A 995,824-nucleotide genomic window follows, 5' to 3' on the forward strand; every position below is an offset into this window, starting at 1 on the left:
TTGATTTTCGAGGATGGCGTAGGGGTCTACCAAATGCTGACTCTTTACGTTAAAATTGAAGAACATTTTCTAGTTCTTTAAAATTGTCAATTGGCCTGAGTCCCCTACTAGAAGCTCTGGCAATTTTCAGATGATTAGAATTTATTAAAATTTAGAAGAAATCAATTTTAATGTCTTTTTATATACCAAATTTTGATTGTCTGATAGGTTCGGGTGGAGTTGCTACTACTTAAAAATTGAAATAAAATTTTTCTACTTCTCAGGAATGTCAAGGGCTAAGTCCCTACTAGAACTCTGGAAATTTTCAGATGATTAGAATTATAAATTTAAAGAAATAAATTTTAATGTTTTTTACCAAATTTTGATTGTCTGATAGGCGTTCGGGTGGGGGTGCTACTACTTAAAAAATTGAAAGAAAATTTTCTATTCTTCAAAATTGTCAATGGCTGAGTCCCTACTAGAACTTGGAAATTTTCAGATGATTAGAATTATTAAATTTAGAAAAAAAAAATTTTTAAGGTCTTTTTTACCAAATTTTGATTGTCTGATAGCGTTCGGGTGGGGGTGCTACTAATTAAAAATTGAAATAAAATTTTCTATTCTTCAGGAATGTCAAGGGCTAAGTCCCTACTAGAACTCTGGAAATTTTCAGATGATTAGAATTATTAAATTTAGAAGAAATAAATTTTTAATGTCTTTTTTACCAAATTTTGATTGTCTGATGGCGTACGGGTGGACCTGCTACTACTTAAAAATTGAAATAAAATTTTCTATTCTTCAGGAATGTCAAGGGCTGAGTCCCTACTAGAAGTCTGGAAATTTTCAGATGATTAGAATTATTAAATTTAGAAGAAATAAATTTTTATTTTCGTTTTTACCAAATTTTGATTGTCTGATGGCGTACGGGTGGACCTGCTACTACTTAAAAATTAAAAGAAAATTTTCTATTCTTCAAAATTGTCAATGGCTAAGTCCCTACTAGAACTCTGGAAATTTTCAGATGATTAGAATTAATAACTTTAGAAGAAATAAACTTTTAATATCTTTTTTACTAAATTTTGATTGTCTGATAGCGTTCGGGTGGGGGTGCTACTACTTAAAAATTGAAATAAAATTTTCTATTCTCTAGGAATGTCAATGGCTAAGTCCCTACTAGAACTCTGGAAATTTTCAGATGATTAGAATTATTAAATTTAAAAGAAATAAACTTTTAATATCTTTTTTACCAAATTTTGATTGTCTGATAGCGTTCAGGTGGGGGTGCTACTACTTAAAAATTGAAATAAAATTTTCTATTCTTCAGGAATGTCAATGGCTAAGTCCCTACTAGAACTCTGGAAATTTTCAGATGATTAGAATTATTAACTTTAGAAGAAATAAATTTTTAATGTCTTTTTTACCAAATTTTGATTGTCTGATAACGTTCGGGTGGGGGTGCTACTACTTAAAAATTGAAATAAAATTTTCTATTCTTCAGGAATGTCAAGGGCTAAGTCCCTACTAGAACTCTGGAAATTTTAAGATGATTAGAATTACTAAATTTAGAAGAAATAAATTTTTATTTTTGTTTTTACGAAATTTTGATTGTCTGATGGCGTAGGGGTGGACCTGCTACTACTTAAAAATTGAAAGAAAATTTTCTATTCTTTAAAATTGTCAATGGCTGAGTCCCTACTAGAAGTCTGGAAATTTTCAGATGATTAGAATTATTAAATTTAGAAGAAATAAATTTTTAATGTCTTTTTTACCAAATTTTGATTGTCTGATAGCGTTCGGGTGGGGGTGCTACTACTTAAAAATTGAAATAAAATTTTCTATTCTTCAGGAATGTCAAGGGCTAAGTCCCTACTAGAAGTCTGGAAATTTTCAGATGATTAGAATTATTAAATTTAGAAGAAATAAATTTTTATTTTCGTTTTTACCAAATTTTGATTGTCTGATGGCGTACGGGTGGGGGTGCTACTACTTAAAAATTGAAATAAAATTTTCTATTCTTCAGGAATGTCAAGGGCTAAGTCCCTACTAGAAGTCTGCAAATTTTCAAATGATAAGAATTATTAAATTTAAAAGAAATAAGTTTTTATTTTTGTTTTTACCAAATTTTGATTGTCTGATAGCGTACGGGTGGACCTGCTACTACTTAAAAATTGAAAGAAAATTTTCTATTCTTCAGGAATGTCAAGGGCTTAGTCCCTACTAGAACTCTGGAAATTTTCAGATGATTAGAATTATTAAATTTAAAAGAAATAATCTTTTAATATCTTTTTTACCAAATTTTGATTGTCTGATAGCGTTCGGGTGGGGGTGCTACTACTTAAAAATTGAAATAAAATTTTCTATGCTCCAGGAATGTCAAGGGCTAAGTCCCTACTAGAAGTCTGGAAATTTTCAGATGATTAGAATTATTAAATTTAGAAGAAATAAATTTTTATTTTCGTTTTTAGCAAATTTTGATTGTTGATGGCGTACGGGTGGGGGTGCTACTACTTAAAAATTGAAATAAAATTTTCTATTCTTCAGGAATGTCAAGGGCTAAGTCCCTACTAGAAGTCTGGAAATTTTCAGATGATTAGAATTATTAAATTTAAAAGAAATAAACTTTTAATATCTTTTTTACCAAATTTTGATTGTCTGACAGCGTTCGGGTGGGGGTGCTACTACTTAAAAATTGAAATAAAATTTTCTATTCTTCAGGAATGTCAAGGGCTAAGTCCCTACTAGAAGTCTGGAAATTTTCAGATGATTAGAATTATTAAATTTAGAAGAAATAAATTTTTATTTTCGTTTTTACCAAATTTTGATTGTCTGATGGCGTACGGGTGGACCTGCTACTACTTAAAAATTGAAAGAAAATTTTCTATTCTTCAAAATTGTCAATGGCTGAGTCCCTACTAGAACTCTGGAAATTTTCAGATGATTAGAATTATTAAATTTAGAAGAAATAAATTTTTAATGTCTTTTTTACCAAATTTTGATTGTCTGATAGCGTTCGGGTGGGGGTGCTACTACTTAAAAATTGAAATAAAATTTTCTATTCTCTAGGAATGTCAATGGCTAAGTCCCTACTAGAAGTCTGGAAATTTTCAGATGATTAGAATTATTAAATTTAGAAGAAATAAATTTTTATTTTCGTTTTTACCAAATTTTGATTGTCTGATGGCGTACGGGTGGACCTGCTACTACTTAAAAATTGAAAGAAAATTTTCTATTCTTCAGGAATGTCAAGGGCTAAGTCCCTACTAGAACTCTGGAAATTCTCAGATGATTAGAATTATTAAATTTAGAAGAAATAAATTTTTAATGTCTTTTTTACTAAATTTTGATTGTCTGATAGCGTTCGGGTGGGGGTGCTACTACTTAAAAATTGAAATAAAATTTTCTATTCTCTAGGAATGTCAATGGCTAAGTCCCTACTAGAACTCTGGAAATTTTCAGATGATTAGAATTATTAAATTTAGAAGAAATAAATTTTTATTTTTGTTTTTACGAAATTTTGATTGTCTGATGGCGTACGGGTGGACCTGCTACTACTTAAAAATTGAAAGAAAATTTTCTATGCTTCAGGAATGTCAAGGGCTAAGTCCCTACTAGAAGTCTGGAAATTTTCAGATGATTAGAATTATTAAATTTAGAAGAAATAAATTTTTATTTTTGTTTTTACGAAATTTTGATTGTCTGATGGTGTACGGGTGGACCTGCTACTACTTAAAAATTGAAAGAAAATTTTCTATTCTTTAAAATTGTCAATGGCTGAGTCCCTACTAGAACTCTGGAAATTTTCAGATGATTAGAATTATTAAATTTAAAAGAAATAAACTTTTAATATCTTTTTTACCAAATTTTGATTGTCTGATAGCGTTCGGGTGAAGGTGCTACTACTTAAAAATTGAAATAAAATTTTCTTTGCTTCAGGAATGTCAAGGGCTAAGTCCCTACTAGAACTCTGGAAATTTTCAGATGATTAGAATTATTAAATTTAAAAGAAATAAACTTTTAATATCTTTTTTACCAAATTTTGATTGTCTGATAGCGTTCGGGTGGGGGTGCTACTACTTAAAAATTGAAATAAAATTTTCTATTCTCTAGGAATGTCAATGGCTAAGTCCCTACTAGAACTCTGGAAATTTGCAGATGATTAGAATTATTAAATTTAGAAGAAATAAGTTTTTATTTTTGTTTTTACCAAATTTTGATTGTCTGATGGCGTACGGGTGGACCTGCTACTACTTAAAAATTGGAAGAAAATTTTCTATTCTTCAGGAATGTCAAGGGCTAAGTCCCTACTAGAACTCTGGAAATTTTCAGATGATTAGAATTATTAAATTTAGAAGAAATAAACTTTTAATATCTTTTCTACCAAATTTTGATTGTCTGATGGCGTTCGGGTGGGGGTGCTACTACTTAAAAATTGAAATAAAATTTTCTATGCTTCAGGAATGTCAAGGGCTAAGTCCCTACTAGAAGTCTGGAAATTTTCAGATGATTAGAATTATTAAATTTAGAAGAAATAAATTTTTATTTTCGTTTTTACCAAATTTTGATTGTCTGATGGCGTACGGGTGGACCTGCTACTACTTAAAAATTGAAAGAAAATTTTCTATTCTTCAAAATTGTCAAGGGCTAAGTCCCTACTAAAAGTCTGGAAATTTTCAGATGATTAGAATTATTAAATTTAGAAGAAATAAATTTTTAATGTCTTTTTTACCAAATTTTGATTGTCTGATGGCGTACGGGTGGGGGTGCTACTACTTAAAAATTGAAATAAAATTTTCTATTCTTCAGGAATGTCAAGGGCTAAGTCCCTACTAGAACTCTGGAAATTTTCAGATGATTAGAATTATTAAATTTAGAAGAAATAAATTTTTAATGTCTTTTTTACCAAATTTTGATTGTCTGATAGCGTTCTGGTGGGGGTGCTACTACTTAAAAATTGAAAGAAAATTTTCTATTCTCTAGGAATGTCAATGGCTAAGTCCCTACTAGAACTCTGGAAATTTTCAGATGATTAGAATTATTAAATTTAGAAGAAATAAGTTTTTATTTTTGTTTTTACCAAATTTTGATTGTCTGATGGCGTACGGGTGGACCTGCTACTACTTAAAAATTGAAAGAAAATTTTCTCTCTTTCAAAATTGTCAATGGCTAAGTCCCTACTAGAACTCTGGAAATTTTCAGATGATTAGAATTAATAAATTTAGAAGAAATAAATTTTTAATGTCTTTTTTACCAAATTTTGATTGTCTGATAGCGTTCGGGTGGGGGTGCTACTACTTAAAAATTGAAATAAAATTTTCTATTCTTCAGGAATGTCAAGGGCTAAGTCCCTACTAGAAGTCTGGAAATTTTCAGATGATTAGAATTATTAAATTTAGAAGAAATAAATTTTTAAGGTCTTTTTTACCAAATTTTGATTGTCTGATAGCGTTCGGGTGGGGGTGCTACTACTTAAAAATTGAAATAAAATTTTCTATTCTCTAGGAATGTCAATGGCTAAGTCCCTACTAGAACTCTAGAAATTTTCAGATGATTAGAATTATTAAATTTAGAAGAAATAAACTTTTAATGTCTTTTTTAACAAATTTTGATTGTCTGATAGCGTTCGGGTGGGGGTGCTACTACTTAAAAATTGAAATAAAATTTTCTATTCTTCAAAATTGTCAATGGCTGAATCCCTACTAGAAGTCTGGAAATTTTCAGATGATTAAAATTATTAAATTTAGAAGAAATAAATTTTTATTTTCGTTTTTACCAAATTTTGATTGTCTGATGGCGTACGGGTGGGGGTGCTACTACTTAAAAATTGAAATAAAATTTTCTATTCTTCAGGAATGTCAATGGCTGAGTCCCTACTAGAACTCTGGAAATTTTCAGATGATTAGAATTATTAAATTTAGAAGAAATAAATTTTTAAGGTCTTTTTTACCAAATTTTGATTGTCTGATAGCGTTCGGGTGGGGGTGCTACTATTTAAAAATTGAAATAAAATTCTCTATTCTTCAGGATTGTGTAGGGCTCTGTCCCTACTGGAAGTCAGGTGATTTTTATATGATTAAAATTATTAAATTTGGAAAAATTACATTATATTTCTACTGAAAAAATTTCTCATTTCATGATCATTTAGCTTGCTCATTATAATATATACGAATTGTGTAATTTTTTATTATAAAAGATTTATTTTAAAGTGTTAAGATAAAGTTTCAAAAAATACAAAATTTCAATTTTTTTTTAAAAATAAAAATATCGATTAAGTTTATAAATAGTGATAAAATATATACTTTATATTAGGACATGAATCGATTCGTTTTCACGTCAGGAATTCATTTTTGACAATAATAATTAATGATAATTTTAATGAAGAAAAAAGTTTTTTCAAAAAATACAAAAATAAATTTTTTTTTTAAATTAAAAAAAAATCGACATCACTATAAGACTTTCTTTGAGAGGAAGCAATAATAATAGAAATTTTAGAATACAATCATATTAATTTAAAAATTCTACAATGATTGTAGAAAATATTAACTAGGCGCTGTCCGGGGCAAGAATAGAAAAACAAAAAAAATTTTATTCGTGAAATAAAAGTTAAACTTAATGTTTCGATGAACTGTGTAATGGGAGACGGGGGGGATAGGAGAGGACTGCAAGAGAAAGATGGGGAGGGGTTGTGTACAGTGGTGAATGTGGAGGTCGTGAGTTCAGTCGTATAATTTTGTGGAATACTTTACCAGTTTAAAAAGCGTGTAAAGCCCTGGCAAAATGATTAGACGTCTTCGAAACTCTTGGCTTCTTTTACCTTTTTATTGTGCCCGTGAGCGCCCATCCCTCTATACACATTCAACGGTGATTTGAATTTGAACGACCCTCCATTACTGAACTTGCCTATCATCGAGTCACCGTTTCCTACTTGTTCGTTTAGAACTATTTACTACGTGCCTTATGTCACTTTAGTTTGATTATTTCTCAACCTTTTCCATTCGTTGCACCCTCGAACAAATTTATATATGTACATATGTACAAGTGAATATGTTTCAATAACTCAATTTTTAATTTTAAGTATTTCTTTTCTTTTTTCTTTTTAATTTTGGAGAACAAAAGAGACGAATTGAAAACAGTTTTTTGATCTATTAATATTAATAATATAGAAAAAAAAATTAAAACAAATGCGACCAAAATTTAAAAAAAAAAGAAAAATCTATAATTTAGATTTTACAAAAATTTCTATCTAATATAACATTTTTTTTTTCTTATCTAACTCTTCTTTCTTTATTTGCAAAAAGGAAAATTAAGAAAGTACTTTCCTAATATAAAAGTAAAAAAAAAAAATAGAGACAAACTCAACAAATGCTATTACCCACATTTTAAACATTTTGAAATGAGTGGAGTAATAACCCTCTGTGAATAGTTTTACGAGCTTCACAGTCTAGTAATTCTTGGAAAGCTTCATGAATTACAGTCATACCTACAAAAGTGATTTACAAAGTAAAATGAAAAAGGTAAAAAAAAATGAGAAAGAAAGAGAGAGAAGGGAGCAACAAAAAAAATAAAGAAATGAGTGAAAAGAAGAAGGGATAGTTACATTTTATCGGGATAAATATAACTTCACTCTTGAAGTTATCCGTCGAATCTCGATCGTTATCCACGTGGCAAGCCTGAATTCTTGGGATGCATGAAATTACACAGCGCTGCCGTATATCAGGGGTGTAAAGTGAACGACGACATGCAATTGAGCGAGTGAACAAAACCAGGAATTGGTTCTCTTTACATTCCACAATTCAGTGAACAAAAAAGCTAAACTAACGCCAATGTTATTATTATAAATTAATAATCGAAATAATGGGGGTCAGGGAGGGGGGGATTTTTTCCAGATTCTTCAAAATTGCATTTTACTATTGCAATTTTTAATAAAAACTAATTTTTTAATGTAAAATTAATATTTTCACTATTTCTATTTTTAAGGAAGAAACTATTTCTATGGAAAAACATTTTTTAATTTTAATTTTTAAAGCATTTTTAAAGAATTAAAATTTTTAACCAATATTCTAAAATTTCTAAAAATTTAATATTCAAAATTATTATCAAAAATTTTAACAGAAATCTATTTTTAAATCAATTTTTTTAGAAAATTCTACTAAAATTCAATTATTTAAATATAAAAAAACAATTTATTGAATAATTGCATGTTTCTTAAACTTGAACTCTCATTAAAGAATTTTAATAAAATTTTTAAGAATAATTACATTTTTTAAGGAATTTGATTAAAATTGTATTGAAAATGATTGAAATTCTGAAATGAGTTTTATTAATTTATGAAAATAATTGAATTCCTAAAAAGAATTTTATTATTCACGCAAATAATTGAAACCCAGTAATTTTATTATTTATGAAAATAATTGAATGATTACAAAAAAATTTATAAAAAATTGTTATAAATAATTGAATACCAGTGAAATTTTTATTTCTCATGAAAATAATTAAATGTTTGAGTAAAATCTTAACAAAATTTTTCTTAAATAATTGAATTCTTTTGAAAAAATTTATTAAAATAGTAGATATTAACAATCACTTAATTGAGGAAAATATTTTAAAATAATTGAAATTTTGCAAAGAATTTTATTAAAATTTTTGAAAATAATTGAATTTTGGAGAAGAATTTGATTATTTATACAAATAATTGAAATTTTGACGAAATTTAAAAAAAAAAATTGTAATATAATTGAATTTTTGCGAAGAATTTTATTACTTTTTAAAATAATTAAAATTCTCCAAATATTTGTAACTTCTTCAAAATTCAATTTTTTTTTCCTTTTAACTAAAATCCTTCCATAAATCCATTAGTTTAAAAATTTTTGAAAAAGATTTTTGAGAATTTTCAAATCTATTTGTTTGCAATTCAATTTTACGAAATTTCGATTTTTGGAAAATTCTTCAATTAAATGAAAATAAAAAAAATAAATCAATTTTAAAAAAATCAATTAAACTTTATCAAAAAAATTAATTCTACAAAATTAATTATTAAAAGTGTGAAAAATCCAGATTTACAAAGATTTTAATTTGAAATTTTTTTAAAATTCAATTATTTCTAAAAATTCAGGCTATAATGCTTTTAATATTCAATTATTTATTATCTAACACATTTGGTAAAACTCATTTTTAAATCAATTTTTATTAGAAAATTCTACTAGAATTAAATTATTTAAATAAAAAAAAAGAATTTATTGAACAATTACATGTTTCTTAAAATTGAATTCTCATAAAGAATTTTATCAATAAATTTTAAAATAATTGAATTTATAAAGAATTGTATAAATAAATTTTTAAATAATTGAATTTTTTTGACGAATTTTAATACAATTTTTAAGAATAATAACATTTTTTTCGAGGAATTCGATTAAAATTGTATTAAAAATAATTGAAATTCTGCAATGAGTTTTATTATTTATGAAAATAATTGAATTCCTAAAAAGAATTTTATTATTTACGCAAATAATTGGATCCCTGTAAAAATTTTATTATTTATAAAATTTTTTTAAATTATTGAATTCTTTTGGAAAATTTTACAAATAGATATTACAAATCATTGAATTGCGGAAAATTTTTTAAAATAATTAAAATTTTGCTAAGAATTTTATTAAAAATTTTTTAAATAATTGAATTCCTAAAAAGAATTTTATTATTTACGCAAATAATTGAATTCATGTGAAATTTTTATTATTTTATGAAAATAATTAAAGATTTGCGTAGAATTTTATAAAAAATTTTTTAAATAATTGAATTCTTTTCAAAAATTTTATAAAAATAATAGATATTAAAAATCATTGAATTGAGAAAAAATTTTCAAAATATTTGAAATGTTGCTTAGAATTTTATTAAAATTTGTGAAAAGAATTAAAGGGGAAGTATTTAATTACTTCTAAAAATAATTGAAATGTTAACCAGAATTTAAAAAATTTCTTGAAAATAATTGAATTTTTGCAATCATTTATAATTTCTCTAAAATTCTTTAAATTATATCCAACAATTTACGAACTTTTCGTCTTTTCTCAAATAAATTACGGTCTTTACGGACCTTTTTTTAAAAAAACTGACTTTCACGGACTGCAAGCAAATTTACGGACCTAGTTCGAGCCCTGCTATGTAGTACAAAATCTGTTAAAACATTTGAGTTTAATTAATAATCTAATAATTAAATAGTTAATTAATTAATCAGTTAATGAACTATTTAGTTAGTTAAGTAACTAGTTAGTTAACCAATTTTTTCGGTCTCTATTATTTTATTAAGAAAATACTTTCTTAATCCTCCTTCCTAAACAAAAGAAAAATCAATCCAAATTCGACATATTAAAAATCTGATTAAGTATATCTTTTTTTATTCCTACTCATTAATTTTTCTCCTCATTTTATTTTTTGTATTTCTACTTTTAGCCCTAACCGAAAAAAATACAAAGACGAGAAAAAGAATATTGTTTGAAAAAATACAGCACGCATATGAAGAATACCAGGCAAAGCGTATTCTGCCGTTTTATTTCAACAATTGAAACACACGTCTTACAAATTAGTGAAATTATAAACTCAAAACATATCAAGGAAATCGACTTGTTACATTTAATAACGTAGAACTGTGCCTTCTCATTTCTAAAGTCTCATTAACGACACGCAATATTTCTTTTTTTCTATGAAAAAAAGCAAAAACCAAGAAGAAGGGGGAGAAGAAGAAAAAAAACAAGAAATAGAATAAGAAGTAGAAGAAGGAGCGAAGGAGAAGAAGTAGGAGGAAAAGAAAAGGCAGAGTTAGAATAAAGAAGACAAAAAAATGATTCGTAAACGGTACATTACGTTTCTCAGGGTGCGTTATTGCGAGAGTGAAACTTCCCCCGAGCAGAAAACACATAGTCTGCATTTATTACGTCAGAATAGGAATAGAAATCAAAGCTTTGAGGGTTCGTCAAACATCAATTCGGTATGTAACGGTAAAACGATGCAAAATGCCGATAGCGATTGGATAAAGCCACTAAAGACTGAAATCTTCCTCGTGTATGCAACATCCTCCTAACTACCATTGCCAGCAGCATATATCTAAACAAGTTTATATCTATATGTATACATATATGTACGAAACTCTCACATATCGTCAGATAATAATTACACATATTCGTTACACTGTAATTAATCTTTTAATATGTAAAAAGAAACCTCGGTTCTTTTAATTTATTAATTTAAATATGCCTTCAACTACTGTAAAAATCAAGGAAATTTTACAATTTTTCTTTAATGAACCTGTTCGACAAATATGCACCCGCAGAAAAAAGATATAATTGAATAAAATTTTTCAAAAATCTTTCTTTAAAATTTCTGATTTAATTGATTTAAAATTGAAATTTTATACAATCTCATATTAAAATCTTTTAAAGTTCATTTATTTATGAAAATTGTAAACGCAACTCTTTTTAAATTCAATTAATTTTGAAATATTTAAGTAAAATTATTCTTTAATAATTTTACATTATATAATTAGTAATAATTTTATGGTGGTTCTTCAAGAATTAAGTTATTTAAAAAGAAATTGTTTTCAGAAATAGAAAAAATTGAAGGTTTTGTATTAGAATTCGTGGTAATTTCATAATTTACGTGGCACAAAAATTTAGAATTTTCTTATGAATTCTAAAAATTTAATTTTTTCCAGTCCTTTTAATAAAAATTCCTAACTTTCCTGATCTATGGCATTCCTGAAGTTTTTATGTTTGTAAAAGTTACTTTATTCGTTGACATTAAAATTGTCTTTTATTTTTACTCCGACTTTCACTTTCAATGTTAAAGAAAAATCAAAGTCAAAGTAAAAATAAAAGCAGGGCTCGAAGTCGGTCCGTAAATCCCGTAAAAGTCCGTAACTTTGCTTTAAGTCCGTAAAAGTCCGTTTTTTTAAAAAAAAAGTTCCGTAATTTCATTTAAAAAGGATGAAAAGTTCGTAAATTGTACGATATAATTTTGAGAATTTTAGAGAAATTACAAATGATTGCAGAAATTCAAATATTTTTAAAAGTAATAAAATTCTTCGCAAAAATTCAATTATGTTCAAAATTTTTTTTAAATTCTCGTCAAATTTCAATTATTATCTTTAGAAATATTAAAATTCTTCTCAGAAATTCAATTATTTTCAAAAAATCTAAAAAACATTGTCAACTATGACAATGTTTTTTGACAAAACTAATTTCAATTATCTTTATAAATAAATAGCAAAATTCTTCGCAAAAATTCAATTATTTTCAAAAATTTGTAATAATTCTCTTTAAAATTTCAATTATCTTTAGAAATATTAAAATTCTTCTCAGAAATTCAATTATTTTCAAAAATTTTAATAAAATCCATTGCAAAATTTCAATTATTTTCAAAAGTAATAATATTCTTCGCAAAAATTAAATATTGTTTAATATCTACTATTTTTTAAATATTTTCGAAAAATAATAAAAATTTCAGAAGAATTTCATTAATAACAAATTTTTTTATAAATTTCTTCGCAATCATTCAACTATTTTCATAAATAATAAAATTTTTACGGGGATTCAATTATTCAATAAATTATTTATTTTTGTATTTAAATAATTGAATTCTGGTAAAATTTTCTCATAAACATTGATTTAAAAATAGATTTCAGTTAAAATCTTAGATTATGATAATTGAATTCTTTCAAAGAATTTCATTAAAATTTTAAAAATAATTGAATTATATCGAGACATTTTTTTAAAATTGGCTTAAAAATAATTGAATTTCTATCAAAAAAATGTTTATCAAAACTTTTTAAAATGTTTGAATTTCTTCTAAAATTTTGATATTTTTGAAAATAATTGAATTCTTGCGAAGAATTTTATTAAGACTTTTGAAAATAATTGAATCTCTGCAAAGATTTTTATTATTTTACGAAAATATTTAAATTCTTGAGAAAAATTTTATTAAAATTTCTGAATGTAATTGAAGATCTGCTAAGAATTTTATTATTTTTAATTTATGCCAAGAATTTTATTAAAATTTTTAAAAATAATTGAATTCCTGTTAATTTTTGACAAGAATTTAATTATTTTTGAAAATTTTAATAAAATTCTTGGCAAGAATTTAATTATTTTCATAAATAATCAAATTCAATGCAGAATTTCAATTATTTGATTTATTTTTAATACAATTTTATTAAGACTTTTGAAAATAATTTAATCTCTGCAAAGATTTTTATTATTTTACGAAAATATTTAAATTCTTGAGAAAAATTTTATTAAAATTTCTGAATGTAATTGAAGATCTGCTAAGAATTTTATTATTTTTAATTTATGCCAAGAATTTTATTAAAATTTTTAAAAATAATTGAATTCCTGTTAATTTTTGACAAGAATTTAATTATTTTTGAAAATTTTAATAAAATTCTTGGCAAGAATTCAATTATTTTCATAAATAAGCAAATTCAATGCAGAATTTCAATTATTTTATTTATTTTTAATACAATTTTAATCGAATTTTTCGAAAAATGTAATTATTCTTAAAAATTTCATTAAAATTCGTTGATAGAATTCAATTATTTAAAAATTTGTTGATAACGATTTTTTAGGAGAATTGAATTTTAAGAAACGTTCAATTCTTCAATAAATTATTTATTTCCATTTTATTTGTATTTAAATAATTGAATTTTGTAATTAATTGTTTTGAAAAAGTTTAATTAATTTTTTTAAATATTACTTTTAATTTCTATTTTCTAATATTTATTTAATTAAAGAATTTACGAATAATTGAAATTTCGTAAAATTGAATATTGTAAAGAAATGAATTTGAAAATTGTCATGAACTTTTTCGAAAATTATTAAAAATAATCAATATAAAGAAGAATTTTAAATATAAAAATTCTTAAAATTAATAATTAATTGATAATGACTTTAATTATTATAAATTATTTTTATTAATAATTATTATTAACCATTATAAAACATGAAGAAATTGATGAATTCGAGTCGAAGACCCGAAGTTATCGATTTCTTCATGTTTTATAGTTATGAAAAATTTAATTTCTAGTTTTAAGTAAAATATTCTCTTATTTGATTCATCCTGATTTTACAGTCAGGTCCCCATACTGTTAGATTCCAAACTGTTATGTCCTCAGTAGTGTTATGTTTTTGCAGAACCTCCAAATTCAGAAGTGTTAGGTGACGTCACGTTACGTCACCAATTTTCAGGGCCGTATTCTTAAGCCCAAAGAAAAGGGGGCATATACTTCTAGGCCAAACTTGAGGTGTATATATTTACGTTCCTGAAAGTTGTGCAGTAGGCATACTTTGAGCACATAACAGAGCTGAGTCTGGAGGAGTGGGAAATTTCTGGAAATGTAACAGTATGGGGACCCGACTGTATTTTTATCAGTTGGTCCGTAAAGTCCGTATTTTTAAATGCTTTCACTGCTTCGAGCCCTGTGAAAGTCAATGTCAAAGTCAGAGAGAAAATAAAAGTCGATGTTCAAATTCTTGTGGTAACACTACTTATTCTAATCTTTGAAAACAGCTTTAATTTATCATAGTAAAAACCATGTTTAATTCAAAATTTAAAAAAATTGAAAATAGATCAATTTGACATTAATAAATATTACAAGAACAAGTAATGAATAATCTTGCGAACAAGTGTATATATACAAGAAAGATAAATATTTTCCACACGATAGAAATCGCTAGAGGGGTTTTATTCTTTTCGGTGTGTAGAAATCGGTATAATGTTTAGTCAGCATTTTCCAAAGATATTCCCTGCTAAATATATATGTATACAAAATCGATGGATTGGGAGGCATGCTAATTTGAGGTATATAAAGCGAAGCAGCCAACAGTTAGGAACGACGTGGCATTAATATAACAAGATCTGGCTTGCATGCTGATGGGGGGGCTCTCTCTCTCTCTCTCTCTCTTCGTCCGCATTATGACAGTCTCTCCTATAGTCATCTGATACCAATAATCCGAATGCAAGTTTGCCGCGCGACATGCAATGTATATAGTGTCTCGTTATGCAATTTGCATCATCTCCCACTGGCGAATAGAGGGAAGTGCCTTGCCTTTTCTTCTTCATCGTTCACCGCGTGTCTATTAGAGGAGGAAAAAGTTGCTTCAAGCGACGACTATGAAGAGGAAAAAAATAGAAATGAAGGATCCTTACTTGTTTTTATCCTCTATACATGTCTTTAACGCCAACTCGTAAATTTATCCAAATACTATGGTGTGTGCGCGCTTTGAGTATTTTCTTCCCTATTTTCTCTCTCTCGCTCTTTGTATTTTTCTCCTTTTTCTTCTCTATTACTTTTTATCTCTTTCTTTCTCTCTCTTTTTCTTCTTACTTTTTTTCTCTCTTTCTCTCTCTCTTTTTCTTCTTACTTTTTTTCTCTCTTTCTCTCTCTATTTCTCCCTTTTTCTTTTCTTATTCTCCCTCTTTTGTCCATTTTTCTCTCTCTTTTTTTTAATCTTTCTGTCTCACTCTTTTTCTCCCTTTTTCTTCTCTCTTTCTCTCTATTTTTCTCCATATCCCTTTTTGCTCCATCTTTCTCGCTCTTTTTCTCAATTTTCCAGATTTCGCACTCGATAATTAATTTTAAAAAACTAACAAAAATTAGCTGTCGACAAATTAAACTTGATGACAATAAAACTCGTTTTCACAAAACTGACAAAAATTCCATTCCATATTTTTTATTTTGCTGAGAAATTTTTATTATTCATGAAAAAAATTGAATTCTTACGAAGATTTTTACAAAAATTGTTTTAAATAATTCAATTCTGATTGGAAATTTTATGAAAATAGTACATAATGAAAATCATTGAATTGCGAAAAGTTTTTAAAAATAATAATTATTAAAATAAAAAATATTTTTTTCTTTTCTTTTGCTCTCTATATTCCTCTTTTTTCTCTCTATTGCGCCTACCGTGGATCGTTTCGTACGATCGATCACCAAGAAGTAGAAGAAGAGGAAGAAGAGAACGGTTCAAAAAGTGTTCTCTCGCTCGAAGCAAATCTCCAACGGACTTTAGGCCAGAGAGAGAAAGAGAGAGAGAGGGAGAGGACTCGCTATAATCAATGCAAAGATGTGCATCATGGACTGTCTGCAATCCTTAACTCCAGCCGAGTCAGCCATTTTGATGAGTTAAACTTTCTTTACTGCAATACATCAGAGGCGCGCTCGAGTCAGAGAAACTGATTTGCGTCGAGGTTAACTGTCCACAGGACCCTCCTTGTATGATTAGCAGGAAAATTGAAACCCAATTCTCCTTCTCCATTTCAATTCTCGTATTTTTATTTATTTATTTATAATTAATTTTATCTTCTCAATTTTTATTAATTTATTATTGCTATTTTAGAAAATTTTACGCGTCTAGTTAGCGAAACATGACATTTAAATTTTTATTATTATTGTCATTGTTATTATTAGGCAAATTACAACATTTTATATATTTAAATATAAACTTCAATTTTTTGAATAATTTCAGACTGAAAATTTTAAAAATTCATTCATCAAGTACATAATTATTGTTGTTTTTTATTATCAAAAATTTGATGATTTAACTTTACGGACCAAAAATTAAAAATTATGGACCAATTACAGACCAACTGACAAAAATAGTATCTGGACGAATCAAATAAGAGAATATTTACTTAAAACTAGAAATTCAATTTTTCATAACTATAAAACATGAAGAAATCAATAACTCCGAGTCTTCGACTCGAAGTCATCAATTTATTCATGTTTTATAATAGTTAATAATAATTATTAATAAAAATAATTTATAATAATTAAAATCATTATCAATTCAATTATTATTTTTAAGAATTTTTATATCTAAAATTCTTCTTTATATTGATTATTTTTAATAATTTTCGAAAAAGTTCTTTGACAATTTTCAAATTCATTTCTATGCAATATTCAATTTTACGAAATTCCAATTATTCGTAAATTCTTTAATTAAATAAATATTAGAAAATAGAAACTAAAAATAATATTTAAAAAAATTAATTAAACTTTTTCAAAAAAATTAATTACAAAATTCAATTATTTAAATACAAATAAAATGCAAATAAATAATTTATTGAAGAATTGAACGTTTCTTAAAATTCAATTCCCATAAAAAATCGTTATCAACAAATTTTCAAATAATTGAATTCTATCAACGAATTTTAATGAAATTTTTAAGAATAATTACATTTTTCGAAAAATTCAATTAAAATTGTATTAAAAATAATTGAAATTCTGCATTGAATTTGATTATTTATGAAAATAATTGAATTCTTGTCAAGAATTTTATTAAAATTTTCAAAAATAATTAAATTCTTGTCAAAACTTAACAGGAATTCAATTATTTTAAAAAATTTTAATAAAATTCTTGGCATAAATTAAAAATAACAAAATTCTTAGCAGATTTTCAATTACATTCAGAAATTTTAATAAAATTTTTCTCAAAAATTTAAATATTTTTCTAAAATAATAAAAATCTTTGCAAAGATTCAATTATTTTCAAAAGTCTTAATAAAATTCTTCGCAAGAATTCAATTATTTTCAAAAATATCAGAGTTTTAGCAGAAATTCAAACATTTTAAAAAGTTTTGATAAAAATTTTTTTGATAGAAATTCAATTATTTTTAAGACAATTTAATAATAAATTGTCGATAAAATTCAATTATTTTTAAAATTTTAATGAAATTCTTCGAAAGAATTCAATTATTATAATCTAAGATTTTAACTGAAATCTATTTTTAAATCAATGTTTATGAGAAAATTTTACCAGAATTCAATTATTTAAATACAAAAATAAATAATTTATTGAATAATTGAATGCCCGTAAAAATTTTATTAAATAATGAAAATAGTTGAATGATTGCGAAGAAATTTTTTAAAAAATTTGTTATTAATGAAATTCTTGTAAAATTTTTATTATTTTTTGAAAATAATTTAAAGGTTTTTGTAGAATTTTATTAATTTTTTTTTTTTAAATAATTGAGGGGCTGGATGCTATAATGTGTTACGCGCCATTCACTTAACATGGCGCGTAATACATTATAGCATCCAGCCCCTTTATTAAATTCTTTTGGTAAATTTTATGAAAATAGTAGATATTGAACAATATTTAATTTTTGCAAAGAATATTATTACTTTTGAAAATAATTGAAATTTTGCAATGGATTTTATTAAAATTTTTGAAAATAATTGAATTTATGAGAAGAATTTTAATATTTCTAAAGATAATTGAAATTTTGACGAGAAGTATTACAAATTTTTGAACATAATTGAATTTCTGCGAAGAATTTTATTACTTTTGAAAATAATTGAATTCGTGTGATAAATATTGTTAATTATGAAAATAATTGAATTTTGTCGAAGAATTTTGCTATTTATTTATAGAGATAATTGAAATGTTGACAATGTTTTTTAGATTTTTGGAAAATAATTGAATTTCTGAGAAGAATTTTAATATTTCTAAAGATAATAATTGAAATTTTGACGAGAATTTAAAAAAATTTTGAACATAATTAAATTTTTGTGAAGAATTTTATTACTTTAAAAAATATTTGAATTTCTGCAATCATTTGTAATTTCTCTAAAATTCTCAAAATTATATCGTACAATTTACGAACTTTTCATCCTTTTTGAATGAAATTACGGACTTTACGGACCTTTTTTCAAAAAAACGGACTTTTACGGGATTTACGAACCTACTTCGAGCCCTACTGTTGTTATTAGAATTTTTTTCCCCAAGAAAATGCTTCACAATTTTTTTTGTCGATTAAAAAAAGGACTTACGTGTAAATATGCGATAATAAACGGTAATATTAACCCCTCTCTCAATAGGATGTTCAAAAATATTAGGAGAGAAAAAATTTTATACATCTTCATTTGAACAATGAGATTGTGGAGTATAATTCGATAGAGCTGGTATATATCAGTATTGAATTGGTGTATTCAGGGAACAAAATCCTTTTTTTTTCTAAATACGAAGGGCAAAGGGTTTTGAGCGTACGTAACGTCAAAACAAAACAAAAAAAAAGTAGGTGACACTATGCTTGTTTAGTTTGCTGGGGGGTAAATAGCCGATCAGAGAGAGGCTCGTGGATCGACAGTTGGCGGTAATCGGGTCGCTGTCAGGGGTTCTGGTGTGTGTCGATAAAGCACCCGCGTATAATTAGCGTAATAAGTAGTTTTTTTCTCTCTTCTTTCTTTTTTTCTTTTTTTTTTTTAAAGGCGTAGCCTCTCCGAGAGTAGTTGAAAACAAAGCGATGGCTGAAGGCAGCTAATTTCGTTTCGGCCGGTGGACAAAAGGGGCTGCCAACAGAGTCTGAAAGAACTTTTGCGCGCACATCCTCCCTCGACCATTCACTCTTTTTCGTGTATATAGAGAGAGATGTGTGTATATAAAACAAGTCCGCTCTTGGGTTTTTTCAAATCAAAAGGCGGGGGCACCCTTTGGGCCCGTGGATAAATTTTTTTTCTACCTCTAACCTCTGTTTCAGCCGCCCCTTTTATATTTTGAGAACCGACAAAGAGAGGTCTTGGAGCAGCAGCAGCAGCACCCTGATATGGGCCCCCGTGCACCCAGCGAGAAAACGATTTAATTACGATCTTTAGTGGTAATTAGTGAAGAGGGGGCGGTTCTTGCGGATCGTTCGCTTAAGCCTTTCCTGTGTTGTCGACAGAAGGAGTTTCTTTTATTTTTATCTCTCGCTCACTATACTGCGAGGAATAAGGAAGCGGATGTTTTTTTTTTGCCTTCTTGTCTTTTATTAAACATTATTAATGAAAGATGTAATTAGGGGCAATCAGTTTGTTCCATCTTGGTTAAAAGACGAGGTAATGAATACTGTCACGAATAGCATTTAGTCAGTTTACTTTGTTTCCATTTCTTTCGTTGGTCTTTATTTATTTTTTAGTTTTCTCATCAGGAATTGGTAGAACGCTCCTTATAATTAACGGACAGTTAATCTTCAATCAATAAAACGGAGACAATTTCTCGTGCGGTAAATATTTGTAAATTGCTATCAGAGATTAATTATTGTGGACGAGCGGATATTTAGAATTAAGGAAAAGATTCTATAATAATTAATTATAATTATAATTATAATTTAATTATAATTGTAATAATTACGTCCGTTTTTAAATAAATTTACTAAATTCTTTGCTAATTGATGGTAATTACTCTTAATAATAATTAATTAAATAATTAATTACTCTTAATATAGGCTCTTAATATCTATAAAAAATAATTGTGTAAATTTCTACCTAATATTTACTACCTTTCTTGTTGAAATTCAATTATTATTATAATTATCAATTTCAATTCTAAAAAGTCAATTAAACTTTTTCAAACAAAATTAATTTTACCAAATTGTTATAGTGAAAAGTATGAAAAGTTCAAATTTTTAAAGATATTAAATATTTCAAACCTTTTCGAAATTCAATTATTTCCAAAAAATTCTGCGGCTATAATGCTCTTAATATTTAATTATAATCTTGAAGTTTAAGTGAAATTCATTTTTTAATCAATTTTTTTTCATTCGAAAAGTCTATACGAATTCAATTATTTGAATAAAAAAATAATTAAATCATTGAATAATTTAATACTTCTTAAAATTGAATTCTTATAAAGAATTTTATCGACAAATTTTCAGTGCAATTTCTATTAAATTTTATTTACACAATCCAATTTTACAAAAATATTAATTTAATTTTTCTCAGTTTAATTTCTATTAAATTAGTCGAAAGTGTTTAATTATTTTATAAAATTTCCATAAAATGATTCAAAAAAATTCAATTATTTTTAGTACAATTTTAATTAAATTCGTCGAAAGAATTTGCAAGAATTCAATTATTTTTATACATAGCATAAAATTCTTTACAGAAATTCAATTATTTTTAAAAAAAAATTCTTTTAAATTTCTCTAAAGAATTCAATAATTATTAAAACTTTTTTAAAAATTTTTTTACTTGAATTCAATTATTCTCATTGCAATTTAAATTAACTTTTTCGAAAGTATTTTATTATTTTTACATAATTTCCATAGGATACTCCAAAAACATTTCAATACAATTTTAATAAAATTTCTCGATAGAATTAAATAATTTCTAATAAATTTAAATAAAATTTAAATAAAATATTTAAATAACTGGATAATTACATTTATCCAGAAATTCAATTAAAATTGTAATAAAAATAATTGAAATTCTGCGATGAGTTTTATTATTTTTAAAAATAATCAAATCCCTAAGAAGAATTTGATTATTTTTTAACAATATTTAATTCTTGCGAAGAATATTATTAAATTCTGAAGTGAGTTTTATTATTTATGAAAATAATTGAATTCCTAAAAAGAATTTTATTATTTACACAAATAATTAAAACCCAGTAAAAATTTTATTATTTATGAAAATAATTGAATGATTACAAAGAAATTTTTAAAAAAATTTTGTAAATAATTGAATTCTAGTGAAATTTTTATTACTCATGAAAATAATTAAACGTTTGAGTAAAATCTTAACAAAATTTTTCTTAAATAATTGAATTCTTTTGGAAAATTTTATTAAAATAGTATCTAGATATTAAAAATAACTCAATTTGAGGAAAATATTTAAAAATCATTGGAATTTTGCAAAGAATTTTATTTAAATTTTTTAAGATAATTGAATTTTGCAGAAGAATTTTATTATTTAAAGGTACAAATAATTGAATTTTTGACGAAATTTTAAAAAAAATTTTGAATACATTTTAAAGTTATATTTGAATAAAAATTATAATTTTTTGTCAATAATAAATGATTTAATTTAGGTATTTTTGATAGAGTAGATTTTGTTTCGTTATTAAACATTTATTAAATGTCTCTTATTGACAGAAAATTGTAACTTTTATTCAAATGCAAATTTTAATCGTTTTAAATATTCAAAATTAAATTCTTCTCCTTTCCATCAAGACGAATTTAAAATTTAATTTGTGTTTTTCTTTTAAATTACGAAATTATGACATTGGACTAACTTTTGATTTAACTGTCCGTCAAATTCTTCCTTAAGTAAAATTCTTCATTAAATAATTTACAAGTAATAATGTAATGTTAGTTCTTAAAAAAAAGAATTAAGAGAAAATTACGAAAATTAAGTATTCTTTAAAAAGAAATTATTGTTAGAAATAGAAAAAATTGAAGTTTTGTGTTAGAATTCGTGGTGATTTCATAGTTTAAGGCAAACATAAAAAAAGAAAAATTCAGAAGTTTGTTATAAATTTAAAAAATTTTTTAAAATACTTTTAATTAAAATCCCCCTACTTTTCCCTGAATTTTCTGACTTCCCCGACCTATGGCAATTGTAGAGTCATTTTATAGAATAATTCTAGTGAAATTCTACAGAAATTTTTCATGTTTTTCTTGTTAAAAAAAAAGTTTATTCAAAGAAAATCAAACTCTTTTGAAATTATAAATCCATTACGTAATTCTGACAATAGTTTGCGCAGTAAACTATATAAGACTGTGTGAAAAAAGAATAACAAACAGAAAAAGGCTTAAAAAGTGAAAAAAAAGAAAAGAAAAAAAAGAACCCTGAGCTCCTCGACCTCTTTATGTACAACTAGAAAAACATAATCTCATTATCTTCTGTGGGCAAGTAATAATCAGAGGTACATATAATTTGATTCAGGTAGTACGTGCAGCACGGCTCATTTTCTTCAATGTTCAACTTTTGTTTGTGTGAGACTCGCTTATCGAGCAGAATGTAACTATAACACACCATGAGAGAGCCTCTCTTTTAAAGCGAAAAACGCTCTTTCTCTCTCTCTCTCTCTCTTTTGTAATTACGACTTTCGCAGTAATCGCCATAATAACCGAGGTCCGAGAGGGTGAGTTCAAAAACGTTCTTATACACCCCCAAATGGGTCCGAGCAAGCATTAATTACTGTGTTTATAGATAATTACCGCAAAAGCGTTATACACACTCACACCATCATTCTATTCGGAGCATTGTTTTCCCTACCACACTCTCTATATAGAGGAGAGAAAGAGAAAGAACTCACATGCACTTTTAATAATTATACTCCTTTTTTTTATTACAGGGTTTGCCTCAAGATGATAAGTCTCTGAGATTTTGTACAATCTTAAAAATTCTAGTAAAATAATTACCACCAGTATAATACTATACGGTATTATTATATTAACAGTGTGTCCTTTCATGTAAATTATAATTAAATATAATATGCACGATTCAAAGATAAATAAAGAAAGAAAATATATATTTACAAAAGAAGAAAAAAATTAAACTTCGAATTGGAAAACACAGAGGAAAAAATTTATTTCAAACAACCTTTGCCTAAAAAGGCAAAGGTTGTTTGAAATAAATTTTTTCCTCTTTGTTTTCCAATTCGAAGTTTAATTTTTATTTCCTAACTGATTTTTATCAGAATATATTCATTTGGTTTACTGTTGAACCGACTTTTGATTAAATATTTACTTTCGGGTAAATGAACGAATTTTAGTTTTACACTAAGTGAAAAAATTAAGTTACTTACATTATTCGATGCACACAACCGACACGACACTACTGAGGGCAATCACTATTACGAAGTTACGTATACCTGAAATCATAAAAGCAAAATTTATTATCGAGAACTTTAGACAAATGAATATTTATTATGAAGATAATTTAAATATGCAAAATTTTGACTTTTTTTTCAAATATTGTAACAAAATACCACAGTTTTTGTATAAAATGCAAGTTATTACAATTTTTATAATGTAAAAAATAACTACAGACAAATCTTTCAAGAATTATTTTTTAATTATTTTTCTACCTGAATTTTCGAAATATACAAATAAAAAGATTTTTAATAATTGAAATTTTGTAAAATTCAATAGAAAATAATTCATTTTTTCAAGCATTTTATTTTAATACCTACAATTTTTGATAATAAATTTTTGTGGAACTCTAATTACAAAAATTTGGAAAATAATTGAATTCTCAAAAATTTTAATGGAAAGTCTCCAACAAGTAAATTAAAAATAAAAATTAATGACAAATAGCTTCTAAAAATTATATTAAAATATTTCGTAAAAGTAATTCTTTTGAATTTTTTCATTCTAATTTTATTAAAATTCAATTATTTTCATTATTTTCAATTACATATTTCCGAAAATTCAAGTAGATAGAAAAAATAATAACATTAAAATACTTTTAGAATTATTTTTACCATTTTAGAGACAACAATCAAGTTCAAAATTTGTAATTAAAATTCATAAAAAGAATTTAATTACATTTTCAAAAATAACAAAAATTTTTACCGAAATTCAATTCTTTTTGAACTTTTTAATAACATTTTTCGCAATAATTAAATTATTTTCATAAATAATAAAATTATTTTAAGAAATTCCATTATTTTTGACAATTTTAATCAATTACTTTAAGCAACTATTCAATTATTTTCATAAATAATAAAAGTCATGGCAGGATTTCAATTATTTTTAATACAATTTTACCGAAATTGCTCGAAAAATGTGATTATTTTAAAAAATTTAATTTCAAATCCTTAGAAAAATCAATTATTTAAAAAAATGTTTTTTTGAAGTTCTTTGGAAGAATTAAGTTATTTACAAAAATATTAGAATTTTTTACAGTAATTTAATTATTTTCAAATCTTTTAATAAAATTGTTCGAAAGAAATCAATTGTTTTAAATAAAATTTTAATTAAATTTTTTTTGAAATAATTCAATTATTCTTTTAGATTTTAATTAAATTTTTCCCAAAAATTTAATTATTTACATAAATAATTCTTCGAAGGAATTGAGTTATGTCGATAAATAACAAAATTAATCCCGAAAATTCAATTATTTTGAGGCATTTTAATAAAATTCTTTGCAAAATTCAATTATCTTCATAAATAAAAATATTCATCATAAGAATTCAATTATTTTTAAAAGTAATAAATTTCCTCTTGGAAATGTAATTATTTTAAAAAACTTTTCGCAATTCAATGATTTTCAATATCTACTATTTTCATAAAATTTTCAAATATAATTCAATTATTTAAAAATTTTTATAAAAAATTAAATTTTTGTATTCAAATAATTGAATTCTCAAAGAATTCGGAAAATTATTAAAAATACGACGATTATTATAGTTAATAATTGATTTAGAGATAAAAAAAAGTGGTTTTAAATTGGTCTTTTTTTAAAACTTTATTTAACGTGGAAAAACAAATAAGAAGAGTTTAAATATTTATTTAACAACATAATTTTTTTTAATAAGGAAATTATGTTTAAGAGTTTTCCAATTTGAAAAATTATTTAAAACTATTTTTAAAAAATTAATTTTAAGAATTTCTTTATTATTATTTTCAAAAAATATTCAAAAAATTGAATTTATTAGCATTTCTTTTTTAATTCGAATAAGTAATAATGTTTACTAATTTGAATTAGAGACTCACTTTTCGCTTTTGCTTTGAATTAGTAAATTTTACTAATAAATAGCAATTTCTTCTAATTTATTAGTAAAATTTACTAATTTAATAGCAAAAAGTCACTAATTCAAATTAGTAAACATTTTTACTAATTCAAATGAAGAGAGTTGCACTATTGAACTAAAATCTTTTTTTCTCAGTGTAATTTTAATTTAATTTTTAAATTTCGCGACAGATTTTTAGTTTCAAAAACATTAGGGCCTCTAGAATTTTTTATCAAAACTAATTAAAGTTTATCACTTTCTTTCAGTGAAATACTATTTTCCTGAGTGAAACAAGAATTCAGATGCAAAATTTCACAAGATAAACTCCAAAAAAAAAAGTTTCTTGACCCTTTTTTTTAGAAAATTACGAAATATTTAAAAATTTCTAACTAATGAAAATACGGGCGTGGAATATACCTACATATAAAGAAGATTTGAGTTCGAAGGCACATACATATATATATAAATATATATCTCCCACTCGCACAAAAGACATGAATTAATTCTTTCATGGTCAAACTTGAAGCGATCGATCGATCTCCTTGTATACGTATGTACGTTTGATCGTCAAAGAGTGTTCGAATCTTGTTTGCATTAATTCAGGCTTTTAATTTAATATCCATTAATCACATATGTCAAAGCTGCATGACGTAAGAATGTATTCTACATTTAGCACGCGTTCAAAAGCAATGAAATCTTTTTCGATAATTAAGAAGATCGATGTAAGATGCAGCGAGAGAAAAATGATTTCTGACAGTGACTGTTTCGTTTAGTCATTCCACAATACATATATACAATCGTCAAAAGTGAAACCTGATTCTCATACTCTTTAACTAATCAAGAAAAAAAAAGAATTTTTTTTTAAATTCTTTTTTTTCGGAGAGAAATTTTGTTGATTAGAATATTTTAAAATATATGTTGATATTGTCATTGTCATATTTATTTGAAGGGGGGAAATTATCGACAGTCATGTTTTGATTGAAAATTAGGAGTTCTTTTTTTATTATTACAGGCTTCGCACTCGTCTACTAAAACCTACTATTTACTATACTTTTTCACGTTATGCTACTATTTGGGTATTTTTTTTAGATTTCAGCCACTAAAAGCTACTATTTCATTTTTTTGAGAATTTCCCCTACTTTAAATTCGATAATACTAGAAATAAAAAAACTATTCTCAAAAATTAAAATCAAATTTTTTAAAACCATTCAATTATTTTCGAAAAATATTCGAAATTCAATTATTTTCAATATCTAGTATTATCATAAAATTTCGCGATAGAATTCAATTATTTAAAAGAAAAATTAGTAAAATTTATCCAAAATTCAATTATTTTCATAAATAATAAAATTTCCACCAGAATTCAATTAATTTAGAATAGCATTTTGAAAAAAATTTCGAAAAAATTAATTATTCAACAAAATTTTTATACAATTTTTCACAATAATTTAATTACTTTCACTAATAATAATATTTTTCATGGAAATTCAATTATTTGAAAAAATATTTGATAAAATTCTAAGCAAGAATTCAATTATTTTCATAAATAATAAAATTATTCTCAGAAATTCCATTATTTTTGAAAACTTTAATACATTTCTTAGCAACTATTCAATTATTTTCATGAATAATTAAATTCATCGCAGGATTTCAATAATTTTTAATACATTTTTACAGGAATTGCTCGGAAAATGTAATTATTGTTAAAAATTTAATTTTAAATCCTCAAAAAAATCAATTATTTAAAAAATGTTTTTTTTTTAAATTCTGTTGAAGAATTCAATTATTTACAAAAATATTAGAATTTTTCACAGGTATTCCATTATTTTCAAATACAATTTTAATAACATTTTTTGAAATAATTCAATTATTCTTTTAGATTTGAATTAAATTTTTCCCAAGAATTCAATTATTTACAAAAATAATTCTTCGAAAGAATTCAATTATGTCGATAAATAACAAAATTATTTCTGAAAATTCAATTACTTTGAAGGATTTTAATAAAATTCTTTGCAAAATTCAATTATCTTCATAAATAACAATATTCAAAACAAGAATTCAATTATTTTTAAAAGTAATAATTTTCTTCTTGGATATTCAATTATTTTAAACAATTCTAATGAAATCGTTCACAAGAATTCAATTATTTTCATAAATAATACAATTTTTCTCGGAAATTCAATACTTTTTAAACATTTTAATAAAATATTTTGCAATAATTCAATTAATTTCATAAATAATAAAATTCTTCTCAGGAATTCATGTACTTTTAAAAATATCAAGAAAATTCTTATCAACTTTTAAATTATTTTCAAAAATAATAAAATTCATCTCATGATTTCATTTTTTTTAATAGGTACAATTTTACAGGAATTGCTCGAAAAATGTAATTATTTACAAATTTGGTCAAAACTCAAAAAATTAACATCGAACTGAATAAATGTAATTATATTCTTAAAAACTGAATTTCAATTCCTCGAAAAAGTCAATTATTTAAAAAAAAAATTTTTTTTTAAATTCTTTATAAGAATTTTACAGACATATTGGAATTTTTCACAGTAATTCAATAATTTTCAAATATTTTAATAAAATTTGTTCAAAAGAAATCAATTGTTTTAAATACAATTATAATTAAATTTTTTTTAAATAATTCAATTAATTTTTTAGATTTGAATTAAATTTTTCCCAAGAATTCAATTATTTACATAAATAATTCTTCGAAAGAATTCAATATTATGTCTATAAATAACAAAATTATTTTCTAAAATTCAATTATTTTGACATTTTGAGGCATTTTAATAAAATTCTTTGCAAAATTCAATTATCTTTATAAATAACAATATTCATCACAAGAATTCAATTATTTTTTAAAGTAAGAAATTTTTTCTTGGAAATTTAATTATTTTTAGTTTTAATAGAATTCATTGTAAAATTAAATTATTTTTAAAAACTTTTCGCAATTCAATTATTTTCAATTTCTACTATTTTAATAAAATTTCCAAATAGAATTCAATTGTTTAAAACAATTTTTGTAAAAATCTTCTTGAGAATTCAATTCTTTTTATGAATAATACAAATTTCTCAGGAATTCAATTATTTAAATTGGAATTTGCAAAAAAATTAATCGAAAGAAATCAATTATTTAAAAATTTTCATAAAATTCTTCGCAAGAATTAAATTATTTTTATAAATATTTAAATTCTTTCATGAATTATAAAATTCATTGCAGGAATTAAATTTATTAGCAGGATAAGAAAGAAGTTAATATTTTAATGAAGATCGAGTGCGAAAATTAATTATTTGTTATTATTAATGTTAATTAAATAATTATTCTTGATGAACTATTTAATGTTAACCAAGTATTTACATAACTAAATGGGTAATTGCCTATTAAATGTTAATTAATTTTTTACGTTGATACTTTAAAAGCCAAAAAAGTCCTTTTTTCGCGAAAATTTCACCTTCGACAAACATGCAAATGAGTGAAAAATTTCTTGGCACCTTTTCTCAACTCAGACAACCGGATCAACGTCCCGAAAGATACGAAGAAGAGCGCGCGTTGCCTGAGGGCCCTCGAGATGGCTGGTAATTTATACGTTTATCTCATTCCGTCAATATTTAAAGAAGGCCCAGCGCCATTGAGAAGACCCTCGAGGCCTCACGAATTTACGAAGAAGAAGAAAAAAAAAGAACTCAAACTCTTCGATTCATTTTCCATACAGTCATATAGTGAATAATTGTCCCCAAGAAGAATAGTTTTGCAAATTTTTAAATTTTCACCCTACAATGAGAAAACAAAGGACCCTTCCTCGTCGAAACAATACAATTTTTTCCCTTCATTTTAAAAAATCATTAATCTCACCTCGAATGTTGACAAAGAATCATTGTTATAAATTCTCTTTCTCTTATTTCTTTCATTAAATCGATAAAAATTCTAATAAAACTGTCTTTCTCTCTCCCTATCACGATTCGATCGTAAAAATTAATTTGCAAGCTTTACAAATGTCCTGCCTAAAGTCGGATTAACATAAACCCCAGTTTTTGATCGGAGATTAACTTCTGACCAAAAGTTAGAGTAAAACCGATATAGAGAGGTGCAGGTATACATATAGAATATATGGATGTGTGTATCTGTTTCACAAAGGCCAAAACAGGGGTGACATGGGGGGATAGTTTGGTGTCCAGTACTGTTTCAAAGTAAACGAAACTGCAGATGTAAGTCTTTGTAATGTTAATGTATAGTTTGCTAACAGTGTACATATATTGCGAGGGAGAGAGGGGAGTTAAATTCCAGAGAGAGAGAGAGAGAGGACAATATCCAGATGCACAATATGGATGTATAGCCGGTGTGGTCCACTATTATGTACACGTTGAGAGTGTATACAGTGATTCAAAATTACATGTATGTGTCTATTTGACATAAATTTCTAAATGTCACACTCAGGGAAAAGTTTACTTGAAATAACCAAATTTTAGTTTGAATCCACTAAATGCATTGCAGTTTTTAAGAAAAAAATTAAGTTTGAATCAAATACTCTATTTTGTTGTATGAACCTTATTTTACATTCTTCCTTAAAAATTCATAAGAGGAAAAAAAGAATTCAAGAAGAATTGATAATTGATAATTATTATAGAAATAAAATCAGGATTGACACAAAAATCTAAATTTATTTTTCCCTATAACTTTTCCATGAATTCCACACAAAATTTTGATTTTTCCCCTGATACATAAAAGTATAAGATCACGAATTAAGAATTCTTAAGAATTAAGAATACGATTCACTCTAAAAATTATTAGATACTCAAAAAAAATTTCTATTGCATTTGTTTACAAATTTTTTTAATTGTAAAATTATTTCAAAACAATAACTTGTTTTTTTAAATAAATATTTAATCATAGTTATTTTCCCATAGAAATCTAGAACTAGAAGAACCTTTTTGAAGAACTAGAACCTTTTTGAAATTCAACAACTTATAAGAATTTTTTTTAAAAAACATGAAGGAATCTTTCATTTTTTTTAAATTTTATTTATTTATTTTTTTGTCATTTCTTCATGTTTTATAATAATTGAAGATTACAGAGTGAGAAAATCATTAATATATATTCTAAGAATATTGTTTTCATAACTTCTTCAAAATTATTTTCATATCATTTCAATTCAATTCAATTATTTTCTAGAATTTTCTAACCAAAATTCTTCTTTAAATCAATTATTTTTCATAATTTTTTAAAAAGTTATTTGAGAATTTTCAAATCCATTTGCTTACAATTCAATTTTACGAAACTTCGATTATTTGGGAATTCTTCAATTAAATATATATTAGAAAATATAAAATTCAAATCATTTAAAAAAAATTCAATTAAACTTTTTAAAAAAAAATTAATTCTACAAAAATGGTAGTTAAAAGTATGAAAAATTAGGATTTTCAAAGAAATTAATTTGAAACTTTTGACAAATTTTAATGAAATTTTTAAGAATAATTACATCTCTCGAGGAATTCGATTAAAATTGTATTTAAAATAATTGAATTCCTAAAAAGAATTTTATTATTTATGAACATAATTAAAATTTCTGAAAAGAAATTTTATTATTAATTAAAATAACTGAAATTCCTAAAAACAATTTTATTCTTTATGAAAATAAATGAAATTTCTAAAAATAATTTTATTATTTATGAAAATAATTGAATTCTTGTAGAAAATCTTATTTTTTATAAAAATAATTAAATGCTTGCATAGAATTTTATTAAATTTTTTTAAAATAATTTAATTCTTTTGGAAAACTTTATTAAAATATGTATAGTAGATATTGAAAATCATTGAATTCATGAAAATTTTTGAAAATAATTGAAATTTTGCCAAGAACTTTATTCAAATTTTTGAAAATAATTGAATTTCTGAAAATAATTTTACTGTTTATAAAGATAATTGAAATTTTGACAAAAATTTAAAAAAAGACTTGAATTTCTGTAAAGAATTTTCTTACCTTTGAAAATAATTTAATTTCTGCAATCATTTGTAACTTCTTCAAAATTCAATTTTTTTAGTGTTTATAAATAATTGCAATTTTTTCAAGAATTCTATTAAAATTTTTGCAAATAATTGAATTTCAGAGAAGAATTCTGCTATTTATAAAAATAATTGAAATGTTGATTAAAATTTGAAAAAAAATTTTTTTAATAATTGAATTTTAAAAATTACATTTTTTGAGGAATTCGATTATAATTGTATTAAAAATAATGAAATTACAATTCTGCGATGAGTTTTATTTTTTATGAAAATATTTGAATTATTTCGAAAAAATTTATAAGAAAGTGATAAATAAATGATTTCCTGTAAAATTTTTCATTATTTATAAAAATAATTAAATGTTTGAGTAGAATTTTATTAAAATTTTTGAAAATAATTGAATTTTTCCAAAGAATTTTATTACTTTTGCAAATAATTGAATTTCCGTAATCATTTGTAATATTAATAAATAAAAAATTTCCAAAGAGTTTAAATTATTAAAAGTTTTCTAAAATTTTTATTTTAATCAAAATAAAAAATAAAAAATTTCAGCAAAGTTTAAATTTTTAAAAGTTTTCTAATTAAATTTATTGAAAATTGAAATTTTACAAAATTTCAAATTAGAACCTTTTGAAGTTCATCCATTAATGGAAATTGTAAACCCAACTCTTTTTAAATTCAATTAATCTTGAAATATTTAAGTAAAATTATTCATTAAATAATTTATAAGTAATACTTTTGTGGTAATTCTCAAAGAATGAAGTCATATAAATAAATTATTGTCAGAAATAGAAAAAATTGAAGGTTTTGTATTAAAATTCGTGGTTAATTTCATAGTTTACGAGGCAAACAAAACAAAAACATCAAAATTCAGAGTTTTCTCATGAATTTTAAAAATTTAATTTTTTCCAGTACTTTTAATAAAAATCCCTTATTTCTCTGACCTTCCTAATCAAATTTTAGACTTTCTCACGAAATATCACATTAATTTATTCAATATATTATTAAGAGAAAAAGAGTCGAAAAATTAACATTAAAATCCTGAGTCACATGCAGTTATTAAGTGATTAATTAAAGATTAAATTTGATTAAACAGTTTGATTAACAAATAATTGAAAATAAACTTTTTCCCCGAGTGTATAACAAGATTGAAGATTAAATTTCCGCAATAAAAATAATAAAAAAAAAAAAACCGAAAAAGTGCAGTAATTACAATTTTTTGTTCGAAACGATAAAAAAAAAGATCGAAGCAGATAAAAAAAGGGTAATTTTATATACTTCTGTATATGGAGATAAAGTGAAGTAGATAAGACAGCACGTAAAATACTCGAAAGGGTTAATTGCAATGTTAGAGGTATGTTTTCTCTGAAGAGAGAAAGAGATAGAGAATTCGCGACAGCGCATTATGCATACGAGTTTCTGACTGTGCGCGCTTATGAAGGGATCTGATTGAGTTCTGAGTATATGGCGTCTGGTTCTCGAGCTGCTAATTAAACACCCGCGAAGAAACAGAACACACCGAGTGTTTCTATCTTGCTTTTCCCCTCCCCTCCCCACTCCCTCTCTCTCTCCAATTCTCTCTTTCACATTCACTGATTGATATTTAAGTCCACAAGTTTCAAACCACCCATTCCCCACCCACAGTTACTTCCATCTTGTTTCACAGAGTCGTTAGCGAGTTGCTGCTGCTTCTGATGTTACTGATGCTGGTCCTTATGTTGCTGATGATTTTTGCACACCTGGCATTGTCTGGACACTACGTGGCACGAGTAAATGGCATATATATATATGCTTCGATTAAATCCAACTTGCGACCAAACTAGTTCTGACAATTTTCTTTCTTCATTCCCTTTACAAAATTTTGACTTCGAAATTTGTATTAAGAAACATAATTTCCAAAATTACAAACAAAAAAATTATCTCTAAATCTGAAGTTGTGAAAAATAATTAGTTATTAATAAAATCGTGGCTGGCTGGTTGCTTCAGAAATTAGAAAACAATAAAAAAATTGTCAATAGATAATTACTACACTGAGAAAAAAAAACTATTGGTTCAATTGCACCAATACTACACGGAGAGAAAATTATATTAAATGTTGTAAAAGTATTTCAAAATTTGCTCTCTAAATTTGGATTAGTTAAAAATATCAAATTTGATATCAAAAAAGTCAGTCACTGATTCAAATAGTAATATTTTACTAATGAAATAGTTAATAATGACTAATTATTAATTAAATTAAATTTTAGGTTACGTAAAAAATTAAAAATTTCAATTCCATTTTTTTGAAGTAATAATTTCTGTATTAATTTTTTTTCTCACAAGCTGTGTTAATTTCATTTTTGTAAATAAGGAAGTAGGCCTCGGATCGACTTTAAGACACAAAAAAATCGCTTTCGTCGATTAAAAATACAAAAAAAAAACGAAAAAGTCCTTTATTTATTGAGTATTGTCATAAAAATGTAATTTTGTATTTTTCTAATCTTTCACTGATTTCTAAATATAATTATTCAAAACTTTAATAATTTTGTTAAACAAATATTTAAAAACTTCTTATTTGTTTTACCAAGGGGAATAAAATTTAAAAAAAAATTTTAAATCTTCTGAAATTTAATTCAATTATTTTCTACAATTTTTAACTAAACTTCATCTCTAAATCAATTATTTTTAATAATTTTACGAAAGTTCATCGAGAATTCAATTATTTACATACAAAAATTCAAATTTTTATACTAATTGTAGCGGTCCATGTTTTTTTTAAATTATTAAAGGTATAATATTTTCAAAAAATTATCATAATTTCTTAAAAATAATATTCTAAAAATATTTTTAAATAATTTTTAAATAATTTTTAAAAGATAATAGTTTTTCAATTATTTACAATATTGATAAATTCCCCAACAATTGCAGGTAAAATATTTTTAAAAAAATTAATATTTTAATGAATTTTGATAATAAATTAGGAAATTGATTTCTCTTAAATTTTAATAAGTCTAAAAAAGGAAATTTTTTAAAAAATTTTATTCACTTTGTTTTGTAGATAATTGAATCTTACAAAATTATGACAAAACAATTCTAACAATTAGTTGTTTTTTAACAATGTAATGCAATTTTTTGAAAATAATTGAATTTTTTAAAAGAATTTTAGTATGATTTAAAAAAAGGTAATTAATTGTTTGAAGAACTTTGATTACAAATTTTGAACAATTTTTATTATAAATAAGAAAATGATTGCTCTCAAATTTTAATAAGTCTAAGAAGTGAATTAAAAAAAATTTTTTAATACTTTGTTCGAAGATAATTGAATCTTAAAAAATTATGACAAAACAATTCTAAGAAAATGTTTTATTAAAATTTTCGAGAATTCAATATATTGTTTTCTAAAATTTGTAATTAGATTTCTTGAGAGGTTGATTTTCGAAAAATTGTAATAAAATACTTGAAAAAAATCAATTGTTTTTAATTAAATTTTATAAAATTTAAATGATTTAAAATCTTTTTAATTGTGTATTTTGAAAATTTAATTAGTAAAATTATTCAAAAATAATTTAGTTTGAAAGATTTATCTACAGTTAATTTTCACATTATAAAAATCGAAATAAGTTGCATTTTATACTAAAAAAAGTGGTATTTTGTTGCAATATTTGGAAGAAAAGGCAAAAAAATCGCAATTTTAGAAAATAAGTGAAAATAAGTCGAATTGTTCGAAAATAATCGAAAAAAGTCTTAATATCCAAGGTCTAGATAATTTTATTCCCTATTTGCTAAAATTTTGCTAAATTGCATTATTTGCAAAAAGTAATTTTTATTCTTTGTAAAAAGTAACTAAATTTTTCCCTCGCTTTAAAACATAGAGTTAAATTGACTGTATCAATTTATTACCTTCTTGTTAAATGTGTACCGGTAAAATAAATTCTAATAGGCCTTTACAGAAAAAAAAAATCGTATAGATGTAAATGAGTAAGTTTTTCTAGGAACATTCTTCTCAGTTGAGGATTGACAATCAAGTATTCTGTTTGAACCTATTGGATTGCTCATTACAATGCTTTCTTTATGACGAAGCAAATTTGATGTTTATTCATTCTAATCTCTCATTCAACTACCGTAACAAAACCGAAATATTTAAATATTTAACCATTTTTTTCTCCTCTAATATCCTGACAGAATGATTTTTTCGTTTGAATTCAAAAAAATAGTTGCGTCAGTTTCATTTCAATATTTTTTATTTGATAATAATTCGTACTTATAATATGCGGAATATCGGCAATAATGTGTTGTATTAAATATAATGTATTATATTAAATACCTATTATGTTAAATATGCTATTAAACATAACGTATTTTATTAAATACCTATTATGTTAAATATTCTATTAAACATAATGTATTTTATTAAATATAATATATTGTATTAAACAAAATATAATATTTATTTATTTATTTGAACATAAACATTTATTTGAATTATATGTTTGACCCCTTTGCCCTATTTAAAATAGTGTCCTAGTTAGGAACTGGCCAGATCCCTACTAAATACCTATTTCAGCCTAATTACATACAATCAAGTCCTAATAGGGCCCTACTTTTTGCCCCATTTAAAATAGTGTCCTGGTCAGGAACTGGTCATGTCCCTAATAAAGCCCTATTCCAACCCGATTACAATTAAATTCTAATCAGATTACAATTAATTTCTAATTTCTACTGGGGCCAGGTCGAACCTAGTGCTTCATTCATTGGGGCCAGTGTGGAAATTTGCCCCCTTTGCCCCGTTTAAAATAGTGTTGTAATAAAATCTAATAAAACTAGTCAGGTCCCTACTAAAACCCTATTTCAGTCTCATTTCAGTAAAATCCTAATCAGAACCTGATAGAATCATATCTCATATGACAATCGTTCATAAGTATAACAAGAACGATTAGCAAAGAGTGAAGGCAAAAAAAAATTACGCCTTCAGCTGACAATCGTGTGCGCGAAAAAAGTTAATAACAAGTGCGCGGTTATCGACAAGGTATTAAACACGGTGACCATTCGAAATCGTTTTATCAGACATCGAGTCGTTTCGGTTTGCAATTACCATTTCAAATGCTCACCTGAGTTCGCCTTTTCACTATGCACACACACTATACTTCTTATTCCTTGTGTTACACCGGGTGGTCCTTGTCGCGGTTGGGTTGGGGGTTATTATTTAGTTTGGTCCTTTCTATCTCTCATCTCTTCGAGCATACACTCTCTTTTCTCTTTTCCATCTTCTTCTTCTTCCACTTCTCTCCTTCTTCCATCCCATATATATATGCATCCACACCCACGTCTATTCTCATTCTAATCAGCTCTGCCGCCTTTTCTCCTCGACCTAAGCATTGCACTCTGAATTTTTCAACCATACAAGTGGTCTTACAAATCATTTATTATTTTTACAAGTTCCTTTATTTCTCCAACTCTTTCTCTCTCTTTCTCTTTGCCACTTCAACACGAAACGGAATTTTTTTTCGAAAAAAATGTATTTTTATTATAAAATAGGGAAGAATTAAGCAGACCCGGGGTGGAGCCCTGTTTCAGCCCTGGTAGGGTCAGATTTCTTCGTCTCCTCAAAACGGAATTTTCTTTTTTGAAAAAATACGTATTTTTATTATTGGATAGGGAAAAATTAAACAGACCCGGGGTGAAGCCCTGTTTCAGCCTTGATAGGGCCAGGTTTCTTTCACTGCAAATAGAAAGGGGATTTTTTTTATTTCCTAAAAATAGTTTAACTTATTTTGACAAGAAATTTTAACTAAAATTGTCTTTAAATCGATGATTTTTAATATTTTTTTAAACAATTCTTTGACAATTTTCAAATCTATTTGTTTACAATATTCAATTTTACGAAATTTCAATTATTCGTAAATTCTTCGATTAAATATAAAATAGAACTTAAAAACTTAAAATAATATAAAAGAAATTTAAGTAAACTTTTTTAAAAAAATTAATTTTAAAATTCAACTATTTCTAAAATTTCTAAAAATTTAATATTCAATTATTTCAAAAATTTCTAAAAATTTAATATTCAATTATTATCTAAAATTTTAATAGAAATCCATTTTTAAATCAATTTTTTAAAAAAATTCAACTACAATTCAATTATTTAAATACAAAAAAAAACAAATTAATTGAATGATTGCATGTTTCTTAAAATTGAATTCTCATAAAGAATTGTATTAACAAATTTTTAAATAATTGAATTCTTTTGACGAATTTTAATAACAATTTTAAGAATAATTACATTTTTCAAGGAATTCGATTAAAATTGTCTTGAAAATAATTTAAATTCTACAATGAGTTTTACTATTTAATTATTTACGAAAATAATTGAATTCCTAAAAAGAATTATATTATTTACGCAAATAATTGAATCCCTGTAAAAATTTTATTATTTTTATTTATGAAAATAATTGAATGATTACAAAAGAATTTTTAAAAAATTTGTAAATAATTGAATTAGTGTGAGATTTTTATTATTTGTGAAAATAATTAAATGTTTGCGCAGAATTGTATTACAATTTTTTTTTTTTTAATAATTGAATTCTTTTAGAAAATTTTATTAAAATAGTAGATATTAAAAATCATTGAATTGAGGCAAATTATTAAAAATTATTGAAATTTTGCCATGAATATTATCAAAATTTTTGAAAATAATTGAATTTCAGCGAACAATTAAATTTTTTCTAAAGATATTTGAAATTATAACGAGATTTTTTTTTTAATTTCTGAACATAATTGAAATTTTGCGAAGAATTTTATTATTTATGAAAATAATTGAATTGCTAAAAATAATTTTATTATTTACGAAAATAATTGAATCTCTGTAAAAATTTTATTATTTACGAAAATAATTCAATCTCTTTAAAAAATTTATTATTATTTATAAAAATAATTGAATTATATTGCAAACGAAATTTATAAAATATTTGTAAATAATTCAATTCCTGTGAAGTTTTTATTATTTTTTGAAAATAATTAAAGGTTTGCGTAGAATTTTATTAAATTTTTTAAAAATAATTGAATTCTTTTGGAAAATTAATTTAAAATAGTAGATATTAAAAATCATTGAATTCAGGTAATTGAAAATAATTGAAATTTTGCCATGAATGTTATTAAATTTTTTTTAAATAATTGAATTTCGAAGAAAAATTAAATTTTTTCTAAAGATAATTGAAATTTTGACGAGAATTTTATTACTTTTGAAAAAATTGAATTTCTGCAATCATTTGTAATTTCTCAAAAATTCTCCAAATTATATCGTACAATTTACGAACTTTTCGACTATTTAAAAAAAATGATTTTTAAGGACATTTACGAGATTTACGGACCTAGTTAAAGCCCTGTAAATATAATAATTATTTATAATAAAAATAAATTTTCCATCCGTAGCAGGGGATTTTTTCCTTTCGCCAGGACAAATCCCCATTTCAGCCCGGTTAGGCCCAAAAAGGGCTAGGAATATTTCCACATACATTTTTCTCACTTGTGATTTATTATAATTTGTCACTTTTTTTTCTTTTTCTCTCGTTCACGACACTTGAGTGACAAGTGTATTTGTTTATAGGGAGAATTCTAATTAGCATGCAGGTAGTCTTGATCAGATGACTATAAAGAAATGAAGGCGAAGGGAAACGTGTACGCAAAATCGTCAAATGCGTATCAAATGAAAATATATCCATAAAAGAACGTGTCTCGGATTAATGCCTGTGTTTTTTTTTATATCGACAACGAAGAAATTGAATGAATCTATTTTTTGCCAACTTCCCTGAGCTAAACATAATTCTAAGAAGTTAATTAACATTTTTCATTGGTAGCATGTAAAGCAACTTGAATGAACACCTAATTTTAATTAAGGGGCCTCTGCGAATACATTTTTTGAATAGCAAGTGATTATTATTATTATTTATTATTTTTCCATAGGAATTAAGATTTTCAAAAATTTTCTATTATAAGAATATTTTTACTGTAACTTCTTAAAAATTATTTTCATATTCAATTATTATCTAAAATTTGAACTAAAATCAATTTTCAAATCATTTTTTATTAGAAAATTCTACTAGAATTTAATTATTTAAATACAAAAGTTAATTATTTATTGAATAATTGAATGTTTCTTAAAATTTAATCCTTCTAAAGAATTTTATTAACAAATTTTTAAGCAATTGAATTCTTTTGATCAATTTTAATAAAATTTTTTTTGAATAGTTACATTTTTCAAGCAACTTGATTAAAATTGTATTAAAAATAATTAAAAGTCTGCGATGAGTTTTATTATCTCTAAAAATAATTGAATTATTGAGAAGAAACTTATAAAAAATTTGTAAATATTTGAATTTCTGGGAAATTTTTATTATTTATGAAAATAATTAAATTCCTGTGTAATTTTTAATATTTATAAAAATAATTAAATGTTTGCATACAATTTTATTGTATAAAAAAGAATACTTAAAAATTCCAAAAATAATTTAATTAATTTACTAGAGTTGCGTCTACAATTTTTAAAAATAATTTAATTTCAAAGAGTTTTAAATTAAAGATTTACAAAATTTGAATTACAATTTTATAATTTTAATAACTTTCTCAAAAATTATATAATAAAATTGATTTAAAGCAGAATTTAGGTTAAAAATTCTAGAAAATAATTTAATCGAAATCTTGAAAATAATTTTGAAGAATTTACAGTAGAAATTTTTTTTTAAATTATCAACTTCCATAGTGTTTAAACTTTAAAGTTTAATTGAAAATTTTAATTTCTATAGAAAAATAATAATAATGATCAAATATATATTTAAAAACAATTTTTCATGTTTTGAGGAATTTTGCTATTGAAGATATTCAGAAAATAAATGTATTGCAAATCATGTCAATTTTGTTCAGAACAAAAAAAAAAGTAATCGAAATAGACAAATGTCAAAGATTTAATTATAATGACTCAAGGTTATTCTCTCATTTTAAATTAAAACTCAGAAAGCTTATAGGCAATTTTAAATTCCGTGACTGGAATATTCATAAATCGTGGGACATTTCCGTAAATTGAAGATCAACATCTTGTGAATATCAGTCTTAGAGAGGAAGGAAAGGGGGTGGGGGGAGAGAGGGGGGATTAATTAAAAGCAAGAGTGATTGATCGTCACTTTATCCGTATTCCAAGCACTGTCACCCTAATCAATCCCGTGAGAAATAATACTTAACTCTAAAAAAAATTCCTTTTTCTTAATTTTCGCAGAAAAATACTCAAATAAATAAAAATCTTCACAATTCTGGAAACTATAATTCAAGTAAATGACAGTTTAGTAAAAAAAAAAATTTTTTTCAAAAACGAGTTTGTTTTTCGCGAAATATTTTCAAGACTACTGAAATGCAAATTGGACAAAATTGACCCGCATTCATCTGGCAATGTAATAAAGGGGTTGCGAGCATGAATTTCAATGATGGAACACGCGACAATCTCCCACCGCACATTTAGTTGAGAGAGTGAGAGAGCGAATGTTACAATTTCAGATTTCCCAATAATAATCCAGCAGATATCGAAGGAGTTGGTTTTGAAGTTACTCGCAGTTTCGTGGAATAACCTCGTCGCGTTATAATGATCGCTAAGCTGGCAATTACCCAGCGCTCGAATTCAGTCAATTGTCATTCAGCTCGTGCAGGACAATGCCCGTTGTTCACCCGCGCATCTGACTTGAATATCATATGATCCTCATATAACAAAAATTGCTACAGAGAGAGAAGGAGACCAGAAATGTTTTTTTATTCACACTTATATACAAGATACATTAGGAATTATTGGTGGGAAGGAGAATTTTCTTGTCCTATTCAAGAATTTTGATCGGACCCTGATTTGGGGTAAATTTATTGTAGATTGCCCAAAACTGTCAATAATATTTTATTAAACTGTTATTTATCCGAAATGCAAATTTTCAGAAGTGTTATTTGGCCTAATTTTATTGTTCAACTGAACTGTCATTTGTAATCGACAAAAAATAATTAATAAACGTTTTTTCCCTTTATTTTCAAAGAACTTTGAATTTTATTCAAACAATAAAATTGTAATTAAAAAATAGAAATGATTAATATAGTTTATTACAAACTCAGAGTCAAAATCAAAGTAAGAATGAAAATGGAAGTCAAACTGTCAAAATCGAATTGAAAATCAAATTCAGATTTTGGGTCAAAGCTCAATCGAAAATTAAAGTAAAATTACAAAGTAACTCCCCAGGTTCGGTTATTTCGACACTAAATTATTAATATTAAGAATTTTTTCTCCTTGGGAAACAAGTTTACAGTAAAAGTATAAGGAAAGCAAATTGAACGTTTATTATTCGACTCCGCAAATATTTTCCTTGGCCAATTAAAGCAGTGTTTATCAATGTTTGAAGTTGGATTGATTAATCATCCTATTAAAAGAGGCTACACCTCGGTATCTTCTCGCTCTCACACAGACACACACACACTCACTCACACTGCGAAGGTAATAAACATCCACTATTTCATTATTTAAGGAGTGAGCCTGTATAGTGGTGTGTGCGTGAAAATAAATGGGTAAATAGATCAGTACGACAGATTCATACTGATATATGGCCGCAGTTGTATTTTGCGTGGTCTGCAAGAGAGAAGAAAAAAGAAAGAGTAAGCGCACACCGTTTGTGTGCCCAGTTAATTACTCGCGTAGTAAATTATCGCGATAATGAGGTGCCGGTTTCATGCCTTGGGCCTTTTAGATCGAAAGGTGCGCCACCCCCAAACGAGAAAGAGAGAACTAATAAATCCACCAGCGCCTTAAGAAGGGATATATTGTTAGTTGTGAGGTAAATCATCTCCGTGGCTTGAAAATGCCTCTGCTTTTCTCTCTTTTTCTTTGCCAAGAGTTTGCACCAAGAGAGAGAAAAAGAGAGAGAGAGAGAGTTGCTTTGGTACCTTGTTCTTTAACTCGTGCTAGTGGTCCAGTTAGCGTCAATTGTTAGACATATGCCTTCGTCATTAGCGTCATCGGTTCAAGATGACGATTAGCGTCATTGGAAACGATAAAGAGATGAGAGGAAAGGACAACTAGGGTGGCACACAGGCACAGTCCACGATTTTCTTATTTTCTTTCTCAAAATCTAATATCTTTGGGAATTTTTTGTAATTCTTCTCTATTTTAGATTTATTAGGCTTTATAAGGGCTCGAAGCAGTGAAAGCATTTAAAAATACAGACTTTACGGACCAACTGACAAAAATAGAATCAGGACGAATCAAATAAGAGAATATTTTACTTAAAACTAGAAATTCAATTTTTCATAACTATAAAACATGAAGAAATCGATAACTCCAAATCTTCGACTCGAAGTCATCATTTTCTTCATGTTTTATAATGGTTAATAATAATTATTAATAAAAATAATTTATAATAATTAAAATCATTATCAATTCAATTATTAATTTTAAGAATTTTTATATTTAAAATTATTCTTTATATCGATTATCTATATTAATTTTTAATAATTTTCGAAAAAGTTCTTTGACAATTTTCAAATTCATTTCTTTTCAATATTCAATTATACGAAATTTCAATTATTCGTAAATTCTTTAATTAAATAAATATTAGAAAATAGAAACTAAAAATAATATTTAAAAAAATTAATTAAACTTTTTCAAAAAAATTAATTACAAAATTCAATTATTTAAATACAAATAAAATGCAATTAAATAATTTATTGAAGAATTGAACGTTTCTTAAAATTCAATTCCCAAAAAAAAACGTTATCAACAAATTTTCAAATAATTGAATTCTATCAACGAATTTTAATGAAATTTTTAAGAATAATTACATTTTTCGAAAAATTCGATTAAAATTGTATTAAAAATAAATAAAATAATTGAAATTCTGCATTGAATTTGATTATTTATGAAAATAATTGAATTCTTGCCAAGAATTTTATTAAAATTTTCAAAAATAATTAAATTCTTGTAAAAAATTAACAGGAATTCAATTATTCTTAAAAATTTTAATAAAATTCTTGGCATAAATTAAAAATAATAAAATTCTTAGCAGATCTTGAATTACATTCAGAAATTTTAATAAAATTTTTCTCAAGAATTTAAATATTTTCGTAAAATAATAAAAATCTTTGCAGAGATTCAATTATTTTTAAAAGTCTTAATAAAATTCTTCGCAACAATTCAATTATTTTCAAAAATAACAGAATTTTAGCAGAAATTGAAACATTTTAAAAAGTTTTGATAAACATTTTTTTGATAGAAATTCAATTATTTTTAAGACAATTTTAAAAAAATGTCTCGATAAAATTCAATTATTTTAAAAATTTTCATGAAATTCTACGAAAGAATTCAATTATTATAATCTAAAATTTTCACTGAAATCTATTTTTAAATCAATGTTTATGAGAAAATTCTACCAGAATTCAATTATTTAAATACAAAAATAAATAATTTATTAAATAATTGAATGCCCGTAAAAATTTTATTATTTATGAAAATAGTTAAATGATTGCGGATAAATTTATAAAAAAAATTTGTTATTAATGAAATTCTTGTGAAATTTTTATTATTTTTTGAAAATAATTAAAAGTCTTTGTAGAATTTTATTAAATTTTTTTTTAAATAATTGAGAGGCTGGATGCTATAATGTGTTACGCGCCATTCACTTAACATGGCGCGTAACACATTATAGCATCCAGCCACTCAATTAAATTCTTTTGGTAAATTTTATGAAAATAGTAGATATTGAACAATATTTAATTTTTGCGAAGAATATTATTAGTTTTGAAAATAATTGAAATTTTGCAATGGATTTTATTAAAATTTTTGAAAATAATTTAATTTCTGAAAAGAATTTTAATATTTCTAAAGATAATTGAGATTTTGACGAGAATTATTCAATTATTACAAATTTTTGAACATAATTGAATTTCTGCGAAGAATTTTATTACTTTTGAAAATAATTGAATTCGTGTGATAAATATTGTTAATTATGAAAATAATTGAATTTTGTCGAAGAATTTTGCTATTTATTTAGAAAGATAATTGAAATGTTGACAATGTTTTTTAGATTTTTTGAAAATAATTGAATTTCTGAGAAGAATTTTAATATTTCTAAAGATAATAATTGAAATTTTGACGAGAATTTAAAAAAAATTTTGAACATAATTGAATTTTTGCGAAGAATTTTATTACTTTTGAAAATAATTGAATTTCTGCAATCATTTGTAATTTCTCTAAAATTCTCAAAATTATATCGTACAATTTACGAACTTTTCATCCTTTTTGAATGAAATTACGGACTTTACGGACCTCTTTTCAAAAAAACGGACTTTTACAGACTTCAAGCAAAGTTACGGACCTACTTCGAGCCCTGCTTTATTTTGATCTAAGAATAATAAATTTTAGTTTATTTCTTGAAATTTCTTCAAGAGATTTTGACAAAGAAAATCGTACATATTGTGCTGTGGTGTTTAAAAATTTTCTCGCAAGATAAAGAGAGAGAGAGAGAGAAAGAGGGTTTTTTCTTTTACGGAAAGAATCTCGAGATGTACGCATCAGCATCCCTAGAAAGAAGTCACTTCTCTCATATACTCTTGAGGTGTATCCGTTATTAATGATTCTCTGAGAAGTCGAGGAGTGACGGAGTATCTACCGTTCTGCTGCTGATGTTACTCTGAACCGAGAGTGCATCCATGGTCATTAGCGATACGATGGTCCTGGCTTCTGTATAATGAGCGCGTTTTCTCTCTTCAGATATATATATATACACTCCTCTCCCTAGATCATCATGTGTGTTTACTGCATTTCCACCTAACAGTATCATTATTAAGGCAATATTCTATCGAGATTTCTGTGTCCTATTCACTGACATTCACAAACTTTACACTGAGAAAACATTATACTTCATTCAAATAAAAAAATAATGTTTGATGATTTTCTTTAATTGAAATAAGTTTGTAAGCTTAATCCCAATATTTATAGAAAATATCTACTGCTTTGATTCAAAAGTATTATTTGTTTGAATAATTAAATTTAATTCAAACATAAGTATTTTCTCTTTTGGTTCATAAAAAATATTTACTTTCTTCTTACACTGTTAAAAATCTGACTCCAACTTTACACCAAAATGATTGAAATAATGTTATTTCAATCTCGCAAAGTGTGAATTCTTGCATTTCATTGGTTTCAAGTTTTTATTGAGTTCAATCAAATGAAAGTATTAACGTTTAACTATTTTTGAGATTGAAAGTATATTTTTTAATTTAATTTTTTCTTTTTTGAACATTTTCAAGCATGTATTTTTTAAGTGTTGGAATTTTGTTTTTGTTATACATTTTTGTAAATAGAGTAAAATTTCGAGTAAGTGAATAGAATTTGACAGGAATTGCATTGTTTTTGGGACTTTGGGTGGAAAATGTTTTTCTATATATCAATTCTCGCTTCTGTGTTTGCCTAAGCGAAAAGATTGTCTCAAGAGTTTGAAGAGAGAAAACGTAAAGAGGTATCAAGGGCCTTTCAACCGTATAGATAGGATTTCACTTTTTCCACAACCGCAGCCAATAAACGCAGTGTGCACACCACCCTTTAGTTGAAATAGGTAAATGTGGAAGGAATTTTCATGTCCTCGGTGTTACCTTGATAGGATTGCCCCTGGTGCACTTGTGAACGGCCCCCTGTCTTTTTTATGATGCGACGACGATACATATAGGAAGCTCTCTCGACAATCATAATTCCCATGGAACGAGAGGTAAGCTTCTGCAAGCTCTTCAGGAGTAGTTCTATTTATTTTATTTTTTTTTTTGGTCGCTACCTCTTTTGCTATTTTTCTTCTGTATAGATACAAGTTTTCTTGAAAATGAGGCATTTCGACTGAACGTTTCTCTTTGGTTTGTATAGTGTGAATACCAGAGAGACAGGTAGTGCTGAATACCAGAGAGAAACGTTCAGGGGGAATTCCCATGGATTCCAAAGAGGAATATCTTTTATAACGTGATCTTTGGTGCGTAGGTAAAGTAGAATAATTTCATTGCGTTGAGATTCACTTCCCGTCATTCCTGACTAGGTATGATTTTTTTTAATGGATTTCGAAAAATGTAATTTAATGGGTTTATGTTAGCCCAGAAGCAGAAAAAATAGGTGTTCAGGCTTCGCACTCATCTACTAAAGCCTACTATTTACTACTTTTTTTACTTTATGCTACTATTTGGGTACATTTTTTAGATTTCAGCCACTAAAAGCTACTATTTCTGTTTTTTTTCGAATTTCCAGTACTTTAAATTCGCTAATGCTAGAAATCAAAAAAATATTCTCAAAAATTATAATGAAATTCTTTAAAACAATTCAATTATTTTCAAAAAATATTCGAAACTCAATTACTTTCTATATTTAGTATTTTCATAAAATTTCGCAAAAGAATTCAATTATTTAAAAAAAAAATTTATAAAATTCATCTAACCTTCAATTATTTTCATAAATAATTCAATTTCCACACAAATTCAAATAATTTAGAATAGCATTTTCGAAAATATAAATTATTTAATAAAATTTTTATACATTTCTTCGCAATAATTTAATTACTTTCACAAATAATAAAAATTTTCATGTAAATTCAATTTTTTAAAAAATTTTTTGATAAAATTCTAAGCAAGAATTCAATTATTTTCATAAATAATAAAACTCATTGAAGAATTTCAATTATTTCTAATACTATTTTAAATTAATTAATAAAAAAATTTATTTAAAATAAAATTTTCATAATATTTATTATATTTTGAAAAAATTAATTATTTAAAACAATGTTTAAAAAATTCTTATTAAGAATTCAATTACTTTCAAAAATAATAAAATTTTTCACATAAACTCAATTCTTTTTAAACATTTTAATAATATATTTTGCAATAATTTAATTATTTTCATAAATAATAAAATTCTTCTCAGGAATTCAATTATTTTTGAAAATTTTAATAAAATTCTTTGCAACAATTCATATATTTTCACAAATGATAACATTCATCGCAGGATTTCAATTATTTTTAATACAATTTTACAGTAATTTCTCAAAAAATGTTATTATTCTTAAAAATTTCATTTCATTTCCTCGAAAAAATCAATTATTAAAAAAAATATTATTTTCAAATTCTGTGAAAGAATTGAATTATTTACAAAAAAAAATTAATTTTTCATTAATAAATTTCTCCCCAAGAAATCTATTATTTACATAAATAATTCTTTAAAAGAATTCAATTATGTCGATAAATAACAAAATTATTCCTAAAAATTCAATTATTTTGAAACATTTTAATAAAATTTTTTGCAAAATTCAATTATTTTCATAAATAACAATATTCATCACAAGAATTTAATTATTTTTAAACGTAATAAATTTCTTCTTGGAAATTTAATTACTTTTAAAAATTCTAATAAAATTGTTCGCAAAAATTCAATTTTATTATATTCATAAAAGATAAAATGCTTTATAATATTCCATTATTTTCAAAAAATTTAACAATATGCTACATAGACATTCAATTATATTCAAAAATTTTAATAGAATTTTTTGTAAAATTTAATTATTTTTAAACACTTTTTGCAATTCAATGATTTTCAATATATACTATTTTCATAAAATTTCCAAACAGAATTCAATAATTTAAAAATTTTTTTATAAAAATCTTCGTAAGAATTCATTTCTTTTCATGAATAAACAAATATTCTCAGGAATTCAATTATTTAAATTAGAATTTGCATAAAATCAGTCGAAAAAAAAATTATTTAAACATTTTTATAAAATTCTTCGCAAGAATTAAATTATTTGAATAAATATTTAAATTCTTTCATGAATAATAAAATTAAATTTATTATCAGGATAAGAAGGAAGTAAATTTTTTTTATGAAAATTGGGAAAAAGTCAGGAAAATAAAATTTAGAATGGAATTTTTGTCAGTTTTGTGAAGTGTCTAAAACGAGTTTTTTTAGTTGTCAAGTTTAATTTTTCGATAACTTCTTTTTTACTACTTTTTTTAGTTTGAAAGCAACTTTTTGCTACTTTTTAAAAATTAATTACCGAGTGCGAAGTCAGAGGATGTTCTCTCTAAAAAGTCCGCCATATTGCATCCGCCATTTTGGATTTTTGTAATCCGACTGTAGTTTCAGTCGAATCAGACCCTAAAAACCCCTGAGTGAAATAAGTAAATTTAATTGAGACAAAAAACGTATCAAAATGTTGCGAAGAAACGTTTTGATTCGTTTTTTGTCTGAATTTGATATCCTTAGAAAATTTGCAAATAAAAAACACACTTAAGAAAAAGAAAAAAATCTATTAAATAAATTCAAATAATTTCCACAAATATAAATAAAATCCCATGATACTGCTGACCGACAATTTGTACAATCTAAAAATAAAAACAAAAATTAAACAAAAATCATCAATATAATAGAAGATATATATTTTCTTCATTTTCAAGATCAAATTTTATTGTTTCCACGATCGTGAATAAGTGGAAACCAACTCTCGACACTTATTCTTCGAAAGACAAAATTTTATGCCCCTTCAGTAAATCACCATGTAACTAAGCTTTGTTTCGGGATCAATTGCAATGACCATTTACTTACAATGGGAGAAAAAAAAATATGAAGAGAAATGAAAGAGTGAGAGAGAAAGAGAAAAAAAACAGCCATTTTTCAAAGTTAAGAATTATTTTACCTCTCTGACCAATCAACAAATTATGTGCAAAGTGTCGATGCAACGCCTGGGGAATCGTTAAAGTACGAAGGCTAACGTCGTAATACTCGTCGTTTACTCGCACCTTCAAATGCGGTGTTTCGTGTGGCTTGGGCGTGTATAGAAAGGATGAAGAAAGAATATAAAAAAAAACAAAGGCAAAAAAAAGAAAAAAAATGAAAATATATATATCCAGTCAAACGAATACCGCCCTGAAATCTACATTTATCCTCTGAATTTTATAGGCGAAAAGGGTTGCCGCGCGATCCCTTTTGCCATTTTTTGATGGCTATTCCCGTAACAGCTAATGTTCAACCTAACGCGAACAGATCACTTGCGAACTGCTTTTTGCGCATCGATTACGATAGTTTTACGATAGTTAGTCGAGTGTTCTTACGCTCGTAAAGCAACCGATCGTCATCTCCTAACATTTTCCCTTCAACCAATCGAATAACATGATTACAGGCCAAATATCCCTCAGAGATTTTCACCTCAAGCGACCAATTCCTCTATTTTCTTTCTGCAAATTCAATCAATCTATTTTAATTCCAACACTAATTATTAGTCATTTTAAATTTAGGAAAATTGTTTTTTTTTCATTAGTCAAATGGCAAACTTTATATTTGATCTTTGAAAATTAAAACATAGAATAAAATAAAAAAAACCAAAAAATGCGAAACAAAAAAAGACGATATAAAAAAGAGAAAAAAATACAGAAAAAAAAAAAATTAAAAAAATTAAAAGGTAAAACTAATTTAAAATTGAAAAACTTAGCATCTGCTAAAGTCACGAGGTGGAAAGAAAACTCAAAATTTAGGTCAAACGGCATATTAAAAGGTCAATTATTACGACTATAAATTTAAACATCCTTGTAAATACAATTTTTTAATTAGAAAAATTTAGGACAATAATTAATAAACAGGCGAAGAAAAGTTCAAAATTTAGGTCAAATTTCATAAATGTAACTGTCAATAATATGTAAAAAATAATAATTTTTAAATTTGTAACAGTCAGAGGTAAAGAGGCGGAAAATATAATTTAGGTCAATAAGAGGTAAACAAACGAAAAAGACTTTAAAATTTAGGTCAAATTTCATAAATGTAACTGTCAATACTCTGTAAACAATAATAATTTTTACATTTGTAACAGTCACAGGTAAAAAGGCGGAAAATATAATTTAGGTCAATAAGAGGTAAACAAACGAACAAAACTTGAAAATTTAGGTCAATTATGAATAATTGTCAGAAAACATAATAAAAATATAAGTCAGATATCCTGACTGAAACTGATAATAAACTATGAACAAAGATAATTTTTTAAAGAGAAGTCAAGAAGTAAAGAGGCGAATAAACGTAATTTAGGTCAATATTGAATAAACAAGAGAACAAAACTTTGAAATTTAGGTCTGAAATTAGTCTTCCCGACTGAAACAATAAATATCCTGTTAACAAATGCAATTTTAAAATTTGTGACAGCAATATATAAATGGCCAAATAAAAAGAAAAAAATAAATAAAATAATTTAGGTCAATGATAACCAAGTGAATAAAAATATTAAATTTAGGTCAAGTATCCTGACTCAAAGAATGTTGCGTATAACAAATAAGAAATTAAAAAGAAGAATAAGAACTTCAAGTTCTAGACCAAGAGGGGAGATCAACTTCAAAAAATCAAATTCCAGAGTAAAAAAAAAATTGCAAGTAAAAAAGTTCACCTGCACTAAAAAATTAGGTCAAAAGTCAAAAATCAAAAATTTGATTATAAACTAAAATTTTAGATTAATATTCAGAAGTTAAGAAGAGTTCCAGTTTAAACGCGTATAAATCAGAAGAAAATTCAATTTCAAATTTTAGGTATAAATTATAGGTCAAGAAGTGAAAATTATTTCAAAATTTTAGTCAAACATATATGACTAACAAATGACTAGAAAATTGCCTCAGAATGAAGATTAACCTTAAAGTTAATTCACAAATTAATTTTAAAAAAATCATTAATAAGTAAATTTTTTAATAAAGTTAATTCACTTTAAGGCGGAAAAATAAATTCAAATTTTAGGTCAAAATTCATGAAGAAGGTAGGCTTACTCTTAAAATTAGGTCAAAAATCACGAATTAATACCAGGAACATAAAAATATGAAAAATAAAAACTAAATGTAGAAAAATCAGATTAAGTTTCAAAAAATGTAACTGACTTTAGACTTTAGGACAAATTTGTAGGTACAGAGATGGACCTAATACAAAAATTAGGTCAAAAGGGTGACTTATTGGGTGACATAAAGAAGGTAACAGAAAAATTTTATTATGTTTTTTAGCTCAAAACGAGAACATAATCTTAAAATGTTCAGGGTTCGTAGAACAATTCATAGACTAGAAACGAACGTATTCTTGAATTTTCTTATCAAGCTCTTAGGTCAAAAGATGTTCAGAAGAAAAAAATAGGTCAAAAGTCACACTTCAAAGACTAAATTCAAATTGAAAAAATTCATTTGTTATAGGTCAAAAGAACACAACCTTAGAATATAAAAAAGTTATTTCAAAATTTAGGTCTATAGCAAGAAAAGATAACAAAACTTTCAAAATTTAGGTCAAAATATTAAAAAATTCACAAAAAACGGTATTTGAACTTTATTTCTTTTTTTATGAAAATTGTAACACAGGTAATACAATTTTCTCCTTTCAAGCAGAAATTAAAAAGAAATTTCAAAGTAAAAAATTTGCCAAACCTATAGACAAAAATTCCAAAAATCAAAATTTTGACTTTCAAAATTAGAATTTTTTTTTTGTAAACTCTAACATTATGGTACTCCTTTCCTACTAAATCAAGGTTGAGGATTTCAAATATAACATCAAAATAAGCGAAGAAGGTCAAAAAATTGTATTTTATATTCATTTAAAAAAAAAATTTTTTAAAATTAAGTGACATTGATCAGACAATTGTAGGCCCATTATTAATATTTAATATCCCCTAAACCTTGACCATTTCTACACTGAGAAACAATTTGAAAATCCATTTTCCCCAGCGCGCATCACTTACTGAAGGCAAAATTATCGAAAATATTCAATGCACTCATCTTGTGCATAAATAAAAGGCAAATAAAAATATCAATTTCCCAGGAGGAAGAATTCGACTAAAAATTCTTTTTTTTTCAAGCAACTGTTGCTCTGCCTTTTCTCAAGACAATATAAATCCTACACGTCGAAAGTCCAATTTCGAGCAATAAAATGGGAATGTTCTTGGTGAGACACTTGGGCAAACGAAGTTCATTCCATAATATTCTCACAGGAGTTTAACTTGAGTTAAAAAGAGAGAAAGAGAAAGAGAGAGAGAGAGACTTATCATCCATTCCTGCTTGGTCAAGCATGCTTGAATAAATAAATAACTCGTGTGAATAATACCCTGTAGAACATTGTCTGTTACGAAGGAGCGTCATCTGCAAAGATATATCGTTGAACATCGATATTCACAAGAACCAGTGAGAGCTCCATATCGAGTGCTGTTAAAAAATCTGCCCAGCTTCTTCTCTCTTTCTCTCTTTCACCTGTTTTCTCTCTTACTCTCTTTCTATTTCACTACTTTTCTCTCTTTCTCTCCCTTTCTGGTTCACTATTTTCCTCTCTTACTCTCTGTTTCACTATTTTTCTCTCTTCCTCTCTCTTTAACTATTTTTCTCTCTTACTCTCTGTTTAACTATATTTGTCTCTCTTACTGTCCCCCCCCCCCGGTTTCACTCTCCATCTCTTTCCCTCCGAAAAAAATAAAACTAGCAAGAAAACAAGTTAAAAAAAAAGCAAAATGCGCATATAGAAAAATTTACAGAAGCTCGGCATTTGCCACGGTCAGAATTGAGAACCCGGTAATTTTGACGAGGGATAGACATGCCATTGCCACTGGGAGAAACACACAACTACCACCACCTCCTTTTGTTTGTTTGGAGTTTAAAGAAGTGAAACGCTATTGAGAATGGAAGCTCATGATTATGTTGACCAAGACGAAAGTGCTGGTTTTCAGGACTTAGTGAGAGAAGGAGAACGAGAGGAACGCCTGCCAAGTGATTTAAAGGAGCCAGGGGTAAAAAATAAGAAACAGAAAAATCAACGCAAAAGTAATAACAAGAACGAGGCACATTATAAAATTGGCATTCTTTGTGTAAGCTAAGAGGGAAAGAGAAGGCCTCTCTTGGTAATTTAACTCAACTGACGATTAACACTCAAATAATAATGAACCTTTTCTACAATTTATACATCAGCGCACGCTTCTGCACTGATGCTCTCTCACGCTCTCTCTCTCTCTCTTGGACTTTTCTTTGTTGTTGTTGTTGTACCCTTTTCTGAATTTTGCTACACAATGGTTAGTGCGCGGTTATTTCGCGTCAATTTTTCCCTCAAGCAGATAGAGAGTCCAGAGCGCGTATCTTTCTCCCTCTCTCTCTTTCTCTTGAGGAAGAATAATTCTCAGTAAGTGGATAATACCTTGATGGAGCTTCTAGCCTACGCATCCAGGAATCTTTCTCATCCCAAAGAATTTCTTAACCTTCTTTTCCTTCTCTTTCTTTATGTCTTTTCTCTTTTTCACTCTCTTCCTTCCTTACTATTTTCCTCTCTTTCTTTCTTACTGTGTTTTTTCCCCTCTTACTCTATATTTCTTATACTATTTTTTCACTGCAAAAACATACTTAATTCAAATATAAAAATAATTTTTAGTGATTCAGTTTAATTTAAACAAAACTATCTCTCTTTCTTTCTATGTAGAATTTATAGTTTCATTCACTAAAAAAATTTTGGAAATCATCCTTTTTTTAAAAAAAAAACTGACCTTATTTAATCCAAAAATCGGTTTTGACAAAAATGGGAATTCTATTTTAAAAACAGTTCTAATTTTCAAAGGAGTGTTTTACGAGAAAATTGTTTCATAATTGTTGCTGAAATATACTATATTTTTACTGATCAAAAAATAGTGTATCGTCCCGTTTTTTTACACCGTGTAAAAAATATTTATGAGCGAATTTTCATGCCATCTAGGAGGCAATTTAACATGGTTGCCACAAAATGATAAATATAAAATTCCAGGCTTTTTCCAGGTCTATACTTATGAAATTCCAGTCAAAAATTTTAAAAAATTTCTACTTATTAACAATTGTTAGTAAAAAAATTTTTTACTGGTCCCAAACTATTGCCAGAATAATTCCAATTAATATCTAGGTCATCAAAATTAATTTAATTCACAATTCATAAAAAGTAATCAGAGCCGATAATCATCAGAACATGAAAAATAATATTTTGAGCAAACTTCATCTTCTGCTTATTAACAATTGCAGGCTTCACAGTGCCCCTAAAAAGTATTTTAGGGGAAATAGGGGACTGAAAATTAAAAAATAGGGGACTTTTAGGGGACCATAAAAATTGCTTAAATAAAGATAAAAATATAATTTATTTATAGATAGATACTTAAAAAAAAATGTTTTATAAAATTTATTTACAAATTCTTCTTCAAAAGTAAAATTATTCGAAACAATCAATAGTTTTATTTAAAATAAAAATTTAATCTTTTTTTTTCATTCGAATTAAGATTTTCAAAAATTTCAAATTCAAACATTTTTAATTTAATATATATTGAACAACTCATAAGAATATTATAATAAAACATAATTATGTTTTACAATAATTAAAGATGACCGACTGTCAAAATCATTAGTTTATTATTATAAGAATATTGTTACTGTATATAATTTCTTCAAAATTATTTCTATCATTTCAATTCAATTAAAATTTTCTAGAATTTTTAACTAAAATTCTACTTTAAATCAATAACATCAATTATTATTCAATTAAACTTTTTCAAAAAAAAAAAAAATTAATTCTACAGAATTGTTAGTTAAAAGTACGAAAAACAATAATTTAATTCTACGAGAAATCAATTATTTAAATACAAAAATAAATAATATTGAATGTTTCTTAAAATTTAATTTTTACGAAGAATCGTATTAACAACTTTTGAAAATATTTAATTTCTTTTAAGGAATTTAATTAAAATTTTCTTTTTTAAAGAATTTTATTTAACAATTTTTGAAAATAATTGAAAACTTTTTGAGGAATTTTATTAAATTTTTTAAAAATAATTGAATTCCTGAGGAGAATTTAAATAATAATTTTTAAAAACAATTGAATTCATGAGAAGAATTTTATTAAAATTTTCGAAAATAATTGACTTCTTGAGAAGAATTTTTACAAAAAATTCTGACAATAATTCTTGAGAAGAATTTCCCTATTTATTTATAAAGATAATTTAATTCTTGACGAAAATTTTTTAAACAATTTTAAAAATTAATTTAATTTCTGCAAAGTATTTTATTACTTTTCAAAAGAATTGAATTATTGTGATGAATATTGATATTTATCAAAATAATTGAATTTTGGAAAAAAATTTTTTATTAAAATTCCTTAGAATAATTGATTTTATGGGAAGAATTTATGCGATTTTGTTGTTTATCAAGCTATTTGAATGCTTTTGCAAAATTACTTAAAAATTTTTTGAAAATAATTGATTTTCTGCGACGAATTAAACGTTATTTATGAAAATATTTGAATTATTGCAACGAATTTTATTGATTTATTGAATAATGAAATGTTTCTTAAAATTAAATTCTTTTCTCAAGTTTTAATAAAATTTTTAATATTAATTGCATTTTTTAAGGAATTTATTTAAAATTGTATTAAAAATATTTGAAATTCTACAATGAAAATAATTGAATTCGTAAATTAAATTTTATTATTTATGAAAATAATTAAATCTTTTCGTAGAATATTGTATCAACAACTTTTTTTACAATTAAATGTGTTGATAAATTTTATGAAAATAGTAAATATTTAAAAACATTCAATTGCGAAAAAATTTTGAAAATAATTGAAATTTTGCAAAGAATTTTATTTAAATTTTTAAAATTAATTGAATGTTTGGCGAAAAATTTTGCTATGTATAAAAATTATTGAATTCTTGACGAGATCTTCATTAAAATTTCTAAAAATAATTGAATTCGTGCAAAGTATTTTATTAAATTTTATTTAAATAATTGATATTTTGTCAAGAATTTAATTAAAATTTTTGAAAATAATAATTCTTGAGAAGAATTTTGATATTTATCAAAATAATTGAATTTTGGGAAAAGAATTTCATTAAAAATCCTTAAAATAATTGATTTTATGGAGAAAATTTTGTTGGTATAGATAATTGAATTCTTTTGCAGAATTACTTAAAAATTTTTAAAAATAATTTATTTCCTACGACGAAAAAAAGGGGGAAATTTTCAAAATAGGGTACGTTTAGGGGACAAAATTTAAAAAAAGGGGACTTTTAGGGAAATAGGGGACAGACTGTGAAGCCTGCAATTGTTAGTCAAAAAATTTTTTACTAGTCTTAAACTATTGTTAGAACAATTCCAATTAATATCTGGGTCATAAAAATTAATTTAATTCACAATTCATAAAAAATAACCACAGCCGATAATCAGCAGAAGAAATTTCACTGATTTAGATTTAGAGAGCATAGGAATCACGAAGATCGGACACGGATCCGATCACTTGCAACAGGAGAAGAATCATATTCCTCCGGACGTAAAATTTCAAACATTGTGGAATTTGCCTTTTTCTTTTCGAATTTTATCCCTTTCCGCGGCTCCACCTCCAATTATCTCCCTCATGCAGAGCATAACGTTTGCAAGGTTATTATTACATTATACTTTGGACCAGACTCCGCACACCCGAGGCCTATTTTTTCCTTTTTTTTTGCATTTTTCCCCCTCTTTCTCTCTCTCTCTCTCTTTCACTCTTTCTCCATCCTTTTCAAAGAATCGGTCGTTAACGCAAAATGGGGGTTGACTAGTGATGATCGGTAAGATCGGTTATGCCACCAACAAGGATAAATTTGACGTAATGTATAATAACGAGGAGCGAAAAGCGTCTTGATAATAAAAAAACGAATGGAAAAAAATGAAAAAAAAATAGTATTGAAGGTGTTATTCTTCGAGGTGCATCATTTGTGTACTCCGCGAGACTGAGAGAGAAAAAGAGAGAGAGAGAGGGGAGGAGCTCGAAAATGTATCATTCTTAGTTATTTTCAGCAAAAAATGGATATTGGAAATATTTACGTCTAGCTTTGCTGCATTCATTCAATGAAGTTCCTTTCATCTATACCGTGTACATTAATTTGACGTATCAAAATATATTCTCCCTCCCTTCTCTCGCTCGCAATTCTGATACACCACCATTTCGCGTATCCATTCAAAAAATAGTTTATTCATATCCCAGGAAATCATTATACCCAAAAAGAATTTCTCATATTCATCATACAAATTGGAAAGTTAAATTCAATCTATTTTTTTTTTTTTTTTTTTTTTTGAAAGGGAAATATCAAATTTTAATGAATGCTCTAGGTAGACAAAATAATTTTTATATTCTCATCACATGAGAAAGTATTGTAATTTTTTTTTTTTTGGAGTTTTGTAAATTAATTTTATCTTCTACACTGAAAAAAAAAATTTATTTGATTCAAATAACCGATTACTTGACTACTATCAATTAAATATTTACATGAATCAAATAATTTTTATTTGAGTCAATTAAATTATATTTGCTTCAAATACTGAAATTATTGGTTCAAATACAATTTTAATTGACTCTATTAAAAATTATTTTATTCAAATATTTAATTCACTTAAATTAGTAAATTTTACCTGACAAACAGTTAAAGTTACTTTATACTTATTTTTTCTACTGAAACAATGACGTTTTTTTCTCTTTCTCTTTTCTATTTTCAGTTTCGTATATACCCTAATGGCGTGGGAGTTAAAATTTAAATTCGAATAAATAACGCAAAGTATGTTTAGACCGCAACAAGACAACAAGAAAGATATAAAGGTCCAAAAGTCCCCCTCTTTGCTCTCTGTCTCTCGTCACCAACGCGAGATAAGTTAAGCGATTCACGTACCGCTTGGTAATTATGGATGCGTTTAAGTCGCGGCAGTTTCGGAAACTAAATAAAATAATATACGTGAGCCGGGGTTTTTATTGCTGTATTAAGTGCGCTTCTTCTTCGTGCCAAGCCTATCTTCTTCGTTTAATCTTTACTTGAAAAAAATAACTCAGACCAACAGTCATCGCCCTCCTCAACGACATGATTCTGACAAGGGTGATATTCCCCTGTCATCGTCAAATGCAGAACGAAAAAGCAAATAATTCACGAATCTCAATTAAATTTTCTGTAATTTTGGAAATTAAAAAAAATCCTTCATCGATGAGGAAGCAATTACAAAAAAAAATGCAAGTACCACCTTTCTGTGTATAATTATAAATAACAAATAAAAACAGAAATTTAATTTCATTGAAAATCACGATTCATCTCTTTTACAGGGTTGCCACAAAAGTTTAATTTTATTTTTCCCTGATTTTCAGACAAACTTTTCCCTTTGTTCCTGACCCTGAAGAACATCAATAACTTCTTTTTTAAAAAAATATTTAATCATTATTATTTTTGTATAAGAATTAATATTCTCAAATTCAATAACTTATGACAATATTATTATTACAAAACATGAAGAAATCGACCACTCCGAGTCTTCGACTCGGAGTGTTCGATTTCCTCATGTTTTATAATAAATTTAAGATGACAAAGTGATAAAATTATTATTTTATTTCATAAGAATATTGTAACAATAAATTCAAATTTTCAAAAATTTTAATTTAAACCTTTTTCAAAATTCAATTATTTCTCAAAAATTCACACAAACTCTTCTAATATTCAATAATTATCTAAGATTTTACCTAAAATTCATTTTTTAATAAATTTCTATTAGAAAATTTCTCGAGAATTCAATTATTTACATAAAAAAATAAATAATTTATTCAATAATTGAATATTACTGAAAATTGAATTTTTATGAAGAATTTTATCAAAATTTTTTAAAATAATTGAATTTTTCAGAATTTTTTAAAACTTTTTGAAAATAATTAAATTCTATCGAGAAATTTCATTCAAAAATTAAAAGAAATTAAATTTTGGCAAAGCATTAAAAAAAATTCTTTTTTAAATAATTGAATTCCTGTGGAAATGTTTATTTTTGAAAAAAATTGAATTCTTGCAACGAATTTTATAAAAAATTTATTTAAAGAATTGAATTCTTGCGAAGAATTTTATTTGTGTAAATAATTAAATTCCGGAGAAAAATATTATTATTCATGAAAATAATAAATTTCTTGTGAAGAATTTTATTCAAATTTTTTTAAATAATTGAATTTTTCAGAATTTTTTAATACTTTTTAAAAATAATTCAATTTTATCGAGAAATTTCATTAAAAAATTGAAAATAATAAAAATCTAAGAAAGAATTTAAAAAAATTCTTTTTTAAATAATTGAATTCCTGTGAAAATGTTTATTTTTGAAAATAATTGAATTCTTGCAACGAATTTTGTGAAAATTTCTTAAATAATTGAATTGCTTTGAAAAATTTTATTTTTTACGAAAATAATTGTATTCCTAGGAAGAATGTTATATTTTACAAAAATAATTGTATTCCACGACCAATTTTATTATGATTTTTTTAATTTATATAGCATTTTATCACATTTTTTTTAAATAATTGAATTCTCAAGTAAAATTTTATTATTTATATGAAAATAATTGATTTCAAGCGAAGAGTTTTATTAAAATTTTTTTTAAATAATTGAATTCCCATAAATAAATGTATTATTTGTGAAAATAATTGAATTCTTAAGAAGAATTGTATTGAAAATAATTGAATTGTATAGGAAAATTTTATTAAAATTGCAAGTTTATTAATCTTGTAAAGAATTTTGTCAAAACTTTTTTAAATAATATAATTTTTAAAACAATTTTATTTAATTTCTTCGAAATAATTAATTTTTTCAGAACTATTTTTTTTCAATTCCCTGAATATATTTGAATTCTTTGGAGAAACTTTATTAAGAAATGAAATATTATTGGAATTGGTGCGAAGAAATAGATACAAAATTGGTATATATTTGAATTCTTGTTAAATTTTTATTGAAATTTTGTTTAAATAATAGAATTCTTTCGTAAAATTTTATTAAAATAGTAGATAATAAAAAGTAATTAAAATGATAAAAATTTTTCAGAATAATTGAAATTTTGCCAAGTTTATTTAATTTTTTACGCAAATAATTGAATTTCAGAGAAGAATTTTATTATTTATAAAAAGAATTGCAATTTTGCCGAGAGTTTAAAAAATTTGTTGAACCAAATTGAATTTATGCAAAGAAGTTCATCACTTTTGAAAATAATAATTGAATTTCATTAATCAGTTGTTCTTAAAATTTCTATTTTAATTCGTTAAAAATTGACATTTTCTGAAATTTTAAATTAAACCGTTGAAGTTCATCTATTTATGAAGATTATGAACGCAACTCTTTTGAAATCCAATTAATTTTTAAATTTTTAAGTAAAATTATTCATTAAATATGTTATAAGTACCTAATAATTTTATGATAGTTCTTCAAGAATTAAGTTATTTAAAAAGATGATTATGAAATAGAATTATGAAATAGAAAAAATTGGAGGGTTTGTATTAAGAATTCTTGTCAATTGCATAGTTTATGAGCCAAACAGAAAAAAAAACATCAAAATTCACAATTTTCTCATAAAGTCTAAAAATTTATTTTTTTTCCAGTACTTGTAATAAAAATTCCTGACTTTTCCCTGAATTCCCAGACTATTGTGGCAACCCTGTTTTATTTACGATTCTGTTTTTTCGAACCTTGTAAAAGAATCTTGTTGTTGTTATTTCGATTTTGTAAAAACAAGCGCACAATTAATTTAGCAGAATTGTTTTTATCGAATCGATTTTTCTCTGCTCGTTTCACAAATGATTAAATAAGGTGTGAGAACTTGAAGACTTTAGGCGTCTGCGAAACAATGAGGGGAGAGAGTGAGAGAGAGAGAGAGAAAAAAAAAGGAAAAATATATTAAAAATCCCCCTTGGAGCAAAAGGGATAAATCTGAGAATTTTTTTCTCGTTATAAGTTGTCGATTGTGGACGACCTCGCGTCGCCATTCAAGTGAGAGAGCCTTGCACTTGCTTTATTGGCATCAGAAAACGAAGACGAGGTGTCGGCGACCACAGCAGTGGTTATTATAAAACAAAAGTCGACTGTTGATGTCGATAATAAAGAAAAGAGGTACACTCGCCGTTGGCTTTTCTCTCTCTCTCTTTCTCTCTCTTTTTCTCTCTCTTACACTCTTTCTCTCTCTCTCTCTCTCTTTTTCTTTCTTTCTCTCTTGAAAACCAACGGCGAGTTGAAAGGAGAGAAAAGAAGAGAAAGAGAGAAAAAGGCAGAAAGAAAGAAAAGGAGGAAAAGAGAAAAAGACAGAAAGAGAGAAAAGGAGAGAGAGAGAGAAAGAGAAAAAGACAGAAAAGGAGGAAAAGAATAAGAGAGAGAGCGACAAAAGAAAAGCCATATCTGGAGTTATACCGGGGCGAGAGAAGGATGTGGTTCCACGCACAGCGATCGACTTAATTCGCGCGCTCCTGGACTCTTTTTCTTTTCCTTCTTTCGACGGATTGCGTCCCGATCTCTGCCACCTTCTTTCTATACTTTTCTTATTTATCTCCTTATTGCCGCTTCCTCTCACCCCTTCCTCACCCCCTCTTCTCCTTTTTCCTCTTCTTCATCCTCCTCCTCCTCTTTTATCATTTTCTATCCCCCCCCCTTTTACCTCCACCCGCTTACCACCAATCATCATTTTCAATTCTTCTTCTTCTTCTTCTTGGTGGAAACGACCTCGCCCCGATATACTTCTCGTCTTGGTTTATAAAAAAAAAAAAAAAAAACTTGAGAATATTATTTCTGAGATCGATTGTGATATGAAATGGTGTGGGAAGTGATGAGGAGACAGTGGAGATAATTGAGGGAAGCGAGAGGTTGATGAGTGTCACAAAGAATGAATATAAGAAAAGAAATTGGGGAAAAAAGAAGCTGGATTGAGGGAATCGTTAGAGACCATCTGATGCGTTATGGTTTGACGTTGAATTTTCATGATTTTGCACTTCGATACTGTGATTTTACACTCTTTTGGAATTCTTTTGATTTACACCTATATAGAGAGAAATGTATTGGGGGGGGGGAGTTGGAGAGAAGATAATCACATCTGTCGTGGCGTGAAGATTTTTATGTGTGTGTGTGTGTACTTTCTTTCGTTTTCACATTTTCTTTTATTCTTATTTCGATTGTATTTCTTTTTAAATCCTTGATAACGTGAAGACAAGCAAGTATTGAGTATTTTTCATTTTTTACTCTCTAAATCTGAATCAGTGAAATTTGACTGATTTTCAGTGACTTTATTTTCGCGATTTCAATTAAGATCTCACTGAATATCAGTTAAAAATGATTTAAATATCAGTTGTCTTTACAACAACCGATTGTTAAAAAATCAAAATTTAAAAAAATCAATTGTCCAATCAAAAAATAACTAGTTTTGTGTATGCCTGACTGAAATTTCCAGTAATATTTTAATTGGTAATTTAATTAATAATTTAATTTTAATTGATAATGATTTAAAATTATTAATATTAATATTACTAAAATTTAGAAATTGCAATTCTAGAGTGTCCTTGATTTTTTTTGTTAAAGGTTTAAATTGTTTAAATAATTTAGTAAACAATTAATTAGTCAGAATACTAAACAGGTCATTTTTACAAGTCTGTGAATTTTTAGTGTTAAAAATTTGTCGTGGAATGTTAATTGTATTTCTACACTGTCCTTAACTTTATTGTTAAGATTTTAAACTGTTTAAACAATTTAATTCAAAATTATACCGTTTAGAATACAAAAAAGAAATTTTTGCAAGTTATTTTCATTTAACTGTGGACGTGAAGTGTAAATAATTTGTCAAGAAGTGAAATTTGCATCTTTAAGAGTCCATCAATTTGACTTGAAACATTCAAATTGTTTAAACAATTTAGTAAAAAAAAAAAAAAAAAAAACGGGACAAAATTTATAAAAAGATCGTTTTTGCGAGTTATTTAAATTTCACAAGGAACTTTAAGAGTTAAATAATTTATCGTACTTGGCGACCAAAAAAATTCATTTTAAACACTTCACAAACCTTACAAAAATTCCATTCTATATATATATTATTTTCCTGACTTTTTCCCAATTTTCATCAAAAAATATTTACTTCTTTCATATCCTGCTAATAAATTTAATTTCTTCAACGAATATAACTATTCATGAAAGAATTTAAATATTTATAAAAATAATTGAATTCTTGCGAAGAATTTTATAAAAATTTTTAAACAATTGATTTCTTTCGACTAATTTTATGCAAATTCTAATTTAAATGATTGAATTCCTAAGAAATTTTTATTATTAATGTAAAGAATTAAATTCTTACGAATGTTTTACAAAAATTTTTTTAAATAATTGAATTCTGTTTGAAAATTTTATGAAAATAGTAGATATTAAAAATCATTGAATTGCGAAAAGTTTTTAAAAATAATTAAATTTTACAAAGAATTCTATTTAAATTTTTGAGAATACTTAAATGTCTGCATGGCATTTTATGCAATTTTTTTTTTGAAAATAATTGAATTCCTAAAAAGAAAAAATTTATTACATTTAAAAATAATTGAATTCTTGTGATAAATATTGTTATTTATGAAAATAATTGAATTTTGCAAAGCAATTTATAAAAAAATCACTCAAAATAATTGAATTTTCGGGAATAATTTTGTTATTTTTGAAAATAATTGAATTCTTAATAAAAATTTTATAAACATTGTTTTAAATAATTAGTTTTTTCGAAATATAATAAACATTATGAAAATTTTATTTTAAATAATTGAATTCTTCTGAAAAACTTTATTTGTGGAAATAATTGAATTTTTCGATTAATTAATTTAAAATAAAATTAAAAATAATTGAAACTCTTCGATGAGTTTTATTATTTATGAAAATATTTAAATTCTTTTTTTAGAATTAGAATTTAATAAAAAAAATTTTTTTTTTTTAAATTGAATTTCCATGAAAAATGTTACTATTAGTGAAAGTAATTGAATTATAGTGAAGAATTGTATAACATTTTTTGTTTGATAATTGATTTTTTCGAAAATTTCCTGTGGAAAATTGTATTATTTATGAAAATAATTGAATTTTGGATGAATTTTATCAATTTTTTTTTTAATTATTGAATTCTTTAGCGAAATTTTATTGAAAATACTAGATATTGAAAATAATTGAATTTCGAATATTTTTTGAAAATAATTTAATCGTTTCCTTGATTTTGTTCTAAAGGTTTTAAAATGTTTAAACAAATTATTAAAAAAGTAAATGAGTTAGTTTAAAAAAACAGGAGTTTTGCAAGTTATTTACACCTAACACTGAATAATTTATCGTGGATTGGAAATTGCATCATTAGGGTACTTCATTTTATCGTGAAAGTTTAAATTTGTTTAAACAATTTAGTACTTAATTAATGGATCCAAATCCAAATAAATGGAAATTATTTGCATTTAACTGTGAATGTTAAGCTTAAATGCTTTATTGTGAAGTGGAAATTTCATCTAGTGTCTTGATTTTGTTGTGTAAGTTTTAAATTGTTTAAACAATTTCAAAAATTAAGTTGGTCTCACTGCAAAAAGAAGTATCTTAAAACTTAAAAGTGACTACAAAGTTACTTGAAAGATTTTATATTAAGATGTTTCTGACCTAAACATCTTAATATAAGATGCTTTAAGTAACTTTGTTAGTCTTTTAACTATCTTCAAGTATCTTTAAGACACTTCTTTTTGCATTGCTGAATACAAATAAGTTGTTTTTGTAATAAAAGGAAGAATAATTTGTCCTGGTTCTGAAATTGTGTCTCTGGACAGTGCTTGGTTTTATCATGATAGTCAAAAATTAGAGAAATAATCTAATCAAATTTGGTAAAAAAAATAAACATGTCAGAATGCAAAAGATGCAAGTTTTGCTATAGAGGATGCAAGCAATTGTGGATATATCACAACATTAAATTATACTATAATATTATAACACAATTATAATATTTTAGTAAGTTTTTAATGGATTCTTTTTTTTCAAGAATAGTGGATCCAAGAGAGTTAAATAAAAGTAAAGAGGCAGAGAAGAAATAAATCAACATCTAAAAATAAATATACGTATGTGGAGCCGATAAATCGTGGTATTGGTGACGTTATTAATACTGAAATGGTTCTAATAAGATTGTATTAGTGAACGCCCCCTTTCACACAAGTAACATTATAAAATATACACATGAGTCCAAGTTGTATATACATATATAATATTGTGTGTATCAGTGATCACCATGCACATCGTTCTCTGAACATAATGTCACACATGCTGATTTCTTTGTACGATTGCTATATAGTTGGACCCCGTTCACATTTACACTGGACCATCGTGTTCACGTGAACACGCTCACGATTGCCAAGTGTCCTGTATGTGCATATATATATATAAAGTTGGTACCAATGCTCGTGGGGTATCCCCCGACTCTCTGTTAGAGAGAATATAAGGTGCCTTTGGTCCTCTCTCGCTAGCTTGTCGATGGTTGGATGGTTGTTGGTTGGTTGGTTTAGTTGAACGACCTAGCCCGGATCTTACTCGTACCGATTACCGCTTTCTGTCTCCTTCTTCGGAACATGCTTGTGTTTATAAATACTTTGACCATGCATATTTACTCCAACTTTTGCTGCATACCGCACAACAGACCAAGAGAGAGAGAGAGAGAAAAAGAGAAGGAGAGTATAAAAACTATTCATTACATCTACTTATTATTCTCATCCGTTCCAATCGAGAGTTCTTATATTCTTTTTCAGTTTCCTATGCTTTACGATTTCATAAAACAATTACAGTTATGTTTCACATTTACTTTAATTCAATATCGATTATTACGTAACATTTCGTTGGGGCGCATTTTCAAATAGTCGAGATTTCTTTCTAAGATTAAAATTTATTGTAATTACTATTCAAAACTTCTACTTAAAAAGTGAAATTATTTTTTAATTTTATCATAAGGACAATAGTTTTTCTAAGGATATCAAATTAAGGCAAAAAGCATATCACAATTATTGCGATGCAACGTTTTGATACTATAATGGTATCAACTTGAGAATCTCAAAGGAAATGAGAAAAATTGAGCATATATTTGAAAAATATATATAATTTTTTTTTTTTTTAAATTTTTCCATCATCTTCCAAAAATCGAAAAAAATTTCTTTATAAAAATTGGGCATATAGTTAAATCATTAGATAGTACAAAACGATATGAGGGAAAATTCGAAATTAAAGACCGAATGTATCAAAATTTAGAGAAATGAAAATTAATATATACATTAAAATAATTCAGGGTTTCTACAAGTCATGAAAAACCTGGAAATCGTGAAATTTCTAATCGGATCATGGAATTTTTTTAGTTTTTGTTGTAAACCCGAGTGAATGAAATTCGCGCTCCATTTTTTTACTAGGAAAATATTAATGTTTACGAAAAATAAGTAAAATTTATGAATTTTAATAATTTATAAAAATTATAATTATAACCTTTCCTGAATTTAACTATTTCTACAATTTTTAACTAAACTTCATCTCTGAATCAATTAATTTAAATAATTTTCCAAAAGTTGTTCTAGAATTCAATTATTTAAATACATAAACCGATTTTTTGATTTTTTGATTTTTTATGATAATTCTGACTCTCCATAGTTTTTTCCTAAGTTATTAAAGTATAATATTTTTAAAAAATTATAATAATTTCTTACAATTAATTCTTTTTAAATATTTTAAAATAATTTTTGATCGAAAATAGTTTTTCAATTTTTAAAAATTTCCAAACAATTAAAATTTGGTAAAATCTTTTTAAAATAAATGGATTTTTGAAAAGTATAAATAAAAATGATCAAATTTTTCAAGAATTTTAATTATAAACAAGACCATGATTTCTCAAAAATTTTAATAAGTTCAAAAAGTAAATTTTGAATCTTAAAAAATTATCACAAAAAAATTCTAATAATTAGTTTTTAAAAATATTTTATTAATGTAATTTTTCGAAAATAATTGTATTTCTTAAAAGAATTTTTGAATAATTTTTAAAAAATAATGAATTTTTTGATGAATTTTAATAAAAAATTTTAAACATTATTGTTTTCTCCAAAATGTTAAAAATAATTCTAAAATGGTATTATTTTTGGAAATATGTAATTGAAAATATTAAAAACATTGAATTTTAAAAACTTAAAAGCTTATTTTCATTTTTAAATTTGCCTTTAAAGATTTTCCATTAAAATTTTGGATAATTCAATTATTTTCAAAATTTGCAATTTTAAATTCTTCAAAAGTTAATTTTCAAAAATTGTAACAAAACAATTTTTGCAATATTTGTTTATAGTTACTTTTTACATTATAAAAATCAAAATAAGTTGCACTTCTTTTTACTAAAAATTGGGGTATTTTGTTTCAATGTTTGAAAGAAAAGTCGAAAAAGTCCCTGAGAAAAATATTCTAACAAAACTAAATAAAAAATTTAAACAAATAAAATCTTGGAAAAATAAAATTTCTGTCACATAAAAATTCAAATGAACGGAAGTTTATAAAAATTAAGGTCAAAAAATTTTAAACTACAATTATTTAGATAATTAAACATTCCTAAAAGAAAAATCCTTAAAAGAATTTAATTTCGGGCAAATTACAGACCAAATGCATCAAAATTTAAAGAAACAAAGAAAATTTGACAAATTAAGATCTAATTGAATGAAAATTTCCATTCATAATTTTCGGACAATTCAACATTTAAAAATAAAATTCTTAAGAGAATGAAAATTAGGACATTTAAATACCGAATGCATTAAAATTTAGAAAAACGAAGAATCGAATAAATTAAAATTCAAAAGATAAAAAAAATTAGAAAAATTAAAATTTAACTGTATCAAAATTTGAAAAAACAAAAATTCGAACCAAAAATATTCTAATTAAACTAAATGAAAATTTAAACAAATAAAATCCCGAAAAAATGAAATTTCGGACACTTAAAAATTCTAATTAACTGAAGTTTGGAAAATTAAGTTAAACAAATTTTGAATTACAATTATTTGAACAATTACACATTCCTAAAAGAAAAAATCTTAAAAGAATGAAATTTCGGACAAATTAAAGACCGAATGCTTCAAAAATTAGAGAAATGAAGCTTCGGTTAAATTAACATTCAAAAAATGTATATATTTTTTTTTTTTGAAAAACAGAACTTTGAACAAATAAAATTATGGTCGCATGGAAATTTGGAAACTTGAAAATTCGAGTAAAAGAAAAATTGGAAAAATTAAAATTCCAATGTATCAAATTTCGAAAAAATGAAAATACGAATATATTGCAGTGCAAAAAAATTGTAATCAGAATAAATATAAATTTTGACAAATAAAATTTCGAAAAAATGAAAATTTTGTCAGGAAAAAATTCTAATGAACGGAAAATTAGACAAATTAAATAAGCAAGTGAAAATTTGTAATAAAAATTATTCTGACAATTGAACATTTCTACAAATAAAGTTTTTAAGAGAACGAAAATTTGGGTCCAAAATTAGGCGGACAATTATGAATTTTGTACAAATAAATTTCTATAATCAAACAGAAGTTCGGAATGAACATTTTCGGAGTTCGGACAACAATTCGAACAATAAAAAATTCGTACAAATAAAGTTCATAAGCGAATGAAAATTATTCAAAAAAATTAAACATTAGTTAATCAAAAAATTGCAACAATAACAAAAATTTTCTTCTTAAAAATAATTTTCTTTTTTCAAGCTTAAAAACAAAAAAAAAGTCGATCAAAACCAATTAAAGAAAAAATAGAAATAGATTCGATTTAATTGATTTGTGTAAACAAATCAATTAAAACGAATCTATTTCTACTTTTTTCTTTTAATTTTGTTTTCCAATCAATTACCCCGTCAAGTGTTGTTTGTTTATTGGGGAAAAAACACGTAAATTCCTTTCACTAAAAGTTCAAGAGTCAAAATTAGTTGTATTGAGCGGGAAAATTGCAGTATCGATTGTACAATCGCCGTGGCGCGCAGAGTCACCCTTATTCTCTTTTACGGTTCTTTGTTTCTTGAAAGGTGCTTCAGAATACTGTACTCGAATGAAGTAGGTACTCGGTATTCAGTGACGCAGGTCGCACGCGACCCAAGCAACCAAGTCAAAACATTATGTTTTTTGTCCACGTCTTGACTCGATACAGTGAACGCAGTTACACTGCTAATTACACGCAAAAGAAAAAGGGGGGCACACGGTTATTATTATTTAACCATATACACACAACGGAGAACACTGGGCTTTTTTAAATATAAATCAAAGTATAATTTTACACATTAAAGATAATAAAAAAAGAAAGAAAGAAAGAAAGAAGAAAAAAACTCACCGGTATAGACGGACAAATGTTGTGGTTTCTTTTCGGCTCTCCACCTGAAATCAGACAATGGGATTTCTTTTAATTATTTCTTTTTCAAGAAATATTTTTGCTTTATATAATAAATTTATATAATATTTAACTCAAATTTAGTTGAATTAAAATTAAATTATTACTCTAAATTTTAATTAGTATTAATAGAATACTTAAATGATATTAAAGTGATAACAGTGATAGATATCAAAAATAGCGGATTAAATGTAGAAAAATTAAAAAAAAATTAAAAGTCGGTTCGAAAAATAAATGGTATTTTTAAATTTTCGAAAAGAAAGTTGAGTTTTAAATAAATTTCAGTAAAAGCTCGGTGTTGAAGTTAAAGCTGTTTATGGATTAAAAGCTGGTGGCGCCTGAGACGAGACATGTGGGATGCATGAAGCCTGTCAATTATTCTACAATGTCACTTTTTAAAATAGGATTACGTGATAAGAAAATGAAGTGCGCTACGTAGTTTTCTAATAGAGCTACCCGTTTACCTATTGATTTTCCTCGCCGATAAGAGAAAACGAAATTATCAACATTCATTTATCAATGATCCACTTTAGAGCGATAAAGAAGTGCTCTAAAAAAATTGACTAACGGAAAAATAATTATGATAATTATATATTGTATTTATTTTATTCTGTTAATTGAATTTTATTAATTGCATTAATATATATGTTAATTATGTTTATTAATTAATTAATTATGTTAAATTAATTATGTTAATTACCTTGTTTTAATTATATTAAAATATTATCATGAAATATACTAATTGATACTTAATTAATCATTAAGATACTTGATAATAATCAAGTTGGTACCCCAAGTTTCAAAAATACTAATAAATATCAAATTGATACCCAAGGAAATATTTTATTAGAATTATACAAAATTGGTACAAATGGTAATCAAAGATACTAAAAAATAAAAAAAAAATTGGTACCAAAAGTCATCAAAAACACTAAACACCAAACAAATTCGAACCAAAATGCTTAATAGAATATTATCAGCAACGTATTGGTACCAAAAATTATGAAATTCGTACCAAAAGACATCAAATATACCAATTAGCATCAAATTGGTACCAGAAGACTTCAAAAATATCAATAAATAGCAAATTGATACCCAAAAAAATAAAAAATTCTAGAATTTTACAAAATTAGTGACAAAGATACGAGAAAGTTTCAGAATGGTACAAAAATTATCAAAAGGCATGAAAAATAAAACTCAAAGGCACGAAAAATACCAAAAAAATATTTAATTGCTACCAAAAAGCATCAAAGATTCAAAAATTATTATCAAACTGGTACTGAAAGGCATCAAAGATACTAAAAAGTTAAAAAGTATTAAAAAGCAACAAATTGGTTCCAAAAATTATAAAATTGATACGAAAAGGCATCAGAGATACTAAAAAGTTAAAAAGTATTAAAAAGCAACAAATTATTACCGAAAATTATGTAATTGGTACTAAAAATCATCAAAGTTACTAAAAAGTAACAAATTGGTACTAAAAGTCATCAAAGATACCAAAGATTATTATATTGGTACCAAAAGGTATCAAAGATACCAGAAAGTATCAGATTGGTACCAAAATGATCAAAAAGCTTGAAAAATAAAACACAATGTCATGAAAAATACCAAAAAATATCTAATTGGTACCAAAAGGCATCAAAAATTCAAAAATTATTATCAAACTAGTGCTATAAGGCATCAAGGATACCAGACAAAAAAAAAGTACAAAAAGTATTAACCGAAAATTATAAAATTGGTACCAAAAGGCATCAAAGATACTAGAAAGTAATAAATTGGTACCAAAAGGCATCAAAGATACTAAAAAATAACAAATTGCTGCCAAACAATATCAAACTGATACCTAACAACCTGTTAGTACCAGAAAGCATAAAAGATAACACAAAATATCAAATTGGTACTAAAGGAATTAAAGATACCAGAAAGTCTCATATTGGTACCAATAGGAATTACTGACACTAGAAATTATTATATTGCTACCAAAAAGCATGAAGGGTATCAGAGAGTATCAAATTGATGACGTTAAAGATATTATATAAATTATTAAATTAGGACCAAAGTTCATCAAAATTACTAAAAAAAAATAACAGATTGGTACCAAAAGTTATCAAAAATACTAAAAGCTAAACAAGTTGGTACCATAACATAAAAGAAATATATTTGTTTCATAAAAGAATATAAAGAAAAAATTGGTACCGAAAATTAGAAAATTATTACCCAAATGGTACAAATGGTACCTGAAGCTATACCAGAAAGTAACAAATATACTGAAAAGGAACGAATTACTACCGAAAATCATCAAATTAGTATTAAAATGTATGAAAACAGAAATGTTTGAAAAAAATGATGAAATTCTTAACAGAACGCAATCAAAGATACCAATAAATGAAAAAATTCCAAATGATCCCTATCAATTTCCTCGGGTGTGATTCAACAATGTCGAGAGTGTCAAAAGTGATTACAAATTGTCCTCTACAATCGCTCATTTGTTTCTAGATCACGACTTCAACTCAGAACGAATAGAGCAGCTGCGTCAATCGCATTTGTCGAGAAGTTCCACATAATAGTCTTTAACAATCAAGATCGGTTTGCCCCGCTTCTCTCCTTACAAGCGCGACTTATCACTCCTTTTTTCTTCTCATTTTCCTAAACATCCCTTCTTCCACTAACTTGTTCTTTTTTTCCTCTACTTTTTTTAATTCTTTTTCCTTCTGGCGCGCGTGTCCGATTTCTCCTTCGTCGACGGCATTTCCGTCTTTGTTATTCTCGTCCTCATCATAATCATCGTCATCATTATCATCATCATCATCATCATCATCTCTCTCGTCCGGTTGATTGTATAATTGGGTGGCAGCAACGAGCTCCGTGCGTCACTGCGATGATTTACCCCCTCTCCATCCCCTACCCACCGGTCAACACGGGCTTCGGTCAATCACGTCGTAATTACTTTTAATGCTGGACGATTCGACTGACACAATATCTAACCCGTTCAACGTTTCTCTCTCTCACTCACTCTCTCGTCTTGTCTCGCTAACTGCCCGCGCGCTCTCTGCATACTTCGCACGATCGAATTAATTGGTAATAGACCGCGACGCTCAACCGAATAAATGGCAAATTATTTTCATAATTCATTTATTATCAGGCCGTCAATTTTTTGGCAAAATCAATGCATCTTTTTATTTAATGTTTAGAATTAATACGAACATATCAAATTGGTACCAAAAGGTAATGAAGTGATACCAAAAAGTATCAAATCGAGGAAAAGAATTGCGAACTTGATACCAAAAAGCAACGAATTGATAACAAAAAGTATCAAATCGAGAATAAGAAATATGAACTTGGTACCAAAAAGAATCAAATTGGTACCAAAAAGTAACAAATTGATAAAAAAAAGTATCAAATCCAGAATAAGAATTATGAACTTCGTACCAAAAAGTATCAGATTGGTACCAATAATTATTAAACTGGTACCAAAAGACATCAAAGTTACCAAAAAATAACAAATTACTACAAAAAGGTAAAGAAGACACCAAAAGGAATCAAATCGACAACAAATAGTATGAAGTTTGTACCAAAAAATTTTAAAGTTTTATCAAAAATGATTAAATTGGTGCCGAATGGTATCAAAGATAATTAAAAATAACTAATTAGTGCCAAAAGGTAACAAAAATACCTAAATGAATCAAAGTGACATCAAAATGTATCAAAGATACCATACAGCATCTATTTAATATTAAAAATAAAAAATTGGTACCAAATAATATGAAACCAATACCAAAAAACTTAAATTTGAAAATCAAAAGGCATGAACCATACTAAAAAGTAATGAATTGGTACCGAAAAAATACCAATATGACAAAACTATCAAGTTTTTTGACGAAAGATATCAAAGATAATGAAAGGTAACAAATTGGTACCGAAAGAAATACCAATATGACAAGCATCAAGTTTTTTACCAAAAGGTATTAAACATAATAAATAATAAAAATCTCCATAAATTCTAAAAACTAACAAATTACTCCTGAAACATATCAAATTATTACCAAAATTAAATAATTGGGTACCAACAAAAAAAATGAAGATACTAAAAAATAATAACTTAACACCGAAAAATTATCAAAACAATGTCAAATAATTTGTTATCAACAGGCATAAAAAATACTAACTAGAGGAAAAAGCTATTACCAAAAGCGTCAAAGACACCTAACAGTAACAAATTGGTATCAAAAATTAAGAACTTCATACCAAAAGGCATCAAATGTACCAAAAATTATAAAGTTGGTACCAGAAGGCATCAAAGATACAAATAAGTATCAAATTGTTACCTGAAGGCATAAAAAATATCAATAAATATAAAATTGATAACCAAAGAAAAAAATCTAGAATCTTATCAACAGTAAACAAAAATCTACTAAAAAATAAAAAATTGATACCAAAAGTCATCTAAAATACTAAGCACTAAACAAATTCTTACTAAAATGCAAAAAAGAATATAAGAAACAAATTTGTATACAGTGGCGTAGGAACCGGGGGGGCAAGGGGGGCAGTTGCCCCCTCCCCAGTTATATACATATTACATTGTTAAATATATCTATATATGTAGTTTGCTCCCCCGGAAAATAATTCGTTCCTACGCAGCTGTTTGTATAAAAATTACAAAATTGGTATCCCAAGACATTAGAGATACAAAAAATTGGTTCCAAAGACATAAAAGATGCCAGAAAGTATCAAAAATATTTAAAAACAACTTTTTACCAAAAGGTGTCCAACATACAAAAACTTATCAAATTGTTACCAGAAGGTATCAAAGATTCCAAAAATCATCAAATTGGTACCAAACGGTATCAAAGATAAGAAAAATTATCAAATTTGGTACCAGAAAGAATCAAAGATTCCAAAAATCATCAAATTGGTACCAAACGGTATCAAAGATATGAAAAATTATCAAATTTGGTACCAGAAAGAATCAAAGATTCCAAAAATCATCAAATTGGTACCAAACGGTATCAAAGATATTAGAAAGTATCAAAAATATTTTAATGCAACAAATTGTTACCGAAAATCATGAAATTGTTACCAAAAGTCATGAAAAGTTGCAAAAGATATTAAGTTGGTACCAAAAGGCATCGAAAATACCAAAAAGTAATAATTTGAGGCCAAGCAGTATCACATTCTTATCCAAAGGTTTGAATAATTCTAAAACTAAACAAATGAGTTCCAAAAGTCAGAAGAATACAAACAAATATCAAATTATTACTAAAAGCCACTAAATAATATAATGATCAAAAGTCATAAAAATTCTAAAGAAAATAACAAAAAGTATCAAATTCAGAATAAGAATTATGAACTTGGTACCAAAGAGAATCAAATTGGTACCAAAAAGTAACGAATTGATAACAAAAAGTATCAAATCCAGAAGAAAAATTATACACTTGGTACCAAAAAGTATCAAATTGGTAGTAATAATTATTAAACTGGTACCAAAAGACATCAAATGCCACTAAATAATATAAAGGTCAAAAGTCATAAAAATTCTAAAGAAAGTAACAAATTTTTACCAAAAATTATTAAGTACCAGAAAACATCAAAGATACCAATAAGAACCAAATAGATACCAAAAGAAATAAAAAATTCTAATTGTAAAATGAGAAAGGAAAGGCTTTAAGGAAACTGAAAAGTAACAAATTGGTACCGTAAAATATGGAAATTGGTACCAATTGAAAATTAGCATCAAGTAAACTAAAAATCATCTAATTGGTACCAAATATTATCAAACTGATACCAAAAATGCTAAATTGATGAAAAAAAAACCCCCCGTATCTACTCAATCATTTCGATATCAATTTGATCCTTTTAAATGATTCCTTTAAAAAGAATGATGAACGCATTTTTTTCCTACACGTTATTTTCAATATAGACACACGGGAAACAGAAGTCTGTAATCCTGCGCGTATATACCAACCATCAATTAGGAACAACTTTCGATTGGCTATAGGTGCCAGGAATTAACCTTAATTTTGTTCTTCCATTTTTTTCTCCTCCTCCTCCACCTCCTTCTTCTTATTTTAATGATTATATGCAAAGAATCATTAACATAGGAATTTATGCTAATAAAATATCCTGACGAATAGCTTTACGATGCGGGGAGAGAAGAAAAATATATGATTGGTATGCAGAATATACGCTTTGACACTGAGGCTATAATTGATGAATTCAACATGTTTGATTGAGCACCACTGCGATGTTCTTAAGTGAAATTGATACGTTCTTTCATTTTTTGTTTGAAGGAACTTGTCTCTAGTCAGTACATTGTCGTTTGTCAGTTGACTAATTAATATTGCCAATTGTCTGCAATGATAATTTTTGCCTGTCATTTATTCGATTAAATTTTTTTTCCTCTCTTTTTTGATTTTGTTTCGATATTTGACTAATAAATTTATTCTTAGAATCTATAAATTCAGATTTCTTTTTGATTTTTTACTAGAAGAAGTTTATAAATCAATTCACAGTGTGGTTAAAAAAATCATAACTTTCTAGATTTCAATTAGTTGGGAATTAATTTAGTGGCAAAAAATTAGCCACTGATTTCAGGCTAGAAATATTTTTACTTTAGTATAGTAGCAGTAGTTTTATATTATTTTTTTATTTTACTATTATTGTATTTTTTTTCTTTTATTTTTACATTAGTCAAAATAGTAAAAAAAAAGAAGAAAAGTCAAAATAACTGAAATTTGTGATAATTTAGTTAAAGATTATCTTTTTTTAGAAATTTACTGAAAAATAAACTACTAATTAGTCATTTTATACCAATAATTAGTTATTTACCACTAATTGCTTTTTTACTAATTACTAAAACGGAAATTCAATCAAAAATTTTCTGTCAATTAGTTTAAACTAATTCTCACGAAAAAAAAATAGTTCTGTGAGTGAAAATGCATTTTTTTTCTCTTCTAACGGAATAATAGAAAATTATTCTTTCATAATTAACGGTAATGACAATTACATTTAATAAAGAAAAGATCTACTTTGACATCCTGTTAACCAGTAATTTTGTCAGGAACCCTCATTTCCGGTATTAAAAGTCCACTAATAAAAGTCACATCATTTGAATGGAGCAAATCATAATTCCCAGAGTAATTCATTTAACAATATTTTGTAAACTTAAAACTTTTTCTTTAGAAAAGCAAAAGTGTCAAAAAGAGGCAAAGTTGATTAAAATTTACAGTAAAAAAAATTTAGTTATTAGTGATTAAAAAATAAAATAATAAATTACATAACTAAAAAAGAATTTAAAAAAATTAGTTCTTCAGTAAAAAATAAAATGATAGAAGTGCTTAATTAAAATTACCCCCCTCCGCTGGTCTTTTTTCAAACGATAAATTTTTCCAGTGTTGAAATTAATCATTCACTCGTCTATTTCGATTGATTTTTCAAGCAGATCATGCTGTGATTTGATTAGAAAATAAAATAGAGTGGTGATGATTCAGGTTAAGGACAATTTGTTTCAATACATCAAAGAGTCGACTTTGAACTAATGTCGATCGGTTTGTAACTGACCCCAAAGATGTAAACTAAAGAATTAATAATAAAGCTTTCATAATTAGAAAAGACAACATATTTTTTTTTCATTGGCCAAACAAATTGACTTTGAATTCATAAAAAAACGAGCAATAAAAATAAATGTTTTCCTTTCGTCAATTACTGTTTGTTTCTATTCTTAACTCATAAAATTTTACTTGAAACTATTTTTTTTTAATTTTCACTTTAGAAAATTAGAAACTACAAACTTTGCAAAAAAATCTTTGCATTTATTATAAAACTCTCATCGAAATTCATAGAACTTTATTTGAAACTCATAGTTCTTTTAATTTTGAAAATTGACAAGAATTTTTCATTTGAAAAAAAATATTCATAGAAAGATTTATGTAAAACTCTAACGAAATTTCAGATCTCTTACTATAACTCATGGAGTCTATGAATATAAAACTTGAAACTCATAAGTCTCTAAAAGAAGTGCAGCATCACATTTGAAGTTTTTTTAATGGAAACTATTTGTAGAAGGAATTAGTAGTGAAGACATTTCTAAAATTCTGATTCAATTTCTAAACTCTTACTACAACTCATAATAATTTTAAACCTCATAGAACTCTAAGAATGAAAAAAAAATTAAAGTTCAGTCTTTTCTCTTTGTTAAAATTTCAGAACTCTCACCATAATTTATGGGCTTTGCAAAAACTCATAAAATTTTATTACTCATAGAATTCTAATTATTGAAAATTTCAAACTGCATAATCGTTTTTCAAATTAGTGGAAACTATTTGTAGAAAGAATTAGAAGTAAAAAATTTATAGAACTCTGCGATAATTTCAGATCTATTACTAAAACTCATAGAGCTCCTAAAAACTCATAAGACTCAAAACTCACAAAGTTTGTAAACTCATAGGTCTCTATACATGCAAAATCTTCAAGTGCTGTCTCTTTATCGAATTCTAAAAATAAAAAATATTGAAATTGTTTGTAGAACAATTCGGTTTAAAAATTATGAAACTCATACCAAAACTCATAGAACATTAAAACTGTTAACGAATCAAAAAGTCCTTAGATATTCAAGAAAGCAAAAATTCTTTTTCATCCAACTTTTCTACACTTTCCTGTACAGTTCTTAGGAAACAATAAAAATTGTTCTCCCTTAACGAATTCTGAGAAAAAGAGTCGCATGTTCTGAATCTGAGAACTTTGTGGATAATCAGGATTTAATAAAGGCCTCATCGTCTTTTGAAGTTAGATATATACATGATCCTTATGTGCAGGTTTGTCGAAGTCGTCATCGTCATCATCATCGTCGTAGTCGTCGTCGTCGTAGTCGCAGTTGTCGTTCGCCACATTTATTGGAATTATAAAGCGTATAGAGGAAGGAGGGCAGGAAAGAGAGATTTGTTTGAATTATTCAAATTAGATACGAAATTGAATGCGTGCTCTGCTCGTGTGCAGGTAATGACGGGCACTTGCATATAAATGGTAATTATTGTCATTATTCTGACCGGTCGTTGTGTATACGCGCATCGTCGTCGTGCCTCCTGTAATGCCGTGTGTTCCCATACACTAATTGAGATAATTATCAAAATTGTTTTATTGTTGCTATAATTACGGGGGACATGCCATGTCCACCTCATTTTCCCCTCTGTTTTTCCTCATTCATCTCGCCCATGATTTTTCAATTCCAAAAAAAAAAAAAAAATTATTTCAAATTAACAAAACAAAACAACCTTTTTTTCTCATTCAGCTCGCTCATCAGTTTTCAATTTAAAAAAAAAATTATTCCAAATTTAGAAAAAAATAACTTTTTACATATTCATCTCTCTCTTTAATTTTCAATTCCAAATATAAACCGTTCGAAATAAAAAAACGAACAAAAAAGACACTAAAATTCAAAAAGGCATGAAAAATATCAGAAAAACAAAGGAATAACAAACTGGTACCAATAATTTTCAAATTGGTACCAAAAGACATCGAAAATTTAAGATAACAAAAATTATTAATTTGAGGCTAAACAGTGTGAAATTGATAGCCAAAGGCATGAAAAATACTAAAAATATCTATTTGGTATCAAAAGGCATCAAAGATACCAGAAAGTATCAGATTGGTACCAAAATTTTCAAAAGTCATGAAAAATAAAACTCATAGGCATAAAAAAACCAAAAAATATCTAATTTGTACCAAAAGGCATCATAGATTATAAAGAGTTAACAAATTGGTGGCAAAATTTAATCAAAAATTCAAAAAAATGACGTATTGCTACCAAAAGTAATCAAATACTAGAAATAAACAAATTGGTACCAAAATATATCAAATGTACGAAAAAGAATCAATTTCATACCCAATGGCATTAAAAATACTAACAAATTGGTACCAAATTTCATCAACATTTCTAGAGAAATAACACATTGGTGACAAATGTTATGAAAAATAATTAATTTTCGGTACTAATTTATAGGTTTATTAACCAATAAATTAGTACCGAAAATCATCAAATTGGTACCAAAAAACACTAAAACGCATTAAAGATGCCAAAAATTACCAAATGCTACATATTATAATCAAATTTATCCAAATTTTTTTCCTTTATTATTTTAATTTTTAATTCGACATAAAAAATATTCATGATTAACAAAATAAAAAAACCGAAAAGGACCAAAAAATAAGCATCCAAGATACCAAAAAGTATCAAATTTTTGCCAAAGTGTATAAAATAATATAAAGAATTAAAAAATGGTACCAAAAATTAACAAATTGATACGGAAAGGCATCAAAGACACCTGAAAGTATCATAATGGCACCGCAAATACTAAAAACTAAACAATTCGGTACCAAAACGTACAAAAGAATATAAAGAAATAATTGGAACCAAAAATTATGAAATCAGTATCTAAAGGCATCAAAGATTCCAAAAATCATCAAATTGTTACCAAACGGTATCAAAGATATGAAAAATTATCAAATTTGGTACCAGAAAGAATCAAAGATTCCAAAAATCATCAAATTGGTACCAAACGGTATCAAAGATATGGAAAATTATCAAATTTGGTACCAGAAGGCATCAAAGATACCAAAAATCATCAAATTGGTACCAGAAGGCATCAAAAATTTCAAAAATCATCAAATTGGTACCAAACGGTATCAAAGATATGAAAAATTATCAAATTTGGTACCAGAAAGAATCAAAGATTCCAAAAATCATCAAATTGGTACCAAACGGTATCAAAGATATGAAAAATTATCAAATTTGGTACCAGAAAGAATCAAAGATATGAAAAATTATCAAATTTGGTACCAGAAAGAATCAAAGATTCCAAAAATCATCAAATTGGTACCAAACGGTATCAAAGATATGAAAAATTATCAAATTTGGTACCAGAAGGCATCAAAGTTTCCAAAAATCATCAAATTGGTACCAAACGGTATCAAAGATACCAGAAAGTTTTAAATTGATACCTGAAGGCATTAAATATACTTAAAAATAACAAATTGTTACTAAAGCTCATTAGAATTACTCAAAAAGAACAAATCTCAAATTTTACTCAAAGAACCGAAAATCGTTAAATTGCTACTGAAAGGCATTTAAAATACAAAAAAAACATTTTAAATTCGTTCTAAACAATATCAAATTTATCCCTTTAGTTTTTCCTTATTCGTCATCTGACCCATGATTTTTCAATGTTCGAAAAGATACTATTTCAATAAAAAAGGTACAATAAAATAAATCAATACATAAATATAGTAAAAAAGGAACAAAACGAAATAAAGAACAAAAAAAATGAACAAAAAAATCTGAAAACAACAAATAATAACCATATTTGTTGATTTCATGTTTAAAATAATCATCTTTTTAAAAAGAATAAGAATACACTTTTAACGAAACCAACTCATCTTTTCAGTTTGCGAGAGTGTTTTTATCACCCTCTTTGAAATTGTCGGTAATTGTTCAGCGTCACGAGTGTAACACCAGCGAGTAAATTCGTGACTGTCAATGGTCGTTGTGGTGCTCTCGAAATTAATAATAAAACCTCGAAGCGGCAGTGGCATTGAGTCCGAAGCCCTCTTGTCATAGATTTAATAAGAGCAAGAGAGGTGGCGCGGTGTAAAGGGGGAGAGAGAGGCCAAAGGAAGAAAGAGAAAGAAACGTGAAAAGGAACATTCTCCCCCCTAAAAAAAAGAAAAGAAAAGAAAAAATAAAAAAAAGAGAAAAGAGATGGATAACACAAAGCAGCAGAGAGACTCACTTACTCTCTTAAGTCCAAAGCTGCTAGAGCAAGGGCCACTCTTGGCTCGGAGGACAAAATCATAATAAAGCCAATAATTAAGCCACAATATAGCGACCGGCAAAAAAATGATGGGTTAAGATGAAGAGGGGTAGGAAGGGGGGGGGGGGAGGGGAGAGCGAAATGAGGAGAAGGAAAGCCCGAGTGGCTCTCATTGTCCGGTCGGTTTGAAAAGAAGTTCAAAGATATACTATACGAAAGACCACGCGACGAAGAGACCCTTTTTTTCCAAGGAAACAATAACAGCGACAAGGATCATACAATACAGGAATTATTAGCTTTCCGTCGAAAATAAAACTAGTAATGACCATTGACTCTTATCATATCAACCATCTCTTTTTTTTTCTTTCTCTCTCTCACTCTCTCCCCACTCAACCAGCCCTTCATCTCTACGGCTTATAATTTATCTTTCATTCTCTCTGATTTTCCACCCTCTTTAGTTCAAAAGAAAATTATTTCATCCGCGATGACCATATATATTCATTTATAAAAAAGCCAATCGCATGGCTTTCACAATAAAACAGATATTCAATAGGCAATTAATTATAATAGTAGTAATTAAGTAATAAAATTTATTAATTATCATAATTAATAATAATTGAATAATTAATACATTTAATAATTCATTCATTACAATAATTAATACTAAGTAATTATTAATAAAATAATAATATTATTATAATTAATATTAATCAACTATTAATAGGTAAAAATATTATTATTATTATTATTATTATTATTATTATTATTATTATTATTAATAATAATAGTTTTATTTATGCAATTTATAATAAAACAATTATTTCAAAAAATTATTAGGGAATAATTGTGACCAGATAAAAGAGTAGTTTTATATTTACTTTGCGAAGAAAAATGTTTTCAAATTTTAAAGTGAGGGTTAGTTTTCGAAAATTCAAAATGTCGGATCCAATATGGTGGAGAAAAATTTAAAAAGACAAATAATTACTATTATATTTAATGAAGGAAACGATAAAAATTTTAATAATTGAGATTATTTTGGCTCATTAGAACCGAAGAATCATTTTCAAAAATTCCAAAAAGAAATAGTTCCAAATAAAAATAGGAATAAAGAAACAAGAAAGGAACAAAAAAACAAAAAGAAATAAAAAATACCAAGAAGTATCAAATTGTTGCCAATCAATAAAGAATTGATATCAAACGGCATGAAAAACAGTAAAAATTAATTAATTGGTACCAAAAGTTGTCAAAAATTCGAAAAAATATCAAACTGGTACAAACAATTTTCATATTGGTATTCTTTCCCTCTGTTTCTTCATATTTAATTTATTTTTCAATTTTAAATAAAAATTATCTCAATTAACAAATAAAATAATCAAAAATAGAACAAAAAAGCAAATAAGGCATTAAAGATACCAAAAAGTAACAAATTGGTATCTAAAGGCATCAAAGACACCTGAAAGTATCAAATTGGCACCAAAAGGCTTCAAAAATACTAAAAACTAAACAATTCGGTACCAAAACGTATAAAAGAATATAAAGAAATAATTGGAACCGAAAAATATGAAATTAGTATCCAAAGGCATTAAATATACCAAAAATTGTTTCCAAAAAGCATCAAAGATACCAGAAAGTATAAAAAATATTTAAAAACAACAAATTGGTACCAAAAGGCATCAACGATACAAAAAGGCTTAAAATTGATGCCTGAAGACATGAAAGATACTAAAAATAGAGAAATTGGATCCGAAAGGCATCAGAGACACCAAAAAGTATCATATTGCTACCAAAAGGCAACAAAGATACAAGAAAGTATAATATTGGTACCAAAAGGCTTTAAAGTTACCAGAAAGCCTTAAATTGATACCTTAAGTAAAAATTGAGAAAAATAACATATTGCTACCAAAAATAATCAAATACTAAGAATGAACTAATTGGTACCGAAAATCATCAAATTGTCAGGGAAAGTCATTGAGGGTAGAAAAAATTAATAAATTAGTACCAAAATCATCAGAGAGTAGATAGGGTTATAAATGGGTACCTAAAATTATCAAATTGGTACCACAAAGATATCTAAGATACTAAGAAGTATCATATTGGTTAAAAAAGTTATTAAAGGTACTAAAAAAGTATCCAATTGATACCAATAGGCATCAAATATACCCGAAAATGATTGGGGTACAAAAGTTCAAAAGAGAAATATCAGATTGGTACCAAAAAGGCATCTAAGATACCAGAAAGTATCAGATTGGTACCAGAAAGAATCAGATTGGTACAAAAATTATCAAATTGGTATCACAATTCATCAAAGATACCAAAAAGTACCATATTGATACCAAAAGGCGCCAAAGACCAACAAAAATTACCAAATTGGTTCCAAATCGTATATCAAAAAGTGTCATATACCAAAAAGAATTAAAGATACCAGAAATTAGCAAATTGGTACCAAAAGAAATCAAAGGTACCAGAAAGTACCAAATTAATATCTGATGGCACTAAAGAAACTAAAAATTAACAAATTGGTACCAAAAAATTCATCAAAATTACGAAAAAAAATTAATGAGAAAAGCTACTAATTTTATATTTATTTAAAAAAAAGATGAGTTAAACTTTGCAAAATAATAATACTTAGAATTATTTTGGTTCATGTGGAATGAAGAATCATTTGTGAATCAAATGTGAAACAATTATTAAAAAAAATAAATTTATTTACCCACAAAAATACTAAAAAATTTACTTTTCCACATTGACAAAATCCTTCCAAACATCAAAAAATAACCAAATCATTCATCACACACACGAGCAAAAAACAATATTGACTCTGATTCTTAATTTTCAGGCGTTGATTGATTTCATTCAAAGTGGTCTTATCAGAGAAACAATGTCTGGAAATCTTATCCAATGGCAAGGAGGAAAAGAGAGAAAAAAAGAGAGAGAAAGTAAGCAAATAAGTGATTGATTTCCCGACAGGCAGTGTGTTTAAAAGAACAAAAACCAGCGTGTGATCGTGTCGACGATCGAGGGACGTGCGGTTTTTAAGTAATCAAAGTCAAGAATCATATATATACGAGTATTCAGAGTAGATGTGCTTTTATTTTTTACTCTCATTTCTTTTGTTTTCCTTTTTTGTTTTTTAAATGCTCATGTATATAAGAGTGAAAGATCGTCATTGAATTATTTGTATTTTGAAAGACAAGGGGGTCAAGGAGAGAGAAGAGAGAGGGTGGAGGGGGTTGATGGCGTTGGCGATGGTGGTGATGGTGGTTAGAAAAGATGCGAAAGAAAAGGAGTATAACGACGTTATCAGACACGACCAACGATTCATCAAGCCGATAAATCTTTTCGGTCATTCAATTTTCTACCTCACGATCAAGGAAGGATAAAAGAAATCTAGACCATCATGTACATTCCGTTTGCGAGCAGAAAGAGAGAGAATAAAAATAAGAAGAGAGGAAGATGTAGAAAAAAAAGAATACTGCAAGAGACTTTTTCGAAATCGTCGACGCGTTACGACAGTTCCTTCTTCTCTGCTCCATATTACTTCAATTCCATAATCTGAGTCTTGTTCTCACGCTGGTCTTCTGATACCGCATCCCATCTCGGTTATTATTGTTTGCCCTCTTTTTTTTATAGAAATATATAATATTTATTTTATGAAACAATGCAAAATATAATGTACAATGTAATAGAATATAATTATAATATTTATAATAAAACATATATTCGACTCGAATAACCGTTTACTTGTCTATTATCTAAGAAATATTTACTTGAAATTAATAATTTTAATTTAATTAGGAGAAAATATGTTTGAATCAATAATTTCAGTATTTGAAACAAATCAAATAAAAATTAATTGATAAAAATTAACTATAATAATTTGAATGTTCTTTCATTCATTCATTTTTTCTGTCCCTCACACTCTGAAGTTGAAATTTTTATCAAATTTTATAGTTGAATATTATAAGAATTTTATTTTTTTTCTAATCAAATAAATTTTATCCATAATATTGTTTATCATTACTTAAATATAATATTTGCATAATTAATTATAATTGCAGTATAATATACGTAATATATAAATTTAGTTAAAAATTAATAATTAAAAAAATGTGTATTATTTTTTAAAGCTGTACAAGATAGAAAGAGTAGTTCCACATTTTCCATATGGGTTCATTGTTCGCGTAATTAAATGCAATCATATCATACAACAATTTATCACTAATTGATAATTATTTCTCATCTATACGATTACAATGATTACAACCGAATAATAAAGCTAATCATCAAAAGTTCTTTTCAATTTATCAATTTGACAAATGGAAGTTAGAATCAAAGAAAAAAATCTTCTTTATCATTTTTTCTAGGCTACATCCTAATTATAAATATTAATTAACAATTTTTATCAATTTACCAAACATTGTTTAAATGGAAAAATTATTATGTTCAATTATTCTTCATTTAATTCAAGTAAAAATTTATTTGCTTCAAATAAAATATTGTTTGGCTCAAGTAAAAAATTATTTGACTCAAGTAAAAATTATTTGTCTCAAAATTATTTGCTTGAAGTAGAAAATATTTACTACAGGTAAAAAAATATTTGCTTCAAGTAGAAAATATTTGCTACAGGTAAAGCTTTATTTCCTATAAATAAAAATTTATTTGCTTAAAGTAGAAAATATTTGCAACAGGTAGAAAATTATTTGCTTGAAGTAGAAAATAATTGCTACAGGTAAAAAATTATTTGCTTCATGGAGAAAATATTTGCTAAAAGTAAAATATTATTTGCTTTAAGAAAAATATTATTTGTTTAAAGTAAAATTTGCCTCAAGTAAAAATTATTTGCTAAACATAAAAAAATTTTTTTTTTTAAGTACAAAATTTGTTTCTAGTAAAAAATATTTGCTAAAGGTAAAAATTTATTTGCTTGAAGTAAAATGTTGTTTACTTCAAGAAAAAAATTACTCGCTTCTAGTAAAATGGCTTTAGAAAAAAAATTACCTGATACAGATAAAAAATTTTTTTGCTGAAAGCAAAAAAACTATTTTCTAAAGGCAACAATTTATTTCTTTAAAATAGAAAATTATTTACTTGAAGTAAAATATTGTTTGCTTTAAGTAGAAATGATTTTTTTCAAGTAAAAAATTATTTACTTCAAGTAGAAAAGATTTTCTACATGTAAAAAATTATTTGAATTCAAATAGAAAATATTTTCTACATGTAAAAAATTATTTGCTTCAAGTAGAAAATATTTTAAAATATTTTTACAAATTTTGAACATAGTTGAATTTTATAAGAAGAATTTTATTTTTTTTTTTTGAAAATAATCAAATTTCTGCAATTGTTCGTAATTTCTCCAAAATTGAAATTTTTTAGTTTGACATTTTTTATCATCTTTTTAATTCAAATAATTTTTTTTAGTATTTTCAAAAAAAATTTAAATTAGTAGTAGGAAGTTAGAATTTTTGCTAGTAAATAGAAATAAAATATAAAAATTAGTAATAAAAAACAAACAAATTCACTACTAGAATAATTTATCATTTCCATAGCAATTATTTCCCTTTCTTTTCATCAATTAAAGAGCAAAGATAAAAAATGTATATTCCATATTTCTCAAAAGGCACGAAAAAAAGAGGGAAAAAAATTGAAAGGCACACTGTGTTTTTTTACTCTTGTTAAAATTGCTGTTTATAGAAAGTTTTTCTCTCGGCATTATTATTCATCGTCTAAATCGTGCTTTCCCTTTTAGGAGCTTTTTCACGCAATGCTGAACTTCGGTCGACCATTTCCCGCCTCTTCCATCTCTCATTTCTTCTCCTTGCAAGAAAACGGTTAAAAATTGTCTAAAGACGTCTACCGCTGCTTCTTTTAAAGAGAGGAGAGAGTGAGAGAGAGTGAGAGAGAGTGAGAGAGAGTCGAAGGGTGGGCTTAAGCCCCGAAACCATTTCCCTAAATACGCTCGCGACGCCAAGCATAAATGGAGACACTGAACGCAGTAAGGAGCAATAGAAGGAAGGGTGGAAGTGGTGATAAAAGTGGAAAAAGGGTGCGAGTGTTGCGAGAAAGAAAGAGAGAGGCATACTGTGTGGAACTGCAAAAACCGATCTCGTTTCAGTAGAACGGAGATGAAATGACAAGCCGTTCGCTGCTATCGTCTAGAAAAGAGGAAAGCAGACGGGTGAATTTCGGCGAGAGAACATTGGTAAAAATGAACGAGAGAAAAAGAGAGAGAGAGAGAGAGAGAGAGAGAGAAAGAGAATTATATACACACACACATTTTTGTGGTTTAACTGTGTACGAGGATGCGATGCGCCGAGTATAGTGTGACAAAGTATTGAAGAGAGAAAGAGGAGTGTGAGCGAAAAGGAGAAAAAAAAACCCTTGACAAAAAGTAGGAAATAAAAGGCGATCGCGTATGAGCGACAATTAGCTCCTCTAATGGTGCGCGAAACAAAACAAAAGATCCACTCAACCGCAAGTACAAAATAAAACACACATTCAACCTTTCTCTTTTAGGTTCCCGAGTGACAAAGAATAAAAGAACAATAACTTCAATCGATCATCAATTTTTTTATCACTTCTCCACTTTTTTTTTGTTTAAAAAAACTATTTTTTGGAAAATGAAAACAAAATCATGGCATCTTTGGATAAAATCAATCACGACCCAATCTCTTAATTTTGTCCCCTGTTCAAAAAAAATCACGACCCAATATTTTAATTTTGCCCCCCCCCCCCCCCCCCGTCCAAAAAATTACGACCCAAAATCTTAATTTTGTCTCCACTCCAAAAAATCCCTTTCAAATTTAAATTTAGTTAAAACTTAGCAACTAATTCACATTACTAAAAAAGTAAAAAATTTACTAATGTAAATGACTTTTGGCAGGGCTCGGACCAGTGAAAATATTTAAAAACACGAACTTTACAGACCAAAAATGAAAATTTTCAAAGATTTTAATCTGAAACCTCTTCGAAATTCAATTATTTCTAAAAATTTACGCTCTAATGCCTTTAATATTCAATTATTATCTAAAATTTTATCTGAAATCCACTTTTAAATCAATTTTTATGAGAAAATTCTACTAAAATTCAATTATTTAAATATTTAAAAAAATGATTAAATATTTGTATGTTTCTTAAAATTGAAGTCTCATAAAGAATTTTCTCAACAAATTTTTAAATAATTGAATTCTTTTGACGAATTTTAATAAAAAATTTTAAGAATAATTACATTGTTCGAAGAATTTGATTAAAATTGTATAAAAAATAATTTAAAATCTGCAATGAGTTTTATTAATTCCGAAAATAATTGAATTCCTAAAAAGAATTTTATTATTTCCGAAAATAATTGAATGATTGCGAAGAAATTTATAAAAAAAATTTGGAAATAATGAAATTCCTGTGAAATTTTTATTTTATGAAAATAATTAAAGGTTTGCGTAGAATTTTATTAACTTTTATTAAAAATAATTGAATTCTTTTGGCCAATTTTTATAAAATAGTAAATATTGAAAATCATTAATTGTGGAAAATTTTTTGAAAATAATTGAAATTTTGTCAAGTATTTTATCAAAATTTTTGAAAATAATTGAATTGTGGAGAACAATTTAATTATTTATAAATATAATTGAAATTTTGAGGAGAATTTAAAAAAACTTTTAAACATAATTGAATTTCAACGAAGAATTTTATTAATTTTGTGAATAATTAAATTGTTTTTTAGAATTTTATGGAAATTTATGAAAATAATTGAATTCTTTTGAAGAATTTTTTTTTAAAAGTAATATTCAAAAGAATTTAGTAAATCTGAAGAATTTTGCTGTTTATGGAAATAATTGAATTCTTGAGAAGAATTTTTTTTTACAGTTTTTCTAGAAATAATTGAATTCTTTCGACGAATTTTTTCGAGGAATATGATTAAAATTGTATTAAAAATAATTGAAATTCTGCAATGAGTTTTACTGTTTATGGAAATAATTGAATATAATACGAAGAAATTTTTAAAAATAAAATTATAATTACGGTGACTAACTTATTATTTTCGAAAAATTTAAATAAAATTCTTTGAAAGAATTTAATTATTTTTAATAGTAGGTACGTAAAGAAAATTCGATTATTTCAAAAATGTTCAATTTTTTGTTTATAAAAATTCAATCATCTTGAAACAATAGAAACGAAAAATTTGAAAAATGTTTTCAGAATTTTTAAAAATACTTTGCGAAAATTTAATTTTATTAAAAAAATGTAAGCGCACTTACATTTTTTTATTCAAGTCCAATTTTCAAAGTATTTTAATTTAATAATTAATAAATTATCAATTATTATTATTATTTATCAATTATTAAATTAAAATACTTTGAAAATTCGATTTGAATTAAAAAGTAATCCCCGAAAAATTGTTCATCACTCGAAAAGCAGATATAAATAAAAACATTTCGAAAACGAAATAAATCAACGAAAATTATATGATGAATATTTTCCCTTGGAATTTAAAATTGATTCTTTGTCCTTGAAGAATAATCTGTGTTCAATCAAGCGAATGGGATTTATTTGAAATAGTTTTGTGTAACGTAATTTGATTTCACTTTGGTGCGGGTTGGAATTGGAAAGGTTGAAGGGAGAAGTGTGATTTGTGGCTTTGTGGAAAAGCAAGTGGAAAAGATGTGTTGAGCTTGACCGTGTATGACGTCTGTGTTTCTTTTTCGTTCATGTATTACACACATGTGTGTATGAATATATATACATATATTTATATAAGTTTACACACACATATATATTTTTGCAATTGTAATAGTGCACTCAGGAAATGTGTTAGTGCGACCAACTTCCGCGTCGCGACGCTCAAGAAGATTTCACAGTTTTGTAAATGTGTATATAGCTTACGAGCACGCGCAACTATACAAATCAATATTTTCTACATATTTCACTAGTATTCCTTAATTTACCCACCGGCTGGCTCTCCCCTTTTCTTTTATGATCTCTCGAAACTGCAAAAATCTTGGGCGAAAATCGCAAAAAAAGACCTCTAAAAGGTACAAATAAAAAAATATATCCCTCTCGCAGAGATTTTGAAGCAGGTGTTCAACTACGAAATAAAAATGTAAATCTTGATAATACATTCTTAAGAATGTTTACTCTTTTACCTTCGAAATATACACCCCACATATTTTCTCTGATTTTGTTCCAATTTTTTTTTTTTTTTTTTAAATAATAATGATAATAATAAAACAAATTTTTACACTTTCTTTAATTTCTCAACATCTTTTCTTGGAGAAACAATCTTTCTCAATGAAACATAAAGTTAAGAACTTATTGGAAGTGTAAAAATCTTGCGTGCAATTTTGTAATTTAACTTTGTCTTTGGATTTCATATTCACTTTCACTTTGCTAGATTTTTATTTTAAATTTCGTTTTAGCTTCGACAGATTTTTATTTTCATTTTTGCTTTGAAAGCTTTTTATATTCACAGGGCTTGAACCAGTAAAAGTATTTAAAAATACGGACTTTATAGACCAAAAATGAAAAATTACTGACCATTTACGGACATTTACTTCGAGTCTTTGACTCGGAGTGATCGATTTCTTCATGTTTTATTATAATTAAAGATGACTGAGTAATAAAATCATTTACAATTCAATTATTAAAAATTTTTAACTAAAATTCTTCTTTAAATTGATGAAAGTGAAAACAAACATCTATCAAAGCAAAAGAAAAATGAAAGTCAAAGTAAAAATGAAATTACATAAACGACCCAGTAAATTTAAAAGTTAATTGCCCTAAAATATCATCCAATCCAAAACAGTTGAGTACTCAGTCCCAAACTACAACCAAAAATAGTTCCTAAAATCGAAATTTCCTAAAAAAAATGTAACGAAATCTGTCGTGTAAAATTAATTCATTCGGGCAAAAAATTTCTCTCAAGGTAACTCTCTCTTCTTTCTAAAGGGTAATTCAGTACTGTAGAATGTATTTTAGAAAAACAAGTTTTTAAACGAAGTGTATCTTTTAAGATAATTTTACTGTGAGTGCGCGCTTATATTCGTAAGGACTTGATTTTAATGCTTCTTCTTCTTCTTCTCCTCCTCCTCTTTTTTTTCTTCTCTTTCAATTACGAGTGATCCAATTGCTTTTGGTAATAGACGAAACGAAACTTTATGCCTCTAGAAACGAGCTTATCTTGTACTAAGTTTCTCACGAAGCGTGTATCTCGGATTTCGCGACTTTGACACGAATAATTGCGAAGCATGAAAAAAATTGGCGACTGCTTGCGAATTCGTAATAAGTTTCCCTTTGAGCATTACAAAAATTTTCCCTCCCTCCCTTCCTCTCTCTTTTTCACTTTTTTTTTTTAATTTTCTATTTCGTCCTGACAGTTTTCCTCATGCTTTTAAAGGCTTGATTACGATTTTCTTTTTTTATCAAAAGAGTGTTTAACTTGCAGAGACTTGAGAAATGCTATTTAATTGGATGATCAAAGTTTCTCATCCTTTTGGAAAATAAATTATTCTGTTTTTTTTTTTTTTTCCTCATAGGAGGGAAATAATATTTTTTAGTCAAAACAGAATGTTTTTGCTTTAATTTTGTTTTTCTTTAGAAAAATAAATTACTGAAGAAAGAGTGGGAATTTGAAGGATATTTGAGAAAAGTCATTAGTGTGGTTTTATTTGATAATATAAACTTGCATTACGAAATAAATCTCGTTATTGCTCAAGCAGGGAAGAAAAGCAGGCGGTCAGTTTTAATTAAAGAACTCGAGGCGTCAGCTGCTCTTAGCCAACAACAGCAGCTTTTGCTTTTTTATTTTTGCTTACTCCTTACATTGCCACCGCTATCGTTTACGTGTATCGCGCGAACCCTCTAAAAGTGGTACAAAAGAACATTTATAATACTTATATATACTGTATTAAGGCGCAATGTAGTCTGAATAAATGTTTTCAATATATATACACATACACAATAGTAATTGTAAAATTATCAAAGTTTAAATATTCTTTAATGGGAAACTATTTAACTATCATCATAATCATCATCATCTTCTCTTCTGTTCCTTCAGGAAACTATGTACACGAAACTTCAAAAGATTTCTTAAGCAATCTAATTAAAACATTCCAGAAAGGATTCAGAACTGCAATTTAGCTTTTCATAGCCTTAGGAACTATCCCTAAGGAAATTAATATTAAATTCCCGACAAGAAATTTGACCAATCTTGCTTATTAAGTTTATTAAAGATTTACCACATTTGTAATGCGCTATAGACAAGCTTTGCGGGATAATAGTTGTTAAGGGAAAATTGGAATTTCTGTTTTAATATTTTCCGATTTATTTTAATTTCGTTTTTGCATTTCTCAGGTTTCGTACTCGATAATTAATTTTTAAAAAGTAGCAAAAAGTTACTTTAAGACTGAAAAAGCTGGTAAAAAAGTAGCTATGGAAAAATTAAATTTAACTACTCATGAAAATGATTTATGAAATTAAACTATTTCTAAAAATTACAACTCCAATTCGTCCAAAATTCAATAATTTTTTTAAATGAAACTTTTAAATATATAATTCTATAAAACTAATCATTTTATTAAAAAATAAAAATTTTAATATTATTACAATTTTACAACAATTACAATTAAAAAATAAAAATTTTAAAATAAAAACAAAATTTAATTTAAAAATAGCTTGAAAAATTATTTCTAAAAAATTCGCACAATAACGCTTCTAATATTCAATTATTATCTAAAATTTTAACTGAAATTCAATTTTTGAATCAATTCTTATTAGAAATTTCAACGAGAATCCAATTATTTAAATATAAAAATAAAAAATTGATTGAATAATTGAATATTTCTTAAAATTGAATCCTTATAAAAATGTATTAAATTTTTATTAAATAATTGAATTCTTTCGAAGAAGTCATTTAAAATTGTATTAAAATAATTAAAATTCTGCAATGAGTTTTAATAATAATAAAAATAATTGAATTTCTAAGAAGAATTTTATTATTTAAAAAAATAATTGAATTCTTACGAAGAATTTGATGAAAATTCTGTTATAAATAAATAAATGTTTGCAAACAATTTTATAGAAATTTTTTTAAACAATTGAATTCTTTAACTATATTTCTAAAAATTTACACTATAAAGCTTCTATTATTCAATTATTATCAAAAAATTTTAATAAAATTCAATTTAAGTTTCGTATGAGGAATTTAATTAAAATTGTACTTAAGATAATTAAATTCTTCTAAAGAATTTATCACAATTTTTTTAAATAAGTTAATTATATCAACAAAGTTAAACTTCTTAAAATAATTGAATTCCATTAAAAAATTGTATTGAAAATAATTGAATTTTTCCGAAGAATTTTATAACTTTTGAAAATAATTGAATTCTTGCAAAGAATTTAATTAAAATTTTTAAAAATAATTAAATTTTTTCAAGAAACTTAATAAAAAATGTATTAAAAATAATTATTAAATTCTAATAAACAAATGATATCAACATTTTTTTAAATAATTAATTATTTAAAATATTTCTTTTAAAGATATTTATTTATTTTAAAAAATTTTAATAAATATTTCAGATAATTACATTTTTTGAGGAATTCATTCAAAATTGAATTAAAAATAATTGAAATCATGCAATGAATTTTATTAATGTTATTGAAATAATTGAATTTTTGCAAAGAATTTTATTAAAAATTTTTTAAATAATAAATTATTTTAAATTAATAAATTGAATTAGTGGCTGAATTTTTATTTTTGAATTAGTAAATTTACTAATAAATATAGTAATTTCTACTAATTTATTAGTGAATTTTACTTATTCAAAAGCAAAAAGTCAGTCAATAAATTTTCATCTGGGTGTAATTAAATGTTTATTTGAATCAAATAAACACTTTTTTCACTGCGTCTTTAAAATTATTATGTAAAGAAATATTAATTCATATAAAATGTAAAACAAGTGTCGTTTGCTCTAAACGATCAATTTAGAATTAGCCTAATTGAAGAAAAATATTGACCCAAGTTGAGAGATTTGAATAATAAATTAATATCATCTGAGTGATAGTGGTTGGTATGTAAATAAAACTAGTTGAAAATTCTAGATAAAATGTAACTGGTAACCCGGTTGTACAACATTATAGTGATTCAATAAGCGTATCCCGATAATTATTTTAATGGGAACCACTTCATTTCAAACAACATTTATCTCACTCGAGTGAACCTTTCGCCATGCGTTACAGTGAGTTACGTACAAGTTAAAGCTTTACAATATTCGTGACCCTAGATCATTGGAAGTGTTTACTTTTTTCATCACAATTTTCCTATAAATTTCCTATTTCCAATCTCTGAAAAAAATTTATTTGATTCAAATAACCGATTGCTTGTCTATTATTAAAAAAATATTTACTTGAACCAAATAAATATTCACTTCAATTAAATAAATAATTACTTGAACCAAATAAATATTTACTTGAATTAAATAAATATTTACTTTAATTAAATAAATAATTACTTGAACCAAATAAATATTTACTTGAATTAAATAAATATTTACTCAAACCAAATAAATATTTACTTGAGTCAAATAAGTTTTATTTGAACCAATAAATTCAGTATTTCCAGCAAATATAATTTGATTTGTTTAAATAAAAATTATTTGATTCAGGTAAATATTTATTTGGTTCGAGTAAATATTTATTCAATTGAAGTGAATATTTATTTGATTCAAGTAAATATTTATTTAATAATAGCCAAGCAATCGGTTATTTGAATCAAATAAATTGTTTTCAGTGTGTATAATTTTTGTTAATATTTGTTAATACTTGTTAATATTTTTTATATTTGTTAAAATTTTTTATATGTAAGTTAAAATTTCCCAAAAAAAAACCTCTTGTGAAAATTAATTATCTCATTTTCAATAGAGATACTGTCAAAGAAGATTCACTTTCAAGATTCGTCAAGACGCATTTTAGCTATTCTTAGTAGTTACGGACGGATAAAGCAAGACATACATACAGAACGAGTCTCCTCATACTCATCTTTTACTACTTAGTACATAAATGCCCACTTCTTCCTCAATCAAGAAATTATTTTCTCAACATTTAAACATTTTTTTCTCAATTAAAATAACAATCGGTCGCGTTCTAAATTATTTTGTAAAATAAATCTAATTTTAAAATAAAGCTGAGTCATTTTGAAGACAAGAAATCGAAATCATTTTATAAATAAATCAAAATCATTTTGTAAATACATCAAAATCAGTTTGTAAATAAATTTAAATTACTTTCTCAATAAATGTAAATTATTTTTAATAACCTATCTTCAAACATAATTTATCAATAATAATAATATTAGTAATATTTATCATTAATTAATTAAATAATTATTAATATTATTATTAGATTTTTTATTATTATTAGATTATTATTGTTATTATTATTTCAATTTTAATTATTATTAATAAAGAAAATTGTTGGTTTGAAATAAAAAATTAGGAAAATAATAAAAGAAGGCACTAATTCCCTGATAAGGAAAATAAATATATATTAATTCCACTCTTTCACGACTAACTCTATTAGATCCATGAATCCCATTGATTTTATTTCTTCTATTGAAATACCAGAAAATTGGCATCCGGGACAATCAATCTAAAGCTAGATCACATCACTCAGGAGAAATCAAGCATCCCTTCTCTTCATGGACCCCCCTACCCCCTCCTATATAAGACAGTTTATTCGGCATTTATCGAAAAACAGGGAAATCCCACTAAATCAATCGACTTTTATTTCCAACATTTTTTTTTTTTTTTGGCAATATTACCGCGATTGCCTGCAGGAAGCATAGCTCGTATAAGGAATCACATCGACTTAAACGTCTGGTGAAATTGCCGAATCTCAATTTCCCTCTAAAGGATCGTGAAATCGAGCGATCGTCGCTTTCAAACCACATTTAAGGTGTATTTTCACATCCGATGCCAATATACACGTATATTTGTATGAATTTTCCTTTTTTTGGGTGAATTGAAAAAAAAAGTTTCTATCACGTATCGTGAAATTTTTGACTCAGCAACGGATCAATTTTTGGGGGCGAAAAGTGGCTTTATTTGTGTATCCAGGTCTGGTCTATTTCGGGCATATTTTGTCCAAATCAGAAATTGATTGTGTTGGAGTGAAAATGAACTTTCCTTTCTGTGTCAAACGAAGGAAATATAGATAATAGGGGAAAAAATGGCCTATTTTTGCACTCGTTAGTAAAAAAAAGAAGCAATGTAAACTCTTTAAATTTTAGTTTAACTCATTACTGAAATATTTATCAAGAAATTATTAATATCTAATAATAGAAATTTTATGAAAATGGTAGATATTTAAAATCATTGAATTGCGAAAAGTTTTTAAAAATAATTAAATTTTACAAAGAATTCTATTAAACTTTTTGAGAATAATTGAATGTCTGTGTGGAATTTTATTAAAGTTTTTTAAAAATAATTGAATTCCTAAAAAAGCATTTTATTATTTATATGAAAATAATTGAATTCTTGACAAATATTTTATTAGAATTTTTTGAAATAATTGAATTTCCAAGAAAAAATTGATTACTTTTAAAAATAATTGAATTCTTCTGATGAATATTGTTATTTATGAAAATAATTTAATTTTGCAAAGAATTTTATTAAAATGCATTAAAATAATTGAATTTTTGGTAATAATTTTGTTATTTATCGACATAATTGAATTCTTTCGAAAAATTATTTATGTAAATAATTGAATCCTTTAGAAGAATTTAATTATTTATGTAAATAAATTGAATTCTTTGGAAGAATTTTATTAAAATCTAAGAGATTGAATTATTTAAAAAAAAAAAATGTAATTAAATTTCTATTTAAAATTATTGATTTCTTTAGAACAATTTTATTAAAATATTTGAAAATAACTGAATTCTTAAAAAAAATGTAAACAACATTTTTTTAAATAATTGATTTTTCAAGGAATTAAAATTAAATTTTTTAAAAAATTACATTTTTTGAGTAATTTCTGTAAAATTCTATTAAAAATAATTAAAATCCTGCGATCAATTTTATTCTTTATAAAAATAATTGAATAGTTGCAAAGAATTTTATTAAAATTTTCAAAAATAATTGAATTCTTCATAAGAATTTTATTAAAATTTTCAAAAATAATTGAATTCTTCATAAGAATTTTATAAACAATAAATAATTAATTTTTTCGAAATATAATAAATATTATGAACATTTTATTTTAAACTAATTGAACTCTTGTGGAAAAATTTATATGTGTGAAAATAATTAAATTTTTCAATTAATCAATTTAAAATAGTATTAAAAATAATTAAAATTCTTTGATGAGTTTTGTTATTTATGAAAATATTTGAATTCTTACTTAGAATTTTATCAAAAAATTTTTTTAAAAAATTGAATTTCCATAAAAAATGTTATTATTAATGAAAATAATTGAATTATTGTAGAGAATTGTAAAAAAAATGTTGTTAAATAATTGATTTTTTCGAAATTTTTTTTTAAAATGCTATTCTAAATTAAATGAATTCCTGTGGGAATTTTATTATTAATGAAAACAATTGAATTTTGGATGAATTTTATCAATTTTATTTTTAAATAATTAAATTCTTTTGCGATATTTTATGAAAATACTAAATATTAAAAATAATTGAATTTCGAATATTTTTTGAAAATAATTGAATCACTTTAAAGAATTTGATTATAATTTTTGAGAATAGTTTTTTAATTTCTAGTAAGTATTAGCGAATTTAAAGTAGTATAAATTCTCAAAAAAAAAAAAAACAGAAATAATAGATTTTATTGGCTGAAATTTAAGAAAGTACCCAAATAGTAGCATAACGTAAAAAAAGTAGTAAAAAAAGGTTTTAGTAGATGAGTGCGAAGCCTGGAATTAGTAAAAATATTTACTAATTTGAATTAGTGACAATATTTTGCTTTTGAAAAATTAGTAAACTTTACTAATAAGTAGTAATTTCTTCTAATTTATTAGTAAAATTTACAAATTCAAAAGCGAAAAGTCAATCACTAATTCAAATTAGTAAACATTTTTACTAATTCAAATTTAGAGAGCCAAAAAAATATTCAAATCTCATTAAATCCTAAGAAAGTAATAAGTAGTATAGGTTTTAATAAAGATAGATAAGTGCGAAGCCTATATTAATTATTAATTAGGGCTCCATCAAGGACCTAACTAGTTTTTTGTTATATTTCTATACAAAAGTAGTAAAAACCCTGAAATAATATCCCATTTTAACAACAAAGAACTATGCCAATTTGTACAATTTTTCGCAAATCGCAATAATTGATAACAATTTACAATTTTTTACTTCCAGTGTATGGTAAATATTTACAGACATTTACCATAGGAACCGTACACGGAGAAAAATATATAGTAACTTTTACTATTTACAAAGAAAACCCAAAATTGTCTAGAACATTCAACTTTTACGTGAATTTTGCTTCGTTCGAACTAATTTTTACAAAAGCATACTTCGATCCTATCAACTTTTACTCGAAAAATAGTAAAAATTGCGCAGAACATTCCGTCAGTGTAAGTTTTACTTTGCAAACAGTAAAAGTCAGTTTATTCCTCCTCCACTTGTGAAAACAAATTTTATAGCAAAAACCCAGAAAAGAAAAGTGCGTGCACTCTCAGCTGTTTATGCGCGTAAACACGTGCGCGCGAAAGGGGTTCGCTTTTTTTTCCCCGAATGTGAATACATGTTCCTCTCTCGCAATCGGTGAGTGAATGTATGTGCGCATGTGTAACCACCGCGTGTGGGTGGTGTGTGCAAGTGTATTGAAGCGTCTCTGTAAAATTAGTGGTATGTGTGCGGACCTAAACGAGGGAGGCAAGCCAGTAGCTCAGACGCGCCGGAGCGGCTAGCAGCCATTTTTACCCGATTGCCGTGTGAAAAAAAATAATCAAAAAAAGAAAAGAATTAATCCTTTTTTCAAAAAAAAATTGGAATACAGCCGGAAAAAAAATTACTATCAAAAAAAAAAAATAGAAATCGTGTTCAATTGACAAAAAAAGGGCTTTAAAAAGTAAGGCTACAAAGAGTGGGTAAAGCACCTGACATACGTGTTTGTACCGTGACACGTGAGAGAGCAGCGGTGGCGGTGACGTTGTGTCAAGTGTGTAAATGTGCACGCACTTGGATGCCATTGAAGTGTGAGAGGGAGTGATACCGTTTGTGTATGTGAAAAAGAGAGAGAGAGAGAGGGGGAGATAGTGAAATTCTATTCAAGGGAGAGATAGAAGAGGAAGGAGGTGGGGGAGAGAGAGAGAGAGAGGGACATTCAAACGACGACCACGAGGTGAGGCTATTCTCTGCGCAGGACCGTTTAAATTCGCCGCCTGTTTTGCATACCGTTTTACCACCCCCAAACCAACCCCACGGAAAGTCCTTCGTGAGACCACCCCGCAAACGCCTCTCATTCGACGAATTCACCGTGCTTGGACGCAAGTCCGCCGCTATATAATCTTGTCTGACGATACTCAAACTGTTCTACTCATTTTCATTTTTCTCAAGACGCCTTCCGATACCTTTTATAAAATTAATGAATTTCCCGGTGAATAAGAGGAGAATTTTTTCTTTCTTTTTTTTTTTTAATGACGAGCATGAAAAACCTTTCAGAGGCATTTTCAAATATCAGAAACTTCTTATGCATTTTCATAAGGAAAAAGGAAGAAAAAAGTACCAAGAGAGAAATAGAGTATTAACACTTTTATTCTGGAGACTTAAAGAAAACAATCGAGCGAAAAAAAAAATCTCCTACACTGAGTGTCAAACGATGAAAGAACGCAGAAGAAAATTATTTTTACGAAATTAATTAATAATTACTATTTCAAATAAGTAATTTATGAAAGTTATTTACTATTTCAAAAGTAATTAATAAAAATAAATTACGTTTACAAAAGTAATTAATAAAAATGAATTACTTTTACAAAAGTAATAAAAATGAATTACTTTTACAAAAGTAATAAAATAAATTACTTTTACAAAAGTAATTAATAAAAATAAATTACTTTTACAAAAGTAATTAATAAAATTGAATTACTTTTCCAAAAGTAATTAATAAAAATAAATTACGTTTACAAAAGTAATTTTAAAAAATTAACTACGTTTACAAAAGTAATTAATAAAAATAAATTACTTTTACAAAAGTAATTAATAAAAATAAATTACTTTTACAAAAGTAATTAATAAAAATAAATTACTTTTACAAAAGTAATTAATAAAATTAAATTACTATTACAAAAGTAATTAATAAAATTGAATTACTATTACAAAAGTAATTAATAAAAATGAATTACGTTTACAAAAGTAATTAATAAAATTGAATTACTTTTCCAAAAGTAATTAATAAAATTGAATTACTATTACAAAAGTAATTAATAAAAATGAATTACGTTTACAAAAGTAATTAATAAAATTGAATTACTTTTCCAAAAGTAATTAATAAAATTGAATTACTATTACAAAAGTAATTAATAAAAGTTAATTGCATTTATAAAATTAATTAATAAAAGTTAATTGCAATTATAAAATTAATTAATAAAAATTGACTGAATTTACAAAATCAATCAATGAAAATTAATGACTTCTACGAAAGTATTTAGTAAAAATTAATTAAACAGAAATTTAGCCTTGAAATTTATTTTCATTAAAAGATATTGACTATTTTTAGGTCTCCCTGCAATTTGCTTTAGATTACTAATCAATTTTTTCAATTAGAATAAAATTACTTATCCATTAGTTTCAAAAAAAATAAAATAGTTTGATTTTTATAAACAAAAAATTAATATTACCTAATTAAAAAATAAGACTAAATTAGCCTCAAGAATTTAAAAATTATTTCAAAGCTTCAAAATATTTTTATTTAGTCACAAAAATAAAAAAGTTCTTTTTTAAATTATACTTTCTCGTCACAATTTAACAAAAATTTTAAAACAAATATCTTATTTTTAAATTAATGGTTGGAAATTTTTATTGAATTTTAAAATGATATCAATTAGAAAATAGAAATAAGTAAAAACTCTTTTATGTTGAAAATAAAAATGATAGGGGAAATCTAGATTTAAATTGTCATTAAATTAGAACTAGCAACAATTCAACAAAATTTAAAAATTTTCTAATTTAAATTTTTGTTGAAAAAACTAAAAAAATTCAACTTTTGAGAAATTACAAATAATTGCAGAAATTCAATTATTTTCAAAAAAAAAAATAAATAAATAAAGTTATTCTTATAAAATTCAACTATGTTCAAAATTTCAAAAATCTTCTCGTAAAAATCGCAATAATCTTTATAAATAACAAAATTCTTCTTCAAAGTTCAATTATTTTCATAAATGTGAAAAAAATTCTTGTCCTAATTTCAATTATTTTTAAAAAATTTTCTAATTTCAATGATTTTCAATATCTACTATTTTAATAAAATTTCACAAAAAGAATACAATTAATTAAAAAAATATTTTATGAAATTGTATGCAAACATTTAATTATTTTCATAAATAATAAAAATTGCACAGGAATTCGATTATTTTCATAAATAATTGAATAATTTAAAAAAGGTTTGAATTTGAAATTTTTGAATTTCTTAATTCCTGTGGTAAATTCTGTTCCAAAAATAAGATTAAAAATAGGAATTTTGCAAATATTTTTCTTCATTTTCTAAAACAAAATAATAATTTTGTGAGGGACAGAAAAAGTGAATGAATGAAAGAACATTTAAATTATTATAGTTAATTATAGTTAATTAGTAAAACTCTTTACTATTTTAAATTAGTGACTTATTTTTGCTATTGAATTAGTAAATTTTACTAATAAATAGTATTTTCCATTAATATATTTATATTTAAATTACAAATTGAATACAATTATAATAGTAATTTATACTAATTTATTAGTAAAATTTACTAATTCAAAACCAAAAAATCCGTCACTAATTCAAATTAGTATTAATACTCTTTAAATCAGAATTAGTAAAAATGTTTACTAATATAAATTAATGACTTACTTTTTACTTTTAAATTAGTAAATTTTACTAATAAATTAGTAAAAATTACTATTTATTAGTAAAATTTATTAATTTAATATAGCAAAAAGTCAGGCACTAATTCAAATTAATAAACTTTTCTACTAATTCAAACTTAGAGAGTAAGTAAATAATTACAAAAATACTCAAATTCTCTAATTAAATTAGTTACTAAAAGTTTCAGTTATTTTGACTTAAACTAAAAGTAAATAATAATTAGTTATTAAATATCATAGTTAAGAACTACTAACTACTAACTAAATTAATTATTACTAAAAATTTTAGATATTTTTTACTAATTGCCGAAGCTAAAAGTCAGATCAGATTTTACTAAAAATTATTTACAGTCAACTAATTATTAGTAAATAAATAAGAAAACAGTCAAATTTGACTAATTGAATTAGTTATTAAATTTGTTGGCAAATTATTTATTAACTACGAACAAAAATACTATAAATATTTCTCTAACACAAATTAATCATTTTTGGATAAAAATTACTATTTTATTAGTAAAATTTACTAATTTCTTATTAAAATTTTTTAATTGAAAAGCAAAAAGTTACAAAATCAAATTTGGGAACACTTTTACTCATTCAAATTCAAAGATTATTTCCTTTAGTAACATATAAAAATTGCTCAAAATTTAAATTTAAACTAAAACTTAATTAGTCAATCTAGATTTTATATTTTTAATTTCAAAATAAAGTCACAATTCCCAGTAATTTTGAGTTTGCACTGAATTTCTTTTTTCTCCGCTTTCATTTTACGTTGACAGTTATATTTATAAATATACACGTATATATCTATGAAACAGTCTTTCAGGAATATTTTTTTCGAACTTCTTTACATTTTTTATCAATACACTTCATTAGTGACTTTCCTAGTGGCAAATTTCAAGGAGCTCACAATCTTTTCCGAGTAATCGCATAAGCGAACAGGAGATCGCGTCGTGAAGAACGAGTCCCTGGGCTCATTACTGATAACTAGATTTTTTTATGCTATTTAGATGAAAGTTTAATTCCTTTGAAGTTTATTACTAACTAAAGTACGACTGATAAATAACGTTATTACTTTCGAGCATGCTAAAAAAGACTTTGATTAAAGTCCATTCCATCCCTGCGCTGCTTTAAAAATCATTCTATAAAAAAAAATAGTAATCATTTCCCAGCGAATAAATTTTTATCAAAGTTGTAAAAAAATTATATCAAGGTTCTGTTTTTTTTAAACATCTTTTTCATTTTTTAATTAATCAAAGACTTGTTCAAATTAATTGAAATTTAATTATCATGAAAATTTTAATAAAATTTTATTTACATTCTTAATTTTTATTTCCTTAATTTTTATTTTTATCAACAAAAATAATTTCCTAATTTATTTCTTTATTTATTTAGTTTTAAATTTCCAAACTTTTCTATTTTAGAAAAAATTTCCAAATTCCTCTAAAAAAAAAATACACACAATATGAAAAAAAATGAAAAATTTCCATTCCGTGTTAAAACAATTTCAACATTTTGATTGAATAAATAAAATATTCCTTACGAATGCAACAACACTGATTTATTTGTTCCGTTCATTAATTTAAATTATTTTTAAACGTCAGTGAACAGAAACACATGTTATGAGCGTGTTTGTGTATTATAAAGCATCGTCATTTTAATACTCGACTTTGAATTATGAATTAGTCCACGAGCAATCGTCACATTTTCACACAATCAAAACTCAAGGAATATAATTAGAATACAAGTCTGGCATAATAACATATAACTTTCAAAATTTCTCATCACAAAGAACTTATTCATGCTAAATAATAATTCTAGCATTCATTAATTTCAATAATTTTCATTTCTATAATCAACTCCAAACAATTATCTTAAATATAGAAAATTATTTTTTGAAAAAAATTAATAATTTGATTGTTATAATTATTTAATAAAAAAAACTAGAATACGAATCTAATAAATTACTATTTAATTATTATTTGCTAATTATCAAATTATTTACTAATTGTCAACTAAATATTTACTGAATAATTATTTACTAATTAACAAATTATTTTCTCAATAATTATTTACTAATTAACAAATTATTTACTCAATAATTATTTACTGAATAATTATTTACTAATTTACAAATTATTTACTAAACACTTATTCAAGATCTAAATGTTTACTACTAATAATGTACTAATTAACAAATTATTTACATTCTAATTATTTACTACCTAATTTATAATAATTACTAACTAATTATTCACTATCTAATTATTTACTAAGTATCTAATTATTGACTTACTAATTATTTTCTAACTAATTATTTACTGTCCAATTATTTACTAATCAACAAACTGTTTATTAGCTAATTATTAATTTACAAATTATTTACTAACCAAATATTCACTATCTAATTGTTTACTAAATAATTATTTAATATACTGTAAAAAATTTAGGGAGTTAACGGACTCGGGAGTTAAATTTTTCGAGTTAAAAATCAACTCCAAAAGAGAGTTAATTTCTAACTCCCTTCGTTCAACACCCGCGCGAGTTATTTTTTCCATGGGGAGTTAGCATTTGGGTGTTAAATTTTAACTCTCTTTATTTAACTCCCCTGGCATTAACTCTCCAATAGGTGCGACTTTTTATAGAATCCCCTGGGGAGTTAAAATTTAACTCCCTTTTTTACAGTGTATCTAATTATTCACTAACTAACTGATTACTAATTAACAATTATTTACTAACAAAATGTTCACTATCTAATTATTTACTATCGAATTATTAACTATCAAATATTTACTAACTATTTATTTAGTTACTAAGTAATTACCAGCTGATAATTTACTAACTAATTATTTACTAATTAACTAATTATTTAATTACTCAAATAATTTATGTAGTTAATGAACCTAAAAATTAATTGACTATTAATTAATTAATAATTTAATTAATTAGTATATTTAAATTAATAATTTAATTAATTAGTAGTTTAATTAATAAGTTAATAAATAATTATCTGTATTTAATAATAATAATAGTAATAATAGACAAATATTTTTCAAATAAAACGAAAAGTGTTTGAATTATTTAAACCAAGAATGACATTCGGAAAATTCAACTAAATGAGGTGCAAATTTCCCTGTCCAAAAATATAGATCAGATATCATTGTTCATCGCGGTTTACAAACAATTTTACAAAAACGTTCCTCAGCAAGTTCTCTTAATGCTGTCTCACGTAATGAGTGACTTGGCTCCAACGAGCACATATTTTCTTTTACGATGCCTAAATATAATCTTAACGATGTCCTTATGGCCTAGAGTGTAAGTAATTCCACACGGAGAGACCGAGATTACTAATTTTTGTATAAAATCACACTAGAATTTACTATTTTCACATTGCAACCACCGGAAATAAGGGGACTTTTTGTATTTTTTACTATTTTCTACACTAAGTCACTAATCCCGACAAATGTTCACCAAATTAGCAAAGTTTCTTACTATTTCGTCCAATAGTTCCAAATAACTGTAGTAAACTCAGAAGCATTGTGTACGTAAAATTACTACAGTCGTTTGTAAATGCAGAAAGAAAGAGTGAAAGAAAAAATACGGATTTTTGTCGCCGGTTTCCCGTCAATTCTTGACTAATGGAGACAAACTGGAAGGATTTTTACATACACAGACACACACACACTTATATATTTGAAGACACACACATGTTTATTTCACTTATATATATAGACGCGGTTAATTAATACACTAATACACAACTGCACGCACGACAACGAATTTCACTGAAAGTATACATCTTTGTTTCCTTATATATTGAATGATGAAAATTTACAGCACTTACGAGAAAGCAATTTACTTTTAACAACTTACTATAAGACATAGTTCTTGGGACAGGAATAAATGCAAAGTTTATTAATTTATAATGGTCAATTTCTGAGATACCGAACGACCTACGTTTCACTTTATATTTAATTATTGTAGATAATATCCAAATTTATTTTACATACGCGAAACATAGTCACTGTCAATGATCGGATGGCGTCGGCTCATTTACGGAGATTGACGAAGTTAGCAACCAATAGAAATGCAGGCGCCATATGACTGCACTCGCTAGCCACACTTGCTCACCAAAAATTACTACAGTGGATCGTAGGTTTTAGTGGAAAATGTTTTCATTTGTCAGATTTTGTCTAATTAAATTAGAGAAAACTATAATCAATTTTTGCTACATTTACAACTCTTACACAAAATATTAAAACTTGCTATTTCAATGTAGCAAATTTATCTATTTCTTTTGTAAATTTATCTAATTCTGTAGCACATTATGCTAAAAGTCCCCTTATTTCCGGTCATTGCAACCATTTTTAGTAATTTTTACGAATGTGGGTCTCTCCGTGCAGTATATGAGAAATTCAAATTTGCAAAAGCTTTATTTCTCATCATCATACGCAATTTCATTGAAATTTTTTCATTTAAAAGAAAAAAATTTTCAATTTGACAAATTTTTCTTTTCTATTTCCTGATTTTTAATTTCTACTTTTTTCCGCAAAAAAATTATTTCTACATTCCAATTGTTTTTTTTTTTTTTGTTTCTTTTTCACATCAATTGAGATCAGAGATCAAAGTCACGTACACAAAACTTGGCTATCAAGATGTGTGAGTATATATTTGAGTCTATAAAATGATCGTCGTCTCGCGAGTGTCAGTGTTGACTGGTCGATTTTCTAGAAAACTCGTGTAACAACTTTCGATTGATGGCTATACGGCTATTATATGCAATCTTCATATCTTTCACGCAAGTCTTATGTCAACCATTTAATTAATTTCATAAAACATCGTACACACAAGTGGAGAAAAATTAAAAGAAAAAATTAATTAAAACGAAAAAAAGAGTAGTGATCCAAATTATTTGACATTATATTAAAAATCAATTGAATAAACTAAAAATTATTTTTATACTAAAATATTTTATTTTATTTAACTAAAAATTATTTATTAGACTACTTGATTCTTCTTTAAATTGATTATTTTTAATAATTTGGAAATTAATGTTCAATTATTATCTAAAATTTGAACTGAAATTGATTTTTAAAACAATTTTTATTATAAAATTCTACTAGAATTCAATTATTTAAAATACAAAAATAAATAATTTGTTGAATAATTAAATGTTTCTTAAAATTCAATTCTGGTAAAAAATTCAATTCAATTCAATTTCAATTTCAATTCAACTTTATCAACAAATTTTTAAATAATTGAATTCTATCAACGAATTTTAATACATTTTTTAAGAATAATTACATATTTCGAGAAATTTAATTAAAATTGTATTAAAAATAATTGAAAATTCTGTTATGAGTTTCATTATTTTTGATAACAATTAAATCCCTAAGAAGAATTTTATTATTTTTGAACAATATTTAATTTTTGCGAAAAATATTATTACTCTTGAAAATAATTGAATTTCTGCAATAATTTGCAACTTTTCCAAAATTAAATTTTTTTTCAAATATTTTAATTTGAAACTTTTTCAAAATTCAATTATTTCTAAAAATTCACCTTCTAATGCTTTTAATATTCAATTATAATCTAAAATGTTAACTAACATTCATTTTTAAATCAATTTTTATTATAAAATTCTACTAGAATTCAATTATTTAAATACAAAAATCATAGAGATAATATAAATAGAGTGGGGATGGTTTGCATGTATGCGTCCGCTTGATAGAAAGAGAAAGAAGATTTAGCACCAGTAGGTGTCTCTCTTGCGCTGGAGCTCATTGAAGGACAGATACTGGTGTTAAATCTTCTTTCTCCCTCCAACTCATTCTGTATATGGCAGGACACTTCCCCCACACGCTACCGCCTATACCTTCCCCACTCTATTTATAATATCTCTATGACAAAAATACAATATATTGAATAATTGCATGTTTCTTACAATTCAATTCCCATAAAGAATTTTATCAACAAATATTGAAATAATTGAATTCATTTGACGAATTTTAATACGTTTCGAAGAATTTGATTAAAATTGTATTAAAAATAATTGAATTCTTTTGGAAAATTTTATTACAATAGTAGATACTTATTAAAAATCATTGAATTGAGGAAAATTTTTGAAAATAATTGAAATTTTGCCAAGAATTTTATTAAAATTTTTGAAATACTTGAATATCGGAGAAGAATTAAAATATTTCTAAAGATAAATGAATTTTTGCAAAGAATTTGAATTATTTTGAAAATAATTAAATTCCTACAATCATTTGAAATTTCTGTAAAATTATCCAAATTATATCCTACAATTTATGGACTTTACGGACTTTTTTTTCAAAAAAACGGACTTTTATGGACTTAAATCAAATTAAACACGAAACAGTTAAATTAATCAACGATAAGAAAGGCAACGAAAGAATAAATAATAAAATAAACACAAGAAAATAACCAACAAAAACCGTTACAACTAAAAAAAACTAATTTTCCTTCCAAAAGGGGAAAAAAGAAATAATTACATACACAACACGTGTAAAAAGTATAAATAAAAAATGCTAATTAATTCCAAAAGAACTTTTTAAATAGAAAATAAATTTCACTTACACGTAAAATTATCAAAAGATAAAATCATTCAAATTAACACCGCATAATTTCTCTTTTCCTACATTATTCAAAAAAATGTCTTTTTAACACACAATAATTATATTAATAATACACACATACACACATTTATCTATCTATCAGTGTATATGTATACACATTTGAATAACAAAACTTTTTCTACACTTATCATCAGATAAAAGAGACCTATTTTCTAATAGCATTTTTGCCTTTAGAAATTATGATTTCTCTCCTTCTCTCTCTCATACAATCTATTTCTGATTCTTTATGGAGATTTGCGAATGACGTTTGTTGGTGGCAACGTTACTAGTTATAGAGAGTAAAAAAAACACCGCTTATTGCATCACGCCAAAGGACAATTAAGCTTACAAACGAAGCAACCAAACTAATCGTCATCCCCCCGAGCTATCGTGACACCCCCTTGTCCCTGCAATCGGCGACGGAGTGCTGGAGAGGGCGGGGGTGGGTGGGGGGACTGTAAACCTGTCATTATCCTGATTATTATTCCCGGCTGCTTAATCACAAGCTGTCGTTCGTGTCATTGTTTCCTGAAATTATTATTTCTTTCACTTTTCGTTTCTCTCACCCTACCCCCCCCCCTCGACCCCTCCCACAACCCTCTGTTTAATTCGAGGCGCTAGGGCCATTATATAATCGAAGGGAAGAAATTAAACTTTAGGACATATTAAGTGGATGGAGTCAAACTGAAATATTTATTTCAATTGAACTTTATATATATCCGTTTGTAAACAGAAAATCAGGCTGAATTGGGTTTATTTTCAAATGAACGCGAAATATTTTATTATTTCTCCGCAATTAGTTTAATTAATTTAATTTGATTTTATTCAAAAACTCTTTACCGCACTAAACAAAGAAAAATATTTTTAATTATTTAAATACAACTTTTCTCAAGAATTCTATTCTCTTAAAAATTTGAAAATTCCTTGCTGAAATTAAATTATTGTTAATAAAATTTTAATTGAATTTCTCGACAGAATTTAATTATTTTCAAACATTTTGATAAAATTTACACTGGAAAATAAATTATTTTTTTTATTTAAAAATTCTTTGCAAAAATTCAATTATTTTCAAAGATAATAAAAATATACGGAAAAATTTAATTATTTTCAAAACTTTGAATAAAATTTTACTTTTTTTTAATTAATTTGAATAAAATTGTTGTTCACAAGTGCTCTTCAAAAATACTTTACTTATTTAATAGTCTCCAACCTTTGGTAAAAAATTAAAAATTATTAAAAATTACCAAAAATTCAAAAAACCGAATTTTTTTAAAAGCAACATTTTTTCTTCTTTTCTATGGCATTTAGCTTTATTATTTTTGTGCTCTTCAAAAATACTTTACTTATTTAATAGTCTCCAACCTTTGGTAAAAAATTAAAAATTATTAAAAATTACCAAAAATTCAAAAAACCGAATTTTTTTAAAAGCAACATTTTTTCTTCTTTTCTATGGCATTTAGCTTCATTATTTTTGTGCTCTTCAAAAACAGTTTACTTATTTAATTGTCTCCACCCTTTGGTACAAAATCAAAAATTATTAAAAATTATCAAAATTAAAAAAACCGAATTTCTTAATATTTAACATTTTTTCTTCTGTTTTATGGCATTTACCTTTATTTTTTTTGTGCTCTTCAAAAACACTTTACTTATTTAAGCAGTGTGTTTAACAAGGATTGAGAAAACAATTCGCTGACTTTTTACTAATTTTATTTCCGCTTTCTTGGAACAAAACAATGGTAACTGACATATTTAACAATAAATTAATATCTAATGATAGAAACAAACGATAATAAAAATCTTTTAAGTTTTGTTAGTTGAAAATAATTTTTGAATCACAAAAATTTTAATTTTTGTATAAATTTTTAGAAATTTCCCTGACTTTCAATGAAATTCTCTAAAATTCCCTGACTTTTCCATGACTTTCCCCTGATTTCCCTAACTTCCCTGACCGTTAGACACCCTGGAAACCTAATTTTTTTTAGAATTTTAAATAAATTATTATTTACAGAAATAAGGAAAAGTTAATGTATCGTTTTACTACTCCTTATAATTCAAATATTTTCAAAGCGAATAAAAATTCAAGGAGAATCGAAGATTTTTAAGTATTTCAGAAATAGCTTTAAACACTAACAACCTGAATTTTTATTGTAATTCTAGAAATTTAATAATTTTTTAATACTTTTGATAAAATTCCCTGACATTTCCCTGACCAATTTTATTGTCCCTGAATTTCCTGATATTCCTGAATTCAAAAAACCCTGATAATAATAATATTAGAGGGTTGCTACAAAAATTTAAGTTTTTTTCTCCAAGACTTTTCTCTTATTTAAAAAAAAATTGTTATTTTAAAATACTTTTTTTTTAATGAAATTTCCTAACTTTTCCCTGATTTCCATAACGAATGTATAATTTTAGTTGAATTTTTTCTTGTAAATTTCATTTATATTTTATCAATTGAACCGTTGGCAAATAAAATTATTATTATAAATCTTATAAATAAAATATTAATAAACCTTTAATAATACTAAAAAAATTTGGCCAACTGATCTCTTCTTAATTAATCTTTTCAAGATAGAACAAAGCCAAACGAAAATTTATATTCATCATCCACAAGGAATCGACTACACTAAAAACTTCTCATCTTGCCAAAATAATTTGGTTAAACACCAAAATTTCCTCCTACTGACAAAACGATTAAACTTTCTCAATTACAAACTAACAAATTTGTACCATTCTTTTCTCCACAAAAATTTTTTCCTACAAACAAACATTTACCACCATAAAAATAAAAGTTCACCACCCAAATTAAACATTAATTCTCAAATACTCAAAGTAAAGGGAAAATTTCCAACAAAAACCCAAATTAAATTGCTCAACTATAAACTTTATTAGTCGCAGGGAAAAGAAAGGAATGAAATTTCAAAGATAAGTGACATTAGGATCAAAGGTGTCAGAATAGAAGGTTTTTGATGATGAGAAGGAACCAGACGACTTGACGAATCCAAACGGGGGTGTAGGAGGAAGAAAAGAGAGAGAGAGGGGGGGTGGGGGCGATCTACCGCAGAATATATAAAATAGCGTGGCGTGCCGGTTAGACTATATGCTCTAATTTTAGGCGATTGCCTCGCTCCCTCACCAAGGATTATAATTAGATACAGAAATACCCGACAGCCACCCACTCTACACTCACCATCAAAAAAGAGAGCCACGCAAAACACACGGCACTAACACTGCAATATTCGTTAGAGCGCAAGAGAAAGAAAGCGAGTGAGACTATAAGTGAGAGTAATAGAGAGAAAGAGAGAGATTGTTCGCATTACCCGGCGCGCAGAATTCTAATACACCCGCGATATTCTCCGGGGCCGAGAGGCTAATTTTAAAAAGGGGAATATATACACGATTATCTTAGAAATCTTGCGGCCATTCTCAAATGTCATCGACAACGATTATTGGCCTTCGATTCAAAGGATATATCTCTCTCTCTCTCCTCTGTAACAAATCTTTGCAACATTTTCTCAAAAACACTTTTATACAATATTCTCTATTCATTCGAAAATGAGATTCATCTGATCTCTCATTTCTACAGCAATATGGTTTATAAACAAAATTTATAAAATTACTACCAATCCTAACACAATTTAAAATTTTTTCATTAAAGAACAAAAAATATATTATTCGAATAAACAAATAATAAAAACAAAATAATATTTTTTTAAAGTACTTAATTCTCACTTTATTAATTTATAACGAACTCCCACCTGCCCCTTCCAAATTACAAAAATAACACCAACAAAACATTTTTCTCTCTAGTTAATTCATCATCATTAAAATAAATTAATAAAACAAAAAAAAAAAAAATTAAAAAATTAACAATATATATAAGAGCTGAAAAGAAAAATTAAACAAATGAATTCTTTTGACGCACGAGATGACGTAATTCGAGAGCAGATAAAAAGAATCAACTGGCAAAAACTAATTTTCTCAAGACGTCAAGAGAGTTTACAAATTTTTGTAAAAAAAAAAGGAGAAAAAAAACTATAATAGTTATTTGAGACCGCAGTAAACATCTAGAAAATTAACTCAAGTGTAAACAAAGAGAACAAGAAATTACTTGTTCAATTTTTCCAATTAAGATGGGAAAAATTCAATTTGCTTGAAAAGAAAATCTAATAGAATTTACTTGCTATTACTTTCGTCTTTCCATTCAATCCATGGTGACATACAAAGCCACCGACTATCGACTCAATGCCACGTTAATTTCTCGTCCAGAGGGGAACAAGTGGCCCACATATTCCAAACCGTTTGCAAAATAGGGGAGTTTAGGTCAAAGTTAAAATTAAGCCTAAGAATCTTTTATATATCGAATTTTTTTAATTAATCCAAAGACTACATAAATCCCTCAAGTCAAATTAGAATCTTAAACATACCATCGTAAATATTTATCATCGAAATTAAAATTTCTATTTTCGAAAAAATATTCAGCGAATGCTGAAATCAAAGTTAAAATGTAATCAACAATTAAATCAATCAATATTATCAATGTATAATTATTTATCTTTTATTAAATTATTAATTAAAATTTTTTCTAATTTCAATGATTTTCAATATCTACTATTTTAATAAAATTTCCCAAAAAGAATTCAAATATTTAAAAAAAAATTTAATAAAATTGTATGCAAACATTTCATTATTTTCATAAATAATAAAAATTTCACAAGGATTCAATTATTTTTATAAATAATAAAATTTTCTTAAGGAATTCAATTATTTTCATAAAAAATAATTTAAAATTCTAGAAAATAATATTGAAAATCATCAAATTTTTGCAAAGAATTTTATCACAAAATTTGATGATAATAGAATTCCTTCAAAGAATTTTATTATTTAGGAAAATAACTGAATTCTCGCAAAGAATTTTATTAACATTTTTTAAAATTCTAATTAAATGCTTTTGAAGAATTTCTTTAAATTTTTTTTTAAACTAATGGAATTTCTTTAATAATTTTCATTGAAAATTTTGAAATCATTTGAATTTTATGAAGAAGAATTTTATTAAAAATGAATTAAAAATAATTAAATTCTTGCGGAGAATTTTACTATTTATAAAAATTGTTTCGAAGAATTTATTAAAACTTTTGGACATAATTGAAATTTATGGAAATATTTAAAAATATTTGAATTCATGCGAGGAATTCAATTAAAATTGTTTTAAAAATCATTGGATTTTTGTAAAGATTTTTTTTTTTTTCTATTGAAAAAAATAATTGAATATTGTTTAGAAGGATTTTACTATTTATAAAAATAATTAAAATGTTTCGCGAGAATTTTAAAAAATTTTTGAGAAATAATTAAATTGTTATGAATAATTTTATAGAAATATTTTTAAAAAAATGAAATTTTTTCGAGAAATTCAATTAAAGTTGTTTCGAAAATAATGGAATTTCTGTAAAGAATTTGATTAAAGTTATGTATATTAAAAATAATTGAATTCATCACAAGAATTTAATTATTTTTTGAAAATAATTGAAAAATAATTAAATTATTTCATGTGTAATTTTATTAAAATTTGATTAAAAATAATTTAATTCTTGTGAAAAATTTTACTATTTGTAAAAATAATTGGAATTTTAGAAAATATAAACAGTAATAATTAATTTTGTACTTAATAAGTGAATTTTTTAAATTTTGATTATGAAATTATTTTAAAAATTTATATTTGAAGATTAAAAATATTTGTAATTTGCATAACAATAATAAATTGAATATCATGTTCCGCGCGTAAAATTTTCTAGTAATAATATAATATACAATCTATCTAAAGATAACAAAAAACAAAAGTATAAATAAAAGACAACTTCAGAGTGTGAGGGACAGAAAAAGTGAATGAAAGATTGAAAGAACATTCAAATTAATTTAGTTAATTAATTAATTACTGTAGTAATTAAAATTACAATAATTATAATTCATATTAAAATTACTACAATAATGAACATTACGATTCTTATAATAACCAACATCATAGTGTTTACAAAAATTAACATTATAATTAGTATAATAATTTATACAGTAGTTATTATAATAATTAACATTAAATTAACATAATTATTATCATTATAATTATTATGATAATTAACATTAGAATTATAATAAATAACACTAAAATTATTATATTATTCAAAAAGATTTTATTTTCTCTCCCACAAATAAAATTTTCGTCAAAAATATCATCAGAAATTAGCGCAAAAATTAAAAATACTCTCCAACCGAAAAAATCAACAAAAATAAAAGAAGAGTCCACAAGAACCAAGGAAAAGTAATTCCCGAAATTTTTTTTTTAAATTCGTCTGAATAATTAATTGGCCGGCGAACGAAATCATGGTTTGTGCGAACGAGCGATGAGGCAGCTGTTAGTACCCTCTATATTCCCCTGTCAGACGATATTCTAGTCTAATATAGAGGGATAGAAGAAGACAGAGAGAGAGCGATCGAGCACCCAATGTGGCGGGAGTAGGGGGGGAGGGGGTCGTCAAAATTTCGGGGGTAGCAACCCCCTAATGCCGTAGAGGTAATTATTATACGAACCCAATCGATACTTCGATGAGAGAGACTCAATGAAAAAGAAGAAAAATAAAAAAAGAAAACGAACCACTCGGAACTTTGGACGAGTCGACTTGTTTTAACCGTTCTCGCGCCTTTCTGTTCATTTCTCGACGCGACGCATCCGTCTTTGGGGTTGCACGCACTCGTAAATTCGTTAGTCAAAAAGAACCCCCCTCCCCCCCCTTTTTTTTCTCTGTCCCTCTATGTACTTGTGTATATAGAAAGCACTGCTGTTTCACTTTGAGGGAAGAAATCAAATATTTCTGTGAAGACGATTATCACTAGAGTGAAAATCCCTAAAGTCCTTGTATACAATCAAGGATTTACTTTATGGATCAAGCGTATTATACTTTGTTCATCATAGAAAATATTTCAAATTAAAAACGACTTCGTACGTTTAGAGTAAACTTTAACTATATATTTCAGTCAGTTCGATTAAAAAAATACTTCTCTCTAAATTTGAATTAGTAAAAATATTTACTAATTAAAATAACGACTGACTTTTTACTTTTCAATTAGTAAATTTTACTAATAAATAGTAACTGCTACTAATTATTTAGTAAATTTTACTAATAAATAGTAACTGCTACTAATTTATTAGTAAAATTTACTAATTCAAGAGTAAAAAGTCAGTCGGTAATTCAAATTAGTAAAAATTTTTACTAATTTAAATTTAGAAAATATAGTATTTATTATTCGAAAAAAAAAATTAATAAAGTAATTTTTACTATATAGTATAGTAATAGTCTTCATTGTAATATCCGAAATGTTCGGAAATTCGAAGCATTTTTTTTTTAATTTTAATTATTTTAGCAGTAAATTTTTCTACTTTGCTAAATAATTGCTAATTAATTTTTCAACAATATTATCTTATTTCTTATTCTAAACATAATTTTCGCAGCTTGGAAAAATACAGAATTTCATCAATAAGCAGAATAGCCAAAAGAGTAAAAAATTTTTTTGCAACTTAAAAATAATATTTATCTTTTGTACAACATATTTTTTTTATTTAGAAAAACTTTAAGAATAGTAAAAAAAGTTGTCTTTCCTTAAATTAAAAAATTAATTTCATATAAACTCGAATTGCAGGCAAATTTTGAAATTTTAGTTTTCAAGTAGGTGAATTTTTGTAAACTACTTTTCGAATTACTTTTCAAAATAATTGATTTTAAAGTAATAAAATAATTTAATTTAAAGAAATTAAATAATTAAATTGAATAAAATAAAATAATTTAATTTAAATATATTTAAAATAAACAAATAATTGAGTAAATAAAATGATTTTAAAATTATTTTTAAGTTTTTAAATAAAAATTTTGTAATTTGTTTTTTTCTAAATTCCAAAAAAATGTGTTGACAAGAAGACGTATTTTTTCTTTCAAGGGCATAATAAAGTTATTGTTTTTAAAAACTCACTCGTTGCTGGTGTAAATGTGACCCTCAACTGAGAATTGATATAATCGAAGTTGACAATTTGTTGACTATCTTCTGTAAATATAAAAATTTTTATTAATATACCGAACTTAACACAATTTTAATTTAAAATTTCTTCAGGTTTAATTTACTACTATTACGTCTCTTAATTATTAGTTTTAATTAGTATCTGAATTTTATTCTCTAATTTTCAACTCATAATTTTCTATTGTTAAAAAAAGATTTTTTTAATTTTTTACAATTTTTTAAAAATGTTAATCTCTTCATTTTTAATTAATTTATTCTTCATTTATAATTAATTTATTTATTCTTTATTATTAAACAATTTTTTCTTCAACTTTTTATTCAATTAATCCACTCTCCATCTACTCCCAATTAATCCAATATTAATCGATCCAATATTTATTATTCCACTCACGTAATTAATTTAATTATTAATTAACCCCCTTCTAATTGATTTATTATAAAAATTACTCTACACTCTTAATTGACACAGTAATAATTAATCAAACCCTTAATTAATCCAATGTCAATTAATCAACTCTCAATTACACTTTCCTCATTTAATCCACTCTTATAATTGATCTAATTTCTAATTTAATCTAATGAAATTGCAAATAAATAATTTATTTTCTGTTTGAAATTAATTAAGAGGCAACTTTCATGGAACAATTTAAAATTTTTCGGAATCAATATAAGACGTGGAATTTCAAGCTCACGCAACCTATACCAAGAATCACCCCTCAAGGAATTCCATTTATCGACATTGACAAAACTCAGAAAAAAAGGGAAGGAAAAAGTTTCTTTCCTCATAGTATAAGTAAAAAGAAACCGCTGCAAAGTTAAAGCTGAAATTTACGTATTCATTTCACTCATTATCCGCCATATTGGATTCGCTTTTTGGATTTTTTAAAATCTAATGTTAGATTTTTGTTAAAAAAAACACTAAAAAAAAACTCTGTGATACAAGTTTGAATTAAAAATTAATTTTAAAAAACATTAAAATATTTATTAAATTAATAAAGATTTGCAGAACTTGTTCGCCATATTGGATCCTCCATTTTGAATATTAAAAGTCTGATGTCAAATTTGCGATGAGCGACCCTAGAAACCCCAGAGTTCTCCACTTGAGAACGCCAAGATCGTCACTAGATGGCGTTGGATCTGGTTTTGTCAACCACACTGCCATCTAGCGATGACCTTGGCGTTCTCAGGTGGAGACTAGCATCTCCATATTGGATTTCAAAATATTCGTAATTCCATGTAATTAATTTTAATCAGTCATTGAATCTAGAGAGTTTAATTATTAATGCAAATAGCTTTCAATTTTTAATTTACTTGTAATTTGCAATATTTTTTATGCCAAAGATCCTAAAACTCAAACTAAACAGCCAACTATCAGAGAAGAACAAATTTTGCCGTTAACTTGAAACTTTACTAAATATGATATACATCTCAGCATATTTATCAAGAAAAATAAGAAACTTATCATAGAAAATAAAAAACTAACTATTAACAAAAGTAAAAATCTTACTAATGAATAGAATATCCAAAGAAAATAAAAATTACATTAAAAAAAACTAAAGATCTTACTAAAGAAAATAAAAAATTATATTAAAGAAAATAAAAATCATATTAATGAAAATAAAAAAACGTTTAGCATTAACCTCGAAGATACATAATATCCTTGAAAGAGGTTTGCGATATATTCTTTGCGAACGGTCCCACAGCCCAAATGATTGCTGGTTGAAAAAATCAGCCGAGTGTGACAGGAGCCGTTTCACTGTGGTCGCAATCGCACACTGTTGAAGAAGAAGGAGGAGGACACAAGTAGGAGTAGGAATCATGGTCTCTAATTTTTACGGTGCACCATATCATGGTCCGGCTATATTTACAAGTGTAGCCGGTCATTAAATCCGATAATTAATCACAATCGTCTCTATTAACGGGTGGGTTAATTGCTGTTATCCGCGCTTTCGAGTCCGCTGTGACCACCAGGATGTCACAGAAGAATGAGACGGTTCCATCCCTCCTCCTCCCACCCCTCAACCCCCTTACATGTGTATTATCACCACTTCCTTCGTGCAAAAATTTTCTCCAAATAATAACCACAAATTAACTTATATACAGTTAGGAATAAATAATTATTAAAATTGAAAATTGTCGCATTAATTGCTAATTTTGAGAAAGGAATTAAATAAAATTCTCAAATTGAGACAAAAAACAAATCAAAAGTGTTGCGATGCAACACTTGGTGACAGTATTATCAGGGCTTGAACCAGAGAAACTATTTAAAAATATGGACTTTACGAACCAAAAATTAAAAATTACGGATCGATTATTATTTTGTACCATTTTTAACTAAAATTCTTCTCTAAATCAATTAATTTTAATAATTTTCAAAAAAAATTCTTTTTGAGAATTTTCAAATCCATTTCTTTAAAAAACAATTTAACGTGAAATTTCGATTATTCGGCAATATTTCAATTAAATATATACCGTAGAAAATAAAAAATTCAAATAATTTTTAAAAAACATTCAATTATTGCTAAAAATTCAAGCTATAATTGTATTACAATTTTTAAAAATAATTGTATTCTTGACAAGAATTTTGTAAAAAAAATTTTAAATAATTGAATACCTACTAAGAATTTTGTTCTTTATGAAAATATAATTGAATTCTTACGAAGAATTTTGTTATTTATAAAGATAATTGAATTTTTGTCAAGAACTTTATTAAAAAGATTTGAAAATAATAAAATTTTTGCAAAGAATTTGATGGTAATTTTTAAAAATTATTGAATTCCGGATAAAAATTTTGTTATTTTTAAAAATAATTGAATTCTTGTTAAGAACTTTGTTCTTTATGATATAATAATAATTGAATTTTTCTAAAAAAAATTTTGATAATTATCAAGATTTTTATTCATTAGTTATGAAACTAAGCGAGTTATTACGAAGGTATTAGCAAAAAATTTATAAATAATTGAATTCCTGGGAAATTTGTATTGTTTATGAAAATAGTTAAATATTTGCATAGAATTTTATTATTTTTTTTTTTTTTTTTTTTTGAATAATTGAATTCTTTTGGAAAACTCGAACTCGATAATAAAAGTAGACTAAGTGATAAAATCATTATTAATTCAATTATTATTTTCACGAATTTTTAATTAAAATTCTTCTTATTAAAATCAATTATCAATTATTCTTAATAATTTTCGAAAAAGTTCTTTGACAATTTTCAAATCCATTTCTTCACAATATTGAATTTTACGAAATTTTAATTATTTGTAAATTCTTCAATTAAATATAAATTATAAAATAAAAACTTCAAATAATATAAAAGAAATTCTCTAATAAACTTTTTAAAAAAAATTAATTCCACAGAATTATTAATTAACAATATGAAAAATTCAGATTTTCAAAGATTTTAATTTGAATCCTTTTCAAAAATCAATTATTTCTCAAAATTGACGCTCTAATGCTTTTAATATTCAATTATAATCTTAAATTTAAACTGAAATCCATTTTTAAATTAATTTTTATGAAAAAATTCTACTAGCATTCAATTATTTACATGAAAAAAAAACAATTTATTGAATAATTGCATGTTTCTTAAAATTGAATTCTCATAAAGAATTGTATCAATAAATTTTTAAATAATTGAGTTCTTTTGACGAATTTTAATAAAATTTGTAAGAACAATTATATTTTTTCGAGGAATTCGATTAAAATTGTATTAAAAATAATTGAAATTCTGCAATGGGTTTTATTATTCATAAAAATAATTGAATTCCTAATAAAAATTTTATTATTTACCAAAATAATTGAATCCCTGTAAAAATTTTATATTATTTATGAAAATAATCGAGTTATTACGAAGCTATTAAAAAAAATTTATAAATAATTGAATTCCTGTGAAATTTTTATTATTTTTTGAAAATAATGAAAGGTTTGTGTAGAATTTTATTAAATTTTTTTTAAAATAATTGAATTCTTTTGGAAAATTTTATTAGAATAGTAAATATTTCTATTAAAAATCATTGAATTGAGGAAATTTTATGAAAATAATTGAAATTTTGACAAGAATTTTATTAAAATTTTTGAAATAATTGAATTTCGGAGAAGAATTTAAATATTTCTAAAGATAATTTAAATTTTGACGAGAATTTTTTTTTAATTTTTGAAATAATTAAATTTTTGGGAAGAATTTAAATATTTCTAACAATAATCGAAATTTTTATGAAAATTAAAAAAAAAATTTTGAACATAATTGAATTTTTTGCGAAGAATTTTATTAATTTTCAAAATAATTGAATTCCTACCATCATTTAAAATTTCTCTAAAATTATCCAAATTATATCGTACAATTTACGGACTTTACGGACCTTTTTCAATTAAATTACGGACTTTACTGGCCTTTTTTCAAAAAATCGGACTTTTACGGACTTTAAGCAAAGTTACGGACTTTTACAGGATTTACGGACCTAGTTCGAGCCCTGAATAGAATTTCTTCGAAAAGAATTCCCTTGAAATTCTCTTCACGACAATTGAAAAATTTTTTCCAAAAACAAAATTCTCGATAAGTATTAAGAAACAAATGGAGAAAAAAGAAGTAGATGAAGAAGAAGTTGTAAGTAATACACACGCAACTGAAAACGAACACATTGACAATTTCATTGTGGGATACTTAAACCCTCTCGCACCGAGACAAACAGACACATAAAAATCTAGCACTTTTCTTCCAATATGTGTGTGTGAGTGTGTAAATATATATATAAGGAGAAAGAGGAAGCTTATATGTGCGAGAGTGGTACACAGCCATCTACTTACTTTAGTGGTCAGCGCGGAAGAAAAGAATTAGCTAGACGGGGCGCGTCTCATCTAGGTCACCCACACGCGTTTCCGGTTATCCACTATGTATAAAGCTCCTTGGGCAACTAACACATGGAAAGACCCTCATTACGCCGAGTGGTGGCGAGGGGGTTGAAGTACAAGAGGCGAGCGTTAATTAAGAACAGACTCGCCACCCCCTAAGTAAGGAGCACTGACCAACCAACCCCCTCCCCCCCTTCCCCTCTCTCTCTCTTTCTTCCATCTTTGGTCGCCCTCAGTCGCCGCCGCAAACACCACTATGACCTCGCACCCTCCCGACGCTCAACCTCGAGTATAGAAAGAAAAAAAAAGCTCCAAAGAGTGAGAGTAAGAAAGCAAGAGAGAGAAAAATAGAGAGAGAGAGAGAGAGAGAGCAATAGAGAGAAATAGAGAGAAAGATAGAGATAAAAAGGAGAGAGCTTTCGAAAAAGAGCGAGTGAGCTGGATGAATATACAGTCTTCTAAAAATCGAGAGAAAGAAGGGAAAAAGAAAATTAGCTAAGACCCGGTAATATGCTGTATTGGACGACGACAGTCGCCAACTGAAATGAAAGCCTCTGCTTAAGTTTTTCTATATTGGTCGATCGCAAGGAGATCTTCGATAATGAAACGAATCGGTTCGACCTTTTGAATTTTTACGATGGACTCGCATTTATCGAGGGCATATCAATTTTATTTTTATATTTCCTTTCGAATTCTCCTTTATTTTTTACTTTCCCGAGTTATAAAGTTTTTATATTTCAAAGTTCCTTCTCTTCTATTTTTTTTGTCATGAGCAAATGAAAAGCTTTTTAGATAGCGATTCAGGCATTTAATTTTTTTCTCCTAATAAGAAAAATATTCCTTAATTTCTTCATTAAATTTTCTCCTCATTAATCTATTATTAAATTTTTCCAATGCTGAGATCAATTTTTAGGGTTTTCACAGGTCAGGGTAATCAGGAAAATCAGGAAAAGAATATTTGGGAAGGGAAATCAGAAAATAGTCAAGAATTTTTATTAAAGTACTGGAAAAAATTGAATTTCGGAGAAGGTACAAATAATAAACTCTTCTACGAAATTCAATTATTTTCAAAAATTTTAATAAAAACTCTTGTCAAACTTACAAATATTTACAAAAATTTTTCCTCTATTCAATGATTTTTAATATCTACGATTTTAATAAAATTTTCCAAAAGAATTCAATTATTTAAAAAACATATTGATAAACTTCTAAGCAAATATTAAATTTTTTTCACGAATAATAAAAATTACAAAGGAATTCAAATATTTACATTTTTTTTATAAATTTCTTCGCAATAATTCAATTATTTTCATAAATAATAAAATTCTTTACAAAGATTCAATTATTTTCATGAATAATAAAACTCATCGTAGAATTTCAATTATTTTCAATAATTTTAATAAAATTCTTAGCAAGATTTCAATTATTTTAAAAAAATTTCCTCAATTCAATGATTTTTAATATCTACTATTTTAATAAATTTTTCTAAAAGAATTCAATTATTTAAAAAAAATTTAATAAAATTCTAAGCAAAACTTTAATTTTTTTCATAAAATAAAGAAAATTTCACAGGAATTCAATTATTTACAAATTTTTTTATAAATTTCTTTGCAATCATTCAATTATTTTCATAAATAATAAAATTTTTACAGGGATTCAATTATTTTGGAAAGTAATAAAATAATTTTTAGAAATTGAATTATTTTCATAAATAATAAATCTCATTGCAGAATTTCAATTATTTTTAATAGAATTTTAATCAAATTTCTCGAAAAATGTAATTGTTCTTAAAAAATTTATTAAAATTCGCCAAAAGAATTCAATTATTTAAAATTTTATTGATAAAATTCTTTATGAGAATTTTATTTTAAGAAACATAATATAGTGTTTTTTTGTATTTAAATAATTGAATTCTAGTAGAATTGTCTAATAAAAATTGATTTAATAATGGATTTCAGTTAAAATTTTTGATTATAATTGAATTAAATTTTTTATTTTAATTTTAATTTTTTAAAAAATTTTTGATTATAATTGAATTAAATTTTTAATTTTAATTTTAATTTTTTTTTAATTTTTAATTTTTTTAATTAAATTTTTAATTATAATTGAATTTATTAAAAATTATTGATAATTGAATTCTTTCGAAAAAATGTAATAAAATTTTTGAAAATATTTACATTTTTCGAAGAATTTACTTAAAATTGTTCCAAAAATAATTGAAATCCTGTGAAGAATTTTATTATTTTTTTAATTGAAATCCAGTAAAGAAATGTATTAGGTATTTATGAGAATAATTGAATTCTTGCAACGAATTTTATTGCATTTTTTAAAAATAATTGAATTCTTCCAACGAATTTTATTACATTTTCTAAAAATAATTGAATTCTTTTGAGACATTTTGTTAAAATAGTAGATTTTTAAAATAATTGAATTTCAGCAAAGAATTTTATTATTTGTTAAATATAATTGAATTCTTGCAAAAAATTTTTGAAAATAATTACATTTCTCGAGGAATTCAATTAAAAATTTTTCTATTAAAAAAAAAAATTGGATTCTTACAACGAATTTTATTACATTTTTTTTTAAATAATTGAATTCATGTGAAAAAATGTTATTACTTGTAAAAATAATTGAATTCTTGCCGTGGATTTTATTAAAATGTTTGTAAATAATTAAATTAGTTGAAAAATTTTAAGAAAATTTAAATTATTATAAGTTGTTAAATTTCATAAAGGTTTAAATTTGTAATTTTTTGAAAATCTTCATTCCTATGAAGTAAACAATGATTAAATATTTATTTAAAAAAGAATTTATTGATGTTTTCGAATAATTTTACAATTAAAAAAATTCGTAAATAAATGTAATAGAACATTTTTTTTGAGTATATAAACATTTTTAGAGTGAATCAGAATATTCTTGAAGGTCAGGGAAAAAGTTAAAATTTTGTCTGGCAAATCAGGAAAAAACAAAATTAATTTTTTATGGCAACCCTGATTTTGTAATTTGACTTTGACTTTCAATTCGATTTTGACATTGAGTTTTATTTTCACTCAGACTTGCACTTTGACTTTGAAAATCAAAGTGATAATGAAAGTCAATGTCAAAATCGAATCGAAAGTCAAAGTCAAATTACAAAATTTAAAAAGTCAATGTCAAAACTGAATCGAAAGTCTAAGTAAAATTACAAAATTTGAAAACTAAAAGTTGTAGACAACTTCAAAGTCAAAACCAAATCGAAAGTTAAAGTCAAGTTACAAAATCGCACCCCTCGCTATCTCAACAGTATAAATATAAATTCGATAAAAAAAATATCAACGAAATAGGAAAACAAAAACAAAAATTTCCCACCTAAATTAAAAAATCACATTTTCTCCTCAAATTTCCACTCATTCAAGTTAATTACACTGAAAAGCAAAAGATCTCCAAAGTACTCGAGCTTCATAAAAAGACACAACACGATTAGCCCTTTATTGCGTGACTTAATCAAAGTAATCACATACCGACGCGCTCGGTCGATAGAAGCATGCAACTTTTCATGTGTTCCCCTCCTCTCTCTCTCAACATATATACTTGAAACTATAGTAATTCAATGGCTGAAAAGTGCGTGCGATTAAATGCAAGTGCACATGTACAGTGCACCCTATATACTATATATATATATACATAAACTGTCGCGAGTGCCTCACAATATACTCGAAAAATGAACTCTCAAGAGTAACTCTCACTCACTCTTTCCCCCTATTTCCTCTCTGCAAGTTCATACATGCGAGGGTGAAGCCAAAAATAACTACATATCGTATTGCATAAAAGCAAAGGAGGGAAACCCATCATACTCTTACACACTTTTGTTTTTGATTCATATTCCCCTAAAGACCTCTCATTCACAAAATAATCTTTCACATTCTCAAGCATCTATTACCTTTATTTTTGAATAACTTTTAATTTTCTTCTCAAAAGGAAAAACAAAAATGACAAAATTTAAATTAGTAAAAATGTGTACTAATTTTTTTTATTTCTCTTTACTAAAACTAGGGCTGATTATGTTATGTCAGTTCTACTTCGACTTTCATTTTGACTTTGAGATTTTTATTTTCACTTTCATTTTTGCTTTCACTTTAATACTTTTATTTTCACTCTCCTTTCGCCTTCACTTTCATAAATTTTTATTTTCAATTTCATTTTATTTTCATTCACATTTTTATAGATTTTTATTTCCAATTTCATTTTATTTTCATTTACATTTTGATAGATTTTTATTCTCACTTTCATTTCCACTTTGACAGATTGTTATTTCCACTTTTATTTAAACTTCCGCTTTAATAGAGTTTTAAATTAATTTAATATAATTTGGATAATAAATTTTAAAGAAATTACAAATCATTACAGAAATTTAATTATTTTCAAAAGTAATAAAATTCTAATCGCACAAATTTAATTATGTTTAACAATTTTTAAAAATTCTCGTCAAAATTTCAATTATTTTTAGAAATAATTAAATACTTCTCCGAAATCCAATTATTTTCAAAAATTATAATAAAATTCTTGGCAAAATTTCAATTATTTTCAAAAATTTTCCTCAATTCAATGATTTCTAATAGGTATCTACTATTCTAATAAAATTTTCCAAAAGAATTCAATTATTAAAAAAAATTTAATAAATTTCTACACAAACCTTTAATTATTTTCAAAATATAATAAAAATTTCACAAGAATTTTATTTTTTACAAATTTTTTTTTATAAATTTCTTCCCAATAATTCAATTATTTTCATAAATAATAAAATTTTTACAGGGATTCAATTATTTTCGTAAATAATACAATTCTTTTAAGAAATGCAATTATTTTTATAAATAATAAAATTCTTTATAAGAATTCAATTATTATCAATAAAATTTTAAACAAATTCCTCGAACAATGTAATTATTCTTAAAAGTTTTATTTATCTAAAGAATTCAATTATTTAAAAATTTATTGATAAAATTCTTCATGAGAATTCAATTTTAAGAAACATGCAATTATTCATTAAATTGTTTTTTTTATTTAAATAATTGAATTCTAGTAGAATTTTTTCATAAAAATTTATTTAAAAATAATAAAAATTTCACAGGAATTTTATTATTTACAAATTTTTTTTAATAAATTTCTTCGCAATCATTTAATTATTGTCATAAATAATAAAATTTTTACAGGGATTCAATTATTTTCATAAAAAATAAAATTTTTGCAGGGATTTAATTATTGTGGTAAATAATAAAACTCATTGCTAAATTTCAATTAGGTATAATTTTAATCAAATTTTAGGAAAAATGTAATTATTCTTAAAAATTGTATTAAAATTCGTCAAATGAATTTAATTATTTAAAAATTTATTGATACAATTTTTTATGAGAATTCAATTTTCAGAAACATGCAATTATTCAATAAATTGTTTTTTTGCATATAAATAATTGAATTCTAGTAGAATTTTTTCATAAAAATTGATTCAATAATGAATTTTAGATAAAATTTTACATTATAATTGAATATTAAAAGCATTAGAGCTTAAATTTTTAGAAATAATTGAATTTTGAAAAGGTTTCAGATTAAAATCTTTGAAAATTTGAATTTTTTATATTTTTAACTAACAATTCTGTAAAGTTAATTTTCTTTGAGAAAGTTTAATTGCGGATTTTTTTTTTTTAAATTATTTGATGTTTCTTTCTAATTTATATTTAATTGAATTTACGAATATTTAAATTTTTTTTAAATTGAAGTGCAAACAAATAAATTTAAAAATTCTCAATGAACTTTTTCAAAAATTATTAAAAATAATAGATTCATAGAAGAATTTTAGTTAAAAATACAAAAAAAAAATTGAAATTTTGATAAGTTACAAATTATTGCAGAAATTCAATTAATGAAACTGAAAAAGAAAATCTATCAAAGCGAGGGCAAAAATATTAACGAAAATAAAAATATAACAAAGTGAAAGCACAAAAAAGTGAAAGTAAAAATGAAAGTGAAAATAAAAATCCATCACAGTGAAAGTAAAAATGAAAGTCGAAATAGAAATGAAATTAAGTAATCCAACCTTGGGGTAAAAATATAAAACTAAATAAAATTAATAGTATTAATCATTAATTTTATTTCAAAAATTAATAAAACAAATTGGCTATTCCAAATATTTACTAATTTAATTTCAACAAATTTAAATTTCAACAAATCATATTCAGAGAAATTGGCCTTTAAACAGACGAACCAAACACTTTCCTTAAACGATGATAAACAACTCGAAAAATACAAATCATCTTTAAGATTGAGAGTAATAATTCAAATATACAAAAAAAAGTATATTATTACCCAGACTCTATTATTTGATTACTTTATTATAGAAATACGGTTCTTTAAGATGATAATGCATCATCTTGAATTTTTCCATCCCAAAGAAATTACACGATAGCAGTAAATTTAAACCCCATTAGGGATAAGAAGAAGAAAAAAAAGGAAAGAAAATTGCTATAGCATGAAAATAAAAACCTAATTATGCAAATATTTATTTACATTATGCAAGAGTTTTCTGCAAGGAAAAAATGTAAATTTTTTTTACAGTTAATTTTCATTCCCTATTTGAATAATCAGTGAGATATAAATATCACAAATATAGTTTTTCCTCTTCTACTTTCAAAAAAAAAAAAAAAAAAAATTTTCATTTCGCGAAACACATATTGATGATCACATGGTGGCAAAAGTACACACATGTTACGATTGATGCACAATGGACATATATATAAAAGTAAGAAAAAAAAATGCCATCCAACTGTTCATCCCCCCAAGCGTTAGAATGAAGCTGGTCCTATAGCCAAAGGGGCGAGTAGTCAATTGTTTCCAACAGGTTTGTAAGCTTTTGTTTCAGTCAGTTCTCATGCACAACAGGACTGGTCACTATATTGCGCCCGCTTTGGCCCTAAAATTGTTTGAACAATGACCTTTCGAGCCGTTACATTTCACTCGAAAGCTAACGACTCATTATCCATTATATGAAGTAAAAGGGATAATCAATAAAGTGTTATTTTTAAAGCATATATGTATCTAAAGGACGTGTGAATGGCAGCTGTTAAAATATATTTTAGCCTTTGATGAGAATGACTGATGCTATAAAAACCCTCTTTAGACAAATATTTTTATTGTTTCCAATTTTTAAACATCATGGCCAAATTTTTTGTTTCTCTCTTTTTGCCCTTCACATATGTTTGCAAAAAAAAAAATTTGTACCTTAAAAGTAGAATCAAAATTTTCTATATTTCTTACTATTTTTCCTGATTTTTCGCTGATTTCTAGACAAAATTTTAAATTCTTTCCTGGTTCTAAAAAAGATACTGATCCACTCTAAAAATTATCATATACACCAGGACTCGAACCAGTGAAAGTATTTAAAAATACGGATTTTACGGACCAATTACTGACAAAAATATAACCCGTCCGATTCAAATTAGACAACATTTTACTTAAAACTATAAATTAAATTTTTTATAATAATTTAAGTTTTCATAAAATTTTTCAACAAATTTAATTATTTACAAAAATTTTAATAAAATCCTCGGCAACAATTCAATTATTTTTACAAGTAATAACATTTTTCACATGAATTCAATTATTTAAAAAAATGTAATAAAATTTGTTCTAAGAATTCAATTCTTCAATTATTCAATTTTACGAAATTTCAATTATTCGTAAATTATTTAATTAAATAAATATTAAAAAATAAAAACTTCAAATAATATAAAAAAATTCAATAAAACTTTTTCAAAAAAAAAATAATTTCAAATAGTTTAATTGAATTTTTTTATATTATTTGAAGTTTTTATTTTAAATTAAATATTCAATTATTATCTAAAATTTTAACTGAAATTAATTATTAAATCAATTTTTTTAGAATATTCTATTAGAATTAAATTATTTAAATAGGTACAAAAATAAATAATTTATTGAATAATTAAATATTTTTTAAAATTCAATTCCCATAATGAATTTTATCAACAAATTTTCAAATAATTCAATTCTTTCGACAATTATTTTTGAAAAATATTTAATTTTTGCGAAGAATATTATTACTCTTGAAAATAATTAAATTTCTCCAATAATTTGTAAATTTCCAAAATTAAATTTTTTTTTCGTATTTTTAACTAAAATTCTTCTATGAATCTATTATTTTTTAATAATTTTTGAAAAAGTTCATTCAGAATTTTCAAATTCATTTGTTTACAATTTAATTTTACAAAATTTCAATTATTTGTAAATTCTTCAATATTTAAATATATATTAGAAAATAAAAACTTCAAATAATCTCAAGTAAAAAAATTCTCAATTAAACTTTCTCAAAAAAATTAATTCCACAGAATTGAACGCCTTGATGCAAGAACCAGACGCCTGGTTCTTGCATCAAGGGGTTCAATTGTTAGTTAAAAATATGAAAAATTTAGATTTTCAAATATTTTAATTTGAAACCTTTTCAAAATTCAATTATTTCTAAAAATTCACGCTCTAATGCTTTTAATATTCAATTATAATCTCAAATTTTCACTTAAATCCATTTTTACATCAATTTTTATTAGACAATTTTACAAGAATTCAATTATTTAAATACAAAAAACCAATATATTGAATAATTGCATTTTTATTAAAATTCAATTCTCATAAACAATTTTGTTAATAAATTTTTAAATAATTGAATTATTTTGACGAATTTTAATAAAATTTTTAAGAATAATTACATTTTTCCTAAAATTTGAGTAAAATTATACCTATAAAGAATAATTGAAATTCAGCAATGAGTTTTATTATTTACAACAATAATTAAATCCCTGTAAAAATTTTATTATTTATAAAAATAATTTACTGATTGCTAAGAAATTTATACAAAATTTGTAAAGAATTGAATTCCTGTGAAATTTTCATTATTTTATGAAAAAAACTAAAGTTTTGCTTAAAATTTTATTAATTTTTTTTAATATAATTTTATTAATAAATTTTTAAATAATTCAATTAATTTGACGAATTTTAATAAAATTTTTAAGAATAAATACATTTATCGAGGAATTCAATTAAAATTTTATTAAAAATAATTGAAATTCTACGATGAGTTTTACTATTTATGAAAATTATTGAATTCCTAAAAAGAATTTTATTATTTAGAAAGACAATTGAATCCCTGTAATAATTTTACTATTTATTAAAATAATTGAACTATATTGCGAAAAAATTTATAAAAAATTTGTAAATAATTGAATTCTTGTGAAATTTTCATTATTTTATGAAAAAAATTAAAGTTTCGCGTAGAATTTAATTAAATTTTTTTTAAATAATTGAATTTTTTTGGAAAATTTTTGAAAATAATTGAAATTTTGACAAAAATCTAAAAAAAAATTTTAAAAATAATTGAATTTCGGAGAAGAATTTAATTATTTCTAAAGATAATTGAAATTTTGACGAGAATTTAAAAAATTTTTTAAACATAATTGAATTTCTTCGAAGAATTTTATTACCCACTTTTGAAAATAATTGCATTTCTGCAATTATTTGTAATTTCTAATACATTTATTTGCGAATTTCTGTAATTGTAAAATTATTCGAAAACATCAATAGTTTTATTTAAAATAAATATTTAATCATTATTATTTTTCCATAGGAGTTAAGATTTCCAAAAATTTCAAACTCAATCCTTTTGAAATTCAATAACTTACGCTTATTTAACTCAGAGACAACTAGGCTTTTTATTTGATTCAAGTAAATTTTTTTTTGTTCGAATAAAAGTTCTATATTTATCAAATACAATTTTTACTCAAATCAAACAAATAACCCAGTTGGCTCCGAGACAAATGAACATTTATTTAACTCAAATAAATTATATATTTGGTCCAATCAAAATTTTTCTCTGGGTTCATATAAATTAGAGAAAAACAAAAAATTCCCACCAAAATTACAAAAATTTCAAAATCGATTTTTCTTTCACGAAAAAATTGCTACTTTTTCTGTATACTCGCGGAGATTAATTTCGTTAATATCAAGGGGAACATAAAGTATGGATGAGAATCACTGAGACTGAACTTGCGACACAACGGACAAATCCGCAAATTAAACAAACACCTTATTGACGCGCTGATCCTCAAACGGCCTTCGCGCAATAGCCCCTACGAGTGAAAGAATGGGATGAGAAAGCGATCTTCACCCTGGCAAATTTTCTACCAAGGGGTGAAAAGAGCGAAAGTATATATGTCCGGTAGGCATTTCTCTTTTACAACAAAAGAAAGATAGAGAGAGAGAGAGAGTGAGAAAGAGAGAGAAATAGGGAAGCTTGAAGACAAGGGCGATCCCAATGAACGAATGGTGCCGCATGCCGGGTCTTAGCAAGACTTAACGAATATTGCCGTCAATATCCAGAGACTCTTTATCTTCTTTTTCTAATTTCTCTTTGTCTTTCGCTCTCAAAATCTCTTTCTATACTCATATCATCTCAATGACACCTCTTCTTTCTCACTGTGTTCGAAATTCTTTATTAACTCTGCCACTAATGAATCGAGAGGAAATTTTAAAAATAGACGTAGACGTACTGTGCACTTAAACTGCTTAAAAGTAGTTTTATAATAGTTAAACTATTTTAAAAATCGTTTTACAGTAGCTAAACTTTTTCAGTTACTATTAATATTTTTCTGATAGTTGAATTATTTAAGAATACTATATAAATATTCTTCTGATAGTCGAATTATTTAAGAAAACTAGTAATATTTTTCTGATAGTTGAGCTATTTAAGAAAACTATTAATATTTTTCTTTACAGTTGAACTATTTAAAAACCTTTTTAACAGCTGAACTAATCAGAAATTACAATAGTTAAACTATTTGAGAATACTATTAATATTTTTTTAATAGCTGAACTATCTAAAAATACTATTAATATTTTTCCGATATTTAAAATATTTAAAAACTTTAACAATAGATAAACAATTTAAAAAATTTTACAGCAGATAACAATATTGAAAATAGTTTTAAAATAGTAAAACTATTTAACAACTTGAAAAGCAGTTGGAATGTTTAAAAAGTTTTACAACTTTTATACAGTAATTGAAATATTTAAAAAGTTTTAGAAAAGTTGCAGTAGTTGAACTATTTTAAAAATAGTTTTACAATAGTTGAACTGTATTAAAACTTTTGACTATAATTAAACTATTTATAAAGTTTTACAACAGTTGAACTATTATGAAAATAGTTTTACAATAGTTTAATTATTGAAAACTGTTACTATAGTTGAACTATTTAAAAAGTTTTTGAAAACAGTTAACCTATTCAAAAATAGTTTTACAATAGTTAAATTATTTTCAAATAGTTTTACGATTTTGCCAAATTATCGGTTCACGAAAGTTGCATTGAGGTTAATAAATTTAGGTACGATTTTGTAATTTGACTTTGACTTTCGATTCGATTTTGACTTTGAATTTTATTTCGATTGTGACTTTTACTTTCATTTTCACTTTGACATTGACTTTGACGTTAAATTTCATTTCCAAATTGAATTTCACTTTAACCTTCACTCTGTTTTTTAGAGTCAGAGTCAAATTCAGAATGAAAGTCAAAGTCAAAATCAAATTACAAAATCACCAGAAATTAATTTTACCGACCGTAATTTAAATTTTACCAAGTATCATTTGAGACCTAAATTTGAGCCCAAAATTTTTTTTTTTTTTTTTGTAAAATGTAAAATGTAACCGTTTTGCCATTTAAAACATTAAACATTCTACAGAATTCCATTTCTGTAAAACGGTAATTGGATCAAACATCAGTTGTGTAATTTCACTAAAGACAAATTCGATTAAATAATTCGGTCCAATTCGATCAAAGGAAAATACGAATAAATAAAATTCCATGTCAAATTAAGTAAAATTCGTAAAGTAAAGTCCGCAATAACATTAATTGACAAAAGTAAGCAAACCAATTAAAGGGAAATACTAAGAGAGGAAAAAAGAGAGAGAAAGGGAGAAACACTTAAGGAGATGAAAGATGACATTTAATTAATTAGATCGAAAGCCATCAGAAACCACAGATTTTTTCCCTAATTTGATATGGTTTTAAATTCATTTATACAAAAATTCTCTTATTGGACATTTCGAGTGTACATTTTGTACAATTCCCTTTATATAGACACAATTTCGTTTCGCTAAAGGTCAGAAGGAGTCATTTTGACGACAGGTCGGGATAAATTAGTGACGCTAATGAAGATTGAGCTCGCCTTGTCTGGTTAAACAAACACAGAGAGAAACACAAAATAAGAATGAAAGCGAGAATGAATGAAAGAAAAGAATAATGAAGGAAAGAAAGAAATACAAACAGAAAGAATGAAGGAAAGAATAAAATAAAGAAGAAAAGAAATAAAGAAAGAAACTATGGAAGAAAGAATGAAAGAAAGAATGGAACAAAGAAAGAAAGAGAGAGAGAGAGAAAGAAAGAGAAAGAAAGAAAGAAAGAAAGAAAGAAAAATGAAGGAAAGAAAGACTATAGGAAAAAAAAAGAGGGAAACCAGGATATTAAAGAAAAGAAAGAATGAAGAAAAAATAAAGGAAAGAGTTAAAGAAGGAAAGAAAGAAAAAAGAAGGGTAAGAGGAAAAACGAAGCAAAGAAAGAAGGAAAAATGGAAATGAAAGAAAAGAAGGAATGAAGAAACGAAAGGAAAAAAGCAATGAAAGAATGGAGAAAAGAAGGAAGGAGAAAAAGAAAATGAAGGAAAGAATGAAGGAAAAAGAGAAATTAAAGAAATGAAAAAATGAAGGAAAGAAAGAATGAAGAAAAAAAAGAATTACAAAGAAAGTGAAGATTAACGTATAGAAAAAACTGAGTAAAATTAAAACAAGGACAAAAATGCGTCCAAGAGAATATGTGAACAACATGTCATTCGTTACATGGCGAAGAGTATAGAAAATTAAAGGAGAGAGTTGATGAAGAGCATAGAATGGAAACAAGAGTGGAGGGCGTCTTATAATTCTTCTTTGGAACACACAACACTTCTCTTTCTCTCTCTTATTCCACTTCTAATTAAACGTAGGAGAGGCTTAGTAACACATCCGAAAATATTGCTCCCTTTCTTTTTACCGTCTCTCCTCTCTCCTATACAATTTCCTTTATTATATCGCTAGCGAATTTCTCCCTCAATTTTCCGCCTCTCTATTTTTTTAATTTTTAAAAAACATCTATCCCACTTTCCAATTAACTCAATGCTTTTCTTGGTTTTCTCATTACTTTCAAAAAAAAAAAAAAAAAAACACTTTCTTATTTTTACACAAACAAAAAAATTATTCTCAAAAGTATCAAACACCGAACAAAAAATTTATTTTATTCAAAAAATTATCTATTACATAGAGAAAAAATTTTACCAGCTAATTAAATTTCAAACAGCTAATTTAGTTTAGTTAATTTAGTTAAAAATTAAAAATTAAAAAAATTAAATTAATTAAAAAATTATTAAGTTAATTCAATTCAGACATTCGCTGTTTCAGAGAAACTTATCTCTGTTCCAGGTAAAGCTTCTTTTCCGTGTATCAAATAAATATTTATTTAAATCAAGTAATTAAAGGGGTGTCCTGGTAGATTGGATTTTTACATTTTTAACTCCAATAGAAAATTTGCATCAACTTTGACTCCCGCCCCCTTAAATCAAATAAATTGTATTTGAACCAATAATTTCAGTATGTTTGGCCCAAAATTTTTAGCCCTTGAAACAAAAAACCATTTAATTGACTTAAATTAAGATTATTTGATTCAAATAAATATTTATTTGATAAGGAACTATTTAAAAAATACGTAAAGCTTTCAAGGGGGTAGGGGGGAGTCAAGTTTACATGGAGGGGAGGGGGTTAAAATTTTTTAAAAAACCATTACGTATTTTTTGAACGACTCCTAAATAAATAAATTTGTTTACATTTTTGTTTTTTTTTTCATTTTGTTTATTTGAATTAAATAAATTTTTTCTCAGTAAAATTAATAAAAGAAATACTCTAAAAAAAATACTCTACATAAAAAAATTGCTCAATAAACACCGGACCATGCGAAAGCTAATTTAAAAATATCACTTTATTTATAATCACTTTTTTCTCAAGTGGTATATATCCAAGGAGTGTATTATAAAAACAAAAAAAAATTTGTTGGCAGATGCTTCTCAATTTTTCTTTTCTTTTATATTTTCGCTATTGGAAAGCTGTGCGCGGTGTGCTTAGATGAAAAATAAAAAAAAAATAAATAAAAAAAAACAAGACGTCAGCAATAATAATTGTTTTTGAGCCGGCAGGGACAGGTGGGGAAAATATGCATGAGTCGTGAAACTAAACCGTAGAATTAACAGCATTCGTTGTAGACGCAAGGACGTTCAAGTTTGAACGAAAATAAAAATCCCAGCACATAACTTAATTATAGCTAACACTGGCGCAAACTAGTTCACCGAATTACGAGTATATATAATACACATAATACAATCCCTCCTTTCTCTCTCAAATTAAAAACAATAATCTCAGCAATTTATTAATTTTTTCCAAAAATCAACATAGTTAATAATTTTTAAATTTACAAGTTTCAAAATGAAATAATGCAAAAAATTATTTTAAAACAAATGTAAACAATGAAGAATATTTCTTCTATGAATAAATTTTCCTTTTCGCAATTAATAAATATTAAAAATAAAGTATAAACATTTTTTTTCCACAATTCTTACATCAACACTATTCGCGCGCGCCGTGGGAACTCGCAATTATGTTGGGGTCGTTAGACAAATAGAACTAATAATAAGAAGTGAAATAACTAGTTCAGCATGAGATAATTATTTCTCAATTTGTAACAGGGTCCAGAGGCAAAAAATTAAATAAGCAACAAAAAAAATATAATAAGCAAAATAAATTTTTCGTTTAAATCGCAAAATTCCCGGTAATTATCTGTAATTATCGCGTGTGGAGCGAAAAATAATTGCATTTTTTTATGTACTTTTAAATACATATATAATATATATATATGTAGTTGGCATATATATCCATAAACTATAAATAATAATTTGACTAAAATTTCATGTTTTTAAACACTTAACAAGTAAATTATTATTCATTTTTATGTCATAGTTAACATTTGCTTTGTTACTTTCTTTTATGAGAAATATACATTCTTCTCAAGTTGGTATTTTAATTATATAATATAATTTTTTTTCATTATTATAACTTTATTGTATTTATATAGAATTTTATAACTGTAATTATTTATATACATGGAAAAAAAGGAATGAAGTAACTTTTACTATACTTTTATAGTAAAATAAAAAATTTCTGAAATTCCTGCGTATTTCTGTCAAAATTTTTACAAAATCTTTAAAGTAAATTTTAGGTGAAAACTAGTAAAATTTACTCCCAACTTATTAGTAAACTTTACTCATTCGGAAAAAATCTACTTCGAAGATTATAAAAATGTTTTATAATATTTACAATCAATTTATTTTACAATATTTATTTATATTTATAATTAAATTAAATTATACAAATAATTAATAAATAATCACTTATATAATTAAATTTAATTAAAACTCTAAATAATATAAAACTAATATACAATAATTGCAGAAAAAAAGACATAGGAAATATTTCTCTACGTCATTTTTGGACCGCAGTTTCCTTTATACCGTTAATCTTTTTTCATATAATAAAAACAGTTGGGTATATATATTTTCTGTACATCGAGGTATAAAATAAAACATGGCGAAAGTAAAAGAAAGGAAATTAATATAGTTTTTGCGGTCCCTCGAGTTAATTAGATCTTGGATCGAAGTAGTATATACCTCCTTGTGACTGTGTACGTGTATATATATATATGTGTGTGTTATGTCTGTACAACGTTAAAATATATTTCTCTTCTACAACTTAATTAAATCTTGGTACTATTTATGGAAATGAGTTTCCCGGGCAACAAGAAAATGTATATATACACCAACATTACAAATATATATCACGAAAATTTTCATTACATTTATTCCAAATTGAAATTACCGGGGGGAAAAAAAGGACTTTTATTATATAGAGAAAAAATTAATTAGCTTGAAATAATTATTTCACTTGTATAACCAGGTCTTGAAATTATACCAATTGTTTTATTGCTGAAATAGGGATTTGTCAAGGTCCTGACTAGTTTTCCAATTTTCTGACTCAAACTATTTTAAATACTCCTACTAATCAATTAATAATAACTAATTAGTTAAATTTATTTTTTTAGTCCACTGTTGACTTAAAAAGTACAAAATTTCAACGAATTGATACCAAAAAGATGGTTCAAATTAAACATTGATCCAAATTTTTGTATCAATTTGATTCACTTGGGTATTATTATTATTATCCCTAAATTAAAAAAAATTTTATCTACGAACTCCAAAAAATTACAAAAAATAATATCCTAAAACCAAATTTCTATTCTGTTTCAGACGAAAAAAATGAAGGACAACAAACTTCTCCTCAACCAGTAAGTAGCCTAATAATTAACAACCCAAAATTCGATAAATGTTTCTCCTCCAGTCTTACAAGTCGCGCATAATCCTACAAGCTAATAAATTCAATAATTAAATGACACTAACAAAATTTCCCCTTTAAATAAATTAATAAAAAATTGGGAAGCGAGAAGGGAAATTAATTGAAATTCCCAACGAGTTGGTAAATAACCAAAGTTTAATTAGATAAATAAATTGAAGTATTAATTGTGAAAGTGCGAGGATAAGAGAAAGAGAGAGAAAATCCTCGTCCTTGCACTGGAGAAGAAGCATCAACATCGCGCAGGGAGAATCCTGTTGAACGCCAAGGGCGACGCGGAATCACTCAAGAGCAGAGAACTCAGGCCGTTACTTTATTTTTGCCAGCACGTTTACAACGTCCTGTCCACTCGCGTGGCATCTTTCCTGGCATTTCGATGCATAATAAATGACCGGTTAGCCACACTAAAGGCTCACACCTCCAGCGAGACTCTGGGCCACTCGTGCGCGCTTCATCTTCCAAACTCGAGTTCCACCTTTGCCCCTTTTACTCTCGTCCCTTTTTTCCCCACCTCACACACATATACCTATATATATTTCTCTTTACTGTCCACGTCAAATTCACGGAGAGTCTATTCCAACACTTCTCAACAATTTTTGTTAATAAAACAACTATTCCCTCTCTCTGCCATACTTTGTTTAACAAAGGGACTATTTACTACACGAGTAGAAATTGGAAATTGATTCTAAATTGAAACATTACCTATTTTGCCCCATTATTAACTAAGTGCATTCTTGCCAGCATAGTTGGTTTCTACTATGTTTTGTCCTTCAATTATTAATTATTGCTTAATAATAAATTATTATTAACCTGGCCATCTGGTAGCTGTTTTTTGAGTCTTCACCCCCAGTTTTCTCAAAATCCTGACTTGATAGGCAATTTTGAGACCCGGGATCATGTTCAGCGAACGAAAATACGTTGGAAACGAGTCCCATATGTGAAATAAAAAAAAAATACTTTTTTTGACTCTTTACCCCCACTTTTCTCAAAATTTTCTATTTTTTGGTCTTTTTTCAAAATGCTTAAGTTTTAGACAATTTTGAGACCCGGGGATCATGTTTATCGAACAAAAATACATTGAAAATGAGTTCTATGTGTAAAATATATGTTTTTTTTACTCTTTACCCCCACTATTTTCAAAATTCTCTATTTATTTAGTCTTGCGCTTCTAAATCTAAAAGTTTTTATTTCAAGCTTTATTTGAAGACTTGATTAAAGTCTGCACGTCAAATTAAAGAGAAAAAGTAAATTGGAAACACTCAAAAATACGTATTTTTGGATCTTTACCCCCACTTTTTTCAAAATCCTGACGTGCTTTTGCAATTTAGGACCCGGGATCGTGTTCAGTCGACAAGAATACATTGAAAACCAGTACAATATCAAAAATAACAAGCAAGTAATTTTTATTGTCTTTACCCCCACTTTTCATAAAATCCTTTTTTGGGGTCGCTGATTACGAATCCAATACTAGTTTTTCAAAATTCAAAATAGCGGATCCAGTATGTCAGGAAAGTTTTTAAAAAATTGCTTGGATTGTTCCAAAATGTATTACTCATAGGTTTTTTTGGGTCGCTGATTACGAATCCAATACAAGTTTTTCAAAATTCAAAATGTCGGACAAGTTTTTAAAAAATTGCTCGGTTTGGTTTGAAACTTGATACTCGTAGGTTTTTGGGGTCGCTGATTACGAAATCAGTATCAGTTTTTCAAAAATCAAAATGGCGTCTCCAATATGACCGACAAGTTTTTTAAAAAATTGCTTAGATTGGTTTGAAACGTGTTAAGTTTAGGTTTTTAAGGTTCAATATACTCTACGAATGTTTGAAAAATCTTCTGCTATATTAGGACCCAACGTTCTTTGCACTTTAGCCTGATACTCAAGAGTCATAGTGAAAGTTTAGATAATAAAAATATTTTATTACCAAATATGGTAATAAAATTAAATTTACCCGCAAAAATGAAACCATAAAATTATTATTTAAATCAACAAAACTATATTTTCACCTATCAAATAAAGTAGATTAATTCAACAGTTTCAACCCCCCAACAAAATTTATTTCCAATAATGACAATTTTCCCAAAAATTCCCACACATCAAATCAACCCAGGTACATATATATGCCTGTATTATTTCTTCTTTTTTCCTCCGATATATTTTTTTACAGCAATAAATATACGAATCAACGTCCCGTGAATTTTGTCAGTTCATTTTCGAAAATGCTCGAGGGTTAATATTCGATTCGATGATGGAATAAAATTCGATATTTCGAAACGATTTGGACGATATACATATACATATATATGTATCTATCTATAAATGCGCGCGGGGAATAGGTTATATGCAGATATTGCACAGTGATAATAATCGTCGAAAAATGGATAGAAGCGCAACGGAGCGATTATTTGGGCAGCGCGACGATAATGGATACAGAAGGCGATTTTGAATTCGGACGAATGGATGTATGAATGGTTGGGCGTTTAGCGTAATTATTGATGCATTGTCTACGGCACAATGCCATCCAAAATTGGCATGCAAAAATCGGATGCGATTCCTATTGTCGACTATTGTTCGAACAGATCGTGTCACGGTCTGGTTTATGGAATTTTCGAGTTTTCGGAATGTTTCCCTCTATACCCCCTTAGCCCCCCACCCTCTCCCCAGCCCTCTAACTAGTTCACACACAAGGCCAACACAGGAAACTACGATTCGTTAGCTAAACCAGACACATTATTATTCAAAAATAATAAAAATAAACGATATACTTAACACGAAAAAAGCAACATGTTCCGCATCATGCTGGGCAAAAATTATATAATAATCTTTCTGTGGGCAAAAATTTAAAAGCTTTTATGAAACAGATGTATATTTTCTCTTTTTTTAAGCCTTTTCTAATTTTACTCTCCAAATCAAAAGTATTAAATTAAATTCCTTAAAAGAAATTAATTATTTTGAAAATTTGTTAATAAAATTCTTCATGAAAATTTAATTTTAATTCAACTATTCAATAAACTATTTAGTTTTGTATTTAAATAACAAAAAGAAAAAAACATTTTTCTCGGTACCAAATAATTTTTAGAGTAAATCAGAATATTCTTTAGTGTCAGGGAAAAAGGCAAAATTCTGTCTGGAAATCAGGGAGAATTTACTGGAACAAAAAGTTAAATTTTTGTGGCAACCCTGACTAGAACTTTTTGGAAAAACTAAAATTTGCCTGATGCTATTTTTCGTTTCACATTCTTTATTAACCTTTTATTCAAAAATAATTGTATTAAGTTTTATCCTCGATGGTTATATGGATTAGAAAGATGCGGATAGAGATTGGCATAAAGATTGGTATCTTGATTATTTTGCGGTTGCGGGTTTCATTGGAGACAGCAAAAACAGGAGGGTGGTAACGATTTTGTGAGAAAGAAAACTAGATTGAAGTCGCAAGAGCTTAACCCGTGAATTTGGTTGGTTATTAGAGAGTGGCCGGCGCGGTTCCAACTCCTTAAAGAGAAAATACATCTACACACACACACACACTCTCTAGAGATTTTATATTTCTCCCGTGTGCCTCGATTGGTGCGGCCATTATACACACAAAATTGGTCCTTAATTGTACCAACCATAATGAGTTGGGTTGCTCTAATGTGCATTTGCACCGCCAAAAATCCGAAATACATAGTCTTCTCATTCTATATATACAATGATCCTCCCCTCATCTAACGGGTGTCTGTTCCTCATCCAACGAATGGAAAAAAGCAAAAAAAAAAAAACTTCCTTAACGAAGTTTTCCAACTTCACCATCCTCCTTAACAAGATTAGTACATTACTCGGTTTCATGACCAAAACTTTCCAAGGATAAAATCCGCGCGCCAAAAAAATACTCCTAACCACTTTTTAAATTTGACTCTAAAAATTTTCAAATAATAATAATTATTAGTAAAAACCAATCATTATGATTATTATAAATATCAAATTTCATGAGCGAAACGCGGTGTTAAATTAAATAAAATTTCTCAAACGAGTTCAATTATTCTTAAAAATTGTAATAACATTTTTTTAAGAAATTCAATAATTCTCAAAAGTTTTGATAAAATTTTGTGTAAACTTCAATTATTTTAAAAAAATTTGAAATTAAAATAATAATAAATAATGTATATTTTCAAGAAATTTAAAGAAATTCTTCTATAAAATTGAATCATTTGCAAAAACTTTAATAAAATTGTTTAAAAGATTTTAATATAACCTCATAAATAATAAAATTCTTTGAAAGGATTCAATTACTTTTATAAAGATAGTAAAATTCGTCGCAAGAATTCAATTATTTTCAAAACAATTTTTAATAAAATCTCACGAAAGGATTCAATTATTTAAAAAAAATTTTCCGAAAGAATTGAATTATTTCCTAAATTTTTTATAACATTCTTCGAAACAATTAAATTATTTTTCTAAAATTTTCGTAACATTCTTCAAAATAATTCAATTATTTAAAAAAGTTTTTAAATTCTTCGTAAGAATTAAAATATTTTTATAAATAATAAAATTCTTCTCAGGAATTCCATTATTTTCAATACAATTTTAATAAAATTTCTCGAACAGGTTCAATTATTCTTAAAAATTGTAATAACATTTTTGAAAAAAATTTAATAATTTCCAAAAGTACAGATCACAGTATTTCACTATACTTCTTTCTGGAAGCAGTAAATTTACATCATAAATAGTAAAAATTTGCCAGAAAAACTATTGTAAATTTTACTATCTAAATTTACAAAAAAATTTACTACAAATTGTAAGTAAATGAAGAAAATTATTTGCGGGAAATATGAAAATTTACTTTGAAAATAGGAAAATTTGCATGAAATGTAATTATAAATTTTACTAAATTTACCAGAAATGTACTAAAAAAAATGGAATTCGTTTGAGGGAAATATTAAAGTTTACTATTCGGAATAATAAACTTTTTAGCGTAAACAGTAAATTTACATCGTAAATAGTAAAATTTGCCAAAATACCAATTATAAATTTTACTAAATTTACTAATTTTAAATAAATAGTGGAATTTCTCTGTGGAAAATATGAAAATTTACTTCAAAAATAAGAAGATTTGGAAAGAAATTTAATTTAAAAATTTACTAAATTTACAAGAAATTTTTTAAAAATACAATGAAAATGGTTTGCGGGAAATATTAATGTTTACTTTGGAAATAATAAATTTTATTCGGGAAGCAGTAAATTTACATCGTAAATAGTAAAATTTGCCAAGAAAAACTATTATAAATTTTACTAAATTTACAAGAAATTTACTACCTACAAAAATAATGGAAATAGTTTGTGTGATAAATTATATTAATGTTTACTTTGGAAATAATAAATTTTATTTGGAAAGCAGTAAATTTACATCGTAAATAGTAAAATTTGCCAAGAAAAACTATTATAAATTTTACTAAATTTACAAGAAATTTACTAAAAATTGTAAGTAAATAGAGGAAATTATTTGCGAAAAATATAAAAATTTACTTTGAAAATAGAAAAATTTGCAAGAAATGTAATTATAAATTTTACTAAATTTACAAGAAATTTGCTAAAAAAAATAGAATTTGTTTGAGGAAAATATTAAATTTTACTTCAGGAATAATAAACTTTTTTGCGGAAGCAGTAAATTTACATCGTAAATAGTAAAATTTGCCAAAATACCATAGTTATAAATTTTACTAAATTTACAATAAATTTACTAATATTGTAAATAGAAGAATTTATTTCTGGAAAATATTAAAATTAACTTCGGAAACAGTAAGATTTAACAGTTTTCTTGAAAGTGTCAAATTGATACTAAATTGGATCAAATTGGTTGCAAAAATTTAGATCAATTTAGATTTTTTATTTGATCCATATTTTTGGTATCAGTTCGTTGCATTTTAATACTTTTATGTAATTTTTGAAGCTTTCACAGCACATTTGAAACTTGCAGAAAGATTACTGAAAAATTAAGAGCTTTTTAGCACAGTTTTCTTAAAAGTATCAAATAGCTACTAAAATGTGGATCAAATAAAAAATTGAATTCAATTTTTGTATCAAATTAACACACTTTAGTATAAATTTGATACTTTTAACTTTTTAATAAAACTGGGGCATTCCTAATTTTAATTATTATTTAATTATTAAATTGTCGGCAAGAAGAAAATATCCCGAAATACAAGCCATAAAAAAATACCAAAGTTTTTTTATTTTTATCTTTCGAGGGTAAAAAAAATACGTTCACCCTGTATATAATAGTGAATACGTGCGGCGTCCTGTGGGATATTATTTAATTGCTATTCGGTTGTTTTTTCGTCGCCAGATATAATTTGTGTACCTGGCGAAAAAGAGAGAGAGATTTCATCTCATTTACTCTTTAGGATGAGATCAACTGTTTATCCTTATTCATCTTGTGCGTCATCGCCTCAATTTGTAAAAGTTTACTCACTGAGAGCCAAAGAGTCCCGGTCTATACTCCTAATTGCGCGTAATTATCTATGGAGGCCAATTAGCTTGGATTGGTCGAACGATCCGCGACTAGCCCCAGGACCACTTGACTACAGACCACCTTCCCCGGTTTTGCCTCGCAGGTAAAACTCATGCGAAACTACTCGAGATTCTCGCTTATATTCTTTCCCCCATTTCCCCCCTCAGCGGACTTTCATCTTCGTCTCATATCATCAATGTCGTTCTCTTCACTCTTCTCTCTCTTTTTTTCTCTATCTCTCTCTTTGTCTCTTTTCCACTTTTCTTTATTCAGTCGGAAATCATCTTTTCCAGCATCCGGTCTCTTGTCTTCGATAATAAGAATATTTCCTTCGAAAATAACTTTATAGCAATATTTTGAATAATTGATGGTCGACAAAACCTTGGGATAATTATCCGTTTCTTTTGCTTTTCCTGCATATTTTCATATTTCTGAGAAGATTAGATTTTTATTCATTACATTTTTTTATTTTCTTCTTTATTCTATTTTTCATTCCTTTTTCATTCTTAAGTCTATTTTTCTTAATTCTTTTTTCTTTTATTTTTCTTGTTTCTATTTTCTTGATGAAACATTTTTCATTAACGAGCCAATTTTTTCCTCAAGCATTAAATTTACACTTTTTGTAAACTTCTTCTTTTTGAATTTATTACCGTTTAATATCATATTCTCAATCACGCAACAATTAAAAAGTCCTTAGGATAATATCCTCAATTACTTCTCCGGCAAATGTGTAATTAAATTATTAAATAAAAATAGAGATAAAAATTAATTCTTCACATGAAAAATATTCTACATTCCTAAACATTCCGAAAATAATGTGTGTACGTTTAAATAAAATTTCTAGACTTCACTTTAATTTAAACTTACATCAAATTAATTAACAGTATAATTAATTTTTATTAACTAAATTACTTAATTCCCATTTGTTAATTAATTTTATAAAAATTAATATAGGTACGTAAACGTAATAAAAAAATTCCTTAACATTTCCTTACTTTCGAAAACTGAAATAAACAAACAAAAAAACGATTCCTTCGAATCAAGTACAAAAAAGAATTTCTAAAACACGTCAAAATTTATGTATCACAGACCAATAAACCAGAATAATAATAATCCAACATATATCTCTCATCGTTTAAGGAAAAACTATTGTACGAAAATTTTTAATACCCAAAATTGACATTTATAGTACATATCACAAATCTGTGCACAACCGAAAGAAATCTCTTTTATTTGAATGAATTCATTAAATCTCCACGGTATGATACACTTCAATTTTTATTTCTTCTATTTAAAAAAAAAACCCTCTTTCTCTCACCCACGTCAAACAATTTTCGACATATAAATATATATACAATAGTTTCATAACAATTAGACAAAAAAAAATCAGCTGTTTCCTTTTATAGAAATGAAAATTTCCAGTGATCGATAAAAGAGAAAGGAAATTGGAAGATGAAAAAATATATATACGTAAAGCAGAACTAAGAAACTAGTGATGGCTCATAAAGAAAAGGGAAAAAAGCATGGAGTTTACCTAAGGACCATGGGACAATCCGTCATTAGTAAACAAATAGTTTAGCGACCGACTGGGTCCGGCCTACATAAACTAAACAACAATAAGCTCCAGGAAAAAAAAGAAGACGAAGAAGAAGAGAGAAAAAAGAAATACCGGCTATGCATGCCACCCTCAAGAGATCGGCACACCTGGCCCTATACTCTTCGATGTAGGTGTATACCTGTACAATTTTTAGGGATGAATTGACTCATTTAGGGGAATTCACTTTTCAAAATAACTAGCAATAATAATCGACGTTTCAAATTATTTGTCAAACTCTACTTTTTTTTCAATATTTCTACTATTACTCACATTGTTATTATTATTACAACTATTTTTATTATTTTTATTATTACAATTATTATTTTTATAATTAATTATAATAATTTTTGTATTTCATTCTTTCATTCTGTATGTCCAAACTTTGAAGTTATAGTTTTTGTGTAAGCTTTTGTTTTTTGTTCTTTAGAAAGTATTGTTTGACAAATATTATCAAAAATATTGTTCACAAACTCATTCTTTTATTTTAGGGAAAAAAATATTACATTTTCCCGTTTCTTATTATTTTTGTATAGAAAATTCTCACTTTTCATAAGGAAATAATTTACATAATTTCTATTTCTTAATTACAATTATTTTAATAAAATTCAAAGTTTTTTAAAAATAAAGGAAAAAATTTTACTCAAAAAAATGTTCTGTTATATTTATTTAAGAATTTCTTTAATTGCAAAATTATTCAAAAACATCAATAGCTTCTTTTTTAAATAAATAATTAATTATTATTTTTTTCCATAGGAATTAAGGTTTTCAAAAATTATAAATTCAAACCTTTTTGAAATTAAATAACTTATAAAATAAAAGTATTATAATAAACATGAAGACATCGATTGCTCCGAGTTGAAGACTCGGAGTGATCGATTTCTTCATGTTTAATAAAAATTTTATAATAATTAAAAATTTATAAAAATAATTGAATTATTGCCAAGAAATTTATAAAAAAAATTCTAAATTATTGATTTCCTTTCGAATTTTTATTAAAAATAGTTAAAATGTTTGTGTAAAATTTTATTAAAGGTTTTTTTTAGATAATTGAATTCTTTTCGAAACATTTTATTAAAATAGTAGGTATTGAAAATAATTGAAATTAAGACAAGAATTATATTGACATTTTAGAAAATAATTGAACTTTGAGGATAAATTTTGTTATGTACAAAGATAATTGGGATTTTGGCGAGAATTTTTTTTTTTAATTTTGAACATAATTGAATTTTATGAAAAGAATTTTATTACTTTTGAAAATAAATTGATTTTCTGCAATTATTTGTAATTTCCCCAAAATTGAATTTTTTTATTGCTTACCGTTGTTAGATAATTATTATTAATTTTTTAATTTTTGTTACATCAATTATTATTATTGTTTACTTTATTTTTGGTTATAATTATTGTTAACTTTCTGTTTATAATTATCATTAACTTTATTTTTGTCATTAATTATTGTTAACCTTACTTTTGTTAATTAATATTAGATATTGTTAACATTGTTGTCGTTAATTGCTATTGTTATTATTGTTTTTACTATGTTTGTTACCATTATTATTTAATAATTTAGTGTAATTTGAATTAAATTAAATTTTGAATTTAATTTAAAAATTTTGTAAATAATAAAAAAATTAAATTTATAAAAATTAAATTAACTATTATTATTGTCATTAATTCAATATTTTTGGAAGCCAAAATCTTTTATTTACATTAATATAATTAAATATTACCATTTAATTGATTTAAATAAAAATTATTTGATCCAAGTAAATATTTGTTTGATAACAGGCAAGTAATCGGTTATTTCAATCAAATAAATTTTTTTTCAGTGAAATAATATAATTAAAAAAAAATAAATTTTTAATAATACAATTAAAATAACTGTATTTATTTCTTTTTCAATTAAATTATTTTTAAATTTCTTTTTTTATTTTATTATTTCACTGAACAAAAATTTATTTGATTCAAATAACCGATCATTTGCCTGTTATTAAACAAATATTTACTTGAATCAAATAATTTTTATTTAAATCAACTACTTAAATGGTAATATTTGCCTGAAATCTGAAATTATTGGTTAAAATACAATTTAATTAACTCAAACAAAAATTATTTGATTCAAGTAAATATTTATTTGAAAAAGACAAATATAATCGTTTACTTCAATCAAATCAATTTTCTCATTGTTTATTTTATTTTTAATTGTATTATTTTATTTCCTCTTTAATTAGTATATTTTTTTTATCTAATTATATTATTTTATTCTATTATTAATTATATTATTCTATTTCTTTGTTAATTATAATACTATTACTACTTAAATATTACTGTTTTTCTTTTTCAATAATATTATTTTATTTATATTTCAATCATATTATTTTATTCATTTCTTAATTACATTATTTTATTCATTTCTTAATTGCATTATTTTATTTCTTTTTTAATTAAATTATTATTTTTCAATTTCTTAATTATATTTTACTTCCTTTTTTTCAATTATCATAAGAAATTTAATTCACCGGCTTCATCTTACAAGAGATTAATATACCTCTGGCATTATTGAGAAAAAACATTTTGAAATAAACTCTAATTACTTTGTATATATAGAAATTAGAACCTCTATTATAGAAAATATTTTTAATTACAAAATTCATCAACGTTCATAAAAACAATTATTTTTATATAGTATATTACAAAGCATTAATATTGAAACTCGATTTCTTCATTGTTGAATTAAAAATTAATTGTGAACGAAGAAAAAAAAAGTAAATTTAACTTAATTGGAAATTTCCGAATGAAATTAATACGAAAGTTTATTATATTTTTTAGCCAGATGTCTATATATGTATGTATATAGTAGTTTTCATTATAAAAGTAATATTAATACATACACAGTTTCTTGTGTTTATAGAGAACCATTATAAAAATTTAATTGTCTCATTCACGACCCACATTTCAGTCTTCCAACTAATTTCCTAAACCGACAAGGAACCAAGGCCGATGTCATTCTCACCTGAGCGAGACTAATCGGTTTAAAATTCTAAAATTAGTTCGAATACTATTGGAAGTAATCGTTAAGAAAGAACCTAAAACACAACCTTTTTCTTCCTCAATGAAAAAACTCCCTAATTCATATACTTTACAAAAAAAAACTTTTGTCACCAAAAATCGTGACCTAGAAATAAAATCGATTTTCCAAAAATATATTCAATTTAAATTCTTCTAATTGACCAAAAAACCCTGGTCAATATTTTTAAAATATAAAAAAACTTTTTCGAAGAAAAATATTTTCCATTCCGAAAAAAATCGAAAATGACAGGACTAATAATAAAGGAACAAAAAAAATATTCTCTAATAAAAAAAAAAGAATCGAAATGTTTTCAATATAAGTAAAAGTAAAAACCGTCTTTTGCTTTTCATATACACATATAACAGTTATAATTGTATTTTTTCCGTTTATTATTTTTTTCTTTTCTCATCCAGATGTCATTTTTTTTTATTGTATAGATAGATCTCAGCTGCTTATATGTCATAATCTCTCGTTGCCAGGTGAGAATTTCGACTTTAAGAGGGAATTTTCTTCCTTAAATAAAGATTCGATCTTTGAGACACGTCGCTGCTTTTGTTTGCTTCCGCTGCTCGAGATCTCGCGGAGAAAGGAAAGTATTTGTTCAAAAGATTGTTATCGCCTTGTGTAACTAAACTTCTTGGTACGAAGGGTGAATTACCGAGGTGGGCGCTCTCCCTCTTCCACCCTCCCTCCCTCCCTCTCTCTCTCTCTCTTGCTCCGTCTAATCGTCTTGATTCTTTTTGCTTGTATCTTTCGATGCTTTTATCTTTTCAAAAGGAATGCTCCATTTTACTCCTTTCAAACAATTCTCTCAACAGGTATAGTTTTCATTAAAGTGTTTATATAAACCTCTCCTCTATAAAAAAATACCCAGAAAAAAGATTCTTCCAAAAAAGAAAAAGTTTCAAATTTTTTTTTTTAAACTTTGTTAATTTATTTTTGCATTTTTTGCAATTTATTTAAAAAAATCAAAACTGGAGAAAAAGTACTGATTACTAAATACTAAGACGGATTTTTGTAGTTTGGAACTGATTACTAAACTGTTTTAGATTATATGCTATTAAAGCATGAAACAGAATAGGGGCCGTCCATAAACCACGTAGCCCCATTTTTTGAGAATTTTGACCCCCCCCCTCCCCCATGTAGTACGCTATTACATGTATTAGCGCCATTTTTTCCTCTTGTCGTAGTCAATTGCTTGACCCCCCCCCCCTCCCCCTCAAGAGGCTACGTGGTTTATGGATGGCCCCATATATAAAAGAAAAAAATTTTTTTGATTTTGAAAAAAGTATCGATAAGGGCTCAAACAAAATTTTATTTTTTATATCGGACTGATTGTCAATGTATTTCTATCTGTTGAATACGATCCTAGGTCCGAAAATTGCAAAAGTAGGTCAAAATTTTGAGACCCCCAAAAAAACTGATTTATTTTTTAGAGTTTTCAATATATTTTTTCTCTCCATAACCAAACGTGTAGACTTCTCTAAAATTTTAAAATAAAGCTTGAAATGTACACTTCAAGACCCATTTGCGCATGACACAAAAAATAGAGAATTTTGAGAAAAGTGTCAGTAAAGAGTCAAAAAATATTTTTTTTTCGTTATTTTACATATGGGACTCGTTTTCAATGTATTTTTGTTCGCTAAACATGATCCCGAGTACCAAAAATTTTTAGAACTTAAGCATTTTGAGAAAAGACCAAAAAATAAAGGATTTTGAAAAAAGTGGGGGTAAAAAGTCGAAAAATATTTTTTTTTCGTTTATTTTACATATGGGACTCGTTTTCAATGTATTTTTGTTCGCTAAACATGATCCCGAGTCCAAAAAATTTTTAGAACTTAAGCATTTTGAGAAAAGACCAAAAAATAAAGGATTTTGAAAAAAGTGGGGGTAAAAAGTCGAAAAATATTTTTTTTTCGTTTATTTTACATATGGGACCGAGTGTTCAATGTATTTTTGTTCGCTAAACGTGATCCCCGGATCTTAAAATTGGCTAAAACTTAAGCATTTTGAGAAAAGTGGAGGTTAAAGATCCAAAAATTTATTTTTGAAGGTTTTTTTTTCTTTTTTACTCCAACGTGCACACTTTAATGAAGTCTTAAAATAAAGCTTGGAACGTGTACTTAGAGATCCATATACGCAAGACCAAAAAAATTCAAGATTTTGAAAAAAGTGGGGGTTAAGACCAAAAAAACTGTTTTTGAGATTTTTCAATTTTTACTTTTTCTTTTTAACTTTGATATGTAGACTTGAATAAAGTCTTAAAATAAAGCTTCAAATGTGCACTCTAAGATCTATAGGCACAAGACCAAAAAATAGAGATTTTTTAGAATAGTGGGGGTAAAGTCCCTAAAAAAAATTTTTTGTTATTTACGATATTGGAGTGGTTTTCAATGTATTTTTGTCCGCTGAATACGATTTCGGATCCAAAAATGGCATAGAACGTCTGAATTTTGAGAAAACTGAGAGGTACAGACTCAAAAGTGGAAGTAGAGACCTCGGAAATCACGATTTCCGAGATCTCTACTTCCATTTTTCTCAAAATCTTTAATTTTTCCCTGTATTTACAGAAGAATTCTTTAAGCACTAAAATTATTGATACATATTTATTTGATTAACTATTAACATAAAAATTATTTGATTCAAGTAAATATTTATTTGATAAACAAAATTAAACAATCCGTTATTATTTAAACCAAATAATCTATTTTTTAGTTCACCATTATTTTGTTAATTCTCAAATTTCATTTTTAATTAGTTTTTTAATTAAATATTTAATTAAGATTTAGTTAATATTGTCGTTAAAAGAATTCTTTTTTTGAGAAATGAGTTGGGGTAAGAATAAATCGATTTCTGGCTTTATTTTTCTTTCACGTGTCACTGTTTCGGGTTCTCGCGCGTTATAAAATATATATATTCCAAAAGAATAAAAATCTCTTTTCATCGAGCAAACAACCGTGAGCTTAGATTCAAGGAAGACCGGTCGTCCTTTTGTCCCAGGACAGGGGTCCTCCTTGGTTTCTTGGCTGCTGCGAATTGCCCTAGCAAGAGTAGACATTTCGAGGTCTCGCAAAAGGAAGATTAGCATGACAATGTGCTCACCGGCCACTCATTATGGTTGGTCAGATATCCCGCTTGGAATCCCGCTAAAACAAATTCCAAGCAACGAAAAATCTTTATGACCATCAGGACAATGGGGGTTGACACCTCTCTCGATTTAACTGTCGCTTGTTTCTAACTCACTGTGTTCTCTCTCTCTCGCTCTCACTTTTTTGCTCCTTCTTTTTTTAATCTCTCTCTCTCTCTCTCTCTCCCTCTCTGTTTCACTCTATTTCACTCTCTTTTTCTTACTATTTTCTTCCATCTCTCTCTCACACCCTATTTCACTAACTATTAACTTCTTCTCTCTCTACAGCATCCCCCCTTGCATCCCTCATTTTTGTTGCTGTCCTTTATCTTTTCGTCTTTTAACTACCACTCTCCTCTCTTCTACCAAGCACCCTTCTCTCTCTTTCTCTCTCTGTCTGTCTCTCTTTCTCTCTCGGGACTTATTCTTTTCGTGAATGAATACCAAAGATGGATCGCTTCCCGCTTTATACATGGTATGGTTTCTTTGTTGCCAAAAATTGTACGATTTCTACGAATTTACGCGTTTTACGAGGTTCCATTTAACAATAACTCGTGAACCTCATAACTCGCGATAAAGGAATTTTTATATATGTGTATTATAATGACTACCCTTGTATCTTTAGATGTCACTCCTAAAGGAGAGATCGATCTTTTATAATTTTTTTTATTTTATTTTTTCTACTTCTTTATTATAAAAAAAATGTATGTCAAAAAACCAAATGTGATATTTGACAATGATACCTTTAAAAGCATCTTTTGTTGATCAATTTTAACCGATGTCTTATTCTTAAGCGGAAAATCAAAAGAAAATTTTTCCCTGAATTATTATTAACTTTGTAACAGAAAAGAGATCATAAACTGGTAATAAAATTTTTATTGTACAAAATATTGAAATTATCTTTACTTTTAAAGTTGACATTCAGTAAACTAAATGCTTCCTGTATTTCAACTTTAACAGTAAAGTAAAATTTCACTATTGCCAGAGTAAATTTTACTATAAGTTTATAAATTTAGTACGATTTATAAATACCTACTATTCAGACAAATTTTACTATTTTCGTAATAATGTTAAATATTCCCAAAGTAAATTTTTATATTTAAAAAAAATAGACTTTATTATTTTCTAAGTAAATTTCCTAAAAATGTTACTATGTATTTTAATAGTAAATTTTACTATTTTCAAAGTAAAATTATACTATTTCCTTGAGTAAATTTTATAATTTTCTGCAAGTAAATTTAACTACTGTCGAAGTAATATTTTTAATTTAATTGAAATTTTACTCAGATAGTGGTAGAAATTTACCACCAGAAAATAATAAAATTTACTCTCGAAAATAATAACTTTATAATAATAATAACTTTTACTTTTAAAATAGTAAAATTTACTATTCAAATAGTAATATTTATACTATTAAAATGCATAGTAAAATTTACAAGAAATTTACTAAAAAAGTAATAAAAGTTATTTGCCTAAAATATAAAAATTTACTTTAAGGAGATTTAACATTATTCCGAAAATAGTAAAGTTTTCTTCATAAATAGTAAAATTTGTCTGAAACGTAATTATGAATTGTACCAAATTTACAAGAAATTTATACTAAAAAAAGAATAGAAATTATTTGAGAGAAATATTAAAGTTTACTTCGGAATTACTAAACTTTATATGTTAGAAATAGTAAAATTTATTTTGCAAACAGTAAAATCTGACAGAAATTTAATTACAAATTTTACTAAATTTAAACAAAAAATTTACTCAAAATGTAATAGAACTGGTTTGCGTGAAATATTAATGTTTACTTTAAAAATAATAAATTTTACTCAGGAAAAAGTAAATTTAAATTGTAAATAGTAAAATTTGCCAAGAAAAGCAATTATTAATTTTACTGAATTTACAAGAAATTTACTAATTGCAAATAAATAGTGGAATTTTTTTGTAGGAAATATGAAAATTTACTTCAAAAATAGGAAAATTTGTAAAAAAAATTTACTAAATTTACAAGAAATTTTTTTAAAATATAATAGAAATGGTTTGCGGGAAATATTAATGTTTACTTTGGAAATAATAAATTTTATTAGAGAAACAGTAAATTTACGTCCTAAATAGTAAAATTTGCCAAGAAAAACTATAATAAATTTTACAAAATTTACAAGAAAATTAATTACAAATTCTACTAATTTACAAGAAATTTAGTAAAAATATAATGGAAATGGTTTGCGTGAAATATTAACGTTTACTTTGAAAATAATAAATTTTATTCGGGAAATAGTAAATTTACATTGTAAATAGTAAAACTTGCCAAGAAAAACAATTATAAATTTTACTGAACTTACAAGAAATTTACTATTCGTAAATAAATAGTGGATTTTTTTGGTGGGAAATATGCAAATTTACTTCAAAAATAGGAAAATTTGCAAAAAATTTTACTAAATTTACAAGAAATTTTTAAAAAAATATAATGGAAATGTTTTGCGTGAAATATTAATGTTTACTTTGGAAATAATAAATTTTATTGGGAAAACAGTAAATTTACGTCGTAAATAGTAAAATTTGCCAAGAAAAACTGTTATAAATTTTACTAAATTGACAAGAAATTTACTAAAAATATAATGTAAATGGTGTGTTTAAAATATTAATGTTTACTTTCGAAATAAAAAAATTTAATCGGGAAACAGTAAATTTACATTGTAAATAGTAAAATTTGCCAAGAAAAACTGTTATAAGTTTTACTAAATTTACAAGAAATTTACTAATTGTAAGTAAATAAACGAATTTGTTTGTGGGAAAGAGTAAATTTACATTTATTTTAAATAGTAAAATTTGGCAAGAAATGTAATTACAAATTTAACGAAATTTACAAGAAATTTGCTAAGAAAAAAATGGAATTCATGTGAGGGAAATATTACAGTTTACGCATTGGAAATAATAAACCTTATTCCGGAAGCAGTAAATTTTCATTATAAATAGTAAAATTTGCCAAGAAAAACGATTATAAATTTTACTAAATTTACAAGAAATTTACTGATTGTAGGGAAATATTAAAAGTTACTTCATAAATAGTAAAATTTGCAAGAAATGTAATTATAAATTTTACTGAATTTACAAGTAATTCACGAATAGAAAAATAGAATGGAACTCAAATTTTACTAAAATTATAAAAAATCTACTCTGAAAATAATAAAATTTACTTGTAAAAAATACTAAAATTTACTTGCATGATGTAAAATTTACCACAAAAACAATAAAACACAGAAAATAGTAAAATTTACTCCAGCTTATATTTAAGAAAAGTATATATCGGATAATGTAAACGTCAATAGAAATTCCAGCCAGTTTGTTTTACAATAAACAAAAGTATATTTTTTTTATTTCTATTTACTGCGAAAAATTAACAATATTCAGCAAATTGAAAGTTACTCCAATATTAAAAGTTTTTTATATATTTTTAAAACCAACAACAAAATTTCCTAAAAGTAACTTTGTTTACTTCTTCTAAAAAATAAACAGTAAAATTCTAATTTTTTTCTAAAATTTTATTCTAACCAAAGGAGTCAAAAACGGAGCAACTGTTACAAGGTTTTTCGCGCAATGCCAGTATTATATATGCCTGAGTTGTTAGCAGGTGCTCTCGAATCACGAGAGACGTAATCATGAGACAGCCTCCAGAATTAGTATCCGCCACGAACAAAATTAACCACCCGCACTAATGCTATTTCTTTTTCAAAAACCAAGCAAAAAAGAATAACAAATAAATAACAAAATAACAGACTATATAAAAAAAGATTTTCAAAAACTAAAATTTAAATTTTAACCCTTTCTCTCTAATAATAAAGAAAGGATTACGATGCAAATTTCATTGAATTGAAAAAAATTCTTTCTTCATTTTACAAATAAGGAAAAAGTTAATGACAGAAATGCAGGTGTGCTCACATATAGCAAAAGATTCATATAATCCAAACCATATAATGGATGTATTCTTAAAATTATAATGCATCACGAATTTTTCAGGAAAAATGTCCTCGGCTAATCGACTGAAATTTTGACAATGCTAAAACTTGAATGGACGACGGTCCCTTTTTTTTGGCAAACCGTGAGAAACACACTATTTTCGTTGAAGAGAAAAACACGTCGATGCCAATATAGACGTGCGGAGGAGTAAAAAGGTTTGTGTGAGAGAGAGTGAGAGAGAGAGAGAGGAAAAGGGACAAGAGAAAGAATCTATCTATGTTGGGCTCCAGGGAATTAAGTAGCTCGACGGGAGTGACGACGATAAAGCCCGGGTCTTGAAAAAAAGACCGTTTTTCTTTTTTGTCTCGCTCTCTTTTGCACACATCGCTGCCATTGATTCATTATTGGTAAACGATGTATAGTAGTATATATCGATGGGAGGATGAGTCTCTCTCTCTTACTCTTACTCTCTTGGTTCGATCATTAAGAACATTGTTCGCAAACTATATTCCAAACCATCCAGCAATATCTATATAGAATTTTGTCTTGATAATAATTTCAAAAAAAAAAAAAATAACAAGAAAAAAATTCTTTACGAAATTTATTCAGTTATTGAAATAAATTGATGAATCTTGGAAAAAATTTTCAAATATCCGTAATTGGTTCCAGTCTGTAAAGTTTCATAGAAGTTAAATTATTCCAAGTTGTTGAGAATTGATTTGTTTTCTTAATACTTTACATACGTTGCGGAATTATTAAAATTATATTGTAAATAGTATATTTTTGTCGTTTATTAATATTCATATTACCCAACAAAAATCATGATTTTTTTATAATTTTTAATTTCATTTTTATTTTTTTATATTACAATTATTACACTTAATTACACTGGAAGAAAAAATGTATTTGATTCAAATTACCAATTACTTGTGTATTATCAAATGAACATTTTCTTGATTCAAATAATTTTTAATTCAAATAAATCATATTTGAACCAATAATTGCAGTATTTGAAGTAAATACACAATTTAATTAACTAAATATCTAATTAATTAATAATTAATTAATTAGATTTAAGTAAATATTTATACGCTAATAGACAACTATTCGTTTACTTGAATAAAATAAATATTTTCTCAGTGTAATAATAATTATTGTATTATAGTGATTAAATAACATATAATTAATAATAAATTTATCAACATATACACTGAAAGAAAAAATTTATTAATTCAAATAACAGATTTCTTGTCTATTATAAATATTTATATTTATATTTCAAATATTTCTTTGAATTAAATAATTTTTTTTAAATCAATTAAATCATAATTTAACTAATATATTTTTAATATTTTAAACAAATAAAATTAAACTGATTTGAATAAAAATTATTTAATTCAAGTAAATATTTATTTGATAATAGACAAATAATCTGTTATTTAAATAAAATGAATTTTTTTATTTATGATTAGGTAAACATATTACTTATTATATTATATTATAAAAATTTGAATCATCTGTATAAAAATTATGATAATAAATTATTATTATTATCTATTATCAAATTTTTAACAACATTTTTTAAAATACTTTTTTTCAAATTAACTCAGATTTTTTATAAATAGATAAATTTTTTCCAATATTCATAACTACTTAACTAATTTGTTTTTTAAAATCAGAAATTTCATAATAATTAAAAATATTAAATTTAACCATAAACAATTTTTTAGGACAATTCTAATATCTTTCCCTCATTGTATTTCAATGCACCAATTTTAAAAATTCTATAAAAATATTTTTTAATTTAAGGAAAATGTTTTAAATAGCAACAAAATTTCATAATTTTCTTAAAAAGTAAAAAAATATTTCAATAATTATTAAATTGTTCTAAATTTTATTGAAATTCGCTTTTAGTTTCAAAAAAATAATTCAATGAAAAATATTTTAACTATATAGTTTTAAATAAAACTTTATACTGAATTCCTTAAAAGTTTCTACAAATTAGAATTTATGTTTAATTTACCTAATTAATTTAATTTATAATTATAATTACTAATTTATAATTTATTTGATTAATTTAATTGATAATTTTAATAAGTAATTTACTACTCAATTTATAATTTTAATGCTTAATTTGTAATTAATTCACTTAATTAATTTGTAATTTTAATTATGTATTAAATTAATTTACTTTATTTAATTTAAAATTTTAATTATCGATTTAATTTAAGTTTAGTTAACTTTAATTTCCAAATAAAAAATTAAATAAAAATTTTGTTAATTAAACGAAAAAATTAATAAATTAACTCTCTAAATTTGAATTATCAAAAATTTTTTTTTTTTAATTAATAACTAACAATTTTCTTTTGAATTAGTAAATTTAACTACTAAATTAGTAGAAATGACTAAGTATTAGTCAAATTTACTAATTCTAAAGCAAAAAGTTAGTCATTAATTTAAATTAGTAAAAATGTTTACTAATTCAAATATACATTATAATAATCGTAAGTTTCCTTTCCGTTAGCAAATTATCTGCATTCATTTGTTTGTTTTTAAAAATTAAATTTTGTGGGTTAAGTATTGGCATTTTTTATATATTTTTTTAATGTGGAAAATACTTTACTTATTAAATTGTCTCGACTCTTTGGTAAAAAATCTAAAATTATCAAAAATTCGAAAAAATTCAAAAATCCGATTCTCTTAAAATTCAACATTTTTTCCTCTCTTTTATGGGATTTAGCTTCATTATTTTTGTGCTTTTGGAAAATACTTTACTTATTTAATAGTCTCGACTCTTTGGTAAAAAATCTAAAATTATCAAAAATTCGAAAAATTTCAAAAATCCGTTTTTCTTAAAATTCAACATTTTTTCCTCTCTTTTATGGGATTTAGCTTCATTATTTTTGTGCTTTTGGAAAATACTTTACTTATTAAATTGTCTCGACTCTTTGCTAAAAAATCTAAAATTATCAAAAATTCGAAAAATTTCAAAAAACCGTTTTTCTTAAAATTGAACATTTTTTCCTCTCTTTTATGGGATTTAGCTTCATTATTTTTGTGCTTTTGGAAAATACTTTACTTATTTAATAGTCTCGACTCTTTGGTAAAAAATCTAAAATTATCAAAAATTCGAAAAAATTCAAAAATCCGTTTTTTTTAAAATTCAACATTTTTTCTTCTCTTTTATGGGATTTAGCTTCATTATTTTTGTGCTTTTGGAAAATACTTTACTTATTAAATTGTCTCGACTCTTTGTTTTAGTTAGTTAAATCTCTTTGTTAGGTTATAATAATTATTTCTTTAAAATTTTTTAAATTGTTTAAAATAAGCAGCCCCATACAACATTCCCGCGCGCTTGCGCGCGGATAGTTTGGCTAGTTTAGAGAATAATTTAATAATTTTTTTGTTTATTTAACAAAACTTATTTATTTGTAAAATTTACAAATTCAAAAAAAGGCAGCCAATAATTTGCAAATTTTAAGAGAAAGTATAAATTAAATCAAGTAAATTAATTATAAATTAATAAAGAAAAGCATAAATTAATTTAAGTTACATAATTATAAATTAACTTAAATAAATTAATTATAGATTAATCATTAAAATCATAAATGATGTAAATTTACTATAAATTAATAATTTAAATTGTATTAAATTAAATTAAATGATCTAATTACTAAAATTATAAATTTAATTAAGACAGTTAATTATAAATTGAATGAAGTAAATTTAATTACACACCTAGAAAAAAGATACATTTCACTCAGGAACCAATTAGACTTTTTATTTGTTTCAAATAAATTTTATTTGTGTTGAATAAAATTGTTATTAAAAAAAAAATAATTTAGTTAGCTCTGCGACAAATATAATTTTATTCAACTCAAATAAATTATATTTGGCTTAAATAAAAATTTTCCCTAAGTAAAAATTAATCATTAAAATAATAAATTAATTAAGTAAAAAAATAAATTATATAAATAAATTAATTAACTGATAAATAAATATTGATTTTTAAAATCCTAAATTCAAAAAGCCGTTTACGTTTTATTATATAACAATGCCAATGACTCTCCGAATTAAATAATGATTCAATTCATCGCAACCCTGGACACAAGGCAAAGTACAGTATTAATTAACGAATCTCGCTATTCATTTTCGAAAAATCCCCTAATGTGCAGCTGCGATTTTCATTTTGGTCATGATGCGCGCAACGAGAGAGGACCTTTTTTTGGGGATAAGAGGGTGGCTGTTTAGGATGCGTTTGAGATTAATTTATTCAGCAAACGTTCATATGTTTCTTGAGCCAGGTGATATGACCGGTCCGTGTCCTAAGGGGTGACCACCCCTATTTAACTCTCGCGAGAAAGAGAAGGAGAGAGAGAGAGAGAGAGAGAGAGTGCCAGGGCGTGTGAAAATGTTCCCAGTCTCTATTGTCTTCCTATTTTACAGGAGCTATACATATAAGCTGCTCTAAAAACTGTCCTTTGGCCAATATATACCATTAACGTCCGATTTCCCCCTCGTGTGATTCTTATATTTGGTTAGCTACCTGTACCATTGAGGGCCGTTGCTTTTTCGCGTTTGGACAATTCAAATAATAAGAATAAAAAAAAAGAAGAAAAAAAAGAGGAGAATAAGAAGAGATGAGAAAGAGAGTGGACTAAGGGAGGAAAAGCGAAACAAACAGGAAGAGTATCGTTGGACAGGTACCTACTTTTCTATTGTTATTATTATTTGGAGGTTGCCCTTCAATTGTATATAAAATTCCCTGGGCCATTCATTCCACTGGACCGTGAAACTTTTAGCATTTCATGTACGAATTTAGCTCGAGGGATTGAAAATTCCAATAGGGAATAAACCTTTGAACTACTTATATTCTATATATATATACTCGCCGCATCAAATTCGGTTTCGGTTTTCAAACTAAAATCAATGTCTCGAGAGTGTCTTAAATAATTCAGCATTAGGTATAGAAAAAAAGAGAATCGATCGCCAATTTCGATTTTTTTCTAAAGAAATTAATTTCTTATTCATTTTTTGAAAACGGGAGAAACTTTAAATAATTCATCAAAAGAAGAAAACAATATAATTACTTAAAATACCCTTTTAATATTTTGTTCATTTTTTTTTCTTTTTTTCTCAGTAACTTAAAATGTGAGAAAGGTTACTTTTTTTTTTTTTTGAAAAAAAGCAGAAGCAAGAACGAAAAGAATAGAAAAGTAGTGTAAAAGCGCTGTTTGCAAAGGTTCCATGTGCAATAAAACTTTTTATACTTTTTCTCGCACACAAAACTCCCTAATACTCAAAAATTCTACGATGGAAAACAGTATATAACATTTTGACAAATTTATTCGCAGATGTGAATTACACAACTTTTTGAGAGTCGCACCCTTTAACAAATTTTTTGCCATTTCATTTTTTATTGTTCCAAGTTGACGAACCGATTTTTCTTTATATATAAAGAAAAACGTAAAAAAAACAGCAAAAAATAATAAGCGACAATTTTTTTCTTTCAATAAAAAATTTTTCAACAATAATGCCGAAATGAAATTTCAATAAAATATCAAATAATTTGAATTATTCAAAAAATTATTGTCTTTTCTTAATTGTTATTTTTTTGTTTCCATTATTTCTATTTACGATTTTTTCCATATTTTCAATAATTGACGGTGATTAGTTCAATAAAAATTGGATTAATTAATTAATTATTAAATAATATAATTATTAATGGAATAATTATTCATATGTTATTATTAATAATTCATTAAGTTCGATAATAAATTTAATATTTTTAAAAAAATTTAATTAATTTAATAAATAATAAAATTAATTTAATTATCATTTTAAAAAATTTTTAATTTAGTGATTTTAATGACAAAAGAAATTAAAAAACGAAAAATTTAAATATTCGAGTCTATAAAAATAGTAATTGAAATTGAAAATGTGTAAAATAATTAGAAATCATAATCAAATAATAAACGAATTAAATAAAAATTTTAATCTAATAATTATTAATAAATATAATTTTAATATTATTAGTAGAAATACTATCAATATTAATTTAATATCGATATTTTTTAACGTTTTTAACACATTTTTGTTATTAATAAATTTTATTGTACATATCAAATTTTTCAAATTATTTAATTAAATTTCTATCTATTTTTTGTCTTTTTTTCATTTTTTTCAAAATAATGATTTCCGAATATTTACATAAATTAATTAATCCAAATTAATTGAATTAAGTAATTCAAATTAAAGATATTTAAAATAATTAGAAATCATAATCAAATGATAAACTGAATAGTAGTTCATGGCTTGTGTAAAAACTGATGAAAATTTCAATTGATATCCGATTCCAGTTTTATAAACACATTTTTAACATGAACAGTAATTATAAATTACTGATTTAAAAATGCAATTTGACAAAATTATTTCGATTGTATTAAATTGACCTTTGTTATTAGGACAAGGGAAAATATTTCCAGGGCGAAAGGGATTTTTCTCGTTTTGTCAAAATTCAATAAATGGGGTTTTTCCAAAAATTTGACAATTAAATCAAATAAAATTGATGTAAAAAGTACTCACTCTTACGATGTTTGCAGCAACAATAAATACGAAAGAATTATTTACCTTAAATCTGTGACTCCAAACGTATTTTGACGATACTTTAGCAAATTGAAAATAATTCGGTTCCAAATTTTACGATATTTCTCTTTCCATGTGCGTAGTAATTATTATCATGATCTGAAAAATAATATTTTTTGTTAAAAATAAATCAAATCGTATCTAATGAAAGTAATTTTTCAAATGTAATTATTCAATTCACAAAGTCGAACTCGCAATACACACTTAATATTTGTAGGTTATGTTATGTACATAGTGACATATTTTGCTTATTGAGGTTAATTTTTCTTGAAAATATGCAAAAATATTGCTTATGCCTTGAATAAAACACTTTTTAATGAAAATAAATAAAGGATTTACTCACATTATGCTGATTATGCGTCAACAATGTAAACAAGATTTTCGAGAAAGAAAAATGTGTAACTATTTCTTTAAAATGTACAAAAATGGAAAAATACACAAAAACTGTTCAAGAGTTATAAAATTTTTGAATTGTAATAATAAAAATGTAGATTTAATTCACAGATGCTTCAATAAATAAGCGATAATCAAAAGGAATGACTGACGTCACAGGCTTCCATATTGGAAATGAGGAAAATGGCGGCTATGCAATAGGATTGGTACAACTGCCGCTAGATGGCGACAACTTTCTCTGTCGGTAACCGAAAATGCGCGCGAAATTTTGAATTTTATTAAAACAAAATGTTTATATTTTTAACGAATAATTAAACAATTTAAAAATTATCTATAAATTAATATTACTTTAATATTATTTGTTCAAATAAAATATTATTACTTAATATTTTTGGACATATTTATTTTTATAAAATGTAATTCTACTTATTTTTTTAAATAGAAATTATTCAAAATTATTATTGTCACTAATTATAAAATCCAAATTAATGAAACGAATATATTTCACGGTTGTTTAAATCAATAATTTTAATTTTTTCCGATTCTAATTTAATCGGAAAAATACAATAAAATATTCTCATAAATTTGGCAATTAAATCAAATAAAATTGATATAAAAATTACTCACTCTTATGATGTTTACGACAGCGACAGATACACCAGCATTATCAACTTTAAATCTGCGACACAATGACTCCAGACATATTTTGACGACGCTTTATCAAATTGAAAAAAATACGTCTCAAAACTTAATGAGGATTCTCTTTCCGTGTTTGTATTTACTATTGGCAGTATTATCTGAAAAATAATTTTTTTTCGTTAAAAATAAAGAGAAGCATATTTAAATGAGTAATTTTTTAAAAAATATTAATTAATAGAGTAATTTTTTCAAAAGGTATCAAATTTCAAAAGATTTTTAAATAGAATTTATATTGTTAATGTCGAATTTACGACACTTAATATTTGAAGGTTATGTTACGTACATAGGGTACATAATTACATATTTTGATTAATTTTTCTTGAAAATATGCAAAAATATTGCTTGTGCCATGAATAAAATACTTTTTTATGAAAATAAATACTCGATTTACGCATTTTATGATAATTATTTTGACGATGTAGGCAAACTTTTAAAACAGTAAAAAAATGTGTGACTGTTTCATTAAATCGTGTACAAACTGAAAACCACATGTAATCAATTAAAGAATTATAAAACTTACGGATTATTATATTATAAATGCAGATTTAATTCGTAACTGCTCCAAAAAAGGCAAAAAATAACAAAAAGAATGATCCACGTGCGACAGCCATATTGGAAATACGACAGTGACGCGAGCAATGCGAAAAGGTTGGTACGACTGCCGCCAGGTGGCGCCAAAATGCGCGCGTATTTTCAAAATTGTTTAAAACAAAATATTTAAAAATAAATATTTAATTCATAGAAATATAATATATAAGAAAAATATTTCATTATTATAAGTATAATATATAAAAATAATATGTAAATGTAATGTAAATATTTAATATTTCTGTTTAAAACAAATATAATTATTCAAAAATAGAAATTCTTTTTAATTACACTGTGAATATTTTTCTTGCCTTAATTTTTTTTCTGTATTGAATTAATTGTTTTTTCTCTTTATTTATTTGTAGAAAATATATTTTAACTACATTTGTATAGAAACTATTTTTTAAAATCTATTTCACTATTTCAAAATTATCTTTTTTATAAAAAAAAATTTGGAATTATTTTCATTTGCAAAAATATTAAAAACTATTTTTACCAGCAAAACATTTAACTATTATTTTTATATTAAAATATATTACTTTAGGGAATATTTTTCCTTTAGGAAATTTATTTGTAAATTCTTTAATTAAATAAATATTAGAAAATAAAAACTTAAAATAATATTAAAAAAATTCAATTAAATTTTTTCAAAAAAATTAATATCAAAATTCAATTATTTTTAAAAATTCACGCTATATTGCTTTTAATGTTCAATTATATTATCTAAAATTTTAATTGAAATTAATTTTTAAATCAATTTTCACTAGAAAATTCTACTAGAATTCAATTATTTAAATACAATAAATAAATAATAAATATTTAATTTTTGTTAAGAATATTATTACTCTTGAAAATAATTGAATTTTTGCAATTATTTGTAACTTTTGCAAAATTGAATTTTTTTTCGTGTTTTTAACTAAACATTTTCTATAAATCCATTATTTTTAATATATTTTAAAAAAGGTCTTTAACAATTTTTAAATTCATTTGTTTACAATTCAATTTTAGAAAATTTCAATTTTTCGTAAATTCTTCAATTAAATATATATATTAGAAAATAAAATCTTTAAATAATTCCAAAAAAAATCTGCAATTAAAGTTTCTCAAAAAAAAAATTAATTCCACAGAATCGTTAGTTAAAAATATGAAAAATTCAAATTTTTAAAGATTTTAATCTGAAACCTTTTCAAAATTCAATTACTTCTAAAAATTTACTCTCTAATTATTTAAGTACAAAAATAACAATTTAATGATTAAAATTTCTTAAAATTGAATTCTCGCACACAGAATTTTATCTATAAATTTTTAAATACATAACTGAATTCTTTCGACGAATTTTAATAAAATTTTTAAGAGGAATTCGATTAAAATTGTATTAAAAATAATTAAAATTCTGCAATGAGTTTTATTATTAATGAAAATAATTGAATTCCTAAAAAGAATTTTATTATTTACGAAAATAATTGAATCCTCGAAAAATTTTTATTATTTAGAAAAATAATTGAATAATTGCGAAAAAATTTATTAAAAAAATTTGTAAATAATGAAATTTCTGTGGAGTTTTTATTATTTTATGAAAATAAAAATTAAAAGTTTGCGTAAAATTATATTAAATTTTTTTTAAATAATTGAATTTTGGAGAAGAATTTAATTATTTCTAAAGATAATTGAAATTTTGATGAGAATTTAAAAAAAATTTTGAACATAATTGAATTTCTGCGAAGAATTCTATTATTTTTTAAAATATGTAATTGAATTTCTGCGAAGAATTTTATTATTTTTGAAAATAATTGAATTTCTGCAATCATCTGTAATTTCTCTAAAATTCTCCAAATTATATATCGTAAAATTTACGAACTTTTCGTTTTTTTTTTCAATCAAATTACGGACTTTACGGATCTTCTTCTATTTCTATTTATTTTTCTATAATCATTTTAAAAGCGCACTAAACTTGAATTTTAAAATTTTCAACTGACCAAAAACGATTTATAAATTTTTAACTACAAGAATTTTCCTTTTAAAACTATGTCTAAAGAATCATATTCCCCTGTCCAGTAGTGAATGGATTTTTCATCGGATTCTCATGTGCCTTCATTTATATTTGAAAGACTACCACGTGATTCAAAAAGAAGAAGAAAAAAAAGAAGCGGGAGCATGAAATCGGCAGCGAGTTGAGTCGAGACACGTGGTCTCATTCATGGTTGTCGTCAGTATACTACGCGAGTGAGCGCGTGGCTGAGAGGTCGGTGTAGATCTGAACAGGGGAAACGAAGAGAGAGAGAGAGTGAGAGAGAGTAGTGCTGTAACCTTGTAGGTGAGGGTGAACTCCAAAGGCGAGGGGTTGCAATGACTAGGAACGATATATATAGTGTGTAGTCGGCCACAAAACGTTGTGCTTGGGGGTGAAGGGGGTGTGGGTGGATCTGTCCGTGAAGCATCAGATTCCTTCACTGTATTGGTGGAGGGCTATAACCCTGGCTGTAAAACTTACCAGGATATATCCAGTTCAGTCGATCTAGCCCACCATGCGGTACCATCACCCATCGGTCGGCCTCTCACTGGGTCACGACCTCACCACGCATTCCTTGCTCTTTGACCTCCAAATAATCCCATGAGAGGTCAACATACTGATTTTTTCGATTTCCTTTCAAAGCTGCTTCACTCTCTTTCGTTCATTTATTATTTACACACCAGAGACACAAGTCTTATAGCTTCTCCATAGGAAACTTTTTGATTATATGCAGCGCAGCAAACTTTACCTGCAATCATAATAAATACAGTGGATCATTAAAAAAAAAATTGCCAACAAAACTTTTTTTCTATATTACATCTATACCTTAATTACTCTCATATAAATATATTACTTTTTAAAAAATGGTAAATTTTTACAAATAAAAAAAATCTTATTTCAATTTTGCAGTCACGTGTGTTTGTAATAATATTCATCGCTAACATTGTATGCAACTTTTTCTCCCATACTCGCGCTTTACTTTCCATTATGGCAACTTTCTTGATAATTTTATGAATACGAGTGATGGAATGGAACTTTTTTGCGAATCCTCATTTCATATATGCGCGCGCTATATATGGCTTCCTTTATTCTTTTTCATTCAAAGAATTTTTAAAGTTTTACAATTTCGCCAAGGTTTTTAATATCATGAACTTTTAATATAACTCTCGAAAAGTTTGTTTATCTATTTGTCTCTTTCAGAGAAACTTCTTTTCGAGTCACTTATATTTTTGTTAACAATAAAAAATTATTATCTCTGTAACAAGATAATTTCTATTCTTCTCTCTTAATACATTTTAATACAAAAAATATGTTTGCGATTGAAATTAAAATACACGAGGTTTAGATATTGAAAAAAAGTACATTGAGCAGAGAAATATATATATACACTAATGATTTGTAAGTTTGATTTTGTTTCGATATTCCCGCAGGTTAAGGTTCATCGATACTATTGCTATCATTTCGCATTACAGCAAGCATACAACAAATCATCGTACATGTTTCGCCCTTTAGAATTTCTTTTCCCATTTTTTTTTCTCCTCTTCATCCCAGATATATTCTCTTCCTTTTGACTCTTGGACTCTCTTGGAAGGAATTCTTGCATGTACATATAGTCGCAGAAACGCAAGTCCCCTCCGCGGCTTTCTCGTTTTCTGCTCTCCCGAACAACAGGATTTTGAACGATAAATGCGCGTTGGATATAACTCAATATCGGCCATGAAAAAGAGGCAGCGTAAAAATGTTCAGAATCGACCTCGAGGGCAGAGTCGACATTAAAAGGAAGAGGACATTAAGAACCGACACAGAAAGAATCGAACCATAGAGAGAGGAAAGGAAAATAAAGAAGAAATAAGTATAGAAAAAAAAGGGAGAGAAGAAAAAAAAATCGCGAAGAAAAGAGAGAGAGAGAGAGATTGGGATGCTCACGTATGAGGCAGGACCTCATAACTCCTTATAATGTCCTCTTTTGCGGATGCCTAGCATACACCCTCGTTTTCAGTGCGCCTTCTGCGGGACACAGTCAACTCACTGTTGGATCTTCAATATAAGAAAAGTGTGGGTGATGTTTCGCCATTATGTGTATTGGTTACGTTACCCTCTCTTTCTACCTTAGCAGGGAATAAGAGAGTTAATCTTGATATAATGGCCGCGACTGTCGCGAACCACAAGACAATAGTCGCAAGATATATCGTTAGCTTCGCCCTTTCGCGTCTCGACGCCATTATATACGCCGGCCTCGCTTTTTATTCTTCATGGGGTGTCGAGAGAGGCATATGGGATTTCGAACTGTGCGTCGATTGTGTCCTATACCGCACACACACACACGGATATAAAAAATATAAATCCAATCGACCTCCACTATTCTCCTTTGCATCTCATCAATTATCGCCTCGCTATACCAAATCGAGATTAAGAATCACCTTTAACTTTAGTCAAGACCGCAAAAATAAATTTTTCACTGTCAAGAAATTTTTGCCAACCTCTCGAAATATTTCCATGGCTGGATTACCTCTCTTCCCATTGTTAAAAAAGAAGCGTTCCCTAATGCTATATATGTATGCAAAAAAAAGTGGTTTAATAATTAAGAAAATTTCCATATTTCAAAAATTTACCACAAGACGTATTAAAAAAAACTAAACTAACCACACCGAATATTTTTTACCCAAATATTAATTAGAATTGAGTAATTAAAATTTAAACACTCACTCTTAAAGTATTGGACATTCGTTTCCTCAGTTCATCAAATAGATCCAAAATTGATCAATCTCTGGTTTCAGGAAATTGTAGGCACAATCTAAAAAAAACAAAAAATTAATATTTCAAGTTTTTCCGGAAATATTTCACTCTATTTCGAAAAATTAAAAATAGGGTTGCGACAAAAATGTGATTTCGTTTTTCTCTAACTTTCCCTAATTTTCAGACAGAATAATGACCTTTCATAAAGAACATTTTAATTCATTCTAAAAATGATTAGAAACACAAAAAAATGTTTCTAATATATTTATTTGTATTCCTCAATTAATTCGACTTTAAACATCAAATTTAAATAAAAAATTATTAAAAGCATTTTAATTAAAATTATTTTCATCATAAATAATTTTCTTATTAAATAAATATTTTAATCATTATTTTTCACAATTGAAATTTGTGAAAATTTTGTTTTCTAAAAATATTGCGAGCGCAATATTTCTACGATTCAATCACTTTTTTTTGGGCTCTTCAAAAACACTTTACTTACTTAATAGTCACCACCCTTTGGTAAAAAATTTAAAATTATTAAAAATTATCCAAAATTCAAAAAACCGAATTTCTTCAAATTCAACATTTTTTCTTCTCTTTTATGGGATTTAGCTTCATTATTTTTGTGCTCTTGAAAAATACTTTACTTATTTAATAGTTTCAACTCTTTGGTAAAAAATCTAAAATTATCGAAAATTACCAAAAATTCAAAAATTCGAATTTCTTAAAATTCAACATTTTTTCTTCTTTTCTATGGCATTTAGCTTTATTATTTTTGTGCTCTTGAAAAATACTTTACTTATTTACTTGTCTCGACTCTTTGGTAAAAAATCTAAAATTACCGAAAATTGTAAAAAATTTAAAAAACCGAATTTCTTAAAATTCATCACATCTTCCTTTCTTTTATGGGATTTAGCTTAATTATTTTTGTGCTATTGGAAAATACTTAAATTATTTAATAGTCTCGACTCTTTGGTAAAAAATCTAAAATTACCGAAAATTATCACAAATTCAAAAAACATAATTTATTAAAATTCAACATTGTTTCCTCCCCATTATGGCATTTAGCTTCATTATTTTTGTGCTCTTCAAAAACACTTTACTTATTTAATAGTCTCCACCTTTTGGTAAAAAATCTAAAATTATGGAAAATTAGCAAAAATTCAAAAAACTAAATTTTTTAAAATTCAACATTTTTCCTTCTTTTTTATGGCATTCAGCTTCATTATTTTTGTGCTCTTCAAAAACAGTTTACTTATTTAATAGTCTCTACCCTTTGGTAAAAAATGAAAAATTATTAAAAATTACCAAAAATTCTAAAAACCGAATTTCCTAAAATTCAACATTTTTTCTTTTCTTTTATGTCATTTGGCTTCATTATTTTTGTGCTCTTTAAAAACACTTTACTTATTTAATTGTCTCCACCTTTTGGTAAAAAATCTAAAATTATGGAAAATTAGCAAAAATTCAAAAAACTAAATTTTTTAAAATTCAACATTTTTCCTTCTTTTTTATGGCATTCAGCTTCATTATTTTTGTGCTCTTCAAAAACAGTTTACTTATTTAATAGTCTCTACCCTTTGGTAAAAAATTTAAAATTATTAAAAATTACCAAAAATTCGAAAAACCGAATTTCTTAAAATTCAACATTTTTTCTTCTTTTCTATGGCATTTAGCTTTATTATTTTTGTGCTCTTCAAAAATACTTTAGGTACTTATTTAATAGTCTCCAACCTTTGGTAAAAAATAAAAAATTATTAAAAATTACCAAAAATTCAAAAAACCGAATTTCCTAAAATTCAACATTTTTTCTTTTCTTTTATGTCATTTGGCTTCATTATTTTTGAGCTCTTCAAAAACACTTTACTTATTTAATAGTCTCCACCCTTTGGTAAAAAATAAAAAATTATCAAAAATTCGAAAAACCAAATTTTTTAAAATGCAACATTTTTTCTTCTTTTTTATGTCATTTAGCTTCATTATTTTTGTGCTCTTCAAAAATACTTTACTTATATAATAGTCTCCACCCTTTGGTAAAAAATCTAAAATTGTCAAAATTGCGATCCCTGAAATATTTAATCATCATTATTATTATCATTTCCCCACTACAATTAAGAGTTTCAAGAAATTTAAATTTAAAAACTTTTAAAATTCAATTATTTATAAAAATTGCGTACGCAACTATTTTAAAGTTCAACTACTTTTTGAATTTTTAAGTATAATGATTCATGAAATAATTTATAAATTATTATTTTGTGGAAATTTTTGGAGAATACAATTATTTAAAATAAATTTAATTTCATATTCTATAAAGTTCTATCATAATTTAATTTTTTAATAAATTTAGATAAAATTTTAATTTATAAATTATTTTGTGAATAATTTTATTATAAACTAAAAAAATAATTTAATTTTGAAAGATTAGCGACCGAAATATCAAAAAAAGAATTCAAGAAGAATGAAATGTTTTTAAAATTTTCAAAAGTTACTGATCACCAAAAGCTACATTTTTTTTATCAATTTTAGAAATTTAATACTTTTTCCAGTACTTTTGACAAAATTCCCTGATTGTCAGACCAATTTTACTCTTTTTGACTTTTCCCTGATTTTCCTGATCTGTGGCAACCCTGAATAAATTCTGTATTAAAAGCAGAAATTATATTCATACAAGGAAATTAAAATTCAAATACTCACTCATACAGCATTGCAGAATTAAAATATTTTGTCGTCAATTCATCAATTACATAGTTCCAAAATTAATTACTACCGTTTGGTGTTGAAAATTTCTCATTTAGAAAATAGAGGCCACATCTAAAAAAACAGATAAATAATTAATAATCTTTACTAAGAGATATAATAAACACAAAGAAATTAAAATTTAAAACAAGCTGCCTTACAGTATTTGCACATTTTCTCCTCCGTTCATCAAATATTTCCAAAATTGATAATTTCTGAGGCAGCGAATAGCGAGGACAATCTAAAAAAAGCAAAAAATTAACAATCTGTATTAGAAGAAATAATAAATACAAAAAATATATACAAAGAAAATATACAAAAAAAACTCTACAAAAAGCAAAAAAAAATTCTGGAAAAAAATTTTTATTATCGAAAAAAATCGCATTTTGTTTCAAGACATTTCCCGCAACAAACTTGTACTCCCGCGACTGGAAATATATTACGACACTTAAAAAAGTTGTCTTTTCAATGGTTTTAATATCCTCTCTTGAGAGCACATTTCCAACACTTCTTCTTTTTTTTCCTCTCCTTCTTTTTTTATATAATCCACCTTTAAAACGATGTGATCTCACACCATTCGATACAAGAGGATGAGTTTTAAAAAAAAGGAAGAAAAAATTTTTTTTGTTTTCCTTTTTTTCGTACTTGATCCTTTAAAATCGCCAAGTTATCGCGGTCGTTTAATGACGAAGATCGTCCAATCCTGTGGCAGCATAATACTTATACAAACATAGAATATTCTTTTTCTCGTATATATATATAGAGAAAGAGAGGCCGGTATGTATTATTTCCACCACCGCGCTCGCGTACTCCCCCGCAAAATCATAATCTGATCTTGTATTAAGGATCCTCTTCCCCCTTTCACTGTCCTCCTTCCCTCCCCCTTTCCTCCTCTTTCCGATTCCCCTATTTTTATGCAGATCAGAAGCGAAGTGCCCTGAGGTGGGAAGCTGTGCTATAAACGCTTTATAATCTCCGTCCGCTTGTAGAGCAGCTGGTTTCAAAACTGACTCGTATATCACGAACTGCTAAAACTTCGATTTAGATTTAATTGACGAGCTCTTCGTGGAATAACATCCAGAGCTCTTAGATACATTATTTTACACTTTGTCGAGAGGCAATCATAAAAAAATACACTACTTTTCGATTAACCAGAGCAGAAGAAATTTTTATACAGTCTGAAGAATTTTTTGGCATTTTGCTATATTTTATACTAGTTTTCAAAATATTGTTGAATGTTGAATATTGTTTAATTAATGTTAAAGAAAATAATATTAAACTAGTAAACCAGAGTTGTTTGAACTTTAATTTAGATAATTTCTTGTGATGTTCTTCAAAAATAAAGATTGCATTCAGGGTGGCCACAAGAATTTGATTTCGTTTTTCCCTGATTTTTTCCTAATTTCCAGATAGAATTTTCAATTTTTACCTCACAATAAAGTATTTCAAAATTATTTTTAAGATTTCAATTCAATTATTTTCTAGAATTTTTAACTACATACAATTTTTTTACTAAATCCATTATGTTTAACAGCATGTGATTGTTACAGAATTCAATGTTAATTTTTTCGACCACTTTTCTCTTAAAATATTAAATAAATTAAGCTAATTTTTTGTGAATAACTCTAAAATATCATAAAGAAGGGCAGTGATGTGAAAAAGTTTTAATATTTTTAAAATTATTTATTAAAAAATAACTTTAAAATTATCAGTTCTCAAAATCACTTTTAATCAATTTCTCGTCTTTTCCGATTTCAAAGTATTTTTTTATAATTTATTTTAGAATTATTAAAACTTTTGCACATTACTGCTCTTCTTTATTATATTTTAGAATTATTCACAAAAAACTAGCTTAATTTATTTAATATTTTAAGAGAAAAGTGGTCGAAAAAATTAACATTGATTTCTGTAACAGTCACATGCTGTTAATTGAAAATATTCTATGAGAATTCAATTATTCAAAGATAAAAAAATGTTCACCTAAAATATTTTAGAAATCCACTTACTTACAATTAAATTTTACAAAATTTCAATTATTTAAAAATTTGTCAATTAAAAATGAATATTCAAAAATTTCAATTAATTTCGAAAAAATATGATTTACATAAAATTTTGCAAAAATAAAATTTTCAAATTTTTCAATCTTTTTGGATTTTTTCTAAAATCCTTTACTATAATTCTTCTAAAATTCAATTATTTTTTTCGAATTTTTAACTAAAATTCTTCTCTAAATCAATTATTTTTAATAATTTTTAAGAAAGTTCTTTGAGAATTCAATTAATAAAAAGAAAAAAAAAGTTCACCCAAAATATTTTTGAAATACACTTATTTAGAATTTAATTTCTAGAAATTTCTCCTATTCTTCTAATATTCTATTATTTTCTCAAATTTTTAATTGAAATTCTTTTCTAAATTTGTTATTTTTAATAATTTTCAAAAAGTTTTTTGTGAATTTTACTAAAGGGCATTTTTTTGTAAGCCCGTATACATTTACTAAATAAATAAATAAATAAATTCAATTGTTGAGAGATAAAAAAAAATTTTCAACTAAAATATTTCTGAAATCAATTTACAATTCAATTTTGCAAAATTTCAACTACTTGAAAATTTTTCAATTAAATTCGAATATTCAAAAATTAAATTACAAAGAATTTGATATAAAATTTGTCAAAAAAATTAAATTTTTATAATTTTTTATTAAAACTATTTAAAATTGAAATTTTCTAATCTTTCAATTCGAAATCTCTTTGAATAATTTCTAGAAATTTTTCCTACTAGTCTTCTAAAATTCAATTATTATCTCGAATTTTTAATTGAAATTCTTTTCTAAATCAATTATTTTTAATAATTTTCTGAGATTTTTACGAAAATTCGAAAATTTTTCAATTAAATGTATGAAATTTGACTAATTTAGTAAAAATTGAATACAAATTTTTCAAAAAACTAATTTCTTCAGAATTTTTAATTCAATTAAATATTGAATTTTAAATTCAATGTTCAAAACTTTAAATTCAATGTTTTTAAATTTCAATTTGAAACTTTTGGAAATTCAATTATTTATTTCCTGATTTTCCTGATCTGTGTCAATTCTGACGTTTTTTAATTTAGCGTTAAATATTAAAAATTAGGAAAAATACCTTCAGTGAAATATTTCACTCCGTTTCCCAAGAATTCTGGTTAATTCTTCAACATTTCAACGAAGTTTTAACATTTCTTTTTCCGAAAATTCAGATAATGGAGGCAAGGACACAATCTTTCATCTGATTTGCAGCATTTTTTTCACTAGTAGCACCAGAACCGCAAAGATCTAGAAAAACCAAAAATAGAGAGTAAATAAGAGCAAATTCAACACAATTCTCATTAGAACTCAACTGAAATATAAAATATTTAAAACTTTACTTGTAAAATATTCTATGCCAAAAATTCAATTTCATTTTCTAAACGGGAAATTCTAACAATAAATATCAAAAGTAATCAACTCCATTCCGATTACATTTTTATGGCAGCATAATTTTATTTTTCAAATAGCTCGAAGAAACAAAGCCTTGAAACTGTCACAAGCGATAATTGGTACGGATCATTTCAGAGTATAGTTTATGAAAATACTGTGTGAGAACCAATTACCTCTTTGAAGAAGAGGAAGAAGAAGAAAAAGAAGAAAGAAAATTGCGAGGCAGAGATCAGAAAAAAAAAGAAAATTAGGCATTTAAAAACCCGCGAAAACAATGTGGAGACGCCCTCACCAGTAAATTTTCCTGGGTGCACTTTGCGAATAATGAAATGAGTTCACGACCGTTAAGGATAGAAGGCTCGCGATAAATAAACGCGGACATCACTTAACGATAAATTCAACGACCCTGGGTCTGACGCGGAGGGACGATGGTTAACCGACATGCAAGGATTCACTTCTTTGGACAATGCATTACAGAACCGAAAGTAATACTCTTTCTCTCATTTCCCCCTTCATTTTGAGGGTGAAGAATTATTCATGGATAATTGCTTTAATATTTTAAAATAGCCTAAACATTGCCATAGTGCACTAATTCGTCTTTATATGTATAAGCACATTAAAAAAAACCTAACTCACAATTGCACAGGTGTAAGTTAAATAAAAGTTTGCAAACAACCCTTCTTTTCACAATCAAGTCCCTGGAACTACGAGTTTACAAACCAAGCACCGTCTGACGGTAATTTACATATTAAGCACGTAGTATAAGTGATGTTAGACAGTTTGGAGCCTAAGTGAAAAATACTTGTACAGCTTTTTTAATACTTCATTCTTTAAACAACTTTAATGGAGTGGAGTTAAATCATCAATTATTTCGTACAATTTGAAAATTTGCCAATTTTCGTTAAAAATTCTCCGCAATATAGATTTTGTTTTCTTATTTAAATTAAGTTTCTTCGAAATTCTTTCTTCATTAAAATTTAATTCGAATTCAATGAAATTTTCTTCATTAATTTAATTCGAATTCTTCGAAATTCACTTCATTAATTTAATTCGAATTCTACAAAATTCTCTTCATTAATTTTATTTGATTGTTAAATAAAATAGAAATGTGTTACATAAAAATATTTAAATACCCATTATTTATTTTTTAACAGGAATTTAAATTTTTTAAATTTAAATTTCAAAGATTCTGAAAAATTCAATTATTTCCAAAAATTAAACCGAAAATATTGAAAGTAATTAAATTTAAAATAAATTATAATAAAAAAATTCTTAAAAATTAGTTTTTAAAAGAAAATAGATTTTTTAATTACTAATTACTAATTAATAATTTTTAAATATATAATTGAAAAATTGTCAAATAATTAAAAAATTGGCAAATAATTTAAACTTAGTAAAATTTTTCTCAATAATTGAATTTTTTAAAATAATTTTTGGAAAATATTAAAAAATATTTAAGTTTCATTTAAATTTTTGTAAATAATTCTTTTTTTCAAAATTATAAAAATAATTATAACATTTTTAGATAAGTAAATTGGATTTTAGATTATAGATAAATAAAAATATTGAAAAGAATTGAATTTCAGAAAAATATTCTAAAAATTGCTTTTTTAGAATTAAATCTTAATTAGACTTTGTTTGAAGCTAATTTTTATTTTGATTTTTCATTAAAATTTTTAAGAATTTAATTATTTTAAAAATTTGCAATTAAAATTCAACAAAATTTGATTTTTTAAAATTATAATGAACTACTTAAAAGAAATTAATTATTTTTCAAGAAAATTTTAAAGAATTTCAATTATTATTTTTTTTATTTCAATTTAAAAAAAAATCTTAATGCAATTATTGTTTATTTGAATTTTCGGAAATAGATAATTGAAAATATTGAAAATAATTAAAATATAAAAAATATTAGTAGAAATATTCTAAAACTTGGTTTTTTTTAGAATAATTTCTGAATTATACTTTTTTTGAAGCTAATTTCTATTTTGGTTTTTCTTAAAAATTTTAGAGAATAGAATTATTTAAATTAAGTCAATTAAGAATTATTTAAAAAATGTGTAATTAAAATTCTGCAAAATTTAATTTTTGAAAATTGTAATGAAATACTTAAAAAAAATCAATTATTTTAAAGAAAATTTTACAGAATTTCAATTATTATTTTTTATTTCAATTTAAAAAAAATCTTAATGCAATTATTCCCTTTAGATATTTGAATTTTCGGTAATAGATAATTGAAAAAAATTTAATTATAAAAATAATTAGTAAAAACATTCTAAAAATTGGTATTTTTGAATAATTTCTTAAAAATACTTTTTTTGAAACTAATTTTTATTTTTCATTAAAATTTTTGAGAATTGAATTATTTTAAAAATTTGCAATTAAAATTTTTTCTAATTTGATTTTCAAAAATTTTAATAAAATACTTAAAAAATACTCGAAAAAGTCGCATTGTTTGAAAATAAATCGAAAAAATCGCCTTTTTTGAAAATAGTAAAAAGAAATCTAAAAAGTCGAACTATCCGAGGCCTGGAAATATAGAAGAAAATAAAACAAATATAATAAAAGGAAGTAGAAATACAAAAAATAAAAAAGGAATAAAATTCCCTTTCCATTAAAAAATCTTAAAATTCGAATAGATAATAATAGAAAAAAATTAGACTAATTTAAAAAACTAATAAACCTTAAATTATTTCAAGGAATTTAATTTCCACCTTATGGAAAAGTTGAAAAGAGCAATCGCTTCTAATAAAATCACTTTAGTCGCATCCAAAGGTGCTCAAATTCAATTTTGACTCGAGATTTTTTTTCATTAAAATCCTGGTGAGACGTTAGATTACATATATATATATATATATATATATCTATAGGACTTTCGATTCTATATGGAAAAACTCTTCTATTGTTTTTTTTCTTGCCAGGGGAATGATTCCGAGTGGAAAATCGTCCGATAGATTTCGGGGATACTTTTCGGGAGAGTGGTAAAACGGTAATGCTCAATGGTTAGAATTCCAAAGTCTTTCTTCCTCTCTCAAACAAACACACGCATCAAATGAGAAAAAAATTTTTTTTTTCCCTGTGTTGAAAAATACATGTTTGCAATCTTTGTAATGTGTGTTTGCAATTTTTTTCTCTGTGTGTTAAGACAAGGCTATAAGGGTGATTACATACATAAAGAAACTACTTTCACGTATACGTAACTGGAACGCGCCCTTCTTATACTTTCTCTCTCTCTCTCTCTCCTCGAGGGTAGTTGGCGTAGCCATTAATTCATCTACTCGTTGATTGCCTAACCCCGAACCCCCGACAACACCGTCAAGGTCTTTGCGAGCTTCTCCGCACTTTTCTAATTAATTTCTAACTGAAGGTCTTTCAGATATCCCGTTGTGCCTGATACCCGCCCTTAATACCACATTTTTAATTCTTTTATAACATTTTAACACAATAAGAGCAATTTTCCTCTTATTTTTCTCAAAATAAAATTTACTTTCTCGTGTCTCGAGTTTTTAATCCTAAAAATTTTTCTCCTATTTCTCTTCAAATAGGATTAGAAAATCTAAAATAATTTTACTTCCTTTATTTTTGGGATTAAAAACTGAAAGTACATAAAATTACTAAAACAGGGTTGCGACAAAAATTTAATTCTGTTTTTCCCTCATTTCCAGAGCGAGAATTTTGACATTTAGAATATTCCGATTATTATTTTTCCTTGGGAACTAAGATTTTCAAAAATATCAAATTTAAACCTTTTTGAAATTCAATAACTAATAAGAATATTATTATAAAACATGAAGAAGTCAATCACTCCGAGTCTAATAAATTATTATTTTACATAAAAACGTTGTTACTCTAACTTCTTCGAAATTATTTTCATCATTTAAATTCAATTAACGTTTTCTAAAATTTTTAACTACAATTTTTCTTTAAATTAATTATTATAGTTAAAAGTACGAAAAATTTATAATTCCAAAAATTTAAATTTGAAACCTTTTCAAAAATTAATTATTTCTAAAAATTAATGCTTTTAATATTAAAATTATTATTCAAAATTTTAATCGAAATTCATTTTGAAATAAATTTTTATTCGAAAATTCTACGAGAATTCAATTATTCAAATACAAAACTAAATAATTTATTGAATAGTTGAATGTTTCTTAAAATTAAATTTTCATGAAGAATTTTATTAACAACTTTTCAAAATAATTAATTTCTTTTAAAGAATTTAATTTAATTTTACAGAAATTTATTGAATTATATAATTTTATCACAATTTTCGAAAATAATTGAAAACTTTTGAAGAATTTTATTAAACTTTTTAAAAATAATTGTCTTCTTGAGAAGAATTTTAGAACCTATTTATAAAAATAACTTAATTCTTGACGAGAATTTTTCAAAAATTTTGATAATTTAATTTCTGCAAAATATTTTATTACTTTTCAAAAGAATTGAATTCTCGCAATCAATTTTGTTATTTATCAAACTAATTGAATTTTCAAAAAGAATTTTATTAAAATTCCTTAAAATAATTGATTTTTTGGGAAGAATTTTGTTGTTTATCAAGAAAATTGAATTCTTTTGCAGAATTGAGGCTCCGGATCTTAAAAGGGCACTTTCCGCATAGACTTTACAAGGTAAAAGTGCCCTTTTAAGATCCGGAGCCTCAATTACTCAAAAAAATGTTGAAAATAATTGATTTTCTGCGAAGAATTAAAAGTTTTTTTATGGAAATATTTGAATTATTGCAAAGAATTTTATTATTTTATTGAATAATTTAATGTTTCTTAAAATTGAATTCTTTTATCAATATCTAATAAAATTTTTAAGAATAATTGCGATATTAATTAATCTGCGTTAAAATTAATTGAATTCCTAAATGAAATTTTATTTTATTTATAAAAATAATTGAATGTTTTCGTAGAATTGTATCAAAAAATTTTGTCAATAATTAAATTTTTTAATAAATTTTATGAAAATAGTAAATATTGAAAATTATTTAATTGCGAAAAATAATTGAAACTAATTGAATTTTTGCAAAAAAATTATTTAAAATTTTTAGAAATAATTGAATTTTTGGCGAAAGATTATTCTATTTTTAAAAATAATTGAATTCTTGACGAGATATTCGTTAAAATTTTAAAAAATAATTGAATATCCCCGAAGAATTTTATTACTTTTGAAAATAATTGAATTATTCTGATGAATATTATTATTTGTGAAAATAATTGAATTTTCCAAAGATTTTTATTTAAATTCCTAAAAATAATTGGATTTATGTGAAGAATTTTGTTACTTACCAAGATAACTGCGTTAAAACTTTTGAAATAATTGAACAATATTCAAAAATCCATTGTGGTCGTAGAAATAGAAAAAGAAATTTTTTCCAGTACTTTTTATAAAAATTCCTGATTTTTCCCTGGCTAATTCTACTTTCCTTGACCTTTTCCTGAATTCCCTGATTTTCCTGACCTGTGGCAACCCTGTGAAAATAAACAAACAAAATTAATATAAACAATTTAGACAAATATAAAAAATGTAAAAATCGATTTTCGAAAAGCTTTCCCTCTTGGAATCATAATGCATATAAGAGAATATTTATTATCAAGCTGGATCGAAATTATAAAGACTATATTTTTTGTACTGTGTGTGTAAGGTAGTTATTTATAAATGTCTAAAAACTATAACAGAGGGAGAGGCGCGCATGATTTTTTTTTTTTATAATTTCCGGTAGATCATTATCGACATTATCGCACACAGGACAAGTGGGTATATCGATATAAACCGAATAATATCAGTCATAAAGTCGTCGAGGGAACGTCATCCGTGACTGATCTTGATTTAGTCACCGGTAAAGCCGTCTATATGCATATATATGTATACACGTGTTTATGGTGGTGCATACAACGCCTCAGGCTCTAAGGATACTTGATTTTGCATATCTCGTCCGCGAGAACGATAATAATGCTAGAAAGCCGATAGCAACAATCTTTTTCTTTCTATATAGAAGAAACTTAACAGACATGAATAATAATTAGTATACTCTCTCTCTTACTTATTACATAATTGCACATACGTCCAAACGCACCTATTGGAGAAAAATTCCTGATTACATGTAATATATATTCGTATATATATACGTATAACTTGTACGAGCAATATTATAACGCTTCGAGCTAAATTAATTATGTTGCATTAAACGATTTACAAATCAATCAGAAATGCTAAATTATAAACCAAAAGTATATCAAGATTATATTGTAGGTAAAAACAACATTCATTTTTTGATAACACAAAAAATTAAATTTGTTTTTTCTTATGTCTTTTTCCTGATCTTCAGACAGAATTTTGACTTCATCCCTAACCCTGAAGAATATTCTGATTCACTCTAAAAATTATTAGATACTCAAAAAAAAATTCTATTACATTTATTTAAGAATTTCTTTAATTGTAAAATTATTCAAAAACATCAATAACTTCTTTTTTAAATAAATATTTAGATAATCATTATTATTTTTCGATAGAAACTAAGATTTTCAAAAAATTCAAATTCAAACCTTTTTGAAATTCAAAAACTGATGAATATTATTAGAAAACATGAAGACATCGATCACTCCGAGTCTTTGACGATTTCTTCAAAAAATTTAAATTTTAATTTAAAGATAAAAAATTTAAATTTACATAAAATTTTTCAAAAAAAAAAAAAAATATTTACAAAAATTTTCATAAATAATAAAATACTTCACAAGATTTCAATTATTTTTAAAAAATATAATAAAATTCGTTGCAAGAATTCAATTATTTTCATAAATAATAAAACTCTTCACAAGATTTCAATTATTTTTAAAAAATGTAATAAAATTCGTTGCAAGAATTCAATTATTTGCTTAAATAATAAAATTCTTTACATGATTTTAATTTTTTTTTTATACAATTTTTAATGAATTTCTCGAAAAATGTAATTATTTTAAAGAAGTATTGAAAAATTTCTGCAAGAATTCAATTAATTTTTACAAATAATTAAATTCTTCGCTGAAATTCATATATTTTTAAATTCTACCTACTATTTTAATAAAATTTCTTAAAAGAATTCAATTATTTTTAAAGAATGTAATAAAATTCGTTGCAAAAATTCAATTATTTTTATAAATCCTGATAAAATACTTTACTGGATTTCAATTCAAAAAATCATAAAATTTTTCACAGGATTTCAATTATTTTTAGTATAATTTTAAGTAAATTCTTCGAAAAATGTAACTCCTATTTTCAAAAATTTTATTAAAATTCTTCGAAAGAATTCAATTATTAATTATTTTTAATAAGTTTTGAAAAAATTCTTTGAGAATTTTCAAATCCATTTGTTTACAATTCAGTTTTATGAAATTTCGATTATTCAGAAATTTTTCAATTAAATATATATTAAAAAATAAAAATTTTAAATAATTTCAAAAGAATTTCAATTAAACTTTTACAAGAAAAATTATAGATCTACAACAATGTTAATTAAAAGTAGGAAAAATTCAATTTTGCAAAGATTTTAATTTGAAACCTTTTCAAAATTCAATTATTTCTAAAAATTCAAGCTATAATGCATTTAATATTCAATTATTATTTAAAATTTTCACTGAAATTCATTATTAAAATCAATTTTAAATAAAAGTACTACGAGAATTCAAATATTTAAATACAAATATAAATAATTTAAAATTGAATTTTTAAATAATTGAATTTATTGGACGATTTTTAATAAAATTTCTAAGAATAATGATATTTTTTTAGAAATTCGATTAAAATTGTATTTAAAATAATTGAAATTTTGCGATAAGTTTTATAATTTATGAAAATAATTGAATTCCTGCAAAGAATTTTATTATTTATGAAAATAATTGAATTCTTAAAAAGAATTTAAATATTTATGAAAATAATTAAATCATTGTAAAGAATTTTTTTAATATTAATTTAAAAAATATATTTTTATCAAAAAAACGTTTTCCAATTTTTTTTAAGTAATTGAATTCTTATGAAATTTTTAATATTTATGAAAATTTAAATGTTTACGTAGAATTTTATAAATTTTTTTTTATTTGAATTCTTTTAGGAAATTTTATTTAAATAATAGATATTGGAAATTATTGAATTGAGGAAAATTTTTGAAAATAATTGAAATATTGACAAGAACATTATTAAAATTTTTTTAAATAATTTAATTGTTTTGACGAATTTTTATTAACATTTTAGAAAATAATTAAATTCTTTCGAGAAATTGAAAAACCATTGGATTTAGAGCAAGAATTTTATTATTTTTATGAAAATTTAATTGAATTGTTTAAAAGAATATTATTGATATTTTTAAAAATAATTGAAATATTTTTAGGAATTTAATTATAAATATATTGAAAATAATTAAACTTTTATAAAACATTTTGTCAAAATTTTTGAAAATAATTTAATTCTTTCGAGTAATTTTACTAAAATTGTATTGAAAATTATTTATTTTTACGAAGAATTTTATTATTATTATGAAAATAATTATTGTACTAAACACAATTGAATTCTTTCAAAAAAAATTATTAATCTTTGTGAAAATAATTGAATTCTTGTGAAGAATTTTATTTTTTTCAAAAAACAATTTAATTGTTCGGAAGGATTTAAATAATTAAAATTTGTATTAAAAATAATTGAATTCATTCGAGAAAATTTATTGAAATTATTTTGATAAATATTGAATTCCTAGGAAGATTTTTAATATTTTTTTGAAAATAATTGACATCTTGCGAAGAATTTTATTAAAATAGTAGCCATAGAAAATCATTGAATATTGACAAGATTTTTTGAAAATAATTAAATTTCGGCGAAGAATTTTGTTATTTATAAAAATAATTGAATTCTTAACGATAATTTTTCGAAAATTTTGAAAAATAATTAAATTTCCGCAAAGAATTTTAATATTTAAGAAGATAATTGAATTCTTTTGCAGAATTGCGTTAAAATTTTTGAATTAATATTAAATATATATTAAAAAGTTCTCAACCAATTTCAACAAAATTGAAATTAAATTTCCCAAAACAGTTAGTTCTCCAAAATTACTAATTAAAATTATGAAAAATACAGATTTTCCAAATATTTGAATTTCAAACCTTTTCAAAATTCAAAGTTTTTAATTAAAATTCTTCTATAAATTTATTATTTTTAATAATTAATTAAATATTTATTTAAAAATTTCACTAGTTTCAGAAGAATTTGAATTATTAACATTTTTCAAAAAACTAATTTTTTTTTAAATTTCTATAATTAAATTCATTCAGAATTGAAATTTTCTGAAATTTTAAATTGAAACCGTTTGAAATTCATTTATTTATGAAAATCTTAAGGGAAACTCTTAAAATTCAATAATTTATGAAATATTTAAGTAAAATAATTCATCAAATAATTTATGAGTAATAATTTTATGTAATAATTGTATGACTTTGAGAATTAAGTTATTTAAAATAGAACATTGTTAGAAATTGAAAAAATTTAAGATTTTGTATTAGAATTCGTGGTAATTTTACAGTTTATGAGTCAAACAAAAAAGATACCAAAATTCAGAATTTTTCTCATGAATTCTAAAAATTTAATTTCTTTCCAGTACTTTTAATGAAATTCCCTGACTTTTCCCTGAATTTCCTATGACCTGTGGCAACTCTGGTATTCTAATTTTAAATCCAACATTTAATAATGAAAAAAAGAGGAACTTACGTCATTATTTTCATTCCTTCTTGAATCTCTCGAATCTTTATCCGTTCGTTGAAACAATTTGGAGTGTACATATTGTAGTAAAGGGTTTTTTTCCATTCCATTGTTGAAAGCGTCGAAACTCCGCAGTGATATCTATCGAACATATATAGAATTCAGTGGTTCTTGAAGATCCTTACGGATAGAACAATGTAAAGGGTGCCTCTGGTAGTATATAAGCGATGATCCGAGTTAGCGGCTTTGGGTTTCAAATGCGAACGGGTTTCTCTTTTTTCTTTCTGAAGAGTATAAACCCGGGTAAACAAAAGGTATCCAACCGGGACGTATCTAAAAGCTGCAACAAATTTTTACATTTTTTTTTTATACCAGGTTAAGTGCCATTATGCTGGTATGGGCATAGACTATAAGCTGTACGGTGGTGGTCGTAATAAAGCGAAATGCTTAGCGATGGTGGGCAGACATTGGGTTATTGTAATGCAAATGTATCTAATCGGTCGAGCCAACCGACCATATGTCCGTTGTCGTGTACATATTATACATACTAGTCGTATAGTCGATTTCGATTGGTACAACCAACCCCGTATATATATGGTGAAAACTCTTGCCGCCGCACATCATCAGAATAACACGTCCGTGTTACGTTATGTTGAATCGAAGAGCACGCTAACCTAACCATTAAACCATTATTGCGTACTAATGACGATCGCGGACACGCTTAGTTAAGCATTATGTTATTTCGAACTCTCTCGTTCCCCTATTAGACTTGTGTGCTGTTCCAAATCTGGGAGCGGTGCGGTGGGACGAACCATCATGAATCGGAGACAAAAAAAAAATGAATATACTCCGATTACCCTTCTGTTCTGCAAATGAAAACGTGTAATTAACATCTGATTTTCAATTTTATTTTTACAAGGTTGCCACAAAAATTTAATTTTGTTTTTTCCTGATTTCCAAACAAAATTTTGACTTTTTCCCTGACCCTTAAAAATATTGTGATTCACTCTAAAAATTATTAGGTATAATTCATTCAGAGTAAACTAATTTTTTAAAAACTATTTGTCCGAATGTTTTCGTTTTATTCTCCTTCACAAAAATTACCATTTCTCGGACGTAAAAGATTGAATAATAATGTACTATTATATTTATTTACGAATTACTTTAATATTGTAAAATTATTAAAAAACATCAAAATAACTTCTTTTTTAAATAAATATTTAATCATTATTATTTTTTCATAACAATTAAGATTTTCAAAAATTTCAAATTCATACCTTTTTGAAACTCAAAAACTAATGAATATTATTATAAAACACGAAGAAATCTATCACTCCGAGTCAAAGACTCGGAGTGATAGATTTCTTCGTGTTTTATAATAATTTAAAATTTCACAAATTAAAAAAAATCAAATTACTTACAAAAATTCTAATAAAATCCTTCGCAAGAATTCAATTATTCTTGCAAAAAATAAATTTTTTCCCATGAATTCAATAATTTAAAAATAAATTTAATAAAGTTCATTGCAAGAATTCAATTATTTTCATAAATAATAAAATTATTCATAGAATTTCAATTATTTTTTATACAATTTTTAATTAATTTATGGAAGAATGTAATTATTTTCAAAAAAAGTATTGGAAAATTTTTGCAAGAATTCAATTACTTTTTACAAATAATTAAATTCTTCGCTGAAATTCAAATATTTTCAAAATCTACTATTTACATAAAATTTTTCATATGAATTAAATAATTTAAAAAAATTTAATGAACTTCCTGGTAAGAATTCAATTATTTTCATAAATAATAAAATTTTTCACAGGATTTCAATTATTTTTTATACAATTTTAAAAGAATTTCTCGAAAAATGTAATTATTTTGAAAAAGTATTGGAAAATTTTTGCAAGAATTCAATTACTTTTCAAAAATGATTAAATTCTTCGCTGAAATTCAAATATTTTTAAAATCAACTATTTAAATAAAATTTCTGAAATGAATTTAATTATTTTTAAAAAATTAATGAACTTCCTGGTAAGAATTCAATTATTTTTATGAATAATAAAATTTTTCACTGGATTTCAATTATTTTTTATACAATTTTAAATGAATTTCTCGAAAAAATGTAATTATTTTCAAGAAGTATTGGAAAATTTTTTGCAAGAATTCAATTATTTTTATAAAAAATAAAATTTTTCACATGAATTCAATTATTTAAAAAAATTTAATGAACTTCGTTGCAAGAATTCAATTATTTTCATCAATAATAAAATTCATCACAGGATTTCAATTATTTAAAAAAAGGAATAATATTCGTTGTAAGAATTCAATTATTTTCATTAGTTTATACATTTTTTCACAGGATTTCAAGTATTTTTAATACAATTTTAAATGAATTCCTCGAAAAATGTTATTAATTTCAAAAAGTTTTGAAAAATTTTTTCCAAGAATTCAATTATATTTTACAAATAATGAAGTTGTTCGCTGAAATTCAAATATTTTCAAAATCTACTATTAAAATAAAATTTCTCGAAAGAATTCAATTATTTAAAAAAATCTAATAAAGTTCGGTGCAAGAATTCAATTATTTTCATAAAGAATGAATCGATTATTCGTAAATTCATCAATTAAATATATTATAAGAGAATGAAAACTTCCAATAATTTAAAAAAAAACTCAAATTCTGCAATAATTCAATTATTTAAACACAAATATAAATAATTTATTAAATACCTAATTTAATGTTTCTTAAAATTGAATTCTTATAAAGAATTTTATTAACAAATTTTTAAATAATTGAATTCTTTCGAAGAATTTAATCATCCTGCAATGAGTTTTATTATTTATAAAAATATTTAAGTTCTTGAGAATAGTCTTATTATTTATAAAAATAATTGAATTCCTGCGAAATATTTATTATTTATGAAAATATTTAAATGTTTGCGTAGAATTTTATAAAAATTCTTTTTTATTTGAACTCTTTTAGTAAATTTTATTAAAATAGTAGATATTTTAAAATAATTGAATTAATAAGGGAAATTTTTGAAAATAATTAAAATTTTGCAAAGTATTTTATTAAAATTTTTTAAAAAAATTAAATTTTGGAGAAGAATTTTATTATTTTTTAAGATAATTGAATTTTGCCAAGAATTTTATTACTTTTGAAATTAATTGAATTTCTGCACTCATTTGTAACTTCTCCAAAATTCAATTTTATTTAGTGTTTTAAACTAAAATTCTTCTATAAATCCATAATTTTTAATAATTAATTTAATATACATTAAAAAATTTAACTAAATTGAGAAGAATTTGAATTATTAAAATTTTCCAAAAATTAAAGTTCTTGAAAAATTAAGTTATTTTAAAAAAAATTATTGTCAGAAACAGAAAAAATTGAAAGTTTTATATTAGAATTCGTAGTAATTTCATAGTTTATGAAGCAAACAAAAAAGATACCAAAATTCAGTTCTCTTATGAATTTTAAAATTAAATTTTTTTCCAGTAATACTTTTACTAAAAATCCCTGACTTTTCCCTGACCTCTGTGGCAACCCTGTTTTAATAATTTAAAAATTTCCTATCACAATATACTTTTTTGAAATTAAATTCAAAACTTATTTAAATACCGATTTTTCGGAATTAGACCTAAATAAAAATTCACCATAACTAGTAAAATTAATTTTAGCAAAATTTTACCAATCTAAATTAGTTTTCTGTATATATAGAATTAGAGAGTATCTGTATTGAAAATTAATAAACAAGATTAATGATGCTTGCTCTTAAGAACATATGGACATTAAAATTATGAGTTTGAAAGATGACTAGGAAACAGAAGTATTTTTACATCACGCTCACAAGATGAGAGAAGATAAAGACATTAACCACTTAAAAATTCAAAGACTATGAAGTAAGAGGACAAGAAAGTATTGCGGATTGCGAGTCATTGAAATGTATATATATACATATTCCTCCAGAGGAGAAAGACGAAGTGACGACGTACCGTGGAATTCCAGAGGAATGAAAGATTTATGAAAAAAAAGAGAGAAAGAGAAAATATGAAGAGACTGTGAAAAAGACAAGAAACTATCGTCGAAGTGAGCGCGTTAACGGTTCGCGAACAGCAGTTGGTGCGCGAGAGCGGACATTACCGTCGCCGACGTATATTTAGGACTGATTATTTATGATTACGATTATTCCAGGAGGCTTTCGAGCGCTTTATTGAATGTTTAGCATGTGCTTGGCTACGCTAATTTTGAACGCTTATTAGTATATACAGACTATTTCCCACGGAACTCTTTCTTTCGATTCATAAAGCACAATTGTCGCTAATTTGACAAAAAAAACAAAAATATCATTTGTTTTTAAATTATTAATCGCAATCGAATTAGTCATATATTAATTAATCCAATTGCTATCCAATGTATAATATTTTTTTTTATTTTAATTAATATGCCGCGAATAATTTTTCTTTTAAAATTTAATTTCCATTAAAATAAAAAACTAATTTAAAAGTAAATTGAAAAATTTAATTTTCATTAAAGTAAAAAATTTAATTTTCATTAAATTAAAAAATTTACTTCCCATTGAAGTGAATAAATTAATTTTAATTAAAGATAAGAATTTAATTTTTATTAGTAAAAAATAAAATTTGGATTAATGTGAACAATTTAATTCCAATTGATGTGGAAAATTTAATTTCTATTAAAGAGGAGAATTTAATTTCAATTAAAAAAAAATTTAATTTTAATTAATGTGAAAAATTAATTAATTTTCATTAAAGTAGATAATTTACTTTCCATTGAAGTGAAAAATTTAATTTCCATTAAAGTGAGTAATTTTATTGAAAAGTGAATTGAAAAATTTAATTTTGATTAAAGTGAAAAATTTAATTTTCATTAAAGAAAAAATTCCATTTAAAATTATATTGAAAAATTTAATTTTGATAGATTTAAAAAATTAAATTCCCGCATTGAGGTAAAAAATTTAACTTCCATTAAAGCTAATAATTTAATTTCCACTAAAGTGACAAATTTAATTGAAAAGTGAATTGAAAATTTTAATTTTGATTAATGTGAAAAATTTAATTTCAATTATATAATAAAAATTGTGGTTAAAATATAAAAATTTGATAAATAACTCGTTTTTTATTCTGATAAATTATAAATAATATAGATTAAAAAAAATTATTCATCGGCAATAAATAAAAAAATAAATTACACTTCTGGATAATTCGATTCGAATTGAATTGAAGAAACTTTAATTCAAATAAATATTGGTCTTACCCTCTAGACAACTGGGAAATTGCGAAATGACCCCTCCTCATGCATCCCGAAACACTGAACGTCCTTGAAAGACCTTCTCAAATTACAATACACTTTCTTCTAAATAATTCCAGACTGAAACAAATGTTGGCGATTTAATTAAGATTTGGAAGGCAATAATACAAACTTCAAGGTCAATATAAAATCAAGAACAAAAATTTCTATGAAATCAAATATTTTTCTTACCCATTTCTCTTTGTTTGATTTCACAATAATTATAATTCTCAAAAATGAGATAATTTTATCGATTTCAAGATAATTTTGCAGGATTATTCTCTTTTTCCAAGAGCTCCGTTTCTATCTCTTGGTAAATACCCCAAAAAAAGTATGTTTGTAGATCAATAACTAGCGTAGCGTCTTGAGAATGTTCACCTGAAATAAGAGGAATTCAATTAATATATATAATAAAAAAAAAATAAAGGAAAACAATAAAATAACGAGAAAAATGAACATTTTTCTCTTCTTTTTGAAAACACTGTCGCTAATCGAGAAGAAGAAATTGTTCAATTTCTAAAATTAAAAAAATGACTCATTTTCAATTTGTGAAGTGATGAAACTAAATCGAAGAAAATTCTTTAGCTTGAGTATATCACATAAACCGTTAATCTGTTGACCTCGATTATTTTGGGTAGCTGATGTTTTATGTTTCATTCCTTTCTCTCGATTTTTGCAACGATCAAAATGTTTCTATGAAAAAAAAGAGTCTCACTAATCTCGAATAAATCACCGCTTTTACAAGCGGTCACACTAACAAATTATCAAAAAAAAAATATTCTAAATATATAATTACTTCCAGAAGTCCCAGGGAGGGAGAAAATCAATTTAATTCTCTAATTTTAGATAAAAAAGGGAAATTAAGAAAATATTAATTAAATTATAAATTTTGTTTTTTCAAAAACTGATAAAATAAAAATTTCTCAAATTAAACAAGAAAAATTAATACAAATACTAAAAAAATTAGAATCTTTTTTTTTCTATAACATTGTATGTTACTGAATTATGAAAGTCGGTAGAGTTCTAACCGAACCAATTAGAAAGACCTTTACCGATAATTGAGATGGTTGTTCCTGTCCTATCACGTAAAAGGTGTTTCTACACCGAAGGCATTCTTTTAACCCGCAAGAGTAATTCACGACAAGTGATGTTGAGCAAAAAAAAAAAGAAAAAAAATGCACTTCGTATGGCTTGAACAATTTTTTATATATACCTTGTTCAGTTTTCATCCGAAAAGAACTTAAAAGGTCAACAATAAAGTAGTTGCGGAGAGTTTTTTTTAACGTTTAGCAGAATTTCCGCGTCAAGTAAAAACAATTTCAGACAAAATATACTTTAGTGCAATTTTTTTCTCCTTCATGATTTCCACAATATTTTTAAGTAATTTAACACGGGAGACTAAATAAATGTCTTCTATTTTTACCAACAATTTATCCTATTTGTCGGAATTTTGATTAGTGCCGAATAAAAAAATTTTGATTTCGACAAAAAAATTGAGGTTATGACACTTTCAACAAAATTTTATTTTCTGAAAATAATTTTAATTTTATATTGGTTAATTTACATCGTTATTAATCAGAAATCGGGATTTTTTCTGCACTTTAGCACTTATAGTGCGGAATAATAAATGATTTTGTAAAGTAGGAAATTGACAATAGACTAATATGTCTATTGTCAATATCGTCAATATTTTTGGCATTTTGGGATTTAAATCAATTTTCGCTAATTAGAGACAAATATTTGCAAGAATGGGAGTAAAATGCAAGTTTTCTTACCAACAATATAGATTTATAATCTCCGGTCAAGGTCACCCAACAATAAATCAGGTATTATTTCCGAAAGGGTCAACCTAACCTCAAAATTTGTATGGCAAAAATTTTGCAATACCAAAGAAATCCCGTTATCGTCGGGATGAATTTGCGTAATGTCTTGATAAAATCGACAAAATATTGTATTATTTATAATAATACGAACGATATTTGAGAAAAAATATCAATAATGTACGGGGTGCAAATAACCACACACGGTGAGACAAAATCGACAAAATTGCACATTTTGGATTAATTTACTTGTTGTTTATTTATTAATCCATTAATCACTAAACGTAGGGCATAGATTATGAAAAAAGCGAAATAAAACTGTATTAAATGTAAAATTCGTACCATTTTTACCGATCCTGCAGGTGCAACGTACAAGCCTAGACACGATCACAAGGTCAATGAACGTCGAAACCAGTGCTACCAACATGACTTTTTGGCGCGGTCAATTTTCTACATTTTTCCCTCCCGCCCCGCAAAAAAATCCTAATTGCCGTAAGTAATTTGATAAAATCGACAAAATATAATACAAATCTAGAAATAATATCATTTATTTACAAAAAAAATTGCGAGATTGCGTCTCGTCTGCATTGCAGTGTCTTGTTGACAAAATCGACAAAATCAACAAATTGAGCAGCATATATAGAAATTTCTACGCATATTATAAATAAACTATAAAAAAAACTATGTCCAGTAAATGAAATATGATCGAAAAAAAGACAAACTAAAATTTCTCACCTCTCCTGACAAGAAACGTTCCAAAATGATCGAGGAAGTAATGAATATGCATGATATGCATCAAATTCCAACAATGGCGCCACTTTTGCCTATGTTCACATTGCTCATCAATATCGTGAATTGGCAATCCCCTAAAAAAAAGAATTTGTCCATGTATACCTGGAAATCTTTTGCATTGGTTTCGAATGGTGTAATAAATTTAATCACATCAAGACTTGACGTCATCGAGGCGTTTGTTTAACGAGTGCGGCTATACCAGAGTCTCTCTCGTTGAGTTTTGTACTCGGATTACGCGCAAGGGGGCAAAAAGGAGTGAGAAGTATATACATAGTGTGCTTGCTGGCAACGGGAAGGAGAGAAACATTACACACAGTACACAGGGGCGGACGCCCTGAAAGACAGAGACAGATGACACACCCGCGCGCGCGAAACGGTGAGAAGCGCGCGGTGCAGATTAGAGGGAGAAAAACAGAAGTGTCGCGCACAGGAGCGAGATTGCATGACCTGCAAATATAAGAGAGAGTGAGAGAGTGACATGAATCGCAGAGGGGGCGTAGGGTGGGAGCAAGTGTGCGAGGGAGAGAAAGAGAGATAGAGAGAAAGAGTGAGCGAGACGAAGAGTTAAAGTAGTATCGTGTCGGACGCTGGACGAAGCGCACGCTCCATGCGAATCGTCACGGGATTTCGCGCGGATCTCACAATAAAGAGTAAATCCTTTACCGTCGACGAGGAAATAATCATTTTTCAACGTGAGAATCGTATCATCAAGTGACAACGAATTATTTCATTATAAAAATTGACCAAAAAAAGGAAATATTTTGCAAATTTTTAAATAACCCGCGCAAATTATTTTTTCTAAGTTGCCGGAAGTGATCAGTATCGATAATTGTTGGTACCACTGACCACCACTTAATTTGACGGTTATAACTACAGTGTATTTTTTTAACTGGTATTTAATTTCTCTTAATTTAAACATATCGCGTCGAATATTAATTTTTTTTATTACAAACAATTCTCTAACTTTGAAAATCAACAACGAATAATTAATATTTGAAAAAATTGGTGCGTTTCCAAACAACTTGATATGTTTTTGTCACTGACCTAACCTAACCTTGACTCGTGTGTTGGAAGCAACGTCTATTTGTGAAACAGTACAGTGTTGTCATCTTATTTATAATTGTTTTTTTTTTCTTTTTTAAATTTTTGATTAACATTGTCTTTTAATTAAGAAGAAAAATTGGATATCTGTGTTTATTTTGAAAGACGTGAAAATGCAATTGTTTAGGTGCGTGTCTCTTGTTTGAAGAGAGAAAAAAATTAGTTATCTACTTTTTCAATCAACTCCGGGAATTAATTGAGATTTAAAGGCAAAGTGGATTTGTTTTCATTTGAAAAAAAACAACAAAACTTTCAAGCCACGTTTATCAGCGTATGTAATTAATTTAACCGGAATTGGGAAGTGATAAAAGTGTTCTTCGAAGGACAATTTATATATGTTTCTCATATAATCCCACGTTTTAGTGTAATTCTAAAATTGAGGGAAAAATTTAAAAAAAAAAGTGTTTTTAAATCGACAATTTAAGTGATTATTTTTCTTTTTTAGAAAAAGGAAGTGTCGGTGACAGTCCCCCTTTGCCGGCTTAAATTGAAAAGAGTGGCTAACGAACACGTGTTGAATCATTCGTAAACCGGTTTTCGTTAGAAAACGTGAAGATGAGAAGTGAATTTCGATCAATTTGACGACAGTGTTTTATGAATTGACTGGTCTCTTTTTTTTTGGAGAAAAGGAAAACTTATATCATTACTGGGAAAAAAAAAGATTAATTGATTGTTCAACTTTAAATCTACATAAATGCTTCAATTGGTGAGAAAATATCTTTTTTTTATACGCTTTAATTATTTTACTTCATTTTACCTTATTTTTAATAAAATTTAATTTTTTAAAAGGTTCTTTTTCAAGAGGATAACTTATTGCATAAATCATTCTATGGAAAATTAAATTGATCTACTTATAATCTACATGAATTCGACAATTGGTGAGAAAATTGAATTTTCCTTTTTTTCATTTAATCTACATTTCTCTATTATATGGAAATTTTCCATTTATTTATATATGGAAATTTATATTTTACTCTTATTGAAATTTATCGACAATTTTTTGTTACATGTCTTACATGTGCAAATTGAAACAATAGAACCCAGTTATCGATTCGTTAGGAATTTTTACCCTTTCTTTTATTATTTCTAATTATTTTTACGCGAAGAATTGAATTTTTACTGCGACAGAACATAATGTCGATGATTTTATTAACAAATTTTTTTAAAATTAAAATAAAATTATTTCGCACGCTTAGATATTTCTGTTAACACATTACATAATGTTAACATAATTACAAAAAATAATTTATTAAAAAAAGCTAAAATTTACATGTTGAAAATCTGTACAGAAGATTTTCTATTACAAATGTTAATTACATTTTGATTTATGAGTATAGATGCAAAAGTAATTAATCTTCGTATTTTTTTTTTAATTTTCAATTCTTTGAATGATATTTGAATAAAAAAAGTATTGAAATGATATTTAATAATTAAAACTAAAATGATTGATTAAAAAATATTTTCAAATGTACAACATTAAGTTTATAATTACTAAATTTTCTAAAATTGATGTGAAATTATATACATTCAGGGATAATTATACGTAATTATGAAAATTTTGCAGAATATTATAAATTGAAAATAATGGACTTGTATATTGAATTTTTCCATAGAAAATGTCTCATTCGGTTTATTCCTATCTTAAAATGTTAATATGTAACGTATTGATTTCACTTTCTCGGACTTAGAGTAAAATTGCGCTTATGAAGGATTAATTATTTACGCTTCGGAAAGTGACAGTTTATTCGAACAATAAATCGAACCTTTCTAGAGTTAAATGTCTTTTATCACGCACTATAATAAACTTTTTCTCAACTTATTGTTAGATTTCAAGAATATAATAATAAACAATGAGAATATAATTTATAGTAATTTAGAAATTTCAGTTAATAACAATGAGTCATTAATTATTAACAAAAATAAATAATTCGTCATTAATTATAAATAAATAAATAAATAAGCATTATAACTAATTAACTAGTTATCAATAAACAAACAATAATTAGCTAATCATTATCAACAATAATTAACTAATATTGTTGTCAATAAATGTAATTGTTAGCAATAATTGGTACAGAAATTATTGTTACAGAAATAAATAAATAAGTTCTAATCTAGATAATTAATTGAAAAAAAATATTTTAAAGAAATAAAAAATTCTTTAAGTATTGTTTTTTAGCTATTTATATTTGGAGTGAGTGTAAAAATAAAATTAGTGCAATAATTTAAAAAAAAAATCAGTGGTTTTGAAGAGATTTAAAAATATGTTGTTATCTTTTGAAAGAACACTGGTACAACTGTAATAGGGTGTTTAAAGTTAAAACAAAGTTCGTGAGGCACAAGTGCATGAAAACGTTTTATGTTGAGCGTTGACGCACTGTCCGGATGCAACGTTTAATTATAAAATACGTATAAAACCGGAAGTAACATTTTCACAGAAGTCCACACGAACAATTACGAGTATCATTATTTTGTACATTTGAAAATATTTTTTTACTAAAAAAAATTTTTTTATATTAGAACAAAAGAAATTTCTATATAATAATTATAATAGTAATAATAATCTTAAAAATTCAAAATTCATTTTTTCTATTCAATTTATTTACAAATTTTTAAATAAATTTAAAAACTAAAAATTAAAAATAGAATAATAAAAAAAATTTGATGAAAGGATTTTTTCAGAAATCTTAATTTTGTACTTGAATTTTCTAATCATGTTTATTTTAGCTATATAAATACTTTTTCTTAATTAACCTTCAATAGCTTTTTCATTTAAAAGCAAAAAAAGTTTCCTAAACAATTATAATTTATTTTCGTGCTAATTAATTTTATCGAGAACAAAATAAATCAATTGAACTCTCGAAATATTTTTACAAAAACTGAAATGTAAACTAATTAATTTATTATACTTCTTAGTGAAAAAGAAATCGGTGAGAGGGAAATAGAATCTGTATATAATATATATAATTATCCATTTGTAATTATACAACAAATCACGAACTTTCGGCAAAACTGGAAGTCAATCAATAAAAAAAAAAACTCTTTAGAAAAAAAAGACAAATCTCTCTATAAATAATATTTCGCGTTAAAGAGAAAGTAATAGACGGATTATTGTTTGGAAGTAAATGTTTTTATCTTTTCTGTCATTAGTTTTGGAATTAATGATCCGCAATTGTTACATTAAATCGCGTGATAACTATTAAAGCATTTATAAATGATTTAGTAAGAAACTTATGGGTTTGAAAAGGGGACAATATTTTCAATTTCTTTATTATTATAATAATTAAAAAAATTAAGTATAAAGAATGTGTAATAATTTTATTGATTATTTAGCTTATTATTATTATTATTATTTTTTTTATTTATTTAGGTTTATTATTTATTTTTTATTTTATTGATTATTTAGTATATTATTTACTTTTTTATTTTATTGATTCTTTAGTTTATTATTTATTTTATTTATTATCGTTTTTGCGCATTAAATTTTTTTCCAATATTCGAAGATTATATTTGCTCATTTTATTTATTACGAAACAATACTTATAATCACACCGAGAGGGTAAAAAAAAGTCATCTTTCTTGTGCGCGAAAGTTGGAAATAATATTAATTATACTTTACTTTTATATTTGTAATTTTGTACTAAAAATAGCAACAAAAAGAAAGAAAAGGAGGATAAAGTATCGTATACTTTAAAAATTGCTTTGAAGAATATTTTTAGGCTTTTTTCGCGCAGTTAATTTTTTAATGACTAAAAAGCAGTCATAGTTTAAATATAAGAAGATAATGAATCACATATTTCTCCTTGAGGTTAATGAAAATTCTATATATTCTTTATTCTCTCATACGCGAGATTTTAACTTCTCTCTTAGAAGATAATAAATCAATTTCATAAGGAGGTAAAGATTATTTTACATAAGTTTTTTGTAAAAATTTTTTCGATTTTCTATTTAGAAAATGCAAAAGAAAAAATAAAAGAATAGAAAGAAAAAACTTTGCCGATTTTGAACTTGAGTCTCTCTCGTTTATATTGTCCATGATTTTTGAGTCGTCATAATAAACGAAATGACGTAAATGTGACTAACGAACCACCTTCTTCATAATGCTGTAATTGCTTCTTGGTCAATTAACACCGAGTCGTCTTGTGTTTTATTACGCTGCTGCTAAATTATGCACAATATGCGCAATCTAATAACAAATGCACACAATGTCCTCTTCTCAATTAACCATTTTAACCCAGAATTTCTGTGTTTAAAACTCGACACTTATTTACTGTTTGATATTTGATAATTTTTACACCTAATTTTCGATAATTTGCGACAATTGCTATTAATGGAAAAAAGAAACGAATGAGTAAAAATAATCCGAGCTGGTCATTTAATTGTTTGGAAATTTATTTACACTATTAATTAATTAATTACACTATTAATTAATTAATTTGGAAATTAATTAATTATACACTGAGAAAAAAATATTTTTGAATCAAACATAATTATCTTTGTTATACAGTCAACCAATAATTATTTTTGAATTAAACATAATAATTTTGATTCAACATATAATAAGTTTGATTCAATAAAAATTACCTTTAATTCAATTATAAAATATGTTTAATTCCAACATATTTTTTTGGTTGGCTAATTATTTTTGAACTATCAACAATTCGCGAGGCTAACTTTGTAGGATAAAATTAGCAATTTTAAAAATAGTAGAATTTAAAAATTTGTAATTCAAATTTTTTGTGAAAACACTAAAAAAAATCCAATTTTGGAAAAATTAGAAATAATTGCAAAAATTCAATTATTTTCAAGAGCGATAAAATTCTTCTTATAAAATTCAATTATCTTTCAAATTTAAAAAAAAATTCTCATCAAAATCCCAATTATCTTTATAAATAACAAAATTCTTTTCCAAAGTTCAATTATTTTCAAATCAATTTCAAATTCCCAAAAATAGTACCCAAACAATTTAATTATTTTCCTAAATAATAAAAATTTCTCACGAATTCAATTATTTACAAATTTTTTATAAATTCCTTTGCAATAATTCAATTATTTTTTATAAATAATAAAATTTTTTTAAGGAATTTAATTATTTTCAATAAAAAATAATTAAAAATTGTAGAAAATAATAATTGATTTGAAATGATGAAAATAATTTTGAAAAAGTTACTGTAATAATATTCTTATATAAATTTTGACAAATTTTTGGGGAAAAATTCAATTATTTTCAAGATATTTAATAAAATTCTTTTGCAAAAAATTTATTACTTTCAAAAATAATTAAATTTTTCAAAGGAATTCAATTATATCAATATCAATTATTTCCAAAAATTTTGACAAAAAATCAATTATTTTTAAAACTAGTAAAATTCTTCTGAGAAATTCAATTGTTTTCATAAATAGAAACTATTCTTCTCAGAAATTCAATTTTCAAAAATTTTTTAAATTTATACTTTGCAAAGAATATTTATTATTTTCAAAAATAATGAAATTTTTCACAGAAATTCAATTTTAATAAAATTCTTCACAAAAATTCAATTATTTTATATATAATTTTAATAAAATTTTCCCTAATAATTTTTTTTCAAAATTAGAATAAATTTTTTCGAAAAAAAATTCTTTTCACAATTCCAATTATCTTTAAAAATAACAAAATTCTTTTCCAAAGTTCAATTATTTTCAAATCAATTTCAAATTCCTAAAAATAGTACCCAAACAATTTAATTGTTTTCATAAATAATAAAAATTTCTCAAGAATTCAATTATTTACAAATTTTTTATAAATTCCTTCGCAATAATTCAATTATTTTTTATAAATAATAAATTTTTTTTAAGGAATTTAATTATTTTCAATAAAAAATAATTAAAAATTGTAGAAAATAATAATTGATTTGAAATGATGAAAATAATTTTGAAAAAGTTACTGTAATAATATTTTTATAATATAAAACAATAATTTTATCAGTCGGTCATCTTTAATTATTATAAAACATGAAGAAATCAATCACTCCGAGTCTTCGACTCGGAGCAATCGCTATCTTCATGCTTTATAAAAATTTTCTTATTAATTTATTGAATTTAAAAAGATTTGAATTTGAAATTTTTGAAATTCTTAATTCCTATGGAAAAATAATATTGATTAAATATTTATTTAAAAAAAAAGTTATTGATGTTTTCGAATAATTTTACAATTAAAGAAATTCGTAAATAAATGTAACAGAACATTTTTTTGAGTAAAATTTTTTCCTCTATTTTCTAAAAATTTAAAAAGTTTAAATTTCATTTGCAATTAAAATTTGTAATTCAGAAATAGAATAGAATATGTAATGTTTTTTTCCAAAAGAAAAGAATGAGTTTCTGAAAAATATTGTTATTGAGAAATATAAATTTGCATAAAATATTTCCTATTTCTTAATTATAATTTTTTAACTTTTAACAATTTTCTCATAGTTTTTGTAAATAAAAAGGAGAAAAATAATTTTTTAGATCAGTTAAACGAAATTTGTTAGAGAAAAAAGCATATAATGAACCAAATTTATTTGTTAATCATAATTTCTTTTTATTTTCTAATTTCAAATATTGTTTTATTACAAATCATGAAAAAATACCTGCATTTTTTCGATCTGTCAAACAATATTTTTTAAAGAGAAAAAAAAACAAAAGCATACATAAAAACTAATTTAAAAGTGTGGACAGACAGAATGAAAGAATGAAAATACGAAGATTATTATAGATAATTACAAAAAATTTCTTCTCAGTGTAGGAAATTAAATTAGTAAAAAAATTAATTAATTATAGAGACTTAATTAATTCGGATAACATAACTAAAAATGTTGATTAATAATCAATAGAATTAATATTATCAGAAATAATTATTAACATTAGAATAATTTGAACCAAAAAATACAGTCGCAGAGATTTTGCTGAAAATTAATTAAAATTTTTACTCATCAATCAATGAAGATAAATTTTACAAATATATTTCCCCAAAAAACAAAAATCAAACTCTAAAATGACTAACGGGACATTTGATACTATTGCCGATAAAGAAAGGAAAAAAAATTCACTTGTCAGTCAGCATCACTGTTTTCTATCTAAACTACTGGCAGAGTTTCAGTAATTTCACAATAATTGGCTATCGCACTCTGCTTTTGCTTTAATAATTACTTTAGTACACTCGATGCCATGTACATATACTTATTTCATGTACTTACATGGCGGATATTGACGCCTTAGTGTTCTTTCACGTGTAAAATTAACCACCTGTCTCCGCAAGTTGCGTAAGATTGATTAAAAACTTAATACTGCTCTAATTTGATATATTTTTTTTCAAAAACATTATATACATATTAAATATATATATATGTATGTAAAACTATTTACATTTAACGCATTAAACCACCCATGGTAATGTTTGCATTTAGAAAATAATTTTCGCAATCTGCTTTCATTTAATAATCATGATAATAATTATTATATCATTATTTAATATGCTTTTAATTTAATTTCGAACTGTGCTGCAAATTTTGTTTGTTCTTTTTTTTGTTTTAATTTACCTCTATTTTCAATTGAAGTTCGTGTGCGGGTAATGCGAATTTAATTTAGATTACATTAGGTGAAATTTAAGTTATATTTATTTATTATTAAGCAATATTTGCTATTATTATTATTATTATTATTATTATTATTATTATTATTATTTTCCTATTTACTTCATAATATATTTATTTTTTTTATTAATATTATTTTTATTAATATTTTCTTTTAAACATTATCTTTATATTGCTGCTATCACGAAGGGATATTTATAGTTACGAAGTCGATCGTAACAATTAGTATCATTATTAGTATTATTATTTAATTTTTGTCAGTTTCTTGTTACTATTCTCTCTAAATTTGAATTTGTAAAAATTTTTACTAAATTAAACTAGTTATCTTTATAAATAGCAAAAATTCTTCGCCAAAATTCAATTATATTCAGGAATTTTTATAAAATTCATTGTAAAATTCAATTATTTTCATAAACAACAATATTCATCACAAAGATTCAATTATTTTCAAAATTAATAAAATTCTTCACAAAAATTCAATTCTTTTCAAAAAATAAAAAAAATTGTCAACATTTCAATTATCTTTACAAATGAATAGCAAAATTCTTCGCCGAAATTCAAAAATTTTCAAGAATTTTAATAAAAATCATTGCGAAATTCAATTATTTTCATAAATAATAGAACTTATGACAGGAATTCAATTATTTTCAAAAATTTCTCTTAATTTATCAATGATTTTTAATATTCTACTATTTTCATAAAATTTCCTAAAAGAATTCAATTATTAAACAAAATTTTTTATAATATTCTATACACGAACATTAAATTATTTTCAAAAAAAAAAAAAAAAAATTTCACAAGAATTCAATTATTTAAAATAAAATTTGCATAAATTTTTTCGAAAATATTAAATGTTTGAAACTTTTTTATAAAATTTTTAGCAGTAATTCAATTATTTTCATAAATAATAAAACTCATTGCCGAATTTCAATTATTTTTTATACAATTTTAATTTAATTTCTCGAAAATGTAATTATTCTTAAAAATTGTGTTAAAATTCGTCGAAAGAATTCAATTATTTAAAAATTTGTTTATAAAATTTTGAATTCTTGTAGAATTTTCTAAAAAAAATTGATTTGAAAATTAATTTCAGTTAAAGTTTTAGATAATAATTAAATTTTTTAGAAGTTACTAATAATATTGCAATTTGTATAAATAATTGAATTTTGTAAAGGTTTCAAATTAAAATCTTTGAAAATTTTTCAATTCAATTATTTTCAAAAAAAAAAAAAATAAATATTCCACAGGAATTCAATTATTTAAAATAAAATTTGCATAAATTTTTTCGAAAAAATCAAATGTTTGAAATTTTTAATTTTTCATACTTTCATTTGAAAATTCTATGGAACTAATTTTTTTCAAAAATCTTAATTGAAATTTTCTAGAATTATTTCAAGTTAATCGAAATTTTGTAAAACTGAATTGTAAACAAATGTATTTGAAAATTCTCAACAGAACTTTATCAAAAATTAATGTAAGAATTTTTCGCTGATTAAAGAATTTTTAATTACAAGTGAAGAAAATTATTAAACATAATTGATTTAAAAAAGAATTTTATTTTAAAATTGTAGAAAATAATAATTGAATTGAAATGATGAAAATAATTTTGAAAAAGTTAGAGTAACAATATTCTTATATTATAATTTAAAAAGAAAAAAATTTTTTTTAAATTCAAATTTTTCATATTCCTAAATAAATTATTGAATTATAATACAATAATTTTCTGTTTTATTATCTTTGATTAATATAATAAGTGAATATAGATATTTTTACTGGCCCCTGATCAGAAACTAATATTAATGTGGAACCTGTTTAGGATCTAATTTTAAAAATTTTAGACAAGAATATTATTAATAAAAATAATAATAATAAATTTCTTTCCTTTAATTTACAAATATTAATTTCTAATTTTGATAATTATACGATAATTTTAACAATAATAAAAATAAAGCAATAAAAATATTAATAATAAAAATAAAAACAATTTAATTTTAATTACTAGATACTGTTCTATATTCAATAATTGAATTAAAATTAATAAAAGAACGTTACAATTTTGACTCTTAATTGACCGTGACGCGTTAAACGTTTGACACGAAACTTAATGAAAATTGGTGTTTTATTCTTTGGAAAGTAAATCGAGTTTCTTTGAGGAGGAAATGAACATTGTATATATAGAAGTCGTGTGGTGTAGAAAGTTGGGAAGGAAAGTAAAATGGTTCACCTATTATAGATGTGGCAATAGTATTTTTTGTGTGTATGTGTGTTTCTTTCTTTTTATTTTATTCTTTTTTTTCCCCCAAAAAAAAAAATAAATATTACATAAGTGTGTAGGAGAATATTTTATTACCACTTTTTAAACAATGATACGAGCCGAGTTTTTTTTCTTTTTGTTTCAATTTTTTTTTTATTTTACGTGCACATTCCAATCCCAGCGCGACGAATGGGCGGCGGTTAATTATCGGCTCGACTCGAAGCAGACACACAACGGACAATTACTAACACTGAAGTGTTTACAATCTAGAGTTTATAGACGACGGCAAGTGGCAATCAAGTGGACTAATTAATGAGTGACCGCTCTCAGAGCGTTTGCGAGTTCAATTCCTTAATTTCTCTCTCTCTCTCTCTCTCTCTCTCTCTCTCTCTCTCTCTCTCTCTCTCTCTCTCTCTCTCTCTCTCTCTCTCTCTCTCTCTCTCTCTATGTATATAAATGACAATTATAAACATAGTTCAAAATCGTGTAATTATTTATATAAACATTTTGATCCGTTAGAGGAAAAAACCGAGTTAATGATAAATCAAACATTTCACATGCTGAAAATTTATATTTGAAATTCTTCAAGTTTTTAACAATAACTTAAATTTTGCTTCCTCATCGAGGAAGTATTTTTTCTTTTTTACAGTAAAATATTGGAACATATGTACTTTTTTTGATAATTTAAAAATTGGTTCGTTTCTTTTTCAAGAAAAAGAAGTAATCAAAGAAAAAAAGTTAAAAAGAACTAATTTATTTTTATTCCCCATATAAAAATACGAATGAGCCTTGAAATAATTTCTTGTGGTAATTAATATTTACTGGGTCACACATTATGTATACTTTTGAATTGGAGAAAAAGAAATAATAAAAGAGAAAATAATTATTTCTCTAAAGGAAATTATTATTATAAATTAATTTTTTGCCGATTGTGTAAAAACATAACCGTTTGTTCTTAATTTTTTTTTAGTTTTTTTAAATCAAGACCATGATATTGTGAATTAATCTACAATCTCAGGTGACCGATTAATTTTAACGCGGGAAATGATTAGACTTTTTCGTCGCTATAAGCGCAATTAACCTGTTCGTTCTTTTGATACTATCATTAGGTCTTGTGACACTCTTGACGTTTAAATTATTTCCTGTACAAGAGAGAAAGAAAGAAAGAGAGAGAGAGAGAGAGACAGAGAGAAGGAGATTTTATATTTTCATGTTGATTTCTAATTAGATTTACAGAAGAAAAAAAATGTTGCTTAATTTTAATATGTATGAACGAATTCTGTTAATTATTTTCTATTTACTTCTCCTGGAAATTGGAGCGCACTTTGGATAATTTTTTTTTAATTCACATGCGTGAAGTTTGTTCTACCTGATGATAATTTGGTTTTGCAATATTTGACCCGACAGGAACTGGCAGAAATTTTTTTATTCTATAAAGAATTTTATTGAAATTTCGATTAATTGAATTCTTGCAAAGAAATTTATTACAATTTTAAAAATAACTTTAGCTTTAAAAAGAATTTTATCAAAATTCTTCAAAATAATTGACTGCTTGCCTTGAATTTTATTATTTATGAAGCAAGAATTAAATTCTAGCGAAGAATTTTATTGAAACTTTTAAAAATAATTGAATTCCTGCGAAGAGTTTTAATGAATTTTTTAAAATAATAAAATTCTTTCGAGGAATTCTATAAAAAATTGTGTTGAAAATAATTGATTTCTTATAAAGAATTTTATCTCAATTTTCGAAAATAATTGAATTCTTGCGAAGAATTTTATTGAAACTTTCAAAAAAAATTGAATTCCTGCGAAGAATTTTAATAAAATATATAGAATTAATAAAATATATGAACCCTTTTAAAGAATTTTATCTAAATTTTTGAAAATAATTGAATTCCTTTGGAAAATTTTATTGAAATTTAAAAAAATAATTGAATTCCTTTGCAGAATTTTATTAAAATTTAAAAATTAATTGAATTCATGCGACAAATTTTATTATTTATGAAAAGAATTGAATTTTTGCGAAGAATTTTAATAAATTTTTAGAAATAATTAAATTTTCTCGAGGAATTTTCGAAAATAATTGAATTTCTTTGGAGATTTTTATTGAAATTAAAAAAATAATTGAATTCTTATAAAGAATTTTTTTAAATATTCTAAAATAATTGAATTCCTTTGGAGAATTTTATTAAAATTTAATAAAGGAATTGAATTCTTGCGAAGAATTTAAATAAATTTTTAAAAATAATTCAATTCTCTTGAGGAATTTAATTAAAATTGTACTAAAAATATATGAATCCTTTTAAAGAATTTTATCTAAGTTTTCAAAAATAATTGAATTCCTTTGGAGAATTTTACGGAATTTTATTAAAATTAAAAAAAATAATTGAATTCTTATAAAGAATTTTATCCTAATATTCGAAAATAATTAAATTCCTTTGGAGAATTTTATTAAAATTTGATAAAGGAATTGAATTCTCACGACAAATTTTATTATTTATGAAAAGAATTGAATTCTTGCGAAGAATTTTAATAAATTTAATTAAAATTGTATTGAAAATACTGTAATCCTTGTATAGAATTTTAATAAAATGCTTTGCAGTATTTCAATTATTTTTAAAATTCGATAAAATTCTTCAAAAAAATTAAATTATTTTCGAAAATTTAGATAATATTTTTTCAAATAATTGAATCCTTTTAAGGAATTCTATTAAAATTGTATTGAAAATAATTGAATTTTTTTGAAGAATTTTATTGAAATTTAAAAAATAATTTTTCCTGTCAAGAAATTTTATTAAAATTGTATTGAATACAATTGAATTCCTGCAACGAATTTTATAATTTTAAAAAATAATTGAATTCTCGCAAAGAATGTTATTAAAATTTTTTAAAATAATTGAATTCTTACGAAGAATTTTATTATAATTTAAAAAAATAATTGAATTATTTGAAAGAATTTTATCTAAATTTTTGAAAATAATTTAATTCTTTTGAAGAATTTTATTGAAATTTAAAAAATAATTGAATTTCTGTGATGAATTTTAGTAAAATTTTTGAATGTAATTGAATTCTTTTGAAGAATATTATTGAAATTCAAAAAATAATTTTTTTTATCAAGAAATTATATTAAAATTGCATTGAATACAATAATTGAATTCCTGCGACGAATTTTGTTATTTATAAAAATAATTGAATTCTCGCAAAGAATGTTATTAAAATTTAAAAAAATAATTTAATTCCTATACGACAAAATTTTTTAAAATTGTAATAATTATACTTAATAACAGATTTTTTAAAAATTTTAAATCTATTGTTATGCAAAAATTAAATTTTATAAAAAATGAAGTTTATATTTTAAAATAAAATATTCCGTAATTTGCATAACAATATTAAACTAAGAACACAGCGTTTTGCGCATCAGCGCGCTTAACATTTGCTAGCAGTTTATCTAATATAATTCTAATAATTTCAATAATAATAATAAAATTAATAGTAAAATAATAACAATTATATTTCGTTTCGTGAAAAGCTAAGGAATTTAAACAATTATATTTTTAATAATAAAAATAGTGAATAAAATAAATAGCAGATTGTAAATTAAAAATATTAAAATAGTTTTTTTTCTCAAGGGCAATTTATTACTTCGTGTAAAAAAATCAAAAATTTAAATTTCTTTTTGACAAAGTAATGAAGAATAAACTGTCGCCAATGGACAAATTATTATTGTTATTGTTTTTTTTAAACAGAGGGGGGCGGGGGGTAGGATTAATAAATTAATAGCTCGAGGGGCTCACTTGTAATTAATTGGCCCCTCGCAATGGGTTTTCTACTTGCTAATTACAGTTTATAATTAAGCAGCTCAACTACTACACGGAGAGACCGAGATTACTAATTTTTGTATAAAATCACACTAGAATTTACTATATTCACATTGCAACCACCGGAAATAAGGGGACTTTTTGTATTTTTTACTATTTTCTACACTAAGTCACTAATCCCGACAAATGTTCACCAAATTAGCAAAGTTTCTTACTATTTCGTCCAATAGTTCCAAACAACTGTAGTAAAACTCAGAAACATTGTGTACGTAAAATTACTATAGTCGTTGTAAATGCAGAAAGAAAGAGTGAAAAGAAAAAATACGGATTTTTGTCGCCGGTTTCCCGTCAATTCTTGACTAGTGGAGGTAAACTGGAAGGATTTTTACATACACAGACACACACACTCACACACTTATATATTTGTTGTTGGATAAATATTTGAAGACACACACATGTTTATTTCACTTATATGTATAGACGCGGTTAATTAATACACTAATACACAACTGCACGCACGACAACGAATTTCACTGAAAGTATACATCTTTGTTTCCTTATATATTGAATGATGAAAATTTACAGCACTTACGAGAAAGCAGTTTACTTTTAACAACTTATTATAAGACATACTTCTTGGGACAGGAATAAATGCAAAATTTATTAATTTATAATGGTCAATTTCTGAGATACCGAACGACCTACGTTTCACTTTATATTTAATTATTGTAGATAATATCCAAATTTATTTTACATACGCGAAACATAGTCACTGTCAATGATCGGAAGGCATCGGCTCATTTACGGAGATTGACGAGGTTAGCAACCAATAGAAATACAGGCGCCATATGACTGCACTCGCTAGCCACACTTGCTCACCAAAAATTACTACAGTGGATAGAAGATTTTAGTGGAAAATGTTTTCATTTGTCAGATTTTGTCTAATTAAATTAGAGAAAACTATAATCAATTTTCGCTACATTTACAACTCTTACACAAAATATTAAAACTTGCTATTTCAATGTAGCAAATTTATCTATTTCTTTTGTAAATTTATCTAATTCTGTAGTACATTATGCTAAAAGTCCCCTTATTTCCGGTCATTGCAACCGTTTTTAGTAATTTTTACGAATGTGGGTCTCTCCGTGTACCACCACCACTAGTTAAACGCGAGTGCTATTGCTATGGGCCCGCTAAGAGCAATTAATATGATTAATCGTTCCGCGAATTATCGGCTTGGTCAAACTCGCGAACCAGCCGTTTCGACAGAGTGCAACCTTTTGATTTACGCCCCTTTGATCGAGAACGCGATGCTTCTCATTCCACTATTTATTTCTCTGATGTTCAATGGGAATATTCATTTTCTCATACACTCTTCTCGGGGATTTTTTTTATTTATTTTTTTTTATTGATATATATTGTATATATATAAAAAAGTACGCTTGGCCTTTTTACGAAATTAACATTTTATCGCTTACAAAAAAATTTGCTTCATTATTATAATGAGAGTTTGAATTTTTAATAACTAGAGAGATGTGTGAAAAATTGTTTTTTTAATTATGCATAATTACAATAATTAATTAATGTTGAGAGAAATATATTAGGATTAATTACAAGTGTAGTTTCATGATTTTTAGTACTGTTTTTCTGCAGATATCAAATTGAAACAAAAAAGGAATCAAAAGTGTTGCTAAGCAAAAATTTTGATTCGTTTTTTGTCACAATTTGATATCTGCAGAAAAACTGAGAGATAATAATATTTTTATGTTAAAAAAATCTTTTCCTTTTTTATAATTTATAATTGTAATTTTCTATTTTAATTTTCAATTGTAATTTATAGTTGTAATTGATAATTATAATTTTAAATTATATAGGATTAAAATTAAAATTAAATTATACAATAAGTTATTATTTTAATTGTAATTTATGATTACAATTTTCAATTATGATTTCTATTTGTAATTTCTAATTATAATTATCTATTACAATTAGAAATTATAATTCTCTAAATTAGAAATTATAATTTCTAATTATAATTCTCAATTATAATTTCTAAATTGTAATTTCTAATTATAATTTTCAATTATAATTTCTAATTGTAATTTACAATTATAATTTCCAATTAGTAATTATAATTTTTTTAGTAATTAAAATTTATAATTTTTATAATTTATAATTTATATTTACAATTGTAAGTTACAAATATGAAAGTAAAAATAAAAAAATATTATTGGTTGGCAATGCTAATAGTCGCGATGAAATATATTATCAGGAAATGATTGCCGTTGTATAGGACGCGACGCGCGATCCTATTGACTTGTTAGAAAGCTAAAAAACGAATCGACTTCCGGAAACGTTTCGAGTGCGATTACGCGATTGACAGAGTGGGCCGCTTCTCTTTCTCTCGTTTTAATAATTTATCGCGCCATATCGTCCGGAAGAGGGTATATCGGTGCGCGGCGTGACCGATGTGCTTCAGTAGCAAAAAAAATAGTCCCATATATAGACGATAATTAGGGTATTATTATGTTTGAAAAAGAATAAAAACAGAATCGCGACAATTCGAATAGAATTATTTTGTTTTTTAATTCAGTGGTAAAAAGAGTAATATTTTAATTAGCTTCTCGACGTTAAGAAACACAATCCAAAAACTAGAGAAAATAAAATTGTCAAGAAAAATTTTCAGAATCATAGAAATTCATAAAATCGATTGCCAGCTCCTCGTCTGTATATATATAGTTTTATATATAATGCGGACGGATTCGCTATATCGAAATCAAATAATCGCGAGAGCAGATCTTGAAACATTAGTGTGTAAATGAGGAGTGATAAAGTGGGCGAGGGCCTCAAGGGAAAAAAGAAAATAGAAGCTATATTATATAGTTGGGGGCGAAGAAACGAAGGAAACAACGCGCATTTGATATTAATAAGAAATCTTACGATTCCGCGTTTAATCAAGAGCACACATACACATAAAACTATATGTATTCTTTTCTCTATATATACTATATATATATTTTTTCTTGTAAGAAAATTATTTGTTTTTCGTGATATGAAAAAGGTAACTTATTTTCTCTGCTTTAAAGCAAAATTTTTCATTTGGGGAAAATTTATTTTTAATAAATGATTATTTATTGATTTTATTTCTAGTTTTGCGAAAACAAAATATTGACTATTGTTTAATTTTATTTTGACTCAGGGTCTCTACTAACCGGGATATAACCGGGAATTTAATTTGACCGGGAAAAACTGGAAATAAGCCAGGAATTTTATGCCAAACCGGGAATTTTTTTATTAAATGAAAAAAAGTTTTGTTATTTTAATTTGTTTTTAAAAAATTGCTTTTTCTTTCAATTTTTACAGATATTTATACTGTTTTCTAAATTTTAATTAGTTAAAAACAGTAATTAATTTGATAGTAAAAAATCAGTCACTGATTCAAATATAGTATGTAAATATACAAAAAAAAAAAATTATTGAATTAATAGAAATTTTATGAAATTTAACTGAAAATAATAAAATTTATTAAAGAATTTCATTAAAAACTATTTAACAAATCGAATTATCAAAGTATTTTAATTTAATAATTGATAAATAATTGAATTTTATAAAGAGTCACATTCTAATGTATTCATGTTTCTTTGTGGGAAGATTAAAAATTAAAATTTTTATTAGTTAATTTAAAAAAAAAGATACACACTTAATTTTTTTTTAATAAAATTGAATTTTTGCAAAGATTTTTTAAAAATTCTGAAAAATAAGATTTTTAAAATTTTTTAATTCTGTTGTTTCAAGATAATTAAATTTTTATAAATAAATAATTGAAATTTTTTTGAAACAATTGAAATTTCTTTACATTCTATTAAAAATAATTAACTTGTTTTAAATAATTTTATTTAAATTTTCCGAAAATAATCAAGGGAAGTTAGTCACCGTAATTATAATTTTATTTCTAAAAATTTCTTCGCAATATATTCAATTATTTTCATAAATAGTAAAACTCAAAAGAATTCAATTACTTCTAGAAACTGAAAAAAAATTTCTCAAGAATTCAATTATTTTTCAAATTTTTGATTAAAATGATTAAAAAAATTTTTTTTTTTTAATTTAAAGAAACTTGTCAAGAGAATTTAATTATATTCATAAAAACTCTAATAAAAAATTTGAAAGACATTTGTAGATTTATTTATGCTCGAAATCAAATAAATTTAAATTTAAAGAGAAAGAAAAACCGGAAAAAATTAGGACAAAGCCGGGAAAAAACCGTGAAATAACCGAGAATTTTGTTGAACGAAAATAATAGACACCATTGTGATTTTTTTACCTTTTCGGTTTCATAATTATCTCTCTCTCTCTCTCTTTTTCGCAGTCTGGTGAAAAAAATAGTTTTTTGGGCCAAAAACAGTCAATAAGAAAGAAAAAGAGGGGTTTTTGGATCATTGAATCCAAATTTAACGTCAGATTTAAAAATTAATAAATGTTGGACCCAATATGGCGAGTAAAAGTTTTTTTAAATTAACGTATTTGTCTAAAAATGTTTATTATACGTTAATTTTAAAAATTTTAGGTCCCCATATTGAATTTACTATTTTTAATTTTTAAAATCTGAAATTAAATTCGTATTTTAGAAACCGCCAAGTAACGCATTTTTTATCAAAAAGCATCAATTTTAAAATTTAACAACTGTAAAACCCCTGGAGACTAACAAATTTTAAGCGAATCTAAATAATTTAAAAAATTTTTTATTGTCATTTTGAATCCGTCATTTTGAGTTTTCTAAATTTGACAACAGATTCGAAAATAACGACTCCAAAAATACCCAGAGTAACACAATTCGATTAAAATACATTAATTTTTTTTTAATTCTCCGCCATATTGAATCCGCCATGTTGAATTTTTAAATTTGCATCAAATTAAAACAATTTAGCTTATTAAGGTGATATTACAGGACATTGTAGGGTATTTAGGGATTTTACGATATTTAACGAATTTAGGGTATTTATGGTTTTTCACTGATGTAGTAACAGATTATTCCACATTTTTTGACTTTAGTACACGATATTACACAATATTACACGATTACTACGAAGAGAGGGTCAAAAAAGATTCGGTGCTTGCTCTCTGGGGTTGTATAGTGATGGCTAGTCGGAGGTATTGATTATATCGTTTCCAATTAGTCTGCGAAGTGCAGCCGGTCATGTCCATCAAGTTAGGAATGTGTTTGTAAGAAACCTCTTGTACAGCTTAGTATCACTTGTAAGGTTTCATCGTTAGATATGTAACGTACAACATAACTGCATTTCTCAGGTTTCCTGCTACTCTTATTCTAATTATTATTATTTTAATTTTGCATTAAATTTTCTATTCTCTGCTCTGTGTTTAGAAATAATTTTTGACCCAAACATTTCCAATTCGAATCCAATTTGGATCATTCGTTTCATATTATACCATTTGGAACCGCAGTTGTTCTAAGGATTTCAAATTGAGACGAAGAACGAATCATTTTGATTCGAATTGATTCGTTTTTTTTGTCTCGATGTCCTTAGAAAAACTGTGGTTAAAAATAGAAAAAGTAAAAACCTAGTAACAGCTTTTTCCGTAAGGTCCGTAATTTGTTTACAAGTGAAATTCGACCTTTCGGAAGATGTGGTCACTGGGTTTTTACTTTGGACATGGCAGAGAACTTTACGAAAGATTGAAAATTATGGCTTCAATCTCGAAAAGTGTCAATACTTTCGTTTCATTCGATTGCTTAAAAAGTTTAATCCAATGCAATTGCATCTTTTTGCTCTAAAGTTGGAGTCTGATTTTTAAGTGTTTAGTAATGTTTCTAATATTAATTAAATGGATTAAATTAATAAACGTTATGGTATAGTATTAAAATATTTCTCTTCGAATTGGTATGAATCGAATAGTAGAGATAGATAATAGATGCAGATTGTAGGTTTTTTCTTTAAAATTCAAGTTCTAAATTGGTGACAGTTTCCTTTTCTTCTTTCGCATAGTTTACAATGTTATAACGGTTCGTTATAGACACGATTAGAGGGTACACTAAACACACAACTGGTCAAGGTATTTCACCTCTCTATGGTTTCGTAAGTGCGAGGATAGAAGTTGATATGTAATTCATGAATGGAATATACAATGGAACCGTTCAGCAATGCCAATGGATATGTCCGACGTGCACCACATTGCAATTTACGTCGATCTAATCGTGATTAAAGTTCAGGGACGTATCCCTGTGTGTGTAGTTGCATATATCTCGCACTCCTCAATCACGTAGTATCGAGGAAAATGAATAAAGAAAATGACTCGAAGAATATCAGAAACTGTCTTTAAAAATGTTCGTACAAACCAGAGATAGAAAGAAGAAGAAAGAAAGAAGGAGAAAGAGAGAGAGAGTACAATGATTCCAGTCATGAATTTTATACAATAAGATTCATGCCAGAATTTATTATATATTTCTCGGTACTACAAACAGGAAACAATATATGTTTAACATGCATTTCTCTCCCTCCTGTATTCACACTGTATATGCCAGTATATATAAATCAATTTTGCGTTCGTAAAACCCAGATATATATTCCACACGTGTGATATAATACATAATATCATCATATAATATAAAAACATTACGTAATAAGTTTATTCAACGTCCTCTAATATAAAGTATATAGATATAAAGGTGAAAAAAATAGATCGCTGAGGTAATAAAGTCACTGCAGCTGAATTATTAACAGATAATGAAATTTTCTCCTCGTGGATTATTAGCTCTAGCATTGAAAATGTTTTTTTTTTCCACACTCTGATGATGACCCTTTAGAGGTTCACATTATGAGATAACATATATGGGTTATAATCTTGCTTTTCTTCTCGCGATGCAACTCTCTTGCCTTCTCTCGCAAGTGGAAAATGCGGTATATAGAAAAATGGTGTGTGAGTTAATTAGAAATTGAATAAGTTTTGCTGGATCTTCTTTAGAGAGTGGGTGGGGGGGGGGGTGAGAAGAGGTGGAACGAAAAGGGTGTCGCGGTAATATCTTGTACGTGCTACAAGTCTGCCGCTTATTAAAAACATTGGCCAACCTTTCTCTCTCTCTCGAACACAATCATATATAGTTAGAGAGAAGAGACGTCGTTCTATAAACTCTTTGTGTGTTGCTGCTTTTGCGGTTTTTCGTGCGTGTGAATATACACACTCAGGTGGCGAAGTAATCGTTTGGCTTATTACGTTTCTGAGAAGGATTTGTGCGCTATTACGTTTCACGGTTTTGTGAGTCTGCGGACCGGGTAAAGTGAAATTATCCCGAGGAGATACGATTCGATATTGACAATATAAATACCGGGGTTCGTGGTGAAAGAGATGCCGTTTGGGATAATTTTCTGTTTTTCTGGTACTGCTGTTTGTTGGGTACTCATAGTTTTTCTGAGGATATCAAATTGAGACAAAAGACGAATCAAAAATGTTGCGAAGCAATGTTTTTGATTCGTCTTTTGTCTCAATTTGATATCCTCAGAAAAACTCTGACTGCTACTGCAGAATCATTAATTTCTGGACCATAAATAATTTGTAGGCGTATGTTGTTAATTCCAAACTCTTGGTTTTTTTTTATATCATAGAGTCATCAATTCTTGGACCATATAATTCTTCCGTAGGTGCGTTTCTGATTCGAAGATCACAATTTGTTGCTGTACAATTATATATCATATTTGCTGCAACTAACAAAAAATAACCTAATTTCCGTTCAGCCATATTCAATTTGATACATACATCATCAAAATGCGGTCGTATGTCCCTAATTATTCCGGAATAATGTATAGTAGTGGCCTTCGTCAGTAGGGGGTTGCCGATTAACCAGACTGCGGGGTAATTGCGTCAAAGGCGGATAATGGTGTAATCGCATGAAAAAGAGCGCGTGTATAGGAAATAGAAAAGTATACATATATATATGGTCTCTATAGTGAAGCAGAACATGTATAGGGTAGAGAAGAACCAAAGATAGTAGTAGTGGATGTGATGTGGATGAAACAGAATTACGGAAAAGAAATAATGTGATACCAGAAACTAGTATCTCTCAGGGGTCGTCTGTCGTGTGACTACGATACACGTGTTGATGACCAAGAGACTCGTTCCTAATTGCTTCTGATGACACTGTGTGTCTTTCCCTTCCTTCCTTCCATAGGCCACCGCACGAAATTCAACGCACCCTCCTAGGCTGACCAGAACTCAGAAGACTATAGGGAAACTCCACTCGCTTTGATATGTGTTGAGCTCAAGCGTCCGGAAAAGGAGGAATTAGTCGAATCCGAAAAGAAGATGATAATAACTGTTGAGGAAATTTTTGTCTTTTAGCGAATTCATAACGCTATAGTGAAATGTTGTGAAATGTTGCTGAAGAATTGGTGATGAATATTGTTAATGGATTTAAATATGGAGAGGATTGCTACTGAACTTTTTGCTGAAATTCGAAAGGTAATTAATTATGACTATCATTTGCAACAAGATTAGAATCTTAGCGGTAGATGATATCAATCGAAAAACCCCAGGTGGTGGGTAAGGATTTTGATTTAGGGGAAGAAGTGAAGCGCAGCCGAACCGGAGTGGGGATAATGAGAGTGAGTGAGAAGTTTCGGTTCTTCTCTCTCGCTCTCGTTACCCCCACTCCGCGCTTGCGCCTTACTTCTCAGAAACTTGATGTCGTCCTACCCGGCATTCCTATTAAACAGAAATCTACCGCTTTTAGGTTTTTGTTACGTCAAGTCCATTAGGAAAAGAAGAACTATTTGCATTTGTTATTTCGATCCAATTGGACTGATGCCAATTAGATCGACTTGAACCAAACAAAAGACCAAAATCTTGATTTCTATTAATTCGAAAAGGTTAAAAACTCGATTCACAAAAAGGTGGATTTTCGCTTGTCGGTTTCAGAGCCTCTATTTTTCAAAGTTCCCCCTCATGAACGCAGCCACCTGTTCATCTCATCAGACGAATCCTGCGGTGTAACTACATACCATTTAATCACATTTTTGTCTCGGAATAGAAATTCCATTTGAAAAATAAATGTCAACGATTTATTAGCAAGCGAAATAATTGTATTTTGAAAAACGTATAAATCGTCTAGGGACTTTTTTTTAAATGTCCCTTAATAGAATTCGATTTCCATTCCATGGTTGAGGAAACACTTGGAAAAGCGTCGTTGTACCCTGCGGGCGTAACTCGCCGGAAAAGCATAGCAGTGGCTTGGTACCGGGCAATTACTTTACGGTCAGCACGCGAAAAAGGGTGGTGCAGAATCGAGAATGGGTTTTCCATGTGGGACAAGAGGAAATGCGAGAGCGGGAGGATTGCCCAGGGTGGAAAGAGGAGGATGTGGTGGTGGGATAGCTTGGATACGTTATGAATACATTATATATATATCTATCTCTCTCTCTCTTGGTTCCAAGGGATGCTGTGTGTTGGCACATGCGCTGAAAGGGTGACTCCACCCTGGTTTTACGGGTCTATCCTATATACATAAACCCACACTATGACTCGCGCTAATTATACATGCGCTAACCAACCACCTCCCACCCTCTAAACTCAGGAATAAATCCCAGACCTGTCCTCTCTTTCACCGAGAGGGTTGGGATTTGTCCTCTCAGGTTCATGGAGGAGGAGCGTAATTTTCCCTCACACACACACACACACACTCTAGTGCTTCATCTCGTTGTTTCATCCAACCCAACTTCTCGGGCGTCTGCCTAATTAACAGGCACTCGCTCCGCTTGATAATATACTTTGAACTTCCTCCTATAGTGGTAATCCTCCCCGTCTCTCCTTCTGTCGTCGTCGAGTTTTCCCAGCGTATCAGGAAATTCGGAAAGAACGGTGAAGGAATAATAAGTTTGGATCTTTAAAGGATTGCAAATTTTAGCTTTGTAGGTGCGGGTTGTTGTATATAAGGTTTATGGATGTAGTTGAGTTTTTATTGGGTAATATTATCCTGACGCTGTGAAATTCTTATGCATAACAAAATAACAGTTGTGTGCGTGATTCTCGGTTGCATTTGCTATGAATGAATGAATGTCATTTTTGTATAATGTATTCTGTAAAGGAGATAGCGTTTTTGCTACTTATATACTTGTTCCATGGAAACAAATTGAAAGATTGGTGTTTTGTTTTCAAAAAGTTATCAAAAGAATAAACTATTAAATCTTTTGATCTAATATAAGTGTTTTTTTCTTAAACTTATTATATAGGCTGAAATCTTTTTTCTGGAAAGAATGAGATTTTTTTTTTTTTTAAGATTCTTTCTTGTTAGGAAAATAGAATTTTTTCTCCCCCATGAAAGGTGGTAAAGAAGCGAACCAATTAGATGTTTATTAAAGGAAACTCGAGTAGTTGTAATCCTTGCACCTGCTACGTTAAAGCCCCTTGAGAGTTGGAAAGAGCCAACCTCCTGTCAGAGAAGGTCGTGCCTTTGCTATTCCTTTCTAAACGAGATGCTAGGAGGAGGCTGGGGAGGAGCGCGATTCTCTCTTTACTCTGTTCAAGTCTTCTCTTGGTGTTCCCCTTCCTTCTTTTTCATGTCCTCGCTTTACTTTGCTTAATTACGCGGAGGCGTTAACCAGCTTTCACCAACCTCGTAGTCGTGCTCCTTCTCGTGCACCAACAACCCTTTGACTTGCCGGAAAGGGAAACGGAAAACTGATTGGCCAACAGGCATACAAGAGATGAATATATATATATGTATACTTTCTGTCGTTTCTATCTCATTCCTCTTTGTCCCCCCCCCCCACCTCCTACCATCTTTTTGAAAATGAACTCTTCTTGCAAATGAGAAAGGGGAAGCCCTTTTTTGAGAGTTCGATTGGAAAATCGTTTGATCGACGTAACGAATAACGAGGACGATTGCGAATAATTCTATGACTTTGTTTGACTAGTTATATTCCTCTTTTGCGTTTATTCTCTCTGGTCCTGCCACTTACTGAGTAAAGTAGGTGAAGGCAAGATCTATTTATTCCTTCATTGTAAGTTTCGAAAAAAAAGGAGAAGAAATTTTTTTTCTCCTTTTGATGAGATGAAAAGTGGATTTTATTTCAGGATTATTCACATCTTTCTACTTAGTGTGTCTGACCATAAAATTCTTCTACCACTGATGATATATTCAACTGCCGGTGTAGATACATTCAAACCCTGGTCAGTATTAGAACTATTTAGGACTATTTGGTCCCCTATTTAGCCCTTTTAGGTACCAAAATGTAGATCAAATTAAAAGTTGATCCAAATTTTTGGTTTTTTTAAATTTTATCCAATTTGATACTCTCAAGAAAACTGCGTGATAATAAGGCCAAAATCGAGTCCTAGGCCCAAGTAGGAATATTTTTGAGAAAACGATATTATACTATTATTCACATATAGTTGTTTTTAAGGAATAAAATTGTCAGGGAAAAATTATTTTGATACGATAAAATGTATATACAAGTGAAATAGAAAAAGTTGAATCATATCTTATTTCTTGAGTTCACGGAATTATCAGTAGTGTACCTTTTATCAGAATGAAAGTAAAATGAGGGAAAGTGAAGGAAAAAAAGCGACGAGGAGAAGGAAGAAATTCCTCGTTTCTCATCTTGAAAACGTGACTTGAAGAATTAATGAAATATACATCAAGTAAACTTCGAAATTTAACACTGTTGAAAATTTGATGAAATTTATTTAATGAATGTTATTGGATTTTTCATGTAAAAAAAGGAACGGCAAAAAAAATGAAGAAAAAGAAATAAACGATATGGTTAAAGATTCCAGACAGTATTTAACGTTAATGTTTAGGTACATTGTTATTGAATAAAAAAATGTTGTTACTAGAACCTAGTTATCAGCCACTCAATTTTAAAAAATTTGATGTTAAATTTAAAAAAATATATATTTAACTTTAAAATTTAATTTCCAAAATTAAGTGAGTGCCAGTATCAGCTTCATAAAAGCAGACAATATTAGGTTATGTTTGTAATTTTTGGAATAAAAATACACAAAGGTGATCAACTCTCAATATAAATCACTGATGTTCAATTATTCATAACGCATCTAAAATAGTAAAAAAAAACTAATTTTGGTTTTACGGAATTAAACAGAAATTTATAGAAGGTAAAAAAACACAAGCATAACCTAAAAATGATTTGCTTCTTAGGAACCTTAAAATAGATTTTTACATTTAAATCTATATTTAAAATACCTAGATTTTTGTATTTTAATGAATTAGGCGAAAAATACTCCCTCACTTTGCCCTGTTTAAAAACTAGGACTCTAATGAGGGCCTTTTCAGAAAAAATATTATTAATGTTATTATCATTATTATTAATTAATTAACCTTAATTATTCTTTGTACATTCGCTCAATATTTTCAATTTCTTTGACTTTCGTTTCTACATGTACATAGAAAAAACACACAACGACAACACATGAAAACAAGAGACCCTTATCTTCGTATATATTTCTTTTTTTCCATCCTTTTTTTCTACGAAAGTAAATAGAGATAATTTAACCATCCCCCCACTCTGATTGCAATTTATTTTACAAACCCAAAGCGGTCAACCTCATTTTATTTTCAATCGTCGATGGCATTCAATTAACTTCCGTGGTTCGATTCCTGCGAATGACCGAGGTCACGGAATGCCAATGCGACGAGAGATAAACAAGGACGGCTTAAGGATTTGTGGGGAAAGAGGAACTCTAGTTGGAAAGGGTTGACAGGAGAGAGAGAGAGAGAGAGAGAAACTGGACGAGGAGGTCCAAGGAGGAGTAAGCATTAAGAGGGTGAAAAAGGGGGTGGGTGGATGGGGAGAGAATCGAATTTCTTCGAAAGAGAGAGAGAGTGAGTGAGTCGCGAAACGCGGATTCGACAAATCGAAGTGCCCCTTGCAGACGAAAGGGGGGTGGTGGTGGGGTAACGGTGTGCCGCCTGCCGCCGACGATGCGCAGGCCCTATGCAAAATAGCCGAGCTCACCATTCCCCGGGGGTGGGGTAAGACGGCGTTGACGACGTTGCCTGAGGTAGAAGGACGAGGTGAACGCGGGGGGAGGGAGGTGAACGAGGACCCTAGAGCCGCCCGATGGGGCAAACAACCCCTTAGTTCTGCGGTAGCGGCCGCAGACGCCCCCACCAACGTCGTGACGCCTTCCGTCGTCGTCGACGTGAAACACCAACCCTCTCTCTCTCTCGCTCTCTCTTCCTTTCTCTCTTCTTTTACCCCGCACGAGAAAACTCTTTCGCGACTACCGGCCTGACGTGTACTTTTTGGTGAACGTCACAGATACAATATATAGAGATAAAAGTCACAAAGTGCGTGTAAATAGAAAATATTTTTTATCAATTTTTTTTTTGTGGGGAAAAATTATTGCTTCGAGTGTATTTTTTCAAACTTTATTTCTTCACTGTTCTTTGGTTTCTACGTTTCTTCACTTTTCTTTAGTTTCTACGTTTCTTCACTTTTCTTTGGTTTCTACATTTCTTCACTTTTCTTTGGTTTCTACATTTCTTCACTATTCTTTTGTTTCTTCACTTTTCTTTGATTTCTAAGTTTCTTCTGTTTTCTTTTTTTCTACGTTTCTTCACTCTTCTTTGGTTTCTATACGTTTCTTCACTATTCTTTTGTTTCTTCACTTTTCTTTTGTTTTTACGTTTCTTCTTTTTTTTGTTTCTACATTTCTTTGGTTTCTACGTTTCTTCACTTTTCTTTAATTTCTACGTTTCTTCAGTTTTCTTTGGTTTTTACGTTTCTTCACATTTTGAAGAAATGTACAAACATTTCTTCACTTTTCTTTGATTTCTACGTTTCTTCAGTTTCCTTTTTTTCTACATTTCTTCAGTTTTCTTTTTTGGTTTTTACAAATGCTGTATGAAAATTTTCCATTTCTACATATATAGCAATATATCTAGATGTAAAATTATGTAGTATGTGTATTATAAAAATATATTTTTTATATGATTGCACTGAAGAAAAGATTTATTTGATTCAAGTAAATCAAATTAAAAAGTAAATCTGAAGAAAAGATTACTTGTCTTCAGCAAATAAATATTTGTGTCACGCTCCGAAGAAAGGTATACCTAAGAAGCGAACCATTTTTAGGTTATGTTTTAATTTTTAGAATAAAAATACTCTTGAGTTGATCAACTGCGAATATAAATCACTGATGTCCAAGTCTTTATTGCATTTAAAATAATTAATAAAAAACTGATTTTAGTTTTAAATTAAACACAGAAACTGTTAAATAGGGTAAAAATAACACTATAACATAACCTTAAAATGATTCGCTTCTTAAAAACCTTTCTAAGGAGCGCGTCACATATAAAAATATATAATAAATATAAATATTTCATAATGTATGATAAATATTATTTTTATATCAAAAATATATTGTAACATATAATCATATAATTATAATATTAATATTTTATATTATAACATATTTAAAGTATTCATGATAAGTATATAGCTTATGCCTTTCGGCTTCGAACGTAAAATATATTATAAATATAATAAAAATACAAGACAATATAAAATAATAAAAATAATAAATATAATAAATACAAAATATTATAAATAAATTATAATGTATAATAATTCGCAGTTTTTCTGCAGATATCAAATTGAGACAAAAAAGGAATCAAAAGGGTTTGCAAAGAAACGTTTTGATTCGATTTTTGTCTCAATTTGATGTATCTGCAGAAAAACTGTGAATGTCTGTAATGCACAATTATGTTATAATTTATATTTATATAATTATAATATTAATTTTCTATATTCTATAATACATACTTATAATATTTATTCTACATTGTTCATGCCTCTTGGCTCTAAAAGCAATATATATTTATAATATCATATAAAAATATTATAAAAAGTATAATACACGCGTACTATATAATTTTTGTTTATATATACATATAAACATAAATGGAATGTAATTATACAGCAGAAAAGTGGAGGTGAGTGCATTTTAATTTGAAAGTGTACATTTTGCCAGGGAGATTGTCAAGTGCCAGGAGACACAATGTTGCGGAAAACATAAGCGTATATAACTGCGATCTGGATTTAAAGCGATTACTCATGTTGCGCCATAGTGAACCAATTCTATATAAAGGGGGTCCTAACGAATGTGCGAGGTAATTAATTTTAATGAGATGCATCTGAAGGTGTTGGTGAACGCATGTGTTTTGTAATGTCTATGCGCGCGCGAGATATAACATTGTTGCACGCTATACACCAAGAAAAGCGTCGTCATAGTCGTCCACGCAGCTCTTTTTCTCTCTCTCTCACCCCCTTTTTATTTAAAGTAATTCTTTGACGTTTACTTCCATATACATATGAAAATAATTACCTCAAGTTTATAATATGTGTAAACATACATACATACCTCACGCAATTTTTTTTTTCTTTTCTTTAAAAGCAATACTTTGGTTTATAACACCTGTTACATTTCTTTACACACATATTTTTCTTTTTACTTTGTTTTATTGCGTCGTAATTATGTTATAAAGAATAAGTTACTTCTTTTTCTTTGCTTTTTTTAAAAATTTTGTTTTAGCAAAGTTTTATTATTTTCGCATATGTATTTAGACATTTTTTCTGAGGATATCAAATTGAGATAAAAAAAACGTATCAAAATGTTATGCTTCGCAACTATTTTGATACCTTTTTTTGTCTTATTTTGATATCCTTAGAAAAAATGTGTAAATATTTTATTTCTTTGCAATTTTTTTTTATTTCTATGGAAAATAATTTTTTAAATTTTTTAATAATTATTTTCTATTGAAAATAATTTTTATATTATTAATACTATTATTATTTTTAAAATTTTGCCCCCCCCCCTTGCCCCCTCGTAAGATATTTTACATACATTAGCGTCATTTTTTTTATTTAATTATTTTCTCTTTAAATTTAAAATTGGTAGAAATGTTTACTAATTTAAATTAGTGATTAACTTTTTGCTTTTGAATTAGTAAAAATGTTAACTAATTTAAATTAGTGACTGACTCTTTGCTTTTGAATTAGTAAATTTTATTAATTTAAAATAATTATCTTCTAATAATAATTTCTTTTTTACTAATTTGCTGAAGCAAGAAGTCATTCACGATTTTACTAATAATTAATTATTTTTAAATAATTCAGATTTGGAGAGTAATAATACTAATATATAATTAAATAATAATATTATTAAATATTTTGAAAATTATTATATAACCCGTGGAGAAATTTTTTAACGTTGTTTGTAGTTGAAATGGGATTTGATTGAGGACCTGGCCAGTTTTCCTAGTTTCGAAAACAGTTATTTTTGCAGCTGTATTTTTTATTACAAAGACAAAAAAGTGAGGCTATTCATTTTCTATTAATTATTCTGACATAAAGATTTTTTTCGAAACATTTTTTTGGTTTTGACCAGTGAAAATGGGGATTCAGCAAGATTTCCGAGTTTCTAGAAAGGTTTTTTTTTAAATTTTGTTTTGTATAATAGCAAAATAAATTAATATTAATATTTTTATTAATGTTAATTTCATTTTATTAATTATTTTATTACCTTCAATTTATTAGTCAAAATAAGGATTTGGAAGGGGTCTGAACAGTTTTCCTAATTTCTAACAAGGCGCCTGTTAGCTTCTTCTTTTATATTGAACCGATTCTGGTAAATTTCTTCAGGAATTAGGCAAAATAAATTTTCTCTTCTCTTTTTTGGTTTCAAATAGGGATTTATAGAGGGGCTAGATAGTTTATCTAAGTTTCTAGTAAACTTTTTCTTAATCCCCTGCTATTAATAGGAAAATCAGGAACAATTTTTGTAGAGTTTATACCAAAAGTATACTATGAATAAAAAATAATAGTTATATTGTTCATTTTAAAATAGGGCCATGACGAGGCGCTAGCCAGTTTTTGATTTTACTTCTTTATTCGTTCATTAATTTTTTTTTTTGCTTATAAAACATCTTTTGTAAAAAAATTACTTAACTTAAATTTAAATTACGAAACCTAATTTAAATTAGTGCGGATCTTTCACTAATTCAGATTTATAGAGATAATATACAACACTCTTTAATACGAGTTAAAAAAAAAAATTCGCGACAATCGTAAATTCGCGTGTTCGTTAATATTTCTCTCTCTCATTTTTCGTATTACAAACAATATGATTATCAATGGCCGGGAGACTAATTAACTCAAAAAAAAAAGAAAAAATTTGCTGACTAGTTCTCGATTTTACGGTAATTAGTCGCGTATAATTAAAAACAGTTGGCGTGAGTTTAAAATTTTATAAAACTTTTATTGTTATATGAAGAAATGATCTTTGGCATGAAAAATATACTTGCCTCGAGACATAGACGTTTTTCTTTTTCTATTTTTTTTTCTTCCTCTTCTTCTTCTTTTTTTTTCTTCAAGGATTTTTGCAGTATGAGTGTAATTAAGCACTGTTCTCATCCACAATTAAGCAGTTCGATCACCGGGTTTATATTCTCGTGACGACAGTGTATATGCGCTTTGCCATTGGAAAGAAGATATAGGAAAAATAAAACTATACGGTTAATTGTCGATTAATTAACAGTGTGTCGAGTAGGCTGAAATTGTGGTCACGTTGCGTCACGTGTTTAAGCGTGCGCGCTTTTAACCTCTCTCTCTCTCTCTCTCTCTCTCTCTCTCTCTCTCTCTCTCTCTTTATCTCTCATTAATTAGTTATTAACGGCGTAATTACAAATATGCAAATTGGCCCCTCGTAATTTCTATGTCCGTCATTATTATTTCCCGGGAGGATTTCACAATTCCACCTCCGCGATGAATTTTTATACTCCTCCATCACTTTGCGTCTCGTTGACTTTGAGAGAAACGAGAGAGAGAGAGAGAGAGAGGGAGAGAATATATCTGCAGAGAAGGTCGAATCTTTGCTTTAAAAAAAATTTTCCCCTTTCTTCGTTTTTTAATTTAATTTAATTTTTTTTTTCGAAACAAGGTTAATTTCGTTCGATTTCATGTTGTGCCACATTGTCAAGAATTTAACGAGTTGATTTTTATGCGTTACAACGCTTGTGTAAAAGTAATGACCCTCGTTTACACAACGGCTGTAAAAGGAAGCAAACCACTGTTAAGTGAAGAAGTCAACAATGAGAAGTTTTAATGAATCATTCGGTTTGTCGCGTCAACAGAAATTATCCACTTTTTTTTCTCTAACGATTTATCCATTTCCGGTTCTTTTCTATTTTCGATTTTTACTTATTGTGAGAAATTAATAATTTATATTTGATTTTTAGCTTTTTAAAAATTAAATTTAAGAATTTTATGATGCATGTTATTTTTTTTGGGGGGGAAGAAAAAAACGAGTGTAATCTCGGTCTCTTCTTATTTTTTGTCCTTTACGCGCATATAGTGTATGTATATATATATACAGGGACTGCGCGCGAATCAATGAAATGCAGGGATGAGTTGAGCATCGCCTGAGGTTGAAATGAATAAATAAAAGAGATGCGGCTGTACAAATTTGTTTTGAAAATTCCTTTAAAGTAAAATACTTTCATGTTTTGAAAGAAAAAAAAATTCCTTTTCAAGGTTTCATTTTAATTCTTTTGTTTTTTGGTGAATTGAGATAATTTACTGTCGAATTAGTGTAGAAACCAATTTGGAAATTAAAATAATTGTAAATATTAAAGACTATTTTTAATATTTATTGTAATAGTTATTTTAATAGTTATTTTAATATTTATTTTAGTAATTGTGACGCGCTCCGAAGAAACGTATCTAAGAAGGAAATCATTTTAAGGTTATGTTTGTATTATTTTCCCCTAAATTACAAGTTTCTGTGTTTAATTTAAAACTAGGGCCGATTTCACCAACACCGATTAAAAGTTAATCAATGATTAAATCCTCAATTAACCAATCAGAAGCCTTTAAATTGTCTTTAATCATTGATTAACTTTTAATCGGAAGTTGAGAGAGCGTTACATTTATTCCTAATTTAATTAAATTACATTAAAATTTAAAAATTCAATTTTTAATTTAAATAAAATTTTATGAAACTTTATTCTATTCATAAATCTTTAACTGATTCTAGCAATAATTTCTGTAAAATTCGATTGAGACATTTTTTTTGTCACGCCATTGACACACTGGGTCAATTTGACACAAACTTTATTATCATATCAATTAATAACAATTTTAGTCAATTTTTTGAAATAAAATTAATAATTATTCTCTAAACTATTCTTAGTATGATAGTTTTATTTAGGTTTAAAAATCTTTAACTAAATTGTTTTAAACATTAGTTTATAAAATGGGGTACAGAATTTTGTATATAGAATAAACTATATCCATGCTGGCAAATTAAAAAACATTTAATTTTGAGTAGAAAGAGGAGAAAATTTCTTTATAATTGAAAATTAGTTGAATTAAATTAATTAAACCAAAAAATTAAACACTATAGTAAAAATTTAATTTAAAAATTTAATTTAAAATTTGTATGCATTCAATTTTAATCAATTGAATTAATTCTTAAACCGGATTAAAATAATTCAGTAATTTTTATTTAATTTAAAAATGTCTTTAGCAAAATAAAAAATTTTGATCGGATCATAACTTTACGAGAATTTTATTTCTACTATTATTTTTTATTTTTTCATTGGCTAACGGATAAAAATTGCTATTACTCCTACTAACACAGTAGTGATAACTATTTAATACAGAATTCAAATTAAATATTATTTATCGCTAATTAATTTTTAATTTAAAAATTCTTTTATTAAATTAATTTTTACTTCAATTAAAACTTTTTAAAAAAAAATTTTTTTTTTAAAATTAAAAATAGATTCTTACAAATAATTTTCGTTTTAACTTTAGAAAAATATTGAGAATAAAATAAATGATTGTCATTAGCGTAAAAATTGAATTTGAAGGTGGATTTTTCAAAAAGGAAACATTTAGAACCCAGATAGTTATATATAAAGAGTCGCAGAATTTTGGTTCCGTTCCAGATACTCATTACTCATGTCTGATGAATATGAAGTGTTTGTCACTTTTCATTAGACAACGGTTTGCAGTTGTACAAATATTTGTATTATAAATGTTTCCCTATATTTAACCAATTGTTACACTATTTCTTTAGAAAAAAAAAAAAAATTTCCCCTTGTCACTAATTTTAATATTTAATTACCGAAATTTTATTTGTCAGTCAACTTATATTTTTTAAACACATATATAAAGTTGGAAGACAAAAATAATTTTTTGGCTAATTGTTTACTTTTTATTGAATGTACACACAAAATGTGTTTTTGAATACTTAGTGGAAATATTATTTAACGAAATTATTTTCCGCTCTTAGAAATTTAAATTTTATTGGAGAATTATAATTTAGAGAAGTTAAAATGATTTTTAATTGAATTTTTAGTATTTATTTAATTATATTTAAATATATTAAATTAATAAACATTTTCCAAAAATTATTTATTTGTAAAAAATTTAATTAAAAATTTAATTAAAAAAATGTAATTAATTTAAATTTAACAATTTAAAATTTAACTTTATTTTAATAATAAATTACATTCAATTTTTCAAATATTTTCTTGTAAAATTGAAAATAACTTTATTTATTCATAACAAGTAAAGTTAGTTAATAAATTTATTTCACTATACGTTATCAATTGATTTTAAAAAAAAAAAAATTTAGTAATTTACATATTTTTATATATTCCCTTTTTTCTGCTGTTGACTTTTTTTTATATACGTGTTAAATGTATATAATATTTAGCATAAAATTTAATGCAGATTCATTTTATCGTTTACAAATGACTCTCATCGCGAAATATGTAAAATCTATTGAGTGTAGATTCGTTGAAATCAGACTGACTGGTTACGAATTGCCTACTCGTTTGATGAAACCAGTGAGTATTATAAGAAATGAGAGAGAAAGAGAGAAGTTTCGAATGCACATCAAGGTATGTTAGTTGGTTTTCAGTAAAAGAGAGAGGAGTTGGGGGGACGCGACCCAGGAAAGAGGGAGGCTGTATAAGAGGGAAAGATATAGGCAGTCATTTGTTGCTGTTTATTAATTCGAGGCGAAGCGAGAGACATCCATTTTGCACGTTCGGTAACTCGTTTCACATTCGCCCACTCTTTCATACTCGCACACTAGTGCACAAATACATATCAAATGCAATGCACTTTACCCACTTTATATATATATGTATATATATACTATAAGAATACGAGCCATTGAAACAAAAATAAATGTCCACCTTCAACAAGGAGGTATAAAGACACCTCTCTGATCACACACATTGGGGTATAATCTAATGCTCATAAATGCATTTAACTGTCTTTTTTTCTGTTTTTTGCTTATTTCCCTACAAAGTTAGAGCGCAACTTTTTCTCCGATTTTTTTTTATATTTAAAAGAAATATAAGTATTTTATTTTTTCTTATAAGTAGTGTTTGTAGTAATAATTATAGTAATTCAGAAACCTGGAAAACCTGGAAATGTCAGGGAATTTTATAAACCTTGAAAAAACCTGGAAAAGTCAGGGAATTTTGTTCGAAATCCTGAAAAATTGTTGTTTTCTAAAGTTATTGTGTTTATTTTTGAAATCTAATTTTATGTAAAATGAATTTTAGTTAAAAACACTAAAACAAATTAAATTTTAAAGCAATTACGAATGATTGTAGAAATTCAATTATTTTTCAAAAGTAGTAAAATTCTTTTTCAAAAATTCAATTATTTTCAAAAATTTTAATAAAATTCTAATTATTTTCAAAAACTTTCCTCAATTCAATGATTTTTAATATCTACTACTTTAATAAAAACTCCTAAAAGAATTCAATTAGTTCACCAAACTTTTTAAAATAAATTGAAATTAAATTAATAATTTAAATTTTTGTTAAAAACACTAAAAATTTCAATTTTGGAGAAATAATTGCTGAAATTCAAAAAAATAAAATAAAATAAAATTCTTGTTATAAAATTCAACTATGTTCAAAATTTGAAAAAAATTCCAATTTTCTTTATAAATAACAAAATTCTTCTTCAAAGTTCATTTACTTTCATAAATGTCAAAAAAAAATTCTTGTCCTAATTTCAATTATTTTCAAAAATTGTTCTAATTTTAATGATTTTCAATATTTACTATTTTATTAAAATTTCCCAAAAAGACAATATTTTAGTCTTTTAATGAAAAGAAGTGAAAAAAATTCTGATGATTTCTATTTGTCATTATAATTTTGAATTAATTATAAAATAAAAATAATTATAATATAATAATAAAATATAAAATCTATCTAAAGTTAACAAAAAACAAATGTATAAACAAAAGACAACTTCAGAGTGTGAGGGACAGAAAATAAGTGAATGAATGGAAGAACATTCAAAATATTATAGTTAATTATTTTCATATATTATTCAATTATTTTCATGAATAATAACATTTTTTACAGGGATTCAATTATTTTCATAAATAATAAAACTCAATGCTGAATTTCAATTATTTTTATTGCAATTTGAATGGAATTCCTCGAAAAAAGTTATTATTCTTAAAAATTTTATTAAAATTTATCAAAGAAATTTAATTATTTTAATAACCTTTGCTACAATTTATTTATTAAAATTTAAGTATTATTTTCAATAAAGTTTTGTAATTATATTTCTTTAAAGAATAAAATTATTTTCAAAGATTTTAATGGAATTCTTTGTGTAATAATTCAGTTTTTTTCAAATTATAATTTTAATAAAATTCTTCGCAGAAATCCAATTATATGTATAAAAATTTACAAAAATTCTCTTCAAAATTTCAAATTTTTAATATAAATAATGAAAACCTTCTCTTAAATTAAATTATTTTTAAAAATTTCTAATAAAATTCTTGTCAAAATTTCAATTAATTTCAAAAATTTCCCTCAATTTAATGATTTTCAATATCTAATATTTTAAAAACATTTTCCTAAAGAATTCAATTATTAAAAAAAAAAATTTAATAAAATTCTACACAAACATTTAATTATTTTCATCAATATTAAAATTTTCACAAGAATTCAATTATCTAAGACACAATATTCGTAAGGATTTTTCGAAAGAAAATCAATTATTTTAAAAGATTTTTATCAAATTCAATTATTTTTATAAATGATAAAATTCTTCTTATGAATTCAATTATTTTTAAAACTGTTAATAAAATTCATTGAGAAAATTCAATTATTTTCACAACTAATAAAACTTATTTCAGAATTTTAATTATTTTTAATACAATTTTAATTGAGTTTCTCGAAAAATGTAATTATTCTTAAAAATTTCATTAAAATTTGCCAAGAGAATTCAATTATTTAAAAATTTGTTGATAAAATTCTTTATGAAAATTCAATTTTAAGAAACATTTAATTGTTTAATAAAATATTTTTTTTGTAGTTAAATAATTAAATTCTCTTAGAATTTTATCATAAATATTTATTTAAAAATGAATTTCAAATTAAAATATTTGAAAATTTGAACTTTTTATACTTTTAATTAATAATTCGGCAGAATTAATATTTCTCAATATGTTTAATGGAATTTTTTTCAATTATTTGAAATTTTTAATTTCTAATATATTTAATTGAAGAATGCCAGAATATTCGCAATTTCGTAAAATTAAATTGTAAACAAAGTAATTTGAAAAAATTGACAAAGAACTATTTCAAAAATTATTAAAAAAATTGACTTGAGGAATTTTAAATTTCAAATTTTTGAATATTTTAATTTCTATAAAAATAAAATAATGATTAAATATATTTATTTAAAAATGAAGTTATTGATGTTTTCGAATAATTTTCGTTTTAAAAACCAGGCCCAGGTTTGACCACTTTTTGGTCCCAATTGTCTAATTTGTGTCACATTACCCCACAACTTGGATCATAATTTCTCCCCTGATTTTCCCCTTATATATAAAGTCGACCAACAACAAAACCAAAAAAAAAAAAAAACAGTAGAGTTTTATGGTTTGAACATTTGTAAGACTATCAAGACATTTGTTCTTTTTCTCTATTTATTTTACGAGCAATCTCTCGCGCAGTCGTGTTTGTAAAAAGAAGAAAAAAAATAAAATTTCATTCATATAAAAAGTGGTGGACTTGAATATACTTAAGAACTTTCTGAAATCAGTTGTTAAATGCAGAACTGGATATATAAGACCTTTTTTTCGTGTCCTATCATATAAAGATTAAAATAAAGTATTGCATCGAGATAACGACCCGCATATATATACTAATTATACAAACGAGTAAAATAATTTGTCCCCATCCTCATCCCTTTAAGTGTGTAAATGGAATTATTTCATTTCTCTATTTATTGTAGGTGACATTAAAAATCAAAGATACTAAGTCCTTGGGTTTTTTTTTAAATAGGGTTGTGACAAGTTTTTTGGATGAAACTAGGGTCACTGGTCAGGCTCTAGCTAGAACCTTGATAGAACCTAAAAACCTAGCCAATTTTAGTAGAAAAAGACCAAAGGAATGTTTTTCTAATAAGAAAAAGTCTCTAGAATTTTTAAAATAGGGATATGACAAGTTTTTTTTTAACTGAAACTAAGGTTACTGGTCAGGCTCTAGCTAGAACCTGGCTGAAACCTAAGAACCTAGTTAATTTAAGTAGAAAAAAACCAAAGGAATGTTTTTTTTAATAAGAAAAAGTCTCTAGAATTTTTAAAATAGGGATATGACAAGTTTTTTTTTACTGAAACTAGGGTTACTGGTCAGGCCCCAGCTAGAACCTAGCTGAAACCTAAGTTACCTAACTAATTTTAGTAGAAAAAAGTAAAAGACTTATTCTGTAAAAAAAATTCTTTGGTTGTTTAAAATAGGGTTGCAACAAGTTTTTTGGCTGAAACTAGGGTCACTGGGCAGGCCCTAGATAGAACCTAGTTAAAACATAAGAACCTAGCTAATTAAAGTAGAAGAAAGTAGAAAAAAGCAAAAGAATGTCTTCTTCGAGAAGAAAAAGTCACTAAGATTTTTAAAATAGGGATGTGATAAGTTTTTGGCTGAAACTAGAATTACTGGTCAGGCCCTAGCTGGAAACTACCTGAATCCTAAAAATCCAGCTAATTTAAGTAGAAAAATGTATAGAAAAAAATTTAAATAATATTTTTTTCAATATGAAAAAAGTTCTTTTAGAAAAAAAGTATATTTTTACTTATTTTTTAGAGAAGTTGAAATGAAATTGAAAATTATATAATTATAATCATATCATTATAGGCAAATATTTAAAATTACATTATTATAATTACATAATTATAATTTTTCTTTATTTATCAGCTAAATGTTCTTTTTTCCGTTCAGATGTCAATTTTACACATTGTATTTTTGAAAAGTGGTTAACAAGATCGAACTTGAAATTCCTTTTTTTCCTCTTCTTTTTTTTTTCTTCACACCAAGAAACGGCTCAAGTAAAAGGAAATAAGAGTGAATATGAGTGAGAGGGAGAGAGAAAGAAGAGAAGTTAGGTATATCGATGGTTATTATGAGCAACACCATGGGGACTCGTAATATGCTCAAGCGTTGCTGTAGGTCCAATCTCGCCACACATACATTTCAGGGTCATTTCTTAACGCTCGTAAAAAATGATTCTCGCGGCCAAAGACATGTAAATTTATGAAGGCCCGGGACCCATCGTGCTCATCCTCACACAAACGATCATCCTTACCCATTGTTATGCTAACAGCTAATTAATGTCATCTAATTGCGTCCAACCTCTCTCCTTCAATTCGTATTCACTTCCAATCGATGTAAAATATCTTTTATTTTTTTTTTAATATTCTGAAAATAAAGTGTTTGTCCATTTCTCTAAATTGGGGATTTATTTTAAATTTTGATTTTTTAGAGACAGGTTAAAGTTATTAGGCCCTGATGGGGCCAAGTTTGGTCCTAGACGGTTCTTGTGTTTTCTTGTTTTTGAAAATGGAATTTGTGATTGAAATACTAGTTTAAATAGATACATTATTGTTTTACATTATTTCCATTTGGAACCAGTTTTTAATATTTCTACTTTGGCTGTAAATAGACCTTTAAGGATTAAGCCTAGTTTCAGCCCTGGCAGTGCCAGTTTCAGTCCCCAACGATCCAAAACAAGGGCTGGAAATAAAAAAAAAAATTTAACACTCCAATATCGAGTGATCCTATAATATCAAGTGGACTAAACTCTACATTTACGTAAAAACAAAATGAAATTATAATAAACAGAGATGTTAATGAAATTTTAAAGATAAAGATAGTGCGTTTATAAGATGCTACGGGAATTATTAATTGGTTATAGGAGAGTTGATTAATAGTTGAGATATGAGGAGTCGCATAACGATGCCTTGCTTCTCCATTTACTTTATAAAGTAAGAGAATTACTCTTAGAACAAACCAGTCTTCATTTTCTTGTGTGTAACTAACCAGCTTTTGCTTGTGTTTTTACAGGACGTAAGGGAGTTGAAGGAGCGTAGATGAGTTCTGCTGTCTCCGTTCTCGGTGAGTGTTGAACACAAGATACATTTATATATATATATATATATATATACGAATACTTAGAAAATAAGCCGTAATCATTGCTTTTGTGTAAATACAAAACCAAACACACTGAGACATATCAGAATATATTTACCATTCGTCTGGGCCAACAAAAAATATTCCCTTTCTTTTTTTTTTGGGAAAAAATGTCGCATTTATCCTTATCATTAGACTAAATAAACTTGAGCAAAAAAACTGGGCTAATAATGGGTCTGCAATGGTCCTACCTTGGCGGTGCCAGAATTAACAAAATTTTATTAATACTATCACAGTTTTTCTAAGGATACAGGGATCGAAGTAGGTCCGTAAATCCCGTAAAAGTCCGTAACTTTGCTTGAAGTCTTTAAAAGTCCGTTTTTTTGAAGAAAGATCCGTAAAGTCCGTAATTTCATTCAAAAAGGATGAAAAGTTCGTAAATTGTACGAAACATTTTTGAGAATTTTAGAGAAATATTACAAATGATTGCAGAAATTCAAATATTTTTAAAAGTAATATAATTCTTCGCAAAAATTCAATTATGTTCAAAATTTTTTTTAACCCTCACGGGCTCGAGCCGGGTCCCTCGGACCCGGAGGAAAGTTTTTTTGATCAACTTCCGGTTAAAAAAATATTATTGGAAAATCAACTTCACATTAGGCTTGGGGACGTAAAAACACACATTTTTCATCAATATAAACAATTCTTTATTTATAAAATATTCTGGAAAAATTACCTTTTAAGTCGAACATACTTAAGAGCTCAAGCCGGGTCCGAGGGACCCGGGCTATGAAAAAAATTTAAAAATTTGCAATTTTTATGCAATATTGGATTTATTTATGGTATTTTTATCAATAACTGGCATAATAAGTGATAACATATGCTTAATACATCGGTAAATTTAATAGAACAAAAAATACAAATTAGAAAAATCTTGCTTGATAAGTATGTAGTTCGATTTATTCAAAATGACTCATTAAATTTATTAAACAAATTTTTGTTATAACTTGATTACTTTTTAATATTTAAAATTTTTTATGCAATTATATCATTAAAATTGTATTAAATATGGAAAATATAAAGCACTTTGCTATTAAATTTTATTTTTTATTGCATTGAAACATCCGGGTCCCTCGGACCCACCTTGTGCGCGCATTTCAAAAATCGAACTCGAGCCTGTGAGGGTTAAATTCTCGTCAAAATTTCAATTATTATCTATAGAAATATTAAAATTCTTCTCAGAAATTCAATTATTTTCAAAAATCTAAAAAACATTGTCAACATTTCAATTATCTTTATAAATAAATAGCAAAATTCTTCGACAAAATTCAATTATTTTTATAATTAACAATATTTATCACACGAACTCAATTATTTTCAAAAGTAATAAAATTCTTCGCAGAAATTCAATTGTGTTCAAAAATTTGTAATAATTCTCGTCAAAATTTCAATTGTCTTTAGAAATATTAAAATTCTTTTGAGAAATTCAATTATTATCAAAAATTTTAATAAAATCCATTGCAAAATTATTCAATTATTTTCAAAAGTAATAATATTCTTCGCAAAAATTAAATATTGTTCAATATCTAGGTACTATTTTCATAATATTTTCCCAAAAGAATTTAATATTATTTAAAAAAAAAAATTTAATAAAATTGTACAAAAACTTTTAATTATTTTCAAAAAATAATAAAAATTTCACAAGAATTTCATTAATAACAAATTTTTTTTATAAATTTCTTCGCAATCATTCAACTATTTTCATAAATAATAAAATTTTTACAATTATTCAATAAATTATTTATTTTTGTATTTAAATAATTAAATTCTAATGGAATTTTCTCATAAACATTGCTTTAAAAATAGATTTCAGTGAAAATCTTAGATTATAATAATTCAATTCTTTCGAAAAATTTTATTAAAATTTTAAAAATAATTGAATTTTATCGAGACATTTTTTTTTAAATTCTCTTAAAAATAATTCAATTTCTTACCAAAAAAATTTTTATCAAAACTTTTTAAAATGTTTGAATTTCTGCTAAAATTCTGATATTTTTGAAAGTAATTGAATTCTTGCGAAGAATTTTATTAAGACTTTTGAAAATAATTGAATCTCTGCAAAGATTTTTATTATTTTACGAAAATATTTAAATTCTTGAGAAAAATTTTATTAAAATTTCTGAATGTAATTGAAGATCTGCTAAGAATTTTATTATTTTTAATTTATGCCAAGAATTTTATTAAAATTTTTAAAAATAATTGAATTCCTGTTAATTTTTTACAAGAATTTAATTATTTTTGAAAATTTTTATAAAATTCTTGGCAAGAATTCAATTATTTTCATAAATAATCAAATTCAATGCAGAATTTCAATTATTTTATTTATTTTTAATGCAATTTTAATCGAATTTTTCGAAAAATGTAATTATTCTTAAAAATTTCATTAAAATTCGTTGATAGAATTCAATTATTTGAAAATTTGTTGATAACGATTTTTTATGGGAATTGAATTTTAAGAAACGTTCAATTCTTCAATAAATTATTTATTTGCATTTTATTTGTATTTAAATAATTGAATTTTGTAATTAATTTTTTTTTAAAAGTTTAATTAATTTTTTTAAATATTATTTTTAGTTTCTATTTTCTAATATTTATTTAATTAAAGAATTTACGAATAATTGAAATTTCGTAAAATTGAATATCGTTTAGAAATGAATTTGAAAATTGTCAAAGAACTTTTTCGAAAATTATTAAAAATAATCAATATAAAGAAGAATTTTAGATATAAAAATTCTTAAAAATAATAATTGAATTGATAATGATTTTAATTATATTATAAATAATTTTTATTAATTTAATTATTATTAATTATTATGAAACATGAAGAAATCGATTACTTTGAGTCGAAGACTCAGAGTTATCGATTTCTTCATGTTTTATAGTTATGAAAAATTTAATTTCTAGTTTTAAGTAAAATATTTGCTTTTTGTCTTAATTTGATATCCTTAGAAAAACTGTGATATAGAGAAAATAAGTAATAAATATTATAATTATGTTTATAGCTTATGAATTATATTATTTTATTTATTAATAATTAATTAATAATAATAATTAATTGTAAAGTTAAAAAAGGAGCAAAAATTGTATGCACATTTCTTGAATTTCACGCCCCTGAATTAAGGGAAAAACTCGTGTGACATATATTGCTCTTTGGAATTTTTGTTGTCTCAACAATATCAACGATAAATACATTCTGATCTGTCCATCCAATTGGTAGTTTACATTGGATATGTTGAAGGCGAATGAGTGAGAAAAAGCAAAAAACAAAAAAAAAAAGAAAAAAAGCAGTTGGTCGGCCACTTCTTCCCCATAAATACGGATTTAGACGCGCACTTTACGACCGAAAACGTGTCGAGCGTCGCGAGCGTAGACGCGCCTAAATTATTAAAGTCGTAAACGATCGAAATCGTCGTTAAATGCCGTAAAGATTCTCGCCTCAGATTCCCTCTTCTCCCCCGCGCCACATATACACACACCCTCTATCATCTTTTTCAAAAGACTCTTCATTGTCAGTTTCTTCTTTTTTTTTAAATCAAATAAACAGTTCAATATGTTTATATTTAAATATTCTTCGCTTAATTACTTTTTTTTTGGACATTCTCATCAAGAAATGGGAAGGTATTTTATTAGCCAATTAATCTTGTTTGGGAATTTTTTTTTAACACGATTTTTATTCAGAGGAATTTCTAATTGGCAAATATCAATTTGTCCGAATTCCGAAATTTCATTTTATGCAAATTTTTATTTAACACTGTATAATTGACAGTGGTAATTTCTATTTGGTTTGAGAAATATTTTTTTTTATTTTTAATAAATGAGAATTCTATTTTTTAACAATTAACAATCAACGACTTATTTGATTGAAATAAATTTTATTTAAATGAAACTTAAAATATCTTTGTTAAAAGTGAAAACAAATTTAAGTTCTTCACTTGTTGCTAGATAATAAATGTGACCTAGGACATTAATTTCGAATTAAAATGATTCTCCCTGAAAACACGTGACATATTACACTTAGGGGTGTGCGTGAAATGTGCATAATTTTGACCGCTATTTTTAAACGATTTTTTCTCTCTTTTTTTCTCCCTTTTCTCTCTCCCATCTCTCGTATATAAGCGCGGTTTTTGATGCAATGTCGTCACGTATATCGGAGATAGGTAACAATATATATATACCTATATACGTGCACTATAGTAGGTGGGTGACTACAAAGGAGCAAAATCGATTTGCAATTTAAATCCATCCGTACGTGCCTGCAGGTCATTCGGCACGATAGTCATGCCGATGATTTTACTGAACTTGGAGGTTCGATAACCACAGACATCAAGGAAAGAAGATCCGCGGTATAAGATTCAAAGTCTCTTTCTCTCTCTCTCTCTCTCTCTCTTTTCTCTTCCTTGAGCTTACTTGCGCGCATTTCCTTGCGGCCATGACGTTTAAGCGTTTCAACCTGCCATCCTGATTGTTTCACCACTTATATACAAATCCAACTATCCGATACTATATACGCTTCAAGCTTTATTTTTTCCCCCTTAACTACTTCCCTTCCAATCAATTTAAACTCCATCACTTCTAATTCACACGGTTCAAGATTTGGACCATGGTTTGTTCTTTTCATACTTTTAAGGTGTTGGTATTTTTTTGCTGCTATTTTTTACTTCACCTGTGAAAATTTTACTTATTCTTCCTAATTTAATAGAATTAGTAGAATTTATTTTCCTCGGTAAAATTTGCTTTGGAACTTTATAGAATCTTAGAATCTTTTGAAATTCCGGTTAATTAATAATGGACTCGATTCAAAGACAAATGGACCATGAAAATTGAACTCTTTTCTCAAGGAAAATTTCCTTTTATCATCCAACACCTCTTTCTTCTTTTGAAGCTAGAGGACGAAATTTCCTTTTTTTTTTTTCTTTTGCCTAATTGACAGAGGCTTTGCTGCGTCGCTTTCTTCCGTCTTCCATCCCCTTGTCCTTTGGATGAAAAACCAAACCCTTGAACGCAAAGATGACAAGTGGAATATATATTTTTTTTCTCCTCTCTCTCTATATATAGGAAAGTATATTTCTTCCTGGAAAACGTTGCTTTTCTTTTCGAATGTCGTGCAGAAAAGGGATCCTGAATTTGCTTAAAAGTATCAACGTATACATGAAGTCGAGAGTGAGAGAGAGAGGAGAGAAACGATGCCAAAGCACTTCAGCGTTGAATAATCTATACTTTGGCTGACTGTGAATTCTAAATCCATTCTATCCGAAAATAAAATACATTTCGTTCGCACGAATCCGTATAAAGTGTTCCTCAATATCTAGATATAAACTAAGATAGAAACAGAGTGAGAGAAAGAGTGTAGGAAAAGCGCAACTCTCCTTCATAGTGTCCTAGACTAACAGGCGGGTTATAAACTTTTCTCAAGGAAAGTTTTTCAAAATTTGTCGACGAAGATAGAAGAACTTTTATGATTAACTAGTATTTGAAGCATATAAATACTTGTGCAATTTTGATTGTTGTTGTTCAGGCAAAATTTACCCTTGTTTTGCGCAAGACAAAAAAAAAAAGTATTCGCAGTGATGAAAATTTTATTTTTTACTTCTCTTTTTTTCTTTAACTTATTTATCATTCCCAGAAGTAGATTTCTTTCGATTTGTTTTACTCGTATACTTTTTCTTTATACCACGAATTCTAATACGAATCCTTCAAGTTTTTCTATTTCTGAGAATAATTTTTTTTTTAATATATATTATTAATTTTTTTTCTCAATTCTTGAAGAACTATCATGAAATTATTATACTTATAAATATATAAATTATTTAATGAATTATTTTACTTAAATATTTCGAAATTAATTGAATTTTAAAAGAGTTGTGTTCACAATTTTCCTAAATCGATTAACTTGAAAAGGTTTTAATTTGAAATTTTATAAAATTTCAATTTTGGACGAATTTAATTAGAAATTTTAAAAAATTTAGTTTTTTGAAAAATATTAATAATTTAAATTCTTCTAAAATTAGTTAAATTTTTTAATATATATTTAATTGATTGTTAAAAATAATTGATTTATAGAAGAATTTTAGTTAAAAAAAGCAATAAAAATTAAATTTTCGAAAAGTTACAAATTATTGATGAAATTCAATTATTTTCAAAAGTAATATAATTATTTTTAAATAAAATTTCAAATTTTCAATATAAATAATAAAAAGCTTCTCCTAAATTTAATCATTTCGAAAATTTTCCAGTAAAATTCTTAGAAAAATGTCAATGATTTCCTCAATTCAATGATTTTTAATATTTACTATTTTAACAAAATTTTCCAAAATAATTCAATTATTTAAAAAAAAATTAATTAAATTCTTCACAAACCTGTAATTATTTTCATAATTATTTAAATTTTCATAAGAATTCAATTATTCAAAACATAATTTTCGTAAAGATTTTTATAAAATTCAATTATTTTTATAAATAATAAAATTCTTCTCAGGAATTCAATTATTTTTATAAATAATTGTTGATAAAATTCTTTATCAGAATTCAATTTTGAGAAACATTCAATTATTTAAAAAATTATTTATTTTTGCTCTCAAATAATTGAATTCTCGTTGAAATTTCAAATATAAATAATAAAAAACTTTTACTAAATTCAATTATTTTAAAAAATTTTAATAAAATCTTGTCAAAATTTCAATTATTTTCAAAAATTTGTTCAACAATTTTCCTTAATTTAATGATTTTCAATATTTACTATTTTAATAAAATTTTCCAAAAAAATTCTACAATTTGAAAAAAAATTAATAAAATTCTATGCAAACATTTAATGATTTTGAAAAATAATGAAACTTTTGCAGAATGTCAATAATTTTTAATACATTTTTAATCGAATTCATCGAAAAATGTAATAAAAATATTTTATCAAAACTCGTCAATAGAATTTAATTTAATTATTTAAAAAATCGATAGCTTCATGTTTTGTAATAATATTTTTATAAGTTATTAAATTTTAAAAGGCTTGAATTTGAAATTTTCTAAAATTCTAAATCCTCGGGAAAAATAATAATGATTAAAGATTTATTTAAAAAAGAAGTTATTCATGTTTTCGAATAATTTTATACAATTAAAGAAATTTGTAAATAGAACATTCTTTTTGAGTATCTAATAATTTTTAGAGTGAATCAGAATATTTTTTAGGGTTATGAAAAAAGTCAAATTTTTCTCTGGAAATTAGGGGAAAACAAAATTAAATTTTCGTGCGACAACAGATATAAAATCAATTTCTGCGAAGTGGGGCAGACGTTAGGAAGTAAAAAAAAATATTAATTGATGTTTATTAAAGTATCTGTTTTGGAAACAATACGAATTTTTTGTTTTTGTTCAAAAAAAAGATAATTTCTTATTCGCTAAGAAAATTTCAAGACGAACAAAGAAGTACCCTCGAGTGGTACCCAACTTTATCCGTTCCTGTTCTCCTAATGCCACCCCTTATGCATCCGCACCCTCCTCTTTTATCGTCGCAGTCATCTTCTTCTCTAATTCACCCCAATGCCGATATTTCCCTAACGATTGATCCGAAAACCCTGGCTGAAGTTCTTCGATTTCTCTATAAGTTTCTTTCTCTCTCTTTTTCTCTTTTCTTCTACTTTCTTTATCTTCAATCCAGCACCCTATTTTTGTTTTCCTACTTTTTTTTTTAAATTCATTCTCTTTTAAATTTTCTATCTTTCGCTCGTTGAATTCTGTTCTCCGCATTTTATTTCGATTTTCTTGTTCTTTTCATCGTCATCATCATCTTGCTTTATATTACAGCATTAAGGATCCTTTTTTGCCTAGATATACATCCCTCTCTCGTCAGTTTTATTATTTCATATAAGTGTGTTCTCTCTCTCTCTTTTTCTTTCTTTCTTTTTCTCTCCTCACTTTGACACGCAGGTACCGTACCTGCGCATAAAAAAAAAAAAAAATAATCCACATATATAGGGCGCGTTCTCCTTTTATGATTCTGTGAATCAGAAAAGTACAGCTGAATTGTAAAAGATGTGCGTGACAATTTTCTTGACACGACAAAAATCGTATTTACCTTCTTTTTTCTTTCCTTGTTTTTCTTGACCAGGGTCTGACCTGGCCCTATTGGGACAGAATTTACACTCTTGTCCCAAAATAAAAACTCTTGTCCCAACTTACTAACCAAACGCTATTTCAGCCTGATTAGAAACTGATCGGAGTCTTTTAGGACTCCTTTAGTCCTAATATCGAATAATATCGGAACCAAGTAAGCAAAAGTCGAAACTTTAGCCAAAAGTGATTTTACTTTTGGCTAAAGTTTCGACTTTTGCCTCCTCAAGTTTTGAATAATATACAGCAAGGAGAAAAATGATAATTTCTTTTTGGAAAAAGGTATAAATAGAGTGAGAAGAATAATCAGTTATACTGAGAAGTGGTTTGCTCCCTCCCTCCCTCCCTCCCACTCCTACTCCTTTCTTCTTGCCTCTCTTGAGATGAAGAAGAAATTGGCTCCGACTGTTGAGAGTTGAAGCCCTTGTCGAGCGAAATACTCAGGGACGATACGATTACTGAAACATCGTGCCGAGCTGTTCTTGTAATACGATATATAATGCGAAGGCGAAAAAAAAACTGAAAACTGATTTGCCTCGCTAACAATTACGGGCACCATTAGGGATCATTGACATTGCAGACAATTGGATCGGATTAAGATCGTCGTCACTGCGCGAAAGCTCTCCTCTCTTTCTTTCTCTCATCTCACCCGAAGGCCCTTGCATCTGTCCAATATTCTTTCCATTTTGCCAACACCAACACGTCTCTGCCAATCGTTTCGCGCAATTCTCCTCGTATACTCAAATTGTATCATGTACTCATACACACTTTTGCACATATAGATTTACTCATTACTCACATATACATATACACATATACAAATTCACATATACAAATATAAATATTCACATATAAATATTCACATGTACAAATATAAATATTCACATATACAAATACACAGATACAAGTTCACATGTACATGTGCACATATCAATATTCACATGTGCATTTATATATTTACATATACAAATATATTCACATGTACATATCAATCTTCACATGTACATATTCACATATACATTTTACAACTTTTAAATATTCACATGTACGAATACAAATAAATAAATGCACATATACAAGTGCACATTGACATATATACACATAAACGCACATATGGACTCACACAAAGACAAAAAATTATAAACACGTGTGAGAATCGAATGTATATTTGTGCGTGATCGCGTAACCGTAGGATAATAACAGGCGGCGCCGGTTCGTTACAAATTAATGATCGGCCCGCGAGAGGGGCCCACCAATGGGAAACACGTGATTTCGTAACTGATTTCACGGCAGAGTTGAGTTGCTTTACTCCTGTTGAATAAGAGAGAGAGAGAGAGAGAGGGAGAAAGAAAAAAGATAGACAATTATATCGCACCAATACATATCGACAAGTATATGCATGCGCGTAAGGATTTTTCATTTTGCATTATATGTATTAACCATTGTCTGTGACGTGAGAACATTGTATTGCTGTTGAGGAGAAAAAAAAGGGCGCCCCCCGAAGGCCAATCGAACCGATCGAATCAAAAAAAAAAAAAAGGGCCCGCTGACATTCGATATTTTTACCAATCGCCGCGGGACACGTCAGGTAACAATTTTTCGCCCCAAAGAAAAACTTTATGTATACTTTTGTAAATATGTATATATATACTAACGGACTTTCTTATAGTCTTTGAAAAATTAATTCACACTTTGACGCACTGCGGAATTTGGATTCTGAGTTCTTTGTTCTTTATTCAAAAAAAAAAAAAAAATTTGAGGAAAAAAAGTATTTTAGTGTAGTTTTCTCTACACTAAACAAATACTTTTTTTCCTCAAAATTTTTGGCTCGAAATCAGCCTTTCGTTTCTCTTCAAACCAGTGTAGTTTAAAATTCGGAAAAACAATTTTCTTTTCCGGTTCAATTCGGTATCAGGTCTATTCAAACTTTGTGCTCCAAAGAGAAAACCAAATTTTTGATTCGGGGTCGAAAGCAGCAAATGTTGGCAGCGATAGGATTGTAATTCGTTTCTGTATAGTTCAATCATTTGAACATGATCACAAAAAGTAAAGATGTAAGACCTAAAAGTCGCAAAAAGTGAATCTTCTCTTTAGGTTCTTAATCAACAGGTCAATCCACAATGTTTTCTTAAAAGGAAACCCAAATTTTCTATATTTAGGTTGAGAATCAACAAATAGTGACATGCTGACAACGTTTAGATTTTCTTTCTGCTTCTTTTTAATGATTTAAACATGACAATAAAGAGTAAATTTTTGCTTTAGGTGTATGTTCCAAATCAGTAAACCAGTGACATCTTTGAGATCATAATTCTGTATCATAATTCTCTAATATTCTCCAAACCTCTGAAGATAACAAAAAGTAGTTTAAAATTTGGAAAAACAATTTTCATTTCGAGATTAGAATCATTAGGTCCATCTAAACGGTTTTCGCTGAAGATAAAACCAAATTTTTGCTCCAGGTCAATCCATAACGTTTTCTTCAAAACAAACACAAATTTTTCCTTTAGGTTCAGAAGAAGCAAATGGTGACACTGTTGAGATTTTAATTCTGTTTCTTTATGTAATGCTCTAAAAATGACAACAAAGGTTTTTTTGTTTGGTTTTTGATTTCAGTTACAAATCTGTAAATAGTGACATCGTTGGGATCATAATAAATTGAGGTTCTGTATTCTTCAAAACTCTGAAGATGACAGCAGAAAGGATAACTTGGAAATTCCGAAAACAGAATCTTCCCTTTAAAATCATCTTATCAGTTCCAAACGTTTCCTCAAAATTAAAAATCTAATTTTCCATTTAGGTTCAAAATGGACAAATAGGAACAATATTAAGATTGTAATTCCATTTCCCTACTATCCAAATCTCCAAACTAAAAATCCTCCAAATGCTAAAAAAATCGTCAAATTCAAGAACCTGAAGTTTCTTTTAACTCGGCGATGTCGAAAGTTAATTTAAAAAAAAGAATGGAATTTTCAATTCAGCATTACTTTGCACCAAGTGACAATATTACTTCCCCACTGCTCGGCGGTACATTAAAGCAAATTATTATTCTCAATATACTCTCGAATCAAGAAAGGTCTTTCTTCATCATCTTGAGAAGAAGATGAAGAAAAAAAATCCAGAAGTAAATCCAAATGAGCTAAGATAAATATCTGAAATCGAACTCTAGAATTGAAACAGGATTCTTTCAACCCAAGTGGATTTCTTTTTTTCGACACAATAAGTATATATACCACCTATATATTTTCTTGAGGAAGTCTTGTACTTAAGACACCATCCTGTCTGAAGCTGATGCCACTAAAGAATCCAGAACTTAATCATCTCGAAGGTGTAGTGACAGAATTGTGCTGCTATTCATAACAAAAGATCCTTTCAAACTCAGTTTTTAGTTTCTTCTCCATCTTCCTGTCTCCCTCTCCTCTCCTCTTTCTCTCTCCCCTCCACCCCTCTTTTGCCAATGCTCTTTGTTGTATCGAAGCTACACTTTCGTCAAAAGTTTTGAAAATAAAACTAGGATTATCGCTTGGTGGCAGCTTGATTCTTTTGCAGGCTGACTATCGATTGTTCCTTCTTCGAAGAGCTATATATATATATATATACATAATCCATCGTCGCTAGTCCCTGAAAAATAGAGTTATTTCTAAGGTTCAATCTGATTGGTTTGTTTGTATGCATATACAGACTAATACATACGAATTGAAGAATCGTGTGAATTGGAAATATTGCCTTAACGCGCATATTAACGAATATCCTGGACGCATGGTTTTCACGAAATTACCAACGATTGCCTACTATATGTGATGGTTTCGCTAAGTAGATACTTTAACTGTGTGAACATGCCCTCTCGCAACTTCTTCCTAGAAAGAATTATTGTTTGGTCAGAGACCTGCTTTGGCATCGATAATTTTCTCCCTCATTTTTTTTTTAGCAGGAAAAAAAAATGAAAGACCAAATAATAATTATCCAAAGTCAATATTTATTATTGATGAAAGCCACTGCATTACATGATAAGAAGAGAAAGAATTAGGGGTGTGGGTGGGGGGAGAGGGAGAGAGAGAGGGAAATAAAGTGAACATGCAAGCATCATTATTACCAGTCTCAAGGGTGCACCGATTTCGAATTATTATTTTTTCATGCTGTTTTTTCTAGCTATCGATTATTATTAGCCTCTTTGTCAGATTTACATAATCGTTAAAAATTTTAAATATATACGAAAATATAGTTCCAAATGCGAGTAAATTTTATTTTTTTTTACATTAGTACAAATTGAAAAAAGTTTTAACTTCTTAATTACTCTGAATTACTGACTAGGGCCCAATAATTATAATCGTGCCCTAATTGGTCCAGGTGGGGCTCAACTGCCCCTAGTAGCTCCAAGTCAAAAATTCTACAAAAGTTTCTTTTTTTTATTATTGAAATAAATTTAAGAGAAAAAAAAATGTGGATTTAAAATTGAATTGAAAAGTTTCAATATATATATATATGATTCTGAGAAAGGAAATCTTGAAGTAAGCCCCTTGAGATGGAATGCAGTTTCGAAGGCAACCCGGGAGCAGGGTTCGCTTGTTCTCAATTCGAAGTGTCCATTGAACGGGAAAGGGAAGCAAAGACATAAAACTCTAGGGATAAAATCGTCCGGACTCCTTGGTAACATAGAATTTTCATTCGCACGGATTCATTTCAATTAACGCTTCTTCTTCTTCCCCCTCCCCACGCTCTCTTCTTTTTTTTACCCCCTTGGGGCACGTATCGTCATGATGTCTTCGAATTGCCGATAATTGCGTCGCGCGAGAATATAATAAGGGTTGGATTTTGCGCCGAAAAAAAACTGGTTTTACATTATGTGCGATTTTGTGCCCCGGGGCAAAATACGTCTCCACGTCTCGCACACCATGCAACTTTGGCGAAATTCTTTTGCAAATTCCTTGGCTCGTTAGTATTCTGTATCTACCCGAGTAAAAAAGTAGCGTGGGCTATGTATAGCCTATATACAATTTAGATAGGTTTAAAGTCGTCCTCCTATGTAGACCATTTAATATACATACGAGGTACATACTACGTAGGCCTTTCCTACATAAGCGTTTTAGATGTAGGCTGTATGTAGATCTCAAATAGGCCAGCCTATGTAGGTCTGCTTATATAATACCTATATACCATCTACATAAACTATCCTATATACAAAGGACATAGGTCATCCAATGTAGAATCTACATAGAATTTTAATAGACCAGCCCATGTAGGCCTGCTTATGGAAAATCTATGTAGAATCTACATTGACATTCTTATATTAAAGTGATATAGGCCGTCTAACGTAGACTGTACATGGACTTTTAATAGCCTATTCTATGTAGGCCTGCTTATGGAAATTCTATGTAGAATCTACATTGACATTCTTACATCAAAATGACATAAGTCATTCTATATAGACGTTATATAGATTTTTAATAGGCCAGCCTATGTAGGTCTGCTTATACAAAATCTATGTAGAATCTACATTGACATTCTTACATCAAAATGACATAGATCATTCTATATAGACGCTATATAGATTTTTAATAGGCCAGCCTATGTAGGTCTGCTTTTACAAAATCTATGTAGAATCTACATTGACATTCTTACATCAAAATGACATAGATCATTCTATATAGACGCTATATAGATTTTTAATAGGCCAGCCTATGTAGGTCTGCTTTTACAAAATCTATGTAGAATCTACATTGACATTCTTACATCAAAATGACATAGATCATTCTATATAGACGCTATATAGATTTTTAATAGGCCAGCCTATGTAGGTCTGCTTTTACAAAATCTATGTAGAATCTACATTGACTTACTTATATCAAATTGATGTAGGTAATAAAATGTAGCATCTACATAGATTTTTAGCCTTCTTGGGTCCATTTTCTCTGGCAATTTAGTCAGTCTTGATTTTTCTTTCACGCGAGTGACACGTTATAAGTGGTTCCTCTCGTCCGTAAAAGTGAAATAATTAAAATTCGTTACTATTTATATCGAATTGTGTTTTAAGACATTAATTTAGAATTTAGTTCACTAATTTTAAACTTTTATTAGTTTAATATGTTTTTAAAATTATTATTAGGATACTAAGTGTTAATAAGTTACATTAGTTTGTTGGACAATTTAGTACGAACATCTATTGTTTGAATTTGGTAAGTAACATTTTTGAAATCAATTCTATATCTAGGTATTTAATATTTAAATTTATTAAAATAAAAAATTATAATTTTGCAGGCGTAGAGAGTAAACATCATAAAGGAGACAGGTGTGTTACTTTAATTTAAATTAAAAGTAATTAATAATAATAGTAGTAGTAGTAGTAGTAGGAGTAATAACAAATATATAATAATAATTAAAACTAAAATCTAGAAATATAACATAAACTTGATATTTTACTTCATTTTTATTTTCTTTATGTATGTACAAGCGAAGTGGTGCTATATCACATTGTATCGCTTCTCTCACTAAATGACTCACACAAGTCCGAGGAAACCACTTGAACGGATCTTATTTCTACACAAAAATGCCTGATTCCTAAAATAATTCTCAAAGAAAAAGTTTTTTTTCCTTTACATGTGCTTTGTTACTAAGTCAATCATGATGTTACTTCGAACCATATTTATCTTATGCCTCACAAACTATTCTTTTGCAATACAAATGCGTATAAGATTATCGAAGGTAATTTTTCCCTATAAATATACACTGTAAAAAAATTTTCAGCATTTTTTTGAACAAATACGGACAGCACGGAACTTCAAACGGTGGAAATTTTTCTGAATAAATAAAAGGAATTATCTTCCATGAATTTCGGAAATATTTCCTACTATTTATTCGGAAATTGTACTTAAATCATTTGAATATTTATGTAAAAAATCAAAACTGTACATATTATATTTCTACCACGATTTGAACTCTCAGCCTTATAGTGCTGTTTGTGCGTAGGGGTTTTTTTTAATGAAACCTTCAACCATTGGGAGTGCGCGCCTAGACGCGCTCGTTCAAGGGAGGCTATGAGAATATGCTGCAAAAGTATCAGTTTTAAGAAACATGTGGAGTAAAATATGTTCTTTCTAACTTCTATGGAATTTCGAAAGATTCAATCTCTTTAAAACTGTTGACCAACCGATTCATTGTATTGTTAACATTTTTTTCACATTTCCGTTAAATTTAGGATATATATTTAGCTTTTTGAGGAATATTTGAGAACTATTTACTTCATACACGGAAAAAATTAATTTAGTACATTTTACGAAACTAATTTTGGAATAGCGGATACGGAGAGGAGTTTAGTATAAGATAAAACAGAATCAATAGTAATATATGATGACTGCGTTTCTCGAAAACTCAAAAAAAATTCTATGGAATTCACAAATGATCGGTTGGACGTTCTAATTCAAGAGTTTTGTAAAATGTTTAGCCTGAAGCGCATGCGCCACGGAAAAAAATATTCACGGAGAAAAAAACGAATAAAGCAGAAAAAAGAATTTCTTAATGTACCAATGAGCTCTCAAGACCATTTTTTCTCGTCTTCTATAGGAGATAGATGATTGGTTCGACACATGTGACTGCACTCTACAACGAAATGGTTCGCTTGGATTGGCTTATTTTATTCTGACACTAACTTAACGGAAATACGCATACATATAAACGAATTCTGACGCAACGCACATACAATATAACTCGCACTTGTAGATGAAAGAATTGAGTTTCTTTATATACTAACTAAGGAGATTAAAACTGCGCTTGTGAGAAATGTCAATATACTGAATATTAATTTTTAAAAAAATCATTTTTTTAAAAGTTATACAAAATATTTTATGGTTTTTAAAATAACATTTTTTGATTATAATTAGTTATAAAATCTCTATAAAATTTTTCAATTTTTAGAAAATAATTGTATTCTTAATTTTAAATTATTAATAAATTGACAAAAAATTTTCAAAATTAAATTCAAACTCAAAAAATGTTTATATTAAATTGTCTAAAATTTGAAGTAATAACAGTTAAAACTTGAGAAATTAATATATATATTGTCATCGGTAAATATTATGATAAACTATAAAATTTATTGGAATGTAAATTAAAAGAAATTAATAATAATTAAAAGTTTGGATTACAAAAGCACATAAAAAATGTTACGAATTTGGAACAATGAAATGTGAAAACGTAAAAGAAAACAATTATCCAAATGTTACCGGCAGTTAAAGCAGTTCTCTTTTTCCTTCCACATATTATCTCTATATACAGCAGACAAGTTAATACCGACGCGACGAGACAAGCTTCAACATATCTATGTATAACGCGACTTTTGGTACACCCCGTATAGAATTTTACGAAACTTTGTGTTCGAGAATTCACGATAGACAGCGAAGTGGAAACTCAAACCACGCGTTTTTAGATTGCACGAAACATTTTTACCATTTTCTGATAAAATGTTCACCAGAAAATACGAAACATTTCTACATTCAAGCTTGTTTTATAAATTACAACACTGGTTGCAGTTTCTCGACAATTGTTCTGCTTAAAGTAGTGAAAGTTTCTGGGTTTTTGAAAAACTTCGTCAAGGAATCTTAAATATCCGCTAGTGCGAAATTAGTTTCGTAAAATCTGCTGAACTTATTTTTTCCGTGTACACAGACAAATTGTATAGAAAAATTATTTTTCTAATTGAACAGTTTTTAAATTTAAATCAGTAAAAATAAAATAATTATTACTCTTAAAATTTAAGTAAGTGAAAATTCGCTTATCGGATAAAATTTAGACATTTTTTACAGTGTATAATTTATTAAAGTATTTGAATTAAAATATCAATTTCAACGTAAAAATATTCCTTGTTATCAACATTGTTTTAAATATTATTAAAATGTATATAATAATTTCATTCATTTCCAGGTACCCTTCCTTTTAAATCTGCAGTGAAGGAAGAAAAATATTTCAAGCTAGAGATCCAATCACAAATCGGGCACATTTTGAACCGATTATACGATTGAGGCTGCGACAAAAGTCAAAGAAGGAAAGATAATCAAAATGCTGCAGCCAAAAAATAAAATTTTTTTAAATTAAATTAGTGACATTTTAAAATTTGAATTTTTTAATATCTTGTATAATGCGTATGATTAAAAAAAATAAAACATTTTTTAAATGAATTATAATATATGTTTTTATTGATAAAAAATAGAAATAAAAATCCTTTATAGATCCTACGTTATTCTGCCTATATAAAGGTTATTTACGAAACTTACTTGCAGTCAAAAAAGTTCTATAGCGAATTCGATGGGGAATTCTATAGAATATTCTATAGAATATTTTGTAGAATTTATCTAAAAAAATTTTTTAATTTCTGCACGAATTGTAAAGAATTTGACTAGAAATATTTAAAATAATTCGTGAAAAAAAATTAAAAAATTATTTTCAGATAAATTCTACAAAGGATTGTATAGAATATTCTATAGAATTCCCAATCGAATTCTATATAGACTACTCTATAGAATCATTCTATAGAACTTTGTTGACTGGGTACATAGTTCCTATTACAATTGGTCTACATAGAGTGGACTTAAAATTCCTATATAGAAACTATAATATCAAGTCTACATAGGAATTATGTATAACCGTAATGTAGATCATACATCATTTAACCCATGTAAATATAACGTACGAATTCTATGTAGATTCTACATAGACTGAACGACGTAGTGAGTATGTACACCTTCTACGTAGGACCAACATCTTTTACCATACATAGAACAGATGTAGATGAGCGTTACATTCTTATGTAGGTAATACATCGTTTGGCCTATGTATAATCTACAGTATGAATCCTATGTAGATTCTACAAAATCGAGCCTATGTAGAATAGATGTCGAACAGCGTTACATTCTTACGTAGCCAGAATGTAGGATTTGAGTCGCAGGCCTATGTCGCCAGGTAGGCTGGCTGACATAGGCCCTATATAGAAACGACATTAAATTTTATTCGGGTAGTTTTCAGTCGGACTCCAATTGTGGTTTTGAATTTGTAAAATTATTTTAGATTTTTTTTTCATGTAACAATTAGTTTAGAGTTGGACTTAAATTTTTTTTACGGAAGTCAGGAGATTTAGGGAAAAGTCAGGGAAACTAGAATTGGTCAGGGAAAATGAAAATAAATAAAAAAAATTATTTTTTCTAAGAATATCAAATTTAGACAAAAAACGAATCAAAAGTGTTGCGAAGCAACATTTTGATTTGTTTTTTGTCTCAATTTGATGTCCTTAGAAAAATTGTGATTTTTTATTAAAATTTAAAAGTACTGGGAAAAATTAAATTTTTAGAATTCATAAGAAAATTATGAATTTTCGTGTCTTTAAATAGTTAAAAATAATTAATTTGATACTAAAAAATCAGTTACTGATTGAAATGTAGTATGTAAATAAATTTTTAAAAAATTATCGAATTAATAGAAATTTTGTGAAATTAAAATGAAAATAATTAAATTGGTTAAAGAATTTCACTAAAAACTTTTTAACAAATCGAATTTTCAAAGTATTTTAATTTAATAATTGATAAAAAATTTAATTTTATAAAGAGTCACATTCTAATGTATTCATGTTTCTTTTTGTGAAGATTAATAATTAAAATTTTTATTAGTTAAATTAAAAAAAGATACACACTTAAATTTTTTTTTAATAAAATTGAATTTTCGCAAAGTTTTTTTCGAAATTCTGAAAAATAAGATTTTTGAAATTTTTCAATTCTGTTGTTTCAAGATAATTGAATTTTTATAAACAAATAATTGAAATTTCTTTACATTCTATTAAAAATAATTAACTTCTTTTAAGGAATTTTATTTAAATTTTTCGAAAATATTCAAGAGAAGTTAGTCACCGTAATTATAATTTTATTTTTAAAAATTTCTTCACAATATATTCAATTATTATCATAAATAATAAAACTCATTGCGGATTTTTAAAAATTTTTAGTATAATTTTAATCAAATTCCTCCAAGAATGTAATTATTCTTAAAATTTTTATTAAAATTCGTCAAAAGAATTCAATTATTTCCATAAATAGCAAAATTCTTCAGATTTACTAAATTCTTTCGAATATTATTTTAAAAAAAAGTCTTCACGAGAATTCAATTATTTTGATAAATTTCCATGAAATTCTAAAAAACAATTCAATTATTTTCAAAAGTAATAAAATTCTTAGCAAAAATTCAATTATGTTTAAAAACTTTTTTAAATTCTCCTGAAAATTTCAATTATCTTTATAAATAATTAAATTGTTTTCCAGAATTCAAATATTTTCAAAAATTTTAATAAAATTCTACGCAAACATTTAATTATTTTCATAAATAATAACATTCTTTTGAAGGATTCAAATACTTTTATATTGTAAAATTCTTTGCAGAAATTCCATTAGTATCGATATATTTTAATAAAATTTAATAATTAATCAAATTTTCAATTATAATTATGAACAGACAAGATTATTTTTAAAAAAATGAAAAAATTCTTTGCTTAATTCAATTGTTTACCAAATTTTTAATTAAAATTATTAATAAATTATTATAAAAAATCGTTATTAAAGAATTATTTTTTTTATTTTTAATGCTTTATAATTTTTTTTCTTATTTATTTAGTATTAACGAACTTAAAAAATAAAAAACGCTCTTATTTTTTTTATTTACTTAGTATTTACAAACTTGGAAAATAAAAAACTCCCTTTCGTACTTTATGCTTTTATTTCTTTTTTCTTTTTTATGCAGTTATTGAAAAATAAAATTTCCAATCAATATTACATTCTATTACCAGTGAAACTATACAATATTTGTAATAGAAAAGGAAATTTGTTGATTCAATTAGAAAACTATGTCAAGATGCCTCGGCTTTTAGCTATTCCGTTCATTTTGTAAGTGAAGCGTACCTAATTTAATTTGCTTAAGAGACGGCAAACTGGTTTGCCAACGCAGAGATTATCGTAAAGCTGAGACAATTGTCAAATTATATATGATTCACTCCTCACTTTTACCAATTTTCACCACTAATAATTTTTTTTTCCACAATTTTTTTTTTCTTTTCCATATTCTTAGTAATTTATCACTGCAAATGCATAAATAAAGGGGAAAAAAATGTATTTGCCCTTATTTTTCATTTTTTATTATTATTGAAACAAATATGAATTTTAAATAAATAATAATAGTGGTAATAATATTTATTATTATTATTTTTATTACTAGCCTAGTTTATATTTTTTCATATTTTAATTTTTGTATTATTCTATATTTCAATTTTTATTTATTTATTTTTTTATTTAGTTCTTTATTATTTACTTATTTATTTAATTCGAATGGACGTACAAAATAAATTTCCTTTCGACCCTTTATATTAATTATTCTTATCGATTTGCTATAGAAATATGTTTATTAATAGTTTCTTAATATTTATATTTTTGTTTATATTTTAATATTTTTTTTTTATTTAGTATCAACGGGCTCACGAAATAAAAAAATACCCTTTCGCCCCTTTAAATTATTTCCATTTATTTACTATATAAATAAATACGTCTATATTTATTAATATACTGAAAAAAAATTTATTTGATTCAAATGATAATAATAAAAATTTATAAGAATAAATAATAATAAAAGAATTTTGCAGAGATTTTTAATGAAAAAAAAATAGTATATATAAAGTTAAAGAAGAATTTTTTAAAATCAAATAATCTCTTATTGCGATAAAGGAAATGGATTCCGAAAAATGATTAAGTATATATACCCTGCGACTTTACGAGAGAAGGCTAACTCAAAGAAATATCCAAGTAAGTGCAAAAAGAAATTAGGTTTATTACCCCCTTCAATGTCAGTGTGCTAATATTATTATTATGGAAAGGTGTAATTTCTTTGTGAAATTATCGATGAAATTTTACTTTTAACAAAATAACCATTTTTTTCCCCCGCAAGACTCTGAAGCACATAAAAGAAGGGGGAAAGGGACATTATGTCACCGTTCTTGTACTTTTACGCATATATACAATATATAATTTATATGTGTATATAATGTACATAATATATATATGTATATATAATATAGGTTTTTTATGTATATATACACAGATATTCGAATATATATATCGCAATTTTCTGTAATCATCATAAAAATTAATTTTTCGACCCTGATTAAAAAGTGTGATATAGACGAAGAGAATGTGTGTGTATAAAAAAAAGGAAGAAGAAAAATGTAAAGTGTATCTGTGAGATAAAAGTTAAACATGCGTATACACAAAATAATTATCGTACATGAGTGAGATGATTTTAGCATCGAATTTAATAAAGCAGTCTCATATCAATTTACCAGTCTATAAAAATTTATTTATTACACAACTGAAAAGGGGGAAGAGACGAGAGAAAGATATTCGAATTATATACTTGACTATACCAATCAGGTGCGAGTGCTTTACGATCATTTATGCGGAGGATGGAAAAAAATTATTTTCTAAATTCTAATAAAAATAAGAAAAATTTTACACCTGTAGTTTTGATTTGAAATAAGGTGATTTTAATCTAATTAAAGATTTTAATCTAATTAAACGCAATTCGATTCAATAGATATTACTCAAAAAATTATCTATTAAATTTATTTACGAAATTCTTAAGATTTCTTAATTGTAAAATTATTCGAAAACATCAATAACTTCTTTTTTCAATAAATACCAGCTAACTTCTTACTACCTTTTTTTAAAAATAAAACTACACGGAAAGAAAAAGTCCGTCAATCATTAATAGACTAGTATATTACTTTGAGACGGGACACAAGATCATTGAATGGATAACATACTTTGAGTCACAATCAGTGACGAGTTGCTTGCTAAAATTTAGAAAACTTTCATCAATATATAAAACTCGTTCACTAAAATTTAGAAAACTGTCTATTAAATTTTCTATGACTATCAAAAGCATTCAAAAAATTCAACTTCTTTCAGAATTATCCCTAATTTTAGACACTATTTGGTACAGAATGAACACATTTTTTTCGTTGCACAGTTCCAATATTTTATTTACACTCTTAGACGCTTTAGACCAACACATTTTCGCACTTATAATAACTACACGTAGAAACGCACACTTATAACACTTTAAGTTTAGAAGCGAACTGTTCTTATATACCAAATAACAAAATTTTTCACAACTTGTGAGAAATGATTTTGCACTAATAACTACTTTTTAATTGGCGAGAAATATAAAAGAAAATATATTTTCATCGAGGTCAATTTCTAGACGCAATGCAACTGCAAATTATTAGTTAAGTTAAATATTCACATTACACATAATAGTATATAGGGATATGTATAGCAGACAGCAAAAACACATGGACTATAGAGAAACCGGAAGAAGTGCGCATCGGTACACTGCGCAACAATGCGCTAGTGAAGAGCGCCGATTTAGAATACGAGTCAACTAACGTTTCACAAACTTTCACTAATGATTCGTAAACATTCAAACAGCCATTGATAACAATTCAGCATTAAATCTAAAACAATTGGTCACATACTGGCATTCTAATCAATCCATGACTCGTTTTCAATCGTTAAGTAAAGTTAAGTAACCATCAACGGAAAAAGAGTCCCGTCTCAAAGTAATATACTAATCCATTAATGGTTGACGGACTTTTTCTTTCCGTGTAGCAATTTTAAAAATAATGGAATTTAAAAATTTTCTAATTTAAATTTTTGCTGAAAACAAAAATTTAATTTTGGAGATTCAATTCAATTTTGGAGAAATTACAAATAATTGCAGAAATTCAATTATTTTCAAAAAAAAATAAAATTCTTCTTATAAAATTTAATTATGTTCAAAATTTGAAAAAAATTCTTGTAAAAATCCCAATTATCTTTATAAATAACAAAATTCTTCTCCAAAGTTCAATTATTTTCATAAATGTCAAAAAAATTATTGTCCTAATTTCAAATATTTTCAAACATTTTTCTAATTTCAATGATTTTCAATATCTACTATTTTAATAAAATCTCCCAAAAAGAATTCAAGTATTTAAAAAAAATTTTAATAAAATTATAAGCAGACATTTTATTATTTTCATAAATAATAAATTTTTTTTAAAGAATTCAATTATTATTTTTATAAAAAATAATTAAAAATTTTAGAAAATAATAATTGAATTAGAGATTCAATTATTTTCATAAATAATAATACTCAATACTGAATTTCAATTATTTTTAATGAAATTCCTCAAAAAAAGTTATTATTCTTAAAAATTTTATTAAACTTTATCAAAGAAATTTAATTATTTTAATAATCTGTGTTACAATTTATTTATTAGAATTTCAATATTATTTTCAATAAATTTTTAATTATATTTCTTTAAAGAATAAAATTATTTTCCAAGATTTTAATGCAATTCTTTGCGTAATAATTCTGTTTTTTTCTAGTTAATTTCAATAAAATTCTTCACAGAAATCAAATTATATGTTGAAAAATTTACAAAAATTCTCTTCAAAATTTCAAATTTTCAATATAAATAATAAAAACATTCTCTTAAATTCAATTATTTTCAAAAATTTCAATTAATTTCAAAAATTTTCCTCAATTTAATGATTTTTAATATCTACTATTTTAATTCAATTTATTTATTTTTTATTTTAATTTAATTATTTAAAAAAAATTCAATAAAATTCTACACAAACATTTAATGATTTTCATAAATATTAAAATTTTCACAAGAATTTAATTATCTAAAACACAATTTATTCGTAAAGATTTTTCGAAAAAAAATCAATTATTTAAAAAGATTTTTATCAAATTCAATTATTTTTATAAATAATAAAATTCTTCTCAGGAATTCAATTATTTTTAAAACTGTTAATAAAATTCATTGAGAAAATTCAATTATTTTCAAAACTATAATAAAACTCATTTCAGAATTTCAATTATTTTTTAATACAATATTTTAATTGAATTTCTCGAAAAATGCAATCATTCTTAAAAGTTCCATTAAAATTTGTCAAGAGAGCCCTACAAGTATAATTTTTTTTTTAAATATTTGTGCTTTCAAAAATTTACGCGCTGAATGCAAAAATCATAGTTATATTTGTCAAATGACTCATTTTCAAGGTAAATATTATAAAAGATTTACTGAAATAAAAATAAAAATAAGATTATTTTAGGTGTCTGTTAAAATTTTAATCTAGTAAATGAGTTATTCTACATGATTTTTGCACTCAGTGGATAAATTTTTAAAAGCACAGCTATTATAAAAAAAATTATACTTGTAGGGCTCTGTTACAATTTTCAATATTTTTTAACGAAATTTTTTTTCTAAGCTTATTTAATGGTTTTAAACAACCTATCGCATGGATTTGCAAAAATATGCATCGAGTTAAAAGATAAAAATTCGAATACAAAAATTTAATTTTCAACCACCCTCCTAAAATTTAAAGGAGTCAAAATGGGGGATGGTGCCTTGCCTTAATTCATAATAGGATAGAATGTTAAAATAAAAGGAAAAAACCTGTAAAAAGTAACGAATTAGCAAATATAATTATATTAATGAACCGAAAATTAGTTTTCTTTTTAACTTTTGTACATGGTTAAATGATAAGTTAGGGGATATATTTTTCGCGAAAGTAAATCTAATCGATTTTTTTTCCACCCAAATGGTATTTGAAAAATAAAAAAAAAAAAAGTTTGTAAACAACCAACACCCAATTATACGTACTTATTTTTTAATGTAATTATTTCAACTCATGCAATACATGGAAATTGGATATAAGGTCAAAAAGTAAGTGAGTGAGTGAGTGGCTCCTCGCGCACGGGTTCAATTAAAAATTTCCTTCTGGAGTAGTAAGGCAAAAGTGCCTAACCATTCGCCTTATAATATACTTTTCTTCCCTTATTCCCTCTCTCTCACTCTCTCCCTGTTCATTATTTTCTCTCTATTTTTTTTCCTTCTTCTCTTTTTTTTCTGCTTCTTTACTGCGGTATAGCTCGCGAGTAAAGAACACGACGTTGGTTCGCGAGTCGCGCGCGCGGGGGTGGTCGGTGCTGTAATTATGCCGCGCAGTGATTGGCATGGTTCCTGGAACCAGAAAGAGAGAGAGAGTGAGAGAGGGAGAAGGGTGGTAGTAGTGGATATAGTATAGCACTGTATAGCGGTAGTGGCTAAGCGTAAGGGATGTGAAGGTAGGTGAAGAGGGGTAAGAAGGGTTTTTAGCTCGAATTCATTAGAAGTAAAAATCGATAGGCGACGCTCACTGCTTCTGCCGGCACCGTTGCTGGTTCCCTCGGTAAAAAGAATGTGAGAGAGCACCCACCTACTCTCACCCACTTTCACCCCCCCCCCACCTACCACCCTCTTTTCAACCTCATCCTCCTTATACCCCATCAAACCCCCGATTCCCTCCGCTGGTCCCCCCTTTACCCTTATCCGTCCTATCAAAGTGCTACCCCTCTATTTTCTATACATCAATGCTTTGGTGATCAATAAAAAAAATAAAAAAAAAGGAAAAAAATCGAGAAACAAGAATATACTCATCATCAGTGAAAACTTAAAATTACGAAATGAATTTTTCTACTATATTCATTCTAATCGAAATTAAACGAAAAATGTCCCTTACTTACATATTTCCAACTACTAATAAATTTTTTCTTTTAATTATTCTAATTAATAAATTACCCCCCACCCCTTTGTCACATTTTGTTACACAGAAATTGTTAATTTTCACTGTCCGTTACAAAACTATGACCCCCTTTCTCGTAATATGTGAATGATCCCTAATTATAATATAAAGAAAATATATTTTTTAATTACGTTCTTTAATTTGTAGTTCAAATTATTTATTATTATAAATATCAACACTTTTCAATCTGTCTGGATAGTGAATCTAAATTTGTTGATTTTGAATTTCGCGCCAAATTTTCAGGAATTTCCCAAAAGATGGCGTTTAGATTAGTTTCTCGCAAATGACACATGGAGAAAAATATAAAGTAACTTTTACTGCTTTTATAGTAAAACATGTCTGGTTAAGCATTTCTGGTAACTTTTACTATACTTTCGGAGTAAATTCTGCTACGTTCGAAGTAAAGTTTACAAATTTATCACAAACCTTTGAACGTAGTATTTACTTCGAATGTAGCAGAATTTACTCCGAAAGTATATATAGTAAAAGTTACCAGAAATGCTTAACCAGAAATGTTTTACTGTAAAATTAGTAAAAGTTACTTTATATTTTTCTAAGTGCAGGGAAATTAACAAAAAAAAAAAACATTTTTGTCAAAAAAATAATTTGTAGGTTATGTTTATAATTTTTGTAATGAAAATACTCAAAGAGAATCAATTATTATTACAAACTATTGATGCTCAATTATTAATCATATCCAAAATATTCAATAAAAAAGCTGGTTTCAAATTTATATAATTTAAAAAAATCTTTAAATCAAGATAAATCTAAGACAAACATAACCTATAATAATCTAATGATTTCTTTCGTCTATTATAATTTTTGTATGGAAAAAATTATATAGAATTGAAATTTACACAGTCCGACGACTTCGAAAATTGATTTTATGACTACATATAGATATAAAGGTTAAGAAAAATAAAGAATCGAAAAGAATTCGATGCCGCATGTCAAAACCGCAGATCGACCGGATATGGATCGATTCTCACGAAGTGCGCGCTTCTAAAAAGACTATTGTCTCAGAGATGTTTTTCTGGGTCACCCAATAAATACGTCGCGAAATAAGAGAGGGAGGGGGGGATGGAAAAAATTAGTAACAAATGGAAGTCGATTTGAAGAGGAATCGAAAATTAACGGTATATTTAAGAGTGCTAATTTTCATAACTCTATGTATATTTTTATTTAAAAAGATATTTATTCATAATATTTTTGCTTATCCCGTTTCTGAAAGTTCAAGGTTCGAAGAATATAGATAATGAAAAAAAAATTCATCCCTTATATTTCTTTTTGTTTTATGTATATATATAAAGTTTTCTCTCAAAAAAAGTTTCTCAAGAATAGGAAATTGATGAGAAATTTTCTTTTTGATAAAATTTACATTTTATTTCCTTGAAGAAAATATTTTTCTCGATTGTTTTATTTTTTGACCAGTTTTCCCAATTACAAGCAAATTGCTCCTTAAAAAGAAAAATCCCCCCCCCCAAAAAAAAGGGACAAAAATACATCGATTTTACAATCGATGCACGTTTCTCCCTTTTTTTTAAGGGAAAATTTTTGGGACACAAAATGTCCCTTTATTCTAATAATTGACATGAGGCTTTGGTATGGGTCTAACTAGTTTTTCCACAATCTTTCCAAATCGCTGGTTAATGACAATATTTTCAAAAAGAAAAAGTGGGACAAATCTTCACTATAAGAGAAGAAATCGTCCCATTTTTCTTCTAATTGAATGAAGGCTTTAGCAGGAATCATAGTTTTTTTTTAACTACTATGCCAATTTCTAGATTCTCCTCTATTTTAATTAGAACGACTCGTAAATTTTGTGATTAATTTAAATAAAAAAATAAACAAATTTTCGAATGACGACGAGAAAGAAAAGTGAAGTGATTTTACAATCGGTGAACGTTTGTTCTTTTTTTGGGAAAATTTCTGCGACAAAAAGTGTCCCTTTATCATAATTGTCCCGGGCTGTGGCATGGGTCTAACTAGTTTTCCAAATTTCTTTCTAAATTGCTGGTCAATGGCAATATTTTCAAAAAGAAAAAGTGGGACAAATCTTCACTATATAAGAGAAGAAATTGTCCCATTTTTCTTCTAATTAAAATGGGGCTTTAGCAGGGGCCTAAATAGTTTTTTTTTAATTACTATGCCTATTTCTAGTTTCTTCTATTTTAATTCAGAACGACTCGTAGAAATCTTGTGGTGAATTAAAATAAAAAAATAAACACATATTAGAATGACGACGAGAAAGAAAGTGAACCGGAGAAATAATTAATTCCAGTCATAATAAAAAATGAATTAGGGGTAAATCCTTTAGCTATGTATAAAACACACAATGCTGACGGTTTCATCGCCATAGCGATGACTCATACCTTATAGTGACCTTCGTCTTTTAATTATCGTTCTGCGCTATTAATGCCGAGAACGATCGAAAGACGAAACCTAAGGTCTTCTGGTACTTGTATATTAGTGTATATACGTGAATATACGTGTATTTACGTATATATACGAGAATATACGTACATATACGTTTATATACGTGTATATACATTTATACATTTATACATTTACACATATATATATACAAATACACAAATGTCTATGTATAGAAAAACGAGTCAGTTTGCAGCGATCGAGTATCGCCTTGTGGACGAGCTTTTACTCCCAAGTGCACTGCAGGAGCAAAAAATGAAAAAAAGAAAGAGAGTGGAGGGAGAGAAGAAGATTCGAGAGAGTGGGGGGATAATTAGAGTAAGAGGGGAAAAAAAAGGAAAAGCATGAAATAAAGACAAGGAGAGAAAATTCTGGGTAGAGCGGCGCCAGATAAGACTTAATATTTGATCGTAGGTCCACCCTCGGTTTACCACGATTCAACCCTCTTTGCTACCCCCTCTCTGCCCCCCGTCTACTCATAACACTCCGACCTCTTGATCGATCAACCACCACCATCTCAACCACCCCCCTTGGCTCTATCTTTCCTAACCTCACGCAACCACTCCAAAGCAGCTTCTTTTTCACCCACCAGGGATAAATCTGTTGATACTTCCTACCATAAACAGCTCTTCATTCGCAATCTCGTAGTTTGTCATTTTTTCAGGTTGGATTATTCACCAGTCACATCGGCATAGTTGACTCGATTTTCAATATTTGATATCATTTTCTTATTTTTAGAAAATAAATTAAAATTTTTATTTTCTTTTTGGTAAATTTATATATTTTTTTATTTTTACAAAATTTTTCGAATTAATTTTTTTTTTTTTACTAATTTAATTTTCCTTTGTATTTATTTTGCTTTTCATTATAAAAACTTAGAGTTCTTTTACTAAACTTTTTTTGATTAATAAATTTGTATTCTTTTTATTAAATTTATATTTTTTTTTTACAAAAATTTTATTTTATGCAATCAATTTTTTGTTGAAATTTTGAAATAAAATTATTCTAAACTTTAATCATTTTATTTCAAAATAAAACTTTAAATCTTATTACACTTTTACAACAGTCAACATTTCTATAAGGATTTTAATTTATAAAACTTTTGAAATTTAATTATTTCTAAAAATTCACACTATAATAACGCTTCTATTAATATTTAATTATTATCTAAAATTGTAACTGAAATTCAATTTTAAATTAAATCTTATTAGAAAGTTTTACGAAAATTAACTTCTTATTTATGTAGAGAATTAAATAATTTATTGAATAATTGAATATTTCTAAAAATTGTATTCTTATAAAGAGCTTTATCAAATATTTTAAAAATAATTGAATTGTAACAAAGAATTTCATTAACATTTTTGAAAATAATTAAACTCCATCGAGAAATTTAATTAGGAATGTATTGAAAATAATTATTAAATTCTAGTAAACAAATTATATTAACAAATTTTTAAATAATTGAATTCTTTCGAAGAATTTTAATAGTATTTTTAAAAATAATTGCATTTTTCTGGGAATTTAAAAAAAAAATTAAAAATAATTGAAATCCAGTGATGAGTTTTATTAGTTATAAAAATAATTGAATTTTTGAAACGATCGTTATTAAAAAATTTTCTAAATAATTGAATTCATCAAAAGAATTTTATTATTTATCAAAATAATTGAATTCTTGGGAAGAACTTTATTAAACTTTTTTAAATAATTGAATTCTTGCGACGAATTTTGTAAAAATCTTTTTAAATAATTGAATTTGTCCGAAAATTTTTTGTGAAAGTTGTGTTTTAAATAATTGAATTCATGTAAAAATTTTATTATTTTTAAAAATTGAATTCTAGCGAAGAACTTAATAATTTTTTTTAAATAACTGAATGCTTGCGACGAATTTTATAAAAATCTTTTTAAATAATTAATTTTTTCCGAAAAATTTTTATGAAAATTGTATTTTAAATAATTGAATTTCTGTGGAAATTTTATTATTTATAAAAGTAGTAGTTGAACTTTTGAAATAAATTGTTTTTAGTTCAAAAATTTCATTAAAATTTTTAAGAATATTTATTTTTATTTTTTACTATTAGCGAATTTAAAGTAGTGAAAATTATCAAACATATATGTTACTACTAGCAAATCGTAAAAAAGTATATAGTATATAGTAAATAGTAGGTTATATATAGTAGATGCGATTACGAAGCCGGCTCTCTAAACCTGAATTAGTAGTTTTCTACTAATGAAATAGTGCAGATTCGTTTACTAATTGAATTAGTAACTTAATTTTTAGTATTTTTCTACTAATTATTAGTAGAAAACTACTAATTCATTAGTAGGTCGTTTTTTTATTTATTTATTTAAGTATCAAAGTATTTATTTATTATTCGTTTACCAATTGCATTACTAACCTAATTTTTAGTAGTTCTTTACTAATTGCTAGTAGGAAACTACTAATTCATTAGTAGGTCGTTTTTTTATTTATTTATTTAAGTATCAAAGTATTTATTTATTATTCGTTTACCAATTGCATTACTAACCTAATTTTTAGTAGTTCTTTACTAATTGCTAGTAGGAAACTACTAATTCATTAGTAGGTCGTATTTTTATTTATTTATTTATTTAAGTATTAAAGTATTTATATTTATTATTCGTTTACCAATTAAATTGCTAACCTAATTTTTAGTAGTTTTCTACTAATTGCTAGTAGAAAACTACTAATTCATTAGTAAGTCCTACTTTTTTCTGTTTCAAATTAGTAAGCCGATTTACTACATGAATTAGTAGTTGTCCACTAGCGATTAATAGTTTACTGCTAAAAATTGGTCAAAACTGTTTCTAATTCAATTGGTAATAACTAATCAGCACTATTTCATTAGTAGGAAACTGCTAATTCAGATTTGGAGAGTAGTGATATGGAGAGAGAGAGAGAGGGGCGGGGAGAATGGAATTAAAAACAAGTGAATCTTATAGGTGTTGGGATTAAGAGAGACAAAAGCACCCTTAGGGCCGCCAAAAGAATTTCCATGTCGAAGCGGCGAATCGATTAGACGCCGGTCAACTCCGACCCGTCGAACCTCAGACTTGATTCTCGAGTCTCTCTCTTTCTCTCTCACTCACTCTATGGTCTCGGGTCGAGCGTATAATTATCAGAGGCACGCGAACTCACGGACCCTCTAAGAAGGAGAAAAGAAAGAGAGAGAGAGAGAGAGAAAGAAAGCTTCACTCTCCCACTCTTTTCTCTCCTTTTCCCTCTTCACCCTTTTTCTCCATGTCCCTTATATATATACACACACTTTCTTGAACCTCTCTCGTTTCTGACTGCCCCCAACCCCTCGATTTCATTCTTCCACCCCCTGCACCTTTCCTTGACTAATACTTGGGAAGAAACCTCTAGGTTAGGTTCGAACCACAGTCGAGGAGAGCATAGAACCCCATTACCATACAATTTTCATGTTAGCGCCTCCGGGCCCCCAAAGCTGCACGATCGCGCATTATACTTACCGCGCGCACTATGCTATATATATATATAATTATATTTTACCTATTTATTCGCCAAGGTGTGGGTGAGAGAGAGACTCGGGGTTTTTCGCTAATCCCAGTGCATTCAAGTGATTCGGAAAAAGGAAAAAAAAAGAAAAATAATGTAAAAGAGTTAGTGAGTGTGTGTGGGTGTATGCAAGGGAAACCGATGGGGGGGGGATGGGAGTCCAACAATCGTATGGGTATGTACACTGGTAGCTTTATTTACCTAATTACCGGATTTACCTGACCCCCCAAGGGGGGTGGGGGGAGGATAACGCCAAGGGAATGATATCCCGTGATAGTTGAGGTCTTTGCCCGTGAGCTGATATCGCGTGTGTGCCAGAATGCGAAGGCAGACAGCAGACACTCACAAACCCACGGAGCTGAACGCGCTCTCTTCTTATAATCACGGACTTGCGCTATTATCGTCCCGAATTCATTTAATTGAATAATTGATCATTACCATCCTTGGTCTACGCCGCATTATTTCCATATTCAGAAGAGAAAGAGAGAGAGAGAGGGGGTCATTTCTAACTACCCCAAAAGAAAAAAGATATACTGCGCTCGCTTAGATATATATAGTTTTTTATATTAACGTGCGGTGAACGATGCGATGTATTAACGAAAAATGGGTTTTTGTGCTTTGTTCAGAAATTAGAAAAAATCCACTAAGAGTAAACAAAATACTAAAAAGCAAAGTGCTTTTTGGTATTTTGTTTACTCTTAGTGGATTTTTTAGCCCATCTTAGGAATTAATTATACTCGAAGATCCGGACAATGAACGAAAAAGACAGCATAGAAAATAAAATTAAAAAAAGGTCAAAGTAAATGTCACTGATTACGAATTCGAGGTAAATTTTTCAGAATTAAAAATGGTGGATCCAATATGGCGAACAAATTTTTCGAAATTCACAGCAGCGTGGCCGCAAGTCAGGAAAAAGTCAGGGAATTTTGATCGAAAGAAACCACAAATTAAAAAACTTTGATAAGTATAAATTTAATTAGGTACAATTTTTCAAACGACTAATTCTTTTTCATAATTTACGCAAATTTCAATTCTTGTAGAATCTCTACTCTTAAACAGATAAATTAAATATTTTTTTTCCAGAGAAATTAATATTTTAAATAATTTCAATGTGAAAGCTTCTTGAAATTTAATTATTTCTAAAAATTACAACTGAAATTCTTGCAAAATTTAATAATTTTTTTTTAATTTTTAAATAAAATTATTTAAAACTTTAATCACTTTTTAGGAAAATAATAAATTATGAGAATTTTTTAAACTAAATATATTTAAATATTATTACAGTTTTACAACAATTAATAACTTTCAAAGACAGACAATTTAAAATCTATTGAAATTTTATTATTTCTAAAAATTTATACATACTTATTGTTAGAAAGTACTAGGAGAGTTCAATTGTTATTTAAAATTTTATCTGAAATTTATATTTAAATCAATTTTTGTTTAAAAGTTCTACGAGAATTCAATTATTTAAATAGAAAAATATAAATAATTGATTTTTTAAAATTAAATTCTTGTATTAAGTATTTTATCAAAATATTTAAAAACTATTAATTTTTTTCAAAGAATTTTAATAAAATTTTTAAGAAATAATTACATTTTTCGAGGAATTTCTTTAAAATTATATTCAAATTAAAGATAATTGAAATCCGGCAAGAAGAATTTTATTAATTGAAATTAATTGAAAATAAGTGAATTCTTGTAACGAATTTTATTGACATTTTTTTAAATACCTAATTGAATTTTTTTAAAGAATTCTTTATTAAAAGTTTTAAAAGTAATTAAATTCTTTCGAGGAATATAATGAAAATTGTATTGAAAACAATTAAATTCTTGTAAAATTTTTTTTCAAAATTATTTAAAATAATTGATTTTTTCGGAGAATTTAAAAGAAATTTTTTAAAAATATTTATTCATTTCATGCAAAACATTTTTTGAAAATTGTACATTTCAAATGGTTTGGAGTCAAAAGTGCCAAAATAAAAGTGCCAATACCAAATTTCCAAAATTATTATTTTTCCAATGGACATTTTTTCCAAAAATTCTTTTTTCCAATAAACATTTTTTCCAAAAGTTCTTTTTTCAAAAAAACATTTTTTCCAAAAGTTCTTTTTTCAAAAAAATTTGATAGTCAACTTTAAGGATGCAACTTCACGCTGTGGGCAGCTTCATTTGTTGTTATTAAATTGTCAGTATTGCATGAAATACCAATTCTGTTAACAGTTTTTTGAATTTTCGGCTCATTAAATTAAATTGTCAGTATATAAATATTTTGTAAAAAATGGCAGAATTATTACACGTTGGAAAAAAAACTTTTTTACATGCTGATGGCTTTCTATATTACAAACACTCCAATGGAAAACCCTCCGTCAAATATTGGAGATGTCAGAATACATCCGAATGTGACGCTCGTGCTGTAACAGTTACTATTGGGGAAGCTGTAACGATACGGAAAGGGTGTAAACCTGAGGATCACACTCATGCTCCGAATCGCGAAAAAGTTAATGCTTTAAAGGTTATTGCCGATGTCAAAAATGATGCCAGTGAACATCCGGAAATACCACCGGCTCAAATTTTGCGTTCTTGTTTACATGAGGTGCCTTCAGCAGTTTTGGCAGAACTGCCAGATCGCCAAAATATAAGAAAATGCATACAGCGTGAACGGTTAAGAGACATGCCGTCCAACCCTCAAGATATGGAAGATTTGCGCGAAATTCCGGATAAATATAGAAAAACGGTTGCCGGAGACACTTTTTTACAATATGATTCTTATGAAGATGAGGATTACAATTTAAGCTGTGGCCGAATTCTAATATTTTGTACTCAGGAAAATTTGAAAACTTTAGCAAAATCTCAAATTTGGTATGTAGACGGTACTTTTAAAACATCTCCGGTAATCTTTTTTCAATTATTTGCCATTATGGGATCAGTGATTCAAGTAAACAAAGGTATTCAAGAAACTGTTGCTCTTCCCTTTGTATATGCGCTTCTTGAAAGCAAAGAGCAGGCAGCTTACTCAAAAGTTTTCCAAGTTACGCAAGAATTAATTCAAAAATTTAAAATTCATTTCATTCTGCCGCAAATTATAATGTCAGATTTCGAAATTGCCATTGTTAATGCTGCTGAAGACATTTTCGGAAAAATTGTTCGTTGTTGTTTCTTTCACTTGTGCCAAAGCATCTTCCGAAGAGTACAGAATGAAGGATTACAACAAAAATACAATGATGAAAATGATCGAAGTATCAAGCAAGCAATGCAGATGATGTGTGCTTTGGCATTCGTTCCGCCAAATAGAGTTCCTGAATTCTTTGATAATCTCATAGATGATGTCCCAGAAGATTTTGTCCATGTAGCTGATTATTTTGAGGTAAAAAGTATTAAAAAATAAACAAAAATATTAAAAATAGAATTTTAATTATTTAAGACTTTGTCATAATTGCATTTTAAAGGTTACATATGTTCGCGGCAGAGCAGCTCGAGGGAGAAGAAAGGCAGTAAGTGTACGCTACCCTCCAAAACTTTGGAATCAATATGATGCCGTTCTGCAAAATATGTCACGAACGAATAATGCCTCAGAAGGTTGGCATAATCGATTTCGAATAGTAACAGGGCGTGATCATCCAAGTTTGTACGCATTTTGTTCTGAACTGCAGAAGGAACAAGGAGACACCGACTCAATGTTAAGACAGCTTTCGATTGGACAAAAAATTAAAAAATCCCGGGATAAAAAAAGACAGATGATGGAAGACCGAATTTTCAATATTGTCAACTCTTATGAAACTCATCTTCAAGATAATAACATTTTAGGATACTTGAAAGCCATCGGCTACCATATACATTTTTAATCACAATCTTTTATGTTCTATTTAGTTATATTTTACCACTTTTTTAAAAACTTTAGTATTTTGGAAATTTTTTTAATTTTTGGAAATTCTTTCCTTTGGAAGTTTATTTTTGGAAAAAATATACTTTGGGAATTTTGTATTTTGGAAAAAATATACTTTGGAAATTTTGTATTTTGGAAAAAATATACTTTGGAACTTTCAAATTTTGGATATTTTTCTTGGCCATTTTGGATTGGCAATTTTTTTTTGGCATTTTTGTACCCCAATCATTTCAAATAATTGAATTTCTCTGAAAATTTTATTATTTTTGAAAATAATTGAATTTTTGCGAAGAATTTTATTGAAATTTGTTTTTAAGTAATTAAATTTTTTCGTAAAATTTTATTAAAATAGTAGATATTAAAGATAATTTAAATCTTGTGTAAAAATTTCTTACAATTTTTGAAAATAATTGAATTTTTCCGAAGAATTTTATTAAAATTTGTTTTTAAGTAATTACATTTTTTTGTGAAATTTTATTAAAATAGTAGGAATTAAAGATAATTTAAGTCTTGGGTAAAAATTTCATACAATTTTTAAAAATAATTGAATTGCTTTAAATAATTTTACTAAAATTTTTTGAATTATTTCTAAGAATTTTATTGAATTTTTTTGAATTGTTTCCAAGAATTTTATCAATATTTTTCAAAATAATTATTTTATTTCAATTATTAGCGGATGTTAGTCACAAATGTAGAAAAATTCTGGGGACGTTTAAGGGTTAAAAAAAAATCTTGCTAGGAATTTCTGCTCTAATTTACCTTGAATTTAGAAACATTTTGTTTAAAAATTACACTTGGAATTTATATTTTCAATGAGGACTTATATTTTGTAATGAAAAATTCTACAAGTGTAGATATATACTTTGGTATAAAATTGTTTTTCACTTATGCTATTAATATATAATAATGAATATAAAAACATAATTATGAATCAACAATACAGGCTAAAATTAGGTGAGGAGTATTCACAACCTTGTTATTAGTTTATCATTAGGTTAGGTCATAGGTGTGGTGTATGCAATACCGTCAAGCTTATTAACTTCACTTATAAATTAAAATGCCAATAAAGTTATGAAAATTCTTAATCATCTGTAACATAAATAATCAATCTATCTTTCTCTCTCTCCCTTGTTTCTAGGATATAAAGTTGGCTCACTAATAAGTTTATAAATTTTCCACAATAATAATATGTATGGCAGGAATGAAAAGGTGAATATTACCATATAATATGCATTCATCATTTCTTAATATACTGTTTTATATTTATTTATACAAAAAAAAAAATTAAAATTACAATTGAAAATTTTTATTTTGGTTATAAATTTAACCAAAATGGCAACAATATTCCTGCAATATTAATTATGTCCTTCTTGACGCAATTTTGAATCAATATTGCCTGGCAATATTGTCTGGCAATATTTTGAACATTTATAGTATTGCTAGGGTAAATTGTATGGCAATATTTTGATATTGTTGGGCAACAATGTCTGGCTATATTTTGATAATAGTATTGCTGGGCAATATTGTCTGTCAATATTTTGATAGTATTGCTGGTCGACTGGTCATTATTCTCTGGCAATATTGTTTGTCAATATTTTGATAGTATTGCTGGGCAACATTGTTTGGCAATATTTTGGTAATTTATAGTATTGCTGGGCAATATTGCTTGTCAGTATTTTGATAGTATTGCTGGGCAACATTGTTTGGCAATATTTTGGTAATTTATAGTATTGCTGGGCAACATTGTCTGGCAATATTTTGGTAATTTATAGTATTGCTGGGCAATATTGCTTGTCAGTATTTTAATAGTATTGCTGGGCACTATGCTATGGCAATATCTTGATAGTATTGCTGGGCAATGTTGTCTGGGAATATCTTGATAGTATTGCTAGGCAACATTGTCTGGCAATATTTTGGTAATTTGTAGTATTGCTAAGCAATATTGTCTGGCAATGTGTTGATAGTATTTCTGGGCAATATTCTATGGCAATATTTTAATAGTATTGCTGGACAATATTATCTGTCAATATCTTGATAGTATTGCCAGGCAACATTGTCTGGAAAAATTTTTTGATAATAGTATTGCTGGGCACTATGCTATGGCAATATTTTGATAGTATTGCTGGGCACTATGATATGGCAATATTTTGATAGTATTGCTGGGCAATATTGTTTGGCAATATCTTGATAGTATTGCTAGGCAACATTGTCTGACAATATGTTGGTAATTTGTAGTATTGCTAAACAATATTGTCTGGCAATGTTTTGATAGTATTTCTGGGCAATATTGTCTGGCAATATTTTAATAATTTCTGGCAATATTTTGATAGTATTGCTGGACAATATAGTCCAGGCAACAATATTACCTGAATATTGCCGAGCAATATTGACAATATTACCATGAAATATAACCACATTATTGTTGCCATATATTGCACCATTTGGGCACATAAATTCAAATCGAATAGCAGAATATTTTTCACCTTTTAACAATAAATGTCCTGCGAATTGAAAATTCAAGATAGAAAATTGCATTAAAATTGAAAATTTACTGGGAACTTTAAAGAAATTTGCATTTTGGTATAGGATAGAATATCTTGTATATCAGAGAGAGAGAGAGAGAGAGAGAGAGAGAGAGAGAGAGAGGAGAAAAAAAGGGAAGAAAACACGCTGTTGCAGATGAGAGTAACATACTTAGTTAGCCTGAGCTTCTTGTCGTTCGTAAAACTTCCAGCAAACAAGAAAACACGAGGTCAACACTTTTATGGTTGGCAGCAGCCCTCTCTCATAGCGTTTTCATGCGAGCTTTGTATATATATATATATCTCAACAAGTTTGATATTGGAATCCAGTGTGTGTGTGTGTGTGTGTGCGCGCGCGTTCTCCTTCCTTCCACAGGTATATTCCAGGTTGTGAAGTCCGGTTGGTGTATTATACGTTGTGTGGTGTAAATAAATTTTTATTTTATATACATATATATGTACATATAACCACACCAAAAGGCGCAACTTGGACTCTAAACTCCTCTGACGATTTTACCAAGAAATTGCTCCAGGGTTTTTCGCTAACGTCGATACACCAATAAAATTGAGTGTGTCACCTACGCAATGTTGTTTTCTTGTATAGCATATATGTGTGTTTATGTGTGTATTGCGGCAAACCACACCGGCCACCAGAGAATTAGGCGCGCAAGACATTGAAAATGCGTCTCGTCTCGACGTCGTAAAATCTCCTTCCTTCCCCCTTTTTTACCCCCCCCCCTCCCCTCCCCCTCTTCTCTTCCTTCACCCATTCAGCACTTTACTTGAGCGCAGAAGCGATTTTTTTTCGCCTCAGGGGGTCAAGGGACTGTGTGGGTGGTTGTCATTTTAAATTCGACGGAATGAAATCATTTCCTATATGTCTATTATTATTCAATACTATTAGATATATTTATAGGTCTTTTTCTTCTTTTTGAAGTAGTCGAAAAAAAGGTTATATTTTCGTCTTTTAGTCAATTTTTGCAACCAAGGTATTTTTTATGATCCTTTCCTTCAATGTTTTCCTAGAGCAATGACTGTAATTAAATCTTCCAGATTCAGGTAGGGCTGAAATTAGGCTTTTTTCCTCCTTTCTATATACTTTTTCTTTTTTATCTTCTTTCTTCACTGAGAAAACGATTTATTTGATTCAAACAAATTTTGTTTAAATCAAACTTAAAATATCTTTGCTATACAGTTAGCAATTTGTTTGCAATTCAATTTTACCAAAAATTCCGATTATTAGGAAATTTTTCAATTAAATATTTATTAGAAAATAAAAACTTCAAATAATTTTAAAAAATAATTCAATATTAAACTTTCTCAAAAAAAATTAATTCTACAGAATTGTTAGTTAAGAGTATGAAAAATAGAAATTTTCAAAGATTTTAATTTGAAACTTCTTCAAAATTCAATTCTTTGAATATTCAATTATTATATTAAATTTTAACTGAAATTTATTTTTAAATCAATTTTTATTACAAAATTTTACAAAAATTCCAATTATTTTAATACAAAAATAAAAAATTTGTTGAATAATAATTTATAACAAATTTTAAAATAATTGAATTTATTCGACGAATGTTAATTGAATATTTAAGAATAATTACATTTTTCGAGGAATTCGATTAAATTTTTGTATTATAAAAAATTAAAATTTTGCAATGAGTTTTTTTATTTATAAAAATATATGAATTTCTTAATAGAATTTTATTATTGATTAAACTAATTGAACCTCTGGAAAACAATGTTATTATTTTATTTATTGAATGTTTCTTAAAATTAAATTCTCATAAAGAATTTTATTAAAAAATTTTTAAATATTTGAATTCTCTTGACTAATTTTAATAAACTTTTTAAGAACATTTAAATTTTTCGAGAAATTCGATTGAAATTGTATTAAAGATAATTAAAATTTTGCAATGAGTTTTTTTTATTTATAAAAATAATTTAATTTCTTAATATAATTTTATTATTTACGAAAATAATTGAACCTCTGTAGAAAATTTTATTATTTTATTTATTGAATGTTTCTTAAAATTGTATTCTCATAAAGAATTTTATCAAAATTTTTTTTAAATATTTCAATTCTTATGACTAATTTTAATACAATTTTTAAGAATATTTACATATTTTTATTTTTATTTTATTATTTATGAAAATATTTAAATGCTTGGGTAGAATTTTATTAAAATTTTTTCCAAATAATTAAATTTTTTTGAAAAACTTTATTAAAAATAGTATAGATATTTAAAATCATTGAACTGAGAAAAATTTTTGAAAATAATTGAAATTTTGTCAAGAATTTTATTAGTGTTTATTACTAAAATTCTTTTATAATTCCATTATTTTTAATAATTAATTAAACACCTACACATTAACAAATTTCACTAATTTAAAAAAATTTTGAATTATTACAATTTTTCAAAAATCAAAGCTCTTTAAAAATTTCTAATAAAATTCATTCAAAATCAAAGCTCTTTAAAATTTCTAATGAAATTTATTCAAAATTGAAATTTTGTAAAATTTCAAATTAACACCTTTCGAAGTTTATCTATTTATGAGATTCGTAAACGCAAGTCTTTTAAAATTAAATTAATTTTGAAATATTTAAGTGAAATTATTCATTAAATAATTTCTAAGTAATAATTTTTTGTTAGTTCTTCATGAATTATGTTATTTCGAAAAGAAATTATTTTCCGAAATAGAAGAAAATTTTTCTCAAAATTTGAAGAAAATTAAACAAAAATCGGTTTCATCAAAAGTAGCAGCCAGAGAACCTTCAAAAAAATTGAATATCACTATTAACTTTAAAGTATATCAAACTGCAACGAATTGATACCAAAAATGTGGATCAAATCATAAATTGATTCAAGATTTTATTATATCAATTTGATCCAGTTTGGTATGAATTTGATACTTTCAAGAAAACTGTGATTTGATTCAAATATATTTTCTCTCTGATTGCAGAACTAAATTTTTTTGTTCTTTAAAGAAAGTTATTTCAAAAGGGGAGAAAAGGTTTTTTTTTAAAAAAAGAATCTTATGCTGTTGACGCAATTTTTTCTTTCAAAGCAGTTACAAAGCTTATTATAATAGAGTCTTGATCCAGTCAGCATAACAAAAAAAGTTCAGATAAAATCTCATTTTATAAATTAGTGATAAATGTATTTAACCCTTGTGCGGTGAAATTATTTTAATATGCGAAACAAAAAAAAAATAGAAAAAGGGAGTCAACAATGAATTTCTATTTAACATATATTTGTGAAGTGTACAAATTATTTGATTCAAGTTCGATCCCCTATTCTTTGAATGGATTTTCTTGAATACCCGCACATGCAAAAATATACATTTACACACACACATAAATAAATATATATATATGGATACATATATTGATGAGTAAAATAATAAACACATACATTGCGAAACAAGTCGATTATACAAGAAACTCTTGTTTCTTTGTAAAATTGAGAATCGTTTTCTATATCATTGATGATGAGGACAGACTGTTAGGAGAGGAGGTTTTTTTTGGGGGGGAGGGGGGTTGAACAACCCTTTTCGCTTACTTAATATTCATTTAAAACCTGTTAGAATGTTAATTCCATCTTTAACACCGATTGTTTGGCCTCTCAATTCAATTTCAGCTGCATCGACACAAATAATAATCGAGCACGCGCACAACCCTCGCATTTCATATGATGAGTAAAATAATGCAAATCCGGCAATGGTTTACCCGAATGAAATTCGAATGAGATTCAAATTTTTATTTCTCTCTCTCTCTCTCTCTTCTTTTTGGTCGCGTGTGCATCATTGCGTCGGCGCGCGTGCGCATTTTTATATGCGTATAGTTTAAAAAATAAATGCAAGGGCAAAAATATTTAAATTATTCTTAAATATGTGCGCGGGGTTTTAAAAAAAGGAAGAAGGAGAGATAAAAAAAATTAGAATTAGAATCAAAAGTTGAACGCGTGCGCGCATATTTGAAATTGACGACGGAATATATTTATTATAAAGGAGAAAAAATATTCTAATTTATAAAAGTGTGTGACACGAGCCGGAAGTGAAGTTTGCAAGAAGGGTTCTTGAGTGGCCTATATGTATGTATGATGATTTATTTATATTTTCACGCAAAGTATGTTATATAGGTTGTATTAAGGGTTTTTGGACAGAATCCTAATTGAGATTCTGAATCCTAATCGTTGACGGATTTTCGACTTTAAAAAAATTAGACTTTCGAGAGATATTTTTAAAATTACAACAAATAATGCAACAAAAAATATTAATGCTTTAGAAATTTTTTCTGTTGCACTAAATACTTTCAGTCTTTAATGACTTTTCGACTTTAACCTTGGACTTTCACTTTAATTTTCATTTTTTATAAAAAGGATTGAATTCCATTAAAAAATTTTATTATTAATGAAAAATTAATTTGGTAAAGAATTTCATTACATTTTTTAAAATTCAATTTTTCAAAGAATTTTAATTTAATAATAATTAGATAATTCTATTTTAATATTTTAAAATTCATTTTAAAATTTTCTAAAATTCAATTAAAAATTTACGAAATAATTGAAATTTTCTGAAATTCAATTAAAATTTTATGAAATTATTGAATTTTTCCGGAATTCAATTAAAAATTTTTGAGGTAACAGAAATCTTCTAAAATTCTATTAAAATTTTTTTAAAACAATGTCTAAAATTTAATTAAACATTTTTGTATTAATTGAAGTTTTCTAAAATTTTATACAATTTTTTTTTAATAATACTAATTTTCTAAAGTTTAATTAAAAGTTTTTGAAGTAACTGAAGTTCTTTAAAATTCAATTAAAAATTTTTTATAGAATTAAAATTTTCTAAAATTCTATTAAAACTTTTTGAAGTAACTGAAATTTTCTAAAATTCAATTAAAATTTATCGAAATAATTTAAATTTTCCAAAATTCAATTAAAACTTTTTGAGGTAACAGAAATCTTCTAAACTTCTATTAAAATTCTTTTAAAACAATTAAATTTTCGTATTAATTGAAGTTTTCTAAAATTCTATACAATTTTTTGTTTAAATAATTAAAATTTTCTAAAGTTTAATTAAAAGTTTTTGAAGTAACTGAAGTTTTTTAAAATTCAATTAAAAATTTTTGTAATAATTACAATTTTATAAAATTCAATTACAATTTTATTGAAGTAATTGAAATTTTCTAAAATTCTATTTAAATCTTTTGAAGTAACTAAAATTTTTTAAAATTCAATGAAATATTTTTAAAATAATTAAAATTTTCTAAAATTCTATTAAAATATTTTGAAGTAACTGATATTTTCTAATATTCAATTATAAATTTTTGAAATAATGGAAATTTTCTAAAATCCAATTGAAAATTTTTGAAGTACCTAATTTTCTAACATTTCATTAAAATTTTTTGAAATAATTGAAGTATTCTAAAGTTCAATTAAAAATTTTTGAATTAACAGAAATCTTCTAAAATTCTATTAAAATTTTTTGAAGTATAACTAAAATTTTTTAAAATTCAATGAAATATTTTTGAAATAATTGAAATTTTCTAAAATTCTATACAATTTTTTTGAATTAATTAAAATTTTCTAAAATTCAATAAAAATAATTCAATTTAATAAAATAACTTAATTGAAATTCTTGAAAGTAATTCAGGAAAGTTCTTGGAGTGATCGATTTCTTCATGTTTTCTAATAATTAAAAATGAAATTTTACATTATAAGAATTATTGTTACTGTAATTTCTTTAAAACTATTTTTATAATTTCAATAATATTTTCTAGAATTTTTAATTATTTTTTATGAAAATAATTGATTCCATAAAAAAATTTTATTATTAATGAAAATACTTTTTTTTTTATCCTTTAAAGAAGATCTGAAACCGGCTTGGTCAAAATTTTATTCAACAACTTGTATTCTTTTCTTTTTTTTCGCATTGAAAATGAATTAAAAATAAATAAAAATTAGAAATAAATTAATTTAAAGTGAAAAGAAATTATTTTCACTCGCAAATGAAATTAGTGTAATAATTCTCTCTACACCTCATGGAGAAAAAAATAGATATTTTTTTTTTTGAATTTTGTACATTTACTCGAACGTGATTTACTGTAGTATATAAGCGTTATCGTTTACACGATTTAAAACACACATTTCTGCAACGGAGCCGTATCGTGCTTAAAATATAAGGACACAAATGACTCGAGAGAGAGAGAGACACTTTGAGACTTTATTACTCTTAATTAACTAGATTTAACAGGGCGTCGGATAAAGTGATTACAAATATATAATAACGGTTGATTAGCGTCGATTACACAAACGTAGCGCTAAAATTCCAAAAACCGGTTTCAATATATACAATTTTTTCCGTGCATATAATTTAATCCAAAAATTTGCAATAATATTTGTAATAATTTTTTTTACTGCACTTGATAAACTTTACTCCCAACTTACGATGACATTTAGTCAAATTTAACGAACGAGTTTTTGAAGTCGCAATGTCAAATTCAAAATCGGCTCGAAAGTCAAAGTCAAATTGCAAGAATTTACCCCAGAAGATTGAAGAGAAGTTTTTCGAGTTAAAAATCTACTCCAAAAAAAGAAACTCAAAAAAAAAGATTTTATATTTAAAAATCTATTTCAAAAAAGAGTTAGACTGGAGTGAAACAAAAAAATATTATCTTTTTTTATTTTATTAAATTATATAAACAAAAATGCAAGAAAAAAAATTCTGGTTTCTGACGGTCAAAAAAAATTTTGAAATTGAATTCTCTTCGAATTTTATTTCACTTTTAAAAATTTGGAATGACAATGAATTTTAAAATAATTCCTTTATTTTTTTCCTTTCTTTTAATAATTCAATTTATTTTCAAAAATTAAATTCTAAATTTTAATTTGTTACAGAATTTCATAAAATTTTTTAAAATTCAAATTTTCAAAGAATTTTAATCCAATTATAATTAGTTAATTTTAGAAAGATTTAAATTTAAAAATTTGTTTAAAATTTAATGTTCCAAAAAGTTTAATTTGACATTTTAATAAATTAGGTTTCTGAAGTTCAATTAAAAATATTTGAAATACTTGGAATTTTTTCAAATTCGATTTTAATTTTTTGAAATAATTGAAATTTTTTAAAATTCGATTAACAATTTTTAAAGTAATTGAAATTTTTTAAAATTCAATTCAAATTTTTGAAGTAATTGAAATTATCTAAAATTCTATTATAATTTTTTTGAAACAATGAAATTTTCTAAAATTCTATTAAATTTTTTTTGAAACAATGAAATTTTCTAAAATTTAATTAAAAATTGTTGAATTAATTAAAGTTCTGTAAAATTTAATTAAATATTTTTGAATTAATTGAAGTTTTCTAAAATTTAATTAAAGACTTTTGAATTAATTGAAGACTTTTAAAATTCTATACAATTTTTTTGAAATAATTAAAATTTTCTAAAATTTAATTAAAAGTTTTTGAAGTAACTGAAATTTTTTAAAATTCAATTAAAAATTTTTGAAATTATTCAAATTTTTTAAAATTCAATTACAATTTTATTGGAATAGATAATTAAAATTTTCTAAAATTCTAATAAAATTTTTTGAAGTAATTAAAATTTTCTAAAATTTAATTAAAAATTTTTGAATTAATTGATGTGTTCTAAAACTCTATACAATTTTTTTGAAGATAATTAAAATTTTCTAAAGTTTAATTTAAAGTTTTTGAAGTAACTAAAATTTTTTAAAATTCTATACAATTTTTTGAAACATTTAAATTTTTCTGATATTCAATAAAAATAATTAAATTTTATAAAAACTTCATTGAAATTTTTGAAGATAATTTAGAAATGTTATAATCACAATAATTATAATTTTATTTTTTTAAAAAGGTATAGACAACCTTAAAGTTTTAAATCAAATGTTTGCTTCTAAAAAATTTTTTTTTTTCTAATTGAACTCGCTTCAATTTTTTTTTCATGAAATCAGTGAAAAACCTAATTAAATTTTTGTGTCAAATCTGCTCGAAAAACTTTACTCTCAACTCATCCTCTGATGAAATTTTTTACAAAATAATTAGCGAATAATGGGGAAAAGTACAGAAAAAATTTATTTTAACCTTTAAGTGTCCAAATAAAAATTGGGCCTACTTGGTAAAATAATTTATAGGAAAAATTGCTAATAAAAAAATTTAATATTCTCTTAAACGAAAAATTCGGTAAAATCAAAAAGGGCACAAAACGTAAGCAACAGAAAAAACGGAAATTAATGTTTCTAGTCTTAAATGGAATTATAATTTTTTGAATAGTAAAATTTATAATATGCAAAATGATTGAGAAAAAATAACCGTCACGCGTATAAGAGACCTTTTTCTCCTCTCTTGCTACCTACTCATCGATATTCAAATTTCGAAACATCTATCGGTTGAGAGCAAAAAAAAAAAAAAAAAAAGGAAGAATTCTACAATGCAGTGTATGTATTTTTTTTTCGTCGAACTCTACTTTCCTCGCGCGCCTCGCATGCCAGATGCTGAATCCCGCACGCGACCAACGACCACGATTCAGATTCAAATTCTCGCTCGATAAATTAGAATATATCCATCGCAGCGCAGGCGTAAAAGAGTTCTAGCTCGCGCGCGCCCCTATTTTGCATCCCTAATTTTTTTTTCCACCATTTTTACCTTTCTCACTCTCTCTCTCGTTTATGTGGTTCATCATATAAAAAAAAAAAAAAGGGACACTTTGCACTTGTTGCAAACACACAGGGTACATCCCCACCTGCCCTGGCGGAACTGATAGATGTAAATTTCCATTAAAATCCTTTTCCAAAGGGGATTGGAATGCATCAGCCAATTATTGACTCTCTAGTCTCGGGGAAAATAATCTAAAAAATTGGACCGTTAAGATAGTGGTACAGGGAGGGGGGGTATCTTCCTTCATGGGAATCGCTTTTCCAAAGTATTAAAAGACTCCATCATGCGCTTCAAAGAGCGAAACGTAGTTTATGTCCTATATATATTGCGCACGGGATTCCCACACCTTGACACTGCCCTTAATTCCAGAGACATTGTCCCTGAACTAGAAAGAGAGAGAGAGAGAGACACCTTTTTTTCTCGCACGTTTCACTGAACCCGAGAGTGTGTCACTTGAACGAAGAGATAGATAGGGATAGACGATAGAAAATAGAGATTGTCTCTCTGTGTGTCTCGGTGAAGATTTGCCCTAAGGTCGCGGTCGCCTTCAATAGAGAAAGAAAAGCAAAAAAAAAAAAGAAGGGAACGAGATCAACCCCCGAGAGACAATAATAGAAACAGTACTTCCCCATATTTCTAAGACCCAAATACATGATACACGACGACCCCTTCTCTCAATACAATTAAAGTTCGTTGTGGTGGTTAGGCCCAGATTTTTTTTTTAATCTCTTCTCTTCTTTAACCCTTTTACTCTCTTTTTTTTTTTGCTTTTTCTTTTTTTGTTTATCTCTCTTCGATTTATGCGTACATTATGATGATCGATTTATGCACGATTGGGGGGAGGGAACCCTTTTCAACGATAGATATGTCTACCTGTCGAAGGTGCGAGGAGAGAATTTGATTTGTGCCAAACAATTATTGCGCGCACGAATCGGTTATGTATAGGACGCGCTTTATTTTTCTTCGTTAAACGGGTTTCAAAACGCAAACTGCGCCCTTCTTTTAACTATTTTCGTTGATTGTGTTTGTATCTTTATGTCTGTGTATATTTTTACGAATATATTTGTAATTTGTTTGTATGTTTGTGATCCGTATATGTTAGTGATTCGTATGTTTGTGATCCGTATATGTTAGTGATTTGTAAATGTTAGTGATTCGTATGTTAGTGATTCGTAAATGTTAGTAATTCGTATATGTTAGTGATTCGTATGTTAGTGATTCGTATGTTAGTGATTCGTAAATGTTAGTAATTCGTATATGTTAGTGATTCGTATGTTAGTGATTCGTATGTTAGTGATTCTTATGTTAGTGATCCGTATGTTAGTGATTCGTATGTTAGTGATTCTTATGTTAGTGATCCGTATATATAATCCGAATATGTTTGTATCTATATATATTAATGTATGTACGTTGATGAGTGTGTATTCTGCAATATAAAAAAGGGGGGTTTTGATGCTCTTTGATTTCACCAATTGAGACGTTACTGTAGGCACTGCCCCCAGCTCTGGGCGGTTCAACAGATTTCGCCTTCAATATCTTTCGCGAACCATGCATCTTGATTAAGCCACATCACTTTGACCATTAAAACACCTTTTGCTCAAATTATCTTGTCAGTAACTAGCCGGGACTTTAACGTGATTCCATTTAACGATCCAATTTTATTGATTTCATTGTTCCCCTATTCTTCCTGCTTTTTCTTTTTTAGTCTTCAATATACAGTGACACAAATTGGTACTTTATGCCCTTGCTATTTTTTTTTTAATTTCCTACACGGAGAGAGAATATAATTATTAAATTTTGTAAAAGTATTTTACAAATTGAGGAAAAAGTGCCACAAACCGAAATTTTTGATATAAAAAATACTTAAATTTAAAACAACTTTTATGTAAAATTTAGTATAATTGTATCAAATATCAAAAATATTAATTTAATTCTAATATAACTTTACTAAATTTCACATAAATTTTCATGAAGTTTAGTATTTTTTATATCAAAATTTCGCTTTGTCGCACTTTTTCCTCAGTTTGTAAAATATTTCTACAAAATTTAATATACATTTTCTCTGTGTGTACACGGAGAAAAATATAAAGTAACTTTTACTATTTTTATAGTAAAAAATTTCCGGTAAAGGATTTCTGATAATTTTTACTACTTTTGGAGTAAATTTTGCAATTTCTTTCAAATATTCTAATTAGTTTTAAATAATTCAAATAATTGCGTTAAAAATTGTTAAAAATAATTTGTTGGTAAAAAAACAGACACTGATTCAAATATACTATGTAAATATATTTAAAAAAATTATTAAATTAATAGAAATTTTGCCAAATTCAACTGAAAATAATAAAATTTATTAGAGAATTTTAATTAAAAACTTTTTAACAAATCGAATTTTCAAAGTATTTTAATTTAGTAATTATTAAATAATCGAATTTTGTAAAGAGTGACATTCTGTCTTCAATTTTCTTTGAGCAAAGATTAATATAATTAAAAATTGTAATTAGTTAATTTAAAAAAAGATACACACTTAAATTTTTTTAATAAAATTGAATTTTCGCAAAGTATTTTTGAAAACTATGAAAAATGAGATTTTTGAAATTTTTCAATTCTGTCGTTTCAAGATAATTGAATTTTTATAAACAAATAATTAAAAATTTTTGAAATAATTGAAATTTCTTTATATTCTGTTAAAAATAATTAAATTCTTTTAAAGAATTTTATTTAAATTTTTCGAATATAATCAAGGGAAGTTAGTCACGGTTAATTATAATTTTATTTTTAAAAATTTCTTCGCAATATAATTAAAATATTTTCGTAAATAGTAAAACTCATTGCAGAATTCCAATTATTTTTAATACAATTTTAATCAAATTCTTCGAAAAATGTAATTATTCTTAAAAAATTTATTAAAATTCGTCGAAAGAATTCAATTATTTCTAGAAACTGAAAAAGAAATCTTCTCAAGAATTCAATTATTTCCATAAATAGAAAAATTCTCCAGATTTACCAAATTATTTTGAATATTATTTTCAAAAAATATTCTTCACGAGGAATTCAATTATTTTTATAAATTTCCATAAAATTCTAACAAACAATTCAATTATTTTCAAAAGTAATAAAATTCTTCGAAGAAATTCAATTATATTTAAAAATTTTTTTAAATTCTCAAAATTTCAATTATCTTTATAAATAATTAAATTGTTCTCCACAATTCAATTATTTTCAAAAATTTTAATTAAATTCTACGCAAGCATTTAATTATTTTCATAATTATGTAATAACATTCTTTGGAAGGATTCAATTACTTTTATAAATTGTAAAATTCTTTGAGTTAATTAAATTTTCAATTATAATTATATGAACAGACAAGATTATTTTAAAAAATTGAAAAAATTCTTTGTTTAGTTCAATTATTTTCCAAGTTTTTAATTAAAATTATTGAAATACCATTTAATTGAATCCAATAAATATTATTTGATTCAATTAAATATTTAATTGATAATAGCCAAGTAATCAATTATTTGAATCAAATAAATTTGTTTTTCAGTGTGTAAAATGGTTGAAATGTATATAGTGTTGATACAATTTTATTAAAAAAATATTAATTAGTTTGAAATAAGTGTTGCTATTATTTTTTCTCAGTTTACTGAAATTCGGAAGCAAAAATAACTGAAAAAATGACTGATTTTCAGTAAAAATAATTGAAAAGTTAGCTAAAGTTGATTAATTGAAACCATTAAAAAAATTCTACTGAAACATGACTTAATTTTGAAGTGACAATAATAAAATAATAAAGAAACGAATAATAATGTAATAAAACTGAATTTTAATTAATAAAAATTTCTATGATTAATGAAATTGAAGAAATAAAATAAATAATTGCTCTAATAAGAATAAAGGTTTCGCTAAATATATAGATTAAAAGAAGTAAATCAAGTACAATTAGTATTAATTAATGACGAGAGAGAACAATGTGGTTTTAGTTTCTATAATTAGTTGTTCAAGGAATTCTCGAGACCAAAAGAGATATCGTAATTAGAATTGAAGATGTGGATCAAAGTTAATGGGAGAATGATGTAAATCAAATTAAATCCACTCCTCTTCAGTAGAATTAATGACACTCAATGACTTCAGAGCTTTAGCTGAGGATTTCGAATCTTTTGTACTGTAATTGAAATTAAACTGTTAGTTTTTCAAATAGCCGCATGATCCGCATTACTCGTCTACTCTCGAGTACTAGTTTGTATTTTATTATTCTTATTATTAAATATTTTTCCGGCCAAGTGCGCATAAAAGAGAGATTTGGATCATTTTCATATTGTTTGATAATTTATTTTATTTATTTTTTTAATTAATTTTTTTTAATACCAAATTTTCGTTCAATGAAAGAGTTTGGGAATTTTTATTAAAGAAATTTTTTTATTTTTCTATTTACGAATTTCTTTTAAATTATTCAAAAACATCTATAACTTCTTTTTTAAAATAAACATTTAATTATTGATATTTTTCCATAGGAATTAAGATTTAAAAAAATTTCAAATTCAAACAATTTTGAAATTAAACGACCCCAATGGGAAGTAAACGATTGGTTCAATAATGGGCCATGCTTGGCGAACTCCGTTCCATTATTGGAACATTAATGGCAACCATCATTGGACCACCAATGGTTTAAACTTGGGATGATCACGCTACTGCCAATGATCGGTAGCCAAGCATCGGGCCAATATTAGTTGCCAAGGAATTGCCAAGGAAACAAAATCGATTTTTAAAAGCTTGATTTTTTATTGGCAGCCAACAAAAAACCAAGGTTTTGAAAATTGATTTTTTTAAATTATTAATTAAAATATATTTTTCAAAAATTTATTTAAAAAAAAAAATATTTTTCAAAAATATATATTTTTTTTTAAATTGATAGAACATATTAATTTAATTTGTCACCTCTGGTAAAACAAAGATGAAAGACTGATAAATTCCCTCACTTTATATCTTACAGTGGAGGGATGACTGTGAATGTCTTTGCGAGAGAGGAGCAGGTACTTATATAGAGTCAGTGAAACAGGTCACAAGCGAGAAGAAATCACTAGCATGCACTCTGGCGGCGCTTGTCGGAAGTGGCGCAACGTTGGTTGCCAAGCGCTGTGTCGATAACGTCAGGATATGCATGCGCGCCAGAAAACAGTTCCGACAAGCGCCGCCAGAGTGCATGCTAGTGATTTTTTCTCGCTTGTGACCTGTTTCACTGGCTCTATATAAGTACCTGCTCCTCTCTCGCAAAGACATTCACAGTTATCCCTCCACTGTAAGATATAAAGTGAGGGAATTTATCAGTCTTTCATCTTTGTTTTACCAGAGGTGACAAATTAAATTAATATGTTCTATCAATTTAAAAAAAAATATATATTTTTGAAAAATATTTTTTTTTTTAAATAAATTTTTGAAAAATATATTTTAATTAATAATTTAAAAAAATCAATTTTCAAAACCTTGGTTTTTTGTTGGCTGCCAATAAAAAATCAAGCTTTTGAAAATCGATTTTGTTTCCTTGGCAATTCCTTGGCAACTAATATTGGCCCGATGCTTGGCTACCGATCATTGGCAGTAGCGTGATCATCCCAAGTTTAAACCATTGGTGGTCCAATGATGGTTGCCAATTGTTTTGCCAAGAAAAAACCATTGGGTACCAAGCATGGCCCATTATTGAACCAATCGTTAACATTGGCAACTTCCCGTTGGGACATATCAAAAATTTATTATATAAAACATGAAGATATCGATCACTCCGAGTCTTCGACTCGGAGCAATCGATATCTTCATGTTTTATAATATATAATTTATGCGATTACAGCGAATTTTTTTTTTGGGGTCTTAAAGTCGATTCGAGCCCTGTTAATAAATTAATCCTACTTAATTTTAATATAAGAAAAATATAATTAATTATACATAAATGAATGATACAAGTGTTTCATTTACTACTCTTCCGATAATCGATTAAAAAAACTTTAACAAACTACATAAATGAATTTAAAATAAAAAGAAATTAATTAAATCATACTTTTAGAATGCAAAGAAATAAGTTAAATCAGTATAAAATAAAAATTGTAAATATTTCCCATTAATTTATTGAGCTCAGGAAAATGTATAAAAGATACATAATAATATAATAAATATTCACTCAGCAAACGATCAAAATGAATCATATAAATATAGACAACTCTTAAATCGAAATAATGGCGCTCAAAGTCAAATCGCACTTAAGTGTATACCGCACTTGCATCTCTAATTATCATTATAAAGCGGAAATTGATGCTGACTTTTCATTAGAGTCTCTTGTGATTGACGTTACTCGAGTAAAGTCGGACAGTCTCGCGCTAACTACGTTGCGCAACCTGAGGAAACGCGCGCAACTAACGATTATGCCTGATTTCTTGACGATAAACAAGAAAATTGCAAACTCGCAACTTCCAATAGGTATTCACTGTAAATTCTCTCTCTCTCTTTCTCTCTCTTTATTTATATGTATATATAAAGTTGAGAAACGGTTATACCCCGCGGGTTATAAACTAAACGAAAAACGGTTTCGTGTCAATTCGTTTGGTATCAATTACCAGCGCACATTGTTGTGATTCCTCTCACACGGTACGATTTTCTGAAAGTGTAAAACAACTTTAAAATGTCCAACGATTTGGTATTCCTCTCTCTCTCTCTCTCTCTCTCTCTCTCTCTCTCTCTCTCTCTCTCTGTCTCTCTTACTCTTTTTCTCTTTCTGGAACTTTTCCTCTCTCTCTCTCTCTCGAACTCTTTCTCTTCCGAGTTCCGACACTAATTCAACTTTTACTGATATATTCGTCTTGAACGAAAGAAACGAAACGAACCAACGAATTCCGGAAGGAATCGTGGGAACGCGTGAGTTTTCTCGTGCAATATACATTCTTACATAATTCATCTCGCAAAACGGATCCTCTGCCAGCATCAGGAGGACCTCGGCCTTCGACTTCTTTTTTTTCTCTCTCGAAAAACCGATCTTCTTCCATCTCGAGACTATTTTGCTCCTGATTCCTTTATAGATTTATTCCCAATCGTCGTTTCTCGGGAGTTTAGAATCCGCGGCGCTTATACATTCGAATTCCTTCGAGTTCACGGACTAGACTATATGTATTGCATTCGGTATGCATATCCAGAGGGGCATCGCACGACGAGTTGAGCGATGGTCTTGAGATACGCACTGATGGTTTTCCCATGCTAACCGACAACGAGTCTCTCTTTCTCTCTCTCTCTCTCTCTCTCTCTCTCTCTCTCTCTCTCTCTCTCTCTCTCTCTCTCTCTCTCTCTCTCTCTTTTAGAGCCATGGCAACAGTATATATTGTCAATTCAAATTTTAACCCACGCAGAAGCCAATGGGGTCTTCTTTTGCCTAATGACTTTATTCTCCTTCTCTCTCTTATTCACTCTTTTTTCTTTTTCTCTCTCACTCTTTTTCTCTCTCTCACTCTCACTCTCTCTCTCTCTCTTGTCCACTCTCTTTATCTCTCTTGCTCTTCTGATTGAGTGAAAAAGAGTGAAAGAGAAAAAGATAAAAAATGAGAGAGAAAGAGAAAAAAAGAAAAAGAGAGAAAACGAAAGAGAGAGAGAGAGAGAGAGAAAAAAGAGAGAGTGAGAGAGTCTCTTCCAAGTCTCGTCAGATTTTATCCCCAGATCTCGATTTGGACTTTGACAAAAAAGAAAAGAAAAATTAATGGATCCTCCTGCGAAGAGTGTTGTGCTCATCAAATGAAATCTATTCTAAAAGGGAAGACCTGTGCTTGTAACAATTGACAAATAACGAGTGTGTGTGTGTGTTTTTGTCGATAAATGGTCGTAGACGCAGAAACCTATTTGACATTAACAGAGAGAGGTGTCCCTCAAAAAAAAAAGAAGAAGAAGATTAACTCCAAATCAATTTGGACTCAATATTTCAAGTAGACAGAAAATTTTTCTAAAATATTCCCGGAAAGGAATTGGGTATTTTTCTTGTCGTTTTATTTACATTTTTTTTTTTTTTTTTTTTTGTGAAAAAAATAAAGACTTTGACGTTTTATCATTGGAAGTGGGACGTATAGAAAAAAAAAATTTAAGGTTATCTTGATCCAATCAGACTAATGGTTGAGGGCAATTTTAAACTCTCGTGTTTTATAAATTCTTCTGTAGCGGATAGTAATTTTTTTTCTTCCGGAATATAATATCTTTACACTCTAAAAATATTTGAATCAGTTAAAAATATATAACTGATTTTGAAGCGAAAATAAGTGAGGTATTGATACAAATAGTAATATTTCAATTGATATTTTGTTTGAAAATAAGTGATTAACACTTGGAAATTAGATAACTGATGTTTTAGTAGAATTTCTTTAACTGTTTCAATTAATGAACTTTAACTAATTTTTCAATTATTTTTTAAAAAATTTCCATGAAATTCTTTGTAATAATTCTAATTTTTTCAAAATAATTTTCATAAAATTCATCGTGGAAATTTAATTTCAAAAATTTGTCAAAATTCAATTATTTTCAATGTATACTATATTTCAATAAAATTTCACAAAAGAATTCAATTATTTAAAAGGAAATTTTAATAAAATTCGTTTCAAGGATTAAATTATTTTCAAATTATGTTAAAAAATTTACAAAAATTCTCTTAAAAATTTAAATTATCGTTATAGTAGTGTTGCATTCGATCGAGAAATCGCTCGAAAAAAACGAGACATCTCGTGAAGAAGACAATGAAAAACAATTGAATCTGATTTATCATTCAATTTTTTTCATTGCCTTCTTCACGAGATTTCTCGTTTTTTTCGAGCGATTTCTCGATCGAATGCAACACTACGTTATAGATAGAAAAATTTTTCTGCAAATTTCAATTATTTCCAAAAATTTTAATAAAAAATTCTTTTGGCAGAATTTTAATTTTTTTTTATACAATTTTTATCAAATTTCTCGAAAAATGAAATTATTCTTAAAAATTTTATTGAAATTTGTCAAGAAAATTCAATTATTTAATAAAATATTTATTTGAACTTTTCATACTTTTAATTAAGAATTCTGTAGAATTAATTTTTTTCAAACAGTTTAATGGAATTTTCTAAAAATATTTGAAGTTTTTAATTTCTAATTCTATGTATATACTTAATAGAAGAATGTCAGAATAATCGAAATTTTGTAAAGTTAAATTGTAAACAAAACAACAAAAGGATTTAAATATTATCTTAAAGAACTTTTTCAAAAATTATTTTTAAAAAATTGACTTAAAGAAGAATTTTTATTGAAAAGATGAAAATAATTTTTGAAGAAGTTACAGTAACAAAGTAGCAAATTTTAATTATTATATGAAGAAAATGATCTTCTTTTTGTAAATTCAATTATTTTTAAAAATTCTAGAAAAATCGTTCGCAAGAATTCAATTCTTTTAAAAAATAATAAAATACTTTGCAGAAATTAAATTATTATCAAAAGTATTTTAAAATTTTGATCAAAAATTAAATTATCTTTATAAATAGGTAGCAAAATTCTTCTCAAGAATTAAATTATTGTCAAAAATGTTAATAAACTTCTTGTCAAAATTTCAATTATTTAAACAAAATTTAATAAAATTTTTCGCATGAACTCAATTATTTTCCTAAATTATTATTTAAAATCTTCTCAGGAATTCATGTTCTTTTAAAAATTTTAATAAAATTCTTCAAAAAGTTTTCAGTTATTTTCAAAAATTGTTATTAAATTCTTTAATATAATAAATAATAAATTTATTAAATAATTATTTTTAAAAATTGCTATAAAATTCTTTAATATAATATATTTCGGTAAAATTTTAATTAAATTCCTTAAAGGAAATGAATTATTTTCAAAAGTTGTTGATAAAATTCTTCGTAAAAATTAAATTTTAAGAAACATTCAATTATTGAATAAATTATTAATTTTTCTATTTAAATAATTGAATTCTCGTAGAATTTTCTAATAAAAATTTTTTTAAAAATCAATTTAGTTTCAAATTTTAGATAATAATTTAATATTAAAAGCATTCTAGCATAGATTTTTAGAAATAATTGAATTTGAAAAGGTTTCAAATTCAAATGTTTGGAAATCTTTTAGTTAAAAATTCTAGAAAATAATAATTGAATGATAAAAATAATTTCGAAGAAGTTAAAGTAACAATATTCTTATAAAAAAAAAATTATTTTATCTCTGGATTATCGTTAATTATTATTATAAACATGAAGAAGTCGATTACTCCAAGTCGAAGACTCGGAGTGATTGATTTCTTCATGTTTATAATAATATTCTTATAATTCATTAAATTTTAAAAGATTTGAATTTGAAATTTTAAAAAATCTTAATTTCAATGGAAAAATAATAATGATAAATAAAACAATTATTTCGAAGAATTTTACAATTAAAAAAACTCGCAAATAATTGTAATAGAACATTTTTTTGTATATCTAATCATTTTGCGAGTGAATCAGAATATTCTTTAGAATCAGGGAAAAGGTCAAAGTTACGATTTGCAACATTTTTATTTGAAGCAAATAAAATTTATTTCTATGATTTTTATTAAGACCTAATGAGATTTATTTGTAACAAGTAAATTTTATATTTGATTGTAAGAGACAAATTACCGTTTTTTCTAGTTGCAAACCCAGTAAATTTTTTTTCTCAATTTAATGAAGTTTGTATTTTCTTGAGAATCAAAAAAGTTTAATTTCAACATTTTGGTTAAGTGAAATATAAATTTTTTTCCTGAGTGTATATAAGTATGTGTGTAATATGCTTATGCGTTACAAGCTACTTGTACATTTAATACACTCTTCTCGCGACTGATTAGAATTGCACTTTTAAGATGAAAGCCGAATGGGATGTGAAGACGTCTTATATAAGATAGGTGCTCAGGTGTCGCATATTTTTATGAAGACAGTAACCTTTACGTTTTTACATGGTTATTATGATAGTCATCTTTTTCACCTCTCTCTCTTTTTTTTTCTCTTTTCCTTTTCTATTTTCTCTCCTTTTCCTTCTTTCTCTTTTATTTTTTCCTTCTTTTTCTCTCTTTCTCTTTTTTTCTTCACTTCTCTTCTAAGGAAAGTACTATTTTGTTTAATTGTACTCTTTTTTTTACAATAAATTGCAGCTTTTTATTCACAAATACTTTGTTGTTTCTATACTCAAAAAAGTGAATCTTTCTAGGATTTTATAGTCAAAAGTGGTCGGAAAGTCGACTTTTTTGAATAAATTAAACGAACGTTAGCCAGCGAGGTGTTGCTTGTAAAGAAATTAAAAGAAAAGGTAACAAGAGGAGGAATAAAGTAAAAATAAAAAAGGAAGTAAATTTTATAATCAGGCTGAAAAATAGGTGGTTTAGTCCCGATCGTGTGTCACTCTTTGACCCGGCCACTATACCAGAACTCTGCTTGAAATTTCTACACGTGATGGTAAAGTTCGTCGCTTAAATATCGTTAATACAGCAAGATTGATTAGGATTGAGTATCCAAGATGAGATCTACGTTTCATATCTTGAATCTAAAGTACCCATTTAACACTTACATGGCTCTGCATTGTAAAAGTTAATAGGGAGAAATGAACACAGACGAGTGCTCATTTAGATAAGATTTTTTTCAAATGATATACTGAATATTAATTTCAATAAATAGAGGAACATTTATCATTCGAGAAATTGTTGGAAATATTTCCTAAGTTTATATTTATATTTGTATTCGTATTTATATTTATATTGATATTAATTTTTAATTTATATTTATATTTATATTAATTTTTTGTATATTTATTTTCATATTCATATTTATATTTGTGACGCGCTCCAAAGAAAGGTATGAAGCAAATATCATTTTAAGGTTATTTTTGTGTAAAGTTTACCTTAATTACCATTTTTTGTATTTAATTTAAAACTGACATCAGTTTTTATTAATTGTTTTGGATGTATAACAAATACGTGAAGATCTGTCATTTATGTTGAAAATGTATTGCCTTTTTGTATTTTCGTTTAAAAAATTATAAACATAACCTAAAATCTGTAGCTTTTTAGGTACCTGTCTTCGGAGCGAGTCACATTTATAAATTAATATCAAACAATTAATTTTGATTATAGAAATATTTAAAAAAAAATGTATTCCTATTTTAGAAAACATGTATTCGTGATTCCTAACGCACGAGACAAATGGTTAAAATCTGAATTTGAAATTTTTGATTTTTGAAAGAAGGTCACACATACGAGCATTAAGTCTCAGTGAAATTTGTATTATATTGACTTTTTCTGTTTTTAAAGAACTGATCGATATCGTTATTTTTTTTCAAAATTCACTTGAATATTTCTGTATGGCGCGACTATATACTATATTTTTCGACGCATACCAACGACGATTTTTCTAGGCGTAGCTTCCTGCCTGACGTCACAATTAGGCTAATTACAATTACGACAGACACAGAGATGAGATAGGGAGAAAAAGAGAGATATTGTGGTATGCTCGCGTGAATGATAGAGATGAAGGTATATAGACATTAGCGGTGTGTTGAACGACGGACGGGCTGACAAGCGAGATAATTAGGCGGGACGAGACAGGACGTGCGCATTAATTAATTAGCCCAATCTAAGTCCACTTCGCTTATTGTACTCGCGTTTTATACACACACACATATGTGTCTATATATACGGACACGAGAAAAGAACGACCTCAAAAAAAAAAAAATATATACTTTTATGTATAGTCACTCGAAAACTTTTTGACAAAAGAAATAATCAAGACTCTGGACATATCAAAGAAATTATTAATGATTCGTGCGAGAGTCGAAAAATTTTTAGCTCCACAATCCCACCGCGCGCGGGGTCTTGTTTGAATAAAAATTAATTTAATTCGAATTCTTCGAATTCCTTCTGATTTTTTTTTTTTTTTTTTTTGCTGTATGTGGAAATTGAAAATTGCGCTCGATTGATTGAATAGATATTTTGGCTAATTAGAATTATTAATTTCGATTAAAAATGAGAAAAACTTGACTAAGAATTATATTATAATTAAGTACAATATTGACTTTTTCCCTGTCACTAAAGAATATTCTGATTCATTCGCAAAATAATTAGATACACAAAAAAATGTTCTATTACATATTATAGCGAGTTTTTTTTATTTGTAAAATTCTTCGAATAAATTGTGTTATTTATCATTGTTATTTTTTCAATGAAATTAAGATTTTCAAAAATTTTAAATTCAAATCTTTTAAAATTTAATGAGTTATAAGAATATTATTATAAACATGCTTTTAATATTAAATTATTATTTAAAATTTTAACAGAAATTGATTTTTAAATACATTTTTATTAGAAAATTCTACGAGAATTAAATTATTTAAATACGAAAATAAATAATTTATTCAATAATTGAATGTTTATTAAAATTTAATTTTTACGAAGAATTTTATTCACAACTTTTGAAAATAATTAATTTCTTTTAAGGAATTTAATTAAAATTTTACTGAAATTTATTATATTAAAGAATTCTATAACAATTTTTGAAAATAATTATTTATTAAATTTATTATTTATTATATTAAAGAATTTTATAACAATTTTTGAAAATAATTGAAAACTTTTTGAAGAATTTTATTAAAATTTTTAAAAATAATTGAATTCCTGAGAAGATTTTAAATAATAATTTATGACAATAATTGAATTTATGCGAAGAATTTTATTAAATTTTGTTTAAATAATTGAAATTTTGACAAGAAGTTTATTAACCTTTTTTGACAATGATTTTATATTCTTGAGAAGAATTTCGCTACCTATTTATAAATATAATTTAATTCTTGTTCAAAATTGAAAAAAAAATTTAATAATAATTTAATTTCTACAAATTATTTTATTACTTTTAAAAAGAATTGAATTCTTGCGAACGATTTTATTAGAATTATTAAAAATAATTGAATTTCAAGAAGAAATTTATTACTTTTAAAAATAATTAAATTCTTGTGATGAATATTGTTATTTATTTATCATTGAATTATGAGAAACTTTTGAAAATAATTGAAATTTTGTAAACAATTTTATTTAAATTTTTGAAAATAATGAAATTTTTGGCGAAAAATTTTGCTATTTATAAATATAATTGAATTCTTGACGAGACATTCGTTAAAATTTGTAAAAATAATTGAATCTCTTCGAAGAATTTTATTACTTTTGAAAATAGTTGAATTTTGCAAAAATTTTTTTTTTGAAATTCCTAAAAATAATTGAATCTTTGTAAAGAATTTTGTTAGTTTTGAAAATAATTCCATTAAAATTTTTGAAATAATTAAATAATATTTTCAGTACTTTTAATAAAAATCGCTGATTTTTTCCTGATTTCTCTGACCAATTCTACTTTCACTGACTTTTCCCTGAATTCCCCGATTTCCCTGACCTGTGGCAACCCTGGTAATGCTAATTAGCGTTCGAGTCCCGGTGGATACATTTTTTTATATTTTTCAATTTAATCGTAAATCTTAATTTTAAGACATGTACATACTGTATATTAAAATTCAGCACTTCTAAGATAGAGGCGAATTAAAAACCAGAACAAATCGCAAAAAAGAATAAAGATAACCAATCTCGAGAAAAGGGAAAAAAATCCCTAGAGAGTAAAAAAAAAAACGGTCAATGAGGAAACAATTCTTAGCTATCAATAAAAAAAAGGTAGATATATACATTCTTTGCGCGTTTAATCGCAAGTTGATCGCATTTGGTGTGCGAGGGTGGTGCGAGTGTATAGAAATAAAGTTACGCTGTTGTGCCTCGCAGCCAGCAGATATAATTACTGCAGAGGCAATTCATTTATTACGGTATTAACGACGAAAAGATTCATCTCTCGGACCAGTAGAATTCCCGCCCCCGGGCGGCGACCAGTTTTCGAACAGTTCGGCGGAAACCAGTCGAGCGAGATGAGAGGAAAAAGAAGTGTATATATATAGAGAGACAGAGAGAGAGAGAGAAAGAGGAGAAAGGGAACGCACACCGGAGGGACTTACGGACACTTGGTCGCTCAATGGCGCGAATTTAAGAGCGCAGCCGTTACGCTTCTCATTCGTTAGCATAAATTAATTATTTTTCAGCTCGAGCAACACGATGCCAGCTGATGTCAGCAGCATCCCAACGTCGTTAAACACCATGCTTCGTTGTATTGCAATACCTATAATCCGACAGATCTTCAAGGTCTTGTCGCGTCATTCTTTGCTTTTTTCTTCTTTTTCTTTTTTTTTTCTCATTCAAATACAAAATATTTGTCCAAAAATGACAAATTTCGATTGGATCATCATTTAAAAAAAAAATTAAATCCAAAAAAGATTCCACTCTTTGGGATTTTTATTGGGGTTGTGTTCTATTTAAGACAGTTTATATGTGGGCCCAGATACAGCCCGTTTTGTGCCCAGTCGGTCTGGTAATTTGAAATTAGGACCAGATTATTTATTTATTTCTAATTAGTCATTTTCTACTGATTTTCAGTTAGTACACAGGAAAAAAAAAGTCTGACTCCGTTTACACCTTAAATTCAGCCCATGTATTTCACATAAGTCTGTCCTTGTTTAACGGGGCTGACTCCGTTTACATCTTAAATTCAGCCTCAAAAATAGGCTAAAAGTAAAACTTTTTTTTTAGTGTGTAAATGTTGTAGAAATAGTTATTTTTTACTTACTCTTTAAATTTGAATTAGTCAAAATTCATTTAATCGTAAAATTATTATAAAATTATTACTTATAAATTACTTAGTGAATAATTTTATTTAAATATTTCAAAATTAATTGAATGTTACAGTTTTCATAAATAGATGAACAATAGAAGGTTTTAATTTGAAATTTTGTAAACTTTCAAGTTTTAATGAATTTAATAAGAAATTTTAAAGAACTTAGATTTTTGAAAAATTTTAATAATTCAAATTTATCTGAAACTAGTTCAATTTTTTAATATATCCTATATATTTAATTAATAATTAAAAATAATAGTTTTGTAGAAGAATTTTATATTTAAAAACACCCCCTAATAAATTGAATATTGGAAAATTTATAAATAATTGCAGAAATTCAATTATTTTCAAAAATAATAAAATTCTTGGCAGAAATTCAATTATGTTTAAAAATTTACAAAAATCCTCGTTAAAATTTCAATTATTTTCAAAAATAATAAAATTCTTGGCTGAAATTCAATTATGTTAAAAAATTTACAAAAATTCTCGTTAAAATTTCAATTATCTTTATAAATAATAAAATTCTTCTTCGAAATTCAATTATTTTCAAAAATTTTTAATAAATTTCTTGGCAAAATTTCAATTACTTTCGAAAATTTTTTTCAATTTAATGATTTTCAATATCTAGTATTTTAATAAAATATTTAAAAAGAATTAATTATTTTAAAAAAATTTTAATAGAATTCTACGCAAACAATTAAGTATTTTTATAAATAATACAAATGTCAAATATGAATTCAATTACTTACAAATTTTTTATTTTCTTCGTAATAATTCAATTATTTAAAAAAGAAAAAAATTTTTTTTACAGAGATTTAATTATTTTTATAAATTAGTAAAATTCTTTTTAGGAATTCAATTATCATTTTCATGAATAATAAAACTCAGCAAAATTTCAATTATTTTTAGTACAATTTCAATTGAATTTCTCGAAAAATGTAAAATTGTTCTTAAAAATTTTATTAAAATTCGTCTAAACAATTCAATTTTTTTATAATTTGTTGATAAATTTCTTTGAAAATTCAGTTATAAAAAGCATTTAATTATTATTCAATACATTATTTGTTTTCAGTTAAAATTTTAGATAATTGAATATTAAAAGCATTACAGAGTGAATTTTCAGAAATAATTGAATTTTAAAATAGTTTCAAATTATTAAAAACTTTGAAAATCAGAATTTTTCATACTTTTAACTAAAAATTTTGTACAATTAATTTTTCGAAAAAGTTTAATTTAATTTATTTTAATAATTAGTTATTTCACGTACTAATTCAGATTCGGTTTGGAAACTTTTTTTAATTCAATTCGTTTACATAAAAAGTAAAAGACTTGAAAAAAATTCCACTATTCGATTATTCATAATTTTTATTAAAATTTACTTTTCTGTAAACAGAAATTTGCAAAAGAGTAAAATTCACGTGATTCGTAATTTTTTCTAATGGAAGTAATAAGACAAAAAAATACATTGTTAAATTTAATATTCAACAATTTTTCCATTAAGAATTTATTCTGAAACGATTGCTTTCCTATTTATCCGGCTAATGACAATAAAAATAGTTGCATAATACATCTTACGTTTGTTATTTTCAGTAACAATCAAGAAAATTGTAACGTAATTTTCAATAATTTATTCTTAGTCAATAATAGTAAATATATTTTTATATTGATTATAATTAATTTTTAAAAATATTATTGTGAGAAATTTGGCCTCATTTTGGCCTTTGATTGGCTAAAAGTAAAAAATTATTATTATCATCCCTCGGAAAAAAAATTTTCACCTGGAACAGTGAAAAGTTTCTTTAAATTAACGAAAGTATTCATTAAATCAACTGAAAGTTTCTCTAATGTAGTAAAATTTGAAATTATTGTTCTAGGTGCAAACTATATATTAAATATTGAAAATCTAATAATGAATAATAATAACTATTTAAATCTTTATTACTATTAAAATTAATTTGTTAATAAATTAATTATTAAATTTTTTTTTTAAATTAATTTTTATTTTATAAAATTAAAAAAACTACCAACGAAGGAAAAAGGACCACTTAGAAAATCTAAAATTTTTTTGGAAGATGGAGAGCGTTTTTTTCTCCAATTTAAAATTGAAAATTCTTCTTCATATTTTAAACTCGTTAAGAAAACGATAATCCTCTAATGTTTTAATCTCTCGGCAAAATAGTATAATGTTTTCATTAAAAGTAAATTACTTAACGGTACTGACATTTTCTGCAACACTCATTACTTGAAATAAAAGTCATCAAGTTGATTCATTTAACATTATCCATAAAACATTCGCTGAATTAAAATTTAGAATTTTATTGCTCGTAAGAGCAATTAATAGACATTTAAAGATGTAAAGTAGTTTTTTTTTATTCCGAACCTTTTGTCATAATTTTTCTTTTCTTATTTTGTAATTCTTATCTTTAAGTAAATTTCTTGTAGACATGTTTCTAAATTTTCACTCTTATATCTTAGATATTTATTTTTAAATTTTATTTTCAAGTTGTAAAAATTTATTTATTAATTTTTTTGTTTCAAGTCGCATACATTTATTTCTAAACGTTTTTTTTTTTTTTTTTTTTTTTGTTCCAAGTCGCATACATTTAAAAGAAACTATTTTCTTTGTCTTGGAAATTTACTCTGGAATTATAAGTTTTTGAAATGAGCTGTACAAGAGATCTTCAAAAAAAAGTACAATGCACAATGATGCGGGTCCTTGCACTAGAAATACAACTATATACTATTACTGTATTGTAACAGAGTTTCGAATATTTTAAGAGGTTTCCAGCAGGATGCGTGCAGGGCATTTGCGAGAGAGTAAAGCGCGCAGCAGCCATTTTCGCTTAATCTCTTTTCTCAGGAAAATTAAGTCGAATTCAGGGGCAGCCACTCGTACACAAAACCCGACTAACAATGCTTTGGAACACTGTCAGCCGCAAAATTCATTGTTCCGTTTTCCTTCTTTTCGAACAAAAATCTAATCTCCCGCCTCCACTCACTCTCTCTCACTCTCACTCTATGTGTGTGTTATACCTGTTGATTTTTCTTCTTTAGAAAATTCGATTAAATTCTCCTATTTAATGAGCGAGAGAGACAGAGAAAAAGGTACAAAACTATACGCAATCTTTTTTTCGGTTTCCACTTTCGTTTCGATTGAATGTATTTTGGAATTTTTATTTTTTGACTGAATATAAAGGAAAATATTTTTTTTATTGTAGATTTTTAAAATTTTTGTGATTCGTTTTAGTTGGAAAAGATGATGATTTAAATTTTTGTGACTTTTTGTTATCAGTAGTAAAGATCAGTTATAGTCAGACGTGGGAAATTTACAATTTCTGTAAATTTTGTCAATTCAGTAGTAAACAACATGTTTAGTCAGACATTAAATTCTTTTCATTTTAAGAGTTGTGTATAAGATTATTGAATTTAGGGATGTCAAAAAAATTCGATTTTGTTTTTTCCTAATTCTGGAAAACAGGGAAAACCTTGATTTTCAAATAGAATTTCAACTTTTTCCCTGATCTCTGTAAAAAAAATTTAAGGGAAATAATTTTTTAATAAATATGGTTTTTAGGAGCACAGATATAACTTTAAAACATTAGTATCTATTTTGAAAGTGAAAATTGGTTAATGTGGCGAACTTACCTCGTTTATCTTCAAGAATGTCAGCAAAATCCTGTAAAAAAAAATGAAAAATTCAATTATTTTTAATAGAATTTTAGGTAATTTTAATTATTTAAACAAATTTCAATTACTTATTTATAAAGATTCAATTATTTTTAATAGAATTTTAGGAAATTTTAATTATTTAAACAAGTTTCAATTACTGAAAAAATTCAATTATCTTTAAAAATTAGAACTAAAACATTAGGTAATAAAATTTTCTGAAAAAAAATTATATTTGTTCTAAAAAATAGAACAGAAGCAATTACAAATTCAATTATTTTTAAATTTTGAATAGAATTTTAGAAAATTTTAATTATTTAAAAATATTTCAATTATTGTTTATAAAAAATTGAATTATCTTTAAAAATTAGAACTAAAGCATCTAAATAATTAATAAGGAAAATTTGCCTTGATTATTTTCAGAAATTTCAATAAAATTCTCTAAAAAAAATTCAATTATTTAAAAACAAAAGAATGGAAAGGTATTTTAAATTATTTTTTAATAAAAATTCAATTACCTTTAAAAAATAGAAGTGAAATATTTAAAAAAAAATCATTTGTCAGAATTTTAAATAAAAATTTTTCAATACTTTCATTTTTTGAACAGAATTTTAAATTTTATTAGAAAAATAAAGTATTTTTTTTTAAATAAAGTAAATAACAAAAATTGAAGTTTTTTTTAAATTTGGAAATTCAAAAAACTACAATTTTTGTTATTTATTGTATTTTAAGAAAAATATTTTATTTTTCTTACAAAATTTTATTTTTGTTTATTGGAATAAAATTCTTTAAGAAATAGAATTATTTGGAATTGAATTTCACAAAATTTCAATGATAATTTAACAATTTTTTAGTAAATTTTTTCAACCATTCAAGTATATTTAAATTAATGAAATTAAAGAATTTCTCAAAAGCATAATTTTTTTAAAAGTTAAATAATTTTGAAATAAATATTTAATTATTATTAATTTATTAATAAAATTTGAAAAGTTTATAAAAAATTTTTGTTTAAAACTTGCTCAAAATTGAATTATTTCTCAAAATTGCAATTGGTTTTTGAACTAAAACCTTTTTTCAGTTAATTAATAGAATTAATTACATTAAAATTTTTTTTTTTTAGAATTATTGAAAATAAATTTATTTAATAACAGAAACAAGATAAAAATCAAGGAATTGTTTTAAAATGTATTGTATAACTATATGAAAAGTTTATGAGGTGGATAAAAATCCAACGCGAGTTTAAAATTTTAAAATTTTTCAAAAATATTTTCGAACCCCAAAAATCAAAATTTTTGTAGTAATTCTAGAAATTTGGTATTTTTCAGGACTTTTGAAAAAAAAATTTCTACCCAATTATTACACCCAGAAAAAAGATATATTTTATACTCAGAGCCAACTAGATTTACTGTTCGTTTCAAGTAAATTTTATTTGGTTTAAATAAATTTTAATTGGTTCAAATAAAAATTTTATTAATATCGAATACAGTTATTATTTAAAACAACTAAAAAAATTTAATTGCAAGGAATATAACAAATATCACAGAAAATAATTAATTATTGATTGGAATAAATAAAATTTATTTTTATTCAAATAAAATTTATTTTGCCCGTGTGGAAAAATTTTAGGGCGCTGACCAAGCGCTTAATAGACTGTCTAACGTCTTTCTAGACCCAGGGCAGACGGTCTTGTCGAGCGGCTGTTCAGAATTGAAACGAAACTTCCACGCTATCGTCTAGAATAGACCAGCGTTTCTGGTCTGATCAGCAGTGCTAGTAAATTCTAATCTACGTCTATTCAAAATTTCTCATTATATGTTATGACAACTATTCTTAGAATAATAAAACTTAATTATATTTGAAATAATTTTAATGACTTTTTTTTATATAAAAAGTATTAAAAAATATTTTAACTTTCTGTATTTTTCACTTCAACTTTCTTTAAGCGTAAGGCTTTGTGTCCCTCCCAATCTTTGGCATTGGAGATAGTAGTCTTTTTGTAAAATAAAATTTACTGCAAATCAAAACAGCCGGATGAAACTATCAGTCGTACTCAGCACCAATCTTTAGGCGTCAACCACTAATTAATGAAATTAATAAATAAAAACTTACTAAATTTGCTATTTAGTGGATATTGATTTTCAAATAACAATACTCGATGGTTTTTTAAATCATTAAGTATTACAGAATTTGAAGGAGAGGCATATTGGTAGATGACGCCTAAACATTGATGCTGAGTACGACTGCTAGCTTCAGCCGACTAATCAAAACACATAGAAACACATCAAAATCTATTTTTTCAGTGCACATTTAAAATTAAATTATACAGAAAACAACAACAACATAGCACATTATTATTCACGTAAAACAGAAACCACAACAAATACTATAATTCACAAACAAAATGCATCACACACTGACTGATCTAACGACGCCAAACGACGCGACGCCATTAGGCGCCATGTTACTTAACAGCTGGGCATTCATCGACGCATGCGCATATAACATCCTAGACCAAATCTAGACGGTCTTAATAACACCGTACTAGGCGGACATATTTGACTTAGATTTTTTCTAATAAGCCAATCTGTTAAGTCACTGATTCGGGACTTGATGGACCGTCTAGAATTAGACGGACTTGATGATTGCTAATCGGGAAATCATTGGACTCTAGACTGCCACAATATTTTTCCACACGGGTGATTAAAATAAAATTCATTTCATTTAAATAAAAATTTATTTTTATTCAAATAGAATTTACTTGATTCAAATAAAATTTATTTTGTTTGAATAAAAATTTATTTTGATTCAAATAAAATTTACTTGATTCAAATAAAATTCATTTGATTTAAATAAAAATTTATTTTTATTCAAATAAAATTTACTTGATTCAAATAAAATTTATTTGGCTTGAATAAAAATTTATTTGGATTCAAATAAAATTTACTTGATTCAAATAAAATTCATTTGATTTAAATAAAAATTTATTTGATTCAAGTAAATATTTAATTTGATAATAGACAAATAATGTTATTGGAATCAAAAAAATTTTTTTGTTGATTCACTTGATTCAGATAAAATTCATTTGGTTTAAAAAAAAATTTATTTGACTCAAGTAAATATTTAATTTGATTTAATAATAAAAAAAAATTTTTTTTCGACTAAAATAATGAGTATCGCAAAGTTTTATTAAAAATTCGAAGAAAACAGAAGTCTGCACACCTCGCCTTAATCATGCAGGTCCGGAACAAGGTTTCAGTGTAGTTCCAAGGGGTTATAGAGATCGGTGGTACACATAGTCGATGGGAATTTTATAACGAATAAAATTTTAAGCGCCTTATAAAACGCGGCAAGTATGTAGTAGCAGTCTGTAATATGGGTCGTATATCCGTTACCATACCTTTGCTACGTGCATAAAGTCTCTTTCTCTCTCTCTCTCTCTCTTTTCAACCCTCTCTTCTCTATTTTCCTAAAACCTCCCCCTCGTCATCCTCTCTCTCACCCATCAAATCTTGTCGTCTTACGTTTTCCATATCGCGTCTCAACCCAACGCACATATTCACTTATATATATATGTATGACTGGATATTTACTGTGCTATTTATTATTCCTCGCTGGTTGCTGAATATGTCGTGCAGCACTTCGATGAGATGGCATTTATACCATCTCCTCCTACCACCATTTTAGTCGACTTGAAAATTATTTCTATAGAAACGATATAACTTCCCCGAGAGATGATGGAAAATGTATTTGAGCAAGATCTTCTTCTTTCGACGATCGAGGTAGTTACTTTTTTCTCTGTATTTCCGTTAATGAAAAACTGGGTCATGGTTATATTGAAACTTCTTTTTTTTCTCTATATATTTATTATCGATGTCGTTATTCCCTAGCGAGACTATATAATATTGCAGGGGGTGCTTTTTATTAAAATTTTCTATTTTCAATTTTTGGAAAATATTTTCAAGTTTAAAATTATTTTCTATTAGAAAATTTTCCATTTTAAAATGATTTTCTATATTTGAAAAGTTTCCATTTTAAAATGAGAATTTTTAAGTTAATAATGATTTTCTATTTGGAAAGTTTCCATTTGAAAATGATTTTCTATTTGAAAAGTTTCAATTTTAATATCATTTTCTATATAGGGTAAGTGCGTCAATTGCTGCGGGTGCTTCAGTTTCTGCGGCATTTTAATAATTTAAGTGAATATATTTGTTCAGGGCACAAATAATTTTGAAATTTTTTTTAAAAATTACTCAACGATGTAAGTTTTAAAATAGATATAGGAAGTATATACCAAAACATAATATTTATGTATTTTATTTTAATTAAAAGTTGACGTGTTCAAGGTTTTATTTATTTTCATTGCTAACTTTGCTGGCGGTGCAAAAATACCTATACATAAAAAAGGCTTTATTATTGTTTTTAGACTTAAAGTGGTTATTATTATGATGATTTTAGATAAAGAAAACCTTGTTTTAAAAGAAAAATTAAACTTTACTTTATTTTTGTCTGTTATTATATTTTATTTTTAAGAGTAGTAATTAACACAGAATTTGGGCTTGATTTAATTTCTGCGCCCTCAGAAAATCAACTAAGACTGGTTACAATAGACTATCTATTTTGAAAAAGAGCAAGAAAAAATTATGAAAATGAAAGAAAAAATGAAGATTATGGAGGAAAAACTAAAGAAAATTTAATAAATACATAAATTAATTAAGGAAGAATTCTGTTATTAAGTTTTAACTAAATGTTTCAAAAATGTGATAATTCAGAAATTATTTGTTACTTTTGTTAATATATGATATATATTTATTTTTAATAAATTTATATTCTATTCAATTAAACATTGATTAAAATCATTGTCCCATTTTGATTTCATAGTAAACACGAAATTATGCGCAGAAACTGACCCACAGGAATTGAATTCGCGCAGCAACTGATGCGCAGCAACTGACTCAAACGCGCAGAATTAAACGCATTGAATATTATTTTTAATTCATTAAATTTATTAAAATAAATTATATTTTAGAGATGTTATTTATTGTAAACATATCTTAATAACACAAACTACAAATTTAATAAGACATAAGTTCAATTTGATCAATATAAAAATTATATTTTATAGTTAAAAGACGTCTTGACCAAAATACCGCAGGAATTAGTACACTTACCCTATTTAAAAAGTTTCCATTTTAAAATGAGATTTTTTAAGTTTAAATGATTTTCTATTTGAAAAGATTCCATTTTAAAATGGGTATTTTTTAGGGATAAATGTTTAAGTTTAAAATGATTTTCTATTTGGAAAGTTTACACTTGAAAATTATTTTCTATTAGAAAAGTTTCCATTTTAAAAGGGAAATTTTTTTGGGAAAAATTTTTAAGTTTGAAATGATTTTCTATTTGGAAAATTTTCATTTAAAAATAAGCATTTTTAAGTTTAAAATTATTCTCTATTAGAAAAGTTTCCATTTTAAAATGATTTTTTCTATATTTAAAAAGTTTACATTTTAAAATGGGAATTTTTTTGGGAAAAATTTTTAATTTAAAAATGATTTTCTATTTGGAATTTTTAAGTTTAAAATGATTTTCAATTTGAAAAGTTTTTATTTTAAAACGATTTTCTATATTTGAAAAGTTTTCACTTTAAAATGAGAATTTTTTGGGGAAAATTGTTCAAATTTAAAATGATTTTCGATTTGGAAAATTTACACTTGAAAATGATTTTCTATTAGAAAATTTTTTATTTTAAAATGATTTTTTCTATATTTGAAAAGTTTTCATTTTAAAATGGGAATTTTTTTGGGAAACATTTTTAAGTTTAAAATTATTTTCTATTTGGAAAGTTTTCATTTAAAAATGATTTTCTATTTGAAAAGTTTTTATTTTGAAATGATTTTCTATTAGAAAAGTTTCCATTTTAAAATGATTTTTCCTATGTTTGAAAAGTTTCCATTTTAAAATGAGAATTTTCTTATAAAAAATTTTTAAGCTTCGAATGATTTTCTATTTGGAAGGTTTCCATTTGAAAATGATTTTCTTTTTAAAAAGTTTCCATTTTAAAATGGGATTTCTTTGGGAAAAATTTTTAAGTTTAAAATGATTTTCTATTTGAAAAGTTTCCATTTTTAAATGATTTTCTACATTTGATAAGTTTCCATTTTAAAATGAGAATTTTTAAGTTAATAATGATTTTCTATTTGAAAAGTTCCCACTTTAAAATGAGAATTTTTTTTGGAAAATTGTTTAAATTTAAAATTATTTTCTATTTGGAAAGTTGTCATTTAAAAATGATTTTCTATTTGAAAAGTTTTTATTTTAAAATGATTTTCTATTAGAAAAGTTTCCATTTTAAAATGCTTTTCTATATTTGAAAAGTTTCCATTTTAAAATGGGGATTTTTTTGGGAAAATTGTTCAAATTTAAAATGATTTTCGATTTGGAAGGTTTCCATTCGAAAATGATTTTCTATTTGAAAAGTTTTCATTTTAAAATTTTCATTCTTTTGGAAAAAATTTTTAAGTTTAAAATGATTTTCTATTTGGAAAGTTTCCATTTGAAATTAATTTTCTATATTTGAAAAGTTTCCATTTTAAGAATTAAAAACATTTAAAATTGAAAATTTGTTCTTAAAATAAAAAATTCACTTTTGGAATTTAATTTTAAAGAATATTTAAATTTTAAAATAAAGATTCTCCAATCCGTTATAATTTTTGAGATGACAAATTCTATTCTGCACGAGTTTCTTTTATCAGATGTCAATTGTCGATTGACTCCTGTCACCATAAATCTCCACGAATGCAATAAATGACATCTTTAAAGTGTATTACGCGGATAAATATATGAACAATGGTCGTTATATAATTGTTTCTACACGTATCATTTTTCGTCGAAACTTTTACTTGAATTAAGAAAAAAAAATTCTTTTTCTAGTTTCATTCATACCTCAAATTGATTTTAAATTCGCAAAAAAGGTTGCAAAAGTCTTTGACTTCTTTAAATTGGTCACAAAATCAAATTTCTAAGATTTTATTAAACAAAAGTTGAATTTGAATAAAAATTATAATTTTTCAAAACTTAAATTAAAAGACAAAATCGAATCGAAAATCAAGTAGAAAAAAATAAAAATTGAAGATAAAGAATAAAAACAACAATTTTGTTGACTCAATTAATTAGATGAGTTAAACGGTGCGCGTAATGAACCTAAATATAAAAATGACAAACATTCACACTGACGAGCACAAATAAGGTGGAAATCGGTAGTGAATTGTGCATTGTCGTCAATTAACTCGATGGATAATAATCATTGATGCTTTTATGCAAAAAAGAAGTTAATAACCACGCTTAAAAAGATCATGATCTTGCCGACACAAGCGATATTATACTATATATGCATATGTGTGTGTATATTGAAAACCTTCAGCGCAAAGTCTCTGAATCATTCGTTTGCTGCAATGCAACTGGACCAAGTTTCAGTTGCACTGCATAACTTATATATACTAAGAAGTCTATCATGTTTAATTACACCGCGAGATTAACGATAATTTCCAACATCAACTCCATTAAGCCACAAATGGAATTCTCCTTCTATCTTCGTTAATATTTTTATTCACTCTCTGACCTTGTCGAATAAACAATGTTAATGATTCTCAGTTATTGTTTATATCATTCTTAAAAACAGAGTTGATAATTTATTTCCTCGTCAATTATTATATATTGTATTATATATTTATTTATATTGTATTTATTTCCATTAATTTTTTTTAAATAAAAATTTCTTGTCTAATTCAAAATATATTTTTTAAAATATTTATTATTCTATTTAAATCATATTTAGGGGGAATAATTTTTTCACAATACCAAGATGAATTTTCAAATTTCTATTCTTTGAAAAAATAAGTATAATAAATTTCTTCGGAAGAATTCAATTATTTTTTATAAATTGTAAAATTTCTTGCAAAAATTCAATTATTCTCAACAAAATTATAATAAAATTTCAAAAAAGAATTCAATTATTTTGTAAAATTGTTATTAATTCTTCAAAACAATTTAATTATTTTTATAGATAGTAAAATTCTTTGTTTAATTCAATTATTTGCTAAATTTTAAATTTTCACTATTTTCACTATTTAAAAAAAAAACTTATAGAAATTCTTCAAAATAATTTAATTATTTATAATAATTCAACTATTTTTAGAAATAAGAAAATTCTTTCTCGAAATTCAATTATTTTAAAAAATTTGAATAAATTTCTTCGTAGAAATTCAATTCTTTAAAATTTTTTTTTAATTCTTGGCAAAAATTCAATTATCTTTATAAATAACAAAATTCTTATCCAAAATTCAATTATTTTCGAAAATTTGAATAAAATTACTTTGTAAAATTCAATTATTTTCAAAAAATTTTTAAAAATTCTTGTCAAAAATTCAATCATTTTTATAAATAACAAAATTCTTGTCTGAAATTCAATTATTTTAAAAAATTTGAATAAAATTCTTCGTAGAAATTCAATTCTTTAAAATTTTTTTTTTAATTCTTGTCAAAAATTCAATTATCTTTATAAATAACAAAATTCTTATCCGAAATTCTATTATTTTCGAAAATTTGAATAAAATTACTTCGAAAAAATTCAATTATTTTCAAAAAATTTTTAAAAATTCCATCTTTTTTTATAAATAACAAAATTCTTGTCTTAAATTCAATTATTTTAAAAAATTTGAATAAAATTCTTCGTAGAAATTCAATTATTTTCAAAAAATTTTTAAAAATTCTTTCCAAAAATTCAATTTTTTTTATAAATAACATAATTCTTATCCGAAATTCAATTATTTTCAAAAATTTGAATAAAATTACTTCTCAAAAATTCAATTATTTTCAAAATTTTTTTTTAAATTCTTGTCAAAAATTCAATTATTTTTATAAATAACAAAATTCTTGCCTAAAATTCAATTAATTTTCAAAAATTTAAATAAAATTCTTCGTACAAATTCAATTATGTTAAAAAATTCAATTATCTTTATAAATAAGTATCAAAATTTTGGTATAAAATTCTATTATTTTCCAAAATTTGAATAAAATTTTTCGTATAGATATTAAATTATATTCCAAATTTGTTTTAAATACTCTTTAAAAATGTAATTATTTTTATAAATAACAAAATTATTTTCCAAAATTTAAATGAACTTCTTCGTAGAAATTCAATTATATTCAAAAAAATGAATCAAATTCTTGTCATAAATTCAATTATTTTCAAAAATAATAAAAATAATAAAATAATAAATAATAAAATTAAAAACTTTAAAAAAAATTTTTTTTACATACTTTAAACTAACAATTCTGTAGAATTAATTTTTTTGAGAAAGTTTAATTGATTTATTTTTTAAAATTATTTAAAGTTTTTATTTTCTAATAAATATTTAATTAAAGAATTTCCTGATGTTCGAAATTTTTGTTAAAATTGAATTCCAATCAAATAGAATTGAAAATCCTCAAAGAAATTTTTAAAAAATTATTAAAAATAATTGATTGAAAGAAGAATTTTAGTTCAAAATTCTAGAAAATAATAGTTGAATTGATAATGATGTAAAAATTATATTCGTATATAATATAAAATAATGATTTTATCACTCGGTCATCATTAATTATTATAAAACATGAAGATAGCGATCACTCCGAGTCTTCGACTCGGAGCAATCGATATCTTCATTTTTTATAAAAATATTCTTATAAGTTGTTGAAGTTGAAGAAAATTTGAAAATCTTAATTCCTATTGAAAAATAATAATCATTAAATATTTATTTAAAAAAGGAAGTTTTTGATGCTTTTGAATAATCTTACAGTTAAAGAAATTCATAAATAAATGTAATAGAACATTTTTTTTGAGTATCTAATTGTTTTTGGAGTGAATCAGAATATTCTTAAGGGTAAGGGAGAAAGTTAAAATTTTGTCTGGAAATCAGGGAAAAGTTACTACTTTGACATTGAAGGTGACTTTTATTTTCACTTTGACTTTCTCTTTTAACTCTGAAAGTGAATGTCAAAGTCAAAGTCAAAGTCAAAGTCAAAGTCAAAGTCAAAGTCAAAGTCAAAGTCAAAGTCAAAGTCAAAGTCAAAGTCAAAGTCAAAGTCAAAGTCAAAGTCAAAGTCAAAGTCAAAGTTAAAGTGAAAGTGAAAGTCCAAGTCATCAATTTACTATAAAAGGAAATTCAAATCAACATCATTTAAAAGTATTATATGATTCTATGCACACTTGTACGTTTATGAATTTTTTTCTCTTCATTTTTCGTCAGTAGAAAGAGAGGGAGACGAGCAAAAAAAAATAAAGAGCGAGAGAGAAGATAAATATTTCCTGACACGTTGTTGATTTATACAAAAAAGAGAGAGGGAAAAAAAGAGTCTAAAGAAACGAGTTATTAGCCTTTAAACATACAGCGATTTTCTCTTGGCGCGCTGAAAATGTATATAGAATTCGCACGTGCGCGCACGCTGCATAATGATATTTCGTATAGACTTTTTACTCGCGAGTGAGCATGTCTGACATGTGTAAACGCGAGTGCTGCCAACACGAAGCTCGGTCAATCGATATCCCAAGTCCAGCGAGAGAGTCAGAGAAGAAGAGACTATCCCCAAGATAAAGATCGACGAGAGCTGGCTTCGACTCGAGGTGTAATTAATTACAGACAGAGAGAGAGAGAGAGAGATGTGGGATGAAGCGGATACCCCCTGCGGAACCAATGCAGCATATATTCGTCATAATTCCAAGAAACATCTCCTCCTTATCGTTTACTCTCGTCTCTCTTGACATTCAAATGTTCATTTCGTCTCGCTTACAATCCTTATATATATTCTCAACTAACAAAAATTCAGTCACCATATAGTATTGAATCTATTGTTCTTCCCAGCATCTCTTTGTTGTTGAAAGACATTTTTTTTTATTCTCTGCTTTTTGAATGTGAAATTTAATTAAATGCTGATGAATTTATTAATTACTTATTTAAGTTAATTCTTATTTTCATAATTGAATTTTTAATACAGTATGATTTGTATTATTTTATTTATTTCTGAGGTATTTTTGATTATTTTAATTATTCAGGGTTATTATTTTTATTTATTAGGTATTATTATTTTTACTATTTTTTTAATTAACAAAAAATTATTTTGTGATTCAAATTTGAATTAAGTATTACAAAAATTGTCCTTTATTTAAAAGTTTGAAACTTTAGGATCCTTATTTTTGTATAGTTTCTACTATTATTAATTTTTTCTTATGCTATTAGTTTACTTTTTTTTTTAATTTTGTAAAAAATACTTTTTCGACAATGAAATTACCATTCTAAGATGTGGGTACTTAAAAAGTTCCTCCGCTTCTTTATTCTCTCAGTGGCTGTTTTGGACTTTTAATTCGAATAATGTCATATAGTTCTCGGAAAATCCAAGTTGTTGAGATTGTGTTTTATTTACGATCGTTATTGTATGGAAATGCATTCCCTCCTTGGCGAACCAGTGTCAAAGGGGTCACACGTTTCTAGCTTTGGAAATTTGTTTTTTCTTCTTTCTCGCATCTCGTTTCCCTTTCGACCACTATTGTATATACATATCTATATATACCTACACATATACCCTATGCTCCCATTTATGACACGATCATTGTGATCGCATCTTTCTTCAATGTCACCTAAAAAAAATTCTTTTTCCTTAAAATTATAAAAAAAAAAAAATTGTTTCTTAACTGAAAAAATAAAATTTTGAATTCATAAGAAAATTCTGAATATTCAAAATTTTTTTCTATTTCCGACCAGAATGTATTTTTTAATATTATTTAATTATTTCAAAAATTGTAATGCAATTATTTTCAAAAATAATAAAATTCTTCGCAAAGATTCAATTATTTTTAGGAATTTCAAAAAAAATTCTTTGCAAAATTCAATGATTTTCAGAAGTAATAAAATTCTTCGAAGAAATTCAATTATTTTTCAAAATTTTCACGAATATCTCGTCAAGAATTCAATTATCTTTATAAATAGCAAAATTTTTCGCCAAAAATTCAATTATTTTCAAAAATGTAAATAAAATTCTTTGGAAAATTTTAATTATTTTTGAAAAGTTTTTCGTAATTTAATGATTTTCAATATTTACTATTTTCATAAAATTTATCAAAAAATTTAATTATTGGAAAAAATTTTTAATACAATTCTACGAAAACATTCAATTATTTTCATAAATAATAAAATTTCATTTAGGAATTCAATTATTTTTACGGCAGAATTTTAAATAAATTTTTAATACAATTTTAAATAAATTCCTCGAAAAATACAAAATTATTCTTAAAAATTTTATTAAAACTTGACGAAAGAATTGAATTTTAAGAAACATTTAATTATTCAATAAAATAATAGAATTCGTTGCAATGATTCAATTATTATCATAAATAACAATATTCAGCACAAAAATTCAATTATTTTTAAAAGTAATCAATTTCTTCTTTGAAATTCAATTATTTTAAAAAATTCTAATAAAATCGTTGACAAGAATTCAATATTCTTTTGAAAAGTAATAAAATTCTTGAAAGAAATTCAATTATTTTTACAAAATTTAACGAACATCTCGTCAAGAATTCAATTATCTTTATAAATATCAAAATTTTTTGCCAAAAATTCAATTATTTTAAAAAATGTAAATAAAATTCTTTGCAAAATTTTAATTATTTTTGAAAAGTTTTTCGTAATTTAATGATTTTCAATATTTACTATTTTCATAAAATTTATCAAAAAATTTAATTATTGGAAAAAAATTTTCGATTCAATTCTACGAAAACATTCAATTCTTCTTGGAAATTCAAATATTTTAGAAAATTCTAATAAAATCGTTCGCAAGAACGATTTTCAAAAATTTTCAAAAATTGTTATAAAATTCTTTAATATAATAAATAATAAATTTAATAAATAATTATTTTCAAAAATGGTTATAAAATTCTTTAATATAATAAATTTCAGTAAAATTATTAAATTCCTTAAAAGAAATTAACTATTTTCAAAAGTTGTTAATAAAATTCTTCGTAAAAATTAAATTTTAATAAACATTCAATTATTGAATAAATTATTTATTTTAGTATTTAAATAATTCAAGTCTTGTAGAATTTGATAATAAAAATTTATTTAAAAATCAATTTCGTTTAAAATTTTAGATAGTAATTTAATATTAAAAGAATTATAGCATGGATTTTTAGAAATAATTGAATTTTGAAAAGGTTTCAAATTCAAATGTTTGGAAATCTTTTAGTTAAAAATTCTAGAAAATAATAATTGAATGATGAAAATAATTTCGAAGAAGTTAGAGTAACAATATTCTTATATAAAATAATAATTTTATCCCTGGATTATCGTTAATTATCATAAAAAACATGAAGAAATCGATTACTCCGAGTCGAAGACTCGGAGTGATTGACTTCTTCATGTTTTTAATAATATTCTTACAAGTTATTAAATTTTAAAAGATTTGAATTTGAAATTTTTGAAAATTTTAATTTCAATGAAAAAATTATAATGATTAAATAATTATCATAAATAAAACAATTATTGCGAAGAATTTTATAATTTAAAAAACTCACAAATAAATGTATTAGAATATTTTTCTCGGTATTTAATAATTTTTAGAGTGACTCAGAATATTCTTCAGTGTCAGGAAAATAGTCAAAATTCTATCTGGAAATCAGAAAAAAGTCAGGGAAAAACAAAGTTAAATTTTTGTATGGCAACCCTGAAAATTAATTGAATTTCAAAAGAGTTGCGTTCACAATTTTCATAAATAGAAATAGTTTATAAATTTTAAAAAAATGTAGGCAATTGAGTTATATTATTAAAAAGATCTACAAAAGAGGATCACTTTCTGAACAGCGTAAACTGAGTCGTCTGACATTAAAAAAAGTTATAAACATTTGAAAAAGTAAAAATATAGTCAAGGTTGTACCTTATTGTCAAGGTTGGACCATGTCTGAAAAACGAAGCGTATTATCAACAAACAGAAACGTTTTTGAAGAATTCTTTCTATAATTTAAAAGCAAACAAAATAGTATTATTGGACCATTTCAATAAATATTTCCCTATAATCCATAGAGTAATCATCGAAAATGTTTTAAATTCTTTACGATCATAAAAATATGTTTTCCTCTAGTCCTTGTTTTTACAAGATTATCAAAGTTCAAGATAAGAGAATAAGGAACCTCTGTGATAAGATTTCAAAAGGTAGAGATGATGAATTTTAAAAACTGAAATTTAGAATACTCCTTTGTTCAAAAGATGTACATATACGCAAAATAAAAATCGTCTCACCTCCAGTGAACAATCAAATATCTGTGTTCAAAAATAAAGTCACACACCATTATTTATTCAGATATATCTAAAACCATTGAAAAATTTAATATTTTCGAATAGAGTGCTATACCTATATCAAAGGTAAATTATATCGTTGAGTGCGTGAGATAATCGTTATCAGCAATTCGAAAAGGACTTATATATTGTAAATAGTTGATAAAACTTGGACTCAATAATCGAATAAGTTATAACAGGATATGTTGGCGTCTAAAAGTAAATACAGTCGCACACCTCTTGTAATTTTTATCTATGTATATACTATTTAAGAAAAAATCGCCGAAAGAAAAAAATCTTGTTGCACTGAAGCGATAATCATGGGTCTCATATATATATATATATATATATATATATATATATATATATATATATATATTAAATATGATAGAGAGGTCCAAAGAATAACCTATCTAATTCTTTTTTTTATATGATTCCCGGAAAGGTATATACTGTATATATATTCGCACGTATGTTTACCCAAGCTGTTATGTCGGCTCTTTGTTCCGGCCGATGGAATCTTCCTGGAATTAAGAATGTGAACTTTTCAATAAGTTTTGTGCTCCGGTCCCGCTTTCGTAATTACTTGGAAACACTTTTAGAACTAATTAAGGCTCTCTATTATTTTATACGCACGAATTTCAGTTCTTTTTTTTTTGGGCCAAGGTTCCTGCGGTCCAATTATCATTAAAAGGTGTTAGTTACAGTTATACACTTTGTTTCATTTTTAGATCAAAAATATAAAAATTATTACTTCGTGTGGAAATTTTAGCAAAATATAAAAAATATTTTTAGCTAAAATAGCTAAAATATTTTTTATTTTTTGCTAAAATTTCCACACGAAGTAATAATTCTTATTGATAGTATCAAATTGATACTTTATCTGAAGCAAATTGACGCTAAAAATTTAAATCAATTTATGATTTAATATCCACATTTTTGGTATCAATTCGTTGCTATTTGATGATTTCAAGTTAACAGTATTTAGCTATAAAGCTAAACTTATTAAAAGTTTCTAAAATTATTTTTGTATATTTCAGACTTCGCACAGGATAATTAATTTTAAAAAGTTGCAAAAAGAAGCTTTCAAACTAAAAAAGTAGTAAAAAACACTGTAAACAGAAAGGTACTAATTTAGTACCAATTTTGGGTACTAAATCGTCATTTGGTTCTATTTTGATACCGAAAATCATCTCTAATTTTGAACCTTTTATTTACAGTGAAATAGCTATCGAAAAATTAAACTTGACGACCAAAAAAACTCGTTTTAGACACTTTACAAAACTGACAAAAATTTCATTCTGTATTTATTTTTCTGACTTTTTCCTAATTTTCATCGAAAATATTTACTTTTTTCTTATCCTGTTAATAAATTAATTTCCTGCAACGAATCTTGTTATTCATAAAATAATTCATATATTTATAAAAATAATTTAATTCTTGCGAAGAATTTTATAAAAACTTTTAAATAATTAATTTCTTTCGACTACTTTTATGTGAATTCTAATTTAAATAATTGAATTCCTGAGAAATTTTTATTATTCATGAAAAGAATTGAATTCTTACGAAGAGTTTTACAAAAAAATTTCTAAATAATTGAATTCTGTTTGGGAATTTGATAAAAACAGTAGAATCTTGAAAATCATTGAATTGCGAAGTTTTTAAAAATAATAAAATTTTATAAAGAATTCTACTAAATTTTTTAAAAATAATTGAATCTCTGTGTTGCATTATATTAAATTTTTTAAAATAATTGAATTTCCAAGAAAAAATTTATTACTTTTAAAAATAATTGAATTCTTGTGATTAATATTGTTATTTATGAAAATAATTTAATTTTGCAAAGAATTTTATTAAAATACTTCAAAATAATTGAATTTTCGGGAATAATTTTCTTATTTATCATCAATATAATTGAATTCTTTAGAAGAATTATTTATGTAAATAATATGAATTCATAGGAAGCATTTTATTAAAATCTAAAAGAATAATTTAATTATTTCAAAAAAATTTAATTAAAATCGTACTAAAAATAATTAATTTCTTTGGATCAATTTTATTAAGATATTTCAAAATACTTCAATTCTTGTGAAAATTTATAATATTTTTGTAAATAATTGAATTCTTTCAAAGAATTTAATAAAACATTTTTTTAAATAATTGATTTTTGCGAGGAATTGAAATTAAACTTTTAAGAATAATTACATTTTTGAGCAATTCCTGTAAAATTGTATTAAAAACAATTAAATTCATGCGATGAATTTTATTATTTATGAAAATAATTGAATAGTTGCAAAGAATTTTATTACAAATTTTCGAAAATAATTGAAATCCTGAGAAAAATTTTATTATTTATGAAAATAATTGAATAGTTGCAAAGAATTTTATTAAAATTTTTAAATTAATTAAAATCCTGAGAAGAAATTTATTATTTATGAAAATAATTGAATTGTTGCAAAAATTTTTATTAAAATGTTTCAAAAGAATTGAATTTCTGTGAAAAATTGTTATTTTTATGAAAATAATTGAATTCTTCATAAGAATTTTATAAACATTGATTTAAATAATTAATTTTTTCGAAATATAATAAATATAAAAATTTTATTTTAAATATCGAATTGAATTCTTGTAAAAAATTTTATTTGTGGAAATAATTGAATTTTTCGATTAATTAATTTAAAATAGTATTGAAAATAATTGAAATTCTTCGAAGAATTTTATTATTTATGAAAATAATTGAATTCTTGCTTAGAATTTTATCAAAAAAATTTTTTAAAAATTGAATTTCTGTGAAAAATATTATTATTAGTGAAAATAATTAAATTATTCTGAAGAATTGTCTTAAAATTTTGTTAAATAATTGATTTTTTCGAAATTTTTTTGAAAATAATATTTTAAATTAATTAAATTCCGATGGAAATTTTATTATTTATGGAAATAATTGAATTATTGCGAAGAAATTAATAAAAAATTTGTCAATATTTGAATTGTTGGGAAATTTTTATTATTTATGAAAATAATTAAGTGTCTGCATATAATTTTGCTAAAATTTTAGTTAAACAATGGAATTCTTATGGGTTTATGAAAATACTAAATATTGAAAATAATAATTGAATTTCGAATATTTTTTGAAAATAATTGATTCGTTTTAAAAAATTTGATTATAATTTTTGAGATTAGTTTTTTGATAACGTAAAAAAAGGAGTAAATAATATTAAGTTTTAGTAGATGAGTGCGAGGCCTTGTTCCCAGTGTGAAAGATATGTCAAAGGCGCAAATCTTTGAAAAGTACTTTCAATCACATAAAAATAAGAAAAAAATTTGTTAAAAATATGTGAAAATGCGGTGTTTTGAGATTTATTATAGAGGGGAATCTTTATGAATAAGTACACTCGTATGGAGCGTGGAGTAAAATAATTGCCACTACGTTGAAAATGTGAAGATAATTATAGACAATGCACAAATGTTCTCTTAAACGATCTCTCGCGAGATGAAAAACCTTCCTTTTCTCTCTCTCACACTTGTATATAACATATATAAACTCTGTTGATCCTAACTATTGGTTAAAATGGCTTATAGGAGTCAACAACGTTTGCGACCGTTTATAGAAAACACTTTTGCAAAAGAAAATGGGATAGATCATTCGGGACATTATATAATCTTTAATTTCACGATGTTAGAACGTCGCCGCGCGTCTTAATCCCTCCATTATATCTAATTGGTCGACATTAGCTAATATCCTCGCGTGTGTTGTAAAAGCGCACTTCAAAAAAGAAAAAAATTTTTTTTTTCCTTTATCACGTTATAGAGAAAATATTCTATCCCTCTCTCTCTCTCTGCTTTTTTTTCATTTCTCCTTTATTTTGTCTTATTTCTCTTATTACTCCTTTTCTCGTTTTACTCTCGCAACGAAATTATAAATTAAATCAAATAAGATATTCATCTATTCGGCAATTTCATTTATTAATTTTTTTTCCCCACTTCTTTCTTGGAAATGTATACAGACAATTTCCTGAATTATGGAAAAGAGATGAAAATTAATAAATATCGTTGATTTTGTGTTTTTTCATCGCCCTCTTAATTTGATTTGCCCCTTGGTTTTTAAAAGAGAGAAAGAGAGAAACGGATGAGGAAGATTTCTTGTTTGGCGCGGGTACTGTTACAAATCTGCGTCGAGTAAAAGGGCGGAGATGTCGGCTGTCTTGTCGGGTGCTACCAACTCGGCTGTAAAGAACCCATCTTCACCTTCTCGTGGTTTTATATATTATGTGTATATATTTTTTTCTTGTATATATATATATAATATCTCTCTATATATATATGTATATTCTTGACTAAAATGTTTGGTCCCGCGATAGTCTTCGATCATCTCGCGCAGCGCCTCATCGCCAGGTATATATCTGAGGAGAGTAAAAAGAGAGGGAAATGCACACTCAATACAAGAGCACACCTGAGAATATATAGATATATGAAAAATATATATGAGGTCTGGTCCTATAAACCAGAATCCAGGTGTGTAAACAAGATGCGTCATTTTCATCAGCGACGCACCAACGAGACGAAGGTTAATCCCCGGTTACGGTATCCGGCTAAACTCTCATCCCTAACTTAGCCTTGTCAAAAACGTCTCGAATTATAATACCGATATCGGTTATCAACCGAGCCGTATTTTTTTTTTTTAAATCAAAAAATTCCAGAGGCTAATTTTTCCCTTTTTAAAAATTAAACAAGAAATCATTTTTCTTAATACATCAATACACAATTATTGTACTTTTAGAAAAATAAACAAACTTTTAAAAACAAACAAAATTCAAAGCACAGCTTTTCTAAGGATATCAAAAAATTCAGATGAAAAACGAAGAATACAAAAAATAATAAATACAAGAAGTGAAAAGTACAAAATTATTAACTATATTAATTTGAATGTTCTTTCATTCTTTCATTCATTCACTTTTTCTGTCCCTCACACTCTGAAGTTGTCTTCTATTTATATTTTTGTTTTTGTTTATATCTTTAGATAAATTGTATATTATATTATTACTAGAAAATTTTACGTGCGGAACGTGATATTCAATTTATTATTGTTATGCAAATTACAAATATTTTTAATCTTCAAATATAAATTTTCAAAATAATTTCATAATCAAAATTTAAAAAATTCGCTTATTAAGTACAAAATTAATTATTACTGTTCATATTTTCTAAAATTTGAATAAATCCTTCGAGAAAATTCAATTATTTTTATAAATAGTAAAATTCTTCACAAGAATTAAATTATTTCTAATCAAATTTAAATAAAATTACATGAAATAATTTAATTATTATCAAAAATTTCCATAAAATGCAATTTCAACAAGAATTTAAAATTCTCTAAAAATCATTCAATTATTCTCAAAATATTTAAAAAAAAATTCTATATAAAAATTAAATTACTTTCAATGCAATTTTTAAATACATTCGTCAAAAAAATTGAAAGAATCCAATTATTTTCAAAAAAGTAATAAAATTCTTGTGATGAATTCAATGATTTTGAATACCAATAATTTTAATAAAATTCTTTAAAGAAATTCCATTATTTTCGAAACAACTTTAATTGAATTTCTCGAAAAAATTTCATTATTATTTTCAAATATGTCTATAAAATTCTTCATAACAATTTAATTATTTCTTAAAATTTTTTAAAATTCTCGCGAAACATTTTAATTATTTTTATAAATAGTAAAATCCTTTTAAACAATATTCAATTATTTTTTTCAATAGTAAAATCTTTACAAAAATCCAATGATTTTCAAAACAATTTTAATTCGAATTCCTCGGATGAATTCAAATATTTTTTAATATTTCCATAAATTTCAATTATGTCCAAAAATTTTAATAAATTCTTCGAAACAATTTTTATAAATATAGTAAAATTCTCGGCAAGAATTCAATTATTTTCAATTCACTTTTAATAAAATTCTTCTTTATAATATTCAAATGCTTTCAAAATTTTCAATTAAAATTATTAAAGAAATTCCATTAGTTTAAAAAAAATTTAAAGAAATTCTTCCAAAGAATTTGATTAGGATTTTTAAGAATAAAAATAAAATTCTTTGCGAGAATTCAGTTATTATCCTAAATAATAAAATTCTTTGAAGGAATTCTATTATCATCAAAATTTTTTGATATAATTCTTTGCAAAAATTTGATGATTTTCAATATATTAATTTGAAAATTTGAAAATATTTGAAAAGAAAAATTATAAAAAAAGTTAATAATAATGCAATTTATTTTGCATTATTTTTGTTTATGAATCACAATTTTTTTTAACAAAATTATTATTTTTTTTAGAAAAAAAAGAAAAATATTTGCGAAATTCCTATTTTTTTTAATCTTATTTTTGGAACAGGATTTTCCACAGGAATTAAGACATTCAAAAATTTCGAATTCAAACCTTTTTTAAATTATACAACTTATAAAAGTATTTGTTATAAAATATGACCAAGTAATAAAATCATTATTTTACATTATTATAAGAATATTTTAATACTTTAACTTAATCAAAATTATTTTCATTTTAATTTAATTATTATTTTCTAGAATTTTAAATTATTTTTTATGAAAATAATTGAATTCCTTAAAAAAAATTTATTATTTATAAAAATAATAATTGGATTCCTGTGAAATTTTTATTATTTTTGAAAATAATTGATATTAGGACAAGAATTTTTTTGACATTTAGGAAAATAATTAAACTTTGGAGAAGAATTTTGTTACTTATAAAGATAATTAGGATTTTTACAAAATTTTTTTTCAAATTTTGTACATAGTTGAATTTTATAAGGAGAATTTTATTTATTTTTTTTTTTTTAAATAGTTGAATTTCTGCAATTATTTGTAATTTTTCCATAATTGAATTTTTTTTTAGTGTTTTCAACAAAAATTTGAATTAGAAAGTTTTCAAATTCTATTATTTTTAAAATTGCTAATTTTATTTAAAAAAGGCAGTAAGAAGTTAGCCGCGCGCTTTAGCGCGCGAATCGTTGCTATATTGAAGAATATAGAAGAATGTAGAATACAAGATACAAAGAATACAAGAAATGAAGAATACAAGAAACAAATAATAAAAGAAACAATCAATACAATAAATTATGAATACAAGAAATGAAGAATACAAAAAGTGATAAATACAAGAAGTGAAAAATACAAAATGAAGAATATAAAAGAATGTAGAATACAAGAAATAATGAATACAAGAAATGAAGAAAGTACAAGAAACGAAGAATACAAGAAATAATTAAAAAAAACAAGAAACGAAGAATAGAAGAAATAATAAAAAAAACAAGAAATGAAGAATGTGTTATTTCTTCTAGAGAACTAAAAATAGCGAGTGTGGGACAGAAAATATATATATAGAAGCCCTTTGACAAAACCTAGCCCAACCATATTGACTGACTATGAATCCTGCGGTAGTTGGACAAGCGTTTCCCAAACATAGAGGGACAAGGCCAACCCCCGGGGGTGGTAGGCAACAAGTGACTACCGGTAGACATACCACCTCTTGTGGTCGTCGACCAGCCGGTTGCAGTAGTCGTCGTGGTCGTGGTCGTCGTCGACAATCAATATATCGATCGTACCGGGAGAAACTCTCTGTAAACATTAGGAGGGTGTATAAACAGAAGGTATGGTCGAGACGAGAGCCTAACTTGCATTGTCCTAGGACATGGACAATTCGGACACACATCCCTTTTTTTTATGTCCCTTCAAATCCTTTTCGAAACACTTCATTGATAAGGTGCGATTTTTTTTATTCCTTTTTTTATTCTCTCCAAAGAAAATTAAAGCAATCTGCGATATTTGAAGAATTTAAAACCCGAAATATTGTAAAAACTTGAAGATTTTTTGAAAATTTTGCAAAGGCTGTGTATTTTGAAATTGAATTATTTCTAAAAATTGTAATTCTTCCAAATTCAATTATTTTTTATAGAATTTTTGAATTAAATTATTCAAAACTTTCAAGAATTCTTAAAAAAAAATAATGTAGTTAATAATTTTTTAAAATAAAACTTTAAACATTTTTGTACTTTTGCTTCCCTTTTAAATTTTCAAGAAATTTAATTCAAAAAGCTTTTAAAATTTGATTAATTCCGAAAATTTCTGCTATATCGTTTGGTAATTGTTTTTCAGACACTAATTAGTGAAACTTTTAATTAAAAGTAAAATTTCTAATTTCAAAAGCAAGAAGAATAAAAATTATTTATAGTTAAAAATGAAATTTAAAATTAATTCTGATTTAGAGAAGAGAGAAATTTTTAAAGTTGTACTTTAAATAAATAATCTCCCCTTCTCAAACATCCTATAATTTTAAGCATGAACTTTTCATCCAAGTTTCCAACAACTGAGAATTATAATTTCATCATCGATTAAATAATAAAATAAATCGCTCATTTCCCGGAAAATTAAAACCATTGTCTACGCGTCTATAGCCAAAGAAGGGAGAAATTGAGAAAAAAAAGTTACAACTGTCATACATTTTTTTTCTTAAATACAGAATAAAACTAATAAAAAATCAAATTTTTTTTATATTGTCATTCTTTTATTTATTTTTTACATTCTCATAAAAAATGAGGTCTTGGATTTTTTTGAGACGATTTTATACCAAGTGTTTCCTAAACTGGGGAGTTTTAATTCAGAGGCAAATTATCCAAGGATTTTTTTTCCTTCAAGAAAGATATATGCGAATGGAAGAGCCTCGGTGAAAGAAAGGAGGCGAGATTTCTTCGAATGTGTGTTTTTTGTATCCTATAGAGATGTGTGGGTACCACAGTAAAAGTGCACTATCGAGGGCTCGGGGGCGATTATGAGCGAGTAAGTGCCACCGTCCAGTTTTTACCCCCTTCCCTCATTTCCGCGACTGCCCTCGACTTTTGCCCTATACACCCTCTTACCTCGACTACTAAACCTCAACGGATCAATACGCTAAAACATTGCCACGTCGAGAGACGCCACTCTTCTTCTCTCTCAATGTGAAATAGAATTCTTTTTTTTTATTATATTTTGTTTTGAAATTTTACACGAGAAAAGCCTCAATACAGCCCTAATAGATCCCTAAAATTGCCTTCATAGAAATTAAATAGTTCTAATGAAGCTCGACAAAGACGAGGCAATGCCCCAATAAAGCCCTGATAGATCCCTGATAAAGCATTAATGGTAACCTTATAAAGGCTTAATTAAGCTCTAATTTATAATTTTAATTGAATTAAAATAATTATTTCTTAGGTCATAACTATAGTTATCGACTAAGAGATCATTATTTTAATTCAATTACTATTTTTTAAAATGATGACTAAAATTTTTCTTTAAATCAATTATTTTTAATAATTTTCGAAAAAGTTCTTTGAAGAATTTTCAAATCGGAATTTAGGATTTGGAAATTCTTCAATTGAATAGTATAATATTTAATAACAATAATTTATTAAATAATTGAATGTTTCCTAAAATTGAATTCTCATAAAAAATTGTATCAACAATTTTTTAAATAATTGAATTTTTTGACGAATTTTAATAAAATTTAAAAGAATAATTACATTTTTCGAGGAATTTGATTAAAACAGTATTAAAAATAATTGCAATTCTCCGACGTTTTACTATTAATAAAAATAATTGAATCTTTGTTAAAACATTTATTTTTTATAAAAATAATTGAATTTTTCTAAAAAAATTTATTATTTTTAAAAATTATTAAATTATTGCGAATAAATTTATAAAAAAAATTGTAAATAATAATTGAATTCCTGTGAATTTTTTATTACTTATTATAATAATAAAATGTTTGTAGAGGATTTTATTAAAATTTTTTTTAAATAATTGAAATTCTGCGATGTGTTTTATTATTTATATAAATAATTGAATCTTTGTTAAAAATTTTATTATTTATAAAAATAATTGAATTTTTATAAAAAATTTTATTATTTATGAAAATAATGAAATTATTGCTAATAAATTTACAAATAATTTGTAAATAATAATTGAATTCCTGTGAATTTTTTATTATTTTTGAAAATAATAAAATATTTATAGAGGATTTTATTAAAATTTTATAAAAATAATTGAATTCATTTAGAAAGTTTTATTAAAATAGTAGATATTGAAAATCATTGAATTGAGGAAAATTTTGGAAAATAATTAAATTGATACGAAGAATTTTATTAAAATTTTTAAGAATAATTGATTTTTTTCCAAAAATTTTATGAAAATTGTGTTTTAAAATAATTAAATTCCTCTGAAAATGTTATTATTTATGAAAATGATTGAATTTCGGAAAAGAGTTTTATTATTTATAAAGATAATGAAAATTAGCTTTTAAAAATTAAATAAAAATATTTTTGAAAAAAGTAATTCTTAGAGTTTTTTCATTGTAATTTTTTTTAAATTCAATTATTTTTAACACTTTAAAGAAAACAATCATGGTAAAAGTTTTTAATTAAAATTCATTAAAAAATTAATTAGTTCTTTTTAAATTATACAAAAATTCTTTTAAGAAATTCAATTATTTTCGAAAAATTATACATTACAATATTTTTAAAAAACCAATTATTAGAAGTGATTTTTAATAATTTCTTACGATTCAATTATCTTCGAAAAAGTAAATTAAAATTTTTTTAAATTTACTTGTTTATAGTTCTTAAAATTTAGGAGAAATCATGTTCATAAATAATTGAATTTCAGTTTAAAAATTAAGTTAAAATTACAGTAAATTTAAAATTCTTCAAAAATTTAATTATTTTTAGAAGATTTTACCAAATTTTAATTAAATTTAGAAGATTTTATCAAATTTCAATTATTTGGAAAATTTAAAAAAAATTTTTTAAATATTTAAAAAAGTTATTTTTAAGAATTTCTTTATTATAGATTTTTGTAAATATTATATATTTTAATAACTTTTGAAAGACATGGACAGTTACAAATATTATTATAAGAAATTGAATTTTTGTATTTAAATAATTGAATTCTCGTAGAACTTCCTGAAAATTATTTTTAAAAATTTTAAAAACAATAAAACATTAATGTTTAAGAATTATTAAAAAATAAATTATTAAAATTATTGACATATTAAAAAAAAATGTTTTTTTCACATGTGTGTAATGTTTGAAATTACCCTCGTGCTCCAATTAAGACTCACAGGGACACCTGCCTTTATCTCTGGGGGCGATAATTACAGAAATGTTTTTTTTCTCTCGCACTCAACTTTTTTTTTTTTTTCTCTTATTTAGAGAAAAAGAGCAAAGGTCGACAGGTGAGACTTGATTATATCCGTCTTTGCGCTTTATGACCGCGCTTCCTTTTGGTTGGAAAGTTAAGCTACTTAGAATTACCGAAGGATCATTTTTCTTGGTGGATAATTAGTCCTTTTGCTGATGCGCGAGCGATGAGTGTCTCAAAAGTGTTTGGAGGAGATTTTAATCCTCTGTTGAGAGAGAAACGAATTCAGTGGATTATCACATTGTACGACAATGGGAGAGAGAAATTTTAATTAATAAAGAGGATTTTCGAAAAGGGTCTTTAAAATTATACTCGAAAGTTTACTAATCCCTGATGTACAATCGGATGAAAAGGCTGCTGGGTGCTGAAACACTTGCTTTTTAAATTGGTCCTAATATTTTGTTAAAATGAAGAGTTGCATTTTTTTTTAAGTAACAGTTGTACTTTTGTGAAAGAAGTCGAAAAATGTCACATTTTTTCGAAAATAGTCGCGCTTTTTAAAAATGGCCGAAAAAAATCGCATTTTTTCGAAAGTGGTCGAAAAAAATCGAAAAAGTCCTCAAAGTCTGTAAACCAAAAAAAAAATACTTTTTTACTATACCATTTAGTAATTTTCGACCAATTTAACTAAATTAGCGATAAGACTACTTAAAATCACTACAGAACGCTTATTAATTAATTCAATAAAAAAAATTGTCGCTTTGTGGCAAAAGTTGCAAAAAAAGTGTCACTAATTTAAATTTTTCCCCACTTAATTTGAATGTATAACAGAAACAGCGACGATCGCTATCGGTAATTTGCTTTGCAATTATTTAAAATTTTTCGAAACAAAAATAATTTTTAAAGCTTTTACATAAATATATTCGTGAATCAATATAACAGTGCTCGAGCAGTCGAAATAAGTATATAGAGGAACCGGACTTCTTTTTTTTTATGTGGACTTGTCGCCACACTATTTGTACATGCACACCCTTAAATAATTGCTATGCTTATTTGCTCAAAATTATACCCAAGTTTCCGTATTCGGCAAAGCGAAATATAATAACACTTTTGGTACCCGTTCGTTTGGTAATTTTGTATGCATGAGTCAACTTATATGCATTAGTTGTAATAATATTCAAATTTGATAATTTTAAATTAGTATCTAATGTATAGTGGTGGATTCCAAATAATATGTAGATTTTCATTTTATTGATAGAATTTCGAATGTTCCGGAAGTCGATTATGTAATTTCATTTTGTCTTTCATTTTCATATTAATTTCGGTTTTTTCTTTTAAAGATTTTTATTTCGTCTTTCACTTTCATTTCTATTAATTCTTTCGAAGATATTCATTTTATCTTTCACTTTCACTTTCATTTTTGTTTATTCATTCGAAGATTTTCATTCTGTCATTTCCTTTCATTTTCATTTTGTCTTTCACTTTCATTTTTATTTTGTCTTTTCAAGATATTCATTTTGTCTTTGACTTTCATGTTTATATTTTATTCTTTTGAAGATTTTAATTTTTTCTTTTACTTTCATTTTCATTTTGTCTTTTCAAGATCATTTTGTCTTTCACTTTCACTAGCATTTTTATTTATTTTTTCGAAGATTTTCATTTTCTTTTTTACTTTCATTTTCATTTTGTCTTTCACTTTCATTTTGTCTTTCACTTTCACTTTTATTTTCATTTTTATTTTGTCCTTTCAAGATTTTCATTTTGTCTTTTTCTTTCATTTTGTCTTTTATCAAGATATACGTTTTGTCTTTTTAAAATTTTCATTTTGTCATTCACTTTTACTTTCATTTTTATTTATTCTCTCGAAGATTTTCATTTTGTCTTTCACTTTCGTTTTCATTGTTATTTTGTCTTTTCAAGATTTTCATTTTGTCTTTTTTTTAAAAACATTTTCACTTTGATTTTTACTTTACTGAAAAAAAATTTATTTGATTCAGATAACAGATTATTTGTTTATTGTCAAATAAATATTTTTATACGAGATTTTCATTTTCATTCTCACTTTCACTTTAATTTTGACGAATACTTTGTTTTCACTTTCATTTTCACTTTGGAAGTGAATATGAAAGTGAAGATGAAAATCTTTTAAATTGAAATTTTGTTTATTAATGTCTCAAGAAATTAGTATATAAATAAGATTGGAAAAAATAAAATAAATAAAAATATTTTCTTTATGTTACAGTAGGAAGAGCCTCATCCACTTCTATGCTGGCGAACCTAATCGGTGAGTTTCTAATGCAATTTATTTCCATGACACTCTTATTTCCTTTTGAGAAAAAAGTGTTTATTTTATTTACTTATATTCATTAATTATTTATTTATCTATAAAAGAAATTTTTTTAATAATTTCCTTTTTTTTTGAAAACAGAAAATTTTGGTTCAGAATATTTTTCATAAAAAATTTTTTAAAGAAATAGTTTTTTTTACCAAACAAAATGTTGCGTTAGTGGGGAAATAAATTGAAAAAGGGGATGCTGCGAACGATTAGGTGGAATCACATAGGATAATATAAAGAATCTTTGTGACCGTTTTTATTGCTCGTTAGAGAACACTTAAATTTCCTATTTATGTTAACGCTTTTGCGTCGATTGAAATCGAAACCATATGCGTATGGATATATGTAATTTTGTATGCAGGATATTAGAAAAAAAGTAAGAGGAGGGAAGGCGCGAAAAATAGGGGGGGTGGAGGTGGTGACCGCGTATAGAGAGGAGAAACGAGATGGTATCCTATGGTGACTATTACGAAGCGAGGCAATATCTCTCGCTTTGTAGAGGGCGATTACTTTACTTAACTGACAGTGTCTCGATCCTGGCTTGGGATTACGCGACACTGTGTCGAGAAGTGTACTCGCTGGAAATTCACTCGCTCCCTCGGTGGTCAGGAGGAACTCTCTCGCGCGATTACTTACTCTCCTCTAGCGAATTAACGACGAATAACCCGAGGAAACCGGTTGGCCACGAACGGCACGCAGCTTTAACGACTCCTCTCCTTTTTCTCTCTCTCTCACTCTCTCTCTCGTTCTCTTGTGACTTCAACAAGCATTCCATGGCACGAGTTACTCGCGACGCGAATTAATGGAAACACGCGGGATTGACTGTACGCGCTGATAAAAGAAAATCATCACGAATTCTCTTTATCTATTTGCAATAATGATAATAATTGAATGAATCGAAAATTGAGATGTTGGGGAATTTTTTTCAGGCGCAGGTCCTGATTGGAGTATTTTCATGTTTAAACAGCGTGGCGAAAGTGGAACTTTTCTTAACAGCTCTGAACAGAGTAGCGAAAGTAGTACTTTTCTCAACTCCTCTGAACAGAGTGGCGAAAGGAAATTTTTAGCGTGGCGAAAGTAGTACTTTTCTCATCTCCTCTGAACAGAGTGGCGAAAATAAATTTGTAACGTAACGAAAATACAACTTTTCTTAATTTCTCTGAACAGAGTGGCGAAAGTAAATTTTTAGCGTGGAGAAAGTATAGAACTTTTCTCAAATTTTGTAAAAAAGTTGAGAAAGTATATTTAGCGTGGCGAAAGTATAGGGTTGCCACCCATCAAGGAATTTAGAGAAAAATCAGGAAAAGTAGAATTGGTCAGGCAAAAATCAGGAATTTATATTAAAAGTACTGAAAAAAATTAATTTTTTGAATTCCTATGAAAATTCTGAATTTTTGTGTCTCTTTCGTTTGCCTCATAAACTATGAAATTACCACAAATTCTAATAAAAAACCTTCAATTTTTAAAATTTTTGGCAATAATTTCTTTTTAAATAACCTAATAGGAACTTGAAGAACTGTCATAAAATTATTATAAATTATTTAATAAATAAATAAATTTACTTAAATATTTCAAAATTAATTGAATATTTAAACAGTTGCGTTTAAAATAGCCATAGATCAACTTCAAGATTTTTTAATTTGAAATTTTATATAAATTCAATTTTTACTGAGTTTAATGAGAAATTTTTTTATAAATTCATTTTTTAATGAATTTATTTAGAAATTTTAAAAAAATTAGGTTTTTGAAAATTTTTAATAATTCAAATTCTTCTGAAATTATTTAAATTTTTTAATGTATATTTAATTAATTATTAAAAATAATGGAATTATTAAAGAATTTTGGTTAAAATGCACTAAAAAGAAAATGAATTTTGGAGAAGTTATAAATGAGTGCAGAAATTCAATTATTTTTAAAATTAATAAAATTCTTCACTAAAATTCATAATTATGTTGAATAATTTAAGAAAATTATGGTAAAAATTTCAATTATCTTAAAAAATAATAAAATTCTTCTCCGAAATTTAATTATTTTCAAAAATTTTAATAAAATTCTTGGTATAATTTCGACTATTATCCAAAATTTTAATAAAATTTTTGGTATAATTTCGATTATTTTCAAAATCTTTAAAAAAATTCTTGGTAAATTTTCAATTATTTTCAAAAATTTTAATAAAATTCTTAGTAAAATTTCAATTATTTTCAAAAAATTCTCCTCATTTCAACTGATTTTAAATATCTAATATTTTAATAAAATTTTCCTAATGAGCTCAATTATTCAAAAAAATATTTGATAAAATTCCATGCAAACATTCAATTATTTTCAAAAATAATAAAAATTTCACAGGAATTCAATTATTTACCAATTATTTACCAATTTTTTCACACTAATTCAATTATTTTTATTAAAATAAAATTCTTTTTAGGAATTTCAATTATTTTCATAAATAATTAAATAATTTTTAGGAATTTCAATTATTTTCATACTATAATAAAATTCTTTTTAGGAATTTCAATTCTTTTTATAAATAATAAAATTCTATTTAAGAATTTCAGTTATTTTAAAAAAAATAAAATTCTTTTTTAGAATTTTAATTGATTTTATAGATAATAAAACTTTTTTCGAATATGTATCAATTATTTACATAAATATTAAATTTTTTTTTGAAATTTTAATTATTTTTATAAATAATAAAACTCAATGCAGAATTTTAATTATTTTTAATACAATTTATTTCAATTTCTCGAAAAATGTAATTATTCTTAAAAATTTTATTAAAATTCATCGAAAGAAGTCAATTATTTTAAAGTTTGTTGATAAAATTCTTAATGAGAATTCACTTTTGAGAAACAGTCAATTATTCAATTATTTATTTATTTTTGTATTTAAATAATTGAATTTTCTTGAAAATTTCCAATAAAAATTGATTTTAAAATGAATTTCAGTTAAAATTTAAAATAATATTTGAATTGTAACAGCTTTATAGCATGAATTTTAAGAAATAATTGAATTTTGAAAAGGTTTGAAATTAAATTCTTTGAAATTATGAATTTTTAATACTTTTCACTAATAATTGTGTAGAATTAATTTTTTTTTTTAAAAAGTTTAATTGAAAATGTTTTGAAATTATTTGAAGTTTTCATTTTCTAATATATATTTAATTGAAGTGTTTCCAAATAATTGAAATTTCGTTATATTTCGTAAAATTGAATTTTAAAGAAATATATTTAAAAATTCTGAAAGAACTTTTTTATAAATTATAAACAATAATTTATTTAAAGAAGAATTTTAGTTTAAAATTCCAGAAAATAATTATTTATTTAAAATGATGAAACTAATTTTGAAGAATTTAGAGTAACAATATTTTTTTAATATAAAATAATGATTTTATCATTCAGTCATCTTTAATTATGAAACATGAAGAAAGCGATTACTCCGAGTCGAAGACTCGGAGTGATGGATATATTTATGTTTTATAATAAAGTTTTTGAATTCCAAAAAGATTTAAATTTTAATGTTTTGAAGAATCAAGGTTCCTATGGAAAAATAACAATGACTAAAATTGAAAAAAGAAGTTATTGCTGTTTTCAAATAATTTTACAATTAAAGAAATTCACAAATAAATGTAATAGAACATTTTTTTTAATATCTAATAATTTTTAGAGTGAATGCGAATATTCTTTAGTTTCAGGGAAAAAGTTCAAATTTTTTCTGGAAATCAGGAAAAAGTTAGGCAAAGAAAATCATATTTTTGTCGCAACCCTGACTTTTTAATAATTTCAGTTAATTCAAAATTTAGAAAATTTTACTTTTCTTTTCAGAAAGAAAAGACAGTTAATAATAAATACATAATAAAATAAAAATAATAAAAAATATAATTGAAATAAAATTTTTGTTTATCAAAATTTCAAAAAAAGAGAAAAAGTTTATGTGTATAATATATTTTAGAATTAATCTTGATAGGGGTTCTTCGTTTTCAATAGCGAAAGCCATTGACCTTATCTCTATAATATTAAAAATTTGAATTACCTTTTCTAAATTGATTCTCGTCGCAGGTGGTGGCGCGGATGAAATGACATTGCGCGTGTCTAACATTCTTCAGGCACGATGGCTATAAAGATAAACCAGACTGTCGTAGCTTCTCTAATCCCACGATTGAATCTGAAAACAGAAAAAAAAATCATTTTTTTCCCTCTTTTTGTTTAAACATTTTAACCCATCTCAATTATCTGCTTATCGGGTCTTAAAAAATTTTCTCCAAGTCCTATTTTTCTCCATTGATAAATATTAATATATCTTTTTTTTCCCAACTCCTGATTCATAATTTTTTCAATTTTCTAAATAAATTTTTTTCTACCTTTGAATCACTGAATACTAATTTTATAGTTAGTCGTTATATTCAAAAATATGTGATTAAAATTTTTTATTTAAAAATTGTAATTTAATGTTTAAAAATTTTAATTTAAAATTAAAAACTATTAATTTTAAATTTAAAAATTTTAACCTCAAATTAAAAAATTTTAATTTTTAATTTAATAAAATTACAAGTCGAGCGTGTTTGTATATGAAAACTCGGGATTTATCCGGACGTGTGGGTTTATAAAGTAAGAAAAAAAGTGTGTATTCCCAGGGTTGCGGAATGGACGAAAGAAAGAAAAAAAAAGAGAGAGAGAGAGAGAGAGAAAATAAAAAGAATGGGAATAAAGAGAAGTAAAGAAGGGTGATCTATGCGTTTAATTAACCATAGAGACGCTCCTACTTACTCTTAGCTGCTCTTAGTTCGGTCTCGTCGAGGGGGTGAATGTGAGGCAGAATTGTACGGGTCATACGTGTTGGAAAGAGGAAATGAGAAGACTGAACTATTGCTATCGCGAGCGAAATTAACCGCCGGAAAAACTTATAATGTGCCACATTTAAGGAGAACTTGGAAAGAGAGAAAAAGAGGGGGGAGTTTCATATATACACATCCTTAACCTTTTGAACTTTTTGGATAAATTTAGTCCCTGGATAATTAATTTTCCCCATATACCGAAAAAAATAATTAATTATATAAAAAAAAGGAGAGAGAGAGAGAGAAAGAAAAAAAATACACGTCTGAGTGCTCTTCTAGTTTTAGTAAATAGCGTCTCATGAGAACAATGACTTTTCTTCTTTGTTCTTCTTTTTCTTCATCTTCTTTTATAAGGAATCCTGGCGTCATATAGTCACGTGGTCCACTGGCGCCACATCGTATCTAGATTAATTTTTGCGTAATAGATCCATATTGAGATAATTGTAATAACAGAACAAATCACTGGTTCTCTCATTTAGAGTGACATTCAAAGAAAATTATTTCAATTCTAATTTTTTAAATTATACTGTAGTTAATTATTTTTTCTATTTTTATTTTCTATTTTTTTTTTGTTCAGTTGATTATTGTGACAAAATTAAATAATTACAGAGAGTTAGTATATAAAAGGAGTCAATTGCTTGTAACTGTATTTAGTCTGTTTTGAAGTATTGTTTAACTGTATTATATTTAAAAAGTTCTTTTTTTACTTCATCGTAAAAATTTGTGATATATGTATTTTTTTAATTAAGGTGTAATTATTTTTGCTTTGTCATTATGTACACTTTTTTTCGTAATGAATAGAATTTTCAGTTTAACCTTGACAATATTTAGTATGAGTGAAATCCAATTATTGTTGACAATTGTATACATATGTATAATGACCACGTGTATTATATGCGATAATTATTATACTAATTATTCAAAAATAATAATTTAAAAAGAAATTTAAGTGCAGAAATGAACAATGGTTCGAATAATAATTCGAAAATTCTTCTATTTATATAAGAAAATTAAAAAAAGTTGATTATTTTTACTGAATTCGATTTTTATTGCATTATTGCTCATTTTGCATATTAGCTTTGAAATCCTCAACCCTATTTTAGTAGAAAACGAGTATAATCTCGTTAGGGTTTAGCAAAAAATTCAAATACAAATTTTTCAAAATTTACTTTTTTAAAATTCGATTTTTGAGACAGTTTAAAAAAACGTAAGGTTTTTTATCTTTACCCCCCTCCTTCCTCTCTGTAACGCATTGGTGCATACATTAGCACTACTTTTTTTTGCTGATCGTAACAAATTCATTCAACCCCCTCCCCCTCTCCTCCCTCTGTATTTTTGGAACAGGGCTGCGATTTTATAATTTTACTTTGACTTTCGATTCGATTTTAACTTCGCCATTGCGATTTTGACGTTAATTTTAACTTTTATTTTCACTCTCAGTCTGACTTCGACTTTAAAATTGAAAGTGAAAATGAAAGTCAAAATCGAATCGAAAATCAAAGTCAAATTACAAAATCAGATTTAAAATGAAAGTCAAAATCGAATCGAAAATTAAAGTCAAGCTACAAAATCAGAGTGAAAAAGAAAGTCAATGTCAAAATCAGAATCGAAATCGAAAGTCAAAGTCAAATTACAAAATGACAGCCCAGCGTCTTATATTGTTGTTATTTGCTCATTCTGATATTAAATTTGAAATCCTCATCCCAATTTTAGTAGAAAAGGAGTACCATGTCGTGAAAGTTTACAAAAAAAACCCAAATTCAATTTTTCAAAATCAAAAATTTGCTTTTTTAATTATAATTTTTGAATTTTTAAATTTTCCGATTGGCATTGAGAGTTGAATTGAACGTAGAAACTTGTACTTCTAGTTTAGTTAATTTTCTTTTTTGTAAATTTATTTTTTTGTAAGGTTAAATTTGTTAAAAGAAAATAGAAGTAAATAAATAAAGTAAGAATGAACTTAGTTTAAAAGGGGGAATCGGAAAGATAATTAAAAAAATCCGAAAATACTTTTTTTTTCTAAATTGCTCAATCACTGAATGCAGTCTCATCTTAAAAAGAAAAAGAAACCATAACAAAGTCACGAAAATCGTTCTCCTTTTAGCAAAAGTTGGTCCGCATACATGAGAATGTCGATCTGGGTGTGACCATAGCAGAGTAATTATGATAATTACCGGAATTCGAGGGACGCAATTAGGGTCAGCGAAGCGGTAGAAATGTAGACACACTCACAGACTGTTCTTTTTCTTTTTCTCTTTGTCACTCCCATTTATATATATACATGTGCTTTTCTTTCAAATATGGCGTAATAATTTTTTATTTCTATATATATACAATAGGTTTTGTTTTCTTTTACTTTCTAGAAATTAACGTAGTCCCCTTAATTACTCATCATCGTCTTTCGAATGTCAGATTGCGTGTATACGCATCACAGGTATATCTCTCGCAGGTAAAAAAAAACTAATGCTCACAGATAGTAGAAGTTTATATGTATATACTAAAAACTCGTCTGTGGGGCTACGACAGGACAGGAAGTGTCTCGTAATAAAAGAGTGACTTCCGTCGGTGAAACAATACGTCGGGATTACTGAGCCCTCTTCCATTTGCCGCGCGAGTCCGTTATTACCTATCCGTTGTTAATTTGCGTCAGAAATAATTTAGCGCTTGGTTCCTGTTTGACTTGTGTCGTTTTTTTCTCTGTATTTTGTGATGCCTGTCGCTTCTCTTTGGTTATCGTTTGGTTTTTGATTTCTGTTCTTTCTTGATTTATGAACTTCGTTTTGCGATATTAATTATTTTTACGTCGCTCTTTATAGTCGTAATTATTTCCTCAGATCTAGTGATTGTAAGCGCTAAATGGCGGATTGTGTATGATTCGTGTAAGTTCGTGTCGATTCGTAGCGACTCGAGAAGACACGAAGTCCCACGAACTATGGTTCGTGCGATTTCGGGTCTTCTCGTATCGCTCCGAATAGATATACGATCCTCCCCGATCTATAGTTCGTGGGACTTCGTGTCTTTTCGAAGCGTTACGGATCGACACGAACTTTCCCGAACTTACACGAACTAATACGAATTGCAAACGAAAGTCCCGTTTTGGATTACAAATGGCGGACGTTTTGGAAAAACTGTTTTATTTTGTTTTCAAATATCGGGGCATTTTTAATCTGAATAAACAGGGTATTAAAGAAATTCGGCAAATGTTTCTAATTGGAAGAATCCATAGGATGGGAAATAAGCTTTTAATTGAGAAGACAAATATGAATATTTGACAAAGGCTATTTAGTAAATTAAATAGTGAAGAAATAGTAAAAAAAATAGTAGAGATACAGTAGGAGAATAGAGAAATAGTAGAGGAATAGTATAGAGAATAGAGAAATAGTAGAGGAACAGTACAGAAATAGAAGAATGGAACCTAAGGTCGGTGGAGCATAACGAAGACTACGCGTTCTTTAGTTCGTAGATATGCATATTTTGTCCGAGTGTCGTTGCGAAATGTGCGGAATGTCCGGCTGTCGTGTTCGCGGACGCGTTGCCCTTGTCTTGCGCTTACATATTATAATGGCATTTGCATGGTTGTCCCATGTGTTGTATGAAGTACATGCATGTATATAAGGAGGGTAGACTGCTATCAGTGTAGGGGTGGTATCGTATGAGTTATTAAGATTACGACGCGCATGCTCGCGATTCTTTCATCGATTCATAAGAATATCCTCTTCTTCTCTGCTAGCATCTCTCCTCCCAGTGCCGTATCTTTAAATCTTCACCAAAAAAAAAACAGTAACAGTTTGCTCCCTTTCTGTTAAATTTTACAACATCAGACCTCCGAATTTTCGATAGTTTACATGATCTACACAGAGCCGAACAGCAACTATTAAAGTTTGTCAAGGCTCTGTGTGGATCAATAGTATATAATGGACTTCACGCGTAAAAGGGACCTAAGGGGAAAATTAGACTCAATCTTCCGTACGCAGTGCCTAATTGTCGCGTTAGGTCTGTTATTGCCGATACTTTACGTTCTTCCTTCTAGTTAGTGTTTCCACTTATCGAGGTTCGACTGCATAAAATTTTCCGCCCCTGGAACTAAAAGCAAGCCTTAAGTATATAACCTTAGGAATAAAAAATAAATGTTCTGTAAGCAGACGTATTTTGTCAGTTACAGGCCAATTTAGCGTGAATAAAATTTCTTTTCGTTCCGTACACAAGTCCGGATATCCATGAAGGTTAAAGTACGCGGCGTAATCATCGTTTGTCACTTTCTTATCGCAGTTTTCGAGATTCCATTGGTAAGATCGATGAAGGTAGCGAGAGGAACGTTACTCATCGTGGACACGACATAACGAAAGATGCAACGAATCAAGTAAAAGGGGGAACCCCCTTTGCATCTTTTTCTCTTTTGAAAAGAAAGAGAGGGAGAGGGACAGTGCGAAGATATATAATGAGTGTGGACGGTAGCTTAAATTCTTTCAAGGAGGTCACGCCTTCTCATATCGAAAAACCGGTATAAATGTTTATATATACGCGAACCTCCCCCATCCTCTTTCTTCTTCTTCTTCGGAATTATTAAATCTTGTAGGCGTGAAAAGGAAGCTTAGTTTGCGCGATCTCTTTCTTGAAATAATATACAGTCTATAGAAATGTCATTAGATTCAGAAATACGTTCATACGTATCCCGCAAAGCCAACATGTGCGCGCGTATTTTCATTCCGTAAATACTGCCACGACAGACACAGCGGGATAATTCCCAAGCACCTTCTTCTGCTTCTTCTTCTTCATCATCCTGTGTGCAACAAAATAAATGGTCCCTCTCACTCTCAGTTTCAAAGCATAGAAAAGCGCCAATAATTTGGTGTTAAGGAGTTTTAAGGACATTCCTCAATTCCCATACATACAACAGGACACTAATCCGATAGTAAATTTTAATTTTACGTTTGCTCTCATATAAAACGGAAATAAATAATTCCCCTTGCTTGTTAAACAAATACCTCGCAACATGAAAGAAGGAAAAAAAAAATTGAAGCAATGACGTTTTCTTCTGCTTCTCGCTCGTTTTCTTTTGTTGAATACGGGAAAAAAGTGGCAAGAAGATTGAGAAAAGTAATTATCGCTTGTATCGGTAAGATGTGTGACGATCGAAGGTAAACAAAAATCCGGCATTCCTCACGGCGAGACACGTTGTTCCTTTATAAGGAAAGGCAAAAAAATAAAAGAACAGGGATAGGGGGGGGAGAGAAAAAAAGGAGCGAAGTAAATTACCCGAGGCGCAAGAAAGTCTCTATCCACTCCTGACTGTGAGTCGATGAACATCGGTCATTCTCTCTCCCTTAATCGTCTCCCCCTCCCCCTCGTGTGTGTATATATACAACGTTTCTATCTCTTTTTTTCTCTCACTCACTCTCTTGGTTTCTCTCTTTTTCTCTCATACACTCTCTCTTTCTTTCTTTTTTTTATTCTCTCTCGCTCTCGGTTTCCACGGAACGAATCCGAAGCCGCGCGCAAAACGTTCGAAGGACGAGGTCCGAAGAAAAATAAAGATAAAGCCTGAGGAATTAATTAGGACCAGGTAATCAACGAGATACCACGAGACCGTGGAACGCGATGACGACAAAAAGGTGCGAAGAAGAGTCGCGTATAAATATCCAGCAGTGTGTTCAACAGCATTCGAACGATTCTCCTTATCCCGCGCACTCTTCTGCGTATATATTGCGGTCAGGATATAGAGGAGTTTGAAATTCGAAATTCTTCCTTTTCCTTCTTCTTTATTTAGTTTCGCATTTTTTTGCAATTTAATTCGAAATTAAAAAAAGTTTCACCTTCTAAACTATTTTTTTTTAAACTATATTTTACATTTAGACAGAATTTATAGGCAAAAATTGTTTATATCATTTAAATGTATATATAATTCATTGAACTCAGTAACAGGGCTCGAACCAGTGAAAGTATTTAAAAATACGGACCAAAAAAAAAAAGAAAATATTTTATTTAAAAGAATAAATTAAATTTTATCATAACTATAAAACATGAAGATATCGATTGCTCCGAGTCGAATAAATTAAATTTTATCATAACTATAAAACATGAAGATATCGATTGCTCCGAGTCGAATAAATTAAATTTTATCATAACTATAAAACATGAAGATATCGATTGCTCCGAGTCGAAGACTCGGAGTGATCGATTTCTTCATGTTTTTTAATAAATAAAGATGGCAAATTGATAAAATCACTATTTTATATTATAATAGAATATTTTACTTCTTCAAAATTATTTTCATCATTTCTATTCAATTATTATTTTTAAGAATTTTTCACTAAAAATTTTCTTTAAATTAATTAATGTTTGAAAAAGTTCTTCGACAATTTTCAAAATTCATTTATTTACAATATTCAATTTTACAAATTTCAATTATTCGTAAATTCTTCAATTAAATATATATTTAAAAATAAAAACTTCAAATATAAATAAATTCAATTAGTCTTTAAAAAAAATTAATTTCAAAATTCAATTATTTATAAAAAAATACAAGCAATATTGCTTTTAATATTCAATTGTTATCTAAAATTTTAACTAAAATTTAATTTTAAATCAATTTTTATAAGAAAATTCTTCGAGAATTCAAAAATACGGAAATAAATTATTTATTGAAGAATTGAATGTTTCTTAAAATTCAAAATTCTCATAAAGAATTTTACCAAAAAATTTTTAAATAATTAAATTCTTTCGACGATTTTTAAGAATAATTACATTATCCGAGAAATTTGATTAAAATTTTATTGTATTAAAAATAATTGAAATTCTGTATTAAGTTTTATTATTTCTGAAAATAATTAAATTTCTAAGAAGAATTTTACTATTTTTGAAAATAATTAAATTTCTGCGAAGGATTTTATTACTCTTAAAAGCAATTGAGTTTCTGCAATAATTTTTAATTTTTCCAAAATTAAATTTTTTTTAGTGTCAACTAAAATTTTTATATAAATTTATTATTTTTCATAATTTTTGAAAAAGCTTTTCGAGAATTTTAAAATTTATTTCCTATTTGTTTTTAACTGAAATTAATTTTTAAATCAATTTTTATTAGAAAATTATATTGCGAAGAAATTTATAAAAGATTTGTAAATAATCGAATTTTCGTAAAATTTTTATTTTTTTATAAAAATAATTAAATGTTTGCGTAGAGTAGTATTAAAATTTTTTTTAAATAATTCAATTCTTTTGGAAAATTTTATTAAAAGAATAAATATATTCAAAATTATTAAATTGAGGAAAATTTTTGAAAATAATTGAAATTTGGCAAAGAATTTTATATTAATTTTTTAAAATAATTAAATTTCGAAGAAAAATTTTATTATTTTTTAAGATAATTGAAATTTTTACGAGAATTTTCTTAAATTTTGGAAAAAGTTTTTCAAGAATTTTTTAATTTATTTGTTTTTAACTGAAATTTATTTTTAAATCAATTTTTATTAGAAAATTCTACTAGAATTCAGTTATTTAAGTTCAAAAAAATAATTTTTTGATTAAATATTTATTAAAAATCATTGAAATTCGGCGATGAATTTTATTATTTATGAAAATAATTGAATTCCTAAAAAGAATTTTATTATTTAGAAAAATAGTTGAATCCATGTAATAATTTTATTTTTTATTAAAATAATTGAATTACATTGCGAAAAAAATTTACTAAATATTTGTAAATAATTGAATTTTTGTGGAATTTTTATTATTTTATAAAAAAAATTAAATGTTTACGTAGAATTGTATTAAATTTGTTTTAAATAATTGGATTCTTTTGGAAAATTTTATTAAAATAATAAATATATTGTAAATCATTAAATTGAGGAAAATTTTTAAAAATAATTAAAATTTTGCAAAGAATTTTAATAAAATTTTTTAACAGAATTGAATTTTTTAAAAAAATTTGATTATTAAGAAAGATAATTGAAATTTTAACGAATTTTTTTTTTAATTTTTGAACATAATTTAATTTCTGACAAGAAATTAATTAATTAATTAATTTTTAAAAGTAATAAATTACTTTTAAAAATAATTGAATTTCTGCTATCATTTAAAATTTCTCTAAGAGTCTTAAAATTATATATCGTACAATTTACGAACTTTTCGTCCTCTTTTAATCAAATTACGGACTTTATGGACCTTTTTTAAAAAAAACGAACTTTTACGGATTTGAATTTATATTCTTTCTAATTAAAAATTAATAAAATTTAGTAGAATTAATGTAGAAATTCTAGGAGTGATGGCTTCTTTTTTAATTTCTACTTTGCCTCTGCGTTATTAATATTGTCCCTAGTTTTTAATATTTTCTCCAATTTTTCTGACAAAAATTCCATCTTTGGTATTCTGCCAAATAGGGAAATATTTTTTTTCCCCCAATGGGAATAATATTCACCTTTACTCTGAACCGATCCGCATCTTTTGTATAAGCATTAAAGTAACGACCATTCGGAGAAGTTTGTTTCCAGATAGAGAAACTAATTTGTTCACGCGGTTCGCGGCTTTGTAGATCAAACTTCTCCAAATGATAATACCACTAAACTCGCAGATTTTGCTCTTTTAAATTTTTTTTCAGTTATATATACGCATCTATATATATATATATATATATGCTCACTTCCAATATATATAACCGACGATCGTAAATATCAGGAGAACACTAAAAGTGTCTATCCATTTAATGCGTATCATTGACGTTTTATCTTCTCCTGTTCGTGTTTTATGAGCTGATAAATATTCGCGGTTTGAAAGGTGTCGGGAAGAGACTTTCCCATATTTGTAACCAACAGCACTGTTAAGGTGAACTTGAAACATTTCAACGTCTACAGATATTAAAAGTTGGTTTCGAAAAAGAAAAAAAATTCTACACGCAAAATAAAAATCCAATTTTTTTAAAAATTCTTGGAAATCAAAAACATTTTCTTTAAATCAATTTACATCGACGAGAAAATGTGGAATTGTGGATTTCCTAACCAGGGCCACATTTGGCAAGGTGTTTTATTTTTTAATAAGGACGCCTGCTTTGCAATTCTCATTAAAACTTCTATTATCTTTGTAAATAATAAAATTCTTCTCAGAAATTCAATTATTTTCAAAAATTGTAATAAATTTCTTGTCAAAATTTCAATTATTTTCAAAACTTTTCGCAATTCAATGATTTTCAATATTTACTATAGTAAATATTATTTTAATTAAATTTTCCAAAGGATTTTAATTATTTACAAATTATTTTATAAATTTGTTTGTAACAATTCAATTATTTTCATAAATAATAAAATTTTTAACAGGGATTCAATTATTTAAACAAATAATTTCACTTATATATTACAAAATTAATTGAATTTTAAAAGTGTTGCGTTAACAATTTTCATAAATAGATGAACTTCATAAGGTTTAAGCTTGAAATTTTACAAAATTTCAATTTTGAATGAATTCATTTAGAAAATTGAAAGAATTTTGATTTTTGAAAAATTTTAATGATTCAAATTCTTCTGAAATTAGTTAAATTTATTAATGTATAGTTAATTAATTATTAAAAATACTGAATTTACAGAATAATTTTAGTTAAAAACGCTAAAAATAATTGAATTTTGGAGAAATTACAAATTATGACAGAAATTCAATTATTTTCGAAAGTAATAAAATTCTTCAAAGAAATTCAATTCTGTTCAAAAATTTTTAAAAATTCTCGTTAAAATTTCAATTATCTTTCTAAGTAATAAAATTCTTTTTCCAAATTCAATTATTTTCAAAAATTCTAAAAAGATTCTTGGCAAAATTTCAATTATTAATAAAAATTTTTAATTAAATTCTACGTAAACGTTTAATTACATTCATAAATGAAAAATTTCCACAGGAATTCATAAATAATAAAATTCTTTTTAGGAATTTCAATTATTTTCCTAAATAATAGGATTCTTTTTAGGAATTTCAATTATTTTCATAAATAATAGGATCCCTTTTAGGAATTTCAATGCTTTTCATAAATAAAAAAATAATTTTTAGGAATTTCAATTATTTTCATAAATAATAAAATAATGTTTAAGAATTTTAATTATTTTCATAAATAATCATATTTTTTTAGGAATTTCAATTATTTTCATAAATAATAATATATTTTTAAGAATTTCAATTATTTTCCTAAATAATAGGATTCTTTTTAGAAATTTCAATTATTTTCATAAATAATAGGATTCTTTTTAGGAATTTCAATTCTTTTCATAAATAATAAAATAATTTATAGGAATTTCAATTATTTTCATAAATAATCATATTTTTTTAGGAATTTCAATTATTTTCATAAATAATAATATATTTTTAAGAATTTCAATTATTTTCCTAAATAATAGGATTCTTTTTAGAAATTTCAATTATTTTCATAAATAATAGGATTCTTTTTAGGAATTTCAATTCTTTTCATAAATAATAAAATAATTTATAGGAATTTCAATTATTTTCATAAATAATAAAATAATGTTTAAGAATTTTAATTATTTTCATATATAATCATATTTTTTTAGGAATTTCAATTATTTTCATAAATAATAATATATTTTTAAGAATTTCAATTATTTTGATAAATAATTAAATAATTTTTAGGAATTTCAATTATTTTCATAAATAATAGGATTCTTTTTAGGAATTTCAATTCTTTTCATAAATAATAAAATAATTTTTAGGAATTTCAATTATTTTCATAAATAATAAAATAATGTTTAAGAATTTTAATTATTTTCATATATAATCATATTTTTTTAGGAATTTCAATTATTTTCATAAATAATAATATATTTTTAAGAATTTCAATTATTTTGATAAATAATAGGATTCTTTTTAGGAATTTCAATTATTTTCATAAATAATAGGATTCTTTTTAGGAATTTCAATTCTTTTCATAAATAATAAAATAATTTATAGGAATTTCAATTATTTTCATAAATAATAAAATAATGTTTAAGAATTTTAATTATTTTCATATATAATCATATTTTTTTAGGAATTTCAATTATTTTCATAAATAATAATATATTTTTAAGAATTTCAATTATTTTGATAAATAATTAAATAATTTTTAGGAATTTCAATTATTTTCATAAATAATAGGATTCTTTTTAGGAATTTCAATTCTTTTCATAAATAATAAAATAATTTTTAGGAATTTCAATTATTTTCATAAATAATAAAATAATGTTTAAGAATTTTAATTATTTTCATAAATAATCATATTTTTTTAGGAATTTCAATTATTTTCATAAATAATAATATATTTTTAAGAATTTCAATTATTTTCCTAAATAATAGGATTCTTTTTAGGAATTTCAATTATTTTCATAAATAATAGGATTCTTTTTAGGAATTTCAATTCTTTTCATAAATAATAAAATAATTTTTAGGAATTTCAATTATTTTCATAAATAATAAAATAATGTTTAAGAATTTTAATTATTTTCATAAATAATCATATTTTTTTAGGAATTTCAATTATTTTCATAAATAATAATATATTTTTAAGAATTTCAATTATTTTGATAAATAATTAAATAATTTTTAGGAATTTCAATTATTTTCATAAATAATAGGATTCTTTTTAGAAATTTCAATTCTTTTCATAAATAATAAAATAATTTTTAGGAATTTCAATTATTTTCATAAATAATAAGATTCTTCTTAGGAATTTCAATTATTTTGTTAAATAATAAAACTCAACGTATAATTTTAATTATTTTTAGTACAATTTCAATTGATTCGTTAAAAGAATTTTTTTTACCTACTATTCCAATTTTAATTGAATTCCTCGAAATATTTAAATTTATTCTTTAAAATTTTTTTAAAATTTTTTTGAAAGAATTCTATTATTTAAAAATTTGTAGACAAAATTCTTTATGAGAATTAAATTTCAAGAGACATTCAATGCATTATTTTTTTTGTTAAAATAATTGAACTCTCGTAGAATTTCCTAATAAAAAATTATTTAAAAATGAATTTCAGTAAAAATTTTAGATAATAATGAAATATTAAAATCGATCACTCCGATCAGTATTTTTATGTTTTGTAATAATATTCTTATATAAGTTGTTGAATTTCAAAAAGGTTTGAATTTAAAATTTTTGAAAATCTTAATTCCTACAGAAAAACAATAATTTATTTAAAAAATAAATTTATTTATTCAACAATAATTTATTTTAAAAGAAGTTATTAATGTTTTCGAATAATTTTACAATTACAGAAATTCGTAAATAAATGAAATAGTATTTTTTTTGAGTATCTAATCATTTTTAGAGTTAATCAAATTATTGTTTAGTGTCAGGGCAAAGTCAAAATTTAGTCAATTTCGTCAAAAAAGTAAAAATCAGCGAGAAGTGAGGAAAAAACAAAATTAAATTTTTGTAGCAACCCTTTAAGAGTAAATATTAATATTTGAAGAGTAAATGAATATTTATAATTAAATAAATTGATAAGTAGCATTTAGAAAATGAAATAGAAAATCAGTTCTTGAAGCAGAGAAGCGTGGCGAGGGTAATTAAGACCTGTTGAGTATCGCTCGAGTGACTGCCGCAAAAAGGAGGATAGTGTGGGTGTCAAGCAAAAAGGAAGGGTTGTAAAGTGATGAATATTCCAGGCTGAATCTGCCCCGTTCGAAGGGGTTCACGCGGCTAATGAAATGTACATTATAACCGTTAGCAATGTCAGTGGAAACAAGGTGGCTTAGGGGTAGGGGGTGGGGGTGGGGGGGAGAAAGCGTTGACGAAGAAGAAAGAGTAGGAGGAGGGGAGTGAGTTAAATGCGATAATTTGCGTGGGTGGGTGACCGATCCGGGAGATGTTAACCCTCTGCCATTTAATTACGCTTAAAAACATGCCTAAAATATTACCATCAGGGGTGAGAGAGAGAGAGAGAGAGAGAAAGAGAGAGAATTTAGCGATGAGAGACACGACTCTGTACGCTATAACCATAAGAAGGAAGGGTTGAACCCTTGAGCTCGTTAAGTGAGAAGAGATTTTACTTCACGCCTCTTCTTCATTCTGCCTCTTAAAACTTGTCCGATATTATATAGACCGACAAAAGTAAATCAAACGCTCAACCATTTTTTTAAGGGTGTTGTGCTTAAATGTGCGAGTTTCTTTTTTTGACATTTATTTCTTCTTGTTTTTTTTTTCTTCTTTTTTCTTTCGTAACATTCAGAGATTGGATATAATTTCTCTACACTGAAAAAAAAACTATTGGACCAATAGCGCCAATGCTATTGAATTCAATTTTTTTTAAGGCAATAATTTTTGTATTGAATTAAGAAAATATATACAGTCAAACCTGTATAAGTGAGAATCCAAGGGACCAAGAATTTTGTCTCATTTACAGAGTTTTTTTTTTTTTTTAAATTGAATTGCCATGAAAAATGTTATTATTAGTCAAAATAATTGAATTATTGTAAAGAATTGTTCAAAAATTTTGTTAAATAATTGATTTTTTCCAAAATTTTTTTGAAAATGCTTTTCTAAATTAATCTGAATTCCGGTAGAAATTTTATTATTTATGAAAATAATTGAATTCTTTCAAAGAATTTTAAAAAAATATTTTTTTAAAATAATTTATTTTTTCGAGGAATAGAAATTAAATTTTTAATTCAAATTTTTGTTGAAAATAGTTTAAAAAAATTGAATTTTGCAGAAATTAAATTATTTTCAAGAGTAATAAAATTTAATTGTGTTCAAAATTTTTAAAAAATTCTCGTAAAAATCCCGATTATCTTTATAAATATAACTGACAAAATTCTTCACAAAAGTTCAATTATTTTTAAAAATGTCAATAAAATTCTAGTCCTAATTTGAATTATTTTCAAAAATATTTCTCATTTCAATGATTTTTAATATCGAGGTACTATTTTAATAAAATTTCCCAAAAAGAATTAAATTGTTTAAAAAAATTTTTAATACAATTGTACGCAAACATTTAATTATTTTCATAAATAATAAAAATTTCACAGGAATTGAATTATTTACAAATTTTTTATGAATTTTTCCGCAAAAACTTAATTATTTTCATAAATAATTGAATTCTTTTTAGGAAATTGAATTATTTTCATAAAAAATAATTAAAAATTGTAGAAAATAATAATTGAATTGAAATGATGAAAATAATTTTGAAGAAGTTACAGTCAACAATATTCTTATAATATAAAATAATGATTTTAATTTCTGTAGAAAAATAATAATAATTAAATATTTATTTTAAAAAAAGAAGTTTTTGATGTTTTCGAATAATTTTACAATGAAAGAAATTCGTAAATAAATGTAACTGAACATTTTTTCCAATAAAAGTTTTTTCTTTATTTTCTAAAAAAACAAAAATTTTCAATTTTATTTTCAAAGAAAATTCGTAATTGACAAATGGAATTTATGAACAGTATTTTCTTTTATTTTTAAAAAAAACTTTAAAATACGGAGATTATTATAGTTAATTCTAAGAAGAATTTTATTATTTACGATAATTTTTGAATTATTGCGAAAATTTTTATTAAAATATTTAAAAAGAATTGGATTTCTGTGAAAAATTGTTATTTTTAAAAATAATTGAATTCTTCATAAGAATTTGATAAACATTGTTTTAAATAATTAATTTTTTTTAAATATAATAAATTTTATAAAAATTTTTTATTTTAAATAATTGAATTCTTGTGGAATATTTTATTTGTGAAAACAATTGAATTTTTTCAAGAAATTACTTTAAAATAGTATTAAAAATAATTGAAATTCTTCGAAGAGTTTTATTATATTTCTGAAAATAATTGAATTCTTGCTTAGAATTTTATTAACAATTTTTTTAAAAAATTACATTTCCATGAAAAATGTTAATATTGGTGAAAAATTTATGAAAATAATGGAATTCTTGATCAATTTTATCAATTTTTTTTAATAATTGAATTATTTGCGTAATTTTATGAAAATACTAAATATTGAAAATAATTGAATTTCTGAAAAAAATTTTATTATTTATAAAAATAATTGAATTATTTCGAAGGAATTTATAAAAAAAAATGGTAAATAATTGAATTCCTGAGAAATTTTTATTATTTATGAAAATAATTAAATTGTTTGCGTTTTTTTTTGGGAATTTAACATTAATTCGAAAATTATTTATTGCACTTTAGGGAAGAATTTTGTTACTTATAAAGATAATTGGGACTGTGACGAGAATTTTTGTTATATATTTGGAAGATAATTGAATTTTATGAGAAGAATTTTATCACTCTTGAAAATAATTGAATTTCTGCAATTATTTTTAATTTTTCCAAAATTGAATTTTTTTTTATTGTTTTGAACAAAAATTTGAATTACAAATTTTTAAATTCTATTATTTTTAAAATTGCTAATTGTATTCTAAAAAGTTAGCGGCGCTCTTTAGGGAACGAATTGTTGCTAGTTTGATTATAATTTTTGAGAATAGTTTTTTAATTTCTAGTATTTCTAGTATTTTCAAGACAAAAAAAAAGAGCAGAAGTATAGTAGCTTTTAGTGGCTGCGAAGACTAAAAAAAAGTGCCTAAATAGTATAGCATAACTTAAAAATACTAAAATATTAGTAAATAGTATAGTAATAGTATAGGTAAATAGTATCTTTTTAGTAAAAGAGTGCGAAGAGAAGATGATTATGAGGAAACAATAAATTTGATACAAAAATTTAATTTTTGATTTAAAAAAGAAAAGAAGAAGAAGAAGAAGTAAAAAGAGATGAAAATTAACACCAAAAGAATGCTGATAATGAAAATAATCACACATATTAAATCGAGAGAGAGAATTCGATCCAAAAGTTTCATGATGATTAGCAACGAAAGTATGATCCTTTATAGTGCATTAGTCACGCTCTTTATGATGCGTATTATTTTTCGAAATTCCATTTAGTTATAATATTGAGAACACACCTGCAAACATTTTCAAAGTTCGAATGAATTGTCTCAAGAATTCATCGTTAAACTTTGTATATACATGCGTATACACATACAATAATATATCCTGAAAAGATCGAGTTTTTCACCTTTTTTCTCTCTCTTATTTTTTTTTATTATATACAAAGAGTATAGGGCTCGATCACCCCGCGCAGCATTTAAAGAAATAAGGTGCTTAAAGTGAAAAGAAACAGGTTTTTTTGAATCGCAAACACAAAGTACACATATACATGCATACAAACATACAAGTTTTGAAATGAAGAGGAACCTTTTAATTGGAATCCACCGCATTAAAGAAACGAATTTACCTGATTGGCACGGCCGGTTTTTTGGGGCCGACTGTTAATTTTAATCGAGAAACGCTTTCTTGGAAATTAGAAGAGGGACGATACGATTGTCCACTCGTAAAAGCCCGCCGAATTTGTCGTAGTCGTCGTTTCGGAACCCCAAGCACGATCTAATGAATCAACACAGACAATTAATAGCTTCAAGAGCCTTCTCGAAAGCTCTGTATATAACCCCCCCCCACACACACACAACCCCCTTCTTTTGCGCCTCCCAATTCCTGGAGAGAGAATGTGTGCGAACAACAAATCTATTCTGTCTTCGTGTGTTGGGTACTGGTAGTTTCATTTCCTACCACCTTTCCTTGTCGTCAACTCGCGCACTAAATAAGTATCTCTTGCTGTTCAAATTGTATTTACTGCACACCTACACCTGCACAAGTTACTTTATACTGCAATCACTTCTTTAAACACTCCAATTATTCTCGAATGTCCTTTTCAATTGGAAGTTGAGAGGAAAACTTTTTTTTTTTTTGTTTTAAACAAGATTCGGGTGGGAGGTTGATTACGTAATTTCATTTCGACTTCCACTTTCATTATCACTTTCATTTACACTTTTTATTTAGACTTTTGTTTTCGTATTTTTACTCTAACAGATTTTTAATATTGCCACTGGTCAGGAAATTCAGGGAAAAGTCAGGGAAAGTAGAATTGGTCAGGAAATACAGGAATTTTTATTAAAAGTACTGGAGAAAATTAAATTTTTAGAATTCATAAGAAAATTCAGAATTTTTGGTGTCTTTTTTTGTTTGCCTCATAAACTATGAAACTACCACTAATTCTAATAGAAAACCTTCAAAAAAAATTTCTATTTCTGACAAGAATGAATTTTTTAATATTATTTAAGGGCATTTGAACCATGATGACGTCACAGCCTTAAAACACATGCTTTGCAGAACCTATGACGTCATAATGGTTCAAATGCCCTTAATTATTACAAAAGTTTTAACGCAATTACATATCTTGATAAATAACATAATTCTTCAAAGAAATTCAAAAATTTTTAGTAATTAAAAAAAAATTCTTTACTAAATTCAATTATTCTGATAAGTAATAATGTTCATCACAAAAATTCAATTATTTTCCGCAAAGCAATAAAATTCTTCGGAGAAATTCAATTATTTTTGAAAATTTTCACAAATATCTCGTCAAGAATTCAATTATCTTTACAAATAGCAAAATTTATCATCAAAAATTCAATTATTTTCAAAAATTTAAATAAAAATCTTTGCAAAAGTTCAATTACTTTCAAAAGTTTTTTTTTCCAAAAAAGATTAATTTAACAAAGTTATATGCACATTTGAACTTTGAGTGGTGAAAAAATTCTTTATTCACTTTAAAAATAATAAAAATCTTCGTAAAAAATTAAATTATTATTATATAAATAATAAAATTCTTATAAGGACTTTACTAATTTTCAATAACACTTTAATTGACTTTTTCGACATTTCAATTATTTTTAGAAATTTTGTGATATTTCTCCGAGAAAATTCAATTATTTTAAAAAAGAATAGAATTTTTCACAGGATTTCAATTATTCAGAAAACTTTTAATAAAATCCAATTCAAGAATTTAAATTTAAAAAGAAGTAATGAAATTTTCGCAGGAATTTAAGTATTTTAAATACAATTTTAATTTAATCTTCTCAAAAATTCACTTATTTTTTTAAATTTTGCAAAAATTCAATTATTTGTAGAAATAAAAAATTTTTTTGCAGGGATTCAATTATTTAAAAAAGAATTAATAAAATTTTATTTAGGAATTCAATTATTTTCAGAAATAATTAAATTGTCAATTTACTAAAAATCATTTAATTATTGTAAAGTATTTAATAAAAAAAATTGAAAATAATTAAACTCATTTCCAGAATTTTATCAAATTTTTTTCAAAAATTGAATTTTTGCTTGAAAATGTAATTAAAATTGTATTAAAAATAATTTAATTCTTGACAAAATTTTCATTAAAATTTTTTAAAATAATTGAATTTGTTTGAAGAATTTATTTCAATCTTCTATGAAAGTAATGAAGTTTTTCTTAGTAACATTTACTGAAAATTTTAAAAATATATCTTAATTTTAAGAAGAATTTCTTTTAAGTTTTTAAAATAATCGTGTTTATTATTAATTATAATTAACGATTTTCCTATTAAATTATATGAAAATTCATTTGCTAGTAAATAAATAAATAAATTATAACATTATTGACGTGAACTTCCGAGAATAAATGAAATGTTATAACAATTATTTTTTTTTTTTAAAAATGCACGTCAACAATTTAAAAATTTGTGAAAATAAATATTTAAAAAAAAAAAATTCTCCTTAATGCCAAAATGGTTTAGCCTGCTTGAAATTTATTGGAATGGTTTATTATTATTTTAAGAATTTGTGGTAAAAATTTGATAGTAAAAAAGGTGGTGTTTTTGAGAAAATTAATTGATCTTATTTATTTTCAGAAAATCATCCCCTATTTTGATAATTTTTAATATTTTTACAAAATTTCAAACGTAATTTGGAAAAGGACAAGATCATTTACAAGAGCAAAGAAAGATAATTAAATTATACTCGAAAGAAAAAAAATGACAAGCAAAACAATTTTTGTTCACTGTTCACTCGAGTTTTACCCCACTTAAAATTCAAATGTGCATAACTTCGTTAAATTAAGCTTTTTTGAAAAATAAAAAAATACGTGTCTTTTTATTTTTCATGTAGAATAATATATTTTAGCGACAGGAAAATCTATAACTTGAAGTTAGTTGACTTGCCTGAATTGAAATGAATTCAGTCATATAAGTAAAATAAAACGTTTCCCTGAGTTGTACCAGAGCTTTAAATAAATTCCAGCCTCGCAACAAACTATGAAAGCAATAATATCAGTCAGATGAGCGCAACTACTACTGTTAATTCAATTTAATAATTTTAATTCCGAATTTATCGAATAAGCTGTATGGCTCGCATATTTGTATATATGAATATAGGACTTACTGCAAGGGTTTGTATGCAAGCGCATATAAAAATACAGTGTGTGGGTGGGATGATTTGTGCGTATAGTGATATAAGGTACTACTTGCGTCTATATACAGTAGAAGCACGTGTGCGTTCCGATCTATGTGGGCACCCCCCCTCCCCTTTATTCTCGTGTATCATTTCACCCTCCCTTTTTCTCTTTCTCTCGCATAGAGCACACTGCAATGACGTCATAAAGAGCTGAGGTAGGTCACGGTCAGGCCTTCAACTTCGGCTCCCGTTCAGTCTTGCAATGGCGCACACAAACACAAGTCTCTCTCTCTCTCTATATATATAGACACTCTCATATGTACACACCTGAAAAACACACGTGAATTCCCCGCGGGAAAGGAGATCCGAGATTACGAAACTGTGCGCTTCGACCATGATCAACTCTCTCTGTTTTTTTTTTTTTTTTTTTCCTATAAGCCAACGAACTTGCAAAGTTCGATTCCGAAGTCATATAAACAATGATGAAAACAAATGAAAATGATAGAACTCATATGACGATAATGACGAGTGTGGCCATCGGCTTAATGATCGTGGTAACATGAGACGATTTCTTATTCTACTGGTTGGTGCTCTAAATACCGGAAGACAAGTATTAGTCGTTGGCTGTGTACTCATAACAATTTGTCCTGATTTACAAACATTCGTTTATATTATAACGAGGGTATGCACATATATACATACTAGACGGACTCACACGAAACTATTCTTCTCATTTCCCTATAACGAATTTAATTGAAAAATTGTTTCTTATTTGCCTTATATACATAATAGTTTGCTTTTATTTTTATTATTTTTATTATTTATAATGAGTATAATACTCATTTGTTATTGTTATTTACCTATTCTGGTAAAAATGGACTTTTTTAAACAAGCTGCTTGAGCTAAATTAGTAAAATTGGCTATTATTTATTATATTCGGTTCCATATTATAATTAAATGACGCTATCAAGTCCGCAACGTTTTAAAAAACGTTTAAAAAAAGTTACATATTTCGATTTTATTATTATACAATTAATATAAAATACGGAAATATCTTGGACACATTTTTGTTGATTCACAAAATGATGAGTCTATGCGTTAAATGACATAATTTTTATACGCATTTTGTTTGGTTGGTTATTTGTTGACTTACTTTAACCAGTGCACTGTAAAAAGAAGGCAACTTATTTTAAGATTGTAGTCACTTCTTAAGTTGTTTTGAAAAAGTTATCAAAAACATCTTAAACTTCATTGGTTTCTAAGATGGAAGATGCGGAAAAATAAGATGTTTTAAATATCCGAAAAGTACAATGTAATTAATTAAGTACAATGTTTAATTTAAGTTGTTTCTTTTTGCAGTGTATTGGTCTAAAAAATGCGGTAACAAAAAAAAAAAAAAAAAAAGAGATTTGTAAACAATGTGGGAAAAAAAACAATCTAGTTCGATAATTTTCTGCATCTACAGTATATAATATATATGGACTCATTAAACTAGATTGGTTTAATTTAGGCACATGTTTAGTAACCAGTCATGCATGAACATATATATCGAGAAAGAGATAAAGAGAGAGAGAGAGAGAGAGAGGGGGAACAAAGCTAATATTGCCCTATGCAAAAGTGGTCTAAGTCTCTCGCAAATCAAGCGAAGCAGGTGGCGATGAACTTCCGGTTGTTAATCATCATCGTTGACGACTTGGCAATCCGCAGACAGAACAGCGAGACATAAAGTCTAAACCGTACAGTATAAAATCGAAGTATCATGCTCGAGAGTTGAACAAGCATGCAATTGAATATCTGTATTGTATATATATATATACATGTTACGTACACCTATATATTATACATCTTTCTGCAGAATACTTCACAGTTTTCAACATATAACATTTCTCTCTTGTGCAGTGGAATATAAAAAAAAATCCCAGCATCCTCACTCATAAACTGACCGAGTATTTTTTATACACTTCGCTACATTTCAAAATCGGCTGTAACAAGGGGGACGTTTTTCAAAAATATATCTTGTAATTTTTGATTTTTAAAAATATAACTAAATTTTTTTAAAAAAATATAGAATATTAAAAATCTATTTTAAAAATATAATAATTTAACCCTTTGCCCACTTAAGTGACATATTATTTCCTTCTGTTTAGTATTTTCTATTTTAAAAATTCGGTTTGTTGCACTTTTTCTCCAAAAATTATAAAATACTTTTACAAAATTTACACTAAAAAGAAAGTTTTATTTTAAGGCAGAGGAAGGCAGTCTCAAATAAAGGCGCAACATTTTTAAGGCATAGTCAATGCTGAATTTAAGCAATGGACTTTGTATGATTTAACATTAAGGGCAGACAGTGAGGAATTTAAGACTGATCTTAAATTAAGATTTAGTTTTTACTGCGTGTAATATATTATATTATATTAAGAATTATATTTTCCCTCTGTGTGATGAAGATGAAAAGCTCAGCTGCTTTGAATATGGATCGAATAAGAAAAAAGATGTAAATTTTCAAGTTTAGTATAATACAACTTAATAAGAAAACATTTGAAACGAAAAATTGAATTCAAAAGACAAACAACTGAATTAATAAATATGAGACACGTTGAACACATCTTTATACTCTTCTAAAGATATAGTATAAAGATGTGATGTTGAATAATCTCACACTGATGAATTCTTTGGTGGGAAAGAATTTCATTTTTATACTTTTTGACGTGGATATATTGTAACTGTTATAATACACGTTTATAAGATGGGATGAGGGTGTAATAAGAGAGAAGGGGTAGGGGGGCTGCAAGAGGAGGGCTTTTGAATGAGATATGAATGTTGGTGAGGCTCGCACCCTCCTTTGCCGCATTGTCAAGCTTTAAAGCCAAGAATATAACCCTTGCTTTGCATCTCACCTGTTGCTCTTTACCTCGACACCCTCTCTCTATCTTTTCCTCTCTCTCTCTCTCTTAACTTCGAGGACTAATTAAAGAGTCAGGCCTGGTATCGCTCGCGTTCTTAATACCCCTCTTAATTCTCAACCATCATCATGATTTTCCAAACCTCTCTCATCGCTTTTCTCTTAGTTTTTATCAACGCTTGGAATTAATTAGCGGCAGTAAAATGTACCGGGGGGTTGCTGCGGCGACTCATTTAAGGGGATGTTTATTTTAATTTTAGTCCTTCGATCCGGACATGGAAAGAGCGGCCCGCAGCTTCTCTTCGCTCGAAAGCCTCGAGGCTGGTGACTTTTTATTACTCAATTAACTTTTTCAGGACTCCTTTTTTTTGCAAGCTTTTTTTTAGTGTTACAACCCCTTAATGTTATGTTAACCTGGTGGGTTTATTTTGTTTCTTTTTAATACTTTTTAATTACTTTTTTTAAATTCCTTTCAAAACTCATTGCTTCTAATTTTACTTTTATAATTTTTGTACTTCTATAAATTGTTTTTGATTACTTTTAATTATTTTAGCAAGGTTGCCACAGGTTAAGGATTAAATTACTTGAATTAGTTTTAAGTATTTTAATTACTTTTTTGATTTTTTCTATTACTTTTTAAAAATTCTTTTTATTACCACCTTTTTTTTGATATAAGGGAAAACGACGTAAGTCATTCGGGGGATTTAGCGCAATTATTTCCTCGTTATTTTAACTCGCGATGTCTAATTATCACCGCGGAAATAATCACCTCTCTCTCTCTTGTTATTAACTCTCAACCTGAGCTATACGGTGTATGTAGTATATAAGGGGCAATCGTTTCTCGTAAAATTGCTCGCCAAAGGTTCTGCATTTCTGCACGTGAACATTTCTCACCAAAATCATGGTGCCGAGGGTTAGCGGTTATGTGTCATGACCTCTGCTCTCTCTTGTGGGCAAAAATCGACTTTTTGTCAGAGTTGAAAAATTAATTTTTTAATTTGCTGATTTATTAGGTTTTCTTTAGGTTAAGTCAAAATTTTAAGTGCCATCAGTAAAAATAATTGTCATTTCAAGGTGAATATTTAATTATTAAGAAATGGAGTTTCGTGAATAAAAATAAGATGATAAAAAAGAGAAGAAGTTCTATATATGGGAGAAACGGTTTCTTCGATAACAATCGTGGCTACAAGAGCGTACAGGGCGCGATCTTTTGTTATGTATAAAATATTATTTTGCCGGGCAGGCATTCATTCAGTAGGAGCTTTCCTTGAAAGGCGAGCGCTAAGATTAAGGACGACCTGACGGTAGGATAATTATTAAGAAAGGAAAAATTCTGAAGGCGAGTCTCACGAGACAAAGGATCGGTGCGGCTTTTTTTTTCTTCTCTCATTTTTATTTGCGTTATATTCTTCTCCCTCAGCAGAGAAGACCGAGAGAGTGAGAGAGAGTAGAAGAGCGAAAAGAAATTCTGGATCTTTCTTTCATACCTTAATTTATAAATGCCATTAATTGCTGGTAAACATTAGGAGAGTCGATGGTTTGAGAAGTTTTCTCTCTCTCTCTCTTTCTTTCTTCTGTCTTTTTTAATCCCTTCATTCCCCACCACCCCTTTTCTTCATTCTCCAGTGTCTTATAAAACTCAAGTTTTGCCAGTAAGTATACGAACCTCCAGTTATTTCCATCAATCCCTTCACAGTGTTTTCTCATCATTCAAATAAATGAAGACAAAACAAAAAGAAAAAAAAAATGAGAAAAAACAAAACAAAAAGGGGGAAAAAAAAGTTGTCGGGTAATGGGAATTCTTTTTTTCGACACCCGCGCGTCGACTCACCCTTTCTTTCAACCGCTGTGACTCCTCTTTTGTAAATAAGGGAGATAATTAAGCAACCACTAATTACGGACTACAACTCAGAAATCTTGCCTCGAGACTGTATATTTTCACGATTCCTCCACTGTGGTTTTCATCATAAAGATTTCAAAGTTATTATCGAAGTCGTTAACTCCTTTATATAAGAAAGCATAAGGAATTTTCGTATTTTTCCTTCTTTTTTCCGCCTCTTTAAGAAAATATTGTCGCAACAAATTTTTATTTTTTGTTTCTTTTTTCCATTTATATTTATGGTTTCTAATAAGAATAATAATATTTTATACACGTATTACAAGTTTCTCTCAATTTAAATCCATAGCTTTTGCTGACTTTTTGACTTTTGGAAGAAAAATTTTATTGTTTCAAGTAAAGGATTACTTGAGTATTATCAAATAAATATTTATTTCTGTTAAAAAATTTTTATTTCAGTCTAATTGAATTTAAAGTAATTAACTTTTATTAAAAGATATTCGATGCAAATACTGTCAAATGCACAGTTTTTCTTCTCAATTTGATATCCTTAGAAAAAGCTTGTGGGGCAATTAGTAACAGTAGGGTAATAGATAACAGGACTTTAGATTTTAACACAGGACGTTTCTTATCTAAGTTTTTAATAGTATTTTTGAATCAATAGTATTTTTGCATCAATATTATTTTTGAATCAATAATATTTTTGAATCAATAGCATTTTTTCAATCAATAGTATTTTTAAATCAATGGCAATTTTTGACTCAACAGTATTTTTTGAATCAATTGCAATTGTTTGATTTAATAGTATTTTTGAATCAAAATTATTATCAATATTATTTTTAAATAAATAGTATTTTTGATCATTTTATTTGAATAAATAGTATTTTTTAATTAATAGTATTTTTGAATAAATAGTATTTTTTAAATAAATAATATTTTGTAATTAATAATATTTTTGAATCAATAGTACTTTTAAATCAATAGTATTTTTGAATCAATAGTATTTGTTTGACTCAACATCATTTTTGAATCAATAGCAATTGTTTGATTTAATTTTAATTTTTTGAGTTAATAATAAATGTTTTAATAAATAGCGATTGTTTTAATGAAAAAGTTTTTCTTTGAACATCAACTTGAATCAATGTGAAATAAATGTAACATTTGTTTGAATCCATAATAATTGATTAAATCAGTAGCAATTGATATATTTGAAAATTATTTTTTAGGACAACTCTGCTTACTATAGAGTCCGTATATAAAACGAATTAATAATATTCATTTAAATCAATAGCAACTGTTCGAAACAATCATAATTGTTTAAAATAATATTAATTTTTGAATCAATGATAATTATTCAAGTCAATAGTAATCATTCGAATTAATAGTAATTGTTTGCTTCAATATTAATTATTTGAGTCAATAGTGATTGTTATAATAAAAAATTATTTTTAGAACAACTATACTTGAGTCAGTATAAAATGAATTAATATCATTGATCTGAGTCAATAGCAGTTTAAATTTTAAAACAAATAATAATTGTTAGAATCAATGTCATTTTTTGTCAATAACATTTGTTCCAAATAAAAAAATTATTAGAGTCAATAGTAAATGTTTGAGACAATCTTAATTATTTGAGTCAATAGTTTTATTTTGAGTCAATGGTAATTGTTCGAGTCAATATTAATTGTTTCAGTCAATAGCAATTTTTGAGGCAATATTAATTGCTTTAGTAAATAACAATTTTTGAGTTAATATTAATTGTTTTAGTCAATAGCGCGGTATTTTGAGTCAATATTAATTGTATCTCTCAATAGCATTTTTTCGAGTCAATATTAATTGTTTCAATCAATAGCAATTTTTTGAACTATTAGCAATTGTTTGACTTTAAATCAATATAATTTGTTTTAATCAGTAAAAAGTTCAAGTCAATAAAAATTGTTATCTCGTTCTAGAAAATTTCTCTCTGAAGAAACAATTTTTTCTGTTAATGTAAATATGATGAATTTTTTAGGGTAAAATTTTATAGAATAGAATTTTCCACGCCTTATTTAATTTTTTAAGTAAATATTCATTTGTTAATAGATAGGTAATCGGTTATTTGAATCAAATAAATTTTTTTTCATTGTTAGCAATTCATTCGTTTATAGTTGATTCAATCAAAATTTGGTCGTTTCAAACAAAGTTTTCTTTGAATGAAGTAAACTTTTTTTCTCTTAGAAAAAAATTATTTGGTTTGAATCAAATATTTTATTTTATCGTATAAATCTTGTTTTTAGGTTATTATTTTTAGATATAAATAATAAAAAATATTTATTATAATAATAAATATTTATTTGATTTAAACAAAAATTTGGTTCAGTTTAATCAATTTTGCGTTTGAAGAAAGAATTTTGTCATCCGATGAAAATTTTCAGTTGAACCAAGCAAATGTTCAATAGGTATTTATTAATTTGGTTGATTCAACAAAACTTTGGTTATTTCAAGCTTGTTTTTCTGAGTGCTAATTGCTAAGTAATAAGAAATAAGTTAATTTTTTATTATTATTTATTTTCCAAAATATTTGTATGAACTATTTTGTTTTCGAAATATCCAAAAATTTGTAAACAATTTTTTTCCATATGTACAAATATAAAATTGTTTATTTATTAAACATACAATCCACCCAGATGTTTAAATGATAAATCATTCAAAATACACGTCACTGTCTCTCTCTCTCTCTCGCACACATGTATATGTTTAAAGATGACTTTGGTTTCTTCGTTAAAGCGTCATTAATCCGAGTGACTTTTCAGAACGAAGATAAGGCGTGCCGTTGAAAATTAATCGACGACACCTGTATATATGCAATCGGCAATGGAAGGGACGGAAAATTGAAGAAAAAAATTAGGGAAGGGAAGAGAAAATAGTTCGTTAAAAAACCTTTCGCCGTCGATTGCATCGAAGATTTTTGTGTGTGGGGTCACTTGGTGTCACGCGATAATGCAACGCGCCGCACCGCCATGCAGTTGGTTTAAGCGCAATTAATCTTCGTTAAGTAAGCAAGCAAACGAGAGAGAGAGAGAGAGAGAGAGAGAGAGAGAGAAAAGAGAAAAGAAGATAAAAAGAGGGAATGAGAGAGAAAGAGTAAAAGAGGGAAAAAGAGAGGAAATACAAGGAGGGGGGGTGTGTACTGCTCGGACCATGGGTTCATGTATGGGGCACCATAAACTCCAAGCTCGAGGCATCTCGTTCGATCCCTCTCCCGTGGTGTCGTTTAGTTATGCTCGCGTACTTCGTTACATGCATGTACATATACATATATATATATATGTATATATACGAGCACCGGAGTCCTGATTAAATCTGAGTAATTAAGGGAGTTAACCTCGACTTAACTTGACTTAACGCAGTCACGCCCGCTTGCTCACCCCTTCCATTTACACCATTTACACACGCTTTACATTGTTTGAGGAAACTCCCCACGTTGTCCATGCGGGATAATTATTACCTCCCTATATCTATACTCTCTCTCACTCTCTCTCTCTCTCTCTCTCTTTCTCTTCCTGATTACAGATTTTAATCACTTTACTCATTTCTTATAAAGGTGCGAGAGCCAAAAACATGTTTAAATCATTCCCCTTCTTCTCTCTCTCTCTCTCTCTCTCTCTCTCTATCTCCTCATTTCGAAATTAAATTTATAAATATAAAACTAATTTTATTTCTCAATTTTAATAAAAGTTGAAATTTAATTAAGCAAAATCTGTATTTGTTGTTTTTCTATATTTGACAGATAAAGCTTCGAATTTGATAAAGTGAAAAGATAATTGTATCACGCTTCGCAAAGAAAATTGGACCTAAAAAGAAAATTTTAAAATAATTTTTAGTTTTTAGTTATTAGTTATTAGTTATTTTATAACACAGTTTTCTTGAGAATATCAAATTGATACTAAAGTGGATCAAATTGATGCCGAAAAATTTAGAATAATTTTTTATTTGATCCGCATTTTTGATATCAATTCGTTGCAATTTGATATTTTTAAGTTAACAGTGAAGTTATCAGTTATTTTAATTCTTGTTGTTAGTTATTTTTATCGGAATAAATTTAGACGCAGGCTTCAATCTTATCTACTAAACCCTACTATTTACTACCTTTTTTTACGATTTGTTACTATTTGGATACTTTTTTCTCAGATCTGTGACACTAAAAACTATTCTTTTCTCTATGTTTGAAAATTTGCACTACTTTAAATTCGTTAATAGTTTTCCAAAAGAATTCAATTAGTTAGAAGAATCTTAGAAAAATTCTTTGCAAACATTAAATTATTTTCATAAATAATAACATTTTCACAGGATTTTAATTATTTAAAAATTAAAATACAATTTTCATAAAATTTTTTCGAATAAAATCAATTATTTATAACAAGATTTTTATTAAATTCTTCGCAAGAATTCAATTATTTTTATAAATAATAAAATTCATCTCAGGAATTCAATTATTTTTAGAATTTTTCAATAAAATTCATTGCAAGAATTTAATTATTATTATAATTGATAAAACTCATACCGCAGGATTTCAATTCTTTTTATTATAGAATTTTAAATGAATTCCTCGAAAAATGCAATTATTCTTAAAAATTTTATTAAAATTCTTCGAATTAATTCAATTATTTGAAAAAAAGGTTGATACAATTTGTTTATTAGAATTTAATAATTAGTTTTCACACATATTTAATTAAATTTCTTTAAAAAGATTGAAAAAAAAATAATAAAATTCAACTCGAAAATTCAATGAATATCTTTAATTAATTTAATTAATATCTTTAAATTCCTCGCAAAAATTCAATTAATTGTAATACAATTTTAATTAAATTATTCAAAACAATTAAAATATTCTTTTAAATTTTCTTAAAATATGCTTTATATAAAAATGTAATTATTAAAAAAAATTAAATAAAATTCTTCGTAAGGATTCAGTTATTTTTATAAATAATAAAATTTTTTTCAGGAAATTAATATTATTCTTAAAAAATTTAATTAAAATTCTTCATATGAATTCAATTTTAAAAAATTTTGATATTATTGTTTCATTAGAATTTAATAATTATTCTCAATACATATTTAATTAAATTTCTTTGAAAGAAATTGAAAAAAAATTAGTAAAATGCAACACAAAATTAAATTATTATCATAAATAATAAAATTTTTATAGAAATTCAATTATTTTAAATTCCAAATTTTCAAAACATTTTTCGAACGAAATAGATATTTTATGAATATTCTTTGAAAGAAATTAATTATTTTCTAAAATGTTAATGATATTTGTTTTTAAAAATTACATTCTTTTCATAAATAATAAAATTCATAGCAAGACGTCAGTTAATTTTAATACAATTTTAATTTAAATTATTCGAAATAATTTAATTATTTTGTTAAATTTTCATGAAATGCTTCAAAAACAATTCAAATTATATGTAAGAAAAATGTAATTAATTTTTATGCAAAAATTTAATTATTTTTATAAATAATAAAATTCTTCACAGGATTCCAATTATTTTTAATAAAATTTTTAATGAATTCCTCGAAAAATGAAATTATTTTTAAAAGATTTATTAAAATTCTTCAAAGGAAATCAATTTTTTTCAAAAATTTTGATGAAATTCTTTATGAGAATTTATAGTTTTAAGAAATATTCAGTTCTTCAATAAACTATTTATTTTTGTACACTTAAATAAGTGAATTCTCGTAGAATTTTCTAATAAGAATTGATTTAAAATTAAATTTCAGTTAAAATTTTAGATAATAATTGAATATTAGAAGGGTTATAGTGTAAATTTTCAGAAACAAATAAAATTTTTAAAGATTTTTTAATTAAAATCCTTGATAATTTTAATTCTTGTAAGACTGTAATAATATTTAAATTTTAAAGTTTTATTTTGAAATAAAATGATTAAAATTCTGAATAATTTTATTAAAAAATTGCAACAAAATTAATTATCGAGTACGAAGTCTGAGTTGGAGTAGTAAAATAAAATAATTACTTTTTTTTTATAAAAAAAAGGAGTAAATATTATTGTAAATAATATTTTATTAGTTACGGACAACAATAGAAATTAGAATTATAATTTTCTTGATGAATTATGACAATAGTTCATGACTAATATGAATTTTATTATCTATATACATATATATATATAAACACCTAGACGTATATATAATGTCTTATATGTGCGCGCGAATATTTCTTATCGTTCATTTATTTTGCACTCAAGTGTGATTGTGAGACACTTTAGCTTTTGTTTTACGAGCTCAAAGAGGACCAAACACACATTTACGATGGCATCACCTGAAATTATAAATTGCACAAAGGCAATTCGTTTTGACAGTTAAATGGAGTTCGAAAAGGCGCGTAGGATTATTTTGCATTCAAATGTTAAGGAAAGCCGTAGCATCCAGTCTGCTTTTCTGCCCACGCAGAGAAAGGAGTTCATATATATATATATATATATATATCTATATATTTACTGTTGTTTTGTGTCGATAAGAAAAGAAGTTACGAGCGAGTGTGACCCAGTGAGACTCATGGGAAATGCTCTATTGCCTGTAAATACTCTACCTATCTACCACTCTTGGACACTAATTAAAGTACTTTATCCTATTTTCAACTTCCCCCACCTTAAAAAAAGAGAAAAACGAAGCACAATTCTCTTCTCTCTTTTTTTATTCTTAATAAAAAAAAATTGATTAAATAATAAAAAAAAAGTTACTAAATAATGAGAAAATTACTAGGGAAAGAAAGAAATAAGGAAAAGAAAGAAAAAAAGAAGAAGAAAATAAAGAATATAAAAAGTTTGTGATACAATAGTAATATTGTCCTATAACAAAACTGAGGTAAATATTATTAAATTAATACTGCTATTAAATTCATCACGAAATGCTATTTTTTTTATTTCCTTTCTTTTTTTTTTAATAAAAGCGTAACAAATTCTTTCTGTCGATACTGATCTTGGGCAAAAGCTTCATTTGCATACAAGTATCGCCTCGAGAATTATTGCTGAGATAATCAAACGAATGAATAACATGAACTCGAACACTCAGTCAATTAGTAAAAGATAAACTTCGATAAAGAACACATTTAAGGCAAGAAAATGCAAGCAGTTCAGGAACTTGCTTTACATATATTGACATTCTCCATTCGTTTAGCACCTTTTTCTTGTTAATTCTAATGACTTTTAGCTTATTTATGACGCAAGTGAAACGTCATGTTAATTTATCGTGTTATTGTTGTGTCATATATTTTTCAGCGCCAGCGGCGCGTTATCACCCCAAAAAAACAAGACACTTCGCATTTTTGCTGCAAATGCAACAGAGGAAGAAAGGAGAGAGAGAGAGAGAGAGAGAGAAAGAGAGAAAAGTTATTAGTAATAATAACCAAACTCATCTTATACAAAAAACTTTTTTTTTTCATCCTTGTTTTTGTTCAAGTTTTGATATTTTCAATGATTGATTTATCGAAATCGATATTTTTAATTACTATTATTTAATTTTCTGGATTTTAATTTACTGGTATTTTTAATCACCAGCTCACAGTTTTTCCAATAAACGCTTTTATTGGTTACATTTTTAATTACTAGTAGTTTCAATTACTAAAATTTTAATTACATGTAGTTTTAATTACTAGTAGGTTTAATAACTAGTATTTTTAATTAATAGTAGTTTCAATTACTAGTATTTTTAATTACTAGTAGTTTTAATTACTAGTAGTTTTAATTACTAGTAGTTTTAATTACTATGAGTTTTAATTACTGATGGTCAAAGATATACGAACGCTTTTATTTACATCCATTTTTAATTACCAATAGTGTTAATTACTTAAAAATACGAACGATTTTATTTACTTACATTTTTAATTACTAGTCTCTTTAATTTCAAGTAGTAGTATCAATTGATAGTAAGTTTATTCACTAGTATTTTTTAATACTGATATTTTTAATTACTGGTGTTTAAAAATATTGTCAGTTTTAATAACTAGTACTTTTAATTATTGCTAGTTTTAATAACTGTTAGTATAAAATACTCAAATTTACAATTACTAGTAGTTTTGATTACTAGGGATTAGAAATAATGTTTTTTACTACCAGAGATGTTAATTGTTGTTAGTTTTAAGTACTAGTGATTTAAAAAAACTGTCAAGTTTAATTACACCAGTTGTTTTAATTACTAAATAATAGTAAAAAATAGTAGTAGTAAAAAATACTGACTGTTTATATTACTAGTAGTTTTAACCACTAGGGGTTAAAAATAATTTCACTTTTAATTATTAGCCTTCTAATAAATTTAAATTATTGGTGGTAAAAAAAACTTGTAGTTAAAAATCCTGAATTTTTATTACTATTTGTCTGAACTACTGAGGGAATAAATTTCTACTGTTTTAATTAACTGTGTTTTGAATTATTATTCGTTTTACTTCGCAGGTGATTTAAAATAGCGTCAATTTAAATGACCCAAGTCTTTTTAATTGCTGGCAGTAAACAGTGATACTCGTTTTAATTATTATTGGCTGAAAATATTGGTAGTAAAAAATATTGTTAGTAAATAATTCTGATAGTAAAAAATACTGGTAATAAAAATACTGGCATTAAAAATACTGGCAGTAAAAAATGACAGTATTAATTACATAATACTAGTTTTAATTATTGGTGGTCAAAAATATTGCTGGTAAATAATACTGCTAGTAAAAAATTCCTTGTAGTATAAAATACTGGTAGAAATTAATACTGATAGAATAAAATATTAATAGTAAAAAATACTGTTAGTAAAAAAGCTGGTAGTCAATAATACTGAATAGTAAAAAATGCTAATAATAGAAAATACTGGCAGTAAATAATATTGATAGTAAAAAAGTTGGTAGTAGAAATTACTGGTGGTAAAAAATACTCGTAGTAAATAATACTGATACTTAAAAATATTGATAGTTAAAAATATTGCTGGTAAAAAATGCTTATAATAATTAATACTCATAGTAAAAAATTACTGATAGTAAAAATACTAGCAGTAAATAATACTGATAGTAAGAAAATTTTAGTAAAAAATACTGGTAGTAAAAAATACTGATAGTAAAAAATACTGATAGTAAAAAATACTAGTAGTATAAAATAGTAAAAGTACTAGTAGTAGATAATGACAGATTTAATTACTAATCTGTTTTGTTTATTGGTGGTTAACAATACTGGTTGTAAAAAATATACTTTTAGTAAATAATACTGATAGTAAAATATAATAGTAGTAAATAATACTAGTGGTAAAAAATACTTGTAGTAAATAATACTGATAGTAAATAATACTGGTGGTAAAAAATACTGGTATAGTAAAAATAGTGTCAGTAAATAATACTAATAGTAAAAAAATCTGGTATTAAAAAATGATATTAAAAAATACCAGTAGTAAAAATACTGGCAGTAAATAATACTAATAGGATAAAAGCTGGTAGTAAAAAATACTTATAGTAAAAAAAATTGGTAGTAAAAATACTGGTAGTAAAAAATACTTATAGTAAAAAAAACTGGTAGTAAAAATACTGGTAGTAAAAAATAATGGTAGTTATAATTATTGACTCTCTCTACTGTTACTAGCAATTTTAATTACCTGGACTAATAATACCGATGGTTTTATTTTTTTACTATTGCTACATTTTTTCTATTTTCTGATAGTAAAAATACTTTCAGATTTGTTAGTAGGTAAAAACCCCTACTAAACCCTATTAAACGTTTAACCCCTAGTAAGGGGTTAAAGGTTTACTACTAGCTATAGTACTATTAACAATAGAGTTGTTTACTAGCATTAAATTTACAAAATTAAATTTACCGCAGCATTAAAATAGCCTAATAGTAATTAAACTAATATTTTGCGACCACACCATTAATTATTAAAGTAAATCATAGCACACAGGGATTTTTGAATAAGATTCGCGTGTGCCCCCTTGCGTTGATGAAGAAAGAAAAGAGAGAGGGCATAAGGGGGGGAATTAGAAGGGAGAGAAAGAGAGAGAAAGAGAGAGAGAGGTAAGGGTGGTGGTCTATGTGGATATGGTCAGTGTTGCACAAATTACGAGACGCATGGGTTCAGCTTGCATTCGAGCATGCGAGGATAGGTGCCTCGCCTAATTAGCCCGGCGGGTATTTCCGTCGCGTGACGTTACGTGAGCTCGTTTGCCTGGCTTCAGACCAAGTTTTCCGCCGAACTATAAACCATATTCACACCCACGCAACACAATTAGCCGTGCACCCAGGGAATTATAATATCCCGGTGGCGCGCGGTGTTGCCACAGATTCATCGGTCTGTAATCTCATCTACTTCGCCGCTCCCTCTCCAATACTTACGTTATACCACCACCACCCCCTTATAATATACACAGACACACACATATACAGTACTTTTTTTTCATCGCCAACTTCTTTGATTAATTTAGCACTTAGAATAAATCATGAGGGGAAAAATACTTGATTAAGGTATATATATATATATATATATAAAAAATATACCAAGAGGAAAAACCTAGATTTTATTGTCGATGGTCCTGTTACTAGGGCAACAAAATTAATTCATAAAATTATCATTGCAAATTTTTGCGGGAAAAAAAATTGAATTACCACCGCGAATTCTGGATATATATTGTTTTAGAGATAAAAATCTTGGGTATTAATGGTGTTTGATGGTTGTACAATATTATTTTTTTTTGTTGGAAATTGTAATATTTTGTAGGAATATTTCGAGGGGTTGTTTATTTTACTGATTCACAATGACTTTCAATTGTAACTGTTGATGAATAATTATAAAGTAGAACCTATAGCCAAAGTGATCCGTATGGATTACCGAGAGTCACTTGAGGAGTCATCTTTAGTTACTCAAAATTCAAAATTAATCATTTAGGAGTCACTGCGAAGTACTTTTTTTTAAATAAATATTTACAAAATTTCATAGCAATGTTTACTGTATAGCAATATTTACTATACTGTTTAACTGTATTTTTAGTACTATTTAGCAATATTTACTATACCCTTAGGGAGCGTTCACAAATGATGTCACGCAATTTTTCGGGATTTTAGACCCCCCCCTCCCCCTGTCACGCAATTTCATGCAATTTCCCAAGTAAAAATACATTGTGTCACGTTTAGTAGAGACCCCCCCTATCCTCAAAAACGTGACATCATTTGTGAACGCTCCCTTAGCAATATTGATTTTAAGTAATATTTACCATACCGCGGTTGGAAATATCTATTAGACTCTTTCGGAATATTTTAAATACCGTTTACAGGGTGCCCTGAATTTTCCCTGATTTCCAGACAAAATTTTGACCTCTTCTCTAAGCCAAAAAGAATATTTTGAATCACTCTCAAAATGATTAGATACTCAAAAAAAATTTAATTCTTATTGTCTAGAATTTTTAACAATAATTCTTCATTAAATCAATTATTTTTAATAATTTTTTTTAAAAGTTCATTGAGAATTTTTAAATTTATTTGTTTACAATTCAATTTTATGAAATTTTGATTATTCGAAAATTCTTCAATTAAATATTTAGAAAATAGAACCTTTAAATAATTTCAAAAAAAATTCAATTAAACTTTTTCAAAAAAAAAAAATAAATTCTACAAAATTGTTAGTTAAAAGTATGAGAAATATTTTTTTTTTAACAAAACACTACTACAATTCGATTATTTGAATACAAAAATAAATATGTTATTCAATAATTGAATGTTTCATGAAATTGAATTTTCATAAAGAATAAATATCAAAAAAAATTTCCAGTAATTAAATTCTTTTGACTTTTAGTAAAATTTTTATGAATAATTACATTTTTTGAGGAATTGTATTTAAAAAAAATTAAAATTCTGCGATGAGTTTTATTATTTATGAAAATAATTGAATCCTTGTAGGAAATTTTATTATTTTTGAAAATAATTGAATTATTGCGAAGAAATTAAAAAAAAAATTTGTAAATAATTGAATTTTTGTGAAATTTTATTATTTACAAAAATAATTAAATGTTTGCGTAGAATTGTAATAACATTTTTTTTTAAATAATTGAATTATCTTTTTGAAAATTTTATTAAATTAGTAAATATTGAGAAAATCATTGAATTGAGGAAAATTTTTGAAACTAATTGAAATTTTGCCAAGAATTTTATTAAAATTTTTGAAAATAATTGAATTTTCATAAAGAATAAATATCAACAAATTTTTAAGTAATTGAATTCTTTTGGCTTTTAGTAAAAATTTTAATAATCATTACATTTTTCGAGGAATTTGAATAAAATTGTATTAAAAAAAATTGAAATTCTGCGATGATGATTGAATTATTGCGAAGAAATTTATAAAAAATTTGTAAATAATTGAATTCTTGTGAAATTTTAATATTTCTGAAAATAATTAAAGTTTTGCGTAGGATTTTATTAACATTTTTTTTTAATAACTGAATTATCTTTTTGAAAATTTTATTAAATTATAGTAAAAATAGAAAATCTTTAAATTGAGAAAAATTTATAAAAATAATTGAATTTTGGAGAAGAATTTTATTATCTATAAAGATAATTGAAATTTTAACGAGAATTTAAAAAATTTTTTGAACATAATTGAATTTTTTCGAAGAATTTTATTTCTTTTGAAAATAATTGAATTTCTGCAATTATTTGTAACTTCTAAAATTCAAATTTTTTTAGTGTTTTTAGGTAACTAAAATTCTTCTATAAATTTATTATTTTTAATAATTAATTTTAAATGTTTAAAAAAATTTAACTGCGATTTCAAAAGAATTTGTATTATTAAAATATTTCAAAAATCCAAGTTCTTTAAAACTCTCAATTAAATTCATAAAAATGAAAACTTTCTAAAATTTTAAATTAAAACCTTCATCTATTTATAAAAATTTGAAAATCAACTCTTTTAATAAAATTCAATGATTTTACAGTTTTCTTGAAAGTATCAAATTGATACTAAATACCTATGAATTAAATAGATGCCAAAAATTTGGATCAATTTTTTTGTTTGATGCATATTTTTGAAATCAATTCGTTGTGATATGATACTTTTAAGTTAACAGTGTGTTGAAATATTTAAGTAAAATTATTCACTAAATAATTTATAAGTAATAATTTTATGATTGTTTTTTAAAAATTAAGTTATTTAAAAAAAAAATTATTGTCAGAAGTAGAAAAAAATTTCAGGTTTTGTAATAGAATTTTGGTAATTTTATAATTTATGAAGCAATCAAAAAGACACCAAAATTTAGAATTTTCTTATATAAAAATTTTATTTTTTCCAGTACTTTTGATAAAAACCCTGACTTTTTCTGATTTTCCTGATCGATTTTACTTTCCCTGTCTTTTTCCTGAATTTTCTGACTTGTGTCAACTCTGCTTTTAACAATATTTACAATACCGGTTGGCAATATTTTCAATACAGTTCTGCCATATGGTACACAATAATACTGTTTAGCAATATTTGCCATACGGTTCAGTAATTTTTATTACAGTATTGTGAACAGAACTTATTTGTATTTTATTCATTGTTTTTGTTTTTTTATTTATATTATTTGTATTTTATTTTTTTTTATTTGTTATTATTTTACGAATTGTATATTTTATTTAGAACCCCAATTAAGTCAGAATTTAAAATATTTTAGTGTCGAATGATTGAAAGCTTTTTAATTTATTAAAAAAAGGATTAACTAGCGCGCCTACTAACTATGGATTATGAATTCGTAGGTATATATATTTATTAGAATGAGAAGAATCGTCAATATATTTTAATCAATTCGACGATATCATAAACGAAAATCCTCAGCTTTGTTGAACGACACGATATATATAAGGAGACCGTTTTCCAATCTATCATCGACTTAAAGAAAAGGAATGGTTAAAGAGCGGGGTTAAGCGGTCGTAAAGAAATTCTCATTTTCTAAGACTTAAGATGCCTTTGGAGGCTGGAATTAAATCTGGCTTCGGCGAGAGAACCAGAATCCACGGAGAGAGAGAGAGAGAGAGCACGGGTCTGTATACTTTTTACTTAAAAGATAAGCCTCGTGTTTTAAGAGCGCGCGGCGGCGGTAGAACTCGCTCGTAAAAACCCCAAGGAGTTGTGGGGTTGAGAGGAGAGCGGGGGCAGAAAAGAAACACACATACAGAAGAGAGAAAGAGAGAAAAAGAGTCGGCAATGGAAGTTGACCGACCCCTCGAATCACTTCTCGAACCGTAGGAATCAAGAAGGCCGTGATACTGTACTAGAAAAGCCTCGGCATTAAAAGCAGACACGCTCGATGCGTCCATCTTGTTTCCTAGGACCGATTAAGAAAAAAAAAAAATGAAAAAAAGAGAGAGATGGAGAAACAGCGGAAAAAATAAGAAGTAAATAGTTGATAAAGAACCTGCCTTGAATTGTCAAGTGCATTCTCTTTGATTGTCTACTAAAGATGATGATTAAGTGTTCTCTTACTTTACTTATTTCTCATTCTATTCACTAAATGGAAGCCAGCCAAGACCTACAGCTATGTTCACATTTCAAGTATCTTTATTTCAACTTTACGATTATTTATGATATTTTTTTTTAGATTATACAGCTTATAGTTATTGTATCTTGGTGGGAGGTATTTGTATATTCTCGTTGACGATTTTTCTATATCTGGGTCAAGTTAGTGTTAATTTTTAATTGCAGGCATCACAGTTGGTCCCCCTTTCCCCTTTTGTCCCCTTATTTCAATTTTATCACTTTTTTCTCCTTTTTTGGTGATTTGTCCACTTTTTCACCTTTTTTTAATCCACAGGAAAAAAGAAGTGTTATTATAACACTAAAAGTAGTGTTAAAACTGCACGCAACATTTTAACCGACAGTGTGTGATTTTAACACTTCATTGGTGTTAAAATAACACTGGAATGTGTTAAATTAACACTACAGGGTGTTCAATTAATATACATTTTAATTGGCGTTAAAATAACACCGAAATTGTGTTAAAACAACATCACCTGAAAACTACACGCAACAAATTTAACACTTATTTTTTTGTGCCAAAAATAAGGAAAAATAATTAATTAACATTCAAATAATTAAAATATTATTAAAAGTTTTTTCTAAAAAAACAAAAATTCTAATAAAAAACCTCCAATTTTTTTTCATTTCTGACAATAATTTCTTTTTAAATAACTTAATTCTTGAAGAACTATATCATAAAATTATTACTTAGAAATTATTTAATGAATAATTTTACTTAAATATTACAAAATTCATTAAATTTTAAAAGAGAATTTTTTTTGCGTTTACAATTATATTCATAAATAGATGAATTTCGAAAGATTTTAATTTCAAACTTTATAAAATTTCAATTTTGAATGAATTTCATTAGAAACTCTAAAAAACTTTAATTTTTCCAAAAATTGTTTTAAATTTAAATTATTAAAAATAATGAATTTATCGAGGAATTTAAGTCAAAAACACTAAAAAAAATTTGAATTTTGGAGAAGTTTCAAATGATTGCAAAAATTCAATTATCTTCAAAAGTAATAAAATTCTTCGCAGAAATTCAATTTATTATATTCAAAAATTTTAAAGAAATTCTCGTCAAAATGTCAATTCAATAATACCAATTTTTATTCAAAATTGAATTATTTTCAAAAATTTTAATAAAATTCTAGGCACAATTTACAAATTTTTTTTATAAATTTCTTGTCCATAATTTAATTATTAGCATAAATATAAAAAAATTAATCGCAGAATTTCAATTTTAATCAAATATCTCGAAAAATGTAATTATTTTAAAAAATATTATTAAAATTCGTCGAAAGAATTTAATTATGTAAAAATTTGTTGATAAAATTCTTTATAAGAATTCAATATTAAGGAACATTCAATTATTCAATATGAATTATTTATTTTCAATTTTATTTTTATTTTAAATAATTGAATTCTCGTATAATTTTTCAATAAAAATTGATTTAAAAATGAATTTCAGTTAAAATTTTACATAATTGAATATTAAAAGCATTATAGCATGCATTTTCAAAAATAATTGAATTTTAAAAATGTTTCAAATTAAAATTGTGGAAAATGTGAATTTTTCATATTTTTAACTAACAATTCTGCAGAATTAATTTTTTTCAAAAAGTTTAATTGAAATTATTTCAAGTTTTTATTTTCTATTTATATATTTAATTGAAGAATTTCCAAATAGTCAAAATTTTGGGATTTTTGAAAATTGTCAGAATTTAAAAAAAATTATTATAAATAATCGATGTAAAGAAGAATTTTAGTTAAAAATTCTAGAAAATAATAATTGTATTGAAATGATGGAAATAATTTTTAAAAAATTTATAGTAAAAATATTTCTTATAGTACAAAATAATAATCTTATATCACTCGGTTATCTTTAATTATTATAAAAAATAAAATTCTTCATGTTTTGAAAAACTTAAAATTAAATTAAAATTACAAAAAAAATTGTCCGTATTCATTTATTTGAATTAAATCAATTTTTTCCAGTGTAATAGTAAATGAAATGTTTCTAATTAATGATTGCAATTAATTATTTACATGGATTAATAAATTTGTTTAATTACTTTAGAATGAATAAATTGAAATGAATTCAATTTTTTTTGACATCATTCTTTGATATTCTACAATGATGAATCGAAATTTAATCATCTGAATTTTTTTTCCCACCTGACAAATGTCTAAAAATCAAAACATTGTAGATTTTGTACTCGGTGCATGTTTCTTGAGACACTAATGCACTTTAAGTCCATCACAGTTCGACTATATAAGTAGAATTCGAAAGTGTATTATACTATATATAAACTGATGCATTCATATAATTCTGAAATAAATTTTATAACCAGTAATTTTCCGAAGAATAACTCAATTCAATCGTACATATGGAATCTCTACAAATATGCATTTATATAATATATCCCTTATGCCTTCATCTAAAATAGAGATATTTTCCTATGAATTGTAATTCATTATTAATAGTTGCAATTGTAAATCCAATTTTACAAATATTCATATTCAATGTACCATAAAATTTCTCTTATAAATATTTTAAATGTTATTATTATTATTATTATTATTTATTTAAAATAAAAAAATCTTTACTCTATTATTATTTATGACTATTATTTTATTTTCTTAATTTTCTTTTTCTATTTTTATCTTATTTTTTACGATATTGTTCTAAAGTAATTTATTTTTTAAAATCTTAACGTTTAAGCTTGCAGCAAAGCATTGCTATGTAGCAGTTTTATTTACTAGTAGTTTTAATTACTAGTAATTTTATTTATTGATAATTTTAATTGTTGGTAATTTTAATTATTGGTTATTTAAATAACTGTTAGTAAAAAATACTGAAAGGTACTACTACTAGTATTTTTACCTACTAGGGGTTAAAAACAATGATTTTTTTTACTAGCGATTTTTTTTATTGGTATAGTTTTAATTGCTGGTAATTTAAAAAACTGTAAATTTTAATTATACCAATCGTTTTAATTATTTTTAGTAATTATTAGTATAAAATATTGGTAGTGAAAAATACTGCCTGTTTTTTATTACTAGTAGTTTCAACCACAAGGACTTAAAAATACTGAAGTTTTAATAATTAACCTTCTAAATTATTATGTAGGAAAAAATTTGTATTTCAAAATCTACTTAGGGATAAAATTCTGATGGTTTTAATTAACTAAATTTTGAATTATTCTTCGTTTTAATTACATATGATTGAAAATATCGTCAATTTAAATTATCCAACGTCGTTTTAATTGCTGGTAGTAAAAAATGATACGCGTTATAATTATTAGTGGCTAAAATTATTGGTTTAGTAAATAATACTGATATTAAAACACATTACCAGTAAACATACTGGTAGTAAAAATACTGGCAGTAAATAATAATGATAGTAAACATCAATTGCAGTAAAGAATACTGATAATAAAAAACCTATTATAGTAAAAAATACTGATAGTAAAAAATAACAAAGTTAATTACTACTTGTTTTAATTATTTTTCGCTAAAAATACTAGTAGTAAAAAATACTGGTAATAAAAATATTGGTAGTAAAAGTACTGGTAATAAATAATACTGATAGTAAAAAATACTAGTAGTAAAAAATATTGGTAGAAAATAATACTGGTAGGAAAAAATAAAATACTGATAGAAAATAATACTAATGGTAAAAAATACTAGTAGCAAAAAATACTTGTAGTTAAAAAGCTGGTAGTAAAACATACTGATAGTAAAAAATACTGGTAGTAAAAAAGCTGGAAGTAAATAATACTCCTAGTGGAAAATACTGGCAGTAAATAAAATTGATAGTAAAAAGGTGGTAGTAAAAAATACTGGTAGTAAAAATACTGGTAGTAAAAATACTGGTAATAAATAATACTGATAGTAGAAAATACTAGTAATAAAAAATACTGGTAGTAAATACTCATAGTAAAAAATACTGGTAGTAAAAATACTGGTAATAAATAATACTGATAGTAAAAAATACTAGTAGTAAAAAATACTGCTTTAGTAAAAAAAGCTGGTAATAAATAATACTCCTAGTAAAAAATACTGGTCGTAAAAAATACTAGCAATAAATAAAATTGCAGGTAAAAATCTGTCAGTAAAAAATACTGATAGTAAAAATACTGGTAGTAAAAAATACTATCAGTAAATAAAATTGACAGTAAAAATATGTCAGTAAAAAATACTGATAGTAAAAATACTGGTAGTAAAAATACTGGTAGTAAAAAATACCAGCAGTAAATAAAATTTACAGTATAAAAAATGTGGTAGTACAAAATACTGATAGTAAAAATACTGACTGTTTCTATTACTAGTACTTTTAACCCTTAGGAGTTAAATATTCTGAAGGTTTTAATTGCCAGAGTTTTTAATTATTGGTGGTTAAAAATACTGGCTATTTTAATTAGTACCATCAGTCAAAACTACTGGTACAGTAGTTTTTTTTGCTTGACGCAAAATTGCGTATTTTTTTTCTATCCACTTGCTTAGTCAATGTAAAATTTTCCTTAAAATTTAATCCAGAGTTTTGCAAAAAAAAAAAAAAATTACAGGGATTTTTTCTTCTTCAGGGTAAATTCATACATTACTATATATATCTACCATGGCAAAGCACGTCTATACGAATTTAAAAGTCGAAACCGTCGGTCGGAGAGATCAGTAACACGCATCGCGAATTCGTCGATCAAACGTCGCGACGATTTGAATCTCAGAGAATAGAGTTGAGTGAAGTATAGGAGTAGGTGTTGGGGTTGGGGGTTTTTCGGAGAATGGGACGCGAGTATGGAACCAGAAAGAAAAAAAAACTATATAGAAAAAAGAAAAAGGAGTATATATACATATATAGAAGAAAAAAGTAGAAAAAGAAGAAGGAGAAAAGAAGAGACTTTAGAGTCCCTCTTGTGAAAAGAAGGAGCCGCAGGGTGGCTGGGGGCAGAAGTGAGTATTGATTCAGATTCAGCTAGTTAGCTATGCTTGGAGCTACCAACGTCTCTCCTCCTTCTCTGACACTCTCCAACACCCTCTTTTACTCCTTGGCGCGCTCCTTTTTTACTTTAAAGAAAAGAAATGCAAAAGAAAGAGTGTGAGAGAGAGAGAGAGAAGTGACTATATAACATTTGGCGGAGGGGATGGTACTGTAGAAGCTTCCAAGTCTCTCTAAACGCGTGTGCAAACTCGTGAAGGTGCAGAAGGTGACACAACCTTCTCCTCCGATCTTTCCTTACGTCGTGTCATTCTCCTCTACTTTTCTGTGCTATATTTATTCTTTTTCTTTTTCTTCCTCTTCTTTTTTTTGTACCCTTCTTAGACTCACATGTGATTCACTGTGTGCATTCTATTGTCTATGTGCCAGTGAGAATACATTCGATAAGATGAGGGTGCACAGTCTGCAGTTGAAAGCATTCACATTATATAAAATTTATTCCTAAATGTCAATGTGCTCTATTATATTAAATATATCCATATACATTAATATTTTATGTCCCAATGTTTCGAATATCGAAACGAAATTCATTAATCAAAGAAATAGAATCGTATATCTTTTTTTTATTTTTCTAATTTTTAACCCTTTCTTTATCATTTTTCTTTTATAATCTTATCTTACTTTTTAACTCATTTCTGTTCCACTTTTTTTTTACTATTTAGTCATTATAATTTTTAGTAGTATCAGGACTCGAACTAGGTCCGTAAATTCCGTAAAAGTCCGTAACTTTGCTTAAAGTCCGTTTTTTTTAAAAAAAGGTCCGTAATGTCCGTAATTTAATTTGAAAAAGGATGAAAAGTTCGTAAATTGTACGAAATAATTTGGAAAATTTTAGAGAGATTACAAATGATTGCAGAAATTCAATTATTTTTAAGAGAAATAAAATTCTTCGAAAAAATCCAATTACATATGTTCAAAAATGTTTTTAAATTCTCGTTAAAATTTCAATTATCTTTCTAAATAATAAAATTCTTCTCCAAAATTCAATTATTTTCATAAATTTTCCTCAATTCAATTATTTCAATATTTACTATAATTTAATAAAATTTTCAAAAAGATAATTCAATTTTCAATTAAAATTATTTTAAAAAAACTTTAATAAAATCATACGCAAACTTGAATTATTTTCATAAATAATAAAAAATTTCATAAGAATTCAATTATTTACAACTTTTCAACAAAATTTCTTCGCAATAATTCAATTATTTTCATAAATAATAAAAATTTTTACAGGGATTCAGTTATTTTCATAAATAATAAAAAATCATTGCAGAATTTCAATTTTTTGAAATAAAATTTTATTCAAATTTCTCGAAAAATGTAATTATATTCTTAAAAATTTTACTACAATTATTTTCAAAAGTAATAAAATTCTTAGCAGAAATTCAATTACATTTTAAAATTAAAAAAAATTCTCATCCAAATTTCAATTATCTTTATAAATGAGAAAATTCTTCTCCGAAATCCAATTATTTTCAAAAATTTTTAATAAAATTCATGGCAAAATTTTATTGATTTTCAAAAATTTTCCTCAATTCAATGATTTTTAATAGGTATCTATACTATTCTAATAAAATTTTCCAAAGGAATTCAATTATTTAAAAAAAAAATTTAATAAATTTCTACACAACCCTTTAGTTATTTTCAAAAAAAAAAAAAAATTTCCAATGAATTTCATTATTTACAAATTTCTTATAAATTTCTTCGCAATCATTCAATTATTTTCATAAATAATAAAATTTATACAGGGATTCGATTATTTTCGTAAATAATAAAATTCTTTTTAGGAATTCAATTATTTTCATAAATAATAAATCTCATTGCAGAATTTTAATTATTTTTAATACAATTTTAATAGAATTCCTCGAACAATGTAATAATTATTAAAAATTGTATTAAAATTCGTCAAAAGAATTCAATTATTTAAAAATTTATTGAGTAAATTCTTAATGAGAAGTCAAATTTAAGAAACATGCAATTATTCAATAAATTGTTTTTTTTGTATTTAAACAATTGAATTTTAGTAGAATTTCCTCATAAAAATTGATTTAAAAATGGATTTTAGTTAAAATTTTAGATTATAATTGAATATTAAAAGCATTAGAGCTTGAATTTTTAAAAATAATTTAATTTTATTTTGAAATTATTTAAAGTTTTTATTTTCTAATATATATTTAATTGAAGAATTTACGAATAATTAAAGTTTCGTAGAATTGAATTGTATTTGTAAACAAATGAATTTGAAAATTTTCAATGAACTTTCGCAAAAATTATTAAAAATTATGGATTTCTAAAACAATTTTAATTAAAAAAACGAAAAAAAAAATTTTATTTTGGAAAAGTTACAAATTATTGTAGAAACTTAATTATTTTCAAGAGTTATAATATTCTTCGCAAAAATTGAATATTGTTAAAAAATAATAAAATTCTTCTTAGGAATTCAATTATTTTCACAAATAATAAAACTCATCACAGAATTTCAATTATTTTTAATACAATTTTAATCAAATTTCTCGAAAAATGTAATTATTCTTAAAAAATTTTATTAAAATTCGTCGATAAAATTCAATTATTTAAAAATTTGTTGATAAAATTTTTCACCAGAATTGAATTTTAAGAAACAGTCAATTATTCAATAAATAATTTACTTTTGTTTTTAAATAATTGAATTCTCGTAGAATTTTCTAATAAAATTGATTTAAAAATTAAATTTAAGTTAAAATTTTAGATAATAATTGAATATAAAAAGCAATATAGCGTGAATTTTTAAAAATAATTGAATTTTGAAATTAATTTTTTTGAAAAAGTTTTCGTAATATTGATTACTGTAAACAAATGGATTTGAAAATTGTCAAGGAACTTTTTCGAAAATTATTAAAAATAATTGATTTAAAAAAGAATTTTAGTTAAAAATTCTTGTAAATAATAATTGAATTGTAAATTATTTTATCACTTGATCATCTTTAATTATAATAAAAAAATGAAGATATCGATCACTCCGAGTCGAAGACTCAGAGTTATCGAAATCTTCATGTTTTATATAGTTATGAAAAATTTAATTTATAGTTTTATGGAAAATATTCTCTTACTTATATTATTTTATTAATATAAAAAATTATGTATATTTATATTTTTTTCAGTAATTGGTCCGTAATTGTTCATTTTTGGTCCGTAATGTCCGTATTTTTAAATAATTTCACTGGTTCGAGCCCATAAAAAATACTGACAATTTTTTTTACCATTTCTAGTCTTAACTATTAGGGGTTAAAAATGCAAACAGTTTTTATTACTAGGGGTTAAAGTACACACTTTTCACTATCTTCTTTTTATGAACTGTTTTTCTTCAGTTTTGCATTTTTTCAAATAAATTATGTTTTTTACAATAAATTTTCTTAATTTTTCTGAAAGTTGAAAAAAAAATTCCGTTTCGTGAAAAAATATTTATAAAATCACCCCATTTTAGAAACTTTACCATTCAGGTAAATAATTTATTTTAATGTACCGCACACGTGCGATATTCTAATTTCGCGATTCTTTATAAGCTCAGTTTCTCCGTCTCTCCTTTTTTTTTTGATTTTCTTTCTTCTGACTTGAAAATCGCTTAAAGTGAAATAACTAAAAGTAAGAGACCTATTAAAAAGTTTCTTATATATTCAAGTTTTCTTGACAGTTTATAAGAATTTTTAACTGCATACGTGATAGATTTTACTTCCAACTATATCTTTTTCTTCTTAAATAAGCGTAGTTCACATTTTAAAATTTTAAAAAACTTATGATCCCCAAGGAAAGGAGGAAAAAGGAAATCCTTTTGCACAATCATTTATTCCGTGCATGTCAAGCAATACACATATATATGTATAATATAAAATTTGCAATCATATGTGTGGTCTGTATTCATATACACCTACAGAGGCGTGAATGTTAGCGTGCATAGATTTCTGCAAGCGTCGCGACGCCGTCAGTTCCGCGAAAGCTCCTCTGAACTTCATGCGCGTTTGTATTTTGCTCGCGTCTCCATCTTACGGATTTTTCTTTAACCAAGGCGTCGCGACGCCTTAGCGGCTAATAAGTAACGCTTCCTTGGACTCGTGCAGACAGAAAGTTTCATCCCGCGTTCATTTCTTCCTCAACATTGGCATGTTCAGTCGGCAAAAATGTCGTTTACACTTTTTCTTTTCTCTCCTTTTTTTTCTTGCACTCTTTTAACTTGTTTTTCTTCGTATTTTTTTCAGGAATGATAAGTTGAGATAATATTTCTCATATTTTGAAGGGGTTAATTTTAAATAGCACCAATGACTATATGACTACTAATAATTATAATTAGTAATTATAATTGGTATTGATTATAATTTATTTATTTATTTATTTATTTAGATTATTTATTTATTTATTTAGTAATTATACGAATGAATGGAAACACCAATGACTATGACTGCCAATTAATATCATAAAGAATAACATTTTTCACATAGAAACTCAATTATTTAAAATCAAATATTCAAGAAAATTTTTTTAAAGAATTTTCGTAAAATTTATTTATACGAATTCAATTATTTTCATTAATATTAAAATTCATCACAAGAATTAAATTATTTTTAATATAATTGAGGGACTGGATGCTATAATGTGTTACGCGCCGTTCACTTAACATGGCGCGTAACTCTTTATAGCATCCAGCCCCTCAATTATTTTAATTAAATTGTTCGAATTAATTCAATTATTCATTTAAATTTCCAATAAAATGATTCAAAAAAATTCAATTATTTCGAATAACTTTATTAACATTCGATGTAAGAATTCAATTATTTTCATAAATAATAAAATTAAATTATTTTTTTAATACAAAATTTTTATTTAATTATTCGAAATAATTGAATTATTCATTTAAATTTTCATAAAATGATTCACAAAAATTAAATTATTTCGAATAATTTAATTAAAATTCCATGCAAGAATTCAAATGATTTATAGAATACAATTTTAAATAAATAATTCGAAATAATTGAATTATTCTTTTAACTTTTCATAAAATGATTCCAAAAAATACAATTCTTTCGAATAATTTAATTAAAATTTGATGCAAGAATTGAATTATTTCCATAAATAATAAAATTCATCACTTGAATTCAATTATTTTAATAATACAATTTTTATTAAATTATTCGAAATAATTGAATTATTCAATGAAATTCTCATGAAATGTTTCCAAAAAATTCAATTCTTTCAAATAATTTAATTAAAATTTGATACAAGAATTCAATTATTTTCATAAAATGATTCCAAAAAATGCAATTCTTTCGAATAAATTAATTAAAATTTGATTCAAGAATTTCAATTATTTATAGAATACAATTTTAAATAAATTATTTGAAATAATTGAATTATTCTTTTAACTTTTCATAAAATGAATCCAAAAAATTCAGTTTTTTTAAAATAATTCAATTAAAATTCAATGCAAGAATTCAATTATTTTTATAAATAATAAAATTCTTCAAAGGAATTCAATTATTTTTAATACAATTTTAATAAAATTCTTTAAAGGAATTCAATTATTTTTAATACAATTTTAATTAAATTATTCAAAATAATTTAATTATTCATTTAAATTTTCATAAAATGATTCAAAAAAATTTAATTATTTTTGAATAATTTCATTAAAATTCACTATAAGAATTAAATTATTTTCATAGATAATAAAATTCATCTCAAAAATTTAATTATTTTCAATATAATTTTAATTAAATTATTCGTAATAATTGAATTATTTTTTAAGCTTTTTGTAAAATAATTCAAAAAAATTAAATTATTTACAAAAGTTTAATAAAATTCGATGCATGAATTTAATTATTTTCATAAATAATAAAATTCTTCGCAGGAATGCAATTTTTTAATGCAATTTTAATTATATTATTCGAAATAAGTAAATTATTATTTTAAATTTTCATAAAATTATTCAAAAATGTTCAATTTTTTAAAAAACTTTAATAAAATTCTTCGCAGGAATTCATTTATTTTTAATACAATTTTAATTAAATTATTCGAAATAAGTAAATTATTCTTTTAAATTTTATGTAAAATGATTCAAAAAAATTAAATTTTTTAAAAAACTTCAATAAAATTCTTTTTAAGAATTTAATTATTTTTATAAAGAATAAAATCCATCGCAAGAGTTCAATTATTTTCATAAATATTAAAATTCATAGCAAGAATTCAATTCTTTTTATAATACACTTTTAATTACATTATTCGAAATAATTGAATTATTCTTTTAGCTTTTCGTAAAGTGATTTAAAAAAATTCAATTATTTACAAAAGTTTAATAAAATTCTTTGCAGGATTTCAATTATTTCTAATACAATATGAAATTAATTCCACGAAAAATGTAATTATTTTCAAATAATAGAAATTATAGAAATTATAGAAATACTGATAATTGTCTCTAAATATATATTCAATTATATATTTCTAAATTCGTGTAATATTCAAAAATCTGTTTGCAATGATAAAAAAGTTCTTCTCCGTATACACTCAAAGCAATATATTTTGTTGATTACCTACGCCAAAAATCTGTTTGCAAGAATGACATATTCTGCTATACTCATATATTGAAACATTTTGTGGTAGTCTGGATAAAATTTTTTTTTATATTTCTGTTGTTACGTCCGCCCGAGTCCTCAGACACGTTTTGCCATCAGAAATCAGAATATTTATTCATAAAAAGACAACAGAGACATAAATCGTGAGCTATTGGAAAGAGCACCAGACCGTCTGTCACTTTTCTACATTTTATTGTTTCGATCGCTATACTCTTATTCGACTCTCTAAGCTGTATGTATATTTCTCAAGAAGACAAAACAAAATTACACTAAATGAAATTATCATTTCTTTTTCCGAAACACAAATTAAATCAAATTTCTATTTTTTCGAAACAATTAAATATTTACAACCATAAATATATGACTATTAGACTATACGACTACTTTTATAATAAGATTTCTTTTCTATAATTGATAATTGAAGTTTGTCATTAAGGAAAACGTAAATACATAGTCGAATTAGAGTTATAATTTAATAAAGCTGAGAAACTGTCCCTTATTGTTGAAAGTATATAATAGAAAGAAGGTTTGGTTTATACACAACGAATGAGAGAAACTATAATTTTTTCGAAGTCATTAAGTCTCTGGAACGACGATTAGTAATCCATTAAAGTTCCGCCGTTGCCCTCTACACTTAGGGAGTCAGAAACACTTTATAATTTTTTTGAAGGCTTTCCGGTTTTCCGGCTGGTTTCTCTTTGTTTCTCGCCGAGATCCTTTTTTCTGGTCCCTATACATATATATATATATACTTTGAAACGATTCCCATAAGAACGCCCTTCCTTAAAGATGAACCACAGCGCGAACGTTGCGAGAAGCTGTTATTAAAAATTAGGACCACATACAAATCAGGTCGAGTTATGCAAGTCATCGAATCTGAGTGACTTAGAGAAACTGGAAGCCAAAAAAGAAAGCTTGATGTTGTAATTAAAAATATTACTCCCTCGTTACACCAGTTTTATATATATATATATATATATATATATATATATATATATATATATATATATATATATATATATAATATTCGATGGGAGAAAAAAAAACCTCAATGAAATTTTCAGTTCATTCATTCATTTATATATATAAATATATGGCGCCACTAAATAGAGCCGGGCGCCATAGGATCATTTTTTTACCTTACTCGTCTATTATAAAGTTTCAAGGCCGCGAGACCGGAAGTTCACTCTCGCTTTTTTTCCTCTGTCGAAATTTTACACTCAAGTTACACCTTTCACACGGACTAAATTTATTGTTTTTGTAATTTTTAATGAATTTATGTCGTTACTTGAATTTTTAATTATTATCATTGCTATTGTTGTTTTTAATTTTTTTCGTATTTTAATTTCACAGTTTTCTTGAATTTATCAAATTGATAATAAAGTGTATCAATTTGATACCAAAAATTTAGATAAAAAAAAATTGATCTAAAAAAAAGTTTTTTAATTTTTATTAAATTAGTTTTGTGAGAGTAATAGAATTTTTGATTTGATATACATTTGAGTTGATTAAATAAGAAAGAAAAATGTTATTTTAACACCAAATATGGTGTAAACATTACATTAATTAAGCAGAGAATTAAGTAACATTACATTAATTTTAAAATTAATGTATTGAAAATCATATTGAATTCTTACAAAGAATTTTATATCAAAAAATTTGAGAATAATTAAATTTCTTAGAAGAATTTTCTTATTTATGAAAATAATTGAAATATTGCGAAGAATTTTAATAAAATTTTTGAAAATCCTAATTAAAGTCTTTTGGAAAAATTATTTAAATTTTTTTTTCAAATTATATTAAAGAAACTTCATTATTTTATTTAAGTTTCTTTAATAATTTTTATCATATATTTTAAAAGTATCTAATTGAATTAAACAAATAATTTTTTCAATATTTAAAAGTAGTCGTGTCTGTTAAAAATTCTAATTTAAATATTTGATTATTGAAGTTTATTAAAATTGTATAGAAAATAATTTCTGAGAAAGAAATTTTTGAATTTCTGAGAAGAATTTTATTATTTATAATAACATAATTGAATTGTTTCGAAGAATTTATTAAAATTTAAGAAAACAATTGAATTCTTTCGTGAAATTTGATTAAAAATAATTCATGTTTTGCAAAGATTTTACAATTTAAAAAATTAATTGAACTTTTTCGAAGAATTTATTCTAATTTTAGAAAATAATAATTGAATTCATTCTTGAAATTTTATTAAAAATAATTGAATTTCTGCAAAGATTTTACTATTTAAAAAAATCATTAAATTGTTTTGAAGGATTTATTACAATTTTAGAAAGTAATTTAATTCTTTTCACAAATTTTATCACGAATTAAGAAAAAAATTAAATTCTTTTGTAAAATTTTATTAAGAATAATTAAATTTTTTCAAAAATTTAGTATTAAAAAAATTTATTAAATTAATTTTTTTATTTATTAAAACAATTTATTAAAATTTTTGGAAAATAATTGAATTTTTTCGTGAAATTTTATTAAAATTTTATTGAAAATAATTCAATTCTTGCAAATAATTTTACTATTTCTAAAAATAATTGAATTGTTTCAAAGAATTTATTAAAATTTTAGAAAATAATTGAATTCTTTCGTGAAATTTGATTAAAAATAATTGATTTTTTGCACATATTTTATTATTTAAACAATTAATTGGTTTTTGTTCGAAGGATTTATTTTAATTTTAGAAAATAATTGAATTTTTTCTTGAAATTTTATTAAAAATAATTAAATTTTTGTAAAGATTTTATTATTAAAAAAAATAATTGAATTTTTTAAGACTTTACTGCTTATAAAAAAATAAGTGAATTATTTCAAGGAATTTTTTAAAATTTTAGAAAATAATTGAATTCTTTCGTGAAATTTTATTAAAAATAATTGAATTTTTACAAAGATTTAATATTAAAAAAAAATGAATTGTTTTGAGGGATTTATTAAAATTTTAGAAAATAATTAAATTTATGCATAGATTTTACTATTTAAAGAAAAAATAATTAAATTGTTTCGAAGAATTTTATTACTTATAAAAATAATTGAATTTTTTCGTGCAATTTGATGAAAAGTAATTGAATTTTTGCAAAGATTTTACTATTTAAAAAAATAATTAAAGTGTTTTGAAAGATTTATTAAAATTTTGAAAAATAATTGTATTTATGCATAGATTTTACTATATTTAAAAAAATAATTTAATTGTTTCGAAGAATTTTTAAAAATTTTAGAAAATAATTAAATTTATGCATAGATTTTACTATATATTTAAAAAAAATTGAATTGTTTCGAAGAATTTATTGAAATTGTAGAAAATAATTAAATTCTTCGCAAGAATGTTATTATTTATGAAAATAATTTTATACTCTCAATAAAAATGTGATGGGAATTTTTAAATATTTTTTAATATTAGTTTTTCGTATATTTATATTAAAAATATTTTATTCGCTATTCATATAATTTTTTTATTCATAACTTTTTTTCCTATTGAATAACATATCTATTGTTTAGAAGTGAATTATTGAGATTTAATATTAATATCAAATAATAATAATGAATATAACAATAAATTACGTATCGTTGTAAAAGCTGCGCGTTTTCCCTTGCACACAGTCACGAAAGCTAGTAGTTCACGTAAACAGTGGGGTAATATAATCACACTTAATAGGTCTAGATACAGACATGTAACTTTGGCATTGCACGAGATATGGGGTCGATAAGCAATGAATTTGATTTACTTTTAACCTCATGCGAAAACGTCGCGCACAATATTTATTAATGATTTCGAGAATACTTCTTTGATACCAATTATACACATATAATATATAATTGACGTGCAAATTATGCAGTCAGCGCGTGTCACTTTATTTTCTCTCTCGACGATATTACATGCATACAATTTTCTTTTTTTAAAAGAAATATTTTTTAATAATACTTGACGGTAAAAAAAAATTTACAGTAAAAATTAAATGCGACTAAAAGCAGCATTGTTTTTTTGAAAGTAGAATTTTTACTAAAAGGCAAATCAAAATGATGCTAAAATTTGTAAATTTTTTGTTGTATCCACATTTTTAGTATCATTCATTGCAATTTGATACTTTTAAATTAACAGTGCGGTTTATGAATTAGAGACGCATTTTTGACTGAATTTTACGATTTTAAGCCTTGAAATTGACTTAATTCTTAAGGATATCAAATTGAGACAAAAAACGAATCAAAATTGTTGCGAAGCAACGTTTTGATTCGTTTTTTGTCTCAATTTGATATCCTTAAGAGAACTGTGGCAAAAAAAAGGAAGAAGAAGAAGAAGTATACTTAAAAATATTTCTACATAGTATGAAACAATATTAAATATTTGCAATATTTAAAAATACACAAATGTACGTGTAAAAGAACAAATACGTCCCGCTTCAGTATATTAGCATTTAGTAATTACCTTATCGACCCGATCGCTCTGTAGTTGAACGTATCGAGCTTGTATCTCAGTTACGTCCTTCTCGCCTTCGTCGCACGCGAGCGATTATCCAACCAACACCGCGGCGTGCCTTTGCGCGCATAGTTCAACACATATCAGAAATAAATGCGCAAACCCTGACTTCATGTTATGAAAAAAGAAAAGAAAAATATGCAAGAGAGAGTGAGAGAGAAAGAGAGAGAGAGAAAGAGGGAAAAAAATGAAAAACATTTGTCCCTCCAGGGACAGATTTTAAACAGCTTTATTACTTCCCTTCTCTCCCGCGCTTCTTATCTAAAGTGGACTTCACGCTTACCGCTTCGGAAAAAAGCAAACTTGCAAATGCCCTCTGTTGTTAACTTAATTATGTCATCAACACCCCCTGCTCTCGTTTTTCCCACTTTTTTCTTTTTTTTTCTTTTTTTTTGCTTTTGTAAATTTCTATGCAAAAATTCGATCACCGGTTTTTACTTTCATTTAATTTGTATTTATTTGAATATATTTGAATAAATAGAAGTTGATTTAATGCTGGATTAAATTTTAGTTATTTTTATTTTATACTTTATTTGCACACAGTTTTTCTAAGGATGTCAAATTGAGACGAAAAACGAATCAAAACGTTTATGCTTCGCAACATTTTTGATTCTTTTTTTGTCTCAATTTGATTATCCTTCGAAATGCTGTGTGACGATTTGGTACAGTATAGTTGGTACCAAGGGTGATTACTATCAATGGTGGTTACTACTATTGGTAATTACTATCAATGGTAATTAAAATCAATGATAATTACTATCAATGGTAATTACTATCAGTGGTGGTTACTACTATTGGTAATTACTATCAATGGTAATTAAAATCAATGGTAATTACCCAGGCGCGAAAGACCAATGCTGACGATAGATTAAAGGTTGATTGAGTCTTGAACGCTCAGTGTGGGTAACTCACAGTAGAAGCAGTCTTTACATCACTGTCAATCAATATTAGTTCAATATTGGTTCAACATTGGACCCAATGCTCGTCCCATGCTCGATTCAAGACTCGGTCAGTCTTTATGAGTGAAGCTCGAACATCTAATCTTGATTCAAGCTTGAATCAATCTTTACTCAATATTCAGTTTATCTTTATTTATTACCGTGTTCACTTAATTAAATAATATTATAATAATTATAATTATAATAATTGTTTCAAATAATAATAATAATAATTAACATTAAGTTATCAATTGATAAATAAATATATTATTAATTGTAACATTCATATTTAAAGAAAGTTAAATGGAAAATTTTTTTTTATAAATGTTTTCAAAATTATTATAGATAATTAATAAATAATAATTAAAATGTGCAATAAATATTCCTGACACTGCATCATATTTAATCATTTTATTAATTATGTTAACTTTTAATATTAATTTAATTAATTATTATTTATTTATTTATTAATTATTATAATTTTAATAATTATTATTTAATTAATAAACATTATTATAATTAATAATAATTATAATATTTAACATTATAATTCATTATTATTCCAAATTATATTTATTTACATAATATATTATTAATATATCTAATAATAAATGTTAATAATTTTGTTACTGAATAATAAAAAATATCAATTATTTATCGATGTTTATTAAATTATCCATTAAATATTTTTAATTGTAAAATGTTTTAAAAGTTGAATTTTGTAATGATTACAATTTTATTATGAATTATTTATTATTCATTTTTAATAATTAAAATAATTCAGGATTAGTATGTGTAAAATTTTTAGTCATAGTTTTCACTTTGCCCTTATAAGTAACAAAGTATACGGCACTGGCATTAATATATTACATTAGCCCGAGGTCTCATCGAGACTCAGTGGCCGTGCGGATTAAGTGGTTGCGTCTAGGACTTCCGGAATGCGTTTGGGGCGGGGGGACGTGAGTTCGATCCCACATGCGAGCGGATTTTTTCATTATAAGCGGTTACATAAAATAATAAAATTACTATTTAATCTGTATAATTAATAAGTGTTGTGAATAAAAACTTGTGAACTTGTTTGTAAATAATATTAAAAGTCTGTCAAAAATGAAGTTAAAAAATGTACAAATTATCACAAATTGTGTTTTTTTTTTGCTAAAATTATTTTTCAATATTATTATGTTAAATGACATTTATTGTTAGTCATATAATATTTATATGAAAATAATATAATTATTATAATAATAACTTATTGTCATTAAATATGTAAATACATATATATTAATAACAATACTGTTTATTATTAATAATAATAATTAATATATTCACGTTATATTGAATGAACGCGTGAGAAGCGTGTAAATTTGGGAACAGTGGAAGCAGTCTTGTTCAGTCCTGCTTTCGGTTTCCGCAGCATTGATTGAAGATTGAACGCCAGTCTTCAACAAAGACTGAGCGTCAGGTTTACATCGATGTTACTATTCCGGACTCAAGTAGCCTTGCTTTCGCTGTCCCACCAATCTTCAACCAATACTGACCAAGTCTCAATCAAGCTTCGTAAAGCCTGAACTCACTGTCAGCTCGCGCCTGGGTTACTATCAGTGCGGTGGTTACTACTATTGGTAATTACTATCAATGGTAATTACTGTCAATAGTAATTAAAATCAATGGTAATTACTGTCAATGGTATTTACTGTCAATAGTAATTACTATCAATAATAATTACTGTCAATATTAAATACTATTAATGGTAATTACTGTAAATACTAATTACTATCAACAGTATAATTACTTTTAGTAGTAAACGCTATGAATCTTAATTTTATCAATGCTAATTACTGTCAATTGTAATTACTATCATTAGTAATTACTGCAAAATCCAAATTCCTATTAATGGTAATTAATATAAATAATAACTATAAACGGTACTTACTATCAATTGTAATTATTATAAAAAATAGTAATTTCTATCGATGGTAATTACTATAAACAGTAATAACTATCAATTATTATAACTGTAATTAGTATAATTACTATTAATGGTAATTATTATAAATATAGTAATTTTTATCAATGCTAATTTCAATGAACAGTAATTACTATCAATAGTTACTACTGTAAATAGTAATTACTGTAAATAGTAATTAATGTTACTGATAATTACTATTATAGCTAATTAATATAAATAGTCATTACTATCATTGCTAATAATTGAATTCTTTCGTGAAATTTTTTTTAAAATAATTGAATTTTCGAAAAATTTACTGTTTAAAAAAAAAATTGAATTATGTCAAAGAATTTATTACAATTTTAGAAAATAATTGAATTCTTTCGTGAAATTTGATTAAAAATAATTGAATTTTTGCAAAGATTTTACTACTAAAAAAATAATTCAATTATTTCGAAAAATTTAATATATTTTTAGAAAATAATTTAATTCTTCCTTAAAATTTGATTAAAAATAATTGAATTTTCAAAAAATTTACTATTTAAAAAAAAAAAAATTTTCGAAAAATTTACTGTTTAAAAAAATAATTGAATTATTTCAAAGAATTTATTACAATTTTAGAAAACAATTGAATTCTTTCAATTTGAAATTTGATTAAAAATAATTGAATTTTTGCAAAGATTTTACTACTAACAAAACAATTGAATTATTTCGAAAAATTTAATAGGGGAGAGTCTCCAGTTGTGAGACACCTCCAGTTGTGAGACAGTCAATTTTTTTTAACATGCAATATTAAAAAGCCGATTGGTTTATATAAAAACATTTCTTTTTATATGAGCCAACTTTTTCGTGTACGCCGAAGCGGATATATAAACTGTTTTTGTTAAATACCAACACTGTGTGTGATAATCGACTGAAAAGCGTTTTTTCAATAAATGCAAAGTACTTTTTTTCCAAGTTAATTAATTGGAAAAGGTAAATGTAATGCATTTTCTTTTAGTGTTTTCCTTATATTTTGTGATGCAATTTTGCATTGTTCCAATCTACGGTTGAAAATAATTTAATTTTCCTTTTTCAAAATAGCGCCAATTTCTGGGTGTGAGACACAGCATATCACCAGTTGTGAGACGGTGTCAACACCCATCTGGGCAGCATAAAAAATACGACTTTGCAGGCATACTATTTAAATGTTGTTTTATTTTGTTTTCTAGTATTTTTGGGCATGTCAAGTGGAAAAAAGTCAATTGATTCAGAAGAAATCAATTTTAATGCTCTTGTTGAAGCTATTAAATTGTGTTTATTTGATAGTCATATTTTGGCGAATAAATATTATTATTTAGTATATAATAATATATATTATTAATATATTTAATTATTTCTACTAAACATAACTTTTTATGTCAAACTTATTAAATTTTAGCAATTTTTAATGAGTGTCTCACAACTGGAGACATTTTTTTTTTTTGAAAAAAGCGATGTGCTCGGAAAATGTATCGTAAAATTTTTTGAGTTCATCGAAACACTATACTTTCTTTTAATAAAAGTTGCGTATTTCTGTTACCTTTCGAACGGTGTATTTTAATAACAATTTCGTTTACCCGTTTACAATTTACGGGTCAAAAATGAAACCCGTCTCACAACTGGAGACTCTCCCCTACATTTTTAGAAAATAATTGAATTCTTTCTTAAAATTTCACTAAAAATAATTGATTTCTTGCAAAGACTTCACAATTTAAAAAATTAATTGAATTTTTAAAGACTTTTTACCTAAAAAAAATTTTTGAATTATTTCAAAGAATTTATTAAACTTTTAGAAAATAATTGAATTCTTTCGTGAAATTTTATTAAAAAAAATTATTTAAATTTTTATTAAAGTGTTTGAATTTTTATAAAAATATTCGAATTTTTGAAAAGATTTCAATATTTAAAAGAATAATTGAATTATTTCGAAAAATTTAATAAATTTTTAGAAAATAATTCAATTCTTTCATAAAATTTTATTAAAAATAATTGAATTTTCGAAAAATTTAATAAATTTTCGGAAAATAATTCAATTCTTTCATAAAATTTTATTAAAAATAATTGAATTTTCGAAAAATTTACTATATTTAAAAAAATAATTGAATTTTTGAAGATTTTTTACATAAAAAAAATAATTGAATTATTTCAAAGAATTTATTAAAATTTTAGAAAATAATTGTATTCTGTCGTGAAATTTTATCAAAAATAATTGAATTTTTATTTAAAATATTTGATTTTTCGCAAATTATTTACTATTTAAAAGAATAATTCATTTTTTTGTGAATTTTTTTTTTTTAAATTGAATTTTTGATAAATTTACTATTTATAATAATAATTGAATTTTGCAAAAAATTTTACTATTTATAAAAATAATTAAATTCATTCCAAGAATTTATTAAAATTTTAGAAAATAATTAAATGTTTTGGGAAATTTTATTACAGTTTTATTGAAAGTAATTGAATTTTTACAAAAAAAATTACAATTCATAAAAATAATTAACTTTTTTGTGGAATTTTATTACAATTATATTGAAAGTAATTGAATTTTTGCAAAAAAATTTACTATTCATAAAAATAATTAAATTCTTCGGAAGAATGTTTTTCTTTATGAAAATAATTGAACTGTAAACAGTAATTACCATCAACAGTAATTATATAAATAGTAACTTCTATCAATGGTAATTACTATAAACAGTAATTACTATGAAAGGTAATTACTGTCAATTGTTATTACTGTAAATAGTAATTACTATCAATGGTAATTAGTGTAAATAGTAATTACTATAAATGTTAATTACTATAAATGGTAATTACTGTAAATAGTAATTACTATCAATGGTAATTACTGTAAGTAATAATTACTATCAATGGTAATTACTGTAAATAGTAATTACTATCAATGGTAATTGCTATCATTGCTAATTACTGTCAATGGTAATTATTATAAATAGTAATTTCTAACAATGGTAATTACTATTATTGCTACTTTACTACCAACAGTAATTACTATCAGTGGTAAACGATGTCAATGGTAAGCACTAGCAATGCTAATTACTATCATAAATATTGGTAAATATTAACAATAAATATTTATCGTCTCTTTTTTTGATTATTTTCAATGTATCGCAGCGAATAGTGAACAAATCACGACGTAGAACCGGTGACGTCAAACATCCTTTCGTTTTATTATGTGGATTCAACTTGGGCTAGGTCAGGGTTACTCTCACTTGGCCCAAGAGCGATTTCTTTTATAAACGAACACGAGTTTTTCGAACCATTACTCACAACTATTTTACTATTCACTAAACTATTTATAACTATTTATATAATTTGTTTAAAAAAATTTAAAAAGTGAGAAAATTAATTGTTTATGAATTTATTATTTATTGAAAAAAAGGATAAATAAATTTATTGTTCATTTATTATTTATTATTTATTATTATTTATTTATTTATTTATTTATTTATTGAAAAAAATAATAAATACGTTTATAGTAGTTTATTCAAGTAAATAAAGAAACAAAATAAATTAGAAATAATAAATAAATGAACAAAATAATTTAAAAGTAATTGATAAATAAATTTTTATTTAAAAAAAGAAGTGTATTTCTAATGAACAATTTTTTCTTCTGTTACAGGTGAGTTACTCTTGTAAAATTTCCGAATCTAAGTGATACAAACCGCTGAGTGAGTATATACATATTATTTTTATATTCAGTATCAGGGTGTTTAATTTACGAAAATCTAATTTTTTTTTCTTTTTTGAAAAACAACATGGTATTTTAATAATAATTTAATAAATTATTTGAATTCGATTATTAAAAAATAAAAATTCAACCAATTAGAGTTTAAATTCAGTAGTATTGCCGCATTGCAGAAGTACCCAAATAAAAATTAAATTTACCTGTTTATTTCTAAGGTCGAAAATTCTACTTTAAAATCCTACAAATACAATAAATATTCACATATTTAGTTTATGGACACAAAAATAGTTTAACGAGGAACAATATATAATTTAGTCCCTCTATGTCTTTGGGAGGAAAAATAGAGGCAAAATGTGTTGTTGCAATAAAATAATCGTCACTTCATGTTTCAAAAATTTAAATCACATCCTTCTTAATGTTTTGAAAGTGAGAAATTTTACGATTGAATATATTTATTGCCAGAGGTCATGTCAGCATTTACTCGTTAATAATAAGACATTCTGGATAGTTATTATGGCAATTTAAAACCGAAGGGTCTCTCTCACTCTCTCTCTCTCTCTTTTTCTATTGGGGGAAGGGCCCATTTTCAAGCACCAGCCTGTTGTTTAATAACTGTTGTAAAATTTATTAACTATCTCTTGAAAAATTAAAATAGCCTATATATTGTACCCGCTCAGAGGAAGAAAAAAAACTTGTCTTTTTTTCCTTTTTTATTATCCCACTATTTTTGTCTTAATAACTTTAAAAAAAAATTTTCCCCAAAAATTTTTTATTGTACGGTGATAAAAATATGCGAATATTTTCTTTTGTGTTTGAGAGAAATGATTTTTCCTCTACTTAGTAATTTATTGTTTTATGGCACAGGCTACACTAATTATTGTGAAATACAGTAAAATTTTGTTGGCAATAGTAAAAATAGTAAAAGTAAAAATAATAATAATAATATTAATTTATTCTTTTACTTTATTTTTTGTATATTTTATATTATTTTTTATTTATTTTTTTATTCTTATTTCTTATTTATTTTGTTATTTTGTTAATTCTTCATTTTATTTTCTTATTAATTCTATTTTGTTCGAATTTATTTTTTTATTTTACTCCTTTTTTCAATTTTTAATTTCAGTTTTTTATTTATTTTGATAATTTATTTATTTATTATAATTAATATTAATAGCTATATTAATAATCGTTGTACTCCAGTGATCTGTAGTTTGAAGTTAGTGGTTGATTGCTTTTATGTTTTTCAACTTTTTTAATAAATTTTTTCTTTAAATGTTTTTAATTTTTAAATTAATGTCTCGAAACTCATTGAATTTTTGATAATTCTAATTAAATTATTTTCAAGAATTTCTTTGAATTTTATTCAAAATAATGGAAATTCTTTAATAATTTTAATTAAAAATTTGCAAAGTAATTGAATTTTGCAAAGAATTTCTTTCAAATTTTTAAAATAATTTTCAAAAAATTTACTATTTAAAAAAATAATTGAATTATTTCGAAAAATTTAATAAAAGTTTAGAAAATAATTGCATTCTTTCGTGAAATTTCTTTTAAAATAATTTGTTTTTGATAAATTTATTGCCATTTATAAAAATAATTGAATTTTTGCAACGATTCTACTATTTGAAAAAATAATCGGGTCAGTTAATAATTTATTTTTATTAAAATATTGATTATTGTATTTTATAAAAATTTTATTGTAAATAATTAAATTCCTGAGAAACATTTTATTATTTGTAAAAATAATTTATTGTTTTGAACAATTTATTAAAATTTTTTGAAAATAATTGAATTCTTTCGTGAAATTTTATTAAAATTTTATTGAAAATAATTCAATTCTTGCAAAGAATTTTACTATTTATATGAAAATAATTGAATTCTTGCAAAGAATTTTACAATTTATAAAAATAATTGAATTCTTGAAAATAATTTTACTATTTATAAAAATAATTGAATTCTTGAAAATAATTTTACTATTTATAAAAATAATTGAATTCTTGTAAATAATTTTACTATTTATATGAAAATAATTGAATTTTTGCAAATAATTTTACTATTTATATGAAAATAATTGAATTTTTGTAAATAATTTTACTATTTAACAAAATAATTGAATTCTTGCAAAGAATTTTAGTATTTAAATGAAAATAATTGAATTCTGGCAAATAACTTTACAATTTATAAAAATAATTGAATTTTTGTAAATAATTTTACTATTTAAAAAAATAATTGAATTCTTGCAAAGAATTTTATTATTTAAATGAAAATAATTGAATTCTGGCAAATAATTTTACAATTTATAAAAATAATTGAATTTTTGTAAATAATTTTACTATTTAAAAAAATAATTGAATTCTTGCAAAGAATTTTATTATTTAAATGAAAATAATTGACTTCTGGCAAATAATTTTACAATTTATAAAAATAATTGAATTTTTGCAAAGAATTTTACTATTTATATGAAAATAATTGAATTCTGGGAAATAATTTTACAATTTATAAAAAAAATTGAATTTTTGCAAAGAATGCCATTATTTATGAGAATAATAATTAAAAAACTGTTTTAAAAGAAGCAAATATTAAGAGTGACCGGCTTCGAAGAAAGTTACCTAAAAAGCAAATTATTTTAAGGTTATTTTGGTGTTAATTTTGTCTAAATTTGAAGTATCTTTTTAATTATTTGAAACTAAAATCAGTTTTAATTAATTATTGCAGATGTAATGAAGACTTAAACCTCAGTTTTTTATATCCAGAGTTTATCCTTTTTGTGCATTCTCATTCCAAAAATGACAAACATAACCTAAAATTGCTTGCTTATTAAGTACCCTTCTTCGGACGGCGGCACAAACAGTAATAATATTAAAATAATAATAAAATATTAATAAAAAAAAGAAAAAGGAGAGGAAGAAAGAGTAGAAGAAGAAGAAGAAGAAGAAAAAAGAGAAGAAGAAGTTGATGAATAGGAACAATAATAATAGTTAGGATTATTATTGTAGAGAGGGTCAAAAAGAAAAAAAAAAATGTTGGTATAATTTTTGAAAAATAAAAACAAAATACAACTTTTTTGTTCTTTCAAGGTTATATAGAAGACTTTGAGGGCACACACACCTTCTCTTTGTATGCATTGAATAAAATAGGTAGTTTTATATACTATATATACTTTAAGAGGGTGTCATTTGTTTCTATTTCGGTATTATAGATTTACCTGGACCGAAGGGGACGCTAATAATAATTTTAAATCGTTGAACGTAGCATCAGTCACGTACTGCAAACAAAAACCAGCTTCAGGATTTCTTAATTTTTCTTTTGAATAAAGAAAGACAGAGAGAGAGATTCATAAAATCTTTGCCCCCAAACTAAGGACTAATCTTGAACGCGCGTTAATTGTTTCGATGGGTTTAGTACTGTAAACAAAGGCAGTAAATAACTGGAAGATTTCTTTCGAAAACGTTCATTTTACCCAAAAGTACCTGCTCCCCAGGGAGAATTGGGATTACACGGCTGCGAATAATAATATGCCTTTTATAAAAATTGCCGGTGTATTCGTGGACCAATAGTGTTTCTCTCTTTCTCTCTCTCTCTCTCTTTTTTTTTCTCTCTGTCGTGTAACTTGTGGACAATGGTCACTCGTTGGCGGGTGGTGCATTGTCCTGCCCAGTTTTCACTTTCCACTGACGGGGACCGGACACCAGTAAAACCGGCGAGGTGTGCAGGTGCTTTGTTCCAATGAGAGATATCCCCCCAAGGGATCCAAAGGACCTGAATATTTGAGGGGCGCTTCACAACTCCAAACTTTTGGCTATAATTCTCAAATTTTACGACCACCTGTGACACTTGTTACGCCACAGTGTACCAGAAAAATGTTATTTTCAAAATTTATCGTTTCGAAAAATTTTCCCTTCAAAATATAAATAAATTTATACATAGAATTAGTGTCAATATTTCCGGTTTTTTCATTTTTATCTCATACTATCGCATGTGTGAATTAAACTCCCAGGGAAAAATTCATTCAAGAAAATCCAATTCAAAAATTTACAATGTTAGATATTTTTTTTCCACACTTGGAAATTTTCAAGAAACAAATTTGTTTCGGTTTTTTTTTATCATTGAAAAGAACCACAAAGAATTTTTTTTAATTCTTCTTCAGTTTTCAAAACTTTTAAAAGAAAAATACTTTGAACTTTTTTTTCAAAAACAGGAAAAAGGTTGTTTTTATTTCTTAAAATTTAAAGGGTTCTTTAATTTAAAGAAAAATTTAAAAAAAAAAATGTTCAAGAATGGTACAGACGAGAAGTATTCGCTTTTCTGCGCGTTAAAGATAATCGGGATAATCATATTGGGATAATTCTGTTTTTGAGGATTTTTCAAGAATATTATTCTTCAATGCCTTTTGCACCTAATGCGATTTAAAAAAAATTTACTTGAATGATCAATGCGGCTTTTAAAATTTAATCTTAATTTTCAGTGAAAACTTATTGTACTTGAAAATATAATTTTCTGTAGTATATATTGTGTGAGGAAGTAAAGTTCCATTTAAAATGGGACTCTAAATTAAAATGGGCCTCGTTGGAAAGTAGGTAAACCGAAGTGGGTCCTTGTTAAAGGCTATTCGCAATAACATTGAATATTCCAATTACATTCCTAGAATATTTCTTTTAATCATTGGAAATATTCATTGGAATTTAAAAAAAGGAATTTATTATTATTATTATTATTATTATTATTATTATTATTATTTTTATTAAATTATTATTTTATTAAATGTTTAATATTTTTATTATTATTTTTACTATTATTATTAATATTATTATTGTTGGATTTTCAAGAAATTATTCGCAAAAATTTTTTCATAGTTTTAATTAATTTTTCAATATTATTGTTATTATTATTCCCAAATACGGAATATTCCTTTGGAACATTGCGAATATTTCGAAAAAATATTCTCTTCACATTTTAAGAATATAAAAAGTTTAATTTTTTGAATGTTTCTTGGAAACATTATAAATGTCCAATTTTAATTAAATACTATAATTGCAATTAAGTAAATATTTAGTAAATATTCCAGTGGAATGTTACTTTTAAAATTTACAACATTTTTAGTTCAAAATAAATTGATAATTTATTTAAATGGTAAGAAAATTGATCATAAATAATACTAATAATAATAATGAATATTTTTACGAAATTCTAATGAAATATTCCCACAAAATTCCAAAGGAATATTCCATTCACATTTTAGAAATATTAAAGTGTTAAATCTTTGGAATGTTCCTGTGAAAAAAATGTTTGTTAATAATGCATTCAAATTCCATAGAAATTATTATTTTATTTGGAATTTGGTAAGAATATTGAAATAGAATATTACTTTTAAAATTTACAATTTTTTTAGTTGCAATATGAATATTGATAATTTATTGAAATGGAGCGAAAATTATAATAAATACATTTTTAATAATACAATTACAAATAAGAATGTATTTTTACAAAATTCTAATTGATGAATATTACCCAAAAAATTCCAATGGAATATTCCTCGCAGTATTCAGAAGAAATATTCCATTTACGTGAATTCAATTATTTTAAAAATTTTTAATAAAATTCTTAACAACTATTAAATTTTTTTTTTAATTTTTAACAAAATTTTTGGCAAAACTTCGATTATTATCAAAAATTTTCCTTAATTTCATATGAATTCTATTATTAACAAATTTTTTATAAATTTCTTTGCAATAATTTAATTATTTTCAATAAATAATAAAATTTTGTACAGGGATTGAATTATTTTCATAAATAATAAAATTCTTTTTAGGAAGTTTTTTAGAAGCAGAATTTTTATTATTTTTAATACAGTTTTTAATCGAATTATTCCTCGAAAAATGTAATTGTTCTCAACAATTTTATTAAAAATCGTCAAAAGAAATCAATTATTTAAAAATGTTTTGACAAATTCTTTATGAGAATTCAATTTTAAGAGATATTTAATTTTTCAATAAATTATTTATTTTTGCATTTAAATAATTGAATTCTCGTAGAATTTTCTAATAAAAATTGATTTAAAAATGAATTTCAGTTAAAATTTTAGATTTGAATATTTATTATTCAAATATTTCGAATATTCCAATAATATTTGAATATTAAAATCTATAGTGTGAATTTTAAAAAATAATTGAATTTTGAAAAGGTTTCAGATTAAATTCTTTGAAAATCTTAATTTTTGCATTACTTATAACCGCAACAATTCTGTAGAATTAATTATTTTGAAAAAGTTTAATTGAATTTTTTGCTAAAATTATTTTAAGTGTTTATTTTTTAAAACGTATTCAATTGAATAATTTCTGAATAATTGAAATTTCACGTAAAATTAAATTGTAGACAAATGAATTTAAAAATTCTCAAGAAGAACTTTTTCAAAAATTATTAAAAATAATTGATTTAAAGAAGAATTTTATTTAGAAATTCTAGAAAATAATAATATTGAACTAAAATGATGAAAATAATTATGAAAATATTACAGTAAAAATATTCTTATTATATAAAATAATGATTTTATCACTGGGCCATCTTTAATATTATTATGAAAAATGAAGAAATATTCTTATAAGTTGATAAATTTCAAAAAAGGTTTGAATTTGAAATTTTTGATAATAATCTTCACTTCTATGGAAAAATAATATCGATTAAATATTTATTTAGAAAAGAAGTTATTGATCTTTTCAAATAATTTTACAATCGTTTTTAACAAATAGAAATTTTGTAAATATTTTTTCCAAAATAAACAAAAAATTTCTTAAACAAAATTTGATTTATAACATTTTTTTTTTTTACTTAAAACTTCTACTTTGTTTATGACTTTGTAATTGAGAAGCAGAAAATGTGCAAAATATTTTCGACTTTCTAATTTTAATTTTCCAACAATTTTTTATTTTTTTGATAAAAGGAAAAAATGATTTTTTTTAATTTTATAAAAATTTGTGTTTTAAAGAATTGAATTCCTGCATGAAAATTTTATTATTTATGAAAATAATTAAATTCTTTTGCGGGAACTTTTTCATTAAAACAATTGATTTTGAAAATAATTGAGTTTCGAGAAGTTTTTGAAATTTTACATATTTCTACAAAAATTTTTATTATAATTTTTTGAATTGTTTGTAAAAATTAGTAAAATTTACTTCGTACGTAGCAAAATTTACTACAAAAGTAGTAAAAATTAACAGAAATTCTCTACCGGAAATTTTTTACTATAAAAGTAGTAAAAGTTACTTTATATTTTTCTTCGTGTATATACACGCAATGAAGTTATTTTTTTTTGTATTTTTTTTAGTGTGTAGATTTTTTCTACTGATTAGATGTGTGTATCTATTATAATATATTTTTTTTACCTATTAAAGGTGCGGTCTCCGTCCTTATTTAACTCGCGGTGTCTTTTTAAAAAAATGTTTCCTCTCTCACTTTAATTCACGGGACACATCTGCCTCGGCATAGTCTCTCGAACACTCTAATTACGACTAATTTTGTTAATTACCAGGGACCTCGCTAGTGAGAGAGAGAGACCCACTCATTCTCGTACCTGTCTAATTCGAGGGTCCAACATTGTGTCTAGACTTTAAACAACATTCGCGCATCCAACCGACGGCACCACTCATAATTAGCCACTTCCACCTTCTTCTTCGGACAATTTTTGCATTTTCTCATACACTGTGTGTACTGTACAATTATAGTTCTTAGCAGCAAAAAAAAAACGAATCTCAGGATAAATCAATTTTTACGATTCTCCCAAGGTTTTTTTCTCTGCTTTCTTTTTTTTAGAAATTAAAAGTAAAACCAAATTTATAAGATTAGTTTTTAATTTGTAAACATAAAAATGAACTAAACACCAGTTAGACAGGTAGATTTTGAACAAAGTTTTTCAAGGGTATGGAACGGAAGCGTTAAAAATATTCTCTCGTTTTCCCTATATAGACAATAAACTTTTGACGATGGTGAGAGAATAGAAATTTTCATCTTTTGAATGAAAGAACAATATTTTACTTTTGAATAAAAGTTTTTGGTATATAGCACCTGCAGCTAACCCTTTTTCAGGTGTCAAGTATATAATATAACTACCTGTAAAATTTTCCACTAGACAGAGAAAATGAAAAGTGAAAAATTTTTCATGTTTGAAGAGCGAAAAATCTCATTCACCAAAAAGATAAATTGATCGCATTTGAGAAAAATCATTAGAGAAAAACGTGCCTAACGAAGCGACTAACAATTCGTAACACTTGGCTGTAAATTTTCTCCTGCCATTATTCCCAAGACAAATTGTCACCTGCTATTGGAAATTTTCTTCTATTTTTGTCACTGAAAATTAATTTACAATGGCAGATGAAGAAAAAAAAAAGAGAGAGAGAGAGAGGGGGATGTTTCACAACCCTTGTATTCTTTTCTAGTCTAATAGAACAAAAAATGAGAATGTAAAACTGAGAATGTAATAATAAGATGACCGTTTTTTAATTTATTTCATAACGGTCGTGATGAGAACGTGTTGAATTCATTTAAGAGTAACTGCCGACGAAATTTTTATTATAAACGGACAACAATGAGATTATATCCCTATGGGTGTTTAGCTGTAAAGAAATGCATGTATGTTGTGTATGTATACTTGAAGGAATGAGGGGTTAGATGGACCCTGGGCGCCCGACTGTCTGGTCGGTCCGGTTTCCCTTGACCAAAAACGGTGAACATCCCGTTTCCCATAACTTCATCCCCCTTCATTCCATTGAATCCCTCTCCACTTCTCTCTCATCGTTTTTACTCTCCCCGAATGGACGGGAAACAACTACCTGACTCTGATCGCCCATGAAGTGAAAAAAAAGAGAGAGAGAGAGAGAGAGAGGGAGAGAAAGATACCATTCACAAAATTCTTTTCCGAAAATAAGTTGCGTGTGCATCATCAATTTTGTCTTTTATGAAACACACTGCACTATCAAGTTAAAGGAGATTGCTACTTTTGCTTTTGCATAAATATAAAACTTGACTGCCTACGCTCGATGCGCGAGCAGAAAAGCCTCTTTATTTTTCTTCTTCTTTTTCTTCTTTTTCTTCTTTTTTTGTATACACACGCAATACTCGTTCGTAATTTGCGTACATACAATCGCCAGAGGGATAGGTCATGAACTAAAGTTCCACTTTCGCCAAGGAATATAGGGATATCCATTGTTTCGGGATTCGTTCTTAGAAATTAACTTCCCAATTATGCGAATAAACGTTTCTTCTTTTTATCTTCTTTTCCGTTTTCTGTCTACTTTGACGTTCTCTGAGACTGAAATTCCATTGAAGATTCACCGATAGGAATAATATTCGATTTTCACTTTGATATTGACTTTCATTTTCACTTTGTGCTTTAAAAAATTGAAAGTGAAAATTAAAATCAATGTCAAAATTGCTGTCAAAGTGACGGTCGAAGTGAATATTTTAAATATTTAATAAAATTATTTTTATAGTAATTTCTTGAAAGGAATTCAATGGTCAGAAAGTATTTTCACCCTTTTTGAATTTCTATTTTTTCTAATTTATAGATTTTGAAATCCATTCGCAATTTTCTAGAAAATATGTTTTTGTATCCATAAAAAAATTAATGAACGAAAAAATTAATATTTACAAAAGTTTTAGCATTTTTAAAAAAGTTTTCAGGTTAAGAATTTAAAAAAATATGATTATTATTAAATTTTATTACACGAAAACTCATTTGATTTTTTTCTAACTAATTTCAGAAGAAACTTATTCAAAAAAAAAAATGTTTTATCGAATAATTAATAATTTTTTTTTTAAACTGAAATCAGTTGAAAAAAAGGGTTTTCGTATGATAAAATTTAATAATAATCTTTTTTTTTTTAAATTCTTAACCTGAAAACTATTTCTTTTCAAATGCTAAAACTTTTCTAAATATTAATTTTTTCCTTCAGTAATTTTTTTATGGATACAAAAACATATTTTGTACAAAATTACGAATTGGTTTAAAAAAATTATGAATTTTTAGAAAAAATAAAAATTCAAAAAGGGTCAAAATATTTTCTGACCATTGAATTCCTCTGAAAAAATTACTATAAAAATAATTTTATTAAATATTTAAAATATTTTCTTCATATAGTTAAAAATATAGATTTTAACGTCCCCTTAAAGACTAAATGTCAAAGTGAAAATCAAGGTCAAAGTGAAATTTTAAATATAAATTCTTTGTAGAAATTTAATTAATTTCAAAATATTGTCGCAATTCAATTATTTTCAATATCTATACTGTTTCAATAAAATTTCCGAAAAGAAGTGAGTTTTTACAAAAATTTTAATGAAATTCGTTGCAAGAATTCAGTTATTTTCAAAAAGTAAGAAAAATCTTAGGAAGAATTAATTTTTTTTTTTTAGATACAATTTGCGACTAAAATGATGGAATTGAATTAATTTTTAAAAAGTTTAACAAAACTTGTTGATAGAATTCAACTTATTTTTAGAAATTGTGATAAACACTTTAGAAGAATTCAACTATTTTCAATACCATTTTAATTAAATTCCTCGTACGAATACTTACATTTTCTTCGAAACAATATATTAAATTTAGACGTATTTTTACAAATTTTATTTTAATATTATTTTTATTTACCATTTTCATAAATAATAGAATTTTTACAAGAATTCATTTTTAAGAAATATTAAAATTAAAATAAATTATTTAATATTGTATTTACATAACTATATGGATTCTCGTAGAATTTTCTGCATCACGAAAAGAGAATAAGTATTAAATTTTGTCAAAGTATTTTACAATTTGGGGAAAAAATATGCGAAATTTTGATATAAAAAATACTAAACTTTAAAATAACTTATGGTGAAATTTAGTATAATTATATCAAATATCAAGAATATTAATTATTAATTAAATTTTAATATAAATTTACTAAATTCCAAATATAAGTTTTTTTAAAGTTTAGCATTTTTTATGTCAAAATTTTGCTGTGTCGCATATTTTCCCCAAATTGTAAAATACTTTTACAAAATTTAATAAAATAATCTCTTTCCACGTAAATGGAATATTTCTTCTGAATATTGCGAGAAATATTCCATTGGAATTTTTCGGTAATATTCCATTAGAATTTTGTAAAAATACATTCTTATTTGTAATAGTATTATTAAAAATGTATTTATTATAATTTTCGCTCCATTTAAATAAATTATCAATATTTATATTGAAACAAAAAAAAATTGTAAATTTTAAAAGTAATATTCCATTTCAATATTCTTACCGAATTTCAAATAATCAAATAAAATAATTATTTCTATGGAATTTAAAATGCATTATTAACAAACATTTTTTTCACTGGAACATTCTAAAGATTTAACACTTTAATATTTCTAAAATGCGAATGGAATATTCCTTTGGAGTTTTGTGGGAATATTCCATTAGAATTTCGTAAAAATATTTCAATATTATTAATTAGTATTAATGATGATAAATTTTCGCACCATTTAAATAAATTATCAATTTTTTTTTAACTAAAAAAAGTTGTAAATTTTAAAAGTAACATTCCACTGGAATATTTACTATAAATATTTACTAAATTGCAATTATGGTATTTTAATGAAATTGGACATATATTTTCTGCACGAAAAGAGAATATGTATTAAAATGTCAAAGTATTTTATAATTTGGTGAAAGAATGTGAAATTTTTGATATAAAAAATCAAGTTTGAAAAAACTTTTGTGAAATTTAGTATAATTATATCAAATATCAAGAATATTAATTATTAATTAAATTTTAATATAAATTTACTAAACTTCATAGAAGTTTTTTTTAAAGTTTATTTTTTGTATCAAAATTTTGCTTTGTTGCGCTTTTTCCACAAATTGCAAAATACTTTTGCAAAAAGTCACATGCATGCAAAAGTCATCATACTTTTTGATACTTTTTTAAAATTAATTATCCAGTGCAAAGTCTGAAAATCAAATTTGCAGTAAACTTACTGCAATCTTCCTGCAAGCGTGCCATAAGTTTGCGGCAATCTTACAGCAATATTGCAGCAAGCCTATTAGAGAAAGATTTCAATCAACTTGCAGCAACCAAATTTTGCATAATATTGCTGTAAGCCTACAGAAAAATTCTAGGAATTTTTTAATTGGAATACCCCGGGTTTTGGATTAAAATAAATTTAATTAAAAATAAGTTTGTCAAAAATTTTCTGTTTTTACGTTCTTTTTTTTCTTTTTTTTTTGCTGCTGGGACTTCATTCAATTCGAACTCGGGTGAAAGTGACGCTGGTTTATTTCTGTACAGCAGCCTTTGTTTATTTCCCATTCTCATCTTGTTGAAAACGACCCAGTGAGAGAAGAAGAGATGAGTCCCCCTGCCATCCCCTCTGTTGCTCATCGTATAACCGAGGCATTCCAAAGCGTTAGTTTGATGGGTCCGTTCGCTCAGGTCCCGGCACCTTTTTACACAACTTTTTCCATAGTCGTTCGCGAGATCGTTCTTTGCTACTGTATCGTCACAGTTTAACTCTTTGTATATAATATTTCTCTCTCTCTCTCTCTCTTTATATTTCTCGTCGCAAAAGACCAAAACTCCTCCAACTTTTCGCTTTCTATAGATGGGCATTTATTTTTTTTTTTCATGCGCATATATATATACACCATATAAAAATGCTTTATATATATGTATATATATTGCCGTTTTGTGCATACACTTGTGTGTATACCTCATGGTGCGAGCCAGTAAAGAATGCGCGTGTAGCCGGCGCATACCGAAGAATCGCGCAGAACGTTTTGACGACCCCATAAAATCCGAACGGATGGACGAACCACCTCTTGACGCGGTTCTCTCCTCATCTTTTCTCTATATATATTTATTTCTTTTTTTTCCACCTTTTGCATTTTCTCTCCTTCTCTTTTCCATTGCATTGCAAGAATATATATATACATTTCTTCGGCTCGAAATTGCACACAAAGTAGGTCTCGACCTGCTGGCTGCTGGACCAAAATATACCGAACGCGCAGTTTATGGTGTTCGCTTCTTAATGTGTAATTTTGGGTCAAAAAGTTGTTTATTAAACTCGAAATTCGATCTAGTAAAAAATTTGAATAATTATTAGTCGAATCCTAATTCCCACGTGAAACGTTTCTACGGAAATTCCATAAAGAATTCCGTACAGAATTTATGCAAATATTCCACATTGTATATTTTTACAGAGTTTTCCTCAGCTAAGGATTTTTTTCCGCGTGCAAAATTCATGAAAAAAATAATTAAAAACTAAAAAAATATAATAATAAGGAAATAATATTAAAATATTTTTGTAAATTGTACAAAAAGTTTGTAACCCTTTGTAACCGACAAAAAGATGATTAATAATAATGAAATGATTCTTGAATAAATTTATAAAATAGGAAATGAAAAACTCACGTTTTTCTTTCTCTATTTTATGAATTTATTCAAGTGGCAATTGTCGCTTTGGCTGTTTAGTAAAATTTACTATACTTCTGTTTTGGATTTTAAATTCAGTAAATTTCAGTAATTTTGGGTATAATTAAGGGTGGCCACACGTCAGTAAAGTCAGTAAAACAAAATCTTCGTCAGTAAAGTCAGGGAAGTACCAATAAAAAAATTTTTTGTCAGGGAATTTTAGTAAATTGAAATTTTTTTCGGCTTATTTTCAAAAATTGCGACTTTCTCAAATTTTTTTTTAAATATTGCATTAAAATACCAAATTTTCTTTTATAGTATAAAATCCAACTTTATACAGTGCGAAAAATAACTAAAAGTAAATCTTTAAAAATTATTTTTGAATAATTTTTTTTAAATAATTAAATTTTTCAAAAAAATCTATAATAAAAATCTTTTAAAATAATTGAAATTTTGTTAAATTTAATTGAAAATAAATCATTTTTTCCACTTATTTTGTTTCAATTTTTGAAAATCAACTTTTGAAAGAATTTTAATTGCAAATAAATCAAAAATAATTAAATTATCAAAAATTTTAAAGAAAAATCTTTAAATGTATATTTAAAAATGAAAATCAATAAAAATTAGCCTCTAATTTTTAAAAATTCAATATTTTCAGTATTTTTAATGACTTATTTCCGAAAATTCAAATACGTTCAAAAAAATATTTTAAAAAAGTAATTAATTTTTTGATGGATTTTTAATTAAAAATTTCGAACATGATTTTTTTCCAAATTGTTAAAAATAATTCTAAAATGTTATTTTTTCAAAAAATACTAATATTTGTTAAAAATCAAGTTCAAAATTTTTAATTAAAATTCATCAAAAAAAATTCATTAGTTTTTTTAAATTATACAAAAATTCTTTTAAGGAATTCAATTGTATTTTCAAAGAATTAAAATATTTGTGAAAAATAATTCTTAGAATTTGTTTTATCATAATTTCTTAAAATTCAATAATATCCTTCAACAAACTAAAAATTTATACTGCTTAAGATTTATTGAAATTTCGGAGAAATTATGGTCCGATTCATAATTAAAATTTTTCAAAAATAATTTGATAATTTTTATTTATTGTTTTCAAAAATTCCATCATTTTTAATATATTTTACCAAATTTTAATTGTTTGGAAATTGTTTAATTGTATATAATTAAACAACAATTCTTTCAAAAATTATTTTAAAATATTTAAAAAAAAATTATTTGTAAGAATTTTGTCAGGGAGAATAATTCCAATGTTAGTAAATTGTCAGGAAAATTGATAAACTAAAAATCCTAAAATAGAGATTATTTTAGGTAATTAAATTTTTTTTCACAGTTTTTCTAAGGATATCAAATTGAGACAAAAAATGTAGCAAAAGTGTTGCGAAGCATAACATTTTGATACGTTTTTTGTCTGAATTTGATATACTTAGGGAAATTTTGCTTCAGTATGAACATTCAGTAATTTTGCACAAATTGAATCATTAGTGAAAATTGAAAGTAATGATTTATCCAGAGTGAAATTTTTACTAATTTAAATTTACAGAGAAATTTAATTAATGCAAAAATCTCCGAACATGACAGTGAATAAGAAAAGAGCTCGCGTCTAATTTTTTAATTTCCAAAAATTCTTCTCGAAAATTTCCAGTTCAATTCTTTTAAATCCTTTCAAATTTTCAAATTACTTCTCCCTATGAAAATTTCAGTAAAATTAATTCAAAAGAAAAAAATAAAGCTTAAGGAAGAAAGACAACGGGTAAAAGAAAATACCCTTCCTAGAAAGTTATGGATCATTAAAAATTTTCCCTAAATTGTGACACACAATATACATTAGAATTAAAAAAAGAAATCCTCCCCGGAACATATTTATTCTTTTTCCATGAATTCCAATTAAACGTTTTCTATTTTTCCCGTTTATATGTATTAGAGAAAAAAAGAAGAAGGGATAAAGAGAAAAAGATGGAGAGAGAAAGAAGCAGCAGAAAGAAAGAGAAAGAGAGTATAGTGATCTTTTTTTAAAAAAGACGATATACTTTCAACAATATTGTGAAACGGCTGAAATTTTTGGAAATAACCGCGCGCACATTGAAAAACCGTCAATCGCTAATAAAGTTCCTAACATAATCATTGCCGACAAAGGTTTTTCTTCCTTCTTCTTCTTCTTCTTTTATTTTTTTTTCTCTCCCAAAAACTGTCGAGAATATCCTCCCACCAGAGAGACAATGAGAGCGGCCTCCTTATTCTTGGACCCGAGAGAAAAAGATCCGAAGCGTTTTTAAAGGTACTTTACAAGTTTCCCTTTCGAAACGAAACGGAGAGAGAGACACACACACACCTGGTCGAAAGCCATTCGGGTGTTATTCGAAAACCCCCTCTTTTTCTTTCTCTCTCTCTCTCCTTCTGCTTCTTCTTGACATAAGTGTACCGAAACTGTCCGAATTCACTGGACCGAGTTCCTTTCTCGAGAGACGAAAAATCTCGTCCACTGAGATTCGTGCTGGCCATTCACTTCTCTGTGTGTATATATATAAGTATAGTCAACAACCCCTCTTTCCGCCCTTTGAATTCTGGACCGGTCACTGGTCCATCCCTTTTTTTTCAATCAGGAACTAACCTTGCTCTATCGAAGTGAATTAGAGGCAGATTTTTTTTCCATGTATTTTGCATTCTAAATTATTTGGTGTTTAATTTTTAGAAAAAAAGTTAATTTAGGGTGTGTTCACGAATAATGTCAGAGGTACTTTTTTTTAAGATTTTTACTCTCCCCCCCTTGTTAGGCAATTTTACCCCTGGCCCAATTCCAAAAACGTTACATACCATTTGTGAACTTTCTCCTAATTAGTAAAATTTTTTTTTTTTTTTTTTTTTTTTCTTTTCTTGGTTTTATTTGCACTCTAAATATAAATTACATCTTGTTTTTAACTAACTAAAAAACATACGGATTTGGTTGCCAATTAAAAAGATATTTTACTACATGGAGAAAAATATAAAGTAACATTTACAACTTATTTTGTAGTAAAAAATTTCCGGTAAAGTAAATTTTTTCCGGTCCGGTAAATTTTGCTACATTCAAAGTACATTTTACTAATTTTTACAAATATGTACTTTGAATGTATAGTAAAATTTACTCTGAATGTGTATAGTGAAAGTTATACCAAAAATGCTATACCAGAAATGTTTTACTATAAAAGTAGTAAAAAGATACTTTATATTTTTCTTCGTGTATAAATTTTGTAATTCTAACTAAAAATTAGTATAGCTTTTACTAAAAATTAATAAAATACTACATAATTGTTAAACAAATCAGCACCCTTTAAGGAGGAATCTGACAAAAAATCGGAACAAAAGTTAGTCCAATATTATTATTTCTTATTTCAAAAGAAAAGGTAAAATTAAATTTTAAATTCCTTTTTTTAGAAGCGTAAGGAATTTAATTTTCTACATTTTAAGAATTTAAAGTTATTTTTGCATAAAAATTATAATTTTATGTCAATGCATTTATTTAAATGAAACTTTTAATCGTTTTTAATATTCAAAATTAAAGCTTTTCCACCAAAACGAATTGAAAATTTAATTTGTATTTCTTTTTTAAATTACGAAATTAAGAGATTAGACTATAGCTTTTATTTTGACTGCTTGGCAGATTATATAGAAAGCAATACTAATTTTATATTTGTTTTTTAAATTTCCAGTATTTAATTTAAATTTAAATCAAAACAAAATCATTTTTAAAAAATTTCAAAAAAACAATCCTTCGATAAATTATTTTAATCCATCTTGGTGCTAAAATAATACCCCACAATTTTTCTGTGATAGGATACAGATTTTTAAACAATTTAAAATTTATGTTTTTAAAATTATATAGTGAAGGAGAATAAAACGAAAACATTCGGACAAAATTTTGTCCGAATGTTTTCGTTTTATTCTCCTTCACTATAATTACTATTTCTCGGACGTAAAAGATATTGATTAATATATAATGTTTTTAAAAGAAATTATAGAAAGAATAAATTTTAAAATATTAAAAATTTCTGTCGTTAAAGTTTGAAGAAATGTATAAATCATTTGAATTCTAGCAAAAGCTCTTAATTCTATAAAAATTTTTTGGAGAAAATTCTTAGGTTTTCTTTAAAAATTTTTTCTTTAAAAATTAGTTAAAAGCCTATTAAGGATTAAAATAATTTATATATATAATAATATAATCTAATATATATATAATAATTTATAATTTATTTAATATCTTTTAGTTTACTGCGCGTGAATTTATTTGAATTAAATAAAAGTACATATTTGTCTCAAAGTCTACATAGTTTTTCTAAAGATATCAAATTGAGACAAATAAACGAATCAAAATGTTGCTACGCAACAATTTTAATTCGTTATTTGTCTCAATTTGATATCTTTAGAAAAAATTAAATTATTGTTAATTCAAAAGAATCAAATTGCAACGAATTGATATACCAAAAATTGAAATCAAATCATAATTTATGATCTGAATTTTTGGTATCATTTGGATCCAGTTGGGTATTTGAAATGGGCCTCTAAGAAGAGCCTACGGCCATAAAAATAAAAAAAAAATTGAGAAAATAGGGAAAATTGTCTAAAATCCCTGTGCTAAAATCCCATTTCAACTAAATGGCAAAACTATAGAAAATTTCCTACACATAAATGTTTTATTCATATTGCATAATTAAAAATCTTTTTATTTACAATTAAAATTAAGGAATTTTCCATTATTTTCTTTTCTTATGGTAATTAACCACCATGGTTGATGTTTTCTTCTCTGTACACATTCAATAATAATTATTCCATATTTTAAGTATATGTTTAAATATATACGATAGTAATCATTTCAAAGAATAAAAGAAGAAATTTTTCTAAAGAAAGAAATACATTTCAAGGGACACAAGTTAAATTTTCTATAAGAATAAAAGAAGTATTTTCTAATGTATTTAAAAATTTTCGAATTTTCATTTAAATAATCCCGCAGGCTTTATTTAAAGTCACTAAATTTATTCCTGAGAGGAGAGAAAGAGGAATTGTTTCGGGAGAAGAAGAAAAAAATGAGAGGCACAGAGAGAGAGAGAGAGAAAGAGAGACAAGGTTTAGGGCTGGACTTTGGTCGATGTTAACAAGAGGGATGTATTTTTAGGCTCTCAAGGGTCACATAATCAAACAGCGAGGCAGACTTTGGTATTCCACGAATAAGTTGGTTTCCAATCTTACTGGATCTTTTAGGAGCGCAACGCTGAAAAGAGGGTGTAGGGAAGCGAAGCTTATTAAAAAAGGACTCGAGGCAGATCGCGATTGGTCGAGGTTCTCCCCGAGTGAGAGAAAAGGGCACAAGGGGGTGGTGAAGGAGGAGGAGGGGGTGAGCTTCAAGTTGGCGGAGGGTAATGGAGAAAAGGGGAGAGGAAGAAGAGAGAGAAGTGTATAAAGTCCAAAGTATAAATGCGCGCATACAAGGGCGCACGCGTACGTTAGAATTCAAGTTGGAGAAGAGAGAGAAGGGTGCTTCCCTTGTAGACATTCGTGGAATGTAAATGGCGGCATTTACCTCTCGAAACGTTGTGAATTCCTTCTCTCGCAGATCTTTCACTAAAGACTCTCCTCTCCTACGCTCATCCAGAAAGCTGCAATTTGTCCATACATATAAAACGACCACTGCTTACCAAAAGGTTCGCCAAAAGGTACTTTTCCTCTCTTCGCATATTAAGGAAATTCCTAACTTTATACAAAAAATATTGCAAAAACATTTTTTTTTCCCCAACAATTCAAGGAAATCGACTGGACACTTCCGATATGCGATGCGACGGTTAGTAATATCGACACACAAAAAAGGAAACGAAACGAAACATTTCGTGGAGCGTATCTCCTAAAAAGAGATATCTGACATTTTAGTTTTTAAAAAGCAGATACACTTTTGACGTCTTTCTTCCAAACTCTTGTTGAATAAAAAAATGTCCAGAGTGTGGGAGGAGGGAAAATTTAGATCGTTGCCCTGACCTCCAGTCAGTCGCGCGGTTTTCTATCTTCTTGGGGATGTCTAGCGCTTGCCGGAAATCCTGGATCTTCGATCGGAGTTGGACGGGTAGGTCGACGATACGTCCGGCGGGTATAGCTGATGCGGGCGAGAGAGGAAAGATTACCGGAAAGATATCCGGAAAGTTCCTACCGGCGCTGCGTCTCAAGTTGTACCCCCTACCTGTATAGACTAAAGGAGAGGAGAGAGAAAAAAAAGAGAGAGAGAGAGAGTGTGGCTTCGAGCTTTCGAAGCGATGGTGGGGGGAGGAGCTCCTACCTCTCCTGCGAAAGCTTTACAGCAGCGCGAGACGTACACTTCATTAGGCCACGCCCCCAGAAGGTTGTAATGTCCCGCCCATATTGACCCCCACCACTGTGACTGCGCCGCTCTACCGGTTGTGCTCGTCCGTAGTGGGGGAGCACCAGGAGGGGTGGAAGCCCGTTCGCGGAGGGGCGGGGAGCGAACAGTTCGGCAGCGCGACCCGACGTGGGCACTTCGCTGTCCGGCCTTTCTTCATTAAAATATTATCCGTACCCCGACGTATTCGTGGCCCGTGCACCAGATCGGTGCCAACCCTTAAAAAAAACCCAATTTGCGGTCAAAACTCGCTCGCTTTTTCCGAAGCTAAAAAAAATCCGCGAATTAAAAAAAAGTGCCAGGTATTTAAACAAAAAAACAAGTGACCCGAATTTTCATTAGTGAGTAGTGTGTGACTTTTGTGATAATAAAAGAATCCACTGGTCAAGAATTCGCGGTGTGACTTCCACAAAGGGCCAACCATCTGGAGTTTTTCCTTTTTTGTTTTTAATTTTTGCTCTTGACGCTGTATTGGATGTTAATTTTCGTGATACCCGAAAAAAAATAAATCAAGTGCCAGGAAATAAATATTATACAAGAACACCGTTTTTTCTTTAGCGGTTTTATATCACAGTGCCAAGAAGAGATAACAAAAAAAAGTACAGGGGTCATGCTGTGTGCTTGCTTCCTTACTACCTTTTAACTAAGGTCGAGGTCAGTGCGAAAATCCTGGGTATCCGAACCCAAGAGTAGACGTGCTTCTCAATAACAGTGTTCAAATACAGTGCATTCCTGCAACCAGGAAAAGTGGACGCTCCGGGATATGAACCCAGGTATGTGTCACTTGGTGAATTAGTGCGAGTGGAGTGTAAATTAGGAAACAAAAAAAAGAATTAGGCAGTGAATAAAAAACCATTCGCAAGGAAATAATTAACATGAATCGTGTCTAATAAAAATATTCGTTTCGAAAATAAAATTGAAGCACCGGAAAAAATTAAACACCGAAAACATGAAATATCGAAAAATTAGAACACCTCTTTCTTGAAAAAGAGAATTTTGGATCCTGGGGATTTTTATACCTTCGGTTGTTATTTTCTTCTACGGAAGACTCTTTGGAATTTTTGCTCCTCATCATTGGTGGTATTTTTTGGCAATTATCGAAAAGTTGCTACATTGAATACAGATATCAGATGTGTTGCAATGTGTTTTATCACAACTCTTCCGTAATAGTGATAAAAATAGTGATTGGTGCTTGACTTTGAAAAGTTAATTCCTTATCTTTGGATACCATTGCTCAGGGTACAATCATGTACACGATTGTTGGATTCTTCTATTCCTTGGATTGCTACTTCTAATTCAGAATTCTCTCAATTAGTTGTTTTTGTGTGTTTTCTATTTTTGTTGTTTCGTATTTTTGCATTTTGCAATCTGCATTTCGCAATTTGCATTTAGCATCGGGATTTTGTATTCTTAATTTCGCATCATCCTGGAAAGGAGAATTAAAAAAAGGATTTGGAACATTTGGTTCGAATCTTAATGTCCTGAAACATTGTCGAAGTAGGTTTTTTTCTGGACTTTGCTGTTTGTCTCGGTTTTTTTTCTCTGTAGTGATAATCTGTCGCAAATGGCCTTCGTGTGTCTATACACTTATGATCGATTCTCATCAGCTATCCACAAAACATAAGTCAAATGTCTTTAACTTCTATTAGACTTTCTCTTATAGTCCATTCCTCTGAACTTGTAAACCCTTTTTGTATTCTTAATGTCATTGGATGAAATTTTCATAATGTGTAAACTGGTCCTTCAATTTTGCAAATTGCACTTTCCGGTCTATAGAATGGAAGTTGTATGTCTTCCTTAGCCTTTATCTCTTGACTATATTTTTTTATTTTTCTAATTTCTTTGTATTTTTCTCATTTAACATCATTGTATTTTCGTTCTTTAACTTCTTTGTATTTTTGTCCTCTCTTACTTTTGTCTTTCCAACTTCTACCTTTGTTGTCCGCATCTTTATCCCTCTATCTTTTTAGGATTTTTCAAGAATAGTTCGGTACGTTTTTTTTTAGAAAAATCCGTATAGAACAACTTTAATTAATTTCTAAGTTTTTCCCAAAAAAGGAATCTGTGTATTCTATTGGGGAGGATTCTAGTAAAAAAGCATTACACTTGTGGCAAATGTGTTGAGAAAAATTCGAAAACCCAAAAAGAAGCAGATTTAAAGATGCTAAGAAACGAAAATCCGAATGCGCATCATCCTGATTTTTGTTCCTGAGGAATTAAATCTGTTTTGTCAAAAAGGAAAAAATTGAATAAAAGTTGGTTGTTACGATTGAGAAAAGTTTTCAAATAGTGAATTTGTTTTTCGAAAAAGAAAAGTGAAAAAACGATTACGAAACAATAGAAGGATGGTCGAATTTCGTTTGTTACTATCTTCAATTTTGTTGTTCCTTAAATATTTTTTACATTCTTTTAAGGGCATGGCAAAGTCGATGCGATTTTCCTATTAAAACTCAAAGTGGTAGATACACAAAAATAGAAGTTGCTGCAAAAGAGAAATAATTGAAAGAAGTGATTTTCTAATACGTCCCTTAAATTTACAATCTTCTTTTCAAGATTATTTTTTCCATTTCGGAAAGAACAATTTAAGTGCTCTTAGAATATAATAGACACGGCAATTGGCATCAAAAAGAGTGAATTTATTATTTAACATTGTGGTGTCATTTGAGGATTGTACATGATTATGAAGTTTATGAAAGATTTCGAAAGATTAAACACCTCGCTTTTGATATACTGCAACAAAGAAACAAGCTGTTGCAAACAAACAAATCTCAAAAATGTGGCTTAATTTTAAAAAATTCATTAACGAATGTCATATCAGGAATTCTTAAAAACGTTTACTTTGGCTAAACACCTAAACCATTTTACCTTCGAAGGATATTTTTTTATCAGATGATTCTCTGATGGGTCCGAGAGCTTTTAGAAAACGTTTCAGGTTACTTCTTATTTCAATGTTATCTCGCCGGTTGACATTTCTTTAAAACCTTATCTTGAGTTACCGTTGGCATTATGTCAGATCGGCTTGTTTGCCCTCCAAATAACTTTTCCATACATGTCCAATATATATTTTATCGATGACGAGTCTTTCTGATTTATCACACTCACACACACACACACATTATACTCGAAAAAAGAGTAAATTATACTTCTCTTTGTGTTGCATCATTATACATCTTCATTCACTAAAGTTCTTCATTAGTTTTCGTTTCTTTCATATTTGCTTTTTTGAGCAAAGTTCTTCAATAATTTCTTTATTAGATCAAATTCTTCATTAGATCAAAGTTCTTTAATCAAACTTTTTTCTAATTGAAAAATTTTACAATTTGAAAGTTGGAATTTTAATTGTTCGATTGGGAAAGTTGTGCAAATTTTAATCCGTGGATTAAAATAGTTCGGGTGTGAAATGTTGTAGTGCAAACAACAGTTGTATACATCTTGTGATGTATTATTGTTGATTGCTCGTCAATTTTTATATAGCGTTTGATGTGTTTTGAAAGGGAAGTTGTGGAAACGCGTGCGGCACGTGAGAATTTGATTTCGCTGATGATAACGGAACCCAGGCAAACTTCTTGATATTTAACGCGATATGGTGACGATTTAGATATCTCTCGTTTTTTTTTCGTTTACCAGCATACAACACTTCATGTGTTTTTGTGAGATGTATTCTCGATAATAAAGTTTCGGAAATATTGCCAGATAAATCAGCGTGACGTCATTTCGACATGTGTTGATAAATCTTTAGAGCGAAATTTTTTGCTAAATAAAGCTTTAAGCAAAATCTGAAAATATAGTTTATATCGAAAGTGTTTTATCCAAAGTGTCAATATGGAAATTTTCTTCTGCTCCAAAACTAATTTTTCATCATTATTTTCGAAGAAGAAAAAGATTTTGGTTGTACTTTGAGTAAAATATTTCTTTCTTTCTTTACTTTCTTGGTAAATTTTTTAGTAAGTTGAAAAGTTATGAATTTTGGATTTTTTTTGTTGGGTTCGCTTTTCTTCAAATATACATATAATTATTGTGGTGAGAGAGATTTTTGGTTCAAGTGGATGCTGCCTCGAAAGTGGCTGTTGGTATATAATCCGTCGGATCCCGCGCGTTGAAGTCTCCACTCGAGAGATGAATGTAGTGCTCTCAAAATTTTCGAGAACAATGTTTTATTAGACTCGTGAAAGTGTCAAAATTGCCGTTTCTTTTAAAAATCTATACAGCTAATTACTTTTCGCTAATTTTTTTTTAATCAAAAGTATAGTGAAATTTTACTTTTCGAAAATAATGAAACCAATGAAGATGAAATTTATTTAATATTAAAATTTATTATTCAAAGTGAAGAAGAATGAAATATTAAAAAGTAAAATATACAATATTAATATAACTATAAATATTAATATTAATATTTAATATAAATACTATTATTAATATTAATATAAATATTAATAAAATATCAATTTTTAATTATTATTGAATGTTGAAAATAAATCTAAACGATAATTCTAGATTATTGAGAATGTGTACATTGTAACGTAAAAGTAAACTCAAAAATACGAACACCTAGATCAATATTCTTGTTTTTGTACTTTTTATATTAATTACATTCTAAGAATTAAAAATTCGTAATTAATTCAAATTTTTAATAATATGTTTCCATCTGTGTCAAGTTTCATGACTGGAAAAAAATTATTATTAACGTTTGGAAAATAAATTGACTGTTATGCTTGGAAAATTTTCGTCATTCAGAATGAGCGGGGACTAAAATTTTTGTCAGTGTTTTATTCCAAGGAAGAATTAGTTTAATTTCTCTTTGTACGGCACTTTTTTTTAATTATCTCATTTTATACAATATTTTAAATATTTATTCTTTTATACAGAATACTTATGACATTTACTATATAATTTAATATTTTTAATATTATATTTTATAGAAAAATGAAATTTTTTATTTTATAAAAAAAGGGATTTTTTTTATTTTTAAGAAAAAAAAGCATATAAACGGGAGTAATAAATTTATATCTTTCTCCTTGGAAAAAAATTCTTTTTTTAATGAAAAACTTAATGATATTAAATTTATTTCATCTTCATTGCATATTCATCAAAACTAGTAAAAAATTATTTTTTAAGAATTAACTACCAGTTTAAATAACTTATTCGTAAGAAATCGCCCACATATATTAATTTACTATAATCCTTTAGCGCTTTCTCGCATAGAATCTTTTGAAAATATTTGACGTGTATATATTTAACACTTAAATAGAAAAATTTCCCGCACTACAATCAGAAGCAATTTAAATATACATTTTTATCGAAAAATTTTCATTTTCCATAATCATTTCCATGAAAATGTCTTTTTTTTTATTAGAAAAAATTATTTTCGAAAATTAACATTAACTTAGTATATAGATGAAATTTTATTGTAGTTTTAAATATTTTCTTTTCTACATAAAATTAAGTTGAGACTGAGTAAAAAAATGAATTTAAAAGCATCGCGTATTACGGATTAAAAATTCTCGAAAAGAATATTATAATTATTCTTTCGATACACCTCTCTCGCGTGTCTCTAATCTTCTTCATTGCGGTAAATTTGCATAAGATTTCGTTTAACTAACGTTAGGGGTTGATGGTTTAAAAAAAAAAAGTAAATAAATTTGCCTTAAGGGGATTTCTTTTGGGTTTATATTTACATGTATACTCTTAGGCGTCTATATATATTATAATGAAACTCCTTTCTAGGAGCGCGCGACGTGTCTATGAATGCCAGACGAGTTGACTACGTTAGGTGCCTTTCTGTCAACATAATGCAGTTTATTATCATAAACTATTATTGCAGCACGTGCGATCAAGTGCACGCGTTTGTAGACGCGCTACTTCCTCTGCGGTTCTTTTGCCCGTCAATATTCGCGTCAATTCCCTTCTTTTATGTGTGCACAGTTTGTGAAAACTGCGATTTTTCCAATCATATAGTGAGGAGATTTGCAATTTTTCATTTTTTACGCTATTTTACTTAAAAAATTATATATGAAGGTAAAATTTTTTCTCCTTGTCAATGTTTTCGAAAATTACAATTCGATTCAATTTTTATAAATTATAATAATTACTATAAATTAAAGGAAAGGTAAATTCCAAAATTTAGGTTAGATAAAAATTTTATTCGACATAATTAAAACTTTTATGTGAACCAAATAAAATTTATTTGAAACAAATAAAATGTCTAGTTGGCTCTGAGTCAAATATGTTTTCTCTATGAGTATGTATATGAATTATATAAATCTATAAAATATAAAATAGATAAATATATAATATATAAAATATATAAATCTAGAAAATATAAAATTGAAAAATATATAATTTATAAAATATAATTTATAAAATATATAAATCTATAAGATATAATTTATAAAATATATAAATCTAGAAAATATAAAATAGATAAATATATTAACAAAATATATTAAATCTATTAAATATAAAGAAATGTATAATATATATAATATAATATATATAATATATATAATATATTTATATGTATAATATACATAAAATATACAAATATGTAATATATAAATTTATCTATTTGGAAGTTGAATAATTATATCTTCATACATATATAAAATTAGAATTTTAAAAAGTCAAATAAAAAGTTTCGATGAAGAATTTAAAATATATATATTAATGACAATGTGGGTCTCAGTGCTTAAAAGATAAACAAAATTCTAAATTTTATTGATTTATTCCAGTGACATTTGCATAAATGTCGTTGAGTAGTAATTTTCCTTCTTGAATATTTATAAATTTAAATGTTCATAAAAAAAATTTGCTTCTTAATCATATATTGACAAATGACGAGCGAAATTGTCATACATATACGTATATATATTTACACTATTCACTTTATTGGTTCATTACTAATTGAATCAATTAATGATTTATCGATTTAGTATACACTATAATTAGGAATTAATTTGAAAAAATTTGAAAAATTAATTTGAAAAATTAATTTTAAGAATGAATTTCAAAAAATAGAATTTTTTATTCTTTATGAGTAAAATTTACAGAAATAAAAAGAAAGTAAATTTTACATTAGTGTGTATAGTAAATTTGACGTAAATAGTTTATAAATAGATTAATTTCTAATAAATATATGAATTCCAAAAAAAAATTATTCCAAATCATTCCAAAGGCATAAATTTAGAAACAGAATAAAAAATAAAAATACAAAAATAAATTTATAATAAATTGTTTACAAATAATAAATTTACGGTAAATAATAATTTATAAATTATAAATTAACAGTAAATAATTTAATTCATAGTAAATATAATTTATATAAAATAGAATGAATTTTGTTCGCTTTGATGAGAAATATTTATTGCATTTCCCGCGTCTATAAAGAAAATTGTATGATTTAATAAATGATTGAATAAGATATTTATTAATTCGGTGTGAGAAATGATCATGTAGTTAAAATTGGGAGAATAATAATATTTTATATTATAGGAAAAGAGGGGAAAGAGAAATATATGTGAGTTTTGATTGAGAGGAAAGTGTAAATGTTTTGTGTGAGTTTGTCGTGTAGGGCATCAACATTCACCGCCCACGCAGTTATACCTGGATTACCTGTAATATTCGTGTTGGGTCGAAATAAGCGGGGTCCGTCCAATTTTTGGAAGTTTCGTTACCCTAAATACCTGTACCCAGTAAGCAGCTTGTTCTTTACGAGCTGCCCGCAGTCGGTGGTATATCTATACGACTAGAATTCTATTTATATATTTATTATATAAATAAATATTTTATTTATTTATTTATAAATTATAATTTATAATTATTCATTTATAAATTATAATTTATATTTATTTTTATTTTATATTCTTTATTAATATATATAGTTTCTGCTTTTCGACTTTGAAGCACTTTCAGAATAATAATTTTAATAATAATTTTAATAATAATTTTAATAATGATTTTAATAATGATTTTAATAATGATTTTAATAATAATTTATTCGAATTTAAAAATATTAATAAATTAAACAAAATAAAAATAAATAACTGTATGTATAACTGACACGGCCTAGTGGCGTGGCATTAGGTGCCTTTATGTCGACACAATGCCGTTTATTATCATAATCTATTATCACGGCTTACACACAAAATGCGTACTTTTTCCTTAACGGTCCCTCCACTAAAACTCAACTACACACTATTCCATCTATTTATTGTCCATTACTGGTTACTCTATACGCGCAATTTTGCGTACATTAAAATCAAAAACATTATTTACTGCCCCATCTAGCGCACACACGCTGCCAATAACTGCACTTACTCTCCCAATATTTACTCTAAACTCTCATTATATCGGCGTAAAGCTACAAATTAGTTCGGTTCGTTTCTTCTAAAAAAAAGCACAAAACAAAAAAACGACATTTTATTATATTTTTCCTTTTCTCAAGTATGGTAAAAAACAGACCGCATAGTCGAGTATATAGTGATTTTTAATTACTCTCTAAATTTTAATTATAGTCAAAATTACTACATAACTTGAATTGGCGACTGACTTTTTTTTTTAGTATTTTTACTGTAAACAAAATTTAGACAGTATGAATAAGTTAAATTAATTTTTAGCTAAATGATATTTGGCTGAAACATGGAATTTATTTGCTGTAAATAAATATTATTTGATTCAAGATTAAATATTATTTGATTCAAGAATAAAAATTATTTGATTCAAGAATAAATATTATTTGACTCAAGAATGAATATTATTTGATTTAAGTAAATTATTTGCATCCTCTAACGAAGATGAATATAATTAGAAAAATAAATAATTTGTGTTATATAGTATATATAAAGAAAGTATAAAGAGCGATAAGTCATTTGTAATATTATTTTCATGAGCGCCATTAACGGTAGTGGTTTTTTTTTGTCTCTCCTTCTCTCTCGCTCTCTTTTCTCGTCTGACAGTAATTATAGAGTAGCGTTATAGTCGGCGATTAATTAAATGAGGTTGCTTCTCGAGTACAATGATGAGCGTTCTTATGTATATATATATGTACACATTTATACTGCGTCTTCTATGCTATATGGAAGACATTTTTCGGTGGCCAAATTATTAAAAAAGTTGACGGACAGCAAAGATGACGACGACTGCGATGATGCATTATGTGTCTGCTTCGGAAGGTGTTTATTTTATTTGATAATTACTATACAGGAGTTGAAATGTGGTCCGCAATTCTCGAAGGCTCCCGGTTATGATCATTAGTGCCTTAATTACATCTCCGAGACGATTATCGTATATACAGCATTCCGATTGCGGTCCTTTTTTTATTTCTGTATATTTATATATTTTTATACTTTTATATTTTATTTTTATATTTTATTTTCATATTTTATTTTTGTATTTTATATTTACATTTTTTATAAATTTAATATTCATATAGACAGTTTGTATATTCACAATTTTTCTTTATCAAAATTTGAGGCAAAAATGGAATATCAAATTTGAGGCGAAAAAGGAATCAAAATGTTATGCTTCGCAACACTTTTGATTCCTTTTTCGCCTCAAATTTGATATTCTTAGAAATGTAGGTTATAGTAAAACAAAATTACTTGAAAATATTCATGGGAATTAATAAAAATTAATTTCAAATACAAATTCCCGTTTCAACACAAACGGAACCAAAAAAAGGGAGCATAGTTCTTATATATAGATTTAGGGGATTAATCTTCTGCCTCCCTTCCTGCTATAATTGAGTGTCCAATGCATCATAATCTGCAACATTGTCCTTTTCCTATATAGAAATTTAGGGATCTTAAATTTATATCGTTCGTAATTTATCCGTTAGGATGTGTATGTAAAGAAATTGATTTTCCTTTTCGGAAATAGCGTGTGAAATTAGTGGCCAGGTGGGAAAATGATGTTGATCCACTTTGAGATTATGTAATAGATTATGTTCTAACAAATTTTCTACGGATGGTATCATTTCCTAATGTTGGCATAAATGATACAATGATATTAGTATATGGATGCTAATTTTTAGTGTAATTTTTATAATTTTTATTGTAATATAATTTTTATTTTAATATAGTTTTTATTATAATATAATTTTTATTATAATATAACTTTTATTATAATACAATTTTTATTATAATAGAATTTTTATTACACTCTCTAAATTTAAATTAGTAAAAATGTTTACTAATTCAAATTAGTGACTGACTTTTTGCTTTTTAATTAGTGAAGTTTACAAATAATTTAGTAAACATTACTATTTACTAGTAAAATTTACTAATTCAAAAGCAAAAAGTCAGTCACTAATTCAAATTAGTAAACATTTTTACTAATTCAAATTTAGAGAGCAATCTAATTTTTTTTAATGACAATTTTAAAATAAATACTAATGTTACTATAGATGATAATTAATGTTGAGTTAATTTAGTCTTTTAGAAAGCTAATAATGTTAGTAGAGCTGCTACTGTTCAGAGATAAATACAATTTTTTTCCTTGATGCCTAAAGGTTAATGCGTTAATTATGATTGATAAAAGCAAAACTCGACTTAAAAATTGAATATAAATAATAATTATTTGGATGAAAATGTTTATTTGGCCCAAATACGTTCTTTTAGTTAAAAAAAAAGAAAATTGTAAAAAGCAAATTTTAGTAATTAGTATAGTTAATAATGGACAAAATCTAGTATAGGAACTGTACAGTATAAATTATATAATAAATTACACTAAATTTTATAGTAATTCAATATTTTAAATTTTACGGTAAATTATATAGTAATTTACAGCACATTTAGTAAATTTTGTAGAAATTTTTCATATTTAGTCAAATTTACAGTCAGTTATAGTAAATTTTATAGTAATTTGACATATTTAGTCAAGTTTACAGTAAATTATAGTAAATTTTATAGTAATTTTCGGTATTTAGTCAATTCTACAGTAATTTACCATGTTTAGTAAATTTTACAGTAATTGACCGCGTATTCAGTAAATTTTCGGTATTTAGTCAATTTTACAGTAATTTACCATATTTAATCAATTTTATAGTAATTCACCGCATATTTAGTAAATTTTACCGTAATTTACTATATTTAGTAAATTTTACAGTAATTTTCGGTATTTAGTCAATTTTAAGGTGATTTACCACATTTAATAAATTTTACAGTAATTGACCGCATATTTTGTAAGTTTTACCGTAATAGACCATATTTAGTAAATTTTACAGTAATTGACTGTATATTCAGTAAATTTTTACGTAATTTTCGGTTTTTAGTCAATTTTAAGGTAATTTACCACATTTAATAAATTTTACAGTAATTTACCACATATTTAGTAAATTTTACCGTAATTGACCATATTTAGTAAATTTTACAGTAATTGACTGTATATTCAGTAAATTTTACCGTAATTTTTGGTATTTCGTCAATTTTACAGTAATTTACCAAATTTAGTAAATTTTACAGTAAATAACATTAATGCTAATAAACAAATATTATTTATCAACATAAAATATTACATACGCGTTGAATTTGATCGGATTTATATAGAAAGCATCGATTACCAGTTAAAATGCAGAAAAAATATAAGACTGTAATTTACATTTATAAACTCTACGCTCTCAACATTTTCCGGAATCGAGCAATTTTTTTTTATTCTTCTTTTATTACATTATTAGCTCCTATTGTCGATGATTCTTGTATATATATACTCTATACTGGAGTCTTCAATCCGTTTTCAATGATCGCTCAACCGAGAAAGAGAGTCCCTTGGTTTTTTTTATATATATATAAACTAGTCGTCAGTATCTAACCTTCCCTTCGTCGTTTCTCCTACTTCCTTCGTTTCAACTAATTAAGTCTGGGAAACAAGTCAGACTTCATTTACCTCACTAGCTTCTTTTTTTTTTTTTTTTGAGAAACAAAAAAAGAAATTAGAAACCTGATCTAAAATGCAGAATTTGATATTTTGTATATGAAACAACAAAAATTTGAAATGAAATAATGTAAAAATAAAAATAGATGGTTAGTTAAAAAGAAAAGACATTAAAAAAAAAGAAGTTTTAATTAGTATTCTAAAAGAAACATATTGTGAATAATGTTTTGTGATGAGAATTCCTTGTTAGAGTTTTAAAAATAAGACGTGTGGTAAATAAGAATGACAAACTTTTTAATTCCAATTTTGAGGACATAATGGCGTAAGGCGCGCATATATTCCATATAAGTTAACAGCAAATTTTCTATTATAAATTTTTACTTCTTTTATTATTAAAAGAGTGGATAATTTTATTAATAATAAATTATTTTTATGTGACAAGAAATTAACTGTTGTTGCGGGATTTGTTTTTTATTTTGTTTTTTGAGGGGAAGGGATAAATTTTAGTTTCCTGGAGAGCTATTAATAGAGTTATATGAGCGTTGTTGGGTCACACCAGCAGCATTAATCGGTGCGTGCGTGGCATAGAAACAATATTTTATGCGCCGACGACAATAGCGAACCCCGAAGGTAGAAATCTTTCTCCTCTTTAAATTTTTTTTTTTTTTACTCGTCCCTCTGCTACAGAACCAGCAAGAAAAATTTTTTCAACTATACCAAGCGTCGCTTTTTTGGAACTCTAGTTTCTAAAGATCATTTTTCTAAATAGTAGCAAATTTTTTAATAATTCATAATTTACATAGTTATAATTTTTTTCACAATTAAAAATTTTTCATTTTCTTAACAACTGAGAATTAAAATTAAAATCTATTTTTTTCGAAATATTTTTAGGAAAAGTCACAAAATGTTATCAATTTTGCCTTCCACGCATCGTTTTACGATGCTGGGAAACACGATTTTACATTGGGTTATTGTTGTGTATACAATGTTTGAAATCGTTTGCTGTACACAATCGTGTAAATGCAAACTTACATTGTCGTCGGGGCTTTCTCGCAATTACTCGAGGGTTTTTTTACGAGCCTCTAACTCGTATATCTACATTCCTGCTATCGGAAAAATTAACAGAGAGACATGTGATTAGAAAATTGTTCCTTTTGCATATATCTGCCTGGTGAAGAAAAAAAAAGAAATTCACTTCGATATTATTTCACCTAGGAAATACTTTCTTGAATATTTATACAATTCAAAATAAACCGTAAAGAAAAAAGATTATTAATAATGATTCTTGAATAAATTTACAAAAATTAGGAAATAAAAAACAATAGTTTTTAATTCTTGAATAAATTTAACTGTCGTTTTTCATTTCCTATTTTATAAATTTATTCAAGTAGTTAGTAGCAATTGTCGCTTTTGGCTGTATAGTATAAAATTTACTATACTCTTATTTTGTATTTTAAATTCAGAAAAATTTCTGCAATTTTTTGGTATTTTTAATTCACTAGCTTTTTGTAATTTTAATGTCCTGGTAGTTAATGCAAAAAGCATTTTTGAAAAGACACTAACGAATTATTTTTCATTCACATAATATACCTCCGATAATACCCATTGATACATACTCAATCCTGTTATAGTGGTAATTTCTATCTGTACATTGTAATCGAAAAAATACGCTATAAACATTTATTAAATTTTGTGTGTAGGCAAAGAAATCGGATATAGTTCGCCTGACGAATGTACAAGTCGAACCGATAAGCTCGTTGCAAATTAATCCCAACGTCTAACGATTCAACTTATTTGAATATCCTTCCCCCTCCTCGCCTCTTTTCCTCTATCTTCTTTTTTTTTTTTGCAAAAAGTACACCTCACGATTTTAATCTCTAATAATCCTACGAGTCCTTTTCTGTATAGTCAATCATTTTTTTTTTATTTTGTATGTTATTTTGTATTCTTTGACAATGGATTCGTGATTGTGGATTAGGAAACTTACTTCTGAAAACAAAAGATTAGAGAATGTTCCCTGTAAATGAGGTTCAGATATATAAACGATTTTTTTTTTTTTACTTTCGGTAATGGAATACATCTGTGGGCGTGGATGAGATGAAGGTATATGATTCGACTAATATTGAGAGATGAATATAAAACAGGTGATTCAGAAAAAAATTTGAAAAAAAGAGAGGAGGGGGAAGTAGAGTCACACCTGAATTAGTACACTCGCTTTTTGTTTCCTGTATTTTTCATTGAGTAATTGTTCATTTCCGTTTTTTTTCTATATACACAGAGAAATCTAATTCGTTGATAAAAAAATAGAAAATTTAAAAGAAAAATGTTACTGATGGAAAATAAATTTTTACGAGCCCACGAAAAAAAGAAAAGGGTAAATTTACATATACATATGTATAAATAAGTATTGACGACAATAAACAGGGAGTAAAAATGTAAGTTTTACAACTCGATATAAAAATCCAACAACTCTCGCACCGCAGTGCCAAAAAATTCTCCACTAACAATTTTACAGCGCGTCAAGTTCGTCGTCTCGTGGAGAAAAAAAATCTGATCCTGGCTACCGGTTGCGGTCGAATGTTATTAGGCTTTGGAGACCCTCTTTTTTTTTTTCTTTTTTTTGTCTATATATACACAGGGACATTAAAAAAACGTGTCTTCGCTCCATTCATGCGTGGTCTACGTTTTCGCGTCTACTGCGCGAGTCGGCGATAGAATTTCTCTAGGATATTCGATGCCTTAAACGGTGCAAAAAAAAAAAATAAAAAAATGTTTAGGGCGCAAAAATATATTGGACAAAGTTTCAGGTCGTGGCCCCGTTCGGCGTGTCAGTTTAGTGTATATATAACCCTGGCAAAAAGGGGGAGAGTGTGGTGTAGATGAGATCGGAGATAAGATGCGACCATTGGTCTTTTTTGATTTTTGTTTGTTTTTTAACTATAGCATCAGCTTTTCTTCGACTTTATCTTATATTGAACGCAACTCTTTTCCAGCTAACGATGTTCTTTTAAATTCGCCGAGACTTTTTTTTCCCGATGTTTTGTCGGCATTTTTTTTTTTTGAATTTTTAGCAAAAGCGTGTGGAAATTTTGACAACACAATTTTCTTAATAGTATCAAATTGATCAAAATCTGGATTAATTTTTTAGATCCACATTTTTGGTATCAATTTGTTGCAATTTCATACATTTTTGGATAAAAACGCAGAGACTTGCAAAAAAAAAAATGGAAAAGAATCACGAGGATAAAAATTAGTTACAATAATAAATAATTATGATTCAAATTGGAAATTTTTTTTTCGAAATAGAGACAGCAGAGAGAGAAAAAGCTAAAAGTTCGAAGACGATATTGACCCTCAAGTATATATGCGGTGACTTAATGGTGCGTAGTGGCGTCTTTAAAATTTTGCGTGGGCGCGCTCGCCACTCCTCGCATATATTTCGCGCCTCACATCATTAAACCGATATCCAAATGACTGCAAGACTTGCTTCAAACCTCGAAGAGAAATTTTTGTGTTTCACTTCTCTTATTGAAATTTCCCTTACACTTAATTGAAAACCGATCATTTTTTACAATTTCAATTTTATTTAAATTCTAATCATTAAAAGGCAAAATGCTTCTTCTGAAAATTTATTTTTTAAAATAATTTCATAGCAAAAATCATTGTTTTTGTTTTGTTACAAAAGGCATTTAATAAAATGAGAATAATAAATAAAAAATAAAAAAAGAAATATAAATAAAATAGAAAAAAAGAAATGAAATAAAAAAAAGAAATAAAATAAAAAAAAAGAAATAAAAATAAAATAGAAAAAGAAGTAAAAATAAAATCAAAGAAGAAATAAAGAAAATAAGAAGCAGTTTTGTCTGGAGTATTAATATAATTATGTTATTGACGTGGATTAGCGGGGAGTATGGAAAAAAAGAAGATAAATTGAAATATTGAGGACGGGACAAAATGTTTTTGCATCCCTTAGAAAATGGTGGAGTGTATTGGAGTCGGAGTGACGTGTGCGAGTTATCGATAGCCTTGAGGTGTCTGTCGGTGATTTAAAAGACGAGCTTGCAACGTGTCGCCGGTATGCCGATTGCGAGGTGAGGGCCTCGGACTAGTTTTTTGCCCGTGGGGCAAAATGCCCTCTTTGCAGCCAATCACAGCATCCTAGAGCGTCACCGCGAGCGCGGAATGCGATCCTCCGATTCCTCTTTAAATACATACACACACAGACATTTAAAATACTTTAATACTAATTCTCAATTATTTAAAATTAAATTTTCGACTTTATATTCACTTTGTATTCATTCATTTTATAAAACACAATTTATATAATTATTAAATAATAATAATTTATAATAATTATTTATTTAATTATTTATTTAATAATTTATCTAATTATTTATTTAATAAAATGGCTATTATTAAATTATTTATTTAATAATAAAATAGCTATTAGTAAATTATTCATTTAATAATAAAATTATTATTAAATTACTTATTTAGTAATAAAATTGCTAGGAGTCAATAGGTCACAAAAAAAGATCTTTTGTTTATTAAATTAATTAATTTAAACCTTCGCTCTGCAATTATCGCAAGAATAACAATTTTGTCCCTTTTTCTCTTTTTATTTACACAAAACGTGTATCGGTTCGAAAAACTTTTCGCATAAAGAAAAGCACAACTCACTTATATTCTACGTACCGTTCCACTCGCATCGTTATATTTGCTGTCAATTAAAATTGTCCTATTAAATTATTCAGCAGATTCGCCCTCGATTCGCGCAGTATTTTATTAGGAAACAAAAACACATCTCCGCACTATTTCTTATTCAAAAAACAGACCAAAGAGAAATGTTAAATAAATTTTGATTTTGCTAAACTAAAACCATTTCTCTTTTTGCAAAAAAAAAAAGAAAAACCTAGAAATTTTTCATATTTTATTTGAGAATTTTTTTGGTTAACAAAAAAAATTTGTTCTATAATTTAAAACAAGGAAAATTTTTTTTTTTTATTAATTTAACACGTGTGTAGATTCAGGTGATTGAACGTCTTTTGAATAAACATTTTTTTTAATGAGGTATGAATTTTATTATCATTGTTAAAAAAAAAGTGACGTTTCTTTGTTTTGAAACAAATGTTTGTTCGTTAATAAATGACGAAATGTGTAACAAATATTTACGGATTATTATTAATATTCATATTCGCGGTATGTGTGTGAGCGAAATCTGTCACTGCGGTGTAACATTTTTAATTTGACTTTCAGTTATTTTTTTTTTTCGAAAGTGTATAATATATTATAAATTAATAATTAATAGTTTAATTTTTTTCTTAATGGTTTTATTATACAGGAGAAATATTTATAAAGATGATAAAATAATCATTTTTTTTTAACATTCATTACTCTATATTATATTTGCAAATTATTATTTTGTATTCGATTGATTTTTATTTCTTTGAGAAATTATTTTCTTTAGCTAAATTTATATTGTTTCAGTAATTATTAATTTAATTCTACGATTATTGATCATTGCGATGATTATATTGATTATTAATAATTGAATTAACAATTAAAATGTTAATTCAATTATAAATTCAATTATAAATCACCAAAGACAGAAAAATTAAATTTCCTAAAATTTATTTGCCTGATTAAAAATTCGTATGGAAACAATCGTTGGGGATCTTGATAATGACTTTTATTTTGAGCGACTATTGAAAAATTGTCTAAAATATGAAAACCTGTCACGTTTGTCATTAGGACTTAATTTATATACTAAAAGTGGATGTTAATCATTTCTTCTTGAATGAATGCGTGGGAGTGGATTTATTAAGTTAGTCGACGCGATCACCTTCGTTGAAGAATTTTTTTTTTTCTTCCTTTTATTTTATTCCGCGCACCTTTATAGATATATCGATTAAAAGTTAAATATATAAATGAGGTTTTTGCATCTTTTTTTTTTTGTCACTAAAATATATTAGTCAAAAGTCCGATCAGGTTCGACCTGTGTATTATATTGTTTCTCTCTCTCTCTTGCAATGTGCGTGTCGAATTGAAAACCGTTAATTGAGTCCTTTCAATAAATCTTTATGGTTCGTCCCGTTAATTAATTGGGTTAATTGCATTTACGCGAACGAATTGCGACTCTAGCCTCGAGCAAACACGCATTGCCAATCGATCCAAAGTACTTAGAAATGTATGTGAGAAATGTATGTGGTGTAATTAACGAACTCTTTGACCTCGTTAAATCTATAAATTGAATTCTATACTTCTAGTGTGTAGAGTGTGTGAGTATTTCTCGTATGACACACACGTGACTCGAGAATTCGTATTGAATTATTTTTTTATATATAGACACACTTTTTCCTTTAAAATGTCACACAAAATTAATTGATCCCATAATTAAGATATTTTTCCCCTTTTCTTCTTGTGTCAGAAAAGAATTTAAAAATTTCGTTGGCGGGGAAAAAAGAATTTTTCCAATTTTTTTTCTTTTTGATGCGGGAGAAAATAAGAAGTCTTGAGAAAATTTCATTTTCGCGGGAGGAGAAGAACATACGAGGAAAATCAACTCACAATATAATTATTGAACACAATTATTTGAATTGAAGAAAGAAAAAGAGAATTATCGATAAATAAAAGTATTTTATTTTTTTAATAAACTTTACATCATTTATGAAAATATGAGAATATTTTATTTTTCAGTTTATTTAAATTATCACATTTTAGTACTGTTTTATTTGTTCCTTATCTTTTTTTCTCTTCTCCTTTTTTTCTGACAAAATATAAATAACGAAAATTTATTGAAAATTAATTTAATAGCTGAGATAATCTGATTTGAAAATAGTCCTCAAAATTTTCCACTCTTATTTTTTTTGATTGAAAATCATTTCTAAATTTTTCCGTCAGGTATGTTTTTATTTTTAAATAATATTTCAAATTTTCAAAATAATTTCTTTTAATTATAAGGGAATTTAAAAGAAATATTGTGAGTAATTTAAAAAAAAATTGGAATAGAATATATATAATAGTTTGAATCATTATATTTTGGCGCATGTATTATCGATTTTATTTTTTAAATAATAGTAAAAAAAAGGAACTTTTTAAGAAGAAATGATTACAATAATACAAGCAATTGGCTTAATTGAGACGTAAAAGATATACTGACTATAGGCGCGCAGTTCCACCATTACTGTAGCATGCGAAGTAACTTAAATTACACTAATAAGCGATAAAATCTGAAGAACCTTCATACATACTTTCTTTCCTATAAAAAGTATTATTTTCTCGTCAATTTAACTAATTTTTAAATAGGTTAAAGCATTACAATTTTAATGAACCGTAAACTATTGCTGTACCATTTGGCACAAAACTATAATGTAAATTCGTAAAATAAATTTAACCCCGGTGCTTTTTTTCACTTTTTTTATTATCTTCATATACATTACCAACAAATATTAGTATTATGACAATATTTTTTTAATATATATATATTTTTAAATTTTAATCTATTTGACTTCTTTTTAAAAAAATTATTTAAACACAAAACCTTGGAAAATAAAGACAAGAGTATTGTTTATTCACCTGTAGGTTTGACATGACTAAAAATAATATTCTTTTCTATATTAATTAAAAAAATTTTTATATGACTATAATATTAATACCGAAAGGCTTAATAATAATAAATTGTGTATTTAATAATTTTATTATAATAATTGTCCCTATGGACTAGAAAATAGGTTTATCAGGTTTTTATTGGGGTGAAAAATACGAGATTGAGGGAAAGAGTTTAATTTTTGTAATTCTTATGTATTAATTAGCGGGAAAATTGTGCGGTTTGATTATAATTACACACTCAACTTTATCGAATCGGCCTTTAATTATTCACCATGGAGAGATTTTCAAGCATTTATTATTCATTCACTTGAAAATCAAGGGATTGACCTATGTAATTGTTTCCTCAATAAGAATTATATTTCGCCGATATTCCCTTCTGTTCTTTTTTTTCCACCTGGAAAATGGAATTATTTTCCAAAGCTATCATTAAAACTGAGTTTTATTCCTTTTGATTTGAAACTTAAATTCATATTCCACTTAATAGTTTTTAACATTATTTTTTCTTTCCCTCCAAAATAGATGATAATTTTCAATCAAATTTTATCATTTTAGTATTTTTTATATTTTATATTCTAAATTTTAGCATTTTTATTTTTTTTTTGAAAAAACCAATAATATTTTTTGAAAAATGGAAAATTGTTTTCTCTCTTGAGTGGATGAAGAGAAAAGATTAGAACTTTTTCGGGTTTGTAAAAAAAATACTTGAAAAACGAGATTTCGACGATAATGAGAGTTTGGTGTAAGAGAGAAAAAAAAAGAAGTATTTGGACAAGATTAGGTTAGGTGTCGTATACCTGCTGGAAAAATTAGGGATTTGTTGCTTTGCAATGGACATTTGGAAAATACAATAAGTATACCGGCTTCTAATAAGAGGCCCAGAATCCCACAAGGATCGTATGCAATAGACCCTGTGAAATTTTTGCCATTTGACAATGAAACCTTGTTGTTCACTGAATAACCGTGATCCATCTCTCGATACCAATTCATTTTTGCCTGGTGGCAAAGTCCAATTCTCATTTTTACCCCATGACAATGATGGAAAAAAAGGAAAAAAGAGAGAAAAATAGAAAAAGAGAGAAAGAGCGTGAGAGAGAGAGAGAGAGACAGTCGAGTGTTGTATTTAGTGGAAAGACAACAATGTGATCAACTGCAAAAGTTTACGACCAAAGATCCATGCACCTGGCATTAAAAGAGTGACCTGCGTTTTTCTTCCACTGAATAGGCTTTCTTTCCCCCTCCTCCTCCGCCTATATGAAAATTTTTACTCTCCTTCCTTGAAAAACTAACCATATAACCAAACTAGTCACACCTGCTTCCAAGAATATTTGGTCAAAAAATTTCCCTTCTTCTTCTTTTTATTATTTCAAAAAATCGTGAGAATATATTTTACTTTTTTATATTATGACTACTTTTTTTGGAAATAGTTCTTTTCTCTTTGACAAACGAGATGAATAAAAGAAATTATAACGGAAGTTGAAAAGATTTTTTAAATAGTTTCACACCCCTTGAATGAAATGAATAACGAAAAAAAAAATAGAAGAAACATCCAGCTGTGTTTGGTAGAAACTATAAAAATTTATCTATATGCGTGAATTCTTCGAAATCATTAATGGAAAACGATAATTACGATTGCTTTATGGGAGATCTGTCTGTCTCTCTCTCTCTCTCTCTTTCTCTTTCTCTTTCTATATGTAAGTATACTTTGAAACGAATGAAGAAACGAACATTTCTAATTATTCCTTGATATTTAAACCGAGGGGGAAATTAATCATCGAGTTTTCTCAAGCTGACTTGTATATAACATGATCACTGTAATGTGTTTACTCGATGAATTAATGGCACATGGAAGTGGCAAATTATCAGTTGGAATTGCTTATTTTTAATTTCAAGTAATTTTCCCCCTGCGATTTTCTCTTTTTGTTCTTATTTATTTTTCGCCCTTTTTCGTCTTTTCACCCTTTTTGACACTAAAAAAAAAAAAAAATTCTAGTAAATCTGAAACCGTTTGTATCTTAAAAAGTTAAAACCAAAAATGATTGAAAGGTAGAAACTTTTAATGATGATTTCAATGATGATTTGAGTCTGTGACTCAATTTTCTTGGTACAATCTTTTTAGAATTACTACGCTATACGTAAGTAGCGTAGTAATTCTAAAAAGATTGTACCAAGAGAAAAAAATTTAATTTTCAAAAATAATTAAAAAAAATTAACAATATGGATTTTAATCCATATTATTTTTTAAATATGGTTTTAAAAAAAATTTATATTTGGTGGTTCAGCTCGCGAAGATTTCTCACCCACGCCAATGGTGATTCTCTCTCTCTCGCTCTCTCTCTTCTAGATTCGCAAAAGAGATTCAAAATACCGATTGCGCGTGGGTATTATATAGCGTGATGCAGTCAGGTCGGGTCTGAGAATGGGCAAAACCAGCCCTGTAAAACTTATATCTCTCTTGCAAGGATGACTGTGCATAGCTCTCCTCGTTGTAAAACCACATTAGGAAAACGCCTTGATTCTGTCGAGATAGGACCAACACCAATTAATCCTATACAAATTAATTATTTCTATCCCACGTCAATAATTCACAACAACAAAGCGAGCACGAAAGAGAGAAGAAAAATTTATTTCGAAAAAATTTTTCTCCACTATTTAAACATTATTCCTTTTTTTGAAAAAAGTTTTTACATAAAAGTGTACCAATATTTATCAAAAGTTTTTGTAAAATACATTTAATTAAAATTTTTATAAACTATTTTTTATTATTAATTTAACAGTAATTATTTATTTTATTTTTCTCTTTTTCTATCCTTTATTTATTAATAATTAATGAGGAAAAATAAATAAAGGATAGGAAAATGGAAATTATTAATTATTAATAAATAAAGAATAGAAAAAGGGAAATTATTTAATTATTTTCTATTTTTTCTGTAGTTTTTTTTATTACTAATAGTGAGCATTGTCTAGCAGTGGACTATTTTACCTGTCAACATTCTTCTCGGGGGTTAAAAAAAATATTTCCTTTTTGAAAAATGTAGAAAGGTATTTTTAGCCATCAGGAAAAAAAGAAAATGGACATTATTTTTGCTTTGTTTGCATACATTTCAGTTAAGAAATAATCAAGATCTGTGTCTTCTTAGCGGGATACTTTCTAGGTAGGGATTATATTTTAATTTCTATCCCAGGTGTCAAAGAATGTTAAAAACTCTCTTCCTCTCTCGCTCTGTTTATTTTCCATGCACATATAAGAAGGGAAAATTTCTTCTCTCTCTCCTCTCTTAAAAATTTCGTCTCTCTCTCTATATAGGAGAAAAAAATTCTTCTCTCTCTACATACAAGAAAAAAAATCTCGTCCTCCCCTCTCTCTCTCTCTCTCCCTCTCTAAATACAAGAAAAAAATCTACCTGTTAAGAGATAGAGAGAAACAAGAAACATTTTTTTTTTCCCAACACGAAACTAATAGAGAAAAGCCAGCGAAGAGATGTTTGCTTTTGATAAAAGAAGAAAGAGAGAAAGGAAAAACTAAAAATTGTACCAACAACAATCCTCTCGGTTATGTTGTGTATAGAAAATAGTGGACATTCTTCGCACCCCCTCCTCTTTTCTTTTTTAGGTCGAATCAACCGGATAATCTTGACTTCCCCATATAGTGACCCTTGACACCCCCCCCCCCCCATTTTCCCTTCACCTCTAGTTTGTGGACTATTTGGACCACCCTTCACGAATCTTTACAGGAAACGTTTTTCTCCGATCGTACCCAAAAGTCTGTCTGTGTGTTCTCCTTTTTCCACTTCTTGAACATGATCGTTCACAATGTGCTTATCAGTCAATCTAAATGAGAGCTGTCCAGCCGCTATTAAAGTTAGATTTTTCACACGCGACACACAAACACTGTGTGTGACACATGTACAATTATTAATTGATTTCTGCTGTTTGAAATATAAAAAAAAGAGGAAATATTAAATGAAATCCGTTTTTCTCGATGGGTTTTTATTTATTTTTGTATTATTGCTGATAATTATAATTGTAGTATGACTAGTAGTGTTGCTAGGAGCACTGCAAATACTACTGGTAGAACTACTAATAATACTACTAGTAGCACTACTAATACTACTACTAGAACTACTAATATTTATTTTAGAATTATTGCTGATAATTATAATACTAATAGGACTAGTAGTATTGCTAGTAGCACTGCTAATACTACTACTAGAAATACTAATAATACTACTAGTAGCACTACTAATACTACTACTAGAGCTACTAATATTTAATTTAATATTTATTTTGGAATTATAATACTAATACTAGTACTAATACTAGCACTGCTAATACTACTACTAAAACTACTTAATACTACTAGTAGTACTAATAATACTACTACTAATACTACTACTAGAACTGCTAATATTATTATTACTGATAGTACTACTATTGCTAATATTACTAATAGTATTACTAATATCACTAACAGTATCATTACAACTTCTATTACTGGTAGTGACAATTATTAAAACTAGTAATTACTAATTCTAGTCATGGCAATATTAATAGTAATGAAGAAAATGAAAAATTGTATAAAGAAAATAATTTTTAGTACTTCTTCTTTTTTCACATGATTTTCTATTATATTTGAATATAATTTCTCATATTTATATATAGTTTTCTTCCCTTTCGTCAATAATGACATGGCATACTCGAAAGTTTTCGAAAATTACCCTCGTCGTTTGTCGCGCGCGCAGGAATCGAATGAATCTTGCGGGAAGAAGAAAAGATCCAACATGCAACTATATATATGTGTGTACATCTGTATATATATGTAGTTGCATGCAGTAACTATAACTACTCCCTGACTGCATGCATGCGTGTCGGATAATAGAGTACATGAATAATTGAATTTCCGCCTATCCAACTCGTATCTATGCACTGTGAGTACATCGCTCTATTAAAACTCATTGCCTCTCTAACACACGAATTTTTCACACCATTGCTCACGAAAAACATCTTTGTACTTTGTTTTCTTTTTTGCTCTTTACGATGTCAAAATATTTTGCTTGTTGCTTGAGGACTTTTTTCGGTTAATTTTTTACTGCTACTACTATTACTGCTACTAGTACTACTACTATTACTACTATTAATACTACTGTTAATACTGCTACTACTATTACTGCTACTAGTACTACTACTATTACTATTAATACTACTGTTAATACTGCTACTACTATTACTGCTGCTAGCACTACTACTATTCTTACTGCTACCACTATTACTGTCACTACTTCTACTACTGCTACTAGTACTACCACTATTACTACTCCTACTACTATTACTGCTACCACTATTACTACTGTTATTACTATTACTACTTCTACTGCTACTAGTACTACTAGTACTACTAGTAGTACTGCTTCTAGTAATACTACTGCTACTAGTACTACTACTATTACTACTATTAATACTACTGTTAATACTGCTACTACTATTACTGCTACTAGTACTACTACTATTACTATTAACACTACTGTTAATACTGCTACTACTATTACTGCTGCTAGCACTACTACTATTCTTACTGCTACCACTATTACTGTCACTACTACTACTACTGCTACTAGTACTACCACTATTACTACTCCTACTACTATTACTGCTACCACTATTACTACTGTTATTACTATTACTACTTCTACTTCTATTACTGCTACTAGTAGTAGCATTAGCAGTAGAAGACTACTTTTGAAATACACTAGAACCTCGATTATCGAGACAATAAATCTGTCCCAATAACAAAGGTTCCAGTGTATTTAAATTTACCCCAAGTTGAAATTTTCCACCAGAAGCTCGACGGGGCCAAGTTGGAGATTACCAAATACGATTTAAGGAGCGTTGAATGAACAGAAATGAACAATTCATCATAAATATATGTATATAATGAACATACGGCGCATCTGTGCGACTGTATATTTTTTGAGGGAAAGAATATCGAATTGTCATGGGAGAATTATATTATATTATATTATTATATAGAGAGAAAACGACGAACGCCAATATGTGCGCGCGCGATTAACCGAAGGACGAATACCAATTAGTAATAATTCCGCCAGACAATGAGCCCGCATCGCAAGCGGGCACAGCTACAATAAAAGATGTATGAGTCGTTAAACGGGACATAAAGCCTTGTCACCAGTGGCCGATCTTGGCACAAAAGGCCTGCGCTTCATGTAATCGATTCAGCGGGTCATTATACTGATTTTAATTAGCCGCGCTTTCGCATTCCATTTAATAGATGGCCCTATGATCTGGGAATAATAATAGTAATAATATTCTATTCTTTCTTCTTCCTCTTCATTTTCGAATATTTATACTTATTTGACACTTTTGTTCTGCGTCACAAAGGAATTTTTTTGGAAAAAGAATCAGTTCTTAGGAAGAACTTTCGAAAAAATAAATTTATTTTCTTTTCTCCACTTTTCGAATATCAGAGTTTTTTTAGGATATCGAATTTACTATATTGACTCGAAAGTATCGAATTGCAACGAATTGATAACAAGAATGTGCATCAAATCAAAAATTGAGCCAAATTTTTGGGTATAAATTTGGTTTCAATTTGACTCAATTTGGTATCAATTTGACTCAATTTGGTTTCCGTTTGATTTCAATTTGGTTTTAATTTGGTTTCAGTTTGGTTTCAATTTGACTTAATTTGACTTAATTTGGTTTCAATTTGACTTAATTTGGTTTCAATCTGGTATCAATTTGGTTTCAATCTGGTATCAATTTGACTCAATTTGGTTTAAATTTGGTTTCAATTTGACTCAATTTAGTATCAATTTGGTTTCAATTTGACTCAATTTAGTATCAATTTGGTTTCAATTTGGTATCAATTTGACTCAATTTGGTTTCAGTTTGATTTCAATTTGGTTTCAGTTTGGTTTCAATTTGACTTAATTTGGTTTCAATTTGGTATCAATTTGGTTTCAATCTGGTATCAATTTGACTCAACTTGGTTTCAATTTGACTTAATTTGGTATCAATTTGACTCAATTTGGTTTCAGTTTGATTTCAATTTGGTTTCAATTTGGTTTCAGTTTGGTTTCAATTTGACTTAATTTGGTTTCAATTTGGTATCAATTTGGTTTCAATCTGGTATCAATTTGACTCAATTTGGTTTCAATTTGGTTTCAATTTGACTCAATTTAGTATCAATTTGGTTTCAATTTGACCCAATTTAGTATCAATTTGGTTTCAATTTGGTATCAATTTGACTCAATTTGGTTTCAGTTTGATTTCAATTTGGTTTCAGTTTGGTTTCAATTTGACTTAATTTGGTTTCAATTTGGTATCAATTTGGTTTCAATCTGGTATCAATTTGACTCAATTTGGTTTAAATTTGGTTTCAATTTGACTCAATTTAGTATCAATTTGGTTTCAATTTAACTCAATTTGGTTTCAATTTGGTATCAATTTGATTCAATTTGGTATCAATTTCCAACTTTCAAGTAAACTGTATTAAGACAATATAAAAATAGCGATGCAATATTTTGGATATGTTTTCTGATAAAGAAATAATTACTCGTGAACATATAAATTCATTAAAATAAATACACTTTAAATAAAAATTATTTTTATATTTATTTATTTTTTTTCCTTTGAATTAGAAATCCAAGAAAGAAATAATTCTTCCAATTAAAAAAACGAAGACGAGTGCAGGTAGAATAATTCTAATAATGCCAGTGGCAACTGGGGCATTAAAAAAAAAAGGGTAGAAATTAAAGAGTAAGCTCTATCGATCAGGTTCTACCACGAACCATCCCCGTGCCATAATCTATGCAATAATTTTATTTTTCTTTTAATTTTGCCGCAAGTCGATTGTATAATCCATATAGTATATAAGCGACATGCACCGATTTTTCTGATTTTTGCATGTTTACTTTTCACTTCTTTTTTTTTTTATTTACAATAATTTTTATAACCACTCATTCTAATTTCTTTCTCTAGAATTATTATTGTAAAATGAAGGAGGGGAAGAAAAACAAGAGAATATTAAAGTTACACTTTGACTTTGTTACCAGCAATTGCGTAATTGCTGCTTTTGCCATCACGTAGTACACTTTACCGTGAAAGATAAAATCATCTTTTTTTTCACTGCTTGTGCAAATTTACTGTTTTTATTTTCAATTGGGTATACTTAAAAATTAGCAACAAATTGGTTTTTTACTTCTTCCGAATTAATTTGATGAAACTTTCTTTTTGGAACGAAAAGAAATATTTTTTAAACGTTTATTTTTATCGAGATTTTGATTAATACTGAAAAATGGAAAAAAGTCGATGTACAATTTTTTACACTTTGGACAATATTATCGCGAGCTCTTGTGGTCAGTGTCATCCGGTGTCAGGTCATCATACGAATCAGTGTGGCTTCACCCTGCTTTTCGTCCTTATAATATTTCCTGTATCGATATAAATATCTCTTTCGATTCTTGTTTCGTTCCAAAAATTTCGTTATTCTATATAGAATATGTAAAAGAAAATAATTTTCGTTTTATTTTTAGCTTTCAATTAGAAATAAAAAAAAAACACTTCTTTCTCTAAATCATTCAAGTTCCAAAGTGTAAAATTCATACAGCATGCGGACATAAGGCGAAATCTAAAATATTTATTAACTCTATATACGCCCAAGGAGTGAAACTAACTCAGCTCAAGTAAACTAAAAGTTTGAATTTCAAAATAGTTTTCATTATTTAAAACTTATTCATTGTCTTTATTCTTCTTCTTCTTGTCACTTTTTTTCGTAATATTACCGCTAGTGATACTTTTAAATATTAATATTTACTTTCAAGTTTTTTTCTTTTTTTTTCTTCTTCTTCTTTTTATTATATGATTAACAAGAGTTTCCGCTATTAACAAGTATAATTATTATAAAAGGAATCAATATATACTCTTCTTGAAAGGTATATATATATAATGACTGTCTTGAAGAACTTGTATTTAAAGACGAGACAATAAAAACAGAAAAAATTATAATAAAAATAATAAAATTAGTTATCGGGTAATATAAAAAGTGTCTTTTCATTTAGTTTTTTGATTTTTTTTTTTTGTAATGAAAGAAAAAGGAATTGCTCTTTGAGTTTCAATAATAGTAGCAGTTGTCTTCTTATTGAGTAATAATACTTTTAACGATCCTAATGAACCTGCAGTTGGAGTCTGTAATCCTTCTCTCTTTTTCTTACGTGCTTTTATAGGTGTATTTATAAAAAATATACATGTGTATATGTATAAAAGCGCGTCTTTTATTTATTGAAAGAGGGAGAAAGAATTACAAGACGCGCTTTTATATTTTTTTATAAATTTTATAAATACATTGATAAGTTTTGTTTTCTATATAAATATGAAAGCGTTTGGTGCACGCACTCTTTGAAAGAAAAAACGGTTACACACAATCTTTCACATAGACAGGGTAAACAAGTTTTCTAACGACGGGAAGGGCACTCCTGAAAGCTTTTTAATCGCAGTCAACTTCTTTTGTCAAGCAGGGTGAAAAAAAAGTCGGAAAACGAAGACGCGTCGGGTATTAAGTCGTGTGTATAGACATGGAATCGCGAAAGGTGACGCTGTCACTAACGCCCTGTCTAACTGATATCGCTTAACTTCGCACATACACACTAACACAAGAGGTCGATGATAAACATATATATATATATATCCATCGAGTTGTCGATTAGCCACGCGTCGATTAATTGCCTGGCCATTAGGGTTCAATGGAAAATTAAGTCACTCCTTTTCCTTCGCGTCCATTTGATTAAGCTAAAAAGAAACGCACGCTATTTAAGAATATCTTTTGTATTTTTATGATCTTTATGATATTTTTAGTCGGAAACGGAAATTAGACGTACTGTCCTATTATTAGAGGTTTGCTGATAAAAGTACTGGCCTACGGTGTTCATGACTTTTTTCATAGAGTTGACACAGGTCAGGGAAAAGTCAGAAAAAATAGAATTGGTCAGGGAAAAGTCAGGGATTTTTATTAAAGTTCTGGAAAAAATTAAATTTCCAATATTCATAATTAGTTTTATTTAATTTTTTAATAAATATTTAATAAATTATTATAAATCATGAAAATATAATTGGTCAGGGAAATCAAAGGAAACTCAAGGATATTTATTAAAAGTACTGGAAAAAATTTAATTTGCAGTATTCATAATTAGTTTTATATAATTCTCTTATAAATATTTAATTAATTATTAACCAACATGAATTTATAGAAGAATTTTTTATAGTTAAAAACAATAAAAAAATTGAATTTTAGAGAATTTACAAATGTTTGCAAAAATTAAATTATGTTAAAAATTTTTTTTTAAATTCTCATCAAAATTTCAATTATCTTTAAAAATAATAAAATTCTTCTCCGAAATTCAATTATTTTCCATAAATAATAAAATTCTTCTCCAAAATTCAATTATTTTTCATAAATAATAAAAATTTTCGGAGAAATTAAATTATTTTCCGCATAAATAATAAAAATTTCACAGAAATTAAATTATTTTCCACGAATAATAAAAATTCCACAGAAATTCAACTATTTACAAATTTTTTTAAAAATTTCGTCGCGCAATAATTCAATTATTTTTATAAACAATAAAAATTTTTTACAGAGATTCAATTATTTTCATGAATAAAAAAACTCATCGCACAGAATTTCAATTATTTTTAATACAATCTTAACTGAATTCCTCGAAAAATGTATAATTATTCCTTAAAAATTTTATTAAAGTTCGTCGAAAAAATTCAATTATTTAAAAAATTTGATAATAAAATTCTTCATGAGAATTCAATTTTAAGAAACGCAATCATTTATTCAGTAATTTTTTTTTCATTTTTGTATTTCAATAATTGAATTCTCGTAAAATTTCCAAATAAAAATTGTATTAAAAATAAATTTTAACTATAAAATTTTAGATAATAATTGAATATTAAAAGTTTTATAGCGTGAATTTTTACAAATAATTGTATTTTGAAAATGTTTAAATGAATTTTTTTTAAAAATTATTTCAAGCTTTTATTTTCTAAATATATTTAGTTGAAGAATTTCTGAATAATGAAAATTTCGTAAAATTATTATTTGTAAAAATAATTGAATTCTTACAACGAATTTTATTACATTTTCTTTTTTTAAATAATTGAATTCTTTTGAGAATTTTCGTTAAAATAGTAGATTTTGAAAATATTTGAACTTCAGCAAAAATTTTCATTATCTGTCAAATGTAATTGATTTCTTGCAAAAAATGTTTGAAAATAATTACATTTTTCGATGAATTCTTTTAAAATTGTTTTAAAAATAATTTAAATCCAAGGAAAAATTTTATTATTTATGATAATAATTGAATTCTTATAACGAATTTTATTTTTTAAATAATTTAATTGATGTGAAAAATTGTACTACTTCTTCTTCTTCTTCTTGCGAAGGATTTTATTAAAATTTTCGTAAATAAATAAATTTTTTTCTTTATTTTAAATTTTATGGAAATTAATCCGAGTCTTTGACTCGAAGTGCTCGCTATCTTCATGTATTATGAAAATATTCTTAAAAGTTATTGAATTTCAAAAGGTTTAAAATTTAAATTTAAATTTTTTAAAAAATCTTAATTCCTATGGGAAAATAATAATTAAGTATTAATTTAAAAAAGAAGTTATTGATGTTTTCGAATAATTTTACAATTAAAGAAATTCGTAAATATAGATGTAATAGAACATTTTTTTAGTGTCTAATAATTTTGTGAATCAAAATATTCTTTAAAAAGGGAGAAAGGGAAAATTTTGTCTGGGAATCAGGGAAAAGTCAGGGACAAAATTAAGGGAAAAATTAATTTTTTGTGGCAACCCTGTTTTTTTTTTTTTGACACCAGCTTTAGTAGTAGTGTTTATAGTATTCCCTGAAGGGTATAAATTACTTCAAAGAAATTAATTTCATAAATCGAAATAAAATTAAAGGGCAATTAAAAGTATAGTTACTTTTCGCATCTACACTTTTCTTTTTTAACTTCGCTGTCTCAGTGAAATATTTCAAAGTTCGCCTTAGTTTGAAGAAAAAGAAAAAAAACTTCTTTCTCAATGAGAATAATAATATAGTGTATGCAATGTGTGTATAGTAAACGTTAAAATTGATAAGAAACGTTTTATAGTTATTCCTTTCTTCACCATTCATGCGCTCTTATTTCACAGAGTACAAGCGGAAATACTCCAAGTTTTAAACTCTAACTCTTTCTCTCTTATAACGTATTTTAGGGGTCAACATTTTTCGGAAGGTTTATAAAAATTTCATGATCCTAGCAAAAATATTAATTTTATTTTAGTTTATTATTATTTTACTGATAAATGCCCACGTGGACAATATTTTGGCACGTGCATCATTTAAATATTTTCATAAGATCTTGGATTTTTTTTTGTGGTATTTTTGTTCGTAAAAGAGGGTTATAGTTTTGTCGGAAGAGGGTGAAGAAAGAAAGAAAGAAGAGTATTGAAGAAGGAGGAGGAGAAGGAGGAGCAAAAGATAGTGGCGCGCACGAGGTGTATGAAAACGCGAGCATGAGAAAAAGAGAAAGAGAGAAAGAGTGCGTGCCGCCATTAAAAACAGTCAATGTTTACCAAGCAACGAGCTAATGAGGCACGCGGGAGGATATTATATATCTAGCACTTGCATAGTTATCTCAGTTGCATACGTTTTGTTCTGGCAAAAAAAAAAGAAAAAGAAAAAAAGAAACAGGAAGAAAAAAGAGAAAGATGAAAAATTAACACTCCTTAACGGCTCTTTCATTCTCCTTTATAAAACAATGCCTTAACGAATGCCCTTTTAAAGATCCTTTATAATACCTTTTACACCACACTTACACACCTAATCAGCGTCAAGATTTATTCCATAATTTTTGCAATTAATGTCCTCCTGTTCGCTAATTTATTCGTTCTCATTTTCCCTTCACGAAATATTATTTTCAACTCGTTTTTTTTTTTGTTCTATACATTCGTAAATTAATTTTTAAAATACACTCTAAATTCTCTCGTATTTTTGTATTTTGTATATTCTCTCTCCTATTTTTATATTTAGTCTTGAATTTTTTATTTTTGTATTTGGTTTTTTTTGGAAGTTTTTGTTCGTTTTTTTATAATATACATAAATATAATTTTTTTTTTCACAAAACACATTGCTAGGCAAGAAGGTAGGTTGATAGGTAGAGGTAGTAGCCGCCATGACTAATTATGTCGCATTGATTTTGTCATTAGCCACCCTCCTAACGGGTCGCTGCCGTCGACGTTGTTAGACGTCAAGGCAAAAAAATACTTCCTATCGGCAAGGCGAGCCACACTGACACTTGCATTGCTTTATCCCGTTAACACACAAAAAGCCTTTATTCCTTTTAGATGATGAAATTTATCCGCAACTACCTCAACATCTGTTATCACCTCCCCTCCCTCCCACCGCACACCCCTACCTCCCTGATTCTACTATAAATTGGCTCTTAACTGTAAAATTCTCTTCAAAAATTAAATTATTAACATTCACTCTTAGTAAATTTTTTTTCGACAAGGAAATTTAAAAATTGAAATTTAAAAAAAGTTTTTATTTATTTTAAAAATTACTAAGCCCTTCAAAACATTTTTTTTTTTGTTCTAATTACAATTTTTCTAAGGATATTGAGACAAAAAACGAATCAAAAATGTTGCTTCGCAATACTTTTGATTTGTTTTTTATCTCAATATCCTTAGAAAAGATGTGATTTTTTAAAAATTTAATTCCATACACTGTAAAAAGAAAGGTAACAATTTAGTACCAATTTTGATACTAAATCATAATTTGATTCTTTATATAAATAAATAATTAAATATAGATTATTAAGCACGATTTAAATTGTAAATCTACGTTTACTTTCTTTATAATAAAAGTTTTTAAATTTAAACACATTAAAATTTTTTTTAACAAACAACTTTTAATTATCTTATGTTTTTCTTTTTATAAATAAAATTGTTACTTAAAAAGGATTATTACATTTTTAATTATCCATGCAGAATATTAAATAATTTAATTTAAAAATTTATTCATCAGGGAAACGGAAAAATTAGTCAAGAAATGTCAGAGAATTTTGAAAATGAAATTTTGCAGCCAGTCTATTATTATTAATTTTATAATTTTTAATATTAAAAAAAACGAACTATACTTAAAATATTTAAAGAATAGTATAAAAAAATGATTTAAATAAAAAAAATCAGATTGTTTTGATTTTTTTTTAAAAATCATGATTTTTATCAGCCCTGGTAAAGTCAGGGAAATGTCAGGAAAATTTAGAAAATTGAAATTTTTTTCGATTTATTTTCAAAAATTGAGACTTTTTCGCCTTTTTTCCAAAATTGTAACAAAATATCATATTTTTTAGTATTAAAATATGTAACTCATTTCGATTTTTATAGTGCAAAAAATAACTATAAACAAATCTTTTAAAAATTATTTTTAAATCATTTTGCTATTTAAATTTTCGAAATATACATACCTAATTAAAAAGATTTTGAATTATTGAAATTTTGTAAAATTTAATAAAAAATAATTAATTTTTTTAAAGTATTTTGATAGAATTTTTAAAAATCAACTTTTATAGAATTTTAACTGCAAATTTTGAAAATAATTGAATGATCAAAAATTTTAATAAAAAATCTTCAAACGTAAATTTAAAAATAAAAATGAATGAAAATTAGCTTCTAATTTTTTTAAATTTAGTATTTTTAGTATACTTTCAATTATAATATTTCCGAAAATTCAAATACATATAAAAAATAATAACATTTTAGAATTATTTTTAACATTTTGGTTTAAAAAAAATCATTGTTCAAAATATTTAATTACAATTCATCAAAAAATTAATAACTTTTTTTTTAATAATACAAAAATTCTTTTAAGAAATTCAATTGTTTTCGAAAAATTAAATTAAAACATTTTTAAAAACTACATAATTTAAAAAATTTTTTTTATAGTAATTTTTTCAAATTTAATTATTTTCAAATAAACGAAATAAAAATTACTTTTTTGGACTTGTTAAAATATCGAAAAAATCATGGTGATATTTATAATTAAAATTCTTAAAAAATTTGATTATTTTTTGAAAATATTATACCTTAATATAAACTTAAGAAAAATCCTGTACAGTTACAATTATTATAAAAAATTGAATTTTCGTATTTAAATAATTGAATTCTCGAAGAACTTTCGGAAAATTATTTAAAATAATTGATTTAAAGATGAAGTTCAGTTAAAAATTATAGAAAATAATTGAATTCAGGAAGGGTTATAATTTTAATTTTTTTTTTTTGGAAATTATTAAAAATTAAATTTAATAAATTTTCCTCATTTTCCGTAAACTTTCATATTTTTCTCTGAAAAGAATTTTGTCAGGAAAAATAATAATAATGTCAGGAAGATTGATAAACTGAAACTTATTGTGACCACCCTGTAATTAAATTATTAATATAATTAATTATTTTTATAATAAATAAATAAAAAAAAATTTTTTTTAATTACAATTCTATATAATAAATAATTATAAATTATTAATCTATATTTCAATACTAATAAAAATTTTTTTCTCCTCTGTTACAGGTGAGTTTGTCCACACAATGAACAATGCATTCTAAATATTGTTTCGATGAGTTTGTGAGTATATAAAAATGAAAAATATATTTTCTAGTACAACCGCTATAGACATTCATCAGTGTCCACGCGTATATATTCTTTATAGAAAAAAATATACCTCCAAGCACTTTTAATTAATTAAAAAGATACATCCCAGATATATATATATAGATATACAAGTTATTGTAAAAAATAGATAATTTCCAGGAAAAATGATCGCATTTAGAAAAAAAAAAAAAAAAAAAGAAAACTTGCGCGCATAGTTTATTGAACTATATTTAATGACAGTTCATTAGAGAAGCGTGAAAAAGACAATAATATTTACTGCGCGCGGTGCAATAAGTATAAAATTTGATAATGACTATGAATATAATTGAGAGAAAGTTCTATATATATTTACAGTACTTAAAAAATATATCGAGTATACAGAGTGCTTTCATTCTGAGAAGAAACGTTAATTCGAGCAGGAGAGAAAATTTAATGATTAATTCAATGTGATAATTTGTAAGCGCACAGTGTATTATTGCTTCGAATGTTTTGCATAATTTTCAAATTCGTTCATTATATTCCTGTTGCTTAAATTATAATGTCGTAATTTATGCCGCTAAAGCACCTCGATCGATATCTGAGTATATCTAAATTGACATATAGATCGATATATTTATATAAATATATAGATTATATACTCTATAGATTATTAAATAGATTATTCTTTATAGATTATTGTATAGATTTCTATGAAGGATTATTATATAGAGTACTATATATGATTATATATAGAGTTCTATATAGATTCATATAGATTTTTATATAGATTCATATAGATTTTTATATAGATTATTATATAGATTTCTATATAAATTATTGTATGGATTATTATATAGAGTACTATGTAGAGTTCTATATAGATTCATATAGATTTTTATATAGATTATTATATAGATTTCTATATAAATTATTGTATGGATTATTATATAGATTACTATATAGAGTTCTATATAGATTACTATAGATTTCTATATAAATTAATATAGATTTCTATATATAATACTACATAAAATTCTATATACATAGATTCATATAGATTTATATAGAATTATAGATTACTGTAGATTTCTATTTAGATTATTGTGTTGATTATTATATAGAGTACTATATAGAGTTGTATATAGATTTCTATATAGATTATTGCATGGATTATTATAGATTCATATAGATTACTAAATAGATTACTATAGATTTCTATATAGATTCATATATAATTCTATATAGATTCGTATAGATTTCTATAGATTACTATAGATTGCTATATAGATAATTGTATAGATTATTATATAGAGTACGATATAGAATTCTATACAGATTTACATAGATTTTTATATAGATTCATATAGATTTCTATATAGATTACTATAGTTTACGAACATATCGTCAATATAAATATATCTATATATATATAATATATACCTATATATCGTCAATATAATGATTAATTAACGGTTGAGTGGTTAATGTATATAACCCCACGTATTGGACCCAAAGAATCGTTACCAAGAAGCACACAAACGTGACATTATAATGGGCCCAATAACAACTCGAGGCCATTAACTTTTATATATATATACATATATATATATATACCAGCAGCAAAAGTCGCAAGACGATTGGTCGATGAGACGCAAATATGGTTGCCGAACAATTTTCGTGGTGTGTACGCACGCATTCACGTTCGCAATTATGTTCTTGTGTTTCTCGATAAAAAATAATTTTACTTTGGAAAAAAATTATCAGTTACCTTCTTTGGTTATATAGTTGAGTGTGGCCCTTATATTCATTATGAAAGCTGCAATCGATGATTAACTTTTCGCGCGCTGTATTCATGAGACTTACCTGCAACAAAAGTAATTTCAAAAAATTATTATTTACAAAAATATTTCAACTTAAAATATTTTTTTTTTTATCGCTAAAAATTTACTAAATTCAACTTCTGAATAGGTAAAAAAAGAAGGATTTTGAAATTTTTCTATGAATTTTTCTTTCGAATTCAAAATTATTCTATATAAAGTTATTCTTTATAAAAACAGTATAGATAACATTAAAATCGAGAAGGATTTAAACTATTTTATTCTTAATGAGGATTCATCACGATTAGATAAATTATCTTTGTTTGATGAATCGTGGCATGAGGTTAATAATAACAGACACGTGTATAATTTTTTTTTTTTTTTTGGAAACAATATATACGACTACTGATATTAATCAATAAATTTTCTAATTGTAGATATTAATCAGTATTTAGGCAATATGTTTTTTTGATTAACTGAAAATAAAATTTACTGTTTGCATACTTCCTTCTCAATATCAATATATATATAATAGAAAATTATACATCAGTTCGTTTTGTTTAAAACAAATAAATATTTATCGCGCAAAGAAAGTCATTATTTTATATCTTATATGCATATTTGTAATCGACTTTTTTTCTCGATAATTTTCTTGCAATTTTATTTTTTTTTTTTACTTTGAAAATAGTTTATTTTTCGCACTTTGTATTATTAGTTTTGAAAATATACAATTCTCGTTTTTTTTTCCTTTTTCAAATAAAAAATTATCAGCAGTTTGTCATTTAAAATATTTATTTGTTTTGTATTTTATTTTCTTTCGCGAAATGAGTATTTAACAAAAAACACACACGTATATTATTGTCTTTTGTATATATCAGTAATTTGTGGGGAAAAAAAAATTTTTTTTCTTTATTATTTTCTAATTTTTAAAAGTGCATTTCATTTTTTTCCCTTGAATTTTCGAAAATTATTGTGAAAAATATTTTTTTTCAACCTCAATTCGTATTATTTGTTATTTATTATATAATTGAAAATCAATTATTCAGTGTTGTGAAAAATCGGGTCAAATTTTACTGAATTTTATATGTGAAAATAGAAAAAAAAATTGTGTTTATCGTTTTTTGGAAGGGAGAAATTTAGAAAATTGGCGAATATTTCGATTATAGTTTTGCTCTATTTTTTCAAAATTTATATTGACAATGAGCTGAAAAGGAATTTGATTTTTATCATATATTATCAAGGGCGGAAAATTTGTCATTTTAGCAGGTAATATAAGAATAGTAAAAATCGATAAACAAATATTGGAAAATATAATAAAATATGCTGAAAAAATATTTTTATTCAAAAATATTTGAAATTTTTAGTTTGGTTCAATATAATTGAATATTTTAATTTAAAAAAAATCGAACAATTTAATATTTTTAAAAATTTGAGTTTGATGATAAAATATTTTAATTCTAAAAATATTCTCAATAATGGAATATTTTATTTCTAAAAGTACTGAATAATTTAATATTTATGAAAAATATGTTAGTAATTAGATATTTTAAAAATTATTCAATAATTTTATATCTTGGAATTAAAATAAATATTTTGATTAAAAAAGTATTAAATAATTTTGTTTATAAAAAAATGGTCAGTAATTAAAAATTTTTATTTTTTAAAAGTATTTTAACTCGAAAAATATTTTAATTTAAAAAATATTGAATAAGAAGAGAATTGAATGAGAAAAAAGACTTTCTCATTCTCAATGAGATTGTAATCTTTCGATACCAAATTAAATACTTAAATGTTGCAAATATTTGCAATAATAATTAAAATTTTTTTAAATGAAATATTAAAATTTGAAATTAAATATTTAAATTTCAAAGAAAGATTGAATAATTTGACAATTATAAAAAAAAAATATTGCGGTAATTAAACATTTTAATAAGACAATGTTCCCGATAATAGATTATTTCCAAACTGCAATTATATGTTCTTTTAAGTATAATAATAGTGAATTAAATGTTAATCGAGAGCAAGGTTTCATCATAAAGTCATGTCCTCGTGTTAATGTAATCAATAAAGCTACATGATATACCTACACGTCCATTTTGAAATCCCCAGTGCGCGATGAGAGGCTCCCGTCTCTCATCACACGGAAATCATCTTGTCTCACCTACTAGCTTTATACCTCACCGGATGTGGTTCGGAACCGGTCTTTAAACAAAAAACGCGTCCTGCATATGGTGGATTGATTTATTATATCGACTCAACTTAAAATCACAGCGAAAGTGATTATTTTCTTTTTCTCTCTCTTTCTCTCTCTTTATATGCGTATATATACTCTCTCCCTCTCTATACATAAATATATTATTCACAAATATAATTTTAAGAATTACTGGAAAATCAAACTCTCAATTTTGCAAAATTACTTTCCCTCGCATTCTTATTTAATTGACAATTTTTTTTTCCTTACTTTTCCACATAGTTGAATTATAAATTTTCCACTCTTTAAACTATAAAGTTTATGTAATTTTACTTCGACTTTTATAATGAGAGAAATCTCCCAATGAGTAATTATGCCTTGTAATAATTTTACTATAATGAGATTAATTTTTTTTCAAATTAAAAAAATTAAAATTAAATAATTTAAAGTTGTTACGTATATTGCTCTCTTATTTTGGGAATATTTTTAATTTTCTATTCCAAGAATATATTTCGATTATGGGGAAAAAAAATAGAAATCAATAAATAGGGGAACCAATTATTATCTTTAAATTGTAGAGTAAAACATTTTTTTTCACAGTTATTTCGCGAAAGGAATTTTCGATTGGGTCTTATCATGACCAATTAGGATCTCGAATTTTGCTAATTTGAAGAAGATTCCCTTCACTGATGGTATATATGGAAGAAGAATAAGGAAGAAAAAAAAGACTACTGCTAATCGGTAGGGGCGCGCATATTTCCGTGAATTGGTAGAAATAGAAGTGTGAGATTAAAATGGAGAGAGAAAGAGAGAATGAGGAGAATTTCTTCTATCCGTGCGTGTTAGAGGCAAGTTTCTCACGGTGCATTCGGGAGGAAATTATAAGGGAGTGGGTTACCTGAGGGGGTGGGAGTCTAACGATGAGGCATATACTCGCGAGAAGGGGTCAAATCATACTTAATTGATATCACAAAGAGCCACCCCCCCTCCTCCTCCCCTTTCCCCTCTTTTTTTAGTTTCAAGTCTTGACCTAAACATTCATAATCACTGTTTAACTTCTTCTTCTTCTTCTTCTTTGGCAGATTAAACGCCGCCTGAAACCATGTAAGCCGCGGTAAATTACTTGCATTATTTCGTGTTTTTTAATGCCTTTATGTTTGAATTTTAAAATAAAACAACTTTAATTTGTCCTAATTTTAACCCATCGAGTTTATATCTTCACTTTGAGTTTGTAACGAATTTTCTTTATCGAGTTTATAACGAATTTTCTACACCCGAATTTATAACGAATTTGCCACATTGAGAATTTCCTACATCGAGTTTCCAATCTTCGAACGGTCGGTAAAGTAGATAATTCCTTCTGGCGGGAAATTTAAAATTCGAAAAAGTATTTTGATGAATTTTTCTACTACATTTGATATTTAGAATAATAAATCGAGGAGAAAATAAAAATTTCGTGTTATTTTTTGTAATCGTGTATATTTGTGTATATTTGTAATCAGCCGATATTGTCAAAGTAGATTACGATGCAAATGATTTTGAAAATATTACTTTTACAATGGAATTTATGCAAATCGCTGACTGAGGAAAATTCCTCGTTGACAGCTACGTTTTAGTATACACACCTGTGCATAGAACTCTGGCTAAAAGAAAGTTTAATTATTTTCATTCCGAAATAACGAGGGAATTAATTAATAAATATAATTTTTAATTATTTATATTATATAATAAGAATAACAATAGTTAACAATGATGGTAATAATAATAATAAAAATAGTTAACAATAGTGGTCATAACAATAACAATAGTTAACAATAGTGGTAATAATAATAACAATAATCAACAATAGTAATAATAGTAATTATTATTAATTTTTACTATTACTACTACTATTGTTAACTACAGTTATTATTGAAATGATTATTGTAATAATAATAAAAAAAAACATTGCTAAACAAAATTTAAAAACATCTACAGTACCGTCCGCAATTGTCAGTCCACCCATTTTTAAAGGAATGAAAAAAATTTTTTAACATAAAATTCATGAAAACTAAAATTTTTTTTGGTTTATATTTTGAAAGACGATAAAATTTTGAAAAGAATAAGACCTTACAGAAGTCATTTGGCCAAAATTTGTAGAAGATATTCCTAAAAATCGTCATTTTCAATGTTTTACAAAAATTTAAATAACTTCTAAAATAATGAACGCTTTTTAATAATCTTAGGCTTATTTTAAAGGTCTTTTTCTACGGAATAAGAATTACTTATAAGCATTAACCTGTCATTTTTAACTTGGAATAAGCATGACGTCAAAATTAGACAAAAAAATTGGAAAAATTTGAAATCAATTTTTTGTACTAAAAACTATTCTAGAACATATATAAAACATGATATGGTGTAGATTTTTCAAGAAAATTTAATAAAAATATATGTTTGAGTTTCAAAAATTATTTTTCTTTTAATAATATTATTTCAAATTTTTTGAATTTTTTTGTCCAACTTTGACGTCATGCTTACTCCAAGTTAAAAATTACAGGTTAATGCCTATAAGTAATTCTTATTCTGTAGAAAATGGTCTTTAAAATAAGCCTAAGATTATTAAAAAGCGTTCATTATTTTAGAAGTTATTCAAATTTTTGTAAAACATTGAAAATGACGATTTTTAAGAATATCTTCTACAAATTTTGGCCAAATGACTTCTGTAAGGTCTTATTCTTTTTAAAATTTTATCGTCTTTCAAAATATAAACCAAAAAAAATTTTACTTTTTATGAATTTTATGTTAAAAAATTTTTGTCATTCCTTTGAAAATGGGTGGACTGACAATTTCGGACGGTACTGTAAGTAAATCGATTAAAAGAACAAAGAACAAAATTCTGACGAAATAAGTTAAATAATTACAATAGTGAATTATCAGAGAAAAAAAAGCGGTTCCTATATATTCAATTCTAAATAAACTGTAACATTGATTACAACCCTTTTTTTCTGTCCAAAGCAGACTGTATATAAAAGAAAGTTAACTGTAAACGATAAAAACTTTCATCGTTTGCCCTAAAAAGATCGAGCACCCACAAAATGCTTCCTGTTTTTTAAAATTTGAATTGATCGGAAATCGATTCTTTTGTGAATTTTAATATGAGAGAACATTTTTTTTTTTTTTATTGGATTTTAAAGATTTTTGACTTCTGTGTCCGGCCTGTTTTCTTCTTTTCTTTGTATATTAAGAAAGAAAAAAAAATTTGTATTGTTTCCTCCCCCCTCTCTTTGGCACATATATATATAGAAGAGTTATTTACATCAAAAATAAGGAGGCAGGACATTCAATAAAATAAATAACGAGACGTGCACGAGATAATTGAAGGGGGTCTAATTGCGCGCATCCATGTCTGTCTTGCAAAACGTGTGGCCGATCGTCATGTGGTCTAAAGGGTATAAATATATATGTATATGCGCATATGCACATGTACACATATAGAAATTTTGTATCTACATGTGTGAATACACATATGCACATATACGCACATGTGCACATATAGAAATATATTTCTATATGTGTAAATACACATGTGCACATGTACACATAAAAAAATATATATACACATGTGCACATGAACACATATAGAAATATATATATATACACAAGTGCACATATACACATGTGCACATATACACATATAAAAAATATTTCTATATGTGTACATGTGCATATAGATATATGATATATGATGATCTGCACCCTGTCTGTATATTGAGGCGGACAAAAGAGGTTTCGCGTGAGTTTCCAGTCAGACATCGGTTCTGTTTCCGGTTTTGGAAAAAAGAAGAACTAAGGATAAGAAAGGAAGTTATATACTTGACTTTGTGGCGAATATATGAACGTATTTGACTCCTCACCCACCATATAACATATCACCATTGATCATGAAATTATCAACCACCTGTATCATTTACCGTTACTTACGTTGATTATTGCCACACACATTTTGCATCCACATTCAATTGTTTTGTCTTCGATATTTCCCTCCCCCCCCTCGAAATATAAGAAATACCGGTATTTCATCCGCGAGACACGCAAATATACATCTGGGAATTTTTTTTTTCCCGAAAATATTTCATTATTATAAATTCATTCATGTTATATGTGGGAAATAGAAAAAAATTTTATTTTGAAGGGGGAAAAAATTTATAATTATAAATTAATAAATTAATTAATGAAATTAATAAATTAATTATAAAATTAGTTAATATTTTGTGTTTTTATTATTATTTATGTTTCTATCTTTTGTGTCCCATTTCATTATTTTCTATATCTTTATTGTCTTCTTTATATTTCCCGCAACATTATTCGTTATTATGACATATAAACTTCTTTTCTTTTTAATATTATTTTTTCAACTTTATTATCACGGAAAAAAATATTAGAAACATTTTACTGTTTTTACATGCTCTGATTTTAATTACTATTTCTTTTAATGATATTTTTACTGTTGGAAATAAAAATATCGTTTTTTTCGAATTTTTTATTTTCTAAAAAACTATTCAGTTTTATAATGAAATTTTTTCTGGGAAAAATTTTACTTTGGAATCAAATTTAAACACTTCAGGTTGAAAGTGATAGAGCAATAACTATCAGATTATCAAATTGAGACAAAAAAAAGAATGAAAATTGTTGCATCGCAACAATTTTGATTCTTTTTTTTGTCTCAATTTGATATAATCTTAGAAATATTGTGTTAACAAACAATTAAATTAATTGCATCGCAAAAATTTTCATTCAAAAATTAAAATTACTGAATATGTAAAAAATTTCTATCAAAGAGTAATTAATTTCTCTCCACAGTAAATATAAGTAGTGTTTTTGAAGTATAAATTAATTCAGCAGAATTCGTTTTTTTTTTCAAGCAAAATCCTGTTAAAGTTGGGAATATATTAGTTCCGTGAATTTTCGCCCTTTGCACTAATGACACGTTGGGTTCTTTATTTTTTTTTCACCCGAATATATATATACGAAAGGTTTTTGCTATTGAGTGAACCTATAATGAACTCTCATACAAACAGATATATATAAGCACGCACACAATTTCAACTGCGCCAAAGTGAGCGAACAATAATTAAGATCTTATCGTTTAATTAGGGCCAATGCCAAAAGAGAATAATAATAAAAAAAAAGAAGGAAAAAAAAGAAAAACAAAGGTAGCAACACACTGTGTTTCGAATCGAGCGTCACGAAACGTTTTGTTTTCCTATTCCAACATTTCAAGAGAGGTGTCTGAAGGGTAATAAATTGCTAGAAATAGGAAAAATTTCGCCGCCAGGTGATGTCAGGATTGGCAGATGTTACCAGTGAAGTTTCCCCCACCAGTTGAAAAATAAAAGCGCAGGGGTTGTTTTTCATGTGTTTTTCAGAGATTCGTATAATATGAAATCAGAGAATAAGATTAATTTTTTGTGTGATTGATATCGTGACAAATTCTAAGCGCAAAAATTGCGTGACAGCAAATAACACATACCAGAAGTGATTTTTATATTTTAATTTCTATTGTTGATTTTATTGTTTTTTTGTTGAATTTAATCGAACACAAATTATTAATAATTAAAAGTGCTGAGTAATCTGTGTTTCGTTAAATTTGACGATTTTATTTATACTTTTTATTTCATAGGTACGTATATATTCCTCTTATCATTTTAGTTTTAATTTTAGTTTTTAAAAGATTTTTATTTCTCTTTTTTACCAAATAGAACACGATTACATTTAATTATGGGAAATAAAGAAAAAAAATTCGAAAGGAAATAAAATAGGGATGAGAAAATCGATTTTTGACGAGACGCGCTACATATAAGTGACGTCGCATTTCTCATTGCGTCGAGTGTTGTGTAAACTTTAGTTGCGGGAATTTGTGTTTCCAACATATGGAGCAAGTTGAACAATAAACACGCACTTTAAGCCCTTGTTTAATAAATTTTCTTTGAGTTGAAAAAGGTGTTGGTATGACAATTATGCTTCTCCCCTATGTGTTGTGTCGAGTTAAAGAAGTGAATTTCAAAACTTAATGACTGTATAGATCGACACTTTCACGACAACTAATGAGCTCTCACATTTGAAAGAATGGGTTTGGAAAAAAAACTAAACACTGGGGGAGGTAAATTACCGCATAACGTGTCGCTTTGTTAATGCGTCTACATACGCACATTTATTTATGTGTATGGTGGAACGTCACGCAAATTAGAACAACTGTACAATTGTCCTTCGTGTCACCAGTAAATTAGAGTCAAGTGTTTTTAAAATCAGACATTAGTAATTATTCGTGTTCAAAAGTAAAATCTAATATTCCAACAGGTTGTATTTTTTTTCTAGAAAATTTATTGATTTTCTTTTTGTATATATACAAACCTTTATTTCAAGTACAAAAATTTATTGATATAAATTTTATTTAATTTTGTAATTCAACGTTAAGTGAAATAAACTTTTCCCTGAGTGTACATAATTTATTCTCTCATTTTGTCGAATTTTATTTTTCTGTCGAACAAATTGATGTGTGATCCGTGTGGAATTTGATCTCTTGACCACTAATTTTTAGCAGTTCATCTTTTGCTCTCGGTTTACATCTAATTTGCATAGCATCACGCACTTGTAATTTAATAGACCGACAAGAGATTTGCTTCTATGCAAAAATTTCCTATTTTCATCGACTCAACATTTCTATTGTATAGAATTTGCCTAGAATCGCCGTAGTCGTCGTCGTTGTTATTATTATTCATCATCGACAATCTTGTCGGCGCGCGCATTACAAAGTGGTCCATCAGACAAGAGATGTTGGATATGGCGAGTTTGTATCGCGGAATTATAACTGTGGGAGGGAGGATGCATAATGTCATACACGTACCATAATGTCCGGCAATGCACGATGCCTCTGGTGAGAGTAAAGAAGAGAGAGAGAGAGAGAGAAAGAGAGAAGGGAGAGGACTTACCAGGGAAAAATGGGGGGGGAGTAAATGTTCTTCTCGAGCACTTTGAATGGTGGGGGGGAAGTGACTGCAGAGAGGGAATTTCTTCGAGATGAAAGAGCCTCGGGCAGTCACGGTCTTGTACACCCCCACGTAGAGCGTACGCTCTACGTAAATATACGTATACAGATACCTGCACGTGTGGACTCGAACACGCCCACCCACCCCCTTTTCATATCGACTGAATTCCACAAATAGTGCCTTCTCCTCTTTTGCCTGGATTCACCTTATTTAAGAAACCATTATTTTCAGTGAATACTTAAATATTTGAGATTACAGTTTACATCTCAACTTTTTACTAAGGTAACAAATATTTTGTTTTGGTAACTTTTTTGTTATCAAACATTTTGGTGTCATACTTTTTTGTTTTATGTCAAAATGGAATAAGGATCAATTTTTTTTTATCTTCATTTAGTACACACGGGTCAAGGAAAGACTTATTTGATATTCAATCGATAGATAAGTTGGGTCGATGAGCTGCAAACACAGCTGGGATTGCTCTCGGTTCAGGTATATAAAGAGGAATACAAACCGGGCCCTTGTAATACAAGCACGAAATTCTCTTTTTTGTGTGTGTTCGTTCCTCTTTACGTCATTCTTGATCCCTGGTGTGTGCTCAGCTTGCAGCATTTCTGGGTATTTCACTATCTGTTGCTCATGCTGCGACCCTTTTTCGTTCGGGATTAATAGAATACTGTCTCTGACAAACTCTCCCACGCGTCAAGAGTAAATAGGGGATTTTAAAAAATTTTCCGATTTTATATTGATAAGATGTAATTACTTGATATATTTTTATGGAAATAATGTAACACATGTCTCATTTATCATATAACACGGTATTTATTGATTTTGAAATTAAATTGTGTAAGAGGATTGTATTGTGTGATTTGTAAAAGTGTTATGATAATGAGACATTGATGTTTGTGTTGCAGGTACGACCTGGGGTTGCGTCGGGGTAGCTAATAAAGTGTCTACCGGGGGCGCGGAAGAAGGTACGACGGAGAGGCAGGTTGTGAGTGGGTCGACGTGCGCGACAGTAGAGAGAAGAAAGCCAGGAAGTCGAGAGTACGAAGGCGCAGGCGCCGTGGGTGATGTGAGGCTGGCGCCCGCCTCACGTTTGGGGTGATGCCCTCCAGTGAGCCCCATCCCTCCCAGTACCACCTTCAGCATCACAACATTCCTCCCTCACACCTCCAGCAACATTCGTCGAACGCGATCGGGCAACATCAGCTCTATCAGCAGCTGGTGGCGGCCCATCATCAGCAGCAACACGGCGGGCCTTTTCAAAATTCCACGTACGCGCAGCAAAAACAAGAGATGAGCCCGGAGGAGGAGGGTGGTCGAGGGGGCGGGTCCCCCCCGACCGCCGGGGCCGCTCTTCATCCACCTCACCACCCCCGCACGGCGAGTCCACCCTCCGGCAGTGAACCTTGCACGAGAGATGCTATTCCAACACCCACCCCGATCGTGGACACGACGACCACCACTACCACCGCGATCCCCATTCAATCGCAGGGTCAACAGCAAACGCAACAAGGTTCAAGTCCAAGTCAGAGTCCAACGGGCGGCGATGTGGAAAAATTCGACGGCAAAATCGTCTACAATCCGGACGGCTCGGCGTATATCATTGAGGGCGAGAGTGAACTCAGTGAAGATGATTCACTACCGGACGGCTGCATCGTCGACGGTCGAGGAGTCTCCGTACCGCACTCGTTGGTGTTCCCTCAAATCGCCAGCGCGTACTACGTGTCCAGGCTCTACGCTCATCAGGCCTATCAGCAGCAGCAACAACAGCAGCAACGCACCTCGGCGACGCAACACAACCCTGATCTCCCGGTAATGCACAGCTATCGAGTCATCAGCTACAGAAGCGCCGAGGGCAGCAAGCAGCCGCCACCGCAGCCTGTTGCACCGCCATCGCCCGCCGCCTCTGTCCCCGTCAAGCCCATTCTCATGTGTTTCATTTGCAAGTTGAGCTTCGGTTATGCCAAGAGTTTTGTCGCTCACGCTCAAGGTGAACATCAACTGACACTCATGGAGGACGAGCGGCAAATTCTGTCGCACTCAACCGCCTCCGCCATTCTCCAGGCAGTCGGCCGAAGTAAACAGCCTCTGGTCAGCTTTCTGGAACCGGTCACTAGTTCCACTTGTTCAACCACGTCGCCCGGACAAACGCAAGGTCAACAACAGCAACGAAGCGAAGGAAGCGAAATCGATATTCCCACTACCACGAGTACACCGGCGAGTACGCCCGGAGTGCCGAGTAGTCCGTTGCAGCAGCAACACAGGCCATCGCCAAGCACCCCAACGACACCCACATCTCACACGAATCATCCCCTAACCTACAATCATCATCAATGGCCCGCTGCTCAAGTCAGTGCAGCATCCTGGGCCAAGGCACCCGACGCTGCGATGCACTACACCTCACCACCTCCTTCAGCCTCCACAAAAAGTTCTCCATCCTCCTACGCTGCATTGACGCAACAACCACCAAATTTCCTCACCGGCACAACCATTGGCGTATGTCCCGAACACATGCAAGGCAGACCCAGTGGCGTCGAATGCCCCAAGTGCGAACTCATCCTGGCCAGTAGTCGATTAGCCGGTCCAGGCGGTCCACTCGCCGGCATTCACAGTCGGAACTCCTGTAAAACCCTCAAGTGCCCCAAATGCAACTGGCACTACAAATATCAGGAGACACTCGAAATTCACATGAAGGAGAAACATCCCGAAAGTGAAACCTCCTGCATCTACTGCATCGCCGGTCAGCCCCATCCGAGGTTAGCCCGAGGCGAGACCTACACCTGCGGCTACAAGCCCTACAGGTGCGAAGTGTGCAATTACTCGACGACGACCAAGGGAAATCTCAGTATACACATGCAAAGTGACAAGCACTTGAACAACATGCAGGAGATCCAGCAGGGCGGTGGTGCTGCAAGTTCCGCCTCCACAAATCCCTCATCATCTCAGGATGCACCCCTCCCCACACGAAGTCCCCATCATCAACAAAATCACAGTCCACACCTAGGCTGTCAAACAGCAACACAAGGAAAGCCGAAACCAACGTTTCGATGTGATGTCTGCAACTACGAAACGAGCGTCGCCAGAAATCTCAGGATACACATGACCAGTGAAAAACACACGCACAACATGCTCGTACTGCAGCAGAACGTGAAACAAATGCACGCACTCTCAGCCCTACAGAGTCACCATCAGCAGGCCCAACAACACCACCATCAGCAAGCTCAACAGCAACATCAACAACAACTCGAGCAACTGATCCACCTCGGCGGTCTCGACAAACCCCAACACGCCGAGGCGGCCCTAGCCGACATGGCCTACAATCAAGCCCTCCTCATCCAAATGATGACCGGCGGACAACTACCTCCCCAATTGCCGCCCGAACTAATGGGCGGCATGGCCAACATGAACGTCATCGGCAACCTCGGCGGCGACGTGGGTCTCTCCCCCGACAGTATGGAACCACCACCGGAACCCGCGGATCCCGATCCCACTCACCTCTACCACTGTTGTGTCTGCAATAATTTCGCCACCGACTCACTCGAGGCGCTAGGACAACATTTAGCCGCCGACAGAACGAGAACGCGCGAGGGCGAAATCCTCGCCCTTGTCGCCGGTCATTTTGTCTGTAAACTATGTTCCTATAAAACAAATCTCAAGGCTAATTTTCAGTTACACTGCAAGACTGACAAGCATTTGCAGAGGCTGCAACATGTGAATCATGTTAAGGAAGGTGGTCCCCGCAATGAATGGAAATTAAAGTATCTCGCGTCACCAACGAGTGCGGCTCAATTACGTTGCCATGCTTGCGATTATTATACGAATAGTGCTCATAAACTTGCGTTACACGCGGCATCGCCACGACACGAGGCGGCTGCACTTCTTCTTCGTCATTTACTCGAGGCTAGTTCTAATGTACCGTCCGCGGCAAAGCTTTATCATTGTGCACTGTGTATGTTCAGTGCACGACATCGTCTGCCCCTATTACAACATGTCAGGTCATTGAGACATCTTCAAATGGAACAAATGCATCAGATTCATCGACGAAACAGTATTCAAGGCAACGAAACGCCGCACACCGATATCGGTGATGTTTTTCAAGTTGTACCCGATCCAGATGTACCCTCAACGCAACAATCAAGTCCAACGACACCGACCACTCCAAATGCCGCAAACACAAGCAATGGTGAGAAAAAAAACAAAAACAAACTCATTGTTATTTCGATTGCAAAAAATAAATAAATAATGCTTTGCACATACTCACTTGCACTGTTTATGCAAAACAAAAAAAAAACTCACTGCTGCTTTTTTTTATTACTACAATGCACCACTAATTTTTTCCACCAAACAAATCTTGCACCCTTTTATTTTGCTGATTAAACAAAACACGCTTACTAAAAATCTTATTTTTCCTCTTTCGAAATTTATTAACGCTTAACGCTGCTCTTTACTCTACCGTCAGATTGACTCGTTATAATTAAGATTACAAGAAAGAAAATTCTAGAAGAAATGAATCAGAAAAAAAATTTATTTGATTCAAATTACAAATTACTTGACAATCAATTAAATATTTACTGGAATCAAATAATTTTTATTTAAGTCAATTAAATTTTATTTGAATCATTATTTCAGTATTTCAAGCAAATATGAATTTGACTTGAATAAAAATTATTTGATTCAAGAAAATATTTAATTTATAATAACTAAGTAATCGGTTATTTGATTCAAATAATTTTTTTTCAGTGTAGAAAATATATATGATTCAATTGTTGTTCGTAAATGTTTTTTTACTGTAAATAAAATATTTGCGAATCCAAATAAATATTTTCGTACACGAAAAGAATTTTTGGTTGAAGTAAATATATATTATTTTACTGTAAATAAAACAAATATTCATTTAAATAAATATAGACTTGAATCAAAAAAATAATTATTTGAGTCAATTTAGTATTTATTCGAATGAATATAAATATTTTCTGGAGTGCAATCAATATTTGGTTGAAGTAAATAAATATTTACTGCAAGTAGCAAAAAATATTGAATCAAGTAAATAATTACTTGAATGAAATAAATAATTACTTGAATCAAATAAATAATTACTTGAAGCAAATAAACAATTACTTGAAGCAAATAAATAATTACTTGAGTCAATTAAATAATTGCTTGAGTCAATTAAATAATTACTTGGATCAAGTACATAATTACTTGAAGCAATTAAATAATTATTTGAGTTAATTAAATAATTACTTGAGTCAATAAAATAATTTTCTTGAATCAATTAAAAAATTACTTGAAATAATTAAATAATTGCTTTAATCAAATAAATAATTACTTAAATCAAAAATATATTTATCCAAACCAAATACAATTTGCAAAAAATGCAATTTTCTATAGCACCAAATTATTATTTCTCTTCTCTTGCTTTCTTCTCAGAAAAAAACAAGCACTATTTTATAAAACAATTCTCGTTTTAACACGTTTAAACAAACATTTTTTCTTATAATTTATATGAAAATAACACTTTCTCAGGCTTTATCGCTAATATAATTATTTTATTACATGTTTAATATATCATTTTATGTGGCCCACGCACATTATTATAATTGCAAAACCTGTTTTGAATCACTGTTTTCTGAATGCGCATGACATTTATAAGAATTCACCATTTTAAAAACAATATATATCTATTTTTTTGGATGAAACAGGCTAAACCTGATTTTTATGCTTAAAAATATTATTTTTAATTTAATTGTTATACTTTATTATTGTTCATTCTCAAATAATATGCTTAATTAATAATATGCTTTTCAACACGGCTTTTAACAATTTTTAGAAAATTATCTGTCCTTTTTTTTAAATTATTGTTCTTTACATTATTTAGACTAACTAAATTATCCAGTAACAAAAACTAATAACAAAAACTAATTATTAATGAAGTTGACTAATTATTAGTGTATTTGACTTCTAATTATTAAAATTGATTACTTATTGGTAAAGTTGATTAGTTATTAGTAAAACTGACCAAGTATTAATAAAGTTGACTAATAATTATTTATTTATTATTGAATAGAAAAATTAGTATTTTAGTAGTAGGAAATCCTCTAATTTTTATACTAATAAATTTAACTTCTATTTTTTTTTATTTCATCCCCTGTCAAATATTGAAAAAATAAGATTTTGCATTCAAGAAGAAAAAAAATTTCTTGAAATAAAATCCGTTTCTTTCAGTGAATTGTCTCGAGAAAAGAAAAATATGTGTTATTTTATCGGTAACAGGTTGAAAGTGGAAATATACGTCGTCGATGAGAAGTTTGAAAGAATGAATTTTAGCGTGACATGCAAAGTCGGGTGCGTGAAATAAAAAAAAAAGACAACAGAAATAAAAACCAAAGCAAGAAACTCATATTTTCGGTATGGAGTGTTAACGTCTTTGTGATGTGAATAATTATATATATTCAAAAAAAAAAGAAAAAAAAATACATATCCCTTTCACGCCCATGGGACATATACGTCCCACCTACAAAATCCTCAATATCTTTGAAGAAACTTAATATTTTTGAGTTTAATTTAGTGCGTTCTCTTCAGGAAGAATAGGGCTTTAAAAATAAGTAACCTAGATCATGTTAAAAAATTCCTATTGTTTAAAAAAATTCATAAATTATTGTTAAAAATCATGAATTTTTAAAATATTTTAAAATCGCCTAAAAATTGTTACTCGGGGGTTTTCGGGGTCGCTGATTACGAATCCGGTGCTAGTTTTTCAAAATTCAAAATGGCGGATCTAATATGGCGGACGACAAATGTAAAAATTAAACGGATTAGCATGAAACTTGTTACTCGGGGGTTACTAGGGTCGCTGAATACGAATCCGGTGTTATATCTTTAAAATTCAAAATGGCGGATCCAATATGGCGGGCGTTATTTTTAAAATCGTTTAGTTTCACCAGAAACTTGTTACTCGGGTGTTTTCGGGGTCGCTGATTACGAATCCAGTGTTATATTTTTAAAATTCAAAATGGCGGATCCAAGATGGTGGACGATTTTTTTAAAACATTTTAATTTCACCTGAAACTTGTTACTCGGGGGATTTCTGAGTCGTTGATTACTAATTAGGTGTTAATTTTTAAAAATTCAAAATGGCGGATCCTACACGGCGGACGACAAATGTAAAAATTGTTTGGATTAGAGGGAAACTTGTCACTCAAGGGTTTTTATGGTCTCTTATCACGAATTTGTAGTTTATTTTAAAATTGCGATTGTGTATTTATTTATTTATTTCTGTCAGTAGATGGACTTGTTTCTTTCTACTCTCACTGGATTCGTAATCAGTGACCCCGAAAACCCCCGAGTAACAAGTTTCTGGTGAAACTATACGATTTTAAAAATAACGTCCGCTATATTGGATCCGTCATTTAAAATTTTAAAAATATAACACCGGATTCGTATTGAGCGACCCTGAAAACCCCCAAGTAACAAGTTTCTGGTAAAACTAAACGATTTAAAAAAAATCGTCCGCCATCTTGAATCCGCTATTTTGAATTTTTAAAAAATGATGTCATATTCGTAATCAGCGACCTCAAAAACCCCCGAGTAACAATTTCCAAGCCAATCCAATCAATCTGTAAAAAAGTTTCCCGCCATATTGGATACGCCATTTTGAATTTAAAAAATTTTATAATTCTGATATCAGATTCGTAATCAGCGACCCCGAAAACTATGAATAACGTTACACTTACGTTTTTTTAACCGTCCAGTTATGCCTGGGTGTGAAAGGGATATATATCCGATTTCAAAATGGCGCCCTTTTGCCCATGATGAATTCAGTGTTGTCATCGATTATCTCGCAATTAGTCCACGATGACGGTAATTTAATGTGGCATATGGCTGTGGCGTGTGCCATGCCGTGCACAATTCCAAGTGCATTATCTGTTAGACTATATACTTATAAAAATGTATGTATAGTCGAAGACAGCCGCACACGCCGTCTTATGTATTTTATACCTGTTCATTGCAACTGACGCTGCTCAATGCGGTTTTGGACAATGCCACTCGGGATATAGTGGCATCTTTTTCTCTTTCTTTTTCTCTCTCTCTCTCTCTCTTTTTTTACTCTTTTTTCCTCGGTAACGTCCGTTACTAATTTCGTATTACAAATCTATAATTTCACTTTTGTTATTAGCAAAAACGAGTTCACATATGTACCGCCTCGAGACTGGTTTTTTCGAATTCCCTTTATTACATTCAAAAACTTTCTCCTTGAATATGTTTCAATAATACTTCGATGTATTTAGATGTATATTCATATATATGTATGTATATATATGTCGATTCACCGAATTAATTTCGCGCCAGATCGCTTTAACAAAAATGTGTTGCATGTGCTTCTTTATTGATTTGCATGGTTCAACATTTTCGTTTCGTAAGCCACTTCCGGTCAAGATATGTAGATAATGAATTCAAATACCGGTATATTTTGAATATACCGATGTAATTTTTTTTTTTTTTTTGGAAGAGAATAAAACATACAAAACTGCAGTTGCAAAAGTCGGACATTGCCAAAATTCGATATATAGAACATGTGCTGCGTTTTAAATTACGTACGGAAGTATCCAATTGATATAAGTATTAAAATTACAGTTTTTGGGAGGAAAATTTACCGTAAACTGGGTTAGTGAAGACATTCTTTTTTCTTTCTTTTTATTTATTCCAAATTCAGTTAGGTCGGAGTTTATAATCGCGACAAAGGAGACAAATTCACTTTGACATTTCCGCGCGCGTTTATAATAACTCAGATGTGTCTGTTCGATTTGTCTATAATTTACTTTCTCTTGACGTTAACCACATCGAGATAACGTCCATATATGTGAGTGCATTAGTCGCGTTGTGTATCATTAGGAAAAAGTAAAAATAAATTTTACAATACGCGTCATACACGAATTAATTACTGAGATTTATAATAATTTTGAAATTATATTATATATACTTTGATTGATAATTCGAGTCTTTTGTGTATTTTATGAGTATTTGCCGCAGTATTTATAAGACTTTCGGTATTTATAAGTCTTTGCAGTATTTATGTATATATAATTCTCGGTTTTTGAATGAGTGCGTAGAGAGAAAGTTATGAGTGTGTAATTATGACACGATTGTTCCTTTCTTTTGTCGTTAATATCGTCATTTTCTGGCTTTCAAATAAACTGAAATTCATTCGCAAAAACCAAAGACGTGCCTCTCTAGTTTGGAGACAAAAATCACTTGTTGACATTATCCGCAAATTATATGGTTTCAAAAGATACGTATATAATATCTTGTTAAAAGAAAGACGATTTCTATCAAATTATCTTGTTTTTTTTATGATTTACATTTACCGTTCAGATTATTTCTACTTCTATCGAGCGACAATTCACTGAATCAAACAATATAATTCCCCAGTAATAGTAATAGTTTTGATTCGTTTCATAACAGGAGATATTTTGTTTTGTTAATTTACAGAGCGGCGAGAGGAAGGCAGTGAGAGTGGGAGTGAGGTGAAACAGGAACCAGACAACGAACCGGAACAGGATCAAGAGCCGGAAGCAGATTCGGATGAAATTAGTTGTCCGTACTGCACTTATCAACCAACATCACGGGAAGAATTAAGACAACATATGCAGATTGCTCATGTTCAAGACACAGAGGACAAAGCAGAGAATGTTAAGGAGGAACCAACTCCCGATTTGCTGTGTCCTCTATGTCAAGATGGTTTTAAAGAGAGAACGTCTCTTGAGAAGCATGTCATGCAAATTCATTCAGTGAACGCTGATGGTCTACAGAGGCTTTTACTTCTAGTTGATCAGAGTCATTGGTTGAATAATAATCCAAGAAATACGTCAACGCCAGCAGCGGCGCCAAATTCACCCGGCAACATGACGAAGCAGCCAGAGGAAGAACACAATGAACAAGCACCCAGTGAGGAAGTTGATGAAACAACCAGGTGTACAATTTGTGGAAGAGTTTGTCGATCACTGGAGGAACTGCAACAACATCATCGTGAAACACATCCGGCGACAACGCCAACTTTAGCCGTGAGTGAGAAACACGTTTACAAATACAGATGTGGACAGTGTAGTCTCGCTTTCAAGACACTCGAGAAACTTCAACAACACTCGCAATATCATGCAATTCGCGATGCGACAAAATGTGCCCTCTGTGGACGTTGTTTTCGATCCGTCCAGGCCCTGCAACGGCATCTCGAATCAGCACACTCGGACCTACAGGAAGACGAATTGGCTCAATACAAACAAAGTTTGCTACACGCTCATCCACTATTGCAAGCACTCACTGAAGAAGCTCTCAGGCGGCAGAGTGGAATGATCGCTGAGCAGAACATGGAGGAGGAAACTCGAGGCGATGAGGAGGAAAGTGACGCCAGTGATTCTTCACCATTGCACAAAGAGCAGAGGCTCCTCGAGGACTATCTGAACAGTCAACCAGTCGCTGAAGATTCCTATCACGATCCTGGACGTAAATTCAAGTGTCATCGTTGTAAAGTTGCTTTCACGAGGCAAAGTTACCTCACTGGTCACAACAAGACCCTTCTGCATCGTAAAGGTGAGAAGATGTCATATCCTATGGAGAAATACTTGGATCCTAACAGACCTTACAAATGTGATGTATGCAAAGAAAGTTTCACGCAAAAGAACATTCTTCTCGTTCATTACAACAGTGTCAGTCATTTGCATAAATTAAAACGTGCCATGCAAGAACAGGGTAACAATAACACACTAATTTCAGTGGTTCCACCAGCCAGTCCCACTGAATCCGCCGAGACACAACAGGACCAGGACAAGAAACCCTACAAGTGCAACATCTGCAAGGTAGCATACTCTCAGGGCAGTACTTTGGACATCCACATGAGGAGTGTACTTCACCAGACACGTGCCGGCAAACTTCAGGATCTTGCCGCAAGTGGTCAAGTCGATCTAGGAAGACCTTTGATTGAACAACCGCCACCCACGAGTCCAAACAGTCCACCCTCCAACACAAACACAAGTGGCAACAACATGCTCTCCTGCTCACGTTGCAGTGCCCTTTTCATCAACCAGGAGCAACTAGCCACCCATCAACAACTCTACTGCATCTTCAGCAATCCACTCGCTCTCTTTCAACAACTAGCCGCCTCCCAACAAATGGGTACTCCCTCAAAAACACCTCCACCCACATCATCCGCACCTCAAATGATCCAACAAGCCACCTCTCAACAGGCTTCACAAACCCAAGACATTCTCTCTCAACCACGACACAAAACATCTCAAATGTACAAACATCTACTCGAGAGTTTTGGTTTCGATCTCGTGATGCAATTCAACGAAAACCACCAGCGACGACAGCGTAAAGAGGAGGAGGCTGCCGCCGCTCTACAAGCTCAACAGGAACAGCAAAAGCAGGAGCAACAAAAGCAAGCCCTCGCTGCTCAAGCTGCACAAGAAAAGGAGGAGGAAACCGAGGATCATGCCGAGGACGAAGTGATACCAGAACTGACTCGCAGCACTTGCCAGCACTGCAACAAGGCATTCAGCAGCGTCTGGGTCTTGAAGGCCCATTGTGAAGAAGTTCATCGGGATCTTGTTCCACGTGAGTTTCTTGAGAAATACGCACAGCAATTTAAATGTGAATATGAGAAAAAGAGCGTGGTAGTTACAGCCGCTACTTCATCATCGACAACAACAACAGCACCGAGAAGTACAACTCCGGTGGTCCATCAACCGCAAGATCTAACATCCGACAAGGAGCATCGGAACAAGGACAAGGTGGAATTGCCGGACAGTAAAGAGAATATAAGTCGGACTCCAGAGGCAACATCAACAACCCCAGCGACAACGCCGGCCTTGAGCAATACACCCGTTTCGAGTACCGATTCCGGTACGCCAACTGCTTCTAATCCACATCACATGAATCAGCAACAACATCAACAGCAGCAGCAACAACAACACGCTCAATTAACACTTGCTCAACAAATGTCCGAAATGCAAGCTGCTTTAAACGCAATGGCCGCGTCACAGTTGCAACAACATCTACAACAATATCCCGGTTTGATGATGGGAATGATGGGACTTCCATTGGGACTCAATGTTCCTGCTTTAGCTGCAATGAACCTTCAGCCTCCTTTGGTGCCCATGATGCTACCGCCTCCACCCTACGATGGCGCTGCCAACGCTTATCCTCCAATCAACTCTCAAGCCGATCTTCTAGCCAAACAACATCTTGCTCTCCAACAACAGCAAGCTGCCGTGGTGAGTTACCTTTCCGTTTATATTACGATTTTCATACTTCTCAATTTTCTTTATTCCGTATTTTCAAAATGTCGGAAAAGTAACCTTGATTCAAGCTTAATAAGGACTTCAGTATTTATATGGGGAGAATTTCAGTGAAGATTTTATTGCGTACATATTTGTGTTCCTATTAAAATAATTTCTAACGAATCGGCTTTAACTAAAATATCTTGAATCAAGGGACTATTTTTTATCCGTTACCAATTAGGTATATAACATCCCAATTTTGTTTTTTGTTCATAGGCAAACGCCGCCGCTTCACAAAAACGCGCCCGCACACGAATCACTGACGATCAACTGAAAATATTAAGAGCACACTTTGACATTAATAATTCTCCCGGCGAGGAACAAATATTGGATATGGCCGCACAAAGTGGATTACCACCAAAAGTGATTAAGCACTGGTTTCGAAATACACTATTCAAGGAACGTCAACGCAACAAAGATAGTCCGTACAATTTCAACAATCCGCCAAGTACAACATTAAATCTCGAAGAATATGAAAAAACAGGTGAAGCCAAAGTCACTCCTTTAAACTCCAGTGTGTCCGGAAGCAGTTCTGATGATAAGAGCCCAAATAAACAGACGTCACCACCACCGTCTTTACCGACCATCATTACACCGCAACTACCAGAGATCAAGCAAGAATTGCCAGATCCCATTCAATTTCTCCAACAACATCAAAGCGAGGAACATCAACAACATCATTCGCCAGGTAGTTCAGGTGGTCAACAATCGCGACCACATTCGCCAGCTCTCAGCATGAGTTCAGTTTTTTCCGGACTTCACCACGATATATCAACGCACTGTCCATCGGTAACCAGTGCCCCCAGCACACCAATGCTACCACCAAAAGTGACACCGCAAAATTTCGCCACTCAAAGTCCCGGCAGTGTTGTAAACATTGTTCCGAGTTCAATTGCCGCAATGGCCTTGACACCCCAAAGATCCATAAGTCCTGGCCGGGGACCAGCTGATTATTCATTTGGCGGCAACAGTAATGGAAGTAATTCATCGGGCGGTAGTTCGGGAAAACGTGCAAATCGAACGCGCTTCACTGATTATCAAATAAAAGTTCTACAGGAATTTTTCGAAAACAATGCATATCCAAAGGATGATGATTTAGAATATCTGAGTAAACTTTTGGGTTTGAGTCCGCGTGTGATTGTCGTGTGGTTTCAAAATGCAAGGCAAAAGGCCCGTAAAGTGTATGAGAATCAGCCGGCCGCTGAACCAGTGACGCCGGGTGGTCGCGAAGGTGACGACGGTTCGGGACGTTTTCAAAGAACCCCTGGACTTAATTATCAGTGCAAAAAGTGTTTACTAGTGTTCCAACGTTATTATGAATTGATTCGTCATCAAAAGACGCATTGTTTCAAGGAGGAGGACGCTAAGAGGAGTGCTCAAGCTCAAGCTGCCGCTGCGCAAGTTGCCGCTGTTCTCAGTTCTGAGGACAGTAACAGTAGTACCGCGACGACAACCAATACCGGTACGAATAATCCATCAACAACACCAGCTCTCACGGAGCAATTGCAACAGCCGATGAAGATATCAACTCCACCTCATCAACAACAACAACAACAACAACCACAACAGCAGCAGCAGAATTCCTCCCAGCAGCAACAATCCCAACCTCAGAGTGAATCCAAGGAGGGAAGTTTTCAATGTGACAAGTGCAATCTAATGTTTGGTAGATTTGAATTGTGGCGTGAACATCAACTTGTACATATCATGAATCCGTCACTATTCCCACCAGCCTATCCACCGGATTCCCCATTTGGGATCTTGCAACAACAGGCTTTGAACGCCACCACTGGTGTATCATCAGAGGCTCCACACCCACTAATCGCCATGATGCAGGATGGTAAGAGAAAATTTGACGAATTTGACGATGGGGCTAGTGAGAATCGTTCCAGTGCCGAGCACAATGAACAGCCCAAGGACAAAAGACTCCGCACTACCATTCTACCCGAGCAACTCGACTATCTCTATCAAAAATACCAAGTGGAATCGAATCCATCGCGTAAAATGTTGGAAACAATTGCCCGTGAGGTTGGTTTGAAGAAACGTGTTGTGCAAGTTTGGTTTCAAAATACGCGCGCACGCGAACGAAAAGGACAATTCCGCGCTCACAGTCAAGTAATCAACAAACGTTGCCCCTTCTGTCCAGCGCTGTTCAAAGTTAAATCAGCCCTAGAGTCTCATTTGAGTAGCAAACACGCGGATCAAGTCGCACGTGGCGAGGTTAACATCGATAATATACCAGACGAAGAACTCTCAATGGAATCAGCACCATCGAATCCAAGTACGCCCAACATGATGCCACCACTATTCCCACCGTTCAATTCCGAAATGGAAGCATCACTAAAGAAATATTACGAGGAATCCATGAAGCGATACATCAGCGAACTACAAGCACACACTAGAAATGGAAAACAAGAATCGGGAAGTAATCCACCAACCGGCAATTCCGGTGAATCACCATTGGACTTGAGTAAACCAGTTGATCTCAGTCGTCCAGTAAAACTAAGTCTGGGTGGTTTGAGCAGTTTGCTCGAGGAACAACACGTACTGAACCTCCGTGGCGGCAGTGATTGCGGTCCATTGACGGATCTTTCGGAAAGAAGTATTTGCGACGACGACAGTATGAGCGAGACCACTGAATTCCTTGACGACGAAAGTGGACCAGCCAGTCCAGCGTCAAGTACACAGAGTTCACGTCAAGGTGCGCAGAGCGGCGGTAATATGACAAGTGGCGGTCTATCAGTGAGCGGGAGCGGAGGCGGACAATCAGGTGGCAAGAGGTACCGAACACAGATGTCAGCGACCCAGGTGAAGGTGATGAAATCCTTGTTCTCCGACTACAAGACACCGACGATGGCCGAGTGCGAGATGCTTGGACGAGAGATCGGACTTCCGAAGCGCGTGGTCCAGGTGAGCATCGGCGCTACCCCTCGTGCAGCCGCAACCCCAACCCCCACCTCGTGATCCCGCAACCATAACTGAAATTCCATAAGGACGTTGCCGAGTGCTAATGGAGACGAGTTGCAGGTATGGTTCCAGAACGCACGCGCCAAGGAGAAGAAGGCCAGGCTTGCGGCTGGATTACCGGCCGAAGGCTCGGCAGTTCAACCACATCGGGGACCAACGGGGCCTGACGAATGTCGACTGTGCTCCGTTCGTTATTCGCCCAAGTCACCACTCCAGGAGCACGTCTTCTCCCGGCGGCACATTGAGGCTGTTCGGGTCGCCGTTGAAGACGGCAGTCTGGTACCGCCGACACCGGGGGCGCCTATTCTCCCCGGTGGTGTTACCGCTGGTCCCACTGCCGCCAATCAGCCGAGCAACCAACAGCAGCAGCAGCAGGACGAAAATATGATGTACGGATCCCTCTTCCTTCATCCCACGGCCATGTTCCAGCAGCAGCAGCACACCAGTAGCGCTGCGGCCAGCACAGCTACCACCACGGCCGGTGAGTGTCTGGCTGACCTCTTAGATTCTTAAGCGCCCGAAGCTCGTGCTCTCGAAATTCAAAATCGCGTCTTAACAACCAAATGGTGTCGATCATTATCCTAAAAGATTCTATCGAAGCTGCTCTTTCGATTTTATCGGTTCTCCAAATGCTTTAAATTCTTAGTCTAATTAGTCTAATTGTCTAATTGCTTAGTCTAACTTCATACTCGGTTTTCCTAGCTATAGTGCTTGATCACCTAGATTCAGATCAATCACTGTAGCTAAAAATCTGCTACCATCAGCAATCGGTGAAATTAAAAACAATCGACCTTTTAATTTAAAAACAAAAATTGCATTTGGAAAACTTGGTCCAAACCCAATTTTTCTGCGGAAGACAAAAAACGAAGCAAAAGTGTTGCGAAGCAACATTTTGATTCGTTTTTTGTCTCCGCAGAAAAATTATAAAATAGAAAATGAAGCTAACTCCGGACTCTATATCATAATGACCGCAAATTACCATTTCTCTAGAATGAAAAAAAATTCCTATCAAATCCTTAAATATTAGTGAATCATTAATTAATAAATGAATTACGACTAAAAAAAAAAAAAGAATTACGAGTGCACGCGCAGCGTTACGTGTCGTGTACGTCTCGTGGATCATGTTTGTATACATATTTTAAAAAAAGGGCCCGTGTGATACTCTAGGGGGTCCAGAAAAAAATCTATTGTGTTTATATTAGAATTCAAAAAAAAAATATGTCTTTTTATATATATATATATATAGTTCGATTTAATATATCCAGAGCTAGGCAATACTGAAAGTTCCTATCAGATGAATATTATAGCATAAGAATGAAAGATAGGATAAGCATGAGAGTGAGAGAAAAAGCACGTGTAAGAAAGACTGTATGAGTGAAAGAAGAAAAAAAAACACTAGGATTATAAAAAAAAAAAAAATAGACGAATAAAAATAATTAGGCGAAATATATAGAAAATAACCGCGAAGCTAATTATTTAGAAAATATAAAAAATTTTCCGATCGTTGTAAAACGGAAAATTGCATTAAGTTGCTGTACAGTAAAGACTATATTAGAAATTCAATACGACTTTATTATTATAATAATAATTTGGATAATGAATCAAAAAAAAATGCATCAGCCACATTTAGATCGATTACTACACGATGCTATTTGATTCATAAAAAAATATATATAAATATATATATAGTAGTATAGCCAGGAAGAACGGAGGTCAGACTGTATTGCCTTTCATGCCGATGTAATTTAGTACACCCCCCCTCCCTCTCTTTTTTTCTTTTTTTTCCCGATTCAATCGACGACAAAAAAAGCCGCGTATCTCCCCCCCCCTCTTCCCCCACCACTATTTTCGCCCCCTTAGCAAAAAAAAGCCATTATAAAATCGTGTCATCTTTTGTTATACACTTTTCTTCGTCGTTTCTCGTACGATTTTACTATGTAAATATACCTCACAAGAAAAAAAGCTCTCACTCCTATTTTATATATCCGCGGGGCCTGAATGGGGATCTTTTTTTCTTTCAAAATTATTAATTGGTCCCGATTCTGGCCCCTGCAATTTGAGTAATATACTCTTTACTCGACACGCGTTGCGCTTTTCATCCCATGAAAAAAAATAGATGAAAAAAAATGGGACTGCTCAGGCGAAGTTTTCTTTTTTTTTATTGTAAATAATAATATTAAGGAGAGAGAAAAAAAGAAATTTTTCTTTGGAAAAGAAAAAAAAAATTTTATTGTCAATAAAAATCGTTTTTAAAAAAAAAAATTATTAAACGAATGTAGAAACAAAAATAATTCTATTGAAAAATATGAGTAAATTTAAAAAAAAAAAAAAAGTAGAAAAGAGTTAAAGAATAGAAATTTTAAATAAAACAAATAAAAAATTAAAGGTAGTGTGAAGTAAAAAATAAAGAAATTAAAAGTAAATGAAGTAAAAATAAAGATTGTAAAAGTAGAGGAAAATAAAGAAAATAAAAAAGGAAGTAAAAAATAAAGAAAGTAAAAATAGAGGAAAAAGAAAAAATTAGTAAAGAAAAAATTAAGTAAAAAATAAATAAAGAGAGTAATAATTAATAAAGAAAAAATGACTTATAATTAAATTATATAAAATTATTAAAAAAAAAACTATTAAGTGAATGTTTATAGTAAATTCTTAAGAGTGTTCACAAAGTGTATAGCTGTTTGTTTTTTGAAAAAAAAAGTATTGAAATGAATTTTGCAAAATTTCTATATATGTACTTTTAAAAAAAATGTTTTAAAAAATTTTTTGTTGGCGCTTTTTTTGTTTTCTGTATGTAAATGATGCTTTGCCTGAACAATCACATTGCGGTTAAAAGCACTACGTCATATCGAGTCATGACGGAATTTACTCGTATTGATCTTAATCGCCACTATTATTATTATTATTAATTATTATTATTATTATTATTATTATTATTATTAATTATTATTATTATTATTACTATTATTATATTATTATTATATTATTATTATTATTATTAATTATTATTATTATTATTATTAATAATTATTATTATTATTATTATTGTTTTACAAGTTAGTTATTTATGAATTTCTTTGTGATCGTCACAGTCTCGCCAGCTAGCTAAAATGAATTTTCAAATCAAAATCCGAGCAGTACAATGTGTGCGCTCGGCTTTACTTTTTCAATTACTCCTCTTTTTACTGTTTTAGTTTATTTTTTTATCGCAGCCGGCGAGGGTGTGGCTTTGCTTCTTCGCTTTTTTTTATTCCTCCATACAAGAAAAAAAGAAACGTTCACACACGTACACGTAACACATTGCAATTACACGCGTACACGAGACATGACCGATTGGCGATCAGCGAATTTCGAAAATTTACAATTGTATTTTAATTATTATTTGAAAAAAAAATGAATATTAAAAGGAAAGAGAAAGAATCCGAAAAACTTTGAAAAATTGTGAAAATGTTTTTTCGTGTTAATTTTATTTTTCTTAAAAAAAAAATTGGGCATATTTTGGTTTTTATTTCATTTTTAAAAGAAAAAGAATTTTCTCATTTTATATTTATTTTTAATTCAGTTATTTTATATTTATGTATGTATGAGAATTTTAATACAGAAAATAATGATTTTTAGTTTAAAAAAGAAAGTGCAATTTTTTTTTAATTCTAAAATTTTCTTTTTTTTTGAAAATATTTTCTTTTTTTTGCTGGGTGAATTTTTAATTGTAAATTTCGGACAACGCGTCGCTAAATCCCTCCTCTTCCTTCCTCAAAAAAAAAGTTATGTATGTCGGTCCCACTACTCTTGTGTAAATAATTTATTATTATTATTTTATATTATTAATATTATATTATTTTCTTCCGTTCTAGTCTAAAATAAAGCTATACTATCGCAAGATTACTTTTTGGTTTCTTCATTTTTGGAGTTTATACCTTATCCCGATAACAAAATCCTTATTTCCTTCCAACGAGGCTTACATTGAGGTTGCAACGTTTTATTATTCTACAAAAACTGCAGGTACGTTTATTAACTAATTCGAGTGTGGTTCAATAATTATAGGTGTTATTTTAATTAAAAATTGGTTATTTCAATTAAAAATTGGTTACTTTAATTAAAAATTGATCAATTCAATTAAAAATTCGTTACTTTAATTAAAAATTAGTTTTTTCAATTAAAAATTCGTTACTTCCATTGAAAATTAGTCATTTAAATTAAAAATTGGTTACTTTAATTGAAATTAATTATTTTAATGAATAAAATAGTAAAATTTATTCAACTATTAAATTATATTTTTAATTTTCGAAAATTTTAACTAGACTTAAAAAAATTTTAGTTGAATTCTTCTATAGTTATGGAAAAAATAACTTAAAATTTTTTTCAATTCTTTCACTTGTGGAAAAAAAATTATATAGAATCATAGTCAATTTATTTTCATTGATATAAAATAATTTTCAACATAGAAATTTCGTTTAATAATAATTCGTTTAATTATTTCTTTTGAAATACTTTCGCTGCTATAAAAAATATTTCTTAGTAAAAAAAATAGAATCTCTTTAAAAATAATTTTAATTCAGAAAATGATTTTAATTATGAAAATAATTTCAATTCAGAAAAAGATTTTAATTATGAAAATAATTTTAATTCACAAATTCACAAAATGATTTTAATTTTGAAAATAATTTCAATTCCGATAATGATTCTAATTCTGAAAATAATTTAATTTCTAAAAATAATTTTACCGTTCTTAAAATAATTTTCAGTTATTTTAAAAATAATTTTTAACAAAAAAAAAATAAATTGCAACCAGGTAAATATTTTTAACCATAAAATAAGAAAGATAAGTATTTAATTCAATTAATTTACATTAAACGAATCTACGACTAAATTATATTCATAAAAAAGAATCTTAATTTTAAAAAGATATCGCGAATTAAAGAAATAAAAAATCCTAAGTGAAACTAAAAGTTAAACCAAGAATTTTTTTTCAAAAAATTATAAAATTAAAAATTATTTGCGGTATAGAAAACAGGCAATCCTTTAAGATAACTGATTTTATTTGTTGCTTCTTATATTCTTCGGTCAAAAAAAAAAAAAAAAAAAAAAAATAACGGGGGGAAAAAAGCGCAGGGTATTTCTGAAAAACGAAGCAATCGCGAATGGTTAAAATGTTTTGTCTGCGGGTGGCCCGGACTTATCGCTTGACCGTGTATAACGTTTCCAACAGAAGATATAATACAACTTGAACGACTACTGCCCCCTCCCCCTCTCTTCACTCGCTCCTGGTAAAAATCGCGGTTTACCAAGTTGAAAACCGACCACCTGTAATTACTCCCAATGAATCTTTGAGACTCAATGATGAACCTTCGTGGAACTTACTTAAAGGGTATATAAAAATTGTAACTTTGCCTCCGCGCATATTTTTCCATTCGCATAGTCACGGCCCCCTTGAACTAATTAAATTTTTCAGTCTCCACTCCCGTTAATATAATAATTTACAAATAAAAGAAAAAAGCACTGCTCGTTCTGTAACAAATCGAATTATTATTATTCTTCCATGAAAAAAAAAAAAAAAAATTCTCGCAAAACAACGAAAGATTTAAAATCTTTCGTTGTTTTGCAAGAATTTTTTTTTTTATTTTTTATTATGTCAAAGTCATTTTTTCAGTGCGGTTTGAAAACGATATATGTTGCGAGTTTGGGTTAATTAGACGCGGCACTCCTTTTTTTTCTTTTTTTTTTTAGAGGGGCGGCGATCTTCTTCTTGCATCCGCAAGGATACAATGCATTTGGCGGCGCGTTGAAATGAGGTAGCGAAGAATATCCCCATTGTGTTACTCGTCGGCCGCATGGTGTTGCTCTTGACGCGGTCGCTTGGTCTTGTCAGTGATCTAAAACGACTATAGTCTCTCTTTCTCTCTCTCTTCGATTCTTGAATCTCGCGATAAAGGCCAATAAGAGTTGAAAAAAATAAAAAAAAAAAAAAAAAAAGAACCAAGACAACAACAACAGAAAAATCGAAACAATAAGCTCGATTATCCGAACGAGAAATTGATTCCTTAGCGGCGGCCTGTTTGAACCATCTGGCCTATACACATGCGGTTAAACTTTTCGTGTTCTTTACTCGACTTATAACCAAAAAACTCATAGCTTTCTCTTTTTTTTTAACTCGCGACATGAAATTTTTAAAAGAAAAAAAAAGAAATTGAAGTAATTCGGATGAAATCAAAGAGTAACGTCAATTTTTGGGGTAATTTGGAAACAAAGAAGAAGAATTTTATTTTATTTCTTGTGGCCAAAGTGATTTGTGAGCTTGCTGCATAAGTTTCCACTGTAAGAATTTTTGAAACTTAAAGATTAATTAAAGTATTCTTAAAATTCTAAATTCGTAAAAAAAATTTTCGAAAAACTTACTAATTTTTACTTGAGAGAATTTTTTACGAATGCGAATTTTTAATTAGGTTAATTTTCATTCGAAAGCTTCTATTTAATAAACTTAAAAGGCTCAAATCGATTTTAAATCGTGAGAAAATCGGTTTAATTAATTAAAAGTTCAAGAAAAGTAGAATAGGTCGTTTTATTTTTATGTTTAATTACCAGGGTTAAAAGTATACAGAAGGTTTTATTTTCTAGTAGTTTTAATTACGAGGGTTAAAAATATAGAGATTTTATTAACTAGTAGTTTTAATTCTGAAAGTTAAAAATATAGAAAAGGTGTTATTTACTAGTAGTTTTAATTACGAGGGTTAAAAATATAAAGGTTTTATTTACTAGTAGTTTTAATTACGAGGGTTAAAAACATACAGAACTTTTTATTAACTAGTAGCTTCATTTACAGGGGTTAAAAATAATTATGGTAATATTTACTGGTAGTATTAATTACTGGGGTTAAAACCATACAGACGGTTTTATTTACAAGTGGTTTGAATTACATGATAACTATACAGACGGTTTTATTTACTAGTAGTTTTAATTACCAGGGTTAAAAGTATACAGAAGGTTTTATTTTCTAGTAGTTTTAATTACGAGGGTTAAAAATATAGAGATTTTATTAACTAGTAGTTTTAATTCTGAAAGTTAAACATATAGAAAAGGTGTTATTTACTAGTAGTTTTAATTACGAGGGTTAAAAATATACAAAAGGTTTTATTTACTAGTAGCTTCAATTACAGGGGTTAAAAATAATTATAGATATACTTACTGGTGTCTTCTTTAATTCAAATATTTAAAAAAATTTTTTACCTCTCTTTTTTAAAGAAAATAAACCTTATTTTTCAATTTTCACAAAAAAACCTCTTATTTTAATTTTTTATCACTTTATTATTGTATTATGTATTATTATTTATTATTTATTATATTATTTTATAGAAGAAAACTAAAATTTAAGAGACAGTATGTTTTATTTAAATTGTCACAACTTCTAGAAAAATTAATTGATTTTAATTTTTTATAGTAAATTTTAAAGCATTTTTTGTGAACTTTTCAATTACAAAACTCTATTTTACCAAACAAAAAATTATTTAACCCCTCTTTTTTTTAAAAATAAATCTTATTTTTCAATTGTTACAGAAACTACCTACCTGTTTTTTATTATTTCTGCATTAGAAAGCTAAGATTTTTTTTGAAAAATTATGTAAGTTTTAAAAATGGAATAACATTTAGGTTTTCAAGATAAGAAAAAAAACCCAACCTCTTAAACATTTTCTGTTTAATTGTTTTGTTGACAACAATGGGTTTTCAATTCAATATAAAACTAAAATTAAAAAAATTTTTTTGGTTTATTTGATTGAAAAACCATTATTTTATTTTTTAACTTTACATAATTTACTGGAAAAACTTTAGTTTTTCAAATCAAAATGATAAAAAAATAAAGAAAGGGACAGTGTCTGTAAAAATTGTAAAATAATGTTTATTGTTAAAAAAAGAGGGGTTACATTATTTTTTTTGTTTAAAAAAAGTTTTAGAATTGAAAAAGTACATAACAAATGTTTTAAAATTCACATAATATTATAAAATAAAAATCGCATAATATTTCTAGAAGTTATGTTAATTTAAACAAAACAATGTCCTTGAAATTTTAATTTATTAATTGGATCCAGTTCACGTGGATTTTCTCAGTAGACTTAATTACTAGAGATAAAAATATAGAACGGTTTATTTTCTAGTAGTTTTAATTAAGGGGGTTAAAAATTTATTGGTCTATTTACTAGTTGATTTAATTGCGGGGGTTAAAAATACCAACGTTTTGATTTAGTAGTAGTTTAATTACTAGGGAAAAAAATGTAAAACGGTATTATTTACTACTAGTTTTAATTAAGGGGGTTAAAAATTTATTGACCTTTTTACTAGTAGATTTAATTACGGGGGTTCAAAATACAAACGTTTTTATTTAGTAATAGTTTTAATTATTGGGGATAAAATTATACAGATGGTTTTCTACAAAAAAGTGGGTATTTTTAACCCCATGGGGCCTGTTTACTAGTAGATTTAATTACAGGGGTTAAAAATACTTTCGGTTTTATTTAGTAGTATTTTTAATTACAGAATATAAAAATATACAGACGGTTTTCTTTACTAGTAGTTTTAATTAAGGGAGATAAAAATACTGACGGGTCTATTTACAAGTAGATTTAATTCCGGGGTTAAAAATACCGAACGTTTTATTTACTAGTAGTTTTAATTACTTCAGTTAAAAATATACAGACGGTTTTATTTTGTAGTAGATAATTAAGGAGGATAAAATTACCGCAGGTTTTATTTACCTGGTAGTTTTAATTAATGGGGACAAAAATATACAGACAGTTTTCTTTACTAGTAGTTTTTAAAAGGGGTTAAAAATACACACAGTTTTATTTACCCTTTTTTTTTATTTATAGTTTTAAAAACTGGGGAAAAAATATACAGACAGTATTTAGTAGTTTGCCTGCATTCGATTGTTAAAAAAAATGAACAATAGTTTAAAAAAATTTTTTTGAAAAAAAGAATAAAATGAAAAATTGAAAAATTCACCTGTGGAAATTTTGGCAAAAACTGATTGGACTTTGGGAACATGATTTTATGTATACATACATACAGATTGTAATTCAATCTAGTCCTTGAATCTCGTGTCAAGGCACGTGTCGTCGCGCTATTTTGAAAACTTTATGCTAATGATGACCACTTGCGCGACATGAATGCCGGTACTTTTTTTTTGTAACACGCGGGGAAGGACGATTATGTGCGATTCGTGAAATTATGCAAAATGCATGGAGACTTGTGTGTATTTATATATACGTAAGGAACTCGCGTGTGAGGTGCGAGACATAACATTGAGAGGGTGTATACATATATATATGCATTAAAGTGTGCGCCATGACACGTGTCCAACGAGGGAATGCAAATGATAACTTCTTGAGGGTTGGATGTTCCCTTTGTCGGTGCAACTGTTCAAAAATTATACCTAGCTCGACTGGCGCACGCTTACATTCTTAAATATAATACGACACGATAGCGAACAACTCTTTTCTCCAACGACAATAGAATAAATCGGGGGAAATAAGAATCTTTTACTCCTCTATGGATATTTACCAAACTATCGCAGAAGGTTAACCTTTCATTTAATACTGACAAATGACGGTTATTTTTGGCATTCAAATATTTTTTCCATATTTTACATTTTGGCTATTTTATCTAATTTCTTTTTCTTTTCTGTTTCATTCTTCTTTTTTGTTCTTTATTCACTTTCATTCATATTGTAATAAATTAAAGTAACGAGCTCTTGGTTCTCTTTGTCGAGCTTCTAAAAATTCAAAGGCAAAAAGAAGATTATTATTTCACTAACAGAGCTTAATTCTAAATTATTTATTTGGTCCTAAAATTGTATTTGGTTCAGACTATTTTTATTTGGTTAAAATAAATTTCATTCATTAATAAATTTCAATAAATTAATTTTCATTCTAAATTATTTATTTGGTCCTAATATTTGGTCCTTTAATTTATTTGGTCCTTTTGGTTTAAACAATTTTCATTTTGTTTAAATAAATTTTATTCGTCGTTAGGTCAAAGATTTATATAAACGCTATGTTGTCTAAAAAAAAAAATTGCTGCAAATAAACATTTTCATTTAAAACAAATGAATAATTTATTAACCCCTGTAAGAAATCAAGGTTACCATAGGTCATAGGGAAATCAGGGAAAAGTCAGGCAATTTTATTAAAAGTAATTCGAAAAGAAATTAAATTTTTCAATATATATTTAATTAATTATTAAAAAGAATGGATTTATAGGAAAATTTTATAGTTAAAAATGCTTTAAAAATTGAATTTTGGAGAAATTACAAATAATTAGAATAATTCAATTATTTTCAGAAATTTTAATAAAATTCTTGTCAAAATTTAAATTATTTTTAAAAATTGCAATAATTTTTGTAAATAATTGAATTTTAAAAAAGTTTCAAATTAAAGTATATTTAGAAATCTAAATTCAATTCTGTAGAATTAATTTTTTTCTCAAAAATAAATCTTATTTTCCAATTTTCACAAAAACTACCTCCTTTTTTAATTAATTATTTAATTTAATTAATTTAAAAAAAATGGATTTATGGAGAAATTTTAGTTAAAAATGCTAAAAAATATTGAATTTTGGAGAAGTTACAAATAATTGGAAAAATTCAATTATTTTCCAAAATTTTAATAAAATTATTGTCAAAATTTAAATTATTTTTAAAAATTGCAATAATTTTTACAAATAATTGAATTTTGAAAAAGTTTAAAATTAAAATATTTAAAATTCTGAATTTTTTATATTTTTAAATTTTAACTAAGAATTCTGTACAGAATTAATTTATTTCAAAAATAAATCTTATTTTCCAATTTTCTTATTTTTCTCTTTTTAATTTTTTTTTAATTTTTACTGGAAAATTGAGATTTTTTTCCAATAAATTATGTAAATTTTAAAAATAGAATATCAATGGGTTTTCAGGATAATAAAAAATTCCTTAATTTTTCTAGAAGTTATGTCAATTTAAATAAAACAATGTCCTTGATATTTTAATTTTTTTGATTGAATCCGCAGTTCATGTGGAATTTCTCTATAGATTTAATTACTGAAGATAAAAATATAAGTCGGTTTTCTTTACTAGTAGTTTCAATTAAGAAGGTGTTAAAAACATTGACATGGCCTATTTTGATAATCTCAATTTTGCATTATTTTAACTAACAATTCTGTAAAAAAAATTTTTTTTTTAAATTTAATTAAATCATTTAAAAAACATTTTGAAGTTTTTATTTTTTAATATATATTTAATTGAAGAATTTCCAAATAGTCGAAATTGCGTAAAATTGAATTGTAATCAAATGAATTTGAAAATTCTCTAAGAACTTTCTAAAAAATTATAAAAAACTAATTATGATTTAAAGAAGAACTTTAGTTAAAATTAAAAATTCTAGAATATAATAATTGAATTAAAATTTTTCTAGAAAAAATATTGACTCTACTTTTATAGAAGAAAAAAAGACAAAAAGAAACTACGAAAAAATTGCGAAATTTCCCAAAGAATTTTGCATTTGGAGTAATAAAAAAAAAGAAAATTGAAAAAAAAATATTGACTCTACTTTTATGGAAGAAAAAAAAGAGAAAAAGAAAGAATCTAAAAAATTGCGAAATTTCCACGAACTGCAACGAGAGCCACAACACAAAATCAGTGACAGAAGCGGCGAACGCGTTTCATCCCCTCTTTCCCCACTTCGCGACTCACAGGTAGAAATTAGCATGCGGTCAGGGAATTTTTCTCTCTCATTTTTATTTTTTTTTTCTACTACTTTTATTTTTCGCTGTTGGACATTCGTTTATTTGTCTTTAATCCCTTTGGTTTTGGTCGAGCCGCGGTCAACTTTGAGGTGGCGGCATCGCCCATTTGGTTTTGATCGCATCTTTTCTGGTACCGAAAACCTTTGGTTCCTTTTTCGTTATGTATATATATGTAAGTATATATACATATATATGTATGTCCCAGGCCATATGTTACTCGATACTTCGAAGCTATTAATTATATCGATCTATATAGGTTGGGTAGTTAGTTGCATTCGCTAACCAAGGTCTCTCTCTCTCTCTCTCTCTATCTCTCCTCTATATATATATACGCTTTATGATTCCCCCTTTGACCTTCCTCATCCCCCCATCACACAGGGGGGATGAAGGGGGGCTTCACCCTCTGTCCTCCGCCCCTGACAATCCCAGGGTGAGAAAGTAAAAAAAATAAAATGAAATAATAAAAAAAAAAAAAAAACCTCGTATTGCACAGAAATATATAAAAACCCATAGTTCGTATGTGAGTACGGCGCGAAGCATAAATCATTAGGCCGTGACGTGGAGAAGCTATTATGTGACTCATAGTTGGGGTTAGGTATATATGAAAAAAAAATGAAAAAAAAAAAAAAAACAGTGTGCATTAAGGGTGAAAGGCGCACAAACGCCCCGTGTGTGCATTGCCTCATTCCAGCGGAATTTCGTCACTTTTTCATCTCAACTCGGGCGGGGGGGCTCTTCTTTTGAAAAAAAAAATGGAATCTGTCCTTTTTCCAACACCCTTGGCGATTTGACAAACTTATCAGATCATCAGATTTGTTAATCAAACATCATTATTCTTTTGGATTGAAAACGAGGAAGCTCCTTTATCTCTATTTTACATTTTTCGTCCTTTGGGAAAGTTAGAGAGAGATAATTTTTCAAGTTTAATATTTGGTTCTCGCTTATCCAGGTAAAAATGTATTCTATAATCTGAAAATTATTAATTTTGTTGTTTAACGTAACAGACTTAAAAAAAAGAAAATATTAAACTTAATTTAAATTTTTTCTATTTCTAACAATAATTAAAAAAAATGCCTATAATTTAAATTAAATTTGTCGAAAAAATTTCACATCCTATAAAAATAATTGAAAAATAAATCAATTTATAACTTTTTTTTTGGAAATAATATTATAACAAAAAAAAAAAAATTTGAAATAGTAAAAATTTCAACTAATTAGAACAAAAGTGATACGAAATTTATAAAAATTAAATTTTAAATAATAAATGAAAAATAAATAAAACTTCTTTCCTTACGCGGAGAAAAAAGAATCGTCAAATTAACTATGCGGAGTGCCAAACTTGAAAAAGTTGCAATAATTTGAATCAAACGTAATTATTATTATTTTTTTTTTTTTTTGAGTTTGACTAAGCTGTTTAGAGGAACTGGCATGATGAGGAGAGTTCGGGTGGGTCTCTCGGATCTTTTTTGGAAGGAGCAAAAATATAAATTAAGTTGATGAGAGAAGCGAGGAATGAGACACGAGAGAGGCTATCTTGGGGATAACCTAGTAAAAGTGGTGAAGGAGAGGAGAGGACTCCCTCCCCGCGCTCTGGGTGTTTGTTGAAGGCGCTACTGGAATCCCACGAAAAAAAAAAAAAAAAAAAAAAAACTCACCAGTCGGCTACCGGCCACTCTAATACTCTCAGCTATATACCTATATATAATGTGCTACATTATTCTACAAAACGCATGCGAGCCAATTCAACTTATGGTCCACACTCTTTTTCGTCTACCAACATATTACCTTCGTCGGATTGTAAATTACCTCCTAATGATTCATTCTCTTTCTCTCTCTCTCTCTCTCTCTCTCTCCCTTTTTTCAATTTTCTACTTTTCTACTTTTCTTTCTACTTTTTTCTCGTTTTTAATGTTTTTTTCATACTGCGGTCTATTTAATTAATTAATTTCTAAATTAATCGTATAATTGCTTAATTGTAATTATTTCTTAATTATATTTACATAATTTTTTATTGAACTGAAGTCAAATCTGACCATCAAAGTAAAAATTTTAAAAATCGTCAGGTTTAGCGTTAAACTAAAATTCTTCTTTAAAAATCAATTATTTTTGATTGACAATTTTCAAATCCATTTGTTTACAATATTCAATTTCACGAAATTTCAATTATTTGTAAATTCTTCAATTAAATATAGAATATAGGTATATTAGAAAATAAAAACTTCAAATAATATAAAAAAATCCTGAATTAAATTTTCTCAAAAAAAAATTAATTCCACAGAATTGTTAGTTAAAAAATATGAAAAATTCAAATTTTCAAAGATTTTAATCTGAAACCTTTTCAAAATTCAATTATTTCTCAAAATTTACGCTCTAATGCTTGTAATATTCAATTATAATCTAGAATTTTATCTAAAATACATTTTTAAATCAATTTTTATTAAAAAATTCTGCTAGAATTCAATTATCTAAATACAAAAAAATAATTTATTGAATATTTGAAAGTTTTTTAAAATTGAATTCTTATAAAGAATTTTATCAAAAAATTTTTAAATATATATATATATAATTGAATTCGTTTGACGAATTTTAATAACATTTTTAATAATAATTACATTTATCGAGTAATTCGATTAAAATTTTATATAAAAATAATTGAAATTCTGCGATGAGTTTTGTTAATTATGAAAGTAATTGAATTCCTAAAAAAAATTTTATTATTTACAAAAATAATTGAATATTTCAGTATAATTTTATCAAAATTTTTTTTAAATAATTGAATTTCTTTGGGAAATGTTATTAAAATAGTAAATATTGGATATTATTGAATTGAGATTATTTTTTGAAATTAATTAAATTTTGACAAGTATTTTATTATAATTTTCGAAAATAATGGAATTTTGACTAAGAATTTTTCTATTTATAAAGATAATTGAAATCTTGACAATAATTTTTGTAAAAATTCTTGTTAATCATTTAATTTTTGCGAAGATTTTGTCTATTTATAAGGATAATTGAAATTTTGACGACAATTTTTTAAAGTTAGGTGAAAATAATTGAATTCTTACTATGACAATTGTTTAGACTATAAAGAATTTTATCAACAAATTGTTAAATATAATTAAATTCTTTTGACGAATTTTAATAAAATTGTTAAGAATAATTACATTTTTTCGAGGAATTCGATTAAAATTGTATTAAAAATAATTGAAATTCTGCAATTAGTCTTATTATTTATCAAAATAATTGAATTCCTAATAAAAATTTTATTATTTACCAAAATAATTGAATCCCTGTAAAAATTATATTGAGGAAAATTTTTGAAAACAATTGAAATTTTGCCAAAAATTTTATTAAAATTTTTGAAAATAATTCATTTCGGAGAAGAATTTAATTATTTCTAAAGATAATTGAAATTTTGATAAGAATTTAAAAAAATTTTTGAACATAATTGAATTATTGCCAAGAATTTTATTACATTTGAAAATAATTGAATTCCTATCATATGAATTTTATTATTTACCAAAATAATTGAATCCCTGTAAAAATTTTATTATTTATGAAAATAATTGCGAAGAAATTTATAAAAAAAATTTGTAAATAATGAAATTCCTGTGGAATTTTTATTATTTTTTGAAAATAATTAAAGGTTTGTGTAGAATTTTATTAAATTTTTGTCTTAAATAATTGAATTCCTTTTTGAAATTTTTTTTTTTAAATATTAGATACTATACATTAGATTAAAAATCTTTGAATTGAGGAAAATTTTTGCAAATAATTGAAATTTTGCCAAGAATTTTATAAAAAAATTTGAAAATAATTGAATTTTAGAGAAGAATTTAATTATTTCTAAAATAATTGAAATTTTGACGAGAATTTAAAAAAAAATGTTGAACATCATTGAATTTCGGAAAAGAATTTTATTATTTCTAAAGATAATTGAAATTTTGACGAGAATTATTTCTAAAGATAATTGCGAATTCCTACAATCATTTGAAATTTCTCTGAAAATATCCAAATAGTTTCTATTTTCTAATTTTAATTTTTTAAATCATTTTCTAATTATAATAATTTTTTTTAAAAATTATGGAACTTTACAAATTTGTTGGAAAATAAATATTAGAAATAACTTTTTAGAAAAACTGTTTTTAGAAAACAGATTTCTATAAAAAACGTTTGTTTTTAGACAAAAAGTATCAGAAAATATTTTTTAGAAAAAGTGACCGCACTTTTAGTTATAATTTGATACTTAAAAAAAAACTACGTAATTATTTCGTATGATTATAGTAATATAATCATAACTATTTCTGGATGATATTCCCGAAATTATATTATATTTCGTCATTATAATTACATAATCATAATGACAAGTATTCTAAATTTAAAATTGAGAAAAAAAAATTAACAACATCAATGTGCAAATAGCTGCTAATGAAAAAAGGCACAAAAAGCGAGAAAGGTAATTTAAAACTGGAAAATGAGGTTAATAAAAAAGTCATACTTAATTTGTTTTGAGAGAAATAATACAAACTTCTTTGGAAAGAATATTGAAGGGAGAGATATGGAATTCAATAATCGGACTGTATATAGTAATAATCGAACCGCGAATTCCTGAGAGAGTGAGAGTAACAGAGAGGAAATAATAAAGAGAATGAGAGAGAAAGAGACCCAAATGGGGGTTTTTTCAGGTGTATATAACTATTTAATGTGCGGCTTAAGGTGAATTTCTATAAGAGCAGAAAGAGAGAGAGAGAGAGAGAGCCAAGGTAAAGAGGTACACGTAGTTTGGTACAGCAGCAGCAGCAGCCAGGGAGCATCCAAGGTCTGAAAAGCAGCGACCGCAGATCACCGGCAGTTGGACCGTGCGGCGTGGTTCATGTTGTTGTCTTGAATTATACTCTGATTATACTCTGAGCTCAAGGCGGGTATGATTAAACATTAAACAACGCCATTATATCTACGAAGTACGGATGCTGGGTGACCGCGGCCGCTCGTGTCCTCCTACGAGGTTTGCCTGGATTAGCTTGTAATACTGCTCTCCGTTGGGTACCTCCTCTTCTCTTCCTCCTTTGCCTAACCAGAAACGCAGGAATTCCAAGAAGCATAATTAGCTATTCGCGAGAGCAAGCTTATTTGCTTTACTGCATTCCGCACGCACCATTCAAAAAGAGAGACAAACCCCGCAAACCATTTCAGAATCACGTTTCACAAAAGTGAAAAGGACAACAACAACAAAAAAATCTTTCTGTCTCATTTTGTTTGCCGAATAAATGGTTTTTAGCACTTTTTTAAACATAACTCAAATAACTCTTTTATAATTTCGAAAACTGCTACCAAATTTCTGTACCACTGGTATTTATAATATATTATAATATATACAAGTAATCCTTAAATGATTTAAATATATTTAAATGATATAAACAATTTTTTCTTAAAATTTGTCATAGAAATCAAATGTAAAATTTAATTACACAATAAGATAAAGTTGGAAAATATTATTTCACGAATTTTTAATTTATTATTTAATTTAATTTTTAAATCAATAAATTCCATAGAACTTTTTTAGCTGGGAAGGTTATGGCCTTTTTACAGATGTAACGGACACATGTATACGGATTTACAGATTTTACATAGATGTACGGACTGTAAAAAAATTATTGTTTGGTTGTCAGAAAAATTCGGCTTAATCAAGAGTAAAAGAAGCAAAAACAAAACACACTTTGAATTTAAGGAAAATAAAAATAAAGTTCGCGCGCAGAAAATTAAGGAATTAATCTAAAGAAGCTAAAGGATAAGATTTCTCGTTATATATACGAATTGAAATGGTCTCATTGTTAAGGAAGGTTATTTAACAACGAAAGGAGATAGTTCAGTTAAGAATTGCTCTTTGGCCCGATAACTCTGCTCTAGTAGTACGCGAAAATGTTGAAAAGGGTAAAATCACGTTGCCATAAAGTAAAGGTTGCAGGATCTCGGTTCAAGAATCACATCACAAACGCAATCCGTTCTAATGCACTGCTGATGTTTCTCTTTATATACAGTTAACATATATATATATATGTAAAAGTAAGAAATGAGACGAAAAGATCGTAACACTCACACACAAACACAAATTTGATGTTTTTAAGCTGTAAATACGGTTAGTTACAGTGTGTATTCGTACTGCGTGACCAAGAGCGACGAAAATTATAAAATAGCGTCTTGGACAGTCGCAGAATGAGAGCGAAACGAAACAAGATGATGAAAAGCACGCGCCGATATTACAACCACCGCATATCAAGAAATATAAATCTTTCAATTTCAAAAGTGAAAATTATTCTCGCCATTCATTTCTTTTGCATTCTAAATTCTCTATATTTAAATCTTTAAATATTTAAATTATTTACCATTCAAATTTTATTATCCTTAAATATGTATTCTGATAAATAAATAAATAAATAAATAAATAAAATATAAAAGTAATTTAATATTTAAAAATTATTATCTTGAAGTATTTAAATTATTTAGCATTTAAATTCTATTATATTTAAATATAAAAGTAATTTAATTTTCAAAAATTATTGTCTTCAAATATTTAAATAATTTAGTATTTAAATAAATTTATTGCTTCCTGATGAAGGAATCATTCATTAATGCTCATTATCTTTAAATAAAATAATAATTTAATACTAGCAAAAAAATTTGCGCGCCAAAGCGCGCGGCTAACATCTTACTACCTTTTTTTTTAAAATAAAATTAGCAATTTTAAAAATAATAGAATTTGAAAACTTTTTAATTAAAATTTTTGTTAAAAATACTAAAAAAAAAAATAAATTTTGGAGAAATTACAAATAATTGAAGAAATTCAACTATTTAAAAAAAAAGAAAAAAAAATTCTTCTTATAGAATTCAACTACGTACAAAATTTGAAAAAAATTTTTGTAAAAATCCCAATTATCTTTATAAACAACAAAATTCTTCTCCAAAGTTCAATTATTTTCAAAAATAAAATGCATTTTTCTAATTTCAATTATTTTCAATATCTACTATTTTAATAAAATTTCCCAAAAAATTCAATTATTAAAAAAATTTTTTAATAAAATTGTATGCAAATATTTAATTATTTTCGTAAATAATAAAAATTTCACAGGAATTCATTTACTATTTTTATAAATAATAAATTTCTTTTAAGGAATTAAATTATTTTCATAAAAAATAATTTAAAATTCTAGAAAATAATAATTGAATTAAAATGATAAAAATAATTTTGATGAATTAAAGTAACAATATTCTTATAATAATATAAAATAATGATTTTATTACTTGGCTATCTTTAATTATTATAAAACATGAAGAAATCGATCACTCCGATTCATGTTTTATAACAAATACTTTTATAATTTGTTTAATTTAAAAAAGATTTGAATTTGAAATTTTCAAAAGTCTTAATTCCTGTTGAAAATCCTGTTAAAAAAATAAGATTAAAAAAAAAATAGGAATTTTGCAAATATTTTGCTTCTATTTCTAAAACAAAATAATAATTTTGTTAAAAAAATTGTGATTCATAAACGAAAACAATTCAAAATAAATTGCATTATTATTAACTTTTTTATCATTTTTCTTTTCAAATATTTTCAATTTTAAAATAAATATATTGAAAATCATCGAATTATTGCAAAAAATTTTATCAAAAAATTAGATGATAATAGAATTACTTCGAAGAATTTTATTATTAAGGAAAATAACTGAATTCTTGCAAAGAAATTTATTAAAATTTTTAAAAATTCTAATTAAATTCTTTTGAAGAATTTCTTTGAATTTTTTTTTAAACTAATGGAGTTTCTTTAATAATTTTAATTGAAAATTTTGAAAGCATTTAAATTTTATGAAGAAGAATTTATTAAAATTGAAAATAATTGAATTCTTGAGGAGAATTTTACCATTTATAAAAATTGTTTCGAAGAATTTATTAAAATTTTTGGACATAATTGAAATTTATGGAAATATTTAAAAATATATTTGAATTCATTCGAGGAATTCAATTAAAATTGTTTTAAAAATCATTGAATTTTTGTAAAGATTTTACTATTGAAAAAAATAATTCAATTGTTTAGATGGATTTTACTATTTATAAAAATTATTAAAATGTTTCGCGAGAATTTTTAAAAATTTTAAGAAATAATTAAATTGTTATGAAGAATTTTATAGAAATATTTGAAAATAATGAAATTTTTTCGAGAAATTCAATTAAAGCTGTTTCGAAAATAATGGAATTTCTTTAAAGAATTTTATTATTTTTTTGAAAATAATTGCATTCTTTCAATTTTTTTTACGAATATATTTAAAAATTGCATTGAAAGTAATTTAATTTTTATATAGAATTTTTTTTAAATACTTTGAGAATAATTGAATTATTTTTAGAAAATTTTAAATTCGAATAAAAATAACTAAGATAGTAAAAAGTCAGGCCACGATTTTACTAAAAATTAATTGATTTTAAGGTTTAACTAGTTCAGATTTTGACAGTAGATAAAAAGAAAGAAAATAATTAAAAATAATCACTTAAATATTGGAGAAAATTTTACTATCTTTAAGTATAAGAGAGGTTATTTTTCACTTACTGGAAAGTAGAAAAAAAATAATAATTTGTAGAGAAATAATATCAATATACTCAATAAAAAAGGTAAATTAAAAAGAAAACATTTTCCTATATGACTCCATAAATAAAATTTGGTAAATTATTAAATATAATTGATAAGTTACCGAATATAATCACACACACGAAAAAATTACTATAATTCCCTAATAGGTGCGTGTTAATAAAAAAAACAGAAATGAGGGAAATTAAGGAAAATGATCGAAATGTCAGTTAAATTGACTAATAGATTGAGGGAGGGGACAAACATTAATGACCCTAAAGTCGATTTTTCGCCGCACTTGGTTTGTCGGTTGTTTTTTTTTCTTTTTTTGTTTTTAATTTTCTATATAAATGAAAAATATAGTAACGATCTCGAGAGTCCTAAGTTGCTTATAATAACTTGACCGGCAGATAATGACGATCTGCTCCTCGCATTATATTGTTTCTACGGCAGGTTGTTGGCGAGTCTTTTATAATTACACCCAAGCGGCAAACAAAAAAAAAACAAGAAATTAATGCGTGGGCTGGTGACAAAAGATTTCCAAATTAGTAAATATTTTTACTAATTAAAATTTAGAGTAAAAAAAAATAATTATTATTATTAAAAAATTATTTAAGACAAAGCAAAAAATAGTAATTCTCTGAGACCTTTTCAACTGGGCCTTAATCCTGTCCAAAATGTCACTCTAAATAATTTACCATTATTTGAGACATTTCCATCTCTTTCTCTTATCGTATTTCTTTTTATATCGTAATTTTCCTCACCCGCAAAATAAATTAATTCCCACTAAAAACTATGGACACAATTTTATCAAGTTTATATACAAATACAAATACGCAAGGTTGTTGCAAAATTGTCGCCGCATGTATACTCCTGAATTTCCTTATAATAAATTCAGATTAAAAGGTCGTCAAAGTGCGTGGGTAGTTTATACTCGCGGTAGAATGTTTTTATGTCGGATTTATTTTATTTTAAAAAGTTCCTCAAAAAAAGAAAAAAAAAAAAAAAAAAAAGAGGAAGCTCAAGGCATGTGGGGGATGCCAAAAGGGAACGTTGAAGAAACGAAAGAAGGATCTTTTACGGGTCTTTTAAAAAGGCAGCGAAAAGAAAGGACTTTTTCGAGCATAAGTCACGCCGCAGACAGAAGAAAGGAATTAAAGATGGCTGTGATTGCCATTGGATCGAGGCCAGAAGCGTCTTACGTAACTAAGTTTTTCGAACTCTCAGGAACCACGACGCGGGGAAAACGAAGAGAGTAGGAGAGAGGAGGAAAAGAACGCGTTTGTGTATTAGGAATTCATATCTTCAGTTTGGGGGTTGGAGTTAGGTGGATATGGGTGGTGGGTGGGGGGAGCATATTTGGGGTGGCAAAGGATAGAGGTTTCTCAAGTGTGATCAATACTGACTTATTCTTACAAGCAGCGATACTCAATCTTCTTAACTTTAGGGAAATGAAATTGAAGATAAATTAATATTCACTAAATATAAATATTATTTATACCATAAATCACTATTAGTGTAAATTATTCGCTATATGTAAATTATTTACTATTAAATAGTATAATCACTAATTTACCCTATTTTTCTTTTTTCGTTCATTTTAATAATTACAGACTTTGCACTCGATAATCAATTTTAAAAAAAGTGACAAAAAGTATCTGTCAAATTAAAAAAAAAAAAAAAATAGTAAAAAAGTAGCTATCGAAAAATTAAACTTGACGACCAAAAAAACTCGTTTTAGACACTTCACAAAAATGACAAAAAATTCCATTCCATATTTTTTATTTTCCTCGCTTTTTCCTAATTTTTATCAAAAATATTTACTTCTTTCTTATCCTATTACTAATAAATTCAATTCCTGCAACGAATTTTGTTATTTATGAAAGAATTTAAATATTTATAAAAATAATTTAAATCTTGAGAAGAATTTTATAAAAATTTTTAAATAATTAATTTCTTTCGACTTATTTTTATAAAAATTCTAATTTAAATAATTGAATTCCAGAGAAATTTGTTATTCATGAAAAAACTGAATTCTTACGAAGATTTTGAAAAATTTTTTTTTAAATAATTGAATTATATTTGGAAATTTTATGAACATAGTAGATATTAAAAATCATTGAATTGCGAGAAGTTTTTAAAAATAATTAGATTTTACAAAAAATTCTATTAAAATTTTTGAGAATAATTGAATGTCTGTGTGGAATTTTATTAAATTTTTCAGAAAAATAATTGAATTCCTAAAAAGCATTTTATTACTTATGAAAAAAATTGAATTCTTGCAAACAATTTTATTAGAATTTTTTAAAATAATTAAATTTCCAAGAAAAAATGTATTACTTTTAAAAATAATTGAATTCTTGTGATGAATATTGTTATTTATGAAAATAATTGAATTTTACAAAGAATTCTGTAAAATTCTAATATTTTTGTAAATAATTGAATTCTTCCCAAGAATTAAAAAAAACCATTTTTTTAAATAATTGATTTTTACGAGAAATTGAAATTAAATTTTTAAGAATAATTACATTTTTTTTGCAATTCCTGTAAAATTGTATTCAAAATAATTGAAATCCTGCGATGAATTTTATCATTTATGAAAATAATTGAATAGTTGCAAAGAATTTTATTAAAATTTTCAAAAATTATTAAATGATTGCGAAAAATTTTGATAAAATGTGTAAAAAGAATTGAATTTCTGTGGAAAATTTTTTTATTTTTGAAAATAATTCATAAAAAAAACTTAAATTAATTTCCATAAAATTTTCAAAAAAAAAAAATTTATTTATTTATTTACAAAAATTTTAATAAATTCCTTCGCAAGAATTTAATTATTTTTATAAGTAATACAATTTTTCACATCAATCAAATTATTAAAAAAAAAAAAAAAAAAATTCGTTGTAAGAATTCAATTATTATCATAAATAATAAAATTTTTCCTAATATTTAAATTATTTTTAATACAAAAATCTTCTCTGAAATTCAAGTATTTTCAAAATCTACTATTTTAACAAAAGTTGTCAAAAGAATTTCAATTATTTTTAAAAAAAGGTAAAAAAAACTTCGTTGCAAGACTTCAAATATTTTTCTAAATAATAAAATTCCTCACAGGATTTCAATTATTTTTAATACAATTTAAAGTAAATTTTTCGAAAAATATATCTAATTACAAAAATTTTATTAAAATTCTTCGAAAGAAATAAATGAACTCATAAATAAATAAATAATTTATCAATTATTTTTAATAATTTTTGCAAAAGTTTCTAGAGAATTTTCAAATTTATTTGTTTACAATTCAATTCTACGAAATTTTTATTATTCAAAAATTCTTTAATTAAATATTTAGAAAATAAAAGCTTGAAATAATTAAATAAAGAAATAAATAAATAAACATTATGGAAATTTTATTTTAATCAATTGAATTCTTAAGAAAAACTTTATTTGTGAAAATAATTGAATTTTTCAATTAATTAATTTAAAATAGTATTAAAAATAATTGAAATTCTTCAATGAGTTTTATTATTTATGAAAATAATTAAATTCTTAGAATTTTATCAAACATTTTTTAAAAAAATTGAATTTCCAGGAAAAATGTTATTATTAGTGAAAGTAATTGAATTATTGTAAAGAGTTGTATAAAAATTTTGTTAAATAATTGATTTTTTCGAAATTTTTTTGAAAATGCTATTCTAAATTAATTGAATTCAAGTGGAAATTTTATTCTTTATGAAAATAATTGAATTTTGGACGAATCACTCAATTTTTTTAAAATAATTGAATTCTTTTGCGAAATTTGATGAAAATACGAAATATTGAAAATAGAATTTCGAATATTTTTTTAAAATAATTGAATCGTTTTAAAGAATTTGGTTATAATTTTTTAGTATAGTTTTTTGATTTACAGTATTAGCAAATTTAAAGTAGTGGGAATTCTCGAAAAAAATAAATAGTAGCTTTTCGTGGCTGAAATCTAAAAAAAAATACCCAAATAGTAGGTTTTAGTAGATGAGTGCAAAGCCTGTAATTAAAATTCATTTAGTTACACTAACTAACTGTATAGTAATTAATTTATACATCTGGATGATCTTTTTGTTTTGGCTTTGTTGATTCAACCGCAAAATTTAATTGTCTGAAAGTAATTTTTTTTTCTAAGTGTACTTGAAGAAAGAAAAATGCCACAATTGCCAAATTAGCAGATAGAGAAATACATTTTCCTAACTGTGTCAAATAAGAAAAAAAACGCATTTAAAGAAAAAAGAATGAAATAAACCTACATTTTCTCTTGGTTTTCGGAAACAGACTCCAATACCTATATACATCATCATTTCCTCAACTATAAATAAAACTCGACCAATTTTAAAGTCTTGAACATATAAAAGTACCCTATTATGTCGATAAGTATAAAACTCGGGAATTCGTCTCATTTCTGGCGAACTTCCATATATGCACCAATTTTTATATGTATATCGTCTCTATTTATTAAGAAGCAATTTCGAGTAACTAATACAAACTTATATATTTTTATACAAATTCATTTATTCAAATTTATAATATATTTTATAGATTTGTATATTTTTTTACACAAACAGATTTTTATGCTTTTTTATACATATTTGTATATATGTATGAATTTTTTTTTATTGAATGAAGAATGTGAAGGCATTTCATTTCGAAGTAGGATAGCACATGAAACGGATTTTCAATTAAATTCTAAAGCGAAGTAATTTCACAAATATAATTAAGGCCATTATACGGACTTTCCAGGAAACTTGCGAGTAGGTCATTGATTAATTCTTAACGCTTACGTTTTCGTCGACGGCAATTATCGATCCGATCTATAGCTAATGACCTATACTTGGTGTGAAAGTATCAGACCTCAATCAAATGTTCATAAAATAATGGGTTGAAAATGTGCCATATTCGTACATTTATGTATATATATATATATCTATTCGCACAGTATTATATGCACTTATATCTTAATAAAAGAAAAAAAAACCAACTTATTCTAAAATTAAAAACAAATTTATAGATATATGTATAAATGTGCGGACATATGACGTTCGTACTTTGCTTCTATTAGTATAGTGGGAGGTTGAACGGATTATTTCTAAGTGGATGGATTATTTTAAACCATCAGAGGTATACTATTTTGTAGTATTTCTAATGATATATGTAGGTGTATATTTGTATCTGCAGAAATAGCGGATATTCTCTATTCTTTAAATAAGTTATTTTATTTTATTAAAAAAATTATTTAAATTAGTTATACTTTTGATTAATTCAGTACGCAATCTTAACTTAAAAGTATCAAATTGCAACGAATTTATACTAAAAATGTGGATAAAATTAAAAATTAATTCAAATTTTTGGTATCAATTTGATACTTTCGAGATAACTGTATTCTAATTCGTTTATTACACAGAGAAAAGCGAGTGTTGTTTTTGATGCGGGTAAATTTTGGTAGGGTAATTTTAGTGAGGATAAATTTTCTATAATAGAAAATTTACCTTATTTTCGGTGTTAAAATAACACTTCCGAGCTAAAGTTTGATGCAGACACTTTTAACACCGAATTCAGTGTTAAAATAACACTCACTTTTTTCTGTGTAATCCCTTCAGTCTCATGGGGAGCGTTCACAAATGATGTCACGCTTTTGGGGGTAGGGGGGGGGGGGTTTCTACTAAACGTGACACAATGTATTTTTCTCATGTGAAATTGCAAAAATTGCGTGACAGGGGGGAGGGGAGGGGGTCGAAAATCTCCAAAAATTGCGTGACATCATTTGTGAACGCTCCCATGGCAAAGGAAAAAAAAAATTTCCTTTGTCCTGAATTTAATTATTTTCTACAATTTTCAACTAAACTTCATCTCTGAATCAATTAATTTAAATAATTTTCTAAAAGTTTTTAGAGATATAAGAGTTCTCTATTTGAAGTTTCTTGACTGAAGGAAAAGTAATCTTAGTAGTAAAAGTCTGTAAGCAGTGGACGAAATTCTAAGTAGTAGAGGATTTTCATTTGGAGGCAAAATTCTAAGTAGTACAGGAGCGTCAGTGGTAGAGATTTGAAACTACTGAATCGGTGCGCCAAAAGAACTGTGAATCATCACACAAATTGCAGAAAAAAAAATTACAGAAATTACAAAAATATACCGAACCAATAATAAACCACAACTAAATCAAATCATTTTCCAAAAACGAAAAATCATTATACCAAAAGATTACTACCCCAGCTGAAAAAATTCTATAGAATTACACAGAAATTCAATTATTTAGCAATTTTTTTATAAATTTCTTCGCAGCAGTATAATTCAATTATTTTTATAAATAATAACATTTTTACAGGGATTCAATTATTTTTATAAATAATAAAATTCTTTTTAGGAATTTAATTATTTTCAAAAGTAGTAAAACTCATCGCAGAATTTGAATTACACAGAGAAAAGCGAGTGTTGTTTTTGATGCGGGTAAATTTTGGTAGGGTAATTTTAGTGAGGATAAATTTTCTATAATAGAAAATTTACCTTATTTTCGGTGTTAAAATAACACTTCCGAGCTAAAGTTTGATGCAGACACTTTTAACACCGAATTCAGTGTTAAAATGACACTCACTTTTTTCTGTGTATTTTTAATTAAATTTTAATCGAATTCCTCGATAAAAGTAATTTTTATTAAAAATTTAATTTCAATTTCTCGAAAAAATCAATTGTTTTAAAAAATGTTTTTTTTTTAAATTCTTGGGAAGAATTCAATTATTTACAAAAATATTATCATTTTTTACAGAAATTAAATTATTTTCATAAATAACAATATTCATCACAAGAATTCAATTATTTTTAAAAGTAATAAATTTTTTCTTAGAAATTCAATTATTTAAAAAAATTCTAAGAAAATACCACACAGACATTCAATTATTCTGAAAAATTTTAATAGAATTCTTTGTAAAATTTAATTATTTTTAAATACTTTTCGCAATTCAATGATTTTCAATATCTACTATTTTCATAAAATTTCCAAACATAATTCAATTATTTAAAAAATTTTTTGTAAAAATCTTCGTAAGAATTCAACTTTAAGAAACATTCAAATATACAATAAATTATTTATTTTTGTATTTAAATAATTGAATTCTAGTAAAATTTACTAATAAAAATTGATTTAAAAATAAATTTCAGTTCAATTTTTAGATAATAATTGAATATTAAAAGCAATGTAGCGTGAATTTTTAGAAATAATTGTATTTTAAAAAAGTTTAATTGAATTTTTTTTAAAATTATTTCAAGCTTTTATTTTCTAAATATTTAATTGAAGAATTTTTGAATAATCAAAATTTCGTAGAATTGAATTGTAAACAAATAAATTTGAAAATTCTCTAGAAACTTTTGCAAAAATTATTAAAAATAATTGATAAATTATTTATTTATGAGAGTTCATTTATTTCTTTCGAAGAATTTTTAATAAAATTTTTTGCAATTTATTATATTTTTCGAAGAATTTACTTTAAATTGTATTAGAAATAATTGAAATCCTGTGAGGAATTTTATTATTTAGAAAAATAACTAAAGTCTTGCAACGAAGTTTTTTTTATCTTTTTTTTAACCCTCGGAGAACACATGGGGTCATTTTGACCCCACGATTTTTTGCTAAAAGCTTTTTATCTATTGTTTAATATTTTTTATAAGGATTTTAAAGTACACAGACTTATTTTACAGAGTTTAAACTATATTTTCAAAAAATTCTTAGGTTAAGCAGATGAACAGTTCAAAATTGGTTGAGCATTGAAAAATGATCTAAAAGAGGTGTGTTCTCCGAAGGTTAAATAATTGAAATTCTTCTGAGAACTTTTGTTAAAATAGTAGATTTTAAAAATATTTGAATTTCAACGTAGACTTTCATTATTTGTGAAATGTAATTGATTTCTTGCAAAAAATGTTTGAAAATAATTACATTTTTCAAGGAATTCATTTAAAAATTGTATTAAAAATAATTTAAATCTTAGGAAAAATTTTATTATTTATGATAATATTTGAATTCTTACAACGAATTTTAGTATTTAAAAAAAATAATTTAATTGATATGAAAAATTGTATTACTTATAAAAATAATTGAATTCTTGCGAAGGATTTTATTAAAATTTTTTCTAAATAAATAAATTTATTTTTTTGAAAAATTTTATGGAAATTAATCCAAGTCTTCGACTCGTAGTTGCTCGCTATCTTCATGTTATATATTTATTTGAAGAATGTACGAATAATTGAAATTTGTAAAATTGAATATTGTAAATAAATGGATTTTGAAAATTGTCGAAGAACTTTTTCGAAAATTAATTGATTTAAAGAAAAATTTTAGTGAAAAATTATTAAAAATAATAATTGAGCTGAGAGATGATGAAAATAATTTTAAACAATTACAATGTTCTTATAATATAAAATAATGATTTTATTAATTGGCAATTTTGAATTATTATAAAACATGAAGAAATTTAATTTATACTTTTAAGTAAAATGTTTTCTTATTTGACTCAGACTATAGTTATATTTTTGTCAGTAATTTTTAATTTTTGGTCCGTAAAATTCGTATTTTTAAATACTTTCACTAGTTCGAGCCCTCTTACTAAATTAAATAAATTATATAAATTTAAATGAGATAAACAATTTTTGCCTAAAATTTGTCATATAAATTAAAATTGTAAAATTCAATTCCACAATAATATAAAGTTGAAAAATATTATTTCACGAATTTAAATTCTTTCTAATTAAAAATAACTGAAATTTAGTAGAATTCGTGTAGAAATTCTATAGAATCATTCTAGTGAAATTCCTTAGAATATTCACTAGAATTCATATATAGAATGATTCTAGTGAAATTCTCTAGAACTTTTTTTTAGATGGGTACTACTAGACAATAATTTCTGATTTGCTGAACTATTGTCAGAGAAAAAGAGTATTATCAGAAAAGAGTGTCTATATTCGAGAAATATATACGAATCACGTCTATATTGTAAACAGAAAAAAAACTTTCAATACATATATAAGGGTTGGGGTATACATTTATATTGGAAAGCTGGTCGAAAAATTCTTTCTGGCGAGAGAGAAAAAGAGAGAGAGTGTAAGAAAGAAAGAGAGGAAAAATAGAGAGTGTAAGAGAGAGAGAGAGTAACTGAGAACCATCGTTAAGATGTTTTCGCGTAATTTCAGATCTTCCGCGCGTCTTGGCAGAACATTCACTCCGGAGGATGTTGTATATGTGTGTATATGCGGGGGGTGAACTCAGGGGGGTTGCAGACATACATTAATAACTAGAAGATACGTATCTCCGGTATAACCCACCCTCAGGATAAAGATACATTCTCCATATAAATGTATGTATATGACTAACGGGTAGAAGCTTTGCGCCAGGGCTTATTAGGGAGAAAACGAGACTCGTATAAAGCGAATCTTCATACTTATATTTTTCCCAAAGAAGAAGAAATTTCTCTCTCTCTCTTCCCCTCATCGTCTACTTTTCGTACTAATAAGACCTACGTCTGGATTTTCACATACCGTCCAAGAATTTTCCCTCTATATAGCTTCTGCTTTCTTAATTTTTCCCTGCAATTCTATTTTGGCATACACTCAACTAATATGCCTTGATAGCGAAGAATTCGGTCTTTGTAATTTTTATTTCCTTATTTAATGACCTTTCGCTAAGATATTTTCTTTCTAACACTATTTTTAGTTAAAAGTCAAGTGCAAAAGAAAAAAAAAATTTATATTCTTTTGTAAATACTATTTTTAGTAAAAACGTCGATAAAAAGGAAAAATAAAATTTCCAATATTGTTTTCTGAAATTTTGACAATGTAACTTTTGATAAAATTAAAATATGTATCTAAAGCAATGAAATTATAATTATAAAAAATGAAAGACTTATTTAATAATATTGAAGCTTTATGTATATATTAAGTATACGAAGTTTTACTATAATTAATTACAAAAAATGCTTCTTCTTTCACAAATTTCAGTATTTGAGAGCATGGGTTTTATGAAATTTTAATTTTATCAAAAGTTACAGTGTTTTCAATTATGTTCTGATATAGTTGAAAATTTATTTTTTTTAAATAATTTAATTCTTGCGAAAATTATTATTAATATTTTTGAAAATAATAAAAAAGAATAGTTAATTATGTAGTTAATAGGTGAATTTTTTGAATTTTGAATCTGAAATTATTCAAAAATTAATGTTTATATTTCCAATCGTTTTACATTGAAAGTATTTCGAAATTTTAAGCAAATAAAGAACAATAAGTAGGTATTTTAAAGACTTATATTTATTTATCTTTAAAAATTATCTACTTAAATATAATTGGATTTTTGAAAATACATTATTTTATAAATTTACAAAAATTATTCCATTTAAATAATCCAATTCTCGTCGTTGAATTCTGATAAAATTGATGTAAAAAACAATTTAGTTAAAATTTTATAAAACAATTAAATATTTAAAGCGTTATAACAGAAATTTTAGGAATTAATTAAATTTTCAAAGGTTTTTAAATTAAATTTCTTGAAAATTTAAGGGAAGCAAAAGTATAAGAATGTTTAAAGTTTTATTTAAAAAAATTATTGACTACATTATTTTTCTTTAAGAACTCTTAAGGTTTTGAATAATTCAATTCAAATATTCTAAAAAAATTATTGAATTTGGAAGAATTAGAATTGCAATTTTTAGAAATAATTCAATTTCAAAAGGTTTTTCATTGAAATTATATAAAATTTTAATTCCTGTCAAAAAATAAATAAGAATAAGTTTTTGTTTGCTTCTCAGCTTTTTTAATAATTTTTCTTTTTCAATATTTTGAATTTTTTAATTCTTATCATTAAAATGTTTTTTTTAAATAATTTAATTCTTGCGAAAATTGTTATTAATATTTTTGAAAATAATACACAAGAATAGTTAAGTATGTAGTTAATAGGTGAATTTTTTGAATTTTTAATCTGAAATTATTCAAAAATTAAAATTTGAAAATGTAATACTTTTTAATTTGCAAAATAATAAATGGAACACTAACACTATAGTAATTAACAATTATCACATTTTTTATTATAATCATAAGAATATAAAGAACAAAAATTATAATTTATCTTTAGAAAATGTTTTATTTATATTATTTAAATATGTTTATAAATATTTCCATTATTACTTGATATAGGGTAAGTGCGGGTATAGTCGGACAGTACTAGTAGTCGGACACTTTCATGTTTTTTGGCAAATAAATAATAATGCATTGTGATATTTACTTAAAAAAATATACTGGACGAATGTGTAAAGTTTATATTTTATGAAATTAGTGTTATTTTACAAAATAATTAAACAATAAATATTTTATTTAATATTTTAAAAATCGTGGTGTCCGACTATAGATACAACCATTTTCGAGTAGCGCAATGAGTAGCACAAAGTTTTGCTGATAATTAATCATAAATTTTAAAACTTATACGATTTAAATATTATATTAATAACTTCTAGTATGGTTTAATTCCATTTTCCAGCCGATAGCAATTAAAAAATTATCTGTTTTACTTTATAAATCCAAAATATCTGACAGATGTCCGACTATAGAAACAAGGAAAAAAAGTGTCCGACTACTAAAGCATTCGTAATTTTTTATTAAAATGTTTATATTTTATTAAATACTCAAGTATTTGTAACAAATTTACATGATTTTTAATCCTGAAGAACTCATTTAATTGATAATGTGCTTATAAACACAGTAGATATTTGCTATTTCAAGAAAAAAAGCATAATATAAGATCGTATCCTTAAGTGTCCGACTACTAGTGCATTTACCCTATACACACAGCCTTCGCAAAATTTTAAAAAAATCTTCAAGTTTTTACAATATTTCTTCAAATTCTTCAAATATTGCAGATTATTTTAATTTTCTTTAGATTTGAAGAAAAATCTTTCAATCTGACAGCACTGCTACAAAGTAAACCAATTTTTTAAACCAATTCTTGTTTCGTATTTAAATTGAAAATGAGATCAAGATATAAGAATGGAAATTTTTACCCAAAAAACAACGATTATTATTCAGGACAAAAACTGTCGAGCAGGAAGAAGATCTCTGCATAATGTTTTAAATCTTAATTTAAAACAGTTTTTGAGAAATATTAATTTAATTTTATTTTGATTTGATTAGCATTCAGAGCATGTGTTTAGTGTTATTTTCGTGTTGGACATTGAGAATTGTTATCAGTGATGATCATTTGGTGAGGAGAATAATATAAGAAATGGCAGAGTCGAAGAGAGAAAAATAGCGAAAAAAAAGAGAGAGAGGAGAATAGAGAAAAAAGGGAGAAAAAATACAAAGAGAGGAAAGAATAGAGAAAAAAAGAAAGAAAGAGAGGAAAAAGAGAGAAAGAGAGAGAAAGAGAGAAGGGCAGAGGAATCTATTTGAAGTAAATTACGATAGTTATTGCAGGTGGGTTTGCAAATTTACAGTGTATTATGGGGTCTGATTATCTCACATGGGTCTTAATCGAGTCTGCGAGTGGGCCTTATCCAATAGACTTATTCGCTCGACGAGTGCGAAAGGTATAAGGGATTATATGGATAAAGGGATGTAGGATTATTACATACGTACTTGGGTTGTAATCTCAGTAATGCCTACTACAGACGACACGGTAGGCCTGGCAACATGCACGATCTACTCGACTCATGCTTTATGGCTCGTAGACATCGAATCCTCGCGCAGTTAAACGTATCTCTCGCGTTCTGAATAACCAACGAGATTTTTGCCCTTGTACAAACCAAGCGCGCGCGCTAAAGAATCCCACAAATTCTTCTATACAACATTTCGAAAATTAAATCCCAAACTTACGATTTACATTTTTTTCTATTTTATTAGAATACTATTATTTCATTTTCCAAGTGGAATATTTAATTTATTAAAATTCAATATTTTTGGAAGCCATAAGTTATATATTATAATAATCGACATAATCTGTCCTCACGTTAACTTAGTATTGTTTTATTACAACGTTTTGTTTTATACTTCGAATTGTTATGTCAAAAGTTTGTCAGTTAATTTGTAAATAATAAAATAAGTGAAGTAAGAAAATTTAACACCAATTTCAAAAACTCAATAAAAAGGTACAGTTGCAATTTTTAAAAATAATTAACTATTCTATGAATAATTTTTGTATTTAAATAACTGAATTCTGATAAGAATTGATTTAAAAAAGAACCTAACAAATAAAGTAAATTAATTAAATATATTATTATAATAATTATAATATTATCATGAGTTAATTCCAGAGATTGATTAAGTATTAATTAATCATTAAAAAAGATTTAGTCATTTGAGAAGATTTTCCATTTACGAATATGTAATGTAGAGAATAATTTGTACTGAATCACTTTCGCATATAAAATAATTTGTAAGAAACGCTTTCAGTGTGAAATAATTGTCATGGGACACTTTCATTTATGAAATATGAAAATTTTGTGTGACAGAATTAAATAAATGCACCATTTTACTACGCAGTTCCACCCACGCTTGAGCGCGACCTGGTGTCACGCCATGGGTGCACTGACTTTATTTTCTAAAAAACAAAAAAGAAGGGGGAAAAAAACGAAAAAAAAATTAACAAGAAGTTTCTAATGTATATGTCGCACCTTAACATTGAATTTTATTAGGGATAATAATATCTCGTATTTGTGGCAGAGAGGTAACGAGAGAAAAAAAAATTCAAAAATAATACTTTTTATCTTTTTTAATTTCTATCTTAACAGTATAGTATTGTTTGTTGATTAAATATACAAACAAAAATAGTAAAAATAGAAAACAATATAAATAGTACAGAAAAAATATTATTGATCAACACCGAAAGAAATTTTTTATCTGAACTGAATAAAATTTCTTTGAGTTAAATAAAAGTTAACTATTGTCCAAGTAGTATAAGACCGTTTAGGTCAGACAAAAATCACATGCTCTAATACTACTTTTTCACAAATATTTGAGTAGTAAAAATTATTTTTAAACACCCAGGACTTTATATTCTCAAAATTTTATTCTACTCAGTAGTAAGGGAAACCTCAATAAAATTCTACTAGTTTATAAATTAATTTTACAAGTACAGTCAATGTCAGTAAACACTACATACATTTTTAAATATAAATATTAGTTTTTGAATAATCTTAGATTCAATATTCAAAAAATTTACCTATTAACTACATAATTAACTATTCTTGTTTATTATTTTCAAAAATATTAATAACAATTTTCGCAAGAATTAAATTATTTTAAAAAAACATTTTAATGATAAGAATTAAGTTATTTTCAAAAATTTTTAATAAAACATTCTTTGGAAGAATTCAATTATTTTTATAAGCAGTAAAATTCATCGCAGGAATACAATTATTTTCAAAACAATTTTAATAAAATAATATTTATAATAATAATAATATCTAAAATAAAGATTCAAATATTTTTTAAAAATTTTAATAAAATTCTTATTAAGCATTAAATTATTACTGTATAGCAATCTATTTATTTTGATTGATTCAACCAAACTTTGATTGTTTCAAATAATTTTTTTCCCTTTGTCTTCTCAAATATTGTGAATGAAATTTTCAATTCTTCTTTAGTGGCTCAAACAAGAGTAAGAGAAAGAAAGAGAGAGAGAGAAATGTTGAATAAAGTAAAATAAAATAAAATGGAACCAGATAGGGTACATTATGCGAAGGTGGGGAAAAAAAGTCCCGAAGGCAAAAGGTATCAGAAGGGGTCGGTACCTGTCGAAAAGCAGGCTACCAATGTCAGACTAAAAAAGAGTTGGCTATATACGCGACCGCTAATAATATCGGTGGAAGCCCAAGAATCCGCAAAGAGTCGGATCGTCTGCGCTCGGTGGAACCGACCGTAAATCTGTTGAGCGTCACAGAGAGAGTCGGGCCCGAAATACATATATATATACTATCTGCACATATATATATATATATAGTGTATATAAAGTATTTATGTGCATGTTTACATATATATGGTCTATATATAGTGTAAATGTGTACATGTGCATGTATATGTGCAAATGCGCACGTATAAGTGTACATGCGCATGTATATGTGCATATGCGTATGCATATGTGCAAATGCGCACATATATATGTACATGCGCACGTACATGTGCATATGCGCATGCATATGTGCAAATGCGCATGTACATGTACATATGCGCACATATATTTGTACATGCGCATGCATATGTGTATATGTGCATGAGGATGCATATGCGCATATACATATTTTTTGTACATGCGCAAGTGTATGACTGTATATAAATAAATATATTTCCGTCTGTATTTAAACACACATGTACGCGTATATATATACCTGTCGAACATTGGCCGCAGCCTTCGATCGAGAGCCATCCATCCGTGTCCATACGGCATTGTATGCAACGATCGCGCGCAGAAAAGGCGACCACTCATAGAATGACGAGAGCCACACAGAAGATGATACCATATAGTCATATGCGCTCAATTCCACTCCATCTTCCAAAATCAGAGGCGATTCTTCAAACAGAATATATATATATATATATATATATATATATATATATATATATATATATATATATATATACACTCGCTTCGAAATGATCAAATATGAATCACCGAAAAGCATCAGACAATCAATCTGCACATTGACCTACCGCGCTTTGAAAAAGATGCAGAATTCTCTTCTTCTTCTTCTTCTTCTTCTCTCTCTAATACATTTACTATATATACATATAAATAATTGTTATAAAAGAATCTATTCATCAGATGAATTTCTTTTTATTTTCCCACTGATTTATGAATGAGACGTTTTTATGTTCGCAATTAAAGAGAATCATTTTAACCAACAAACAAATGGGAATAATAAATCAGAAACTGGTCAAGGATTTTTAATATTTGCTGCCGCTGTATTTTTTGGCGTCATTCGTCTGCATATGGAATTGTTCATTATTATTAGTTTGAGAAGATTACTTGTCATTTTAAGAAATTTGTTATCAATTTAAGAAAATTAGATTATTAGATTATTTAAATTATTTATTAGATTTGAAACTAAAATGTACACTAGAACTTGAGTTAGTGAGACACTGCGGTCTATTTGTGTTGTTGCATTAATAACCTGTTTTCTAGAATTTCAATCACTATCCGAAATTCTTTTTCATTTAATTCTTTAATGAGCGCTCCAATGAAACAACTCGTTCGACGCTCAAAAAATTTTCGAGCGTCGTACGAGTTGTTGCATTGGAGCGCTCAATTTTTCTTGAATTCTTAGAATAATAAAAAAATTAATAAAAAATGATGACATTACTTTTGACATTGAATTTCCAAATGCAGTCATACCTGGTTAAGTGAAACCCTATTTTAGCTTCTTTAGTTCGCTTTTATAGCCTGGTTTTATAAAGTCAAATGGGAATTTAGATAAACTTAAATTTATAATAAGAAGTACCAAATGATAAACTGAATGTAAAATTTCAAAATACAGTCAAAACTGCGGCTAACTGGGATGTTGATAAAAAATTCTTTGTTGCCAGAAAGTCCTTACAATTTAGTCTAAACAATTTTGTGCGGCTAAAAAACTTTTGCTAAAAGACGAGCCAAAAGGAACTAAAGAAGCACTAAAATAGTGAACTTAAGGCATTAAATAGGCACTAAAGGCACTAAAGACGCTAAAGAATCTACTAAAGGAGCACTACATCTCACTTGATCAGGTTCCACTGTATTTTTAAATATCGACCCTCGGGTTCTTTGCTTAGCAAAATAAAGTAGATAGTTCCATTATTTTGTGTCTCATTCGTTATTAATTAAACTGCTAGGAATAAGATATTATCATCATCTAGAAGAATATTGACTAGTTGTACCACATCTGGGACAAGAGGCCATTAAACAAAAATAAATAAAGAAAGAAAGATTACCCAGAAAGAAGAACTCAAAAATAAATTTTAAATTTAGAGCAAAGATAAAAAAAACTATTGAGTGATCGCATATTATATCCGCGATGATAGTGACAATTGTAGCTGAAAAAAGACGAATTGTGTTTATCGAGAACTTTGTCCATTGTCATTTGTCAGTGGCGCTAGGCTTCTTCTTGTTTTTTTTTTCTCTTTTTTATAAAAAGGGACACAAAATAAGTTGAGAGCATACCGGAAGAGCCTAGGGCGGGCTCTAGGAGTAAAGGATACGCCCCTGCAGAGAGGTGGTCGCCATCCGCGTTAGGAAGGAAGTGCAAATACTGGGATTGGTTCTCGCGTACGCGAGATACAACTGACTCTGTACATGGAGTGCCCACGATGTAACATTTCCCCTCTGCCCCCCCCCCCACGTATATACACTCCACAACCTTCCTCCTTCTTCATCGTCCTCGTCGTCGTCTCCTCTCCACCACCTCTTGGAGGGGACACATTCCCTTTTGACGCTCTTTCGTGGTCTGCACGTTGCAGCGATTCTGCTTTTGCTATATACATTTATGTCCACTTACACAGTCTTAATGCGCATATGAGTACATGCGCGTACGATGTACACTCGTCGAGAGGTCATACACATGAGCAATGCACACGTACGATACGTATATGTGCAATGCACACGTACAATACATATGTGCAATGCACACGTACAATACATATGTGCAATGCACATTGAATTTACATGTGCAATACACGTATACAATTCACATGTGCAATACACATATATTTCACATGTACAATACACATACAATTCACATGTACAATATATACGTACAATTCACATGTGCAATACACATATATTTCACATGTACAATACACATACAATTCACATGTACAATATACATATACAATTCACATGTGCAATACACATACAATTCACATGTACAATACACTCCGTACACTACACACGAAAACCTATATATATTATACTCATCACACATACGATCGTATAACGTCTCAACGAACGTGCATCGCATATTCCAGTTCTATTCCTGCACATTAGACCACTAGAGCTGGATTCCTTAAGGAGCGGGGACCTTTTTCCTGATTCTCTAATGCACTCACGTGTCATCCCTTTTATGTATAGATTATTCTTCCCCTCCCCCCTCTTCTTCTTCTTCTACTGAAATTTTCTATTTCGAAGCAATTACTTAATTGGAATTGAAAGAAAAATGAAGTCTTTCTACTTATAAAGAAAATATTATAACTAAACATAAAAAGTAGTATTGGCTGAATTTGAATCAGATGAAAAGAATTTCCTAGGGAGAGGGAAAAATTTATAAAAATATATTTTTTAAAAGTGTTTAAGAAGTTAAGAACAGAGTGCCAGATGATTAAAACAACAAATCTTCAAACTTATTTTCTTATTTATATTCAGAAATAATTAAACTAATCAAAAAATTTGTATTCAGATTTTGGTTATAATTTTTTTTAAAATATGATAAATGAAATTAAATTTCAGAAACAATTTTAAAGAAATAAATTAATATTGTTGTGTTTAAATCTGTTCGCAGTTTGAAGTTAGTTTTTGTTTGCTTCTCAACATTTTTATTAATTTTTCTTTTTCAATGTTTTGAGTTTTTAAAATTGATGCACTGAAAATTACTGAATTCTTGCAAAGTTTTTATTCAAAAATTTGAAAATAATTAAAGTCATTTGAAGAATTTTATCAAAATTTTTTTCAAATAATTTGAATTCTTTCCAAAAAATTTAATTAAAATTGTATTGAAAATAATATTGAATTCTCGCAAAAAATATTAATATTTATAAAAAGAATTTAGAAATTCTAAAAAAATAGGGTTTTGAAAAATAGTAATTAAAATTTTTTGAAGATATACTTGAATTTTCGAAAATAATTTTAAAAAATTGAAACAATTTAAAATTTTGTAAAATTTTATATTTTAAAGACTTATATTTTTCATCTTTAAAAAATATCTACTTAAATATAATTGGATTTTTGAAAATATATTATTTTATAAATTTACAAAAATTCTTCCATTTAAATAATCCAATTCTCGTCGTTGAATTCTGATAAAATTGATGTAAAAAAAAAATTTAGTTAAAATTTTATAAAACAATTGAATATTTAAAGCGTTATAACAGGAATTTTAGGAATTAATTAAATTTTAAAAGGTTTTTAAATTAAATTTCTTGAAAATTTAAGGGAAGCAAAAGTATAAGAATGTTTAAAGTTTTATTTAAAAAAATTATTGACTACATTATTTTTCTTTAAGAACTCTTAAGGTTTTGAATAATTTTATTCAAAAATTCTAAAAAAAATAATTGAATTTGGAAGAATTAGAATTGCAATTTTTAGAAATAATTCAATTTCAAAAGGTTTTTCATTGAAATTATATAAAATTTTAATTCCTGTCAAAAAATAAATAAGAATAAGTTTTTGTTTGCTTCTCAGCTTCTTTAATAATTTTTCTTTTTCAATATTTTGAATTTTTAAAATAAATGCACTGAAAATTACTAAATTCTTGCAAAGTTTTTATCCAATAATTTGAAAATAATTAAAGTCATTTCAATTTAATTAAAATTTTACTGAAAATAATTGAATTCTTTCGAGAATATTTAAATAAAATTGTATTGAAAATAATATTGAATTCTCGCAAAAAATTGTATTATTTATAAAAAGAATCAAATTCTTCCAAAGAATGTTATTAAAATTTATGAAAATAATTTAATTCCTAACAAGAATTTTATTAAAATTTTTTTAAAATAATTGAATCTTTTCGTGAAATTTTATTAAAATTTTTTTGAAAGTTATTGTATTCCTGCGATTAATTTTACTGTTTATAAAAATAATTGAATTCTTCCAAATGTTTTATTAGAAATTTTTGAAAATAACTTAATTTTTATCATTACAATTTTTTAAAAATAATTTAGTTCTTGCGAAAATTGTTATTAATATTTTTGAAAATAATAAACAATAATAGTTAATTATGTATAGTTAATAGGTGAATTTTTTGAATTTTGAATCTGAAATTATTCAAAAATTAATGTTTATATTTGAAAATGTAAAATTTTTTAATTTGCAAAATAATAGGAATGGAACAATATTAAATGAACACTAAATTTTATAATAATAATAATATTAATTGGAACACCAACATTTACGATAGTAATTAATAATTATCACATTTATTATTATAATCATAAGAATATGTAAAGAACAAAAATTATAATTTATCTTTAAAAAATGGTTTATTTATATTATTTAAATATGTTTATAAATATTTTCATTATTACTTGATATATACACAGCCTTTGCAAAATTTTCAAAAAATCTTCAAGTTTTTACAATATTTCTTCAAATTCTTCAAATATCGCAGATTGCTTTAATTTTCTTTAGATTTGAAGAAAAATCTACCAATCTGTCAGCACTGATTTTTCAGAATTTCTACAGGAATTTTCTGTTGGAATTTCCTAAGGAGTGCTTTCCCGGGAACTTTTTCACGTGGGACTTATTGTTTTCTAGTTTTTTGCCATAGTTCAAAATCAAAAATTTTTCGTACTTAAAAGTACATTTGTCTTTGACCATGGTTTGCTATGGATTTACTAATTTATTAGTAGAAAAATTTTTACTTGTCAATCAGATAATATTAATTGATTCATAATCAAAAAGGCAGTCACTGATTCTGTGCTGAATTCAAAATAGATTTTAAATTAAGATCTTCTGTTTACTATATGCATATTAAAATTTTAGCTGATTCAGATTTGAAGAGAAGCCAACCATTCCTCGAACTAAAATGAAAAAGAAAGCTAACTAAAAATTAAACAAATACAAATATTGTTTCCTTATATCAACCCAAAAATGTTGGATAAAAAATATTGGATATCTTAGGTCCGATAGGACCTAAGATATCCAATATTTTTTATCCCCCATTTTTGGTTCTAGGTTGAAAAATTCTTTATAAACATGAAGATATGCAAAAGCAAAAAAAATCGAACGCGAATCAGGGCCACCAGCCGCGAAGGCGTGCTTTGTTTATCACTTTAGTAGGGAAGAATCGACGAACTTTCTAGCGAAGGCACCCTAATAAACCAGATAGCGATCTCCTTTATTCCGGACCGCGCCGATAAAATTCTTCTTGCATCCTCGAGGAGCAAGAGTTTCATGCTCGAAAAGCATTGTTCGACGGGACGAAACGAGGGATTCCTCGATGCTGTAGTTATACTTTTTTGGGACCTAGAAAACTTATAAGCGCACACCTGGTTTCATTATTATTTGTATCGGTAAACACGTACATTAAAAAAAAAAAAAAAATATTCTTCTATGTGTCGCGCAACAAACATAATAATAAATATAATCCAAAGGATCCAATGCACACCCCCGAAACGGAAACATAAATGACAAAGCGTTTTCTCGCCCAAAATGACAAAGAGAACCAAAAGTACGATTTCTCCTTCAAGATTGCCTATTGGTCCGTTGGCAAAAGCTTCGCATATCCGTTGGAATATTTCACGAATTAAATTACAGCAGCAGACGAAAATAAAGACGCGGGTGTCGAATCACAAAATTTCACATCAGGTATATATATATAGGCCTATGAACGGAATAATCCTAGAGGACACCCTTATGATTATATCAGCCGAAAAGAGAGAAATCTACACCTCCATTTATTTTTTCTAAATAAAATTTTCTTCAATTGAAAAAGATTTCTTTTAAAAAAAAAATCTCGATTATTTTGTTGAAACAGTATATAGAGGATAAGTGGAATTTAAATATGAATGAGCCACTTCTCTCTCTGTTCTCTTTCTTATATTTGGTACAAATAGAAGAAAAAAATATATTTGAAACTACCAAATTTTGCCTGAATCAACCAATTCCGACCCATTTGGAAGTTTTTATAAAATTTCTTTTTAATTTAATTTTAATTCAGTCACTATTCATTTGAATATTTTTATTTCAATAAATCGAACATCTAAACAAACCAAAATCAAACTAAATTTATTTTTGTTTCAAGCTAATTCAATCAATTTAAAAAAATTTAATCGACAAATTAAATTTTGAAAAAGGAACATCAGATTAGTAACCAGTGACAGCAAAAAATCCTTGAGTATCAAGTTTCAAGCTAATTCAATCAATTTAAAAAAATATGTTCGCCATATTGGATCCGCCATTTTGAATTTTGAAAAACTGACCTCTAATTCATAATCAGCGTTTCTAAAATTCTCTAGGAGCATTGACAATAATTTCTTTTTAAATAACTTAATTCTTGAAGAATTATCATAAAATTATTAGTTAGAAATTATTAAATGAATAATTTTACTCAAAAATTTCAAAATTAATTGGATTTCAAAAAAGTTGCGTTTACAATCTTCATAAATAGATAAACTTCAATGGTTTCAATTTAAAATAAAAAAATATCTATTTTTAATGAATTTGATTAGAAATTTTAAGAACAACTGATTACAGAAATTCAATTATTTTCAAGAAGGAATAAACTACTCATTCGCATAAATTCAATTATGTTTAAACATTTTTTTAAATTCTTATCAAAATTTCAATTATTTTTTTAAATAATAAAATTCTTCACCGAAATTCAATTATTTTCAAAAATTTTCTTATTTCAATTACTTACCAATTTATTATAAATTTCTTCACGTCAGTTGAATTATTTTTAATTTTTTAATGAAGTATTTCGAAGGAATACAAATATAATCAATGAATTGAAAAAAATAGTTCTAAGAAATTCAATTATTTCGAAAAATTTAAATAAAATTCTTTTAAAAACTCTATTATTTAAAAAAAATTTGCTAAAATTTTTTACTAGATTTAGTTAATAAAATTAAAATTTTAATCAAATTTCCCTATACAATTCAATTATTTTCAATACAATTCTTCTTAAGAATTCAATTATTTTCACAAATAATAAATTTTTTATGAAAATTCAAGTATTTAAAAAAATTTAAATAAAATTTTTCCCAAGAATTCAATTCTTTTTAAAAATAAAATTCTTCACAGAAACTGAACTATTTAAAAAAAATGTAATACAATTTTTCGTCAGATTTCAATTATTTTTAATTTTTTAATCAAATTTTTCGATAGAATTTTATTATTTTCAAAAAGTTTTAAAAAATCCTGAGAAATTTAATTATTTAAAAAAATTTGAATAAAATTCTTTACAAAAAATTAATTATTTTCATATATAATTTTTTTTTTCAGGAAATCAATTATTTTCACAGGTAAAATTCTTCACGGGAATTCAATTCTCTAAACAAAATTTTAATAAAATTCGTTACAAGAATTCAATTATTATTTTCATAAATAAAAAAATTTATCGCAGAATTTTAATTATTTTTTATACACTGAAAAAAATTTAATTGATTCAAATAACCGATTGAGTATTATCAATTAAATATTTAATTGAATCAAATAATATTTATTGCAGTCAATTAAATGGTATTTGCTTCAAATACTGAAATTATTGGTTCAAATATCATTTAATTGACTCCAATCAATATTATTTGATTCAAGAAAATATTTAATAGATAATAGTCAATTGATCGGTTATTTGAATCAAATAAATTTTTTTCAGTGTACAATTTTAAGTAAACTGATAGAAAATTGCATTTATTCTTAAGATTTCTTTTTAAATTCGCCGAAAGAATTCAATTGTTTTCAAAAATTTTGATAAAATTCTTTATAAAAATTCAATTTTAAGAAATATTTAATTATTTAATAAATTATTAATTTTTGTATTTAAATATTTGGATTCTCGAAAAATTTTCTAATAAAAATTGATTAAAAAATGAATTACACTTAAAATTTTCAATTATAATTGAACATTAAAAGCATTATAGCGTAAATTTTTAGAAATATTTGAATTTTGAAAAGAGTTTAAAATAAAATCTTTGCAAATTAAATATTTATTTAAGAAAAAAAGTTATTTGAAATAGTTTTTCCTTCCATTTATAATGTTTATAAAGAAATTCTTTTCGATTTTTGGAAGATGATGGAAAAATTAAACGTCGAAACGTCCCCAGGCGAGAACTGACGCTGGATTCAGGCTTTACGGAACCTTCGTTGAGGCTTGGTCAACATTGATCAAGCCTTGGTGGGACGGCGGAACGAAGGTTGCTTCTAGCTATAATGTAACACTTATTTAAGACTGACGCTCCAGTCTTTGTTGTAGATTGGCGTTCAATGTTCAATCAATGCTGCGGAACCCTATAATGCAGGACTGAAACAAGGCTGCTTCCACTGTTCCCAAATTTACGCGTCTCTCGCGCTCATTCAATATAATATGGATATATGAATTGTATATAATAATAATAATAATAATAATAATAGTAATAATTATAATTATAATAGTAATGAATATTATTGTTATTATTTTTATTCATATTATATGCGTTTGTTAATTTAATGGCATTAAGTTACTATTATAATAATTATATTATTATCATATAAATAATATATTACTATAACAATAAATGTCATTTGAAATAGTAATATTAAAAAAATAATTTTAGTAAAAGAAAACAATTTTTCTGTTAATCGGTACATTTTTTTCTCGATTTTTCAGCAGACTTTTTAATATTATTTACAAACATATTCACATTTTTTATTCACAACACAACACACAATTTTATTATTAGATATAACGCTTAAAACAAAGAATGAAAAATATTCGCTCGCATGTGGGATCGAACTCACGCACCCCGCCCCTAACGCATACCGGAAGTCCTAAACGCACGCATTTAAACCGCTCGGCCACAGAAGGCTGGAAGGCACCTCGCCTAATCTACTATTTCAATGCCAGCGCAGTATATTCTGTATATACGGCGCGTCACTCAATATTTGTTCAGCATGGGACACCAATGTTCGTCCCATGTTCGATTCAAGACTCGGTCAATCTTGATACAATATTCACTTTCTTTATTACCGTGTGCACTGAACAATATTAAATATCAATATTTATAAATTATTTATTATTAAAATATTTTTTATGATAATTTTATAAGTTAAATTATATATATTATTTTTTTTCTTGTACAGTGTCAAATTATTATTTTCAAAGTTTAAGAGTTTCGTTTATCTGAAAAATTATTAGTGAAAAAAATGTTCATTAGGTAGTAATAAATATTTATGCTTAGTAGTTTTACACTAGGATTAACTGTTTAGTAAATTTTATCAAAAAACTATTTTTTGTCAAACGCGCGCGACTAAACACAAATAACCTTGAAACTTCAGCATTACCAACTCAACACATACGTTAAACTCTTGAGTTGGCAATGCTAAAGTCTCAAGGTTATTTGTGTTTAATCGCACGCGTTTGACAAAAAATAGTTTTTTGATAATACATATTTACTAAACAGTTAATCCTAGTGTAAAACTACTAGGCATAAATATTTATTACACCCTAATAAACATTTTTTTCACTAAAAATTTTTCAGACAAACGTAACTCTTGAACTTTGAATACAATTATTTGACACTGTGCAAGAAAAATATAATAATGTATAATTTAACTTTATTTATATAAATCTTATATAATTAATAATAATAATTATAATAATAATAATAATAATAATAATATTTAATATTTATTTTTAATTTAATATTTTTTTATAATAATAATAATAATAATCATTATTATTAACCTTTAGAGGGCCGGAAAATTTTTAAAAATTTTACTAGTTTTTTAATAAGTAAAATTAAATAAAAAGTCAATTCGATGAAAATAGTAGTGAAAATTAATGGTGGCCACTATAGTGGCCACCCCGGCCGTCTCAAGGTTAATAAATTAATAATTAATATAAATATTATACACTAAATAAATATTAATATTTATTTACCAATTGATATCTTGATAATAATAATTAATAATAATTTTTAAATAGTATACAAAATTATCATAAAAAATATTTTAATATTAATTAATTTATAAATTATAAATATTTATATTTAATATTTTTAAGTGCACACGTCAATAAATAAACTGTCAAGATTGATTCAGGCTTGAATTAAGATCAGATGTTCGAGCTTCACTCACGAAGATTGACCGAGTCTTGAATCGAGCATGGAACGAACATTGGTGTCCAATGCTGAATCAACATTGAGTGACAGTGGTATAAAGACTGCTTCAACACTGGGTTACCCAGGCTGGGCGTTCAAGGCTCAATAAATCTTCAATCCATCGTCAGCATTGGTCTTTCGCGCCTGGGTCGTCTTATGGGAGCGTTCACAAATGATGTCACGCTTTTGGGGGTAGGGGGGGGGGGTCTCTACTAAACGTGACACAATGTATTTTTCTCATGTGAAATTGCAAAAATTGCGTGACAGGGAGGAGGGGGGGGGTCGAAAATCTCCAAAAATTGCTTGACATCATTTGTGAACGCTCCCTATTAAAAATGATAATTGTTTTTCTTTTTTAATTTTTCGATTTTTGGAAGATGATGGAAAAATTAGAAAAGAAAAACGAAAATTTTTTCGAATAATTTTACAATTAAAGAAATTCGTAAATAAATGTAATAGAACATTTTTTTGAGTATCTAATAATTTTTTAAGTGAATCAAAATATATTCTTCAGGGTCAGGGAAAAAGTGAAAATTTTGTCTGGAAATCAGAGAAAAAAAGTCATAGGGAAAAATAATATTAAATTTTTGTCGCAACCCTGATAAAGAAAATTAATTTTCTTTCAAAACCAAGAAAGAAGAACATTAGCCACTAAATATATATATAGATACTGACCTAATATATCAGCACGATGTGTGACAAAGCGATTAAGATCAAATGCTAAGGTGCAACAGGGGGGAGGCTACCAACAAACCTCCACTGTATAAAAATATATCTATAAAGGATTCCGCGCAGTAATGCGATAGGCCGCGAGAATCGGTCGAATGAAAAGCCAACGGGCAAGCAAACCTCGCAGAGAGGGAGATACATCAAGATTGGGTTGACGGTTGACTCCGCGTGCTTAAACGGAGGCGGGGGAGGAGAAGGGTGGTGATGGTGGTGATGGTGGTCCAGTAAAAACTGGATCCCTCTTTCACCAACAGCGTCTCTCGCTCTTTTCAAAACCACCTCTCCCCTCCCCTCCTTCCCCCCTATGAAGCATAATAAGGATCAAACCTTTAATCTCGCAGGCTCAATTATAATTTCCTTGGTTCGCCTGGGCCCCGAAGAGAACATTTCAAACACTGGAACAAACGACGCGACCAAAGGGAGCGATCGTAGATTGAAAGTGGACCACCACCTTGGCAGTTTTTCTGACCGCTACTCTCGTGTGTGTGCGCGAGCGCGGAACTTAAAAAGATCGCCTCTATATACGTTTCTTCCATTGGCTAATAAGGGTCGTTGTCTTCAACGCCATCTTGAAAAGAAATCGCGGTCCGTTTATATTTATACAATAAAATTTATTCCTTCTAACCAAAACTGCGTGGAAATTATACCTATTTTATTTTTTAACCTATTTCTTTTCGTTAAAAAGAGGAAACTGAAAAAATTCTCCTGTATAGAATTCGAAATATGGGCAACAGAATAAATATTTTACTTTTCTATTCTTTAATAATTTTTCGCATTATGGAAAGTGTCTGTCAAAGTATGGAATAATTTTTAATTTTAATGAACGAAAAACTAAAAATGAGCCCTGCCCTATAAATACAATTCACTTCATTTTAATTATTCCTCACGATAATTAACGCCTGCAACTGAAAGAACCAGAAAAAAAAATTCCTCTAAAAGGAATATATATTTAAAAGAAACTAATTACCTTTTTTTCTATTCAATTCCCACCCTCTATATATAATTAACAGAAAAATTTTCGCGAGACAGTATAATTTCGTTGTCTTCAGGGCAATATGAAAAGATAAATTTAAACTTCTACCGAAATTCACGGTTCCTAATTTTTAACGAGATGACAAATGACTCCGCGCGTTGTCTATGGGAATTCCTAATGGGACACACCATCTGCGCTTCGGGCATTACTTACTTGTGCAGGAAGCGAAAAGTGGCCCACCATCAGGGAATAAAAGATAATGCGAACAAAATTGATAATGCTGCCGGACGTAAACGATTATCCAAGAACTTGGGGGTTTTGTCTTTTTATCTTAAAGAGTATAGAAAGAGAGAGATGGTGTGCTTTAGAGAGAGGGGGAAGGGGGGTTTACTTATTACTTTTTGCACAGACATGGGACGATATCTCAAACGACGAATTCGCCCGTGAGGGACGTTCACGATCGATTTGAACCTCCATATTTCGTTAAGTGCGACCACAAAAATTCATCGGGGTCTCTCTCTCTCTCTCTCTCTCTCTCTCTCTCTCTCTCTCTCTCTCTCTCTCTCTCTCTCTCTCTCTCTCTCTCTCTCTCTCTCTCTCCATAACAATTCAAAAAAACCGGTTTTACGAAACGACGATGTAATGATGGTCCCTTTTCAGTTGAGGGTGAACTTCAAGTTTCATGAATTTAAATGTCTCTCTGACTTTTTGAATTAATTCAATCACACACGTATTGTTTTTCTATATGATGTTCTTTTCGGTGATTTTTTTTTCAATACTTTTTCAGACTATACACCTGCCGAGGCTCTCTAAAAGAACTCTGCAAATAAATTATTACTATTTAGAAAATAAAAGCAAAGCGCATTTCTGTCAACTTTTACTGCGTTTTGAAAGTGAATTTTCCAACTAATTTTTACAAAACTACTTTAATAGTAGCTTTTGATACAACAATTCTGGTGGTATGTGGACTAACTAAAAAATTTAATTTCTGATAAAGGGATTAACTAAAAAATCCGATTTTTCAGTTGGTCCACATTCCACCAAGATCGGATCTAGGTCCTCGCGTTGTTATTTCTAATCAACAAAAAGGTAACAAAATCTTTTTTCAAGGACATAAAAAACTGATGCGCCTAAACGAAGGATACACAATATATTTTTGATGGGAGAAAATAGATACGCACGTTTTTTCTTCTACAAAATATAAAGGGGGAAGAAAAGAAGAATATTCTCTTATGAAATATTAAAGTTGTGTCCTGAGTTTCTGCGTTACTTTATACGAGTTTGGAAGCGCTCCTTCTGACCTTTTCTTTTTCTCGCCATCGAACTCGAGCGCGGGGGGTCAAAGTCAATGACCTAAGGACTTTTTTTTTCCTCAGAGCATTTTCCCGAATCGAAGGTCAATTTGTCAATCAGGATTAAAGCAGAAAGAAAAGAACTTTCAGAGGGGATGTTAGTATAAATTTCTCAAGTTGTAGTTCTTATCCAAAAAAAAAGGAGTTCTCTCTTTCTCTCTTTTCAAAAAGCAAAAGCGAAAAAAAGGAAAGAAAGAGAAACCAAAAAATGAAATTATTTTGAAAGTTGGTGCAAGGAAAGGATCATTTATAGAAGCGTAAAAACGTTCATAATGGGAGTGAATCTCTACCTAATCACATTGATTTACGTGGTGTTTATACTTATTTATATTTCGAACGTTTAGTGCATACCGGAATGATCTATGACTCGCATTAACTGAGTCTTGTTAAACGTGGCCTCGGGGCTTTAAAGAGAGCCCATGGTCCAATGGGTCCTCTCACTCTTCTTCCCCCTCCCCTCCCCTCTCTCTCACTCCCCCTCCTCGAGTTCACTTTGCTCCATGACCCGACCCTTCATAAACTAGGGCCCAACTGTGCTATATTTTAAATGCATATAGACGTAGGCGTGTATGCCTGTTAAAATAAATGCAACAAGTAGGATTGTGTGGTCCGGTTGTATATATACGGTCTGTCCGACACCTCGTTCGTGAAAAGAAAATAAAAACAAAAAAAAAAAAAACAATGCCCGAACTCGCTCGTCGTAACCCCCTTTTTCATTGCCCACAGCTTCATGTACTGCTGGACTCTCCTTCGAAACTATAATATCCTAGAAGAGATTCTAAAGCAGTTAAAAACGTCTACTCTTTCTCGCGCCCTTATGTTTCAAATGCGATATGAGATGAAAGCCAGCAGCGGCTCAACTTCGTGTCGGCGTGAGGCTACAAGATCTACAGTACTCCCATAAGGAACACGAGTGGTCTGATTAACAAACCAAGTAATCCAATACCTTTGTCTCGAATAAGAGAGAGAGAGAGAGAAGCCACCTCATAAAAATTCTAACTTGTTATTTCTTCGTATATTTATATATACATTGACTTCTACATTTCTCGTGTAGGTTGTTGTTGTTGTTGTAGAGTTTTGATAACAATCCGCGGATGTCTTCCTTTTTATTCTTTTTCAAAAATAACATATTTATCGTCACGCACAAATCTTCGGTTAACATTCTCAACACTTTTCGCAATTAATTGCAATTGATGTTCAATATTTTTAATTCATATTCTTGAAAATATTTCAATATAAAACAGTGGAAATACTCTATCCGCATATTTAAGATAGTCAACAATTAAAATGGTCGTTCGGTTGTATTTAAACTTATTTGTTTTTACTTATTTATTTTTATTTATTTGAACTAAGTAAATATTTACTGGACAAATATTTTAATTTATGGTATCAAATAAATAGTTATTTGTACCGAATACAAATTACTTAAAGTCAATTGAATGGAATATTTTAATTAATTAATTATTTTTTCTAATAAATATTGTTTTAAATAAATTTTGAAAATTACCCTGGGTGTTTGACACCCATACTCAAAATTTGCTCTACATTTATTCTAAACAGTGCTGCTAGATGATTAAAACGACAAATTTTCAAACTTTTCTTATTCATCTTCAGAAATATTTAAACTAATCAAAAAATTTTCTTCAGATTTTGTTTATAATTTTTTCTAAAATATAATAAATGAAATTAAATTTCACAAACAATTTTAAAGAAATCAATTAATATTGTTTTGTTTAAATCTGTTCGCAATTTGAAGTTAGTTTTTGTTCGCTTCTCAACTTTTTTAATAATTTTTCTTTTTCAATATTTTGAATTTTTAAAATTAATGCACTGAAAATTACTAAATTCTTGCAAAGTTTTTATCAAAAAATTTGAAAATAATTAAAGTCATTTGAAGAATTTTATCAAAAATTTTTTCAAATAATTGAATTCTTTCGAGAAAATTTAATTAAAATGGTATTGAAAATAATATTGAATTCTCGCAAAAATATTATTATTTATAAAAAGAATCAAATTCTTCCAAAGAATGTTATTAAAATTATTGAAAATAATTTAATTCTGAACAAGAATTTTATTAAAATTTTTTAAAAATATTTGAATCTTTTCGTGAAATTTTATTAAAATTGTTTTGAAAATAATTGTATTTCTGCGATGAATTTTACTGTTTATAAAAATAATTGAATTCTTCCAAAGAATGTTTTATTAAAAATTTTTTAAAATAACGTAATTCTTACCATTAAAATTTGTTTTCAATAATTTAATTCTTGCGAAAATTGTTATTAATATTTTTGAAAATATTAAACAAAAATAGTTAATTATGTAGTTAATAGATGAATTTTTTTAATTTTGAATCTGAATTTATTAAAAAATTAATGTTTACCTCAAATTTACTAATTCAAAAGTGGCAAGTCAGTTATTACAGGGTTGCCACAGGTCAGGGAGTTCAGGGAAAAGTCAGGGATTTTTATTAAAAGTATACTGGAAAAATTAAGTTTTTAGAATTTATAAGAAAATTCTGAATTTTTTGTTTTCCTCATAAACTATAAAACCACCACCAATTCTAATTCAAAACCTTCAAAATTTCTTTCTATTTCTGACCAGAATGAATTTTTTTAATATTATTTTAAAAGTTTTAACGCAATTATCTTGATAAATAACAAAATTCTTCACAAAAATTCAATTCTTTTTAGTAATTTAAAAAAAAATTCTTTGCAAAATTCAATTATTTTCATAAATAATAATATTCATCACAAGAATTCAATTATTTTCAAAATTAATAAAATTCTTCGAAGAAATTCAATTATTTTAAAAAATTTTAACGAATAACTCGTCAAAGAATTCAATTATCTTTATAAATTATTAGCAAAATTTGTCGCCAAAAATTTAATTAGGTATTTTTAAAAATTGAAATAAAATTCTTTGCAAAATTTCAATTATTTTCGAAGGCTTTTCGCAATTCAATGATTTTCAATATTTACTATTTTCATCAAATTGATTAAATAATTTAATTATTGAAAAATAATAAAATTCGCTGCAATAATTCAATTATTTTCAGAAATAACTTTTAGTTTGTCGCAGGAAATTAATTATTTTCAAAAATTTTTTAGTAATTCTGCAAAAGAATTGAATTATTGTTGATAAACCACAAAATTCTCCCCATAAAATCAATTATTTTAAGGATTTTGAATAAAATTCTTTTCCACAATTCAATTCTTTTGAAAAATAATAAAATACTTTTGCAGAAATTAAATTATTTTCAAAATTTTTTTAAAAATCTTGTCGAGAATTAAATTATCTTTATAAATAGGTAGCAAAATTCTTCTCAAGAATTCAATTATTCTAAAAAAATTTGAATAAAATTCTTGGCAAGATTTCAATTATTTAAACCAAATTTAATAAAATTCTTCGCATGAATTCAATTATTTTCATAAATCATTATTTAAACTCTTCTCAGTAATTCAATTATTTTTCAATTATTTTAAAAAATATTAATAAAATTCTTTAAAAAATTTTTAATTATTTTCAAAAATTGTTATAAAATTCTTCAATATAATAAATTTTAGTAAATTTAAATTAAAATCCTTAAAAGAAATTAATTATTTTCAAAAGTTGTTAATAAAATTCTTCGTAAAAATTAAATTTTAAGAAACATTCAATTATTGAAAAAATTATTTATTTTTGTATTTAAATAATTGAATTCTCGTAGAATTTGGTAATAAAAATTTATTCAAATCTTGAATTTCGGTTAAAATTTTAGATAATAATTTAATATTAAAAGCATTATCATAAAATAATAATTTTATCACTGGGCTATCTCTAATTATTATAAAAACATGAAGAAATCAATCACTCCGAGTCTTCGACTCGGATCGATATCTTCATGTTTTATAATAATAATAATAATAATAATAATAATAATAATAATAATAATAATAATAATATAATATTAGTTAGTTAATTAATAATATTAGTAAATTTTACTAATAAATTAGTAGAAATAACTATGTATTAGTAAAATGTACTGATTCAAAAACAAAAAGTCAGTCAGTAATTCAAATTAGTAAATCTTTTTACAAATTCAAATTGAGAGAGTAAGTTAAGAAAGTCAAAAAGATTAGTTAGATACTAACGAATTAGTAACTCATTACCTTCTGGCTAATTGACTTATTAGTTACTACACTGCAACTATAATTGCAAAAAATTTTTCAACATACAACAAATAGACATAAATTTCGTAAATTGAAGAAGGAAATAAAGAGAATATATTTTGAATAGTGAAATCGAATGTCGAACAATGCACTATACATAATAAATTGAAATGAAGTTTCTCCATTGACCTTTTCCCGACGCGATTAAAATCACTTATTTACATTAATTGAATGGATCAGAAAAAAATCCCAAGCATTATTTCTTCAGTCCGCGCACAAGACAAAAGGTGCAATTGCAATTTCACGAAAACTCCTTTATTTCTAATTGAATCGTTTATAAAACCCTTTTTGCTATTTATTTTCTCCTAATTGTTACAAAAATTTACTAATTACCAATACATACAGTTAAATAATACCCTAAATAATTATTACATTATTCCTAAATGAATTATATTTTCAATTTCAAAAGAAACTGAAAGAAATACAAAGATCAACACTTTCTAGCAAACGAGAGATGAACACTGAAAAGTGAAAGTGATGATAGCTGATAGAGTATGTGTTGTTAAAGAGAAGAAAAAAAAAAGAAAAAAAAAAACTGTAACGAACCCACATCCGGGCTGAAGTGACGGGCACGAGTCACGAAAGAGACTCCAAGCTGTCTGCTTGTACCTTCGTCGAACCACGAATGGTCCTATATATCCCCTCTTTAGGTTATTGCCGATGTTTCTTTTTTATTTCCCCGACAGTAGTCCTTGAACCAGCGGGTATTCGGCTCCTCACCGTGGTTGTGTACCAATCTTCAAAGCCAGTCCTCCCCCTCGAAAAAAAAAATCTATCCTCTCTTGAGAACAAAAAATCTCATCTAGTTCATATATGCACTCTAATTTTTCTTATACTCAATTAAAATTAATGTAAGATTTCAATCTTATAGTTGACACTCAGGGAACTCAAGAATTTCTGCTCCGAAGAATTAGCAATCAGAAGAATTGTTTGCTCAGGAGTATTTATACTCAAAAGTATTTTTATTCAGAAGAATTTTTACTTAGGAGTATTTTCACCCAGGAGTATTTACGTTCAAAATTATTTATACTTCAAAATATTTTCACCCAGAGGTATTTACGTTTAAGATTATTTATACTTCGAAATATTTACACCCAGGAATATTTATAGTCAGAAGTATTAACACCCAGGAATATTTATACTTCAAAATATTGACACCCAGGAATATTTATATTTCAAAATATAGACACCCAGGAATATTTATGGTCAGGAGTATTAACACCCAGAGGTACTTACGCCCGCAGGCGTATTTATACTTTGAAATATTCACACCCTGGAGTATTTAGAGCCAGGAGTATTAATACCTAGGGGTATTTACGCCCAGGAGTATTTATATTTTATACTTAGGAGTATTCACACTCTGGAATATTAGCACCCAGGAGTATTTTTACTCAGAAGAGTTTATTAATCAGGAGTATTTACACCCAGGAGTATTTATGCTTCGAAATATTTACACCCAGGAGTATTTATAATCAGGACTATTAACACCCAGTGGTACTTACACCCAGAAATATTCGAAGGGTGGCATGACAAAAGAGGTCAATCTATAATTTTTTAAAATTGAAATTTTTTTCATAAAATGAATCAAGTAATTTCATTTTCACACTTTTGTAAAAGGATTTTCTCCTAAATTGTGTTTTTAATTTCGTTTTTAATAAAAATTAGGAGAAAAAAATATCTTGAATTTTCACTTACCTATATAATGCAATTTAATTGAAAAACAAAAGAAATCAAGTGTAATGTGTAAATAGGTTAAAAAATGTTAAAAATACTCTTTTATTTTTGATATTCTTAAACATATATGTTAAATTTTGCTTCTGAAAAATTTATGTTAATTTAGAAATATATTTATTCATTGTGTAATTTAAAAAAAAATTTAATATTATTCTTGTGTTAATTTTTATATATTCCTGATTATAATATGCATTTATATTGTTTTTTTTAATAATTAATGTTTCAAAGAAAATATACGAATTTAAAACGTAACAGTTTTTTTTTTGTTTTTTTAAATGATCAGGAGAAATTTTAAATGTGTTTTGCTTCCTGTAAAATCTTCAAATTGTCAAATTTTTACTCAAGACGGTTCTTACTCAGTTGTATTTACACCCAGGAGTATTTATACTTCGAATTATTTACATCCAAGAATATTTATAGTTGGGAGTATTAGGAATTTTGGGTAATTACACCCAGGAGTATTTATACTTTGATACTATTTATACTTTATTACTTACACCTTGGAGTATTTATACTTTGAATTACTTGCACCCAGGATTATTTATACTTCGAAATATTTACACCCAAGAATATTTATAGTGAGGAGTATTAACACCCAGGGGTATTTACGCCCAGGAGTAAAGACTTTTTATACTTTGAATTATTTGCACCCAGGAGTATTGTTACTTCGAAGTATTTACAGCCTGGAGTATTTATAGTCAGGATTATTAACACCCAAGGATATTTACACCCAGGAGTTTTTATATTAAGGAGTATTAACACCCATTGGTATTTACACTCAAGAGTATTTTTATTCAGGAGGGTTCTTACTCAGGAATATTTACACTCAGGAGTATTTGAGGGGCTAGAAGCTATAAGGGGATACGCGCCATGGCGTGTATTCCCTTATAGCATCCAGCCCCTGAGTAGTATTTACACCCAAGGATATTTATACTTCAGAGTATTTACATTCTGAACTATTAGCACCCAGGGGTATTTACCCTCAGGAGTATTTGACTAAAATCCTCAATAATGTCGTATAACGCGAATTTGTAGTTTAAATTAAACAAAATAAGTTACCCAAATGAACTTCCAAATTTAGCCAAATTTAATTCAACTAAGTATTTGGTTCAGTCGATAAAATATACGGTTCGTTATAATTGTATCAACAAACAAGAAAACCCTTTATTTTAGAGCAGAAAAGAGAAGGAATGAGAAGAAGAAAGAGGTCCTTGATCTCACGGATGGTTAGAATAAGGATTTTTAGTGAGGACGTAAATCAGCAGAGTTGGGGAGAGTGAGGTAGGCAGCTATCGCGGCGAGGACCATATAGTATATAGTGTGTTCCCTCTAAGTAATAATTTCGAATTAAATGTTCGTGGTAATGTAATAAAGTCGTTCGGCGGATAAATTTAGTGCGGTTCCAACACGTCGTGATGATGCGGATCAGTATGAAGTTGAATACAGTTGTGCCGGCAAATGTAGGTAGGTGTTGGGACACCCAGCGGGGTGTATCGGGAGTGGGCGGCATCGTTGCACATTGCAGAGGTGCCCTGACAGAGTCCAGAGTGGCTCTCTCGCGCGTTAGTATAGACACCGTTCTCTGGTATCTGTATTTGTTCGATATACACTCTCTCTCTCTCTCTCTTCGACACCCACACACTACGACTTAGCAAGCGGCCATAACAATAAATAACTCTATCCTTCCATGTGTTACCGCCAGGATTCCTCTTCGCGGTAACCGCACCCTCTCTCTCTCTCTCTTTCTCTCTTCTCTCTTGCATTCGACTATCAAGAAGTCGTACTTTGCCTAGTGGCCCTGGGTGCCACCAACTCTCTCTCCTCCTCGACTGTTTTAATCGAGTTACCTCCTGTGTTGTGTGTGGAGGCTCCTTCTTCTTCTTCTTCTTACGACCGGATGCATTCATTCGCAATCGCGCATCACCCTTTTCTTCGCGAATGTACCTATACGATAAAGGCGCGTTTATAACTTGATACCGATAGAACACGGCGAGATCGTTTCGAGTACCAGGCGCGCAATCTCGAACGATTGCTCTTTCTTGGCATAACGACCAGAGCCATGCACTACCGAGAGGAGAGAAATGATCGCAACTTGTTCTTCTTCCTTCAACCCGATATAGAGAGTAGGGAACTTCCTTTTTCTCTATTTATTTATGTACCACTCCAGGAGACAATGCGGATTTGCATATATTGCATTTTGGTTTATGTTCTCTTAATAGAACTGGATTTTATACTTTTGAAACCGGAAAAAAAATTTTAACGGTCATTCTATTTTAATGTTTAAGTTATATCATAAAAGATTTTCTAAAAGGAGATGAAGAGTATACTGCGTATTTGACTTAAGCCTCAAAGTGGAGACTTCCTACAGGAACCTTAAATCGCACACTTTGGGTGTTTGACACCCAAAGATTTTAAAGTATGTGTTCTGTATGCTCCAATTTATTATCTTTTAGTAAAATTATCTTAAGTATGTCAGTGCATTTATTTTGGAGCAAAATATGTTTTCCTAATCAATTTCAATGGAAAGAAATACAGTTGTATAAAAATTGTATAAAAATTACCTTCTAAATTTGAAGCCACCACCGACTATGCGAATTGTTGATTGAAATTACCTGCAACAAAAATTAAAAACGAACTGATTAAAGAGTAATTAAAATTGAAATTAAAACTAATAAATACGAAAAATGTAGTGCTATTAACTTTATGGTTTATCGAGCTAAAAATGCTCTATAGTCAAAATGAAATATTTAAAAATTCAATCACAGAATGGCAATAATTATAAAACATAAACGTTTCAGCTCGAATATACCAAAATGATAAACCTCTCTCGTGCGCATATACATATATACCACTTGATACTTAAACAATGCTTTAAAGGAGAATATTTCGGTTGGCGAAAGTAATTCCTTGTGACTTACGGCCCTCGCGAACTCACACAGAATGTTTCGAGCGAGCATATATATATATAAACAGAATATAATGCTCGAAAGCGAGAGCAGAAAGACCGGGAACGTCATGAGTTCCGCTCCTTCGAAACTTGGCGAACGTATATATAAGATACAGAAAGAGAGAAAGAGAGAGAGTGGATATTTTTACGAGTCTGGTCTGAGGTTAGTCTCTCGAACTCTCGAAGGGTTCGACTCCTCGCGGTGGAGTTATAATTTACAGCCCCAGTCTCTTCTCGCGATGGCTCAAAACGTTAATAGTGTCCGTCCGTCTGTCTTACCCATCTCGAGAGTTGAGAAGGTTCTTTTACTCTTACGAATGGATATACATGTGGTGGGTTGTTAGTCGGGCAGTTTATGCCCCGTTTGCCCCTACCACATTTACTTCATCGTTTGCAAACTCTCTTCCTCCCGGTCGTCAATTGACCTTCTTGCTTTCTGTTGTTCTCTTAAATTTTCATTTTTTCCGCTCTTTCTTCTTTTTTCTTTCTTTCACTCTTTCTCTCTTTTTTCTTTCTTTCACTCTTACTGTCTTTTTCCCTTTTTTCGTTCTTTCTTCAGTCTTTCACTCTTTCTTCAGATATTTTTTTCATTTCTTCTTCCTTTATTCTCTCGTTCTTTAGCTATTTTTTCTTTTCTTCTTTCTCTTATTTTTTTCCCTCTTCTCTTTTTCATTCAATTTTTTTTCTTCACCTAATTTTTTCTTTCTTTCACTATTTCTTCAACTCATTTTTTCATTCCTTCTTCTATCTTTGACTCTTTCTTCTCCTCATTTTTTCTTTCCTTCTTCTATCATTCACTCTTTTTTCACCTCATTTCTTTGTTCTTTCTTCTATCTTTCTCTCTTTCTTCACCTCATTTTTTATTTCTTCACCTCTTTCTTCGCATTATTTTTTCTTTCTTTCACTATTTGTTTACCTCATTTTTTTCCTTCTTCTACCTTTCACTCCTTCATCACCTAATTTTTTTCTTTCTTTCACTCTTTCTTCACCTCAATTTTGCTTTTTTTCTTCTTTCTTCACCTAATTTTTTCATTTCTTCACCTCTTTCTTTCATTTTTTTTCTCTCTTTCTTCATCTAATTTTTCTTTCTTTCACTCTTTCTTCACCTTATTTTTTCTTTTTTTCTTCTTTCTTCACTTAATGTTTTCTTTCTTTCTTCACCTCATTTTTTCTTTCCTTCTTCTATCTTTTACTCTTTCTTCATTTCATTTTTTCTTTTTTCTTCTTTCGTCAACTAAATTTTTTATTTCTTCACCTCTTTTTTCACTTTTTCTTCACCTAATTTTTTCTTTCCTTCTTCTATCTTTCACTCTTTCTTCACCTCATTTATTCTTTTTCCTTCTTTCTTAACCTCTTTTTTTCTTTCTTGTATCTTTCACTCTTTCATTGCCTAATTTTTTATTTCTTCACCTCTCTTTTCTTTTTTCACTCTTTCTTCATCTAATTTTATATTCTTTCACTCTTTCTTCACCTTATTATTTCTTTTTTTCTTCTTTCTTCACCTAATTTTTTTTTATTTCACTCTTTCTTCACCTTATTTTTTTCTTTTTTTCTTCTTTCTTCATCTAATTCTTTATTTCTTCACCTCTTTTTTTTCTTTTTTCACTCTTTCTTCTTTCTTTCAATTTTTCTTCATTCACTCTTTCTTTTCTTTTTTGCCTCTCTCTCTCTCTCTTTTTCCCTTCTTTCCCTTTCTCTCTCCCAGTAAACAAGGGTACAAGAACGTTGACCTTTAGAAAATGATCGCTTGTGGTGTTTTAACCGATACACCTTGTGGTCCAGGGACTTCCGCAGTTTCTGATGTCAGAAAACTTTTGGAGGTTTTCGGCACTTGGAGGTCTTTTACCACGCCTATAATTAGTCCAAGTTTAAGGCTCAGGTAGCTAGGGTACTGACAAGGAAGATGGATGCCGTAGGTTAAGCGTCGAGTGTGAAGTGAGACGAGCAGCCTGCCCGATTGGCTACCAAACCAAATTTGCTTCTCTAAAAATCTCACGAAACTAAAACTCAAAGGAAAAGAAGGGAAAAATAGTAGGAAAAGTGGGGGGAAAAGAGGAAAAGTTTACTTTTCCCCTTTTTCTCTCACTTTTCCTACTATTTTTCCAAGAAGGAGAAAAAAAGAGAGGCAAAGAAGAGAAAAAGAAAAAAAAGAAGACAGATTAAGAAAAGGAGAGAAATTAGAGGAAAAGAAGAAGAAAGAAGAGAAGAGAAAAAGTAGAGAAAGTAGAAAAGCGGAAAAGAAGAGAAAAAGAGGAGAAGAGAAAAAGAGGAGAAGAGAAGACGAAAAGTAAAAAGAAGGAAGAAGAACACCAAAAAAAGTGATTCAGCGATGAAGAAAACGAGGAAAAAAAGGGCAATAAAGTGGTAGAGAAAGAGAGAGAGAGAAGCCTCCATGGTAGCGTCGGTAACTCGGCGGACGACGCGTCGTAAACTTTCGCCTCCATCGCGGGCGAGCGCCTTCGCGCCTTCCTCTTGACCTCTTCCTCTCACTTCCCTTCATCTATTTTCGCTCACCTCCTTCTCATACAATGTACCACATCGATACTTCCATCTCGTTCGTCTAGTGGTCCAGCAACGTCCCCCCACGCAAACAACACCTCAACTCTTGACTTCTATTCTTCTCGAAATGATTCAGCATCGTTTCGTTTAAACGCTTATGCAAATTGCCCACAGTATATAAACGACCAGGCACATCAACTCAAGGAATGCGTCTAATTTCTCCTCAACAGTATTTCTCAATTTTTATTCCAACAATCGACAAACATAAATATTATCCAAAAATTACTCTCAAAAAATTTATTATAATCAATTATTAATTATTGAACAAAAAAATTCATGTCTTTTTATAATTTAAACGCGAATTTTTATTCCAAAAGGAAAGGAAAGCAAACGAGTGGAAAATGAATAGATTTACGAATTAGTGAAAACAGTATATCAATAAAAAGTTAATTCACTGGCTGCGTGAAATTTCCATGAATAAGAAGCCAAGATCGAGTGCTTTTGTAGGGTGTCTAACAAAGTCTTAGACAACCGTGGGATTAGATCGACTTAAGAACTTAAGCCGGTGTCGTCCGTGATTTCGAGACCAGATACTCGACTCGATTATAAGACACAATTTTTTTTCTCCCCTCTCTATCTTTCTCTCCTTTTCTGTTTACTTTAAAACAGGGATGGCAACCGAATTTTTTTTCGTTTCGCTTTTCTGTATTCTTCTAAAAAAAATGATCCACTTTACTCAAAAAAATTATGGTTTTTTTGGTTTTGGTTACTCCTTTTCTGTATTCTTCCAAAAAAATTTGGTTTCTGTATTTGAGTTCTGGTTTTTAATGTCAAAAATTTTTGATATTCTTGGTTTCAATTTCCACTTTTCGGTAATTGTCCTAAAAAAAATTTGGTTTCGGTATTTGGATTCCGCTTTTAAACTCAAAAAACATTTGGTTTTTTTGGTTTCGATTGCCGCTTTTCTGTATTCTTCCAAAAAAAATTTTGGTTTCGGTATTTAGGTAACGCTTTTAAACTCAAAAAAATTATGGTTGTTTCGGTTTCGGTTTCCGCTTTTCTGTATTCTTCCAACAAAATTTGGTTTCTGTATTTGAGTTCTGATTTTTAATGTCAAAATTGTTGGTTTTTACGTTTCGGTTTCCACTTTTCTGTATTCTTCCAAAAAAATGTTGGTATTGGTATTTGGGTTCGTTTTTAAACTTAAAAAAATTTTTAGGTTTTTCGGTTTCGGTTTCCGCTTTTCTGTATTCTTCTAAAAAAATTGTAGTTTCGGTATTTAAGTTCTGGTTTTTTAATGCCAAAATTTTCGGTTTTTTAGGTTTCAGTTTCCACTTTTCTGTATTTTTCGAAAAAAAAATTTGGTACCGGTATTTGTGTTCTGCTTTTAAACTCAAAAAATTTTGGTTTTTTCGATTTCAGCTTCCGCTTTTCTGTATTTTTCTAAAAAAAAATTGTAGTTTCGGTATTTGGCCTGTGGTTTTTAATGACAAAAATTTTGGTTTTTTCGGTTTCTGATTTTCTGTATTCTTCCAAAAAAAATTGTAGTTTAGGTATTTGGGTTCTGGTTTTTAATGTCGAAATTTTGGTTTTTTCGGATTCGGTTTTGGTTTCTGCCTTTCTGTATTCTTCCAAAAAAAATGTTGGTTTCGATATTTAGGTTTCGATTTTAAATTCAAAAAAGTTTTGGTTTTTTCGGTTTCGGTTTCCATTTTTCTGTATTCTTCCAAAAAAAAATTTTGGTTTCGGTATTTGGGTTCTGGTTTTTAATGTCAAAATTTTTGGTTTCCGCTTTTCTGTATTCTTCTAAAAAAAAACTCAAAAATTTTTGTTTGCTCGGTTTAGTTTTCGCTTTTCTGTATTCTTGTAAAAAAATGTTGGATATGACAAAAAAAAGTATCAAAATAGTTGCGAAGCTACATTTTGATACTTTTTTTTGTCTCAATTTGATATCCTCAGGAAAACTGTTAATATTAAAAACCAAAAAATTGAGATTTTAGTTTTTGAAATGATTTTCAAATTTTTATTATAAGGGTTTCGGTCTTTTTTCGGTTTATCGGTTTCGGTTAAAAAAAATTGCCCCTAATTCTCCATTTTTCTTTTACACACATGAAAATAAGCTAACAAGAAAAAAATTGTAATAATTAATAAACGAGTTATCGTAAAAACCGAATATATACAGTATATTCGTGAAATAAATAAGCAAACAAGTAATGGAATACTATTTAAAAATTCGCCCTCGAAGACACGTCAAGTCGCTAAAAACGTGTGTCAACAATTAACATATAGCAAATTCTTAATTATTCACGCCTCTAATTACCACGAACTAGACACCAGCCCCATTGGCGCAAAGTATATTGTATATTGGAAACAGAAAATATACGTGTGCGCTACTTAACTCTTTTCTTGCGTCACTTATCCTTAATTTTGTTTAACTACAAATACACATATATGTACAATATTCTCGACAAGCGTTAATTACTTAACGACATATAATATCTCTCGGCAAAGTTTAATAGACTTATTTAAAGATGAGAGAATATAAGAGAACAAAAAAAAGAAACTTAACTTTCGTCGTTTTTTTCTTCTTCTCTGTGTGTTAATTGTACAATGTAAATATAATAATTAATGCGAATATAATAATTGATGCGAAAATATAATTAAAAGCGAGGAATTATTCAATATTACGACTACGCTCTTTTAGATTTCAGATGAAAATTATTTTTTTTTCTTTTTTTTATATATTTTATCTCTTGTCGTGCGTGTCATTTCATCGTTTCCTGCGTTGTAAGATATGTAAAACTAATTGCCTCAAACGTTCTACAACGAAAAGCAATTAACGTTGAGAATAAATTAAGCGAGAGGTAAATAGATTTCTAGAAAATTGAAATTTATAAATTATTATTCAAAGTGAAAGATTAATTTGTGATAAGTAACAGATTTTTTTTAAATGAGCTGGAAACTGTATACATCAGTGAAGAAACATTTAGTCCGCGAAGGATCAAAATTTCGTTAGGAGAACAAAATAATTTTGTTACAAAAATTAAATTTATTCGAAAAAATAAATTTAAAAAAAAATTATTTGACTGCAGTAAACCAATACTATATTAGTAAATACCTTATTCTTCTTCTTTACTACTTGTCTGCTTGATATCTAACAGAAACTCGAAAACTTTGAATTTTACCAAAATTTATTTATCAATTTTGAATTTAGATAATTTTCGCGAATCATTAAAACGAACAGATGTTTTCTAAATATCATTAGCGTATGAAATCAATTTTTCTCGGTATATTTATTTTTTTCGAGGGGTGGGATTTTTTTTTCCTTGAGGGTTCTTTTTTTTACATCCAAAACTTGAACCAGTGAAAGTTTTTAAAAATACGGACTTTACGGATCAAAAATTAAAAATTACTTACTAAAACATAATCAAACCGAGTTAAATAAGAGAACATTGCACTTAAAAATATAAATGAATAAAATTATTATCTAAAATGTTAACCGAAATTCAAGATTAAAATCAATTTTTATTTGAAAATTCTACGAGAATTCAATTATTTAAATACAAAAATAAATAATTTATTCAACAATTGAATGTTTGTCAAAATTTAATTTTTACGAAAAATTTTATTAACAACTTTTGAAAATAATTAAATTCTGTTAAGGAATTGAATTAAATTTTACTAAAATTTATTATATTGAATTTTATAACAATTTTTGAAAATACTTGAAAACTTTTTATAAAATTTTATTAATAGTTTTAAAAATAATTGAATTCCCGAGAAGAATTTAAATAATAATTTATGAAAATAATTGAATTCCCAAAAAGAATTTTATTTACACGAAAATAATTGAATCCCTGTAAAAATTTTATTATTTATGAAAATAATTGAATTATTTAGAAGAAATTTATAAAAAAAATGTGTAAATAATTGATTTCCTGTAAAATTTATATAATTTTATGAAAATAATTAAATGTTTGCTTTGAATTTTATTAAAGTTTTTTTAAATAATTAAATTCTTTTGAAAAATTTGATTAAAAATGGTAGATATTAAAAATCATTGAATTGAGAAAAAGTTTTAGAAATAATCGAAATTTTTCCAAGAATTTTATTAAAATTTTTGAAAAAAATTAAATTTCGGAGAAGAATTTTATTATTTCTGAAAATAATTGCAATTTTGACGGGAATTTTTAAAAATTATGTTCAAAAATTAAAAAAAAGTTCTCGGCAAAATTTCAATTATCTTTTAAAATTCAATTATTTAAAAAAAGTTTTGATAAAATTCCCAGCAAACAGTAAATTATGTTCATAAATAATAAAATTCTTTGCAGGGATTCAATTATTTCAAAAAATAATAAAACTCATCGCAGAATTTCAATTATATTTTTAATACAATTTTTAATTGAATTTCTCGAAAAATGTTTTTTTTTCTTAACAATTTTATTAAAATTCGTCGAGAGAATTCAATTATTTAAAAATTTGTTGATAAAAGTCTTCATAAGGATTTAATTTTAAGAAACATTGAACTATTCAATTAATTAATTATTTTTATATTTAAAATTTTAAATAATTGAATTCTAGTCGAATTTTTTATAATAAAAATTGATTTAAAAATGAATTTCAATTAAAATTTCAGATAATAATTGAATATTTAAAGCATTATAGCATGAATTTTAAAAAATAATTGAATTTTGGATATTTTTGAAAATAATTACATTTTTCGAGAAATTTACTTAGATGTGTATTAAAAATAATTGAAATTCTGTGAAGAATTTTATTATTTAGGAGAATAATTAAATTCTTGCAAAAAAATTTTTATTAAATTTTTTTTAAATAATTGAAATTTTGAAAAGAATTGTATTATGTATAAAAATAATTAAACTCTTACAATGAATTTTATTACATTTTTTTACATAGTTGAATTTCTTTTCGGAAATTTTATTAAACTAGTAGATTTTAAAAATATTTGAATTTCAGCCAAAAATTTAATTATTTGTGAAATGTATTTGAATTCTTGCAAAAAATTTTGCAAAATAATTAAATTTATCGATGAATTTAATTAAAATTATTTTAAAAATAATTGAAATCCTATGAAAATTTTAATTAATTTATGAAAATAATTGAATTCTTACAACGAATTTTATTACATTTTTTTAAATAATTGAATTCATGTGAAAAGTTTTATTACTTGTAAAAATAATTGAATTCTAGCGAAGGATTTTATTAAAATTTTAATAAATAATTGAATTCCTGTGAAAGTTTTATTACTTGTAGAAATAATTGAATTCTAGCGAAGGAATTTATTAAAATTTTAGTAAATAATTTAATTTTTTTAAAAAAATATTATGGAAATTTAAATTATTATAAAACGTGAAGACATCTTTATGTTTTATAATAATATTCTGATAAGTTGTTGAATTTGGAATTTTTTGAATATTTTATTTCCTATAGAATAATAATAATATGTCAGGGAGAAATTCAAAATTTTGTCTGGAAATCAGGGAAAAACAAAATTAATTTTTTGTGGCAACCCTGCTTCTTTAAAAAACTGACTTTTATGGACTTGAAGCAAATTTACGGAATTTACGGACCTAGTGAGAACCATGCATACCTATTTTTTTATGGAGGAGGAAGGATTACTTTTAAAATTTTTTTCGAGGGTAATTAGTTTTTGGATGAAAAAGTATTTTCTAGTAGAACTCAATTTTTTAGAAAGCAAATAATTATTATTTTTTTTGGCTAGAGGTGTAATTTTACTTTTTTTCTCCCCCATGAGTGCGTGAGGAAACGCGTTTTGAAAATTGAATCGTACACGTGCGAGGGTGAATGATAAAAAATTCACAAGATTTTTGTGAAAATAAAAAATGTAACCAGACTAAGATGCGTTTTTTTTTTTTTTTGGGTACCATGACCGTGTCTTAGTATACCCCCGAGGGCAACATTGCCCGCAGGTCCAATGAGGCATACCGAGCAGGCATTACTTGATTGTCTCGCCCAGAGAAGAGCAGTTGCCTTTCGACTTTTCTTATTTCCTCTTATTTCAGACTTCCATCGCGACGTATATAAAAGGCCAACGTTCCTTCTAACCATTCGCTCACGAATGTCCAGACTCCTCTCGCGGAATACTCAAGTAACGACCCCTCTCTCTCACTCTCTCACTCTTTTCGTTTCGAACCCTCTTCTTTTCATCTCTTTTGCCTCTTTGCCTCCTCTCCTCAGTGTCCTTGTGTGTATATATACAACCACAAAGATTGGACAGCTGGGAATTACTACTTAAACGAGCGAAATACACGATAACTTTTGTCTCGACTTCTTTTTTTTCTCCTTTTGTCAATTAGTATTCCATTATTAATTCACGCCGAAAAATATCATTCTAATTAAAGATTTACTCACTGGGGGGAAAATTGTTTCCTCTCTTTCTCTCTCTCTCTCTCTCTCTCTGCTTTTCTTTTTTTTCTGAGAAAAAAGATTTAGTCATTTTCATTATCAATTTGAAAAATTTTTCTTTTCTTTCATTTTCACTTTGACAGATATTCGTATTTTCAGTTTCACTCTGACAGTTTTTTATTTTCATTTTTACTTTCACAGAATTTTATTTTCAAATTCAAATTTTTGTTGAAAACACTAAAAAAAAATTCAATTTTGGAAAAATTGAAAATAATTGCAAAAATTCAATTATTTTCAATAGCGATAAAATTCTTCTCATAAAATTCAATTATCTTTCAAATTAAAAAGAAATTCTCGTCAAAATCCCAATTATCTTTATAAATAACAAAATTCTTCCCCAAATTCTAGTAAGCTATTAAATTTAAAAAGGTTTGAATTTGAAATTTTTGAAATTCTTAATTCCTATGAAAAAATAATATTAATTAAATATTTATTTAAAAAAAAAGTTATTAATGTTTTCGAATAATTTTACAATTATAAAAATTCATAAATTGCAACTATCTTTAGAAATAATGAAAATCTTCTCTGAAATTCAATTATTTTCAAAAGTAATAAAATTCTTCGCAGAAATTCAATTATGTACAAAATTTTTTTTTAAATTCTCGGCAAAATTTCAATTATTTTCAAAAGCAATAAAATTCTTCTCTGAAATTCAATTATATTTAAAAAATTTTTTTTGAATTCTCGTCAAAATTTCAATTATCTTTATAAATAATAAAATTCTTCTCTGAAATTCAATTAATTTCAATAATTTTAATAAAATTGTTGTCAAAATTTAAATTATTTTCAATATTTTAATAAAATTCTTGACAAAATTTCAATTATTTTCAAAAATTTTCCTCAATTCTATGATTTCCAATATCTACTATTTTAATTAAATTTTCCAAAAGAATTCAATTATTTAAAAACAATATTCATAAAATTCTAAATATACATTTAATTATTTTCAAAAATAATAAATATTTCACAGGAATTTAATAAACAAATTTTTATATATACATTTCTTCGCAATAATAAAAATTGATTTAAAATCGAATTTTAATTAAAATTTTAGATAGTAATTGTATATTACAATCATTATAACATGACTTCTTAGAAACAATTGAATTTTGAAAAGGTTTCAAATTAAAATCTATGAAAATCTAAATTTTTCATACTTTTAACTATAATAATTCTGTAGAATTAATTTTTTTGAAAAATTTTATTTCAATTTATTTTGAAATTATTTGAAGTTTTTATTTTCTGATATACAATTGAAGAATTTTCGAAAAAGTGATGAAATTTCGTAAAGAAAATTCAATTCTTTACGAAATTTCATCACTTAAAAAATTTTAGTTAAAATTCTAGAAATTTTTCAAAAATTATTAAAAATAATTTATTTAAAGAAAATTTTTAGTTAAAAATTCTAGAAATTTTTCAAAAATTATTAAAAATAATTTATTTAAAGAAAATTTTTAGTTAAAAATTCTAGAAATTTTTCAAAAATTATTAAAAATAATTGATTTCATGAAAAATTTTCGTTAAAAATTCTAGAAATTTTTCAAAAATTATTTAAAATAATTGATTTAAAGAAAAATTTTCGTTCAAAATTCTAGAAAATAATAATTGAATATAAATGATGAAAATAATTTTGAATAAGTTACAGTAACAATATTTTTATAATATAAAATGATTTTATAACTTGGTCATCTATAAATATTATAAATTCAGTTAATACCGCCCCGAATAATTACAAAAATAATATTTACTTATTAAACAATATCTATTTTTCTTTAAATGAAAAAATTAAAGCATTTGTGAGTCAATGAAGTATATACAAAGCCACAAAAATACATCCAAGGGATGATTGTGTGCATATGTGTGTGTATTTTCCAAACGGAAAAGTGCTCGGGGGAAAAAGGCGTTTTGATGAGTCAGGGATTTTTTTTTTCTTTTTTAGTATCGACGATGATAATTTACGTGAGGGGTGTCCCGATACGATTAGCAATCAATACCTCGAGCGATACTATACCCCCTTTTTCTAGTTCATATAAGACCATTAAAAGCCCCCCTCCTTCACCCCTTGTACCACCACCTGCCCCTTCATAGTTATACCAATAAAATGTTATATAACTAAAAAAGGAACGTCTCGTCCCCATTGGAAAATAAAATAACGCTAGTCAGCTAACGCTTCTAAGTCTCACATATTATTCTCCAACCGACTACTATATATATGACATATTATATCATTAAGAATAGAAAAGTATATCGATTCAAAATTGGTTCACAGTGCAATCAAAAAAAAAATATTCATCTCGTTAGGTTTATTTCTTTTTTACTCTATCGATTCTGTCTTATTAAATCTGTATAATCGTAATTTGCTTTACTTGCGCGGCTTTTTCTTTCCAATGACATTGATATGCTAGGAGCGGACTATATATGTATTGAATATGCAAAAAAGATTTTGTCCTGATTGGTGTGTTTTTGAAAGAATAAGAAGGAGAAGGGAGAAGGAAGGGAAAAAAAGTGTTTTTTTTTATTTCATTTTAGTTAGCTGAGTTAGTTTTCTCGGATGGTATGTTAAGTTTGAAGTGAAAGACACGGAGGAGAGATAAATGTCAAGTATTCCTTTTGGTTTCGATTCGCTTCGGAATATTTTGATTTGAGCCTTGCAATGTCTACTTGCGCGGTCGCGTATACCATAAGAGGAAACGCCTAATGGCATTCCGATCAAAGAAGCCACCCTCGAGATAGCCGAGCAAATTTAAAACGCTCCCTTTTCAGCTAAAAAGAAATGCGCTCTCGCGCTCACTTCTCCCTATGACGAAAAAGGAGGGGGAGGGGATTTTCATGCCGATCACGTACCACGCGCGTATATACAAACCTCTTTCACCGCGAGCTTAAATCCTCCTATATACTCGTTTTCTGGCTTTGTCATATCATTTTCAGCGCTATTTTTCTGACACACAATTTCCTTAGGTCCTACCTTTTTGAAACTCTCTTTAATTATTTTTTTTTCATTCTCAATTTATCACAGAAAAAACCATCGAGAAAAGATGAAAATAGGAGAAAATAGTCAAGGTTGAACCACCTTTTGTACTTTGTTTCTAAACTTCGAAAAAAATTAATTTAGGCAATTGTGTTTTATTAAACTACCTTGACTGAAGTTCGTCGCTGTCTATGTTCCCCTACTTAAGAGAAGAAGAGAATATTAAAGAAAAAAAACACTGAAGAAAAGAATGCGAAAGTAGAAAACACTAAAGAAATTAATACTAAAGAAGAAATCACTAAAGAAAAGAATACTAGAGAAGAGATCACTAAAGAAAAGAATACTTAAGAAGACAATACTAAAAAAAATAATACTAAAGAAGACAACACTAAATAAATGAATACTAAAGAAAAGAATACTAAAGACGACGACACTAAAGAGAAGCATGCTAAAGAAAAAAATAATAAAGAAAAGTATACTAAAGCAAAGAACACTAAGAAAGTATTTATGAAACGAAAAAATAATAATGTGAACAAAAAAATACCAAAGAAGATTATACTAAAGTAAAGAATACTAATGAAGAAACTACAGAAGAAAACATTAAAGCAAAGAATACAAAAAACGAATATTAATAAAAAGAAAATATACTAATGCGAAGAAAATAATTCTAAAGAAAAAAACACTATAGAAAATACTATAGAAAATACTAAAGAAGAAAATAATAAAGAAGAAAATAATAAAGAAGACAACACTAAAGAAATCAATACTAAAGAAAAGTATACTAACGAAGGCAATACTAAAGAAAAACACACTAAAGAAAAAAATAATAAAGAAAAGTATACTAAGGAGAGCACTAAAGAAAAGAAGGCTAAAAAAATATTTATGAAAAGAAAAAAAACTAATGCGTACAATAGAATATCATAGAAATTACACTAAAGAAAAGAATACTAAAGAAGAAACACTAGAGAAGACATCACTAAAGAAAAGAATATTAAAGAAGAGAACATAATGAAAATTTTACTAAAGAAGACAACACTAAAAAAATGTTTATGAAAATAAAAAATACTAATGCGAAGAAAAGAATACTAAAGAAGAAAATACTAAAGAAAGGAATACTAAAAAATACTAAAGAAAATATACACTAAAGAGAAGAATACTAAAAAATACTAAAGGAAATATACACTAAAGAAAGGAATACTAAAAAAAAAATAATAAAGAAAATATACAGTAAAGAGAAGAATACAAAAAATACTAAAGGAAATATACACTAAAGAAAAGAATATTAATTAAAATGAAAAATACTGTACTAAAAAAAATTTACTCAATTCAAATATAATCGATTACTTGTCTATTATCAAATAAATATTTACTTGAATCAAATGCTTTTAAATAAACTAAATAAATTGTATTTTCTCCAGTAAATTACATATTTGAAGCAAATACCATTTAATTGATTTGAACAAAAAATTATTTTTTGATTCAAGTAAATATTTATTTGATAATAGATAAGTAATCGGTTATTTAAATTAAAATAAATATTTTTTCAGTGTAATACAAAGGTTAGAATACTAATAATAGTAAAGAAAGAACACTAAAGCAAAGTATACAAAAGAAAAGGATATTAAAAAAGAAAACAAAGAAAAGTATTCTAAAGAAAGTACTAAAAAACACTAAAAAAATATTTATGAAAAGAATAAATTCTAATGCGAAGAAGTGAGTACTAAAGAATATTGTACTAAAAAAATACTAAAGAAGAAAACACTAAAGAAAAGAATACTAAAAGAGAAAACACTAAAGGAAAGAATACTAAAGGAGAAAATACTAAAAAAATCATACTAAAGAAAAGATACACTAAAGAAGAGTATTCGAAAGAAAAGAATACTAAAGAAAAGAACATTAAGGGATAAAGAAGACTATGGAAAAGAATACTCAAGAAAAGAATACTCAAGAAAAGAACACTAATGGAAAAAATATTAATGAATACAAAACATTCTACACTGAAAAGAAAATTACATTTAAGTCAAATAACCGATTACTTCTCTATTATAAAAAAATATTTAGTTGAATCAATTAATTTTCATTAAAACCAAATAAATTATATTTTATTTGGCTTTCATATTTTTATAAATTGTACTCAAATAAATTTAAAATTAAAGTAAATACCATTTAATTAATTTGAACAAAACTTTTTTGATTCAAGTGAATATTTATTTGATAATTGCCAAATAATCGGTTATTTGAATGAAATAAATATTTTTTTCAGTATAATGCGAAGAAAAGAATACTAATAACAGTAAAGATAAAAACACTTTAAAAAATATACTAAATAAAGCACTAAAAACAAGAACACTAAAAAAATATTGACGACAAGCAAACATTCTAATGCGAAGAAATGAATACTAAAGAAAACAACACTAAAGAAAAGAATACTAAAGGAGAAAACACTAAAGAAAAGAATACTACAGAAGAAATACTAAAGAAAAGAATACTAAAGGGGAAAACATTGAAAAAAGAATACTACAGAAAAAAACATTAAAGAGAAGAATGCTAAAGAAGACAAAACTATGTAAAAGAAGACTAAAGAAAAGAAGACTAAAGAAAAGAGGACTAAAGAAAAGAATACTATGGAAAAGAATACTAAAGAAAAGAATACTAAAGAAAATAAATACTAAAGAAAATAAATACTGCTAATGAAAAAATACTAATGCGCAGGAAAGAATACAAATCAGCAGAAAAAGAATACCAAAGTGATGAAAAGAATACTAAAGAGAAGAAAAGAAGACTATTGATCAGAATACTAAGACTAACACTAATAGTGATATTACCATAAGTTACTGCAACTAAAACTGAAAAAATCAGTCTAATGAGAATACTAGTCGGAAAAAATAAGTTCTCATAGTAGCACAAATAATAAATTCCAATTAGATGACTAATAAGAAATTACAAGAACTGAAAATTACAATATGTATCGCGCATGGATAAATAATTTTATAATATAAAACGAAGATTATGCATGTATTTTATATATATACGCAATGTCAGAGAATTTATAGGCGGAATATTTTTAAGAGTCGCACACACGTCTTTACATTTCAAATAAGTCGAACGCTCTCTCGCGTCCCTGGACCCCTTATACGTATTCATTATTTGCTACGCGCGTCTCAGTTCGAATCACGCTGGACATCCGTTGTTGCTCTTCGAGATCGAATTTTCTTATTTGTCATAAATTAGAGCTCGATCGCGAAACCTTTCTTCCAAGATTCCAATGTTCGATTCTACATTTATACATATTCTCCTTTTCTCTCTTTCTCTCTACCTCTCGCTCTTCTTTTCGAAACTAAATGCGAATACGCCTTTGTCGTTGACGGATCTTTCCAATTTAACGTTAACATATGGACTTCAATTTATACATCATTATTGTTTTTCTGCGGTATCATTAAAAGTAAAAAGTATGGTTATAGTATATTAAAAATGAAAAGGGCATTAAGTATTTAAAGCAAAAAACTGTATTAAGTACTGAAAACAGAAAACCTGAAAAATACTGAAATACTGAAAAATAAACCTTTATAAAAAATAACACTATTAAAAAAAAACCTTACTAATTATAAACAATAATTACATCAACTGAATAAAATATTAAAACTACTGCAACCATCCCATTTTTCCAATGATATCAAAATTGAGACAAACAACGAATTAAAATTGTTGCGATTCGTTGTTTGTCTCAATTTTGATATCATTGGAAAAACTGTATGAAAACTATTATAAACCATAATTTCAGAAATAAAGAAACATGTAAAAAAGAAGATTGAAAAAAGGGATAATGTAATGTAGCTCTAATTAGATGTAAGATAAATGCAAAGTTCCTTGGTGTGTGTATGTATATGTATTTGTGTGGGGGTTACATACACGCGAGGGGGGATAAAGTTGAATTGGAGAATCGTAAATTTGTGAAAACAAATGTGGTATAGGGAATCTGTAACGCAGTGAATCGAATCCGCAAGCAAGCCCAACCCATCTTATACGTTTGTGGAGAACTGTCCTCGTTATCTTTTATAGATAGGCAACCCCACCCCCCTCCCCCTCCCGCCCTACAAACCGCCTCCATATGGAAGGCCCACCACTGCCATTATCACGTGAATCCTTATTTATAGAAAATCGATCGTATTCAAATCCTTTCCAACTTCTTTCTCCCATTCTCCCGAATGGCAATGCACATTCTTACCCATTCAGTGTGTTTTCCACCCTACTGCTAGATTTTTTTTTCTACCCCTTCTATTTTTTTTTCTTTTTTTATTCTCTGTCTCTCTTACTCACTCTCTGTCTCTCTTACTCACACTCTGTCTCTCTTACTCACACTCTGTCTTTCTTACTTACACTCTTTCTCTCCTACTTATATTCTCTCTTACTCTCTTTCTACTTGTCTCTTACTTTCTTTTACTCTCTTTCTGTCTATTTCTCCCTTTCTTTTACTTTCTATCTCTTTCTCTTATTCTCTCTATTTATCTTATTCCATTTCTATTTTATTCTCTGTCTCTTTTATTCTCTTTCTGTCTTTCCTCCTCTCTCTCTCTCTCTCTCTGTCTCTCTAATTCCTTTTTTATCTAGAGAAAGAGGGAGAACTCCCTTTCTCCCTTTTAGTCTCTCTTTATCTCTCTCTCTCTCTCTCTCTCTCTCTCTCTCTCTCTCTCTCTCTCTCGAGGAATAGTAGATCGATTAGGCAATTCAAATGATGAGACCGCATCCCTTTTTTTTATTTTAAATCCCACTTTCTTTGCAAGATTCATTCTTATTACTTATACTCAGACGAACAGGAATAAAAGTAAAGTTTCAGTTAAAAGAGTATTTGTTTCTAATGTATGATAACTGTTAACTGAAACTTTAACTATTCCTTCTTAAACATAATTTCTTTAAAACTCAACATTAGTATGAAACTGAAGTTACCAACGTTGATTCAACGAAAAAAAATTTTTTCTAAAAAGTTCAGGATACAAATTTTTCTTGCTTATTTTTAACCCAAGTAAACCCACCATTATGATTAGAGTCTAATAATAATAAGCTTTGTTGCAATTTTCGATGCGAGGACCAGCGTGGTTTTTCAAGACACACATTTTTTCTAAATCGAAAATAAATTTTAAAAAATATCTGATTATCTAGATGTTTTGAAAAAAATTTGAAACTACTGTAGTTTGCGCAGTTTTCGACAAAAATGGCTGGCTAACGAACTTGATCTGTATTTTAACACTAACTTTGTGCATACAAAGTTGCAAGTTGATGCAATAAGTTTTTCCAGAGTTATCGTAGGGACACCATTGTGTCTACAGACAGACACGAAGACAGACATACGGACAGACACTTTTTTTAGACCATGTTTTTCGGACTCAGGGGACCCCAAAACGTCGAGATTTCATGAAATTAGCGAAAGTCAATTTTCGACCAAAACTAATACTTTCTCATATGATGAGAATGTAATAAAAAATTAGTTTTTTGCAAATAAGTCGAAAAGTTTTAAGTTTAGTGAAAAGTTGTCAACAGCAAAGTTGTAGCTGATGGTAAGACGAGAAAAAAAGTCTCTGGCAGCAAGCTCCCATAGGCAATAGTTTTGGAGATAATTGAGTCGGAATATGGATTTTTTGTTAAAAAAATGATAAAAAATATATATATATACGGTGGTTTTTTCGGAAATTACTAGTTTTTGGTTAATGTGAGCATTTTTTGAGTACAATGGGGTGAGAATATGTGGAAATTAATGTAATAATTTTTTTCTCTTTGAGAAATTTTGATTTTTAGCTTTATTTTAGAATTTTTGAGTATTTTTTTACTATTTAAGAGCCTATAACTTCGAAATTTGACTTTCTATGAAAAAATGTTGTAGAGAAAAGTTGTTTGTATTTGTCTAATCTAAAGTAATATAAAGTTAAAAATAATGAAATTTGAAAAAATTGAATTTTCAAAAATTTGAAACTACTGTAGTTTGCGCAGTTTTCGACAAAAATGGCTGGCTAACGAACTCGATCTGTATTTTAACACTAACTTTGTGCATACAAAGTTGCAAGTTGATGCAATAAGTTTTTCAAGAGTTATCGTAGGGACACCATTGTGTCTACAGACAGACACGAAGACAGACATACGGACAGACACTTTTTTTAGACCATGTTTTTCGGACTCAGGGGACCCCAAAACGTCGAGATTTCATGAAATTAGCGAAAGTCAATTTTCGACCAAAACTAATACTTTCTCATATGATGAGAATGTAAAAACTCTTCTTTAATAAAAAAAGCTCGACGTGGGAACTTAAAACATCTCATATTAAGTTGTTTGTAACCCTAAGCATTTCACAGATTTATCAGTTTGATAAATCAAATTGATACTAAAATGGATCAAATGGATGACAAACATTTGCGGATCAATTTTTTATTTAATCCTCACATTTTTGGTATCAATTCGTTGCAATTTGATACTTTTAAGTTAGCAGCCTTTATTCTAATGAATAGCAAATAACATATAAAAAAAAAACAAACCTTGTTTTGATGTTGATGAAGACGATGCTAATGATGATGTTGATAATGATGATGAAGATGATGATGATAACGAAGACAAAGATGATAATTTTCTCTTGCAGTGTTGCGACGAATTACTTCTTCAACGAACTCCTTTGTTGATATTTTCCAATGACAATGTTGTAGGAACAAAAAGTTGAACCTTGAATTATACAAGAATTTGAAAATATTAAACGAGCATTACAAGAAATTAAATTTTACTTTCTTATAAATTTAAATTAATACCCAAAAAAAAGCCAAACTAAAAACCATCACCGTTTTTTCTAAGAATAATATCAAATTGAGACAAGCAACGAATAAAAATTGTTGCGATGCAGCAAATTTCTTTACGTTGTTTGTCTCAATTCTTTTTAATCACAATCTATCAAAATTATTGCTGCATCGCAACAATTTTAATTCCTTGTTTGTTTCAATTTGATATTTTGATATCTTTGGAATTTTGATAAGTTGTTTGTTTCAATTTGATATCCTTTAGAAAAACTGTCACAAGTTAGGATTGCATTAGTACAAAACGTGACAGGACCTAGAAATACGGCCCACAATTGGCCTATAGTTAACAAAGGGTAAAATTATTCACGATCAAGTTGGGTTTTCACACGAATATGAAATCAGATAATCATACAATGATGAGGCATTTTTATCTTGAAATCAAAACGCAAAAAAATGTTTCATGAAACAAATGGAGAGTGACTTTAAGTTTTAAATAACTTTCTAAACCTCGTTCGAATTGCGAGGACGAGAGCGAGAGAGAGAGAGAGAAAGAAAGCGTTTTTTAAGAAAACTAATCAAAAGACAATTATAGTTTGTAAACAGAGAAAAGTTGAGTAGCTTCTCTTATTTTTGTATGCATTAGCTGCTGGAAAGTCACAAAGTTGAAAGAAACGCGGATGAGTGGAGAGGTTTCGTGGATACACATATAGAGAGTGAGAGAGAGGGACAAAAAAGTGAAGGAGAAAAATAGAGAGAGACAAAAAAAGGAAAAAAAGTGAGAGAGAGAAAGAGAGAGAGAGATAAGCCAGTTCTCAGGTAATACAAGTCGGTAGCTTGTCCCGTATGAACTAATTTCAAATTCATTCCCCAACTCGCTTTCGGAGAAAAATCTCATTTTCTTGGCCCTAAGGGTCTCCCCCTTGCTCTCTCTCTCTCTCTCTCACTCTCGCGAAACCGGGCAATATTTGCCTAAGGAAATTCAAGAAAGTTTACACACGTGCCGAGCGCAGTACTTTCGGGGTTGTGGGACACGGGTTTCTTTAGTCAATTTTCCATCTTCCCGGGCAACTATATATATATGTGTATATCCAAAGGACCGACCCTCTTAATAATATCCAGGAGAAAAAAGTATATATGCTCACTAGAAAACGTATTTCCAGATTCAAGAATGTATTAGTGATTCTTCCTCTCTTTTTCTTTGCACGAAAGTGTGCACTAGACATGCGGATATTTATGCAAGAGCGTGTACACGGATAAACAGTTTCCCATAAGCTCTACTTGGCCTTTTTAAAGATCCCAAAAAAGAAGGAGCGAAAAAAAGATAAAGTATTCCATCGAAAATTATTCATTTAAAACGGTTACAAATATGATTTAGTTTTAATTTTAAGAAACATTTTCGTCATAGAAGAAATAAAGCAGAAAATGGATTATTTTAATCATTTTTTGGTGTAAATAAAACTTTTTAAGTCCTCACAGTTTACTGTGAATACTAAATCGAATAGAAGAATACTAGTGCCGTCAGATGATTAAAACGACAAATCTTCAAACTTTTCTTATTTATCTTCAGAAATCTTTAAACTATAATCAAAAAATGTTCTTCAGATTTTGGTTATAATTTTTTCTAAAATATGATAAATTGAATTTAAATTTCACAAACAATTTTAAAGAAATAATGAAAATTTTAAAGAAATATTGTTGTGTTTAAATCTGTTCGCAGTTTGAAGTTAGTTTTTTGCACTGAAAATTACTAAATTCTTGCAAAGTTCTTATCAAAAAAATTTGTAAATAATTAAAGTCATTTGAAGAATTTTATCAAAATTTTTTTCAAATAATTAAATTCTTTTGAGAAAATTTAATTAAAATTATACTGGAAATAATATTGAATTCTCGCAAAAAACATTATTATTTATAAAAAGAATCAAATTCTTCCAAAGAATTTTATTAAAATTATTGAAAATAATTTAATTCTTAACAAGAATTTTATTAACAATTTTTTGAAATAATTAAATCTTTTCGTGAAATTTTATTAAAATTTTTTTGAAAATAATTGAATTTCTGCGATGAATTTTACTGTTTATAATATAATTGAAAGAAATAATACTATGAAGGAGAATAAAATACTAATGAGAAGAAAATATTACTATTCAGAAGAATAGAATACTAATGAGAAGAAAATAATACTATTAAGAAGAATAGAATACTAATGAGAATAAAAGTTTGAGACTAAATGGGAAGAAAAGAATACTATTGAGAAGAATGGAATACTAATGAGAATAAAAGTTTAAGACTAAATGGGGAGAGAAGAATACTATTAAGAAGAATAGAATACTAATGACAATAAAAGTTTGAGACTAAATGGGAAAAGAAGAATACTATTGAGAAGAATAGAATACTAATGAGAATAAAAGTTTCAGACTAAATGAAAAGAGAAGAATAGAATACTAATGAGAATGAAAGTTTGAGTCCAAATGGAAAAAGAAGAATACTATTGAGAAGTAAAGTATACTAATTGGAGTAAGAAAAAACTAAGGAGAGGAAAAGAATAGCAATAAAAAGAATAAAATATTATTGAGAAGAAAATAATATTTTTAAGAGGAATAGAATACTAATGAGAATAATAGTTTGAGGACAAATGAGAAGAAAATAATACTTTTGAGAAGAATAGAATACCAATGAAAGTAATAGTTCCAAAACAGATAAGAAGAAGAGAATACTATTGAGAAGAATAGAATACTGACGAAAGGAAAAATATACTAATTAGGAGAAGAGAGAACGAATAAATAGAAAAGAATACTAACGAAAAGAACGGAATACTAATGAGAAAAAAATACCAATGTGAAGAAAAAACACTATTAAATAATAGAATACTAATGTGATTAGAAAAATACAAAAGAGAAGAAAAGAGTACAAATCAGAAGGCAAGAATACTTTTGAGATGAATTGAGAGAGGGAGAAGAGAAGAGAAAGAATTTGTTAAAGAGCAAATCGCGCAAGAAGAATAATTATTTAAAAAAAGAACACTTTAGAGAATGAATAATGACGAACTTTCCACAGTGATAATACCTCTCCCCCTCCATTTTACTCCTCAATCAAAAAAAAAAAAAAAAAAACTCCAAAAAAAATGCGGTCACTGACTGAAGTAATTGCTCCTTCCACTGTAAATGCTTCCTCGCCTGGAAATATTCCACAAGGAAAAGTTTAATTTGACGACTCCCCTTTTCTGTTTTCATTGAATCGATTCCAAATTTACTTTTAGCGTAGCCATTGCATTTTAAAAGTGCGCGCGACAAGAAGGAAATCGCGTAATCAATCAAAATGTCCTTTCACGCGATTTTCTTTTTGTTTTCTCCCCCCTATACTCAAAATAAAGAAAAAACGGTCTTTAGTTTGAAAAAAAAAAATTCTTCTTCTCCCCCACTTAATTATAAAAAATCGTAATTTTATTTAGTACATGTATATAATTTATAGAGGACATTTTTGTTTGCTTTTATTAAAAAAGGAAAAACAGGATTCGTGCCTACCGCCATTCGCATCTAAGGGATGAGATGTTTTTTTTTTTCTTTAAATGCGTGCTATGGAGAGACACGGGAATAAAACTGGCACTTTAAAAAAAAAAAGCAGCGTCTTCTTGACATTTACGGGATAATCGCACGCGACGAAACGCGTCATTGCTTGTCTACGAACATATATAGAGAGAGAATATTCCTTCGTATATAGATACAAGGAGGCCTTTAAATGGCTCTCTACGATGAAAATTCTCTCTCTTACTCTCTCTCTCTCTCTTTTTTTTTCTCCCTGACAAAAAGCTCAATTATTACCGTATTATGCTCGTACCGCGTGTTTCTTTCGCGCTCTGTGGTCTCGGGTGGTCAAGTCGACAGTTTCCGCGCGGTAACCAACGTGTTATGTACGAGCGCAATTATCACACAAATACAACCTATCTCTCTCTTTCTCTCTCTCTCTCTCTCCAACAAATACGCACTTAAAACGTCCATCACAAAATTCCCGCGAAATATAAGTCTTTATATTTCAAGTTCGCAGTTAAAAAAATTTTTTTTAAGAAATATGACCGCACTTTTCAAGAAATAACTCAACAAATGAAGAAAAATTGTAGTCTTCATTTTGGCTGACTTAATTATACTTATTTATTTTTTCCACTAATTTATTATTCAAAAACACATAATTATTGTTTCTAACCAAATTAAAAAAAAATTTATATTTTCTGCAACAAAGGCGTACAGTCCAGCTGGTCAATAAAGTACTCATTATTGCCCTAGGGCAATAATGATCACTTTATTGACCAGCTTTATTGACCTAGGGTAATAAAGTACACATTTTTGTCCTAGAGCAATAATGGGCTCTTTATTGCCAATTATTGACCTAGGGTAATAAAATACACATTTTTGCCCTAGAACAATAATAGACACTTCATTAACCCTTATTGACCGCTAGGGCAATAAATAAATTAAAATAAAGTACACATTTTTGCCTTAGAACAATAATGGGCACTCTATTGACTATTATTGACCTAGGGTAATAAAGTACACATTTTTGCCCTAGAGGAATAATATTCACTATATTGGCCATTATAGACCTAGGATATTAAAGTACACATTTTTACCCTAGGGCAATAATCTGCACTTTATTGACCATCATAAGAGGTAACTTAGTTTTAGTTATATTTCATTATTAATATCATATTTAATTAATTAGTTAAAAGAAACTTTGTTTCTCTAATTGCTTTTTGTTGAATCAATTTTTAAACTATTTTTTCAAACAATTCTTTTAAACAATTCTTTTATATTCCTTTTATATAAAAAAATTTTTTTTTTCAAAACCTTTTATATAAGCAAAAAAAAAAATTGCAGAAACAAAAGAAAAATCGAATAAAAATAAAATTTTTAAAGACTGAGGAAAAAAATAAAGAACGATTTAAATTTTATTTAGAAATAAAAGTTAGATGAGAAGAGTGTATATATATATATATATACATGTATTTATGTAAAGGAAAAAAATAGCCTAGCACCGAATATTGCTGAAATAATTAACTTGGGATTTTTTAGCATGCAACTTGTATACAGTTACAAGGAAATAATGAAAAACTGGAGAGAGAAACTAATAACTCCTAATGTGCCCATTTCCCTGGAAATTGTTTTTACCCAAACGAGGTGATTAGCTCCACTAATGACCATGTAATTTTCTATAGAAATCGAACTTCTCAAACTCAACGGATAATATTATACACTCGAAAATTTTTTGATTGCAAAATTTTCTTATGGCAAATATTTCTCACAATTATTACTTTCATAATAAGGTTCTTCAAAGAAGAAGGAAGAAAAAAATATACGTGTGTGCATATATTCACTTTCAATCTGCATATTTATTCATTATAATTTCATTTTAATTTAATTTTTTTTACCTCTTCCCTTTTAGTCTGAAACTATTTACCTATACTTATTACATATGTTTGAGAAAATTTTTAATATTTCTTTTTTTTATTTTCTTCTTGTTCTTTTTTCTTATTTCTTCTTTTGGCAATAAATTAATCTATATTTGTTTATAATATATTTTTATAATATATTTACTTGTTTATTATATAAATCTCTAATTTATAATTTTTAATTTCTATATAAATTTTAAATATTTACGATTCGAATAGAAATACTCAAAAAATAAAATACACAAAATTTAATTACTAAGTGAATTAAAACAATTAAAATACAATTACTAGAATTAAATGAATCGAGAAAAATATTTAAATTTAAAAAAGCTCAAATTGCTTTGGGTTGATCCAAAACATTGTTTGAAAAAGCTCAAATGAATTTTTAAAAAAAACTTGGATTTAAAAAGCTCAATAATTATTGCATTTAAACTGGCAAATATAAACAATTGGATTAAAAAAGCTCAATAATTATTGGATTCAAAGTTGTGAACAAAAACCTTTAGCTTCAAAAAGCTGAAAAATTATTAGTTTTGAAGTGTCGAATAAAAAACGTTGAATTCAAAAAGCTCAATATTTATTGGATTCAAACTATTGAATAAAAACCTTTGGATTCAAAAAGCTCAATAATTTTTTGATTCAAACTTTTAAACAGAAAGTTTTAGCTTCAAAAGGCTAAAAATTTATTATTTTTAAAGTGTCGAATAAAAAACTTTGGATTCAAAAGCTCAATAATTATTAGATTCTAACGACTGTATAAAACTATTTGGCTTCAAAAAGCTCAATAATTATTGCATTCTAACGGCTAATTAAAAATATTTGGAATAAAGAAACTTGGAAAACCCAAGAATTATTTCATTTAAAAAAGACTTAAATAAAAAGCTCAATAAAAATTGGATTCAAGTGCCTAATTAAAATTAATTTATCACCAGATTCAAAATCTTTTGATTCAAAAAGCTCAATAAGTATTGGATTTAAATTTTTAATAAAAATCATTGGATACAAAAAGGAAAAAAATATTTTGAATTAAAAAAGCTCAATAGTTATTGGATTCAAACTAGTGAATGAAAACCTTTGGATTCAAAAAGCTCAAGAATCTTTCGATTCAAAAATTTCTGTAAACATTGAATTCAAATAAAGGAAAATCTTTGGATTCAAAAAGCTTCGAAGTTAAAATTTTTAGTGTTAAATAGCCAAAACCAGAACCAAAACTAAAATAACCAAATTAACCCAAGCATTTAAATCTTAATTAAGCTATTTATCTACAATAGAAATATTTATTAATTAATTTTTAATTTAATTTTTAATTTAATTTAATTCAATACTATAATTAATTCAAAATCTAAATATTTAAACATCTAAATCTAAATCAAAGCTATTTATCTATAAATAAAAAAGTAACCAAATTTTATTGAGCATTTTTGAATCCAAAGATTAAAAAAAAATTAATTAAATAAAAATTTAAATTAACAGAAAAATAAAATGCCACTTTCTGTATTTGAGGGGGGGGGGATAAAAATTACCAGCTAATGGAACTATTAAACATTCGCCCAAAGGGTGGTTTAAGAATGACATGTTGGCAAGTGCCATAAGAAAATTCCAAGAGCAAATGTCTAAATTACAGTCCGGAAGGAATCGCGGGAAGCCAAGGTGGTTCCCGTGGGTGAGGGTCGAATCGTCCGGGAGTGAATATATATGTATATATAAATGTATATATATACGGAATGGCAATCATCCCTACTTGATGAGTTTTTCTTATTTTCCCGGTGGAGTTTTAAAAAACGGCCGTTTGGCATGCAAGTCGGCGCGCGTTCTATGGTTCCTCCAGATTTATTTCGATTACTTTTTTTTTTCTTTCTTTCTTCTTATAACTGACACGACCCTTACAGTGTGTCCCCACTTCCCCCCCCCTCCCACTCGCAATCAAGTGCTCGATCGCGTTTCCCTTACGAAATAAAAAATTGCGTACAAAAAAGAAAAAGAAATTTATTTCATTTGTTACGAATTTAAATATTATCTTCTGTAATTATTCGTTCTTCACAGACTGGAAAAATATTATTTGATATAAATAACCGTTAACTTGTCTTTTATCAAGTGTGAAGCTTTTGCTTCAAGTTTACTTGAAGTAAAATTTTTTTTGAAATAAATTAAATTTAATTAAATCTAATAAATTTTATTTGAATTAATAATTTTGGTGTTTGAAGCAAAAGTATTTGCTTTAAAAACGGAAATTTAATTTTAACTTAGATAAAAGTTACTTATTCATACTATCTATTACAATATAATAAATACTATTTATAATAATTAGTTAACTAATTAATTAATTGACTATTAATTTATTAACTATTAATTAACTCATTACTATGAATTGTATACTTTCTAAATTTTAATTAGTAAAAATATTTACTAATTTGATTTAGCAGCTGACTTTTTGCTTAAGAATTAGTAAATTTTGATATTAAATTTTCATTTCTACTAATTTATTAGTGAATTTACTAATTCCAAAGCAAGAAGTCAGTCAATAAGTCAAATTAGTAAACTATTCTCTAAATTTGAATTAGTAAAAATGTTTACTAATTTGAATTAGTAACTGACGTTTTGCTTCTGAATTATTAAAGTTTACTAATAAATTAGTAGAAGTTACTATTTAATAGTAGAATTTACTAATTCAAAAGCAAAAAGTCAGCCATTAATTTAAATTAGTAAACATTTTTACTAATTCAAATTTAGAGAGTATAATATTTATAAAAATTAGTTAACTAATTAATGAACTATTAATTAACTAATTATCGTCAAGAATTATTGAATGCATATAATAATTCACTGTTTACAATAAAAAATTATTTACTATAAATAAGAATTCGCCATTTACGCCTGCAATAAATTATACAATTACATTTAACTAATATATAATTATATTTATCCAAATTATATTTACCTGCGTGGAAACTTGTTTGCAAGAAACAAAAAATATCGAAATTACAGTCGAGAGTTAATAATAATATGGAGACTCTAGATTCTTGAACTTTAACAAGTTTTAAAAATAATTTCACGATTTATGTATATATGTTACCGGCAAAGTATGTAATCAGGCATTTTATAAAATACCTAGGCAGTATATAAAATGCCTGTCTGTCTCAGGCAATGTGTATAAAAAAAAGATTTTCTATACATTGCCTAGGCATTATATAAAATGCCCACTAGACTTTAGGCAAAGTATAAAATTTAGTTTTATTTCAAATAATATACATTTTTCTGTTATAAAAATATTAACTTTCTTTTGTAATTTATTTGTTACAACACGGCATACTTGAATGACATTTCGACTGACACTGGACCTTATTTTTTATGCATAAATATTTGTTGCTTTGACAGTTTTTTACAAGAACATTTTACAAAACCTTGGCCTGTTCCTTTTTCTCGGTAGCTTTAACATTATTAACATCACTTATCAACTGCTTATACCGTTCGTCTGATAAAAATATACTGTTTTTTGCCATTGCATTTTTAATTTTAGAAAATTCGGAAAAAATCTATCCCTTGTCACTGAAACATTTCCTATTTCTGCACTCATTTTAAGTTCAAATTTATGTTTCTGCGACTGATTACCTCAAAATGTGAGAATTGACTGACAAAATTTGTATTTTCTGTTAATTAAGTATTATTCTTAAGAGTTAGAAATATTGAACTTCATTGTATAAAATTACTCACTGCTAACATGCAGCTATGTAAACATAGCTAAAATACTTATTGTTATATACTTATTATTTTCTATTTGTAATAGAAAAATCGTGGAAAGTGTTTATAGAAAAAGGTAGACGTTTCAAGCTGCTGAGACTATTATATACTTTACCTTATGCTCGATGGGCATTTTATAAAATACCTAGGAATTTTATAAAATGCCTAGGCAATATATGAAAAAATAATTTAATTATATACATTGCCTGAAATGGACAGGCTTTTTATATACTGCCTAGGCATTTTATAAAATGCCTGGATTTCATACTTTGCCGGTAACATATACATTTTAAGTCTAATTATTGCTCTTGCGATTTATTGCCATCGCTAAGTATTATAATATTTTATAGCGCGAAAAAAATATTCGCCCAATGAAAGTATATAAATAATATTTATAGACTGAGATTGGTATTGTTGAAAAAATAAATTATTGTCAATATCAGTCTGACTTTAGAAAAAACTTATTATAATTTGACGCACGCCTAACTTCTCAATATTTGTCATTCATCTATAACAGTAGAGCTTTTCTCTCTTTTATTGGCGGTAAAATAAAAAATTGCTTTTTTCAATGCGACAATAATTTTTTTTCTAAATTTACAACTCTTAGTAATGAATATTAATAAATAAAAAATAATAATTAATCCTTATTAAAATAATATTAAATAATAAATATTAATTAATATTTATTCAAACGGCTGAATACAACATTTAGATTCAAAAAGCTGCATAATTATTGGATTTAAACGGATGAATAAAAATTTATGGATTCAAAAAGCTCAATAGTTATTCGATTAAAACTGCTAAATAAAAATCGTTGGATTCGAGAAGCTCAAAAATTATTAGATTTAAAATAGTGAATAAAAACTTTTCGATTAAAAAAGCTCAATAGTTATTCGATTTAAACTGAAGAATAAAAACCTTCGGCTTCAGAAAGTTCAATAATTATTGGATATAAATTGGATTTAATGGTTATTGGACTTAAAAAGCTCGATAATTTTTGGATTTAAATTGTCGAATAGAAAACTGTAGATTCCAAAAGCTCAGAAATTATTAGATTGAAACAGTTGAATAAAAATTTTTGTATTTAAAAAGCTCAGGAATTATGAGATTATAAATGTTAAATTTATATTCAAAAAACTAGATATAATTATTATACTGAAACGATTAAATAAAAATTATTGAATTTAAAAAGGTTAAAGAAGAATTAGATTCAGCAATCGAAACAAAGATTTTTAACTTCATAAACCTCAATGGTTATTCTATTCAAAAAGCTCCATAATAATTGTATTTAAATTGAAAAAAGTATTTGAATTCGAAAAGCTCAATAAATAATTAAATATTGAATTCGATCGTCTGAATAAAATTAATTTAATGTCAGAATAAAAATCTTTGCAATCAATATGAGTTGAAGAAAAATTTGTATATTTTGAAAAGTTCAATAATAATTTGATTGAAAAAGCTCTATAATAATTGAATTCAAGTGAAAGAAAATATTTGGATTTGAAAATGTCAATAATTACTATTGGATTCATAATGCTGAAGAAAATCCTTTGGATTCAAAATGAACTAAAGTGGCTGAAAAAAATACTTGGATTTAAAAAGCTCAATAGTCTTTCGATTCAAAAAGCTCTGTAAATATTGAATTCAAACAGAAAAAAATCGTTGCATTAAAAAAATTTCGAAGTTTACGTTTTTAGTATTAAATAACCAAAACCAAAACATATAAATCTAAATTAAGCTACTTATTTAAGATAGACAAATTTATTAGTTAATTTAATATTTTTAATTTAATTAATTAATTGAATAGTTTTCATTTTATTTACATATTTGAAAATGTAAATACACCTAAATTAGCAATTATTATTAGACTGAATCGGTTGAATAAAATTTTTTGGATTTAAAAATCTCGAGAATTAGATTGTAAGTGGTGAATTTGAATTCAAAAAGCTCAATTAATTGATACACTGCAACGGTTTAATAAAAATCGTTGGAATTTAAAAATTATTCAAGATTAGCATTAGATTCAAGAACAGTAACTAAGATTTCAGTTGAGTCAATCAAATCCTATTTTCTTCAAATACTGAAATTATTGACTGACACAGTAAAAAGAAAATTTTCTTTTTACAGACGGTCGCTTCAATTTAAGACAGATCTTAAATCAAGTTTTCCTTTTCATTGCGAAATAAATACAAAGAATTTCCATTTTTAACAATTTCTTTGAACGAAATAAAAATTATCCGACTCAAGTAAATATTTCTTTTGCTAACTATATAGTAATTGGTTCATGTGAAATCAAATTAATTTTTTCCCTGGTATATATGCATTTGGTTGATTCTCAACAATATAAAATTTTCGTTATTTGCAAAATAAATTCTTTTTTTTTCTCTTCGAGGCGCGCGCACTATTAAATATTTCCAGGAAGTGAATATGTGTGACGCAATAAGAGACATGATCATTGAAGGGTTTTGATTGTTACGGGAATTAGTTAACGAAGAATAACAAGGTGGGTTTTGCGGTTTTGTCCAAGCGGTGAAACTCAATTAGGAGTACTGAAATATTGGATTGGCTGAAGTTGTGGGAACAGGGAACATTAGTTTTTGCCTTGATTGAGCTCTCTCGGGAGCACGTATGATGTCGTGAGTGCGCACACAAGGTGTGTATGTATCTGTGACTATAGTGTTTACGTACATATTTCCGTACTGTTCACGTTTGTCTGTGCATATTTCTTGAATATGTTTGTGTTTTATATTTCTGAATGTTATTTTTATTCGTATTTTTGTAAATGTTACAGTATTTGTTTATTAGTGTGCGTATTTGTACTTTTTTATGAGTGAAAGATTTTTATGAGTATTTGTATGTTAGTGAGCATATTTGTATGTTAGTGAGCGTATTTGTATGTTAGTGAGCGAAGTTGTATGTTAGTGAGCGAAATTGTATGTTAGTGAGCGTATTTATATGCTTGTGAACGTATTTATATGTTAGTGAGCGTATTATTTATTTGCTAGTGTGCGTATTTGTATGTTTTTGTGCGTGATTGTGTATAAATTTGCGCACATGTGTGAGTTTTTTTTCTGCGTGCGTGAATCTGTGACTGTGTGCACCACGTTTATAAGCCTCGTCTCTATGAAATATCAATAGCGTATTGCTAATGTAATCTTTTGCTCAATACTCGATGATTGCCGGCCGTAGATCTTCTGCTTTATCAAGGGAAAAGGAACACTTCTTAACCCCCTCTCTCTCGCCCTCTCTCTCTCTCTCTTTCAGTGATGTTATACACGCACTTTTCATTGCATATTCCATTTTAGTGCCTCGTTACAATTTCATCCTCTTATTTCTTTCTCAGACAATCATTTCTTGTTACAACTAATTGGATCAATCTCTATTTATACACATGATATTCATTTTTCCTTTTGCATTAATTTTTATCTTTTTTCCCCCATTTGGTTCTTATTCTTCATTTTCACTATTTGGTTTCCCTTTTGGCTATTTGGCTATTTGGCTCCTTTGAAATTTCTTTATAGAATTTTTTTCCACACTCTCTTTACAATAATTTTTTTTAATTTTTTACTAAACTTTTTTGTAATTTTTAAATTGAGACAAAAAACGAATCAAAAGTGTTGCGAAGCAATATTTTGATTCGTTATTTGTCTCAATTTGATATCCTTAGAAATACAGCCAAAAAAGTGTTTTAATTTTTCAAAAATTTGCAAGTTTTATGAGTTTTATCATCATCATCATCATTTTTTTTCTGATAGTATATAAATTTAATTTGTCCCTCGTCATTTAGAGGTGAAACTATTGTCTCGAGAAATTAAATTCGGTTGAGCAAATTTTTGACTGTGTGATAGTGTGTGTGTGTGTGTGTGTGTGTGTGAATCGGGAACAAATGTATACAAAGAGAGTGAGGGAGAGAGAGAGAGGGTAAAAAAAAGATCGGACCCTCGCGCATACCTCTAATAACTTGGCGCTCATAGGATCCCTTCGTTGAGAGTTAGCGGTTAGAAACGCAATGACGCGACACTACCGGACTTAAGTGGCGAAACTCGCGGACAAGAAATCGAGAGAAAAACGTAACCGAAACCGCGAAGCGGCTGAAAACAAAGGAGGTGATGTGGAGGTGTGACAAAACGACGATTTCAGCGAGAGAATGAACAGGTTTCAAAATCAAAAGGATTCCACCACTTTAGCAAAGCACAACTTTAAGTTAATTAATGATCAAGGCAAAAAAAAAATGTTTTTTCCCTCTTAATTGTTTTACATTCTCATTAAAGAAAAACATTTTTACTAATTCTTTGAGAGAATTACTATGAAAAAAAAATGTTGAGAAATATTTTTAGATTTTTACATTACTCGGAGATATTAGATTTAATATTACACCCTCCCCCCCCTCTTCTTCTCGTCGATTTATGCAACACATTCTCTTTCTTTATTAACTCCTCAAACTCTATATATATTTCTTTCCATTTTATCCCATATAGCATACATCAAGTCTATCTTTCATATTTTATGACCCGAATATCGTATCCCTAATAATAACACAAGTCTTCAATCTTTATGATCTTCGACACCTGTAACAAGCTAACAAACTTTGAGATTGATCCTTCAAGTGTTTTTCCTATATTATATGTATAATATAATATAAAAAAAATCAGTATCAGTCTCTGTAAAAAAGAAAATCAAGGGAAAAAAAATTCTTTCTCCCTACTCCTTTTCTTTTTTTATTTTATATATGCATTATCTACTTTCCTCGCCATTAAACTTATTACCATCATGAGCATTATGATTATTATTATTATTTTTTTTTCACTCTGAAAACATCTTTTCTGCCATCGTGGAAAATATCAATTTCCCATTTTCTCCTCATTTCTTTTGCAAATTCAACCTTCGCTCTAAATGTGAAATGTAACAATGATGCATCTCATCAATATATCATATTTTGTATATCTATAGACTCCATTTTTCTTCTCTCGGCAAATATAATGACCCCTTTCCCTTGCTTGTGTGTATACCATGTACTTTAAAAATGTATGTCTATTACATTTTTGAGATAATATATATGGAATTTATTTATATTTATATATAGACGTGTTTTCTCTCTGATGATGAAAAATAAAAGGGAAGAATAAGTGTTAAAGAAATAGCAAAATATCGTGTGGGTGGTTTTTCTTGTCCACCTACGTGAAAAATTCAATTTGATTATGATTCGATTTGAAATACTTTGGGATTTTTCCTATCGTCTGAAAATAAACATAAAATAACCACGACTGATTTTTGATTTTATAAATAGATAACCATTCGATTATTTAAAGATTGGAATTAAATTCTTTTTAATAATCGCTATGCTGATGAGAGTTTTCTGTTGGTCGAGTGCACTAATCGATTGAGGAAAGCAATGCCCTTTGGCAGTGGTTCGAGTCCTGCTAGAAACTTGAAAATTTTTACTAAACTAACACACAGTTTTTCTAAGGATATCAAATTGAGACGAAAAAAGAATGAAAATGTTGCTTCGCAACACTTTTAATTCCTTTTTCGTTTCAATTTGATATCCTTAGAAAAAACTGTGTGTCTAAAATTATAAATTTTGGAATTTCAGAAGATTTCTTTTGCAAGGGACCATTCAACTATTACGTAATGGTAAATTTATTTATTTTTCCTTTTTTCTTTAATTAAAGAGGAAAAAAATTTGAAAGAACATATAAGTTTTAAAGAATAGATTTGATTGTAATGAAATTTGCAAAAGTTATCCCTTAAAAAGCCTAGAAAATGAATGAACGTGTTCTGGCTCATTGATAATTTTAAAAAGAGAGGAATATCGGATTTTTTTTTCCTGAACAGATTGAATTTTTCGGGGGAAGTCTATAACTCTCGTCCAATTATCAAAAAACGTTCTTACAGTCCTTTCAGGTGGCTCTTTGCGTAAGTCATGTCGAGAGTCAATAATTTCCCTTCGTTGGTGAAGCACAAAGGAGCAGGTTTTACCCGGGCAGGAACTACGACGCACTGATTAAAAATTATCACCCACCGACTACAAAAGAGGCACTCACTTATCTCCTTCTCTCTTTTCTCTCTCTCTCTCTTCCTCTCTTTTTTTCTCTCTTTCGCGTCCCTTCCTCTATATACTTCGTTCTCCGGCAGCTTTTTATTTATTCCCTCTTGAGAGGTCTCTCACCAAAGGCTAAACAAGCTGTGGTCGTGCGGCCAGCCAAGTAGAAACTTAGCAGACGAATTAAAAGTTCCTCAAGAGAGAATGAGGACACAAGTTCTCACCCAAGGGTGTGGCGCAATGGTACTTAGAACAAACACAAGGGTTGAGATTGTATCCAAATGTTTCTAGTCGACAAAATTTTCCACTATTTTGCCTAATTTGTAATTTAATTTTGTAAAAGAAAAAAAATTATTTGTCACAACTTGTTTGCAAACTCTACAAGAAGTTGTATAGGTTGTAATAAAAGTCAATTCACTTGATTTTTACTCAATGAATCATTTTTCCTGTTTCAGATTAAATTTTCTTGGTAAAATCAACTCTTAAAATAGAAAAATTGTAGTTGTAGTAAAATTTTCTACAAGAATAGTAAAAATTGAGAGCAGAAAGCGCCAGGACAATTTCTTTGTGTTTTATATTACATACATATAGTAAAATTTACTCTTAAAGTAGTAAAAATTTCGAATAATTTGGGTTTTACTATAAAACAACATATACTTTATTCATTTTCTCCACATAGAATAAATTTCACATAGTAGAGAGAAAGAGGGAAAATATGTATATGTCCACATGCATGTCTCGCACATGTGTCGCGCACAAAGTTGCAACAATAATTGAAGGCTCAATGTTATAAGCGAATCGAATGTGAATCTTCTGTCTCATTAGACATTAAATTATTGATACTTCATGTCCCGCGGAGGTTAAGTTATTGATGAGTCAAGGAGAAACTTGCGAGCAGGAAATTCTTTATAAGAATCCTCCCAATAGAATCAAGTTCACGCGCGTTTCAATTTATTTCATTTTATTTGTCCTTATAATATATATATACCGGACATTTAAAACAAAATAAAAAGGCGCAAAAATATACTGCATAAAAATTATTATTATTATTATTATTATTATTATTATTGACGGAAGTTGATGTACAAAATTGAAATTTGAACATTTATGTCATTTTCATTTTTCTCTTTTATAAAAGTCATACGTACGTAAAAGATGCGTAAATAAAATCGATAATAAAACGATTGAATAAGTATTAATAAAAACGTTGGGTAAATAAAAATTTCGATAATAAAATTTTAGTTTAAATAACAAAAGTTATTTCTAAAATTAAATGTTCGTTTAGATAATTTGCTTCTAGTTGTCTTAAGAAAAATTTAAAGTAATTGCCTACATGTTTACTGATTTTAATTAGTAAACCCTTCCATTCCCTTTTTCCTATTTTTTTTTCTTTTTTACATTTCTTATCGACTAATAATAAAAGTTTCACGGTAAATAGTCCATTACAGTCTGTCAATCAATCATTATTGTTTTCGTGCAAAGATAAAATGGAAATGTGACATAATATGGTCGAAAGCATATAATGCAAAGGACAATTTCAGTTGCAGAAACAAAGAAGAAGCTAGTCACTCAAAAAATACTTTATATATAAATAAAGTGTCAAAGTTCAGTTGCATGCCGAATAGGTTAGTTATTTCTTTTATTTTTTACTCCCCCCTCTATTTATATGGGAATCGGTTGGACAAAATAAAAAAATAAGAAGAACAAGGATTCTATAAGTCAAAAGCATGATAGGTACGCGCGAATCACGTCGCGAGTCAGGTCTCCATTCGTGACTGATGATCGTGAATGCCGATGGGCGTATTCGTGCATACATTAAAGAGAGCGAGAAGGAAAGAGAGAAAAAAAGGGGGATAAAAGCAGTAAAGAAAAAAATAAAATAAAAAAAAGCAAAAAATAGAAAACAATTTTTGAAAAAAAAGAATCTTGGAGAACTTGTCCGCGCGTGAACATTGAGAGGACCATGCGAATTCGCTCTTTGGTGGCTCTTGAGTATTATATATATATATATATATATATATATATATATGAGTATTATATATATATGTATATATAATACATGGAGCGGTTATTTCCTCGCGTGCCGGTTAGCATAAATATTCTAGAAGCTTAGGCGGGTTTCTAAGACTCCCTCGATGTATGAGGACTTGGCTCTCGCCCCCTGTCAGTTTTCCATTAAGAACTTTATACGACTATATCACCTATACAGGTTTTCCTCTCATATCGAACGTGCCTCGCGAATATATACAGAATTCTACATGTAAATTTCATCTCATGTATATATGATGTATAAAATATTATTTATAATATGCTTTTTGTTGATGACCGCTAAATATAGTAATTTGTGTAATAATTAAAAAAAACTCATTTTCAAGCCTTCTTACACAAATTATTAATATTATCTAAATAATTTGTAATGTCCCAATGTATTTAATATTAATGATTTTTAGAAGTGTTTTTTAGAAGCTGAAAAAGTTCTATAGAATTTCACTAGAATCATTCTATACATGAATTCTAGTGAATAGTCTACTCAATTTCATTAGAATGATTCTATAGAATTTCTACATGAATTCTACTAAATTACAGTGATTTAAAAATTTTAAATTAAAAATTAAATAATAAAGTAAAAATTCGTGAAATAATATTTTTCAACTTTATATTATTGTGCAATTGAATTTTACATTTGATTTCTATGACAGATTTTAGGCAAAAATTGTTTATATCATTTAAATATATATATATAATTCATTTAACTTAGTAACAAAGCTCGAATCAGTGAAAGTATTTGAAAATACGGACTTTAAGGACCAAAAATTAAAAATTACGGAATTACAATATATTCAATTTTACAAATTTCAATTATTCGTAAATTCTTCAATTAAATATATAAAATGAAGATAGCGAGCAACTACGAGTCGAAGACTTGGATTAATTTCCATAAAATTTTTCAAAAAAATAAATTTATTTATTTAGAAAAAATTTTAATAAAATCCTTCGCAAGAATTCAATTATTTTTATAAGTAATACAATTTTTCATATCAATTAAATTATTTTTTTTTTTAAATACTAAAATTCGTTGTAAGAATTCAAATATTATCATAAATAATAAAATTTTTCCTAAGATTTAAATTATTTTTAATACAATTTTTAAATGAATTCCTTGAAAAATGTAATTATTTTCAAACATTTTTTGCAAGAAATCAATTACATTTCACAAATAATGAAAGTCTATGTTGAAATTCAAATATTTTCAAAATCTACTATTTTAACAAAAGTTCTTACAAGAATTTCAATTATTTAAAAAAAAGGTAATAAAACTCAGTTGCAAGACTTCAATTATTTCCCTAAATAATGAAATTCCTCACAGGATTTCAATTATTTTTAATACAATTTAAAGTAAATTCTTCGAAAAATATAATTAATTACAAACATTTTATTAAAGTTTTTCGAAAGAAATAAATGAACTCATAAATAAATAAATAATTTATCAATTATTTTTAATAATTTTTTCAAAAGATTCTAGAGAATTTTTAAATTCATTTGTTTACAATTCAATTTTACGAAATTTTCATTATTTAAAAATTCTTTAATTAAATATTTAGAAAATAAAAGCTTAAAATAATTTCAAAAAAAATTCAATTAAACTTTTTGAAAATACAATTATTTCTAAAAATTCACGCTATATTGTTTTTAATATTCAATTAACATCTAAAATTTTAACTGAAATTCATTTCTAAATCAATTTTTATTAGAAAATTCAACTAGAATTCAATTATTTAAATACAAAAATAAATAATTAAATCTTTTTTAAAATTCAATTCTCATAAAGAATTTTATCAACATATTTTTTAATAATTGAATTCTTTCGACGATTTTTAATAAAATTTTTAAGAATAATTATATTTTCCAAGAAATTTGATAAAAATGTATTTCTGCAATAATTTATAACTTCTCCAAAATTAAATTTGTTTTTAGTGTTAATTAAAATTTTTCTATAAATCCATTATTTTTAATAAATTTTTTGAGAATTTTCAAATTTATTTGTTTTTAACTGAAATTCATTTTTAAATCAATTTTTATTAGAAAATTCTACTAGGATTCAATTATTTAAATACAAAAAAATAATTTATTGAATATTTGAAAGTTTCTTAAAATTTGTATTCTCATAAAGAATTTTATCAACAAATTTTTAAATAATTGAATTCGTTTGACGAATTTTAATAAAAAAATTTAATAATAATTACATTTATCGAGGAATTCGATTAAAATTTTATTAAAAGTAATTGAAATTCTGCGATGAGTTTTATTATTTATGAAAATAATTGAATTCCTAAAAATAATGTTATCATTTAGAAAAATAATTGAATTATATTGCGAAGAAATTTATAAAAAATTTGTAAATAATTGAATTTCTTGAAAAATTTTATTAAAATAGTAGATGTATTAAAAATCATTGAATTGAGGAAAATTTTTGAAAATAATTGAATTTCAGAGAAGAATTTTATTACTTTTGAATATAATTGAATTTCCGCAATCATTTGTAATTTCTCTAAAATTCTCCAAATTATATCTTACAATTTACGAACTTAATGTTAAAAAAATTATTTCACTAAATTTATATTCTTTTTTTATTAAAAATTACTCGAAACGTAAAGATGTGGTAATTATTATAGTCCCAAAAATATTGCCAATTTTTTAAAAATTATTATTATTATTAATACCTCTCATTAATTATTATTACTTTTATTTAATAATACCAATAATAATAATTTGTTATTATTAATTAATAATAGTAATTTATCTAATAATAATTTCTGTTAACACTGAATTTGTTGACAATAAAATTTTGGAATTGATAAATTAACGATATGATTTTTGACAATTTGACAAAAAAAGAACAAGTGAGATAATAAAATAAACTGCAAGAGTTAAACATTAAAATTTCGCGGAAGTGTTGGTCCAGGAGTTATGCAGCATCCAAGCTTAGACTGCAACTTGAAGAGCGCCAACAACGCGGCTATTAAAACTCTCGAAGAATTTGAACTCCGAATTTTTATGAGGACACGCCAATAATTTTCATTCTCTCGCAAATTTATTCCACTCTCAATCATTCGTAAATTTTTTAATTTCCATCATTTTCTACGTCGTTCAAAATTCTTGAACCCTTTTTGCCAAATAACCATTTGCCATTTCATTACCAATTTCTCGAGAAGAATTATCGCCCAATACGCATAATAATTATTATTACGATTACAAAAATATTATGATCACAATTGTAAATTAAACACTTAATATAAATTTATCATTATCGTTACTTATTTAAAAGAAATAATTCCAAATATGTACTTATTTTAATTTCTAAAAGAAATTTCTTTTTTTGTTTTTTTTTGTTTAACAAGGAAAAATTTTACCTGGAACAGCGAAACTATATTAATTGAAACAACTAAAAAATTCGATAATATAGTCAAATTATTTTTCCGTGAAACAAAATAAAGATTACCAAAAATGAAAGGGCAAAAAAAAAAATTACTCCTTTTTAGAAAAAGATTCCGCTTAGCAGTCACGTTAAAGATAATTCATTCCACATTGGACAGATAATGTTATGAAAAGATTGAAAGTATAGATTCTAGGGAATGATATAGGATGCGGGAACGATTTTTCTTGGAATTCAGAGATCACCCGCTATATATACATATACAGATGCACGAAACCTCCGCGGGAGAGGAGACATTAATATTAAATGTGCCCCCACCCTGCTGAGATGGTCGATAAGATTTTTATAGTCCGCTCGAGCAATGTTCAGTTTGCGCGCATTGCCAAATCACGCGTTTCCACCCTTTTCTTCTTCTTCTTCTCCTTCTATTTCTTCCTCTTCGTTTCTTTTCTCTCTTTTTTTAAATACAACAAACAATATTTTCTCCATCACTATTTCTATATACATATTTTTTTTTAATCGAATATGTTCAATGCTGTGGTAAATAAATTTACCGTCATATAAATGAAAGGAAAATAAAATTGTTTTTGCCAAATAAATTGCAGAAAGAGAGAGAAGAAATATTCTGATGAGAAGTTATTCGCGGTTTTGAATAAAATATGAGTATTTTTGTTTATATTAAATATTTTAATAAAAAAAAATTTTCAGTGGAGCCATGATTAACCGAATCTGTTCCAGTCCGAATTAGTTCAGACAATCGAAGTTCCACTGTAAGGATATATTTATTAAAATATTTAACATTATATTTAGCAAAATATTTAACGCAATATTTATCAAAATATTTAACAATACTCCACACTATTTTCAAAAATTATAATCAAATTCTTTAAAACGATTCAATTATTTTCAATATCTACTATTTTCATAAAATTTCGCAAAAGAATTCAATTATTCTTTAAAAACAAATTGCTAAAATTCATTCAAAATTTAATTATTTTCACAAATAAAGTTTTCCACAAGAATTCAGTTATTTATAATAAAATTTTCAAAATATTTATTATATTTCAAAAAAATTAATAATTTAAAACAATGTTTATAAAATTCTTATGAAGAATTCAATTATTTTTAAAAAATAACAAAAATTTTTACAAAAATTCAATTTTTTTTAAAACATTTTAATAAAATTCAATTATTTTCATAAATAATAAAATTCATAACAGGATTTCAATTATTTTTAATACAGTTTTACTGGAATTGCTCAAAAAATGTAATTATTCTTAACAATTCAATTTCAATTCCTCAAAAAAATCAATTATTGAAAAAAAAGTTTTTTTTTAAATTCTTTAGAAGAATTAAATATATTGATTACAAAAAAATTAAAATTTTTCACAGGATTTCAATTATTTTCAAATATTTTAATAAAATTGTTCAAAAGAAAACAATTATTTTAAATACAATTTCAAATAAATTTTTTGAAATAATTCAATTAATTTTTTAGATTTTAATAAAATTCTTCCCAAGAATTCAATTATTTACATAAATAATTCTTCAAAAGAATTCAATTTATTAAAGATAAATAACAAAATTATTCCCGAAAATTCAATTATTTAGAGTCATTTTAATAAAATTCTTTGCAAAATTCAATTATTTTCAAAAAAAAAAAAAAAAAAAAAATATTTCACAGAAATTTAATTCTTTTTAATAGTAATCAATTTTTTCTTTGAAATTCAATTATTTTTAAAAATTCTAATTAAATCGTTTTGTGAAGTGTCTAAAGAAAATTCTTTGCCTCGAAAAAATTGCTTCCTTTCCAACAAAAGTTATTTTTCCAAAAAAAAAAAAGAAATAATCGCAGAAAATTGAAAACTGTCAAAAAGAATTGTTATTTAAAAAGAAAGAAAAAATATTCTCCCGCCTTTTTTCGCCAAATCTCGTAGTGCAGATCTTGTAATTCCTTTGTGTGCGAGAATTGATTTTAAGAAGAGATGGAAGTAGAAGTTGTTGAACAATGCATTCCTTCTTAGGGACTTATTACGGAATCGAACGCACTTATATCTGGTTCGAATCCATCGCTAACATATACAAGAATCCCATTACAGTGTTGATAAGTGTGTGTTTGTGTGTGCATGTGAGTGAGAGAGGACCAGACATGTTTGCGTATAAGGAGAATAACATCGGTGGTATGGGACGGCACATTCCAAGACCCATTCAGTCGGCCATGCTACCCGTTGTCAGACATGCTCACAGACAGACAGGCAGACGTTCGAACGAACCTTTTCTCAATCAGACCAATGCATTTTAAGATAATTGTCTCACTCGTCCCGATATCCTGTTGACCGTTTCACTCTGATTCAAAGCTTTCTTTAAAGAATTCACGACTCTCGGTACATTTTGCAAAAAAAAAAATTAAATAAATAAATAAAAAAGGGAAACAAAACTAACTCCATGGAATTTGAGTCTTCCCTTTAAAACATATTTATTTTATGCACAAAATTTATTTTCCTTTACAATGTCTTGTGGATTTTTTTTTTATTATATATTTGTGTCAAATTTCAAATTGAAAACAGTGAATTCAAAATTTATAAATATTTTGAAATCACTTTTTTTCTATTTGATATTTAGTTTTGCTGCTTCGAAATTATTACGAAAATTTAATTTTACTGTTACCGAAAATAAGTTTGAGGAAAGTTTAATATATAGTGTATTTCGATTGAAGCAAAATTTACTTTTGAAATCGTAAAATTTACTCCAAAGGTAGTAAAAATTCATGACTGAAATGCGCAGAAATTGCAGTCAGTTTAGTTTTTACTACAAAGTAGTACAAAGTAGCTTTCAAACCAAAAAAAAAGTTGTAAAAAAGTAGCTATCGAAAAATTTAATTTTGACGACCAAAAAAACTCAATTTGTGCAACACCTGCTGGAAAAGAGCTACTTTTCTTTAAAATAAATGCAGCACAAAGTGGTCAATTTCTGCACATTTGAAAGTGTACTTTCCTGCATACTTTTCTGTAAACAGTATAATATACACTATAATCAACATAAAACTATATTTATTGATTAGAAAAGTATAAAAATTACTATTTTCGGTAAACAGGTGTTGCACAAAGTGCTGTGTGCAACACGTACGAAAGAAGATTTTCCAACTTCGTGCAAATTACTGCCCTCGCTTCGCTCGGAGCAGCAAACTTTGCACTCGTCGGAAAACAGCTTCTTTCTGTACTTGTTGCACAATGTACTATTATTTATCTCTTTAAGAAAAAGAATTTTTTTCAATGAATTTCTCGAGAAAATAATTTCTAAGGATCAAAATTATTATTGACAATCAAAAAGTACTTTTCAGTAAGAGAAAACTCGAGAAAAACACTAATTGGTAACACTTGAAAGAAACTGTTCGTGTGGCATTTTCTAAAAGTAACTTTTTCTCTGTCGTGCGTGAGAAAAAAAAAACGTATTCTTAAAAACTGAAATTAATCGTATTTTCCCAAGTTGTGCGATAAATTGATTTTATTTTTCGGACATGTTGAAGAATTGTGTTTATTAGCAGAGGCTTTACATGAACGTCGGTTACGATTCGTCGAGGTATTTCTCGAGGTAAACAGTGACGATGCCAAGTTGCGTCTGTTCGACTAACTCTCATCCTCTGATAAAGTGGTTCCTGCGGACTTGGAACAAAATTGCAGGGAAACTGCGATGGAAAAAAAAATTGAAAACTAAAAGGACGAAGAAAATGAAATAAAGTGAGAAAGAAGGAGAGAAAAAGGAAAATGACAAAGGAAAGAGAGAAGGAGAGAGAAAATAAGGACAAGAAGAGAAAAAACGAAAGAGAGAGAGAGAGAGAAAGCAAAAAATTCAAGGAAAGTGAGAGAGAGAAATGAAGAAGGCGAAAATGCGAAAAAGGGAGCGAGAGAGGGGGGGAGGAAAAAAGGAGCTAAGGGTAGAAAGCTTCAAGAAATAAGGCAAGGATAATCGAAGCAATCGAATAGTGGCGTTCGCAGGAGACGAGGGCGTTGGGCCGCGAAATGAATTCCTCCCTAGTGGAAAGAAGGTAAGGAGGAGGTAAAAAGGTAGATGGAGAGAGAGAAGAAGGGAAAAAGTGCCCGACTCCAAGAAGCGAAAACGGGGCTGCTTGGAGAATGATAACGCAACGTTAGAACGAAGATTTGTGAATACATTAGAGAGGGACAAAGTACGAGCGAGAAAAATAGAAGAGAGAGAGAGAGAGAAACTGCAAGCGAGAAAAATAGCAAGAGAGAGAGAGAGAAAAAAACGAAAAAAAGTACGAGAGAGAGAAAGAAGAGAATAAAAACGAGAGAGAGAGAGAGAGAGTTAGAGAAAATGAGAGTAAGAGAGAAAAATCAGGGAATGAAAAAGTAAGGGATGTGTAGTCAGTCTTCCCCATGGAAAACGGACGCGAGACGAAAAGCGAGAGAGAGAGAGAAAACTCTCTCTCTCTCTTTTCGTCTCGCGTATTTTATCTTTCGGTGAATCGAACGATTCAAGAGGGTTTGCACACTCTGAAAAGTCCTACACCAAACTTTCTGGATCGCGTCTCCATTTCGTTATCAGTGTTTGCCACAAAGTGCAAACCTAACTCTTGGCAAGAAAGAAAAACGTCCTTTGACTGGACCATCATTTAAATTAAGCCGCGCACATCTTCGATTTGTTCAACACACACACACACTTTCCTCACATCTCACTTTAATCAATTCCTTCTTCAAATGTCGAAAAAAGAAATTCTTTCTTCAATTCAACTTGAGGTATATACACTCGAAAAGCGGATTATGCTAATTTAACCCAAAAAGCTTTTTTAACATGCCCTATTTTTCAAAAATTGAAAATACTCATTTTTAAATTGGAATAAAGTATATATTTATGGTAATGGTTTCTCAATGATATTTTGGAAATATTTTATAGTTCATAAAATTATTAAATATATATTTTTTTTATTTGTATGTTTAATGCAGTGCTGTCAGATAATTAAAACGACAAATCTTTAAACTAATTAAAAAATTTTCTTCAGATTTTGGTTATAATTTTTTCTAAAATATGATAAGTGAGTAATAAGTAATTTTTTTTTACTAATTGCTGAAAAAAAAAGTCAGCCAAAATTTTACTGGAAATTATTCATTTTTACCTAATTTAGATTTAGACAATAAATTAGACAAAAGCGAGAGAAAAAGAGGGAGAAAATTGTCCACTTGTGATTATTATAGGACGAGACATTCGTTCGGCATGTCGACCAGAGGCTAAGAATTGTTGTCTTTTCCTTTTTTTTCATTCTTCCCCCTATAGGACTTCTTGTGCTGTCGCACCTTCTTCTTCTTCTCCTCCTGCTTCACTCTCCCCCGGCGAGAGACTGATGGCGGTTTATATTACGCGGATTCATATTACTACCAATTAAATTCCTATACTACTCTTCATATATACGCGTTATACAAGGGGGTTTCTAGTTAGGTGCCTGATTTTCATGTTCCTCGAGTGTAAATTTACATATAAAACAGCCGCGAGAATCTCGCCCTCGCGAGTGGGTGTTAAATAGTGCCGTCTCTCGAATAGACGTTAACGCATTCTTAAATTTTGTCACTACCTGAAACACCTACTTTTTCTTCCCTTTCATCTCTTCATCAATTGGATATTTTAATTTTCGATTTAAATATTTTAAAAAATATTTTTTTTAAATAAAATTTTTTCTGACAATATCAAATTGAGATAATAAAATAATTTAGTAGGTTCTGAGTTAATTGTATATTTTCCGAATGTAATATAAATACAATTTAATATTGAATATTTGTAGAAAAAAAATTCCCACCGACAAGATTCGAACACTCAACACTTATAGGACTGATCCGCAATGCCTTAACGACTACGACCAACGCACAACCAATTTTGCGTTCTATTAAAAATGAGTCTTTTCGAATTTATTATCTGATTATCTCCTTTATAGAGGTAACTTTTTTTGAAATATTTTTCATACTTCACTCAAAGTGATCGTCAAAATCAATATTTTGAAATTATCTAAGAAGACCGAGGGAAAAAATCAAATAATTTTCTTTTTTGAAATATTTTTCATATTCAGATGAAATTTTCCATTAAGTATTACATTTAAAATTGTCGGGGAAAAATGAAACTATGAAGATTTGGGCAGATTCTCAGGAGACCTAGAATCAACATTACATTGCTAAAAGCATAGTTACCGTTTTATTCGGCGAAAAAAAAAAATAAATAAGTCGAAAGGTATAAGAATATCTTGGCAGGACACAAGGGGATTGAATTCGCGTCGTCATTCCAGAATATGAGATTTCCGCGGAAGCGTGCATAGGTCGAGGGTGGAGTCGTGTGTATTCAAGAGGAGCAGAATTTCAGGGACGGATATATACTACACTCGCGTGCAAGATTCTTTAGAATTTATCAGACACGTTCACAAATACATTTTTCACATATATTCCATTTAACACTACCTATATATTTTATAATAGAAAATTTTATTATAAAATTTATTTTTCACTTAACATATATTTTTCTATTTTTTAAATATGTTCATGTACTATATTTTATTTTTTACTTCTCCGTGAAAGCTTTTATTTTCGATTTTACTAAAAATTTTTATCGATTTATTTTCAATTCGGTTCACTGAAAAAATTACTAAAATTCAATTTACAACTTATAAAATTTACTGAGTAATTTAATGAGAACGTTATTTATCGTTTTTTTCTGAAATAAAAAAAAAGGTATCACATTGTGTGTATATGTATATGCAGATATGAAAAATATATAGTACAATGTGAATATAAAAGTTCACGAATCAACGTATATGCTCTCGCATACATGAGGAGCGTGATATGGGCGCATGTGGAGAGACGAGCGAAGACATTATTGGATTCTGAGCATTCCCAGAGTTATTAAAATTCGAAGCCAGACACAAGCGAGAGAGACGGTGAGTTCGAAAAGAAACCGCTGCTTCAAACACGGGGGTAAGACGATCTCGAGAATATTAAAGTTCTAATACTCTGACCGTCTTTTAAAGAATAGAAGAGACGATCCCCCATCATCTCTTCTCTTCCGGACGTCCGAATTGAATTAATCGCGTCAAAAAATAAAAAAAAAATGAAAATAAAGATAAAGATAAAAAAATGTGAATTTTCTTTTAAAAAAAAGAAGACCAAGAAAATTTGAATAAAATAAACAGGAAAAGGGAAAATAAAAAATAAAAACTGTAGCAGTGAAAAAGAAGTAGAAAAAAAGAATAGAAGGAATAGATAATAGAAAAAGAAAGAAGAAGAAAACAAACTAAAAGTATAAAAAGATGAAGGAAATTAAGAAATAAAACAGAAATAAATAGAGACAAAAAGGAAATTAAAGAAGAAAATAATTGAAATAAACGAATAGAAAGAAGAAGGGGATTAAGAAAATAAAAAAAGAATTAAACATAGATACATAGAAACTTACAGAAAATTAATCTTCTTTAACTCTCCTGTGACTATTTCTTTCAAAATTAAAAAAAACTAAGAAATAAACAAAGAAGAAAAGGAAATGAGAAAGAAATTTTTAAAAAAAGAAAGAAACTTAAAGAAAAGTAATCTTTAATTTTCCTGTCACTATTTCTTTCAAAATTAAAAAAGAATCTAGGAAAAAAAACAAAGAAAGAAATTAAAGAAAAAATTAACTAAAAAAGAAACAATGGCAAATAGTAAGTAAAATTAAAAGAGAAAGAAAATATAAAAGAAAAAACAAAACTTAAAAAAAATTAAAGAAAAATTATTGTTTTCTTTTTTTCAGTTATTTTTTGTTAAGAAACTAAAAAAGAAATTAAAGAAAGAAGCAATAAAATTAAAAAATGAAGAAAAGGAAAAAACTAAATAGTAGGGAAAAGGAAGAAATACAAACAAGAAAATAAAGAAATGAAGGAAAAACTTAGAAATATAAAAAAGTAAAAAGAAGAAGGAAACCAAGAAAAAATAAAAGAAAAAGATGATTAACAGTCTAAAGAAAATGAGGGAAGAGAGAAAAATTTCAAACAGAAAAAATAAAGTAGAAAAAGAAATTGAGGAAAATCAGAATGTGAGGAAGAAAAGTAAAAGAAAAAAATAAGAATGAAAGAGAATAAAAAAAGAAAAGAAAAAAGGAAATTAAAGATAAAAGATTAGGCATTAAAAGCAGAAAAGAAAGAAGAAGAAGAAGAAGAAATAAAGAAAGATAACTAAGAAGGAAAAATAAAGAAAAAAAGAAAAAAGAGAAAAAAACAAATTAAAAAGAGGAAAGAAACAAAAAAATGAATAGAAATTAGTGAAAGAAATCCATAAAAGAAAATAATAAAAGAAAAAAACTTAATAGCTAAAAGAAAATTAAAGAAAAAAGAAGAAACTCAAAAAGGAAAAAAACAGAGGAAAAATAGTTAAAGAAGAAAGAAGGAATCTAAGGAAGAAACTGGAAATGAGAAATAAAAAAAAGAAACTAAGAAAAAATAAAAGAAGAAAATGAAAAAAGAATAAGATTAAACTAATAAAGAAAAATCCAAGAATAAAGAATAAAAATAAAGAAATAAGAGAGGAAAATAAAAAATAACATCGGAAAATAAAAAAAGAAGCTACAAAAAAGAAAAAGAGAAAAAGCAGCGTAAAGAAAGTTAACAAGAAAGAAGAAGAAAAAAAGAAGAAAGGAAAAAGGAAACAAAGCCCAGAAAAATTTAGTAAAAGAAAGAAAAATGATTTTAAAAGAAAGAAAAATAATTTTAAAATAAAATCAAAAAAGAAAAAAGAGAGGAAGAAGAAAAAAGAATGAAAGAAATTCAAATATAAAGAAAATTAAACAAAATAAGTGGAAAAGTAGAAAGAAATAAGTAGGAAATTCAGAAAGGAAGAAAGAAAAAAAGTCCAGAAAAATTTAAGAAAAAAAGAAACATAATTATGAAATAAAAACAATAAGAAAAGAAAAGAGAGAAAGGAAGACAAAAGAAAAAGAAAATAAAAGAATAAAAAAAAATACAAACCGAATAAAAAAATTAACAAAAATCGAAAACTCACTTTTAAAAATACAAAAATATTTATCCTCAATAAATAGTCCTCATAATATTCCCGAATTAAAATCGACAAAATATTAATAGCAAAATATCGCTCCAACGATATTTGAAGACACTAATAATCAAACAAGGTGTAATCTATATTTTTTCCCCTACAAAAAAAAAAATTTTCCCCATCTCCCTCCAGGAATTAATAACTCAGATTAAAAAAAAACTACCGAGTATCACTTTACGTAATTTTAAAATATACGGGATTAAAAATTGACGATAGATAATGTAAAAATTCACCCCAGAACGGGGGTAAGGACCTTTCTCTCGTTTTTTTTTTTCAGAACAAAAAAAAGGGGAGAGAGAGAGAGAGAAAGAGAGACGAGATGGACGTTATACAATTCTGTCTCTCCTATCACGTGTGCGAGTGTTTGTGTGTATAATGATCAAATATAGAAATTCTCCTATAATCTGTATAATCGTTTGGCATCGTTGCTCATCAATCATACTTCACAATAAAGTTAATACGAAAAGGTAGACCTCATCGAGTATACAATATGTCGAAGTCAGTATAAAACTTGAATGTATCCAAGCATGCGCCATATCATTCGCCACTATATATATATAATCACTTGGGACATACATCGAACAATGTATAATATGTATACATAAAATACATCAGCTTGCAGTTTTTTCTTTTTTTTTTGGACGTACCTTATCGTTTTTATGCCTGTATCAAAACACTGGCGTGGAAACGAGATTCCCTTTCAATGGACTGTGGAAATTTGCACTTATTTTAGAATTTTTGTTTTTCTGAAAGGGTTTTTTTTTCATTCAACTCTACACTTATTTTTATACTTATTTTTATTTAATTCTTTACTTTATTTTTATTTCGTTCGGAATAATTATATTTCGATTACTGTAATTCAATTTACTTTACTTTAATTCAATTTCGTTTCTTACAATTCAATTTAGTTTGCTTTCAATCAATTTAGTTTATTTTAATTCAATTTTATTTATTTTAATTCAATATTTAAAAAAAAATTAAATTTTCAATTGATTTAAAGTAAATTAAACGAATTTGAATTAAAATTTAATTCCGATTACTGTAATTCAATTTAGTTTACTTTAATTCAATTTACTTTATTTTAATTCAATTTTCTTTATTTTAATTCGATATTCTTTATTGTAATTCAAAAATTTCAAAAAATCCAATTTGGAATTGAATTAAAGTAAACAAAATTGAAAAAAAATCGAATTGAATTGAAGTATTAAACTGAACGAATGTGAATAAAAAATCAAATACGTTAAATTTACTTTAATTTAGTTTAGTTTAATTCAATTTTCTTTATTTTAATTCAATATTTAAAAAAAATTAAATTTTCAATTGAATTAAACTTAAAGTAAATTAAACGAATTTGAATTAAAATTTAATTCCGATTACTGTAATTCAATTTAGTTTACTTTAATTCAATTTACTTTATTTTAATTCAATATTCTTTATTGTAATTCAAAATTTTCAAAAAATCCAATTTGTAATTGAATTAAAGTTAACAAAATCGAATTGAAGTATTAAACTGAACGAATGTGAATAAAAAATCAAATACGTTAAGTTTACTTCAATTTAGTTTAGTTTAATTCAATTTTCTTTATTTTAATTCAATATTTAAAAAAAATTAAATTTTCAATTGAATTAAAGTAAATTAAACGAATTTGAATTAAAATTTAATTCCGATTACTGTATAATTCAATTTAGTTTTCTTTAATTCAATTTACTTTATTTTAATTCAATTTTCTTGATTTTAATTCGATATTCTTTATTGTAATTCAAAATTTTCAAAAAATCCAACTTGTAATTGAATTAAAGTAGGTAAACTGAACGAATTTGAAATAAAATTCAATTTTGATTACTGTAATTCAGTTTAGTTTACGTTAATTCTATTTAATTTATTTTCATTTAATTTTCTTTATTTTAATTATATTTTTCTTATTATAATTCAAAATTTTCAATAAAAATCCAATTTTCAATTGAATTAAAGTAAACGAAATCGGATTAAACTGAACGAATTTGAATTCAAAATTAATTACGTTAAATTCAATTTCGTTTACTTTAATTCAAGTTAATTTATTTTAATTTAATTTCCTTCATTTAATCCTTCATTTAATCTAAATGTAAAGTCCTTAATAATGAATTATTTTTAGTCATAAATTAAGAAAGTTGAAACTTATTTCCATTAATATTGGCAATAAATTAAGAGTGTTGTAATTTATTTGTCTTCTTTTTAGTATTAAATTTAGAGAATTAAAATTTATTTTCAATAAAGCAGTGTCTTAATTTATGATCTATTTCATAGAATTAAAATTTATTTTAATTAAATTTAGTGTCTTAATTAATTGAAATGAAAATTAGAACTTATTCAAAAGAATAAAAATTTATTTTGATAAAATTCAGTGAGTTAATTTAAAGTTAATCAAAGACTTGTGTCCCTTTAAGTAAATTGAGTGTAAAATTAAGAGAACTAAAGTTCTTTCTAATCAAATCTGGTATTAAATTAAAAAAGTAGAGTTTATTACAATGAAAGTCTGGTATTAAAATAAGACCATTGAAGCTTAATTCAAAGAAATAATTTTTCTAGATTTTTAATTAAGATCAGTTTTAATTTCAAGGAGCAACATAATTTGGGACTTAACTTAAAATAAGTTTTCCTCTCAATTGTATAAAAAAAAATTCATCATTGTAAAAAATTTTACTTTCAGCCCACGTTTGACTAAAATCATTAGGAAACATCACAACCATTTTTGATTTAAGTTCATCTTAAAAGTAGGACTTTCAGACTTAAAATTCACTTAATCTGGCTTTAAGCTAAAAATAATTTATTTTTCACTTATTTTTGTATTAAAATGAAATAAATGATTTCAGACTTTGTTTTTTCTGTGTAAAATAGTTTGTTTCATCTGTATACCAAAACAATTGAAAAGTAGTATTTTTAAGCTTAAAACTAGATTAAGCGAATTTCAGGACTTGAAGTCATACTTTCAATGCTAAAATTCAGTCAAAAATGGTTCTAATGTTTTCTAATGATTTGACACAAAAGCGGGCTGAAAGTAAGCTCTATTTTTTGTGTATATCTCAAATTAATTATTCCCAAACAGAAAATCCATGGTGATAAAAATAAATTTAGTTAGAAATGAATTCCATTCATAGATAAAAATCGTAAAACAAATATAAAAAAAAATTCGACAGCTTTTACGCCATTGCAATAAGTCTTTAGTGTGGGTTAGCCGCAACTGTCAATGAGGAAAAAGAATTAAACAGTAGTCGAGACCCAGTGTTCGTAAACTGATCGATGGGTTCGACATTATATGACACCGATAGTGTGAGATACAATATACATATACAAATATATAAAACAGAAAAATCGTTACAAACACAAAAACCCGGTAGCGAATCCCTTCTCCTTAAATCATATAATATACATGATCCCCATATATAAACACAAGTTTCACGTGGGAATAGAAAATTTCCAGTTTCAATTTTATTACGTAGGCTGACCGATTGCAAACGAGACAAATTTCTAAGCAAAAACCATAGATTGTAAATTATTTGCCAACATACCTTGAATCCCGTCAGGGTTAATATATGCCATAAAGGATAGCTTTCTGCCAGATAAAGTAAGTCTCGCCTCTTTTTTTTTCAATTCCTTCTCCTCGGTACTCCGCGCTGCACATATTTGCTGACACTGTAAATCAGATCATGACAAGAGTGTGTTAAAATTAATTCAATATAAATAATATATATAGAGAGAGAGGAGAAAAAAAAACTTGCACAAGAATGTCATTTTTCTTTAGGAATGAAAACTAACTATATATATCAATTAAAAAAAAGCAAAAAAAAAATACCGCTGGCAATTTTATTAATGAATTGTATCTAATATCGAAAAAAACATTCAATGTATGTATCTTTAAATGGTTATATTATTGCAACAGTGATTTATTTCAAATCGATCGTTTCGTCTCTGTCAATTTCAAAGCGATTAAATTTTTCACCGAGAGAGAATTAAAAGAGTAGAGAGCGAGAGAGAGAAAAAACTATTGAGAACGTTTGACAATCGTTTTAGATCGGGGATCTTTCATTATGAAACATATAAACGTTTCTATGCTCATAAATATCGAATTATAGCAAAAAGCATTCAAAAAAATGGGGGGTTTGGCGAAACTAATTTTTTGTTCCCCCGTAACCCTTTTTTTTGAAATTTCTTTGTCGAAAAAATAATTTCTCGGCAGAAGAACAAAAAATCATTTGCTACTAAAAATTTTAAACTAGTTAATTTTTAAAAATATTTACTAAACTATTTTTTAAACTTGTTAATTTCTAAAAATATTTTCTAAAATATTTTTTTTAATATTTTAATTTTTATTAATATATAATTCTAATTTTTTAGCAATTCTAATTTATAATTCAAAGTCTCAGCTTTTTTTAAGTATACCAGTAGTTGAAAGCAGAAGTTAATTTCTGTTCAGTAATTAATAATTAGAAAATTAATAATGAGCTCAAAATTATTGATTTAAACTAAAAATCGAAATACATTTCTTTTTACTGAATTCAATAATTAATTTTCATAATTATTATTTTACGCTCATTCTGATGTTGGATTCGAAGTCCTTAACCCTATTTTAGTAGAAAAGTAGTACCATATCTTTAGAGTTTACTTACAAAAAAAATTCAAAATTTTTTTTAAAAATCAAAATTTCGATTTTTGAAATTTTAGACTCCACTCAGCAGTTTTGTGAATTTTTTAACTCCCAAAATTAGTTTCTAAAGAAGAAATTTACATTTCTTTGTTCGATTAAACTAAAAAACTTTCCAAGTCTGATATATTCTAAATTTTCAAAAATCAAAATTTTGATTCTAAAAATATTTTGATTTTTTTTCTTGAATAAACTCTATCGACATGGTACTACTTTTCTACTAAAATAACGTTAAGGATTTCAAATCTAACATCAAAATTCTTCGAAATTTAAGTTCCACTGATTCAGACTGATAATAGGTCGAATTTCACCAATTCAGTTCTAGAGAGACACTTTTAGAGACTATAAAGTAAATAACTAATGCACAAAAAATATTAAAATTCAACAAATAGTTACAAATTTTTCTTTTTCAAAGAGTATGAAATGGTAAAACGTCCCTTTTTCTCAATAGATCGTAAAGAAAAAAAAATTCGAGAAAATAATTACTTAAAATAAATCCATAAAATCGATACGAATAGAAAATTTCCGAAGCGTATGAAAAGTCAGTTCGGTTCGTGTGTTCCGTACAAAACGAAAATCTGTCGGACTATAGATATGCAATTATTTAAAACAGCAATCACGGAAATGAAAGTGGATAACTGAAGGGGTGGAGGGAGAGAGTGGGGGGAGATAGATAGGGGTACAGAAATATTTGGTTGAATTTTTCATGCGGAAAAATTCTCTAAAGATTTTTCCACCTCAGATGGCAGCAATGCAAAACCTAAAATCAAACACGAAGGACGTTCCTCTCGTTTTTGCCAAATATATACATATAATGCATAAAGGTAATGAATGCACGAGTTTTCGATTCGAATATAAATATATATATAGTAGTGTACTATGTATATTTGTACTATATACATGTTTAGTAGTGTAAAGTACTCTAGGTGCTTGGACTGAGCTTTGATGACGATGGAAGCCATGAAAATGTAACAATTGGAACATCCGGTGATGGTTATCGTGACTTGCCATCATGTAGATTAAATTAAATCATTAAGCGCGAAACAGGATGACGATGTGTGGTTTATACTGGGCCGCTTTTTTGTTTCAATTGCTAGTTAACGCGCTGAGACTTGAGCTCTGCGCTTTGTTAAACACAAACATGATTTATTCCTCTGCAATCAACTTATTTCAGATATTAAATCTAATCATAACCTTTACATATGTTTCTTTAAGTGCTCAATTATTTTTATTTCTTTACATTCATCTTTTCATTATATTCGCATTCATATTTTTTTCAAGTTTTCTTTCTCTTTTATTTTTGAAGAAACTTATCAAATTTACATTATAGCCAAAGGTAAAATTTCGATCAAAACGATTCAGGTAAATTTAAAATTTACGTTAGTTAAAAATTTACGTTAGTCTGAAAACTGCTAATAATTTGCTAATTTGTTTACTAATGACTAAATTCGTTAAAAATTTAGTCATTAGTAAATAAATTAGCAAATTCGTAACGAATTTAGTAACGTTAGGAACAAAAAATTATTTTAACCAAATCCCCTATTTAAAATAAATTTAATTCTTGGGAAATTTTTGAGTTCAATCTAACGAGGAACTGTAAAGATCCAACAGAATTCTGATGTTAGATTTGCAATCCTCAACCTTATTTTAGTAGAAAAGTAGTACCCTATCGATGGAGTTGACTAAAAAATTCAAAATTATTTTGAGATTCAAAATTTTGAATTTTTGAATTTTAAACCAGACTTGGAAAATTTCTGAGCTAAATCTAACAAAGAAATATAAATTTTTTCTCCAGAAACTAATTTTGAGAGTTAAACAATTCTCAAGACTACTGAGTGGAGTATAAAATTTCAAAAATCAAAATTTTGATTCTCAAAAAAATTTTGAATTTTTTTTGTAAGTAAACTCTAACGACATGGTACTGCTTTTCGACTAAAATAAGGTTGAGGATTTCGAATCCAACATCAGAATGACCGCAAATCTTTTACATCACCGTTTTATTGTATTTTTCAACTCTAAAAATGAGTTAATTTCAGTTCCTTATTTTTTACACTGTACGGAAAGTTTTTAGATTTTTATCAGAAGGCTTTAAAGAATTTTCTTAGTTAAGATCGGTATGTAAGAATCCTTCTATATTGGATATATGAAAGTATATTTTTTTCCTTGCTTTTTTTTGCTTCTTTTTGAAGAAAATATTTCCAAGAGCCGTGGAATATGGTCGTTTAGAGGATAATCGTTTCAAAGGGCTTAATTTCAAGGCGGCTGAAGGTATACGATTATAAACGCAACCCTCTGGATATAAATGCGGACAAAACGAAATAGAACTGCATATAACCGATCTCGTAAATCACGCTTGGCGATGCGTGCCCTGCAAAAGTGTCGGTATCATATATGCGAGTGCACTATTTTACACAATGATCACCCGTAGGCTGCTGCAATTTTATCATCGTATTTTATTGTAATATATATATATATATATTTTTTTTTATACACTGTAATATATACATATATATACTTACAAATACACATTTGACGTTATATCATTCCGCGGGCGTATACAAAATGTGTCGCCTGCCAAGATATGAACCTCGCATGACTCGCAAAAACTCGTATATGGATTTACGAATGACCAATTCTGAAAATAAGCCCTCTCACGCCCTCGACTTCCGTTTTTCGTATTTTTATATATTTGAAAGTGCCTTTCCCCCCTTTAAAAAAAAACCTTCTGTTCAAAAAATATTCGCCATATTTAACCTACTTTTCGCATATTTTATCGAGTGCATGAAAATGCGGTGAGAAAAAGAAACTGATAAAAAAACTTCACTGAAACAAACTGTTAAATTACAATTACAATTTATTTGTTGGAATAAAGTATAGTTTTGTTGATTTAAATAAAAGTTTGGTTCATTTTTATAATTAGCATTCATTTGACAATGTAAAAAAAAAATTAAAAATATATTTCTTTATATATACTATTTTATTTATATTATTATCTATTTTTGTTTATATACAAAATAAAAAATTTCAAACCAAAAATTAAAATTGTAAGCTCTCTTTGAGGCAGGTGATCATTTTTGTTCGAAAAATATTTTTAAAAAACGCTTAAATGTAACACGAGACAATTTTATTTCCCTTTGTATACGTTTTATAAATTTTATACATTTCTTACATTTTGTACATAACACTCCATATATTTTATACACTTTATACATTTTATTTATACAAACGTCGAAAATCGATCGATTAAACCCTAAACGAAAAAATTTATCGAAAGATAAACAAAAGCGTTTAAAAAGGAGGGTTTTTTTTCAGAACTAACATTTGATCCCTTATTAAAAGTTCCCTCGCGAAATTTTTCACTGGCATTGAATAAAATTGAATTCCCAAACTCGCGCTCCCTGTGTGTGTATGTGTATGTACATGGGGGAGGGAGGGGGGATCAAAAAGTTTGATCCGGCAACATTGGGAAAATGGTTCTCTCTTTTTTTTCAAAGAGCCTGTCTGTATATATATAAATTTGAGAGTGTATACACTTGGTATTGGATATTTTTTAACAAGCTGCGTGGGGAAAATATCATGTTTCTGTAAAGCTGACTTTCTCTCTTGCTCTCTCCTCACTCGTTTCAGCTAAGACACCCTTGGACCTATGAGTTCGCCCCCATAAAACGATCGATCGCCCCCTCCCACCCACCCCCTTTGCTTTTAAAACCACCCTTCACCATTGTTTCCAACACCCCAAGGCAAAAGAAAGTGAGAGAGAGAGAGAAGAGTGAAAAAAAGCTTAGAAGAGTTTCTGGAGAAAAATTTACATTTCGTTTCGAAGTAACCTTCAGTTTACCCTATAGGAAAAGGCCCCTGACGTTATATACGTGATAATGCGAAGGCGGTCAGGGAAGGAAAAACTTTATTTAGAAAACGTCGACGGCGAAAACCGCTTCTTTTGTATCCTTCGGGCTATTGCAAATAAACGAGTTTGGGTAATCTTCCAAGAGGAATTCGTAATTCTTCTATATATATATATACTTTTTTTCTTTCTTCTCTCGATTGATTGTTGTATGAAAATTACAAATTACAGAAGGATTTAGATTATAAATTTTTCAATTAGCTTTCTTTTAAAGTTTTCCCTCTAAATTGAAATTAGTAAAAATATTTACTAATTTGAATTAGTAAACATATTTACTAATTTGAATTAGTAAACATATTTCCTAATTTGAATTAGTTCAATCTAACGAAGAACTGTAAAGATCCAACAGAATTCTGATGTTAGATTTGCAATCCCCAACCTTATTTTAGTAGAAAAGTAGTACCATGTCGATGGAGTTTACTCAAAAATTCAAAATTATTTTCAGATCCAAAATTTAAGATTTTGAATTAGTCAAAATTAGTATTTATTTGTCAAATTTACTAATTCAATAGCAAAAAGTCGCAGTCACTAATTTTAAATTAGCAAACATTATTAACTATAATCTTCGAATTTAATTCTTTCATTCTGTCTGTTCACACTTTGAAGTTATTTATTTAATAATTGTTAAAAACCTAATTTTCGGTTAATGTTACTTTTGAAATTACCGCGCTGTGCGCAAAAGTTTCTGCGCATCCTGATAACTTTGATCACTGACTCGAAGATGGCGCAAAGATCTTTTTTTTCTCTCACAAGTGGACAAATCATTTTACTGAATATCAATCTTATTTCGAGAATTCAACCCTAATTCGAAAAGAAGTTGTTTCGCCAATTCGGAAAATAATAATCATAAACGAATTTGGAAAAAATAATGTGGGTTTTTAGTTTAAAAATAAAGTATAAACCAATCGAATTTGAAACACTAGACAAAAAGGGAACTTTGCGATTTAACCGCAAATTGAAAAAAAATTTCTACACAATCACTCAACGAAATAGATGCAAAGTCAGGAAAGAAAATGTCAAAAAGTATCAAGTATCGCTATATATATACTCGATTCGGAGGCGATGCTAAAGAAATCTGATAAATGTCAAGCCTTATAACGTCTCACTTGAATCGGAACATAAGATGGAGAGTTATATGTGCCACACGCTCCTTTCGGTAACATCAGAAAGTCAGGTGATTTTTTGCATGACTTCTTCGACTTTCTCTCTCTTTCTGTCATCTTTATCTCTTTTCCACTGTCGTCTTTTATCTCCCTCTCTCTGTCATTTTTATCTCTTTTCCTCTGGTACCTTTTCTGTCATCTTTTGACTCCTTTTCTGTTTCAAATCTCTTTCTGTCATCTTTGACTCCTTTTCTCTTCAAAATCTCTTTCTATTATTTCTCCCTTTCTGTCATATTTGATTCCTTTTCTGTCATCTCTCTCTTTTCGGCATTTTTGACTCCTCTCTGCCATTTTTCTCTTTCTGTCATCTTTGACTCCTTTTCACTTAAATCTCTCTCTTTCTGTCATCTTTTATCTCCCTTTCTCTGTTTCATCTCTCTCTCTTTCGGTCAAAGATGAAAGAGAAAACTCTTTTTCTCTTTCATTTTTGACTCCTTTCGTCTATTATCATCATCATTCTTTTATTTTCCATTTTCTTTTCGGAGTAAAACAAACTAGCAAAAGAGGAGGAGAAAGAGGGTGATAAAAAACAGAAAGAAACAAAAGAGAAGAGCAAGAGGATTAAATGTGAATAACCAGACTAAATTCTGATTGTTCCGTGTTTGACCATGGACCAGCTGGATATTTGAACGGATTTTACAGAAACCGTCCAACTCTGGTTCCTTACGATTCGAAATCGTCGTTGAGCATTCGTGCATGTGCACCAGACGAAAGAAGTAGTATATAGAAGACGCGATGAAGAACAAGAAGAAGAAGAATAAGAGGAGGAGGAGGAGGAGGAAAAAAGACTTTTGAGAGCGTGTGCTAAGCTTCCACAGTGTGCCCAGCAAAGCTAAAACCCAAGGCAGAAAGAAAGGTTTTATCTGCTCGTAGTTATTTATCGCTTTCCGTTGTAGCGCTGGCGTCGGGATAGGACCAATCAGGAGTCAGTATCCCCAGTACCAGTCCGCGCCATCCGCATACATTATCGTGCTGAGCCTCGGCCATTGTCTTTCCACCGTTGTAAATCACATTTTATTCCCTCGCTTACGGTTTTATTTTATTTATTTGTCGGAGAAACGTATCGCTACCGTACTCCTAAGCGAGAGAGGCGTATGTGCACACAAGACGGTGTCAATGTGTTTCGCATTTTGGGTCCACGCGTAAATAGGATGGGGCCTCTCCCTCTTTCTCTCTCCGTTGCTCCCTATTTCTCTCTTTCTCTCTTTCACTCTTATTCTCTCTATTTCTCTCTTATTCTCTGCTTTTCTCTGTTTCTCTCCTTTTTCACTCTCTCTATCCTTCTTTCTGTTTTTCTCGTTTACACACGAGTCTCCACATTGACGCTTGTGTGTTGGTTAAAAAAGGACCTTTTCCTGCCTCCGAAACGTGTGAGCAAAAGGGGGCCAAACTTCGTAACGAACGACTTGGATTTTTATTAAGTTTCGCCGATCGCCGCCGAACTGTTTAACCAAATTCTATCGCTTGATTATTATCTGGTGCACTTTTTTCTCCACCTTATTTCACTTTCCCTCTCTCTCCCTCCACCCTCTCTTACTTTTATTCTTCTCTTTATTTTGTATCCCTTCCCAAGTAGTCTTTAAGGCGATGTCACGGTCGATGCGATTTTACCATTCAAGCTTTGTGTAAAAAACGCGTCAACTTTGACAGCCCGAGTCGAAATTTAGACCCTACTTAGCCTCTGAAAATGTAGGGCTTATTCAGGTTTAGCAGTCGTAAAGTAGGGTCTGATTTCAATACAATTTTTAAAAACTAGACCCTCCTTTGACTCCCAAAATAGGCTGAAATTTGCCAATCTTCCATTTGGAGAAGCAAAGGAGGGTCTACTTCTAAGAAACCTATACCGTACTTTTATACCTCGTAGACCCTACTTTCATACTCCTAGACCCTACAATTAGAAAAAGAAAAATTTGAAGATTTGCTCAGATTCAATTGAAGCACTAGGGATGAGTAAAAGTGGAATTTTATGTGTTTTATAGCGTCTATATACACGAAGTGTATATAGACGCTATAAAACACATCAGTATTTATGAATTTGGAGTACTTTTTGCATTTGCAGTGTTTCAAGTAATGCATTAAAAAATAATTCTAAATTTTCTTTTAGAATGTAGGGTCTAGGAGTATGAAAGTAGGGTCTACGAGGTTTAAAAGTACGGTATAGGTTTCTTAGAAGTAGACCCTCCTTTGCTTCTCCAAATGGAAGATTGGCAAATTTCCGCCTATTTTGGGAGTCAAAGTAGGGTCTAATTGTATTAGAATTAGACCCTACTTTACTACTCCTAACACTCAATAGACCCTGAAAATTCAGGGTGAAAGTAGGGCTTAAATTTCGACTCGGGAGTTCCCTAATTTTTCAGGAAGCTTGCGGCAAGCTTGCAAAACTTGCAGGGTAGTAAAAAACTAGCTGGCTACTTGCAAATTTGCTACAAATAACAAAATCTTCTCCTAGGTGCATAGCACATAAGCTTTTCGCAAGCTTGACAATTTTCACAATCTCTTAAGTTTTCAGAAAGTTTGCAAAAACTTGCAGCAAATTTGCAAGATTTACAGGTAAAGCCTGCTGTAAATGGCAAAATACCTTCTCAAAAACAAAGATTGCAAGCTTGCGAGACTTTCCGCAAGCTTCCTCAGTAAACTAGCAGAGCAAACTTACGGTAAGCTTGCGACAAACTTACTTTCAGTTTTTCTAAAAAATATTATTATTCTAAGGATATCAAATTGAGACCAAAAAACAAATCAAAAATGTTGCTTCGCAACACTTTTGATTTGTTTTTTGGTCTCAATTTGATATCCTTAGAAAAACTGCGTGTTATTTTCAGGTACCTCTTCTCCATTTTGCCAAAAATTCACACGGGCCCAAAAATTTTTCCCCTTTATCAAAATTAAATTTTTTTTTTCTATTCCTATAATCTGTATTATATTGCAATTAAATTGTGCTTTGTAGTTAACGTGGCTTTAAACAATTGTAAACGAATTCTACAAATTAAAAGTTGGACGTATGCCGAGGGAGTTTGGCCTGATGGTCTCCAATAAAATATTCAAAAATTCCATAGTCTAAAATAAATTAAAATTCAAAGTTAACAGTTAATTGAAAGTTAACATAATTTTTCGAGAAAAAAAAATTCGTAGAGTTCCTTTGCTAATGTGCCAATTACTTTTTTTTGTTACTGCTGTAGTTGTCTTCTTTTTTTGTAAAAAAAAAATTATTTAAAAAAAAAATTCCAAAATCTGGAACGAAATGAAAAACAATGCTTGTGATAGTTTCAGCGGTGCAAGTAGACCATGCAGGCCAGGCTCTCTCTCAGCCACAGTCTCGTCCTGGCCATCAACAGGTCAGTAACAACGAGAAATATTTTTTAAAAAAAATTTTTTTCATAAATTGCATAAACAAAAAAATATTGTTTATTCTCTTTTTTTCAAATTGTATTCATTATTCATCTAAATAAAATATTCAGATGGATTTTCTCACAACGTCAGAAAATCTGTTAATTTGAAGAGAAAAAAATTATTTGAAAAAAAGATATTGAAATTTAGACTATTAGTAAATATCTGATTAAGTAATAACTAGAATAAGATTAAAAAAAAAGATCTTCAACCGGTTTTTTTAAATCATTGTTTGCTTTTTTTTCTCTCTTTTTTCCATATATGAATCTCACCCCGAGTCATTGAATCGTCTCTGGTTACCTTTTTTTTCTCTCCTCGTAACCTGTCCTCTCTCTTAGCCCCTTGAAAGTGAAACAATGCCCGAAAAAAAAGCCTCAAACTTTAAACGATTCCTATGGGTGTGTGTATCAACCCCCATGATTCTAAAGCCTGATTACTTTTGTCTCGACCCTTGAAATCAGGTTTTTTTTTTAATCTGTTACTTTTTGTCGCGTGCAAAATCAAGCAAACCTCAAATTAGTTGCCACCACCCATCGTTCTTGCAACTCGTTTGGTATAAATTCTCTTGTAGTTGAAACGTAGCGGGGTCTTTCGAGTTCAGAGAGAGAGAGAGAGGGGGGGTTTCGCCTTCAACACTTGGAATAACCCCTCATGTAAATCATCGTCACTTTTGTTCTATGAACATTAGGGTTGGACTGTTTAGAATACGCCACTTACTTCACCATGCGGTTTTTAATCCTTTCTCTCTCTTTTGTTTATTTTACTTTTCTCTTATTATGTATCTAGAAAGAGAGAGAAAAAAAGAGTCAGAGAAAAAAATAAGAGAGAGAGAGAGAGAGAGAGTAAAATGTTTTCCCCTCTCCCTTTTGTTTCAAAACACGAAGAAAAAAAGGGCCACGTACATTGTGACAATAACAAAAGAATTTCGAGTTAAATTTTCGAAAAGGGGATTCAATTAACCAAATATTTGATGTTGAAAATATTTTCTATCTTCTGAACAATGCAAATAGTTAGAAAAAATGAATGTCTTTGTAACAATAAAAAAGTATTTTTTTTCTCTCCCTTGGTACAATGAAACACACAATAATAACTTAAGGGAAAAGCGAATATAGGAACTTTTACCATATTTTTATAACAATAAAAAGCAAATAGTCTTAAAATTTCTAACACTTTGTTTTGCTAATTTTAACTAATTATTCAAGTGTAAATTCTTAACCTGATTTAATTTTAAAAAAAAAGCAAATTATACTCTATACAGAGAAAGAAAATTTGCAGTAAATTTGTTTGATGATTTTTTACTATTTTAAGAGAATTATACAAAATTTTTTTACTACGAAATTCAATTCTCAACGGAAAAAACAAGTAAAATAAATTTTTCTATACTTTTACGCAGTAGAACCTAAACCATCTGGAATTTTTACGCATTGCTGATAAAATATTTCACTATTTTTTTAGTGAATTTTGCTACCAAATTAAAATCTAAACTTAAACACAACAGAATTTATTCAACCCAGGAAAACTGGGATTGACAAAGTAATTTTTACTATACTTTTATAGAACTTAAATTTTCCAAAATTTCCAAGTAGTTTTGCTAAAAAATTTTACTATTATTTTTCGAAGTAAATTTCACTTCAGAACATAATTTGAAACGTAAGAAAATGTTACTTCACAATAATCTAAATTGGAACTTGAAATTTTACTCCTAAATTTAATTTGAAATAATGTTTATTTCTCGCGAAAATAAAAGAATAAAGTAACTTTAACTATACTTTTACAGTTGAAATCTGTACTGCAGTTTCTATTGAAATTTTTTACTGTTTTCGAAGTAAATTGAAATATAACATGTAATTTAAAACAACAAAATTTATTCAATTTAAAAGGAAAAAAGTCATTTTTTTCTATACTTTTATAGTACCTACAATTTAATTATTTAAATTCTGTAATTTCCGTGTATTTTTGTTAAAAAATTTTACTATTTTTGGTGAAAATCTTTTTTAATAATTTAATTTGAAACGTGACAGAATTTTACTATACAACCTAATTTGAAGTACCTACAATAAAATATTACCAGCAAATTTAATTTTGAAACAAAATTCATTTTTCACGAAAAACAAGGAATAAAGCAGCTTTTACTATACTTTTACCGTAAAACCGAAACCTTTTGGAATTTTTTTGCATTCCAGCTGAAAATTTTTACTATTTTCAGAGTGAATTTTGCTACCAAAAAAAAAAAAAAAATTTTTTTTTTTTTTTTTTTTAAATACTAGAAAATTTATTTAACATAGGGACATTAATAAAGTAATTTTTACTATACTTTCTTAGTTAAACCTGAAATGTTTGTAATTTCTGCGCATTCCTCACAAAACTTTTATTACATTTGTAGTAAATTTTATCATACCCGTATAGTAAATTCTATTTATTATACATTATTATACACAAGTGTAAAATTTACTTTACTAAAATTGTAAATACTTGTCTATTTATCAAACAAAATATTTACTTAAATCAAATAATTTTTTATTCAAATCAATTAAATCTTTTTTGTTAAAAATACTTAAATAATTGATTCAAATATAATTCAATTGGACTCAAATAAAAATGATGTCATTAATTATTTTATTCAAGTAAATATTTTGTTTACTGTAAATACTAAGTCTTGTTTTAATCTAGATTTGGATTAAAACAACTATATTATAAAGTAACTATTAACTAAACCAAATATTGACGAAATTTTTTGATTAGAAAAGTGATTTTAAGACCTATAATTGTCTTTATTTTATTTTAAGCCCAAAAAATTATAAATAATAAAAAAAAGAATTGTTTTTGAAAAATTGCAGTATTTTCATAATTCGAGACTTAGATAGATAAAATAATATTAACGACAGATATTAGATGGCTTGGAGAGGAGTTGAAAGTAAATGAAAAATATACTGATGACATCGACAAGGTTCACTGATACCGGTGCAAAATATGATTATATGTCTTTTTTTCCCTTCTCTGCACACGTGCAATATTTCTCGACCAATGGAAAAAGTTGAAAACTGTGCGAAACGGGCACACTTTTATATATATATAAATAAAAGTGTACATATATATCCAGGGGGTAAGGTATCGCTGAGTTGCCAGGGTCAGGGTAGAACCATAACCTTAGGCAATAAAGCGAATGACAATCATTAATTTTTTAATGCCCTCACGATTCGATTATATTTTCTTCCAATATATATATATATATTTTTTTTTTCCTCTCGATTTTATTCAATAATTGCTGCTTTTATGTCCCATAGGTTATTCAATGGAAATCATAAAACTTTCAGACAGTTTGAAATTTTCAAGTTTCTTTTTTTTCCTCTTCACTTTTTTTTGATAAAAAATTTAATCGGAAAAAATTTATAGATGAGAAATTTATTTTAAATTTATTTTATATATTTTCTATATATGTATAATTATAAAAGTGGAGGGAAATATATGAAAGAATTGACATAGAGAAAAAAAAGATGAAGATTGTCAATCATTTGATGGAAAATTCAGCAAAAAAAAAAAACGGATGAAATTGGATTTGAAATTATTACGCGTTTTTTTTTTTAGTTAGCACGCAAGTTTGCACTTGCGGAGGCTGTCAACCTTGTTCATTGGTTTCGATATTTTTCACGCGATGCAGCGGGACACGTAATTTAAAAAGAAGTAATTTCATACCCACTTCGCTCTAGTTCTCGGTATATATATATGGAATATCGATGGATTATTTTTTTTCGTGAATTTTTATAAATATATGTGACGTCTCATTATACGATGGCACACGCTTCGTTGGAGTCAATTTATTTAGCAATCCATTTTTTTTTTTTTTTACTTCTTTTGCCGATTATGGAATCAGTTTGACGTTTTCGTTTTTAGCGCAAAAGATGTAATATTGTTTTTTTTTTTTTGGCTAGAGACGAGAAAAACGATTCAGTCACGTTTGATAAGAATCGTGTAACGAATACGTTCACCTCACTGTCTATAGTTTGAAAAGAGTCGAAGGAAAGGGGGGAAATACATAAATGCTTTACACAAAGTACATTCGTGTTATTTCTCCAGATTCTCGACACAATGCTTTGCCCCCGTATTTGCATAACAACGCGCAGACTTGTAACTCTTTGGATGGTGTCAAAGGTCAAAATCTTTCGGTCTCTCCTCCACTGTGATAACTTTCAAGCGAGGTATAGTCATTTCTCGGACGAAAATTGCCTCTTGGTAATTTTCATTCTGTCTTTTCATTTTATTGTTAGTTCTTTTTTCTTTTGGTATTTTTAGTTTCATAACTCAAGCAGTGACGATAAGCAAACAATACGATTGGTTTATTGCTTTTATTTTCAATAGGAATAATGTAGTTGTTCTATTTTTGTTTGAATATATTTCAATTTTTTATTTGTTCGATTAGAATTTATGTCGAAAATGCTACAGGAAATAAATATACAGGGCTTTCTCGAAAAAAATTAATTCCACAGAATTGTTAGTTAAAAATATAAAAAAATTCCAATTTTCAAAGATTTTAATCTAAAACCTTTTCAAAATTCTATTATTCTTAAAAATTCACGCTATATTACTTTTAATATTAAATTATTATCTAAGATTTTAACTGAAATTAATTTTTAAATCAATTTTTATTAGAAAACTCTACTAAAATGCAATTATTTAAATACAAAAATAAATAATTTATTGCATAATTGAATGTTTCTTAAAATTCAATTCCCATAAAGAATCATTATCAACAAATTTTCAAATAATTGAATTTTATTAACGAATTTTAATTAAATTTTTAAGAATAATTACATTTTTTTGAGGAATTTGATAAAAAAATTGTATTAAAAATAATTGAAATTCAATTCAATTATCAAAATAATTGAATTCCTAATAAGAATTTTAATATTTACCAAAATAATTGAATTCTTGTAAAAATTTTATTATTTATGAAAATAATTGAATGATTACGAAGAAATTTATAAAAAAAATTTGTAAATAATGAAATTCCTGTGAAATTTTTATTTTTTTTTTATAAAAAGATACTAAAAAGTTTGTATTAAATTTAAAGTTAAATTATTTTATATAATTGAATTCTTTTGGAAAATTTTATAAGAATAGTAAATACTAATTAAAATTCTTTGAATTGAGGAAAATTTTTGAAAATAATTGAATTTCGGAGAGGAATTTAATTATTTCTAAAGATAATTGAAATTTTGCCAAGAATTTTAAAAAAATTTTTGAAAATAATTAAATTTCGGCGAAGAATTTAATTATTTCTAAAGATAATTGAAATTTTGCCAAGAATTTTAAAAAAATTTTTGAAAATAATTAAATTTCGGCGAAGAATTTAATTATTTCTAAAGATAATTGAAATTTTGACGCGAATTTTTAAAAAATTTTTGAAAATAATTAAATTTCGGCGAAGAATTTAATTATTTCTAAAGATAATTGAAATTTTGACGCGAATTTTTAAAAAATTTTTAACATAATTAAATTTTTGCTAAGAATTTTATTATATGAGAAAATTCTACTCTAATTCAATTATTTAAATACAAAAAAACAATTTATTGCATTATTGCATGTTTCTTAAAATTAAATTCTCACAAAGAATTGTATCAATAAATTTTAAAATAATTGAATTCTTTGGACTGATTTTTAATAAAATTTTTAAGTATAATTACATTTTTTCGAGGAATTACATTAAAATTGTATTAAAAATAATTGAAATTCTGCAATGAGTTTTATTATTTATCAATTTTTAAATAATTGAATTCTTTTGACAAATTTTAATAAAATTTTTAAGAATAATTACATTTTTTCGAGGAATTTGATTAAAATTGTATTAAAAATAATTGAAATTTTGCAATGAGTTTTATTATTTATCAAAATAATTGAATTTTTTTAAAAAATTTATTATTTTCGAAAATAATCGAATCCCTGTAAAAATTTTATTATTTATGAAAATAATTGAATGATTGCGAAGAAATTTATAAAAAATTTGTAAATAATGAAATTCCTGTGAAATTTTTATTATTTTTTGAAAATACTTAAAAGTTTGTGTAGAATTTTATTAAATTTTTTTTTTAAATAATTTAATTCTTTTGGAAAATTTTATTAGAATAGTAGATACCTATTAAAAATCTTTGAATTGAGGAAAATTTTTGAAATTTTGCCAAGAGCTTTATTAAAATTTTTGAAAATAATTAAATTTTTGAGAAGAATTTAATTATTTCTAAAAATAATTGAAATTTTGACAAGGATTTTTAAAAATTTTTGAAAATAATTGAATTTTGGAGAAGAATTTAATTATTTCTAAAAATAATTGAAATTTTGACAAGAATTTAAAAAAAATTTTGAACATAATAAACAAAAAGATCTACAATAAAATAGATATTAATAATAGAAAAAAATATTTTTAGAAAGAAATATTTAAAAACTAAACTAGAAGACATGTCATTGAATTTATTCCGATTTTGCGTCATTACAAATTCATTGAGACAGAAGTTGGAATAGATTCGATAAAAAATGATTGTGCCTTGATCAAAAGTATCATTAAAAGAGGGGAGTTAGAGACAGGAATCGAAAACCCAGGTATCATCAGACAGTTTCCATGGTCATTTAAATAATATTACTATACACGCAGTCATGAAACTGTATATTATCATCGACATGGAGAAATCAGCTATTTCTATATATACTCACGAAAGTTCGAAGAAAAGTTTCACGCGACAGTTACAAACATATGCAGTTTTTTTTCCTTCTTTTCTTTTTGTCGCGATTCAGAAAAAGAAAACTTATACTCCATATACTTTATTCCTTCATTCTTTCATATATTAAAGTTTCATTATTTTTTCAAAAGCGACACTGAATTTTCAAACTCAATCCAATATTTATAATTATACTGTACAATATTCCATTTTTCCTCTTCACTGAATAATAATAAAAAAATAATCAAAAAAATTTAATTCATCAAGAATTAAGAAACAAAAATCAAAACTTAATAAACTTGTCACTCGTTAAAAAGAAAAAAGTAACAGAGTTGAAAAAAAAATTGCGAACGAGAAGAAAAAGATCCTGTCATTAAAAAAGTAGCGTTGCGGCAAGCAGACGGTGAGAAGCCCCTCGTTTTTTTTTCACCCTTCGAAAAAAAAATAAAAAAAAAAGCTCACCCACCCCATGTACCTCGGGTGTTGGTGCTTCTCACCCCGTGTGCGTATCGAGCTCAGTTATTAACGAAAAAAAAGGGCAGGGCATTAATACCATGCCATAAATATAAAACCTACCCTCACGTCCCTAAGCAGCTATCCCGATACAGTTTGTATGCTGGGTCCACGCGTCTCGCGCGTGAAAAACGCGATTTGAAACCGACATATGGACCTCGTTTTGTCAAACCACCAATTTCGAAAAAAGATCATTTCAAAACTATTGTGTACTTTTCAATCTAATAATTCTTTTCTTTTTTTTACACTTCTTTCGTTTTCAATGCAAAATAAATTATGTTTCATCTATATATACTGTATCAATATCCCTTTTTTAATTATTAATAAATCAAATTTTTCTGAGGGGGGAATTTAGATTTAATGGCACAATGGTTAAATTACCAAAAAATTAATTTTTCAAAAACAGAAAAATAAAAGTAAAATAAAAAAATAGTATACTTTATAAAAAATTTAGGGAGTAAAAGGCATCGGGAATTAGGCAAATAATTTTTCAATGTTAAAAAAATCTTCCAAAAGTTCTCTCTCTCTCTCTCTCTCTCTCTCTCTCTCTCTCTCTCCCTCTCTCTCTCTCTCTCTCTCTCTCTCTCTCTCAAAATTTCTCCACAGGATCGATTATGTAAATTTATTTCTACTTCGACTTTCATTTACATTTTGTATTATCACTTTCATTTTTACTTTTAGAAATTATTTTCATTTTTATTTCCACTTTAATAGATTTTTATTGTCACTTTAATTTCCACTTTTATAGATTTATATTTCCACTTTGATTTTCACATTGACAGATTTTTATTTAGATATTTCATTTTCACTGTGATAGTTTTTTTCTCACTTGGATAAATTTTTACTTAGTTTTTTATTTTATTTTTACAAAAGTGATAGCCAAAATTTAAATCTATCAAGCTGGAAGAGAAAATAAAAATTTCAAAGTAAAAATAAAAATCTCCAAATGAAAATTAAAGTGAAAATGAAAATCTCGAAGTAAAAATTAAAATTAAAATAATTCTCACTTTTAAAAATTATTTTTATTTACACTTTAATAGATTTTTATTGTCACTTTAATTTTCACTTTGATAGATTTTTATTTCCACTTTGACAACATTTTTATTGTCACTTTGATAGATTTTTGTTCTCACTTTCACTTTGATAAATTTTTACTTAATTTTCTATTTTAATTTTTTACAAAACTGATAGTGAAAATTAAAATCTATCAAACTGACGTGAAAATAAAAAACTCAAAGTAAAAATAAAAATTTTTAAGCAAAAAAAATTAAAGCAAAAATATAAATCTCAAACTGTAAATTAAAATGAAAATAATTTTTACTTTTAGAAATTATGTTTCTTTTCACTTTAATAGATTTTTATTGTCACTTTAATTTACACTTTGACAGATTTTGATTTTCACTTTAATTTCCACTTGGAGATTTTTATTTTCACTTTCATTTTCACTGTAAGATTTTTATTTTCACTTTTATTTTTACTTTGAGATTTTTATTTTCATTTACAGTTTGATAGATCTTAATTTTCACTGTCACTTTTGTCAGAAATAAAATATAAAACTAAGTAAAAGTTTATCAAAATGAAAATAAAAGTGAAAATAAAAATGTTGTCAAAGTAGAAATAAAAATCTATCAGAGTGTAAATTTAAAGTGATAATAAAAATCTATTAAAGTGAAAAGGAAAATAATTTCTAAAAGTAAAAATTATTTTCATTTTAATTTCCACTTTGAGATTTTTATTTTCACTTTAAGATTTTTATTTTTACTTTGAGATGTTTATTTTCACGTTCAGTTTGATAGATTTTAATTTTCACTATCAGTTTTGTAAAAAAATAGAAAATTAAATAATAATTTATCAAAGTGAAAGTGAGATAAAAAATCTATCAAAGTGAAAATGAAAATGAAAGTGGAAATTAAAGTGAAAATAAAAACCTATGAAAGTGGAAATGAAAGTTAAAATAAAAATCTGTCAAAGTAAAAACGAAAATAAAAATAAAACTCCATGAAAGTGAAAGTGAAAATGAAATTCAAAACCGAAATGAATCCATCAAATTAACAAAATTTTCATGAATTAATATTTATGAATATTCAGTTATTTATTAAAATGTATTAATTACAAAACTATGTTATTCAGTTCATAATTGCAAAGAAAGTATGAAAAAGAAATGAAAGGAGAATGGAACTTTTTCGTGTTTCTATTCGGATAATAATAAAAAATAAGCAAGATCTACAGTGTTTGTAGGAGAAGGGGGGGGAGAGATCCTTTGGGGGTATAACTCTGCTAATGTACCCTCTAGTATCCCATCTCCCGTTCCCGGCATTGTCTCTCCTTTCTCGCCTTCTCCTTTCTGACCAGAGGAAAAATCACCCTCGATGTTTATACGCCCGGTGTGCTGTTAACGCATCCCTTTAACTAAGATCTACACCCCCACAAAACTCGAAATCACTCTTGTTTTTCGTGAGCACTTAGAGAACTTGTCATTTTAAAAACATACCTGCAGACACGAAAGAGGAATAAAAAGTAATATTTACTATACTTTCAGGAGAAGAAACTAAACTGCGAGTCGATTATATAATTTCATTTCAATTTTCGCTGTTGTTTTCAATTTTACTTTCATTTTCACTTTTATTTTTATTTTCACATTCATTTTCACTTTTATTTTCACTTTCATTTTTACTTTTATTTTCACTTTCGTTTCTACTTTTATTTTCACTTTTATTTTCACATTCGTTTTTACATTCATTTTCGCTTTCACTTTCATTTTTACTTTCATTTTCACTTTCGTTTCTACTTTTATTTTCACTTTTATTTTCACATTCGTTTTTACTTTCATTTTCGCTTTCACTTTCATTTTTACTTTCATTTTCACTTTCATTTTTATTTTTACTTTGAAAGATTTTCACTTTCATTTTCACTTTTACCTTCACTTTTATTTACAGTTTGAAAGATTTTCACTCTAAATTTGAATCAGTTAAAAATAACTGATTTTTAAGTAAAAATGAAAAGAAAGGGGAAAAAAAACCTTTTGACAAAGTAAAAATTAAATTCAAAATAAAATTGAAACTAAAAATACGTCAAAGTGAATGTAAAAGTGAAAATGAAAGTTAAAATAAAGTAAAAATGAAAAATGAAGTTTAAAATAAAGCATTTAAGTAAAAATAAGAGGGAGAATGAATATAAAAAGTCTAATAGAAATTACGTAATCGACTCTGAGTTTAGAATTTCTGCACATTTTTTTCTCTTTTTTTCGAATAAATTTAACTATTCTTGGAATAAATTTTCGGTAATTAAATTGAAAAGCGGCAAAAATTTTGTTAGACTTTTTTCAAATTGAAATTATCAAATGTTGCGAAGCAACATTTTGATTCGTTTTTTGTCTCAATTTCATATTCTTAGAAAAACTGTGTGAAAAAAACTTCTTTATCTACTAAAAAAATTAAAATACATAAAAAAATTAAAATACAAAAAAAATTAAAATACATAAAAAAATTAATATACCTAATTAAAATGTATAAAAAATATAAATAAAATGTAAAAAATTCCAGAAAAAAGGTAGACAAACATAAGAATATTGAACTCCATTGTCATTAATTCAAAAGACGTACGCATAAATTTATATATGAGGCTCGAAATACAGAATGCCTAAAAAATAAGCGATTCATTGAATGCAAAAGCAGAGCGATCATCCTCTTTTTCTTCTTCTCTTTATCTCCTCAACCCGCGGGAAATGTTAACGACCTTATATTTATATTCCCGCAGTTTCTGTCTTTGTGCACGTCTTTTGAGAACATTTACGGGGCATATCGTTTTAATTCCCATTCACGACCCTCTCTCGCGACTTACGTCATCGCTTATATACCTCTCTCGTGTCGCAATGCAGGCCGTTAAAACTTTATTATTGTAATGCCAGTGAATGCACACACTGTCTATATATATATTCGCTTCATAGTTAGGTTTGAAAAATCCAAAGTGCCAAACTCGCATATATCCTGGACAAAAGTTTTCTGTTTTTTCAACAACAAGAGGAAAAAAGGTAGTGGCCATTTAAAAAGAGAGATGGTTGCCTGTGGATGAAAATGAACGTCGAGAGAGATGAAACTTTTTTATATATATAATAAAAAGCTGTATCAAGAGGAATAGGGAATGAGAGAGCGCGAAGAGAGTGAAGGAGAGAAAAAGAGGGCAAAAGAGAGAGAGAGAGAGAAAGAAAGGAAAAGAGAAAAAAGAGGGAAAGAGAAAGAAAGAAAGAGGAAAAGAGAAAAAAGAGTGAAAAAGACAGAGAAAGAGAGAGAAAAAAGAAAAGAGAGCCACGAATGGCAGGTGGGGTTGTGGAAGGAAAGAGAAGAATGGCCAAAGAAGGGAATGGGGATGATTTAGTAATGAAGATATTAACGGAGCAAAAGCGCGCCACAGAATACTGAGATTCAACTATCTAACTGCTGACATAACTCACGTTTACGACTCTATATCCTATGGCCGCTCCTTCTGCCCTTGCGTGGCAGGACGTTCTTTCGTTTCTCCTTCAAACTATTAGCAATTAACATCTAAAACCATCGTCAAGAAATCGAAATTCAAAACCCACCATACCCATAACCAACATCGATCAAACGTCGAGTTCTTTTGTTTATTCTAATTCACTCTTTGGAATAATAAACACGCTATACGATCGCACTCCCTATAAAAAAAATTAACATATTTCAACTCCTCTTTTCAAATATAAAAACAATTTACGATTTTTATTCGCAAAATAATTTCCTTTACTTCTAGTTAAAAAAAAAATTTAGTTACAAAAATTCTATTTTGTAAATTTCCCTAACTTTTCACTGATTTCCAATTCAATTATTCAAAAATTTAATAATTTTGTCAAATATATTTAAATACTTCTTATTTATTATTCTAAAGAAAATGAATTTTTTTCTATATTTCAACTTCAAACTTTCTGAAATGTAATTATTTTAAAAATTACAACTTCAAACTTTAGAAAAATTCATAACTTTCTGGGATTTTTAATTAAACTTCTTCTCTAAATCAATTATTTTTAACAAGTTTCAAAAAGCTATTTGAAAATAAATTATAAAGTATAAATAAATAAAAATAAAATAATTTATAAATTATAAATATCAATTATTGAAATAAAAAAAAAAATTTATTTTTATAATAATTGTGACTGCAATTCTTTATGGTTTCTTTTAAAAAGTTAAAGGATACACCCAAGTTATGAAAGTGAATTATTAAAAATTAAATGTAACGGAAAATATTCCAAATAATTTATTTTAAGAAAATTATGGTAGGTGGTCATTTGTTCTAAAAAAAATTTTCTAATTTTTTTTTGTCTAAAAAAACAATTTCTAATCAAATCTGTTTTCTAAAAAAAAATTTTCTGAAAAAGTTATGATTTGTAATATTTATTTTCCTAAAATTTTTAAAATTCCATAATTTTGATAAAAGTTAGAAAATTGTTGGAAAAAAATAACATTAAGAAATAGAAACTATTTTGCATATTTTCTGTTTCTCAATTTCTTATCACAATTTGTTAACAAAATTTTATTCTTCTTTGCAAAAAATAATAATTTGCATCATTTTTATACCAAAATTTCCAAAATTAATGGAATTTTAAAACATTTTTTTAGAAAATTTTAAATATCTTTAGAAAAAATCCCCATAATTTCTATTTGTTAATTACGATTTATAACTAGATTATTTTAAAGTTTTGTTAAAAAATTTCCATAATTTCTATTTTTTACTATATTTTTTTTAACGAAATCTCAAGTATTCTTTTCAAATAATTAAAAAATTTTTATAAATTTTATTTTGATCGTCATTACAAAAATTGAATATTGTTAGAAAAAAAATTTTTTTGAAAATTACCTTGATTAGAAAAAGAAATTTTAGAAAATTACCTTTATTAGAAGAAATTAGTGCTGCCAGACAATTAAAACGACAAATCTTCAAACTTTTCTTATTTATCTTCAGAAATCTTTAAACTAATCAAAAAATTTTCTTCAGATTTTGGTTATAATTTTTTCTAAAATATGATAAATGAAATTAAATTTCACAAACAATTTTAAAGAAATAAATTAATATTGTTGGGTTTAAATCTGTTCGCAGTTTGAAGTTAGTTTTTCTTTGCTTCACAACTTTTTTAATAATTTTTCTTTTTCAATATTTTGAATTTTTAAAATTAATGCACTGAAAATTACTAAATTCTTCCAAAGTTTTTATCCAAAAATTTGAAAATAATTAGTCATTTGAAGAATTTTATCAACATTTTTTTTAATTAATTGAATTCTTTCGAGAAAATTTAATTAAAATTGTATTGAAAATAATATTGAATTCTCGCACAAAATATTATTATTTATTAAAAGAATTAAATTCTTCCAAAGAATGTTTTATTACAAATTTTTAAAAATAACATAATTCTTACACGGAGAAAAAAATGCTGTTGAATCAATGACATATGGGTTTGATTCATTGAATAGTGTCATAACGGGCTGCCTAACGTATATGCTGTTGTTTTGAAAGCACCGATTCTAATGATTCGATAGTATCACTTTCTTTGAAAGAAAAGCATATTTCTCAAATTGACAGTATACTATGTTAATTCGAAGGTATTCCTTTTGAATCAATAAACAAAATTTTTTAATTTAACAGTATATGCTTTTGAGTCAATGGCTATAACTTTTAAATTTAAAAGCATCATTTTTATGGTTCAAAACTTTGTACTTTTAATTTTTTTAGTTGTTGCTATCGATTGAATAACACCATACTGTTAATTCAATTCTTTTATGTGGTTAAATATATTCCAACGATAAATTGAAAAAAGGAAATTTTTGTTCACATGTTTTTTATATACTATAATTAATTCTCACACCTTTAACACAACACTTCTTATACACATCTTTTTTTCAATTTTACACACAAACATACACATTTTTATTATTTTTTTCATTTTTTCCAACGGCTAAACACACACACATACACATTCAAACACACTTATCTTTTTTAGTCAGAAAAATACGGCTATTCCTAAGCAGTCACCACCCATCCATTTAGTAACCGCGACCAACGACGCTTAACTTCCGTGATAGACGAGAACCGCCGCGCTGCAATGTAATACATCCGCTTCTCAACGTTGGGCACTTACTTTGTGGTTAAATACCGTGCTCGAGATTTTTCGCGTATATAAGGAAATTTATATAGGGAATTTATATTTAACAAGTCATTAATTAATTAAAAGAATTTAAATAATACTTTTTTATATTGGAATCTCAAAAACGACAGATTTAATAAACATATAAATATATGTGGGTTAGTATTTCAATAAATTTAGTACCTGTCAATGTCTCAAATACATAGTGTTCTTATTTTTATAGCATATGCTATAGGCAGTCCGCAATAGCACCACTCATTGAAACGAAAGCATATGCTTTCGTTTTCAGAGCGCGCTTCTTTGGAGCAAACAATTTTTCATTTGATTTAAATTTACATGCATTTTCTTCAAATTTATCTATTAGATGCTTTAAATGAATAATGTCAAAGAAGCAATAAATTATTCTGTTTCTATATATAGATGAACTATAGAAACAATTTGCACAATATCATTAATTCTACAGTACCGTACTTTTAATTTAAACAGTTTCATTTTTTCGTTTTAAGCAATATACTTTTCGATTAAAAAATGTGTCATTAAATCAATGACGGGAAATTCAATAGCATGGAGCTATTTGATTCAACAGCACTTTTTTTTCAGTGTATCATTAAATTTGTTTTTAAATAATTTAATTCTTGCGAAAATTGTTAATAATATTTTTGAAAATAATAAACAATAATAGTTAATTATGTAGTTAATAGGTGAACTTTTTGAATTTTGAATCTGAAATTATTCAAAAATTAATGTTTATATTTGAAAATGTAAAATTTTTTAATTTGCAAAATAATAAATGGAACACTAACATATTTACAATAGTAATTAATAACTATCACATTTATTATCATAATCATAAGAATGTAAAGAACAAAAATTATAATTTATCTTTAAAAAAATTGTTTATTTATATTATTTAAATATGTTTATGAATATTTTCATTATTACTTGATATATACCCAGCCTTAGCAAAAATTATAAAATTTTCAAAAAATTTTCAAGTTTTTACAATATTTCTTCAAATTCTTCAAATATCACAGATTGCTTTAATTTTCTTCAGATAAGCTAAATAGAAACAAAATATAATCTAAATAGAAACAAAAACTAAGCTAAATAGAAACAAAAAATAAGCTAATAATAAAATAAATACAAACTAAATTTAAATATTGAAATGAAAACAATCTGAAACTTCCTATCGAAAAGAAGTCGTTTACATACAAAAGAGAAAATTAAGAAATAATTAAACCAAGGAATATACATATAAAAGGCTGTTAAGTCGCGAAGCACGTGCCGCAAGAAGGCCTATATGGGATTAGAATAAAAAGGACCTATTTTGTCCATCAGCGAACATCTCCTGTTTTTTTTCGAATGTATTATAAACGCTTTCTTACCAAGAATTAAATGGACACGACCTTAAATTAAACTCTTGGTACGAGCGGGTCGTATGTTTGACACTCGCGATAATTCACCGTCGACCCACGTTGACGGGTTGAGTACGACGTGCATACAAATAATGAAAATTCGAGTGATCGTTAATCCATGTTAAATGCCAAAAAAAAAATGAAAAAAATGAGTTGGCAATGAAGCAGTAGACAAACGTAGAGACACAATAGAATCAGACAAAAGTAAAAATCTCAAGAAGAAAAAAAAAGAAGATAATGTCTTATATACACATATACATAAATAGTGGATAAAAAGATATAACTCAGTGACTCCTCCTGCCAACTGACTTATCATAACGACAGTTTAATTCTCTCCATATCCATAGTGTTTCCCTCCCATAAAACTGTCTTCTTTATTTCATTTTATCCTATTCTCGTTATTTAATTTCCTCTCCTTTTATTTATTTTGCATTTTTATTCTTTTTTTTACTTATTCTTTTCTATTTCACTTTTCCTCCAATGGTACTTTAAATTAATTTTTGCGATTTGAATTCGAATTTCGAGTAAAATTTGACTTTTATTTTCACTATGACTTTAACTTTGATAGTTAACTTTCATTTTCACTCTGATTTTAACTTTGTCTGTAAAAGTCAAAGTGAAAATGGAATTAAACATCAAAGTATCAAAGTCCATTTTGGTACTATAATTTATCCACTAATTTAGCCCTAGGAACCGTTTAATAATTAAATAAATAATTTATTTATTTGGTATATTAATACCAACTGGGAAATGGTAAAATTTCAATTAATGATCTAAATAAATTCCCCCTCAAAAAAAAATTGTTTTTCGTCTGTACCTTTAAAAAAATGTATTAAAATACGAAATATTTATTATTCCGAGGATATAGAAGATCGATAACGATTTTTTTTACGGACACACGTGTGGCAGTCGAAAAGAAAAAATGTATTCTGAATCTCAAAACGTAAACATAAATGCTAATGTCTACCTTAAAATTCGTCGTAAAGATGAAGGCCATGCATATTGGTTCATTTACCTTTTATAGTCTTTTATCGAGATAAAAAAAAAGGAAACAATTCCCTCGAGATTTCAATCGAACTGGTTTGCCAATATTTTATTTAAAAATAAAACAGTGAACATTGAATAATAAGAATTTAATTCGATATCTCCACTTGATATTTATATAGAGAACACTTATCTCTACACTAGACAACAAATTTTAAAACAACTATACTATATTTAAATTTTAAAGGGATCTGTAATTTAAATTGGAAAAAACTAAAAATTTTGCTAATATAGTAAATTTTTTAGCTATTCCAAGTAAAGTTTGACCTCAAAAAAAAAAAATTATTTGATTCAAATAACCGATTAATTGACTATTATCAATTAAATATTTACTTGAATCAAATAATATTTATAAAACAATGTTTTAATATGCCAGTTAAAAAATAATTTGTCCCTAATGAAAAATTAAGAATTCCAGAGATATGCATTCTTAAGTGGGTAAAAATTTCAATTTACAGTCAGGAGAGAATTTTTATTCTCTTTTTTTTTGGGGGGGTAGGAAATAAGAAAATTTTTAACGAACGACAAATGATGTTAATGAGACGACACTTGACTCGGTAGAATGAAGGAAAAAACAGGGTCTCCTCTCGCCTTGGCAGACTGCGAAAACGAGAGTATAATTAATTAATACCATTCGTGGGAGGGGAGAGAGTAAGAGAGAGATTCGCAAACTTGCTAGAATAAGCATCAGAAGAACCAGGTTTATGTACAACCTGTTGCTGTGCCTGTAAAGGGAATTTGTGGCAGAAGGGGTAGGAAAATATTTCCACGGGGTTGGAAATGGGTCGTGGGGGGTATGGCTGTGATGCTGTGAGCTGGCAATTAAGCCATCAACCCTTAATGAATGAACTCGTTGGCCCGCATCACCGACCCTACGAACCCCATTAGCTAACTAACTCCCGAGTTATTTGCATGTCTGCAAAAAGAGAGTGAACGAGCAGGCAAGAGAGAGTGAGAGAGAAAGATGGGGGAATGCCGAGATTTGCCGAGACAATTACGAGAGACTTTATGGTCAGGTGCTTAAAGGCTTAAAGTCGAGGTGTTCTTAAAGCCGTGATAAAATCCGCCTTCAATCGAAGTCAGGAGGGTTGTTGAATAATCCAGTTTACAGGGACTATCCAACCGTCACTTATTCTTCCTACCCCTTTACCAGATTCATTATTTCCTTTTCTTCTTCATTTACTCACAATAATGGTAAATATTAAATATTCCCCCCTCCGCCAACGCTCTTGATTACAATTTTAAAAAAAACCTTCTCATTAGTGATGAGAATCTAATTGTAATACTTTTTCTCAATACGATTATCATAATTTTCTCATTCTCTCCAGATCTAAGTTGGAAAAAATTAAGTCCATAATTTACAATTATATAAATTAAAAACAAATAGTAAATATTTCTCCTCTCATTAATTTTTTACGAAAAGTCGTAAACTTTATAGTAAAAAATATTTTAGATAAACAACTAATCGGTTATTTGAATCAAATAAATTTTTTCTCCAAATCCACTTAGTTTTTAAATGAAATTTTAAAGATCACTTTTCCCATGTGCGATAAGAAAATAAAAAGTCATTTTTAAAAAAAAATTTTTTCTTTTAATATATTAAACTGTTATAGTAAATATTATACAATAGAAATATAACCGGATATAGGGGCAAGAGAAAAAGATTTCAATCAAGTTTATTAAATTCAATTCTATCGATCGTGTTGACCAGTATTATTGCGACTGCGTGCGCATTAATGTGCAAGTTATATAACAAAGAGAAAGAGAGAAGAAAATGTGTACAAAATATATACAGTAATTGTTCTATAAGGGGACATTTCCGGTTGGGAGTTAAAAAGCGTTTAATTACTACAAAATTTCACGTCTGTATAATATACGGGAGCATTTAGTATATAACATCTCCCTTTTGATCACACGAACGTAACACGATTTGCTCGAGAGGGCGCGTCAAGAAGCGATGAGATAGTCAAGCTTCTTGATTCGCTTGTTTATTTTTTACTCCCATCAAAACATAATTGTCGAAAAATAATTTAACACCTTTTTTTAAATCTTCAAAGAAAATTTTACATTCGTTTTCCTTCATTACTGCAAAAGTTTTAAAGACAAAAATGTGACCAATCCAACTGAACACCCAAAAGTCAGGTTGATTTTTATTTTATACATTAATTGGAATAATAATTCTTCTGGAAGGAAAGTAAAATAGATGAAGAAGATGAAGAAAAATAAAGAAAGTTACCAAAAAAATCAAACCAAACTAAAAATCACGAGTGACAATCATAACAATTTCATTAACTCTTGACAGATTATTATTATTACAAAATTTCCAATTGAAATTGGTGATTTATTACGAAGGGGGGAGGGGGCACAAAATAAGCTTCCGTGTTACGGGCTTATCATCGAGCCGATCGCGTTTCCAAATAAACTGTTTGGTTATTAATCTCCTCAGGATGAGTAACGGCTGAAAAATGAAGAAGCATATACCGAGATTGATCGAAAACAGGATCACGTGGCGCTTGTCTGTATATATGTATATAGTCTCGGTGTATATGCGAAGAATCGCGTGTCTCGACGCACTTTGTCCCTCCCCCACCCCCTTCCACCCTTTTACAAAACTCCTTGTACCTTATGCACAGTTCTTAAGCAAAGAAACGCTAATTCGCTGATTATTAGATTTTAATGATTTTCAAATATGCTTCCAATGGGGCAAGAGATATTGATGATAATGATGAAAATAAAGTAGATGTAAATAAAGATGATGATAAAGATATTGCAGAAGTAAATAATGATGATGATAATAAAGGCTAGAAATCAGAAAAGAAGCAACATGGTACGAAAGAAGATGATTATGATTATGCTAAAGATGAAGCAGAAGTAGATGATGATGGTAATTATTTAATAGTAGATGCTGATGACGATACAGCAGAAAAAGTAGAAGACGAAGCAGAACATAGTAAAGAAGAAACTGATTATACTGATGAAGATGGTAACAAATTAGTAAAAAATAATGATGATGGAAAAGATAAAGTGGAAGATGATAGAAGAAGAGAAACGTTATAAAGAAGAACCTGATGATAAAGATAAAGTAGAAGTAGGTAATAAGGATGATAAAATAAAGTAGAAGATGATACTAAAGAGAAAGATGATAAATAAGAACAGGACTATGCTAATGATAATGATGATGAAGCTAAAAATGATGATGATAACGATAAAAAATATAAACACAATAAGAAACAACATAATGGTACAGTACTGTTAAAAACAGAAATGTAGAGAATGATGATGCTAAAAATAACTCAGATGTAGATAATAGTGATGCTAAAAACAATGAAGAAGTAAACAATGATGCTGTTAAAAAAACAATAGTAGATAATGATAATAAAAATAACAAAAGTTGAAAAAGATGATACTAAAAATAACTCAGATGTAGATAATACTGATGCTAAAAACAACAAAGTAGTAGATAATAATGAAGTTAAAAAAACAACAGTGCATAATGATGATACTAAAAATAACACACATGTCGATAAAAATGATGCTAAAAACAAGGAAGTAGATAATGACGAAAAAGAAGACAAAGAACAAGATTATTAAGATGATAATAAAAACAATAAAGAAGACAATGAACAAGAACAAGATTATAAAGAACTTGATAAAAAAAAACAATAAAAAATTTAATATTAAACAAGAAAAGAAAACAAATTTTTCCTCACTTCCACAACAGATTGCAACTTCATCAACCTTTTTATAATTGGAAACATGTAATAAAGTGGAACAAAAAAAAAAAATAAAGCAACAGAATTCTCTTAATTACTCTCTCTGTAAAACGACAAATGCAAGAAAACTGGTTATGTAATTTGAGCATATAAAGAGAATGAACGTCCGATTATACCATAAGCAGTCATTACTGGATGTACAGGGACTTAATCTATACACGACAAGGTTGCAGCCTAACGACGAATCTCAATTACATACGAGTCTCGATCGCAATAAGGTTTCTTAATCCCTCTCGCAACACTAACGCCCTAGTTTCAAGTCACTATCTCTCACTCTCTTTCTCTTTCCCCAACACTAATTACTCTCATCACGTGCCGATGGTACACGACTTTAACAACCAATAGCAACACTCACACACATACACACACATTTTTTGATGAGATGGAAAACACAGAACTACGTCGTATGTACGATACTTTTTAGAGGCCATCGTGAAGACCCTGATATGCCCAGAGAAGTATAGACTTAGTATATACACTTTTGATCCCTACCTATACGCTTTTTTTTCTTACCCTCTTCCTCATTTACATTTGACACCATCAACTATAAACCCCTCTTCTTGTTAAAAATAATCGGATATTCAACAACAAAAAAAAGACAACCAAATGGCTAGCCAAATGGCCAGCCAAATGGTTAGAAAACATTTATAAACATCTATTTTCGCAAGCATTAGATGATCCATTAAATAAATTATTGATGAAGGAATAAAACATAAAAGAAATTACGATTTAAAAGCGATGCTAATGAAGAGATAATCATTTGGAATAAACGTCGGAATGTAGGACAAGTACGAAGAAACTTTTCTTTTGCAGATCTTTTCACTCGAACGGCCCTCTTTGACTATAAACAAGAAAGGGAGAGACGAAACTGTAATGGGTGGGGCAGAGTGGTAGCATTGTAAATATTAATGCGGCGGACAGAGGAAGAAGAATAAAAAAAAAAGAAAATATTTGAATAATAATTACCAAACCACCCTTAGCCCTTGTTATACGCCTTGGGATAATAAAAAGGTTCGGCTCTGGTCCAGAAGAGAAGCCCGAAGCCGCACGCGAAGTGGTTGAGACGCTAAGAATTTTCTAATTAGGAGGATCCTTGCAGCCGCATGCAAACAATACCAGGAGCACTTCTTATCTCGTCCCCCTCTCTCTTCAAGTCTCAAGGAAACACTCCAAAAAGCTTCCGTTTCGAGCAGTATTTTAATATCCCCAGCTATTATCACCCCCCTTTTTCTCATACTATAGAATATGCTAAACAAAAACAAAAAATAAATTCCAGTCTACAATTAAATGTATAAAATGTACCCAAAACCTGATAAGGTTTTGGGTACATTTTACATTTAATTGTAGAGTGAAATTTATTTTCAAAATGTACCCAAAGATGATAAGAGACACGAAAGAAAATTTTAAACTCTTTCTAAAAACACCTTTGAAAAAGGAAGATTGGAACAAAAAAAATTGTACGCACGGGTGTAACGAACCGTTTTGCAAGAAATGATTTACTATAACGTGACTTTTTATTTTCTTTTTTTTACACGACTCTTTTAGAAGAGAGGAAATCTTCATCTCTAGGTTCACGTATTGGCTTTTTCACGACGAATGTATCCAAATAGAGAAGGTTTTTGAATCAAAGAGAGAGAGAGTGAAAGAGAAGTCGGTTTCCAAGGCGAAAGATTCGATTCTCGTTGTGTCTGATCTGCGTAACAAGCTCGCGGTCCCCCCTTACAGCCCTCACGATTTTTTTTGTGGATCTACTTCAACTCCCCCGCACCTTTACCAACGAATCAGGCACCCTCTATATACGCTGCGCCTAACGATGTGCCAACAAAATACGCAGACCATGGATAAAGAGCTACCCAAAAAGGAACGTAAGCAGATTGAGAAAACAAGACAGATATACGTATATACATACTCTCTTAAATTTAAAAAAGATGCTGAAGCGCCCATAGTACCGTGTAAAAACGAGAAGAAAATTCTCTCAAGTGTGTACTGATCTAAAGTTTTTTTTTCTTCCCAAAAAAATAACCCTCATATGTGGAAAATAATAATCTTTTACATATCTGGATTATTTGAGTAATTATTACTCAAAAAAATTTTGAAAAAAGGAAGAATCCGACATACAATCGGAACCAAAAGTCCGTCTTTTGCTTCTAATACTGGAACGATAATAAATCAGAAATGTTCCGTCTGACTAAAACAGCTTCTTACTACTGATAATTTTTCTGTTAAATAGGAAATTTGTCTTACTTAAGACTTAAGACTAAATATATTCAAAAAGGGGAAATTTCCCATTCCTTTAAGCAGCATATTTTACCAACTTAAAAATGTTCAAAGTATTATTGGTAACCCCCAACCAATAATTTCTTTCGGTGTATATTTTAAATATCCACTTTCGTGTATTATCGTCTAATTTCTCAACTTTAAGACGCATATTTTTGAATATATTTACGAATCTTTAGACAATTTGCCTGCGCTGAGAAACTCGACTCTCATTTTCTTAAGGAGTATTCCTTTTCTTCGCTCAACTTTTTACCCCCTTAATCATCCGGATGACAATTATTTTTAACGACTCCACGATATCTTAACGAGACCTAATCCAACCGACGTGGCAGCGAGGTCGAAGGGCGAGAGGATTTTTTTTTTTTTACTTTTTAAAGGGTGTCCTTTCTCTAACTCCCTTTTTTTTAATCCGCCTTCGAAAATCTCTTTTGCCCCGCTTGCTTGTAACAAGAGAAGCGCGGTTACTGTATTCCTCTTATCGAATTGAGAACTCTTTTTTTCTAGGGGTGTGTCTCCATTTACAATAATCAAACGAGAGGATAATTTTAATTCCCATACAATGTCGCGCATAACGATCTTTTCGAATATTAAAAATTTGAAAAAAGTAAACATTCGAACCGAATCTTTTCGAAAAATACTTGAGAATTTAAAATCTTTTCGAAATTTATTACCCCATTTTCGTTAATTGCCTGATTAGGATTGATTAAGAACTATAAATGATCGAATTTCTTGACATTGGGGTTCCCTCATTCATTGTGATGTGGCTTATAACATGTCCCGCAGTAAACGTCGCTTTGGCATTTAAATATAATTAGAGATCGGATGGACGAACAGAGCGTTGTATTAATGGAATAATCGAGCACACTAACTGACCGATTGGAAGGGGGTGAGAGACGCTCGGTGATAATGATTTTATAGTCAACTGAAACTGCTTATTGGTGACGGGGTGGTGAGACAATTGCTTCGATAATACGGGCCTTCCTGCCTGGCACCCGATGATACCGACGGCGAATCAAGTGCGAGCAAACGACGAACAGTGAGAGACAAGGATAAATATTCCGTTCGCTAATGACCCTGGTACCTCTTTAGCCAAGCGTTCCAATCGACTTGGGGCACCGGTCGAAGACCCTAATCTTCCCTTATGCATACCTTGACAGGCTTCTTGAGAATCTCGATCCCTTCATCATCCAACTAATGTCAATTTGCATTTTTATCAATTAGACTGAATCACTACTGCTGATGATAAACTGTTTTTTTATCATTACTGATAATTGTTATTAGTCCTGGAGGAATCATCATGGTGATGATGAGTAGTATCATTACTTATGATGGTGGTAGAATTACTTATGATAAACAGCAGCATGCTATCATACTGTTAATCATATAACTACTCAAAGTAGTACCAATATCATCACTGATAATGTTTGTAATTAGTAAATTAATTAGTAAGAATTGCAACAAGTGTCACAAATATTACTGATAACAGTCCTGTAATTACTGATGGTAAACCGTTAGATTGTTACTAATAATAATTAGTGCCATAATTAGTAGCAATTTTCGCTAATGATAACTTGCACTACAATTACCACTCATTAGAAACCACAACCATCCCTATTGTTAACTAACACTGCAATCATTATCATTATCTTTATTATCTATATCATCATCTTTATCATCTATATCATCATCTCTATCATCTTTATCATCTATATCATCATCTTTATCATCTATATCATCATCTCTATCATCTTTATCATCTATATCATCATCTTTATCATCTGCATTATCATCTATATCATCATCATCATATAGATGATGATAAAGATGATGATACAGATGAAAGAGATGATAATGCAGATGATAATGCAGATGATAGAGATGATAATGCAGATGATAATGATCATCTTTATCATCATCATTATCATAATCATAATCATTATCATCGTCGTCATTACTATCATCAGAAACATTACCACCATCACTTAAAACATCCAAATCCACAAAACGAAATTCCTTCAATATCATCAAAACCGATGCATAAATTCAAAGCACCTAAATTATCCTCAATCGAATCAAAATGTCAAATAGAATTTAATGAGGAATTAAACTATCATGTTCCTTCTAATTTAAAACCCACATCACAGTGAAAAAATTGATATCCGATTATTTACATGTCTAAAATATCAAAGCGCAAACGTACAAAAGTGTTCAATAAACCATTAGTTTTCAGCATTAGCGTGAGGGACAATTTGCTGTCGCAAATTTTACGAATGTTGTCTATCAGTTTTTTTCTGTACGACGTGATTATACACAAAACAATTTTATACTCTCACCTGGTACAGCGAGGCACTATATTGGTTTGGGACGAACCTGGTAGTGATATGTTTCGATTGGTCATAAAATGTGTCGACATCAACATTTTCACCAAAACACAAATAAAAATAAACACAAACATATATGGATGTATATAAAAACACGAATATATATATAAATATAGTTATAGGTGCGAACGGATGTACAATGTCATACATATCCTGGGGGCTCAATGCTCGATATCTAGAATCTTTAATGCTTACGATAACGACCAATATATTATATCCTCTTGACCAGTTAAAGAGTTTTCTATAAATTTGCTTCGTTGAATATTCGCAATTCTATTCTACACTCGAGTATTAACATGTGTTAATACTCCGCAGTCTTGTTAACGATTAGTCGTATACGACATTATATCGCGTGAAATTATTCTAATCCCTATCATAATGCTCTTGACAACTTTTCACATTTTAATATCGCAAAATTTATCCCTCATTTCTGAATTAATTTACAGAAAAAGGAAAATTCTCCAACAAATGTTTAACTTTTTTACTACATCAGCAACAAACGAAATTTATTAGTTAACAATTCTAAAGAAGAAAATATAAAAAATTATCAAACTCGAATCATCGAAGCAGAGAGGTGATAATGTTCGTGTTTTCACCTTCTCTCTCTCTCCACTCCCCTTCGGAGCGAAACAAATTAGAATCGTCCAAATTCGATGCTCAACACCGCCAATCGCAAAAAAGTTTCGATGCAAACGACCCGGGTCAGTTAATGGCTCAGTCGGTAATGCCGTAGTCTCGTTTCAGGCTAATGTACAAACTGCTGGGAGAATATATCGAGAATAGCAAACTGCAAAAAATAAAAAAAACAAAACAGCGCACGTGTGTGTAGTACTGGTTTGGAGAGAGCATCTCTATCGCTTAGCATGTCGTAAATAACACCACAGGGTTTTTATATAGATATATACACACACACACACAAATAAATACATATATATATATATATATAAAGTTTCGCGTGTGCCCGCGGGACCTGACGAAAATAGTCCCCCACTCCTCTTTCTCTCTTTCAAACACGTCAATAATTAATTAGTGAAATTTATCGAAATCCTGTGCTGCATTATCTTGTCCGATAACCTCACGAAATTCGAATATGTCACGAGAAAAAGATAATGTAACCGCGAATGCAGATTTTTATTTCGTTCTTTCTTTTTCGTTTTATTTAGAGGAGTTACGATTTCCGGATCATGCGCCTGTGTGTTTGCGTTATCGCAAAACACTCAAAGTGTTGAGGAAATAAAAAAAGAAACTATTCACCTGTTCATTAATTGGCTAATTAATTTAATTCATTTCACTTAAAGAAGTATTTTTTAGATAACGAACGTAACCTCAAAATACTAACGCTTCCCCCTCTCTTTTTTTGAGTAGGGCTTCTTTTCCCTCTCTCATCCCTTTAAGTTATGAATGCTTCTTTTCCCTTTATTATCTCATTAAATAGAAAGAGAGGGAAAAAGAAGCGAACATAACCTCAAAATTTTAAGACCCCCCCTTCCCTTACTTTAGGGTTATTCTACAATAACGAGATTCTACTACATGAATATATGGCAAAATTTATTTGATTCTTCCAAATTTTGTAGCCTTATCCCTTCTTTAATTTTAGGGCAATTCTACAATTGTAGTTTAGCTTCATCCCCCCTCCCCTTTTAGGGTAATTCTACAATGCTCAATTTATGATTCAGATAACTAAAAATTATTTAAATCTGGTAAATATTTTTTTGATAATAGATAAATTATTTGAGCCGAATAAATTATTTTTCAGCCTATAGTAAAATTTAATTTATTCTTTTTTCAAAATTTTGAAGCTCTCCTTCTTTAATGTGATTCTACAATGACAGTTTAAATTCTAAAATCTACATATGCCTTTTGCTTTAAAATTCCTGTTAAACAATAAAATTTAGACTCCATTGTTTAAACAACAAGGCATCTGTAAGTTTTACTCAATTCAAATTAAACAAAAAAAAATAATTAAAAATTTCAAAGTCCCCCTCTTCTATTTTAGGGTGCTTCCACAATGTCAGTTCACTTTCTACTCCACAAGCGGTATAGTAAATTTTACTATATCCCTTTCTTCCGTGATTGAAGTATTATCAGAAATTTATTATCTCACAACTGTTATCAATAGGATCGACAGAAAAGAGATGTTAATGATTAAATGGAAAAATACGACTCGACTATATAAATATAATTTCAAAAAAAATAACACTATATGTACAAGAAATAAAACTACTTTTAAAAGTGCATCCACCTCGTAAACATACAAAACTTTTTTCTCTCTCTCTCTCTCTCTCTTTCTCCCACAACGATTAACCTGTCCGATAACCGGTAATAAAATATTCAATATCTAAAAAAAGAGTGTCGTGCAAAATAGACTCATTCAAATCAACTCATAAAATCTCACCAACAAGCATTTCGAGGATCTGAAAACAGGATTCCTTTGGCGTTACCCAGCGCTCACTCATAAGCGTCCTCTCTCACCCTTTCAGACACGTGGTTAAATATCGCCTTTTAATTTCCCATAAATAAACCTTATTAATTTAATTCTGTTGCGAAATTTTTCTTTTTCTAATAAACTTTCAATGAAGAGGAAAAATAGCAAGCGTTGTTATAAAAGATTTTAAAAAAATTAACTACCTATAGGATAATTAAAAATTTTGAAAGGGGAATTTTAATTTCGAAACTGATGGTTCATTGGCCCCCTGATCCTACGCGACTGTGAACGTCACATCGACGAGATAACGAAATTAGCCCGGTACTAATTTATTTCCTAATTCTCGCGTGAGCGGAGGTGTGAAACAGTCGTTCCGGGCCCAGAGTAACCGCGATAACGGCCCCAAGTGAGATGGAAAAAGATGCTGGGTTTTAAATGGAAGAAGATGAGGAAAAAAAAATTGAGATGGAGAATGAATGAGAGAAACTAGAGAAAGAGGAAAGTTTGGACAGAGAGAAGAGAAAAAGGGAAAGAGTGAAAGAGAAAAAGAGAGAGAGAGAGAGAGAGAGAGAAAGAGAGAGAGTGGACAAGAGGAGAGAGCAGATAATGCGAGAGCAGGAATGCACGCCTACGCTTGCAACGTGTTTTCCTACATTTGTGTAGGAAATACGTGAGAACGTGCTAGGCGCACATGTGGAATGCAACCATTGCATACTTTTGCAGAATAGTTATGTATCGCAATCGAGATTCTGCCGAGGCGTTGACACGAGTGTGATCTTTCGTATTCACGGTCGACGATCGAGTCGATTCGTTATTTTCCAAATCGCAATATATTTTCTACCCACCCAACTTATACAATATACAATACGGTACACAACAAGACTAATAGATACACAAAATACCCATTATTTATTAATATTCAATAAATATATACACACATCTCCTACTACTACTACTACTCTAATAGAATCATAAATCAAACGACCAATTGAAAAATTAAAATAATTACTATCTTCATTCTTAATGAATTTTACATAAATAATAATGCACCACATACATTTATACGAATGCTAATTTTTTTATTATTTATCATTTATTATTAATGCGAAACAGCAAAGTCTTTTCATATGCAGAAAAAAACGATAATTAATGTCTGGGAAAATATATTAATCTTGCTGCGTATGACTCAATGCGAGAAAAAATTCTAACTGACGCTTTAAACAGTATTTTTAATTAATTAGGTGCTTATAATTAGAATAATTACCTTCTCTTATTTTGTTACAATAATAATAATAACAAAAATAATTAATATTTTTAATATTAATTTTTTTAATTAATATTTTTAATAAAATTGTACGCAAATAATGAATAATATCTATTATTAACATTAATATATTTTAATTAGTATTATTAACTTATTAATTTACGTTAGTAAGTTAATAAGTTAATAATATTAATTAAAATACATTAATACTAATTTGAATTCGTTTGATAATTTAATTGCGATTCAATATCAATTGAATAGCAATAAAATTATCAAACAAATTCAAATTTTTCTCCATCGTTAAATAAAAATAAAATAGATTTAAAAAATTGATTTGCATTGTCAATATTATAATTAAATATTTATGCATACAAAATTTGTTCTCTCTGCGCAAAAAAAAATAAAAACAGAAAAAGAAAAAAATAATAAATAAATATATCAGAGAAAGTGCAAATGTAGTTTATTCATGCAACTATTGAATTAATTCTCACTTATTTTCCAGATGGTGATAAGACACAATATTTACATATTATTGACTATACAACTCATTCTCATGTCAGCAAGTTCGATCGGCAATATTGATAGGTCGATATAACTGTAACCTATAAAATATGCATCAAGCAATGATATCACTATATAATAATTGTTTCTCATTTGAGTTGTTTGATTTATTATTCCTACACGATTTCAACAAATTCTATTTCCATTTCATTTTATTAATTGTTCAAGTAATAGACATAGTTTTTGTTTCATTTATATTAGTTTAAAACCTGATGCAATCGCTTTCTCTGAATGGGAATTTTTTCTTCTTCTACATTATAACAAATTATAACGGATAAATTTAATAATTTATTATACACTGCAAAAAAAATTATTCGATTCAAATAACTGATTACTTGTCTATTAGCAAATAAATATTTACTTTAATCAAATCATTTTTATTTACATCAAATAAATTGTATTTTGAATCAAATACTGAAATCATTGGTTCAAATACAATTTATTTTAAAAAAACCATATAATTAGTCGCCATTGTTTATTTTTTAATTAATTAACTAATTAATTAATTGGAAAAAAGAGAGCGATATTATTGGTTATCGTATGGTATAATTTTTTAGTTTAACATGTTAATCTTTGTCACGATCGTGAATGAAGAAAAAAAAAGCAGGAAAGAAATAGAGACCTGAAACCGTTCTCTCACATTCGATAAAACTGTTTAAATTATTGCCTTTTTAATAGCTGTTTTAATGATAATACCACCATCAAAACACCTACGTATTTTACCACACACGAATATTCTTTTTACTCTATTAGGTAGAATTTCGAGATTTCAATGTGTGGTTTCCGCCCATTTTAACTAATTTTCTATCGGTTTCCATTAAAATTCCTCTAAGGCTTATATATAAAAACGAGGAATAACTGACGCCCTTGGGGATTGGGTTTATTGCTGTTGAGACTTTATTTAACAACTATATGGGTATTAAGAAAAGTCCTGGATATTTGGGTCTAATTCGAAAAAATACGATCGTAAATTTCCAAAATAAATTTTTTCCTAACACAACAATTTCTAAACTCATCATATTAAAAATTGATCTAATAGAATGTCTTAATCCTTATTAAACTTAGCAAAAATATTAACCAGAAATTTCTTTTATACAAACTTAGCAGAATGGCAAAACATCCATATACAGATGTGAGAGATGAACTATTTACTGGAAATGAATTTATATTCGTGTTTATTTATTAAAAATATATCTCAATAACAGAAGAAGAAAAAGAAATCAGAAGAAACCTTAGGATGTATAAATAACATTTTTTACATTCATACAATACCTGAAGGATCAGGTTAATGAATATAAAGAAAAGGAAAGAGATTGATCATAACTTCTGAATTAGAATACTGTCATAATCAAAAATTAGTATGCGTGGTCACAATTTTTAAACAAAACGACTTTTTGAAATGCTACCATATCTCAATCCATACGCAAATGAGCTAATTCTTCGTCTACTTCTTCTTTTCTCACAAGAATAAGTTTGTGCGTGTGTAAAACTACAATACTTGCACATATATACATGTGTGTAAACACAATGATCATGTCATGCATGGAATCATTTCGTGAGATGAAACATAAGAGGAGAGAGAGCCTCTTAGGGAGGGACAAATCAAAGCCACTCAAAGAAATAACGAGTGCTCATTAAGAGTAATAACCCCCCACTTCAATCGTTGTCCCCGATTGTTTCAAGGGTGTCACACGGTTTAGTTGATGTCCAGCTGCAATACCACGCATTAGTTATATACTCTTCCTTATTATATATTTCACAGTCTCCTATACTAACAAGATCAGATGGAGCCTATCAAATGTTTCAGCCACACTATATACTACAAGTGATTAAATTAGATTTAAGGAACCATTCATTGTCTAAAAGTTATCTTTCATAGGGGAGAAGGAGAAGTTAAAATTTCTCTCCCCAAGAAAAGAAAGGGGAATCTTCAAGTTTAATTAGATAATATTTATTTTTATCTATGTCATTATTATTGTCAAGGAAGTTTCGTCACAACATGGGAGGAGAGAATTAGTAGGGATTAATTTTTTCGATGATTCATTAGATCAGGAAGTTCGCTTCCTTTTTAGAATAATTGGAAGTGGTTTGCGATCTGTTATATTAGAGGATGGTGGTACTAAAACTTTGGACAATCAGACAATGATAATACTGGATAAAAATGATACTTAATGATTGCTTAATGATTTCACTTACAGTTTTTCTGCGGATATCAAATTGAGACAAAAAACGTATCAAAATGTTGCTTCGCATCTATTTTGATACGTTTTTTGTCTCAATTCGATATCCGCAGAAAAACTGTGCTTTGATAATACTTAAATAATTTTAATGTTATATAAACTTGATGATTATATAAACAAATCTGTTTTAAACAAAACAGTACAAAACAATATTAACCAACAGTTTAGCAAACAGTATTAACCAAACTAGCAAACAATATACTAACCTACGCTGGAGAACAATACCAACTAAACTAGCGAACAATGTTAATCATTACTAGTAATGATTGCAAATGGTGCAATCCAATACTACCAAACAGTATTACAAAAATTAATTCGTTACAAAAACAAATACGAAGCTGATCCAGAACCACCTAAAAATTCAAACATTGCACCTCCAAATAATCAAATACCCATTTAATAATAGGAATATGATTCCAAACAACAATTTCTAAATAGATTCCTAAATAATCATTTGAATTATTTAGAAATAAGGGGGGAACTAAAACCTAAGTTTCCAGTGCAAAAATTGACCCAATTTGCCCAATTTAAAATAGGGTTGTAGCATATCAAAAAGGCAAAATAGATAAATTTCTACATTGGATAAAACAAAATAAAATCGAATCAAGTTCGTACTATAGTGAAACAGCATACAGTGAAACAAGTAAATACAAAATAACAATAAAAAGAACATCTTTTAATAACATTTTATAAATCGTGATTATCTTTGGCTGCACATTAAAGAGTTTTTAGAGTGTGATTAGCGCACGTCTTTGACTTTAATAAGTATTAATTCCAGAGGACAGAGGGAATCGCCATGTCATCAGAGAATCGAGTAACATCCTCTCTTCTCTTGGCATCCTCTTGTCCCTCCCCCCCTCTCTCTCTCTCATTCTCTCTCTTTCTCTCTTCACCTTAACCCTCCTTCGTCACCGGATAATTACAGGAGAGCGACCAGCGAATGAGCTGGTATATCATTAACACTTCCTGCCTCGTAACGACTCTCATCTGGTGTACACGACGACGCGATACATCTATACATTATGTACATACCCACGCGCGTTACTATGCGTAAAACCTGTCAACCCATCTAATCGCCTTGGAAAATAATTTCGTGTATTGTTGACCTTACACTACACAAAGTTTATTTTTCTAAAGAATTCAACGATCCTAACTAATTAACATTTTTACTTCTAACCCGAGTTTCCAGAAATCTCTGAACTATTCTACTACTCTAAAATTTAAATTAATTAATTAATTAAAAAATTAATTATAATTTAAATTCTAATTCAATATTTCGAATAAAATCGAATTTTAATCCTGGTTCTAATTTCTGACTTTCTACTCTAAATTAAAATCTGAACTCAAATCTCTAAATTTATACCATTGATTCTTTTAGTGTAAATCCGCTGATGAATCAGGGACAAATTAGTGGAACTTCACTAATTTATCGACATGCTTATAACTAATAATACGCTATTGGGAATAATTGATAAATTATAGTGGGAAAAATCAGTTTTTTCACTGATTCAGATTTAAAAAGTAAATCCACAGGGCAGAAAAATATTTTCAAATGAGAACAAGGGGACTGGAATCAAAATCGATTTTAGCAAATCAAATACAGATTTAGGACTCCCTGAATTAGTAAAATTTGGACTAATTATCAGCAGAGTTCTACTAATAGCCAAAATTGAGTTGCTGATTCAATTGTTATTTTTATCAAAAAAGAATTTTACTGATACAATTAGTAAAATAAAGGTTAATGATTCAATCAATTGAATATAAATATGACATTTATAGTCAAATTTACTTGTTTTAATTTAATTCGACAACTAATTTTAATTTGACAATTTACTTTTACAGTGGCCTTTGCCTTTCTCTAAATTTTTCCCTCAAAAAATTCGCGTCGCGGAATTATTTCATCAATATAATATATATATATAAAAACACACAAACATATACACACATGTACAACCTTCGGAACAGATTAATAACTACCAATTTACCTGTCTCGCGGCAAAACAGGTTCTACATAAATTTCCCTCGGGTTATATGCTTGGACATTATTATGACAACGAAGTCGGTACAAATCAATTACGTTGGCCTAATCGGACAGGTTACCTATTTCGAGTTCGAGTAACGGTGATCTTTGGAAGTCCCTCTCTCTCTCTCTCTCTCTCTCTCTCTCCCTCTCTCTCTCTCTCTCTCTCTCTCTCTCTCTCTCCTTCTCTCTCTCACTACCAGGATTAGGAAATATAATTAAATACACTCGTGAGTCAACATTAATAGTTGAAAATTATGCGAAAGAAATAATGGTACGACTTGATGAACATCCGGTATTTTTTTTTAGAATAGGAGTGTGAATAGGAACAAATTCCTACATAAGTAATTTGATAAGCTTTTATAATTCTCAGCTCAGTGTGATGTCTTTAACTTTGCTTGATTAAAATCTTCCGGTCATTTTTCGGTGAGGTGAGGGGCAGGGGAGGGGGTACTGGGTAGTGTAAAATCTACGGGCTATTAATAAAAACACCAAGCAGAAATCTGTCGGGGACAAGTTTTTTTAAAGTCACACCTTTGGAATCGAATTATTAATTTTTTTCCTGAATGAAATTTTTTTTTCTTAAACCCTTTTCACAGGGAAAAAATCGTTCTTGGGTCACTGAACTAGAATTTAATGACGGATTTTAAAAATATAAAATGACCAACTTTAAAAAAATGTATCGCCATATTCAGGCTAAGTTTCAAAAATGTTGGTCGACATATTGGATCCGCCATTTTGAATTTTTTAAATCTGGCACCAGAATCGGAATCAGCGGTAACAAATACCTAAAAACACCCAGTAATAGCCATGGGTTAAAATAATAGAAAAGGGGTTAATCGAAAAATTATTTCTAAACTTTTTTACATTAGCATTAAATTTTTTTGGAGAATTTTCTTTAGCGGAAGGAATAATAAAAAATGTTTTAAAAACCATTTTTTCTGTTTTGTTTCAGTAGCGGCTTCAGGTTTGAGTGGAAGCGTCACAAGTGGAGGTCTAATGTCACTGCAGGTTGAAGGTGGAACGCAGGTGCAAGTTCCACGTTCGTTAATGCAGGCGTTCCTTCAACAGGATCCAAATCATCCTGGATTAGAGACAGTTAGTCTTTCGTCGTCGTCGTCGTCATCAGGAAATGGTGACGATCAATTGCCACCGCATTGTCGTGAAATCGAGAGTGAATTGTGCCTCGTGTGTCGTCGATGTGGCAGAGCATATCCACAGGAATCAACATTATTGGCTCATCAACGCTCCTGCTATCTTGGCAATCAACAACGTCGTGGTGCTTTACGTTTAGTGCAACCACGTTACGCTTGTAGTTTATGCGACAGCGGGACATCGACAAGAACTTATGGAACAATCACTGAATTACGACGTCATCTTGAGACAGTTCAACATCGAACACGTCTCGAGGCAACAAATAATCATCAAATTGGAAAGCAATCATTACTACAACAACAACAACAACAGCAACAACAACAAAAATCATTGCAATTAGACAATATTCTTAATGCCGCCAATTTACAATCTGGCGAAGAGGCAAATCCATTAATTGACGAAATGGAAGATGTTGTCAATCAAATAACACTTCTTGCTGCACGGGCCGCTGCCGAGAGTACCACTGGACAACAGACCAACGGGAATCAGGACAACAACAATGGTCCAGACTCGAAGAGACAAAAACTAGTTCAGGAGGTTGCCCCTGTTGCCGAAGCGCGTTAATTATTTCTCGAATTAATATTACTCAAAGAATAAGACAAAACAAACTATCAAGAAAACAAAAACACTCGAATTTTCGTGATTTAAATTCGGAATTCAACGAGAGAGAAGAAGATCTTGACAATGTTCGTCCCGGTGGCTCTCTGTCAAAGGGCGAAGAAGAAGAAGAAAAATCGCCTCGGTTTTTATCAGTGCACCGCCAGTACCGTGCCCGTTGGCTGTTATTTTTATAAATCCTGTTTCGAGCATAAGCTCTAAAGTTCCTCTGAATTCTCAAAAAAAAAAAACAAAAGAAACACAATGGAAAAATAAAAAAATCGATTATTATCAATGTGTAATGACTAGTGTGACATTCGAGAAGGAAAAGAAAAAAATTTTTTTTAGCGAGATCGAAGGAGAGACGGACGTGGTGGTGTATAAGATAAGAGTTTTGGTGCGAGCGACCGGAAGAAACGAAGACGTCGAGGCAGTCTGACAAAACGTTCCTATGTAAAGTAAATAATAAAAAGTAACTAAAAAAGTAACTTAAAAAAGAGAAAAAAAAAGTTACGGCATCGTAGGGTAGAAGAACGGCGCGCTAGTTCGCCGAAGGCCACGAGTACGTACGTATCTCTCTCTCTTTCTCTCTCTCTTTACTCTCTCTCTCTTTCTCTCTCCCATTTCTCTAATCTCATTTCTATTATTTCTCTATTTTATATTTTAATCGTTTCTTAAAAAAACCCCTCCCCTACTAGAAATTAAGTCTGGGAATTAATACATAAAATGTATATGTGGTGAGTGTATGAATAATTGCGTGATTCAGTGCGAGAGGTAGGGAATTTTTTGCTAAGAGTTGATTCAAATTTTTTTCCTTTTTTTCATTATAATATAATGAAGAATCTTTTCGATTCTTTATACACATATACATATATATAAATATATATATAGAAATGAATTTTTTGATGAGTTTGGACAGGGGGTGAGATTCTCTCAGCTGGGAGGGGCTCTCCCACCCGTTGAGGTTCACGATTTTCGAAATCGTAACCCGTCCAACGTAAAATAAAAAAATAAAGGGCCATCCGAGCATGGCTGAAGGAGTTTAAAAAAAAAACCCAGCAACATGGTTCCTATATTTAATAATAAAAAGTACATTTAATAAAAAAAAAGCGAAGAAATGATTAATAAATAGTTATAAATAAAAAAAAAATAAAAAAAAAGTAACTCTAATATGGTAGAGGCAAGTATCGATAACGTCTAACGAAAAGCAGATAATTACTATACTAAAAAAATATGGCTCGGAGGATCGTGGCAATGTTCATTTTTTTTCTCAACTCGAGTGAGAGTATAATCGAAAAAAAAGAAAGAAAGAAAGGGTGGGTGGGGGGAAATGAGAGTATGAGGGATGAACGTATGTACACTTGGTCAAAATGGTAGTGACTAAAAAATATTTGTGAAAAACAAAATTTGAAAAACCAAAAAAGCGCGAAAGTTTATGAGAACTTGAAACGACAAAAAAAATCACTATTAGCTCATAAGTTACGATAATGCTACGTTTAATTGTAGAAATAATAATGATTATGATGATGATGATGATAATGAGGAAAAAATGATGCATTTGTAGAATGACGCATAGGTATATATATAATATACATATATATTATATATATATAAATAAATAAATGAATGATTAAATTAATGAATTGATAAATGAACAAAAAAAAATATATATATATATTTAAGTAGATAAATATATATATAAATATAAATATAAATATATGAAGATGTTGTAACGTACTAGAATTCTCGCGGGTACTTAATCCGGATGAAACGTATACGCGTACGTACGCGCGTGCGTGAAAAAACAAACTCGCGAAAAAAAGCCGGAAGTGCCACCGGAAGCGCGACAACGGAGCCTTCGTTTTTTCAAAAAAAAGATTCGACTCAGTCGTCGCGCAAGCACGAATCACTAGGGTAACAAAACAAAAATAAAAGCGAAACTGATAAAAGAGATAAGGGCTGAAGAAGATAATTGGGTTGAAGGAGAAGGACGACGGTGGAACTACTAAATTTTAAGAATAGGGTGGGGGGTGGGAATCGGGTTTGAAAATAAATTTGGGGGACAAAATGACTAAGTATTGAAAAGGGGGGTTAAGAAGATTAGAAGGTGATTTAAACGAAACGAGAAGTAATTTCTAAGCTAAGCAACTCGAGGTTCCTGTCACAAAAAAAAATGCTTTTCTATGTAATGTTAGTGACAACTATTATTATATTTGACTTATTGATTATTATGATTATTATTATCATTGTGATTAAATATTATGATATTGTATTCGATACGTGCATTTCGTCATGTACTTATTATATTTATTACGAATTCGCGTACATTTTTAATGCCTTTATGCTAAATACGAGACAATTTGAGAGATTCGGATGGGGGGTAACGGAGAAAAAAAAATACTTTATCGTCCGGTTGCTGTCATGAAAAAGAAAAATTTCTTTTCGTGTCTAAAAATGTTCCTGCCGCGAGTTGGTCAAAAAAAAAAGAAAAACTATTATTATTATTATTATTATTACTAATCGGTGCGTGTAAAATTGTTTTTTTATATATACGTATATTTATATATTATATAATTATACCGTCGCGATATCGTCCTCACCGATCGGCTAATCTCTAATCATATTGATGCTCATATCGCGAAAAAATTGGCACACAAAGTGGCCCCAAAATGCACCGGGCGATATTAGTGATTGCGCGCGCGCAAAGTTTTTAAAGACTGCTAAAAATCAAAGCTTACTGCCTAAGGCCGAAGCTAAAAACAAAACCAAAAATTGTGTTTAAAAAAAAAGTTTAAATCTCGTCAAGGGCAACGAGATTTAAAGAATGAGAGAAAAAAAAGAAGTTTTACACGAAAAAGTGGAGAATGTTTAAAAGGGGGAGGGAAATATTGAGAAAAGAAAACGAGGCAACGACAATCTCGCACCGCAAACGCGCGTTGATGAGATCGAGTTATTTCTTTCCTTCTTGTTTTTTTTTCTTTATTTCATTAATGGCGCCAAAAAGCCCTTTATTGTGATTGATATCGGATCGTTATTTTTTCAAAAAAGTAAAAAAGAAAAAAATTCCGGCGCCATTTTTCCCTTTCTTTTTTTTTTACTTACTTATTAAAAATAAAAAAATACCGCTCTTCTCTTTCGATTCGACAATTTCGATTATAGGTGTGCGATTTTTTTATTCCCCTCAAAAAAAAAAAACAAAAATCCCGAGATAATGAAAAAAAATGAATAAAATTGCATTTTTATGGAAATAAAAGAAAGAAAAAAAAACAGCAAAAATTTTGTTGACAGTAATCGATACACACCCTCACTGAATAAGAGGTTACGAATTTTAAATAGAGGAACGAAAGAGGCGAACGGAGATGATGTCTATATACATATAAAATTATAAAATTAAGTCATTTTTAAAAACTGATTACGTACGTACGCGTGTACGCAGATATGGAAGTGAATAAAGTTTTTCTTTTTTGTTTTTTCTTTTTTGCGTTTTAAGTTAGAGAAAGGATATTGCGTGATAGAGTAACCGAACCTCGCTACTAGCTGTTCCTAAATCAACAATGAATGAGTGATAAAGTGTGTGCAGATATAAGGAATGATTAAGAAACTATTATTGCGTTGGAGTTGACTGCCACGCCCGCTAAACCACTCCGCTCGTCGATATCAGCAGTCGCCTTTTTTTACCTTACTTTACGTTCATTTACTACTATTGCTCATTAGATGATTTTTTTTAATCTTCTTTCATTTGAAAATCTTTTGTTTTTTGCAATTTGGAAGAAAAGAGATTCTTTTTATTCAAACATTAATTCTTCATGAGTATGACAATTATTAATTTACAATTAATTACAATCGGTATGGTAAAATTTACTATATGTCTTGTAATACTTACAATCTATAGCTAAAGTTACAATCTGTATGGTAATTCTTACCAACTGTATTGTAACAACTACAATCTGTATGGCAAAACATATCATACGGATTGTATCCCTCACAATCTGTATGGTAAATTTTACCACCTACATTACAACACTCACAATCTGTATGGTAAAACTTATCATACATATTGTATTGTTACAATTACCATCCGTACAGTAAAATTTACCAACTGCATTTCAGTACTTGCAATAATGAAAAATAAATTAATAATTAAATGGTAAAATTTACAATCCAGATCGTAATAAGAATAAGTTTTAAAAAATTTTCTCTGTCACATTTATTGAGAAGAGGAAGTGAAAAAAAATTTATCTGATGAGCAATGGTAAATCGTATTCTCGACTATCAAGAGCGTCATACGAGGTTGTCATTCCATCTAACTTCTTACTGAGACGAAGATCGAAAATGCATTTTTCATGAGAATGCATTTTTTACAGGGTCAAATATACGATAGAGGAGATGCAATTTGTGTAGTAGAATGATGTATAAATAAAATCTGATTTTATCAGGTTGCGCACAATCAGTGAGATGACGAATCTAAGGTGATAAGTGTTGTGTACAAACATTGCTCCTAACGAATAAAAATTAAAAAAAAATTTTGTTTTTATGTATAAAATAACTTCCTACACAAAAGTTAGAACAAAATTATCCTTTATACTATATACTTGACTATATTCTACCTATCAATATCGGATTTCTTTTTATTCACTATTTGAGAAGAGACTTGACTTTTCAAAAATATTAAACATCCCTAAAATTCTTTAATCTCTTCTTAAATTTAATTCTCGTTCAAAAATATTATTCCAATAAAAATAAATCTATTTAACACTCACATACTTTCCATTAGTTCCAAAAATAAAATCAACATTCTCAAATATATTTTGAAGAACATGAAATATATATTTTCTAAAAAGTTATTTTTATAAACATATCCTTAATATTTTATCTGACATATATTCAGTTTTGTATATCTGTATTTGTTGCGACTGACAAGCTTGCCCTCATTCGCAATGTTTCTCCAGTTCTAATTTCTCATTAAAAAGAGCATTTCCCACAAACGCCATTAATAGAAAATAGCGATTGGCATGACAGACTCGTATGATCGTTTCTTAAAAAAAAAAAAGAAAAAAAGAAAGCAGTCCGTGATAAATCTCGTCATTAAACGAAGCGTTACTATTTGAAGCGAAAGCAGAATCTCAACGAGCGGAGTTAAAAGCGCGGGTCTCGAGCGCCATTTTTATTAAAGTGAAAATAAGTAAGCGAAAGGGTGTAATGTCGGAAAAGTTTTCGTTGAGTTTCGATGTGTTACGTAATTATTATTGATCCTATTGATTGATTATTTATTACTATTGCGGCGAATTATTATCAAAGAAAAGAAAAAATCTAAATGGGTATCTTTATTATAAATTTATTACGATTCTTATTATCATTATTGCGACTATTATTATTATTAATATTATAATTATTAATATTATTATTACGATTTTTATTATTATTATCATTATTATTATCATTATTATTATCATTATTATTATAATTATTATTATTATTATCATTACTATTATTATTATTATCATTACTATTATAATTATTATTATGATTATTATTATGATTATTATCATTATTATAATCATTATAAACATTATAATTTTTATTATCGTTATTATTATAATTATTATAATTATTATTATTATTTTTATTATTATTATTATTATCGCAAATATTGTGATGATAATAATTATTACTATTATATTTATTGCATTGATGATTATTATATCGATTGAATTGTGAATTTGACCGATTACACGATAAAGGATACTAAATGATAATGATAGTGATTAATTCTTGTGAGAGATTGCCATGTGTATATCTATGTGTACTCACTATGGGGTCCCATGCGGTCGCCCGAAACGCCGACCCATTACCTAAACAAAATCGTCATTTAGTTTCAGCGTTACAATTCCGCGCTTAAATCAGAATGCGTCTCGCGTGTCTTTTTGCTCTCGCAAAACAAGATTACTTTTTTTTTTCTCCGAGGCGCCAAAAGACTCGCGACAAAACGTGCAATCATTTGCCATACATGGATATTTCTAGCAGTTTTTTTGTATACAAACATTTATGTATGGTTAGACGAAAAAAAAACTCTATAAGCATGTACGTAAAGACTCGTTCGTCTCTAGGTTCATGCACAAAAAAAAAAAAAACATTTTATATACAATGCAAAATATACTATTTATAAGTAAAAAACAAACGCATCGATTTAAGCGCCATCCCGTCTGGTTTAAATAAGTATAAATATAAAAAATTTTCCACTTTCATTGAAACCAGTATTCGTGTGTGGCGAACGCAATGAAATGCAAATGATGATCACAACTAGGTTAAAGGGCCGGTGGAATCATGTTCCTACTAGGTTTCATATCTAAGCAAGTAATTAAATATACTACTAATTATAACGATAACGATGAAGGATACGAGGATATTATATATTATTGGATATATATATAAATATAAATATATATATATACATAATGATATGACTAGCTGTAGTCTGTAACACCGCGACATACTGTTTTTTCCCCCCAATTTTTGAAAAACACGCGAAACACAACAAACAAAAAATACACTTGTATACATTCACAATTGACACGACACTAACACACACGCGTGCGTGAAAAATTGTTTACGAAACCTGTTTTACGAGCTGGACAATACAAAAAAACAAACAAACAAATAAACAACCCAAAAATAAACCTAGCGCAAAAAAATAAGTAAAGCAGATGAATAAGTAACAAAAGGAAACAAAGAAAAATTTACGAATAACGCTGGCTCGTATTATTCGCAAACACACAGGTTAATTTCCGCCTCCCACCCCCCTTTCACTATTTTTTTTTCCTTCAAAAAAATAAAACTTTGAATTAACCAAAAAACCTTACAGAAACGAATCAATTTAAAACAACAATGCCTACATAAAAAATAGGAATTTCCAAATAAAAAAGAAAAATCCAAAGATTTAAATTACAATGTGAAAGTGGAACAATTTGTTAAATGTATCGCAAGAACGTGGTAATAAAGCCAAATAACCAAAAAAGGCATAAAACCAAACAACTTGCGATAAAATAAATATTTCCAAAAGAAGAGAACTTTGTTCCAAATAATTGTCAAAGTCCTCCAAGTTTCATCCTAGAAGACTTTGCGAAATGATTGTTTCTATTCCTTGAGGCCTGTACCATCCCAAACCCCCAAATCCCTTTGTCCCCTCCCCCACATTTGTTTGTGACGAATGTAAAACAAAAAAAAACCCCCCCAATTGCGAAACACGCCAGGTACTCGTTGTTTTTCTACGCCACTTTCGTACTTTAAGATGAATCACTCCAATCGTGCCATACGACATCTTTGTACTTGTAAAAACACAATTTTTAGATTTTTAATTCAATTGTAAAATACGAACCCCCTTTTATTTCTCATAGTTATTGTCAATAGAATTTATTTTCTCATTTTCTTTCTATTTATTAAAAAAAAAAAAAAAAACATCTGCGCCTGTGAAGCTAAAATTAAACAAAAAATTAAAAATCTTCAAAACGGAAACTAAATTCAATTTTTTTTGGACCTACCAAAAAGAAAAATCACATATCATATTCTTGAAAAGAAAAGAAAAAATTTGGAAATTTTTCAACTCCAGGCGCGGATGAAAATATGCTTTTTTAAGTGAGAAAATATTGTACAATCCCTAACTTAAGTTAGCGACACGCTTGTGTGTTTCTGATCAAATGTGAGTGCCAGAATGACAAGAAAGTAGTAATAAAGAATGCGAAACAGAATGTATAAGGCAAATTGCTAAATTCATAAACATGACGATGAAGACGATTTCCAAAATACTAAAATTAAAAACAAAAGTTTTCGAAAATACTGTAAAATCTCTTGTTGGAAATAAAATCAAAAAAACTAATATCTATTCGTCTAAAAAAATGTTATCTCCCTTTCAAAACGAATAGATATTTTGTATTATCAAACAGTGTTTGCATTTCGATTAACAGAAATTTCATTTTATTTCCGGTACACATATGGTGTGTCTCATTTCCGTATTTTGAATATTAAGCCCTTTTCCGTTGATATTTGCATAGAAATGACCGATCGCACAACAAATGTCGCGTGACAATTTAAACATTGAAATGCAAATGGACCACTGAACAAGATTCGTTTGCCTGCTCAAATTTGATGTAACATCGCGATATAACGTTCGAATCTTGATGGGCTTATAAATATCGATTTGAAATTTCTATTTAAATTTTTTTCTTCCTCTCTAATCAGAAGCGAATATTATTATATACATGAAAATCTTCAACATAAGTCATGATTGTGAATTTTAATAAAGCAGAATTTTAAGATAATGATGACTAATGGATTGTAAGAGTAAAACAAAACAAAATGAAAAAAAAAATAATAAGAAAAAGAAAGAAAACCAATCAACACTTTTGACAAATTCTTATTCTTTACAACCCGAGAGAAAGCCTTTACCAACACATATTCCCTGTACACTGCATCGCAAGCTCGTCTGGTTTTCTGAAAAACTCAACAAAAACTAAACTGTACTAAACCTCGACGTATTCTATTAAACGCTAGTTTATCAGAAAATTTAATTTGTGCCTTTTTATTCACATCCTCTACTTTTATATTTAGTGTGTAAGAATTTCAATCTTTTTTGATTTCTGTTTGTTTAAAAATAAATTAAATTATCATGTAAAAGTAAAAAAATTAAGATAATTTAAGTAATTGTTTGCAATAATTAAAATAAAATATTTTACAAACCAGTTTTCGCTGCAATTTTTGGCTATTAATTTTTAAATTAACTACTGAATTTTAAATATTTATTGTTAAGTTTATTATTAAATTATTATGTTTATTATTAAATTAATTAACTTTAATACAAAATTTATTAATTTTATTACGAAATTTATTAAGTTCATTACTAATTTATTATTAACTATTATTAAATTAATAAAACAGTACTATTAGTATTTGTTAATACTAAAGACTCAATATTGTATATTAAAAGAAAATTAATAAATTTAAGCAAGAAAATTTAAACTTTCCCGACAACTTTGAAGATCCTTTTACTCTCTTAAAGGTAAGTAGAGAAATTGAATATTTTTAGTATTTATTATTCAACTTTAATTTATTAATTTGAGATTCAATTGCATATTTTAAATTAAAGAACTTTCAAGTAAACGACAAAAAACATTTTTAAACAACAAACTCGAAGTGATTTTTCGAACAAACTTTAAATGACTTTTAAGTAAGAATTTTCAAGTGCTATTTATATACAACAAATTTTTCAAGTGCACTTTATAAAATAATCTTTAAATGATTTTTAAAACACGAATCTCAAGAAGTTTTTGAACAAAAACCTTTAATTGATTTTAAAAGAACAACTTCTAAGTGATTTTTGAACAAAACTCTTCGACTGATTTTTAAAGAACAGATTTGATGTGATATTTAAAAAATATTTAACTAATTTTCAAAAAAAAAACTTATAAGTAATTTTTTAACAAAGTTTGGACAATTTTTTAAATATTCAATTGTTTATTAATATCCAACTGATTTTTAAAGAAATATCAACAACATTCAACTAATTTTTAAAGAAAAAACTACGACTAAATTTTTATCAAACTTCCGGTAATTTTTTTTATCAAAATTTATTTAATTTTTAAAGAAGAACCATTGCAGCATTTAATTACTTTTCAAAGAACAACCTACTAATGCTTTTTGAACAACGTACTAAATAATTATTTTAATTAAAATTTATCTAATTTTCAAAGAAGAACCATTAACAGCATTCAATTAATTTTCAAAGAACAACCTACTAGTGCTTTTTAAACAACCTACTAAATAATTTTTAAACAACCTAATAGGTTTGACCAACATTCAACTAATTTTCAAAAAAAAATCTACGAGTAATTTTTTATCAAACTTCAGGTAATTTTTTTTCAAAATTTATCTAATTTTTAAAGAAGAACCATTAACAGCATTTAATTAATTTGCAAAGAACAACCTACTAGTGTTTTTTGAACAACATTTAAGTAATTATTATAAAACATGAACATGACCGAGTGATAAAATCATTATTTTAACATTCAAGTAAATTTTGTAAACAACATTCAACTAATTTCAAAATAAGAACCATTAACAATATTCCAGGAATTTTTAGAGAACTACTAATGATTTTTGAACAACCTTTAAAGTTTAAATAATTTTTTTTACAAACATTCAACTAATTTATAAACGAGAACTGTAAACAACATTCAACTAATTTTTAAAGAACAATCTACTAGTGATTTTTGAATAACCTCTGGGTAATTTTTAGCAACATTCAACTAATTTCTGAAAAAGAGCTTTCAACTGATTTTTGAACAACAACCTCCAAATGATTTTTAAAGAAAAAACCTTAAAAAGAATTCTTAAAGAACAATTTTAAAAATGGTAATTTTAAATGGACAATTTTTCAGGGATAATCTCTAAATGATAATCTTTAAAATGACATAATCTCGTCGCATTGAATGGCGAACAAATTGAATGGCAATATGGACAATGGAATTATTGAAACTGATGAAATGAAAGGAAGATCAATATTCAATATCCCTAAAATGTAGCGATTAATTTCCTTAATCTTGTCCAATATAACTTGATCCTTTTAAAGCTTTTTTAATAAGGGTCTCTCTCAAATCAATTCCTACGGCTTCATTCTTTTAAAGACAATTTTAGTTTTATCTATATATATGTAAAAAGTGATCCAAAGTTTTCAATAGCATTAATTCTATCTTCTCTTCACTTCTCTCTCTTTTTTGTTGGTATAGAATTTGAAATGAAAAAAAGGAGAGACACTCCTAGATACAAGGCCATTTTCTTTGACAAGCGAGAGTAAGAAGGTATATATAGTAGATCACGAGAAACCTCTCGTATCAGACTACCAAAACTTTGATCCTTCCTTCTATCAAGTGGATGGAAAAGGCTTTCCAGACACTGCACACACGGACATTCGAGAGAAATACACAAGACAGTGTATAAAGAGAGAAAGAGAGAGCGAGGAGAGAAGATACACCTTCACGTGATACATTACATGTGCCTAGGTGCGGCCTGACGGGGTGGATGGAACTTGCGAGGGCAAAAGAAAGTCGTTGTCGTCAGTGTTTGCTCGCGAGATGGAACGCAAATTAGGTTTAGACTGGGATCGAACCCAGTATCGAAATAAAAGAGTCACGTAAAATATATGTCATCCCCTGGTGGTGCTTGCCTTTTTACTTTTCGTCTTTCCTGACTGATAACTCTCACCAAAAAAAGAGGGAAAAAAAAGAAAAACCCCTTTTACCTTTTTCCCCAACTTGAAAACTTCCACACACGCCAAGCTTATTCTTTTTACATCATCCTACAAAAATATTCCCAAACTACATCTTCTTTACACTCCAATAAAATTCAATTACAATCTCAATTCAATTTAATACTCTACGTACTTTAATTTAACTTTACTTCAATTTAATGCTCTACAATAAATTTCAAATTATTTCTATACTTCAAAAGGATATAAATTATTCGAAAATATCAATAACTTCTTTTTTTAAATAAATATTTAATGATTATTATTTTTCCGTAGAAATTAAAATTCTTTGAAACATTTAAATTCAAACCTTTTCGAAATTCAACAACTTATCAAAATTTTATTGTAAAACATGAAGATATCGATCACTCCGAGTCCTCGACTCGGAATGATCGATTTCCGAAAGAGAGAAATTTTCCAAAACATTTAAGAAAGAAATAAGAAATTTTAATTATCAGCGAATTTAACCCATATTTGGATTGGTATAATAATTCCGGATTCAGTTAATCAATAAAAACAAATTGCAAACGACAATAAATTCCCTTCATTACGTAACTGTAAAAAAAACTCCATTTAACGACTTTTCGTAAAAATGTATTTATAAACGAAAAAAAAATTTAAAAAAAGTAATCCATTAACAATCAATAAAGGGAGAAAAAAATATCAATTTGCAACAAACAGGAAATTTTCATAAAATTGTCATTGCTTCATCTTGTGGATTTCATTAATATTTTATTCTCCTGTATCGCTTTGGTATGCTAACGAATTCCCAATTAAACGTGTTTTATAATGTGATTAACGCCACAGGAAAGTGGTGGATATTACTAATTTTTTTCGACCGCTAAGATACCAAACTAATTTTCACAGCATGTATATACAGTGAATTTTACAGCAAATAGAGAGGGAAAAAAACATGTTCGACAAAAGTAAATAACAATAAACAATTCAAAAGCGCCTTAATTTCTATACTTGGCATCTCTCACATATTCTGACACCGATCTCAGTCCCAACACAAACCAACCTTCTGCGAAATCGCACGACGACCCCAAACCTCCCACGTCGAGGTGAGTAGGTCTCTTAGCAGTCCTGCCATCTCGGAATGCCTCTCCTCATTTCTCTACAGTGTCTATAATACCTGCTGCTACGATCATAGTTTCAGAGAGTCCTATTAGTAAGGTTAGATATACATGTACATTCGAGTAATTCACGTCATCAGTCTCAATTACTATCATTACTCCCCTTTTGCATTAGAAAAACAGCTTTTTAAATGGCGTCAATTCTAATATAATATATCAACACATTTCATCTTTTTCCTTTTTTTCTCCATCATTTATCAATTTAGAGGTTAATAACAATAAGATACTAATCTTCCAAGAATTTTAATCTATGGACAAAGATATTTACAGGGATCAAGATGATTTTTTTCATGTAATATCAGATAAAAGGGGGATTTTAATATTTTAAGAGGGGATTCAGATTAAAAAGGGGAATTTTTCAAATTGTGTAACAAATTATTGTAACTACTTTTCTTTTAAAATACTATGAAATTCACTATATCCAAAGTACTCTCTAAATTTAAATCACTGTTCAACTGATTTTTTGCTTCCGCAAACACTACTCTCTTAATTTGAAACAGTTCAAACTCATAGTTTTAACTGACAATCAGTAACTGACTTTTTGCTTCTGAATTAGTTAAAAGTAACTAATTTTCGGTAAAAAAAAATTAAACGAATTATTTAAATCTCACTGCCAAAAATTAGCAGAAGATGAAAAATTATTTTTTGAGCAAACTTTATCTTCAGTTTACTAACAATTGTTAGTCATAAAATTTTTTACTGGTCCTAAACTATTACTAGAAAAGTTCTAATAATTATCTAGGTCATCAAAATTAATTTAATTCACTATTCACAAAAAGGAACAACAGCCGATGATCAGCAGAAGGTAAAAAATTATTTTCCTGATCTGATCTAATTTACAGAAACATTTGCCTAATCGAACGTTACAAAATTCGCGCACACGGAACTAAAGTTTCCTGAACTGAAATAATTTACAGAAACATTTACCTAAACGAACGTGACAAGCATCGCGACCACGGAACTAAAGTTTCCTGAACTTAACTAATTTACAGAAACATTTATCTAAACGATCGTGACAAAACTCGCGACCACGAAACTAAAAATTCCTGAACTGAAATAATTTACAGAAACATTTACCTAAACGAACGTGACAAGCATCGCGACCACGGAACTAAAGTTTCCTGAACTGAACTAATTTACAGAAACATTTACCTAAACGAACGTGACAAAACTCGCGACCACGAAACTAAAAATTCCTGAACTGAACTAATTTACAGAAATATTTACCTAATCGAACGTGACAAACATCGCGACCACGGAACTAAAGTTTCCTGAACTTAACTAATTTACAGAAACATTTATCTAAACGATCGTGACAAAACTCGCGACCACGAAACTAAAAATTCCTGAACTGAAATAATTTACAGAAACATTTACCTAAACGAACGTGACAAGCATCGCGACCACGGAACTAAAGTTTCCTGAACTGAACTAATTTACAGAAACATTTACCTAAACGAACGTGACAAAACTCGCGACCACGAAACTAAAAATTCCTGAACTGAACTAATTTACAGAAATATTTACCTAATCGAACGTGACAAACATCGCGACCACGGAACTAAAGTTTCCTGAACTTAACTAATTTACAGAAACATTTATCTAAACGATCGTGACAAAACTCGCGACCACGAAACTAAAAATTCCTGAACTGAAATAATTTACAGAAACATTTACCTAAACGAACGTGACGAAATTCGCGCACACGGAACTAAATTTTCCTGAACTGAAATAATTTACAGAAACATTTACCTAAACGAACGTGACAAACATCGCGAACACGGAACTAAATTTTCCTGAACTGAACTAATTTACAGAAACATTTACCTAAAAGAACGTGACAAAACTCGCGACAGTGAAAGTAAAATTTCCTGAACTGAACTAATTTACAAAAACATTTACCTCAACGAACGTGACAAATGTCACGACTACGAAACTAAATTTTTCTGATAATCACAACCGATAATCAGCAGAAGATGAAAAATTATTTTCGAGCAAACTTTATCTTTAGTTTAATAACAATTGTTAGTCATAAAATTTTTTACTGGTCCTAAACTATTACTAGAATAATTCCAATAATTATCTGTGTTATCAAAATTAATTAAATTCACAATATAATAAAAAGGAACCCTAGCCGTTAATCAGCAGAAAACAAAAATTATTTTTTGAGCGAACTTTGTTTCGTTTGTTAACAGCTGTTAATAAAAAAATTATTTACTGTTCCTAAACAATGTCTAAAACAAAATTTTCTCAAAAATCTTTAAAAACAGACAAAATTCCAAAAATTTTTTTAAGTTACATACTATTTCCTTGTTTTCCGTACCTTTTTCTAAAATTCATACTTCTTTCATGTTTTCCGATATTTTCAGGCTTTGTGGCAACCATGTTTCTACGAGTTTAATTATTTTTGTAATAAAAATTGCAAAATCTGTTAATTATTATAATTATCATACTATATTGTAATTTTATTATCAAACTATATATTGTAATTATATTATAATTACTATACAATTATATTAAAATTACTATAAAATGATAATATAACGTGGAGTGTGGTCCATAAATTACATCGCGCTTTTAAGGCGAAAAGAAGGTTCAAACTTTTCTTATCTTACAGAAAAAATTGCGCCTATATGCAGCAATGTACAACGCAGAAGGGGAACCGAGACTAAGAGGGGTGGAAAGTAGTATAAAAAAGCGTTATCATACTTTACGGTCAACCCCCATAATTGTTAATTAACGGAAGAAGAAGAAGTCTAACATTAGCAAAAAATAAGTAAATTTTTAATTTACTTAACATTTTTAATTTAAAAAATAATTTATATTGGATTCATTTTTTCCATCACAGAGAAAACTAAGAGTTGTTTTTGTTGTGGGGTAATTGGTGTAATTCTAATGAGGGTGAATATTCAACTTTACCTCTATTTAGTGTAATTATATTATCTTACACAAGTTGAAGCCTGTAGTGGATATGCTCAAGAAAATTTATCAAACAAAATAATTTGATCCGCATTAAGAATTAATTAAATTCAAATTTTTCCAGATTCAGTTTCAGCTTCATAATTTAAGAAGAAGGCAGTTATTAGCACCCAGTTAATTTTTAAAATACAATTTTAAAGTTATTTTTTGTTTAAAACCAACATAAAATTTTGAAAAACTATTATTGAAGAAAAAAAGTTTCCTTTCAACTTGAAGAATTTTTCCTATCATTTTATCAAGAAGTTTAAATTTCTGTTTTAAAATTTAACAACACAGATGTTGTTTACTCTATAAATTTCAAATTTTTGTACTTTTTTTAAAATTTATTTTATTTCTGTATTTCTTCGAGAATTTATAAACTAATTTCCAAATCAATTTAAACCAAATACTTTTAATATCTTTAGGTACTGTTGATTATTTTTAAATTTAATACAAAACAATCACCCGAAGGATAGTTGCAGAATTATTAATTTTATTTCAAAAGATTGATTGAAGTTTCATTAAATGACATGATGATGAAGTTCGGGTCAAATTGACCCAGTGTGTTAACGCCGGAGCAAAAAAAAAAACAAGTGTGTCATCGAGAGGTTAAAATAACACTCCGTTTTCTCTGTGATTATGTGGATTAATTTTCCTTAATTTTGAAATAAAAGAAATCAAGTGTTTCAAATAAGAGGTTTTTTAATTAAAAACGACTTACCGGATCCGGAAGTTGATGATTGCCGTACCTTTCCTCATCTTTGAAGAAATGAAGACAATTCTGCGTAGATCGAAGATGAATACTATTTTGAATGTTGACGTTCACTTTATGTTTTCGAATTTTTACTATAACTCTTCCATTTTTCATAGTCGAAAAATTTATATCTGAAAATAGAAAAAAAATTATTACAGCAACAATAATTTTCGTTTTAAGTTATAAACGATTTCAGGCTTTCTTTTTTCTCTCTAGATTTTAATTAAGTTAGTGAATTCTTCGTATAAAAGGAAGAAATCCTTACATCCTCTTTTATATTCTTTAATTTCGCAAAATGCAGAGTTTTATTTTCTGCTTGTCAAACCGACGTATATCCTGCTGAAAAGGAAACTTATTCAGTGTACAGTTTCTTTACTGACAAGCAGTATCCTGAGAAAGGAGTATGTAATGGCGAAGATGTACTCGATCCGATTGAGTGGAAATGGGAAAAGGATAAGAGGAAAACTGTGTAGGTAGATGCGTTCCTGGGTCTCTTTCTCTTTTTTTTATTCTTTGTTCTAGGAAAAACCTATATTCTTCTGTGTCATTTCCTTTATATAGAAAAAAGGGGTGTCGATTTGCCGTCTAATGTCCTTTGTATCGCTGTCTTTGTGAATATCCAATTTTGTCCCGATTGTAGAATAAAAAAGATAGAGAGAGAAGAAAGTGAAGTGGCAATTTGAATTTCCTTTAAATTATTACTTCCTAACCATTGAATTTAAAATAAGCTAACCAAACGCGAATCAATGATGTAATCGAGGAAAAGTAACAAATCACTGGTACATTTATTTTTCAACTACATTATATGGATAATATAGTGGAGGGAGAATTTTCCCTCTTTCACTATTTTTTTCTTTGCTTCTTGAAAATATAAACAGAAATTTAGTTCAAAAAGGGTTTCCAATAGAATAAACATTTTGACTGAAATACTTTTATAAGGGTTAAAGAAAATAATTGGATACTTTCTTTCAAGTGTGAAAGAGATTTTATTTTGAGGTTTATCTTTATAAACTCAAAAAACCCTTCAAAATATTTGTTGAAAAAAATAAAAAATGGAATTTTTTGGTACAGTAGAACCCCAATTATCCAAGATTGTTGCGATATGTGAAAAAGTCGGAAACGTCGCATTTTTGAAAAACAGTCCTAGTCCAAAAACAAAAATACAAAGACTACAGATCCAATAAATAACAGCTCCTTTACACAGTTCCTTAAGCCGTAATTGTAAATTAATTTACAGTGTAACTTTGCATTCATTACAAATGTGCTAAATGTAAATTTAAGATAAAAAGTGTATAATAACATTAAGGAGAATCAAGAAAAGATAAAGGGTGAAGATAAGAATCGCGAAGCCAAGAAAAAAAACCGTATATATAAGGATGTATGACATTTCGAATTGGCGATTGGTTGTAAAAGCAGAGCTTAACCAAACAGGAAATGTTAATGCAAATTAATATTCATAACTGTCTTGAAGAGTATTTTATGGTGAGGCGGATTTCGAGTCGAGACACCCGTTATAGAAGATCGTTCCCGCCTTTAGCCACTACATGGAATATAATGCAACATATAGGAAACTTGTACACACGTGTATGTGTATATATATATATATTTCCCGGCAGGTCGTATCTTCTCGTTAGCCGTGCGATGATGCTACCCGCTTGGTAGAGTCACGTTTTTAATTTCTATCATAGCGGTCTTAGTTCATTTTCACACCCCCCTCAAGCGTTATGTTCGTCGAACCGTCTAATAAGTAAATAATAACTTCTTACCTTACATAATTTACTGGACTGAAGAGAGGAGAAAAAGGACTTCTACCAATCATTCAAAGGACGATTCTTTATTTTTTCATTCTTTCTTTGGTCTTCTCCGTCTCAACACATATTCTTCTCCTTAAACACTCCTGTCCGAATCATTAGCTGCAATAAAATTAACAAATGATCACTTCAAATATATTTCCCTTTAATTTATTGAGGTGTTTTGGCGCTATACACACGATCGTTATTCAAACTCCACTCAAACTTTATACATTTACTAACTGAATTTGTATACCACAATAATTGGCAATGATAATTTTAAATAAACGAAGAAGAGCGAGTGCTTTTATTTCTTTCTTTTCGAAATTTATACTTCCGTAGAAAATTTTTTTATCAAACTTAAAATGTTTATGAAGCAATTTTATAAATATTGGTCAGGGTAAAAATGTTATTTTTTATTCGAGTGGTGAAAAAATTACGAGCTAAATAAATTTTTAGAGTATAAATATCCTGTTTTGTTTCAAATAAATAATAATTAATTCAAATAGATTTTATTTAAGACGGTCTCAGTTGCTCATAAATCAACCGAAACTGAAGATTAAGGTTAACTAGAAACTACAGATTAAAAGTAATCTCTAAAATCAGTCAAACTTCTTCGATTGATAATTGTTACGTCCAGTTTAAACAAGAAGACATTTTATTTTACTAATGTTGATACGAAGTTTCTCTTATTCATTAGAGGTGACCTTTTAAGGATTGCCAAGATTGATTTTAAACAAATATATTTAAAAATTGTAAACTATCTTCATGACGTAGATAGTAAATTTTCCCGGGTCTAAATAAGACTTTATGGCTTGATGTCGTTAGAGCACTTCAGTGGCAAATGTAAACATACGCGTGTACGTAGGATACCAAGGTATATCTTGTGAAATAAAACGCGACATTGAAGAGCAAAGGGGGTTGGTATATAAGGTATCTTGTGTAGCGCATATGAATATGTAGGCGCATACTATAGGGATGAAAGTGTTCATATACATATGCATATGTATATTATATATATACCTATATATATTATACGTATAGGTATATATATATATATATATATATATATATGTATTCGCAGACCCGGGGAGAAAATGGGATTCAACATCCATACGAGGTCTTGGCTTCTTACTTAGGATGCATGTGTTTACTTTTAATATATTTTCCGACCATGTTGACCGAGACGTGCTTTCGCCTCGTATGTATATGTGCGAAGAAATCGACCTACACGGTGACGATAAAGTATTCACTTTGCCCAACCATGTATAAAACTACGGTTTGAAATTTTCCCAATAAACGGCTCGGCAACATGATATTACACTGAGCCTGGGAATCCCGGAAATTGCTTACGATTTTATGCATGAAAATTATTATTAGAGAAAGGAGGGCGAAGACGGTAGCAGACTATGTGTATGCACTTTAAAAGAATGTTTGACAAATTATTAATGTCATCTTTAACAAATGTTTCTATTAAATTTAAAATACGTTTCCAAACAAAATCCTTCTACGACATCAGCTCATAACTACTGTAACTGCTTTCTATTGTGTTATAAATACAATTTTTTAAGCCCTTTCTGAAAAATTTTTATGCAAATATATTGCAAATTTATTTTCAAATTAACCAAGATTTCTTATCATTACAAACTTTTGTTTAAAAAGAAATTCTCACAAAATTCTCATTGGCGGAGAATATGTTTAAATATATGACTTTAAATTTTAACAAAAATTGAAGTCTTTATAGAAGAAATCTTATAAAAAAAAACATCTTACAAATATAAGAATTGTGAAGACTATTAAATAAAAACTTCAAAGGCTTTTTAAATTAAGCGTATACCATTGTAAGTGAATCTTTTTTAATACATAGAGTTAAATTTATATAAAATACACGAACAGAGCGAGAGGGAGAGAGAGAAAGAAAGAGCAGAAGATGCTGATAACAATGCAGAAATAATTTTCCGTTGAGCGAAAGAAATCTTTTGGATAGAATATTTTTTCCTATATTCTAGAGCGCAATATCTCTCGGAAGTAAATTTTTATTTCTTTTAAAATGAAAAATTGAATTTTATATATCAGCTAAAAAGTACTCAAGAGAGTCTGCTATAGTCAAATTTATTCTCTTTATATATGTCTAAAAGTATTGGCTATATATGTATAAATAGTCAATACTTTTTTAAGAAATGGAAATCATTTTTCAATTACGGGCAATACGCGGAATGTAAGACAAGTGTCGACTTCAACTATTGTTTAAAAATAAAATCGTCTTACTTTAAAATTAAAAAGTTTAATTATTGTTACGTCCAGTTTAAACAACCCTCTTTCAAACAATTATATTTGAAATCTATTTTAATTATTGTTACGTCCAGTTATAACCATTATTTTTGAATGCAGCATAAAATTGGTAATATTGACTTTTCACATGAAAATTTCTTATTTCCAATAATAATTCGAATCGTCGAAGAAAATCCACCTCGGGATCTCGATTAGGAAGTTGAAAGGCACAAGAGACCTCGAATGCATACAGAAAGTAGGGACCATTCGTCTGAGGTGCAAAAGAGATCGCTCGGGAATCTCGCGAGCTACTTCTCACTTAAATCACAGGAGGGATGGTGGTGTGCATCTTATCTCCGCGTTGGCGCTATGCAAGAGAGGATTCGACAATTCCAAGTCTCTCGCCAAAGACGTGGGACTTGCAGCAAATCCTCCTTCTTCGGCGTATGCATATAGGAACTTGCGACCAAGTTACGCCAAGTGAAAAGAGAAAAGAAAAAGAATAGAGGACAAGAGGGTAGGAAAAAAGAATAGAGAGAAAAAAAGAGGGAGAACCTAGGACGAGGAAGAAGAACGCATATAGTGTGTTTGTCCAAGAAGAAGCAGAAGAAGAAGAAGAACTGGCGAAGCAGTGTGAGTAGTCTGAGAGGGGGGTGTCGGTATGGGGTCGACCATCTACCCTCTCTACTTCCCTTTAGGTGGTGGCATTAGATCGACGGGAGGTTGAGAGAGTCCTCTTAGCGCATTTCAATATATGGCAAAGGCCTTTGAGGTTGTGGGGTGGACGGGCGGCTGAAGAACGATGTTCAGGGACGGGGTAAGAAGACAAGGGGGGGTGAAGTAAGGGTGGTGCTATTGATTCTTCTTTTAATCTCGTCGCGACCCATCCCCAGGCGGGGTGAGGAGAAAGAAGGACTCGGGAGGTGAAGTGGGTGGGTTTGAGGAAGCGGTTGAAGAGCAAGAAGGGAGGGTTACTTATTTGAATGTGTCGTCGCACGCCCCGAGACAAAAACGATAGAGAACCCGTGAAATCGATGTGATGGTCCTCCCATCCCCAACGATTCCCTCAACCATAAACACACACATTTCACCTCGTGTCGATTACTTTCTTTTCTTTTCCGTTTTTCTTTTTTGGGCATCCCACTCCCTTCTATTTTTTACTTTTGTTTATTCTTAACCATCAATTGACTAGCTGTTATATAATAAATCAGGAAACGATAAATCAAAACACTCTTCTAAGACCATCAATTCTTATATGATTCTGCAATGACTTTAAGTCAAATTTATTGAATGATAAGCAGATTCAACAAAAGGATGTTTCGAGAAGAAGATGTTTCGTATCATTGAAAGTTCATGGATACTTGGATTTCAGCTGCCTTCTCATGACAAATGGAGCTAAATTCTCTTCCCATTATTTCGAATAAAATCGAATTCTTCTCAGTTTTTATATTTTTCTATCTACCGTATAAGAGTCCCTAAGAATCGTTTCTAAAATTGAAGAATAAAACATTGTTAAGCTCGTATTATACAAAATGGATCGTTCGCGTTTCACTATCATACTCATTTTACGTGCTTTATACATCATTTCCATGAGACGCGCGGATATATATTTATTTGGAGTTTCAAACTCGTAGTAGCTAAAATCAGAATATATTAAAAGACCATAAGCGCGGGGTGCATGTAAGTATAAAGTTCAGGAAACGCAATAAGCGTAACGCAATAAAATTGTATAGTGTCTTCCGTTATCCATAGGACTCGGCATCTCTCCCTCTTACTTCTTTTTTTAGCTAGCATTGGTTTGGAGACGCGATGGTGAAAAAAGAAAAAAGAAATCAGCTACGTAGTCGAAGCCACCGGGGACTAACGGCGCAGGGGTGGCAATGACGGAAAAGACAGGGAGTCACCCTATTTTTTTTAGCCCGGCCCGTGGGGTAAGATATTGATTTTTTTTATTTTATAATTAGGGGCGCGCACCCCTTAGCTGCCAGAAAAACACGTCACCCAGATCAGAAGGACACAGCCGGCTATCCCTTACACTTCGACATGTGAATTTAGGACGCATCACTCCTGGTCCAGGCACACTTTTCAATCTCTAATATCCAATAATCTAATAAATTTAATTTTCTCAATATTCAAATGAATATTCAATATGAATTTAGGAAGAAGAAGAAAATTGTTAAAAGTAAATTGAACTGGTTATTTCTCTATATAAAGAATTTGCTTTTTATGTAAATTGTTTTCGATTCTTTGATGGGGGATAAGAAAATGAAGAACATTATTCTCTTCGGAAAGTGAGTTGAACGACAAGCCTAGGTTGATTTTCTCGGAGGGCATTATCCCCGTTCGGGACTATTGATGTACCTATCAAGGTGTTTGAAAGAAAAAGGTGTTATTTATCAGGAGTGAGTCTTATACAGGGGGAGTATTACGCAATAAGAGGCTCTTACTACTAGAAACCCTATTGTATTTGAAAAGTGTCCCTCCTTTTATTTCTCTTCCTTTGGAAGTTTTAGTTTACTGAAGATACCCGTCGAGACGATAAAAATCAGCAGCACCAGCAACACTCTCGCAGATTCGTTTCCCCACAACTTTTTTTTTCGTCAAGAACCGCGAGTTTCGTTGCAACGGTATTATCGTACAGGGTTGGTTGTCAACGCCGCGCCGCACGTCCCTTCAGGAGGGGATTGCCTCCAGCTCAGCAATGTACAAAAATGGGAAGTGGGGGGAGGGTGAGGGCAGAGGCGTGCAGCCCCTTCATTCTTTTTTTTTTTGCTCTCCCGTCCCTGCCGTCAGAGGTGACAATTCTTCATCGTCCTCACTACCCAGCACGCCACCTCGTTCTCTCGTACGACGATTCCTTTACTGTACTCGCACCCCCGGGCACACGTACGTCTTCAAGGTGGAGGCTCTCTCTCTCTCCCGACATATATATGTACATATATGTATATTCACACACGTATGTCCGCATTCCCACGAGCACATATAACGAGTCAGCTTGTCACACACAGGGTATAATATGCAAAGGCCCGCCCCCGCGTTGCCATAGAAACGGTAGAGCTGCCCGGAGAAGAGAGGAAGGGTAGAGAAGCAAGAGGTGGAGAAACTAAGAGGAGTATGGGAGAAAACGAGGACGAGAGGAAAGGAAAATGCAAGAGGGAAGGCAGACACTCTTGGAAATTTGTATAACTACCCCCAGGGGCGGTGGGTGAAGAAAGAGGGAGGAAGAGAGGAGGGGGGACACACATCGATCCAGCGAACCACCCCACACCCAGACTCCTTCGTCATCTCGGAGCCTCCTAGCCACCACACCAATTCTTCCAACTACCCTCTCTCTATATATATTCTACCTTCTCACACGCGAGCAATGATGACCGCTCAATGTTTATACATACATTAAAATCCCCCCAGAGTTCCTTACCATCCAGGCCATACAAAACGATCCGCAAAATTTCCCCACAAAAATGCCATATACCATTGCTACAGTTCACGATTCAAACATTGGCCAACTTTCATTTTTTTCCTTATAGTATAGAACCAATTCAACGTCCTGTGCAATTAGAATTTTATTTTTAGAATTCAAAAAAATATGAAAAATTTCTTTACCTATTAACCTGCTCTAAATATTACCTTTCAAATTTTTACGTCATCAGCTTGTGAAAACAAAATAATCTGACTAAAGAATTCCCTAAAGAAATTTTAGCATACTACAACCCCTTAGGTTTATATAAACTTGTTTCGGAGGATATAGCCTGTCACGATGCGTCTTTGTATACTTTTCGCTTTTCTTGAACCTTGAATTAACATCAAAAAGTGTCAAGGTTAAGTAGGGATTGTTTTTTTCGTATTCTAAACGTCAGATAATGATGGAACTCAATAAATTATGTCAAGTTAAAAAAACTTTGATTTCGTAATGACGGTTAAATAGAATACCGAAGTAGAATCAACATATCAGATGGTATGGGCCAAGTATGAGACATTTATGCTACGAAGATGCGTTCTAAGAATTCTATTTTTAGATAGGAAAACTACTCTAAAAGTTAAAAAAAACTTGTATCGAGACGTTTGAAAAAAGATCGTTATCAGTTCGATTTAAATAAAATCTGAAAGAAATAATTTATTTCAAACAGATATATGTCTCAATTTTAGGCAAATTGGATCAATGTTACGTCCAGTTTAAACAAACTTTTAATGCAGATTTTTCTAAACTCAAATAAGAAGGCCTAAAAGCGTATTTAGGCTTTTTATTATTTTTTCAATAACTATCAAAAGGTTACATTTATGTATAATTAATCACATTATCATAAATACTAACCACAAGAATAATTTTTAGAATTATCTAATTAATTATCAAAATAAAATTCTTTAAATTATAATAAGATTGGTTGACCACTCCTTTATATAATTTCCGGATTCTTATTCCCCTAACACTGAATCTAAAGAGAGTATATTTTTAATCGATTGAGGAGCACTTCTACAAGGAAGACCTCTTACGACTTTTTGCACAGTCATGACGTTCAAACGTTTAAATTCCCTTTACTATCTTTCGTCTGGTCATGATTTTATTCAAGTTTTTATTTGCCTAAAGATCACCTGCTGCGTTAAGTAATTCACGAAGAAAATGTTTAATTTCATTAGTCATTACTCGAAGAAACTTAAATCCACTAAGCATTCTTTTGTTAATACCTCTTTTAAATTAATTCAACAATTAAAATAAAAATTAAAATAAAATCACAAACAGATTTATAATGTGAATCAAAAGATAATAATCTACAATAATTTTTATTTTCAAATGACTTTTACCATCAGCAGAAAAAGAAGTTAATCATGAAAAGTGTTTATTAAATAAGTAAACTCCCATAATAGTCGCAATCTTGATAATTTAGAAATTGAAATACAAGGTGAAAATTTCTCTAGAAAAATTTTTTTTTCTCCATCATGGTAATTTCTAATCACATTGAAGAAATCGACAATCGATGAATGCCGAAGTGGTTTCTAATTCACAGACCGCGAATAAGGCTGCTGGGAAATAATATAAATGCAAAAAGAGAGTTGGACCAACACTGTTATGTTTTGAGGCGCCTCAAGCGAATTCTGACCATGTCGACGAATCCACGGCGATTCTAATCGAATTATCTGAACTTTCACCCAGGAGTCCAAAGCCGCTTAACGATCTCGTGGGGCAATTACTATAGACGCGTTTCCAGGCAAAATGCCATTTTCTGATTAGTTACGATTTCCTTGTTTGTTATATTACACACATATGACTTCTACATATGTTGTTTATAATGAAAATATACAAGACTCCCGCACAAGTGAACCTGGTTCATCATCATATATGACGAGATGAAGAAAGAGGAGAGTAAAATGAAGAAAAAGAAAGAAGAATATAAAAGAAACGTGCTACTTTTCAAATGTAATAAGTTTGTTTCGTTCTCTCGCGCGCGCAGTTCGTATATATATAAACGAAGCGAAATTCCATTCCACAGTAAAGTCATAATCATCATAACAATAATTATGTAGGTAAATGCGGGTAAGCTCAATTCCCCGCCAGCCAGCTGCCTTATTTCGATCCTTTTGCTAATTATCATCGTAAGCATCGGGTTAATTGCTACACTCGCTCTCTGGATGCCTTGGTATTCTTCGATCAGTTCCGCTTCTTTATCCCCCTTGGCCTTCCCCTTACAACCGCATCGCGAAAAATATATTGTGAAAGTATAACGTGGGATTTTGTGGCTCCTGCAATCAATCGACCATCGATGAAAACTGATCAGATTTTGTCGATTTACTTTATTTTGCTTCTATGGTACATCTTCAGCTTCGATAGAGTGTCTTCTGCTTCATATTTTTTGACTACAGAATTTGTAGATCGAGTGACAAACCCTAACGACACCTCAATTTGTATGTACAAGTTCAGAAATACGGACGCAAAAGAAATAGTTTAAAGTTTTTTAGTCTGTTAAATAAAGCATTTCCAGAAGACTAGGAAAAGCAGCCCCCTACCATGAGACTCTACTCAGTGCGCAGATCTATCTCTCCGCAAAGTGGGGACCGCTTCTCTTATCGTAGCTACCCTTTCATCTAATAGAGGATGCAAAAAAAGACCAAATTTTTGAAGACTAGAACAATCTTTCTCTAATGTTGTAAAACTACTCTATTACACAACTAGCTTCATGACTGATTTAAATTTTTTTAGCCCGCTATATTAGATTAGACATATTAAACTTCTAAAAGCTGACGTTGGATTCGTAATCATCAACACCAAAAACTCTTTAATAATAAATTTCTAGCCAATCCGATTAGTTTATATTTTACTCAATTAAATCATATTGTTACGTCCAGTTTAAACAAACCTTTTTTTATTATTCTATAAATCGTTGTTCTTCCCGATACTGACAGGTGGCGACACGTTTTGGTATTTAACATTTCAATGTAATGCGCAGTAAAATCTTTTTTTGCTTACAACTGTAAATCTCGTTAGGTGAGAAAACCTCCATAAACTAACAAAATTATCGGTCCCTTATTCAACTTAGACTCAATTTCGCATTTTAGAATGTAAAAATTAAACGAAAACGTATATTCACTCTATGGTATAATTAGTCAATTATTTTAACGATTCTAGAAAGTTTGTGTTTAAAAACAGATTTCTCATTTCATAAAAGCAAATCAGCGTGCGATATTACAATGCTCCGATTTCCGTGAGTATTATTGTAATGCATGATTTGCTCGGTTATCGTTTAACAGGAAAAAGTGAGCAAGAGAGAGAGAGAGAGAGAGAGAGAGAGAGAGAGAGAGAGAGAGAGAGAGAGAGAGAGAGAGAAGAATACTTAGGAATGAAGCGAGGAAATGGCCAAAGTGGGGGGGAGTGTGCGTGGCGTGGGTGGAGACTGCCCCATGGACCCCGCGGGGCAGAATTATCATACCCACACACAAGTGTAAGCGGGGCCTGATCTAATCACACTCCCATATACATAAAATAACTGCTCTACGGGGCCCTATGGGGCACACTGTTGTATATAACATTGGTCCAAGAGAGAAAGAGAGAGATAGGCGGATTGTTTTCAGCTGGGACTCGAGTATAAATTGGCCAATTATTCGGAAATAAGGTAATTATATAAGAAGGGAGTGATCTCCGATAGAGAGATGGAGTGGGGCAAGAGGAAATCACCGAGAACGAGAGGGGAGGGAGGGAGGGGGAAAGAATCGAAGAGAGAAATCAAAGGCGATTATCTGCCTATGAGGCAGAAATCGTCGGCAGGCGATGTGGTTCTCTCTCTCTCTCTCTTTCTCCCGTTGAACCCTGAGGTGGTGGCGATGGTGCAAGGGTTGAGAAAAAAGAGACGATAGAGGGGAATACAAGCAGATGTTTTTCTAAATGGAGACGAATTAGTCGATAAATAACGATCGATCGTGAGCACATCACGGAGTAATATTATATATGCAACAAAAGTACTGGTTCACGTATATCATAAGTCCTCAAGTCACAGCCGAGATTCCAACTTGCCAAGGCAGGTGTCTTATTTCGGACTCTTTGATCTCTCAACAATCATCCAAATGTTTTTTACGGAATCCCTCCTCTCATATCTCACCAATTTCGAAAAAAATACGAGCTCCAAATCAAGGGAGTATGTATATACACTTTAAAGGAATAAGAATTTTTAGAATTTATTGCAAAATACTAAATTATATATATACTATTTAAGATCAAAATCATGTGGGATGATAGAATCAATTTTTAGAAAATCTAAACTCTATATTAAGAGCGCATGTTAAAGAATTCGAATTTTTACGGTGGGGAAAAAAAGTCTGGTATAATCCAGAAGAAAAACAGTGATGAATGCATACTTGTGGCTATTATCAGATGCACGGGATAAATTCTGAAATTAATACTTGGACGTTCTTCATCATTATTGTCTGTGTGGAACGTTTGCGATGTGCCTAGAGGACATAAAGTCCGCGGCATTGCAATCGAGAGATTCTGAATTCGCTATATACGTGTATAGTAAAGATCGTTACCTTCAAAGACATAGTTCTGTATGTACATGTATATGTACATAATGTTTGTGGACGATTCAAAGTCGAGTCGCTTCGTCTATAACTAAAACTATGTATATATGTACCGAGAGCGCACTAGTTTGCCGTAAGAGACTCACCTGGCTATTAAGAGCTGCGTGGTGGCCTCGGGCCGGAATTAGCATACCCTCCAACTGACTCCACCTCCGCACCGCACTGATCTCAAGCCAAGAAGAATATAACTTAAGTTCAAGCGGATATTATGCCACTATTCTTCCCTCCAATAATGCGCTCTTAAACATAGGTAGGTGCTTCGAAGGGGGGCCCTGGAGCCGCGGCCCCACCGTTCTTACTCTCCTATCGGTTTGATCACTTTTAATTATAATTATATGCAGTCCCGGATCCGATAAGAATCAAAAGACGGGAATAAGACCCGTGTGGTAGAAAAGGGGTCCCACCCAAGCGCGTGCCGTTGACGCCCAGGATCTAGAAGGGTCATGCTGACCTAACCATTAACACTTTTTTCTCGAGACGTGTCGTCCTTCGATTTTCGTCGACCTCAACAAAACGGCTCGTTTTACTTCGGATAACTACCTTCCACATCACTCAAACAGCCAATAATCACTGACCAATTTCCCTCTAATGGATACTTCAATTTGCCACATATAGATAAAAAAAATCCTTTCTTGTACCACTTTTTCTATAAACTAATATCTGAACAATATACATATTATGCATTTTTTACTTTCATCCCAAGCATTTATTTTCATCCACAAATAAAAAAAATAATTTAAAATAAACTTTTGTTTGAAAATTATCGACAATTACTATACATGAAATACCTGCGAATATGTACACTTTGTTGAAGAGTGAAAGAGACCTGATTATTAAAAGTTACACGAAGAACCATAAAAACATCAAAATTATATGCTTCACTCTGTGATTATCTCTACTTTGCTACTAACGAATTACTAATTATTATATAGTAAGAGGGGAAAAAAGTGTACATTTTTTTCACACAACATAAGTCGGCAAAATATAAACTCCAAAAACCGCAGCCTATAAATTATTAAATATATTACAATAGTATCAAAATTGTTCCCCCTACACACTCTGTATATATGACAAAAAGGATAACAATTCAGTATAAAGGTCAGGTCCCTTGTGAAGACTTAGATTCTCCGAGAGGTCGGAAACCGGATACGATTAATTCGGACCCAGCGGCTTCGATGATATTATGGCTGATAATTGGTCGTTGGAGCATGATGAGGGGCAAGGTGGTGAGGGACGTTAATGCATCTCGCAAGATAACACAGCGCAAAGTTTCTCTCTCGACTAACCCATAACTAAGGTGCGCCTTATTTAAGGTATTATAAGGGCCCTAATTAATACAATGTGGGGGTAGGCGAGATTTTTTTTACAAGGCCGCGGGGTTTTATCGCCAATTAAGTTCGCGCTGTGCGAGAAGGTCAAAGAGAGAGGGGAGCGAGAAACAAAGAGATGAAAAGAGAAAAAAGAGAGAGAGAATTGAAGAACACAAGTCAAAAGAATCGAAGAGATGGTTGCGTGGAATGTCTACCTCCGACACCTTGCTGATACCTTCAAGAAGACGGTACCTTGCCAAGCATCCCAACATATCCCATTTTGTCTTTCTACTTTAGTGTCTACATATCTATATGTGTGTACCTTTACTGTACTCCTTATACCCATACGCTCAAGTAATTGTATAGGCGCGCGAGAAAAACTGAAACGCATTACGCTTCAACTACATGGTAAGCAAGAAAAGCAAAATGGCACGTCGTATAACGCATAAAGTGGATTTTCTGTGATAAACGAGACCCCAATTGAATAAGTTTTTCAAAGACGTTATAGTGGCGCTTTCTATGCTTTTATCAATTTTTACCTTATATACTTCAACTATGAAAATTTATAGGCAACACATTTTATCTCATCATTTAATATTTAAAAGTGCACATGCAGCAATTTTTTTAAAAAACAGATGAAATGTTAATCTACTCGAGAAAAAATTATTTAAAATAATTCACTAATTGTAACATTTCTATCAAATGCAACCGAACTTGGATAAAACTACACGTAGGGATCAACCTAAACTGCAATACGTCAGCTGGTTAAGAACCTTTCCTCTTTTTCCAATTTTTCTCTTCGTCCTTCTTCAGTTAACACGTTAGAAAGAAAAGAAAAAACGAAATAAAGAGTATTCTCACCTCCTATGAAACCGTTTGTATCTTAAAACCAAAACGATTGAAAAATAGACGATATTTAAATTTAAAACTGTGGGTTAAGTCATAACATTAGGACTTAAAATAATGCACACAAGGTTAATATTCAAACAAAAATGTTTCTAAAAATTTGTTTCGCCAAAAGTTGACAAAAAGTAAGATTTTTTTTGCAGTGTACCAGACCACTAATCCTAATTAAAAGCTAAAAATTCAAAATGGTGGATCCAAAAGGGCGAAAGTCTTGATGTACAATGAAAGGTCTCTGAGTTAGTAACTCTGACAATTAAATAAGTAAAGAATTTTTCAATACTTTACTTATTTAATTGTCTCGAGTCTTTGGTAAAAAAATCTAAAATTATCGGAAATTATCAAAAATTCAAAAAACCGAATTTCTCAAAATTCAACATTTTTTCCTCACCATTATGGGATTCAGCTTCATGATTTTTGTGCTCTTGAAAAATACTTTACTTGTTTAATTGTCTCGAGTCTTTGGTAAAAAATCTAAAATTATCGGAAATTATCAAAAATTCAAAAAACCGAATTTCTCAAAATTTAACATTTTTTCCTCACTATTATAGGAGTTAGCTTTATTATTTTTGTGCTCTTGAAAAATACTTTACTTATTTAATTGTCTCTAGTCTTTGGTAAAAAATCTAAAATTATCGGAAATTATCAAAAATTCAAAAAACCGAATTTCTCAAAATTCAACATTTTTTCCTCACCATTATGGGATTCAGCTTCATGATTTTTGTGCTCTTGAAAAATACTTTACTTGTTTAATTGTCTCGAGTCTTTGGTAAAAAATCTAAAATTATCGGAAATTATCAAAAATTCAAAAAACCGAATTTCTCAAAATTCAACATTTTTTCCTCACTATTATGGGATTCAGCTTCATTATTTTTGTGCTTTTGAAAAATACTTTACTTATTTAATTGTCTCGACTGTTTGGTAAAAAATCTAAAATTATCGGAAATTATCAAAAATTCAAAAAACCGAATTTCTCAAAATTCAACATTTTTTCCTCACTATTATGGGATTTAGCTTCATTATTTTTGTGATCTTGAAAAATACTTAACTTATTTAATTGTCTCGAGTCTTTGGTAAAAAATCTAAAATTATCGGAAATTATCAAAAATTCAAAAAACCGAATTCCTCAAAATTCAACTTTTTTCCTCACTATTATGGCATTCAGCTTTATTATTTTTGTGCTCTTGAAAAATACTTTACTTATTTAATTGTCTCTAATCTTTGGTAAAAAATCTAAAATTATCGGAAATTATCAAAAATTCAAAAAACCGAATTTCTCAAAATTCAACATTTTTTCCTCACTATTATGGGATTTAGCTTCATTATTTTTGTGATCCTGAAAAATACTTAACTTATTTAATTGTCTCGAGTCTTTGGTAAAAAATCTAAAATTATCGGAAATTATCAAAAATTCAAAAAACCGAATTTCTCAAAATTCAACATTTTTTCCTCACTATTATGGCATTCAGCTTCATTATTTTTGTGCTCTTAAAAAATACTTTACTTATTTAATTGTCTCGACTGTTTGGTAAAAAATCTAAAATTATCGGAAATTATCAAAAATTCAAAAAACCGAATTTCTCAAAATTCAACATTTTTTCCTCACTATTATAGGATTCAGCTTCATTATTTTTGTGCTCTTGAAAAATACTTTAGTTATTTAATTATCTCGAGTCTTTGGTAAAAAATCTAAAATTATCGGAAATTATCAAAAATTCAAAAAACCGAATTTCTCAAAATTCAACATTTTTGCCTCACTATTATGGGATTCAGCTTCATTATTTTTGTGCTTTTAAAAAATAATTTACTTATTTAATTATCTCGAGTCTTTGGTAAAAAATCTAAAATTATCGGAAATTATCAAAAATTCAAAAAACCGAATTTCTCAAAATTCAAATTTCTTTCCTCACTATTATGGCATTCAGCTTCATTATTTTTGTGCTCTTGAAAAATACTTTACTTATTTAATTGTCTCTAGTCTTTGGTAAAAATTCTTAAATTATCGGAAATTATCAAAAATTCAAAAAACCGAATTTCTCAAAATTCAACTTTTTTTCCTCACTATTATGGCATTCAGCTTCATTATTTTTGTGCTCTTGAAAAATAATTTACTTATTTAATTGTCTCGAGTCTTTGGTAAAAAATCTAAAATTATCCGAAATTATCAAAAATTCAAAAAACCGAATTTATCAAAATTCAACATTTTTTCCTCACTATTATGGGATTCAGCTTCATTATTTTTGTGCTTTTGGAAAATACTTTACTTATTTAATTGTCTCGAGTCTTTGGTAAAAAATCTAAAATTATCGGAAATTATCAAAAATTCAAAAAACCGAATTTCTCAAAATTCAACATTTTTTCCTCAGTATTATGGGATTCAGCTGCATTATTTTTGTGCTTTTGAAAAATACTTTACTTATTTAATTATCTCCAGTCTTTGGTAAAAAATCTAAAATTATCGGAAATTATCAAAAATTCAAAAAACCGAATTTCTCAAAATTCAACATTTTTTCCTTACTATTATGGGATTTAGCTTCATTATTTTTGTGCTCTTGAGAAATACTTTACTTATTTAATTGTCTCTAATCTTTGGTAAGAAATCTAAAATTATCGGAAATTATCAAAAATTCAAAAAACCGAATTTCTCAAAATTCAACTTTTTTTCCTCACTATTATGGCATTCAGCTTCATTATTTTTGTGCTCTTGAAAAATACTTTACTTATTTAATTATCTCGAGTCTTTGGTAAAAAATCTAAAATTATCGGAAATTATCAAAAATTCAAAAAACCGAATTTCTCAAAATTCAACATTTTTTCCTCACTATTATGGGATTTAGCTTCATTATTTTTGTGCTCTTGAAAAATACTTTACTTATTTAATTGTCTCGACTGTTTGGTAAAAAATCTAAAATTATCGGAAATTATAAAAAATTCAAAAAACCGAATTTCTCAAAATTCAACATTTTTTTCTCACTATTATGGTATTCAGCTTCATTATTTTTGTGCTCTTGAAAAATTCTTTTCTTATTTAATTATCTCGAGTCTTTGGTAAAAAATCTAAAATTATCGGAAATTATCAAAAATTCAAAAAACCGAATTTCTCAAAATTCAACATTTTTTCCTCAGTATTATGGGATTCAGCTGCATTATTTTTGTGCTTTTGAAAAATACTTTACTTATTTAATTATCTCCAGTCTTTGGTAAAAAATCTAAAATTATCGGAAATTATCAAAAATTCAAAAAACCGAATTTCTCAAAATTCAACATTTTTTCCTTACTATTATGGGATTTAGCTTCATTATTTTTGTGCTCTTGAGAAATACTTTACTTATTTAATTGTCTCTAATCTTTGGTAAGAAATCTAAAATTATCGGAAATTATCAAAAATTCAAAAAACCGAATTTCTCAAAATTCAACTTTTTTTCCTCACTATTATGGCATTCAGCTTCATTATTTTTGTGCTCTTGAAAAATACTTTACTTATTTAATTATCTCGAGTCTTTGGTAAAAAATCTAAAATTATCGGAAATTATCAAAAATTCAAAAAACCGAATTTCTCAAAATTCAACATTTTTTCCTCACTATTATGGGATTTAGCTTCATTATTTTTGTGCTCTTGAAAAATACTTTACTTATTTAATTGTCTCGACTGTTTGGTAAAAAATCTAAAATTATCGGAAATTATAAAAAATTCAAAAAACCGAATTTCTCAAAATTCAACATTTTTTTCTCACTATTATGGTATTCAGCTTCATTATTTTTGTGCTCTTGAAAAATTCTTTTCTTATTTAATTATCTCGAGTCTTTGGTAAAAAATCTAAAATTATCGGAAATTATCAAAAATTCAAAAAACCGAATTTCTCAAAATTCAACATTTTTTCCTCACTATTATGGGATTCAGCTTTATTATTTTTGGGCTCTTGAAAAAAACTTTATTTGGGAAAATAACATTTTTGACGCTCAGCATTGAAGCAAACTTCAGAAATTTTTTTTTTACTAATTTTAGAAATAGAAAACGAACTTTTCAAAATCGACAAAATTCATAGACCACAGATTTCGATTAGTGTATATACGGTGTGAATTAGTAAAATTTCACTAAAATATCAGTGAAATTTCACTGATTTGGTAACGCTTACAGACTTCACACTCGATAATTAATTTTTGAAAAGTAGCAAAAAAGTAGCTTTCAAAGTAAAAGAGTAGTTATCGAAAAATTAAACTTGACGACCAAAAAACTTGTTTTAAACACTTTACAAAACTGACAAAAATTTAATTCCCTATTTTATTTTCCCGACTTTTTTCTAATTTTTATCAAAAATATTTACTTCTTTCTTATCCTGCTATTAAATTGAATTTCTGCAACGCATTTTATTATTTATGAAAAGAATTGAATTCTTACGAAGATTTTTACAAAAAATTTTTTAAACAATTGAATTCTGTTGAAATGAAATCATTGCGAAGCAATGTTTTGATACGTTTTTTGTCTTAATTTGATATCCTTAGAAAACCTGTGAGGAGAAACCCAGAGTACAATTAAAATACAAATTATTTAGTTGAACTACTTATAAAAAAAATAGGACAAAGTCTGTAAACTAGTTCCTATTATATACACTAATGACCTACTTCCAAAAGAAGAGAGAAAAATAAATGTCCTTGCAAACAAACTCTAAAAAAGAACTTTTGATTGAATATTTCTATCGAAGCCATATGAAAACGCGGCAAGATTATTGAATTAATGCACAGAGTGCACATCTTGCGCATAGGGGCTATTGTTCGCTTTCGCACGGATGAATAATTCGAGCGATCGATTCACGAAGCCAAAAGAGTCGCTGGCTATTAGAAACTCAAGAGTATACGCTGTTTGATCGGCAATCATCGAAATGATTGGGAGTCCTCTCTTCTCTCCTTTTGGTCTCTTCTCCCCCACACACACTCACTCTCGTTGCATACATCTCATCTTTCTCCTTTCTTAAAACTCGTCACGAATCACGCCTTTTGTGATTGTGTATAAAACCTATCACCACACATACATATATATGTTGAAAAAGAATATCGAAAATACCGACACGTTTTTATGTATGCATGTATTTTTACGAACATTAATACATTACCCTTGCATATGCGCGCACGTATATATGAATATTACACCAGTTTATATAGGGATGAGACTTCATACAATGCACTAACGCTGCTTCGATGCCTCCGAGGTGTTATGGCATAACTCCGTCATTATCTACCGTGCCGTGATCGGCCAAGGAAAATTATATTCAGATGAGGAGGAAATCAATTCCGCGATGGGCATCGCTCAAGCATCGATTGGAAAAGAGAGAGAGTATTAAGAAAAAGAAAGACGGAATTGGTCCAGTTAAATAAAATTATTCACCAAGAGAGGGTATATATGGGAAGTCATTATCTGCATGAAGATTGAAATAAGTATATTTTGATTGCAAATTGCATCAAAAAGATGAAAAAGTGGTACGATGTTTTCTTTTTAAAAAAAAAAAGAACTCAATCATAATATAATTAATTTCGAAATAAATGGGAGGAGTGTGTCCAGTTGTGAGACAGTCGATTTTTATTAACACGCAATATTAAAAATCCGATTGCGTTTATGTAAAAACATTTCTTTTTATATGAACCAACATTTTCGTGTACGCTGAAACGGATATATAAACTGTTTTTGTTAAATACACAAATTATTATCAAAAAAAAAAAAAATACTAACACTGTGTATGATAATCGACTAAAAAAGTGTTTTTTCAATAAATGCAAAGTACAACTAGACTTTTAATTGTTTTAAATAAATTTCATTTGGTTTAAATGACATTTTTTTGGCTGAAATATAATATGTTTTACTGACGACGAATAAAATTTTTATTTAAAACAAATAAAAAGGTTAGTTGGTTCTGAGACAAATATGCGTTTATTTAACTTAAGTAAAATATATTTGGTTTAAATAAAAGTTCTCTTCGGGTTCTATTACATTTATTTACGAATTTCTTTAATTGGAAAATAATTCAAAAACATCAATAACTTCTTTGTTAAATAAATATTTAATTATTGCTATTATATTTTTCCATGGGAGTTAAGATTTACAAAATAATTCAAATTCAAACCTTTTTGAAATTCAACAATTTATACGAATATTAATAAAAAAACATGGAGATATCGATCACTCCGAGTCTTCGACTCGAAGTGATCACTTTCTACATGTTTTATAATAATTTATTAAATATATGACCAAGTGATAAAATAAATATTTTATATTATAAGAATATTGTTACTGTATCTTTTTCAAAATTGAATTATTTAAATATATAAAGATAATTTATTGAATAATTGAATGTTTCTTAAAATTAAATTCCCAAAAAGAATTTTATCAACAAATTTTTAAAGAATTGAATTCTTTCGACGAATTTTAATAAAAATTTTTATGAATAATTACATTTTTCGAGGAATTTGATTAAAATTATATTAAAAATAATTGAAATTCTGCAATGAGTTTTATTATTTATAAAAATAATTGAATTATTGCAAATACTATAAAAAAGTTTCAAACAATTGACTTTTTGAGAAAAAATTTATGTAAATTCTATTTTTAATAATTGAATTTCAGTGAAATTTTCATTATTTTAGAAAATAATTGAATATTCGTGTAGAATTTTCACAAATTGTTTTTAAATAATTAAATTCTTTAGGGAATTTTTATTAAAATAATTGATACACAAATTATTGAATTAAGAAAAATTTTTGAAAATAATTAAAATTTTACCATGAATTTTATTAAAATTTTTGAAAAAAATTAAATTACTGCGAAGAATTTAATGCTAAATTTTAAAACAATTGATTTTTTCGAAAAAATTGATACAAATTCTATTGTAAATAATTGAATTCATGTACATTTTTTTTTAAATAATATTGAATATTTGTGCAGAATTTTATCAAAATTTTTTATTAATAATTGAATTCTTTTGGGAAATTTTATTAAAATTGTAGAATATTGATAAGCATTGGAGTAAGAAAAATTTTTTTTGCCTCGATTTTTATTAAAACTTTTGAAAATATTTGAATTCTTGTGATGACTACTATTATTTATGAAAGTAATTAAAATTTGCAATGCATTTTATTAAAATTCCTTAAAATAATTGAATTTTGTCGACGAATTTTGCTTATTAATAAAGAGATTAGATTTTTTAATAATAATTGAATTTTGCAAAGAATTTTATTAATTTATAAAATAATTGAATTCGTCTAATGAATATTGTTATTTATTAAAATAATTAAATTTTGCAACAAATTTTATTCAAGTTTCTCAAAATAATTGAATTTTGTCGTAGAATTTTGCTATTTACTTATATAAAGATAATTGAAATGTTGACCACAATTTTTTTTCGATTTTTTGAAAATAATTGAATTTTTGCGAAGAATTTCAATAATTTTTGAAATAATTGAATTCTCGTGATGAATTTGGATATTTATGAAAATAATTGAATTTTGCAAAAAAGTTTTATTAAAATTTCTCAAAATAATTGAATTTTGCAATACATTTTATTCAAATTCCTCAAAATAATAATAATTGAATTTTGTCGAAGAATTTTGCTATTTATTTATATAAAGATAATTGAAATATTGACGAGAATTTTTTTTTAATTTTTGAAAATAATTGAATTTATGGAAAGAATTTTTGATAATTATTAAGATCGTTAAATTCTTTTAAAGAATTTCGCTAAAGTTTTTTAAAATTGAAACTAATTTCAACAGAATTAAAATAAAAATTAAAACAAAAAAATACTTCAAATTAATGATTTATAAGTAATAACTTTATGGCAATTCGTCAATGGAATTAATTTATTTAAAATATATTATTGTCAGAAGTAGAAGAAATTGGTGGTTTTTTTAGAATTCTTGGTAATTTTATATGACACAAAGATAAAGACACAAAACTTCTGAATTTTCTTATAAACTCTAAACATTTAATTTTTTCCAGTACTTTTAATAAAAATCCCTAACTTTGTTAATCGAATTAAAAAAGGATTAACAAACTTCAACAACGGAAGGAAAAAATCATCTATATAAAAATCCCTAACTTTTCCCTGACCAATTCTACTTTTCCTGACGTTTCCCTGATTTCCCGGACCAATTATACTTTCCCTGACTCGTCCCTGAATTCCCTGACCTGTGACAACCGTGTACAATTTTATTCACCAGTTTAGCAAATTTCAGATGATAAATCATTGTTATGAATGGTTTTTTTAGATATGCACGAGATTAGAACGCAGATATATGGTAGAAAGATGAGAAGTAAAGGGTGATGAGTTTTCGCGTGGTAAAGAAGACGATCTTAAATCTCGAAGATACTGAAGTGACGGTTCATATAATGGAGGGGTGGGACAAGAGAGAGAGAGAGAGAGCAGTGGTCTTACGGTCCAACATTGGCAGCAGTTTGAAATACGCTCGACTGAATTATGAACCGTAAAAACTCCCAGTGTAGGCAACTTACGGGCTTTAACTGTAGTAACTGTAGTAACCGTATTCACCCTCGCGGGGTTATTATCGTGCGTGGCTCAGTGTGGTCTGCGGTCCAAATGCCTCTGCAGGATGCCAGCACGAGTTTAAAAAAAATAAAGAGAAAAAAATGCAAAAGAAAAAGTTTCAGGAAAAAAAAACCAAGTAGAAGGTGAACAAGAAGGAAACAGAAGGTATGACGTTCACCCAACAACAATAAGATTTGACTTGGGCCTCGTTAACACTGTCTCGTTTCACCTCTCTCCCCATATACATCACGCAATCAAACGACAATTAAATTTTCAAAATTTCCACAAAATGTACCGCAAGAAAATTTCTCCCAACATCAAAGATTCTTGCAGCAAATTGAGACAAGACTATTAAGAAACTTCAAAGAAATATAAAAAAAAACACTTCCGATGAATAAATAAACTTTAGATCTTGGAACACGTGTTTCATTTTAGAAGATGAAAATTTTTCCAATATTATGTTGCAAAGTAAAATGGAGCTATAAAAATTATACGTAAAAATGTTCCTTCTTTATCGCATCATGGACTTTAATATTACTCCTGCATAAGAAGGTCCATTAACAGTAGTGAAGCTGAAGCATCTGTTTCGTTCACATCAGACCATTTTTTTTTCCAAAGTGAAACTCATGTAAACGAATTTTCCATTGGAAACTATATCATATTAGAAAAAGAACAAAATCTCCTTACCCCTGAATTTATTCATTCGAAAATACATTTCTAGAACTGCGATATAATATAATACAGATATTCAAAGAAGAAGCAGAAGAAGAAGATTAAAATTCTAATGGAAGAAAATATCAAATGTAAATAAAGTGAAAACAAGTGTACATTCTAACTCTACAAATAAAGACTTTTATCACTTTATAGATGTTTCAATATTAAAAGCAAAAGGGGTTGATATATACCGGGAACAGAAAATCGCATGCCAATAATGCATGTTATACGGGATCATTACGCTAATTCGTGTTATCATGAAGTACTCGATATTCCTTCACCGTGTGGGAAGTACCTTTGGTGAAATATCTAAAGATATATAGTTACAGCCGTAAAAATGACAAAGCGATATCAAAATTATAATATAAACAAGCTAATAATTTGCAACTTAATGTTGCATGTAAAAGAAATATTAAACTAATCTTCAATTTTTCAATTAAACGCGCAGCATTTCTTTTTCTAATCTCTAAATATATATACACGTGGAAAATTAAAGAATGAAAAAAAGTTTTTTAGAGAAACTTTTTTTTTCTACTTTCACTGCTTGTGTGACATAATATGTTATCAAATCTTTTTCCTATCGAGACTTAGCATTGCTCAATTATTCACAACAGAAAAAAATATTTTGACCCTATAAAGTATTTTTATAAATTATTACAATTGCACTTGAAAGCAGAAACGAATTTTAAAGATAATTATTTAAAAATTTGATCAATAATTTAATTTAAAAATATTTTGATTAAGCTTTTTGAAAAAACAAAATTAGTTCTATAGAATTTTTAATTAAATGTATGGAAAATTCAGATTTTCAAAGATTTTAATTTTAAACCTTTATACAAAATTCAATGATTTCTAAAAAATTTTAATTATTGGCAACTTCTCCGAAATTCTATTATTATCTAAAACTTTAACTGGAATTAATTTTTAAATAAATTTTTATTAGAAAATTCTACGAGAATTCAATTATTTAAATACAAACAAAGATAATTTATTGAATAATTGAATGTTTCTTAAAATTAAATTCCCATAAAGAATTTTATCAACAAATTTTTAAATAGTGAAAGAAAAAAATATTTTGCCCCTAAAAAGGAATTTTTTAAATTATTACAATTGCACTTAAAAGCAGAAACGAAAATTAATTTAGAACCTTATTTTTTATACCATCAAACAAAAATGATTGGAAAAACAAATTATAAAAAAGTAGCAACAAATAACTTTAAGACTAAAAAAGTAGTTATCAAAAAAAATGAATTTGACTACTCAATTTTAAATAATTTCTAAATTAAATTTCATTCGAAAATGGAATAATTTTAATTAAATAAATATATAAATACCCATTAATTTTTCCGCGAGAATTAAAATATTTTAAATAATTTCAATGTGAAGCTTTTTTGAAAAATTATTTTTAAAAATTACAACTATAATTCTTCAAAATTCAATCATTTTTCGTTGAAATTTATAAATAAAATTCTTCATAAATTCAATCATTCTATTTAAAAATCAAAATTTAAATATAATACAGTTTTAGAACAATTAAAATTTTCAAAGATTTAAATTTAAAAATCTTTCGAAATTTAATTATTTCTAAAAATTCACACTATAACGCTTCTAATATTCAATTATTATCTAAAATTTTAACTGTAATTCAATTTTAATTCAATTCTTATTAGAAAGTTCTACGAGAATTCAATTATTCAATTATTATTCAAATACAAAAATTAATAATTTATTTTCTTAAAATTGAATTCTTTTAGAGAACTTCATCAAAATTTTTTTTAATAATTGATTTCTTTCGAAAAATTTCATTTTTCGAAGAGTATTGATTTAAAATTGTATTAAAAATAATTGAAATCCTACGATGAGTTTTATTAGTTATGAAAATAATTGAATTTTTGCAACGAATTTTATTAAAATTTTTCAATAATGATTGAAATCCTACGATGTGTTTTATTAGCTTTGAAAATTATTGAATTTTTGTAACAAATTTTATTAAATTTTTAAAAATAATTGAATTCCTGAGAAGAATTTTATTATTTGTAAAAATAATTGAAATCCTACGATATGTTTAATTACCTATAGTTATGAAAATAATTGACTTTTTACAACGAATTTTATTATAATCTTTTAAAATAATTGAATTCCTGAGAATTATAAAAATAATTGAATTTTTGCAACGATTTTTATTAAAATTTTTAAAAATAATAGAATTCTTACAAAAAATTTTATAAAAATTGGTTTATAAATAATTGATTTTTTTTAAAAAATGTATGAAAATTGTGTTTTAAATAATTGAATTCATGTGAAAATTTTATTATTTATGAAAATAATTGAATGTCTTTAAAGAATTTTATAATTTTTTTTAAATTAATTGTTTTATTAAATTTTTTCAAAAATAATTGAATTCCTGAGAAGAGTTTTATTATTTATAAAAATAAGTGAATTATTGCGAAGAATTTTATAAAAATCTTTTTTAAATAACTGAACTCTTTTGGGAATTTTTGTTATGAAAATAGTAGATATTGAAAATAATTGAATAGTTTGAAAAAACTATTTAAATTTATTAAAATTTTTTGAATTGTTTCTAAAAATTTTATTTAAATTTTTGAGAATCATTTTTTTTATTCCAACTGTTAGTGATTTTAAAGTAGTGCAAATTCTCAAAAATAGAAAAAAGTAGCTTTTAGTATCAAAAATTTTAAAAAAGAATCAAATCTTAAAAAAGTAGTAAATAGTAAGTTTTTGTAGATGAGTACAAAGCCTCAAATTCGGTAATTTGATATTCATTTAGATCAATTGCACCACTTTTTCAACGAATTAGAAAAAAACTGTGGTCTACCAAAATTTTTCTATTCGACTAAGCACCCAAAACCGAAAGAAAAATAGATAGATAGAAATTCAATCATAAAAACACGGCAAAAAGAAACTTAAAAAGAAAGCCTCGAAGGAAAAAAGAAAACAAGTGTGAGAAGAAATTTATCCTAAAAACGAATATAATCCGCAAATCCGCTTTTTCACTTTGGTACATATATACATGTATATACATTTTATAAGAAAAGAAAAAGAAGCCTCTGCACATTAATTCCTGCATACTATCACTCGAATAATCCAATTCCATTATCCAATCCTCTAACAACCGAGTAAGTTTTCCATTTTCTCGATAATACAATTGAAAAGAAAATAACGAATAAACGGAGCAAGACTCTCGCGGGTGGAGAAGCATAAAACACAGTCTCTATATATATATATATACATATACACGTGAAGGAAAAATATAATAGGGGGTTGGTGTTTTGTAGCATCGATGGATATCGAATAGGCGAGTAGGTACGTGAGATAATAAGGCGTGCTTGGGCATCAGGCATGTCGATATAGAAACCGCACGCGGCATTATTCAAATTGAATCCGGCAAGACTTATTATTGGCGAGCAACATGGACTATGTACGCCTCGTCCCATTCCATAGAGAGTTGCATTTGTGCCAATATGAGAGCTGATTGTATATCGAATCTTCTCTGATGCTCTCAACATTCTAAAAAGAAATACTTCTGCACAAATGCGGTCCAGTTGCGCCATAATAATATAATTTCCCTAATCCTCTTTTAACATCCACTGCTCTAATATAAACCGAATCCTTTTCTTGCATTTTCCAAAAAGAAAACTTACACATTCCAAGAATTCGCAGTTTCTGGAAAATCAAGAGTTTATTTAAAAAAATTTTTTTTTTTAAGAAACTTGAATAATTTGCTTTTTCTTCGTTATATATTATATACTCCTTGTGTTCTCTGTCTACTGAAGAACTAGAGGTTCATGGTTCTGCTTCATATTTCATGAGCGATGTATTACGTGCATGCTCGTAATAAGAATTCTAAGAAATGTTGCTTTAAGGTGGTAGATATGTTCTTTTTCCTCTCTCATTGTTTGTTTGCAATATTTAGAATTTGAGTTCTATTTCTCACTTTTTGAACGTTATGCGTTCGTATCAACTTCTCTTCTTTTTCTTCACCTTATCGCGCGAAGTACTAAAATTTATGGCAAGAAAATACGCGACATTTCTCTCCGGCTGTTCGGTAACACACCGAAATTAACACTTTTCACAACATTTAAATATATTGTCATCTAAAGAGTACTATGTAAATGATTTTAGATGATATTTAATACCTATTTTAGACTAATCTTAAGTAGGATTGCCACAAAAATTTCCATTTTCCCTGATTTCCAGACAAAATTTTGACTTTTTCCCTGACTAAAAAATATTTTTGGATTCACTCTAAAAATGACTATAGGTACTAAAAAAAATGTTCAAATACTTTTATTCACGAGCTTCTTTAATTCTAAAATTATTTGAAAACATCATATTCACATTGAACTATAGCAGAGTAGTTAAAAAGTAGTAAAATCTATCAGCATTTTTTTTAGTGAGAATTTTTAAATTCATTTATTTACAACAATTCACTTTTAAATACAAAAATAAATAATTTTTTGAAAAATTGAATGTTTCTTAAAATTATTTATTCTAAAGAAAATTATCAACAAATTCTTAAATAATTGTATTTTTCGACGAATATTAATAGAATTTTTAGAAATAATTAAATTCTTAAGGAATTCAATTAAAATTGTAGTGAAAGTAATTGAATTATTGCGAAGAATTTTATAAAAAAAATTTATGCAGATTTTATTTTGAATAATTAAATTCCTGTGAAATTTTTGTTATATTAGGAAATAATTGAATGTTGGTTAATTAAATTAAGAAAATTTTTGAAAATAATTGAAATTTTCTCGTGAATTCTACTAATATTTTTAAAAATAATTGAATTTCGGCGAAAAATTTTGCTATTTATGAAAATAATTGAAATCTTAACGAGTTTTTTTTTTAATTTTTGAAACTAATTGAATTTCTGCGAAGATTTTTATAAAAAAATTTTAAACAATTAATTTTTTCCGAAAAAATTTATGCAGATTTTATTTTGAATAATTGAATTCCTCTGAAATTTTTATTATATTAGAAAATAATTGAATGTTGCTGTAGAATATTATTACAAATTTTTTTTTTAATAATTGAACTCTTTAGGGAAAATAAAATTAAAAGAGTAATTATCGAAAGTCATTAAATTAAGAATATTTTTGAAAATAATTGAAATTTTGTCATGAACTTTATTAAAATTTTTGAAAATAATTGAATTTCGGCGAAAAATTTTGCTATTTATGAAGATAATTGAAATCTTAACGAGGTTTTTCTTTAATTTTTGAAAATAATTGATTTTTTGTGAAGAATTTTATAATTTTGAAAATAATTGAACTCTTGTGATGAATTTATGAAAATAATTTAATTTTACAATGAATTTTATTAAAATTCCTAAAAATGATTGAATTGCTGTTAAGAATTGGCATATTTATTAAGATAATTGAATTCGAAGAATTACGGTAAAATTTTTGAAATAATATTAAATATGTAGGATTCAAAAGTTCAACTAATTTCAACAGAATTGAAATTAAAATTAAATAAAAAATACTTCATGAATTAATTTAGGAGTAATAATTTTATGATTGTTCTTAAGAAATTAAGTTATTTAAAATAAATTATTGTCAGAAATGGAAAAAAATGAAGGTTTCGTATTAGAATTCGTGGTAATTTTATAGTTTATGAGTAAAATAAAGGCACAAAAGTTCAGAATTTTCTTACGAATTCTAAAAATTTAATTTTTTGCAGTACTTTTAATAAAATTCCCTGACTTTCCCCTGATTTCTTTGACCAATTCTACTTTCCGTAACTTTTTCCTGACCTGTGGCAACCCTATTAAGATTACAGTATTAAGAGTACTCTATACAGTACTCTATAGATACTCTGGAGTAGTCTAGAATATACAAGAAACATTAAAGTGAAGAGAAAGTGTCAAAATACCCGCAAAAAATTAATTGAGCGCTGACAAATTGATTCAAGAAGAGAGTAAAACAAGATGTCTACATTTTCCTCCTTCTGCCAAACTTAAAAAATTGTTTTTTTTCTCGCATTTTAGGTGCGAGTTTATATTCCCAACTGTAATGCAATTTTACGCACCAAAACAGTGAATCATATTCAAGAATCATTTATCCAGCAAAATACACGTTATCGAGTATTCCCAGAACACTCGTTTTCCTTTTTCTTCCTTCTTCAGTTATGTATACCATATGCAGGAAAGGTATGCAATCCCGTCATGGATGCAGAAAGAGGTCTTCTTCTTCTTCTCGCGTTTCTTCAAGCTGGTCCCCGCGGTTTCGTTCGAGATTATATGGGAAGCTGTGTGAAACCAGCTCAAGAAGACAAGAAATCTTCAAAGCCATCATAGCGATTAATACGTTCCACGAGGACAGAAAAGCACCAAAAGAAGGAAGAGATTCTCATGTTCGGCAAGTAATCGAACACTATGACAACTTTGGTTTATACTAAAGTGCCACACGGGACCAATTAGCTTCTACTTTTTTCATAGGCATCTCTTTCAGAATTTAATACAACATCAGTTCAATACACAAGTGAAAGTAACGTTTTATTAAAATTAAATAATAGAGACATTTTATCTTTCTTACACCATCGAGTGATCGCAATTTAAGAGATATTTCTAAATTTTCTATTATAACAGTAAGACAGACTAAACGTTTCGTTAACAAGATTGTAAACTGTATGCAGATTCTCTATAACAATTTCTCATCGAGCATTAACCGTTTTCTTGTGGTTTCATAAAAATGATCATCAATTTCATTCACGCTTTCTCCTCAATACAAATTTCAATAAGTCTGTACCTATTTTGTCGCATGAAAAGTTTGAATTTGAAAGCAAATCATAAACATTAGCGGTTAAGGCACTTATTTTGCGGATTAAATGCTTCTTGTAACGATGAAAAGAAACTATCTTGTTATAATGGAAAAACTTCTTCATGAAGCTGGAAAGAAATCTTGCTTTTGACAAACAATTCCTCTTTTTAACAAAATCATTGCTGTACTGAAAATTTTTACACTACAAAGTGTTATGCTACAAATGTTATACTACAAAATGTTATACTACAAAATGTTATACTACAAATGTTATACTACAAATGCTAAAAGAATTTAACCCTAAAAAGTGGTTGCAGATGATAAAAAGATGTCAATCGATTCTTGGATGTTTTTTGAATTCGAAGATTTAGGTGTAAATGATAAAAGTTTATAATAGCACCGCGAAGATGACCTTGCGCGGCAGCTTAAAAAGATGCCAATCGCAGGCTGGATGATCGTCGTAATGTCTTGCCGCCCTTTTTTAAGCCCCCAAGCAATAACTCTCAAAGCAACAGGGATCCCCTTGCGTTACGTCGACACAGACGCTTCTCAAAACGAGTTTCAACCTAACTCCATAAAACCCGCACTTAAGTTTCTCAATTTCCTGACGTGAAGCTGCCGAAATTTCAGAACCTCAAAAAACAGTATAAATCTGACAAAAATCTTTCGACATTGCCCCCAAAATCTCCCCGTCTGATAAATCCACATCATCTATTATCATAATCGACTCCTCAATCCATCTTCTACGCTACATCCGTTAATTATCAATTTTTCTTCAGTAACACTAACCCAACTCTAGAATTTCTAAAAACTCTATACCAAAACAGAATCACTGTGGATGCAAATTTGCTGTAAAGCAAATTTGCCTCCACAGTGATTCTGTTTCAATGCAAGTTTAGAGAAATTGAAACAAACTTTAAGGAAATTTTTTAAGGCAATTTAAACGAAATCAAACCAGAAAGAGAAAAATTACAATGATAGTAATTTCAATAAAAAAAGAGTGGCAGTAAACGTCAAAAAAAAGAAGAATACATAAATGAGGCGTTATGAATCTGGAAAGTCGACCCTGACATAAATTCAAAGAGCCTTCTACCCTCCTAACGGAGTGTTTTACGTGCCAATAAAGAGAGCACATGGAGCGTAAGAATTTAAAATTGGAAGCAAGACGAAACAGTTAATTTCTCCTCTCTGCGCATTTATTTATTCTCAAAAAAAAAAAAAACTTTAAAAAGTGCGAGAAGCGAGCGAGAAGTTTATACCATCCCGGGACAGCGCAGCGTTAGTTCATAAAATTTGTTCGACGAGCTGCAATTGACGATTATCGATTACCTGTCGCAAAGAATTATTCCCCAACCCCCTCTCAAAAAAAAGAGGTTGTTGAACTAAAAAGAGAAAAAAAAAATTAATGTATCACACATGTGTTTGAGAATTGCTTTATTACACCTAAAAATGAAAAGCTTTCTTCAAATTTTCCACGCTTCAATCTTTTTTTTCCATTATCCATATAATCAATATAATTACCATCACATCACTTTTGCCTAATCTATAGATTAGGCAAAAGTGGTTACTGGACACAAAACCCTCTGTCTAATAATGAGAAAATTTCCAATACCTAATCGAAAAAAATAGAGAAATTGAAAAAAAACTTGGGTGCAAAATATATCAAGAGGGGAATTTTTCTCAATGATTTTTTGACTCAAGGGAAGTTTGATGCTATGAAGCGTCGCATAATGTCACCTGCATCGCCAGCTGTCGGGCGGGTAAAAGAGTGGAGATGAGCTAAAGCGAAAAGATGAAAGAAGAGGATATTTGTTGAAGAACGATGAAGGAGAAGATGAAGGTGGTCGATGAGGAGGAAAGGAGCGGTAAGGGATGGAAGGAAGACAAAAACGAGACATTAGCGCTCCTTCGGCTACCGTGTGTATTCTTTAACTGACCGCCCGCTGATGTCCATTTCTACTTTCCAAATTAGCATTATTACCGACTCAAACCCACAAAAATGCAATCAATGTATATCCGTCCGTAAGACACAAAAAAAAAAAAAAAATGAAACGAACAACGACTATAACATATTCTCACCAAGCAAATTTAATGTTAACGATCCCTTTACTATAACTGCCTTAATGATCAATTTTTACTGACAATTTCATATAATGTCTCATTATTCAATGTCACTACTCTTATTAAACATTCCCAATCTACTAATAAATAATCACAAGAAAAGGCTAATTTAATTTTATTTCATTTTTCTTGACCAGGATTTGAATTTCAATTTTAATTTTAATTTAAAATTTAATTGTATAAAAAAAGTACTCCAAAAAATTTAATTTTTAGAATTCGTAAGAAAATTCTGAACTTTTGTACCTATTTTTTGACTCATAAACTATAAAATTACCACGAATTCTAATACAAAACCTTCATTTTTTTCCATTTCTGACAATAATTTATTTTAAATAACTTAATTTTTTAAGAAAAATCATAAAATTATTACTCCTAAATTAATTCATGAAGTATTTTTTATTTAATTTTAATTTCAATTCTGTTGAAATTAGTTGAACTTTTGAATCCTACATATTTAATATTATTTCAAAAATTTTACCGTAATTCTTCGAATTCAGTTATCTTAATAAATATGCCAATTCTTTACAGCAATTCAATCATTTTTAGGAATTTTAATAAAATTCATTGTAAAATTCAATAATTTTCATAAATTTATCACAAGAGTTCAATTATTTTCAAAATTATAAAATCCTTCACAAAAAATCAATTATTTTTAAAAATTAAAGAAAAACCTCGTTAAGATTTCAATTATCTTCATAAATAGCAAAATTTTCCGCCGAAATTCAATTATTTTCAAAAATTTTAATAAAATTCATGACAAAATTTCAATTATTTTCAAAAATTTTCTTAATTTAATGACTTTCTTTTTAAATAGCTGAAATCTTGAACATAAGTATCATAAAATGAATAAATTACTTAATGAATAATTTTACTTAAATATTTCAAAGTTAATTCAATTTTAAAAGAGTTGCGTTTACAATTAAATGAACTTCAAACGGTTTTAATTTGTTTTATAAAATTTCAATGTTGAATGAATTTAATTAGAAATTTTAATGAACACAGATTTTTGAAAAATTTTAATAATTCAATTATGTTTAAAATTTACCAGAAAATCTCGACATTCTTCTTCAAAAGTCAACTATTTTCAAAACTTTTAATAAAATTCTTGTCAAAATTGTAATTATTTTCAAAAATTTCCCTCATTTCAATGATTATCAATATCTACTATTTTAATAAAATTACACAAAAGAATTCAAGTATTTAAAAACAATTTTTAAAAAATTGTACGCAAACATTTAATTTTTTTCATAAATAATAAAAATTTCACATGAATTTAAATATTAATTTTTTATAAGTTTCTTCTCTGTAATTCAATTATTTTCAAAAATAATAAAACTTATCGCAGAATTTCAATTATTTTTAATACAATTTTAATCAAATTCCTTGAAAAATGTAACTATTCTATAAAACTTTTTTTTAAATTCGTCAAAAGAATTCAATTATTTAAAAATTTGTTAATAAAATTCTTTATAAGAATTGAATTTTAAGAAACATTCAATTATTCAATAAATATTTTACTTTTGTATTTAAATAATTGAATTCACGTAGAATTTTCTAATAACAATATTTTTAAAGTTGATTAATTTCAAAAAGGTTTGAATTGGAATCTTTTGAAGAATTTTAATTCCTATGGAAAAATAATAATAATTAAATACTTAAAATATTTAAAAAAGAAATTATTGTTTTCGAATAATTTTACAATAATTAAAGATATTCGTAAATAAATTTAACAGAACATTTTTTTCAATAAAATTTTTTCCTTTATTTTCTAAAAATTCAAAAATGTTCAGTTTCATTTCTAATTAAATTTTCTAATTGACAAATAATTTATAAACATTTTTTTCCTTTATTTTAAAAAAATTTTGAATTTTATTAAAACAATTGAAATTAAGAAATAGAATTGATGCAAATTATTTCTTTATGAAAATTGAGAATTTTCTACAAAAATATTAAGAAACGGGAGTATCTAATGTTTTTCTTCCCAAAAGAAAAAAATGAGTTTGTAAACAATATTGTCAAACGAAATTTGTTGTTATATTAATATAATTAATTAAATAAGTTAATTAATTTAATTAATGAATATTAATCTAATATCCAAATAGTAGCAAAAAAAAAATATCAAGTGTATAAAATTTAACTGTCATCCATGTAGAAAAGCGTCCAAACAATTAAGTTGTATCTTAGGAAACATCCAGCAAAGATAAAGCAACGAATATATTCAATAATTCTATGAGTTTATAATTGCAAATATCAATTAAATCTGACGGTGAAATAAAAAGCATCTTATTATTCAATCCTAATGTCTAAAAAGCAGGCCACGAAACGGACTAAATAATCTATTCTGGTAAACTCAAATTTCAATATCGAAGTTATGCGATTGACTTTATCTCTTATGTATCATATCAAGTCACGCGAAGTTCTATTGATTGTATCCATCTTCCCCTTGTCGTGTGAACGATAAGGGGAATACAAATAGCAATAAATATTCATTTTTTCCATAATCAATAAAAAAAAATGAAGAAACCTTTTTGCCAGCCTTATAATGACAAAATTATAATTCTACTAATAGTATATATGTTATACATAGTATACATTATTATCAACCTGTCGTGAATTTCAATAATTCTTCTTTTTTACCACAAGTAATAAAAATACTATTTTAAATTGTTTTGCCAACTGATATTTTTTTATTACTCTTCTTAGATAATTACTACTTTCACAATTTTTTTCCTTTCAATATAATTTTTACCGCGCACTATTTCAATATATTCTGCTACTACATTACGTCTCCTATTTTGGGGCTTAACTACAAATCGTAAAATAAAGATTAATTATTAACTATCGAAAAAAAAGAATCTTTAATCAATAATTAGCACAGCACCTAACATGAAATGCATGAAACTAATTCGAAATAAATGCGGCCCCTTTTGAACGAAAGGATTAAGATTATGATAAAATCAAATCCTTATTAATGATGAATTTTTAATTAAAAACGAAAAAAACTTATAATGAGAAAAAAAAAGAAAGTCGAGACATTTGAGTTCCGAGACAAAAGATTGGGAGAGGAAATAATTTATTTTTTCGTCTTATAATATATACGGATGCGAGAATGGTCAATGTATACACAAACGCCTTCCAACATTGGTATATCCACATATGTATGACAGGAGCACGAAGGCTCGACTTTGAAAGCCTTTAGGGCATATATAGGCTCCCAGTTTTACGCATCCCACCGCACACACGGCATACATCACTCCACGTGTGAACCCCGTTGAAAATGATTGTGTATGCGTGCACGTGAGACCATATACAAGTGCACCAATCTTTCTCTCTTTCTCTCTTTCTGTGTTGGTAATTATTATTTTGAAAGAGGCAAAAAGAAAAAATCAGTGCCATACCAAACAGCGGGGATTAGTAAAATCCCCCCCCCCCCACAAACAGGGGATTTTTACTGCTCGCACCTATAATCACCGGTGAAGATCTCTCAAAAGAAAACGAGATTATAAAACAATTCAAGATACTCCTAAATAGAACACACCCTAATTAAAATTCTATCAGCCTTTAAATTTTCAGGGTTGCCACAAATATTTAATTTTATTTTTCCCTGACTTTTCCCTGATTTCCAGAAAAAAATTTCACTTTTTCCCTGACCCTAAAGAATATTTTGATTCACTCTAAAAATTATTAAATACTCAAAAAAAATGTTCTATTACATTATTTATTTACAAATTTCATTAATTGTAAAATTATTCAAAAACATCAATAATTTCTTTTTTTAAATAAATATTTAATCATTATTATTTTTCCGTAGGAATTAAAATTCTTCAATACATTCAAATTCAAACCTTTTTGAAATTCAACAATTTATAAGAATATATTATTACAAAACATAAAGAAGGCAATCTTCGACTCGGAGTGATCGCCTTTTTCATGTTTTGTTATAATTTAAATTACCATGAAATTTTCCAAAAAAAATGTTATTCTTTACAAAAATCCTAATAAAATCCTTCGCAAGAATTCAATTATTTTTAAAAAGTAGTAAATTTTTTCAAAAAAATTCAATTATTTGAAAAAATTGTAATAAAATTCGTTGCAATAATTAAATTATTTTTATAAATAATAAATCGATTTTTTGGTAATTCATTTTTTAATCAATTTTTATTAGAAAATTCTAGAAGAATCCAATTATTTAAATTAAAAAATAAATAATTTATCGAATAATTGAATGTTTGTTAAAATTGAATTCTCATAAAGAATTTTATCAACAAATTTTTAAATAATTCAATTATTTTGACAAATTTTAATAGAATTTTTAAGAATAATTACATTTATCGAAGAATTTGATTAAACTAATTGTATCAAAAATTAATTAAAATCCTGCGATAAGTTTTATTATTTATGAAAATAATTAAAACTTCTACCAAAAATGTTATTAAAATTTTTCTAAAATAATTGAATTTCAGTGAAGAATTTTATTATTTATAAAAATAATTGAATTCTTGAAAAGAAGTTTGTTAAATTTTTTTTAAATAATTGAATTCCTGCGACGAATTTTATAAAATTCTTTTTAAATAATTGATATTTTTTGAAAAAAATTTTGATCTTTTTTATATGAAAAAAATTGAATTCCTGTGAAAATTTAATTATTTATGAAAATAATTGATTTATTTCGAAGAAATTAATTAAAAATCTTGTAAATTATTGATATTGAATTCCTGTGAAATTTTGCTAAGAATTTTATTAAAGTTTTTAAAAATAAAATTGAATGTTGTTAGAAAAATTGTATTATTTGTAAAGATAATTGAAATTTTGACGAGAATTTTTAAAAAAATTTTGAACATAATTGAATTTTGGAGAAGAATTTTATTATTTTTAAAGATATAATTGAAATGACCAGAATCTTTTTTGAATTTTTGAATATAATTGAATTTCTGCGAAAAATTTTATTACTTTTGAAAATAATTGAATTTCTGAAATTATTTGTAACTTTTCCAAAATTCAATTTTTTTTTTAGTATTTTTAACTAAAATTCTTTTATCAATCTAGTGTTTATGAAAATTGTAAAAATGATTCATTAAATAATTTATAAGTCATAGTTTTATGATAGTTCTTGTAAAATTAAGTTATTGAAAAAGAAATTATTGTCTGAAATAGAAAAAATTCAAGGTTTTGTATTAAAATTCGTGGTAATTTCATAGTTTACGAGGCAAACAAAAAAAACATCAAAATTCAGAGTTTTTCCATGAATTTTTAAAATTCAATTTTTTCCAGTACTTTTACTAAAAATCCCTGACTTTTCCCTGAATTCCCTGACTTCCCTGACCTGTGGCAAACCGCTGATTTTGGAAAAACAGAAATTTTTCATTATTTATATATTCTTTTGTTCTACATAATTATATTGATTTAAAAAATTAATCTAAATAATCAAATCAGATATTTGAACTAGATTTATATATTTTAATCGAACTGAATATATTTTGTAACAAAATATGCAAATTATTATTTTTAAACTGTCATTTTATTTTCAATTACGTGAATGATATTAGAGTGTATTTTTATAGAAATACTCGTGAATCAAATAAAAATAATAAAATAGGGCAACAAAGTCAATCTTTTTTTAAGGAAGAACAAACTTTAATATTTTTAACAATTAATTTTGCGTAACTTAAATTCTTACTTTTTAGTATGAAATAAAGTAGTTTCAAGAGAGAAAAACCCTCGGAAAAACCATATAATTAAAAAAATAAATTAAAAAATCAAAGTTCAAAAATAAATCACCCATATATATTCCTTTATTTTAAATATTAAGTTGATTCATAATCTTTATGAAGAATTTTCCGTTTTAGTCTTATTTCCCTGGTACAGTATAAACTTGAACGAGAAGAGAACTTATAAAGAATAAAAATGGGAAAATAACACTGTGAAGTTAGTAAAGTAATAAACTTCTCAGTTAGGTTGGTATTCAAGCATTGTACTTTTCTTACAGAACATTTAAGTTGGATACACTTATGCAGTTTGCGAGAAGGTTTTTAAAAACTTTCTCTATTTTTTCCTCGTCCACCTCTCTCGCCATAAATGTGCCCGCTTTAATATTTTTTCAGCTATATTACACCTACTCTAGTTATCGCTATCTCTCTCGACATTATAAAAAGTTGTATATACCTCTGTCTGCGTCTGTCTGATCTTCTATTTACAAAAGTGCTTCGCTTCCGCGAGAAGTTTTTAAAAGGGAGAAATGCCCGGAGACACGTTTACGTGGCTTTGTCCCTTCGCGTTTTTCTTTTCTTTTCTCATCTCCTTTATCTCACGAGAGAGCTTCGCACAGTCTCTCGTTTCCCCCGTAAATCTACAATGGACCAGCTTGTAATAAGCGGTTGCTGGTACACACACACACATACGGACCTCACTTCAAGTGCCAAAGTACTTTTTTTTCAAGGTGGACCAAAAAAATCAAACTGTTATTTATCGAACCCTTCTCGTTCTAAATGATTTTTTTCCTCCTCTTTAAAATCTATTTAAATTTTTTTCCGTTCTTTACAACAATTTTCAAACTAAAGAGAAATAAAGTTAAAAAAAGATATTTTAGAAAGAGATGAGATATATTCAAAGGCATACATATCAAAGTTGTCAAGGATTTCCAGAAGTAAAAGATTGTGGGAGGGCTGTGTGTATGGGGGGGTGGAATGGTGTGTCTTGGGTGTCAGGGCCGTTGAAAAATTCGTCAATTAAAAAATCTCATTTCTCCTGGTAACGAGGGGTGGCGCGCAATTAACGTCAGCAACGAAAATGATTTATAGTATGAGGGTGTCGGCGCTCGTGGGACGCTGGAAGCTTATCATAAATTAATGAATTATCAGTATATACAAGATGGCGAGTGAGAGGCAGACACCGAAAACGGCGCCTCGCTTTTAGGCGTAAGGATATTACACTTGAAAAATTTATAGCCCGTCGTGAAAAGGACGAAAAGATCGTTTTGCATTTTCCGGATGGTTGTGATGAATCTTTAACGCTGTGTATGGATTTTATAGCATACTTTTTTTCAGTTATATTTATGTCATTTCAACTTTCATTTAATCAGCAAAAAATGTTTCCGACTCATGTCAAAAATTATAACAATTTAACTCAAATAATCTCTCACTATTCCAAATTCAAAAAACTGCGTGTGTAATAAAATTTTCATCTCCCAATTTTCCAAAATTATTACTCGAATGGATAAAAATATTTTTTTTCAGTGATAACAACTATTCCAGTGCAGGGTTGCCACGCAACCAGGAAACCTGGAAATGTCAGGGAATTTTTTAAAACATTGAAAAAACATGAAAAATTCAGGGAATTTTGATCAGAATCCTGGAAAATTATTGTTTTCTAAAGTTATTGTCCTTATTCTTGAAATCTAATTTTACTTAAATATTTAAAAATTAATTGAATTTTAAAAGAGTTGCGTTTACAATTTTCATAAATAGATATAAACTTCCAAATGTTTTAGTTTGAAATTTTAGAAAATTTCAATTTTGAATGAATGAATTAAATAATAAAAATTTCACAAGAATTCTACTATTTACCAATTTTTTATAAATTTCTTAGCAATAACTAAATTATTTTCATGAAAAATAACATTTTTTACCAGGAATTCAATGATTTTCATAAATAATAAAATTCTATATAGTTTTTCAATTACTCTCATAAATAATAAAAACTCATCGTAGAAATTCAATTATTTTTAATACAATTTTAATGAAATTTCTCGAAAATTGTAATTATTCTTAATAATTTTATTAAAATTCATCAAAGAAATTCAAATATGGTCAAAAGTTTAAATAAATTCTCGTCGAAATTTCAATTATCTTTATAAATAATAAAATTCTTCTTTAAAATTCAATTATTTTCAAAAATTTTAATAAAATTCTTGTCAAAATTTAAATTATTTTCAAAAACTTTTCTCAATTCTATCAAATTTTTTAGAGAAATTCAATTAATTACTTTTTTAAAAATAAAATTATTCTTAAATATTTTCTTAAAATTCGTCAAAAGAATTTGAATTATTTAAAAATTTGTTGATAAAATTCTTTTCAAAGAATTCAATTATTTTCAATACAATTGTAATAAACTTTCTCAACAAGATTCAAATATTTAAAAAAAAATGTAATAAAATTCTTCGAGAGAATTCAATTATTTTCAAAAACTTTGATAAAATTCTTTATACGATTTAAATTATTGTCATCACAATTTTAATCAAATTTGTTGAAATATTTTAATTTTTTTAAAAAGTTCGTAATAAAATTCTTCGAAATAAATCAATTCTTCTCAAAAATTTTAATAAAATTATTCCAAGAATTCAATTATTTTCAAAAGCTGTAATAAAATTCATGTCAAGAATTCAATTATTTTCATAAATAACATAATTTTCGCAAAAGCTCAATTGTAATCAAAAAATTTAATAAAATTCTTGGCAAAATTTCAATTATTTTCAAAAACTTTTCTCAAATTCAATCAAATTTTTTAACAGAGATTCAATTATTTTTAATACAATTTTAATCTAATTTCTCCAAAAATGAAACTATTCTTAAAAATTTTCTTAAAATTCGTCAAAATAATTTTAATTATTTAAAAATATGTTGATAAAATTCTTTATGAGAGTTCAATTTTAAGACACATTCAATTATTCAATAAATTATTTATTTTTGTATTTTAATAATTGAATTCTCGTAGAATTTTCTAATAAAAATTGATTTAAATATGCATTTTAGTTAAAATTTTGGATAATAATTGAATATTAAACTTTCTAAATTTGAATAAGTGACTGACTTTATGCTTTTGAATTAGCAGATTTTACCAATAAATAGTCGTTTCTACTAATTTAATAGTAAAATTTACTAATTCAAAAGCATAATGTTTAATTTCAAAAAAGTTTGAATTTGAAATTTTTGAAAATCTGAATTCGTATGGAAAACTAATAATGATAAAATATTTATTAAAAAAAGAAGCAAAAGAACATTTTTCTGAGTAGGTAATAATTTTTAAACTGAATGTGAATATTTTTTAAGTCAAGGAGAAGTAAGAATTTTATCTGGAGTTCAAGGGAAACTCAGGGAAAAGCAAAATTAAAATTTTGTTGTCAACAAATGTAGTTTTAAAAACCTGGAAAAATTCCGTTTTTTAACCTGGAAAAGTCAGGGAATTTGGAATGAGCAAAAGCGTGGCAACCCTGCAGTGGTAAATTTTTTTTCCTTCCTTTGTACGAATCTTTTCTATGGTAAAAAATTATTTTTCTAACGAATGGAACGTTGATACGACGCGAAACTAATTTCACACATTTGAAGCTGTTAATTACTTAGCGAGACCCTCCCACAAATGCCTCAACTGTTGCGTAAGTTTCAAAATAAGCGATCACGCCTGCGGTAAAAATTCAAAAGGAATGGCATTTTAATATATTTCTATACCTATTCATATGGTTGCTAAATACTAGTTATTATAATTATGAAATCAAAATTTTTTAAGACCATTTTATAGTGTAAGTGTCGATTTCTCTAATTCCAATTGAAAATATTTTAAAACACATATATTGATTACATTCAATTCATTCATTAATCATTATTATTTTCAAGTTGTGAACGGTTCGAAAAATATTTCATTTTTTTCTATTTTTTTTTTTATGATGAAACTAAATTGATAAATAATTAATATTTAATTATTTTAGATTCATCTATTACACTGAGAAAATAATTTATTTAAATCAAACATGTTTTGTTTAAATTAGACTCAAATATTTTTGACTGTCCATCAAAGATATATAAGTTTAATTAAAAAAAAATTTTTATTTTCAAATTCAAATTTTAAATTTCAATCTAAGGTAGAAATTTGAACTACATTTTTTTGATTAAACAAAAATAGAATATACTTTTGAATTCAGTTAAATATTCGAACAATTGATATTTTTAAATCAAAAATACTTAAAGTATTTTAAGATACTTTAATACTTAACATTTTTTTCAAAAAGGTCTGATATCCGAAAGAGCGGGTTTTATTTTATCAATATGTTTGAATTAAATAAACTATTTTTTTCAGTGTATTCTTTCTTTTCTAATATTAAATATTTGTAAATTTAAAACATGAATAAATTATAAAATGTTTTATCTAAATATTTTCTCTGAATTTGAATTAATTAAAAATTGAAAAATAATTAATTCAGATGCAGTGAGTATATTTAATTTCAAATTTAGACTCAAAAAAGAATAATCTATTCTATTCTGTAAAATGCGTAAAGCATTGTAACCTTGTTTGTATTCTACTTCTGTTTACAGTATCGTTTTGCCCTACTCTGCCTACATATGCCTAACACTGTTTTTAACACGTTGTATCTACAGTGCGATATTTGTGAAACGACTCAAGATTAGATACATGTATAAACTGTATTAAAAAAAAAATTTCAAACCTCAATTTACCACATTTTAGAAAACAAATGTTTTTTAACTCGCGAAATTTTATTTATTTATTTATTTTCCCGCCACTCATCATATCTTACTTTTATTCTCACAAATCAAGAAAATGCAGGTAATATTTCAAAAATTTTAATTTTAAGGTTAGATTAATACTATTGAAAAATTATATTTAAATTAATTTAAATTTAATTATAAAATATAATTTACTATTATTATATTTATAATGAAAATTATTTTACTATATTTTTTAGGTTTATTAATATACTGAAGTTTTAAGGAATTTTTTCAACTTTTAGAATTTTATTTTTTTTATTCTTTATTATTTGCTTTTATTCTTTTTTTTCATTAAACATTATTGAAATTAAAGAAAAAGTTTCCAAGAGATGCAATTAAATTTGCAAGAAAAACGTATTAAGGATTTATTATTGCAAAAATTTTGTTGATTTAATTTGTAAAAGATCAATGTCTATGTTTGGTATTTGAGTAAGGACAAGAAAATATACTTTACGTTTGAAGACAAAATCATACGACTCCCTGCTGAGATTATGTCCAAGACATGTTTGAAGTCTAGATTGTGAGACATTGCTAAACATCTTCTTTTAAAATAAAATTTAATACGAGCAACTTTTACTTGAAAATATAAATATCAGTTTAAAAACTTGTAAAATCACTATACAAGAAACATTTTCTACGTAAATATGTAAATAAAATTACTCTCAGAAACTTTTTCTTTATATTATTAAAAAATAATTAGGATTTTATAGATGTATTTATTATAATATTTGTATATTTGTATTTCATTGCGCGATGATGACTAATTTTTATATGTATAATTAAATTTCAAAAAACATAATTAAAATATTCAGGTATCAGAAATTTTTAAAAGCGAAAATATTGTCATTTAACAAAATTAATTAATATAAATACAATAATAACAAAAATATAATAATGATTAGTATTAAAATATAAATTATTATACATTTATTATTATTAAAATTATATTAATTGATATAAATAATTTCATTTAATTGGAATGCAAATATTGTTTTCAATAATTCTAAAACCGATTCTTTTTTTATTAATAAAAAGTACTAAAACAATTATTTTCTAACTTTGAATTATTAAGTAATATTTTAAGAAACATTAAAATTAATTAATTTTCATTATTCTTTCTTTTAATAAAGATTTCTAAAAAGTTTGTATATATATTAAAAATTTGTCAGAATAATCGCATATGATTATATATGGCAGAAAATAAAAAAATAAAATTTTTAATTAAGTCCGATTACTGTTGTCAATAAACAAAACTATTTTAGTTTAAATATTTAATTATCAATTAAAAAGAATTGATAATAAATATATGATAAGATAAAGTATTGCTTAAATGTGTTTTTGTAGTTTTTGTTTAAAAACTACACATTAGAAGCGTATAAAATTCATATAAAGGGCCAAAAAATAATAAAACGGAAAAAACGAAATACGATAAAATATTAAATAATAATATAAAAAACTCACCGAAACTTAATAAGAAGTTCCGCCACTTACATAATTACGGCACATTTATCAAAATCCGTTTATTTATTGTCCTTGAATAATAATCCTTTTCTGGTATATTCGTTTAGATGAAATAGAACAATTTATCACAATCCTTTTTTTCTTGTCCTTGACTAATAATTCTTTTCTGAAAACAAAACAATATTGATTTTAGTTATCGATTTCCGACTAATTTAGTCATTTATTCTGTTTTTGCCAATGAAAATAGTGAAATAGAGAAACTATTGAATAATTTGATATAATTAACAACATATTTTAGCATATATTTATTGTAGCAACAAATTATTATAGTAATTGCTAACTGCATTTTTGCATTTTATGGTTATGTTTGCACAAACAATTTTATTTCCTTTATTTCCAAAAAAATTAACCTATAAATGTTTAGTTACCAAATAATAATGCCATAATCAATTGTAGCATTATTTACTTCATTGTTTTTTAATGAAAAATCAAGTTATTTATCAAAGTAAAGTAAAACAATTGAAAAACAAAACGCGAAAAAATTTTACCTGTGTGCGACAATCACGTCATTAGACAATGTATTTCGTATTGTCGAAACGACAAATTTACACTCAAATCCGTAACGCAATATGCACTTTTAAACAAGGTAAATGTATTTTCTTTATGAATTGTCATTTTTTGGGGGGAATCTAAACTGTTGTTGACAATATTTGATATTTGTACGTGAAAAACCGTTGGACGAATTAACTTTCAACATTTTGTCGGTGTAATGTGAAGTTGGCTTTAAGTCGCACAATCGATACATCGAATCGATTTTTCATACATCGATTTTTTTTCTTCAAATTCCAATAAATTCAATAATTTTCAAATCAAAATATTAATTTCAAAATTAATTCAAAATTATTTTTAAAATCATTCGTTTCAGTAAAAGAAACATTTTTAAAATATTAATTATTAATTAAAATATCAAATAAACAACTATTAATGAAGAAAAAAAATGTGTGCAAAAATAGAAAAAAAAACTGATTTTTTATACAAGACAATATGAACTATTCTGTCAAATTTTCTAATTCATATCAATGAATTCGATAAAAAAGAGAATTTACTGAATGTTATATCATATAATTAACATATTTTAACACATATTGTCGAAATAAATTATTATAATCATTATAATATTCGCAGACTGCATGTATACATTTTAAGGTTATGTTTGATGAAAAAATTTTATTTTCAAAAAACTTAACCTATAAATGTTCAGTTACCAAAAAATAATGCCGTAATCAATTGTAGCATAAGTATCAATTCATTATTTTAGTGAAAAACTAAATGATTTAACAAAAAAAATAAAAAATTTACCTGTGTGCGACAATCGCGTTCCAGAAGCCGTATTTCGTATTGTTGAAAGGAATAACACTTTACTTAATACAAATACGAAATATGCACATTTAATCAAAGAAAATGTATTTTATCTCTACGAAATGTTATTTTTGGGAAAAATTAAACTATTTTTGACAATAATTAATGTTACTTTTACATAAACGCTCGCGAGACAAGTTCACTTCGACCAACTTTATCAGTACAATTTGAAGTTGGTTGCAAGTCGCAAAATCGATGTATGAAATCGATTTATTGATTAAATGGAAAAAATTAAATGTAATTGTTAAAATAAACTTTATATTAAAGTAACAATTAAAATTTCTATACAAAACATGTCCCTTGTTAGAGAAATGTTCTTTTTAATATTAATATTAATATACTTGTGTGCATTTGATGGTTATGTTTGCACAAAAAAATTTTATTTACAAAAAAATTAACCTATAAATGTTCATTTACTAAATAATTATGTCATAATTAATTGCAGTATAAATACTATTTCACTTTATTAGAGAAAACCCAAATAATTTATTAAAGAAAAGTAAAACAATTGAAAAATGAAAACGGAAAAATTTTACCTGTGTGCGACAATTTCGCGTCATCAAAAGCCGTATTTCGTATTGTTGAACGAAATAACACTTCACTCAATTCAAAAACGTAATATACAGTTTTAAACAATGAAAATGATTTTTCTCTTTACGAATTGTTTTTTTTTTGTAAAATTAAACTATTTTTGACAATAATTAACGTAGTTACTTTTACATAAACACTCGCGAGACAAGTTCACTTCGGCAAACTTTGTCAGTACAATGTGAAGTTGGCTGCAAGTCGCAAGATCGATATATGAAATCGATTTATTGATTAAATGGAAAAAATATTAAAAATTATTTTGAGAATATTAACCTATAAATATTCATTACCCGAATAATTATACCATAATCAATTATGTAGCAAAATACAATTTTATTTTCGTAAATAAAAACCACAAAGATTTATCAAAAGGATGTGAAATAATAAAAAAAAATTTACCTGTTCGCGACAATCACGTCATTATTAATAAGACAAATTTCGTATTGTTGAAAGAAATAACAATTCACTCAATGCCAAAATGTAATATGCACTTTTAAACCAAGAAAATGAATTTTATCTTTACTGTTATCTTTGATTAAACTAAACTATCTTCGACAATAATCAATTATACTTTTACAAGCAGGAGACGAGATCACCTCCGCCAACTTTTGGCGGTATAATGTGAAGTTGGCTGCAATTCGATATATCTAACTGATCATTTTCAAATTTAATTATTACCAACTGTATAAATTGTTAAAACAAAATAAAATAAAAATTTGAAAATTTAATACAATTCTTTTTGCCAATTAAAAACAAGAAACCAGTATGCTAATTATCTATCTTTTTCACGAAACTTTTATTTTTATTATAGAAAATGCTGAAGTCAATTTCTAAATTTACTTTTCCTAATTTACAAATTACAAGGAAATAAAACTCCATCCATCAAAATTATTTGCATTTTCATAAACAATACTATGCATTAGTCAATGAAAATAAAATCCTGAGAGGTTATTGACACCGGAACAATATTTCAATTCCAAAGTTTTTTCAAAGGTCTCAAAAGTAATCATTAAATAATAATATAAAAAGCTTACCTAAATTAAATTAACAGTTGTTATCATAAATTCTGCGACTGATCACACAAATATCACATTTGGATTCAATAAAATAATATTCCGAAAATTGGCGTCACACCTTTTCTTCCAATCTGAAAAAAAATTGATATTACTTATCGATTTTGGAATAATTAGTCATTTTTTCTAATTTGTAATAATAAATACAGAAAAATAGGAAATTTACTCAATATTATTTTTAATTTACATATTTTTGTAGTAAATATTATAGTAAATAATTATTTTGCATTTAGAAACTAAATTTGTATTATGCCATTTTGTTTTAAATTACAATAATATTATTACAGTATTAACAAATTATTATTATATCTAGTAGGTAATAATTTTTATTACATGTATAAATAATTATTATTATATCTATTGTTTACGCAATAAATATTAAATTTTTAACGTAATATTGATTGTAAAATTAAAAAATATATCAAATTATTAAATATTTTTATAAACATAAATACTTAAATGTCTTCAATTTCATTTTTAAAAAAAGTAATAAATTTTCTTTAAATTTAACAATTCTACAGTTTTTAATAAAAATTCAAAACAAATTAAAAGAAAATCTCTAGATTAAAATATTTTCTACACATATGTAATAAAGTAAAATTCAATATGTTAATGTATTATCGATCCTTTTTTTATCAAATAAGTTTCGAGTATAATAATGAAACTTTCATCTTTAATATATAAAAACAGAAACCAATTTCTAAATTTACTTTTCTGAATTTATAAATTACAAGGAAATAAACCCTAATCCATCAATTTTATTTGCATTTAAAGAAAGTAGATAGTCAATGAAATTAAGAACCCGAGAGGTTATTGACATCGATACCATATATTTCAATTCAAAAATTCTGAAAGGTTTTAAAAATAATCATTAATTAAATATATTAATCGCTCACCAAAATAAAATTGCCTTTTGCTGTTAGGAATTCTGCGACAATTAAAAAAAATCCCACATTTAGACGCTGAATATATTCGATCGTTTCTTTTTTCTGAAAGAGAAAAAAATTATTAATTATATTTTACGTTATTCGACTAATTTAAAAACTTTATTAAAATTTTTTAAAAGTTGATTTTTTCGAGAAAGTTATTAAAGTTATTAAAATTGTATTTGCAATTGATTTCCTGTGAAAAATTTTATTAGTTTTAAAAAGTTCTTGCAAAAGATTTTCAAAAATTTTTTGAAATTTTAAATTGTTTCAAAGAATTTTATTAGTAGCTAATCGTAAAAAAGGAGTAAATAGTAGGTTTTAGTAGATGAGTGCAAAGCCTTAAAATTACTAAATTATTTTTTTAAATTAAAATTACTAAATATAATTACCTTAATTTCCAGTGAGTACGTGGAAATATTGTAGTAAATCGTCTTTTGGATTTAAATTTCTCTTTCAAAAATGTATTAAATTCATCCTATTATGACAAAAAATGTGCCAAAGATCTTTCTTTATCAAGTAGTGTCCCCATGTCCTTTGGTAATTAACGTAATTAATTTTTATTATTTTGCCATCAAACTGCACTGTGCATTTTATGGTTATGTTAATATATGGAAAATTCGGAAAATACATTGCGGATGAGAATTTGATGAAAATCTTTTTAGTAATCCATAAAAAGCTAATATACCTGTTAAATCAATACTAGAATTAGCTGAAAATAATCATTCTCTACAAGAAAAAGGACAAAAATGAAAATTAGTCTAATAGAAAAGTAAACATAAAAAATGTTACCTATTTGCAACTTTTTGCATTTTTCCGCAACAATCCACATCATTATGTACATAAAATCCTTCTTTTAATGTATTCATTTCTCTAGAAAATTTATTATTATACTTATGCCATACACAAATTGCAATTATTTATAACTGACATTGTTATTGTTTACTTCGTCCATCTTTGTGGGAGAACATGGGGAAGAATTTGACAACAACGTAAATCAAACCCTCTACAGTTTTTTCATTAACATATTTTTTATATTCAAAATCTCAATTATTTAAACTGATTAATATATTTTGTGTCTCGTAATTCTTATTTATAGTGTACAAAAACTTTTCTATTATTAATAAACAACATTTTCTTAAAAGTTACAAGACGGCTTGTTAATATCTGAAGTTAGCTGCAAGTTGCAATTCGAGATACAAAATCGATTTTTTGAAAAAATTAAATTTCTAGAATATAACGTTTGAAAAATAAAAAAAAAGTAAAACTGCAAAATTGATGTAAAATGACACCAGAATAGAATAATCAATTATATCGAGTATATCCAATTCACTTTTGAATGAATAAGTAAATTTTTAAGAAAATTTCAGTTTATATTTAAACTTTTGAATCAATATAGTAGAGAATGGAATAGAAATCTTCTTTATCGTTAGTGGAATAACTCGAACTAAGTAATAACAAATTTCACCGCTAGATGTCTCATTGACTGTCCAGCATGGCTACAATTTAGACAAGTGTGTTTTTGTGTTGTTCTCATTCATTGACGTGACATTTTTTTTCAATGATAAAGTAAAATCCAATGATTCGCGCACGACAATATGCTTATCTTTAATACAAAGTTGTGACCTTCTCACGGTTCACACTGGCGTCAATCGTTAAAAGAGAGTGTACTTGTTGCAGGGAGGAGATTTGCCCTGTTGACAAAGTGCCACAAGTAATGAGTTACAGACCTCATGGGACACTTGCAAGAGCCCTTTATGAAAAAAGAAATGCTGATAATCGTTTGGAAGCATACGACAATACCAGGGTAAGAATTTTTTTTTTCCTTTTTCGAAAAATTATTTTCAATTTAACCTCAAAATGTACGAGTATGGGTTGCGCAGGATCATATGGTGTGAACCATCATCAATCATCATCTTGCCAACAGGATTATTTCTTTTAATGAAAATACCAAAAATACTGAGTAAATTGGATGGTTTTATTCTATTTCTTATATTTTAATCTAAATTTTTTTAGTATTATTAGCTTTTTTCAAGGTGCGTTTGGTTTGTTTACAAATTACCTTGCATGTTATTTTGGCGCCAATTTCTAAATGGTAGTTTGTTTATTTATTTTCTTTCTTTTATTGAATAATTAAGTATAATTTTTCTAAATAAACTAAATTTGTTCATATTTTGTATGTATTTTTTATATCGAATTTCGATATTTTTGTGCATTGTCAATTGAATTTTTTCTTAAAATCTAAGGAACGAAAAATTCAATTAATTTACAAACGAGGTTTGAAATAATTTACTTTATATTCTATTTTTAAAAATTTAGAAAATATGTAAAAATCGAGTGGTAATTATTTTCTATAAATTGCAGGTAAATTGAGAATCTTAAGTCAAGGAGAATTATGTTTTTTTTTGCAAAGGAGTATTTAGAGATTTTGAAAAATGAATGTTTAATTAAAATTATTGAAATTACGAAGATTTGGAATTTTATGTTTCTTGAGTGAGATTTTGTTTGCATTTTTTATTTTGGAATCGAGTATACATTCGTCAGAAAAGTAATTAGAGAGAGAGAGAGAGAGAGAGAGAAAGTTATAAATAAGGAGACAGACTTAAAAATTAAAGGAAGAGTTTAAAGAATTCTATATAACCATGCCCTCGACAGGGTGCAAGCGGTGTAACGAAGGGTGAAGAGAAGGAAAGAGTAGGCTGGTAATAATTAGTACAATTACCACACAAGGCCAACCACTGACTACCTTCCCTCCCTCCTCTCGCTTCTCAAGAGTCAAGTCTGTGCTCGGTAATTATGGATAATTACGTCCTCGATATTCCTGAAACATCTCTGAAGATGCTGCGGGCCTCTCGTTCCTTTCGATCTGCACGATCCATTTCACGGTTCATCCACTCTATTTGTAATTGCTGTGCGAGTGTGATATACATTACTTATTTGAATAGCCTTTTTATTATTCAAGGTAACTTTTACATTCGTATTTTTCATTATCAAGTTTATATCATTTAAAATGTGCCCGAGAATTAAAAATCTCGACATTTAATTTACTTTTACCATTTTTAAATTTATTCTTAATTTTTTTTTAGGAAAAGAAAAAAAGGATTTTAAAGAATATAGATTATCCTAAAGTTCTGAACGTTCAAATGAAGATAGAAAATAAATGACGTAGTATAAAAATAAAAGTAAAAATAAATATAAAAACAAAAAGTGACAAGAATATCTCACCAAATAAAATATTTAGCACGAAAAATCGAAAAAACAAAAAGTAACCATACCAATCGTTGAAAACGTGTAGAGTTTGGAGTTAGAAACTGAAATTACACGAAATATTATATTGATAAAAATAAAAATGTTGCCAAATAAAAATAAATACGATAAATGAAAATAGATAAAAATAATCGAATCAATAAAATTGGAAATTATCTTGAAGAGTAAATAAAAATAAATGAAAATAAATAAAAATATTTACTTCATTTAATTTTGATCAACAATTTTTAACATTAAATAGAAAGTAAAACAACATAAAAAGAATAAATAAAATTATGAAAAATATACCAAGAGAAAGGAAATAATCCATTATTAACAAAAATTAATAAATTAAAGAAGAACAAGGCAAAATAAATTAAAACTTAAATATTTTCAATATAAGAAATATTTCTTTCATTCGAACGTTCAAAGCTTGTGGATACACCCAGAGAAAAATATTATTTAAACCAAATATATTTTATTTGAGTTAAATAAACGTATATTTGTCTCAGAACCAACTAGACTTTTTATTTCTTTTAAATAAAAATTTTATTCGACACAAATAAAACATATATTTGAGATAAATAAAATTTTATTTAAACCAAATAAAATTTATTTCAAACAAATAAAAAGTCTAGTTGGTTCTGAGACAAATATACCATTTCTCTGGGTGTAGAATAGTATTTAACTTTAAACTTACAAATTTATTTATTAATTTATATTTTACTGAAAACTATTAATAACATTTATTATGAAATTAATAATTTAATTGTCATTCGAAGCAAATAGAATTTCTATAGAGAAAGAATGGAGGAAAAAAAGAATTCAAATCCCAAACAGGATTCTAAATTTCCGATAAGGTTCGCGATTCAAAGCGCCTTTCGACACCCTCCTAATATCCCTAAGCAACGCCTGAGAACTTTGCGCTCTGAACACGGTGAGTGTCACCGTGCGCACACGATGTTTTAAGGTTTTAAAAAGGGCGACTTTAGTATATACTTGGTCTGATAAAAGAGCGAGAGAAGACGAGTGCTTTGAAATATTAAGTGACTGATGGATGAGGCTCCGATGGGAAAAGGAGAGAAAAATTTGTGAGACAGTGAGAGTGAGGGAGAGAAAATAGTAAAAGAAAAAAGAAGGGAGTAAGAAAATTCGAGCCTCTCTTTTTTATTCAGGCTTTCCCGCCTTCTGATGTCCCTCCATTTCTTTGAAATCGCAATCCCCATGCATGAATATCTTCCAAGGACTTTCGAAACTTCCTAATTAGAATCTTATCGTATGTCAGAAAATCTCTCTTTCTCTTTCTCTCAGGGTTTCAATTTCTTTGACGACTTGCTATATATATATACACTTCCTAAAAATGCAAATAAAATTGATGGATTGGGGTTTGTCCTCTCGTAGTTTTTAAATTAAGAAAAGTAAATTTAGAAAATGATTTCAATTTTTAGATTAAAAATGGGAATTTTATTACTTGAAATTTATTTGATAAAGAATGATCAATAGTACATTAGGGAATTGGTTTTTTTTTCTAATTATAAAGTAGTTAAAATATTAAATTATATTTTAAATTTTAATTCGATTATTATTAGTTTTATTTTTTGGAATTTTTGTACACTTTCGAGTGTTTTGTACTTTCACATGGTACATATTTTTACAGGGTTCCTACAGAATCTGGAAATCATGGAAGTGGTATGGAATTTTGAAAAGGGTTCTGGAAATCAGGAAAATCCAGAAAAAGGCCTGGAATTTTTAAAAGTTTCTAAATTTTTCCTGTTTTCTATTTTTTCTCTTGAATAGAAATTCAAATAATAATAAAGCTAAATTCGGATTTTTGAATTTTTGGTAATTTTCGATAATTTTAGATTTTTTGCCAAAGAGTCGAGACTATTAAATAAGTAAAGTATTTTCCAAGAGCACAAAAATAATGATGCTAAATCCTATAAAAGAGAGAAAAAAATGTTCAATTTTAAGAAATTCGGATTTTTGAATTTTTGATAATTTTCGATAATTTTAGTTTTTTTACCAAAGGGTCGAGACTATAAAATAAGTAAAGTATTTTCCAAGAGCACAAAAATAATGAAGCTAAATCCCATAAAAGAGAGGAAAAAATGTTGAATTTTAAGAAATTCGGTTTTTTGAATTTTTGATAATTTTCGATAATTTTAAATTTTTTACCAAAGAGTCGAGACAATTAAATAAGTAAAGTATTTTCCAAGAGCACAAAAATAATGAAGCTAAATCCCATAAAAGAGAGGAAAAAAAGTTGAATTTTAAGAAATTCGGTTTTTTGAATTTTTGATAATTTTCGATAATTTTAAATTTTTTACCAAAGAGTCGAGACAATTAAATAAGTAAAGTATTTTCCAGGAGCACAAACATAATGAAGCTAAATCCCATAAAAGAGAGGAAAAATGTTCAATTTTAAGAAATTCGGTTTTTTGAATTTTTGATAATTTTCGATAATTTTAAATTTTTTACCAAAGGGTCGAGACAATTAAATAAGTAAAGTATTTTCCAATAGCACAAAAATAATGAAGCTAAATCCCATAAAATAGAGGAAAAAATGGTCAATTTTAAGAAATTCGGATTTTTGATAATTTTCGATAATTTTAGATTTTTTACCAAAGAGTCGAGACTATTAAATAAGTAAAGTATTTTCCAAGAGCACAAAAATAATGAAGCTAAATCCCATAAAAGAGAGGAAAAAATGTTGAATTTTAAGAAATTCGGTTTTTTGAATTTTTGATAATTTTCGATAATTTTAAATTTTTTCCAAAGAGTCGAGACAATTAAATAAGTAAAGTATTTTCTAAGAGCACAAAAATAATGAAGCTAAATCCCATAAAAGAGAGGAAAAAAAGTTGAATTTTAAGAAATTCGGTTTTTTGAATTTTTGATAATTTTCGATAATTTTAAATTTTTTCCAAAGAGTCGAGACAATTAAATAAGTAAAGTATTTTCCAATAGCACAAAAATAATGAAGCTAAATCCCATAAAAGAGAGGAAAAAATGTTGAATTTTAAGAAATTCGGTTTTTCAAATTTTTGATAATTTTAGATTTTTTACCAAAGGGTGGTAACTATTAATTAAGTTAAGTGTTTTTGAAGAGCCCAAAAATAATGAAGGTAAATACTATCATAGAGAAGAAAAACTGTTGAATTTTTGATAAATTTTGATAATTTTAGAATTTTTACCAATGGGTGGAGACTATTAAATAAGTAAAGTGTTTTTAAAGAGCCCAAAATTAATGAAATTAGATTTAAAATTCCACTGGAATTTCGTAAAAATTTGACCTGGAAATCATGGAAAAGGTATGGAATTTTAAATGCGGATTTCTGTAGGATTTTAGAATTACAATTTTACAATCTTCAATTGAATTTATTAATTTTCTAATTGAAAGTATAACAATTTTTTACCTGATAATTAAAAAAATTGTTACATAATTTATTTTAATAGTCTTTTTTATGTTAGTTGTTTAAATTAAGTTTTTAAATTAATTTTTTACATTATTTGTTTAAATTAATTATTTAAATTATTTGTTTAAATTAATTTTTAAAATTACTTGTTTAAATTAATTTTTTAAATTACTTGTTTAAATTAATTTTTTAAATTAGTTTTTAAAATTAATTTTTTAAATTAGTTTTTTAAACTGTTATTTTGAATTAATTTTTTAAATAGTTTTGTATTTAGTTTCTAAATTAATCTTTTAGTTAATTTTTTAAATTTCTGATTGGATTTTTTTAAATAATTTTTTTCATTTAATTTTTTAAATAATTTTTGAATTAGTTTATAAATTAATTTTTCTAGTTAATTTTTTAAAATTTCTTATAAGATTTTTTAAATTAATTTAATTAATTTTAATTGTTGTTTTAAAAAAAAATTAATTCAATTTATAATTAATTAATACTATTAATACTACTATTATTATCATTATTATTATTACTATTATTATTATTATTATTATTATTATTATTATTATTATTATTATTATTAAAATTATTTTTATTATTATAATAATTATTAATATTATTAACTTGAATTTAAATTGAAAATATCTCGTTTTCAAAAATTTTCGATTCGATATATCGAACTTGCGACTGGCGGCCAACTTCACTGCACTGCAGTATACCGCCAAAAGTTGGCCAAAGTGACCGCGTTTTTTTACTTTTTAAGGAAAAAAATATCAGTAATTATGGTAATTATTGTCGTAAATAGTATAAATATACCAGAAATAACTATTCATGGAGGCTAAATGTATCTTCTGTTGTTTAAAAGTGAATATTTTGAGTACGTAGTGTGAATTATTGGTTTAAAACCTGACGTCCAATGTTTGTAAACAGGTAACATTGTTTTCTATACTTTTTTCCATTGTTATTCTTTTATTAGACAAATTTCATTGTTTTTCATTCAAAGATAGCTTACATTTAGTTATTTCGGTTATTTCTATTAAGAATATGACATTATTAAGAAGTTACGCGCAACAAAAGACTTGAATTTTTCGAAATTAATTTTGCGTGTATAAACATAACCTAAAAATACACTATTTTTGTAAATTAACAAGAATATGGATTTAAAATTTGTTTTAAATCAACTAAATATTGAAAATTGTTATTGAAATAGCATTATTTAAAATTTTTGCATTTACTATTTAGTGAAAGTTTAAAAGTGAGGTTAGTTTTTTAATAATTGCGGTAATGTTAGTATAAAAATAATAGTTTAATGCCTTTTGAAGTCTGGAAAAACTCTGAAAATTGTACTTTTCCATTGTGTTGTACAAAGAAAGGTATAAATAATTAATTTAATTTACAATTAATTCAAAATAATTCTTCAGAATTTTTGGAAAAAGTATATAAATCATCAGTGAAAAATAAAAAGAAAAAAATTTTGTTTTGAAAGACATTTCTTCGGTTTCGAAATATTTCTTTATATTTAAAAATAAAAAAAAACATTTTTCTAATTTTACTTATTTAAATGAAAAAGGTTTTTTTTAATTTAAATTTGAAATTTAATCAAATTTTAGAGTCGCAGATGCATAATTTATTTCGTTGAGACGCATTGACTCGAAATTGAAATTTAAACAAATGTTTTGTTTTGAAGGAAATTTTTTTTCTCTTATCGTAGGAGATAAAAAAATTTCAAATGTATGTGTGTATAAATGTATATAAAATTCAAGTGTGTTATAATTCTCGCAGGTAACTTTTTGAACGGTTTATTGGACATAACGAAGGTGCACGACAGATAGATCGTTATCAGACGTGTTATCTGAAAATATTCCTCATTGCTAGTCCAAGTCTGTAACGAGTGCCGTTTCACGCACGATCGCTCATTTTTATACAACACATATATACATATATATAACATAAAGTCGATAACGATCACAAGTTTCAAATCGAAATATTCAGTTTTGGATCGTCTTGTGCAGAAAGAAGAATATTACATCTTTATAGCTCGAGGGTGCAAGTTCAATTCCATTTTTCGTCAATATATAGATATATATTTTTCAAGAGAGGTGCGCGCGTGTAAACGAAGTGATATTCTAGGCGCGAGCACGTTCGTTAGTCGATCGTTGTGGATAAAAACTATCCACGGTTAGTTACACCGTTCCGCGTTTCCAATCAGGAGAAACCCTGGAAAGAATGAGGATCTCGAATCTGGAGACGGAAGCAAGGATAACCAAGGTCCTGAACCTGCATCTACGTTTTATTCATTCTTTTTTTTTTTTTTTTTTTGAAAAAAATACATGAAAAATAAAACATCATCGCGGATTATATACGTAGGAGTGAAATTGAAGATGAAAGATTGATCAAGATTACGGCAAATGCTCTACAATTTTCAATTTCTAGATATCTTGAAATTCTGCATATTATTCCATGAGTATTTGAATCGAAATCGATGATGATATATTACATGTGATTCCAATTTGAGAGAATTTATTTTTTTGCAAATTAATTCAGGCGTTTTAAAGTGTTAATGTGTACAGGCCTCGGGTTAAAAAGACTTTTTCGACTTTTTCCAATATAATTTCAAAATATGCGATAATTTCGATTTTTCTTCCACATATTGCATCAAAACATCAGTTTTTGGTATAAAATGCTATACTTTTTGTTAAACTTTGAAAATATTGAAAAATTTAAACTGTTCATGAATTTTCTTTTTCACGTTATAAACCTAAAAAAAATCATAAAGAGCTACAGATGCAATTTTTTCAAATTTACAATTGAATTTTTATATTCAAGTAATTCAATTCTCGAAGAACTTTCGGAAAATTATAAGAAATATGTAATAAATTTAGAGAAGAAACTGTTAGATTCAAATTTATGAAAAATAATATGAATTTTGAAAGAGTTCTGATTAAAATTTTTAGAAACAAATGAATTTCAAGATTCTGAACAATTCAGTTTTCAAATACCTGATTCCAATTAAAATTTCTTTAAAATGAGATAAATCTTTGAATATATGTGGAAAATTAACGAATCAAAATTTTGTTAAATTAAATTGAGAAAATTTGATTCTTAAAGAACTTTTACAAAAATTTCAAAAATATTTGAGTTGGAGAAGAATTTTAATTAAAAGTAATTTTTATCTAAAATTCTTTTGTAAATCAATTATTTAATCCAGAAAAGAGTTGATTTTTTAAGAAGTTACAGGAGAAATTTTTAGAAATAATTAAATTATACAAAAGGCTTTAACTGTAAATTTTTGAAAATTTCAATTAATAAAGAAATTTAATTATATTTAACAGTAATTGAATAGAAAAAAATTATTAAACTTTTGCATAATTTTAGTTGAAAATTCTAGAAAATTATGAATTTTGAAAGAATTACAGTTGAATTTTTTAGAAGTAGTGAAATTAAAATTTTTTAAATTTTATAACGGGAAAAAGGAAATTCAACAGCAGTTTAATAATTTAATTTAGTAATTTGTTTAATAATTTCAAAAAGAATATATTTCTATAGTATTTAAATATTCACTTAACAAAATTTTGGAAGTTTTGAATAATTGAATTCAGAAAACTTACAAAAATTACGTTTTTGGAAAATTTTAATTAAAATTTTTTGAAGTAATTAAATTAATTAAACTCCCGAAAGTAATTAATTGAAAAATTGTTTTAAAAAAATTGTAAATTTCGTTAAATTTTATTAATATTGAAACGAATTTTATATTTTGGAGAATTTTATTACAATTTTTGTTAAATAATCTTGTTTCTAAAGAGAAATGTGAAAAAGTTTGAAAAAATATTTTGAAATAATTGTATTTTAAAAAAAACTTAGATTTGAAGTTATCGGAATAAGGAAAAATGTTCAAAGCTATTCTGGAAATCAGAAAAAAGTCAGGGAAATACAGAATAACATTTTTGTGACAATACCGAATAAGAGAAACGACTTTTTCGACATTTTTCCTATTTTGAATAAAATGACTTTTTTTTCATTCTTAAAGTTGATCCGAGGCCTGTGTATTATTTAAAGAAATTTCTAGACTTGTCTGCCGATAATAACTAAATATCATCGCCTTGGCATTAGAATTTAAAATTAGAAATAATCTTATTTTTTCAAGTGATTGTGAATGAGTTGTGGATAAGATTATAGATACAGAGCTTATCAGTCAAAGATAGCAATTGATTAAAAACGCAGGAATTGATATAGATTGTCTCTGAATGTTTATGTGTTTAAGGTAAAATTTCTCTCTGAAATTAGAATTTCACTTTCTTGTGTTCACTTATTTTCATTAAAGAGCAGTGAATGATTTTCTCGTATGAATTGAAAATTTTTGCTTTCCTCTTTTTTTCTGGCTTGGAATTGGTGAAGGAAGTCAAATTCTGAAACTTAAAGTCGACTGCAGCAATAAACATAAAGAGAATGCGTTTGACTCGCGATCCAACATGCCTTAGGAATTCGAAGTGCTCCACGTATAGTGGCCCAAACATCCTCAGTATTTCCTTTATACAGAAAGCATAAACTCTCTGTTTACAAACAGCAATATCCGTTAGATTAAATAAAAAAATGTCCAGTGGAAGGTATTCTATTTTCTATTTGTATAAACATCATTTTCTGTAGAAGTGTATTTGAGAAAAAAAATATCCTTCATTTTATTCAATTTATTGGGACAAAATTGATTTTAAATCCCGTTGGTTAACAAAAATATTGTCCTCGTTTTTTTGTTGTATACCGTTAATTTGTTTTTGTCATATTATAATTTATGTAACGGAATTATTTAGCTGTATACACACAGTTTTCAACTTATTTGGTTATTGGTACTCAAGGTTAATCTGGAAAAAAATTACCTTTTGTTCTTTTTGTTTGATATCGAATATTTCGAAGTTCTTTTGTCTTTGATAAAAAGAGTTATATAAAACTCAAGGAAACGACAATTTAATTTTGTTTATTCCTCTTACTGGGTATTAGTATTCACGTGGAAATATTTTTGGTTATCGTTTTAGACAAATTCGCACTGAACTTTATTAAATATGCAAAATGGAAAATTCTGTAAATTTAAATCTGTAATTTATTTTTATTTTTGAAAATTAATTGAAATTTGTTCGATTTTCGAAATTCATTGTTTGTTAATTGTTCTTGTTTTTGTTTTAGTGATCTAAAGTGTTTATATCCTGTAAAAGAGAGGAAAGTAAAAGAGCAAACTACGTAAAGCACGAGCACGTCACAGAAGTCGCCACTAATGACGCAAAGAGGAATGCTGTCTTTCACGTCGGTAGCCATTTGTAATTCCCAAAGAAAAAGTAGAGAAAAAGCGGAATCAAAGTGTGATGATGGGGCCTGGCCATCCACAATTAGTGACACACGCTGGCAGCCATAATTAAAATCCTTGACTCAGGCTTATATTCTCCCCCCTCTCTCTCTTTCTATATATATACCGTCACATTTCAAGCCTTTTCCTCTCCTTCGTTCCGCTTTTATAAATTCTCTTTCTCGCACTTGGAGAAACTAATCGAGCCAACTGCCACTTGGATTTTTTTGCACCTTTGCGATCTCCGCAAATACTCCCCGTGGACTTTAGGTCGATTTACGGACATCGGCATGTCTAACCCTTGTCGAAAGGTTCTTACCAAACGTAATTGCAGTATATCGCAAAAGTGATAGATGCCCATTGAAATTCTTTAGATCGGACGCACGAGGCTTGAATTAATGTCGAGAATCAACAACGAGAAGGAAAGAGAGTGAGAAAGAGAAGGGGTCTCTTTAACACGTTCCAAACAACATTGTCTCATACCGCATTGGAGAAAGAGAGAGAGAGAGAGACTCTCTTATTTCTCACTGTTCTCTTATCCAGGTGTGGATTTCAGTGTCAACACCTATTCCTCTAATAGGGAACTTGTCTGATGACTTTTTACACTCAAACCACGTCTTCGAATTAAACTGCCAAGCTGATTGCTTATCTGATGATTTATCTCTTTGACTCACAATGCGAAAAAAAACATCCCTTCGCTCTTGATAAAAAAAAGAAAATTTCAAAATTTCCCATTGTTTCGATTTTTAATTCCTATTTAAATAATTCAGTTTTGTTAATACAAAACTGAATTATTTAAATAGTAATTAAAAATCGAAATGATTCTTAATTCCTTGAGAATGAATGAAATTGGATCGAAACTTAATTAATATCACGCGGTAGCCCTGGAGGCTTCTGCACCCGAGACTAAATGACTTTTCAAGTTCCTCGATGCACCTGGACCAACTGTGTTAATTGTTCACCGACTCTCATTTCTCTTGTTCATCATTTGCTCTCTCTCTCTCTCTCTTTTTTCTCTCTTGCTTTTTTCAAATAGTAATCACGAGAAAAGGAGAATCTGAATTGAAAATCGGGGAAGAGAGAGAGAGAGCAACAAGTGTCCTCGTTACGAGCGCAAAAGCATTCCTAATTATCCTTTTGCCCCTTATAGAGATGACGAAGAATCAGACAAAAACCACCTTGATTACATTTTCGTGTAATGTCATCGTTAACCATTAGGCCACCCACAAATTGGATCGATGCTTTATTACGTTCTAATTGCTCTTCATTATCCGCTCTGAAACCAAAGGTCTCCCAAATGACGCTTTGCGTAATTTAGCAGATGTTTACTATGTACTTCCAAACGAAAAAATCAAACTTCCGGAAATAATTACATTTAATTGAGATTTATTTCATTTATTTCTTTTCATTTACAGAATAAATTAATTAATTAAATGTAATGTATTTAATATATCGATTAATTAATAATAATTATAATATAATAACAATAATATTATTTATTCAATAATTATTATTTAATAGTAATAATTGAAATAAGCATTCAGTAAATTTTAATAGTAAAGTTGATAATATTGATCGCCTCGAGTCAAAAACCTGACTCGGGGAGAAACGAGTAATATTATTTAATTTAAGAAATTAACAAAATTTTGATTATGGAAATTGATTTAATTTGTTGTTAATTTCCCTCAGGGAAAAAATGAACTGAAGACTAATTTTTTTTCGCTTTTATTTTTCAGTGGTACACAATCGATAGCAGTAAATTTCGAGAGGATATATTGAAATTATGGATTCCTTTAGGATCGGGACAGGAGAAAAATCAACCAGACCAAGCTGCCCAAGAATTTCTTTCGAGGTCCATTGAAAGATCTAATTCTCTCCTTCTACAAGCATGGCACTATCTGGCCCGTTCCATCTTGTCTTCTTTCATCAGTCGAACTTCTATCAATGGGTGAGTTTTTTCCCCTTTTTTTGTTTTCGAATTCTGACAAACGCAAATTTTTTCGCAAGTCTAAATTTATATATTCTTCAGCATTTAATTTGGACAAATTTATTATCTTAACTTATCTATTCAGTTTATTATAAATGAAATTAAATGAAATTAATTATGAAACAGTTTGAAATGTGCAGGCCTCGGATTGTGTGAATTTTGGGACTTTTTGCGATAATTGCAAAAAAGGCGAATTTTTTCGACTTATTTAGAAAAAATGCGAATTTTTCTACTTTCCTGTTTCTTAGAAATTGCAACAAATTACATAAAATACCACTTTTTTGGTATATAATACTTGTTTCAATTTTTTTCAAAATAATTAAATTATTGAAATATATAATTAAAAATTTATCAAATAATTGAAAATTGTAAAACTTTATTGAAGCATTGTTTTCTTTTCAAGTATTTCATTGCAATTTTGTTTAAATCAATTTTCAAAATCAATTTTTGAAGAATTTTAATTGCAAATTTTGAAAATAATTCAATTTTTTATAAATTTTAATGAACAATCTTGCAATGAAAATTTAAAAATAAAAATGAATGGAAATTAGCTTCAAAAAATTTTTTTTTAACATTTTTTTTTAAGAAATTCAATTATTTTGAATACTTTCAATTGCATGAAGAAAATTGTGTATTTTACAAAATTCAAATATTTAGAAAAAAAATAATTCAATTAAAAAGTTTTAAAAAATCTAACTTTATAAAATTATTTGTTACAATTTTTTAATTTAAAATTCTTGAAAAAATTGATTAGTTTTTGAAGTTTTCAAAAATTCTTTTAAAGAAATTCAATTATTTTCGAAAAATTACATTACAGTATTTTTAAAAAACTAATTCTTAGAATTATTTTATTATAATTTTTTAAAAATTTAAAAAAAAATAAACTAAAATTTTTAAAAACCTTTTTTTTAGACTTATTATTAAAATTTTTGAGAATTTATATATTTTCAAATTTATAATTAAAATGTTTTAAAAACTTAATAATTTTGGTATATTTTTCAAAAATTCCTTTAAAAAATTTAATTATTTTTAAACAAAGTAGAATAAAATTTCTTTAAAATCTATTTTTGTAGACTTATCATTAACATTTTTTGAATAATCTAGTATTTTGTAATTTATTTGTAACCAAAATTTTTCAAAAACTTAATAATTTTGTAAAATATTTTCTAAAAATTCTTCTGGAAAATTCAATTATTTTCAAAAAATCTTATTAAAAAATAAATTTCAATTATTTTTAAAGAAATTTACTAACTATATATAAATTATTTGAAAATATTTCAGTTTTACATGGAGAGGAAATAAATAATATAAATTTTGTAAAAATATTTTACAATTTAGGGAGAAAATACGACAAAGTGAAATTTTGATACAAAAAATACTAAACTTAGAAATTATGAGAAATTTATTAAAGTTAAAAATTAATTAATTTAATTAATATTCTTAATATTTGATATTTAATTATACTAAAGTTATCATAATTTTTTTTTTAATTTAGTATTTTTTTATATCAAAATTTCACTTTGTCGTATTTTCTCCCTAATTTGTAAAATATCTTTAGAACATTTAATAATTATTTTCTCTTTGTGTATATAAATTTAAAAATCTATTAACTTTAAAAAATTATTTTAACATTTATTTTCTCTCCGTGTTTACAATTTAAAAATTTATTAACTTTTAAAAATTATTTTAAAGTATTTAAAAAAAATTGTTTTCAAAATATTTTTGGTTATAATTTTTAGAAATAATTAAATTTCAGAAGGTTTAAAATTTTTAAAATTCAAATTCCTGTGCAAAAATAAATAACTATTTATTTAACAAAATTATTGGAGTTTTAAATAATTGAATTTCTAAATCAGTAAAGAGTCAGAGAAATAAAAAATTAAATTTTCGTGACAACACTGAATGAAAAAAGATTTCTTTCTATCTTTTTTTTTTTTTGTCTTTTATCGACTAAAGCGACTTTTTTTGCACCTCAAAGTCGATTCGAGGCCTGAATGTGAAAATATGTTGCACTTCAGGGAATAAAATCGGTTTCAGGAGGAACTTTTAAATCAGTTTAAGTTTAAGACTAATTACCATTGTACGCTATTGAAAATGATTTAAATTATGCGAAATATTCTAGGATCATGAAAAAGAGAGGGAGAGAGAAAGAGAGAGAGAGATAAAGACAACTCGCAACAAAGTTTAAGTTTTAGAAGGTAAATCGAGTTAAGAGAAAAAAGGGGTGCGAGGTCCCAGGAAGCCGAGATCGTTTGTGAGGTGATGAAAGAGGGCCTTCCCTTCTCGGCGGTTAATTAATAACCACGGAGATAGGATCTCCGCCTATCTCTCTGTCCGAGGCTCGACAAGCTGCGATGGTAAAGGGGCCCCATAGGACTTACATGCTTGCAAGGTGGGCTGCAGCCATGGTTATTGATGGCTAGCTTTGTTTGCCCCCCGAACCGTTTATTAAAATCCAACGCAGGTGATTAACCTCTTCCTGACTTGAGTCTCACCCTGATCCCCCTCTTCTCTCATATATAGCAGCTACTAGGCGCGATCAAAAAGGACCACGTTGCAACCTCTCTTTCATCCTGCACGATCAACCAACTAACGTCTCATTCGTGAAGAAGGAGACTGTAATTTACATGTATTCCGTTTTCAACCTCTCTCGCGGTAGTAACTTACATATCCCGCCTTCTCACACTTGACTCAATCATATATCCCTTTTCAAATCTGTCAAGAATTCTATTTGACTTCTTTATGCTCACCCCGTGCCCTTATTAATCCATTTTCTAACACTTGAGTTTCTTTAGAACACCTGATAAAACTTTTGGAATGTATGGAATCTCTGGAGAGAAATCTTAAGGAATTTTTATTTAAATCGTGAAAATTTATATATTATTTAATTTCACATCTTTGTGGAGCTTTTAATTTGAATCAAATTTTTGATCGAATGCGGATATTTCTCAAAAGAAAATTCTGTTGATTAAAAATTCTGTCAATTTAAAATATCGAAAAAAATAAATATTTTTTTCCATTTATTAAATTGACAGAATTTTTATTCAATAGAATTTTCGTTCAATTTTCATAGAATTTTTGTTTATTTAATGTACGTTAAATATTAAATACGTATTTTAAATTTTTCATGTTAATAATGTGAAAATTAAAACGAATTTTGAATTAATTTCACGTATAATCAAATTTTAATCAAATAAAATACAAAAAAATATTTCCAAAATAAAAATGTCCAAAGACAAAAAAATTCAAAATAAATAAATAATGAAACATGTGAAAAAGCAAAGTTTTTAGTTTTTACACTATAAAATCGAAATTTAAAATATATTAATGTTAAAATCGCAGAATTTTCATTATTTACATAGATGAATAAAAAAAATTCTTCACAAAAATTCAATTATTTTCATATGTAATTAAAAAAATTTTTAATTATTCTATAAAATTTTTAAAACAATTATTCCAAGAAATACAATTATTTTCAAAAATTTTGATAAAATTCTTTACCAAAATTCAATTATTTTCATAATTAAAAAATTTTCAATTATTCTATAAAATGTTTAAAACAATTATTTCAAGAAATACAGGACAAAAAATCTAAAAAATAAATCCAAAATGAAACTATTTTTTTTTTTACTTTTTTGGATTTCATTTGCTTTGGATTTTTAAGTTTGGACTTTTTGTTTTGGACTTTTTAAGAAATACTAAGTAAAAAATAGGAAATATTTACTAGTAAGAAACTAATAACAAAAATATTTAAAAACTATTAAAATTAGCAAAGAATAATATTTTACTTATCAGTAAAAAAGTAACAATTCAAAAAAAAATTTGTATTAGTAAAACAAAAAGCGATTAATTAAAAATATTTATTAGTCAAATTTATTAGAAAAAGTATAACAAAAAAAATATTTGTTAGTAAAAAATAACTATTATTGAAATATATTTATGAGTAAATAATAATTTATAAAAAAATAATCATTAGCAAAGAATATTTATTAGTAAATAAATAACATTTGGAAAAAATATTTATTAGCGAAACAAGCTAATAGTAAGAAATTTTTATTAGTTAATTAATAATTATTAGTAAAAGAAAAACTATTAGGAAAATATTTATCATTAATTTGAACAAAATAATTATTGCAAATATTATATTTTTTTGTAGAAACCCTGAGATTTCTTTTCGGATCTTAGTAGAGATATTTTTTAGACAACTTCATCAGTTTCTGATTTTGAAAGCTGTTGCTGAAAATTATTTGCTATTTATACTAATTTTTTGAAAACTTTTAAATTTCGTCGATTTTAATAATTGAAAATTTATTTCCTATCAAAATTCCAAGAGTTAAAGGTGATAATTTGTTTGAGTTTGTATAGGGGACTCTAAATCTGAAGAAGAGAAAATTTATTTCACTTTTTCACATTTAGAAAATAGCTTTTCCTCGTTTTCGAATTGTACTAATAATTTTAAATATTTCATAGAAAATGTTTAGTTTTTCTTCGTTAAAGTACAAATTGAACTGCTTAAATGCATTTTTCATTCCTGATAGAAAATTGCTTTTGTTAATCCTATTGTTTTTGTGAATTGAATATTGATTCACTTTTAAAACACTTTTTTTGAATTTTGTGAATTTCCTAAAATTTCTGAAATTAATATTTACGTTTTTCGTCCAGTATTAATTGTAGTTTCTTTGTATATTTTCAAAGTTAAACGAAATATGCCTTCATTGAAATATTTTCCTTGACAATTTTTGACAACAATCAGTAATGTGAATTAAAAATAAAATAAATATTTAAAACAATAATTTAAAAATATTCCTCCTTAATTATTAAGAAGGAATAGCACTAAATTAATAAATATAAAACTAAATTAAATTTTCATATTCAAGCGTAAAAATATTTTTAAATTAAAATTATTTCTCCGATGGAAAAATATGAGGCCATTACGAATTTTCTGTTTTATTTTTCTACTTTGGAATAATTTCCAGTGAGACTAATTAAAGTATATAATTGATTATTTTTCCAGTGGAAGAAAATTAGTATTTCTTCTTTTTTTTTCTCTCTCGTTGAAAATTGTGTCTAGGAAGTTATATTCTCAAAGTTTGCTTCCAGAAGAAATTCCTTTTTAACTATTAAACAAAATGATCCTCCTCTCTCTTCTCTCGAGGATAATTATTAAAATGCTCTAGTTTAAATCTGCTAATTTCAACCTACAACAACTTTTGAATTGCGCTTTTGTTTCCAAGCCTTGAAAATTGTAGCACTCATGTCTGTAAATGCCCACTTTAGGTTCAAGTCAGTAGCGAAGGAGTTAAAGAGCAACGACTAACGATTATCCCGCGCTTTCGTTTGTGTTATACAATTACCGTAGTTTACAGTTCAACAGGTGAACAGTTCACGTTCAATTTTCTCCCACGAGAATTGAAAAATAGCAACAATCTTATACTTGCACTTTGATGGTTATTAATTCACCAGAATCTTCAATGCAATCTTAGATTAGAAATTAAAAAAATTTACTTCTTTGACATTAATTTTCATTTTTGGAAATTAATTTCGTACTTAAAATTCAAAGAGAATGAGGATGGTGAATAAAAAACGAAAACAGCATAGGAAATAGCTACTGACATATTCTTTTTCGGGAGTTTCAATTGTCTTCTTTTTGCATATCTAGATCTTTTTTGTTTGTCAAAAAAAACGTGCCTTGTTTAAAAATGGAAATTAAAAATGGAAAATTCGAAATAAAGATGAAATTTGACCTCAATGAATAAGGAGCGAGTCACCTGGGTGACGATATTGTGTATTCTCATCCTGCTGAGAATATTAATTACTATTCTCCCCACACGGAGCCATTCTGTTATATCAAATGTTATGCTCCCGGTTCGAGACTCGCTCGGCTCACAAATTAATCATAATTAGCGGCAAGATGTCCTCCATCAAAGTGTTGCTTCGAGGACTAAAATGAGTCGAAAAAGAAGAGGCCCTTGTGTGCAGAAAAACGAGAGAGAACAAGGAAAAGAAATCAGTCACTCCAAGCGTATATCCGTCCTATCTCTTTATCTCTTTTTTTTTCTTTTCGCTCGTTTTCATTATTTTTCTCCATCTCTTTTCAATCCTTTTTTTTTAATCATTTCTATTTGATTCATTTGGGCTTCTTGCGCTTCTTTTGGTTCCTTTTGATTCTTTTTTTGTTTTGATTTCTTTTTTTTTTAGTTTGATTCCTTTTGGTGTTCTCTTTTTATGTTTCTTTTCCTCCTTTTGATTCCCCGTTCTTTGGGATTGATTCTTTTCTGTTCTTATATATATCTTTAAATTTAAATCTTTTCTCCTTCTACTTTTCAACGCTTGTTCTTTATTCCCTTGATCAAAAAGCGTCCCTTGTCTGGTTGATTTTATTCCTTCCAAAATTACACCTAATTTCATCAGATTGGCGCGCAGGTGGTAGCAACGGCCTGCCGACTTTATTCCGCTTCATTCACGCTTCCCAACGTCAATTAAAATTGATTGGTACCTGCCCAACTCCGAATTGTTATTGCTTCTAATTGCGGGTTTGATCTCCATTTCTGCCATCTCTCCTTCTCGTTTATTGTTCTACTTTAATTGTTTTAACATTGTTATTCTCTGCCACTGGCACTGTCGTTAATTACTTTCGTCCGTTAGTTTCCGCGTCGATGAGTCTTCAAAACTTGATGGTTTTGACTAATGCTTATAGTCAAGGAAATATTCAGCTTTATAATAGATAACCAACTGCTTCTAATTACTATTCATTACTTTCTTAGGAAAATTTTCTAATATTCTCCAAATGATTTCCAAGAATTCCAAATTCTTGATTGTACAGTGAGAAAAGAAGGTATTGATTCAATAGTGCTAATATTGAATTCAATTTTTTTAGGCAATAATTTCTGTATTGAATTAGGCTAATGTATATTAAAATATAAAAATTCATAATTTACACCTAAAAACATAATTAGTTTGAACAGGATTGCCACAAGTCAGGGAAAAGTCAGGGATTTCTTTAAAAATACCTACTAGAAGAAATTAAATTTTTAGAATTCATAAGAAATCTATCATAAAATTACTACTTATAAATTATTTAATGAATAATTTTACTTCAATATTTCAAAATTAATTGAATTTTAAAAGTCTTTCGTTTTACAATTTTCATAAATAGATGAACTTCAAAAGGTTTTAATTTTAAATTTCATCAAATTTCAATTTTGAATGAATTTAATTAGAAATTGTAAATAACTGAGATTTTTGAATAATCTTAATAATTTAAATTTTTCTGAAATGAGTTAAATTTTTTAATATAAATCTAATTCATTATTAAAAATATTAGATTTTTAGAAAAACTTTTGTTAAAGACACTTTTAAAAAATTGAATTTTGGAGAAGTTACAAATGATTGCAAAAAATCCAATTATGTTCAAAAATTTTTTTTAAATTCTCGTCAAAATTTCAATTATCTTTATAAATAATAAAATTCTCCGAAATTAAATTATTTACAAAAATGTTCCACAATTCAATAATTTTCAATATATCTATTATTTTAATAAAATTTTCCAGAAGAATTCAATTGTTTTAAAAAAATTTCCACATTTCAATGATTTTCAATATCTATTATTTAAATAACATTTTTGAAAAGAATTTAAGTATTTGAAACAATGTTAAGTAAACATTTAATTATTTTCATAATTAATAAAAATTTCACAAGTATATTTAATTATTTACAAATTTGTATTAATTTTCTTCGCAATAATTCAATTATTGATACAGTTTTTCTTTTTAAATGTTTTGAATTTTTAAATTAATAAAAATCTAATTTAATGCTTTGACGATTCAAAAATTTTTAAGAAGAATTTTATTATTTATGAAAACAATTAAATTCCTACAAAGAATTATATTAAAATTTTTGAAAACAATAAATTACTACGAAGAAGTTTATTATTTATAAAAATAATTGAATTCTTCAGAGGAAATTTATTAAAAGCTTTAAAAATAAATAAATTCTTTAAGGAATTTAATTAAAATTCTATTAAAAATAATTGAATTCGAGTCAAATTTTATTAAAATTTTTTGAAAATAATTAAATACTTTTGAAGGATTTCATTATTTTTATAAATAATCAAAATTATTAAGAAAAAATTTATTATTTTTTAAAATAATTTGAATTTTTATACAGAATTATATCAAAATTTTTGAAAATAATTGAATTTTTTTATCTACTATTTTAATAAAATTTTTCAAAAGAATTCAATTATTAAAAAAAAAATTGGATAAAATTCTACTCAACATTTAATTATAAAAATTGATTTTAAAAATGAATTTCAGTTAGAATTTTAGATAATAATTGAATATTAAAAGCATTGTAGAATAAATCTTTAGAAATAATTGAATTTTTGATAAGGTTTCAAATTAAAATCTTTGAAAATCAGAATTTTTCATACTTTTAACTATAACAATTTTATATATATATTATATAATTAATTTTTTTGATTATTTTCCAGAAAATAATTGAATTGAAATGATGAAAATAATTTTGAAGAAGTTACAGTAACAATATTCTTGTAATATAAAATAATGATTTTCTGAATCACTTATCGTTAATTATCATAAAACAAGAAGAAATCGAACACTAATATTTTTTTAAATTGTTGAATTTCAAAAAAGTTTGAATTATTATTTTTGAATATCTTAATTCCTATAGAAAAATTATTAATTAATAATTATTAATGATTAAATATTTATTTAATTATTAATGATTAATGATTAAATTAAATGATTATTTATTATTAATGATTAAATATTTATTTAAAAATGAAGTTATTGATGTTTTCGAATAGTTTTACAATTCAAGAAATTCGTAAATAAATATTACAGAACATTTTTTTGTGTATCTATAATTATTTTTAGAGTGAATCAGAATATTCTTTAGGGTCAGGGAATAATGTCATTAAACCAACAGTATTTGTATTTGAAACGATATTGAATATTTCGTTTAATACGACAAACAAATATATTATTGATTCAATAGCATTTTTTCTCAGTGTATAATGTAGAATTGTTTTCAAAATTTTTTTTGCTGATTCTATAAATAGAATTCTAAATGGCAATCACTTGGTTTTAGTTCTTGAGTTGATTTCATTTATATCTGGACAGTGATTTCCAGGTTAAATTGAACTTGATTGGAAAATTACTTATAGTCGGTGATTGTTGAAGGAAAAAAAGGGCAAAATTGTTTTTGAAGAGAGGTCATTTTTCTTGAAAGTAAAGATATTTTTTATTTGTGCTTACAGTACGAAAAGAAGGAGAGAGAAAGGTAGAAACTTTGAAGAATTGAAGAGCCAGTCATTAGAGGACGTAATGAAAAATAAAAAACTGATCTGTGTCGAGATATTTACTTTGAACCGGATTGTAAAGGGTTGGAAATTGTTGGCAAAAGAGGTAGAGACGCCAATGTTGAATGTTGACGAGAAAACCAGTAGCAAGTTTTTTGTCTTAACCTGGCTCATTGGGGGTCTTTGGTGCAACCATAAAGCTATATAGTTCGAAGAAGGGAGTGTTTAGTTCCACACGCCACCTGTTACCTCCCTTTTTCGGCCTCGAAACTTCGATCTTGTTTCTTCAGAAGGTTCAGAATTATCAAGACTATGCTTGATGTATTTACACAAAAATAAACCGAATTTTTGTCATCCAGTCATTTAGATCAGAGAGGGAAACTATTTGGAAGTTGATTTTTCAAAATCAAACCAAAAAGCCTCAGTAGCAGGCTTCGCACTCATCTACTAAAACCTAGTATTTACTACTATTTTTAGTTATTCTACTATTTGGGTACTTTTTTTAGATTTCATCCACTAAAAGCTACTACTTCTGTTTTTTTTAACAATTTCCACTATTTCAAATTCGCTAATACTAGAAATCAAAAAAGTATTCTTAAAAATTATTTATTTATTTATTTACACGGGCCGTGCCCTTTCTTGATTATAATCAAATTTTTTAAAACGATTCAATTCTTTTCAAAAAATATTCTAAATTCAATTATTTTCAGTTTCTAGTATTTTCATAAAATTTTGCAAAAGAATTAAATTATTTAAAAAAAAACTTGATAAAATTCATGAAAAAATCAATTATTTTCATAAATAATAAAATATCCACGAGAATTCAATTAATTTAGAATAGCATTTTCAAAATAATTCCGAAAAAATCAATTATTTAGCAAAATTTTTACACAATTCTTCACAATAATTCAATTACTTTCACTAAAAATAACATTTTTCATGGAAACTCAATTATTTAAAAAAATTTTGATAAAACTCTCAGCAAGAATTCAATTATTTTCATAAATAAAATTCTTCTCAGTAGTTAAATTATTTTTTAACAATTTAATAAAATTGTTAGCAACTATTCAATTATTTTCATAAATAATAAAATCCATCACATGACTTCAATTATTTTTAATACATTTTTACAGAAATTGAACAAAAAATGTAAATATTCTTAAAAATTTAATTTCAATTCGTCGTAGAAATCGATTATTTAAAAAAAAATGTTTTTTTTAATTTTTTGGAAGAATTTAAATGTTTACAAAAATATTAGAATTTTTCACAAAAATTCCATTATTCTAAAATGTTTAAATAGAATTATTTGAAAGAAATCAATTATTTTAAATACAAATTATTTAATTAAATTTTTGTAAAATAATTCAATTATTATTCTTTTTGATTTTAATAAAATTCTTCCCATGAATTCAATTATTTACATAAATAATTCTTCGAAAGAATTCAATTATATCGATAAATACCAAAATTATTCCCTAAAATTTTATTATTTTGAGAGGCGTTTTAGTAAAATTCTTTGCAAAATTCAATTATTTTTAAAAAGTCACAAATTTTCTCATGGAAATTGAATTCTAATAAATTCTAAAAAAAAATTCTAATAAAATCGTTCGCAACAATATTCAATTATTTTCATAAGGAATAAAATTCATCGCAGAATTTCCATTATTTTTAATAATATTTTACAGGAATTGATCGAAAAATTTAATTTTAATTCCTCGAAGAAATCAATTATTTAAAAATTTTTTTTTAAAATTCTTTGGAAGAATTCAATTATCTACAAAAATATTAGAAATTTTCTCTGGAATTCAATTTTATTTTCAAATATTTTAAGAAAATTTTCCAAAAAAATATCAATTATTTTAAATATTATTTCAATTAAACTTTTTTTGAAATAATTCCATCATTCTTTTAGATTTTAATAAAATTCTTCTCGAGCAATTCAATTATTTACATAAATAATGCTTTGAAAGAATTAAATTATGTCGATAAATAACAAAATTATTCCCGAAAATTCAATTATTGTTGACAAAATTCAATTATTTTCATAAATAACAATATATTCATCACAAAAATTCAATTATTTTTAAAAAGTAATAAATTTCTTTATGGAAATTGAATTATTTAAAAAAATTCTAATAAAATCGTTCGCAAGAATTCAATTATTTTCAAAAAGAATGAAATCCTTTTTAGGAATTTAATAATTTTCAGAAAAATTTAATAAAATATCACACAGGTATTCAATTATTGTCAAAAATTTTAATAGAATTCTTTGTAAAATTTAGTTATTTTTAAAAACTTTTTGCAATTCAATGATGTTCAAAATCTACTATTTTCATAAAATTTCCAAACAGAATTCAAGTGTTTAAAAATATGTTTGCAATAAAATCTTCGTAAGAATTCAATTCTTTTCATGAATAATAAAAATTTCTCAGGAATTCAATTATTTAAATTAGGATTTGCATAAAATTAGTCGAAAGAAATCAATTCTTTAAACATTTTTTATAAAATCGTTCGCAAGAATTAAATTATTTTTATAAGTATTTAAATTCTTTCATGAATCATAAAATTCGTTGCAGGAATTGAATTTATTAGCAGAATAAGAAAGAGGTAAATATTTTTGATGAAAATATGAGGAAAAAGTCAGGAAAATAAAATATAGAATATGGAATTTTTGTCAGATTTGTGAAGTGTCTATAAAACGAGTTTTTTTTTGTCATCAAGTTTAATTTTTCGATAGCTACTATTTTTCTACTTTTTTTAGTTTGAAAGCTATTTTTTGCTCTTTTTTAAAAATTAAAAATTGATTCGAGTACGAAGTCTGCAGTAGTTTTGGCTAGAAATTGAAAGAATTGAAATGTAGATTCTTTAGGAAAAGGTGCTGAACAACTGAAAACTTGATAATGATCTTTTTCTAATATAATTCTTCATAAGTAATGTGACGTTTTTATGGAATGAGGAAGATTGGAGAGAAAATCGCTGTAGATCAATTTATTACTAAAATGTCAAATAATACAGGTTTTATATATCGACAAATATTACAAGAGACATGCGGTGATGTATTGAACAATCACCTCTGGTTCTCTCTATATATATATGTATATAGACTCTCGACTCGTGCAGTTTATGAGCTTCTTTATGTTTATGAGTCTACGGGTCTTTTCCTCTGCGTAGGCCATGCACACTTCTAAAGTCAACCGTGCGCGGAAAGACCAGATTATGAACGATAGAATAATTACGTTACTCAAAAGCGGCAGTAATTCATCGAAGTGGTACATTCTTTATGAAAGAATTCATTCCAGTGATGTTATTTATAATCTAAACTATCCCTGATTGAGCACTTAGTTTATAACCACGATGAGTCGTATTATACTTTATTTCACTCTCACCTTATGAGTTGAAAGAAAATTTTCACTAAAAAGAATAGAATATTTAGACATTTTCAATTTCTCCAATTATCATTTCTTCAATTTGTATATTAATAATAATTGTTGTATTCCGGATGTCTGTTCGCTGTTAATACTTGGTTGTTTTTGTTTCTTTTCTTGTTTCCTAATTTCATTAGATAGTTTTTTAAATGTTTTGAATTTTTAAATTAATGAAATTCTAATTTAATCCTTTGACGATTTAGAAATAACAAAAATTAATTAAACTAATTTTCGCCTATAAACAATAGGCGAAAACGATTTTATTTTTATAAATGAAAGAGTAAATGTAAGACCAGAATTTTGACATTAAATGGCATACAAATATAAACTAATTTTGTTCCGAATTCTTCTTGCGAAGATGTTTATTTACATTTTTGAAAATAATTGAATTTTTAATAAAAATTTTATTATTTTTGAAAACAAGTAAATTCTTGCAAAGAATTATATATAAAAATCTTTAAAAACAATTAAAATTGCTATATACAAAAAATTTTATTATTTACAAAAATAATTGAATTCTTCAGAGGAAATTTATTATATGAACTTTAGAAATAAATAAATTCTTTAGAGGAATTTAATTAAAATTAGTATTAAAAATAATTGAATTTTTATAAACAATTATCAAAATTTTTGATAATGATTGAATTGCCTTTCGACGAAATTATTTTTTTATAAAAATAATTGAATTCGAGTCAAAAATTGTATTAACATTATTTTTTTATCCTTATAATTTATTATAATTATCATATTTTATTATTTTCATAAATAATCGAAAGTGTTGGAAAAAATTTTTTATTTTTTAAAATAATTGAATTTTAATATAGAATTTTATGAAAATTTTTGATAATAATAATTGAAATTTTGCGAAAAATTTCATTAAAATTTTTGAAAATAATTTAAGATTTCCAGAGAATTCAATTATTTTCACAAATTATCAAAATTATTACGAAGAATTTTATTTATAAAAATAATTTAATTCTTGCGAAAAAATTCATTAAAATTTATGAAAATAATTAAAGACTTTCAAAGAATTTAATTATTTTTATAAATAAAACTCTTCGTAACAAATTGATTTATTTTCAAAAATTATTAAAACAATCGCAATTGTTATGAAAAATCTTATTATTTATAAAAATAATTGAATTTTTTTAAAGAATTATAACAAAAGTTTTGAACATTCTTAAACTATCTTAAGAATGTTATTTAATTTTTTCGAAGAATTGAATTATTTCCTTTATAATGAAATTTTTTGTAACAATATAATTATGCTTAAAAATTGTAGTAAAATTCTTTTGCATAAATTCAATTATTTTCATAAATTTCTATGATAATAATTGAATTATTATGAAAAAATTTAAATATTATTATATTTAAATTTTTGGTAAACAATTAATTATTTGTTGAAGAATTCAATTATGTTTTTTAATATTGAGATTATAAGAAACATTTCAATTATTGAAATTTTGAAAATTCCATTATAATTCTCTGCATAAATTCAATTATTTTCATAAATTTTCTTAAAATTTTTAAAAATAATTGAAAATAATAAAAACTCCTGAAAATAATTGAATTCTTTCTAAGTATTTTATTATTTATAAAAATAATTGGAGGCTGGATGGAGAAGAATTATTTCATTAAAAATTTTTGAAGACTTTCAAGGAATTCAATTATTTTTATAAATTTTGTTAAAATAATTGAAAATAATATTAAAGACTCACGAAAATAATTTAATTGTTTCAAAGAATTTTCTTATTTATGATAATAATTGAATTCTTATAAAGAATTACACTAAATTTTTTGAAAATAACTAAATTCTTGCGAAGAATTTTATTTAAATTTTTCAAAACCAAAAATAATGAATTACTTAATTATTAGTTTTCAAATTTTGAATCTGAAATTTTTTAAAAATTTGAGGCTGACATTACATATAAATAATTTTGTTATTTGCATAATAATAAGAATAATAATAAATTGTACAGTGAGTTTCGCGCTCTAACAATATAATTGAATCCTAATTTAAGTTATAGAACAAAATATTTAATTCTTCTTCAAAAAGTACATAAAAAAATAATTTTCTATTAATTTATTCTATTTCACCCCCTTGATATATTTGATTATCAATACATAAAAAAAACTTTTATATTAAAACTTTTATTAAAACATCGCAGCCTTTTAATGGAATAATTTTCTCATCTCATTAAAAACATAAATTATTTATCATTACCTAAGTTCAATTGTTACAATATTCTATTCTATTAATACAAATAACAATTTATTATGAGCATTTATTTCCGTCCTTTTTTTTACACGCGTTAATAATAATCGAATGCGGGAATAATGTGACATTTCGGGGGTTGGGTGGTGGTATATCGAGTAAATACGATTTTAATGAGAGAAACTGAAACCCCTTAGGATTAATGTATACGGGAAGCAGTTTTCCATATACCTGGTATAGCACACTTTCGTAATTACACAAAAGGGCCGGGAATAAGTAATTTTCCAGAAACTGAAGGAACACATGGTTACTAGGAAGACATTATTGACTGCACGGTAATAAAAAAAAAGAAAAAAGAAAAAAATAGAGGTGACGTTTGCCTCATCGGACAAGTAACATTATCAGTTAATGCTCTGTTGATGTGACAACGCCAGACGACACTTTACCACGACACCTAAATTAACACACACGAGAATCATAAAAAAGAGAAAATACAGTTGTAAATCAAATGAACGTGGAAAATTGCTAACGTAATTACATTCTGGATATATAATTGCCGTAAAAGTAGATAAAATGTTATAATGATACTTAATAGATATAGTTTTTTTTTCTGTGAGAAAGTATCAATTTTTACCTATTTGTTAATTATGGAAAATTATTTTTTAGCCGTAGCATTGTACATCAATTGTACAATGCTTTGGTAGAGAAGTATAAATAGTAGAAAATGAGAAATACTTTTTTTTATGATCTGTAATTAACTATTTTATTCATCCATTTATCAAAACTGTTTCTATTTCGAAAGTCGACTACTCCTTTTTAATTTGTTTTATTATTTTCTTCCTTGGAGGAGAAGTGTATTGATTTTTTTATTACTGTTAATTATATACTGAAGGAAAATACGAGGGTCATGAACATTAATCGTCTTTTTCTGATTTAGTAAGCGCCATTGTTTATTTTTATTTTATTATTTTCAATTGCGACGGGAGTATCGCTCCTTTGGTCAGTAATTATCAATGTCGCGTTTGCGCGGCAAGCCCCTTTAGTTTCAGGGTGTTTCCTCAATTGGCAACCCTCTCGTAATTAAGGGTTTGCGCAGACGCCAATTCTCACCGTAGGAAAAAAGCTTTAACTGGCCAACCCCTGGAATTCGTTCTAGTGTCCCTTTGACCAGTAATTATAAGAGAAGGCGTTGTCCGGAAAGTTCAATTGAACAGCCCCCTTATTCGAAACAATGAGCTTGCGCTTTCATTATTAGTTTCGATAGCCAACGATTGGCTCTTTCTCTCTAGAGTTCTTGAGATTTCCAATTTTCAAGGATTATTCAAGGATGAATGGTTAGAGGTTTTAAGTAGAAATCGCCTTTGGAGTGCTTTATTAAATATTGAAGTTTTCTATTATAAATTATCGCTATATATATATAGAGAGAGAGAGAGAATTAATTTCGCGAATGGAAAATTCCATTAAAAATCTGATTGATGAAATCGGTATATTAGAAAATTGGAGAATTTTCATTTTGTTTTCCACATATATACCAATCGATTAGAATCATTGAAGCGATGAGGCGTTTTCGCAGGAAAAATATAATGGAAAGCTAACAAGTGATTCTTGCGCGACTCCTTTCGTTCAATGCTCCAATTACGATTCGTCTCGAAACGATCAAATAGATTCTACATCAGGAAAGAAACGCCGAGAGAAGACAAGTGTAGAAAGCTCAACTCGTTCCCTTGGAAAACGAGTAATTTCTGCAAACTATCTTTTCTCTCTCTCTCTCTCTTTCTCTTTACTCTCCCCCTTTTATCCCCCACCCCCCTTTCGGAATTCTTTAATTACAATTCGTCTCATGTAACTTGCTTTTCAAGATCATGAAGCGAATATATAGCTCTATCGACTAAATTCCATTTCACCACACATCGGTGACTGTTTTAATGTCAATGCAGAAATATCCTCTCTCAAGAGACAAAATAAATGCGATAAACAAGTAAAGCAGCGAGAAGATAGGCATAGGGAATAGTTATAAATGTGTATCATGAGAGTTACTTGTATATGTAGGAAACACCCAACGAATTATACATGCAAGACGATGGCGAATGCAGCGTCCACATTGTGAACATATAAATCGAACAATATGAGTCCAGAGAGCCAATCAGAGAGGCTTTTAGTGCCCGATAAAAACTTGCTGCTTCACGATCCCTCGCTTCCATCCCTGCCATGATGCAAACGCCCCCTTCGACCTCCTCCTACTTTGTCATTTCTTTTTATCCTTTTCTCTATTTCTTTCTCTGTCTCTCACTGTTTCCTTTTATATGCCTGCTGTGTATATATATATAAATGTGCGAGAGAACATACGTTGTATATGTGTACATATATATACTCTAGGTGTGCCTGAGATTCACATATGCTGTACGTGTACAACCTATATCCTTTGCAGGTATGCCTCACATCCTTCCTATCATGAAACTAAAGAGACAGTTTTTCTTCTCTCAAATGTTTTATATTCTCCGCTGAAATGATGTGACATATTGTAGTTGCTATTTGAATTTTTATGCAATAGTTTTAGATTATAGTTAGTAGAAAATTCAGATCCGAAAATAATCGGATATCTCACGTTTCGATTATTATACTCTTATGTTGATCCATGTCGTGAAAATTTTTCTGTTTTTGTTCATTTCTGCTCTTAAAATAAGAGATTGCTTATAGTGATGCACGTCCATTAATAATAAATGTCTGCTTTTTCGTCTTTCATGAAAAAAGTTTATAAAAGTCAATTGTTTTAATTGAGGCTCCGGATCTTTAAAAGGCACTTTTACCATTTAAAATCAATGATCAATGCTGAAAGTGCTCTTTTAAGATCCGGAGCCTCAATTGTTTTTTTTTTTTGTTATGCTAGACTTTGTCGAGAATTTACGGATCGAAATTTGCTCGACGTGCAACACTAATTTATTAGCACTAATCTATAGATTGCAGATGAAATACTTTATTTTTTAATGTTTGTACTAAACCGGATAACTAAGCGTATACTAATCGTTATTTATCAGGAGTTGTAGTGTTGTTCTCGTATAATGCTAATAAAGAATGTACTCGGTTTTTCTAAGGTTCTCAAATATTGAGATCATTAACTTCTTCAAAACACTGCATGGCATAAATTTGGTACAGTTTATGGGCTTAATTTGAGATCCTTAGATACAATTTTTGTACCATTTTGGATGATACCCATTGGCATAATGATAGGACCCTGTAGCATCTTTGTTTTGTAACAATCTGAATTAATTTCTGAATAGTTTAGTGATAGTTTATAATGAGACCAAACACAAGTTTCATCTAATGTCAGATAAACAAATAGTACTTGTTACCAAACATTTAGATGACGTGACATATTGGTCAACTGAAACATAGTCAGATAAGACAATCATATATACTTCTTCTCTAAATAAATAAAACAATCATATTCGAAAAACGACATACTTAATCATTTTTATGGATGATTGTGGAGGAACATTAATTTGTCTCCCGCTCCAACAATGACTCCCATCTCTCGAGTTGAATCCAATATAAATGAGTCTAATCGCTTATGACCATTAATCAAACCATTTTTTTTCCCTAAATTTAAATTGTGCGCCCTTTTGGATTCAAAGCCCGAAACACCTTTTTGAATTTCCTTTAAAGCAACCACCTCATCTCTTCTCTTCATCCTGCAAAACCTCAACATCCACAATCTCCCCTAATCGTTTTTAAAATCCCGAAAAAGCCCTCAGCTTGAAAAATTGCCGCACTAACTCCCTCAGAGCACGCTTGTCTGACCATAAACGGTCTTACTACTACCGGCGACTTTTCTCTCCCGCGCAAATGTAAAATCCCTGCTCGATATATATAGATGTAGAGTACACACCTTTATAGCGAATGAGATGAGAAAAAAAGGGGGGTGAAAAGAGTTGGCAAAAAAAAAAAAATAACAACATGAAATACATTGTTCGCAGGCGAGTCGCGACGCAATTCCATCACTTGCGCCACTCTCATTCTCATGAGTCGCGATAGGTGATGTTGACCGCGTCCATATACACAAACCTATTTCGATACATGTATTATATAGAGAGACACATATATACATCGTGTGAGTTAAAATGGATGGAGTGTGTTTCCTCCCTCTCTCTCTCTCTCTCCCTTTCAGGGCTACGGTGGGGAAAGAGGGAGCGAGAACAGGACGGAAGGAAAGGGCGTAAGAAGAATGGTTGTGGAAGGGGAGAGGGGAGAGAGAGTGTACGCGAAGGACTCGCATAACGATCCCGTTTAAGAATCTACCTTTCCTTCTCACTCTCTCTTTCTCTCTCCCTTCTTTGTCTTTCTTTTCTCCCTGTTACTCTTCCTTTCTCCCCTCCCTCCAAAGAGTTTTTCTCTGTCTTATTACTTCTCATCTCTCTCTCCTTTAAGTCCACTCTAAGGCTCCCAGTCACGGTCGAACGAAATAACAGGGCACCCTTCCCTCTACACCCTCGCGTCGTTTCTTCAACTCGACCATCCACCCACCCTTTACGTCCCTACCATCAACCAAACACACCCGCAAAGGATAGCATTTGCAAACTCGCGTGTATAATTGTCCGGGTTTGAGCCTCCCCTTATCTCGCCCCACCACACTCACAGTGGAGGCGTCACTAACCCCACCAGGGGGGAATCTAGTCTTAACGGACACGCCTCTTCAGCATCCCTATCGTCCACGGCATCCCCACCATTATTTTCTCCGTCACCTAGTGTCCTACACCTCTACGGTTACTATATACTTCTTCCGACGCCTCACATCCGCGAAATCGGGAGATGAAACTGGCTAACGAGACGCCGTTGCCCAGTGGCGGGGGAGGGGGAATGCTAAATACACTGCGTTTCAGTCAGGGCCGAGAGAGCTTCTCTAAGGGCCCTAAGCAGTCGGATTATTTCTATTTTTAATGTATTATTCCTTTTTTTGTGTATTTGTCTCCGGATAGATTTTCGATGCTAGAAATGAAAAAAGTGGCAAGGGTTAAAGCGCTAGGGTTACAAATGTTATAGAAATTGTTATTAGAGGAAATGAAGGTGTAAGAATTGAGTATAGTTGTGAAGGTGGTGGAGGTAATAGGAGAGGGAGGAAGGGGTGTGATTGCGCAGTGAGCTGTTCTTAGAATTGAGGGGGATGTTCGCTAATGGTGAAGTAGAGTTTTAACTAAAAGTTTCATATCTAATAGAGTGATTAAAAAAAGGGATAGTAGTAACTCGTATTGGACGATTATTGTTTACTGTATGTAGATTCCTACATTGATTATACAGTATTAAAACCCTTATTAGGATTGCGGTTTACTCCACCCTGTAATTTCACACGAAACTAATTTTTTGCTTTCTGCTATCATCAGCATAGCCAGCAACAAAGAACTCCAGTTTCTGTGAGAGACAAAAACTTACCTTGGTCCCCTTTGTAGGCTCCCAGTATATTTTACCCCTAAGGAGAAATTTTGACCCAAACTTTCCCCTTTAGGATAGAACCGAACCAGATCTAGACAACAAGACGAAGATCCATTTCACATAGAATCCACTAATTAGCGCCAGTTGCGACACTGTATTTAATTTCGCATTTGGGGCCAGGTTCAGATAATTCTCCACTAATCAAATTGGGGACAATTTTATCCATTTCTAGACAGCAAATGTTTTTAATCGGTGGGATTTAAAAACACTTCGATATTAAAGAAATGCTTGTAAACCAAGCGTGACGCGTTTATTCTAAATAGAATCGCATGTCTGACCGTATCGCGACTTTTCTACTTAGAGAATTTTTTGGTATAGAAAAAGTCGAGGTGAAAGTTATCAGTTATAGGTAAATGTTTCAATTATTTTTTATAATAGCAGAATAAAATTGATTTTTGCCGTAAGAGATATTTTGATGCCACGAGGATATATTTTCTCATAAAATGCAAATAAAATTCTGGGAAATATTTCATTATTGAAAGCGGTTATATATCATTGAAGTTTCGGGGAGAATTTATGAATTTGCTCTATATAAATACGAATCAGTATATGAAGAGTTCATTTTCAACTGGGGTTAAATCGGGTCAAGTGTTTATTAAATCCTGTGCAGCTTTGCAAATTTTGCAACCTTGTTTTATTTAAAAACAAAGAAATAATTTGTATTTGTAGTCTAAAAATGTCTAAAAATTGGATGGCCACCCAACCTTGAAATCTTGAAAACTTTGAATTAGCCGCGAATTTTAATGGCTACTGTTAGTCCATTAGAACTTGGATTAAAATTAATAGTAATTAATTAAAGGAAGAAAATTAATAGTAAGTTAGCTGAACCTTTACTGAAATTCGATTTTGAACAGAGCATACTAATTTATTCGACATATTTACTTTGAGACGTCTGATAAAAATACTTCAAAATAGCGATAATGATACAAATTTTAATTAGCGTATACTAGCGAAATTAGTGTAATTTGTTCATAAATTATCAGATAAATTTCACTCTTTAGCGCATACACGCTATTTGAAATTAGTAGCATACTTCTCGCCGAGAAGTAATGATATTTTTCGCTGAAAGGTAGTGAAGCTTCGCCATATATAGTATTCAGATTTATATTAGTATAAGAAGAAAAAATAATTTTTTTTCTGTGTGCAGATATTTAGAAAGTAGTTACAATTCTTATGTATATACTCATTGCTTTATCGATTCAGACATATAGAAAGAAAGTCGCGAGTATTAAAACATTTGAAAAGTCAACATCATATCCCTTATAGATGAACTGATTTCACTTCCTGGAAACATTTTTCCCTCTTCTTTTTCAATGATCGAAGGAATAAGAAGGGGAGAAAAAGGGGGAGTAGTGAATAATGTTTGTAAACGAATGTTAGCTTTGGAATGCAGAGAATATGCAAACAGAGATGCATCCTTTGCGCTCGATTCATCTGCCCTTAAAGCCATCCCTGGACCTCTTTTACCTCTCGCTCTTTTTTCTCTCTCCTACCCACTGAGACTTTTTCTCTCTCTTACTCACTGAGTCTCTTTCTTTTTCTCTCTCTTTCTCTCACTCACTGAGTCTCTATCTCCATCTTTCTTTATCTCTCACTATTGCTTACTCTCTCTCTCACTGTCGTTCTTGTCCCCTGCCTGCAACAACGACCACCGCCACCATTCGTCTGCAACCATTCCTGCTTCTTGTGAAAAAGTTACCCCCGCTTCAAACCTTCTTTGGATGGAATCAGGGGGTGAGGTGACGGAGAAGAGGGCGCACGAGCTCTTACATTGTCGCTTCAGGCGAACACACACATGCTTCGCACTTTAAGCTCCACACGCGAAAAAGCCCCCACTCATACATTATCCACATTTTCAAATAATGTTTATAATATGAAGCAAAATTCCCGAAATTTTTTCCTCCGAAATATTTCAATTTTGCCAAAAACTCTTCTAAAATGTTGTTTCGGTGTTGAACTATTTGGACCTGGTCAGAATTTATTGAAATTAACATAACTACACCAATCTTGCCCTGTACCAAAAAAAGTGTATGATTAAATTCCGATCTGGGTAGAACCATTTCTGGACTTGTTCAATAAACGAAAATCAGGACCGAATTAGGAAAGAAAGTCTGTCATCCCAATTGGGTCCTGATTTTCTGGAAATCGAAATCGGTCAACTTTTAAGTTTTAGGATTTATGAAATTGTCGAAAGTGCCCTTTGTAGAATGATCCGAAACTGGTCCCAATTGAGAAAGAAAAACACATAGGTTCATTTCAGACCCAACCTGGATCTATCGAATCCTGAGCAAGACTTAATTCTAATCGGACTGAATTAGGGATTTATTTTATGCTTCCCCGATTATGGATCATCCTTCCCAATGTACTCCAGATCGTTTGGTCAAAACTTTTTTATGCTGAATTTTAAATGCAGAATATTGCACACATATGAATGTGAATATATTAAGAATGTAGCTTCTAGGAAAAAAAAATTCTATCCATACATGTCCAACACATTTAAAAGAGAAATTGGAATGCGCGCGTGTCCGCGCACAACGTCGATTGTATAATCGCGGGTGAAAAGAAAGAGAAGAAAAGAATGTGTCGCGATGATATCGCGAAGTGAAAGACCCTTGACTCTCATTCTCTTCCACTCTCTTACATATTTCTTTCTCTTTTCTTTTAGTTTTATTTCGCACCAGTTCCTTCGCCCAATTCTCTTTTTTTTCACCTGTATGTATATATGTATATGTATATATAGTTGGATATAGAGTGTGCCCATGTATATCAAGCTCCTTGAGATTGAAGTACATGCAGTGTGATTTTCGAGATATTAATACTCCATTCCTCCATTTATATCGGAGATTTCGATATTGTCAAGAGTGAAGTGGTTTTCAGAGCAGATGGCTGACAAACGTTTGCAGTTCACCGGAAAGTCATGAATTTTATCTTGGCTTTAGTGAGAAAGAGAGAGAGAGAGAGAGAGGAATTCAGGAATATTTTTTGTTATTCTTTTCTGGCTGATAGTTTTCCCATTGAAGAAAAAGCTCTACCGAATTTTTGTTTTCAAATATTTTTGAATTTTTAAGGTACTGAGAAGAGAATTTGGTCTTGACAACAGAACGTTTGGTTGGTATTTAAAGAATCCAAGCTTTTTTTGTTTTGACAACAAAACGTTTGATTGGTATTTAAGCAATCAAAACTTTTTTGTTTTAACAACAAAACGTTTGGTTGGTATTTAAACAACCAAAATTTATCTGTTGTATCCATAAAATTTGGTTGGGACAGCCGAAAGTTGCTTTTTTATTTGGTTGCCCCAGCCAAAGTTTGATGGGACAACCAAAATTTGATTGGCACAACACATATATTTATTGGTCCTTAAAGTTATCCTCAATTCTGAACGTCGAAAAAATTCTCCTTTCCTTTAACTCGAAATAAAATTGAATTATTTTCTTATAGAGGGTTCAGTTACAAAAAATGGTGGAAAAAATTGTAATACCAACCAGGTGAATGAAAGTAGGGACAATGATAGAATTTTTGTTTCTCTCTAAAAACTTGGAGAAATATTGTTTTTGATTTTCGCTAAACATCGACGCTAAATTCAAGAACCCTTCTATCTAAAATCAGGCCCTGTCAAACTTTCTACCCAGTTTGTTATAGAGACAATTTTTTACTCTGTTTGATGAATTTATTAATGTTCCTCCGCAACTTTTTTACTTCGGACAGCAGATATTTAGGAAAGGGATTTTTAAATTCTTATTTATTATCCTCTGTATGGTTTTCTAACAAGCAATTCGTTTGTTTTCTTCCTTTTCTTTTACCGCGAGGGGGGTAAAAACAAATTCCGCAAGTGAATCATTATTAGCTTGGATAACTTTTATTGATATATATTATATATGTATGTGGAGGGTTTTCTTTTTGCTATTATCAAACTGAATGCCAACGAGGCGGCATGCAGTCTGGGTCTGCGTGTATTTCGTTCACAAGGGATCTAATAGGTAAAAAAGAAATTGAAGCTCTCGAAGAGTTGAATTTCGTTATTGATATTTGCATAATATTATGAAGCTTATACGCATAATAAATGAAAAATAATCATGAGAGAAAAAAAACAGGTATTTACTCCCTTTTGTATTATATGTTGTATATGCTCATATATATATAATCTCGACGCGCGTATAAATACGAGTCTTTTTTTTGAGTTTCGCGATCGACTCGCATTTATATCAGTGGAATTTTGATGTTGTACACGGAGAGACCGAGATTACTAATTTTTGTATAAAATCACACTAGAATTTACTATTTTCACATTGCAACCACCGGAAATAAGGGGACTTTTTGTATTTTTTACTATTTTCTACACTAAGTCACTAATCCCGACAAATGTTCACCAAATTAGCAAAGTTTCTTACTATTTCGTCCAATAGTTCCAAATAACTGTAGTAAACTCAGAAGCATTGTGTACGTAAAATTACTACAGTCGTTTGTAAATGCAGAAAGAAAGAATGAAAGAAAAAATACGGATTTTTGTCGCCGGTTTCCCGTCAATTCTTGACTAATGGAGACAAACTGGAAGGATTTTTACATACACAGACACACACACACACACACACACTTATATATTTGTTGGATAAATATTTGAAGACACACACATGTTTATTTCACTTATATGTATAGACGCGGTTAATTAATACACTAATACACAACTGCACGCACGACAACGAATTTCGCTGAAAGTATACATCTTTGTTTCCTTATATATTGAATGATGAAAATTTACAGCACTTACGAGAAAGCAGTTTACTTTTAACAACATTATTATAAGACATAGTTCTTGGGACAGGAATAAATGCAAAATTTATTAATTTATAATGGTCAATTTCTGAGATAACGAACGACCTACGTTTCACTTTATATTTAATTATTGTAGATAATATCCAAATTTATTTTACATACGCGAAACATAGTCACTGTCAATGATCGGATGGCATTGGCTCATTTACGGAGATTGACGAAGTTAGCAACCAATAGAAATGCAGGCGCCATATGACTGCACTCGCTAGCCACACTTGCTCACCAAAAATTACTACAGTGGATAGTAGGTTTTAGTGGAAAATGTTTACATTTGTCAGATTTTGTCTAATTAAATTAGAGAAAACTATAATCAATTTTTGCTACATTTACAACTCTTACACAAAATATTAAAACTTGCTATTTCAATGTAGCAAATTTATCTATTTCTTTTGTAAATTTATCTAATTCTGTAGCACATTATGCTAAAAGTCCCCTTATTTCCGGTCATTGCAACCATTTTTAGTAATTTTTACGAATGTGGGTCTCTCCGTGTAGGGGAAACAAAAAAGATTTGGTGTATTTTTTAGGATTGTTTCAAAAATATCGTCTAAATTACTACACTGAGAGAATTTTAGCACTGTATTTGTACTTTGATTGTAAAAATTCTTTTTTGATCGGAATAGAATTTTAAAGGTGTAGCCCCTCCTTTTTTTTGCTAAGATAAATTTTTTCCATGATTTTAAGAAAACTGTTTTCTTTTGTTTCTCTCAATATAAAAAGTTTTCAATGTTTTTCAAAGTATAAAATCGAGCAAGTCATCCAAGAAGTTCGTTTACCGCGTTTGAATACTATGCGCGCAAGTGTATGCTTTATTTGATTTGCATTTTACGAGCTAACGAATGATAGAGTACAGTTTCTCGCAAACGATCGTGACCATGCGACTTCGCACCTTGTTCCATAAGATGGATACGGATCTTCTTCCTGCGGTTTACGACTATTTACCATTCCAACTTCCACCCACTCGTTGCGCGCGATTCACCTCTTCAGGTTCACTTTATATATATATATATATATACATATTTATTTGTTTGCATGTGTAGGTAGTTTGTTTGCAGCAAAGAGGGAGGGAGAGAGATAAAAACAAAAAAAAAAACAGCGTTAGCTAGCAAGACAGTACTTTAATTTTTGTTTCGCGGTTTTATATCGCGAGTGAGAGAAAAAATAAGAGAGAGAAAGAGAGAGAGAGGAACTCATGGCTCGTAAAATACCTCTCCGAGAAGGGCGAGTTCATAGTGTTAAAGAGGCGCTCCGAGGACCGTTTACCTAATAATAGCAATAATATGTAAATGCGATGCGTATCAACCGCCATCGAAAGAATCCACCCTGGCTTCGAAGCCTATTGTTTGCAAATCCCGCTCAACTGTGTGTGCCCTGGTAGATTTTGCAGCGGCGACTTCGTTTCTCGATTTTCTCTACAATAAATATATATGTGTGTGTGTATGTGTACACTGGCGCGAATAAAAGGAAAGGGCTCGAAGTCTCCTTCCCTTTCTTCCTTCTTCTGCTGTTTTTTTTTTTTTTTTTTTTTTTTTTGTTAATCCTTTGGGTGATCCAGAAAAAAGAAAAAAAATTACAAATAAATGTAGAAAAAAAGGAGCGAGGCCAAGAAGAGCGATACAATTTTTAATTTATTTGCGCTTTTGCTTACGCGCACACACGGTTTAAATATATATTTCGAACTGAAGCGAAACTTGTTTGGCTGCTGTGATATTATTTTGCTGTTTTAACAAAAGAATTGCGAGTGAAGATAGATGGACCATATAAACAGGGTTGAAGAGGGATTAGAAAGGCTAATTCACTATATTCTATTTAAAATTTAAAATTATAATTTGTACCTTTTTTATTTCTCTTCGCGTTTCTTTTTTATTTTTATTATTTTATATTCTGCTCTTATATTTTCCTTGTAAGCATTCTCGCCTTGCTTTTTATGCCGCGCACTGAAGAAAGGGATACAATTGGAGGCAAAAAGTTTTAGGTTATGTTTGTCACTTTTGGAGCGAAAGTACAAAATACATAATGATCTATTAACTATTAAATATTATAATTATTAACTAATATTATAATTAACTCAATACAAATTAAAATCTTTAAAATCTTCGTTCCAAATATAAAATCTGATTTCGTTTACTTTTAATTATTTAACTTTTTTCTTATTTTACTCTAATAAAAATTAAATCCGATAAATCCATTGCAAACCTAACCTATAATTCGTTTGCTTCTGCTACCTTTCTTTAATAAAAAAAATCAATAAAAAATGCGTATCAATAAAAAAAAGTAAAGTTATAATTTTAAAAAAATTTGAAAAACATAAAATAGAGTTCGGAAAAAAGAATAGAAGTATTATGTTTTGGAGCAAAAATGGATAAAAAACGTCAAAAATATTTAAAAAGGGAATGTTCTACTCAAAATGAGAATATATTTATTGCAAATCTATCCATCTAAAATCCTGCTAAATTACAACCAAACCTCTCAAGATTTTTCTCAATCCCTCGCAATCATTCTCATCTCCAGCATCATATCGCTTATCAAACCCCCCACCCCCCTCTTTAGAACCCCTTTTGGCCACCCAACGAATTCGTTTCTAATAATCCTCCTCCATATTTCTTCATCATTCAAAGAAAAAAAAAATAGAAGAAGAAAAGGAAAAGGAAAAAAAGTGAAATGAAAAAAAATTAGCTTTCTTATATATATATATATAAGCAGGACACGTATATTCATTTTTAATTACCAAAAAGATAAGTGCGGTCTTTCTGTGTGCGGAAAAACGCAAACGAAGCCGCTAGACCGCGCGTCGCCGGAGTCCAAATTATGGGCACAAGCGCAGCAAACACAATATAAATAAGAAAAAACAAAAAAAAATGGAACTCCTTCGCCAAAGAAATAAAAGAAATTGATTGAGGGAGCGTTTGGCTGTATTTCTTCGATAATACAAGTGAGGTAGAGAGAGAAAAAGAAAAAGAGGAAACGAGAGAGAAGGAGAGAAAGAGAATGAAAGAGAGAAAATAGAGAAAGATCGAGTGGAAAAAATTCTGTGGAATTTTACTAGAATGATTCTATATAAAATCTAGTGAATATTCCATAGAACTTCACTAGAACAATTCAATAGAGAATTTCCACATAAATTCTAGTAAATAAGATAGAATTATTATTATTAGTTTTATTATTTTTATTACTTTTATTATTAAGATAGAATAATAATTCTAGCTCGAACTGGGTCCGTAAATTCCGTAAAAGTTCGTAACTTTGTTTAAAATTCAATTATTCAATTATTTTCAAAAGTACCTAATTAAATTCTTCGCAAAAATTCAATTTTGTTCCAAAATTTTTGAAAATTCTCATCAAAATTTTAATTATCTTTAGAAATAATTAAATTCTTCTTCAAAATTCAATTATTTTCAAAAATTTTCTTCAATTCAATGATTCTCAATATCTACTATTTTCATTAAATTTTCCAAAAGAATTCAATTATTTAAAAAAAATGTAATAAAATTCTACACAAACTTTTAATTATTTACAAAAAATAATTAAAATTTAACATGAATTTCATTATTTACAAATTTTTTTTTATAAATTTCTTCGCAATCATTCAATTATTTTCATAAATAATAAAATTTTTACGGAGATTCAATTATTTCCGTAAATAATAAAATTCTTTTTAGGAATTCAATTATTTTCATAAATAATAAAATTCATTGCAGAATTTCTATTATTTTTAATACAATTTTAATCGAATTTCTCGAAAAATATAATTATTTTTGAAAATTTTATTAAAATTCGTTGATAGAATTCAATTAATTGAAAATTTGTTGCTTGATAGCGAATCATTATGGGAATTGAATTTTAAGAAACATTGAACTATTCAATAAATTATTAATTTGCATTTTATTTGTATTTAAATAATTTAATTCTTGTAGAATTTTGTAATAAAAATTGATTTAAAAATGAATTTCAGTTAAAATTTTAGATAATAATTGAATATTAAAAGCAATATAGCTTGAAATTTTAGAAATAATTGAATTTTGAAAAAGTTTAATTGAATTTTTTTTAATATTATTTTAAGTTTTTATTTTCTAATATTTACACGGAAAGAAAAAGTCCGTCAATCATTAATAGACTAGTATATTACTTTGAGACGGGACACAAAATCATTGAATGCATAACATACTTTGAGTCACAATCAGTGACGAGTTGCTTGCTAAAATTTAGAAAACTGTCATCAATATATAAAACTCGTTCACTAAAATTTAGAAAACTGTCTATTAAATTTTCTATGACTATCAAAAGCATTCAAAAAATTCAACTTCTTTCAGAATTATCCCTAATTTTAGACACTATTTGGTACAGAATGAACACATTTTTTTCGTTGCACAGTTCCGATATTTTATTTACACTCTTAGACGCTTTAGACCAACACATTTTCGCACTTATAATAACTACACGTAGAAACGCACACTTATAACATTTTAAGTTTAGAAGCGAACTGTTCTTATATACCAAATAACAAAATTTTTCACAACTTGTGAGAAATGATTTTGCACTAATAATTACTTTTTAATTAGCGAGAAATATAAAAGAAAATATACTTTTATCGAGGTCAATTTCTAGACGCAATTCAACTGCAAATTATTAGTTAAGTTAAATATTCACATTACACATAATAGTATATAGGGATATGTATAGCAGACAGCAAAAACACATGGACTATAGAGAAACCGGAAGAAATGCGCATCGGTACACTGCGCAACAATGCGCTAGTGAAGAGCGCCGATTTAGAATACGAGTCAACTAACGTTTCACAAACTTTCACTAATGATTCGTAAACATTCAAACAGCCATTGATAACAATTCAGCATTAAATCTAAAACAATTGGTCACATACTGGCATTCTAATCAATCCATGACTCGTTTTCAATCGTTAAGTAAAGTTAAGTAACCATCAACGGAAAAAGAGTCCCGTCTCAAAGTAATATACTAATCCATTAATGGTTGACGGACTTTTTCTTTCCGTGTATTTAATTGAAGAATTTACGAATAATTGTCCGTAAATGATCTGTAATTCTACATTTTTGGCCCGTAAAGTCAGTATTTTAAAATACTTTCAATTAAAATTTTTTTTTTAATTAAAAATCTGTTTAATTTAACAAAACTTAGAAGATTTTTATTATCGTTTGTTTATATCATTAGATATTAATTTATTGATTAAATATGTCAGTTACCATATTTTTGTCCCAAGAGAGCAAAAATAAAATTAGTAAAAAGTCAGGGAATTTTTTTCTCAATCCTTGTTAAACACCCTGAATAACTATTATTAAAATTAATATATTGTTAAAATAAAATTTTTCCTGTTTTGAATTTCGCGCCAATATAGTTCTTTAAATGGTCGCCTAGATGGCATGAAAATTCGCTCACAAACGAAATGAAACGAATGAAATATTTTTTTTCGATTTCATAAAATTATTCTAGTAAAATTCTATAGAATTTTTCCGACTGGGGAGAGAAAAAGAGAGAATGAAAAGTAAAAAGGGATTAAATAAAATATTATAGATAAATAAAATAAATACAAATAAATAAAAAAAATTAAATAAATAAAAAGAGAGAAAGAAGAGAGTGACTCGCAGTGAAGAGTAAAAGGAATGAAGTAAGACTCCCGAAGATTGCATGTATATGTATATATACACAATGGTAGGACGCGGGGAGAAGTTCGCGAGAGCAAAAGCGGTGAATTAATTGTCGCTCGCGCCGCCGTCGATGCCCAAGGTACCCTATACGATCAGAGGGCCTGATTTGTGAGCCGCACGTGTGTTGCCTTTTCTCTTCCTTCCTTCATTCCCCGATATACACCGAAAAACGAGCGGTTTTGGTACGTGGCAGGAAAGACAGTGGAGAGAATGAGAAAGAGAGAGAGAGAGAGAGAAAGAAAAGAGTCCCCGTTTGAGACAACGACGGAGGCTGCCAATAAGATCAAATAAAGTAAAAAAATAAAAAGTGAAAAGAGGTTGAGGCCGCGAAGAAGCGGCTCTTGTGCGGATGGAAAATAAGGATCTGCAACGAGGAGGCCAAAGAGGATGAGGGAATATGGAGAAGCGGCATTGAAACAATGCACAGAGATTCTGTATCTACCCACACCCTCATTCTTCTCTTTTAATTTTCATTTTTATTGCCTCCTTTTTTTTCTCTTCTTGTTTTATACGAAAAATATATTTTTTTCGTATTTCGATACTTTTTGTCATTGATTTTTGATGAAAAATTTTGTCTCTCCTTTAAAACTTTCCATCCCAGTTGGAAAAGTTCTGATTTTTTTCTAATTTGCTCTTATTTTATCCGTTAACAAGAATTACTTACAATTTACCCAATAATATGTCTTTTATAAACAAAAAATACGATATTTTCTATTTCTTCCACCTGAGAACGCGAAGAACGCCAGTAGATGGCAGTATAGGTCCTTCTTGGAATTTCTTAACACCTGGTGGTGACCTTGACGTTCTCAGGTGGAGAAATTAAGACACCATTTCTTTTCAAAACTTTTGGATTTTAATTAATTTGATTAATTTTCAAAATTTTATTCTCTTTTACGGTAATTTTTTTTCCTCTCGATATTATTCTTACTTTGTAAATAATATCTGTCTTGATGATTAGCCGATCTTTTTATTTTCGCTCAAATTTTGTATTTCTTCTTTTTCTTCTTCTTCGTCTTCTTTGTTTTGTTTTTTTTTGTATAAATACGCTTCTGAATAAAATTTCGGTTCTCGTTTTCTTTCGATTTTTATTTATTATTCAATGCGGCTCGCGAAGAGGTGCTCGTTAATTGATGGCACCGACCGCGACCAAACGAATTTTGAAGAGGGGAGAATACACCCCATCGTCTTATTTATATCGCAGCTTCGGTAAAACGAATCCACGATCAAAATCCTGGGCATTGATGGATCGCCAATCGCAATGGTGACGCTCCCTTGATCCCTTTGGACTCCAAGTATTTTCAAATGAACCGCCTTTTTCCTTTCGATTCAAACTCTGGCCTTGATCAACGATTCTCTACTCCTAAATCCACATCAATTCCATCGAAGGACGTCTCTTTATTTTAGATCGCTTTTTTCTTCCTTTTGTTTCATTGCATTCGTTTCTTTTTTTTATTTCCTTTTGAAAAAATGCAGACTTCGCACTCATCTAATAAAACCTACTATTTATTACTTTTTTTTCAATATGTTACTATTTGGATACTTTTTTTTAGATTTCAGCCACTAAAAGCTAATATTTTGGTTTTTTTTAGAATTTCCACTACTTTAAATACGCTAATCAAATCAAAAAACTATTCTCAAAAATTATAATCAAATTCTTTAAAACGATTCAATTATTTTCAAAAAATATTCGAAATTCAATTATTTTCAAAAAATATTCGAAATTCAATTATTTTCAATATCTATAGTATTTTCATCAAATTTCACAAAAGAATTCAATTATTTAAACAAAAATTGATAAAATTCATCCAAAATTCAATTATTTTTATAAATAATAAAATTTCCACAGAAATTCAATTAATTTAGAATAGCATTTTTTTAAAAAATTTTGAATTTCAAAATAATTCAATTACTATCACTAATAATATTTTTTATGTAAATTCAATTATTTAAAAACATTTTTGATAAAATTCTAATCAAGAATTCAATTATTTTCATAAATAATAAAACTCATCGAAGAATTTCAATTATTTTTAATAGTATTTTAAATTAATTAATCGAAAAATGCAATTATTTTAACAAATAAAATTTTGCATAAGAATTTCATATTTATTATATTTCGAAGAAATTAATTATTACAAACAATGTTGATACAATTCTTATAAAGAATTCAATTATTTTTAAAAATAACAAAATTTTCCACAGAAATTCAATTCTTTTTAAACAATTTAATAAAATTTTTCGCAATAATTCAATTATTTTCATAAATAATTAAATTCTTCTTAGGAATTTAATTAATTTACAAATATTTTAATAAAATTCTTAGCAACTGTATTCAATTATTTTCATAAATAATAAAATTCATTACAGAATTTCAATTATTTTTAATAAAATTTTACAGGAATTGATGAAAAAATGTAATTTTAATTCCTCGACGAAATGAATTATTTAAAAAAATGGTTTTTTTTTTACATTCTTTGGAAGAATTCAATTATTTACAAAAATATTCGAACTTTTCCCAGAAATTCAATTATTTTCAAATAATTTAATAAAATTTTTCGAAAAAAATCAATTATTTTAAAAACAATTTTAATTACATTTTTTTGAAATAATTCAATTATTTTTTTAGATTTTAATAAAATTCTTCTCAGGAATTCAATTATTTAAATTAGAATTTGGATAAAATTAGTTGAAAGAAATCAAGTATTTAAAAATTTTTATAAAATTATTCGCAAGAATTAAATTATTTTTATAAATATTTAAGTTCTTAACCCCACGAATGTTTCAAACCTCGAAAGTCAATTCCCCGAATGTTCAATACTTTGAAAATTCAAAGCCTCGAAAGTTTAAGTCTTCGAATGTTCAAAACCTAGAAAATTTAATTTCCCGAATGTTTAAAACCTCGAAAATTCAAAAAATCGTACGACTGGGATTTAATTTAAATATTTCAGAGATTGGTAAATAATACTTGAGATTTAATTTCAATATTTCGGAGATTCAAATTAATAGATTTAATTTAATTATTTTAGAGATTTATAATTAACACTTAAGGTTTAATTTAAATATTTTTGACATTAATATTAAATTACACACTTTTGGGATTTGATTTTAATTGAAATAAAATTTCCATTTACAGACTCTTGGGCCGAGGATCAATGCACGTATTCTCGAGGGACCAATTTCAAAAATTGATAGAAGTAGGCAATTATAAGGGACCATGGAATTCTCTCTTAGACTTAGGAGCTGGTGATGGAGCAATAACAGCCAATATAGCTCAACTCTTTGAGAAAGTATACACCACTGATATATCCGCACCGATGCGATGGGCCTTACAAAAACGAAAGTACATGTACGTATTTCTTCTTATTCACCAGTAGAAAATTTAGAAAAACTTTTCCGTTTCCACCAAAAACGCCGTGACTCTTATTTCCCTCTTAATTTCTGATGTCGAAAAATCAGAATCGAATTTTGACCTAAAGATTTGAACGTTCAAAAAAACGAAAATTTTTTTATACTTTGTTGAAATTTGAATTTTGTTATACAAAATTTTTTTTTAATCATTTATTAAATTAATTCGTTTCTATAAGTGTTCAATTTATTTTTTATCAAGTACTAATTTTATTCTAGTAATATTTTTGAAAATATTTGAATAAGAAAAAAATATTCGTGCATTTTAATGTTCAAGACGGAAAATGATTTTTTTGACAAGAAAAAAATACCATCGAGCCGAAATCATTTTCACGAATTACAGAGCTCGAACTAGGTCCGTAAATCTCGTAAAAGTTCGTATCTTTGTTTGAAGTCCGTAAAAGTCCGTTTTTTTGAAAAAAGGTCCGAAAAGTCCGTAATTTTAATGAAAAAGGTCCGTAAAAGTTCGTAAATTGTAGGATATAATTTGGATAATTTTAAAGAAATTACAAATTATTGTAGAAATTCAATTATTTTCAAAAGTAATAAAATTCTTCGCAAAAATTCAATTATGTTCAAATATTTTTAATAATTATCGGAAAAATTTCAATTATCTTTAGAAATAATTAAATTCTTCTTCGAAATTCAATTATTTCAAAAATTTTAATAAAATTCTTGGCAAAATTTCAATTATTTTCAAAAAACTTCCTCAATTCAATGATTTTTAATAGGTATCTACTAATATAATAAAATTTTCCAAAAGAATTCAATTATTTAAAAAAGAATGTAAAAAAATTCTGCACAAACCTTTAATTATTTTCAAAAAATAATAAAAATTTCACAGGAATTTCATTATTTATAAATTTCTTCGCAATCATTCAATTATTTTCATAAATAATAAAACTTTTATCGGGATTCAATTATTTTGCTAAATAATAAAATTCTTATTAGGAATTCAATTATTTTGATAATTGAATTGAATTTCAATTATTTTTAATACAATTTTAATCGAATTCCTCGAAAAAATTTAATTATTCTTAAAAATTTTATTAGAATTCGTCAAAAGAATTCAATTATTTAAAAATTTATTGATAAATTTCTTTATGAGAATTCAATTTTAAGAAACATGCAATAATTCAATAAATTGTTTTTTTTTTGGTGTTTAAATAATTGAATTCTAGTAGAATTTTCTCATAAAAATTGATTTAAAAATAGATTTCAGTTAAAATTTTTTATCATAATTGAATATTAAAAGCATTAGAGCGTAAATTTTAAGAAATAATTGAATTTTGAAAATGTTTCAGATTAAAATCTTTAAAAATTTGAATTTTTCATCTTTTTAACTAACAATTCTGTGGAATTAATTTTTTTGAGAAAGTTTAATTACGGATTTTTTTATATTATTTGAAGTTTTTATTTTTTAATATATATTTAATTGAAGAATTTTACGAATAATTGAAATTTTCTAAAATTGAATATTGTAAAAAAATGAATTTGAAAATTGTCAAAGAACTTTTTCGAAAATTATTAAAAATAATCGATTTTAAGAAGAATTTTAGTTAAAAATTCTTGAAAATAATAATTGAATTGATAATGATTTTATCACTCGGTCATCTTTAATTATTATAAAACATGAAGAAATCGATGACTCCGAGTCGAAGACTCGGAGTTATCGATATCTTCATGTTTTATAGTTATAAAAAATTTAATTTATAGTTTTAAATGAAATGTTCTCTTATTTGACTCGGACTGGAATTATTGAAAATTGATTCGAATTTTTTAGAATTGAAAATTTAGTAAGAAAATTAATTAATCTATATTCTATGGATTAAATCAAAATATTCGGGTTGATTGTTATAAAGAAAAAATTTATTTCAATTACGAAAGAGAATTAAACGTGAACATTTTTGCCTGAAAGAAAAAGACTTTTTTTTTGAACTTTTGCAAAGTTCAGAAACGTGTTGAATTAATGTGTGTATATATGTCGGAAGCGATAAGTGATTTTCGATTGTATAATTATATTGAACCGGAAAAATCGTGGCATTTATCTTAATCCAAAAATGATTTATAGATAAGATGAAATTTTCGTCTTCGGTTTCTTTTATGTATACTGATTCGAGAAAAGGTCTTAATTGACACCAGTCACTCACTTGAGACATTAGACGTGTCTTAAAGAGTATACACACACTATCACTGCCACTAACAAGTTTACCATACGAGATTGATTGGAGTAGAACTTTACGATGGTTTTACGCGCGCAAAACCAACTAAACTTGGAATAAAAGGGGACGCTACACCGGAGTAGCTCGAATTGCCACTGGAATTTCAAATAAGCATTGCGACGAACTCGTAACGCTTTATAGAAACTTATTTATCCAACCTCGACTACTGTAACATAGTTCAAGGACCTCACAAGACTTGAAACTTGATTCAATATTTTAGACGTCGTATTTGCAGTCACAATTTTTCTAAATTTTTACTAGTTGTAAGCGAATATTTCCTTTTTTTGTCAATCTTCATTTTTTTTGTATTTTTTTTTTTTTTTTTTTTTTGGAGTCGCGTGATATGAAATATTTTTGCTGTTGGGAAAATATATTTTTATTACAATCATTGAAAAGGGGTTCAAAGGGTTTTTAAAGACTTGAAAAAAAATAATTTGAAATTTTCATTATTGCAAGCTTTGCACTCAAATAAAAAAAATTTATTTGACACTTTTTTCACGATTTGCTACTATTTGGAAACTTTTTTTTATACTTGTTCCACTAAAAGCTAATTTTTTCTTTCTTTTTTTGAAAATTTGGACCGAGAAATAATTAAAATAAAATTAATGTTTTTTTCTTCAAAACAATAAGTTCAGGAATCAATTAAAAGGAATAATTTTATTTCAAAATTCTCATTTGTATTTTTAGAACTAATTAAATTTCCAAAGGTTTTAAATTGAAATTACGTAAAATAATTGAAGATTTGAATAATTTAATTTAGAAATTTTAAGAAAATGAGGGTTTAAAAAATTAAAATTTTTGGAAAATTTATGAAAATAATTTTAAAAAATTGAAGCAATTGAAAATTTTGTAAAATTTTATTGAAGTAAATTTTATACCTATATATAAAAGAATTTAATTTTTTTACTTCTAAAAATTATGTTAAAATGTAATTGTATTTTTTACGAATTCTGACTGAAAATTTGGAAAACAATTGAATTTTTAATCAATTTTAATTGAAATTATTTAAGATTTTAATTTCTTTGAAAAAATAAATAACAATAAATATTTAAATATTTATTTAACAAAAATTATTGAACTTTTGAATAATTTAATTTAAAAATTCTGATAAATTGAGGCTTTTGAAATAATGATCGTATTTTCAAAGAATTCTAACTGAAAATTTGGAAAATATTTAATTTTTGGATAGTTACGTTTTTACTACTTCTTTTTTTGTCTTTAACTACTTTTTTAAAAATTAATTAACGAGTGCAAAGTCTGTTATTCTGTCTCAATGACTGAGGATATTTTAAATTGTATTTTTTCACTTGTTTTTTTTTTTTGCGAATACGAAACTCGAATTTTAGAGAATCGGGATATTTTTTTAATGCCATGAATGACTATTATTTGTATCGAAATAATTTCAAACGATACACAAATCTTTTTTTCTCAAAACAACTGCAGACTATAAAAAATTGTTTCCCTTTTTCTGACGATTTTTTTACCGACTGCAAAAGTGACAATACCGATTTTTTTTCCAAACAAGACGCATTATAAAGAATATTATTTGACCAAGTATTAAACCGGTAATTACAAAAAATATCCTATTACTTTTGTTTCTATTTTATTTTACCTCACCACAAATATATTTAAAAATTTTTGTTCTAATCAAATTCTTTTTCTATTTTAATCCAGAGTTTTAGATGTGGAGAAATGGCCCGATAGTAATGGACCATTTGATGTGATTCTTGCTCTAAATTTATTGGATCGTTGTGATAAGCCTAATACATTGCTGAGACAATTGAAATCATCATTGTCACCTGGTGGCCGATTAATAATTGCCTTGGTGTTACCATTCAGTCCCTATGTGGAGGTTGGAGGTCGTGGCGATCACAAACCATCGGAATATTTACCAATAAAAGGCTCTGGAATTGATGGACAAATTGCCAGTTTAATTGATCGTGTTTTTTCACCATTGGGATTAAATTGTCTTGCATGGAGTAAATTACCTTATCTCTGCGAAGGAGATTTGGCCCAAGCCTATTATTTTCTCAACGATTATATTTTTGTTCTAGAAGCTCAAGAAGTAATTATCTAAACAATTGACAAAATTTTCCATAATTTTATGAAATTAAAATAATATTTTTAAAATTTATGTTTATTTTTTTCTTTTAACAAATAAAAATTTTTTGTTTTAATTATTTATAATTAAAATAAGTATTTTAAATGACTATCATTAAAGGTGTGTGATTTTTTTGAGAAATGCAAATTGAATAGTTTGTACAGAAATCGGATTTTAAAGGGTTAAGTAATTTTAATTAAATTTATTATTTACCAATTGTTAATATTAATTGTCACTAGAATATTTTTCGAAGATATAAGTTAATAGAAAATATTTCCTTTTTTCAGAATGACGCCTAAATTAAAGAAGAATGAAATAAAACGCAGTGTCACGCTTGTTAAAAGGTTTTAATTATTATTTTTTTGAATTAAATGACGCGTGAATACAGAAGAGCAATACTGACAAGCGACGACGAGTTAGTGTATAGTTATAGCGACAGCATTGGTGAACATTATGTTTCGTGAGTATAAGTGGATCAATTACTAACATTGCATTTATCCGTTTTACATTTAACATCATTTAGAATTCATTCAATGACACAAACGAAGAGTAATTTATTTTTTATTAAAACACATGTTATACATTCATGTGAGTAAAAATATTCAAAGAAAAATTTTTTTCAGTTTAAATATTAAACTTAAAATAAATTAATTAAGTTTAAACTCTTAATATTATAAATTAATTTAGTATAAACTTAATTACAATAATTTTAAATTATTAACCTTCTAAAATATATTTATTTGTATTTTATTTTTTTAACTAATTATTTATTTAACTCTTAAGTTATTTATTTAATTATAAAATATTTTGCGTCTATGTACTTTAAATATTCCCAATATTCCAAAACTTAAGTTTCGTATTTTTTGTACAAAAACTTTTTTTATTTGTATATACATTTTTTTCTCGTAAATTGTAATATATATTTTAATAATAAAGATAAATTATTTCGTTTTGTGTATTGAATTGAATACAGTGAAATACTTGACAACCATCAGAGTAATTTGAGTGCTTTTAAAAAATGGTAACTATTTACCACAGTTAGCATTTTCCTGTTGTTGAAGAATAAGACGCGAAACTTGGAAATTTATTTCCGAAATTTGATTTCTTTTTGTATTTATAAGTTAGATCTTTAGAAATAATATACGTTACTGTAAAGAATTTCATTTCAACCAAATGTAGTAGATTTTTGTACTTAGTTTTAATAAATTATTTGATAGAATAATAATTTTAAGGTAGATGTTTAAATTTTAGATTAAATTTCAATTTTTAAATTTATAAATTGAAAATTTAGAATAATATTGAAAAGAAAATTGATTTAATAATGTAAAATTTGAAAATAGATCTGAGATATTTGAAAATAGAAGAAAGGAAACATTTCGTTGAAATGAAATTCTACAAAGGTCAAATTGAAAATGATCTTGAGACAATCATAATTTATGATCTTCTTTGTAAATGCATTCTTATATTAAAAAGAATATATTGGCGATTTAATCCAAAAATCGCGTCATGTCTTCCGTGTTCTTACAGATAAGACTTGAATTACATATATTAGAATACGTTTAAAACATCTTGTTCTCGATTTTACACAAATTCTTTGGTAAACACGGTTTCTGTCATGAGATATGCATTTATTTCTATTTTAAATATATTTTGAAACCAAGACTGGAAATATATATAAATATATATATATTTATAGTAATCAATAAAGAAAACTAAATATTATTAAAAAACTTTCGGATGCATCGAATTTCAAAAATTTTGCTATTTATTGACAGAAATAAATAACAACAAATTAACAATTGATAATTGTTTATTAAAGATTGTTTTCCATATTTTTTACTGAAATTTCTTAAATGCATCCAATAGTTAATGTTACAGTAGATAGAAAATATATTTAACGAAATTGTTTACAAAGTAAAAAATGCATAATAAAGCAATATACCAGTAAGGACATTTTCAATTCATATGACTATAATTTTATCTTTGAATATAAGAAAATTTTTTATATTTTAAATGCTTTTAGTGTATCCACTCTATGTAATGCGAAACGATTATTATTTGCAATAATAATAATAAAAAATAATGTGCGAAAAACAATTATATGTTAACGATTATATCTTTATGTTGCTGTTTTCTATTAAAATCATACGTAATATGCATTTTAAAAATTATAAACTATTTACCTTACAGTATTTACGTGACGAATATTAAAGATATAAACGTAGCTAAAGTTTATAAACAAAAACTAATTATCAAAACTCAACAGGTTTTCTAATTTATTTTAATGTGAAATCAATACGCTTTTTTATCTTTAAGTTGATGATGATGATGATGAAAAAATAAAGTAAAAATTAATAATATATTGCTTTAAAAAATGTTGTTCTTATAAAAAATCATATTTTTTTATACATATTATTATTTGTAACAAAATAATTTTTATTCTTTTAATATGATATTTTTATAAAACATGTTTAAAAAATTTATTTTAAAAATTTACAAAAGTTAGATTTTATAAAAAGATATTTAAAAAAAGCGTAATGATAGTCTATTTAGTCTAGTCAAATAGTATACGAGAATTTAATGAATTAAATATCTTGATATTACAACATTGATCTGAAAAATATGCTGATATCCTGCCTGTGGAGCTTTTATGGAATTTTATTTTAAAAAAAAACTTGTCTTGCATCGTCCCGAATGTACTTACACATTAAATAAAAAAGACAAAAACAATAACAATGGTTTTCTTTCAATTTGACAAAAACATTTATAATAAACATTAATTTCTCTCACGCAATGATCGTGAAAATATGTAAACAACCAAAGTGCACAAATTCATATTTATTACCGAAATATTATACATAGTTTCTAATTTTGTTCGTCAATGGTTCTTTTCCTGGAATTATAATAAATATTGTGCGACTAGAATAATTAAAAACTTTTTGTCCTCCTTTTTTTTGTAAAAATGATATTAAAGCCTTCGATTTTTTTGTTTATTAATTTCATTGACTAGTCGAATTTCATCTTTGTATATTATATAAAATATTTACTAATCAAACAATATAAAAAAAAGGATATGTCACAAAATTATTTACATAAAAATTGTTTAAAAAAAAAGAAAATTTGTTCGTCATCCCGACGAGCACCACAAAACAAGTTACAATTTTTCCCTTTTTTTGTTGAAAATTGTATCTTATAAAATTAATATTTAGAAAGTTTTTTTTACCTCCTTTACGCAACAATTTCTGTTTGGTTTTAGTATCCATATTTTATCACAGTCCACGCATGTCTCCAAATTTTTTTTTCTCCTACAACACAAAAGTCCTAAACGCCAACGTCTTTGAGCAAGCCATTTATTTTTTTACCATTTCTTTCCCTTTTTTTAAAACAAATTCCATCCAGTGATTTAATTTGACTAGTACACTGTATACTGGAATATTATTACTCAGTCCCGTTTTCGTTGTTCGCAAATATCGTCCAATCCGGCTTTTCTGTAAATAAAATAAAAAAAAATAGTTAGAATTTTTTTTTACTTTTTTATATTTGTAAAAGAAGGACTTACAAAGATGGAAGATATTGAATAGTGCTGTGATCTAAACGGTGTTTATCTTCGTTTTTCCAACTTGATACGGGAATATGCGGTGGAGGCAAGAAACTTCTTAATGATTGCACGAGTTGTATGGTATCAACCAGAGCTGAAAAATTAGGGAGAAAAAAAAATTCGATTATTTAAAGTTAATGAAATATTGAAAAATAAATTAATTACTCTTTTGCAGGGCCTCCGACTGTTTGCCATAGGGTTTGCACATTGATGGACGAACACAGGTCTTCATTTTGTAGATATTCTTCATCATCTCCTGGAAGCCTCTCACAATCTTCTCTTGACCTCCTGAGTAAGTGACAAAAATTTGTTTATTGCAATTTTTATACAGAAATTAGTTTGTAGATATAATACTTTAAATTTCATGCATAATTATAAATTATGCATTCAAGTGAAATAAGCGAAACAAAATTAAAACAAAAATCAGCGAAATTAACGTTTCGGTAATGAAAGGGAAAGAAGAATAAATGAATTCTTTCTACCTTCAGATATTGCTGCCGATGAGCGAAAATTACTGTCAGCCTCTGACAATGGCCAAGCGCCATTATGCAAAGCGAGTAAATCTTTATTGGAATTTCCCAAACCAATTGCACCGATTCCCTCAATATTTTCCAAATTCGTTCTTAGAAAATCACTCAATTTGTGCGTCTCTGTTATTGGAATATTTGGAATCAATGGCTCGTAATGTTTGCTAGCTTGTTTCTTTTCTTGGGGACCAGGCCGATGTGGAATATTTAAGGACGGACGACTGGGTGGTCGTTGAATCATTGGATTGACACTGCTTCTCATCTCAGAGAAATCGGCTCCCTGTCCACCCATTAGTGTATTTTGATTTGGTCCACTTAGTGCCTATTGGGTACAAAAAATATTTTTTTTTTAGAATTTATAAAAGAAAATAGAAATCCAAATTTCTAAAAGAGTAAAACCTGAAGATCGGAGGAATGTGGAAATGATGATCGTAATAGAGAAGCCGTTGTTTCGTTGTCCTGAATATAAGTTGGCCGCATTGATCCTATTTTTTGTGTTAGTTCAAGTTGATTTTTGTAAAATCGACAAGCCTCATTGGGACAATTTTGTACAACTTCGACAATAAATTCCTTCTCCATTCCAAAACATTCGCGACCAATTGTATATGATTCCATGACTGCGCGTACGGTTCCTTCTAAAGTCACATGCATACCGTGTGGTCCATTCATGTGTTTAATCATCACTGCATTTGCAAAATGTTCAAATGGAAGAATTATTTTTCCATTTTCCCGAAGAACAAGTCGTCCTTGCGAATCCATGGCCACTCGTTGCGCTACCATTCTAAAAATGATGAAATTAGTAAATATAGTAATTGTTCTTGGCAAGATTTTTATTAAAATTCTTTAAAATAATTGAATTGTTTTAAAGAATTTATTTCAGTTTTCTTGAAAATAATAGAGTTTTTTAAAAATAATTTTTACTGAAAATTTTGAAAGTTATTGAATTTTATGAAGATTTTCTTTTAAGTTTTTAAATAATCGTGTTTACAATTAATTGTATTTAATAATTTTTCTATTAAATTATATTAAAATTATTCATAGAAAATTAAATTCTTTTAAAAATTATCATAATATAGTGATAATAATATAAAAATAATCTTACTGAAGATATGCTGGACTTGGTACCATGGACGCTTCTTTCATTTCCGTTAAGTACTGAAGTAATTCGATGCTTTGATTCCATCCCTTATTTGTCAAATAGCATTGAAGTAATGAGTACATTTTTTCTGTTATGTATCCAGCACCACTTGCGGCTGCTGGATAACCAGAACCTCCTCCTGGTGGACCCATTTCTGTTTGCATTCCTTTAGCGACTATGGTTTTCATAGTTTCCACTAAATCCATTCTGCAAATACAAAATTTCAATTTAATACAAATCATCTAATTAAAAGAAAATTCTACTAATTACCGTTAATAATCAGAAAGCCTTCAATCACAATTATTTCATTCAATTGTTAAATTTTAAGTAAATAGAAAACTCAGTAATTAGTAAGACTAATTAAATAAGTAAAAACCTAATTTTGCTATTAAATAATTACTTAAATTATTTAATTTTATTAAAGTATTTTTTAACTTTATTAAATTTTATAAAATTAATTTACTGCTAATTATTTACATTAGCCACAAGTATTTTAATTGGATTTTTTTCCAAATGAATTAACAACAAAAACAAAAGTTTCATTATTTAAAAAAAATCACGTGTTGCATAATTTGATAAATAGAAGCAAACGAAAAAAACAATGTTGCTTTATTGCATCAATTATTTGTTGGGCGCGGATATTAAATAAAATGCAATAAAAGAAAAATTGAAGCAGGCACCGCCCCCTTTTTTACGAGACATATACAATAAAATGAAAATATTACCCTAATTTGCCACGTTCTCGCCATTCACGATAACTTTTATTAAAATCGCTGATGAATTAAAGACACAAATCTCTTCGATTTGTTGGTATTTTTTCCTTAATTAAAGCACTATTTATGCATTTGTAACAATAAAACAAAATCGCGACAATTATTTTTTGCGAAAAGAACTTCCCATTGGTACCGATAGAGGCGCGTTTTTCAATTTTTCTCAAGGCGACTTTACACTGAAACACAGCTTTCTGATTGGTTAATAGAAAAACTACCGGAATCAATAACGTGATTAATATTTACTCTGGGAATTTTCCAGTTTTTCAGTGATGTTTCTAGTGAAAAAATCCCATGTCTTTGGATAATAAAATGAATAAAATTAATTTTCTCTATTTGCAAACGAACAGTAAAAATTGTAAAAATTTTTCAAGTGAAAATAGTGAATAGCCTCCGTAATTTTTACATATTTTGAAGGTAAGTTTATTTATTATAAGAAATTAAAATAAATTTCTAGAGTGCGCATTGTTGCCAACATTGTAAGATATGCATGATTACCAACAAACGTTTTGCGAAAACGTCAAAAGTCCACCAAATAATGTAAACATGGCCTCGCAACGCAGTCACGGTGTAGAAAGAGTTTTATCAAAATTGGAGTCATCAATAAATTCCGGAAACTATTATGAAGCTCATCAAATGTATAGAACATTATATTTCAGGTAATATCAATTTATTAGGAAAACTCCATTTCTTTATTTAAAACCACCAGTCGTCAACGTCATCTAACCTCAACTTTCAGATACTTGGGGCAAAGAAAGTACACCGAGTTATTGAAATTACTTTATAAAGGATGCGTATTGCTCACACAACACAATCAGGTAATTTTATTTCTTTATTTTTAAATACCGCTGAATGAAATTTTCATTTGCTTGTGGTTTTTTTTCTCTTTTGATTTTCGAGTGTGTACTACAAAGTTCTGATATTGAGCCATATGATTTATTGCTTCTCCTTTTTTGTATTATTATAAATTATTCCTTCTAATTTAAATATTATCTTTGACGTTTTTGCAATTTAAAATTGGTTAATGACTGTTTTACTGATCGGAATGACTCTGCATCAATATGTATGAAATGTATAACGAACAATGAATTAAGTGCGGTTATAATTCTTGGATTTTATTTAATTTCATTCATTTCATTGTAATGACATTTATAGATTTTTACTATTTTTCTTTTCTCTTCTAGTTCACAAGTGGAGCTGATTTGGGAATTTTGTATATTGATGTATTAACAAAGGCAGTGCCGAATCCTTCGGAATGTTATTTTAAGGAAATTGTATATTTACTTAGTGTAATGAGTCCATCGACACCGGAGAGAGAAACCTTTATTCACGAGGCTCTTCGATGGAGTGTAAAGGGCACGAATTACAAAACAGGACATCCTGATTTACATCAAAAGATAGCTGGAGTATTTTGGAATGGTGAGAAATCAGGAGAAGAAAATATTTCGAATTTTAAAAGAAAATGTTAATGAAATATTATTTTCTTTTTTTAGAAAAAAACTACTCGATGGCTAGGCAACACTTTTTATACAGTAAAGACGGTTCTGGATATGCCTCAATGTTAGTGGAACTTCATTTGGAAAAGGGTTATTTTAGAGAGATTGATCTCTTTATAGCCCAAGCAGTTTTACAGTAAGAAAAGGGACAAATATTTAAAAATAATTATTTAACAATGTACTTTTCTCTTTTTAACATTTTGTTTATAATCTACAGATATCTTTGTCTGGCAAACAAAGCGACAGCGCAGGAAGTTTTCGTTTTTTATACTTTACGGCATCCTCGAATAGAAGGACCTCCGTATATATACCCTTTGCTGAACTTTTTATATTTTCTACTAAAAACAATTGACTCGTAAGTAAATAAAACACATAATAACAAAATATTTTAAAAAATCACATAATTAACTACAATAATTCGAATGTTCTTTCATTCTTTCATTCATTCACTTTTTCTGTCCCTCACACTCTGAATTTTTCTTTTCTTTATACTTTTGTTTTTTGTTATCTTTAGATAGATTGTATAACATTATATTATTACTAGCCAATGTTACGCGCGGATTGTGATATTCAATTTATTATTGTTATGCAAATAACAAAATTTTTTATTTTCAAATATAAATTTTTTAAATAATTTCATAATCAAAATTTAAAAAATTTTACGAAAGAATTCAATTATTTTCTAAAATTTTAATAAATCCTTCTAAACAATTGAATTATTTTTTTAAATAGTAAAATCTTTACAAAAATTCAATGATTTTCAAAACAATTTTAATTAAATTCCTCGGAAGAATTCAATTTTTTTTTAAATTTAATAAATCCTTCAAAAAAATTCAATTATTTTTATTTAAATAGTAAAATTTTTTACAAGAATTCAATTAATTTTATAAATAGTAAAATTCTTTGCGGAAATTCAATTATTTTCAAAAATTTCCATGAAATTCAATTTCAACAGGAATATTAAATTTTTTTAAAAAAATGATTAAATTAGTCTCAAAATATTTTTAAAAAATTCTATATAAAAATTAAATTACTTTCAATGCAATTTTTAAATATGTTCGTGAAAAAAACTAAAAACATTGAATTATTTTCAAAAAATAATAAAATTCTTGTGATGAATTCAATTATTTTGAATAAAGTTAAATTTATTAAAATTCTTTAAACAAAAAAAAAATTATTTTGAAACAACTTTAATTGAATTTTTCGAAAAAATTTCATTACTAGCAAATATTTCTATAAAATTCTTCATAACAATTTAATTATTTTTAAAAATTTTAATAAATTCTTTCGAAACATTTCAATTATTTTTGTAAATAGTAAAATTTTTCACAAGGATTCAATTGTTTTTAATTTAATTTTAATAAAATTCTTTTTCATGAAATTCAATTGCTTTCAAAATTTTCAATTAAAATTATGAAAGAAACTCCATTAGTTTAAAAAAAATTCAAAGAAATTCTTCATAAGAATTTAATTAGGATTTTTAAAAATTTTAATAAAATTCTTTGAGAGAATTCAGTTATTTTCATAAATAATAAAATTCTTTGAAGGAATTCTATTATTATCAAATTTTTTGATAAAATTCTTTGCAACAATTCGATGATTTTCAATACATTAAGGTCATGTTATTCAGTGGTCACGTGTTCCCATAGTGAAGTATATGGAGCACGTGACCACTGAATAACATGACCTTAATTTTAAAATTGAAAATATTGGAAAGGAAAAATTATAAAAAAATTTAAGAAACAAAAAAGAAAACAACTAAATTTAAACTGCGAACAGATTACCGGAATTTTTGAAAATAATTGAAATCAGGACAAGAATTTTTTTCACATTTATGAAAATAATTGAACTTTGGAGATGAATTTTGTTATTTATAAAGATAATTGGGATTTTTACGAGAATTTTTTTCAAATTTTAAACATAGTTGAATTTTATTTTATTTTATTTTTTTTTAAATAATTGAATTTCTGCAATTATTTGTAATTTTTCCAAAATTGAATTTTTTTAGTGTTTTCAACAAAAGTTTAAATTAGAAAATTTTTTAATTCTATTATTTTTAAAATTGCTAATTTTATTTTAAAAAGGTAATAAAAGTTAGCCGCACAAATTGTTGCTAGTTAATGTATAAAAATCAATTCAATTATTATTTACTAAAAAAAGAATATTTATTTCAGAGGAAAAGTAGCAGTTTTTACAATTCTCTGCAAACAATATCGAATAAGTATAAATAGAGATCCAAGTTACGAGCAATATTTGGATAAAATAGGACAACTCTTTTTCAATGTTGCACCGGCACGACCACGAAATCATGGAATTTTTGGTTCTCTATTACAATCATTCTTTGATGGACTTGGCGATGAGGAGTTTAATGTTGAAGAACAGAATGCAGCCTCTACCTCTCAAGCTGGCCAGGAATTAGACTGATTAACAGCGTGCCACATGTGCGCTGCTTAATGTAAGTGAGTTGAACATTAAAAAAAAAAGAAAAAAAAATGAAATGAAATGTACCTTTTTACGCCCCAGATACTTTCAACAAGTGCACTTAAAAGATGAAAAAAAGCACGAAACAGCTAAATAATTGTTTTAGATGCTGGAACTATCTTAAGAACGATTATCATTTTTATAAGAAAAAAAACGTCAGTGTGCAAGGAAAAAAAAACAGTAAAAATGTGAATGTACCTGGGGCAATAGTAATCGCGAAAAGAAAATTTTTTAATAAATCGCATAATTCAACTTTTAGTGGAACGTGTCTATTTTTTTAAAAATTTGTTCCAAAATTTACGCTGAGAAGAATTTTCAATAATAGAATTTTTATTGAATAAAAATTTCAATTTGAAAACAGAAATTTTTTTCCAAACTTTTATTCAATAATTCTACTATAGATAAAAATTTACTTAAAATTTGGACTAATTTTTAAAAATTGAATGCGTTCCTTTTTAGCTAGTTTCTGTAAGTTACATTGACGTCCCCCGCATTTTTTTTTAAACTTTCCAATTTTATTCGTTATCTATTGTCAAGATAACATTTTTTTTCTATTTTTACCCCCAAAACATAGTTCTATAAATTGAAATTTTATTATCCGCCTCGCATAAATCAAATATTTTAAATAGTGATGCCAAAGAATTTGTTTGAGAATCGAAAATAAGATTTTCATTTTTTTTCTTTTTACCTAAATAACAAAGGAATTTACGAAAAGTTATCTTCCGATTGAGAAATTCTTTGCTTTCAATACACGATAGTAATCAAGAAACTTCCTCGAAAAAAAAGAAAATAAAATAAACGTCCTATTTCTTTATGTGCAAAACTTTTTTTTTTTAAGAAAAAAGTTATTTCATCAATTACATGTGTAATATAATATATAAATTTATACAATTACCGAATTGCACGTACGATCTTTTTTACATGAGCCTTGAGGCAAATTCAAGAATGCAACTTACAAAACAACGTTAAAAAAATTAGTAAATATTGAAATATTTCAATGTGTGCATAAAAAGCAATTTTTGCGCTAATTATGAATTTTAGGCGCGCATCAATTTTAAAAATAGTTCCACCTTGTATAAATTTTTCTTTTTTGTTTGAAAGACTCTCTCTCTCTCACATCAGAAATTTACATAACTAATATAACATTAGAATGAGAGAAAAGAATCGTTATTTTACATAAGCTGAATTGTAACAAATAAACATTAAAGCAGCTTTTATGTAAAGTACAATCACAACTTTTGCTAATTAATTAATTATCGAATTCTTAATATTTGTAATATTTTAATGACCGATAGAAAACGACGTATTTATTAACTGCCACTGACTTGAATTATTAATCATAAGCAAAGAATAGAAAATTTGTGGCCATTATTTATGTTTTTAAATTTTTGCAATAACGTGAGTGATTAATACTGGATTATTATTAAAGAAAAAAGAATATTTTATTTTAGAAACAATAAATTCTCTTTATTATTATGAATTACAAGTTTTTTTTAGTTTTTTTTCTTTTTTGAAAAAGCAATTTTATGTGGAAAAATAAATGGGTTATAATTGTGTTGATTTTAAAAAGAAATCTATCTTGAAATAAATGCAATGTATTTTTTAGTTTATAATAAAAGTGAAATGATCTCGTATGAATTGAAATAATTTGAAATAAAAATACATATTATAATAAAATTTGAGATCAGTATTCGTAATTCATTGATTGTCACGATTGATAAAAATTCGCAAATTAATTTTAACTAATAGCGTCAAAATATGTAATAATGCTCAGAAAAATTGAGAAATCAAGTGATCCCTTAATATGTTTTACCTTTTTATGGTTTAATCTTTTATGGTAGGGACAATAATTTTTTTCTGAGTATCGCGTGATAACAATTATATAAAAGAAAACTTATTTTTCGTCACATGTAAAGAAATGATTAAAAAATATTCATTTCTATTGTTTTGTCACTAATTCTTTTGTTTTTCTAACGGTAAGACAATTTGACAATGTTTAATTTCAAGCACTTTCCATGAAAAAAATTAGTAATATTTTTATTGACTAAGATAAATGCTAAGAAATAATGTGACATTTTCGACATGCAATAAAATCAGAATTAAAATAGGCTGCTGTTATTTATTATTACCAAAAAATAAAATAATACAAGTATAGAAAAATATATAAATGCGAAATTGATAAAATTACTTATTTTCTTTTAGTGGGAAATTATTGTTTCCTACGGAATAAAAAATTAATTTTCAATATGAAAATTCTGGGGATTTTTTTTTTAATGTATCGAAAATTTGATTAGATTCGAAAATACTAATTGATTCAGTAATCTTCGAAGCCTGGTAGAGAGAATTGATTGGAGAATTTTTCCACTTCTGATCTTAGTGATGTAATTTTTTCCTTGATTGTGTCATTAGTTTGTAGAACTTTGACGTAATCGACAAGTTTTGGACCTGATAAGGCCGTTGCTTCCTTAACCAGCTTTAAGCCTAAAGAAAACAAAAATAAATTATGTAAATTTATTGATTGAAATACTTTTTTTAAAATTATATTTGTCAGGCTCCGCACTCGTCTACTAAAACCAATTATTATTTACTAGTTTTTTTACAATTTGCTATTATTCGAATACTTTTTTAAGACTTGAAGCACTAATAGCAACTTTATTCTTTCTTTTTTGAAAAAAAATTTTTTTTTAATTAAAATAATAATTACCTAATTATTATTTTATTATTCTCAAAAACTTTAATACAGATTTTCGCAAGAATTCAATTATTTTTAAAAACAATAAAATTTTCCGCTGGAATTTAATTAATTATCTTCAATTTAATTTCAATATAATTCTTCGCAAAAATTCAATTATTTTCATAAACAATAAAATCCTTCACCGAAATTTAATAACTACGAATTTCAATTCAAAAACCTTTAATTTTTACTATTTCTGTCAGTAATTTATTTAAAATAATTTAATTCTTGAAGAACATTCATAAAATTATTATCTACAAATTATTATACGAATTAAAAATTACAAAAATAATTGAATTTTAGAAAAGTTCTGTTTACAATTTCTATATAAATAATTGAATTTCTAATAGTTTCGAAATAAAATTTTAAAAACTTTGAATTTCAAATGAATTTAATTAAAATTTCTGAAAAAATTAGTTTTTAAAAAGTTTTTATTAAACATTTTTTGAAATTAGTTAATTTTTTGAATAAACATTTAATTGGAAAATTTTTGAATAATTGAAATTTCGTAAAATTGAATACTAATTTTAATTAAACAAGTGGATTTCAAAATTAGTTTAGGTGAATTTTCTTTTTTCTCTAAATTATTAAATTCTTAAAGAACATTTTCAAAAAAATTTTTAAATAATTGATTGTGAGAAGAATTTTAGTTAAGAATTCTAGAAAATAATTGAATTGATAACTTGAAAATAATTTTCGAAAAGTACAGTAGCAATTCTTAAACGTTATTAAATTTTAAAAGGTTTGAAATCTTTTAAAATTTTATTTACTTAAAAAAGAATAATAATATTCAATTATTTATGCTTAAAAATTATTAGTTAATTATTTTTCTGAAAAATTACTAAAGTCTTGAAGAATTTCAAAAAATAATTGAATTCTTCTATAGAACTTTTTGATAAGAATTGATTTCAAAAAGAATTTTACTTACAATTTTAGAAAATAATTGAATTTTCGAAGAATTGCAGTTGTAAATTTTGGAAATAATTAATTTTCAAAAGGTTTTACATTGAAATATTATTAAAAATTTTAATTCCTGTTGAAAAATAAAAATAAAAAAATAAAATAAATAACAATAAGTATTTAAATATTTTGTTAATAAAAATTATTTAACTTTTGAATAATTTAATTAAGAATTTCTGAATAATATGAGGTTTTTTAAAAATTTGAATTAAAATTTTTTGAAAATAGTTGAATTCCTGAAAATAATTTTCAAAAATTGAAACAGTTGGAAATTTTTGACATATTTCATTGAAATAAATTATATGTTCTAAAAAATTTAATTTTTTGACTATTAAAAATTATGTTTAAATGTAGAAAATCTTATTTTTTGAAGAATTCTGACTGAAAATTTGAAAAATAATTGAATTTTACAAAACGATTCTTTTACTATGTACTTCTTTTTAATCTTAAAACTACTTTTTCTTTTAATTAAAAGAATAAATAATAAATATTTTCAAATAATTATTATTTAATTTAGTGCGAAGTCTATATTGTTAATATTTTGATTATTATTACCTTTGTCGATGAAATCAACGACTGTATCAATGTCGTCTTCTTTTAAACCACGTGTTGTTAGAGCCGGTGTTCCAAGTCGAATTCCACTTGGATTCAATGCACTCTTATCGCCTGGCACTGTATTTTTATTGCAAGCTATTGAAATCTCCTCAAGAATTCTTTCGGCTTTAGCGCCTGAAATTCCCGTTGAACTTAAATCAACCAAAATCATGTGCACTTCAGTTCCATCGGTTGTTATTTTATATCCACGTTTCTGTAGTTCGGAACATAAACGTTTTGAATTTGCGACAATTTGCTTTTGATATTCCTTGAATTCGGTAGTTTGAGCTTGTTTCATTGTTGTGGCTATTCCAGCGATTGCATGATTATGTGGACCGCCCTGAAGTCCCGGGAATACTGCCTGATTAATTCTATTCTCCAAATCGTACATTATTTTCTCGCCATTCTTTCCAATGCTTCTCACTCCTTTTCGATAGAAAATAACACCGGCTCGCGGTCCTCTACAAAAGGCAAATAGTAAAAATTAGAACTGATTGACAAACTAAAATTTAATTCAGAATCAATAAAATTTGACAGAAATTTAATTCAAAATCAATCAAAGTTAACTGAAATTTAATTCAAAATCAATAAAAGTTAAGAGAAATTTAATTCAAAATCTTGATTTTGAATTAAATTTCTCTTAACTTTTATTGATTTTGAATTAAATTTCTGTTAACTTTTGTGGACAAAATTTGACCTACCGTAATGTTTTGTGGGTTGTTGTAGAGACAACGTCACTGTATTCAAATGGACTGGGAATAATTTTTGCCGCAACTAATCCGGCAACGTGAGCCATATCACTGAAGAGATACGAATTATTTTCCGTTGCAATTTCTTTGAAGCGTTTGTAATCCAAACATCTACTGTAGCAGGAAACGCCGGCAATGATTATTTTCGGCTTAAAGAGTTTCGCCTCCTCGGCAAGTTTATCGTAATTTATCAAACCAGTCACTGGATCAACTTTATATGGCATTGATTCGAAAAATATTGACGTCGCCGAAATCTTCTTGTTGGCCGTAAAGAAACCTGTTAAATTTGAATTTGAATTTAAATTAATTAATTAATAAATTTCCTTCTTATTAATTAATAAATGAATTAATGAAATTCATTTATTTACAATATTTGTAGATATTTTCTCATCGTTTTCAAGATTTCAGGGTGGTCACAAGTTTCAGTTTATCAATTTCCCTGACAATTTACTGACGTTAAAATTATTTTCCCTAACGACATTTTTTTTACAGGAAAATTTATGAAATTTAATAATTTCTAAAAATTCCAACTATAACCCTTTCTGAATTCAATTATTTTCTATCTGAGATTTTTTCCCCAAGTCTAGAAATTCGAATCCTTTAGCTCAAAAGATGGAAAACAATTGATTAGAATAGAATTTTTATTTCCTGGTCTTTCTTGGTCTTTAAAAATTATTTATAGAATTTTCTATTTACCATGAGTGAGATGACCTCCGTCAGGAAGATCAAGACCCATTATTCGACCGTGTGGTTCAATTAATCCAGTGTAAACGGCAAAATTAGCAGGACTTCCAGAATATGGCTGAACATTGCATCCCCATTCTTCGGGATTTAAACCGAATGCTTCCAAAGATCTTTTTTGCGCCAAAATTTCAATTTCGTCTATAAATTCATTTCCTCCGTAATATCTGTGAAAATTGAAAACTTTTTACATAAAAGCAAAATTTGCAAAATATGCTTAAATTTTTTAGAAAATGTGTCTAATTTTGTAACAAACAAATTTCTACTTGAAATTTTTCTTTTGTGTTTAAAATACCTTTGGCCCGGTTGACCTTCGCTGTATTTATTATGAAGACATGAGCCGAGGCATTGAAGAACACTTAGAGATGTGAAATTTTCACTAGCAATCATCTCTAAACCAGATGTTTGGCGTTTCTTCTCCTTCTTGATGAGGTCAAATAATTCCGGATCATTTTCCCAAAGATTTTTCTTCAGCAATGCTGCCATATTCTGTTTTTAGACAAAAGAAAAAAATATTTCGTTAGTACCATAGAAAAATAAGAGAATTTATAAATAATTATAATAATTATATAAAAGCATTTCTCAGAAAAATTTTCTTCTTTTCAATAACGTTTCTATTTTAAATGTTTACAATTGCCAAAATAAATAAATTATAATAATTAGATTATTAATTAAAATAATTATATTATTATATATAAATTAAAATACTTATATTGTTATAAATAAATTATAATAATTAACTTTTTAATTTAAGAAAAAAATATGAATCTTTTCGATAAGAAAATAAAGAAGCTGAATGTTGCAGATAAGACAAAGCTTCTTATCGTTTTTTTTGCTAGCAATGATCTTATTCTTTACGAATAATTTCATAGAAAATGTAAAAAAAAGATTTTCAAACAGATTTTATTTTAAAACATTCAAAAATATCAACTATTCTTATTTTTGAAAGAAAGAAAACAAAAAGCAACTTTCAGAAGAATTCTATTTTCAAAAACTATTCTATTTTTAATTTTTGCAAATTGTCAAAATTAATAATTACAATATTTATTTATTTACTTTTACTTATAAACATTAAAATATTTACTTATTTATTTACTTAAATAAATAATCATTAATTTTTTAATTATAATTAAATTAATATTTACTTCTAAAGTTAATTAAAGATTTATTATTTCAATTTAATTCAAATTAATTTCTTTGAAAAGAAATATAAATTTATTTTAGTGAAGTGAAAAGAAAGTGAATTGAATTAAATTGGAGTAGTATATTCATTCCTTCATAAATGAAATTATAAACGAATTTATTAATAACTTACTTATTATTGGGAGTTAAATTTTATTTAAATGAATAAACCTTCTTTAAGCTACTACTCAACTTGAACTGATTATAAATGACGAATTTATATCGCATCTTTATCAAACGTAAATAATACTAAATATTCAGAGTTCAAATGATAATAACCCTTCGTATGTGGTAAAATAATAAATTTGCAAACAATTTTTTTTGTGTACTTGAAAATTTGTTTTCTAATAATTAACACTCTTACACGATAAATAATAATAAATAACAACAATACTAAAAACAAAAAAACAATACTAAAGATTGTTCTAAAATGATTCCCCGCATAGAGACAAATTAATTCCTTTGGAACAACACGTGGTTTTTATAATTTTTCATTCGAAAAATAATTCCTTCCCGGCAAAAACAAAAACAAATAATTTAAAATTACAAAATTACCTTTGAAATTTAACGAGTAATTTATATCCGCAATAGATAATTTTTTTTTCTTCTAAATATTTGATTACTCACGATTTTGGAGTTGTTGCAAGATGAAAGATGTAAATTCTTCTGGCTGATTGTCGTTACATCTGAAAATTGACCTTGAAGGGCAAAAATTGGTATTTGACAGCGGGAAAATAAATTTCCAACCAATCGTAAAGTGCCGCGATTTAAATTAAAACGATTTACAGCCATGTTTGCTTCTTTTCTGGAAACATGTAATTAAAAAAAAAAATTCATTTAATCTCCTTCCATATATCTTAATTAGCAATAATTGTTTCAACATAATACAGTAGAGAACATTTTTTTCTTCGTTTTACGTAAATTTGTATGATAACCTATAAACTTCTTTCGATTTTCAATACGCCTGCGTAAAGCGGGAAATATTTAAAAAAAAATTTATAAACTTTTTTTTATTAAAAAAAAAAATAAATTTGAGAAAAAAAATTTAATTATAATAGAAAATTACAAAAATTTTGAGTTAGAAATAATTTTAAGATTTTTGACTCTTGTTTTTTGATTGTTAAAGAAAATTTTAATTGTTAAAAACAATTTTTGCACAATTGGACAATAATTAAAAATAATTAGTTCAATTTATAATTTAAACTGTTAATTTTTCGTGAACAATTTTTGTAAATATCTTCAATATATTTCAATTTTTCTTCAATATATTTTCATTGAAATTTAACTACATACTTGTTTTTAACTACACTTGAAAAATATTTCGAAATTCAGTATTTTAACCAATTGATAAATAATTATTTAATAGAAAAAGTGATTCTAGTTCATTTTAATCAAGAATTCGAATTAATTACATGTTTCGTTTGAATAAAAGTTTACTTACAATTCTTGTTGAATACAGTATAAAATGGAAAATTCTTTCTCGTTTCCCTTTCGTGGTACACGAAGAATATTGAAATAATTGTTACCTAAAAATAAAAATAAGAAAAGAAAAGAATTTTTAAACTCCCATCGAATAAATAATGATAAAAATATAACAAGACAGAAACCTGTATGTGTTTTTAAAGAAAAATGTAAGCTGGAAAGACGGCTTTTTCTACTTTCATTTCGTTTTTTCATTCACTGGAAATCCGGTCTTGTTTTAAAGCAAGTATTGAAATTTTCTACTTGTCAATCCAAACGCTTCAATATCAAAAAGTACGTTAAACAATTTGTACTCTTTAAAAAAAAAACTAGTTTTACTTTATAAATTTATTTTTACACTCATTTTATCTTATCGCAAAAATATTCTTGTTACTACACTCAATAAAGGTGTAATTTTGTTTTTACAATTTCTAGAATATAAATAAGTAAACTATTTTATGGAGTAAAATATTTCTTTCGAATGGGTTTTTTTATTTTGATATTATCATTTTAATCAAATTTAAAATCAAAATTAAGGTCTCGATTGAAATTCAATTAATTAATTAAAAATTGATTAAAAAAATTATTTAATCGATTAAAAACGACAGTTTTTTGGTGATGTAATATTATATTCTGAAAAATATTAAGTAATCAACAATGATGATATCGAATCAGAATTAAAGTCCATATCCCCATACATTCTTCTCATATTGTTTTTTTTTTTGTTTTTCGGTTTTTTTTTTCTTTTTAAGAAGCAACTAATAAGTTACAGTGATAAGACCTTTGCATAATTCGATTGTGGATAGCTTGCTGCCATATTGTATTAATCTGTATACCGATCTCGATTAAAACATCTAAAAGCGATTGTTGAATAGTAATTTTAGACCTGATATTATATTCCATTTTACTTAACAACAAACGAATTATTTATATAAGTTATTTTTCTTTTCTTTTACCATTTTTCATCGTCAAAATTTATCATCAAATTGAAAAGTTTCTTTGCAATAAAATTTTTCAAAATTTACTCATTTTTTTTAATATTTAACAGTTCGTGAAGACATTTTGTTTTAAAAATGCAGTCATTTATAGTTTTTTTTTGCTAAATTCTATTTGTAAATTTGAAAATCCACCAAATTGACAAATGGAATATTAAGAAGAAACAAATTATTTTCAAACACTGAAAATAAATTGTATGGGTAGAAAATTAAATTGAGTAAAATAATAAAAAAAGAGTGAAAATTGTAAATTGTTAAGTCTTGACGTTCTGTTAATTATTAAAATAACTCGAGTTTCATCTAAAAATAAATCAAATTCTTTTTTTGCATTCTGTTGAATGGTTTTTAAATTCATTAAAGTTGTCGACGACCTAGCAAAGAAAATATAATTGCATCGAGTATATTTTTATATCAAACAAAAAGACACTATCTCAAACAAAAAAAAATATATATATATATTACAAAATAGGGATAAAGAGAAATAATCTGAGGATTTGATAAAAACTATCTAGCGAAGTGTTTGTGAAGATTATGTTTGTCGCACGAAATTATTACTTTACACACTGTATTTCGCTGCACTTTGCATAAACCTTTTTTTTTCTTTCTCACAAAGATTTTACGCTCTTAAAAAATACAAAATCAACATTTTTTGTTTTTTTTTCTATTTTTCAATTCAAAATGAAAAATTAAGTTTTTATTTTAAATTGAATAGAAAGTAATTTAAGATTCATTTTTTTCTTTCTATTATTAAATGCAGATGAAAAATTGCAAACAACGTTAAAAATATCGTGCAAGTATTTTCGGTAAAATTATGTAATAATTACGTAAAATCTTTGACTAATTTTTAAAAAGTCTGATTATACTTTTTTTGTTTCACAAACGTGAAATCACTACGTGTTTCATTCTTTTTTCGCAGTCTCTTTTGTATCGTTTTCTTTCCATTTTCTTTTTTACTTTTCCGAAACGAATGTTCGTGTTTATACCTCGTTTACTTGTTATAACTATATTATAATTTTTAAAAATTACAATTATGACTAAACCGAAAAACCGAGCCAATTTTCAATCCTCAATTTTATAGCATACAAATACAACGTTGTTTTACTATACATAATGAAGTATAAATTATCGTGTGTAGTTCGCCTAAATCTGCATTTGTTTTTTTTCTTTTCTTTTTTTTTCAGTTTTAGAAGTCAAAATTTTTAATTGTAAATTTTAATGGCTTTTTCGAGGTAGTTAATTCGTGAACGCTTCGGCGCTTTATTTACGTGATCCAAGCCAATCCAGGGCCTTACGGGTGATGAGCCCGCAGCCGATAGTGGAAATACTGCAAAAAAAGTTTTTTATCAGTTTCAAAAATTTCTTATTTTTGAATATTAAGAATATTCGTAGTTTATATATTATATTTAATAATTATTCTCGTAATAGTAAAAAGTTTCTAAAAACTTACTCGCATTCTGCATTACTTGAAATTCGCTAATGTCAATGCAATATTCTGGCGATTCAATAAATTGAGGTTTACCCAAAGAGACCACAGCAAATTTGAACTGTAAGCAATAAAAACGAGTTTAGAATTTGTTTCTTTATAATTACGTATTTTAGCGTTAAGGAAAAATTAGAGTATAGATAAAATTTTACCTTCTCGAATTCTTTTTCTTGCACTCCAAGTTTTTTGAACAACCTTTCCTTCACCTTCGAGAAAAGTTCGCCCTTGAAAAAAATAACAATTAATGTTTATTTCTATTTTCAATTAAAAAAATTAATTTTTAAGTTGTAACCAAATATAAATACTAACGTGTTTGATTTTTAAAAAGAAGGGAATGCCAAACGTTGAAAATACTTCCTTATTGAAATGCGCAACTGGAACTAACATTTCATCGTCGGCTAAATTGAGTTCATCTTTTGGAATTTCTTCTATCCTATAAATTTTATTGCTGCCCGAATTCAAATTTTCCAAAGGCACATCATCCTTTGGACCGGGTGACAATTTATTGCAACTAATTTCCAATAACCTCAATCGACCAGAACCATTTTCCGAAAATTCAACTTGTTTCTTTGCCTCCTCTAATAATGTTGCAACTGTTCCATTTTTATTTGGATAGAGAATTATTTCCTTCTCCTCCTTCAATGAAGGTGGAACCCAAATGCATTTGAATTGTTTCTTATTTTCGAGTTCATTCACTCGAATGCTAAGTTGTTGATAGAAAATTTTCTTAGTCTTTGGCTTACAATAAGCAATAAGTTCCTTTAGTGTACCATCGAAAGTGCATTTCAATGGATGTCCTGGCAAATCTTTGTAACTGAAAATAATAGATTTAATTGTATAATTAATTTTTTTAATTATATGGTATACTATGTAATGTAATTTTTGTAATGAAAGTAATTTTTTTATTTTTATTTCATTTCTTTGTTTTTGTCTAAAAAATTTTGTTGAAAATTTATTTAAAAATTATTTGATATTGCTTTCTTTTGTCTTTTCTTTTTTGATGGAAAATTCAACTTACTTTTGGCATTTGAAGAATTGTAAACTGTATGGATCTGTACAAAGTCGCTGTGCCACAGCTTTTGCCATTTGCTCGTAAGTCATTCTTAACGAGAGCTCAACTGTAAATCCCGGATCATTTTGAATCGTCTTATCGCAGAAAGTCACTTCCACCCTATAGAATAAATCCCTGAAAAAAAGAAAATTGCAAATTACTTTTCAATTCTATTGAGTTACTTATATTTACTTATTTTTATTACAAATCATAATGATTTTCAGTTTTATAATTACTTAAATTGTAACTATTTTAACTTAAATTCTATTTTAATTTAAATTATAACTATTTTAACTTAAATTATATCTAAAGGCCTCGGTTTAACTTTACAACGCAAAAAAAAATGATTTTAGTAGTTTTAAAATACGAAAAAAGTGAAAAATTGGTTGTTTTATTCCCGATTGTTACAAAAATTTGATTTTTTATTTCCCCGATTTAGAGAAAAGTTTATATTTTTCCATATTCCAATAATAACTTCAATTTTAAGTTTATGCAAAATTCAATTATTTTCAAAATATTTTTTTACATTTCTTCACATTTTTCTTTAAAAAAACAAATTTTTTCAGAATTTCTAAACTTAATTATTTAAATTTTCAAATTGAAAATTTCATTACTTCTAAAAAAAATACCTGTAATTCTTACAAAATTTAATTATTTTCAGGAATTTTTAACTAAAATTATTCAAAAATTCAATTGAATTATTTTCTAGAATTTTTAATTAAAATTCTTATCCAAATCAGTTATTTTTAATAATTTTTATAACTAACTCTTCATGGTTTTTCTTTAGTTTTTAAGGTGAAAAAGAAAATTCCAGAACACTTTACAATTTTCGATATTTTCAAAAAAGAAAGAATTTTATTTAGACTTACTTGAAATAATCACGGCACGTTGGTAGCTCGTACATTTTATTATCTCGTTCTTCTTTTTGGAAAACAATAATATCACCGTCCATTAATTCCTCGAGAACTTTTTCCAATGGTTCCGTTAGATTTTCGATTTTTTCCACCATATTGGGTTTGATTTCCTCATATAACGCAAGCTCAGTGTCAATAGGGAAACCGGCTCTTTGATTCAATATTGGTATAAGTTCCTCTATTAAAACATTTAAATATTAAAATTATTATTATTATATTATTATTATTATTATTACTTTTTTTTTAAATTCTTAATTAATTTTTTGAACTAAAATATTTGTTTCCTAAATAACTTCCAAGTTAAAGGCAACACAAATTTTACATTCTTGATAAATTAACTTTTAATATTATATTATCTCTCTTCTCAGTTTCGCTTTTCATTCTTTTCTTTTCATTTATTTTCTCCTTCTTTTTGGAAATTTATTTCGCAAAAGAATTTTCTTTTTTTGCATTCTTTCGTTTGTTTATTAATTAATGAAATTTCAACTTACGGACTTTAGCTGTTACGGGCATATAGTGATGACCGCAATAATGTATTTTCTTATTCTTCGGATCGTATAATTTGAAAAATAACAAAACGTCTGTGTCCTTATCGAACGACGGCAGTGTTTTTAGTTCCGAATCGGGTGGAACAAGTTCAACAAATACATTCCATGGATTTAAACTTTCTGCACAATCAGAAATCGACTTCTGTAGATCAGCCTCCAATTCAATAAGTGTCGGTCGACAGGTTTGATTCGATCGTAGACTGAATGGCCAGACACGAATTTGTTCTATCGGATATTTCTAAATATAAAAAAAAATAAAATGAAATTAGCAAATGCTTTTTATGAAGAAATTATTTCAAATAGAGCAGAAATACTGGAACAAAATTCAAAGGTGTTAATTAAATATTAATTAGATATTTATTTTAAAATATTAATTAGATCTTTATTTAAAAATATTAATTAGATGTTAATTATCAATAAGAAATTAATTTAATATTAATTAGAAAATAATTAAATATTATTTATTATACATAGTTCATGCCTTTTGGCTTTGAACGAGTAACAATTAAATATTAATTTTAATTTTTTGAAATAATAATGAAACAGTAACTTAAGGATATTAATTGAATATTAATTTAAATATTACTTGAATGAAAATTCAAATTTGTATTTACATACTTACCACAATTCCCTAAATATTAAAAAAAAACTCTTTTATCAGTTATTATTCAATAATGAAAAAATAACATTAAATAATTAACTGAAAAAATTAAGAGATTAAAAGCAAATTTTAAGTGAAAAATGAAAATAGATTACTTCAATGAAGAAAAGAAATTGCTTACCAAACTTTCACTGAGCACTTCAAGAAATTCGTGTAGAGTTGCTTGTTTACGAACACGAAATACACGATAAAGCGCATGTTCTGGATCGTACAGATCGTTGCCCTGGTGACCGTCAAAACTATCTTCGAGAAGTACATTAACGGTCATGTATAAGTATGCTTCTGTTCTCTCCTTTCTTCTTATTTGTTCCAGCCTCTTCTCTTCTTGCAGCCTCTCCACCAGCTAGACCAACAAAATTAAAATTATCCATGTATACAAGAGTACATTTTTTTTTACTTTGAAAAAATTTTTTTTTTCTCTTAAAAATTCTCTCTAAAAAATTTCTCATAATTTTGAGGTCTTGAATTTTTTTTTCTTATTCTTTCAATAAGAAGATTTTTCAAAAATTTCAATTTCAAAAAAATCATCATACTTTTGATATTCGAATATTTTTTTTCGGCTTTATCAGCTCTCTGTGTTTTTTTTATTAAAATATCAAAAGAATGTGCATTTTTTTTCTCTCTCTTCTTTTTCAAAAACACCAATGGTGACAAATAATTTTAATTTTGTTCATCAGCCGCAATACCCGACTACCAAGTTAAAACAGTAATACAAAGTGAGTGTTATTCAGCCTTAATACCTAAAAAAAACAAGTTGCTTCTGGAAAATAAAAACATCGATAACTAAATTCACTTGAGAGTACTTACAGAGGAAATAGAGTTTCAAAAACTAGTGATTTTTTTTGTGAGAATTAAAAAAAATGTACAGTAAAGGAAGAAATCATGCAAGTAGAGATGAATTTTTTTTAAATATATTTTTTCTTTTGAAGAAACAAGTAAAAAGTAGAGGAAATAAAAAGAAGAATTAAAAGAAAGAATCGTAGATATCGAAATTTATAATAAATTTATAAAAAGCTGAATAAAATTCAAATTGTAACGTGTAACATTGGTAGTGTGGAGATTCCTTGTGCATAATCACAATTCTTTTTTTAAACAAAACTAATTACTAAGAAAAAGAGATTTAAAAATGAAAAAATAAATTTTTTCCATCAATTTTCTGTTTGGAATATTCAACAATTTATTTGCTCGATAAGTATTTCGGTTGGTTTTTTTTTTCTTTCATATTTTTTTTCGTAATTTTTTATATAAAATAGTGATGTAGCATTTAAAGGGATCTTGTGATTACAGTGATTATAAATTATTTATTACTCCACTGATGATACTTTGTATTTCTTCTCTAGTCAGTATATTATTATTTATTTAACAACAAATAAATAGATAAGCATCTGTAACTACTCATACTTCGCTATCAACACTGAAAAAATTATTTTTTTAAATAATAAACATCCTTCGAGACATCGCAGTCTAAAAACTAAAACTGCGAATTAAGTTACGAAGGATTTTATTTCGTTAAAGAATTATCATTATCATCATCATTATTATTAATAATATTATTATTATTATTATTATTATGAACATTAGTTCGCGGGAATTAAAAAATATTTATATAAATCACATTTCAATCTGTTCACTAAACATTCCTATAGAGTAACAAACATCATATAGAAGACATTAAGGAAGCAGGTGTTGCTAAAAGTTAATAATTACTCTGAGCTTCGAAAACATCTCTATGTCCGCTATATGCATTCGCACGTTAATATTGAATTACAGGTCGCATTTGAACACTATTCTTTTCTCTCTCTCTCTCTCGCTTGCTCTCTCACTCTCTCGCATTAAATCAGTTATTTACAATATTTTCCTACAATTTTTTTTCCCCACCCTGATTGGACTCACTAATTGAAAAATGCAAAAAAAGTAAATTTTTAATTAAAAGCCTCGAGGAAAAAAATTGTATAAAAACTGAAGCTTCACGTCAAACACAGATCTGGGCCAAATTAATTAAAGACGATGTTTCAACTTATTATGTGAAACATATTTTTTTTTTTAAATATTATACTAAAGAAAAAAATTAACAACACTCTGCTTTTTGTTTGTTAATTTAAAGCCAAACAAATAAATTATCAAAATTGACTCAATATTTAATAATAAACGAAAAATTAGGATAATATTGCCTAGATTTTTGTTGTTGTTGTTGTCATGGCTTCAATTATATAATTATATAATTAATTTATCATTAATTTATCAAACATTTAAAATTAACAATTAGAGTTAAATCGAAACTCTTAGAGTCAAAAAAAGGTAGTATAAGATATTTGATAAACGGAGGAAAAAAGAATATTAAAAAAGTGAATCATTTAAAAAAATGAAATATACAAATTTGAAATAGAAAGAAAAAACACGTCATTTTTGTCAATTGTTCTTTTTAATTGTCAGTCCACTGTCAGGGCATTTTAAAGAACCCTCCACGATTTATCGATAAAATTCAAAACGTCGGACAAAAATATTTTATGTCTACGGGCAATAAAATTTGCTTCATTTTTTTTGTAGACAAAGTTTTTTTTTGTTATCAATTAGAAAAGGTACACTCGAAATGGAAAAAGCGATTCTGAGATTTTTTTCTTCTTTTCTTTAAAGCACAGCCAAAAATATTTCTAATGTAACAAAATAGTATTTTATTTACAGACATTTAGGAAAATATCTCTCAAAAATTCCCCTTGCAACTCTTCAAGAAATTCAAAAATATAACAAATTGGAAAAAATTAATATCAAAATTATCTTTTTTTCTCTATAAAATAATTTTCTTCTAAAATAAATATTTTCGAATCTCAAAAACAAGAAAATAAAAATATTTTTTTATGAACAAAAGTTCCATTGTAAAAGATAAAAAAAAATGTATTTAAAGGCACATTAAAATTATTTATATAATAACCTAGAAAAAATATAATATTTTAAATTTGAAAACAAAATGGAGGCAGTGTGTAAAATTACAGAATCGCTGATTCCTCCTCCCACCTCCCCTTGCAGTCTCTTTGAGCAAAAAAATGCTGAACATAGTTTGATTTTCAATTTCCGTCCGAATTCTTGATATCTGTTCGTTTTCAGTTTTTTTGAATATCCACCGAAATCGAGCAGAATCAAAATTTGAATTCAAGACAGAGAGTTTTATGGTATGATATACAATTTATGATTGAAATCAACAATCTTGATTACTTTCTTTCACATATAAACAGTTTTTTTTTTTTTTTTTTTTTTTTAAAGTCGTGAGGTTATCCTAGTTTTTTTTCTTTTAAATATAAAACAAACCAAAGTGTGGTGTAACTTTGGTAAACTTTTACACATCTACTGATCTAGCTTCTTTTTTTTAAACGCGTCAAAGATTTCGAACGACCGTACTCGTAAATAATTTAAATATGATATGATTTGTAGCGGGAAGAAAAATAATTAAAAAAAACAAACAAACGGGAAGTTTCTATTAATGGACGACACTAAAAAAAAAATAATAATAAAATATTTAAAAATCCGACAAGTCGACGTTCTATTGCCGTCTATTGTTAGAAGTCATGAATATAAAGATTCGGATTACGAGGATTTTGCATGCAGGGTCGAAAGTTTGTACTTTCTGTATTTGTTTCTTTGTTAGCGTCTGTTGTGTCTTTGTCTTTCTCTAAATCATTTGACTCTTGAGTTAACTCTTTTTCAAGAACATTTCTGACCTCTTGGGGTATGTCCTCTTCTTTGACTTCTTGCAACACATTCTCCAATTCTGAATTGTGTATGTAGACCAACATGTAAGCGTTTGTACAGTGCTTCACAGCCATTGACATGTCTTCATCTTGACCACCATAATTGTGCTCGATTGCTTCTTGTTTCGTGCATCGGGATACCACATCGTCATCAAACTTACACCACTGTTTCAAACAAACAAAAAATTATCACTTGAACTTTACAAATAGAATTTTTCAAAAAGAAAAGAGTAAAACAATAATTACGTCAACTTTCTTTACAAAACAAATAAATATTATTTTCAAACTGTCAAACACAAATTCCAAAAAACAAAATTGAAATATTAAATAAAATAAAAAAATACACAAAAAAGTGTTAATACTATTTTTTATTTAAAAATTTACTGAATGACTAAAAAGAAAAGAAAATATTACAGGCCTCGGATCGACTTTAAGACGCAAAAAAGTCGCTTTAGTCGATTAAAAATATGAAAAAGTCGTTTATTTAATTTAGTGTTGTCACAAAAATTTCAGTTTGTATTTCCCTGATTTTCCCCTTTCACTGATTTCTAAATGCAATTATTCAAAACTTCAATAATTTTTTTAAAATGAATATTTAAATACTTCTTACTTGTTTTTTCACGGGAAATGAAATTTAAAAAATTTCAATTTAAAACCTTCTGAAGTTTAATAATTTCTAAAAATTAACACTATTAACTTTCGAAAATTCAATTATTTTCTACAATCTATATTAATAATCGTTGTATTCCGGTAATATGTTCGCAGTTTGAAGTCAGTTTTTGTTTGCTTCTTTGTCTCCTAAATGTTTTAATAATTTTGCGAAGTATTTAATAAAAATTTTGAAAATAATTTAATTCCTTTGCAGGATTTTATTAACACTTTTGAAAATAACTGAATTCTTTTGAGAAAGTTTATTAAAATGTTTTGAAAATAATTGAATTCTCGCAAAGAATGTTATCAAAACTTTTGAAAATAATTGAATCGTTTTGAAAAATTTATTTAAATTTTTTGAAAATAACGGAGTTTTTTTTTAATAATTTCTATTGAAAATTTTAAAAGTAATTGAATTTTCTGAAGAATTTATTTTAAGTTTTTTAAATATTCGTGTTTATTAATAATTGTAATTAACAATTTTACTATTAAATTTTATTAAAATTATTGATATTTAATTCTTTTAGACAATTTTATTAGTTTTCGTAAATAATTAAATATTTTTGGATAATTTCTTTAAACTTCTTAAAAATAATGTAGTTTCTTTTAATAATTTTAATTGAAAATTTTAAAAATAATTGAAATTTACAAAGAATTTTATCAAAACTTTTGAAAATAATTGAAATTTACAAAGAATTTTATTAAAACTTTTGAGAATAATTGAATTTTTTAGAAAATGTTTATTACAATTTTTAAAAATAATTGAACCTGTTTAAGAAATTTTATTAAAAATTGCACTTAATTGGAGATTTTAATTTTAAGATGTAAATTTTAAAAAAATTTAATTTACTTTGTTCAAAGATAATTTAAGCTTTAAAAAATATGATAAAACGATTGAAAGAATTACTTTTTTAAAAATATAATGTAATTTTTCAAAAATAATTGAATTTCTATAAAGAACTTTTGTGTAATTTAAAGAAAAAAACTAATTGTTTGCAGAATTTTAATTAAAAATTTTGAACACGATTGTTTTCTCCAAAATGTTTTAAAAAATTCTAAAAAATTTTTATGTTATTATTTTTTGAATGTATTTAAATTTTCGGAAATTTGTAATTAAAAGTATTGAAAATAATTGAATGTTAAAACATTAGAATAAAAAAATTCTAAGAATTGCTTTTTTCAAAAATATTTTATTATAACTTGTAGAAGCTAATTTTTAATAATTTTAATTTTATATTTACACTTGAAGAATTTTCATTCAAATTTTTGAGAATTCAATTATTTTCAAAATTTGCTATTAAAATTCTACAAAAGTTGATTTTCAAAAATTGTAATAAAATTCTTGACAAAAATCAATTATTTTCAATTAAATTTTACAAAAATTTAATTATTCAAAGTCTTTTTAATCGTTTAAAATTTAATTTTGAATTCAAAAATAATTTTTGAAAGATTTGTCTTTAGTTATTTTTCACACAAATAAAAATCGAGATAAGTTGCATTTTATACTAAAAAAATGTGGTATTTTATTTCAATATTAAAAAGAAAAGTCGACAAACTCGCAATTTTCTAAAATAAAAGGAAAAAAGCACATTTTTCAAAAATTGTAGAAAAAAGTTGAAAAATTCATAATATCCGAGACCTGTACTTGGAAAATATTACAAAAGAACTTGAGAAAAATTTTCCTGTAACTTTTTTTTTAAAAGAAAAAAAAATATTAATCTAAAAATAAATAATAAGAATTTTCAAGATAATTAAAAGAAATATTTACCTTTCCATCTCCTTGTGGATTGATGAATACAACGTAATGTCCACCATGATTATCTCCACTATGAACTAAGACAGCATGAAGTGTATAATCTGCATTTGTTGATTCTTCATTTTGTAAAAAAGGCCCAAGACTTATTTTCTCATAGAATTCAAATCTGTGAAAAATAATTATTAACACACAAATAAAATTACCGATAATTGTCGAAATAGAAACGTAACAACATAGTTTAATCCTTAATTGGAAATAAATTGAATTTCTCTTAATTGACAATTAAATACGATTGTTTACTTAACACTAAAATAGTTTACAAACCAAAAAGTTTATTGTTTAAAATAATTAGAAAATGTTTAGACTTTAAAAAATTAAAAGAATGAAAGAAAATTAAAAGAATAAAAAATTAAAAGTTCAAATGGCAATTGAAACTCAATAGGAATTGTAAATTTAATAATAGTGAAATTTAATTTACCTGTCATTGAATTTTACCGAGCAGTCTGTAATTGGATCATATTGAAATCGCATTAGATGCAAATGTAAAACTGGAGGAAATGATGAGAAGATGACACCTTTTTCGGCATCTTGCAATCCATGTTCTCCAGCGTCGTATTTATTGTCCCCATCAAGCATTTCCGTACTGACGTAATCTTTAAACGATTCGTAAACTGTAAAGAAAAAAAAGTATATTTAAAATTTCGACCATTTTCTAAAATCTCACTTGGAATTTAATTTAGTTTTCTCAAATTTTTCAACTCACTAGTTTTCTTTCCCTTAATATTTAACTGAATATCGTAAAATGTTTCGATCCTCGTTGACTTGTAATCAATATTCTTGCACTTGATGAAAGAAAGCATTTTTCCTTCAAACAATTTTGGCACTGTACCCTCAACGCATGTTCCTTTCATTTTACTTTCCAATTTATCGAGAAGCTGAGGGAGAAATGAAATATTGCTCATTATTAATTCTATTCTTTTATTTAATTAATTATTTTGATTCTTTTCTCTTTTTTAAAAAAGAATGTTTGAAGAAATAAAAAAACATTGGTTTTTTTATTCATTCTTTTTATTTCTTTCAAAATTTTTTATTTTATATTTATTTCCGTTAAAAATGATTTATGTAAATGGAAATATTACACTCACCACTCGTAAAAATTCCTGTACATCGTGTTGCATAAACGAGTCTAACGTTTCCCAGCCAAAACTTTTGGTGAGTTTCTTTGTACCAACTGGCTTGTCACTGAATTGCAATTCGTGAAACACCCTTTGCAAAGCGAGTGCGACACTTTTGCTTGAATCGTCACTCTCTGTTGGCATTTTATAAACAGCCTTGCGTAACTACAAGGAAAAAAATGCAAAAAATATTAATTTTCATAAAATTCAAACAAAATTTCAGTTATTTTCATTTTTCTATTAAATTTTTGAAAAGAAATTTTTTACCTGATTTGTAAAATACAATGTCTGAAGTAAAGAATTCATATAACACGTAGCACCTTGATTCTTTAATCCAACATATCCTGTGTGCTTCTTACTGTCCCAACTGACACCATGCGGTGCATCAGCCACAACATGGACCTAATCAAAAAAGAAATTTATTTATTACACACCGAATTTAATTTACTGAAATAAATTAATACCTTACAAAAAGTGTGGAAAAATAAATGAAACACAAACCTCCAGTGTAATTGAGTCGTCCTTAATAAAACCTTTCTCAGGATCAAGAACATCTTGCCACGTCATAAAATGACTGAATCCCCAATCATTTTCTTTACTATAGAAAAGATGTTGTATTTCTGAAAGAATCGTTTTTAAATGTTAATTATTAAATCATCAAATATTTGAAAATTATTTTAAAATAGTGAATATTACAATTCAGATAATTAAATGCCATCAAATGTTACGCGCGCTTGAGATCAAAATGTATTATGCAAATTCAAATATTAACTTCAATTTTTGAAAGATTTCAGATCAAAACATTTTTAAAAATAAAATTTGTAAAAAGATTTAATTATTTTTATTACAATTTTAACTAATTTCTCGAAACAATTATATTATTTTTATAAATTCTTGACAAGAATTCAATTATTTTCAGTACAATTTCAATTAAATGCCTAAAGAGAATTTAAATTTTGTTCCAAATAATTGAATTTATATTTTTATAAAATTTTATTATTTTTTTTTATTGTTTCATTATTTCACAAATAATAAAGTGCCTTTTAGGATTCAATTACTTTCAATAGACTTTTCATAAAATTTCTTCAAAGAATTCAATTATTTTCCAAATTTTTTATAAAATTTGTTTATTAGAATTTTCAATCATTTTCAATTAAATTCGACGAAAGAATTGAACTAATTTCAAATGTTTTTTATAAAATTCTTCGAAACAATTCAATTGTTTTCAAAACTTTTAATTTTTAATTATTAATTATAATTTCCATTACAATTTTAATAAAATTTTTTGAAAATTCAATTATTTTGAATAATTTTTAAAAAGTTTGAAAAAATTTGTTTACTAGAATTCAACTATTTACAAAAATTTTAATAAAATTCTTTAAAAAAATTTAATTATTTTCAAAAATTGTTCCTAATAATAAATTTCGTAGAAAGACTTAATTATTTTTTTAAAAATTAAATTATTTTTAAAAGTTATAAAATTCTTCAGAGGAATTTAATTATTTTCAATACAATTCAAAAAAATTTCTTGATAAAAATCAATTATTTAAAATTTTTTTTATAAAATTCTTCAAAAAATTCAATTATTTAAAAAAATTTTAATAAAATTCTTAACAGTAATTCAATTATTTTCATAAATGATGAAGTGCTTTGTAGGTATTGAATTATTTTTAATACAACTTCTCGAAAGAATTCAATTACCTCCTAAACTTTTGATAAAATTTGTTTCTTAGAATTTAGTCATTTTCAATTAAATTTCTTGAAGGAATAAATTATTTTTAAGAATTTTAATAAAATTCTTCGAAAAAATTCAATTGTTTTCAAAACTTTTATTGAAATTCTTCTAAACAATTCAATTATTTTTAAAAATTTCAATAAAATTTGTCGCAAGTATTTAATTATCTTTCATATAATTTTATTAAAATTTCTTTTTATAGAATTCAATTATTTTAAAATTTTTAAATAAAATTCCTGGAAATAATTCAATTATTTTTAAAAATTTAAATAAAATTATTTAGAAGTATTGAATTAATTTCAGTACAATTTTAATTTAATTCTTTAAAAGAATTTAATTATTTTCAAAAGTTTTTAATAAAATTTTTCGAAACAATCCAATTCTTTTCCAAAATTTTATGAAAATTCTATTCAAGAATTAAATTATTCTAGATTCGAAATGATAAAAGTTACAAAAATTAGGATAACATTTTTTTTAATCACAAATATCGCCCTTTAAAATTAAAAAGAAACCACTTATTAACGCAAAATTATAGAAAATAATATACAATTTTTAAACTTTTCTTGCGAAAATATTTCTACAAAACTTATTCTTCGAATAAGTAAATATTAAATCTGAATATCTTAATAAATTAGAATTAGTAAAAATTTGGACTTATTAGTGATATGAAATTTCTGAAATTAATTTCTTAATTTTATATAGAGCGAGACATAAAAATATATAAAATGCAGTGTTTTTTTTATAAAATAAATACCATTAACCGTATTTTTCAGCAATAAAAATTAGTTTTTCTACACAAATTTATAAGTAATTATTTTTATATTTTAGAATGTTAAATTAATTTTACAAATTATACTATGATTTTTCATTCAAAACAATTTTGTTTAATTAATTTATGCTATTTTTTTAATCAGATCTTCAAAGCATTAAATTAAAATTTCAACAATTTTAAAATTTGAATCCTTATTTAGAAATAAAAATCATCAAAATAATTAAGAATCAAAGAAGCAAACAAAATTATCTAACTTTTAACTGCAAAACCGGAATACAACGATTATTAATATAAATAAATATTACACTTAAAACATATAAATATTACAATTTAAATAATTAAATATTCTAATTCAAATAGTTATATATTAAAATTTAAATAATTAAATATTACAATATTCTTTTTAGAATATTCTAGTGTGCAGTATTTTAATTTTAATAAACTCACTTCTGTTGAAATAATCCTGTCCCGCTTTACAAGACAAAAGACGAAGTTCGGCAACAGCATAACAACTCCAGGAAGTCGACTCACTTTCTCCATTGCATTGGAGGAAAAATCCAAGAGATCTTTGCGGCTGTCGTTCTTGACTTTGACTTGATCGGGGCATGACCATTATTTTCCATGGTAAATTTCGCACATAGCATGGCGACGATAGTTGAGAATCTTTCATCTTTGAAACATTGTCAACTGTGAAGCGAAAAGTCGCCTCAGATCTTGCTTCATCTAGAACAAAGCAAAATCATACATATATCGTTAAAGTTATTTACAACTTACCCAAAATTTATTACTATTGCAAATTTGAATCATTCAAAAATTCCAATTTCAATTTTGATGGAATTCAAAAAAGAAATTAAACTTCATTTATTTATTTCCAATTAATGAAACTTCGTTTATTTATTTCCAATATATATGAACTTCATTTTTATTTCTATTTTACAAATATGTAAAAAAAAATTTTTTTTTTTTAATGGAAAAAAAATATTATACCTTCTTCCATTTCGTGATCAGTGTGTACAATGCAAACTGGTGGTTCTCGTTCACCATTGATTGGACGTGTTTCATTCCCGTCGCCTCCCCCGTCATTAGGTGTTTCTGCAAATAAAATAAAAGCAATGATAGTTTCGTAGCAATAATAAATTTATCAATTTAACTATTATCCCACATCTACCGACAATAAAAAAAACATTTATTCCTGCATATACATTTCAATGTATTGACATTCTGATAAATTGGGCAAAAAAAATTGTTTTTCTTCAAAATTCAAAACAATTAAAAATGAAAAAAAATTACCACTCATTCGCTTCTTAGTGGAAGCTGAACACATCTATATTAAATTACAGAGACTCTTTTGGAATCATTCCAACTACATTGTCTTTAAGTATTTTATAATATTGAAACATTTTATCTACATTCTACACAAGGTGAATGAACTATTTGAAAAATTACACTGTCAATTATAATTGTAAATAAATCCTAAACTTGAAAATCTCGAAACAAATTTCAAATTTATTAATTTAAACTTTACGTAGAAAAAAAAACGAAAAAGTGTTAAAATTTCCAGACTTGACGAATAAAATTATGTATTTTTGGAATCTTGGCATTTGGTAAACATGTGCGTTCTATTTTACTTTAATTGTCAATACTAAAAAAACATTTTCTTATCAGAAAGGGAATTTTTTTAATAGAAAAAAAAATCTATTTTCAATATTGAGACTTTACCCTTTGTAAGGGAAAAAATTACGAATGTAATTTTCTAGTAGTAAATGCTTTAAAAAAAATCATTGACGTAAATTCACATTTGCTGAGAGTGTATTTTCGGTATTAAAAGAAAATTATATTTGTACACAAAGAAAGTTTACTCTTGTTCTTTTATTTTCAAAGACCCTTGCGCTATATCAACTGGTGTATAGCTATCAAAAAGAACTTGGACAAATTCCAATAGTTGTGCATTTTTATATATTAGTATAAAATACCAAATACTCTTTTCTACAAATTTTATACATTTTTCTACTTATATAAATTACACTCTTTGTGTTACACACTTTTTTTTGGAGTTTCAAAAATAAAGGAAAATCTTCTGTACAAAAGTAAATTTTTCAAAAAATTTAATCAAATTTTAAAAACAAGAAATTTTTTTCGAAATGAGTAATAAATTACAAGATTGATTAAATTTTTTAATTAGAAAATTGACAATAGATTTAACCTTACTTTTAAAATTCTTGAAGACCATACTGTCAACAAGTTTCTTATTTTCTTTCACAGCACTTACCCCCTTTTCGAAAAGGAAACAAGGTTAAGATTCAACTCTAAATTGTTCAAACAAGAATGCATATTTTGAAGTATCTCTTGGAGCTAGAAATTTTTTTTTGTCAAAAAAAAGAAACTATTTTACTTGAATTTGAATGTCCGTATTAAACGTATTTCGTGACAATTGAAAAACGTATTGAAACAGAAGTCACTATTCATATTGTTTTTTCTTTTATTAAAAAAAGTTTGAGTACTTATAAGTACAGATACATTAGAATATAATTGAATTAATTGAATTATTGAAATTTGAGTAATTTTAAAGACGTTTCATATTTTGTGAAATATTAAAATTACATTCGCTAATAGCCGAAATTAAATTTACGCATATTTTTGGGTACGAAAATTTTTTATAGGTCAGGTTATTTTTACAAATATTCGAAAGATATTTAGTTTAAGAAAATATCAAATGCTAAAATTCTTGGAAAGAACATTTTGTCTATAATAACGGTGTTTAAAATTGTCAAACAAAGTATTTTCAAAAATAAGTTTTTGAAAATCGAATACTGAAGTACATAGTATTTTCACTTTAGTCAAAATGCCTGTTGGTAGTACGTGTTTTGTCAATACGTGCTAAATAAGAGCACAGTTTGCAAGAAAGAAACCTTCATTGAAATTAAAAAAAAAAAACGATTCAATTCCAATGTTCCTGATAAAAGGAAGAAAAACAAATATTAGAAAGTAAAAAAAAAACAAACAAACCTTCCTGCGTGTCCATTTCTTCTACCTCACCGACCTGGACAGGGGTCAGGTTGAGTTGCTTAATAGTTTCTTGATCGTTAACGTGATTCATCGTTACGCCAATGTTGACTGTCGTTTTGTCTGCTCCAGGTGCCTCGTGGACGGCAATTGCCGTCGAGGTCACTTCTCCGAATAATTGAGAAAAAACTTGTAGGCTCTCTGATGTAGGCAATTCGTCCTGTTGATGGTCCGTTCGTTCCGTAGTCTGCTGTTGATTATCGCTAACAACAATAATGGAGTCGTCCTGATCGGCGACAGTGACCGGATTATCCGCACTCGCGTCACTGCTGCGGCCCGACGGCGACGTCGCTTTACCGCACGATTTACTTGCAATTCGCCCAATTTCTGCGGCTGTCAAGTGCCCCCGCGGTCTCGGGGGACGCCCACAGCATATATTCCACCTTTGTGTTCACTCGTCAAAAAAGTCGTGGTCGTATGTTCTCGCGTTCCTTCGTCCTATTGTTCTAAAAACTCGATTCCCCCTCAGGATGCGCAAAAATTGCGCAAGTTCTTTTCACTGATTTCCAACACTTTTCAACCAAAAAAAAAATAAAACCTTTTTTGAAACGGCTTCTTTTAACACGATGGACCGGTTGTTCCGTTGAAATATACACGATTCCTACCGATTAAGAAGGCTTGAACAGTCAATTTTTCAAGAGTCTCGGAAAAGTTCCACTTTGTTCCGGCTCAACTTCGTTCATCAGATTCCAACGAGGCGCTTACGACCCCCTTCCCTGTTTAGCAAGTTCCTAACGATCCGGAAACTCTTGATTTATTTGCAAGATCCCCCACGAGCCCACGAAGCCCACTTTCACGCGAAAATAAACAAAATGGCGTTTAGGCTACCCCTGTACGTTACCAAACAGGATTCCAATCTACCTTCACCCACCGATGAATAAACGCTGTCATGTGTTGACTTGCACTGTTCACAAAAAAGACTCTTAAGGCAAGTTTTCATTTTGCACTACGCAGCTGATTTTAAAACCCCTCTCTCCCATTGGCGGAACGTTTCAACTATCCACCAATCAGCTTTCACTTTCCGTTTGTTTCTTTTCCAGTCTTCACGAATCAAATTTCATACTATGTAAATCCGCGCCAAATTCAAATGAATTATATCATTTCAGTAATTTTTTTGTAATAAATAAATAATAAGATACATTTATGTTAATAATCAATCTTTTATTCGCTTATATACAGTATTTTTTCACTTCAGTAGTTTTTTTTGTTGATTTCTAATCCGCTAGCGGTAATAAATTATAAACAGTTCACTATATTCAGGCAATCACCTTTCATTTAAACATTCGTGTCTAAATTTAGCCATTCAATTTGACAATTTCGCATAATTTTCCATATTCGCTCTCAGCGACTATTTTTTCGCAGGTATACTTCTTTATATTTTATTATTTTTTTTTTGTGAATTTTCATGACTCCTAAGAAACTTGCACGTATTCAATGCATTACCATTATTTACATCAATGCATGCACCCTTAAAAATTTTCACGATAAATGAGAAAAAAATAAATTTTATAATTTCCATGAATTAAAAATGATCTACAAAAAATAGTATTCTTTTGATAAAAAAATTATCTAATCAGTATACGAAGTATTTACGTAGTTTTACATTTGAAAGAGAAGAAGAAGAATAAGATAATGATACTGACATAAATTAATTTTTACAATACCAAGATAGTATACATGTTTCATTCGTTCGCTCTCTTTCTCTCCTTTTTTTTTGATAAATATAAAGTAGATATTTAATAGCTTTTTTTTATACAGAAAAAATACGCCGTGTTGATGAAGTTTCAAAAAGCCGTGTACGAGTATAAAACATATTTATCTTCTTTCTTTTAAGGAAAACACACTCTTCTTTTTAATAATAAAAAAAATCGAGTGCGTTTAATATTTAAACGTGAAACTTTCACTTTTTAATATTCAGTTTGTGAGTAAATTCAATTGTCCAAAGAAGTACATTGTCGAGAAAATCACAATAAAAACCCGCAGATTTAAAGTTTCTCTTGTAATCTTATAAAAAAAACAAAGAGTACAAAAAAAAATCATTTCTCTTTGATCTCAGTTATGAATATCTATTTACAAATAATCTAAACTAATGGATGTTTTCCGATTAATAAAAATCGTATTCTTATGAAATTGGAGTTTAAGCAGTTTTTGTTTTTTCCTTTTTTATGTCAAGTTTTTGAAATAAATAGTCAATCGACAGGACATTACTAACATGTGTCAACAGTTATACAAAAATGAGAAAAAAAAATCTCACAAATTATACAAGTGCATACAGTTAGTACTGAAAATGCAAAGTGCTCTCTTTTATCTCTGTTTCTTCTTTTTCACTATTTAAAAGCATTTTATCAAAGTCAATAACAATCTCATAAAATGTCTTTATGAAAAAATAATTGTAAATATCAAACACAATTGGAGCTATAAGTTAATTTTCAATTTCTACTATAAAAAAAAAAAAAAAAAATTTGATGAGAAGAATATACTGCTGATTCTTGGATTTTTTTTTGTTAGATTTGTCCATGCACCGATCGTCAAAGAAATTGATTGAAATTCATTTTTCGATCAAATTCCATTATTGACGGTATTTTAACAGCAGGTATTTAAAAATTGGTGCAATTTGTAATTAAACTGGGGCATGCTTTTGTTTTAAGACTTGACATGATTAAATAAATTCATAACCGTTTGATCATATGATGAGGGACGGTGAGAAAATTAGTGCACTAGGAATTGGCATTTGGCGGTGGAGGCCTTCGATCGTAGTCTCGTCTGTAGTCTTTGTTTGACCTCCAATCACCTTGGTAACCATCGTTGGAGTAATTTCTACCGCCTCGAAAATGATTTTGTGGCATATCAGGGGGTGGATAACCACCACCACCACCACCACCTCCTCCTCCACCGCCTCCGCCACCGTAACCACCCGATCCACCGTATCCAACGTAAGGAGGTGGCCCCGATTGATATCGATAGTAATCGCTGAAAATAATATTCATATTGTTAGTAATTTTTTCTAAGAAGCAAGTAAACTCTCAGTACATTTACATCGATTGCCTGAAAATTATTGCCAGAAATTACAGACTTTGCATTCGTTAATTAACTTTAAAAAAAGTATCAAAAAGTAATTTTAGGAGTAAAAAGAAATAGTAAAAAGTAGCTATCGAAAAATTAAATTTGACGAACGAAAAAACTCGTTTTCATTGATTCAATGTGCAAACAAGTAACTTACTTGAAGTACGTTTATCACAAAAATTTTATTATGATTTCCAGAAAAAATATTAACTTCCTTCTTTATCCTAGTGACCATTAAATAATTTATTTTAAATAGGGATTTAAATACATATTGTTTTTTTTCCGAAGGAATTAAATTTTTAATAATTTTAGTGTAAAACCTTTTGAAATATAATTATTTATAAAAATTACAACTGCAGTTCTTCCAAAATTCAATTATTTTTAGGATTTTCAAATAAAATTAAACAAAACTTTAAGAATTTTTTAGAAAAATAATATAATAATATTTTTAATTAAGTATTTAAATATTATTATTCTTTTACAACAATAAAAATGTTCAAAGATTTCAATTTAAAAACCTTTTGAAATTTAATTATTTCTGAAAATTTTTACTAAAACGTTTCCAATATTCAATTATTTTCTATAATAGAGTTGACACAAAAATTTGATTTTTCCCTGATATCCAGGAAAAATAATTTTCATGATATCAATTTAATTATTTTCTAAAATTTGTAACTAAAATTCTTTCTTAAATCAATTATTTTTTATAATTTTTGCAAAATTTCTTTGTGAATTCAATTATTCATAGAAAAAAAAGAAATTTCACCGCAAAAATAATTTTGAAAACCATTTGCTAATAATTCAATTTTATGAAATTTAGATTAGTCGAAAACTCACAATTAAACTTATATTCAAAACTTGAACTAATTTCAAAAAAAAATTTTTAATAAAATTTTTCAAAAATTGACAATTTTTAGAATTGTTAACTAAAATTTTTAAAAATCCAAATTTTCTAAAATTTCATTTTGAAAATTTTTGATAATCAATTATTTATAAAAACTGTCAACGCAACTTTTCTAAAATCCCATTATTTTTTGATTTTTTAAGTAAATATAATAGAATAGAATTTATTTATTGATTTTTTAAGTGAAGTTCTTCGTTAAATAATTTTTTAGTAAAATTTTATGATAGTTCTCCGAAGAATTAAATTATTTCCAATAAATTTTTGTCGTGAATAAATAAAAATAAAAGGTTTTGCATTAAAATTCGTGGTGATTTCAAACAAAACAAAAAAAATCAAGAAGAATTAAACTTATTGATTTAAATGTAAAATGCAAAATTTTAAATTAAAACTTAAAAAAAATGATTTTGATAAACTTACTTTCTTTTTTCATTCATGTGCATTCGATCACGATCTCGATCTCGATCGCGGTGATATCCACCTCCTCCCATACGTCCGTAATTGTCAAATCTTTCTCGTTTGTGATCTCCAAACCTGATTTAAAGGATAAAATTTTTTTGTGAAATGGAGAAAATAATTTTAAAAAAAGTCAAAAAAACTTAATAATTTTGGACACATTGAATTGAAGAGTTAGAATTAGAATTAGAGTTAGAATGAATCTAATTTTAGAAAAATAACGATTTTAATTATAAAATCCAAAAACTTAGTCTTTAATAAATTACAAATTTACTTCAAGTTCAGATAAATACAAATTTTGTTTAAATAGTAGTTTTGTTAAATAGTAATTCATTTAAATGAAAATTTAGTTAAATAAAAATTTAATTCCACAAAAATTCAATTAAATGAAACTTTAATTAAATAAAAATTCCAATTAAATGAAATTTTATTTAAATAAAAATTGAATTCAATGAAATTTTAATTAAATAAATTTCAATTAAATTAACCTTCAAGTAAATAAAATTGCAGGGATCAAAGTGATATTTGCATGTTATATATTATATTAGATAAAAAAGGAGATTTTAATTTTTAAAAAGGGGAATAAGTTTTAAAAAAGAAGATTTTTCAAATTAAGTTCAAATAACTAAAGTTTTTCCAAAGCTTGCAAAAAGTAAAAATTCTTTTCTTCAACATATTAAAAAAATGTCGAACTTACAAAGAGATTTTAATTTTTGTAAATTTTTTTTTAAAAAGTGAAAAAGTGGACTATGATTCCTGAAATTGTTGTTAAATAAAAAATGCAGTTGAATAAAAATTCTCTATTATTAAAATTTAATTAAACCTAAATTCAAATAGATATTTAATTTAAATGAAATAAAATGACAATTTTTGTAAAGTTTTCTTTAAAAAAAGGGGACAAACTTTTGATCCTTGAAATTGTTCTTGTAATATAAAAAATGCAGTTTAATAAAAATTCTCAATTGTTAAAATCCGGTTAAATATAATTTCAAGTATTTGACTGAAATAAAATAAAATTACAATTTTTGTAAATTCTTAAAAAAGGAGAAAAAAAGAAACTAACTTTAATTCCTGAAATTCTTATATTATTTAATAAAAAATGCAGTTGAATAAAAATGTCTAATTATCAGTATTTTTAAATGTAAATTCAAATATTTAATTTAAATAAAATGAAAAAATATAAATTATTATTCAATAAAAAGTGCAATTGAATAAAAATTTCTAATTATTATCAGTATTTAGTTAAATGTAAATTCAAATATTAGTAAAATCGCAAAATACAAACCTGTTATCTCGATGATCTCGTCCGTCTCTCGGCATCCAATGTTCGTCCTCTCGACTTCCACTATAGTGTCCTCCCATTCCATATCCACCGCTGTCTCTTCTAATCCTCTCGTCCTTACTTGAACTCAATCGATCCATATTTCTGTCATTATGACCTCGATCTCTATCACGATCACGATCTCTGTCGCGATCCCTTTTCATTTCCTTGTGCTTCATCGGTTCCTTTGATTCCTTATGCCTCGTCATTTCTCCAGTACTGTTTGTTGTACTTGGCGTGGAATTTGACGTCGACGTCACTGGCGTTATTGTTATCCCTCCAATTGTCACCGACGAAGTGCTACTTATAGTGCTCAACGATGTATTTGTTATTAAATGTTTTTTAACTGGGAAATTATTTGTATTCTCCTCGGCCTCTTCGATTCTTCTTTTAACTGGACGTGATTCCTTCGCATTGTCCGCTGGACTTTTCGTCGAGTGCTTCTCTGATTTCTCCTCCGATTTCTAAAAAAAAAAAAAGAAAAGGAAACATTTTTTTTTATTTAAATCGAAAATTACATTTTTTTTTAAATCGAAAATTTTGAAATTATTTTCTTTGAATTAAAAGATTTGAAAGTATATTTTATGAATAAAATAAAAAATATTTTAGTACCTTTGTAGGAGTGGCTTCCTCTTTTTTCTCAGGCGTCGAAGTCATACTGGAGTGTCCATCTCCTTTTTTAATTGCATGCTTATAAAGTTTATAAAGTTTCTTTGCATCGAACTCGGTGAATTTAGAAACAAAATACCATAGATTGCTCCTCCATTCTTTCACTTGCTCGGGGTCTTTATATTCCAAAAGACAGGTATTTATTTGATTTCCAATTTGTACAAGACAGTTTCTGGTGTGAGCCAGTTGATCCGATTCACTTAATGATTGATCAGGCTTGTCTAGAGCTTTCAAAGCTTTCTTTACTGGTCTCATCTTTTCCTTACACTATTGAGCAAAATTTAAATATTTTTATTATAATATCGAAAAACTTCCTTGACGAGGAAGAAAAAAATAATATAAAAGAAAATAGAAAGCGTTGAAAAAATTGGTATTTTAAAAAAAATATTTAAAAAAAATATTTTTAAATTTAGAAGATAGAATAAATTAGGACTTAGATAATTAACTAATTAGTGCATAATTTACCTCATTAAAAATTGACGGATCCAAATCGCCCAGAACATCGAGAGCTCTTGGTTCATTATTCGCTGTAAAATGCATTGGCCCTACAGGTTGCTTCGACTTTTTATTTTTCTTACTCTCTTTTTTCTCCTTTTTCACTTTCTTCTCCTTCTTCTTCTCCTCAGAAACTGTTTCAGCCTCCTCTTTGCTCTCCTTTTTCACCACAACATCTTCATCTTTATCTTTATCCTTATCCTTATCTTTCTCTTTCTCTTTTTTTTGTATAACCTGCTACAAAAATTTTTATGGGAAATATTAAGCAACAACATATACCAAATCCATTTATTATTCCATTTTTAATTTATTATTTATATATATATTTATAATTTAATTTTTAATTAATTATACCTTTTCAATCTTTGGCTTTGGTTTTTTGTTTTCCTCTCCAGAACTGTCGTTTTCTTCAACAATTTCCTTCGTAATTGCTTTTGAAACATCTTTAGTTTTTCTTGGTTTTCTTGTTCTTGTCTATAAATTTTTATAATACAAAAACATTATAAGGAATGTCGTAATTTATTAGATATTCAAATTGTTATTATTTTTAAATTTATTAAATATTCAACACTGATTGAAACAACACTAAGTGAATTAATGTGCGTGATAATTTTTTACTTCTACTAAATTACGTACAATATCAAAAATTTTATAAAATCTTGTATTTTAATATTATAATGATTAACGAGTAAGATTTTTATTATTTTTAAATTGAATAGTTGTTAAAATTTAGAGATAATATAAACACAATACTCACGATACATTTTTCTGAACACAAATATAATTGAACGAAATAAAAAAAAGATGGTACGAATTTTCAATTTGTAAATTGTTTTTACAATTTGATACAGAAAGATTTTTTTATATCAAATATTCGAAATAAATTTATTCATTTAATATCGATACCTATTAATTTAATTGAATAAATATGAAAATAAATAAGTAAATAAATAAAATTAATTAATTAAATAAATTCAAAATCAATTGAATTTTTATTTTCTATAAATCAATTTATAGATTCAGTGTTCTATTTACAAAAAAAAAAAAAATTGGAAAAAATGCATAATAAATAAATAAATAAACGACAAACATATAAACAATGTGGAGTACAAAGGTGCGAGTGATGGGATAAGGCAACAGTCATTAGGATTTACCTTGGAAAGGGAATCAACTTGTGGGATCAGGACGAAACCCTGTTAAAATAATAAATTATATATGAATTTAAATTAAAAAGAAGTCTTCGAATAAATTATAAATTTTTTTTTTGTTTCTTTTAATTTAGAAATAGAAATTCGAAAATTCTTACCACTCCTAATTTGAGATCCATTTGTTTCTTCAATACTTTCAAAAGATATTCCCCTCTAGTACTGATTCTCTTCCACTGTAATTTATTGCTACCATTTCCTTGCAATTTTTCATTTAGCTTTAAACTTGGATCAGCTTTAATTGCCTCCCAAGATCCCATACCGTGTTGATAGATACCTCTCAATAGTCTCGAATCATCCTCCGTTGTCCATTCACAATCGAAATTTGCTGGTTTTACTCTGCAATTAAATAATTATTATATCTATTTATCTTTTATATTAATAAATTAATAATTTAAAATAAAATATGAATTTTTTTTTTTGTTTTAAAAAATGACATTTGTGTTTAAAAAATGGTATCCTAATTTTTCTAAATTTTATAATTTCAGATCTAAAATAATTTAAATCTTGTATAGAATTTTATTAAAATTTTGGAAAAGAATCGAAATGTTTAAAAGAATTTTATTGAAAACGTTTGAAAACAATAATTGAATTCTTTCAAGAAATTTAATTAAAATTATACTGAAATTAATTGAATTTATCTAAAGAATTTTATAAAAAATTTTGAAAATAATTGAATTCATCTATTAAAAGAAATTTTATTAAAATTGTATTGAAAATAATTGTAATTATAATAATTTATGGTAATAATTGAATTCCTTCAAGAAAATTCATTAAAAATATATTGAATATAATAAAATTTTAGTAAACAAATTTTATTAAAATTTTTAACATTAAATTCAATCGAAAATTTTATTAATAAATTATTATTATTTAGGTATTATTATTATTTTTTAATAATAATTGAATTCCTACCAAGTACTTTATTATTTATGAATTTATTTAAATTATTTAATTCAATTAAATTTATTTGAATTTGTAAAAATACAAATTCAATTCCATCAAAGAAAATTTAAATTCTTTTGAGGAATTTAATTTAAATTGTACTGAAAAAAATTGAATTCTTTTAAAAAATTTTACAAAAATTTCTGAAAATAATTGAATTCTTCTAAAGAATTTTATTAACATTTTTGAAAATAATAAATAGAAATAAATAATAAAATAAATAAAATAAAATAATAAATTAATAATAATTAATTAATTAATTAATATGTGAATTTTTTAAATTTTGAATCTAAAATCTTTCAAAAATTGGAAGTTGATATTTGAATATAAAAAAAAATTTGAAATTTTGCATACTAATAATAATAAATCAAGTACCGCGTTTCGCTCGTATTATTAGCTAGTTTTTTACTAAAATGGAAAAATTTTTTAAATTGTTAAATGGAAAATTGTTTACATACTTGACATCCAAATGCCAATTGGCTCGATGCTCGGCATCAGATGGTAGAGCTTGATCCAAAGGTTCGAGTTCTTTGACAGCAGCTGACAATGATTTAGCATTAACCATAACACCGCCCAATTTGAAAGTTGGTCTTCTTCCACGTTTACGTCCTGTTCCTTTACCATCATCATCATCAGTAGCAGCAGCAGCACCAGCGGCGGTGGTTTTATTTTCCTTCGTCGGGGCAGCACTCTCATATTCTGTCAAACAAGTTTCACTTCTCGCTCGTAATTGTTCAGATAGAAATTTCAATTCAGGAAGTGGCTTCTCCTGTAATTCAGCGTCAACAGCAATATCGTCTAATCTCTTTAAAGGAGCTGGGAATTTTTTATAACTCTTGATAAATCTCCTAATTTCAACGTCAGTGAAACTCTTGATATTTTCACGTGGTGTGACACGTGGTCTACCACGTTTCTTCGGTCTATCATCATCACTTCCATCGCCTTCACTACCCGAATCATCAACATCATCACTCTCCTCATCATCATCCGCCTTTTTTCTCTTTCGTCCTCTACCCTCGCCTTGATTTATTTGCTGCAATGTCTTTCGACTCCTCGGCGGTAAATAAAGATCCTCCATTTCCTTCGATTTCTCCTCCTCTTCAACTTTCATACGGAAATTCTCAGGTATAATTTCCGCCCAATCTTTACTGTCATCCTCATTATCATTCATTTGATTCACTGGTTCTGATTCCTCCTCAAAGGCGGCAAAACTCGCAACTTTAAAAGCCGATAATAATTCATCGCCAACTGTTGTTGGCGCCTCATCACGTGTCTCAGCTCTTCGTAATATTTCATCAATATCACAAGTTGGCTCCTCATCGCCATCCTCCTCGTCCTTGAACAATTCTTCAGCGCCAAATTTTAAAATTGCACTTAAATCTTCTTTATTAAAGGGATTATTATTCGAACTACTGCCCTTCTTATCTAAAACAGTTCGACCAGTTGTGTCCATTCGTTGAATGACAAGATGATCGAGAACCATTTTTTGCTTGGCACGTTCAACAATTTCCTCTTCGACAGAATTCTTTGTTACTAATCTATAAATATTGACTTGATTCTTCTGACCGATACGATGTGCTCTAGCTTGCGCTTGAAGATCATTCTGTGGATTCCAATCGGAATCGAATATAATAACAGTGTCGGCGGTTGCTAAATTAATTCCCAAACCACCGGCTCGTGTTGAAAGGAGAAAACAAAAATCTGTTGAACCCTCAGCGTTAAAATGATCGAGAGCTTGCTTTCGCAATTCACCCTTAATACTTCCATCCAATCGCTGGAAGGGAAAATGTCTCTTTTGAAGATATTCACTAAGAATATCCAAAAGTCGGACCATTTGACTGAATATTAATACACGATGACCAGTTTCACGTAAACGGACCAATAATTTATCGAGTAGAACAAGCTTTCCAGAACCACGTATCAATTGCTGAAGATAATCCTCATTTGATTCTCTATTATCATTATCGGCTGGTTTCGTCAAAAATGCATGATTACAACATTTTTTCAATTCAATAACAATATTTAAGAATGTCGTCGTTGATCCTTTATTGCCTTTTCTCAAGGCATTGTAATTTTTTGTTAAAATCCACTTATAATATTGTTTTTGTAACGATGTCATTTCAACACGTAAAATTTGTTCAACCTTTGCCGGAAGGGATTTTTCAACGTCTTTTTTCACACGACGAAGAATAAACGGCTCCAGTTGTTTATGAAGTTTTGAGTAGCCTTTCTGTGCCGCATTATCGTGCTCTTTTTCAAATTCCTCCCACGTTACAAATCTGTAGAGATAGAAAAAAACAATAGATAAATAAATTACAATTATGAAGAAAAAAGAAAGAAAATTCTAAAATTTATACAAACTTGTTGGGCATAATGAAGTGTAACAGTGCCCATAATTCTTTGAGACTGTTTTGCAAAGGTGTGCCTGTGATTAAAAGTCGATGATTTGTATTAAATTCAGTGAGTGCTTTGTACAAGAGTGAGTCATCATTTTTTAAGCGATGAGCTTCATCGACCAATAGAACGGCCCAATTCAATGCACCTAAGAACAATTTATCCTTAAGGACTATCTCGTAGGTCGTGAGAATAGCGTTAAATTTTATTTTCTTTGATTTGAAACACCATTCATAGTCTCTGATCTAAAAAAAGAAAACAGTATTTTTAAAAGCCATCGGTTTTTTCTATCATATATATAGTTTGCCTAAAAGTAAAATTCTATTTTTGACTAATTGAATTTTAAATTTAAATTAGTAAGTTGTTAGAAATCTTACCTTCCCAAGATCATTTATATTATCAGCATTAATAGATTTAAATTCAATAATTTTTAAATGTTCAAACTTGCCACACTAATAGAATCTTAAAAATTTAATAAATTCAGGCTTCGCACTTGTTAATTAATTAAAAAGGGTATAAAAAAAGCTTTTAGACTGAAAAAAAATGAGAAAAAAATAGCTATCGATAAATTAATTTTGACGTCCGAAGAAACTCGTTTTCGTTGATTCAATTTGGGCAAAAGTAATTTATTTTATTCAGAGTTATCACAGAAACTTATTCTAGTAATGACTTCAACTCTAAATTTTTGGAAAATTAAATTATTTTCCAAATTTTCAATTAGAATTCTTTAAAAATATGATTAGATTATATTTCAAATTAATTTCTAAAAGTAACTACCTTTAAAAACTTTTAATTACAATTTTTCAACAACCTCAAAACATCAGAATTTCACTAGAATTTAAAAAAATTATTGAATTACATTTTATTACTTATGATAATAATTGAATTCATTTAAGAATTTTATTTAAATTTTTGAAAATAATTTAATCGTTTCGAAAAAAAATTAAAATAATTGAGGCCTTGGATCCAATAACTCGCCCGACGCTCGGAGGAACGCGCAACTGCCAGTCAGTGAGCAGTGAGCGCCTCTGTGTCACTCACTGCTACCCAACTGGTATTAGCGCGTTCCTCCGAGCGTCGGGCGAGTTATTGGATCCAAGGCCTCAATTTTATTAAAAGTGAATTGAAAATAATTGAATTCTTGTAAAGAATTTTATTATTTATGAAAATAACTGAATTCATACGAAGAATTTTGTAAAATTGTTTTGAAAATAATTGAATTCTTTCGAGGAATTTCATTTTATTGTATTTAAAACAATTAAATTTCTACAACGAATTTTATTATTTTTGAAAATAATTGGATTCATGCGAAGAATTTTGTAAAATATTTTTAAAATAGTTGAATTCCTGCAAAGAATTATATTATTTATAAAAATAATTGAATTATTGCGAAGAATTTTATTAAAAGTTTTGAAAATAATAAATAGTAATAATTAATTATAGTTAATATATGAATCGAATTATTCGAAACTTCAGTATTTGTTGTTAAATAAATGTTTAAATACTTATTATTATTTATTTTTTCATAACAATTCAAACTTTTAATAATTATAATGAAAAATCTTTTGAAATTTAATTATTTGTTAAATTAAAATTACAACTGCAATTCTTCCAAAATTCAATTATTTTTTAGAATTTTGAAATAAAATTATTCAAAACTTCACAATTTTTTAGAAAAATAATTAAATATTAATTAAATAAAATTTTTTTTTAAATTAATTAAATATTTAAATACTACTATACTGTTACAAAAATAAAAAATTACCAAGATTTCAATTTAAAAACCTTTTGAAATTTAATTATTTCTAAAACTCTTCTAATAAAAAGCTTCTAATATTTCAATTATTTTCTATAAAAGAGTTGCCACAAAAATTTGATTTTGTTTTTCCCTGATTTCCAAACGAAATAATTTTCAAGAATTCAATTCAATTCTTTTTTTACAAATTATAACTAAAATTCTCTTTTAAATCAATTATTTTTCATATTTTTTTAGAAAGTTCTTTGTCAATTCAATTATTCATAGAAAAAAAAGAAAGTTTACCTCAAAAATAATTTTGAAAACCATCTGCTAATAATTCAATTTTATGAAATTTCGATTAGTCGAAAATTCACAATTAAATTTATATAGGTATTTTAAACTTGGACTAATTAAAAAAAAATGTTAATAAAAATTTTTCAAAAATTTACTTCTTTAGAATTTTCAACTAAAATTATTCGAAATTCAAATTTTCTGAAATTTTAATTTTAAACTTTTTGAAATTCAATTATTTATAAAAATTGTAAACGCAATTCTTTAAAAATTCCATTATTTTTGGAATTTTTAAGTAAAATTATTCGTTAAATAATTTTATGATTGCTTCAAGAATTAAATTATTTTAAATAAATTATTGACGGAAATAAATGAAAATAAAATGTTTTGCATTAAAATTTATAGTGATTTCAAAGTTTATAGTCAAACAAAAAAATTCAAAAAGAATTTAGTCTTTCTCAAAGGTTTAAAATGTTTAATATTTTCAAAGTTTCCTGTACACCAAAATCCAGAATTTTCTAATAAATTCTGAAAATTTAATATTTTTTCAGTACTTTTCTGAAAATTCCCCCACTTTCCCCTGAATTTCCTATAATTTTCCAAATTTTTCAATTCTTATCAGAATTCAACTACGAGAATTCAATTATTTCATTAATTTATTATTAATACTAATTAAAAAAACAGTAATTGATAAAATAAATGATTATTTCTAAAAATCGCAATTGAAAAATTTCAATTCAAAATTGAACATGTTTTTAAAATTTTTAAGGTGACCTAGAAAATTTAAAGATAATTTATGTTTTTCAATAATTTGATATTTTTCTTCTACTTGATGTAAAGTTTTCTTACTTCTCTTATTTCTGTTCTATGAGAACCCACTTACTTTCAAAATTCATCAAAATGTAAAAAAATGTCTAAATCAAAAATAATTTTGCAGCAATCACATCACTTTATCTTTTATTCTAATAGAATGAAGGGAGGAATTATTTGTCGAAAAAAGTAGATAAAACAAATAATCTTGTAAATTAATTAATGAATTGTAATTTTGTATCAACACTTAAAATTTTAATAGTTTGGAACTTGAATCAACGAAGATTAGATTAGATTAATTTGGATTTATAAAAGTAAATTTAGTAACAAAATTTTTATACATTAGTGAAGCAAGATTGCTAAATTTATGATTATTTTGAAGAAAATAAATATGAATTTTATTTAAGCTACTAAGGGGTTTAAAATAGTGCAAATTCTCTAAAAAAAAATAGAAAAAAGTAGCTTTCAGTGGAAGAAATCTACAAAAAAGATCTGAATAGTAACAAATCGTTAAAAAAAAAAGTAGTAAATAGGTTTTAGGGGCCGTCCATAAACTACGTCACGTCTTAGAGGGGGGGTGGAATTCATTTTTTGTGACGTTCTGTAGAAAAAATGGCGCTAGGGTAGGGGGGGGGGTGGAAAAATTATGCAAAATAGTGTGACGTAGTTTATGAACGGCCCCTTAGTAAATGAGTGCGAAGTCTGTAAATAATATGGGCGAGAAACTTACAACATTCCTTGATGTAATGTCACCGAGATATGTCACAAAATTCAGTTCTGGTGCCCATTGTGTCATTTCTCTCTGCCAGGATGTCATTGTCGATAGTGGAACAACTAACAAAAATGGCCCATAAAGTTGATGTGTATGAAACAGATAATATAAAAAGCAAATTGTCTGGATTGTTTTTCCGAGACCCATTTCATCGGCAAGAATTACACTGCAAACAAAAGAATTATTACATAGTGAAAATTATTTTTTGGAAAAGAAAAATTGAATTTTGTACAAAATAAAACAATTGTTTTTTTTACCTGTTTTCTTTACACCACGAATGAATCATCCAATTGAGACCATTCATTTGATAATCTCGGAGAATTAATTCCTTCCCTTTACCCACATATTCGGGTTGTTCTTTAAGTTGATGAAACTTTGGCCTCGATTTTAAAACTTTACAATGCTTACTGGGCGTATTTTGTGAGTCCTCTCTATCTCGGAATTCTTGAATTTTTTCCGGCCATCTTTTTACAATGAGAGCACCATCTTCCCATGTTGCATCGGCATATGGTAAACTCTCCCATTTACAATAATAATCCGGATAAACTGAATCAGGTTTATCGAATTCGGCAATTATTCTTTCAACAAAATTATAACTTTTTAATAAATCTTGTTGAAGTTCAAGTTGACATTCGTAATAATCAATATCTTCGGGTCCCGCATAATCCCTCCAATATTTAATTTCACGTTCTTTTTTCACAAAATTCTCCAATTTTTTTAAGCCCTTTACCTTTTGGGCTTTTAAAGAATCATTCGATTCCCAGGTATTGTGAATGTGTGACCAGCCTTTCCATTTTATTAAATATTGTACCTCAGTTTCTTCATTTTCCAAATCAGTTGGATTTGGATCGCCATTCTCTTCAACGGCGTAGAGTGTTGTTATATTACCTGTAACTGTTTACAAAAATTCGTCTTTTAAATGGAATTATAATTTTTTTGAAAATTATTTTTCAGTTTCATTTTAAATTTAGATAAAGATTTTTTAAAAATCTAATTTAATATTTTTCTTGAATAAACAAAAATACACTGATTATTTTTAACGAACCTCCTTTCTTTCCATTTCTCTGTCCCAAAATGCGTTCAATTGTTTCCGCATTATCGGGCTCGGCTGGTACTTCAGTCTCATCTTGTTCCACAAGATCCTCACTGTCAGTTTTATCCTCGCTTTCTTCTTTGTAACTAACAGCAGCTCCTGTTCTTCTTGTGACTTGTCTGTAGAAACAAAGAGCAAAAAAAGGTGTCAAATTTCACAAATTATAACATTAAAGTGTAATTTTAATTAATTTAATTAATTTCTTCTAATTTATTCTCAGCATAGAAATTGAATTAAATTATTTAAAGAAATAAATTACAATAGAATGAAAATATGAAAAACTCTTACCTTCTATGATCATCACTATCATAAGAGGACTCTGAAGAGTCAGAAAGTTGTTTTTTACGTGCTCGTGCTTTCTCTTTGGCTTTTTGAGCAGCTTGCCGATTTATCGATTTACTCGGTGGTGGTTTCTTTCGTTCAACATCTGACTCTGAATCTGAACTATCGGAATTCCACGTACTATGTGTACTAGAAGAAGAAGAATAACTAATCTCAGCTGTGCAAAATTCAAGTTCTTACAATTTTTTTTTCTGTTAAACAGATTATCCAGATAAAGTTCTTTATATTTAAAAATTTTCCTTTGACTTTTTTTTAATTTCAAGCGTCTTAGTTTTTTCATTAATTAATATTTCACAACTTTTATTTCTTTTTTCTTTGTTAATTTTAATTGCTATTTTTTCTGTTTTTTCCCTTTATCTTAATAATCGGTTTTTTAATTAAAATTAAATGTTAAGAATTAAAAAATACAAAATTTAGTTAAAATTGAAGAAATTAAATAGGAAATTTAATAAAATTGAAAAAAATTAAATTAAAATTATAGTCCAATTTAACAAATTTAAAAAAGTGTTTTAAAATAGATAGATTTTAAAAATATAGAAATAACTGAAATCTTCATCAAGAGTAACTTTTCGAGAAAGAAGAATAAATCGTGGTCAGAATTTTTTTATTTTGCGAAAACTTATGAAGATCCCATTCTAAAATTAATAAAGTACTAAAAGAATCCACTTTTATTTAAAGATAAAAATTAATTTCCAAATTCTAATAAAATAATTTTTTTTTTTGAGAAAACTTTAAAACTGCTGAAAATTAGAAATGAATCTAAACCATTAAAAGCAATAGTTTACACTTCGAATATCAATTTATTAACACCAACAGTTTATATATAAAAAGCATTATCAACTTTCCAATAAAAATAGAAATGATAATAAAAATAATAATAACAAAAACAGTAACTGTATTAATAAAAAAATAATAATAACAATAATAAAAAGTCGATAGGTAAGAAAAACTATGTACGAGTGACTTAATATTACAAAATAATTGTTTCAAATAAACAAACATAAACCAGTGAAACATTAAATACTATAATTGTGAATAAAAAGCAAATTTTAAAACCACACAAACTAAAAATGAAACCTGCAAATATTTGGATTATGCCCAGGAAAAAAAAGAAGTAAAAATTCTATTTCCAATATTCTTAAGTTTTAGATTTTTGTTGATTTGATAAATTTTCGAAAATAAAATATTGGAAATAATTAAAAATTCCTAATTCTTAAACTTTTCCAACTTTAAAAAAACATATTTACAGTTAATTTTAAAAATAAATTTCTTTTAATATACACAATCTATTTTCAGTTGAAAAACAAATATCATAAATTTTATACAATTTTGTCAAAGTTTTTTCTTTGGAGTACATCCAAATTAATCAATTTTATTAATTTTTCCCGAAGATAATTTTTTTGGTCAAATTATACAAAATTAAAAAGGAATACTTCTTCCAAAGTTTTTCAATTAAAAATATTTTATTAATTTTCCCCGAAGACAATTTTTTTAATTATTCAAAAGAGAAAGGAATACTTATTTCTTCCATTTTTTCAATTAAAAAACCGAAATGTGTATAATTTATGATTAACGCGTTTTCAACTTGTTATTACTTTATTGTTTTTAAATTGCAAAAAAAAAATTTTGGAAAAACTGTCTAATGAATTTCTTCTTTGGAAAATAAATATTTGTTCTTCTTTCTTTCCTGGGCAATAGTGCTATTGCTTGCAACATCAAAAAATTTGAATTTAAATTTAAAGCTTACACACTGTTTAATGACGAAGCTTAAAAACTGCAAGCACAAAAATATACACTTATTATAGTGCCAGTGTCAATGAAATTTATGCAATGTAAAATAGAAATTTATCTATAATATTTAGTAAATTAACAATTAGAAGGAACCTTGTCTTACCCACTTTAATTTCAAATAATATTTCCTACAGGCTTCATTAAAAAAATTAATTAAATTGTTAATTGAAGAGAAAATTTGTTAAATTATTAAAAAAGTATCAGTAAAGAAAATAAGTAAAACGTTAATATTAGGAAAAATAATTCCAATAAAATAAATAATTAAAATAAGAAGTAATTTAAAGAAAAGAAATAATTTAGATAAAAGAAGTCATTTCAGTAAAAGAAATAATTGAAATAAAAAAAAATCGTTCCTTCAAATTAATAAAGAATACTTACCTTTTTTTCTTAATTTTCTTGCGACTATCGCTGTCGCTTTCACGTTGTGTCGTGAGCCTATCGGGCTCTTTCCTCGACCGATTGGACCTTCTGATGCCATAAATATCAGGATTCTCGTCCCATTCACGACTAGAATCGCTTTTGTGTCGGTGTTTTGTTTCAGTGCTGTTATTCGTTCGTTTGCTCTGATAATTATCATTTTGTGCAGGTGCATCAGACTTTTCAGATTTCTCAGACTTTTCGGATTTATCAGATTTATCTGATTCAGAACCTGACGCTGAACCGGAACACGAGGAGCTAGATTCACTGCACGAGCAGTCAAATTATTTTTACTTTTTACCATTTCCAATAAATGTTTAACGAATTTTTTTTAATATAGGTACAGTATAATAAACCAAATAACATAACTAAAATTTTAAAACAAATTTCGTATCAACAGAATTTTTTTCTAAAAAAAATAATAAAAGAACATTAAAAATTTATTAATCTTTTTTAATTAATCATTAATTATAATATTAATAAAGATTAATTATAATAAATTATTAATTAATAATTAATAATAATAAAATTATTAATATTATTATTTAATAAATAATTAATAATAAATAATAATAATAATAATAATAATAATTAATAATTATTTAATATTATTATTTATTATTAATAATAATAAATTAATAATTAATTAATTAATTATTATTAATTATTATTAATTATTAATTTATTAATTATAAATTATTAATTTATTAATTATAAATTATTAATTTATTAATTATAAATTATTAATTATTATTAATAATTATCAATCAATCCAATTATATTAAATAGTGACCAAAAAATGATAACTTCGAAAAAATAAATTATTATAATTAATTAAAAATTAATATTAATTTTTAATATTTTAATTTTGATAATTAATAAAAATATTAAATTATTAAAAATTATTAATTATGATAGATTAATATTATAATTAAAAATTAATTACTAATTATAATAAAATATGTTGATTATAATTAATTAAAAATAAGGATATCGAATTTTTTCAAAAACAGTAACTGATAAAATAAATCAAAAGTCGAAGAAACTGTGTAAGATAATTATCATGAATATATTGTTAGTGTAAGGCGGAAAATTTCAATAACCAGGGAATTTATTGCAAAAGGACAAAGACTATAATAATAATAATATAGCAAACATGAAAATCAAATACAAAAAAATGTTAAGCGAGTTGAAAATTTAAAAAAAAGTAGCATTTTTTTTAATTAGTAGACAAATATTAGTGTTTTTAAATAAGCTTGAAGTAACAAAAAAAAAAAATATTCAGTGTCTTGATTTTTTTCTAAATCATTTTCAGTGTTTTGATAAAATCAGGCATCACAGTACTTTTTTCCCTCAAAAAGGGGACAAAAATTAATTTTTTTTATACAACTTGAATATACAATTCAAATTTTTTATCATAATAGCTTCTATAAAATTTTTTAAAAATGATTCGATTTTAATCAGAGTGTCAACAAAAATTTAATTTTGTTTTCCCTGATTTCCAGACCAAATTTGGACTTTTCCCCTAAAGAATATTCTGCGGTTCACTCTAAAAATGATTAGATATTAAAACTATTCGAAACCATCAATAACTTCTTTTTAAAAAAAAATATTTAATCATTATTGTTTTTCCATAGGAATTAAAATTTTCAAAACATTCATTTAAATTTTGAAATTTTTTGCAAAAATTTAAGTTTTTTAAAATTTCTAATCAAATTCATTCAAAATTGAAATTTTAAAAATTTTGAAGTTCATCTATTTAAGAAAATTGTAAACGCAACTATTTTAAAATTCAATTAATTTTGAAATGTTTGAATAAAATTATTCATTAAATATTATATATTAAATAAAATTGAAATAAAGGGGCCGAAAGGGGACCAACTGTGATGCCTGTAAAATGTATAAACAATTTTTTTTAAATTACTTTTGCAATTTAATGATTCTACAATTTGCAACGATTTCCCATTTAGTAACAAAAATTCTCTATATTTATACGCATTATTACTTCATTTTTGAATACTATTATAAATAAATGAACGAAATTTATAATTTCGATCATTAAATACCCACCTATCAGATCCTGAACCGGAACCAGACGACTTACTTCCGGAGGAACTGCTGTCACTTTTACTTTCATTGTCAGAATCTGATCCAGATTCTTTACCAGATTCCGATTCTAATGTTTTCTGAAATTAATTAATGAAAATTTTTCACTCACAATTTTATAAATATACAAATAGAAATATATGCTTTTTTCATAGCCTCGGTGTGTGTTGTTTGGAATCTCTGCACATTTTCACAAATAATAAATATTCAAGAAATTTTATATGACAAAATGAAGGAAAAATTTCTTTTATACATCTTTTTATAGAATGTTTATTAAATTGTAAAGATATTTCAATAGAATTTGAAATCGCTTGAGAGTAAAGAAAAAAAAAATGAAAGTAACTGATTTCAACGTTGAAAACTGATTTTTCCTCAATATCAATATCACCGCCATTTCAACAAGTGTTGTCAAACGTCCATTTTGTGATGCAGCTTTTCAAATAAAAATTGTCGACTTCGTGATTTCCCTTCTTTTTTAGGGAACATACTTTTATTGTGGATTCGAGAAAATAAGGATTTTGGGTTTTTGAATAATTCTCAAAAATAATCTTCTGTAAAAATATATTTATTTATTTCTCCAAATCTTAAATTACAGATGTACAATATTTTTTTTGTACACAGTATAAATGTAATTTTAGAAAGAGCGATAAAATGTCATTGTTTTTTCGAGTTTAATTGCTTTTCAATAATAGACAAAAAAATCCATTATTTTTATGATAAACGAACAGAAAATAATAATAATAATAATAATAAAAGTAATAATAAAATAGAAAAAAGTTGATGTTAACTTGATACAATTCAAGAAAACATAATTAAAAAAATATTTTCGAATTCTTTTCCCTCATGTTTTACTCGTTGTTTTGTATATTTTTCTGAAATATATAATTTCAAACAAGAAAAAGAATAAAATTCTAAATCAAAAAAGAAAAATTGGAGTGAAAATATCATTTTACAATCAAAAATGAATTCCACTTTCTGAATAAAATACCAAAAACACTTCTCACAGTAATGTGAGATATTTTTAATAAAAATACTTGTTTTAAAAAACCATATTCTTGAATAAAAACAATGTTTACAAGCTCATAATACAACTGTTTACTCATAGTAAACATGATAAATTTATTTCCCATTATTTTTAATCCAATTCTTTATTCTAAACGATCATAAACAAACTTATTTACGTACAAAAAAATTAAATTAAACATTTAGTTTCTATTTAATTTTATTTGTTCAATTTCCAGAAAATCGGAAGAAAAAAACAGCTGATAAATATAATCACTTAAAATTTTTTTTAGTCATTTGGATACAAATTTTATTTTTTAAATTTCTCATTAAATTTTCTATAGAACTTTGAAAAAAGTCAACTAACCATAAAAATACTGCTTTCATTTAAAATCAAAAAATAAATTTCTATTCTGAAAAAAAATTCTAACAACCAAATTGTTCAAAAATTAGAAAAAAAACCTTTGTTTATGTATTCCCACGAAGAAAAATAGTTGATTATTTTAATAAACAGAACCCATTTGCTGACAGTTTTAATGAAGATTTTTTCATTTTTATGGTGGTAAAAGCCCATGAAAGAATATTAAAATGCTTTATAGAATATTGAAATATTTTCGAAGGATTTACCATAAACTTGATGACCCTAAAATTCCAAAAGGTTCATTAACATTTCTCAGTAAATACACATAGAAGATTTGTTTAAAAATGTCCTGAAATATTAACTGAAACTCCAAAATAAAGAGTCAAAAGTCTCTGGTAAGTCTGAAAAAAATGTTTTATTCAATTTTTGATGAATGTTAGAGGTATTTTTTGAAAATATTGTTAAAATAAAGTGTCTAATAGACTGTTAAAAATATTAATAACAACTCTATGATGACAATAACACCTGTCAGTATCAACTTTAGGCTCAATTTGCAAAAATGGGTCTAACTTAAAATTTCAAATAACTACAAGCATGAGGTGAGGAAAAACCCAGGGGATTGTTTTCCGGAAAAATTGGAGTGGAACAATAGCTCTAATTTGAAAAAACACGTGTTTGACAGAAATTTAAACAAACTTGTAGGTTATTTTAATATGAAAACTTAGTAAAATTCAGTAAAATAGGAGTGCAAGATGGTCAAGTCCCTGGCCTCAAAAGGACCTTGAGGCTACGCCCTACACGTAGAAATCAGTTAAAAATCATTATAATAATTATTTTCCTGTTTATAAACATTTTTTATTTGGCAGAGTGTGTAAACGCTTGGTTGCAATGCGATTTTCACTTTATTCCAAACAAACACCGAGGCAAGATTACGTAAATCTTTTTCGCCATTTATTCGCCGGGGATTTAAATTAACAATAAAATTAAATAATCATTAATAAAAAACCACGAGGATAACTTGAAAATTAAACAAATTCAAAACCCGTACACTCACCTGCATCGTCTTGTCTACGCGTCGCACAATGATTCTAAGTGAACATTCACAGCGTACAAAATTGCACAGTTTTCAAAATAATAAAATCCAGAAACACACGCGCTTACGATAATACACTAAAATTGATACTTAAGATCGCCACATTGTAGAAAAATTACAGATTTCACACGTACTATATGGTCGCAAACCTTAGCTTGGCCGCCATTTTGTGAACTCGACTCGTCCGTTCCTTCGCCTTCACCGCTGCCCAACCCTCCTCCCCACCCCCCCTCAAACCATAACCATGTCATAAAGGGGAACGAGGGGCAAAGGCAAGCGCCCCCTTCCTCTTGTTTCGAAATAAAACAAAAATCACGAGATTTCCCAATTTTACCTGTCGAAAACATGTTTTAATTTTAAATTTTAACGAGAAATTTATGACGAAACATTCGAAAAATTTACTAGAATTTCAATTTAATTTAAAAATCTGTAGTTGTTCGGAAAACGATTCACGAAAATTGTTTAATACGCATGCGCAATGATTACAGACGCAAATACTACCCAGAATGCAACGCGGTTCGTTTTTCGATTTCCTCTTTATGTGCGCAATTAGCGAGTTGCGCCGTTATTAGAAAAATTTTCTTGTAATTAACATTTTTTTCAATTGTTTTTTATTAATGATTAATTAGAATATTATTTTCCGATTAGACGATTTTATGAATAAACACGAAAAACATTGATTTCTTTTATAAACAAATAAAACTACTAAATACTTTTCTTTTCATGAGTAGAAATGAGAAAAGTTTTTTGTAAGTTTTTATTTATTATATTTTATTTTACTTTAATATAATTTATATTTAGTAAAAAAGTTAAAAATTTAATTTTTGAATAGAAGATCATTTGACCAGGGACTTTAAGACCATCTTTGTCACTCTTTTTTTTTTAACAGAATATATAATATTTTTAAATATTTTTTTACATCTAGGTGATAAATTAAAAAAAGCCATGCAAATATTTAATGAAAGAACAAGGCAATGAGATGTTATATAAAATAAATATGTTAATGATGTCATTAATTTGTTGAAAGCGCCCCTAGAGGGAATTTAGGAAGTGATAATAAGCTGATAATGATTTTAAATATAGATATATATATTAAACATATTGAATGTAAAATTGAGATTTTCAAATTGAAAAAGCTGGTGTAATTTTTCAAATGAGCAAAAAAATCTAATTCTCATGATTCAGATTTGGAATGTGTAATATACCGTGCTTTAACACTCACGACAAATGGATGTGGATGGTTCCATACTGTACGTAGAGATAACTATTTTATGATATTTCCTTGGATTCAATGAAAAAAATGTTACTGTAACAATTTTAAAAGGAGCAGAATGACTAGCTATTTCAAATGAAATGCACTCAGAAGTTTAGCATGCAAAACAATACTACGTACAACTGATTGTATGAAAGACAGAAAATAATACCTAAACCCACCAACGGCGTAGAAGTAAAAGGATATTACAATTCATTGACAAAATGCATAACAGATTTGGTTCTTCAATTTTAAAACAATAGTTCCCAAAATGGGGGCTTTAAAACCCCTTTGTCGAAATGTTTAAACTTTGAAATAAAATGGCGCGTACCTAAAGGCGGGTCCGCATGTTTTTTGTAACAAAACTACCCAACCCTGGCTGAAGGTAAGTACACTCAACTGATTGTCAGCCAATCAGAACATACTTCCTTTAATTTAAAAGGAAAATTCATTGAAATAGAAAATATTGATTCAAAGCATTATTTTTTTTAAAATTATAATATATTAGCAAATGTTACGCGCGCGGAACGTGATATTCAATTTAATATATTATTATATTTTAAAAAATTTTAATAAAATTTCAAGAAAGAATTCAATTATTTTCTAAAAGTTTAATAAATCCTTCGAAAAAATTCAATTATTTTTATAAATAGTAAAATTAATAACATTAGAAAAAATTGTTTTTTACCAATAAAAATTGATAAAATTAATAGCAAATTATTTACAAATCAATTTATTCATTATATATACATGACAAATACCTGACAAAGACAAAAATAAATTTCAACATTTAATGTTTTTAATTTGAAATTGATTAATAATTATGAATATTTTAGAGTAACATTAAATTTACTTGTAATTTTTTAAATATATATGTGTCAAAAATTCACGAGGCGAGAGACGAAATTCACATGAAGAAATAAAAGAATTTGAATTATTAAAATGAATTCGAGTAAATAGAAAAATTATTCAAATTATCTTCTGAGAATTATTTCTCGTAACTTTAGTTTATATAAAGTAATAATGTATTAAAATTATGTTTTTGGGGAAAAATTATTCAACATCACCTCTTTTGTTTTCAGTCGTCTGTTGGCACTTTTTTTTCTTCCTTTTCCTCCTTGACTGCACTTTCTTCTTTTGCCTTTGCATCAGGAACCCATAAACCACTGTCAATACATCGCTTCATATGATAACGTGCCTCCTCTTCTGGCATCGCTCCAATTGTTTCTTGCAATAAAGGTATATCCTGTGACTCGAAACATTTTTTTAAAGACTGCAAACAAATTTAATTATTTAATTTAAATTTATTTCCAAAATTTTTTTTTTCTTGAAAAAAGAAGAAAATTTACCTCTGGAAGACTTTCGAAGACTTCTGCTGGATCAAGACCTCCAGGTCCTAGACGTGCTTTTCTCTCTTCCTCTTCAGCTTCTTTAATTGCTTCGGCAACTTTTTCTGCTGCTCGTTTTCGAATTCTTTCCTTAAAGGATCTCAATTCGTCATCAAACGATGTTTTATATTCAACTTCGGCAATTTGAATACGACTGAAGAATGAACCAACGCAAGCTCTTGGATCCACATCCAATTGTTTGGAAAATTCTAAAATATACTGCATGCATATGCACTGATGTGCAACGTGTTCCATCAAATCGTGTTTCTAAAAAAGAATTATTAAATTTAAAAACAATATGTAAAACTAAATTAGAATCTTTCTGAATTTGTTCAGGGTGGCCACATGTCAGTAAAGTCAGGGAAATGACAGGTTTGTTTTTCTACGTATAAATACCTCCTCCATTTCCAAGTTTATGCACCATAGTACCAAATAATTGGCCGTATTCTCACAGACAAGATGTAAATTATCCTGTAAAAATCGTTTACTATCGTCGTACTTTTTCAACATTCCAAATTCTTTAAGTTTCTTTTCATTCTCCTTAACATATTGTCTCATTCTTTTTTCTTTCTCCTCATCGCTCAACAATGCCTCTTCATCTTTTCTTGGTAATTTTTTATTAATAACTGTTTTGGCAAAACCCTCTTGACCAATAGTATCAACATTCCATGGTGTTAATTTTTCCTTCTTTTTCATTTCCTCCTCGTCTTGAGTTATTTTCTTCTCCTCCTTCTCAAGATCTTGAAGGGCTTTCTTTAAATCTGATAAATCTGCAGCTTTGTTACTATCAGTTTCTAACTTTTCAAGTTTTTGTTTAGTTTCATTTAATTTCTTTACTGTCCTGTTTTTGAAAATAATGTCAATTAATAATATTTACTTTCTATTTTTAAATTCAAGTTAATTCTTTCTTTTTTAAATTCTTACTCCTTCTTTTTCTTTTCGTGTTCATCTTGTTCCCGCTTACGCTCTTCCATTCTCTCAACTCTCGCCTGATGACGCCATCGAAATAAGGATGGTGTATCAATGTTAGGATGAGTATCATCTTCGTCATCTGAAATCTGTTTTAAAACATTATTTTTTAAAGAGAAAAACTGAATTTCCCACTTTTACTCGAGACATTAACGTTTATAATAAAAAAAAAAAACTAAATTTTATTTATGCTCCAAAAAAATTGCTATATTTCGAAAATATAATAGCTTAGCAAAAAGTCAATTAAGAAAAAAGAATTATATTCTCAATGGAAAATGATAAATAATTTTTTTTCTAATTAGATATTTTAATTAATTGAAAATCAGATAAGTCATCTTAATGGAGATAACCACGTTCTTTCGAGAACGTTCAATTCGTTCAATTTCTATTAAGTCAGCTTTTCTTACCTCTATATCTTTCCATTTACTATAATCCACCATTTTGTACTATTAATTTCTTATATTTGCAATAACTCACTTCTTTTGTATCGAAAATTTATAAAACCGGCAGTGGTTTATTCCTAATTATATTCGAAATCTTTACTAATCAGTAATCACAAATTCACAATATCACAAACAATCATAAACAAATTTTCTGGTATAAATTAATATATATATAGAATTGAACTTGAAAGTTATTATCAAAAGAGTGTCCTCTTTTTAAGACACTTCAATTTCCCAAATTTTCCGTGGCGCTACTAGTCTCTATTTAATTTTGTTTGGAAAAACCTTAAGTCAAATACACAGGCCAGTAACAATTTTTCCAGAAATTTCTTCTAAGCCAATAGCTTTAGATCTTTTTGGAAAAGATAAATTGTCTGACCAATGAAATAGTCAGGAACGATTGAATCGACAAAAGTCGACGAACTTCGGTTAACTTCGGCTCTAACTTCCGGCGTGTCATCATCCTCTTTCCCTCCACCTTCATCTCGCCCATTTAACAGTCAGCAACTAAACAAATTCAAACAGAGACGTTATTCAGAAGTCCGTTAAATCATTTGTTGCCTTCGGCTTCGTTTTAGGAACATCTCCTTAAGCAGTTTTTGATTGACCCAAGGATAAAAATTACAATGGCATTAAGAAATCGAACTGCAGTTACGGTAAGTCTTAAATATTTTTCGAAAAAAGAAGATAATAACTTTTTTATAGTGGGGAACGCGTGACCGTTAAAGAGTCGTTTAAATGCCCTCCTTTGTAATCAAAAAAACCACGCCAATCTTATTTTGAATATTTTTTCTAATTTCACAATTTATTTACAATTTTTGACAGAACATATTCTTACTTTCTTTGTTTTTTTTCTTTTAATCCAAAAAAAGAGTTTTTTTTTTTTATTACAAAAAGCTCCATTGTCCGAGTGTTTGCTTTTTTTTAACGACAATTAATAATACTCCAAACAATAATAATTTTTTGTAATTAAATTTTCGTTATATTAAATTAACAAAAAGATTTTCTTCTAAGTAAATTATATTTTTGTTTAGAGGGGAGAAATAATTTTATTTTCATTGACCTCACACGCCTATAAAGAAACAAACATCAAAATATTTACTATATTTCATCCAGAGAAAGAGAGAGAATCTATATTTTCTTTTCAAATCTATATTAGAAATACAATTTTTTCTTTCGAAAGAATGAAAAATATTTTCGAGCATTTTTTTTTAAATTTTAGAATATCCTGAATCAGGAGAACACGAAAAATGCTAAATCAACAGCACTTGGTGTACCAAAGCCATCGAGAAGACCAGCTTTGGGTGAAATAGGAAATAAAGTAACAATTCATCGGGGTGTTGATCCAATTCACAAATCAAGTTTATTGCCTGCTAATGGACAAAAGAAGCCAACATTAAAGGAACAATGCAATAAAGAAACGGAGAAGGACAAATTACCAGTTCAAGTTGTAAAACCAGTGGTAAAAACTGATGTTATCTCTGAAATAAGAAAAGAAGTTGAATTAAGAAAGGAAGTTGAATCTTTTTCATCTGACCTCTTAGAAGTTGAGGATATCGACGAGGATGACAAAGAGAATCCCATTCTAGTGTCAATTTACAGCAATGATATTTATGATTATCTTAGAAAATTAGAAAGGGAATATCCTGTGAAGAAAGGTTTTTTGGCCGGACAGGAGGTTACGCCAAAAATGAGGCTAGTTCTTGTTGACTGGCTTGTTGAAGTTCATCAACAATTTCGCTTGATGCAAGAAACACTTTATCTAACCACTTCTATCATCGATCGCTTTTTGCAGGTTTGTTTTATTTGGAAAATGATTTTTTCCTCGTTTTTTTTGAAAAAAATACTTTTTTTTAAAGAAAGACTTTTTTTAAGGAAAAGAACTTTTTTTTAAAGAAAAGAAAAACTGATTCGCTAAGAAGTTGAATTTGATTTGTTGCTTCTTTTTTTCAGGCGTTCTGCTCGATAGATAAAAAAAGATTGCAATTAGTAGGAGTCACTGCAATGTTTATAGCAAGCAAATACGAAGAAATGTACTCTCCAGACATTAGTGATTTTGTTTACATCACTGATAACGCATACTCGAAAATGGAAATTCTTCAAATGGAAATGCTAATTGTTAGAACGCTAAACTACTCCTTCGGAAAACCTCTCCCTCTTCATTTTTTGAGGCGGTACAGCAAAGCTGGAAAGGTTAGCAATTTAATGATTCTGATATACTTTTTTTGAATCGTCCTTAAAATAATCCTTAAAAAATAATTTACAATTGAATACAAATTTCCATTACACTTTTTAGGCTCTTGGAATTCATCATACGATGGCTAAGTATTTTTTGGAGCTGAGTATTGTAAATTATGACACAAGTCACTACCATCCTAGTTTAATTGCAGCAGCTGCTATTTATCTGTCTTTCTTGTAAGTACCTTTATCTGCTTTTCTATTTTTTCCTTTTTCCTACTTTTTTGGTTTTTAATTAAAAAATTCGACTGTCGAGAATATTTTTTAAATTTAATTGTAATTTGAAATTGTGACTCAAATTTAATCACGTACAGGCTTTGCACTCATCTGCTAAAATCTACTATTTACTACTTCCATTATTTTTAATATAATTCAATAAATTTTCTTGATGAAATTTAGTTATTTTTAGAACATTTAATAAAAGTCCTTAAAATAATTCAATTATTTTCAAAACTTTTGGTAAAATTCTGTTGAAGAATTCAATTATTTTCAAAACAATTTTATTTAAATTCCCCGAAACAATTTTAATTTTCTTCCAAACAATTCAAATATTTAAAAAAATTTAATAAAATTCTTGGCAAGAATAGATTTATTTTTATAAATAATAAAATTTTAAGCAAGAATGGAATTATTTTCAAAAATAATAAAATTCTTGTCAAGAATGGAATTATTTTCATGAATAATAAAATTCTTTACAGAAATTCAATTATTTTCATAAATAATGAAATTCTTCACAGAAATTCAATTATTTTCATATAAATAATAAAAATCTTGGCAAGAATTCCATTATTTTTAATAAAATTCAATAAATTTTCTTAATGGAATTTAGTTATTTTTAAAACTTAATAATTTTGAATTAAATTATTTCAAAAATTGCAATATTTTACAATTACTTTCATAAATAATTATATTTTTCACAGGAATTCAATTATTTTCAATATAAATTTAATTAAATTACTGAAAAAAATTTAATGATTTTCAATACGAATTTTGGAAATATTGCAGTTATAATTTTTAGAAATAATTACATTTCATAAGGTTTTTCATTGAAATTATTAAATATTTTGATTCTTGTGGATAAATAAATAACAATTTGTATTCTAATATTACTTTAAAAAAAACTTGTTGAAGTTTTGAATAACTTTCATTTAGATATTCCGAAAAAATTAAGTTTTTGCAAAATTGTAAAAATGTAAAATGTAAATATTTTTTAGTCGTTAAATTTAATTTTTCGATGGCTACTTTTTGCTACTTTTTGTTACTTTTTTTCAATTAATTAACGAGTGCAAAGCCTGCATGTAGAAAATTTTCAAAACTAAATTCTAATTCACATTAAAAAAAAAATTGCAGTGTTATTGGAAATGAAGAGTGCGACGAGGGAAAACAAATTTGGACATCAACATTGAGGTATTATACAACATACAAAAGGGAAGAGGTTTTGCCTGTGGTGCATGAGATTGCCTCAATTGTATTGGAAGCAGAAAAAAGCAAGTACCAAGCCGTGAGAAAGAAGTATACATTAACAAAACACATGAGAGTAAGTTTACGAACAGAACTCAAATCGCCAACAATGATTGCATTGGCAAAGAAAAAGCAGGCTTGAAAGTGTAATATATTTATAAATATACATATTAAATTGAGTTTAGTTTTTTTAAAAAAAAATGAAGAATAAGGGATACGACAGATAAACTCTTATATGAATTTTAAATAGGTAATGTTCAATACCTTAGTCAATATTTCACTGCATGCAAAATTGAACTATTCACGAAATTGTTTCGTTTAAAGAAACAAAATTATATCGTGAAGAAAATAATTTTTTCTTTCCCCTAATTGTAGTTTGTTAGATAGAGAAACGGTGTATTTAGATTCCTACTTACAATAGAATTTTTCGGTAATTTGACATTTAGAAAAAAAAAACTGCGAAGCTGTTTACTTTTAATTATATAAATTTTTTCCAGCCTTAATACATCGACGATTTTAAAATTATTTTTTAAATAGCTATTCTCAACCCTATTTTTCATACACTTTTTGCAAAAAAAATGTTAATGAAAGAAAATCTATGAATTTCTGTTCTAATGGAAAGTGTTTCTGTTAAGTTTCTTCTTAAGCGAAGATAGCTTGATTGCTTTTTTTAAATAATATAACGTGCTTATGAAAAGCAAATATGTGTGTTTGAGAAAGAAAAAGAAAAAAGTAATTCGATAGTCATTAATTAGAGTATCTGGCGTTTTGACGTGAGACACAGTTTTTTTTCGTATTTTTAATTATCTAAATATTAGAAATAATGACTTTAGTTTGCTAACGTCGGTGATATGAGGCTAGAGACTGATCTATCGATGGATTACCGAGTTTTAAATTTCGACAAAACTATTCTATCTTATTTTTTTTTAATGAATTTGGCACTATTTGAAAGAAAATAAACTTTCACTGTCGATAGTTAACTCTCACTAGCCACAGCACGCAATTTTTGTTTATTTTATTTTTATATAGATATATATTGTATATTGTCAAAAAAAAAAAATAATAAATAGATTTTAAGAATGTGGCAAATATATATATTGCACCTTGAATAAATTTAAATGAAGCTATGCCATGCGTTGTACGCTTTAAAAATTACAGATGAATTGAAAATGACAAAATGTAAAATTAGAAAAGGCATAGCAAAAAAAAAAAAAAATTAAAAAAAAATCTTATGCTAAGGAAAAAAAGAGAAAATATTAATAACGAGAGGATAACTACATGTAAAGCGTTTCTTTGATTTTATTCATAGTCAATTTTTCGTAATACTATCGACCGACTGACCTTTATAATATTCTAGGTATGAAAACTATTTCGTCTGCCATTTTGTAAATAAATTCATCATCTATCAAAATTATTCTCGTTTAATTAAACCATTCACTTACTTTAATTTTCATATAATTAAAATTTTGTAAATATTTTTCCCTTAAGAATATAAATAGAATATCCCCGAATCAAAATACAGTCAAAATTCGAACAAAGGATCATATGATAGGACTTGAGCCAAGAATAAGAAAATTCGAATATACTGAAATTCCACTAATAGAATTTGTTATAATTCTAAAAAATAGAATTATTTTATTTTTTAAAAACTATTATAAGAATAAATTTATTCTTTTAAAAATAAATGTCACTTACTTTTATTATTATTATAAAAAAAAGTTAAGTCGTCTCAATTTTCTTCGATGCAAACATATCAAGTCCCAATGAACTTGATTTAATTTCAGGTGGATAAAATATTTTCGGCTCTGAAAAGAATTTAGACAAAATTAATTCAACTGTTTTGTTTTTCAAAATGAAATGCTTTTTAAAATTCGAAAAGTTAAGTTTCAATAAATTAATTAATTTTGATGACTTACCAATTAAATTTTTTGGCATTGGATTTTGTAAATTTTCGATATTATCACTTGCCTGTAGAATAAAAGGAAATAAAATTAGTCTTATAGAAATAAAATTAATTTTTTAATTATAAAGAAAGGTAATTAGTTTTGTTTAAAATTACCATTGAAAGTCTTTCATCGATATCCTTTTTATTCCAAATTTCGTATTTTGAACGCTCAATCAAATTTATAAATAAACAATAAGCATTGTTCAATTCCTCACCTAGTTTTTCATTGTTGAAATTTAAAAGCATTTCTGCAACTAAAGAGACTTCGCCTGAAAAATTGAAAAAAGTTGTATAAAAATTATTTTTTTTACAAAATAATTTCGAACAATTTTATTTATTTGTTAACTTCAAGTTTGAATGAAATTAAATTAATTTTATTTATGATAAATTGGGGAAATTCAATATTTTTAGTTGTAGAAAAATTAAATTAATCAAAATTGAATTTTTTAAAATAAATTAATTTATATTAAAATCAAATTAAATCGTCTTTCTAAAATTAATTTCCAGTTAACGTTAAATTTGTTGCTTAAAAAAAATTATTTAATAATTTAATAGGGATTCACTTAATAATTAATAATAAATATAAGAATAAATTAAACCTTTTTGTGCGTAAATTCTGACGATAATTTCATGTAAAGTTCGAAGTAGTGCCAAATCTTCAAAAACACTTCCTTCCTTCAAATTCAAAAGCTTACGCTCATGTTTTCTACGATTTTTACTAGATTTGTAGGTTCGCCTAGAAATATGAAACGTTACAATAAATTAATTTTTATATCTAACAAATAATAATTCTTATACATAAAAAATAATAATTTTATTAATAAAAATATAAAATAAAAAAATTGTTATGAAAATAATTGAATTCTTCGAAAGAATTTTACCAAAAGTTTTGAAAATAATTGAATTTCTCTAAAGAATTTTAAATTATTTATGAAAATAATTGAATTCTTGTCAAGAAATCTATATAACAATTTTTGAAACAATTAAATTCTTTCGAGGAATTTCATTTAAATTAAAAGGATCTCGGACGTTAAAGATTATTTAACTAATTTAAATTGTATTGAAAATAATTAAACTCAAACAAAGAATTATATTTCTTATGAAAATAATTAAAATCTTGTCAAGATTTTTATTAAATTATATTTATTTTTATGAAAATAATTGAATTTTCGTCAAGAATTTTACTATTCATGAAAATAATTTTATTGTTTTAAAGAATTTTACTAATATTTTAAAAAGCAATAAAAAATAATAATAATATTGAATTAGTTAATAAGAGAATATTTTTAATTTTGAATCGGAAATCACTGAAAAAAATTTGATATTTGAAAAGAACAAAATGTAAAATTCGCATAACAATAATAAATGAAATAAAGCATTTCGTGCGTAATATTTGCTAATTATTTAATAAACATAAATACCCAGAGGAACGAGAAGATTGAGATGTTTTTGTTACTGTTGAACCTGCAATGCTTGAAGTTTCACTTATCAAATCACTAAATCCTTGAGCAGCGTCCGGCTCATTATCGAAGCGAATCTCATTTTTCATTTGCATCTGTTTTTTATATTCGTCCGTTCTAATAAATGCTAAACGCGTTCTATATTTGCAGAATTCTTCCTTGGTTCTTTCAATATATGCAATTAAATCTTTCGCATGCTCATGAACTCCAGGTTTTACATGCGTCTCTAAAAATAAAAATATTAAATCATAAATATAAATATTTAACTATTAATTTTATGTTTTAAGAATAAAATAAAAATACATTTTGCAAGGAAAAAAATTAAAGATTATCTTTAATTCTAATAAAAAAGACTCACCAATTAGATCCATACGTTTCATACAATACGTTTCTTTCCAAGCATCCCGCCACACTTTCCCCTCACACAAAACAGCAACAGCATCTTCTGATTTATTCAAATGTTGCATTAATACTTCTGCAGCTTCTTTATACTTCTTATTTTCTCTCAATTGATTCACCAAATCTTCATAAATTTCATAAGCTTCCGGTACACTAAAATGTTAATCAAATATCAAATAAATATATTTTCTTCTAAATAAAATTTTCCAGAAAAATAATTACCTTAAATTCATTTTAACGACTGTAATGATAATTTCCTGATAGTTTCCGGCTAATTTATGAGCATTTAAAGCTTCCTTAAGGCACTCGGCTTTATGGAACATAACTGCAGCCTCTCGATATTTTGCTTTACTCAAAAAAAATTCACCGTAAGCTTTAGCAATTTCTCTGTATTCATTGCTTCGGGAATTAAATAAATTAAGTGCTTTCATGTATAAATCATGTTTCTTAATAAATTCAAAACATTCGTCAAATTTCTCATTTAATTTCACAATATGCTCTAAAGCTTTCGTATAACGTTTAAGATGTTTATCAATATTGAATTTCATATAATTCTCCTCGAGATTCTTCAAATGATTTAAAAAAGGAATATATTCCTTTGGATCTTTCTGCGATTTTTGTGCAATAAACATTGTCAATTCAAAATCGTACATTCCTAAAGCAGTGTCAAATAAAACATTCACGTCAACTAAATATAATAAATATTTCAATGCTTCTTCACTAGAAACACGTTCTGCATTATTTGTTTCCAATTCACTGTTCTTTATTTCTTTCAATTTTTTCAATGCATCCTCAAAAGCAATCGTCTGTTGCTTTTTCACTAAACTGATTAAAATCGGTTGAACAAAACGATTTGAATCTTGTCTTTCTTCCATTATGTTTCTTAGAATATCGCAAATTTTATTTAATTTTAATTTTAAATCAATTTCTCCTTTTTCCTCGGAACTGTTTTCCAATTTTTTATTTTGATAACTACTTGCATATGTTGTTTGGGTTACATCTTCTTCTTTCAATTCAGAGAGAAATAAACTCAACCATGATGGATTATCGATATTATCAACAAATAACTTTGCATTTTCTGTAAATAAATTGGGATTGTGATCGTAGAGTAAATTTAGATTTATCCTCTGTTTTCGCATAAGATCAAAGGCTGATTTATAATTTTGATTGTCAATGTAGGTGCCAATTATGTGTAGGGATAGAGCTCTCGGTTGTATACACTCTAAATTTCCACGTGGCATTTGTAAAATTGTTTGCGCTTCTTTTGGAATTGCACGGACTAAAATCGATCCTCTTTCAACTCGTCTGATACTTAATTCTAAAAGAAAATTATAAATTAAAATAATAACTGAAATATTTAATTTCAATTTTTTAATAATTTCAGAATCAAAATTGAAAAAACTGACACACTAATTAATTATAATTTACTATTTTCAAATATCATATATTGAAATTTTTCGCGAGAATTCAATTAATTTAATAAATAACAAAATACTTCACAAGAATTAAACACTAATTTTAAATTTAATCTAAACTAAAATTCAAAAACTATACCTGAATGTAAAATTTCATTATTGCCATTTTCCCATGGTTTGAGTGTTAAATCATTTACGGCTATTTGTCCGATGCCCTTTTTACTTAGAGGAAAACATATCAGGGAGTGTTGAAGAGTTGTGAGAAGTAAAAAGTCAGAATGAACGTAGAATGAAGTGACATTGTTACAAACTTCTTTTCCATCGATAAATAAACGCTGTCTTAGACTGAGAGAAATAATCACGTCTTTTTTCTCGATTTCAATAATTTCCACTTTTTTGCAAGCATCCGGTAAATTTATACCAATTGGAATAAATTCGTCATTAATGTAACGAAAAACAGTGCCACCGGCAATAATGTAAGCTGAATTCTTTTTAGGCGAAGGAACAATGTGTTGTATTGCTCCATCAAAATCTTTCACTTTCCTGAAATTATTTAATTACTTAAAATGTAGAATCAATTTTTTAATGATAAATTTTATTTCAATATTTGAAAATATAGAAAGAAACTAAATATTAAATATATCCTTAAATATAGAAACTTAAAAGACTTTTTGCTTTTGCTTTTTTGAATATTTATTTATATTTTTAGTGTATAATTATTTAAACTTACTGTACGGAAAATTTATTGGATTCAGTATTGTTTAAATCCTCCAGGCGAATAACACAGATTGAATTATTCACAGAACATAAAATTCGGTCTTCTTCAAACCACAAAAAATGATGCAGATTCATCGGTATATTTTTATCCAAAATACCATTTTCCAATTCAAGATCATAAGTTTTCAGAAGTTTATACTTTAGATATGATTCCTGGAAATTTATTACTTATTAAAATAGATAAAATTCTAAAATTTATTGAAAAAAATAAAATAAATCAAAATTTACATTTGAATCCACATAAATAGACATTCGATAATTGTCTGAAATGCAAATTAATGCATTTGAATTGATTGATGATTTTGTTGTTGCTTCTTGCGGAGCAAAGAGAATATAATTTATCATTCCATTCATTTCCAAACTTTCTTGGCACATTGGCGGTGGAACAATTCCATCTTTGAAACTTGTCATCAATACTTTCTCGCCATCAATTACAGCGACAATTGCCTTATCAGTTGAATCCTGACCACGACTGTAATTCACTGTCCAATGAAATGTGTACGATATTAAATTCATTTCTGTTAAAACTATCAATTTATTGCCGGATTTTGAAGCGCTACTCCATTTTACATAAAGTACCGGAGTGTCTTTGTTAAACTTAAGCGATTGCTTTAAGTACCAATGATAATTTCCCTCTGTCCATAATTGTACAATTGTTTCTTCTGTTTCTAAATTTTTACACCAAATTGCCAATATTTCTGAATCGTCTGACCAGAGTAGATCTTTCACCTGTGAAAATGATGTATTTTTATATTAATGACAAATATTTATGGTTAATGTAAATATTTAATACATAAATTTTAGTGTATAAAATTTAGTATATACATTTAGTAGTATATTTTAGTTTAAAAAATGTTTTTCGAGACCTTTAACTTCAGGTTGGAGGGTAAAGCGAATTCTCTGTGTTTTAAACCATTTTTCTCAAATAGAGCAACGACGTGTTTATTCGGCTGTTTTTGCGTGGTGGCAATTAAATTACCCATTGGTTTCCAAGAGATATTCTCCTCTAAACCGTCTAATAATTCACTCGTGTATTGTAAAACATTTTCACGATTGTAAACTTTAAATTGTCGAGCTTCCGATTCATTGTTTATAAAACTAACAGCAAACATTGCACCATCACCATTCCAAGTGACTCTTGGTTTTCCATCATCGGTTTCTGTTTTTCTAAAGACAGTCTGCTTTATTTTTGCCGCTGCTTTGCCCTCTGTTCCATGAAACTGTGTCTCCTTTTTCCCCCAACCAACAGTCACGAATTGTTTTTCGCCAAAATCCGATGAAAATAAATCAACCTAAATAAAGAACCATAAAGACAATAAATAAAATAATTTATTAAATCAGGATGGTCACAAGTTTCAGTTTATCAATTTTCCTGATTTTACTGACAAAAATTTTGTTTCCCTGATTTTACTGACATGTGGCCACCATGTAAATATAATAAATGAATTTAATAAAGAACGTTCATAGTAAAAAATATGGTATTGAAAAATTACCTTCGACAAAACTTCTAAGGATAAATCAAGTGTAACGATCTGTCCTGTTTTAGTAACAACGACAATAATATCCATATCAGGACTAATACTCATACAATGTAAATCGACATTTAATTCTTCGTAAAAGATGAAATTTTCTGGATCAAGAATATCAAAACAAAACAGATTTCCATTGTCGGATGCATAATAAATTCTGTTCAAAAATGTGAACATTCCGATTATTTGACAACAATGATCGCTATTTACCGCATGTTCTGTTTTTTCACTATCAGAAGGTATTTGATAAAAATTATTCTCTGTTTCAATATAAAAATCATCATTATCTGGATCGAGGCAATAATGATTGACGTCTGTAGAAAGTCCACGTTTGGAAATTTCACGTATTTCTTGATTATAAAGTGTTAGATTCTTCATTTTGAGTTTCTTATAAATTCTCCGCTTTTTTAATTTCTAAATTCTAAGACCTTAAAAAAACCTTTTAATTCATTTAGAAATTAATATTATTGTTACGACAATAGGAAAACAACCGAAAACACTAACACGTGTTTGTGGATTTAAAAACTTCATATAGATAATCGACTTCATTGGAGAAATCGCTAATAAAGCGCCATGATGAACTAACGGCAATTTTCGTAACATTCATTTTCTGCATATTTTTGAATGTGAAACAGGCTTAATAACGAAATTCTGAAACAAGCTTAAAGGTTTCTTTGTCCAAACATGAAAACGAACCTTTCTAAAACCAACTTCAAGATGCCAGTGCCATAAATTGGGATAAAATCTGTTATTTTCTATTTAAAAAAATGGATTTGTTATATCTATTTTATAATATATAGTACAAATATAAGTAGAAAACAAATTAATCGAATATTTAATGTTTATTAGCTTCATTAATTTGTGTAATTTGTGCCAAAAGAAGTGATTCTATCTATAAGTGCGAAAAAGTCTTTCCAAAAATGTAATGTGGTTGCAATACAGTTGTGTTTTGATAACATTTTTCATTTATAAAAAAAATTCCCTTTATTTCTGTGATTTATGAAAGCATCGCATCTACTTTATGTGAAAAAAACTGGAGAAGTGATTTACAGTTAACCTGTATATTAACAGTTTTCAAAAAATCATAATTTTTATATTCGCAAACAACAAACAATAAATAGGTAATTTCAATTTTCTAAACAAAATGTTTTGAATTCAAAAAATACTCAACTACAGTGATATAGTTATTTATCGATTTGTTACCTGCTTTTTTAAGTATTTAAAAAAATGCATCGTAAAGTTGTAAAAACTTACGATCGTAAGAACAAAGGCAAGTTTGATTCCTCGACAATTCAAGGACCAGCAAGCACAAAATCAAAGGCAATTAAAAAAATAAAGGAAAAGGAAGTATTTAATGATACTTTAGACGATCCATTCGATACAACTTTTGATCGTATCTATAAGGAATTTAAGTGAGTAATTTTTATAATATAAATAACTTTTTATCATTTTTCATTATCCACTATTTTTCACACTTACATTTAATTATCCCTTACTTTAAATTTAGGAAGCAACCAAGTGCACCACCAGTTGCTGAATTATCTCACAATGATTCTATTAAAGAAAATTCAGAATCCAGTTTTCAAGACGAATCATCAATTTATAAATCAAAAAAGAAACCAAGACCGGAAAAATCTCACAATGATTCCATTAAACAAAATTCAGAATCCAATTTTCATGACGAATCATCAATTTATACACCAAAAAAGAAATCAAGACAGGAAAAATCTCACAATGATTCTATTACACAAGATTTAGAATTCAATTTTCATGACGAATCATCCATTTATAAACCAAAAAGGAAATCAAGACAGGAAAAATCTCACAATGATTCTATTACACAAGATTCAGAATCCAATTTTCATGACGAATCATCAATTTATAAACCAAAAAAGAAACCAAGACAGGAAAAAATAAAACTTTTAGCGAAAAGAAAACAATTAATTGAAGATGATTCACTGAGTTTTATTAAAAGTAGTTCATTACTAAATGAAAATTCCGTGAATTTAATTTCAAAATTAAAAAAATGTTCAATTCCATTAGAACCATGTGATTGGATTCCAAAGAAAGAGGAATTGAAAATAAAACCCTGTTCAATTAAAATATCACGTTTGACAGTGCCTGATGTGATAAAGGAAGATTCAGAAAAGAAAATTAGCAGTACTACAAAAAGAAAATGTGAGGAGAATTCAGATAGAAAGGTAAAAAAGTCTAGAATAGAAGAGAGTTTCAACAAAAGTCCTCAAACATCGAGGGAGAAATCAATTAAAATACTCGAATCAACTAAAAAGTTTGATAGTTTTCTAAGTGATTTACAAACGGAAAAAAAGGATAATAAACAATTACGAAAAGTTGCCAGTGCTGGGGAAATAATTAAAAGTCCGTTAATTTTGAAAAATTGCAGTGTTAGTTTAACTCGATTAAATTCACCATCAGTGTCGTTTAGAAATTTAATAAGTAGTACTCCAGTAGTGAAGAAAAAGGGAAGTTTACCAATGACTTTAGAAATTAGTAATATTCCATCGCCAATAAATGAGAGTAATAAAATTCCCCATCAATCCGTCGAATCAATAATAACGTCAAATCAATTTAAAGCACCATCTACTCGATTAGAACTCAGCAAATCGAGAAATAATTGTACAGAAAATTATCAAGAGAACACCGAGACTTGGAATAATTCCTCCGATTATTCGTCAATCGATTGGGAAACTATTAGTTACAGTGAATCACAACTCGCTAAAGAACCATCACTTCAAAGAAAATTCCGATCGCTTCCCCTCGAAGATAAAAAATCAAATTTCACGAAAAGTCGATCATCACTTTCTGAGAGTAGCGCAAAAAATAATTCATCATCAATCAATGATTCTAGTTTGAAGAGTGAATCGAAGAATAAAAGTTTACAAATCTCCCTACAACCATGTCACGTTGGTACCAGAAGATTTTTGAACAAGAGTCCAGAATTTGAAAAATCATCTTCCTTATTCGACGATTCAAAATTCAATTCAAAGACTTTGAATGAAATAAATTCTTCTTCATTTGCTTTATCAAATTCGAATAATAATTTATCGAACTTTTCAAAATTATCGGTGAATTTAACTAAATTAGAATATCCCGAATCAATCACAAATTCATCGATTTTAGAACAAAGTGACTTGAAGGGTTTTGAACAAAAATTGGAACTCAAGAAACTATCGCCTATGACTTCGATACCCACAAGTATTGTCTATTCCATTGTTGCCGAGGATTCGAAAAATAATTCATCATTCAACGACAAAAGTTTAGATGAAAAAACAAGTAAATCGATTACTTTGGAAAATTCCAATCTTAGAAAATGTCTCGATTATGATGATGATGAGGATTCTGAAATTGAAAATAATTCCACTAATCCAAATGAGAGTGAAATTACCAGTAAATCAAATCTAGAAGATTCGATAATTGAGTCTTCAATCAAAAAGGCCGAGGATTCAAAAACAAATTTAGAAGCTTCGGTAATTCTTTCGCCTTTAAAACTAGAGTGTCCGAAAAAAACAGATCTTTCAATTATTAACGAGAGTGTAAATTCTACAAATTCTACAAATTTCACAAATTCTACCACAAAAGACAACGATTCACCAAAAATTCAAAATAGTAACTCTTCATCGAAAAATAGTGAAAATATACCAAAAAATAAAAAAAGTGGACAATACGAAAAGTATGTAAAACAATTTAAAAAGAATCAAACATCCGAAGAAGATGTAGAAGATGCGGAAACAGTAATTTTCGAAAATAGCCAAACATTGAAGAAATTTGCTCAAAATGTATTAAATGAAAAAAGTACTGAAAATAATTCACAAACAATGGCTGTGAATAATAATAATAATAATAATAGTGAAATTAATCGAAAAGAATCTTTAAATGGTTTAAGAGATTCAATTCGAATAACGCAGAGACGTAAAAATTATCAAAATTGGGGATTACAACTTTCTAATATTTCGGAAAATGAAAGTGGACATTCGGATGAAATTGAAATTGTTAATACTAATGAGGATGTGGAGAAAATTATAGATTCTTCAATGAATAGTTCATTAAATGAAAATTTACCGGAACAACAATTATTTTTGAAACCCGGTAAATCATGGGCAAGATCATTGTCAATTTTAAATAATATTCATTCACAAAATGATGTCGATAGATTTTCTATTGGGAAAGGAAAGAAATGGAGGCACAGCGTTATTTCCATTCTCGACATGCAAAATAAAGGTAATAGAAAAAACATTTTCATATTTTATACCTTTATATGAATTTATTTTGAGATAAAAATAATAAGATTTATAATTTTTCTCTTTTTTAATACTCACTTTCTTTCCTTTCTCAAAATAGAATAATTTCGATTTCTGGAATGGTTAATTATCACTTTTTACTTAATATTTTCATTTTTTTGAAAATAGATAAATTTTTTCAGTTTATTTTAATTTTTGGAAAGTTATTTTTTTTTATTTGTTTATTTTTTAAATATTTTATTTTTTACAATTTTTATGTTTGAGTACAAAATTTTTCTGATTGAAAACGTAGAGTATTTTCTGATGAAGATACTCTTCGTTTATAATCAGAAAAAAATTGTTCTAACTGAAGATAAAAACAGTCGAAAATATTTTCTAATTATTTTCACCTGTCAAACCAAAGATTTTCTATACTTTTATTTTACAAGTAAATTTTTTTTTAAGCATTTTTAATTCTTTTGTAACTAAATTTTATATACTTTTTAAGAAATAGGAAAGATTTTTTTTTCTATTTTTTGTAAAATTAGATTAGAAGGATAATAGTTGAAAATGGGTAGGTTATAGAAGGCAATTTAAATTTTTGTCCAATTTTCGATTCGTTAGAATTTATTTAATTTAATTAATTAATTTATTTATTTTAGTTTATTAATTTATCTGTTTAGTATAATTAACTAATTCATGTAAATTTCCATTCGATTTATTTACACTGTGTTTATTTTTTTTCAGGAAATTTACAAAGTTGTTTAAAAAAACAAGAGAATGGAAATGTTGATAGTCAGAGAATTGAGAGATTTACTTCAATTGGATCAACGAGTCCTCTTCGTGTTTTTAAGAGGATTTCCATTCGTGTTGTGCCCGATGTTAATAAATTCGACATCGAAGATGAAGATACTCAATTTTTGGAGGCTTTCGGTATTCCCTCGAGTCAAACGGTTTCTCAAAAATCATTAAGTTTACAAGAAAATGTGAATATTACAGGTAGGTTTTACAAAAAAAGTTTTTAAAAAAAGAATATTTAGTTTCGTAGAAATTTCTCTTTTTGATTATTTATTAATAAATGCATAATTATTAAATGTTTTTATATTTTGTTTCTAATGAATTTATAATTGAAAAATAAATTTGATTTTTCAAAGGATATTTAAATATTTGAAACAAGGGAAAATAAAAGCTTGAAAATATTTTTCAGCTTCACCCGAAAAAAATTTGGAGAATTTAGAAGATAGCGTTTTGGAAGCTGTCGATTCTCAACCTGTTGCGACTGCAAAATGTGTTGTTTTAGAAAAATGCCATCAATCCGACTATTTATCATTTGCACAATGCTATCCCAACAAGTTAGTATATTTTTGAATATTTTAAAGTTGTTTAAACATTCATAAAATGTGAGCATATTTTTAATTTTTATGTTATAATTGCAGTTCTTTTGTAATTAACTGAAAATTATTGTTTCTCTTTCACTAGATTCTTAAAGAGTTGTCGAAAGATCGGTGAAGGTGTTTATGGTGAAGTTTTCCTTCACAATGAAAATTCGGAAAGTTCTGTAATAAAGATTATTCCAATTGAAGGTGATGATCTTGTGAATGGAGAGCCGCAGAAGAAATTCCATGAAATTTTATCAGAAATTGTAATTGCCAAGTAAGTATCATGAATATTTTTCTAAATTATTTTTCTAACTTTTCTTAATTTTGAATCTGAAATTGTTCATCCTAAATTGAAGTTGATATTTTTAAAATGTTTTTAACTAACGTAATAATAATAAATAATTATTTATAATAATCTCTTTTTAATTTAATCAAAAATTTTCAAATCTCGTTAAAAGGGAACTTCACGATCTTCGATTCAATGATAAATACAATACATCGAGTTTTGTTGAAGTGAAAAATATAAAATGCATTATGGGCAAATATCCGACAAAATTAATTGAACACTGGAAAACTTATGACAATGAAAAAAAATCGGAAAACGATTGTCCATCAATGTTTGAAAATGATCAATTGTACATTTCACTGGAACTTGGTAACGGTGGACAGGATTTAGAAGCTTTCGTTTTTCAAAATGCCAACGAGTGTTATTCGATTTTCATTCAGGTTTTGATTTTTCTTTTTTTGTTTTGGTGCAAAAAGAATTATGAATATTATAATAATTACTTTCCCTATATTTTTAGGCAGCCATTGCATTGGCCGTTGCAGAAAGAAGTCTGGAATTTGAACATCGGGATTTACATTGGGGAAATCTTTTAATATCAAGAACGAAAAAATCGCAAATTTCTTATAAACTTGGAAATTTGGATATCAATTTACCCACAAATGGTTTGAAGGTATTGTTGTGAATTTTTAATTTTAATGTAGATTTTAATTTAAATTCAAGTTTTCATTTGAAGAAAATTTTAATTTTAAAAAGTAAATTTAAATTTAGGTTTTAATTTTAAAAAGAAAACTCAAAATCTAGATTTTAATTTGAAAAAGAATTAAAAAAAATTAAATTAAATAGAATTAAATCTAGGTTTCAATTTTAAAACGATAATTTAGATTTACTTTATATTTATATTATTTGTTTTTAATTATAATCCATTAGAAGATTTAGTTCCTAATTTTTCACTAATATAAACTTTTAACTTAAAATTCCTAAAATGAATTGAAATTTATTTCCAGGTGGCAATAATTGATTTCACACTTTCTCGAATGTCATACAAAGGTTGTTGTATTTTCAATGATCTAGCACTAGATCCCGCATTATTCACTGCTGAGGGCGAATACCAATTTGAAATTTATCGTCTAATGAGAGATAAATTGAGGTAACTTTTAAGCATTTTTTTAAAATTTAATTTAAAATTTCATATTTTATTCTTTATCGTTAAACTTTTACCTATTTTTTCTGAGAAAAAAAATTATTTTTATATATTAATTAATCGAAAATTGCTTACAGTAACGATTGGCAAACGTTTGAGCCCTACACAAATATTCTTTGGCTGCATTACACAATAGATAAAATGATAACTTCAGTTCGTTACGATAAAAAGAAAATGACAACAAAAATTCATAAAAATGGAATCGAAAAATTGAAGAATTTGAAAAAGGAAATCCTCTCCTATGGCAGTGCGTACGATTTAGTGACTGAATGTGATAAATTTACTGTTCTTTATAAAGATCTCAATTATTCGACTGATGATGATAATAATAAGTAAGTTTTTTTGTAAATATAAAAAGTATTTTTTTTTCTTTTTATAACGAGATTTAAGTTTTAGTCAATTAGGAGAAGTTATCTATTATTATTATTATTATAAAACGTATAAAAAGCTAAAAATATTGTTAGTTAATAACATTTTTATAAATATAATAATATAAAAAAGGCTCAATACTCCCAACATTCATTATCGAACTTAGTAAAAATTTCAGAGATGAATGTCAAAAAAGCCTACTTTTGATTTTCTGTAAATATTATTTTGGTTTAATTTTATTTTCTTTAGTTCATTTTTATTTTATTTCTTTTTCTATTTTAGTTTGCTTTAGCTTGCTTTTTTAATTAAGAATTATTTTTCTTTTAAATTTTTTCTATTCTTTTTGCTCTCTAAGTTTTTTGGAAATATACATTTCATATAGAAATTAAATTAATAACACAAATTGTATTAACTTTTACTTGACTTTAATTTGTAAAGGTTTTTTCAATTATATAAAAATTTATAATATGAATAATATTGATGGAAAATTACATTTTGTTAACGGTGGTAAATATTGTTATTTAATACATTGCCACTGTATTCATCGTTACAATAATTTTCATTGTTATATTAACATAAAGAATTAAGATAAAAATGCATATTTTAAATTGTTTTTTTTTTAATACAAAAAAAACTATTATAGTGTATAATTTTCAAAAGTTGAAAAATTAAAATTTATTTTCTCCCGAATATAGTCTTCCTACCATTTTTTTCAACAATAATATTTGTGTAAAATTAATAATAAATCGTTTAAACCTTCTTTGGTGGTTCTTGAAGGCAACGAATTAAAAAACAAAAAACGAATTCAACCAAATAATGTTTGTCAACAATAATCATTATTTGGAATTCAATAAAACTTGTGCTGTTTAGTTTACTTTGCATGATTCTCAAGTACTGGAATTTTTCACATATTTAAATTTTTTTTTCTTTTTATTTTTCCTATGTTTTAACAGTTTTTCAATATCTTACTAAATTTGTTAAGTTAATACAGTATGTTTAATCTTCATTATTATTTAGCAATGATGAGTTAAACATTTAACATTATTTATAACAATTTTTCTTCGTGAAAGATATCGAAAGATATCAATTTTGCCATCGATTTATAAACAAGATTTTTTTCATTCATTTAATCACAAGATTTTCTTTTTAATTTCATATACACATTAATTTTAAGGGCTTATGACACATTTTCACTTCATTTTTATTTAGATGCGCAGTGTGAATTTTATTATTCAAAATTTAGGGACGTAATAATGTGTCAATTAAAGTCATCGAAAAAATTCCATTTGTAAAATATGTAATATATAAATTAATTTTCAGTCATTTAATCATATTTTTTATTTTATATCTTTTTTCATAATAAGAATATTAATCAATAATTAATAAAATTAATAATTAATAATTAATAATATTGATAATATAATATAATATAATAATTGTAATCATAAAAGAAGAATAATACAGTAGATCTATGTAAATAATTTGCTGCCAATTAATTCGGATAGTAATTTAATTAAAAGAGCAGCAACTCAAATTGAACGATAATTATTATTTTCGTTAATCTGAGCACATATTGTAAATATATTTATATATTTTTTTTTATATTATAAGTTAGTTTTATCCTGTGAAACCATTGTAGATTGTATAAGCAAACTTCGAACAGAAGTTACAAATTCTGATGAACTTTTTTTTCCTTTTTCTCTCTTTTACGTATATAATAATAATTTTTCTAAAATCTTATAATTTGCTAAAACAATCGTTTTCATCTGATGTAGTTTATTAATTATAAGGAAGGCATATTATAGAGATGGAGAAAACGAAATTCAAAATTAGCTAAATGAGTGAAGGATTGAAGTATAATATTTTAAAACATAATTAGATTTTTTAAAACACCCATTACGAATTCTCTTTTTATAATCGAAATAAATATATAATTTATTACATAAAATCAATTCTGAATTTTCAAATTAAATTTCTTTCTTCTAACATTTGGCAGTTGAATTTATATTTGATATTTGAAACTGTTTTTTTGTTTCACAAATTATTTTCACCGGTATTTAAAAGCGTTCTTTTTCGTCTTTTATGCTTTAAGAGCAAGACACTTTAAAAAATCATTTTTCATCAAACTTGGAGTTACATTATTTTGTGTCTTGTAAGAAATCGAACTTTCCTTTTTCAATAGCAAGAAAATCTTTTTTAATCTCAATGCAAAGAAATTTTTTCTAAATTAAAAATTTTCTAATTCGATTGAAAAAAAAATTAACTAAAATTATTTACAATTAAAAGTATTTTAAATTTTCGATAAAAAATTTATCACCAGGACATGTGATACAAAAAGACATCACCGGTAAATATTAAATTAAATTTTCAAGTCGATTTCTCGATTTTTCTAGTTTTTAATCTACTTTAAATAATTAATCTTTTTATTGAAATATTTACTCTTTTATCACATGTCCAATTATAATTTCCGAGTTTCAAATAATTTTTATTTGAAAAAAAACTAGTATGAAAATCAATAAAATTTCGCTTGAGCGCTTTAAAAATTTCCAATAATTTCTAGTTTGTTCACTATAATATTATGTATATGCAATCTGGTTTCTATTTTCAAAACTACTTTGCAACTTTGAGCAGTGCTTGTTATTTTGTTTTTTTTTCAAAAGTCAAATACTTTGGTACTTGCAACAGGCCTATTTAAAATTGCCTCTAAATCCTTTCAAGTAAATCGCATAAATGAAAAATTGTCTTCTAATTAAAAATGTATAATGTAATAATTAGCTGCCTATTTTTTTTATATTCTGCGGAGTGTTCTGTAAATATAGTTCGTATTCTAAAAAATGAAAAATCTGTTTATTTTTTAGTAATAATTATGTTTGTGTAATGTGTATTATGCATGTTTTTTTTACGTAGGTATAAAATAGCCACTTATATAAAGGAGTCGCTTCCTACGATTTTTCTTTTCCTCGTTTTATAAACAGGTACTTTTACCTGCATTCACGTTATCTTTGACAATAGTTGTAGGCACGATAGGGTATCTAATTTTAAAAACATAATATTAGCGTAGAACAGTTGTTGATCTATTAAAAAAAAAATCATAACTTTGCTTAAAGCAAAGATGATTCTTTCTTTTTTTCATTAAATAGAAATATGTAGCATTTTTGCCTACTTTCTTGAAAATTTATCAATCAATCTGCTCGTTTTTCATTAGTAAAAATGTGAATCTATTATTCAATCTATATCGATATTTTAAAGAGTTTATATCTCACAAAATTATAACTCACTTGTAAATTTCGATATTTTTATTGAAAAATATTTAATCGAAATAAAATCACATATCATTATTCTAGTTCTTTCCCTAAAATCAAAAGATCGATTAAAGAAAAAATAAATTTAATAATATATTAATATAAATACAAATTGATATTCTTTTAATCACCTAATGAGCTAAAATAATATAAAATTTCTTTCGGAACTAGAATTCGATATGTGCGTTCAATATTCTTAAAATTTTACAAAATTACAAAATAAATCATTAATATTCATTTATCCTTCTTATTGTCCGTAAATTTTTAAAAGTGAGTTATAAAATTTTCTCAAATTCTTCGAATAATTTTCTTTTCCTATTCAACAAGTTATTCACGATTTTTTCTCTTTGATAATTTAAAGATTCTAATTTGTCAAATAGTTAATGTTAATTTTTCTCAACGTTACTATTAATAATTAATCGTTAATAGGTATTAAATATTAATATTAACTATCAATATTAAATCACAATATTTATTATCAATATTAAATCTAAATATTAATTATCAATATTGAATTTGAATATTAAATCTCAATATTAATTATCAATATTAAATTTCAATATTAAATCTCAATAGTTATTAATTATTAATACCCATATTAATTATTAACATTAATTATTAATATTAATTATCAACTTATATTGATTATTAACATTAATTAGAATCATTTCTTTTTAGTATCATTGCAACAAAAGAAAAGTAAATCAAAGAATTATTTTCATTTAAGAAGTGTTATCTTTGTACTTCAGATGTCAATTTTTCGTAATCATCTGACACTTCAATATTTATCAAATCCTACTATCGAATGCCCAAGTTATTCAAAGAAATACGTGTAGAAAAATTGATTGATTATAGAAAAACAAAAATTGACAATTAACAAAGTCGATTTAGGAAAGCGACAAACTCAATATAGATATTAAACTGATTTTTTTTTTTTTAAAAGAAGATAAAAATGGAATAATTAATTAAATGTTAGTGTTAACACTGTAAATTTGAAAGTAATTTCCGGAATTATTTTCTTTTCCTCTGAGTATTTCGACGTATGTAAATAATACATAATAATAATAATAATAATAATAAAAGAAAAAAAAGGAATTTTGCGAAAAACAAATGAATGGATAAACGAGACAACGCTCATGTAAGTGGAATATATGATATGGATTTTCCATCAGACTGAACGTCATTTTCAATATCTAGCCTTCTAATTCGTACTCGCTGTTTATAATGATATTCTTTAAGATAACTTTTAAGTGTCTTTGGTAATTGCAACTTGTTTATACCGTCGTAGGTCGTTCGTGTTGTAATAACAGCACGACACAAATGTTGCAACGGAAATGCAAAATTTCGATGTAATGGAATTGTTAACATTGGTTCGAAAAACATACAGCACGATGGATCCTTATAATGCTCAATCAAACCACAAACCTGTCAAAAAGCAAAAATTAATATATTTTTCTAATTTTTAAAATAATAAAAACAACAAAAATAAAATAGAATTAAATGTGAATAATAATGAGAATAAAGAGTCTGATATAAATTACTATGATAAAATAATACCAAAATAAAAATACAATGTTTAATAATAAGTAATAATAAAATAAATAATGAATAATACATGATAAATTATAAAAGATTAATGATATAGAAAAAAATATGTTGCTTTAAATAACTTACCGTTTTTGATGCATAGACCCCAGGATCGTGTGAATCAAAGCTGAATTTATGATTCCATTGTTCAATTCTCGCATGAAGAGATCGACCGTATTTTCGAAAACTTACGGAGAATAAAAATTCCTCCTGAGCTGAATCTCGTAATAAAAATGTTCCCTCTTGCTTGCCCTCCAATAAACGTTCGGCTTCATACCGATCCATTTTTCCCCAATAGAAAGAACAAGCGGTGATTGACCGCAAGTCTGGCACCAGACAATGCACATAATCAACCTGTTAAAAACAAAAACAACCCTGTTAATAGTAATCAGAAAGCGAGTAAAAATAAATAAAAAAAGAACAAGTACAAATAAAAAAAGAAAAATAGAAGTAAAAAAGAAGTAAAGAAAAAAATACAAATAAACAGGTAAAAAAAAAAGAAAAAAATCTAAATTAATTCCGAGAATTTTAACCAAATTTTTGAAAATAATTGAATTCTTATCAAGAAATTTTCTTAAAATTGTATTGAAAACAATTCAATTCCATTAAGGAAATTTGATTAAAAATAATTGAATTCTTGTCAACAATTTTATTCAATTTCTTTAAAGTTTAAACTAATTCAATTGTTTCGAAGAAAATTAAAATTTTTTAGAAAAATTTTGTTAAGATTATATTGAAAGTAATTGAATTCTCGCAAAGAATTTAAAAAAATTTTATTAAATAATGGAATACTTTGGAGAAATTTAATTAATATGATATTAAAAATAATTGATTTTTTTTCAAGTTTTATTAAAAATGTTTAAAATAATAAAATTCAGTTAAGAAATTTTATTGTAAATAATTAAATTACTCAAAAAAAATTTTATAACCAATAAAAATAATTTAGTTCTTGCTACGAATTTTACTCAAATTTTTAAAAATAATTGAATTGCTTCGAAACATTTCATTAAAACTTCTGAAAATAATTAAATTGTTTCAAGAAATATTATTAAAAATGTATTAAAATAATTAAAACATAATAAAAAAAATGATTAGTTATGAAAATATTTGAATTATTTCCAAAATATATTCAAAATAATTGAATTTATGCAACGAATTATATTATTTATGAAAATAATTAAATTTTTGCCTTGAATTTTATTACATATTTATGAAAATAATTGAATTCTTGACAAGAACTTTAAAAATAGTTCAATTGTTTCGTAGACAATTAAAATTCTTTCTAGGAATTTATTAAAAATTGCATTGAAAATAATTGAATTTTTGTAAAGAATCGTATCAAAATTTTTAAAAATCATTGAATTCTTCCAAAGAATTTTATTAATCTTTTTAAAAATAGTTGAATTCCATTGAGTAATTTTAATTGAAAATAATTGTATTCTTGTCAAGAATTTTATTTAAATTTTTTAAAAATAGTTCAATTATTTGGTAGACAATTAAAATTCTTTCCAGGCATTTATTAAAAATTGCACTGAAAATAATGGAATTCTTGTAAAAAATTGTATTAAAAAGTTTTAAAAATAATTGAATTTTTCCAGAGAATTTTATTAATCTTTTAAAAAATAATTGAATTCCAACGAGTAATTTTATTGAAAATAATTGTATTTTTGTCAAGAATTTTATCAAATTTTTTGGAAACAGGTCAATTGTTTCGAAGAAAATAAAAAAATTTTCGAGAAATTTGGTTGAAGTTGCATTGAAAATAATTGAATTCTTATAAAGAATTGTATTAAATTTTTTAAAAATCATTGAATTCTTCCGACGAATTTTATAAAACTTTAAAAAAATAATAAAATTTTTTGTAGGAATTCTATTGAAATTGTGTTTAAATTAATTAAATGTCAATAAAGAATTATATTATTTATGTAAAGAATTGAATTCCTTTATTAATATTTTAGAAAATAATAAATAATTCTTAATTAGTTAAGAAGGGATTTTTAAAAATTTTAAATCTGTAACCATTCAAAAATTAATTACAAAATTGAACATTTGCTAGTAGAAATAATAAACAAAAATTCAAGTACATACCTGTGTATGAATTGGTCTTTCAATATTAGGAATTAGACTAAAATCTATTTGCGATAAGGCAGTAAGAGCAGCGGCGTGAATTCCTGCGTGTGCTTGAAAAAGAGCTGCCAAACTATCGACTGTAATGCCATTCGGATGCACTTGAATTCCCGATGGATAACTGGGCCTATAACCCGGCGGTGGTTCGACTCCTTCCTCCATTTCACGTGCTCTTTGCAGTCTCGCCCTTTCATCGCAATCCTTAAACAAGAGTTGTAAACAATTATTATACGTATATTAATTATAATTTATTACACATTTCTATTTCTTTTCCCTATTAAATTTATTCTCCCTTCTATTTCTTCTTCTAATTTCTAATAATCATAATTTGTATACAAATAGAAAGAAAAAACTGTATAAAAATAAAAAAGCATTTTTTTCTCACCTCCATAGGAAATTCTTCAGGATTGAATCGCGATAAATCGATAACAGGACTAGGTGGAAGTGGACCAAGAACTGGACTCTGTGGTGCTGATATATTTAATACATTACTGGCGCCCATTGTATGCTCCTCGGTACGACGATATCCTGTACATATACATTCAGAACTGTTGCCACCTTGTCCTGGAATATCCGTGTTCTTCGATACTTTATTCTTCGCACAATTAAATTTCAATACCCAATTACTTCGTTTCTTCTTCGACGATAATACATGATTACATACTGGATTTTGGTCCTTATTTCGTTGCTTACCTACAACTGAAGAGAATGATTTTTTTCGCAAACTTTACACTTTTTTCACATTATTTTCATAATTATTCTCTTTCTCAAAATTATTATCAAAATAGAATTAAATAATATTTTTGTGGAGGAATAAGAGAAAAAATGTTTTATAGATTTAAGAATTAGATAAAATCTAAAATATATATATATATATATTCGAGAAATGAATAATTAAAAAAGATGAGAAATCAACCTTTTCTTTTTCCAAATGAAAGTGTTTTCGATGATCGTCTAAAACTAGGATTCACGGGACTATCTTCGGAACTACTGCTAGTATAGCTGCTACTGGAATTATTAACACATAATTCCTGTTGCTTCAATGATGATTCAACAGCATTTACGACAATATTTCCATTATTACAATTTTGCTTTATATCTTGAGTATCAATTGGTTGACTGTATATTGATTCAAATCGTGAATTATGATTATCAACATCAAGATTCAATTGTTCATTATCAAGATTATCATCGGATTTATTTGAAATAATATTTGAATTCGGAACATTTCCATTGTTCTCATTTTTTTGTGTATTCTCAGAATCCTCTTGATCCAACATGTCAAATGATAATTGATGAAGTGATTCGTTATAAACTTGTAATGACTGTTTCTCGCCTTCCATTCTAAAGAATTCTCTGAGACTAGCAAAGTGCTGTCCCATTCTTAGTTAAATCGACAGACATTTTATTGTCGACAATTCAATGGTTCTAGATTTATAATATTATTACTATTATTATTATACTGTAATTCTAGAATTAGGATATTTTCATTTCTTCTATATTCTCACAAAAATCCATCTGTAAATTAAAGTTTATTTATTTTTATTTATTTATTTTTTTTTTGGCAGAACAATAGGTGCAAATTTAGAATCATCAAGAAATCTAAAAATAGTCAAGAATAAAGAAAATGCAATAAAACTGGTTGTTTCAACGAAATGCAAAGCATGCAGAGTTATGAATGAGTAATAGGCACTTGAATTGTAGAAAAAAAACGCAATAATGGAAAATGCAAGGTTTTCAATGCCAAGATACGCGAGAGGCATTACTTTCACACGTGGGCGTGACGGTTCAGGACTTCATTGACAAAAGTAATCACAAAAATGCAAATTCACTTTTATGAACTTGAAGAAACTTGAAACAACAAAAACATCACTAAACAAAACTTTAAACTCCATTTGATATTATTATAAGCACAAAAAACAATATATAACATTACATCATTATGTTTATTTTGTTCGTCACCGTTATAGATGAGAATGCTTTTGTTAACAATGCTATCTTTGAGTTCATTGATACGCAACCAGTTTTAAGTATATACGTCCAAAGCACGTCTAGACAGGTCTTGACAAGATTACCTTTTATTTTAGCAAAACGCACACAGCCGTGACAAGTAAACTTCTTTACTTCTTTATATCATAAACATGGAGTCCTTGAGTTTGGAAGAGAAATAATTTGCGTTGTATTATCAAATCACTTGCAAAATGAAAACTTTCACATACTTAAAGAATAACACTCAGAAAATAATATTCGAAATATTCATTAATTTATGAATAATCATTTTTGCAGTAGCAATTATTAAAGTATTATTAAAACCATGGAAGTAGAAAGTGACAAGCTGTCAAGTGACAAGACCATTTGACAAGTGAAGATAAGAGCATGGAATGTTTATAACATTGATAGGAATGTTTAACAAAAAAAAATAACCTCTCTACTTGAAATTGTAGCCAATCAGAGATCTTCTTGTCAATTGTACTAGAATTCATTGGTCGAATTCAAATTGTCCAATTTCCTATCCGCCAATGATTATTCGAATTTCAAATTTTTATCAAATGTCTTATCAATCTCATGAAATAACACCCAAAGGAATTAAAAATACAATAGTTTCACTCTATTTGAACAAAATATTCATTGAAATTTGTCCTCAAAAACATGTCCAAAATGGCTTTGTGCATCTCTGGTGTAATTCTCAGTTTATAAGCATTTTGTTTTAAGAAGAATTAACTTGATTCTAATATCTAGAAAATTTCACTAATTTTTACCTATTTGTTTTTGTGTTTTCACTAATTATATTATAAAAATTATGGAAGTTAACAAAGAAGTGATTTTAGCGGATTTTCAGGCAAGTTGTTTATTGTAAACACAAGTCTTACATACGTTAATATTCATAGTCATTTTGTAAAATTAGGTTATGGAGAATTGAACACAATGACATTTACAATAATGAACATTTAGTCATATTCGATTATTTTTAATTAAGAGAAAATACTCATTATCTATCGAATTATATCTTCAATTTTATTAAACACAATTGTTTATCTCTAAATTAACAAAAATTGATAAATAATTTTTTTTTCTGACAGGAAGACAAAATTGAGAATATGAATAAAAATTAAGAAAGAATAAGAAATATTTTCGATGTTTGAAATTTCATGATCGAAATTTGTTTTGTAAAATTTCTGATATTATTTATTAAACAAAATTTACTTATTTTTCTAGGCTTGCACAGACATTGAAGATGTCGCAGAAGCTATTTTATATTTAGAAGGCACAAATTGGGATTTACTGGTAAGAAACATAGAGATAAATTTTTTGTTTTGTTATTTTAACAAACTTTTTTTTTTTTAAACTAGGCGGCGATAAACCGAGTTATGCCAATAAATACACAACAACTGCCTTCAGAAACAAGTAACGATGTCGTTATGATAGAAGAAGTTCACAGGCCGACTCGAAATAATGAATCAATTGATATTACAACTGTCCCAAAATCATCAAATAACAGATCAGTTAGTATGGAGATTGATGAAATTCTCCCCGGCACGAGTAGATCAAAACCAAACCCACCATCAAGAGTGCTTACATTCCACATTTCTCTCGAAAAAACTATTCACACAATCAGTTGTCCTGAGTCCAACACTCTGGGTAATTATTAATTAATTAATTCAATAGAAAAACTTTTCATTTAATTTAAATTTTCTTTAATTTTAACATTTCTTCGTTTTCTACTTAATAGGAGATTTGAAACGCGTAATATGGGAGAAAACAAGTATTGGTCCTTGTCAGCAAGTATTGCATGGCTGGCATAAAGAACCGCCTCGAGATACGACAATTTTTCAAACATTAAATTTACCACGAGAGAATAATTTACAATTGACTCAAGTTATCGATCTAGGAGAATCGCACGCAGAGCCGTAAGATATTTATTATTTACTATTTTTTTTTTGGGTCAAGAATGAAATTATTTTTTAAATTTGGAAAATAATTTTCTACAAAATTGTAAATTGTAAATTTCTAAAAATTGTAATTAAAATTATCTAATTTCAGAATTAATCTAAGTGATCGTTTGACTCGAACGTATACACTAAACATAAGAAATGAAATGAATAATAAATTATATAAATTGAAATTCCCGGGAATGCACACAATTTCCGAAATAAAGAGAGATATTTATTCCTTAACGGATGTGCATGTCAGAAATCAAGTTTGGAAAGGATGGCCAGATTCTGTAACAAGTGATGATATAACACTGGGACAAAGTGGCATTTCCTATCCTGAACATAATCTCTCTGTTAACAAATTGCCAAATACGGAGAACAAAAAGGTACGTAATTAAATTTTATCTTTTCGTGTTGTTAAATTTATTTTACGTTAAAATTTCTTACACTCTATGTATTAAATACACTCTGTGCATCAAATACTTTTTCCCTTTAAATATCAACTTCAATTTTTGAATAATTTCAAATTCAAATTTTTTAAAAATTCACTTACAAAACTAATTAATTATTGCTATTTAATATTTTCAAAAATTGTAACAAAATTTCTCACGCGAATTTATTAATTTTAATAAGTAATAAAATTGTTGTCAGGAATTTAATTATTCTCAGTATAATTTTGATAAAATTTACAGAAAGAATTCAATTGTTTTAAAAATTCTAATAAAATTCTTCGTAAGAATTTAATTTATTTTTAATACAAATTTCATTAAAATTCTTGAAAAAATTCAATTATTTTCAAAAAAAAAAAACAAATTCGTAGAAATTCAATGATTTTCAATACAATTACAATATTATTCATCGCCAGAATTCAATTATTTTTATAAACATTAAAATTCTTTGCAGGAATTCAATTATTTTCAAAAATTTCAATAAAATTTTTCGACACAATTCAATTACTTTGAAAAGTTTTATTAAACTCCAAAATGATTCAATTATTTTCAATACAATTGTAATATTATTAGAATTTTAATTCCTGTGAAAAAAATAAATAACAATTTTTTAAAAATATCAATTTTACAAAAATGATTGAATTTTCGAATAATTAAATTTCAAAATTCGAAAAAGAATGAGGTTTTTGAAAAATTGGAATTAAATTTTGCTACTTTTTCTAATTAATTAACGAGTGCGAAGCTAGAAATACACTTAATTTTTTTTAGTTTATTCAATTAAGAAAAATGTCAATTTTTTTATTCACTATTGAAAAAAGTCCTAATAGGTATCCTTATATTATATTATTTATTTATAAATTTTTAATTTTTTGTAACATGACAATTTCAGGAAGTTGTGGATTTGGCAGACACTGACAGTTCAGTAGGCGAAGTTGAATCTGTCGAAGATTTCGAAGATATCCCAGAATCGTGCAACGTTGAGGATGACATTTTTATAGATAATATACAATCAACAAGAATTCAATACCTCAGTGAGTTAATTTGAAATTTAATTTCTTCATTTTTGTCTAATGTATTTTAGTATAGTATCTATAATTTATTGTCAATTGATTTAAAAAATTTCGCTTCATATTTGTTTTACAGTGCCTAGTAACGTGGAGGACGAAACTGTTGGAACACTACATTTTGCTGAAGAATTTGAAAAAAGATACGGCCCTAATCATCCACAATTTTACACTGGAACTTTGGAAGAAGCTATACAAGAGGCTTGCGGGAAACCTCCAAAGGACGTTAGTAATCTTAAAAAATATTTAAAAACTATTTAAATAATTACATTCTGTTCTTTTCTATTTACTTAAAAAACTATTTAAATTACAGTCTATTCTCTTACTTTGAATAAGAGTTTACTTTTAAACGTTAAATATATTTTACTCTTTAAAAATAAATATACTTTACTATTAGAAATAGAAGACAAAAAATAGTAACAAAGAAAATTTCACTTTCAGAGAAAATTGTTGGCTGTTTATTTGCATCATGACAATAGTGTATTGGCGCACGTTTTTTGCACTCAATTATTAGGATTTGAAACTGTTTTACAGCATTTATCTACAAATTTTGTAATATGGGGCTGGGATTTTACACACGAATCAAATAAATTGAAGTAAGTGTGAAGAAATTTCTCTTCTTTTTTAAAAATATTTTCAGTATTATTTATTTTCTTTTCTTTCCTTCAGATTTTGGACATCAATTAATCAGGCTTTGGGTCCAACTGCAGCGAGAACTGTGAGAAACATTGATGTTGACACAATGCCAGTTTTAATGATTATTATGCGTACGAGATCTAATACAGAAATATTTAGAATAGTTTTTGGCAACGTGGGAGTCAGCGAACTCCTCACGAATCTAATTCATGCTGTAGATATATTTCAGGTCTGTAACTAAATGAATTTCCTTCTATTAAGTAAAATAATTTTACTTGATTTCATTTTATAATTTTTAAAATAAATATTACTAAATTTTGTTTTTTTGTTCCTCTTCAGGAACACCGTCAAGCTGATATTGAATTTGAAGAAGAGCGACAATCGAGAGAGAGGGTTAAACAAGAACAAGATCGAGCCTATCAAGAGAGTTTAGCTGCTGATAGGTATTAGAATTTAAAAATAATTCAATTACACAGATAGCTTTTTAAATCAGGGTTGCCGCAAAAATTTGATTTTGTTTTTCCCTGACTTTCCCCTGATTTACAGATAAAATTTTAACTTTTTGCCTGACCCTAAAGAATATTCTGATTCACTCTAAAAATTATTAGATACTCAAAAAAATGTTCTATTACATTTATTTACAAATTTCTTCTAAAGTAAAATTATTCCCAAATACCAATAACTTCTTTTTTAAATAAATATTTAATTATTATTATTTTTACATAGGAATTATGATTTTCAAAAATTTCAAATTCAAACATTTTGAAATTTAATAACTGATAAAAATATTATTGTAAAACATGAAGAAATTGATCACTCCGAGTCTTCGACTCGGAGTAATCGATTTCTTCATATTTTGTAATAATTAAAGATGACCGAGTGATAAAATCATTATTTTATATTATAATATAAGAATATTGTTAATTTTAACTCCTTCAAAATTATTCTCATCATTTCAATTAAATTTTCTACAATTTTTAAATAAAATTTTTCTTTAAATCAATTATTTTTATAAATTTTTAATAAAGTTCTGTTGATAATTTTCAAATTCATTTCTTTACAATTCAATTTTACGAAATTTCAATTTATCGGAAATTCTTCAATTAAAAATACATTTGAAAATAAAAACTTGAAATAATTTTTAAATATTTCGATTAAGCTTTTTGAAAAAAATTAGTTCCATATAGCATTTTTAATTAAATGTATGAAAAATTCAAATTTTCAAAGATTTTAATTTGAAACTTTTACAAAATTCAATAATTATTTCTAAAAAAAATTGCAATTATTAGTAACTTCTCTTAAATTCAATTATTATCTAAAACTTTTACTAAAATTAATTATTAAATCAATTTTTTATTAGAAAATTCTACGAGAATTCAATTATTTAAATAAAATCAGATAATTTATTAAATAATTGAATATTCCTTAAAGTTGGAATCTTAAACTAATTTTAATAATTTTAATAATTTTAATAACATTTTTAAGAATAATTACATTTTTCGAGGAATTCGATTAAAATTTTATTAAAAAGTAATTGAAATTCTGCCAAAATTGCTTTTAAATAATTGAATTCTTTTAGGAAATTTGATTAAAATAATGGATATAGAAATTATTGAATTAAGAAAATTTTTTAAAAATAATTGTTGCAATGAATTTTATTAAAATTTTTGAAAATAATTGAATTTTATTACTTTTGAAAATAATTGAATTCTTGTGATGAACGTTGCTATTTATGTAAATAATTGACTTTCTCCGAATGGTTTTATTATTTATGAAAATAATTAAATCTCTGAAAAGAATTTAAAAATTTTATTAAAATAGTAGAATATTGAAAATCATTGAATTAAGAAAAGTTTTTAAAATTAATTGAATTTTGCAATGAATTTTATTAAAATTCCTGAAAATAATTGAATTTTGTCGAAAAATTTTGCTATTCATTTATAAAGATAATTGAAATGTTGACGACAATTTTTTAAAGATTTTTTCGAAAGTAATTGAATTTCTGCGAAGAATTTTTTTAATTTTAAAAATATTTGAATTCTTGTGATGAATATTGTTATTTATGAAAATAATTTAATTTTATAATGAATTTTATTTAAAGTCCTGAATAGAATTGAAGTTTGTCGAAGAAGTTTGATATTTATAAAGATAATTGAAATGCTGACGAAAACGTTTTTAAAATTTCGGAAAATAATTGAATTTCTGGAAAGAATTTTAATATTTATTAAGATTGCGTTAAAATAAATTATTGTGAGAGATAGAAAAAATTTCAGGATTTTTTTAGAATTCGTGGTAATTTCATAATTTCTGAGTCAGACGCAAAAATTCAGAATTTTGTTGTAAATTCTAAACATTTAATTTTTTCCAGTACTTTTAATAAAATTCCCTGACTTTTCCCTGATTTTCCTGACCTATGGCTACCCTGTAAATTTAATAAAATAGTAAATAATTTTTTATTGTTTTAAATTGAAAAACATTTATTTCAGAGCTAAAGAAGAAGCAAAACAAATGCAGGAACAAATCCAGAAGCAGAAGAAGGAGCAAGCCGAAAGTGAAAGGCTCGCGGAAGAAGCGAGAAAAGAAGCGCACAGACAATCGGTTATATCAAGTTTGCCTCCAGAGCCTCAACCTGGCGATAAAGTGTTGAAAGTTAGAATAAGAGTTCCAGCTGGAGAAGTTCTGGAACGCAGGTTTCAACCTGATACACCACTACAAATTCTACTTAACTATTTAACTGTCGAAGGTTATCCCACCGAAGAATACAAAGTTCTTTGCACCTGGCCCCGAAGGGATGTAAGTATTCATAATAATAATTTCTAAATTAATTTAAATAATATATCTAAATTACTAAAGTAATTAATTTTTATTTTCAGTTAACATCGATCGATACAAAGCTCACACTCGCTGATTTAAATTTTTGTTCTCAAGAGACCGTCGTTTTAGAAATGCGGTAAAAAAATTTTTAATTAAATTGAAAACAAAACAAAAAAAGGCATAAAAAACCTAAGCGTTGTGATTCGTAAAAGTTTTTATTTATTTAAATAATAATTTTCAAAATAGTAAATGAAAAACCTATCAATTACGATTTGCCCAATTCAGCAATAAAAAAAAAATTTGTACGCTCTTTCTCTTTTCATACTCGTACAACAAAAAATGTAGTTCACTTTTGTAAAAAAAAAACAGAAAAAAGAAAAATTCGATATAATTTATATCCACGTGATAAAATGTATGTTCAAAAAATTGAGAAATAAAATTTAGTCGTGGAAAATAATTTAAAAAGAAAACAATATGTTCTCTGAATTATTCAAGAAAAAAGTATTTTAACTTTATTTTTCAATGGAGAAAAATTTCATTTCGTAATTTACAAAAATAATACAATTTTTTTATTACCTTTCTTTTTTGTTTATAAATATAATGAGGCGGCGAAAACAATGTCCCTTTTTATTAATTTAATTGCCTCGCTGAATTTATTTTCTAAATCTGTATTACCAATATTTTTCGCAGCTTGACAAAGTTGTCTCAGTACTTCTTCCAAACGTCGCATACAACGAATAATGGAACCTGGAAAATTTTCAAATTTAAATTAAACGAAACAATCGAAATGTAAAAGAGAAGCAAAATTCGAATACGAAGTTTTTAATTTACCTTCAAAAATGTCGGTCATTTTGCAGATTTGCAAAAAACTTGCACCCTTGCACCAGGCATAGAGTACGTCCATTAAAAATGGTCGAAATCGTTCAACGTATTGTTCTTCATCTAAATCTAAATTTGCTTCACCGGATACTTTAGCGATACGTCGTGCTAAATCTTGCATTTGCCTTAAAGGACCGCCAAGTTCCTCGGTACTTTTTGGCATTTCATTTGATTTCTCATCGCAAACAAAACAACTGATTAATGCCACCATTTGTGGAACATTTAATGAATTAAAAAGTCCATTGAACATCATTTCGGTCATTAATAATTCATCGGCACCATTCAATTCACAAGCGACGCGTCCCTTTAATTCAATGACATCGGCGGGCGTGCAATATGCCATTCGTCGAAGAACACGTTTACGACTTTTTAATTCGTCCATTTGTAAAATAGATTTCGCTCGTTTTAAATCATCTTTCGCCTCTTTCAATTTTTTACCCAATTCCTCCTTTTGAAGGAATTCATCATAGAGTTCATTTACTTTCGGATCATTGTGAATTGAATGGGAGAATAATTTTTTCTCGAGGACTTCAATTTTTTTGATGATATCCTTGAATGTTGAGTCTTCGATTTTCATGTCTGTCACGGGATTCAATAGTGGTGGTCCATCGGGAAATCTTTTTTTCACTTCCTGTATGGTTTTTAAAACACTCTTTCGATTGTCGGCTGGTCGTAAATCGTTTGGATAATAAAGTCTTAGTGAACTGATTTGTGATATTAGTTTATGTAAAACGGGGACAACTTCAATTTCACCGTCTTCACCCGGTTGACATGGTATCGGTGCGGCTTCTGTCGAATTTTTCGACACGTGAAGCAAAATATCGACAATTATCGTTGTTTCATCTCTCGCTGGATTTTTCGGCGTCTTCTTTTTGAAATTGACAATTATTCCCCATTCGAATGTGTCTTTTTCGTTTTTTACCTGAAATTTAAAAAAGAAAATTTAGTTTGTGCTAGAAAGGGTAAATAGAGGAAGAATTTTAATTCACTCACTTTCACCATTCTTCCAGGTTGTAGAAATGGTAACAAATAAGTTGGATTTGTTAGAAATGTTCTAAATTCCGTACTCAGGCGGTCAAGTTGTTCTCTTATGTCATGATAAGTAGAAAGTGAGTCATACTTTTCAAGTACCATCGCATCATACTCGACTTGTAATTTCTTCACCTCTGTAAATATTTAATATATACTTTTCCATTTTTTTTACCTTTTAAGAATACTTTTTAAATATTTAGAAATTAATTACTCACTATTATACAAATCGGGAATTGAGGCTTGATTTTGGAACTGATAGAAACTTCTCTCCAACATGTACTCGGGATTAATTTCCTCAACGCGAAGAAGATTCAACACCATATTGTAAGTGAGATGAAACGCAGAATTAATCGGATCGGGTTTTCCTTGTACGATATCTTTGCCCACTGCCGGACTCACTTGTTCGTCAATCATAAAAATGACAATTCCCTTTTCATCCAAACCTCTCCTTCCGGCACGACCAGACATTCTGTAAATTGTAAACATTTTTATAAACTTTATCTTCTAAAAATAATAATAATAATAATAATAATAATAATAATAATATCTAATAAAAATAATAATAATCTTCTAATAAAATAAAATGGAAATTTTTATAGAATTAACTAAATTTTTACAAAGAAAACAAATCTCAGGCATCACAGTACCTTTTTTCCTCAAAAAAGGTATAAAAATTTATTTGTTTATACAACTTGCATATATAATTCAAATTTTTTATCATATAGCTTTCATTAAATTTTTTAAAAATGGTTCGATTTTAATCAGAATTAAATTAAATTAAACTTGTCCAAAATTCAATTTTTTTAGTGTTTTTAACTAAAATTCCTCAATAAATTTATTATTTTTAATAATTAATTAAATTAATTTATTTATTATTTATGCAAAAGAAAAAATTCACTTACTGAATATATTCTCCGGACGTGATCCAACGAAAATCTTTCCCATCAAATTTCCGCGGTGTTGTAAAGAGAACAGTTCTCGCGGGCATATTCAATCCCATGGCGAAAGTTTCGGTAGCAAAAAGTGCTTTAATTAAACCTTCGCCGAATAAAATTTCCACCGTCTCCTTTAAAATTGGTAGCAAACCACCGTGATGAATACCAATGCCACGTCTCAATAGTGGAAGAACATTTTCAACTTGTGGTAAACGACGATCCTCCTCGCTAAGAACGTCCATTGCATTATTAAAAACTTCATCGACCAATTTCTTTTCCTCGAGGGAATTTAAATCTAATTTCGCCAATTGCATGGCATAAACTTCACAGTCCTTCTTTGAGAAACTGAAAATTATCACCGGTGCAAAATTTCTCTCCATTATCATTTTAACCATTTTAAAAATATTCGATTGTCCCTGATTTGTTTTTAAGAGGGCGCCTTTTCTTCCTTTCTTATCGCCTTTTGCCGCTTCGCCTTGTAAACAGGACATTGCTCTATTAAAATTGTCCTCCTTAAATTGACCATTCTCGTCGACAACCTGTTCAAGTAAGGAATGGAAATAAAATAAAAAATAAGGATCTTATCAATAAGTTTGAAATGGAAAACAAATTTTTAAAGAGGGAAATAATTTTAAAAATTGATTCAAACACATACCAAATGAATTCCATCGCCGCCCATTGGAAATAAATAATGTTGCAATGGAGTCGGACGAAAATCAGTGTACACCACGTGACAGGGTTGATGATGAAGATGTGCAACCCATTCGGCAAATTGTCGCGCGTTGGGAATTGTAGCGGAAAGAAAAACATAATGAACATTGTCTGGTAGAAGAATTAATGTCTCTTCCCAAACAACGCCTCTCTCCTTGTCTCGCATATAATGAATTTCGTCAAAAATCACCCAACCCACTTCACGCATCACCTGAAATAAAATAACATTCGTTTGAATAAAATTTATAAAATTTAATAAATAACTTTAAAAAAATACCATTTAAAAAGTATAATTTATTTTTAAAATAAAAATATATAAAGTAGGAAAATAAACATTGATTAGAAAAATATTTCTTAAACAAAAGAAATTACTTATACTCACTTCTGAACCTCTGTAGAGCATATTCCTGAGAATTTCCGTCGTCATTATAAGAATACTAGCTGTTGGATTAATTGTCACATCTCCAGTTACCAATCCAACGTCTTTGAATTCCTCGTAAAATTCTCTGTACTTCTGATTACTCAAAGCCTTAATTGGTGTTGTGTAAATTACCCGTTGCTTTTCCCTCAAGGACATTGCTATCGCATACCTGAAAATTTTTTCAAATTATTCAATATTACAAAGTGTTAAAAATACAAAAATAGAACAAGGATTCATATTTAAAAGTATGTTAACTAATTTAAACGTTTCTAAATATTTTATAAAAGTTACATCAATTTTTGAAAGTTTTAAATAAAAAATTAAGAATAACTTAATAACTTTAATTAAAAATAGCTAAATAAAAATAATGATTTCACTTAAAAAAAATTAAATTAAATTATTATTGAAAAGAAGTCTATGTTATGAAAATTGTACACACTCGGCAACGACGGTTTTTCCAGCAGATGTGTGCGCTGAGACCAAAATAGATTGATTATTTTCAATACAAAGAATAGCTTCTTTTTGAAAAGGATCCAAAACAAATTTATATTCCTTGGCGGGTTTTCCTGTTAAAGGTTCCAGGGGAATATATTCATGACCAGGAGGTACTGCAACTTCATGTGTACATGATTCAATTGTATCTATCGTATGAACAGTTATTCGAGTCGATAATTCATCTATACTGAAAGAAAAATTAAAAAATTGATAAATTAATTCCATAGTCAAATAAATTCATTAAAAAAATAGAATTTATAAAGTTAGGTATTCTAGAAAATTATTAAATAAATTAAAAAACTCAGTTATATACAGAAAATAAATAATGTAATTATCATATTATGAAAACATGTGGGCAGGTGACATAACCTCAAGAACTAAAAAGAATATTCGAAAAAAACATGAAAAAGGATGAAAATTTAATTGTTTTTTTCAATTAGAAATCTTTTGTGTAAAGAAACTAAAGTGATTTTGCAACAATAGGGAATTGTTGAATATTATTTGTAAATATGACGCATAAAAATGTGAACAATGTATACACTTACTTGATATCGTCTAATAATGATTCTTCCAATTTTGGTCGTTTGGGAGAACTCCTGGCCTCTTCCTCATCCTCATCTTCTTCTTTTACTGTTGCTTGTGCATCAGAAGGTCTAAAAATTAATAAATAAATAGAAAAATAAGAAAAGAATTTTGAGGTTAGATGTCGAGCAAAATTGAGAATTGTTTACCTTTTTTTCGATTTTGTTCTTTCTGGAATAGTCTCTTCTTTTTCCTCTGGTATTTTAGGAGCAACATTTTCAGCCGTCTCATCGAATGCATCGAACAAATCATCAACACAATCATCCATTGTTTAAAAAATTGGAAATATAATGTATATTTATTGTATATTTTACAAAAAAATTGTATCACAAGTCACAACAGCAACAAATTTACCGTGCGATGTTAATGAAAGTCCACACGTAAAAAAATAAGGAAAAAAAATATTGGACAATTCTGTGGTAAATTTTCATTGGATGATCTAAACAACATTGGAAATGAAGCTTAAACTATTTACCGCCTTATTTGCCGTGAGTGTGAGAGAGATGGAGATTGGACAAAACTTTTATTTTTCCTCTTTTTCGCTCTCATGGAAATTCTCATTCATTATTGCAACGGCTTCTGAGCACGACGGAATTTTTGTGAAAGATTTTATATCACTTTTTATAAATTAAGAGAAAAGTTATAAACTTATAGTGCTATCTTTTTGTTTTTTGTTAACAAGTTATTCTAGATTTATCGAAAATGTTTTGGGGTGAGTATTAATTATTAAAAGAAAAATTAAACAAGATGGAATGAAAATAGCCGGCTGAATAAAGAATGGCGTCGCCATGTGGTCACAAAGAGTTTTTTAAAAATTATTATCTTTGACACAATAATAAAGTAGTTTAGTACATTATTCAGGGGACTGTAAATAAAATATTTTCAATATAATTTGATAATTTGAATCAATTTTCTTGGAATTGTATTTTCTTTTCTTTAAATCAACAATGAAAGGCATGAAAAGGCAACAATGAATTTTTCTAACCGTCATTTTTATATACAAGTTTCTTTCGAATTCGACTAAAACTTGTGTTCTTTAAACGAAATTAATAATAAAATAATATAATAAATAATTTGAAATAAATCATTTTATGAAAAATGTTTTTATATCAAAATAAAAATTTTTATTGCACTTTTGTTTGAAATTGAATTTTTATTACAGGTTTGATAATGGAACCAAATAAACGATACTCTCAAGTTGTTGAGAGATCGTTTCATCTTTCAATGGCCAGTTTAGATGTCACAAGTGCCAGTAAGTATCAATTTTTCCTTTTTTTGGAAAAAAAAATTCCTTAACATAACCTCAAAAATGAATTTTTTGCTAATTTTCTAATTTTTTCAAATAGACGACCAACCAGTTCAAGTGATGCTGTGCTATGAAAATCGGAATTATTTACTCTGCACGCTAAAAAAAGGATCACATTATCAAGTGCCTTTGGACTTGAATTTCCAGGAAAATACGAAAATAGCATTCACATGTAATGGCTTTGGTCACGTGCATCTAACAGGTTATTTAACATTGGACGATGAGGATTTCGATTTTGGTGACTTGGAGGAGGAGGAAGACGAGGACGAGGAGGAAGAAGTTCCCCAATTGGTAAAAAACAAAAGGAAAGCCGCAACAGAATCACCACAAAATAATAAAAAGAAAATCAAGAAACAAGTCGAAGCCGAAGATGACGAATCGTCTGACGATGATGACGATGATGATGACATGGAAGCTGAATCAGATTCAGAAATTGAAGACAGTAAATTAATGGGCGAAGATGAAGTAGACAGTGACGAAAGTGACGACGACGATGACGATGAGGAAGATGATGACAGTGATGACGATGAATCGGAACAAGAAGTCGAGAAACCAAAACAACAGAAACAAAAGCAAAATCAAAATCAAGTTAATAAGAAACAAGAGAAACAGAAAATGGTTAATGGAAAGGATACAAAGGTCGATGGAAAACAGAAGAAAAATAAAACCGAACAAAATGCTCAACAGCAGCAGCAGCAACAACAACAACAACAGAAGAGAAAAACCATCGAGGGTGGAGTGCAAATAGAAGATCTCAAGGTTGGAAACGGTTCGCCCGCGAAACCCGGTAGAAATGTTTCCGTCTACTACGTTGGTCGTTTGAAGAATGGAAAGAAATTCGACGAAACCAAAGGCGGCGAGGGTTTTAAATTCAAACTAGGTGGTGGTGATGTCATCAAAGGATGGGACGTTGGTATCTCCGGAATGAAAGTTGGCGGCAAACGGCGTCTCACGATTCCCCCGGCAATGGGGTAAGTTTAATTTTCAAGAAACAATTAATTAAAAATAATAAAAATTAAAAATTGAATAATAAAAATTTAATTGAAAATTAAATAGACTTTATCTTTTATTGAAAATATTAAAAATAAAAATTTCTTTTTACAGATACGGACACAAAGGATCCCCACCAGTGATTCCAGGTAACAGCACACTTGTATTTGAAGTTGAACTGAAGAATGTACATTGATAAAGAGAAAAAAAGTGACAAGGATATATATATATATTATTTTTTTTTTGTTTTTTTGTTTCCATTGATACAAAATACTGTCTCTAAAGACTCTATCAGTATTTAACGGTATCACTTTAATCCATTTTTAGGCTAATTGATTTTTAATTTTAATATTTTATTTTGGAGAAGTGAATTTTTTAATCAATATTTGATATTGAGACAAAGTTCCGCACTCATTCCATGCTGGTTAAACTATAGTATCTATAAAAATGTAACATATATTTTCAAATCAGGATTGATGAGAATGCATCTTCATTAATCTTTTGTAATAAAAAATTTATTCATTTTTCTCATAAATTGGAATTTTCTTTTTTTCAACTATTCCTTTTACAATAAAATTTGCCTTTCAATAAATCACACAGCACTAATTTTAACAAGATAAAATAAAAAATTTCATACTTAAAAAAAATACAATACAGTAAAAATTGACTAAATTTCCATTACAGTAATAAATTTTCATCACTATATAATTCACTAAATGACGAGAACAATTAATTACTTAATTCGTAATTATAAATAAATTCTCTAATTTTATACAAATATTATGCTATTTGAGTTTTGTTAATACAGTACAGTGCTTTTAAAATTTGTCAATAAAAACATTGCAGGTACGCGTTACTTTTTCAACATTCTAATTTAAATATATTTAAAAATTATTGCAACTATCGTTTAAGGTTCAGTTAAAAATAGAGTGGCGATTAATCTGAATTATATCAGATTATTGTGATATGTACAAATATACTCAGAACAATAATAATTTAAGAGATTAATTAATTCATTGTGTTGGCAAATTAAAATAATCTGCTTCGTTTTTGACTTGACTGAGATTGAAATTTAAAATTGAAAAACACAATATCATAATACATACTAATTGAAGAATTATTCTACATATTTTCTTTTAATCCACTTTCGTCTCATCTTTCTTGTCTTTCCAAACCATTTTGCAAACTCCACCCTTACATTCCTTTACCAAAGTGGGTGGTTCCTTTTTCTCTCCATTTTCATCCTCTTTCTTGCGATACCAAAATTTTACCATTAAAGGTTGAATGAAAAATCGAAAAATCAGCAGCAATATTGGAATAAAAACGCAAGGTACACACACCATTTTTTGATATTGATGAAAACTGGAAAATTTCAATTATTTCTTATAGTTTACCGAGTTCAATCGCTTAGTTAAAGAAAGAATAGGTGTAAAATAAAATGGGAAATAATAATAATATTTGATAATATTAATAGAAATAACACTATAAATCATTAATTAATACTTTAAACAATTGCAGTACATAACCATAAATTTTAAAGATAAACTTTCCCAACAGAATTAATAATTCAAGAATGTAATTTTCATAAGCTTTGTATTACAATATTGGACGAAATTAGAAATTATAATTAATTGTTCTACTCAATTATAAATTGACCCTAAAGTGGATAAATAAATAAAAAAATTTATATAAATAAAAGTTGAAAAATGATAATTTAACTATTCTAGAGACAAATACCTTGTGGATTAATAATTTAGTTGAATAAATAATAAAAATTCTTCTTGGCAATTCAAAATTTGACTAAATATTTAATAAACTTTTTCTATAATATTGTTATCATTTTTTTAATCAATGACGATGGAGTGATGAAGTCAGCTAATTTCGTTTTTTGACAGCTTTTATCCCTAGATTATTTTAGTTATTTTCGTCATTTTGGTAACATTTTCATAAAGTTCAATAAATTCCCTACGAATTTTGGCGCTATTTTTGAATAATTTAATTGTTAAATTGTGTTATTTATTAATTTATTATTTTTAATTGTGTTAAATTATAAAGTTCAATAAATTCCCTACGAATTTTGGAGCTATTTTGGAATAATTTAATTTTTAAATTGTGTTATTAATTAATTTTATTTTAAATTATGTAAAATTAAAATTTTTGAACATTGTAAAGAATTTCTATAATTTTATTAATTAAATAATTTAATTGATAGACAATAGTAATAATTTTAAGAAATTTGGAAAAAATTATTCAATTAAATTTGAAAATTAATACTTAAAAGGTGAATTTTTTTTTTAAAAAAAAGGAAAAATATAAAGAATAAGACTTATTTTTCCTATTTAAACATTTATTTTTCAGAAAGTGTAATTAATACGGCAGTTCTTGAGTCATCTGCGTAGATTATTTTATGCTATTCTGTTCTTCTTTTCTTTTAAATACAGAATTCAAATTCCTTTTAGGTACATACGCGATTATTTTGTAAATAAAGTACGATTATTTATTTATATCTGTTAATTAGAAAATCTCATGTTTATCCAAGATGTTTTCCTTTTTTTTCCTTTTTTTAAAATCCGATTGCTTTTATTTCTAAAACTAGATAAAGTGTCGATATACAAGTCTAAAAGTGAAAATTCTTATTTATATCAATAGTTTCTGTAAAAATTTGTATAGAATTGTTAAATTCTATATATTTCTATATGTAATATTAAAATTTTGAAAAATCTTGGATAAAAATGAATTTTTCTACATATATAAAGATTTATACAAAGAAAATTCTAGATGATAGTTTTTCTTTTTCTTTTCGAAAACTAACATGTTTTTGTATTCTTTTCAATAATATATGTACTTTTTTTTAGTGGAGATTGTTAATTATGGTCCAAATTAATTATTTTAAGGAACTTCTATTCACAAATGTGAGAATAATCGAAGTCCTAATACTTCATTATTTTTTTTACATTTATATAAATAATAAAATGGAAGAAAACATCCCACGAAGAACACTCTCAAAACTAAAATTATTACAGTTTCTATTTTAAATATTATAGAATAGAAAAAAACCCATGTAGCACGTAATATTACAGTAACATTACAGTAATATTGCCCGGTAATATTACTGCAATATTACATTAACATTAAAATGTCCGCCTCATGGTAATATTACCCATCAATATTACAGTGACATTACAGCAATATTACGCGGTAATATTACTGCAACATTACTGTAATATTACAGCAACATTACAGTAATATTACACGCTTCTGAAAAAATTTCAAAAAAGTTTTTTTTGCAATGATAAAATAAGAAAAAATTTATTGTTTATTTATTAGGTATGCATTTTAGAGCCATTTTTATTCCCTGTATATAGCTGTGTAATATTACAGTAACATTAGCTCGTAACATTACAGTAATGTTACTGCAACCTTACAGTAATGTTTCTATAGCATTACAGTAATATTACTTTAATGTTTCTGTAATATTACTGTAATATTAACTGGTAATATTACCATGAGGCGGACATTTTAATGTGACTGCAATATTACAGTAATATTACCGGGCAATATTACTGTAATGTTACTGTAATATTACGTGCTACATGGGAAATGAGATTCAAAGAATTGAATCGTTTGTCATTGTCTGAAATTGAGAATTTATAAAAATTTCTAATCCTTTATTTTTATAAATTCGATACGAGACTTAACTTAAATTTTCTCCCCCCCCCCCCCCCCCCCCTTCGAAAAAAATGATTGCAATAAATTAAATATTTAAAAAAAATAATAAATGTACAATTCGATATTTACATTACTAAAGAAATTCATTAATAATCTCGAAAAAAATTAACCATTTTGGGAAATAATGGCACTGTACATTATTCTTTTTTACAGGAAGAAGTAGTTTTTAATAAATTTGAATTAGAATTGTGTTCTTAATTCAAATCGATTTAAGAAAAATAGATAATTAGGAGAATATTAGCACCTTGAAAGACCGCTACTTTTAAGTAAAATTGGTCTACCTCATTTTCATGGGAATATATATATATAAATATAACTAATTTGTACAAATGGACAAGAAATTCTTTTGTTTTGCTTTTAAGTCTGAGCCGATCCGTAAGTTCCGATTGGAGGTCGATAAAGTTTTGGAAGTGTTGGAATTTGAAGACTATTGAAAGCGTATTTTCTCACTCCTATATTCTTCCAAGTATTTTCTCTTCTACAGCCCTCGCTTTAAAAAATATTTCATATTTAATTTAAATAAATTTGACAAAGTAGAAAAAATAGAAATTCTGTTAATTTAAATAAAGTAGCAGAAAGTATAGTTTAAATAAGAGTTGATTATTAAAATTAATTATGGTAACACTTACCTTCGCATGCATTCGAGAGCTCTCATAAATTCATGTTCTGCGAGATGATATTCAGCGGCAAGAATATTGACCTGCTCTAATGTGATCGACATTCCCGTACGATCTTTGGCACTTTTACAACTAGTGAATCTCAGTCCTCGCATACGGCGACATATTTGGGAAGACAATTGTAAAACATTTACATTTTTATTAACTTTCGCTTGAATGCATGTTTTTAAATTTGCCATCATATCAGCTAAAGTTTGATTCAACGGTGAACGAGTTCCCACTGAAAAATAAAAGAAACGAAATTAATCTCAAATTCTAAAAAATAATAAATGTTTTTTTTTTTTTTTTGAGAAATCACAAACAAAACTTGAAAATAGAGCATTTTTATTTTATTCCTTATTAAATATTTACTTCTCGTTGAAGATGGTTCAGTTGGTAGGTTCAATTTCTTAAAACGCAAATAATATTCATTGAGTCTATCAAAATTGTCAATATTGCTTTTCTCTTGCGGTTCTGTTGTGCCTAGACTTTCAGCCAACGAAGCCATTTTATTAATGCCAATATTAAAGAATACTGGCGTCACATTAAAGGACAGACTTTGCCTCGATGACGGAACTATTGGAAGTAAAGAGTATATGGCATCGGGAACAGGTAAAAGAACCGTGAGTGCTGTGCGAGAACCAACAACTCTCGGGATTGGCAATTGCATCGAATTCTTTGCTTTTCGATCCATTCTAAAATCAAGCACAAAATATTTTTATATAAAAATTAATAGATCGTTCGTTTCAATAATTTTTTACCTCAAAAAGTATTGTAAATATACCACAAAAAGTATTCTAAAAGAAATTGTAAAAAAAATTGTTCTGAGTAATTAAAAAATTACTTTACCTGGGATGAATGCCACTTCTTGTGAATGTAAATGTAACGGTGTGCATATCTTCAACTGCAACGGCCATATCACCCCATTTATCGATTTCCTCTCCGTAATAACTTAATAATGCCTCAAATGAAATGAGAGGACCGAGTGTTGTCAAAATTAATAGAAACATTGGATCCGGCCTTTGACACCAAAGTTTCGCCATTAATCCAGAAACTAACGCTGTCAACTGTAAAATAAATTACATTCCAAATTGATATTTAACAAACTAAATGGAATCTGTATTTTGATTTCTTTAAAATTTACATCTGTGACGCGATCTGAAGAAAGGGACCTTAGAAGCAAATCATTTTAAGGTTGGGTTAGAGTTACTTTTTTCTTGTTTGAAAGTTTCTTTTTACTTATTTCGAATTAAAATCAGTGTTTATTAAATATTTTAGTTTTAATGAAGACTTAAACTTCAATGATTTATATTGACAGTTGATCCTTTTTTTGTATTTTCAATTAAAAAATTGCAAACATAACCTATAATTTCTTGCTTCTAAGGTCCCTTTCTTCAGATCGCGTCACCTCTTTTAATTTTAGTGAAAAAATTTAATAATTTTTGGAACTCTCATAATTTTAAATAATTTAATTCTTGAATTATTAATTATTATATATAATTATAATTATAATTATATAATTCTAATAATAGAAGAATTTTATTGTTTATGAAAATAATTGAATTTATGCGAAGAATATTATTATTTATTAAAATAATTGAATTATTTTAAAGAATATTGTCAAAAATTCTGAAAATAATTGAATTCTTGAGAAGAAAAATTTTATTGAAATTGCATTGAAAATAATTTAATTTTTAAGAATAATTCTATTATTTATGAAAATAATTTAATGATGTTAAAGAAGTTTATTAAATTCTTTTAAAAATAATTGAATTCTGTCGAATCATTACAATTTCTAGAGAAATTTAATTAAAATTGCATTGAAAATAATTGAATTGTTTCAAAGAATTTTATTAAAACTTTTGAAAATAATTAAATTCTTTCGAGGATTTTAATGAAAATCGTATTGATAATTATTACGCTTACTCCGAAAATTTAATTAAAATTGTATTCAAACCAATTGAATTCTTATAAAGAATTTTATCACAATTTTTCAAATCTTTTGATTTCATTCAAAGAATTTTATTAAAATTTCTAAAAATAATTTAATTCCTGTGAAGAATTTTATAGTTTATGAAAATAATTGAATTCCTGGAAAGAATTTTATTATTTACGAAAATAATTTAAATGTTTTGAAGAAATTTATTATTTATGAAAATAATTGAAATATTTCGAAGAAATTTATTAAAAGTTTTGAAAATAATTTAAAACTTTCGAAAATTTTAATGAAAATTATATTAAAAATCATTAGATATTATCCAGAATTTCAATTATAATTATAATTGAAAACAATTTAATTTTTGTAAAGAATTTTATCAAAATATTTGTAATATAATTGAATTTTTGAGAAGAATTTTATTGAAAATAATTGAATTAGTGGGAAGAATTTTATTATTTTATTGAAATCAATTGAATTATTTCAAAGAAATTTATTAAAAGTCTTGAAAATAATTTAAATCTTTCGAAAATGTCAATGGAAAATTGTATTAAAAATCATTAAATATTATCCAGAATTTTAAGTAAAATTATATTAAAAACAATTGAATTCTTGTAAAGAATTTTATAAAAATATTTGTAAAATGATTGAATTCTTGAGAAGAACTTTATTGAAATTGAATTGAAAATAATTTAATTTTTGGGGAGAATTTTATTATTTATGAAAATAAGTAAATTCTTTCGAGAAATTTGAAATCCTAATAAAAATCATTAGATTTTTTCCAGGAATTTAATTAAAATTGTATTAAAAATATTGAAATTCATTCGAAGAATGAATTAAATTCCTATGAAGAATTTTATTATTTATGAAGGTATGTATGTAATTGAACTCTGGAGAAGAATTAGTAAAAATAGTTGATAAATGAATCTTTTCAAAATTTGGATTCTGAAATTATTTAAAAATTAAAATTGATATTTAAAATTTTTAAATAAAAAAATTTCACAAGTTTGTTAAAATTAATTTAATAAAACAAATACTCACAGCTTGACTGAAACACACATCCCTTCTATACCGAACATTACAAACACGATGTGCACTTTTGGCATCTTCTTGCACACGAAATACAGAATGCGTGAGTCTTGCTGTTTTTAACAATCCATCCATCGCTTGTCGTAATTTTTTCATACTCGGTCTCAATTCACTGGTCCAATCAACAATACTGGCAAAATCTAATCCCTCAGTGAATTTATTTCTCTGGCTAGAATTGCTTTTAATGACTCTTGTCATTGAATCCACGGCTTGACACACTTTATCGGAAGACGCATTAGAATAAATATCACTTGTTCCTAATAAATAGGCAACTTGCACATCAATTGCTGCGAGTGAGAATTGAAAAAGAAAAACAAAAATTTTGTCTAATTTTAGCTAACGAGTGCGAAAACATAAAAGAAAAATTATATAGCCACACGGAAAAAAAGCAAAAAAACTAAACTTTTCAAACTCACCTTCTTTGGCTTTGGCGAATGCAGGTGTTGATATCTCCGTACCAGGACTATTTTGTTGACGATTATTAGTACTGTCCAATAATTTACTCGCCTCATCATTTTTAATTCCATTCTTTGGTTGAATTGTCACGACACCTAAATTATTGCGATTATTTGGCAAACAACCTTTAATACTCGGTGTTTTGCCAATTCCATTTTTATTTCTAAGTCTCACAGCCGGACTACTGCAACGTCCACAAAGAAATTTTACTTTTGAAACAAGACACATGACGCTTGCCTCGATATTTAATTGCGTTATATCCCATGGTTCAGGCTCATCGGTTGGTTTATAATAATTAGCCGATGGTGAATTGCACATTTTTTGTGTATCTAAAAATTTCTTACTAAGATCAATATCATTTTTATCAACATCGCCCTTCTCATCGTCATCAATATTATTATCATCATCATCTTTATTATCATTCTTTAATTCGAAATTTTGTTCCTTCAATTCCGTTTCCTTTGGATCGTCATCATCGTCGGGGAATATGACAAAATTTTCCTCAACTTGAGTTATTTCTTCTTTTTTATTAATCTCATTTTTTGCGGTAAATGTTTGATATTTTGTTTTTGTTGTTTCACGTGTCCAAATATCTTGTACGCATTCGGGTGTATCGGGTGTGACAAAATCATCAAAATCGGGACTGCGAAGATCAAAATTCAATTGTTGGGTAATTCTTCTGAATGGCGAGAGATTTTGATTTGATTTAAAATCGAGAGATAGTGGATCGTCGTTATTTAAATCGTCTTGAACTTTGGCAACTTTGTGCTCGTCGAGAAATGTTAGCGCCTCCTCAACGAGGCCTGGATCCCAAAGACTGAGAAGTATACGTGTTTTTGAAATCATATCCTCACAAATTGGTAGCATTCCGCTTGTTTGCTTTTCCTTGGCTAATTTCATTAACGAACGCATTGCCTCGACTACGTCTCTTCGTAATTGTTTTATCGCTTGAATTGCGTCATGAGCCATTGTGATTTTTGATGTTCCTTGATATAATTGACTGCATCTCGTCGGCGATTCCTTTAAAGCTTGCACCAATCTGAAATTGTATTCTTTAATAAATTGTTTTTCTTTTAAATTTAGATTTGAATTTTAAATTTAAAATTTTGATTTTTAATTTTAGTTTTGGAATTTTAATTTTCAAAATTCAAACATTTTCTAAAATATTCTTTTTCTAAATATTTACCAAGAAACAAAATTTCGTTTTAAATAAATTCTTCGCTGTATTTAATATTTAAACAAATAGTTAACTTTTTCTAATAAAATTAGAATTTAGGAATTTTTTATTGTGGAGACAAACCTTATGAGACCGCCATTCTTGCTTTTATGAGAATGAGCTGTAAATGCTCCAACGCTAATAGTGTCGTAAAATCCGCATTTATTGAGAGTATCATTGTGCACCCACATTCGTTGAAGATGTAAATTAAGAGGAGCAAATTCCAGAGATCTGTCATTTTTTCTCGAAGATTGTTTAAAGTAACTTCCTATTGTGAATTACGAAAATGTTAAATAAACTCTTAATTAATTATGTACGGAAAATATAATTAAAATATAGTATAATTATATATTAAAAGTATAGTGAAAATACAAATATATTAAAAGTATAAAAGTAGAAGTATAAAATATAAAAAAGAAAATTAATAAAATAAATGTTAACCTTTGAAAGCAGCCAAATTCTCCTTAGCCTGAGAGTACAAATTTAAAAGTTGTAAATGACGATCAAGAAGTTCAACTTGCTTTGTATGCCACGGCTCTCTTAATTCTCCCATTCCCGCAACTTCCTGCAATAATTCCTTTTCTTCTTGTATCCAAATTCCACTGAAAATTAATTAACAAAATTATAAATCTAAAATAAAAATAATGATACAATCCCCTTGAAACAAATACCTACAGTAATTGTTGTGGAAATTGAAAACAGAGTTTACTCTCGGCCATTATTTCATGGACACAAATATCACCTCCCAATCCAGAATGAAATCTTCAGAGAAAACATAATTAGAAATACAATTTTTAATTTTCTGAAACAAATGCAGCAAAATGATTCTAAATTATTATTGTTATTTTTAAAGAATTATTACGAAATTATCACCTATATGTCTGTATATGGGGATTGGCGAATAAAAGTTTTAATTGACCCTGGTGAGGAAGTTTAATTTTTGTTCCCAATCTAGGTGGTAATGATTGTGATCTTCTATGGCACATTATCTGAAAAAATCAAATTAATTATTAATAATTTTTTAAATTTATTATTGTTAAGTTATTTTTCTTTCGAAATATCAATTTTAATTTTCGAACGATTTCAGATTGAAAAATTCTTCACAGGAATTTAATTATTTTTAAAAATGTTAATTTTTGTACATTGTAAATAAATAAATAAATAAAATTCGTCGCAAGAATTTAATTATTTTCAGAAATTTTTATCATATTCTTTATAAAAATTTAATTACTTTTAATCCAATTTTCATAAAATTTCTCGAAAGAATTCAATTATTTTTAATACAATTTGAATTAAATTTGACAACAAAATTTTAATTGCTTTTAATAAAAATTTTTTAAAATAAATAAGAGAATTCAATTTCGAAAACTTTAACCTTCGCGCTACCAAAGATTTTTGTATACGCGGGCTACCGGATGGCCACCCGGGGTGGCCAAACGCTTTTTTACTTTTATATTCCAAAAACGATTAAAATTCATCAAACTTTTTGTAAATAACTATGTGTTAATACAATTGCTGTATTTTAATAAAGGTTTTATGCATATTGCAATTGTTTAAAAAATTTGTTATTGCAAAAACATATAATTTTCAAATAAACAAAGAGATTAGAAAATTTTTGAAAACTTTTCTTTTTTTAACGTTACTTAGAATTAAATCAATAAATTAAAGAAAATATTTATTGAAACGAATCATAAATATTAGTAAAAAATTATTTAAACAAATTATTGTTGTTATTTACCAACTTTTTACAGAATACACCTAGAAAGTTGCAGTTTTTTCCTAATTTTGCAATTTACTAAATCTTATATGATCACAAATAAAGAGTAAAAATTGAATTAATATTTAAACAATTTTAAAACAAATTATTGTTGCTATTTACCAACTTTTTACAGAATACACCTAGAAAGTTGCAGTTTTTTCCTAATTTTGCAATTTACTAAACCTTATATTATTACATATTGCAATTTATAAACGAATTATTAATTTGTTTAAAAATGGTTTAAATAACAATTCAATTTTGATTTTTTTATTTATAATCATATAAGGTTTAGTAAATTGCAAAATTAGGAAAAAACTGCAACTTTCTAGGTGTATTCTGTAAAAAGTTGGTAAATAGCAACAATAATTTGTTTAAAAATTGTTTAAATAATAATTCAATTTTTACTCTTTATTTGTGATCATATAAGATTAATAAATTGCAAAATTAGAAAAAAACTGCAACTTTCTAGGTACATTCTGTAAAAAGTTGGTAAATAACAACAATAATTTGTTTAAACAAATAGAAAATTCATTGTAACATCAAAATATGTTGTATTTATTGACATAAAACAATTTTATTGTGAAACTTTCATGATTTCATTTTTATTTTTTTGCAATATACAAAATAACATCCGAACGTTTTTCAGTAGTGTTGAACATAGTTTTTTAATTGTTATTAATAAACAAGAAGAAATGTAAAAAAAATTTATTTTTTTTATTTTTCGAAAGTAGATAAAATTTTGTTCAGTGACTTAAAATCGCGATTCGATTGATGCAAAAATCGAGCAGATTTACAACATTATTTATTGCTTGGCCACCCTGGGTGGCCATCCGGTAGCGCGAAGGTTAATGAATTTCTTCGAAATATTTCAATTATTTTCGTAAATAATAAATTTCTTCGGAATACTTCAATTATTTACGTAAATAATAAAATTCTTTCCACAAATTCAATTATTTTCATTAAAATTCTTCTCAAGAATTTAATTATTTTACAAATATTTTGATAAAATTCTTTACGAAAATTAAATTGTTTTCAATTATAATTATAATTAAAATTCTGGATAATATCTAATGATTTTTAATACAATTTTCATTAAAATTTTCGAAAGTTTTAAATTTTTTTCAAAACTTTTAATAAATTTCTTCAAAATATTTCAATTATTTTCATAAATAATAAATTTCTTCAAAACATTTCAATTATTTTCGTAAATAATAAAATTCTTCCCATGAATTCAATTATTTTGAACACATTTTTCAATAATATTCTTCTTAAAAATTCAATTACTTTCATAAACTGTAAAATTCTTCACAGGAACTTAATTATTTTTTAGAAATTTTAATAAAATTTTTCGAATGAAATCAAAAGATTTGAAAAATTGTGATAAAATTCTTTATAAAAATTCAATTGTTTTGAATACAATTTTAATTAAATTTTCGAAGTAAGCGTAATGATTATCAATACGATTTTCATTAAAATCCTCCAAAGAATTTAATTATTTTCAAAAGTTTTAATAAAATCATATTCTTTATAAAAATTTAATTAAGTAATTAATTTTCCTAAAATTTCTCGAAAAAATGCAATTATTTTTAAATATTTTGATAAAATTTTTCGAAAGAATTCAATTATTTTGAATTTTTGATTCAATTTTTTATAAGAATTCAATTATTTTCAATACAGTTTTAACTAAACTCCTCGAAGAAATTTGAATTTTCTTTGAAACAATAAAATTATTTTCAAAAATTTTAATGAAATTCGTCACAGGAATTAAACAATTTGGGGAAGTTAGAAAATTCTTACAATAGAATTTAATTGTTTTCAATGCAATTTGAATAAAATTTCTGGAAAAAAATTTAATTATTTTTTTAAAATTTTAATTAAATTCTCCTTAAGAATTTAAATACTTTCAATAAAATTCAATAAATTTCAAATCTTCTGCTAATTTAAAACAATAATTAAAAATGGAATTAATATATTTTTTTAAAAACTTAATTACCTGATTGTTAGTGGATAAAACATTTCTAGAAGGAGTGCTTTCAGTGCTGTTCCCTTTATCCTCTGCCTCTAAATTCCAAACGTTTATTGTTAAAAATCCAACAGTCGTCGCTTTGGCTGATTTTAAAGGAATTCTCAGTCTGAAGCATATTAAAAAAATTCATTATTACATTTTGTTTTCGATTTGTAAATCTTGTTCAATTTTGATTTAGTTTCTTTAGTCTATTTTCTTTTTTAATCTAGTTTTTCACCTTGGTGTATCTTGAATGGTACTAAACATCATAACTGCACTTCCAATTGGTGTTGCAGTCTGACTAACTCTTTCTCTCACATCAAACGATGTTATTCTGACCCTGCTGTCCATATTTAAACCATCGCTCGCTCTAAAGCAAACGGTCGTCAGAAACCCTGGATTACTGCTTCTCTGAAAAAATTAAGAAAAACATTTATCAGTCTTGAGAAAAGAATAATTAAAACAGCAGACTTCTTTGGAAAAATTAAGAAACAGTTTATTAGCCCTGAGAAAAGAATAACTAAAAGAGGACACTATCACATTATGATTTTATAAATTTTAATTTAGGATATGAGAAAATTATTATGAGATAAGACAATTATTAAAAGGTAATAAGATAATTATTAAAAGATATTAAGATAATTATTATCGATTAACGATAATTATGGAATTATAAAAATTTTCTACCTCGACAACTTCCGTTCTCGCGTACTTAATCCACATTTTCGATTGATTCGTTTGAATGTCCAATTCCAAAACAGGATTAGGCGGTCTTCCGTGTCCATCGCAAAGAAGATTATCACAAGCTAGAGAAATTTCACAAATTGGAATCTCCGCAGGATCTGTAAAATGATCTTTTTTTTATCAAAGATTGAAAAAAGATCGTTAGTAAAAGAATGTTTATATTAGTTTTCCAAAACAATTAAATTAATTATTTTACGTGTCGATAAAATATTAGAAAAAAGAAATTGTCACACTATTAATAATATTGATATTAAATATTAAATTTTATCAATTCAATTTTAGTTTTATCAATAAAAAATATTTGTTATTAATTACATTGAATTTAATATTTCATTTTTTTGTTATTAATTACGTTGAGAATTTAGAATTTTATTTATTTGTTATTAATTCCATCGAATTTAATATTTTGTTTGTTATTAATTACGTTGAGAATTTAATATTTTATTTATTTATTAATTATTGTTATTAATTGCATCGAATTCAATAATTTATTTATTTGTTACCAAACGTACCATTTTGGAAAGAAGAAAATTAAAATAAAAAAAAATCAGACTGATTTTATTACAGAGTACGTAATTGAAAGCTTCTGAAAGGCAATACCTGTTATGATTCCTCGCTGCAAGCGCAACATTTGAATGTCTGTGTCGTATTTGTGACCACTACAAGCTTCAATTCTCTGCCTTAAAGATAATAACTGACTTCTCATATGATCGTAGCTGGCTAATTGGAGAGCTTGCAACCAACTGTCTCTATCTTCCGATGAGTTGGCGCCTAACTGCTGATATAAACCCCCATCGAACACTGAAAAGTTTCGATTCAATTAAAACAAAATTCGACTCTTAAAGGGTAACATAACGCCCGAGATTTTAATTAATCGAATCCTTAATTCATTTATGGTCTCAAGGAAAAAGAACGAAATAAATTTCAAAAGAAACAACAAAATAAATTTTCAAATAAATTTCAAAAGAAATATCAAAATAAATTTTCAAATAAATTTCAAAAGAAATATCAGAAATAAATTTCAAATTCCAAGAGTTTGTTTCTTTGAAAAATTCAAAAAGTTATTTAAAAAAATATATTTTTCTTACCTATACTAAATCCGTAAGGAATCTGATTTGTTGCTTGGTCCACTCGAACAGAACATTGCTCCAAAATAATAACTCCCAAGGGTTCTGACCACTGTTCTCTCGATTTGAAATAAAATAACAAATTCCCTCTCAGTCTGCACCAGCGTTCTAGACTTACTGAAAAATTAAATTAAATCCAGTTAATAATCAAACGAATCAAATTGAATGAACCGATAAATTAAAATAGTAAATCATTTTTAATAAATGAAAATAAAAGAAAATAACTTAAACTTGTAAAGTAAATAATAAAAAAATAAAAAATCAATTAGTAAATAAGTCTGGAAAAAAAGACTCAAAAAATGAGAATTCATTTATAGAAACTTTAACTATTTTAATTTAAATTTTTTTCAAAAAAAAAGAGAAAAAATAAAAAAGTATTTATAAAATGCATATGAGAATTAAAAAATAATTATTCTGAAGTGTAGAATAAATTGATAAACGATATAGAATATAAACCTTTGATAAAAAAGTTTAAAGTGAAAAAATATAGAGAGAAAAGTTTGTTGAAATTAAAAAAGAAATAATTTTCATTTCAAAAAATAATTTTAAATAGAGGAAATAAATTTTAAATGGAAAATCAATTTTAAATAGAGAAAATAAACTTTAAATAGAAAATAAATTGTAAATAGAAAATAGACAGGAAATAAATTGTAAATTTATAGAAAAAAAGACTGTAAATAAAAAGAAGACTGTAAATAGAAAAAATAAATTGTAAATAAAGAAAATAAACTGTAAAAAAACCATAAAGGATAAAAAAAAATAATTAGAATACTAACTGTTAATGTATGCTATGCATTCAAAAATTACACTCAATGTATACCTTAAATGCATTTCCCCTTACATTTTTTTACACACATATAACACAGCCAAAAATTATGGGCAAAACAAATTTAAAAAAAAATAGAAACGTGCAAAAATTTTAATCAAGCAGTGCATGCTGTTATATAATTATCACATTCCATATATGTATATATATACGTAAATGCATTTATTATCTAATCCTTAATTACATTTTTAATTCAATTTATTATTCATCTACAATTCGATATTTCGCTTATCAATTTGATTTTTTCTTTCAACTGAAAATAATCTCATACACGAGATTTTTTTTCTATATCAGTTGATCATTTTGCATTATATCGTCACTGGGATTTTTTTTTTGCGAAAAATATTATTTCTAAACAATTAATTGTTTAGAAATAAAATTTTTTGCAAACAAATACAAATCAAAATTTGTCAACAGTTTGCGGAATTTTGTATTTTGTTATTTTTAATTAAATAAAATACAATTTTCTTTAACTTTAATTAAATAAAATACGATTTTTTACTTTAATAAAATAAAATAAAATCTAATTTTTTTTATTAAAAGAAAAGAAATAAAATTACATAATTTGTAATATTTATATTTGCAGAATATCTAAATTTGAATTTAAATAATGAAAATAGAAAAAAATAGAATTTAGAAAATTGTAAAATTTTTATGTACATTTATTTATTTTTTTCGTAAAAGTGATAAGTGCTGGAAAATAATGGGTGACGAAGAATAAAAAGAAATAATTTTGCAAAAAGGAAAATGTGAGGAAAATGATGCGTTTTCTACAATATAAACATTTATTTATATATATAAAGAGAACTGCAACCGCAGAATGTTAATATTGAGGTGAAAATTAATTAATTTAAAAGCAGGAAATTTTCGGATGGGATTATGGTTAATGGTAAAATGCACTCAATGGTACCTTTACTTGTGCTGGCTGTAACGCAACTGAAGTCTCGAAGGGTCTTATGTGTATTTCCTTTTTGTCTTTTGCTCTCTAGTTTTTTACTTGTACCTGTAAATTGTATGGAGGTACTTGGTAGTAATTAACCATGCCCCGTATATATATAATATAAAGTTACATCTAGGATTTGATGTTAATTTATGTTTTTTTTTAAAAACACCTTTTGTTAGAAATTAAAGTAATTTATTAATTATCACAATAATAATGAACAAATTTATATCTAATTGCTTATTCATTAATAATTATATAATTGACAATAATTTATTAAATAAGAATTATATAATTAATAATTAATAATAATTAGTTTATTATTGATAACTGTATAATTAATAATAATAATAATAATGATAATAATAATAAATATTAAATAAATTATTATTAATATTATTATTATTCTTATTAATTAATAGTTTTAACAATTATTAATTGTGGCAATTAACAAACTGTAAATTTGCTTATTATTATTAATAGAGAAACAAACTTTTAGTCACTGACAAAAATCTAAATTCTAATTCCATTTTTTTTGCCTCTTAATTATGTGAATTTTAGTAAATGAAAAAAATTAAAGTTAAACCACTTTCATGAGGTAAAATAGAGTAAACAAATGAATATTTAATTTGATGAATGAAGCTGAAAGAAAATTGTTGATTATTTACAAAAAAAAGCAATGTATTCACTATTATTATTGTTTTGTTTAGAAGTTAATTGTTTAGAATAGAAGTTTTTACTAAAGACGAGTTAAATATTATTTACATAATTCATATTATTACTCATTTACTCTGAATTCATTAATTATAGTTTACTTTACGAAACGATATTTATATATTTACGAAAAGAAAAGATATAATTAAAATATTATTATTGCTATTAATATTACTATTATTAATATAATTAATAATATAAACTAAGAATAGAAAATTATTAAAATTAGAAAATAACTATCATGAAAATTGAACAAACTAATTACAATCATTCTTAAAAAATATTCTACCAAAAAAAACTTCGTTTCTAAATCTAAAGCATTCGCAATGCACTGGAATTATTTTTCTTCAAAACTAAATTCAATATTTACACTGAACAAACATGCTTTTCAAAAATTAAATGAAAAATATCTCTTTTATGTATATTTAAAAAAATAATACTATGCAAAAAAAAACTTTGTCTAATGAGGTAAAATTATTCAAACACATATTTTCTATTGAACAAAAACGAAAAAAGCGAACGATAATATTAACGAGCTATTCTTTTCGGTTGAAAATGGAATTTCTTTGTCACATATTATGCGTAGAATAAAAAAAAATAAAGTAATTTAATATTAAATTAAAAAAAAGGTTTTAATTTTTTTTTTAAATAAAAAAATAGGGTTTAATTTTTTCTTAAATAAAAAAAATTTGTTAATTTATTTTTTCGAAATTAAAATTAAATTTTTTTTGAAGCAAAAAAAATAAATATATTTATGAAGTAAAAAAAACATTAAAATTTAATTAAATTCTTTTTAAAAGAAAATTTCCTTTTCTCAAGCAATGAAAAACATTTAAGTAAATTACACTGAGAAAAAGAGACGTGCATTTTAGGAGAAATTTTTCTATTGAATAATAATTAAGTGATAATTTCCTCTTCTCTAATTAATCGACTCACTTTCCGTTCTTCGAAAAAATCCTTCTTGCCGTTCACGGACGTATAAAGTTCCTTCCTTCTCGAATTTCTGTGATGGCTGGGTGGCAAGAGTTAATAATTCCTGTTTATTGAACCTCATCTTCTTTCTTTTTTTTTTTTGTTCTTCTTCTGCAAAGTTGTCTATTTAACACTATTATGCGAAATCCTCAGGGCGAATTAATATCCATTGTTTACTGAAATACAAAGGATGAACTATGTACCTTTCACTATTTCCTCTATACATAATAATGAGAATAAATGATTTATTGTGTGTGACAAATTCTCTACGTCAATACTTTCTTACTGCAAAAAAAAGAAAAAAAATCAAAACTGTTTTTAAAATAATTATTTTAATTTCTTTCAAATAATTATTTTAATAGTTTTTAAAATTTGTTTTAAATTACTAGTTTCAATTTAAGTTTAGTAAATAAATTTAAATAGTTATTTTAATAGTTTTTAAATATTTATTTTTATATTATTAAAACTATTAAATTATCACTTTTTACAATAAATTTCATTTTTATTTTTAGAATCGGGGTAAAAAATTTGTTTTTCAATATTTCAATATATTGATTAACTCTAAAATGTAATATTCGAAACGGGACTAAAATAAACAATATTTATTTCTTTCATACATATTTTTCTAAAAGTGAATTTTATGAGATATGAAAAATGAAATATTTCTTGTCGATTATTTGAATTTACGATATTTCTATTTAATAGTGAATAGAGCAATAATTTTAGTTAAATAATTAAAAAAGCAATTTCTAAATAAATGTTTCAAATGAAAATTAATTCTCAAATAAATCCACTTTTAATTGTTTTTAATTACCAAAATTAATATTCGTAATTCCAAATTTTCAATATATTTTTCTATAAAGACAGCAAAGAATTTCTTGACAACTAGTTTAAGTTTTTTCATTTAACTGAAAGTTTTCTTTTCTTAGAATCTTAGAGACGTTTAGTAATCCGTTTACCTCCCACGTGGGACAAGTTATGACGACATTCTATTCGGAAATGAGAATAACTGGGTAGATAATAGTTCACATTATATACAATATCTTTGTTACTCTTTACATTCCATTTTCTAAAGCTGAATGAAAATTTTTTACATCCAATAAATAAAAAAGGATAATAACGAATTTCTTTTATATTAAAATCCGAAATTTGCTCTCACTATTTATCATTAAGTTTCAAAAATATAGAAATAATTTCTACTCGTTTATTAATAATTTGCTTCTAAAAAATAATTCTGCAAAATAAAACAAATTACAAGAATATTTCTAAAAGAATTCTTTTTAATACCTTAATTATTTTTGTCTCAATTTTATTCATATTTAAATGTAATTCAAAGAAATGTTCCCTTGGGAATTAAATTAAAAAGAATGTTTTAATACAGTTGAGATTTAAAATCATAATTCTGAAAAACTTATTTTAAACTTGTGGCATAGTTGAATAAAAATGAATAACGAGTGACAAAAAATTAGTAAAAACAATTTAAAACAAAACGAGGCAATAGAATTGAGTAAATATTAAAACATACGTGAATATTAGTCACTGAAAAAGCAAATTCACCTTTTTTCGAAAACTTATTTTTAACGAACTTGAATAGTGTCTACAAGATAAAAGATTTGTTTGATTATGTTGATAAATTGTGACATTTAAGAAAGGACGTGCTCTTTAAAGGTGTGACATTTAGAAAGAGATTTAAATGAAAATAAAAGAAGTATAATGTTTCCAACCTGAGAGAGATTTGTGGGCGGGTGGTGCGTAGAAAGCCGGAATCTCCAGCAGCCGCCCATCCTTAACCACTTGTCAATCACTTTTACATTGACTGTAACATTATTTTACATCACGTTACAAATGTGGAACATAAGACAAATGAAAGTCAAGAGGATCGTTGCTAATTGTCATCATATTTTTCCTCTACGTCCAGAAGTATATACTTATTAAACAGGTCGTCTTCTTATTAAAATTCTATTCCGTTAGTAAATAACAAGCAACGTGGAATGTAAATTTTATGACAATATATACAGTAAGAAGACATAAAAACTGGATCACAGTAAATATTGCAAAACTACATCTAGTTTATTTATACTTTTTTTAATAAATAAAAAACAGCACAACACAATTATGACAGTTCCTGATCTCAGGTATGCAATCAGGAAGGGCAAAAAATACTGGCGCCATCTGGGCTGAAAGACATTTTTAAGAACTAAATTTAAATATGTCGATAATGTAAATATTTAGTTACTTCGTTACTGGGGTAAGAATAATTGAAATAAAAGAACATTTATAAAAATCGAAAGATATATAGTGATTTTATAAAATAAAATATAACAATGACTTTTTACTTACTAATATCAATTTTTAGTTTATTCAATTCAAATGTTCCCGGCATGGTCGCCATATTGGATTTTAGTTCCAATGTTTTTCTTCAGACAGCGCTTGGCTAATTGACATATTGTTTAAAAATTATTTTGTCGCTAAATAATATAGAAATAGTGTTGAAAAAAGGGAAAAAAGTTATGCGAACGATATAAAAATTTAGTGCACGGGATAAATATCTAAATATTGCAATTTATTGTCAAATGCTTTTTTCTTGATTAATTCTCGTCTTGTCTCTCTCTTTGACAATCGGGTGTTGCCGACTGTCAGTGCACTTTAATCTACTATTTGAAGAAGTTTGTAATATTACTCATTGACAATTTGTTTCCGAAAGAGTATTTTGTTTATATATTTCAAAACTTAATGTGTGGAAAATTATCCTGTCGTAATTAACTGACATTCGTCTATTCGGGATATTAGCGGTAACATAACCTCTAAAGTGTCATCTCAATTTTTTCGCTCGCAATTAAAAGATGGAGAAGTTCCTTGTGAAATCGAAACAAGCTCTGGTAAGATTATCGTTATTATTTATTATCTTTTGTTTTGTTTATTACTAAAAATATTTTTTTTTTATAATTTGCATTTGACCTTTAGTCAAAATAGTAGGAAAAAAATTCGTAACAGTTTTCATGTTTCCCTATAGATGTCTCTACATTTTTTTTCTTCCCGCCTTTTTTAGTTGTTAATAACAAATAAACAATAACGGTTTTTTCGTTTATTTACCTTATTAAGTAGATTAAGTAGATAAAAATGTTAGTTTTCTTTAATTGTACAGTTTATTAGAATTTCAAATTCTTCATTAATATCTCTTTATTTTTGTCTTAGACTACAAAAGTTATATTTTTTATCTGAATTTGTCAATCACGGAGAATTGTTGTAAAAATTAACCTAAAAAACGTGTTTTTTTTTTGCAGACGAATTTGAGTGTTTATGAAAAAGTACGAATTGTACTGGGAAATCAAAGTTGCGATTTAGATTCGGCAGTTTGTGCATTAGTTCAAGGACTCTTTCAATATTACGATGTAGAAAAGGAGAATCGAACAAATCGAACTAATGTTGCAGTGATACCGGTTATGAATATTCTTGAAAAGGAATTTCGTGTCAAAACTGAGGTCCTTTATTACCTCAAGCATCATAAAGTACCCTTGAGTTTATTGACGTTTCGGTAAGTCCTTGTACAATACTTAAAATTTAATTCATGCATTTCAAACGCGAACGAGCCCTCCCTTTTCATTCCTCTCGTTCTCTCGTCAAAAGCATTTTAGTACCTCTCTGCCCCCAGGACAAATCCCTTTCTCGCAAAACTTTTCAATTATTATCATCTTATCATTCTACAACAGTGCATTAAGAAAATGTATTATCTTCGTTCCACTTGTTTATTATTGTAACATCGTTTATGAAACAATTTAAACACATTTTGATCTTGGCAAGATTTCATTAATTTGTTGATTTTCATTTCTTTAGAGCCTTTAGACGGAAAGAGACAACAGGAATAATTATTATTCAGGGACATCAGGGAATTCAGGGAAAAGTCAGGGATTTTTATTAAAGTACAGTACCGTCCGCAATTGTCAGTCCACCCATTTTTAAAGGAATGACAAAAATTTTTTAACATAAAATTCATGAAAACTAAAATTTTTTTTGGTTTATATTTTGAAAGACGATAAGATTTTGAAAAGAATAAGACCTTACAGAAGTCATTTGGCCAAAATTTGTAGAAGATATTCCTAAAAATCGTCATTTTCAATGTTTTACAAAAATTTAAATAACTTCTAAAATAATGAACGCTTTTTAATAATCTTAGGATTATTTTAAAGGTCTTTTTCTACGGAATAAGAATTACTTATAGGCATTAACCTGTCATTTTTAACTTGGAATAAGCATGACGTCAAAATTAGACAAAAAAATTGGAAAAATTTGAAATCAATTTTTTGTACTAAAAACTATTCTAGAACATATATAAATCATGATATGGTGTAGATTTTTCAAGAAAATTTAATAAAAATATATGTTTGAATTTCAAAAATTATTTTTTTTTAAATAATATTATTTCAAATTTTTTGAATTTTTTTGTCCAACTTTGACGTCATGCTTATTCCAAGTTAAAAATTACAGGTTAATGCCTATAAGTAATTCTTATTCTGTAGAAAATGGTCTTAAAAATAAGCCTTAGATTATTAAAAAGCGTTCATTATTTTAGAAGTTATTCAAATTTTTGTAAAACATTGAAAATGACGATTTTTAAGAATATCTTCTACAAATTTTGGCCAAATGACTTCTGTAAGGTCTTATTCTTTTCAAAATTTTATCGTCTTTCAAAATATAAACCAAAAAAAGTTTTACTTTTCATGAATTTTATGTTAAAAAATTTTTTTCATTCCTTTGAAAATGGGTGGACTGACAATTTCGGACGGTACTGTACTAAAAAAAATTGAATTTTGCAGAACTTACAAATTATTGCAAAAATTTAATTATTTTCAAAAGTAATATAATTCTTCGCAAAAATTTTATTTTGTTCAAAAATTTGTAAAAAATTCTTGTAAAAATTTCAATTATCTTTAAAAATAATAAAATTCTTCTCCAAAATCCAATTATTTTTAAAAATTTTAATAAAATTCTTGTCAAAATTTCAATTATTTTCAAAAATTTTCCTTAATTCAATGATTTTTAATATCTATTTTAATAAAATTTTTCAAAAGAATTCAATTATTAAAAAAAAATGTAATAAAATTCGTTGCAAGAATTCAATTATTTTCATAAATAATGCATTCTTTACAGGATTTCAATTATTTACAAATTTTTAAAAAAATTTCTTCGCAATAATTCAGTTATTTACATAAATAATCAATTTTTTACAGAGATTCAATTATTTTCATGAATAATAAAACTTATAAAAAAATTTCAATTATTTTTAATTCAATTTTAATCGAATTCCTCGAAAAATGTAATTATTCTTGAAAACTTTATTAAATTCATCGAAAAAATTTAATTGTTTAAAAATTTGTTGATAAAATTCTTTATGAGAATTCTATTTTGAAAAACATTCAATTATTCAATAAATTATTTATTTATTATTTATTTTCAAAAATAATTGAATTTTGAAAAGGTTTTAAATTAAAATCTTTGAAAATATGAATTGTTCATACTTTTAACTTACAATAATTCTGTAGAATTATTTCTTTTGAAAAAGTTTAATTGATTTTTTTTTTTTTTTTAAATTATTTCAAGCTTTTATTTTCTAAATATTTAATTGAAGAATTTCCGAATAATCGAAATTTTGTAAAATTGAATTATAAAGAAATGAATTTGAAAATTCTCAAGGAACTTTTGCAAAAAGTATTAAAAAAAATTTATAATTGAATTCTTTCGTAGAATTTTAATAATATTTTTGAAAATAATAACATTTTTCGAAGAATTTACTTAAAATTGTATTAAAAATAATTGAAAGTATTTTATTATTTAGTAGGAGAATAATTGAATTTTTGCAACGGATTTTATTAATTTTTTTTAAATAATTGAAATCCTGTAAAGAATTGTATTATTTATGAAAATAATTGAAATCTTGCAACGAATGTTATTACATTTTTTTAAAATAATTGAATTTTCTTGACAAATTTTATTAAAATAGTAGATTTTGAAAATATTTGAATTTCAGCAAAGAATTTCATTAGTTTTGAAATTTAATTGAATTCTTTCGTAGAATTTTAATAATATTTTTGAAAATAATAACATTTTTCGAAGACTTTACTTAAAATTGTATTAAAAATAATTGAAAGTATTTTATTATTTAGTAGGAGAATAATTGAATTTTTGCAACGGATTTTATTAATTTTTTTTAAATAATTGAAATCCTGTAAAGAATTGTATTATTTATGAAAATAATTGAAATCTTGCAACGAATGTTATTACATTTTTTTAAAATAATTGAATTTTCTTGACAAATTTTATTAAAATAGTAGATTTTGAAAATATTTGAATTTCAGCAAAGAATTTCATTAGTTTTGAAATTTAATTGAATTCTTGCAAAAATTTTTGAAAATTTCATCTTAGAGGAATTTATTTAAAATTGTATTAAAAATAATTGAAATCCTTTGAAAAATTTTATTATTTATGAAAATAATTGAATTTTTACAACAAATTTTATTACATTTTTCTAAATAATTGAATTCATGTAAAAAAATTTATTACTTGTAAAAATAATTGAATTCTTGCGAATGATTAAATTTACATTTTTGTAAATAATTTATTTTTGAAAAATTATATGGAAATTTAAATTATTTTAAGTTGTTGAATTTCATAAAGGTTTGAATTAAAAATTTTTGAAAATATTAATTCCCATAGAAAAACAATAATGATTAAATATTTATTTAAAAATGAGGTTATTGATTGATGTTTTGGAAATAATTTTACAATTAAAGAAATTCGTAAATAAATGAAATAGAACAGTTTTTTGAGTGTTTAATAATTTTTAGAGTGAATCGCAGAATATTCTTAAGGGTCAGGGAAAAATTCAGAATTTTGTCTGGAAATGAGGGAAAAACAAAATTAATTTTTTGTGGTAACCCTGTTATTTATAACAAATTGTTCAAAAATAATATTAAACACAAAATTAATGTAAGTGGAATAATTATTCGAAAATTAGATTTTATAGATAGAAATCAATAAAGTGCTATAAAGGATTTTACTTTATTAAGGAAGTTAGTGTCTTTTTATGAACACAACAAAAAGCGCAGCTTCACTTTCAAACAACGTAATCACTTTACGGTCCCTGTGGAATTTGAAACTGTCGGCGCTGCAAGTCTAATGAAAAATAAGTCTTGAAAAACTATGAGTAAACTATTTACTTACAGTTAACAATTAAATTCTAAACTGAAATTAGATAGCTCTATATGTCCGTTTCCTTTTAGAAGTAAAATCGTGTTTACTTTTTGTTCTCTTATTAAAACGAAATTCAAATGGTAATTTATTTCAGTTATTAAATAAATGTTATTTTCTTTCTTGAATAAAATTCAATAATAAAATTCAAATGTGTAAACATTTGAATTTTCTTTATTTTATTTTTATTTTACTTCTTGAATAAAATTCAAATGTGTAAACATTTGAATTTTCTTTTTGAATTTTATTCAAGAAAGAAAATAACATTTTCATTAGTCTTTGGAAGATAAATGTAATTTAATTCTAATTCCATATAATTCAAATTCTATATATAGTGTATAATTCCATTAGTTTGGAAACCAATATGTCCTTATTGTTAGCTTGAAACTATTTCAAGAATCTTGTGAATACAGTTGCCTTGAAGGTCGAGACATTCCAAATCTAATTTAATCCAAGAAGTTAATTAACTTTTGCAGAGACCAAATCGATCTTCACGCCTTGAATGTGGATAACAAATTGGAGCTAGTTTTGGTCGACCATCACACTCTCACCGATGAGGATTCGTCGCTGGCAGATTCAGTCGTAGAAATTATTGATCACCGTCCCCAAGATGCAGCTTGGAAGTGGACCGGCAAAAGGATTAATCTACAAACGGTTGGCAGCTGCGCCACTCTTGTCGCTAAAACCGTACTCGAGAAACATCCAAATTTAATTGATTCACAAATATCAAATTTATTACGTGGCAAGTATTTTTCAAATTTTCAAAAAAAAAAAAAAAAAAAAAAAAAAGAATTTCAAAATTTTTTAAAAATATTAATAGGTATTAAAAATACTAATAGGAAAAGTAGAGACGAAATTTTTTTTTAGCCATGGCACCATCCGATGAATGAATTGTTAAATATTTTCCCAGAGAGCCTGTTCGCTGGCTCGTTGGGTTTTCCAATAAATCGTTATTTTTGCAATGGATAAAATATTCAAAAGCGGCCTGCCATGGAAGTTAAAGGCATACTCGAATTTTCTCCGACGACCTCTTTTTGAAAACGAGAAAGAGAAAAAAAAAGAAAACAGGTGGCTATGATACAAAAGCGCTTTGGCATTTTACTGAATTAAGACGAATGATTAATGAGGGTTTCATTGTTTATTTCTTCTTTTTTCGGCCATTTGTCCAGATTAGTATAGAAAAGAGGAGGGGAAGGATAGTTTATATCATCAATTCTTGTTATTTGTTTTCTAGACTTCCGACCAGAGACAAGAAATTCCCTTTGAGAGTATTGGTATTTTATTCCTAATTGAGGAAAGGGTTAGAGTAAATAATAGAATAGTGTCTTCTTTTTGCAAAAAATGGAAAGAAATGTTCAATATTTCGAATTTTGATAATTCTTAGGTACTCATAAAAGAGGAATTTCTAATCTATGAAATTTGGCAATATTCGTAAATTCAGGTTTCGCATTCTTCTACTAATACCTACTGTTTATTATTTTTTTCAATTTGCAAATACTTTTTTTTTAGATTTGTGCCACTAAAAACTTAATTTGACTTGGAATTTTCTTTCTCTTCTTATAAATTTTAAAAACACTAAAAATAGAGGTAAAGTTGAAATCTTTAGAAATAATCAATTATTTATTTTTGCATTTAAATAATTGATTTCTTGTAGAACTTTCTGATATGAATGGATTTAAAAAAGAATTTCAGTACAAATTTTTAAAAACTTGACCATAAGAAACAATTATTTAATTTTTGAATAATTTTAGATTGAAAATTTTAAAAAATTTACTATGCAATTATTATTATTTATTATTCTCAAAAATCTTAATAAAATTCTTCTCAAGAATTCAATAATCTTTATAATCAATAAAATTCTTCGCAGAAATCCAACTATTTTCAATAAAAATTTTGCTAAAATTTCTTGAAAAAAATCAATTATTTTACAACATTTAAATAAAATTCTTCGAAATTTATTCGATTACTATGTTTAATAAAATTTCTATTAATTTCTTTGGAAAAATTAAATAATTTTCAATACAATTAATTAAAACTCTAGAAAAAATTCAATTTTTTCAAAAATTTTAATAAATTTCTTTAAAATAATAAAATTTTTCTAATGAATTCTTCACGAGAATTCAATTAATTTTTATAAGCAATAAAATTCTTCACATAAATGTAATTATTTTTAAAAAACTAAAATTTAATAAACTTCTCCTAATGAATTTAATTTTTTTTAAACATTTTATTAAAATTCTCGAATTTTAATAAAATTTAAATTAAATTCCTCAAAAATCTCAATTATTTTCATTACAAAAAAATTAAATTTTAATTAAATTCTTCCAAAAACTTGATTATTTTCATTACAATTTTCAATAAAATTTTCGAAAAAGTTCAATTATTTTTAGAAATATTCAGAAATTAAATTATTTTCAATACAATTTCAATAAAATGTTTTTTAAAATTTAAATTATTTACCTAAGCGATAATGTTCTTTAGAAGAATTCAATTATTTTCATAAATAATAAAATTCATCGGAGAAATTCAATTATTTTTAATACAATTTTAATTTAATTTCTGAGAAAAAATTAATAATTTTTAATATTATTTTCATTAAATTTCTGAAAATTAATTCAATCATTTGCAGAAATAATAAAATTTTTCACATAAATTAAATTATTTTCAATTCAATTTCAATAAAATACCTCGAAAAATTTGATTACTTTCATAAACAATTAAATTCTTCACAGGAATTTAATTAATCAAAAAAGTTTGATAATTTTATTTAAAAATTCTAAAAAATATTTGAATTTTCGATGAATTACAGTTGTAAATTTTATAAATAATTAAATTGACAAAAGTTTTACATTAAAATTGTTTAAAATTTTAATTTCTGTGAAAAAAATTTAAAAATTTGAAAAGTTTATTTAACAAAAAATTATTCAATTTTTAAATTATTTAATTGAATTAAATTATTCAATTGAATAATTTAATTTAGAAATTCTGAAGAAAATATGTTTTAATGAAATTGTGATTATTATTTTAGATAGTTGAATTTTCGAAAATAATTTTAAAAAGTCGAGACAATTGGAAATGGCAAATTTCATTGGAATGAATTTTATATTTTAAAGAATTGAATTTTTTTTAAGTATTTACTGTTAATAAATTGATTTGAAACAAAATCGTATTTTTATGAATCTATATTTAAAGAATTTTATTATTTCTGAAAATGATTGAATTATTTGACAGAAATTTAGTAAAAAAGGAAAATAGTAATTTTATTGAATAATTGAAGCTAGTTTTTGAAAATTAATTAACGAATGCAAAGTCCGTTTGTTTCTATTGAAACTTTTTGGAATTTTTAATATTTTGCAAGTTGCATTTCTGAATGTTTAATTTTCAAAAAAATGAAAATTTTTTTGCAAGACTTTTTTCGATTTGAAAATTTCATAGTTGGTCGAGGAGTTTCAAGTTTTAATTCTTGAAAATTTCTCTCTGAAAGTTTCTTTGCTATTTTCACGTCTCGACAAAAGCTTTAAGAAAGTTTTCGACGGTTTTTGAATGTTTGAGAGAGTGAGAGAAATGCCTATATATATACAGACCCTCTTCTGCCTCCTCGAAAAAAGTATTAAGTACTTTTGGGTATAAGCTTGAAAATTAGGTTTGCCGTTTTCCTCGAATGGAGTGTATCAAGTCTTATATTTCTCTGTACAATAAAGCACGAGGACTTTTACCTTGAAATATATTCTCTTGACTTTTGTATTTGTGCAAGCTGCTCCGACGTATTGTTTTCGTTATAATCGAGCCGCGGCGTACACACAGTAGCCTGTCAGCCGCAGCAATTCCTACGGGGCCGTAAGTTGCTTTAGGGCGGGAAAACTTTTGGCGAGAGAAACCCTCTCTAGAATGGACGGATCAACGTGAGATTTGGTAGACTCCTGGAGCACCAAGCTAAGCAGAAGCCGGGGATTTTGATTTACCGCGCGGATGCGGAGTGAACTTATTTACGGAATCGTACATTTCAGCGACTCACTCTCTCTCTCTCTCTTTCTCTTGTTGGCTCTTCTGAATATAATACCGGAGGTTTTTGATAAAGTTGAAATATCCAATGAATTATTTTGAATGGCTAGTGCTAGCCATTCATTATTCTCTTTTGGAATTTCCGGCATTAAAGGTATTTAGTTTCAGGAAACTCGTTTCATGTCAAAAATCTGACAGCTTTTCATAATCAAAATTTCGGTTATTGTTATTATTATTATTATTATTATTGTTTCCATTGTTAATTTCCACGATGTTCAATTATAACAGCAACGCTTTCTCTACTCTGCCTAATTATTTCCGTTCTCAACATTTTTTTTTTCTTCTTTTCTATCTCGCAAATATTTTCAATTTGAAAAATATTTTCTTCCTAAAAAAAGAATGATCGAAAAAAAGAATTGAAAGAAAAACTTTTTTTGATTGCTATAAATTTTAAAAAACCTAATTTAAAAATAGATTTTATACATTTCGGAAAAACGAACAAAAAATTTACTATAGAAATGTTTCTATTGGTAGTTTTTAGAAGAAAATTAAAAAAAGGAGAACGGAAAAAAAGTTTGACAGATTGAATAGAGGTCAGGATTAATAAATTCCGGAAATTTTTCACATTTTTCTGACTTTTTCCTGGTATGCTTGATGTATATCGGTATTATGTATACATGTATATGTGAAAAAAAAAATCTCCGGCTTTTATCGGATTTTAAGTTCGTTTGAGTGAATTTCATGTCTGTATTTTACTCCTCTTGGTGCATTGAATTATATTATTTTTAATGTACATTGTTTTCGAACAATAACATTTTCCCTTCGCTTTGAAATCATTGGTTAATTAACAAGCCCTTTTTATAAAACATACTTTACATACTTTGTTAATATTAAACACGTAGAGAAAAAAAGTTCTTTATTTATAAAACAATAGATGTTTTCCTTTTCGAATTATAATTAAATATTACATTTTAGTTAACTTATTTTTTGGAGGAAAAATATTTGAAATCAATTATTATATTGTAGGCAAATGAAAAAAATATTTTCTCCTAAATTGTTTTTATCTAATTTAAATTTAATTCTACGAACTAAGTAATTAATTAATTAAATTCAATATTAAATTTTAAAGAAATTCCTCTCTTTTTGCTTTCATCTCATTTCGTTAAGTAAGAAAATTAAGACTACTCTCATATGCATATTCTCATAATATCTTCCTCTCTTTTTACATTTATGCTTCATTCTCCGAATAATAGAAACTATTTTCACAAGGGAACTATTAGGGAATAAGAATCTACTAATAGAAAATTAAACAGGAAATTTGTACACTTAAGAAAATCCTATTTCGCCTTTATAGGAAAAGATATTTTGTAAAATATATTCTTCATTATTTTCTGCGGACGATATTAAAAGTGAATGGGAAACTAAAAGTAATTCAATTGTCGGGAAATATTTTTTTCCTCTTAAAATAAACTCGTCGAGTTTTTTTCCAAAAACGGAGAAAAAAATATTCTGTACCTATTTTTCAAATTTCTGAAACGAATATTTAAAAAAAATATTTATTTTGATAAATTATTTACATCTATTTTTATAAATTATTATTTTATTTTATATTAATAATCGTTGTTGTATTGTTGAATTAAAAATTTTTCAGCGAATTTTTTTTTAAATTATTTTTTATTTTTTTAAATTAAAAATAAATAATTAGTTAATTTCTTTTGTATAAATTTCGAATCGGAAATCATTCAAAAATTGAAGTTGATATTAAAAATAAAAAGAATTTGAAATTTCTCTAATAAAAATAAATGAAAGACTTTTACTAGTTGTTTATATTGATAAAATATTTTCTCACAAGTTAAAACAGCTTTAAAAAAAGTTTGTTCGAGTAACAATTTTAAAACCGTTTTGAAAATAAAGAGACAGTTAAATAATTTACCAAGAAAATGAAGAAAGTTTCAAAAAAAAAAGAAAGAATCTTCTCTCAAGTGATTAGACTTTTTCTTTCTGGACAAGAGAATTTTTCTTTTTTTAAATGCCAGCCTTATAAGATGTTCATAAAAATAATGAAATGGATACTAAGTCGAAAGAAAATCGATTTAATATTGCCCTAGGTTAAAAGAAAATTTCTTTTAGATCTCAACTCTCTGAGGATCTCTGCGGAAAATTCCTATTTATTTTTATGGGCTGAGAAGTTTAAAAAAGTTCTCCCATTAACTTTGAGTTTGGTAAAAAAATCTTCTTTTTTGGAAGTTAAAATTATTACAAAAAAAAGGGGTGAAGTTTTTACCCTCAATAATTAGCTTAAAACGAGTCAATTTTGCGCTTTAGATTTTTTTTTACCAAATTCGAATATAATAATACATATTTTGTTAAAGAAATATTTTTATTTGTAAAAATATTCCTTTTTTCAATTTGGTTTATCAAAATTTTGTTTCAAAAAACTTGCAAATTAATTAATTAACTGGCAATATCAATTTTAAAAATTTATTTATACTTTTGGTTTTATTTTTTATTTCTACTTTATAAAAGAGGGAAAATAATAGAAATTCTAATTAATAAATTTTGTAATAATAGAAATTAAAATAGGAATATATTTCGTAATAAGAATGGAAAATAAATGTAATAGTAAGAGTAAAAAAAAATGCTAGTTTATTAAGGGAGAAAAATAATAAAAGTGACCTCTTCAATTATTTTTACAGGGCCAATTCTCGTGGACACTTGTAACTTTTCAAGGGAAGCTGATCGGGCAACGCCGACAGATTTCGAGGTGATTCAAAGTCTAGAAGAGGTCGGTTCGTTGGACACTGAAAGGGACGTTGTCTACAGAGAAATTCTCTCGGCTAAAACCGACATCAGTGGTTTGACTCCGGGCGATTTGATGATCAAGGACCTAAAAGTGGTCAATGGAGTGCCTATTGTTGGATTTCCAATTCTAGTTATGGTACATACACACACATAATGTTTAATCAATTTTCTCCCATATGAAATCACATTTTGACTGTGTATTGCCTTCATATGCAAATTGCAAAATGAACCCGCATTTGACATTTGACACAAGCTCTTTCCTCTTTCTCTCTTACACATATATGTATCTCTCTCTCTCTCTCTATCTCTATCTCTCTCCCTTGGTTTTGACCAAAACAATCCCTGAATAATCGTTTAACCCTGCTCTCAACCTGCAGGCTTAAAGAACGTGACCAGATTGTTAATCGTGAGCGAGTGTCTCGCGCCTAATGAATTCCAACTCAAGTTTAGTTTCTGAAAATAGACTTCTCCCAATTTCTCTCTTCCTAAGATAAAGTATCAACTGGCGTTTGTGAGAAAGTTTCTAAAAGGAAATTAATTAATCACAATTAAGAAAATTGCTTGAAAAATAAATTACTTTCAATTACAGTATGGAGTAGTTAATTAATTTAAAATGTGGTTTTTCCACTTAGGAACGTAATTTCAGCTTCCTTTTTCTTTAGTGAAAAAAATTTCAATTTCAATTTTAATTATTGCTTTCTTTTTAAAGTATGTAACATCATTGAAATTAAAATTTACAAATTTTTTTTTCGATTTCTCGAGTTTCTGTTGAGAATGCTCTTTGAGAATAAATTTACTGAAAAAAAGGATATTTTCTCTAATTATTTGCTATTTAATTATTTAATAATATTTAATGGCAAATTCGTCAAAGAAAATATTTTTGTATTTATAATAATTTTTGAAAGATATTTGCTTAGGTCAGAATGAAGTTCCTAACGCCGTTTGATACTTGTTTCTAAGTTGTCTGATTAAACACACATATAATTAACTAACTGAACTAACTTTATTTACATTATTTATAAAGGTAGTAATTTAAGTTTGTATAAATAAGACTAAACTAATGTTGGCGATATTTCTAAACGTAAAATAACATTTTTATGGAAGTTCTTTTCTAAGTTTTTGTTTATTAATATTTATTGAAAGTTTGCAAAATTTAGTAAAATATTAATTTTAATACTTTTATTAATATTTTCAATTATCAATTCATTTAACATTATTTTCGAAATATTTATTTGAAATTATATTAATTAATTTTATTATTAATCTATTCTTAAATTAAATTGTTTCAATATTTTTTCATTTTATATATCAACTTCAATTTTTGAATAATTTCAGATTCAATATTTTTAAAAATTCGTTGAAAGAATTCAATTATTTATAAAAATTTTGATACAATTCTCGATAAGAATTCAATTATTTACAGAAATTTTAATGAAATTTCTGTCAAGAATTCAATTATTTTCATAAGTATAATAAAATTCTGAGGAGTAATTCAATTATTTTGATAAATAATAAAGTTTTTAAATTAAAATAAATAAACATTTTTTCGGAGGAATTCAATTATTTTCAAAAATTTTGATAAAATTCTTTAGGAGAATTAAATTATTTTCCGAACAATTTTAATTGAATTCCTCAAAAGAATTCAAACAATTGAATTTTTATTTTTACAAATTTTTTATTTTTTACAATATTTTTTATTCTAATTTTTTTTTTAAATAATATAATTCTTCACAGGAATTCAATTATTTCTAATATATTTTAAATGAAATTCTTTAAAATAATTCAATTTTTTATATAAATAATAAATTTCTTCCCATAAAGTTAATTATTTTCAAAAATGTTGATAAAATTCTCTAAAAGAAATCAATTATTTCCAATACAATTTAAATAAAATTTCTGTAAAGAATTCGATTATTTCTACAAAATTTTATAAAATTCGTCGAAAGAATTAAATTATTTTCAAAAATTTTGATAAAATGATGTATTTTCAATACTATTTTAATTCAATTTCTAGAAAGAATGTCAATTTTTATGAAAAAAATTAAAGTATTTTCATAAGTTTTAATAAAATTTTTTATTTTTGTCAAAAATTGAATTATTTTTATAAATAACATAATTTTTCAAACGAATTTAATTATTCTTATAAATAATAAAGTCTTCAGTGGATCGAAATATTTTCAGCATAATTTTAAATAAATTCTTCAAAAGAATTTAAATTTTCTTCGAAACAATTGAATTTGGATTTTTGCAAATTTTATTATTTTTTATTATTTTCAAAAATAATAAAGCTCTTTGCAGATAGTCAATTATTTTTAATACACTTTTAATCCAATTTTTGAAAGAATTAAATTATTTTTAAAAGTTTTAATAAAATTCTTCGAAATAATTCAATTATTTTTTAACATTTGAATATAAAATTTTATGCAAAAATTGAATTATTTTTAATACAATTTCAATCAATTTTCTTGATGGAATTCAATTATTTTTACAAATTTCAATAAAATTTCTTGAAGGAATTCAATTATTTTAAAAACTATTCATAAAATTCATTAAAGAAGTTCAATTATTTTCATAACAATTTTATCTAAATTCTTTAAAATAATTTTAATTTGCTTCCAATTAATTCCATTATTTTCAAAAATTTTAATAAAATTCTTGGCAAGAATAAAATATTTTCACAAATAATAAAATGCTTTTCAAGAATTTAATTATTTTTAAACATTTTAACATAATCCCTTGAAAAAATTCAATTATTTTAAGAAATTTTTATAAAATTCTTTAGCAGAATTTATTTTTTCCTATAGTTTTGAATAAAATTCTTTGAAACAATTCAATTCAGATTCAATTCTTTTCAAAAAGTTTAATAAAATTCTATGCAAAAATTATATTATTTCGGATTCTTAATTGTAAAAGATAAAAAAGTAGGATAAATTTGTTCTTAACAAAAATGTCCTTTTCAAATAAAAAATAATCCACTTATTAACACAAAATTATGAAAAATAATATAAATTCTAAATTTTTTTGCTAAAATAGAATCACAAAACTTATTCTCTGAATAAATAAATAATAAATCTAAATTGGGAAAAATTTAAATTTAATTAAATGATTATTCGCATATATTAGTAAATTAATTTTGATTTAATTAAAATTTTTTATTATTTTAATAAATAAAATAATAAATACTAAATTAAATTAAAAATTAAATGGAAATTCATCAAAAGAATATAAAAATTGCATTGTTTACAATTATTTGAAGAAAATCGGAATAATGAACTCTAAAGAAATTTGTAATGTTAATTGAAAAAGTTAAAGAAAAGACTTTCTTCTTTTTTGTTCACAGGACTTTCTCGCATTAAATGATGCCTTCGAAGCAATTGGTACATTCACAAAAAGCAGATATTGCTCGCTCACAGTACTCATAGGAATGGATTTAAAAAACAACACCGTATCTCGAGACATTGGTGTCTTCTCATTGGATTTGAATGAATTGGAAAATAAAGTAAGTGCTATACGCGCCATTCCAGTACATTTCTGCTCTTACTTTCCATTCCTCCACTTTAATACACCATCCAACTCTACTCTCTCTCTCCCCCGTTTTCCTGGAGACTTTACAGTAGTTTAAGTTTCGAGTGCCTTCAGATTATAAAAGGGGTGTGTAACGAAGAGTGAGGAGAGAGAGAGAGAGAGGGGGGTTGAATGAACAGTTCAACTTCCAGTTTTACTGGGAGACGAAGCAGAGGCGAGAGTCGTCATTTTCTACATCAAATTCCGGAAATTAAAGTTACGCTTCTTTCCTTTTCAGATTATAAAAGCCTTAACTTCATCGACCGATCCAAATCTCGATCTAATGGAAGAGAGTAGACATCATGGAAAAGGAATGAATTTGATCATCTACCGACAGAGAAACGTGCGGGCAACTCGCAAGCAAATACTACCGATTATACAAAGTGCATCGACAGGATGTCGTTGTTGACTGTTGTGCAGCCCTCGTCCCTTCCCTTCCAACCACACGCAAAAGTAAATAGTGAACCTCCCATTAAATGAATTAGCATGTGGTAATTATACAAATCGTCCCCTTTTCTCAAAACTAAATTCATAAAGTGAAAATAAATTGACAATGCCGTTGGCTGTAAAAAAAACAAAAAAAAAAAACAAGAAACCAGAATGAAATAAGAATCAAATCATTTCCATACAAAGTAACTTCGAGTAAAAGTTATATACATATCCTTTTCGTTTGTTTTTCCATTCAGGACGAAAAAAAGTATCAGCTCAAAGGAACTTGTTCGCCTTATATTTTTCATATACATATATAAGTTTCACGGAGAAATGCGATATGCATCTCGCGTAAAGTGCAACAATGGAACGGACGTCCTTTGTGTACTGAGAAATCGAAGGTCGACCAATTTTCAAGGAGCATAAACATCCCGAGGGAGGAGAGAAAAAGAGAGAGTGAGAGAGAGAGAGAGAGAGAGAACGAAGCGAACTTGCTTCCATCGACAGGAGGCCGTCTGTTTATTTTTCATTTCCCTGAGTCGTTGCTCCACAACCAACTAGACGTCGCCAGGCTCTCGAATCACTAATTTCCCAGACGTACACACCATGAAATCTGGTAAATAAACCAAACTTTTTGAACTGGTCGATGCGAGAGGGAAAAGGGCGAGAAAGAGAGAGAGAGAGAGAGAAGTAGAAGAGAAAAAAACTGCCATCGAGAAAAATCAAAAGAAAATAAAATAAATTCAAGGTATTTAAATTGAATAATTTTAATTATTTCTCTCAATATATTTTTTTGGTTGTCTGCTTCTTCTTTTGGAAGAATATTTGAATTTTTCCCAATGATTTCCTTTTCGAATAGAGTAAAGGAAAAATAATTAGTCAATTAGCGTTGAAAAAAAACTTGAAACTCTAGTAAGAATCTTGGTTCAAATTTAATTAGACATGAAAATCCGTTTGGTATGAAAAGAATTGTCGATTTTCTCCCCGAATTGATAGAATATGTATTTTAAAATGTATAATAATTAGACGGATAATGAAAAGTAATTTGGAAAAAGTTCGTTTTGCGAAATGAAGGAGGGAAAAGGGAGTAAAAATGTTTTTAAAAAAGTAAAACAATCCAGAAGAGTCGAATAAGGAAGGAAATAAGAATTCAGAAAGATGAAGTCGAGGAAATCGAAGAAATGAATGGACAGAAGAAAATAGAGAGAGGAAAATAGGAGGAAAAAATGTGAAGAAGAAAATGGAAAGGATAAAATGCAGGGAAGAAAATAGAAAGAAAAAATAGAAGGAAAAAATAGAAAAAAAGAGAGAAGAAAAATAAAAAAGAGAAAGAAAAAATAGAATAAGAAAATAGAAAGAAATGAAGAGAAACAGGAAAGAAGAAAATAAAATAAGAAAATAGAAGGGAATCAATTGAATGAGGAAAAATTCTAAATTAGTGAAAAGTCGTCGACTAATTCAAATTAGTTAAAATTTTCAATAATTCTTAGTTAATTTTTACTATTTTATTTAGTACACATGAAACAAATTTTTTACCTGAAACAGCAATAAGTTTCTGTACATTAGCGAAAGTATTTATTGAAACAACTAAAAATTTCGCTAGTCCAGTGAAATTTGTAGCTGTTCCAGGCAAAGACTTTTTTTCCTTGTAGTTTTAAATTTTTTATTACAGTTTTAGTGGGAAGTTGCTAAGAATTGGTAGAAATTTTTATTAATTTAAATTAGTGGACAGTTTATCACTAATTCAGATTTGGAAAAAATAGAAAGAAGAAAATAGAAGAGAAAAAATTGATAAAAGCAAAATAGGAAAAAAGAAGAAGAAAAATAGAACAAAGAAAATAGAATGAGAAAATAAAAGAAAAAAAATGAAGAAAATATAATAAGATTTTAGTTTTTTTCCATTTTTCAGAGAATAAAAAAAATTGAAGGAAGAAAAATTGATGAAAAATAGAATAAGAAAATAAAGGGAAAAAATGGAAGAAATAGATGGGGAAAAATTGAAATAAGAAAAAAGAAGAAAATAGACAAATATTTTCTTTATTTTTTCTACTTTTTAGAAAATAGAAGGAAGAAAATAGAAATAACAAATGAAAGGAGAAAAAAAGAAAATAGAAATATAGAAAAAAGAATGCAATAAAAAAATAGAAGAAGAAAATGGAAAGGAAAAAATGATGGGAGAAAAATAGAAAGAAGAAATATAAAAAGAAGAATTGAATAAGAAAACAGAAGGAAGAAAATTGAAAGAAAAAAATAAAGGGGAGAAATTAAAAAAAGAAAAATAGAAAATAAAAAAAGGAAGAAAATAGAATATAAAATGGAAAAAAATGGGAAGAAAAAATAAAAAGGAGAAACAAGGATAAAATGGAAAAATAGAAAAGAGAACAATATAAAATGAGAAAATAGATAGAAAAAAAGAAGAAAAATCTGAAAATAGTAAAAAGAAAGAGAAAAAAAGGGAAAAAGGATGAAAAATTAGAAAAATACAAAAAATAACACCTAAAGAAGAGAATAGAAGAGAATAGAAGAGAATAACAGGAAGGAACAATTAAACGAAATTCAGACGAAAGACAAAAGAGGGATTTACTGACGGATGAATCAGAGAGAAAGAGAGAAAGCGCACGCGGAACCACAGAGTTTACAAGAAACCGATGAAAGGAATAAAGGAAAACAAACAAATCACACGAACCTTTAGAAAAAAATACAAAAAAAAGAACAGGGAAAATTTCAAAAACAATGAGAAAAGAAATAAAACGACAGTTTTTTTCACTTCGGAAAAAAAGAGTATATACAGAGAGACAGACTAAATAATCGAAGGGAAAAGAAGCATAGAGAGGAACGTATTTCACTGATTAATAAAATATACATTAAAAGAGCAAATTCTTTTTTTTGCTGCAAAACGACGAGGAAGAGGAGGAGATGAAAAAGAAGTTGTTGGTCCAAAAGGGTTGGGAAAAAAAAGAGGGAAAGCGCGAGTATACGATATTTCAAGGTGTGTTGCAACGCACGAGCGCCAATAACGTGGTTTTTCCCCTCGACGTTACTTCGACCTTCCCAAAGGTTTACGTGTCTTAGAGGGGTCCCCCGTTTATCAATAACTCGCGTCCCGGGAAACATATTGCAGTTCGGCTGGATGGATGGTGGTCGTTTGCAGAGGTTACGCGCCTCTGGATTGTTATGGATCGGTTGTTAAAACGTCCAGGTGGGGCAGTGCCAAGAGCAAACGATTCCCGTTTTGTTCTATGAGCCTGCGAACTTTTCATCGCTCGTTCCAACATCAATTTCGACAATTTTAGTTTTGCATATGTTTTTATTCCACTGGATTTAACGTTTTGAATAGTCTTTATTGTCTCATTTTTTAAAGAGAGGCAATTCATCTCGATATAACAAATAAAATAATAATTTTATTAAAATAATTTTGTCAATCTTCTATTTTTCATCTTCTTGTATATTAATAATCGTTGTATGTCGTTGTATTTCGGTAATTTGTTTATACTTTTTCTTTTTAATGTTTTTAATTTTAAAATTAATGAAATTTTAATTTAATTCTTTGAAGATCAAAAATAGCAAAAATTATAACTAAACCAAATTGTTTTCAATTAAAAGTATTTCTTCTATAATTCTAAATCTGAAATAATTTAGTTCCTTTATAAAGAAATTTATCTAAAATTTTTGAAAATAATTGTATTTCTGTCAAGAATGTTATAAATAACATTTTTATAATTGAGTTCTTTAGAGAAATTTTATTACAATTTTTTTAAATAATTGAATTCTTTCCAGAAACTTAATTACAATTTTTTTAAATAACTGAATTCTTTCGATAAATGTTATTAATAATAAAAAAAATTGAAATCTTGGTAAGAATTTTTTTAAAATTGTATTAAAAATAAGTGAATTCTTATAACAAATTTTACAAAATTATTTAGAAAAAGAATTAAATTTTTTAAAAATATTACATTAAATTTTTTTCCTGTAAAGAATTTTATTGAAATTTTTCAAAATAATAACATTTTTACAAAGATTTTTATTGAAATTCTTTAAAATAGTTTAATGCCTGGGAAAAATTTGATAAAGTATGAAAATAATTGAATTTCTGCGAAGAAAGTTATTATTTAGAAAAATTTAATGAAATTTTATTCTTGTAAAGAATTTTATTGAAATTTTTTAAAATAATAAAATTTTTGCGAAGAATTTTATTAAAATTTTGGAATTTAATTGTAATTGTATTGAAAATATTTCAATTCTCATAAAGAATTTACTCAAAATTTTTCAAAGTAATTAAATTTCTGCGAAGAATTATGTTATTTAGGAAAAGAATTATTTTTTTCAAATTATTTAATTAAATTTTGTTTTTATGAAGAATTTTATTAAAATTTTTCACAATGATAAATTTTTTGCGATGAATTTTATTAAACTTCTTTAAAATAATTTTATTTTTTATCAATTTAATTCTTGTAAAAAATGTTATAAATTATGAAAATAATTGAGATCTTGCTAAAAAGGTAATTAAAATTTACGAAAATAATTCAATTTTTTCGTGGAATTTAATAAAAATTTTTTTGAAAATATTTCAATTCTCATAATGAATTGAATCAAAATTTCTCAAAATAATTGAATTTCTGCGAAGAATTTTATTATTTAGAAAAATTTAATTACATTTTTTTCTTATAAAGAATTTTATTGATTTTCTTCATAATAATAACATTTTTGTGAAGAATTTTATTAAAATTCTTCATAATAATAACATTTTTGTGAAGAATTTTATTAAAATTTTGGAATTTAATTGAAATTGTGTTGAAAATATTTCAATTCTCATAAAGAATTTACTAAAAATTTTTAAAAATAATTGAATTTCTGCAAAGAATTTTGTTATTTAGGAAAAGAATTATTTTTTTTCAAATTATTTGAATTTTTGTTTGAAAAATTTTATTGAAATTGTATTGAAAATAATTGAAATACTGTGAAGAATTTTATTAAAGTTTTTGAAAACAATTAATAATTGATCAAATAAAATGGAAAATTTGTTACAAAAAACAAATAGAAGATAATAAATTGATAGACTTTGATAAAAAAAAAGAAGGCTTTTATTTAAAAAATAGAAGATTTGATAAAAAAATGAAGGATTTAATAATTAAAAAAATTGAGAATTTAATACAAAAAATTATTTGTATTTAAGAATAAAATATTAGGAATTTAATAGTAAAAAAAAGTTGAGGATAAAAAATAAGTAAAAATTGAAAACGAGATCAAAGTTAAAAATATTTTATTTTTCAAATATGGAGAAAACTATCATTGAGTGGAAAAATTGTTAAGTGAAAAAAAATCTGTAATAATATTTTTGCTTTTATCCTAAAAAAAATATTTGTAACATAATTGCATAAAAATATAATGTACGAACTTCAATAGAATAACGAAACAAAAGGAAATTCGAATACGGAAAACAAAGCCAAACAATTACAATATTAATTATTTTAATATACAATAGATTTGTAATATTTATATTATTGTAATTAAAATAAAAAAAAATTGTTCCATTCGTGAATAATGATTCTCGTAAATATTTGCTTTTAATGGTTATGAAGAATGAAAAAAATCATGATTATAGCGAAAAAAGAAAAATTTGTTAAAGAGAAAAATTGCCATCGAGGATATATTTTTTTTATTTTCGCAAAACGAATGCTACGTGATGGTACATAAACTAGATGTAAACAAATGCATTCTAGTTGTTTTTTTTTTTTTTTTTTTTTTTTTTTTAGTAAAATTGTTGATGGTTACGAAATTGAGAGATTAAAGTTGGGTGAAAATGAGAAAAAAATAGAAATCTGTTTTTTTTTAAATTTATAGTGGATTTTCGTACAAATAGGAGAGAAAGAGAAATAGAGAGAAATTTGTTGGATTTCAAAATGAGTATGAATACTTAGAGTTTGGTGTATATATATATTTTCGAGTCAAAAAGGAAATTGGCAAAAATTAAATTTAAATGCAAGCTGCTCGAGTGTAGTCAGATTTGCCTACCGTGAAAAACTTTTAATATAACCAAACTATACGGGGGAGGAAAAGCTCAACGACAGTGTCGAAAAGTTAAACTTTCAAGGCAAAAGCAACCTTCATATTATCTCCTTCTAGCATGTTTCCTAAAGTCCTTTGAGAAAACAAGTACACACAACATTTATCCCCCTCCGAAAAATTTTCCAACGCAAGAAATTTATATAACGACATCCAAACTCAACGGAAATTATTATAAAGACTTGAGGAAAATGAGAAGTTTTAGTTTATTTTATTTTTTTTTTGCAAAACCCACCAAAAAACATGCCACACATAAAAAAGAGAAGAAAATAAAACTTGTTTCGTAAGTGAGAAAAAATTTCCAACATAGCAATTTGTGATATTAAAAAAGTTTGTCGAGTTTAATTTCTAACTCGCCGAGATATTAAGGTGAAATTTTTTAACTCGTATCAAAAAATTATTTTCAACTCTCAACATATCCCGTGTGTGTACTTAAATATTTTGTTTTTGAATGAGTACTCATTTATTTATAATATTTTAGATTCAAATATTCTTCCAAATTGAAGGCGAAAACAACCATTTTATTTACCTACTTTGCGTATATTTTTGGTGGATATTCTGAATTTTCTTTTTAAAATAAAATAATTAGGGTTTATTGTTTAAATGGAATATTGTGGAATATCGTGAAAAACTGAATGCTTCTTTTTGGATTATTTGCAAAAAAATTTGGTTTAAGAAATATTTTTCATAATATACTTACCTACGGAATATTTTCAAAATGCATTTGGAATATTTCGGGAATATTCATAAAATAATTTAATATATTCTTGGAATATTTTTGGAATATGAAATTTATTCGGAAATAAAGCAGGACTTTCTTTTAATAAAAAAAAATTATTTTGTGCTCTTCTAGAAATATTTTAAATAATTGCAAAATATTCTGGAATATCAAGATAATATTCGGTAATTTTAAGGAAATATTTTGGAATATAAAAGAATATTAGGTAATTTTTGTAACTTAAAAAGTTTTATATTTTTAAATATAAACATCAATTTTTTAATAATTTCAAATTCAAAATAAAAAGAATTCATTTATTAGGTAAGTAAATATAATTGAATATTGTTGATTATTATTTTCAAAAATTTTGAAAAAGTTTTTCGTAAGAATTTAATTCATTCCATGAATAATAACATTCTTCAGAAGAATTAAATTATTTTTAAACGTTTTGATAAAATTTCTTGAAAAAATACAATTATTTTTTAACGTTTTAATAAAATTTTTCTATTGAATCTAATTTTTTTCAAAAATTTTGATTAAATCCTTTCAAAACATTCAATTATTTTTAAAAATTCTGATAAAATTCTTCGAAAGAATTCAAATATTTTTATAAATAATAAAATTCTTTAAGTGAATTCAATTATTTAAATAATATAATTCTTCAGAAGAAATCGATTATTTTTAATATACAATTTAATAAAAATTTTTAAGAATAATCACATTTTCCGAGAAATTCGATTAAAATTGTATTAAAATTTAAAAATAATTGAAATTCTATGATGAATTTTATTATTTATGAAAATAATTGAATTCCTAAAAAGAATTTTATTATTTACAAAAATAATTGAATCACTGTAAAGGATTTTATTACTCTGAAAACAATTGAATTTCTGCAATAATTTGTAACTTCTCCAAAATTAAATTTTGTTAGTGTTAACTAAAATTTTTCTATAATTTATATTGTTTTTAATAATTTTTGAAAAAGTTTTTTGAGAATTTTCAAATTCACTTGTTTTTAACTGAAATTCATTTTTAAATAAATTTTTATTAGAAAATTCTACTAGAATTCAAGTATTTATATATACAAAAAAATAATTTGTTGAAAATTTGAATGTTTCTTAAAATTTGTATTCTCATAAAGAATTTTATCAACAAATTTTTAAATAATTGAATTCGTTTAACGTATTTTAATAAAATTTTTAATACATAATTATTACATTTATCGAGGAATCCGGTACCCCCTGGAAATTCTGCAAGTTTATTATTTTAAAAATATTTTAACATTTCCAGGTTTGTCATAGGTCAGGAAAATCAGGGAAAAATCAGGGATTTTTATTAAAGTGCAAGAAAACATTGAATTTTTTAAAATTTTAATAAAATTCTTGGCAAAATTTTAATTATTTTCAAAAATTTTCCTCAATTCAATCATTTTCAATATCTACTATTTTATAATAACAATTTTTTTAAAATATTTCAATTATTTAAAAAAAATTGTTGATAAAATTTAAAGCCAACATTACTTTATTTTTAAAAATAATAAATTTTTTTACCGAGGTTCAATTATTTTCATGAATAATAAAACTTATCATAGAATTTCAATTATTTTTAATACAATTTTAATCCAATTCCTCGAAAAATGTAATTATTCTTGAAGATTTTGTATTAAAATTCGTCGATAAATTAAATTATTTAAAAATTTGTGGATAAAATTCTTTATGAGGATTTAATTTTAAAAAATATTAATATATTTAATAAATTATTTATTTGTATTTGATTTGTATTTAAATAATTGAATTCTCGTAGAATTTTCTAATGAAAGTTGATTTAAAAATTAATTTCAGTTAAAATTTTACCTAAATAATTGAATATTAAAAGCATTATAGCATGAATTTTCAAAAATAATTGAATTTTGAATATTTTTGAAAATAATGACATTTTTTGAAGAATTTACTTAAAATTGTATTGAAAATAATTGAAATCCTGTGAAGAATTTTATTATTTATAAAAATAGTTCAATTCTTGCAACGAATTTTTATTAAATTTTTTTTAAATAATTGAAATCTTGCCAAGAATTTTATTATTTATGCAAATAATTGAATTCTTGTAAGGCATTTTATTAAATTTTTTTTAAATAATCGAAATCTTGCCAAGAATTGTATTATTTATGTAAATAATTGATTTCTTGCAATGCAATTTATTACATTTTTTTTTTTTAAATAATTGAATTTATTTAAGAAATTTTATTAAAATAGTAGATATTTGAATTTCAGCGAAGAATTTCATTATTTGTGAAATGTTATTGAACTGCTGCCAAAAATTTTTGATAATAATTAAATTTTTTTCAGGAATTTATTTAAAATTGTATTAAAAATAATTGAAATCCTATGAAAAATTTTTATTATTTATGAAAATAATTGAATTCATGGGAAAAATTTTCATACTTGTAAAAATAATTGAATATTCTTAGGAAGGATTTTATTAAAATTTTTGTAAATAGTTTAATATATTTTTGAAAAATTTTATGGACATTTAAATTATTACAAAACATGAAGACATCAATAACTCCGAGTCTTCGACTCGGAATTATTGATATCTTCATGTTTTGTATAATGATATTCTTATATAATTTGTTGAATTTTATAAAAGTTTGAATTTGAATGTTTTGAAAATCCTAATTCCTATATGGAATAATTAATCATGATTAAATATTTATTTAAGGCAGAATTTTTTTGGTGTTATGGAATAATTTTACAATTAAAAAAATTCGTAATTGTAATTGTAATAGAATACAGTTTTTTTGAGTGTCTATAATAATTTTTAGAATCTAATAATAAGCTTTGTTGGAATTTTTTTTTTTGCAAAATGCGTATTTCATTCAAGTTTCGCAAGAAAATTGCAACAAAGCTAATAAGCTTTTTTTTTAGATTCTAATTATAATAGGAATGTTAAAATAATATATTAAAATATAAAACTAGCAGAATTTCCACGGAATCTCCCACGGAAATTCCATGGATTTTTTCGACGTGGGTATAAAAAAAGTTTTCTTAAAGAAATTCCTGTTTTTCCTCGTCATTTATATAATAGAGAATTTCATACATATGTAATTGAAAAAAGCGATAGAGAGCGAGAGAGAGAGAGAGAGAGAGAGAGAGAGAGAGAGAGAGAAAAAGAGAAAAAAAAGATAATAGTAGAAGTGGAAGAAGAAAAATGACAATTTTCTCACTACATTTCCTCTATTCATTCTCGAATCCAAGTTTCACTGAATCTCTTCAGATTTAATATCCACCCCAAACATTAAATTCGATAATTCAAATTGCCTTTCGCATTTCCTGAATAAAGGAAGAGTATTATAGTAGGTAGTTTAGCGGGGAGGATGAGAAGTAGAGAAAGATAGAGAGAGAGAGAGAGAGAGAGAGAGAGAGAGAGCCCAAATCGGAATCGACAAAGCCCTTTATCTAAATATAGCCCTCCCCCCTCTCATCCCTTGATCAGTAGTTGACTAATCAGTTACCAAATGCGTATTGTTACATCGCGGAGTCACAAGGAGTACCCCCAAATTAGCAATCCATAGGCTTGATGTGCGTTTCGATTTGCTTCCATACGTATGTTGTGGTCAAGCTATAATAGTAAACAGGGGGAGGGAGGGAGGGAGGGTTGAGCATGTATGTCGACACGGTACATGGTTATATAAACGTGGAGGGAGAGGACACGTCGATGAGAGAGAAAGAGAGAGAGAGGGATATGAAAGGGTAGGATGGTCCAGAGCCAAATCATCATTTCCTCGGCACGACCATAAATTAAATGGGTGTACCTAGATTCAACCCCCTCCTCCCACCTTTACCCTTTTGGCCTTCGCTAACACTCGACCCTCCCCCCTTTCACCCTCTTTTGTCCCAAAGGGTGTCGCGTGATAGATCAACGCTCGAACAAATTAATCGACGTGATTTTTTTACCACCTTTCCCCCTCCCCACCCCCACTCCACCCCGCCTCACTTCTCTTCCGGAATTGGCAATTTCCCCAAAAACAGATGTAGGGACAAAATATAATACATGTGTGTTGTATGAGACTGAGTGTTTCAAGGGAGACGAGACACTTTTTTTTTTTTTTTTTGAAAAATTTCCCTTAACAAGATTTTTACATTTTCAATATTGAGAATTCTGACAGCAAATTAATCTCTTGTACCACCCTCCCGTGCACATTGGAGAGGAAAGAAAAAAAAGATGAGAGAAGAGATATTTGTCATTCTTATTATATATCTTTTATTTGGAAAGAAATTGAAATTTTTGTAGCTTTTTTTAATAAAAAAAAAAAAATTTCTTCTTTATATAGAGACGAAATTTTTTAAAAGTATATTTTGGATATAATATTGCGAAAATATTGATGCAAAATTGGGAGAAAAGGAAATTTTTATATTTTAATATTTCGAAATATTTGTTCTGCAATTTTTTTTCACAATATTGAAAATGTTATTCTCTTCTTTCAATGTTGAAAAGGAAAGACTTTTTAATTATTTTCATTTAAAAATTTTTGTGAAATGTATTTTTTTAGATTAGAAATTATTAATTATTTAAGTTTTAAGGAGAAAAATTTTCTATTTGATTTTGTTTTATATTTATTAAAATACAGGGCTCGAACTTGTTCTGTAAATACCCGTAAAGGTCCGTTTTGTTTAAAATTCGTATAAGTTGGTATATTTTGAAAAAAGGTCCGTAAAGTTGGTAATTTGATTGAGAAAAGATGAGAAGTTCTAAAATTGTATAACGATATAATTTGGAGAATTTTTAGAGAAATTACAAATGATTGAAAAAATTCAATTATTTTCGAAAGTAATAAAATTCTTCGCAGAAATTTAATTATGTTAAAAAATTTGTTTAAATTCTCGTCAAAATTTCAATTATATTTAGAAATAATTAAATTCTTCTTCGAATTAAATTATTTTCAGAAAATTTAAATAAAATTCTTGTCAAAATTCCAATTATTTTTGAAAACTTTTCCACGATTCAATTATTTTCAATATCTAATATTTTAATAAAATTTTCCAAAGGAATTAAATTATTTTTTTTAAAAATTAATAAAATTGTAGGCAAACCTTTAATTGTTTTCATAAAATAATAAATATTTCACAGGAATTGCATTATTTAAAAATTTTTTTAAAACTTTTTTCACAATTATTCAATTATTTTCTTAAATAATAAAATTTTTACAGGGATTCAATTATTTTCGTAAATAATAAAATTCAATTTTAATCAAATTCCTCGAAAAATGTAATTATTCTTAAAAATTTTATTAAAATTCGTCAAAATAATGCATTATTTAAAAATCTGTACAATTAATTTTTTTGAAGAAGTTTAATTGAATTAAATTTTTTTTAATTCCTTGAAAAATGTAATTATTCTTAAAAATCTTATTAAAATTCGTCGAAAGAATTCAATTATTTCTAGAAACTGTAAAAAAATTCTTCTCAAGAATTCAATTATTTCCATAAATAGCAAAATTCTTCAGATTTACTAAATTCTTTTGAATATTATTTTTAGAAAATATTCTTCACAACAATTCAATTATTTTCATAAATTTCGATAAAATTCTAAAAAACAATTCAATTATTTTCTAAAGTAATGAAATTCTTCGCAAAAATTCAATTATGTTTAAAAATTTTTTTTTAAAATCTCAAAATTTAATTTATTTTTGTAAATAATTAAATTGTTCTTCACAATTCAATTATTTTTAAAAATTTTAATAAAATTCCACGCAAACATTTATTTATTTTCATAAATATGTAATAATATTCTTTGGAAGGATTCAATTACTTTTTTATATAGTAAAATTCTTTGCAGAAAAATCAGGAATTTTTATTAACGTACTGGAAAAAATTAAATTTGCAGGAGTCATAATTAGTTTTATTTAATTTTTTAATATATAATCTATGTATTTAATTAATTATTAAAAATCATGGACTTATAGAAGAATTTTAGTTAAAAACACTAAAAAAATTGAATTTTAGAGAAGTTACAAATGTTTGCAGAAATTCAATTATTATGTTCAAAAATTTTTTTTAATTCTCGTCAAAATTTCAATTATCTTTAAAAATAATAAAATTCTTCTCCAAAAGTCAATTATTATCGTAAATAATAAAAATTTCACAGGAATTCAACTATTAACAAGTTTTTTTTTACAAATTTCTTCGAAATAATTTAATTATTTTCATAAATAATAACATTTTTTACAGAGAATCAATTATTTTCATGAATAATAAAACTCATTACAGAATTTCAATTATTTTTAATACAATTTTAATCGAATTTCTCGAAAAATGTAGTTATTCTTAAAAATTTTTTTTAAATTTGTCGAAAAAATTCAATTATTTAAAAATTTGTTTATAAAATTCTTTATGAGAATTGAATTTTAAGAAACATTCAATTATTCAATCAATTATTTATTATTGTTGTATTTAAATAATTGAATTCTAGTAGAATTTTCTAATAAAGATTGATTTAAATATGAATTTCAGATAAAATTTTGAAGATAATAATTTAATATTAAAAGCAATATAGCGTGAATTTTTATAAATAATTGAATTTTGAAATTAATTTTTTTTATAATATTTATTCTATTAAAATATTAGAATAAAATTACAAAAAATAATAAAATAAAACTAATAATAATAATAATAATAATAATAATAATAATAGTTGTACAGAATTAATAATTATTTAATAGTTTATAATTATTAATTAATTATCCTTTTTAATAATTTTTTATAATTACATTTTTTAAGACAATAATAATAATAATAATGAAAGATAGGAATTATTTTCTTATTGTAATTTATATATACAGTATTTTTTTAATTCATATAATACGTGACTTTTGAAAAATTTTTTTCAAAATTCAATTTATTTTTGTGTAAATATAATTAGAGGGGTGTAAATTTTGATAAAGGGCTATGTCTGGTTACGGTATTCTCCGCCTCTATTTTGTGAAATTCGAGACTATTGATTGAGTCAGTCTTAGGATGATTTTCAATTTTCGGTATTTAATCATTATAGTGATATCTAATTATCATTTACATTTACAATATTAATTTAAAAGCTTTTTTTAAAATATATTTTAAAAATGATGTAAACTTGAAAATGTAAAAAATTATTCAAAACAAAACTATTATTTTTTATCAAATATAAATTAAAAAAAATATATGAAAAATAAAATATAAAAAAATCATAAAAAATGAGAGAAATATATTTAAAACGTGACTTTCGATTATTTTATCAAAAAAAAAAAAAAGGATTCATTTTCATTTCTCATTTTCCGTTGGTATCTACGTGACTTTTGAAGAATAAATTTTTTTTTATTTTTACAAAAATTATGTTTCTGGTTGAGAAAGGTTGTCCAACTTTTGAATATATTTTTAGAATTTCGTTTTTATAATAAAAGTTTCACTAATTTTTTTTCTTTTCTCTTGTGATGTTGAAAAGAAAATATAATTTTTCCTGCGGCAAATTAAAGTTGAAATGTTAAGGAATTTTGTGTATTATATTTAGAGTATATAATAGAGTGTTGTTTTCCGATTTGGATATATAGAATATATACAAATTGTACTCTCAAAACTTTGCAGAAATTTTGTCTCCCATTTCAATCAATTTTGTCAAGTTATATGTATATAATACGCGCAATATTCTCGACATGTTTATTAATCGCGTCATTCTCCATAGTTTGCAATTGTTGAAATTGTAAATTTATATTGTTTACAAGTTGCAAATTGAATCAATTTTTTTTTTTTTTTTGGAAACAAATGGAGAGTTGAGAATAATAAATAGTGTCAAAAATAACATATAAATATTGGGTAAAAAAGTCTGAGTTTAGTGAGTTAAAAATAATGAATAGAGTTAAAAGGAATAAATAAAGAGTTAGATGTAAAAAAAATAGAGAATAAAAATAATAAATTATTGTAAAAATAACAAATATAAGGTCAAAAATAACAGAAAGTGAGTCAAGAATAACTAAAGAGTGAAAAAATAATTCATTGGGGGTTAAAAGTAATAAATAATGAGCTGAATATAACAAATAATAAGTAGAGTCAAAAATAGCAAATAGAGTCAAAAATAACAAATAGAGTCAGAAATAACAAAAAGGGAATCAATAATAAAAGTCAAAATTAGTCAAAAATAGCGAAGTAAAAAATAACAAATAGAGTCAGAAATAACAAAAAGAGAATCAATAATAAAAGTAAAAAATAGTAAAAAAATAGCAAATAGAGTCAAAAATAACAAATAGAGTCAGAAATAACAAAAAGGGAATCAATAATAACTGAAGAGTTAAAAATAAAATATTTTTTTTATTCCGAAAGTTGAAAAAAAATTTGCTCTTATATTTGAGAAGTATAAAATAAAAAAAATATTTATTTTTATTAACAATCGAACAATCCAATAGGTAAAATTATGATTGAGTTGCTTTTTACATTTTCAGGTCAGCGTTTAATCTCTCTGATATTAACTATATAGTAATATGTATCGGAATAAATATAGTTGTATATATATGTATAAATTCAGAAAACGTCTAAACGAAAATATCGAAAAATGAATTTTATATTAAGTTGCAATATCATTTCCGTTTTATCTGTTAATTCAAATATAAATATATATAGAGAGAGAGAGAGAGAGAGAGAGCGTCACATCTCTGGTGAGTTAATATTTATCTGTGGTTGGCAAACCATTTTTAGTTTAAAAGAAGAGAAAAAAAGCGAAAAAAAAGAAATGTCGGTCAATCGATTAGTTGAATGCACGATTAATTTTCAGTTTATCGATTTTTTAAGCAGAGATATAATAAAATATTCACGAATTTTTATATTTAAACTTATAAAAAGGGTCAATAGATAGATTATTTCATATATCTAAAAATGTTTTTTTATACACTTTATTTTTAGGAGAAAATAATATTTTTCTCCTATTCGCCGCTTGCTTTTGCGTCAGGGACTTAAAATAACTTTTGCCAATTTTTCAAAAAATATTTTTATTCCCATATTATTTACTTTTTGGGAGAAGAAAAGAAAATTATAGAAAAAAGAACAATGAAAAGAATAATAATAATAACAGGAATATAATAATAATAATAATAATAATAATAATTATTTTTATTATTAGGTATTATTATTATTATATTACTAGCAAATGTTATCAAATGAATTTTTGAATAATTTCAAATTGAAACTTTAAAATAATCCAATTATTAACTAATTTACTAATTAATTATTCTTGTTTAGTAATTTCAAAAATTTTAATAAAATTATTTGCATGAATAAACAGTAAAATTTATTGAAAATATTAAATTTAAAAAAAAATTAATAATATTTCTTGGAAAAATTCAATTATTTTCTAAACTTTTAATGAAATTTCATGAAAATATTAAATTAAAAAAAAAATTTTTAATAATTCTTCTCGAAAAATTCAATTATTTTCTAAAATTTAAATAAAACCCTTGGAACAATTCAATTATATTTATAAATAGTAAAATTCTTTGCAAAAATTCAATTATTTGCAAAAAAAAATTTCACAAAAGAATTCAATTTTTTTTAATTCGTGATAAAATTTTTCAAAAGAATTCAATTATTTTCTAAAATTTTAATAAATTCTTCGAAACAATTCAATTATTTTTAAATTTTTAATACAATTTTAATAAAATTTCAAGAAAGAATTTAATTTTTTTTGATTTTTGATAATATTTCTCGGAAAAATTAAATTATTTTCTAAACTTTTAATAAATCCTTAAACAAAAAAAAAATTATATTTATAAACAGTAAAATTTTTTGCAAAAATTCAATTATTTGCAAAAGAAATTTTACCAAAGAATTTAATTTTTTTTAATTCGTGATAAAATTTTTCAAAAGAATTCAATTAATTTCTAAAATTTTAATAAATTTTTAGAAACAATTCAATTATTTTTAATACAACTTTAATAAAATTTCACAAAAGAATTCAATTTTTATTAATTTTCAATAATATTTTTCGAAAAAATTCAATTATTTTCTAAAATTGTAATAAAATTTTATAAAAATATTAAATTTTTAATAATATTTCTCGAAAAAATAAAATTTTAAGTATTCCCAATGTTTTCTCGAAATATTCCAGGAATGTGAAAATTTTTCAAAGAAATTCAATTACATATTTAAATTAATTTAAAAAAATTTTAATCAATAATGAAATATTAAAATAAAATTTTAAGTATTCCCAATGTTTTCTCGAAATATTCCAGGAATGTGAATGAAATATATTTAAATTATTCTAAAGGAACATTCCAAAGTACGGACATTTTAATTTTATTCTAAATTTTTGATGGAATATTCCAGGAATGTGAAAGAAATATTATGCTATTGGGAAGAATAATAATAAGAATCATAATAGAAATAATAAAAATAATGAAAAATAATGAACAAAATAGAATATAATAATGAATTTTTTATAATAATAAAATTTTTTTACAATGAATTATTATATTATATTATGTTCTATTTTACTTTTTTCTACAAACTCTAGTTTTCTTTTGTTTATTTTTGTTTTAATAGAAATTTTTTATATCAATTTTCCCGGAGTACATTATTATATATATTTGTTGCTCTTCTATTGTATTGTGAAAACTTTGTGAAATTAATTGATTTTTGTTTCAATGGAATGAAAAAAAAAACAATCGAGTTTGAAATTTAAAAAAAAAACTATTTTCAGCAATATAATATAGTTTTACTAACTAGAAAATATAAATAGAAAATTCAGTATTTCATCCATTTGTGTATGAAAAATTGATATATATATATATATTAATTTTCTGATTCAATCAACTTTCAGGATCAACTTTCAAATAGTTATGAAACATCGATAACTAACTGGGAAAAAAAATCAAAAAGAAGATGAGAAGCAAAAAAAAATTGTTTCTTGATGTAAATTCCATATAGATATATTGTGTATGTATACACAAAGGACGATGGAATTTTCTCCAGACATATTATATGCGACTCGTTACTTGTCAAGTGTACCATAAAAGTTGGCCCCATCATTCTCGAGGTAAGAAAAAAATTGTCAACTCTTAAGATTCTTTTGCGTGTTTCTTCCATTTCGGTTTTCTCGGTTGTCCCTAATCCGGCAGCTCTGACAGGTGTCCGCTTTAAAAAAAAAAAAAAAAAAAAAAAATGAGAGAGAGAGAGAGAGAGTGAGCAGTAACTTTTTCTTGCCCTCTCTTGGAAAATCCATTTTGAAGCCCGCGGGGCAAGAGAGAAAGAGAGAAGACGGTTTCTGTAACTCTTCGGATAAAAAGAACTTTTCGAGTATCTTGGAAGGTTTTGCAGCTTGGCCTCTGCGCCGTGAGCTGAATGATGTCTTGTTGAGTATGAGAGAGAGGAGAGAGAGAGGGGGGGAGAAGAAGCCTTTGCTTACTTGGTAAAAGTCGAGCTTGTGCATCCTTTTGCGGAGTCTGAAAGCTCAGAAACGAGGTACCCTCCCCAATCGGTTCGTTGGGTCTTCGAACCGCCATATAGCCAAGTCATCGAACCGATATCTTATGGCAAAGATTCGTTTGAACTTAATCTCAAAATGCCCCCACTCTCTCTCTCTCTCTCTTTCTCTCTTCATCCTCCATCTCTTCATTGCGTCCACATCTGTGGCTTCGTTTTCAAACCCATTCCAAGAAGGTATTTCTCAATATGTATACTATGTGTATGTGGAAAGCATCGAATTTAGATTCTCAAACTTTCGATCACCTGGTCATTTAATTTTCCAATATTCCCACTTCGATCTGTTTCTATCTTATTTTACTTCAATTTGTCCAATATTTTTTTCTTTGCTTTCTAATTTGCGCGCAAGGATCTTGAAAATTTACGTACAAAATTTCTTGAGACTGTTTCATGAAATTATGGAGAGAAAATTTTTTTTTGAAAGGCAGAATATTTTTTTTTATATTGTAAATTAACTATAATAATTTGAATGTTCTTTTATTCATTCACTTTTTTGTCCCTCACTCTCTAAATCTGAATTTGTAGTTTTCTACTAATGAAATAGTGCGGATTCGTTTACCAATTGAATTAGTAACTGTTTTTACTAATTTTTAGTAGTTTTTTTTTACTAATTATTAGTAGAAAATTTACTAATTTAAAATAGTAAAAAATACTTTCTACTAATTGAATTAGTAATTTTCTACTAGCAATTAGTAAAATATTAGTAAAATATTAGTAAAAAATTTTACTAATTCAAATTGGTAATAAAAAATCGAAATTATCAGAATTTTTTTCACTTCTTTTCATTAAAAGACTAAAATTTTGTTAAATATTATGTTTTGTCAAATTGAAATTATTTTTGTTCTTTACTTCTAAGGAAAATTAGAAAATTGTTAAACAACTCTGTGATTAAGAAATAGAAAATTTATTTATTTTGCATTATTTTTGTTTATGAATCACAATTTTTAAAAACAAAATTATTATTTTGTTTTAGAAAAAGAAGAAAATAATTTGCACAATTCCTATTTTTAATCTTATCTTGGAATCTTTGGAACAGGATTTTCCACAGGAATTAAGACATTCAAAAATTTCAAATTCAAAACCCTTTTTAAATTAAACAACTGATAAAAGTATTGTTATAAAACATGAAGATGTCGATTGCTCCGAGTCGAAGACTCGGAGTGATCGATTTCTTCATGTTTTCTAATAAATAAAAGATGGAAAATTGATAAAATCATTATTTTATTTTGTAAGAATATTGTTACTGTAACTTCATCAAAATTATTTTCTAGAATTTTAAATTATTTTTTATGAAAATAATAATTGAATTCTTTATAAAAAGTTTATTACTTATAAAAATAATTGAATTCCTGTGAAATTTTTATTTTTTATGAAAATAATTAAATGTTTGCATACAATTTTATTAAAAATTTTTTTTTAAATAATTGAATTCTTTTTGGGAAATTTTATATTTAAAATAGTAGGGGAATGTAGTCAAGGTTGGCCTACTGTCTAGGTAGGCCACTCGCGTTTTTTTGTCAAGTTCACTAGCGCCACCTACGCGCATTTTTGTCGAAGCTTGTCTTAGTGAAACCTAACTTTTTGTTCAATTACATTTTCGGAAAATCGAAAATTGTGTTTTCTGTGACGTCGGTACAAAAAAAGCTCAAAAAAAGTTTTGTGCATAATGTGAAAAACCATTAATAAAAGATAAAAAACAAATTGAATCGTCAAGGCAAGTATGCAGAAAATTTGTGGGACTCATGGTTGAAAGGAAAACAAAGTAAAAAATCGAATCCCGAAACGTATTTCTTTATGGTTACAACAATTCGGTAATGTTACTTACTGTCAAGGTCGGCCACTATGTGTTTAAAATGCGCAAAGTTGAGGACGAGCTACTTCATTTGCAAAAACTGCAATTCTGTATAACTCATAATATAATTGATCATCTTATTAATATTTTTATTTAATTTTATTAATATTTTAGTGCAAAATTTTTTTTTATTTATATTTACTTTTTTATATTGTTTATTTTTATTATTTTATTATTTCATTAAGTTACAAGCTGTAAACAATAAAGAATCAATTTTCCGTAACTCCAAACATGTTATTTTTTTTTTTAACGATTAATGCCCTTTGAATTTTAAACATGGCCGACCTTGACTGTACTGGCCAACCTGGACTACAAATTTTTTTTTTTTTAAATCTTTATAACTTTTTCATTTTTAAACCTGTCAATTTACTTTGTACAGAAAAAATGTTCCTATTAAACAGGACTTTCCAACCATATACTTCAATTGTCCAAATTCATTTTTAAAAAAAAGTTATAAACAAAAGTCAAAAAGGTGGCCGACCTAGACTATGTTCCCCTAGATATTGAAAATCATAGAAATTAGAAAAATTTTTGAAAATCATTGAAATTAGGACAAGAATTTTTTTGACATTTATGAAAATAATTTAAGTTTAAAGAAGAATTTTGTTATTTATTTTATTTATTTTTATATTTTTAAATAATTGAATTTCTGCAATTATTTGTAATTTCTCCAAAATTGAATTTTTTAGTGTTTTCAACAAAAATTTAAATTAGAAATTTTTTTTTAAAGTAATAAATCAGTCGCACTGATTCAAATATAGTATGTAAATAAATTAAAAAAATTATCAAATTAATAGAAATTTTGTCAAATTCAACTAAAAATAATTAAATTCGTTAAAGAATTTCATTACAAACATTTTAACAAATCGAATTTACATAAATAAATGAATAAATAAATTTTTACATAAATAGTAAAACTCTCTGCAGAATTTCAATTATTTTGAATACAATTTTAATCTAATTCCACGAAAAATGTAATTATTCTTAAAAATTTTATTAAAATTCTTCGAATGAATTCAATTATTTCTAGAATGTGTAAAAAAATTCTTCTCAAGAATTCAATTATTTTCATAAATAGCAAAATTCTTCAGATATACTAAATTCTTTTGAATATTATTTTTAGAAAATATTCTTCACAAGAATTCAATTATTTTAATAATTCCATAAAATTAAATTATGTTGAAAATTTTTTTAAAATTCTCGTCAAAAATTTCAATTACTTTTAAAAATAATAAAATTCTTCTCCAAAACTCAATTATTATCATAAATAATAAAAATTTCACAGGAATTCAACTATTAACAAGTTTTTTTTTTTATAAATTTCTCCTAAATAATTCAATTCTTTTCATAAATAATAAAAATTTTTACAGAGAATCCATTATTTTCATGAATAATAAAACTCATCATAGAATTTCAATTATTTTTAATACAATTTTAACCGAATTCCTCGAAAAATATAATTATTCTTGAAAATTTTATTCAAAGTCATCGAAAAAATTCGATTATTTAAAAATTTGTTGCTAAAATTCTTTATGTGAATTCAATTTTGAGAAATTTATTTATGTTTTATGAATAATTTATAGTTTACTTTATATTGTATTAAAAATAATTGAAATCCTGTGATGAATATTATTATTTATGGAAATAATTGAATTCTTACAAAGAATTTTATTACATTTTTTTTTAAATTATTGAATTCTTTTGAGAAATTTTTTTAAAATAGTAGATTTTAAAAATATTTGAATTTCAGCGAAGAATTTCATTATTTGTGAAATTTAATTGAATTCCTGCAAGAAATGTTTGGAAATAATTACATTTTATAGTACTTAAATTCTTACAACGAATTTTATTATATTTATTAAAATAATTGAATTGATGTGAAAAATTGTATTATTTATTAAAATAATTAAATTCTTGCCAAAAATTTTATTAGATTTTTTTTTAAATAATTGAATTCTTTTGATAAATTCTATGGAAATTTATATTATTATAAAACATGAAGTTTTTTTTCGAAGCTTAATCATTTTTATGAGATGATAATCATTTAAAATTTTGCTTGGATTTTAGAATTATCAAAATATAAATTAAAATTTGGAAAAAGGAGGTTTAAATTTTTTTTCTGAGTCTAATAATTTTTATGAACTGATAATCATCTAAATTGCTTATCAAACATTCTGAAGGATAGAAAATTTTATTGTAACTTTTAAGTAAAATTGAATATCATAACTTAATATTTAAAATTATTATTACATAGTTAATAATATTTAGTTTAATATTTTATTATTTGTTCTCTAATTAATTTGATTTAGTTTCATTATTTAATTTTATTATTTAATTATTTATCTTGTGACGAAGCTTGATGATAATTGAAAATTGCAAGACTGCGGGCACGAAATATATATTTATATATGTTTAAGTACAATAAAGGTTCTTATACGAATCCAAAAGAGCAGAGCAAACTGACGGTGTGCCTTAATGGCATTCTACATAATTTTCCCCGCGAGCTTGACGTTTTGCAGTATACGTATGCTGCGTGCGGCAATATCGTAACTCAATTAGATTCACTTAAACCTCTTATATTTGTTATACTTAGAGAGAGTGAGTGTGTATACTCTCTTTTCTGCAGAATTATATATTTTATCTCACTAAAAACACTCATAAATGTTGAGCGAAAGGGAGAGAGTAAGAGAGAGAGAATCTCCACAAGTTGAAAGTCAGTTTATTATTTATCGGAATATATTAAACTTCTCCATATTATATCGATTGAAGATATAATTTAATAATCAAAGTCACGTTTTAATTAGTACTCAAAGAGACACAGTGGGTGAAAGAGTTTTTTTTAATATTATTTTTTCTTCTCTCTTTATATATATCCAAATGATGCTGAATTTTTATTACATGCAGAGTCGTATTTCTAAATTTATTAACGACAATAATTAATATAGCAAAATTAAAGAGAGATTATTAAATACAAATGCGAATGAAGAAAATAGGTACTTAAAATTTTTAAGGGATTTAAAGAAGAATAAATTTAAATAGGTAAAAATGTGGAAATGGAAGAAAATAAGTTAGGGAACATTTTTTTTGTAAATAAAAAAAGTATATTTTAATAAAAGAAAGAAAAAGAAATTTAAAAAAAAATAGGAAAAAGAAATATTTTTAAAAAATAGGAAAAACAGATAAGACTTAATAAAGAATGAAATATTAGACAAAAATTAAAATGATAGAAAATAAATTAAGTCATTTATAATTTTATACGAGAAAGAAATAAAAGTTAATAAACAAAAAAATATTAAATTGTTGTTTAATACTTTTCTGCTAAATTAAAATTTATTTCTTAATTAAACGTATAAAAAATAAATTTGGACAAAATTATTATAATTTTATCGGAAAAAAGAATAAAAGTTTATAAACAAAAAAGTTTTTTTTTGTTATTATATTAAACTAAAATTATATACTAAAAAATTAATTTAGGACAAAATTTTAAATGATTTTACACGAAACAGAAATAAAATTTAATAAACAAAAAAAAGAAACACAAAATTAAACAATAAAATTAAACATATAGTATATAAAAAATAAATTTGCTCAAAATTGTTATATAATAAAAAAAAGTAAATTTATATAAACAGAAAAAGAAATAACTTTTAATGTGAACAAAAAATATAAAAGAAGAAATTTGAAAAATCTAAATAATGAAACAAAATTAAAATTTTATTGAATTTGAATTGAAATAAATTTAAATAATTAAACCAGTTGTATAAATAATCTCGCTGAACAATATGATAAACATCATTATTAATATAAATACACACAAAATTTAATTAATTTTATTAAAATTCACATCATATATTGTAATTTATAATTAATTACATATTGTAATAGTAACTGGTTATTGTTATTAGCCATTTTTGCGTATTAATTTTACTTTTCTATAAATTAATAATTTTCAACTCTATACCCTGAAGCGAATACAATATATTGTATTTACACTGATCACTAATAATAATGCTTCAAAAAGGATTCATTAAAAAAAAAAGTCTACGTAATTAATAATTCAAAATAATACTAAAAAAAAATCAAAATAATACCACTGGAAATTTTTAATAATTAAGCCATGACGAAATAGATGTTCTTTTCCCAAACATAAAAAAAAAATATCTAATGGTACAAAATTATTCACAAAAAAAAAAAAAAAAATAAGAGGAATGAACAAAAAACAAATCTCATAAAATTTTCATTCATACAGATCATTTAAATGCCATCCACTTTCAATCGTTATGACGTGTTATAAATCCCCAAACACCACTTGAAATGCTAAAACAGAATTTTTTTTTTATCCACTTTTTTTCATTTTATGTATTTTTTAAAATGCAATTTTCCTTTTGTCAATATTTGATAATTTCGAAATTTGCTAAAAATTAGAGTTTTTCTGTTTATATTTGTTTATATTTATTTTTTAATCAAATTTTTTTTTATTAATTATGTTTCAGAGTATTTTTTATTGCAGAGGAAAGTTGTTAATTTTTTTATTATAACAATTAAGATTATTTATTGACAATAGATATCATGTCATTTTTGTCAGGTGCCACATTTAATTTAGTATTTTATCATTTTTATTTCTTTTTTTTATTATTTTTACATTAAAAAAAAGAAATTTATTTGTTTCAATTAACGATTTTTTGAATTTATTATTTATTAATATTTAGGGTAGAGTGGGGTAAAAAAGCCACATTTTTACTTTTGATGCTGTAAAATCTGTATTTAAAATTTTTTTCTCAAATTTCCAATTGTTATTGAAAATTTAGTTATTAAGCTTGAAAATTCTTGACGGAAATATTTTTTATCTCATGAAAGGACTAAGTTATAAGAGTTTTACGAGAGCACTGTAAGTGGCTTTTTTGCACCACCTGGTGGGGTGAAAAAGCCACCCTACGATTTTAGCAAAACATGTTATCAATTTAGGTATTTTTATAGTTTTCCTTTATTTATATGACAAATAGTCTTATTTGAAAAATATTTTAATAATTATGAAAGAGTTTTTAGCAAGCAAAATTGAAAATTATATTAAGTTTACCTGTTTTCGATTTGCACTGCCAATTTTTCGTACCTTTTTTAGAAGTTCTCTTTAAGTTTTACCACAGATAACATATTTCGTTGCAACCGTTTTTTCATTGTTTATTTTTTTAATGCACTTTGAACTACTTTTTCGTCGTGTTTAATTAATTTTATTAAATAAACACGAAAAGTTTTGTAAAATAAGAAGGTTAGTTTAAATAGAAAACAAGTGAATTTCACAAAATATTCAATGGATTTTTTGCCCTGGCTTTTTTACACCCAAGACCATTTATTAAAAAAGCAAAAATAAATTTTTAATTCAGTTCAATTTCCAAAAATTAACATTGTATACGTTTTCGGTATACTTTTCTCCTTATGTACAAACATTTACTTTTATTATTCGTTCACTTAATCAGATTGTAATATGTTTGAAAAGTTCACCAAAATGTTTTCAAAAAAGCAACAAAAAATTAAAATTACAATAAAAACAATATTAATCTAGGTACAACATTCAAACTAGATTCAAAAGTTGCGTATTACCTAATAGTATTTATATTCTAAACAGCTGATAAATCGGCTTAATAGTTTTTAAATAAAACTCAAATGGCTTTTTTACACCATGGCTTTTTTACCCCACTCTACCCTAATAATAATATTTAGTAGAGATTTTCCTACGAAAATTTTTATACACCATTTTTTAAATAATTGAATTCTGTTTGAAAATTTTATGAAAATAGTAGATATTGAAAATCATTGAATTGCGAATAGTTTTTAAAGATAATTAAATTTTATAAAGAATTCTATTAAAAAATTTGTCAATAATTGAATGTCTGTGGGAAATTTTATTAAATTTTTTTTTGAAAATAATTGAATTCCTAAAAAACATTTTATTATTTATGAAAATAATTGAATTCTTTCGAACGATTTATAAGAATTTTTTAAAATAATAGAATTTCCAAGAAGAAATTTATTACTTTTAAAAAAAAGTCAATTATTGTGATGAATATTGTTATTTATGAAAATAATTGAATTTTGAAAAGAATTTTATTAAAATACCTTAAAATAATTGAATTTTTGGGAGTAATTTTCATATTTATCGACATAATTGAATTCTTTTGAAAAATTATTTCTAAATTATTTATAAATTAATAAAATTTTTTATAAAAATTTTATTAAAATTTAAAAAAAATAATTGAATTATTTCAAAAAAATTGAATTAAAATTGTATTTAAAACAATTAATTTCTTACCAATAATTTTATTGACTATTATTATTTATTTTCTCCATTGTACACTTTACATAAGTTTTACGATATTCGAATAATTTTTTATTAAATTTTTGAAAATTATAATTCAATCCTTCCAAAAAATATTTAAAAAAAACATTTTTTTAAATAATTGATTTTTTCGAGGAATTGAAATTAAGCTTTTAAGAATAATTACATTTTTTGGACAATTCCTGTAAAATTATTTTAAAAATAATTGAAATCCTGCTATGAATTTTATTATTCATGGAAATAATTGAATAGTTACTGGGAATTTTATTTTAATTCTCAAAAATAATTGAATTACAGAGAAGAATTTTATTATTTTTGAAAATAATTGAATTATTGCGTAAAAGTTTATTAAAATGTTTAAAAAGAAATGAATTTCTGTGAAAAATTTTATTATCTTTGAAAGTAATTGAATTCATCATAAGAATTTTATAAATTAAATTATTAAATTTATATTATTCAATTAAATAATTGAATTTTTGTGGAAAACTTTATTTGTAAAAATAATTAAATTTCTCGATAAATTAATTTAAAATAGTATAATAATTATAAGAAATAATTCCGTTTTTTTTTTAAATTTTCTATTTTTTTCTAAAATATGTTAAAATTGATTCTAAAATATGTAAAAAAAATTGATTTTAGGGACACATTGTCTTGTAATCGACAAATCGTGATTAATTTTCATAAAAATTATTGTTTATTCATGTGGAGCAATAATTGAATGTAATTCAACATAATTTTGCAAATTGAATTTGTCCAAGAAGCCCTGATTAAATATAGGCACAGTGCAGTATAATTAAGTAGTGTTTGCATTACGCGAGGGCTGCAGATGGTTTTGGACAGACAATCAATTAAAAGCCTTTGCTTTCAATGAACAGAAGGGATATATAAAACCGCTCGGGACTTTCATAGAGTGATGAGGGGGGAGAGGGGCAAAAGGTACAAGTAGCCACTTGCGAAAAGAAAATATCAGGGAATGTTTAAAAAAAAAAGTAATACTACTTATAGAATGGTGCATTTGAAAGAGAATTTTTCAAATTTAAATATTTGATTTCATAAAGAAAAGATAATATGGCAATGTTTATTTTTTTAATAAAATAAAAAAAGGGACGAAAGGAGAATCATAAAAAGTAATTAAATATTAAAATAGTAATATTTTAAATAATTAAAAATTGCATTTGAATAAAAATTACAATTTTTTGCCATTAATGAACCATTTGGTTAATAAAAACCTGAAATTTAATAAAAAATTTCTCATTCGACGAAAAAGTATAATTTTCATTTAAATGCAACTTTCGATGTTTTTGAAATATTGAAAATTAAATTCATTCTCCATCTACCAAAAAAGAATTAAAAAAAAAAAAAAACATTTGAGTAACTTTTTTTCTGACTGTCCGTCAGATTTTTCCTCTCAAATAATAAAATAGTCGAATAATAAATTAATGAAATTGTAGAATATTTAAGTAATAGAAAGCAAAGACTAGTTTAATTATAAAAAGTGACGAATAGTTAAATAACTAAAATGAAAGAATAATTAATTAATAAAATTGGAAAAAAACATTTAAATAATAAATGTGAAGAAGAATTTAGAAATAAAATTGTAGAATTTTTTAATAAAAAGTAAAAAGTTCTAAAGTACAGAATAATTTATTAATAAAATTTGAAGAATAATTTGCGAGTAATAAAAAAATGAGGAATAACTAATTATCAGAGAAATGAATAATGATTAAATAATAATTATTGATTTTGAATAAATAAATAAATTGTAAAGAATATAATTAAAAATTTATAATGTAGAATTTTAGATTGATTAATTAATTAAAAGTATATGAAGTTTAATTTTCAAAAAATAAGGTTTGAAAATTTAGTTAAAAAATAAAAAAATTTTTATTATGGATCGTGAATTATATTTAGTACAATAATGCATTATAATTTATATATATATATATATTGTATATAATTCTCCGAATAAAATTGTATAATGTTTGCAATACTGAATTTAATGTTAGGTTCATAAAATTCAATATTCGCACTTGCATATCACGTTTAGTATTATTACGAACATGTAGCATTAATATTTTAATATGAAAATCAATATCGAATTTCCCATAGTATTTTATAGTAGGAAATCAATTATTTATTTGGCTCTTACAAATATTTACTTTATAAAATAATGAGCTTTCAATAATGTACAATATGTATAAATGTATAGGTATATATGTACAGGGGGAATCAAATTTCGTAAATGAATTCGTATAGAAAAAATTTATAATAACTCTAAAAACGTTGTCTGTAAAATTGAAATAATATAAAAATGTTAATTAATAATTACATATTAATAACAATTAATAATATTAATAAGAATAATATTAATGAACATAATATTATATAATACTAATAATATTATCTAATAATAAATTTAACTAATTTCACGCATGTAGTTTATGTTATTACAATAATAATTGTAATTAAAAAACAATTATTATAAATTATAAAAAAAGTAAGAAAAAAAAGTGATTGGTTTTTTGCTCTGGACTAGTCTTCGAAATAAAATCTAATTTCACTTAAATATTTCAAAATTAATTCAATTTTAAACGAATTCCGTTTACAATTTTCATAAGTAGATGAACTTTAAAAGATTTTGATTTAAAATTTTGTAAAATTTCAATTTTAAATGAATTTAATTTGAAATATATAAAAAAATTTAGATTTAAAAAAACTTTTAAAAACTTAAATTTTTTTGAAATAATTTTAATAAAATTCTTCGCAGAAATCGAATTATGTTAAAAAATTTACAAAAATTCTCGTCAAAATTTCAATTATCTTTATAAATAATAATATTTTCCACCGAAATTCAATTATTTTCAAAACTTTTAATAAAATTCTTGGCAGAATTAATAATAATTTTTAATTTCAATTATTTTTAATACAATTTTTATCAAATTTCTCGAAAAATGCAATTATTCTTAAAAATTTTATTAAAATTTGTCAAGAGAATTCAATTATTTAAAAATTTGTTGATAAAATTCTTTATGAAAATTCAATTTTAAGAAACATTCGATTGTTTAATAAAATATTTATTTTTATAGTTAAATAATTGAATTCTCATGTAATTTTCTAATAAATATTAATTTAAAAATGAATTTAAAATTAAAATCTTTGAAAATTTGAACTTTTCATACTTTTAATGAAGAATTCTATAGAATTAATTTTTCTCAATAAGTTAAATGGAATTTTTTTTAATTATTTGAAGTTTTTAATTTCTAATCTATTTAATTGAAGAATGTCAGAATAATCAAAATTTCGTAAAATTAAATTGTAAACAAAAGAATTTGAAAATTTACAACTAACTTTTTCAAAAATTATTTTTAAAAAATTGTCTTGAAGAAGAATTTTAGTTGAAAATTCTAGAAATGAATAATCGTAATGATGAAAATAATTTTTGAAGAAGTTATAGATGTTTTCGAATAATTTTCGTTTGAATTTGAATATTAAAAAACAACTAGATATTATAATTAATAAAAAAAAAGTATGAAATCAGTTTAATATTTAAAAAAAATTAAAATTAAATAAAATTTTCCCTAATTCAGTTTTTAAAAATTTCTATTTGAAAAATTATTAAATATTTTCATTTGAAATTCTGTTTTTTTTGTATATGAATAGCAGTAGGTTAAAATTAAATTCGAAAAAAACATGAAACTCGGTTTTTAGCTCACGATTTTTTTTTCTCTCTCTCTCTCTCTCTCTTATAATGTGTGAGAATATATGTGCGACATCCTTGGTTGGAATTTCATGTTTCGCGTCTGACTTTAAAGGAACTTATACTACTTTTACCCTCCAGGACTCAGAAGCAGAAATAAACAGTAACGAAGCGGCAAAAATGGAGAGAGTGCACATCGTCGCACCTCTTTTTCCACCACGTTGATTCAATTTCTAGTGAAGAATTCAGAATATGTGAAAAAATCACTTACGATTGCAAAAAAAAAAATATATTCTTTCCTTTTCATAAAATAGCAAATTTTTTCCTCTCTCTCTCTCTCTTTTTTAATGAAAAAAATAGATCTTGTCAATTTTTTTCATTCCTTAAAAATTAAGGTTAATTTAATTTAATGAGACACTTTTTTTCTCAAGTATATAAAGGTATTGAAAAATTAAGTTTTCATCTCTCTATCTTTTCTCTCTCTGAAAATGTTTTGGGATATAAAATAGAGGGAATTTTATAAGCAGAGAGAAATAATTGCCTCGTGAGAAAAAATTTTTTAACTCGGAAAGTTTTGAGAAATATTTTATGTTACTTCAATCCTAAAATGTTTACACGTTTTTTTAGTTTACTGTAATTTTAATTAATAACAATAATATTTATAACAATAACAATAATAACAACAATAACAATAATTAAAGATAAATAATAATAATAATAATAATCAGAAATAATTATTTTAATAATTTTTTTATTGTTTTCCATGACTACTATTTTAATTATTATTTTGTTTAAATTGTTCTTTCTTTTATTATTTGTTAAAAAATTTAATTTTCATCAATATTTTGTAGGTATAATTTAATTATACATTTTTAAATTATAGCTTATTTATTTATTCAAAGCTTATATTAATAAGCTTTGACTTATTTTCTCCATTGTATTATACAAAAAAGTTCAAAAATTGTTTGTTCTGTGTTTTTAAAGTTTTTATGTTTTCATTTTTTTTATACATATAAATTCGAATTTATTTAATTCTTCCATTTTCTGATCCGTGTATATATAAATATTCTTTTTTTACATAACAAAGTCCACTTTTTGATTGAATAAACAAGTCAATAACTCCAGTATATTGCTTACAAAATTTGTTTTTTAATTCTTTTTACAATTTGCGATATTCATATATAAAAAAAAATTGTTCCTTTAAAATTAATTCACTAATTCTATATATTTTAAATTTAAAAAGCGAGAATAATTAAATTTTATTTTCAGAAAGAATGGAAATAGAAATTCTTTTTTTTTGTAAATTACTGATTTTGTATTAACTTGAAAGTAAAAAGTGGCTTTAAATAAAAAATACAATGCGTTCAAAGGGATTTTTATTATTTACATATATATGAATATAATTTTCCATATATATTTATATATTATTATTATCATCATTTGTTTATTGTTCATACCCGGGAACTTTTTTACGTGAGAAAACAATTTTTTTCTGAGAAAAAAAATTGTCTCTATGCTTAATAATATCCGAACAAATAGTTTAAATAAAAAATGGCACTTTTTTTTATAAAAATGTAATTTTTTTTATAAAGGGATCATTTCAGAAAAGCTATGGTACTAGGAATCTGTTTATTATTTATTTTTGAATTATAAAATAATTTTTCCTTGAGAAAAGAAAATGGTCTCGAAGCTTAATTTCATCCTAATTATTAATTTGATTAAAAAAATGGCACTTTTTCGAATAAAATTGCACGTTTTTGAAAAAAGGATTCTTTTTCCAAAAAGCTATGATACTAGGAAACTGTTTATTATTCATCTCTGATTTATAAAATAATTTTTCCTTGAGAAAATAAAATGGTCTCGAAGATTAATTTCATCCGAATTATTAATTTTATTAAAAAATGGCACATTTTTGAAAAAAGTGCACTTTTTGATACAAGTGGCTTATCTCCAAAAAGTTGAGGCACTGGAATACTGATTTTTCTTCATCTTTGAATTATAAAATAATTTTTTCTTGAGAAAATAAAATGGTCTCGAAGTTTAAATTTTATTAAAAAATGGCACTTTTTCAAAAAAACTGCACTTCTTCCAAGGAAGGGTTCATTTCCGAATAGTTGCGGTAAAGTTAGAAACTGTATTCATCTTTGACTCATAAAATATTTTTTCCTCGAAGAAATAGAATGATACCGAAGCTTAATTTCATTCAAATTATTTATTTTATCAAAAAAGGTACTTTTTTCAAAAATGGATTCTTTTTGTAAAGCTTTTTTTGAAAAGTGATACTTAGAAACTGTTAATTATTCATCTTTGAATTATAAAATATTTTTTCCTTGAACAAAAAGAATGATTACGAAGCTTAATTTCATTTTATGTTTAAATTAATTTCATTTTTAATTAATTTTAGTAAAAAATGGCACTTTTTTGAAAAAAGGATTCTTTTCCGAAAAGCTATATGATACTTGGTAACTGTTAATTATTCATCTTTGATTTATAAAATAATTTTTCCTGTAGAAAAGAAAATGGTCTCGAAGCTTAATTTCATCCCAATTGTAAATTTAATTAAAAAATGGCACTTTTTCTATATAAAAATAGCATTTTTTGAAAAAGGGCTCATTTCTGAAAAACTGTGGTACTAGGAAGCTGTTTTTTATTCATTTCTGAATTATAAAATAATTTTTCCTTGAGAAAAAAATGGTCTCGAAGTTTAATATCATCCGAATTATTTATTTTATTAAAAAATGGCACATTTTCGAATAAAATTGTACTTTTTTTGAAAAAAGGGATTATTTCCGAAAAGCCACCTGTGAATGATAAAATAATGTTTTCTTGAGAAAAGATAATTGTCTCGAAGCTTAAATTTAACCGAATTATTTATTTTATCAAAAAATGGTACTTTTTGGTAAAAAAGTCCGTTTTTTTTTAAAAAGAAGTTTTTTTTCTCATTTTCGATAATTTGTTGTATTTTTTATTATTTTATTTTTTATCTGCTGTAATTATGATTATAATTATTGTTGTATTTTTATTATGAAAATTGTGAATAATATATTATATATATGTAAATGAAAATTAATATTGCAGACAATGAAAATTAAATTTCGAGTTCCCAATTTATATACTTATATGGGGATTATATTCTGGTTATGTTTAGCGTGAAATAACAAAGCAGCTATTGTAACCCACGTACAATTGTTTAAGCTTAAAAAAGAATTTCTTTTTCCCGAAGCGATTGATTTTCCTCGGTAAATAATTCAAAGTCCAAATCGTTAATATTTTATTGTCTAGAAGTTAAATTGAATTCACGACCCTCGTTCGAAACTTTAAATAGTCGAAACCTCGGAACGTAGATTGAATGTTTTATTTTTACGGTACCAATTCTTGGGGTTTTTGTATAGTATATACGTAACTTTTATCCGAGGAGAAAATGGATCGGCATACCAAAAACCGATGTTGCAAATTATCTTTTGATTTGAAGTGTTGACTGCTAATGGTGCGAATAATACTTTTTTTTTTTTTTTTTTTTGCCAATGCTGCTTTTAGTTTCTGTTGTTTTGGAGAGTTTTTATTTATTTTTATTTTTGGTGCGAGGAGTGGAATTTATATGCAGATGTGTCCGTTCAATATACTATATGTTTTGGTTTTTTTGTTTTGTATTTGTTTTTCCTTGAAATAAGGGTTGAATTTAGAAACATATTTTGATATTATCACTAATATCCGATCTCCGATTATCTGATTATATTATACCTCTAATAATTCAAGCAGAAGAGGTTTTGTTAGGCTTTAGGTTCTAAAGGATTACCCCTAAAGGACTTTGTACAACATGTTTTGGAGATTAGTATATAAATTTTCTACATGAGGACCAGTCTTGTGCTAATGGGCTTTAAACTAAAATAATTACACTTTAACTTAATTCTCACTTAATCTTATTTTTCCCCCCTCTCTTCCACCCACTCATTTATTTTAATAGACTTGTGGAATATATATTGTGTTTTTTATTGCAATTCGTTGTTGAATATTTTAATTTTTAAAATGATTTTATGAATTGGAATATTTTTAAATATTTTGGTATTTACGTTTAGAAATATTTCATTTGCATTCCTTTCTTATGGAAGCATTGTTTTTCGAAAGTCATTCAAAAACATCTTGTCTGACTAAATTCAGTCTCTTTCACTAATTTCCAAATTAGAATCTTTCGGGTAAATTTGAAAATGATTATTAGAATTAATTTTTACTACTGATTTTGATAGTAAACGTTTCTGAAATATGTGTCTGACTATAAATTGATTTTTACTACTTAGGTGTTAATTAGAAAAATGTTTATAGTTCTTCGTCTGACTTAAATGTTTTTTACTACTGAAAAATTTAGAACTAATATCTAAATTAAAATATTTCCACTAAATTCAAGAATGACTAGAATTTATCGTTACTCTTTATTTTTAAAATTAATCGTTTCTGAAATCTGTGTCTGACTATAAATTGACTTTTACTTTTTATGTTTATATTCCTTCGCCTGATTTAAACTCCTTTTTACTACTGAAATCGATTAGAATTAATTTTTATAATTATTTTTGAAATTAAACGTTTTTTAAATCTGTGTTTTTAAACTGTTTTTTACTACTGAATTAGATTAGAATTAATCTTCATAATTAGTTTTCAAATTTAACATTTCTGATATTTGTGTCTGACTACAAACTGACCTTTACTACTTTGGTCCTAATTAGAAAAATATTACAGTCCTTCGTCTGGCTCAAACTCTTTTTTACTACTGAAAAAATTAAGAAATTTCGAATAATCTTATTTATCAAAAAGCTGTATTTTTTTGTTGTTATATAAATTTAAAAAGTAGTTTCCAAGAATTTTGTCTGACTAAAATCAATTTCTTTCACTTATTATTTCCATTAATTTTGTCGTTAAGAAATATTTTTTAAAATTAATATATTTTTGCCATTTAAAAATATATTTTTCATGGGCCTATTCAAAATATTAAAAGCAATCGTTTCGAGAGTAAATAAATTAAAAAATATCGTAAAAAATCGAAGAGAAAGAGAAAGAGAGGTAAAATAATAAAAAATTATATCCGTTTGGATAACTGAAAATAATGTCAATTTCAGAGTTTAACAGTTTGAAAACAATTTTAGAATTAGGAAAAATTGTAAATTGCTAATATTATTTTGAAAAAATTACTTCAAGAAATTTCAGTTTATATATTTTTTTTCATTACTTTATCGATTTTTCTAATTCACAGTTTTCCTCAGGATATCAAATTGAGACGAAAAACGAATAGCGAAATAATTTCCAATTAATTTAATTTCCAATTCATTCTATTATTTTAATTAAAAGAGAAAATTTTAATAAATCAGAGTGAACAATTGTTAACATTAATTTATATTAAAAATTTTAATTGTATCTTCATTATCAAAAAAAAAAAAATTCTCTGAATTTTAATTTTCATTAATAATGATATAAATTCGTACATCTGAAATAACTGAAATACTCGGAGAGAATTTCAACTGATGATGAATTGTTATTTTCTAAAAATTCTTTTATTTAACCAATTTGCATATGACCCAAATTTTTATTTCGGAAAAATTTTTGTTTATAATTGATTTTTTCTTTTTGCTTTAAAACTAATATTCATTTATTTAGAATTTGCATTTCATCGAATTTGCACTCGATTGGTTTTTTATTTTGTATCAACAAATTTTTAGTATAGGTTGTCCTTTTTTTATTACGAAATATAATTTATTATTTTTTTTATTTCTTTTATTATTATATTAATTTATTATACTGAAAAAATTTAAAGTATTCTATTCTATTAAAATTGTTATTTATATTTGTTAATTTCTATTTAATGAATTATTTTTCTACTTATTTATTAAATAGAAAATAATAACTAAATAAAATAGAAACTAAAAAAGGCAGTGATTTTTAAATTTTACGAAACTTTAAAAAAAAAAGTTTCGAAAAAAAAGAAAAATAGTTCCTGAAAGTACTGACTAAGTTGAATAGACGTTTGCTGCCGAAATTCAAAAATATAAACAAATTGATTACACAATGTTTGATTAAAATTCTCTTGTACTACTGATTTCAAAAGTTGGAGCAACGCCGAATAGTTTCGTTTATTTAAAAAGTTTCTTTTATTCTCGTGAAATGAAGAAGGTAATTTTAATGTATTTTATTGTTATTTGACTAAAAACGTCTTGTTTTACTGATTTACAAACTGGAATGTTTATAAAAAAAACTTTGGTTTTGTTTAATGAACAAAATAGATTTGATTTAATGAACAAAATGGTTTTAGAGAATTTTGTCTGACTGAAAATATTTTCTACCACTGATTTTCAATTTAGATTCTTTCCCCAATTTTTAGGGCTGACTAGAATTAATCTTTACTACTGATTTTCAAATCAGACGTTTCCAAATCTATTACTAACTGAAATTGACTTATAAATTTGCAAAGCAGTTTCAAAGCTTATTGTCTGACTATAGGGAGTCTCTTCTACTAATTTCCAAATTAGAATAATTCTGTAAAGTTTGGTCTGTCTGACATGTACCTTAACTACTGATTTCAAAATTAAACGATCTTGAAACTTCTGCCTTCCTAAAACTTTTTTTTATAGAAGAAGGTAGAAAAAAAATTTAGTTTTCAATTTATATTTTGGGTTAAAAAATATTATTTTCTTTTATTTTTTTTTATGAGAAAAAATTTCTAGGAAGGCATAAGTTTACAAAATATTTAATTTTGAAATCTATTTATTTAAGGAACATTTCACATAGACGGAAATTTACAGTACTATTCTAATTTGGAAATTAGTAGAGAATACTGACTTTAGTCAGACAAAATGCCTATAGAAACTACTTTGCAAATTTATAGCAACACTGAGAAAACAATATATATTTGAATGAAACATAATTATCTTTGTTAAACAGTAAAAACGAAAAATTATTTTTGAATGAAACGTAATAATTTTGATTAAATGCATAATAAGTTTGATTTAATGAAAATTACGTTTAATTCAATTATAAAATATATTTAAATCAAACAGAACATATTATTTTTTTCTAAACTATTGGTTAAAAATATATATTTATAAAAATATTTTTTGTTATTTTTTGTTAGCTTAAAGTGAATAATTAGTAGTTTTTGTTAATTAAAGAGATTCTCATTTACTCAGAAGTTTGTTTTTCGCTGCAGTTATAAATTTTTAAAATAGTCATCGACATTTCTTCTGACCTAAATTAATGTCTTCGACTTATTTCAAAATTAGAATCTTTCTCTTTGTCTGACTAAAATCAATCTCTTCCACTAATTTCCAAATTAGAATCTCTTTACAAAATTCGGATTATTATTTTAGTTAATAATTAGTAATAGCAAATAACGACCCAATAAACTCAAAAAAAATATATATTTATGATAATAATTAAATATTTGAGTACTATTTTTAGGAATTTTAAATTAATTTGAAAATAATTGAACAAATTTTTGTTAAAAACACTAAAAAAATTCAATTTTGGACAAATTACAAATAATTGTAGAAATTCAATTATTTTCAAAAGTAATAAAATTCTTCTCATAAAATTTAATTATCTTTCAAATTAAAAAAAAAAATTCTCTTCAAAATCCCAATTATCTTTGTAAATAACAAAATTTTTTCTCAAAGTTCAATTATTTTCTAAAATGCCAATAAAATTCAGCTGTCCTAATTGCACTTATTTTCAATTTTTAATATTTTAATAAAATTTTCCGAAAATAATTCAATGGTTTAAAAAAAAATTTAATAAAATTGTACACAAACATTTAATCACTTTCAAAAATAATAAAAATTCCAGAGGAATTCAATTATTTACAATTTTTTATAAATTTCTTCGCAATAATATTCAATTATTTTTATAAATTTTTGATTATAAATTATTATAAAACATGAAGAAATCGATCACTCCGAGTCTTCGACTCGGAGCAATCGATGTCTCCAAGTTTGATAACATTACTTTTATTAGTTGTTTAATTTAAAAAAAGGTTAAATTTGAAATTTTTGAATGTCGTCATTTTCAATTAAAATTTGTAATTGACAAATAGAATTTATAAACATTTTTTTCCTATATTTTTAAAAAACTGTGAATTTTATTAAAACAATGAATTTGTGAACAATATTGTTATTAAAAAATAAAAATTATGCGTAAAATGGGTATTTATTTCCTATTTCTTAATTATAATTTTTTAACAATTTTCTATTTTCCATAAATAAAAAGGAGAAAATTTGGCATAATTTAGATCAGTCATCTTCATGTTTTTTAAAAATATTCTTATAAGTTATTGAATTTAAAAAGATTTGAATTTGAAATTTTTAATTCCTATGGAAAAATAATAATAATTAAATATTTATTTAAAAAAGAAATTATTAATGTTTTTAAATAATTTTACAATTTAAAAAGTTTCAATTTCATTTTCAATTAAAATTTGTAATTGACAAATAGAATAGCAGAATATGTAATATTTCTTTTTCCAAAGAAAAGAATGAGTTTCTGAACAAAATTGTTATTGAGAAATATAAATTATGCTTAAAATATTTCCTATTTTTTAATTATAATTTTTTAACAATTAACAATTTTCTCATATTTTTTGTAAATAAAAAGGAAAAAAATTTGCATAATTTAGATCAAACGAAGTTTGTTATAGAAAAAAGCAAATAATAAACAAAATTTATTTGTTAATCATAATTTTTTTATATTCAATTATTTACAATTTTTTATAAATTTCTTCGCAATAATTCAATTATTTTTATAAATTTTTCATTATAAATTATTATAAAACATAAAGAAATCGATCACTCCGAGTCTTCGACTCGGAGCAATCGATGTCTCCAAGTTTTATAACAATACTTTTATGAGTTGTTTAATTTAAAAAAAGGTTAAATTTGAAATTTTTGAATGTCGTAATTCCTGTGGAAAAATAATAATAATAATTAAATATTTATTTAAAAAAGAAGTTATTGATGTTTTCGAATAATTTTACAATGAAAGAAATTCGTAAAAATTTAACAGAACATTTTTTTTTGGTAAAACTGTTTTCTTTATTTTCTAAAAATGTAAATAGTTTCAAGTTCCTTCATTATCAATTAAAATTTGTAATTGACAAATAGAATTTATTATTTTTTTCCTTTATTTTTAAGGGAAGGATAAATCTATATTTTCAACTATTTGAAGAAAATATTTTAAATATTTAATAAAATTATTTTTATAGTAATTTTTTGAGAAAAATTCAATGGTCATAAAAAAAATTGGTCAGAAAATATTGTGACCCTTTTTGAAATTTTATTTTTTTCTAAAAATTGAAAGATTTTCAAATCCATACGTAATTTTGTAGAAAATATGTTTTTGTATTAATAAAAAAAAATTGCTGAATGAAAAAATTAATATTAACAAAAGTTTTAGCATTTAAAAAAATAGTTAATTTTTTTTTTAATATATTTTTAACCGGAAAACAATTTTTTTGTTGTTGAGAAAATGCTAAAACTTTATTTGTAAAATATCAATTTTTTCATTCAGCAATTTTTTATGGATACAAAAACATATTTTCCACAAAATTACGTATGCATTTCAAAATCTATCAATTTTTAGAAAAAATAAAAAATATTTTCTGACCAATTTTTTTTTATGACCATTGAATTCCTCTCAAAAAAATTACTATAAAAATAATTTTATTAAATATTTAAAATATTTTCTTCATATAGTTGAAAATATAGGTTTACCCTCCCCTTTAAAAAACTTTGAATTTTATTAAAACAATTGCAATTAAGAAATAGAAATGATGTAAATTATTTCCTTATGAAAATTGAAAATTTTTTGCAAAAATATTCAGAAACGGGAATATGTATTTTTTCCAAAATAAAAGAATGAGTTTGTGAACAATATTGTTATTGAGAAATACAAATTTAAAATTTCAAACTGCGGACAGAATGAATGAAAGAATACGGAGATTAATATAGTAAATTAATTAATTAACTAATTAGTGACTGACTATTTGCTTCTAAGTCAGTTTTTTACTTATTTTTAACTAATTCAAATTTAGAGAGAAGTAATCGGTTATTTGAATCATTAAAAATTTTTTTTCAGTGTAATTACTAATAGAAAATAACTAATTATTAGGAAATAAATAACTGCAAAAATAGTCAAATTTGACTAAGTCAATTGTAGTTAGAAAAAATTGTAGTTATTTACACCCAGTATAAAATAGTGAATTAAGCTAATAATTAGTCATCATTAACTATTTCCTTACTAAAAATATTACTATTCGAATCATTGCCTAATGTTTCCCAAACCAAATAACTTTTTAACAAATTCAAATCCAGAGACATGGTAATTAGTAGAAAACTACTAATTAAAATTTAGAGACCGTATTAAAATTATTATGATTCTCACGATCTACCCAAGTACGAAATAAAGCAAAAAAAAAAAAAAAAAGAAAAAAAACACCACTAATTTTAATTCAATTTATTTTTTCAGTTTCAAAAATCCGCATCAGACGAAATGCACCGAAAAAAGCATATACGTATAAAAGGAAAGAGAGAGAGAGAGAGAGAGTGAAGTAAAATGAGTATAGTAGTTAATCCATTGTCTTGTGAGAGAGAGTGAATTCAGAATCAACTCACATTGGGTGTAACGGATTAAAATTGGCGGTTTTGGCATCGATGACTGTGTGACCATAAATGCGACAGGGGCTTTCAGCAGCGATACGCATTCTTGTTAGTGCGGATGTCTACCTATAGAGATAGATAGACAGATATATGAACCAGTATATACCAGGGTACCACCAGCAGCACTATATACCAGAACATTTGAAGCCAACTCCTCTCTCTCTCTATATATATATATATGTGTGTACGTATTGAAGGACCCTGCCAAACCCCCATATCTCCAACACTCGCAACGTTCTCTCTAGTTATTGATAAACGGGTGTGAGGCCCGCGGAGCGCATAAAACAAGGATACCCTGCACCTAACCTGACCGAAGCACCGGAATAATATCCATGGGTGCTACGACCATGACTATGGCCACGGCTCGTGGATATATGTATGTTATATAGAAAGGAAGGAGGGTGAAGAGTGGGGGGGACAACTAGGTGGAGGGTACCTTTTGATTTTGCGCACTGGTTCGTAACCACCACCATCCACTCCCCCCCCCCCCGGTTGATGCTTTCCATGCTTTGCGGAGAATGGGCGCAAGTGAGAAACACGCATCGCGGAAATGAGACGCGAGACGTTTCAAAACCCCTGGATCGGAGTGGGGATTCCTGGATGCTGGCTCTCTCTACGGATACACGAATCTCCTGGTATCAGTGTGCATCGGAAACAACCCCTCTAAATAACATATCCCGTGCGATACGACCTTAACTCATATAGTAAGTTCTTTATATATTACGGATAATATAATTTCATTTCATCCCCTATTGCATCTCAGTTTTATTCATATAAATATATATATATTTTTTTTACTTCTTTCCCAAAAGTTACGCGGTGTGTTACCCAACAAAAACATTTATAAACAATTTTTTTCTTTTTGAAAATAGAGGAATTTTTATTTTTGTTGTGGATAGGAGTTCAACTGTATAAATACAAGAGCCATGACAACGGACTCGCGATACTGCACGTTCGTTGAGATTATTGGATCATTCGGGGAACGTTTTGAATCACTTCTGACCGGTGAGTGAATTTTTTTTTCCTACTTTGTTTTGAAGGAATTTTTTTTTAGAAATGATTTTTTATTTTTTTATGAAGTGACAAGTGTTATAAGTGGCGATTATATTTGATACGAAAAAAAAGAGAAAAAAACATTGTGAGAGATCCTTTTTTTTCGGGAGACAGTCAAGTAGGGATAAACTGTCAAATACAGATAATAATCGAAAGAAGGAGAAAAATGGTGACGGGACGTGTAAAGGTAAATAGCGGGAGGGAAAAAAAAATTCCAATCGCCTGGAATTCGAATTTTAAATCCAAAAGACAAAATATGGAGTTTATGTGAATTTTTTTATTTTTTAAACAGAAAAATAATTTTCTTCTTCCAATGCGGAAATTCGGATTAAAAAATAGAAATTCAGTTTTCTTGAACGTTTTTAAAAGTACAAATTGCAACGAATTGATAACAAAAAAATGTGGATTAAATATTAAATGAAACATTGATTTAAAATTTTTGTCATCAATTCGTTTAAAAGTACAAATTGCAACGAATTGATAACAAAAATGAGGATTAAATCAAAAATTGATCCAAAATTTTTGTCATCAATTCTATCCAGTTTAGTATCAATTTAATACTTTCAAAAAATTTTGAATTCACAGTTTTCTTGAAAGTAATTTTATCGAATTGATAACAAAAATTTTTGATCAATTTATTTATCCACATTCTTGGTAGCAATTTTTGCAATTTGTTAGTTTCAAGTTAAATACGAAAACCAAATTTAGTATTTCAATATTCAAAAGTAAATTCGGATTAAAAAATAGAAATTCAGTTTTCTTGAACCTTTAAAAGTACAAATTGCAACGAATTGAATAACAAAAATGTGGATTAAATCAAATATTGATCTAAAATTTTTGTCATCAATTTGTTTAAAAGTACAAATTGCAACGAATTGATAACAAAAATGTGGATTAAATCAAAAATTGATCCAAAATTTTTATCATCAATTCTATCCAGTTTAGTATCAATTTAATACTTTCAAAAAATTTTGAATTCACAATTTTCTTCAAAGTTATTCTAAAGTTATTGGATCGAATTGATAACAAAAATTTTGCATCAATTTACAATTTTATCCACATTTTTGGAAGCAATTTCTTGCAATTTGTTAGTTTTAATCAAGTTAATACGAAAACCAAATTTGTTTTCAATATTCAAAAGTAATTTTTCGAATGTAATTTTTATAAAGTCTCGTTTTATATAATCTCAACGATTTAGAAGAAAAAATATATTCCCAGATTTACCTTTTTTTAAATTTATTTTCTGTCTGACTGAAAAATCAGTTCTCTACTAATTTCGAAACAACGCAGTAATTAGTAATTCTTCCTGAATTTCGGACTTTAGTGAAGTTTACAACGTTTATAATTTATGATTCAGAAGAAAATATTAAAAATATTAAAAATATTTCTCTAAATAAATTTTTTTACAATATTAAATTCATCAAAAAATTAAAATTTCTAGAAAAAAATATTGTTTTTAGCGTAAAAAGTATTTTTTTCTTCTTGTCGTTGACGATAAAGGTTTTTTTTTCTCAATTTGATATCTGCAGAAAAACTGTATAAACGAAAAAATTTGTATTAGTAGTAAAAGAGAGTTCAGGCTAGGCGAATAATAAAAATATATTTCTTTTAAGATAAGTAGTAAAAGTCATTCCATAGTCAGACATCAATCTTTTTTTAACCATATTTGATCATTTTTTACTTTTCCTTTTTCAAAAATTTTAAAAAAATTTAAAAAGAGGAAAAGTTTATTCAATTTTGAAAAATTTTGAAACAAATTTAAAAAGTTGTAAAAAAACGGTTTTTTTCAAAAAGGAGAATGTTTTCTGAAAATTCCAGCTAAGTAGAATCATTTGCTACTGTAATTCCGAAATATAAACAAGTTGATTAGTCACTGTCTGGCTAAAACTCTCCTGTACTACTCATACAAAAGTTGTTGCATTTCGAAACAGTCTCATTTGCCCAAAAAGTTTCTACCATTCTCTCTCTCTCCCTCTATAATAATTAAAGTAGTTTTAATCCATTTCGTCTGACTAGAAACATTTTCTTCCACTGATTCTGTAAATTAGAATATTTGTTTCTTAACTTGCATGAAAGTATTCTTAATTCTCCTTTAAATAATAAAATTTAATATTTATTTTGACCAAAACATTTTATTTTTTCTTCTCTACTTATTTTTAAGTATATTAGAATTTTGCTGCGCAAATTACGGTCTGACTGAAAAAAACCTATACTACTTTCAATAATCATTATATTTGAAAATCATTTGTAAAATTAATGTCTGACTATAGATTGACTCTTACTATACTTAAGTCAGAAGTAGAAATTTATTTTTCATCTTCGTCTGACCTAAAATATCATTTACTAGGACTAATACAAATTTTTTTTCTTTATTAATAAAAAATATCGAATAGTTTTTATCAAGCGAATTGTTGTTTTTCGTTGTTTTTAATGTTGTTAGGAATTTGCAAAGTATTTTCCTATCGTTTTGACTTTTTGACTGATTTAAATCAATCTTTTTTTTAAATAATTTCCCAGTCGGAGAAAATTCTGAAAAATTCCTTCAGAAATTTCAACTATAGAATCTTTAGTACTTAATTTCAAATGAAACGTTTCTTAAAACGTTAAAACTGAGTCTGACTAAAAATTGTCTTTCACTACTTGTGTCAAAATTTGGAAATTTGTTTGTAATCTTTTTGTTTTACTCAAAAAAAGGAAGAAAATATGTAGAATTTCCAAAGTCTTCTTTACACAAAAGTTGTTTCAAAGTATTTTGTCTGACTAAAGTCGATTTCTTCCACTAAAAGTAACCTTTACTACTTATTTCAGATTCAGACGCTTTTAACATCTGTCTGACTAAAGATTGACTTATACTACTGATGGTATAATTAAAAGATCAATTTTATTACTAAAAAAATCGTAACATTCGATTAGTTTCATTAGGCAGAATTTTTTTTTCGTTATAAATTTCGAAACTAATTAGTGAACATTTCGTCTAAATTAAATCAATCTCTTCCACTTATTTCCAATTTACTAATTTAATTTAATTAGTTTTCGAATTTAGTATCTCTTTTTTTCTGCTGATTTTCAAAGCAGATTAAAATCTTCGTCTGATTAAACATTGACTTTTACTACTTCTGTCAACTTTAGGAATATGTTTATAATCTTTGGCTCGGCTTAAACTCTTTTTTTTTTTTTTTGCTAAAAATGTTTACAATTTTGTCTCACTTACCCAAAATATTGTTTTTGTCGTTAATAATTGCAAAATAGTTTCGAAGCATTTAGTCTGACTGAAGTCAGTCTCTTCTACTAATTTTCTAAATTAGAATAATACTGTGAAGTTTGGTCTGTTTGATAAGTACCTTAACTACTGATTTCGAAATTAGACGTACGTTTAAATAATTCCTGTCTTCCTAAAACTGACTGTTTCAGTAGAAATTAGAATAATATATCTATTCTAAATTTCTAATTAAATAATATACTTTATATTTGTTGAATAATTTAATAATTTTTTTTACAAAACTGTTTTTTTACTCATATTCGATTAAAAATAGTTTTACTCTTAGAAAAAAATATTGTTTTTGTTGTTTTTTCTTGTTGTTAAATTTCCAAAGTAGTTTTTAAAGCCATGTGTCTGACTAAAGCCGGGTGTCTACCACTGAATTGCAAATTAGAATAATTACCTAACGTTCCCGTCTGACTAAAATTAGCCTTGACTACTTGCTTTTAAAATAAGACGTTTCTGAAAATTATGACGGACTATAATTTTCTTTTACTACTTCTGCAAAAATTATAGAAATATGTTTATATAATCTTCGCTTTGGTAATAGTCTCTCCTTTACCGAGTTAATAAAAAATTATTAGCCATTTGAAATAGTCTCGTTTGCCAAAAACTTGTTTTTCGTTGTTGTTAATTTTCCAAATGAGTTTTATTAAAGCCATGTGTCTGACTAAAGCCAGTTTCTTGCACTAATTTCCAAAATAGAATAATTTCGCGCAAAGTTTCGTCTGACTGGCAAGTGCTTTAACTACTGATTTCGAAATTAGCCAGTCCCTTACGGTTTTGTTCGACGAATAATGCTTGAGTTTTACTTATACAATTTCGACCCTAAAAAGAGGTAATTTTTTATGTTTTGGTTATAAAAAAAAAACTGACGAACTTATTCTTTTGTTGATTTTTTTTTCTTGTCTAGAAAAATAGAAAGTTTCTTTTCGAAAAGAATGAAAAACGAAATATTTCTTTACTACAAAAAAGAAGAAATATTTCTTTTCACTAAAAAGGGGAAATATTTCTTTTGAAAAAGAAATATTAACAAACAAAAAGTTTATTCTCTTTTGCGTGGAAAATATTTTCTCTTTTAAATCGTTGATCGCAAACGTTTCATTTGCTTCATCAAAGCGACTGATAATCGAAGTCTTTATCTTTTTTATTCGCTGATAAAAATTTTTTCTTTCTAGCTATCTATAATTGACAGAAGTAATTAACTTTATTTTTTTTTTTTTAAAAGTTCTTTATTGCGAAATTACATTAACAGTTAAACTGATTGTCACAAATTGTCTCTTCAGCCTGTCGATAAACAAATTAATTGTTTTTCCAAAGCGTCGTTAAAAAATTTTTAAGCAATTTTCCCAATTATTGGTAAAACAATTTTTTTTGAAGATATTTTTATATATTTTTATATTTATTGTATGTATATTATTTGTATATATTTATATATTTTAGTATTTATATATTTATATATATATATATATATATATATATATATATATATATATGTATATATTTATACATTTATATATTTATATATTCATATATTTATTAATTTATATATTTAAATATTTATTAATTATTTTATTAATTATTTTTTATTTATTATATACTTATATATTGCATATATTTTGTTGTATTTATTATACATTTTTATTTTTTAACTTTTTGTTATAATTCACATATGCATGATACAACTTGATTCAAACATATGCCGTTGGGCATTTTATTAAAACGGTGTGTAACAATTTTATTAGAACAGATAAAATTCACTTTAATGTTGAGAGTTTTGGTAGTAGAATGATTATTTCATTTAATAAAATGATCATTTCGATTAATGTAATGACCATTTCGATTAATGACTATGATGGTCATTTAAGGTAATAGTATGGTCATTAGAACTAATAAAGTGGTTATTCCCACTAATAAACTTTAAACTAATATATAAAGTTTCAACTAATAAAATTTCAATTAATAAAGTTTCAACTCTATTTGAAATTTTCGAATAATAGTGCCCATATTAAATACGCAAAATTTATAATATATCCATATTAGATTTTTAATAGAAATTTTTGTCTCTAATTCAGCAAATAAAATTGCCAAACTACACATAAAATTAAAAACTTTAATTTTCTTCTCTTATTTAAGTAGAATTTCTTTAATTTTTTTTAAACTATTAAAATTTATTCTAAATTGTATTAAATTATTGGAAATTTATTATAAATTTTAATTAATTATTAAAATCTCTTTTGTTTTTTTATTATTTTATTAAATTATTAAAAATCTCTTTTAAATCATATTAAATTCTTTAAATTTGTTTTAAACTTTAGTAAATTCTAAATTTTTAAAAAAAATTTCGTAAATTTAAATTTATTATTATATTTAATTATTTATTCGAATTATTGAAAAAAAGTAATTAGTTACTTTTTGGTTTATTATAGTTAATTGGTAACATTCCAAGTAATACGAATATAACTGATCAAAATTTGAATAATTAAAAATTCAGGTATTTGAATTTCAACTAACGGAACAGCGACTAACAAGAATTTAAATAATTAAATGTCAACAAGTGACGTTATCATACATTTCACAATCAGTTAATTAAATCAATCAATTTTCGTTTTTTTGGAATTAAAATGTAATGTTTTCGAAGAACAAATGTTCTATAAATTTACTGATTTTGTTTGCTTACTTTTTTTCTATTTATAATGAAAACAGAAATTTTTTTTTTTGATTTGAACTACTTTTGAATTGAATTTAAAATTTCAATAAATTAATATTCTTTTTAAATTAAATGAATTTGTTATTTTTAATGAATTATTATTAATTCATTTCTTTGTTAATTTTCATGAATAAGTTAGATATTAGAGACTTAAATTTAAATTTGAAAAGAAATAGGGAGAATTTTGTCTGACTATATATAGTTGCGACTACTAATTTGAAAATTAGTTAGAATTAGTTAATTTAACAATTAATTTTAATTAAGAACAATTAATTTTCGAACAAAAAATGTTAATTGCAGTGAATAAGACTAAATATTAAGAATATTTGATACTTAAGCCTAAATTACAATTTGTAATAATTTTGTCTGACTGAAAATTATTTATACCATTGATTTTTAAAATAACTATAAATTTAAAAGTTCTGTCTGACCTAACATAATTTTTACCACTGACGTAATTGTAGACGCTTGATTAGTTTGTCTGACTAAAATTGACGTTTTCTACTAATTTTCCAAATCTAAAGTTCTGTCTGACTAAATATTGCCTGAACTACTGAAATTTATACCTATAGTCCAAATAATTTAATTTAATTAAGTCCTAATTTGCAATTAGAAAATTTTTTAAAGACAATACTTCTTTATATTTGATAAATTCCTTTAAGAACGAATTTTAATATTTACTGGGAGTAATTAAATGTTATGTCTGACTAAAGAATCCTTTTTCCACTCATTTCTAAAAAACGCAGTAATTCCGCAAAGTTAGGTCTGACTAAAACGTACCTTAACTACTGATTTCAAAGTTAGACTTTCCTCAAACTTCTGGCTGACTAACACTGACTTTTACTACTAATTCTAAAAGTATCTACAAGTTGATTAGACAATGTCGGGTTGGAAACTCTCTTGTACTATACTGGTAGGAAAACTTTTGTAGCATTTCGAGAACAGAGTCGTTTGCCTAAAAGTTATTTTTTTTCTTCCTGTTGATTTTCCAGTGTAGTTTTCAAATCATTTTTGTCTGTCTAAAAATGGTTTGTTTCACTGATTTTCATTTTAGTGACAAACCATTCTTTCGTCTGGGTACAGTTATAATACCTACATTAAATGCTATTTTTGATAATAGTTCGTGTTTGGCTTAAAAATTTATTTTACTCTTTTATAAAATTACGAAAGTACTTTGAAAGCATTTTGTCTTACTAAAGTCGGTTTCTTCTCCTGATTTTCGAATTAGAATAATTCTAGGTAAAGTTTGGTCTCTGACTTAAAATGCAGTTTAACTACTGGTTTTGAATTTTGATGTTTCTAAATGTTGGGACGAGTAAAATTTACTTCTACTACTGAATGTATATATGTATAGTTTTGTCTGTCTAGTATGCTCTGGGGCTACTTCTAGAAAAATTAAATCTATTATCGTAATACTTTTTCCTTATTCGAAAATTTGTTTTTTGTTAGCTAAATAAGGAGGTAAAGTTCTATAGTAGTCTGTCTGACTAGAGGTGACTTTTTCTACTTATTCTCGAAGTGCAAATAATTCTCGTCTTATAATTTAACAGTTTGTCATTTTTTTATAGTCACGTCTGACTTATATCGACTTTTACTACTATTTTACTCTTATTGATAGTTTTTATACTGTCTGACATAATACGGGTGTTTCTACTAATTTCAGAAGGCTCGACCGTCTGACTGAAATTACCTTTCACTACTTTCTCTATTATTAATTTTTTTATTAACAATTTTCGCGAGAAAGTTCCTGTCTGACCATAGTCGCACTTTTACTACTGATTTTCAGGCTTGATTTTTTTAGTTTTTATTTAATTTTTACTTTGAACGGAGCCTTCACTACTGATTTTCAATTTAGACGATTCTCAAAACTGTGTCTAACTAAAAATTGACTTTTACTACTTACATGTCAATAATATTTAGTTTCATTTTAAAATTATAAAGAGGAAATAAAAATTTCTGTATCGAAAATGGATATATATTGGATTTATCGTGACATGAGAGGAAAAATTTTTTTGTTTCTTTCGTAATCTTTTAACAAAAGGCACTTCGGTAGGAATTAGACCCTAATCGAATAATTGACTCGCAAAGGGTATATAGCGCGCGACGCGGTCCGCCCATCAACGGTGTTGGGTTGGGTAAGTGATTGTAAGGGTGGCGAAATGTCGTGTATAACGTATGTCTCTTGAGGGGTGAATGTTGGGTCGTGCGTGAACCATCAATTTTGGAATTCACCTTCTTAAGAATCTCCCTCGTGTTCTACGGGAATGTACCTCATTTTTTCCACTCATCCTCGTCACCCCCCACTCTTTCTTTCTCTATTTCTCTTACTCCTTTTTTTATTTTTTTTCCTCTTACTGTTTTACTCTTATTTTTTCTCTCTCACACTTATACTCCTACACTGAAAAAAATTCTTAGTAGATTTGACTACTTTTTAACTACTTTCCTTAGTTCAATAAGTCCCCAAAGATAATTTTGAACTTACATTAATTATCAGATATGTAGTTGAATGAAGTGATAATACAGTTGCATTAACTACTTTTCTTAGTTAAATAGGAACCAATGACAGTTTTGCAGTAGAATTAACTGCTGATATGTAGTTAAAGTTACTAAGATAACTCAGTAATAAAGACAACTACTGAAAATGGTAAAATAAAATTATTTATAATTTATTATAAATATTATCGAGTTGTATTTTTTTATATTTCCCCCTACCCACTTTTGTTTACCTATACCTTATTTATTTAATGTCTATATACCTAACGGAGAAAAATCTCTAAACGTCGGGAGTTGAACGCTCGACCCTAACATTCGTAAACCGATAACCTAACCACCTAACTACGCTCGCCCGCTACGATGAGTTGCTTAATACTTAAAGGCATTGCAGACACAGTTCAACTGATAACTGTAGTTAATTTTACTACTTAAAGTAGTTGCATTTACAACTTTTCACAGTTGATAATCTTCTATAAAAATCTATAACATAAATTACATGGAAAATAATTCAACTCCTAGAAGAAGTAAAAACTACTACAAAATTAGTCTATCGAACTACTTTAAGTAGTAGAATCTACTACTTTCTGTAGTCATTTCTGTAACATACCTGCAGTTACAAAGTTAACTGTAAAATTACATTAATTTAATTAATAATTTTTAACTACATAAAACAGTTAAAATAAGTATCAAAAGTAGTCAGACTAACTAAAAAAGTAGTTCGTTTTATTACTTTTTACTCTACTAAGGGGATGTAGTTGAAAATGTCTCATGTATTTTTTTCAGTGTACTCTTTTGCTCCCCTTTTTCTCATTTTTTCAATGTTTAATATTTTAAATATTTTAAATATTTTAAATATTTTTTCTGTTTTTTCTATTTTTAATCAGTTTTTCTAAAGACATCACTGTTTACTTAAAAGTATCAAACTGCAACGAATTGACGCTTGATGCCAAAATCTTCCATCTCAGTTAAAATTAAAGAAAATTTTTTTTTTCTTTTCTAATTCTTTTCACGCTACCTTTAAACTGTGTCAAAATTGGCAATTAAAAATTAATATAAAAGAGGAAAATCAGGGAATGCAGAGAAAAGCCAGTCCCTCATGAACAAAATACAATTATTTTCAAAAATTTTAATAAAATTCTTGTCAAAATTTCAATTATTTTCAAAAATATTCAAAAATTCAATGATTTTCAATATATCTACTATTTTAATAAAATTTTCTAAAAGAATTCAATTATTTAGAAATTTTTTATAAACTTCTTTCACAATAATTCAATTATTCACATAAATAATGAAATTTTTTACCGGAATTCAATTATTTTTATAAATGCCAAAATTCTTTGCAGGAATTCAATTATTTTCAATACAATTTTATTTTAATAGAATTTCTAGAAATAATTCAATTATTTTTAAAAATTGCACTTAAATTCTTTAAAACAATTCAATAATTGTTGCAAATATTAATAAAATTCTTTACAAGAATTCATTTATTTTAATGAATAATAAAATTCGTTACAGGAATGAAATTATTTTTAAAAAAAATTTAATAAAATTCTTACGCAAATATTTTATTATTTTCATATAATTAAAATTTCACAATATTTCAATTATTTACAAATTTTTTTATAAATATTTTTGTAGTAATTCAATTACTTTTACAAATAAAAATTTTTTTCGAAGAGATTAAATTATTTTCATAAATGATAAAAGTCATCGCAGAATTTCAAATATTTTTAATACAATTTTTATCAAATTTCTCGAAAAATGTAATTATTCTTTAACATTTTTTTGAAATTCCCCGAAAGAATTCAATTATTTAAAATTTTTTTATAAAATTCTTTATCAGAATTCAATTATTCAATAAGTTACTTATTTTTATATTTCAATAAATAAATTCTTGTAGAATTTTCTAATAAAAATTGATTTAAAAATGAATTTTAGTTAAAATTTTAGATAATTATTGAATATTAAAAGCATTATAGCATGAATTTTTAGGAATAATTGAATTTTGAAAAGTTTTAAAATAAAAGTCTTTTGAAAATTTTAATTTTTCATACTTTTAATTAACAGTTCTATAGAACTAATTTTTTTTGGAAAAATTTTAATTCCAATTCTTTTGAAATTATTTGCTGTTTTTATTTTCTAAAATATATTTAATTGAATAATTTCCGAATAATCGAAATTTCGTAAAATTGAATTACAGGGTGGTCGCATAATTTTATTTTCAAAATTCCCTGACTTTTCCCTGACTAATTTTTTATTTTTCCTGACTAAGAAATTTTATTAAATTATTTAATATTCTACATTGTTGATTTAAATGTTTATAATGCTTTTTAATTAAAAATTCTATTTATAAAGGAAAAAATAAGATAATTAAAAATTGTGATTTCTTTCCATCAAAATTTCCTGAATTTTAAAGAATTTTTAAAAATTCCCTGACTTTTCCCTGATTTTCAGTTTTTCCCTGACTAGCGGCCACCCTTTAATTATAAACCAATAGATTTGATAATTCTCCAAGAACTTTTTTAAAAATTATTAAAAATAATTGTTAATTAAATTATTTAAATTATTTTAATTTTTAAAAATAATTGTTAATCATTTTTTAATTATTTTAATTATTGAAAATAATTAAAAATAATTCTTAAAGAAGAATTTTAGTTAAAAATTCTATAGAAAAAATAATAATTAAATTGAAATGATGGAAATAATTTTGAAGAAATTACACTAACAATATTCTTCTCTCAAAATTTGAATTATGGTTAAAAGTTACTAATTTGATAGCAAAATGATAATCATCGATTCAGATAGTAAGATTTTACTAATAAAATAGTTAATAATGACTAATTATTAGTTAAATTTATTTGTAGGTTATGTCAACAAAATAACTGAAATGTTTGGTAAATAATTTAATTATAGTGAAATTTGACTATTTTTTAGTTATTTATTTAATAATAATTAGTCATTTCCCACTTATAATCAGTCATTTTTTTACTAATTGCTAAAGCAAAAAGTCAGCTACGTTTTTACTAATAATTAGTTATTTTTAACTAATATTTTGTTTAACTTTTTTTTTATCTTTTTAACTTTTTTTTTAATTTTTCAGCTAATATAAAAATGATTTTATCAGTCATCTTTAATTATTATTAATTTAAATTTATTTGAAGGACCTTAATTATTATTATAAAACATGAGTCAAAGACTCGGAGTGATCGATTTCTTCATGTTTTATAATAATATTCTTATAAAGTTTGTTGGATTTTGTTCAGTATTTTTCTTTTTTTTCTGTACAATTTTTTGTACCCCTCCTTCTTTTCTCTGCATTTTTTTCACCTCTCTTTTTCTCACGTTTTCCCTTTTCTTCAGTCGATCTGTTGCGAAATCGCGAAAGACCTTTGCCACACCACACGAGAAACTTTAACTCTCCCTTTCTCTCTCTCTCTCTCTCTTTTTCTCTGGTTAAGAGAAAGAGTGCGAGAAGGGGGATGTGAATTTTCGTTGGTAGGAGCTTTGAACCCGCGAGGATTGAGGATTTTCAAGAGAAGAATTTTAATGTGTACTTTCCTAGATTTACGACGTCACCGCTCCTCGGGATACATTTACTTAACGGCCCTTTTGGTATATAGAAGAAGGGAATTCGCCACTCGTGCCGCATTGCGATATCATAAAAAAAAGAGGTAAAGAAAGAAAAAAAATTGCAATAATGATTCACAAAGGAAAGTAAATATCGAGAATTCATTTTTTTTTGCTTCGAATTGAAGAAAACTAACCTTCGAAGAGTAAAAAAGGAAAAAAAAAATCTCGTGGGAATTTTCTCTTTTCTTCTCTCGTTTCATTTGTCACTCTCTGGTTTACGAAGAAAGTACAACTTTACCCCGTTTCCCTTTAGTTCCCTTTTTCCCCTTCTTCCATCAAGTGGGAGAGAATTTCTCTCTCTCTCTCTCTCTATTTTCTTTAAAGAAAGAAAGTCTCTCTTTCTCTCTCTCTTTCTCACTTGCTTGATCACCCTTTGGAAGCTCACAGTGCAAAATTTCCCAGACCACCCACCAAGGGGTAAACTCGAGACACGATTATTTACAGAGCGTCAAACAGCCAGGGTGCTGGTTATTATTTCCTCTTTTTATTTTTTTTTACTTTCAATTTCTTTTTTGCTTTTAGAATTTTTTTTTATTCTTCTTTCTTTATATTTATGAAGGATTCCCGGGGTGAGATTGCTTTTTGGGAAGGAGAGAGAGAGAAAAAAAAAGAAAAGTGCTTGTGGTCTGGGGTCATTATGTGTGATGCGGAGAATTTACATTCTTATAATGCGTCTTCCCGGCTTGCTAAAGAAGCTTATATGGGTTATAATGGAGGAAACGATTTTTTTTTTCGTCACTGATGTTAAAAAAGAGATCAATGTCCCCTTGTATGATTATATAAGGCCACCCTCGCTCACATTTCCGCATTTTTTCGCTCTCGTTGATTTTTTTCTTGGATTTTTTTTTCTTTCGTTTTTTTTCCACTTATTTCCTTTTTGATATTTGACAATATATATGAATAGAGGGAAATTGTCGACAGATCTGTGATATATAATTATGTGTATAATGTGTGAAATAATAAATTTATGTATGATAAATTTTAATAATAAATTTATATATACAGTGTATATATAGTAAATTATAAATAAAATTTATTTATGGTAAATTATAATATTAATTTATGTAATATAAACAAAGAAAAATTTTATTTAAACCAAATATAATTTATTTGAGTTAAATAAAAGTATATTTGTTGTGTATTTCTGTCTTAATATTCTTTTCTATAACTAAAAATGGATTTTATTTCTGTATTAGAAATTGCAGTAGTACAAAAAGATACAGTCTGACTAAAAGCTGTTTTTACTACTGAAAAATTTAATATGTACATTATTTGGTTAAATATTATAGTGACCTAAAAGGTAGTGTCTGACTAAAATCGATTTTTACTACTGAAAAAATTAAATAAGAAAAATTAATATATTTATCACAAATTTGTTGTAAATTTCTGTCTTCATAATTTTTTTGCATTTCTAAAAATAGTTTTACTACCGAATTAAAAGATAAGAGTAAAAAAACTGTCTGACTAAAAACAGTTTTTACTACTGAAAAACATTATATAAACAGAAATAATGTTTATCACCTATTTTTTGTACATTTTTTGGTAAAATATTAATTTTTACCACTAGAGTAGTTTTTACTTCTGAATTATAATCTATAAAAGCGTCTAAACAGTATTGTCTGACTAAAAAGTGTCTTTACTACTGAAAAATTTAATAAGTACATTTGACTAAATATTATATTGGCCTAGAAGGCAGTGTCTGACTAAAATCGATTTTTACTACTGAAAAAATTAAAAATAAGAGAAATTAATATTTATCACAGATTTGTTGTATATTTCTGTCTTCATATTTTTTTGTATGTCTCAAAATAGTTTTACTACCGAATTAGAAGCTACAGTAGTCCTAGAAGACATTGTCTGACTAAAAGCAGTTTTTACTACTGAAAAACATTTAATAAACAGAAATAATATTTATTGACTATTTTTTGTCTATTTTTTTGTCAAAATATTATTTTTTACGACTAAAATAGTTTTTACTTTTGATTTATAATTTATAAAAGCGTCCAAAAAGTATTGTCTGACTAAAATACAATGGCGCCACTAGCGCCACGAACACGTGTTACAGATCGCTCCGTGTTTTTAATAAAAATTTATGGATAATGTGAGACGTTTTAATATTTTTGATTGATTTTTGTTGTTGGTCTACTTGCCCATTGTTTGTACAATAATTTTTGTGTATATCCGGACAATCTGAATAACGTGAGGGATGAATTTGATTTTCTAACCTCAAAGTGTCCACGTGCATTATGTTACTTTGAGATTATGTCCGAACAACAGGATTCTTTATCTATCGTGAAGACATGTGTACGTTGTAATAATAACCTAGTCCGTGGCGTGGTTTCTTGTTCGGGTTGTGCTCTCCCATATCACCCCTCATGTGCTCGATTATCGTCGAAAACCTCTTCTGGAAGTTTTAACAAGTGTTGTGGTTCGCGCCCTAGTTCACCTACTATCATGTCTACAGACGACTTTCAAAAGATGCTGACTGATGCTATAGCTGGTCTTCATGTTAAGCTGTCAGAAGAAAATTCCGTGGTTTTAAATACTGTTAAGAGTATTGATAAAAAACTTGACAGTCTTGTGGAAAGGGTTTCTTCAAATGAAAAAACTATCAAGGTCATGTCAAGCCGATTAGATAAAGTAGAAGGTACGTTGAAAAAAAAATTCGATTTTCTACTCGATTCTACCACCATACAAAACAAAACTTTAATTTTCGATGAAATTGAGAAAAGAATTAATAAGCGCAATAATTTAATTATTTTTGGACTCCCGGAACATGACTCCCATAATGCCGAGGTTGTCAAACCTGGTGAGACCATAGATATGTCATCTACAATGAATTTATTGTCGACATTAATTGTTCCAAATAAACTGCCTAAAATTAAAATCACTCGTATCGGAAATCCTACTCAAGATCCTTTTAAATTTCGACCTTTAAAAGTTCACTGTGAAAATCCGCAGGTGGCGACAGTTCTTTTACACAACCTCTCCATGGGTTTGAAAAACAAAGATTTGTTGAAGACTCTAAACATTCGGAACTTGTGGGTAACAATGGACAAAACCAAAGAACAGTTGGAACAATTAAAATTGCTGAAACTGGAGTTGCGGACCCGTCAGGAAGCAGGAGAGGGGAACCTCAGGATTGTCTACAGGAACAATATACCATATATAATACAGATAAGAAAGTCGGCAAAGTAGGATCTTCTTATCAACATATTTCGCATACGCATGATTCTCAAACTCATCCAACTCGGCCGTCAGATGGTGTTCTACATTCTTCTTCCTTCGAAATTTATTATCAAAATGTAAGAGGCCTGCGCACTAAACTACTAACACTAAGAAAGTCAATTCCTGTAAACTCAGCTGTTGTTTTTGTTTTCACCGAAACATGGCTTCATTCAAGTATAAATAGCAATGAACTTGGTTTTAAAAATTTTACTATCTATCGATGTGACAGATCATCTCTAACTAGTTCTTCCCTTCGTGGCGGAGGAGTGCTTATTGCCGTGAACAATGATTTTCCGAGTGTTTTGATACCTACTCGTTGCAGTACAATTGAAATGGTTTTTATACGAGTTAAAGTATTTGGAGTGTGGCATATTTTTGGAGCAGTTTATATCCCACCCAACTCGAATGTTAATGTTTACAATGATTTTTTTCGAAACTTTAAATGTTATTAGCGACAAAATGCCAAATGTGAATATTCATTTGTTGGGGGATTTCAATATGCCATTTATTGAATGGGAAAATTGTGACACCTCTCTTCCTTCCTTTGGTTCTTATCTTTTGCCTAAATTGAAATACGGTTTCACTGGTGTTCTGAATAAAATTTACTTACTTGTTTTGGAAAATTTAAACGTTTATAATTTACGTCAGTTGAATACTTTTCACAATAAGTGTGGTTCACTTTTGGATTTGATACTGTCAAACAGTGAGTATAGCAATGTACATTTATCAGATGATTTGTTACTTTCAGCAGATGATTACCATCCACCTTTGATTTATGTAATAAATTCTCCTGTATCTTTATATGAGTTGTGTGACCGCTCTATTAAATTCAATTTTAAAAAAGCGGATTATGTTTCTATTGATAAATATCTATCTGATATTAATTGGGATGAGGAATTTAAAAGTGAAATAAGTGCTTTAAACTCTGCTGTAAATTCATTAGATTTAAATAATAATAATAATTTTTCTGTTCCTATTGATAAAATGATTTCTATACTTTGCTCTCATATTGAACGTGCTTTTACATATTTCATCCCAAAAATACGCCAATTTACATCAACTTATCCTGTATGGTTTTCAAACGATTTAAAAAATTTGGTTATTCAAAAGAAAATGGCACATGCTACTTTTAAACGTACAAATGATTTAGCTGATTATGAGTACTTTTCTGTCCTTCGAGCAAGATGTAAAATGCTTTCTGAACAATGTTATCATCAACATATTATTGACACCGAGACTAATTTAATTCGTAACCCAAAAGCATTTTGGAGTTTTATAAACAACAATAAAAACAATAAAAATAATTCTGCATTCCCTAATGAGATGTATTTTAACCAACAAACTGCTAACGACAATTTTAATATTTCTAATTTGTTTGCAGAGTATTTTAAGTCTGTTTATAACACTTCTGATGACATGAATGATTTTTCTTTCGATTGCAATTGTGAGGTTGATTTAAATCTTAATTTAATAACTAAGAGAGAAATCGAGGCAAAGATTCGAACTCTGAATAATGCGAAGGGAGCTGGTTGCGATGGCATTCCAAATTCTTTTCTGAGATCGTGCTGTTCCTCAATTATTAAACCTCTTCTTATTATATTTAATTCTTCTCTTATATCAGGTTATTTTCCTGAGTGTTGGAAACTGGGTATTATTTCACCCATTTATAAGGGTGGTGATAGATCTAATATTAAAAACTACCGACCGATAACAATTCTTAGTGCAATACCTAAGCTCTTTGAAAGTTTGATATATGATCAAATTTACTCGGCATTTAAAAATGTTTTGATTGAGGAGCAGCACGGTTTCAGAAGGAAACGCTCCACATCAACGAATTTATGCGTTTTTACTCAGTACTTGTCAACCTCATTGGATAGAGGACTACAAGTGGATACAATTTATACCGATTTTTCAAAAGCATTCGACAAAGTCGATCACAGTATATTAATGTATAAACTTAGGGCTTATGGTGTCTCGAATCCCACTTTGAGGTGGCTTTCTTCTTATCTTCATAAAAGAAGGCAGATTTGTCGAGTTAATGGTACCTTTTCTAACGAATTTTTTTCTTCGTCTGGTGTACCACAGGGTTCCCATCTTGGTCCCCTTCTTTTTATAATTTATATTAACGATATAAGAAATTGTGTTCAGAATAGTAAATTTTTAAGTTACGCTGACGACTTTAAATTATTTAAAGTCATAGTTTCAATTTTTTGTGCCCTTGAACTACAGGAGGATCTTGATAGGGTTTCCCAGTGGTCCACCAAAAATCGTCTGCCTTTAAATATTACCAAGTGCACCATAATGTCATTTCATAGGAAATTAAAAATTGTCAAATTTTATTATAATATATCTGGTACAGTACTTGAACGGGTGAGTCAGCAGCGAGATTTGGGATTAATTATGGACCCTGCTCTAAATTATAACTTTCACATTGATCAGGTTATTAAAAAAACATCAAAAGCACTTGGCCAAATAATAAGATTTGGTACAGTTTTTCATAACCTTCGAGTCCTTAAAATATTATTCTTTTCTCTTGTTAGACCCCATATTGAATGCTTATCAACCATTTATTATCCTCAATATCTTTATCAGCAAGAAAATTTAGAAAAAATACAACATAAATTCTTAAGATTTGTCGCAAAACAGTTGAATATACCATTTGATTTTTTTAAACATGATTATACTGAATTGTACTTAATTACTAAAATCCCAACTGTCCATAGTAGATTTATAAAATTGGACCTTCAATTTCTTTATAATATTATCAATAGTCAAATTGATTGTCCAGAGTTGTTGTCTCAGATCTCGTTTATGACTCCTCATCTTTGGTTAAGAAACCGTCAATCAAATAGACTGACATTCAAGGTCCAATATTCACGCACAAATCTTGGAGGTAATTCGCCTCTCTTACGAATTTGTCGTGAGGCAAATAGTGCTCACGTCATGAAAGATGTCGACTTTTTCGCGAGTTCAAAATTAATGTTTCTGCGTGGTTTGGCCACTTATTTGAAAACCGTTGATTAGAATGCGAGCGATAACACTTAGTTAGATAATTCATGCAATTTAGATTTAAGTTAGTTTTAATAAAAGGGCGTTCTCTTTTGTAAGCCCGTAAAAATTGTTAAATAAATAAATAAATAAATAAATAAAATCAATTTTTACTACCTACTGAAAAAACTAAATATGAAAAATTAATATTTATCACAGATTAGTTGCATATTTCTGTCTTTATATTTAAAAAATCCAGTAGTCCTAAAAGGTCTTCATATTATTTTTTGTATTTCTAAAAATAGTTTTACTACCGAATTAGAAGATAAGGGTATAAAAACTGTCTGACTAAAAACAGTTTTTACTACTGAAAAAGTTTAATATACAAAAACAATGTTTATCCATGATTCGTTGTGGGTTTCTATCTCAATATTATTTTTTAAAAACAAAAACTAGATTCAACTACTGAATTAGAAACGGCAGAAGTCATAAAAAGTGATGTCTGACTAAAGACAGTTTTTACTACTGAATCAAAAATTATATAACCAAAAATAATTTTTATCACTGATTTCCTTTTGTTTTTCGTCTTAATATTATTTTAGTAAAAATATAGTTTTACTATCGAATTAAAAATTACGATAAAAAAAATTGTCTGACTGAAAATTGTTTTTACTACTGAAAAAGTTTAATAAGCGTCTGACTAAAGTCAGTTTTTACTACTGAAAAAATTAAATAAGAAAAATTAATGTCTATCGCAGATTTGTTGCATATTTTAATCTTTATATTTTTTTTATTTTTCAAAAAATAGTTTTACTACTTAATTTGAAACTACAGAAGTTTAAAAAGACAAGGTCTGACTAAAATCAGTTTTTACTACTGAAAAAGTTTAATATAAACAAAAGCAATATCTATCACCGATTTTTCGTTCATTATTTGGCAAAATATTATACTGTATGACTAAAAATAGTTTGTACTACTGAGTTAGAAACTACAGTAGTCGTACAACGTAGTGTCTGACCAAAAACAGTTTTTACTACTGAAAATCATTAAATAACCAGAAATAATTTTTATAATCGATTTCTCATGCATTATTTGGTTAAATATTATAATGTACGACTAAAAATAGTTTGTACTACTGAATTAGAAACTCCAGTTGTCTTAAAAGGTAGTGTCTGACTAAAAATAGTTTTTACTACTGAACAAGTTTAATATAAACAAAAATAATGATTATCCACGATTCGTTGTGGCTTTCTGTCTCAATATTATTTTTTAAAAACTAAAACTAGATTCAACTACTGAATTAGAAAGGCAGAAGTCATAAAAAGTGGTGTCTGACTAAAAACAGTTTTTTCTACTGAAAATATTTAGAGAAAATAATGTTTATCACAGATTTGTTGTATATTTTTGTCTTCATATTTTTTTTTCTATTTCTTAAAATAGTTTTACTTCTGAATTAGAAGCTACAGTAGTCCATAAATATATATGTCTGACCAAAATCTGTTTTTACTACTGAAAAAGATTAAATAACCAAAAAAAAAATATGTTTATCACCGATTTTTTGTATATTTTTTGGCTAAATATTATTTTTTACAATTAAAATAGTTTTTATTTCTTAATTAGAAACTATAGAAGTCCAAATAGTACCTACTATCTGACTAAAAGAAGCTTTTACTACTGTAACACAAATTACATAATTTCAGTAAAGTTTTGTCTGACCAAAAATATTTTCTACTACTAGTATCTATTACAGATACAAAAAAGTGCTAAAAATATTTAATAATTACGCTCCGAGAAATTTTTATTTAAACCAATTTTATTTTATTTTTTTACCATTTTATTTTCTTATTTGATTTAAATAAGAGTATATATTCGTTTTAGTGACTTCTAAAATATTTATTTGTTTGAAACAAAAATTTTATTTGACGCAAATAAAATTTTTATTTTATTTTTTATTTATTTTTATTTCATTTTATAATTTTGAATGAAACAAATTTTGATTTATTTGCAACAAGTAGAAAGTTTAGTTGGTTCCTGTAGCAAATATAAATATTTTCTGGAAGAAATAAATTAGAATAATTTGCAATTTTTCTCTTTTTGAGAAAAAAAAATCATCGAATTATCAATTAAATAAATATAAAATAAGAAAATTGTAGTCTAATTGTTTTATATTGTTTAAAGAAAATTATTGTTGCTATTTTCGTGAGTTGGGGTTGACTTTGTTTTGTTAATGAAAATTGAGGAGATATCTCTCGCACATTTTGCACAGTTTCTTCGTGTATTTGTAGGGATAGGAAGAATGGGGGTTTTCGTTCTGTCTGCCGAGAGCAAATGAGGCTTAATCCTCTTAATCATGGTGCAAGCTTATATTCCTGTTTATATGAGCCCTCAGGACGAGTCCTTTGTCTCAATGTGCTTTATAGTGTTCGCAGGAAATGAAACTTGAAATAAAATAAATTTCTCTATATATAAACAGACAGACAGGAAAAATTATCTAAATTTGTTAACACATTGTTTATTTCACTGATAATTTATGTTTACTATATTGTTTTTTTTGTTTTAATTTTTTTAGTAAGTAAAATCTATTTTTTCCCCCTAGATTTTAATTTTTGTTTATTAAGTAAATATTAAAATTTATGTCAACAATTTTTGAATAAATTATGATAATATTTATTTACTGTTAACTCGTATAAATAAAAATTTACGAGTTAACAGTAAATAAATAACATATTTTTGAATAAATAATAAATTTACGAGTTCAATATTTATAACTCGCATTTATAATATTTATTTATATTTATAAATTCGAAATATAAGATGGAAAAAAAAATTCTGAATTAATTATAATTTATTTATTTGTTCATCCAATAATTGTATGTCTCTATATCTTTTTTCGTATTTAATTCAATTTATAAAGCCATATTGAAAATTTGTTTCATTTTATACTATTGAGACAATTTACAGTTATAAAAATAGGTGACAATATTATTGATAATATAATTATAAAATTTAAAATATTGTGAATTTTTTATCAGTTTAAGAAACAAGAATAGAATTATTGAGGGCAAAAAAATTAGAGATATGGTCGATTAATTTGAAAAGTGATAGACATATTGAATTAGTTTTCATATATTTTTGAAAAATTAATTTTTGTCTGAAAATTCTACAAACGAATTACATTATAGAAACAAGAATTTAAAATAAAAGAAATTTTCGATTTACTCAAAACGGATAGACACTCAATTATTTAAAGTCGATAATATTGAAATATGAAAGAGTAAATTTAAACTTACGTATAATAAAGATACTCTGTCAATTTTTATCTGTTATTTATTAGGAAAATCTGATTAAATAACATTTCATTTGAATTTTTATTAATTTACTAATTTGAATCTCCGATATATTATCATATTTATTATTTCGCAGTTTTTTTTTAATATCGATTTAAATAAAATAAAATATAAAATCATTCTTATAAAGAGATGAAAAATTTATTTGAAAATTTTTTAGTAGAAACACATTTATTTTTATTAAATTATATTATTTTATTATTAATATTATTATTATATTATTTGGAATTTATTTTTATCTCTTATACTTAGAATTTTATTTTATGCTTAGAATTTATTTTTACCTACTAATTAAAATTCATTTCCATTTATTATTTTGAATTTATTTTCACTTTAATCCATAAACGAGGAGAAAAAAAATTATCGTCAAATTTCACACAAGTTTTCTGCATATTCGACGAAAACTTTTTTAAAATATGATACAGAAATATACAAAATATTATATTTTATTTCACTTTTAATCCCCATAAATAGATACAAAAAAAAATTATCGTTAAACTTCAGAAGGGTTTTTATATATATTGAAAGTTTAAAATAGAAAAACTATTGAACTGAACGTTTTATCAATGTTCAAGTTAGCGACTTGTAATTTGAGAGCTTTTCTGGTTTGTTTTTTATTTTTGTCTGTTTTGAAAAAAGTTTGTTTAAAAATCTCCAATTAACCAGTGAGTGTAAGATCACTGGTCATGTATTTTACTCTTTCCACCAATAGATTTTAATTGGAACGGAAACCGAGTACAAAAAGCGGATTACTCAATTCCTCTTCTTCCTGGTGTGTATCGAGAATAACAAAAAACAAAAAACCCAGAAAACAAAACACCAACAATCAACCTTACGCTTAGTTTTTTTTTCTCTACTTCACGGGACACAAACTTTCAGCAAATTTCCTCGAAGTGAAGACAATTGAATTTTTTTTCTTATCTAATGAAATGTCTTAACTGATATTTACTGTTTATATATCTCACCGGGTAAATTAAATGAAAAAATAGTACTTGCTTTTTGGAAAAATGCTCAAAGGTAATTCTCAAAAAGTTGAAAATGCTTTAATTAACAAATTTTTTCTATTTACTTAAATATTAAATGTTGAAAAAAACGTTTCATTTTATAATTTAATTATTTACTTTATTTATTTATTAATAATAAATTATAGTAATTTATTATTAATAAAGTAAATATAAATGGAAAGTAAACTAAAATTATTCAGTTTTTAATCATTTTTACTGTAAATAACAATTATTATTTATATATTTATTATTTATATTTTATATCAACCTGCATAACCTGGAAATGTCAGGAAATTTTAATCAGAATTCTGGAAAATTATTGTTTTCTAAAGTTATTGTGCTTATTCTCAAAATCTAATTTTACTTAAATATTGCAAAATCAATTAAATTTTAAAAGAGTTGCGTTTACAATTTTTAAAAATAGATAAACTTCAAAAGGTTTTAATTAAAAATTTTGTAAAATTTCAACTTTGAATGAATTAATAAATTAATAAAAATTTCACAGGAATTCTATTATTTACAAATTTTTCATAAATTTCTTCGCAATAATTCAATTATTTTCATAAATAATCAAATTTTTTTGCAGAGATTCAATTATTTTTATACATAATAAAAAACTCATCGCAGAATTTTAATTATTTTTAATACAATTTTAATGGAATTTCTCAAAAAATGTAATTAGTCTTAAAAATTTTATTGAAATTCATCAAAGAAATTCAATTATTTCAGAAAGCCTTCCTTTAATTTATTTATTAGAATTTAACCAATATTGTCAATACATGTTTAATTACATTTCTTGAAAAAAATAAATTATTTTTAAAAATTTTAATGACATTCTTTTTAACAATTCAATTATTTTTTCAAAATCATTTTAATAAAATTTTTCGTAGTAATTTAATTAATTTCAATAATTTATCAGAATTCAATTATTTTCAATATCTCCACTATTTCAATAAAATTTCTTAAAAGAATTTAATTATTTAAAAAGAAATATTATTATTTAAGTTCCTAAATTATTTTTTAATATTATTAAAATTCGTCTCAAAAATTCAACTATGGTCAAAAGTTTCAAAAAATTCTCTTCAACATTTTAATTATTGTTGTCGCCGTAAGAAACAACTAATATTATTATTTTTGGTGAGTTGGTTACTCAACTGAGAGCCAACTCTACTTTATTTATTTAACAAGTAAAAGTACAAAAACTTGGAGATAATCAATCCTTCCAATTCTTCACTGAGCCTTATTGGAAGACAAACGTGCTATCACTTTGAGTAGCGACTAATTAATCTGACCACACCTGCTTATGCTTTAGTTTTAAAGGACTGTGAACTCGTCCCCACTCTTTACAATACACACTCATACTTCATACTGTCGACATTATCTTTAAAAATAATAAAATTTTTCTCCAAATTTCAATTTTTTTTTCAAAATAATTTTAATAAAATTTTTCGTAATAATTTAATTAATTTCAATAATTTATCAAAATTCAATTTATTTTCAATATCCACTATTTCAATTAAATTTCACAAAAGAATTTAATTATTTAAAAAGACATATTATTAAAATTCGTCTCAAAAATTCAATTATTTATTTTTGTATTTAAATAATTGAATTTTTGTAGAATTTTCTAGTTAAAATTGATTTAAATATGAATTTCAGTTAAAATTTAGATAATAATTGCGAATATTAAACTTTCTAAATTTGAATTAGTAAAAATAAAAATGTTTTCTAATTTGAATTAGTGACTGACTTTTTGCTTTTAAATTAGTAGATTTTACTAATAAATAGTAGTTTCTACTAATTTAATAGTCAAATTTACTAATTCAAAAGCAAAAAGTCAGTCACTAAATTTAATTAGTAAATATTTTTACTAATTCAAATTTAGAGAGAAGGTATTATTAGTGTGAATTTTTAGAAATTGAATTTTGAACGGTTTTAAATTATAATTTTTGAAAGTTAAAATTTTTATACTTTCAACTAAAAATTGTGTAGAAGAAAGAAATTTTAGTTAAAAATTCTGAAAAACAATAATTGAATTGAAGTGACAGAAAAATTAATTAAAATAATTAATAATTAATTAATTAATAATTTTGAAGAAGTTATTACAATAACAATATTCTTATATTATAAAATAATGATTTTATCACTTGGTTGTATATTTATTAAATTATTATAAAACATGAAGAAAGCGATTGTTCCGAGTCGAAGACTCGGAGCGATCGATTTCTTCAGGTTTTATAACAATTTTTTATAATTTGTTTAATTCCAAAAAGATTTGAATTTGAAATTTTTTTAAATAAACGAAAATAACTATAGACTAAATATTAATTAAAAAATAAAATAGAAACAAAAAATTGTAATAAAAATTTAATTACATTTTGAATTCACCAAAAAGAATTTATTTTACTGCAAACGAAATATCAATTAATTTTTTTTTTCTTTCTATTTGTCTAACTTTGAAAATTTTACAAACGATGATGTAGTTATAAAATATGAAATAAAATAGAAATAATTGTCAGTAATGTTGAAATAATTTTCCTCGTTTCAAATATATATTTGAAAGTTTATTATCATTTAAATAGTTTTCGACCTACATGTAAAGTTAATATGGACTCGTAATGTGTTATTGGCAAAATTTTGTTCATATATGTGAAGCTCACGAACTTTTCTGCTCGACTTAATTCTCAGTAATGTAGATTTCACACAATGTGCAACGAACTGTGGATAATTTGGAAGACCACTGAAATGAATTCACTGGCCACACTTTATACCACCGACGGTGAAATATTTACTGTTTTTTCATTTTTTTTTTTTTTTTTTTGCTATTTTCTTTTTCATCAAGCTTTTGCTAAATGAAGCCAATCAGTATAGAGAAAACTTTACTTTATTAATGATCGTTCATGAAAGTTTTGAAAAACTCTCGTTTCACAAAAGAATTTTATTAATAGAAAACTCGGTCTTTCTCTGTCTCTCTTTTTACCCTTCTCTCTCTCTCTCTCTCTCTCTCTCTTTATTTTCTCTTTCTTTGTCTTTTCACTCTCTTTATTTTTTCTCTCTTTCTCTGTTTTTACTCTCTGTATTTTTTCTCTCTTTCTCTGTCTTTACTCTCTGTATTTCTTCTCTCTCTCTTTTTTCTCTCTCTTTCTTTCTCTTTCTCTATTTTTTCTTCTTCTTCTTATTTCCCTCTCTCTATTTTTCTCTCTCTTTCTATTTTTCCCTTTTTTAATTTTTCTCTCTCTTTCTTTTTCTTTTCTCTTTCTGTATTTTTCCACCTTCTTATTTCTCTTTCTCTCTCTCTCTCTCTTTCTACTTTCTTTTTTTATTGTTTTCTATCTATCTTTCTCTTTCTTTATTTTTTCTCCTTCTTATTTTCTTTCTCATTTTTTCTCGTATTTTTATATTCCCGGTTTCTTTTTATTGAGACGAAAACTGACGAAAAAAAGAGAAAAAAAAGAGAAAGAAAAAGAGAAAGAAAAGGAGAAAGAAAAAGAGAAAGAAAAAGAGTAAGAAAAAGAGAAAGAATGAGATTCCTTAAATCTGTTGAAAGTCGCAAGAACAATACCTTATATTTCACACGAGGGGAAAAAAGGGCAAGAAGGGAGAGGGGGGAGGCGATTCCCCCCCTGCTGTTATATATACTTTTTTTCTCAGAAACTTTACTTCCATTTTCGCATAAGCAGGGAAATTTCTCATTTTCCATATCTAGAGAAGTATAGTTTTGTTCCTTCTTCTTCTTCTTCTCCCTTCGTTTCAAAAAAAAAAAAAAATTTTTTCTTGTTGCCCTTGAGGTATACGATTTAATTAACTTGAATTAATAACATCTCTTGATGAACTGCCTCCAATTTCATCTACCCGTTTTCTCCCTCTTTTGCGGGGCGACGACGTCCAAACCTCCTGCATGCAAAACGCGCGCGACACTCCTCCGCAAAAGTGAAATGGGGAAAGTACTCTCAGTTTTCCATAAAACAAAATTTCAGAAAGCACTTCTCTGCCGAGAAACGATCAAAGGACATATAGTCAAAGAACTTGTATTATATTATTAAAATATAGTATATATGTAGCGTTTATATATAGGGAGAAAATTACTGTTCTGGAAAAAGATTTATGTAAATATCTTGAAATATTTATTTAAACAGAGCAATTAATCTTTATTAAATTGAATTCAGTTTAATTTTGTTAATTACAGTGGGGATTTTTTTTTCCTTTTTACTTTGTGAATTAGATTAATTTTATTTCGGTGATTAAAATTAAGAAAATTAATTTTATTTCTTTTGACGAGAGTAATTGGATTTATTTTATTTCTTTTGGAAAAAGTAAATTAATTATACTAGTTTCATTGACTATTTTTATAGTCGTAGAAACAGGGTAGCTACAGGTAAGGGAATTCAGGGAAAAGTCGGGGATTTTTATTTAAAAGTACTGAAAAAAATCAAATGTTTAGAATTTATAAAAAGATTCTGAATTTTTGTGTCTCTTTGTTTGTCTCATAAAATATGGAATTTTCACGAATTCTAAAGAAAACTTTCAATTTTTGAATTGAATTTGAAATTATTGAATTTCTGACAATAATTTATATTAAATAACCTAATTCTATTGAAGAACTGACATAAATACTGAAAATAAAATAAATAATATTCTTGGCGCCTATTTAAGTAGATTTTTCTTAAATTATGAATACAATTTTTTCAGTGTAAAAATCATTTAATGAAGTATCTTTATGAAAAATTTTAATTTCAATTCACTACAATTCTGTTGAAATTATTTTCAATTTTAAAAATTTTAACGCAATTCTTTCAAAGAATTCAACTATCTTAATAAATATCAAAATTCTTTTTAGAAATATTCAATAATTTTCAAAAGTTTTTTAAAAATTCTAGTCAACATATTTGAATTATTTTTATAAATAGCAAAATTCTTCGCCGAAATTCAATTATTTTCAGGAATTTTAATAAAAATCATTGCAAAATTCAATTATTTTCATAAATAATACTTAGTATTTAATCACAAGAATTCAATTATTTTCAAAAAATAATAAAATTCTTCGCAGAAATTCAATTATTTTCAAAAAAATCTAATAAAAATTGTCAAAATTTCAATTATTTTTATAAATAGCAAAATTCTTCGTCGAAATTCAATTATATTCAGAAATTTTAATAAAAATCATTGCAAAATTCAATTATTTTCATAAATAATAGTATTTAATCACAAGAATTCAATTATTTTCAAAAAATAATAAAATTCTTCGCAGAAATTCAATTATTTTCAAAAAAATCTAATAAAAATTGTCAAAATTTCAATTATTTTTATAAATAGCAAAATTCTACGTCGAAATTCAATTAAATTCAGAAATTTTACTAAAAATCATTGCAAAATTCAATTATTTTCATAAATAATAGTATTTAATCACAAGAATTCAATTATTTTCAAAAAATAATAAAATTCTTCGCAGAAATTCAATTATTTTCAAAAAAATCTAATAAAAATTGTCAAAATTTCAATTATTTTTATAAATAGCAAAATTCTTCGTCGAAATTCAATTATATTCAGAAATTTTAATAAAAATCATTGCAAAATTCAATTATTTTCATAAATAATAGTATTTAATCACAAGAATTCAATTATTTTCAAAAAATAATAAAATTCTTCGCAGAAATTCAATTATTTTTAAAAAAATCTAATAAAAATTGTCAAAATTTCAATTATTTTTATAAATAGCAAAATTCTACGTCGAAATTCAATTAAATTGAGAAATTTTTAGAAAAATCATTGCAAAATTCAATTATTTTCATAAATAATAGTATTTAATCACAAGAATTCAATTATTTTCAAAAAATAATAAAATTCTTCGCAGAAATTCAATTATTTTCAAAAAAATCTAATAAAAATTTTCAAAATTTCAATTATTTTTATAAATAGCAAAATTCTTCGTCGAAATTCAATTATATTCAGAAATTTTAATAAAAATCATTGCAAAATTCAATTATTTTCATAAATAATAGTATTTAATCACAAGAATTCAATTATTTTCAAAAAATAATAAAATTCTTCGCAGAAATTCAATTATTTTCAAAAAAATCTAATAAAAATTGTCAAAATTTCAATTATTTTTATAAATAGCAAAATTCTACGTCGAAATTCAATTAAATTCAGAAATTTTACTAAAAATCATTGCAAAATTCAATTATTTTCATAAATAATAGTATTTAATCACAAGAATTCAATTATTTTCAAAAAATAATAAAATTCTTCGCAGAAATTCAATTATTTTCAAAAAAATCTAATAAAAATTGTCAAAATTTCAATTATTTTTATAAATAGCAAAATTCTTCGTCGAAATTCAATTATATTCAGAAATTTTAATAAAAATCATTGCAAAATTCAATTATTTTCATAAATAATAGTATTTAATCACAAGAATTCAATTATTTTCAAAAAATAATAAAATTCTTCGCAGAAATTCAATTATTTTTAAAAAAATCTAATAAAAATTGTCAAAATTTCAATTATTTTTATAAATAGCAAAATTCTACGTCGAAATTCAATTAAATTGAGAAATTTTTAGAAAAATCATTGCAAAATTCAATTATTTTCATAAATAATAGTATTTAATCACAAGAATTCAATTATTTTCAAAAAATAATAAAATTCTTCGCAGAAATTCAATTATTTTCAAAAAAATCTAATAAAAATTTTCAAAATTTCAATTATTTTTATAAATAGCAAAATTCTTCGTCGAAATTCAATTATATTCAGAAATTTTAATAAAAATCATTGCAAAATTCAATTATTTTCATAAATAATAGTATTTAATCACAAGAATTCAATTATTTTCAAAAAATAATAAAATTCTTCGCAGAAATTCAATTATTTTCAAAAAAATCTAATAAAAATTGTCAAAATTTCAATTATTTTTATAAATAGCAAAATTCTTCGTCGAAATTCAATTATATTCAGAAATTTTTATAAAAATCATTGCAAAATTCAATTATTTTTATAAATAATCTAAAAAAAATTGTCAACATTTAATTTATTTTTATGAATAGCAAAATTCTCCGATAAAATTCAATTATTTTCATAAATAATAGTATTTCATCACAAGAATTGAATTATTTTCAAAAATTTTAATTAAAATCATGGCATAATTTCATTTAATTTTAAAAATTTTTCTTAATTCAATGATTTTCAATATTCTACTATTTTAATAAAATTTCCCAAAAGAATTCAATTATTTTTTCAAAAAAACAAAAATTTCACAGGAATGCAATATTATTAAAAATAGAATTTGCATAAATATTTTCGAAAAAAATCAATTGTTTGAAACTTTTTTATAAAATTCTTCGCAATAATTCAATTATTTTCATAAATAATAAAATTCATTGCAGAATTTCAATTATTTTTAATACAATTTTAATTGAATTTCTTGGAAAATGTAATTATTTTTTAAAATTTTATTAAAATATGTCTAATGAATTCATTTATTTAAAAATTTGTTAATAAAATTATGTATAAGAATTAAATTTTAAAAAACATTCAATTACTCAAAAAATTATCTATGTTTGTTTTTAAATAATTGAATTGTAAACAAATGGATTTGAAAATTCTCAAGAAGAACTTTTTTTAAAAATTATTTAAAATAATTGATTTAAAGAAGAATTTTAGTTAAAAATTTTAGAAAATAATTGAATTAAAATAATGAAAATAATTATAAAGAAGTTACAGTAACAATATTCTTATGATACAAAATAATGATAATTTTCAAGTAATTTTATAATTAAAGATACAATTAAAGAAATTATTAAATAAATGTAATAGATCATTTTTTTGATTATCTAATAATTTTTGAAGTGATTCTTAATATTCTTTAGAGTCAGGAAAAATGTCAAAATTTTGTCTGTAAATCAGGAAAAAGTCAGGGAAAAACGAAATTAAATTTTTGTGGCAACCCTGTGAAGGTAATTTGATTAATTCAATTATTTTCACTAAAAGTAGTTCAATTTGTGTTAATTTCATTATGTTTATAAAATTTTAATTTTTTGAAATAAATTATTTCCCCTTTTTTAATTCCCTAATTATATTATTCATTCAATTCAGTGCTTAACGATAATTTTCTCCATAAATTAAATTTTTCAAAATTGAAAAACCAAGGAAAAAAAATCGATAACTCCAAATGACAGTTATTGGTACTTGATTGGAGAAGTAAAATTTTCGTCACTTTTTTCTTTATAGCTTTTGATTTTTTTTTGCCCTCAATTATACACAGTTCGCTATATATATATACATACATGAGTGAAATGCATCAGATTGCAAGTGATATTGGAATTAGTGAGCAAATCACGCTCACAAATCCCATTTCGAAAAGTTCGTCAACGTTAATGTGCAACGGCAGGCTCGTAAATAAAATCTTCAACCTGAATCGTATTAACAAGCTTTCAGTTTCGATATACGTCGGGCATATTAATTACAGTCAGCTAATGAAGGTCTGGGCTATTACCGAATTTTGATGCATGCGCCAAAATTATTTATCCATGGCCCTTCTCTCTCTCCATCTCTTTTACTTCCGGATTCACGAAAATTTATCCAACCAACCGAATCTGATTTGCTTTAATAGATAAACTCGTCAATTTATGATTGTGGATTTCCATTTACCGAAAATTCCCCCCGATTTTTGATTCTATTCTCTCACCTTAAACGTTTTCCATCGTTTTCATATATATGTGAATGGGGATAATTTTTCTTTGCTGGCTAAAAATTATTGCCTATTAAATATTAATATTATTACTGATATAATTATTATTATTACTAAAATCACTAATATTATTAATATTATGACCAATATTAATTTTATTAGAATAAATATTATTATTACTATTACTAATAATTAAATAACTTTTTTTTCTACTAACTTATTTTTATTAACATAAGTATAGATTTTTACTAATTATTATTATAACTAGCAACAATTCTTCTTACTGACTTTTTAAAATAAAATTAGCAATTTTAAAAATAATAGAATTTAAAATTTTTCTAATTTAAATTTTTGTTGAAAACACTAAAAAAATTCAATTTTTGAGAAATTACAAATAATTGCAGAAATTCAATTATTTAAAAAAAAAGTTCTTCTTATAAAATTCAACTATGTTCAAAATTTGAAAAAAATTCTTGTAAAAATTCCAATTATCTTCATAAATAACAAAATTCTTCTCCAAAGTTCAATTATTTTCATAAATGTCAAAAAAATTCTAATTTCAATTATTTTCAAAAAATTTTCTAATTTCAATGATTTTCAATATTTAAGATTTTAATCAAATTTCCCAAAACGAATTCAATTATTTAAAAAAAATTTAAATAAAATTGTATGTAAACATTTAATTATTTTCATAAACAATGAAAATTCCACAGGATGAAGACTCGGAGCAATCGATATCTTCATGTTTTATAACAATAATTTTATAAGTTGTTTAATTTAAAAAAGGTTTGAATTTGAAATTTTTGAATATCTTAATTCCTGTGGAAAATCCTGTTCTAAAAATAATTTTATCTATTAAAAAATGCATGAAATTAATATTAAAATTACTGTAATTAATTATTTGTTATAACAATTATTATATTAAATAAATAATTATTATTTTAGTTATTACAATAAATTAAGTAACTATAATAATCTTCGTATTTCATTCTTTTATTCATTCTGTCTGTCTACAATTTAAAGTTAGTTTTTGTGTATGCTTTTATTTTTTTTTATTTTTTAAAATTTATTGTTTAGCAAATCGAAAATTTGTAAGTATTTTTTTTATGATTTATAATATAATAATATTTGAAATTAGAAAATTAGAAAATTTAAAAAAAAATTTTGAATTAACAGATAAATTTTGTTTATTATATACTTTTTTTATAACAAATTTTGTAGTACATTCTCAATTTTTATATAAGAAAATAATTTACATCATTTCTACTTCTTAATTATATTGCTTTAATAAAAATATAAAATTCAAAGTTTTTTAAAAAGAAAGGAAAATTTTTTTACAAATTCTATTTGTCAATTACAAAAAAGCAAAAATTGCAAATGAAATTGAAACTTTTTTTAATGAATATATAATTATTATTATTTTTTTACATGAATTAAGATATTTAAAATTTTCAAATTCAAACCTTTTTGAAATTCAGAAACTTTAAATAATTAAAGATGTCCGAGTGATAAAATCATTATTTTATATTATAAGAATATTCAAATATTATGTTACGGTAACTACTTCAAAATTATTTTCATCATTTCAAATCAATTATTATTTTCTACAATTTTTAATTATTTTTTATGAAAATAATTAAATTCCTGTGAATTTTTATTATTTATAAAAATAAATTAAATGTTTTGGTACAATTTTATTAAAAATTCTTTTTTAAATAATTCTTTTTGAAAAATTTTATTAAAATAGTAGATATAGAAAATCATTTAAATTAAGAAAAATTGTTGAAAGTATTTGAAATTAGGACAAGAATTTTATTGTCATTTTTGAAAATAATTAAAATTTGGGGAACAATTTTGTTATTTATAAAGATGATTGGAATTTTGATAGGAATTTTTTTCAAATTTTGAACATAATTGAATTTTATAAGAAGAATTTTATTTTTTTTTTGTTGAAAATAATTGAATTTCTGCAAATATTTGTAATTTCTCCAAAATTGAATTTTTTTAGTGTTTTCAAGAAAAATTTGAATTAAAAATTAGAATATTATTTAATAATATTTTTTAATATATTAAAAGAAAAGTTTAAAAAAGAAAAAAGTAATTAAACTTTAGTAGAAAATTAACAAAAACTTCAGTATAAAAACAACATTGAAATAAAATGGCAAATACAATACTTTCCAAAAATGAAAAGAAACAAAAAAAAAAACGAAATAATTCATTCTAATTATTGAAACATCCATAAAAATAATTGTCTCGTGTACAATATGAAGTTTTGTGTATTTATATCGAGAGAAAAATGTATTTTTACCCCCTTTGGCACTGTAGGTATACTCTGACGAGAGAGAGAGAAAAGAGAGAGTGAGAGAGAGGAATTAAAACCAACAATCGTTTCAGACCGAGTTTTACGCAACAGAACCGAGTTTAATTAATTAAGTCGCGGGTGATCCGCCCCCATGGCTTTTTTTTCATTTACATCTGACTCACGTTCACTCTCGTGACATACGCGGAGAACAAAAAAAAAAGACCTAACAAATTTTATGAGTAATGCGCACTATTCTGTTATAACCGAAAAAAGGAAAAGAAAAAGTAAAAAAAAAAAAAAAAAAAAAAACAGAGAAAATCACTTTGAAAATATATAGGCACAATATTAAGTGGATCTTGTGAAAAATAATCCAATTACGAATTGCGTATATATTTTCTTTAAGGGAAAATATCTCTCCCGCACGGTATTTATAACAACTAGGGTCTGAAATCGGTTTACGAATGGAGATTATCTAAAAGGCAGGAAAATGCCATAGCACGATGTTGTACTAAAGTTTCGACACGGCAAGCGATATTGTTCTGACATTAATCTTGACTTACAATATACAGAGATTAATTGGAAAAGTTTTCTTTAATATAAAAGGTAAATGCGAGAGAGAGAGAGCCCGTGGACTCAAAATTGCTTGACACAACAAAATTTTAAAAGATTCAACTTTTTAGAGTGCGGGAAAAGATTGATGAAATCTTTTCATCAAGATGCACAATGAGAAAATACATTTTAGATATAATTCTTCTTTTTCAACAGAGGAGAACAAAATTTAAACAATAGGTACAAAAAAAAACAATTTATTTTAAATTCCTAATTTTTTTTCTTTTGTTTTCTATTCTATTTCTATTCTGTTTCTAATTTTATTTTTATTTTTTTGATTATTTCCTTTGTTTCTTTTCATTTCTATTTTTTTTGCCCAAAATTTATTTCTTAACATTTTTATTCAGAATTTGAAAAAATTCTTATAAGAAAAAACTACTGATACAAAAAATAATTTAAAAAAAGTTGTTTGCTAATTAAAAGAAAATGATTTTGAAATACATCAGTTTCTTTTAAATTAAAATAAATTTCTTTTGAATTAAAAGGAAATTTTTGCAAAATTAAAAAAAAACTTGAAAAATTGAACGAAAATGTACTTTTGAAGTAAACGAAAAATTATTTTCAATAAATCAAAGAAAAAATTTAAAACATTAAACAAAATATTAAAGAAAGAAAAAAATTATTTATGGAGAATAAAATAAATTCTCTAAATTATAATTAATTTAAAAATAAAACTAATAAATAAACTAATAAAAAAAAACATAAAAGATTCATAAACTTTTTTATTTTTCTTTGACACTGCCCAAAAATTTTAAAAATAAATAAATTTAATAAATTATTAATTATAGGTAATTAGATGAATTTTTCATTTTCTATTTTTTTATAATTTTATTCTAATTTTTGAATTTATTTCCTTTTTATTTTTATTTATTCTATTTTATTTCAAATATTGTTTTCCATTAAAAATTTATTTCTATACATTTTTATTCTGAAATTAAAAAAAATTTTATATAAAAAAACATCTAATGCAAAAAATAATTTTTGAATTATAAAGAAAATATTTGCCAGATTCAAGAAAATTGATGCAAAAAATAAAGAAAATGTCTGTTTTGATTTTGCATTAGAGGAGAGTTTTTTTTTAATTCAAAAAAGAGAAAAATTACTTTTAGAGTAACAAAAAAGAATTGTTTTTTAAGACAAAGAAAAAATTGTCTGTAGAGAATGAACAAAATTCTCTAAATCAGAATTAATTTAAAATAAAAAGTAACTAATTATTTAGAAAATAAACTTTAAAACATAAGAAAAAATTTGTATTTTCTTTTCTTTCGTACTACTTAAATAAATTAAACAAAAATAAATTTAAAAAATGTAATAAATTAGTCAAAAAAATAATAAGTTAAAAAAAATTTGAAAAATAAATAAAGATAAAGAATTTCAATATTTTGAAATATAAATTTCGAAAAAGGACCAAAATTTCATTGAAAATACCAAAAAAATCTCTTTGAAATTAAATTCACAAAAATCACTAGAAAAGAAATAATAAAATTCCTTTAATTTTCCGGAGAAAAAGAGATATATGTCAAATGAAGAAGAAAGATTTCTTTAAGGCAAAAACAATTTTCATCAAATGGAATTAGAGAAAATAAAACAAAATTGTAAAAGAGAAAAGTGAAAAAGAAAATTTAGAAATTGGAAGAAAGTATATAAAGAAAAAGCAATGAAACTAACGTAATTGGAGAAAATGAAGTAAAATACCGAAAGTATCTTTCTTTATTAAAGACTCAAAATGGTATTTAATTGAGACGAAAAAAAAACTCAATCTCAACAAGTAGAAATATATTAAAATTCTGACAAAATTGAAAAAAGAAATTTGAAAATTGAAAATAAAAATAGAAAGTAAAAAGTCAAAAAGAAAAATATGTAGAAAACATGGCAAAAAAAATATATTTTATAAACACTGAGAACATTTTTTTTAATCTAAAAATTTGTATAGCCAAACAAAAAAATATGTTTTAAAAACATATTTTACACTGAGAAACACAATTTTTCTAAGGATATTAAATTGAGACAAAAATCGAATCAAAACGTTGCTTCGCAACACTTTTGATTTATTTTTTGTCTAAATTTGATATCCTTAGAGAAACTGTGAACATAATTAAATCAAATATAATTATCTTTGTCAACCAAAAATTATCATTGAATGAAACATAATAAGTTTGATTTAAATAAAAATTACGTTTAATTCAGTCATGAAATATGTTTAATTTAAACATATTTTTTTTAGTTGGCTATTTATTTTTAAATTGAAAAAAATTTATTCTCAGTGTATTATTGAATTAAACGTAATTTTTATTGACTCAAACATATTACGTATTGAAAAAATAATTTATTATGTTTCATTCAAAAATAATTTTTCGTTGACTGTATAACAAAAATAATTTGATTCAAGTTTATTGTTTTTTCAGTGAAGTATTAATTATTTTATTTCTTATTAATTATTTATTTTCTTTCCTTTAATTATTAATTATTTTATTATTCAGTTTATTTATTATTAAAAATATTTATTATTTAGTTTATTTATTAATAAAAATATTTATTATTCAATTATTATATTTTCCTGATTATTACTATTAATTTGCTATTGTTACAATTATATTTAATTTTTAATATTACAGTGAAGTAAATTATTATTTTTATCCTGATTATTAGTTATTACTATTAATTTGCTATTGTTTCTATTATTTTCTTTCAATTATTATTATTAGCATTAAAACTTTTTTCTTTTACTTTGTAAACCGACCAGAACAATTGTTGTTCAAAACAATCCGTTCTCTTTTAATTTTAATATTAATAAAAAATTACCAAAGAAATAGCAGAAAAATAGAAAAAAAAACCACTTTAATAAATCACAAAAAAGCAACAAGAAAAAAATAAAAAGTAAAATTTGATTGGCGCATATAATTCCCCTGTATACATAGAGTAATTACAAAAAAAGTAATAAATCTTTTTATTTTGCAACAGCCACACAAAAAAAAAACAAGAAAAAATTTGTAATTTGAAGATGAATTTTTTTACCATTGCATCTGATGAAATATGCAACTGTCATAATGTCTATTTTCTGGTCACGTCGTCAAAAGGTCTAATTTCCTTCGAGGAGGAGAGAGAGAGAGAGAGAGAAAGAGAAAGAGAGAGAGCGAGTTGTATTACGCTTGATATACGACGCATTCTGTGTTGAAACCATTACTTTGCATAAACGAACAAGCGTTGTGTGCCCAACAGAGTAAATGGAATAACGAAGCTTTAGAATTTCGTTTGGGCGACGGGGCGCAATAATAACAATATGCCCTTGTGTACTTTTCGGGGTAGAGTCATGACGTTTGACCGTACACCCCATTTCTACTGCGGGCATATTATATATATAGATATATACACATAATACCCCTACATATATATATAGTTTACCCGAAAATTGGCTGACTCGTACTGCTTTTACTCCTACTGCGCAATCGAATTCAACATTACGCGCACCCGTCATTATAATTTCCCTATTCAACCCCCTATTCACTATATAGTATATATATATATCTCTCTCTCTCACTCATTCACTCACTCTCTCTCAACTTGAGGGGATTCCTCTTAAAATATTCATCATTTTCAATATTGACATTAAGGACCGTGCAATCCCCTCCTAACTTCTATAATTAGTCCAAAAATTTACTAAACAAACAACAAAACGTCGACAATTAATTTTCAATTTTCCTATCACTGGATATTTCATATTTTTCGTTATCGAAACAATAAACAATATTAATATATTCAGTTTTTTAATTAATTTTTTAATTAAATTATTTATTTGTTTATTTATTAATACTGTAATTATTTCTTTCTTTCATTTATTTATTTAATAATTTAATACTTAATATTTTTAATTAGCTACTTTTTTGATTTCTTAATTAATTATTTATTTATGCATTTAATACTGAGTAAATTATTTAATCAGGGTGTCTAACGATCAGGGAAGTTAGGAAAGTCAGGGAAAAGTCAGGGAATATCGGAGAATTTGATTGAAAGCCAGGAAAATTTCTAAAAATTTATAATTAAAATTTTTGGGAATAAAAAATATTTTTAATCTAACAAAACTTAGAAGATTTTTATTATCGTTTGTTTCTATGTTAAATTTTAAGAAATTTGGTTTTTCGAATTTTTGATAAATTGTGATAATTTTAGATTTTTTACCAAAGGGTGAAGACTATTGAATAAGTAAAGTGTTTTTGAAGAGCACAAAAATAATGAAGCTAAATGCCACAAAAAAGAAGAAAAAATGTTGAATTTTAAGAAATTCGGTTTTTCGAATTTTTGAAAAATTTTGATAATTTTAGATTTTTTAGCAAAGGGTGGAGACTATTAAATAAGTAAAGTGTTTTTAAAGAGCACAAAAAAATGAAGCTAAATGCCATAAAAGTGAAGAAGAAATGTTGCATTTTAAGAAATTCGGTTTTTCGAAATTTTGATTTTGGATAATTTTAGATTTTTTACCAAAGGGTCTTTACTTAGACAGTATTTTTTTTTGAACTATTGTAGTTTCTAATTTACAAAGTACAAAATAATATTAAGACAAAAAACAAAGGAAATCAGTGATACAAATTATTTTTGTTTTTGTTATGTTTGGGCCAGTAGTGCAAACTACTTTAAGTCAGACACCACCATTTAGGATCTTTGTAATTTTTTATTTTGTAATTAAAACTATTTTAGTTGTAAAAACTAATATTTAACCATTAAATATGCAATAAATATGTAATATAAAAATTACAATAAATTTTTACTCATAAGAAACAATTTTAAGATAAATTTATCAAAAAGTCAGTGATAAAAATGATTTTTAGTCAGATAATTATTTTTATTTTTCCGTTGTTACTAAAGTAATAGTAAAATATTATTTAGTCAGGCAGAATACTTTAGAATTTATGACATTTTCTATTAGTAGTAAAAGTCAGTTTAAATCAGACACATATTTTTTTAAATTTGTTTTTCAGTAGTAAAACTACTTTTAGTCAGACATTACCTTTTTTTACTACTGTAGTTTCTAATTCAGTAGTAAATGCTATTTTTACTATTTTTAGTCATACTAAATACTAAGTAGTATCAGGACAATAATAGACATAAATCAGTGTTCGAAATTATTTCTGTTTATTTAATTTTTGTTTCAGTAGTAAAAACTACTTTTATGTCAGAAACTACCGTTTTGGAATACGTTAGATTTTTATTCATTAGTAGAAACTATTTTTTATAGTACAAAATAATATTTAACCAAAAAATATACAATAAATAGATGATAAACATTATTCTTGGTAATTTAAAGTTTGTTTCAGTAGTAAAAACTGCCTTTAGTCAGACACTGGCCTTGGTAAATTACGTAGTTTCTAAGTAGTAAAAGCTATTTTTATTAATACAAATTAATATTGAGACAAAAATACACAGAAAATCAGTGATAAACTTTTTTTTGGTTGTATAATTTTTATTTCAGTAGTAAAAACTGATTATAGTCAGACAACAGTCTTTTCTGATTATTTTTGCTTCTAATTTAGTAGTAAAAACTGATTATAGTCAGACAACAGTATTTTCTGATTATTTTTGCTTCTAATTCAGTAGTAAAAACTATATTTAGTCGTACAAAATAATATTAAGACAAAAAACCAAAGGAAATCAGCGATAAGAATTATTTTTGTTCATGTAATTTTTGTTTCAGTAGTACAAACTGCTTTTAGTCAGACACTACCATTCAGGACTATTATACATTTTTATTAAGTAATAAAAAATATTTTCGTCGTACAAAATAATATTGAGACAAAAAAATATATAACAAATAGGTGATAATATTAATAATAGTTAATAATATTAATAATGTTAAGTAATAATATTAATACCTAAGAAAATTAGGAATGATGAAAGTATTTTCAAATTATAATAACAGTTCTCCGGTTAAAAAAAAATTTTCAAAAAAAAAAATGCCACGGTAGATTGACCATTTTTTTGATAGAGCAAACATGAATTGCTCCCTTTCTTATCCATTTACCGATTTTCATTTGCTCGAGTGAGAATTGAAATCTGTAAAATGGCCATGGGCGCGCAAACGACCAAACAAAGTGGGAGGTGAAAGAGAAATTATAACAGAAATCAATTTCCTCCAAAACAAAGCTTAGGGATGAAGAGGGAGAGAGAGAGAGAGAGAAAGTGGCCGGGTAAAAGTTATCCATCTCTTTTCCTCTTTTCCATTATCTCATTTTGTTTTCTCTCTCTCTATTTCTCTCTCTTTCCTTTCGCCTTCTATTTTTACGTTCCCCGGTTCTCCCTGGCAAAAACGGGCTGCACGATGAATATTAATCGGACAATATCGGTAACGTTTTTGCATAAATTTACATGAGGACGTTGAGGGGTAACCATCACCCCTTTTCTCCAACCCCACACCACCCACCCATTGCGTCGGGAATGGCTGTTTTGTTCTCGTTGTTATTGTACTCATTTTTCGGTGATATCGAGTTGAGTATGACTATTAATAAACACCTCTCAAAAATATTTCAGACTGGGGGGAAATTAAAAATAAACAAAAATTGAATTGTAAGTGCTTTTTTTTGCAAATTTATTAACATTTTTATCGCGCAATTGCGAAGAAAACTTGGTGATTTATTAATTGTAATTAATACTAATATTAAACTATTAATTGCTATTAATATTAATGTTAAAGTATTAATTGCAATTAATATTTTGTTAACTTAAAATTTTATCCCCTAAAAAACTTATTTATAATTAAAAAAAAGTAAAATAATTATTTGTAAATAAATAATATGCCTGTAATAGTAAATAGTAACTAAATAAATATGGTAAAAATTTTTCTTACTAGAAACGTAAAAAAATATAAAAAAATATAAAAATACAGTAACAATAAAACTACGGTCAGGAGTAAAAAAATCTTCTTTTACGTAGAGATTAAAAATATTATTTTTATTTCTAATTTTAAATAATTGTGAAAATAAAAATATGAAACACTATTTTAAAAAAAATCCACGCCAATAATTTTTGTATATACCTACGCCCCGCTGATTTCTAATTATTTTGAATTAAACTTTGACAAAAGTTGCTGGACGAGTTTTCGTTGAGCATCTTTATACTTTAATTGTGTGTTGTTAATTGAACGAGACGTAAAAAAGTTAATGATTTAAATCTGTTTATAAATCGTTTATTTTCTTTTATAACTTTCCATCTCGTTTTCCCTTTAAGAACTTTATCTTCTAATTTGAAAATTACCTCGGATACAATGGGTCTGCTCTTCATCAAGACTTTAATTAGCCTTTCCTTAGACTCTCTCTCTCTCTCTTTCCCTCTCTCATTCTCCCTTTTTCTACTAGTAAAACTTCAAAACACACATTTTGATTTTATTTTACTCTTTTGTCATATATATTTTTAGAATGCATATATAAATTGATTTTTTTTTTAATTTTCCCCATTTTTAAATTACATTACACACTTTTTGTTATTAAAAAAAATATTTTAATATTCTTTTTGTGGTTTTGCTTTTAACTCGCTATTTTAATGATACATTTATGTGGTAAATGAAATTGTTAAAGTTGCTTCGTTTATTTCATACGTATTATATTACATGTGCGTATAAAAATTTTTATTTTACGATCGCACTTTACTAATTTTTGTTTTTAAGGGGATGTCAAAGTCGATGCGATTTTCCCATTGAAGCTCAATGCAAAAACCCAATCGACTTTGACATCCCCTTAAGAGAAAGGGTTATATATTTATTTGATCGAAATAAATGATATTTTGTATTGTTTACTAAAAATGTATTAAAAAAATTATTTATGCTCTGAAAAAAAATGTATTCGATTCAAAATTCAAATAACTGATTACTAAACTGGTATCAATTAAATATTTACTTGATTGAATTAATTTTTAATAAAATCTTTTTTTTTAGTTAAGGTATTATTTATTTATATAATGATAAACAAAATATAATATAATTTAATATAAAAAAGAGAAATAAAAGAGAAATATATATTTATCAAACGTATAGTGTATATATATACATATTTATGAAAAAAGCCTCTTAATGGGACAATATTTACGTTATAGAATGCTATAAATCAAGATTAGTGCGATTCTATAGGTATACATGTATTTGTATTGTGTATTTATAGAGACTATAACAGTTGAAATTACTTTTAACAAACAATAAAATTTTTTAAAATATGAGAAAATAAAGGAGAAAATTGAAAAAATAATGGAACTTTCATTGTTTTTATTTTAAAAATGACAATCTGCTGTCGAGAGTTTTTGTTTAAAACAAAAGCGTCGACTTTTATTTTTTGTTCTTGTTGAGTATATATAGGTTACTAAATCGTTAATTTTTACAACGCCTCTTTTGAAAAGTTTTTACAAAAAATATTCAACTTTATATATTTTGTAAATATCTCGTTTTAAAAGTTTCCAAGTGTTATTCTCCTCCTTTTTTTTGTTGTAACACAAAAGAATTCTTTTAGTTCTTAAAATCTTTTTTCTTTATTTGAAAAATTTCTTTTATTCATTTATTTTCACTTTGAGAATTAATTTTCAGATTTTTTTTTACTTTTTAAAACGGAACATTTAATATTTCATTTTTTTATAGTAGTAAAAGTTTTTTTTTTAACAGACAGTATTATTTTAGACTTATGTGGTTTCTAATTCAGAAGCGAAAACTATTTTAGTCGTAAAAAATAATATTTAGCGAAAAAGTGCAGAAAAAGTGTTCGATGAACATTTTTTTTTGGTTATTTATTGTTTTGTTAAGTAGTAAACATTGTTTTTAGTCAGACATTGTTATTTCGGACTACTGTAGTTTCTAATTCAGAAGTGAAAATATTTTTAGTTATATAAAATAATTTGAAGACAAGAAAATACAACAAATCGATGATAAACATTAGTTTTGTTTAGTAAACATTTCCAGTAGTAAAAGCGTTTTTTAGTCAGACGCTTTTTTATTTTTAGATTTTTAGACTTCTATAGTTTCTAATTCAGAACTTAAAAGTATTTTAGTCTTAAAAAACAATAATTAGCTACAGCAAATAGGTGATAAGCATTATTTTTGGTTATTTAATATTTTTTTCAGTAGTGAAAACTGCTTTTAGTCAGACAGTGTCTTTTTCGACTACTGTAGATTTAAATTCAGTAGTGAAATTAATTTTTAGTCATAAGAAATAATAGAAAAACAAAAATATACAAAAAATCTGTGATGAACATAATTTTTGTTTATTAAACGTTTTCAGTGGTAAAAATTGTTTTTAGTCAGACGTTACATTTTAGGACTACTGTAGTTTCTAATTCAGAAGTAGAAAATATTTTTAGTTATACAAAAGAATTTTAAGACAGAAATATATATAGTAAATTGGTAATATTATTTTCTTTCAGTAGTAAACACTACTTTTAGTCAGACACTACAATTTATGGCTACTGTAGTTTCTAATTCAGTAGAGAAAACTATTTTTAGTCATACAAAATAATATTAAGTCAAAAATGCATATAAAATTAGTGATAAAAATTATTTTTGTTTATTTAATTTTTGTATAAGTAGTGAAAACTGTTTTTAGTCAGACAGTATTTTTTTTGAGCTACGACAATTTCTAATTCAGAATTTAAATCTATTTTCAGTTATTCTAAAAATTATGTTAAGACAGAAATACTCAATAAATTGGTAATAAATAATATTTTTGTTTATTTAATTTTTGTTTCAGTAGTAAATACTCCTTTTAGTCAGACACTACCATTCAGGGCTACAGTAGTTTCGAATTCAGTAGAGAAAACTATTTTTAGTCATACAAAATAATATTAAGTCAAAAATACACAGAAAATTAGTGATACAAATTATTTTTCGTTAGATAATTTTTGTTTCAGTAGTGGAAACTGATTTCAGTCAGACGGTATATTTTTGGGCTAATGTAGTTTCTAAATCAGAAATTAACTCTATTTTCAGTTATTCTAAAAAATATGTTAAGCCAAATTAATACTCAACAAATTGGTGATAAATATTATTTTTGTTTATTCAATTTTTGTTTTAGTAGTAAACACTACTTTAAGTCAGACATATTAATAATATATATTTGTTAAAAAAATATATATTTGTTAAAAAATATATATTTGTTAAAAAATATATATTTGTTAAAAAATACATATTTTTAAAAAATATTGAATAATTATTTATAAAAACTTACTATTGAAATACTTATTAATATACTTTCGATAAAACGATGAATAAAATATATAAAAAATTGAGTAAAGAGTTGTTGGATTTTTTTTTGAGCAGTTCATATGAAAATTGTTGCTAATTACACTAATGACAGTTTGATAGTTGTATTTTTTCTTTATGGACGAGATTCCTGTGTTACACATATAGAGAAATTCAAGAGAGAGAGAGAGAGAGAGAGAGAGGGAATGGTTTTGACCATATTGGAATTTTGGCACAGAGACCGAACAGTGGAACTCTGAGCCTTTATGAATGGCCATGTATCAGTGGTTACACGTCACCATCCAGATAACAGTGGCATACCCACAGGATTCATATTGGTGCATAATTCGGAATTTTCGCAAATATCCAGTGGTTATGAGCTGGATAGCATTGGCGAGAGTGTTATTGAACTGGAAACTTCAAATTAAATGCTTAGAGTCAATTAATAAAGTGTTCAAAAAGATCATTGTTTATATTGAGTTTAGAAGCTAAAATTTTACTTTCTTTTTTTTTAAGAAATAAATTACACATAAATTCTCAAATTTTTATTTTGCATTTGGATTATTATTTCAATTTGGATTAGTGTTTGCAATTTGGATTATTATTCTAATTTGGATTATTATTTATGTTTGGATTATTACTTGTTTTTGGATTCTTATTTGCATTTGGATTATTATATGGATTTGGATTATTTTTAGAATTTGGATTATTTCTAGAATTTGGATTTTTTTTAGATATTTGGGTTTTATTTTATTTATTTATAACCCAATTATATTTCTTATTTATTTATGACCCAATTTATTTCTTATCACAATAGTGAAACTCAGTTTTGGTCAGACATAATTTTTTTAGATATCTTTGTTATTAGTAGTACAAAATAGTTTTAGTCAGACGCAACTCTTTTTTGGAGAGGTAATTTTTTTATCAGTAGTGGACATCAGTTTTGGTCAGACAAGAATTTTTTCTCCTTTGGAAATTTGTGTCTTCAAAGTAAAAAGTAATTTCAATTAGATAAAACAATTTTAAAAGTAAAAAAAGTATAAAATCAGTAGTAAAAATTAATGTAGGTCAGACTATTTTTCGTAAAAGTAGTAAATTACAATATTCGTCAGACAATTTTTTGATGTTCTGCTCTAATTTTTGTTTACACAATAAAAACTATTTTTAATCAGTCAAATCGATTTTGAAAATAATAAATTATCAAATCAGTAGTAAAACTTTAATTTAGTCCGACATAATTTTTCTACAACTAGATTCCTGTAATAAATATTATTGTATCAGTAGTAAAATACTGTATTAGTCAGACATTTAACGTATTTTTTTTCCTTTTCAATTTTAAGTTACACAATTTTTTTTGCTTCAGTAGTAAAAACTTATTTTCATTCAGACTGAATGAAAACGAAACAAATAGTAAAGCAGTAGAAAAAATATTTTTTATAATTATTTTTTAACAGTAGTAGATGTTTTGTTTCATCAGACAAACATTTTCTGTAGTCCATACCTTTCGGATTTTTAATGATAAAATTTCCCTACATTTTTTTTTTCATGAAAAAAACATTTGTTCTCTCCCAAAAAAATACGCTTTAAAAATTCAATTTTCTCGGGGAAAAAAAAACTGTTAAATAATTAAAATCCAATACGCTGTTAAAAAAACAGAGTATTTTCGTTGTATGGGACACAAATTGGTTCGATGAAATTTTCAATTTTTAAACAATCCTTTTACGAAAACTTTGAAAATTCCTCTTGTAAATTTTATTCCATTATGAAAAAAAAGACAAAAACAAAATGTTTTTTATTGTATTTAGCTTTGAGTAAATAAACACTGTTTGTTTAGAATTGAAAAATAATTTTTTTTTGTCGGAAAAAAATTCAATTATGAAATATGTTTTTTTTTCAAATGGGTAAAAAAAATGTTTTTCCTTTTTTTTTCTGGTGATTTAATTTTTGATTTTAATATACAAGATATACATTGTATACATATATACAGATGCATGGTTTGCTTGGAAAAAAGTTCCAGTCTCAAGGAAAGACTAATTATAAAGTCTCTTGATGAAAAACAAATTTGTCGAGCAATTTTCAAATTGGAAAAAGAGTAACAAACTTTTTTATTTAATATGTCAAAAGCAATAGTGAAAAAAACGCACGATAATTGGCGATTTATAAACAGATGTAATAATTTTTTTTTTAAAAACTTCATTTCAATTTTCGTGACAAGTTTTTAATCTCTTTTCCATTTCCAAGTATTCAACGCTTGATGTAAATTCTGAGGAGAACACTTCGGGGACAAATTTTTATCTGGAAAAATAAGTTTTTTTTATAGTCAAGCGATACGAAAAAATACATTTGCGATGATTAAAATATTCTTTATTTTTAGAAAACAATATTTCTCTCTCTCTCTCTCTCTTTTGACAAAAGAAATTCTAAAAAAGGTTTTTGATAAAATATTTATTTTCATTGAAAATAAATTCTACAGTAAAATTAAAATTCTTTGACAATTACAAAATTGAGAGAAAAATACTTTTCTAAATGATAAAATTTTATAATAGACAAATAAGTATTCAAAAAATAAAAAAAGAAAATTAAAATAGAGAAAAGAGAATAATGAGTGAAAAAGTAAAATAAGGAGAATAATAGAAAAATAAAATAAAAGCAATAAATAAAAAATGCAAATTAAAATAATAAATAAAAATTCAAATAAAAAAGTTAAAAGAAGAAGATAAAAATAATAAATAAAGGATAAAATAAAAAATAAATAAAATATAGAAAAAAGCGAAAATATTAAACGGAAATTAAAATACAGAAATAAATTAAAAATATACGAAAAAAAATAATAAACAGAAATTAAAATGCAGAAATAAATTAAAATATGATAAATAAAAATATACGGAAAAAAATAATAAACAGAAATTAAAATAAAACAGTAAATAAGAACGAAAATTAAACTTTAATTATACAGAACAAATAATAAATAATCATATAATTAAAATATAATAAAGAAATGAAGAGATAAAAAACAAAAAATTAAATTGTGTAACTAATTGCGTAAAATTAATAATTCTAAGAAAATTAATAAAATGTCAATAAAAAAAATTTTGCAGATTTGAGAAAATTGTATAATTGAAAAAGGGGGTGGATAAAAAAAAATAATAAATGTTAGATATAATCAAGGGACAATCTTTGACGATGGGAAATCCTCTACTTGTACTCACAAATCGTTATTTGATTCGCCACATTACTATTCGATTCGGGTAGGTAGATTTTCCTCTCTATCTCTCTCACTCTCTCTTGGCGCGCTTTGATAGGGAAAAATAAGGGGGTGGATGGAAAAAAAAGGAAGGAAAAGAATAAAAAAAAAAAAAATTCGACGGCACAGCACTTAGCAGATTGCCACCGCACCGGCCGGATTGTGCGCGCGTGAATTTCTTCTTATTCCGTGCGAATCAACTTTAAGAAATTTAATATCCGTACCTAACAACCGTAGAAAGGTCGGTAATTCATTAGCATAATTAATTAATCAATTTATAATGCTTCGCTAAATCTGACTCTCTAATATATAGAAGTTGAAATTATTTTACAACAACGATTCAAACTCATTGATTTTAAATTTTTAATTTTAAATTTTAACTGAGAATATATTTTCAGTATTTTATACTCCGAGTTGAAATTGATAGAAAAAAGAGAAAAATTAAATAATTCGAATGAATAATTATTGTCAATGAAAAAAAAATAAGAGAGAAATTTAATAAATGGGAGGAAAAAAAATTTGGCTTGTGTCAGTAGTAAAGGAAAATTTTTGTCAGATAGGAGTTTGATTATATTTTGTATTTTTTTTTTAGTAGTAGAGACTATTTTTAGTCGGACTGAAAGAATTCGGATGTAAATATAAAATTATAAAGTAAAAAAAATAAGTAGTAAAATCAGTGGAAAATAAGTAGTAAAAAGTTTTTTTGGTCAGACACAATTTTTCTCGTGTTCTAAAATATATTTTTCAGCAGTAAAATGTTTTAGATCAGACAAGAATTTTTTTAAGTCCAGCTTTTTGTTATTCAGTAGTAAAAACTATTTTTAGGCAGACAGTTTCAGAGTTCTATACTATTGGCATCAGTAGTAGAGACTATTTTCAGTCAGGCAGAACGAATTTAGATATAATTATCTAAAAAATCAGTAGTATGAAGTATTTTCCGTCAGACACAATTTAAAAAAAAAAATCTGAAAAACAGTAGTAAAAAGTATTTTTGGTCAGACACATTTTTTTTTAAATATGTTAAAATTCGCTTTTCAGTAGAGGAACGATTCAAATACAAATATCTGAAAAAATCAGTAGTAAAAACTATTTTCAGTTAGACAAAATTGTATTAAACAGAAGAGGACAACAAATCAGTGATCGAAATTATTTTGGATCAGACACAATTCTTTTGGAAATCTAAAATTTATTTTTCTTCTATAAAACGATTTTTTAGTTCAGACACGACTTTTCCCAAGTTTCACAATTTATTTCTCAGTAGAAAAAAATGTTTTTACTCATAAAAAATAATATTTTGATGAAAATACACAGCGATTAGTAATAAAAATTATTTTTATTGATATAATTTTCTATTTTTGTATCAGTAGTAAAAATCTCCTTTAGCCAGTCGGTGCTTTTTTTAGACGTCTGTATTTTCAAATCGAGTAGTAAAGAATATTTTTAGTCAGACAGAACACTATTCGCCATAAAAGTGCAAAAATATTTTGAATTCTTGATAAATTTCTGTAATTAGTAATAAATGTAACTTTATTTATTATTCTAAATAGTTTTATAACTTATTATAAGGTTAAATTATTTATAAATTATTATTAAGTAAAAAATATTGTTTGTATTTTTCTTATTTTTTTATAATAATTCGAATTTAATTTTAAAGTATTCTCTTTTTATTATGTTTCAGGTGAGTTTAACATCTATTTTCTTTCGAGTTTATTTCGTAAGTAAATTTATATTAAAATATATAATATATAATTTTACATTATATGAAAATTATAATTATCAAGGGAATAATATTAAAATTCCGATTCGTTTATTTATGAAAAAGTATCAACTCAATATTTTTATGGAAAATATTTTTGTTTTCTGATAATTAAATTGAAGAAAAATATCGGAAAATAAAAAAATATATTTTTATTGGTCAGACAAAACTTTACTGAAGTTATGTAATTTTTTCTTGAGTAGTAAAAAATAGTTTTAGTCAGACACTAATTGTTGGTACTAATACAGTTGTTCATTGAGTAGTGAAAACTATTTTTAGTCATATAAAAGACTATTATAAGTCAAAAATAACAAAGAAATATTTGTGATAAGAATTATTTTCGTTTTATTCAATTGTCAATTCTTTGTTTCAGTAGTAAAAACTACTTTTAGTCAGACCTTATTTTTTAGCACTACAATAGTATAGTATTCAGTAGTAAAACTATTTTTAGCCGTAGAAAATAATATTTAGTCAAAAAAATTAAAACAAATAGGTGATAGACATTTTTATTTAACTTTTGTTTCAGTAGTAAAAACTGCATTAGTCAGACACTACTTTTTGTGAATTATGTCGTTTTTGAGTAGTAAAAACTATTTTTAGTAATTGATACTAATATTAAGACAAAAATACACAGGGATTCAAAAACAAACCTTTTTTTTTGGTTAATTTTTTTTCAGTAGTAAAAACTGCTTTTAGTCAGACAATGTTTTTTTTGGATTACTGTTGTTTCTAATTCAGTAGTAAAAACTATATTTAGTCGTACAAAATAATATTAAGACAAAAAATATACAACAAATAAAATATTTTGGTTACATAATTTGGTTATGTAATTTTTGATTCAGTAGTACAAACTGATTTTAGTCAGACACCATATAGGGGACTATTGTAATTTTTTATTTAAAAATGAAAATTATTTTAGGTGTAAAAAATAATATTTTGCGAAAAAATATACAAGAAATAATATACTTGTACTATTTAAATAAATAACTCTTTTTGGACTAGTGTAGTTTCTAATTCAGTAGTAGAAACTATTTTTAGTCATACAGTATAATAGTACAAGAAATATACACTGAAATCAGTGTTAAAAATTATTTTTGTTTATTTAATTTTTGATTCAGTTGTAAAAACTACTTTTAGTCAGTCTATACCTTCTTGAGCATATTGTATTCTAATTTAATTCTAATTCACTAGTAAAAACTGTTTTAAATCGTACAAAAGAATACGAAGACAATAATAAACTGCAAAACAATAATAAAAGTTTTATTGGTCAGTCATGATTATTCCATAGAACTTCTATTGTTCTATAAGTAGTAAAATACAATTCTAGTCAGACCATAATCGTCTAAAGTATTAAAATTTTGTCATTAGTAGTAAAAATAATTTTTTGTCAGACACACCGTTTATCTGAGTTTCACAATTCTATGTTTCAGTAGTAAAAATATGTCGAGTCAGCCATAACTTTCTATTTGAATATTACAGTAGTAAAGACTGTATTCAGTCAGACATTTTATTATGTTAAAAAAAATACCCTAAGAAATCAGTGATAAAAATTTTTTTTGATCAGACAAAACTAATTTTCCTCTCTTTTCAACGATAGAAAAAATAATTATCTCCTAATTATTTTCCATTTCTTTTCTTTTCTATTTTTTCTTTTTTTTTTACTTTCTTGCTGCTTTTCTTCTCATGTTCATCCTTTTTTGCATTCGGTAATTTTTACAAGACTCAGCAACAGAATATTTAATAAGGGAGTTCAGAGACTTATTAGATGTGGTTATCAGATAGTCAATATAACTTATGCAAATTTATTAATCAGTTGCTAGTAGCATCCCTTTCAGAATTGCTAATTCTTAATCAGAAACACTCAGATCTCCATAATAACTGTACTAAATCATATTAATTATTCAACGCAGACACAATTCTACAAATTTGCGCTTTAGAAAAAAAAAATTTTTTTTTTCCAAGCAATTATACTCATTTTCTGTTAGTCACAAATCATTACGGTAATGATTACTTTAAATTAACGTTAATTTTTAACCCTTCTGAAATAATTTAAAGAAAAAAGCAAGTCTCATAAATTTAATTGTAACAAAAATAAATTGAAAATCCAAAAAATAATAATTGTTCTCTGAGTGTAAAACAAATATTATTATTATAGTATAGCAATAAATATATTATTTTTATTATTACTAAATATTTGTTAAAAGTCAAAAAAAAATTTTTTTATTTAAATAAATAATTACTTGTCTATTATCAAATAAATATTTACTTGAATCAAATAGTTTTTTTGTAAATCAAATAAATTATATTTGAATCAATTAAATAATTTTCGTTAATATTCATAATTTTCGTACTTGATGCAAATATCATTTAATTGATTTAAATAAAAAAATTATTTAATTTAAGTGAATATTTATTTGATAATAGACAAGTAATCGGTTAGTTCAATCAAATAAATTTTCTTCAGTGTATTAAAAATAAATAAATATGGAAAATATGTAAAAAAAATAAACATAATAAAAAAATAATAAAAAATTAAATAATCATTTTAAAAATAAAAATATTATGAAAAAAAATTATTGAAAATTTATTAATTTAATTTTCATCATAATCTTTTTGATTGAAGGTATTAATAAATTAATTTAACTAGTTTCAATTAATTTTTATTGTCAAACTCAAAACTATTTTGAATATTTAATTAGATATCGTAAACAGATACGACATTACTCTATTTCGATTAACATTGAATAGTGGAAATTATTTTCTCATTTGAATTTAAGTTCGTTTTTGAAAGCTTACGGAAAATTGATTTCTATGTCACAATAATAATAATAATAATAATAATAATAATAATAATAATATTAATAGTAATGATAATAATAATGATGACGATAATAATAAAATTAAAATAATAATAATAGAAATAATAATAATAATAATAATAATGTTAATAGTAATAGCAATAGAAGTAATCAATATCAAAATATTATATTATATTTCAAATTAGGCTACTCTATTCTAGAACTTCATTAACGTTGCAAATTCTAGAACATTATTCGCTTCAATAATCATACAAATATCAAGGTAAATTATTCTCCACAGTTAGTCATTAATACATGATATAATTCTTGAATATACGATATTAATTATTATTTCCGCATACAAAATGAGATTTCAATTAGTTTAGTTAAAAATTTTTTTGTTTAAATATTCCCTCTATTCAGTGTATAGACATTTTTTTCCTCTCTCTTGAATTAAAATTAATAATATCGATAATTGAGAATATATTTAAATTAATATTATACATATACATATATGTGCTCCAATCGTATGGAAATGAAATTAATAATATGCCATTTGCATAACTGATAAATTATTACTTTTTTTTTATATTTAATTCAATCAGCAGCTTGTGTTTTATAATATATGAAGAGAAAAATTTTCTATCATAATATTTGAGAATTGTATTAATTACATTAATTAAATTAAATTATATTGAAAAAAAATTCAATCATTATTAATATAATTTTTTTATTATAATATTTGAGAATCGTACTAATTTTTAATTAAATTGAATTTCTTTTTAAATTTAATTTTTATCATGAAGAAAAAAATTTTCTATGATATTTGAGAATTGTATTAATTTTTAATTAAATTAAATTTAATTATATATTTTTAAAAAATCCAACCAAAAAGTAAATGTAATGAGGGAATATTTAATTTTAATTAATTATTTTTATTTTGTAAAAGAGAAAAAATTTAGGACGTGATTTTAAAAAATAATAGGTGAATTTTCTTTTAGGAAAAATAATCGGTGGATTATTTTTTATTTATGAAAAATTAGAAGTTGAATTTAGAAATTTTTTTTTTTAAACTACACGAACTATCGCGTTTGTTGGGGAATTTTATGAAATTCAGGTCGAGTTGGTTGTTGTTTTCGAGTCTCACTTCTATATTATACCTTCCCATATGCGGTAATTTTAATGATGGACTTTAATGAGCAAAGTACAGATTCGTTAATGAAACTTTTTCTTTGTAATCCAATTATGCGAGACACAATTATGTCTAGTGATCACTAAACAAAAAAATTTTAATAAGTTTTTTTTTCTTTCTTTCATTTTTTTTTTGTTGAGGGGAAAAAAGAATGTGGAACATGTAAAAGTATCTTTAATAATCTTGAGAAAATATGTTTTTATGGGAAGAGGAGGAAAAAAGTTTCTTTTTTATTAAAAATTTTCTGGGAAAATTGTATTTTAACTTTCATTTAGTATTTATGATATATGGTAGTTTTCTGTAATTTATTTTGGGAAATAAAAAGAAGATAGAAAATAATGAAACATGGAACTAAAGTTTAATGGGACGAAAATTTTTGTTTTTATGGTTTTATCAGTTAATTGGTAATTAATAATAATTAATCAATAATTCTTTTTTAATTGTTAATATTGTTAGAAATCATTGTTTTCTATTCTGTAAGGTTTTTCCATTCATTTTTATTATCTATTGTTTCTTTATTTATTGATTATTATTGCAATTTAAATATATAAAAATAAATTAAAATAAAAAGAATAAATTTCATACTTTTTACTTTTAAAATTTCAAATTGGATTCCTAAAAAATTGTAATTAAAATTTCTTCAAGATTATTGAATTCTCGACAATAATTCATTGAAAAATTTTTAATCAACTGAAACATTTAAAAAATTATTTGAAAATAATTGATTTAAAGAAAAATTTTAGAGAAAAGTTCTAGAAAATAATGGATTTTTTTTGGAGAATTTCAGTTATAATTTAGGGAAATAATTAAATTTTACAGGATTTGAAATTGTAACTTTTCAAAATTAAAGTCAATTTTTTATCCTAAATAAATTAATTGCAACTTTCGAAAATAATCTTGTTCATATTTATTCTACGATATTTAAAAATTAAAAAAAAATTTCATAAATTCATTTTTTAAATATTTAATTAACATTTTGATGTGAGAAAAATTGTTATATATCTTTTAAATATATATTCAAAATACATTACTAAAAAAAAAATTCTTTAAACTCGTGGAAAAAAAATTTATGAAAAGCATTACAAAAATCTATTTTTAATGAAAGAAAGTACCTTATACGTCGTATTTTTATATGAAAATGTTTGAAAGCCACAGAATTGCGTAAAACACGTAAAAAGTTAAGTTCTCGCCTTTTCAAGTCTCCTTTTTAGAAATTTATTTCCTTTTATGAGAATAAGTTTTGGAACTCTAAAAAGAAGTAAATATAATGCTATATACGTTTCAAAGATAAAGAAGAAAAAAAAATAAAAAAAGACATATTGTCTTAATATTTTTCTTTCTTTCTAAAGAATAAAAAATAAATTAAAAATCTATTAATACACCTGAAAAAATAATTGTTCAATATATTTTTATCAATATTTTTTCCCATGGCAATATTTAATAAAAAGTTTTGAACCAATTTTTTTTTTTTTATTTCGCTTGTCCTAGAAAAAAAGTTGTATTTTTTTTTCTCTAAAATGTCCTTTTGCCCCAGATTCTCAGCGCATATATGGTACGATGTCATATAAAAGTTCCGTTGCGTAATAATATCAAGGTGAAAATAAGGTCAAAAAGAAAAGGAGAAAGAAAGAGAGAGAGAGAAAAAAAGAGAAAATATGTCGATGAGTCGCTCAAATATTCGTGAATCTTTCTCTCTCTCTCTCGTCGTACGCTCACTCACGCTTCTGAAAATAACCGATAATAAATCGTAACTTGGAATTGTCAAGCTCAGAAAACGAGAACAATGTCGTGCCGTACGGGAAAAATTTTCTCCAAGTTCGATTTCGATTGTGAACATTTCATGGAAATAACAGACCGCAGATGCCCCTTTTTATTTTCTCTTTTTTTTCTTTTCTTCTTCTTTTTTTTTAGAGAGAAAAGATATAAAAGAAGTTGAATGTAATTTAAAAAGACAGGAAACATATGTGACCAAACAGTCGAGAGTTTTAGTATCCTTTTAGAATATAAGGAGTGGTAACTTTTTCTTGACAAAAAATTTATATATCTATATGGAGAGAGAGAGAGAGTGGAACCACTGTACGTGTCTCCTTATATTTTTTTTATAGTACATGTAATATGAAGAAAAAATTATTAATGTTTATATCACTGAGAAAAATTTGCTATGTACATTTTCCTTACTAGATAATAATATGTCTTTCTAGCGAATTTACAACTTATATTTTCCGTCTTTTCTCTTTTTTAAGAGAAATATTTTTTTTTTTTGTAATACGAGACAGAATTCTACACTTTTTTTTGTTTATTATTTCTTATTAAGAATTTTCTATTTGTTTATTTATTTATTTTATTCGTTTCGTTAGTTTAAAAGGTATAATTTTTTTATTAAACATTTTTCTTTTTATTTGTTTTTTTCTACTCTTTGTATTATTAATATTTTTACTAGATATGTGCAATATATATAACAATTAAAAATATATGTTTTTTCCAAAAGTTATCTTTATTTCAATTATTTTTAATATCTACTATTATAATAAAATTTTCCAAAAGAATTCTATTATTTAAACCAAATTTTGATAAATATTTAATTGTTTTTATAAATTTCTTTGCACTAATTCAATTATTTTTAATTTTTTAATGAAGTTCCTCCAAAGAAGTCAAATGTATTCAGAAAATTAAAAAAAGATAGTTCTGAGAAATTCAATTATTTCGAAAAATTTAAATAAAATACTTATCGCAGAATTTCAATCATTGCTTCCTCATGAGGAAGCTTTGCTATTTTTGCTATTTTTTGAAATAATTTTTTTATTTGTTTATATTTTCATTAATTATTTTCAAAATTACATTCCTGGCAAGAAAACGAATCGATTTATGTATACAAAGTATATATTTTATCAAAATTTATAAAATTTATAAATATTTTTCTTTTTCACAAAAAAATTAATTTTGTATTTTATTCATAATTTATTTTATATTAATATTAATATTTTTTAATGATTATTCTATCATAACAAAAGAAGCAATTGGCATATGGGGGATTTCACGGGAACTGATCCGGCCTCATGCGTTTACACGTCATACTTTGATTACTTGTAGTTTGCTTAAAAAAAAGATGTAAATTAGATAAAATATGTTTTGGAAAGGGGTTTTCGTGTACTTTTAAATTAAAATGTTAGTCTTTTAAAAAAAATTTTTTTGACCTTGAAAATTAAAAAAGCGAAATTAAAAGTACACGAAAACCCCTTCCCAAAACATATTTTATCTAATTTACATCTTTTTTTTAAAGCAAACTACAAGTCATCAAAGTATGACGTGTAAACGCATGAGGCCGGATCACTTCCCGTGAAATCCCCCAAATATGAAAGTGAACATTTTTTATATAACCAAGATGACTTATAATATTTATGTTTTTTACAAGAAAAAATTACCAAAACCTATAAATCACTTATTCATGATAATGTTTAATTAAAATCAGAATAAGGTTTTAAATATAAACAGACATTGTTATAAAAATAAATTAATATAAAATTTTTATTTTTAAACAAAATTGATAAATATGGAGATGTGTGTATGTTACCGAGATTCTATAGGATAAATTTAATTTTATGCATATGTTTAGATGGAGTTTGCTAAAATTTCGAATTTTTTTTTCTATTTATATATTAATGAAGCTAAATGGTCATAAAATGAACAACTTGTTTAAGTAGTAGCAGGTCCACCCGAACGCCATCAGACAATCAAAATTTAGTAAAAACGAAAATAAAAATTTATTTCCTCCAAATTTAATAATTCTAATCATCTGAAAATCACCAGAGTTCTAGTAGGCACTGATCCCTACTCAATCCTGAAGAAAAGAAAATTTTATTTCAATTTTTAAGTAGTAGCAGGTCCACCCGTACGCCATCAGATAATCAAAATTTGGTAAAAACGAAAATAAAAATTTATTTCCTCCAAATTTAATAATTCTAATCACCTGAAAATCACCAGAGTTCTAGTAGGCTCTGATCCCTACTGATTTCTGAAGAAAAGAAAATTTTATTTCAATTTCTTAGTAGTAGCACCTTCACCCGTACGCCATCAGATAATCAAAATTTGGTAAGAACGAAAATAAAAATTTATTTCCTCCAAATTTAATAATTCTAATCATCTGAAAATCACCAGAGTTCTAGTAGGGACTAAGCCCTACTTAATCTTGAAGAATAAAGAATTTTATTTTAATTTTTAAGTAGTAGCAGGTCCACCCGTACGCCATCAGATAATCAAAATTTGGTAAAAACGAAAATAAAAATTTATTTCCTCCAAATTTAATAATTCTAATCATCTGAAAATCAATTGAGTTCTAGTAGGCTCTGATCCCTACTGAATCCTGAAGAAAAGAAAATTTTATTTCAATTTCTTAGTAGTAGCACCTTCACCCGTACGCCATCAGACAATCAAAATTTGGTAAAAACGAAAATAAAAATTTATTTCCTCCAAATTCAATACTTCTAATCATCCGAAAATCACCAGAGTTCTAGTAGGGACTGAGCCCTACTCAATCTTGAAGAATAAAGAATTTTATTTCAATTTTTAAGTAGTAGCAGGTCCACCCGTACGCCATCAGACAATCAAAATTTAGTAAAAACGAAAATAAAAATTTATTTCCTCCAAATTTAATAATTCTAATCATCTGAAAATCACCAGAGTTCTAGTAGGCACTGATCCCTACTGAATTCTGAAGAAAAGAAAATTTTGTTTTAATTTCTTAGTAGTAGCACCTTCACCCGTACGCCATCAGACAATCAAAATTTGGTAAAAACGAAAATAAAAATTTATTTCCTCCAAATTTAATAATTCTAATTATCTGAAAATCACCAGAGTTCTAGTAGGCACTGATCCCTACTCAATCCTGAAGAATAAAGAATTTTATTTCAATTTTTAAGTAGTAGCAGGTCCACCCGTACGCCATCAGATAATCAAAATTTGGTAAAAACGAAAATAAAAATTTATTTCCTCCAAATTTAATAATTCTAATCATCTGAAAATCACCAGACTTCTAGTAGGCACTGATCCCTACTGAATTCTGAAGAAAAGAAAATTTTATTTCAATTTCTTAGTAGTAGCACCTTCACCCGTACGCCATCAGACAATCAAAATTTGGTAAAAACGAAAATAAAAATTTATTTCCTCCAAATTTAATAATTCTAATCATCTGAAAATCACCAGAGTTCTAGTAGGCACTGATCCCTACTGAATTCTAAAGAAAAGAAATTTTTATTTCAATTTCTTAGTAGTAGCACCTTCACCCGTACGCCATCAGACAATCAAAATTTGGTAGATACGAAAATAAAAATTTATTTCCTCTAAATTTAATAATTCTAATCATCTGAAAATTACCAGAGTTCTAGTAGGGACTGAGCCCCACTCAATCATGAAGAATATAGAATTTTATTTCAATTTTTAAGTAGTAGCAGGTCCACCCGTACGCCATCAGACAATCAAAATTTGGTAAAAACGAAAATAAAAATTTATTTCCTCTAAATTTAATAATTCTAATTAACTGAAAATCACCAGAGTTCTAGTAGGCACTGATCCCTACTCAATCCTGAAGAATATAGAATTTTATTTCAATTTTTAAGTAGTAGCAGGTCCACCCGTACGCCATCAGATAATCAAAATTTGGTAGAAACGAAAATAAAAATTTATTTCCTCCAAATTTAATAATTCTAATCATCTGAAAATCACCAGAGTTCTAGTAGGCACTGATCCCTACTCAATCTTGAAGAATAAAGAATTTTATTTCAATTTTTAAGTAGTAGCAGGTCTACCCGTACGCCATCAGACAATCAAAATTTAGTAAAAACGAAAATAAAAATTTATTTCCTCCAAATTTAATAATTCTAATCATCTGAAAATCACCAGAGTTCTAGTAGGCACTGATCACTACTCAATCCTGAAGAAAAGAAAATTTTATTTCAATTTTTAAGTAGTAGCAGGTCCACCCGTACGCCATCAGACAATCAAAATTTGGTAGAAACGAAAATAAAAATTTATTTCCTCCAAATTTAATAATTCTAATCACCTGAAAATCACCAGAGTTCTAGTAGGCTCTGATCCCTACTGATTTCTGAAGAAAAGAAAATTTTATTTCAATTTCTTAGTAGTAGCACCTTCACCCGTACGCCATCAGATAATCAAAATTTGGTAAGAACGAAAATAAAAATTTATTTCCTCCAAATTTAATAATTCTAATCATCTGAAAATCACCAGCGTTCTAGTAGGGACTGAGCCCTACTCAATCTTGAAGAATAAAGAATTTTATTTCAATTTTTAAGTAGTAGCAGGTCCACCCGTACGCCATCAGACAATCAAAATTTGGTAGAAACGAAAATAAAAATTTATTTCCTCCAAATTTAATAATTCTAATCACCTGAAAATCACCAGAGTTCTAGTAGGCTCTGATCGCTACTGATTTCTGAAGAAAAGAAAATTTTATTTCAATTTCTTAGTAGTAGCACCTTCACCCGTACGCCATCAGATATTAAAAATTTGGTAAGAACGAAAATAAAAATTTATTTCCTCCAAATTTAATAATTCTAATCATCTGAAAATCACCAGAGTTCTAGTAGGGACTAAGCCCTACTTAATCTTGAAGAATAAAGAATTTTATTTTAATTTTTAAGTAGTAGCAGGTCCACCCGTACGCCATCAGATAATCAAAATTTGGTAAAAACGAAAATAAAAATTTATTTCCTCCAAATTTAATAATTCTAATCATCTGAAAATCAATTGAGTTCTAGTAGGCTCTGATCCCTACTGAATCCTGAAGAAAAGAAAATTTTATTTCAATTTCTTAGTAGTAGCACCTTCACCCGTACGCCATCAGACAATCAAAATTTGGTAAAAACGAAAATAAAAATTTATTTCCTCCAAATTCAATAATTCTAATCATCCGAAAATCACCAGAGTTCTAGTAGGGACTGAGCCCTACTCAATCTTGAAGAATAAAGAATTTTATTTCAATTTTTAAGTAGTAGCAGGTCCACCCGTACGCCATCAGACAATCAAAATTTAGTAAAAACGAAAATAAAAATTTATTTCCTCCAAATTTAATAATTCTAATCATCTGAAAATCACCAGAGTTCTAGTAGGCACTGATCCCTACTGAATTCTGAAGAAAAGAAAATTTTATTTCAATTTCTTAGTAGTAGCACCTTCACCCGTACGCCATCAGACAATCAAAATTTGGTAAAAACGAAAATAAAAATTTATTTCCTCCAAATTTAATAATTCTAATCATCTGAAAATCACCAGAGTTCTAGTAGGCACTGATCCCTACTGAATTCTAAAGAAAAGAAATTTTTATTTCAATTTCTTAGTAGTAGCACCTTCACCCGTACGCCATCAGACAATCAAAATTTGGTAGATACGAAAATAAAAATTTATTTCCTCTAAATTTAATAATTCTAATTATCTGAAAATTACCAGAGTTCTAGTAGGGACTGAGCCCCACTCAATCATGAAGAATATAGAATTTTATTTCAATTTTAAGTAGTAGCAGGTCCACCCGTACGCCATCAGACAATCAAAATTTGGTAAAAACGAAAATAAAAATTTATTTCCTCTAAATTTAATAATTCTAATTAACTGAAAATCACCAGAGTTCTAGTAGGCACTGATCCCTACTCAATCCTGAAGAATATAGAATTTTATTTCAATTTTTAAGTAGTAGCAGGTCCACCCGTACGCCATCAGATAATCAAAATTTGGTAGAAACGAAAATAAAAATTTATTTCCTCCAAATTTAATAATTCTAATCATCTGAAAATCACCAGAGTTCTAGTAGGCACTGATCCCTACTCAATCTTGAAGAAGAAAGAATTTTATTTCAATTTTTAAGTACTAGCAGGTCTACCCGTACGCCATCAGACAATCAAAATTTAGTAAAAACGAAAATAAAAATTTATTTCCTCCAAATTTAATAATTCTAATCATCTGAAAATCACCAGAGTTCTAGTAGGCACTGATCCCTACTTAATCCTGAAGAAAAGAAAATTTTATTTCAATTTTTAAGTAGTAGCAGGTCCACCCGTACGCCATCAGACAATCAAAATTTGGTAGAAACGAAAATAAAAATTTATTTCCTCCAAATTTAATAATTCTAATCACCTGAAAATCACCAGAGTTCTAGTAGGCTCTGATCCCTACTGATTTCTGAAGAAAAGAAAATTTTATTTCAATTTCTTAGTAGTAGCACCTTCACCCGTACGCCATCAGATAATCAAAATTTGGTAAGAACGAAAATAAAAATTTATTTCCTCCAAATTTAATAATTCTAATCATCTGAAAATCACCAGCGTTCTAGTAGGGACTGAGCCCTACTCAATCTTGAAGAATAAAGAATTTTATTTCAATTTTTAAGTAGTAGCAGGTCCACCCGTACGCCATCAGACAATCAAAATTTGGTAAAAACGAAAATAAAAATTTATTTCCTCCAAATTTAATAATTCTAATCATCTGAAAATCACCAGAGTTCTAGTAGGCACTGATCCCTACTCAATCTTGAAGAAGAAAGAATTTTATTTCAATTTTTAAGTACTAGCAGGTCTACCCGTACGCCATCAGACAATCAAAATTTAGTAAAAACGAAAATAAAAATTTATTTCCTCCTCCAAATTTAATAATTCTAATCATCTGAAAATCACCAG

General features: G+C 26.3%; 19 protein-coding genes and 4 long non-coding RNA genes across 45 annotated transcripts; 10 read left to right on the forward strand and 13 right to left on the reverse strand.

Annotated features, from left to right (window-relative positions):
- Nucleotides 1-23,528: 23,528 nt before the first annotated feature.
- Nucleotides 23,529-191,279, reverse strand: LOC122504385. 2 transcript variants are annotated; one of them, XR_006301827.1, is made up of 14 exons: nucleotides 191,165-191,273; nucleotides 186,435-186,752; nucleotides 185,896-186,226; nucleotides 181,458-181,640; nucleotides 175,850-176,019; nucleotides 172,874-172,953; nucleotides 172,671-172,787; nucleotides 169,944-170,031; nucleotides 167,718-167,985; nucleotides 164,567-164,736; nucleotides 163,532-163,645; nucleotides 117,209-117,280; nucleotides 69,639-69,682; nucleotides 23,529-23,594 (listed from the first exon to the last, which is right to left on the reverse strand). It is a non-coding gene; the product is annotated as an uncharacterized LOC122504385 (long non-coding RNA). The 2 variants fall into 2 exon arrangements; XR_006301828.1 differs by lacking the exon at nucleotides 186,435-186,752 and having other exon boundaries at nucleotides 191,165-191,279.
- Nucleotides 191,280-249,120: 57,841 nt separating this feature from the next.
- LOC122504386 lies at nucleotides 249,121-252,367 on the forward strand. Its single transcript, XR_006301829.1, has 3 exons — nucleotides 249,121-249,413; nucleotides 249,496-249,526; nucleotides 252,154-252,367. It is a non-coding gene; the product is annotated as an uncharacterized LOC122504386 (long non-coding RNA).
- A 47,980-nt stretch (nucleotides 252,368-300,347) lies between these two features.
- LOC122504387 lies at nucleotides 300,348-333,415 on the reverse strand. Its single transcript, XR_006301830.1, has 3 exons — nucleotides 333,306-333,415; nucleotides 301,383-301,413; nucleotides 300,348-301,261 (listed from the first exon to the last, which is right to left on the reverse strand). It is a non-coding gene; the product is annotated as an uncharacterized LOC122504387 (long non-coding RNA).
- Nucleotides 333,416-415,264: 81,849 nt separating this feature from the next.
- Nucleotides 415,265-637,200, forward strand: LOC122504382 (zinc finger homeobox protein 4). Of its 4 annotated transcripts, none has more exons than XM_043615481.1 (7): nucleotides 415,265-415,938; nucleotides 462,277-465,551; nucleotides 470,858-473,637; nucleotides 473,920-476,610; nucleotides 476,728-477,148; nucleotides 596,437-596,507; nucleotides 631,285-631,401. In XM_043615481.1, exons 2-7 carry the CDS (start codon nucleotides 462,470-462,472, stop codon nucleotides 631,297-631,299), a joined length of 9,060 nt encoding a protein of 3,019 aa, XP_043471416.1. In that variant the 5' UTR covers nucleotides 415,265-415,938; nucleotides 462,277-462,469; the 3' UTR covers nucleotides 631,300-631,401. The 4 variants fall into 4 exon arrangements, with proteins under 4 accessions (XP_043471416.1, XP_043471417.1, XP_043471414.1 ...); XM_043615482.1 differs by having other exon boundaries at nucleotides 631,282-631,325; XM_043615479.1 differs by lacking the exon at nucleotides 596,437-596,507 and having other exon boundaries at nucleotides 631,282-637,200.
- LOC122504400 (uncharacterized protein DDB_G0271670-like) lies at nucleotides 439,676-442,734 on the reverse strand. Its single transcript, XM_043615500.1, has 2 exons — nucleotides 442,705-442,734; nucleotides 439,676-440,365 (listed from the first exon to the last, which is right to left on the reverse strand). Exons 1-2 carry the CDS (start codon nucleotides 442,732-442,734, stop codon nucleotides 439,676-439,678), a joined length of 720 nt encoding a protein of 239 aa, XP_043471435.1.
- Nucleotides 553,458-697,812, reverse strand: LOC122504383. The gene is made up of 9 exons (XR_006301826.1): nucleotides 697,467-697,812; nucleotides 697,067-697,362; nucleotides 696,645-696,737; nucleotides 695,710-695,822; nucleotides 692,669-692,834; nucleotides 649,989-650,135; nucleotides 648,190-648,353; nucleotides 586,976-587,099; nucleotides 553,458-553,632 (listed from the first exon to the last, which is right to left on the reverse strand). It is a non-coding gene; the product is annotated as an uncharacterized LOC122504383 (long non-coding RNA).
- Nucleotides 697,813-698,161: 349 nt separating this feature from the next.
- LOC122504388 (protein-L-histidine N-pros-methyltransferase) lies at nucleotides 698,162-749,960 on the forward strand. 2 transcript variants are annotated; one of them, XM_043615483.1, is made up of 5 exons: nucleotides 698,162-698,481; nucleotides 710,399-710,610; nucleotides 744,737-744,949; nucleotides 748,905-749,295; nucleotides 749,619-749,960. In XM_043615483.1, the coding sequence occupies exons 1-5, from the start codon at nucleotides 698,392-698,394 to the stop codon at nucleotides 749,628-749,630; spliced, it is 918 nt and encodes a 305-aa protein (XP_043471418.1). In that variant the 5' UTR covers nucleotides 698,162-698,391; the 3' UTR covers nucleotides 749,631-749,960. The 2 variants fall into 2 exon arrangements, with proteins under 2 accessions (XP_043471418.1, XP_043471419.1); XM_043615484.1 differs by lacking the exon at nucleotides 698,162-698,481 and adding an exon at nucleotides 705,211-705,598.
- Nucleotides 749,961-752,154: 2,194 nt separating this feature from the next.
- Nucleotides 752,155-755,505, reverse strand: LOC122504391. Its single transcript, XM_043615488.1, has 7 exons — nucleotides 755,320-755,505; nucleotides 754,559-754,801; nucleotides 753,856-754,237; nucleotides 753,412-753,778; nucleotides 753,095-753,217; nucleotides 752,891-753,023; nucleotides 752,155-752,819 (listed from the first exon to the last, which is right to left on the reverse strand). Exons 2-7 carry the CDS (start codon nucleotides 754,798-754,800, stop codon nucleotides 752,774-752,776), a joined length of 1,293 nt encoding a protein of 430 aa, XP_043471423.1. The 5' UTR covers nucleotide 754,801; nucleotides 755,320-755,505; the 3' UTR covers nucleotides 752,155-752,773.
- A 358-nt stretch (nucleotides 755,506-755,863) lies between these two features.
- LOC122504392 (Golgi to ER traffic protein 4 homolog) lies at nucleotides 755,864-760,985 on the forward strand. Its single transcript, XM_043615489.1, has 6 exons — nucleotides 755,864-756,023; nucleotides 756,104-756,182; nucleotides 756,549-756,783; nucleotides 756,858-756,996; nucleotides 757,078-757,215; nucleotides 759,035-760,985. Exons 1-6 carry the CDS (start codon nucleotides 755,911-755,913, stop codon nucleotides 759,282-759,284), a joined length of 954 nt encoding a protein of 317 aa, XP_043471424.1. The 5' UTR covers nucleotides 755,864-755,910; the 3' UTR covers nucleotides 759,285-760,985.
- A 366-nt stretch (nucleotides 760,986-761,351) lies between these two features.
- Nucleotides 761,352-767,811, reverse strand: LOC122504390 (serine hydroxymethyltransferase). Of its 3 annotated transcripts, XM_043615485.1 has the most exons (7): nucleotides 767,743-767,811; nucleotides 766,929-767,106; nucleotides 765,415-765,608; nucleotides 765,075-765,286; nucleotides 764,331-764,655; nucleotides 763,591-764,090; nucleotides 761,352-761,822 (listed from the first exon to the last, which is right to left on the reverse strand). In XM_043615485.1, the coding sequence occupies exons 2-7, from the start codon at nucleotides 767,091-767,093 to the stop codon at nucleotides 761,656-761,658; spliced, it is 1,563 nt and encodes a 520-aa protein (XP_043471420.1). In that variant the 5' UTR covers nucleotides 767,094-767,106; nucleotides 767,743-767,811; the 3' UTR covers nucleotides 761,352-761,655. The 3 variants fall into 3 exon arrangements, with proteins under 3 accessions (XP_043471420.1, XP_043471421.1, XP_043471422.1); XM_043615486.1 differs by lacking the exon at nucleotides 767,743-767,811 and having other exon boundaries at nucleotides 766,857-766,981; XM_043615487.1 differs by lacking the exons at nucleotides 766,929-767,106; nucleotides 767,743-767,811 and adding an exon at nucleotides 766,435-766,562.
- Nucleotides 767,812-769,186: 1,375 nt separating this feature from the next.
- LOC122504393 (ubiquitin carboxyl-terminal hydrolase 7) lies at nucleotides 769,187-786,692 on the reverse strand. The gene is made up of 18 exons (XM_043615490.1): nucleotides 786,253-786,692; nucleotides 784,234-784,338; nucleotides 783,694-783,969; nucleotides 781,241-781,359; nucleotides 781,007-781,141; nucleotides 780,710-780,904; nucleotides 780,328-780,499; nucleotides 780,043-780,235; nucleotides 779,577-779,730; nucleotides 777,128-777,322; nucleotides 773,536-773,757; nucleotides 772,697-772,991; nucleotides 772,161-772,383; nucleotides 771,259-771,426; nucleotides 770,550-771,054; nucleotides 770,393-770,464; nucleotides 770,205-770,301; nucleotides 769,187-770,081 (listed from the first exon to the last, which is right to left on the reverse strand). The coding sequence occupies exons 1-18, from the start codon at nucleotides 786,341-786,343 to the stop codon at nucleotides 769,957-769,959; spliced, it is 3,342 nt and encodes a 1,113-aa protein (XP_043471425.1). The 5' UTR covers nucleotides 786,344-786,692; the 3' UTR covers nucleotides 769,187-769,956.
- Nucleotides 786,693-787,449: 757 nt separating this feature from the next.
- On the reverse strand, nucleotides 787,450-811,287 carry LOC122504394 (chromodomain-helicase-DNA-binding protein 1). 2 transcript variants are annotated; one of them, XM_043615492.1, is made up of 16 exons: nucleotides 809,536-811,287; nucleotides 807,083-807,198; nucleotides 804,974-805,279; nucleotides 802,751-802,933; nucleotides 802,415-802,581; nucleotides 801,627-802,263; nucleotides 801,328-801,535; nucleotides 797,726-798,003; nucleotides 795,823-797,643; nucleotides 794,521-794,758; nucleotides 793,569-793,688; nucleotides 793,185-793,448; nucleotides 792,663-792,986; nucleotides 792,015-792,514; nucleotides 790,694-790,807; nucleotides 787,450-789,279 (listed from the first exon to the last, which is right to left on the reverse strand). In XM_043615492.1, exons 1-16 carry the CDS (start codon nucleotides 809,539-809,541, stop codon nucleotides 789,027-789,029), a joined length of 5,535 nt encoding a protein of 1,844 aa, XP_043471427.1. In that variant the 5' UTR covers nucleotides 809,542-811,287; the 3' UTR covers nucleotides 787,450-789,026. The 2 variants fall into 2 exon arrangements, with proteins under 2 accessions (XP_043471427.1, XP_043471426.1); XM_043615491.1 differs by having other exon boundaries at nucleotides 793,185-793,451; nucleotides 809,536-811,286.
- Nucleotides 811,288-811,543: 256 nt separating this feature from the next.
- On the reverse strand, nucleotides 811,544-813,762 carry LOC122504398 (hsp90 co-chaperone Cdc37). Its single transcript, XM_043615498.1, has 5 exons — nucleotides 813,591-813,762; nucleotides 813,139-813,272; nucleotides 812,611-813,055; nucleotides 812,176-812,481; nucleotides 811,544-812,099 (listed from the first exon to the last, which is right to left on the reverse strand). The coding sequence occupies exons 1-5, from the start codon at nucleotides 813,621-813,623 to the stop codon at nucleotides 811,905-811,907; spliced, it is 1,113 nt and encodes a 370-aa protein (XP_043471433.1). The 5' UTR covers nucleotides 813,624-813,762; the 3' UTR covers nucleotides 811,544-811,904.
- Nucleotides 813,672-825,364, reverse strand: LOC122504396 (putative elongator complex protein 1). 3 transcript variants are annotated; one of them, XM_043615494.1, is made up of 13 exons: nucleotides 824,815-825,364; nucleotides 824,188-824,613; nucleotides 823,550-824,050; nucleotides 823,275-823,474; nucleotides 822,684-823,087; nucleotides 821,352-822,447; nucleotides 821,089-821,282; nucleotides 820,692-820,956; nucleotides 819,870-820,006; nucleotides 819,385-819,539; nucleotides 819,242-819,293; nucleotides 819,021-819,130; nucleotides 813,672-814,133 (listed from the first exon to the last, which is right to left on the reverse strand). In XM_043615494.1, exons 1-12 carry the CDS (start codon nucleotides 825,226-825,228, stop codon nucleotides 819,045-819,047), a joined length of 3,930 nt encoding a protein of 1,309 aa, XP_043471429.1. In that variant the 5' UTR covers nucleotides 825,229-825,364; the 3' UTR covers nucleotides 813,672-814,133; nucleotides 819,021-819,044. The 3 variants fall into 3 exon arrangements, with proteins under 3 accessions (XP_043471429.1, XP_043471430.1, XP_043471428.1); XM_043615495.1 differs by lacking the exon at nucleotides 813,672-814,133 and adding an exon at nucleotides 817,685-818,942; XM_043615493.1 differs by lacking the exon at nucleotides 813,672-814,133 and having other exon boundaries at nucleotides 817,685-819,130.
- LOC122504397 (G2/mitotic-specific cyclin-B) lies at nucleotides 814,116-818,736 on the forward strand. The gene is made up of 5 exons (XM_043615497.1): nucleotides 814,116-814,282; nucleotides 814,849-815,421; nucleotides 815,580-815,819; nucleotides 815,923-816,041; nucleotides 817,215-818,736. The coding sequence occupies exons 1-5, from the start codon at nucleotides 814,253-814,255 to the stop codon at nucleotides 817,465-817,467; spliced, it is 1,215 nt and encodes a 404-aa protein (XP_043471432.1). The 5' UTR covers nucleotides 814,116-814,252; the 3' UTR covers nucleotides 817,468-818,736.
- Nucleotides 825,365-825,562: 198 nt separating the features above from the next.
- Nucleotides 825,563-836,105, forward strand: LOC122504373 (hybrid signal transduction histidine kinase M). Of its 3 annotated transcripts, XM_043615460.1 has the most exons (10): nucleotides 825,563-825,971; nucleotides 826,067-826,262; nucleotides 826,358-829,089; nucleotides 829,836-830,087; nucleotides 830,296-830,440; nucleotides 830,568-830,741; nucleotides 830,926-831,193; nucleotides 831,271-831,423; nucleotides 831,758-831,900; nucleotides 832,032-836,105. In XM_043615460.1, the coding sequence occupies exons 2-10, from the start codon at nucleotides 826,078-826,080 to the stop codon at nucleotides 832,288-832,290; spliced, it is 4,311 nt and encodes a 1,436-aa protein (XP_043471395.1). In that variant the 5' UTR covers nucleotides 825,563-825,971; nucleotides 826,067-826,077; the 3' UTR covers nucleotides 832,291-836,105. The 3 variants fall into 3 exon arrangements, with proteins under 3 accessions (XP_043471395.1, XP_043471396.1, XP_043471394.1); XM_043615461.1 differs by having other exon boundaries at nucleotides 825,563-826,262; nucleotides 826,358-828,957; XM_043615459.1 differs by having other exon boundaries at nucleotides 825,563-826,262; nucleotides 832,032-836,104.
- Nucleotides 836,106-836,196: 91 nt separating this feature from the next.
- Nucleotides 836,197-841,703, reverse strand: LOC122504375 (suppressor of cytokine signaling 7). 2 transcript variants are annotated; one of them, XM_043615463.1, is made up of 6 exons: nucleotides 841,415-841,703; nucleotides 840,256-840,857; nucleotides 839,725-840,032; nucleotides 839,301-839,540; nucleotides 837,300-837,566; nucleotides 836,197-837,050 (listed from the first exon to the last, which is right to left on the reverse strand). In XM_043615463.1, the coding sequence occupies exons 2-6, from the start codon at nucleotides 840,719-840,721 to the stop codon at nucleotides 836,760-836,762; spliced, it is 1,572 nt and encodes a 523-aa protein (XP_043471398.1). In that variant the 5' UTR covers nucleotides 840,722-840,857; nucleotides 841,415-841,703; the 3' UTR covers nucleotides 836,197-836,759. The 2 variants fall into 2 exon arrangements, with proteins under 2 accessions (XP_043471398.1, XP_043471397.1); XM_043615462.1 differs by having other exon boundaries at nucleotides 839,725-840,038.
- Nucleotides 841,704-841,976: 273 nt separating this feature from the next.
- LOC122504377 (FAS-associated factor 1) lies at nucleotides 841,977-848,398 on the forward strand. Its single transcript, XM_043615466.1, has 12 exons — nucleotides 841,977-842,178; nucleotides 842,556-842,624; nucleotides 842,690-842,978; nucleotides 843,070-843,247; nucleotides 843,381-843,657; nucleotides 844,610-844,751; nucleotides 844,864-845,009; nucleotides 845,226-845,380; nucleotides 845,454-845,649; nucleotides 845,760-845,863; nucleotides 847,907-848,213; nucleotides 848,294-848,398. Exons 1-12 carry the CDS (start codon nucleotides 842,140-842,142, stop codon nucleotides 848,372-848,374), a joined length of 1,983 nt encoding a protein of 660 aa, XP_043471401.1. The 5' UTR covers nucleotides 841,977-842,139; the 3' UTR covers nucleotides 848,375-848,398.
- A 322-nt stretch (nucleotides 848,399-848,720) lies between these two features.
- Nucleotides 848,721-853,661, reverse strand: LOC122504376 (exosome RNA helicase MTR4). Its single transcript, XM_043615464.1, has 10 exons — nucleotides 853,439-853,661; nucleotides 853,253-853,360; nucleotides 852,652-852,894; nucleotides 852,174-852,381; nucleotides 851,736-852,002; nucleotides 851,048-851,619; nucleotides 850,361-850,614; nucleotides 850,107-850,279; nucleotides 849,066-850,035; nucleotides 848,721-848,981 (listed from the first exon to the last, which is right to left on the reverse strand). Exons 1-10 carry the CDS (start codon nucleotides 853,555-853,557, stop codon nucleotides 848,824-848,826), a joined length of 3,072 nt encoding a protein of 1,023 aa, XP_043471399.1. The 5' UTR covers nucleotides 853,558-853,661; the 3' UTR covers nucleotides 848,721-848,823.
- Nucleotides 853,662-853,840: 179 nt separating this feature from the next.
- Nucleotides 853,841-856,120, forward strand: LOC122504381 (46 kDa FK506-binding nuclear protein-like). Its single transcript, XM_043615478.1, has 4 exons — nucleotides 853,841-854,001; nucleotides 854,452-854,541; nucleotides 854,636-855,566; nucleotides 855,700-856,120. Exons 1-4 carry the CDS (start codon nucleotides 853,992-853,994, stop codon nucleotides 855,779-855,781), a joined length of 1,113 nt encoding a protein of 370 aa, XP_043471413.1. The 5' UTR covers nucleotides 853,841-853,991; the 3' UTR covers nucleotides 855,782-856,120.
- A 1,797-nt stretch (nucleotides 856,121-857,917) lies between these two features.
- Nucleotides 857,918-875,917, reverse strand: LOC122504378 (inositol polyphosphate-4-phosphatase type I A). Of its 7 annotated transcripts, none has more exons than XM_043615472.1 (18): nucleotides 875,479-875,917; nucleotides 873,719-873,930; nucleotides 872,039-872,131; nucleotides 870,264-870,419; nucleotides 869,776-869,976; nucleotides 869,119-869,273; nucleotides 868,670-868,842; nucleotides 868,420-868,558; nucleotides 865,541-865,656; nucleotides 865,343-865,429; nucleotides 865,109-865,269; nucleotides 864,752-864,935; nucleotides 863,412-864,490; nucleotides 862,948-863,213; nucleotides 860,820-861,037; nucleotides 860,343-860,665; nucleotides 859,944-860,211; nucleotides 857,918-859,804 (listed from the first exon to the last, which is right to left on the reverse strand). In XM_043615472.1, the coding sequence occupies exons 2-18, from the start codon at nucleotides 873,834-873,836 to the stop codon at nucleotides 859,672-859,674; spliced, it is 3,870 nt and encodes a 1,289-aa protein (XP_043471407.1). In that variant the 5' UTR covers nucleotides 873,837-873,930; nucleotides 875,479-875,917; the 3' UTR covers nucleotides 857,918-859,671. The 7 variants fall into 7 exon arrangements, with proteins under 7 accessions (XP_043471407.1, XP_043471404.1, XP_043471406.1 ...); XM_043615469.1 differs by having other exon boundaries at nucleotides 862,948-863,282; XM_043615471.1 differs by having other exon boundaries at nucleotides 869,119-869,285.
- Nucleotides 875,918-876,184: 267 nt separating this feature from the next.
- Nucleotides 876,185-893,080, forward strand: LOC122504379 (exopolyphosphatase PRUNE1). 4 transcript variants are annotated; one of them, XM_043615475.1, is made up of 7 exons: nucleotides 876,185-876,633; nucleotides 877,039-877,289; nucleotides 881,476-881,741; nucleotides 887,698-887,939; nucleotides 891,144-891,302; nucleotides 891,606-891,820; nucleotides 892,054-893,080. In XM_043615475.1, the coding sequence occupies exons 1-6, from the start codon at nucleotides 876,598-876,600 to the stop codon at nucleotides 891,774-891,776; spliced, it is 1,125 nt and encodes a 374-aa protein (XP_043471410.1). In that variant the 5' UTR covers nucleotides 876,185-876,597; the 3' UTR covers nucleotides 891,777-891,820; nucleotides 892,054-893,080. The 4 variants fall into 4 exon arrangements, with proteins under 4 accessions (XP_043471410.1, XP_043471409.1, XP_043471411.1 ...); XM_043615474.1 differs by having other exon boundaries at nucleotides 891,606-893,080; XM_043615476.1 differs by lacking the exons at nucleotides 891,606-891,820; nucleotides 892,054-893,080 and adding an exon at nucleotides 891,443-891,487.
- Nucleotides 893,081-947,837: 54,757 nt separating this feature from the next.
- On the forward strand, nucleotides 947,838-952,109 carry LOC122504399. The gene is made up of 2 exons (XM_043615499.1): nucleotides 947,838-948,435; nucleotides 948,750-952,109. Exons 1-2 carry the CDS (start codon nucleotides 948,051-948,053, stop codon nucleotides 949,466-949,468), a joined length of 1,104 nt encoding a protein of 367 aa, XP_043471434.1. The 5' UTR covers nucleotides 947,838-948,050; the 3' UTR covers nucleotides 949,469-952,109.
- Nucleotides 952,110-995,824: the final 43,715 nt, after the last annotated feature.

The sequence above is a fragment of the Leptopilina heterotoma genome, unplaced genomic scaffold, assembly GCF_015476425.1.
Source record: "Leptopilina heterotoma isolate Lh14 unplaced genomic scaffold, ASM1547642v1 Lhet_294, whole genome shotgun sequence".
In the NCBI taxonomy this organism is placed as follows: Eukaryota; Metazoa; Arthropoda; class Insecta; order Hymenoptera; family Figitidae; genus Leptopilina; species Leptopilina heterotoma.

Bases quoted from the DNA above. Each gene is read 5' to 3' on its own strand.
- LOC122504399 (XM_043615499.1), top strand. From the start codon at position 948,051: ATGTCCGAACAACAGGATTCTTTATCTATCGTGAAGACATGTGTACGT. The intron at 948,436-948,749 runs GTACGTTGAAAA...GAAAATCCGCAG, and splicing joins CCGATTAGATAAAGTAGAAG to GTGGCGACAGTTCTTTTACA.
- LOC122504376 (XM_043615464.1), bottom strand. From the start codon at position 853,557: ATGGATGATTGTGTTGATGATTTGTTCGATGCATTCGATGAGACGGCT. The intron at 852,895-853,252 runs GTAAGTGTATAC...TTTTTCTTTCAG, and splicing joins TCATTATTAGACGATATCAA to TATAGATGAATTATCGACTC. The intron at 850,280-850,360 runs GTGAGTAATTAA...AAATATTTACAG, and splicing joins AATTCCCGATTTGTATAATA to AGGTGAAGAAATTACAAGTC.
- LOC122504393 (XM_043615490.1), bottom strand. From the start codon at position 786,343: ATGAATCACGTTAACGATCAAGAAACTATTAAGCAACTCAACCTGACC. The intron at 780,905-781,006 runs GTAAAAAATTTC...TTTTCCTTGTAG, and splicing joins CATTGTATTTTACAAATCAG to TTACGCAAGGCTGTTTATAA. The intron at 770,082-770,204 runs GTAAGTTTTTAG...CTTTTTTTGCAG, and splicing joins TCAAGTAATGCAGAATGCGA to TATTTCCACTATCGGCTGCG.
- LOC122504391 (XM_043615488.1), bottom strand. From the start codon at position 754,800: ATGGATTTAGTGGAAACTATGAAAACCATAGTCGCTAAAGGAATGCAA. The intron at 753,024-753,094 runs GTAATTAATTTA...CTAATTTTTCAG, and splicing joins GTCGGAGGCCCTGCAAAAGA to CTCTGGTTGATACCATACAA. The intron at 752,820-752,890 runs GTAAGTCCTTCT...TTTTATTTACAG, and splicing joins ATTCAATATCTTCCATCTTT to AAAAGCCGGATTGGACGATA.
- LOC122504390 (XM_043615485.1), bottom strand. From the start codon at position 767,093: ATGGCTGTAAATCGTTTTAATTTAAATCGCGGCACTTTACGATTGGTT. The intron at 764,656-765,074 runs GTAAATAGAAAA...CAAATTTAACAG, and splicing joins CGGAGGTCATCTCACTCATG to GTTTCTTTACGGCCAACAAG. The intron at 761,823-763,590 runs GTAATAATAATC...TGTTTTCTTTAG, and splicing joins CGTTGATTTCATCGACAAAG to GCTTAAAGCTGGTTAAGGAA.
- LOC122504382 (XM_043615479.1), top strand. From the start codon at position 462,470: ATGCCCTCCAGTGAGCCCCATCCCTCCCAGTACCACCTTCAGCATCAC. The intron at 473,638-473,919 runs GTGAGTTACCTT...TTTTGTTCATAG, and splicing joins AACAACAGCAAGCTGCCGTG to GCAAACGCCGCCGCTTCACA. The intron at 477,149-631,281 runs GTGAGTGTCTGG...GTTTTGTTTCAG, and splicing joins CACAGCTACCACCACGGCCG to TAGCGGCTTCAGGTTTGAGT.
- LOC122504392 (XM_043615489.1), top strand. From the start codon at position 755,911: ATGGCCTCGCAACGCAGTCACGGTGTAGAAAGAGTTTTATCAAAATTG. The intron at 756,183-756,548 runs GTAATTTTATTT...TTTCTCTTCTAG, and splicing joins TGCTCACACAACACAATCAG to TTCACAAGTGGAGCTGATTT. The intron at 757,216-759,034 runs GTAAGTAAATAA...TATTTATTTCAG, and splicing joins CTACTAAAAACAATTGACTC to AGGAAAAGTAGCAGTTTTTA.
- LOC122504379 (XM_043615474.1), top strand. From the start codon at position 876,598: ATGGAGAAGTTCCTTGTGAAATCGAAACAAGCTCTG. The intron at 877,290-881,475 runs GTAAGTCCTTGT...TAACTTTTGCAG, and splicing joins TTGAGTTTATTGACGTTTCG to AGACCAAATCGATCTTCACG. The intron at 887,940-891,143 runs GTACATACACAC...TTTTGTTCACAG, and splicing joins GATTTCCAATTCTAGTTATG to GACTTTCTCGCATTAAATGA.
- LOC122504377 (XM_043615466.1), top strand. From the start codon at position 842,140: ATGGAAGTTAACAAAGAAGTGATTTTAGCGGATTTTCAG. The intron at 842,979-843,069 runs GTAATTATTAAT...TCTACTTAATAG, and splicing joins TCCTGAGTCCAACACTCTGG to GAGATTTGAAACGCGTAATA. The intron at 845,381-845,453 runs GTAAGTGTGAAG...TCTTTCCTTCAG, and splicing joins CACGAATCAAATAAATTGAA to ATTTTGGACATCAATTAATC.
- LOC122504375 (XM_043615462.1), bottom strand. From the start codon at position 840,721: ATGGGACAGCACTTTGCTAGTCTCAGAGAATTCTTTAGAATGGAAGGC. The intron at 840,039-840,255 runs GTTGATTTCTCA...CATTCTCTTCAG, and splicing joins TTCATTTGGAAAAAGAAAAG to TTGTAGGTAAGCAACGAAAT. The intron at 837,051-837,299 runs GTAAGTTATTTA...GCTTTTTGACAG, and splicing joins GGGTCTATGCATCAAAAACG to GTTTGTGGTTTGATTGAGCA.
- LOC122504378 (XM_043615467.1), bottom strand. From the start codon at position 873,836: ATGAGGTTCAATAAACAGGAATTATTAACTCTTGCCACCCAGCCATCA. The intron at 863,283-863,411 runs GTGAGTTTGAAA...TCTCACTCGCAG, and splicing joins ATTCGCCAAAGCCAAAGAAG to CAATTGATGTGCAAGTTGCC. The intron at 859,805-859,943 runs GTAAGTGTTACC...TATTTTTTAAAG, and splicing joins GCTCTCGAATGCATGCGAAG to CGAGGGCTGTAGAAGAGAAA.
- LOC122504400 (XM_043615500.1), bottom strand. From the start codon at position 442,734: ATGGCAAAAGCAGCAATTACGCAATTGCTG. The intron at 440,366-442,704 runs GTAACAAAGTCA...TTTCAAAAGTAG, and splicing joins CAGCAATTACGCAATTGCTG to TCTTCTACTGCTAATGCTAC.
- LOC122504396 (XM_043615494.1), bottom strand. From the start codon at position 825,228: ATGAAGAATCTAACACTTTATAATCAAGAAATACGTGAAATTTCCAAA. The intron at 824,051-824,187 runs GTCTCGAAAAAC...TCATTTTCACAG, and splicing joins CCTCCAACCTGAAGTTAAAG to GTGAAAGATCTACTCTGGTC. The intron at 823,475-823,549 runs GTAAATTTTGAT...ATAAATTTCCAG, and splicing joins CTATTTATGTGGATTCAAAT to GAATCATATCTAAAGTATAA.
- LOC122504388 (XM_043615483.1), top strand. From the start codon at position 698,392: ATGAGTTACAGACCTCATGGGACACTTGCAAGAGCCCTTTATGAAAAA. The intron at 710,611-744,736 runs GTGAGTTTTTTC...TTCCATTTACAG, and splicing joins AGTCGAACTTCTATCAATGG to ACTCTTGGGCCGAGGATCAA. The intron at 744,950-748,904 runs GTACGTATTTCT...ATTTTAATCCAG, and splicing joins TTACAAAAACGAAAGTACAT to AGTTTTAGATGTGGAGAAAT.
- LOC122504397 (XM_043615497.1), top strand. From the start codon at position 814,253: ATGGCATTAAGAAATCGAACTGCAGTTACG. The intron at 814,283-814,848 runs GTAAGTCTTAAA...TTTAAATTTTAG, and splicing joins GAAATCGAACTGCAGTTACG to AATATCCTGAATCAGGAGAA. The intron at 815,422-815,579 runs GTTTGTTTTATT...TCTTTTTTTCAG, and splicing joins TCATCGATCGCTTTTTGCAG to GCGTTCTGCTCGATAGATAA.
- LOC122504398 (XM_043615498.1), bottom strand. From the start codon at position 813,623: ATGGTGGATTATAGTAAATGGAAAGATATAGAG. The intron at 813,273-813,590 runs GTAAGAAAAGCT...GTTTTAAAACAG, and splicing joins GTAAATGGAAAGATATAGAG to ATTTCAGATGACGAAGATGA. The intron at 812,100-812,175 runs GTAAATTTTCTT...ATTTGTTTGCAG, and splicing joins TCTTCGAAAGTCTTCCAGAG to TCTTTAAAAAAATGTTTCGA.
- LOC122504373 (XM_043615460.1), top strand. From the start codon at position 826,078: ATGCATCGTAAAGTTGTAAAAACTTACGATCGTAAGAACAAAGGCAAG. The intron at 830,088-830,295 runs GTAGGTTTTACA...AATATTTTTCAG, and splicing joins AGAAAATGTGAATATTACAG to CTTCACCCGAAAAAAATTTG. The intron at 831,424-831,757 runs GTATTGTTGTGA...ATTTATTTCCAG, and splicing joins TACCCACAAATGGTTTGAAG to GTGGCAATAATTGATTTCAC.
- LOC122504394 (XM_043615491.1), bottom strand. The intron at 802,934-804,973 runs GTAAGTATTCTT...TTCTTCTTCTAG, and splicing joins AAGAAAATTAAGAAAAAAAG to TACACATAGTACGTGGAATT. The intron at 792,987-793,184 runs GTAAATTATGCA...TTTGCTCAATAG, and splicing joins ATCCGTCAATTTTTAATGAG to TGTAAGGAAAAGATGAGACC.
- LOC122504381 (XM_043615478.1), top strand. The intron at 854,542-854,635 runs GTAAGTATCAAT...TTTTTCAAATAG, and splicing joins TTTAGATGTCACAAGTGCCA to ACGACCAACCAGTTCAAGTG. The intron at 855,567-855,699 runs GTAAGTTTAATT...TTCTTTTTACAG, and splicing joins ACGATTCCCCCGGCAATGGG to ATACGGACACAAAGGATCCC.